Source organism: Megascapheus bottae, chromosome 6 (genome assembly GCF_031878675.1).
Source record: "Megascapheus bottae isolate mThoBot1 chromosome 6, mThoBot2.hap1, whole genome shotgun sequence".
In the NCBI taxonomy this organism is placed as follows: Eukaryota; Metazoa; Chordata; class Mammalia; order Rodentia; family Geomyidae; genus Megascapheus; species Megascapheus bottae.
Genome location: NC_143514.1, coordinates 63,323,764 through 64,477,196, shown reverse-complemented (window position 1 = coordinate 64,477,196; position 1,153,433 = coordinate 63,323,764). Strand labels below are relative to the sequence as shown.

Genomic DNA, 1,153,433 nt, shown 5'->3' with positions numbered 1-1,153,433 from the left:
TTGGCATCCTTCCTCAGAGACTCAAGTTTCAGCTTCTTGGAACTCCTCCTCTAAGCTTCTAAATTTAATAATGTGGCCCTCTTACCTTGTTTCACCAGCCTGGCAGGTACTGCTCCCATCCTTGTTTCCTGTGTGACAACTGAGCACTCTCTACCTTCCATAATGTGATATCTATTTAACTATAACTTACATTAGATTCTTCATTTAAATGTTGTGATTTCTTTCTTCCTTCCTTTCTTTCTTTCTTTCTTTCTTTCTTTCTTTCTTTCTTTCTTTCTTTCTTTCTTTCTTTCTTTCTTTCTTCCTTTCATGGGTCATGGAGCTTGAACTCAGCCAGGGCACTGTCCCTAAGCTCTTCAGCTCAAAGCTACCGGCCTACCCTTGAGCCAAGCCCTACTTCCTGTTTTCTAGAGGTTAATTGGAGATAAGAGTCTCAGGTCCTTTTGTGCCAGGACTGGCTTTGAACCTTGATCCTCAGATCTCAGCCTCCTGAATAGCTAGGATTGCAGGCGTGAGCCACTGTGCCTGGCTAAATGTTGTGATTTCTTTCTGTGTGTGTGTGTGTGTGTGTGTGTGTGTGTGTGTGTGTGTGTGTGTGTGTGTAGTGGGACCTGGATTCAGGACCTGGGTGCTACCCCTTAACTTTTTTTTTTGCCAGTCCTGAGCTTGAACTCAAGGCCTGAGCACTGTCCTTGGACTTTCCTCAAGGTTAGAGCTCTACCACTTGAGCCTCAGCACCACTCCCATTTTTTTTTTTAATGTATGTGGTACCAAGGAATCGAACCCAGGTCTTCGTGCATGCTAGGCAAGCACTCTACCACTAGGCCAAACTCCCGCCCCCCCCCCTTAACTTTTAGGATGATGCTCTACCACTTGAGCCACAGCTCCACTTCCAGTTTTTTTTATTTTTTTATTTTTTTGCCAGTCCTGGGCTTGAGCTCAGGGCCTGAGCCCTGTCCTTGGACTTTCTCAAGGCTAGAGCTCTACCACTTGAGCCTCAGCACCACTTCCGGCTTTTTTCTATGTATGTGGTACCAAGGAATCGAACCCGGGTCTTCATGCCTGCTAGGCAAGCACTTTAACCACTAGGCCAAACTCCCGGCCCCTCCACTTCCAGTTTTTTGGTGGTTAATTGGAAATAAGAGTCTCATGAAAGTTTCCTGCTCGGGCTGGGTCTAAAAATACGATCTTCAGATCTCAATCTCCTGAAAACCTAGGATTACAGGCATGAGCCAATTGTTACCCTGCTAGTGCTGCGGTTTCTATCTCTAATAGTTTCCCCAAACCATCCTGCTCCAGGTGTTCTTGCAAGGACCGTAAATGCAGAGGCTCAGGACAGTGCCTCCTTATCAAGAAACTCTTCTCTTCTGCCTCCTTATGCTCTAGTCCTATCCCACCTATCACCCTCATTATCCATTCCTGGATAGGTCCTTCAGCAAGGTTCTGCAGTTCTTTTTAACGGTGGCACCATCCTGAATCTTGACCTCAGAGACTGATTTACAGTCACAGAGGAGGTCCAAACAGGTCTTGAGGAAGGCAAGTATCATCTTGTAAAATATCTGCTCCAATGAAACCTCTGCGTTGCCTCTAGCAAAGGGGAGGGGAAACTGAGAGCTCTGTGGTAAAGGATTGGGATGTTTCTGTCACCATAATCATTAGGTCATGGACCTGATTTTCAGCCCTCTCTGCCCTCCAGCTGCAGGAGAAAAAAATGCCATCATGTGGGTTTTCTTTTAGGTCACTCCCCAGTTTAGTAGTTGGCTGGGTTGGCCCTGTAATTTTCCTTCCTTTAGCACAATGAACAAACTCTACCAGTTCTTAATTGCCATGGCTTTCGCATCCCACAGATGCTGGAGTGGCATGCCTTTATCCGTGTATCTGAGCCCCCGCCCCCAACCAGCCAGTTCAATACAGGTGAAAGTCCTTATAATGGGACTCCTACAACTTGCTATGGACTGCCAGCCATGGGATCTATCAGCCACTGTCTGGCAAGTTATGTAATTCTAGAATCCATCCTAACTATCTGCTTTTCAGGATCATTTCTAGTATAAGCTGTCTTATCTTCGGATATCAGAAGCGGATTCTGAGTTGAAGTAGCTTACTCAGAACGTGTCAGTTACACTGGAAAGGAAGCAGGACGTGAAGAAGGAAAGAATCACAGGCAGTAAAAGTGTGCCATTTGGGGTGAATTTGATCCAAGGACATTTCATGCACATACAAAAACACCACAAGAAAACCACTTGAAGCAATTAGTATATACTGATAGAGAAGAAGAAGAGTGTACCATCAGCCAATTGTCATATTGGTTATTAAAACAAGGAAAATCTGAGACAATGTGCAGAACAGGCTTCAGAAATAACCTGTCTGAGAAGTGAGGAAGCTGGCATATGTATCACACTGAGAGCCATTGGTTAAGGGAAGACACTACAGGTGGCAGGAAGACACAAGGGATATTGGTGGGAAACTGATAAAGTCCGAAATAACTTGCATGTATATCTGTACCACCCAGAAGAGCAAGTTCCTGATTAGAGAAAACCATGGTAACAGAGTAATGGAATTTCTCTGAAACTTCCCGTGAGTCCACAATCCTTTCAAAATGAAAAGTTAAAAAGCACATAAAACAAAAAAGGAAAAAAATTATATGCACATGCAGTTAAGTAGTGTGTGTGTGTGTGTGTATGTGTGTGTGTGCGCGCGTGCACATAGGTGAGTAGGTAGGTAGCTAGCTAGCTAGTGGCTCATTCCTGTAATTCTAACTATTCAGGAGCTGGAGATCCAGAGGATTGTGGTTTGAAGCCATCAGGGACAGAAAAGTTTATGAGACTCCATCTCCAATTAGTCAACTGGGCTGGACTGAAGGTGTGATTCAAGTACTAGCCTAGTGCCTGTGAGACTCTGCACTCAAGCCCTGGTACTGCCTCCTCTATATACTATTCACAAATAAAAATTTTAACTAGTCCACAAAATCATTAAAATGCTACATATTGATAAGATTCACGGGACGCTTTTATACAAGCATATATTAGGAAATGTTTAAATCAGATGTGTGCACATACATTATACATACTTAGAGCAGTGTCTTGGGTTTACTTTCAGAAGGTATGGGTATTATAAGGAGAAAAGAAGCACATTTCCTCTCTTACTATAAATGGTAAGCAGTGCTGAACAAAAGACAGTAATATGTTTCAATATACATCAGCTTGCTGGATTCCAGTGGCTCCCATCTGTAATCCTAGCTACTGAGGAGGCTGAGATCTGAGGATCCTGGTTCAAAGCCAATCTGGGCAGGAAAGTCTGTGAGATTCATCTCCAATTAGCCACCAGAAAACCAGAAGTGGAGCTGTGGTTCAGGTGGTAGAATGCTAACCTTGAGCAGAAAAGCTAAGGGACAGGGCCTAGGCCCTGAGTTCAAGTCCCAGTATCAGCACTGTGTGTGTGTGTGTGTGTGTGTGTGTGTGTGTGTGTGTGTGTGTGTGTGCTTAGCTGTAAAGCTGAAGGTAGGGAAGAGCAAGTTGGGAGCAGTTATGATCACAGCTTGCAGTTGAGCCAGGATGGATGTGTATCACTAAAGTATCACAGACGTGGTGGCTGTGGAACCTTAGCCAAGAAATAGACACAAAATTTGTCTTGGAACTGATTACATTTATGAAACTTCTTGTGAAACTATCCACAGTACTCCTCCACAGTGCAGGACATGTGAAATTTTTTTGCCCTAAAAACAGCTCCTAGTGCAGATAATCTTACGGTCCCAACTTTACAAAGTATGGGCAAGAAGAGCTGATGGAAAGAAAGGCAGAAGATGGGACAACTTGGACAAATTGCATGCTGTGTGTCTCGAATCCTTCAGAAAATAAATGCAGAGGTGGAGTTGGGGGTGCCAGGGGTTAGTTGAAGAGTAATAACCACAAAAGCAAGGAGAGGAGAAAGCCATGTAGGGCGAGGAGAGCTTTTGATGGGATGCAGATGTGCTGGAGTCTTGGAGAACTACAGGACGGAGGATACCCATTAGAAGACCCTCATTTGAAAAGCAACGACAATAGCAACTCCTGCACTCCAGTATGCCCTGATGTTGGTTAGAGGCTGCGGAGGAAGAATATGGGCTCTGCTCAAACATTTCCAGGTGGCCACCTGGCTGTACACCTCATGGCTGAATGACAAGTTCTTTCATAAAGAAAGCTATCTAAGAGGGGGTACATATGCCTAAAATTAGGACAATAGAACAATCTGGAAGACATGACTATAAGTATGTTTTAGAGGGAAAATTAGGAATGCAAACATAAGGCAAAAAGTTTATGGGGAAAAAGCACCACATAGAAATAGAAATGAAATATTAAAATTCAATAGAGCTAGGTGCTGGTGGCTCCCATCTGTAATCTTAGCTACTCAGGAGGCTGAGATCTGAGGACTGTGATTCAAAGCCAGCCTGGGAAGAAAAGTCCCCTGGACACTCTTGTCTCTAGTTAACTCCCCCCAAACCAGAAGTGGTGTTATGGCCCAAAGTGGTGGAGTGCTAGCTTTGAGCAAAAGAGTTCAGAAATAGAGCCCCAGCCCCAAGTTCAAGCCCCATTACCACCACTGACAAAAAACTCAGTAAAACATACAAGGCCTTGGGTTTAATTTCTAGCACTGCAAAACAAAACAAAGCAAAAGGATATGTCATTTATGTTTTGAAGAGTAGATTAGACCCAGCTGGAAAGAGAATGAGCAAACACAGTTGACTGGAAGTAAAACTTAGAATGTAGCATAAAAGGAAATATAAAGGGGACATTATGGAGAACGGTATAAAAGCAGAGCCTGGGCTCTGCAACCCCAAGGCTGAGACACAATCTCAACTCTGTAAGTCATGGTATGAAGGTCTTAGATGTGTTTTTTTTAATCTCTCTGCATCTCCGTGGGGATATACTACCTCAGGATGTTGCTCAGAGGATTAAGTGAGTTTATCATTCTTGGCACAAAGTAAGTGCTCAGTAAATACTAGTTAATATTATAAAGGAATGGAAATATGAAAGATAAACAAAACCTCACAGAGGGAAAAAATGAGGAATTCCGACATTTATATTGGATTAGAATTTAGACTGGTAGCTTTGGGAGGAAAAGATAAAAAAGGGCAACAGCAGAAAAAATAATGGTAAAGAATTTTCTGTAAGTGAAAGAAAATGAGTCCCAGTGGTAGCCTTGAGCTGAAGAGCTTAGGGACAGTGAGAGAGCGAGAGAGAGCGAGAGAGAGCGAGAGAGAGCGAGAGAGAGCGAGAGAGAGCGAGAGAGAGCGAGAGAGAGCGAGAGAGAGAGAGAGAGAGAGAGAGAGAGAGAGAGAGAGAGAGAGAGAGAGAGAGAGAGAGAGGAAGGCAGGCAGGCCCTAAAATAAAAAAAAAAAGACACTGAGTTCTCAGTAGGATAAGAATTCCATTCCTAGCTGGTCACTGGTGGCTCATGCTATAATCCTAGCTACTCAGGAGGCTGAGATCTGAGTATCACGGTTCAAAGCAAGCCTGGGCATGAAAGTCTGACACTCTTGTTACCAATTAATCAGCAGAAAACTGGAAGTGGCGCTGTGGCTCAAGTGGTAGAACTGTTGCCTGGAGCAGAAGAGTTCAGGGACAGTGTCCAAGCCCCATAACCGACAAAGAAAAAAAAAGAATTCCATTCCTAGACACGTGGCATAGGAGTTACTGAACAGTTAAGATAACAAATGAAATATGAAAACCTACCCAAAAGGAAGCATTACCCCCAAAATGATATTCTGTTTAAGTTGACTTTTTTTTATCAGCAACAAGAGATGCCTTTGTTCTAATAGTTTAAGGAGATTAAAAAAAAAAACTACAATCTTGCATTTAGCTATCAGCATCCAGTGTGAATTTAGACAAAAAAATTTCAGGTATAAGAGACTCAAAGTCTGCTAGTTTTTTTTTTTTCTAAAAACTTATGCTCAGTGTATACTTAAATGTTATTCTCTTTCACCTTTGCTTAGAGAATATATAAAGGATGAACTTTACCAAGAACAAAATTTAACTCACAGGTCAGGCATGGGAGAAAGTGACTGTAATAGTTAGCTATGTGGGAAACTGAAGTAAAAGAATTGTGATATAATCAGTAGAAACCTTGGGCTCTCCTAGCAGAGATTTGCAATAGAGCAAAACCTAGATACATAAGGCCATACAGTATGACGCTAAATGAAAGGACCTCCAGGATATAGAAACAAAAGCCATATAATGAATGATTGTTGTCCTTAGTTATCTCTCATCTCTTTTGCTGTCCCTTGGTTATCTCATATTGTTACAGTATCTCTCTTTGTTATCTGATATATTGGATATATTTTGTATTTGGTTATTTGAAATTGGATAGGGAAGGGGGGAAAACAAGATGAGGGGTGGGGTGGGGGGGAGGGAAACAGGGACCAAGACATGAGAAAGGGTATCAATGTATGTGAATTAATGCACCTTCTATCTGGCAAATATAATGTAACCCTCCTATTAATTACAATAAAAATATATGAAAAAAAAACAAAAAAAAAGAATTGTGATATAAGACTGGAACCTAACCCCCCCAAAAAAGTGAGACCCTATGTTATGAGCATAAAGATGTGAAGGTAGAACAGGGGGTAATGATGCAAAAATACATAATGTTATGATGTTATGATGTGAAATAATAAGATAATGAATATGATGTGAAAATACTAGAATAATAAATATGATATGAAAATACTAAATGAATATGATTGGAAAATACTAATATAATGAATATGATTAGAATAAAAACAATGGGATGAAATACAGCTAAAATACTTCAATATATTGTCAATACAAACTTGTATCTAAAGGCATGTGGACATGGGAGATAAAACCGATGCAAGGACATGTATGACATGGCTTACAAGATAGAGTAATGGTAAAATGCCTAAGAGCCCAGACACCTGGGCATGGGAGATAGAGCAATAGCTCGAGTAAAGTACCAGCACATCTCTGCACACCACTTCCTGTTAGAAGCCCCTTGAATTTTAATTACATCCTGTTAATTAAGCCACGTTCTTTTGCGTGTCCTGAGTTCAGCCAATGTGAACAGAGGGCGGGGCCTGCTGGGTTAGGAATGAAAAAGGAGGAGCCTGCCTCCTCTGCACACTCTGCATGCTTGCTCAACTGAGTTTTGGTTGATGGCACACCCTCCTGCAGAAGTAATCTTGCCTTGCTGAGATTCTTTTGGGATGGTGTCATTATTATGACCTACCTGACACCCCAACATACTGAGCTATTTCTGACATAAAGATGTTGGGAAATACTGCATTAAGTGTGTTAGTCAGATTGCAATCAAGGGGAGGAGAGGTTACATGAGAAAATTAGCTTAAGGGAGGCTCAGTTTAGCCTGGTGTTCATGGCTCATGCTACACAGAAGGCTGAGTCCTAAAGATCAGGGATCAAAGCTAGCGCAGGCAGAAAAACCTACAAGACTCTTATCTCCAGTTAACCAGCAAGAAGCAATGACCACAACAAAACAGAAGTAGGTCTATGACTCATGTGATAGAGCACTATCCTTGATGGAAAAAGCTTAGGGGCAGTATCCAGGCCCTTCGTTCAAGCCCCAGTACTGGCATTATTTATTTATTTATTATGTATTTATTCTGGCTCAAGATTTCAGAGCTTTCAGGCCATAGTCCATTGATGATTACTCAGGGGCCTGTGATCAGGTAGAGCATCACAGTAGGATGTGGCAGAGTAAATCCACTCACACCAGGACCCAGAACAAAGCAAGAGACAAAGAAGACGGGCCAGGGTCACCTGATCCTCTTCCAGCCTGTGCTCCAACATGGGAATGTAGAGATCTTTTATGAGTTGATGATTTCATTGCTTTTGAAATCTAATTACTATGCTATAATTCCCCCAGAAGGAGGTTTGCTGGGTCACATACTGGTAAATACACACATACATACATATATATATATATATATACACACACTTTTTTGTTTCTATAGGTAACAAAACACAGTTTTCTTCCACAGCTACACTAATTTACATGTATACACATGCCATTTAATAATGTACAAGGTTTCTCTTTTCTCCATACTTGGCTAACATTTGTTCTGGCTCGTGGTTTTGATAATAGCCATCCTCACAGGTGTGAGCTGATAGCTCACTGTGGGTTTGGATTTGCATTTTCTGGTAATTATTGACATAGAGCACCTTCTCATATACATGTTTGCCATTTTAAAAAAGTGCCCATGCAAACCCTTTTTCCATTTTAAAACTGAATTTTTTTTTTAGCTCTTGTGTGGGTTCTTGATATATTTTGGATATTGACAATCCATAGGTTGCCTTTTTTATATTGATTTGTTCCTCTGTGTGTGGAAACTTTTTAGTTTGACTTAGATCCATGTGTTTGCGTTTGCTTTGATAACCTGAGCTTTTGGTGTGAAATCTGAAAGACTCTTGTCAACTTTTCTTTTAGGAATTTCAGGTCTTACATTTAGCTCTTATCATTTTGAGGGTTTTTTTTTTTATCATGGGATAAAGTAAGGGTCCAAGTTTATTCTTTGTATTTGGAAATCCATTTGCCTCAGTACCACTGTTCATTGAGGCATTCTTTCCCTTATTGTGCTTGTTCCTCTTCCTCTTCCCCTTCCTCTTCCCCTTCCCCTTCTTCCACTTCTTCCCCTTGTTGTTGTTGTTGTTGTTGTTGTTCCTCTTCTTCTTCTTCTTCCTCTTCCTCTTCCTCTTCCTCTTCCTCCTCCTCCTCCTCCTCCTCCTCCTCCTCCTCCTCCTCTTCTTCTTCTTCTTCTTCTTCTTCTTCTTCTTCTTCTTCTTCTTCTTCTTCTTCTTCTTCTTCTTCTTCTTCTTCTTTCTTCTGTACTGGAACTTGAACTCAGTGCTTTGCATTCTTGCCAGGCTTTTTCACTCAAAGTTGGTACTCTGTCACTTGATCCATACTTTTATTTTCAGCTGTTTGCTCCTTAATTAGGGATAAGTCTCATGGACTTTCCTGCCGAGGATGGCTTCAAACTATCCTCAGATCTCAGCCTTCTGAATAGCTAGGATTACAAGCATGAACCACTAGCACTTGGCTCCATTGTGCTTCTTAATGTCCTTGTTGAAAATAGATAGTTGATTAGATATGCTTTCAGTTTTGTTTCCAATCTGCCTATCTTGTTGCATTTGTCTGTCTATTTTTATGACAATATCATGGTCTCTGATAATAAAGCCTAGGGATATAATTTAAAATGAGGAAGTATAATGCTTCCAACTTCGTTTTCTTTCTTAGGATTATTCTGAGTCTTATAATTCTATATAATTTTAAAAACTGCTTTTCATGTTTTTGTGAAGAATGTCATTGAAATTTTGATAGAAATTGTGTTGCATTCATGTATTTCTTTGCATAGTACAGACATTTTTAGCAGTGTTAATTATTCTAATCCATAAACACACATGATGTCTGTTGATCAGTGTCTTCTTCAGCTTCATTGAGTAACTACAGCTTACATTATTCTCCTTGGCAAGAGACTGAAGGCTTTCCCTTAAAACCAGAATCAAGGCAAGGATATCCACACTTGCTCCTTTCATTCGGCACTGTTCTGGGGATTCTGGCTGGTGCCACTAGAACTAATAGGTGAATTACTTTAGTAAGGCTTCAAGACAAAAGGTTACTTATACGAGAATCTCCCAAAGGTTTGTACGATATCAACAGTCAGAAATTGAAACATATCACAAGGGATATACTTAGAGATGAATCTAACAAAACACAAGAAAGACTTAGATACTGAACACCACATTGAACAAAACATCGCTGAAGATGAGCCAAACAAATGAGACAATATGATAAGCTCCAGACCAGGACATTCATACGCAGCTGGGTGGTGAAGCATACTTTGACAGGTGTGTTCCCACACTTGGGAGAATTGGGCTACACAGAGAGACCCTCATAAAACAAAAATAAAGTCCTTAAGGACTCTATGTTGCTAAGGTATCAGTGTTGCCAAAATTCATCTGTAGATCAACATAATCCAACGAAAACCTTAGCAGGATTTCTGAATTTGAGTGTGAAAATGAGCAAGAAAACTCTAAAAATGTATAGAGCATTCAGAACCACAAAAACATTTATTTTCTTCGAAAAAGGAGGAAAGTGGAAGAACCTATGCTACTGGACTTTAAATGTGAACAAAACTTAACGAAATCAAAGGCCCGTGGTACTGACATCAAGGCAGGGAACTATGTCGGAAGAGTATAGAGCCCACAGACTAATCCATACTGATTAGCTCAAGGGGTTGTTGACAAAGATGTGAAGGCAATTCAGTTGAAAAAGGCTCAGCTTTTCAACAAATAGTACTGGAACAAATAAATATCCACAGACAAAGCCAAAACCCAAACAAAGCTTGAGCTACAAACCAAAATGGATCATAAACTTATATGAAAATGTGAACAAATAAAACTCATAAGAATAAGACCATAAGCACCTTAGGTTAGGCAAAGATTTCTTGGATATATCAATAAAGTTGGGTACAAGGCACTGGATCTCATTAAAATTTCCATTGAAAGTATTCTTTGACAGATATTGCTATAAAATGAAAACAAAAGCCACAGAGTAGGAGAACATACAAATTTTTGTATTTTTCAAAACTTGGGCTGACTTGAAACTAAGATCCTCAACTTTTAGTCTCCAGAGTAGCTGGGATTATAGGTGTGAGCCACCAGTGCCTTCTGTAAACAGGCTTTGGTAAAGATTTTGTGTCCTTAAGATATTCAGTAAGTCCCCTTGTGCATGGGAGATGTTTTCTGAAACTCTGATATCCAAAACCATCAGTGGCCCTGAACACGATTCTTCCTGTTTTCTTTTATATACATACCTGCAATACCTATAAACAAGACATGATTAGATTGACAACCACAATGATAATGTGGGACAATCATAACATGGAACAGTTATAACAATATACTGTGAGGAAAACTTGAGCTTTGGAGCCATTATTAAGTAAAACGAGTTACTTGAGCACCAGCACTGGAGTTCCAAGATGGCTACAGGTAGCAGGTAGCAGAGGGAGCATAGACAATGTAGATACAATGCATAAAGGGATGATCCAAGGTGAAAGGACATAGTATGCCATGTTACTTGGGACAGTAACAATTTGAAATGAGTAGTTCAAGATGGATGACATAGTGAAGAACTCTGAAACTCAATGATAGGAAAACACACAACTCCCATCACATGGTCAAAATAGGTGTACATTTGCTTTGTAAAATGGCAACTCCTTAACACAACTACTTAAAGATAATGAAAATATAAATTTTTAAAATATGCACATTCATTTCACCAAGCTAGCTAGCTAGATAGATAGATAGACAGGCACTGGTGGCTCATGCTTGTAATCTTAGTTACTCAGGAGATTGAGATCTGAGGATCACAGTTTGAAGCCAGCCTGGGTAGGAAAGTCCCTGAGACTCTTTATCTACACCAAAAAGCTAGAAGGTGATAGAGCACTAGAGCAAAAAATGCTCAGGGATAGCTCCCAGGCTTGGAGTTCAAGTCCCGAGACTAGTACACATACAAATAATGTACATTAATGGCAAGTCCACATATAGAAAGAATTAGTTTGTTTGTTTGTTTTGCCAGTCCTGGGGCTTGAACTCAAGGCTTGGGCACTGTCCTTGAGCTTTCTCAGGGCTAGCACTCTGCCACAAGAGCCACAACACTACTTCCGATTTTTTCTGTTTATGTAATATTGAGGACTCAAACCCAGGGCTTCATAAATGCTAGGCAAACACTCTACCACTAGGCCACACTTGCAGCCCTAGAAAGATTTTTGAAAGTCTGGCTCAAGTGGTAGAGTTGCCTAGCATGCACAAAGACCCGGGTTCGATTACTCAGTATCACATACATAGAAAAAAGCCGGAAGTGGTACTGAGGCTCAAGTGGTACCGCTCTAGCCTTGAGAAAGTCCAAGGACAGTGCTCAGGCCCTGAGCCCAAGCCTAGGACTGGTAAAAATAAATAAATGAAATAAATAAAATAAAATAAAACCACAGTGGGGGCCGGAGTTTGGCCTAGTGGTAGAGTGCTTGCCGAGCCTGAACGAAAACCTGGGTTCAATTCCTCGGTACCACATACATAAAAAAAAGCCGGAAAAGGTACTGTGGCTGGAGTGGTAGAGCTCTAGTCTTAAGATAGCTCAAGGACCATGCTTAGCCCCTGAACTCAAGCCCAGGGTTGGAAAAATAAATAAATGAATAATAAATGAAATAAAACAACTGTGAAAGAATATGTCTACATCACTACCAAGTGCGGGTGAGGATGAGGAGAAACTTCCTCTTTCTTGCATTTCTGGTGGGGATGTCAAATGTACATTTTGGAAAAGGCTTCAAGTGATATCATAAAACATTAACCATATACCTACCATAGATATCCCACTCCTAAATATCCGTAAGAAATAAAAGCACAAGCTTTTACAAAAATTTGTATACCAAATCCTTTTATGATTTATTTATAACAGCCACATTTTGTTTCTTATTGTTTTTTTTTAAATCAGTTGTGGGACTTAAACTCTGGGCCTGGGTGCTGTCCCTGAGCTCTTCAGTTCAAGGCTACTGCCCAACCCCTTGAGCTGCAGCATCACTTCCAGTTTTCTGGTGGTTAATTGGGGATAAGAGTCTCACAGATGTTTTAGTGCTCAAGCTGGCTTTGAACCACGATCCTCAGATCTCCGCCTCCTGAATAGCTAGGAGCCATTGCACCCGGCTCTTATTGCTTTTTAAGAGCTCTTTGCATGTTAAGGATTTAACTTTAGACCATCTGGTTTCCCAGGGTCTCTGGAATTAAGCAATGCCATTCTTTATGAAGAGGCTGAAGCAGTTTCTACCTATGGTCAGTGGAGGGCGGCAGTGAGCAAGGTTCATTTTCACTATGGATGGGCACACCTACTCAGGTGCTGGACACACAGCCACCCCCCCCCCCCACACACACATACACAAATGCACACAAGAGATAAGAGCCTTACAGTGATTTTTCAGGAAATCTCTGGGTTCCATGACCCTCAAGAACCCCCTATATGGTTTACTGCTCACCAGTCTCTAGAGAGCGCTGCTCTGAATGGAGAAGAGGATCAGGCTCTAAACTCAGAGTTTCCTCATCTGTAAACTATGGTGAGGGGAGTGTCACCTGCTAGCCTAGGGAGGTGCTCAGTGAGGGTGTACCTGTGCCTGACCTGCCACCCCTCTCCCAGTCTCTGCCCCACTCCCTCATTGGCTGAGCAGAAAGGCCCTGTTTCTCTTATTGTGGTGGTGGTGGTGGTGGTGGTGGTGAGGGGGCCCCTTCCCTTGCCCACGTACACCAGGTTGCACTAGTTCTGAGGTCCAGGACGGGAGACTTGTAGAGGAGAAGGTCAGTGAGGACCCAACCAGGGTGGTAGGGAGAACTGCAGTGTTGGGAGAGTGTTGGCGGCTTAGATTCTGTCCCCAGGCTGGGAAGGCTGGCACCAGGGGCGGATCAGCTCGGATTTTCTACCTGAGGGACCCAGGAGATGGCAGGGAGTGTGGTTTTGTCTCTGAGGGGATGCATTGTGTCGGCACTCTACTGAATCTGGAGTGCTAGAGGGACTTCCATGGTTTTCTTCACAGTAGGAAGTCAAAGCCTTGCCTGTTCTTTCCCCACCCTCCAGATTTGTAAAGCCTGGATCCATTCTGCCCAGGGATCATAATGGCTCCAGACTATTCAGGCCAGGGAGGAGATGATCTCTTCCTTCTTTCCTACTCTCTTATTCCATTGTTCCCCCAACTCTGTAGAGAAGGACAAAGGGGAGCCCTTTCCTCTGCTTCAGTGAACCTCACCCTTCTCTCAAGCTGGTAGCAAGTCAGGGCCTAAGGAGAGCTCTTCATTGACTCAGGAGAGGAAACTGGAAAAATGGCTTTGTGAGGGTACAGCCATGGCCTGGAGCAAGATGAATCACACAGTCAGTAGTAGAAGCAGGAGAGGGCTGGGTCCAGGCTCCGAGATCTGGACTCTAGGGAGAGTAGGCCAGCAGGTTAAAGGGGTGAGGTCGTAGAGCACTTCAGTAGGGGAAAGGAGGGAGCTCTTTTTTTTTTTTTTTTTTTTTTTGCCAGTCCTGGGCTTGAGCTCAGGGCCTGAGCACTTTCCTTGGACTTTCTCAAGGCTAGAGCTCTACCACTTGAGCCTCAGCACCACTTCCGGCTTTTTTCTATGTATGTGGTACGGAGGAATCGAACCCGGGTCTTCGTGCATGCTAGGCAAGCACTTTAACCACTAGGCCAAACTCCAGGCCCAGGAGGGAGCTCTTATATGTCTCCTTTGATCTCCAGCTTGGTCCCAGGACCAAGGCAGGACCCTTGGCTTATGTTGATAGTAATGGCAAGAACAGCCAGGCTTGGCTTCCTGCTAATCTATGCATAAGCATTACTTCATTGAATCTTCATTCAGGATCAGTCTCCAGTGGACACATAAGGGACACAGAAACTAAGAGGTTTAGCAGCTTGTCACAGTGAGGAGCCAGAGCAAACAGCCCTGTATTTGATACCAGGGGGCGAAGAACTCCCTTTGTGAGACATGTCCTCTTCCCCAGTCATCACTGTGCTGCCCTCTTGAGAAAGTACTGTGTGGGCAGGGAGGTATTCTCTGGAACTGAGGGCAAGCCCATGACAGGTGAGAGGCCTGGCCTGGTCTGTAGCACCTGGGGTCTAAATGTGACCTGGACAAAGACTTTTCCTCTGGCCCTCCATTTCCCTTTCTGTCCTACAGTCCTGCTCATTTTTAGCCTAGGGTCCCAGGCATTCAGAGACCATGGTGCCATCATGAAAGTAAAGAAGCATAGAGGGTACTGGATACCTTAGCCAGCATTAATTCCCCGAAGCTACAGTTCTCCAGGCAGCATTCTTTTTTTTTTTTTTTTTTGCCAGTCCTGGGCTTGAGCTCAGGGCCTGAGCACTGTCCTTGGACTTTCTCAAGGCTAGAGCTCTACCACTTGAGCCTCAGCACCACTTCCGGCTTTTTACTATATATATGGTACCGAGGAATCGAACCTGGGTCTTTGTGCATGCTAGGCAAGCACTCTACCACTAGGCCAAACTCCCGGCCCTCCAGGCAGCATTCTTTTAATCTGTGTGTTTGTGGGGAGGTAAGGAATGAAGGTGGCTGACATTTGGTGGGGTACATGGTGAAGGGCCCCCAGGCTGATAGGGCACAGTCAACACAAGAGTGTCCGGGGTTCTTCGTCAGTGGTGTGATGGGGGTATTGGAAATTAATGTGGGGTATGGAAGGAAAAGATGAGTGCTCCTCACTTCTCGAACTCCAGATAGGTAGTCAGTGATGGGTGGGACTTCCAGAATCTTATCAATCCCACAGGAATGTATGTGGCTTTAGCAAACCCCAGCCCCAGGCAGAGGAGTGTGGCTACAGGCTGAGGCCTGTCCTGCCCTGTGGGTGGGGGCCCCCACCAGGCAGGCTTGGGCCAAAGCCAGGTTTAGGGTGGAGCTGGACAAGAAAACAGTACTGGAGTGCCAGGAACCCCTGTGAAAATTGTTAGGTTCCATCTAGCTTCTGTCTCTCCATCCACTGGTCTAGATCAACCTACAGGGTTGCTTCAGCCTTAGCCATGTTTCAGTGAGCAAAACACAGAGTGGCTAAACTACCAGGCATTTCTCATCAGGATCTGTTTTCATTTTCCTAACTCCTCCAATGTTTAACCACCAGCTTATAGATAGATATAGAGAAATAAGTCTTAGGTTAAATGACTTGTCCAAAGCCAAGTACCTACTGAATATCAGAGCCGGGTACTCATTGGCTGATTCCAAAGCTAATTCACCTTTCATTTCTTTAGGCTGGTCTTTCAGAGAGACTAAGCTAGATGCCCTTGGCCTTGACATGTGTTTAGCCTTTTCCTAGAGGGATGAACAAATAGATAGAAAATCTTACCATTACTATAACAAATACCTGAACTTACCAGCTTTGTAATGAGAAAAGGTTTGTTTTGACATTACACTATTAGAGGTTTTAGGCTCCTCATTTTGAGGCGGTGGTGAGGTAGCTTATTATAGTGGGAGATCAAGGCAAAATGAAACCACTTACCTGGGGCCAAGAGCTTGGTCTAATGGTAGAGTACTTGCCTAGCATCCACAAAGCCCTGGGTTCAATTCCTCATTGCCACAGAAAAACCCAAAAGTGGTGTTGGCTCAAGTGGTAGAGCACTAGTCTTAAGCAAAACATGTCTAAGGACAGTGCCCAGGCCCTGAGTTCAAGCCTCAGGACTGGGAAAATAAATTAACATGTAAATAAAATCACTTACCTCATGGCTGGAAAGCAAAAGAAGGAGGAGGGGAAGGGGAAGAAAGAAAGGAAGAAAGAAAGAAAGAAAGAAAGAAAGAAAGAAAGAGACTTTGTTCACAGTGCCCCTTCAAGAGCAGTCTCCCAATGACCTAAAAGCCTCCTACAGCCCTACCAAGTTTCTACAACCTCCCAGTAGTGTCGAGCTAGCGATGATGACTTCACCACATGGACCTTTGGTGGACACTTCAGATCCCAGTTATAGATGCTACATGAATGGAGCCAGGAGAACACGCTGGATAGGCTGTAGGTTGGCAGCCTCTCCTTCTACTGTAGATAGTTTCCTCTGTCTGTGTGTGGGCGCAAACTGAAATTGCTCTAAGATTAAACTGCCCCAGCAAATAAAGAGGAGAAAGATGAGAAAGGGGAGGAAAAGGAAAAGGAGAATATAGGAAGGAGGAGGCAGAAAGAGATAGCAAGATAGTAGGTGTGTTAATACTACTAGTGCCTGGATCCAGATGCTCTGGAGCCTTTAATTTCCAGAAGTGTCAGCCAACCATTTTTCATGTTTGCTTGGGTCAGTTTGATAGTTGCTACCAAGAGACATCAAATCAGTGTCATTCATGTGGCAGGTAATGGCTTCAAAATGAAACTTGTGCCTTTTAATCCCTAAAATGTATACCTTTTCTATCCTTCCAGAGCTTGTTAAATAGCTCCAATAACCACTTTATTGCTCAAGCCCCTTCCCTGCCCACCATCCTCACATCTAAACTAGCAACAAGTCTTACAGATCACAAGGCCTTCTCTTTCTGTATACTTACATGAAACACAGTAGAAATGTAAATTATGTGTTGTTGGGCTCTAAGAGTAGAAGGTTTGATTCCTTGGTACTACATACATAGCAAGAGACAAAAATGGTGCTGTAACTCAAGTGGTAGAGTCTTCTTGAGAAAGCCCAAGAACAATGCTCAGGCCCTGAGTTCAAGCTCCAGGACTGGCAAAAAACAAAGAAACAAACAAACAAAAAACAAAAAATGAATAAAAGAAGCAAGAAGGAAAAACATCATATCATCTTCAAATTATCTATAAGAGGGCTGGCAACAGATTTTCCCACAGAAACCATGGGAAAAAGAAGACAATGGATTAAGTGACAACCTCAGAAAACATGAGAATTTCAACCTAGAGTTCTATATCCATTCTTACTGTGACAATTTCTTCATTCAATTTTGGTCATACTTGCTTCTTTGCTTCCTGCACCTTCCAGACCTGTTCCCATTATAGGCTCTTTCCTCTTTGTCTCATTCTTTTCTCAGATAGCCATGTCTTATTTATCATGCCATCATCATTTTCAAGTCTTTTCGTCAAATGTCACCATTTCAGAGATGAGTACTGTGACATATCCTGTCTCACATCCCTCATGTCTCTTCTCCACATATCATTACCTTCTGAAATACTATAAACTTTACTTCTTTATATCATTTTGCTTGTTTCCTGTGGCTTAACTGAAAACTGGTAAGTGTCATTGATTCATTTTAAAATGTATTTAAAATTAGCCAGGCACTGGTGGCTCATTTCTTTAATCCTGGTTACTCAGGAAGCTGAGATCTGAGGATCATAGTTCAAAGCCAGCCAGAGCAGAAAATATTCATGATGATTATCTCCAATTAATCTGCAAACAGGCAGAAATAGAAGTTCAGTTCACATGGTTGAGTGTGTCAGACTTGAGTGGAAAAAGCCAAGCAAGCCAGTGAGTTCAAGTCCCTGAATATCTAGATATAGATAGATAGATAGATAGATAGATAGATAGATAGATATAGATAGATTTCCTAGATGGATGGATAGATAGGCAGATAGATTAAAATGGGTAAGTAGATACATATCAATCTGTGTTTTGAGTCTGTATGTTGTTAATTAGAAGTTTCAGGGAAACCAACTACAAATGACTTGAATAAAGACATTTAATATTTCACATAGAAGTCATCCAGGGGCTAAATTTCTCTAGTGTTGACTTAAGAATGACATAAATTTGTTGGCTATTTCCATGTTTTATCACATTTAGCAAGCTGATACTCTTGTTAAAGAGGAATTGTTTTTTTCCCCTGTACCCATTATCTGTGCTCCTTTGTTTCAGAACTCCTTCTGTCTTCTTGAAACCAACATCAACAGAAGACTGTTAAACTAAAATCATGATTCCATGGGTGGGCAATCGGAAGATCTCATATAAAACACTGAGTTTATCACTTAAAAAGTCATTTCATGTTCTTGAGCTCACTAATCACTATCCAGGGATATTTTTGTCATCTTAGTTTGCTGATGAAGCTCAAAGGTACTGGGTGGCTTGGGTGAAGGTGACAGCATTAAAATATGTCCAAATCCTTTCCAGGGGTAGCCCTCAAAGTCCCATCTCTAGTGATCTATTTCCTCCTTCTAGGCTCTACCGCCTGAAGTTTCTATCACCTTCCAAAAGCTCCATCAGTTCGGGACCAAGCATTCAACATGTGAAACTGTGGGAGGACATTACGTATCTAAATTATAACACCCATTTATGAATCAAGGAAAATTTAAAAACGTGGTCATAAAACTGGTACCTGAGAACTGAGTGCCAATGGTTCACCCCTTATAATCCTAGCTATTCAGGAGGCTTGAGAACGGAGGATGCAGTTTGAAGCCAGCCCACGCAGAAAAGTCCCTGTGAGACACCTCCAATTAACCACTCAGAAAACTAGAAGTGGAGATGTGATGCAAAGTGGTGGAACGCTAGCCTTGAGTAAAAGAGCTCAGGGAAAAAGCCTAGACCCTGAGTTTATACCCTATGACCAACAAAAAACAAAAACAAAAACAAAACCCGAGTACTTGAGTCAGACCCATCCAATCCCTTCTTAGGTCTTGAGATTCCTTGGGTGACTTGGAGAAGCAGATGTCATCCAACTGGGGAGAGCAGGATACCCCTTTTTTTCCTCGCTCAGTTCTTCTCTGAAGACATTTCCTTCATAATACAGATAGCCGAAGATTTCTCCTGTGGGTTCAAAATCCTGCAGTGGTGGCACGATGGCTCATGCCTATAATCCTAGCTACTCTGAAGGCTGAGATCTGAGGATCGCGGTTCAAAGTCAGCCTGGGCACTAAAGTCCATGAGACTCTTACCTCCAATTAATCACCAGAAAACTAGAAGTGAGGCTGTGGCTCAAGGGTAGGGTGGTAGCCTTGAGCTGAAGAGCTCAGGGACAGTGCCCAGGCCCAGTTCAAATCCCACAACCAAAAAAAAAAAAAAATTCCTGCAGTAGTTCCTGGAACACTTGAATTGACACGTTATTTTCCCTGACTGCTCTGGGACTTGAGAAAAGAGCTCCAGTGTGTATGAATTTGCATTTATTCTGTAGAAACACTTCAGTGGCCTCCTTCCATTCTGTTTGGGTCTTGTACAGGTGCCAGACCACTTCCTGTCCCTTTCTGATGTCTGAATCTATATGCTACTTGTCAATACACACACACACACGCACGCACGCACGCACGCACACACGCACGCACGCACATACACACCTCACCACCACCACCTTCCCCTCAGCACTGGCTCTTCCTGCTACATTTGCTGCCAGCTGTCCAAGCCTGAAGCCCAGAGCCTCTCTTTTCCCTTGGAAGCCACCTCAGCTCACTTCTAGACCTTCTTTGCTTTGTGGCCTTTCATTGTCACCTGTGCTTTGATGGTTCTAGCTCTCTCATCTTTTCTTTGAACCCACCTGCTACTTTACCTGTGTCCATGGACATCTGAAAGGGGCCTCAGGCTTAACACAGCCAATAGCAACATTTGGTTTGCCTTCTACAAACCTGGCTCTGGGGCATCCTCTCGCTGTTAGGAAAAACCACTCTGTTTTCCCATTTTCCCAATATTGGCCCTAACACTTGACTTTCCCCAGACTCCTTTTCTGAACCATACATCCATGAGTCAGGCTTTATTGCAAGTACTTGTGGGATCCAATCACTGCTTGGCCGGATTCTACCACTCATCTCCCACTCCAGCCCAGTTGTTTCTGCCTTTGTCTAGGTCTCATGCAGCAGTTTCAGTGAGCCTTTCAAGTTGAAGGCCAAGTGGAAGCCATCATTGGCTTTCTGTCTCTCTTAGATTCAGTCCAAATCCTCCCCTCAGCCTGCTATTCCACCTTCTTTCCAGCCACATGACCCTCCCTGCTCCTCCATGAAGATACTATCACCAACGTAGCCTTTCCCATTGCTGTTCCCTCCACAGGGAATGGTTTTTCTCAATGCTGTTGGGTGCTTCTCCTCACTTCCTCCGTGTGGATGAGGCTAGACCATCCCAAGCTGGCTTTCCCCGAACTCCAGCCTTTCCCTCAGTTTCCCTACTATATAACACTCATCCGAGTAAAACACCTTATGATGTTTTGTCTTCTTCAAGTTTTACAGAAGCTCTGTGAGCTCATGGATGGACCTGGCTTGCTTGTGCAGCTCTGGTTTCTAGAACCAAGTCCAGAAGGCACTGTAGTAGTTACCTGTGGAGTGAACAAATCCCAGGTAGCTTGCCCCTCCCCCATTGCAGTCATTTTTATTTCATCAACCCTGTGACCACTCATACCTTAGTCAATGTCCTTGATCAAACATTCCCTCTTCCTTGGACAATTACACATAACCATTATTTAAAGGTGTGGCTCCAAAGGAAGAGTATTTGACTAGGAAGCATAGGCCCTGAGTTCAAACCCCAGTAACCATCCAAAACCAAAAACAGCTTTAGTTTTATGTTTCTCAATACATAATTGGGAAACATAATGCTAGATACAAGTGAATGCAAGTCAGAAGTGAATGAAACAATAAAGGGGTGAGGATGCAGGCACCGGTGGTTAATGCCTACAGTCCTAACTACTCTGGAGGCTGAGATCTGAGGATTGTGGCTCAATGCCAGCCTGGTAAGCCAAGTCCATGAGACTGTTATCTTCAATAAATCCCAGAAAATTGGAATGGAACTGTGGCTCAAAGTGGTAAAGCATTAGCCTTAAGCTAAGGGACAATGCCCAGGCCCTGAGTTCAAGACCCAACACTGACAAAAAGAAAGAAAGGAAGGAAGGAAGGAAGGAAGAAAAGAAGGAAGGAGGACATCCAACCATATCCCTGCCAGTTAGAAATAAGTAATTATGATCCAGACTCTGGATGGAACCCAGGGCCTCAGGCATGCTAGGCAAACATTCTAACACTGAGCCACTCCCACTCACTCTCAGCTGTGATGTTTCTACATACAGCTGTGCCTTTACTCAATCATTAGATTCATGCCCTAGTTTGATACACAACAGGAACAACTCATGGTTCCGTTTACTGTTCAACTTTAAGCAGATTATTTAACTTTCTTTCTTCCTTTCTCCCTTTCTTCCTTCCTTCCTCCCTCCTTCCTTCCTCCCTCCCTCCCTCCTCTTTTTTTCTTTCTTTTGTGGTGCTGAGGATGAAACCCAGGGCTTCATGCAAGTTAAGAAAATTCCCTACTGCTGAGCCACGCAGCCATCTCTGTTTAATCTTTAGTGCCTCAGTTTCTTAACTTGTAAAATGAGAATGCTATTTTTACCCACCTCCTGGCAAGAAGGGAGGATTAAATCTGAACCTGAACTTGGAAGTTGCTAAGTAAGTGTTCGGGTTATTGTTGGTTTCTGAATACTTATGCTATACCAGGCACCATCCAACATCCTGGGAGTGAACTCAGATAACCCTCCCGGGCTATCCTCTGAAGTAGGTCTCTTAACAACACTGAAACTTAAAGAAGTTTACGTGGTTTTCCAAAAGGAAGGGACAGCAAAGCTAGCCTGGCTCTCTCCAGCTCACAGGAATTGATGAAGGAAATATAATTCTAATAATGATAGTTGGTCATCACTAAACACAGTCACTGTTTTGGGCCCAGTGCAAAGAGTTTCATGTGCAGACATTCCTGTCCCCAAGCCTGTTTTCATAACTGATCTCCATAGAGCTTGATGGGTCAATTAGAGAACCCATTTGCATACTGAGGCTTGTGATGGGAGCTGGAGGAATCTAGGAAATTGCCGCTGCCTGCCTGCCTGCCTGTCTGCCTGCCTGCCTGCCAGTGTAGCAGCTGGCTGGGCTTTGCTTTGTTTATCTCAACAAAGGCTGCTTCTCAAGGTGTGGTACTGATGATGCTGACAGTGATAGAAATAGGGAGACCAGCAATGTTTTGGGGGGGAAGGGGATGGGTAGAATCTAAATATAATCAAAACTCAGGGATATACAGGCTCAGGTTTTAGAGATGTGTATATACATACATTGCCATGACAAATTCCTTTATTATTAAGAGATCCACAAGAAAAAAATATGACCGCAATCACTACACTATTTCAACCTAACCACATTTTTTTACATCAAGTTTTATAATTAATTGCAAAAGAACAGTAGTAATAATAATGACTTTCACTAACATTTATTGAGCCCATTATGTATCAGGATCTACTGCTAAGAGCTTTAAATACATGATCCATTTAACCTTTTCAAGAATCTTCTTTGCTGTGGCTCTGTTACACAGCTGAGGGGATGAGGCCTCAGGAAGGTGGGGAAGTTGCTCAGTGGCCTTCAGAAAGAGGCAGAGCTCAACCTCGACACACGTTCTGGCTTGACTCAGGAGCTGTAACCACCGTGCTATCCTCCTGTGGACTGAGGAACACGTGAGGTTTCTTGCTACTATAGCCCTATTCCAAAATGGATAGTTGAATGTCCACAACACCAATTTAGTTTTCCCATCAATTTTGATGGATAAATTCTGGATGAAGACCAAGATAGGGAGATGTCCAACAAATCATCTTTGAAAAGTTACCCCACCAATAAGGGACAGGACACCAAATAACACTCCCTAAATCCAGGAAGTCCTCCAGTTTGTCTCAGCTAAATCCCCTGATGTCTCCTCCCACAGTGCCCTGCACTTGCCAGTTCACGGCTGACCATGATGGTGATTCTGGGTACCCTTGTGGGACTGGTTGTCTCCCATATGGAGGTCTGTGTGGGCAAGAGGCAGGGAGACTTTTGTTTATCAGCATGTATCTGCCACAAAGTATATATGGATCGAATAGGTGAACAATAGCTTTCTCTAGAGACTCTGAGCTGGACCTAAGGGCATCAGGCACATACTCCACCCACATCCCTCTATCCCGCTGAACACAGCTTCTAAGACTTGGGATTCTGGACTCTGCCTTTGTGAATTCAGAGGCCTTAGAGACAAGTCAATGCCTGAGGCCCCAAGCATTATCTGTTTGGTTGCTTGCTTAGATGCACAGATAATTTCTTCCCTGCAGGAAGGGCCCTTCTTTAATTTAAAAAAAAAAAAAAAAAGGCTTTGCTTTTGTTTTAATTTGACACAAAGTTATTGTCCGTAATTATGCAACACAGTGTGACATTTTAATTCATGTATACAATGTAACAATGGGGTCAGAATGGCATGTCTAGCTTATCAGACATTCTCATTTTTTTGTGTGCTGGCAACATTCAAAATCTTTTCCACTAACGATTTTGAAATCTTCAATGAATTGTTGTTGGTGCTGCAGAATGCCAGAGATTATTCCTCCCATCAAAAGTGCCAAAAGTGCATCCTAGTATACGTCAACCATCCTCTCTCTACCCATTCCTCCTCTAAACCCCTCCCCAGGTTCTGCTAAGGACTATTCTCCTTTGAGTTTCCATTGATAAATTAGAACATGTAACATTTGTCTTTCTGGGCCTGACTTAACACATTGCCCTCTACTTTGATCCACATTACAGCAAATGACAGTTTCGTTCTTTTCATAGCTGAATAATGCTTCATCAGGTATATATTTGTTTTTCAGTCCATGGATGGACTGGCTCATCCTTATCTTGGCTGATGTAAATAGTGCTGCAATAAGCATGTGAATACAGAAGTCTCTGCAACATATTGATTTCAAATTATTTTGGAGATATGCCCAGTAGGGGAATTGCTAAGTTTTGTGGTAGTTCTATTTCTAGTCATTTTTAAAAAAAGAAAACCCCATACTGTTTTCCATAATGGTTGTACTAATTTACAGATCAGAATGATTGGCATGTGTATGAACACTGCCAATATATATGAACACTGTATGAATTTCTATCCTAAGGAAAGGCTTGATGGTTTTTTGTTGTTGATTCCTTTTTTTCTTTCTTTCTTTCTTTTTTTGTCTAGGGCCCCATCTTCAATACTGGAGCATGAATCATGATTCATTTAAGCCAATTAAAGCAATATTATTCTTGCCAAATATTAGTTTTGTGAAAGACATTTCCTGTTCTGTTCAATGAGTGAAACCTCAGGAGAACCCTGATAAGGAGGCATCCAGTAAAGGCTAGTTCCCTGTGAGGATGCATGGGTTTGAGATGCCTTCTTCCCTGTATATGGGCAGGCAATGCCAGCATGTCATGTGTCATGTCAGCAAATAATGGAAAACACTCTTCTATCTTGTGAGCAGGAAGCAAGACAACTGCTAGCATGTGAAGGAGGCTGGCTTCTTTGAAGACATCATTGAGTCGCTGACCATTCGACCCTCCTCCCACAATTTTCCCACCCTTGTTATCATATGAGAAAACAAATTCCTCCTGACTGAAATCACCTTCAGTTAGGCTTTTTGATCCTTCGTGCTCAAAGCCTCCTGACTGTCACACCAGGAGCCTGTGACTCCTCTTGAACTTATTTAGTTGTTCAGCTGCATCTCTGTGTTTTGGTTTCCTTATTTTAGGGATGGAGGGAGGTGGCAGCTGGAAACCAACATTTGTGAAATTCCTGCCACAGATGCATTGCCTTATTTCTTCTATCTGTGCTATGATTACACGTGTGCAAAACAGGTCCTTTTAAATAACGTATGGAGAAGGAAGCTGAGGTGCAGGCAGGTTAAATGGTTTGTCTAGAGATACACCTGGAGACTCCCTTCCTGTAGATAAAACTCAAAACTATTCAATCTGGCACTCAGTGCCCTCTAGTATTCATAATCCTTTCTACTTTCTTCAGTTTCCATTATCCTCACCCTATGCCATGCCCTAGACAGGCTGACTTTCCTACAAAGCCCTGGTGTGCCCTTTGCACAGAGTGCCTGATATCTTCAGGGCAACCTTGTTTCCTTTCTGCTTGACCAAGGACCAGTCACCTTCATTTTCCAGTGTTGAGGATGGAACTCAGGGCCTATGCAAAGGGGAGCGGGGACAAGTACTTTGCCAGCGAGCTGCTCTTCTGGTTCCCAAATCACTTGTTAGGCATTAATGGTACCATCACCTCCTAGGCTAGTCAGCTTTTCATTCATCACTGTGACAACTTCAGGAGAGAAACAATTTCAAGGAGGAACAGCTTATTTTGGCTAATGGTTCCAATCCATGGACAGCAGGCTGTACTGTATGGCAAAACATAAACTCCATGACAGAAGGGTACAGTGGAGAGAAGCTGTTCACCTCATGGTGGCCAGGAAGCAGCGAGAGCAGAAGCAGCTGGGCACAAGATACACCCTTCAAAGGCATATCCTGAGCCACCTACTTCCTCCAACCAGGTTCCCCCAGCTGAGAGTTCATTGAGTTATTAATGTATCCATTGATCCATTGGATAAACACATGGATGATGTTAGAGTTTTCATCATCTAATTACCTGTCAGTAGTATCACCTGCTGGGGCCAAGACTTCAACACGTGGGCCTTTTTGGGAAGACAAGTAATATCCAGATCAAAGTGTCTCCTTTCAAAAGCCTTCCTGACCATTCACACTGACTCTGGCTATCCTTCACGCATATGCACTCAGTGTTCAGTATTCCCATGCCTATTACTTCCCACATTCTAGATAATTACCTGGAGGTAGGTCTGTTTTCACATCCTACTGTGAGCTTTCGGAGGTCTCAGAGTCTGGTATGGAGCCGTGGTCCAGAGTATGTTCTCTGGGGTCAGAGTTTGATCACAGCCCCATCACTTCCTGGCTATTTGACCACCATGTATTCTCTTACTGCTCTGTGCCTCACTCTCACCTCATATAACATGAGGATATTTAATAAATTGCCCCTTGCACAATTGTGAGGAGGGTTCGATAGGTTCGTGCGTATAAAAATACTTAGAATGATATCTGTATTATTTGTAAATTCAAAATGTTTGACCCCTACCAGATATTGGGCCACTGTTTGTTGATGGCATAGGGTGGTAAAATGCAAGGGCATCCGACGTACAATTCCATGGGCTTTAAAGGCACCCCGAATCCACTGTTGTTTGGGACCTTGAGTCAGGTAATCTTGGATTCAAATCCTAGCTGTGTGAGGAGGAGCAAGCTACTGCACCTCCCCGTACTTTCATTTCCTAATCTGTAAAATAAGGAAACCAATACCTCCCACGAATGATTGTTATGTCTATGAAAGATTCACCTGGCACAGAGCCCAGCATATAGAAGGAGTTCAAATACTTGAAGTTTCCTTCCCCCCACCCCCTCCCTGTCATAATTTTTGCCAAGGGCTACATCAGAAGAAAGAATGTTAGGAAATTGGCTTCTATCCACTTAAAATCTTGAAGGATAAAGTAGCTTTTGTGATTTAAAGACCCCCTCCTCAGCTTGTACTGTCCAGATCCCCCACCACCCAAGGGCCTTTGAACTCACTCAGCTTTGGCAGGAAGCTGACCCCCCACAGCAGCAGAGAGGTGGGAGGAGCTGGCCCTGCAGCTGGGTGAGTGAGGGAAAGCAGGAGAAATGCAGGGTCCACAGAAAGCAGTGCTTTGTCCCTGATTCTGGTTCTGACCTGTCCACTGGCTCCCTGTGTGACCTTGACCACGACCTGTGCCTCCGAGGGTTCCATTGGGCCCATCTGTCCTATGGTGTTGGGCTTCATGACCTTTGAGGTCCCTTCCGGAGCAGGCATTCTGGGATACAGGAAGCAGGACTCCTGGCTGCCAGGGAGATCAAAGCATGGTTTCCCAGAGGAGGCCTCACAGCTGCCTGCCCTGTAAGTAGCTCCTGGCTTCCTGCTCGGTACAGAGCCTGCTGTGCAGCCCTGGGAACACTGGAGGCCTCTGCTAAGGTCAGACATTGGGCTTCCTCCTTCTCCCACCCGTCTTGGGTCACACTTTGGAGATAACTTGACTCCATTTTCGTCGTGGTAATGCTTGTGTGTACCTTAGGACACAGGGGAATTTTACTGTTTGGGAGCCTACCATAAATTCTTATGGTTAATGGAAGCCATTCATACTCCAGGTCGGGTCTGTTAGGTGCCGTGATACCTATCCTGGCCTGGCTTCCTATCTTTAATCCCATTTAGCTGGTCTCTCCTTACTTTGTTCACTGTTTCTTCCACACCTATGCAAGGACATCTCTGCCCTGCCCCAGCCATCTTCCAGATATTCAGGCCCAGAGGCAGAATTGCTACTTTCCTAGGTCTTTTGCAAGAGAAACATTGTTGCTACCTTCATTTTCCAGGAAGAAGAAGCAGAGATCTGGAAAGGTGTGATTTCCTCCGGAAGATCTCCAGCATGCTCCATGGAGTCTAGCCTAGTCTAGAACCTACTGCCTCCATCCACACTCAGCACCCTATAGAAGAAATAAAATTTGCTGGGCATTCATGGCTCATACCTATAATCCTAGGTACTCAGAAGGACACCTGGAGGATCAAGGTTCAAAGCTATCCCCAGACAGAAACAACCACAGAGATTCCATCTCCAATTAACCAGCAAGATGCTGGACTGGAAGCGTGGCTCAAATGATAGAGCACCAGTCATGAGTAAGAATAAAGCCAAGTGATTGCACAATGTTGTGGGTTCAAGCCCTGGTACCAGCAGAGGCAAAAATAAATTAAAAATGGAAAGGAAGGAAGGAAGTAAAAGAGAGATTCAATAACAAGAGTATCATTGAATTAAAGGATGATAGGTATATAGCATTCAGGACCATCACTGGAGATATGGACCACTACAAAAGGAATTGCAATGAGGGAAAGAGGTTGGATTCAGTTCCAAATACAGCAAGGGCAAGTGGGAATTTAAAGTCTAGAAGCAGGGTGGAAAGAGTGGATATAAAATGGCAAAGAGAAAACATCAGGAAGAAGGGGATTCCTGGCTAAATGAATGTCACATGGACCAACATGGTCAGACATCACCCGAGAGAGGGTGGATGATGAAGAACAAATTTGTTACCAAAGATGCTCGGATACCAAGGATAGGGAGGTCTTACTAAATTGACAGCAAGGTTCTGTGAAACTGGATCTGTGAGAAAATGTGTAGCTAGAGACAAATCAGGAGATTCGGGATCTCTGTAAAGCAGAGAATCTTTGCCAGCCCTGTCCCCATGCTCCTTCCTCTTTGAGCTTTTTGAGGTGCTTGGGTTTGCATGACAAGAATATCCAACCTGAAGCAGTTTAAGGCCAGAGGAAGTTACCGATGTATTAGAAGAAGATCGAGGCTGATCTGAGGGTGAGACTGTGGGGGGGACAAACGCTGTACCACTTCCTAACTGTGCAGTCTAATCAGTCACATCATCTCCCTATGTGTAGGATGGAACTTAAACTAATACTTCAATACTTCCTTCCTTAGGTTGCGGGAGGGGGGGCACATGCGTGGTGTCATAAATTAGGACAAAAACTAAAGTCCACAATAAGAAAGGTATTTTTTGATATCATGATCCAGTGCAGACAGAAATGCAAACATATCCATAAAAATGATAGTTCTTTACAATTCTGATACTTGATAGTATCAATAATTTCTGTTCTAGAAGCCTATTTTGTTTGTTAAGAAAAAAAAATCATTGAACTGTGTGTAGTGCACACTCATCATCCTGGCATTGGGGAGGATGAGGCAGGAAGAACAAGAATGTGAAGCCTGTCGGATGTTAATAGTTGACTCCCAGCTACTGAGAAGGCTGAGATGCACAGGATCTTAGTTTGAAGCCAGCTTGAATAGAAGGGTATGCTAGAGTCTAATTCCAAAATAACCAGCAAAAAGCTAGGCTCAGATGGTAGAGAACCAGTTAGCTGAGCAAGCATGAAGCTCTGCGTTCAAGCCCCAGTAACTAAGAAACAAAGTTTGAAGTGACATAGTCTGCATCAAAGACTATCTCAAAATAAGTTACCTCCTCCAAATAATTTTGTGATGCCTTTCCCTGCCATGGATTGTAGATTGAGTTTGAAAATTATTAATGTCTATTAAGGACTTAACAAAACATCTGGCATGTAACAAGAATTGATTACTTCTATTGCAATTGTTTCTAGGAGTAGACCAGCCAACACTACATAGGGAGAGGCTGGGTACAGCAGGCACCTCAGTACAGTGAGGTGTCTCTCCCACCTCAGTCTCTCACCTTGGCTACTGGTTACATATACACAGAGAAAAGACCAGTGCTAGTACTGGGAAACTAGGGATTGAACTCTAGGCCTTGTGTTCTTGCTTAGCCTTTTTGTTCAAGGCTGATGCTCTACCAATTAAGCCACACCTCTCCTTCTGGTTTTTTGGTAGTTAACTGGAGTCTCTTAGATTTATCTGCCTAGACTAGCTTTCAACCATGATCCTTAGATCTCAGTCTTCTGAGTAGCTAGAATTATGAGGCACCTGACTAGAAAAGTTTAAAGTGATAAGTATTAAGTTTGAAGTGCTAGTTTATTTGGTGGATTACTATGTATGCAATTAGGCTGTGGCATTTGTGAACTGTGCAACTGTATTTTCTGAGTAACTTCATCTGTTTGGTTTTGTGTGTGTGTGTGTGTGTGTGTGTGTGTGTGTGTGTGTGTGTGTGTGTGTGTTGGTACTGGGACTTGAACTCAAGTCCTAGGCACTGCCCCTTACCTTCTTCATTCAAGGCTGGCTCTCTATGACTTGAGACACCGCTCTACTTCCTGCTTTTTTCTGGTAGTTAATTGGAGATAGGAGTCTCATCATGGACTTCCTTCCCAGGCTGCCTTTGAACCATGATCCTCAGATCTCTGCCTCCTGAATAGCTAGGAGTACAGGTGTGAGCCACCTGTGCATGGCTTCATCAGGGTTTTATCCGTCAAGATAACTTGGTGACTATCTGTGTCTCCAGCCCCTCTGTGTTACAGAGTCCGGTGTCAAATGAATGAGGAGACTTAAAATAACAAGCATAGCAGAACAACGGCCCAAAACATAACCCCTGTCAGTTTCTGACATTTTGTGTGACTACCTAGAGTCTTTCCTCCATGTTTGACACTTTGGGGAACTTGAGACAAATGTACTCATTCTTTTCAGTCTCACTTCACTGATGGGAAATGCTGCAGAATAAAGGTCTAAAGTGAAAAGACTTTTGCAGACAAAATGTCTCCACACGAAACTGTGCATGTAGTAGAAATGGCATTTGCAAAGTTAACCTCAGCGTTTGAAGTGTTGTGTGATCTGGAGGGCAATCTGTTCAGATTTTGCTCTCAACTGTACATGACAATTTTCCCCCCACTGAGTCATCTTTTTCTTTCTTTCTTTTTTAAATGTGAAACTTCATGACAGGTCAATCAGACACAAAAATATTCAGGATTAACCAGAACCAATCCTGCTTGCTGTACAGTAAAAATACCCAGCTTTCAAATTGCCCCTTGAAGGTTGTTATGTAGAAATTATGAGTTCATTAGCACTGCAACAACACTGGGTGAAGAAATGAGCATTTACATAGCAAAAGATAATTCAGATATCAAAGAAGAGAGCTGAGGGAACAACAGAAAATGTTAGTATGGTGTTTCCAGAAGAAACAAAGGGGAAATGTCTCATGCTCATCTTTATCAAAGACTGGACCGTCTTCAAAGACAACTGGAGCCAATGTTCAGCCATTTTATCTGATTCCATAAAAGACAAAAATAGGAGATATTTTAAATTTTGATTTTAATTTTTTATTTTTGCCAGTCCTGGGCTTGAGCTCAGGGCCTGAGCACTGTCCTTGGACATTCTCAAGGCTAGAGCTCTACCACTTGAGCCTCAGCACCACTTCTGGCTTTTTTCTATATATGTGGTACCAAGGAATTGAACTCGGGTCTTTGTGCATGCTAGGCAAGCACTCTACCACTAGGCCAAACTCCTGGCCAGGAGATTTTTTTTTCTTTTTTAAAGGAACATCTTTTTAACCACATACAGGAGAAATTGTGTATATATGTATTTTATAATTATTTATTTATTTACTCATTTATTTATGTATTTTTGAGGCTCAGACTGGTTTTGAACTTACAAATCCTCCTGCCACTGTCTCCAAAGTAAGGGGAAGTGACTAAACATTAGCAGAATTATTTCTTACTGTAAAAAATTGAATCCAAGGGCCGGGAGTTTGGCCTAGTGGTTAAAGTGCTTGCCTAGCATGCATGAAGACCCAGGTTCGATTCCTCGGTACCAGATACATAGAAAAAAGCCGGAAGTAGTGCTGAGGCTCAAGTGGTAGAGCTCTAGCCTTGAGAAAGTCCAAGGACGGTGCTCAGGCCCTGAGCTCAAGCCCAGGCCTGGCAAAAAAAAAAAAAAATTGAATCCATATCAGTTTAAAAGAAACAGAACAGAGCCTGGCATGGTGGCTCACGCCTGTAATCCTAGCTATTCAGGAGGCTGAGATCTGAGGATCAAGGTTCAAAGCCAGCCTGGGCACAAAAGAACCTGAGACTCTTATCTCCGGTTAAACTCTAGAAAATGGTAAGTGGGGCTTGGCTCAGGGTAGCGCAGTAGCCTTGAGCTGAGGAGCACAGGGACAATGCTCAGGCCCAGGGGTAGGGTGGTAGGTAGCCTTGAGCTGACTTTTTTTTTTTTTTTTGCCAGTCCTGGGACTTTTACCGAGGAATCGAACCTGGGTCTTCTTGTATGCTAGGCAAGCATTCTACCACTAGGCCAAACTCTTGGCCCTGAATGTAAGACTTTTATCTCCAATAAACGAGCAAAATAAGTGGAGCTTTGGCTCAAGTGTAAAGTGCTAGCTAGCCTTAAGCTAAAAGCTCCAGGACAAACCAGGTGCCAGTGGCTCACACCAAGAAACCACTAAACTCATGAGGCTGAGATCTGAGTATCACAGTTTGAGGTTAGACTGGGCAGGAAAATCTGAGATTCTTATCTCTCATTAGCCAAGGAGATAACTACTACTACTTCTTCTTCCTTTTTTTTTTTTTTTTTTTGACAATCCTGGGGCTTGAACTTAGGGTCTGGGCACTGTCCTTGAGCTTTCGGAAGGCTAGTACTCTACCACTTGAGCCACAACATCGCTTTTAGCTTTTTCTGTGTGTATGAGGTACCGAGAAATCCAACCCATGGCTTTGTGCATGCTAGGCAAGCACTCTACTACTAGTTCACACTCCTGGCCACCCAGTGAGACTCTTATTTCCAATTATCCAGCAGAGAACTGGAAGTGGAGCTGTGGGGTTAAGTGGTAGAGTGCTAGCCTTGAGTGAAGAAAGCACAGGGACAGTGCCCTGGCCCTGAGTTTAAGCCACATAGATGACAGACAGACAGACAGAAAGAGAGAAAGGAAGGAAATGAGCTGGACACTGGTTATGGCTCCCTCTTGTAGTCTTAATTACTGATAGACTGAGGAGGAAGACAGTTGTTGTTCAAGGCTAACCTAGGCAGAAAAGTTCTCATGACCTCTTTTAACAGATAACTGGGTGGAGTGTTGTGAGCCTATTATCCTAGCTATGGTGTGAAGTTTAAAATAGCTGGATCATGGTCCATGTATGAGCCTGGGCAGGTAGCGAAACCCTAATTAAAAAAGAACTAGTGGAAAAACAAAGGGCTGGAGGCATTGCTTGACGATAGAACACCTAGGACACTCAAGACCCTAAGAAAGAAAGGAAGAAAGAAAGAAAGAAAGAAAGAAAGAAAGAAAGAAAGAAAGAGAGAGAAAGAGAGAGGGAGGGGGAGAGGGAGAGAGGGAGGGAGGGAGAGAGAGAGACAGACAGATAGAGAGACAGACAGACAGACAGACAGAGAGAGAGATACACATAGAGAGAGAGAGAGACAGAGAGAGAGAGACAGAGAGAGAGAGAGAGAGAGAGAGAGAGAGAGAGAGAGAGAGAGAGAGAGAGAGAGAGAGAGAGAGAAGGAGCAAGGAGCAGGGCATGGTAGTTCACAATCTGAGGATCGCGGTTCAAAACCAGCCTGGGCACTAAAGATCGAGAGACTTTTATCTTCAATTAACCACTAGAAAATGGGAAGTGGAGCTGTGACTCAAGGGATAGGGCAGTAGCCTTGAACTGAAGAGCTCAGGGATAGTGCCTAGTCCCATCATTCAAGCTCCATGACCCCCCCCCACACACACAAAAAGCAAGGAAGAAAGGGAGAAATAAAAGAAAAGAGAAAAATCTGTTTGGGATGTCTAGGCAAACTACTGAGACAGATACTGCTTTCAGTGGTATCTCTCACCCCAAAATGTGTCATCTAATTCTGATCATAAGAAAACAGCAAATAGAAACTGAAAGACGTTTTACAAAACAACTAGCCTATAGAATCTTCAAAAATGGTGAAGTCAGGAAAGAAAGAGAAAGGCTTAAGAATTGAAGAATTGTTTCAGATTAAAGGAGATCATATAGATGACGATTCAATGTAACAAGACACTTTAGATTGGATCCTGGACTAGAAAATAGAGTTATAAATGACTGACAAAATTTCAACATGTTGATTAGACAATGGATTAGACAGCAGAATTGTAATGTTGTTCAGTTTCCTGGTTTTAGTAATTACATTTGTGTGTTTGTGTGTGTGTGTGTGTGTTATGGAGGGAGGGGAGGTCTTGATACTTGAACACAAGGCCTGGACTCCATCCCTGGTCTCTACTACTTGAGCCACAGCTCTACTTCTAGCTTTTTGCTGATTAATCAGAGATAAGAGTCTCACGGGCTTTCCTGTTTGGGCTGGGTTTGAACTGTGATCCTCAGATCTCAGGAATGAGTCACCAGCTCCCAGTTTATATTGTTGTTTCTTAAGAAATCACTATTGTTCTTGAAAAATACTCTCTGTAATCTTCAGTAGGACAGGAACGTGATGTTTCCACATGAATTTGTATGTGTGTGTAAAAAATACATATTTAGGTAGAGCCAGAATGAGTGAGGCCAAATATGAACTTGAATAAAAGATACTTGTGAGTTTCTTTCTTTCTTTCTTTCTTTCTTTCTTTCTTTCTTTCTTTTTCTCTTCCTCTCTTTTTTCTTTCTCTCTTTCTCTCTCTCTTTTTTTCTCTCTTTCTCTCTCTCTTTCTTTCTTTCTTTCTTTCTTTCTTTCTTTCTTTCTTTCTCTCTCTCTCTTTCTTTATTTTTTTGTGGGTCATGGGGCTTGAATAGGCCTGGGCTCTGTCTTTGTGCTCTTCAACTCAAGGCTACCACCCTGCTCCTAGACCTGGACATTGTCCCTGAGCTCTTTAGCTTGAGCCAAGCCCCACTTCCCATTTTCTAGAAGTTAATTGGAGATAAGAGTCTCAGGTCCTTTTGTGCCTGGGCTGGCTTTGAACCTTGATCCTTAGATCTCAGCCTCTTGAGTAAGTAAGATTATAGGCATGAGCTACACATCCTGGCTTGTGAGTTTCTTATACTGTTCTTTCCACTTTTCTATAAAATTTAAATTATTTCAAAATGAAAAAAAAATGTATTTCTCCCTCCCCCAATGACTCCCAAACATAAACTGGACCGAGTAGTGTGTGATGCTGAGAACATTTTGATAATGAGGCACACAGGCTTGCTCCAGTAGCCTAGGTACTATCCACCCTGTACAAGGTTCTTGCCTCACCTCTGAGAACTTTGTATACCTAAACTTATTTGTAAAAGGATCTTGGTATATGTAATGAAAATCTTGAAGAGATGAAATTATTCTTGATTTCTCAGGTGAGCCTTAAATCCAGTGACAGTCATTCCTAAAAGGAAGAAGAAGGTCACATGATGTTGAAGACAAAGGTCAGAGTTCTGCCTCCCCTTAGAACTGGAAGCAAGGAAAGAAAGAGTGTGGGAGGTGGCTCAGATCTGTTGATGGTTGATTGTGGACTTCTGGCCTTCAGAGCTGTGAGAAAATAAATCTCTTCTGTTCAAGGTTATCAAGTTTGTGGTCATTCATTAGGAAGTTAATATACATGTCCAAGGGGAAATTTGATTGGCCAAACCTAAGCACAGCCGAACTAATCTGTTGTTAGGGTCCACTCTGGCTGGGACCAGGCAGGGAACTGCGCTCCCACCTCAGTTCTCTCATATGGCTTCTTTGGGGGAACACGATTGCGGGTAGCTTCTAAGGAAAAACCATCAAAAGGACTGTGATTGGTCTGTCCTGGGTCATACAACTTGCTAGTACTGACAAATCATTTCCAAGGTAGGAAAGACGTTACTGCTGAAAGAGGAAAGGGCCCTGGCCCACTGCACCAATCCATGTCTATTCATGGGACATGGGGCTCAGGCTGTGGCAAAGCCCGGAGCAGCTTATCTCCATGGTGGAGTAGCATACAGAGCGGGTCCTTCCACAATATGGAGTATCAAGCCTGTGTTACTTTGCTGTTTATGTTGCTTTCCCTCATGGTTCTGAAGGCCAGGTACAGGCCTTTGTTTTAGAGAATGAGTATATTGCCTGCCTAGCAACCCCTATTTCCTCTGGGTCTGACCTTGTCTCAACCCCTGAAGTGACCAGAGGATATTGTAGACACTGCTCTATTGGTTACAGATGATTCATTCAAGAGAAATCATCTGACTCAGACTGGGCCAATGGGAGTAGCTGTGTTCAGGCAGTTGAGGGTCTGAAATGCTGGCGGGGGTAGCTGTTGGTATATGAAATAAATCATGGTTAGATTGGCCTTTGCAGCTCATCGTGACTGAAGCATGGACAGGATGTGGAGAAAAAGAGAGACAGTGTATGGGGCCAGGAGTTTGGCCTAGTGATGGAGTGCTTGCTTAGCATACATGAAGACCCGGGTTCGATTCCTCGGTACCACATACAGAGAAAAAAGCCAGAAGTGGTGCTGAGGCTCTAGTGGTAGAGAAAGTCCAAGGTCAGTGCTCAGGCCCTGAACTCATCCCAGGACGGGCAAAAAAATAAAAATAAAAAAAAGAGAAGGAGAGTGGGAGTTCAGGTGTCTTTTCCAGACCACATCCTCCAATAGCCAGAAACCCTCCCCCTACATTCTACTTCTTTAACTTTCTACTGGCTCCCAAGAATGCAGGCTGAATGGAGGCCAATTCTTTATGCACAGGGCTTTGGGGGACTTTCCAGGTCCCAACTAAAGTCCCTCTGATGTTTAAGCAGCTTCGTTCAGCCCTTTTCATGGAAGAAATCCCCTTTTTAAGATAGAATTTTGTTTCGTGTGTCCTAAAGTATACAACAAGCATTGACTGTGATTCTAGAATAAAGTCTAGAATGACAAGGCTTATGATGGCTCAGATGTTTTATGGATGGAGAAACTGAGACCTGGAAAGAAGAGTAAATAGTGAAGCTGGCATCTTGAACACAGGACCCTAGCAATTTGCCAGTCTGAAACAGTTCTTCTAAAGGCTTTTCTCTAACTGGCACCCTGCTTTGTATGTGATTTAGGGTGACTGGCCTTTTTCCTCTGGACCTCAATTTTCCCATCCTATCCCTGTGGGCATTCTATTCCTGGCAGGAGAGAAGGGGACCAGATGTGATGGAGTGGGCTGCTTTGAGCTCTCAGGGCTACAAAAGGCGATTATCAGTTAATTACAGCAAATGGTGATTATAAGGGAAAGTAATTGTCTGCCCTTTCATTATGGCACTTCTGCCCTTTTCTTCTGGCAGCCCCAGGCTCACCATAAAAGGTAGCTGGGTGCAGATCCGTTGTGCCTAAAGAAAAGTTGCCCCAGCTGAGGGAAGGGTGCAAGTGGGTTCTGTCCTTAGCCTTACCCTCCAAAGGTGATATGTTAGATGGCATGGCCCTTCTGCACCCTTTCAGCCCCTTGGGAAAGGGTCCTGTTCTGCCACCTCCCTTCTCTGGAAGGAGATTCTGGCCACACAAAGACCATCAGGTACCTATTTCACAGCAAAGATTTGGTTAATGGTGTTGTATAGTTCTAACCTCCAAGAAGAAATGATTAGCAATGCATGTTCAACAAGAACACTGAGTTCCCCAGAGGCCCTAAATTTAGGGAGAACCCAATATTGGGTTCCTGAATGTGCCTGACTGCAAAATGCCTCAACTCTTGCTTCAGAGCTTGTCCCAAATATGGTCAGCATTTTTGTTTATTTGTTTTTCTTCCCCACACTGGGGCTTGAATCCTGGGACTTGTGCATTCTGGGTCGATGGTCTGCCACTAAAATCCACCCCCAGTCCTTCTGCTTTTATTCTATTTTGTTTTGAGACAGGGTCTTGCAACCTTTTTTGTCTGGGCTGCCTTGAATGTGTAGAATCCTTTTTTTTTTTTTTTTTGGCAAGTCCTGGGCTTGAGCTCAGGGCCTGAGCACTGTCCTTGGACTTTCTCAAGGTTAGAGCTCTGCACCACTTCCAGCTTTTTTCTATGTATGTGGTACTAAGGAATTGAACCTGGGTCTTAGTGCTTGCTAGGCAAGCACTCTGCCACTAGGCCAAACTCCCGTCCCTGAATGTAGAATCCTTTTGTGTCTACCTCTAAAATGGCTGGGGTTACAGGTGTGTGTCACCACATCTGGCCTATTGGTCCATTTCTGAGATGAAGAAATTTGAGTGGGAGAGATGCAACATGGCCTGTCTTGCTTGCTTAGGAGTTTAACAAAGACAGGACCTGTAGCCACATGCCCTGCCTTGTCTGGCTGAGGTTCTTACTTGTTGCTGGCTTTTCACTACCCACTTGTTATTTCCCTTGCTGCCCTGCCTCACCACTATCCCCGAAGTTACTACATAAGAGATGACCAAAGCAGAGGCTGTACCCACTGGCCAAGAAAACATAAGCTGGATTGTAGACCTGGACGGGCTTCTGGATTGGTACAACCTATTACACATGTTGCTGAATTCTTCCTGTTTAAAACCTAGGCACTGAGCCCCTTCACACTGGGAAATAGTTGACTGGATGGACGTTGCCATATCAGGTACTGTGGATATCCAATGGTGTCCTCAAGATTAGCTATCATAACAAGATATCATAACAAGATGAAGGGCAGATTGTGGAATAATAATAATAATAATATTTCTGTTAAATTGGAGATAAGACTCTTTTGCTGGGCTGAATCAGGTCCTAAGTAGCTACTCAGCCTACTCAGCCTCCTGAGGAGTTAGATGACTGGTGTGAGCACAGGCATCCAGCTTGGTGTCCTTGTTCTTCAAGGTCCCATGACTCTTCAGAGTTTCCCCCTTTCCAGTCACTTTGTCCTACAAAACAATGCTCACATATTTCAGCTTATTTTCTGATCCTCTTTGCCTTTACATTTTTGCTCTAGTTTACCTATTAAATGAATAAATGCAAAGGTATCCAAGCTGTCATCTGAAGTCAAGTGAAACTCCTAGAGATCTGAATGCAGAGTGCAGCTGGGGTAAATGTGCAAAAGGTGGAGAGGCCCATGAAGTTTTAAGGGCATCCTAAAGGTGTTGGAAGCCCACCCTCAGGATGTGGCTGAGAATGGCAACAGTGTGGGTGGAGCCCCCCAGGTGATAGGGCAGAGACTGTAGGTGTGATCAGATGTGGGAGGTACATTTGGAGAAGAGGACAAGTGATTGCAGAGGCCCTCGGGTAGAAGCAAATCATTAACTTGCAGCGCACTCATATGGCTGGAGACAGGGACCAAGGAGGAATAATTTTAGATAAGGAAGGGCAAATGCCAAACCGTATAAGTGACTCATAGGCCACAATCCCTGCCTAACATTTTATCGTGTACAGCAACATGGACCTCCATCTTATGAACAAGGGCAGTCCATCTGACGTTTCCCCGGACATCTCTGTTTTCCAGGGGACTAAAGTAAGCAGTAGTTTTCTCCTTTCTGCTTCACTCCTTAGGAAAGTGAAAAGAAAAGGCCAGACAGACCGGGCTTCACATTCACATGAATTCAGTTGCTACTTCACAAGGTCTGGGTGAAAATGCCCCCCTGCCAATCTCCTTTGGACTATAGCTTGGAGGTGAGAAGAGCCCAGGACATTGAGCTACAGTGGTGAATACCCTGAGATCTGGAGTTACTATTGTGCTTTTAGACCAGTTTGTAGCAGACTGTATCCAAAAACTTACGCTGAGGTGAGTTACAGGCACAGTAGTTAGAATATAGTTAGCGGCTAGACTCTAAAAAAATTCCAGAACTGGGAAAGTAGTCAGACATGGAGTGGTTTGTAGAGGGGAGAAAGGAAGATCTGCAGAAATGGAGAGGACGAGCCTGGGCTTGCTGCCATTTTATCTCAGTGAATCTTTTTATCCGATCACCATGATAAGTAATTGCCAGTAAGGTGGCCAGAGGGGCACAGACATCCGGGGAACCAGAAGAAAGCATCTCTGTCCATGCAGAAGATTTAGAAATAGATCACCACAGAGGAGGTGATATCTGAGTTGAGCTGTGAGGAAGAGGTGTTTGCTGGACAGAAGAGATGGGAAAAAAAGGATGGAGACTCTCAGGAAAAGGAAGGAGCCTGAGCAGAAATTGGGAGGCAAGATGGTGCATGGACAGGGAGGCACCAGGCTTGGGTGAATTTGGGAGAGAGGAGTGTGGATACAGGTGACTGGTTCTTGAACCTTCTACCACACCCATTTCACAGTATCTTGGAAGGTCCTGGAAGGCTTTTTTTTTTTTTGTCATGGTGCTTGGACTCTAGGCCTGGGTGCTATCCCTGAATTCTTCAGCTCAAGGCCACTGCTCTATCCCTTGAGCCACAGCCCCACTACCCCTTTTCTAGAGATTAATTGGAGATAAGAGTCTCACTGTCTTTAGTGCCTGGGCTGGCTTTGAACCACGATCCTCAGATTTCAGCCCCCTGACTAGCTAGGATTACAGGTGTGAGCCACCACACCCTCCTCTTTTTTTTTTTAATTTTTATTTTCCTGGGAAGCTTTTGAAGAGAATGCCTTACAGGATATCCTACATCCAAAACCTACAGGATGAGTTGAAGGTGGTCAGAAAAAAGTGGGGCAAAAGAGAAGAGCCAGCTAGGAACTGAGGTTTCACAGCTATAACTGTAGCTCCTCAGGAGGCTTAGCTATGAGGATCATGGTTCAAAGTCAGCTGGGGCAGAGAATTCCATGAGATGCTTATCTACAGTTAACCTAGCGGTGGCTCAAGTGATAGAGGGTTAGCCTTCAGCAAAAAACCAAACCAACCAACCAAACAACAACAACAACAAAAACAAGCAAGAGTGATACCCTGAGTACAAATTCTAATATGTGCACAAGTGCGGCTACACACATGCACACACGGCAAGGGAGGCTGTTGTAGGCTTTCTTAAAGAAGGGAGATGGCAAGATCTGAGATGGTAGCTCAGCTCCTGCGTAGCTTTCCAGGTGTCCAGGGAGGCTGATGAAGCAGAGGTGGGCCTCTTCTCCAACGAGTCCTTTCCAAAAGCTCCAGCTCAGTTGTCAAGGCCTTACAGGATTCTGTCTCCTCTGTTACCTGTCCTAAACTCTTAAGTGCTGGAAGATAAGGATGGTGATATAACTTTTGAAGCCCCAAGAATATTCTGCTTTGTGCTAAGCATTGTCATTGTACCTCTCAGTAATTCCTGGGTTAGTACATTTTTGCAGGATTTTCTACTTTATAGGGTTTTTTTCCCTCAGGCTATTTTTAGACTGAAAGAAAAATTGAGGAAAAATAGTAGAGGGCTCCCCGGTATGTACTCTCACAGTTAACACTACTAGTGTTAGTGCACTGGGTGTTGTGTTATGATTACTGATGGATGCTTTTACTGACACACAATTATTAACTAACATCTCTTTCCTTAATACTACTTTTTTCTGTTGTAATATTTCAACTTGAACAGTACTTTATTTACTAAAAATATATATATATATATATATATATTTTTTTTTTTTTTTTTTAGGTGCCGGTCCTGGGGTTTGAACTTAGAGTCTGAGGATTGTCCCTAAGATTTTTTTGCTCAAGCCTAGTGTTGTACAACTTAAGCCACAGTTCCACTTGTGGATTTTGGGTGGCTAGTTGGAGATAAGGGTTTCATGAATTTTCCTGCTTGGGTTGGCTTTGAATTGCAATCCTCAGCTCTCAGCCTCTGGACTAGCTAGGATCACATATGTGAACCATGGACTCCCAGCTGGACAGCAGTTTACATTTTGTTGTCATGGCTTTTCAGGCTCCTTTGTCTATGAGTTTCTTGTTTTTACTGATCTTGACAGTTTTGAGAGGTCCTAGGCCCGTATTTTGTCAAACAGTCCATTAGTGGAATTCGACATTTTTTCTCATGGCAAGTCTAGGGTTTTTGGTAAGTAAAGTGTCACGTTTATCACACATTATGGAGGGTATGCTCTGTCAACATAACTCATGTCTGTTGACTTGGTTTTGGCCACTTGGCTGAGATGGTAGTTGGTTTTTCCACTACAGTTACTCTCTCCCCATTCTTTGAAGATCTACTACACTCTTTAGAAGTCACTACCTAGAACACACCTAAGTAGTTATCTACATAAATTATTTAGAAATACTCTGCAAGATTTGTCTCTTCATTTATTGGTGTAGTATCTCTTGGAACTTAACAGTGGTTTGGTACTTCTTCCACTCATTTCCAAGAGAAGGGGAGGCCTTCCTTTTTCCTTTCCTCAGCTCATCCCAGAGATTTTCAGAAAATCAGTCTTGCCCCTCCAGGAAAAATGGCCTCTTTTGCGTCCACACAATGCCTTATAACTTCAAAGAATTCATGCCCCATGAATTCTTATTGTGCCTCTACTCCGCGCCAGGCACTATGCTTGGGGCTGGCGGGCAAGCAGCTTCTATGGGTTCCATTTTCCATTTTCCCCCAGCATTTGCAGCTCCCTGAGGACAGAGACTTTGTGCATGCAACTTGCCATGGCTGTGCTGAAAGCCAAGCTAGCTAGCATACTTGGATGTTTAGTAGGTCCTCAGTAAATATTGGCAGAATAGAGACCTGCTGTGTGGATGAGAAATGATTATTTAATACACCTTTCTTTCCCCGGAGACTGAGTGCTCTCTAAGGGCAGAGCCAGCCTTGATTCCTCCTGGCCCAGAGGCTGGATGGGGCCACCCAGGGTTGCCTAGAAATCCCAGCCTTGCAAAGGGAGCCCGGCGCCGCCACAGAGTCCTCAGGTAGAAGTGAAGTTTGCAAACTGACACAGCCCAGGAGGCCGAATCAGAAGGACTTGGTGACTGATTGGCTGGGGAGGGTGAGGCGGAGGAGGAGTCACACAGATGGCTCTGAGGTCTAGAGCTGAGGGACAGCCGGTGCCACCTCTGATAGACTTCGAGAGGAGCCGCTGCCAGCCTCGAGCCGCCCCGTCCGGTGGGGTTCGGGCCTAGAGCCAGGAAGTGGTGGCCTGGCCTATGCAAACTTCTACTCCCACCCCTGCCCTTGTCTTTAAATAAAAAAGAAGGAAAACCTCGGCTTGGATGTTGAGCACGCTCGTTTGTGATCAGGTGTGGGGGTCCCCTCCAGCCTACGGTCTTCCAGAGAGGACCCCCCCATCCCTAGGGCAGTCAGCAGCGCGCGGGGTCAGGGTGGTGAAGCGCCAGGCCCTACCCGCCATCACCGGAGCGGAGGCGGGGGGGGGGGGGGGGGAGGGTTGGCGAGTGGAGGCGGCGGAGCCTGGGCGGGACAATGGCCGCGGCCGCCGGGGCCCCGGGAACCCCCGCGCTGGGGAAGGGGCTGTCCTAGGGCCGGGCGCCGGTGCCCTCCCCACGCGGCTCGGGCGAGCTGAGGAGGGGGGTGGCGAGGAGTTCCTTTGTGGCTCAGCCTCCGGCGCGGCGCGGGGCGGTGCGGGGCGGCGCGGGGAGGGGGGCGCCGCGCAACTTTGCCAGGCGGCGGCGACGAGCGCGAGACGAGGCCCCGGGGCCCGAGCTGGGGGCCCCCAGCGTGCGCCCGCCCCGCCCGCCGCCCCTTCCCCTCCCTCCCCTCCCCTCCCCGCGCGCCCACAGTCGCCAGCGCCGGGCGCTGCCCACTCGCCGGAGCCCCGGGGGCCGGGCGGGCTGCGCAGTGGAGAGGCGCGGGGGGGCCCCGACGCGGCCCCCCATCCCCCCACCCCACCCCCAGGACCCCGGCGCGGGGGCTTCGCTGAGCGCACGGGGGGCCGCGCGGCGCTGCAGACCCGGCCTCCCGCCGCCGCCGCCGCCGCCGCCTCCCGCCGCCGCCGCCGCCGCCGCCGCCGCCTCGGCGCTTGCAGAACCCAGAAGTGAACAGCAGGCGACCCGGAAGGTTTGCGCGCGGCTCCGCACCGAGCCGGAGCCCGGAGTCCGGAGCCCCAAGCCCGGGCCCTGCTCGGGCCGCCGGGCGCGGGGCTGCGGCCACGTCCCGGAGCGCCACCAGCACAGCCAGGTCCGTGCGGGCCCGGGGCGCGCGGGGAGGGAAGAGCGGCGCCCGCCCGCGGGAAAGTTGCGCCGAGTTGCGGGTGGGGGCCAGGCCGGACGCGGGCGCTGTCAGCGCGGGCCGGGGCGCTCCGAGGGCCCAGGGGGCCGCGGGTGTCTGGGAGCCGGGGCCGGGGCCCGGGCGGGGGCGGGGGCGCGCGGGAGGGCGGGCGGCGGGCCGGCTCGGAAGTGTGTCTCGGGCGGGTGTGCGAGTGTGTGTGTGTGTGTGTGTGTGCGCGCGCGCGTGTGTGTGCGTGTGTTTTCTTAAGCCGGGCTATTCAAACCTGCGGCAATTCTCCGGTAAACAATGATTCATGGGGCTTAATGCAAATAAACGGATTGCAAACGGCGCGGTTCGCGCACTTCGCAGCCGGCCCGGTGGAGCGGCCAGTGCCGGATTTCTCCGTTTTTTTGCAGATCTGCAGAATATGGCGTCCCTGTCCTGTTTTAAAAATAAGCCAGGCTGCCATTTTTGTTTTTCTTTTGTCTGAAAATTTTAATAAAACTGTCTGAGAATGTGGGAGAGGCGGCTGGAAGCAGAGGGGGCACCCGAAGGGTTGGCTTTTTTTTCCCCTTTTCTTTGGCGAGAGCTTCGAGCCATTTCGGGGAGGTGAGACACAATGCAATTGCACTTTAAAGAAAAAAAAAAAAGGAGGAGGGGGGAAGCTGCCGGCCGATTTCAGGGGGAGGGATGGGAATTTAAAGTTAACTCTGAAAGTTTTTTTTTTTTAAGCTTTTTTTTTTTTTTTTTTTTGGAAGGCGGTGAGATGCCCGCGAAAGGATCTTGGGGGCCCACTTCACCCGCCCCCCCAAACGCGCCGCCTTTGCAGGGGATTGGAGGGGGGGAAAGTTAACTGCCGGTTTCCTCAGTGCCGCGCGGGGGAGGGGGGACGGATTGTGGAAGGTTTGGGGATGGGAGTTTTGGGGGAGCAGAGAGTCTTTTAGATGGGGCTCTGTAAAAGTGGCATTGCAAGGAACTATATTTCTAGATTTGGGGGAGGAGGGCTGGCAGTGGGGACTCGGAACGGATTCAGGGTTTCCAGCCAAAGACCTCTGACTTGAAGAAAGAATCCTGCCCTCCCATCACCCTGCCCTGGAGCATCTGTGGAACCTTCAGGAACCAGGGGTGGGCCTCGATCCTTCATGGGTGGTCAGCACCCCTTGGTAGGCCAGAATTTTGCCCTTAGTGGGTTGGGGTTGTGTGTGTGTGTGTGTGTGTGGCCCCACACCCTTGGGGCAAGTGGAGTGTTTGGCTGATTGCAGCCAGGGAACCCCATTCTGACCTGGGGTCCTCTTGGCCCTCAAAGGTGGCATCTGGAAGAGGTGGTTGGTTTCTTAGACCCCTCAGGCAATGTGCCTCTCTCCTGCATTCCCTCCTACCCCTTTCTGCCACCCTTGCCCTGACAGCCCAGTGGCCTCTGTTAGAGACAGTTTGGACTTAGGTTGAGTTCCTGTCCTGAGGCTGGACAGGTCAGGACCTGCTGGCTCTATGGGCTATAGAGGATCTAAAAGCCAGGCTCACAAAATCTGGGATGGCTTGTGCTGTCTAAGGAGATGAGGTGTTGGCCCAGGCCTTTCCCTTGTTGGGAAAGTCTGTCTGTCCTATACTCTGCTCTGAGCCTATGTAGTCACCTCTTCCTCCATTTCCTGGAGGGGAACCCCCCAGTCTCAGTGGTGATGTGCCCTGACTCCTTTGGGCTCTGTGACCATCCTGAAGACATTTAAGGGCTGAAAGCGTGGGCTTAAGGGTTCAGAGCTGCAGAACAAGGCATGCCTGGGTCACAGGGTACCAAGACAGCTAGATTTCAGTGGGAGAAACTGAGGAACAAAGAGAAATGACTTGCCTAGCATTGTGTTACCAGATAGGAGGAGAACTGAGTGCAGGACCTGTAGTTGAGGTGCCCACGACTGGGCTCTCCCCTGTTCTGGGCTCTGACCTCTGGAAGGCTGGATTGAGATGGGACAGTATGTCCTCACTCCCCGGACCCTTACTCTTATTACCCTTCTTGAGGGATGCAGATTTCACAGTTTGCCCTGTGTGCTTCATGGTTGTTGTCATGTCAGGCTCCCCTCAAAACTGACTTGTAGTGCAATGTTAAAGTGGAGACAGTTGGGCCCACTTAAGAAACTGAGGCTTGAAAAGGACAGGCAGTGGCAGAGGAGGGCTTAATCTGAGACTGTTAGACTCCTTGTGTGGGCTTTTCCTAGGTGGGCCTTGGTGCTCCTGGGCAGGAAGGACTCTGCTCACTTCTGTTTTTTTGTCAAATGCCTCTGTTGACCTCAGTGACTGTGTAAAAATCCAGAGGCCCATCTCCCACCCCAAAGAATGTGAGAGATGGAAAGGCCCTGGGAGGTCATTCAGAGTGGGCAAGCCACTAGCTGGAAGTCACCCAGTGGTTCTCCTCCCAGCGAGGCCTAGAGCCCTGGTCCTCTTGGGCAGTCAGGAACAGTGAAGCACCCAGACTTCCCTGGGCTCTGGGGAGAAACACTAGCTGCTGGGGCTTGGAGATGGGACTGAAGAACAGGCCACCTATAGCCTTGAGGAATGGAGTTAAGCTAATCCCAGTTGTAGAGAAGAAGCTTCTGTATGGGTGAAATACAGACTAGGTCTTACGTTAATCTAGGCCTGACCCTTCCCTGGGCACACCCATCCTTGCCCTGCCTTCCTCTAAATTCATTGTTTTCGGTTCGTGTACCCATTTGTTTGTTGCTAAATCATTTATTCCTTTGTTATCCATTCATTAATTTATTGATAAGTTATTTCAGTGGTCTGTTTATCCATCCATCCATCCATCCATCCATCCATCCAGTCCCCAACTTACCCAATCCATGTTGGACAGAAGTAAGATGCAAGTGTAGTCCTCTTTAGGCTCTAGAGCTCACAAGAAAAGCTGAGGCCACAGGCTCACCAGTCAGGGCAGTTGGTACTCACTGGTTGCCTATCAGAGACCCCCAAGGAAGACCTCTTGGAGAACAGGAGTTCCATAGACCATAATAGTGATGGATTTGCATCCTAAGATCAACACTCACTTTTTTTTGCTTTGAACACTTTCTTCCCTCTTCTGAGCCTCCTATTCATGATTAGTGAATTTCTCCTGGGTTGTGCACAGTGTCTGATGTAGCCCAGGATTTTGGAGGCATGTGATCGGAGCTCAATATACACAATGAATTCTAAGGATTGTTGATTACCTTGCCAGGCCTGCCTTGACTTTGTGAACTAAGGTAGTACTTTCAGAAAGCTAGAAGAACTGGGAACCCTGATCCTGTCTTGTCATTCCTCTGCTGAAATTCTTCCTTTTTTTTTTTTTGACATTTAAAAGAGAAAAAAAAAATCCAGAATTCCTTCTTGATCTTTGTGGCCTTGACTTTCTGGCTTCTTTCTGCACCTTGAATTTACAAAAGCCTGTTGACAGGGCCTTTGCACATTCCCTCACTTGGACTGTTGTTCCTGAAATCTGCTCACACCAACTGAATGTTAACTTCTCAGACCGGGTGGGGCAGGGGGGCTTCTCTATTTGCTCTATAAAAGCTTCTGGCTTTCAAACTCTGTCATACAAGCCTTTCGAATTGCTTTTGGGGCTCTTAGCATCTGACACCTCATTTGTTTGGTTATGTGCACTTCTGGCTGGTAACACTGCTAGGACACTGAGCTTATGCCAGCCTTGAGCAAGGTGTGGCTGAGCCTTCCGCAGAAGTGAGGCCCGGCTGGTGGGGTAGGGGGTCCAGGTGTGGCAGCAGCTTTGGTGGCTTGGCAGTGCCTGGGAGATGAAGTTACACTGAGGTCTGTCAACTTCCCCTGGGAAGCTCAGAATTGTTGTTAGGAAATAATGAGGGGCCTGGAGTTTGACGTAGTGGTAGAGTGCTTGCCTAGCATGCACGAACACCCAGGTTCAATTCCTCGGTACCTACTTACATAGAAAAGCGGAAATGGTGCTGTGGCTCAAGTGGTAAAGCACAGCCTTGGGGAAAGCCCAAGGACAGTGCTCAGGCCCTGAGTTCAGTCCCCAGGACTGGCAAAAAAAAAAAAAAGAAAAGAAAAGAAAAGAAAAAAGAAAAAGAATTATGAGATAATTAAATCTTGGAATCCAGGAATCCCAGTCTTCTTCCCATCACAGAACCTTAGCAGCTTCCTAGCCCAGAACCTTTGACACCTAAAGCTTTAGCATCATCCAATCTTTGATTTAGGATCTTACAAAGTAGACTCTTCATGCCTCATTTATTTAGTGACACAGCATGCTCATATGTGTCAGACCATGTCCTTTAAGTATTGGTATTGAAGTATCCAATCTTCATTGTTCTGACCCCTGTTTTACCCCTTTGCACATCCTGAGAGAGGGGCCTCTTATCTCTTCTAGAACTTTTCCTCCCACAAGACCCCTTCTTCCTTACGTCTCCAGCTGCCTATGGTCAGATAGTTCATGTGGGGAGAAAGATTTTCTTCTTTACAAAAGTGTCAATGGTTGCAGCACGCCAATGAATAACCCCTGGGAGGTGATGTTAATGTTCTGATTCCCATGGCCTTGGCCATGGTTTTATGGTATCCATAGCTTTTTTCTTCTACCCGGAGCGGGAGCTACCTGTGTCAGTTATCCAAGGTGTAGTGTTGAACATGTGAATGGACCTCACACAGAGGCTGCCAAGACAGGTGGTATCTCCTGAGCTTCTGGTGTCTCTGTAGTGCCAGGCTGACACTACTCTGGGCTGTTTGGAAGGGCTTTTGATGTACCTGGGGAGAGGAGGCACGCTTAGCTGTCCCATAAGGTCTGTATTTGATGACATTTGTCTACAGAATCTTGGAAATCTAAATCCATTTGATGTCAGAGGTTGATTCAGATCATTTGGTTCAATCATTTTACCCCTCAGGGAAATGGGAGGGGCGGATGGGCCTTATCTAGGGTCACCTATGACTTTCCAAGGCTTTACCTGGTGGGCTTTCACTCCCTACGTGCCAACAGGCTGTTCCATCTCTACCATATGACAGTATTTCTGGGCACTGGGGCAGTCCCGACCCTTGAGTGACATACAGCAAACTGGCTGTGTTGGAGGTGAGTTGAGGCTGTGGTAGTTAGGATGGCTTTCTGGAACTTAGGACTGGAGCTGTGCTTTGTAGACCAGGTGGGTGTCTGTAGTGGATAAGGAAGGTGTCAGGGACAGGCCGAAGGCTGTGGCTGGAGGTCTTGCATTGTCTCTGCCCTAATCCCAAGGATTGCCTCAGGGTCGTCATCCCCATCTGAGTCCTTTTCTGAGCTTTGGATAAAGGTTTCAGGTTCCCGAGAGGACAGTCCAGCCAGCTGGGTTCTGGATTTCTATAGGGGGATACTTGGCTGGGGTGTGTCCACCCTAATATGCTCAAGCACACAGTCAGCCATTGCATCCCCATTCCTGACCTGACCTGGGCTTCTGGGAGGTTGGCAGATGGGAGGCCTGTCTACTGGAGTATGTGTCCAGAGACACACCACAAAGGAACGTGTACACACCCTGCCATTCACAGGATCACACGCTTGTGCACACATGCTTTTACGTGTAGGCACATGTGGTACAGGTATGCGTGTTTGTAATGGTGAGAAAGCAGACTCTTATCCTGGGCCTGGTGCAGAATCTTTCAGGCACCCCTTGCACTCACATGCGTGCTCACTCCCTGCTGGGACCTGCCTGAAGACATGGGTGGGGCAGGTAGTTCTTTTCCATTTCTCTTTGGCATTCGGTTGAGTGGTACTTGCGGTGTATTTCCAAGATCTCTGGTCCTGGGCCCCTGCAAGAGATAAGAGTGAAGAAAACTGAGGTAGTCCTCCCTCAGCTGGGGAGACATACTACAAAAAGGCTCTGCCATTGCAGGTTTCGGAGAGGAAATACTTTCTGGAAGGGCTTCCCTATCACTTTGTTTTTCGATAGACTTCAGTGACAGGGAGGAAGGGAGGACTGCTCGGAGGAGGTGACCTCTGAGCTCCCTCCAGAGACCAGCCATTTCCTGGGCAAAGGGTGTTTCTATCCTGAGGTGGAACATCCGGGAACATGGAGAAGGTGGGGAGGATGTAAATAATGGGACATGGAGAAGAGGGCAGAGCTTGTGGCCTGTTCCCCTCTTCCCCTGTGGCCACCCAGCCCTCCTGGCTCCTCTTTGCCCAGATAGCCCTCCCCTGGCTGCCTTGTCTGCTTATAGCCCACTCTATCTGTTGACCTGTATTTAGGCCTGAGTCCCCCTGACCTATCCATGTCACTGCTGCAGCATTCTAGGGGCCCTAAGACACTACATCCAACAGGGATTCCTGCCCAGGGCCCCTGGGTCTGTTCTGAACGCTCCTGGAGGGAAGGCCACAGCCCCAGCTCAGCAGGCAGCTTTCTGGTTTTAAGATGATATGGGAGCTGGAGCTCCATCCTCAGCACAATAACCCATGGGGGTCCGAGGAGCCCCTCAGAACCCCTCAGAGCCATGCAGCTCCAGGTAGTTGAAGACAGTGGGTTGAGTAGATTTCTACTCCATTTTTCAGATTGTTGGGGATGGCACCTGGATGTCTTAGTTGAGTACCCCACCAAGGTTCATACTCAAGGATTTCTTCTGCAGTGGGTACTGTCCTAAAGCCTCTCGTCACTCACTGTGATCTGCACTGCAGCCCTGTGTGGGTCCCAGGATCACCCCCATTTTACAGATGAGAACAGTGAGGCCCATGCCTGGGATATCTGGCTTCACAGTCCTTACTTTCCAGGGTGTCACATCACGACCGTGAGGGTCCAGGGACTCAGGCTAGGATTTTAATGGAGCCCCTTTATTTCTTAGATGAGGGAACTGAGGCTCAGAGAGGAAGTGGACTTAACAGAAGGTTCCGCTCTCCTGGCCCTCACCAATGCATGACCTTGGGAAGCTGAGAACCGCTCTGAGCTTCATTCCTGACCCCAAACAAGGAAGAGGCTACCATAGAAACAGGGAGGGGAGCCTTTGGAATTGGGTGGAGACTGCAATGGGGAAGGAACTCGGGGTGAGGGCTCCTTAGGTGTCGTGGCCGTTGTAAGATGGCCACTTAGCTGTCCACGTGTGTTCTAGGCAGCTTCTGTGTCTATGCTGTCTTTCAAAATGCTCATGTTTCTCCCTGGGCAGGGGTCTGAGAAGCGCCCACAAAGCATTTGAGATGCCTGGCAGAGAGGAAGTACTTGGTCACCTGCTAACCTTATCCTCGTCCCTTGCTGGCAGAAGGAGTTCTCTGCTGGCACGGGAGCTAGGGGTGGAGAGGGGCCTGAGTTCGTAGTCTGTAGGGTATTCTCCAGCCTAGAGAAAGTCCACTTCCTGCTGGCTGCTTCTAGGTAGGTGGGGGTGAGCACCGGGGGAGGGGGCTCCCAGAATGGGCTAGCCACAAGAGTGGGAGCGTCAAGGAGGGCCAGGGAGGGAAGAGGAGATGTTCTTATAAGCGAGGCCCACACAGCATCCCTCCCACCATCAGCTTCACCATTGCAATGAGAACAGCCTTTCCCAGCCCCGCAGGGGTGATTGGATCCAGGACCCTCGGGAGTCTTGAGCCTCACAGCCAGTTCCCAGGAGCCGGTTTCCAGGGCTGGCCTGGCTAGCTAGGGTCTTGGGGGGGGGGGCCGCCGCTGGAACTCTAGGTTGGATGGAGTGTGGTCATGGGGCGGGCAGAGGGGCTGTGGGAGGCTACTTTAAGCACAGGGTTTCAAGGAGTCTGCATGGTAAGAAACCTCACTTTCTCTTACCACCTCCTACTTGTCCTCGACAGGCTATCTTCTTGGTCCCATAAGGACCTGGCTGTGACAAACCTTGCCCACAGCTCCCACCCCTGCCCTACTTTCATCTAAGCATGACCTCTGGCCTGTCGGTATGAACTGCTCCAGTTACCAGCCCCTGCCTCCCGTATACATTCCTGCATTCTACCCACCCCAGACCAAGTCCACTGATGTACACTCTCCTGACTCTGGGCCTTTGCACACGCACTTCCTTCTCACTCTCCCAGGAAGTAGGCAATTTATACACACTGCCCCTCTGCTGGAATGCTCTTCCCACTTTTTCTCTCTCCTGGATGGAAAGTCTTCCTTTCATTGCTTCTTTTGGGGGCTTATTGCGAAGTAGAGCCCTCCCCCATGGTCAGTACTTGGTTTAGTCTAAAGTGGTAGCCCTGCCCTTGGGGCTGATGGGAGACAGAATACTTGGAGGCGTGCTGTTTAGGTAGGGAGGATGCAGGGGCATGGGAGGGTTTGACAGGGCACCTAGCTCCTGCCCGAGAAAGGTTAGAATGTGACCTCTAAGCTGAGGAGTGGAGGAAGAGCAGGCTGGACCATGGGCTGAGTAGGGCCTTGGGGAGCAGAGCTAAGAACTAAACCCAAGCCTTACCCATGCAGAGCTCATGGCTTCCTTGGGGGACTAGACTAACAGACGGGCCATTCAGCCAGTGGGGTGACTCTGGAGCTGAAATTCAGTGGCAGGATTCTCACTTGGGTGGTGTGACTCCCCCAGTCCTCCCTCCATGGGTGACTGCAGCTGGCACATTGTTTGGGAGGCCTGTAGGTAGTACAGTGTACAGTGTGGCTGGGGGACAGGTGCAGCGGATACCTGCGCATGTGGCCAGCAGGGTCTTCCTCACGGAGATCTCAGGTGTCCTGCCGAGCCCAGAGGTAGCTGGAAGATTTTGAATGGGATGGGAAAGGAATCGTTTCCTGACTGGGGTCCCAGCCCTGCCTGAGGTTGGGGCTCAGAGCTTGTGCTCCTGGGAGTTGGCAAGCCTTGTCTCTCCTTGAGACCTTTCCCTGCTGAGCACAGGATTTGAGGGGCTGGAGCCTGTTGCTTTGCCAAAGCTTGATGAAGCTTTATTTTGAAGTATTCCTTGAAACAGTCCTGTTAGACCCTGCAGAAAAGTCATGAAATAGCAAGATGGAAAGTGAAACATCCCACTATTAGATTTGAGTATTTTCTAACCCTCCTTTTTCCTGGCATCCAGCTTTTATATAGATGTCATTGGTTTATTTATACATCTAATTTTTGCAGGTACCAGATTTGAATTCAAGGCCATTCACTTACTTGGCTTGCTTATTCTACTAGCACTCTACCATTTCAGCCACATTGTGCCTGTCTGGTATTTTGCTGACTTTGAACTATAATCCCCTGGATCTCAGCACCCTGAGTAGTGAGTGGCTTATGAAGCTACTAGTTCCTGCACTCTGTCTGTCGGTCTGTCTGTCTGTCTCTGTCTCTCTCTCTCTCTGTCTGTCTGTCTGTCTCTCTCTCACACACACACACACACACATATTTCTACATGACTTCAGGGTATTTTTTGAGAAGTGTTTTGCTTTGTAGCCCAGTTTGGCCTTAAATTCCCAGACCTGCTGCCACAGCCTCCCAAGTGCTAAGGTTGATTACAAGCATACTCCACCACTCCCAGCAGCAAGGTGCTTTTATTTTGTGTATATGTGTTGTTACAAGGAACTTAAACTCAGAGTCTTACCCTTGTCTGCTTTTTTGCTTGTAGCTAGTGCTCTGTTGTTTAATTAGAGATGAAGTTTTTGCATTCTTTACTGCCTACGCTGGCTTTGAACTGTGCTCTCCCAGGTCTCAGCATCCTGAGTAGCTGGGAGTTTTACATGTGTGAGCTACTGGTGCCCAGCTCATGCAGAGTGTTCTTTTTTTTCTTTCTTATTAATGGGCCCATGACAGAGTGGGATGCCTGGACTTTGAAGCACACTGGTCTGGATTTGAATCCATACTCCCCGCTTGACTTGGGGCAAGTTCCCTAATCTCTCCATGCCGTGCCTCAGACAGGTTGAGTGAGCTTAAGTGAGTCTTAGCTGTGCCAGCGGCACTAGCGATTATCAGTGTCAGTAAATGGCATCACTGATGAACACGATTTACAGAACCATCTCCCTATTGCTTGCAATTTTGGTTATGCCAGGATTTTGCTATCATTAAAAAAATTAAGCAAACAGTTTTGTGCATATAATGTTGTCTATCTTTGGGTTATTTCTAGGGATGGATGACTGAGAGTGAGACCGGTAGCCAGGTAGTCTGTGAGCATTTGTAGAGCTCTTCACACATTGTGGCCAATTTTTTTTTTTCCCAGAAGTGATTGTTCCAATTTACACTCTTTAGCCGTAGTCTGTGGGTATGCTGATTTCACCGTACCCTCACCAGGACTGGGTGTTATCCTTTTCTTTTTGCTCTTTTGTCAGATGAGACTCCTTTAATTTTCACTGCTAGGGAAACAAAACCATTGACTGTGCTTGCTCACTATTCAGTCCTTTGGGAGGGGTGGGGTCTCCAAGGCTTGACAGAACACATACAGACCCTTGGATCAAGCAGAAAGACTGTGTAAGAAATAAGGAACTACTGAACGCAGGGGCAACTATAATACCGGAGAGGCTGGAGGTGACTTGCGGTATTGGGGGGTGGTTCTCCTATCCATGCCAACCCTTCCCATTCCTCCCACCTTAGCATGCATACGTGCCTGCATTCATTCATTGGCTCATTCATTCAAACACCTACCAGATAGTGTGTAGGGCTTAAAAGGTAAAGGACTCAGCCATAAGTCTTCCCTTCTTCCCCAACTGAAAGCACATGCCAACAGCAAAGATGGATGAGGCAGAAAAGAGAGCCAGCATTGCTCTAATGGTGGAAAGTGAGAGCCCTAAGGAAAAAATGAAGCTTCCTGGAAGAAGTGTCCTGTAAAGTTAGGGTGGAAGCAGGAGTTGAAATTAACCAGTGAACTGGAGAGGACACAGGGCCCCAGGGAGTGGAGACAGCTTGCTTGAAGGTGAGGAGGCAAGAAGGCAAGTGGAATACTAGAAGGCAGAGACCCTAGTCTGGCTAGGCAGATGTGAGATAGGACAAGCAGTGAGGCCAAAGAGGACAGCAGAGTCTGCTCAGGTCAGAGTCCAGACAGAGTCTAGGGTGCAGTGGGGAGCCATGAAAGGTTCTGGATAGATTTATTCTGTAGAACTGAATCATGACAGTAGAAGAATGGAGTGGGGGATGTGGCGATCCTTGGAGTAGCTGAGCCCTCTTTCCTCCAAGCCTGTGGAATTGTAATTAGCTTCAAAGTGCAGCTCGCCTTTCCTGACACCCACTCCCCTCCCTGGTCATCCATGCCTGGAGGATGGGGCTGTGCAGGGCCTGGCATGCAATGGCCAGTGGATATCCACTATCAGCTGACAACTGGCCCAGACCTGCCCATATTTCTGCTTCCAGACCGTGCAGCTGTGCCCCCTTGGGCTACCAACCATTTTCTTTCAAATTTCAAGAACAGAGTTATTGTTTTCCTTCTAAAAGCAACTGAATGACATTACTGAGAATTTTGGGACTCAGAGAAACAAAGAATAACCCAAACCAGCCCTCGCCACTCCCCCTTCCCATCCCTCCTTCCCCTGGGTGTGGTTCCCCACAGTTCTGCCTTTCTGACGCAGGTTTTTATTTTTGCCTCTCGTAATCACAGTGTCCCAGTGGCTTGGGTCTTGCTCTCACTCACTTGCTTTGTTGGGATTTGGGTCCCGTGTGGCTGCCGGGCCTGGGCAGATCCTGACTTTCTAATGTCTGTGGGATGGCCTGGGGTTCGGAGGGGGGGGTATGGTTGCCGAGCTGCTCCCCCTTTGTGGTGGCAGTGGGTTCAGCTCTTTGTAACCCACTGTGGCCCAGCTACCAACCCTCTTTGTGTCCCTCTGAACTTCCCCATGGTGGCAGAGCCTGGCACACCTAGCAGTGCCTCGTCCCTCTTTGCTTGTTCCTTTGGTGTTGGCTGGGCTCACTTCAGAGGCGACCTTTCAAACCCAGATTGAGCTCTGCAACCTCGGGCAAATTGTTTCACCTCTTTGGACTTCAGTTTCCTCCCCCATCTGTACATTGGATCTATTGTAGCATTAAAGTCATTGCTATAAGTATTCGTCACAGTTCCCAGCCGTTGTAGGTGACCACCTATGCCAGATGCTAGCCCGGGTGAAAGACCACCAAGCCCTGCCCGGGAAGAGCTCGCAGCCTGGTGGAGAACAATACCCAGGTGCCATGGAAACAGAGACCACACTGGAGTGCACTGGGCTCTGTTGGGCTGGATCTGAGGGGCATCGCGACTCCCTCAATAGCTGTGTGACTTTGGGCACGTTGGTTGAACCTTCCTCAGTTGTCTCTTCTGTTTAAGTGCACATCACAGGACCATTGAGAAGATTCAGTAACTTGGATCCTAACGTACTCAGCACATAGCCGACATTTTATTGTTATTGTTGTTATTATTCCCATATACAAGGTGCTGTTGGGAACACAGAGGAAGTGACTGACTGGGGGTTCAGGGAAGGCTCCGTAGAAGAGGGAACACTTGAGCTGGGTCTTGAAGGATGAGTAGAAGTTCACCAAGTGGGAAAGGACCCTCTAGGTAAGGAGCCTGGCATTCCAGGTTACGATCTGTCAATGAGGGGTTTGTTCTTTGGGGGATTAAAGCATCCGAGCGTCCCTCCCAGCCACCCTTGGTGTGCCCTGGGGAGATGTGTTCACCCTCCTGACACTTTCTGCTTGTGGCAGTGGGTTCCCTACCAGGCCATGATGTGGCCATAGATCTGTGTTTGTCCTGTGTGGGGTTTGATGCTGTCTGTCTGCATGTCTTCGTGACTGTGTTTGTCCAAGTCAATGTCTAGAAACTTCCCAGCACCCTGTGGGGGCAGCCTGCATGAGTCTTAGGCCGTCAGCTCTACCGAGACACCAGACCCTTGTCTCTGGCCTCCCTTCTCCAGGGCAGGCCTGCACAGGATCCCCTGCTACCTCCCACTTGGCCTCTCCAGAGCTTTCTGCACATGGCCCAGGGGCACACAGGAAGGGTCTTTCTAAACCACACATTCTGCCAATCACCCTGCTGCAGCTCCAGGCTCCCATGCAGGCCTCAGGGATCAATTCACCTCTGAGCCTGGTCTGACCTCCCAGGCCTTATCTCCTATCTTCCAGTGGGCTCTGGGAGCTTGACGACCCCCCCCCCCCACCTCACACCCATGTTTCTCACCTGTGGCCTTTGCTCAAGCCATTGCTTCTGCCAAAAGGTCTACATTTTGTCTGTGGCTGCCTAACTTCCACTCACTCTTTAAGACCCAAGGCAGGAGCGTGCCCTTCCCAGGAGGGCTCTGGCCCACATTCTGACTGCTAATCCCTAACATGGGGGCACAGCAAGTGACCTGCCCAAGATCACACAGCTGGGGAGTTGTAACCAGGAGTTGATCCCAGGCCATATTGAACTCCAAACAAATCAGGCTGCTTCCTGGTGAGGCGAGGTGCCATGTCTTGGATTGGCATCTAGAAGAGTATATGGATTCTACAGATGGCTCTTGTGGATGTCTTGGGGTAGAAAGGAGTGAGGGAGGGGGCACGTGCCATGGATCTCCGTGGGTCGTGAGTCTATGGCAAGAATAGCTAGGCAGATGGGATGTCCTGCACAGAGGTGGGGTGACTGGGAAGGTGCACCCCAAAGATGAAATCCATGGCTAGAACAGGCAGGCTGAAGCTGATCAGCTGTGAAACAGCCCGAGGGAGTGGGGGTGGTGGGGTTGAAGAGCTGAGCCTGAACCCAAGGGAGGGTCTCAGGTGGGAGGTGGAAGCTCAGGTTTGGCTGGCAAGTCAGCTGTCCAGGAGCTGAGTTTCCTGGCAAGAGGAGAGGCTCCCTGAGGAATCCTATGCAGACAAGGGTCCAGAGCAGGCAAGGAGGGTAGTGGGGCTCATGGGGGGAGCTCCTTGCAGAAGCCCAGTAATTGTGTGCTGCTGCTACTCAGCTTAGGAAGGAAGGGTGCTTGCCTCAGACTCACCAACACTGGTCCCTGGTTTGGCCCAGAGGATGTGTCTGGAATGGAAGGGTAGAAGGATGAATGGATGGGTGAATGAATGGGCAGACAGACTGGCTATCAGGGAACGATTTTTCAAGCAGCTCATCCATCCATCCAACTTTTTTCTCCTTTTAGAACAAGAAAGACAAAGTGATGGCTTGTTAGCCCCACTACAGGAGTCTGGCCCAGGCCCAGGGCTCATGGCACCACCTCATCTACCTGCCCTGCCCAATTGCCAGCCTGTCTTTTCTGCCCATCAGACAAGAATGCTCCAGCCCCACCCCTACCCATACGGAGACTTCCCTAACCCCAGGTGCCCGCTGCTTCAGGGCTTCCCTGGGCTGCACATTCCTGGAGCTTTTCTTACCTGGATTTCCCCCCACCACCTGTCCCTTGCCACCTACCACTCTCCAGCTCTTTCCCTGCTTGTGGGTAGCAGCTCATTGCCCCATACTGGCCATGTGTGTTCCTACCTCCTCTTGTCTGCCCTCAGCATGCATCTGACCAGGCCTCTCTGCAGCTTCAGTCCCTTCTCAGGGTCTGAGTAGCCCATCCCTGAACACCTTCCCGACACTTCTCCCCAGGGTTCATTTCCTAGTGCTGGGGTCAGTGGGCACAGGGAATACCCTCCCTGAGGCTGGCTCACCTGCTTCGCCCCAGCCTACCCCTTCCTGAATCTAGCACACAGTGGAAGGTGGACACCACAGCCAGGGCACTGACTGAGGCATTACCCTACCAGAAATCAGACAAGGGCTGTCAGGTGATTGAGTGACCAGAACAACTTAGCACCCTGGACTCTGGGCTTGGATTTCCAGCTAAGAGTTGACCTGTGCCTGTCCGGGTCCTTGATAAGTGGCGGAGGATGCTCGGAACTGACTGTCCAGCTCTGGGAACCTTGAATTTAGCATTGAATTGGAGAGGATGAGGAGAGGAAGATTTCCCCAGACCTGTCTTGAGGAACAGCCTGGTAGAGCAGGCAGAGAATCTGGCCAGGACAGGCATAGTGAAGGGAAGTCCCCCCCTCCTCCCCCCGTCTTATAGCACTTAGAGAGTTGATGTTGCTGCAGCACAGTGGGTCTTCCTGCCTCCCTTCCATGTAGCCTAGAGTAAGGTGACTCTGTCCTGCTGGCCTAGCTTGGCCCTCTGTAGAATGGGGCAAGATTTCTCCTCTTATTGCTACTTTGCTGGAATTCTAAGGAGCTTTGTACACTGAGCATCTAGATAGAGTATGGGCTTTGTGTAAGATTTTCTTTAAAGTAATTTGAATTCTTACTTCTTCATTTTGTCATTCAGTTTGCATTGAAACCCCTGGGCCTGCAAGCTGAGGATATACAGGTGGATCCAACTCCCAAACGCCTTTGGTTCATCTCCTCAGCCCTCTGCCCTCCAGCTCTACCTCGTGCCCATCCATGGGGTCACGATCATGCCATCCCGAAGCTGGGCATATCTAGACACCTGCAGTCAAGAGGTTTTGTCCTGCCTTGAGCAGCGAAGGGACTGATGCACTGGACGTCCGTTTGAGTCAGGCAGATCATAGTGACATCTCAGCTGTCCACCTACCTGTTGGGTGACCTTGAGCAAGTCACATTTCTTAGAACTGTAATTTCCTCAGCTGCAAAACCAGTACCTGTCCTTCAGTGTCAGTGTGCTTGTTGACACAAGGTGGACCCTTGGTAACTTGGAAGTTACCAGGGAGGTAACTCCCTGCTGTTATTCCTGGTTTGAGGTTTTTCTAGGAAAGGAGGAAAGGAGAAGTCCCAGGGGTTTAGAGCAGTCAGGGAAAAATCCAGGCAGGAAATGATCTTGAGATTCTTGAGGCTGGATGGGCAGCTGGAAGGGCATCCTGGCACCCTGTCGTCTAGATGGCCAGAATAGGAGGCTTACAGGGGTCAGGGTTGCCTGGCTGCCCCAAGGGAGGATCCTTGGACCTCCAGCTGAGTCAGGGTCAGACCAAAGTGGCTCCAGGCTGGCAGCGAGGGATTAAAGACTTTTTTCATATAGGCACTGAGCTATTTGCACGTGGGTAGGTGCTCTATCAAGGACTGGGGTTTGCAGAGCAAGCTCCCCAGAGGAATCAGGTTGGGTTTTCATCTTGACCCAGCACCCTGGTGCTGTGGTATTGGACAGGTCGCCTGACTGTAAAGGGATCTGCCATGGATCTTGCAGACCATCAGTTACTTGTTAACACTTTTACTAAAGAAATCCAAACTGCCCCAGCCTCGGGCCTCCCCAGCCTTCCTGCACACAGCTTTTGGATGAATGCTACGCTGGTCAGATCCTATTTCTCGAACATTCCAGCAGTACCACTCGAGTTGAAGGCAGGGATCGTTGTCCTCCTACCCTGTCCTGCAGAAAGGCTGTGTCTTTCTGATGAGGGTATCTTTACTCAAGGGAGTGGGGTTGGGGTCTGCTCTGTGGGCATTTACAAAGTTGCTCCAGGCCCCCGCCCCCATCCCATTTGTCTGGGGGATCCATGAGGTTCACTCTGCAGCCTAGGGCTTTTCTGGGAGATTACTCTGCCAGCACCATGGGGTGGGGGGTAGTGCTGGGGCACTCTGGTCTGGATCTTTGCCTTCCAGGGCCCACTGAGGGACAGACTGAATTCCAGACATTACAACATGAAGATGTGGTTCCTCGGGCCTACTGGGGCCTGTTGTGGCACAGGGCTGAGGGTCTCAGATACTGGCCCTGACTTGAGCATAGCAGATGGCAACTTCCTTGTGACAGTCACTCTCTCCCTGCAGGATGGCTGAGCCTCGCTTTAACAACCCCTACTTCTGGCCCCCTCCTCCCACCATGCCCAGCCAGGTAAGACTGACATTGCTCTTCTAGCAGCCCTTCCCTGCCCCACACCCATTAGAGCTGCTTTCCTTTGCTGCCTGGGGTCTTGGGGGTTACTTACAGGATGAGGGACAAGACATTTTGGACAGGCTGATGTGTGGTCTGAGCCCCCTCAGCCTGTGGCTCTCCTGTCTGCAGCTGGACAACCTGGTTCTGATTAACAAGATCAAGGAGCAGCTGATGGCAGAGAAGATCCGGCCGCCCCACCTGCCGCCCACGTCAACCGCATCCCAGCAGCCCCTGTTAGTGCCACCAGCGCCTGCGGAGAGCAGCCAGGCTGTTATGTCGCTGCCCAAGCTGCAGCAGGTGCCGGGACTGCACCCACAGTCTGTACCACAGCCTGATGTGGCACTGCATGCACGGCCGGCCACTAGTACTGTCACAGGTAAGTGGGTGGGGCAAGTGGGCAGAGCCTGACCGTTAGGTGAGGCTGAATGGGCAGGGTCTATAGGTTGGGTAGAGCAGGTGGTGGTACAGTGGTGGCACCAAGGGGGTGGGTGGAGCTGAGTAGACAGAGCCTAAAAAGTGTGTAGGGCTGCAGTGGCCAACTTTGTGAGAGAAAGGTCCGAAGCCAGAATAGGGGTGGCTTGGGAAAAAAGAATGGGGCTGGAGAGGACTGATCAGAGAAGGGACATTCTGGACAGGGACATGGTGAGGGTAGAGCTGGCAGGACTAGGGTTTTAGAGGAAGAAGAGTGGAGTGGAGGTGCTCATGTGACTATCCACAGACCTCCTCTGACCCTTGGTTAGGAGGACTCCCTAAGTCCAGTGGGCAGGAGGAGGGCAGGAATTGGGGTGGGGCTGTTTAATAGGAAAGCCAATACAACATTAAGAATCCGGAGACCCTGGGCTGGGAGTTTGGCCTAGTGGTAGAGTGTTTGCCTAGCATGCACTAAGACCCGGGTTCGATTCCTCGGCACCACATACATAGAAAAAAGCCAGAAATGGTGCTGAGGCTCAAGTGGTAGAGCTCTAGCCTTGAGAAAACCCAAGGACAGTGCTCAGGCCCTGAGCTCAAACCTAGGACTGGCAAAAAAAAAAAGAAGAAGAATCTGGAGACCCAATGAAGAAACTTGACCAGATTTCGGGGTCTGGAGAAGACTTACTTGGAGGTGATAAAATGAGAAGAAAGGTTGAGGAGAAGCTGGGGAAATGGAGCAAGCCAGGGAATAGCAGGTGTGAAGGGAGAATTGTCTAGGAAGCAAGTGACAGACAGGCTGTCTGTCTGGGGTGGGGAGGGTGGAACATGAGGGGTGATGGGGGCAGTTAACAGGACATATTACCGGTACACATCAGGTCATATCCCAGCGGGCCTGGGAAGTGAAGGGTGTGAGTGGAATACCAGACCATTTATTTTTTTGCCAGTCCTGAGACTTGAACTCAGGGCTTGGGCATTGTCCTTGGGCTTCTTTTGCACAAGGCATTCTATTCTACCTAAGTCACAGTGGCACTTTTCTGTTTATGTGTTACTGAGGATTTGAACCCAAGCTTTCATGTATGATAGGCAAGCATTCTGTACATTCCTAGTCCTGACCATGTTTGGTTTCTGCTTTAATGTCATTATCCTAAGACAAGGAAATGGAGGCTAAGGAAGGTAAAGCTATGTGTGTGGAACTGGCTAGTGAAAAGCAAGGGCAGCAGACTGAGTCTGTGCGTGTGTGTGTGTGCGTGTGTGTGCGTGTGTGTGTGTGTGTGTGTGTGTGTGTGTGTGCGTGCGTGAGTGCGCGCGCACCAATACTCAGCTTGAAGTCAAGACCTTGGGCTCATATTTGGCTTTTTTTTTTTCCACTCAAGGCTGGAGCCTTACACTTTTGCTAGCTTTTTGCTAGTTACTTGGAGGTAAGAGTATCATGGACTTTTCTGCCTAGGCTGGTTTTGAACTGCGACCCTCTGCTGAGTAGCTAGGATGACAGGCATGAGCCACCAGCATCCATTTCCAAATCTGAGTCTTAACGTCCTTCCTGTACCCAGTGCTGCCAAGTCTGAGAGGCAGCAGGCACCAGGTAACAAAGGGCTTTGTGACACACACCAATCAGTTTGAACTTGACCCTAGGTCAGGAGAGAGTCATGGAAGGATTCTAAGTAGGGGAGTGAATTGCTCAGATTTGGCTTTAGAAATCAGTCTGGCTGTAAGGTGCAAAATAGTTGTTGGGAATGAATGAACATAGAAATGCAGAAAACTTCAGGAAAGGGTGATGGGGTAGGCGGGGGACACAGAGATGTGGACATGGCTGAGAATGAGAAAAAAGGGTGTTCAGAGCCTGGTGCTGGACAGGATGGGGAGTGGAGATACTGGGGAGGTGATCACTGGAGTGGGGATTCATGGAAAGGGGAGCTTTGATCCTGGGTAGGTTGAAGCTAGAGCTCAGGAGATGCCTGGGGAAGCATCAGGGGCTGGGGTCTGTGACCCCCTCTTTAGAGCATGGGGCACAGATTCCTCTGGAGGCGGTGAGGTGAGGCTCATCCTCTACTCACCCCTACCTCCAGCCAAGCACCTCGCTCCCTCTCTGCTTCCTTCTCAGAGCCACCCGAGAACTGCGGCGTGGTGAGCCTGCCGCAGCCCCAGCTGCACTCCACGTATCTCCTGTTATATGATTTTATTAAAGTTATTTTTTTCATTACAAAAGTAATATTAAAAAAGCAATATAAGCATATTAAGGGAAATTTGAAGTTGGGGGAAGAGCTAAGGGGAAAAAGAAATCGCTTCTTTCCAACCCCTCACTTAGAATCTTAGCGAACCCTTTGATTTCTTTCTTTCCTTTTCCACATTTTCTTTCTGGTTTTTACACTCTCTCCCTCTCTCTCTCTCTCTCTCTCTCTCTCTCTCTCTCTCTCTCTCTCTCTCTCTCTCTGTCTCTGTCTCTCTGTCTCTGTCTCTGTCTCTCTGTCTCTGTCTTTCTCTCTCTCTCTCTCTCTCTCTCTCTCTCTCTCTCTCTCTCTCTCTCTCTCTCTCTCTCTCTCTCTCTCTCTGTGGTTTTGCTGAGCTTATGTGGTGGGAAGAGCTGTCTCTGTGAGCTAGCTTCCTCATTTCCTACTTCCCATTCTGTCAGAATCACAGTCTTCCAGTTTTATTGTAATGGTAGTAATGTGGTTATTAGAGAAAAATCTAGAAATTGCAGACAAGCTTAAAGGAGGAAAAAATAGCCCTGTATTGATAAGAGTTTTTAAAATGTTTTCTCTATAATTTCTTTTCTCTTGTCCTTTAATCACATCTATTAAAAAATGGGTAAATTCTCCACGTAGAAGATTCAAATAATATAGAAGCAGCTAGACAAAGCATGAAAGCCTGTCCTCCCTAGAGGAAGCTGCAGTTAGTACTTAGATATGTCCTTCTCCTGATTGGTCCCTGAATGTGTACACATGCACAGGCATGTGTGCGCGCACACAACACATGCACACACACTCTGGAATAAATGGGCTCTCGAAGCCTGTGGTTTACTTTTGGCCAGTAGTTCCTGTAGGAGCTTGCTCTCTGTCCCTGCTCCCAGCCACCTTGTTTGGTGGCTGCATTGCTGTCTAGCAGGGGGAGGGCCCCTGTCCTATAGAAGACTCCTGCACACAAGTCTTGTGCTCATCTGCCAGCGTTTCTTTATGATTAGTTTCTAGAAGTTGAGTTAATTGTATGCTTAAAATATTAGTTGCCCTCTCCAAATGCTAGTGACTCACGCCTATAAATCCTAGCTATTCCGGAGGCTGAGATCTGAGATTCAGGAGACACCCTCTGAGGATTGTGGTGTGAACCCAGCCTGGGCAGGAGATTCTGTAAGATTTTTATCTCCAGTGAACTACTCAGAAAAAGCTGGAAGTATCACCGAGCTCCAGTGGTAAAAGCAGCTTAGGGCTGGCTCCCAGGAACTGAGTTTAAGCTCCAGGACTAGCAATAGACAGACCGACTGACAGACAGATTAATGGCCCTCCCCAGAGGCTGCTCAAATGTACACTTTAGCTGGCTGGTGGCTCACTCCTGTAATCCTGGCTATTCAGGAGGCTGAGATCTGAGGATCAAGGTTCAAAGCCAGCCCAGGCACAAAAGGACCTGAGAATCTTATCTCCAATTAACCTCTAGAAAAGCAGAAGTGGCACTGTGGCTCAAGGGGTAGGTTGGTAGCCTTGAGCTGAAGAGCTCAGGGACAGTGCCGAGGCCAGATTTAAGCCCCATGATTTACACACACACAAATAATGTACACTTTAGCCAACGAGGTGTGACGCCTACGTGTGAACCAGAACACACTCACATCAGCTTTTTCAATGCATAGATGTTTGTTTCTTAATATTACTGTGGATTGAACATAAATCTTTGAAACCCTTGGCCACTTAAGCCCCTCCACCAAAATCTGTCAATGTACAGGTTTTTTGTTCCATTGTTTTTAAAAAGTGGCTTGGAAGCACATGGTAGATATATCGTGATTGGTTAGGACTTCACCTTTGGTCAGAAGGGAGCCAGGAAAAAATTTTAAGTAGGGGAGGAATATGTTCAAATTTGGCTTTAGAAATAAATGTAGTTAGCTACTAAATTTTCTATTACAATTATTTCCAGTCCCTTCTTTTTAAAGAGTAACTTTTATTTCAGAAAAGTTCATTAACGGATACCAGTGGCTTACACCTGTAATCTCAGCTGGTTAGGAGGTTGAGATCTAAGGATCATCGTTTGAAGCCAGCCCCGGCAGAAAAGTCTGTGGGACTCTTGATCTCGAATTAACCACCACAAAACCGGAAGTAGAGGTGTGCTTCAAGTAGTAGAGCTCCAGGCTGGAGCAAAAAAGCTAAGGGACAGCATCTGGATCCCAAGTTCATGCCTCAGTATCGGCACACGCAAAAGAACATTTTATTGTTAGGGAATCAGAAACTATAGTTTTTTGGTTTTCTTAATTACCATGCATATCACATTTTGGTACACCATCTATTATTTTCACGGCATATACGTATGTTTTGTTGTTGTTGTTGTTGATTTTTGCCAGTCCCGGGGCTTGAATTCAGGGCCTGGGCACTGTCCTAGAGCACTTCTGCTCAAGGCTGGTGCTCTACCACTTGAGCCACAACACCACTTCTGGCTTTTTCTGTGTGTATGGTACTGAGGAACCCAACCCAGTGCTAGGCCAGCACTGTACCACTAGGTCACACCCCATCCCCAAAGATAATGTGTCCTCAGTAGAAGAGATTGTTCAGTTTACCGAATGCTTCAGTAATGCTGAATATTTCCTTTTTTTCTGAATAGTTCCATTTTTGCTGTTACAAATAAAGCAGTAGTGAGCATCGTTGTACCTCAAGACATTTTCTGTGGTTGGAATTATTTCCAAAAGTGCCTCTTGTTTCTTTGAGGTGCTAGGGTAGAAACCAGAGCCTGTGTATACTGGGCGAGTCCTCTGCCACTGAGCTATACCGAGTCCATAAAGTGCTTCTTTTTCCTAACTCAGTTCAGCTGAAGTTATTTAGGACAGTTTACACGCACACAAGCTCCTCCAGTTACCCCTGAGGAATAATTTATGACTGGGAAACAGTTCAGAGGCAAAGTGGACCCGAGTCCCACGGCTGGACCTGAGTCAGCCCCTATAGCTTCCGTCTCCTCATCCCCAATCTGTGTCTTCCCAGGTCTGGGGCTGTCCTCCCGGACCCCGGCTGTGAGTACATCCGAGTCGAGCACCGGCAATGGCACCGGCACCGGCACCGGCACGGGTACCAGCACCCCGTCCACACCCACCACCACCAGCCAGAGCCGCCTCATCGCCTCATCCCCCACCCTCATCTCAGGGATCACCAGCCCCCCCCTCCTGGACTCCATCAAGACAATCCAGGGCCACGGCCTGCTTGGCCCCCCCAAGTCCGAACGCGGCCGCAAAAAGATCAAGGCGGAGAACCCAGGGGGTCCCCCTGTCCTTGTTGTCCCCTACCCCATCCTGGCCTCAGGAGAGACCGCCAAGGAGGGCAAGACGTACAGGTGGGGGTCTCCTCGGGATGGGGTCTTGGCAGACTTGGGGTAGAGGCTTGTGCAGGGCTGGAAAGGGAGTGTGGGGCCTGAGAGTGAGGGCTACAGTCCAGAGTCCTGGGGTAGAGTCCCACCCCTGCCTCAGGCTACGTGGAAGAGCATCCACTCTATTTCCTGCTACCTTTTAACAGTGCCCTGACCAGGTTAGAATTGTCTGGAGAGTTCTGAGCTAACTCGTTGGAGGTGCAGGCCCCAGAGGAGAGGGCTCAGGCATCAGTATTTGTTGAGACTGCCCAGGGACTGTCACAGACAGTGGGGTGGGGGGCAGATTACTGAGCATGAGAGCCTCCCCGCTTGGCACCATGCATGATGGTGAGCCAGCTTCCCTGGGATCTTGGAGTTTGCCTTTCGTAAGAGTGAGGAGCAGGGAGCTTCAGGTATCCCCCAGGCTGTCAGCACACAGGGTGCCTTGGCTGCCCTAGAGCCACCAGGGTCCCTTTACAAGCAAGACCTGACCTGTGTCCAGGGTATCCCTGGTAGAAGACCTCTCCCGGAGGTGCGGGCAGAGGCTGGGGTTCCTCTCAGGCACAACCCTGACTCTTGTCCCACAGGTGTAAGGTGTGCCCGCTGACCTTTTTCACCAAGTCTGAGATGCAAATCCACTCCAAGTCGCATACAGAGGCCAAGCCCCACAAGTGCCCGCACTGCTCCAAGTCTTTTGCCAACGCCTCCTACCTGGCCCAGCACCTGCGCATCCACCTGGGCGTCAAACCCTACCACTGCTCCTACTGTGATAAGTCCTTCCGACAGCTCTCCCACCTCCAGCAGCACACCAGGTAGGTGTCTGCCCTGGAGCCCAGCCGCTGTGGCCTGGTGCACAGAGCAAGGCAGGATAGAAACCTCCAGGTTCCTGTTGCCTGCCTGCACGTCGTTCCTCAAGGCAGGGAGTGATTTGGGCCTTGCCAGCTCACTGACCTCAGCTCTCACCACTCTGCCAGCCTTGTCTGCTCCGGGTGTTTGTACCTGCTGTGTCCTTTACCCAAGACACCCTGTTTCTCCACCAGCTTCTGATCCTTGCATCTGGGAGTGAGGCCTTGCCTCTGTGTGCCCACAGACCCCATGGCCCTTTAAAAAAAAATTACAGGAGGAGTTTCTCATCTTTGCCTCACATGGCAGTCTTTTGACCTATGCGTTTTCCATAGTTGGAATTATAGTTGCATACCACCACACCCAACTTATTTATTGAGATGGGGGGGTCTTAGTAGCTTTTTGCCTGGGCTAGCCTCACACGGGGATCCTCTCCAACTCTGCCTCCCACATAGCTGGGATTACATTTGTGAGCCTCTGTGCTCTCACCACCTTAGCCGCCTACTGGGAGTTCTTCATGGCTTGGGCTTCGTGTCCTGTGTTTCTGTGGTCCCAGTGTATATACAGATGACCATTTGGCATTTGTTAAAAATGCAAGGAATAAGTAGAGCTAGTTTCCTGTCCAGAGCAGAGGACCATCATTTAAGAAATGTTTACCGAGCCCCCATGCCACGCCAAACAATGTTCTAGGCACTCAGGAGACAGCCAAGAACAAAACAGACAAAACTCCCACCCATGCGGGGCCTAGATCTGGCTGGGTGTGTGAAAAGAAGACTCAGGGGCCTGAGAATGTGGCTTAATGGTAGAGTGCTTGCATAGCATGCACGAAATCCTAGGTTCAATTCCTCAGGGCCACATACACAGAAAAAGCCAGAAGTGGTGCTGTGGCTCAAATGGTAGAGTAGTTAGCTAGCTTTGAGCAAAAGACTCTCAGGGACATATCTAGGCCTGGAGTTCAAGCTCCAAGACTGACAAAAAAAAAAAAAAAAGACTCAAATAATTTATGGGAAGAAGTCTTGTACAAGAGGGGATAGACATCAGAAAGACTGCACAAAGAAAAATCCCATGCCATGGTTATTTAAAGAAGCACAGGGAAGGTTTCTAAGATTGCAGTCTCCCTGTTGGGGTGCTCTCACGGTTATCACTGACAGCAAGGTCAAGGATTTGCCCTTTTTGGCAAGTCAAGGAAGGAAAGCGTTGCTGTGGGGTGGGAACTCAATGACAGACATTGTGAGGGCCTCCATGTTGTTGGGGTTGTTAGTTTTCATTTTTTTTCTGTTGTCTTTGCAGCCATTGTCCTAGGGTTTCAATGGCTTACCTTGGCTGTTTCTTTGGGCCTAGTAATAGGTAGGTTTAGTAGAACATGAACAGCAGAATGGCCACAGCACAGGGCAGGTACCATCTGTCTCTTATTTCTGGCTTTCTAAGGCATGGATTGGATTCCATAACTTTGTTTTTTTTTTTTTGTCCGTCATGGGGCTTGAACTCTGGGCCTGGGCATTGTCCCTGAGCTCTTCAGCATAAGGCTAGCGCTCTACCACTTGAGCCATAGCACCACTTTGGGCTTCCTGGTGGTTAATTGGAGGTAGGATTCTCACAGACTTTCCCACCTGGGCTGGCTTTGAACCGTGATCTTCAGAACTCAGCTTCCTGAGTAGCTAAGATTATAGGTGTGAGCCACCTGTTGCCTGGCTTGGACCTCATAACTTTTTTTTTTTTCTTTTTTTGCCAGTCCTGGGCTTGAGCTCAGTGCCTGAGCACTGTCCTTGGACTTTCTCAAGGCTAGAGCTCTACCACTTGAGCCTCAGCACCACTTCCGGCTTTTTTCTATGTATGTGGTACTGAGGAATTGAATCCGCATCTTCGTGCATGCTAGGCAAGCACTCTACCACTAGGCCAAACTCTCAGCCCCTCATAACTTTTGTCAGCGGTTTTCCGATTTTGACATTGTTTCTAGTTTGGGTAATATGCATACGTATATACACAGAGTTGATGGAGAATTGCAGCACATGACTGTCAGGAGACACTTTGAAGCCTTGGGCCCAAACTATAACTGTGTGTGTGTGTACATGTGCATGTGTGCGTGTGTGTGTGTGTGTGTGTGTGCATGTGAACTTTTTTACTTCTGCCAGAGGCTGCTTCAGTACAGGTAGATCCCCTTTCTGAAGAATCCTCCAGTTTGTCAATGCCCCCAGAAAAGCAAAAATTGATTTTTTTTTCCCCCAATCACCTTTGAGACTGAGATTCCCCAGGCCTGGAGCAGGTCCTGGGGTTGGTGAGAGGTCCAGGAGGCCGTGTCCTCACACGAAGTACCATCTTTTCAGGCTTGTTGTGCATAATTGAATGTGATTTGTCTTTCAGTGTTGTCATATCTGGCACTCTCATGGTGGCAAATTTGATTTGCCTCATTATATCCTATTAGGAAGGAGAGATTCTTTTCTTTTCTTTTATTTATTTTCTTGTGTGTCATGGGGCTTGAAGTAGGCCTGGTTGCTGTCCCTGAGCTCTTCAGCTCAAAGCTACTACCCTACCCTCCAGCCAAGCCCACTTCCCATTTTCTAGAGGTTAATTGAGAGTCTCAGGTCCTTTTGTGCCTGGGCTGGCTTTGAACCTTGAGCCTCAGATCTCAGCCTCCTGAGTAGCTAGGATTACAGGTGTGAGCCATTGCGCCCGGCGGAAAGGGAGATTCTTATTGAGTCTGTTTATAAAAATAATGGATGTGCATAGGGCCTCATGGAAGGCACTGTGTATATTTTTATTCAGCAATAAATGTTATTTTTAGATAAGGCCATTGATATAGTTTATTATTTTTAAATTTCAGTAATTTCTTTATGTTTTTTATTTATTTTGCTAGTACTGTATTTGAACTTGGGACCTCTCATCCTCCCTTGGCTTTTTTGTTCAAGGTTAGTCCTTTACCACTTAAGCCATACCTCCACTTTAAGCTTTTTGGTGATCAATTGGAGAGAGGAGTCTCATGGACTTTTCTACCTGGGCTGCCTTTGAACCATTATCCTCAGATCTCACCCTCTGTAGTAGCTAGGATTATAGGCACAAGCCCCCAGCACCTAGCATATGTTAAATATTTTATAGCTCCTTTCCCCATCCTTCCATGAATTCTGAAGGGCTATTTGGAATAAAGATGTATTGAAAGAATATTCTTTTTTCATATTGCAAAATATAGCCTCCTATAAACTGAGGATTAGAGACAGACCAAAGGACAAAAGGGTTTTCTCATATGCCATTTCAAAAATGGAACAGCAACTGTAGTGAAGAAACTTCCATCCAATCCTGAGTGATGATTTGTGCTGTTCTGACCCTGGAGGCAGCCTTTGCTTAGTTGTCTGCTTCTGCAATCCTGCCGTGGTCTCTAGTGGCTTCTGGCTGGGTTGTGATGTGCTGTCAGTCTCCAAGCTCCAGCCTTTGCCCCTCCTGGAGCGGGACTGGGCCCGCTTGGAGGCTGTCACTGTCTGCCCTTCTTTCTGAAGGCTTACTGTTTCACCTACAGCTCAAAGGCCTGAAGGCAAATGTGAGGTCCAGAGAGACCTGTAGATGAAACTGAATGACTGTGGCAATTTATTATAATCAGCAGCAGCATCAGATTAGAGGGGTTAGTGTATGATCAGTTTTTCAGCTTACAGGTATATCATGTTATATGCAGCTAATGTATTGACTGGTCTTCAGTCTTTCAACTTATCCCATGAAGCTAATTGATAAGGATAACTTAAATCCAGAGATAAATTTTGTTGTTGTTTTGTTTTATTTTGTTTTGTTTTTTTGGTGTGTTGTGGGGCTTGAACTCTGGGCCTGGACACTGACCCTGAGCTCTTCAGCTCAACACTACTAGCACTCTACCACTTGAGCCACAGAACCACTTCTAGTTTTCTGGTGGTTAATTGGAGATAAGAGTCACACACTTTCATGACTTTGAACTGTGATCCTCAGATCTCAGCCTCCTGAGTAGCTAGGATTACAAGTATGAGCCACCAGCACCCAGCTTCTTGTTTTTTGGATTCTAGGGATTGAACCCAGGGCCTCACACAGCTGGGTGGTATCTCAACTGGAGAGAATATATATATATATATTCTCTGTCCTGATCCGGTTGAATTCAGGGCTTGAGTGTTCTCCCTGAGCCTTTGTGTTCCACTTACAGCTTTTTGGTGGTTGACTGGAGCTGAAGAGTCTCAAGGACTTTCCTGCCCCTCCTAACTTTGAACCATAGTGCTTAGATCCCAGCCTCCTGAGTAGCTAGGATTATAGGCATGAGCCACCAGTGCCTAACTGGAGACAATATTTTTAAGGAGGGGTTTTCCCAGACACTTATTTTTCATTCGCTGTACATTAAAATAGTATTTTTATGTTTTTCTTCAAAATGCACAAAAAGACTTCCATGAGATACATACATATATATATACATATTTACATATGTATATATGCACACTTATATGTGTATAGAATTAATCCTGGGAGACTCAACTGTCCTTTTTTTTGATTTGACTGTGTGTGTGTGTGTGTGTGTGTGTGTGTGCGCGCGCGTGTGCGCGTGCGTGCGTGCACGCGCACGCACACTAGACCTGGGACTTGGCCTGAATGCTGTCCCTGAGCTTCTTTTATTCAAGGCTAGCATTCTACCACTTGAGTAACAGTTCCACTTCTGGCTTTTTAGTTTAGTGGAGATTAAGAGTCTCATGGATATTTCTACCATGGTTTTGAACTATAATCCTCAAATCTCAGCCTCCTGGGTAGCTAGAATTACAAGCCTGAGCCACTGGTGCCTAGAAGTTTGTCGTATATTTGTGCGTGTGTGCGTGCGTGTGCGCGCATGCGTGTGTGCTAGTACTGGGGCTTGACTTAGCTTTTTTCCTCAAAGTTGTCATTCTACCATTTGAGCAGCCACAGTTCCACTTCTGGCCTTTTTTTTTTTTTTTTTTTTGGTCAGTCCTGGGGCTTGAACTCAGGGCCTGGGCACTGTCCCTGTATACTTTTTGCTCAAGGCTAGTGCCACAGCTAGCCACCTAAGCCACAGCACCACTTCCAGTATATGGTACCAAGGAATTGAACCCAGGGCTTTGTGCATGCTAGATGAGCACTCTACTACTAGGCCAAAATCCTGGCCCTCCACTTCTGGCTTTTTGATGGTTAATTGGAGATAAATGTCTTGGGGATTTTTCTGTCTAGATTGACTTCAAAGTGGTATGATCCTCAGATCTCAGCCTCCTGAATAGTTAAGATTACAGGTGTGAACTACATGTCTCAATTTGTCACTTTTTTAAAATTGCAAGCTTCACAGGTCACTTTAACATTGGGATCATTAAAGTTAGGCAGATAAGAAAATAACCCAGCTACCCTGAGCATCCCTTGTTTTCTCAAGCAAGGAGTCACATCTTGGGTGTGGCCCATTGTCTCTGAGTGGTTGCCTATAATAGGACACCTTGGTAACTGCCTTGTTCTAACTACAGTTGGATTTGAAAAAGGCATTGCATGCAGCTGGCAGGAAGGCAAGAAAGAAGCATTAATCTGGTTGGAAATAGACATAGTGCCAAGTAGTCATTAATGATTAAGAATTCTCCTGGTGTTTTTCAGTAGTAGACTTAAAAATATCATTTAAAAAATCAGTAATCTCCTGAAGGAAAGTATTCTGCCAGGGTGTTGCCAGGCCCAGAGATTGCTTCTCTCTTCCCCATTCTTCAGGGCACAGCTTTCTCTCTCTCTCTCCCTCTCTCTCTCTCTTTTTCTCTGTCTCTCTCTCTTTCCATTTCTTTTTCCTTCCTTCTCTCTCTCCTCCCCTCTTCCCTTCTCCTCTTCCCTTCTCCTCCCTCTCCCTTTCTTTCCCTCCTTCTCTTCCCCTCTCCCTACTCCCTCCCCCTTTTACGTAATGGTAGGAAACCAAACCAAAAAATATGAGGATTCTATCAACATCTGGAAAGAGAATTTGTGATTCCTGAGGCTCTGACACATATAATTAGGGCAATGTGTCCTAACTCAGTGGCAAAGGAATGGATGCCCCCTGGACCCAGAATCATTCGGACAAACAAGCAAACAAAAATCCAAGGAAAGCAGCAAGATTCTGGGTTTCTCTCCTCTTCTGTTTGGTTTTCTTATCCTTGGCAGAGAGCCAGACAAGAGTCAATTAGATCCTATAATTAATCAAATCCATCTTCCCAGTGGCACTACCACTAATGAAGGGGATGAAAAGACGCTATGTCCAAGGCAGAACCAGCTCTGGTCAAGATAGGAACAGAGCTGGAGAGAGAATGAGCCAGGCCCACAGCTGGAGACCATAGCTAAGGACCTGCAAACTCTGTTGAGTGTGGTCTTAGTGGTATGGGGGAAACCATGTGTCTTGGGAAAACCCAGTGCATCTTGGGAGAATTTTTGTCATGAAAGGCCTATGTAGAAGAAAAGACGGGGTCTGCCAAGTCTAGACAACACCACGTGGTTTAGGGAGAAGAGAAATAAGATATTTTCTGTTGTCGCCTACTCATGTGGGAAAGTGGCAGTGGTCTCATGCAGTTAGCATATGCATAAAGTAGTCCCCTGTCTACAGATAACGCCTTTCAGAATGCCAGGGATGGAGATGCTTCAGGAGAAACGTAGTAAATTTTAGGAGAGGGCCCAGAGTTGTTGTTTTTTTTTTAATCTATTTGTGGAACAGAGTGTTAGACAGGGTGATGCTGTATTTGTTGGTTTGTTTATTCGGGGTGCTTTGATTTTCTTTGCTGGCTGTTTATGTTGTGTGTATGTGTGTATAATGACAAACAACAGCATGGAACGCTGCAGACTTCTCAAGTCTGATTACAGTCATGGTGAGAAAAATGATGGCAGCTCTTCCTTCGGAAAGAGCTCTTCTGAGTCTGGTCATCCCAGAGGTGCTTGAATAGACAGAGTGTCTGTAAGTCCATACACAGTGAGGCTTTGTGTTTCTTCCTAAGAAATACTGAAAGTGAGAGATGCCACAGAGAAGAGTCACCCCAAGAACTGTCACTGAATCTACATTGTTTTTGTTACACAGCACAAGGTGGCTGAAGGTGTGAATACTCGAGAAATAAAAGGGTACTACTATGACAGGTATTGTCATACATGTAATAATATGAATAATAACAACAGCTGTTGGATCTAATGAGTCCTGAATCATTTCATTTAAGCACCAAATAAGCACTTCCTTTATTATTATATAAAAATAATCGATCTTAAATATAAGTTAAAGCATTACAAGCTGTCTGGGAAATACTTTATGAATGCCCTGAGGTTAAGTCATGTAATCCTTACATGAGCTGTAAGAGAAGTGGAAAGCAAGGTTATTTGGCCAAGGTCACCAGCTAAGAGGTGACAGACATGGGATCCAAGGACACTACACAGGAGCAGCAGGAAGGAAGGGGGTGGGAATGTAGGTGGCAAATGAAGCTCAGTGCGGGGTGGAAGTGCTAGACAAGAGAGCAGAATCAGAGAATTCCTGGGGCTTCCAGGATGGGGTGAGCCTGGGCTGTGGTGTGGAAGTGCAGTCCAGGGACACCAGTTTGTGCTCAGCTTCCCTGTGCTAGAAGAGCACAAGGACTGCCTAGGATCTGGGAAACATCCACAGATGTCGGGGCCAGGACTGGATGGAGTCAAGGCTGGATGCTCCCCGTGTGGGAAGCAGATTCCGAAGGGAGAACTGAGAGCATGGATCTGGTGTGAAGTTCAGAGATGAAGGAGGAGAGCGTTGTGGGCACCGGGAATAGGCAGCCTGCCCCCTCATTCATCTACTGGCTCCCTGAAAGCCCTTCCTGACCCAGAGGCTTCCCACAGTGAAGGGGAAGGATGGAAGTACAGCCCGTGGGAAGGGAGATGCCTGGGCCAGGAGTAGCCTTGAGGAACCAGGAGCAGAATGGAAAGGGCTTGGGACTCTCTTGGAAATGAGAGACAGTAGCGGCTGCTGTGCAGGGGCCCAGCCCTGTGGCTGCTGTTGTGGCAGAAGTGAGTCAGGGGGACCCAGAGGCACTCCCTGAAGGAGGCCAGGAGGTTTTGGTATGTACAGGTAGTTGGATTAGAGGAGGCTGGAGGGGTAGTTTGGTGGACAAGAAGGTCCCTAGGAAGGTGAGATTGTTGCAGGACTGTCAGCCAGTGAGCCACAAACGTTCATGCGATAGTTCTTAGCACCAGAAGTGGGTTGTGTGGAGCTTATTTCTGTGGTCAGTGACTGGGACACACTCACTTTCCTTTGTGCAGTCCGCAGTTATTTATTGAGGCCTGGTCTGGGCTGAGCCAGGGCCTGGGGAGGGAGCGGTGAATGAGATCAAAGGACATCTTGTTGTCATGAAGGCAGCTAAGTCAACAGTGACGAGAGACTGACTGGGACAAGTGCCAGTCGCCAGCCTGCTGGGCAGGATGTGGTGTGGGCGGTCTTCAGGGGTGGGCCCCAGGCTGGCAGGGTCAGGGAGGGCTGAGGCCAGGAGGGCCGGCCTGAGCAGGCTGGAAAAAGCACTGGGAGGGCGTCCTGGGGTTTCAGACCAAAGCAGTGTGTGGTGTGGGGACCCGTAGGCCTCCTGCTGCCTGCTTCTACCTGTATGAACCCTGCGTCCTGAAGAGGGTAAGGATGGGCTGCAGTGGAGGGGGAGCTTCACTCAGGACACAGCAGGGTCCTGAGACAATGTCCCCCACGCGAGAGCCCCACCTGTGTGCATGTGGATGGGGCTGTGAGGACAGGTTTGGCTTCAAGTGACAGCCATCAGTACAGCGTGGACCAGCCCTGGGCTCTACTCGTGCCCCTGCCCTGGCTGTGGATTCACCGTCTAGGAGAGAAGATTGAGAATGACGGGGACGGCATGAGTTCTGGAAGCAGCACTGTGAGGAGGCGCTAGATGCCTGGAACGGGAGAGGGGCCAGGCAGCGCAGGGCAGCTCTCCAGCCCTCACTCTCGATGACCAGGAAGCACGAGCTGATGTTGGTTGGGCAGCAGAGGAGTGGGGAGCAGTGAAGGCACAGTGTGAGGGAGAATCCTTGGTTGTGTTGATGATAGAAATGGCTGTCTGAGGGCCCATGAGTTTGGTCCAGTGGTAGAGTGCTTGCCTAGCATGCACAAAGGCCAGGGTTCCATTCCTTGGTACCACATACATGGAAAAAGACGGAAGTGGTGCTGTGGCTCAAGTGGTAGGTTTCTAGCCAGAAGAAGAAGAAGAAGAAGAAGAAAAAGAAGAAGAAGAAAGAAGAAAGAAGAAAGAAGAAAAAAAAAAAACAGCAACAACAACAAACCAAAACAAAAAACCCAAGGACAGTGCTCAGGCCCTGAACTCAAGACCAGGACTGACAACAAAACAAAAAAAAACAAGAAAGGCTGACCGGCCAGGTGTGGGGTGATCAAGAACAAGGAGGTGAGGCCACACACTGCCTGATGAAGGCCTTGGCCAACGCATGGAAGAATTTGACTTCGTACTCTTTGACAGCTGGAGCCTGGAGTCCCTGCAGAGACCTAGCTGAGGAGCCTTAGTTTCTTGACTGAATTGATGGGTGGGTGGAGCAAACCTGGTCTGGGTGAGATGGGTGTGTGCAGGTAGTAAAGAGGACATGGTTGGTCACTTCTGGATGCTTATCAGCATCCCAAGCAAATGGTTCAGGCCCAGCTGGCATTATGTTGCCCACTCCATGGCCCAGATTTGACAGGACTGGTGAGTGGTTGGGAGCCAGCCCCAAAGGTCTTAAGTACCGTAGGAAGGGCCATCCACTGATGAGTGCCAGGTTCCTGAGTGCCTGCTCCATCTTGAGCGGCTGGACAAGCGCAAGCTGGCATCCACCTTTCAGTTGTTGCTACAATATCACCTTTTCCCTGAGGCCTACATCATGCGCCTGGCACCCACTGTCTCCCTCACCTTATCCCTTTCCACGGCATTTCTGCCTTTCTTGCTTCATGATGATAGTTCGTTTTACCAGTTCACTGATGAATTCCAACTGCTTAGCACAGTGCCTGGCACAGAGGCACCTGATGGAATAAATGTTGACACGATGAACAACACTAGCAAGCATTTATCAGTGTTGATACTGAACTGTGCCAACACCAGGTTTAGCCCCCTAGGTGTATCATCCAGTGCAGTATTCACAACTCTGGTAAGATGCCCATTTTTCAGATGAGGAAATCGAGGCTCATTAATTTGCCCAAAGCCACTCACCATCCATGGTGAGAATCCAGGAATGGGGGCATGGAAGTTGCTCCCTGCAAGGGCACAGAGAGGATGAGCCTTAGAACCACACTGTCCTACCATCTCTCAGTCCCTGGAACAGTCACATTCTGATCATGCATGTGGCCTGACACGGAGAGACAGGAAATAGGAGTCCCCCCAGGTCACAGCAGCTGCCCACACTGCATTGGGTTCTTCAACGGGGCATGCCAGGTGGGGTTTTAGAAGAGGGGCAGAGTGCACTCATGCAAGCCCCGTGGTAAAGTCTGCACATGGGTCTCTGATCTCTGAGTGGACCCTAGTGGGAGTTGGGTGCAGCCATGGGGAACAGGGAGGCTCTGGTCAAATTGGCAAAGGAAGTCGGAGAAAGGAGGGAGTGGTCGTTGAGTTCCTGTGTGGGGTGGGGCTCTCTGAGCTGCTGGGGGCACTGGATAGAGTGGGGGTGGAAAGGATCGGGGGCCTGGGGCTTGGAGCACTCATGGTAGTGTGTCAGGAATCTCCTCACTCGGCTGCCATTGCAGAATCCACACAGGAGACAGACCCTACAAGTGCCCACATCCTGGCTGCGAAAAGGCTTTTACTCAGCTCTCCAACCTCCAGGTGAGTACCTGCCTGTCCCTGACCACCTCCCCTCCCACCACCCCTTCCATACCAGGGAGCACAAGAAGGGGGTATGGCATGGCAAGGGGAGCCCGTTGCCTCACAGCCCCCTGTTGTGTCCTCCCCGCAGTCTCACCAGCGCCAGCACAACAAGGACAAGCCCTATAAGTGTCCCAACTGCTACCGGGCCTACTCAGACTCAGCCTCCCTGCAGATCCACCTCTCAGCCCATGCCATCAAGCACGCCAAGGCCTACTGCTGCAGCATGTGTGGGCGGGCCTACACCTCGGTGAGTGCAGCCAGATCCCCCCGGCTCTCCCTGCTTTCTAAGAGAGAAACTCTTAGAAACCCCATGATCCCAGGGGTGGCAGAGCCAAAGACCAAATTCTCAAGTTCCTGCCCACCTTAGCCTGGAAGTCCTCAGAGCAGAGAGAGACTGGTCCAAAGCTCTCCCAAGCAACAGAAAGGAGAGTCTTCCTGCTGTGAGGAGGTTGTAGTTTCCTAGTTTCCACCATGGCCACAAGGGGGCACAGTGTTATGATCTAGAGGACCACCCCCTGCCCCCCACTTCAAGGCTTGAATTACACCAGGAACATTATAGATCATATCCAGCCCTTGTACTGAGGTAGGAAATGTTTTAAAATTAGGGCATTTGGATACAAAGGTGCACAAATGTGTGGATGCATCTGGTTTCTTGGAATATTCTAGTAATACGTCCTCATATAACAAACAGAGATTCCTGTACTTAGTTTTCTCACAGGCCACACAAATTAGCGGCAGGATTGATGGGTGGCAAAGGAGTGCCAGATGGGCCTTGGCATGTACAGTGACTCCTTTTTGTCATAGGGTACTGTCCGTATTTAGGATAAGTACCATCCAAGGCCTTCATTCACTAGGTGCCAAGCAGCGTCCCTCTTCCTAACCTGTGACTACCAGAATGTCTACACATTGCCAGCTATTCCCTAGGCAGCAAAACTCTTGACTGAACATCACTGCTGTAAGGGGAAAAGAATGTTTTTAGAGACAGCGGGAAAGAAAGTGGAATTGGGGAGGATCAGGAGAAGACCACCCAAGGAGGCAACATGTGCTAGTCAACTTTCTTTTACTATGGGAAAATACTTAGGATAATCAACTTAAAAAGAGGAAAGGTTTATTTTGGCTGACAGTTTTACAGATTTCAGGCCATGGTCGGTTGACGCTGTTGCTTTGGGGCCTGTGATGAGGAGCACAGGACGCCTGGGTGCAGGAGGTAGAGGGAGCCGCTGACCTCATGGAGGCCAGAGACAGAGACAAAGCAGAAAAAGTTGGGGGTCCCAGTATCTCCTTCAAAGGCTTACCCCTTAATGACCCAACTCATTCAACAGGGCCTCTGAGGGTCACACTACCTTCTAATAAGATCATGGCATAGGGACCTAGCCTTCAGCACACCCAGCCAGAGCAGGGCCATTTGATGAGTCCTTGAAGGAGGAGAAAGAGAGTTGGGGATCTTCCATGCAGGAGCAATGAATGCAAAACCCTGAAGCGGAACAAACAAGGTGTGTAGCGGGAACTGAGAGCAAATTAGATGTGTGGGCCTTGGGGCCCTGTTAGGGAGGCTGGATGTTTTTCCAGGTGGAACAGGAAGCCACAGGGATGTGATGTCAGGAGATTTGAAAGGGTTCTTGCTAGCAAGAGAGGAGCATAGGTCATAACAGGGTCATCCACCATGCTTGACACATGGCAGCCAGGGCTGTCGCTTCCATAGTGCTAAGTGTGTGATACCCTTGAGGCTAGAAGAGAGGAGACATAGAAGACAGACCTGCAGGACAAGCACCTCAAGGAGGTGGGAGACCCCCACTTGGTCCTACCTCCACCCTGTACCCATCTTCACTGTCAGCCAGCCTTTCCTGTCCACATGTCTGCTGTTTGAAGGAAAACCCAGATTTACCAATATTTCATTTGTACAGACTTTGTCTTTAAAGAACGCTTTTTTTTTTTTTTTTTTTTTTGGTTGGTCATGAGGCTCAAACTCAGGGTTTGAGCACTGTCCCTGAGCTCTTCTGTGCAAGGCTAGCACTCTACCACTTTGAGCCACAGCAGTTTCCTGGTGGCTAATTGGAGATAAGAGCTTCATGGACTTTCCTGCATGAGCTAGCTTCAAACTGAGATTTTGCGATCTTAGCCCCCTGAGTAGTTAGGATTACAGCTGTGAGTCCCTCACGCTGGCACAGCGTGTCTTTATCATGTGCTTGGGTACCGCTGCTGGGGACTGCAGGCATGGTACGTAGCACTATGCCACATGTGAGGGCTTCCTCTGCTCCACTGTGAGCATGTTAGGTATGAGGCCCAGGAATGGCCTTCAGGAACCCCAAGCACCCCTTTGTTCCTGGCCAAGGCCAGTGGAGGGGGCGGCTTAGTGGAGGTCACCTCCTTGTCCAGTAAGAGTGCTGCCTCAGGGAATGGGGGGACTCCACTAGGGCCAGAACCTTCTCCACCACCTGGGATCAAATGGAGGGACTTCAGGGCCTTATCCACATCACCATAGCAACCTTTCCCCATCCCTAGTAACAGGAAGAAACAGAATGGACTGATCAAGGTCCTGCTCCTAAGAAATTGCAGAGATAAATGAGCACTGGTGGCTCACACCTACAATTGTAACTACTCAGAATCAGTGTTTGAAGCCAAGCCCCGACAGGAAAGTTTGTGAAACTCTTATTTCCAATTAATGAGCAAAAAGCTGGGTGTAGAAGTGTGCCTTAAATCCGGGCACGGTGGCTCATACCTGTAATCCTAGCTACTCAGGAGGCTGAGATCTGAGGATCCCAGTTCAAAGCCAGCCCAGGCGTTAAAGAACTTGAGACTCTTGTCTCCAGTTAATCACTAGAAAATGGGAAGTGGGCCTGAGCCTCAGGGATGAGGCAGTAGCCTTGAACTGAAGAGCTCAGGGACAATGCCCAGGCCCAGGGTAGGGCGGTTGCCTTGAGTTGAAGAGCTCAGGGAATGCAGCCAGGCCCAGAGTTCAAGCTTTGTGAGCCACAAAAAAAAAGTGTGTCTTAAGTGATAGAATAGCCAGCCTTGCATGAAGAAGACAAGCAAGAGCATCAGACTTTGAGTTCAAGTCATAGTACTGACACAAAAAGAAAAGAAAAGAAGTAGGCTTGCCCTTGCCTCACCCTCACTGGGGACTTGATCCAGGTGCAGGGAGCTGTGCTGTCCTGGCAATGCACTTCACTACCCATAGCACTTGGCTTAAAGGGCTTCCCTTCCTGCTGAGGCTGTCACCATCAGCTGGCCTACCTACCAAGATGCCCTCTATGGGACTGCTCTGGGAACTGCAGTCCACAATGGCGACAGGCTCTACATCACCCCTCTTCCGCAGGAGACCTACCTGATGAAGCACATGTCCAAACACACAGTGGTGGAGCACTTGGTGAGCCATCATTCACCCCAGAGGACGGAGTCCCCCGGCATCCCGGTGCGAATCTCCCTCATCTGAGCCCACTGGCGGCACCGCCCGGCCCTCTGGCAGACACAGACCAGGCAGCACCAGGCCCTGACTTCCGCAGGGACCCACCAGGAACTGCCCAGCTCTCTCGCGACCTTCCCAACCCGCCGGAAGGCGTGGTCTGCAGAAGCCCTGCGTGGTCCAGCTCGGGGCAGCCAGGCCAACTGCAAGACTCTTGGACTGTTTTGGTGGCATCCAAAGAGGATCTCAGAGCACTTTGAACCTGTCTGTTGGGTTTCTTTTTGTTCCCCACCCTTCACTTGCTTCACTGTTTTGTTTTTAAGGTTTTTTTTTTTAATAACAAAAAAAGATATTTATTGGCCAGGACGTTGGTGCTGCTAAGACCTAGAAATTAAAAGAATCGGACAGGTGGATGCAGAGAACCAGAGGGCAGCGTGGAACCTTCTCTGGCCATGGCCTCAGGTCTAGAGAGAAGGCTCAGGCCTGAGGTTCTGGACTTATAAAGGGGTCCCCGGGTAGGAGAGGGCAGGAGGCAGCTGAAGTGAGCCCTTTAGCCCTGGGTGCCCAGTTTGAATCTTCCGAGCTGGGCCTGGGCTTCACCGAGCAGAAGATATGGCTGCTGCCAGGGCTGTCCAGGCTTCAGGAGACGGGGAGAGGAGAGGGGCTGGAGACCCACAGGACCAAAGGGTGCAGTGATGGGTAGGTGGCGGCGGGCCCAGGGATATGGGGAAGGGGGCCTGGCTAAGACCTGGCCCCTCCCCTGCTGCCCTGAAGATCACCCCAGTCTACCTCGGTGCTGGCCAGGAAACCAATCGGCTACCTCTCGCGCCACCCCAGACTGTGGGCAGGGGCATGGGGAGGAAGCGAACCTAGGACTTGACCCCCTTCTAGAATTTCCTCCAGATGGGGACAGTGCCCAGGAAAGGGGGCATGGGAGGGGATCCCCAGCCCAGTCCCCTCAACAAGGAAGGGATCCTTGGAGAGGAGGGTCCCAGCCCAGGAGCAGACCCTGCCCCGCGCCCCCCACAGACACACCCCAATCTGAAAGCCATGCGTGTCCGTGTATATAGGAACCATGTACAGAGCCCAGAGAAAGCCCCTCCATATCCCCCCGGGAAAAAAATAAAAAAAGAAAGCTAGACAGAAACTCATTATATATTCTGTATCTGGAGTTCCGTTTTGAATATTAACCGTGTTATTTTTATACACTTTTTAAGCCTTAACTCGCCATTGATTTACCAGTTTAACGTTTCCTGGGGTTTCTTTTCCCAAGGGGGTCTCTCCTCGCCTACCCCACCCCTTTGTTTGACTTGCGTCGTCTGATACTCAGTATTGTAGCTTTTTGTCCGCATGTTACTACCCTGTAAATATGCTGTTATAATACTGTTAACACCCCCTTTGCTTTTTTTCTATGGGACCTCCAGGCCACCGTATTTAGAACTAGATACCTTATTAAAAAAGAGAAAACCATTTGTTGGCTTCTCAGTTTGCATCTTGGTGGTAGGGAGTCGAGGCCAGGCGCTCCTCAGACACTTCAGGAGGGAGGTTTGCATTCTGTTTAAAAATGGGAGTGGGGAGCCAGACAAAACTGAAATGTGGGGAAGAAGACTTGAGGGGGCAAGAAACAAAGGATTACAACCCTCTGTTCTTTGTATTTCTGTTGTGAAGAATAAACTGTACCTGCACCCGGGTGGTGGTGGTGTAGTGTGCTGTGTGCAAGAGCAGGGCGGGGCACTTTCCCTGCCTCCTCCCTGGCTCCATCCCAGACCCGAGAAGGAACAAGAGATTGGCCACTCGCTGTGGCCCAAGTCCTTTGCCAAATACTTCAAGGCCCTGTGGAAGGGGGTAGCAGACTAACACTTTCTGCTCAGGACCATGCACTCACCAGGTTTTGTTTTGTTTTTGTCTCCTGAAGCTTTTATAGATAATGCCAAGTCCACCAGTGAGTCTCATTTCTGTTTGCTCAGGACCACCCCATCCTCTGGGGGGCTGTCAGGAGTACTTGCTTTGTGGAAGTTGTTCTGGGGTAGGAGTTAGGCCTATGAACTTGCATTGTGCATGTGCTGGGCGTGTCAGAGCGCCAGCTGTCCCAGGAGGTATTAGTCCCCCCTTCCTCCCCAGTTTAACCCAGGGCAATGGGCCTGTGGAAATAGGATGTGGAGGGCAGAACTAGTTCAGCCACAACTCACCATGCAGCTCATCCCTGGGGACTTAGGTCCCTCGCAGTGCTTGTGTGTTGAAGCTTGCCAGCAAGTGATAGTGAGGATGTATTGAGTTATGCAGTGGGGACAGTGGTGGAGCCACATCAAAAGATGTAATTCTGTCTCTCCATTTGGCTCGGTTCTGAGGTGTCCAGCGGCCATCTGATCCTTCAGCAAAAGACTCATGGGGTCTTCAGGGTTCTGCCTTCTAAACAGTAGAGCAAAGCTCCCATCTAAAGCATGCTTCCCTATTGGAATCAGAGTGTACGTTAGATTTTTTTTGATGCTGGAACAAATACCTGAAAGAAATTTAAAAGAAGGAATCATTTACGACATGATTTGGGTTTATGATTTCAGAACGTTTGCTTCCTGGTCTTCAGTCTTGTCACTTTGGGTCTGAGGTGAGCGGACATCAAGGTGGTGAGTGAATGGTGAAGGCTGTTCACCTCATGGTGGCCATGGCCAGGAAACAGAGATAGGAAGAGGACAGGGTATGTCCTTCAGAGGTCTGCCTCCAATTACCTACTTCTTCTGGATTGGCTCCACATAGTTAAATTTTTACCATCTCCCAAGTTAGCACCACCAGCTGAGGAATCAAGGTAGACACAAGGCAGTAGGGAACATTGGATGTTCAAACTACACTGGCTCATATTCCACTCTGGCTCCTATCTATCTCAAGATGCTTTCTAGAGCTGGGAGTTTGGCCTAGCATGCACGAAGACCCGGTTCCATTCCTTGGTACCACATACATAGAAAAAAAAAAGTCGAAAGTGATGCTGAGGCTCAAGTGGTAGAGCTCTAGCCTTGAGAAAGTCCAAGGACAGTGCTCAGGCCCTGAGCTCAAGCCCAGGACTGGCCAAAAAAAAAAATGCATTCTAGTCTAGCTCTCAAGAGTACCTAAAGTAGCCGGGTGGCTCAAGTGGTAGAGCAGAAGCCTTGAACTGAAAAGCTCAGGGACAGCACCCAGGCCCAGAGTTTGAGCACCGTGACTGAAAAAAAAGTGGCGCTGTGGTTCAAGTGGTAGAGCACTAACCGTGAACTGAAGAGCTTGGGGACACCAAAACCAGAATTCAAGCCCCATGACAAAAATGTCCCCAAAGTCTCAATGGTTCCAACATTATTCAAATATTCAGGTTCCAGGTCTCAGATTCAATGTGAACTTTAGCTACAACTGCCTGTAAGCCTAACTACTTGGGAGGCTGAGACCTGAGGATCATGGTTTGAAGTCCCCATAAGACTCTTATCTCCAGTTAACCATTCAAAAACTTCAAGTGTCATTGTGGTTTAAGTAGTAGATCGCTAGCTATAGAGAAAAAGTGACATCTTCAAAGATCCAATAGCCTAGAGTAAACATTTCTGTTCCAAAAGGGAGAACTGGAGGCTAAATACAAGAAAGGATCACATCAAAGCTAGACCAAACCCCAGGAGGGCACACATTAAACTCTGTACTCTGCTGGCTAGCATCTGCCACTCAAGGTGGCTGCTAGAGAGGCCTATAGGGCTCAAGCAGCACTGCCTCTATGACCTTAGTCCTGCAAGCTACATACCCTCTCTCATGGACTGGTTTTGCACCGTCCCTGTAGCTTTTCTTGGTAAAAGTGCCATGTTCCTGGCACCTCTAACTTCTTGGGGTCTGCACTGCATCTTCAGCTTCACTCTCTCCTACTGCCCTCCCAGGGGCTGCCTCCAGAGACCCCCACCCTCCTGTGAACTGTCTCCCAGGCTTTCCTTGGAAAATCTGGGTGGGAGCCTCTATAGTCCCAAAACTCATGCATTCTGCATGCCTACAAAATTAGCATCATGGTCTTAAACCTGGTTGGAAATTACAGTGCTGAAAGGCCTGATAGGATTAGAATGATGACACATGGCTAATCCAACTGTTTCTTTTAGCCCATTCAGCTCATGTGGTTTGATGTAAACACTGTAAGATATCACCTGCCTTTTTCTGCATGCCTATTAAAAATTGCAAATAAAAAAATTAGCAACATGGATGGCAATATGGGCTGCCACTGCTGAAGCAATAGTAGCCAAGCCTTCTTGAACAGGGAAACAATGGCCTCTGAGTATTGGGATGTGCTCAGGGCACACTTTCTATTCCCAGTGAAAAACATTTTCTTTATTATGTTTCTTCATTTCTGTTACTGCATATCAATAGTACAAAAGACATACATTCATGTACCCAATCAGAGTCCTCCATAATTTTCCAAAGTCTAGTCACAAACCGATTCTAAAGATTTTGGAAATACACGGCCAGTGGTCACAGCCATGACTGCTTAGTCTTAGGGCTTGAACTCAGGGCCTAAGCACTATCCTTGGGCTTTCCTCAAGGCTAGTGCACTTAAGCCAGAACCACTTATAGCCTCTTCTATGTATGTGGTACCAAGGAATCGAATCCATGGCTTCATGCATGCTAGGCAAGCACTCTACCACTAGGCCAAACTCCTGTCCTTACTATATGTATATCTTAGTCATAGGGTTTGAACTCAGGACCAGGCACTGTCCCTGAGCTTTTCTGCTCAAGGCTAACACTCTAATTCCCTCACTTTGAGTCACAGCTCCACTTCCGGTTTTCTGGAGGTAGAAGAATCTGTGATTCTCCTGTTTTGGCTGGCTTAGAACCGCAGTCCTCAAATCTTAGCTTCCTGAGTAGTCAAGATTACAGGCATGAGCCACCATCGACCGGTTTCCATGAAACTCTTAACTCCAATTAACCACCCAAAAGCTAGCATGAAGCTGTGGCTCAAGTGACAGACTCCTAGCCTTGAGCAAAAAGGAGCTCAGGGACTGTCCAGGCCCTGAGTTCAAGCCCCAGCTGTGTCCTCCCTCAGTGGCCAGTGCCAGCTCTCCAGCTGCTGGCTGTCTATCGCCAGGACTTCATTACATCCCTGAGTCAGGCCAGGAGTGGTTGCTCTCTCTTTGGTGCCCCAGTGTCCCTGGACTTAAAAAAGGAGTGAGTTCTGTAAGGCTGGAGGACTGCCTGGCGCACGTCCTGCTGCGGTGGCCCGTGGTCACAGCCCGGAGTGAGGCGGGTCACAGGGGAGCGTGCCAGCGCCCCCCCCCACACACACACTATGTCTAGCTTCCAGAAGGAAACCCAAGCGGCTTCAGGGTCTGTCGCTCCTGCCATCCCCCCACTCCACAGGCCCCGGCGGCCAGGAGGGTGAGGCCCGGCCCGCGCGCCCTAGTCCCGCACCGCCTCGTACTCCTTGGGCGCCCAGAGGAGGCGCGGGTGGCGGATCTCCGACCGCCGCCCGATATTGGGAGCCCAGCAGAACTCGGGCGACAGCACCTTGGCGGGTTTGTGCAGCCAGAAGAACTTGTTGAGGTGGCTCTCGTCGTGCCAGCGCGCCTCCAGGCCGCGCTCGCGGTCCCGCGCCTGGCCCCGCGCGCAGTGCGCCGTCAGCCGGCGCAGCGCCGCCACGCTGCCCCCGAACACCGCCGCGTGGTAGTAGAAGTCGCCCTGCTCCCGCGACAGCGCCGCCTCCGACCGCAGGTCGCGCTCGAACGGCAGGAACCAGCGGGGCCAGTGGTAGTGCCAGGCGTGCAGCTGCGCCACCAGGCCGGCCAGCGTCTCGGGCCCGAAGGCGCCGCTGAAGTGCTGGTCCACGTCCATGCAGAACACGAAGTGCGCCCCGCCGCCCAGGCGCCCGCCCAGCGCCTGGTGCAGCGTGCGCATGCGCGCCATGGACACGTCCTGCCAGCGGGGCTCCTGCCTCACGCGCTCCACGCGCAGCCCACGGCCCCGACCTAGTGCCACGTGGGGCACGGCTTCTGGTCGCTCGGTAAACACATAGTACACCACGTGCTGGCCCACCATGAAATGCTGCTCGGCTGACTCCAGGAAGCGCGCCAGGTACCTCTCCAAGTACCTGTGGAGTGGGGAGTGGGGGGGTCACCAACTCGATGGTTGTGGGGGGGGGGAGCGTGGGAGGCTTACCAGTCCTGCCCACAACTGGCAACTTCAGACTCAACCCTGGGATTTATTAACCTTAGGGGTGGCTTCCCGTAATGGGGAGGCCCAAGCTGTCTGCTTTACAGGAGTTGGGGGTGTTGCTCTGTTCCTTCTTTGACTATGGTTTTCCCCTGACTGGTACCAAGGAAGTGAGGATAGGTTGACTTCAGGGGACTGGCATTGTCTACCTCTTTTAATCTTTTTTTTTTTTTTTTTTTTTTTTTTTTTTTTTGCCAGTCCTGGGCTTGAGCTCAGGGCCTGAGCACTGTCCTTGGACTTTCTCAAGGCTAGAGCTCTACCACTTGAGACTCAGCATCACTTCTGGCTTTTTTCTATGTATGTGGTACCAAGGAATCGAACCCAGGTCTTTGTGCATGCTAGGCAAGCCCTCTACCACTAGGCCAAACTCTTTTAAGCAGTTGTATTCATAAACCAAGCATACAGCGCAGTGCTCTTGCTGTGTCACTCCTGTTCATGTTCTCACCCATCCCTCCCAACCCACCCCTTCTCTCACTTGGGTCTACCAAATACTCCCAGTTAGTTGTGCATGTGTACACTGTAGAACAGGAATGTGAGCCTAGCTTGACATTGGAACCCAAGTCTTCCCTTGCACTGGCTGTCTCCCTGGTAGAAAGGTTGGAAACTGGAATCAGACCTCTGGAAGTCTCAACATCCCAGGAACTAGGATTTCGGAATCCTAGAGTTTCGGTTCCTTCATACTCTGAATGCCAGGGCACTCTGCTCAGCCTCCTTAAGGGTGAGGTCCAAGGAGAGGCCAAGGTCCTACATGGCACAGCAGTTCTGCTCACTTGCTCCGTGAATCAGCCCTGGGTCCTGCTTACCACCTTGTCTCAGTGGCTGGCTACACAGGCTTTCTCCCCCTCTAGAGTATAGAGGACAGAGGTAGAGGATCCCTGAGCGGTTGTCTGGAGTACCTGGTAGCAGAACTCTGCCTAGTGTTATCTACAGTGTCAATTCCTGGAAGGGTAACTCACATCTTGCACCAGAAAGGCTCCCTTTCCCTGGATTTGACCTTTCTGTGTCTTAGGATGGTGGGCCTGGGGGCCCTCAGGCAGGGAGCATCCACGTTGTATCATTCCTGAAATGTGCACACTGCTCTTGGACCCCCTCCCATCTCTGGTGGGAGGTCAGTACCTTTTCCATTTCTTTGTCATCCAACCCGGGTCTTACTCCATACTTGCAGGTCTATCTACTACCTGGGCCTCTGTTTCTTTCCTGACCTTCTCCTGCAGTGATTCTGCTCCACGCCCTCCTCACTCCCCTGCTTCTGTGGCTACTCCTGACTTGTCCTCCGATTTGCAGCTCCAAACTACTATGGTATGAGTGCCTGGTTCTTCCACCTCTGATTGCTGCATTCTCCCAAAGTTCCCAAAGTCTGATTCTCCAAGCCCTCTTATCTGGTGACCTGTCACCTCTTCTCTCCTCCTCTCCTCTGTCAGGCTGTGATTCTCCAACTGAACCTCTGACCTCCACTAGGTGCCTTACTCCCTCCTTTGCTCTCCTTTCTGCTCTCCACTCACCTGAAAGACTCCATCATTTCCTCACCAAAAACCCAGTGTCTCCATGTAGACCAGCTCTAGCTCCTAGGAGTGTCCTTCTAGGACATGTTCCTGAGTACTAGCTGGGTGGGTTCTGGGTGGGAAGGAAAGGGAGAAGACGCTGGGTATCGCTCTAGCTGCACTTTGGGACCTCCATGGCAGAGCAGCAAGGCTCGAGACATCCTTACCCCGTGCATCCCACCCCACGCCCTGCCTGGACAGCACTGCTTCCCCTGCCAGGCCTTACCTGCCTACAGCAAAGACTGTCAGCCCGATGGTGAGGTTCTGCCTTCGAGCCTCTTGCTGGGCTGCATCTGGGTCAAAAGTGCCATCCCAAATAATGGGAGCCCCCCAGGAGGTACAGGTCAGGACTTCAGGCCGGGCCCTGGCCAGGCCAGAAACAGGAGCACAGTTGCATTCACCCACCTCCTTGATGCATGCACACAGTCACCCACCCGCCCCCAGTGCCGCGCCCTAGGGGTACATCCCACCTTCCCTGCCCTCAGAAACCTCGAGTTCAGAACCCACCCACACAAGGGGTTGTGATTGACGGGGCCTCTAGGGTTGTGGGGTAGAGCACCTAGGTGGGCCCGAGAGGAGGGCAGGGATGAGAGCAGGACAGGGACCTGAGCCCTTCTGGTTGGGGGGGATGGTAGCTCCTTACCAGGGATGCAGGGGACCTGTGAAGTTGTCTTTCAGCAGGGCCATTATGGCTGAAGGGCAGACACCCATGGGGATGAAGGTTTCTAGATGCCTGCGGGGCAGGGCAGCCATAAAGCACTTGTCACCTGCTCAGGAGCAGGAGCCCACAAGGATGCTTGCCCAGGACGAGCCAACCCCCACCCTCCATCCCTGGACCCTGGTGGCTCCCACCTCAGGTGCTGGGGGGCAAGGGGAGGGGAGGGTGATACCTGACTATAGGCAACCCATACAGGTATAGGGTTAAGAGGCCAGCAGGCAGAATCAGCCGCCAGAAGGTTTTCTTCCTGATCCTGGAGGAGAGGGCATCAGCAACTCATTTATATACTTGCACACATAGGGGCAATCACTATCTGATTTTAGCGCTTCCTTTCACTGACTGATGTTTGAGTATCACCCATTCTAACCATAATGTCCACAGGCAAAGGCATGAGTCAGAATCCTTCCTGGTCCTCTGCATCGAGGTGGCCCAGGGTTACCAGTTTCTTCCTTATTGTTCCAGAGCAGGTCTGGGTATAGGCAAGTACATAGAAATTCAGTAGCCAGCACTCGTCCCTCCTTTTTCCTTTCCCCACAAATAGCACAGTGGACATGTTGTTTGGAACCTTGTAACATACTGACCTTTGAGATAAACATATTGGAGTTCTTTACCACTGAGCTATAGAGATCCCGAGCCTCATACTTAGAGAATCTCCCACCTGAGTTAGGCAGAGTAGCTCATGCCTGTAACCCCAGCAGCTGCTTGAGAGGCGGAGGGATGAGGGTTGAGGCCCAAGGATGGTCTGGAGAAAGAATGAGGCCTTATCTGACAGTCAAACCACAAGCAAAAAGATTGGAGTATCACTCAAGCGGAAGAATGCTAGCCTTGAGAAAACGCAAAGACAGTGCCCAGGCCCTGAGTTCAAACTCTAGGACTGGCAAAAATCCACTAGCCCAACGATGTTCATTGCAGCACTATTTACCATAGCAAAGATATGGAACCAACCCAGATGCCCCTCAGTTGATGAGTGGATCAACAAGATGTGGTATTTGTACACAATGGAATTCTATGCTGCTGTCAGAAAAAAACCGATATTGCCCCATTTGTAAGGAAATGGAAAGACTTAGAAAAAATCATATTAAGTGAAGTAAGCCAGACTCAAAGGATTATAGGCTCAATGGTTTCCCTCATCTGACATAATCAGTAGAAACCTTGGGCTCTCCTAGCAGAGATTCACAATAGAACAAAATCTAGATAAATAAGGCCATATAGTATGACGCTAAATGAAAGGACCTCCAGGATATAGAAACAAAAGCCATATAATGAGTGATTGTTGTCCTTAATGTACTATGTTATCTCTCATCTCTTTTACTGTCCCTTGGTTATCTCATATTGTTACAATATTTCACCTTGTTATCTGATATATTTTATATATGCTTAATTGGTTATTTGAAATAGGAGAGGGTAGGAGGGAAATCAAGTTGTGCAAGGGGAGGGTGGGAGGGAAATGGGGACCATGACATGAGAAAGGATATCAATATTTGTGAAGTAATGTACCTTCTATCTGGTGAATATAATGTAACACTTCTAATTACAATAAAAAATATATGAAAAAAAGAAAGAGAAAGGTACTCATTGCCTGACTAATGTAACTGTAACCCCTCTGCATATCACCTTTACAATTGAAAAATCAGCCAAAAAAAATAATAAAAAGAACATACTCATTACCTAATTTATGAAATGGCAACTCCCTCTGTGCATCATCTTTATAATAACAATGCAGAAAATTTAAGAAGGGTGAGAATAAACACCTATCCTTGTATAATTTTAAGTCAGACCTTGTCTTTATCATATAAATACCCCTCATGTCAAGGAGCTCTGTGTCTCTCCCTTTGGGAGTACCCATACTCTGTTAGATTGTGCCTTTGCCTTTCTGCTTGTCTGGTTGCTTACTCAATAAAGCTTTGCCAGTATTTCTTAAAAAAAAAAAAAGTAATCCTAGCTACTCAGGAGACTGAGATCTGAGGATCATGGTTCAAAGCTAGCCTGGACAGAAAAGTCCCTGTGAGATTCTTACCTCCAGTAAACCACTGAAAAACCAGAAGTGGCACTGTGGCTCAAATGGTAGAGCACTAGCCTTGAGCATAAAGAGGCTCAGGGACAGTGCCCAGGCCCTCAGAGCTGGGGGAAAGCTCCACAACTGACAAAAAAAAAAAAAAAAAAAAAAAAAAGGAAGAAGAAAAAAGAGAGGGAGGAGAAGAAAGGAGAAAGAAGAAGTGAATGTACCACCTTATATGGAGTCACCTTATTGGAGAAAGAACCTACTCTATTTGACCAGGGTTGTGTGAGGAGCACTGATTCACCCTTTCATTGGGTCAGCAGTCTTGCAGGCATAGCTTGGGCAGGCCTGGAAAACAAGAATATATGGGGGTGCAGGCGGGGGGAGGGGGTAAGACTGACATTGGCCAGGAGTGTCTTCTTCCTGGAATTTATGGCTTAGTGGCGAGAAAAGCTGTCTAGGACTTAGAAATGAGTTCCTGGGCTGGCTATGGTCAAAGATCACATCTCTCCTATCTCAGTCCAATCTGGGCTGGGCTTCCTTCTCCACAGCTCAGTCCTGGTCCAAGGAGGCAAATCCTGGAATTTGTTTGTAATTAGTTTTTCTTCCTGAACTACTAACCCTGAAAATATGTACAGAGACCCAAGATAAGGAGCACAAACACTGGGACCTGGTCCCCAGATTTGAACACCAGTTCCACCCCTGATTAGTTCTCCGCCCTTAGACAAGGCTGGGTTTCTGCATGCCAGTCTCCCCACCTGTAAGATGGCCTTGTTATCCACCATCTGCAGAATGCCATCTGCAAAGGGCTTTCCTGGACTTGGCTGAACATAAGCTAAGCAAGATGGTGAACACTGCAGTCATTTTCTAAACTTCAGCTCCTACTTTCCCCATCCCCTGCAAATCTTCAGGCTTCATCTCCAGGTTTCAGAAGAAGGCATCAGACCCTCCTGCCTCAGCCGTTCCTTATTGCCACTCAATTGCTCTGCACCACGTGTGTCTAGGACAAGCTCTGAGGACAACCTTGCAATACGGTGTGTACATGGGCATCTCCTATTCCCCAGTCCCCCGTCCCCCCTGGCCCCTCCCAGAATAGAGGATCACTTACTCAGTTGATCAAGCCAGAACCTGCATGCAGCTAGGCCCCTCCCTCTCCTGCACTCACCACTGCAGGGTCAGTCTCTAGGTTGGCTCGGTTGACCTTGCCTCTGTCCTTCCTGTTCTTCCTGCAGCAGCCTCCATGGTGACCCAGTCTTACTCATCTCACTCCGAGACCCCAGGGACTCCCCCTACTCAGCCTGCAGAGCCAGCTCAAAAAAATGCCTGACCCCTTTAATAGTGTCTACATCGCACCAACAGGTAGCTCCTTCCTCAAGGAAGGAGCTCATTTAGTAGGCAAATGTATGGAAAAATGCTCACACACCATCACCCAGTAACCAAAGACATTCAAAATAAAACAAGATGGCAGGTTTTGCTTATAAAATGAGCTTTGTTTTTGGTCAGTTGTGGGGCTTGAATGTGGAGCCTGAGCACTGACTCTGAGCTTTTGTGCTCAAGGCTAGCATTTTATATAGCTTTGAGCCTCAGCTCCACTTCCAGTTTTCTGGTGGTTAATTAGAGATAAGAGTCTCATAGACTTTCCTGCCTATGCTAGATTTGAATTGCAACCCTCTGATCTCAGCTTCCTGAATAGCTAAGATTACAAACATGAGCCACTGACACCCTGCAGCGCTATTTTTTTTAATAAAAGGTATAATTCGTAAGCCCTCTATATATCACCTTTACAATAACAATAATTTGAAAAATAAAAGAAGGCCGAGAGTTTGGCCTAGTAGTAAAGTGCTTGCCTAGCATGCTCAAAGACCCGGGTTTGATTCTTTGGTACCACATGCGTAGCAAAAAGCTGGAAGTGGTGTGATGGCTCAAGTGGTAGAGCTCTAGCCTTGAGAAAAGTCCAGGGACAGTGGTCAGGCCCTGTGTTCAAGCCCCACGACTGGCAAAATAAATAAATAAATAATGAAAATAAAAGAGGTGGGCCAGGAGTTTGGCCTAGTGATAGAACGCTTGCCTAGTGTGTATGAAGACCTGGATTCAATTCCTTAGTATCACATCCATAGAAAAAGCTGGAAGTGGTGTTCTGGCTCACGTGGTAGAGCAGTAACCTTGAGGAAGGCCCAAGGTCAGTGCTCAGGCCCTGAGTTCAAGCCCCAGGACTGGAAAAAAAAATAAAAGAGGTATAATGGAGTGACATTGTTCAAAAATAATTATATACATTACCTAACTTATAAAACAGCAACTCCTCTGTGCAACACCTTAGTAACAACCATTAAAAAAAATAAAAAAGTGAAATAAATCAGGCCCAGAGAGACAAAAGATACATGTTTTCCCTTATATGTGGAAACTAGAGATAGCTAATAAACTTGTAAATACATTGGGGGATATGCAAGTGTATACAAACATATTAACTGACATGATATATTCAAGGGAAAATTCAGATAATGTAATTCCTTAGAAAGGCAAAAAAAGTTCAGTGGCATAAGATACCAGGAAGTGGGTATTTGAAAGGGGTGGGATGGGATTGAGAGGAAAGTGGTAGACCAATTCAGAGGAGAAGAGGAGGGACTGCAGTCAAGAATCCAATGCATAGCCTAGGAAGTTGGTACACAGGTGGAGCTGTGACCCTGAAGGAGCAGAAGTAGAATGCGGGTCGGAAATGCTGGAGCCCAGGCTGCAGGGACCATCAAGACCAGGTCATAGGGTGTGAACCCCAGGCCTTGGGCCCTCAGATATCATCTACTAGGTTAGAGAAGTCAGATTTTTATATTTTTTTTATTTAAAAAAAACAGTAGTATTCGAAAGCACTCAGGGAGGAAGATGGGACCAAGGTCAGAGCAACAGCCGCAGGCATTGCTGGGAACATGACAAGGATCCTGGATAAACACTTAAATGTAACTGAAGAATCTGTGACAAATTTACTGCCAGTGACTTCAAACACCTCTCTGTGGATGCTTTCTCCCTTATGTCAAAGCAACATGAGGTGCCATAGCCACACACACACACGCCACATATATGCATATGCACACCACACAAACCATACACATGCACACCACACACAACTCACATACACACTATATACACCAACACAACACTTTCATGGCCAATCCCCCACATTCCCATCTAGTCCCTCCCCATTCCCCCCCTACACTTGATAAATTCCTTAGTCTCCCCCACCCCCATCCTTCACCCCTCCACCCTCCATGAAAGTTTCCCAAGCTTCCTGCAACTTAGTGCCTCTCTCCATCTTTCTCCAAGCTTTTGCCATCATCTACCAATCATTCCTTAATTCTCAGTGTCTGAGCCCCCACCCCACCCAATATGCTCCTCTGTCCCCTCAACAAACTTTCCCTGTAACCCTTGCCAAACTACAAGGTGACTGACTGTTCCTTTCCAGGAGTTTACTAGTTTGTAACCTTGGCACCAAACCCCAGAGCCTACCCCATCATTGGGGGCATCAGTCACTCATTCAGACGTGAATGAAGCCATGGATGGATCCTTATCTTCGCTTTCTTTCCTGAACCAGTACACCTTTGCTAAGTTTGTACTTACTAACAGTGGACATTAAGCAAACAGTCTTGATAAATTCTGACCACATTCCAGATGGCAAAAGCTAGGGTTCTCACCTTGGGAACAAGGAACTGGCGGCTCAGAAAGGTGGAGCTGAGTGGTGGAGCTGAGTGTGGAGCGGGACCTCAAGGGTGGCACTGGGGCTCCATGGGACCAGGCCTAGTCCAAACCTGGGCTTCTCTCACAGGGGTCCTTGGCCCCTCCAGGTGCCCTCATGTTTCCAGTCCCAGTACACTCCAACCCCCTTGAGGCTGGCTGAAGCTGTGCCCTTCCGGCTCCCAACATCCTGGGTGGGTCTAGGTAGTGATACCAGAAGCTGGCAAGACTGTCGTGCTGCTATGGGGATGGGGAAAGGCCCTCAGCAGCCATCCTTATCACCGTCTCAGGTAGCCCCTCCCCCTGCAGGTGGGGCAAGCCCTGCTTATCTCATGCTTATCTCACAGCCACAGCCACAAAGAGCTGGTCTTGAGTGGCCACAGGTGAACTCAGCCAGCTAGGCTAGGAGGGGTGCTCGGGTGGGCTGGGGACCCACCAGCAACCCTTGTTCCTCACTCCCCCCTCCCCCCCACCTGTCTGGCCAGGTATCTGCCACAGGACCTGTTCACCTCAGCTCCACCAGAAGTGGATCCTCAAGCCCCTTCCAATCTCAGCTCTCCCTCTGCATTTTCAATGAAGGGTACAGATGGGACAGGAGGCACTTGCTACCCCACTGGGACAATCCCAATAGGGACAGGGAGGTGTTAGTGGTGAGCACCTCTGGTGGCTCTGTCTGCCTCCCTGCGGGAGGGAGGAGAGGAGCTCCCCAGCTCTTCACCTCCTCACAGCCTCCTGGGACACCACACTGCATCTTGTTGGAGCCTCCTTTTCCCAGGCAGGACTCATGGCTCAGCGGACTCCCTGGACCCCTTTCTACCTCCACTTCCCACCCTCTTACCTGAGTCCCTCCTTGATAGCCATAGGGAGAAGCCACCAAATCAACGTCTTGCACTCAGAGACAGGGAAGAAATGACCTGCACCTGGAACAGCTGCTGGGACAAATGGCTCCTCCCTGACCCTCAGCCCCCCCCCCAACCACACCCACAGGAGCAATCTGGGTTGGGTGAAGGTGAGAGGGAAGGGGTGGGGGGTGGTGCTGAACTGAAGAATTGGTTCCTGGAAGGGTTCTTTACTAAAAAGCCTCAGGGGGCTGAGCACCTAGAAGAAGGTGGATTTGATAAGGCCATTCCGAGTGCACTAAGATCTTGAGCTATTTGTACCCATTTATTTCCCCAAGGATCCAGGGACTCCAACACTGTCCAGTTCTGAGGAGTGGGCAGCGGGGAACAGGCTGTTTTGGTCCAAGAAGAGCAGAGTTTTGCTACAGCCCAGTTAAAGCCAAGGAAGGGCATTGGGCCCCACGACCTTGGGCAATTCACTTCTTGTGGAGCCCTTTACCTCCTCAGCAAAGTGGGATACATACTTCACCCATCACCCAGGGGAGTGTCAGGTAAGGTGAGCACTATGGAACAGTTGTGATTACACTGGTAGTTTTCAAAGTGCAAGTTGTGTCCCATTAGAAATCACAAAGTCAGAGCCTGGTGACCAAGATTGTAAAGTAGGTGCAGCGCTGGGTGTAATGGCTCACACCTGAAATCCTAGCTACTCAGGAGGCTGAGATCTGAGGATCACGGTTCAAAGCTAGCTCGGGTAATACAAAACCGAGAAACTCTTATCTCCAATTAATCACTGGAAAAAGGGGAGTGGGGCTGTGGCTCAAGAGTAGGGCAGTAGCCTTGTGCTGAAGAGCTCAGGGACAGTACCCAGGCCAGATTTCAAGCCCCAATGAACCTGCCCCCCCCCCAAAAAAAAGTAGGAGCAGAGTGAGAATTGAGAAGTCAGAATGATTCTTACATGCTTTTGATAAAATACATGAAAATAGGTCAGGTCTATTTTGCACACATACATGCCTATATTTTAAGTGTGTACATACGTATTTCCAGCACTGGGAAATGTATTTTAATACAGTAGGGTCAAGGTCAAAGGTTTATGTGTTAGGTTTTAGGTGAGAAAAAATCATGCAGGGAGAAATAAGGTAAGTAGAGGAAAGTTTAGTATGCTCCCAGGCACAAGCTTCTGGTTGGGATCAGAGAAGTTGCACTGGGTCTGGTTGCAGCAGGGCTTTTATGACTGGTGAAAGCAAAACTGTTCATCAGGAGAAATTCCCGATCAGCACGCCGAAGTTATGGAGTGGTTTTGGTTGCCTCCCCTTCCCCCAGCGGCCTGACACCATATGTGTAAAGTGTAACTGTGATGAACACCTTTCAGACCTGCAGCAAGCTGGGGCCTGGTCTGAACCATCAAACCTGTGTGACCACATCAGTACCCTCAGATTTGCCACATAAAAGCAAACTCAGATGGGGCCTGGTTTACATTTTTCCTAGGAGGGGAAAAATGAGAGGTGTGGACTGCTCAGGACAGTGAGTGCTGTGCACAAGGCCTGTGTTCCTGAGCCCAAAGGGAGGAGGGTGGTGGGCACCCCCTCCCTCCTTACAGTGCAGGGGAGGGATGAAGCTCCAGGGCTGTGCTCAGGCAAATCCCAAATCCTCTGGGGATCCTCCTTCTTTGCATTCCCTGCCATTTGCACCATCAGCCTTTCCAGGCTCTAGTCCTTCCTCATGCTTCCTCCTCCAGTTGGTGGGTACTTTTGTGTGTGGGGGGGCAATCCTGCGGCTTGACTCTGGACCTGGTGCTGTCCCTGAGCTGTTTTTGCTCAAGGCTAGTAGTCTATCACTTGAGTCACTTCTGCCTTTTTCTGAGTTTACTGGATACAGAAATCTCACTGACTTTTCCACCTGGGTTGGCTGTGAACCATGATCCTAGGATCTCAGGCTCCCGAGTAGCTAGGATTATAGAAGTGAGCCACCAGTCTTGGCTATTCTGTAATCCTCCTTTAGAGGTTGAATCAACTAGGTTGGTGGGGACAGGCCCCCAGGCTCCTTAAGGGTGAAATGCAGGGTGACAGTTCTCTTTTACCTTGTGGTATATAGGTACAGGGCATCCCCCACCCCCAGAACACAGCGCTTGGCAGGCTCAAAGGCACTGGGCCAGCCAGGCCCCCAGCCACTGCTGGCTGCTCCTACCTCCCCTGACCAGGCCAGTTAACCCAGTGGCTGGCACTGCTATGCTGTGGAGTTTTTTATTTTTGGCCAATCCTGGGGTTTGAACTCAAGGCCTGGCACTGTCCTTGGACACATTTTGTTCAAGGCTAGCACCCTGTCACTCAAGCCACAGCACCACTTGCAGCTTTCTTTGGGTACGTGGTACCAAGGAATCAAACCCAGGGACTCCTGCATGCTCGTGTTTTGACACTGCTCACTGCCTGGGTCTCGAGTAATCCTCTTCTACGCAAGCCTCAGCCATCACCTTCTCTATCCTAATTATAAAACAAAACCAGGGCCTGGAGTTTGGCCTAGTGGTTAAAGTGCTTACCTAGCATGCACGAAGACCCGGGTTCGATTCCACGGTACCACATACATAGAAAAAAGCCGGAAGTGGTGCTGAGGCTCAAGTGGTAGAGCTCTAGCCTTGAGAAAGTCCAAGGACAGTGCTCAAGCCCTGAGCTCAAGCCCAGGACTGGCAAAAAACAAAACAAAACAAAACAAAACAAAACCACTTGCAAAGTGCTAAGGGAACACAGCTGCCTCCAGGGCTCTTCTGGACAGCGGCAGATGTGTCCAAAGGCATGGTGGAGGGCGAGAACATCTCGGTCGGGGTCTGGACTACCAGCTCTGGGCAGAAGGGGCTTTTGGGCTAGGGTTAAGGCAGCCTCCCTCCCCTCCACCTGGGCCCATCCCTCTTCCTCACAAAGCCATTTGGATGGAGGCAGCCATCTGGATAGAAGAAAGGCACCAACGAGCAAGATTTTACAGGTTTTATTTTTAAAAAACAAACAAAAGCTTAAAAAAGTCCTTCATTTCCAACCCTGCCTGGGGGTGTGGGTGAGGAATAGAATGAGCTGAAAAGGGTGCCCACCACTCCTGTGGAGAGTTGGACTTTCCCTAGGAGTGGTAAGGACAGGGCAAGTCAGAGGCAGGCCCTCGCCCTTCCTGCCCTGCCTCATTTAGCTCTAGCTCTAGCAAAGAAGTGCGGGAAGAGGAGTCAAAGAGCACCTCCCCACCCAGTGCCTCCAAGCTGCGCCCTCCCTCCAGTGCTCTGGCCCTACTGTGGGACTGCATGGGTGGGCAGCTAGGTGACCCTGGTGTGGTCCTTGGGCTGTGTGGCACAGCTCACCACAGCTTGCTCAGTACTGCTGGAAACAGCAGGGCACCCAGGAGGTGTCGCCATGTGAGGAGGGCTTTCTGAGACCTCCTGGCCATCCAATCTCCACCATTCTGGTTTTGCCCTTTTCTATTCCCCATCCTCAGGCTGAGAGGAGTCCAGGACAAAGCACTAAGTGGCTGTTTGCTACAAAACACCTGGAGGTGCCAGAGGGCAGCTCATGTCTGTCAGTTCAGGCCCCACACAGTCACACAGTCATACATACACACAGCGTTAAGGCGTCTGTGCCGGCAGGCATGGCCAAACTGGGACCAGCTTCTCTCTCTCCTCCTGCAAAGGGGCAGCGGGTGGGGGAGCCCACTGCTGTAGACACAGGATGAAGTGGGAGAAGCTGGCAACGGAAGGCTAACCAGGCCTGAAGAAAGCAGGAGGAAGGAAGGCAAGGGCTGTGAGACCTCTACGCAGGCCTGCTGGCTGCCCTTGGAAGTAACCCAACACAGGTTGGGAAGCCCTGACCATAATCCCCTGGAAAACGGGGGACGGAGGGAGGGGAGGAGAGCTGGGCTAGAGTATTGGGACTTTGGAGGAAGCCAGTGCTATCAATATTTACAAGCATAAAGCCCCATCTTCTGTGCCAACCTACCTCTCTACCCCTCCCACAGAAATGAAAGGCCCCTGAGAGCCATTGAGGAGATACCCAGACCTCCTCACCAGCTATGCCCCTAGGGAGAGCCCCCTCCCTCTGGCTGGCCCCACCTCCAGGCCCCTCAGGAATGTCTGTCTGGCTCTGCTCGGCGGGGAGGAGGAGCTCTGGGCCAGAACCCCTTGGCCCTGGCCCTAGGAGTCCTTAAGCATGCTGATGCGGGCATAGATCTTCAGAGCAGGCCCCAGCTTGATGTTCATGGCGCTCATCAGGTGGTCCTCCTTGAGCAGCAGCAGGGCTTGCCCGTCAATCTCCTGGGCACGGAACTCCTCAGCAATCTCCTGACAGCCTGAAGGGGAGGGAACACCTCAGTCAGCACGAGTGAGAGCCAAGCATTCCCTCCCAGCAGCCTCTCGCTGGGGTCTAAAGCCCAGAATTGTACCCTGAGAACCCTACTGTTCTCTTATCTTGAAGCCTGAGAGGCTGTGACCTTGTGGAGGGAGCCTGAATCTCAGTCCCATGTATGCCTGTGTTCAGACCTCTGTGCCACCACCTGCACTGACAGGTGACCAGTTAGAAGCTCCCCAAGTGACAGCAGATGGTTTCTGCGCTGGATCAGGGATAACTGGCCTTACAGACTTTTATTTTTTTGGTGACTGCTTGGGGGCTTAATCTCAAGACCTGCGTGCTGTCCTTGGCTGCAACCTCAAACAACCTGAGGCACTGCTGCCCCTTCTGAGGTCCTTACCTACCTACAGCAACCATACTATGACCACACATAGTATGCAGGGATCGGAACCCAGTTCTATGTGACCTCAAGTCTGCTCCCGCCCTTGGTTATAGGGATTGAACTCTGGGTCTGGGCGCTGTCCCTAAGCTCTTCAACTCAAGGATACTGCTCTACCACTTTGAGCCACAGCACCACTTCTGGTTTTCTGGTGGTTAACTGGAGATGACTCTCATGGGACTTTGGTGTCCGGGTTGGCTTTGAACCTTGACCCTCAGATCTCGGCCTCCTCAGTAGCTATGTTTACAGGTGTGAGCCACCGTGCCCAGCTCATCCTCCACTCAAGTAGCAGAGTTGTGGTTGCCATCAGTACCTGACTCAGGGAATAGATAGGCAAGAGTAGCAGAAAGAAGAGAGGCTTAAGTCCCTTGGGAACATTAGAGTGCTGTAAGATTTGCCTTCCAGGTGTGACACACTTGTCTCTGTCCTAAGGGCCACGGCTGCACCATGTTCTGGACCTTCTGCCCCTGTGCTCCAGCTGCTGCCACGGGCAGTTGCCCTTTGGACAATGTTTAGTTTTTATGTCCTATGCTCCCATCTGATACTCTTCTTGCCCCAGGAGAGGGTCTGCATTTTGCACAAACCATTTTCCCTGTCAGTAGCTATTTTACATGATAGCCATGGCATATTACTCAGTTTTATTCTGGGCTAGAATATAGGCTCTCTCTAGACAGAAGCCTGTGTTCTTAATTTCTGCTGCCTACTTCTAGAACCTGAGTTATTATCTTGGACTACTTCCATCTTGGACGCCTTCCCTCTCAGTCTGTGCTGCTCCAGGCAGGCCTTACCTGGCAGGGAGCGGATGAATTCGTAGACGTCCTCCACGTTCCACTTGGTGGGCTCACTGGGGAGGAAGTGGTGCCCCATGCCCACCAGGTCCCGCATGTGCATGTCAGGGAGCTCCAGGTCCCGCTGGCCTTGTCGGCGACGTGAGGTGGATGAGCTGGCTGAGATGGGTGACAAGGGTTCCTCATAGCTTGAGTTATCTGAACAACGGCTGGAGTCTTCCTGGCTGTGTGTCAGCTGCAAGGCAGTAGTAACTGAAAGGGGTACAGTGCCTGTTGACTGGGAGCAGAAAGAAAGAGCTTTCCTCAGAAGGGGAGCAAACCATCACTGGCAGCTCTGGGGGGCAAAGGCAGGCCAAACAGTCCGTTTTTCTGCTTAGTCCACCATGGCATCCTGAATTAAGCAGCACCTGTCTGCTGTCCCATCTCTGAGCTGTGTACTGCCCCACGCGTTTTACTGTTCTGCAGTGATCTGAACCTTTTCTTTTAGAGGTGATCTTGTACATCTGGGCTCTATGGGTTTAGGAACTACCTGGAACAGCAGGAACCTCAGCTTTTTATCACCACCACAAGCAAAATCAAACAGAGGATGATTAAGAAGGGCCACACAGTACTGTGAGTTCCTTTAAGACTGCGTCCTTGGAGCCTTTATGCCTAAGAGGAGTTCCTGCTATGGAACGAGGACTAAAAATGATTGAATGGACAAATGCCCAGGTTCCTGGTGGGGAGTTCCAAAAATTCAGTGATCCAGCGTCCATGGGACAAAATGGTTGCAGGGCCTCCACGTGAGATGGGATAACCCAAGCAGCCTGCTTTCACAGGGCCGACATGGGAGGTCCCATCTTCCCGGCCCGGAAGTCAAGGAGCTCAACTGCATGCGGGGGGGGGGTGGCTCTGGGCAAGGCCCTTACTTTGTAAGGGATCTACTACGGGACACAGGAAGGCTTCATCTGAGACTCGTGTGGGACGGGTGCAGCAGTGAGCTGCTGGGAGGGACCAGGGTGACAGGGTCGGGAGGGAAGGAACTGGCTATCTCACCTGCTTCTTGGTATCCTTGGTAAGTGGTGGCAGACTGGCCTTGCTAGCCCGCCGGCGGTTGTGGGTTGTGGCTCCTGCCTTCTGCAGCTTGCTCCGGTCTGAGTGGAAAAGTCCCACTCGTTTGGTGCACCCCACATTGTACCTGTCAGAATAAGAGCAACCAAGCTGTTAGGCAAAGTTTGAGACTACCCATTGGTTTGAATCCTGATTCCGTCATGCACCGCTGGATGACTCTGGGCTACCATGTAAGCATGGTGTCATAGTGACATGAGGTTATTGTCACTGATGTAAGACACAACCACTTGGAGCACACTAGACCTGTGCCAGGAAACGTCTGTCCACTGCCCAGCAGTACAAGCCAGGTGAAGCTTGGCTAAGAGGCTCTGGCTACTTCTGGCATAGCCTGAGGGGATGAGAGCTGAGGACAGGAACTCTAGCAGGACAGGCAGGGTACCACTGCCTGACACCCACATGTTACCTCTGGGGGCTTTGGACTTCAAGCTCAGCTGCTTCCGACTTTGATATGAAGATTACACAGGGTTTTAGGTTCAGAAAAGTCTAAATTCCCTAATTTAAAACTCACTAGCTATATGACATCTGGAATGACTCTGTGTCTTAGTTTCCAACCTTTACAAAGCAGACAGCAGTAAATATCATTGAGACAGATGTAAAGCTACCCTACAGTTATTTTACAGTGCATACCAACTGACTAGCACAATACCACGTATGTATAGCAAGTTCTCAATAAATCACAGTAGTTTTTATTTTACCCATCAATCCCTAAAGCTAGGTCATCACAGGGACACTATAGCTAGTGTTGGGGCTCTAGACAAAGTCTCTGGTACAGAGCATACCCTAAAAAGGTACCAGGGGAAAGCAGGGATCTGGTTTCTCAGGCTCAGTGTGTTAGGGATGCAACGCTACACCAGGCAGGTCAAGGGAATAGGCATCTGGATAAGCTGTGCTTATGGCCAACCAGGTGGGCAGTTACTGGGAGGAGGACAGGTGTAAGACCAGGATTCCAAGGTGAAATCCTGAGAACAAATGAAGGGCTGCTCACGACAACGGGGATGCGGTCACTCACCTCTTTGCACAAGCCATGGAACAGAAGCGCTTAGAGCGCTTGAACTTGTAGGCAAAGTCCACCCGGCCACAGAGCTCACACTTGAGTTTGAGGGGAGTACCCTCCTCTTTGGATTCTGAAAAGTAATGAAAATGGCTAAGTGTGGAGGAAGAATTCCCACAGGCCCGTGACAGCTCCAATACAGGTTTCTGTATTCTGCCTGACTCTCCCCTTCATGTTTCTATGGGTGTGACACAGTGGATCTGTCAGAAACACATTAAAGTGCTTTTACCACTGGTTTTAGAAGGGCTGTACTTCTGGCATCTGGTAAATTAAACAGGTGCTTTTTTTCTGAGCGTTGTGAGCCTAAGGTACCACACGTGTGCGAGTGAACACCCTTCTTCATGAGTGTGAATGAAACAGGAGCTCACGTGTACCAAGTGTAGTCCTTGCTCGGCCACTGCCACACCACCTCGGGACCAGTCTATCAAGTACAGGCTTCTGAGGCAGCCAAAGGGAGGTGACCCTGCCTGCTGCTGTCCTCGCATCTGCTCCTGGGACCTGCCAATGCGTGTCACAGGAAGTACAACTCTTAAGGTGGTGGTTAGCTAGAGCAGGCCTGGAGATGCAAGGGACAACAAATGGTTCCCTGTTCTCTAGGGGCAAAGAGACTGTGGCAAGGCTCAGTGGACAGGAATCCTTGCTCAGAGACCTCCCCTGGACAATGAGAAAGGGGGAGTCTGGGCCTTCCCTTCCTATCAACTCAGAAGGCCTGAGATCCCCGGCTAAGGTGCATACCTTGCAGGTAGGGCTCCTCCATCTCAGAGTCAGTGGTGGTGGTATGGTCCTGCTGTGGAAGCTTCTCAGCCAAGAACCCCTGGGCATACTTCTTCTTGAGATTCCCCACCAGCAGGGACGAGCGTCCCACCTAGAGGACAGATGACATGAAGGACAGGACGGTTAAGCCAGAACACATCCTTGCTGTGCAGCCTCATTACAATTACAAGTTAAAAAGCAGCCAGGCAGATGTCAGATCCCTCCTAACACCTCCCCTGCCTTTATCATCAGCCACAGTGCCCAACTCAAGGCTTGATCCTATTATCTAGCTCATAGGCAAGGAGTAGTAGGCACCAAAGTACAGGAATGGCTTCGGTCCAGGACCAGTAGATGACTGGGATGGTCAGGAGAGTATCTATTCTTCTAGGGCAGAGATGAGGTTTCTTACAGCACCAGATCAAGTGACAGGCTTGGTGCTCACACAGCGCTGGTAGGGGCAAGGCTAAGTCTGTACATTTGAGTGTGTTTATGAAAGAGATTCAGCACCCCATTTCAGCACCCATGTAGCCATCCTCTGTGGTGGCCAGCATCTCAGGCCTCCTTGTTCACTCCTTTGGTCCTCACTTTTGTTTGGGTAGTCTCCTGGCCAGTTCTCAAAGTGTCCAACTCTAGTGTGATGCTAGTGTGATGTTTAGTCACATCTGCCTAGGAGACCAGTGAGTTCCCAGTGTTTCTCCAGAAGCCCCGGGAGGACCTAGCTTCTTACAGCTAAGGTGTTTCTGTGGATTTATCTCTGGCCTTGGTCAACCTCTACAGGAGAAGACAAGAACTCATTTGGGTTTTTTTGGCAGTTTTGAAAGCAGTTCACCCATTTTAAGTCAATGCAGTTCTCTTCTGTCTACTCAAACCATTCATGGATCCAAAGAGTGAGCAATGGCAGATGGCATCCAGAAGATGGTATCCAGCCAGATAGTTCTCGCACGAGGCTAGTGTGTACTGGCCACAGGCTCTGCATACCCACAGAACAAACTGCCTGCCTTGGCAGCATACCAGAACCAGGTCTGGTTGCTGTGCTCTAATCAAACATCTTGGACCTTTGGTTTTATGCTTGCTTTACAGACCTCTGATGACACTTTCTGAATGCCCCTCAGTCTTATTCACCTTTCAAGGCCGTGGCCAGGGAAACGGGCTGCACTGTCTCTGTTTCTGATGTATCTTGAGAACCCTGTGCTAGGCAGGTTGCTTTTGCTCTCTAACTGGCCAAAGTTTTGCCATTCAAGGTTTTGACACCAAAAATGATGATGTCTATTATTTCCAAGGTCTACAGTCTCTCACCAAACACCCTCTATCTAACAGGTCTTGCCAATTATTTTCCTGATTATTGAGGACTTTGGAGACATTGAATCCTAGAAAGAAATGGTTCCAACACTCTTTGGAGGATTAGCAAAGAAAGAGCAAACTGTTCACATTTTTTTCAGAAAATTTACATGGATATGTAAAAATATTCTAATATACATCCAAAATATACTTTAAAAAAAGAGAGGGGAAAAGAAGTAGTCCGTACCGGGAAAGGCTCCGCCCCCTCCTGGATCACAAACCCTTCGATAACATGCGTCAGGATTTGGGGTTTCACAATGGCCTGTGGTGGTTTATTCTCACCATTCTGGGGGGCAGTGCCGGTGATGCTGGAGGCAGAGTTTCCGTTCCCTGAGGTCATGCCGGGGCTGCTGAGGTCGGTCAGTGCATGAACAATGCCCTGCCCTGTCTCTGCACAGGGGAGAGTAGGAAACAAAGCAGTGGAGATCAGAACAGAGGCCAGGCCTGGGGAGAACAGCAAGGAAACAACACCACAAGTAGTCCCTCTCTCAATGACAAAGGTACAGCTCCAGTGCACATACACTGCAGGTGAGTGCAATGGGTTGTAGAAGAATAGCTCTAATTGGCTAGCAGTGTTTCCACATTTCCCCCACTGTGGCTATGAACAAACTAAGAGACAAGAACCTTGGTTTGGAGGAGGCAAGGCCTTGGGCAGTATTGATTTGGGCAAATAAGCAATATGCTCTCTGAGGATAGAAATAGCATGAAGGCGATGTCTAAAATGAGGATGAGAAGCCCAACTATATAGAGTCTTAAGGTATGATAGACTGGAGAGGACAGCAGTTAAGTGAATGGGCATTTTCCTTGGAAGGTTGGATTTTAAGAGCCTACTAAAATGTCAAAGCAATGAACCCTGTAAAATAAGACAGCAAGAGAAATTAGGAGTCATATCACCAGGGAACACCATCACATGGTCTGGATTATTCAGATGGTCATGTGGGGTCATGGCACTGAAATATATTTATTCTCCTTTACCATGAAAGTTGTGGGCAGAGTGGTGACATTCTGTGCTGTCTCTACTGGCCCTGTGTCCTCCCCCTCCATCAAACCTCTTGTTCAGACCCCTGCTTCACACCAAAAGCCAACCCTCCACCTCTCTGTTGACAAACTACCAAAGTATTTTTCCTTCGGCTGGCTTCCTTTCTATCCAAGACATAGCAATGCTCCAAAATGTGTCACAAGTGGCGCCATTTCTCCTTTCCACTCAACAGCACCTGGCAGTGCCTCAATGCTTTAGAGGACCAAGGCCTCCCCACCTCACTTTTGTCAACTCTCCCCACTTGCCTTCCAGGCCTGTTCTCCGCCACCACCAAGCACCCAGGTAGTAGAAGTGACTTTAAACTGGGACTTCATTCCAACAAACCTTCTATTAATATTAAACATAACCCAGTGGTGTATGACAGTTTGAAAATGATTTCAGTACATTTGTTACTTAAGTAATTTTGTTCTCTGTTAATGTGGTACTGAGGAATTGAATCCAGGGCTTCAAGCATGCTATGCAAGCACTCTACCGTTAAGCCACATTCCCACTCCTACTTAAGCAATTTTTAAACGAAAGTTTTTATGAAGATGTTCCTCACTTCATAATTACAAATCCCAAATACCACCAAAAGACTAGACACTGGTGATTCATGACTGTAATCCCAGCTACTTGGAAGTTTGATCTACTTGCAGTCTGAGGCCAGTCCAGGCAGAACAAGCTTAAGAGGCCACTTTTTTTTTCTCCTTTTTTATTGGTGGTGGGGCTTCAACTTGGGCCTCGGTGCTATCCCTGGGCTCTTTAGCTCAAAGCTAGCACATTAACACTTTGAGCTGCGAGGCCATTTCTGGTTTTTTGAAGGTTAACTGGAGATAGGGTCTGGTGGACTTTGGTGCCCAGGTGATTCTCAGATCTCAGCCTCCTGAGTAGTTAGGATTACAGGCATGAGCCACTGGCACTTGGCTTAAGAGGCCACTTCTTTACCCACAGAAGTGTGTCTGTGATCCTAAGTTACAAGAGACTGGGAGAATCATGGAGCCAGGATAGACTGGCCAGCAAAGTGCCCATGTGGATAGAACCCAAAACCCTATTTCAAAAATAGGATATGTAAAACAGGGTGGGAGGGGTGGCTCAGTGGAACAGACTCAGCCTCGCAAGCACAGGCCTTGACCCCACCAAACACACACCCACACCCACACCCACAGCCTGACAGAATACAAATCATTATCAAAAGGATTCAGTGCCTAATTATTAGCGTAAGGTTCATAACTGGGCCACATGGCACATCTTTTTCCTGTCCAGTTTATTTTCAAACTACTAATCGTGGGGATCAAAACCCAGACGAATCCTACCAGTCCAGGGGCTTGAACTCAAGGCCAGTGACCATTTCTGGTGTTTTGGTAACTGGAGGTAAAAGTCTCACAGATCATCCTGTCCAGGCTGGCTTTGAACTGTCATCCTCAGATGACAGGATTACAAGTGTGAGCCACTAGTGCCCGCTTTGTACCAATCTTTTTTTTTAATGAGAAAGCACAGGTAACACAGTGTCTATAGTACTCATTCCTCTAGAATTCAGCCACATCACCTTCAGAGTGGAGCAGACATTATTCTACAGATGTGAATAAAGATGATTTGTGAAAATATCTGACACAAAAGCACATCAGCAAGTTAGAAAATTTCCCTTAAAAGCCCATATTCATTTGAAAAAATGTTAAGTACTTTTGGATTTTCTGTCCAGATCTTTTTTTTTTTTTTAACCAGTTTATTTTGCCAGTCCTAAGGACTTGAATTCAGAACCTGAACACTGTCCCTGGGCTTTCTCAAGACTAGAGCTCTACCACTTGAGCCACAGCACCACTTCCAGCTTTTTTCTGCGTATGTAAAAATCCCCCTTTTGAACTAAATCTTTCTAAACAGTAAAAGTATTTAGGGGACTGAGAAATCTCTTTCTAATATATTAATAGCCAGAAGAGTTAAGTGTCAATAAGTAAATAAAAAATTTTCAATTTTTAAGTTGTAAACATGTAAGCCTGCATTTATGTGATGTTTCCTCTGCTTTTTTCTAGTATTTTAAATACGCAAAGAAGCAAATACATACTTCTGAAGTCCATTTTACTCTTACCACTGAACATCTCCTAGAGTGATTTCCTAGCACTTGTTTGAATGCCTCAAGTGATATGGGAACTCACTACCAATGAAGTACTTCATTGTTATCTTGCATAATACAATTATTCCTTAGAATGAGTCGCCCGTGTTCCTATTAATTTCATCCCATTCACCCTGGTTCTGTTTCTTACAGCCACAAAGACTGGGCGAAACCATAGACTTTGATTTGGGCTAGAGGCTGCTTTCTATCACAGAGATAATTATGGCATATCCTGATCTCTCCCTTCAGTCCTGCTTCACAGGCTGCAAAATAAGGATGTTAATACCTACCTTACTGTGTTGCTATGAGCAGCACTGCAAGCAGCACTAACCTCCTGGGAAATGCTCAAGAAATGCTCTTGGGGTCAGGTAAAGGCCAGGAATGGGGCCACTCATGACTCAGTGTATCTTCTTTCCTCCAGGCCTCTCCCACCCTTCCAAGTACTTGTGGGGAACAGTGCAAGTTAACTATCATCTTCTCTGACTATATTCTCTCAGGTGTCCAGTCACTACTGGACTAATCACCTAAGATATATGGTTGGTAAGACTCGTGTGTGTGTGTGTTCATACTAGTACTGGAGCTTGAACTTGGGGCCTGGGCATTGTCCCTTGGTTTTTTCCCTAAGAGATGCTGCTCTACCACATGAGCCATAGCTCCATTTCCAGCTTTTTGGTGGCTAATTGGAAACCAGAGTTTCAGGACTTGGTTGCCTTCTGAGTACTCAGGATTACAGATGAGTCAATGTTACCTGGATCATTTTGCTTTATTATTTATTAATTTCGAGGAAGGGTGTTGCTAAATTGCCTAGACTCAGTCTTAGTGACTAAGCCTCTGGTCTAGTTAGTAGTACCTGGGTAACAGGCATAAGTCAGCAGAGTCACACACACATAAAGGCAAGTGAGTAACTCCCCTGGTTTGGTGTATGACGCTTCCAGTATTAACAGAACTAAAATGGAATTAATCTATTTTCCTCTGAATTCTAGGATCACCCTTGCCTTTCATTGGTACTCATCACCAAGCAATTCCTGATATTCTTATCCCCTCTGGGGGTTCCATGCTTTTCCCCATCTCTCAGATCTGTGCCTATTAATGAACCCTGTAAGACAAGGGGCCTATATCTTGGGATTAGAGTCTTTCAATATGTAGGTACCAGCTCTAAAGCAAACTCAGCATTTACTGCTGAGAAGCAAAGGCTTTTTGGAATCTGAGTTTAAAAAAAAAGAATTTAAGGGACCAGGAGTTTGGCCTAGTGGTAGAGTGCTTGCCTAGCATGCACGAAGACCCAGGTTCGATTCCTTAGTCCCCCATACATAGAAAAAAGCGAGAAGTGGTGCTGTGGCTCAAGTGGTAGAGCTCTGACTTTGAGAAAGCCCAAGGACAGTGCTCAATGCTCATGCCCTGATCTGAAGCCCAGGACTGGCAAAAACAAAAAAACAAGAATTTAAGAGGACAAACTAATAATAAACCCCTTTCTTTATAACATTAGTAACTTCACTCCATTATAATCCTGGGGCAGATTACAGAAGGAATCCAAGGGGCAGAAGGTAGGCTGTTTTGTGAACAATAAAGGCTGGTGGCTGTTTTGCCTTCCAGTTATCTGGAAGGCCAAGAGCTCATCATCTGCTTTATTAACAAAGGAGTTTGAGTTATTTCTGGAATAACCAAACAGTCTCACCCCCTGCCAAGCTCAGCATTTTGAGATTAATTTTATCTGCTCTCCCTGTCTCCCAGACTGCTTTTCTGCCAGCTTGGGGGAAAGCCGCTTAAACAGTGAAACTTGCAGAAACCTGCCCTGCAGGCCCAGAGGCCAGAGGAAAGAGACAAAGAAATACTCTATGTTTGGAATTCCATTCCTTACTTAATTCTTTAGACCATTCTCCCCGGACTTAAGAGTGCTGGGGGGATTCCCACACGTCTCAAATGCCTCACACAGAGCTGGGTACCTCAACAGTGGGGGCTGAACTTGCTTAGTTGGAAGGGCTAAAGAGGAAGGTAGGCCATGTTCCATTCAGGAGCATTAACTTGCCTTTAACTGATGTTGACCACAAAGTGCCAAATATTTGGGTCAGAACAAAACGGTACCTGCTGGGGAGTGTTCAATCTTTAGGTTGCTCCCCAATTTTGGCCTTTATTCTGGCAGAAACAGCCTGCCCGATAAAATAAGAAGTACCACTCAGTGGTCTTCTCTATGCTTCTTCTATCAGTAAAACTACCTGCATTGGAGGTGATGACCTCTGCTAAGCACACCAAAGTGCTATAATGTACTCAGTTACCTCTATGCCTACAGGAGCTGACCCAAAGAATCCAGTCATAGGTCTTTATCATTAACAGAGTTCAGGTTTCTCAAGCACCAAAACAAGCAACTTGGCACAGAGATTTGTGAATTGCTTTCTGAAGCTTCTTCTGCAATAGAGGATTACAAAAGGCTTGGTTTGTGTCTAAGAGTGGTAATTCTGGGGACCTACCTAAAATATTCTTTGGCCCACTTCTTCCTGACACAGTAAAGGTTTCCTCAGCAGGGAGAAAGTACAGCATGAAGCCTGACTCTGAAGGCTGGAGGGCAACCCCAGTATCTGGAGTATTTATGCTACATTCAGGAACTTGGCATGACAGGATGAATTCTAGAGGCTAAAGCTGGGAGATGCCTAGAAAAATGGCCTGCTCTCAGGACTCCTATTAAGATCCCCAATCAATAGAAGACACAGGTCAAACATTTCCAGCCATGCAAAATCTAACCACTATGGAAATAGTTCTGATATTCTTCACAAGCTCAGATAGGACACACACCATCAGTTATTGGGGATTGTGGCTTAGTACTTACTGTATTTGCAAGGGGCATCTCAGATGTCTAGTGCTGTTTGCTCTGACTGTGGAGGAAACAACACAAACAAATGCCACACTTTTACTTCCACCACAGGTCACTGGACAACTTCCACATTCTCTAGATGTGAGAAGGAAGCGCTTTCACGCTTTCACTTAAAAGACATCTTACTACTCCTGCCCAGTTTCAAGACAGACCTAGTGAAATTAAAAATAAATAAATAAACAAATAAGGAAGGATCAAGAGGATAACAAGGATTATCTTTTTTTTCCCTTCTGCTCAACAAAGCCACTTATGAAAAGCGGACTCGCTCCAGGCTCCTGGCACTGGGCCTCCAGTTGCAGGCCCAGTGAGTGACAAGGGTGGCCACAGTTAGGGGTCCTAAAGAACCTGTTCCAGAGACCCTAGGTAGAGCTGCTAAGTGATGCAGCGAGGAGAGGATAGCCATTTTCAAGTGTCCCTGGCTAGCTGCCCTGCAGTACAGTAAGCTGAAGGCAAGTATCTAGGCACCACCCTTTACAAACTCTTTAGTCCTATCTGAAAGTGAGGCTCTTGATATTTCAAAAGCACCAATTTATTGATTCCTTCCCAATCTCCAGGAGAGGGCAGGAAGGTGCTTGGGATGACAGGGGGGCAGTATGGAGCACCCTAATAGACCTCAGTGCCCATCACTTACAGAGAGTCATATGGATAATGATTTTTTTTTTAAATGCAAGTGTAGCATGCAGTCTTTTACACCTAGCAGTGAACCATTCCTTCAGGTAAGTTCCACAAGGCAGTTTTGGATGACAGGGTACTATATGGCCTAGGATTAAAGTTAGAAGGGCCCAACTCTGCATTCTTTATTCTGGGGGATGAAGCAACTTGGGCTCAGGGCTGAGTGATTTACTTTAGGTCACAAAGGCAGTAAGGAGAAGAACCCAGGGCTTTAGATTTTCCTGGGTAGGCAGCCCAGGTGGATGAGTGAGGGAGGGCTGCCTTTGATTGGTCATGGAACTGCATGAGGGCACTTGGAAAAAGGCTGGGGGGAAAATAAAGTTGCATTCTGGGACACGGTGAAGCCAGGTGTAGTCTGGAGCATTCAGGTCAGGAAGGGCTAGGACTTAAGAGGGCTAATTTCCAAAGAGGATTCCTGGACTAGCAAGAAAAGCATTCATGAGAACAGAAGCATTCATCAGAACCTACAACCCAGATTCAGTATTTCAAGACATCTAAAAAGAAATAGCACATGTGCCTTAAACAGGCTAACCATACCATGTTTTCCAAATTTGTAATGCTATAGTTAAGGTAGCTCACTTTCCCCACCAGTTTTTAAACACTAAATTTATGCTTTACACGCATCTCTCATGCAAACTGTGCATGCTACAAGGATGCGCTTTAGAATGAAGGAGAGACTGAATGTCATTTGGAAGACAGTATCTTCTGGAATGTACACCAAAGCCATTCCTAGTGGTTGGAAGCTTGTGGGTCTCTTTCAACCCTGGGGTTCTGTGAGGGCCACAAGGAACCCAAGAACCAATGCCAAATGTTTATACCCTCTTCAATTCTGTTAAGAGCAGAGCTGTGAGACTTGCCAAGACCTCTTTCCCTTGTACAAAACTAGCACAGCTAGCCTTGGAGCACCTTCTTCAGCACTGCTAACAGCAGCAGCAGCAGCAGCAGCAACAGCAGCTCTGAAGAACCTCTCCAGAGAGAAGGGAAGAAACAGTCACAGGAGGATCCCTGAAGCCCTCTGCCTAGCACAGTGGTAAACTTTTCAGGTATGAGGTGAGGCCCTGGATCCACACCCTAGCTTTCTTATTGGCAGATCCTGAGAGCCATTGAGCTAGGTGCCCTTAGTGTCACTGCAGAATGACTATGTTGAGTCTATATTAGCAGGACTGGAGAAAAAGAATGCTTCTGGAGTCTTAAGCAACAGGGCTGAGTATTTCTGACTAAGGTGCCTATTAGGGAGGTTGGCTCCTCCCTTGCTGGCAGCCATTACCATACAGCTGACTTTCATGCTGTCTCACAGGACATAGGCAAAGAGGGCCCTAATGACTCACCCACAATCCCCAGCTCAAGTGCACATAAGCTGAATTATAAACAGCTGAATGACTTTCAAGCTGCTACCCGGAGTAGAGGGATGAAATCAATGGAGTGAATAGCTAGCTGCCTTCCCCGGTGCTGCTTCATGGAGGCTTTCCATGCTGTTCAACTGCTTCTAGCCCACAGGCTGAATACCCAAAATGGAATGGGGGTCAAAGGCAGTGGCAGCAGCCCCTGCAGGACCACAATGTGACTTTGAACAGGTCAATGTACCAGCTCTGGATGCAGGATCTCAAGGCAGAATCACCAGAATTCTGCTTAGCACTGGCCATGAATGCCAGTATCTAAGGCCAGAGACTCCCAGGTAGTTTTATGTCACAGTGCTCCTGCAGATGCTGATTTCAAACAGCAACAGGAAAGCAGCTCTTCAGATATACCATCAGGAGCTGAAAGGAAGAACAGCAATGTTGGAAAAACATGTGCTCTAGGTCAGATCTGGGGCATCTTCAAGCTCGCTCCATGACGACCTGTGGACATCAGTCACTCAGTACATGCTCAGTTCAGTTTCACTACCCATAAGCATGGGGTCATACTATGTGTCTGTCAAAGTTACAGAATTTATGAGAAATGCTGGTCCTGAATATTTGAAACAGTGCTACATGGCCATAAAGGCTCTAAGATCAGAGAAACCCTAGGCTTAAATCCTTGCTTGTCATGGTCTCAATCTCCTTATCCATATAGTATTTCACTACTGGCTGTAGTGAAATAATTATATTTAAGATCATGGAGCACAACACAGTGGAAGCACTCATTCTCACTGAAGCTGGCCTTTTCTAGCCAGAGTCCAAATGGAGGCACTGTCTATGTTTCCCAAGGTTTTGGTCTGCTTAAGGAGTCCTATCCTTGCATTATTGAGATCAGGATTCGGGACTTATACAAAGACTGCAATGTAAGAGAAATGCTTCTGTACTTCAGCCACAGCCATTTGACCAAACGGACAAGATAAACACCAGACTGCCTTTTTTTTGGGGGGGGGGGGCATTTCTGGGGCTTGAACTCAGGGCCTGAGCACTGTCCTTGGGTTTTCTCAAGGCTAGATAGAGCTCTACCACTTGAGCCACAGCACCACTTCTGGCTTTTTCTTATGTCTGTAGTACCAAGGAATCAAACCTGGGTGTTTGTGCATGCTAGGCAAGCACTCTACCTCTAGGCCATGCTTCCGGTCCCCCAGATTGCCTTTCTTTTTATTCATTTATTTTTTTTGTGGGTCATGGGGTTTGAACTTGGTCAGGGCACTGTCCCTGAGCTCTACAGCTCAAGGCTACCACCCTATCCTGGAGTCAAGCCCCACTTCCCGTTTTCTAGTGGTTAATTGGAGATAAGTTTCAGGTTGTTTAGTGCCTAGGCTGGCTTTGAACCTTGATCCTCAGATCTCAGCCTCTGAGTAGGATTACAGGTGTGACCACTGCGCCTTGGCTCCAGATTGCCTTTCTATGCAAAGCTTTCATAAAGGGTCTTGGTGTCACCAAGTAGACAGGGCAGAATAACTCCAGAAAAAAAAAAAAAAAGAGAAAAAGGGTAACTTTGAGACAAAAGGAGGAGGAACTACTTGGTATCAAGAAAAGTAAATTTAAGAAACTTGTACTAACAGCTGGCAATGTAGCTTGTAAAATGAAATCCTTTTACAAGGCTAAAGATAAATTCATGGAAGATGAGAATTTCTGCCAGTTTACAAAAAGATATCCAGAAATGTTTAGTCGATGTCCTAATTATTTTCAGGCTCATGATAACAAGGCTCATGATAACAATAAGATGACCTATTTATTTTTTATTACCAACTTAGGATCACTAATATTTACTAGGTAACGATATGGGGGGGCAGTCAGTAGAGATGAAAGGGCACCAAGTCTCAGCTTTCCTAACTACATATATGCCAGATAATACTCATCTTGCAAATCAATCCTTCTGATTGTTTTGTTACCACTTCTGTGATCATTGCCTAAGCTTGCAGTCATCCCATTTGCCACCAGTCAATTGACAGAACAGATTAACACAGATTACAGAAGGCCCAGAGAAGTAGACTGACTTCATAATTGTTTTTTCTTTTTTGAAGTAACTTTCAACATAGCTGTTGTACATGCTAGGCAAGTGGTCGGTCATTGAGCTATACCCCAACATTTTAGCATTTTTCTTTTCTTTTTGGTGGTACTGGGGTGTATGTTAGGCAGGCATTCAAACACACTTGAGCAATGATGCTTCCCAACCCTATTTTATTTTAATTGAAAGTGTCATTTGCTTTAGCTGTTTCCAATGCCTTAATATAGCTGTGTTGCTTTGGGTCACATATGGATGTCTTCAAATATACTGAAGATATCAGTAACTAGAAATAATTACACAGTATTTAAGATATAATAGCCATGCAGCAGGAGCTTTAAAAATAACTTAGTAGTCACGAATTTTCATTTTCTTGCCAACAGTTCCAAATACAAGGCATCAGCCTGGTTCCCTTAATTTATTGCAGAGGACTTGGTGATGACATGGCATCTAACAGTCAAATTTTCTTAATAGAAATGACATTTCACTGCTAATAAATCATCCTGGAAATAGACATTTGCTTGACTTAAAGTAAAAATACCAAACTTGGACTCTCCTCAACATCTGGCCTCATAGGAGTTGACTAAGGCAGCAGTCCTCACTTTGCTCTTCCCTGGGATAGGGGCCCAAAGGAGACACTGGAGGGACTGGCAGCTTATCATAGTACACACTGGCATCACAATCTGATTACCGCAGCCATTTTTTTAGCAGATGTAGAATGTTCTTTTCTTTTGGGCCAATCTGAACTAAATACTATTTGGAAACTAGAAAGATAGAGAAGCACATCTTTTTCTGCTGTCTATACATAAGTTGGAAGGGAAGCGTAAAATAACTACTATGTTAGTTATGGCACAGATGGCCTCACATGAATCCCACAGTTAGAATTTATTATTGAAATGTGCCATGTTTCCTGATAAACTCCTACCGTCATAACTCTGGGTTAACTATAAAACAGCTCTTTTCTTTTTTTGGGGGGGGTGGGTAGGGTTCTTGGGTCTTGAACTCTGGGCCTGGGAATGTTCCTGAGCTCTTCAGCTCAAGGCTACCATCCTATGCCTGGAGCCACAGCCCCACTTCCCATTTTCTAGAGATTAATTGGAGATAAGAGTCTCAGGGTCTTTAGTGACTAGGCTGGCTTTGAACTGTGATCCTAGGATCTCAGCCTCTTGAGTAGCTAGGATTACAGACGTGAGCTACTACACCTGGCAAAACAGCTCATTTCTTGAGGTCAGTTACATTCTACTCTCATTACTAAAGGGTAAAAATTTCCAGATTTCTAAGGCATAGGCATTGTCTGACATAGGCAAATGATTATTTATTATTTTCCTAATGACTTCCCAAATATCTATGATGTAAAGTAGACTGCCTCTGAATATCTTTACAAATATCAAAGCAGTGTTTTAATGTAGCTAGTAATTCAAAGTAAACAAAATGTAAATCAATGTAAGTCCAGCTTTTGAGTCTAAGTCCCTGAGAGAGCGCCACTGACACATGGCTTCATAGTTGACTAAGGCAGCAGTCCTCACCTTGCTCTTCCATGGGACAGGAGCCCAAAGGAGAGATGGGAGGGACAGGCAGCTAGCTTATGACACTACACACAAGAGCTTCCTGACCATGGAGAAAAACCACCATTTTCACCTTTCAACTGCAAAATGGCACAAAGCCAAGGAAATGAAAGCATGAATCATCACTCAGGAAAATCACTTCTTTTGACATTCCTGCTCTCACCTCTAGTAGATATACCTCTAGCATATCTTCAGAAGGTATTATTTTTTCATGAGTATGACCATGTCAGGAGATTAAATACTGGACACTGCGGAGAACTTTAACACAACTTGCACTCACTTGAGGAGGAAAAAAAACCCCTTGGTGATTAAAATGCTAAAGACCAGAATTGGAACTGCTACCCTATTCCCTAGTTTGTATTAACATTCATTTCATTTTAGCTTACTGATTCATGGTAGCTGAAAGGACTCTGACAGGAGTTAGGTGAACTTTACTGGACAAATGGGTACTGAATATCTTGTATGAGATCCTAACCTAAGGGAGGACAGAGACAGGAAGATTCTAAGATCGTTAAGTCTACCTCTTTATACATTCACAACAGAGAAATACAGACATAAAAGGAATTCTTGAACACACAGAAATTCCTAATTCTGAGACAGTATTTTTCCTTTGTGTGTATGTTTCCTTAAAAAGACAACCTTTGTAAGAGTGTGCAAGGGTAGAGAAAAGAACAGCTTTGTAAGGTCATCTACCCACTGAGACTCCTCTTCACTTATTCTCTTTCTTGAAAGATTAGGACTAAAGGATCTGAAGCATCTCAGACAGGAAATGAGTAAGACAGGAAAAAGGATGTGGTCTGAAAAAAAGAATGGATTCTGAGGCTAAGCCAGGGCAAATTAACAGGCACAGGGTCAGAGCTGGGGGAAGGGGTCTGGCTAGGAGCTCAGTCAGCATAAACTAGAAGGCCAAAGACAGGCTGAAGAATAGAGGAACTCCAAGGTAAAGTATAGAGAATGCAGAGGCAATGACCAAAGAACTCCTACTGCTGCAGATGGAGGAGGGCAGCAGGTTTCTTCCCAAGAAGTATAGAGACAAGCTTGGAAACAGATCTTGGCTAGGCAGGGGCAGAAGCAGATCTCATGTGACAGTGCCTAGAAAGGGCATGTGCCACAAGAACATGACTCCCCATGTATCAGACCCTTTGTGGAACAAGCTGCCCTTGTCCCACCTTGCAGGGGCTGAAATTTAGGGGCAGATATTAACAATGGAAAACCAGGGTTTATAAGACGATTCAAGTGTGAATATTCCCAAATAATCCAGGTGTTGGAAGATATGTGTTAAAATTGCTTTCATGGCCAGATGCCAGTGGCTAATACCTGTAATCCTACTCAGAAGGCTGAGATCTGAGGATCAGGTTGTGAAGTCAGGCAAGCAGGAAAGCCTGCGAGACTATCTCCAACTGACTACCAAGAAAGCCAGAAAAGGAGCCATAGTTCAAGGGGTACTTCACTATCCTTGCACAAAAAGCTCAAAGACAGCTCCCAGGCCCCAGAGTTCAAGCCCTAGTACTAGCATGCACACATGCTCACTCAGAACTTTTGTGAAATTCTCCACTGGGCCTAGGACAGTGCCTTCCCTAAAACAGAAGGCTTTAGGGTAATGAAGGTGTGCTAAGTCTATCTAAATGAAACAATCTTGCTTGGCTGGACCAGTGTATCAACATTCAAAACAAAAATTTTAAGCCAAGCACTGGTGGCTCACTGGCCAGTATCCTCACTACTAAGAAGGCTGAGATCTGAGGATCACAGTTCAAAGTTCATAGCCAGGCAGGAAAGTCCATGAGACTCTTTATTTCCAATCAACTACCAGAAAATGGGATGTGGCCCTGTGGCTCAAAATGGTAGATAGAGCACTAGGCTTGAGCAAAAGAGAGTTCTGGGACAGGCACCAAGACCCTGAGTTCAAGTCCCATTGACCCACAAAAAGATAAAATTCTAGAGTCAAAATAATATGATGCTCTACAACTCATGCAACCCAAACTTAAATCCTAAGAGACAGGTACACCCACACAGGTCTAGTGTCCTGTGCAGGGAGAGATGGAAGAGAGAGGAGCAGGGTGTTCAGAAACACACACAAAAAAGGAATTTCTTTGCTTCCTCTGCCTATCCTATAATGTTCATGCTGACCTAGAAATCCTGGCAGCTCCAACATTTGGGTTGACTCAGGAGGGGAAGGAAAATCCCAGGTGAATGATAATTGGATTACTCAGTATGCTCCAGGGTCAAAGGGCTGGAAAAGGCCAGGACAGCAGGGGTCTGGTCCAGTGAAAGTGACATTATTTTTTTAAACCCCAAGTTGAGACACTTGGGCTGTTAAAGACAGTGGGGCTGGAATCACTTAGTTGAAGTTGTCCTAGAAAACTTTGAGGCATATGGTGGATTTAGGTTGGCAGTTTATTTTACAAGGAATCCGCTGGGCCCAGTATGCTAATGGAAGGGATTAAGGATCAAGGATGGGAAAAAAAAACAGAGGGAGAAAGCTGTCATTGATCCCTAAAGGAGGAAAAGAAAAGGGTCTTCTGTAGATGGCACAGATGCAGTTTGCGGTGAGAAGGCGAGTCGATCAGAACTGAAAGTATGTTAGTAAAAATCTGTCCAGGCAGCAGGAGTGGGGGTAGGGTGGAGGGTCTCAAGTGGCACAAACTAGCATCTCACAAAGTGGGTGGGACGCAGGGGCTTCACCACCGGTTCGAATTAAGGCCTAGGACAATTATCTCTAGGTGTGGAGTCCGACTTAAATAAGAACCAACAAATGCAGCATACCCACATTTGGCCAGGAGGGATAGGGAAAAAACACTCTTCTAAAAACGGAGCAGGACGAGCCCAGAACGGCTTGTCTTTTTCCAGCCAATAAAAACCTCCAGAGGCAGAACTAGATCAAGAACTAAACTCTAGCGAGGGCACAGGGAACATCTGCCCCGCGTAAAATGCGGCAGATGCCGGCGGTGCCGTCTCGGGGCGCCGCCGGCCCGGAGGCCGCGCTGGCGGGCACCCGTGCAGCGACGCGCGGGGCGGGGGCGTGCGGGGACGAGGGCGCACGGAGGCGCAGCCGGCTCCCAGGAGATGGCGGCGGCTCCCGGGCACCTCCCCGGCGCCCAGAGGGCGAGCGCCGCGGCTGGCACCGCCTGGCAGCCGACTAGGCCGCCTTGCGCGGCCTCGAGGGCGGCGCCCAGTTTCTTGCGCGGCCCCGGCCCTCCGGCGAGAACCCCTCCCCCGCTCCGGCACTGACCTGTCCAGGGCCCGGCTGGGCCTGGCCGGGCGGGGCCTACGCAGCCCCTCGGCCCGGCGCCGCTTTGCGCGGGGTCCCGGGCCCGGGCGGGCCGCCTCCTCTCGGCCGGGAGCCTCCGAGCCGGGGCCCGGGGCTACCGCGGCGCATCCGACCGCAGTGGCCTGGCCGGCCTCGACAAAGGGCGACTGGGGCGCTGGCCCGGGCGGGCGCGAGGCCGGGCGGGGGCGCGGGCGGCGGCCGGGCTGCGCGCGCGGCAGGCGCTCGAGGGCTGCAGCGCCGCGGAGACAATGCGGCGCGTCCGGGACGGCTCCCGGGCCGCCTCCGCCGGGGCGGGGCGAGGGCGGGGCCGGGCCGGCGGCGGGGCGGAGCGGGCGGCGGACGCGGGCCGCGCGCTTCCTTTGTGAGCCGGAGCCCCGCCCCGCGGCCTCCGGAAGACGCGGCGGGGACGCGGGGCTCGTACTCCCGAGGCGAGCGCGGGTCGGCGCGCGACTGGCCTGGCCGGCACCTTCCCCGCCGGCGGGGTCGGGTGACTCTGGCCTCGGTGCCTCGTTCGCTGGGGCCTCCGAGGTTGGCCTCGTAATGACGACCCTCGGTAATTGAGGGTCAGGATGTGTCAGGCCACCCTCTCGGTGTCGCTCACAGTAGCCCTCCAAGTGGTCATTATCCTCCCCACTGGGAGCAGAGGATCAGAGAGGTGAAGTAATGACCGAAGGGACCCGTCCTACCTCCATAAAGGGCGTAATCCCTGCCCGTTAGCTTTAATGTGAGGGTCGACTGACCCACAAATTGCCTGCAGTGCCCGGCGCTCAGTGGGAGCCCAATAAACGCTCGTTTTCTTTCCCAAACACGCGAGTTTAACCCGAGTTGTTCTGGCAGAACACCTTCATGCAGTAAACACGCCGGAGGGAGGTAAGGGGTACGAGAGACGTCCGTGGGATGTGGCACAGGGCTCGCTCTCGTCCGGGCGCTGAGGATCCCTACTCCTCCCCACGGAGCACTCATTCTCTAGTGTCCTCTCACTTTGTTTCCCAGGACCAGCTTCAACCCTTTGTGTTTCAAGTCTTAATCTCTCCCTCTCCCTCTCTCCCTCCCTCCCCCCCTCTCCTTTTTGTGGGTCGTGGGACTTGAACTCTGGGCCTGGGCTCTGTCCCTGAGCTCTTCAGCTCAAGACAACTGCCCTACCCCTGGAGCCACAGCCCGTTTTCTAGTGGTTAATTGGAGGTAAGAGTCTCACATTCTCTAGTACCCGGGATGGCTTTGAACCTGGATTCTCCTATCTCAGCCTCCTAGGTAACTAGGGTTACAAGTGTGAGCCACCCCCGCCCAGCTCTAAGTCTTACCTTTATTTACTATTTGCTAACATTTACATTCTCTTTCCTGTCCCCTCCCTCTTTGGTATTTTCCAAGTTTTCAAATCCCCTTTTCGTTAATATTCACGTTTCCTTCCCTCTCTGCCTCTACATTTCTTACACTTATGATCTGCTTTACAAACTAGCAAGGACAGAATACTGGCGTTCTCTCCACTTCCCAACCTGCCCATGCTTGCAGCCTCTCACTTCACTACTACTGCCTTGCCTGCAATGCTGGGTCCCGAGGTTTGCATGGCCAGATCCTACCTAGCCTTTACTGCCAGACTCAAGAACAGTGAACTTTTTCTGTAAGGGATTGGAGAGAAATTATCTTAGATTTTACAAGTCACATGATATATGCCCCAACTGCTAGAGTATGAAAGCAGCCATATGGTGTACATGAATGAACTTTACTCTGAAGACCAAAATTTGAATCTCACAGAATTTTCACCTATCCTGAAATAGGATTCTGCTGATCGCTAAAATTGCTAAAAATCATTGTCTTGCGAGATGAGCAACAACTGACAAATTGATGTATGTAGCCCTGGGGCTTTGTGCCACTTCCTCCTAGAAATTTATTCTCTTAATCTCCACTTGACAGTGACATTTCCTTCTCCAAACATGGAAAGCACTTACCTAAGATCCACCTATAGCATCCATCACATTGTAGTTTTTTCTTACAGTTTCCTGCATGCTTTTCATCTTTCTCAGGAGACTGTAATCTCCTTGAAGGTAGGTACAGACTTTATTTCTCTCTCTATAAGTAGCTCCCATCCCAGGGTGCTTTGCATAGAGTTGGCACTCAGAACATACACAGAACACATGGCCAGTTAAAAGTCTCCAGTGGCTAACAATTATTTCCACTGCAAAACTACTTCTCTCAAGAGATAGGACCTCAAGAGCAGGGTATTTGCTATATGTTTACCACTCGGACTAGATTGCAGAAAGAGTTTTGATGGCTTTCTGGATAAGATGGGAAATGGAAGATGAATGACAGTTTACTTAGATGTGGTTGGAAAACAATACTTGAACAAAAAATGTTGAGGAAAACATACTATGTAAGTTATATAAGTTATGTGATTAAGTTATATCAAAGTTGAGCAGAGGGGTTAGACTAATGAGCAGCAGATATAAGATATAGATAACAGATATAAAAATATTCCTGTCTCACTTCTTATTGTCTCACTGCCTTAGTTCTCTCATCTTTAAAGTGGGTATTCAAAAATTCCTACCTCAGATGGTGATTGTCAGGATTAACTGGAGAAATACATGTAAAAACTGAGAGTTTGATGAATGTTAGCTAGTAACCATTTCTTCCTAGGCTAGAACTAGGGGCTAAGGATGATATTTAGCAGCTGTAAATAATTATATTTTAATCAAAATATAAATTGCACAAGTTTGAGAATGAGGAGTCTTAAAAAGTAGCAGTTCATGTAAAAAGAAATCCCCACAGTAAAACTAAATCCAGTCTTTTGAAATTCAGTTGACATAGTACTCTGGGGAACCTACAGCACCATTCCCATGGGCTAGAAGACCTATGTGGGGTTATATGTACAGAGGTGTGTTGAGGTATGGGAACAGAAGTGGCTACACTAGGGGCCAGAGTGAAGCTAGGACTCTGCTCTTTCATAGCTGGGTGACCTGCAGTCTCTCTCCAGGCTTTTGTACCTTCTATGAATAATGGGAATAATACTTATCTATCAAGGGCTTATATAGAGTAATACTCCCCACACAATAGGGCTCAACAAATTTTCAGTTCTTCCTATCATTCCCCACAGATCTAGGAATCAGTCCTGCCTAGTAAAAGGTTCATAAACATTAAAGAATTTTTTTTCTTTTTTCTTTTTTGTCAGTCGTGGGGATTGAATTCTGGGCCTGGGTGCTGTCTCTGAGCTCTTCAGCTCAAGGCTACTGCCTTATCCCTGGAGCCACAGTGCTACTTCAGGTTTTCTGGTAATTAATTGGAGATAAGAGTCTCATGGTCGTTAGTGCCTGAGCTAGCTTTGAACTAGGATCCTTAGATCTCAGCCTCCTGAGTAGCTAGGATTACAGGCGGGAGCCACCACACCCGGCAGCATTAATGGATTTTTATATTTTGAATTAATGTGATTAATTTGAAGGGTCATGCCTTAGGAGTATTAGGGAAAAGAAAGAATGTATATAGACAAGCCTAATCAAAATGAGTGGCTCTTGATGTGCCACACTAGGAAAAAAAAAGAAAAGTCTCAAGTCTTTAGCTTAGAAGGTGGCTGTCTAACTGTGTCTGTGTCTGCCTGTCTAGCTGTCTCTCTCCTATTATGGGAGATGCTAGAGACATGACAACTGCCAACAGAGTGTGTATGAGGCAGACTGTTCACATGACAGAATCCTGACCAATGGTGGCCAAATTCTAGAATATTAGAAGGTTTTGCTTAATTAGTAGAGCAACTTTCTGATGGCTGATTTCACAATGGAATGGTCTGCTTTTCTTTTTTCTTTCTCTTGCAGTGCTGAGATTGAACCCAGGGCCTCATACATGCCAGGCAACTACTTTCCCACACTCAACCACTGCTTTTCAAAATGGTGAGCCTTTTATTATTGTAAAAGAACTAAGGCACATGGATGACCTTCTTCCTACCTTTGAGTTTGTCTGGTCTTCTTTACCTCAATCCATTCCCTGTCCCTTATAGGACCATATAACATGTTTGCTCTACCTTGTCTCCCTTCTCTTTCTCTTTCAATTTCCCAAATCTGTTTCTCCTCCCTCGCCCACCCACAGTGGCAATACACACTTCTATCGTGACTGGGAATTGCCTTCCTGCACTGTTGGTGGCTGTGGCTGAGAATGTCACTGAGATTTGGGCCAAGATTGCTATGCACACTGGCATGGAGAGGATGGGAAGCAAATGGATCACTGCAGAGAGCGGAGGTACTGCTGTGACTCTCCCACTAGGATGGAGTGGTCCAGCAGACTCCAGAAACCCAAGCCATGGTGAGTTTCACTTATAACTCACAGACAGATGGGAACCCCAGAGCTAAGCACAGTTCCCTTAGAGATGCTTTCTGTGAGTTAATTCCGAGTCCCCTTCTGGCTCCTCTGAGGCATTCTCCTTATCTCTGAGAAATAGAACTTTTCTTTCCTCATTTCCAATTTCAAGAACTCCCTCTCGTGGTGAAGTGAAAAGCACCACAACTGGGTTACTGCCTCTGCTCTCAACTTGGCACAAACATTTGCATATATATCCTATTGCAATGACTTGAGGGCCTCAGAGAGTGAACTTTCAGCTCTGCTTTCTCTACCCTTTTATTCTTTTGTCTTCCATATCCCCTTTCATTTCCTTACTTCCATCCTGCTTTCTGCTACCCAGATTCCTTCATATCTTGGCACATTTACCCTCCCATTCTAGACACCAAAGTGAAATGTGTCAGGGGATGGTAAGGAAGCCAACTCCTCCCCTCCCCCAAGGAACCTTCTATGCTGCATAGCTTCATACCGTGAGATGGGGACTGCTGGATGTTGGGGCTCTTGGGTACAGGCATGCCACCAGACATGGCAGTAACAATGGCTTGCTGGTGTGGGGATGGAACTGGCCGAGCCTCAGGTATACTCTTCTCCCCTGTTCCCACTTCCTTCCAGTCATCAGGGCCAGACTGATGGGGCTGCAAGGGACAGAACAGAGAGATTGGGCACTACCATAGTGTCTGTGGAATGCAGAAAATAAACAAGAACTTGATGAGTCACTCATCACTCTGTTTGGCAGAGCCCTATTCTTTTCTCCTGTGGGATACCCAGTGATGACTTCAACACTCATCCCACCGAGCAAGAAACTGCTAAATTGTGGCTGCAGGACTGCCTGAGCTGTGCTTCCCACTGCTCCCTGCATATGGGTGTTGGCTTACTCACCACAGGTGAAGCAGGCTGTAGTTGTAAGATAACAGCTGAGGTGTGATGGAGCCTGCGTTGAGAGGTATGGGACATGCCTTCAGGATGTCCATTCTGAGATCCAGCATCTGGTGTGGAAAGGTGGCTTTGCTGACTGCTGCCAGGCTTGTGCAGATGGGATGTGGGACACTGGAGTGGCAGGGTTGGTGCAGCTTGGCCTAGTGGCATGGCATGGGCTTCTGAGCTGGGCTGTGGGGCCAGGCTTGGGGGAACTGAGGCAAGCTGGGGCTGGGCTTGGGGCACAAGCCGGGATGGCTGGGACTGCAGCAGCTGCTGCTGTGGCTGCTGTGCCTGTGGCTGGATCACGAAGTGGGGCTGCAGGTGCTTTGCTGATGGCTGTGGGAGGAGCTGGTGTGGCTGAAGTTGAGCATAAGCTGCAGGGGGAAAACCCATGTTAGACAGCATAGCAGGACCTCATTTGCCATGTCCCTCATACCCAAATATAAAGTTCCCAAACTCAGAGACTTTTGTCTCTTCCAGACTTCACCTAGAGTCTGGCAGGTTCAGTGCCAGAGCTCAGAACCCTCTCTCCAGCTTTCCTCCTATGCCAAATGCTGGGCATTTTGGGCTATTGTCTCAACCCAGTTCAAAGCTCACCTCTTCAAGGAAGGTTTGACCATTCCAGTTGTTGAGAGAAACATTGGATGCTAAGTGTACTATGTTCTCTCTCTCATTTCCTTTACTCTTCTCCATGCCTGCAAAATCTGCATGTCCCCCCAACTGCCCTATCCAGCTTTGCATGAACAGTCCCAATGCATACCTTTGGCTCTGCTCAGTTGAGGCCTCCTACAGGAAGTCAATGGACACAGTAGTCCTCGATGCCAGCATAAGGCAGATCATTGCTGGACTACCAGTTGCAAAAAAAAAAAAAAGGACCTGAGAGCAGCTACTTCACTTCTCTCCACTTTCTAAAACTAAAATGTAGAAATAATGATAACTTCTACTCAGAAAGTTGGTGTAAGGATAAAATGAAAAGAAAAAAAAAACACCCGAGAATACAATAACAGAAAAATGACATAATGTCCTAGCTGGGAACACAGTCATACTCTATCATTTCTAGCTAGATTCTCAAGGGATATCGGCTTGCCTCTGTCAAAATGTTTCTGTGGCAGGGTATGCCGATTCCTACATATCTTACCTTCCAGGTCAGGAATCTCCTGTGGTTAGATGTCATATGTCTTTACCCAGAGCCTAGCCTAATGCCTGGTCTGATCTGGAATTTCTTTGTTCCCATGTATTGCTACCTTTTCTTTCAGTCTAACCAGGTTGATTCTTTGAGGTAAAGCTTCTTATATTTTTTAGGAAACCATTAAGCAACTATTTCATGACTTGTATGTAGTTCTGACTACATACATGGCTAGTGATGTCTAAGTCAGCTCCAACTGAGGAAAGCTCAGTGAAATTTGTCCTGTTCAAATGCCATCATTTACAGAGTCTTACCACAGCTGGAGAGCCATGGAAGAAGGCAGTGCTATGCAAAAACATACAGGTCCTCAGCTGGAAGCTGAGGATTTTTTTCCCTGTTGCCTAAAGGATAAAAGAAATTCTGGGTATCAAGGTAACTATTTTTTTGGTAGTGACCTAAAAACTGTTTTTTTTTTAAATTGTATCATTAATGTTTCACTATTTGGAAATTTATTTGTATGCCACACTATTGCACTATCTCATTGCAATGATGATACATCAAAGGACTTGGAAAGCACCAGATGAATTTGGAATGCTTATAGTTTTGGGGTTGCTATATATACTACACCATTATCAATTTCATTCATTTTTAACACAATAGAGCTATAAATTAACCCATTTTCAGGTCAGTTAGTTTTCACTCAATTTAGCTTAATAGTGATAAATTATTAATATTTTATTTACTTTGTTATTATCAAGCTAATGTTTTTAAAAAATGCCTGTGGTGCTACAGGTACAATGACATCCAAGTGAGTTATGAGAGGTACATTCTTTCTTAAATTTTATCTACTTACAAAGCAAAATGGCCCTTCAAGCTGACTGCTATAATCAGAAGGAGCCGGCCTGGTGGCTCCCACCTGTAATCCTAGCTACCTAGGAGGCTGAAATCTGAGGATCAAAGTTCAAAACCAGTCTGGGCGCAAAAGTCTGTAAGAATCTAATCTCTAGAGCTCAGGGGTAGGGTGGTAGCCTTGAGCTGAAGAGCTCAAGGGACAGTGCCCTGGCCCAGAGCTCAAGCCCTATGGCAGACCAAAAAAAAATACAGAAGGCCCCTTTGTGTTTGTGTGAGGAGGGGTCATGGGGCTTGAACTTTGCCTGGGCGCTGTCCCTGAGCTCTTTAGCTCAAGGCTATCACCCTACCCCTGAGCCTGGGACCTGTCCCTGAGCTCTTCAACTCAAGGCTACAACCCTACCCCTGGAGCCAAGCCCCACTTCCCATTTTCTAGAGGTTAACTGGAGATAAGAGTTTCGGGTCCTTTGTGCCCGGGCTGGCTTTGAACCTTGATCCTAAGATCTCAGCCTCCTGAGTAGCTAGGATTACAGGCGTGAATCACCACACCTGGCTGGTCCATTGGTTTTTAGTCTGAATGACACTGAGTGGAATTGGGAAATTTAGTCATTGATATGGTCTTAAAAGGAATGGTTGGGTTTAAGGTAATGGTAAAGTCTTCCTGGAAGTGGGCAGCAGGCAATTGGTGACTATAAAAAGAAAAGCAGTGTACCCAGCAGTCAATGAGAGAGCTTCAACTTGGATTTGAATCCTAACTCTGCTGCTTACCAGTTGTGTGACACTAAGTATGTTACTTAATCTCTCTGTACCCACATTGTAATAGGGATGGTACCTATATCTTAGCTATTTCAGTAAATGATGCATCTCTTTTAGTAAGTACATTTTATGTGATTCATTTGCATATTTCAAAATGCCTTGGATTGAATGCTCAAAGCAGCACTGTTGAATGACAGCATGGTGGGACTCTATTTATAGGGTGCCGATGGGTGATAGGTGTAATCCCCAGATCACACTGGCCTCCCCAATAGGCTAGCACACTGATGCTCCTATGCTCCTATCCTTCCTGGACGAAGCTTCAGTCCAGCCTAGCTAATGAGTCTGCTCATTGCTCCATAAAACTGAATGTCCCTTTGTCTCTTTTGGGCCTTGGTTTTAGTGCTTCCACTTGCTGAATGTCTCCTTCTGCTTCAGTGACCCAAAGTTTAAGGGTCATTGAGCCAGACAAAGTTGCTCAGGGCCAAGCTTAATCCTTAGCTTTGAGTGTTTACCTGGAATTCCTGTTTGTCTCACCTGTTTCATTTGTGCTATAACATTGCACTATTAGAAACATATTTCATTTATTAACTGACTCTTAAACTGTGACTACTATATATCCCCCTATTTTAGCATATTTGGAGTTGAGTCGCATGTTATACTTGATGCCAGATTGATAAGCAGTGCCTTTCTTTGACTTAATAAAATAATGGTTTAGCTGGGCTGGGCACCAGCAGATACTCAGGAGGCTGACACCTGGAAGGTCATGGTTCAAAGCTAGCCCCAGCAGAAAAGTCCCCAAGATAACATCTCCAGTTAATTAGTGAAAAGCAAGATTGGGAAGTGTGACTCAAGTGGTAAAGCACCAACTGTGAGCAAGAAAGCTTAGCAAGAGAATGAGGCACAGAGTTTAAATCATGGTACTGGCAAGGAAAAAAAATGGCACACCTTACAATTAGAAATGTCTTCAATAAATTAAATAAAAATATTTCATTTTTGTTGTACTAAGCTTGAACTGAGGACCTCATGTTCTCTATTTATCAAGCTATGCTTTTTGTTCACAGCTGGTTGTTCTATCACTTGCATTAGTTCCAGTTCTATCTTTTTGCTGATTAATTTGCAATAAGAGTCTCAGATTTGTCTTCCAGACTGGCTAGAACAATTCTGATCCCAGCCTTCAGAGTAGCTAGAAGTACAGGTATCAATCTTGGCCTCAGGTGAAATAGAAATACTTTTATGTGTATATGTTTGTCTTTTCAAATGGACCATGTATTTTGAGTTATAGACATGCCTTACTAGTTTTTAATTGAAAAGATGTACTTCCATTAGTGGTATTTTTTTTTCCTTCAGAAGATGAAGGTTTAATTGCCAGATATAGACAAATGTACTCACCCATACACCCATACCCGCACAATACTTTAGGTATTTTTACATGTTATTTTAGGGCATAAACTGACTATAATATGCCCATACTCTATCAAAAAATGGACAAAAAATCCCAATATTACCCTTCTTCCCATAATCTAGAACACGGTCCCTCACCCATGATATAACTTCTTCACTGGAGACAATGAAGGAGGACATTTCCCACTGAAGCACAGTACTAGAAGAGGCCATATCTCTCCCTCCTGCAGCTAAGACAAAGTATATCCATTTGTGAACTATCAATGCACAGAAATCTATGTGGACCTTCCTTCTTGTTTCTATCCACAGACCAGCAGCTTCACTCTCCACACACACTGGAAAGTTTACAATTGCTAAGAAACACTAAGAGTTGTTTTCATGAGATGCAATTACTACTTTGGAAGGCCCAATGAGCCCTTTCTGCTTTGGAACAGGACGGGCAGGCCAGAGCCTCTGCAGACCAGGGACTTACTCAAAGGAGACTCTAGCCAATGTTCAGATTCCTGGCTGGTACTCAAACTTGAATGGTCTCCCTAGAATCGCAAGAGCCAAAACTCTGCTTTCAAATTCATTTGTTGATAGAAGCTAGAGATTTAAGCCTTCCCTGGAAGGAGGGTTGACTATGAGGAATCATTGGCATTGTCCCCCAAGCAATCCACTGCCAGGATTTATCTATAAAATGACTCTGTTGACCTCAAGGCTTCAGCTATGTAGGAAACAATTTACTCTGCACAAATGCTGGGATGCTGGAACCAGAGCCTGTAAGAGCCCCAAATATCCCATTCATAGGTTATTGACTTGTTTATGCCTTCTTTTCCTTTTTCTGTTTTTGTTGGTACCATGACTTGAATTCAAGGCCTCATATTCTTCCTTAGCTTGCTTGCTGGTGCTTCAGTATTTAAGCCACACATCTAGCTTGTTAACCAATAACTTTGGCTGGTTAACTGGAGATGGAGTCTCATAATTTTTTTCCCCTAAGCTGGTCCTGCAGTCCTCCAGGTTTCAGCCTCCTGAGAAGCCAGGGTTATAGAAATGAGAGACAAGTGCTTGGCTTACCCTCCTTTTTCTAGGAATCTGGTTTAACTGACTAGAGTTTGGAGTTACCTGAGTAAAAGGAGCTGTGGGAGATAAATGAAATATATTTTTACTAATACTACTTTTCAAGATTTAGAAAGCTAAATGAACATTTACTTCCAGCCATTCATTCACTTAACAAGCATGTAAGTCTCTACTACCAACTTGGTGCTGGATAAAATGCAGTGCCTAGACTACTGTATAGTCTAGTTAAAAGAGACAGATGGCAGACAGAGGCTCTCAGCACAATTTGGTAAATGTTGTGATAGGAGATAAGGACATTGAGAACCCAGGAAAGAGGATTTGGCTTCAGAAGGAGGGCAGAGAGGGCTTCCCAGAGGATATTTAATATGACTCAGGAACACGACAAAAGTAATGGCATATGAAAAAGCTTAGAGTCAAATTCTGTGGTATACTCTAGCATGTCTGTAGGCAGGCAGTCAGAAGAGGAAGCATTTTTTTTTTTTTTGGTGGGTCATGGGACTTAAACTAGGCCTAGGTGCTGCCCCTGAGCTTTACAGCTCAAGGCTACCTCCCTACCCTTGAGCTAAGCCCCACTTCCCATTTTCTAGAGGTTAATTGGAGATAAGAGTCTCAGGTCCTGTGCTCAGGCTGGCTTTGAACTTTGAGCCTCAGATCTCAGCCTCCTGAGTAGGATTACAGGTGTGAGCTACTGCTCTTGGCAAAGAGGAAGTGTTTTTGAGGTGGATTTAAATTGTGGCAACATGTTCCATGTGCTATTGATTTCACAAGCTGCCTTGCGGATTGGGCTTTAGGAACAACTGAGGTTGAAGTTAACTACAAAGGTCACCACTCATTCATGGACAGAGAAAAGGACACTCATGCAACCCCACTGAAAGGGAATGGACTCATTCATGGACAGAGAAAAGGACACTCATGCAACCCCACTGAAAGGGAATGGAGGGCTAAGGGGAGTTTCCCCTTAAGAAGCTAAGTTAGGAAAACAGGCATGCCAACACTCAGTGGTGAGTTACATAAACCTCAACATCTTTGGACCTGCTTGGCAACCAAATTCCGAGTGTAGGCTTGTTAAAATGTATTGAACACTAAAAATGAAGCTGGTAGACACATGAAGATGGCTCACATCTGTAATCCTAGCTACATGGAAAGTTGAGATAAGAAGAATCATGTTTTGAAGCCAACCAGGCAGAAAAGCTCATGAGATCCCTTCTTAACCAATAGCTGGATACAATGGCATGTACCTGTCATCTTGGCTACAATGGGAAGCCTGGAATAGGCTGGTCTCAGTTCAGGCATATGCCTGGACAGTAGCAAAGCATAACCAGAAAAAAGAAGAGCCAATGGTTGTGACTCAGTAGAGCACATGCCTAGCACATGCCTGAAGTTTTAATCCCAATACAGAGATAGAGAAACAGAGAGAAACAGACTAATATTTGCTCACACAATAGCTATTCTTTTTTTTTTTTTTTTTTGGTTGGTTGTAGAGCTTGAACTCTGGGTCTGGGCACTGTCTCTGAGCTCTTCAGCTCAAGGTTAGTGTTCTACCATTTTGAGCCACAGTGCCACTTGCCACTTCCAGTTTTTTAGTGGTTAATTGGAGAGAAGAGTCTCATCATGGACTATCTTGCCCAGGCTAGCTTTGAACTGTGATTCTCAAATCTCAGCCTCCTGAGTAGCTAGGATTACAGGTGTGAGCCACCAGTGCGTGGTAGCTATTCTTAAATACTGCCTACTATTTTTATGCTTTGAACTTCTCAAATAATTCTAATTTTTATTTTAACACTAAGTCTATGAGGCAGTTGAGCTGTGCCCCCTTTTTACAACCAAGAGCAGCGTCATTTCCAAATGACTTCTTCAATGCATAAAGCTAAGGGAAAATTGACTTCATTTGATGGACTAGGCATGGTACATATACCAGATGCCCCCAAATGTTGAGTGAATAACACATCAACAAGCACAAATGGATACAAGTCCTGGAGTGTTTGTTGAGGATTACTGAGAACCTTGGCAGTAGTCTTGGAGAGATCATGAAAAGGGTGTGGGGCAACAGAATGCAAGAGACAAAAGGCACAGAGCAAGTCCATATAGGGGTGATGAACAAAAGACTAGAGCTTATATGCTTCGCAGTTGTAAGCTTTCTCTACTGGCCTCTTCTGCAGGCCTCTCATATTTATGGCCTATGGCAAATGGGAAACTCTTATAGATAAGGAAACTGAGGTTCATAGAGATGAAGAAACTTGATTAAGGGTACAAAAGAGTAAGTAATGAAACTGGGGTCCAAAGCTAGGTCTTACACTGAACTTTCGCTTTTCCTGTTCTAACACTACCTCCTGGTAAAAGCCTCTGAGCCTGTGAGTCAGGCTCCAGGAGAATTTGCAGCTGCAGGCAGTGGTCAGAACCTGGGAAAGGTAGAGGAAAGGACTTTGAGGTTTTTTTGTTGTTGTTGTTCATAAATTTTGCATATGAGGAAGGTTTGTGTACAGCTTCCAGCTGGAAGTCTGTAGTGAGAAGGGTAGAGAGCAGGGGGGGATACCTACTGAGAAGCCATTGGCAGGCAGACAGGTGGTAGGTGCCTGAGTGGTGGGAACAGACAAGCTTTCTGCTAGGGTGGAACACAAGGGTACAGCATACAGGAGAACCATGGCTAGTAGCAGCTGGGCAAGGGAAAGGACAGTAGGCACAGGTCCTACTACACATACAGATGGTCACATGTGCCACTGGGCTCAGATGCTTCCCAGTACTGGTGGCATAGTCCTCCTATTACATTCTTGAAACAGGCTATGTTTTAAAGCATAACCTAAATTTTCATCCCTAGTAGAATTTTAGTTCTTGATCATATTTTTATAAATAAATTAATAATTGTGCCAGTAATGGGGCTTGAACACAGGGCCTTGTGCTCTTGCTTGGCTTTTTCACTTTCCACTAACTCGACCATTTGAGCCAAGTTTTAAGTTCCAGCTTTTTGCTGGTTAATTGGAAATAAGAGTCACTTGGATTTGTCTATCTAGGCTAGCTTCAATACTTGATCCTCAGATCTTATCTTCTCAAGTATCTAGGATTATAGACCTGAGCTACTGGTGCCCAGTTTTGTGTTTCATCTTTTAACCTCCAGGGTGAGTAGCATGAGTGGTACAGAATAGGTGCTCAGTAAATATTTGTTGAGCTGAACGGAGCAGTTAAAGAGACAGAATAAAATATGTTTTGGGGACAACAGCTCGTTATTCATTGTGCGCTGTATCTTCTTCATTCATGGACTGAAATAGTATTGTTAGGGTTGAATGAGTATGTAGGTGAAGTAGTTAGGTTGGACATGAACTGGTCATTAACACTACTGGCTGGCAGCACCCAGAAGTTGAATGAAAACTAGGGTAAAGAATTAGAAAGACGGAATGCTCAGTAAAGGACCTTTGTATGTCATAACCAGCTTTCCCTTTCTTATACACTAAGACATACAGATACACATGCACATGTATACACACACACAGTGAAGGATGCTAACTAAGCAAAATGTAGACCTTGTACACTGGTAACATATGATCTGAACAGATGAAAATATTCTTTGTAATCTAAATTTTGTTCAACAGTGGCTATTGCAGTGACTTTCTGGCTAGTTTCATGATTTTAGCATCAATAATGACAAGGTTTTGTTTTCCAGCTAGATAACAGACCCACCTGTATGCCTTGCTGTTTCCTGGATTCTCTAAGTAAAAATGTGTCTATCCCACAGTTTGGTGACTGCTTTGGGAGGGAAATAAGGGAGTTAAGAATCCCAGAACCAGCAAGCACCATATTGTACAGCCTAACACACACACACACACACACACACACACACACACACACACACACACACACACACACACAAAGCAGCTATGTGGCAGGCCTGCCCATCAGAGATTCTCCCTTTAGCTGAGACCTGAGGCAGGCTGAGGATATCAAACAAAGGCCTAGCATCTGCAGGCACAACTGATAGGGAGAAAGGGGCCAGTGTTTTCCATGACCCTGACAACTCTATTTTATCACAGTATTCCCCCTCCCAGTCAGCAACTTTCTCCTCACCTGTGGGTCTGAGTGTCACCCAAAGCCTGGAGTTTATCGTCTAGAAGGAAGACTTCAAGAACCAAGCCTCCCAGTTGGAGCTGTGGCACTGCTCCCTTAGGACTCAGCTTCTCTAGAGGCCAGGCCCTAGGACCCTTGCTGCCTGCCCTTCTTCTGCCCTCCGTGGTCCAGTCCTCCTGTCCTCAAGAAGGGCAAGGCCAGACCTTTTGCCTTCTCTACAGCACAACCCTCTTGGGCACTCTCCCTTAGCTCCCCTCCCCCACCCCACCCCCTTTCAGGGCATAAGGGACCTTTTCTATTTGCAGAGCCTAAAGAAGCCGGTTGCCAAGGTGACAGGAGCAGGAACAGCAGGGAGCTTGCCATGGGGGAGGGGCTTTGCCCCCAAACAGCTGTCAGTGGGAGCAGTCCCAGCTGGGACTAGAGGGTTTGTCTCTTTGGGGGGAATACCCCCAGGATGTCAAATTTCTCTCTGCCACACTTCCCCTAGCACCCCAGAAGTCTCCCCTGTCTACTTTCCCTGGAGGCTGTCAGCAAGCCAGCTTAAAAAAAAACAATCAAAAAAACAAATAAACCCATGACAAATGAAACCGGAGCTCTAGCCTCTTTGCTCCTGCTGGGTGATCTCTCTCTCTCTCTCTCTCTCTCTCTCTCTCTCTCTCTCTCTCTCTCTCTCTCTCTCTCTCTCTCTCTCTCTCTCTCCCCCCCCTCCCTCCTATCCCTCCCCCTCTCCCTTCCCTCTCTCTCTTCCTTCTATGAACAAGACTAAAGCTTTGGCTTTTCTGCTCTCTCAGGCTCCCCTCCCTCCCATGGTTCATTCACAGTGGGCTAACTGGGCAGAAGGCCAGAAGTCACCTCTGCCTGGGGAACTGGGCAGCCCAGGACAGGTGCCGCCCCGGGCTGCCCCCCACAACCCCCATCAGGCTGCAAGAATTATTCCAGTCTCTTTGTTCAGAGGCACTGAGAGGATCTGCTGCTCCTATGCTTTACCCAGTTGCCAATTGGAGGTGGGAGTCAGAGCTTTCAGGGAAGAAGGGGTGGGAGGCAGGAACAATGCAAGGCCCACTGATCTGTGTCTCTGGGGAGAGGGTCTTTGTCCTATGCAGCTTACAGCTGCTGCATAGGAAGTTCTGTGGGGCTAATGGTCTCTGCACTGCATTATGTCTACAACACTGCTAGGGTCAGGCCACACCTAGGCCCCTGAACCTTAAACCTGGGGCTCAAGAGCAGAGAATCCACCATCTGGCTTTAGAAACCCTAACAGCCTTAGAAGCACCAGGCTCTTTGAACTCTGGGTTGGCCACAAGGAAGGCAGCAGAGCCCCCTATCCCTGTAAGATCTGAGGGCTACGTGTGGCTTGGTGGTGAACCATGCAGGGCTCACTGTGCCAAGGGTGGAGCTGGATCTCTGCCACCTGGATGACCTTGAGGGCCCTGGGCAGTGAGTTCTTGTCCCATCTGTAAAATGGACAAACATCTACTTTATAGGGCTCTTGCAAAGGTTTAGAGACAAGGTGTATGTAAAATGCCTGCTATGTGATCTGGTACATGATAGACTAAGTGCTGGTCCCCTCTCTCTGTTCAATTTTCTTGAGACACCAAAGATGCCTAGCAACCTCAGGAAGGACCCAAGAATATCCTTCTTTTTGGCCATCTGTAGGATTTAGGGGGGCTGGCTTAGGTTTACAAAAAAGCTGTGGTTTGGCCTGAGCAATGGGGTTCTCAGGAAATCCTGAATTCTGTTGATGTTCTAGGGTTTGTGGTTTGGGAGAACATAGAATGTGCTTTAGGGGTTCTAGCTCTGTCCTGAGTTGCTCTAAACACATTGTGTGATTCCATAGTTTTACTCTTCTTAGCCTCAGGTTCTTTGTCCATAAAAGGCAGAGATTGGCCTGTTCCCTGGAGAAACCAATGCTAGACAGTAGGGAACATTTCCAATCCAGCTCAGCAGTGACCATTGGAAGGCAGAGACTGTCGCTTTGTCCCAGTGACTTTTGACATCTCAGAAAGGTGAATAAATGACTATAGTTCCATTTTCTTCCAATTCAGTGCCATATGCTCAATCTGTGCTTTCTTTTGCGTTTTCATACTTTGCCTCCTGTCTTTTCCTATTTGTCTGCTGGGTCATTGCTGATGCTCTAAGATTTAAGTGCCAAACTGTGAAGTGGTATACTCCTACAATCCCAGCCCCTGGGAGAGGAAGGCAGGAGAAGTTCAAGTTCAAGGTTAACCTGGACTTCACAGTTCAACTCCATTAATAAAAAGTCTTAGGTGCTGGGGCCGGGAGTTTGGCCTAGTGATACAGTGCTTGCCTAGCATGCACGAAGACCCAGGTTCAATTCCTTGGTACCACATATATAGAAAAATAGATGGAGGTGCTATGGCTCAAGTGGTTGAGTGCTTACTTTGAGAAAGCCCAAGAACAGTGCTCAGGCCCTGAGTTCATGCCCCAGGACTGACAAAAAAGAAAAGAGAAAAGAAAAGACTTAGGTGTCACTTTCTCTGAGAGACAGCAACTAAATTTTCCTGTGTGGGAGAGTTAGCCATTGTGCCCATTGTACCTACAAGAGTATTATAAAATTCAATGGATTTGCTTGTATATCTGGCTCCCTCCTTTTTGCCCATATACTCCTTTAAGTAAGAAATCATACTTTGACCATTTCCCCCTTTTCTTTTTTTCCTGGTACTAGGGATTGAACCCAGAGCCTCTTGTATGGTAGGCAAGTATTCTACCATTGAATTCTACATTTATCTTCTACCATTTTGGCTTAAGTCTGATGACAAGCATATAGTAGGTTCTCTAGGAAACACACACACACACAGTTATACTGAAATGTAAAATAATCTTAATGAGGACAGAGGGCCAGTGATTTCCTTAGGGATGTGAATAGAGTAATTCTCCTTTTAATACCAAACCACTATTTGTTTCTTTGGAATAATAGAACTTTGTCTTGTTCTGCGGACTGGTAAGTCTGGATTCTACACCTGTTGGCAGACTTTTCCATTAAAGATTGCCTATAATAGGTAGTGCTGGAAAAAGTTTAGCAGGGTGAAAGAAATCTAGCCAGGGAATACTGAATCATCCTGTGCAGAATTTACCACAAAAGTACTCAACTGAATTTGTTCTGAAAAAAATCCTCAAGTGTTGCCTTCACTGGCAGACTTCTGTGGCTCTTCTCTTCAAGGTCAGATGGCTCTGTGCTGGCAGTGCTCAAAGCTTAGGTAAAGTGCAGCTCTAAGAAGACCATGCTGTGTTGCTCCTGTCTCCCCACCCAGATTGTGCTTCTTGATCTCACTGCCTTCAGTACACTCAGAAGTGACAACACCACTGGCAAACATTCGTCTATAAGTGTCTGCTGAATGAGGAAAAATAAATGTGCTACTTCCTGACTCCCTGGGTGGTTGTCACATGTTCCTGGCTAACTCCTTTCTCTTTTGCTGCCTACTAGGAAGTTTCAAAATAGTCCACCTACCAATCTCTGTTTACTTGGAATTAAGAGTTACAATCGAGTACTCCAGATCCATCTCTGAGCCCATTATAAAGAAGGACTCACTGATTCTTATTCATGTGACTTGTAAGGTTACATTAGACGCAAGAAGCAGATTCAGGAGCTAGTAAGCACCTCAAGATTGGTAGAGGGAGCCAGGCTTTACTGGCTCAAGCCTTTAGTCCTACCTACTCAGGAGGCTGAGATTTGAGAATTGCAGTTTGGAGCCAGCCTAGGCAGACAAATTCTCCAGACTCTTACCTCTAATTAACTTGAAAAAAGTGGAGATATGGCTCAAGTGGTAGGAAGCAAGTTTTGAGCAAAAAAGACAAGCATGAACACAAGACTCTGAGTTGAGGCTCTCTTCCTCTCCCTCTCCTTCTCCCTTTTCCTCTCTCCAGCCCCCCCCCCCCACCAAGATCTGTAAAGGGCTGGTGCTTCTTGGAATCCCTACCTGGTGCAATGAGGGGGTGAGTAGCCATAGCAGGAATGGTCCTGCTGAGCCCAGCTCTGCCATCCATGCTCTCTGGCAGGCTGCTGTTGCCATCTCCTTTCTTGAGTGGTTCCATGACATTGTCAGTTATGCCAGGTTTAGCACTTGTAGGGGAAGCCTGAGCAGTGTTTCTGCCCTGTGAAGGGGCAGGCAGAGGCTGGCTACTGCCAGGGGTGGGTTTCAGGGCCAAGTTGGGTAGGACAGGCTGAGTAGGAGTAGGGCCCGAAGCTGCTGCAGCCGATGTTTGCTGTGTTCGAAGGGTCAGATTCTGTACCTGGAAAAGAGTGGTCTATGGGAATCCAGAGAATGAGGTAAGAGTAATGTCAACACACAACTAAAACAGGAAGACTTAGGGATAGATCCAGTAATGGCCAAACAGGATAGTGGGTTGTAAAATCACAAAGAGAGTGAGTTAGAGGCTGAATGAGGAACCAGGAGCAGATACGGTTTCTAAAGAGGATGAAAAAGGTCACTAGCAATCAGATCTACCAGCAGAAGGTACTGAAGTCTAAGAAGCTACTGCTACCCAGGCTGGGGCAAGGGAGAGTAGGCTCTTTCCTTTCCACGACTCCTCCCTCCACCTCCACCTCTAAACTATCAGGATTGGATGTACAACACTCAGGTAATTCCCAGGCACAGTGAAACATGGGGCTTCCCATGCTGGAAAAGGCCATGGAAAAGTGAGAGTTAACTGACCAGCAAAGGCCATCAGGTAAAGGATTAGCTTGTCCCCAAGCACAAAGCTTTCCAAGACAGACATGCTTACTCAGCATGGTCCCTGGCGCCCTCTGCTGGACTCACAGGGTCTGTGCAAAATTGGTCATCTTCCTCCCCAAACCTCCTAGTGGTGGGAGATGAGAAAGTCTCTTCTCAGCTGCCACAGGAGCCTCACAGCTGCAATAGTAGCCATGCGCTACCAACTGAAGGCAAGAGCTCAGTATTCATCTGCATTCTTCAGTGCCCATTCCCCCACTTTTATCTGTGTTGACACATATAACCTGAGGGACATTCCACTGGCAAGGCAGCAAAAACAAAGTAAGTTTACTTGGGGGTGAGGTAGAGTAGTGAAAAGTCTGAAGGCCTCAGTGCACTGCCCTCAGGCTCCTTCACTCTATTTGAGGGACCAACATGAAGTCAAGAGGGGCTGAGACTGCCTGGATGGGCATGAAAGAGTGTATAGATACACTGGGTTGGCAGCTCATCTGCTTCCCTACAAAAGCTCAGCCTGTGTTACACAGACCTGGAGCTTTTTCAGGACTGCCCATTCCCAGCACCCCACCCCTCTACAGTGCTGCCCACCCCCCTGCCCTCCCACCAGCATGGGGTCCTCACCTGGGCAGGGGTAGGGGGCCGGGCGGGGGAGCCAGTGCCGAGCTCAGGCTGCACGGTAGCGACGGTGGCCGTGGGCGTGAAGATGAGCTGAGGGGACAAAGGAACAGTGCCGCCTAGGCTCCTAGCTACCTGCACCAGGTTACCTGGCTGGGCCTGGAATCACAGGAAACGAGGCGCCTTTTACCTGCCCAATGTGGGCTCAGCCATAGGGCAGAACAGTTGAGCTAGGAAGTAGACATAAGGGTGGCTAGGCAAGTGGAACAGGAGGGAGGAAAAGGTGGGAGACCCAGGGGTTGGGGGAGTCTCCGGAAGCTTGTAGCTCACTGACCCAAGCTAAACAGTGACAGGATACAGGGGTGGTGGAAAAGAGTTGCTCTGGGGCTCTGGTCCTTATCTGAGGGGCTCATCCTAGAGGGGTCTGTGTTTCCAACACTCTCCTGAGCATCCTGAGGTCCTTGGGCCTGACTACTAGGCTGGGCTGGAACAAGACTTGCTCCTGAAGGATCAGATCAGAGGTGCCACTGGCCACGTTCTGGTCAAATTTTGATTCAAGGCACCAAGAGGCTGCAATAGCAAGGAGACAGATGGCCTGGAGTCTGCTGGCATCCTGGAGTCCAGATGGGTCTAGTTCTACATCCATGTGGAAAGCACCTGTGCTTTCCCTATAGCTCTGTGCTGGCCCACACAGGCTTTTTCCCCCGTGCATGTATATCCTGCTTTTGTGGGGCAGCAGACAGACACAAGGACCCCAGTGGGGGCACAGTGTGTCAATGAGATCCATACAGTGGAGGTAGGGTACAGAATTGGGGAACAGAATTCTGTTTTATATTGTGTCCAGGAAGCATTTCCTGACAATAGATGTGTCTTAAATGAGTTCAGAGCTAAGAATAAAAGTGTGGGAGCAAGATCAGAAAAGCTCCAAGCACCAAATTCTGACCACTGGAGCAAAGGCAGGGGGAGGACTGTATTCCTTTGAGATGGTATGTTGAGGAACAGAAAGAGAAGTAGCTTCAGTGCATTAAGTATAAGATTTGACTCTGGCTGGAACCCACCTAGCTGTGTGTTACTGCTAGCAGAGACTGCTGCTAGTGTCCCAAGACATCTCCTAAATATTAGATGCCTGTTAGTCTACTAAGGTCCTCTAGATCCTTTAGAACCAGATACACAGGAGAGACTCAAACATGCTGGTGACAGTCTGGGTCTGTTTTGTCAAAGAAGCCTACCAGGCCCTGGGAGGAAGGAGGCCCAGTGGGAAGGGCAATGGAGGTAGCAGCAGGCAACAGGCTTTGAAGTTACACCTCAAGAGGTGGCAGTACACCTTTGGCCCCTGAGCTGGAGGTGGCTAGTCCTTGAAAGGACATTTAAAGAGAGTCTCTGGGAGGAAAATACCATTTCTGTGCGGGACCTGGTGTTTGTCTGCTCATCCTCTCTTGGTTTAAGTATCTAAGAACTTTTGAGCATGGCTCAGGTACTGTCCATCTTAGTAAATTCTGAGGAATCATTTCTAATGGGAAACAATTCTGTTTCCCAGGGAAGAGAGTCATGGTGGGTGGCTTTCTCAGTATCAGGTTGAAACTCCATCCTTCCTGTAGTCCTAGAGACTGTGTCATGCTCCTGTTCAGTCTTCCAGGCCCACCTTGCTTTATTCCACCCACTTGCAATTTCTCCTGGCCCTCAGACCTTCCTTCCTGATATAAGTGGAATATCTGTCTTCTACCTTAACTGCTTGTGTCCCTCTATTCCAGGAGTCACAGCCCAGGCTGTGGGTACTCACCATCTGTGCCCTAAGATACATTTGTGCTTGGCTTGCAGTCAGAGCTGGAGAAGATGTGTTGCCCAAGAGCACAGCTTGTTGGGCCAGACCAGAGGCTGTGGCTGAGTTGGCACTCTGTGCCCGGCTGATGAGCTGAGCTGCTGCCGGGGAGGCTGCCAGATTGATCTGATGAGAGAGACATGAGCAACAGGAAATGGGAGGCTCTTGGCAAATGAGGTTCCTGTGCCCCCCCTTTTTTTTTAGACTATGTAGCCCAGGCTGGTCTAGAACTCACTATGTAGCCCAGGCTATTCTTGAAATCCTGATCTTCCTGCTTTAGACTGCTGGATTACAGGTATGCACCACCATGACTGCCTCTCATCCATTTCTTGCTTTCATTTCTCTTCGGGTCCTTGGTTTATGCAATATCCTAGTTCTTGGGCCTAGGAGTTTCCTTGAGCCCTGTCTTATCCATAGTCTAGGTGCCAAACTGCAGGGAGGACCTGATGTTAAAAGACCCCAGCTAGGAAGAGCCCTTAACCCTGGAAAGATGATAAGGGGCTAATATATGGCCTAGAAAGAGGCTCACATTTTTTTTTTTCCTGGCAAGAACAACATGTTCCAAGATTGGTCCTATATGGATAAGGATTCCCTACATCGGGGTCCAGGAAGTCAAAAGCATCTTGGGATAGGAGGCAAAGCTGTGACCTCTGCCTGCCACTCACACCCACTCACCGAAGATGACTGGGCTGGGGCCTGTGCAGACACACTGCTGCCAGAAGTGCTCCCTTGTCTGTTGGCCACCAGGCTTGCCTGGAAAAGAACAAACTCTTGTCACTACTGTTGCAGCCTCCTCTCTCCCCAGTCATTCATGAGTCCTGATCTCCCTGGAAGCACTGGACAGTGGCAGGAAATCAGCTCCTGAAGAACAGACTTGCCTGCCTCTTCCATATGGCCTTAAGCAAGGGCCCCACTCAATAGCAGTGTTGTCTTAGAGTAAGGATGTGCTGCCAGCCCGGCCTCCATGGCAGAAGCTCTAGTGGGAAGTTTGGGGCTGGGCCTGCTTCCTGCCTTTCATGCTTACTTGTCCAGATTCTTTGAAAGGAGCCTCAGTGCCAGTTGTCTTCCCATGGCTCACCTGCTGCACAGCTGCCAGGCTCTGGAGTTGTGCACTGCTGAGCTGCTGCTGCTGCAGGGCTGCTGTCTGGAGCATAAGGTGCTGCTGCTGAGCTGCATACATCTGCTGCAGGTACTGAGCTGCTGTGCTGGGCTGCCTGTGCAGGGCCTGCTGGATCACCTGAGAAGGGCAACAACGTAGCTGGGCATCACATGGCTGCATGGCATGCCCATCTGGTCATACCTTGTTAATACCAGCTCATCAACTGGTTGGAGAAAGACCCCACCATAACCCATCTCCCGCTCCAGGGACAGAGGAGAGAGCTGTGTACAAGCTGTGTATGTTGTCTGTCTTACATCTGCCTTTGGATCCTCCCTGACATGTTGGTTTCTGATCAGTCATCCACACTCCATCCTGATCTACTCCCAGGGAAGCAGAGGTTCCTAGGCCAGGCTTGAGTGGCACCCTGCCCGCACTGTGCAGCCTCAAATGAGGATGACGTTCTCAGGCAGAGAGAAGAAAGGGACTGAGAAGAAGATCCAATTCAGCCTGTTCCACATTCAGCAGAAGCCATTTAAATTCAGACTCATGTGAAGGTAGCTGCCTCTCCAAAAGGTAGGGCTTCAAGAGTGACCTGGTGCCACATCCCACGTTCTACCCAGAGTTCCCAAAGAGTTCTTAGGAGCTTCTCAGGTCTCCTTTGTCTTCAAGAGTATGCCTGTGACCCAGGATTAGCACATTTCCCTTCGACTCTTTTTCCCCCAGCCTTTTCTTTTCTTTGCTCCCTCTTTGCAGCCTGCCTCTGCCCTCTCTCTCTCTTTTTCTGGCCTTTCAGAGGTGAACAGCCTTCTTCCTGTGAAGTGCCATTTGAACATCTATAGCATCATTTGATGCTATGCATCTATAACATCTAAAATGATCAATGTAGGCAGATGGCTGAGGGCAGCTGACAAGAAGTCTGTTCTGTCATATACCAAATGATTTCTCAGGCCTTGATTGGCCCATGGGCCAGAAATTCCCACCTATGGCTGAGCAGCAGTCTCTAGGAAATAAAAGGCTGTTTGTTCTCAAATCCCCTGTCAAGCAGGAACAAAGGAAAGTGAATGCCTCCCATAGCCTTGAGATCCCTGTTTTCTCATAAGGCTTAGAGACAGATCTTTCTTCTCCTCTCATTTCTTCCTGTAGTGGCTCTGGCCCTGGCCAGGCTCCAGCCATCTTGTCTTTAACTATATAGAATCCCTGGTCCAAGACTGCTCCTGGTCATAGGCTCTGTCCCACAATTGAGCCTCTGGTCAAGATCTCCCCAACTCAGTGTGATTTTTTAGGTAGCTTCAGGTGAAAGCTCTGGGCTCAGACTTAGGGTTCTATGAAAGCAGGTTAAGGTCTTCTGTAGTCCTGGCATGTCCTAATGCTTGTGTAAGCATCTCTCATTCTTCACCCTTTTGGTGTACTCTGATTCTGTTCCTATGAACTCCATTATTTTTCACCATTGCTGCCTCACCTAAGTTCATTTTCTTCAGATTCCTGAAAGCAACAGCCCCAGCAGCAGCAAATACTCTGTGACACCTCCTCATCAGGAACATCAATGAGTGGAACCAGGAGAGGCCCCAGGGGTTCTACCAGGGTACAAAGTACAATCAAGGAAGAATCCCCTAGCCCCTTTTGCCTGGAGTTTTGGTGGGTAGTAGAAAATGCATGATTCCTGCCAGATGCTGGCACCACAGTTAAAGTATTCATGTGGGAAAGGGCCAAGGAAATAAGCTGTGGGCAGGGCAAGGTTGAGAGTGGGAAAAGTGGTTTGATTAAATGTGGATATAACTGAGAACAAAGACAGTGTCTCATGGGTGTCTTCTTTTTTTTTTTTTTTTCGGTCATGGGGCTTGAACTCTAGGCCTGGATGCTGTCCCTGAGCTCTTCACTTGAGCCACAGCACCACTTCTGGTTTTCTGGTGGTTAATAGGAGATGAGTCTCATGGACTTTCGTGCCCCGGGTGGCTTTGAACTGTGATCCTCAGATCTCAGCCTCCTGACTAGCTAGGATTACAGCTGTGAGCCACTAGTGCCCAGCTCTCATGGTTGTCTTCATTAACCAGATTTTTCTGGCTCTACATTGCTGTGGCTTCTTCCTCATCCTCATATTTGGGCCAAGGTCCAATGCAAGATGAGGTCACTATATCCAAACTGTAAGGGAAAGTTACAGTAAATTTTTCAGTATTTTTCAGTTGTGGCTTCTTATTTGTGGAAATTACCAAGAACCTCAGACAGATACTGTGAATCACAACTAACTATCTGTTTGAGGTGTCTAGAATGTTATGTTCAATTTTTTTCTTTACCTGAATGGCTTCAGACAATTCGAGGCCAATAAGAACTATCTTGTTAACTGGAGATGATCAATAGGCAAAATGCTACGTACTAGGAATTAAGCAAGTGGAAGTTCACAGTTCTGACTGCATTTTGGAGTCACTAAGAAGACCTCACAGATGACACTTAGCACATCTTAGGGGAGAAGGAAAATGCTTCAGAGACAAAGCACTTTGAGATCTATTTTTGGCTTCTATCTTTGAAAAATCTTAGAGTTATTCCTTATAGGCAGTAATTATTAAGATAATGAATTTGGGGTGCAGTAGAGCAGCAACCAGTCACTGGTTTCCTTACCTGGCCTTCTGCACATTCAAACACATGTCCTTTCAAAATAATATTCTTTGATTCACACCATCATGGAGAAAAGGTGTGTGTGTGTGTGTGTGTGTGTGTGTGTGTGTGTTTTAGCATTCTCCTGGTCTTCTATGTATTTATTCTCCTTTCCTCCAATTTCCTTGACTGGACCCATCCTGCATTATTTCCCCTCCTCTAACTTTACACACACATGCCACTGACCCATTCCCTCTGCCCATCTGGAGCCTTCAGGGTTATCCCAGTAGTCCATGGGTAACACTTCCTCTTGGCCCTCTCTGCAAGTGATGAGGCAAGATGGTCTGTCTCAATGGGGACCTTACCTGCACAGTCTGCCGGTCAGGAATCCCACTGTACACAGAAATCTGGGGCCCAGTGGGGCGGCCACTGCTACCACTGCTGCTACTGCTGCAGCCATTGCTACTGCCAGACCCACTGGCACCGCTGGTGACACTGGCACCACTGGATGTATGTGGGACTGGCAGCTCATTCTCCATGGCCTACAGGATGGCGCAGTCAGGGCACTCAGGTGGATGCTAGAAGAGAGAAGAGAGAAAAATGTTTAGAGCATTCTTATTGAAGAATGTACATCCATATCCTAGAGCCATACATCCATGAATTCAACGGTCTTGAATGGAAATACCAGGAAATTTTTTTTTATCTGTGCTGAATGTGCATGAATCTTTTTTGTTAGTATCTAAAGAATAGAGTAAGACAGGTGCTGGTGGCTCACATGTGTAAACATAGTTACTCAGGAGGCTGAGTTCTGAGGACCATGGTTCAAAAGCAATCTGGGGCAGGACAATCCATGAGACTCTTATCTCTAAAAACTGGGAGCGATGCTGTGGCTCAAAGTGGTAGAGGGCTAGCCTTGAGCAAATAGAGCTCAGGGACAGTGCTTAGGTCCAGAGTTTAAATCTATGACAGAAAAAAGAATAACAAAAAAAGAGCAACAATCATATAGAATTTACATTGCATTGGGTAGTATAACTAACTTGGAGATGATTTAAAATATATTGAGTGTGTGTAGATCATAAATATTGTTGTCTGGGTAGTCCTGGAATCAATGTCCTACAGACACCAAGGCATCACTACACACACACACACACACACACACACACACACACACACACACACACACACACACACACACACCCCCTTCCTAGAGTTACTTGCAGATTAAGGCCTGGAGACACACTTGCCACAAAGGCCACCTTGGGTTCACCTGGGTTCACCGGGAAAGATTTGAAATCAGGTCTATGTGATTCTAAAGCCTATGACCTGCTCCTTCTGCTAGAGAGGCAAAAAGTAGTGAAGGAAGCATAAGTAGGGGACACCATGAAATCAACCAAAGAAAAGAGAAGCTGTGGCTAAAGTGATAGAGTGCTTGCCTAACAGGAGCAAGGTCCTAAATTCAATCCTGAGTACTGCAATATGATAAAAGAGAAAAAGAAATAAATATTCTGTTTTTCTTGTGCAAAAACGGAGGCACAGCCAGGCAGTGTTGGCTCATATCTGTAATCTTAACCACTTAGGAAGCTGAAATCTGTGGATCATGGTTTGAAGCCAGCCTGGGAAGAAAAGACCAAGCGACTCTATCTCCAATTAATCATCAAAATGCAGGATTGGAGGAATGGCTCAAGTGGTAAAGTGCCAGCTGTGTGTGGAAAAAGCAGAGAAAGCTTGAGACCCTGAAGCTCAAGCCCAAGTACTAGCAAAAACAAAAAGCAGGCCCAGTTTTGGGGAGTGATTTATTCAAGGTGATTTATTCATGGCTTTTTTGACTCTGGTACCATGGGAGACACTCATAGAAAGCATCTCAGCTTCACTGAGCTGGCGCTTGTCTTGAGAAACCAGATGCCAGACCTCACTGGTCATCTAGTGGAAGGAAACTTGAGCCTGGAACTGACTTAAATAAGGAAGTGTGGCTCACTTATAGTAGCTGCTGAACATCTTCCACAGTTCACCTTTCAGGAAAGTTTTTGACTTGCCACACTTCCACCTCCTCCTGTCTCAAAGCACAGACTAGTGGGAAGTAAAGGAGGCTTCCTGGAGTTTTAGTGCCAGCTACTGAGGTGTCTGTGTACCCGCCTCATGTTCTGCTTGCTGGCATCCCATATCAGGAATTCTAACTTCTTAACCTTGCACAGTGCACTCTTCCTTCTAAGGAGTACCTCATTTCTTCCCCAAGGCCACCCATTCCCACTGCATATTCCCACTGCAAACCACAGCCAATCACTAATGGCCACCAGCCAGAACTAGAAGTCTGGTTTTCTCTGAACTGTGGTTTTGTGTGAGGTCAGGCTCTGCACGACTGTGATTCCTATTTCAGCCAGTTCTCCCCTCCCAACCACAAGGGACCATTTTGAATGATGTGCTGACTGTAACTGGCTTGGAGAGTGATTATATTAACGGTCTCTGCTGCCCACAGGCCTGAGACCAGCAGCTGGAGAAATGCTGATGGTCTGTCCTTGCAGGAGCCGCCAAGTCTAGAAAACACTAGGCCTTTGTCCCCTGGGTCAGGGAGATCCATTTGCTGTGGATTACAGCTGTGACAGAATTCCAGGAAAGCAAGGGTAATGATACTGAAACCTACCCTAAAGCCCTGGGGTAAGTCATAGTGAGGGTTTTCTAACGGAATCAGGGCCTGACAGGAAATGAGAGGTCTAGTCAGTCCAAAAGCTCCTGCTGGTGTTAGGCCATCCTGAGCATGTGTATAGAGTTTGAAAACACAGGATGAAGGGGTTACTCTTTGGCTGCCTCTCTTTCTGAGTTAGAAGGCAGTTAGAGAAGAGGGTTTAACTCCCTGAACTGAGTGGGGGATCAGTGAAGATCTCCTCTCATATCATGTTATTGTCTGAATGTGAGTACTTGTTCACACTAGTTTAACTGTACCTCTGGTAGCTGTCTGTTCAGACAGACACACAAATACAGGCTAAATGGACTTGGCTTCAAATGCCCTGTTCCTTAGCCCTCTACCACTTCAATGTCTCTACAAACTGGAGTAAAAAAACAAAGGTCTACAGAGACACAGGTGAAAGATGTGAAGTTAGAGCAGATCATATAATTCCTAGCAATCAGAAGAGGAGAAGTTCATTACAAAGCACAACAATATAAAATTTATATAATTGTTTTCAGAAACAATACTGCTTCCCTCACAGGTTATGTCAAGCTGGTGCATGTTTATTGATGAATAAGGAGAAGAAACAGAAATTTGAGTCATGAGCGTGTTTGTCTTGACTCATACATCAGTCTATTATTCTATGGCAGAATAATACACATATTGAATCTCCTTTGGACCCGCTTCTAATTCTAGTGATGGCTTTGGGAAAGGCCATGTGAGGAGACAGAGATATGTTGGGGAAAGACAGCTATATGAAGACTCAGATCTCTGTCACCACACCAAAGACCCTCAGTGCCACTAGAAGATAGGAAGAGTTAGGGAAGGATTTCGTTTCAGAGTTCAAGTCTCCAGAGCAGTGAGACAACACATTTCTGTTGTTTTAAACCACCCAATTTGTGGTACTTGGTTATGGAAGCTTTAGGATATACTAAATTATATTGCCTACTATAAATCTCACTAGCTGAAAAAGGTCAAATGGAACTAGAAAGAAAAAGTGTGAATATATAAAAGTAGTCTTGTTAATATAACAGCTTGTCATGCTTCAAGGCAGGGGACCTCAAAATGGGGTCCTTTGGCAACTCCTCAAAAATGCCAGTTTTCAGATCCCACTTCAGACCAAATGAAGCAGAAATTCTGGGAATTGGGTTCAGTGACCTGTGTCTTTATTAGATATATGGGGAATCCCAATGCACATGAAGTCTGGAAGCTTTTGCTGGAAGAGGGATGTTACCAACCCCATGTGAGATTAAGAATAGCAGTCACATGTAAGGTAGTTACTACTGTAAAAAGTTCCTGAAAAGAGGGTATTCAAAGTCAGGGAGGGACAAGCACCAGCATTTCTTCCTTGGTGACAACCCTAAAAACCTGCATATGGCAAGGAGAGGCACAGGCAGCTCTCAGACCTCCATCATGTACTACGGTGCCCACATGCATAGGAGTCCATACTAGGTGTCATGCCCTTTCCCTGCCCCTTCCCTTTGCCTGAGTGTCCCTTTCCATCTCATCCTGTGCCCTTCAGCCATATCCACTTTCCCAGAATCTTCCTTTCTGTACTCCAGCTGGGGTTTGGTGCTTTCCTGCCTTTTATACTGCAGCAAGACAACTGATTGTCCTCACCAAGCAGTAACAATTATGTTTATACTACTAAATAGATATTTATCCCTAACATAGTGCCTGGCTAGCAACAGTGCCTGTGAAGTGAGGAATGGATAGAGCTTCAGGCATTGCCCGTGGATCTTATTTCTGACAAGAACCTTTGCCCCAGGTAAGATTCTGAAGCCCTGTGAAACTGTCATGTTATATGAGAAAGTACCTTTGAAACATTTTTTTAACTAGTAAGAAGATGCCATTTAACAAAGTAGTTTATGAATACAGTGCACTTTGATCAATGTCACCTCTTTCAATATTTTCACCCTTCTTCCACCCATACTTTCCCTACTTCTCTTAATTTTGTAGTATAAACAATGAATTCTTGACTTCTTGACTTCTCCCCTCTCCCTTAGGCCCCCATCCTCCACCCCCTGCCAGTACTCATTTCCTGTTTCTAATTTTGTTAGCTTTTGATTGTCTAAGGAATTAAATTTTTGAGTTCCCCCTAGAGTCTACTTTATTTCAGTTAATACATTTGTAACCCCTTGCATACCACCCAAGTTGTTTACTTATAGATTTATAGGAAAATTCTAGCTACTACAGATGAGTGAAACCATGCATCTTTGTTTCTCTGGGTCTGACTTACTCCACTTAACATAATTCTTTCCAAGTCCTTCTATTTCTTTATGAATGATACAATATCATTCTTTCTAATGGATGAGTAAAATCCCATTGTGTATATATATACTACATTTTCTTGATCCATTCTTCCATTAAGGGGCCTCTGGGCTAATTATATATCTTTGCTGTTGTTATAATAAAGCCACTAGCACAACCATGTTCACTAAAACTCTTTATACACAGTGAGTGACATCTTTATTCAAATTTGTGGGTCCAGATTTCTATGCTCCATGTAGAGGACCAGCACATATAAATTTCGATTTGAGACAAGCAATGGAAGGAAATAAGTGGTGAAGTGATGGGTAATGGGTACTTGTTTACTATGAATGGTACATGCTGGAGTTCCTGGCTGGGAAGTCTGCATTCTAGACCCTATCATTCCTCTATATAGACAGAGATGATAATATCCTACCTTCTACCTCATAGAGCTTCTGCAAAAATGAACCAAAATACATGGAAATGAGAAAACATTTGGTAAAGGTAAGAACAATGAAAACAATTGAGCTTCATTACGGCATTACACGTATGATTGTTATATTGGTCAAGGTACTTAACCTCTGACTGCCTCATTTTCCTCCTCTATAAAATGGACAGAACAGTAATAGATTTCATTGATTTGTTTTAAAGAGTAGGTGAAGAAGAAAGGGGTGACGTTGTCCAAAAAGAAATATACTCATTATCTGACTTGTGAAACTATAACCCCTCTATACATCATCTTTATAATAACAAGAATATTTTAAAAATAAGTTTAAAGAAAAGTAGGCAAAGGCCGGGAGTTTGGCTAGTGGTAGAATGCTTGCCTAGCATGCATGAAGACCTGGGTTTGATTCCTCGGTACCACATATAGAAAAAAGCCAGAAATGGTGCTGAGGCTCAAGTGGTAGAGCTCTACCCTTGAGAAAGTCCAAGGACAGTGCTCAGGCCCTGAGCTCAAGCTCAGGACAGGCAAAAAAAAAAAAAAAAAAAAAGTAGGTAGGATTATATATTAAAACATCCAGCATAACTCAGGCACAGACTGGTAGGTTAGTACAGAAGATTATTTTCTTTTAAAGAGAAATTATAATTGCTTTTATTGGGGGGGGGTCATGGGGCTTGAACTCAGCCTGGGTGCTGTCCCTGAGCTCTTCAGCTCAAGGCTACCACCCTACCCTTGAGCCAAGCCCCACTACCCATTTTTCTAGAGGTTAATTGGAGATAAGAGTCTCAGGTCCTTTTATTCCCGGGCTGGCTTTGAACCTTGATCCTCAAATCTCAGCCTCCTGAGTAGATAGGATTACAAGCATGAGCCATCATGTCTGGCTATCATTTTTTTTCAACAACCTCAAATTAGAAAAATCTTTGTTTCTAATGACAGAATAAATTCTTTATGATCTAATTTCAATAAATTCTTTCTTCTTTTTTGGGGGGGGATTTATACATAGAAAATATCAGAATCCAAAGCTACTTTAAAAAAGGCCATTATAAAAATCTCTCCATACTAAATCAATATAAAGCATGCATCTATGTGCACCCATACACACAACATCTCCACACTTCTAATTCTAGAATGTGCCTTTTTGCTACTCACCTTGTCCTTAGAATAGCCTGATGGGCAACCCAGAGCTAGGCTTTCTACCAGTGCTACCTCTTGACAGGCATGGATATGAATATGAATTGTGAGAAACAAAGATTTCAAGGCTTTCAGAATAATAGAATCAGAATAATTATTGAGTAGCCCTTTTATCTCTTTCTATCCTTTTCTGGGCTGTGATTCAGGTCTTAAGTTCCCTGGAGGTATCACTTGACATTCTGTAGTACTTGGGGCTAAGAAGTTTGTTATCTTTTTTTGAAGAATATGGTTTGGAGTGTCCTGCAGAAGCAGAGATTATGTTGTAGGATGCCCTGTCCTCCTACAATTATACTTCTCCGCCATACAGCTTCTTTAAGAGAGTGTGCATAGTTTTCTTCCCATTCCGTATGAGGAGATTAAGGGAATAAGGCTTTAAAGAAACAAACGACTTCTTGTCACAAAGACTTGGTATGTGAATGATCTTTTACCTGTTGGGGACCAGAATCCTAAGGTTTGGTACTAGTAAATAACACGATCAATAGTACACCTACTGTGTACTTACTCAGGGACAAGCATGAGTCATTAATTTCCTGATACAGGGATCATTTTTCCATAAAAAAGTGAAGTTCATAAAGACCCCATTAACTTATCAGAAGCCACAAAGCTAGCAAGGGGCAGGCATAGGATTTGAAGCAAAGATAGCAAGTCTATGCACCAGAGGCAGAATTACTAGTATTTACTTCAGCCTAGGCTGCTCTGGGCTAGTGGCTCCTATAGCCTTTTGTCCAATGCAAATGACTCACAAGAGGCATCTTAAGCAACAAGGTTAGTCCAAGGAAAACTTGTGAACTACAACTATCCCAGGTGCTTCCTGGGCCCAGAAAATCACACTGGAACCACACTGGCACATGTTTACTATTCTAGGCCTTATCTGATCATGATCGTTTTCAAATATAGTATCTATACATAAGGCTAACTGCATTAGCACTGCTGACACAGTCATGTGACATCATTTACTTCAACAAAACAAAAAAGGGGTCCCACAGTGGTCTGGAGAGAAGAAACAGAGGAAGACTACTTTTTCTAAAGGCCTTTTACATGCTAGGCAGTGTTAGGAGGGTGATGTCAAGTAAAGAAGCACCCAAGTGAGAGAAAACTCTTTTGATTTCTGCCTCTGTCTTAGCTGGGAGACCTGGGAAAGATTTCTTGACTTCCACAGGCCACAGTTTCCTTCTCTGAAAAACAGTTGAGAACGTGCAGGCAAGCAAAACCTGAAGTACCACACACAACACAGTTAAAAGCAACCTCTCTGCTTGTTAGCATTGCTTCAGAGCAGTGAGTCTAGATGAAAAGACAGGTTCTGAGAGACAAAGTAACCTGACCAAGACCATCAAGCTACAAAGCAGTGTCCACCAGACCAGTCTGGATCTACTGCTAGTGTCCTAATTGTCACCACCTCAGGTGGTACCACATAAGAGAGGAACACTCAAACATTTGGGCTTCTGATCCTTGAAAATGACTAAACACACTCTCAGTCCTGGCATAGACATAAGCTTTCTATCAGATGCCCAAGAGTTCCAGTCTCAAATTATATATATATATATATATATATATATATATATATATATATATATATATATTTTTTTTTTTTTTTTTTTTTTTTTTTTTGCCAGTCCTGGGCTTGAGCTCAGGGCCTGAGCACTGTCCTTGGACTTTCTCAAGGCTAGAGCTCTACCACTTGAGCCTCAGCACCACTTCCGGCTTTTTTTTCTATATGTGGTACCGAGGAATCGAACCTGGGTCTTCATGCATGCTAGGCAAGCACTTTAACCACTAGGCCAAACTACCGGCTCCTCAAATTATATTTTCTTGTAAAAAAGAGGAAAGAAAGGAGAAAAAATCCCTTTGTCTCCAAGTGAAATTGGAAGAAATGAAAATGGAGTGGATATGTCATGGTGCACATGTGTATGTGAGGGTTCTCATACATGTGTGCTCATGCATGTACATGTGTTGTGAAAAGTGGAGGAGTAGTGGAGAGTGGGAGACTGGCAGCCAGTTAGTAAGTGCTATTGCTAGATTACATTTTGTACACAGTGTCAAGCTCAGTGTAGCACAAGTGCTTTAGAAATCCAGTTAAGTGAATTTCAGCAAAATTTCTTCTTGGACTACTTTTTCATACAGACTGATTTATTAGCTCTCAGTGTTTGGATGACTGTATATACCCTACAGACAGGTTTGTAACTTGAACTTTGAGCTTCCTTTCTCCATTACCTAAGGACCTCTGCTTTGGTCTGGCCTGCTAGTTAGAGGACTCAGCCGTGCCTATATGGCTTTCTCCTTTTCTGCTTCTGTCCTAGCAACCTGACAAAGCAGCCAGTTCATAACTGTGGGATCACAAAGCAATTCTAGAGTCCCCTCAGGCCTAGATTTGGGCCTCCTTCTCATTTGTCCCAAATGCCAGCCTTTAATTGCAATTAACATTCCTTTCTAGCAGAAACATACTGCTGGTCTGTGGTTAGCCTCTAATCTACTGTGACAACCAGTTCTTTGCTTCCTGTTATACCTGGAATGTCCTACTTCATTTCAAACTCATCATTTTGGCTCTCCTCTTTTAGCACCCCTATTGGATTTTAGTATCCAGTATTTCTAAACCATTCCTTCTGATTGGAAAGGGACATTTTCCCTAGTCCTCATCAAAGGGGGTAAGTCCCTTTCAACACTCCATTGTTTTCAAGCAAGAATAACTCAACTCTACCCTACTTGTTTCTCACAGTTATAAATGTAGGTAACCAAACAGACAGGATGAGAACTGAAAGATGGATATTATGAGGACATAGATATGAACTTCATTGAAAGAAGTACTCACTAACAAATGAGTGGTACTGTGAAGCTGCATGGGCAGCTTCCTAAAGAGGCCACTCTGTGTTGACAAGCTGTCCAAACATAGCAGGGCCACCTCATGGCAGGTGTGATTTGCACACCTGTTCCAGGAGATTCTTTCAACCCTGGTACAGTATGATTCCATGAAAATCTATTGGGCATCAGTAATCCACTTGAAAATTTAAGCTTGTGTTTTTAACTCTTCCCTTTATGAATGTTACAAATGCTATCCCTGTTTTTTTTAAGCTGCAAGACAGGTCTTAACTGTTTGAAAATCATTTTAGTGTTTGAAGAAAGAAGTTTCATTAGTATGAACCTCTTGATGTTCATCTCCTGTGTAAGGTGAAGGAAACCACTGTTCTTATCTCTGGGGTAGGGCAAAGAGGGAACGCTGACTTCCCAGTTCTGAGCACCTGTCATTCCTCCTGCCAGCTCACCCAACCACCACTAGCTCCTCCTTTACCTATTTACTCAATTATGGTTATGTGCTTGGCACTGAATGAAATTTTAAAAATGATTCAGATATGGACTGTGTGCTTAGGGAGGAATCAGAGGAGTAAATAATATAATGAGAGAGAGTATTTTTAGTTTCTGGACAGGGTCAGGCACTTTGTAGTTTAGGCTTCACTAAACACAGTCTCTAACACACATATGCTTATTTCCACCCCCTCCCATTTTATTGTAAATGCTGTTCTGAGCTTGTTCAAACATAATAGTTTGGGCCCTAGTTTTCCAGCCCAACAAATATAATGAATTGAAACTTGGAGCATGTCTTTAAAGATGGCTTGATCAGGACTTGGGGAACAGGGAGAGAACATTCTAGGTGGACAGAGGGCATTCCTATTATATGTTTGTTCCCCGAGTAGAGATTTGGGAAGTGGTCAACATCACCTGGGAGTTTAAAAAAATGTGATGTTGGTGGGTCATGCCCTGTAATCCTAGCTACTTAGGAGACTGAAATCTGAGGATGAAACCTAGGCAGGAGAGTCTGTGAGACTCTTATCTCCAACTAACTACTAAAAAGCTGGATATGGAGATGTGGCTCAACTGGTAGGGTGCTAGCCTTGAGCAAAATAGCTCAGAGACAGCACTGTGCCCAGGCCCTAAGTTCAAGCGCCAGAACTAGAACTAAAAAAAAAAAAAATATGTACAGGCTCACAGGGTTTCTTAAACTTTATCATATATCATGGAGAGTTTGTTGAAAGATTGCCGAGTCTCACCTGAAGATTTCTGAAGCTACTGGCCCAGTGACCAAAACAGAGATTGTTCTTTGTTTTACTGTATTAAAAAGCTGGGATGAAGAACTGAAAACCGGGTCACTGGTGGAGAGACAAGAAGGTTTGCAGAGTGCCAGGCGCATTCCACTGGTACCTGCACTTAGGAGGGGGCTTTGAGTCCCTGTAAACTAGAGGAGACTTCTCTCTCTAGGGCAATTGAGTCTCGTCAGCCTCACCCACTGGAGCAGCAAGTCTTCATAGGGTGTGTGCTTAGGAGGATCCTCTCTTCTGAGTCTGGGTTATTGGCATTCATCCGGTCTTGTTCCTCATATATTTGCATATTTTTACTCCTACAAAATGCTCCCCTCTGCACTATGCCTGGGATTAGCTATCTCTTCTCATCAGGCAAAAAAAAAGAGCAGTGCTTCTATTTTAGCATGTAAATTTAAAAATGTCTTGAAGTCTCAGATGTGGAGCTCAGAGAGGTTGAGCAGAGGAGAGTAAAAGGGAAAGAAAAGCTCAGAGGCAGCTGCGGGCAATAGCACATGAGGAGTCATTAATCTGACAGACAATGAATGGCAAAAGGCAATTAGCTTGCTTGGGGTTGTAGCAAGCCAATGAAGTATGCAGAATGGCAACAGAGGTCTAGTATAAGAAACAGGTCATTGCTAAGGACTTCAAATCTGAAAGGAGGACAATACATACAAGAACGATGAGAGGTAGGATAGTCATCTGGGGCTAGCATGCAGGGAAAGGAAAGGGCTCAGGGTCTTATGGCTATTTATCACCTAGTGGAAGCATCCAAGTGTGGCTATACACTTGTCAGGGCTCTACATGCTGTTATCCTTGGACATAATATTGAAAATGAATTAGGTGCTTCAGCTGAGTGTGTACACATAAGCACACATGCACACACACATCTTTAGCTATCTGCAAAGTCCAACTGGGCAGAGGGCAGGCTGAGGATTGCCTGGCTGAATAACTGGAAGACCACATGCCTATACACTAATGGAGTTAAAACTGAGTTCTGAACTTCAGCTAATGGGGCTTCCATCTACATTTACAGCACGATGCTTTCCTGCCACATACTTCATCCACATGCACTTTCTTTCTGTTCTCTGCAGGCACTCCACCAGCCATACTAATGGATTCTTAGTTGCCTATACACATTTTCCAGACATACTCCTCTTTTCACTCTCACATCCCACATATTAAACACTACCTTCTGCTTCTAAAAACCACTTCAAATGTTCAACTTGCTTCTGTAGCTTCTTTTTCCTGTTGTCTACAGGCCTCTGCAAGCTTTTGTTGTTCTTACAAAAAAAAAAAAAAAGGAAAATGTATCAATATTGGCTTGAATGAGTAAAGAGCGCCCAACCCAAAGCAGATTGTCCTACCGTGGGGTGCAGGTTTGTGGCTGTGATGTCCCCGCCTTCAAGACCATCCCATTTATCTCTCTTTGTTCCACTCCCTCTCTCTTCCTGCACAACGCTGCAATCACACACATACTCTGGGTTGGAAAAAAAAAAAAGACAGCCTAATTTCCTAATGATTATGTTGTTACCTAGCAACAGCCAATCAGCGACTGGGCTTTTTGTCTGCAGTATTTCATGCAAATAGTTTGGAGAAATTGCAGGGTAACACAGGCTGCTTAGTCTGTCTTCTCAGGGGACACATTACAGAATACAACCAACCCAAAGGGGGACTATTGAAGCCAGGCACACGCTTTCAAGAGCAGGCCATCTGATCTCATTCTCTGGTTTTTCTGCCCAGTACCCTCTTAAAAAGCTTGCAAGTTCCAGAGACACTGAGAAAGGTGAAAAACTTGGAGCAAGGTTTGTGAGCAACTATCCTTACCCTGGATCTCTGTGTTGATATGCTGGGCCCAGAGCAACCCCTGAAACTCTGAAAACACTGCTATCTTCCTAGTCAGCAGAGTGTTGCCAGTTGTGTCTTTGCCTAGGGCATGGAGAGAAATCTTTCTCAGCCTTCTTGTTGAGAAAAGAGCTAAAGCTTGGCACTTCCCTCTTGATTTTATAGCTGACTATGATCTGCTCACAGGAAAACTTATTATGTACAACTGCATTCTTCCTGTTGCTAACTGGCAAATCGTCATTTACATGGCTAAACAATGAGAGGCCATACCACTCACAAGATCCCTTAAAGAGACTTTTTTCCTTCCAACAAGCACTGTTTAATGTACAACACTGTCAGGTGGAAGCCACAAACACCAACTCTGTGAGGCTCAGGAATCAGAGGAAGGGGACACACAAAGCTGTCTCCAAGTCTGTGTCCTGGAGGTCAGGGGGAGTTGGAGGCTTCAGATGGTAGGGTGGGGAATCACATTGCTGTTGTTGGATGGGTGCTCAGGGCTATGGAGCCAAGGAAGGCAAGGATAAGGCAGTGCCTCAGCTGTTGTGGAGCACTCTCGAGGCCTCTGCCCAGCTGTCTTGAAAAGGTGATTGGTTATATGGGGTAGTGAGTAGTTAATGCAGCCCAAGTTACCGGCTGAAATGGAAAACCAATGCAAAAATCTCTAGTCTAATGATTTTTAGCTTTTCTAAGACTTAATTATACTCTAGTCATTATATGAAGGTGGTGACAGTTCTCCACCCTCTGACAGCAGAGCCTCACCCTCCAATGCCACATTTGGAACCAAAGAAAAGGGCTGTCAATCTGCTTTGTTCAGAAAACAGAACTGGAATGCACCATCTATCTGGCAAATATCATGTAACCCTTCTATTAATTACAATAAAAATATATGAAAAATAATCCCATGCATTCTATCAGACCACAGTGGAGTCAGACTAATTCTGAACAATGCAGTCAAAGTCAAAAAACATTCAATCACATGGAAACTGAACAACACATTTCTGAATAACTCCTGGGTAACAGATCAGATCAGAAATGAAATTAAAAACTTCCTTGAATGTAATGACAATCAAGAAACATCACAAAGGAACTTATGGGACACAGCAAAGGCAGTTCTAAGAGGCAAATTTAGCACATATTAAAAAGACAGAAGAAGAGCACATAAATAACCTTAAAAAAAACCTGAAACACCTAGAGGAGCAAGAAAAAGTTAATTCTAAAACAGCTAGAAGGACAGAAATAACAAAAATAAAATCAGAAATTTCAGAGATTGAAATAAGATCTACTATACACAAAATTGATAAATCAAAAAGTTGGTACTTTGAAAGAGTCAACAAAATAGACAGATACTTGGCAAGATTAATCAAAAAAAGGAAAGGGGAGACTCAAATAAACAAGATTAGAGACCCCACGGGAACAATCACAACTGATTCCCAAGAAATCCAGTCCATAATTAATAGGTACTACCAGGGCCTATATTCAAAGAAACAAGAAAATCTAGTAGAAATGGATGATTTCTTTTTTTTTTTTTTTTGCCAGTCCTGGGCTTGGGCTCAGGGTTTGAGCACTGTCCTTGGACTTTCTCAAGGCTAGCACTCTACCACTTGAGTCTTAGCACCACTTCTGGCTTTTTTCTATGTATGTGGTACCGAGGAACCAAACCCGGGTCTTCGTGCATGCTAGGCAAGCACTCTACCACTAGGCCAAACTCCCAGCCCGAAATGGATGATTTCTTAAATAAATATAGGCTACCCACACTGAACAACGATGAGGTAAACAAATTGAACAGACCAATTTCTTACAACGAAATTGTGGAAGCAATCAGGGAAATGCCAACCAAAAAAAGCCCAGGGCCAGATGGATTCACTGCGGAATTCAACAAGATGTTTAAAGATGAAATAACACCTATACTCTTGAAACTCTTCCGAGAAATAGAAACAGAAGGAGCAATACCAAACTCATTTTATGAAGCTAATATTACTCTCATCCCCAAACCAGGGAAAGACCCAACCAAAAAAAAGAGAACTACAGACCTATCTCTCTAATGAACATAGATGCAAAACTCCTCAATAGAATATTAGCCAACAGAATCCAGAAACAAATTAAAAAAATCATACACTATGATCAAGTGGGCTTCATTCCACAAATGCAAGGCTGGTTTAACATTCGCAAATCAATCAATGTAATACATCATATCAATAGAGGTAAGGATAAGAATCATATGATAATTTCTCTAGATGCAGAGAAGGCATTTGACAAAATACAACATCCATTCATGTTGAAAGCACTAGAAAAAATAGGAATAAGAGGTACATTCCTCAAAATAGTGAAAGCCATATATGAAAAACCTACAGCCAGTATTATACTAAATGGTGAAAGACTGGAACCATTCACCTTAAAATCAGGAACTAGACAGGGATGTCCACTCTCTCCACTTCTCTTCAATATAGTGCTGGAACCCTTAGCCAGAGCAATAAGGCAAGAAAAGGACATCAAAGGGATCCACATAGGGAAAGAAGAAATTAAACTATACTTATTCGCAGACAACATGATCCTCTACTTGAGTGACCCAACAAACTCCACTCCCAAACTTCTAGAATTAATAAACCACTTTAGCAAAGTGGCAGGATACAAAATCAATCTTCAGAAGTCAGTAGCCTTCTTGTACACCAACAAACAGAAGGCCAAATCAAGAAAATGATCCCATTCGCAATAGGCCCCAAAAGAATAAAATACTTAGGAATATACTTAACCAAAGATGTAAAGGAACTATTCAATGAAAACTATAAAAGTCTAATGAAAGAAATTAAAGAGGACACTGGGAAATGGAAAGACATCCCATGCTCATGGCTAGGGAGAACCAACATAGTAAAAATGGCTATACTGCCAAAAGTGATATACAAATTCAATGCAATCCCCATCAAAATCCCAAAGACATTCTTTACTGAAATAGAAGATAGAATCCAAAGATTCATATGGAACAAGAAAAGACCTGGAATAGACAAAACAATTCTAGGCAAAAAGAGGAATTCTGGTGCTATTACAATACCAGACTTCAAACTCTACTATAGAGCCATAATAACAAAAACTGCTTGGTATTGGCACAAAAACAGACCAGAAGATCAGTGGAACAGAACAGAAGACCCAGATATAGAATCACATACCTATAAGCAAATTGTATTTGACAAGGGAGCCAAAGACATACAGTGGAACAAACACAGACTATTCAATTATTGGTGCTGGCAAAACTGGGCAGCCACATGCAGAAAACTAAAAATTGAACCTAGCCTTTCGCCATGCACAAGCATTAACTCAAAGTGGATCAAAGACCTCAACGTCAGACCGGAAACTGTGAAACTGCTACATGATAAAGTAGGAGATACACTGGAACTCATAGGCACAGGCAACAGATTCCTGAACAGAATCCCAGGGTCACAACAGATTGGAAAGAGACTCGATAAATGGGACTACCTAAAAATAAAATTTTCTGTACAGATAAAAACATAGTCGCAAAAGTAGAAAGACAGCCAACCAACTGGAAAAAGATATTCACCAATAATACATCTGACAAATGCTTAATATCCAGTATCTACAGGGAACTCAAGAAACTAATCCCCCGAAAACCCAATAAACCATTCACTAAATGGGCAAGGGAACTAAAGAGAGACCTATCAGAAGAAGAGATTAAAATGGCAGAAAAACATATGAGAAAATGTTCATCATCTACGGTCATAAAAGAAATGCAAATAAAAACAACCCTAAGATACCACCTTATCCCAACAAGAATGGCCAAGATTTTGAACTCAGAAAATGCCAGTTGCTGGCGGGGTTGTGGAGAAAAAGGAACCCTATTACACTGCCGGTGGGAATGTAGACTAGTTCAGCCACTCTGGAAAGCAGTGTGGAGGTTCCTTAAAGAACTGAAAATAGACCTTCCCTATGATCCCGCCATACCACTTCTGGGCATCTACCCTGAACAGCATGACCCAGGATATTATAAAGACACCTGCTCAGCTATGTTCATCTCTGCACTATTCACAATAGCCAGGTGACGAAAACAATCCAGATGCCCTACTGCAGATGAATGGATACAGAAAATGTGGTATATATACACAATGGAATTCTACATAGCCAACAGACAAGATAAAATAATGGCATTTGTAGGGAAGTGGATGAATCTAGAGCGAATCATGTTGAGTGAGGCAAGTCAAGACCTAAGGAACAAAAGGCGCATGGTATCCTTAATATGCAGCTATTAAACCCAAAGAGTACAAGAGCGAGGACTCAATAACTGCATACCCAAAGCTATGGACATGGTAATGGAAATACAAACATAACTATATAGACATAAAAACCTATGACTCTATAGACATAATGTTTTATTTCATAAATTGATATGTTCCTATGACATACAAACCCTTAGCCTAATTTTGACTAAGTTCTAAATACTAAGTCCCAGAGATTGTAATTAGAGATTCCCTCCTTGAACACTTATTTGTTAAACTTGTCATTTAAAATATGATGTAAACATAAGCCATATAATGAATGATTGTTGTTCTTAAGGTAAAAAAAATATGAAAAAAAAAAACAGAACTGGAGAACCTCATTGGTCTGGGAGTGGGGACTAGATGAACCCTATTCCTACACTAGTCTTCTAGTGAATTTCTGGTAAAACTCTTGAGTCAATCACTTTTGCCTTATAACCTTGGTAAACACAGGAAAAACCCACTTTTATAGGGAGGAATCTGCTTGCTCAAACTAATACAAAGTGTCAAACTAAACTAGGATTAAAACATAGGCCTTGTACTGTTAGAATTTCTTGATACTATATCATCATCATCATCATCATCATCATCATCATCATCATCATCATCATCATCTTTTTGGTGCCAGTTCTGGGATTTGAAGTCAGGGCTTCAGCACTGTCCTTGAGCTTTTGTGTTCAAGGCTAGTGCTCTACCACTTGAGCCACAACTCTACTATCTGATTTTTGGTAGTTAGTTGGAGATAAGAGTCTTATTGGACATTTTCCAAAAAGAAATGTACTTATTACTTGACTTATATAACTGTAACTCCTCTGTAGATCACCCTTATAATAAAAAATAAAAATAAAAAATAAAGTCTCATGGGCTCTCCTGCCTGGGCTGGCTTTGAACTGCAATCCTCAGATCTCAGCCTTGTGAGTAGCTAAGATTATAGGCAGAAGCCTATAATGTCCCAAGATATTATAACAGCAAAACTAATAGGGAAAGGGGACTAGCAACAGAAAACTACTTTCCAAAGTTAAGAAAAAAAAAAGAACTTAGGCTGGGAGTTTGGTCTAGTAGTAGAGTGCTTGCCTAGCATGCACGAAGACCAAGCATGCACGAAGACCAGGGTTTGATGCCTTCTTTCCACATACATAGAGAAAGTCAGAAGTGGTACTGTGGCTCAAGAGGTAGAGCTCTAACCTTGAGAAAGCCCAAGGACAGTGCTTAGGCCCTGAGTTCAAGCTCAGGACTGGCAAAAAAAAAAAGAACTTCTTTGTATTTATTGTAGGAACCTGAATGTCTTTCAGTGGAGTTAAATGTTGGTCCTCAGTGTTACTCAGCTGAGTTCTACACTAGAGCTGGCATGTAAGCAAGTCAGAAGTACATTCCTGGGCCCCACTCTCCATCAATTGAAACCTCTTCTCTCTCTTTCTTCCTTTTTTAGAAATAGCAATATTTCCTAAAAGCTTCTCAAGAAGCACACAACTACTTTGGAAAAGGGACTGGAAATTTATTTTTTTAAGAAAATTTAATTGATAGAAAATAATTGCATATATTTATGGGAGTGTGTGTGTGTGTGTGTGTGTGTGTGTGTGTGTGCGCGCGCGCGCGCGCGTGCTTGAACTCAGGGCCTCATACTCTTATTTGCCTTTTTGCTCACTGCTGGTGCTCTACATTAGAGCCATTCTTGCAGTTCCAGCATTTTGCTGGTTAATTGGAGATAAGAGTCTTGAGAATTTGTCTGTGCAGGTGGCCGTGAACTGACATTCTCAGGTGTCTTGAGTAGCTAGGATTACAGTTATGAGCCATCCAGTATCCCATGACAGTGTGATATTTGATACACATATACACTACGTAATGATCAACTCATGGAAATTATCATATCTATCACCTCAAATAGTTACTGTTTGTGTTTTTGTAATATTCAAAAATTTCTCTTTTAACTATTTAGAAAACAACTCAATAAATGATTAACTATAGTCACCCTACTCAACTACAAAACTAGAACTTAATCTTCCTATCTATGTTTTCATACTTTCTTTTGTGGTATTGAGTGTTAACTCAAGAACCTCATGCTTGCTCATCAGGTGCGCTATCACTGGAACATAATTTTAATCATTTTTCAGTTAAGTCTTGTATTTTTGTCCTGGACTTGCCTCAGACTTGCCACTACCATTCTACCTACAGTGTTCTTTGTAGCCTAAATCTGGGTTGAGAAGAAAACCTCAGTAACTTTTTTGTCTGGGTTGGCCTCAAACTGTGATCTTTGAACAGACAGTTGTTAGAAAAAGAAATACAAATGGCTAATAGATACATGAAGAAATGTTCAACATACTTAGTCATAAAATAAATGCAAATCAAAACAAAGCAGATTCCATCTCATCCCAGTCAGAATGGCAATCATCAAGAAAACAAACACCACATGTTGGTGAAGGTGCAGGGGAAAAGGCACCCTCAGACAGTGCTGGTGGAAATGTAAACTAGTGTAATGGCTATGGAAATATGTATGGGTGCTTCTCAAAACAACAAAAATGGACCAATCTTGGGGCCAGGAGTGTAGCCTAGTGGTAGAGTGCTTGCCTAGCATGCACAAAGACCTGGGCTCGGTTCCTTGGTACCACATACATAAAGCCAGAAGTTGTGCTGTGGCTAAAGTGGTAGAGCTCTAGCTTTGAGAAAACCCAAGGACAGTGCCCAGGCCCTGAGCCCAAGCCCAGGACTGGCAAAAAATGGATCTATCTTATGATGCTGCTGTACCTACCACTCTTGGGCATATATCTGAAGGATAGAAAATCAGTATATTCCTGCTTATTGTACATCTGTTCACAATAACCAAATGGTAGAATCAGCCAAGGTACCCCATTAGTGAATGGATGAAAAGGAGATGGTACATATATATCATAAAGAAAATGAAATCATGCCATGTTCAGCAAAATGGAGATTATCATGTTGAGCAAGATAAGCCAAACTCAAAAAGCCAAATATTCTATGTTTTCACTCATGGGTGGAGTACAGACATAAAATGATGATGATGATGATGATAATGATGGTGGTGGAGGTGGTAATAGTAATGGAACATGAATGTAAAAAGAAGACTATCCTGGAGGTGATCATGGGGAGGTGACCAAGGAGAATCAAAGGGTGAAGAGGATCATTATATGTGTATATATATATATATATGCATACATACATATATAAACCTGCCCACATATAAAATATAGCATAATGAATATAGCTTAATGAACATAGAATAATTAAGAGAAGAAAGGAGGTATGAAAATGTGGTAGAAGGGATATAGTTTTGGGTTTTTTTTTTTTTTGGCCAGTTTTGGGCTTAAGCTCAGGGCCTGAGCACTGTCCTTGGATTTTTCTCAAGGCTAGAACTCTACCACTTGAGCCTCAGCACCACTTCTGGCTTTTTCTAAGTATGTGGTACCAAGGAATCAAATCCGGGTCTTCGTGCATGCTAGGCAAGCACTCTACCACTAGGCCAAACTCCCGGCCTGGGATATATGTTTTCAATATGTAACTATCACAATGAAACTTCATCATATAACAAAAGTAAAATAAAGTTAGGTGCCGGTGGCTCATGCCTGTAATCCTAGCTACCCAATAGGCTGAGATCTGAGGATCAAGGTTCAAAGCCAGTCCTGGCACAAAAGACCATGAGACTTCAAATAGCCACCAGAAAACCAGAAGTGGCACTGTGGCTCAAGGGGTAGCACTGAACTGAAGAGCTCAGGCATGGCGCCCAGGCCCAGAGTTCAAGCCCCACAAACAACAACAAAAAAAAGAGTAAAATAAAGCAAAAAACAGAAATGGAGGGACAAAGGGTAAACAAATGCAGTAATGGTTCTCATTGGACACCATGTTGAAAATGAACTACACAACTTGTGGGTGGAATGGGAGGGAAAATCGAGAGAGAGGGAGGGAAGGGGTGACACTGTCCAAAAGGAAATGTACTCTTTGCCTGACTTACATATCTGTAACCGGTTTGTTTAATAAAGATTCTAAAAATAAATAAATAAATCATCAACAGAATACGATCCTCCCAATCTCCACCTGCCAAGTAACTAGGATGACAGATGTGATTTACCTCTCCCAATCCTATTTTTATAATTACGCCACCTATATCTGTCTCATTGCCCCTCCTAACTACCATGCTCTAATACCACCATTTTACTTTCCAGCTATACTCTCAATTTCCTATAAACTCTAAACATTCAGATGAACACAAACACTACCCCAGAAGAAAAATTAGACAATGAACTCCAGTTAATAATACTCATGCTGCTGTGTTTAGTGGGGAGGCACGCTTATACCTACAACTTACTGGTGAGTGGTGGAAGGATGGGCAGTTGGATAGCTACCTGATCAGGTAAGTCTGGTAAAATGTTAGGTGTAAAGTGTGTCTTAACAGGCACATGTAATATCCATGGCATAACTCTTTCAATGTTTTGGTATGTTTAAATGTCTTCATAAAAATTATGAAGTCTCCTTGGATGTTCCTAATCAGCTCTCAATTTTCTTGGTTGGAAGTGTATTTCTAAAGCTCCAGAGATGACTGCGATTATCACCCCTCTGAAGTCCTGCAATTAGTGTGCAGGTTGAAACAAGACTTCCTACTTAGGCTGGCCCACTTCACACTGGACTTAAAAAGGACACAAGCATCTGACACAGGACCTTATAGTTGATACATAAAAACTTAGGACACTTCTGAAAAATCTGGGCAATAATTACTGTACTGTTCTCTGATTACAAACAACAATAACAAACCCTTAGACCTACCTCATCAAGTGTGAGTAAATACATACTCACTACTGTTTACCCCAGTTCTCCTTCAGGGCTACACCCTGGGTCTTCTCAGACTGCAATTTCCCACAAATCTGAAGGGACAAGGCAGGAGAGGCAGAGGCTGGTGTGTAGTGCCACAGAGCATTTGGATGGAAGTGGATTTTAATGGGGTAGGGAGTGAAGGAGGCAAGGGAAGAAGTGCAGTCACATGCCGTATGGAGCCCAGATCCCCTCCCCATGCTGCCCATTTATTCTGCATAACTGCTTCAGTTCCACCCGCAGCCCATCTCTAAATGGATTTCATTACTGGTGTCTTGGACAGCATATTGATTACCAGTGTCATTGATCCCTATCTTGCTAATTAGCATATAAATTAGCCATTTGGGGGGGAGGCATTAGGGAAAATTGAATTTTCTTCCTAATCTCCCTTCAGAAGGTAAATGAAAATAGATATGGTCTGTTAAGGCCCATGGCCTTCCCGTGACACCATCTAAGTGCTGTTCATGGCCAAGGAACCCTCTTGTGAAGAGAAAGGAGTCTCACAGAGGAAGCCCTCTACCACTAATGGATATTGCTGCCACCAGAATCTAGTGAATTATTCAGAAAATTTGAGGCAGGGGGGAGGGTTATGCCAGCTGAGATGTATTCCTTGGAGATACTTGGGCTGAAGAAGCCAGTCCTCCTTACTTATCCCAACACAAAAGCACCTGCCATAGCACTCTGTGAGAAGTTTGCTTCTAAGGCTGGAGAAGGAAGAGTATGCTCTAGTTTAGTGTTAGGGTGAGGAGGTCTGTGAGCCTGATGTTGAGGTCTAGAGCCTGGTGTCTTACTTTGTAACTTTAATTGCATTAATTCTCTAAGCTGTAGTTCCTTCATCTATAGGTTAGGGGATGAGGTGTGTGTATGCGGAGCACTTAGCACAGGGCCTGGCACACAGAGTTCACTGAATTCACACTTCCAGCAGCAGTATCATCAGGCACTTGAAAGGCCGAACAGGAATGTGAAGAGGCTGAGAACTGCCTCCAGAGGCAGCTGCATGGCTAAACTAGACATTGTTCCAAGTTCCCAGGTGCTTTGTTCCCAGGATCCATCCAAGGCTGTGCTATTGCAGTGGAGGATCTATGAGCAGCAGGATGGATTCCCTAGAAGCAGAACCTGTGTCCCACCTAGGCCCTCTGTACCAGGGACTCACACACATATGGAAGCTAGAGAGGCAGTTTAGAATGATTCTCTTAATTGGAAGAAGAAAGTGAAGGGAAGAAGGAATGTTCAGGAAGGCCAGGGAACTTGTCTATGGTCAGGCTTATCAATGCCAACATGAAGCCTTTAGTGTCCTGATTCCAGAACTGGCTCAGATTCAGGATGATTCTCCTGTGGCTATTTCTCTAGCACTTTGGATGCTCAGCTCTTTTTTTTTCAATGGTCTCATTGTTAGGCCTTTGATTAGACCTTTGGAGACTTAGTTTCCTTGGAGATATTGGTGGTGGATAGAAGACCTGCTTATTACTCAGAGGACTTCAGCAGAGGCTACTGATGTGATGGAAGAAACCCTTTGATCACCTCTATGACCTCCTGCCCTTTGCACTCAGGATGCCTCTCACAAGGTCACACAAGAAACTGCTGTCAGTATGCCGGGTGCAGTGGCTCATGCCTGTAATCCTAGCTACTCAGGAGGCTGAGATGGGAGAATCAAGGTTCAAAGCCAGTCTGGACACAAAAGCTCCTGAGACTCTTATCTCCAATTAACCTCTAGAAAACAGGAAGTGGAACTTGGCCCAAGGGTATGGCAGTAGCCTTGAGCTGAAGATCTCAGGGACAACATCCAGGCCCAGGGGTAGGGTGATAGCCTTGAGCTGCAGAACTCAGGGACAGCGTCCCGCCCCATGAAAAAAAAAGGAAAAAAAAAAAAAAGAAACTGCTGTCAGTGCTGTCAGTGATACGCACAGAGATGGTGCTTGGCAGTGAGGAATTTGCCAGTTAGGAAACAGGGTAGGAAAGAACAAGGGCTTTTTGCTGGGTGTCTTTTGTATCTTTTACATTTTTTCCTCTGTGCCTGTAAAATATATACAAGAGTTAATTGAAAATGATTTTGACAAGAGTGCCATAGATAGCAATTGAGAACAATAGTCCATTTGGCCCTGACAACCCATCATTTGCTCTACTTAATACTGCTTACTTCTCCCTGTTCTGGAAGTCTGAATACTGGATGCACTGTGGGAGGATTCTGAGGCTCAGTGAGATTCTGGTCAGGCCACAGCACGGTGGGCTGTTTCCTTATTAGTGTGTAAACTGCTGTGAAAAAAAATTCATTATACTGAGAAGCATAAGTACAATTTTGACCCTTGCAGCTGCCCTGGACAGCCTTCCTAGAACTGCAAAGCACCTGTACCAGTTGCTGAATTTGCAAAGAACCTGGTGCTAGTGAAGGAAAACAGGACAGGAGAGAGCAAAGGAGAAGTCACAGATTGATCTCAGGACATTTTAGGCAGAAATGAACAGGAGACATTGAGGGGGAAAAGAAATTTAAAATATTTATAAAATAATGTCAAGTGAATGCAATTAATTCAGTATATATTATTGTATTTCATAGTTACCATGTTTCTAAGAAACTGATACATCATGGCAAAGGGTAAGCACAAGTAGTCCATCATCACTTGTTAATATATATAAACCTATAAAAGATACTTATTCTAAGAGAAGCAGATCAAAACAACACCTCTAAAATTGCCAAATGTTTAGAAGGGCATTTTGTTACTAGATAATATTTTCATATATATACCTAGACTTATATTTGCTTTTAGTAATAGAGTCTCACTAACTTTGCCTAGGCTGACTTCAAACTGGTAAATCTCCTAGCTCTCTTTCATGAGTAGTTGATAGCATATGCCACTATATCTGGCTTTTATCTGTAAATTTAATTCTATGAAATTTATTGGGACTAGCACGATGGTCCAGTACATAGTCAGTTTTTATAAATGTTTCACATATGCTTCTGCAGTTATTAGGTATAGTTTTTTTTAACAATGCTCATTAGGGAAATGTGATATTTATGTTATTCAAATTTTAAATATTATTACTTTTGTTTTATTTCTGTTTTAAGACAGTGTCTTGCCATATAGCCAAAGCTGGTCTTGAACTCTACATCCTCCTGCTTCAGAGCCCAAGGTTCTGGAATTACAGATGTGTACCACAATGTGTGCCTGCCTGCCTGCTGGCCTACTTCCCTCCCTCCTTCCTCATCTTCCCCTTCTCTCCATCTCTCCCTTCCTTCCTTCCTTCCTTTTTTTCTTTCTTTTTTCCTTTTTTTGACAGTTGGTTATATCTAATGTTGAAGGACGTGTGCAAACATTAAACCTTGATAGTGAGTTTTTTTCTTTGGAGTGCTAATTATTTTTTGCTTTTTATAGTTGGAGTTTATTTGGCTTGCCCATTTCTTCCCCAAGTCTTCTTATTTTGGTCCGAGAGTGGGACTCAAATTTGGTGTCTGATACTTTCTCTTAATGGCTATGCCTCCAAACCTCCCTCCTCCTGAGTATCTAAAACACAAACTCGTTTCTTTACATCTAATATATGGCATTAGCTACTTCACACAGTCTTCTGGGGTCCAATGCAGGCATTTACCATTGATTAGCAAGGACCTTTATATTCACTCTCTGTCCCACTTGGTCCACACAGAGCTTTTGGCCACCCATTATAAACAGTAGCATTCACTTATGACTGTATATGTAGCTCTCAATATATATTTACTGAACTGGATGGATTCCTGAGAACCAGAAATTTACTCATGTAGTAGTAGAATGCCAGATGTGTAACACATGATTTTCTGTATTAAAAAAGAGTCTCCATTTTAAACTGCTCTTATGGCCTTATATTATTTCTCTCACCTAAAGAAAAAATATTTCAAAAGAATGCCCCAAGGGAAAACTATTACTATAAGGACTCTATTGTCATTATACATGAAGTATGGACTGGATAGACTGAAAAGTCTGTTGTATATTTAGTCACTTTGTATAGTGCTGGTCAAGGAGGCTTAATTGCCTCTGCTGTCTGAATGGCTTGTCGCCTAGAAAGAATCAAACCTGCCCCCACCACTCCATTAAGAGAAAAATAAATGCCTGGAATGAGCTGGAATACCAGCTCAATTTGTATACATCCCTGTGGGATTACTGCACTGAAATCATTTTGAATATGGTTTACTTTCCCCCTCTGCTTGGCACAATTCCTCATCTCCTTTCTCAACAGGATCTGCTCTTAGAGAAGCTTGTCTTTGTGAATGCTTCTCTCAGGGAGCATGTGCAGAAGGAGCCCAAGCCTCACTCCATGGGAACACAAGAGATGGGGCTAAAGAATGAGCTAAGAAAGCAGCTGAATGGAGAAGGTCATGCTGCTTCTGGAAGCTGAAAAGGCCAATCCTGTAAAAGAGCTGATGAGAGCATCTACTTTGATTTGACCCCACAGGCTGTGTGTGCAGAGAAGGGTGGGCAGTGCAGCTTCACACATGAGAAGCATAGTGAGACGTCAAGGCTGTTTTCCAGTCACACTTACTCACTCTCTACTTGATTCAATTCTGTTTGCACAAAAGGTTTGTTAAGGCAAAGGCAGACTACTAAGCCTTTAGGGATCAAGGGCTAAGCAAATAAGCCTAATGGAAGACTCAATCAGCTCATGTCCCCTTGAGTGCTATTTTCATTTGTAGGGCTGCAACTGGCAATGGGGAGATGAATTATTCTTAATATATTTAAACACTGATTTAAAATTTCTTCTCTACAAAAATACCAGCCACAACAATAAAACAGGCCTGGTAATACCTAGTAGCAAATAATAAAATACCACTCAAGAAAGAGAATGAACGTTAATTGTATTATAATCATAGCTGAATAGCAAGTATGATAAATCAAGACACCAACAATGAAAGCCCTTGCTTTATTTATTCTCTGATAAAGAACTAAACCTTTTTTATTACTCAGGAATTTCTGCCTGTTATGATTACTACTCCAAAATGTCTATAAATATGGAGTGATATTTATTTCAGCAATTATATAGTACCTATCTGGCTTCATTACTCACCACTCTCATTTCCTTAAAAAGGAAGGTCTCAAAAGAATTAAGATTACTTTTCTGTGAATTATGGGAGAGTAATCATAAACCTATTGTAAAAAGCTATATCCTTGGGGCCAGGAGTTTGGACCAGTGGTAGAGTGCTTGCCTAGCATGCATGAAGACCAGGGTTCGATTTCTCAGTACCACATACATAGAAAAGCCGGAAGTGGTGCTGTGGCTCAAGTGGTAGAGCACTAGCCTTGAGACAGCCCAAGGACAACTTAAACTCAGGCCCTGAGTTTAAGCTCCAGGACTGGCAGAAAAAGGGATCTATATCCTCCTGGTATTTCACTAAAAATAAATACATACATACATACATAATACATAATTAGTTAAGAAGTCTCAGTATGTCATTTGTTTCACTCCCAGAAAGTATGTCATTTTTGATGATGTCTTCAACATAGTGTTTTTATAACTGAGAAACAACTACAGAATAAGTTGAGATTTTGTGATCTTAAGGTCCTGCCAGTTCTCAGAAATGCACAGAAAAAATATTGAAATATATCTATTTCCCTTTAGTTATATGTAGAAAACAGCTTGAAAAATTAACCAGGTATGGTGGCATACATGCTGTAGTCTCAGCATTCAGGAACTGGTTGGAGGAGAAAGGAGGATTGCAAACTGTAGGCCAGCCTGTAACTCAGTTATAGAGCACTTGCCTAGCTTGTGTAAGGTCCTAGATTCAACAATGACCAAAAAGAAAGGATGGAAGGAAGATCAATATAAATCACTGTGGTAATAAAGAAGGCAGCTTATGGGTGGGGCACAATGATAGATAAGAAGTATCCTCTGTTTTGAATGAGAAGACTCAATCAACACAAAAGAGAAATGATATTATGAAGGCAGAAAGTAGAAAAGAACATTGGAATCATGAAATGGGTATCAGGGCAGCTAAAACCACAGAGAAAAAGAAAGGCAAAGAGAAAATTTAAACAGTCCCAAGTTCCATCACCAGCTCCTTGAGATTGGGTTGGCAGGAGGTAAAGACATAATCACAAGGTAAGCCAGATGGCTCCAGAGGACCGACTGGCAATTCTAGCTGCAGGGCAATCCCACACTCTTAACAAGCCTTATAAGTAAAAAAAAAAAAAAAAAATCACTTTTTTTTTACTTCTCTCTTAAACAGCAATAGCAAGGCTTCACCCTGAGAAGGAGCCTATTGAGACTAAGCTACTTTGGAAATTGGAAAAAAATAAATAAGCATGAGACTCAGGAAAACCCTGCCACAGTATCTGAATAGATAAGAGGAACTTGTGGAGAGGGAGAAGATCCAGTGTGGTCCTTCTGAAAAGATTAAACAGCAGGGAGGTCAGGCAGTGACCATGAGCACAGTGATCATGCCCTGAGCAGAGGCTCTGTGTTTCCCCTGGTGAGGAATGAGAATCAGTGTCTAAGGGTTACAGAAAAGGTAAACACCAATCCCATCGCTGGTGTACTTAGCTAAGTAGCATGAACTGCCTCTTCTGCCAGGATGGCCTGAAAACTCTTGAGCCTAGAATCCCCTGAGTCAGTTGCTTTTCCACAGCCTTCTTCCTCACTCAGGGAAGTGAAATGCTCGTCAAATCCTGCTTGTGGGAACTGCACCCCAATATGTATTTGCTGCTAGGTGGGACAGAAAACCCTGTACTCAGACCTTCCAAATCACATGATCTTCACAGCCTACTCCTCCCACTGGGAGGGAAACTGATAGACAGTATCTAAAAGCCTCCTGGTGCATCCTGCCAGGGTTTGCTGCCAGATGGAACTGAGAATTCTAAACTCAGACCCTTCAAACTATGTGATTTCTACAGCTTATTCTCCTGTAGAGAAGGGATCTGAAGGTACTGAGACCAGCAGGCAAAGTGCTTTACTCCCTTAGTTCTTATTATGATAGTGCAGAAATCAGTGCTCTGTCTCCCCCAAGTCCAGAAAGCGTTTGTGGGACACTACAGGTTTGGATGTTTGCTGTCCGTGGGATCATGAACTGGAGGTTGTGTGGAACAAGTGAGAACCTGCTCATTCCATAGGGTGTGAATATTCAAGTATGAATAGTGGTCTCTAGTACATAAATAAGGGAAGTTATTATAGTGAAAACAGCCTAGAAGTAGATAACTGATCCTTCTACAAGAGACTCCAGATAGTTTAACTTGAACTGAGCAAGGCTAGGGAATCAGGTCTATTTCCCTGGAAGAGTACTTGCATAGCAAACTAAACTATACTTCCCAGCATAGGGGAGAAATAGCATCACAATCCTATCACTACACCATCCTACCAAAACATTTCAAAGATTATAGTTAATTAAAACTTCCAGGTGGGCGTGGTAGCTCACGCCAGTAATCCTAGCTACTCAGGAGGCTGAGATCTGAGGATCAGCCCGGGCACCAAAGACTATGAGACTCTTATCTCTAATTAACCACTAGAAAACTAAAAGTGGCACTGTTGCTCAAGGGGAAGGGCGGTAGCCTTGAGTTGAAGAGCTTAGGAACAGTGCCCAGGTCCAGAGTTCAAGCCCCACAACACACACACACACACACACACACACACACACACACACACACACAATGATTATAAAAATTAATAATGAACTTGAAGATTAAAATAAATATCTGAATGAATATCAAGAGAACACAAGTAAAGAGCTGAATGAAATAAAGAAGACAATGTAGGACAAGAATTCAATAAATACTGAAATTATGGAAAAAATAAAGTTCTGAAAATGAAAAGCTTCAAGACAAATTAAAAAAATGGTGAAAGCCTCTTTATTGGACTGGATCAAATTAAGGACAGCACATCAGTGCTTTATAGACAGAAGTACTAGAACATTCAGATAACAAATGTAACATATTCATGACCTCTGGCATACCATGAAAAGACCAAACTTATAAGTCATGGAGGAGGAGGAGGAGGAGGAGAAGGAAGAGGAGAAGGAGGTAGAAATGTAGTGGAAAATAAAGTCATACATTACGAAGTCACTTCAGAATAAAAGCATATTTTTTAACAGATTCCTAAAAACAAGGAAGGAATGATGTGTTTCAAGCCCTGGAAGAAAAGAACAGCCAACCTAGATGACAGTAACCAGCAATGAGAAAAAGCCTCTGACAATATTCAAAATCCCAAACAAACAAGGAATATAAGGAAGATACTTCAACACAACTAAGACTATATAAACAAATCTATAGTCAACATCATACTAAATAGTTCACTTTTTACTAAATTAACATTTGAAAATATTTCCTTTAGGAAATTAGGAATGAGAAAAGAGTGTTTACTCTCACCACTCTTATTCAGTATGTATTTGAATTTTTTATGGAACAATAAGGGAAGAGTAAAAAATAAAAGGAAAGGAAAAAAATTATTTTTACTTGCTGATGATTTAATGCTATCCATATTGACTTCACAAAAAATTAACAGAACTGATAAATACTATTAGCAAAATAGGAGGATACAAAATCAATACATAAAAATTGGTAGCTTTTCTATACACCAATAGTAAATGAGCTGAAAAAGAAATCAGAAAAACAATCTCACAATATTCTTTAAAATTCAATATCCGGGATAAATCTAAGAAAATGAAATTATAAAACTGTACACAATAGAAGATAGAAATACCACCAATGCTTATGGACTACAGAGTTAATACTGTGAAAATGTCCACCCTCACCAAAACTCCAATAACATTCTTTACAGTAATAGAAAAAAAAAAAGCCTGGGGCCGGGAGTTTGGCCTAGTGGTTAAAGTGCTTGCCTAGCATGCACGAAGACCCGGGTTCGATTCCTCGGTACCACATACATAGAAAAAAGCCGGAAGTGGTGCTGAGGCTCAAGTGGTAGAGCTCTAGCCTTGAGAAAGTCCAAGGACAGTGCTCAGGCCCTGAGCTCAAGCCCAGGACTGGCAAAAAAAAAAAAAAAAAAAAAAAAGCCTAAGATTTATACAGAAGCACAAAATACCCAGAGTAGTCAGAGAAATCCTGGGCAAAAAAAGTGTAATACTGAAAGTGTCATAATATATGATTTCACATTATACTACAGAGCCATAGCAACAAAACCATAATGATACTGGTACAAAAACAGACATGCAGAACAATGGAATTATACTGGACGTTCCAGAAATAAACTCATAGAGCTCTAGCCTTCTGACTTTGAGAAAGGCACACACTGGACGAAAGACAGCATAGTCAATAATTGATGTTGGAAAAACTAGATATTCACATTAGAAGACCGAAAGGACATCCATATCTCTCATAGCACAGAAATCAATAAAAAAATGAATTATGCAATTTGTGGGCAGAGATGGGAGGGAGAAACTGCGGGAAGGTAAAGAAAAGGGAAACGCGGTCTAAAAGAAAAGTGTATATACTATCCGAATTATGAAATTGCAACTCCTCTTGTATACACCTTAATAATAACATTTTTGTCTTCTTTTTTGAATACAGAACATTATACTTGCTAGGCAAGTGCTTTGCTACTGAGCCACATTCCAGCCCCACAATAAAATTTAAAAAAAAATCAATCAAAATGACCAAAGATCTTACTAGAAGATCTGAATATTTGGAACTACGACGACTACTACTACTACAAAAAAAGGGAAAAACATTTGTTGGTATAGGCATGGGCAAAAGTTTTCTGAAGAGGGCTATAATTATTCAGATAATAATAATTGACTGCATCGAATTTAAAAGCTTCTGCATAGCAAAGGAAATAATCACAGGAATAAGGAGAAAATCCACAGAATGACAGAAAACTTTTTGCCAGTTATTCATTAGATTTAAATACTCTGGATAGATCCAGACTATTTGAAGAGCTACAAAAATTAGATGCTATAAGACCAAATAATTAACAAATTTGCAAATGAAATGAATAGGCACTTCTCAAAAGAGAAGTATGAACAGCCAATAAGTACAAGAAGTAACCTTAGCCATAAGGGAAATGCAAATGAAAAACCCCTGAGATTCCATTTCGACCCAGTCAGAATGGCAACTATGAAGAAACTAACAACAAATGTTGGTGAGGTTGCAGGGGGTGGGATGATGTGGTGTTGGGTATGCAACAGTTAAATTAATTTTTTTTTCCAGTTCTGGGCTTGAGCTCCGGGCCTGAGCACTGTCCTTGGACTTTCTCAAGGCTAGAGCTCTACCACTTGAACCTCAGCACCATTTCTGGCTTTTTTCTATGTATGTGGTACTGAGGAATCGAACCCGGGTCTTCGTGCATGCTAGGCAAACACTCTACCACTAGGCCAAACTCCCAGCCCCAGTTAAATTAATTTTTAATAGCTAATTTAACTTTTTCAGTTAAGTTGGCCTATAAAGCTATTTTCACAGTTTTATTATTGTTTTGATCCACTGCAGTAGATTATGAAGCTGCTTTTCTAGAGAAGGAAATGATTATTTATCTGATGCTATCTAGCAATGCCTCTTGTGGCCCAGAGAGCATGACTAGGACCCAAGGTTGTACTCATGGTTTACCAACAGCTGAATTATGGTGCCAATGAGGTTAATGCTGTGTGGCACTATAAGAGATAGTACAGCATAGCAGAAAAACTTGAATATATCACTTAGTATCTCTAGATCTCAGATTTTCCATTAAATACCTAATATATACACCTAAAGACTGAATTTACTGAGTTGATATAAAGATCGAAATATCTATGACATACAGACATAAATAATTACATACATATTTGTATAACTCTCTCACACACAAGCACACACATATACACCACAAATCACACATCATATACTACAGATACATAATAATTGAGTTTAACTTATTGTCCTATATATTTTGGCTCAAAAATGTTTTTTACAATTAGCCTCACTTATTTTCAGTGTAGTCAGCAAGAATATGGAGAGAAATGTTAATTCTGGTGTCAAATTGTCAATGGTTAATGAGATTGCAATTAATGTGTCTAATCTTGTTACTTTAGTTTCAGTCTTTCTCTCACTGTTTCTGAGTGCTTTACTTCCTATTTGAAAACTGGGGTGAGGCATCAAAAACAATCATTTAAACACTGGAGATCACTAATGAAAACTGTTAGGCAGTTAATGGATATACAGCTTGGACTCAGTAACAAGTTACAACTGTGAGCAGCCAGGCTCTTCAATAAACACAACTCCTCTGTCTTAGCCTTACTCTGAAATTCATCTTCAGTCTCTTACAATTCTATAACAGTGAATTAGTCTCTAATCATATGACACAGTCATATGGGAAAAATAAAAATTTCTTAAATCTGTTTTGATTTATCTAGATAGACTATGTTTCTTTAAATACAGATCTACTTTTTACCTATTCAAAAGCTATGTCTTTGAGGAAGGCAGTACTGGAGTTTGAACTCAGGGCATCATGTTCTTGTTTGACATTTTCATTCAAGGCTGGCATTCAACCATTTGAGTTAGACCTCTATCCCTGTACTTTCAGCTTTTTGGCAGTTAATTGGAGATCAGAGTCTCATGGTCTTTTCTGTCCGGGCTGGCTTTTAACTGTGATCCTCAGATGTCAGCCTCTCGAGTATCCAGGTGTTAGCTACCAGCAACTAGCTCAAAGTCATGTCTTACATGAGAATTTTTTGGTTTTCTCCATTCAGGAGTTTGAACTGGGGCCTTGTTCACACTAGATAGTCACTCCACAAGGCAAGACAGATTACAGACCAAAGGGAGGAGAACCAGTAGCTAGAAGCCAGAAATAAGCATTGTATTAACAGATAGTGTGAGCAGGAGCATGGGCATGCATTTTTCTTTTGTTCATCTACTCCCCTACTAAGCTGTAGCATACTGTAGAGAAACAACACTTTGACCTTGCCAAGATGATTAATATGCCCTAGTTACTAAGCAAGTATATCTTGAAGAAAACCACTTATCTTAAGAAAAAATGTTCAATAAAATACTCCTTTGATTGAAGACATGTTTGTGGAAGAAAAACAACCATCTATGTAACAACCACCCGAATTGAGTAAAATTAACCAAGATCTGATGTTTCTGGGAAGAACTGATAATGTCAAAACCTTGTAGCTAGAATGACTGAAATGTTCCCAGAACAAGGGAACTATTATCTACAGGAATGTTTAAGCAAAACCTCCTACCCTACTTTGCCTAGTATTAATATCTCTAATGTTAAAAAGCTACTTACTGTGTTCCTCTTATTACCCGCCCGGTCTTTGGAATATATCTTTCATTTTTCTCCTTGATTATTAAATAAAATTCTGCTAGTCTCTTACCTACGTCTCATCCTGAAATTATTTTCTGCATTAGGATCTACATGGGTAAGAGTTGAATTATAAGTTCCTTTCTTAACTGAATGATTCTGTTTCTAGTCTCACTCTTTTTGTTATTGTTGTTGTTGGTCATGGGGCTTGCACTCTAGGCCTGGGTGCTGTCCCTAATCTCTTCATCTCAAAGCTACCACCCTACCCCGGGCCTGGGCATTGTCCCTGAGCTCTTTAGCTCAAGGCTACCACCCTACCCCTTGAACCACAGCATCACTTCCACTTTTCTAGTGGTTAAATGGAAATAAGAATCTTATGGTCTTTAGTGGCCAGGCTGGCTTTGAACCGAGATCCTCAGATCTCAGCCTCTTGAGTAGGTAGGATTACAGGCCGGAGCCACCATGCCCAGCTTTAGTCTCACTCTTATCCATACCATCTTCCACATTGCTGATCTTCCTAAAAGCAAATCTGATCATGTTACTTTTGAGCTAGAACAGCTCTATAGCCTCCAATAGAAGTCCAAATTTCTTAGTATGGTAAACTAAGCCTTTTGGGAATTGACACCTTGTTAAATAACTAGCCTACTCAATACTGCATTGCCATGTTGTGTTGTTTGGGCTTGCCATATGTATTCTTTCCCTTAGATACCCCAACTGTACATATACTGCTTCCTGTCTTCCTGAGAAAGACCTCCTTATCCTTAGCCAACCATCTCAAACATCACTCCCTCTAGAAAAATATTCCTAACATTTCTTAGAGATCCCTCCTCTGAGCTTTCAAGATCCCTTGGTAATACTCATATCACTAGCTATAGTGCCATAATGAAGGTGTTCATGCCTGTCTTTCTTAAGGTGCTTCTAGAGTTCTATATTAGGTCCTAGCTATTTTTCTTTACTCTCCTACTTCAATAGGTAAGAAAGTTTTGAAAATGCTTGTTAGATAAACAAGACTGTGAAATTTAAAAAAAAAACATGAAGTTTAAAATGCTCAGGTGAAAAGACACAGGAGGATGCTAAAAGTCAGTGAGCGATGTGGTTAGCTCTTCCTTGTAATTAGGTCTGTCACAGTTGGCAGCTATGATGTTACCCTCCAACATGATCAGAGACAAGGTTTGGGGATGTATATACTATAAATCTGACCCAAATGACATTGCTATTTTATATTCTACCCCTCCCCAAGCATTTCTCACATCTAGCTTCGAGAAAAAATTCCATTTTCAGGTTTATTTTTAGTGTCTTCTGAGAAGTAATTTCTATTTCAAAATGTTCCAAAAGCCAAGCTTCCTCCTCTTATTCTTTCTTTTTCTTTTGTTAAGTAGAATGGAAAACATCAGTGCTAAATTAAAGATGAGAACAATCTGTGCCCAAACTTACTACTGTACAACTTTAGCTAAGTTATTACACCTCTATACATCTCTAGTTCCTTTAAAGCAGCTCCACTATCCAGGAGATCTCAGGAATAAAAGGTAAAACTTAGACATGGATTACTATATATCTTCCTGAGTTAATCCATCTTTTTTCTATAATTCTGTAATTGTTACAATAAAGGTGATGTATAGAGGGGTTTACAGTTACATAAGTCAAGTAATGAGTACATTTCTTTTTAGACAATGTCACCCCTTCCCTTGCTCTCTCCCAGTTTATTTCTGTGATTCTTTGAGGAAGGACCGGTGATTATCCTCCGCATATAGAAGAAGATGGGAGCACAGAAAGTTGAAGAAAATAGAGATTGCGTGTGTGCATGTGCGTGTGTGTGTGTGTGTGTGTGATGAATGCAAGCTTTATTTTATTTTATTTCATTTTAATTTTTATTTTGTGTTTGTAACTAAACACAAAGGAAAAGGGAGAAAAAGAAAGGAGACACTGGAGGGCAGTCTTCAGATATAGTGTCCCATATTTAGCATTCCATATTTCAATCACACCTTTTACCCAAGATTCTAGGACCTTGAACCATCATTTAGCTAATATTTCTTAGCAGGGTTAAGAGCTCATTCCTCTAAGCTTTCAGGATACCTTGGTAATACTCATATTAGATCACTAACTGTAACTAAAATAAGGATTGGTAATTTTAGCTACCAAGGTGATAAATTTACCCTTCATTAGTTCTATATCTACAAAAAAGATGACAGTCTTACTAGATGAACATCTACCTTGGATATGGCTGGATGAATCAATTAGCTAGATTTTTCACAAGAATGATAACAAAAAAATAGAAACATAAAATACATTTGTGCTATGTTTTTTTCTAAAGAAACAACATTTTAAAACATGAAATATTTAATTAAGTTCATATCATTCTATTCAAAAAAACAAACTGGGAAATTCATGGGGTTATCTGCTAGGCATAATACAATTATCTTCAAGCTGTTACCAAACGCTTTACACAATCAGCTTCCTTTTGAGGCAATGGACCATTTATAAAGTGCTAATAAATAATTATTAAATTAAAGTAATATATATCAGAGATGGAGTCATAAAAGCTCTGCATCTACAGATAGTTTCTCAAAAGGAGCTCTGCTTAGGATAGCCAGCGTTTGCTCCCAATAGTATACTCAAGTCTTTTGAGATGCTCAAGCCTCCTTTAACTGTGTCTGTATTTTCATGTCTTCTTCCCTCAGCAGAAAGAACAGAGGAAGATCAGGTTACATTGCTTCTTGGGGCCTGTATAAATTCCTGTGAGGTTCTCTCTTCTGTCAAGAGAAGTTGCCCTGGCAACCATATTTACACACTCAATTCCCTCCTTTCCTTTGATTTACAAGTTGGTATAAAAACTAATGTATATTGAATTGCTGAAGTTTTACAAGTCAATCAGTCTAATAGACTCACAAAAATTGTAGACTCTGGTTTTGACAGAAATTCACTTGATTTAGATTTTTAAATACAATTCTCTTTAGTTCAAATAGTTTAAAATAGATTTAATATAGGTGGTAGATATTTCTGGGTGTAGACAAAAAAATACTTTCCTAAGGGAATATGAACAATATTATTCATTAGAATGGTATCTTAGTTTTTGGTAAACAAGAGAGCTCTGAAAAAGCCCTGATTAGAGGAGTCAAGAACCAAGATGGAAAATCCAGGCCATGTGAAATGGAGAAATCAAACAAGGCTCTATGTGATCAGAGGTCAGGACCTAGATAACTATGTGGGTCATGAATTATCAATAGTGGGGTTTCATTAATTAATTCACCTATATTTATTAAGCAGCTATTAGTTTGTGGAATCGGGGCTATAGCATTAAGTAAGCTAGATACAGACCCTGATTTCCAAAGTGTAAAGTCAAATATATGAACAATGAACCAATGTTGACTTTAACACCATGACTTTTAGGGCCAGAATATATTTTGGACTAAGAATGGAACAGAGAATTACAGAGGTTAAGAAGTCCTCACTAGAGTAGGTGAGTTGTCAAGTAGTCTTCTTTTGCTTTTCATTTTTTCCTTCCTTCCTTCCTTCCTTCCTTCCTTCCTTCCTTCCTTCCTTCCTTCCTTCCTTCCCCCCCACCCCTCTCTCTCTCTCTCTCTCTCTCTCTCTCTCTCTCTCTCTCTCTCTCTCTCTCTCTCTCTCTCTCTTCTGGTTCAGGGGTACTTGCTAGGCAGGCACTCTACAACTAAAGGCAGGCTTTTAGTTAGGTTTTGAATATGGTCTTACACTTCATGCCTGGGTCAGCCTGGACTATGATGTTCCTGTGTGTGTGTGTGTGTGTGTGTGTGTGTGTGTGTGTGTACACGCTCGCGTGTGCATGCATGCTGGGCTTGAAATCAAGGCTTGGGTGCTGTCCCTGAGATTCTTTTTCTCAAGGCTAGTGCTCTACCACTTGAGTCATAATGTTGCTTCTGGCTTTTTCTAAATAGTTTACTGGAGATAAGAGTCTCACAGACTTTCCTGTCCAGGATGGCTTCAAACCCTGATCCTTAGCTCTTAGTCTCCTATGTACTTAGGATTACAGGAGTGAATCACCAGTATCTGGTTTAATATTTTTATTTATGCTTACCAGCTTTCATTGGTTGAGATGGAGTTATGGTGAATTTTTGCTGGGACTGGCCTTGGTCTGTGATCTTCTCAATCTCTGCTTCCTACATAGCTTGGCTTACAGGGAAATGTATCACCAAATTTAAGGCTTCAAATAGTTCAGCTTTATATAGTTTTTGACATAAGAAACACTTTACATTTTTTTTTTTTTTTGGCCAGAAGTGTGGCCTAGTGGTAGAGTGTGTGCCTAGCATACACGAAACCCTGGGTTTTATTCCTCTGTACCACATACACAGAAAAAGCCAGAAGTGGTACTGTGGCTCAAGTGGTAGAGCATTAGCCTTGAGAAAGCCCAAGGACAGGGCCCAGGCCCTGAATTCAAGCCCCAGGACTAGTAAAAAGAAAAAAAAAGAAATACTTTACATTTTTATCTCCAATAACTACAACACATAAGCCTATCAATGGGGAGATGAAGAGTTGTATTTAACCTGGAACAGTGTAGAATACCTAGAAACAATATAGTACACCTAACTTTTCTGAAGAACAGAGTGAAAATATATAAAAGTGGGAATTATTCTTCAGTGCATTCAAAACCATTTATTGAAGACCTCATATGTTCAAAGCATAGTTTTAGAAATTGAAGCTAATTAAAGACCTGAATAAAATTTCAATAATTTGGATGAGAAACTCAGTAAAGAGAGATTCTGAAAATAAAAACAAAATCAATTGGAAACCTTGGAAATAAAGTCCAAGTAAAATCTTGATGAAAAGTACGGATAGGTTAGACCAGTTGAAGAAAGCATATCAGGGACTGAAGACATGCTAATGAATTGACATTTAGGCAATAATAAAAAAGAAAATCCATTATGACCACAAACACAAGACCTCTGAAATATGTTTAAGAAACAAAACCTAGAAATCTGTTGTGTGGAAGAGGGCACTGTGATACAGACTAAAGGCACAGAAAATGCATTTAATGAAATTACAGAAGAAATTTCATCAAATTAAGGAAATGGGCATCCATGCACATGAGGTATTTAAAAGCCTAGCTATACTATAAAACAGTTAAAATGCCAAGTAAACATAACAAAGAAAGAATACTGAAAACTGCAAGAGAGAAGTGCCAAGTTTCATACTAAGGCAATTCTATTAGCAAGGCAGAGACCTCTTGCTGAAACCCTAAAAGGTCAGGAGAGCATGGACTGATGCATTTCAAGTTCTGAAACAAATAGTTGTCAATCAAAACACACAGACACACACACAGACACACAGAAACACACACACACTGTCTCTCTCTCTCAAATCAGATTATTCATTAAAATCAAATGATAAATAAAAGTCTTCTATGATAAGCATGAACTAAAACAATTCATGACCTCTAACCCAGGATTAAAGAAAATAGTTAAAGGAATACTACACACAGAAGAAGAAGAGGAGGAGGAAGAAGAGGAGAGAGGAGGGGGAGGGGAACGGGGGGGAAGGAGAGGAGGAGAAGACACAAGCAGGAGAGCTTGGGAAATCTCACTAAAAAATTGATGGACAATTCATGGTCATGAAGGAAATGTACATAAAAACAACCCTAAGATACCACCTTATCCCAATTAGAATAGCCAATATTCTGAATTCAGACAACAACAAATGCTGGCAAGGATGTAGAGAAAGAGGAACCTTGTTGCACTGCTGATGGGAATGTAAACTGGTATAACCACTCTGGAAAGTAGTTTGGAGGTTCCTCAAAAAACTAAAAACAGACCTTCCCTATGACCCAGCCATACCACTCCTAGGCATCTACCCTGAGAATCATAACCCAGGATATGATAAGGACACCTGCACAGCCTTGTTCATCGATGTACTATTCACAATAGCCAAGCAATGGAAACCCAGATGTTCCACTACAGATGAATGGATAAAAAAAATGTGGTATGTATATACAATGGAATTCTACATAGCCAACAGACAAGATAAAATAATGGCACTCACTGGGGAGTGGATGAAACTAGAGCAAATCATGTTAAGCGAGATAAGCCAAGATCAAAGGAACAAAAGGCACATTGTCTCCTTGATATGTGGATATTAGATCCAAACAGTACAGAGCAATGACTCAATATTAGGATACTCAAGGCCATTGACATGAACTTGGAGATATAAATATAACTATATAGACATATAAATCTGATGGGATATATATTCTATAGACATATTGATATATAGATTGATATGTATCTATGACACACACAGACTCAGCTTAATTTTAATTTTGTTCTTAAATTTATGTGCCAGTGATTACATATAGAGATTTCATTCTTGAATACTTGTCTGTTAAACTTGACATATGAAATATGATATAAACAATCAGTGTTAATAAAATCTTTTAATAAAAAAGAACTGATGGACAAATAAAAACTGAGAAAGAACAAATTTTATAAACTCAGGAAACCTTATAAATAAAGGAAAAATTAGTTCATTCCTTCCCATAATTGCCCTAAATGTAAATAGTCTTAACTCTTCAATTAAAAGGTACCCAATGGCTAAAGGGATTTAAAAAAAATGGTACTATCTACAAGAAATTCAACTCACTGACAAAGTCATGCAGATTTTTAAAGTAGAAGAAATGAACATGATATTCCAAGAAAATGGCATCTGAAAGCAAGAAGAAGTAGGTAAATCCTTATCTAACAAGCTACACTTTAAGTCAATATTAATCAGAGGAGACAAAGAAGGTCACTATATATTCATAAAGGGAATAATCCATCAAGAAGATAGGGTGATTGCAAATATGTGTACAGAATGTTAATATACTCAAATTCATGAAACAAACACTACTGGACAGATAAATCCAGATACAAAATAATGGGTGGCGTTTAGTGCCTATTCTTATTGATTGATCATTTATGTAAAATAAATCAACAAACTTTATAGTTAAACTACACTACAGATCAAATGGATTTAATAAATATCTATAGCATATCACATCTGACATCTGCAGATTATGCACTTTGCTCAGCAGCCTATGCAACTTTTCCCCAAAAAGATCACATAAAGTATTAACAAATAACAAAAATGGAAATTATTTCTTGTGCCTTATTGGAGCAGAATGGAATTAAAACTCAATAGCAACAGAAACCATACAAACTACACACACACACACACACACACACACACACACACACACACACACATACATATGGAGATTGAACAATAAACTGCTAAATTATTAGTCTGTAACTTAAGAAATTAGGGAGGAAATTTTAAAAAATTATAAAAGCAAATGAAAATAAAACCATAACTTATCAGAACCTTTGATATACAGCAAAGGCAGTTCTAAAAGTGAACTTTATGAGTGCCTATCCTAAAAAAAATTAGAATAAACTTAACCAAGGAAGCAAAAGATCTCTATAATGACAACTATAAAACAATGAGGAAAGAAACTGAAAAAGACATTGGTGAATTTACTTATCCATATAGCTTTCATTAGCTTCTCCATCTAAGACACCTTGACTTCCCTCTTTTGACCCTATGTCTCCCCCATATCTATGCACGCATTCCCAAACACTTAAAGGGCATATCCACTGAAAAGTTCCAGTACTGCCTCAAGATATTTAACATTTAGCTTCTCATAAAGCTGAAATGTCTGATTTAAACATTAAGTGTATTCTGGGTGAAGACCTACCTTTCCACTTGTGTGCCCATCCTTATGCTATTACCAGTGACCAGGAAGTTGAGTTGTACTGTGGCAAGCAAAGCTGCCTTCCAAATGACCAGAAAGTAAAAATAGGCTGGCTATTTGACAGCCTCTGAGGTAAAATGAACTATTTATAGTTTCGGAGATAGATGCTATGGCACAACAAAACAAGGTTTTCCCTGCTCTGGTACCTAAGACCTCAGTAAGAATAAACCTTATCAAAGCAAATCATGGGCAGTAATTATGATCAAGAGGATAGGATTTGAGGTGGGAGAGACAACCAAAAGAAGGAGGCATTGGAGTTTTCTATAGAGGAGATGGTGCTGTCCTATACATCTGGCACTATGTAAGAGGGGTTTTCATCCTTCTATCATGATTCATGCTCTCTCTCAAACTGCTTCCCCTGATCCACCACACAGTCCAATCCTCTTAATCAGATCCTTCCAGTTCTCATCTTGTTGCTCATTTCCCTTCAGCATAGTTCCTGGCTCTGACCTGCACTTTCTATTTTTCTATGCCTTCCTAAGATGCAGCCTCTGCTACTAAAATACTGTGCCCCGTTTTCAGGCCCCGACCTGAAAACTACCCCCTTTTCTACTGGTTATTGGGACTCTTCCATGAAAAAAAAAGTGGTAAGTGTAAAATACAGGAGAGAAAAAAAAAACAATAAGAAGGGAAATACTACCTAAAATTGTCATAGGAATAGAGATAACTTTTGGAAAGGTATGTTACAAAGGGAGGGGGGGGGGCAAAAAGGCTATTCCCTAGGGATACTATTCTTTTAAATTGTCTGAATTCACAAATCCTTCTGCTTTGGTGAGCCTGTCTTTCAAACCTTCCTTGCAAGGCACACTCCTACTTACCCTTCAAGACCTTGTGTTCTCTGGAAAGCCTACACTGTTCTAGACAATGAATTGCTTCCTCTTCTGTGTTTCCAAATTTCTTTATATACACATCTATTAGGCTGTTGTCACTTACACCAACAGTTTCATCTCTTCCACTACTCCTCGAGTACAAGGGCTAATTTTCTCTTCTTCATTTTATGCATTCTTAAGACATAGTTGTCTGGGTGTCTGGCATACCCCCAAGTGTTTGCTGTGGCCATGATAAAAGACGTGGAAGCATTCATCTGTGCTTCATTTGCAAACCTGCCCCCCCCACACCCGCAATTTGATCCTTTTCAAGTATATTCACACTTGCTGATTTTGAAGAAATAGGTTTAGACCGGAGAAGGAAAGCCTACAGCTATAACTGGAACTTGTTGGCTTTTCATTCCCACTGGTGGCAGAAACCTTTTCCCTCACACCTTCAGCCTCCCAGGGCACGCTTCCAGTTAATGGCTCATCTCTTATCCCAACCATTGTTAGCGAAAGGCTAAATTACGTCGGGAGTCCAAAGCCGCCGCTCGTGTTCGCGACGTGGGGGGAGGGGACTGATTAAAAGCCAACACTCCCGGTGGCAGACCTTAGAAGGGGACAAGGATTTACATCTCCTCTTGTAAGAAACTGGCTGGAGACTCACGTTAAACAGGCGCTTCCTCTGCACATGACCGACCCGATCCAGGTGTCCAGCAGTGACCTTTCCTCACGGGTGTAAGGTCATCATCACCCCGCACACACAACAAGGGGCCCGCGGCTCCCTGGGCCATCCCTCCTCCTCAGACCTCGGGCTCCCGCCAGGACCGTGTGCTCGGCTGGGTGTCCTCCGTCCCCACCCCACCCCCAGGCTGGGCTCCGGGTCACGCGCGGCTGCGGCCGGGCTGTCAGGCCCCGGCTGAGGAGGGGGTGGCCGTGTGGTTAGGCCCCAGGCTCCCCGCACTCTGCGGGACAGGACAGCGGAGGAGACGCAGGCCGCGTCGGGCCCCGGGCTGAGCGGCGGCGGCGGCGGCGGCGGGGCTCGGAGAGGCCGGGGGAGGGGGGCGGGGGAAGAGGGGAGGGCGCTACGCGTCTCCCCCCACCGAAAGCAGAGCTGGCGACCGCAGGGTCTCCAGCCTCACAGCTCGCCGTCACTCTTCACCGTGGCTAGGTCCTCTTCGCCAGCCTGTCCGTGCCCACCCCCTCGTCCCGGCCTCCGCGCGGCCCGGCCAGACGCCAACCGCCGCGCCGGGCCGCGCCGTGACAGCTAGGTGCCCAAAGGGTTAAGCCGGCAGAGCGGCGCCGGGTGTCCCCCCAACACACACACCGCGGGCGCGCGCCGCCGTCCGACCGCCGCCAGCCCGCCCCAGCGCGCACGCGCCCGCCCGTCCGCCCGCCCGTTACCTGCGGTCGCCTCCGCGCTGCTCCTCCTCCACCTGGCCCGGTCTCTCCCGGGGGCCGCCCCTCAGCCCGCCCCCTCGGCTCCGCGCCGCACACCCTGCCGGCTACTCGGACGCGGCCCGGGAAGGAGGGGCGTGGGGTTGATTACCATATATTAGCATAGCGGGGCGCGTCACGTGTCCGCTTCAGCCAATGGTCATTCTCGGAAGGCGGGGATTGGGCTGGACACGCCCCCCATACTGCTCCGGGCCTGAACCGGTAGCCATGGCAACGGCTAGCCGGGCGGGGCACGGAGTGGGGGTAGAGGAGCTGGGAGGCATTGAAGCCCATTGGCTCCCCTAGGAGCCTGTCCCCTACCTGAGCTTCGTGTGGTGACCCCAGAGGGGCTGAATTGGACTCAGCCTGAGAGGTTCAGATTCAGCACTCATCGAGTACAACAAAAACCTATGTTCCTAACACTTTCTGTAGACTATGATTCTTGAGGGAACCCTGTGATATCTTTAACTATGATCATCACTTGGTAGTGGGGAAAGGGGTGGCTCAGGGTAGGTCCTTCACTCAAAGTCACACAACAGCACCCAGGGGAAAAAGTGGAGAGCTAAGCCCATTTCTGGACTTCAGTTCTAGAGTCTCCTGAGTTATTTTCTCCAGCAGGGGTCCTCCAACACTTTCTCACCATCCCAGGTATACCAGCAGTCGAGACAATCCTCAGACATTATCTGCAGTGTTTTTCTTTTTCTGACAATGACTTTTGAAGTTTAGCTTGCAGAATACTGTGTATTCTCATTACCCATGAGGAGACATAAGGCTCAGAGAGGGATGTGACCTGCCTTAGGTCAAGCAGTTATGTAGCACTACGTGTAATTACTATAATTTCTGTATGAATAGTAGTAACTCCTTCAGAAAAAATGTTTAAATCCAACCTTCTCAACATACTGGTATTTGCTCTGACCATTTTACAAATAGAGACACTGAGACTTTGGCAAATTACGCACCAATAAGTAAACAGATTTAGGGTTCAAATCTAGGTCTTCCTGGTTTCAAGGCTAATATCATGGAGTTTCATGGTACCAGGCTCATTTAATTTAGATTTGGTCATTAGAATCTTTTGTCTAATAGACATTTCTTTCATAATTCTACAGCAAATATATCATAGAACATGTGATGTTTATTGGTTGTAGGGGATAATATTAATGAGAACACTAAGCTTAGCAGGACACTCTAGGATTTTATGTGTTCATTTTTACCCTTGCAGATTTGATGGTTTACCTATCATCAGAGTAGTTTAAAAAGCACAAATATCTGCATGTACATGTGGTATGTAGCTCAGTGGTTCTTCCACTTTTAATGACTATATATGAATTGCTAGGCTGAGCCTCCTGTCTCAAATAAAATATACTACACTATTTGTTAGGCACGTTAAGGGATTATCACAGGTCATTTTGAGAATAAGTACATGTTATCTTACTAAATGGACTTAAAACTGAATTTCCATCAAAATTTAACCATTTGGTGCTTAAAAGCACAAATGTAGAGGCCAACTTACTTATGTTAAAATCCTGACTTTGCCATTTATTAGATGTTGTGTGTGCTCCAGAGAAAGTTGTATAACCTCTCGGGGCCTCAGTTTCTTCATTTGTAAAACAGGATAGGAATGCTGTGGGCATTAAGTGAATTAATGTACACATACAAACACAAAAACATTTAGTACAGGACTGGAGGTATAGCCTAAGTGGTAGAACACCTGTCTAGCAAGATCAATGCCCTAAGCTCAAACTTCAGTACCCACCCCCAAAGCATTTAGTACAGGAGGCATGGCTGAAGGTAAGTCCCCATATTGGTTGGCTGTTGTCATTCTGTTCAGAGCATTCCTCAAACAGCCCACATGTATTAGATTTCTCAAGGTTTTCTAGCTGGTGTTGGAACTCTGAAGCTTTCTTCATACCTTGTGGCACATTAAACAGCCTGTTGTGCTGGTGAAGGCTTACTAACTTTCCAAATGACATTCTTTCTTCTTGGGACCATAAATAATTCCAGGACTCAAAGGAGCTTGTTTCTTTTGCACATCTCCTAGCACCAAATTACCAGAGTGGCTCCTTGTAGAGGGGGATCTTGACAAACAGTGAAGCCATAAGTCAGCCTCTGTGCAACATTTTTATGAGTGTCTTAATGAGGGAGATGAGCTGTCTTCAGGAACTTGTCCCGTCTTTCCTGACTGCAGGAAATGAGCTTTTTGTACTCAAAGACTTCCAAAGCTGAGATGCAAAGAATTTTCAGGAAGTGAGCCAGGGATAAGAGGCTGTTGACTCAGAGTTTCTGAGCTATATAGCCCCTATCCTGCCATTTACTCTAGAGGGTCAAATTACACATAGTCTTATGACAGCAATAGCACCAACTAGCTCCTTGTAAGTGGATGTGTTAGTTCACCCCTGTCTCTCAAGATGAGGCTGCTCTGATGTTTCCTCACCCCAAGGTATGGCAGGATGGAGTAGTAGTTAAGAATGTTCACCAGATGTGAATCCTGATTCCATGACTCAATAGTCTATGTGACACTAAGGGAATTTCTTAGCTTCTTGGTACCTTAATTTCCATATCTATAAAATGAGACAAAGAGTGCCCATCTGATAGGCTTTTGTTAGAATTAAATGAGTTACAAAGTACTTAGAACTCCCTATAGTAATCATTAGCGATGCATTTGATAATTAAATCAAAGCCCAGTAAATGTGTTTTCTACAGAGGTATCTGCATCTTTAAGTGGAATGCCTTAGGTCCTGTCACAAACATGCTCACCTCCAGCCCTCTCTGACTTGCAGGTGGACATTATCTATGGGCTCTTCCTGGGAACCTGCATATGTGAATTTGGCCTAGGCATTTTTCATCTTGGAGCTACAGTTCCATTATTTGTAAAGCGACACTAACTTGTTCCCCACCTTTGTGAGTATCCAAGCAGGTGGTGAGAGTCTGAGATGGGAGAACTCCTTCTGCTAAGTCAGCTTTCACTTCTACTGAGTTACTTCTAAGAAACAGCTTTGCTCTTCAAGAATGATCTTATTCAGCCCTCACACCAAATCTAAGAAAGGCCCAGGGAGATGAAGAAGCTTGTCTAAGATCTCAGTGGGAATCAGTGGGCAGAGCTAGGATTCCAGCCAGGACTAGCTATCTCCCAACTCCATGCTACTCACCATTGGTCCTCCAACTCCAGTATGGCTCTTAGAACTCAAGGAATATTTCTTTAGCATTCTTCCCCCATTCATTTTTTCACTCTTTCCCAGCAGTGTCCAGCATCATAAGTATTCCATATATATTTATTAAATGACTGAAAATAAGTGACTATGATGTCTTCTTATAATTATGAAATCTTATTTCTTGGTCTGTCCCTGGTGGGAAAAAAAGCAGCTGACAGCCCTCCTCCTTACCTCTTACCATTCTCCTGCTAAATTACACTATATAAGGCTTCCTTTCCTTCTGCCTGGGGGAGTCAGGCTTCTAGATTTCAGCAGCCTACAATAGACACAATGACTCATCTTCAGAATACAGAGATATCAGGGCCACTGTTAACAGTGTGGTGATTTCCAAATAATGGCCTTAGATAGGCAAATTCATTTCCTAGGGCTTCCACAAGATGCCACAAGCTAGGTACCTTCAAATGATGCAGAGGCATTTTGTTACAATTCAGGAGGCCAGAAGTCTGAAAATCATGGCTTCTGAAATCTTGGATGCTCAGGGAGAGAATTTGTCCTTCTAGCCTCGATGATGGCTAAGTTATTCTTGACAACCCTTGATTCGTAGGTACATCACTCCAATCTGCCTTAGTTGTCTCATGGTATTCTCTTGCGTATCTCTGTCCACACCTCCTTCTCATAAGGGCATTATCTTTATAAATTATTTTTGTCAGTCATGGGGCTTGGACTCTGGGCCTGAGCTCTTCAGCTCTAGGATACTGTTCAGCCTCTGGAGCCACGGTGCCACTAGTTTTCCAGTGGTTAATTGGAATAAAAGTCTCAGCATGGTTGAGTGTGGTGGCTCATGCCTGTAGTCCTAGCTACCTACTCAGGAGGCTGAGATCTGAGGATCAAGGTTGAAAGCCAGCCCAGGCACAAAAGGACCTGAGACTCTTATCGCCAATTAACATCTAGAAAACAGGAAGTGAAGCTTGGCTCAAGGGTAGGGTGATAACTTTGAGCTGAAGAGCTCAGGGATGGCGTCCAGGCCCAGAGTTCAAGACCCATGACCCCCCACACAAAAAAAAGTCTCTTGGACTTTAGTGCCCAGGCTGGCTTTGAACCACAGTCCTCAGATCTCAGAGTCCTGAGTAGCTAGGATTACAGGTGTGAGCCATGTGCCTGGCTAAGGGCATCAATTATTGGATTAAGGCTTAGACAAACACAATACAACCTCATCTTAGCATCTTGACGAAGGCCTTGTTTACAAATAAATTATTTCCAAATAAGATCACAGTTATGGGGCTGGGAGCATGACGCAGTGGTAAAGTGCTTGCCTAGCATGAATGAATACCAGATTCAATTCCTTGGTACCACATGCACAGAAAAAGGCCAGAAGTGACACTGTGGCTCAAGTGATAGAACTCTAGCCTTGAGAAAGCCCAAGGACAGTGCTCAGGTCCTGAGTTCAAGCCCCAGGACTGGCAAAAAATATCACAGTTGAAGGTAACTGGAAGATACAATTCAACTCACAGTAATATATTTGGGATAAAGCCGAGAGGCGAGTGGGATGGAAGGAAGAAGGGAAGGAAAGAAGGAGATAAAGAGAAGATGACAGATGATACTAGCAAGATGGGATGAGACCAAGGGTCCCTCAGGCATAGGACTAACCTCTTCTTCTTGGCTAGTTCAATATTCCCCTTAAAAGGTCTCAAGATGACAGACTTACAATATCAGAATTGAAAAGGACTTTGGAGAGCTCTTCATCCACTCCACAAACATTGATCAAACATGCTTTGAGCTATGGGGCATTTGGAGAGAAAAGCCATGCTCTGAGGATGCTCTGGTCCAGAGCGTTGGTGTGAGTTGTCTAGGAGCTCACATCAGTTTAGAGGATAGTCATAAACTGAACAGGCAGTCATGAATCCCAATCCTGAGCCCTTTGCTGTTTATTAAGAAGCTGACCATCATCTTGGGCCTGGAGCTCTGGTGCAAGCTTTTAAAAACGGTTCAGAGGCAGCATCAACATCTCCAACCTTCCCCATATTTCCATTTGAAAGACACTGGAGCCTTGGGGGAAAAAAAAGCTAGAAATATCCCTCCAATATGGTAGCTTTTTGGTACAATGAATTGCCTAATCTTAGAAACATTATTTCTGGATACAATAGCAGAATTAAGCATTAGAAAATTCTTTGAGGGCAGAGATAATGATGGTTTTTTTTTTCCTCCAATGTTGATACAAAAGCTATTATAGAATTTGTCCTCAAAAACAATGTACTCCCCAAAATGGAAGCATGGGGTCCAGTTAGTGCCAACGGCTATTTCGCTCATACTGTGTCTATGTCTATGATTGGGAAGAATGTTGAGTTGGTTTAAGATACTCGAATTCCATTCTCAGAGTCACACACAGTTCTGTTGCAATATTCCATTTGCCATTGCATCATTAGAAGAGATGGTGTTTGATCCTAATATGGTCGGCTGATACAAATATTGTCCTGTCTCAAGCCGTCATGATGTGATGTGAGATATCAGCCCAGAGCAGTGAGGCTGAAAACTGGGGCAGACTGAGGTCAGAGATGAGGTCAACCCAGCAGGAGGTGTCAGATGAGAGCAGGGGTGAGGAGGAGGTCAGATGGGAGATCAAAGTCCAGGAACTAGGGCAGGTACCATCAGTCCTGACTCTCCCCAGGGTGGGCGCCTGCAAGCTGGAGTCCATTGAGATGTCTCATCTGCAAGTCCTCTGGCTGGTCCTCTGCTTGAAGATCCCCAGAGGTGTTCTGTTTTTTTCTTAATTGACCTTGATTTGCATTTCTCTCTTGTGAAAAGGATAGAATCAGTTAACAGTATTCGGCAGGCCTTATGTTCATATAATCAGATAAACTTTAAAATCCTGAAAATAGCCTTGTTCTAACCACATGGCCCCAGGCTGACTGCTGAGTTTTAGATTGGCAGTTTTAGGTCTAATTTCTGGCTGTGCATCAGAATCACTTATGAAGTTGTGAAAGTGATGATTCCTTGGGCCCTTCCCCAGGGATTCTGATTCCATCAGTTTGGGATGACTTCTGACATCTTGAGAAGCAGTGTGATACAGACACTGGAGCGAGACTGATTAGACTTACAATGGTTGTACTGCCAGCTCAGTACAACTCCTTTACCTTCCCTTCCCTTCCCTTCCCTTTCCTTCCCTTCCCTTCCCTTCCCTTCCCTTCCCTTCTCTTCCCTTCCCTTCCCTTCCCTTTCCTTCCTTCTTTCCTCCCTTCCTTTCTTTTTAAATTTCTTTTTGAACTGGGTGCAGTGGCTCATGCCTGTAATCCTAGCTACTCAGAGGCTGAGATTTGAAGATCACAGTTCAAGCCAGACCAGACAGGAAAGTCTGAGACTCTTACCTCTAATAAGCTGTGGCTTAAGTGGTAGAGCTCTAACCTTGAGAAGTAGCTCAGGGACAGTGCCTAGGCCCTGAGTTCAAGCATCAGGACTGGCACACACACACACACACAGACACACACACACACACACACCATACATGTGAATAATGGTACCCAGATTACTGGTTTGATATAAAGGTTAATGGCGTAATGCATGCAAAGTTTTGTAATACTGGTGTGGTTTGAATGTGAAATGTCCCCCACAGGCTCACGTGTGTAGGGTTGTCTCCCAGCTGGTGGTAGAAACTTGAGGAGGTAGAGCCCTACTGGTCTACCTAGCTGGAATTTATTTAGGAGGTTTATGTCTTTGCGAATCACTGGCCTTTTTCTTCCTGCTTTCTGTCTACTTTGAGATGAGCAGCTGTCATAGTCCCAACTCATACTTAGAATCAATGTACCCAAGGGCTCAAGGACTAAAATTTCCAAAACTGTAGCAAAAAATAAATCTTTCCTTCTTTAAGTTGTTTCTTGCAGGTATTTGTCACTGCAATGAAAGTCTAACCAACAGGGGAACTTGGTACCAGAGAAATGGGATCATTGCTAAGACTAAACCTGATCAGGAGATTCTTCTACCTCTGCAACTGGTTCATGGGAGAAATTGGAATATAATTTTAACAATGGCCTTACCTCCTTCCTGCACTGCCAGAACCGAGAGAACAACCTAATATACCTGCAGTGCTGTCCTTCACTTCAGACGATTGATGATTGGCTAGGATGGGCACCTGATTCTAAGCCGAACCAATCATATCCTGTCTCCATGCCCCTGAAAGCTTTCTGCCTACTCTGGTTTCTTGAAAGGAGGTGATATAAATGCAAGAACTGTCAGCAGTGGATACTTTCCACCATGCAGACCAGGAAAAGGAAATCTGCAGTGAGAAAATAAAATCCAATGCTCAGATTCTCCAGACATTAAAGGTTCAAATTGCATTTCTGTTCTTAGGACCAGCACCATTATCAATCCTGGATGCTGTCACACATCTTTTATCCTGATAGAAATCTCTTCCTATGTGTAAGTTAGTTAACTCTAGTGCCTATAGTCCCTGGATTCCATGGGCTTCTAGTTTATTTCAGGAGACACACAGGGGTATGGGGAGTGGTAAGCTTGTAAAGGAAGGATACAAAGTTGCTCTATCCCACCAGAAGAAAGAAGCTTCCTCAGATCTGAGTGGACTTAAAGGGAGACACAGGGAAAGGAGCAGCCAAGACTGAAGATATGAGTTGGAACTGTGGAGAATGTGGAAAGTGTCCAGGAAGCCAGTGGACAGCTGGGACTGAGGCTGGAAGGAGGTGGATTGGGGATATTTTTAAATAGAGGGTCACTGAAACTACCAAAGCACATGAGATCACAATGTTCTTCCAGTTTATTGTCCCTGGCTGTTGAGACTCCTAGCAGAGTGACCACACAGGGTGGCCACACACACCATTTCCCAGGGAACATCCTGCAGGGCACTGACTTAAGATGGATGCATAGTGTAGATGTTGGCTCTGAAGGACCAAACCTACCATGCCAATTCTGTTTTATGGCCTTGTCCGATGCTAGAACACGTACATAGGCCTCCAGGTCAACCCTGGTGCAGTGGGGACATAAATCAGACAGCATCCTGTTTCCTGAGGCTTCAGCCCCAAAAGACAAGACCTGCCCAGCTCTAACTGGGATCAATCATAGGCTAGTCCTCTGCCTGCCCTGATACTCCTGCAGGCCTGGCCCCTGGAGGTCTGCTGAGAAGCAGCTCTCAGACTGTGTCTATGACAAGACACAGAGCTCTCTTGGACAGGGCAGGAGAGAGACAGCTGTGTGCAGAAGGTAGAAGTAATGACAGAAAACCAAGAACATCTACTTTCATCCCATGCAACAAGCTAGGCACATGTCAAACACTTTACCTGTGATATTTATTTATTTATTTATTTATTTATTTATTTATTTATTTATTTATTTTTTGCCAGTCCTGGGCTTGAGCTCAGGGCCTGAGCACTGTCCTTGGACTTTCTCAAGGCTAGAGCTCTACCACTTGAGCCTCAGCACCACTTCCGGCTTTTTGCTATGTATGTGGTACCAAGGAATCGAACCTGGGTCTTCATGCATGCTAGGCAAGCACTTTAACCACTAGGCCAAACTCCCGGCCCCTTATTTATTTATTTTTATTGCTAATAGTGCTTGAACTTAGGGACTGGATGCTGTCCCTGAGCTCTTTTGCTCAAGGGTAGTGCTCTATCACTTAGAGCCACAGCTCCACTTCCAGTTTTTGGGCATTTAATTGGAGATGAGTCTCAGGGAGATGTTTTTGCCCCTGCTTACTTTGAACCGTGATTCTCAGATCTCAGACTACTGAGTAACTAGGATTATGCATATGAATTTCCAGTGCCTGGTCCATGATTTCACTTTAATGTCTCAGCAATCTTCTCAGGTTGGCTCTAACTCATTTTGCAAACTGAGGCTAACGTGAAGTGGAGTGACTGGGCCAGGGTTGTCCTCTTAGGAAGTAGTGGAGTTCCACATTTAAATGTGGCAATCTCTAGAGGCTGAGTTCTAAAAATAGGCAAAAAGATAGCAGGGCTTAGGTAGACTGTTGTTGGGTTCCCTCCCTGGATTTTGTTGTTGCTGTTGTTTCCTTTTTTTTTTTTTTTTAGTGAAATATATTTGGATTCAAATCCTTACTTTGATACTTCCTTCCAGAATGATCTGAAGCAACTTACTTAATTCAGAAGCCTCAGCTTTTCTCAACTGTAAGATAGAGAGTTCAGACTTACCTTATATCACTATTAGAACAAGAATAATGTATAAAATCAATAATGTATTAAAACACATGCCAATATATGCAAATCATGTGAAAATGTAGGCAAAGTGCATGCAAAATGGTATTCTTACCATTCTTACCAAATGGTATTCTCCACCATCCTCACCCTTGGCCTCCTACTTTTTCTCGACCACAGTCATATAGATGAAGTGTGTTTGCAAAGCCTACAGTCATGAAGGGGTAGCATATTTCTTGACCTCAAAGCAATTTGCTATGGCTGAATGTGAAGGGAGAGATACAGAAACAGAACCAAGAACAAAGTAAACAACGCAGGGATCCTACAAGGTTGCATTGGATGTAAGGCTTTATTCTGAGGTCATTTCAGAGCCATTGTAGAAGCTTATCCAGGAAGAAGACTTAAACATTGATGTGCGTGTGTGTGTGTGTGTGTGTGTGTGTGTGTGTGTGTGTGTATGTGTGTACATGTATGCACGTGCATTCCAGGCTCTGCCATAGGCACTGAGGGTACAGAGACACAGAGATATGTTTTAGGCCGTAATTTTGTTCTCCCTAGGGCCCATGGAACAACAGGTGTTCATAGTAGGTACGAGGTTGAAATATCAACATCTACATTGAAACTATATTATGATTTCATTTATAGTCATAAGCCAATGAAGTTCAAAGGGATATCTGACTTACCTTTTAGGGATCTAGGGTACCATCAAACCTCAAAAGAAATATTCCTGCCCAAATCCTGATCTCAGACCCCAGAACAGAGCCAGGGACTGTCGCCACAGCCACTTCTTTAGGGTGGTGCTTTATTACAGTGCTCCTAGCAAACAAATGCAGAGTCCATCTCTCCCTTTCTGACTCTTCCCATTGCACATCAATTAGGGAGTTTGGGGAGATGCTGGGCTAGGGGTAGGCCATGCCATCTATGTATTGTCCCGTGCCTTGGCAGTGTGGTTTTGGGCATCTGCAGGCAACAGCTATACTTGGAGTGAGGAGCTACATGTAATTGGGCTTGGAAAGAGGGACCAAGCTCCTCAGAGGAGGATGCAGGGACCATGGGGTCAGCAAAATGGCAGAGAAATGGCAGGGCCACTGTGGGAACAGACTTTTTAAAAACAAACAAACAAACAAACATAAGTTATATATGCCTGTAAAGAACTGTAAAACTCAGTGGAGACACTTTATAGGGAGGTGGGGTTAGAGATGATGAGAACTCAAAATCATGTGTATAAACTCACCAAGGTTCTCCTCTCTCCCCTTCCATCAGTAGCTGAGGCTATCTGCTTGGGCTGGAGACGTTCCACCTTCCTGTCTCATCTTCTGGGATTTCACAGCTCAGAATCACTGTGTTCTGCATATTTGTGGGAAGTGATCCAGACCTCCAGGTTTAAGGAAGTGGGAAGATGTTCTTTACACGGGAAAATCTTGGATCTTGCCTTAGGTCAGAGAAGAAAGAAGCCAGTGAATGTTGGAAAAGAGGTAATTGGAAACCCAGACTTCTGAAATCCAAGGGAGAAAAGGTAACTCACACAGAAGGACAAATAGGAGAAAAAACAGAGCTAGCATTGGATATAGCATGCCTCACAAGGGATGAACACGAGGACCTGGTGGAAGACTGGACTTAAGGGAAGGCCAGGGCCAGATTATGATTACTGCACAGTATCCTGGTGGAGGACTCCCAGGAGAAGACACGTTTTCCTGGAAGATCTCTTTTATCTTTTGAGACAGGGTCTCACTATGTCATCCAGGTTGGCCTGGAACTCCTAATCCTCCCGCCTCAGCTTCCTCAAGCATTTGGATTGTATGTGTAGACTATCACGCTCAGCTTCAGGAAGACTTTTGGTTGGAGTCATTGGACAAATAGCTGGAGATGTCTACTGACAAAGGATCTGTTTTTTTTTTTTTTTTTTTTTTTTTTTTTGCCAGTCTTGGGCTTGAGCCCAGGGCCTGAGCACTGTCCTTGGACTTTCTCAAGGCTGGAGCTCTACCACTTGAGCCTCAGCACCACTTCCGGTTTTTTTCTATATATGTGGTGCCGAAGAATTGAACCTGGGTCTTCATGCATGCTAGGCAAGCACTTTAACCACTAGGCCAAACTCCCAGCCCCCAAAGGATCTGTTTTTATAAACGGATTTTCTAGATTCAAATGCATCATCCACCCTGCCCCACCCCCCATCAGAGTCCCAGCCATCACACTAATCCCAAACGACATTCATTTTTCTCACAGATTCACAATTTGTTAGGGCCTGGCAGGAACAGCTCATCTCTACTCCATTCAGCATCAGCTGGGATAGCTGGAATTATCTGATGGCTCTGAAACTTGCAAGTGTGGTAGTGGAGGTTGAGGCTTTAGCCAGGGTGTAGCTGGAACCTACAGATGCCCTCTCCTTGGGCCTAGGTCAGTTCACAGCACAGTGGCTGGGTTCCTAGAATGGGTATCCTCAGAATAAAAGCCAGATGGAGGTTTGGCTAACTGTGCTTTGAAAGTCTTATTCCACTTTCTTTTTTTTCATTCTTATTAGTAGCAGGTCTTTGAGGTCTGCTCACATGCTAAAGGAGAGGAGATAGAAAGCATGTTTTATTTTGTTGGTTGGTTGGTTTTGCCAGTCCTGGAGCTTGATGTCAAGGCCTGGACACTGTCTACGAGCTTCTTTTGCTCAAGGCTAGCACTCTACCACTTGAGCCACAGCACCATTTCTGGCTTTTTCTATGTATGTGGTACTGAGGAACGGAACCCAAGGCTTCATGCATGCTAGGCAAGCACTCTTCCACTGAGCCACATTCCCAGCGCAGCAGAAAGCATGTTTTGTTAGGCAGTCAGCCAAAGAAATTCTAGACATGATTTAAAACCCCCACCCCAGGAAACAGACCTTATTATTTGTGTTGGCAAGTCACCTAACTACTTTGGAATGTAGCCACTAAGAGATAGAAGTAGGACTAAACACAACAGGCCTATGTGTATACATACACACATACCACACAAAGCATGCACACACAAGTAAGTACCCTCTGTGGTCCAGTACTTTGCATGATTTAACTACCACTTGTCTATATACTATTCAGTTTAAGCTTTACATGTCAAAAGAAATCTCTTAAATTCTTCTAAACTTTGTCCCACAGTTTTGACATCATCTTTCTATCAATACTGTCAGCATACCTTAGCCAGTACTGCCACTTTTACCTTCAAAATACATCCAGAATCTAATCATGTTTTAACTCAAACCCAAGTCTGTCATCATGGCTCAAGCCAGCATTCTGACTCCTGAATTATTACAATAGTTTCTTGCTTATCACTGCACTCTCCTTGACGCCCACCTCCTCCAGAGCGCTTTCAAAGCAGTCTAAAAGATTATTTAGAGTATAAATAAGATTGTCATTTTCTGTTCAAAATCCTATAACTATCCCTCTTTTCATTCAAAGTCCTAAACTGGGCACCAATGACTCATGCCTATAGACCTAGCTCCTCAAGAGAATGAGACCTGAGAATCTTGCTTCAAAGTCAGTCTGAGCAGACAAAACTCTTGTCTTCAATTGGTCAACAAAAAGCCAAAAGTGAAGGTTTGACTCAAGTGGAAGAGCCCCAGCTATGAGTAGAATGAGAGGCTGCAAGTTCAAGTTCCAGTAGTGGCATACTAGCAGAAAAATACCCATCAAAGTCTTAAGAACCATTTACCAGTCTTATCTGGAGCTTTCTTTTGCTCTTACAACATCAACCCCATCTTCTACCCTTCCCTGACTACACTCCTTCAGCCACCTTGGCCTCCTGATGTTTTATCAAACAGATCAGGCCCAATTCTTGTTTAGAACTGAATCTCAGCTGGGCACTGGCGGCTCATCGTGTAATCTTAGCTGCTCAGGAGGCTGAGATCTGACAATTATAGTTAGAAGCCAGCTGGGGCAGAAAAGTCCATGAGATTCTTATCATCTCTAGCTATCCACCCGAAGAGTCACTATGGTTCAAAGGGTAGAGCACTAGCCTTGAGCTAAGGGACAATGTCTAGACTCTGAATTCAAGCCTCAAGACTGACAAAACAAAATGGAATCTCTCTCCTTACCTTTGTTCTTCTCCATTTCTACCATTCTTTAATTTCCTCCCTAAAATTCATGGTTATATTCTGTATCTACTACTTTACTTCTTCCCAATATAATTAAACTCTACAATCTGAAGGGTTTTCTATCTTTTGTTCAGTGATTATTGCAGGCTGCCTAGCGTGGTATACACAGTAAGCTATCAACCTGTGAGATGAACAAATGAAAACTAAAACTGTTCTGTCTTTAATCTCATTTAATGATTTGGCCTTAAATTCGATTATGTTTTTATAGTATTACCGAGGGATTGTTCATTGCCCGCAGTACTTCAAAGTGTTTTGCATAGTCATCTCATCTACTAAGCAAATAGGGTAAGAAAGCAAAATCTCCCAACGGCCTGGGAGGATTGTTTTGACTCAAGCAACAAGTTCCTGAAATGGAGACCCTATGTAAACCTATGAGCTTTTTTTTTTTTTTGCCAGTCCTGCGCTTGAGCTCAGGGCCTGAGCACTGTCCTTGGACTTTCTCAAGGCTAGAGCTCTACCACTTGAGCCTCAGCACCACTTCTGGCTTTTTTTTCTATGTGTGTGGTACCGAGGAATCGAACCCAGGTCTTCATGCATGCTAGGCAAGCATTTTAACCACTAGGCCAAACTCCCGGCCCCCCTATGAGCTTTTTTTGTTTGTTTGTTTGTTTTTATTGGTAGGGCGTGGGGCTTGAACTCTTGGTCTGGGTGATGTACCTGAGCTCTTCAGCTCAAGGCTTCTGCCCAGCCCCTTGAGCCACAGAGCCACTTCCCCCATTGTCTAGTGGTTAACTGGAGATAAGAGTCTCATGGTCTCTAGTGTGAAAATTAAGCAATGAAAATTAAGCCTTGACAACCATGGAGACAGAGAGAGAAGAGAAAGAGGTGACAGAGAGACAGAGACAAAGAGAGAGACAGACAGAGACAGAGACAGAGACAGAGAGAGACAGAGAAAGTTTCTTCCCACACTAAAGCAACAATCTCTTACAGATGGGAAGAGCTTTAGACAAAGAATTGTAAAACTTGCCTAGCATGAATGAAGCCCTGGGTTCAATTTCTTGCTACCACATACACAGAAAAAGCTAAAAATGGTGTTATGATTTAAGTAGTAGAGCGCTAGCCTTGAGAAAGCTCAAGGACAGTGCCTAGGCCCTGAGTTCAGTTCCAAGGAAAGGCAAAACAACAATAACAATAACTAAACACAAAACAAAACATGGGTGGAGAAGGTCTGAAAGTGTTATAATTTGGATGGGAAATGTCCCCTAAAGACTCATTGGTCACCAATGCTGCGATGAAGGTAGGGCTTTGGGGAAGTGATTGAATTAGAGGGCTCTGACTTCATCAGGATGGGTTCATAGTTTGATTGGCTATTGTGAGGTGATGGGAACATAGGAGGTGAGACCCAGCTAAACAGAGTGTGTCTTTGGGAGCTGTGCTTTGGGAAGGCTGCATCTTGTCCTTTACCTCTTTTTTTTCTCTCCTCTCTCCTCTCCTCTCCTCCCCTTCCCCTCCCCTTCCCTCCTCTCCTCCCCTTCCCTCCCCTCCTCCCCCTCTCTTCCCTCCCCTTTCCACACCCCTCTCCCTCCCCTCTCCCCTCCTCTCCTCTCCCCTACTCACTTCTCTTCTCCTCTCCTCTCCCCTCTCCCTTTCCCACTCTCCTCTCCTTTCCTTTCCTCCCATCCCCTCTCCCCAACCCCCCTCCTCCTTCTTCTCATCCCCCTCCCTCCATCTCTCTCTTTCATTACAAGATCAGGGGAAAACAAGGCTAAATAGCCATGGGACTGAAATCTCTGAAAGCATGAGCTAAAATAAGAATTCCCTCTTTTAAGGTGACCTTCTCGGGTATATCTGACGAACACAGAACAGTGTGGGCCTAGGTAACTCTATAACCTATGAAAGCTGACTGGGGAAAGGAAAGAGCTGAGGGCAGGAATTCCAAAGAGCTTGCCATCATGTATCTCTTCTCCCTCATGCCCTCCCCTCAGTAGGGAAATCAGTGTGAAGCAAGTTCATTTCCTGGCTACCATAACATAGGAAATGGAAGCAGTTGTAGTATTTTCTTCCTTTCTGATTGACTACATCTTCTTACTTCAAATAAGTAAAAGCCAAAAGGTAAATGTTGGCAGTTTGCATTCTTGTTGTTGTTGCTTGTATTTGTAGTTCACTCTGCTTTTCTAAAAACTTTTTTTTTTTTTACTGTTATTACAAAGGTACTGGACAGAGGAGTTACATTTATACTTTGCATTCTTGACTAAATGCTCTGCATTAAGTCAGGGAGGGGGTTAGCCAGACATGACTGAGCATCATGCTGTATTGTGATAATCCAGACTCTCCACCTCCCATTCAAGGAATTCCCCAAGGAATTGCATTTACGGGTGTAACACTAATCAATGTTGGGGCCGTCCCTGAGGAGGCTCCTTTTCCATCCTTGCCTAGGGATGGAAAAACATCAAAAGTTCACACTAGAAACTGTCTTAGAGCTGCCAACATGTCTAGGCTTCCCGACAGGAACTTCCAGAATTCATTTTCTCTATGCAGTTAAAGACAGTCCATGGGAGATGCAGATTTCTCCCAGGTGGGATTTGTCCTTAGGAAACCTGAAACATGGAGGAGCAGATTGAAATGTGTACTTGCAAAGGGACTCAGCACGGCATGTGCCCATCATCTCCCTCAAACGCATCATTAATTTAGGCACCACTTCCTTCCGGAGGAGGCGCGGGTCAGGCCATTGTGCTCGTGGGAGTTCCTTTATGTGGAAGAAAACATCGGAAGTGTCTAAGAAGCATTTTCCCCAACTATACAGTTCCAGGGGTGCATCATGAACTTGCAAGTTTCATACAGGTAATGGATATTTATCATCTTTTTGACCCTCTAGCATTCGTGTCCTCTTATGCTTCCTTTCGGTGGGAGAAGGTTCACCTACTCAGAGGAAAGCAGAGTGTGTTTCTCTCCAAAGAAGACAAAAATGACAAAGGCCTGTCCTCTCAATGTCTCTTAAGCTGTAGTGCAGACCCATGGACTAGTATCAACCCACCAGGTGCACTTTGAATCATAAAGTATGATGTCAAAATGTGGGAAGTCAGTCACGCCTGCAACCCTAGCTACTCAGGAGGCTGAGATCTGAGGGTCATGACTCAGAGTGCCGCGGGCAGGAAAGTTCATAAAACTCTTATCTCCAATTCACCACCTAAAGGCTGGAGCTGAGGATCAAGTGGTGGAGTTCTGGCTTTGAACACAAAGCGTGGGGACAGCCCTGAGTTCAAGTCCTAGTACTGGTACACACACACACACACACACACACACACACACACACACACACACACACACACGGGAGGAAGCAGAATCCTCTTTGGTAAAGGAGCAGAGAGAGCAGAAAACAGCCAGCTATACCCGGCAGCAGCTCCTGTGTTTAATTTCTAGGAACCTGGCCAGGTAAGATAATCTCAGCAGCAGCCGAGTGCTGTTCCCACTGGACCAGTTCTGCAGTGCAGCCACTAGGTCTGGTTCTTAATTTCCCTGAGGACTCTGTGTGCTAACCCAAATCGTTTCTTCATAGGATCCTTTTCGGCTTTAATCAGCTAGAGATAGATTCTCTTACATAGAATGAATCCCAACTGATGCAGAGATTTGTTCAAAGAATAGTCATTGACAACAGCTTCTCATGGAAGGAAGGGGCAAGTCTGAGAATTGGGACTTTGGGCCCATTGGCACCAAAGGCAGTAAAATAATCCAGCTGTAAGCAGTGGGACTTGACAGGTCAAGAAGATATTGGTGCTGGACAATGGTGGCTCACATCTATTATCCCAGCTAAGACCTGAGGATCATGGTTTGAAGCCAGTCCAGTTAGACAAATCTCAGAGACAATCTCCAATGAACAAACAAAAAGTCAGAAATGGAGGTGTTGCTCAAATGGCAGAGTGCCAGCCTTGAGCGAAAATGCCCGGCAAAAGCACCAAATCCTTAGTTCAAGCCCTAGTACCAACACACAGACATGTGCACACACATTGCGCATAAACCCATGACATTGGTGAAATAATCAAACTCCTAGTCACCTAGAATGAGGCATCCAAGGAGGGAATAATGTTAGATTGCACTGACTTTATTGATATGAATGTGTTTACTACCAGAGTCTTGTTTCAGTAGGCTGTTTTGAGTGACTAGAGAGTTCTAACTGTTTGCTTAGTTGGTTGACTGAATATTGGACTCAACACAATATATAAAATAAAGTTAAGATGCTATACATTCCTCGATATAAAATATGTTTCTGTGTGCAATGTGTCTCCTACTCCTTTAATGTAGTCCCAGAACGGACCTTGAAGAGAGTCCCTTTGAGGAGGCATCGTGAGAGGACTATTGTCACCATAAGAAGCAGTGTCACAGTGGTTGTGAAGCTGAGGATAATGGTAGGAGACTGCAATTCAAATGAGTTCCCTGGATTCAGTAGTGCTGGCAGGATTCTAGAGTAGTTGACTCTGGGAATAACACTTCACTGCAGGTGGCCAGTGGGCCTACTTAACCAAATAGGAATAAGAAAGAGGTTCAAAGGGAGCACATCCACTCTCCAGGGAAGTTTCTCTCGGGAGGCTGAGATCAGAGGATCAAAGTTTGAAGCTATGTAGGGCAGAAAAGTCTGTCAGATTCTTATCTCCACTTAACCATCCAAAAGTTGGGAGCAGAGTGATGGTTCAAGTGGTAGAGCATCAACCTTGAGCCAAAAAGCTAAGGGAGAGCACCCTGGCACTAAATTATAAAATAAAATAAAGTAAAAACAAAGTACTAAAAATATAGTAAAAATTTGAAGAGGCTTCTTTCTGGTTCTTCTACTAGCTGAACCCATCAGACTGGGGAAGGGAGTTGGTTCTCTTTGGAGTCTAATAGAGTTGCTCTCAAATCCCACTTTGCAGGTTGAAAACTGGTCTGGTTAAGTGAATATAGCCAACGTTAGGGCTATATTTGGTTTACAAATGTCCCTTCTTTGCATACTCGAAGCTGCTGCTGGCTCTGCAGCTTTGCTGCCTGATGATCTGGATGATTCTTGCTCATTCCAAAGCTGTTCCCCAAACCCCAGTTTGTGCACCCAGAGGTGTCAAATGTCCACACTGATCCATGTTCCCAAGTGAATCGGAAAGTGAGTGAGATAGGAAATACCATTGTGTTTTGTTTTTGCATTGAAGAAAGAGGATGGAGGAAATTGTTAGCTTCTTGTCTGTTGCTCTCACCACTTTCAGAAGTAAAGGACCATGGGGGAGGCTAGGGGAATCAAGTCATCAGCTGGCTCAGCCTCAGAGCTCTTCATCTCCAGCTCCAGCTCCAGCTCCACTGTAACCACAGGGGAAGGTGGTTTCTTTTGGCCTGTAGAGGGTGGGGCCGTCACCAGTACGCCCTCCATAGCCAGAGCTCCCTCCCTGCTGCTTAAACTTCTCAGGAAGTACATAACCCCCAAACCCCTTCTCCATGACTGTCTCCGTTATGACACTGAACAGAAATAATACTTTTCTCATTCCTGGCTTTCAATTGAATGCATTTGGAATTATATTTGTTGTAGATCTGGGGATAGATACTCCTTTTAAAGTCAAGCAATTTTTCTTTTCTCTGTTGGTTTATTATTTTTCAAAATCATGAACAGATGTTGACTTGTATTGAGTGGGTTATTGCATTGAGATAATCATAAAGCTCTTTTCTTTTTCTCCCTTGGGTCTCAGCTCTATTGTGGTAGTTCATGTCAAGGTCAAGGCTATGGAGATTTTTCTTTCTTGCTCTGGCCCAGGAAGGCAGGAATGGAGCCCTCTCCACTCCCAGCCCTCACGGGTAAAGCTGAAGCTGAGGCTTTCTGGAATTTGCTATCTGGAATAGTACAAGATGTAAACAATGGCATTGTTTGGATGCACTGCTTTTGCTTAGAAAATATCTGTGGGCTTTAAAAAAAAATGACTCAAGAACTCCTTTCTATTAGGTACCAGAGAAAGAAAGTGAAGAAAATTCCATTCTGTAGCAATCTTATGAAACAGGGGTCAGGATGTTCCTTCTATAGATGAGAATTCTGAAGCTCAGAGAAATGAAATATTCTGCCCACAGTAATGGCAGAGTGAAAATCCTTGTTGATTGGTCCCACATCTTGTGTCTTGAAACACTGCTTAGATTCTCCCAACAGAGAAGTGAAATCTGGGCCCTAGTTTACCACAAATGTACTTTGATCATTTATGTGGGTGCATACAGGCTGGAAGGGTGTGCGCCAAGATGTTTTACTCGTAGGAGTGTTTGACTGGAAAAATTTAGAGATCAGGCGCTGCAGACAGTGATCGTTTTTGATACATCTTGCATGCTTGGAGCCTACTGCTAGCCTAGCTGAAAGAGGGTTCTGAGAGCCAAAGGTACAAAATACTTGCAAATTCTGATGGGTATGGAACCAGAGAGAACACAGGTCTAGTTCAGGCTCTGCTGTTTATTGCTGTATGATACTGAACAGGGCACTTGGCCTCTTGGGGACTTCCTTAGTTTTCCTCTTTGGTAAAATGCTAGGCTAGAATTAAACAAAAGCTAAGAGAAACCACAGAAAAATGTGGCGCTGGATTTAGGGTAAGGGGCGCCCTCTTGTGTTCTAATGGTATATTTCTTGTTAGATAGTCACCTTCATAATCAATTTCAGTTCCTCCTCTTGAAACAAGAGGCTTTCCCTGACCTGCAAAGCTGCTATTCCAGCTTTAAATCCTGACATTCTCTTAGGTCTGTCTCACGCATACCCAGTATACCATATGGTGGCATCATCTACTCACAAAGTCCTTCTCACCTTCTGCCTATGATCTCTTTCACACAAAGTCTTAGAACTTTGCCCAAGGGTTCAAATTCCAGCCTTGGTATTTATTGCCTATAACATCTTAAACAGGTAAGTTTATTTTTATAAGCTCCTATTCCCTCTTTGTAAATTGGGGACAACAATACTAATCACCTAGGTCTGTTGTGAGGCTTTAATAATGAGTTCTAATAGATCACCGTTATAGATATACCTGTACTGAGTAAAATAACATGGCATATTACTACAAATAAGTCAGAGCACAGTTCACTGAGAAGGAATCTGAACTACCTTATTAAAACTAAGATATAGAATTATCCATTTTTTAAAAAAACACTAGCCATTACCATCTTCAAAGTCTAATAGCCCTTAATAAGAATCATAGTTGAACTCTGTGGTTCGGATGTTTGCCATGCTCTTCATTTACTTTCTCCCATTTATCCCTCCCAGCAACCGTCAGAAGATGTTTTTTTTCTTTTATTTTCAATTAATTAATTAATTAATTTTATTGTCAGGGTAATGTATAGAAGGGTTACAGTTACATTTGCCAGATAGTAGGTGCATTTCTTCTCATATATTGATACTCCTCATGTTTTTGTCCCCATCTCCCTCCCCACCCCCTCCCAATCATCTTGCTTTTCTAAAAAAAAAATTCATCCCCATTTTCTAGATGAGGAAATTAAAACCTGAAGAGGCTTAGGAACATGTCCAAGATTTCATGTCTTTGTGCCATTCACTAGCTGTTTTAGATAGTGAGCTTGGAAGGGAGAAGTTTTAGACAAAAGCAGCTCAGCGCCAGGGACCACGTTTTACCCACATCTTCACATTTAATCTTCATAACACATTGCCATGCAGGTTCTGTTATACCTCTTTTTTACAAGTGAAAAAATAAAGACCAAAGCAATGAGATCCTTATTCAAGGCCACACAAAAAAGCAGCTGGGTGGGGATTTGGAACCATATCTGACTACACAAGCTACATTTTTAACTCCATAGAAGATTGCTCACACCTCAAAATATTCACAATGGCACAAAGGCACTACATATTATAGCATTACAGATACATTCTGTAATAATGATTAACACTCTTCCAACACCCACGAAATGTCAAACACCGTACAAACTGATTTACATAATAATGGCTAATTTTCTCCGTGCATTATTAGCAGTATTTTCTAACATAAACCTGTGACACGGTGTTTTATTGTAGATCTCATTTTACAGGTTAACAGGCAAGGCTTAGAATTCATCCAAAGTTGGAAACTGAACCTCAGATTGTCCAATTCTCTCTTGATTGTCTAGTTACCCCTAGTCACCTGTATTTTCCTCATTTCTCATTATGTCTGCTTTGATCTCTTGGGGCGTGGCGGGGGGGAGGGCGTCTTCAATAAATTCCGCCCATTTTGCTCTAGTGACCGCCCACCTGGAGGATGCTATTAGCATGGAGCCAATAGAAATGATCAGAACCGCATCAGGCTCCGCCCCTAGGCATTGAGCCTGTTCTGATTTGTTCCAGTACTATAATCTATGAGGAGAACACATGCCTATTGGCTGAGGACATTGGAGAGGCGGCAGAGGAGGACTCCACCTACCGGCTCTCGCGCGGTGCCTGCTGGGAGTCGTGGTCTAGGACTCTAGATTCCCGGGGTGGCTTCGTCGGGACTCAGCGTCCCAGCATTCCCTGCGCGAGCCCCGGAGCACTTCCGCCCGGTTGTGAAGTGGGTGTCTCGGTGGGTGAGTCCGGGTGGCGGGGCGGGGGCATCCGAGACTCAGGCAGGGCTTGGAGGCTTAGGCGGTGGTAGAGTCTGTCACAGGGGAGGCTGGGAGATGTGAGAGGAGGAAAGCAGTTTCAGCGTCGGGGTGGAGGGTGAGGGGCGGCCAGGGATGGGCAGGGTCAAGGAGGGGTCGGGGTTGGGGAGGGTCCTTGGAAAAGCCTGTGGGTGAGGAGGCCAAGGCAGGCTTTGGGGATGGGGAGTCACTTCGGGCGTGTGTGTGTGTGTTGGGGGGGGATCTGGAGAGAGCACCGAGGGAAAGTAGGGCATTTGGGAGCCCCGACACGTGAAGAAAAAGAGGGCCTGAGATGAAAGCCCGATCGTAAATCTAGCATTTCATTCTCTGTCTTCACCCCTTCCCCAGACCATTGGAGTTGTTATCCTCTCTGCTGGTTGGTACCTCCACTGGAACCTGCCAAGCTGGGCTGCCGTGCTCTGCCCCCAACCCGCGCGTCTTTCCTGATTCCTGATGGAACTGAATGGCACAGCCATCCGTCTTGTCTACCTACATCGCCTAATTCCTTCTTCATTCTTCCACATTCGCGCCTTTACTTTCTCCAGCAGGTCTTGAATCTGCCCCCTTTGTCTGGAAAGTTTTGCAGAAATGTTCATCTTTCCTCAGTGGTCCACAGACATTGCTGCCAGTGTGATCTGTTTAATCCCTCCTCCCCCTCCCCCCCTACATCTCCTGCTCTCATCATGTGTTAGATTAAGTTTTTTTTTTTTGTTGTTGTTGTTGGTCGTGGAGCTAGGACTCTGGGCCTGGGTGTTGTCCCTGAGCTCTTCAGCTCAAGGCTACCACCCTACCTCTTGAGCCATAGTGCCACCTCTGGTTTTCTAGTGGTTAACTGGAAATTGGAGATAAAGAGTCTCTCAGTCTTTAGTGCCCCGGGCTGGTTTTGAACCGGGATCATCACATCTCAGCCTCCTGAGTAGCTAGGATTACAGGCATGACTGTGCCTGGCTAGATTAAGTTTACTCATCATAGCCTGATATTCCAGGCCCTTCACATAAGCTCCCTTCACAGCCTGATCTACATGTATCTCAGCAGGTCTGTCAAGGGTTCTCCCCATTTCTTGGAAAGGCCATTTGGTTTTCTACCATTATGTGTATTGTCCTCTCTGCTTTACAACACCCATCTTGGCATTCTGTGTCAAGAGATCCATTCTTCAAGAAACAACTCAGCTGTTACTCTGTCAGTAGATACTTGGCAAAAGTGTAAATAGAGATGATTAGGGTTAGCTTTGTTATAACCTGACTTTCGATTGCCGTGGAATTCCAAGAGCATGAACTTTAGTCCTCTACCTTTCTTGGCTGTCTGCTGAAAGAGAATCCCTTGACAGCCCTAAAGCATGGGAGTGGATGAGGATAGGATTGGGAAGGGTATCTGGAGTATCAGGCTATTTGAAATTAATTGAAACTGAGGCTGACTCAGTGCAGATGGGAATGGCAAGACCGGAGGTGGAGGTGGCAAATACCTGGAATCTGTGCTGCCAATTCTGCTTTATCCATGACAGACAATTTGGGAGTCATATTATTAAGCATGCTATTCTTCTCTAGCCAGCCACTTTCAGTTGATTGGAATTAGTGTTCTAAATGAAACCTATTTGATGTGCCTAAGATTTATGACCTTAAGTGAGGTCGTTTTGCTTTAAGCCATCAGCCAAGGGGAACTGACAGCCCTTGAGAGTTCCCTGATTCTGTTTCACAGAGCAGTCTTGGCTTTTCTCTTAGTCCTGGGGAGAATCTTCTCCTTCCCATTACACTGCAAAAGGAGACAACCTCCTCATCTCCCTATTTGTACTCAGTACCCCAGGCTCCAGAGTGCTTCTTAGCTTCCCTGTCTTTAAAGTGATCTTGATTTTCATGTCTGTCAGCACCTTTTCCTCCTCACTTGGAGGACAAGTTCCTGGATGTTAGAAGAGACTCAGATCATTTCCTTGAAATTTTGCAAAATCATGGTCCATGTTGAATAAAGTCTGCCACCGTGCTTTAATCTTTATAGTGCTGGAAATCATTTTGAGTTAGATTCCAACATTTAAAACCCAGAGGTCTAGCTTCTCTTGGAAAAATTGGTCAGTCTGGGAACAGTCTAGCCCAGGTTCCTCCAAGCACTTAAGAGTCAGTCATGGTCTCCCCATACCCCTTACTTTTTTCCTCATTTACTTTACATTGCCAGGCCCCTAGAGCCATTCAACTGGTAGTCACTGATTCTAGTTCTTGTGCCCCTTTTTCTACTCTCAATATACTAATCAAAACAAGTATTGAGTAGGATCTGGCCATAAGCTCAGCCTACCGAGGCAACTGCTTCTGATACCATATTTTCAGATCTTTGAATGACTATCATATACAGAGGAATGTATGTGATATGGTTTTAAAAAAAAGCAATGGGAGGAAATGTACCTAGGCCTAAATCCTAGTTAACTCTATCACTTGCTGGTTGTGTAACATTAGAAGAATCTTCTTTGTAGAACTGAGGTATCCAGTGTTATTAATTAGGCTACAATGGGGCCATACCTTATCAGATACATTCTAACATCAGCACAGAAGATGAAAATCACATTAGACAAAAAACAGAAAGCAAGGCTTGAGAGAGCTAAGACCAGGCCTGGATGTAGCACAGTCATCATCTCCACATGGTCATGCTGGGACAGTGTGGTGAGTTGCACTGGATGTATTCGTTCAATTATGCTACTTCTCTCTTCCTGGTCTTGGAAAATAGTGGAGGTTGGAGGTCAGTGGAATGCAACTCAGCCCTCATGGCACACCATTGGCTTGCCTGGTGAGAACTGCCATTTGGCTAGCATATGAATGCAGAGCATCGGCACTCAATGGCTATTCTTTCTCCTCCTAGTGAGGCCTGGGTATTTCTGATAGTTTCAGGACTAAAGATTGCCCGTGTGTAGGTCTTGGCTCACTATGTTAACCAGTAAATAGGCTATTATACATAGTTGTCTAAGAAAGGAGTGGGAATATTTTGGTATATGGCCCTTTCAGTTGTCTGATTTCTATTTGAGAGTAATTTTAGGGATTTTTCTGGTCTTCCCTGAAGAAAATGCCAATTATTGGAGACTCTTGGCTTTGGACCTGGTGGTATTGCTGCTTGCTTGGTGGTTGTGATGTCTTCTCTGAAGGAATCCAAAAGTCTCTGCTTATTATTGTCTCTTATCAGAATTTCGTGAAGGCTGGGCCTAGCTATTGGCCTAGCTATTGTTGGATATTTAGCGTCCAGAGTAATGGCTGGTGAATTAGTCCTTGTGTAAAACAGAGACAGAAATGTATTTGGACTAATGCCTCAGAAAGGTTGTGGTTTAAAAATCATGAACAGTTCTTTAATAAATGTAGATCTCTTCTAGTAGCCCATCGGGCTTTTACCATACCCGATTTATGACTTGAATAAAAAGTAATAAAACTTTTTAATGGGCTTGCTATTTATTGGATACTGCATTAGATACTAGGCATACAGAATTGAATAGTAGCCCTATTAATATAGCCTAATGGGGCTGTCAGGTATAGGAGCAGATAATTTCAATAGTGTGGGAAAACTCATATCTTAAGAGGTATGTTCCAGTCACTTTGGGAACAGAGGATCTGGGAGGCATTTTTTTTTTTTTTTGGCAAGCAGATATAGGGTGGGCATGGGATATGTCAATGAGGTGACACATGGTCTGGTAACTGAAACATAAACAGGAAGTTACATCCAAGTTCTGGCTCAGGGATCTAGGCAGAGGTTAGGCATAACTCAAGGATGTAATACCAGGGAGCTGGCTGCTGACTTTGCCTCCAGATCATGGTCTCGCTTCCTGCCTACAGGGAAGGGGCATCTCTCTGCACCCCATGCCCTGAGAAAGTGGTGGAAGGAAGTGAGAAAAGTGATACTCACCCTGTTCTTTGTATTTTTGCCTTCATAGTCCCTCTCCCAGAACTCCATTGAAGGACACAGCATCAATGAAGGAAGTTACCAGATGAGGACAGCTCAGCTGAAGTGAGGCATCACTGCCAAATGATGGCTGCGGCCCTAGAATCCGAGGTCCAGACCCCTCCCTATCCAGAGCCTGAAGACCTCTTGATTGTGAAACTGGAGGAGGACACCTGGGGATCAGAACCTAAATCCCAGGGCAGGGGACCAAACCCTGGCCTTGGTCCTGGTTCTGGTCCTGGTCCTGAAACCTCCCGCCAGCGCTTCAGGCAGTTTCAGTATAGAGATGCAGCCGGACCCCATGAAGCCTTCAGCCAGCTCTGGGCGCTCTGCTGCCATTGGCTGAGGCCAGAGATCCACCTCAAAGAGCAGATCCTGGAGCTGCTGGTGCTGGAGCAGTTCCTGGCCATCTTACCCAGGGATGTGCAGACCTGGGTGCAGGCACGCCACCCAGGGAGTGGGGAGGAAGCTGTGGCCCTGGTGGAGGACTGGCACAGAGAGGCTGAGGCTACTGGACAGTGGGTGAGGCAAATAGTTTGTTCTCCAAAATGCCAGCTGGGCAAGACAGCCAGGCTATGATTAGACTAATAATTGCCCAAAACCATATTATCACTAACAGTGTTTTCTGAACAAATGATGTTGACTTAGCACTTCTCTCTAGCACGGTACTGTTCCAACTTAATGTGTGTTCATTTATTTAATCCCATTAGCAATTTTACCAATGAGGAAACAGGCCAAAGAACAGATAGTTTGCCCAAGGTCACATACAACTCCCAGATGGAAGAGCCAGGATTTGAACTCCGGTAGTTTGACTGTAGAGTCTGCCACCTAACCACTAACATAAACTACCTTCTAGTACCTTACTCCATGTGGTTAATGTGTTATTCATCATATTTCACACAGTTGTTGTACCTACACGGTCTCTTGGATGTTTGTGGCAATAATGATAATAAAAAGAAATAATATTACCATTTTTATGTCATAGATGAAGGCTCCAATGTCATATGGCTCACAAAGGTAACTCATTTGAGTGGATCACAGTCTAAATCCTGATCCTTGGATTCCAAAGTTATTGTCTTTTTTATTGCAGATATAGATGCCTTTTTGTAAGCCATGGAAATGATACTGCTGAGTTCATGAAGCTCAGGTGCAGTATAAACTAACATTTCGTGAGTGCTCATTATGTGTTTCAGACACTGTCCTAAAGCTCTCTCTCTCTTTTTCTTTTCTGAAGATGCTAGAGTTTGAACTCAGAGCCTTACACTTGCTAGGAAGGTGCTGTATAAATTGAGGCAAGCCACTAGTCTTAGAATAAGTTTTTAAATATGTGTATTCCTCAACTGATCAAACCAGTAACCAAAAAGGTAAGTACTGTAGCCATTGATGTTTTTCCAGTGAGTCAATAAGCAGAGGTAAGTAACTTGTGCATTTTTACATTGCTAAGTGATAGAGTTGAGAGAAGGAAAGTATATTATGTAGTTAACATTCGCAGTTTTGGCCATGTGCAAGGGACTCTAGAGACATATAATGTAATCTTGCTGTGCCACAGAGAAGTTTAAATCCTGCCTCGATGCTACCCCATGCAGTCAATTCCTTTAGCTGGCTATGGTTTGACCCATATAACCTTCAATAAACATAACCCCGCCACTCTCTATTTGTTACAGTCACAAATTCTGACATCATACCTAACCCTGATTTGTTGAAGAATATAATAGGTTTGAAAATTTATGGCCTGCAAATGGCAGGGGCTTTCTGTACATTTACATCATAAGCCTTTACGCAGATGTGAGTTTGTGATAGGAAAAGGTTAAGATCTATGCTTTGCTTTACAGAGAATAATAATTAAAGTTGGAAAATTGAGTCTGAGGGAATGTACCTTTTCATTATATACTTCCCACCCCCCCATATTATTTTTCTTGAAGAAACTATCTATTTGTCTGTAGTAATGAAGAAATAGCTGGAAGTCTTAGGACTCCAGAGTTGTAAGAGGAAGAACTTGAGACCAATAGGATGAGCTTGGACTTAAGTTCTTTTTCGTTTTTCATCTGTGAAGGGAGAGGCTTAGAGTAGACCAAAGGTTCTTAAACTAGGCCCCTGTGAGTGCACTGAAAGCTGAACAGTTCCTAAAACTGAGAAAAAAAAAAAATAGGCTGGGGCCGGGAGTTAGGCCTAGTGGTAGAGTGCTTGCCTAGCATGCACGAAGACCTGGGTTTAATTCCTCTGTACCAGGTACATAGAAAAAAGCGAGAAGTGGTTCTGAGGCTCAAGTGGTGGAGCTCTAGCCTTGAGAAACTCCAAGGACAGTGCTCAGGCCCTGAGGTCAAGCCCAGGACTGGCAAAAAAAAAAAAAAAAAAAAATAGAATCAGTTTTTTTTTTTGTTGGTAGTGGGACTAAAACTCTGGGTCTGGGCATTGTCTTGAGCTCTTCAGCTCAAGGCTAGCTCTCTACCACTTGAGCTACAGCACCATTCTGGCTGTCTTTCTGTTTAATTGGAAATAAGAGCCTCATGGACTTTCATGGCTTTGAATCATGATCATCGGATCTCAGTCTCCTGATTAGTTAGGATTACAGGCGTGAGCCACCATCACCCAGCTCTCTGACTTCGTTTTAAATTAAGTTTTTGACTTACTTATCTTCTGCGTGTTCACAAATTTTGAAACAAATAGATTTGAAAGAATGGATCTACCTTTCTTCAGACATTTGTGTCATTGCTTGTGTCTTGAGTTGCAAGGCACATGACCAAATTATCTTCCAAATGTTAAGGGAGTGAACTATGTTGTTTCTCAAAGTGAACAAACATCACCTAGCAAAGGTGCCTACATTTAGAGTTTAATGGCCTCTGAGAAAATTTCCCTAAAGTAATCTTTTAGTTCTGCTATTTTATATTTTTTAGCTTTTTAAAAAATATCACCACTATTTTTTGTGTGGATGTGGCACAGTTTATTTATCCACTCACTTATTGGAAGACATCTTTGTTGTGTCTAAATTTTGGTCATTATGTATAAAGCTGTTGTGAGCTTTTTGTGTAGGAACACATTTGCAGTTCATTTGGGTAAAAACTAAGAAGTGTAACTGTGGGATCATACAGTAAAGGTATGCTTAGTTTTATAAGAAGCTGCCAGTCAACTTTCAAAATGGCCATACCATTTTGTTTTCACTAGCAATGAATCAGAGTTCCTGTCACTCTACATCCTTGCTAGTATTTGGTGTTGGATTTTGGACCATTCTGTATCTCATTTTATTCTGAAGTTTCTTTTGTCTGAGACCATTACTTGAACTCAGTATCTAACACTTTTACTCATTGGCTGGCGCTCTTCCACCTGAGCCCTGTTTCCAATCCCTAATTTGAAATTTCTTATAATAAATCATATGGAACATATCTTCACATGTTTACTTATCATCTGTATAGTTTCTTTGGTGGTGTGTCTAGGGTTTTGTCCATTTAAACATTTAAAAATTCAATTTAAAAAATTCTTTATGTGCTTTAGATAGCAGTTCTTTGTCAGCTGAACCTTTTGAAAGTATTTTCTTCACAGTTCTCTAGACAGTATCATTCATAAAGCAATTTTTAATCTTAAAAGACAGCTTAATACTTATTTTTTTTTTGGTAGGTTGTTTCTTTGGGCAAAAAGCCAGGTACCATACTTGAAGCCTTCTAAATGTTCCCTTCTATTATCTCTTAAGAGTTTTTATAGTTTTCCCCTTTGTTATTTAGGTCTTTAGTCCAGTTTGAATTAATTTTTGTGAAAGGCTTAAGTGTGCATCTGGACTCTTTTCTTTTGCAGTTGAAGCCCAATTCTAGCACCGTTTTTTTGTGGTAATGCAGTGAGACTTTTATTTGTAACTTTTCATGAAAACTTTTCTAAAGGATTACAATAACTTAATAAAAACAAAACAGACAACAAAATTCAAACATTCCCGGAAATAGAGTACCTAGTTCAAAGATACCCTTGTCTAGCACCATTTTTGATCACAATACTAGTGCTTCACTGTCTAGCTCTGTTCTTCTGTCATAGTCTAGTTCACTGTCTTTATTGTGTCTATTTCTGGGGCTCTGTGCGTTCCTGCTGAGTTCACTTTATTCTTTCACCACTTTTGCACTACCTTGGTCACTATAGCTTTATTGTAATTTTTGAAGTCATACACTGTCAATCCTTGGAATGTGTTCTTTTCCTTCAGTACTTTGTTAATTATTCTGGGTCTTTTGCCTCTGCATATAACTTTAGAATCAGTTATCCACAAAATAATGTGCTAGAATTTTGATGGAGACTACATGTACAGAAAGCCCCTGCCATTTGCAGACCATAAAATTTTCAAGACTATTATGGATTTAGGTATATGAATCTGTCATAAGAATTTGTGACTATAACAAATGGAGAGTGGCAGGGTTATGTTTAGTTGAAGGTTATGGGTCAAATCATTGCCAGGTAAAGGAACTGCTTACATAGGGAAGCTTTGAGGCAGGATGTAAACTTCTCCGTGTCATAGCAACACATTATATCAAATGTCTCTAGCGTTCCTTGCAAATGATCAAAACTGCTAGTGTTAACTACATAATACACTTCCCTTTTTATCAGCTTACCACTTAGTTATATAAATATGCGCAAGTTACCTCTGTTTGTTAATCCACTGGAAAAACATCAGTGATAACAATATCTGCCTTTTTGGTTGCTGGGTTGATTAGATGAGGGACAAGTGCTTTACCACTTGAGCCCCAGTCACTTCCAGCTTTTCTGGAGTAGTTTGTTGGAGATCAGCTAGGATTACAGGCGTGAGCCACTCGTGCCCATCAGTGTTTCATTTTTTGATAGGGAAAATGGTATTGTGTTTTTTTTTTCTTTTTTTCATATATTTTTTATTGTAATTAATAGAAGGGTACATTATATTCGCCAGATAGAAGGTGCCTTAATTCACATACATTGATACCCTTTCTCATGTCTTGGTCCCCATTTCCCTCCCCCTCACCCCCACCCCTCATCTTGTTTTCCCCCCTTCCCTATTCAATTTCAAATAACCAAATACAAATATATCCAATATATCAGGTAACAAAGTGAGATACTGTAACAATATGAGATAACCAAGGGACAGCAAAAGAGATGAGAGATAACATAGTATATTAAGGACAATAATCACTCATTATATGGCTTTTGTTTCTATATCCTAGAGATCCTTTCATTTAGCATCATACTATATGGCCTTATGTATCTAGGTTTTGCTCTATTGCAAATCTCTGCTATGAGAGCCCAAGGTTTCTACTGATTATGACAAATGAGGGAAACCATTGAGACTATGTTCCTTTGAGTCTGGCTTACTTCACTTAATATGATTTTTTTCCAAGTCTTTCCATTTCCTAACAAATGGGGCGATGTCATTCTTTCTGACAGCAGCATAGAATTCCATTGTGTACAAATACCACATTTCTTCTTCAGAGAAGTCTCTCTTTAAGTTGTTAACTCACTTATTAATAAGGTTGTTGTTTCTTTTAGGATTTGTTTTAGAAGAGTTTAATTTTTTTGAGCTCTAAGTCTACTTTAGATACCAGGCCCTTGTCTATTGTATAGCTAGTAAAGATCTTCTAATCTGTAGGCTTCTATTTATCTGCCATTTTTTACTTGTGGAATTTTCTTTTTTTAATTTATTTTTTATTTTTTTTATTGTAATTAGTAAAAGGGTTACATGATATTTGCCAGATAGAAGGTGCATTAATTCACATACATTGATACCCTTTCACATGTCTTGGTACCCATTTCCCTCCCCACCCGTCTTGGTTTTCCCCCCTTCCCTATCAAATTTCAAATATCCAAATACAAATAAATTCAATGGTATTGTGGTTTTAATTTCAAATTGCACCTGTTCATTGCTGATGTACAGGAAAATGATTAACTTCTTTATATCTTGCAACTCTAATCACATTTCAGGAGGATTTTTTTAGTCTATTCTTTTAGATTTATCCATAGGTAATCATTTCATCTGCAAAGAATTATTTTTTCTCTTCCAATCTGCATGCCTGTTATTTCTTTTTCCTCTTTTATTAAATTATCTAGATCTTCCAGTGTCCTATTGAAAAGAACAGTGAGAGGGGACATCCTTTCCTTGTTTCTAACCAAGCAAAAGCTTTGAGAGTCTTGTATTAAATAGGATTACAGGGCTAGGAGTTTGGCCTAGTTGTAGAGTACTTGCCCAGCATGCATGAAGACCCGGATTCAATTCCTTGGTACCACACACATATAAAAAGCTGGAAATGGTACTTTGGCTCAAATGGCAGAGCTCTAGCCTTGAGAAAGCCCAAGGCTAGTGCCTAGGCCCTGAGTTCAAGCCCCATGACTGGCAGAAAAAAATAGAGTTGAAGCTATAGACATTTTATGTTTTGTAGGTAGTCTTTGCCAAGTTAAGTTTTCCTTACTATTCCTAGTGTGTTGAGAGGTTGTTTTTTGTTTTTTTTTTATCATGAAGGACTGTGGAATTTTGTCAAATGATTTTCTCTTTCTATGGATATAAACACGTAACTTTACTTTTTTTGGCCTGTCAATGTTAAAATATATTAGTTGATTTTCAATGTGGAACTATCTATATCTACATGAAGTGATCCTATTTCATTATGATATATAGTTTTTTACAGTTTTTGAATTTCATTTGCTAACTAATATTTTGTTGAGTTTTTATACCTGGGTTAATCTATAATCAGTCTTTTCTTTCTTTCTTTCTTTCTTTCTTTCTTTCTTTCTTTCTTTCTCTCTCTCTCTCTCTCTCTCTCTCTCTCTCTCTCTCTCTCTCTCTCTCTCTCTCTCTTTCTCTCTCTCTCTCTCTCTCTGTTTCTTTCTTTCTCTCCTTCCTTTGTGGGTCATGGGGATTAAGTTCCGGGCCTGGGCGCTGTCCCTGAGCTCTTCAGCTCAAGGCTACACCCTACCCCTGGAGCCTCAGCCCCACTTCTCGTTTTCTAATAGTTAATTGGAGATAAGAGTCTCATGGTCTTTAGTGCCTGGGCTGCCTTTGAACCATGATCCTCAGATCTCAGCCTTCTGAGTAGCTAGCTAGGATTACAGGTGTGAGCCACTGTGCCCGGCTTAATTTGTAAGGTTTCTTGTAAGGTCTTTGATTTTGGTCTGAGGTTAATGCTGCTTCTCAGAATAATTATGGAAATATTCCCTCCACCTCTGTCTTCTGGAAGAAACTATAAAAAAGTGGTGTGATTTCTCACTTAAAAATTGGGTAGAATTCACCAGTGAACCTGTCTATGGCTGTTTCTGTTTTGAAAAGTTAGTACAGATTTAGTTTTTCAGATAGAAGATACAGGCTTATTGACATTGTTTCTTATGAGAGCTTTGGCAAATTGTGAATTTCAGGGAGTTGTATATTTTTCATCCTGGTTATGAAATGCAAAGACTTGCTCATATTCCTTTATTGTCCTTTAATGTCCATGGGATTTGTGGTGCCGGCCGTGCTTTCATTTCTGAAATGAGTACTTTGTCTTCTGTCTTTATTTTCATAGTCTGACTAGAGTATTATCTGTGTTATTGATTCTCTCAAAGAAACCAGCTTTTGTTTTTGTAGATTTTCTCTGTTGATTTCCTGTTTTCAATTTCCTTGATTTCTGCTCTAGGTTTTATTGTTTCTTTGTCTTTTTCTTATTTTGGATTTAATTTACTCTTATTTTTCTCATCTTTTAAGGTGGAAGCCTAGATCATTGATGTTAGATATTTCCTCTCTTCCCACATACATATTAAATGCTATAAGATTTCCTCTCAGCAGTATTTTCACATGTTTCTATAAGTTTTATTCTCCTTTGTACTTCAAAGCACTTTTAAATTTCTCTTGAGATTTCTTCTTTAGTTCATCTGTTATTTAGAAGTATGTTGTTTTAATCTCCAACTATGCTGGGGTTTTCCAGATAGCTTTCTGTTACTAATTTCTAGTTTAATTCCCTTCTGAGCCAAGAGTATGTATCATATGCTTTTCTTGTTTTATATCTTTTAAGGTATATTTTATGGTCTAAAATTAGTCTACCTTGACAAATGTGGGCTGAAAAGAATGTCTATTCTGCTATCATTAGAGAAAGTTTCAGTTGGATCTGGTTTCTCTCACAGTATTGATTAGTTCAATGATATCTTTGCTAGTTTTATGTCTGAGAGTTCTGTCCACTTCTAATAGAGAGAGTTTAGTCTCTGACTGTGACAATGGATTGGTCTGATATTCTTACATTCTTCTCAGTTCTTGTCCTGTTTATCCAGCTGCTCTATAGTTACGAGCATAAAGGATTAAGAATAACTGTAATACTTACATATATTAAGGATTATTTTGCCTTCTTGGTGTATTGACCCTTGTATCATCTTATGCCACTCTTTATATCTGGTGATTTTTCTTACTCTGAAGTCTGCTATGTCTGAAATTAACATAACTTCCCTCCCTCGCCCTCGGTCCCTCCCTCCCTTCCTCTTTCTCCTCTCCCTCCCTTTGGGGGTACTGAGGAACTCAGGGCTTTGTATGTAGGCAAATACTCTACCACTTGAGCTATATCCTTAGTCCGTTTGCTTTAGTTATTTTTCAGATAGAGTCTTCTACTTTACCTAGGCAAAGTATCATCTGTTGTCTCATTCTCACCTATCCCTCCCTCCCCTCTCCCCACACAGATTGTGCTTTACTTTCCTCAGTGACCTGTGCTGCCAGTGTGCTCCACTGCTGCACTCTTTCACTGTTTTTTGTTTTTTATTTTTCTTTGATTCTGTGCCCTCCCTCCACCCTCTCCCTGATGTGCATGTGAATACATCCTCTATAAGGTAGAGGATGCAGAGTCATCAGAAAAAGAAAAAAAAACAAATTAAGAAAAATGTCCTTTGTTTTCATATCTTTGGAGTTCATTTCAGTAGGTATATTATTTTATATACATCCGAAGAGGCACTTGGGTATTGTACCTTTGTGATTCTCTCTTAAGACCATCCTCTTTTGGTCTCACTGCATGTGAGTCTCTGGAGTTCTGTGTAATTTGTCATATCCCTGTGTATTTTAGATCTAACTCCTGCATATCAGGGAGAACATGCACCATTTATCTCTCTGGTCTTGGCTTACCTCATTTAACATGACTTTCAAATTCCATCCATCTCCCTGCAAATGACATTTTATTCTTTCTAATGGGTTTGTAAAATTCCATTATATATAGGTACCACATTTTTTTTGGATCCACTCATCTAAAGTGGGGCATCTGGGTTGGGAAACCAGAAAATATCGCCCTATTGACTTTTAGATCCCTCATTGTCACTTTAGTATACTTTTTCTTTATCATCAGTTACTGTCCATGGACTCAGGGTGTTTACATAGGAGTGGTGGTGGTTGAAGGAGCTGAGATTAAGAATGAAAACAGTCACCACAGCTGGTCAAATAATGCCTCTAAGTTATAACTACCTGAGAGACAAACAACTTATTTTTATGCTTATAAATTATTCTTAAGTGTCATAAAACTTTATCTTTGTATGAATCAGAAATGTTTTGAACAGTAGCAGTATGTTTTGATAGAGGGAGAGCTTGAACTTTAAGGTCTCATACTCTTTTTGTCTTGGCTTTTTCGCCTAAGACTGGCACTTTCCCACTTAAGCTATATATCACCTTCTGGCTTTTTGCTGGTTAATTGGAGATAAGAATCTCATGGACTTCACTGCCTGTGCTGGCTTCAATTTGTGATCTTTGTTTCTTAGCCTTCTGAATAGCTAGGATTATAGGCATGAGCTCCCAGCTCTCTGAACATGACAACCTTTTTGAAACCTTGTATAACTTCTAAGAGTTGAACAAAAAAGTAATCATTTGGGCTGGAAGTTTGACCTAGAGGTAGAGTGCTTGCCTAGCATGCACGAAGATCTGGGTTCGATTCCTTGGTACTATATGCATAGAAAAAAAAGCTGGAAGTGGTGCTGTGGCTCAAGTGGTAGAGCATAGTCTTGAGGAAAGCTCAAGGACAGTGCTCAGGCCCTGAGTTTAGTCCCCAGGACTGGCAAAAAAAAAATAATCATTTGGTAGAAAAATCCTGGTCTGTATTCTGATACCAGTCTGGTGACTTTGTCATGATACGTGAAGCTGTCTTTGAGTTTTGAAGAACATTTTAACTACTGGATCATAGTCAGACTCAACATAGCATTCTGTGTTACTAAAGGGATGGGCCTTTATGGAAATGACCTTTGGGAATTTTGATCCTCTGTGTGCAGGAACTGGACTTGTGTGCAGAGGAGACCAGGTCCTTCAAGGCAATGCAAGAATCTCAGAGTTTCCAGCTGCCGCCTGCAGATGAGTGGCCTGAGACACAGTCCCGGAAGTGGTGGGTGGGGGGTACATCCTCCTATCTTTCCAAAGATCCACATGCCAAGATGGTACCTGGGCACTTGAAGGAGAGTGGTGAGTACCAAAAACCTGGCCACATGGCGTTGAAGTCAGAGAGAGGGTTAGAGGTAAGGAAGAGCATGGAGAGGAAGGATGCACAGAATTCAATGTAAGGGATCATTTGATGGATACACTTACTGACGAGTAAAGTAAGAAAGTGTTGTGAAAGAGGAGGAAGCGAGCTCACTGCATCTGAAGGTTGGAATGGGGTCAGTGGGGATTGTAGAGCAGGACTCTCATCTCACACATACATAAAGGACAGCTTAGGAACGCCATGCTCTAGAAGGAATGTGAAAGAGGACTGTGTTAGTCATGGGATAGCCTCACATGATCTAAGCATTGTGTTTGAAAAGGTGGATTTCAAAAGGATGTGATTTTTAGAGTCAGATCTTTTTTTTTCCAGCTGTCCTCACTCCTCGAGTCCCTACTGTCTCAAAGATGGGAAGCATTGAAGACTGGGAGGTGATGGCTGAGTCACAGGTGAGCTTCTGTTTGTTCTTTCCCTCTTAGCATTCCTTCCCCCTCTCCCCCCTTCCCCGGTACCAGAGCTTGAATGCAGGGCCTTGCAGTTGTTCAAGGTGCTTGCTCATAGCTGGCACTCTACCACTTAAGCTATACTTGCAGCCTGGATTTTTGGGGGTTATTTTAGAGAAAGAGTCTCACGGACTGTCTGGCACTGCCATCCTTCAGATCTTAACCTCTTGAGTAGCTAGGCATGAGACACCAGCCTCTGGCTTGTCATTACTCTTACTGTACCCTTGCTCCCCAGTGTCTTCCCTTCCCCTAACTTCTTCCCAGCAAAAGGGTATAAAGCCTGGAGTGTTAGTTTTGGCCCTAGCCCACTCTACAGGGCCTTTCTGTGGCCTTGATACTGCGTGGTAATCTTACACTGATCTCTCTTGGGGCCTGACAGGACTCCCAAGCTGTTTGAAGGATCCATAATGTTTAAGGTCCTTCTCTTGTGCCTGTCACAGGAAGCCCTGGACCCCGTCGATTATGCTGACAAGTTGCTCTGCCAGGAGCCTCCAGCACATGACTGTGAGAACAGCGTGCATCTGGGTAAGGAAAGCATGCCCTTCCTTAGGGCCCCAGATGGCCTGTTTCTGGTATACTCAGTTTCCGAATTGTTGTGTGCCACTCCATTAAGATTTGTAGCTCTGTAGTCTGGAATTTCAAAGGGAAGAAAACAGCTTCCTCCTTCCTGTAGGGCCAGTGTTCCCAGATTAGGCCTGGCATCCTGGCTTCCCAGAGCTGGCCCTCTCAGGGCTCCTTACCTTCCTCACTTCAGTACATTTACTCTGAGCCAGAAGCTGGGCCTAGCCTGTGGCCTCAGAAATCCAGTCTTTCTGTATCAAAAGAGCTCTGCCTCTCTGAGGAAGACTCAAGCGAACTAAGCCCATGAGTCCAATGTATGAATCTGTAATGAGAAGTGTCATAGGTCTTGCCATACTTGAAGTCCATATGACCAAAGTAGACTCCTATTTCTGTAGCACACTTGCATGGGAAGCCAAGCACTAGTAAGCACTCTGACTAGGAAGCTGAGGTTTCTGTGAGGGGAGTTAGACACATGAATGGGTCAAGTAGAAGATATCTGTGACATGTATAACCCATGCATGGTAAGGTAAGATAATAGAAGTTTATTGACTTGTTGACTACTTCCTTGACAGTAGGATTTCTTTGGCTAGTACTCTAGTACTTGAACCACAGCTTTTCGGTAGTTAATTAGAGATAAGAGTCTCATAGACTTTCCTGCCTATTCTGGCTTTGAATTGCCACCTCAGATCTCAGCTTCCTGAGTAACTAGGATTATAGGCATGAGTCACTGATGCCTAACACAATATGTTTTTGCCTGTGGTGTGCTTGGATGCTACTAATGAGTACAATGCCACCATGTCTAGTACTTGGTCACATGTGAAGGCTTGCTGGTATTATGGTCATATCAATAGAGGTCATAAGTTTCCTGGCAAGAGAGAAATATGCACACACAGACACACCTATACACATGCACACACCTACTGGATTTCAGTCTGATAGGGCTGATTTATGTTATGCCTCTGTCTGTGACTCCATAACAGTCATTCTTTGGCATATTACAAACAATCACAAAGCAAATGACCAAAGTGAACCGTTACTTACTTATTCTGGTAGGGCGGTCCTGTCACTTCTCTCCAAGGAGCATCTTTCATAGCCTTTCTCAAGGAAAGGATGTAAGCAGTAGAACATTTTGTTCAACAGATCATACCTACTTAGTCATTTCTCTTCTTCCTTTTGTGTAGGAGCTCTAGTTTCAAAACCAAATGTCAACTCCCAGCCAGAGCAAGGACAAGAGTTCTGGAGTGTAAGCCTGATGAATTCTGGAACAAGAATTACTGCAGATTACAGCTCAGATAGTGATCAAATAAAATCAGCTCAGGCATTGCCCTGGAGGCAGTCGAGGGCCTGGGAAGAACAAGACCAAGGCGATGTGGAGGACATAAAGGTGTCTGGTGTTCACTGGGGCTATGAGGAGACCAAGACTTTCCTGGCAATTTTGAGTGAATCTCCTTTCTTTGAAAAGCTCCGGACTTGTCACCAGAACCGCCAGGTATACCGAGCCATTGCAGAGCGGCTGAGGGCACGGGGTTTCCTGCGGACACTAGAGCAGTGTCGTTACAGGGTCAAAAACCTCCTACGGAATTACCGGAAAGCCAAGAACAGCCACCCGCCAGGGACTTGTCCCTTTTATGAGGAGCTGGAGGCCCTGGTGAGGGCTCGGACAGCCATCAGAGCCACAGATAACTCAGGAGAGGTTGTGACACTTCCTAGGCTGGGGGACAGTGATGCTGAACCGGATGAGCTGGGGGAAGGGGTCTGGGAGACCGAGGAAGCAATAGAAGACTGTGCTGGTGCTGGCCTAACCACCGAGGAGTCTGCCCAGGGCTCCAGGATTGCAGGGGGCCCAGCTCTCCTCCACAGTCGTATTGGTAAGAATATGGGGATTAAGCAGATGCTGATTCTAACCCTCTTTACTTGCCATGCTGTTGTTCCTGAGGCTAAACACAGACTAGAAGTCTGAATTGATATCAATACAGTATGATGCTAAGTTCCTTAGGTCATCCTCAGACCCCCACTTTGTTCTTCCATGATGAAATTTCCTTGCCCAAGTCTTCTTAGTTTTAGAAGCAACGACTTCTAAAATTTAGACTTTGTGGCAAGACCCCGGGATTTCTCAGTGTGTCCCAGTCGTACGGGGATGATCACGGGGCATTACTTTTGGTTTCCATGGGAATGTTTCTCTTAGTATGTGGGAACCTATCACCCTGTGATTTCACAGATGGTAAATTTGATGTGGGAAGACAACAAGTGAAACTCTGAATTGACAGGAAAGAAACCAAGACAGTGTCAGCTTGACAGTCAATGTCCCAATAAAGAGGAGACACTGAAGTGTCTGATCAAAAGACCCCCAGGGTTCCTGCCAGTTTCACATGGCTTCCTACCCCAGTGCTGGCTCCCTGGGGTAAGAACTTACCTGCATAGGAACTGAGCTTAGACTCCTCTGTTTTTCTTTCTTCCTTCTCTTCCTTCCTTCTTTTCTTCCTTGCTTTCCCTTTTAAGATGTTCTTATTATCTTTAGTCATCCAAAGAACTACTACTTAACAAAGCAATTTATGAATATAGTACATATTGATCAATGTCTTCCACTGATCATCATTCTCACCCACCCCTCCCAACCCACCCCTTCCCTCACTTTTCTTAATTTTGTAGGATGTATTTTTTTTTTTTGCCATTTAACAAGGCATTTTAGGTATACAATGCAGCTTGCTCCATGTCATCCTCTTCAATATTTTTACCTCCCTCAACTCACCTTTTTTCTTATTTTCTTGTTTGTAGTATATGCAATGAATTCTTGACTGCTTTCTTCCCTCCTCTCAATTCATTTCTTCTTCCCTTTATTCCACTCCCCCACCCTTATTTTACTTATCCATTAGAAAGAATGATATTGTATCATTAGTAAGGAAATGGAAAAATTAGGAAAAAATTACATTAAGCAAAGCAAGTCAGACAAAGTAAGAGAAACAAAGGTTGCGTGGTTTATTTATAGTAGGTCGACTGTACCTATAAATCTATAAACACACTGGGTGATATTTAGGCGGTTATAAATGAATTAACTAGAGTATAATAGACTCTCTAGGGAGCACAAATAATATAATTTCTTAGGGAGACTAAGTCAAAACCCAACAAAGTAAGTACTAGGAAATTAGATCATCTTTTCATTCTTTCATAAGAGAGGAAAGGATGCTGGATGCTGGTGGTTCACATATATAATCTTAGCTACTTAAGAGGCTGAGATCTGATGATGTTAGTTCGAAGCCAGCCTGGGCAGAAAAGTCTGTGAGACTCTTATCTCCAATAAATCATTTGGAAAAATCCAGAAGTAGCACTATGGTTCAAGTGGCAGAGCACTAGCCTTCAGCAAAAAAATCTCAGGGATAGCACACAAAGCCTGAGTTCAAGCTCTGGGACTGGCTGGCACACACACAGACAGAGAAAGAGATGAGGGGTCAGGGAGAGAAGAGAGAGGGAGAGCATCCTCAATCAGACTCTGTTGCATGGGTATGGGCTTCTTGGTTTTATTTCAGGGAGAATCAACAAAAGAGATAGAAGATATGTATTAAAATAGATACAGGGGGCCAGGAGTGTGGTCTAGTGGTAGAGTGCTTGCCTAGCATACATGAAGCACTGGGTTCAATTCCTTGGTACTACATATATACAGAAAAGGCTGGAAGTGGTGCTGTGGCTCAAGTGGTAGAGAGCTAGCCACGATAAAGCTAAAGGACAGTGCCTAGGCCATGAGTTCAAGCCCTGGGACTGGCAAAAATAAAATAATGACTCCTGAGAATCAAGTTTGTGTTCCTAAGGTACTGAAGCAGTTTCTGAGATGCTTGTATTCCAGATACTTAAAAGGATAGGTGACCCCGCTCCTTGATAACCCAGACATATCTAAAATCTCACACCTCTGAATTCTTCCCTCCTGACAGCAGGTGTGCACTGGGGCTATGAGGAGACCAAGGCTTTTCTGGCAATTCTTAGTGAGTCTCCATTCTCTGAAAAGCTTCGCACCTGCCACCAGAACAGTCAGGTATACCGGGCCATTGCAGAACGACTGTGTGCGCTAGGCTTCTTGCGGACACTGGAGCAATGTCGCTACCGATTCAAAAACCTCCTTCGAAGCTACCGGAAAGCCAAAAGCAGCCAACCACCGGGGACCTGCCCCTTCTATGATGAGCTGGACTTATTAATGAGGGCTCGGACTTCCATCAGGGCCCTGGATGCTGTCAGGGTCTTTGGGTCTGGGCAGAATGATACTGAGGCTGATGACCAGGAAGCTTGGGGTGAGTTGGCAGATGGAGATGTCATCAAACCTTCAACCCCATGCCTTAAAACTCCAGATACAGGTAAGCCTAGAGCCATTGGGAGGCTACAGATCTGCAGGCATATAAATATAGGTGAACCAGATGCATTATCTTTTGTCTCTTAGCTAAAGGAGAATAGGATTGAATAGGAAAAGGGTGTGGGCTTTCTCACATAGCTTCTAGTTTCCTGATTATTTCTACTTAGTAAAGATTATATATGTGGACAGCTACAGAACTCACTCAGTCATATGTAACACAAGGTCTACTGCATTATTAGAAGAAGGAAGAAGGTGTTTATTCTTGAATATTGAGATAGGGTAATTGGCCAGGAAGACTAAGTAGGCGTGGTCTGGACTTGTGAATTTTTTGTTTGTTTTTGTTTTTGTTTAGGGTTGAGGTCATCATGTTCCAGACTGTGTCACTGAGCTTTGCAGGTTTAGAAACTCATCTTTTTACTACAACTTGATAAATTTCATGGTACTCACATTTATAAAATGTGAGGTATAAGGTAACAAGTTCACATTAGTCAAATTCACATGGCACGATACAGATAGATCTAAAAGGGTAATTAATGAATGAAAAAAAACTGTCTTCTGTCTATTCTTTCAGGTTTTGAGTTGAAGGATGAAGATCAGATTTCAGAGCAGGACATTTTTGAGGATTTGCCAGGAACCTTGGCAAAATGTAACACTGAAGCTGTAGGTCAGGCTCGTGCTTGGGAGGAAGACAGTGAAAATGAACACGGAGGGGCGGGGAAGTGGCGGAATCCTTTGCAGGAGCAGTGGGATGAATGCTCTTCTGAAGAGGACTTAGAAAAACTCATTGACCACCAAGGCCTGTACCTCGTGGAGAAACCTTACAAGTGTGACACGTGTGTGAAAAGCTTCAGCCGGAGCTCCCACTTCCTCGCCCACCAGCGGACTCACACTGGTGAGAAGCCCTACCCATGCCTGAAGTGTGGAAAAAGCTTCAGTGACCGCTCTAACCTCAACACCCACCAAAGAATCCACACTGGAGAGAAGCCTTACATATGCCTTGAATGTGGGAAAAGTTTCAGTGACCACTCCAATCTCATTACTCACCAGAGAATCCACACAGGAGAGAAGCCCTATAAATGTGGCAAGTGTTGGAAAAGCTTCAACCAGAGTTCTAATCTCCTGAAACATCAGAGGATACACTTGGGAGGAAGTCCTGACAGTGAGCCTGGGGAGAGCTTTGAACAAAGTCCATCTTTTAGTGTTCCATGGCAGAATTCCACAGGGGAGATGTCAGAGCAACTACAGAGAGTTGATGGGAACTTGAGCTTCCCTGGACCCCACGGTACCAACTCAGGGGATAAATTGTATCGGTGCTTCGAATGTGGGCGATGTTTCTCAAAGAGCTCTGCTCTCATAAGCCACCAAAGACTCCATACTGGAGAGAAACCATTTGAATGTGGTGAATGTGGGAAAAGCTTCAGTAAGAGCTCCACTCTGGCCAACCATCAGCGAACCCACACGGGGGAGAAGCCATATAAGTGTGTGGACTGCGGGAAGTGCTTTGGCGAGCGTTCCAAGCTCGTCACACACCGCCGAGTGCACACGGGGGAGAAGCCCTACAAATGTCTGGAGTGTGGGAAGTTCTTCAGGGACCGCTCTAACCTCATCACTCACCAGAGGATTCACACGGGAGAGAAGCCTTACAAGTGCAGAGAGTGTGGGAAATGCTTTAACCAGAGTTCTAGTCTTATAATTCACCAGAGGATCCACACAGGGGAGAAACCTTACAAGTGTACCGAGTGCGGCAAAGATTTCAACAATAGCTCCCACTTCAGTGCTCACCGGAGAATCCATATAGGAGAGAAGACATCATAGGAGATAACCTCTCCCAAACAAAAGAGCAATACCTGTGTATTTACACCTCCTAAGATTTTAAACCACATACCAGAACCAGTTTTTCCAATCTCATACCTGGGGCATTGTTTTGGTAATTGCTAGGTAATTTGGAATTGAATTACAAATTCTAAAGATCCAGACTTGGTGGCACTTTTCTCAAGTGTAATTTGTTTTTCTCTGATAAAGACCTCCATACCAGCCTCAGGCCATCCTTGTATTTGCTGTCATAATTGAGCTTTATCAGTATTCCAGCCAGACTGGTGACTTAGAGGATTAAATCAGTGACCTTGACCAATGATTCCAAACTGTTACTTGGTGTTTACCCTGTCCATGCCATTCTCTTAAGGGGTAGTTTGCTGTCAAGGTCTATCCTCAGAAAAATCTAAGCCTAGAACCAATAGCCTAGTGATTAGCTTATAAGTTTTCCCTTGAACAAATATGGAAGTTGAGACTCTAAAGACGAGAAGACTTGAGCTATTTAGAATTGAAGTGCTTTGAGCAAAGCTGAGCTAGTATCAATATGATGGATATTGTATTCCATCTTAATAGTAATATGAGTGAGAGATTGGTTGGCTAGGATTGGGGAAGACACAACCAAAATGATACATTTAAAAAAATTTTTTTTTTTTTTTTGCCAGTCCTGGGCTTGAGCTCAGGGCCTAAGCACTGTCCTTGGACTTTCTCAAGGCTAGAGCTCTACCACTTGAGCCTCAGCACTACTTTCAGCTTTTTTCTATGTATTTGGTACCGAGGAGTTGAGCTCGGGTCTTCATGCATGCTAGGCAAGCACTCTACCACTAGGACAAACTCCCGGCCCCCCAAAGTGATATTTTAAGAGTCTCTTCTCAGAGATGGATTCTTGCTATACTTGGCTGACTTAAGCTTTGTAGAACCAGTGCATCCCCTCCACTGCTTGCTTCTCCCAGGTCTTTCTGGCCTCCCTTCATTTCTAATCCTGACATAAAGACTGAGGTAAAGGGAATTAGTCTGTGGTTCTATATTGAGAAGTTCCACATTCCAGCATCATGACTGCATTTGGTCATGATCATGATCATGACTGCATTTGATCATGATGCCTGGTTTTACCCGGTACAGCCATTTGGACCAGCTTTTCACACAGGCCAAGTTGGGCAAGTTCACTTGGATGATTTTCTCATCTCTACCACTTTGGCCTCCAGAGCTGCTCCTTAGAAGGGTTTAAAAATATGGGCCAAAAGCTATGTGCTAGTGGCTCATGCCTTAGCCACTAAGAAGGCTGAGATCTGAGTATCACGATTCAAAGCCAGCCTGGGTAGGAAAGTCTGGGAGACTCTATTTTTCCAAAAAATGGGAAGTAGAGCTGTGGCTCAATTGGTAGAAAACTAGCCTTGATTAAAGAGCTCAAGGGCAGCACTGAGGCCCTAAGTTCAAGCCCCACAACTGGCACACACAAAAAATATTGGTCAAGGACTTTCATTGCCATGGAATTTTAAGGCAAATTTCCTTTCTCATAATCTATCTGGACATTGGAACATCATTCATGTTCTGATTATTTCTGACCATAGGGAAGTGCCTATCAGATAATGGATGTGACTGGAAGTTCGGATATACATGTGAGTGGAGGCTTTTGTCTCTCCCGTGGAATAAGGTCACTTCTTAACTCCTCTCCCTGGGCAACCTTTCTTCCCCAGAACCAGCCCACTTGGCATCACAGCTAGTTTCCCTTCTCTTACTTACCTTATTCTAAATGGCTAGGATTGAGGGATGAATCTTAGATTGCAATGAACAGGTATCAATAACTGCAATAAGAGGGTGATGAAAGACAACCATGGGAGCTGGAAAGACAGGTCCCAAGGAGAGAAGGGGGTTTCAGAGGAAGGTCCTATAGTATGATATAGCATGAATTTAGGGTACGGTGTGGGACTGTAAGGTTATTATTATTTTAGCACTATCTGGGTATTAGAATGGGGGGGTGGAGAGTAACGGGAGCTGAAACTGGAGAGGTACTTGGGTAAAATTATATATGAGTGAAGCTTGAGTACCAGGCTCAGGGGTTCAAGTGTGTCTTGTCAGAATCTAGCAGTGGACCGGAACCTGGATATCCTTCACTTACCAGTTATGCTGCTGTTAGGATGCTAATGACCCAGTTCCAGTTAGAAGGCAATGGCCTGAACTAGAACAGGGGTTACACTGAAGAGGAAGGGTGCATCTGTGTAGCTTCAAAAGTAGATTCAAAGACCACAGTGGGAAAGCCTTGGGAAGAACACATATCATTGAAAATTGGGGATATGAAGAGATGAAAATACCACAGAAGGAAAAGGGATTATTAAGTTTGGGATATTTTGGGTTCAAGAAGCCTAATGGTCGTCCTGACCACCGTGCACTTATATACTGGCCTTGAGGTCAGAGAAGAGGCCTAGGGTTAGCTGTGGGTGCAGAGCAGTTAAACTCATGACAAAGGGATATGTTCCAAGTCAAAAGAGGGATCAGGCCACAACAAGACTTGAGAAGTTCCAGAGTTGGGAGGCAGGTGCCCCACAAAGGAGCTGTGGACTGTCCCCACTGTCACTGCCTCTGTGGCTGCTGACCTCCTTGCTGACACGTGGAGAATTTTCAGGCATCTTTGCTGTGGAAGCCAAGCCAAACTGTGTGTGGAAGTGACACACTAGTCCTCTTCTGACTGGACTCACACTTTCCCTGCTTATGGGACTGTGCCAGTGCCTCCTGTTCACAATGAAGTTTCCATGCCTATTATCTGTCACTGCCTTACCATAACTCTTAACTGGAGGTTCAGCCATGAAAGCAAGGGCAGTGTCCCATCCAGTGGGACGTCAACTAGGGCCAAGAACCTAGAGGGAGGAATGAAAGGGACAGGAGACACAAAGAAGGCAGCAAGAGAAGCGTTCTGATCAAGCTGCGAATTTTATTTTTCACACAGGGGTTTATATGCCTCTTCAGGAGAGGCAGGAGGGGGTTGGGGTACTGCTGGGGGTAGGAGGTCTGCTGGTAGGATGTTTGCATATCAACACAAGCAGGCATGTGTTGCTTAGTGACCTAATTACAAAATGTTGCCCTTAGGGCAAGGAACTATGCAGGCACATTCTAAGAATTCAGGGAGGGGGAGAATGTTCCCAACATCACAGCATGGACCAGGAAGAAGCTTGGGCTTTGGTGGTCCCCTTTTTGTCTACCTGACTCTTTAGAAGAGGTGTTCTTTCAGGGGGTGTCACTGTTTGAGGCGGTGGATCACCCTCTCTCCTAGAGCAGTTCTGACCAGCCTAAGCACCTCAGCTGCCTAAGTTTGACTAGAGGCAATAGCTAAAGTAAAAATGAAACATGTGAACCACTTCAGTGTTGATCCTCTACTCCCACCAGCCACCCCCAAACCACAGGGCACAGGCAGCTTATTTTCTTTTGCTCTGTCCCCTCACACTCCCAGCATTGATGCTAGCATGGTTTCATCATTCTTTATTCCCTGAGTTTCAGCAAAGGTAGACTTACCTTCAAGTGTACAGGGTTTTGAAGGTAGAGCAAAGGCCCGCTCCTTTCTTAACCCATCCTTCCTTCCTCATTGCACCCTGGCGAGCAACCTCTTCCCATCCTTTTCCTTAATCATCTGATCTCTCATCTGAACTCTGTCAGTCTCCTATCCGCTAGGAAGAGGTGGCAGAGAACAAAAGAGGCTCAGATTCTCAGCACACAGCTCTTCCACTCTAAAAGGAGATAGTGTCTTTAAGAGCCACTTGGTTAAGCCAAAAGCTTCAGAAGAATGAAGGGCAGAAGCTAATGAAATAATTTTGCCCAAACACATTGAACAAGTGGACACTGGATTTCAACTCAGGGTTGTAATAGTGATTCTTGTATGCATAGTCTGTTCATGACTATCATAGGATACTTATTTTGAAAGTTTCACATTCTCATTTTAGGGAAATACCCCATAATTGTACCCCCCCCCCCCGAGTGGGTTAGAGCCACAGAACTGGAGACTGGGCAGGCAAGACTCTGTTGTCCTAGGTGGCCTTATGGGTTCATTTGAGCCCAAGCAGAAGAGAAGCTGAAGACCTGGGGCTCACTGCTGTTATCACTGAAGATTTGAGAGCTACAGGGGCTCAGGAACCACCCCCCCTACTTTGGTAGCAGGTGATAAAAGTGACAGAGGGAAAAAGGGGCCTTTTAAAATCTTTCTACATAGAATATGGCTTGGCCATACTCAGTGCTTTGAGAAATGAGGAACTTCTATATACTTAGAGGCAGCCAAGACAAGCAGAAAGTGCCTCAAGGGCACACCCTGGAGGCAGTGGTGAGAAGTGGCTTCATTGCAAAGTTCCAGGGACAGGGCAAGAAAGGACATTTCTGTTGCCAGCATCTGACAGGGCTGTGGTGTAATCATGGCCACATCTGGAGAGCCCTGCTTCTGAGGTTTCCCAGAAATGGTTCTGTACAGGGAAACCGAATACACTTGCTTATCTGCAGGGGCATTCGCCTTGGCCAGCTTTTTATTTTTTTTATTTTTATTTTTTTATTGTAATTAGTAAAAGGGTTACATGATATTTGCCAGATAGAAGGTGCATTAATTCACATACATTGATACCCTTTCACATGTCTTGGTACCCGTATCCCTCCCCCCCCACATCCCCCACCCATCTTGGTTTTCCCCCCTTCCCTATCAAATTTCAAATATCCAAATACAAATAAATTCAATAAATCAGATAACAAGGTGAGATACTATACCAATATGAGATAACCAAGGGACAGCAAAGGAGATGAGAGACAACATAGTACATTAAGGACAACAATCATATGGCTTTTGTTTCACTATCCTGGAAGTCCTTTCAATTATATGTCCTTATGTATCAAGATTTTGCTCTGTTGCAAATCTCTGCTAGTAGAGCCCAAGGTTTCTACTGATTATGACGAATGAGGGAAACCATTGAGCCTAAGTTCCTTTGAGTCTGGCTTACTTCACTTAATATGATTTTTTCTAAGTCTTTCCATTTCCTAACAAATGGGGCAATGTCATTCTTTCTGACAGCAGCATAGAATTCCATTGTGTACAAATACCACAACTTGTTGATCCACTCATCAACTGAGGGACATCTAGGTTGGTTCCATATCTTTGCTATGGTGAATAGTGCTGCAATGAACATGGTTGTGCTAGTGGGTTTAGTATGTCCTTGTTTCTGGGTGGTTGGATAAATGCCAAGTAGTGGAATTGCTGGGTCATAGGGGAGTTCTATGTTTAGCCTTTTGAGGCACTTTGGCCAGCTTTTTAAAAACTGTACTTCAACATTGAGGTGATTGAGTTGGTTTCCTCTTGATGTCTGAATTCAAAATGAATCCTAGCCTCCAGGAGGCTCAAGAACTTGCGGTCTTAATTCTAAAACAGAAGAGCCCTTTGGTTTGCAATGTGTGTTCCTCACTTAATCTATCAGACTTCACCTTTTACTTTCTATCCTTTGTTATTTTCTTTTACCTGTAGTTTTATGTGCACCTCCTAAAGCTAGTCAAATTCTGTTTGATGGAATAGCCTGATGAATGACTTACATCAAACTCTTTCCTCCCCCATTCCCCCAAAAGAATTTGTTTTGGATTCCTCTGTCTATCCCCTGGTTGCACCAGAAGGGTAGAGGAAAGGAGAAGGGGAATGATTGAAACAGTAGGGTTGTCAGGGGGACAGGGACCCAACATTTCAAGACCTCTGTGCTTGGAGCATCTTCCCCTTTCTTCTTCATGCTGCCTCAGACATGGATGGAGGCCCAACTTCAGCATCATTGCCTCTTTCCCACAACAAATGGCTCCTTGATTGCTGGCCTATTTCACACACATCTACTTGGGTGATGTCTTCAGGATTTCCTCAGGAAGTATGAGAAACCCAGGACCTCAGAAAATACAAGGAGAGAGCCATGGATGAGGTACCCAGGTGTTCCCAGTGGGCTGGATCTTACTGACTCTTCTGATTCCAGGATCAGAGCTGATTCCTGTTGCACTTGAGAAGGAGAGAATTGCTACAGAGTCTCCATGGGAAGTCTTTTTTTTCTTACCCATTTCTTTCTGGAAACATTTAGAAACTATAGCTTAAGGTTGATGTTTCCTACTAAACTGTGGTTCTTACCCTTGTTAAGGATGTTAGGCGACTGGTTGTCCTCAAATTCAGATTGTGAGTTGGAAAGAGAGGAAGAGAAAGCACGTATGGCTTTGTTCAGAATCCTCAGGAAACCTGTGTCTTCCTGAAAAAGTCAGAATCCATGGTGAGACCATAGTGGTGGCAATGTGCTACACATCATGGAATAGAGATGAGACTCTGGAAGGACTTGTTTATGTGTCTGATGTCACTTCTTTCTAACATTGCTGTACAACTGACCAGGTCCACAGGATGAAGACAGAATAGAGCCCACACATTCCTCCTTGTTCATCCTCTGGCTCTTAGTTTTGACCACAAGTGTATGAAGACCAATTCTAAATACCTAGGTTCACTAAGACTGGCCAGCCAATCCAGACAGAAACACAAAACCTGTTATGTGAAAAGGTTCATTCTAGACAGCTAGCACAGGCTAGGGCAGTATGAATGAGGATGTCACACCAGAGGGTAAAAACCTGCCTGAGGGAGAAGCCTTGTTGACAGGACTGGCTGTACTGGCTCTCAGGTCAAAGAGTTGGGTGTTTATGTAGCCAGAAGATCTGGGCTGGACCAGGAATCTGAGTATCAGGGGCACCCGAACTTCAATTAGGTGATGAGGATCATGGGTTCAGTGCAGGCATGTTTGGCTTTGAGGTCTGGAGAGGAAGATGGAGTGAGAGACCTGGTCATCACAAGGGTGAGGCAGCTTGAGGAAGGAACTGGGTTGGAGGCCTACAGAAAGGAGAGAAGAGAGGGGAGCCCCCTGGAGAAGGAGGGAAGAAAAGGGAAGAAGAGCAGCAGAGGGATAAGCAGGGGGGAGGCGGCGGCCATGACTGAAAGATAGGAAGGATGGGGGTAGAAATATGGGCCAGGTCTCCAGCAAGCCATGAGTGACATAGGCAGCCAGCCAAGAAAGGTGGGTCCTGGAGGGTAAGGGAAGAAGAGGTGAACAGGTGGCTTCTTCATGGTTCCCAGGTGTGAAATGGAGACTGGGCTGATTTGCAATACCCCATAACCCTTTTCAGTCACCGAAGTTCCATGGTAACTAAGATCAAAGATTCTTGGGCTGTGCTGTCCAACTTGGAAATCTCTAGCTGGGTATGCCCGAGGAACCTTCTAAATGTGAATGTGAATGGAAATTTCTTAAGTACAAAATAGGCACCAGACTGAAGACTGACATGAAAAACAAAAAGATCTCAATATTTTTTATATTGGCTAAATCTAGAAATATTTTGCTTAGACTCAATAAATATACTATTAAAACAAATGTCATGTGTTTCCTTCTGCTTTTATAAGGTGGCTACTGGAAGAATTTAGATTGTATCTGTGGCTTGTGTTGTTTCTATTCATTGTACTTGTCTAGGGTATTTGAGCTAGAAAATACTATCCATAGCTTCATGTATCGATGAGGTAGTTAAGTCCTAGGGGCCTACAGGACAGGGTAATAGCACCTGGCTTGGGATCTAGGTTGGTTGACTGCATTAAGTTCAAGGGCTTTTCACGGGCCCAGCTAACCTGATGCAACTTTGGCTGTGCTCAGGCAGCAGAGGTGGCTTCCCTTTTGTAATCACGTGTGTCTGTGGCCCCATGACAGTCTCTTTTCACAAGCTCGGGTTTTAAGCCACTCTTGTAGGAAAGGCCATGGGAATCAATGCAAGTAACAGCAATCTGACAGCCTCAGCAAGATGTCATGGATCATAGAGTTGTGTTTGAATGCTGGGAGCTGAGTTTCTGGACCCCAGTACAGGGAAGAAGTCAAAATCATAGACTTTGTCTGTATGACATATCTATGTTTCAAAATCTCAGTTTTTGGCATTGAAGTGTACTTATGTGAAGTGTTTACGGGAAGCTGCGCCATTTACAAAGAAACCGAGGCTCATATGATCTTGTCCATTTGTTCACAATCCAATGAATACAGGAGGTAGGGATAACAAGTTATTCAACTTGGCTTTCTGACAGCTGGGTTAAGAGCTTTCCAGGAAGCTCTAGAAAATTAACAAGACAGGCAGTGGACTACCAGCAGCCTTGTTACCCACGTTCAGAACTTTTCAATGCTCCTTTGCGCTGGGTCTCTGTGGAATCCCATGGTAGGGAAGACGGCTTTTGGTCCCTTCCCTGGACTGCTGAAGTCAAGGCCAAAACCCAATCACTTGCCCACCTGAGCGCTGAACGACTTGGCTCAATCAGTGGCCCTTGCTATTCATGCTTCTTCATTACTATTACTCTGCCACCCTTCCCAGAACCTTCTCTTGCTGTTCACACACAATGGACACCTGTAAATAAATTAGATTAAAGTGTCCTGTAGCAGGAGTCACACCCTCTTCCAAGTCTTCCCTCCAAGGCTGATTTTATTGATAATCTCCCATAATGCCCTTACTGCTTCTGCCTTGAGCCAACTTTTAAAAGCTCCTGCTGGGCCCCAGACATCTGTCCCTCCCCCTGGCTGCCGCTTGCCAACTTTCTGTGGTCTCTATCACTTGTTTCACCTTCTGGAAACTGGGCATTTGTGGAGGAATCTGCCTCCTTGGCAGCCCTCTGTCAAATGCACATGGTGGTGTTATTCACAACCCCATGCCTCTGGGCTGTATCACCATCTGTATCCTTTGTCTCTTCTTCCTGTCTTATCAGCTGCCACTCACTGAACATTCCCGCGTGTTCACCCAAGACTTCTCCCAGCTGCCAACTGTCTGCATCCCACGTTTTGCCATCATGCTGGATGAGTGAGGCGTGCACAGATCACGTGTGCACAGATCACAGTCTCCATCACTACCTCTTTCACTCCGCCCCCCCCCCCCCATCTATCACTCTTTCCAAAGAACTGAGATACCAGTCTCTTTCCTCAGCTTCAAGTTTGTTTAATGAACTACACGGTATTTCCTCTGGGACTCAGCACATCTGTTTGCGTTTCTGTCTAAGGCTGCTCTCCAGCCAGCCCAACGCTTACTTTCTTCTCCATCCAGTCACTCAGACAGGTAGGAATCATCCTCGAGTCTCCCCTTCCTTGCTTTTACACCCAATCAGTCACCATGACATGTGGAATAAGCCTCCCCATGATATCACCACTTCATCCATTTCTCGCCATTTCCACTTGCCCCTGCTGTTACCCCACCTGGCTGACTTTAGCTGCTGCTTACTCTGAGGGTTCAGGGTCTCTTCAACCTAAGCTCTAATAGTATTATGTTCATTTTTGTTCTGATCCTGGGCTTGGACTCAGGGTGTTCTTGAGCTTTTGCTGCCCAAGCTGGGACCCTACTCCTTGAGCCATAGCTCCAGTATCAGCAGTAAGTATAAATACATAAATGAATAGATGAATAAAATGATTGTATGACAGTGTTGACAGTAATGTTAGTCACAATACCCAAAGGTGCAAACAACCTAAATGCCCATTAGGAAATGAGTTAATAAAGTGTGGTACGTGCATACAATGTAATATTACTCAGCATTATAAAGGAAAATAATTCTAGTATGGGCTACAACACAAATTAACCCTGAGGACATTCTCTTCCATGGAGACACAAGAAGTCCCTAGAGTAGTCACATGCACAGAGAGAGTGGGATGGAGACTAGAGATTGCTAGGGGCTGGGAGAGAGAGGGATGGGAAGTCACTGTTCAATAATAACTTCAGAATCTCTGTTTTAGAAAACTTTCTATGTAGCTGGAGCGCAGTGGCTCATGCTTATAATCCTAGCTACTCAGGAGGCTGAGATCTGAGGATCAAGATTCAAAGCCAGCCCAGGCACAAAAGGACCTGAGACCCTTATCACCAATTAACCTCTAGAAAATGGGAAGTGGGGCTTGGCTCATGGGTAGGGCAGTAGCCTTGAGCTGAAGAGTTTAGGACAACGCCCAGGCCCAGGCCCAGGTGTAGGGTGGTAGCCTTGAGCTGAAGAGCTCAGGGACAGTGCCCAGGCCCAGTTCAAGCCCCGTGACCCACAAAAGGCAAACAAACTTTGCATGTGCCTGTTGCATAACTGTTGGGCCCAGGAAAAGACAGGCTGTGCCTGCAGATGCAAGGCCCCACCTCACCAGACAGGAGTGGCCTGCTAGCCCCGGACTGATGATGGGACAGTGACACGGGAGTCCAGTCCCACCTACGTTTCCTTTGGAAAAGCAACTGTTCAAGTCTTTTCTAGTATTGCTTTATATATCTTAAATATTTCATCTATTTTTAAATTCTGAATATTAATTCTCTATTAGGTGCGATTTGCAGATGTGTTCTCCCCTGTTTATAGCTTATGCCTCTCACCTTGTTGACTGAGTCCTTTGGTGCACAGAAGTTTTTATTTGATAGTGTCAGATCCAGAACACTGCCAAGTCTACTGTCATGAAGCTCCTCTCCCAGTGTAGTCTTCTAAGAGTTTTATAGTTTACGCCTAGTTTATCCATTTTGACTTAATCTTCTAGCAGGTGTATCTACTATCTTTGCTGAACATTCAACATGTAGCAGTGGTGATGTGGTACAGATAAGGACTTCTAGGCTGTGTGTATAGTGTACTCCTGTAGGTCTAGCACTCAGGAGGTAGAGGAGGGAGGATCATGAGTTCAAGGCCAATCTAGGATACAGAGCAAGACTTTTACTTGGGAGGGGGTTGGGGGAGATTGGACAAGAAAAAAGAAAAGAAGATATTTCTACATATTTGTCCATCCTAGAATAAGTCTCCCTTCCCTTTTCTCAACAAGATCCACCCCTAGCCATGGAAGGAAGTCATGAAAATATAAGAAAAAACAATGCAAAAATTTATATTTTATTTGAATTCAAAAAATTTAAAATTGCTTTCAAATTCAGGAAAGTACCATAATACAGAACCCCAGGGGGAGCCCTCATATACAGAGACAGATAAATTAAATGTATATACTGCAGACAAGCCAAGAAGATGTATACATTACATATTTACAGAGTCTCATGTTTTCTGAAAACTGTATTTATACATTTTATTACATTTACAAAAAAAGGCTTCCACTACCATTTACCTACAATAATGAAAAAAAATGTACACCTGTTTTTCTCTCTCCTTTTTTTTTGGTACTGTACAAACTTTGTATAATAAAAATATATCTCTGTACAAAAGATTTTTTTGTTTTTGTTTTACTTTTTTTTGTGGGGGGGATGGTGTGGTGGGTACGAATGGCAAGGTGGAGTCTCTTCTAGCCCTGCTCCCTTCCAAGAAGCCTCTGGAAGTGGAGAGAAAACAGCGAGGTGGGAGAGGGCTGTGCACAGCAGAGAGCTGGGTGTGAGGCTGGGCTTATGAGCTCCTTGGGCCTCTCACACTGGAGCAGGAAGGGGTGAGGCTGCAGGAGGAGCCACTGAGAGGTCTGTCAGCAGGGAGAGCCAGCAGGGCAAGTCCTGCCTTTGTTTCCGGGGATGGAGAGGGGTGAGTGTGAATATGTGTCTGGACCGGTCCTCACCCACCTGGCCCAGGGATGCTGCATTCTGGAAGAGGTTCACAGAGGGGGGAGTGGACTCCTGCCATTGCGGAACTCCATTACAATTTGCTAGAAATGGATGCCTGAATTTACTCTGGCCTGTCCTGACATCAATCAGTCAGAACTTGTAACTGTTCCAACCCAGAAGTGGCTTAAGAACCAGGTGGCCCTGCCCCTCTGCTCTCACACATTTTGGGGTCCTATCTGAATATGCCACATGATCATCAGAGGCTGGTGTGACACACTGGCACAGGGAGAGTGCATCCATGAGAACCTTCCCAAGGATAGATGAAGGGCTCCAGGTGTCCATTCTTAAACTCCTGAGGCTCCCAGCAATGTTCATATGGAATTCACTAATAACCCAAACACAGTGAAACCGTTAACACAAATCAAAGTAGAGGAGAGAGAGACAGAGAGAGAGAGAGAGAGAGAGAGAGGGAGAGAGAGAGAGAGAGAGAGAGAGAGAGAGAGAGAGAGAGAGAGAGAGAGAGAGAGAGAGAGAGAGAGAGAGAGAAAGAGGGAGAGAGAGATTCATTTGCTCAGTTCTTTTGCATTGGGAGCTGCCAGGCCCTTTGTCGGCTCCTGATCAGAAGCTTCTGGGAGCCCAGGGGCAGAAGGCTGGGCGTGTTGGGTCTCCATGGTGGTGCTGCTCAGGTGGAGCCAGGAGAACCTAGCCTGGCCCTGGGTGCCCGTGTGTCCCGCTAGACCTAGCCGCAGTGCTGCTGGAGGGACTCCCCTGCTCTCCCTGCCTCTGGTCTCCCTTCCAGACCTAGGATTCTGGCAGCAGGTGGACTTTGGGGTGAGAGGGATTTGGGTCTGCGTTCTGGCTCCATTCTTACTTTGTGGCTCATGTCTCTACCTTCCTGGGTCTCGGTTTCCTCATTTATAAAGCAGGAATAACAAATCCAGCTTTGGTGGTGTTTTACAGACTAGAATTATTAACACATGTGAAGTGTCAGGCACAGAGGAGAACCTCACAGAGGAGGCCATCATTTTTGGAGTGCCAGGCAGGCCTGTTTCCCTTTCCCATTCAGATGGCACTGACCCCACTGGGACAAGGGACAGGGGGAGATTGGTTTCAGAGCTGATGGCCCCACCCTGTGTCATCTCTTTTTTGTGTTTATGGGGAGCAGGGCACAGGTCATCTCTCTCTCTCACACACAAACATACACGCACACACACATACACACACATTACACATTTTCTTTTTGAATGTCTCTTCTCTTCCTTAGGACACAGAAGAAGAGGAAGTGTGTGCATGCTCAGGCCCACACACACACACACACACACACACACACACACAGGTATGCACAAATACACACACATGCTCACACATCCACCAATTGCTCTGTTATCTTAAAATCCATAGATTTCTTCCTCTGTCTGCACTCCTCCTCTTCCTTGACTGCCCCAAGCCACGACACAGAGGGAGTCCTCTCCACGACACAGAGGGAGTCTTCTCCAGGACACAGAGGGAGTCCTCTCCAGGGCAGCAGGCGCAGATGGTGGTGGGCAAAAGCCCAGTCCAGCAGTGGCAGACACAGGCAGAGAGACAGACGAAGATGGGCACTGGGCACGGTGCTCAGGGGAGCTCCTTCCTGCCCCCTGGGGAGCTGGAAACACATACACACACACACATACACACCACATTAGAATTTCGAGAAGAGAGGAGGGGGAAGGAAAGGATGCAGACTGGAGGAGGCTGGGGAAAGTGGCCCAACTAAGGCATGCAGGAGAAAGAAAGAATTAGGGTGGTTACTCAGCTCCATTTGTAGGAGAGACTTTTAGTCTTCTCAGAGTGAGAGTGGGGTAGGCAAGGATGACACACACATAGAATATCTATATTCCTATCGACAGTCTTTTCTCCCATGTAGAGTAAGGACACAAGGGGATATGGGAAGCGCCCAACTCAGTGCTCAGTGCACAGTGCTCCTCTTTGTGCCTGACTGTATGGGGGTCTGTGTGCCTGCCTGCCTCCCACCCAGCCCCCAGAGCCATCTCACCAGCTGCTGAAGGCGGGGCTCTCGGTGGCGGTGGGGTGGCAGCCAGGCTTGGGGGCTATACTGCAGTACACACTGTGCTGACGGTGAACTCCGCCTCGCTGGCCATGATGTCTGTGGGCTGGATGTTGCGATCGTACATGGGGTTCTCAAACGTGGCTCGCACATTGGTGTTCTCATGGCCTGCATAGCCATTGAATGGGACTTTGGGTCTTCTCCTGGGAAAAACCAACAGTGAACTTAACTGATACATGCTGAATGGCAGAAGTGCAAAGAGGGAGGAGGAGAAGAGAAGAGGGAAGAGGAGAAGAGGGGGGAGGATAAGAGGGGAAAGGAGAGAAGAGAAGAAAAGAGAAGAGGAGAAGAGGAGGTGGAGAGGATAGGAAAGAAGAGAGATGACTAGAGGAGGAGAGAGAAGAGAGGAGGGAAGTGAAGAAGGAATAGAAGCAAAGAGAGGACACTTCTTCTTTTCAGAAGGTTAGATCCTCCGGAGCTAAGAGGGTCGGGTGGGTTAGGATGGGGAGAGGGCCCGTACATGCTTGCTGCCCTCCCTTCCCTGCTGGGCCTTCTTGGTACCTGTGTTTGTACAGGTAGAGCACAAAGCCTGCGATGATGAGGGCAATGAAAGGCACCAGGATAGCGGCGGCCACGGAGCTGCTATTGGAGGCAAAGTGGCGGCTGATGGAATCGGGGTCTGACTCCAACAACCTGAGGTCTGCAAAGTCCCAGAGCGAAACAAGTCACAGAGGTGCAGTTTGATGCCACAGTCCCCACTGGCCCCTTTACTCGACCAAACATTCTTAGAAAATTTCAGCACAGGGCAGAGGCCCCATGCCTGGAGCTTGGTGCTCAGATCACAGCCAGCTGCCATCCCCACACACAACTCAGACATCCCCCTGCCCACCGCCGTTCCTCCTCCTGTGCTGCTCAGATTGTATCTGGAGGTGTCAAGTCCAAGAAAAGACAAGACCTGAAACCATGTCTCTGAGTAAGATCTTAAAAGAATGCAGCTTGAACCCCGATGCTGGTGGCTCACACTTGTAACCCTAGCTACTCAGGAGCTTGAGATCTGAGCATCAAGGTTCAAAGACCCTGAGAAGAAAAGTCCCTGAGAGTCTTATCTTCAATTAACTAGCAAAAGGCAGGAAGTGAAGATGTGGCTCAAGTGGTAGAACACTGGCCTTGAGAGAAAAAGCTGAGAGAGAGAGAGCATAAGGCCCTGCATTCAAGTCCGAGTCTTGGCACAAAACCAAAACCATGACAAAAATGTAGCTTTATACACTTCTGGTCAGAAGCCCTTTTTAAAAAAAAAAAAATCAGATGAGACTTTATATCAGATGACAAGGCAGAGTTGTTTGGTTGAGGTGGGGGAGGGGGCTGAGGTGACTCCTTGTCTCGTGACTATGATGCTCAGATGTCCCTGGCTCCATTCACTCATCCCTCTGGGTGCCCACCTCAGGAAGGGACAGGGCATCAGTTGTGGAACTTGAATGAGAACGTCATCTTCTCATCTGCTCCAGCTTGGAAGGGGCAGGGACAGGGGTGTGTCTGCCAGTGTTTGCAGGGTTGCTGCATGGAAGAGCCCTGTCTTGCTCCAGCAAGGCAATTGTGGGGAGGAGCTGGGGGGATGGGGTGCCACAGGAAGGTTGATTTTCTGTTTAATAGAGTTTCTAAGTGATCAGAGCTAGGAGGATAGGGGCCTGGGCTACGGAGCTCTTGACCACTGTTTCTCCCTCCACTGCTCCTCAGGGCCTGGCTCCTCCTCCACATCAGTCTGCACTTGGCATGGATAACCTGACACACAGGGTTACAGAGCCAGGAGGAGTGGAGGAGCCATGCCTCCTTGGTGCCCAGGTTTCTCATCTGTGACATGGAAGCCAACAGCAGCCTTCTGGGACTGTGCTAAGGAGGAGCTTATGCTGAGGGCCCGGGTGTGGTTTCCTCAGATCTCTGTTCCTGCAGGCAGGCAGGTGCCCAAGGCACCTAACGGTCAGGAAGTCAATTCAAGGGCTAGCAAAGGTGAGGTATGGCAGGTACAAGTGTGAGAGCATTTGTCAGAATCTCAGAGGTATCCTGGTATCATCTCTGGCAGGTATGAACTTTGCTACTTCTCTGCCACCCTGTCAGCTCACACTTCTGGGAAACAGGTTAGTTACCAAGTCTTTGAAAGCCAAACTGCCCGAAGCCTTGGCCCTTGACAGAGCCTTGGTAGATGAAGGTGCCTTCAGAGGATTCCGAGGAGACCTGTTTGGGGGCGGGGCAGACAGGTTAAGAAAGGTATTTAGAAAGATCTAGAACTCTGTCTAGCCAGGACATACCATATCAAACCACAGACATAGCCACAAGTGGGCTGGTATCACCCACTGACCCCTGCTCTGACACACAGACATATTTGTCTCTCCACCCACAGCCAGGTGAGGACACAATAGGATAGACAGAGCAGGGAACCTGGCAACCTAAGGAAAAACATGTTCTTTTCTGCGGTTAAATCATTCAAGTGCCTGTGCCTCAGTTTCTCACTTATTAAACAGGATGCATGATGATATCTATGTCCTGGGCTTGCGTTGAAGACTGGATGAGTTCCTCCAGGTAAAGCTCAGAACTCTGTATCCACAGACCTTAGCTATGTGAGCTTTTATTACCATGATGGAACATTACCATCTTGGAACATTATGGAACCACGATTCAAAGGTGGAGAGCAGATTCAGCATGCTTCAGAGAACTCATCTAGCTTTGCTGGGTGGTTGGAGACATCATTCTCCCTGGGCCTTCTGCTTCTGAACCTCTGTGACGCTCCAAGGTGTCCTGTGGCCTGAAGCATGTGGCTGGAAGATACCTGAACCTGTGCTCTATCCCTGCGGTCACCCTCAGTCCATATACTCACCTGTCCCCTCTTACTGGCCCTGGCTGGCTGTAGAAGCCCCCCACCCTCGCCCCATGGTTGCCCATTCTCCTAGGCAGTGAGCTAGGACAGCTGCTTCTGGCTCCGCAGTTCCCTTGTCATCTTGGCCCAGGCCTGCTTTCCTAGTTCTAGGTCCCAGCATTAACTGTGTCCTCTCACATCTGGTCACTCTTCTGGCATGCTGGAATTACTTGCTTCTGCTCAGTCACTCCCAAAGCTGGCTGATGTCTGGATAAATATGACGGTCCTTACAGCATGTAGCTAACTGGGTGCCAGTCCTCTGGAGAAGCCACTTGGTTCTTCTAATGGTTTTATACAGCAAATCTTGCTTTGCCCCAGGGTTCCTCCAGCAACTCTTGTCATCGTGAGCTCCATGACTCCTCAGCTCTCTGCTATCCTCTCCCACCAGGACCTCTTGCTCTCTTTTATCCTTCCTCACCTAACTGTGGCAATCCCATCAGGGATGCTGAGAATATGCTGGGGAAGACTCTGCTCATGGGAGGAAGAACATCACCAGAAATGGCTTCCACCCCAAGGACGCCTTAGAAGGTAATGTCTTTCCCAGAGGGAATGCTAGGAGGGCCATTCCCTCCCCCTTGTCCTTGTCTCCCAAGCTGTGCAAAATCCCCCACAGCCCTCCTCAAATATGAGTAGCTGGTCAAGGTAATCATTGGGATCCACTTTCTTCTCCCAGCCCACATCATGGACCCATCATGCTGGGATTTGCACTCACAGCCATGACCTTCAATCCCTGCTTCCCGTTCTAACAGCAGAGCATACTCATCTCTCTCAGACATGGTGGACCTCTTGACTCTGAGTTTTGGGGCTTTTTAAAAAAAATCTTTTCCTCTACCAGTTCATTAGCAGAGCAGGAATCTCCTAGTTCCAGTCCTGGTGCCCATGAGAACTCTTCCAAGCTCCTGTGAGGTCCTGGGAGTCTCCACATCCTTTACTTTCTCTTGCCTGACAGTGATCTGGGAACTGGATATAGAGCATGGCTGAAGTTGCTGAACTTACATGTCCGTCTAAAGCCCAGTGATCGTCTTTGAACTTATTCACAAAGATTTCCACAGGCCCTGTAATCTGGTAGACCTGGAGCAGGAGATGGAAATCTTCTTTCTTGTAATGTCCTGAGTAAGGAAAAAGGAAGTTAGAGGCTGATTCCTGAAAGAGCTTCCAAAAGGATCTCCAAACCCCAATTGTGCCAGAGGGGAATTTCAAATGTTGATAGGAACTTTCCTATACACCTGTAATGTTCCTGCATACCTGTAAATAGGTAAGTACAGAGTTATGTGTGAGTTGGTGTGGGCTGAATGAGAATCTATGCAAGTTTATGCCTAGACCTGTTAGTAACTGCAGTCCTGGGCAGAGACTTGCTCATGCTCACGCCTGGGACAATATGGTTTTGTGTCTTCTGATCTGTTTGTTAATGAGCAGGTCTGTGTACAGTTTGACTGGTAGAGGAACGTGTGAGGGCATACACACAGGTGTATGCTAATGTGTTTATGCCTCTCTGCAGAAGCACTGTGAGGGCTTTGTGCATGAATGAATGGATCTTATATGCAGGGCGGTGATTTCTCACATTCACTGTGCATTCTAACCATCTACTGAAATCAGACCAAAACACTTATTTTCTAAAGGAGTCAGTTTTCCCAATAATGCCTAAAATTTGAAAAGTACAGAGATGTAAAGAAAGAATCTCTCCTGGTTTGCTACTAAGCAATAACAACTCTATCTCTCAAGGAAGGCACAATTGTAAAATATACTAAAATAACTACTCTGAATGTTTGGTGTAAATATTTTATTTTCTTCCTTATGAGTACATTTTTTTCTTTGAGAAACTAGAGTTGTATTTTAAATGCCTTGTAATGGGTAAATTTTTCCCAAAATGGCATGGTATTTTTATCTAGCAAATATAACTATACATATGCATATATATACATAGTCACATGACTTTATTTGGAGAAAATTTTAAATAACTCTCTAAAGTGAGCATTGTTTATTCATATTTTATTCCCTCCATACCAGTTTATCATAATAAAATAGTTAGAAATGTAATTAATGGATCCAGCTATTCTCAAGGCTCTTGATATGTACTGCTGTTTTCTGGAACTGTATTACAATTTTATACTTTGACTGTTACTGTCAAGCTGGACCAGCACTGAGGATTATTGTTTTTAAAGCTGTGAATCGATGAGTGAAATGGAAATTGATATTTTGTATTTACTTTGATTTGATTGCTGCTGGAAAACTATTTTTTCATTTTTAAGAATTGCATTGGACTTCTGGGAGCCCTCTGTCCCTATTTGTGGCTCAGCATTAGAGACAGCAGTCTATTCTCTCTGTCTACAAGATTTCTTTGTATATGTGAGTCTGTGCTTTTCCCCATGCAAACAGCCATAATCAGATAGCTCTTCCTCCCTGTGGTTAATGGACTAGTCTGGGTCTCCCATGACATGAATTCACAACCTATGACATCATGGCATATGATAATCAGAACTTTCAACTCCAGGGTGACCTATGACATCATGAGTTGTGACATCATGATGGCCTATGACATCATGATGACAAGAGAGACTCATGAAGTGCACCCATCGCCTGTATCACCTGACCTGCTTCCACGGGCACAGCCTCCTCCTTACCAGCTAGGTGCAGCTCCACACCACTGTGATCGATCATGGTGGCATTGACCTTGCTGTTGGCCACCTGGAAGCTGGTCACTCTGAGCATGGCTGGGTGCTTCTTCCCTTGGTACTCATAGGCTCCTTTCCATAAGGAATTTTTGGCAAAAACATCCCCTGGAACTAAAGAAGTGGAGAAGCATCTGTGAGAAGGACTTTGTGTGTTGTGGGTGCATTAGGGCCACTTGACGTCAGGTCCCAACTCACTCGTGGAAGCTGTATCCCTTCCCAGTGTCTAACTTGTGGTGAAGAGTGCTGGAGTGCCCTAGACCTCTTGCAACCCTTTGTGTCTCAGAGCAGGTGGAACCAGCATGTTGATGTCTGTGGGTTCATGTTCACTGTCGTACTATTCACAACAGTCCAATTATAGGAATAACCATCGTTTTCATCAACCCATCAATGGATAGAGAAAACATGTAGCATGTGGTATGTATATATCATGGAGAATATCCTACATTTGTGACAAGAAGGATAAATTAGTATGATGTTATGGGATGATAAATGAAATAAGCCAGGGACTGAAAGATAACACAATCTTGCTTCTATGAGCAAGCTAAAAAGGTGAAGAGTGCAAAGTTGCTGCTGGATAGGTGATGGTGGGCAATAATAACCTAATATTTCCAAATTGCTAAAAGAGCATATTTGAAATGTTGTCTCAAGAAAATAATGCAGTGAGTTAATGGATGTCAGCTAGCTTCACTTAGCTCTATTGCAACCCAGAAACACAGATGCCTATCATATCATTGTAATCCATAGAGACTTTGGTTATTTGTTAATTATAAATACAAAAAAGAAAAGAGGAGAAAGGGAACTATAAGGAAGAGAGAGGAGGGATGAGAGGAGAGGAAAGGAGAGAACGAGTTTATAAGACAGAGAGAGAGAAGAGGGAAACTGATGGGAAATAGTGAGGTAGGAAGACAATAAAATGTGGGTCTGTGAGACAGACAGTCGGCTTCCATCCCAGCTCTGTCACTGACCTAACTCCCTCGCGTGCTGGCCATACCTATCAATCTATAAGTGGAGTCTCTCCTCTGGATGAGGTTTCTGCTTCCCTCCAGAGGCGTTATCCCTCCAGAAATCTTCCTGGCTTGGGAGCTAGGTAGGAATATCTATTGAATGTTGATCTACAGAAGGTTCCAGGCTTTCCCATTGGGTACTCAGCCACCCTATCTGCGTGGTTCTGGTTAACGAGGCAGTAGAGTCAATGCCAATTTCTTTAGCCCACAATCTGGACAATATCTACCTGAGGCTGGAGTGAGTGGTGGCTCCCGGGCAGTGTTGATGGGTCTCCCACTGGGCCGGACCTCTGCTGGGGAAAGAGAACAGAAAGCAGAAAACAGAGTCAGCCTTGGGTTCACACTGTTTGAAAAATAATTGCCAACGAATCCACATTAGGCCAATGGGACCTGAGTGAGATGACGGTCTGGTGATGTTAGAGACCCGTCTCGCAAGTAAGAAAGGACTAAGATGAGCAAAGAAAATCAGTTATAGCAGTTATACCTCTGGAAATGTTAATGTATTTGGAGATACTGGTAAATATAATCATCAATACTGAATTAAACAATTAACAGGAGCTACTGTAATCTTGAAATAGCCAGGAGAAAACCTAAAAATGAATAAACTATCATGGTCCATCCTACTTCTGGAAAAACATCCAAAGGAATAGCAATTGGTACACTAGAGAGCTGCGTGAATTCCTGTATATATTACAACATCATTCATAGTAGCCAAGATATGGAATCAATTTCTTTGACTGTCTGTGCAGTGGAACACTATTCAGTCCTTACAAAGACAGAAATTCTGTCTTGATAGCTTGAAGACATTCTATTAAGTGAAGTCAGACACAGAAAGACAAACACTGCATGAATGAAGTCTAAAACAATCAGACCCAGAGAAACAGTCACTGGTGTTGCCAGGACTGGCTGGGAGGAGGAGGAGTTGGGAAGATGTTGGTGAAAGGTACAGAAATTTCAGTGAGACAGGAGGAATAAGATCTGTATTCATTGGCCACGATGGTGAGTGTGATTGATTACAAGGTGAGGTGTAGTAGAAACTTGCTAAGAGGGTAGATGCTAAGTGTTTTCACTATAAAATGACAATGGATTATTAATTAGCTCAGTTTAGTCATGTTACAATGTTGACATAAATTAAAACATCATGCTGTATGCCATACAATATTTGTACGGTGTACCAAGATTTGTCAGTTAAAAAAATAATTAGGTAAAAAGGTACTATTGCACATCCACTTGGGAAAAAGATATTGAAAGATGGATAATAACAAGGGTAGGCGAGCTTATAGAGGAATTGGGATCCTGAAGCATTTCTGGGAAGATTGTAAAATGGTGTGGACATTGAGGCAGAGCTCCTCAAACTGTTATACATAGGGTTATAGCTTTACTCCTATATACACCCAAGAGAATTCAAAACCCTCTGTCCACGGATGGCCACAGCTGCATTAGTCACCACAGTCCTCAAGTGCAAACAACACAACTGTATACCAACAGTTGAAAGGATAAACACGCTGGACTATTATTCAGTCATAAAAATGGAACTCTGATACTTGCTAAAAAACACGATGCTGGTACAGGGGGCTTGGAACTGGAGCAAGATTCTGTATGAGTCAAGGCCTGATACAAGAAGCCGGATACAAAAGGACAAACATTGTATTGGTCTACTAATTCAAGGTACTTAGAACATGTAACTTCCTAGAGACAGAGACAGAGAGTAATAGAGGTTAGCACAGGCTGAGGCAAGGAAGAAATGAGGAGCTGTTTATTTATTTGTCAGTTGTAGGGCTTGAGCTCTGGGCCTGGGCACTGTCCCTGAGCTCTTCAGCTCAAGGCTACTGGCCTAGCCCAGAGCCTGGGGGTTGTCCCTGAGCTCTTCAGCTCAAGGCTACCACCTACCCCTTGAGCCACAGCACCATTTCTGGTTTTCTAGTGGTTAATAGGAGATAAGAGTCTCACAGACTTTAGTGCCTGGGCTGGCTTTGAACCGTGATCCTTGGATCTCAGCTTCCTGAGTACCTAGGATTACAGGCATAAGCCTGTAATTTAATAGGCACCTAAGTTTCTGTTCTGGATGATGAAAAAGTTATTATGTGCATTTTGCCACAGTAAAAAATGAGTAACTAAATGTACTTTTAAAAGGATCTTCAGGTCATTACCATATGTAGAAAACACATTGACATGGTAAGTGGCAAGCCAGGTATGGTGGCCCAAGCCTATAATCCAAGCAACTGGAGGCCAAGGCAGGAGGATGGAGGTCAGCTAGGGCGACATGGTGAGATCTTGCCTCCAAACAAAACAAAACGACCACAAAAAAACAACAACCTACAACAAAGCAAGAAAGAAATGTGAAATGCTCGATGAGCTAATTGCTAATTATGCTGATTTGATCATTACACTGTTGTGCTGCACCCATAAAATATGTATCAGTATGTCAATTAAAACTTAAAAATTATCATTAACAATTAAAACCAATACAATTCTATAAAGAAAATTTATGACAACTCATATGGAATGATGGAGCTCTGATGACAGCTCTGATCCTGGCCTTTCCTCTCTTTGAGGGGAAGCAGTTAAAAGCAAGAGCTCTAAAAAATTACACTGGTCATTTCTTCTCCCTGCTCAGCTGGTGGCCTGTGGCATGTTTCTCGACCTCTCTATGTCTGTTTCCTCATAGTCTGACCATGTACCTGTAAGAGAAGTCTCAGGACAGTTCTAGTACCAAGGTGAAGCCTCATCCTCCATTTAGACATCATCTTCTCCAGGAAGCCTTCCCTGATGCCTCCTCTCCTGCTCTTGAATGCCCTTCCTCCTCACCCCTAGCATTCAGAATATCTCTTGATTCCTCTGGTGGACTTCTCTAGCTGGCAACACCTTTATCTTAGCAGCCTTGTCTTAACTGCTTCAAAGCAGAGCCGGGACTTGTATCTTCAAATCCCCAGGGCCCAGAACAGGTATAGCGTAGTGGTGATCAATGCACCATGGACAGAGAAGCAGCAGACAATGAAGACTGGAGCGGTAATGCCCACTCTGAGGCCTCTGCCTTCATTTGAAGGTTACGCAGTGTGTGTGTGTCTTAGAAAGTCACACAGCATCCTGTATGCAGGCACAGGTGTTATGAATCCGATGGAAAGAATCTAAAGAATGGAAGGAAGTCTCGGACATTGTCATGTCTTATCAAGGTTCTAATGTGCCCCTGCCTGACTGCATGCCAGTCTGGGTTTCTCTCATGAAGTATTCTCCCCGCGAGAACATGCCTGATGCCAGGTAGACAGGACAAGAGAAAACAGATGGGTCTTTTTATACTGCTTGGGTTTGATCTCCTGGAGACACAGCAGCTCAGAGACTCGGAGGACATGTCCGCCTCCAAGAACCCTGTGTTCTTGCTTTCCTTTCCCTTTTCAGCTCAAGCCCAGCCTTCCTCCGGCCTCTGCTGTGGAGCAGCTCACCCATGTGCTCACTCACCCAAGCAGATGGGCGGTTTGCCTGTCCAGCTGCCATCTGCTTTGCAGGTGCGGTGCTCTGAGCCACCCTTCAGGGAGAAGCCCTCCTGGCAGGAGTAGATGAGTGTGTAGCCCATGGAGGGCAAGTCCAGGGCTCCGACATTGGCATGAGTTGGCGTTTCTGGCTGCTTGCAGTGGTGGGCTGGGGAAGAGGAAAGGCATTGCAGGACCCGAGGGGGCGGAACCTTTAGGGGATCATTTCCTCCCCTGTCCTGCTCTTACATGGCTATCTCCTGCCTTCCCCTTCTAGGTCCTTCCAGGCCCAGTGTCCTCTTTCCTCATGCCATCCCCCTAACCCCTGTGGCTTCTGGCTTGGTCAGTTCTGGTGAACGTAAGCGGTCAGCTCTGTTTGGGATGGGAAAGTGGGAGGCCTTGCCATGGCAGCCTGGAGCAAGGGGATGTGGGTGACATTTGGGGTGGGGCCCGCACTCACGGACACAGTCAGGCGGTGTGCCACTCCAGGTCAGGTTGGGGAGGCAGGTCCTGGTGGTGGAGCCCTGAAGCAGGTAACCTTTCTGACAGCGGAACAGCACTGTGCTCCCAACCTGTGGAAGGGCAGACGGGCGTCATGGCCGCCCATCCGGCAGGCCTGTCACATGGCTACTTACTTCACGGTCCAACCCTTACCCATGCTATTGCCTCTGCCAGAAGCACCACTCTTCTCTGCCTGAGACTTTGAGGCAAAAACACCACTAGGCCCTGAGGTATATCAGTGCCCTACTGGATGGACTACACTGTGAATGAAACCCTGAGCCATTGTCTCCCCATATGTGAAGGATGTGTGTGTGTGTGTGTGTGTGTGTGTGTGTACACATGTGCTTGTATGACAATGGCTCTGGCATGCTGTGCCAGTGGGCTAGAACATTTTTATAAAATGTAAAACGCTAAGTCAAATTAAATTGTGTGTTTTTCTGTGCCCCATCCTGCCCGTCTTCCCTTCTCCCTGTGCTTCTTCTCTAAGACTGAGGCGTCATGATATCATGTGACCAGTGCCAGCCTGCCACTTGCAGGTTAGTCCCTGATCTTTTCTGGGGCTCTAGCTAATCTTACTGCCATAGAACCTTCTAATGTCCCTGCTTCCTTGACTCTGTTCAGAGTGTCCCATCCAGACTGCCCAAGAAGGCTCATTCTGAGAGGTGTGTGTAGATGTGTTTCTGCATCCTGACAGAATGGCCATCTGGTGGGCCTGACCTCCCCACCCCCACCCCACCCTGTGACCACTGCTGTCCCCACTCTGGGCCTGCTGGGTAGTATTCAAGGCAGAACATGGTCTCCCTCGTCAGCCTTGCTGGTATTGGTGGATGGCAAAGCCTCCCTGGCTCTGAAGGGAGCGTCAGTGGAGCATGGTTTTGAGAGGTTGTTTCTAGGTTGACCTCCCTCCCCTGTGCTGCCCCCTTGGAAGGACCCCGAGTCCTGACACTGACAGTAACCAGAAGGGGTGGGGTCACTGAGGTCCGGTCTTGGCTGACCTCATTACCTGGTAGCCCTGGGAATTGTTCTGTATCCCAAACTGTGGCATGCCAGGGTCCGCACACATGGTCAGCGTGGGATCTGCAGGGACAAAACAGAGAAGTAGGTCATGTAGTCCTTGATCTCTCACTCCTTCCTCCCATACTGAGAATCAGGCCTGGAAAGAGACCCGCCCCCCAGCTCCCCTACCTTCTGAGATCCCCTCTTGTCTCAGGGAGCCTGACTGTGGACGTGTTAACTCAGGAGTTGGCATTCCCCAGTGCCAGTGAGACCACTGGAGGCAGGCAAGGAAAACAAGCACCTTGGGCCCACCACCAGGCTGCCCATGGCTGGGATGCTGGCCCAGGCACCCTCTCACCTATACAGCTGGGCTGCGTGCCGCTCCATGTCCCATCAGATTGGCAAAATCTTCGTGGAGAGCCCACCAGCACGAGGGGGGGATGGCAGGAGTAGGACACGGATGACCTGTAGGAGAAGCCTCGGTCCTCTCTCCTCCCACGGGGAGGAACACCAGGATCTCCGCAGAACACAGCTGGAAGCGGGGAGAATGGAGGGCCCAGCTCCATTGTCTGAACCCAGTCTTACCCCCTGGCCTACCTCTGCATTTGTTTTTTTTTTTTTTTTGTCTTTGTTCCTGGGATGATGGAGAAGGAATCTCATGAGCTTTTATGCCCAAGCTGGCCTCTAACTATGATCCTCCCATCTTTGTCTCACAAAGAACTAGGATCATCGGCTTAAGCCAACACACACACACACACACACACACACACACACACACACACACACTCTCTCTCTCTCTCTCTCTCTCTCTCTCTCTCTCACACACACATTGCTTAAGTTATTTTAAAAAATAAGACCTCATGCTGGGCGTGGTGGCTTATGTCTGTAATCTAGCTACTTAGGAGTCTGAGATCTGAGGATCACAGTTCAAAGCCAGCCTGGGCACTAAAGTCCTGAGTCTCTTATCTCCAATTAACCATCAGAAAACAGGAAGTGGTGCTGCGGCTCAAGGGGTAGGTGGTAGCCTTGAGCTGAAGAGCATAGGGAAAGTGCCCAGGGCCCAGAGTTCAAGTCCCACAACCAACAAAATAAACAAACAAACAAAAACAAGGATTCCATGATTGTGTCTGGGGCCAGTCTCAGGCTACTGTCTTTTTACCTATATCTCCTTCGTAGCTAGAATTACAAGATGCTATCACTATAACCAGTTTGTTGGATGAGCTAGGGGTCTTCACAGCTTCTTTTGCTTGGACTGGCCTGGAACCTTTAACCCCTCAATCTCTGGCCCCCCAAGTCACTGGGAGAACAGCACAGTCCACTAACATGCAGGAAGCACTACTCCTTCTGGAAAACTTGTATTGGTTTCTTAGGGGAATTTTCAAAGGTTTGAGTATGTTCTCCACTTGACATGTGCTGTTAAATTTCTTCCAAAAGAGTTCCATTTACACCCTGGTCAAGTTCATATCACAGAATGTCATTAAAAATTCAGTACCAGTCAGGCATTGGTGGCTCATGCCTGTAGCCCTAGCTACTCAAGAGGCTGAGATCTGAAGACTGAAATTCAAAGCCAGACCAGGCAGGAAAGTCCACGAGACTCTTATCGCCAATTAACCACCAAAAACCCAACAGTAGCACTGTGGCTCAAGTGTTAGAACACTAGCCTTGAGAAAAAAAAAAATCTCAGGGACAGCACATATGAAAAAAAAATAAAAGTTCACTATGATAACAATACAACCAAGAATCACAGGGTCCTAAAATTCAGTGGGTATGGGAGTCTAAGAGACTAATTAGAAGTCAATTTAAAACCTAGCTAATCAGAAATGACCATATCTAGGAAGGGGAACAAAGGCTGTTTAGGGAACAAAGGCTGGCAAGGCAAGGAGCAGCTCAGCCTTTCTAATTAGCAATGGGAGGCCAATTATTAAATAATGAGCTATCTCTTGAAACTTCTCAGACCTATAGATATTTCAAAAACAATTAGAAGGGTGTGAGTCAGGAAACATCCTCACAGATTCAAATGTAAGTTGAATCTCTCTCTCTCTCTCTCTCTCTCTCTCTCTCTCTCTCTCTCTCTCTCTCTTTCTCTCCTTCTTTTTGCTGGCACCAGGCATGAACTAGGGCCTTGCATTCTTGCCCAGCCTTCTTGTTCACAGCTGATATTCTATCATGCGGAGATGGGGTCTCCAGAAAAGTCTGAGTTTTTTTTTTTTTTATTGGGGAAGACTGGCTTTGAACTGGTATCCTCCACATCTCAGCATCCTAAGTAGCTAGAATTACAGGCATGAGCTATCCGGTAGGCTGAGGTTAGGATTTTTTTTTCAGGCAATTGGGCAGCCTATGTCAGGAAATGCAGATTTGCTGCTCACTGGCCCAGCACTGTCTCTCTGAGAACTTAACCACGGGAGAGAGTGCATGTCATTTCAGGGATATTTATGATAGAGATGTTTTTAAACACAAATTGGGGATAAGCCAAATTCATCCCCAGTAAGCGAAGGATAAACAAAGTGTGATGTGAGGTCTACAACGGGCATTTTTTAAAGGCATTATAAATGTTGATGCATGGGACAGTGTGTGCTGATGGGGGTTTGGTGGCCTGTCAATGAATTCATCATGCAATACCATGTACAGCACAATCTACTGTCATTAATAAAAGCCTGCACATATGTGGCTAGACATACAAACATGCATCATGACCCACAAAAGAGGCAGAGTGCCATGGTTATCTTTGGAAAGTCTTATTTTCTCTTTGTACTTTATAATATGGTACATTGTGTGTGTGTGTGTGTGTGTGTGTGTGTGCATGTGTGTGTGTGTGTGTGTGTGTGTGTGTGTGTGCTGTACTGGGGCTTGAACTCAAGGCCTGACACTATCCCTCAGCTTTGTCCCTCTACCACTTGAGCCACAGTTCCACTCCAGCTTTTTCCTTTTTAATTGAAGATAAGAGTCACACAGATTTCCTGACTAGGGTGGCTTCAAACTACAATGCTCACACTCAAACTCCTGTGTGGTTAGGATCACAGGCACGAGCCACATGTGCCAGGCGTGACATTTTCTTTTTATAATAACCACAATTCATTTCATGGGCGTGTGTTAAAGAACACATGTGCTGGGTAAGAACCTGTGCCTCACACACGCTAAGCACACTTTCTACTACTGAGCCACATCCCCAGCCCACACACTTCTTTGTTAACAAAGCAGGCCAGCTACTTCTCAAGGGGAGAAATGAGACTGGTGCATCCAGACAATCCTGACACTTAAGAGGTGTTAACGTGAACCACTCGCCTGTGTCTACTTTGGAGCAAATTTACAGAGGTACCTAGACAGTAGCAGGAGTGTGTGGATAGTTTTCTACAGAATATACAAATGCCAAGCAGGAAGGAAAAAAAAACCAAACAGGCCCTACTGTCTGCACAAACCAGAAGCATTAAGACAACCTTCTAGAATCCATTCTCCAGGACTGTCAGGAACCCTACAGCCTGCTTCTCTCTGAGGACCTCAGTTTGAAACCAGCCCTGGAGTAGACTTGGGCTCATCAGAACTAGGCCCAGTGGTACCCATAGTCTTTTCACCAGAAAACTACAGATCCTAGAACTCTTTTCCATGTGAAGAAAGATACTTTTCCAGCACTGGATATCTTCAGAACTAGTTAATCATCAGCTCAAGAAACCCCTTCCTCTCTCTGGCTTCATCTCCTTCCACTGGGACCCCAGACTGTCTAAAACCAGGGTTCAATTAAGGTATGCCCATCATCTTCTTTTCAACTTCTTTCTTTACCACTGTCCTGAGGAAGCTCTTCTCTGACTTGGGTTGTGGTCTGCTTCTTCTGGGCCTTTCAGCAGCAGAGTCCTGAGGAGGAAAGGAAGGAGCCACAGCGCAGGATGTACCCAAAGCCCTTGAAAGCCACTTACGAAAGCACTGAGGCAGCTCTCCAGTCCAGGATCCATTTCCCTCACAGGTGAGCACTGCGGGCAAGGACAGCTGGTATCCCTCCAGGCAGGCATAAGTCACGCTCGAGCCCCACATGAAGTCAGAACCCACCACTTTCCCATTGGGGACAAGCTGAGGGGGCTTGCACATGATAGCTGGGGTGGGGAGAGACAAAAGGAGACTTAGAGCTCTGGAGAAACCATCCTGGGTGATGCCTACTGCTGTCTACCTTGAACTGCCTGGTACTCAGCCAAGCAGGAAGAACCAAAGAGAACCTCTTACTATGGTGGTTCTGATCTTTTTTGTACTTTATCATGAGCCCCCTGAAGGGTGGCAACCCTATCCTCTCTTGGCATGGCCCCCTTCGATGCTTGAGGCCCAAGCCCTACCTTAGTACCTCCTCAGGACCAGTCCTCACACTGTACACTCTTGGTAAGACATTAGAGCTTGCCCTTGTCACCTCCTCCTATGCCCACCCATTTGTGTCTCTTCTTTAGCTTTCTGTCTATGTCTTCAACCCTGAGGCACACCTTTACAGACTGGCTTGGTTCCATTCCACGTCCGGTCCTTGGTGCAGCTCAGCACGGACACCCTGTGTGACTCCATCGTGTAGCCAGGGACACACTGGAACGTCACGGTTTTGTTGTATCTGAAGTCATTGCCCAGCCGGACACCATTGGCTGGAATCCCAGGGTCACCGCAGTTGATGACTGGGGTAAGAGAGACTCAGAATTGTTCACTCACAGCTGGACCCCATTTCTTTTCAGCATTCCAATGTTATAACTACTGTTCCCCACACCCATCCAAGACAGAACACCTTCAGATCAGGGAGGTGGGTCCTTACTGACCCCCACGGGCACTGCCCATTCAAAAGTTGGCAAAGTCAGTGCTTCGTGCCTCACCCTCCCCACAAACCTTAAACACCCCATAAACCTGAGCTAAACTATGAAGAACACCCCTATTCAGATGTGTCCCAGTGAGATAAGTACCTACAGGACTTGGCTGCTAAATGAGGTCCAGTAGAAGTGGGGGTTTCTGGATTGAAGTGCCTAAGATATGTTAATAGACCACAGAAGACAGTGTGATCACCTCCACAGTAGACTCGTCAGTCCAGAGCATAGTTTTATAAGCTGTGCAATGGTCCCATGTCTGTTATGATATCAAGCGAGGGTGGGTTGGATAAGCTATGGTCTCAAAACAAAAGCAAAAATGACAAGGGATTGCAGATGAATCTTGAAATCACAGACTGGACTTTGAAAAGGAGGATGATGTCATATTCTGTCAACCCAGCTACTCCCTCCATCCATGCCCCATAGGGCCTGGCTTTCCAAGGGAAAGGCTAGAGGTATTTTTGAGAAGAGCAAGAGCAGGGAGCTTCAGACTCTACTCACTGCTCAGAGGAACAAGGCCGGGGTGGGAAAGCCCAAGGAAGAGAGGAAATAATGGGTGGGCGGTGGCAGCAGCTTTAGAATGGGAAAGAACAAGAACAACAACTAAAAAAAACAAAACAAAATGAACAAAAAACAACAATCCTGCTAAGCCCTGGGATTTTTTCCCTAAAAGAAAAAGAAAAGCCCAAGGAAGCAGCTAGAGTTTGGGGCATGACTGACATAGTTACTCAACTGCTCTAAGATGCAGACCTGTTATACATAAAATAGATCACCAGTAGCTACTTGGTGGGTTATGGTGAGACTTCCACAACACATGCACATGAGATGGAGCACTTAACTCAGTGACTGTCACTCAGCACATGGATCATGTATGGTATGGATCGTATTCAGGCTCATGTCTTGGTGTCTCCCGTGGAGGGGTCAATGTCCTGAGTCAGGGCTTGCCTCAGTGCCAAGAAGACCTGGCTCTCACCTGTGCACTCTGGGTCGCTGCCTGTCCAGGTGCCATTGACCGAGCAGTGTCGGCTGAGCAGGCCTGTGGCATAGTAGCCTTCCCGACACTCATAGACGATGGAGCTGGAGAAAACCAGGCCGTCACTGAACACAACTTGGGCATTGCTTGGAGTCCCGGGGTTCCCACAAGAGATCACTACGAAGCCAGAGAGTGAATTATTTACCATAACAAGTCAACATACTTTTATTGTTAATTTTTTGGGGGGAAGATTGGCGGGGGGAATACTGGGGCCTTGTGCTTGCCAAGCAAGTACTTGATTCATGACTCCAGCCTTTATGACTTTTTAATTTATTTTCTAGTCAGGGCTTATTGCTTCTGCCTTGGACTAACAGTGATTCTACTACTTACCCTCCCTGTATAACTGTGATTATAGGAACGTATCAGCATGGCTGGCTTGATTTTATTTAAAAATTTTGTAAATAATAGTGTTTTCATTGGTTATTTGAGAAGAGACTATTTTTTTATTATCACACCTAAGATTTTACACAATTGCCATCAAATATTCCAAGAATGTTTAAGGTTTCTCAATTATTGCATTTTTTTGATAGTTGATTTGTTTGAATCAGGATTCCTAATAAGGCTGTGACACTCGGTTGGTGTATCTCTAAGACTCTGAATTCAGGGATTATGGTTTTGTCTCCTATATTTGTTACAGAAATCAGGGCATGCATCCTGCAGAACTCTCCATCTTCTGGATTTTGTGTCAGGGAGGTATTGTGGAATTTGTTTCTCAGTTTCCTGTCATTCTACTTTTTGGCATGACTGCTTTAGGTGGTTGGGTGTCTTTCCTATTGCATTGTATCAGGAGGCACAGGATGTCTCCTTGTTTACTGCTGATCAGTGCGGGCAGGCTCCCCGTCTTTGGTATTACAAGAGTCCCATTAAGTTCTCACTTAATGGTTTTAGCAATACTTGATGAACATTGGTCAGGTTCTCTATTAGAAAATGGTGATATTCTAATTCTATCATTCTTTTTGTATTAGCTATAATTAAGGAAATTTCTCATCATCGAGTATATTTGCTTTCCTTAAATGCAATGCATACAGGAAAGCTAGATAATGCTTGACTCTTTCCCTTTCTTAAAAAAAAAATACACCATGCCTGTAATTCTAGCTACTCAGGAGGCTGAGATCCGAGGATTGCAGTTCAAAGCCAGCCCAGGAACTGAAGTGTGTGAGACTCTTATCTCCAATCAACCACCAGAAAGCTGGAAGTGGCACGGAGGCTCAAGTGGTAGAGTACTAGCCTTGAGCTGAATTGCTCAGGGACAGTACCCAGGCCCAGAGTTCAAGCATCACAACTGACAAACAACAACAACAACAACAAAAACTAAAAGGGTAATGAGTTCCTAACAAGTTCTAAAGGTGACCAATGAGTTTACTTATTAAACTCATTGCTTTAAACTCACTTACCATGTTGCCATCCATTACCATTCTTAGCCCCTCTTTGGCCAGTGGGAGCTGCTTCAAGTCAGCTCCTGAGCTCCTTCACATGACTCCAGTTATCTTTGGTGGATTCCCTGCTACAGAGGTTCCCGAGCCCCTGCTTATCTTGTCTATTCCCTGCCTAAGCCCTGGAGTCAGTCAGCCATTTCTCCACAGAACCTGATTCCTTTTAATGGAGGATGGATTTGGAGACCTCAGTCTAAGCATTGAGAGTTCTTATTAGTCATCCATTCTGAGTAGTCATCCATTCTAGACTCCAGAAAGCTAGGAAAAATAGCTTTCAAAATCGCAAACACATTGTTTATGTTGGTTTCACCTCAAATTTAGGGTTAGATTTTCCCTTAATTTCTTCTTCTTTTTTTTTGCCAGTCCTGGGCTTGAGCTCAGGGCCTGAGCACTGTCCTTGGACTTTCTCAAGGCTAGAGCTCTACCACTTGAGCCTCAGCACCACTTCCGGCTTTTTTCTATGTATGTGGTACCAAGGAATCGAACCTGGGTCTTCATGCATGCTAGGCAAGCACTTTAACCACTAGGCCAAACTCTCGGCCCCTTAATTTCTTTTTTTAGATTAGAACTCCTTGATGCTGAAAATCTTGGTCTTTACTGTCAGTAAAGAATTTGTATTTATTTCTGTCCATGTGTACTATGATATTGCATAGTAATACTTTCAGCATAGTAATATCAATATTGTTACTAACTATATGATTGCTGAAAAGAGTTCAAGGATTCTTTGTAGGTTTTTTTGCCCTTAGATTCTATCCATAGTCAAATTCCACTTCTTCAATCAACTGAAATAGTTCTCTGGGCTATTAAATCACCAACTCAATGTGTTTTCTCTCATATGTGGATCTTAGATCCAAAATATAACCTCCCATATAAATACACATGAAGGCATACGTATATATATATATATATATATATATATATTGACTCAAGTTATGTTTATATAGCTGACTAAAGTATGTGATGTAACCTACCCCTCTGAACAATTAAGGTTTGACAAAATGAATATCAGGAAGCTGAAACATGTTTTGAGTTGGGGGGGATAGTTGAAGGGATGTGGACAAATAGAAACAGGAATGGTGGACAAATAACAATCCTAATCCTCAATATATGTACATGAAAAAGGAAGGCAATTGGAAGGAGATAAGAATGTACTGTGCATATAGAGGCACATGTTTAATTGTAAGTCATTTGTACAACCACCTGAAGATAAAAAATAATAAATTCTCCCTGACTAGGAGAGTGTTATATAGGCTGTACTTCTCGAAGAGAGACTTGGAGACCAGTTGCAAAAAGTTGGCTCTGGAGAGAGATATTTAAAAACAGACCCTTCCCTCAAGATATTTAGAAGTATATGGGTGAGTACAGTTTCTCTATTGGTGCAGTCTCACAAAATATCAATGAAGGCCTAGACTATTAAAGGTTTTTTTTTAAATACTGAATTTGCATTTCCTTTGGTACTTTGAACACTTGTTTCACAGTCCCTTCCCTTTGAGAGTAAGCTCTGGATTGGATAGGTTGTCTTCTCCAGTCTGTCCAGGCTGCTATAACGTAATATGAAAGACTGGGTGGCATGTACACAACAGAAGTTTACTCTCACAGTGCTGGGGGCTGGGAAGCCAAGGATGAAGGGACTCACAGTCCATGTCAGGTGAGACTCTGTTTTCTGGTTCATGGATGATGCCTCCTTGCTGGGTCCTCACATGACAGGGGCACTAATACCATTCTGCTCTGGTCACCTGATCACATCCCAAAGGTCCCACCTCCTAATACCATCTCTTGTCACCTTTGTGATTGGATTTTACCAAATGAATTGTGGCATTCAGATCACAGAAGGGTGTCTGTCTTCTTCACTAATGCATTTCCATCACCAACAATAGCATTTAGCACATAGTGGTTAAATGAAACTATATGAGAAATGTATGAAATGATGGGTTAAGTTTAGTCTTTTTGGTTTCTTTTCTTACTCTGTGAAGTAGGAATATGTCATCTTTGGATGACTGATGGAAATGAATAAAAGTTTTATGTTAGCACCCACTCCACACCAAATCAAGGGGTTGGGTGTGGGGCATAGATGATGATTTTCTCTGAGAACAAGTTCTTAGAGGCTGGAATGGGAGGAGGATGATAACACCAGGGTGGAGCAAAGGGGAGAAGCAGAATGATCACATACATTACCTCCACACTCAGGCTGCAAGCCACTCCAGGAGCCATTGGCTTGGCACATCCGTTCTGACGATCCCCGGAGCACATGGCCAGCTTCACAGCTGAAGCGCATCAGACTGCCTGTGGCAAAGCTGTCCCCCAGTCGGATGCCATGGGCTGGGATCCCAGGGTCACCACAAGCACCTGTACTTGTTCCTGTTGGGCAGAATCAAAGAAATCATGGTTCATGCATGGTAGAAAATGGAATGGATGACTGGGAGAGAGAAAGATGGGGCTGTGGCTAAGGAGAAGCAATATCGAGCATTGAACCCAGGGAATGAACTGAGTAGACAGGCACTCTACCATGTGTGCCACATCCCCAGCCTGCACATGGCAGTTCTTTATATCAACAGAGGTGGTGACACTGGAGATGGGGACAATAAACATCCTGAAGTGTGGTTCAACCTCCTGGAATGTTTGCATGTTCATCATAGTCCAGGAGCTGATGGCTCAAGGATTCCAGCAATTTTGTTATAATGTCTGGTTCTACCAATTACACAGAATAAGGCTCAAAAATTGGACTCAGAACTTAAGGAGTAACAGGAGATGATGTTGTAAAAGGCAACTTGGGTAAAGTTTCAGGAAAGAAGAAATTAAATCTTTGTCCACTGGTGCATACCTAGAGTTCCTTCTTGATAGCCTGTTTTTCTGTTCTAAGGCATTTAAGGTTCATTCATTCTTTAGCTTTCACATTAGAGGATTCATTCTGTCCCCAGAGATCTGTAGGAAAGCTCAATTTATTGTTCTGGTCGCATAAGTGCCTATCATCTCTGATGGATATATGAGAGATAAGACACTAAGTATTCTATAGACTATTACATATCACAGATTGAACAGTGAAACCCATGTCCTTTAGTGAATGGACATTGCCTCCTTCTGAAGGTTCCTTGCGTTCTCATGCTCTCAAGGTGACCTCTTGCTTTTAGTCTCTCTTAAGGATTTTGATGCTGTCAAGGAAGACTCTCCACACATTCTGGATGATTACTTAGGGGGTCACAAAATAACTATAGGTCACCTAGTTGGGTTTTGGAGGAATACTGGCTTAGTTCTTTATCCTGGTCAATAATCATCTTTGTCATATTTTCCTGTCTAACACAACTCAAGTGAAAGGAGATTATACTTTGGGAGGGAAGAGACCTTCAGTTCATGCTAGGGATGGGGAGTGTCAGAATGGCTATATAGTCAATCTTAAATACTAACGGACAGAAAGTACATGAAGCTTTCTTCTGGTTTCTTCTCAACCTACTCTTCATATTCCTTTCCATGGAGAATTAGATCTCCCAGGCAGATTACACAGACTTTAAGAACATTGGTAAGCTAATGTTTTGGAGAAGAATCGAGAAGGAAGAGTATACAAATATGTACTGGGTCCCTTTCCTCTTCAGAATGCTATTTCCCTTTCCTGCGGGCACTGGGTATACCCAGGCACTGCTGTGCACTTCCTGCTTCATTTCCTCCATAAGTCCAAGAGAAACAAGTGCACACTTTGCAGGCCTCCCTCTGGTCAAGCTAAAGGAATCTTCACAGCTCATATGCAAATCTGTTCACTTTGTTAGTTAGGTGATTAATGAGACTAGCAGGGACGAGAGGCCCAAGCCCTGGGGGATTTATAGAATGGTATGTCAGGGATTGTCTTGGGAAAGTCACAGCCCCTTTTTTGGTATTTTTTTTTTTTTTGCCAGTCCTGGGCTTGAACTCAGGGCCTGAGCACTGTCCTTGGACTGTCTCAAGGCTAGAGCTCTACCACTTGGGCCTCAGCACCACTTCTGGCCTTTTTTTCTATGCATATGGTACCAATGAATCGAACCTGGGACTTCGTGCATGCTAGGGAAGCACTCTACCACTATGTCAAACTCCCAGCCCAGTAAAAGCCCTTTTAAGCAGTGGCATTGGGACCCTCTCCTTTCTGGAAAGATCTAATGAATATCTGGCCCAATATTCTGGTGAGACTTATCTAGGAATGCCAAGCTGCAAGAACAGCTGGGCATCTTATGTGAAGAAGCTTGGCATGGGAAAGGCTAGGGGTATCATTTGCTTTCTTCTCCTTCTCTTCCTCCTCCTCCTCCTCCTCCTCCTCCTCCTCCTCCTCCTCCTCCTCCTCCTCCTCCTCCTCCTCGTCCTCCTCCTCCTTCTTCTCCTCCTCCTTCTCCTTCTTGCTGGTATTGGTGTTTGAACTCAGAGTCTCACACACTTTATTCTACCATGTGAGCCATGTCTCTAGTCTGGCTTTTTGTTGTTGTCATGAGGCTTGAACTCAGGGCCTGGGCACTGGCCCTGAGCTTTTGTGTTTAAGGCTAGTGTTCCACCTTGATCCACAGCTCAACTTCTGGTTTCCTGGTAGTTAAATTCCCTTTCAATAAAATAACATTGTGGATGGGTTCCTGGGTTGGACACTGGAACTTTCACAGTTCCTCACATTGGTTATTTTGTTAGCATGCCAGTGAGTGTCTTCACAGACATTAGCAGTGAAATGAATTTACTAATAGGAAAAGTCAGGGGACTGAGTGGTGTCTTTAGGAAATGGGGAATAAGACTACCCCTACCCAGCAGGCAGGACATGGGACAAGTTGGGGAGACACTGGGAAAAGAAGGGAAGCATTTGAGGTGCAGGAGTCTCAAACATGAAAGAAAAGATCAGAAGAAGGGGACTGTGAGCAGGCAGGCATGGAATCAAGTGTTTGGATAGATGTGTGTGCACAGGTTACTCCACAATGCTATATCTCTCCTAATTCTGCAACCTCTTGCTGCATGGACTAGCTGTGTGAGTCTAGCCAGGGGAAGAACAAGGACTCATGTCCAGTTGCCATCTCTCCACCTGTAAGGGATGGGATAAGACTCCCAAAGACATGAATCCTTCCTATTTTGTGGTCACTTTCACCCCCTCCAGTCAGAGTTCCACCAGAAGCCTTCCCTGATACCATGTTCCATACCTGAGCAGTGGGGGAGGGAGCCCGTCCAATGTCCATCTAGCCCACACATTCGAGTGGCATTTCCCACCAGAGTCCGCTTGCCGGTACAGCTGTAACGCACCACCGCCCCTACAGTATAACTGTCTCCAGATATCTGGGAATGAGGAGGGGATCCTGGATGACCGCAAGACACCACTGTGGGGAATAACAAACATCTCAGCAACTCCACAGGGACGGATCACCATCACTTTGCACTGCTAGGCTTCTTGTGATGGGGGCAGGGAAGAAGGGAAACTCTGGATTTCGACTGGAGCATAAATTTTCAGCATCAGATGGTGCCTGCTCACCTCATGGCATAAATTTCCAAGTCAGCCAAGTGAAGAGTAATACCTGCTCAGCACATAGTAGGTCTTTTCATGAGGATATGTGAGGGACTGTCTTCAGATGTCCTGGTCCTGAGCCCTTCCCCAAACTTTCTTTCTTTCCATGTGGTCCTCATAACTTTTCCTAACAATAACTGATGCAGCTAACTGCTTGTGAAATAGTTTCTATGTACCAAATAGCAAATGAACCATTTGTGCAGATTTTTTTAACTGCTTAATACTTTGTAGAATTAAATATTAGCATCATTTTCATAGCTGAAGGAATCATAATTCTGGAAGAGGAGCAAAGTTCTCCCAAATCACACAGCTTGTTAAACAACAAAATCTAGAGCTGGCATTCAGGCCAGTTTTTTTCAGAGCTGGGCATTTCTGCTTCAATTTCCCAAAGGAGAGAGGGTTTGGATATTTCTTTCTTCTTTTTATTGCATAGGTGATATACAGAGGGGTTACAGTTACATAAAGTAATCAGTACATTTCTTTTTTTTTTTTTGCCAGTCCTGGGCTTGAGCTCAGGGCCTGAACACTGGCCTTGGACTTTCTCAAGGCTAGAGCTCTACCACTTGAGCCTCAGCACCACTTCCAGCTTTTTTCTATGTATGTGGTACCGAGGAATCGAACCTGGGTCTTCATGCATGCTAGGCAAGCACTTTAACCACTAGGCCAAACTCCCGGCCAGTACATTTCTTTTTGAACAGTGTTACCCTCTCCCTTATTTTCCCTCATTTTCCCTACCCTCGATTCCACTCCCCCAAAGTTCTAAAGTTCATTTCCAATGTAGTGTCTTGTGTGTATCACTGTTGCATTGGTTTACCCTTGTCCTATGTCTCATCATTTCTGTGATTCCCCTTTCCATTCCCAAATAAGATAAACATATGCAATACAAAGGGAACCGAAATAAAAAACAGTGACAACTGGGAATAAAGGGGGGATGCAAAAGAAAAAAAATAACTGCAATAGTACATTAATGGAACAAAAGCCTGGAAGCAATTCAATGAGAAGGTACCTTCTAAAGGTAAGGAACTTTGAAGGTTGCAGAGATTGGTGGCAATAGTGGAAAGAGGGAAGGAATTAGCTTTTAGACAGGAAGTGAGCACATGAATTGGTGGGGCAGCTTACCAAAAGGTCTTGAAAAGGGTCTTGATGGCCAGGAATCAGCCAGGGCCAAAGCCACAGGGACTCCTCAGAATGCATACACTCACATGCACATATGTATACACACATGTACATGTATACATACACAGATATACAGGCATGCACAGTACGTGATGTGACATGTCACACCCTGCCAGTCACTCCACACAGGTGCATCTACTCACAGAGACACTGTGGGCGGGGTCGGTCCCAGGAGCCATCTCCCTGGCAGCTGAGCACTGGGGTGCCCAGGAGATAGAAGCCATGGTTGCACTGATAAGACACAGTGGTTCCAAAGCTGAACCTGTGTGGACCACTGGCATGGACTTGGCGGATGCTGTTTTCTTGGTGCCCAGGATCTGTACAGTTGATGACTGTAAGAGAATGAGATAATTAGAGGTAGAAAGTAGGATAGGAAGATTTTATTCAGCTTTCAAATGAAAACTCAGAAGGCTTGACAGAAATACATTCTCAGCCCAGCAAAATCTCCAAAGCTAGTTGACAAGGCAGGTCTATCTACAGGGATTAGGCAGTAGGGAAAGTGGTCTTGAGGATGCAGGCTCCTGATCTCCTAAGTCACCTGGTCAGACGATTCATTTATTCTTAGAAAGGCCAGCTGGTCTGGCCAGACATACCCTCTTTAGAACCCTTACTAACTGCCAGTTGGGACTCTGCTTTCTTCCTACACTTGCATTCCTGGAAGGTACAACCATCTCAGCATTGTGTACTTGATCCCTGGCCCAATGCGGCTCTCACAGCAAGTTTGTCCACTGTAAAAGTGACACCTTTGAACTGACTTGAATGGCAGCTGGTGTTTTTTGGAAATAGGTTCAATCACTTCTATGCATATATCAGGGAACCATAAATGTCCTGGGAAATATAATTGATTTTAAAATGTTCAAGTGTTTCCAAAGCACTTCAAAAAAGTCAGAGCAAAATTTTAGCATAATGACAATATTAACCACAACCTACAATAAATTCTTTGACTTTCAAAACACTTCCATGTTCATTTTTTTACCCGAGTTTCATATTCAGAATGGAGTGAGCCAGGAAGATAGCCTTTCCTCTTTGATAAGGCTCTATCCAGTGGTTTTGCCTTTGACAAGCCTCTGACTTCACTGCCAAGAAAAGCTTTTAAAAGCTTTAGAAGTTTCTTCCTAAGTAATCCAAATGAGGCCAGAATATCTTCTGTGCCATCTGGCTCTTGAGTCTTTGGTTTCCTTCATGTCTCTTTCATTTTAATTCTTAGACTCCTCTGCTGTTTTACTTTTTAATCCCAATTCTGCTGCTTTCACATTTTCCTCAGGCATAGGGCTCTATCTAATGCAGTTACAAAGAAGCTTCAGCAGCTATTTTGCAACCATGGGAAAACGCCAAGATGTTGCTCTAGACCTCCGTGGGCACTACAGAAACATTACTGTTTCTATATAAGAAAATACACTTCAGTCTACCTTTGTACTAAGAAAAATAAAATCAATGGGACTTTACAACAATGATAAATTATTTGTTCCACAAAATATAAGAAAGCCTTGAAAGATGAAACTAAGTTTTGACTTTCTTATGTAACTCATGTTGAAATTATATTTAGGGGTTGGAAAAAACCCTCATCTGTGAGTTCTTTGTCTGAATGAGAATACCATCAGGACTGAATTCACTGGCCTTTACTCCTGGGTTATAGAAACACAGATGTCAGAGATAATGATGAAAGCAGGGGGACAAGAAAGGCAACTCACTTCTGCAGGTGGGTAGTGTATCACTCCACTGCCCACTGGCTAGGCACTGGGACCTAGCAGGCCCCTCAGCTATGTACCCAGGGTTGCAAACAAACTTGACCACATCGTTGAGGTTGAACTGGTTGCCCTGAGTAAGGCCATTGAGAGGGTTGCCTGGGTGGCCACAGGTAATTGCTGTAACCAAAAGAGAAGATAGGTAAGCCTTGCAGGTGTTACATACCTTCTAGACTCATCCTCTTCTCTCTGACATGACATCAGAACTGGGTCTCCAGAGAAAGGAGGACTTGGCCATATCAATGTGGTTAGTGGGAGAGTGAGGATAAGCTTCACAGGGTTTGTGAACCCACTGTTATTACACACATAGGGTTGAGTACAGGCAGGCAGCTTAGATGAGGATTCATCACTTTCACTAGATTGGCAAAAGATCATGAGATGCACTATACCCCTGAAGATTAGAAAGCACTCATGGGCAGTTAGAGAAGAATTTCTGGAGATGACCACCTTTGGGGTGCCACCTTTTAAAATATGGATAGGCAAAAGTATGTAAAAGGACTTGAAGAGGGGTCATACAAATCTAGCAAAGCTTGGCAGTGTAGGCAGTGGTCACCAAAGCTAGGGGGGACAGTCCCACCTCATGTTAGATTCCCCAATAGGTAAAGTAAGAGGAATATAGAAGAGTATCCATCATTGGGATCATGGGTGAATGAGAAGCATCTCCTGCTGAGGTGCAGCTCTAGTTTATTACCTGCCTTACAAGAAGCCTCAGGAGCACCTGCTTCCTCTAGGCACCATCGCCCTTCCCCCACACTAGTTTCTTATGCCTTCTGGGTCCTGTGTTTGCTCTCTACTTATCTCCAGATCTTTTCCTGCTTCTCTCAGGCAGCAGAGTCCCTGGGACAGTGCATCATGGAGGAAGAAGACAGGCTTCTGTCAGAAGATAACCTTCAACTGTGAATAGCAGTTCTTTGCTGGGGCTCCAACCCACATCCCTCCCCAAATTTACCTGCAGATTCTGCACTTGGTAGACTCTACAACTGCATGGCCAATTTCTCAAAATAAGCATTCCTCCAGTCAGTTTACTTTTGCTGGGAATAATACCAGCTGCAAAGGGGAGGGAAAGGCATTTCTAGGAGAAAAGTAGTTGTCTTGCTTAGGCCTGAGAACTTAACTGGGGCTTGAGCACGTGGACTCCTTTGCCCTAAGTTTCCCAATGGTGAGATCATAGCACCTTCAATTAATGCTTATCTACAACATCCAGCACAATGCCTGGATCTGGAAGGTGCTAAGGAAGCATGTGTTGACTATGCCTTATAGGCCAAGGGAGGCTGCAGAAAGGTCAGGGAAGAATAGAGGAGAGGTAAAACTAGACTGAGTTATCTGAGGGGGAAGGAGGAATAGGGATTCACCCTGGCCAGTATGAAGCTTCTTTCTGCTGCTGAAGGGAGGGGAAGAGAGAACGAAAGAGAATTAAGACAGGAATGGAAGTGTGGGTGGGAAAGCAGGAAGTGGAAGGCCTTATTGTCTGATAGATACTATCACCTTTGCAACGTAAGAGACCAAGATCATTCCACTGTTCAGGTTTATAGGCATTAAAATATTTTGATTCTCTTCCCTCCCATGGTGGTGCCATCCTTTTCTCTATGGCAAACAGACTTTCAGAGATTTAATGAGACTTGTTCAGTGGGCTCTATTTCTAAGTGATTCTTCTGAGTTCTGAATCCTGCTTTTCTGATTGCAGGCCATCATCCTTATGGCATTTTAGCTGTGTGTTTATACTACAAATAAGGTGGTGGAGTGTGGATCTGTAGAAGACAGGTAAAAGTGTAAAGCAGCCAAGTGGAGAAAGGTCCTGAGAGCTGGTAGAGGAAGTATAGAGGAAAGCTGGGAGAGTGAGAGTTGGGTTGATACTGGGAACCTTGAATTTTTGTGTGATGGAAGTAAGTACTCAGCATAGAGAAAATATGAAATCTTATTCTCTTGTTTCTGCCTTCCTTTCCAGCGAGCACACAAAATCTGTGATCCAGGAAAGAATGGGGCTTGGCACAGGGATAATGGGTTCTGCGGTATGACAAGTGGCAGATAATCCCTGCCATTGTTGTGGTTTTGTATCGTTGTCATAGTTGTCATCATCGTCGTCATTGTCATCATCATCATCATCATCATCATCATAGCATCAGCAGTGTTGCCAGTGTAGCACTGGTAACATTCCAACCATTTACCTGTATTAATTTGTTTAAAATCACAGTAGCCTCTGAGCTTCCTGCTTTTCAGAGATGAGGAAATGAGGACCGAGAGAAAGCAGCAGACTTGTCTGCAGTCATAAGAGTCATGTGACTGATTGCAGGCCATGCTGGGATGTGAGCCCAGGTGGTAATCCAGATCCACACCTGAGGGTTTGACTCTGGGCTGTACTGATCATTATTATAACACAGGCCTCAAGTTGAGCATCATTAAGATAGGGCCAAGTATCCCACACCATTTTCACACAAATATCTTAATGTGACAATTTGCTGAAGGCATTTGAATCTGTGTCCTCAGATGGAAATAAATGTAATTTTTTTTAAAAAGACACATCTAAAAGAATTATTGGATACAGATGGGTCTTGCTTCTATAAACCTAATACTTAACAAGTCACTAAGATCATTTTTCACCCACTGGCACACAAAAGGCTCATTATTTTATTGCCCTTACTTGCATATGAAAGATCAAATGAAGATGAAGAATTAAAAAATAAAAATCCATGTTATAAAAATTAAGAACAAGTCCTTGCATTTTACATAAAGGCTCTCATCAGGGAACTTTAAAAAGTGAATAATTTTCCAAATTACTTCTAGGCAGCCAAGGATAATGATCACCTAAATCCCCAAAATGAAAATTAATAAGAAGAACAAACACAAGTACAAAGAAACCCAAGTCTGTAGGATAGCTACAAGACTGAGAATGCTACAAACTTTAAATTACTTGGAAACAGAAAAACAAGCACAGTGGACCAGGATTAGTATTTAGAATTACAATAGAAGAAAAATGTTTCAGAAGTAAAACAATGAAAAGGTCTGCATATTCAAATATCCATAGAATACTGAGAAAAGGTCTCAGAACAGTCAGTATATGATAGTAAAAATATTAGGCTTTAGGGAAAAAGGTAGAAAAATAACCAAGAACTATGGAAAAATCACCAAATAAATTATTAAGATAGAATTAAACTAATTTTATAATTCTAAAAGCTGAATTCACAGACAGAGGGTACGTGGCAGTTACCTGGGAGAAGTGAGAGACATGGGGAGACGTGATTAAAGGGTTCAAAGTTGCTAATATTACACAAAATAAAGTCTAGAGTTCCAACATGCAGCATGATGACTATAATTAATAATAATGATGAATTGTATCATGGAAATTTCCTAGAAGAATAAATTTCAGGTGCTCCTATCACATATACATAAAGATAAGTATGTGAAAGGATGGATATGTTCATTTGCTTGACTGTTGTAATAATTTCACTATGCATGCATGAGTACAAACATTTATAATGCACACCTTAAATAGGTATAATACTGAGACAAAAAAGAAGACAAATACATAAAGCAAAATAAAATGGAAGGAGCATCCTAGAAAGTCACAGCAATAATTGGTAATAGAGGATTTTATATCCAATTTTGCTGTCCTTCCAGGTTTTTATTTTGTGATACTGGCAACTAAAACCTAGGGTCTTGAGCTCTACTACTGAGTATACTTCCAACACTCTTTAAAATTATATGGTAAAGAAAAACAGTTTAAACTATGCAAGAAGTTGGGGTACATTAGGATCATAGTGAAGAAAGACTGAACTTTACTAAAAGATAACTGAGAAAACTTCAACATTTGTGAATGTTTGCTATATTTAAGTATAAATCTAGGAGGAGGGTAAAGGTGAAAAAAAAAGACAGAAGCATAATATGGAAATACTATGATAATAAATGTCTTATGTCCTGACAAAGCAGAAACAGTGCAACTAAAAATGAAAGGGGAAGATAAAGGAGAAAAGAGCGTTCAGTAAGATCCTAGATTGTGGTCTGGCCAATATGTGAAAGTCAAAGAATGCTATTAAATATTGATAAACTAGAGAATAAAAGGTTAAATACTGAAACAGGAGGCATATGGCATTACAGTGTTACAAGTATAAAAGTAAGCAAAAGGAAAAAGATCTAAATTTTGAGTGCCAAAAGAACTGTTTGAAAAGCAAAGAGCCAAGCCCCAGAGCTGGTGGTTCATGCCTGTAATCTTAACTACGCAGGACGCTGAGATCTGAGGTTCACAACTTAAAGCCAGCCGAAGCAGGAAAGTCCATGAAACTCTTACCTTCAATTAACTAGTAAAAAACTGGAAGTGGAGCTATGGCTTAATTGCTAGTGTACCTTTGAGTGATAAAGTTAAGGTCCTGAATTCAAGTCCCAGAACTGGGGCATGAATATGTGCGCGCACACACACACACACACACACACACACACACACACACACACACACACACACAAGACCTAAAGGTGGGCAATATAGATCCATGAAAGAGTAACAAAGGAAAAACTACATTCAAAAGACAGAGCATCAGACATACTCAAATAGGTACAGGACAACCTAAAAGCATAGAGAAAAAAGGGTGAAGTAGGAAACAGTCTAGTTCCAGCCTAGGCTCTCTGGTAGGAAAGGAAGGTAAGCTAGAAGATAGTACATGCCTCCTGTGAGCCTTAAACCCAGTGCTTAGATTTGGTGTAACTGTGACTTCCCATGTGTGGTACAGTAACATCAGAAAAGAAAGATTTTTCCTCTCCATATCTTAGAGGGTTATATTAAGGTGCTGCCTTGAGTGAGGGAGCCTATGATCTAAGACAAAGCTACTCTGGACACTTGAAAACATGAAGGAATTGCAGCTTAGGGGGTTGTGGTATACCCTGCCACAGTGTGTCACAAGAAACAGTGTGGACAGGGAGAATTTTTTATGTGGACCTGCTGAGAAAGCTTGAACAGTTATGGGCTTAGGGAATGAAGAGCGCAATGGTAAGTGGTCTTGCCCTCCCTGGTGATTCAGTATGCTGAATCCCTTGCTGGTAGAATGTATGGCATGGAGCTGCAGGTGTCTGCTACCAGTTGGTTTTGAGAGTTCTAAGCACAGGACCCAGGGATACTATGATCTCCTCCAACCTCCTCCTTCCCTCAGAATGGTGAACTACAAGGTCAAGTCTGAAAGCATCGAGACTAGCTGGTTGAGTGTCCAAGTCTCTCAGCTCTTTACTGTCACTGACGACTTCCGTGTTCTGATATTCCAATGCTTTAGAGGAACTCCATAGACTTGGAGTCTTGCTGCCCTTGGGGCACAGTTTGGTGACTTGTGCAGCAAGTGGAAACCTGCTTGACTCAAAGACCATAGAGCTCATGTGGCTAGTAGTGGCTTCCCGTATATAAATTAAGGGAATATTCTAAGCTAAAAGCAGAACAGACCACTGAATTGGTCCTAGCCTCAACACATATAACAACAATCTGTAAACTAGGAACTACAAGAGACTCCACCACACTTTGGGCAAAAGACTCTAACAAACATTGTTATGAGAACTAACAGAAGACTGAAACTGATTTCTGTTCTCAGTTGGGAAAAAAAAACCCACAAGTGGAACCTTTGAAGATACAGCCATATTTGAAGATAGCGTCTGAATAGTACTCAATTGGTCAGGAAATAATAACAAGAATTGAGAAGTAGTATTGCAATAAACTAAAAAGCTTCTGCATAGCAAAGGGAACAGTCACTAGAATGAAAAGACAACCTATAGAATGAGAAAAATATTTGCAAGCTACTCATGGACAAAGGACTAATATCTAGAATATATAAAGTATAAAAAAAAACACCAAAGAACTAAACAGACAGTTCTTGAAAGGAGTACAAATGACAAATAACCTCATGAATAAATGTTCAACATTTGTGGTCATAAAAGAAATGTACATCAAAACCACAAGAAAGCCTTCTATTTTTCGCTTTAGTTAATTCTCAGATAGAATCTTCTTACATTAAGACTGGACTGGCCGTGGACTGTAATCCTCCTATCTGCAGCATGTCTTGCAGCTGGGTTTGAAGACATGCACAATAACACCTGCCTTATTGATTGAGAAAGGCAAGGTTCTACCACTTTTTTGCCTAAGAATAATCTTCCCAGTCTCTACCTCCCAAATAGCTGGGATACAGAAATGAGCCATAACACCCAGGCTGATACTGACAGTCTATTACCACAGTCAGAGATGACCACCAAGAAAACAAACAAAAGCAAATCCTGGCAAGAATGTAAAAGAATGTAAATTAGGGCCAGGAGTTTGGCCTAGTGGTTAAAGTGTTTGCCTAGCATGCACGAAGAGGGTTCGACTCCTTGGCACCACATACATAGAAAAAAGCTGGAAGTGGTGCTGAGGCTCAAGTGGTAGAGCTCTAGCCTTGAGAAAGTCCAAGGACAGTGCTCAGGCCCTGAGCTCAAGCCCAGGACTGGAAAAAAAAAGAATGTAAATTAGTGAAGTCAATATGGAAATAAGTAGGAATGTTTAAAAAACCCTGAAAATAGAACTACCATATTATCTTGTATACCACAGTTGTACATATATCCAAGGGAACTTAAGTCAACATATAATAGATCTACATCCATGTTTATTGCAGCACTATCCACAAGAGCCAAACTATGGATCCTGCCGAGGTGCCTCAAAACAGATGAATGTATAAAGAAGGTGTGGTGTATATACAGAATGGAGTATTCAGCCATAATGAAGGATGTAATCTAATTTGTAAGAAAACAGATGGAACTATAGATCCTGCTGAGATAAGACAAACTTGGAGAGAGATAAATGTCACATGGATATGACACATTTTGTGTATATGCCATGTAGAATATTGAGACTAAAATATACTAATATGATTGTAAAATGGGGATTTTCATAAGTTATGTATCAGGAGAACATATTTGTGAATGCTTGATTACTTGAGAAGCTGAGTTTGAGTTGCAGTTTCAGGCCAGCTTGGGCAGCAGAGTCTGTGAGATCCATTCTTAACTCATAGCTGAGTACAGTTGTTCATGCCAATATCCCAAGCTATGTGAGAAGCTGAGACTGAAAGGGTCTCAGTTTCAGGACAGCTGGGGCAGAAAAGCCTTAAGACTTAACAGAGGCACATGCAGTGGCATGTGCCTGTCATCTCAGCAATGTCAGAATGTCAAAACATGATCCAGGCTTGCACCTGGGTAGGAAGTCAAAACGAGTCTCAAAGCTAGCAGCCAAAAGCAAGGCTGGAGGTGTGACTCAACAGTTGAGCCCCTGCCTAGTAAGGGTGAGTCCCTGAGTTCAAACTCTAATATTGCTCCCCCCCCCAAAAAAAAGGGAGACTGTGAGGAGGAAAGGACAGCATTATGGGGAATAGATAAGAACACATTACATTATATATTCATGTGTGAACGAAGCATAATGGAACTGGTAAAAAAAGTGAGGGGGATAAGAAAGAGTAAGGTGTGAATTAGATCAGATACATTATATGTATGTGTGGAAATATCAATGAAATTATTCAATTAATATGCAATAAAAAAAGTCAAAGAAAGGATGTTATGTGAAGATATACCATAAATATAATATTTTATACATAATTAGATAAAACATGACATAATTAAGATTGAGCATGTGAGACCTATCAATTATATAAATGAGTTTAACCTACCAATAGAAATATTTCCAAGTTGGATCATAAGGCAATGCCAAATTTATTGCTGCACAAGAGAGTCATACTTAATTTAAGAAATTCATCCATCATTAAACAGATGGTTGAAGGTGTAACAGGAAAAAGATGGGAGTAGGAGTTGTAAGCTTAAGATCAAGAAAATAATGTTCAAGCTAGAAAGTTAAAAATGATGAGGATGACATCTTTTAAGGCTAAAAGTGACACTTTGCAATAGAGATACAGTACTTTTAAATATCTATGCACCAACTATCATAGCAACTATCTTTATGCATTAGAATCTACAGACATTCAAAGAAAAACACAAAATAAGTGTCAGAAAGGCCATTCTGCCAAGAAATTTAAAAAATAAGATTCTCCTATTAAAAATATCATAGGTTTAAGGGGAAATAAATATCTAATCTGCAGAATTTCTAATAAGTATTCATAAGAAAGATGAGACAGTTAAAACTATTGACCATAAATGTCAACCCTTATATCTATAAAAATCAAAATAAATTAAAAAATGAAATAGGGATATTAAATACTCAATCCAGAAATCTAGAAAACTGACAGGAAATTAAAACAAAAGAAATCCCAAGTAATGAGATAATAAATGTTAGAGCAGTAATGAGTGATGTAGAGACCTGAAATAACAGATGTAACAATTTCATCTCCCAACATAAAAAAGAACACGATACAAAACCCCTAGCTAACATCATCAAGAGGGAAAGGGAGAAAGGCCATGTCAGATCTGAGCCCACAACTAGGGAGAGTGGATGACATACTTACGCACACAGAAAGGAGTCTTGCCCGACCAGTGATGGTCTTGCTGGCAGATGCGCACAGACATGCCAATGAGGCGGAAGCCCGCGTTGCACTGGTACACCACACTGCCCCGGTAGTTATAGTTCTCCCCGTTGATGTGTCCGTTGACAATGGGCTCAGGAGTCCCACAGTGTCCAGCTTTGGTGAAGAGAGATGGAGGAGAAAGTAAATTAGGAGAGGCTTCTAGAAAATGAGGTAGACAGCTTGGTCAGGATAGGGAGAGACAAACAGTGGGAAAAGGGCCGAATACCCAAAATATCCATCATTTTTCCATCTTTTCTCGGTGTAGTGATCCAGGAGTGACTTCAGGAATTCAATACAGAGGCTGGAAATGTGTCCTAGTGGTAGAGTGCTTGCCTAGCATGCACAATTCCTTGATTCCACATACATAGAAAAAAAAAAGCTGTAAGTGGTGTTGTGGTTCAAGTGGTAGAGCTCTAGCCTTGAGAAAGCCCAAGGACAGTGCTCAGGACTGGCAAAAAAATGGTGTTGAGGGCTTAGCAACCCTCAGTCCCCAAATTGCGTCTCAACTGGCCATCCCCTCTGACTTTTAATTTGTCTATATGCAAGTAGGGAGTTAGTTCTGTTCCTGGTCTCTGGGGTTTCTGGGGTTTGGATAAGTTCTCCTAAGGCCCATGAGTTAAAAGCTTGGTTTCCCAGTCTGTGGTACAAAGAGGAAGTTGTGGGACTCCCGTGGCTAGTGGGAGGAAGTTGTGTCATGGGAGTGTGATCTTAAAGGGAATACTGGAACCTTGGCTATTTCTTGTCTCTCTTCTCTTTGCTTCTTGGTTTCAATGCTTATGCCTCTCCATAGGCATAAAGATAATGGGGACAAGAGATTGTGGACTCAATACTCTAAAAGTGGGAGCCAAATACACCTTTCCTTTTTGTGAGTTGAGAGTCTGAAGTATTTTCTCACAGTGATGGAAAACAAGCACAGGAACTACGTCTTTCTTTTTCAAATAAAATAGTGTTTTCTGTACATATTTTCATAGGAGGTCTAATTAAAAATCATCATTCTAAATTCATCCTTTCTTTGTTGGTAGTACTAGGGTTTGAATTGAGGACCTTGTGAGCTTTGCTAAGCAGATATGGCTGTCCCATGCCACCACAGCTGGTTATTTCTGTTGAATATTTTTCAGACAGGGACTTGCTTTCTGCTCACCTGTGCAGCTGGGCAGGATCTATCTATGTGAGACTTCTTGGTTGAGAAGGGGTCTCTTAGATGTTTTCTCTGACTGGTATGGCTGGTATTCTCAATCCCAATAATTTCAGCCTTTGAAGTAGCTGGAATTACACATGTGAGCCACTGGTACCAGCTTATAATGGCTCCTCTAAGGTAAACGCTTCTGCTAAATGACTTGGGTAGGGGATATTCCTGCTGTTCCATTGCTCCTAATCTCCTTCTATGACTGTGTCCTTAATAGGAACCGGGGACCTAGAAGTGTAGCATTGTTATCCAGGGGCAGAACACTCAATCTGTTTTATACAGTTTGTATGGCGAAGGTTTGAGAGTCCCAGACAGAATTAAGGAGAGAGAGAGCCTAAGACTCAGACAAGGAGTGTATCAGTCACTGAAGAAAGTAAATCTTTGTCCCTTGTGAGCCAGATTTTTATGTAATTGACATATATCTACACTAAGCAAATTTGACCAGCATCTATAAAATTATACACATTGATGTATATCTAATATCTAAATAATTTAAAGTAATTCTGTGTGTGTGTGTGTGTGTGTGTGTGTGTGTGTGTGTGTGTGTGTGTGTGTTGTGTAGTTCCTGGGGCCTTACAGGTCCTGGGCTCTATCCCTTAGTTTGTTTGTTCAAAGTCAATACTCTATCACTTAAACCACAGCTCAACTTCTGACTTTTTGGTGGTTAATTGGAGAAGAGTGTCTCATGGTATTTTCTGCCCAGGATGGCTTTGAATTGTGATCCTCAGATCCTGTCTTCCTGAGAAGCTAATACCAGCTAAAAATAAATTTCTACTCTCATATAAAGGGCATTTGAGACATCTTATGGGATTGTATCTCTGCACAAATCATGCCAGGGTTGATTCTGGTCATTCTGAAGATAAGGAGAGCCTCTAGGAGGTTTGTCTTCTCAGACTTGAAAATCTTACTACTTTGGCTGCCCTAAGAGAAGCTGGTTGATGGGTTGTGGTTGTGGTGAATGTCTGGTCTTTGGTGCTTGGAGTTAGCCCTTTTTTTTTCCTTCTTCTTCTTCTTCTTTTTTTTTTTTTTTTTTTTTTTTTGCCAGTCCTGGGCTTGAGCTCAGGGCCTGAGCACTGTCCTTGGACTTTCTCAAGGCTAGAGCTCTACCACTTGAGCCTCAGCACCACTCCGGCTTTTTTCTATGTATGTGGTACCGAGGAATTGAACCCGGGCCTTTGTGAATGCTAGGCAAGCACTTTAACCACTAGGCCAAACTCCCGGCCCCAGAGTTAGCCCTTTTTAAAAGTAGATACAGGCTGGTATTCGAAGGCATGCAGGAGTGGCCTGGGTGGGTACTCACCAAGGCAGCGGACTTCTGAGCCACTCCAGAGCCCATTGGCCATGCACTCCCTCACCCTGGAGCCCACCAGTGTGTATCCGGAATTGCAGGAGAAGATGGCGGTTGCCCCGTAGACAGACAATGTCCCGATGCGATGTCCACTGGGGGGCACGGGGAGCTCTCCACAGGAGATGACTGCAAGGATCAGGATGCATTCAGTAAGTCAGCCCAGGAGGAGGCCAGGGGCTGCTTCTGATGAGCAGAAATAGTAATGAAGGAAGGCCTGCCTAACTTTGAGCTCCTTAACTTAGTGTTATGAGATGGACTGAGACTACTTCAACCCAGGGGTCCCCAGAAACACTGTTCAGGGTCCGGTGGGGGGGGCTGATAACATACCCAAGCTCTTCCTGAGATGCATGAGCCATAATCTCTGGGTGATAAAAATCCAGGTATGTATACTTTAAAAAAAAACTCAGGCGTTTTAGGTAGGTTCTGTGGCATGTTCCCCAGTGCCCAGGGCAGCCAGTGCCAATCACCCTACATAGCTGAGCCCAATGGCAGCCTCAGTCTTCAACAGAGCCTGAGATGGTCCCTGAGTGATGTGTTAGTTGAGACCTGATCACTGGGGCTATATTGCTATAGGCTGTTCCACATGGTAACTGTGACTCTGTGCCACACATGGTAAAATTCCGCCTATGGGGCCACTTTCTTTTGCAGGTTGTGACCCCAGGCACACTCTGTAGTGAAATTCTATCTCTGGTTGCTTTCTGGGCACCTTGAACTTGGAGACTATATCAAAGAACCAAAGGTAAACCAGTTAACTGCGGAAGAGAGGCAGGCAGACTCAGGGGCTTGTCCTCTGTGCTGTCCTCATTCTTCCTGCCCAGGCTACCTTCAAATGGCTCTTCACCCACCAAAAGGACATATCTTCTTTGTCTATTTCTCCAGTAGACTGTAGGTTCCCTGCAGGCATGAGCCATCATATTTTTCTCTCTGTACCTGAACAGTACCCAACTTGGGGCCAAATAAACAAATCAGTGTATGCTGACTTGGATAAGTTATTAAAAGGCAATTTCCAATGAGATTAAAATATGTTAAGAAGTGCTTTGTTCAAGGAATAGGCATTTTATAATCTCCCTATTCTCAGTGAATGTCCAAAAAGAGATCTCCTGCAATCCCCAAAGATAACCCTCTTCTTTTCCTCTGTGCTTCGTTCCATATGTGAGCTGGTTCAGAAAGGCAGCACTGAGCATGCAAATGCACCCACTCTCCCGTCCTGGGCTTACTCTGGCAGGTGGGCATAGAGTCTCCAAGGCTCCATTTGCCATTGGCCTGGCAACGGATGACCCTTTGGCCAGTGTAGTAGTAGCCTGGGTCACAGATGAGCATCAACTGGGCCTGGAACTGGTACTGGGTTTCAAAGATAAGCCTCCATCGGCCATGTTCCACACTGATACTGCTGACATCGGGGCAGGTGACAGCTGGGGAGCAAGGAGAAGGAGGAGGAAGACTGTGAAATTATGGATAGCATGCCAAGAGCCCAGGGCTGGGAAGTAGGAGGGTTTAATGCAGTAACCATGACAAGAAGCTTCAGTCCCTTGGCAGGTTTGGTCAAAAATGAAAAAGATGATTGGGAGAGTTGGGTTTGGCAAACTAGGGGGTACAGATCTGCCCCCCCCAATCAAAAAAATGGAGGCAGATGATACTTAGTCAATGCTGGTTTTTAGATGTGGGATCGAACAGTCCATTTGTCATCTTGAACCTATCTGGTTCATCATGTTATGAACCCAAAAAGGATAAAAAATGCTTTTATTTTCTGGTCTGCATGAAGGTTTGAACTTAAGGCCTTGCATTTGCTTGTCTGGCACCAACTGAGCCATGCCTCCAGCCTGGTTAATTTAGCCTGGAATCTCTCAGACAATTTTGACTGGACTGGATTTGAGGTATAATCTCCTGGATCTCAGTCACCTAAGTACTCAGAATTATAGGTGTGAACTACTGCTGCCTAGCCAAGAACTTTTAAAACACAGTGTAGCCCAAATAAAAACTAAAAGGTGTATCTTCGTTCCAAAGGTGATCCAAAGGTTCCAATTTGTAACTCTGGCTTGAAAGTTGTCAGTTCCAAGTGTTGGGATCCAGGGGCACATTTCATGCACATAATTTCTCCAGCATGGTTTACGGAAGCATCTCATGGTACAATGATCTCTCCACGCTCTGGGAGAAACTCTCAATGGAGACTTAAGCTGTCTGCCATAACTACCTGCCCGTTCACCCTCCCCAGTTCCCCCACCCTCATGACCATGCTTTTCCCTCTTTGCAGAACATGTTACAGCTGCTTACCCACCCCCTGCTTGTACCACCTCTACCACCCCAGGACTCACGGACACACTGTGGGGGAATGTTGCGATTGCTCCACAGGCCTGTATCCAAACACTCCGTGGTGGTCTCGGCACCTGTCTGGAGGTGGTAGCCATCATTGCAGCTGTACATAGCTTTGGTCCCCACCGTATACTCCTTACCAAACACGATTCCGTTCTTGGGGGCTTCAGGAAGGCCGCAGGAAAGGGCTAGCAGGGGACAAAGGATGTTTTGAGCATTTCTGGTTCAAGATCATATTGTGAGAACATACTGTGAGCTCTCTTTTTCTCCTAAGGCACTAATGAAATGATGGTAAATGCCAATAAAACAGCAAAGCAGAAAAAAAAGAAAACAAAGAAAGAAAGAAAAAGAAAAAGAAAAAGAAAATGGAAAGACCATCAGCAGAGATTTAGAAAACAGACAAATCTGAAGCTGGAATGTAGATTGAGCATGTTGGTGGATTAAATGAAGCAAAAAGAGGTTACTACTCAAAGTCCCTGGGAGAGAGTGGCATAGAGACAGCCTGGAGACGTTAAAGTATCCACTCTCCAAAGAAAATGAAAGATTTTTTTTTCTCTCTACTAAAAATGGAAGGATCTGAAATTCCTCTGAGAGAGCTGTGGATATGATGGGTGTTGACTCAGAGGAATGCTCTTTTAATCCTAGGATTTAAGGTCTCTCAGCCTAAAGGCTACCCCTTTCCCTGTTAGGGCCTTACATTTAAGCCCAGGCCTGTGTGTACTGCGAGTCTCCTAGCTTATGCTTCCTATGTAACTGGGATTATAGGCATATAATTCCAATTATGTCTAGCTATTAGTTGAGGTGGGGTATTGTAAACTTTCTGCATAGGCTGTGATCCTCCTGATCTCTGCCTCCCAAGTAGCTGAGATTACAAGCATGAACTACAGACAATGGCCTCCACTCAACTTTTTATTCATAGTAGAGACCTAGTGAGCAAAGATATTTACATAGAATAACAAGGTGTAACTCTCATCTGCTCCCTGAAAAAAAGATCCACCTGTTACTTTTAAATAGGAATAGTTAAAGGTTTAAGATAGAGAGGTTTCCCTTAGGAAACACCTAACACAGGAAACAGATCTTTCAAATAAGACTTTCTTTGTATCTTGATAAGGTCAAGATGACATAGGGAATGCACCAAATAAGAACACATTGCTTTGGAAAAATACAACAAAAAAGAGAACAGGGAACAGCTCTTTAAAATGAAAAAAAAATGTCTTCTCAAATACATATTGCCTAAAAGTAAGGGAACATTTCAAGAATATAGACAAACAACTCGAGAGAAGACTGAAAACATAGAGGGCCAGTCCAGGAGGTCCAACTGTTCAGAGTTTCAGAGATGGAGACCAGAGAAAGCAGATGGGATGGAATAACCATAAATGAAAATTCTCTAGTCAGAAAGGAAGCCAAAAAGAGTTTGGAATTTCCAAACTCCAAAGAGACACAGATATTCCCATAAGTTCCCAGAGAGAGAAAAGATGTGTCACCCCTGCGAAGGGCGAACCTCATCCTTTCTGTCAGTGACAGTGTTCGAAGAAAATGGAGCAAAGCCTTTAAACTGCTGAGGGAAATGATTTATCATCTAGCATTTTATCTAGTTAACTCACCAAGCATGAGTGGGGGCAAAATGAATGACATTTTTGTACATTTATAGACTCTGAAAATTTACTTCATGGATCTTTCCTGAGAAACTTACTTGAGGCTGTTCTCCATCAAAAAGAAGGTTGGATCCGAGAAATGACAAGATGTGGGATATAGATATAAAAAAAGATAGTACTAACTCATGAGTACAAAGCACAAAAGAAAAATATGCTCAGAAGTGTGTGTGTGTGTGTGTGTGTGTGTGTGTGTGTGTGTGTGTAGAGAGAGAGAGAGAGAATTTATTTTTTATTCTGGTCCTGGGGCTTGAACTTAGGGCCTGGGTGCTATCCCTAATGCTTTTTTTTTCTTCAGGCTTACATTCTACCACTTGAGTTACAGTTCCACATCCAATATTTTTGGTAGTTGATTGGAGATAAGAGCATCACAGACTTTCCTGCCTGAGCTGGCTTTGAACTTTGAGCCTCATAGCTTAGCCTCCTGTATACCTAGGATTATAGGCATGAGCCAACAGCACCCAGTTTGATTTTTGTATTTTTATAGGAGGAATAGATGTTATTTACGTAAGGGGGCACCATGTGCCCTTTGAAATCAGTGAACACTTACAGACTACATTTGCTTTTCCATAGTTGGGGAGCCTCAGTCCCTATGGAGAGAGACAATCCTGCTGGGTGGGGAGTGAGGGCATATGATTATTGGCCATGAAATCAGGCTTGTAGAGAATACAGAGGGACTAGATGAGGCCAGGAGCCTCTGAGGGAGGGATGGGGACAGTAAGGGCATGAGAGGCTTGCTTCCTAATGAAGCTCTGGAGAGACTTGTCCATGAGGTTAGACACACAGAGACAGAAGCCAAAATGCCATTTGTGACAGTTTTCTGTGACCCCGGCTTAGGATTTACAATAGAATATCGATAACACACTTTGTTGTTGTTGCTTTTTAGAAACCACAAGGTTATGAGGGTCACAGAGATGACTGATGTCATTAAAAAGAACTTCCACTGCACTGGACACCAAGAAAAATTAAATCAGGCAGTCTACAATTGGCAGGTTTTTTCCTTTTCTTTCTTTCTCTTTTTTCAATGTAGTACATAATGTTGAGACTGTGGGAGAAAAGGCAACATTCACTGTTAATGGTAAAAGAAGAAATGAAAATATTTCTAGCAAGTAATAAATATCAAAAACTGCAAATTTCATCAGGCCAGTAGCTCACTCCTGTAATTCCAGCTATTCAGAAGCTGAGACCTGGAGGATGGTGCTTTGAAGCAGCATAAAGATAAAAAACCTGCGAGACAAGACCTCCCATTAACCAGCAGAGTGTTGGGCTACAAGTATGGCTCAAGTAGTAGAGTACCACCTGTGTGGGAGCCAGCCAAGCATTAGAGCTCAAGACTCTGTTCTAACCTAGGAAACAAAACTGTACCAGTTTGCATATGTTTATAATTCAACAATTTTATTTCTAGGAATTTATTATTATGATTATTACTATTACTGTATAATTGTTATTGGAAAGGTGGTGTACTGAGGGGATTATCTAAGTCAGGTAATGAGTGAGTATATTTCTTTTTGAACAGGGTCACTCCTTACCTTGCTTTCTCCCAGTTTTCCCTCCCATCTCTGCCCACATAACTGCTTCATTTGTTCACTCTGTCCCACCCTTCCTGTGCCCTGTTTACCCTCTCCCAAACACATCAACTTGAAAACAAGACAAAAGGAAAAGAAAGCAAAAACAGTAGCAAAGAACAAAACCCTTCTTATTTCTGTTTCTTGGAGTTCATTCCAACAAATATTTTATAGCTAAGGAAATAAATATGGATGTTCCTAAAGCAAAGAATACAGAATTCCAGAAGGGTGATACCTGAGAAATGTCAGGTTTCCATTGTTTTAATAAGTGATAAAGATATTAAATATTATGAATGAGATTAAAGGGACATAATTAAATTTCCAGATTTTATGGGTCAAATGCATTATTATTTTTTTTGTTTATCAGTAAATGCAAATTAAGCAAATACAAAAAAAAGTCAGGTTTCCCACAGTCCTATGCAACCATGACACCAAATGACAGATACATGGAAGCTTTTCACAAAAGACACGTAATGAAATGTCAATGCGAGTGCTCTCACGTGACAGGATTACAATTCTTTTTCACTCTTTTCTTTTAAATTATCTATACTCCCCCAATGTGAATGAAAATTCAGCAGTACATTTCAAGTGTTTATTCCCAGGCCATATCTCCTTTCTGGGAGCCCTTTGTACCAGTCCATGAGGAAGGTGAGATGCTTCCCTTACACGGGGGCTCTCAAACACCGTTTCTACTCCTGTTACAGTCCTTCCTTGCCATTTGCGTTTCTGCAAGCACATATCCCCCATTGGCTCTGAAAATAAAACCTGCTGTTCATCTCCCAGGGCTAGAGAAGCTGCAGATCCTTAATACATGTCTGCTGAAAGAAATGAACTCATCTAATCCACAGACCTCTCCATTTGGAAGTGACTGGTCCTAACCAGGGCCCAGGATGTAAACTGGACCAGAACCACCTTGAGGCACACTTCCTCCCTGCCTCTTACCTTGACAGAGGGGGATGGCCTCACTCCACAGATGGTAGCCCTGGGGGTGCCGGGTACAGATGGCCATGCTGTGTCCCACCAAGCGGTAGCCTGCGTTACAACCAAAGTGGATGGAGCCGCCGGGCTGGGTACTGGTCTGACCCAGGATGAAGCCATGGAGTGGAGCCCTGGGCAGGCTGCAGTAAGAAGCTGAACAACAAATACAAGCATGAGGACAGACTTCGTCTGACTTACTGGCTGTCAGTCCTTTCTCCCACCCACATTTTCTTTTTCTTTTTTTTTTCTTGCCAGCCCTGGATTTAAGCTCATGGCTTGAGCACTGTCCTTGGACTTTCTCAAGGCTAGAGCTCTACCACTTGGGCCTCTGCACCACTTCCAGTTTTTTTTCTATGTATGTGGTACCAAGGAATCGAACCTGGGTCTTTGTGCATTCTAGGCAAAAACTTTACCAGTAGGCCAACTCCCAGCCCTCCCACCCACATTTTCTTGTCCCTGCCATTGCTGGGCCTTTTGCTATTTAGTAAGGTCTGAATAGTCCACATTGAAAGAGAGCCCAAGCAACAGCAACAATAGCACTAAGTTGAAAGTAGAGAAAACTGCTCAGTGGTTCTTTTTTTTTTTTTTTTTGCCAGTCCTGGGCTTGAGCTCAGGGCCTGAGCACTGTCCTTGGACTTTCTCAAGGCTAGAGCTCTACCACTTGAGTCACAGCACCACTTCTGACTTTTTGCTATGTATGTGGTACCGAGGAATCGAACCCGGGTCTTCGTGCATGCTAATGCAAGCACTCTACCACTAGGCCAAACTCCCGGCCCTCAGTGGTTCTTTTTATGGCCCAAAGACAGGCTAGGTGTGTGGCTTAGTGTAAGTGTTTAAATCCCTTTAGCATCTAGGTGTCCTTGGAAAGAAACCCAATGGCCTTGGTTCCCAAAAGATGTAACTGCAGAACTGTCCAGTTTCTGAACTCATTATAGATCACTGAAATTGGGCCTGTAACATTGCAACTACATCAGAGGTATTTGGGACAATTTACAAATGACCACGTTCATAAAGCCTCTAGCACAGCCCATGACATTTAGTGTCTAATAACAGTTGTTATTTTTCTCTGTGTTGTGTAGGGGACCCTGTGGGAATCCAGGACATTTATTTCTCTATATTTCCCAGGGCTCATTTCTCCTCAATGGATGGCGTCCATGTATTTCATTCATTTGTCCAATAAATAGATCTCAAGTGTACATTAAGTGCCAGCTGCTGTTCTAAATGCTGGGAAATTAACAAAGACGGAAACAGACAAAAAACCCTGGCCCAAGAGAACTCACATCACAAACACTGCCAGCAATGCTTAGAATATTAGTTGGGAAGGAAGTCAAATTATCAAGTGCTACCTTGTCTTCTAACTAGCATTCGTCCCCTCCCTCCCTCCCTCCTTCTTTCCCTCCCTCCTTCTCTCCCTCCCTCCTTCTCTCCCTTCCTCCTTCCCTCCCTCTCTCCCTCCCTTCCTTCCTTTCTTCCTTCCTTCCTTCCTTCCTTCCTTCCTTCCTTCCTTCCTTCCTTCCTTCCTTTCCTTCTCTCTTTCTCTTTCTAGGGACCTAATACTAGGGACTTAATTCAGGGCCTTTAGCTTGCTAGGGAAGTACTCTAAAACTTGAGCTACATCTTAGGCATTTTGCTTTCAGCTTGTTTTTCAGACAGGGCTCAGGCTTTTGCCTGGGCTAGCCCTGAGTAAAAATCTTCCTATGTCAGTCTCCATAGTAGTTGGGATTATAATTGTACACTACCACGTCTGCCTAGCTCTCAACCAATTTTCTTTCTTGTGTGGTATTACAATTTGAACTCAGGACTTCACAGTTAGTTGATTTGCTTGCTTGACTGGCATTCTACCATTTATACTATGTCTCCAGCTTGGCTTTTTGCTGAGGTTTTTTTTTTTTTTTTTAAGGGGATGGAACATTATGGACTTTTCTGACCTGGGCTGGATGGATATACGATCTTCTGGATCTCAGCCTCATGAGAGCTGGGATTACAGGTATGAGCCACCAAACCCAGCTCCAACTAATCTTGTTAAAAAATGTGTCCAATAGTTGTTTGGAATGCAGGCCAAACACAGGTAGGGAGACTGCCAAGGGAGCACTGGTGCATGGTGGAACTCTACACAGGCTCCAGATACTCAGTGCTGCAATGAAGCCTGCAGGGCCCAGCCAGAAGCTCATTGCACTCATTGCCTTTCAACATGGCCATTGAGCAGCAGCTTGTCTCGTTTTCCTCCAACCTGGGCAGTGATCTTCATGATGGGGGTTCAGATAAATTCAATTTTCCCCACCTCATCACATTCCCAGAGACACTTTGTGCTCCTTATAGATTGTTGCCTGGGTTGGCTATCTCTGAGGCCTGGCCTTTGATCTGACTCTGCCTATAAGATATGATTTGCCCCAGAAAAGAGTGAAATTCAGTCATTTATAGCAAGATGGGTAGAAATGGAAGACATTATGTTAAGAGCAATCAGTCAAGCACAGAAAGATAAATGCCACATGTTCTCAGTCTTATGTACAAGCTGACAAAAGTGATTTTATGGCAGTAGAGCATAGAATACGGAGTTTGAGAAAGTGTGGGAATGGCAAAGGGGTAGAAAGAGGTCAGGTACATGGCACAAAAATACAGTTAAGCAAGAGAATAAAGTTCTGGAGTTCTGTAGCACAAGAGAATGACTAGAGCTTATAGGAAATTTATCAACTATTAAAAAAAACTTGATTTTGATTGTTCTCCACCCAAAGAAATGACAAATGTTTGAGGTGATGGATTTAATTTCCCTGATTACATCATCACACATTGCACACACACACACACACACACACACACATATATAAATATACACACACACACACACACACACACACAAATATCACTTGATACCCTATGAATACATGCATTTATTTTATGTCAAATGAATAGCAACAACAAACCAGAAAAGATCTGGCTTGCAGAGCAGCAGAGAGGTCCCTGACTTGAAAACACAGCCCAACCTTTACTACTTGTTCAACACTGGCCAATTAAGAGATTTATTGTCATAGGTTCTCTAGTTATGAAATTTGTAATTCTCTTGTTTATTTTTTTTAAGAAGAAGGATCCTCTTAGGTATTGTTAGATTATAATCTTATCTTGGAGACTCAGGTCAGCAGGGGGGAATAAAGGGAAAAATAGGAGAAAAGGAGTAGAATGAGGGAGGGGGAAATGTCAAAGGTCACTTAGAGAGTCATAGGGACACAGATTTAGAAGAAGCCTGCAGCCCCCACACAAAAGTATATCACCTTGACAAGGTGATAGACCATGGCTTATATGGCATTTTAGGGTAATATCTTAGGGATTCAGGGGCCAAGGCCTTTTCTCATGAATCCTCTTGGATGACTTACCTGAATACCGAATCTTAAAGCCCTTCCGATTGTAGGCATGGTCAGAGGACCAGCGCAGGTACACAGAGTTGCTGGTGCTGGTGATGATCAAGGGGGCTGAATAATTCCCACTGAGCGCTTTTAGCAGAGGACTTTGTCCTGAGGGACCTGGAACAAGAAGGACATGGTGGTAACAGCCATCCTGGCTTGGTATGGACATGAGAGTCAGCTGGCTGGGTGACACTCAGTCTCTGCATCGCAGAAGAGCTCTCTCCTCTGGAGCCCTGTCTAGAGCTCTGCTCCAAGCAGTCCCTGCCCACCTACAGAAGTTGGCAGGCAAGATGACATCTACTTGCTGTTTTGGGACTTGGCTTGGGTCAAGCAGCTGGCTGATGGAAGAGCTGGTTTCCAAAAATGGGGAACTCTTCCACTTGACAACCCTGCTTCTCCTGTATGTGCTAAAAAAAACAGCTTGATGTCCTCCAAAGGGGCAAAAATATTCACTGAAGGACTAGATAGCAGTAAAGACATGAAAGAATCAGGTTTCACAAACATAAAGATCCCAGTGCTCCATATCCCTTCCCAAGGCCTGTTGATAAAACCTTCTCTCTCTACCTAAAGGACTGGGATTGCAGCCTAAGGGATTTGGGTCAATATCCAGACAACATAGATCTTGAACATCTACAACCCAGGGTTTGTGGCCCTGGAGGAGGGTTTGTGGTCCTAGTGAAGATTCTTGCATGCTGTTGAGATGGCTCTTAGAAGCTTGGGAGAGTGATGAGCTATGTGTAGTCAAGGGGCACCACCAGAAATGCTGTGGCATGCTCATGCTTCTACGGGCCTCTCTTGACAGCAGGAACCTTGCAGGCTGACTCTATTCTTCAATGGTCCTGAGGTCATCACTTTAAGAAAGACATGAAGAGCATTTTGGTGAGGAGTGAGCACTGGGTAATGCTGCCCTTTGTGGGCTAAAATGGATGGGAGGAGATACTGCCATGGAAATGAGCTCCCTAGCAGAGCACAGGAGTCTAGAATTTTCTAACTAGGAGGGACTGGTATGCAGGATCTATTGAAATAGCTTGTAAGGGTGGGGTGTGGGAACAATCCTGAGCTTGAACTTATGGCCTGGTTACTGTCTCTGAGCTTCTTTTGCTCAAGACTAGCACTCTACCATGTGAGCCATACCTCTACTTCCAGATGTTTTGACAATTTATTGGAGATAAGAGTCTCATAAATTTTCCTCCCTAGGCTGGCTTTAAACCTTGATCCTCAGATCACAGCTTACTGAGTAGCTAGGACTACAAGTGTGAGCCACTGTGACTAGCTGGACATGGAATTCCAAAGGGCTTACTAGATGGAAGGGAATCCAAAAAGGTGGGAGAAAAACAGACCATGGGATGGCTAACCAGAGAGGGAAGAGCTGGAGAGTCACTTCCAATGGAAAGTTGCAATCCTGCCAGCCTTCCCTTCCCATTCTAGAACACTTATGCTACGGGAAAGGCAAAATGGTGCACAAAAAGGGAGACCAGTTGTAGAGGGCAGTGATTCATCTAGTTCTTCTTCAAGACCCACCACTATTTACTGAGATGGCTGCATACTATTGAAATGAGAATGTGGAAGCTCATGTGAGATGCTGGATTCAGAGTGTGGATCGGTGCTGATACTCGGGAAGATTCAAAGCTACCATGGTAATTACTCGGTTAGATGAGGGGGGGGGAGATGCTGGTACAAAACTGCTCTGACCAGTTCCAGTCCACATGTAGGTTTAACCAAGTAGCAACCCATTGGTGGCATGTGTGCCAGGTGTGGTGCCTTCATCAGAGGAGATTCCCACTCTCATGGTTTTCTGGGAGGCAACCACGGATCTGACTATGTATTCTTTTCCAAATCCATCAGAAAAGAAGGTCAGAAGTCAGTGCAGTCACATGAAGGAGTTGGCGGTACCTATTCATGGTTCTGTCCCATAGCTATGCTAATGTTCCTTCTTTTTGTCATACTATGAAGAGACAAGGACCATCTGGACATCCTGCAGGATGGAGCCTGCTGGTTCACTGTATTGGAGATACCACATCAATCGGATCTGATGAGGCATTAGAGACAATTAGTGTAGACATCTCTGTAAGGCTCATGTGCTCCAGAGGGTAAGAGATAAATGCTGGGAAGTTTACAGTGAAATGTATAAAGTGCAGTGGCTCAGGGTATGCTGAGACCTTGTCTCCAAACTAAGGAGCAAATGGATGCATGTTTTGCTTCTGACCACCAAAGAGAAGCATGGTGCTTGGCAATCTCCTTGGGTTTGGAGGCAGCACTTTCTTCATTTGGGAATACTGCTCTGATGTAGTCATCAGTAGATGCTCAAGAGTGCTGGCTCTGAGTGAGGGTTGGAGTGACAAAGTGTGGGTCCAGGATGCCAAGCAAGCAGCTTCTGTGAAACCTACCGGATCCCCTGGTCTTGGGTTTCCATGTTAGAGCAAGGCACTGCTTAGAACCTCTGGCAGCGCAGAACTGCAGGGGTGTGGAGCAAGTCTGTGCTTTCTGCAGCAGCAGACCACATAGTCTTTGACTTACCATCAAAGATCTCAAACTCATCATACTGCTTCTCACTGAGGAAGTATTCCACCGTCAGGGAGATGTTGTAGTCTGGCTCCACCTTTACCAACCAAGAGCAGGTCTGGAACTGGGGGTAGCTTCCAGGGTAGCTCTGGCTCAGGATGACACCGGTGGAGTCTGTCAGAAGCTCATTTGTTGGGCAGTGTACTGGGAAAAAGAAAGATACCAGATTCATGGAGTGGGGACGGCTTCTCCCTGGTGCAGATGACTGCTGGAAACCAGGATTTGAGCATACTTATATATGACCCCCCACCTCTCATTCTCCTGCTCCACACACGGAGCCATGTCTGTTCCCGTGTCAATGTTGGGGACCCCAGATAGAACAGTTGGTGCATATCACTTCCTTGCTCAGATACGGGCACTGCCATCTGGCTTCGAGATACATGGGATTGATACATAATACATACAATAGACAGATCTCCCAAAAGAGTTATCTTTAAAATAAGCAGAAGAAAACACATGTGGGATTTGGGGATAAACATACTTGGGTTTAGAGAAGGCTGTTCCTCTTTCTGCTTCCCAAGGAGTGGAAAAGAGTGACCTGTCACTCCATTGATCTGTCACTCATGGATTTATTGGTGACCAAGTACTAGATGCAGTAATGGTAATAGTTACAGCAATCACAGCCAATGGGAGCAGTTACCATGTGCCAGACATCATCCCAAAGCGCTTCATGTTATCAACCCACCAATCCTCACAATAATCACATCGCACAAGTCTGCCATTATCCTTATTTTACTGGGGAGACAATCAGGTACCTCGCCTGGGGTCGGGTCACCTAGTGAGTGGAGAAGACTGGCTTTAGTTTCAGCTGAGACAGCCAGTTAAAAGTGATTTCATCTTCTGCCAAGGCAACACAATGGGAGAAGACAATCACCATTTCTGATTGCATGGGTTGTGCCCAGGACTCTGGATGCTCACCTTCACCCCTGCAGGCGAAGGGTGGGGTATGAGCCACCATCCCCTGACATCCTCAAACAACTTCTTTCCCATGCAATTCAGGGAACATCCAGGTAAGGAAAAAAGAAGACAGAACAAATGTGGCTGCTGTAGCTACTCTTCAGTCCCAGAGCTCAGAGAAGTGTTCTCATTCATCCATAATCCTTTGCCCATGTATCAAACGATCCTCTCTCGGGGGCAGGGACTGTGCTAACAGAAAGATGCACAGGCCCAAGACTTGGTTTGGGAGGAAGTCCAGGCCCTAGGAAGACATGGCCAGTATAATTACCTTCACAAATGGGAGGTGGGCCTTCGAACTGCAGATAGGTTCCAAGTTTGCAGGTCAGGATTTCATTCCCCACTAAGGTAAATCCAGGTAGGCATCTGTAGCGCACGATGTCACCTGTCAAGACAGATCAGCATGGGGGTTCTCTGGGGGCAGTGAGATGGGGCTACTTAAAAGTCATATTTTGAATCCTCTTAGCATATTTTGAACCCACTTCCAGGCAAGACTACCAATGGTAGGTCATGTTTTGTTCAGTAACAAGCTCAGCTCCAATTAATGGTTCAGGCAGATGCTCCTTCCTGCAGCTTGGCTCTTGCCTGAGACTGTGCACATTCAAAGTCATTTTATACTATCCTTCATGGACTTATTTTTTCAAAACCACACAGAGAACTCCTTCCCTGGCTCCCTTTCCAATAGGGCTGGCTGGAAAGCTGAGGGTCAGTATTTGGAGCCCATTGTCAAGTCCCTGCACGAGCCTTCGTCTCTCAGTGCAGACAGCCCCTGCCCCAGCTATGTCTCTGGGTCCTTGCTGGTTTGGAGATGGTACATACCTATGTTGAATTCTTCATTCTCAGTGACCACTTCAGCATTGGGGAAGATGGTGGGAGGAGGACATTTGGTGAGTGGATAAGCTGAAAAGATGGAAGGACAAAAGTCAGGGCAAAGGGCATCATTTCTGGTGATCTAGGCACTCACTGGATCATTTTGTTTTCATTCCTTCACACAGCGGATGTGTATTCATGGGTATTTATCAGTATCAGGTCTGCCTGAGGAATATGGTCCCTTCCCCATTGTTCATTCTGGGTGCACACATGGACCCTTCTCTAAAAGCGCTCAGTTCAGAATTTGTAACCTAGGTAACTGATGCACCTGGCGGCAGCGAGAGGATTTCCCGAGGCTCTGAGGTCTTCACTGCATCCATACCTACTTCCCACCATCTCCCTGGATATCATCTCCATCATTACTTCTGCCCCTTGTCTTGCCCCTCTCCCCCTTCCCTTTCCCTTCACTGGCATCCCTTGCATGCCTCCATCTTGTGCAGGCAGGCATTATGTCTAACCACCCCCTCCACCCATGAACTCTTTTCTGCCTGAACTATGTAGCAGCCAGTCTCCTTTTGGATGAACCTTACATAATGGTGCTGAGACCTGGGAAAGGTATAGTGTCAGAGTCGATGGACCCCCTCTTCTTTTTTTTTCTGAGGACCAGTTCATCTTCTGCCCCCTTCTCCCTGAAACCCAAACTACTGAACTTTATAAAATCTGCAGACAGGGAAAATTTGGTCAAGTCTTATTCTATCTTCTGCTGTTGTTGTTATTATTATTATTATTTGAACCACAACCCAGGAACTGCGGTTTAAAGCTAGTAATAAAAATGGCTAGTCTAAGAAGCAGTCAATGCCAGTCGCTAGCACTGGGGGACGTGAAGAACATTGCGGGGACTCCTCTGGGTCAGGGGCTTCTGGAACCCCTCCCCTCTGGAAGCCTTCCTCTCTGCTTGTGAGCAGGCAAGCTTCAGCAAGGTAAAGTTGCTTCCCCAAGATCACATAGCAATTGAGAAGCACAAGGAGGATTTGAATTCAGGTCTTTTGTCCCCCTACTCAGCATCTGTGTCCTATTGTGGCTTCTGTGAGCATCCACTGAAGTCAGTTTGTTTCCCTTCCTGCCTTTGGTCAGACATATGATTGCAAGTAGGGTCTCAGTAGATTCTCCTAACTGGAGTGCCTGTTTTCCTCAAGGCAGAGACCCAGTCCTTGGGTGCAGGATAGGGTCACTAAGGCAAAGGCTCCTGCGGACTTGTAACCTGGCTCTCATGATCTGGAGCAGTTGAAGTGCTAGAGGACTTGTAGCCATTGCTGCTGTGACTGCTTCCCAAACCACCTTACTTCCTACTGCTTTTTAAAAAACAGCATTGAAAAAAAATGGTGGTTCATGCTTATAATCCTCCCTAGGTACTCAGGAGGCGAGGCCAGGAGGATCATAGTTGGAAGCCAGGTTGGACAGAAGTCTATGAGACTCCATCTCCAATTTACTGGACTGGAGGCATGACTCAAATGGCAGAGCATCAGCTTAGCAAGGAACCTGAGCAAAAGCAAGGCCTTGTGTCCAAGCCTTGACACTTTCACAAAAATAACAACAGTAAGAACAACAACAACATAAAAACAACAACCCCCTCCCCAAACCACAGCATTTTTGAAGATATATGTAAATAAATTGGGATTAAAAAGCTAGAGGTTTTCTATGGAAACAATGGGAAGATAATTAAACTTATCCACTGTCTGCTCAGAGATGACTCCTGGTACCCTGTTCACTATAAGTTCTATTTGTCCTTTGCACATATAAGCATTTTTTCTTACTAAATTTGCTTCATATATTATATAGTTGGTGTAGTTCCTTACCATCTAGTACCATATTGGGAGAATTTTCCTACATCATAAAATTCAACATGATGAGATTGAAATGACTTCATAGGATTTAATCAGATGAAGTTATTTCACAGACCCCGTGTTAACCAGTTCATTTCCCAAAGCTTTACAATTTAAAACAAAACTGTGACCTATGTGTCTTTGTATACATGTAATTTTTAATGTTTTTTCTATTACTTTAGAAAAACTTGGAGCAATTCAAGTGAATGTATCTTTCTTTTTAAGTGCAGGCATCTCTCTCCTAATCAGTCACCTCTCTTAGGATTTCAAACGTGAAATAAGACGCCCTATCTTCAGTGGGCAAAGTTCATGCTGCACTGCATATAAAAAAATGAAAGTAAAGCACAATAAGTACCCATCAATACAGCAAGCTATTACATTAGATGACCACCATTTAAAATATCAATTCTCCGTTTTCCAACAAAAGGCAGTAGTTTGGTTCGTTGCACAATACTGCGTGTCTTATATAATACATCCGGTGCAAATTGTGCACAGGTTCCAAGCTTTAGGACTTCCAAGAGTTGTATGTTGTTAAAAATTTTACTCCAGGAAGAAATAAGGGCTAACTGGGAAAGCCACAGTGGAATAGGACCAGAACAGTTCCGTTGACAGGAACAGCATGGCGTGTCACTGCCTAGAACCAGCAGTGTGAGAGACAGGTCAGCTCACCAGGAAGGGAGCTCCTTACCAAAATGTTCCAGTGGGATTCTGATATTTTACCAACTGTGATGGAAATGTAATTGAAGACTTGCCCTGTGAATAGTTTTCTTTGAAGTGTTGTATTATGTTCTGAGGCTATAACTGGCAATTCTTTTATATAGATGTGTGTCGGCTGACAAGTGTGACACTGAGAGAGATGTAAGCTTTGTGAAGTATTAAGATTTGAGAAATCCTTTGAGGTAGTCAAGTACATTCCATCTTGATTTCACATAAACCTGGAAGATGGTGTCTGAACTTGAGGCATGCTTCCATTTTTCTGGCCTGGAAAACCATCCCAATGGATGCTGTCAACAGATGACAGTTCCAACACTCAGTGTCATCATTTTTGCCTCCAATTTACTGAATGACTAGCCGTTGAGAGCTTGCTCTAGGTCAGTGCTGTGGTTGGTGCTGAAGATGCAAGAATTAACAAAGCAATATCCTTCTGATATTTATCTTTAAAACTTCTAAGGCATGCTTAACTTTTCTAAAAAGGAAAATAAATCAATAAAAAAAATCTTCCCTGAAGTACAGCCTGAGTATTTTGTACTTTATGGTTATTTGGATTGGGGTAATTTCTCATTGCATAAGGCAATGAGAAAAGTTCAGAGCCAGCCCAAGCAGACAAATCCATGACACTCTTACCTCTGACTAACCAGCCAAAATCTGGAGGTTAGCCCACGAGGTAGAGTGCAGGCTGGGAACAAGCAAGCTCAATAAGCACAAAGCCCTGAATTCAAACTCTAAGTAGGCTGTAATGGTTTAGAATACACTCCTATTCTTCAATGCTTTGATCACAATAGCCAATGAGCGGAGCCAATCCAAGTCCATCAATGAGTGGACAAAAACTCCAAAAATGTGGTGTGCACAACACTGTGGAATATTTTCAGACTTAAAAATGAAGGAAATCCTGAGATGTGTGACAACATGGATGAACCGTGAAGACATTGTGCTAAGTGAGGTACAATGCCAGCAAAAGATAAATGCTGGATAAACTCCTCTCCTAGGTGATATCTCCATCTGTCAGAGTCACTGAGGCAGAAAGCAGAAGGGCTCGTGTAAGGGTTGAAGGAAGGAAGAACAAGAGCTTTAGCTTTACAAGATGAGAACTACTCTAGAGGTGATGGTTGCATGATTTGATTGTACATTCCACTGGACTGCACAATGGAACACATACTGTACCACATTAAAAAATTTACTGTTGGTTACCAAGTACCTGGAGGTGGCTCCTGACTAATCCTATTCAGGAGGCTTTGATCTGATGATCATAGTTCAAAGCCAGCCCAGGCAGGAAAGTCTGTGAATCTTATTTACAATTAGCCACCAAAAAAAGTTGGAAAGAGAGATGTATAGCTCAAGCGGTAGAGCACTAGCCTTGAGTGAAAAAGCTAAAGGACAATGCCCAGATCTTGAGTTCAAACCACATACTAGCACAAAGAAAATTACTGTGGGAATTCACATTTTTCATTGAATGCTCTTTTGCTTTGAATTCTCTGTTTTTCTTAGATTGTATTGTGATTTGTTTGTTGACTTTATCACTGACAACTCCTTCAATTCATTCATTTTTAAGAAAAGGTATCATTATGTAGCTGAAGCTAATCTTGAACTTGTGATCTTGCTTCAGCTTCTCGAGTTGCACCATCTTTCTATTTTTTAAAAATAGATCAATTTATCTTAGTTAAGGAGCTAGTGTAGAAAAAACAGAATTGAATTCTATTTAGTCATATCTAAGAGTGTTCACTTTCTAGATTAGGAAACTCTATCTCAGTATATTTACATTTTTCAAAACTAAATTTTATCTTAAGGCTTTACCTTACCTTGTGCTGTCTACATCTTTGACCCATGACCAGTTTCCAATGCCTTCTATGTCTTACAGTAGGTTTACATTTTCTGGCTTCTCTTCTTTTAGGGATTTAGAAGTACAGAGTTCTGTTTATGATCTATTAAGGTATACTTGATGTCCTTATTTCTCAGTATCAAGGTCAGTTCTTGAATAATAGTTACTGATTCGATTCTCATGGAAGAGAAGGACAGTTTTCTGCCCTTCTTCCACCTACATGGGCACTTGTTAGTATAAAATCACTGTTTTTTTAACACTATAAGTATTATAGTAATTATGATAATTGCAACACAATGGATGGATCTAGAAAATATGACACTGAGCGAAGTAAGCTATGTCTAGAAAAACAAAGGGCGCATGTTTTTTTTTTTCTCATGTGGATCTTAGGTTCAAAATAAAACTTTCCATGCAAACACACACATGCACAGTGACATGATTAAGTTGACAAAAGTACAGTATAGGCAGGAGTGCAATTCCATGGAATAACCCTTTAAAATTAATAGAAAGTTTAAGAAAATGACTATCAGGAAGCTGAAAAAATGTTGAATTGGGGAGGGGGCTAATGGGAGAGGGGTGAATGAATAAAAAAGGGAACAGGATAAATCAGTAAAAATGCTCAATGTGCATATGTGACAAAGGATGTGAGAAATATGAAATGAGTTTGGGGAGTGGGAACAGACAGGATGGGGAGAATGTTGGAAGGGTGACTGATCAGAAACATGGAGCACATACAGGATATGTTTACTTTTAATCTCATACAACCATTTCAAGTTTAAAAAGATAATCGTGAAAGATGATATTTGCATTCAACCTTAAATTTGCATTTTCAATTGGCAGATTTAATTTAGTGCTTCATTCATATCACTGTTTACTTCACTTCTGTATGACTTCCTTAGTTGGAGTTTTTGGTTCATCTCTCCTTGGTTAATACATCCTTGAATGACAGTTGAGATTGAGCTACGGGTAGTGTCTTTAAGCTCCTGAATCAACACAAAAGACATCCTCCTCCCTTCCCACATAAAGCCCCTGATGTTTTCCTACTCTTATACCTCTATACAAATACCTCCTTTATGTTCTGCCATAATACACTACATGATATTTGGTTTGATTCCTTGGCAGGTTCTCATCTTGGGCTCTCCTGGGTTTTAATTACCCTTTCATTTGCAAATATTGTCAGGCTTGCCCCACCACCCCCAAAACTTTTTCATATAATCAAAGAACTGATTCCATGTACAAAGTCTATAGATAAGGTTGGCTTTTGTCTTCAAAAAGTTGTATTTAGCCGGCACGGTGGCTCACGCCTGTAATCCTAGCTACTCAGGAGACTGAGATCTGAGAATCTCGGTTCAAGGTCAGTAGCCCAGCAATACAAAGCTGAGAGACTCTTATCTCCAATTAATCACTAGAAAATGGGAAGTTGGGCTGTGGCTCAAGGGTAGGGTGGTAGTCTTGAGCTGAAGAGCTCAGGGACAGTGCCCAGGCCAAAATTAAAAGCCCCATGACCCCACTCCCCCCCCAAAAAGGTGCATTTATCTTCCATCCATTTGGCTCTTGTTATATATTTTTCTCTGTGTATGTTGGTTCTTGGTTCACTGGATTGTCTTGTCACCATCTTTCTCCAGCCATGTTCAAATTTCCATCTTCCTCCTCTTCTCCTCCTCCCTCTCCCTCTCCCCGTGAGACTGCTGCTGCTGGCTTTTTAAAGGGGCTATTCTCCATTTCTCTAAATTATTTCTTCAATGTGGATTCTTCTCTGTGCTGACTTTTGTGTTAACTTAAGTTGTGCTAGTATATTTATTTCCCATCTTATTTCTTTCTTTCTTTCTTTCTTTTTTTTTTTTGCCAGTTGTGGGCTTGAGCTCAGGGCCTGAGCACTGTCCTTGGATTTTCTCAAGGTTAGAGCTCTACCACTTGAGCCTCAGCACCATTTCTGGCTTTTTTCTATGTATGTGGTACCAAGGAATCGAACCCGGGTCTTCGTGCAAGCACTCTACCACTAGGCCAAACTCCCACCCCCCATCTTATTTCTTATTATCTAGCTGTCCTTATAAATAAAAAGTAAGGTAAAGGAAAAACATAGAAGCATGATACAAATACTTCACCTCCTCCCCCCTATAAGCTATTTAGAAATAAGTTGTCAACATAATATCCTGCAACCTCACCAAACTATCTTTGCATGCATTTCCTAAATGAGCACATTCTACTTCTAGTCACAGTCAAGTGGCAACATCAGGAAATGAACAGGACTCTGTCCTCAAAACCCAGCAGCACATTCACTTCTCTGCTCATGTCAATAAAGCTCCCAGCAACAGAGGATCCTGCTCTGAAACTCGTGTGCTCACACTCATGACTCCTTTAGTCTGAGCAGTTCAAAGTCTTTTCTTGACCTTCATGCTTTTACACTTTCCACAATTACATGCAGTGAATTGAGGTTTGTCTCTCTTCTTGAGTAGATACAGGCCCTCTGCGGCTGACTACACTGTCAGGAAAAAGCTGCTGGGTTGTTCCCATTGCCACCTCTTTGCTTGGAGTCTGCGGACTGCTGTGACCTGTGATTAAATGGCATGTTTCAATGTTTCAGGGTTCTCCACCCTCAAGTTATTCTTTTCTAGTCTTACTATTGTAAAGGAGGGGGTTTGAACTGAGTTGAGTATTCCATTCTGTAAAACTTTTTTTTTGTGTGGTCATGGGGCTTGAACTTGGCCTGGGCACTGTCCCTGAGCTCTTCAACTCAAGGCTACTGCCCAACCCCTGGGCCTGGGTGCTGTCCCTGAGCTCTTCAGCTCAAGGCTACCACCCTATCCTTGAGCCAAGCCTCACTTCCTGTTTTATGGAGGTTAATTGGAGATAAGATTCTCAGGTCCTTTTGTGCCTGGGCTGCCTTTGAACCTTCATCCTCAGACCTCAGCCTCCTGGGTAGCTAGGATTAGTGTGAGCTACTGCATCCGCGCCCAGATCTATTGTGTAAAACTTTTAACTCATTCATTTACATGGAAACACATAGTTTCCCAACTGGAAAGAGTGTATTTTTCTTGGACCTTATTATAAAATGCAGAAGTTGTATCTGTCTACTTACTCACTGTCCCTGCCTTTGGAGGAAGGAAGCTCCATGAGAGCAGGCATCTTACAGAACAGGAAGCAAAAAGAGTCAATAAATTAGCACAAACAGGGGCATCAGTGCCCCAGACTGGTTAAAATTTAAAAGCCTGATAAAAACCAAGTGTTTTCAAGGATGGTGAGTAACAGGAGCTCGTTCTTAGTTTCCAGGTAGAGTGTAAATGGTTATCACTTTGGAAGGTAAGTTTCGCATTTCCTGGCAACCTTGAGTGTGTCAACACTTAAGACCTTACAATTCTTGATGAACTCAAGTTCTAGCAAAAGTCTCATATGTGTTCACTGTAAAGGAATACACATCAGTGTTCATATTGCTCAAAATAAAATAAAATGCTCACTAGCAATAGATTAAAGTACTGTGTTTTTCATCCAATAGAATGCTATATACTGTGGAAAAGGAAGTGTGAAAAAAATAATGAAGGGGCCGGGAGTTTGGCCTAGTGGTTAAAGTGCTTGCCTAGCATGCATGAAGACCCGGGTTTGATTCCTCGGTACCACATACATAGAAAAAAGCAGGAAGTGGTGCTGAGGCTCAAGTGGTAGAGCTCTAGCCTTGAGAAAGTCCAAGGACAGTGCTCAGGCCCTGAGCCCAAGCCCAGGACTGGCAAAAAAAAAAATGAAGTCACTGTAATTCTAGCCACTCAGGAGGCTGAGATCTGAGGATCACAATTGAAAACCAGCCTGGGCTGAAAAGTCCCCATAAGATTTTTATCTCTAACCACCAGAAAACCAGAAGTGGAGCAGTGGCTCAAAGTAGTAGATTACTACCTTTAAGCAAAATAGCTCAGGGATAGCTCCTAGGCCCTGAGTTTAAGCCCTACAACTGACAAAAAAAATGAAATCACGGAAAAATATATGATATGGCTGCAATGTGTGCAGCTGCTCATGTGTGCTTGGCCATTAGTGTGCGATGTTGGGAGGCAGTCTCACCTTTAAGAGGTGAGACATATTGGAAGGCGATAAAGTCACTGGGGAATTCTTCTAGGAATGGAATCATGTGATTCCAGTTAGTTAGATCTCTTGAGAATGAGTTGCTATATAAACAATGAGTCTGCCTTCCCCTCCCCTACTCCTTGCCAAATCCCTCTAGCTTCCTTGCCATATGTAGTTTCACACACACACACACACACACACACACACACACACACACACACACACACACACTCTTGCTATCGTGAGGCTCTCACCTGAGACCAACAGGTGGAGCTGTTTGTTAGGAACTTTCAGTCTCCAAACGATGAGCTAAATAAACCTCTTTCCTTTATGTGTCACCCAGACTTGGGCATTTTGTTATAGCAATGGAAAAATATGGAAAATTATTCCATTTGTATGATGGAAATATCAGTACAAAATTAAACAACACATTTTTCTGGATAAATACACAAGCAATACAATTATAAAGGAAATGATTTAGAAACAAAAAGGGAGAAGAATGAAGAATAAACCAGGAGCTTCAAAAACTTTTGTGTCCTTTACCTAAGGCTCAGAAATAGCATTCATTTCACTATCCTTTCAACTGAACATACCTTGAAAACCTTGGCTATATTCCACAGCTGGTGAAAGGGTTCCCCTTGCACTAGCCCCTTGCCTACTCCTCTGGTCCATGAGGCTTTGGACTCTGGTCTGAGCTGGCCTTTAGGGACTTTCTTAGTCTGCCAGAATTGCTATAACCAATTACTATATACGAGGCAGCTTATACACATTAGAAATTAATTTCTTTCAGTTCTGAAGGCTGGGAAGTCCAAGATGGAAGTGCTGGCAGATTAGCTGTCTGGGTGAAGGCCTCCTTACTGATTCATTGCCTTTTCCCTGTGTCCTGGCATAGCGGAACAGATGAACTCTTTCTGGCCACTCGTATAAGGGGGCTCAGCCCTCACATTCTCATTACCTCCCAACGGTTCCACTGCCTCATACTATAATTTTGCAATTTAGACTTAGCTTAGCTTAGCTTAGGAATATTGGGGGATGGGGTACTCAGCAAGAGCCTGGAGTGTTGTCTGAGAAAGGGAAGGGAAGAGCTCCATGGAACAAGTGTACTCTGGGGGACAGAAGTCAGGAACAGGATTGCCTGGCTGAGCTGGGCCTGTCTCATCTGGTGCTGGCACACACAGCTCAGGAACAGAAGCCACAGAGCCGGCGAAGCACCAAGGGTAATGCCACCCTGGGCTGTCAATATCTAATAACCATAGCAGTGAGAACTCATATAGCTGTCATTTATTAGTACTTTTTATACCTTGCCTAGAGCTAAGGATTTCCGTGCATTATTTTATTTAACCTTATGAGTCGAGGAACGGATGTTATTCTTACTTAGTGGATAATGAATTTGAGTCCACAGGGTGAAGAGGAAGATGTAAGATCACCCAGATCACGTGGGATAGAGCCAAGTACAGAACCCATCATGGCTGTCACTCTGATACCACACTCTATCCCTCCGGGGGAAAGTCATGGCAATTCAAAATGAATTCACTTCCAAGCCTGCAGCCAAAGTGTATCCTTCAGGACTGGTGTGGGCACTGAGACCCAGAAGGCAAAGTCTCACCTCCATGGCACACACATGCTGGTTTGTAGCTCCCGGGAGTGGTGATAAGAGACTGACCTGTTCATTCCTCTCTTCCTCAGTCTTTCCATCTTCAGCTTAGGCTGAAGGATGAATATGTTTATCCCCCCTCCTTCGTGCACTCACACTGCACAGTGACAACACAGATGCTGCTGCTGTCTCCCAGTGTATCTCACACTCAGCCAAGTCCTGCAGCCTTCCTCTACCTCATTTGTACGAGGATGGTGGTAGAATCATATCCACCCAATATCTCACACAAGTCATAAAAGCCAGCCTTTCATTGTAAAGGTGAAGTCAACCCAGGATGGGGAGGGGTGGCAAAAAACCTGGTCCAAGTTGAAGACAGGAATTAACTCAGCTCTCCAGTTCAAACAGGTGTCAATTATAAGTTCACATTGCATAGAGTGCAAAGGTTATAGATTTTTTTTTTGACAGACCTGGGGCTTGAACTCAGGGCCTGGGCATTGTCCCTGAACTTCTTTTGCTCAAGGACAGTGCTCTGCCACTTGAACCACAGCACCATGTCTGGATTTTTCTGTGTTTGTAGGATAGAGGAATTAAACCCAGGGCTTTGTGCATGCTAGGCAAGCACTCTACCACTAGGCCAAACTCCAGGTCTGCCTATAGACTTTGTCTGATTGAGGAAATAACTAATATAGTTCATAACTAACTCTGGACTCTGTAATTTTTCCATCAGTACTGGAGCTTTGAAATCAGAGCCTTGCACCCTCAGTTGGTGTTTGTGCTCAAGGCTGGTGCTCTATCACTTTAGCCATAGCTTCACTTCCAGCTTTTTTGATTAACTGGAGATAAGAAATTCATCACCTTTTCTGTCCTGGCTGGCTTTGAACCCTGATCCTCAGACCTCAGCCTCCTGAGTAAATGCAATTACAGTAGTTAGCTGCCAGCACCCAGCCTAACTCTGGGCTCTTAGAAGAAGAGAGGCTGCCAGTAAGGGTGAGTTCACCTAACTGTTCATACTTATGCTACCTGAAAGTGTTATGCTTCTCTTTATGCACAAAACATTCCTTGCGAGGTCAGAAGAGGGCTGGGGCCCTGCAGAGGAATACTTTTAGAAGTGCTGAGACCAGCCGGCTGCGGGTAAATATACAGGACTTGGCTTGTGAATTGGTCTGACTGAGTGGACTTTGGAAAGCTGGCTCTGGTACCCAGGACCACTCTCTTCTGCCTCTATGTACTAGCCATGTGTGTAGGAGAGGAATTTGCATGGATGCTGGTAGCTGTCACAGATTAGCCCACTTATTTCTCAGAGAGGCCATGCAGTTCACTCAGAATCATACAATTAGTGAGTGGCAGAGCCAGGAGTCAAGTTCAGCCTTGACCTGTGAGTCTGAGGTTCCCACCCCACCTCCCTTCAGTACTGACCGGAGAAAGCCAGGGCGAAGATCCCGCCTGTGGCCGCATCCTGGTGGAACTTGAGCAGGACCTGGTTGGTGGAGCTGTGCACGGTTTTTTTGGCCAAGCTCCGGGTGAAGACTCCAAGCTGTGGGGACGTCTGCTGTGGCCCATCCCTGTGTAGAGGAAAGAAGGTCCTGGCCGGTTAGGACTCATCCCAGCTGCTTATTCTCCCAGTGCCCACGGTGGCCTTGAGGGAGACCTGGAAAATGTGGGCGTGACAGTTCTTGCACCCACGCTTTCCCCCTATGCCCTCGTCAACACCCTCCCTGCCTCTGCTCAGTTTCCAGACAGAGTTGATGGCATCATGAAGTTCATTTGCATAATATCCTCATTTTCCTGGTTCTTCATCAGCCCAGCCTTTAGTTCCCAGTAGGATCTGGGGTGTAGCAGGCACTGTGGAGTAGAGCTGCAGATACTCCTGTAGGTCTTTTCAGTCTGAGGTATCCCTGGGGCTGGGCTCTGGAACTGTTCTGGGCATCCCTTGCTACTGCCTGGGCCAGCCCCATTTCCTTGTCCCCCAGGCAAAAGAGGCACACCAATGTTGCTTTTCTGGGGAAAGGATTTTTCTGGAATCTATTTAGCAATAGATTTATCTATAGGTATCTATAATGTTAGATTTATCCACACACTTAGAGATCTATTTAAAGATATCTATCTATCTATCTATCTATCTATCTATCTATCTATCTATCTATCTGTTTTGAGTTGTCTGGCTCAGTAGTTGCTAACCACATGTGGTATTTCATATTTATGTTCATTGAGGTAAAATTTTAAAAATCAGCTCCTTAGGGACACCAGTCACATGCACAAGCTCAGAAGCACATGTCTGGGCACTTCCACTCAGGATAGCATGAATATAGAACATTTGCATTAGTGCAGAAGGCTCTTATGAGCAGCATTGGCTCAGGAGGAGACAACTCGAGGGATTTCATACAACTCCCTCTCAAGTCTCTTCCCTTAGTGTAGGTAGCATGGTTAGGTCTGTGCAGACTGTTGCTTTGAACTCTTTAGAGAAGTCTGTGAGGCCTACCTATTCCTACTCGCACATCTGTTAGTACTTTTATTGGCCGTTAATATGGCACCTGGTCCTACCAGACAGTGATGAAGTCTCCAGAGGGCTCCGTCTGTAGCAGGCTGAGGTTGAGGAAGACCCCATGACCAATGGGCACAGTGATGAGCCAGACACAGTCCTGGGAGCTGGAGTATGGGCTGGGGTATCCAGGGGAGTACACGGTGCCATTTGGAGAGGTGATGTTCCCACCACAGGGGACTGAAAGGGAGGAATACAGACATATAAGTGCTGGAGAGCCCAGCTACCTGAGATCTCAAGATGACTTCCTAACAGAACTCTAGCTCCAGCAGAAATCCTCCTTCCAGGAGGCCAGGTGCCATGGGGAGAGGAGTTTGGAGTTGAGGGACACACCACACTCTGCCTGGCTCTGCATCATCAGTGTAGGCACCTCTGAAGACACCTCACTCCCAGCCCCGCCTTCTCCCTTCTGAAGGACACAGAGGAACTATTCTCTCTCCTCTTCTAGAAATGGGAGGAATGGTGTTAGGTTGGAGCTGTAGTATTTCTGCTTGGAAGAGCTCAGAAATCGCTATCTCCCTTTCCATTTTCTCTTCTGGTGGGGATTTCTGAAATGAAGCTAAGATTGGGTTAAGTCACAGCTAGAACACTTATTGACCAGATGAATTTAAACAAGTAGTTGAAACTCTCTTAGTCAATGGTTCCTCACTTGTAAAATAGGATTAAAAGTACTCTCTCATGGGACTGTGGTGGCAATTAGTTAAATGACATGTGTCAAATGTTCTGCCTGAGGCTGGGAATTTATCTCAGTGGGGGAATGCTTGCCTAATATGCATGAGGCCCTGATTTTGATCTGTAGGAATGCAATCAATCCAGCTGTCAATCAGTCATCAATCAATGATTCTCTCTGCTTGTTTTCCTGATCCCCCAAAGCACAGGGTTCCCATGAACACAAAGGCATCCTCAAAGAGGCTATCGTTTCGTATATGGTGACTATCCACTGGGTGCCTGAAGAGGCCTGCCACAGGGCACCACCATCCCACTGGGACACAGCCAAGAACATCTATAGCACAGGATGGGTATGTCAAAAGGACATTTGAAGAAGTCATTGAACTGGCTTGTGTTGGCTGAGAAGGGTTCCAGTTAGAATTCACATTAGATGGGAGAGATCCAAGTGACCTCTCTCCTTTAACCAGAACCAGGTTGAAGATGATGGAGCAGCTGTGCATTGTCTATCCCCACCTGCATATATTGGTTCCTTATGTGCAAGCCTAATGAAAGAGAGGAATGTCATATGAGAAAGGAACGGAGTATGTGAAGAACCAGAGGCAAGAAAAATATGGCATATAGGAAAATGGAGCATGACCTGTGAATGGAGATAAGTAGGAGCTGGGGTGTGCTATATTAGGGGCCTGGAATTTACCCCAGGGGAGAAGGGGATGCTTTGCTGGCTTCTGAAGAGGGGCCTGTGAGGAGATGCTGGTAGTCTGGAAGGCTCCCTGCCTCCCTGCTGGGTATAGAGGATGGTAAAGCTGTGTGTGATATAGCTTGGTGAAGAATCAAGTCAGACGAGTAGAATGCAAATTTAAGTGGTGGCCTGGGTTAAAGTTGAGGCCAAGGATAGAAAAAGATAGATGCATATAATACTACACGGCTTCATACTGTGCATGTGTATTGTATGTGCACACACTATAATTAGGACATAGAGAGAAGGCCTCGGTGAGTCTCGGAGATCAGGGAAAGGAAGGGTTCCCAAGAGGAGGGCTGAGTGCCCAGGCAGCTAGGTGTGCTCATTACTAGATGGGGTTTCAGTTCAATGACAGAAAGTAAGTTCAACTTTCAATCTGTTGGGATTTAGGTGCTCTGAAAAAAGTGAAGCTATTTAATAAACAACTGGATATGCAGGTGTCCTCAGAAAGTAGATGTGGTATGCAAATAAAGATGGGATGTGGCAGTCAAGAATAAAACTGCAAAGAACAATACTTAAGGGGGAAAGATGAGAGGACAGTAAAAGCTGGTACACATGGCTGGAAAAGCAAGCCAGTACAGTGCTACAGACACTAAGGGAAGAAGCTTTCCCAGGAGGGAGAGGAACTTCTGGCTCAGATAGCATACAGAAAGAACTCTTTTCTCTCTCCCACATACCATAAAAAGATCAACAATGAATCAGAAGGGAATCAAGGCAACAAGGTCCACAGTGAAGGTTGCCCCGTAGCCTGTGGTTAGAGAACAATCACAGGATGATTGAATGTGCTCAGGATAGCTCTGAGAATCTGAATAGCTAATTGAAGGATTGATACTTTTAGAAATAATGATCTTACATTCTAACTCCAGGACAGCTCAGGGCTGGGAACAAGGCCTTGTTCTCTATGGAGAGTGAATACTGAGGGTTCAGTTGGCGCCATCTTCTCACGAACTACCTCCTTTTACTAAGGGAGAAACTAAAGCTCAGAAATGACAAGTGGTGCAGGGATGGAGGGTTCAGCTAATCTCAGAGCCAAGGAGCTTTCTCTTGGGTGATGCTGGGCAGGTTCAGTGAAAAATGAAAGAATGCAGAAGCAAGATGGACATCTGAGGATAGAGGCAGCACAGATGCTGGGCCATCTTCCACCTGCTTCTGGTAAAGGAAGAAGTCCCATCAGAGTGTCACCTCCAGCTCTCTGTGTTAGCTCCTTAGCTCTCTGCAGACACATGTAGGAGGGAGAGAATAACAAGGATGGAAGAAGGGAGCCAGGAACTTCTCAGGAAGAGGCGACTTTCTCTTCTCCTTTGGGGAAAGCGCCATGGTTGACACTCTCAGTACACCACTGGGGGTATCTAGCCCATCAGTCTGGATTTTTCTAAGGGCTGGGTATGTCATTCCCTTATTGACAGCCCCACGTCTCATCCAGGGCCTTCCTAGGGCTTGTTCGGTGCTCTATTGCCTGGATTTTCTCCATGACCAGCTGGGTCACACCCAAGTGAAAAGAGAATGGATGAAGTTTGCTTAGATCTCCAGTACTGGTGATTCCATGACAGCTGGCAGGTAGCCTGTGGGGCAGCTCAGGATCCAGCTCTATTACCACCCTAGGAAGGACCACCAGGGACAAGGGAGGGACGTACCTTCACACCTGGGCAGGGGATGGTCCCAGTTCCGATTGGTGCCATGCTGACATGTGAGGACAGGGTGGCCAGTTAGTTGATATCCTGACAGGCACTCAAAGGTCACAGATTGTCCAACATTATAGCCAGCCCCTCTCACTATGCCATTGGCAAAGGGCTCTGGGTCTGGGCACTCCTGAAGTTCATAGGCTGGAAAAGATCAAGAGAAAAAGGCCACACTATTTCTACTGGATATTTCTGTTCTACCCTCTCCCTACCCCCAAACAGATTAGCAAAGGGTCAACACAGTTGATGATTTTGGACACAGACGAAACTTGATCATTTACTTGTTGTTGGTCTTGGGTAAGTTCTTCAGTTTCTCTTTGCCTCTGTTTTGTTATTATGAAAAGGCTATGGTAAGGAGGAGGTGGAAGGGCCTCACCATGGCTTTCCACACAGTACTGGCTCATGGGGAGAACACTAACCATTATCTCTATCAGCATCGCCACATGAAAAGGAGGCTCAAGGAATAATTTTAAACAGGTTTGTTAGTCACAGAGCACCTATTTGGGACCAGGTGTTGGTGTCTGCTTTCCTGGTCTCTGTTGTTTGTGTCCTTGAACAATGACAAATTCACAGACTCAGACTAGCATGAGTTGCGTCTTTCCAATTCTGCAAAATTAGAACCTATAAAGAAGAAATGTGGTGGGAGCAAGCCAAACCTGCAGCAGAGACATTTTCCAGAGGGACCCGCGAGGTCAGAAGGAATGTGTGACTGCCACACAAACCAGTCCCTCCAAAGAGCTTGAAAGCCCCCTCCCATGATAATATGTGGGCTGACTCAAGGTGTTTCCTGAGATTGGCTGAGGTCACTGAGGGACTGACTGAGCATGTGCCACAGAGCAAAGCCTTCCACTAATTGGGTCCACGGGACCAAGAATATTCGTCATGGCAGTAATTGGACCTACTTTACACAGAGAATCAGCGGTGGGAGGAGGTTAGACTGTTTCCACAGTGGAAAATCTCCACGGGAGCAGCTGAGACTGCATGAATATTCTAGTGAAGTGGCCGCATTTATCACACAGGATAATAGTACGAACAGCAATGGCTGCCAAGCTAATATTTCCTAGGTCCCTATTCTGTGATGGTGGCCGTCTATTTGATACTATAGAGGGGACTCTCAGGCCTGGTAGGTTTCTCTAGAAATCACTGAGGTATTAAGGGGTGCTAAGAACTAAGCAGTCATGAGGCAGGGGTTGTGGGTTGGAAAGATGTGGTTCTGTCCCTAGAGATGGTTTTGGCTATGAAGTCTTGGTGGAGGCAAGGAGCTTAATGCCCAGGGAGGCTTCTGATGGGATGGGTTAGGCTGTTAAGGAAAGCCTTGATAAGAATTATGTGTACACAATGTAGGTGAGGGGTCTGAAGAGGATGTGTGTTAAAAGCTGGAGTAGCTGTATCCTGTCTATGGAAAGAAGCATTGCTCAATCACTGGTCCTGACAGATAGTAATACAATAATAGTTCAGCTTTTTTCTTTTTCTTTTATCGTGTGTGTGTGTGTGTGTGTGTGTGTGTGTGTGTGTGTGTGTATGTGTGTGTACTGGGGCTTGAACTCAGGGCCTGGATACTTTCCCTTAGCTTTTCCAATCAAGGCTGGCACTCTACCACTTGAGCCACAGCTCCATTTCCATTTATTTATTTTTATTTTTTGCTGGTTAATTGGAAATAAGTTTCACAGTCTTTACTGTCTGGCCTGGCTTTGAATCCTGATCTTCAGATCTCAGCCTTCTGAGTAGCTAGGATTACAGATGTGAGCCACTGGTGCCTGCCTCAGTAATTTCAGCTTCTTAAGCTCATTGGGAAGTGGTGGGCTGGATCATCAGAGATGCCCGAGAAGATAAGGATGGGCAGCTTGCTCAGGGAAAACTGTTCCCTATTGGTTCTTGATATTTTAAGCCTTTTTGGGTGCTGTGGAGCACAGATGGGGGAAAAGAAGATCCAGGCTTCAGAGATGTGCATGCTACCAAAAGAATGCACACTTCCAGGCTTCTGGACAGGTTTTCCACCTACGGCTCAGTCCTTTAAGTGTGGAAGGCTTGGGAGATGGGTGGTTGTGGCTAAGGCACTGGAGCCAGTGGGGCACTCCTGTCCTTACCCTGGTACTCCAGCTTGAATCCTGGACGGTTCTGGGAGTGGTCACTGTGGAAATACACGGTGGTCTCGTGGGATGTGGATAGGAGGGAGCCCGGCAGCTCATTTCCGCTGAATCTGCCCATCATGCGGCTGGTCTCGTAGGGGCCATTCCGGATTTCTATGAAGTCATGGTTGGGCTCCGTGGAGAAGTTCAGGAACTGGATGTGAGCTCCTGGGAGTAGGACAGAGGCAGACAGTCCCCAAAGCCACACAAGTTTGTTTCAAGTGAAGTTAGCTGCCCCATAAAAGCCCCTCCTACCAAAGCCCAGAGTTCTCCCCCCCCCCCCACTGACTTCCCACACAGTTAGGGGTCCCACAAGTCTTGGAAGTTGGGTCTAGTCCTTTCTTTGGCCTTCAAGCAGAACCAGAGAGTCTATTATTCATTCAAAAGCACAGGAACCAATCATTTCTAAGCTCTATTCGGAGTCTACTTTATTTGATTGAAAGTGAAATTCAGGGTCAACATGTAGCTTCATTTGCGAGTCATATGTCTAGTCTAATATTGATATAAAGATAGCTCCACTGAAGTAAACTTGGTACTAAGAAACATGACTCTTAATACTGGTATTTTCTAGAATACTTAAAAGGATTTTGAAATGTAAAATCTAGAATTATACATTATCTTACTTGTTCCATTGGGAAGCCAAGTGAAATTTATACTTTGAGGTCTTGGTAGATGAATCAACGTCTAGCAACGCTTTTGGTGGTACTGGGAATTGAACGCAGGGCCTTACCCAAGCTAACCAAGTACTCTAGAACTTCAGCTAAACAATAGGCCCTTTCATATTTATTTTAGTTTTTGAGATAGGGTCTTGCTACCTTTTCAAAGCTAGCCTTGAGCTGGAGATCCTCTTGCCTCCCTCTTTCCTTTTAGTTGGGATTATAGTCATGTGCCTCCATGCCTGGCTTACATAAGCCCATAAAGATGTACACATTTATATAAGCTTTGTAAAAAGGAGGTGGAAACATTAATATTTGTTTATAAATTCGAATTTTAAAAATCAGACGACAATGGAAAATGTTACTGAAGGAATCTATTTATCAAGCACAGGAAAGTGCCCATAATATAATGTTAATTGTGCAAAAGCAGACCAAAAACTAGCATATAGAATATAGTTCTATATGTTAAAAAAAACATTCATTCATTTAGTGATGTGTCTACTAATCATGTGCCCTGCATTAGGATTATGGGAAGTGTGGCCCAGAAGAAACAAGTTCAGTAAGTAGGTCCCTGGCCTTAAGAGGCAGGGGACTGAAATATTTCTAATTATTCTTGCACGATGAGATTATAGATGAATTTTGTTTTTTATTTATTTATTTTTTTTGGCCAGTCCTGGGCTTGAGCTCAGGGCCTGGGCACTGCTCTTGGACTTTCTCAAGGCTAGATCTCTACCACTCGAGCCTCAGCACCATTCTGGCTTTCTTCTATGTATGTGGTACCGAGGAATCAAACCCTGGTCTTCGTGCATGCTAGGCAAGCACTCTACCACTAGGCCAAACTCCCGGCCCTGAATTTTGATTTTTAAAATCTGTGCACCTGTACTTTCTAATTTGCAAGAATGAACACACCTACATGCAATTGGTCTTATATCTAATTATGGAAGAAAAATAAAGAGCTGGCATGTAATGCTCAGGATCCCCTGTCTCCTGCCCCGTTCCATTCATTTTAACGACAGATTTAAGTGATTACATTGTAAGAATGACCCAGCCACACAAGCCATCCTCCTTCTAATAAACATGCAGATTGTTTCTGAATCACATTTGCTTGGCATAGATTGGCAGTCTATCGTGTGAGCCATGCACAGATACCTTTGTACCCAGCACCTGTGGGGCTGAGCATTGTGTTATTCCTTGTGCATGCATCCTCCCCTACTGGTGAAATGATGACTGCCACCTAGTGGCAGAGACAGGTTAGGAGCGGTATTTAACAGCTTCAATAGAACTGAACCTGTTGAGTCTAAATAAACACACAGGACTTAGAGAGTTCTGGTGGCTTTGACATAAGGACTCACAGGGAGCAACTTTCCCATTGAAACTCTGGTCCTTTGTCGTATAAGGTTTGTCCACCCCACCAACTCAACAACTTCCTCAACAACTCAAAATCTGGAGTCTCCCATGGCTACTGGTCACTTTGTGACAAGTTTCTTCCAGAAAACAGTCCTATGGGTGAGAGACTCTAGTTTTTGGAGGGTGACTGACCAGTTAGACAGTCCTCCAGTCCAGTTAGACAGCTTTCTCTAACCTGGAGACACACACTGTGCCAAAGAAAAACCAAAAAGATGGGGAAAAAAATCTATTTCTGAGGCTCCCAGACTGAGAGGTCCCAGATCTTTGCAAAACAACCTCCCTTGGGAAGAAGAATATTTGGGGAAAAGAGAGGGGGCTAAGAAAGGGTCATGGGGGAGATCATATGTATGAAATGTCCCAAGGAAAGTCATCATTTGTAGAATTACTATACACTGATAATATGTTTTAAAGCAGTAATCCCCAGGGGACATTTGTGTCCCAGGGGTGGACAATGATCAACAAAACAACTTCTGCATAAAAGCCCACTGGTTCCCTATCAGCTCAAACCCTTTATCCCTTCAACACTAGTTATCTGGAGATGAATTACATGCCCAGGGCACCAGGAATCACCAGCAATTATATTCTGTACCCAACTTAATGTCCTCCATACTAACCCTCCCCCACGCCGCGCATACTACATCTCAACCTTCTTCATCTCCAAAATCTTTCCCAATATCTAGACCAGTAGAATGTGCCTTTGAAGAATGCAAACTCAATTTCCTATTGACCTTGGCTCAATTTAATTAGGAAGATAAATCAGATAGGGAGTTAAAAGCCCAACTTGAGGTCCAGTCTCGGCGAAATAGATTTCTCTTTCCTTTTTTAAAAACATCCCTGGGTAATTTCCAGTCTCATATTCCTGGATTTTGGTTCACTACTCAAATGATAACAATGGCAACCCTTAAGAGTTTTTCCCTCCCCTTATACTTTCATCTCTGCCATTCTCAATTGATCTCAGGACTGTGGAGATGTCACCAAATGAGGAATGAAGAAACAGAGTGCTAAATGGACTTGATTGAGGTGATCCTGAGGTTAGGAATATGGCTGTTTCAATTTGGGAGCCTGGGCTTGTCTCTTGAGGAGGCTGGAAGTCTTACCAAAGCCCACGGGCAGTGCAATCTTCCACGAACAGTCCATATTACTGGGGTAGTTGCCTGGAAAGCCGGGGCTCAGGATCACCCCTTCCATCTCTTCCACAGCTCCTCCACACTGCGCTATGACAATGAGACATGATGGAGTCAGAACAACATTAAGGAGAATGTGGGGTCATGACAATGTTCAGAAGCTTCCCCCCCTACTAGCATTAAACTTTTCCTGAGTCACAAACTCCTCTGTGAAATCAAAGAATCTCTTTAAAGATGACACGCAATTAAGAATATGAATCAAGGGGGGACACATATCCTAAGATGCCCAGGCGTCCACAAGTTACGAACTCTCCATCTTGAGTAGCTCTTTGCAGGTCAATACCCTTAGCATGGACAGGTCTGTTCCAAGAGCAGGATTAATCATTACTAATCAATCCTATCTGCCTTGCCCAGTCAGTGCTTCTAGGACTGCTGCAAAGGACAAAGAAAGGAGAAGACTGGCACTCATGGGGTTTGTGGCAGGCATCACACTCTCTCCAAATGTAGTTTTAAAATCTGGTATCAGAAATGGTATTCAGATGTCTGTTCTACAGGACACTGTGGTAGCCAGCTTAGGTTCACCAAGAACCCTCCTTCAGAAATGAGTTCAGCCAACATGAGCCAACCATGAGACTTGTATGAGTGTCAGTCAACAACATCAGGAGCCTCTGAGGTCATTTGTCTCAGAATATAGGGTTGGCATCCATGGCAGCTAGTCTGCTGATGACATCAAGCCCATTTTATCAGTAAAGATTGTGAGAGCAGAAAAGGACTAGGCGGCCCTGGGTGGGGGCAGGGAATGGTAAGAGGGGAGAGAATGCCAGGCGGCGGGCAAGCACATTCTAGAGGGATGGTGACTTATAAGTACGCCAGAATGGAGCAGTGTGACCACGAGTCCCTTCTGGTGGGACTATGGACAAATCCTAAATGCCTCCTTAGCTTAATTTCTCCCAGCTGCAAAGTTATAGCCAATCACAGCACCGATATCAGGGTGCAGTTCTGTGGGGATAGAGAAAGCCCTGGAACAGGGCAGACGTATGCAGTAAATGCTCAACCCATGGCAGCAGCTGTTAAGATGGTTTCCTTGGGCAGGTGTTTATAACATGTACTAGGGATAAGAGCCTCATCCTGAGCTGTCTACTACATTTCTGACCTATTCTGCACCCTTATGTTCAAGTGCCTCTTCCTTGAGGTCAACCTTGAGGGGTCAACTTGGCATTTTAGCTATTTTTGACTCTTGCCAGAAGAATGATCAATCAATCCCTCAAGAGGGGAAACACCAGGCCTGGAACAGAGCAGATACTCATTAATTTTTGCTTTCTCCTTGTTTGACATGAACAAAAGTCTCCAATGTGGGTAAGCAACGAAACCACTCCAAACCTTCGTCCCACATAAAATCCTTGGCATTCTTGGTGGATCTGTCTGTCCCATAAGCAGGGTGTGTCCCAAGTGTTTAGAAATGCCCAGTGGGGTTTGGTTAGTTGTCACTAGTCATCCTAAAATCTTCAAGTGGGCATAGCTCCTATACTTTTCCACTTGTGGAGGAGAACTCTCCGAAGTCATGATGATTTTGAATATGAGAGATAAATGATCTGTCGGAAACTACTGCTGACTTGGAACAAATTCAGAACATCAAACTTTCTTCTGACTTGAACTCTCCACCATGCCTCTGAGCTCACATCCCTTCCAGAATGGATTAGGGTAGGCTGAGAAATCTAGGCTTTCTTACCAATACAGAGTGGAGGAGGGTAGTTCCAGCGACGTACTGTTCCAGGCATGCAGGAGATGTGGGCATGGCCCTGTAAGTATCAGAAACAAGGATGAGGTAGGGGCCTACTTGTACACAGTTAAGTGTCTAACTCAGAATAAGGGCTTGTTCTGGGGGCTTGTGCTAAGGAACAAGATCTACAAAGAAATACAGATCCACTGTAGAATGTGAGGTAAGGCAGCCAAAAAGAGATTTTGAGGAAAGATAATTATTAACAACCATTCCCAAAGAATTCTCATTACTAAAGGTTGGCTAGTGAGATTCCTTTAATTATTAAATTCCCTCGCGGCCTTCAAAGGAAAATTAAAATTTCCTAAAGTCCAATCAAACTCAGCTTTGCAGGAAAATATCTGAAGCTGGCTCATGTCAAACTGTTAAACCTAGTAAAGTTTGTCTTCTTCATGAACAGCTAGCTCCAGGAGGGGCTAATGGTCCCCAGGGGAACCGAGGTCTGCTCCTTCAGTGACTGCAGCGCTGCAGGTTGTACAAGGTTGGCCATCATCTCTTGGGGGTGGGGTGGGGTGGACACCTGACTCCCATCCTGGGGTTCTGCCAGAGGGGTACCTGGAGAGCATATCCTGGCTCACACTGGAAAGAGACCACATCGTTCACCAGGTAGCGTTCTCCAGTCTTCACTCCATTACTGGGCACAGCTGGTTCAGGACAACTGCTCAGGCCCACCGCTGGACAAGACAGAGACAGAAGATGAGGAAAATAGACAGGCCTGGAAGGTCAAGGTAGTAGGAGGCCCGAGGGACAGGGAAGGGACATCCAGGCCGGTACTACCCAACCTCTTTCTTTACCTCATAACACACGCACGAAATGTCTGTATGACACACAGGGGAGGTCAGACCCAAGCTCCTTGTTGCAGAGCTTCAGCCCCTTAGAGACTGAGAGCCTTGCTCATCTATTGGGCTGAAAGCCAGGGACCTTGGCCCTGGCTGTAGATCCATGAGTCTCAGAAAGTGTTCTTTGCATGTCACTTTGCCACTGGCTCCTAACTTCCTTTCCCCTTTCTTGCTCTAAGGAGACAGCTCCTGTCTTAGACCCTGGGAGAGGGACTATTGGAAGGCAAGAAGGGCAAGGAGTAGGTATAGGTTGGATACGTTTATGATGCTCAGGTCTCATGTCAAGTCTTCCTCTCTGGGACAGACCATCCCAAGACAACTTTGCCAATGGATCAGCCTCTTTGCTGTCTTATTTCTGGGTTTTTGTTGTTTGTTTGTTTGTTTTTTTCCTCAAGGTCAGGCCGAAGGGTATGCATGAATGTCATGGGTACTTCACTTCCCACGTTCAGTGCAGGCCCTTACTCACTGACAAACCTAGGCCAGACTCCTGTTATCCTTTGCCCTAATTCACTGCTCTCCCAGTCCATCTACCCTCATAGGCAACAGATGTCTCTTAAAATGTCTTTTAGTCGTGGCCTTCCTTGCCTGCCACTCAGAATCCAAGCATGTTTAAAATATTGTCCATATCGCTTTTCAAGATCATCTCTATGCATTCTCAAGATCTCCTGTACTCTTCCTTCTTGATTTTTCAAATTCATCCAGTCCTTGTTACATCCTTGGTATTGTGGACACTGCTTTGCTGTTTAATCTGTCTGAATTTCCTCCTCCTCCACCTCCTCCTCCTCCTGGTCCTCTTCTTCCCCTCTTGCTGCTACTCACATCATTTTTTTCTTTGGCCAGTCCTGGGGCTTGAACTCAGGGCCTGAGCACTGTCCTCGGGCTTTTCTCAAGGGTAGAGCTTTACTACTTGAGCCACAGCACCACCTCTGGCTTTTTCTATATATGTGGTACCGAGGACTTGAACCCGGGTCTTCATGCATGCTAGGCAAGCACTCTACCACTAGGCCAAACTCCCAGCCCCTACTCACATCATCTTTGAAGAAGCAGCGGCCACTGACTACGTCTCTTTAGCAAGGCAAGGTTTGTGGGTCACATGCCTCAACTTGGACCTTTAAAGCAGGTCTTTACTCTCATGTGAGGACATGGGTCAAGCGTGATCCAGCCACGTACTACTGAACACAGAGCAGGATTTCAGACTCAGCTCCATCTGATTCAGTCTGCCAACAAGGAGGCCAAATCCTAAGGCCACAGTAGCTTATGCTTCTCCCATCCCCTGCTCTCCCTGCTTCCCCTTCTGTAGTCACCTTCACCTTGAGGACTCACACAGCAAACAGGAGTATGGTGTCTCCTGGCTGGGGCCTTGTGATTCTCCTCAGCCTCATGGGATCCCAGCTACATGTGTGCACACTGAAGATACAAGAACGAAATCTCTGTGTTGGTGAACTATGTGTGGTATGCACCTCTGCAGGGGCAAAGGCCAGAAGGCATAGGAGGAAGCAAGTATGTGACCAAACCCCGATTGTTTACCAACTCCAAAGCGTACTTCTCTCCTAGGAGCAACAGGAGAGGAGGGTGGAGGAGCCAATAAACTGTGTGGCTGGCTCAGAGCTGGGAATCTGCAAGAGCCCAGGAGTTTGAAAGGGGGCATCCTCTGCCTTGCACTGGCTCCCTGGGAAACCCCCGTGTGCCTAGAGCCTGCAAGGGGATAGACACTCAGGGGAAAAACAAACAAGAAAGAACTGGCCAGTCACCACCAGCCTACCTACTACTTGTGCAATAACTGACAAGTTCAGGTGCCATATTCAGAGATGAGACTCAGATAACCTATTTTTATTTACACAGAATGAAGTCTCGAATTACACATGGCCATGTGGCAATGTCAGGTATAAGTACCACGTGTCCTCCATTTTAACCAGGCTTCCACTTGTATAATCCAAATCCTACCGACACACTGGGTGACGATTCCAGAATCGTCACTCAACCTCTGCATAAAATTTCTGCAAATATGTGAATATGATGTTTGGGAATGAACCCTGTTAGGGTCTATGTCCAAAACTTTAGTAGCTAAGACAAAAGACCCTGAGATCAGTATTAAAATCATCATCAAGTCAAATCTGAGTACTTAACACTAAATAGCTCTCACCTGGCCTCTTTCTTAGTAAACAAACCTCCATATTTAGCTGGGTAGGCATAACTATGGTATGTGATGACTGTCACTAGAAAGATAGTAAGCAGATGGAGCGGGAAGGGAAGAAGGGAGGAGACAGAGAGGACAAGAGTGTACTGGGAGAAAAGCAGAATAGGGAAGAAGATGAAGCCAAAGGGAGAAAAAAGGGGAAGACTAAAAAAAGAATCCTATTTCACTTTCTTTTATTCTGTGCAGCTTGGTTTTATTCATTTAAGCTTTGCTTGCAATGAAGGAAAATGATTTGATATCATATATAATCTATTACTTTTGAAAGTTATTGTTCCATTTCAATTTCAATTAAATAAAAATTACATATGAATCACAGTATTAGATGTGACTTCACTGTATCCTTCCAGGAGCTAATGGACCATTGCAACAATAGCCTTTTCTATCTTCTGAACCCTCTGAAGATTATCAATAAAACATAACTACAGAGTCTTGTAAATTCAGGCCCCAAATACCCCCAGGGCCCACTCTTTTCCCCAGTTCTTCCCATCACAAGGGGACAGGACACGAGATTCACCAGCTTCTGTGAACAAGGAAAACAGGGAAGGAGTAAGTTGTTCCTAGGAATGAAGCATTAGAAGAACAAGACTAAAGGAGGGAGAAGAAAGAACAAATGACAATTCTATAGAACACCTAAGGATTCAAGTTAAAGCAACTGAATAAGAAAACAGATCTGGAGAGAACTAAGAAGAGAGAGTAAAAAGGAAAATGGGATTATTCAAGAAATCTGGGGTTATTTTACTCTATTAGTTGTTAAACCCTAGACAGCAATGGGTGAGAGGGTCTCGGAGGATCCCGTGATACCTTCTACCCCTCAGGATTTTTGCTTTAAGATGTCCCAGCTCTGTCCCACAAAGTGCAGTGTTCAGCTTTTTAGGTGATGAATGTTCTGGGAACCATTTGGTCCTCCCTCAACTACCTGGATAAAGCTCCAGATGGACATCTATATGACAACCAGTGGTGACTTCCTCAGATCTCTGGCGCCATTTGAGCCTCCCATCTGCCACAGGCTCATGTTGTCACAGATGACTGGGCCAACCTTGGTTTCCGGGTCCTTCGTGCTAGTCATTCCAAACACAACTCAGGCATCCCCTTCTGCAAGGCTGTAACTGGATTCCCTCCTTTCAATTTCTTTAGTGTACCATGTTTTACTCACATGGTATATACCATGTTAGTATACTATCATAGACCATGTTTCACTAACATAGCTGTTTCTGTGTCCATCTCTCTTCCTAGGCATTGTGCTTGTGAGGATAGGTCTGATTCACCTTTGCTCTGTGAATATCGAACACAAGACACAGAGCATTGTAGGACCTCATTGCCCCATTATGACATTTGCTTCTCCACCCACCCCAGGTAAAAGTTACTACCCTCTACTTTGAATCATTGCTCTATAATCTAACACATCCACAAAAGCAGCTTTGATGCTGTGACATGGCTCCCTGTATGTCTACCTCTCTCTGGAGGGAGAAGATTAGGAGGGAATAGACCCATCCCTATCCTACCCAATCAGAGCAAACCCAGGACAGGATGTGACAGGATGTTGCTGCCCACCCACTTCTTTCTACCCCCAAGTGGAAGAAGGCAGTAGGTCAAACACTCATACAATGGAGGCAGTACCCTTGGATACTTGTTTATGCTGCAGAAGATGCACACCCATGCATCTTTATGTTTAGTCATGGGCTGTTTGGATGCAGGAAATCAGGAAGTACAGGTCTGAGACTGGAGGAAAGAATCGTGTAGAAGAGGAATACAGTTACCAATGAGAGAAGGAACTCTGAAGACAACTGCCTCACTGAAACAGGGATCTGAAAGGCCAGCTTGGAAGATCTGAGGGGGAGACCAACCCCATTTTCATATAACCCAAATTATATCCTGGGACTGAGGCCAATGACCCAGCCCAGTCCTATTTCTAAAGTGGCCACAAAAGGAGCACAGTGGCTTTATGTGTAAGTTTGTCACTGGGAGGACCTGGACCTTCCAGACTTGCTGTTTATACCAGCTTGAAGGGGGTTCAGACACACTCTAAACCTTACCATCTTCCTCTGGGTTGAGTGGGATGGAGAATACAGACTAGTTGAGCCCTGTTCAGAGTGTGCAGTAGTGGTCATCCTTCCCCCCGCCCCCAGAGCCCTGCCCACTGCATAATCTCACTTTTGTATTCCAAGTGGAAGCCCGCAGCAGACACACTGATGTCCGAGTAGAAGTGAAGGTAGAGCTGATTGGAGGTACTGTTCAGAAGGGCAGGCACAGTTGTTCCTGGGTAAGGAAACGAGAAGTTATTTAGGCATGACCTCTCTGGCTCAGCTCCCCCCCCATTCTTCTTGCTTTTGATGCTTACTAACATTCTCTTCCTAGGGTTCCCCAAGTGCGCCCAGTTATCAAACTCACAAAATACCAAATAAGCATCCTTTAGGGTGTGAGGAATCTAATGGACAAGGTAGAGGAGAATCCAAACTGTTCCCTGAAAGATAAACAGGGCCGTAGCCTTTTGCCAGCCAGAAGATGAGCCTGTCAGGGAATCTGTGAGTTTGGTTCACTTGCAGCCACCTTCCAAATGATGCTGACATGCATAATTGTCTGGGTAACCGAGTGGTGTAGACAGTTTGTTTGGGAGAACATGACTCCTATTTATATCTCAGCATTATGGAGTTTGGGACTAGCAGATTCAGATGATTGGTTTGGCCACTGAGCAAAACACACCACAGTCAGGCAAAAGCTCATCACTGAATGGGCAATGGTATAGTCACTTGGGAAAACAGTTTGGGGTTCTTAGAAAAAGTTAAATAGTGATCATATGGTACTTCCATTTCTAGGTATATATCCAAGAGAACTGACAACAGATGCTACACAAGTACTTGTACATGACTGCTTATACTAGCTTTCATCATAATAGCCACAATCTGGAACCAATCCAAATGCTCGATCCATGATTGGATAAACAAAATATGTACTATCCAAACCATTGCTTGGTGAACTTTGAAGATGAGATGTCAAATGAAAGAAGCTACACACACAAAACTGGGGCAGTAAAGAGAGGGATAATGATTGGAAGGGGAATTTGGTTTCTGTGTGTGTGTGTGTGTGTGTGTGTGTGTGTGTGTGTGTGTGTGTGTATTGGGGCTTAAACTCAGGGCCTGTGATCTAACTTGGCTTTTGTTGCTGTTGTTGATCCAGGCTGGTTCTCTGCCACTTGAGACATACCTCAAGTGGTTAAGAATATCCAAATTGAAGGTCTGACTCATGTGGCAGCCCAGAGTGACTTTCAATCATGATTCTCACATCTCAGCCTTCTGAATAGCTAGGAATTCAGCCATGAATCACAGGTACCTGGAAGTACTTGATTTCTTTTCAAAGTAATAAGTAAGAAAATAAGGTTCCGTAACTTGTCAATAGTAGTCTGTGAATAAACTGAAAATGCACGGAAGCACACACGTAAAAATGATGAACTTATGTCATATAAATGATCTCTCTACCACGTGCTGCTGCTGCTGCTGCTGCTGCTATGTTCCTCACATTGAAGCCCAGGATGCCCCAGCTTACCTGAGAAGCTCCCGAGCATCGACACAGTGTTGTCCGCACCGTCGAACACTTCCAGGGAGTCCCAGTTCTGCTCAGTGACAAAACTGATGACTTGGATCTGGGAAGGGAAATGCACTGAATGGTTGGCATCCCTCCCTCCCTTCTCATTGTTTATTTAACTTACTGAGTGCCACCTTAGAGCCACAGTATCCTTCTACATTCTTTTCCCTAAACTAGATTCAATCTCTACCCCCCACAAGTTCAGTCTTGGGGGAAAGACAGATGCGAACTAAATAATCATAAGGCATTATAAGGCATTTTGCAAGGTAGAGAACAGGGAACTGAAATTCCAGGAAGCGGAAATGTTTTGGTCCAGCTGACCTTCTCTTCACCTCTGGAGTATTCACAGGGTTTCTTCACTTCTCTGGCTCAACTGTGAGACGTGCTGCAGCAAGGAGCCAGCAACCCACTCCTCACAGGTCAGGTGTGTCTAGCTCAAGTCCTGCTTGCTCTCTGTTAACCTGTGTGCTGAACTAGGTGGGTGGTTGGTACTCCACACCTGGGATGCCTCATCTCAGCCACAGGAGGAGAGCCAGGGCTGGCATGTCTCCTTCTGGCTCAGGGTTCAGCCAACAGCTAGGCCCTGTGGGCATCCATTTGCCTGAGGTTCCTCTTTGCTCCTACCTGGATGCCAGCTCCTTCTGGAACCATGATCTTCCACACACAGTTGAGGCTGTTGAGGTAGGTCTCCGGGAAGCCGGGGGACAGGATGGTGCCCCTGCGTTCTGTGAGGTTGCCGCCACAGGGCACTGGGAGGAGAGACTGTGGTCAGAAGCTCCTCCTGCATGGCTTCGTGGTTTCTTCAGGAAAGCCTCCCCAGATTCTTCCCCCAGGATCCTGCTGAGACTCCTCCTTGAGCTGGCTTCTCCTTGCAGGGGCCCCCACTTCTGTTCTTAGACTCTCCTATGTCTTGTTCAACTCAATCATCCCTCAGGGACTTGGACCCCAGCTTCTCCTGCCACATGCATCCCTCCCTGTTTCTGCCACATTTGTCTGGATAGATGAACAGCTTGGCCTCACAGGAATATCACGGGCTGGGAGGAACTGCTATGTACCTAGGGGCCATTTGTGGTGCCTCTCCTGCTTGCGGCCCTCCCTCCCTCACTTCTTCCTCTCCCCCCCACTTCCCTCTACCTCAGTCCTGGTAGTCTAAGTTCTCACCCACACAAGTTGGTGCTGAGACATTCCACTGGGCCAAAGCCCCAGGCACAGGTAGGCACTCGATTTCTGGGGACCCCTGCAGGGCATAGCCGGAGTTGCATTCGAAACGAATGATGGCCCCCACGGAGAAGTCACTGCCCAGCCTTTTGCCATAGCGGGGTTCTGGCACCGAGCTGCACTGTGTGGCACTGGTTCTGGGCACCGCTGCAGAGGACAAGGGCACTGAAGGGCAGGCCTCACCCCTGGAAAAACTGGCCCAGGGATACATGGGATAGGACTGAAACAAAGGCAGTCCCAGCCCCCCTGGGAACACAGAACACTTCCCCTCAGGGTGGGAGTGATGCTCTGCTGGGTGAGGCCCATCCATTTTCTGATATTTAGTTAGATACACAATGCTTGGAACCTGGGCCCAAAGAATATGGCTGTTCTCTTGGATAAGGGGGAGGTTGGAGCCTTCTGGTAGATACCATGATGCTCTAAGACTTAGCCTTTTTGGGCCAATAAAGAATGGAAATAAAGATTGATTATCTACTTGGTACCAACTACTCCATAAAATATCTTCTTTTTTTCCCTAAACATGTTTTATTTATTAATGCATTTTAAACACTCTTAAAGGAATGCACCACAACAGTTTTTGTGTTATGCTTTGAAAAAAAGTAGGCCCAGAAGTACCTTACCCAAGAATACAAAATTAGGAGGGGTAACAATGTCCAACAAGAAATGTACTCACTACCTTACGTGTGTAACTGTAACCCCTCTGTATATCATGCTGAAAATAAAACTAAATAAAAAGAATACACAATTATAAGTGGTAAAATCAGGATTTGAACCTAGGCTTATTCAGATATCGTGTGTTGTGTGTGTGTGTGTGTGTGTGTGTGTGTGTGTGTGTGTGTGTGTGTGCCAGGACCGTGGCTTGAACTCAGGATCTAGAAACTGTCCTTTAGCTTTTTCCAGTCAAGGCTGGCACTCTATCACATGAGCCACTTTGGGAGTTTTGATTATTAACTGGAGATGAGAGTTTCCTGGATTTTCCTGCAAAATCTTCTTTTAATCCTATCAATAATGTATGAGTAATACTCATTTCATATATGAGCAAACTGGGACTCTAAAACCTGGAGTAGCTGATGTCTACCTGCCATAAAAGCCTGTGCTTTTTTAAAAAGTTATTTTTATTGTCAAGGTGATGTACAGAGTGGTTACAGTTGCATACATAAGGTAGTACATTTCTGGTCATACATTGTTACCCTCTCCCTTACCCCCAAGTTATAAAGTTCATTTCCAGCATATTATCTTGTGAGTATCACTGTTGCATTGGTTTGCCCTTTGTCCTTTGATCATTTTTTTGTTCCCCATCCCTTTCCTAAATCAGATAAATGTATATACAAAATCTAGGGTACCAAAACCAAATACATTGTGCTTTGTAGACAAAACTAAACTTGATGAGAAAAGTAGTCCATTTAAGAGTGGGCATCCCTAGTTGTCATTTGGATTGTACCAGAGGAAGAGTTTGCTTCAGATTCCTTCCTCATTCAACACAGAATTTGGTTCAAGAAATGTCTGTTGAGTAAGCAAATATGTAAAATGCAATTGACTATCAGGGTGTCTTCTCATGTACTAGCAATCACCCCCAAACTTCTTGAGAAAGAGACTTAGATGAGAGGTCAAAGGCCCCTGGTTTCCTAGGTCATGGAGTCATTGAAGAACTGAGCTGGCCTTTGAGCCTCTAGCATCTATGTCCTACATACCTTGGTAGACAAAGTGGAAACCTCGGGCTGGTGCTTGGCCTTTGGCATTGAACTTAATGAGAACTTGATTGGAGGTGGCCAGGGGCAGTGACTCTCCTGCCAAGGTAAGGGATAAAGAGGGGACAGTGACACCAGCAGTCAGGCTCAGAAGATAAAATCCTGGCTGGAAAAAATGGGTAGCTAATGTCTACATTGGTACCACATACACAGAAAAAGCCGGAAGTGGTGTTGTGGCTCAAGTGGTAGAGCTCTAGCCTTGAGAAAGCTCAAGGATAGTGCCCAGGCCCAAGTTCAAGCAAGCCCTAGGACTGGCAAAAGAAAAAAAAAATAAAATATTTTCTCTTCCTCCTGTCCTCACTCCTCCCCCACACCATTTTTCCTTCCTTCTGTCCTTGTTTTCTTTTCTTGAAACTGGGAGTTGAACTCAGGGCCTAAGCACTGTTCCTTAGCTTTTATGCTCAAGGCTGGCACTCTCTCACTTGAGTCACACCTCTACTTAAGGATGTGGTTAATTGTAGGTAAGAGTCTTGTGGCCTTTCCTTCCCAATCTGGCTTTGAAGGTCAATCCTCAGATCTCAGCCCCTGACTATCTAGGATTACAGGTATTAGCCACTGGCACCAGGCTTGAAGTTTTTCAACCATAATTGTCACCAGGTTGAATCTAGCATAAGGAAGGAAGGATTTGAAATTACAAAATGCTACATAGGGATGAAAAACGTAAATATATGAATTGCTACTTTTGGATTCGAAAGCAATTTAGTAGTAGAGAAATTTGGGAAATTCTTCCAGAATGCCCGGAAAATGGATAAAGATATCAAAACAGCAAGAGCCAGACATGCCACATGGAAGCAATGAGGAAAAACCCAAAAGGCACATGTCAGGAATTCCAGAGACCAAAGGAAAATCAAAGAATCTAAGTAGAAGGATTACTTTGATAAGATTTTTAGGTACAACATGGAATAGCTTGCCAAGAGATCTGCTGAGTGATATGAAACCCCACCTTTACTGCCAAGGTACAGCCTGCTTGGCTGTTAAATTTGAAAAATTAAAAAAAAAAGCTGAAATTCATTGGGACAGAAAAGCACAGGTGACTTGTAAGGACAAGGAATCAGGATGACCCCACAGTTTGTTTGCCATACTAAAGATTGGACGATTGGGTAAATGCCAAGTAGTGGAATTGCTGGGTCATAGGGGAGCTCTATGTTTAGTCTTTTGAAGAACTGCCCTACTGCTTTCCATAGTGGTTGAACGAGTTTGCACTCCCACCAACAGTGTAGTAGTGATCCCTCCTGGCCACATCCCCTCCAGCATCTGTTGTTATTAGATTTCTTGGCCATTCTAACTGGAGTGAGGGGGAGTCTTAGAGTTGTTTTGATTTGCATTTCTCCCCTATGACCTAGCAATTCCACTACTTGGCATTTACCCAATTGTCCAGAAACAAGGACATACTCAATCCACTATCACAACAATGTTCATTGCAGCACTATTTACCATAGCAAAGATATGGAACCAACCCAGATGCCCCTCAGTTGATGAGTGGATCAACAAGATGTGGTATTTGTACACAATGGAATTCAATGCTGCTGCCCGAATGAATGATATCGCCCCATTTGTAAGGAAATGGAAAGACTAGAAAAAATCATATTAAGTGAAGTAAGCCAGACTCAAAGGAACATAGAAACCTTGGGCTCTCCTAGCAGAGATTTACAATAGAACAAAACCTGGATACATAAGGCCATATAGAATGACGCTAAATGAAAGGACCTCCAGGATATAGAAACAAAAGCCATATGAGTGATTGTTGTCCTTAATGTACTATGTTATCTCTCATCTCTTTTGCTGTCCCTTGGTTATCTCATATTATTACAGTATTTCACCTTGTTATCTGATATATTGTATATATGCGTATTTGGTTATTTGAAGTCGGATAGGGAAGGGAGGAAAACAAGATGAGGGGCGGGGATGGGGGGAGAGAAATGGGGACCAGGACATGAGAAAGGGTATCAATGTATGTGAAGTAATGCACCTTCTATCTGGTGAATATAATGTAACCCTTCTATTAATTACAATAAAAATACATGAAAAAATATGATGTGAAAAAGACTGGAATAAAGGGAAATAGTTATTGTCATAATTATGGGTCACACCCATAATCTGACCTATAATTTGATTTGCAATTGAGATGTCATATATGTGATATGTCAAGACCAAGGTGGCAAAAGGTACTGCAGTTACGTGTTAGGAAATCATGAAGTGGCAGGAATAAATTCAGCCAGAAAAGATGATTACAACTCTAGTATTACTAATGAGTTCAACCGGAAAATGCTGATGGCAAAGCTACTCCTTGGGGAAGACGTTCATAACTTAGAGATAATTATGAAGGTGATTAGCACCAGAGACCTAAAAAGACAAACAAAGACTTGGAAACTAGAGAGATGAGCAGACAGGACTGGAAAGGTGAGGTGGTAGAAGCAACACAGCAAGATTCACCTCCAGAAAGAACAAGGCAAGCTGACACATACCAGCCCAAATAGTTCACTGGTAAAATAAGGAAGTAATCTTTCAGAAAAGAAAAAGACTCAGGGAAAGTGAGGAAAGATAGATTAGAGAAACACAGATATAGAAACTGTTAGCAATACCTAGAGACACCTAAATATCACAAGTTAGTGAGAAACATTTAACATAACATGATATTTAACATGACGAAGACATCACGATGCATCAGATAGGAAAAGTAAATGAAAAGGCTCAGTAGTGTCCCTTAAGTGCTTTCCTTAACCCCAATGCCTCTTAGAGACAGGCACATGGCTCATCTACAGCCACACTACCCTGAACGCACCTGATACCACATGATCTTGGAAGCTAAGCAGGGTCCAGCCTGGTTAGTACTTTGATCAGAGATGGGCAGATGGTTCACTATTGCTTCAGGTGTGGTCTCACATCTGTCTTCTTCAAGTGAGTGTTCAGACACTCTCAGAACATGTTGACACTGATGTCTTAGGAGGTTTTTCCTTCCTTCCTTCCTTCCTTCCTTCCTTCCTTCCTTCCTTCCTTCCTCCCTCCTTCCTCCCTCCTTCCTCCCTTCTCCCTCCCTCCCTCCTCTTTCCCTCCCCCTCTCTTTCTTCTCCTTTCTGTTTCTATCGGTCTTACAAAACCATATCTATATATGGGTATATCCTTATATACCTATTTTCAACCTATAGATCATGTACCTGTACTTGTACTTCTGTATATCTATATATCCCTGCATGTCTGTCTGTCTGTCTGTCTATCTATCTATCTATCTATCTATCTATCTATCTATCTATCTATCTATCTATCCGTCCATCAGTTTTGGAAACCATCTTAGCCTGATTTATACCCTTGCTGGAGTATATGTGGGGATAGTGGTATTGAAATATTATTTAGAAAGAATCCTTAATAGTTGGGATTTGAATAATCAAATTCAATAAGATTAATTTAGTAGCTAATTGAAAGTTGATTGACTCCTACCAATAACTCCAGAAGGGAGAACTTTTACTTTCTGAGTTTCCAGATGAGGAAATTGGAGCTCTAGGGAGGTTAAGAACTGTGTCCACAGTCACTCAGGCAAGTGAGTGAATAAAGATGAAGCTAGCCACTGCAACTGCAAGCTCAAGTATGTCCCTTCTCACTACCTGGCCTCTAATACCCTCTACTAAAGAGAGCATGCACCTTGCTCAAACACTCACAGATGTCCTTAGTACGTTTTGAGATATAAATGAGAAGATCAAAGCAGAAATGTTATAGGCAATAGTTTTTTAGCCATTGGTGAATGAACATAACATGAATATAAAATTAATGCAATGAGGACAAAATTGGAGTTCTTGTATGTGGGGAGTGACATTCTTAACCACCTCCGTTGAAAAGAATAGCAAATAGCATGGGCCACTTCAAAAACAGCATGTATCAAAGTCTATTACAGCACGAAGCTCAAACTTCATACATTGCTACAAACATGCTCTTATTTCATGGGGAAAATAGCTAACCGACCTGTCAGGTTATGAAGTTAGAGCAAAAAGATCAAAATCATTTGAAGACACAAAGGAGGGGAGCAATGAGGAAATATATGCAGAATTTAATTAGAAAATATCAACAGACAACCCCTCTCAAAACCTCTGGTATAGCTGAGAAAAAATGGAGAGATATGCATCCAATGTTAAACATTAGAAAAGCAGGAGGTGCAACCTTTAAGGCAATACACTACCATCATAGTACATGATAGAAATTGTATGGTCTCACTTAAATTCTGGAATGAATTCCTTACTAAAAGATCACAGATCAACATTCAAATTAAAATAATGTACCCAAATAGACCAGTAGCCATGTAAAGGTATAAAAGGGAAATCACTGAAGAGGAGATAAAATAATGAAGTAAGTCTATTTGCAAATGGCATTGCTTCTTGCCTGGAGGCTAAGTTACCACTATTGGTGAGGGTTCACTGCTTCTGCAAAATGAACACAACAAAGATGTCAGCTTGGGATTTACTAACAAAGAACAGCTAGAAAATAAAATGTGTGTGTGTGTGTGTGTGTGTGTGTGTATGCTTGTGCATGGCATACATGTGTGTGTGTGCATGCTTGTGTGGCATATATGTGTGTGTGTACATTTGTGTGTTGCAATGCTCGTTTATATTAAAGCAACGACCAAAACTACTACAAAAGTCTACATGAAATACGAAGAAATGAAGTTGATGAAAATGAATACTACTTAAATGAAATGATAGCTCTCTCTCAAGTGCTACAAAGCAGAGACATACCACATTCCTGGGTGGAGAGAAGTGTTAATCTATACCTGTGAGTTCTCTTTAGTCTATAAGTTTTAAGACATTTCAATGCATTGTTTTAACAGGACAAAATGGTTTTGGATTTTATATGCCTATAAAAGTAAAGCAGTAAATGGTCAAAAATCAGAACAAAGAATGATGGTGGGAACTGACAGGACCACAAACTTAAAAATTAGTATCACATTGAATATATCTATAATGTTACAATAACTAAAACTCATGTAAGAATAAATATACTCTTGGAGAAATGGATGAAAAAGTCTAGGAAAAAATTTGGACTATCATCAAAATTTAGCATATGTAAATCTGTCACTTTGCAAAGTCTACTAGGACAACTGATAAACTTCAAATTGGTTAGTTTCTCTATCAAATAATAAAAATAAATCCCAAAGATATTATGGTAAAACAACAAAACTGAAAATAAGCAAGAGAAACCAGAGGAATATTTATTTGCCAAAGGAGAGAATTATTTTTTAAAAAGATTTTGATACCATGGGAAATTCAATTTTTCTGACATTAAAGCAAACCCTGAAGATAATTAAATGGCCAATGACAAACTAGAGGCAAAGGCATTTTGTAGTATATAATCTAGACAGAAAGCTTTTTAAAATTACTATTGCTTATAGTAACATGGGTCTCTTCTTGAGAGAAATAGACATGAGTTTGCAAAAAAAATATGTCTGGGCCAAGAAACACATTATCAAAAGGTTACCACCTAAGTGGCCATAAAAAGGGCAGATTAGAAAATGAGATAACCATTTTCACTTTTCAAACAGATAATTTAAAAAGTTTATTTGACTTGAATTTAGGGCCTGGGTGCTGTCCCTTAGCTTTTTTCCTTAATACTGTGTTCTATAACTTGAGTCACATCCCCACTTCCAGCTTTTTGGTGGTAAGATAAGAGATAAGAGTCTCATGAATTTTCCTGCTTGAGTAGCTAGGATATAGCTGTGGGTCACCATTGCCTGCTTAAACACACACACACACACACACACACATACATGCATGTGATATATATATATACATAAACACACACACATACACACACATGTGTGATATATATACATAAACACACACATATACACACATGTGTGATATATATACATAAACACACACATACACACACATACACACATACACACACATACACACACATACATACACGCATGTGTGATATATATACATAAACACACACACATACACGCATGTGATATATATATACATAAACACACACACAGACACATATACACACATACACGCATGTGTGATATATATATACATAAACACACACACATACACATACACACATGTGTGATATATATATACATAAACACACACACATACACACACATACACGCATGTGTGATATATATATATACATAAACACACACAGACACATACACACATACACGCATGTGTGATATATATATACACAAACACACACACATACACATACACACATACATACACACACATACACGCATGTGATATATATATATACATAAACACACACACATACACACATACACACATACACGCATGTGTGATATATATATACATACACACATACACGCATGTGATATATATACACACATAAACACACACATACACACATGTGATATATATATATATACATAAACACATACACACACATACACGCACGTGTGATATATATATATACATAAACACACACACATACACGCATGTGTGATATATATATACATAAACACACACATACACGCATGTGTGATATACATATACATAAACACACACATACACGCATGTGTGATATATATATACATAAACACACATACACACATACACACACATACACGCATGTGTGATATATATACACATAAACACACACACATACACACATACACGCATGTGATATATATATACACATAAACACACACACATACACATACACACATGTGTGATATATATATACATAAACACACACACATACACACATACACATACATGCATGCGTGATATATATATACATACACACATGCATGCATGTGTGATATATATACATACATAAACACACACGCATACACGCATGTGTGATATATATATACATAAACACACACATACACACACATACACGCATGTGATATATATATACATAAACACACACATACACACATACACACACATACACACACATACACGCATGTGTGATACATATATATACATAAACACACACACATACACACATGTGTGATATATATACATAAACACACACATACACACACATACACACACATACACACACATACACACATACACGCATGTGTGATATATATATACATAAACACACACACATACATGCATGTGTGATATATATACATAAACACATACATACACACATACACACATGTGTGATATATATATACATAAACACACACACATACACACACATACACACATACACACATACACGCATGTGTTATATATATATATATATATATACATAAACACACACACACACACACACACTTAGGTCTTGTGAGAAGACAGTTTGCCTACCTCTTAGCTCTTAGCAAGCAAACAAAACAGCAAAATCTGTCTCAAGGGGTATTTAGCAATGTGTATAAAAAGCTTTAACAATCCCACAAATCCAACTAAGGTTGCCTTCAGAAATATGTATAGAAATGTCTGTATGATACAATGAATTACTATTCATAACTGTACAAAGTGTAGAAACCATCTAAATGTTGAACAATAGGGAATTTATTACATCAATCTTAAATAAATGTAAGAGTACAACTAAGTCGCACTTAAACATCCTATTATACAAGAAAAATATAATGGCAGAGAAAAGTTCATACTGAATATTTCCATAAAAATGTGTATCTTGTATTTAATAAAACACATAAAAGATTAAACCTAAGTAGATATAAAGATTGGAAGGAGATATATTACACTTTATTAGTAGTTCTTACTGGGTGGTTTTTAATTTAAATTCTCCATTACAATGATTGTTTCTTGCCCTTAAATTTTCTACAGAGAAAATGAAAATGTAACATGCTTTATAATCAGGAGGGAAAAAAAAGCAGGGCATTAGTGGCTCACACTTACAATCCTAGCTACTCAGGAGGCTGAGATCTGAGGATTGAAGTTTGAAGCCAGCTTGAGCAGCAAAGACTGTGAGATTCTTAACTCCAATTAACCTACAAAAAGCTAAAAGTAGAGCTGAGGCTCAAGTGCCAGAGCAATAGCCTTCACTGAAAAATCTCAGGGACAGGGGCTGGGAATGTGGTCTAATGGTAGAGTGCTTGCCTAGCATGCAGCAAGCCCTGGGTTTGATTCCTTGGTACCACATACACAGAAAAAGCCAGAAGTGGTGCTGTGGCTTAAGTGGTAGAGCACTACCTTTGGAAAAGTTCAAGGACAGTGCCAAGGCCCTGAGTTCAAGCCCCAGGACTGGTTAAAAAAAAATAAAGCTCAGGGCTAGCTCCCAAGCACTGAGTTCAAGCCCCAGGACCAACCAGCACACATACATACACAAACAAACACACACAAATAGGTTGGGACTAAATTTAAACCAGGGGAGCATGCTACAACCATGGGGGGGTGGGGAGAGGGCCCCTTTTCTTTTTTGCCAGACCTGGGGCTTGAACTCAGGGCTGCTGTCCTTGGATATCTTCTGCTCCCGGCTAGCACTCTGCCACTTGAGCCACAGCTCCATTTCCAGCTTTTTCTTTGTATATGGTACTAAGGAATCGAACCTAGGGCTTCATGCATGCTAGGTGAGCACTCTTACCATTAGGCCATGCTCCTGGCCCCGAGAGGGTCCCCTTTTATATATGGCATTGTATTGTATTGTGCAATATCACAAACACAACTGTGAGGGTACCCCCGTAGGGTCTGTTCCATCCCACTCCCATCCCCTCCACTGACCCAGCCCTGATACCTGTGTGGGAACCGGAGAGCGAGCTGAGGAGCCGGGCGTGCTGGCTGTGGCCATCATGCACCTCCACCACATCGTTGAGGGCCGTGTGGAAGAAGGCAAACTGACCAAACACCACTGAGGAGGAGATGGAATTTGGGGGTGTCAGGGTAGAAGATGGGGGGCGGGGGCAGGGAGGAGGTGGGAACATGGAGAAGGGATGTGGATCTGCAGGCCCTGGGCTGGGACAGGGGAAATGGTGTGGGTTTGTGGGCTGTGGGAGAGGATGATGCTCGGAGTTCAGAGAGGAGGGACTGTACCTCACATCTCAGTGGCCCCTGGACCCAGCAGAGCTCATGGGTCTGGTGGGTGGCAGCTAAACATTGGCTGCATGACTCAAGCATCAGGCCCTGCCCAGGGATTGCCCCATGCTATCTTTGGTCATAGGCAGCTGGCTCTGCCAGATGGTCAGGGCACACTGTGGCCCTTCACCATTATCAACACCAATCATGTTTTCAAACAATTGTTAGAAGCCCCTGGAAGAAAAGCAGCCAGCTTGTCACCCTGGCACCGACTTCTAGGGATGACAGGACGCTGCCAAGTAGGTGATAAAATTCTGTTTCCTTCTGCCTGGATCTCTTGGGATCTGGAGGTTTCTCTGCATTCTCAGGGCCGCAGCCTGTTCCCCTCATCCATTGTTGCTGGGTAAAGCTAGGTTCTCAGAGGTGGTACTGGAGTGAGATATTATCATCCTTCCCTTCTCCCACACTTTCAGGCTCAGCTCCATCTCATCCCCTCCCTCCTAACCACTTATTTCCAGGCCACCAGTTCCTGGGTTCCCAGCATGCCTAGAATTTACGCTTGCTTTCCACCAGCCCACGTGTGCCCCTCTTCCCTCTTGTGTCAGAATGCCTCCTGCGGTCTGTGTGGGAGTGCCAGCCCTTGGCCAGTGCTGGGAGGTTGCCCTCCCCATTTCTCACAATGTAGGTGGACAATTGGGAAAAGCCTGGGAAAATGGAATGAGGAGGAAAAGTCAGGAATAACAGAGACAAAAAACCCATACCGTAGTCCTTGGGCACGGTGACAAAGTACAAGCAGGACTGTCCACTGGTGTAGTTCTGGGGGTAGTTGGGAGACAAGACCACGCCATCAGAACCCACATACTGTCCTCCACAGGGGGCTGAAAGAAAAGCCAGAATGGGGTCAGGTGGCATCGTGGCCTTGAATCAGCTAACACCTGCTCACCACCCAAGCCTCTGGTCCTGGAGGGGTTGCCAGAGCTGGGCAGTTATGAGTGTGGAGAAGGGAGTCAAGTCACTGCTGGGCCCTGCCCAAGGCAATCCATCCATTCTGGGCCTGGACAGGGCTCTCCTGGGCACCTGCCAGCCTTCGCCTTGTAACAACACAGGTGCAGGTCTCTGAGGGCATGGCCTATTCTGCTTTCCTGTGGGCCTAGACTTCATCTGCTGCCCCCCAGCTGACAGACACCTGGGAAGGTGTTGCTGTTTTTCTCCAGAATGAGCAGTGCTGGGAGCCACAAGGCTCAGTCTCTTGTTCCCATATCTAATGCTTTCTTCAGGCTCCTGTTCACTTGCGGCGGGGCTCATGCTCCTGAGGTTCTGATACTCATTCCCTCCCCTCTTGTCCAGGCCCACTAGAGTCAGTTCACTCCATGCCCTTTACAGAGCTGACCCCTCCAGGATGCCCTCGCCACAGGAGCAAGCCCAGGACCACCCGTGATCCCCTGCTCCTGGTGTGCGCTCCTGGGGAGGCGTGTCTGCAGACATCCACTCATGAGCATCTGCCTGAGTGGGAGTAGGGATGTCATGCGATGGAAAGAGATGACAGGCACGGCACTCGGTGAGTGACTGTGGCTCCCATCACAGCTAAAAGGTGCTTTAGTCACATTTGAGAACAGCGTCTCACTTCCCCTCCCCCTGGCCAGCTCCACCTGCTGCCATCCCTCCACCATCAGGCCCCTCCCCACCTGTGCAGAGTGGCCGTGGGTTGTTCCACACGGGCTTCCCATCAGGCCCCAGGACACAGCTCAGGGTGGAGGTGCCCTCAACCTCGTAGCCTGCGTGGCAGTAGTAGGTGATAGAAGAGCCCAGCTTCAGGTCAGAGCCCACTCGTGTGCCGTTCTTGATGGAACCAGGGTCAAAACATGACTCCCGTGGGTTTTCTGGAAAGATGGATAGGCAAATATATAAACGTAGGGGAAGAGCTCATTAGTAGTGTATTTCTATGGGAAGCCCATGGAAACTTGGGGTTACTGGGCACTTCTGCAAGCTTGGCTGGAAATTTAAGGTGGGGGGGAGAAGAGAGAGAGACAGAGAGAGGCAGAGAGAGACAGAGAGAGAGAGAGACAGAGAGAGAGAGATAGAGAGAGAGACAGAGAGAGAGACAGAGACAGAGAGAGACAGAGACAGAGAGAGACAGAGACAGAGAGAGCTGTGCTTGGTTCCCCTCGGGGTCTGCGGGGAGCCAGTGTCCAAGCCCATATCACAGGCTGTGCCTGGCACGGCCCACTCCTCTGCTCATCACTGCCCCTCCCTCAGCATGGCAAGCTTCTGACTTTGCCTCCAGGCGGAAAGTGGGTGCTTTCTGTTTCTGGAGGCCACCAGCTGCATGTTTTTTTTTGTGTGTGTACATTGCTGGGTACTGAGCTCCGGTCCAGGGAGGAGGAAATAAAACCCAGTCCTACCACCAGGTTGGGTTCTCCCAGTTCTTGAGAAGCTGGAGGATCCAGTACAGTTTGCAGGGCTTTCACGATGGGCATGGAGTGCTTGGAGTGGGTCAGAGCCGCAGCATCTTTCCATGTGGCCATGGTCTTTATGGGTCTTTCCAGTCAATCAGACTGGAAACCATCTCTCACTCTTGTAGAAGACCTGCTGCCTGATGCTGTCCAAGAACTAGAAGTACCAGCCAAGTGTCCAGAGGACATTTTACAACCTCCTTCCCATCATCCTGGAAATCTGGGCAGCCCCTGGGAGCTTCTGTTCCAGGATCACTGATAGTTAAGAGGCCACCAGCGGGTCTAGTCTGGCAGGACACTGGCTGAAGTCACGTACACAAAGGACATGTCATCGGATCCGGCTTTGGTTGCTATCCTAGTGGCTATGTTGTGTGTGTGTGTGTGGGGGGGGTGAGTGGCCACAGAGAGGATTAGAGAATTCAGCGTCCCACAGCAGCTGGCAGCCCTTGCAGAAGGCTAAGCTAACAAGGAAAAGAGCAGGAATAGAAAGGACCAGAGTTCTGAGATGAATAGCTCAGGAGGAATTTTGCTGAGGGTAGTTGCTGTCACCTAGAAACCTTGTACACTACTACAGGTGGCAGCTGCTGCTTGAGGCTGTCACTTAGCTGTCAATCAGTCTGCTGGTGGGATGGGACACCCAGAGTCTACAAACCCATTGTAGCCAGCCACTCTTGCACTTGAGCTTTTCTGACCATTCTGCTCGCTAGGGGTCCCTGTGGCGAGACATGGAGCATATATAGTTTATCACTCGTAGACAGACCCACGGGACTGTCACTCACTGAGCCCTCACCACATGGCTTCCTTGAGTGCCCCGTGATGGCATAGCCCTTACCACTGCATCAGATCTGTTCTCTCCCCAAAGGTGTGTCTCTAGCCAGGAAACCAATGTTTACTCCTGGGTCAACAGTAGATACCACAAAATGTCATTATGGCTTCTTGGTTCCTCCCTCTTTTTTCATAAACTCCTCGTGGACCAAATCTTCAAGTGTTGAGCAATTAAGAAACTGAGAGCCAAACTCATGCAGCTCATGAGAATTACCCCTGGCACCTAATATCCTTTCCCTCGCTTTACCCTATGAAATAAGCACAGGCTGCATTTGAGCCAGAGCTTCAGGGTACCTGCTAAGTCTGCACTTTGCAGCCTCCTGGGCAAACCAGTCTATTCTAGGAGATATAAACACAGCCAGGTCAGGTCTGCTGAAAACAACCTTCCGTGTCCTTCAGAGGAGAAAAAGTCCTTCCAGGCCTACAAGGCCCCGCTGGTACTGGGCCCATGATCCTCTCTGACCACTTTCCGCCATGCCTTTAATGATGTGGCTCTAACACATTAGCCTCTATGTACAGAGCCCCCACCACATGGATGGACCCCTCTCTTACCTCCTTCACGACTCAGTTCAGCATCTCCATCTCTGTCACCCCCTTCCTGAGCAGCTGTTTAATATCACCTCATGTTCCTCCTGCACTCACCTCCCGCTTCTTGGCTATTTCTTTCACTGCAGTTAATATTCTCATCGCTATATATTTACCTTTTTTCTACCTCTAGCTACTACCAAGTAGGCTCTAGGAAAGTAGTATTATTTTGCTGTCTGCTGTATTCTGAAGTATGGCATGTGATAGACTATAAATATCTTCAATTGAGTTATATGAAATTTCTAGAAAGGCTATGTAAGATGACTCAGTTGAGAGAATGCTTATCGGTTCTTCTTTCTTTCTTCCTTTCTTTTTTCTTTCTCAAAATCTAGAACTCAAGTTGCCATCTTGGATCCTGAAGTAACCAGGAGGACGAGGATCTATGCTCTAGCATAAGGACACACACACACACACACACACACACACACACACACACACACACACACACACACACACACACACGGTCTAAGTAGAGCTATGCCACCAGGCCCTTATACCATCCTTCAGATTTCTTTTATTAGGAGAAACAACCTTGGCCTTGTTTAGGTGCCTGTGCTTTGAGGTAAGCTGCTATTCTGATGCTGGCCCCCAGTAGGGAATGATTTTATACGCCATCTTCCTTTTCTGTGTATGGCAAAGTCCTATCCTTTTCCAGCACCAACCTCTTAACTGTGTCTTCTCTCCAGCAGAATCTGTTTTCTCTCCCTGATTATAGCTGCCATCATGTTGTCTTGGTAGGCCTGGCAAGTACATTTTTCTGCAGTGGGCTCCAAACTCCTACAGGACATTCATCCAGTCCTCTTGTCACCCCAGCAGCTTGCATAAAACTTGCCACCAGGGCCAGCTGCATTTGGCATTCAACACGGGTGTAATAAGTGGCTGCTGAGTTGGTTGGCTGAACACTTTGGGGCTTGGAAAACCAACAGCAGCATCAGTGATTCCAGCTACCAACTCCATTGTATATTCTCTCACATTTCCCAGGGACAGGCTTATCATCCCAAGTATGATGCCCCAAATGGTGATGGCGATGCCGACAGCCATGGAAGTTCCTTACATGGGAACATCACCTTGAGGCACTTTCTAATCTGTCCTCTCACAATACCCTCTGTGGAGGCAGGGCCAGGTTTGCTCAAGCTTCAGGTTGTACCTGAGAGATGTTAAGAGAGTCTTCCAAATCACTTGGCTTTTAAGAGAGAGAATTAAGCTGAGTTTCTGGTGGCTTCCATTTGTAAACTGTAATCTGATAGAAAGCCAGAGGTAAGATGTTCAAAGCCACCCTGAGCAGAAAACTCCATGAGACTATTTTCCACACAAAAGCTCAAATGGCAGAATTCCAGTTGTGAGTAAGAAAGTTGAGGGAGATTATAAGGCCCTGAGTTCAAGCCCCTGCATTTGTACACACACACACACACACACACACACACACACACACACACACACACACACACACACACTCGTGCATATGCAATGATGGAATTAAGACCAAAGCCAAGTCTTCAGCCAGCCAAACTAGAGCTCAGCTGGGACTGATAAAGCCAAAGGACTGAATCATGATAATGAGAAATGAAATCTAAGCCTTCCACAGTGGAATATTAAGAGAACCATCTTTTCTCTGGTCCATTCCCACATCATGTAACTGAAAACAACAGTCTATTCAACCACTAAAGAATTGGTTAGAAAGGTTGGATAAGAGCCAACCACGGATATAGGCAGTCTTTAAAAAAAGATAGCAAGTAATTGAATATTGCTGTGGGAAAAGGCCCAAGCCCTGGTGTGTATGCACACACACTGATGGGTGTGCCTCCTAGACCCAACCCCCATGTATTTTCCCTTCTTCCCCATAACACATACTCACACTCATCTTCACACTCACAACTAGACTGTAGACTAGTACAGGTGGTGTGATCTCCTTCACAGAGAACAGAGTTTGTCAGAATTCAGTTCACCGATCACAGGCTGCTTTGTCCTGTAAATAGTTTTATTTGGAACCTAGCAATGCCTGCTTGTTTGCGCACTGTCTCTGGCTGCATTAGCATTTCTACAGCACAGCTAAGCAGTAGGGACAGAAGCTATGTGGAGGACAGCATCCACCTCCTGTGCCTCAACAGGAGGTCATGATACAATCGCATTCAGATTTCTCGAGAACTCAGACACCACAGCTACCTTCCAGAAGCAAGTGAACAGTCACCTAAGTACCCTCCCTCTGCCCCATAAACCTCCAACTTGGCTTCACAATTTCTTGGGTCTTCATTATGCTTCTGTGCAAGTGTCTAGCAGGATTGTCACCAGAAGGCAAACTCCATGGAAGCAGTGGCTTTGGTCTGGCACATTGTAGGTGCTCATTTACCACCCACTGATGAGGAGCAAAGAACAATGCCTGAGTGCCCCCGACCTCCCATACATAATGTTGCTCAGCAGACACTTGCTCCCTCTGAGAATCCCGTGGACAAGGTGAGATTGAGGCAGACATGGCTGTCCTAGGAGGGAGAAGCAACAAGACAGGCTGACCCGCAGGGTGGGGAGACAGCAAATACTCAGAAAGGCGCAGAGAGGAGATGAGTCTTGTGCTGGGGACAGTGATTTCCATGGCTGGCCCTCCATCCCAACCTGGGCCCTGGGAATTTAGACTTATTCTGTGAGCATGAAGCAGTAAAGTCACCTTTCCATCGAAGGCTATTTTTAAAGGGTTTCTACTTTATTGTTTTGTTTTTCAGTACTGAGGACTGAACTCAGGATCTCACATTCACCATGCAAACGAGTACTCTACCACTCGATCTATGTCCTCACTCCTCTTGCATTTAGTTATCTTTTGGAGAGGTACCTGTGCACCAGCCTCAGGTTACAATCCTCTCTCCACATCCAAGTAGCTGAGATAAAAGGCATGTGCCACTACTCCTGGCTTCTTGTAGTTTTAGAATAAATTATCCTTCTTCCTTTGTAACTTTCTTAAGTCTGAGTGAATTGATTTGGATTGAAACTAAAATATTCCTTAGATTGGAGCAAAATGTTCCTGCTTCCTGCTTGGGAAGTTGGCAGGATTTGGGAAGGACTCCTGACCTCACTGCCTTGAGTCAGAGCGGTTTCCATGGTGCTCAGCCCAGCTGACTTGTGCAATGTCTTCTTACTGTCCTTGGCCATTGGGGTGTGGGACTAGTGGAAGCTTGTCAAGATTTCTGCAATAGGAGGCTCAGGGGTCAGAGGAACTGAGGGCATGGATGAGATATAGAAATAAGAGACCAGAAAGGACTATGGATCATGAGGATGCACAGTGGAGTTGGTGGTGGGTGCAGCAATGGCCTTCCCAGGCTGGGTCTACGTGAAGTCTCCAGGCAGAATCTCAGGATGTCTGACACTGTGTATCCTGATGTACTGGTACATGGAAAACAGGTTAAGTATAAGAGCTGTGTGCTTGAAAGAAGATGCCTGGAGGAAGAGATGATAGCAAAATATCCATTCCTTAGGCCAACACCCTAAAGACTACAGGCAAGAAGAAAAACAACCTGTATGTATGCATGTATGCATGCATGCATGTATTTGTCAGTCATGGGCTTGAATTCAGGGTTTGGACATTGTCTCTGAACTCTTTTTGCTCAAGGCCAATGCTTTACCACTTTGAGCCACAGTTCCACTTCTGGTTTTGTGGTGGTTAATTGGAAATAAGAGTCTCATAACTTTCCTGTCCTGGCTGGCTTTGAACTGCGGTCCTCAGATCTCAGCCTCCTAAGTAGCTAGGATTACAGGTGTGAGCCACTAGTGCCCAGTTCAGCTTGCATTTTGTACAGCAAATATCTTCTAAAACTGTCCTTGTCAAAGAGAAGAAAGCTCTAAGGGGCTCAATGAATGGGTAGATAGGACAGTGCTGGCAGCTGGTAAACACCAACTAAGCTATTACCATGATTAGCATTATTTGTGAACTCATAGCAGATATTCCCAGGGGTTGCCAGAAATCTTTAATTAAGGGACATTTTAAAAAGTGGCTGAGGCCCTCCATTATGCAAGTGCGAGGCAAGAGCCAGAGAATTTTTAATTTTAATTGGTAATGTGAGCTCATTTATATACACAGGCTGAAGGGGCCTTTGAACTTAGATTATAGTCCCAATAACAAAAATCTATCATCTCCAGAGTATCTGTTTAGAACATGCTGTGTATTATACTAATCTCTCATATATGTGTGTATATATATATGCGCACGCATCTATACAATATGTATGCAAAAAATATCTCAATCTTAACCTTCTGTGTCATAATTTTTATTGCCCCCATTTTGTCGTTGATGGTCTGGGAGATAATGACTTGCCAAGCTCACAAATCAAGCAAGAAAGGGAGCTCAGATTTGGATAATGGGGTCTGTGATAATGAAGGAAGAAGGAAAGGTCAGACAGAGAATAATAGAGTAGAGGAAGGTGGAGTGCCAGGGAGCCTGGAGCTCTCTCACTATTATTAATAAAGTTTGACTATCACCGAAAGCTTGCTATATGCCAGGCAGCACACCAAGGACGCGAGTGCACAGGCTCATTGATCTCTGCCACATTTTTAGGAGGCATGACTTTTCCTAGCATCATTTCACAGATGAAGAACTGGAGGTTTGGGAGGTTGAATAACCTGCCCAAGGTCATACAACTGCCAAGGAGGAAACATGGCCTTTCAAGGCAGCAAACCTGACAATCTGCTCTTGACTAAGGCAGGGATCATAACATATTTTGTGAGTTTTTATTGGCACACGGCCATGCTCATTCGTTTATTTGTTATCTGGGGCTGTTTTAGCTCTTCAGTGGCAGATCTGAGTAGCTGTGATAAGAAAAATCTAAACTACTCAGCAACTTTAAGAAAAGGTTGAAGCTGGACACCTACAGCTGTAACCAATAGCTACTCAAGAGGCTGAGACCTGGAGGCCCAAGAGAAAAGACCTGCAAGACCTCCATCTCTAATTAACCAGCAAAATGTCAGGCTGGAGGTATGGCTCAAGTGGTAGAACACCAGCCAAGAGCAAGAAAGCTGAGTTCAAGCCTTAGGATCAGTATTTAAAAAAAGAAAAGAGGAGTAATGATGGCAGAGGTGAGTGCACAGAAAACTCTATCCTCCTTCCACCTTGGTCCTAGGCCATAGGAGCGTGAAAAAGATACTTGCAAAGCAATGGGAGGCCAGGGCCTGGATGGCCAGCAATGCCAGGGTTGGTGCAGGCTCCCTCTGGGCTATCCCAGGTCCTCCCCTCCGTAGGGCCTGGTAAGCCCTGCCCATGGGACCTTACCTGTGTAGTCGATGACAAAGCCAGCGTTGCTCACAGACGCGTCACTGCGGAATGCGAGGAAGAGGCTGTTGCTGCTGCTTTCAATGCGGGCTGGGAGCTGGGAGCCATAGAAGCTTCCAATGAGAGGGCTGAGAGAGTCCCTTCCATCGTAGATATGGAGGAAGTCATAGCCAGGCTCCAAGTTGAAGCTGGGGAACAAAAACATCCCACCCTCATCCAACTGAGGTCATATAAAGGCTTGCGCTGGGGTCTTAGGCTCCATCCAAGGATGGGGCCTCCCAGGAGCAATCTCACCATCCACTGCTGTCCAACCCCTAAAGAATGGGTGGCAGAGAGAGGGAGAAAGGATAAAGCCCAGTGGTTTCATCCTCCCTTTAGTCAGGCAAGAAGATACACGAGTGGATTTGGGGCAGAGAAAGCAGGTTCCAGAACTGGTGTCCCACCGTCTGGGGCTGAAAATCTCCCGCCTTCCTTACACAGGAGGTAAAATGAGCTGCTAACTCCAGTCACCAAGGGTCCAGCCAAGGCAGATCCAGAGCCCAATCCCCTTCCTGCCTCCATTGTTTTCACCTCAGGTTCATCCACATCTCCTTTTCTAAGAGGAGTTAACTTCCCGGAAATCTATCCCCAAGCAGAAGTGGCGGGGCACCACAAAGTACCTAACTTCAATCCTCCATTCCAAGCCAGCGGTCTAGTTCTTCTAGGATCTGCCATCACCTCACTCTTCACACCAATTCTCTCTGCCTCCTTCTCAGCTAGCCTGACCTTGGGGTGTGGGTGGGTGGGTGGGGGGACTCCATCCTAAAACCAATCTTAGTTTAGCAAATTGAGTGTTAGGGCTCGTGAATATAATTTATCCCACTAGCAAGAAGGTGGGGCCTCCAGGCCCTGCTTGTGGGCGTGCAAACTGGCTTGCCTGCTTTGGCACTGTTCTTACTGCATCTGCTCACTCTGGACATGAGCCTGCTCTCTGATGCGACAATTCTGCTCTTAAGCATATATCCAGCAAAGGCAACTGATACTAATCAAGTGTGCACTGATGAAAATAATAAAGTAAACGAGTTGGCAGCAAGCAGGTTTCTGATGCAAATTCATTCAGGTCCAGCCATGAGCTGGATGCTCAGATACTCTGCTTGGCTGAAATGAGAATAAAATGGTCCTTCTACTCTTTATCTAAAGCATATGGTGGAGAAAGGGGGTATTACATGTCTAGGGCAAAGGCGATAAGGACAGTGGGGAGAAAGTGTGGGGGTTTGGGAGGTAGGTGTGTAACCCTTCCCTATATAACACCCTCTCATCTAACGCATACTGGCTGCAATCACCCCGCACTGCTAGGTGACCTGGTCTTCTCGCCCCCTAAACTTCAGCCTCTTCCCATGTGCTCTTTCCAAAGTATCCAGGGAAGTGTTCTGGACTGAGTCTGTGTTGTTCAAATTGGCTTCACCATTTCTTAACTAACTGCCTCTATCTGGTTCCTATCTTCCTTAGTCATCTGATTCTGACTCCCTGTAAGACAGAAGACACCATGGTGCCCTGCACACGGGGACAAGTCACCTGCTTTCTAGAAGGTGATGGTGCCACAGGAAGTGATGGATGGGCAGACCACAGAGTGGGACAGAAGGTCTGTATGACACAGAGCAGGAAGACTGTGCCTTGGGAAGTGTGACTTTCAAGTTTCATGAAGGACTAGCTTGAGCTCACCTGGGAGACAAGAATACCCTGGCAGTGGGACAAGGAGGGAGAAGGAGGGCATTGGAAGGCAGAAGCAGCAGCAAGGTCACAGGACACAGCGGAGTCCATGGGACCCTGGAAAATGCCAGGGGTTCTGTGTAGCTGGAGCTCATGGCATTGGATGGGGAAGGGGCAGAGGCCAGATTGTTGGGAATCAACTCTAAAGTTCAGACTTATTTATAGATAAGACAGAGTATCCAAACAGTTTTAAAGGGAAAGTTTTGTTTATTTGCTTTTAAAGTGGAATATATACCAAGACCCATGATATCCCTACCACTCAGAAAGCTTCCCTTTTTGGTCCATCTTAACCATTGTTGGAAGCTACCATTATCAGCTGCCTTCACCATCCAGTAGTTATGCTAGTGTGAAAACTTCATGGAAGGTCTGTGTACTTTTTTTTTGGTATCTGGCTTCTTTCAGACTACTATATAATATTTGAAGCCTTATTTGTGTTGTTGCTTATATTAGCAGTTCATCTGCTGATTTTATGTATTTTTTTAAAAAATTGCTGGATGACATTGTTACAGAATGTTCAAATGGAACAGGGGGTGGTTATTTCAGCATTTTTGAGGACAGGGTTCCTCTGGGAGCTAGCTACATAAGAGGGGCTGGACATAAGAGGGACATTCAGAGGGACTGGTGTGGAGATTGGGGCAGTCATTGTGGAAAGAAAAGGAAACAGTAAAGACTGGAAAAAGGAAAGAAGAGGTAGCTGCTTGGGAAGCTGAGGGGAGCAGGTGGTAATGAGGAGGGACGATGCGAGCTGGCCAAGGGGAGCAGGCCGGGCTTGGCGCTCTGCACGCCCCATCTTCAGTGCCTGTGCCACTGGACCTGTGGCTCAGGTGTGACAGAATGGTACTTTCCACTTCCAGGCCACAGAGCAAGTGACATCCTGGAAGAAAGGGTGAAAGGGTGAGAAGAAGGGACCACAGCAAAGCCCGGCAGAGGAAGAGGGGTTAGGAAAGACGGTCAGGAAGTCACAGGAAAGGACAGAAATTTGGGAGAACTTCCCAAAAGCCACAGAGGGGAGCAAAAAAAACCCCAAACCACCCCACCCCAGCATAAAGGCAGTGGGCATGGTCAAGAGTTGAAGCCGGCTAAGACACGGAAAGCTCCATGCTATTCAATGCTACGAGTTCACTGGTGTCTTTTATCAGAGGAAGTTTCCAGTAGATCCAGGGAGCCAGAAGCCAGGACTCCAGTTGCTGAGAGAGAGAGAGGAGGAAGAAGAGATGCTGGGGCTGGGCTCCTGAAGGATTGTTGGGTATGATGGAGAGGATGTGTGGGACCCGAGCCGGGTCATGTTCAGGGAGGAAGATGGCGGGCAGGACATGAGGAATGCAGGAGGGGGGGACAAGGGGTTCCAGCAAGGGCCTCTTTTCTCAGCCTCAGAACCTTCCAAGGTAACAAAAGAATGATAATGGCTACTTTATGAATTATGACAAAGAATGACTTAAGATGATACGTTCAAAAACGCTGGTGCCTGGCAGGGAGGAAATGTGCTTTCCTTTTGTCTGTCTGTCATCTTCCTCTCCAGTTATTCATCTCCCAGGGAACTATGAATGCTACCCACAGACCTGTATGTACTCACCTTGGGACCCAGGTCCTCCACCCCCTGGCTGCTCTGACCCCTCCATCTCCCGCCAGGGGAAAGGTACATACATGTTAAATACCAGGGCGATGACGTAGTCTGCAGACACAGTCACTTTCCAGTCACATTCCTTGCCTGGTGGATAGGGCTCTGGGTAGTTTGGTGACAAGATGACTCCAGATGGTCCCGTCAGATCTCCCCCACAAGGAGCTGAGGAGAGAAGAAGGGGAGTGTAAGGTGGCGCCCTCACCTGCCCATGTTTCCTAGGAATTGGAAAGGGACTGAAGCTGACAGCCTAGGCTGAGGAGAGGAGGAAGGGTATAGCATTCCTTGAGGTTGATGGGAATGTTCTGGAAGTAGGGTGGTGATATATTTGATAATCTACCAAATGCCACTGAACTGTATTTACTTTAAAATTCTAGGTTGTATGACCTTAGGGCAATTACTTAACCTCTATGGGCTCCTGTGTCTTTTTCTCTATGGTGAAAAGAGACAATGTTTTCTCTGTGGGGTGGACATAGGATTATTGGAGAGACTCATGAAAGTATTTGGCCTGAAGTTCATGAGCAATGTGGCACTACTCGTCTTTCGGACATAGACATTTTACCTGCTTCCCTGCATCCAGGTTCCTGGTGAGACTTGTTGGCATTTACTGAAAGTCCCATGTATGAATATTACCAGCTGCAAAAGCAAGACTGCTTGCCTGACCAGTGTGTCTGGCCTTCTCCAGTGCCAGTGCTCAGGGCATCTGTCTGGATCTCAGATGCTCCCCAACTTTCCAAAGACTCAGTCAAGACTGAGTATATACCTGAGCTACAATTCCCTATGAGTCCTTGTAGGACAGGCTTCTCCAGCAGGTGGGTAGGGGCAAGGGGGACTGGTGACTTAGAAAGCTACTTGTCTAGGGTCTGCTGGAGTCTCCCCAAGCCTTAACTGGCTGGGGATGCTGCTGTAACGTGGTGGTGGGAGGTTGGACAGACAGTATATAGGGCTGTGAGCAGGAAAAAATGGCCAAGACTTCACATAGGGCTCCATCTGGAAACCACAGGACACTACTGATGTTGGCAGTGGAGTTAGCCAACTGCAGGCTCACTAGAAGCCAAAGAGCTGGACAGGGTGAAAGCAAGATGGGAGCCAAAGTGTGTATGTCCACACACCAAAGTAAAGGGCAATCACTTGCAGATTGCCAAGCTGAACTTGATGGCTGCATGCTGTGGCTTTTGCTCAAAACAGGCTTAAAGGGCTGAGCCAACCCCAACAGGGTCACTAAAAAGGGCAGGGCAGGTCACAGCATGCTGAAGTTCAGCCCACAGTGAGTCCAGACACACTCAAGCAGGTCCTGTCACATGTCAGATGCAACACATGACCTTTTAGGTTCACTGACAAATCAAAGGGCTGTGGATTGTTCTCCTGGATTATGAAGGGAGGCCCATTACAGTGAAATAACCTGGCCTTCTACTCTGAACATGAAGCCCACAGCATCTGGCTCTAAAGCCTGACCCTCCCTGCTCTGTAGAGTTCAGAGTCAAATCTAAGTGCTCCTGAAGGAGGACCCAGCAGGGCCCCAGAGTAGGGCTTCCTGGCCCTACCCGTGGGTCTCCATTGAGTTTTCATTAGAACCAGGGCAGACAGAGGCCTGGATGGTCAGGATCACAAAGCCAGATAGTGAGGTCCAGTCACAGAGAGTGGTTTGGCTCCCACCAGTCTAGAAACAAGTCTGCTATGTCCAGAGAGAGCTGGGAACCTGTGTCCCATCAGAGGTGCCTGTATCTTCCCCAGGGAACTTCATGAAACCTCCGTTCTGGGCATGGGTTTCAGTCTTCTCCTCCTGACTGAGGTCCTAAAAGGGGACTCTGGGCTTCATTGCTAACTAGATCTGCTGGTGTTTAGAGACTGATAAAGAACACAAGTGAGCTCCTTCAATCTCTGTGCACAGATGGGGTGAGCACCTGCTGCCAATTACCCCAGATGCCCAAGAAAAGGGCAGGGACTACAGAGGGGGCAAGAGGTGTGAAAAGAACATCGATTTGAAAACCACACAGTCCTGGGTTCAAATTCACACCCAAAGTGGTGTGACTTCCGGCAAGCTCTCTTCCATCGCTGAGCTTCTACTTTCTCATCACTCAAATAAAAAAAATCACAGTAGCTTTTTTACCATACAGTGTGTATCAGTCATGGTTCTGAGTGTTTAATGAAAAACTAATGCTCAAAAATAACTCTGTGAGCTTGATACCATATTTTACAGGTAAGGAAACGAAGGCCCAGGAGGGTTAAGTAATAAAATATGGTAATATAAGGTCACATAGCTGTCTGGTTATGAGGAAGCTGGAATGGAACCCAGAGCCTGAGCTCTGAGTTCACACAGGGATTTCATGGTGATCATTCCTAGCTTAGCATGCATCAAGGGATGACCTCAGGAAAGATTTGTTTTCTTTCTTTACTTCCCTCCTTTAATGAAGTCCATCAAGGCCAACTAGCTCCCTCTGTGGCAGACTGCCAGAGAGCCGGACATTAGGGGCTTGTCAGTGAGATTTCCAGTCTGTTTGTGAGAGGAGGCAAAGACATTTATTCTGTTGCCTGAGGAACACTTCCCCAAGCTGCATGTAGAACGAGCAGTGAAAGCTGAATTAACCTTGCCGCCCTGCTCGCTACACATTTACAGCTCTCATCAGCTCAGCGGATGTCGTCCCCCTCCCCCCCACTCCTGGATAGGGCTTGCTGCACCACCTGCTTTTCTGGAAGATAAGATGCAAGATCCAGAGCTGGATGCACTGGTGAACCTGGAAAAGACTATTGTCTCTCCCAGGCATCACTGGAATTCCCTCCATCATATGAAATTCTGGCTTGGGGAAGGGAAGTGAGCCCCCTTCCACCATCCCACCCCTCATTGAAATCAGAATCAAAGAAGGGAGAGAAGGAAGAAAGGGAGGGAAATCAGTATTTCTCATAATTAGCGCTAGGTATATTGTCACTCATAATGTCATAAGGAAATGTATTTACCCTCACAACTAAGGAAGTGCCCTGAACCCTTGGTTGTGCTTGGTCTCACAAACCCAGGGCAGCCCTGTTCCCACCATAGGACAAGGTTCTGAGTCTTGCTTTCAGTTGCCAGGCCTACAGTCCTGACAAACCAAGGCCCATCTTCCACATCTGGATGGCACCTCTCGTGGAGCCTGCATGGAAAGAGGCACAGGGCTATCTCCAGGGTAGGCACAGCTGGAGGAGGTTTTGAGCCCACTGGCAGCAGGGGATGCGGCACAGGAGGTGAGGAAGCCAGGCACTTTGTATTCAGGCTGGTGTGGGTGTGAATCTTGGCTCTGCTGGATCCTAGCTCTGCCATTTGGGGCAAGATATCCAAATTTATCTATTTCAGTTTCCGCCATGTAGATGGGGGAGTGATGCTAAGTTTAGCGCTACAGGGAAAAAGCTAAATGAGGTGATCTAAGTGAACATCACTTCCTGGTGGGGAAGAGTGGGGCTGGCAGGCACATGGTCAGGCCTCGTGGCTGCTCATTCTCTTCTATTCCAGCACCCATCATTAACTCGGGACACACCAGCATGCATCCCTTCACCTGAGCATAGAAGGAAAGCACCTGCGACCTTCGCTTCTATCTCTGTCTCCTCTTCCCTGTCCCCCTCTCCTTTCAAGCTCTTTCTTCCTCCTTCTGTCAGGTAGGTAGGGGATAGGAACAGGGGCTCTTCTCCTTATAAGCTACACCATCAGGAGCAAGCTTCAGAGCCTTTGTTTTTCTTTCCGTCTGTCTGACTGTGAAGTTTCAAGTCTGAGGACAGAGCTGATGAAACCCAAATTCCCTTGAGAAGAGGAGAATGAGTATCTCCTCCTTTGTGGGAGCCTGTGGGTTCCATTCTAGTGCTGCCTGATGACTCTTTAGGAACCTGTTGAGCTGATTACTCAGGGTGACCCATCAAACACTCCTTGCAACCCGCATGAAGAGGAAGGGGCAGTCTGCCTGGCTTGGAGACTATTTTAACAAGTGAAGCACTGTGTGTGTGTGTGTGTGTGTGTGTGTGTGTGTGTGTGTGTGTGTGTGTGTGTGTTGCATGCACAACAAGGTAAATTTGGGTTTTCTGCAACTCCCAGCTACTCCATTGCTCACCTATGCACGTGGGAGGGCTGGGCTGCCAGAAGAATCTGTTTTCGATCTTCACGCAGCTGATCTCAGCGCTGCCCTGCAGTGCGTAGCCAGGATCACACTGGAACACGGTGGAGTCACCGGCTTCCCAACTGTTGCCACTCCGGCTCCCATTCTGCGGAACCCCAGGGTCATTGCAGGATGTTGCTGTGGACACTGGCACAAGAAAACAGAAGGACCAGGGCTACCTCAGTGTCTCTTAGACAACAGAGTTCCCAGCTCATCCCCCTTGCTGATCAGTGCCATCAATGCCGCAGCTGTGACTGCCATCACCTCCCCACCACCATTATTACTCCTGCCTGCACCCCACTCATGCTCACACCTCTCCCACTCTACCACCTGGGGCACCTGGTGCCCACCTGCCAGGAGACACACTGTGAATGAAACATGATTGCCCCGCTATGGCTGAGTTCAGGTTAGCAAGATCAGATTGCTCCACAGTCAATTTTATACAATGTGGCATTGTATAGGTATGAGGGAGGAACAGGAAAAGGAAGTCTAAGCATCATGGATTCTAGCAGAAGGGTTTTCTTCCAAAGGAGCGGAAATTTGGGTTACAGAGGCTGCTGAGCAGCAGTTATGGCATTGCTGAAGTTGGCTGAGACAAGGTTCTGTCCTGCAGGCAGACAACCAAAAAAACAAAAAAACACCCATCGCACACAAACTATGTTCAAAGGAAAATCAGATATTTGTAGTAAGTGGCAGAGTAGAGTTCAAAACCAACATAAGTACTGAGATGAAAAAAAAATCATCTTGGGAATTTAAGTGATGTTGGTGGTCTAGAACCTAATTGAATCTGAAACAGAGCAAGTGTTTGAAAAGCAAGCACTGGCACTTAAGCAGGTAATTCCAGCTACTGAGAAGCAGTGATTGGCAAGATCACACTTTCCACCTCTGGCACAGGAAAACCCAGGTAGTGAGACTCCATTCTATCTGTAATCCCTTCTTTGGATCAAGAAAGGGTAGGTCATGGTCCAAGGTTGGCCTTGGACAAAAAGCACAGTAGAAATGGATCTAATAAATAAAAAACAAAGGCAAGACAACTGTGAGGGAGGGAGTAGAGGTCTTACCTGGGAAGTGTGAGATCCTATTTCAATCCTTAATACCACCCAAACAAACAAAACAATCAATAAAGCCTCAATTGAACAGTCAAAGGGAGGAATAGATGAATAAAACAACAGACAAAGGCAGTTTGAGACGAGATGGATAAGAAAGTCCAAAGTCAGAATTCTGAGGCAGGGGCCAGGGGCCAGGGCACTAACAGCGCTGCCTCAGCAGCTCAGAGCTCACAGCATGGCCTGTCCTGCACACCACTGCTCCCATATTGTGGGTTGGAAGACCCCAGGGACAGGAAGTCCTGGAGGCTGAGGAATAAATTATGCCCAGTTGCTTAGAGGGCTAGCTTTTTTTTCCTCTGAAAATTTGGGACTAATCACTTTTACGTTGAAACCATCTGTAGAATTTATTCTGGAAGAGAATGTGAAAGTCACATTAGCTCTTGAACAACAACACAAAGCCTCCAAGAGATTTTGTGCAGGCTATGCCTTTTGGAACTCCGGGGGGAGAGGCACCCCCTCTTGCTTGCTACAGGAGGACATCAAGGGAGAAGACCATACCAGTGGTAAGATCGAGGGGTATACGGGCCAGTTTGGAGTTAAACTAACTAATCCTATCCTCAGTTACACCCAAGGTAGCTCATGATAGACTAAGGCCCATGGCCAAATCTGACTACATGCTTGTTTCTAGAAATAAAGCTTTATTGGAACATGGGCCCACTTGTTTGTTTACATGTCGTCTGTGGGTATCTTAATGCTGGTGCCGTAGAAATCAGTTGTTACAATGGAGACCATATGGCTCACAAACCCTAGACTTTAGCTTGTTTTGTTTCAGTTCTAAAGCTTAAATTGAAGGCTTTGTGCTCTCACTGTTTTCTTTTTTTTTCCCCCTCTCCTGTTTGACACTCTACCACTTGTGCCATATCTCTTTTTCAGATTTATGTTTGCTGGTTAACTGGAGGTAAGAGTCTCCCAGACTTTTCCTGCCTGGACTGGCTTTGAATCACCACGATCAGATATTAGTCTCCTGAGTAGCTAGGATTATAGGCATGAAGCACTTATGCTTGGTCCTTCTATGATGGTGACTCATATATATATATATAATATGTATGAGACACATATATATGTCTGAGCTAATAGTGTATATATATATATATCACATCTTCTCTTGAGACGATGCTTTAATAATAACCTGGTTTTTTGCTTTTATCCAGCATCATTCATTAGTGCCATCAATATGCACTATTGTTACATTCCAATAACACTTGGAAAGTCATTTTCCATCACCACAGGCTCAGTTCTCCTTTTTTTCCTTCCCTCAGGACCTTTACACCGGCCTGACATTCAATTTTCAATCCAATATCTCTTGCTAAGACAGGTCCCTTCGATGACCTTTGTCTGGACTCATCCTTTAACCCCGTCTCATAAATCTGATCAGATTACCCTGCCAGTTTCTTTTCATAGCACAATATGTAGTAATCTTGCTAATTTGTTTGCTCCTTTCTTGTACATCACTGGGTTTATCTATGAGAACAGAAACCTTAGCTATTTTACTTTCAGCTCCATCCCCAGGCTTAGAGCAGTACTCAAGCACACAATAGAGCTCAGTAAATATTTGCTGAACAAATGAATGAATGAACGAATCACCAGCATTTGACACTCACTGAATTTATGTATAAAGCCAAAGAAGAATCAATTTTCCTTCCTTCCCAATTAGAAACACACTTAGCTTGTACCTCTAGCTTTACAGTGCACTGTACACATGAAAATGATTCCTTACAAGAGAAGGAGCTTGTGTTCTGAGCATATGTGGAGGGATTATGTATACAGGAACCAACCAGGTGCAATGATTAAGAGTGGAGTTTGAGAATCAGACACACAGGGTTTGATCCAGGCTTTACTGCTTATTAACTAGATGACCTTGTATGAGAAACCTCAGAGCCTACTTCTGCAGCAGGGATTAATAACAGTGTTCATACCTTCAGGTTTTTATAACAATTCTAAGAGATGATATAGCAGGGTAGATAGCTGGGGTCTACTCCATAGATAGGTATTGTTACAGTTTCTGCTCACCTCTTAAAAATTCTCATGTTTTCTCTGGGATATTCTGGAATTTGAACTGTTTGGCAATGCCCTTAGGGAAAGGGTAGATTCACATGCTACAGCCTGGATGTTAGATGTTACAGTCATGTTTACTTAATAAAGCCAAGCCTGAGCTAATCGTCTCTGGCATTTCAGCACAATCCCCTGTCAAATACACACTATAAAGTTAACATGGGGTAAGCCATTTGCCCTTCCCCTGAGTAGTCCTGGTATTTGCTAACCAATGACAGCAACAGGGAAGGTGACCTTTCCCACACCTCGGCGATGCCTAGAACACCAGGCCAGGCTGCTATAGCCTTCCTGGAGCCCAGGGTTGGTGGCTGTGACCACTGGACTCTCTGTAGACTGAGGCAATGCTCAGAACAGCTTGCTCAGGGGAGCCCAGAGCAGGAAGCAAGGAGTGCAGCGCTGAGGCAGGGGAGAGGATCTATCTGCTCAAGACATGGAAGACTGTGGCAATTTATCCCGAATGGGAAGATTAGAAGATGGTGGCATCTGAGATGACCCTCGAAAGATGAATCAGACTTTCTTGTAAGGAAACGGTCTGAACCTAGGAGCAGTCTGGGGAGAGTGCCAGGGACTGGCTGTTCGTTCCCACATGGCTGCACTGAGGACATGGGAAGGCCAGACAATACAACTGTGTGTGTATATGTATCTGGGGGAATTTGTCAGTACCATGGTGTTTTAAGCAACCTTCATGCGCTTGGGCATAGTCAGAGAAAAATCCATGTGTGTTTACTTATTTATAAGTCTCTTTTCCCCAGAGAGTGCCTTAGAATCTCTTCAGCATCCTGCCTTTCTTCTGCAAGGACCCTTGTTTTACTTATCGCAGCAATTTTCAATGTAAGTGCCAAGAAATGCTGGTCTCCAGAGACAACTTCAAAGGAGTCATCTATGGACAAATCTGTTTGGTAAAATTTGACCTACCAGACACGTTTGGTATACACAAACATAAACATACCCAGTGTTCTCCTAGGCCACATATTGTAGACAATAATTTCTTTAGATCCAGCTGACTAAGCACCTTTCCAATATTATTTGATCCCGCTGGCCTTGTTTTCTTGCAATACCAATTAATATTCCCCGGAGCTCAGAGACGAGACTAGAAATGCTAGACTGGAAGCTTGCACATGTGTTAAGTGGACAAGTTAATAAGTATGATTGTCCCGCAGTATTCTGGAGGGATTGGTTCCACGTGGCTTCCTCTGTCTTCAAAGAATACCAAAATCGATGCATTTGCAATCTCTTACAAAAAATGGCACAGTATTTACATATAACCTACGCACAATCTCCTGTGTGCTTTAAATCTTCTCTAGATCATGACACCTCATGCAATGTAAATGCTATGTAAATATTTGTTCCATTATATTGATTTGGCATAATCACGATAAGAGGTCTGTCTGTGTTTAGTGCAGATGAAATTTTTTTTTCCCAAATATTTCCAGACTGAGGGTTGGGTGGAGCCAGGGAGGCAGAACTCAGGATGAAGGAAAGCCAAGTATGTGAAGGATTATAATGGAGCCCCCACATAGGCTAAAGGCTCAGCTCCACTGAGAAGAGAAGGGGCGCATATGAGGACCAGAAGCAGGATTTGCAATCCCACTGCAGCTTCACTGCAACAACTGGGAGGGTGTGTGGGAGCAAAGCCATGTCATGGTGCCATACCGGCTTCGCTCAGAATCACCATGGAAACCTCTCCCCCCACCCCCCACTGGAGTAAGGCAAGGATGGTAATAGACACAGCTGCCTTATAATAAACGCTGGCAGAAATGCAGGCAGAGTCACTTGTTTAGGGAGAGGAGCTGTGGAAGAGCCACTTCAGGGGCGATGAGATGATGTGTGCCTGCAAGTGGCAGGGCCCGTCATAAAAATGACCCAATATTGGGACTTGGGTGGTTGAGTGTTGCTCATTTTCAGTAGCTCTTTGTCATGTTCCTTCATAATTGGTGACTGCAGTGCATAATTAATGGAATGTAAATTACTCAGGTTTGCCTTCGAGCTTTTACTGTGACTAAGTGAAGAGGCAGAGTGCACGGCTTGAAGGAATGGCTCTGAGCCTTACAGTGCCGTCCATTGTGCCTCCCTGGCCTCCCCGGGTTTTGGCCGCAGAAGAGATGACCTGATCCTACACACTTCTTTGCACCTACAATGCCCTTTTCTCTTCCTTCCATCCAATAAAAGCCCACAGATTCTCCAATGTCCGGCTCAGGGGTGTCATTCTACACCACTGCTTGCCTTACATCAATTCATCCCTCAGGTCTGAGTTTGGACACCATCTTTTCTGGAATATCTTCTCCCTTGATGCCCTCTGGTGACCACCAAAGCCTGGATTTCTCTGCCCACACATTGTTTGTGCACAAAGTGACTCAATTCACCCACTTTCTCCACCCAAGTAAACTCAGTTCAGGTATTTGAGCAACTGCTATCCACAAGCCAGGTACACAGCAGGTGCTCAATCACTACCCTTCACATGAATGGAGAGGAGGGAAAGGATGAGGGAGGCTAAGAGCCCACACACCTGAGAACTGAATGGCAAAGCCCTGCTTGCTGGTGAAGAAGTCCGTGCTGAACTGCAGAACGACAGAGTTGAAGGTGCTGTGCAGGTCCTTGGGCAGCATGGGGCCGCTCAGCTCCTTCAGCAGAACCCCGCTCTCCACAGGCCCATCCCAGATACGCAGCACGTCGTGCACCTCCTCCGTGTCAAACACCAGGAAGTGAAGCCTGGATGGAGAGAAGACACAGGCCGTCAGACCAGGCTCAGATCGTTCTTTCCAAGGACTCTGGTCAAGGGAAGCTCCCAAGCCTGGGAAGACTCAGGGACAGCGGGAAGGCAGTATCTGGGAAAGTTCTTAGACTCCTCCCACTGGGGCCTCCAGCAGTGGAGTAAGGATAAGGAGTGCAAATATTGTGCCTCTGTTTATTATCTACTCCATGTTGATACAGTCTGACTCCAGGGCTCACAGCAAGTTCTGGAGCCTAAATCGATCTACATTGCAAGCGGTCTAAGTTGAGAAGAAGAAAAAAACCATATATGCCGTGAGGCAGGGGGCAAGAGGCGTGTGGAATCTCTAAGAAGCTAGCCCAGCTCAGCAGGGCAGGGGTGAGCCTGGATCTGAGAATCCCACAGGGGACTTGGGATTGAGGCTAGAGTACAGAAATCACTACAGACCTGAGCAGGCCACACAGGAGATGTGCATGTGCATGTGATGGGGCAGAAGTTGAGTTGGTAGGGATCTGAATGCCAGACACAGAGTAACCCAAATTCTTCCTGGCTGAGGGTACTTTGGCTACAAGCCTATGTGATTCTATTAATCACCTGTTTGTTTTGAACTCAGGGCCTGAGCTCTGACCCTTAGCATTTTGATCAAGGATAGCACTCTATCACTTGAGTTGTATATACGCTGGCGTTTTGGTAGTTAATTGGATATCTGAATTTCACAAACTTTCCTGCCTGGGCTAACCTTGAACCATGATCCTCAGTTCTCATGATTACACAGTTATTAGTCACTCTATCTAGCTTTGTTAACCATTAAAAAACGCTATTAATGTTGACATACAGCGAATAGGTAAAGAGAGAGCGCGAACTCCTATAGATCGTTCAAGCCATTCTCCTATGGCTGACATGGCACTTTTGTTGCAACTAAGAACACAACCCTGGAACATGACTATGAACTTGACTTGCTGTGCATTTCACAGTTTTCCACTGATGGTCTTTCTCTATTCCAGGATTCATTGAGTATGCTGGGTTTTCAAACACTTTAAAAAAATTATAAAACATAAATGCATATAAGGCAAACAACTGTACATGTGCATACAAGGATCAATCCATTCATTCTCCAGAATTTTATTTTTTGCCAGTCGTGGGGCTTGAACTCAGGGCCTGAACACTGTCCTTGGACTTTTCTCAATTCTAGAGCTCTATCACTTGAACCACAGCACCACTTCCGGCTTTTTTTCCCCTATGTATGTGGTACGGAGGAATGGAACCCGGGTTCTTGTGCATGCTAGGCAAGCACTCTACCAGTAGGCCAACTCCTGGATCCCTCCAGAATTTTCCACTTAATCGTTGGCTTGATGTGTATCCTTCCAGACTTTTCTCAATGTGCACCTGTATATACTGTCCCTGTGATGGAGTTTTCGTTTGGGTAACTTCCTTTCCTTGCTTAATACTCTATCATAGAGTATTACATCTTCTTATTGTTTCCTACAGACATGGACTTCTATTTCTCATTATGTTGCAAGGAATGGCTAGGTGCCAGGGACTCATGCCTGTAATCTTAGCTACTCAGGAGGCTGTGATTTGAAGCCAGCCCAGTCAAGAAAGTCCATGAGACTTTTATCTCCAATTAACCACCACAAAAAGCGTCAAACATAGAACTGTGGCTCTAGTGGTAGAGCAATAGCCTTAGACAAAAAAAAAAAAAAAAAGCTAAGGAGGGCTGGAAATGTGGCGTAGTGATAGAGTGCTCGCCTCACATGCACGAAGCCCTGGGTTTGATTCCTCAGTACCACTTACACAGAAAAAGCCAGAAGTGGTGCTGTGGCTCAAGTGGTAGAGCATTAGCCTTGAGCAAAACATGGTCAAGGACAGTGCCCAGGCCCTGAGTTCATGCTCCATTATGTCAAAAAAAAATGCTAAGGAACAGTGCCAAGTTCCCGAGTTCAAACTTCAGTATCAGCATGTGTGCCCATGTGCACGTATACACACTCACATACACACACACTCAGAGAGAGAGAAAAAAAGAATTTTCTTTTAGAAAAGAAAAAGATTGTAAGGAAAAACAATTGCAAGGATGGTTCCATCTGTATGTAGCTTTTGCTTGGTGTTCTATCACTTGAGCCATGCCTCTGACCCTGTTTTTTTCTGGTTATTTTGAACATACAGCCTTGTAGACATTTCTGTTTAGATGGCTTCAAATCAGATCCTTAGATTTCAATCTCTTGAGTAACTAGGATTACAGGCATTAAGCTACCACTTTGTGGATGAAATAATTGTTTTAGGGGAGTAGAAGGAGTTCTATTTACTTTTTTTTTCTGATGAATACTTCCAACCTGTTCTCTTAAATGATGATTGTATTGATTTATATTCCCACCAAATGGTATTGATTTTGCTATTTTCTCTAAATCCCTCCTCCAGTGCCAAATATTATATGCTTGCAAATATATTCTATATTAAAATCCTCTCCCATCTGCTAAAGTGGAATCTCACCGGGAGTTTGGATTTAGATAACTTAGAATTTTACATAATGTTGGAAATCTTTGCACATATTCATTACACATTTTTATCTTTGCATATCCTTTATCCATCCTAATTGAGTTATTGGTCTTTTAAAATTATATCTACACATTGCAAATTTTATTTCTTATCTTTGCCTATATTGATTCCTCTTTGACATGATATATATATTTCAATGCTTGTATTTACTCCCAGTCCCAGTGTCTGGTTTGTTTTTCCTCTTAAGTTTGTTTATAGTATCTATTTTGGTTTAGAAGTTATTCATTTTAGCAATCAAATACATTGATCTTTTCCTTTAAGGCTATAAAAGGTCAGGTTATGCTTGAGCAAGTCTTTTCTTTCTACCTGCAAATGAGGACATGCCATGACAATACTTTCCCTATAATTTGAAGGTTTTTTTTTCCCCTCCTGAGTCATTGTTTTTCCAAATTGACATTCATGCATCCCAATGCCTAGCCAAAGTAGCCTCCTTAGCATCTGCTGTTCGCTCCCCAGCCAGATCATTTCTACTCCCATCTTTTTTTTTTTTTTATTGATGGTCCTGGGGCTTGAACTCTAGGCCTGGGCACTGTCCCTGAACTCGTTTTTGCTCAAAGCTAGTACTCTACCACTTGAGCCATTTCTGAGTTTTTCCGTGGTTAATTGGAGATAAGAGACTCATAGACTTTCTTGCATGGGCTGGCTTCAAACCAGGCTCCTCATATCTGTCTCCTGAGTAGCTAGGATTACAGGCATGAACCATTGGCACCCGGCTAGCATCATTTCTGAGTGTGGGACCAGGCGTTGATATTATGGTAGCTCCAGGCTTAGGATGGCTAAGCTGTTCAGATGGGACTTATGAACACCCCAGGCATGAAGATAAGCTCAAACCAAGCAGTCCAGATTTTCCTCACAGTTTAAAGCACCCCCATGGTCCCAGGTCTATTTCTAGACCCCCTGCCTTTCCAGCACACCCTCCTTTGTCTGTAATGGTGCTTCTTATAGTGAGTTTATAGGGCATGCTCATTTCCCATCGTGGACCTAGAATTTCCTAGTTAACTTCTCAAATTCACTCTATCTGACAAACTTAATGGCTCCTAAGTTTTCAAACAATCCCATTACGATTTTGACTAGAATTGTACACATTTATTAAATAATGAAAGGAAGAACTAACACTCTTTTTAACTCATTTCTCCCACCAGGAACACTGTAGATACCTTAATTTATATATTTTGGCAATATCTTATGATTTCTGATTACCTTTCCTACTTCTTTTTTATTATTAAGATTCTTACTAGTATATGTCACTTGTACAAGGAGTTTTAACAATGTGACACAAAAGCATACAATACACCCCCATCAATCTCACCCCCTCTGTCACTCTCCCTCCCTCCACTTTCTTAGTACTGTTTTTTAACATGTTTCATTGTTCTATTTTCATATACATATACAAAGTACATCAATCATATTCCCCCTCATTTATCCTTTCTATTCTCCTGTCTCTCTCCTGCTGGTACCAACACACAATAGAGGCTGATTTTAGACAAACTGTGGAATCAGTGGCGTACCCCAATTGATGAATGGGTAAAGAAGATATGGTGCATGTATACCATGGAATATCACACAGCCATAAAGAAACTGAAACTATGTTCTTTGCAAAATTTGACAGTATGTCAGTTTGTGAATTTTGGTTCTGTTATGAGTGGAATTTCATTTTTACTTATGTATGTTAGCCTGTTGAATTTCCTACGTAGACATTTTATAGATACAGGAGGTACCTCAATTCTGAGAGGATTGGTGAGGATGTGACCCCACCCTTGAGTGAAAAGAGGAGAAGTTTCCCAGGAGGCAGAGGGACATGTGATCTCTGCTATGCCCAGCTGCCCCATTCCTTCCATACTTTTTCTTTCCCCTCAATTCACTGTGAAATCAGCAGATGAGAGTGCTATGTAGCTGGACTTGAGTTGGGAAGGAGACTGATGTGGCTTCACTTGTCATGGAAAAGAAAAGGAAATGAGACTTGACGGTTGTATGGTATAAAAGGCAATGTGTTTTCTTAGAATTAATACAATGAGACAAGACTTGGAAATGAAGAGGAGGTTAAAACAGCCAGGAAAGAGATGGTTTCATGCTTGAGCATGGACGTCAGTGGGGAGAAGGCTGGATTGTGAGCAGGAAGAGAATGACAGCCTTGGAAAGAGCTAGCAAAGTCTGTAGTCTTCAAGTTAAGAATGGATCCTGAGAAGACCTGAATATCCTAAGGATAAATAACTGAGTGGGTGAGAGACTAATTTGATGGATGAATAATGAATGAATACTGAACTCTAAGCAGAACCAGTCAGGGAGGCAGTTGAGGAAAGCAAATGTGTGGAGACTGAGTCAAAATGAAGGAATGTTTCTATAATGACCACTGTGAAACCTGGCATGGTAGTACCTACCTGTAATCCAAGAAATCAAGCCAGAAAGAAGAATAAAAAAATTCCCCCTGAACAGCAACAACAACAAAAACTCAACAATAACCCATTTCCCATGAACACACAGAATCCTTGCAAGCATCCTTATTTTGATGCAGCATCAACTCTATCTTTCGGGGAGAGGAGAATTTTTATTTTAGTTCTAAAATTTATTTTTGCCCCAGTTGCCTAAAGGATAAGGCATTGGCCTTCTAAAATTTATTTTTATAATTTGTTATCACAAAGGAGATGTATCACAAAGGAGTTATGTAAGTTAGGCAAACAGTACATTTTTTTTTGACAATGTCACCCTTTCCCTCACTCTTCCCCAGTTTTTCCCTCCTGTCTCCACCCACAAGTTGTACAGTTTGTTTTCAACATAGTGTCTGGTGGTATCATCGCTGCATTTGTTCATCCTTAGTCCTTCTATTTCTGTGCTTCCCCTTACACTCCTCCCAAAGACATATCAGCAAACAAACAGGACATAAAGGAAAGAAAACAAAAATGGCAAAAAAGAAAAACCTCTTGTTTCCATTTCCTGGAGTTCATTTTAGTAAGTATTATTTTGTATGATCAGAAACACATGGGCATTGTACCTTTCTCTACCTCTCCTAAGAGTATCCTCCTTCAGACTCACTGGATGTGAATACTTAGATTCCAGTATAATTTATCATGTCCCAGTGTATTTTAGATCTAGCTTTGTATATGGGAGAAAACATGCACCATTTGTCTCTCTGAACTTGGCTTACCTCCCTTAACATGATTCATTCTAGGTCCATCCATTTCCTTGCAAAATGACATATTATTCTTTCTAATGGCTGTGTACAACTCTATTGTGTATAGGTACCACATTTTTTGATCCATTCATCTATTGTAGGGCATCTGGGCTGTTTCCACAAGTTGGCTATTGTGACTAGTGCAGCAATGAACATGGATATGCAAGTGTCTTTATGGTATCCTGGCTTTTTGATGTTTTGGGTAGCTGCCCAGGAGTGGTATGGCTGGGTTGCAAGGAAGATTTATGTTTTGTGGAACCTCCACTGCTGTTCAGAGTGGCTGTACTAGCTTACGTTCAAACCCCCATCTTTTAAACTGAGAATAATAAGGTTCAGACAGCTTGAGCAACTTGCCCAAGGTTGAAGGCTGGCTAGAGAGCCAGAATCATCACTCTATCATTATAGTGCAGGCCAGACTTCAGAGGAGGAAAAGTAAAAGAAGGAGAGGAAGAAGAGGAGGAGGAAAAGAGGAGGTGGTGGAGGAGGAGGAGAATGAGGAGGAGGAGGAGGAATGGGTGAAGAAGGAAGGAGAGGAGGAAGGGAAGGAAGAGTAGCAGGGGGAGAAGGAGGGGAGAGGGAGCTGGCTGTGGCTGACAGAGCCAACCATGATTGGAAAAGGAGGGCTCTCGCCCAGTCCACAGTTTACATATGTCTCCTACAAAGATGCAAGACCATGAATTAAAGATCCAGCTAATTGAATTCAGCTTAGTAAAGCTGATAATCGCAGACTTAAAGGGTTCTCATTGATGAGGCAGAGAGGAGGGAGGAGTAGGAGTGAAGAGGAAAAGCAGGAGGATCAGGAAGAGGGATGAGGAGGGGAGAAGAAGAATGGGCTATTTTGTGTGCACCAATAAGGCAGCAGCACAACTAAAAGGACAGACACTCTGGGTTCGAACCTCTTTAGCACTTATTTAAACACTTTCTACATGTTGTGTGTTGAGATAGAATGGAGAATACAGGCAGAGTGCCGTTTTCCAGGAATTTCTAGAGATGGGTGATGGGCCCTGCACATAGAGATCACTAAGAGGCCGGTCAGCTGTGGAAGGCAGGCTGGGGAGACAGAGTAATACCACATTTGGAATGGTGGCCGAGAGACACCACTCCATGAGGTGACCTTTAAATAAGATGACAGGGTCCTGAGGAGCCACCAGGGCAGAGCAGGCAGGGTAGAGGGTGGGAGGCAGGGTGGTCTATCTAAAGGGCAGCACGTGCAAAGGCCCCAAATGGGAAGTAGCCCAGGGCATCTGGGCTATGGAAAAGGCCATGGAGGTTGCACTGGGTCAGGAGCTGGACTGGAGAAGCCAGGCTTGCTGGGACTCCATAGGTCAGGAAAGAAGTTCAGATTTGATTCTGGAGATTACTGAAAGTTGCTGGAGGTCTGTTTGCTGAGACTAGACAGGGTCTGATTTTATTGTAGAGCTATTCTTGTTACACAGAGAGATAAACCAATGCCAGCAAGTGTGGAAGCAGAAGGATTAGCTGGAGAACTAGAGTGACTCCTTTCATTATACATCAGGACAACAGCCAGAGGAACTGGCTTTTGCCAAACCAGCTTTGCCAAGTGTCTCAGTACTGAATACTTTCCTCCTCTTATAGAAATCAAAGTCTATAAATGCTAATTAGAGGTTCCAATCAATAGAGATAATTTCTGGCCCAAACAAACATTGGGGTTTGCCTGAGCAGCTTACCTGCAGGTGGATACTGGGTCTTCCCTTGGGTTTTGGAAGATCGAGAACCGTGAGATTTGAGGACTCTTCCCACACTGTGCCTAGGTGAGGAGGTACTGAAGAGGGGGGGAGCCAGCCTCTCTTTCTAATGTCTGGTTCGTGACATGTGTGGGTGCTTGTGTCTGGGCTACAGACACAACACAGACCATCTTGCTGGAAGAGCGACAGGGCATGGCATGAGAGCTGCTAGAATGTGCACAGCTCTGTCTCTGCCCTGGAGGCTGTTGCTGCTTATTGAAGGAGATGCACAAAACATGGTAATCTGTGCAGTGGGTGCTCAAAGCGTGGATAAATACAATGCTGTGGAAATAACCGGGGGAGAGACAAAGCTAAACATTTGTAGACAGTCTCCTATGGGCAACAGGCTTATGTATGTTGCTTAATGTCCTCGTGAAAACCCTATAGTTTAGAGTCTATTTTTTGCCATCTTGCAAAGGCAGAAGTGAAATTCCAAAGGGTTGATGCAGGCAACAGAATGGGGAGCAGACAATAAGGAGCCGGTGATCAAACCAAGACCTAAGGACTTTCCTTTGTGTTTTCTCCTAATACCGAAAAGCACAGGGGGCTTCTGGGAGAAGGAATCTTCTAAGAGGATTTGAAGGAAGAAAAGAAATTGAGAAATAGGAAAAAGGTGGAAAGAGAAAAATCTTATGTGGATGTATAAAAAGGGAAACCAACAAGATGAGGGGAGGGGGTTGGGGCAGGAAAATGGGGACCAAGACATGAGAAAGGGTATCGATGTATGTGAAGTAATGCACCTTCTAACTGATGAATATAATGTAACCTTCTATTAATTACAATAACAATATATGGAAAAAAGGGAAACCAGCCTTGTTGAGACCAGGCTCACTGTCCCTTCCAGCTCCTCCAGGATTGAGGAGCCTTGCATGTGACTTAGTTCATCTTTCCTCCTTACAAATAAAGTGAGACTTCCTACACATCAGACCTCTCTGTTGCTTTCTTCTGTTCCCCTTACCCTTGGTGCATTTCCTCATTTTTTTTGCTTTGGGGTCTCCCATCTGCTTAGAATTTCCCTCCTCACAACATGCTCCCACATCACCTATAGTGGTGGTGCTGAGCTGTGACCCTCCAAAAGGACATATTCAAGTCCTAAGGCCTGCTATCAGTGGATGTGAGAACGTGACTTTATTTAGAAACAGGATCTGTGCCAGTGTAATCATGCTTATGATAATGAAGAATGGAGGACAAGGATCCAGTCGTCTAAACCCATATGTGTATGAAGAAGAGGGAGATATGGACACAGAGACTCAGAACCAAAGGCTATCAGGGCAAGACAGAGGCAGGGCTTGGAGTGGCAGGTCTACAAACCAAGGAATGCCAAGGATCATTAGTAAATACCCAGAAACCAGGTGGGGCAAGAAACAGATCTAATACCACCCCACTCATGTGTACACAGCTCTGGGGAGCACATTGCAGGCTTCTCCCCACTCCCCACATCCCTGGCCAGTGAGCTGCTTCCTCCTGAGCTCTGCAGCGCCCATCACTGACTGTGTCATCTGTCCTGCTGAGCTCCTTTGCAGTCCCACCACAGACTCACTGGTCTCTACATCTCCAGTAGTCAGTATTCGGCCTGGTCCACGTTCACCCCTTGGCGCACGCTTTCTGACTGAACTGCTGAATACATGAGTGGTGCACAGTTTTCAGGGATCCTACAGGGTTCAGCCCAATTCACTCACAGTCATTGCTAAGTACATACCAATTTGCAAGAGGCAATGGGAATAAATTCTCTATACATAGGAAGATTCCCTAGTTCTCAGCAGGTTCTGATTGATGTCTCTCTTTCCAACCCATGTCCAGCCCCTTGGATGTTCCAATGGTCTCCTTGGGGACTCTATCACTACCAGAGGGATAGACCCCACCTGCAGATGCTGGGCCATAGCTGGCTGTGGCCTAGAAACCCAGGAGAAATAGGGAATTTGGTAATTTGTGTCTCCTCCTGTGGATGAGTGGGCTTCTGGGCCCACTCAGCAGATCCTGATATTCACATTTCAGCCCCAAATCATTAGGTACGGAGCGCAGGCGGCTCATACATACAGGAGCACCGCCTGTTTCTGTCCCTCAATGTGGTGGGCCAGGACTGTGGTAATGGTGTGCATGAAGGACTCCCATTTGGGCTGAGGGATGAGCAAGGCTGAGTCAGAGAAGCACAGGAAGTGTCCAGATGGGAGTAGTAGGTGGGAGCAGGAGGAGAGAAGGAATGAGGCTAAGAAACAAGTGGTACAAGGGCATGGGAAGGCCAGAGATGGGCACGATGAGGACAGTACTAGCTCTTCAGAGGGCAATGTACCAGGTGCCGTGGTAGTGACCGGAAGCCACAAACTTGGAAAGGCTTACCAGCGGGTGACAGAGTGGCATGTACATAAAGAATGGAGCTCTGGAAACAGCAGCAGAGAGGACAAACAGGGAGAGGACACAGAGGGGTCCAGAAGGAGGAAGGAGGGAAGGAGAGGGTGCAGCACACACGGTGGGCAGGACATAGAGTACCATATGAAGAATTAAGGATGCTGGTGGTACCAGGCAAGGCTGAAGGCAGGGGAGGAGGGGAGGAGAAGAAAGGGAAGGAGGGAAGGAGGAGAACCTTCCCGTTTAAGGAATGCCTTGTCCTTAGTCTGGTGTCTGATTTGCTTGGCTGCAACCCAGGCAGACCATAGCTAGTAGTCTTGCCCTAAAGAATCTTCTAGCTCAGGAAACTGTCCCACTGGGTTCCAGGTCCTCTTGTTTTCCTTTCTGGGGGCCACTCTAGGCTTGCTTTAATCTGCTGGTACTGGGTCTTTATTCTCAGCTGTCTGAAGCCTATGTCTCAGGCAGGGAAGGGGTGTAGTGGGGCTGTCTCTGTTCACGCCTGAGATGGCCACACCCTTTTTCCTCATAGCATTTCAGGTCACAACTTCCATGCAATCCCCCTGACAGCAGGATCCCACTGAAGACGTGCTCAGCTGGTCCTTACTTCCTTTTCTCTTTCTTTTCCCCCAAACCTACCATGAACACTTCACCCTGGCCAGCTGGAGAGGCTCATAGTTAAGTCCCTCACCTGTAGATGCAATACAAGGAAGAGACACTGGTTGGAGCCGAAGTCTAAGCAGTGACGAAGGCCCTGGATCCCACTGTGGGTACCTCCCCTGCTCAGGTATGGTCCATAGGGGAAACTTGCCCCAAGAGCTTAACACTCTGGGAATGTTTTGGATACAAGCCACCTCCTCGATGGTCTGTATCCAATTCACACTGGAAAGATGTGCCAAAAGGAGAAAAGAGGAGAAAGAAAGAACTACGACATTGTGACATGTTGATTTCCCTCGTCTTTTAAGCCCCACCCCCCCGCCACTTCCAAGCGACTGTCACCATAGCATGAACCCAGCAGACCCTGCACGCACCCGCGTCCTGACAGTGGGTTGTTATAGTGAGGAGGATGGGATGTGAATGAACAGCTGCTGCTGGGGTGAGGGGGTCAGAAATCACCCTGTCCTCAACTGAGAATGCCGCTTAAATTATCCTCAGTGACAATGGAAATGACAATAAGAAAATAATACTTGTTCTATAAAATGCCCCCCCCTGAGCCGCCCGAGTGCAAACCAACAATTAAACCATGAACATAATGGTAGACAATAATAATTAAAGCATCATGCAATCTAAAGAGCAAGTGAGAAGTCAATCCAAGGCCCAAGGCTAGCACTGGTGTTTAGAGTTGCGTATGAGGCTCTTTCTTCTAGGGCCAGCTGGAATTCAAAAGACAGATAAAAAGACCCATTTTTTTCTCCTTTAGTTATTTTTGAAAGTAGAACAAAATTGTCCTTCAGAAGCTGGTTCATGTCTGTAAGTCCAGTACTTGGGAGGGAGGCAGATTTATGGAGGACTGAAATTCAAGGCCAGCTTGGGTAAAATATTACAGAGATCCCATCACAGGCAACCAGTTGGGGCCTATGTCTGTTAGCCTCACTATGAGGGAGGTAAAGCTAGAAGGATCTCAGGTTGGCCTCAGGCAAAAATTCAAGACCCTACCTGAAAAATGACTAAAGCAAAAAAGGAGTGAGAGCAAGGGCCAAGGGTAGAGTCTGAGTTAGGCTATGAGTTAAAATCCCAGCATCCAGTGGAAACAAAATAACACAATCATCAAAACTAGCCTTCAAATGGCTGAAAAGGTCTAATATTCTAGAGATTCTAGGTGTCTGATTTTGTGGACTTGGGCTGTTGCCATGTGCTTCTTTCTAATGTCCTGTGTATCCTTGGATTGGTTATCTTCTCTCAGTGTTACCCCTATGACAGGATAGATTCTGCCTGATGTGTGTCAAGAATCCGTAAGGAAAACACATATTTTTGACTATGAAAGCAATGTTTCCCAGAAAATAAATGAGCTAGCTAGATATATTTGCAGAGCCTCAGTTTACTCTTTTGTTAGAAAACAAACAGCTCAATATTGCTAAGAGGATTATTGTAAAGGAAACTACACGTAAACCACCTCCCACCGAGCTTGATAAACATAACATAGAATCTACAAATGGCAAAAATCACCCGAAACAAATGCCATTTTTAATCCTTCTTCCTTTTTTTTTTACTTCACTAAGAAAGATGTGTTGAAGTTTCTGTAATGATTGTCAATTTCTGTTCAGGTTTCTCAGTTTTGCTTTATTTTTTTTCTCATTAGGTTTTTCGATGCATGACTGTTGGCATTAATGTGGCATATGTATTTTATCACATGAAAGAATCTCCTTGCCAATTGATTTTTTGCTGAGAATTTTCTTTATTTTTAAATAAAAGCGATATTGTGATCCCTGATTCCTGTTTTTGTGTGTTCTCTTCTGTTCCTTGACCCCAACCTTGTATGGTTAATGTTCTGTTGATCTATGTAGTAGATTTTTCTTAGCCAACTTATACCTTGCAATGTGGGTGTCTTATGTGCAGCCTCACAGTTGCTTTCCTGCCCACAGACTGATCAATAGTGAACACACATGTAGTAGCAGAGGCTTCCCTACTCCAGAGTCTTAGGGGTATTTCTGGGTTGCCCACTTATCTGTCTGCTCCATTAGTTCACTCTGCTCAATATCTCAGCTTTGTATTCTGCCCACTAACTTGGCCTCATTCTTTGCTAATCCCTCAGCTATGCTTCCAACTGCAGCTCTTCTCAGTTCTGAATGCTCCTATTTCCTGCCCATCCTGGGTGCCCGCAACTCTGGCCTCCTCCAGAGGCTGCTCCTGCTTCCCCCATCTCCTTCTGCCTTGCACAGTACAGTGGCCAGACAGAAATAATTTATATGTATCAGACAGAAATAATTCATACATACCAGAACTGATATGTTTGTTCTTGGTTGAAGAGACATGCTGTGTGTTCAACACTGACCTATTCTTCTTGGCAGACATGCCCTTCCTCAAATTAGGGCCATCTGTGAAAAATGTTTTGGTCACTGAGATCTAGGAGGAAGACCCGTTATGGACTGAATGTTTGTGTCTCATTCAAAATTCATTTGTTGAAATCCCGAGATGGTGTTAGGAGGTGCAGAATAGAGGAAGTGGGGCCCTCACAAATGTGATTAGTGCCCTTATAAAAGAAGCCTGAGAGAGCTCACTTGCCCTCAGACTGAGAGGAGAGCAAGCAGGTCTTTTCCAGGAGGAACAGGCCTTTACCAGATGCCAAATATGTCAGCACATTGGTCTTGGACCTCTCAGTTTTCAGAACTATAAGAAATGTGTTTTCATTGCCTTTTTTTCCCCCTCTGTTGCCTGGGCTGTGGCTTGGCCTTTTCCATGTGGCTAGTTTTCTTTCATTACTTCTATACCTGTCTGCAGTCTTACACGCTCTAGTTGTCTCCTATTCCAATGTTTTTATTTCTTATAAGGCAAACACTGCTACTGTGGATTTTAATTGTGATTGGGGAATTACTTTCTTCATATTCCATGTCACTCTCCATCCCAACCTTTCTGTCTCTAGAGTTCTCTCTACCGCTCACCATCCATCTACTTATTTCTTATATTTAGTCATAGTATTATGTTCAAATTTTCCTCTATTATCAACCTTGCCAGAAAATGTACTTTTCTATTTCTTAAGAGAAATGCTTCTTATTGTTATGAATTCTGTGCTTTATGAAGTGCACTGTAATTTTTCATTATTATTATTATTGTTGTTGTTGTCTCATCTCAAGAGGAGATGTATACTGACCCAGTGTCAGTCAATAAAGTCTGTGTATTTCTTTGGCTGAGCTGCTTACTGTCTTCCTAAGAGCTCTTGGAATTCATTCCTAGGATGGAAAGCTGGCAGTCAAATGGATGAATTCTGGCCAATTCAACTATCCGGCGCAGCTTGGCTGGATTATCATACTTGGATAATTTGAAATAGTGTGTGTGTTTCTATTTTAGAGGTGATCCATAAAAAAGCTAAACTGCTAGAGAGCACAGCCACCTGTAAAGCTACATTTACACCTGCCAGGTCATCTACCTCTCTCCTTCAAAATGACTTTCCATCTCCTTTCAGTGATTTCCTGCTTTGCAGAGACCTTCCTATTGACAGAGACACGGCTGCTGCCCACGCTCAGCAGTGCAGGCCCTTCAGGAGATCAGCTCATGCAGTGCAAGTACATGGACCTCCTCTGTGTAAAGTTGAACTTAGGGCTGCTGCTTAGAAATCAACCTCCTGCAAGCCATTGAACCTGAGGCCAGGAGTTCTGGCAAGAGCTGTGAATACAAGTTTCACATCTGGTATCTTCTACCTCCTTGGGGCTAGCTGCTCACTTGCTAGATAGGGAGAGGCAGACTGACCACAGCAGGGAACTGCTGCCCTCTGACTAACAGGAAATTTCAGTGGAGGACTCCAGTCCGTGGCACAGCCAAGTGTTCTGTTTTGTCTGGTGTCCTTCGGGGCTGACAAGCTCCACTAGGCAGGGGAGCTGGTGAATCAAAACAAAGCCCCTCCTCTCTGCAGTCCTGTTGCTCTGGGACCAGCGTGGAGAATGGACCTTCCAACCTGCCCTCTGCCTTACTCATGAACAAGTCTCCCTTCAGTGAAAAAATCAACAAATAGGAACGGTTAGCCATACAGGAAACTTATTGCTTGCTACACAGGGATTAGGAAGAGAAATTAGAGAGTCCAAGAATCAAGCAGTTCTCTATCCTCCATGTACCCTGATCTCGGCAGAGAGGCCACACCTGTAGAGGAATGTGCTTTCTGTTCTCTCAGCTTGCTCCTTTACTACAGCTGTCGGTGGCTCCAAGTCCCCACTGAAGCTGTATGCAAGAAACTCAGCTCTTCTGAATGTAACTAGGATCCTTCAGTGGTTCTCTCAGCCTTGGTTCCATGCCTTGTTTCTCCTGACCTAGCTACCACTGTCATTTCAGACTATGTAGTCTTGCAGACATGATGTACATATTCCATTCTCTCTTTTGTTTTACGTGCTGATACTAAGGCTTGACATTAGGGTCTTGTACTCTTACTTGGCTTTTTCACACAAGCTGGTGGTCTATCACTTAAGCTTTCTGCAGGTTATTTAGAGATAAGAGTCTCGTGCATTTGTCTGCTGGCTTCATGTTGAGATCCTCAGATTTTTGCCTCCTGAGTAGCTAAGAATATAGGCATGCAAGAATGGCATCCAGTTCCATCTTCTCGTTTGCAAGCCCAAGACACCTTTTCCTCTGCCCTACACAATAATCACTTCCGGTTCTCTAAAGCACAGCTAGAGTAGCACTTCTCTCACACACACCTGTCACCTATAATCATCATGACCATCATCACCAAGCTTCTCCATGTGTTTTCTGCATTCTTCCCCTGCAGCATTTATCACACTACGTTAGAACCAATGTGGAATACCAAGTACTCCCTTTCCAAACCTCTCATCTGTCTTTCCTACAAAGACTATAAAAACAGAACCAAAATTGATTTTTCAACTTTTCCTTAGCCAGGCATGGCAAGTTCTGACTAATGCAATGTAGAAAGGTATCTCTACAGAGATACCTTGTAATCATTCCCAAATAATTATGAACCCTCACAGGAGAGTGCTCCTGTGCTCCTTCTCTTTCCCTCTTCTTTTAGACTAGAACACAGATATGATGTCTGGAGATATAGCAGCTACTGAAGGAACCACGAGTATGAGAGCCTCAGGATCGTAAAGCAGGGAGAGTTCTGCCAGGTCAGGATGGAACCTTTCAATTCATATTTCAGGAGAAAAATGAATCTCCATCTGTAAAGCCAGCTTTAGTCAGTTTTTCCATTTCCATTCCTAGATGATATAATTTCTTTCTGTAATTTTGAGACCTTCAAGGGAAATGACTGTTTCTTATTTATATTTATGCCCTCAGTGCCTGACAGAATGCCTGGGGGAGAAAATGCTCCAGCTTTTTCTCTTCTTCCTTTTTATTTATTTTGTTTATTTTTACTGGAATTGAATGCTATTACTGTCTTCAGAATGTCCCAATGGCTCGGGTTACACTAAGAAAGTCAATCAGAGTTCTCATTCCCACCTTGGCCTTCTGTGAGACACTCCACCCTCCCTCCACCCTTTGTCCATATTCATGCAGCCTTTTTCTCTCACATGTGACTCAGCACATCAGGTGATTTCTCTTTGGTGGACAGATCCAGGATCTCCAGTGTTCAGGTCTTCATTCCCTTCCCTGAGTTGCAAAAGTGCAGGCAGCTCCAGGCAGGACTTCCTCTCTCCCTCTTTGGTTGCTGATACCCAGAGTGGCTAGTATCCACAGTTTCTGCCTGGCTTGAAGCTACATGCTTCTTTGGCATGGTCCCCACTAGAATGTGGACCTCTGAAGACAAGAGGCTGTTTGCATTCTATTTTCTGCATTTCCCACAATGTATCACCACAGGGTCCCCGGTTGCAGAGGAGACATCAAAGCCTTACAGTGCTCAGTGGAACCAGGCTGAAAGAGCAATGAGTGGTTTCAGAGTCCAAGTTGCCAGGCAATTGTTTCAGGCTTCAGTGATCTCGTCTATAATATGGGACAGTAACATCGGTCCAGAACCTGAATGCTGTAGATATTGGATAAATGCTAGGTAGAGGGGCAGGATCAAGGGACGAAGGCTTGGTCTCTTTTTCCTCTGTTATTTTCATTTGAGCTAGACCATTGGTCATAAGCAGGAAAGCTCTGACTTCTGCAATGGAGACAGAGCAACCATATAGGTTTGGTAGCATGGATAGTGTCACTGCTGTGATTCTGCTGTTAGTCCTCCATGGAGCTCTTTCACCTGTCCATCTCATCCTTGGCCCTCAGGATAGAGCACCTACCAAAGGCTACAGTGGTTACATGGGTCCTAGCGAAAGGTTTTTCCAGTCACATCTGGAGGGACCCATTGTCGATCTGGTTCACACTTAAGACGGCACTGGCCAGGTTCTTTCAGCCACTCATTGTCTCTCTGGGTCTCCTGAGAGGGGCTGTCTGTCCAACTTATTAAGTTGGAAAGTCCCCTGGAATGCCTGCAGCCATTAGTTAGGGCAGGGCATGGTGATAATGAAGGTCCTGGAAGTCTCCTATCTAGGCCCCTGAGGACGGTCTCATGGGCTGGAGTGATTCTATATGTCTCCTTTCACATTGCATATCCGTTCTCACCCACAGCACAGAACCCCTACCTGTGACTCTTGCAAGGGAGGGGGTAGTTTATAACCTGCTGTGATCTGTGTCCTGCCTGGATAACACACACAACCATCTTGGTATTTGTGAATGTACTTGCCCACATAGGGACCTTAGGACAGTAACTACCTTTAGTTACAAGTGCACAGACATGGAAACTGAGGCAGCAGCACAAAGAGCTTCCCATACTACATAGGCAGGTAGCCTGGGCTCTGAGTCTAGCTCTTGGCTCTGATTTGACGCTAAAAGCGCAATAAAACTCACCACAAAACATAAAGAAATTGACAGAATCATCAAATGACCCAACTACAATAGGTAGTTGACAAATGTGGCACTGGAAAACAAAACATAGTATCCTCAGAGAGTTGTAGGGAGACACACCAGTAAAAGCAAATGGAGGCTATCATACCAGTCAGAAAACACAAAGGGCCTTTTTCCCTGAAATAAAAGCAAAAACAAGATTTCTGAGAGGAAGAGGCATATACCAGGATAATTACAGTTGAAAACAGAATTAAGGAAAATCCAAGACCAGCAGCAGAACATAATAGGAGAGAGAACTATCAGTCACGAGAAGAAAACAAAACACAAAAAATACAAAGCCAGATACATCACCTAACAGCAGGAGAGTAAAATAATAAAAGGAAGCACTAAGATGCATAATGTCTAGTTTGAAGGAAGGCAAGCTACACTGGACACAAGAGAAATATAGAACCCCTTTGAATATTCTTAAACACACATGGAAGAGCATCAAAAAGGAAATTGGAAATAAATGGCAGCAATATGGTAAAATGAAAATGCTCACAAAAATAGACAACTGCTTAGTAATCTTTTAAAAAGTTGTTTTGGTTGGGATATTATGACCAAGAAGATCACAGTTCAAGACCATCTTCGGCAGGAAAGTCCCTGAGACCCTTTCTCAACCCATTTCTGGATGTAGCGGTATACATCTGCCATTTTAACGTATGGGGAAAAAATGATTGGGGCTGTGCATGGTGGTTCATGCTTGTAATACCAGATACTTGGAAGGTGGAAATAGGAGAGTGGGATTTAAAGCCAGCCCTGAGGTCTATCTGAAAAACTAAAAGCAGTAACTCTAGAGCATGGCTCAAATGGTAGCGCACTTGCTTGGCAAGTCCAGAGTCCAAAGTCCAATCTTTGTTACTGAAACAAAGAAAATCTTACATATTCTTGAATTTAAAAGAAATATAAAACTGAGATGTTTAACTGTTTAGAAATAAGCTCAGGTGAACGCTGGGAGGGGAATAAGATGATTGGGAAGGGGTGGGAGGAGGGAAAGGGGGACAAAAACATGAGAAAGGGTATTAAGGTTTGAGAAGTAATGCACTCCTAACCCAATGAATGTAACTGTAACCCCTCTATAAATTATCCTGACAATAAAATATAATAAAAAATTAAAATGGACAACCAATGGAAAACAGTAATGACTTCCAAAATGTCCGATTGCCCATCAAGTTGGTAAAGAAAGGCTAGGCATCATATAACAGTGCTGTGGGAGCAGCCTGCCCTCCCATGGGCTGTTGGTGGATGTGAATCTTGCTGCAACATCTAGACAGAAATTTGAGGACCTGCACCAAAATTTGCCTTCTAAAAGTGCATCTTAAGGAAATCATTGGGTATCTGAAGATGCATGAACAAGGATGTTCAATAGGGTACAAAAAAGTGTGAAAACATTCACTTTACCCAGAGAGGAACAATCAAGTCGATTACAGCTCTGTGCTTAACAGAGTTCTGCAGGTATCAGACAGGATGAGGCAGATCTATATACACTGACACAATAAGATGATGAGGACAGGAGGGAGGGACCAAGAAGGGAAAGGAGAAAGAAGAGGAGAGAGAAGGGGAAAGAGAGGAAGGAATAGAGAGAAGACAGGAGAGGGAAAGGAGGCAATAGGGGTGAGGGATGGGAAGGAGGGATGAGGGAGGGATGTGAGCAGACACAGCACATGCACAGGCTTCCTGGGTGGGAGGCTGGATGGGGACTAATGGGGAAGGACAAGCATCTCGGGCCTCATCTCCATGTGCTGCTCTTGATGCAGCCAGAAGACCTCTGCCTGTGAAAAGCGAAGACTGATGCTGGCTTCACATTCTGTCTCCCGTCTCTCCTTACACATATCTACGGCAGGTCTAGGGTTCCCTGCATCCCTATGCTAGAGTGGATAGTGTTTGCTTTGATCTGAGCCTCCTGTGCCCCTGCCCCTTGCTGGCTGTTTTCACTAATGAAGACATCTTCAATCCTGTCCACTGATTTCTCAGGTTTTTTTTCATGTCAGTTGCCTCTAGGTCTGTCCTCTCCACCAACCCAGAAGCCTAATTCCTGGACAAATGCTGCTTGGGGAACTCATGGGACTCTGCCCATGTCTTTGGAGGATGCTGACCAAAAAATTAGTAATCAAGTATATTGATACCAGCAATGTACTCACCAGTGTTTTAGCCAAAAAGGAAAAATGAAGGAAGTAAAAAGAGAAAAGGCACATATGTCGACAATGTTAACAGCATTGTGTCTGGTGCCAGGTGTGCATAATTGGCTACTGATTTTTTAAAAAAATTTATTTCATTGTTAGGGTGATGTATAGAGGGGTTACATTTAAATTCGTAAGGTAGAGAGCACATTACTTCTTGAACATTGTTACTCCTTCCCATATTTTTCTCCCCACCCTCTCCCAAGTTCATTTCCAACGTAATTTTTTTTAGGTCATGGGGCTTGACCTCTGGGCCTGGATGTCCTCCCTGAGCCCTTCAGCTCAAGGCTACTGCCCTATGCTTGAGCCAAGTCCCACTTCTCATTTTCTAGAGGTTAATTGGAGATAAGAGTTTCAGGTCATTTTGTGCCCAGGCTGGCTTTGAACCTTGATCCTCAGACCTCAGCCTCCTGAATAGCTAGGATTACTGATTTTTTTAAAAAATACTTTCCTGTATATTTCACATAAGAGCACCTCCATTTCCATATTTGGCAAGGAGAGTGGGTTGAGTTGTGGTGATCACTTACATGTCCCCTGAATCAGTCCCTTCTTTTCCACCTCTACTAGCACTCCTGCATCACCACACCCTGAAACCCTAGACGTGGTAGATCCAGGCTGGTCCATTTAGTCCATTCTCCATGAAGCTTGCAGGAGTGACAAAGAGTAAGGAGCAGCTAGACGCAGTTCACTCTCTCCAGGCCCTATCAGCTCTGGCCATACTTGTTCCGCTAGCTCCATGCCCCAAGGGTGGTGACACCCATCACAGCACAGGCAATGGTCCAGCAACTTGAGACTGGACTTTACCTCTCATCAACCCTCCTCCTTGGATAGCTGGCCAGGAGGCCATCCTTCAGAACAGTGTGGTCACCTTTTCCAAGATGACTTCTCTGGTCTTCTGATCTGTCTTCTCATTCTCTTTCCTCCTTAAGTTCTGTACCTATATGCACTAATCTCTTTGTGGTCAGTGAGTGAACCTTCTTCACTTCTAGGCATCACATGGGTAAACTAACAGAGACCTAGTACATGAGGGAATGGATGAGGATCTTCTAATCCAGGAAAGTGGGGAAACTTTTATGTTTTGCATAGGCACAATCTAAAATGAAAGAGTCAACATGCTTGAATCTTGAATCATTATTGTTAATTTGGTTTTCACTGAGAGACTAACACAGAGTCTGTAGTCACAGAGCTACCTCATTCATTCATTTGTTACTTGATATTTGTTGAGCCCAGGGCACTTAGAGTGAGAAGGCTTTCAAAGAGGAGAATCAGACCTAGATCACTGGTGTAGGAGAGGAGTGGCGACAGGTGCACAAATAAAGAGAAAAGGGATTGGGTCTTAAAAGAAATCTAAACCACAGGAAATGAGAGTTGGAGGTGGGAGGGATGACTCCTAGGAGGAGATAGGAGAAGTCCTGGTGGGTGAGCTTACATTTGAACTTGACTTTGAGAAATTTTAAACATAAACCTTTGGAGGGAGGAGATCATTCCAGGCACAGGGTAGAGGGGAAGCCAAGGCACAGAGCTAGGCCAAGAGCGTGGACACAATGTCACCATGGTGTTACCAGAGTGACATCTAAGAGAGATAGTGGCAAACAAGGTTTGGGGTGGTAGGTGAGGTCATGGTGTCCCTGGGAGCTAGAAAAGATGTCCTACTTTCACTCTCTGAAGGCTGTGAGTGGAACCAGTGTGCTTGTAATGGGTGGTCATGCCAGCAGTAACGTGGAGGACAAGAGCAGATGCTTAACTAACTTGTCCTCCAGCACTGAAAAGCCCCTCTGAGAAAGGTTGACCTCACTGTGTACAGGTCTACCTCAAAAATGTGTAAAGAGCAGACACTCACGGGGATTGAAGCCTGAATGAACACAGGAATGTCCATGTTTTGCAAGCACTAGCCAGTGCTCGTTCAGCCAGTTCTTCGTTGAGAACTTTCAGGGTCAAGTGTCACTCCTCGTCACTGGGCCCACCTCAACTTCATTCCAAATTCTCTGCAGTTCGTTTCTGGATCAGCCCTGATGGCTTTCTTCCCATAAGCTCTCTGTACTGCTAATTCCTGGTGGACCAATGCTTCTTAAGAACTCTCCTTAGCTGTGTTATATTTGTCTATTCCCCACCCATGCGTATCTCACATTCCAGTCAGAATGCTTCGCCTTTACTTTCCATAGTTAATCTTCCTTTCTCATCCCCACTCATCCTGCTACCTCAACCTGCTCCTAAAACCCAGTGACATCAGACAAGTCACAGTTCAAGACTCAGTCTTTCAGCATCAAGTTTTCTCACATATCAAATGATATCAATAATGTCCATTTATATTATCATCACTCGGGTATTGTGAGATGGAACAAAATAGGCCCTTGCATTCTAGAAATAGATAGGCGTGTACTCCTTCCTTCCCAGGCACTCTGAAACTCCGGCACTTGCATGAAAGGGTAATTGTGATTTGAGGGAGAGCAGCAGATACCATTAGGCTTTTGTGTTTTACTTTCTTCATAGCTTAATAGACAAGTGTTAAGTCCTCATTTTACAAGTGTCTTTTCCTCATTTTAGAGATGAGGGAATTGAGTTGAAAAAGGGGAGCAACCAACTTGGGGGACAGAACTCTAACTGACTCTACTTATACTCGGGAACTACACGTCACAATTCCTGAACTGTCACTATATTCCAAGAGTTGTGCTGAGCTCATTATACACAGCATCTCACTCAGAGCTTTCGCTCAAGACCCACACTCTCCAGAAGGAGATGATGAGACTCTCGGAGGGAGGACTCTCCCAAAGTCCTGCCAACAGTAAATGGAATAGCTGGGATTCAGACCCACCTGAACAGCTTCAAGCTCATGCCCTCAGCTGCTTTGCTGGGGCTCAACTTACCTAGGTGGTGATGTCTTTGGCCCAGGAATGTAACCTTGCGAGGCAGAAATGGGTCTGTCTAGGTTTTCCATAGAACCCAGTCTAAATCTGGGGTCATGGAAGCCATCGTTGATCTCAGTGGCCTCCAAGGGTAGAAGTGGGGGTCAGCTATTAGCTAAGGGGGACGTGGTGATGGTGCTGATGATGGTTTTCCTTGACAGCTGGCAATGTTTACTTTGCTGGTGTGGCTACTTACCCAATGGTGCAGCCGGCGTCTGCTTCGATGGTCCAGATGCAGTTGAGATTGTGTTCGTAGGGAGCTGGATAGCCAGGGGACAGCACCTGCCCCGACAGCTCTCCTCTCAGTGTTCCTCCACATTCCGCTGCAAGAAATCCCAAAACAGTGAGCTTGGTTGGGTCTCAACCTAGTGGTTGCTTGATAGCTCCTCTGTGCTGGTGGCCACAAGTCATACTCCATTATTACAGATGGTTAAGCCAGCTTGTAAGAAAGTCATTGATGGTTTGAAAGTAGAACTGCATACAATTCCACTGTGTGTACGAGAGATGTGTGTGTGTGAGAGATACATGATGTGCATGTAATGATATATATGTAATATATATGGGTCACATGTTTTTAATCCAGTCATCTGTTGTGGGATATGTGGGCTGTTTTCATGACCTGACTACTGTGAACTGTGTGATCAGATCTGGAAAATATACTGATTGAAATAAGATAGGCCCAGAAAGAAATCAAGTGCATGCTATTATTCATATGTGGATCTTAGATCCCAAATACAAACCTCACCTGCAATCACAGATAGAGGCATATGCTAATATACACAATTTAGTTGACTAAAGTAACAGATATACAGAAATGAAACTCCAAAGTGTAAATCTTTTGAACAAGTAACAGACAAATAGGAGAAGCTGAAATGGTATTGTAAAAGTGGGCAGGTATGGGGAGGGGAGTAGAAGAATGAAAAAAGAAACAGGACAAATACAGAAAAAACTGTTCAATGTATTTATGTGATAGAGGAAGTGGGGAACGTGAAGTGAGTCGAGGGAGAGCATGATGAAATGGGTGATTCTGAACAGGAAACACTACACACTTAGATGGCACATTAAATTGCAACTCCCTTGTAGAACTTTCTGAAGTTCAGAAAGAGTTAAATTAAAAGACAGTCCCTAGATGAGACTTTTATTCAGAACCTAAATGAAACCCTCCCTACTCAACAACAAAAGGATAAAAAATAGGCAGTTAAAAAACGGGCAAAGGATGCGAATAGATATTTCTTCAAAGAAGACATATGAATAGCCAATATATGTGTGAAAAGATGCCTAATGGCATTTGTCATTAGAGAAATGCAAATCAAAATCACAATGAGATCTTACCCCAGACTCACTGGGATGGGTCTTAGGGAAAAGTATACATAATAAAATAGCCTGGGGGCCAGGAGTTTGGCCTAGTGGTAGAGTGCTTGCCTCGCATGCACGAAGACCGGGGTTCAATTCCTCGGTACCACATACATAGAAATAGAAAAAAGCCGGAAGTGGTGCTGTGGCTCAAGTGGTAGAGCTCTAGCCTTGAGAAAGCCTAAGGACAGTGCTCAGGCGCGGAGTTCAAGCCCAGGGTTGGCAAAAATAAATAGGGAAAGAAAGAAAAATAAAGAAAACATGGCCAGTACAGGAGAGGATGTGTTGAAACTAGAATCCTCATATGGTTGATAGAAAGGTAATGGAGCAGTGCACTGAGGGGTGGTAGTGGGGAAGGCCACCAAGGCCCAAAGCATAAATGCTCTTCCCATCCTGCTTCAGTGGGTTCTCAAGTGCACTCTAACTAGGCTGTACAAGAGGCAAAGGAATCAAACTTACTGCGAATCCAAAGCAAATAATTATAATATGGATCAGCACTGCCATTTACATTTTGCCTGTGCTTCTTCCTCGCTTGTTCATTTTGCTGTTATCTGTTTATGTGTATATCTCCCTGGCTGCTTTGCACACAGCTCTATCGACAATGCCCGTCGTGTATAACAGTGACCACCTGGTCACTATATAATTCATATATTGTCCCCAGAGTATGGGCTCCACAAGGGCAGGGACTGACTTCCTTTCCTTTTCTCTTTGTCTGCTTCCATATGCCTAGATAGACATTTATCATTTCTGGCATGTGGGATATACCTAAGTGTTTGTCCTATGGATGTTTTGTTCTGATAAGAGTAGCCAGTGCCTCACAGACATCTTGGGGTGGGTTGTGGGGGGTATGCATGTGTTGGAGGTGAGGGGCAGTCAAGACTTGTGCTGGGGAAACAGAACAGGGCAGTTCCATGGGAATTGGATTGACCGGGCAGAGGAACAACAGTATGAGTGATTTTGCCTGTTTTGTGCTTCTGGCTAGGACCACTGGACCCTGTCCTGTGATATGTGCATCAGGCCTCCAGAGACCCTCTGTTCACATTTTAGATGTAGGCTTAAGAAGGTTCATTACTATATTCATCTCCAAGAGTGGGCTTGAAGTTCGTTCCTTATCTCACTCTTCCAACATTTCCTCCCAAAGAGGAGACATGAGCCTATTCCACCTATAGGGAAACTGAGTGAGCTGGAGATGTCTTGTCTTTCTTTCTTTCTTTCTTTCTTTCTTTCTTTCTTTCTTTCTTTCTTTCTTTCTTTCTTTCTTTCTTTCTTCCCTCCTTCCTTCCTTCCTTCCTTCCTTTCTTTCTTTCTTTCTTTTTTTCTTTCTTTCTTTCTTTCTTTCTTTCTTTCTTTCTTTCTTTCTTTCTTTCTTTCTTCCTTTTTGTGGGTCATGGGGCTTGAACTCGGCCTGGGCGCTGTCCCTGAGCTCTTCAGCTCAAGGCTACCACCCTATCCTTGAGCCAAGCCCCACTTCCCATTTTCTAGAGGTTAATTAGAAATAAGAATCTCAAGTCCTGGCGCCGGGAGTTTGGCCTAGTGGTTAAAGTGCTTGCCTAGCATGCATGAAGACCTGGGTTTGATTTCTTGGTACCACATACATAGAAAAAAGCTGGAAGTGGTGCTGAGGCTCAAGTGGCAGAGTACTAGCCATTGAGAAATGGCCAAGGACAGTGCTCAGGCCCTGAGCTCAAGCCCAGGACTGGCAAAAAAAAAAAAAAAAAGAATCTCAAGTCCTTTTGTGCCCAGGCTGGCTTTGAACCTTGATCCTCAGACCTCAGCCTCCTGAGTAGCTAGGATTACAGGGGTGAGCCACTGTGCCCGGCTGGAGATTTCTTTGAGTATTGATGTTGTAGGAATTCCTGGAACCTAGATGAAAATCCATCCCACTTTCTACCACCTCTCTACTGCCTTTGCTTAAGGCCACTGGCTAAATGTGTGACAATGGCTAGCCACTGCTTGACTCCACTGTCACGGAGAGGTCAAGTGGAGACGGGTATGTGTTTGGAGGAACACTGATCCATGATGCCCATTCACAGAAAAATCCAATTCTGGTTGATGGCACCAGGCTTTGGATATCCTTAATGAGATCAGGACGGGAGCTAAAGTTAGGAGAGACCCAGGGGGGCCCTTGCAGAGCTAGAGGCATCCTACCTACACAGGTGGGCAGTGGCCGGTCCCAGGTCCTTCGTTCCCCACTCAGACACAGCAGCTCTTCACTGCCCCGGAGGTTGTAGCCAGGGTCACAGCTAAAGGACACAGAGCTTCCTGCAAAATGACCTTCATCATGAACCTTGTAGCCAAATTGTGGGGTTCCTGGATCTTCACATTTGATGAGCTCAAAACCTGGATGAGAGAGAAGAGAGGAAGAGTAAGCAGAAACCAAGCTGCCAGAAGCCAAACTTCCTCTTCCTCCCAATTCATAGCTGTAGGACCAGGTGTCCTGGGCCAGCATTCCTTCCCAAATGATTTGCAGAATGCAAAATTTCCGTTTATTTTGTTGATGTCACAGCAATTTGCTGGTGGTAGCTGTCCCTTCCATTCTGCTTGCTGAGACATTGGGATGGGACAAGCCACTCTCAATGTATATTCAAAAGCTCCTTTATGCCATACTGTGTAGAAAAACTGGAAGAAGAAAAATAGCTACCAAGAGCTCTCACTGTACGGGACTTCACATATATTCCTTCTCATTTGCTACTCACAGGGATCTTACAAGTAGGTTTAATTATTGACAGTCTACAACTGAGAGCAGTGACCTAGAGAGGTTAAATAAATTGTACCAAACTCACACTATTTTCAGATAATGGAAATGCAATTCAAATGCGACTCTACTTAATCCTCTTGCACTGAGCCGCCTTTGAAACAGGCCAAAATCCTCTGCCAGCCTGGTACTGAAGGACCCACTGGGATTTTCTACCCCCATCAGATTTACCATGCCATGATTTCAGATACCATAGTCCATCCATATAATGTGTACAACCCAGGGTGTCTTGTTCATTATGTATTTTTTTTTTGCCAGTCCTGGGCTTAAGCTCAGGGCCTGAGCACTGTCCTTGGATTTTTCTCAAGGCTAGAACTCTACCACTTGAGCCTCAGCACCACTTCTGGCTTTTTCTAAGTATGTGGTACCAAGGAATCGAACCCGGGTCTTCGTGCATGCTAGGCAAGCACTACCACTAGACCAAACTCCTGGCCCCACATCTTGTTTATTATGGAGCTGGGCAGCTAGTCAGTTCTAGAACATTATGTTACCTCAGAAAGACCTCATTTGCAATCCCCCCCCCCCGCCATTTTCTCAGCCAATTTGTCTTTTGTCTCTATTGCATTTGCCTGCTGTGGGAAGTTCCTAAAAACAGAATCATAAAGTGTGTGGCCTTTATGATCAACTCAGTGAAATGTTCAAGGCTTACATATATTGAAGCCTGCATCATTTCATGGTCAAATAATATTCTGCTGTATGGACACTGTGTTGATCCATTCCTTAGATTTTAAAAGGGTCCACAAGATCACACTCTTCATGTCCAGTGGACAAAGAAACTAAAGAAATTAAACAGGGCTCTAAACACTGACACAGTGGGACCAAAGGAGGAAATTCTTAGGAGAGGATCACAAGGGCTCAATAGCTATGTGCATATGTCATATAAAATGAAGCTTATTGAAATGAATTCCAAGAAATGGAAAAAGAGGGTTTTGTTTTTTTGCCAGTCCTGGGCTTAGACTCAGGGCCTAAGCACTGTCCTTTTTTTTTTTCCCTCAAAGCTAGAGCTCTACCACTTGACCCACGGCACCACTTCTGGGTTTTTTTCCTATGTATTTGGTACTGAGGAATGGAACCTGGGTCTTCATGCATGCTTCTTATCACTAGGCCCCCAAAAGAGGTTTTTAACTTTACTTCTAATGGTTCTTTCTTTCTGTTTTTCCCCTTTTGTCAGGTTTGGATTTCTGTACCTTTTGTTTTATATGTAAGTTTATCTGGTTTGTGAGGGAAGGGGAAGCACAGAAATGGTGAGACAAAGGGGGAGCTAATTCAGCAGTGATACTCACTAGATACTATGTTGGAAATGAACTTTATAATTTTGGAGGAAGGGATGTTAGGAGGGGAAAATCTGGTAGAAAACAAGGGAGGGGGGCAGCACAGTTCTAAAAGAAATTACTCAATACCCAACTTGTGTAACTGTAACTCCCCTTTACAATAAAAATTTGGAAAAAAAGCAAAACTGCTGCTGGCATAACAGAATGTACTGCTGTATAGTCAACTGTATTTGACTGCAAATGATAAATTTCAAGTGAAAAATAAAGCAGTGACAATTATTGTCATTATCAAATATCAAAAGGAATGAAAGAAACTAATAAACAAAGTAAGAAAAGAATAAAGTGGGAAAGCCAGTTTTCTCATTCTAGGAATTTCAAATGTGAACTTACTGGAAAACTGCAGTTCAAAGCCCATACTGGTATTTTCAGCATCTGTGACGAAGTCGAGCCACAGGCTGCTGGATGTGCTGTTCAAAGTCACCCCCAACATCTCAGTGTGGCTGAAGACTCCCAGCAGACGGGCGGAGTTGTTGCTGCCATCATAGACCTGGAAACAAGGGACCCCAATCCAGTGTCATCAGCAAGGCCATATTTCAAATAGTTCTTACCATCCCCCCACCCCCGGCCCACATCCCCAGTCTTTAGTACCAGTGACAGTTAAAGGGGCAGTTTGTCCTCCCATGCAAGAGAGATGGCCTAGAGAAGTCAAGCTGTGCATGTTATCTTGGTCCCTGTGGCTGTCAGCCCTGTGTCCAACGCGTCGAATGCAAATCTCATCTTTGGGAACTCGTTGCTGTTCTAACCTTTCCAGTAGAGGTCTGCTTCTGTTCCTTTCACTCCCACATGCCATCAGCTTACTCTTTGTCAGCCAGGGGAGGCTCAGTGGGGCTGCCTGACTTCCCAAGCCATCTGTTTCTGCAGACAGGCTGAAAGCATTCAACATCTCAGCATTGCTAAACCACACAGTTCTGTCCTTCCACATCTCAGCTTCGCTAAACCACACAGTTCAGTCCTTCCAGGGCATGAGATAGTCATTCTCCCATCTGACCTCACCCAACCATTGGCAGTGGCCTGTCTTGACCACTTGGCTGGATGTGATCCCTGGAGATCTAGACAGGATGGAGTTAAAGTGACTGTTATGCCATGGAAACTTTCTCGTTCTGCCCCCTGTAATGAAGGACTCTTCCCCTTTCTCCCCTGTAATGAGGGCTCCAGCTAGGGCCTGCTGGGCTTGCCAAGGGTGGAATCTCACAGGCATCTGGCCTCTCTGATTCCCATCTGTCCTCTGAACTTCTGAGCACCAGCAAAGGCAGCAGTCATCAGAATAATGAACTGAACTCCCCAGGTTTCGAGGTTTCTGTTCCTTTGGAGATAATTGTACAAATAACAACAGAAGTTGTGATTGAGTGAGAGACCCCCTGGTGGTTTGGTAAATATCAAAGACGGGATCTATGGGTGGGTGATGAATATTTGTGCATGGCACACAATGTGGTACCAGCTGCCAGCAAATTGGAACAATATTTCCATCCTTACTATTTATGAAGCAAAGCCTTGAAAAGGAGCCATCCTTCAAGCTAACAGTGCTGTAGATTACAGAGAGTTGTTTGGGTTTCTAAGAGCCTCCAATCTGTTTCCAGACCCTGTGCGCTATTGTTTTACATTAACTGAGTGACAGAATCCTGGGGGTCCATCCTGAGAAAGCACCAGTTCAAAGTTTACCAATTATCACATTCCATTTGCTACCCAAATATATACATATATGTTTCCCATGAAGATATACACTGAAATTAATGGCTCAAGGTGTTACTCATCAACAGTTACTATATCATAATAAGAAGGAAAAGCTAGAAGTCATAGCCTTCTTAATGGAAGAAAGAGCAAGTGATGGAATTACCTTGCTGGAAACAAACTAAACCTGATCAGCTCAAGCCTCTAGATACAATTTCTATCATATAACAACCACAGAGACCTGAAAGAGCATATGAAATAATACCCTGGGTGTCCAGAATGTAGAAAACTCCACTGAACAATTGAACAGACTTCCTCAACAAATAGATTACATGGGAGAGAAAAGATTAAAAAAAAAAGATGAAGGGAAAACCTAGTTAATAAGAACATGAGGCAAGAAAATGTGGACTTTATCAGGGCCTGATTCAAGTAAGCTGTAAGTTTTTAAAAAATATAGCATTTAGCCCTCGAAAGAATGACATCACCCATTTATAAGGCAATGGAAAGATTGGAAAAAAGCCATGTTAAGTGAAGTAAGCCAGACCCAAAGAAATATAGGTTCTATCATAGTTTCCCTCATTTGTAATAATTATTATATCCCTAGGATTCTACTAGCACAGGCTCACAATAGTGCAAAAGCTATATACGGGGCCGGGAGTTTGACCTAGTGGTTAAAGTGCTTGCCTAGCATGCACGAATACCCGGGTTCAATTCCTCGGTACCACATATGTAGAAAAAAAAGCCAGAAGTGGTGCTGAGGCTCAAGTGGTAGAGCTCTAGCCTTGAGAAAGTCCAAGGACAGTGCTCAGGCCCTGAGCCCAAGCCCAAGACTGGCAAAAAAAAAAAGCTATATACATGTGGCCATATAGGAGGAGGTTGAATGAAATGAAGTCCAGGATATGGAAACAATAGGTTTATCTTTGTGATTGTTGTTCTTAATGTACTATGTGAAGTTATTTCTTTTCTCTTTTTTTTCTCCTTATGGTTTATCTCACGTTGTTACTGTAACTTTGGTACCTAGTATATCATATATATATTTGTTTATTTGAAATAGGGAAGGGAGGGGGGAAACAAGATGATTGGGAGGGGGTGGGGAGAGGGAAAGTGGGAAAAAACATGGGAGGGGTATCAGTAACTAACCTTTCTATACATCACCTTGACAATAAAATACAATAAAAAGTATAAATAGTATTCATGAGATAATGGGAAATTTGAATACTCATTGGGTATATAATGGTATTTTTGTGTGTGTGTGTGTGTGTGTGTGTGTGTGTGTGTGTGTGTGTGTGTCCTGGAGCTTAAAGTCAGGGCCTGGGAACTGTTCTTGAGCTTTTTCAAGACACTAGCTCTACCACTTGAGCCACAGCATTACTTCTGGCTTTTTCTGTGTATGTGGTACCAAGTAAGGTAAGCATTCTACTGCTAGCCACATTCCAGGCCCTTAAGTTATTTTTAATTAATAAAATATAATGGGTATAGGATTTCCCTCTTCATCCTAATTTATTAAGAACAAGAATGTTATTTGTATCATTATGATAAAATATTAATCGCAGGAAATCTTATGAAGTAGAAAAGTACAAGGAAAAAGAAAAACAACTTTTAGTTCTTGGTTACATTTTGGTGTCAGGCTTTCCAGGTTTTGTTCTATCAATTTCTTTAACGCAGATCTATTTCACATATTTTTAACAGAAACACAATAAAACTATAGATATTATAGAGCAACTTGCTCTTTCTTTCAAATATGTACTCAATTTATTATTCAAAGCATTAAATTTATTTTTCCACAACAGCACTTAAATATCTGTAACACTGAGAGCTCATGTCTGTAAGCCAACGTACTTAGGAGGCTGAGATCTGAAGATTGTGATTTGAAGCCAGCCTGGACAGGAAAGTCTGTGAGACTCTTATCTCCAACAAACCAGCAAAAAATCTGAAAGTAAAGATGTGGCTCAAGTAGGAGAGTACTAGTCTTGAATAGAAAAGCCAAGTGAGAATGGGAAGCCCTGGGTTCAAGCCCTAGTAAGAACACTGAATGATTAAATGAATGAATGAATGAATAAATGAGTGAATATCTATAAAGAGGTCATCTTAGCTACTTGGGAGGCTATGAATGAGAGGATCTTGGATCAACACCAACCTGGGCTGCAAAATCTTTGAGACCTCCTAACTCATAGCTGGGTGCAGGGCATGCAACTATCATCCCAAGATACATGGTTGGCTGAGATTAGATGGACCAAGATACTAGGTCAACTCAGTACAAAACCCTGTGACAGTCTGTCTCCACAGAAGGAAGCTGGAAAAGGAGGTGTGAGCCTGTAATCCCAGAGACAATAGGAAGTCAAAAAAGTAAACAGATCCAATCTCAGGCATGTGTGGAGACCTTATCCTAAAAATATCCAGTGAAAGACAGAACTGGAGGCCTGGCTCAGCAGTACTAGGCCAGCCTAGCAGGCATGAGGTCCTGAGTTCAAACTGAGTACTTTCAAACACACACTCACACACACACACGTGTACACAAACCACAAACACACTCATCAAAACCCAAAAATAGTTGTAGGAATTTCCATCATAAAACAATGTCCAGAATATGTTCCCTGGCTCATAGGAGGCATTTGGTAAGGGTATGATAAATAAGAAAACCAGTGTTTTCTTGTAAATAAATTCCATCTAGAATTTATTTTTCTTTTGGTTGATTAGTCATCCAACCAAATTCTGTTTGTAAATATTTACCCACCACAAAGTTTAAACCCATCTTAATCCCAGACATAATTCATGCACAAACACGTAGACTTGGTTTTATTTGCAAACCTTCTATTGTACTGTATTTGTCTAATGTGCAAATTCTTATGCCTGATGTATACTACCTTGTAGACTACAGCTTTATAATATAAATATGGTATAGCGAAAGACCTCCTTTGTCTTTAGCTTAAGAATATATTCTCTCATATTTAATTTTCTAGATAAAATTCAATAATTTTTTAAATCAAATTTAAAATAAACAAAGCAAAACCTCCCCAAAGAAAATCTCCCTGCCATGCGGATTGAGTTATGTTAAATGTATAAATTGATTTGAGAAAAACCTGCACCTGTGTGACATTAACTCCTCCAATCCATATTTATGATGTCTGGCTCCGTTTAATCAAGCTGTCATTTGTGTCTCTCAGTCACATGCTCTACTTATTCCTAGCTATTTTCATATTGGGACTCGGGTCTTCACATACATTTATGTCCTCACAGGCTATGGCTTTCAGTGTATGTCTCTCTGAAGAAATTCAAGGAAGTCCAGGCCATCTGATATATCTAACAAGACAGATCAGCAAAATGACTAGTTTTCATGAGTATGCTACAGCGACAAACAACATGGGTGTAACATGGGCGCCACTGCCATAAATGTTCTTTGCATACAAGTGCTCTGAGTTTTACTGGGATGAGCAGCTCTAGCTGGAGCTGGCTGCAGCTTCCATTTCGTTAGATGTTGTCAGGTTGTTCACCGAAGAGGGATACTAATTGGCACTCCCAGAAGCAAGGGATGACAGTTTTCATCATTTTTTTTTTAATATCCTTGCCAACACTTGGTATTCTCTGGCACTCCCATTTTTTTCCCACTTTGATGGAGGCCTGATAGTATCTCATTCTAATTTGCATTCCCGTGATTACCTCTGAGGTTGAGCAGTAGTAATTGCATGTTTATCAACAATTCTCTCCTCTTCTGTGTATTGCTGGCTCCTATTATCTGTTCATCAATGAGCATGACATTCCCGACATTTATTTTATATTGTCTTCGAAATAAAGTCTTATAATTTTCTCAGTAAAGATTATCCACATGTTGGGGACATAGTTCTGGATGGTTTACAGTTTTCATTTCTATTATGAATGAGGGTTTTTTTCCTTCCTGATTACATGCTTTAATTGGTTATAGGAAACAGCAGCTGCTTTGCTGAATTGTCTTATTGGCTCTGATAGCTTATTAGTTGAATTGTTTGTATTTTTTAAATAAACGAGGCAATTTTCCATATTCCTTTCTAATGTTTATGGTTTGTTTTTATCTTTTTCATTTTTGGGAATAACTGTAATGGTTTGCATCATTAGTAAAATGCTGAGTATTATTGGGGCTGGCTATATTCTGGAATTGACTGGAAATCTGGTAATTTTGTTGCATTATCATGTTAACTGTAGGTGAAACTTTGACAGAAACTTTCTATCACATTAAGAAATATGATAGAAATGTGGCTCTATTCATAGGATTGGGGTTTTTTTTGAGATCTTTTTAAAAAGCAAGAAGGTATTTTGGGATGTATTAGCAAGATCATACATTTATTTTTTTCTAATCTGCTCAGAGAATGTAAGATTGTGTCACATGAAAATGACAATATTTGAAGAGTTTTGACCCATGCAGTGTCTAGAAAATAAGACTGTGATCTGTTCTGTTGACACAGCCTGATGTTCCTGGCATGGGGCCTACTTGGTTACTTTGTCTGTAAATCTTACCTAGATTTAATCTGATACCAGATCCTGGATTTTCACGTATGTTAGCATTTGACTGGTTTCATAGTTTCTGGCTTCTATCTTTTTTTAAATTTTAAATGATAAATTGACAAACCATCTTTGCATATATTTATAGGGTATGAACTGATGTTATGATTTACAAAAACAAGGTGGTGAAAATTAAATCAAGCACATTAACATATTCATCACCTGAATCATCACTCCTGTTTCGGAGTGACTTTGAGATATTCAGTCCATTACTGTACTGCTTACCACATTCTCCATGCTGTGCAGTAGATCTCAAGGACAAGAGGCCTTTCTTCCTGTTTGACTGGGGCTTTGAATCACCCCCATCACCTCCCCAGTCCTTCTATTCCCTGGCCTCTACAAACCACCAATCCACTTTTCAACATGCATGCTTCTACTCATGAAAAACATGAGTTGGGAGAGGGATCATGATTTATTTCTTTTGTGGAATGGTTTGATTACTGTCGAGATTAAGATTACTTGAAAATTTATTAAAGTTCTTCTGTAAAAATAACCTAAGCCTGGGACTTCTGAGAGATGATATAACAGAACTGTTATTTTTAACATAAGACCTGTTTTATTCAGACTTCCTTTTCATTTTCAATTATTACTTGCTTTTTTTGTGATACTGAGGTTTGAATTCAGAGTCTCCTCTGTTAAGGAGGCACTCTTACTGCTTAAGCCATACCACCAGACCTTTCAGTATTTTCTAATTTTTTTTTTTGGCATGTGTGAGGATTGAACTCAGGGCCTGAGCACTGTCCTTGGACTTTTCTCAAGGCTAGAGCTCTACCACTTGAGCCACAGCACCACTTACAGCTTTTTATTCTATGTATGTGGTACTGAGGAATTGAACTTGGGTCTTCGTGCATGCTAGGCAAGCACTCTACTACTAAGCCAAACTCCTGGCCCAGCATTTCCTATTTTTTGAGACAATGTTTTGTTTTAAGCTCATGCTGGGCCTGGGCTCTGATCTTAATATCTGTGCTTTACATATATATATATATATATATATATATATATCTGGGATAACAGGCATGTACCACCATTCCAATCCATTGGTCGAGATGGTGCCTTGTGACATTTTGTTTAGGCTGGGCTCAAACCAAGATTCTTTGATTTCTGCCTCCTGAGCAGCTAGGAGTGTGCCTGGCACATTTTTAATCTATAAAAATTTTCATTGATTTTGAGCTCTTATGTTTCTTAACTTTCTGTTAGTTGTACATATTTCTCATTTTAATACCTCTATATCCATGAGCATGTCTCATTTTTCATTCCCATTATGCTACATTTGTTGTTTATTCCTTGATCAGTTCTACCAGCTTTATCTATTACATAAGTAACTTTTAAAACACTGTTTTTTTTGTCAATAAAGTCTTTTCTCCCACAGACATTTCTGCCTTTATATTTACAAGTACCTTTCTTCTACTTTCTTTGCATTGTTATTTTATTTGAGCTACTCAAATCCTTATTTATTTTTAACCTAGGTGATATGTCAGAGACCAACAAATATATTAAAATAATCTATGATGACTGCAACTTTATTAAATTCTTTTACAATTTTAGCAGTTTGCATTTAATTTATTCATGTTGTGTTATTTGGCACATAAAGCTTTATTGTGGTGTGATTGTACATTTTAGTAATATAAAAGAATTCTCCTTTTCATTTCCTTAGGAGATGTGGGAGAAGTTTTGTAATAGATCCTATAATGACCTGATTTCATTTTTCTGTGGTTTACCACCTTCATTGCCTCCATTCCAGTTTTTAATTGGGTGATCATGTTTTTTGTCTCCATTCATCTTCCCTCAGCTCATATTGTTCTGTTTTTATTATCGCCTATTTTTTGTCCCATAAATATAATATTCTCTCAAATCCCGTTGAAAAAAAATACAAATTAGGAGCTTTTACAGAATATTTCTGTTCTTCAATGTAGGCAGGGGGACAGTTAGCTCTGATTACTCAGATAGGTCTTCTTTTGATTTCCTGGATATTCATTCACATCTGGTTAATTTCCTTGTAGCCACATCATGAAGGAGGGAGAAGAGGAATGGAGAATATAAACACCCCTTAATCTCTAAGGAGAACATGCAGGAACATTTCTGAAGGGGGGTGGAGGCTGCAGCACCCATCTATCCTATGAGATGTCCATTATCCAAGTTGAAAGTCAAAATGTATAAAGTGAAACCTGATCTACCAGCTGCACTAATTTTGTTAGGCACTGTTTTTGATTATGCAGTCAACCTACAGAGCAGACAGCCTATAAGCAAACTTCAACACTTTGAAGTTTGACCCCGATCCCCAAATCCAATTTGCTCTTTGTTTTCTTACATGTGACTGAGGACGACTCTTGAGACATCTTGAGACTCAGGAAGGAAGGAAGGAGGAAGGTTAGATCATTTACCCAGGGATAAAGTGAATGAGTAAGCACACTTTTGCACATATCAACATACATGGTCTATGCAATCTATCAACTTTACCTTGAGGACATCACCATCAGAGAGTTCGAAAGCCTTAGCTCTGAGCTGAATCCCCTTCCCTGGCTGGGTCTGGATGGAGTAGATGCATTCATGATTGTTATTGTAGTTCACAGGAAAGTTGGGGGACAGCAGAGTACCCTGGGTGCCCGTGACTGAATTCCCACACTCAGCTAGAAAGAGAATCAAGATAAACCACAGATTAACCCACATCAGCTGCATGAAAGAAACATCTCATAGCTCTGGAGAACTTCAAGTTTGTTTGCCTGCCTACTTGTCCATCTACCTGTCTGTCTCCAGGACTATCTATCAACTTTTTAAAACATTTACTGCTGCCTGGTTTTGCCATCTCCCTCTCTCCTATCCTTCTCTCTGCTGCAGAAACAGCAACTAACCACTAGACAACACTGCCTTTCCTTGTGTGAAAAAGAAGTTGCTCCTCAGATCTGTTTGTATGGTATTATAGCAATGGAAATGGCCAAGAAAGGGGCAGCCAAGCAAGAAGGGAGGAAGCCTTTCAGGATCCAATGACAGGAACTAGTAGGGGATGGGGGAAGACTGAATAATAATTGCTAAACCTTCTATACAAAGCACCAGGATAGATCCTATGCATAAACAAAAACAAAAACAAAAACACCATTTGAGCTGTGCTCACACAGTCTCATGAGGCAGATACAATTATCACCACTAGTATAAACAGAAGCACTCTATTTAAACCATTTACACCAAGTCTCTCAGTTTCCAGAGAGGAGAGGCTGAGAATACCACTTCCTTAGGCCCGAAGTTTATGGCCCTGAGGCACTAAGAAAGTTTTCACACCATCTCATCAACACTCTGTTGCACTGATCAACTAATGAAATCCCACCCTCTCCGGAAATCTGTTTCTCTCCTTCAGAATTAGTCATTTGTTTCCATGGTCTCCATGCGGTTATTTATAGCAGGTATGCCATGTTCCTTGATTTATTTATTATGTTTCCACCTCCTCAGGTCTACTGGGATCCTTTGGAGCTTGTCACGCCTCTGTCTCTCCAACACCCACACGCAGCGTTGGTGACTGTACATGCCCAGAGACCCTACAGTGGACTCCCTGACATCTTTAATTGTGAAGGTCCTCTGTGCCTCTCCTGATCAGGGTACCTGCCACATCGTTCCTTGATTGTTTGTTACCTTCCTGTCTTCCTCACCCAAACTGTGAGCTACTTGAGGACTCAGGCCATGCTTGACATATCTATGAATTCCCAAGGCTTAGCCAAGATAGTCTGTAAAGTAAACATTTGCCAAATGAATGAATGGATGAATATGGCACATCCTGGCCTCGGAAGATGCACAGTCCTAAAAATAATTAGGTTCCAGAAGGATGTAAACACAAGGCCAGATGGCAGACTCATTATTTGTCTGGACATATGGGGACTTTGGAACATGTCTGGAATCTCTGCAGTAGATGGAAGCAAGTCAGATTTCTCTAAATCACCCATAGTGTCCTTCTTCTAGGCACAGACCTTGGCTGCATGGGCCCTGAGGTCCAGACTTCAGTCTTCAACCTTAGTTTCGCTAAGCCAGGAGCATGCCAGTAGCAGAGAGGCACTCCTCATAGAAATCGTCATAACGTGTGTGTTCTCTTGTACCAGTGGTTGCTCTCCTTGAAGATAGTTGCCGTGCAATGTCCCACCCTCGAGTTCACATTGATGTTTTTCCCCCTTTAGTAGTACTGGGATTTGAACTCAGAGCCTCACACTTGCTAAGTAGGTGGCCTACCACTTGAGCCATTCTGCTGGTCCCCTCTTATTTTCAGGCCAGGTTCATGTTTTATGGTTTGGCTTTCTGGGATTGTGATCCTCCTGCTGGTACTTCCTGTTGTCTGAGGGATACAGGTATGAATCATTTCACCCAGCCATTGTGCTTGCCCCTTAAACAAGCACCTGTCACTATGTCCAGCCAATGATTGAGACTGCCCCTCACAAACTGCTATGCCAGCAGTGGCCTTGAACTAGCATCCCTGGATCGCCATTTCCTAAGAATCTAGGATACAGTGGGATGGCCTGAACTATCACACTGGACTGAGTCTCTACTTACCCTGCTGCATTTTCCCAAGACTGCACACAGCTCTTGATTAGTAAGCTTGATGGAAAGAGGGAGCCTTGAGTACTTGAAATAACACGAACTTGCAAAGCAAGCCATCCACTTGAATGAATACACTGAGCTGGGACAGGAAATGGAAGGGCCAGTGGTAGATGGCATCCTGGGGGCAGCGGCTGTTGATTTCCGCAGCTTTGTTTCTGAAGTATGTGCATTTGCTGGGAGCCCTCAGGGAAGCCCACTGGGCCTGCTGAGGGTGGTATAATACCATACCAGGAACTCTAAACCCTTGCCCTTCTGTCTCTGGGTCACAGACCTCTCCTCCATCTAGGCAGATGGGAGAGTTACATAAGCACAAACCATGGAGGCAGACAGATAAATTCCATCAACTCTGAACCTCAGTCCCCTTATCTGTTTCTATCCAATCAGAGTACTCTCACAAGACTGGGGAGGGTGAAGGTGTGAAATTTCACATGAGATGTAGGTGACAGTGGTGGACTGGTTAGCACGTAGTATGCCCCTGACCACCACTGTTATCGCTCCTCTCTCTTCCCGCCTATCACAGACAGCTTACTTGTTTCCACTGGGAACCCTTGCTGCCTGTGCTCCAGGATTGGCAGAAAGCCAGGCAGCATGAGAAGAGTATCTCAGCTGCCTGGGGCTCAGGGCCCTCTTCTCCTCATGCCTTTTACCCTCTGACTGCTTGAAAGTTACCTTCCTTTAAGCATGGGATTTGGCCTATTTTTTGAACAGGTTTTCTGGGCCTGGCTTCCTGCAAAATTGCTCTGTGGCCTGTCTCTGCCCTCCCACCTTTTTCACATGAGCAACACCTTTCTGAGGAAGGAACCAAGGCTGATAACTTTAGAGGTAGCCAATCCCTGGCCAAAGACCAAGGTCCTGCCTTCCTGCCAGGGTCCTGGACCTGGGTACCAGGGAAGATAGAACAGGTGGAGTGCCATGTCGCTTTGCTTCTGGGAGAGTTTCCAAAATAACAGGGGAGGTGAGCAGATGCACCGAGAAGCCAAACACAGGCATAAATGGAAACAAATAAATGTTCCTGAGAAACAAGCAGTCATATGCACCGGCAGGCAGTACTGCCGCTGATTCAACCATCTGGGACTTCTGTCACCCCTGTCAGAGGAGGTCACGTTGAGGGCAGGGTAAGTATCTTATCTGTCAGTCTGGGGCTCCTAAGGCAGAAGGTTAGATCTTTTCTGTTACCTCGGAGCTCCCAAGGACAGGACCATGGCCTTTGCTATAGACGGGGGTCCCTCAGGGTAAGAACTGTCTCGATCACATCAAAATCAGAGGGCCCTTGAGGTCAGAGCTGTCCCTCCCTCCCTCCCTATCCATGGTCATGCCATGCATTGGAGCTCAGGGCTGGGAGTGTTCCTGGGAGTACTGGGTAGCCAAATCATCCAATTGACACCTACTGGGTGGGCGGGCTCTAGTTGGGAGCACCCCAAGGGGGCATTTCTGCACTCGCTCCAGCGTGAGCCTCTGCAGCAGGGCTGGCAGTAATTAGAGGTGATTATAATTGCTGTGCGTTATTAATAACATGTGAAACAGAAGACAAATGTAATGATGAAAATATTGTGAGGTGTCATGAACAAACAGTAATTGGAATAATAGGCGAAAGGGTGGTTTATGTAATGAGATCAATGGAGCAGGAGTGGTGGCGTGTGTGTGTGTGTGTGTGTGTGTGTGTGTGTGTGTGTGTGTGTGTGTGTATGCATCTGTGAGCTGAAGAGAACCCATTCAAGAAAAACCTCTCCTGAACACCAACGGTGTTTTCTGAGAGACCAGAGGAGCTGCTGGCTCTTTACCTAGGGCTAGTTCCATGTGTCTGAGTGGGTCAGCTCAGATCTGGTGATAACTATCTGGGAGATAAGTATAAGAGAAAGAATAAACTTTGCAGTTATTTGATTGATTTAAATAAAATGGAATTCTGAGAAGAGCATGGGGGTGGGTGCATGCCAGTGCCAGTAATCTTCGCTAAGTGGAAGGCAGATATGGGAGGGTCACAGTTTCAGGCCAGCTTAGAAAATGTTAGTGAGACAAAAAAATATAAGCCGGGTACCAGGACACATGCCCATAAACCCAGCAATAAGAGAAATGGAGATAGCAGGATTATAGTCAGAGGCTAGCCTCCAGGGAAAAACATGAGTCCTCCTCTGAAAAACAAATGAGAGGAAAATGATCTGGGGATGTGGTTCAAGTGCTAAAACAGTTGCCTGCAAGTATAAGGTTTTAGAGTTCAAACTCCAGTACTGACCCTCAAAATAACAAAAATGGAATTCTGTGTTTTGGTCTTCATATTTCTTCTCTAATTATAAAATAAAATGTTGCCAATGAAATAATGATAGTTACCCACAAGTAAATGAGGTTATTAGACAAATGATGATAACTTTCTGGTACCCACTGGCATATGGTGGCATAGGTCTTTTCATCTAGAACAAGGCGTCCTATGAGTTAGACACCACTGTCTTCACTATGCATACAGGAAGCTGGGAGATTTGGGGATGTTCATGATCGGTAATGGGCAGTGGAGAAACTTGTCCTTTGATCCATATGGCTGCTCAGTGGGCTCAGCTGGTCTTAGCAGCCTACTTGGTAATCCTCTGTGGAGCTTAGAGTTCCATAGAGCTGTCCCAGGTAAGGCTAGTGCCAGGGATGGCTCCCAGGCAAACTTCCACTTGAGTGACCTCTCTGGCCCACATGTGCTTTGAGATGATAGTCCCTGTCGCAGTCATTGCAGGGCTGCTCTGATCTGTAGCTAATGGATTTTATGTCCTATCTCACATTCAGTGAACAACTAAGTACAGAGCTAATTCAGGCAGTCTTTCATCCAGCCCTGCAAGGAGACCCATAGCTTTACAAATTAGGGAGAGCTAGCAATTGTCTTTGCCCCCAACGATATCACCTTACTTCCCCCCACCCTTCAGGTCCCCAGTCTCTGATCAGCCTTCTGTAGAACACTGGCAAGGATGCTGGCAGGGTTGCCAAGCCCTAACCTACCACCTCTCTACCTGCCACAGTCCTTCCTGTTTTCTATCCACCTGCTCCATACTGGCCTCCAAGTCTTTCTTCAGAGACTAAACATTCTCACTGCTGAAGTCTTGCCCCTCTTCTTGTTCAGTCCCTCCATATATCACAGCTAAAATGCAACTCATCAGAGAGGCTTCTCTCGCCTGCCTCTTGAAGCGTGATCTTATTTCCACACATTTTTGAGGTGCTGGGGTTTGAACTCAGGGCCTCTAGCCTGCTAGGTAAGTTCTCTACCACTTGAGCCACCACCCTAGGCCTGTGTTGCTTTATTGTTTTTCAGATAGGGTCTTACATTTTTGCCTAGAGCCAGCCTTGGACTACAATCATCGTACCTGTGCCTATTAAGTAGCTAGCATGACAGGTCTGTGTCACCACTCCTGGATTCTTAGTTGAGACATCAGTCTCACTAACTTGCTGCCAAGGTTGGCTTCCATTGAGATCCTCCCTATGACTGCTTTCTGAGGACTGGTATAATCTCCAGCATTTTCTAAGCTGATGATTTTTTTCTTTGTGCAACACTCCTGTGTTGTACCTATCTGTGTTTGTGGCTTCTGTCTGCCCTCAACAGAATGAGACTGTGCACTCCAAGGGGAAAGCCTTTCTCTCTTTTGTTCACTTTTTTTTTTGCCAGTCCTGGGCTTGGGCTCAGGGCCTGAGCACTGTCCTTGGGTTTTCTCAAGGCTAGAGCTCTACCACTTGACCCTCAGCACCACTTCCAGCTTTTTTCTATGTATGTGGTACCAAGGAATCGAACCTGGGTCTTCGTGCACGCTAGGCAAGCACTCTACCACTAGGCCAAACTCCCGGCCCCTTGTTCACTTTTTTTGGTACTGGGTTCCGAACCCAAGATGTTGCACTTGTTAGGAAAGCACTTTTATCTCTGAGCTATGTCCTAGCCTTGCTTTGTTTACTTTTAATCTACAGGCCCAAGAAGCCTGTAATGTAGTAGCTTGTGTGATGGACTCATGTCCATCACAAGCCGGACTCCTGCCTCTCTTGCTTCTTAACTGGCTGGATAGTCTTCTTAGGGATTCTCCAAGCAAGCATTCCCATCAAAGTCATAAGTTACCCCTGCTGTGCCAGGGCCTCCTTAGGTTAAAGTATAACCTCCTTGCAGTGGGGCCAATTGATGGCTTTGACAAATTTCCATGCAAATTTCCCTCCATGGGGAAGGGAGATGCAAGTTTCCAGGTTAATTCCGTTTCAGAGCCCATGGGAGAGGGCTCTTTACAAAGGGCAGGCCAGGCTACAGGACAGCCCATCCCTTCCTACCTGGACAGGAAGTTAAGCTCCCGTCCAAAGTCCTACCACAAGTGAGCAAGGCCTATGCCTGTTCTCAAACCCCAACCCCTCTATCTCTTGGCTATGTGTAATCCACCACCTCGTACCACTGGACTAAATTTTGGCCCACCCCATTAAGTGAAGCAAAATGAAAGCACGTGACCACCTACCAACACACCTTGGCAGAGGCGAGCTCCACAGGCGCCGTCTGCCCCCCAGGCACGTGATGCGGGCGGTGCCCTCCAGACGGTACCCGGGGAAGCAGGAGAAGGTCAAGGTGTCACCCACACCAAACTGTAAGCCCTTTCGGATGCTGTAGGCTGGGACCTCAGGCTCCTCACAGGGCTCCAAGTCGTACTCTGCAAAGACAGTGGAAGTATAGGCTTCAGGGATATCTGGAGGGATGGGGCTCAGGGGCATCTTGAGGAGAGGTAGAGAGAAAGTCAGAGGGGAAACAGGCTCAGAGCCAAGGACAGATAGGGGTACAGATAGCATAGGGCACACTGGCACAGGAAGGGTCAGTGCCCTCGGTATTTTGAGCATTGCCATGGGCAGGATGTCTATAAGGAAGACCCTCTGAGAGGACTTCTGAGGTTTTATAGCAACTTCCCTACCTGTCTCCGGATCTCCATTTGAGCCCCAAGCTTTGGGACTGGCAGAATCTCGCACTCTTTCTCTCTGGGCATGGAATCAGCTCAATCCAATCAGCTGGTTCCAGAAAGCCAGAGACTGTGACTGGCTTTGGGCCTCAGGCAGCTCACACTGGGAAAAATGATTCCAAATGAATCCATTGAAGGGGCACTGGCTTTGAGGCAGATGCTGAACATGGTGAGGTGACATTTATGGGCCAGCGACCTGCCTGGTGCCTCCGGTGACAGTGGGGTAGTGGGCATCCCCCTTCTGGGTGCAGTGCCCAGGATTCTGTGTGATTTGAAAGGCCTTTTTTACATAGTCAAGATTCATTGTCTCCCTTTTGTCTCAGTGGCTAAGGCCTGTCCAAGATCCTTGGCAGGTGGCTTCTAGCATGGAGGGCCAGTAGGGACTTAGCTAGGCTATGTTCCAGTGCCTAGAGGACAGATTTCTCTTCTCCATCCTAAAAAGATTTACCAATATCTCTGTCTTGCCGGGGGCCAAGTGGCGGGAGACCTGGGAACAACTTGGGACAAGAGTGGCTGAGAGCTCAATATTAGAGGATCAAGAACCCTCTTCTTTCTTCCCTGACGCCAAGGAAAGCACTTTCTTTTCAGGATTCCTTAAACACCAACACAATGTCTATTATCATGAAATTAAAATTGATGATAAAGACCCAAAATGAAATTAAAGCACTCTCATCTGTTAATTTTCTTTTCTTTTGTGATTGCTGAGCTTGTGAATTAGGAGAATTGGGAGTAACTAGGGCAGGAAGCATATTTTTGTGAAGTCCTTCCTCTAGTGTAGCCAACTCTGTGGGTGGTGTTCAGAACAATTCTGAACCGGAGAAGGAGCTTCCTCCAGTGAACCTGCTAACGCTTTCCAAGATCATTGTAAGTTAGTTCATCCTGTGTTTAAGCCAAATACCTCTTTTGGCAGCATTGAGCACATGCTCAGGGCTGAGCTGGTTAGTAAACATCTGCTAGGAAGACCATCAGTTGGCAGCAAAGTGAGGGGAGACAGAATGGCTTCATAATCCCTTCTCCACTGGGGAGCCTTCACTCTCCTTACCTGAGAAGGTGATGTTGAATCCTTCGTAGGACATAGAGAAATCGGAAACAAAGCGGACCTGGGCAGTGAAGTTGCCGTAGAGCCCGGCACTGATGGGAGCAGGTAGCCTTGAGCCAGTCAGCTGCCTCAGTGGCTGGGTGAAGCTGCCATTCTCGGTGATGAGGAGGTAGTCGTGGCCACTCTCCAGGTGGAAGGTGTGGAAAGTAAAGAACACACCTGCCAAGTAATCAGAGGGTCTGGTTGGGGGTGGGGAGGTTGTTGAAGCAGCCCACCTGTGAGCTGGAGTCTGCACAAACATGTAAGGTTGGCCAACACTGGCTGGTGCTGGTAGATCATGGGCTAATCCTAGTTGAGGAAACTAGACTGGTTCTTACCCAAAGGTCCAGTCAGAGATGGGCACTTCTTGTGGTCATTAGCACCTAAAGGTAAGGTTTACAGCTAGGTCTGTGACACTGCTTCATCTCCATTCATTAATTCATCTACGTCAGGTGTGTGTGTATTCCTCTCTCTGAACACTGGGTGGATGGAGGGTGGTCAGACACAGTAGCAGGTGGGCAAAACAAGTTGATTAAATACCAGCTCTGTACTCTGTTCTTCTAGCATGCAAATACAGCCCTTTCCAAGGAGTAAACATTTGGCTGTGATTATAAGGAGAAGCAAACAAGTGAGATGAAACCCCTGGGTTTCCCAGCTGTGCTGATTGCTTTGGGCTTTTTTTGTCCATTGTGAGAAAATGAAGACATTGTCACGGAAACAGAGAGGCCCCATGATGGGGTATGAATCCAGATTTGGTGTGATGGATGCACACCCTGGAGTGAACCGTGCTGAATCATAGGGTGACATCAATACCTCATGGAACAGAAAAGATAGGAATCAAATATCTGCCTACCAGCCCAAGCCCAAGGGCCGCAGCTGAAGCTGTGTGCTCTTGTTTCTCTTGCTTGCCGTCTCTCTCTTGTGTCCCTGGGCTCTTGTTTCTCTCGCTGCTGTATGTGGATCACAGGGTCACCTCCTAGGTGGCATTTAGTGAGACATCTGGGACAACATATGCCAAGCATCCAGGCACTCCTGGCACACAGCAGGCCTCTACCAATGTATCCTCTGCCTAGCTCACCTGATGCTCCAGACAGCCTTGTGGACTAAGGGACATCAGATCTGGAGTCTCTGCCAGAACACATTCTCTAGATGCTTGAATTGCTCACTCCCTGCAGCTGTGACAAGCTGGGCAGTTCTGAATTTCATAAAGTTTTGTTCGTGGGCATCTGTCTGTTTGAGAGCAACCTACTCAGTAGCCTACAGGAGAAGGGTCTGGGTTCAGTACAATATAATTCATGTCATGAACACTCTTGTGGGGTTCTTTGTGAGCCAGGTAGAGGGGCAGGGAGCTGTGGAAACTACATGACACAAGAGGTCTATTGAAGAGTACAAATCTTCTGGGGAGGTGGAAGCAAGTTCTATCCAGTAGAGTGAAGTCTAAAGTTAGGAGACAGGATGCTGTGAACCCACAGGAGTGAACCCAGCCCAGGTGCTTGAAGAGGCTCAGGAAAGGAAGAACAAAGAGCTAGCCAAACAAGGGGAATTGGAGTTACCATCACTCTCCTGGCTTGGGGAGAAGAGTCTGACTGACAATTTACCTCATGCTAACCCTGAGAGGAAAGAAAGCTTGGCAAGTTTTCAGGACCTGGACGAAGGTATATACAGCTAGAACTCTAGTTAGAAAGCTTAGCATGAGGTGGAAAAAGGTAAACTAGGGCAGTAGGCTGCCCAGGCTAGTTTATACTTTGAGGCTCTAGGGTAAGAGTTCTGGGAAATATTTGCATGCCTCTAAGAAGGAAGTGACTTGTCATTTACCCATGACCTGTAGTCCATTCTATATCCAGGCACTTTCCATCCTACTCAATTCCCATGCATCCTTGAAGACAAGTTTATACTTTAACTCCAGGATGCCTATCTAACTCCCCAGGACTGGGCTCCATTTTGTAGAAGCCTCTATCTACTCTATCATACACCAACCCTGCTATGTGGAGATTAGGATTCAGGCTGTCTTTCTCCTGGAGGTTTCCAAGCGCAGGTATGACGTGAGATTTGTTAAAGTACTTGATGATCTGCATTGACTTCTAGACTAAGACGAATGCCTGCTATAATCACAGGTGAACAGAAAAAAAAATCATGACCAAAATCATGAAGGCTGCATAGCTACTGGAATGCTCTGAGACTTGCCTGGCCCCAAGAAGCTCCAGGCCATGGAGCCCTATATTATTTTAATACTAGTAATACGTTTTAGAGGTAATACAGATTGTGAAAAACATTTTTTAAGGCAGAAAGATGAGTCTGAGATGACCACTAATAACTATTTCAGGGTAGGTCTTTTCAGAGGCTGTTGGCTATTTCTTCGTAAATGTCCTTGTTTATGCTTTACACAGAGAACACATTTATTCCTCGGGCAAACTTTGTTCCTTAACAGCTCGACGCAACTACCTCTGTGGATGGAGAAATATTCTTTTCCTTTTAGTAACTGCCTAGCACTTCATTCTCTAACTGACCATATGCTTATCTGACATTTCCTTATGGATCGATAGTTGACTAGTTTCTAGTTTTCCAGTATGATAAACAAATAGCTTAGGGTTCATCTAGGCTGCTGTCTCTTGATGTACAGTTTTGCTTACCCTCTTCAAGAAAATTCTAGTAAGAGCAATTGTTGAGTCTTGAGGCACATGTCCTTGGAAGGCTTCTGATTCCTATCCTCAAACCACTCCCTAGAAAACTACTTTACACCAGTCAGCAGTGACCATCCTCTGCCTGCTGGTGTTATGATTTTCTTTAAGGATATACAAAAGGAAAATAGTATTTCATTACTGGCTGAAAGTGCCTTTCTTTAATTATTGGTGGGGTTGATGTCTTTTCAATTTGTATTGCAATTATGAAGCGTTAGTTTACAGCTCTGCTCATATGGCAGGCCAGTGGGCCAGGCGTATTTCTCTCAGAGATACTTTAAGAACTCTCTACACATAAGGTTGGTAATCTTTAGTCAATTACATGCATTGTAAATATTTTGGGGGTCTCTTTACTATTTGACTTTGCATATTTATGGATTTCTCATAGCATAAATTATATCCAAGGTGTATGTTAAATGGAATCTAGCAGCTTTTGCCTTGTGTCTCTTCTTTGGGAATTACTGTTAAAGGCACAGCCCCAGCAGATATCAGAGATCCATATGTTTCTAGGGCTTTATGTGGTGAAATGTATAGGGGTATTGATTGGATTTTAAGCTACTTTCACATGGCAAAACCATAATTTATGAAAGAATCCTTTATCTTGTCAATGGATCTGAAGTGATGCTTTAACCACATATTGAAGTCTGTCTCCCTCTCACCTGTGCAATTATGTGTGAGAACACACATACATACTCACAAAAGCATCACTTTCTGGACCTTTTGTTACTCCCCTCTCCTTACCCCTGTAGACATCTACTGTACTCCAACTATACTATTAATATTATTCAGTCCATTAACAACATTTAAATATCTGGGGGGTGTTATTCTTTCATCTCAGTATTTTCCTCGGGCTCTTCAGCATACTTTTTCTTCTAGATCAGTGGATCTTCATTAAAGGGAAGCGTCAGAATTATTGATGGAGTGCTCTCAAACACAGAAGCTTGGTTTTCTATCCCCAGCATGGAAGATCACAACCTTTGTTGTCAGATGGAAGCACTATAACTCTAGCAGAACTTTGGAATAAGCTTCTAAGAGCACAGTCAATGTCTTCTTGGTTCCTACATATCTCCAGTCCCCATGTCTGCCATGTGGAGATATTAAATACCAAATGTTGGTTGAAAGTGTTTATTAAACAATGCTCATGTGAGGGAAATTGAGGCAACAGGGAAGGCTAGTGAGGAAGATGGATGCATATTACTTTAGGAAGAGTGGAGTTACATAAAATCTGAAAGGTAGGCTAGTGTGGTGGCACATGCCTATAATCCTGGAATCCTGGAGGCTGAGGAATCATAAGTTCAAGCCAGCCCGGGCTACAGTGAGGCTTTGTTTCAAAAAAAAAAAGTGGATATGAGGAAGAGGGAGCGGAGCTGTCCTGTATTCCCTCAGGGAATGGCACAAGGACATCTACCTAATAAATGATGAGGAGGAAAGAGATCTCATTTATGGATGGGTTGATCATGTTCCCACCAGTGTTTAGACAAAGGGTGTGCTGCCATCTTGTGAGAGGTGACTTAGAGGGGATTCAATTGGTTGGTAGCCAATTAAGCTCTCAGCAGAGAAGTTTATATCCTGGATAATGTTTATCAAAGGAGTTGTATGATTCAAAACAATGAGATACTTCTGGAAAGTTTCATGTTGATGAGAAAAATTCAGACTCCACTTACATGCTACTATATGGGGAAATCTTACTTGTGGTCACTTGTGAACTTGGGATTTACTTCTCAATATTTGCTATTGATGTGAACACTCACCCTTGCCATGTGATGTTTCGATAATCCAGGTGCAGTTCAAGTTGTTGGGGTAGAAGTCAGGGAACCCTGGTGACAAGATGGTACCAGTGGAGCCTTGAATGAAGCCACCACACAGTGCTACAGGAGGAATGAAGAGAAGAATGAGAGAACTGAGTGGCCCAGGGAACTTCCCCCAGGGTCCTCTCAAAAGCCCACCCTCACTTAAGGGCCTCAGAGGGAACTGGTGTCCCTTCCAGCACCTGGTTTTCCATAGCAGGAAAGACATGTATTCCTTCTGTGCTCACCTTCGCAGCTGGGCAGGGCCCGGCTCCATTGAAAGTTGGGCTCACATTCCAGGGGCTCCGAGTCACTTAATGTGTAGCCTGAGTCACAGCTGAATGTTACCAGAGCACCCACATAGAAGTCATTTCCATGACGCTGGCCATTGACGGGGATCCCTGGATCCAGGCAGTGGTCTGACTGCAGTGTTATAGCTAGAAAAGAGGAGCCACAGCTAGAACCAACAACATGCACTGTTACAAAGACAAAAAGAGGGCCTGGATTTACAACAGCTGAGGTTGCCAGTTACTGACGCATGAAATGTGGCTGTTGGTATTTGCAGAGAGGTTATTTGAAGACCTATCTCTTAAACAAGCTGGCCGAACCATTTGTCCATTGGTTCATTCATTCGGTAAACATTTGATGACTGTCCACTGTAGCTAAGGCCCTATGCTAAGTCAAAGGAATACAAACCCAGGTAAGAAAACAACCTTATCTTCATGGTTCAGCCTGAACTTTCTGTTTCCACCTGCTAAGACCTCAAGTGAGACTGGATCTTTAAATGGAGGCAATGGATATGAGACGAGAGAGGGTTCACAAGCCAGCCAAATACTCTTGTCTCTAAGTGCCCAGCACTCCAGCCCCCAGCCCACTGCATCCAGCAGTGTGTATATGGGATACTGGCATAAAGATCACAAGTAACTGTTAGCTCCCATAACCCATGAGGGATGCTGAAGAAAGCCAGGAGTGCCTTCCAAAGGCCATAGTCTGAAAGGACTTGAGTAGGTGCCTGTGGAGGAACATAATCCCAGGTCCTCGTCCACTGGGCCAACCTTGTCATTCACCTTCTTTCATCTCCCCCACCCAGACTCACTCTCATAGCGTAGCTGGAAGCCAATGTCTGAGTGACTCTTGTCTGTAGAGAAGAGGAGGTAGAGGTAGTTGCTGGTGCTGATGAGGAACTGGGGGACCTGGGTCCCGTGGTAAACCCCAATCAAGGGCGCTGAATATGTCCGTCCATCTCGTACTTCCAAGGTGTCATAGTTGACCTCCGTTTTAAACCTGTCAAATTATGTAAAAGGAAGACTTCTTGAGAAAGCCAAGGCTTACTGACTTACTAATGCTAAAAGCCCGGCCCTGTGTGACCCAGGGCTTTAGACAACCAGATCTGGGCAGGCTGGAATTTGCATACATTTTCTCATGTTATGGAAGGACCTTCTCTACTAAGCTCTTCCTCCTCCTACTATCCAGTGAAAATTTCCCCACCATTCCCAGGCTGTGAAGATCTAGAGGCAATATGACTAATCTCCTTGTGATCAGAATGTTGCTAGGCCCAGGATCAACCTACTAAAGCTCCAGGGATAAATCTGGCCTATGGCTTTTACTCATTGGTGAAGGGCCAAAGGGAAGAAAAAGCAATGAAGAGAGACAAGAGAGATTCACAAAGAAGAACTGTTCCCACAAACTCTAGAATATTTACTGCTTGGCCCTTCGCAGGAAAGTTTCCCAACAGCTCTTCTAGGCCATGATTACTTCAGGTAGAGCTCATGTCTACATTTGAGTAGCTTCTTCCTCACCAAGGGCTATCAGCAGGGCTGTGGGGCCCATGAACAGGATTTGGGACAGGTCAGGGAGACTGTCTTCCTCATGTTGGAAATCTCTAGGTTATAGTCCTTTGATGCTATGCCTTGCTTCAGTATCTAAGACTATCTATATTTCTCTTTTGGGGGTTAGGAGGTAGGAAGGACTCTGGCCTCTTGAATGATACTCTGGCCTTCTATTCTTGGCCTTCCAGTAGCACCAACCAAGCCCATGGGCAAGGCTCTTTCCTGACCTTTGTCCCACTCAGGGAAGTCCCTCTGGTGTTTCCATCATGCTGGTACTTCAGCCTTACTGCGGAGCCCTCTCCCCATCACCCCCTCCCCCAAGCCTGTGCTTCCCAGCACCTGTCAAAGGTGATTTTGATGGGGTAGCCTGGTTGCGCTTCTATCACCCAGGCACAGCTCAGGGCATCCTTGTAGAACCCAGGCCATCCCGGAGAAAGGATGGTACCACTGGGTGAGGTCAGATGACCACCGCAGGGAGCTGGAGGACAAAGAAAGAGAGAGAGAAATAGCTTCCTTATGGGACAAATGAATGAACAAACAAATAAAAATTCTCTTTATAAAATGTGTCAGCCAACAAGGAGTGTTTTGTTTTTATGGAAAATTACATCAACTATATAAGCTGTGTGTTTTGTCTGTTGGGACCTTTATGAATGTGTCTAGTTATATCATTTGAAGGTTTATTAAAGGCTAGAGGGGAGAAATGAAAAGCAGCCTTTAAACAAAGTCCTTTTGTCACGCTGGCAGGGCCGAAATACAGCTAACATTTGGGTCACACTGGAATTTTCTTTATTCCTCACTCAATTGTCAGGCCTGAGGCAGAGACATCCGGCAGCCCAGCTCCCCTCATCCACACTGGGGAGTGAGTAGCTAGGACTCTGCTCAGCTCAGACTTCATGCTCTGCATCATCTTGTCATTCACAACTCAGAACCCCAACATTTAGTGCTTAGCACACAGGTGTTCTTCTGCTATTACTTGCTGGGTGAGTAAATGAAAGGGTGAATGAATGCAGCACATGGCATGTAACTCCACAAGACACTGATTCTTCTTGATGTCTCTACCAGCTTTTAGTCTATCTCTGGTTTGGAAACCTCCTCCCTTTGGGTGGATTCCCGGTAGTCAGCTTCTTTGGTCACATCTCTCCCATCATTCCGCTCAATTCTCCTATGTATCATTCAGTTTCTCTCTGGTCTCACCTGATCTGTTCCCCCACACCTGTCTGTCTATAATGACCTTGGGCCCTGTGATGGTCATCAGAGATGTCCCAGCACCTCTCCAACAGGGCACAGGGTGGATTTCACTGTCTACCCCTCTGGAAGCAATGCAAGGCCATGGGATTGCTTCGGTCAACAGCATGGGAGCAAATGCGATGCACGTTGTGTCGGAGTGGAAACACTAAGAGGGAAAGCTTCGTTGTTTTGTCTCAGTCACCTTGGAAACAGGTCACAAAATGGGACTGCCAGCCAGGCACTCAGGCTGGACTCTGAGGAGCGGATCCCCGATGGCTTGTGGTAAACATATAGCTGGAGAGGTCTACCATCCTGTATTTAAGCCATTCAAGTTTGAGGGATATTTGTGAATAGTCTAACCCAGCCCAAGCTTGATGATGATGATGAAGGCACCAACCCTCATCAAGTCTGTTTGCCACGGACATGACCATTGCCAGTGGCTAGACACTTACTCCATGTCAAGGCTTTATCCACATACATCATCATGTTTAGTCCTTACAGACCAGACAGCCCTGTGAGGTCCCCATTATTATCATCTTTTAAGAAAGCTGAAGCTTATGTAACTAGGTGGGGGTTTTCAAATCATACACTTGGATTCAGACTTAGGAAAGATAGAAGAGAACCAGGAATTTCAAGCTAAACTCTAAGGAAATCTCAGCTTCCTCTGGAGCCTCTAACTAGAGTGTTACCAGAGACTAAGACCAAACCAACCAACCAACCAACCAAACCAATCAAATAACCAACCAACCAACCAACCAACCAGCCCACCAACCAAACAACCCACCAACCCACCAACAACCCTCAACTAACCAAATAACCAACCCACCCACCAACCAACCAACCCACCAACTAATCAACCAGCCAACCAACCAACCAACCAACCCACCAACCAAACAAACAAACCAAAAGCCTAACATCTGCATAGGCTTAAGAAGGGTGTAAAGAAGCTACAGAACATATAGCACTTTTTTAGAGACTCTTAGATCTCTCCAGGTATATTTTCCCAGTTTCATTAAATATAGCCAGAGGTACCCCACCTCTCTTTTCTGAATTTTATAACATTCTGGAAATATCTGAAGCAGTTGGTAGGCATTCTTAATATCAAATCATAATAAATAGTACAGATAACAACAATCACAATCATCATAGCAGAAATAGTCAACTCAAACTTACTCTGCTACTTGCTTCATAGGCACTGCCTAAATTCACACGTTTGTGAAGTGATCATCTTCATTTTACAGAAGAGAAAATTAGTTAAGACAGGAGATCAGGGACATGGAGCTAAGGAAGTTAAATCTGAGACTTAACCTCAGGACTTCTGTGGCTAAATCCCCTTGCAGTGCCCAGCATATTGCAGTCACGGCAGGTAGTAATGAGCTCGGTGCATGAAGAGCTTAGTAGGTATCAGGATTTAAGGTGGATTGTTCTTGTGACAACTCTATCACTAAAAGGTACACGTATTATTACCCTCGGTTTGTGGAGGGGGATTATTACCCTATTTTCTGCAAATGGAGGCTTAGAGAAACTAAAATAATTACATAGTGCCTACATCAAACACCAAGAAATAAATTATATATGCATACTATCACTTCAAGGGTAACCCTAGTTTTCAAAACCTATGCATCATCTTATCGATTGGCCTAGTGTGTCTCTCTCCACCTTACCCTCCCTCACTTCTCAGACCTTGGTAGTGGCTAGAGATGAGCCTGTGGCTCTGTGTCCCCAAGCTCTCATGCTGATGGTGTGTCTCAGCAGCCAGCAAGGGCTCTGCTCTTTCTAGATTCCAGGTCAGCACCGGAATCTACAGATCAAACAGCTATACTCTACTTCGCGAGGGCCCATCCAAAATCACCAGAGAGGGAAATTTGATGCCCACCTCTGGGGCTCAGCACTTTGGGATCTTTCTCTCTCTGCCTTGTCATTTTAGCTAGGAAATCACATATTGTGTTCAGTGATTAGATGCTGGCCTTTCTATCCATCCATTCCTTCCTCTCTATTGTTTATCTTGCTATTCACTGTGGTAGCTGCCTGGAAGGAAATGGAGGAGGGGTGGTTACTAAATGTAATGCCTCTTTAATACTTGAAAAGATGTGTGACTTCATTTTTAATAAGAAAAACATAAATTTTTGAAACTACAGTGGGATCATGTCCACATATGCCTGATGACATATGTGGGCTATAGGAAATTAGGAATTGTGAACTTTGTTGGTGGAAATGCAAACTATCATAGCCCCTATGGAGAGAAATCTGGTAATATTCAGCATAAAAAATCATATTCACTTCCTGATGCAGCAATTCTATTTCTAGCACACTATTTCAAAGATATCCTAGCAAAAAATGTGAAAAAGCATATATATGTATATATAAATACATATTTGTAAAAGGCAATATAAGGCTGCACCATTTGTACTCACAAAGGGGCATAAATAGTACACGGGTTGGACATAAGAGTCCAACTGAATTAACTCAGGTGGCCAACCAAATGGGTAGTTTATGCAGCTATAAAACAAATGCAAGGAACAAGGAACATAAAGTTGTGGACCAGTCTCCTGAATATGTTACTGGGTGAATGAAAGACAAGTAGAGTATTATGGGCAAAATCTGATTCTGCATAAGAAAATAAGTACTAACTAAGGTTAAATTAATATTTAAGTGTTAATAATCACTTATATCAACAATCAATGCAAAGATACACTAAAGCCAGGAGGATTCCACAGAAAGCAGGAAAGGACAGGATTGAAACTGTGTAAATGTCTTACATAATTAAAAAGGAAGATTAAATTTGATTTGCTTTTTCTCTATCCCAAAATGAATATAATATTATATAGAATATATATATAGTATATATATGTTCATATATATATATATATGAACATAGTGAGACAGAAAGAAAATAGCTGAAGAGATTTTTCTTTTAACATACAGTAGTCAGATAGCCTGTTCTGAGGGGGCAAGATGGACAAAAAGAACTGACAGTTATGGTGATTATGAAGGTTGGGACTATGGGACTCTGAGATATGAGTTATGACACAGGAAGTGATGATGGTGTTTTGGAACTTGCAAGCAGATAAAGATATGATTATCAGCAAGACTAGGGTGAAGACTAGGGTAAAAAGAACATGAAATGAAATGAATGTGTTTTCTATTAAAGAAGCATTTTCTAGCTGTATTCATTGAAAAAGCTTAGAAACAAGAATTAGCACCTAGTGTCCAGATTCTAAACATTAATTCCACCAAAAGGAACCAGAGGTCCTCATAGAAACAATTGGCTCAAGGTAAGGAGTAGAAAATGATGGGAAATTCTCAAAAGGCTCTTCATAACTTGAGGGGAAGGGGGGCTGGGAGGACAAAAAGTGGGAGAAAATGTTAGAGGAGTAACACTATTCAAAAAGAAATGCACTCATTACCTGACCTATGTAACTAACCCCTCTGTACATCATCTTTACAATAAAATTTAAATTAAAAAAAAGAAAAAGGGAGAAAAAAGGTCTCTTGCTAGCCAGTGAGACAATAAAGCACCAGTTAGAAACAACTGCAATAGATTTAAAATATACAAAATAGGATTATATCTGTTTGGATTGTATTAATGTTTGAAAAGATTCAACTTTGAAAGGAGTCAACTTGCTCACACGAAAACTTGTAAATAAAGGAAAATAATGAAGTTATTTCTGCCATTGTTCCTTTATGCACTGTATCTCAGAATAACCAAGTATTTGATGAAAATACTTTCTTTTAAAGAGCCCCAGCTCCTAAAAGAAGGAACTTAAAATGTCTCTGTACTATGAACATCAATAGCTCCCAACATTCTCAAAAGAGAGGTGATGAGACTTTACATGGCTCTGAGGGAGACACCAGCTCTGCCTATTAAATGTTGTGGTTTAACTCAAGTTGTGTTAAGTTTCTAGAGCTCACTGCCAATTAGAGGAAATAGAAGAGAAAGGTGATCATGCCAAACAATTTCTAAGGGAAGTAATCAGCAAAGTTCAGAAAATAAGAGGTTCTTCAAGACGAATGATCTCTCTTCTTCAGTTAAAAAATATCACGGAAGGAAAGGTGGACACCCATGGATCCTAAAAAGACTTGAGACCTACCTGTCCACTGTCATTGTGAAAAGCATGGCTATCAGAGAGAATACTTGATTATAAGTAATCATTTTTTAAATTATTAAGACCATAGAATTGTGGTTTATTTCTTGTTTTTGGTAACATGGGTTTGAACTCAGGGCTTAGTGTTTACTAGGCAGACACACTGCTGAGACACATGGCCAATCATTTTCTGAACTACTGTTGAGATGGGTTCTCACTTCTGCCCTGATGCATGCCTGGACTGTGATCCTCCTATTGGAGGCTGGAATGACGTCCGGTTTCTTTCCCTTGATGCCATTTTGCTTTAAAGGGTTCCTTTTTATCTGTTTGAAATACGTATTAAAAGGTATCAGGCTTCTTTATTATCTTTTAGATGAATGTAATATGTTTGGAATTTATCTCAGCCTCAGCAGGGCAGGGGTGGATGGAGAAGTGTAAGCCATAGATTCGCAGATCAATCTGAGAGAGAGGGGTGTGGGGGCTCTACCTGTTTTGGGAACTTTGAAGCTTTCCATCAAGAAAAAAGTTAGGGTAGGACCAGTGGTAGTTCATGAGTGTAATCTCACCTACTTAGGAACAAGTGAAGATTAGTAGGATATTGGTTCAAGACCAGCCTGGGCAAAAAGTTAGTGAGACCCTCATTTTACCAAGCATACTGGATATGGTGGTGCAAACCCATAATCTTGGCTATGTGGGAGATGTAAACAAGAAGAATAAAGTCCAGGCTGACCAAGGCAAAAACATGGGCTCCAATTACCACTTAGATTTCTGTGGGGACTAAGATGCATTGGCTTTTTCCTTTACTGCCTGATTATAAACATACACATAGACAACTATGTGGATATATTTATTACCAAGTCCTTTTAGTCCTTGTTGAAACAAGGCCTTACTATGTAGTTTAGGCTGGCCTTGAACTCGCAATCCTGCTGTTTTCCAAGTACTGGGATTAATATACCAAAGTCTTAAACCATTTTCCTCTGGGGAATAGGACCAGGAAATGGATATTTTCATGTTGAACTTTATCACACTTGAGTGTACTGTCTGCAACTTTACAAGTCTGAGCATCCCTTTAAAAATTAAAGGGCTGGGAGTTTGGCCTAGTGGTAAAGTGTTTGCCTAGCATGTACGAAGACCTGCATTTGATTCCTTGGTACCACATACACAGAAAAGCCGGAAGTGGTGCTGCAGTTCAAGTGGTAGAGCGCTAGCCTTGAAGAAAGCCCCAGGATCAGGAAAAAAAAAATTTAACATAAAAATCCTTTTTAAATGCACTTCTTAGTCTTTTCCTTTTAGTAGGGATTTAAATTACCTTTATTATCATAACTAATACATTTTTGTTTTATGCTGTCAATTTTTGCCATGTGGCATCCTGCCCTTCCTTGTCTTTTGGATAGGCAAGATGACCTCTTTTGCTTTAATTTTCTACTGGGATGTAGAAAACAGAAACCTCACTTTTCACTCTTATTTGTGGATGTTTTTAAGTCTCTCATACACATATTTCACATGATAGTCTCTCTAGTGGCACAGTAACTAAGGGTCTCTGTGTGAAATCTGGATCCACTAGGCACAAATAGCAGGAAGTGGATGGGCCACTCGTAGGTGACTTGGCCTTCTGGACCTGGTGCAAGGTTAAATGAGGTGACACTTGTAAAACACTTTTGCTCTTGAGTACAGTGATTTGATTCTTCCTTAAAGGAAGTCGAGGGAGAGATGAATGCCATCAATAATTAAACACTCCTACCTAGGGACTGGCCATTGCTGCTGGAAAATCCTTCTTAGGAAACTTCAGATTTTAAACACACAGACCTCTCAGATCCCCTGTGCTCCAGTTCTGTGATCATCAAAGTACTGCCTGGCCAAACTCAACCTGCTTACTTCTATAGAGTCTCAGGCCACTGCTATGAGAACGCAGCCTGTGGCCACAAGGTTGGAAATATTTGCTCTGTGGCTCTTTAAGAATGTCTACTCCTGCTTTCCATCCATCCAATCATTCCCTTTCTTTTTCTAAATTTAGGAGAAGCCATTTTCTCTCATGTCCTATTACTGCCTCTTGAAATGCAAGTGGCTCTTAGCATATATTAAAAGATTTTCTAAAAGACCATTAGCTTCTGTATTTAATTGTCCACAAGGTGGGGATACTTAATCAAAAACAAAACCAGCCAAGATGGAAAGGACAAAGATGTTGACCACATAACAGGGACCTCCCAAGGCTTGAACCAAAGGAAGGAATGGGGGCCAAAGAGGGCAGGTTCCCAGAGGCTTTGTTGTAAGGTTTCAGGGCTGAAACTATGTCTCAAACCAAGCTATCAGGAATAGCTATCACTCTGGGAAAGCGGAGCAGGCTCCCTCGTGGGTCAGTCAGGGGCTACAGCAGTCCTTCTCTTAGTTTGATGCCTACCTTTTCTGAACATACAGTTTGATACCCAAAGTGGAGTAAATACTGATCTAATTGGTCCAGTGAGATAATGGTTGAACTGATGCTGCCTCTCTGGCAGGTACTACTCCAGTAGCCACATATGTTTATGTCAACCCAGCTAGGAGGGTCCACAAGTTACCTGCATTTGACAGTAGCCCAACTGTTTGCTCAGGGTGACATGGCTGGTGAGATGGAGAGCTTGGGAGGGGGTTATGAGAATGACAGTATTCACTAACATGTTTTTCATTAGGAAGGTTCTACCTTAGTTACAGTCATTCATTCATTCATTTGTCAACCAGTAATGACTGTTCATGTCATCTGCCAAGTGTCAAATACTGTGCTAGATGAGATGAAGCTGAACTTTTGGGGCTCATCCAGCAGTGGGACCACAGTTCACATTTGTGAGCACTTTTTTGCTGGGCTAGTTCTTTTCTATGCACACTAATTCTGCTTATTACTACCCCTGCTATTTTAGGTTTTTTATTTTTTTTTTGCCAGTCCTGGGCTTGAGTTCAGGGCCTGAGCACTGTCCTTGGACTTTCTCAAGGCTAGAGCTCTACCACTTGAGCCTCAGTACCACTTCCTGTGTTTTTCTATATATGTGGTACGGGGGAATCAAACCCGGGTCTTCGTGCATGCTAGGCAAACACTCTACCACTAGGTTAAACTCCCAGCCCCTATTTTATTTTTTTATTTTATTTTTTTGCCAGTCCTGGGCTTGAGCTCAGGGCCTGAGCACTGTCCTTGGACTTTCTCAAGGTTAGAGCTCTACCACTTAAGCCTCAGCGCCACTTCCGGCTTTTTTCTATGTATGTGGTGCCGAGGAGTTGAACCCGGGTCTTCGTGCATGCTAGGCAAGCACTCTACCACTAGGCCAAACTCCTGGCCCCATTATTTTTTTTTAAATACAAGAAAAAAAAATCCAAGAGGTCAAACAATACTCTGGATTCCAGCCATGCATAGTGTGTGGTCTGAGTTCTTTCTCTCTCTTTTCCCATGTATCCAACCACTAGTTCAGGGGCAATGCTCTCTTTAAGCTCTCTTTCTTGTGGTAGGCTCGTCAGACTTGGGGTTAGGTATGTAGAGAGGCATCTAGATACGAGACAAAGACTTTTGGCTTCCAAAAAGGTAAGAACCATAGCCCCTGTCTTCTTGGTCACTGTCTTGTCCAAGGACTTTTGGGATATGCATTATTCATCCACCATTGCCAAATAGTTATTGAATTCTGATTCTATGCCAGAGACTGTGTTTGGCACACTCACAGGACATGATCCCTGCCCTCAGGGGGCACCATCTGCCCCTGAAGTGCCTGCAGGTCTAGGAACAGACGGCTAGTCTCTGAAGTTGACTTAGAACTGCCCTGTGAGGCGAGGCAGGCTGAGCAGATGCCGTAATGAGCCCAGACCTTGCGGTGAGCCATGTTTCTTCCAGCTGCTTTGTCCTGTGTTGCCCAGAGAGCAACCACAAGGATATCAAGTTAGCATTTAACCAGGGCACAAGAGCTGGAAGGGAAGAGAGCGCAGGGAACTGGGGAAATAAGCATGTGGAGGAGGAAAGAGTGACAGGCAGCCTGGGAAACTGGGGAATTCATAGCACTGCCAGTGTGTGTGTGTGTGGGGGGGGGGGAAGCTGCAGGCTCCTCCCTCTCCTCTCACCAGAAGCTGGAAACAGGGATTCTGATGGCTGTAATATGGAAAGTTCCCATGAGAACAAAAGAAGTCCCAGGTTATGATTCAAATTGTTGTGCAGTGTTTCCAACTAAGCCCCCATTACTCCAATGTGAGGAAGAGGGTGAGAGGTGGTCTGGGGCCCTGGAAGAAGTGGCTATTGAGATGGACCACTGTGATTCCATCTTCTTGATTTGGTTCTCCAGAGCCTCTCTGGAGCGACCCCCATAGAGAGTCCCGCATCACGTACCTTCACAGCGCAACACGGCACTGTTCCAGACCACGCTACCTTCCTTCAGCACGCAGGTGATGGTCTCTGAGCCCTGTGTGCCGAGGAAGCCTTCATCACACAGGAAGGAGATGGAGCTGCCGAGCTGTAGGCTGTCACCAAACCGTTTGCCATTGACTGGAACGCCAGGATCTGGACACTCATTGTGGCGGAAGGCTGTGTGGATGGGCACAAGGATACAATTAGAAAGAGCTGGTGTGAAGATGGAACCCCAAGGAAGATAAGCTTCATTATGATGGACCTCACTACTTCCTCAGTTTCCCCAAGATCTTCTCTGCTGGAACACAGGAGGCCAGGGTTTCAACTGATAGGCTTCTTAGAGTATTAAATGGGCTTGTTATACGGAGTTCTGGCCTTTCCCCAGTATTTCATTCCCATGGATGTTTATGAATTAGGCAGTAAGCTACATGTTTTTCTTTTTAGCTCATGTACATTAGAGCAGGATTGTACTATGCAAGTATCATTACAAATGAGGATACTGAGGCTTAATGTGGCTAAGGAACAAATTTGGCTCTTCAATGTCAAATCTATTCTGTGCTTCCCTAACTTCTGACAATGATGGGATCATTTATGCTGCAGGGGAGCTGCCTCTCGGTCCTGTGACACTAATGGACACTAAGCATCGTAAAGGAGGTGCCCTGGAATTAACCCTGTCTGAAGCCATTCCCTTCATTTTCCTGCCTCTTGTCAGGCCTGCTTCTTCCTCTGCTCAGGCAGACTGATGGTGCAGTGAACACACACACACACACACACACACACACACACACACACACACATACACACACAGAGAGAGAGAGAGAGAAAGAGAGAGAGAGAGAGAGAGAGAGAGAGAGAGAGAGAGAGAGAGAGAGAGAGAGAGAGAGAGAGAGAGGTCATTGGTGATTTGTTTCATATTGTAATATGGTCCTGGACAGCCTATAACATCTTGCTGAGCCTCAGTTTCCTGCCTTCAATGAGATGGAAGAGAAATGGAAGTAGATAAGAATGTGAGGGGATCTAGGTTAGTTTCTGTACCCTAAAGATGGTTATATATGCTGTGAGGACAAATTCCTTTCTTTTTCCCTTTCCCTGCATGGTGATGCCCCTTCCTGTACTGTTGATGCCATGTGCATTTCCAGCCTTCCTCCACCTGACATGCTCTACCATTCTCTTGTGAAATGACTGTCCCCACTGTTCTAAGGATGGTGATTTGCCCTGGGAGGCCTGTTTCTGTGATTGCCTGGGCATATGCCATTTGAAAGAGATCCATTTATAGGGCTCTGACATTCTCTCATGACAGAGACACAGTCACACTCAGGCAGAGAGTGGCCCTGGAGGCTGCTGGATCTTGCTGAAGGCCAGAGGCCTGCAAAGCTGTGACCCTCCCATGGCAGGTGGCTCTGGGTGTTGGATGTGCAGACTTTTGGGATGACATATATAGGGCTGGTACTCACATCCATCTCACACTATGAAGACAAAATCAGTCCAGACTCAGCCTGCCACCCCTTTATCATTAGGAACTATGTCCATGAAAGTGACCTGGCACTTAGGTGTGGCATAAAAAGAAAAGTGCTGCTTGGAGTCCAGAAGTCTGGGGCTTGTCTATTCAAAGTCTACCAGTCACAGACACACATGCATACTGATACACAGCAGGAATATATGTCTATTTCTAACTTAGCAGAGCGAGGACTTACATCTTGTTCACTTTCTACCTGTGTACTTTCTGAAACCTTTCAGAAAGTTCTCAGAAAGCTTTCAGATTTCTTGGACAGGTCTTGGTGAATGAAGTTCTACTGTGAGGTTAAGCAATGAAAGAATGCCCTGCACAGGGACTGACACACAGTAGGTGCTCAGAAAATAGCCCTGTGTGCAACAGTGATTAGTTTTGCTCCCCGGAGTTCCAAAGGTGGGAAGGAATTACTGATCATTGTTACAGACACACAGATTTCAAATTACATGCAGGAAATACATACTGTGTTAGGGGAGGTGAGCTCTCCTATGATGGGCAAAACAGCTCAGCTGGGGTGGTCAGCAGTTGAGATAGGGGAGGAGATTTAACTTCCTTCCCACATTAGCTCCCAAACATCTATCCAAGGACATTTCGTTCACTGGCTGCATCTGAACCCATCATCTTTACTGAAAGAATGCAGCCTCTGTTTCCTCATTCCCCTAGTGGTTCTGATTGGCAGGGCTCAGATAGGACCCAGGTTTTTCAAAAATATTCCTCCTTTTCCAGTCAGCTGTCTATATGCACAAATGCACAGGGAAAACATCTGCTCTCTGTGATCATGTTGCCAAATGTTGGCAAGGATTGTTTCGGGGACGGGACCGGGGGTGGTAGTTAGCATTTCTGCCTTGGTATATCCTATTTCTTTTAGAGTATTTGATGTTTACAAAGCTAGGGAGAACTCATGACAGTCAAGTTGACCAGCCCTCTCTGGGCTAACCTGAACCACCTCTTTCTCCTAAGGACTCAGGATTTGGACTAAAGATTTGCTCTTTATTGGACAGAGGGTCCTTCCTAGGCTCTCATTTTCCTTGGACACTATAAGCATCTATTTTTGTTCCAAGTTCTCCCTCAGTTATTTTTCTGCCTCTACCATCCTGGATGAGTGGGGATTCCCCTGGTCTCCGTCTCCCCCACATTTTTGCCATTTCCCCTGGGTAAGGAAGAGCATGTAGCCAGCATTCATGATCCTTCCCCCTGATCCTTACCACACACACCAGGGCCCTAGACTGAACATGGGATGAGGAGAGGAGTGACCAAACCCTCACGTCTTCCCAGGGCTCAGATCTCATGGAAAACAATTATGAGACTAGAGAACTGCAAACCAAATCCCTCGAAGCTAGACTGAGATGATTGGGAAAGTTAGAGCCAGTCTCTGCTTCCTTCTGTCCTTGGATGATGGAGTCAGGAGCCCCCTGGAGGAAAAGAAACTAGGAAGGTTGATTGTTTCCAGCTAAGTCTGGTGTTCTAAAGAAGGATGATGACAGGACTGGAGCCTTAATGTGAGTGTTCATTTGGACCCTGCAGTCCCAAATGGCTCACTACATAGTGTTGAAGTCTTTAGTTCTGAACTACAAGGACAGTGGGGAGGGGAGGGGGCAAGCCCTCTACAAGGGTAGGGTCAGCAGCAGCAGCAGCAGCAGCAGCAGTTCTGTTAAAAGTATCTGAACAGGAGCTCTCTCCTCGTGTCCCTGGATGTGAGCCAGGGCCTAAATTGGTCTTTGGATTTTCCAAGCATCCTCCAGGAAAGCTCTTGGTAACTGCCCAGGAATCCTAGCTTTAGCCCCGCTGGACTATGACTAAGTTCACCAGGAGGCTTGTTGTGTCCAGTCTCCAAGCTTCTGCCTGTCCAGCTACTGAGTCGACTGCAATAGAGAAATGAAAGGGGTTGCTATTGTGTCTAGAGAAGGAGACCAAGATAGAGATGAGAGAGATGATGGCTTCCAGACTGGGGCCAAGGGGTGAACAAAGAGAAAATGTTCAGGGTGTCAGCTGTAGTCTTCTCTGGGAATATTGCTCTCAACCCCTGCTTCTGCCTGACTAGGGCAATGTGGCCTGAGCAAAGCAGAAGTTCGGACAGGAACACCAGAGGTAAGTAGGAAGTAGTGAGTATTCAGGAGTCTGGGGGAATACATCAGAGAGGGATGAGGAGCTAAGAAGAGAATGACAGAAACTTTCTTCCATTAAATCCACCATGCTTCTCGCAAGAGGAGAGAAGTGGGGTCCTCAACTCCTTATAGGGCACCTACAATCACCTATGATGGATTTCCAGGGAAACAGGAGGCTCGTGGAGTGACATCACAGACAGGAGCAGCCAGGCTAGTGACTTATGATTTACTCTGGTTCATCATGCGCTGGTTGCTTGGCCCTATCATCCAATATTGTCCTTGAAATCTGACCGGGGGACGGTCAGCTGAAGCAGAGGGAGCACTCACTGGTGAAGGTGATGTTAAATCCTCTCTTCCCTGTGGAGTGGTCAGTCTGGAATTCCAGGCGGGCCACATGGCCACTGCTCGTGATGGAAGAAGGGAGCTGGTTTCCAGAGAAGGTACCCAGGACTGGGGCCTCGGCGGTAGCTCCATCTTTGATGACCAGGAAATCAAACTGAGGCTCCACATCAATGTCATTGAAAGCCAGATGGATGCGACTCTCTGGTCGAGCCAGGATGAGCCAGACACAGTGGAGGTGGTTGCCATAGTCTTCTGGGTAGTTAGGAGACAGGACAATCCCAGAGGGGCTGGTGAAGTTGAAGAAGCAGGAAACTGCAAGAGAAACAGCAATGGGGGTCAGTTAGCAGCCCCAACATTTGACTAGGGCCACTGAGTGCGGGCCCAGGGAATGTTTTCTTTTTCTTTTTTAAAATTTTTCAGTGTAATTAATAGAGGGGTTACAGTTATATTCGCCAGATAGAAGGAGCATTACTTCACACACATTGACACCCCTTCTCATCTTTTTGTCCCCATTTCCCTCTCTCCACCCCCTCCCCAGGGAATGTTTTCTTAACTATAGAGCAATAGGAAGAAAGGGGATCACCAGGATTGGGCTGGGCTGGCTGGGCTCTGAACTCAAGTTGGGAGGGGGAAAATACTAAGATTCATGCAGAGTATCGTGCTGGAAAGGTCTCTTTGGCAAATAGACATGGTGGACTTGGGTTGCTTTTGGACTCTCTCTTTCAATGCATTTGTGCCAGGCAACTTCTGCCTTCTTCAGTGAAGAGGAGCAGCCCCCCGCCCCCCGCCTTTCCAAACTTGGTTTGCAGCAAGGCAGGGGCTTGGCTGGCAATCTCCTCATGGAGGCATTCCAAGTCCATGTCTTTAAAGGTCTTTGATGGGGGAATGATGAGGAGCCATGGGGATTCTGACGACTCCAAGCCACAACAGATACTATAAAGATGAAGTGTCAAGTGAACTCCATCTTTCAGACACCAAAGCTTCTGAATAATGTGGGTGAGGGAGGTGACAGGGCCCTATAATTTGTCCCCTATTTCACCCTAAAAATCCACTCTTCCAAAAGACTTCATTTTAAATCATTTTCATGCCAATCACTAACAGACTCTAGCAGGAGAGTGAAGCCAGGAAACTGCTGTAAACTAAACAAACAAACCAATAAATTTGAAACCAAAACTAAAAAAAGGAAAAGTAAGAGCATGTAAACCAAATAACTGCAACAACTATGAACATGAAGCTGTCAATATTGAGTTAAAGCTTTTATAATTCTACAGGATTATCACCAAGATGATAAAAAAAAGTGCCCAGAGGATTCATATGGAAGAAAATAGAATTAATTTGAAAATATAGTCCACGTCGCTAGAAAAAAAGATAAACCTCAATACGGTTGAAGCTTTATAGGAAGAACTTGTGTATTTAATTCTGGTTACAAAGTGAGGCAGATGTAACCCTTCTGGAAGGGAATGTCTTGAGTTCTTACAAGGATCCCTAGAGCGATTGAATTTGTAACTGCAAGGAATTAACTCAAAAAGAGCCACATGGACCAAAATGATGAGAATGACACAATTCGATTATGGAGGGGAAAATAATGCTAACAACTTCTATATCCGCTCTCTAAAGTGAGGTGAATTACAGCTAGTAATGTGGTATAGCACAGTTGTATCATTAAAATGATAAATATGACCCCGTGGAAAGGGTGTTCATGATCATTTTAAGTAAAACAGGAGATCATAAAATTATATGTGTACTTTTGATGAGAGCTATTAAATACTTGTGTGTATAGGGATAAAGATTGGACTTGAGCCCCCCGATAAAAATGGTATTAGGGTCGTAGGGTTCCAAATATTGTATTTTTCAAAATGCAATGGCATTTTCTTTTTGTAACAGCAAAAACGCTCTGGGCATATTGTCAATATTTTGCTTAAAAATACATAAAAGTCTGAAGGAGGTTACAATGAATATCTGTAATCATTTAAATCCTCTCAACATTTGTGTTTATATTGGGTGCTAATAATATTGGTACTTAAGTGAATATAACATTTGGCTTACTAATTACAATGAAAGTAAGATGAAAAATCATAATGAAATCATGTTTGCCAAAAGAAAAAAAAAGAGATGACACACAATAAAGACAGAGGAGACTCCTCGTAAAGAATTTCTTCTTGGTTCTGCTGTGATCCCTTGACCTGGGATCTCCTTTTTAAGGAGGTGTTTCTTTTTCCAGACTGCTCCTGAAAACCCATCCAGCAAAGTCAGCAAAATAAGTCCAGTCCCTAACACACACTGCAATCCTTGTCCTTCCAGTGTAGAAGGAAATTGACCCAGGAGGCCAGAGGGACATGGAAAGGTTTTTAGATAAGATGAAGTCAGTAAGAGTGAATGGGCCTGGAGCTGGTGGCTCACAACTCTAATCCCAGCTACTCAGGAGGCTGAGATAAGAGCATCATGGTTTGAAGCCAGCCTGGCAGATAAATCCATGAGACTCTTGTTTTCAATTACCAAGCAAAAAAAAAAAAAGATGGAAGCAGAGGTGTGGCTCAAGTGGTAGGGTGCTGACCTAGCACAGAAAAGACAAGCTAGAGCACAAAACCCTGAGTTCAAGCCATAGTGCACACAGTGATTGGTATATACTGTTGAGGGTTAGCTTAGCACAGACACCATTACACACTTCAGCTCTGGGAATCATTTACTTCACTGAAAACTAAAACCATTGAGGCACAGAGAAGGACAGTAACTTGCCAGGGTCACCTAGCTGATAAATGGTAATACCAAATACAAATCCAAGCAGTTTCACCCCAGGGATCAAGCTCACCAAGCCCCACCTCACAATAATGTCTACTGGATCTAAGTCCACCAATGGAGTCCTTGAAGTCTTGGCACTCTGCTTGTCTACCTCAGGGATTCCATGAGCACTGAATTAAGACTAGATGCAGATGTCTACACAAAGGCATGTACAATTTCTATCCAGCTTGGTATCCCAGTTGGGGGCATCGTGAAGGCAGTGACCTTCCAGACATAAAGAGGTGAATCATGTAACCCATGAAACTAGTCCAAGATGGACTACAGACAATGATAGACAGCTATGGTTTCAAGTAAAGATGGTTAGGACACTGTAAGTATGGGAACAAACTGATTTGCTACAGAGAAGACTTTCATAAGAGCTGAATCCTCATCCTCCACTTCTATTACTCTATTACTTTATTGTGTTTTTTTCATATATTTTTTATTGTAATTAATAGAAGGGTACATGATATTTGCCAGATAGATGGTGCATTAATTCCCATACACTGATACCCTTTCACATGTCTTGGTTTTATTGTGTTTTTTTTTTTATAGTCTTTTCTCTGGGGCACTATTTTGGATCGTGATGGTAGCTTCATTTATTTCTACAATTACCTTGTTCACTTGTTTCTTTGTTTATGGCCGGGCCCTCTTCTCCCCAACATACATGAAGATACCCAGGAAAACAGAAGTCTTGTCTGATGCCCTTGAACTTTGAATGACTCCCACAATACCAGGCATATTGAAGGTACTCAAGCAATACTTGTGAAGGAAGCAGTGAGTTTCCAGTGTAGAAACCATCTGAAAAGATGGTGACATGGGAATGCATGCCTAGCCACCACATCTTATTCCAAGCCTCAAGAACCATAATTGGTCAACATCTATAAAAATAGATGTGCCAGTCTGGAAACCAGGAGAAATAGTACGGTGTGATCCTCAAAACATTTCTCTTAAATGAAATGGATATGTGGTCCTGAATCACTTAAAGCAGAATAGAGTATGATCCACTCATGTCCTTCAAGAGCAAAGACAACATAAAGCTGCTCTCAAATATCAAAGACTTTAGAAAAATAGAGTATTTATGTAACAGTCAAAAAGTTTTCTTCCCAACCTAGAGATTAATCAAAAAGAGGACCTTAAGGATAGGAAACATCTGGTGAATGAGAAATAAAAGAAGCTAATGCAGGTGCTAGTGGCTTACACCTGTAATCCCAGATCCTCCAGAGGCTGAGATCTGAAGATTGAGGTTTGAAACCAGCCTGGGAAGAAAAGTCCATGAGATTCTTAACTCCAGTAAATCAGCAAAAGGCCAGAAGTAGAGCTGTGCCTCAAGTGGTACAGTGCACAAAAACAAAGGGATAGTCCCCCAACTCTGAATTTAAGCCTGGTATGGGTACACACACACACACACACACACACACACACACACACTCACACAGAGAAAGAAATAGAGAAGTTAGCATCAAGCAAATAGACCATGATAGCAGTGAATTCACATAACTGCAGAAAGGTGGTTCTGGAATACAAACGCACAAATATTCCTTGGAATATATGGTATAAGATATGAAGTCCACCCAAGCCCTAGAATGAAATATTCCAGAGCATATGAGAGAAGCAGTAAAGTTGGAGCAATGAGATATGCTAATGCCTTCATTTTGCAAGAGATTCCTTTTTATAGTTACTATGGTTAATTAGAGAAATATAGGTTAGAAGCATGTATTTAAAGATGTTATGTGTAATTAGTAATAGAATACAAAGTAGCTTATCTTCAAAATTACCAAAAGGGGAGACAGCAAAGCAGTCAATTTAGGGGAAAAAAAAAAGAATCCAAAGGGGGAAAAAAGACAAGAAAATTCAAAAAGGGAAACTGCAAAGTAAAAAGCATTAAAAAAATCCAAATGCAATTTAGGACAATAAATGTATATAGGTTAACCTCCTAATAAAATAAAACTCCCAGTTCGACAGGATATAAGCTGAAACAAAGTCATTGAATAAATTCCTCAGTGCCCACACCCCCAACTTTCCAACTTGATTGGTGGAGGTTCTAAAAGTTCCCCAGGTGATCCTAAGTTGTAGCCAGGGTCTAAGAACTACTGGGAGCAAATGGTATGACTACCACAAAAACTAGTTTTCAAGTTAACATTAGACACTTCCAGGGTATGCTTTATTTATTATTATTATTATTATTATTATTATTATTTATTTTGTGGGTAATGGGGCTTAAACTCTAGGCCTGAGTGTTGTCCCTGAGCTCTTCAGCTCAAGGCTACCACCCTACCCCAGAGCTACAGCCCCACTCCCCATTTTCTAGTGATTAATTGGAGATAAGAGTTTCACAGACTTTTTAGTGTCCAGGCTGGCTTTGAATTTGAGATACTCAGATCTCAACCTCCTGAGTAGCTAGGATTATAGGCAAGAGCCAGTTCGCCCAGCCTGCTATAATATTTTTTCAAAGTATTTGTATTATCTTTAGGTAGTTGTACAAAGGAGCTGCCATTCAACAAAGCGATTTCTGACTGTAATATATTTTGATCAATGCTTCTTTGATAACAGCTTGCTGGACAGTTGGCTCAAACATTTCTTCTTGGGGCACTAAGCAGCTGATATCATAAAAATAAGAATGTGGCCTTACAGAGTCCCAACTTCCATCTCAAGAGGTAGCCCAGCCCTGTCCCCCTTGAGGACAGCAGCAGAAAACAAGAAGATCCATAAAGGTCTAATCTTTTTACTCCAAAGAATATATACACTTATTACATGGCAATATAATGTAACATGCACATGTAGTCCAGAAGATAACAAACCTTGATCTCTACTAGAGCTCAGGAAGAGCTGCTTTCTCAGAGTCTCAAATAAGAAACAATACGAAAGAGTTCCAATTGGATCACTTCATTGTCCGTTATCCTGCTTAGACAAAGGAGAGATCAGGTACCTCCCCTTCCAAAAGTAGTTAATAGACGGTGCTGGTGAATTTTGACCTTGGATACAGCTCTAAGTCAGAAGGTTCTTGCCTGATACTGATGTTTGGGAAATAATAAAGGTAGAAAACTCATTAACAAGTGGGTGTACCATTATCCTGCATAATATGAATATAATATGATCTTAAGTGGAAAATAAAAGGGGATGTTGAAAAACCCTTGTAGCATGTTTTCTTTGCTTCACTGATTTCAAAATGCTAATTTAATGGCTTGGTGCCTGACAAAGGGAAGGGAGTCTTTACTAACACTGACAATCTTAAGTCAAGAGCCTAAGATGGGATTTCCAATGTGAATGACAGCCAGTTTTGATTCTGTGTAGACATGATGGGAGCCCAGTTCAGGGTCAGGCTGGCCCATGAATCTGCATCACTGAGTAAGATAACCACATAAAGAAATGAGCTGTTGTATGACACCATGCCTATGAACTTTGAGCTATGTCGTCAGTGAATCACTTTCTGCTGAGACTTGATTACCATTGGGTAGGAATGTGTTATTGCTTTATCACTCTCTGCTGAGACCTAGAGTGAGAGTAAACACGTGGACCTCCACTGCCCTGCCCACATTTGTGCTGATAGGCTCCTGCACCCTATGTTAGCTGAATGTACTTCCTCAAATAACAAGTTCCTGCCTTGATGGGTCTCCCTGACGCGTCTGATTGTCCTCCGGCGAGGGAGGGCTGGGTGCGGGTGGTCAGTTGGCCCTCTCCTTTCTCGGCTTGTTCTGGTTGGGGTGTGCTCTCTCCATCCCTCCTGCAGGTCAGGAGGGACCGGGGACTAAAAACCCCGACATAGACATAACAGAAATATAGTATCAAATTCAAAAGTAAATAAAGATGGAGAGGATTCTGATGATATTATTACTAATTCTGTGTTCTGTGAAACCCTGTGGCCTTTACATTTGAAATTCATCTTCTATACAGCACTCCTGGAATGCTGAAATAAAAAGGACAAAGCAAAACTTCTGGACTGAATTTTCTGCTAATACAATGAATGAGATAGAAATAATAATGAAAGAATGAAGAAGCTTGGCACCAGAGACTCATGCCTGAAAACTTAGTTGCATGGTTAGTTGCACAGGAGGCTGAGATCTGAGGATCATAGTTCAAAGCCAGCATTGGCAGGACAGTCCATGAGAATTCTGTCTTCAATTAGCCAGCCGAAAAATGGAGGTGCAGCTGTGGATTGAAGTAGTATAGCACTAGTCTCGAGCAAAAAAGCTGAGGGACAGTGACAAGTTCCTGAGTTTAAACCCCATGATGGACCAAAAAGAAAACAAAAAGAAGGAAGAAAAATTGCCAATCACATGGAAATTCATTCATCCCTAAGTACAATCATAAATATAAAGAGGAAAAACCAGACGACTTATGAGGGTAAAGATGCGAAGCCAAAGTTGCAGAAGAGGGAAAATGTATGGTCTCGCTCATTGTTATATAATTGAGAGAAAGTAATGAAGTGAGTGTTTAGAAAGTTATAAAGATAATAGCTAATCTAAAATCAGGAGAGAAGGAAGAAAAAATTCAAGAGCAAGAAAAGAAGAAAAAATAGCCAGCTGCTAAAAAGATGATCAAAAGAGAAATTTCAGATTGGTCTACTCAAAAAATGTCTTATTATTGCATATACATCTACATATATCTATATTTATATCTTGTACCACCTCCCTCCTGGGTGCCAGAGACTCAGGCTCATCCTAAACTACTCAAGAGGCTGAGATGTAGAGAATGGTGGTTCAAAGACATGCCAGACAGAAAAGTCTGGGAGACTTCATCTCTAATTAAAAGCTAGATTGGAGAGGCAGCTCAAGTTGTGGAGCACCAGCCATGATCAAGAAAGCTGAGAGGGGGTGGGGGGACAGAGGGCGCGTGCACACAGGAGAGGCTCTGAGATCAAAGCCAAGTAGCAGCGTACATGTGCATGTGAATGTGTACATAAGCATGCACACACACACACACACACACACTACTAGAGACACACAACCGGAGAAGGGGCAATAACGCAATTATAAAAGAATAATATGGTGAACATACTGATATATTTGAAAGCTTGAAAATGGATAATCTAGTTAACTATGAATCACCAACTTAGTGTGAAGGCAAGTAGAGACTACTAGGAAGTAGGATAGTTTCATGACTGGTGTTTTAAAATCCCAAACAAACTTACAATAATCATGCTATTTAAATTAATCTTGAGACAAATACTACCATAAGTAGAGACTCTATCATACACACATTCATATCTACTCTTCACACAGTATGAAAAACAATCCTGTATACACAAATGTTAGTCAATCAAATTCAGCCTTAAAACAGTACACACATAACCACACACACATGCATGCATGCACTCATTCACATATGACTTTAGCTCATTGGCTTCAGTGTAATCTCTGAGCTGACTATAATTAACAACCCCATTTTACAGATGCAGAAACTGAGTCCAAGAGTTCAATGAGCTTCCCACAGTCTCACAGTCATAAGTGGTAGGCTGCATATTGAACCCAGTTCAGGTTGATACATTCCAGAGTCCAAGCTACCAGCCATGACACCTATTTTCAACCAGTGAAGGGAGGGCTTGCGGTGCATGTATGAAATACAATATGCTAAAGCAGTATAACATTAAAATCTGCCTTAAACTGGTTTCAAATGAGAGATCCATGGATCTGAATAAAAACATGCATGGAGTCTACAAGTTTAATATGTGATGGAAAAGAATTTCAAATAATCAGAGTGAAGGTTACTTAATTCATTCAAGATGCTAAGACAAATAGCTAGCTACTTTATGCTTCATTCTATGTACCATACAGCTCTACAAGAAAATATAGGAATTATTTGTATAATTTCAGGTAGGGGAGGAATTTCTTAGCATATTCCTAAATTGGAAATCATAAGGGAAACAGTATTTTAAACTAAAGAAGTAGGAGAAAAAAAAACTTGGTGAAATCACCATAAACAAAGCTTAACAGTGAGGAACAAATGGAGAGGAAGTTATTACAATATTTGCTAGTTATTGCAGTTGAGTATTTACTAAACTTTGAATATAGAGAATCACAATTCAATAAACAGAAACATTCAAAATAAAAATATTGACTAAGGATATTGAAGAGGCTGCTAGCACAGAATGTGCAATGAAGATCTAGCCAGTGAAGGGCTGAAATAATTGCACAATATTATTATAGAAAACAAATGTAAAATGACAGAGTATCGAGTTGGCAAAGTAAAACAAGCAGCATGGAACTTTTGGAGTCAAGGGAAATTCTCCTACATGCCAGAGCTAGGCTGTGAGGAGGCCAAGGGCTCACACTCATCATCTTAACCATGTAGGAAGCTGAGATTTGAAGAGCATGGTTCAAATCCAGATGGGCAGAAAAGCCCATGAGACGCTTTTATTTCTTAACCACTAAGAAAAGCCAGAAATGGAGGTCTGGCTCACCGGTAAAACACCAGCCTTCAGCAAAGAAGTTAAGGGAGAGCACTCAGGCGCTGAGTTCAAGCCCCCAAACTGGTATAAAAACAAAAACCAAGCCCCCAATAAACAGACGAATAGAGGTTTGTGAAGTCCAGGTTGGAACGGGGTGGAATGGTGTGTGTCTTGGAGGGAAGGGATATACACGGCATGATGGAGATTGCAAATGTGTGGGAGAGAGTAGCTAAGATCTTGTCTAGTATATGACGGTCAAGGAGAGGTTATTTCTTTCCTTCACATGTGAGGGGACTGAGAAAGAGTAAATGTTGATGGGAAGAAATTGGCAGAGGAGAGGGGTGGCTGCTGAAGCAGGAGAATGGGTTCTTCTTTTTTGTTGTTGTTGTTGCGAGAACTGGGGCTTGAACTCTGATGCTCTCCCTTAGCTTTTTTTTCCCCCCCCTCCAAGGTGGTTCTCTACTACTTGAGCCACATCTCCAGTTATGGCTTTTTGCTGGTTGGTTGGAGATAAGAATCTCTTGGACTTTCCTGCCCAAGCTGGCCTCAAAATACGATCCTCAGATTCCAGCCTCCTAAATAGCTAGGATAATAGGCATATGCCACTGAAGATGCTTGAAGATTGATGGGTTCTTGAGCAAGTACCTCCAAAGGCCCAAGCTTAAGGGATTGATTTCTCAGGATGTCACTACAGAGAAGGGTAGAACCTTTGAGAAATGTGGTCTTGTGACAAGACCAAGCATGGTCCTTGCAGGGGATCTCAAGTCAATCTTTGACTTTCTGGCTGTGGGGTAGGCAGTTTCCCTCTTTCCCATGTACCTGTCCTGATGTGCTACCTTGGCACAAATCCAGAGCAAGGGGGCCTGCCATACCAGGATAGAATCCTCCCTTCTTTCTCTTTTCTTTCTACCTTTTTTCATTTGGATGCCCAGTACTTGGACTTGAACTTGGGGTCTCTTTCTTAGTTTTCTTGCTTATGGCCGACACTCTACCACTGGAGACACAGCTCCACTTTTAGCTTTTTGTTGAAGTGAGAGTCTCACAGACTTTTCCATCTGGGTTAGCTTCGAATGTGGATCCTCAGATTTCAGGTTCCTGAATAGCTAGGGTTAGAGATGTGAGCTGCTGGCATGAGGCTTTTCCCAGGTATTTGTTACAGTGGTAGAAAGCTGACTAACATAAAAAATGAGATGTGAGGGAAAATCTTTAACAAAAACAACAACAAAAAAAACAGTCCTTGGTGAGTGGTCATAAAATTGACATCGTGAGTCATGAGCTAAATGTTTAAAAAAACCCACACACAACAGAACAAAGCAAACAACTCCCAAAAATAAAGGAAGATCAAGATTATCTTGTCAGAACAATATCTGAGCTCATTACAGGCAGTAAAGGTAAGTACTGTTTATGAAATGAATATTTCAAATACATACTGAATGCAATATAAAAATAAGTTTCTTATGATCATTTTAGAAGTGTTTGAAGGTTCCTTGGCCTTATGCCTAACTGTGAGTTTATTAACACTTTTTGATGTATAATCTGCTGTGATGGGCTTTTGATAGGAGGAGAAAAGACTGATCCTAAGCCAGGCACTAGTGACTCACACCTGTAATTCTACCTACCAGGAGGCTAAGATCTAAGAATTGCAGTTTGAAGCCAACCCAGGCAGAAAACTCCATGAGACTCACATTTCTAAGTATCCAGCAAAAGGCTGGAAATTAGAGATGTGTTTCAAATGGTGGGAATTCCAGCCTTGAATGAAAAAAAAAAAAAGCTTGAGGGGCTGAGTTCAGGTCCTAGTTTTGGTGCATGCACGTGCGTGTGTGCGCGCGTGCACACACACACACACATACACACACACACACACAAATCGAGCCTATCTTTATTATGGAAGGAGGGAAGGATGGAGGGAGAGGGTGGGAAGCATGAGTCTGTACCCTCAGTGTCTCAAGTATCTGAGTGGAGCAGAGGAGGGGGCAGGGTCATTCTCAAGTGCAGAGAGAGGGATGGGATGGGCTTGGGGATGGTGGAGAAAGCTTGGAATGGTATCCATGGTGAAGTGGAGAACAGATCGTCTGGAAAAACCCAGATGGATTGCCAGGCACCATTACAGGCTTGGTGGAGACTGGAGACCATGAAGTTAGAGCAGAGCCAATTTTCCTGCTTGGGTGGTTTGTTCCAGTGATGTTCACCCAAGCAGAAGGGAGCGAATCCTCTGGTGCCTGCTTCCCTGTTCCTCTCTAAATCAGCAAATGGAAGCGGCTCTGCTGATTAATGACTGCAGCGCTAGAAGCAGACACCTGCCAAACAACCCACCCGCACATTTCTTTTGCCCTGCTCTGCTTAGCCCAGGGTATGTTCATTGCCTGGATGCCATGTCTGGCACTGGAGCATGGAGGAAGAGTATTGGGGAACTCTGCTGGTCCCAAGGAGGTTGTGTGAGGTTCTCACAGTGATAGATTTCATGAGTGAGACTATTCACCTACCAGGGGCCATCCTCATCATAAATGATATTGCCTTCAGCTTCAGTTCTGAGATCATGAGAGAGATTTTCTAGAAAGGGAACACCAAGCTATCCTGAAGGTCGGTGGACAGAGGGACATGACAGCTGCACTGAGTGCTCAGTGGGCCCCTGCTCGATTCACAATTGAGCTCATCGGATCCAGAAGGCAGAGTTACGCACAAGTTTCCACATTTATTTTTGCTGTCTATCCCACATCTTGGCCAGGCAAGGATTTGGTGAGACAGAGCCTGTCTGTCTGCTGGGAGCAGTGCTCCAGCTTGGGGTCCCTGGCCTGGGCTCCTGTAAAGCTCTGCTCATCGACCTGACTGGCATTTTAGACCCCGGAGGCCTCTCTTCCGGAACTGACCTCTTATGATGGCCTCACTAGGACATGGCCCCCTCCTCCCCTCACTGTCATGTGCAATGGTCTCATTTGGTCCCCATCTGGCTTGAGTTTTGATGGAGTGGTGGGGCACCAGCCACAGGCCACTCCCTGTTCTATACATGGGGTCAGCAGCTCTCAAGAAGGATAAGCAAGTTTCCGGCTTCTGTAAAGTCTACCTTCTAGGTGACCAAGAACATAAGATAGGACAGAGTGAGTATAGTGGCAGTGGGCTGTGTGAGTCACCTGCTGTGACCTGCTGGTGACTGTGTGCTCTGAACTCAGGCCTGATGATAAGAGCCAGCCGTCCAAAGGAAGACCACTGCAGGTGGAAAGAGAGAGAAGCACAGGGGTCCCAGGGTGGGAATGAGAGTAGTGTGCATGAGGGGTAGAGGAATCAAATATGGCAGATGTATGGTCATCCATGAAACCAAGAAGACCTGGTGAGTTGGCGAGGATGGCAGAGGTGATTTCAGACCAAGGACGAGTCTGGACTTCATCACAGCAAATTAAGTGAAGCGTGGTCCTCTTCTTGAAATTCTAGGACCTACAATGTTCCCCCGCATCAAAAAGTAGCTCAGCCTTGACATCACTGGGGAATGTAGGACCCCTGGGCCCGCTCCTCCCCTCCCACTCTCCCTTCCATTACGCCATTGTCTCTCTAACAAATGCTAAGAGCCCTGACCTCCTGCCATATTCCAGAATTGATCTGAAGCTGCCAGCTCTGCATTTCTGCTGCAGATCCCCTGGGCAGTTTGAGTGTATGTGGCCAAAATCGAACTCCTATTTTCCCAAAGCTTCCTCACTCCACATTTCCCTGAATGGTGAAAGGCCCAAGCAACACACTCCAGCTCCCACCACTCCCCCAGCCAATCAGCAGTGACTCCTGAGGACTCGTCCTCCGAGCATGGTAAACCCCGTCACACCGATTCGAAGCTGAGGTCCTCCCCTTCTAAGTTCCTGTCCTTCTGAACCCATCCTCCATTTGGCGCACGATGCCTTTGTGGGAAAGCTCATTGCAGACTTCCCGCAGCACCCAAAGTCCAGATGCTTGAAAGGAGCACGAGTCTCTCCCCCACCTAGAGGCCCTTACCAAGCTTTGTATGGCTCCCTTCCTCCCAGAAGGCCTCATATTCAGGCTGGATTAGCTATACTTACCTCTCTGCTAATGTGCAAAGCAGAACCATGTCATGCCTGTTCTTTACTCTGGACTACTTTCTTTTTTTCTTGCTGGTGAGTGGTGGGATGGATGCTGTCTTCCCTCCTAGCTGTAGTCCTAGCAGGCTTACCCATCAAGTCTCCACCACACCCTTGACTCCCACGCTACCGGCCCAAGGCCCCGAGAACCACTTGGCGCAACCTCACTGCCGAGAAGCCCTAAGTGGCCAAATTGGCTTTGTCTGCCTATCACTGCTAACTGCTGGACGCAGTGGTGCATGGCTGTGATCCTGTCCACTCGAGAGGGTGAGATGGGAGGGTTGTGGTCCAGTGAGTTTCCATCCCAACAAATAAAAGCCGGGTGTGCTGGTACATTCTTGGCGACCCCAAATTGAGAAGTGTTAATAGCTGCAATCACTGTCCAGGCTGGCTCTGGGCATAATATTGAGCTCTTATTTGAAAATAACTAAAGCAAAAAGGACTAGGACATGGCTCAAGTGGTAGAGTACCTGCCTAGCAAGTACCAGGCCCTGAGTTCAAATCCCCATACCACCAGGGGCCAAGACAAAACAGAATGAAATACCGACCCCCCCACTAATTCTCCTAATAGTAAAGTAACTATAACAAAAATAGGAAAGCATACCTGCTGGACTCTTAGGGTTGAGTTTTATCCCTCGTAAGGGTCAGACAACTAACAAACATAATAAATACTACTTATGGTGACAGAATGTACTGTGGGTTTAGTTACTGGCCCCCTCCCTCTTCCCTACCTCACTGACCTTGGTATTGGACTATGAGGGCAGCGAAGCTCTGTCCTTTGCATTTGCCTCAGGTCATGAGAACAGCACACTGAGGAGAAGGCTGCCCCCCAGCCTTCAAGAACGAGAGGCCACGTGCTGCCTGAGGGAGGACCACTGGTTGGTAGAGGCCATTGAGCAATGGGGTCTGTTGATGTTGTAGTAAACATTGACTAAAACACTTACAAAAGCGAGTACGAGGAAAGGGGCAGGGGAACAGCTGCTCTTCTGGATGAGAGAGCAGCTAAGGAATGGTGAGAAAGTCGTGTAGTGAGGGGCACTCTAACATGGTCAGCCAAAGGTGCTGTGATGAGAAACAGCTCTGAGGAAGGGTGGTGTGGCTGAGGGAGAGGAGGAGGAGGGGTTAGTCATATACAGCCTCACAGACATTTTGATGGAGGGAGGGGAAACATTTGTGCGTGGGGTGTGTGTGTGTGTGTGTGTGTGTGTGTGTGTGTGTGTGTGTGTGGTAATATTAGAGCTTGAAGCTAGGCCCTCATGCTGCTATTGGCTGGTGCTCAACTACCTGAGTCACACCTCTACTTCTGGCTTATTATTCACCACCAATTCTGGGTTGAAGAAGGGAAGACATCACTGGGCCTGGAGGATGAATTCTGCTTTTGTTGGGTGTAATAGAAGAGGCACTCTAGCTCTGCTGCTGAGGGCTGCATCTCCACACTCATGCCTCAAGGCAGCCCCTAGTCTCAATTGGCCAATAGGGACAGCAAGGGAGGCATCTCCCCATCATCTCATAGCGCAGCCTGCTGCACACATGCTCTCTGGCTCTCCATTCTGTTCTCTTCTCTTCAATGTTTGAACAGCCAATCCTAACCCCAGAAGATGCTGAAGAACCAATCAACTGCTAGGTTGCCAAATATGATGTAGGGATTCTCCTTCAGTGGCAAAGGATACCCCGTAAGGATGAGCTCTGAAGCAGAGAAGTGGATATTTCATTAGTCTTTGAGTTTCACTAAGGAATGCCGAGGATTGCACGTGATAAGGGATCATAACCCAATCCTGCTCTTCCCATGTCCCTAGCAAAGGCTACTTACAAGTGCTTCTCATCTTACTGGGTCTGACATGCTTGGGCCCAGCCCCCAAGACCCTTCAGGGACACTTGGAGGGTTCTATTCTTGTCACAGTGGCAGATCCCAGCCAGCCTCTCTGTTCTACTGCTAACACCCATGTTAGACGGGGTAGAAAATGATCTTCATATGATGACATCCAAGAGCCCAAATCTTCCCCTCAGCTCAGAGGAGTCCTAGAAAGGGTGTGGCCTATGTCTCTAATGGCCCATAGGATGCTCTGGGGGCCAGAGGTCCAGTCACTGGGACTTTGGACCTCGGGGTCCAGAGTTTTGGACCTCTGAGTTCTGAGTTCTACCACAGACCCTGCTATGTTTCCCAGCACAGTTTCATCAGAACTCATTCATTTACAATCTAGAATTAGCCTTGTCCAGTCATGCGTCAAACCACCACCCACTGATGACTTCTGAAAGACAGCAAGATCACAAGGAATCTGTGTGGACTTCCCTCCAGGAGCATCTGTCATACTTCAGAGGGGTGTACGGTTGGCCTGAAGAAGGATCTTCAAGACTTTGGGAGCAACTTGTCTGGTGAATAGCCCAGGGCTATCAGCCCCATGCCTGAAGCCATGCCCCTAAGTACTTCAGAAGACTGTTTGTGTCTGGAGGGAGGACCATCCACTCAAGAAGGATAACTGAAGACTCCTCTAGAAGGTGAAGATCATGTGCAGTGCCTTCCTGAGAACCACAGAGCTGGGACACCCACAAAATCCAGGTGATGACAGAAAATTCACTAAGGCATTGGGAGAATGGAGGAGGGGTCCTGGCAGAACTTAAAACTCCAGTTCCTAATCTAGTCACCAGAAGAACAGACCTATTGGATGAAGCTTGGTGTCCATCTTAAGAACTCTTTGCATCAGACATGGAAAGCCTAGAGAACAGGCACATCCAGAGGTTAGGGCATGGTAGAAAAAACAAACAACATGGCCAACAGCAAACAGCATCTGTCAGCTTGTTTCCAAAGCCAGAAGCAGAAGCAAGAAAGAGAGTGATGTCACTGAAGATTCCTGCAGCTGAACCAGTCCCCCAGCTCCAATTGCCTGTGGGTAGCTGTGGCCCTGAGACTCCTCTGGGCCAGAGCTCTTGGCTGTAGAGGGTGGCTTGTGGAGTGGACATAAGAGTCAGCCATGTTCTCAGTTTGATTCTGGATAGATTCCTGGATTGAACTGGACTGAAATTTCATCCTCCAAGAAGACTTTGGAAGAAGCTTTTTTTTTTTTTTCCCTCTTGGTGACCACATCTATTCCTGCAGTATTTCAGGGAGTACTCTGTCATGAACATGTGTTTATGTCAGTTAGTAGACTATGAACTCCTGGTGTGTGGGGACAGAACCATGGGAGAATCACCCCTGATACTCAACCAGTGCGGAGCAAAATGCCCAGTACATCTTAGCTCCTGCCAAGCACACTGTGTGACATTTAAACTAAATGAAAGCACGCAATCACAACATCAAGATGTAATGTTAAATGACTGGATCATGTGTCCTGTGTTTTGCAGGGATATCAACATGGAGGTTAATATCCTGGGAGCCCCAGGGGGCTACAATCATCAGAGTAACCAGGTTTTGGCAGCCTCAGCTTGGCCAGCCAGCCTCATAGCAGCAACATACAAACATAATATATCACTTCACATATTACAGCTCCAAGCCCCATGGGAAGCCATCTTGTCAAAGGGCCAAACCCTTCAGGAATGTCATAAAACTCCCCGCAAACAGCTAGCACACAGTAGGTATTCCATGCTAGTCATTTAGAAATCTGGTCTAACATCTAGGTCACACAGGAAGGTTTTAGAACTGCCATTCCTGGACCCTCTCTGAGGCTGACTAAATTGGAATTTCTGGGAACGAGGCCAGAAAGTTTGCATTTTAAAATGCTTGTGAATGAGGCTCATGGCAAGCTGGATTTGGGTCCATTTTAGACCAAGCAGAGCTACCCAAGACACCAGCTAACCCCATAATGCATTTGTCTGATTAGGCATAAAAGTTGCAGGCCATCCCCAGGGATGCATGCTGGCTGGATAGGAAGCGCTGTGTCTACTTCCTAGGGCCTTCTGATAGGGAAATGTGCTGGGACTGTTCTTGGTAGGCTATCCCCTTCTTTCTGCCCTGGAGTGATCGGACCCAGGCCAGCACACTGCATGCCTGTGTTCCACCAGCCCAGTTCTCACAGGAAGAACCTAAGTGAAGCCCAGCAATGCCTCACACTTGGGATGCTCCATCCCCACAAGCCAATGCAGCCAGATGTGAGTGTGGCTGCACTGAGTCAGCCTCTGCTGGCCTTGGCTGGAGCCCTCCCTTCCGGTTAATTGTTCCTCATTGTCTGAGCCCTGGCCAGGGACCAGGCTTCTGAACAGCTTCTTAAGTTGTTTTTTTTTTTTTTTTAATTTCCATCCCTGTTATAAACTTAAGTGATTTTTGTAACTGTGGCCTCTGGCTTGTATAGAGAGGTACCTTCCATCCTGAACTTACAGGAAGATCCTACATGTGAGAACTGCACCCGGAAGTCCCTTCCCACATCAACTACATCTAGCTCATTTAATCTGAATGGTGTCACATGGCATGTTTTAACTCACACTGGCCCGGTGGGACCAGTGTTGACTCTACATCCTTGGGCATTCTGATAGGCAATGCTGGCAGTGTATTTTGTGAGCCATCTCTATATCCAGGGTCAATTCTCTCAATCCTAGACTCTCTCACCTCTGGCTTGCCCTTCCCAGGCTGCCCCTTCCATGCCAGGATACCCTCAAGCCTTGACTATCATGCCTACACTCCAGCATGGGTGCAGATACTCCTCCTACTTCTGGCTACTCCCAGGATCTCTGGGAAGACAGCGGCCCTTCAGCGTCCTCTTACAAAGCAGGCCACCTCCAGCTCTGTACACTAACTATGTATCCAGGTTTTTTGAAGATGAAGGAACACGTAGGAGAGAACTCTGGGATCCTTCAAGTAACTGGGTCCCTCTGTGGTCAATGGAACGTTGAAGGAAGCCTAGAGACAGGAGAACTTTACCTTCTACAGAGGAAGTTCATACATCCCTGGCCCCATTCACTAACTGTCCCAGAAATAGCCCCAACAAACACAGAGGCTGACATTTTTAGACCCTTGCAGCTTCCAACCCTGGCTGGGAACATTCATAAAACAAAGATTTCTGAAAACTCTAGTTTCTAGAATAGATCAGATTTTCTGGGCTAAAGGATGTCTGAAATGGGAAAATCTGGGATTGTACATTTATAGGGAATTCCTGGTTTGGGCCACAGAGAGAGAGGGAAAAGCAGGGCATGTTTTGCCTGTGTAAGAGGCCATGAGGGCCGAGGCAGGCTCGAAAGAGATAAAAAGCTCCTGCCTATTTAAGAAGAAAAGGTAACAAGCCACGTAGGTGACCTCTTTGAGGAAAACACGGAGCTGTTCTAGTTAGAGAAAATGAAAGTTAAGGACCCCAAAGAGAGACCTGGCACGTGTCTCCATGGGAAAGCTGCCTATTTTCTTCAAGTTAATTTATAGTTTAATAGGCATGCACACACAAAATCCCAATAGGATTTTTTCCCTTTTTACTGTAACAAAATGATTCTAAAATTAATCTTGAACAACAAACAGATGAGACTAACAATGAATATTCTGAAAGAGAAAATAATTAAGGCAAGAAGGAGTTGTCTCTAGCTCTGCTAGTATTAGAGTATATTGTAAAACAACAATTAAAATTATTCAATCCCAGCACTGAGACAGACAGAAAGCAGAAGAACAAAGTAGTTACTCGAGACATAGCTTTAACTACATCTGAGGATTCAAAATGTGATGAAAAATGTCCATTTCCCCTCATATCACAAGGGCTGTGGATCACTTAATAAACTGTATTGGAAAAGTGCCTAAGAGTAGACACATTCATCTAGATCAACTCCAGATGGATTAACAAACTACAGTTTACAAAAGCAAACTGCCAACAGATAACTAAAAATAGAATGCACTGTTCCTCAGACTTGTGGCAAAATGACATCTTTGTCAGCTCAGAAAAGAAACCACAAATATTGAGGGATTTGTCTAAATAAAAATGTAAAAAAAAACCCTTCAACTTCACAATGCAAAATAGCAAGATTAAAAAAAAAAGGGAATGTAAGAGTAGAAAAAATGCAGACATGAAAAAAAAGACCACAAAGAATTTCAAGACACACAACAGAAAGAACACATATGTATTAGAACAGAAAACACCAAGAGCCTGTTAGCTACAGTTACTTCACAGGAAGTGCATGTCCCTGCTCAAAATGGATAGACCCAGGTCAGGACAGAAGCTCTGGTCCAGTAACCAACAAAGGTATTCTCTGATCCATGGATGCCCACTGCTTCTCCCCAGACTTACTTTACAGCCTCATCCAGTTCGTTAGAAAAGCACAGCAAACCCGGGTTCCGAGATCGGAAATAAATGTGTGTGCGCACATGTACGTGAATTCCTGTGCATCTCTGGATCCACAGGACCTCTTCCCTCAACGTGGGGCCACACTCCATGCGCTCAGAATCCACTGCTAATGTTTTCTTGGAGACAACAGAACTCCAACACAGTGCTCCCACTTTCAAGCCATCTGATCTAACAAGCATGATATCTGTGCTCAGTAAGCAAGAGGGCCCACTGTAGTCTGCTCAGAACCTACTGAGATGTCCGACACATACACACATGCTCTCAGAAAGTTCATGTCATATGAAAGAACCTAGGGGATCAGCAATACCAGGACTTCTGATGGAAAATACATACTTACCCCCCCACCCCCAGGGCTCACTTCCATTCATATCACTGTGTCTGCATCCCATGGAGAGAGCTCCATGTGGGTCAAGGCCTGTATCCACCCATCTCTGGATTCATCATCTTTATTACTTTGGGCAATTTCCCATAGACAAAAGGGGTGTGTTGTAAAAAGAAGCTCAACTTACCCTTATTAAATTAGCATGTTTTCAAAGGCCACCAAAACACTTGAGGTTTAGTGGAGCCGATAATGGTTTCATATATGAAGAGCTCCACAATGCTGTTACCGTTCAAAAAGGGAAAGCCAATGAAAACAGAGGAGACACATCATATTTCTAGAAAGGGAGGTCATGCATTTAAGGTGTGCCGTTCTTAATTTCAGAGCTTTGTTTTGCTATTGGTATTACGGTATAATATTTTGCTATGGGTATAGTATTTGGGGAAGGGGGTTTAGCAATATAAGAGTACATATCAAGAGTTATAAAAATGTCTCCACTCTGAACAAAGAGCTTTATACATGGAAATTTACCTTACAAAAATAATTTAAGAAAAGAAGAAAGCTAGTCACTGGTAGTTTATACCTGTAATATTAGCTGAGAAATGAGAATCATGCCAGCCTGGGCAGAAGTCTGTGACTTTTATCTCCAATTAACCTGCAAGTTAAAAGTGGAGATATGGCTCAACTGGTCAGAGTGCAAGCCTTGAGCAAAAAGCTCAAGGTCCTGAGTTCGAGCCCTAGTACTGCCACAAAGAATAAGTGCATATGTGTGTGTGTGTGTGTGTGTGTGTGTGTGTGTGTGTGTGAGAGAGAGAGAGAGAGAGAGAGAGAGAGAGAGAGAGAGAGAGAGAGTGTGAAAGGAAGAAGGAAAAGGAGAAGCAAGAGGAGGAGAAGCCATATTCATGAGAATGTTCATTACAGCCTGCATAAAATATTTGAACATAATTCACACTCCATTCACTAGAGAGAATAGTCAATCAATCTTAAGGTAAGTGTGAAAGACATGTAGCAACACAGTATGATACACACACAATATGAGCTCAGCATGCAAAATCGCATGCTCACTTTGATTAAACCCACACGAGAGATGTGTGTAGGTGGGTAAAAATCTTGAAAAAAAAAAAACCCCAGACAAATTCGAAATCAGTCTTCATTAAAGGGAGAGAGATTATGTGAATTTTAACTTCCAAAATTTATTTAGATTGTTAACCTCATTTAAACTTTGAAAATACTAAGCAGGGCATCAGGGGCTCACGCCTGTAATCCCAGCTACTCAGGAAGCTGAGATCTGAGGATCGTGTTCCAAAGCCAGCCAGTCACTGAGACTCATCTTTAATTAACTGTCTGATAACCAGAAGTGGTACTGTGCCACAAAGTGGTATAATGCTAGCCTTGATCTTGGGACAGAATTCAAGCCCCATGACCAGTGGGAGGCAGAGGGGGGAAGAAAATCCTGAAATGTACAGTATGTTAAAATGGAAGGATGTAACTTGAGGGTAGGGATGGGGGGGGAAATTGGGTGGGAATGATGAAAGAGGTGATACTGATCAAGATAAACTGTGGTCTTCACTTCATTTATGGAATTGTAACCTCTTTGTACAACTACTTGATAATAGAATTTAAAAGAAAATACAAGATCTTACCAAAAGCCTGTAGTGAATTTTGACCATTGAGCTCTAGATCCTTGAGGATCTGGTGTTAGGGCACAAAATGAGGACATGGCATTCCACACATCACCATCTACCCTGAACAGGGTCTTCTCTGGGATCTTCTAGTTTGAATAAGAAGAGTCACACCCCTCTTATGCCTCTGATACTATGCATAGTAGCCGCTTGTAATATCAAGATGGAGAGGTAAGTGGTAGGGCAGAATAAAGATAAAAAGTAAAGACTAGGAGAAAGTTTTTTCCCAGGAGGTTGCACATAGGTACACAATATCATTCCACTAAGGGTCTGGGACCTATATTTCATGAATCCATTTAATTCCTGTCAACTTTCATTACGTCCTAGGGTAATCCAGCCAACAGTGTGCTTCTGAGCTCCAGCCTGGGTATTTTGTCCTAAGGATTCCTTCCTTGTCCTTGCTTCTCCAGTTGAGTCTCTGGATTCTAGAAAGCAGGTGCAATGGAAAAAACACAGGCTTGGAGTGAAAACTTGGTTTCATGTTGTTGCTGTCAACAGACAGCTCAAATTCTAGCCCTTAATTCCTGGAATTCAATTTTAAAAAAATACCTTTTTCGTCTTGAATTTAATCTTTATCTATAAATAGTCTGCAAAGTGGCAAGAAAGATTCCTACCTTCCCAATAACATAAATGTGTGAAAACGATACCATCGTCTCGTCTTGGATGCCTACACCAATATAATGCTGAGGTCTTAATCATAGCCTCAAAATGCAAATCAATAGGGGTCTTTATGTTTGAGAAGGCAAGTTCTTTATCCAGCATGAGATTTCCACCAGACAAGATGTGGAAAAGTCAGAGGGTGCTCTGGGTAGTTACAACTGGTATGTAAGGGTAGATGCTACTGGCAATTACTCAGCAGAAGACAGGGTTGGTGCTAAATCATCCCGCAATGCCCTGGATGGCACCACACTAAGAATTATCTGAACCCCAAATACCCACAGTACTGATACGGATAAACTCTACACTCTAATAATGGTTCACAGGAGTGGACAGTTCCTGATGACCTTTGACTCAATCTATCTTTTTCCAGAACTCTGTGTATGCACAGGTGAGCATGTCGGTCTTCCTCCAGGGTGACAGGTAGAGGGAATGGAAAGGATGTGAAGGGAAAGGACAGGAGGATACGAGGAGAGCCATTTGTAAGAGCATTGCTACAAGGATCACCTCCTTCCCAACTCTTGAAAGCCAAGCTTGAACTTTCTGTGACATCTCTAAGCACCAAAGGACCACGTTTCTCCCTCCTGTGACCTCTAGAGATTCAGTTGCTCAACTGTAACTCAAACTGTGTAGGTCCTAGGAGGTTTTGCCTTCTCATTTCACACCTATGCCATATACATTAAGGCTGGAGCACTTAGGATTCACACCTTATTATGGGGCTTTATAAAATGGTGGAGGGAAGTGAGCCCATCTCTGGTCCTGGCACATCTCTAGGGGAGGCTATTTTGAAACTTCTTCTGAAAGTGGCTGCTAATGGACTGATAATTGGTTTCCTTATGAAGTGTGAAGCGCTCTGCTGGCCTGTCAGCAAAGCATCAAAGATTGAACAAACCACCCTCAGACTTATTTGTATCTCCCTTCTCATAGTAGTCCTGTAGTTCTTTGGGGGAGGAATGAGGCTGGGTGAGGATATGTGGGAGTTGCTCACCATTCGTTGATAAGGTAAAACAAGCAAAAATTCTGGTAGGTAAGAACACATGCAATCTTCCCTGAGTTCTCTCCTCAGGAATAGCCAGGCTGAGCAAATTTCTTAGCCAGAGATTAAACATCTCAGATTCCAAATCCCAGGACTTAGCACAAAGTAGACGCTCACAAATATCACTGAATGGATAGAGTAGAACTATTTCCAACTGATTTTGAGCACTTGTCCCTGAAGATGAAAATTAACCAAGAAGGACAAGAGGGCCAGGGGTGGGGGGTAGGGAAGAGAGGGAGAAGCTGGCTCTATCTTTTCTTTTAAAATGCTCTGAACTGTGAAATATCTCATCTTCCTGAAAACCTAGATGGAAAAAAGGCTGTCTACCACTGTGAGGGCAGCTCAAATGCTAGCGAAATGATTTTGAAGTCGCTGCCTGTTGCAGAAAATGTTTGGAAACAGGAAGGGAGAGTATACTTGTGTGGGTCTCCTCAGGGCAATACTCTAGTAAGATGCTGTTTTGAAGAAAATGTTTCAAGAAAAAGAATAATGCATGGCTTCATACTTCTTTGGGCAATTTTTCCAAAGACATCTGAGCTAACAAAATAATTTTCTCCACTCCCTTCTAACTCCTAAGGAGAGAACAGTAATTTTTGCTAATTAATATATTAAATACTAATATTTATTGTGACTGATATGGGGAAAAGTCAGGCCACTTTATGTCAACTTTTGCTAAAAGTCTTCGTGTGTACATTTATAAACACCCTACCATAGAGAGACAGCCTTTCTCTTTCATACTTTTACAGATCTTATACAGGTGCTTTTCCTTTTCTATTGATCAGGCAGCATGATTTTTTTTCTTTTCTTTTGATCCAGAGTTAGGAGCCAAAGTGTCTCTAAATCAAAGTATGACTGGCTCTGTAATGACCCACTTTATGAAGCTGTTTCCAAGCACCCTTTGTGCAGAACACGTAGGGGCTACTGCTGATGGTTAACTTTCACTGTCAATATGATCACACAGACTTAGCATTTTTGTAGTCAAAATGGGAATTTGACCCTGTTGGTTTCATTAGGAAGCCAGTATCCAGGAGATATATCCTGACTGCAGTCTGGAAGCCAAGGTAAGACCAAGAATTGAGGTCTCCACATGTTGTATTCCATGTTATCTCAGGGTATGTATGGTTTCTTGTTACTATCCCCTAACTACCATCAGATGACAAGCATCTGGAGGGTAAAGCCCAGGACCTCTGAGGATACTCAGCAGAGAGAAGACATACGAGGCATACATGTGACCTTGCTATGTGGTTCAGAGGCACAGGGACAGTTGGCTGTCCCTGCTTTCCTCCTGAAGCCAGCATCTCTTGGCCTCAGGTTGTGTTTTCTGTTACACACAAACATGTAGACACAGCTGAGTGATGGAGATGCCTGGAATACCACCCTCTATATCCCAGAATTATCTGGAACACTCACCATGCCAGCATCCCTAGAATATCTGCTTCACAGTTCTGATCAACATGCCTCAGGCCCCTAGTCCTGTCTGGAGCCAATTCATATTTGCATGGATGGCTTTGTTCTCTTTTCTCTCAGCTATGTGCGAGCAGTATCCAGTTCTTTGGAGTCTGCTCACCCTGCTTTTAGACCCAAAGGACGTGGTAAGCAGTACTTAAAGGTCTCTTGTACTTAGTGAAGAGATTTTAGAAAAATATTCTAAAACCACTTCTAAGAGGCAGAAAGTCAGTGACTTCTTGGAATGTTTGGGTGACTCCTATCCCTACCCCCAGGTGACATCCTGCTTACTGCCATATCTCTTGGTTTGTGGGGCGTGAGAGTCTTGTCCTGGTCCTGAGTACTTGGCTCCCTTTCCTTGCCTAGTCATTCTTCCCAGATCCCAACCCTAGAAATTGGCTTGGCCCCCTTCCAGGCTTTGTTTCATCTGAATAGATTTCAGAAGTTAAGAGGATGGTCCCTAAGGCACCAGTCACCTAGACTTTCGCTTCCTTGGGCACTGACTCCAGCCAGCAACTCCAGAGCTTTTTTGTTCTGTTCGCTGCTGCCTGGATTCAGTTCACCAGTACTCAGAACCTTTGTTCCTGCTGGCCCTGAGCTGCCCTGTTAACTCTGCTGATCCTTCCGTCCCTGCTGCTCCCAGCATGCTGTGGGGCAAACAACTGGCTGGGAAATCCCAGTTCTTCAACTATAAGAGGGCAGGGGAGGGAGGAGGGTGGGGAAGGGAGGTGAGCAGATTCCCTGCAATTGGGTATTTTTGTTTTAATAAGGGTGATTAGTTCCATGTATACCTTCGAATGATCTGATCTTTTAACAACTCTGAAGAATCTTTACATAAATAAACTAACAAGTCATGACAAATGGTCTGTAGACATAATCTTTCTTCTAGTTGTTGTTTGAAAAGCATAAGCACTATGGTGTGACCCAACTGGCCAACTCATCCACCCACTCTCATTCATCCTCACAGAGATGCTCATCATCTCTCAGGAGCCTCCTCCCTGTGGCATGCGGAACTCAGAAGGCCTGAGTTGCCCACTGAAGGAGGTGAAGAATCAGAGGGTTGGGCTATCTGCCCTTCCCTGAAAGGAACGCATGGAATGCACTGGAGAAGGTTGGCTGGCAAGGATCAGGAGAATAGACGAGAACCCAGAGAAGCTGCAACTTTGGATTTCCCAACACAGGACATGCCTGGCTGCCCTTCATCATCCACAAGTCCCTCATATTCCACCTCTCCCTCCATAACTTGACTTCCAGTATTATGTGTGCCCCAAGGTATGTCCAAGAGGAAGGATGACAAGCTCCATCACTGTCTCAATGCAAGAGACTCAATCAACTCTAACCTCCTTCTGAAAGAGCCAGAACTTTTTCTGAATCCCATACACGAGGCAGAACACGTGGGAAATGTTATGTTCTTCAAGGTGCTTCCTGGAACCACAGAGAGGCTACCACCTTGGAGACCTTCCAGTCCCTCCAAGCCCACATGGTCAGGAGTGGGTGAGCAGGGAGGGGAGGCTCACTTGGGTCTGAGGCTCATGAGTCATGCCCTGGTGTCTGTCTACCCTGCTCTTCAGAATCACCAGGGAGAGTAAGACGACATCGAAGATGGTCCCCAAAGGTCAAAAGTGACCATCACTGCCCCAGTCTATGGTTAATGCCAGAAATGGAGAACCAGACAGCCACATTTGGTGGAACAAGAGAAACAACAGGAGTGGGAACTATGAGCACTCTCCACTGGGGTCCCAAGGCAACCAGCTTGCCTCTCCTCTAGGGGAGCGCTGCGGCAGCCACCTCTGCTCACTTACACACACAGACTGGCTTCTTAGCTGACCACTGGTTATTCTTTTGGCATGTGATTGCCTTCTGCCCCACCAGCTCAAAGGCAGGCTGGCACTCAAACTTGAGAGTGTCACCGTGGTGAAAACGGGAGCCTTCCCGCCGGCCGTAGGCAGGTATGCCAGGGTCACCGCAGCTGCCCTGCTCGATCTCTGAAAGACAAGAAAACAGAGACAAAAATGACTTTGTTTCTCTCTCAAAGCTGCTGGCACCCCCTGCCCTCCCTCCACGCGTCACTGCTCGGAGTCACATGGGGAGACAATGTTGTCCAAGCACAAGGCTCTTTGGATGCCACCGTTTGTCACTCTGTCCAAATAAAGGGCTCTAGACTCTGGGTTATTTTCATTGTGGGAAGACGGTGGGTCTACATGTTTCATGGGATAATTTGTCCCAGGTGCTAACAAGTTCCCAGGTTTGGAGACTTCCTGCTCATTGAGTGGCTAAGGCAAGCAGAGACAAGAAGGCAGTGGCCTTTGTCACAAACCAGACATTACATGGTAATCAGTACTAGTTGCTTTCTGATGAAGATGCACTGTTTTGGGAAGATTTATTATTATTATTATAATAGATGTATTATTATTATTATTATTTCATCCCATTTAATAGTAGCCAGTGAAATGAAATAAAGGACTCACTAAGTACACTTCTAAAAAATTTTTTTGTGTGTGGTACTGATCCTGGGGCTTGAGTTCAGGGCCAGATTGTGGTCCCTGAGAGGTTTTTTTGTTTGTTCAAGGCTAGTGCTCTATCACTTGAGCCACTGTCCTACTTCTGGCTATTTGGTAATTAACTGGAAAGAAGAGACTTGGACATTCCTGTCCAGGCTGACTTTGAACCATGATCCTCAGATCTCAGCCTTTTAGGTAGTAAGGATTACAGGTGTGAGCCACAGCCCAGACCTCTATCCCACCCTGCTCCAGTGACAAAGTAAACCTTTAAAGTTTGTTCTAGGTAGAGTCAGCTCTGTGCATGGGGCCCATAGGAGAGCCCAGTGTGCTGGGTGTCTCAGGGGAGCGTCTGTTGGAATCCAGAAGGAGTGTGCCCTGGCCAAGTCCCTGGAGTTCCTCCAAAGTCACCCCCATAGCTACCATGCTGCATTTAATTAGTACTATGAAATAAAGAAGGTGGTCTGTCCTGGGAGGAGGGCATTCTGTGGGAGGGACAGAAAGTCATTAAGGAGGAAGATGTCAAAGTGACCTTTAGAATCCTTACATTTGTGAGACAGAGACCAGGAGGCATTCACTGGGTATGCCAGACTTGCACACGATTCTGAAGCCAAAGGGACCCAGACTTTTCTGTGGAGTGGTATAGACTGTCAGAAGAAATGGCTCTAGAAGTCACTGCGTGTGACCGAGACAGCTGATTCTGCAAAGCCTTCTTGCCACCAGTGTGGAGGTATCAGGGTAGTCCTAGGCTCTGCTATGTGTGCATAGCCTCCTAATCGTTATCCTCAGGCTATGCCTACAACCTCTAGTACTAGGAGGGGGGGAAGAGAAAGAGAAAGGCATTTTGTGGCTAGGAGTGTGTGTGTGTGTGTGTGTGTGTGTGTGTGTGTGTGTGAGAGAGAGAGAGAGAGAGAGAGAGAGAGAGAGAGAGAGACAGACAGACAGACAGACAGACAGACAGACAAAAAGGGGGAAAGAGACCTGGAATTTTAAAAGTCAGACATGAAGGGCCCTTGAGTGTGTATATCTATAGGGCCAGGTGCCAGATCCAAGGAATCTCAAGGACAGGTGAGTTCACGCACCTGTCATCTCACACATCCCTGGGCTTCACCCTCTACCTTCCCTCCCTCCAAATCATATCAGAATCGTCTTCTGAGCTGGCTTTGTGCATGCTCAGGTAGGTGGGTGGGGACACTCATAAGCATTCCAGGGAAGATGGCCCTTTTGCTCCAGTCCCAGCACTCCAGGCTTCTGAAGGAAGCAGGTGCTCCTGTGACAAGTGGATGTGGGAAGCAAGCAGAGGCTGCCCCTCCCAAATATTCCCCCCACAATTCAGGTTCCTGGGTTCTAGGACTGTCCCTGCAGGCATTGGAGACCTCATGATCATTACCTGGCATGAGACAAAGCTTGGTTCTGCCCCCAGATGGCAGGACCCAGACCTAAGGTTTCCTATTTTCTACTGTGAGTCCTTTATGTGTACTGACTGATTTTACCTTTTGGTCACTGAGACCTAGGTACTATTTTCCCATTTAAAGATAAGGCAAACTAAAGCTTAGAGACATTATACAATCATCTAAGGTCACAGAACATAGAAACAGAGGATTAAGGAACCAGACTTGGGTTGTGAAGTTTCTATGGCTCCTTTGTTTTTTCTTTATCTTCAAGTAGTTGTACAGAGGTATTTAATGTCAGCACATGGGTTTATGAGTATAATGCATCTTGATCAATATCACCCTTTCTGTAATTCTTCCCCAATTCCATGGCTCTGTACTCCTGTGCACGACACACTGTTCTCTGCAAGTTTGAGCATTTTCTACAAGGGGATAAGATGGGGCCGGAAAAGGTCCTGATGGGCCTGCTAAGAAAATTAGACTTTAGCTGGTAGGTAGTAGAGAGTTAGTGAGCTTCCACTCAGTGTTTAAAATGTGAGAAAGATCACAGTGACCACACAGTCTGGAGAATGGTCTGAAGATAGCCAGAGGGAGTTAAGGAGAGCATTCTTCTCCTCAGCCACACTCGAGTGTCTGCTCAGAGTAGACCTCTGTGCTTGGCACTTGGGTTGCAGAGAAGACTGGGACAGATGCAGGCCCTGCCTCTGTGAAGTCTCTGCATGATGGGAAATTCATAGTAGGATAAGGGGGATTCTCTGACGTTGTTCTTCCCTGGGCTTGGGCAGTGTGCATGGGGAGAGGTAGGAAGGGATGAGAGGCCTGCTTTAGAAGGAAGCCATAGGCTATACTGGGTGTGAGGAAGAAGGAAGGAAAAAGGTCTGCCATGCTTGAAGGCTGGGCCTACTTTCTGGGGTTTGCTCTCCTGAGACAAAACTACAAGTCTGAATGGAGGGTCATCACTAGGGCATGCTTTGTTGTTGTTTTTGTATTTTCAAGTTGAAGAGTCTATATGGGTTTTAATCCCAGGGCAGAATCCTGGTGAAAAAAATAGAAACTGGGAGAAAGAAAGCACGGATGTTAAAAAATCCCATGAGAGCAGACTATCCAAGAAGGAGGAGAAGAGTTGTGGGCCCAGAATGGGTCATTAGAGATGTAGTGGGGAGCGTCATGGGGGTACGAGGGGCTGGGCAAGAAGTTTGGAGGAGGATGAACATTGAGCAGAGGGTTAGTAGGCTCTGAAAAGCAGCTTAGTCAAAGGAAGGCATCTATGATGCAGACAGGATAGGCTTAAGTGTCCTGATGGGGCCAACACCCAATGAGAGATGGCCTGGGAAGAACAGATGATATTCAGTGAAAAGATGTCTTGACCTTGAAAGAAAAGAGAAAAATTAGGCAGCAACTCATGAAGGAATATGGCTTTGAGAAGGAAAGTAATGGTTAAAAGTGGTTTTATTTTTTTGGTGAGGCATGTGGCTTAAACTGGACACTGTCCCTGAGCTCTTCAGCTCAAGGCTACTACCCTACCCTTGAGCCAAGCCCCGCTTTCTGTTTTCTAGAGGTTAATGAGAGATAAGAGTCTCAGGTCCTTTTGTGCCTGGGCTGGCTTTGAACCATAGTCAATAGAAGTACTGGAAGAGAAATAAAAGTGAGCACAGATATCCAGAGAAGATAGCATCCTGGGCTTGCTGAAGAGCTGGTCTTAGCAACTAGGATGGATGCTCCTGCTCTTCTGATAGATGGAAACAGGGAAGGGGTAGCTGCCGTGAGTTTTCTGGCAGGATGGGTGGAGGTGAAACTGGATATCATGGTCCCTTGGGACAAAGCAGGGGGCTAGTCCTGGGGATAAGGATTTAACAATGACATGAATGTCTACAACAGTCACTCTGGAGAAGAGAAGTTGAACCAAACTGATGGCGTGCATATATGCAGGCCCACTGAGGGTGAGGTGACTCACTGCAAGAGCTCTACTTTGCCAGGCTGAGCGCCTTGCCCCAGTAGCACTTAGAGACTTCCTGCCCCACACTGATGTGCAAGAAGGGGTGAATGGGAAAGGGGATGAGTTTGGAGACACAAAAAGGCAATAGGCAAAGTTGTGATGCCCTTGCTACAAGTTTGGCTGAGGGATAGCTAAGGAAAGGAGATGATGGGACAATTGAGATTCCACAGAAGCAGGCAGTGGCAATAAGTGAAAGACTTGAGAAACCAAGGGCCCCAAGGCATCGTGTATGACTTTGAGACTTCAGAGGTGCTAGAAGACCTGAAGGAAGTGAGATGGTAAAGGATTGATTGACTTCTAAGCCATGGCAACACCTGGAGTAGAGGGGAAGGGACCAATGGCAGTGATGGGGAGGGGCAGAAAACAGGGAGCTGGGAGACAGAGCAAAGTCAAAGAAGGTCACACAGGTGGATGAGCAGTGGAGAGGGAAACTCCTGAGCCATCTGTGTAGCACGAAGTTCATCCAGTGTGGAGAAAAATGAGCATGGTGACAGTGACCTCAAAGGAGGTAGGGCTGCCTTGCAAAGAGGTCCTGGTTATAGAAGATGCGGGGAGAGGAAATACAGAGCAGGGTTGGTTGGAAAGAAGAGAGGATGGTGACTGGTTTCTGTCCTTTGATTTCCCTTGTCCTCACATGGGCCTTTCCTTTAAGCCTAGCATCAACTCTGGAGCTAACTCAGTGATTCAGACTCTGGCCTTCCTGAAGAGGGTTCCCTGTGATCCACTAGCCAGCTTGAAAGAGGCCTGTCATTTGGTCCTCATGGTCAGGATCAGACCAAGTCTGAATTGTCAGAATTCCAAAATGGCAGATGGGGTTTTGACACAGAAAATTTCCATTACTTCATTTAATGTCATTCTGCTTTGTGAGTGTCCCCCTTCTTCTGCCCACCTAAAGGTAAGCTGGGAAGCAGGAGGCCTCTGCTTGTGAGGTCCTCACAAAGAGGATCTACAAAGCATGGTAGATTCAGAATCTGCCATGATTGCTTTCCTTTCCGGACTCTTTTATCCTTAATCTTCTATGATTGAGCTCTGGGTCTTCCCAAGTTTTTCAATTTTTAAGAAAAAAAACATTTTAAATTGCTATTTAAAGGTGACATTCAGAGGGGTTGTAGGTATATAAGTCAGGGAAATGGTGTATTTCTTTGGGGACAATGTCACCCCTTCCCTTGTACTCTCTTAGTTTCCTCCTCCACCGCCCCTCAATCCACAAGTTGTATAGTTCGTTTTCAATTAAGTGGCTAGTAAGAACCATTGCTGCATTTGTTCATTCTCTGTCCTCCTAAAGACAGATAAATGAATAAACCCCCAAATAAATGAAAATGAAAATAAAACAACAACTAAGGGGAAAAAGCCTTGTTTCCATTTCCTGGAGTTCATTTTGGTAAATATTATTTTATGTGATCACAGTCATATAGGAATTGCATTTTTATGCTCCTCCCCTAAGAATATTGGTCCTTTGGTCTCACTGAGTGTGAATGCCTTGAATCCTATATAATTTATCATGTTTTTTCCTTCAATTTTTAACACTGAACTGGAATCTTCTTTTATGACAACTTCTGTCCAGAAGGAACTACATCATGTGTCTATTAAGTTCACTGGCTCCTTGATGTTCTCCAAGAGGAGGAGAAATAGTGGAGCCAAGCGCTGGTGGCTGATGTCTTTAATTCTCATATCTGAGATCTGAGATCGTGGTTCAAAGCCAGTCCAGGCATGAAAGTCCATGAGACTCTTATCTCCAATTAACTACCAGAAAACTGGAAATGGTGCTGTGGTTCAAGTGGTAGAGCACTAGCCTTGAGCTGAAGAGCTCAGGGACAGTGCCCAGGCCTAGAGTTCAAGCCCCATGACCAACAAAAGAAAAGAAAGGGGGAACAAAAAGAAACAGTGGAAAGGAGACAGTAGTCCAAGCCTGGGCTGCCTTTCCTGGCAGTAAGGCTTCCCTGCTCCTTTACTTCTTAGAGACCACCCCCACTTCTATCTTTGTTTTGTGTGTGGGGGTCATGGGGCTTGATCTTGGCCTAGGCGCTGTCCCTGAGCTCTTCAGCTCAAGACTACCGCCTTACACCTGGGCCTGGGTATTATCCCTGAGCTCTTCAGCTCAAGGATACCATCCTACCCTTGAGCCAAGTCCCTCTTCCCATTTTCTAGAGGTTAATTGGAGACAAGAGTCTCAGGTTCTTTTGTGCCCAGGATGGCTTTGAACCTCGATCCTCAGATCTCAGCCTCCTGAGTGGCTAGGATTACAGGTGTGAACCACCACACCTGGCTCTCTTCTGTCTTGGTGCTCCATTCTATCCCCCCAAAGGGCCGATTTCCCCTAGTGACAATTCACTTTTTCCTTCCACCAACCTTGGTTGGCTCTACTGGTCACTGTCCTACACATTGGGGTTATAGCAGTAGGGAAAGGGAAAAATTGTCCTATTCCCTGATCAGGAATCAGGCATAAGCTGATTCCAGGGTAAGGGGAAGCTTCCCCTGCCTCCCCTGCCCAGCTAGCTCCACAAGGCAAGCTGTATGGAATCAAGCACTATTTAAGTAGTGTATGTCACTGTATACCTAGTACCTTGCCCAAAACACAGAGTATTTGGTTTAATGCATGGAGTTCAGCTAATATTTACTGCATGGAAATTGTGTCAAATGCTACACTTAACATAAAAAGCCATGACTTACATAAGCCCTGGGCTAGGAGAATGGATAGACAGATGGCTATGAAGATGAATCCATTGCAAATGATGAGGACACAGGAGGAGGTGTAGAACTGACGACTGGGTCTGAGGGACAGCAGCAGAGGCAGCTCTAGCCTCTAGCTGGAAGCACTGGGTAGGCTTGATGGAGGTTGTCTGAAGCTGAAACCTGGGAATCAGCTCAGATCCTTCTCTTTCCCACTGCTCCTGAAGTCCCTCTGATATTGGCTCTTCACCTTAAACATCCCAGCATCCTCTGCTCTTGACCTCTTCCCTCTGAGGTCACCATTTCCCACCTGGGAGGAAGTTTTCACTTGGAGGTTCCTTTTACTTCCCTCTACTTTGTACTCTATGAAACAGCACAAGATGACTGAGAAGTTAAAATCTGGACACACTGTTGCCCCTTCATGGCTTCTGAAAATCCACAGCTGAAGCCCTAACTCCTCAGTCTCAACTTTGGCCAGATGAGATTTGCACATTACAAAACCAAGTGCTCTGCAGGGAGGCCCTGCAGGGCAATGGCTGTGAGGGCTCAACTCGAATGCTAGTTCTGACACCAAGCGCTAGACCCGAGGCACATGCTTAGTTTTTCTTAGTTTTGATTAAAATGGCCTTCCAGAATCATCGTGAGGATGAAAGGAGTTTATGTACATAAGGTGATTGCCAAAGTGTCTAGCACATGGCATATAACCAGTAGCAAGGTGATATTCCCTAGTTGCTATTATTGTCACCGTTGTTTGAAGAGTCTTGCAGGCTTTCCCTTGGTTCAGATTGGGCACCTACCATTGGATATTTGTGAAATGAATGCCTCCTGCTCATCTGCCAGGCAAGGAATTCTCCTTCGGTGTCTGTACAAGATGTCCCAATCTAAGTCCTGCCTAGAGTCACCAGGCAGACACCTGAGCTCCTTCCCTCTTGTTCCTGCCCTTCTCAGACACTTCTGCTTTAGTTGGGATGCTGTACTTTGGGGGTATGTATTTGTCCCTGGAAAATATCAAGTTTCTTGAGGACAAAGTGTGAAATGTATCCCAGCTTCTGGTGAGTGTAGATTACAGAGTGAGCGCCTCGGAGGTGCTAAAAAGGAGGAGGAAGGGGAGGATGGAAAGGAGGAATGAATGGAGGGAGGGGGGGAAGGGGAACAAAGGATGTGAGCACAGTGCCTAGAGGAGAATTATATAGTGGCTGTGGCAGGAAGTTCGAAGGATGGTGAGACTAGATGCACCGAGGAAGACCACGAAGGGCCAGTGGCTAAGCCTTAAACATGAAACTTAGGGCACATGCCACTCTAAGCCCAAGGCCTATCTCTTATCCTGTTTGCATCTTCAGAACTCAGTCCAGTGCTTTATGTATACCAAGCACTCAAGACCTGCTGCTCAGTAAGCACAAACTCCTAGCCAGTGACTAAGGACATCTTGGATGTACTAGGGTTGTACCCTGGGTAGATCTTCTGGACTTTCTTAGAATCACATTCTACCTCACTTTTCCTTGGGAAAGGTGCAGGGAGGTGAGAGGCCATGCATCTGCTTGCTCAGAGACTCATGGTGGTCACAGCTGGGAGGGGAGGTGTGGAAAGATGAAGTGAGTGGGGCTTTCCTCCCCATCTCCTTCCTCCTTCGTTCTCTTTGGTCTGTTACTGGCTGAAGAAAGCTGGGGAAAAGTAATGTGTATGGAAGAGGAGAGGCATCCTAATGGATGCCTCGATGCTGTCTGCCTCAGCCCTCAAACTAGTGCTTACTGCTTTGCAAAGAGCCATGAATTTAGAGTCTCCCCTATTGGCAAATTATATCCTGCCAAACTCCAGTGTATCATCCTCTGCTGGGAAGTCTCCCAGGACCCAGGGTCTGGGATAGACTGGACCCACTGGGTTTTCTAATATGATCTGCTTCTCTCTAGCTAAGCTTTAGCTCCCACTGCTTGCATATCATGTAAAGGTATCACGGAAACTCAGTATCTTAGGGACCTCTTTAGTGTTCTGCTTGGTGAGAGCTGGAATTATTGGGCTACTCAGCTTTTGGGGAGTAGACAAAAAAGTAGAGGCATCCTGAAAGCAGCAGATGAGAAGCTGAAAATGGCAGTCGGCTTAAGATCTGCTGTGAGGAGGGTAAGATGCAGAAGAGACTAGAGTCAGTGGTGCTGTCGTGCTGCCAGCAGGTACTGCCAGGTCTCTTTTCAAGCCTGGGTCCACTTCCCCTGCTTTCAGAAGGCTTCCCTGTGCTTGCTGCCAGAGTTATCATCTAGAGAAAGGGGACATGGACCATGCTGGTAGAGGACAAGTCTCACTTTTCCTATTATTCCTGTGGAGATTTTAGCTTCATCCCTATCCAAGTGTCAGCTTTCTGAACCAACCTGTCCCTCCTCTCAGAGGTGTCTGAGAGCCAACTTTTCATCCTTCAAGTAAGTCTCACTTGTCAATATCAGCTCTACTAAAGAGCCACCAGCCACCCCTGCTCTCCTCTAGGAAGGTTAGCTGCCGCTCCTTTCTATGTCTCCGTCTTTCAGCTCTTACTCAATGTGACGAGCACAGATGATGAATTAGGTGAAGACAGAGACAGTCTTTAGAGCTTCAGCGTCCTGAGCAGTGCCAGCAACACATCATAGAGCCTTACAAAATGTTGAGTCAACAGTGTGACTTCGTTTCTACCATGAGACCCTGGGCGTGGGGCGTCCTTCCTGCACCCTCTCCAGCCCTGATCCTCCATATCTCCAGGGACAGGTTCCCTGCTCCTTCCTCCCCTGGGCCAACCTCCAGGATTGAGCATCAGGCTGCCAGATTCCAGCCTCCAGTTGGGAAGCAAGGAGACATCCAGATTGATGTGAAAACTTGTTAGCAAGTTGTGTGTAATTTTATAATGTTTCTTGTAAGTGCTAATTGCCTGTTCCTTAAATATTTCTTGTTCTACTGGGAAGCAAAGCAATTGCAACTATGAATGCACTTCCCACAGCTGGCCGCCCCCAGGGAGGGAGAGACTGAGTTTCTAGGCTCAGAGGACTCAGACATTGACAGATCCCGAGTTTCCTTTCCTACCTGGTTTCTTCTAGTACAACAGGAAGGATTTCTAGGAAGTACATGTTACCATTTTTCTCCCAGGGGCTCAGGCTCTGAATGAGGGGGAAGAGTGGAGTTGCCCAGGCATCGTGCCTGCCCCAAGGTAGCATCTATCACTTTGCTGCAGTGGGGCCGATGGGATAGTAAGGACAAGGGGACCAGGTAGGCCTACAGGATGGGAAGTGATAAGAATGGAACTCCCTCTGTCTTTATGCGTCTCAGGTCATCCTATGGAACTATCGTTGGGGAGTCATGATACCTATCATTTATGGAATCCTAAAGACCCAGAATCAATGTGGGGCCAAGATGGAGGCGGAGGTAATATGAAAGCTGGTGCAGTGGTGCAGGCCAGAAGAGTTGCAGACCTGGGGGAGACAGAGGAAGGGAACAAAGCTTTGACACTGTCTCTTCTAATTCCCAGACCTCATGCTGGGTACTTAAGCACATTATGTCCTCAGGAGCCAGCAAGCTGACTGGTCACCTGACTCTTGGTGACGAGGAAGCTTAGGCTCATACGCGAGGAGGAGCTGGTTTGCTGAGGCCCGTGGAAAGGCCTCAAAGGCTATGGGAATGACGGAGAATAGAAACAGACTCTTGGATCTGAGTACCAGGAGGTGGTAAAGTGGGCCAAAAGGAGCTGAAGAAGATATCTGAATGTCCCTGTATAAAAATGTCACTGCACTTAAGATTTTATAGTTTACACAGGAGCCAATGAGAAGTTGTCATTGGAATCTAATTTTCTTTTGTCTTCTCTTTTTCAGTAGAGTTGGATTCTGGGAAGATCACTGTGTGCCATGTGGCAGATGGGTGGGGAGGGGAGGCTGGGAAGACAGGCTGTGCTGTCAGCATGGAGAAGGGAAGGATGAAGGAGGGCTAGATCACAGGGCTGAGAATGGGGATACTGCACAGGGGGAATTGGTGAGAACAGAACGGGGAGAGAGAAGTAAGGAGGTGAAGATGGGGCCTCATGTTGGAGTTGATAGCGGTTCTATTTGTTCATATGTGGAATAGAAATGAGGTTCAGGAGCCATGGAAGTCAGTATAGATTTGGTGATCTTAGTTTTGGATGGTTTTACAAACTGAATGCTTGTATCCCTCTGCTCAAATTGTATATTGGGGCCCTTAAGCCTGAGTACAGTTGTATTTGGAGATTGAGGTCTATAGATGTAATTAAGGTTAACTGAAGTCAGAAGAATGGGGCCCTAATTGGATAGGATTTATACATTTATAAGAGGAAACATTTGAGAGCTTATGAATTCTCCAGAGAAAGGTCCCACGAAGACATGGTGAGAAAGTGACTAGCTGGAAGCCAGGAAGAAAAAACCGTTGCCGGATACTATAATGACCAAGACTTTGATAGCACATATTGAGTCTCCAGAATTGTGAGAAAACATACATGGTCTGTAGTTGAAACACTGTAGTTATGGGGCCCTGGCTGCATAGCACAATTTGAAGCGTTTGAGGAGAAGCTATGAATGCGAGGAACGGTAGACAGAAACGCAGGAGGGGAACAGATGTGCAAGTTTCTAGGGTTCAGGTTCCAATGGGAGTAGATGTGACCAACTTCAGAAGGCACTAAAAAGAGAGGACTTAAAGCTGAGGACAGATCCTGACAAGAGGCAATGAAGAGTCATGTAAAAGGGATAAAGGGGTACATGGAGGGAGGGAAGGACCAGAAGGAGGTCAGAGGAGGGTCAAGGAGACTCAATCCAACACCTTCTGACAGAAGAAATGACTTGTTACCACTATGACATAGGACTAATGGGGTTCAGTCCTCCCATCAGAAGATAAGACTGATAAAACCAGAAGGAAAAGGTCCTGGTAGTAGGGCTTGAACTCAAATCTGAGGGCCTACTGCACTTGCCTGGCTTTTTTGTTCAAGGCTGGAACTCTACTACTGGAGCCATACCTCCACTTTGGGCTTTTTGCTAATTAACTGGAGATAAAAGACTCACAAACTTTTCTGTCAAGGCTGGCTTTGAACTGCAGCTCTCAGAAGACCTTCTAAGTAGCTGGGACTACAGGTATGAGCCACCAGTTCAGTGTCTGGTTTAGGACAAATCTCTTGATTTAAACCCCTTACCCTAGGATCCCCTCACTAAACAAAGTTCAAAGGCTTTATGCCACCTGTTAGCTTTCTGTGAACAGAATTCTGCCTCTTGGCAGAATATGGAAATGAAGTGTTTGATGGAAGGCTGACATGTGAAAGGAAGGCTTAGCTCCGCTCAGTGACATTATTCTGGGAGGTGCTGGAAGCTTTAGGGGAGGGGCTTAGTTGGAGGAAGTAGGTGTCTGGGGTGAGTATTGGAAACGTCTTGCCCCGGGTTCTTCCTTCCTGTCTCTCTTGCCTGTCCACCAGGAGTAGGGGGCCTCTGCCACATGCTCCTCCTCACAGAAGATATAGAATCAATGCAGATTTGAAAGGCAACCCCTGGAACTCTTAGCTGAAATAAATCTCTTTTCCCTTGTTTGTCAGGTATTTCATCACAGGAAAAAAAGGCTGACAAACACAGCCTACATACCTTACACACAGCACATGGAACCATCCTATTTCCTAGCTAGCCCGGGAAGGGAGGGCCCTGCTAGAACTGCTGCTGTGAGGGAGGGCCTGTCAGGGCCAGCCAGCGTGGGCTTAGCCAGAAGGACAGGAACCTGGAGGGTTCAAGGTAAAGAACAACAATGATGGCCTCCCAGGGGAAGGCATCGTTATACTACTGGGCAAGGTTAAGTCATTTCCTCCCATCCCATCTCCTTGGCATAATAACCCTGCCAGGCTGGCATTATTATCTCTGTATTGTGAGTGGGAAGACAGGCTCAGGGAGACCATGTGACTGGCCCAAGGCCATGCAGCTGGGTCCATGCTGGGATTCACAAAGTCTGGTTCAATCCCAGAGTCTGTTTCATCTTTGCAGAACCTGCTGCCCATGTGTACAGACCCTGACACAGCCATGAGGGTTAGTGAGGTCTCTGAGCACTCAGACTGTCCTTCCTAATCTGTCACCAGTCCATGAAGGCCCGCTGATACTAGTCTGTGACCAGTATCACCCAGTGGATGTGTTTAGACCACATCTAGGTTGCTCGTCATAACAATCTCTGCATTCTGCATAGAATCAGTCTCATAGCAAGTGTTAAGTCAATACTGGCCAAGTGAAACAGACAAATGAAGTAATGAACAGAAACTCTAATATCTAAAGACATAGGATCCAAGTTTGTGCATAATGGTACATTAGATTGGGGTAAACCTGTGGCTTTTAAGGAACTGAAATTCTATCATTTGAGGAGGATCTTGTGGGGAGACAATCAGGGGTTTTGAAGTCAGAGAGTCAAGTGACCAAATCCTAGCTCTGCCAATTCCCAGATTCTATGTGACCGCAGGCAGGTGACTTTACCCCTCTGTTGCTCAGATTCTCGGGTAGAAAATAACATATAGCTGTCAAATTGTGTGAGATCAAGTGATATTTTTCAAATCAGTGTTTACATATAAATCTTCTCCTTATAAATCCTCTCCTTAAAAGAAATCTTATGGCTGGATGCTGGTGGCTCACACCTGTAATCCTAGCTAACCAGGAATCTGAGATCTAAGGTTCATCGTTTGGATCCAGTCTTAGCAGGAAAATTCATAAGACCCTTATCTCTGATTAACCAGCAAAAAGCCAGACATAGGTATTGTAGTTCAAGTGGTGCAGCACTATTCTTGAGAGTAAAAACTAAGGGACAGTGCCCAGGCTCTGAGTTTGAGCCTAGGACTAGCACATAAACACACAGAACACACACACAGACACACACACAGACACAAACACACAGACACACAGACACAAACACAAACACACACACAATAAATGTTATGAGGAGCCAAAAAGAAGAAAGGAAATAAAATAGATGCCGAACCAGTGTCCCTCTTGCTTTCTTGCTGGGCATCTCCCACTGTTCCTTGGGAGCCCCTGGGGCTACCAAAAGTCTTTTCATAACATTTTTTGCAAAGCCTGAAACGACAAATAGAAAGCTTCGGGCACACAGTAGGCTTTCATGAAATGTCATTCCCTTTGCTTTCTGACAAGAATCACACCAAATAAATCTGATTCCTGTCTCCCATGTGACAACCCTTCAAATACGTGGATGTAACACTTTAGTCTCCTGAGTCTACCTCTCCCTCAAGTAAACATCTGGGGCTTGCAAATATTCCTCTCAGGCATTAGTTTAAATTCTCTCCTCTATCCCACAGCAAGACCTCTGTGTTGAAGTTCATGCCTGATCAGGGGGAATACAACACAAGGAATTCCTAGGGGTAAATACTAGCAGCTAATTCTCTCTCTCTCTTTTTTTTAATTTCTTCTCACTTCATTGTATACTATTAAGTAAGCTTCTCCCTCAACCCCCTTCCACCTTTCCAGGCTTGTCTGCATTGTCGGCTGACTGGTGTGTTCTGTTGTTCAGGTTCATGCTGTTTGTGTCCTATTAAAACCATTGGCCAAAATGGAACAATTAAGGGCAAATTGCACGACACTCATCATCCCTCTCCATGTCTGGGAACATTTGCTGTGGAACAATCATTCACAGTCTTTCAGAAATGGGAGGAAACTTACAATTTTTTTTTTTTACCCAAATCCATTCCCATTTCCAAAGTAGTGAATGACAGATCCAGGTCTGAAATAAGGATTGATGTCTTCCTGTCTGGGGCTCTTTCCATGGCCCCAGGTGGAACTTGTAATAGGACAGCCCATGTACAGAAGGACTTATGTGCCTGGTTATTCTCTGCCTTGAACGTGCAATAGTCACTGTTCTAATTCTAGCCTGTTTCTAGCTAACAATATTTACAGATTTCTCTTTACAGGTTGCATTGTCTCCCATTTGCAGATGAAGAAACAGAGTTCAGAAAGGTTGCATGGCCTGCCACACAGAGTTGGAAAAGTGGCAGGACCGGATTTGTCACCCATTAAGTCCTCTGCCTCATTTAGACACAGGCTCCCTTCTCTTGGAACAATAAAACTGCCATCTTTACCCTAGGAGACATCATGATATGATACTATTAATGTAGGACATATGAGCTGGCCTCCTGTCATGTACTGAATTGTGTATCTCTCCTCTCCAAAAGGTATGCTAAAATCCTACCTCCAGGTATCTATAAATATGACTTCATCTGGGATTAGTACTTGCAGATACAATCAAATTAAGATGAGGTAAGCTGGTGCGCTCAGAATAAGAGGGGAGAGAAAAATTCAGGTACGTTTGTGTTAACAAGGGAATGAAGAGACATAGGTATGAGCTAAGGGAGACGAGAAGGACCAGCCATCACCAGATGTGAAGACAACTCAGTGAACGATACTCAGAGCAGGCATGCCTTACTGACACCTGGATGTCAGACTTACAGCCTCTAAACCATGTGAGAACTCATATCTGTTGTTTTAAACCAGTCTGGGATGCTCTGCCAGAGCAGTTCCAGCATCTCCTGTGTGCTTACTTTGGAAACAGCATATATTTTAGTACAGGAGGAATCGTTAATCTACCACTAGGAGCCTCCCTGAAGGCATAATTCCCTTTCCCTGTCTCTTGTGTCTCTCCAGTGGTCAGTTGTCTTAAAGACTTATTACTGATTTCTTTGATAAAGAGTATCTGCTTCCTGCCCTGTGCTTTCAGTGGGCTGCCATCTTGCTTTAACACTCATTTGTTTTCTCTTTTTCACTTGAGAGCAGAAGCCACTTGGGGCAAGGCCTAGATGTAGCACATCTTATGCTAGGGCTCGCCTAGTGTTTGGTACTTAACGGTGGCTTAACAACCACTCATGGAATGGCTTCTTCCTGCTTTGCTAGCAGATATTGGTCAAGAGGTTTGAAAGTTCTTGCAGCACAATACTGGAAACACCTTTTGGGTCTTGAATGTTCAGTGTAAGGCTCCTTCCAAGAAGGGGAAGCCCCTCACCTGCATCCTCCCTAATCCACTGACAAGGGTATATGTCTGTCCTTAGTAGTGAGGCTGAGAAATGTATGGGTCCTCTCAAAAAAAAAAAAGACTATGTGTACCAGGTATGAATTGAGGAAGGAACTGATACATATGAACTGAGTAGCCGACACTTTAACTGGTTCATCCCAGATAATCCTCAATGCACTGACCCAAAGAGCAGAGCCCAGAGGAGTTGAATAATGTGTCTAAGAAAAGGAGGCCAGTAGATGCGAACCCCAAGCCTTTGAGCAGTTACCTTCATAGGAGGCCTTGAATCCCAGGGAGCTGCCACTGCCATCCGTCTGGAAGAGAAGCCACATTTGGTGGTTGGTGCTGACAATGAGGTCTGGGACCGAGGTACCTGTCAGGCTGTTGGGAGATAGAGATTTAGATCCTCCTCTCTATCAGGACACCTGAATAGAATGCTAGCCAATGTATATTACCTCAGGAAGAACCTACCCAGGTCTGCCTATCTTTGAATGTGTGTTCATCAGGGTTATCTTCTGGCTCTAGTTGAGACCACTGTGGTGGGCAAAGGAGAACTAAACTGGCCTGTAAGAGCAAAGGCTCAATGCAGAGAAATCCCACAGTAGAGAGACTACATCATAATAGTAGCCTTCCTTGGCTAAGAATATTACACCTATATGTCTATGAGGCTCTGAACCATCCAGATCCTGAATGATTCTGGGCATGTGGAAAGGCTATAACAGCCCAGGTCTCAGTGGAAGATCAGAGTGTCAGAATGTAGCCCTGAGTACCACATATGGCAAAAGCAGACAGCCAAGGGGAAAGCTGCTGGCATGCACAGAGCTGCCATGTACCCTGCCCTTAAGGGACTGCTCAGCCTGCTCATTTTCCATGTGAATTCTCAGAGGATCTGGCCCAGGACTCTGTTCCTCTTGGCTGGAATGGAGATTGCTGAAGGAGGTTTTGCTATAACCAAGAGGCTACAGAGTAGTGTCTTTGTGGCACATGGTCTAGGGTCCAAGCAGGACTTGGCATTCTACCCCCATCCTCCAGATCACACACAGGGCTTCACTTACACGTAGAGAACTGTTTTCTGGTCCCCATCCTGTCCACCATCGCCCACCGTCAGGGTGTCATAGCCCCTCTCCAAATCAAACTCCTCAAAGGCCAGCTTGATCACCTGGGGAAGAGAGCACAGCATTAGGGGCTAATAGAGATAGTAAGGGTGTCTCCAGAGATCTTCAGAAATGTAGAGATGTTCCTGGCTATGTCTTAAGGTTTGGTGTCAGTGATCTTACACACACTGGCTATTCCTGTGCCCTCTGTGTGAGGGTGCAAGCCACAGCATCTTGGGGCCCTGGATCTCTCTGAAGATGTTCACGGCATATCAGGCCCATTCCAGTACCCATCACTGCCCCACTAGGAACACATCTGTCCAGTTGCAAGATGACTGGAGCCTTCCTTCACGCTTTAATGCACAGAAATCCCTGTGGGCTTGGTTGGCAATATCAGGCTATATGTGGAATGTGGAATCGCAACTTATTTTCTTTGCCCACAGGAACTGGCAGGAGGTTCTGCTAGCCTCTCCTCTCATACTCTTGTTGTAATTCTACTCCTTTTGTTGGTATATTTACTGGAGAAATGAATGTATTAGGAAGGGGGTTGTGATAAGATTTCTCCCTCTTAATTTGCCTTATTATCAACTAGGCATCTGCCATATGCCAGGCAAAGGGGTAGGGTTTCCATAAGGATCTTGACACTGTCCCTGCCTTATATGAGAAGGGGGATCTGAGAAGCAAATGGGAGAATCACAAAACTAGGTAGCAGGTGTTACAGTGGCGGATATAGAGTACAGAGAAGCCTGTCATGAAGGAGGTGATGTCACTCATGATGGCGATACTTGAGGGAATTCTGAAGACTCTGTAAGACTTCCTCAGACAAAAATGGACAACTGGGAGAGACAGCTGATGTTCTGGAAGGACTTGGGTATACAGAGACTGAGCTGTGGCAGAGAGTGACCATTCCAGAACAAATTGTTTGGGGTCTATTGATGGCAGCTTGACAAACAGTCATGGCTGTCAATTGCTTTGCTCTGGAGGCTGTCATGGCTGGGCCTAAAGTGCAACGAGGTGACTTTGAAGGTCCACAGCTAAAACAGTTCCTGCAGAGCAGAACTCAGAAGGTCTCATAGCCATCCCCTGAAAGAACTGGGCTTCTTAACCTGAGGGAGGCAAAAGCATCAGGCTGTCTAATTATACACAACTGACTGGCAGCACGAGGTGAGTGGTGAGGTTTTCATAGAGCAAGCGGGTGATGAGGAGTGGCAGTGGGATGGAGGAGGTTAACTCCTTAAGGTATTCAGGGCTTTGTGGCTGGATGCATGAGGGTTGGGATGGAGTAAGTGTGGCTATTGAGGATACTTGCAGGTTTCTGGCTTGGGGAACTGGGAAGTGAAGGGTGAACACAAAGACACTCATTCCTAATGTGTCATCGGGTCTTTCTCTCTCTTTTATCTTTACTGCTGTAGTCTAATGAAACCTTCATTCCCTGATAGGGAAGCTGAAGGTATTCCTTGGCTTTCTATGTTGCACCTCAAAGAAATGAAGAATTCTCATGGATACTACATATTTGTGACTGACGATTTCTCTGTCCAAATCAAACAGCCCAGTACCCCAAAGGTACTTTTGGGTATGTCAGCAGACTGACCCCTATCTATATCTGTGAGCCTGGCACCCTGTCTGCAGAACCCTGCTGCATGAGCCTGCAATGCAGAGAGAAACAACTCCCGGCAGAACATCAGAACATCAGGAACCCTTCAGAAGGTGTACAGGTAAACACGAGGAGGGTGAGAGCTCACTGGCTGGGAGAAAGGTCAAGGATTATCCTGGAGGAAATTGAGCCCATGCTAAGTGTAGAAGATGAAACAAAGTTCTGTGCACGTTAGGGAGGAAGCAGTCCAGGGGGAGGAAACAACTGGGGCATGGAGCAGTGTGACTTGCCTACAGACTTCTAATGAAGCTAAGGTTACTTAAGTAAGTGAGAAGCTGAGGAGGAGGTGAGGGAAATATGAGAAAAGTAGGAGGAGTCAATTATGAAAAGCTGTCTGCCAGACTAGGGATTTTTGCGTTCTGTCCTTAAGATGACTGAGAATTATGGGAGAATTATAAACAAGGCCCAACATGATAGTTCTGCTTTAGAAGCATACACACTGTGGAATGGCTGAAAACCATGAGACCAATTACTGCGCTGTAGCAAGGTCTGACCAGGGAAGACATAGAACTTCAACAGGCAGAGTCTGGCCTGGGATAATAAGATTGAATAGGAGTTTAACTGTGTGTTAGTAGACAGCATCTGGGCTGGGTTTAGTAAGGACAGGATAGAACTGAATTGCCCATAGTGAATGGGGATTCCTTGGCCTTTCTATCCAGTATGTCCTCTGTTGGCTAATGGGATCACTTGCTCAATCACGGACTATCTACAGTCCAGATGCGTAAGCATCTCATGTTCTAATCTGACACAAAAAGCAGGAACCTCCACATCTGCTTCCTAGACCTCCCTGCTTCCCATTGAGCAACCTCATCACGGAGACCAAGTTCTACACCAGGATTTTTTCAGGGCCTCCCCTTTCGCTACTGTTCCTTAGTAAATTCCTCTCAGCCTCAAGCTCCTTTGTGTCCATGTTTGCTGGCCAGCTCTTGAGGAAGGGACTCTGAATCCAGCACCTTTCCCATCCTCTGCGGTGCTATGACCCATCTGTTCACTTGTTCTTCTACTATACAATGAGGTTCTAGAGGATGGGACTGGGTCCCAGAGGGTGGGACTATACCACTGATATCTATACACATACCAGACACATGCCAGACACTTAGTATAGAGCAGGAGGACATTCACAAACCTTTCTTGATTCACAGTATTGCCAAATTCTTGATTCTCTTCAACAATTACCATCTAGAATAAAGGTGGGCCTACTTTTTCTGTTAAGGGCCAGACTGAAAATAGTTTTTAGTTTGAGGATCAGTGGTACTCCATGGCAACTTCTCTACCCTCTTCCTTAGCATGACCACCACCACACATAGCTTGAGTGGGCATTGCTGTGTTTCAATAAAACTTTATTTACAAAAATAAAGCAATGGTCTAGATTTGGCCTGGAGGCCATAGTTTTCTATCTCCTGGGCTAGGGCATCATTTGAAGCCCTTCATCATACACATGGATGGCCTTCTGTAAGACTTCTTCATTATAAGAGGTGATACCTTCAATGAAGTTAATTTAACGCTGTTCTGAGATCCTTCCACACATCAACTCCTATAAAACTCCCTATAGTCAGGTACTATGATTAGTTACATTCTACATGCTGGATAGCCCAGGCTCAGAGATGTGAGGTAGCTTGCCTAGGCTCCCACAGGGAAGTGGTAGCATGTCATTTACCCAGCTAGCCAGAGACCAGCTCTGTTACTATAAGATCATCCCAGCAAGGCCTTAGGTGTACAGGCAGGAAGACTGTGACCTCGCTGGTCAGATTTCCTGCCACCTCTGTGGCTGGATCCCAGCAAGTGCCTGGTGACTATACGCTCAACATACCATACCCTCCTCTGTGGGAAGAGGGCTGAGGTCTGTGAGGAAAAGAGGACCTGATTGCATATGGTCACTGCATCAGCCACTTCTTAGCAGACCTAGGGCAGAGGACAGCACTCACCGAACCATCTCCAAAAGGGGAGTGTGTGATTATTAGGCCTATAATGGGTAAATGCTGCTTTGAAGGGCAGAGCTCAGAGCCATAAAATGGCTTGCATCACTGGCTAGAACTGCCATGTGAACCACGCTTCAAAGCACTGGCTGTAATGGAGGGCTTCATTATGCCCAGAAGACTGCTCAAGGCTCACAGTGCCGCTGCAGCTTCTGGATGGTCCTTAGCACAAGGGACTGCTGCCCATACTTGCTTCTTCCTCGTGCCTTGGCCATTGTTTAAGGACAGGATCCTGTAATGACTACATAATTAATGTGTGGATCAATCATGTTCACAAAGCACCCTTCTGCAGCAGGAGAAACAGCAGCTTGAGAAATAGGTATGGTCACAGAGGCACATTTGTATACAACTCAGACACCCAACTCAAATCCATTAGATAAACGAATAAACAAACCCATCAACCAGGGCATAATTACAGAGCACCTGCCATGTGTGCCAAGCACTGAGTGAGCTGCTTCCTAGAAGTTATGGCCTGGCAATTCAGTGCAGCATCGAGATGCCAAGGAGAGAGTGCAGATGGTGAGTGCTGGGGCTGCTCAGAAGAGAAACTATGAAGGAAGGAAGGTGTGTGAAGGGGCCGGGTGCACTGGGCCTGGCAGCGTGGCTAAACGTGTGGGCTCTGTTCAGGCAGCGCTGATCAATGCAAAAGGGAGCAGGGAGGGCAGTTGAGTTAGAGAAGGGTATGTGGTCTGCATAGGGGCCAAGCAGGGAGAGCTAGTGACCTGGATGGTCAAGTTCATAGGCAGCTATGGCTCAGCGTGAAGGGAAGACTTGGGGCAGAGAGACTTGGTAGAAGCTGGCGCAGGGTCCAAGGGAAGGAGTTTGAGTCTGTATTCTTGGCAAAAAGTGGTTAGGGGAGGGCTGGCTGGAAACCAGGCTCTTCGGGATGCAGCTATCTGTCCTGAGAGTCATCTAGGATGGAGGGGGACCAGGGTGGATGTACTCCAGCCCCTGGGGGACCATCTCCCTGATCTGCTGTCCAGCATCTGCAAAAGGCAGGCTTCTATGTCTCGCCAGCCTGTACCCAAGATTTGGATGAGCTGCCAGAGATCCAGCAGTTCAGGGAATTTTCAGCAGGGAGGGACAGAGAACATAATCTAAACTGAATCTGCTTTTATGTAATAAGTGCCTTTGTACAATAGCTTTCTAATCTGGCTGACCTCTGTGGTCCATGCTCCACTCTGCCAAAGGTCAGGAGGGTACACCCTCACCCCGCCATCCAAAGCAGGTCTGCACAGTGTGCTCTTGAGATATGAAGCTGAAGACTGAATTTTTAGGGGTCTGAGGAGAGGGGCCTCTGGCAACTTCTCCCAGGAACTAGGAACTTACTGGGACTTTACTCATGACATCATTACATCTGGTGATCTTAAGAGTAGTGAGCTCTTCCATTCAGCCACTGCCTCATGGCTGGCTTAGGCTGTGTGTGTGTGTGTGTGTGTGTGTGTGTGTGTGTGTGTGTGTGTGTGTGTGTATGTGTGTGTGTGTGTGTGTGTGGCGGGGAAGGGGCGCGGGGAGGGGGCGCGGGGAGGGGGCGCGGGGAGGGGGCGCGGGGAGGTGTCTATAGCATGGCTGCCATTCTCCGAGGCCTTAGTCTGGAGGAGTTGTTACAGGAGGTGGGGGAGGGGAGATGTGGATATACAGAACACAAGGTAGTGTGATGATTGCTGAGACAGGATGCTCAAGGATGGGATAAACATGAAGAGGAAAAGCACAATCCTGGTTAGGAAGTGGCAGGGGAGGGGGGCGCATGTCCTAGCAACAAGGAAATGTTTGCAGGGACACTAGGAACTAGTCCCACTTCTTGGGGGTGGAAGAATGGCATTCTGTGGTGTGACATGGAGATAACTGTATAAGAGAAAGGAATCTGTGGAGTGTGTGTGTGTGTGTGTGTGTGTGTGTGTGTGTGTGTGTATGTGTAAGGGGACAGAATGGAGAGGCCTGAGTGTGAATGTTGAATGAATAAGCAAGTGAACCACTGAACCAACAAATGTGTCCCTGACATTGGCACTAGCCAGTAATCTCCTAGTTGGAGAGATGTTTCTCTGTTCTGCAAGTCTATTGTGGGTAGAGTAGCCCTGGTGATCTACAAACAGTGAGTAATTACAACAATATCTTTCACTTTGAATTTCAAGGAAGGGCTTCCGGTTTTCCTCCTTTCCATGCCTCCCTCTATCCTCCTTCCTATCTTCATTCTCACTTCCCTTTTTTGGGGGGGGTACTGGGGATCGAACCCAGGACATTGCACTTGCTAGGCAAGCGCCTTGCCACTGAGCTACATCCCAGGCCTCACTTCCTTTTGCTCTATCTTTCTTATATCATTTTTTCCCTTCTTCTTTTCTACCCCAGGTGGATTGGCTTTCCTGTTTCAGATCCTAGGTGTAGTGCTGATACTGAGGTGCCACAAATTAACCATGGGCTGAATGACCCTAACCAGATGGGGCCCCCAATCCTGGTGGGGGCTCAAGCCCAGTGTGGGAGGAAGCATGTCTTGGAGCTCCTCCTCCATCCATTACTGACACAAGAAAGCCTCTGTGGAACTCCTTTGCTGAGCACTGAGATAACTCTGGCAGAAATAAACGTAAAGCCATGTGTCTTGGCTGCTCACAGAGAATAGATGCTAAACACTGTCCAATGGATGGGCACACAAAGAGAAGGTGCTGTCAGAATCCTGTAGAACAGATCAAGGATGAAGACCTGTTGGGGACCAAAGGCTGCTCAGAAGAATGGCTGTAAGACCATATCTCTCAGGGTGGATAGAAACTTGCTTGGAGAATGAAAGGTATAAGAGCAGGTCCCTCCCTCCCCCTGAGATCTAAAAGGGCCCAGTATGTCTACGAACCTGAGGTGGGCAGTCCCCCCATGCTTTGCTGGGGACCACAGCTTGGCTAATCAGAGCCAGTGAGGTGCTATCTAAAAATGAAGGAGCCAAGCAATGGTTCCAAAAAGGGGTTAACTCCACAAAGCCTTGGAAGCCACAGTCTTTAGCGCCCAGGTATTTCTGATGATCAGACAAGATTGGGGAATGTCATGTAAGCAGATATACACCCTCCACCCTAGTATGAGATAATGCTATAAAAACTAAGATAGCCCCAATGCCCAAGAAGGGGTTGGCATTTTCTAGTAATGTTGCAGTCAAGCTGGAGGTGGAGGCTTTGCTGAGAGAAAGCCCACACTACCTGGTCTATTTTCTCTTTCCCATACGTTTACAGAGCATGCAGGAGGATAGAGTGGATGTTTTTGTTTGTTCCTAGTTTACTGGGTAGAATTATACCCTTCTCCTACCTCCCCAGTATGACTGAGCTCTTGACCCCAAAGAGGACCCACAGAACCCATGGGTGCTCCATTCCTGCTTCGATTGGTGTGTTTGGGGGGGGGGTGGAAGAGGGCCATGAGGGCACCAGTCCTGGGGCTTGAACTCAGGGCCTGGGTACTGTCCCTGAGCTGTTTTGCACAAGGCAAGTGCTCTACCACTTGAGTTACAGCTCCACTTCTGGCTTTTGGGTGGTTGATTAGGGAGTCTCATTGGACTTTCTTACTGGGGCTGGCTTTGAACCATGATCCTCAGATCTCAGCCTCTTGACTAGCTAGGATTATAGGCGTGAGCCACCGGCACCTAACTCATATTTTCCTCTTGGTTCCGATTGGTTCAAGATAGAAAGTACTAATTCATCACCCACTGGCTTACTGAAAAAGGATGCATCATGAAGTCACTTGATAGAGTGTTGAATAAGTCCCTTACCTTCCTCCGTTCCACACACTCAGCTACCATGTCCCATCCCAACCACAAACTCTCATCCATCTCCTCCTCCACATCTCCACAGCCCTGGTTGACAGCCATAGCTTTCCTGCTGGACTGACTGCTTCAGTCTGCTACCTGGAGTTGCTCCCCAGGACCTTCCTCTTTTTTGCCAGTCCTGGGACTTGAACTCAGGGTCTAGACACTGTCCTGGAGCCCTTTCAAGGCTAGTGCTCTACCACTTGAGCCACAGCCCCACTGCTGGCTTTTTCCGTGTATGTGATACCAAGGAATCGAACCCAGGCTTGGTGTATGCTAGGCAAGCACCCTACCAGCAGGCCACATTCCAGGCCCCCTCAGGGCCTTCTTTTAACAACTTAAGACTTTTGGGCTTTGCCTTGGCTTCTGAAGACAGCATGACCTTTACCTTTCCCAACCCAATCTAGGGCTGCTGGTCCCAGTGCTTCCTGTCTCTGAGGCACAGGTCTATCCAACAGCACAGCATGACACAGACCTAAGTGTGTGGCAAACGAGCCACAGAGACTGGGTTTGAATCCCAGCCTGGCCACTTACTGTTTCTGTACAATGGTTGCTTCCAAACTTTCACCTATCCACTGACTGGATCTTCATCCATCAAATTGGGCTGTCAGAACCTAATCCACTGTGCTACTATGAGAAGGAAATCAAGCCATTTGTCTAGAGGGATTAGCGCAGTGGTTGGCACAATAGAAAGGCATACTATAAAAACCATCATTGTTATTTGTAACAGTCGAACCATCAGCCTTAAGATCTTCTGTGCCAAGCACACAGGCTCATCACGATCTGGATCCTGCTTACCCTTCTGGTCTAGTCATATTAAATTATTTACAGTTCTTAAGAGGCTGTCCCAAACCTCAGTGCCTTTGCGAGTGTGTCCACTTTGAGACACTGCTTTCCAAGCCTATTCATCCATCACATTCCATCTCAAACATTACCTCTTATGAAAAACTCCCTTGACCTTCCAGTTAGTGAGTTTTCCATCCATATTCATTAGGCCTTGTTGGTACTCTAGTTTTTATTTTGTAGGCCTATCTTTTCTCCCCTGAGCTCCTCCCCTGAGGAGGTTGTATACGCAATCAGTGAACCAATGGATGTTCATTCTACCCTCAAGGGTAGAGGCTGTATTTAGTGTCTGTGAACCAATGAACATTCATCCCATAGACATGGTGATCTTAGAGAGACTGATTTTTGAGGAAGGAGATACCCTAGGGGTTGGTGAGACAGGATCCATCTGTGTCACCCTTATGGACATGCCACCTGAAATGAGTCAAGATCTCAGAACCTTCTCCCCAACTGTATACAAGAGGAAGCTCCTATGCTTTGACCTAGACTTGGTTATAGCTTACCACCTCTCGCCTTCTCCTGTGAGTGTTTCTTGGCTTCTCTTCTGACTCTGTTAGGATGAGGCTCTAGGAGACCTGGGCTGCCTCAGTATTTCCTGAAACCCTACTCCCAGGATGTACCAAGATGTGCAGACAGGCACATCACGAGGTGTGCCCAACAAAGGGACAGGCTTCTAAAGCCTCAGCTGCTGTGGCACATAGCACTAGTGGTGGACACTAACCACACATTGGACAGATAGTTTACACCTATGGGAATCTATCAAATTGTTCCTCAGAGACTTCTCAGGATTGGTGTACACTCCTCTGTATACTATACCTTCAAGTTCAAAAGGAAGGGGAGACAAGCATCTGTGAAATTTTCAAGTTAGAACCCTCGAGTGTATAACTTAATAAGTTTATGCTAGTCAGTCCTTCTGGTCTACCTTCCATCCCTACCCTGTCCCAATGTGAATGATGACAAACAAAAAGATAGTTTTATAAGTTTTATACAATGCAAGTAAGTTCTTCTTGTAAAAAATGCTGTGCTGAGCAGTCATTGTAGCCTTAGGCACTTCAACCAAAGGATTTTGAGTTGTTGAGTAAAGTTTAAAAATTAAAAAGGATTTTGACAAAGTATTACTATGGATGGCATTATTCTTCCTCAAATTCCTATGCTGCAGCCTGAGTGGACTGCATGACTCAATTTGAAGGGAGGTCATTAAGGTTAAATGAGGTGATGAGTCTGGGGCCATAATGAGCATGGCCAGGAGAACTTATGAGTTGAGGAGGACCCCCGAGAGAACTCTCGCACACCTTGGGCACACAGAAAGGTCATGGGAGGACACCGAGAGCAGGTGGCCCTCTGCAGTCAGGAAGACAGCCCTCACCAGAAACCAAACCCGCCAGCATCTTGACCAAAATGGGGAAAGTAAATAAATGTCTATTGGTTATGCCAAACACCTGCTGTGGTATTTTGTTACAGAAGTCAGGAAAAACTAAAGTAATAAAAAATATTCAGAGTCCAAAACATAAAGCTCCGTAACTCAGCACATAAATCTGCTTTGGGTCTTCCTGGTGGAGAAGAGGACAGGACTTTAGTAAGACACCCTGGAATAAAGAAGGGTAGGTAGGAGCTGGAAGGCAACCTGTCTGCCTCTTACCCACATTGCTATTCTGTGGATGGACCTAGAGGCTGAGTCAAAGTGGGCCTTGAGACTGAGGGGGGAAGCTTCTCCTGAGTCTCTGTATACAGCTGTGGGTCTCCAACAAAGGTTCAGGCCTTCATGTCATTGGGTAGTTTAAAATCTTTATACTGAGAATATAGTCTGGGAGGGTTTGGCGGACACTGCCCCAGTACAAGGCAGAAGCAAATGAACATTTTCTTTGAAAGAAACTACTATCTCTACCACCTTCTGCCCAAGTGTCGAAGAATCCCCACAGTTCATGACCAAAGACAAACCAAAGTCAAAAATTACATACATTGAACTATGAAAGGGAAAAACATACCAGAGAATCATACTTGTGAAAACTTCAGATACTGGAATTTATTCAAAATGGAAGATCAGTAAGTTTTGTATAATCAAGAAATTAAGTAAAGATCTGAAGTAAAGATGTATGGGCAAAGAATAAGATACTATAAAATACGACTAAGGACATTTGACAAATAACATGACACTAAAGAGGACAAAAAATTACATTTGAAACAAAAATAAATCTTTAGAAAATAAGTTTAACAAAGGTTAGATATAGCTGAATGGTGAATAAGTGAATGGGAGTGGGGAGGAGAGAAAACATGAGAGAGACTAAGAAACATGGACGTCAAGATGAGAAAGATCAGACTTCTGTGAGAAGAGAAAAAATAAAGGAGAAGCAGCAGGATAAATGGCTAGAGATTTTTCACAAGCTAATGACATTTACCATTGATATATTTGAGAAGCTTAATGAATTTAGACAGGATAAGTTAGAAAGAAAAGAAAAAGGCCCTATAGCTAGATCTGTCAGTAAAACTGCAGAACATAGGGGACAAGGAATCAGACAGACAGCACACAAAAGACTGACAACAACCAGACAGGCAGTGGACATCAGAAGACATTGGAGCAGCATCTCCATGTGCAGAGAACATGACCATTAACCCAGTCAAATGTCCAGGGAATACTGGTATTCTCTCATGAATGGAGTGGATGGGAGGGGGAGCTTTAAGCAATGAGAATTGAGAAAGTTTGCCATCAACAGCAAAACAAAAACAAAAACAAAACAAAACAAAATCTTCAAAAGCATACACTTTGAGCAGTAAGGTTATTTCCAGGAGTAGGACAGATATGGAAGAAAGAATGGTAGATTTAAAACAATCTGGTAAATAGTTTTATTAAACAAAATAATTTGTGAAAAGTGTAGTAACATGAAAATATACACTTATAGATATACACATACGAATATACACATCTCATTGTACAGTGGAAAATTAAAGTCATAGTGTATAAAATTCCATGAATTTTTAGGAAAATACAAAATTTATATTGAATTATAAATATTAAAATTTCTTGGATATTTTATTGTATTCCTAAAAGAAGAGAAGTATATTGCTTAGATGTGCTGCGTTCTCTAGTGGAAAGATAAGACTATTAGACTGGACTTTAAAAAATCCAGCCATACTGGATGCTGTTGCCTTATAAATGTAATCTTAACTTCTAAAGAAGCTGAGATCTGAGGACTGAGGTTCAAAGCCTGCACAGGCAAAAAAAAGTACATAGTACTCTTTTCTCCATTTAGCTATCATAAAGCCAAAAGTGAAGATGTGGCTCAAAGAGTAAAGAATTAGCTTTCAGTGAAAAATCTCAAGCCGGCACAAGGTCCTGAGTTCAAGCCCCAGTACTAACACACACACACACACACACACACACACACACACACACCACAAACATACACACCACATACACACATGCATGCACGCACACGTGAGCCCAATAAAAATCTAAGTCATCCAGCCACACACACAGCACATATAAAGCATAAGGAAGCAAAAGGTTTGTAATAAGAGAATAGTAAAATTTATTAAGGATCACAAGTAACAGCTACTTGGAAAAATATTTAATGTGAAAAATATTACCATAGATGAAAGAGGGACAGCTGGCATACTAGGTAAATACATACTTTTCAACTTATATATTCTAATAAGAGTCTCAAAATATAAAAATCAACAGAACATCCATAGAATAACAGACAAATGTGATATCATATTAATACTCCTCCCTCTGAAGTGAATAGATTTAGAAAACAAAAATGAGTGAACATATAAAAGATATAAACATACTCAACAAGTTAATATATATGATGTACGCACATCTACATGTATAGTACATATATTTATACAAAGCTACAAAATACACCCTTTATTTTTTCAATTATATATAAAATATAGGTGAAAAGTGCCGGGAATTTAGCCTAGCAGCAGAGTACTTGCCTAGCATGAAGACCTGGGTTCGATTCTTTGGTTACCATAGCCAGAAGTGGTACTGTGGTTCAAGCGATAGAGCTCTAGCCTTGAGAAAGCTCAAGGACAGCGCCTAGGCCTTGAGCTCAAACCCCAGGACCAGAAAAAAAATATACATATATGTAAAAATGACCCTTTCTGTTCCAAAAAATCTCAATAAATATCCATTTATACAAATATAAACAGGGCTCTCTAGCTACTAGCTTTATAATCACTAACAGAAGGGTAGAGAAAATCATTGTCAAGAAACTTATATGTGCTCTAAACTATTCATGGTTGAAAGATGAAACAGTAAAATTGAAAGAATATTTTACCCCAGGCCTGGAGAGGATGAGTCTCAGATCTGGGAAGATATTATATTAAAAATATAAGCAAAATTCAGGGGGAAAACCCACAACAGAAATATTATACATAAAAATCTGTAGGGCCTGTTGTGCTGTTCTACCCAAGGGGCTCAGATTGGAAGGATCATGTTTTAAATTCATAAGACTCCATCTAAACAAATAAAACAAACATGTGCATGCTTACTATCTCAGCTGTCTGGAAAGTCTAGGAAGGAATATCATAGTACAGGCTGGCCAGGACACAAATGTGAAATCTTATTAAAATAATAACTGATACAAAAAGGGCTGGTGGCCTGGCTCCAGTAGTAAAGTACCTTCCTGAGTCCCTGTAAACATCAAAAAAGAAGGTCGAGAAGTGAAGCCAAGGTAGTTCTCAGAGGAAAATGTATAGCCTTAGCTGTTTAAGTGGGATAATAATGGATTGAGCACGACAATTAAGATGCTAGAACGAGCCCAAGTGACACATAATAAGAGCATAATAAGCAGAAATGAAGAAAACAATGATATGGAACAGTAACAAAGCTAAAACTAGTTAATTGAAAAGACTAACTAATGTGAAGGTTGTGACAACACTGGTATGAAAATGATACAAGTAAGAGACTCACAAGGAAAAAGAAACACACTAATAGTGGGTATCACAAATCTAGAATAGCATGCACAACTTATTCCCAATAATCGTATAAACATAGTAAAATGTACTCAAATCAATTTTCAGATGGCCTGAACTATCGTTAGTCACAACATTTATTAAGTATATAATCTTCCAACAAAGGAAACACCAAATTAAGATAGTTTTGCTGAAAAATTCCGCAAAACTATCAAGGCAAAAGTTGTGCAGCCACAAGCTTTATAATCACTAACTGAAGGATAGAGAGATTTGTTGTCTAGAAAGTGGAAAGCATTCATGGCTGAAAGATGATGAAGTGATGGAAACTGAAAAAAATATTCACCCTAGGGCAGGACAGGCAGCTCAGTGACAGCACCTAAAAAGATGTCCACATCAATGATTTGACTACAACGATTGTGCTACAGGCTCTATTCTGATGAAAGAAGACAGACACATAGATAGGAAGAAACAAAACCATCATTCCTTGAAGCTAATAACTGTCTATATAGAGGTACAGAATCCATATAAAATATTGAAATATACATATAAAAGTGCAAAATCAATTACATCTCTGAGTATCATCAAGAAACAAGCGACACAAGCTAAAAGATATGACTTACTATAGCAATAAGACATATAGAATATTTAGAAGTCAACATACATGAGATCTGTAATGGAAAACCAATTGTAGAAGCTTATCAAAGCCACAAATGCAGCTCTGCAAGAAGACAGAGAGGGATATGATAATCACAGACTAGGAGACCCAGCATCATAAAGATGTACACTCTTCAGTTGATTTGTAGTTTTGATATAATTAAAGATGAAGATCCAAACAGAATCAAGGTTGTGGACCTTGATATAAAATTGGAAAGTAAAATATCATGTAACCCTTTTACTAATTACAATAAAAATAAATAAAAGAAAAAAAAGAAAAAAAATTGGAAAGTAAGAACAAAAGACACAGAAACAACAACAAAAAACTAAATAAGAAATAAAGATGCTAAAAAGATACATGTAACAGTGTAAAACTACACACATCACAGATAAATTCTGAGTGACGTTGATTTAGAATACAGTACGTACAACATGATCACATTTATATGGAGCTCAACTATGTGTATTCCAACTATGTGCATTTAGGGATACAAGTACAATGGAAAGTGAAGGTAAGTACACCAGGGTTGATAAGTTACCTTGGATTGTGCATAGAATGGAACTGAGGTCTCTGTGTTTCCTTTTTCCTTTTCTCAGGTGATGGATATACATATATTTACTTTTTTGGGGGGTGGGGGTCATGGGGCTTGAACTTGGACCGGATGCTAAGCTCTTCAGCTCAAGGCTACTGCTGTACCACGTTGTGCCACAGCACCATTTCTGGTTTTCTAGTGTTAAATTGGGTATAAGAGTCTTGGACTTCCATGCCTGGGCTGGCTTTGAACAGTGATCCTCAGATCTCAGCCTCCTAGGGTTATAGACGTGAGCCACCAGCACCTGGCATAAATGTGGTTTTTTTCTTGCTTTACTGTCACAAATGCAATTTTAAAGGAATGGTCTGCACAGATGCTACTGGCACAGACTCTGGGTTTGAAATGCTTTGTAGACGACTTGTCCCCAAGCAGCCCACAGGACCCTCCCCATCCATCCAAGCTTACCTTGGCAGGGTTGAGCGCTGTGATGATCCACACACAGTGTGCGTTGTTGTCATACTGAATGGGGAAATTGGGGGAGGTGATGATGCCTGAGGGGCCTCGAAGGTGGGCATCACACATTCGAGCTACAGAGAGGAGATAGACATGCCTTTTAGTTTAGACCAACTCTGTTCCCATTCTCACCTCTTCTCAAAGCCCACAGGAGACAGAATGTGTACAGCCTTCACTGTAAGAAGTAACCCGCCTCCTTCTTCCTTTTCCTACAGCTCCCAGCATGCTTAGTGGGAAATCACAGTGCTTGGTGCATAAGGACAGAGTAGGCAGGTCTGTACACCCTGTCCTGATGTCCTGTGGTGAGTTTCCACAGAGGGTTGAGAAATTCCTTAAGCCAACACCCCACGTCTCATATCCAGAACTCTACCCTTATACTCCCAACTGCACTGCAGTCAAGCAGCTGTCTTCACCAATAGGGTATAGACACCACCATTCATCCCTGTCTTATAACTAGGTGCGTTTCAGGCACCTACAGACTTGCTGGCAGCCTGTTCCTTGTTCTGCTCATCTTCTCATGCTTCCCTGTTTGTACTCCTCTATCTACCAGCCCAGAAACCTGACCTCTTCCAAAGGCCCTGCCAACCTTCAGGCCCTTCTGCTATAGCCTCACAAGCCTCCTTAAGGAGAATCTTAGGATTTCCTTGTCAAAGCCACCCTGTGAGATTCCTAATGCCTGAGCCCAAAGAGACCATGGAGGCTTTCAACTCAGCCCAGTACCAGCAATAAGGATTCTGTGCTGTTCTACCATTTCCCATATCCTTCCCCACAAGCTGCTCATGCCTGAAACAGGCTTTTGACTGGAAGCATGAAAACTTAAGGTGAATTAGAAGAGGTGCTCTACTCAAGTAGATATAAAGTGTTATCAATCACAGCTTAATCTAATTAAGCTCTTTAAAATAGCTTCTAAACTAATTAGATTAAGTAGTGATTGATCATAGTTAAGGTACTACATTGTATCTAGGTGTTTGCTTCCTTTAAAGAATGCCTGTTCCTGTCTTAGCCACTTCATTCTTCAATGTTAGTGAGCAGCTCTTTTAATAAAGGGCTCCATGAGCCTCCTGTCGCTGCCCACATGGCAATTTATCCTAATACTAGGCCAAGTGCCTAACAGTAAAGAAAGAGTAAGCAAACTCAACAGGCCTAAGTATATAAAATGAAATGCATGTCAAACCCGGTTTCTGCTGATGAACCTAGATACCTCAGAAGCTCCTCTCCTCTTGGAGGCACGGCCATGATAAACCTTGCCCGAACAGCCCTGTCTAGGAGGGCCTGGGAATCAGGCTTCATAGATCTGAGACAGAACCTCTGCTTACTTCAGCACTTGCTCCTAAACTCGTTTATTTATTCCAGCACTTACGAAGTACCTCTAATCCTGGCCAGCCAGAACAAGAAGAGAGAATAGTGTCTGGGTTTCTGTTAAGTGCTTGGAACAAGGCAGGAGAAGCTATTCATGACCAAATGTGCCACAGGGTTCTTTACAAGGGACTTTGGGTCGGAATTGGTCTCTCCTCTCGGTTTTGCTCACTACCTTTTAAGAGATGCTCATTCTGGTGGCTCAAATCTGTCCTGAATTTTCAGAATCCTTTTCCTCTCTTCTCCTGAGCTGCAATACTGATGAAATGGAGTTTTGACATGGCCTCCAACTTACCTCATATTCACCTGTTTGCTCCTCTAATTCTGTGTTGAGGAACTTAGGACTACAGTGTCCTAGATCATACTTGATCTAGCTGGGCCCTCAGGAGCTGTGGGATGGTTGAGAACAGAAGAGACTGGGCTTGAGGCTTAGTAGTTTAGCCTTCTGGATTTTAAATTTACCTATTGTGTGTTGGAAAACATCTCGGATACTAGTCTTCATCTGGCAAGTGGTGACAGTGATAATACTTCACTGAAGTTTGGTGATGATGGAATTTTATGAAATGATGGATTGGCAGACTCAACCAAAGCCTAGGACAGTGTCAATATTCAATAAAAGGGGACCTGTCTTCATTGCATTCTTCACTCCTATTCTCTGGGCCCAAAATCTCTCTCAAGGCAAAGAGAATTTTTCCAGGATCTTCTTTGTATATGATTTCCCTCTGACTGCACTTAAGACTGACATTACACACACACAAAAAAGACATGATTTCAAATCCTAAAGCATGGTTTCATCCACCTTTGCAAAATAGTCCTGCAAACAAAGAATTCTAGTCCTGCAGAGAATCCTTTCAAATCTCCACCAGCTCCACTTTCGAGATTCTAGAAAGCTAAGATTTTGCTGCCAAAACCCTCAGCTTCAGATTCAACTTATCCTGAACTTGTTTCCAAGAATTAGATGGTATTTGCAGTCTGTTGAGACATGCTGGAGGTAATTAGAGAGAACAGGTCAAAAAGGCATTTACCATTTTAAGGGCTTGGAAGGGTTTAATTAAAATATTACAATCTGCAGATAGTTAGCCCTGAGTGCCTTAAAATAGGTTCTAAGTGGAGCATTAGCTACTTTTTTCCCCCCACTGCTGTCTGGCAAGAAAAGGGGTTCTGAAGACAGAGAGACTCCCTCATACTCCTACCTTCCCAGCAGTCAGCTCCTGGAAACCCAGATGGAGAGCTCTTTGCTGCAACCCACATATGATGACAACATGGGGGGTGCCCAGACGTTGTATGAATGAATGAGTACATGTATGCATCTCCGAGTTTCTCTATGTGTCCTTTCCCATTGGGGTCACCTAGAGAGCTTTCAGGAGAGGCTACTTTGAGCCCTTCTATACTTGGCTTGTGCAAGAATTCCCACTCTTTCTGAGTTCCCCTCTTGGCTGGGTCAAGTCACAGGAGACTATGTCCCAGAGCACCACAGAAGCACCCGTGAATCCACAGCCAGTTTTGTCAGTGAATCAGCCTGGTACCAAAGAAGGGGATGTTCCATGTGGTAGAGGCATGCAAGCAACTCCCGTCTCTACCTTCTCCCCAAACCCTTTCAACCACAGTGCAGCCTGCCTTCTCTTGCTTCTCTTACAACTGACTTCCCGAGTTCCCTGTCTGTTGTCCTCTGGAACCATCTTCCCACCATTCACTCAAAGGTGAACAAAACTACTTATAGCTGCAACATCTCCAGAGGCCCTTGCTCTAGCTCCTGCCTCTAAAGAAACCTGTCCCTCCCTCCCCAGGCCACCCTGCAGTGGACAATTTTGTCCACAACCCCCATCCAATACTTCCTTCCATAAAGGCTTGTTGCAGCCCAGAACTCTTATTGAATCTACTTACACTACACATAGTAGACTGTCTACTCATAGACACTCTACCCTAAGTTCTGTCTTTACATAACACTAAGGCTCACGAGTGTGAGCACTTTCTGATAAATTGTCCCCAGGTAACTTGTTTTTCCTCTAATAAGCTGCCTTCAAGACACTTGAAGTTTCAGCTCAATAGAAAACACAGTTATTGCCCCATGTCTCCCAGGCAAGTATGAAAATGGGTGCTTCAGATGAGAACAAATAGTTTAATCAATGAGAGATCTGTCATTAAAAATATGTAGGTAAGGGACTTAGGGACAATATTGGGGGTGAAGCTATGGGTCATGTATGTCAGTGCCATTAGTATACATCTCCACCAAGTGAACAGAAAATATGGGACAGAAGAGGAAAGAGATGAGGAGGAGAAAAAAGAGAGAGAGGAGAGGATGGAAAGGGAGAAGAGAATAGTTAGGAGGGAAGAGGAAGGGAGGAGAAAAAAGGAGAGAAGAGGAGATGAGAGGGAAAGGAGAAAAGAGGAGAAGAGATAACAGGATGAGGGAAAGAGGGAAGGAGAGAGGCGAGGAGAAGAGAAGACAGGAGAGGGCAGAAGAAGAGAGAGAAAAATAAAACATAGATAATAGCATGTAAGGAGGTAGGTATAGGATGTCATCCTAGTAAAGGCAACAAGAGGGAGACCGCCACCTCTTCTGGTCTTCGCACTTCACCAGCCAGGTTTGTGTTATGCTTTCATGTTCTACTCCCATTTCACAAACGGCAAAGATTCTGTTTTTCAATTATGGATTCTGTGTCCTATGGTTTGTTAATACCAAGGGTGGAACTTGAACTTAGGGCTCTGAGCCCCAAGTCTTCCACCAGAAAGGAGTTTCTTCTAGTTGACAATCACACACACACACACACACACACACACACACACACACACACACTCTTAACTACACCCTCCCCCAAACCAATATATGGCGTTTGTGTTAATTACTGTGAACAAGTATCTGTAAGTAACTTATCTGGGGCTGGTTTTGGTCATCTTCATTCAATCAGTGTCAATAGTGATCCAAGAGCCCAGGCTACCAAGGACTGCTGAGAATGATGAAGGAAGGAGGAGAGGGATGCAATATCTCCTGTCCCTCCTTCAATCAGAGAAGCTCCACTTGTATTACATTATTGTTTGGACTTCTGCAAAACCTTATTTGCAAGCACTGGGCACCATGGGAAAATGCTGCACTATACTATCCAGCCTCTGCCCAGGGCTGTAATAGAACGAGTTCTTTAGTGCACTTCATCACCACATGCAGTCATGTTGGAAGCTTATTTCTTCTGGTGGGAGATAAAGAAAAGGAAGGGCCAAGCGTACCTAATTCTATATTCTAAACCGAGGGTGCAGTTCCATATCCATTCATTTCAATTTCTGATTCATTCAGGTCGTCCTCAAACATTTAGTGGGAACCTTGTATTTTCCAAGCCTCATGTTTTAGGAGAATTAATTGTGTGAAAAAAATGCATATTTTAAATGCATTAGAGGAAAAATAATACCACTATGTACGGTGGTGAAATGCTTTTTAGAAGCTGATCTTCTGGTAACCTGACTCTCACGAAAGTGACTTATAACTGAAAGACGATTGTCCCTTTTTATTGCTTAAATGGGGGTCTGCCTAAGCTCTCCTATAAAAAAATCACAATTAGAAGAGCGACTCCAATTAATTAAAAACAAAATGTTTTTTAAAACAAAAACCTTAATGGCTGCCAAAATGAAGAGACCTTTATCTCAGCCGGCAGGAAGCTCAGGACAACCAGCCAAGTCCAACTCAGGAGCCTTAGCCTTTTGTCTGTCTGCCTCACAACAGCTTATGGGAGTGGAGCAATAGAAGGATGGAGGGCCAAGTTGTGCTGAGAACCCACAGTCCACCAGTGGGTGCTGGCGCCTGTGCCTGAGCCAGTACTGACCACCTGCAACATGACTATTTACATCTCATGTTGGCGCGCAGAGAAGGCTTTGTTTTCTCACTTCACAAACAAGGTGAAGGCCCTGGTGTCTAAAAATGATTAGAAGCCTTCTTGGGCCAGCCAGCTAATAAACGGCAGAGCTGTGTCCAGATCTGTCTGTGTGACTTCCAAGCCATGGGATTGCAACAGAACTGGACAAGAGCATCTTTTCTGGGAGAACCCACAGCCTCCAGGAGCTGCAGTTTGCTCTGTGGCTTCAGCTAGGTACCACATATGCAGCAGATGAAGTTGAACTGTATGGATGGCAGCCACAAAGGCACATGAACGCCACTTCTACAGGCTTGGGTCACCCTCAGGTTCATTGGCTCCTCTGGTTCTCAAAATGGTGTCATGTTACTTCAATTTAGCAGAGTAGAAAACAAAGAGAGGAGAGAGAGATCCAGAGAAGAAACAGACATAAAGATACTTGGCCAAAACATGATGGCTGGATTTGAACTGTGATTTCCACATCCACACCCTTTTCCATAGTAGCAGAGGATAGAGTATGACAATAGATTTTTTTAAAAAAAGAAGCTGAGCCCAATGCTTAGTGAAAGTGTAGCAGATAATTGAATCTAGTGAGTACAAATTACTTAGTTTGAGTGAGAATCACAACATATTTAGAGAAAAAGAGATTATATTATTCAATGATGAACTTCCTTCCAAATACCACAGTACTTCCTTCACCTTGGGCATGTTCATATTAACAGCTGCCATTATTAAAATTTCTGAGGAAATTTCCTCAGAAGGGAAGGTTTTCATGAGAGTGGGATCAGATCTCACCACTGCCTAAAGGCCCTGCTGTTTTTGCTTCTGTCCTCACACTTGATAATTCTTGCTTCTAGCCCTTAGATTGGAAAATTCTATGTTTCTCTATAAGGCTGGTGACTTGGCTCAGATTGGTACGCTCTTCAGTCAGCCATTCATTTAATCATTCATTCAATGCATTATTAAAGCACCTACTGTATGCCAGGCCCTGTTCTACGTATGACTGAAACAAAGTTCTCACGCTACACAACTCATATTCTAACTCCAAGACATCTTTCTTTTTCCTAATACTTGCCAATTCATAAAATACTTACATATCCACAACTGCATAAAATCTTCATATTGAAAATGAGAAGTGTAGGGTAAGTATAATTAACTACATTTGTAGGTAAGAAAATAGGAACAGGGAAAATAAATGCTTTTCCCAACTGCTCAGAATAATACTAAGAATCCTTTTGTTCGCTTGATTAAAAATGTCTGTGGAATCCTTAAATAATGTAGTTAACATGAACAGAAATGTAAGTTTCTTTATAAACCACAAATCGCAGCCACCTCAACATTTAGTTGAGGACAAATAAATCTAAAGCTTATCTGAATGACAGTTTCATGACCCTCTGGAATTCCAGATTCCCTCTCGGCACATTTTAAAAAGGGAACAAGTTCCAGCTGTAACGCTGTGCATTCGTCAGTAATGATCTGTTTTCTTTCCTAGACTGCTCTTACTCAGCATGGATTTCATATTAATATACTTAGAGGAAGGCAAGAAATCTTCTTAGGTTGGAAGGATCCAGAAAGCAACTTTAGAGTAGGTGACACACCTTTAGTTTTCTGAGGCTGTCTATCAGCCTAGTACTTAGGGGCATCTTTTTGCTGATGCCAAGGGGAATGGAAAAGGGGATTCTCCACTGAAGCAGCTGCAGTCTGGCCTCAATGAAGAGTCACATTTAGTCTCTGCTTTCTAATTATCTAGAGGGGGTGGAGGCCAGGCCAGTTTATCTTTCGTTTATGAACTATATGGGAATGTAAGTAACAAGGCCCTTGAGAATAAGATGCCCAAGTATGAGTTTGGGAGAAACCCATAGAAATCTTTTGATCTCTTCCATGGTCGAAGCCATTGTTAAGTGTTGGCAAAGAAATAAGGGCAGCCAGGTACCAGTGGCTCATAGCTGAAATCCTGGTTATTCAAAAGGCTGAGATTGGAGGAATATAGTTTAAAGCCAGCTCAAGCAGGAAAGTCTGTGAGACTCTTATCTCTAAATAATTCAGGAGATTGGTTATCTATCTATCTATCTATCTTCTATACATATATATACACACACATATATGTTATATATATACATGTGTATTTATATGCATACATATGTGTGTGTGTGCTCTAATAGATGGGTTCAAGGAAACAGTATTTAGGTGGCTGTAAAGTCTTTATACAATGCATAACCTGCTTCATGGATTCCTCTCCCATCAGACTGTGGAGTTCATGAAAGACAGAATCAAGGTCTTTCCACCTGTGGGTTTTCATCCAGTCAAGGCCTTCATATAGAGAACAATGTCAGTCAATAAACTCAGGACCTAAGGTCTGAGGAGCAATGAGGGAGCAAGGTGAGTCAGCTTGGGTGGGAGTCTGGCTTCGATCTGTGATCTGCATGCCCAGCGCTTCCCTGGGGGCACCCTTACCTCGGCAGACTGGCCTGTGGTCACTCCAGGCCGCAAACATGTCGCTCACTTTCATGCAGGTGATCCGCTTGGACCCCTGCAGGTCGTAGCCCTCATTGCAGGTGAACTGGACACTGGATCCTAACCTGGGAGACAAGCGATGCCGTAAGTCTCAGCTCTGGACTTGCCAAGCCACACGTGCCCCAAGTCCTTCCTGGTTCTCAAACTAGCCCCTTGGGAATTATTATTTCTCCTTCTGACCTTTAATCTCTGCTTACTGCTTAGCATTTGAAATCTCCACAGGAACTCAGGGCATCCACAGATGCTCTTCATAGAGCTTCTGCTCTTCATCTTCTCTTTTCTTTGGACCACTAATGGTTTTTTGATTGAGTTAAAAGGTGACATTGTGAGCAAATAGTAGTTCTCTAAGATAAGTGTCAATTAGGGCAGTGAAGAGTGGGTAAATGATATCCATAAATGATTCAAAATGGAGGATTATGGGGAAATGCCTTGAGAGTTTAAAACTTTGCAAAACACATCCTCTTTCAGGGTCCTAGGGCTCCTAGATGATTGCAAGAGTGAGCTGCCTGCTCACATGTCATTACTGAGCATGGAAGCCCTTTCGTCCCTGGCTATACAGGTTTCCTGGGTAACACTGAAGTTTTAGTACACCCCCACCCCCAGAAATGTCATAGGCATCTTTCCAAGCACTGGATCAGGAGAGATTATCAAAGGCCACAGCTCTTTCCTAGCCAGGGCCACTTCTTGTCTCCATACCATACTCTCCATACCCCATAAAGAACTCCAGTCCCTGTCCTCCCCTCCACCAGACCACCCCACCCTTGTTGCAATCAGAAAGTTCTCACATGGATCTTACCTGAAATCTGTGCCTAGTCTTTTGCCCCTTTCAGGTATGCCAGGGTCTGGACACATATTATGTCCTTGGGATACACCAACCTGAGTTACTACAAGGCAAAAAGACAGCACATACAATGATGGATAGTCACAGGAAGACGTCAGCCAGTAGTGTCTCAGGGTGGGAGGTGGAGGCAGAGACGGAATGAGGCCCTGCTCAGCTGGGACTCTGTGGGGTGACTGGAGTCTACTGGACTGGGTTTTTCTCCTAAGTATGCAAGGAAGGGAGCTGCTCTTGACAAATTTCTTTGAACTTGAACCAAAAATTAAAAATCCAAATGAAATTCAGCGAGACTTCCCCACCCCATCCACTCTCATTCCTCATCCCACACCAGTGGCCAGAGGTAAATCATCCATAGCCCCCGGTGACCTCCTTACCCTGTGCTTCAGATTTGGGGGTGGAGACTCTAGATGAGATGAACCCCTCCAACCTCAATCCCGAATGGAGAGATGATTCAAAGAAAGTTAAATAAAAGGTGGATGCATGATCAGAAACAGTAAAGAATGTAAAAGAAAGCTGCAGTTTGAAGTTCAAAGCAGGGGACGTTAGCTCAATTGCAGATAATTCTTTTGAAGACCCTCTTCCCATAAGACACTTGTCGAGTCAGAATAAGCAGTAACTGGAGCACACCCTTCACACTTCACCCAATGCCACTGGCCAAGGGCACTGAGCAGAGAAGGCGCCTGTGCTGGACAGGCAATCCTGGCAGGTGGTATGATGTTCTCACACCCGACAATAGCAGAATCATGTTTATAAATGCCACACACATAGCTGTCTAGGCCAGAGTGGAGGTTGGTCCCGAGCGGCGGATACACACATACAGCACAGAGGGCAGGCCCTCCAGTCCCTGCCTCGCCATTGTTCTTAGATGCTCCTGCTAATGGAATCAGTCCTTCACATCTCTAGACTCTTGGCTTGGAGAGTGGCCAGGAGATGGGGCTAGGGAGATTTCCTGACCAGAGTTCCACTGAAGGACTCACAAATCCCATGATTCCAAAAGCAAAATCTGGATGAGGGGTTACATGTCCTTGGCAGCAACAGTTCTCAGACTTACCACACCCCTCCCCTTCCACTCTATGCCCCACAATGTGAGTGCTCCATCACCCATTCACACACTTTCTCTCTCCCTCCCTCCCCCCTCTCTCTTTCTCTCAAACACATTCTTTCACAGGCACAAAACAAGTATCCATTGAGCACCTACTACATACAATGCCTTCTTTCAGAAACCATGGGAGATCTCAAGGGTAGTTAGACAGGACTACTGTCCTCAGGGAAGGTATGAAACACGGAAAGGATTGTGGAAGGGAAGTGGTGAAGGATATTGCTAGAGACGCTTAGAGGAAGACCTTCCCCGTGCTGGTAGAAGAAGTATGACAGGGCCTGGAGGAGATAGCACTTGATGTGGACCTTCTGAAGAGGTAAGATTTAGGCACATGGAGACAGAGTGACATAGGCAGACAGTCAGCCATGAAAAGTGGGATGGAGACATAGAAACAGAACTTGGGGTTGCTCAGTGTGGCCATGGCCAGAGCACGAAATTGGAAGATGAGGTTTCAGAGATCAGACACAATATGAATGAGGTTGAGTCTGATCCTGAACACCATAGACAGTCACTGGAGAGTTCTGAGTGGTAGAAGGGCTGGTGTGACTTAGAGGGTGAGGTTTCTCAGTGAGGACAGTTAGGAAGTTCTGTGACGGTTACGGTCAAGGACAAGCCTAGTAGTGGAAAGCTAGGAGACAGGCATGAACATGAGAAAGAATCACCAGGGCTCGTGGAAGACTAGACCACCAGGAGGAGCACAGGGGTGTCCTGAGCCTGAGGCCCAGACAGGATGCCATGGTTGATGGTATAGGGAAGGTGGACAGTCCCAGTTTAGATTTGCTGAGTCTGAAGCTCATGTCTATAAGTGTAGGCCTGTCTCAAGCTTCTGGTTGTCTAGGTTACGGCTGGCCAAGGGAACTTGAGATTTTAGATAGAATGCATGCTCAAACCAGACAACAGGTATCCTGCTGATTATATGGCAGTGTGTGCAAAGCCTCCTGGGTAGCCTCTCTTTTTCCAACCCTCCCTACTGCCAGATTAAAGCACGTCACTCAGTGGATCTTAGCTGTCCCCATTCCCTTCCTTCCCAAGTCTCTATCTCCAAAATTGTCACACCCTTAATGCAACAAAGCTACTATTCTCACCAAACCAGAAACTTTCAGGATAGACATCCCCAAAGCAGAGTGAGCTTCCGCTTCCCAGGAGCCTTGGTATTTTGCAAAGAAAGGAAGGAAGAAGGCAAATGGGGACTCCAGAATACCCGGAGGCATAGGAATCATGGACCATCTTTCCCATTAGGACGTTGTCCTAAGAAGGCAGGGAAGATGGCCCCACATTGTCCTTTCTGGTTTCTCTGGTGATGGACTGGCCCTCCATGCTGCCTTGATGGTCTATCCCTCTACGGACATCCCAGATGGCCCTCCCTCCAAACATCCTCCCTAGTTTCTACTCACTTAACTGTTCATGGCCCTCACGCAACCCAGGATTCCTGCAGACCATCATGTGGGAACTACCCAGACCCTTTCCAGAACAACGATGCAAATACACAGCAATTTCCACTGCTCTCTCTGGCCCTTCCCTTCAGTACCAACATCACCCAGGAAGCATGTAGAGCAGACAGCTGATTGATGATGTTGAGACTGGGCAGGAGGACAGGCACATGACAATGCCCACCTATTGAGCCAGCTCCTGGCACTGAGAACAGACCCACTGTTTCCCTTTAGTCAATGAGCATGCACCTGTCTGCAAGTCTCAGTCATCCCTCCAGAAAAGCACAAACCCAGTGGTGACGCAGCCCATGCCAGCCTAGCGCCCTTTCACTAGACAGGAAATGGCAGTCCCAACAAGACTTTCAAGTATCTCTATGAAATAAGCAAGCCTCAATCCCAGTGAGCACTTTAGTGTTACAGAGGTAAGACTTCCTCTTCTTTTTTCCCTTCCAGTATTTAAAACTAGCTACCCATGTAGCTGTTGGCTACTAGAAGATGAGAGCAGAGAGTCACCCCTACTCTTCCCCAGAAGGTGCCTTATGGCAAGGTGAGACATGCTCAGAATGACAATGCCTTCCACCCAAAGTGAAGGGAGGTACAGACAGGTGGGTAACCAGGAGCTATGATCAGGGATCTGTGGTTCAATAGACTGTCCAGTAGAGGCAAATGACAAGGTTCACTCCTCCCCTGGAGTCCAGGACAGCTATCCTCAGGGGATGTGGTCACACTACAAAGACTCAGATACTATAGGCATTTGACTCTCTGCTTCTGGTGAGCTGAAGTCATACCTACCCTTTCCTGAAGAAATCTTACAATGCATATCAATACCTTGTTGGGAGAAAATGAGTTTCCATTATTTCCTTATAATAAGAGTTTCTTCATCTTTTGTGGGAGTGTTTTGGGCATCTTTTAGTAGGTAACAAAAACCATAGATATTCTAATTCAGAAAAATGAATCCCAGACTTTACATGACATTACATGGTAGTCCTCTGGAAATCCTAGGTCAGGATGGCCATCCAGCAGCTTCTATAGGAGGAAGGCAGACTAGGACTTCCCCAATCTACAAAAGTTGAAACTGACACTCTGAGGGTCTAAATAACAAAGCTTACTGAGGTAGGATACAACTGTGATAAATCCCTGGTCTTCTCAAGCAGAGAAGTTAATCTGTGGCTTCTGGACAAGGTCTAAAATTAAGCCAGGCTTGTTCCCATTTATCTTTCTCTGTGGCTACAGAAAGAAAGATTATGAGGGTCAGGTCACAACAGGAACCCTCTCTGCACATTCTCAGGCTAGCCTAGGGTTCACCTATCGCTCTGCTCTCAGTGAAGCTGGGCCTTCTGGCTGTCTTCTGTCATCCAGTCCCCATGGGCCGAGGCCACCAGAGATGCTGAGTCCCCCAGCCACATCCAGAAGTCAGTGGCAATATTGGCACTTTGAGGACTTGAAACACCAGGGCATGTCCCCACACTTAGGCTCATTACAGTTAGGGACCTCTGCCCCTAGTCTGCTCTTCTGACAGGTGCCACACCCATGGACAAAGACCTGGGGGACCTAATGACCATTGTCTGTTCTCAGACAGTACTTCTAGCAACTGAAGACACATGAGCACAGGGAGGTGTGGTAGAGGGCAGGGAGCCAGGTAGGTACAGAAACAGAAACAGAGGGAAAGGATATAGGTGAAGGAAGGAACAGGATCATGGCAGAGAAGTGGAAGGAGGGAGTAGACAGGAGAAGCCGGACAGGAAAGAGAAGGGAAGGGAAAGAAAGGGAAGGGAAAGGGAAAGGGAAAGGGAAAGGGAAAGGGAAAGGGAAACCAAAAGAGCCGTTATCTGGGGGGACCAGGGCAGGTTCTCTGTACTCGCTTCTGGAAGGAAAATCAAGCAGACCTCCAGACTGCTCTGTTTTCAAGTCCAGCCTCCTGGGGGATCCAGAGCATTTCCTACCCATCACTGTGCTCTCATTCCTAAGCCTTTCAGCACAGCTCTCACTGGGTGTCAACATTTCAAACCATATTCCAGTCATGGACCCTCTTATTCTTCCAAACACAGGTAGCAGAAACATGTTCTTAAAGACAAAATTTTCCCCATGCCCAAACAAGATGCTCCCAGCATTGCCCCATGCCTCCCATCCTGCCCCATCCTGGAGAGGCAGGACCACCCACTACCCCTGAATCCTTTCTCAGCCCACCCAGGTCCAGAAACCTTGGAGGAGGTTACTAGGCTTTCTTCTTCCTTCTTTTCTAAATGTAATGTTGGGACTTGGAATTGGGGCCCTGTAGCCCCCCACCCCCACCCCCACCCCAGATCCCAACCCAAGGTTATTACTCCGAGAAGAGCAGCCAGAAAGAGGGCTGTCTTAGCAGGTGAAAGTGATTCAAAAGGAAAAAAAAAACAAAGAGAGAAATGTAGTAGTAATGACTCCCTGGACTGTAGTCAATGCGAGGTGAGGAAGGACAAGGAAGGAGGGAAATGGGAGGAGGAGAAGGAGGAGGAAGAGACAGCAAAGGACAAGCCCAGGGTTGCTCACTGGCTGCCAGGTCAGTGTGTCCCATGTATGGAGCCTAGGGCAGAGGGAAGCAGGAGTGAAGGAAGTCTCCCAGCATCAGCTAGCCTCCCTGTGGTCCTAGAGCTGGTGAGTCTGACCTGAGCAAGAGGCCCAGTGGGCAGACACTTACACACAGATGTCTTCTGGTTGTTGTCTTTGCTGGGCATCAGTTTCACGCCTCGAGACTTCAGCTCAATTTGCTTCTTGACTAGAGAGGAGGCAAGAGGAAAGAGTCTGAGTTGCTGTCCATGATTATGGCTGAGATCCCTGGAGAATGGCCCTCTTTCATGGTTTGGGATATTCCCTCGGAGAATGAAAGCTAGAAGCTCCTTTGGGCAGAGGTGTATTCAAGGGTAGCAGGGCTTCAGATGTGGAGGAAGAGAGATCATGGGGGATAACCCACTGGGGAAGGCAGAAAAGATGGTGTCCTCTCCTAGACGCCTGCGATTTTTTGCCATTGGAACTACTGGGTTGAGCCAGATGCTTTAAGAACTTCTCATGGTGCTCTACATATGAAACCTTGCATGTGAAACCAAGGGCTCTGTGTTAAGAGTTGGGTTCTCAGCCTCTATGGTGCTCCTTAGGAGGTACTAGGTTCTTTTTGAGGTGGGGCCTAGTGGAAGGATGTTGGATCACTGAGAGAAATAGTGGGATCATGGATCCATTCTCTCTCTCCTTTTGCTTCCTGGCTGCCATGAGGTGAGAGAACTCCTCTGCCATATCCTTCCACCATGATGTACAGTATTGCCATAGGCCTGAGCAACAGAGCTGGTGAATCATAGGTGGATACTCCTGAAATGGCAAAACAAAATAAGCCTTTTGTCTTTTTAAGTTGATTTATCTCTATCGTTATGGAGAGCTAAGTCACAGTGCAACCTCTGCACTTACATTTTTCTGTGGATTCCTTCCTGGCCCATTTCTGAGTCGACAAACCATCTTGTTATACTTCCCTGTCCATACCCTTCGTGACATGGATTTTTTAGTTCTTCTATTAGAGAGGTAGAGTATACTTTCCCTTCTCTTGACCTTCGGCTTGGCCATTAGAGATGTGGAGACCTTGACAGATCCAAAGGTTTGAAAACCACCTGCAGGTTAGGCCTAGCCTCTTTCATTTCTTCCATCACTGTGAGATGTTATTTTTGGTCCAAGGAGAATGAGCAACATGGGAGTGGAGATGGGGAAGGCCAAGACAACAGGCCTAACTAGGTGGAGTCTGTATCAGCTGCGCATGTGGGTTGGGGAAGCTGGATTCTAGAGGTCACTGTGGATGGGGGAAATGGTACTCAGGTGGATGCCTAATGAATTAACTATGGCTTTGACCTTGTTTTGTCCAAGCATACCAAAGCCAGACCTCCATGATTTCAAAAACGATTCATCCCTATCTATAGTTGTAGGCCTTAGTGCATCTGTCCATCCCATGTCCTCCGTGCTATCATCCAGCTGGCCTCTACCTACTGACTCAGCCCTACAAAGAGAGAAGCCCGGGTGTGGCGACAATAGTTACTTCCTATGTTCTAGGCCCTGGGTGCTATGTAAATTCTGGCTTAAATTTCTCCGACCCATGTAGGATCTCTCAGTAAATCCTATCAAATATATCCCAAATACAGCCAATTCTTATGACCTCTCAATTCAAATACTTGACATGCCTCACCTTGTTACAATAGGGAGCAGGGGGCAAAGAGAACCTGTTAAAACATAAATCAGACCATAACACTTCTCTGTTCAGAACTCTTGCTCCTAGGCTAAAAGCCTAGCCTGTGAGGAACAATCTGTTCTTTTTCTGTGACCCTTTCTGCCCTTCCCTTGATCTTGCTCACTCTTTTCCAGCCTTACAGGCCTCCCTGATACTCCTGAAATATGCTAGGGTCTATCTTGGCCTGCCCATTCCTTGGAATTCTTTCATCCCAAGTAGTGGAAAGGCTTGCTTTGATTTTCCTCATGAAGCTATTGTGCCAGCCCTACTTCCTCATGAGGGCCTTCTCTGAGGACTCCATTTATACAACACTCCTAGTTCTCAGTTCTGCTGAGTTCTCCTTATTTCATCTCCCCAATTTCCTTATACGTTATAGCATTTACTGGGTTGTTTTCAACATACCACATTGCAATGTAAACTCCATGAAGGCCAAGAGTTTAAGTCACAGCTACAACTTCAATGCCTAGAAGATAGCCTGTTCATATACAGTAAGCTTTAAACTTTAAACAACTCTGGTAGTAGTTATTATATCTACTTAACAGAAAACAAAATCAGGGTTCAGAATGGCTCAGGTAACTGGTTGTAAGGCACATAGCCCAATAGTAGCTGTGTTGTCACTGAATCTCAGCTTCTTTGATGTTCTCCTCCATAAGTAATTCTGGAGTACTCATAACTTGCCCCAGTATCTATTTCCAGTACAGGCTCTAAAAGCTTAGGATTGGTGATATATGAATCCTAAAACCAAAGCTCAAAGTGATCAGATACACAGGGGTCAACAGACCCCTCCCTCAGCTAAATCTAAAGGTTACGTCCTCCTGAAAAGTCTACAACAAATGTTTGATAAAATTTAGTTCCCACCACAGAGTCCTAGCCTCCCAATGTGCATTCAAACATCTTTTATAAATGTGCATAGCTCTCTGTGTGTTTCCAGCAGCAAAATTTCCAATGAACACTAACATGGATGCATTAGCAAACAGAGGGCATTAGTAGGAAAACATGCATTATTCAAACCTAGTTAATATAGTGTGACGGGGGAGAAAAATCCCTCACTCAACCATCCCTGAAAAAAGCACAACAGTGTCATCACAGTGAGAATCATTTGGACCTCTGTCTCTTGTTGCCCTAGGGGAGAAGATGGTGTGTGTGTGTGTGTGTGTGTGTGTGTGTGTGTGTGTGTGTGTGTATCTTTGTGGCCAGTTGCAGTCCATTGGGAATGGATCTTAGGCAAGAAGTAGAGGTAGAGTGAGCTGTCATCATCTCTTGTTTCCAATTTGGGTGTCCATTGGAGGAGAGAGTGCAGATAGGACCAGAGCCATGGATGCCATTCTCAGGGCACATGCTACTTCCTGGAGTCTGTGGACAATCACGAGATCTTTTCTTCTCTTTTCCAAATCACTCTGAGGTAAAAGTCTTGCTCCTTTCAAGACCCCAAAAGGAATTCTTCTGATTTCCAAGTCTTACTTCACTAAGGAGGATTGTCTAAATGTGGGTTTGATACCTAATATCCATTGGCTGCTTTTAGTTCTAAAGATAGCATCACCAGCCCAACCTGGAATTGACATCTACATTTCCTCTTTCAGAAGGAAGTTTGCCAAGGTGACAAGAACTTTCAGGGTGGAAAGCTTCTGGGCTCCCTGATCTTTGTGAGATTTTACTCTATTGAACTAGGTCTCAGAGATCACATTACTCCCAATGCTTTTGTTCAGTACATTCTCATCATTGTAGCACTTGGGTCTCCCCAAGAGTCCATATTATCAACACAATCTCTAAAACGATGTACATTTTTTTTTGCCAGTCTTGGGCTTGAGCTCAGGGCCTGAGCACTGTCCTTGGACTTTCCCAAGGCTAGAGCTCTACCACTTGAGCCTCAGCACCACTTCTGGCTTTTTTTATGTATGTGGTACTGAGGAATCAAACCTGGGTCTTTGTGCATGCTAGGCAAGCACTCCACCACTAGGCCAAACTCCTGCTCCTAAAAGGAGGTACATTTTAACCTGTCTCAAGCCTAGATTCTGGGGAGGTGGGGCCTCTGTCACACCACGAAGGAGCTGATAAATGAATGGGTCAGGGTTATGGTTTGAATATGAAATATATTCTGCAATCTCAAGCGCAGAAGCCTAAATTTCTGATAGTGGTGGTGGTGCTTTGGGAGGTGCTGCATGTCTTAGGGGGAAGTGGGAGGAAGCAGGTCACCAGGGATGTATCTCTGGGGCTCCTCCTTGCCTCAGCTCCTTTTCCTTAAATGTCTTTCACTGTGCTTCCTGTCTACCATGAGGTGAACAGCTCTGTTCTACTCCATGCTCCCCACCATCATGTTCAGCCTCATCTTAGTCCTACAGCAAAGGAATCAACTCACTATGGACTGAAACCTCTGAAACTATGAGCCAAAATAAAATGGTCCCTCATCAATTGATCTTGTCAAATGATAAGTCTGACAACCACAGAAAACTAGTGGCAGAAGGGGGTAGAATCACTGGTGGGCAGTACCATTTAGGGTCTTTGCAGCTGGTTCTAGAAGAGTTTGGGGCAACAAACAACAGAAAGCGCAGAATGGTGTTATGGGCAGTTGTGGTAAGACCCGAATGCTGATAGGAATATGAGATTTCAGATAAGAATAAGGATTATATTGGGAACTGGACTAAAATGTGGTCATCTTTGTTACACTGTAGCAAATAACTCATCCACAGTTGATACTCTAGGGAAGGAATTCTTTTTTCAGTTGTACTAATGACACTTATATCATGTTAGGTGGATTATAACTTTATTTTCTTTATTTGGAGAATAACTATGATTTGGGTTTGGATGTTAAGTTGCAAGGGCTGGACATATGATGCTTAATCATGATTGGCAAATTCGTTGGAGAGATGCCTTGGAGGTTAGTGAAAAATATCTTTGGTATGCTTCTAAGGAAGTTTTGAGAGACTATTAGATCATGAAGATTCTAACTTAATCAATGGTTTAATCCATTGATGGATGAAAAATGTGAATGAACTATGGACGAGTGGTAGGGAGACAGAAAATAAGATGGGGTCCTCTTAGAAGGACTGAGTTATTGGGGATATGCCCTTGAAGGGTATATCTGGCCTTGAGCATTTCTGGTTACTTCTCTCTTCTTTCTACTTCCTGAGGTGAGCTGTTTCCTCCTTCTAATTCCCAGCTACCACAGTCCTCTGCTTCACCTCTGACTCAACGTGACAGAGTCTAGGGACTTCAGATTAAAACCTCTAAAATCATGAGCAAAAGGATCTTTCCTTCCTTTAAGTTGGAAAATAATTAGAAAAGCAGATCTAGAAAAGATACATAAGAAAATGTGCTATATATACACTTGACCTATCCACATACACATATATACACACAAAAAATGTTTATCCATCCATTAGGAACTATTAGCATCTCATTTTCAGGGAAATGTATAGACCTAGAAAAATGTTTTTTGAAATAAGTCAAACTCAGAGAGAAAATATACATGTTTTCTCTTATATATGGAAGTTAGAGCTGAATTATTATCAACATACATAAAACACACAAAAGGGCCATATACATACATAAACAATCAAAATGACTACTATGATATATGCAGGAGAGTTATTTAAAGTTGTTCCTTTGAAAAATTTATTTACAGTTTAACAAAATGAATACCAGGAAGCTGAAACATGCTTTGTCTGAAGGGGTGAGAGTCATAGAGATACGGTGGGGCAGAAAAATGGAAAGAAGGATGGATGACTACATTCCTAATCTTTAATGTACATATGTGAAAATGGAACCAAGTAATATGAGGGAGTGGATGAGGTTGGTACAGATGTGCAAGAAAACAATGAAAGCACTGAAATTGGTCAAGAGGCATTAAACTCATAAATTGCCACACTGAATTGAAACCCCTTTATACATAGCTCCACTTCTGTTTTTTTGCTTCTTAATTAGAGATAAGACTCTCACATACTTTCCTGACTGAACTAATCTCAAATCAGAACCACTAGATCTCACCAGAGTAGCTAGTAATATAAATGAAGTTTAGAATTATAGTAGCTAGAATTATAGATGTGAGTCACAAGTGCCCAGCTAAAGACAGTTTTTTAAAAAGCTAAAAACAAAACAAGACATCAGTGATTACCTACTGAAGAACAGAGAATAAAAGAGCAATAAACCACCTCGAACATCTGGGGTCTCAGTCATGAGTAATCCTAGAGAAGCTGTCAGGCCTGAATTGTATATAAGTTTTTGAACAGGCAGCCTAGATGGGTGGTGAGCGAGCATGGAACATGGTCTAACAAGTAATGTCAGCCACAAATCAATAAAATGCTGCTCGGCAAATCCAGGCAGATGAGATCCAAGGGTCAGAATAGAGGCCAGGTGTCTCTCTGGATCTCCAGAACGAAGTATTGTAGTCCTAGTCAAAAAGGAGGGTCAACCTATCATATGGACAAAATAGCAAGAATGAAGAGAATTTCTGGGCTTCATTCATTTATTCACTCACTAATTTATAGAATGCCTGTATACCCTGAATGCTACATTGAAGAAGAGGATTCAGTACCTATCAATGTAATAGGCCTTATGGATCTAATGCACACGTGTGTGTAACTGTATAACGCACATATGCATATTCATGTCTGCAGCAAGCAACCTTTCCAGTCCATATAAACTTGTACACATGTGGAGACACAGTTATAAATATTCACATACAAAATGCAAATCAAATGCACATCCATGCTTTTTCCCTGGAGGTGAACAAAATCGGGGCTCCCGAGAGAAGCTTGCTGGTGCTAACTGGTTGATGGAAATCTTACTAGGTACATTCATCTCCTCTGAATGATAATGACTACAGGAGACTGCCAGGCTGCTCCATTCATCCTTTATATTCTGGTTAATTACAAGACATTTCCCCTGCTGTTGTAAAGGTTAGCGGGACACATGGTACACATTTAGCTAGAAGAATCTGGCAATACAAATGGCTTTCCAGTCTTCAGCATGAGTTATCAGGATGAGCTAAGTGGAGACAAGGATCTGTTAGGGGAGAGGAAAACCTAGCCTGTCCCTAAGCATATGGTAGTCAAGAGATGAGAAGCAGCCAAAGGCTCTCTCAGTCTATAGACTGAGTGGAAAAGTAGATTTAGACTTCTCTCAAGGAGGGCAGGCCCTTCCAGGACTCTGATTACTGACCCCTGTCCTTTCCTTCTTCCCATCCATCTTGCTGGCTGGCTGACCTTACTCTTCTTGCCACCCCACATCTCCACCTATCTCCTCCCCAAATCCAGTTCATTCCACCCTTAGAAAACTTCCCCAATATGTATTCTTTCAACATTCACTCTAAACTCAACTTTTCTTACTTTACTTTTATTCTATTTCCTTTCATGAATCCTCTCAACTCTTGTAGGTGATCTTACAAAATCTGAACTCCAATCTCCAATTGTATTCACACTTGAAAAGCCACTGTACATGTATCCAACATTCTGCCTCTTGCTCACTACTGTTGAGGCTCAACCTCCTAGTGTGGCCACACACTCTGCAGACCTGTTGTCACTATTCACAGCCCTATTGTCAGATGTCTGGTAGTGTCCAGAACACTGGCTCCCTAACTCATTCAGACGTATGCCAAAGGTTACTGTGTTATTGCCTGAGACCTAATGCCTTTAAGTATCAAACTAACAGATGCAGTAGCCCAGATGAAGAACAATGATTCCTAAACACAGGTGGAGAAACCTCAAAGTAACAAGAGGTGATGTGCCTGTAGCTAGGTTCAACTAGCTCATAGGACACATATAAAACTATCAGCACCAGACTTGAAGAAGAACCTGGGGATCACATCAGCTACATTTTCAGCTACCCTATGGAATGCTTTGGGAAGATCAGCAAAGGTGTTTATCCAGTGGAAACCATCAAAGGCATGGTGATGCATGCTGACAATGTGATCACTAAATCTGTGACAGCTCAGTGTCTGCAAATGGAGATGGAGGAATCAAGAATGTAATATTTGTTATCAGCCCTGAGGTTGGAAAGGCCATAATAAGATTCAAAAGCATTGAATGATGAAGTCAAAATTGAAGGTATAGAGACTGACTTACTCTTTGGAAAACATATCTAAAGTTTAGGAAACGATGCTCAAGGTTTCCAAGACTTTCATTTGAAATTGCCAATGACCACTGAAAGTTTTGGCTCGTGATTACTGGAGATGTCCTTACTCCCTTTATTTTCAATAGTACAAAATTTGGGTTTCAGGTTATACCAGATAAAAGCTCCAGGCTGATGGTGGTAGCACATGCCTATAATCCCAGAACTCTAGATGCTGAGGCAGGAGAACTGTGAGTTTGAGGCCAGCCTGGGGAACATAATGAGCATAGTAAGACTCTGTCCCAAAAAGAAAGGAAGGAGAGAGAGGTAGAGATGGAGGGAAGGAAGGAAGGAAAGCAGGAAGGAAGGAAGGAAAAAGGAAAAGTAAATGGGTAGACAAAGCTACTGATGCTGATGAGCTAGCATTTGGAAAAGAGCTGGGTCCAAAATCCTGAACGACAAAGTTGGAGAGGTTATAGGGCTCAAAAATGACATCATACTCTTATGAGAAGAAGATAACAAAACTCAAGCTGAGAAACATTTTGAATGAAATCATCAAGTAGCTAGATATCTGCCACTATGTTGTCTTTGACAAAGGGAACTAAATGAACATCTGGCCAAACTTCAGATGCAGTGACTGCATTGAAGACTGATGGGCCAAGTGACATGGAAGGGAATGGAAAGAAATAGCCACAGATAAATCAAATGCTACAGCACCTGCTGTTGGATAAAGATATCATCTGCCGTGGTATATTCTTCCATTCCTGGAATCACTGCTCCAGCTAATGCAGGGAAAATTCTTTGTATGGATATAATTAAAAGAACATGTCAACTCTGGCACTAACCTTTGCTAAGAATGTAGGTGCTGAAGGATCACTGATCATTGAGAAAATTATGCAAAGCTGAATATTTTTTGAATATGGTTGGAAAAAAAGTACCATTACCCCCAGTGAACCTTGCTAGGAGTGATTAGTTGGATGCTGCTTCTCTGTTCATCAGAGTAAATCTTGGCGCCACTGGAATTCTTAAAAAGAAGGCCTTTTGTGTCATAGAGGGAGTATGGTATGGGGACAGCAGGCCCCAATTCTTGAAATAGTGTTTTACCTTCATTAACCACTTTGGAAGTGAATCTTCAGGGCCATCCGTGAGTCCCTGGTTCTAGTTACCTATGCAATGATTACTGCTCCATCTGGAATATCTTTCTTTCATTCTTTGCCTAGTTATTTCAAACTGAGAAGAGAGCCCAGAATCAAAGCAAAATTCACCCCCATCTGTCTCTAGCCAGACCTATTAGGCTAATAGTGTCTTTTTTTATGCACTTACTCAAGCTGAAACGCTGAGATTCATCTCTCACCACTTCACCTCCTTCTCTCAGACCCTCGCAGAGCCCAGTGGAATATCCATGGAAATCTCTCCTGGTCTGACACCTCCTATTGAAGATTTTCATCCTTCCATCTGTACTCTGCCCTTGTCATTAACTTCTCAGACTCCTAACTCTTTTATCTCCATTCTTGAGCACAGATCTTTCTAAAATGGAAATATGACCATGGCCTGTCTTGCTCAAAACTTCTCTCCTCTCTTTGTGAGCTAAAGGAGCCAGGCTAACATTAGAACATGGGTTTCATTGGAACATGGATGTCTCCACCCAATTGCACCTCACTTTGCAGACTGAGCTCTTGTTGCTTGTTTATGCTCTATCTTTCAGGATCACCTACCATGAACACACTTTCTATGAAACTTCTGACAGTGAAACCATTTGTCTTGAAGCCTTCACCCTGCCATAGACCACTCTCATTTGCCTGATAATAGCCAAAAAATCTACAGACCAGGCCTGAGTGAATGATATAACTATGCTTCAATAAACCTTTTACTTTGACACTGCAATCTGAATTCCATATAATTTTTATGTATGCTATGAAATATTATGTTTCTTTGATTTGTTTCCTCCTTCAACTGTTTAAAAATGTGAAACTCATCCCTGACTTGAGGGCTTTTCAAAAACAGGTGATGGGTGGATAGGAGCTATGGTCCACACATACAGAAATACTCGCAATTCCTTAAATTGAGAAATTGCCTTCTTCTCTCAACCTGGCTTAATATGTCCTATTCTCTGTCTGACATCTTGTTGTAATTCCCCTGGAAGTCACCATCTTCCTCCCTTCCTCCCTCCCTCCTCTCCCATCCCTTCTGTTTCTCTCTTCCTTTCTTTATCTTTCTATCTGTGTACTAGGCTTTGAACCTAGGGCCTAATGCTTTATCCTGGCATTATTTCACTTAAGGCTGGTGTTCTAACACTTGAGCCACACTGCTACTTTCAGCATTTTGATGATTAATTGGGGATAAGAGCGTTACAGACTTTCCTTCCCTGGCTGGCTCAGAAATGGAATCCTCAGGATTATAGTTATGAGATACCTGTGCCCAGCTTTTTCTTTTTGTTTCTTCTTTTGTTTCTGTTTTTGCCTTTCCTTAAGTCTCTCTAGCAAAACTAACTGATCCTTTATCTCTAGTCCTAGGACTCTTAATCAGATCTCAGCTCCATCTCTTATCATGCTGTGGAAAGTCTAGTCGGTTTAGGCTGCCCCTCTTTAGCTGTGTCATAGAGGGAGCATGGCACATTTGAGAAAGACATGGCACTAGCCATGTTTATCTCGTGCTGTTGCCTAGAAGTCAATGATTGACTCCCTCTGACGAGATCTTCCGAGGAATTGTGTGCCCCAATAATCTAGACAGTCCTCATTGGACTAACATAAGAATGGAATGGAATGTTACATGTTGTATAACATTGTTACTTATCCTTAATAAACAAAAACAAACAAACAAAAAACTTTTGGTTTCATTTCCCAGAGGAAAAACAACTATCCATCAATACAATTAGGAATTGGTAACTATGAGCTGTGAAGGGCCATAAATCTCTGGTGTCCAATGGCCAAAGGCTGAGCACTAGCCAAGCCGATCCTAGACTGATAATTCTGCCTGGCTAGGTACATGCTTCAGACTTCTTGGTCCTGCTCTGTGTCTCATCTGGCTGACCTCTGTGGATGACTAGAGGATGAGGGGGCCTTTGGCAAGTTCAGCTGGGCTTCCAGGGGCCAGGACAGGTGGTCCTGGCTTCTGGTTGGGCTGGAGATGGGAGACACAGCAAACTGGTGGGAATGGGGCTCCAGATCACTGAACCCTGGAACCCCTCACTCCACACTAGCTACTGATTTTCTGTCCTCCCGGAACACCTCCCCCAACAGTGAGTTGCTAATAGTTTTGTAGACTTTCCAGAGACCCCTCTTCATGGATCCAGATACTACACAGCACCCTTAAGGCTGAGGGCTGGTAAGGGCCAGTCACCCAGCTGTTAGTCCCTGTGAGTTCCATTAACCCCTCAACTCTAGAAGCTCTATCTTTTCAACACTAAAGTGGTGAAATGTACAGCCACCACATTCATGGTGCTGGGCTGGAGGAACCCAGCTTCTTGGGGTCTTTCAGGTGTTTTTGCATCATGTATCCTGTCTGGAAAATGCTAGAAGTACATTCTAGGAGATAATCATGGACACACTGACATTAATGAGACCATACTAATAATACCAGGGTTCAAATCCAAGTTCAACACACTGCTAATGCAACCTGGGCCTGTGGCCCTTTCTCCTCCCCTTCCCCTGTAAAATGAGGTCAACAATAAATATACTTGCTTCACATAATTGCAGTTAAGATGGCATGAGGCCCAAAGCATCAAGTTCCCACAACCTATCTAGCTCCTGAAATATGGGTTACTATATATTATATATTTCCTACAAGATATGTAACATTAGATGATATATATTAGATTTTATAGTCTATTAAATATATATTATATAATGTGTTATATATTTTATAAGATATATGTTGTATCGTATACTCTATGATATATAACAATGTATAACATATTATCTAGTGTAATGCAAAATATAGAATAAGCAATTTAATATATATTCTAAAGTATGTAATGTGGGTATTATATACATATACATATCATATATTATATACTATGTAATACACTTAATGCTATGTATTATAATATATAAATATATTATTATAAACATATATTATGGCAGGGTGAGATTAACAAAACAGATTAATTGGTCAAATACAAAATGGAAAATGCCCTAAGCACCATGAGAAATGTAAGTCCCTCTAATTTTACACAATATCTGCATAGGCTTGTGAATGAATTCACATTTCATTACTTGTGAGCTATGTGATCGTGGGTTACTGCGTAACCTCTCTCAGCTCATTTGAAAAAATGAGACTGAAAGTCCACATGTCACTCTGCTGTGGGGAGAAAGGAGATAACAATGGCACAGGGAAAATGGACAGAGCCTGGCACACAGTAGGGGTTCAGTCCTTGTGTGATCCAGAGACTGCCTAGTCTGCGTTCTTGTTGCTGTTGCCTGGCATCAAATCATAACCTATTACAATGACAAATGGGTCCTCAGGAACTGAGAGTATTAGACACAGCCAGCATTTATTTAATCAGAAGAAATTATAATGTTCAGCTCTGATTTTCTATTCTATAAAACACAATGTCACGATTGAGACAGGTATTCTCTTCACACAAAGGCCCAGCAGAGGAGAAGCAAGATGTCACCATAACACTCTTGGGCCAGGCTTTGTGAACACACCAAGTGGATTACTTGCTTATTGTTTAGCTTTTTTTTTTTTTTTGTCTGTCATGGGGCTTGAACTCAGCCCAGGTGCTGTCCCTGAGCTCTTCAGCTCAAGGCTACCACCCTACCCCTTATGCCACAGCCCCACTTCTGTATTTCTAGCGGTTAATTGGAGATTACAGGATTACAGTCATGAGCCACTGAGCCTGGCTAATGTTTAGCTTTCTTTAAGGTATGCTCAGATAGGTGAATGAGAGTGATAAGAGGTCTGGGTTTTGAGATAATGTCTCTGCCCTCATTGTAGCTATTGTTTTGGATTCCAGCCATAGAGCCTGGCCCTAGAGACCTAGGGGAGGGGCTGAACTGCCTCTAGGAGGGGCTAGCTAATACTTGAATTCTCAGGGCATCATATAGGGCCTTAGACTTAATAGGTACACAATACAAGTGCATTGTTGAATCTATTAAAATGAACATCCATTTGTGATTGGTAATAGTTAAAGACTTAATGAGCACATTATGGGGCCGGCCTCTGTGTTTATAAATTTTGACTACTTAGAATAAACTCAAGGTTGAGAGGAAGGTCTTCTTCCCATGCAGCCGCTGGGAGGTGAATCCCTCAGTGATGGAGAGCTCCTGTCTTCCAGGTTAAGCCTCTCCTTCCATACAAGTGGTTCTTCCCTGGGAAGTCCACCTGCTGATCAACCTCTGGCCACAACAGCTCTTCCAGATCTGAGCATGACAGGTAGGATGCTTCTTAATTTGATTTTGTCTGTGTCTGTGTAGTACTCCTATTGCAGCAAGACTGAAAAGTAGAGAAATGGAAGATGCTGGGAGGGTGGCTCTGGCTCAGAAGCAGGCAGTTCAGGAAGCCATAGAAGTGGGCTTGACTTCTCTTAGCCTCAACTTCCTTATCTACAAAGGTGTGGGGGGAGGGTAATGGGAAACTTACCTATGGGAAACACTGTGGGTTACAAGCAACAATGTTTATTAAACTCTGGTACCTGGAAGGTGCTTCCAGAGTCCTATTATAATTAAGCTTGTCTGACAAGGGGTAGTCTAAACTGCCTGGAACAAAGGACCCCACAAGCTGGTACAGAGATTCAGATGTGAAGATCTGAGAGTATGCAAAGTAGAGCAGGCTAAAGGCAAGGAGGTGCCCTAGAACCACACAGGGTCCCCAGTCTGTGTCACCCAGTGCTGCCTCTGGCTCCTGCAGAGGAAGCTTTAGCCCCAGGACCCACCTACCTTGATACTGAGCACTGAATCCACGCTGTCGATGGTTGCCATCTGATGTGAAGTGCAGTCTCAGCCAGTTTTTACTGCTGATGACAGGGGCTGGGAGGCTGGCTCCCGTAAACCTGTGGATAAGACACAGAGATAGGTCAGAGAGCAGTGTCTGGCAGACAGGTACCTGGACATCTAGTCTCCCCACTCCATGGTATGCTCAGCCACTGCTCAGGCCTGGGGCAGAAGCCAGGGTTGTGCTGCCCTAGGGTCCCTCTAGTCACACAAGAGTCCACTCCAGTGGGCTCCATGCCACCCAGAGTGGCAGAAGAGAGAAATGGTGTGGGTCATCCTGACAGTCAAGAGGAGCTAAGTTCTGCATACTTTCTCCTTTTGCTTGGTTTCTACTTCATCTTTCTGGAACATTCTCCCCCATCACCTTTTTTCCTGTCTCATTTGGGTACCTCAGAGGACTCCAGGCAGCCCCAGGGGTGTCACTGCCCCAGGAGATCCTTGTTATTCAGCTTTGAAGACGACGCCGGTCTCCTTACTGTCACCTCAGACCTGTGATTCATTTTTTTTAAATTAAATATAATATCTTCTTATCGTCAAGTAGTTGGACAAAGGTGTTTGAGTTCAACAAATCATTTGATGAGTACACTGCCTCTTTGTCATTGTCATCCCTTCCATCATTCTCCCTCACCTTTTCCAACCCCAACCCTCTAGTTACCTAGTTCCATTCACAATGAACACTATGACTGTATTCACAAATCCTTCCTCTCTCCATTCATCTCTCCTCCTCCTTTTAGCCCCGCGCCAACCAAGTGCTTTGGCTTTCTTGTATTTAGTTTGTTAAACTCTAAGTTAGCTTTGTTGACCCATTCTAAGAATGAGAAGAACATCCATGCTGGGTACACAGGAAGAAATGGCGGGACAGGTTCAGAATTTGGTACATATTAACACACTGCACACAACTTTCTTCCCCATGCTGTGCAACCAAGGGATGTGCCTCATCTACAATGCAGCCATCCAGATGTGATCACCCCTGGGCAAGCAGCAAGGAAGTACAGGTTCGGGGGGGGGGGGGGATTGGCTGTGCATCCTCAGGAAAAGTTACCTCATCCCTCTGTGACTTAGCAACCTTACCGTAAATGTGCACAAGAACCACCTTTCCTTTGAAAGGCTGCAAGGATTCACTGAGATAAAAATCCACCACAGACCCTTCCATGGTGCTTGACAAAGCAAGCCCTTGGGGATGCTCCAGGCTCTGGAGTCACAACAAGAGAGGGGTGGCTACCACTTACCCTCCTGAAGAAGAGAAGAGGTAGGATCCTAGAATGGAGGTCTGCATGGCCAATGTCACAGCTTGTTTGTGAAAAACTAACCAAGAGGGAGCAAGGGATGAATATCCTAACTTTTTCCCCTCGTTTAATTTCTTATGGATGTTCTTGTTGATTTATCCAGTGGAAAGACAGAGGGAAAGAGATTCTGATGCTTCCTGAAAGGTTAAGTTTCCCAAGGTATGGAGCTGGAAGAAGAGGGAAAAAGGTAGTGGACAGGGAGGGCTGATATCAGAGGCCCAGTACAGGGGCTTTTAATAAAAATGTGTTAAACAAAAGAGTTAACCGAGGAGCTTTATACCCAGCAACACAGAATTTCTACTCTAATGAAAATGCTGACATAAAGAAAACTCTAGGCATATAACCCAGACTGCTCTTCTCTGAAAGAACTATTACAGAAACTAATTACTGTATTTCACCAGCTCCCAGTTAAGATAGTTTATTATGAGGTGAGTCACTTAAGTTTTCTAAGGAGTCTCAAATGGTATTGTGGGCCTTTTTTTTCTTCAGGCCAAATTCAATTCCATTTTAGTGACAAATCTTGCTGGCTATTTACATAAGGAAGCAGAAGGAGGAAGAGTTTACCTGAATAATTCAAAACCAAAACTCCTCATTGCAAAATGGAATAAGAGAAGAGGACAGGGTCTCAGGAACAAGGAGAGGTTAATGATCAAGATGGTAACTGGAAGTCAGAGGGAGGAATCAATAGCCTTAACTCGAGCCCTTCCAACAATCCTGCCATGTTCACTTTCTGGCTCCAGAATCCAGGGCTCTGTGCCACCTAGCTGCCATAGGTTCAGGGTTTGTGAGTAAGGAGGCACATAGAAATAGGGGCCTGGAGGAGACCACATCCCTTCCTCTTCCCGAGGGCTCTGGGAAACAGATAACAGCTTTGGCAGAAGCAAAGGCCCCCGATGACCTTGGGGCAGACCACTGCAGGAGACAGGTGCTCCTCCCCTTGGAGTGAGGAGGTGGACAGTGACCCAACCAAAGGCCATAGTAGCTGAAACTCACCCAAAGGGATGTAAAAGGGGAACAACCAAATACCTTACAAGGACTACTGATTTCCAGGTCCCAGCTCTCACTCCGTACCAAGAAGTCTTTCCCTGCCAGTGTCCTCCTCCTCCTGGCCCTGAAAGCAGGTGGACAGACCCTGATATGGCACAATGTGGTCCTCGTTGGGGACTTCTACTCACTCATTAGGAGCTAAGAGGCTTTCCTTGGTTTCTCTGGCTTCACTTTCAAACTCTATTCCCAGTGGTCCTGCCTTAAGTTCTTTATTTGGTGGTGGAAAAGAACTCAAGACCCCTGGGTGGTATTCAGAATTTCCTCGGCTCTACCTAAGAACTGGGGACCTGCATAGAGAGCTCCTCATCTAACCCCTTCAATAATGGAACAGAACACCCAGCTGTATAAGCCCTGTGATGAGCTCCAGGCTATGCAGGGCGAATGCAACTATGATGCATTCAGGAGACTGGCAAGGCAGAAGATTCCTGGTTACCATAGCTGGGATGACATTGAAAGTAGGAAATATCTGTCTAGGAAGAATAAGGGAGTGATGAAAATGTTCCTTACCTTAACAAATAAATAAACAAACAAACAACAACATAAAACCTTTCTGGTGGCACTTGGATTGAAAATCAGGGCCTCACATTTACTAGGCTCATGTCTACCACTTAAGCCACACCTTCACCCTATTTTGTCTTATTTTTCAGATAGTCTGAGACTTTTTGCCCATCTGGCCTCAGGTTGGGATCCTCTTAGCTCTGCTTCCTGCATAGCTGGGATTACAGACATACCTGACCATACTTAACAGAAATGTTCTACCTTAAATGAGAAATTAACTCTAATGGATATATGTGTCCCGCTTAAAGAACTGTGAATTTACAATGGGCAACTTTATGTAAATTAAACATTAAAAGAGCCAATTAAAAGCAAAATGAAACAAATCTTTAATGGCTCTGGTCCTTAGAACAAAAGATCATCTTGCCATAATGTACAGGTCTTCAAAAACCTCTATCACCCCTGATCCTTCTCTTCTTCCCTCTTTATCATCCTGTCAGTGGAGCCTTCCTGGTTTGACTCTTGGCTGTCTTTTCATCCTGATCATGCCCACACACATGTGGCATGTACATGCTCACACACACACACACACACACACACACACACACACACACACGTCAAACAGAAGAGCTCATGTGCACTGTAAGCACATTGCTCTCCTGTACAATTTGCTCTTTATTCCCTTTTTTCATTGAACCAACTGGCTGTACAGAGGAGTAAGGAAATCTACTCAACGTCACACAGCTCCTAAATGATGGAGGTGAGGTTCAAACCTTTGGATAAGGAAGGAGAGAAAACAAAATGAGGGGTGGGGGTGGAGGGAGGGAAAAAGGGACCAAAACATGAGAAAGGGTATCAATGTTTGTGAAGTAATGCACCTTTTATCTGGTGAATATAATGTAACCCTTCTATTAATTATAATATATATATATATATATATATCTTTGCCATACCATTCAGAGCTATTGTGTTACATCATCAATCCGCAAAAGCATGAGGAAGGTAGTGGTACGGGCTGGACTAAATTCTATCCTGTTTCTGTTCCTCCTCCCCTCCCCCCAGGATCCTCTTTAATTTTACACTCTCTCAGAATCATAATTAAAGGAGAGGAACAGAAAGACAGAGTCTTCCCTCCAAACCCTTATGTCCACATTAACTTCACGCTAGGGGGGCCTAGGGAATTCCAAGTTTGCCCAGTAAATTGCTCCTTGTACTGCAACATAAAATGTATTTAAGCAATTACACCCATTTTTTTCCTTTTTGGTAAATTGACTTCTGTTAAATGGGGCTTCATTAATGGAATCTGGCTTGAGGAGAACAAAAAAAAATCACTCCCTTTAATGCATGTAGTTGATTGTGGGAAAAGTGGCTTTGAGTTCTTTGCAGAAAGCTCCCTACCTTTCTCTTGGTAATAGAAAAGCTCAGAGCAGAGGTGTCTTCCTAGAAACTTCTCTGCAGTCAGGATGTTGAGGTTCCCAAAGACACCCCACCACCAAAATGACAATGATTTGGAAGGGTAGCTGCCGGATTGGCAGCTGAAAGAAGAGGTTGGTTTAGATTCGAGCATCCTCAGGGACATTCATTCAGCTGCTCACCAGGCACACTCCAGAGAAAGGTGCCTGTTCAGCATTGGGCTGGGTTTCTGGGAAGCCTGTTGTCTTCAAGGTTCAACTGCCATCTCCTCAGTGTAGCCTGCAATGCCTCTTGGTCCTACGATCCCAGCATGCCTCTTGAGGACAGGCAGGACTTCCACACCATGCTTTGTGCACATTCCAGCTGTGAGTATAGTTGACACCTTTTCTGTAGTCCAATCCTGAGCACCAACCATCCCTCCATTCTAGGGTTGGCTTGGGATAGTTTGGGATACTGAAAATGTGTGGCACCCTATCTCCACTTCCAAGCTGAGTGTCTGCCACCCACTCATGGGGGATAGAGAAGATATGTAGACATGATGCAACAAGGGAAAAACCTAGAAATGTCGGAGACAGTAATACCAAAAGGTACAAAGGAAGGGGCAAGCCTTGTCCCTCTCCTATCATCCCCAAAGTTGCTGCTTGCCTGGGTTTTCACACCCAACCTCATTTCAAGTGTTTCTCACATGTTCCTTTCCATTTGCCAACTTCCTAGGGCTCATTAGGTCAGGACAATCACAAGACAGCTGATGGCAGCTGATGGCTCACAGCCGTAATCTTCTGTAGTCTCAGATCTGCAGATGACAGTTCAAAGGCAGCCCCAGCAGGAAAACCTGAGAGATTCTTATCTCCAATTAACCATCAAAAGGCTGGGAGAAGGGGTACAGTTCAAGTGGTACAGTGCCAGCCTTGAGTTTTGAAAAAGCCAAGCAAGAGACAAATCCCTGAGTTCAAGCCACACAGACACTCAGATGCTCCCACATTTCATATTTTCCAAGAAAAAAAATGGTAAATGCCAGTAACAAGTACCAGTCTGTCTAGGAACTGGATTGCCCCAGCCTTACTTTTTGGAAAGAGACTACGTACCCATTCCACCATTCTCCCATTTTTCTCAATGCCTTCTGCATTAGGTAGGTAGCTCTGAAAGGCCTGGACCACTTTCAGCTGCTTATCACATAAGGGTCCAGTTACTGTGAACAAGGTGAAATACTTCTTCTCTGACCCCACCCCCCACTGGTTAACACCTCTTCTCTCCATCACTGTTACTTTTTCCCAAACACCCAGCCCTGGCATCTTTTGGCCCTCTCCTTTATTCCATGGCCAGGTATCACCAATTCATGACCTTTCTGGTTTTTGCTGGGCCTGCAGAGATGGCCTTGTGACCTGTCCACTGCTTCCCATCCATCTTCCACATTGAGGAGACTGGATCCTTTGCTGCCTTACTGGAAATCCAGCCCTGAGTGACAAATTGGTGGGCTCTAGAAAATAGTACAGACTTTAAATGTCTTCCTTCGGGTGACAGCTCTAGAGTGGCTTCTCTGTCCTGGGACCCAAAAGGCTGTCATGACTTTGTGACACCAGTTCCTTTGACCTGGAAACCTACACAGTTGTCCTCTGTCTTGCCCCCTCTTTCCTAATCTATCTCTTCCACACACTGAATACATACCTGCCACTGTCCCTGAACATATCAAATCATAATATTCTAGACAGGTACTGTACCCCATGAGCCACACTTCACAAATCCTTCTTTTCAGATGGGTTTTATGTTTTTGCCCAGAGCTAGCCTTGGATTGCAATCATCCTACCAATTATCCTTCCTGCACAGTTAGGACCAAAGGTCTGAACTACTAGGCCTGGCTTACTTAGATGGCATCTTTGTAACTGTTCTCTGGACTGGCCTTGAACTACGATCCTCCTGATCTCTGCCTCCTGAATAGCTCAAATTAATTGTGTATCATGATGCACACTCCTATGATCTTTCGAAGTGGCTATCTCCCCACAAGGAAGGCAAGCCCTGTGCGATCTGGGATGGGAGCATCTGAGTACTTCCAGCCACTAAGCACCATGCCTAAAGCACAGGACACATCAATGCCACAGCCAGGGGTTGACATATCATGCCTAGAAGCCTGTTTCTATAAACAAAGGCTGATCAGGCCATAAACACACCTTACCATCCATTCGCACACACAGTCTTCTCCTGCTCCCAGCATAGTAGCAGAATTGCTTTTATGCTAGAAACAATGCCCTGTAAAACCAGAACGTTATTTTCTGACACCTTCCAGAACAAAGTTTGCTGCCCCATCACACAAGTTGCAGATAGTTAATAAATGAAAACTTAATTTCCAAATAGGGAATTATAAAAAAGACACACACATAACTTAAACATTTCATTACATTGTAAAATATTTAAGCATCCATTTAATTGGCAATTTAAAGCAGGACTAAGGCCCTTCCTCTGACTGGTCTCCTCACTGTTTATCTTATGTAAATTACACCCACAGTGTCATTTGCCAGCTTCAGGTTTGCTACCAGCCATCCATACAGCACACATTTCTAGGCCATAGGCTAGGCATTTAGGGATATTCATCCTTCTGTCCCAGGGACCCCACCCAGTGGTGTTCAGTGTTTTTCACTCACACCTAATATGATTCTTTTTAGAAACTCTCTTTCATGTAACCATTCCAAAGTATTCGATTGAGCTTCCATAGCTGCAGCTCTGTTCCCTTTCACACTCATATTTCATCAGTTTATGTGATGTTTAATTTAAATCACATAATTACAATAACAAGTATGACTGGCACTGGGGAGAATTGGCAACAAACCCAACCGATTCTCTGAAAGTGCAAGACTCAGCTGGAGAGAGCTGAAGTGTACAGCCTCTGTGGTGGAGGGTGGAATCAGGCCTGCCGGTAGCGAGGTCATGAATACCAGACAGGATGATCCATTGAGTCCACAGGGAGCTGTTGTAGAGACGATGGCTTCAGGATACTTTTGTTAAACCTGCTTTGTGAGTGGATGAAGAAACAAACTGAGCCAGGCACTGGTGGCTCATACCTGTAATCTTCATTATCAGGAGGCTGAAATTTGAAGATTAAGGTTTGAAGCCAGCCCTGGCATATAAATCCCAGAGACTCTTCAGGTAATCAGCACAAAGCTAGAAGTAGGGGTGTGGCTCAAATGGTACAGAAAAGGCCAAGCAAGAGTGTGATACCCTGAGTCAAGCCTCAGTATCAATACTAAAATTAAGTAAATGAGTAAGTACAAAGTGAACAAACAGTAGTCATTTATTGTGGCTTTTCTATTTATATTCCCTCGACAATTGGGAGTTTGGGGACAAACTGGTTAATCTTCCAATCTTACCCTTTAAGAAGGACTTCGGTCTTTTTTTTTTTTGTCAGTCGTGAGACTTGAACTCTGGGCCTATCCTTGAGCTCTTCAGCTAACACTCTACCACTTGAGCCATTTCCAATTTTCTAGTAGTTAATTGGAGATAAGAGTCTCACTGACTTTCATTCCCAGACTGTCTTTAAACCATGATCCTCAGATCTCAGTCTCCTAAATAGCTAGGATTACAGGCATGAGCCTCCAGTGTAATCCTAGCTACTCAGGAGGCTGAAATTTGAGACTTCAGAGTCTTTTAGGTCAAATACCCCATTGTGTGTGAATCCCAGTAATCCCTCTCTGTTTGGTGAATAATCAAGAACTGGTCTCTATGATGAATTCTCCCTGTTTACCCCACCCTTTTTCCAGTTCCTTCCTCTCATCCTTCAGGTGACTCAGTCACAGGCTCCCCTTAGCTTGTTTGCCTCTTATGTGCAATTCCCAGGTCCTGCCTCACACACTGGCCAACTGCTGCTGTCTCTTTCTTCTTCTTCTTCTTCCTTTCTTGGTACCTTGCAGAGTGCCTGATGCAGGGGAAATCTTACTCACTGGGAGAAGCAATGACTGGCTGGGTGCAGGAATGAATGAGAGAGCAGTGGCTACCAGAAGCACACATGCTGGCTGCATCCTACTGTCACAGGGCACTGCTCATTATATCCTCCCTCCTTGTCCCTTGGCCTGGCTGACCCATCTGCCCCATTCACTTTAGAGCTACTGGTACTTTCCTTGCGGACTCCCCGAATACAGACCTACCTATGTCAGCAGCAGAAAGGTTTGTAACCAATGTTGAGTAAATGTTCTCGTTTTTCCAGAGGCAAGTCAATACACTCTTTCCTGCTTGGCTAATTGTTAGCTCCAGGAATCCCCGCAAACCATACCAGCTAAATGATTCTTCCTCCAGAAGTGGGGTTCTTTGGTGGATGGAGGTCACGCTAAAGCACCGAAGGATAGGACACTGGCTGTGCCTGCCACAGGGATGAAGGCTTCGTTGTTGCTGGCTCTTGTATGTGGCCAAGGTAGCAAACTAAGAAAGTCTCTAGGTCATGTGTTTGCTGCCATGTCAGGCTCACTGCTGAGCCATAGGGGCTGACAGGAGAAGTACTTCCGGCCTGAGGGAGGAAGCTGTAACCCGGAAGCGGAAGTGACGAGCTAGGATGGGTGTGAAGATGGGAACTGGTGCCGGGAGCCCACCTCTGGATCACTGACCTTGTGGCGGATCTCCAGGGACCGTTTGAGGCTTTCCCAGCTCCTATCTCTGTCCCTTTTTTTGCTCCATGGCTAAATCAGGCAGTTCCACTGTTTCTGGAGCATGTAAACGTCTTCTGAAGACTACTCTCTCTTCCTCCTCCCTCAAAAGGCAGCCGTGTGAACCACGTGAACCCCTGGCCACAGCTGATTGGCTCAGGATCGCCATGTGACCTATACTGAGCCAATCAATGAACAAGCCCCTAGGTGGAGGTTGTTAGATGCAGAAAAGGGCTGCGTGAGACTTCCCAGGCCTGGCAACTCCTTGTTTGCCTCACCACTCCTCCTTGTCACCTTTCCATCTTGTCTGGTGCCTTAGGCCACCTCTAGCCTGTTTGGGACAGGGTGTCAGAACAATCTCTGTTCTGGCCAGCTTCTAGTCCCTCCTTGGGTCTTGGTCCTGCTCCCAGCCCAAGTCTCTATTGCTGCGAATTAGACTTGAGATCCAGGATGGCACCCTCCAGGCTCAAGGATGACAAAACTCCTTATCCTCCCCCCCCACCTCCAAACCCCCTCCCCCCGCAATACACACGTACAGAATGTGGGTCAGGGTGCAGGCTTTCTGAACCTGGTGGCCACAGTGACTTCATATTCTAACATTCCTTGCCCTGAGTCAGGGCTCTGCCTAAGTGGAGCTGCTCCTGTATGCCTCATTATCTGTCTCGCTATTCTACAGAGGCAGTAGTTCTAAAAAGGTTAAAGGTTTAAGGGCAAACTGATTGTTTTGTATTGGCCCCCAGGCTCCCCCGCTTATTAGATTATGTGTTTGGACATTTGGTATAATGTCTAAGCCTTAGCTTCCTCAGCTGGGCAATGGGATTGCTCTGAACAGCGCTCTCTCTCCTCGGTATAATGTACATGGGATTATGTCTAGTGCACAGTGGGTGGCTCGAATATGTAAGGGATTTCCTCAGCTGTGTAGACCTGAGATGACAGCCACATTTTACCAGTACCTGGTGCCCTCTCTCCAGAAGGGAAAGGAATTAAGCATCTCCCAAATCAGCCTGGGTAGGCTTTCCAGGTAAATAACAAAGGTGTATCGGTTCTGGAGACAAGCCAGTTGTGGGTGGAAGGATAGGACACAGCTACAGTAGCTGTTATATTGTCCTCCTGGTCTCAGCCTTGCCCACCTTCCTCCTACACTGACCAATGTCATTCAGATAAGGGATTTCCCCTTCCAGGGAAGTGTTCCATGCCTTAGAGCTAATTCCAGTATTGGACAGCCCCTTTAATGAAGAAGAAATGTGTGCATGTGGCTTATGAGGAGCTGCTTGTGCCATGACTGCCTGACACCTAATTGGCATTGTGAGTCTGAGCTTCCCACTCTGTGGCCTATGTGGCTGGTTGAGTGACTGAGCCTCCCTGGAGGATGCAAGGTGGGAGAGGCTTAAATCCTGGAGTTACAGAGTTGGGTTTTGAGTCCATCTGTACCACCCATTGGCCTTTGTGTGACCTAGCTTAGGCAGCTTTACCCTGCACCACCATCACGTGGATACTTGTGAATTGTGGAGGTTAAAGGTGAAACTGTGATGAGGAAACAGCTTCTAGATGGCCTCAATGCTGAGCAGCATCCTCTCTTGGCTTTCTAGCTCACTTTGGAAGGTTATAGACCTGCTATGGTCCATCTGCTGAAAAAAAAAAAGACAACAGCAGTACCCACTTCATAAAGGTTTCAGTTAGATGTTGCCAGCGTAATGACTGGCAAATGATGGGTACCTGGGACATTCTCCAGTACCGTGATATACCATGCTGTACCAGTGCTGTGCATGCTGAACCAGAATCACAAGCCAAAGGGGAAGTCACCAGTAATTTGGAGCCACCGGAGAAAAAGGAGAAAGAGAACTAAAATGGGAGATGAGCTCCTATGTCCTCATGTCCCTTGCCCCCATCACATCTGGATTAATTTCTTACATTTTTGGTTTCAGGTAACAGAAACCCAAATCAAATTAGCCTGCAGTGAGAAGAAGTTAGTGGTGTTATAACCAAATCATAGGAAGGGGAGGGTTGCTGGTGGCCCAGAACCAGGACCCCAATTGTCACAGCATCTCTTTTTCTTCTAGGCAGGCATTCAGTAGAATTCAGCTGTTCCTGAGGGAACAGCTACCCCATCCAATGCTGCTGCTCCTGACAACTGGGGAAGGAGCCAGCCTTCTTCCCTGCCACAGTGGAGCCTCATCTCCACAGCCATTGTCTGAAATGTGAGAGAATGAATTAAAATGTGAGTGAATGAACTGCTAAGCACAAAAGGGAATTAGTGGCAATGCTTGAGCAAGTGAATAAGAATGTGGGAAATAGCCAGTGCTGCCGTCTGCCCCCTCATCAAATCCAATCAATGGTGGTATAGACTTTTGAAGTAAGGTGGCTGAGCCTAAGTAAAGAAACTGAGTCACAGTTACCCAGGTGCACTGGGGAAGATGGCTTCTCAGCCATCCTGGCACCTGTGGCTGGGGAGATAATTTTCTTCATGGAGTGCTGGAAAGCCTAAAGGTTAGGTTTTCTTCATTAAATGCAGATGTATAGCCCCAAGGTGAGCAGGAAGGGCTTTGGTTATGAGAAAACAAGCCTCAAAGTTTCACATAGGAAGATTGAAGATTTAAGGTCTGGCTCTTGTCCTCTTGGTGGGGAAGGTGAAGCCCCCCTCCCTGGGTGATGGGTAGTGCCTGCATCCCTGAAGACAGGGGTGGGCACTTGGCTGATAGGTTACTAGGCCTGTCAGTCCAGTACCTGGAACTAGGATTTTCCTGTAACCCTACTCCCTGCCTTGAGCCTATGAGGTCTGAACCAGTTTAAGCCCCAGGACACCATATGTCAGGTGTTTCCATGTTCAGGTCCTGTGTCCTGGCTGCCCCGGTCACCATGGTGCCCCAATTCAAGTCTCCATTGGAGCTGAATTGGCCTGTTGGTATTGTATTTGTTATTTCTGTCATCTATGGCCTGTTTCCTGACTGTATTGTGTTTTCTGCTTGCTAGACTTTGAGGTGAGAGTTCACCATGCAGTCACTGGTCTTTAATAAGGATTCCAAGATTCGAACTAACAAAACATGGCTTCTGTAAATTCTTCCCTTATTACACGTTATTCACACAGGCAGGGTTAAGAATAGAAAGTTGCCAACCCCTAGCTGAACAGGAAAGACCCACACTAGTTTTCTGCAGCTACTTTATCAAATTACTACAGTTTTAATGGCTTAATTGACACAAATCTATTGACATGCAGTTCTGGAGGTAAGAATTGCAAAGTGGACACTTCCCTGGGCCAAGTTCAAGATGGTGGCAGGGCAAAGCCTCCTCTGGGGGCTCAACAGGAGAACCAACCCTTTTGTGTGCCTTTCCCAGCTTCTCATAGCCAATTTCATTTGTTGGCTGTGTCTATCTTCAAAGCCAGCTGTGTAGCATCTCCCTCTCTCTCCCTCTCCCTCTCCCACTATCTTGGGAGTTTAAACTTAGGGCCTCACAGTTAGTAGGCAAGCATTTTGCCCTACTACTTGGAGCTACACACACCCAGCACTTTTTGCTTTAGCTGTTTTTCATGAAGGGTCTCATAGTTTTGCCTGGAGTAGACCTTTAGCTGAAATCCTGCCTATGCCTCTTTGTGTAGCTGGGATCACAATCATCTATCACCACATTTAGTTTACTGTTGAGATGGGGAGGTCTTGCTAACTTTTTGCCTAACTGGTTTCAAACTATGCATTTCCCTTTTCCTGCTTTCCCATTAGCTGGGATTGCAGCTGACACCTCTCTTGTCATCTCTGTGGCTCTCTGATAGCTTTGCCTTGTGTTCATCTAAGGACCAGGTGATGGAATGAGATCAGGTGATGGCATGAGGTTCATCTGGATAATCCATAGTCATCTCCCTTGTAAAGTCCCTTGTAAAATATCACAGATATTTTGCTTAGGATGGGGCAGAAGGGGTAGGAGGACTCGAGGGTCCTTGAAGCACGGATCAAATTTTTAAGAGACTTGCAAAGACAGTATGGAAATTACACATACCCCTCACTCAGCTGCCCCAGAATCAATCTGTCTTATATAACCAAAGAATGCACATCACAACTAAGAATAAACATTGACACAGTTCTATTAACTGTATGGAAGTTTATTCAGAATTTCCAGTCATGTGCCTTTTGGGAGGCCCAAAGTAGCATCTGGATCACATGTAGTTTTCAAGGGCTCGTTTACCTCCTGCAGTCTGGTCCACTCTTGAGTTCTCTCTACACCTCGAGACTTATAAAGCACTGATTACTGGCTTATCTAGGTGTTTTCTCAGGACTAGGTCTAGGCACTGGATTAAGAAGAAGGACATGGAGAGGTGAAATGCTCTTATTATGGCATCATAGAAAGGGTGTGTGATGCTACCGCAGCTGGTCACTTCGTTTGGTTGATCCCTCCAGTGTAAAGACAACTCTTCTTATCTCCAAGTGTTTCCTGTTCTGTAGTCAGAGGGGGATATGCCAACAGCTTTTACTCTGGTCATTTCTCATGCTGCCATTACAGGAAAAGGCTCTCTGGTTCTACAAGAGTTCCAAGGGAAATCACCTAGATTGATTCTGTGATTTCTCTGAGATACCTTACACTGGGGATAAAAGTAGCGCCCAAATAGGATTATCTCAAGGATTACATGAATCGGAATTGACAAACACACAATGTTCTTAGAAGCTGAAACATATTAATCATTAGGTAAATATTAATCCTGTCTATATATAAATATGGAAATGAGTCACAATATGAAATGTTTTATTCTACGATGAAACCATGTTCAAAAGTACTAACCATCTCTCTAGGCCAACTCACAGATTTAGCACCCACAACCTATAGTTTTGTTTTTACAAATAAAGTTTTATTGGCACACAAACATTGTTGTCTTTACCTGTTGTCCAGCTGGTTTGGAACTACGACAGAGCTGAGTAGTCGCAAAAGAATACCTGTGGACATGAAACAAAGGGGTAGTCTTCTAGTGCAGAGATAGGAGCTGCCTTTTCCTGCACCATGTGCCCTGCCATGTCCTGGTCTGAGAAGACACTGCTTGTGCAAACTACTCTAGGCTATGTGACTTCACACACTTGGGTCTCCAAAGGCTCAATCCCCTTCTACTTCAGACTGACACAGCAAACTACTCTAGTCAGGGTCTCAGCATGAAACAGCAGCTCAAATCAGAATAATCTGAGAACAGTTCAATAAAGAGGTCATCTGAAATGGTGGGGAAAGGGACCAGAAAGGTCACAGGATATAGGGAAATAGGAGGACTCAGAGCCAGGAAAAGAACTGTTCACCAGCCCAGGCAGAAGAGGATGGTGCCTTTTAGGGAGCCCAAATGGGTCAGCTTCTGAGGGCATACCTGGGTAAGATAAGGTCACAAAGGAAAACTAGAAGGGCAAAATGACACCAGCAGACATTGCTGATGGAAGCTGGGTATACAAAATATACCTGACAAAGGCTTCCTCCCAATCACCTCTTCGGGCCAGTAGTTTGGCACAAATACCAATAGGCTGCCATAGCTTTTATCTGTAAATTCCTTCTTTCTCTTCCTCTTCTTCTTCTGTCTGTCAATTTCATGATAATTATAGAACTCAGATGCTACCTAAAGATTTTCATCAAGTCCTGATCTCAGTCAGGAACTGTGCCCAGTAACCCAGCCCAAGTCAACACACTGAAGGTACTTTATCAGTCCCTTGGAAGAAAGAGCCTAGAGTGAAGAAAAGCTTCATTGGCTGGTAAATGTTCAAATTAAGCTGTTCCCATTAGCCAGAACCTCCTTCACAATCACACACAGAGACACATACATACCCACAGATATTCTCTATTGGCATCTGGTATCTTACAGACCACAAAACCGCAACAAGTCACCTGATGAACCTGGCCATCCCAGACAGTGAGAATTCACAGGCTCATGAGGAAGAGCGAAATCACAACCATCCTATGGCAGAACTGGCACTACAATTCAGGATTAGAACCTATAATCAGTTTAGACTGTTCATAGAGGCCAAAACTGGATGCCAATCTCAGAGCCCCAAGAAGGAGCTGAGACATGATGTGATTTCAGGTATTTCCTTGAGCCCATCCTTCTAACCTCCTCACTCCCCAAGTCTTCCTCTAAGGCAACCTGTGAACAGGTTCAAATTCAGCGTTCAAATTCTATACTTGGACACTGGACTTGTGATGTTTTCTTATTTTTCTGAGTTAGAGCTGTGCTTTATATCCCTGACTGGCCTTGGAACTCATGGATCTCTCGCCTCAGCCAACTGAATACTGGGATTATCGACTTGCACCCTCATACCAGGCTCAGATTTGTTCCTCTTTAATGAAATCCAGTTTTCTAGTTGTATAAATGTGTTGATGCCATCAGCCACTGTGTCGTATTAAATCCAATTGCACACAAGCAAGCTCATTGCAGGGTCCAAAGGCCATCAGATAACAGACTTTTCTTGGTTTTCCCTCCAGTTGGAAGACTGGTAGAATATTTGGAACGGCTTTCACAAAAACTTAGAAGCCATCTGATTGGAGTATCATGGTTAGAAATCTGTGCTCTATCCCTAAAATGTAGGAATCCTTTTTGAAAGATTGGGGAGGCCTCTTAATGTTTGAAAAACCCTTACGTTTTAATGGACTCAATGTAATTAAGAGAAACCAAGTTTTTCTTCCCTCTTTACCCTCAAATGTCTTCCTAAGAAATGAAGGGTTGAGACTTGTAGCCCAAGTGCTCTGGTTTTAAATTAGACAACTTTGTCCTGACAGGAACCGAGTCACAGCTGTCACTGCTGATTATTTTTAGAGTTACTACTAAACCCTTTGTACAGTATGAGTTGCCACTGTTCAAGGCAAACAGAAAGACTTCACATTTTATCATGACAGCTCTAGAGTTATCCACCTCCTCATAATCATTATTTCTAGCTTGTTTGGAGGAGTGAGGCAGCAGGCATCTTGACAATCTTAACTGCAAAGAAGGCAGGACCCTTGTTGTTACATTGGAGGGATTTGGAGCCCCATATAGCTGAGGGGGAAAAACCCCACTGCCTCCAGGAAACCCCCAGGGGAATTATTCCCATGGGAAGCAGCTACTCTTACAGCCTTCTTAGGATAAAACCACGAATCTTTCCTAAGAGACAAAAACTGCCTTAATAGTAACCAACCAATCAGAGCCCTTATATGCAAATACCCACAGAGGTTAACCAGGATTGGTCAGTTTGTGGGTAATGTCACAAGCTCCCTTCTCTGACCCAATAATGTTACTATCACATAAAAGGCACTGCCACACTGCAGATCTTTAGGGAGCAAACTTCACAGCAAGCACAGCACCTTCTAGATTGCTCCTGGGGTGTGGGGACAGAAGTCTTCGCTGTCCAAGTTACTGAAGCCAGAAAAAAAAATCATGATTTTATGAACATGGGAAAAGAAATCCAACTAAGGCCAAAGGTGAATGTCTCATCTTACATCCACTTTCTACTGAATTACAGAAACAAATTCAAGGAACAACAGCCTAATACCTATCTTGGCTTTAAAGAGTTTTCTAGAAAGTGTTCAGAAAAATGGAGAACCATCTCAAAGCATGAAAAGGCCAAGTACGAAGCCCTGGCCAAACTTGACAAAGCCCGATATCAGGAGGAGATGATGAATTACATTGGCAAGAAGAAAAAACGGAGAAAGAGAGATCCCCAGGCACCCAGACGGCCTCCATCATCATTCCTAATCTTCTCCCAAGACCACTATGCCCAGCTGAAGAAGGAGAATCCTGGCTGGTCAGTGGTGCAGGTGGCAAAGGCCACAGGGAAGATGTGGTCCACGACAACAGAGGTGGACAAGCAGCCTTATGAGCAGCGAGCGGCTGTCCTACGATCGAAGTACTTTGAGGATGTTAACATCTACCGCCAACAACACCATGGCAGGAAGAGGAGCTTCCGGCTGTCAGCCAGGACCCAGCGCAGCAGCGGAAGAACTGAACCCAACAAGCGAGTGGATCCGGTTTGAAAAGAATAAAATGCCATTGAACCGTATTAACCTGGCTCTTGCTTTGTGCATGACTTTAGAGCAGGCATCACCACTGCACTGGGGAAGTGAGAGGTTTGGTAGAGAGGTTGGGCCTAGAAGAGTGGTGGTCATGTGGAAGAAGGCTTTGAGAGAGGAGGGAGCAGAACAGAGGTGTGAAGATTGGGGAGGGGCGGTCATGGAAGTAGGAATATCTGTTAAGTGGTCATCTAGGTTGGAGGACCGTGTCAGGGACACACTAAGTCCAGCTATGGTGAGGGTGGAGGGCCTGGTGGATGGCTTGGTTCAAGCTCCCATTACAAGACCCAACAGAGAAGACACCAAGAGGAATTCAACTCGGGTGGCACTGAAACAATTCAGTTGGACATACGAGAACCCAGAGAATTTCTGTAGTTCCAACTATTGGACTTCCAGCAAGATTAGCTGCTACTCTGCTATAGACTGTAGAAACTCCTATAGTTTCCAGGTTTGGACCCTCCTATTTTCCTGTAACTGACATACCAGTCTGACTCTTTTGTGACCAAGGCTTCCTAGGACAACAGTGATTGGCTCAGATGAGGTCATGTGACTCACGCTGGTCTCATCAGAGGAGACTTTATGTAGTACTCATCCCCCCATAGGACTGTCATTTGCCTTCTCATAGCCTTGTCTCAAGGCCTTATTAGAATCCCTTGGCATCTGTCCTCTAGGAGAGTTTGCCAAAGTTGAGCCCACTTGTTTTCATATTTTGCAGAGGAAGGTTTGAGTCAGACTTTCTTCAACCTGTTACAGTTCTGTCCACAGACATTCTAATCAAGATTGAAAGAAAAGGAGTGGTATGGCCTCTGGCTGTCAAAGGGATGGGACCAAACTGTGTCCAAACTATAGTACTAAGGCTGCTAGACCTGTATGCCTCTTTAGGGATGAGAGATTGTATACTAGAGAAATTTGGAAATCTGGGTCTAGACGCAGGCTGTTTCTGGAGGACTCCCAAGTACCAAGCCCTCTGCTAGACATGGAGGCACAACCGGGCCTATGCTAGGTTTCTGCTCTGAGAATTTTCCTCTAAGGATAGAGGTGAATTTGGCATAAATCACAGCACAGCAGCCACAGGGATAAATGTGAACACACGAAGTATAGGGAAGGAGTGGGTCCATCCACCAAACCTATCACTCAGATCTCCACAGAGGAAGTGGGCTCATGATACGGGGCAACCTCTTCCGCGTGCTGGCAAGATCTCATTCCCCATTGCCTATAGCTGCTAATTCCAGCTTGGCTCTGATTCTGCTTCAGTCCATCCTCCATCCTCTCCAGAGAGGCTCTCATTTTCTGCTTCACTGAGAAAACAGAGATCATCAGACTTAAGTGCCCTCAGTTTTCTCTCTCAAAATCTTTTTCTGTAGTCTCACTGGCTCATAGGGAGCCACTCCTCCTCCACCTCTTCCTCCTCCTCCCTCTTTTTCCTTATTTCCCTGCTTCCCATAGGCTCCTGCTCTCCATCCCTACCCTCTAAGCTTATACACGTTCACTTGTAACAGTGGTTCTGAGTTTTTACTAGCAAGATCTGGGGTAAGTCCTTATTCCTCTGAGCCTCAATATGCCCCATACCTATTTCACAGGTTGTTTTAGGGACACATGCAAAAGTATTTGGCAGTTTCAAATACCTGGGGACACCCTCTAGGGTGGCTATTCTATGATCTATCCTCCTGAAATTCACTTGTCTAATCTGTTAAATATGGGTAGAATTGTTCACTTGAGTCTAATAATTGGTAAAGGAGGTAGGATGATTATGTAATACAATACTCCAATTTATTGGCCAACTCACCCCTAGAGCAAGTTCTTGCTGTGGGATGAGTTAATTCTGGAATATCCATGTGGTAAAGATCTATGGGAAATGTCCTGTGGCTGAGGGGGCCTCAGACCAATCACCAGCCAAAATGGAAAGCTCTCCATCCCACAACCACAAGGCAATGGAGGCTGCAGCAACTACACAAACAGGTCATAGATCTTTCCCTGATGAATCAACACAGGAGAATTCAGCCTCGGCTGCCACTAAGATCATAGTCTGTGAGACTTCAAGTAATGCATCCAGAGAAGCTGTTACTGGACCCCTAGCTCAGAGAAACAGTATACATGTAGGGCTAAATGTGGAAATGTTTAAACACTATGAAGGTATGGTATGCTGTTGTAAGTGGTTAAGGTGGTGGTAATTTGTTACCCAGCAATTGATGATAAATACGTTGATAAATACATACCAGCTTCTTTGTAACTCTAGAAGTGACTGTCTTCAGTCTTGTTTCTCTCAAGCCTCTGTACCACCCATTTAATTTCTTTTGCTTTGCTACCTACTCCTCTTAAAAAGGTGGAAAATGCCCCCCCTTCCCACTTGAGCGCTAATTAGACTCCAACAGTGCAACTCTGTAGTGGCTTCAGTAGGCCTTTGGAGCCTGAACTGTGGGTGCCTGGTGGGCAGCAGCTGTGTGGTGGAGAGGCCCCCCCACACAGCTGGGTCCCCGCCCTCTTGCCATCCCTTTCTGGTTTCCCCTGTGATTAATTACATGAATGTGGGTGGCTAAGTCAGGAGTTTTGACAACAGTGTGCTAGGCCCCTGGGGAAAAGCAACTCTATTAACAAGGTTTTATGAAAGACACAACAGGAGGGTGTAAGTATGCTGGCTACTAATGACCATAGCAGTGAGAGTAGAGGAGAGGGATGGAAGAAAGTGGTGGGGAAGGAGGCGTCCAGACCCAAGGTAGTTGGTAGGAGAAAAAAATAGGAAATCCAGTATCATGCCAGCCTCCCAGGCTCCACCAGCTGGGCCCAGATGCCCTGTCCTTGGAGAAGTATAGTGTAGAGACTCTGTGCCCATCATCCTCCACTCAGATCCTTCTTTGTTCACCTAGCCCTTAACTTACTATTCATTCATTGAACCAATGTTTATGTAAATCCTATTCTTGCAACATACCAGTAGCTGTTCTGGTGTGAAAGAGGAGATAGACAAATAAGTTGACAAACATGCTAGACCATTTTTTGATAGTGTCAAATGCTTGGAAGAAAACAAACCAGAGTGATGAGATAAACAATGACAGGCAGGGTGCAGGTCGCTTGAAGTATGCTGTCAGAGGCGCCCTGTGGGATGACATCTGTTGATTGAAAGATGAGTAGAAGCCAAGCTTGCCAAGGTGTGAGAGTCCTCTAAGCAGTTAAGTGCCAGAGTCCTGAGGCATTTGGAGGCCAGAGTGACTGGAAGTGTAGGATGGGGTTGAAACATGCAGGTCATGGAAAAGAGTTTATTTTAAATTCAAACGCTGCGGGGAGCCACAGGTATTTCAGAAGTATGAGGGTATATGTGCTTCATTTTTGAAAGCTTTTTGTTTTTTTAGTTTTTGACCTTGAATTGGAAACCCAGGCACTATCCTTGAGCTCTTTTGCTCAAGGCTAACTAGCACTCTAGTTCAGCACCACTTCTGGTTGGAGATGAGTCTCATGGACTTTCCTGCCTGAGCTGGCTTTGGGTCATGATCTTCAGATCTCAGCTTCCTGAGCAGCTAGGATTACAGGCATGAACCACCGGCACCCAGCCCATCTTTGAGATCTTATTAGTCATTCTAGTCCTCAGAGATTGTTAAAGGCCAGTGAGAAGATGTCACCCTCTTCACAGGCTGAAGAAGAAAGGCCTGGCAGGAAGACATCAAGCCCATGGATTGCCCTTTGTGAAGCAGATACACCCAGGAGCTTGTACTTGGCCTTGTTTGAGGAGGCTACAAGCTAAAATCTGAGTGTGAAAGCTGTGGCATTTCTCTTAGGGTGATTCATTTTTTTCCTCAGAGAATGGAGATCTGGTTGGGTATACCATGGACTTGTGTCCATGGGAGATTATGATACATTGGACGAGTACTTTTAGGAAGCCTGCAGCACTCAGCTGGATGTCCTCACACACATGCGCCTTGGGCTCAGTATTTCTGGCACCTGGACCTTTAATTCCAGTTCAAAACACACAGATGTTGATGCAGATGGGCCCAGGACCACAAAAGAATCTCTCTCCCTCTCTTTCCTTCAGCTCCTTATTCCCTCTGGGTAGAAAGCAGGAGGCTGCTTTCTCTACTTGGAGACTTTGGAGGAGCTGGCCATGTTCGGTTCATTCTGCATCCCCCTCTCTCACTACGGAGTGCACTCCAGCTTTCTGCCTTTTAATCAGTTCAATCAGTAGTAAAACTCATTGGGCTCTCTCCTACATCTGCCAGTTGATTCTGCATCTGAGAGGGAAATAAGATTTTATTTATTGGGTTTCCCCTCAAATCCCAACAGAGACATGAGCCCTAGTTCAAAACAATGTATTGGCATCTGGCCACACAAATACACTGGGGGTTTTTATCAGTGGGTTTTTAGACTCCACTAAAACATAAATTGTTCGGAGGACCATAAAGTCTAGTTCCTAGACTATATAGGTTAGGGCCATGAGTAGGCAGGGTCATAGGGATGAGGTCACAAAGGCACTGGCTCCTCTTTGTCCTGTCATGTGATACTTCCACCAGCCATACCTGCCCTTCAGGTGTGAGTGTAAAAGGTAAGGGTAATGTAAGTATAATGCCAGGAACGTTGTTGTAAATGAAGTGCCTATGCCTCTGGAGGATGGTTTAAAGAAAGTGAAACCTCCTCAAAACAGGCAGTTTTAAGCAGGACAGATAAAGTGTCTTCAAGGGTGGATTACCAGTGATACCATGAATGTACTGTTATGGTGGTCTCCCCTGTCCCAGTTTTTTAACCTCAGTTCTCCCAAGCATGGCTCTCTAATCTTCGCAGTGTTCCAGCTGGTTGAGTTTAAAATTCTCCCCTTCTACAGGGAGCTGTTCCAGTAGCTGCCCATCACCTATGGGTGTCTTGCATGACATAATTGGGCACTGAGGACTCACCAGTTGCACTGTCTCTGAGTGTCCAGTGGCCACTACCTCCCCATATTTATATCTTTGTGTAATTCCCCCCCTTGAATGTAGGCTAGACCTAGGGACTCAATACTAATGAACAGAACAGGGGAAAAGTGTTAGGGTATCACTTTTAATATACTATGAAATCCCATGACACTCCCTGGCTCTTTTCTCTCACTTGCTTGAAGCAAAGTGACATGTTGAAAGCTACCCTACAGAGTCTTGTGTGACAAGGGACAGAGGATGGCTTCCTGCCAATGCTTAGTAGGAACTTTGGCTCACTGTCTAACAGTCTGCAAGGAACTGAATGGTGCCAGTAACTGAAAGAGTATGCTTGGAACTGGGATGTTCCCCAGGTGAGCCTTCAGGTTCTCTAGCCTTGTAGTAGGCCCAGCTAAGATGTTTCTGGTTTCTGACACATACAAATTCATACACGTTGCTCACATCACTGAGTCTTGACAAAAAAATTGTTGGAAGTTGGAGTAGATAGTTGAATACAGACTTTGGTTTAAGAGAATAGCTCTGTGACTTACACTTAAAGGTGAGAGACTGCTTTGGAGTCAGGCATTGGGGAGAAGGTGGGAGTACTTTGAAGAGATGGCTGAAGAATCTCCATTCCCTCAATGGCACTGAGGATAGAAATCTAGGCTTGGAGTCTCCTGCTGGTGGAGGCCCAAAAGAAGTGGAGAATGCATTACTGGGAACTAGAAGGAGTGGATTGATCCTTGCTATGTAGAGGCAGAAAGCTTGGTGACACTGCTATCTGAGGTTATATCGTAAGGAAAACATTTGCGTAATGCACTTACTGATGGAGATACAGAAATGTCCAAGCAAAAATGCTGACCTATGTAAGAAGACAGGAAACACAGTCCACCAGAAAAGGGATGAGACTTCTCAGTCCTGCAAGTTGTATGTTCCAAGGCAGCAATAAATGGTAACATTAGAAAAGGCTGTACTCTGTCAAGGAAAAAAAATATGGAGGACCAGAGACAAAGCTGGGGGTGAGATTGTGTAGCCTTTGGCTAAGATTCAGAAGGATCTGAGCATGGAGACCCTCAGAGAGACCAATGTTCCTTACGGGTCTTCTCCATCCAATAACAGGGGCCATGGGAGCTTGAAATCATCTCTTGGCCATCTTAGCACAATATCCAGGTTGGTAAAATTCTGTTTGAATAAAATTGTGGACATACAGAATACCACGATGATTTATGAGAAAACTATGATTGTAAGGTGACAGCTGGGACTAGAAGGGACAACGATGTAATGAAAATTTAGAGAATCATTTGGAACCCCAAAACTACTTAGTAGCAGGACACAGTTCAAAGAATCAAGTCAGCTTCAAACATATGCTACCTTTTATGAGCAACGAAGGACAGGACAGAGGGAAGGAACCAACTCACTATACAGAGGGGAGCTAAGAGTCATGTAGAATTATTTCTAGCCTTTGAAACCTAGTCAAGAAATACCCAGCACTTTTCTGGATGAGTTTCAAGATGGTTATGAACCAGTGACTCCCTTTACCTCCTCCCATTATGAGTAAGCATGTCTACCACCATTAGCCCTGTACCCATCTTGCCACTAGATACTGGACATGAGAGACCATTTATCTCTTCAGTTTGGCAAGTCATGAAATCCAGAGTAATAGTCTCCTAGATCCTGTACTTAAGGAAGTAGCCTCGAATCTCAGGTACAGTTGGCCATGATTTAGATGGTGGGTTTCTGGACTTTCTGTTTGTATTATCCCATTATGGGATGATATATTGGGAGACCATGAAAAGTAGTGACTGTATTCTGTTTGTGGAAGAAACATGAATTATGAGGGTCAGTGCACAGACTGTGGTAACAGAGTAAGAAGTGACCCTACAAGATGTCCACTTCCCGGACCCATGCCTTGTGCAACCTCCTCTCCTTGCATTTGGGCTGGACCTACCAACTGACTTTTGATGAGATGAACAGAGCAAAAATATTATGTTCTTTCTATTTTCTCTTTGTGTGTATGTGTGTGTCAGCTAGAGCTGGAACTTGAACTCAGGGCCCAGTGCTCTGTCTTAGCATTTTCACTCAAAATTGGAACTGTATTATTTAAGGTATAGTTCCACTTCCAGCTGCTTGCTGCTTAACTGGAGATTGAGTCTCACCATTCTCAGATGTCACCCTGCGGAGTCACGAGAATTACAGCAAGAGCTGCATGTGACTTCTGACAGCAAGTTATGAAAAATTGTGACTTTTGTCTGATTTGATTTCCTCTAATAAAGCAAGCAGTTCTCACAAAAGGTGCCCTATAGAAAGGAACAGGATCTGTATCTGATCACCAGCACAGAGGAGCTGAAACCTGAAAACAACCATACCATGTGGATCTGTTTGGAAACCATCTTCTGCCCGGGTGAGCTCTGAAATGAATGCAATCCTGTTAGATACATGGATTTCAGTCTTATATGAAGTCCTGAGATGCTACTTTAAGTCAGGATCACATTACCTTTTAGGTCTGAGGAACTTATATTTATCCCACTGGATTCACATCAGGTATTAAATCCACCGGGAAGTCCTCTGTGGTCCTCCTACCTGTTCTGTCTCCCGTAACAACTATATAAGCCCATACATGGCCATTTTAACATATAGCACACTGTCTCAGAGCTCGTACAGTGAGGGTACTGCCTTACAGGTCTCCCTAGAATCCAATATAACTCATCACAGCATAAAATAATGACAGCAAACTTTCATTGAATGACTATTCCTGATCATCTTGGAGGCAATTTCATGTAATTACCTTAATTTAAAAAAAAATCCAATCTGGTAGCTATATTGTTTGGTTTGGTTTTGCTCTTTCAGTGCTGGAGCTGGGACCCAGGTCCTCATATGTGCTAGGCAATTAGTCTGGCACTAAGCTACATGCCCTGTGTGTAAATAGGTGCATGAACACATTTCACAGATGAATACTGTAGACACCAGCGTAGGCACTCAGCTCACACTTGCTGGGAAGTGAACACCTGGAGCACATAAGGTTGTTGGCTCTTCCTGTCCCAGAAGTACCACTTCTCCTTGCTCCTAGGAACTCTCCACAAACACCGGAGTGGATGGGACCAGAAGGTCTCCCAGGCACCTAGACACATACTCTCTGTTTGGCTGGTGATGGAATTAGTTATTTCCAGAGAAAAAACTTGGAACTACCCCTGGTGCTTCTGCAGAAGAGCCTGCTGGATGGTACCCAGAAAGTGTGTGGTGCAGCTGAAGCCACACCTCCAGCCCTGTGCTCACAGCAGCAGTGCTTTTGGCTCATAGGCAAAAAGCAGCATTTTCCTCTTCTCATACCCTGTCATTATAAACCACACAAATTCCCCCAAGACCCACGGTAAAACGAACAGATGCGACTCTGTATTTTTAATGCATTATCTTGCAATTAGCGACAGTGGGCATGGAAGAATGCTGGGGTCCCCAGGGCTGCCCTTCACTGCTGCAGCTGCGAATACATTTGTGCTGAAGAATCTGGCCAGGCTCTTCAGGCCCACACAGCCTTGGCAGGGGGAATGAAGGAAATCTCCATCTGCAGAGTGTCTACTCTGCCCAGGAGTTTGTGAGGGTTTGATTATATCTCTGTTGCTATTCTGGCCCCATCAAGAGGATGTACCCCCCTTTTACAGCCCCAAATTCAGCACCCCAAATATGTTGGATGAGATTTCCATCAGCTTGAGGCCTACAGGTGCGGAGTAGAATGCAGAAGGGGAATGCTGCAGAACCTGGAAGCACCATAAGGGGGCATCTGAGTAGACTTCAGACATGAAGGAGTAGTTAGTTGGTTTGTGGGAACTCCTCAACTCTGTCACAGGAAGGGGGACTTTTGGGAGTTTTGGGGGGGAGAGGGGGTAATAAATACAATGCTAATAACTGGGCACACTTAAGTCTGGAGGAGAAGTCAATGCCTACCCCTCCAGCCCAGCCAAGGACCATTAGGAATCTGCCTGTAGTTGAGTGTAATTGGGCTTATTGACTGTCAGGAGTGAAGAAGAGTGCAAGGAACTGCAGGACCTTAGGCAGAAGGCTCTGGAAAGAACTGGGATACAAGGAAGCAGAACTTCGTCTTGGATTGAATACTGCTAGGAGCCTTGGCACTTAGAATATTTAGAAGGTACGAAATTAAAACGTAAGTAGAGCTAGGGCTCTATTTCAGAAATGGTCTCAGTTTTGGTCTGAAAGACTAGATATGGCTGTGGGTCTTATAATTGTCTTACTCCATCATCATCTCAGAGTGGCCTTGTCTAGTATTTACACTGTGAAACCTAAGGCCTCAGTATAGGTGCTGGGCTAGTTTCTGGGACTGAGTCCTATGAGTGCTGGGCCAGAACTCTGGCCACTGAAGGCTGCTGTTCTTTTCCTTACTTGCTCGTGCTAGTTTGCAGATGTAAAGAAGTTGAGGCTTACAGAGATGAAACAATGGGCCCATGTTTCCAGGGCTAGAAAGTGCTGAGACTCCCAGGACACCAGAACTCCAATGGGTACCAAGAAACCAGCAGGGACCTAGTGAATGAGGATGCCAGGGTTGATGGGGAGCCAGGCTGATGACTGTAGGGTGTGGTTCTGGGGGGGTGAAATGAGAAAACACATGCCGTGTGGAGTCAGAGATCTCATTTGGGAGATCTATTTTCTTTTTTTTTTTTTTGGCCAGTCCTGGGCTTAAGCTCAGGGCCTGAGCACCGTCCTTGGATTTTTCTCAAAGCTAGAGCTCTACCACTTGAGCCTTCGCACCACTTCTGGTGCAGTATGTGGTACTGAGGAATCGAACCCAGGTCTTCGTGCATGCTAGGCAAGCACTCTACCACTAGGCCAAACTCCTGGCCCCTTGGGAGATCTATTTCCACTGCTTATCAGCTAGGTGGCTCCAGGCAATTGATGCAGTAGCAGTGATTCAATTTTTTCTTCACTATTGTGAGATAAAATGAGAAACTATAGTAGAAAGTAGCTGAGCAATACCTAAGAAAGAGATCCTACTTGGTACATACCAGGCACAGTTCTAAGTACCTTATAGCTACCAGGGCATCTAACACAGCAGTCCCATGAGGCAGATTCTGGCTTGCGGATGAGAAGGCAGAGGCTCATAGAAGCTGAGAAACTTGTCTGAGGTCACACAGCTATCAAACAGCAGAACTCAGGTATTCTGGCTCTAGCACCATGCTCTATCATCTCAAATGGAATCTCTGGGGCTCCTTTCCTTCTCGTGTTGCTCCAGTTCATGAGCTTTAAAAGTCATGTTTCGATGGAGATTTAATACCCTAGCACTCTCCAGGCCCCAAACTTCTGCTTATGGATCAGTCTAAGCTGCTTGCCTAGTGCTAGTTTGAAGTGCATTCATTTCCTTAGAAGGTCAAAACATTCTTGGCACGACAGATAATATAGATTCAGGTCACTACAGTCAATAGATCAAATAAAATGTTGCATTGCTTTACTGGTATTTCTACACTTTTCAGTAAGTACTAAAGTCAGAGAAAAACATTGGAAAATGAGGAAAAATTAGATGGGGTGAGGGACAGCCTGTGTTTGCAGCTTAACCCTCTTTTGGAAAGACTGTTGTGTAGGCAAAAGGCAAATGGTTGCCAAGTGGAAATAGGTTAGACTTGGCCAGCCTTCTCCAATCCTGCAATAGCACAAAGCTGTGTAGCATGGCCATGGCTCACTGCCCGGGGCTGACTCAGCATGGCTAACCTGTGGAGTGGGTTTATAGGCTCTGTCCCAGGTTCTAGGAGAATAGAAGGTCCAGGACTCCTAGGGCCAGTGGCTTCAGTTAACTGAGGTCCTTTAAGCCTCTGACCTCTTTAGGCCTCGCTCCCCAACTACATGAGCAAGAAGAAGGTCAGGAACTTGCATTGCAGAGCCTCTCTGAGGCTCATCTGGTCTTAATTACATCTCTAAATCCCAAGGTATTACAACTCTCGAGAATTTGGGGGAATTCGGCTACTTAGAGGACTAGTCATAATTACAGTAATCCTTGGTATTTACCAAGCTCCCCTTCACAGACTGCAAAAGCCATACAGACAGCATTGAAGTGGTGAGGACACCCTGAGATTACTCTCAAGTTCTCTTCACAGTGGCCCAGACCCTTAGACTACTCATTTTGTTTAACTCAAGGATGTAGATGGGAAAAAAAATTCCTTCATTCCTTCCTGAGGGAGACCAAGGGGGAAGAAAGAAGTTGGTTAATTCAATGTAGTAGGGAGGCCTCAAAGTATTTGCTAGGCCTTCTTCTGGGGGCTGCTTAGCCCCTCCTATCCCATCACCTAGGGGATGGGCTCAGGCTGCTATGCTTGCATCTGCTGAACTTGTTCCTTCCTAGCATCAGCTGATTGAACAAGGACTGGACAGGTGACTAATGTACAGAGCCAATCAAATACTCTCTCAGTAATCTGAATAAAGGATGTAGAAGTGGGGGTCAGTCATTGGGCTGCTAAAGCTACAAGGTCAGACAAAGTGAAGGATTATAGTGACCCCTCAGGAACATGTGCAGAGCGAAGACCAATAGCCCATGTGGCATCCAAGAACTGATCTCCAGAACTTTCTGTTCCATGTACTGATTCAAAACACACACACACACACACACACACACACACACACACACACACACACACACCAATTCCAAAGCTAGGAGCTATTCCATGAGAGTACCACTTCATGGAAGTGAGGCACTAAAAGTCATCTGGAACTCCTACTTTGTTTTCTCACCTACAACATACCTTCCCTTCAGCATCAGCACATGAGGAGGCCAGCTCCAGCCCCCAGACAGGCTTCTTGTGCACAAGATGGGACAGAGGAGACCAGCATATGGGCCATTCCACAGTTCCCTGCTGACTTCTATTAGAAGCCAACATGGACCTGGTATGTTGGGTATGACTGCTCCTGACCCCCTCAGCATGACAGAGAAGGAGTGAGCAAAGTTCCTACCAAGGTGCCATTGTTAGGAGACAGCACAGCCATCTGCTCCTGTATCGATCTGACAGCGGCAGCACAGTCTGAAGACATAGACAGAGGCCCGGAGAGCAGCACAGTTCGATGAATGGTGCTCATTGATCCACTTACCTGCTTGATGGCTGGCCAAACTCTCTGTTTGAAAAGCTCATGGAAGGTCAGAGCCTAAAGGGCGTCTTAGGGAAGCCCGGGACAACATAGGGTTGTCACAAATGGGAAAAGCAAGCCCCATAGACACCACTGAGATTTCCATTTCCATCAAGAGGAATCCAAATAGCTCTGTTGTTTATGGGGTAGCTTTGGGGAGAAATAAGGTTTGGTTTTGTATCTCGATGTTTCCCGCAGGGAGCAAAAGCAAAACGCGCGCTCGCGCACGTGTGTGTGTGTGTGTGTGTGTGTGTGTGTGTGTGTGTGTGTGTGTGTGTGTGTGTGTGTTTTCCCCTCTGAAGGAATGAGTCATAGCTCTTGGATTGAAAGAAAAAGCACATTCTTATGTTACCACCAATGGGGTCTTCACTATGGGTAATCACTAATTCTGAGCCCCCCTTCCCCTGCTCTGTGGAACCCAGCATAATCAATGCATTTGCTCAGCTGTCAGGGGAGGGAGCATGCCCAAAAGAATATGAGACCATGACTGTCTCTGACAGCTTTTCTTAAGCACATTTTTTTAGCCAACATGCCTATTCCTGTGCCAATATGTCTCCAGCCAGCAATTCAAGGGCCCCAAGTGAAATCTGCAAATAGTCTGCTGTCCGTCATCCTTATCTAAGGTAGCAGGGGACACGGCCTCTAGATTATCCAACACCTTTGTGACTGAGAACCTCATCTGAGTGCAGCCTGGCATGAACTGGCATGTCTCTGGTCTCTGGTCCCCAATGACTAGGACACTAGGGAAACTGTGGGTGGCTGGGCTTAGGCCCAAGCTCATTTATCCTCTCTGTCTGCTTAGATTTCAACCTCTCAAAGTACCAGCCTAGATAAGGGTAGCCTTTGGCTTCCTCGGATGGTGAATATTGAAAGTTGATCTGTCCTCAGCTCCTGTGCTAACCAGGCTTCCTGCCATCCAAAGAACTGGGTTTAGAGGAAGAAAGGACTAGCTAGAATTCTGTACACACTGACTAAACTTTGGCAAGTTATCTGACCTCACTCTTCTGGGCCATATTTTCTTCCCCTGGGGAAAGGGGATATCAAAACAATACTCAATACAACTGGGATAAAGTAGAATAAATGAGGTAATGGACACAAAGCACTGGGCCCAGTGCATCACACCTAAGGCCAATATGTAACATTCGCTGAGAACTTATGATAAAGTTAAGTTCTATGCAAAGTGCTTTATGGGCATTATCTTATTTAATCTCCACGATAATAGTGAGAGATTCTATTATTCTAAATTTTAAAATGAGAAATCAGAGGCTTGGAAGGTTAAGTAAATTGTCAAGGTCAACAGCTGGTCAGTGACTAAGCAAGCATTAGTTCTGACCTCATGGACATCAAAGATAATGATTTATCTAATTTAATGTCTTACTATGTCTATTATGTCGTAGAAACTAAGGAAAAAAGTGTGTCTATTGATTGATGGCTATTAAGTATCTTTTTGAATAACTTTTTCTCTCTTCTTCTCCCTTTCCCTCTCTCCCCCACTTCTTTTCCTCTGCCTGCCTGCCTGTTTGTCTGTCTGTCTGCCTGTCTGTCTCTTTATGGGAAGCATTAATAAGCTGCTGCTTTATTTCTGATTGTATTTGTTTTCTAATCACTAGTATGGCTTTTGCTGGATCTTTTAATCCATTCAGACCTGCAACCCAAATGAACACATTTCCATACCACCCACTTTAATCAGAGATTAAATGATCTAAACTCACAGATTCAGCACTTTGGACAGAGCCAGGGTTTTCTAGCCATAATGTGTAGTCCATATTGGATTTGCATTTTAAAACCCGTTTACATTAAATGTGTGACCCACATATAAGATTGCGTTCTTCTCTTCTAGTTCAGTTATTTGGGCTCTCCTTTCCTGCTGCTAGCCAGTGAGGAGAAAGGCTACCATAAAGACTTTATGAATCCAAGAGGAATGCTACTCAGAGAGGAGTTATTTCACAGGCATAATTCTGAAACTGTAGCATGTTTTTAAAGAGGAAGTAAAGCTCATAGTGGCAGATTCTTAGCTCAAGGAAAGTCCCAATGTTAATGACTATTAGATGAACAACATAATTTGAGTCAATTCTACAGGCTATATGTAAAAAGTTATCCATGTCACTGGGTCCATACTTGAAACCAGTGAGAATAACAATAGCATGTCCCTTTCTCTTGAGCAGGATACTGGTGGCTTACATTGTAATTCTAGCGACTCAGGAAGCTGATAAGGATTCAAAGCCAGTCCAGACAGTCCATGAAACTCCTATCTTCAATTAACCACCCAAAAGCCGGAAGGAGAGCTGTAGCCCAACAAGTACAACCACAGCCTTGAGGGGAAAACCAAGTGAGAGTACATGGCCCTGAGTTCAAGCCAAGACAAGGAGGAAGTCATTACAGTCCTGGAGTTTTCAGATTTCATCCTTAGGATAAAATGTATTTATGAGAGGCTCATTATCTCCTGGATATTAGAAAACCAGCAAAGCTCAACTTCTGCCTTCCATGCCTTATTGGGTGAGGTGAAGGGGAGATGTATTTATATGCAACACAAAATGGGGTGGTAAGACAGGGTTTTGAGAGAAATAGGTATCAGAGTTTACTAGCTGGCAAGTCATTCCAGAATTACAGCATGTCTATGTCTTTTTGTAGCTTACAAACTCTTATTGACCCTCCAAGATGTTAATCTGTGTATCCTTCCCTCACTCACCAAGACAGAGTTAGTCTTTCTGCCTGGGGTTCCCACAAGATCTTGGGAAAAGGAAAATGGAAGTGAGGACAGACAGTGATTGGCAGTCAAAAAAGAAATGGAGAGGCTTGAATTGGATCTAGAAAAATGCCAGGAAGATCACTCTGGATGGGGAAGGAAGGAAAGAAAAAGTATTGTGGATAGCTACTATGTGTTTCTACAGCAGAAAGTAGCTGGGGAGCTTAGGCAACTTGGCACAATGGACTGGTGTAGGAAAATGATGGTGCTGGGAAGATGGCAGAGGATTCAGGTACTGGATTAGGATGAGGTCAGATTCCGATAATCCTCTATTAGGAAGTTTGTGATCCATCCTGTGAGTTCTAGGAGCTATACAAATCCAATTTTAAGTGGCTGGGGTTTTGGTTCAGTGTTTAACCAAGTGCTCATTACACTTGAAGCCCTGGGTTTCCAGGGCACATGAGCATACACATACACACACACACACACACACACACACACACACACACACACACAAACGCACACGAAATACATTTTTAACTTGTACTAATTTTCCTGGACCCAGAAAATAAAATAGTCTTGCTGTTACAGAAAATACAAACAACCATAAAGTAAAAGTACAGTAATAATCTATTCATAGCTATGGGTGCTAACATTTTTTCCCTTAATTTTCTTCCTCTTTATAACTATTATATGTATGTGTATAAAACTTTTGAGTTTATGCTATAGATTCACTTTTATGTGTTGTTTTTCACTATACATATATTAACCATTTTCCAATTTATTTGAATATTATTTGAAATTATAATTTTAATGGCCACATATTTCATCAGCTGCATATTCCACACTTTATGGAACCATTAATGTTAGATGGAGACTGTTTCCTTTCTTCCTCTGTAATAAATAACACTACAGTGGACCTATTTGCACATGTCACTTTGCACTAGCCTGTCACTACTTCCTTCATATACATTCTGAGCAGTGGTGTGTGCCTTTTGTGACTTTTATGTTTTAATCAGCTCTGTGAAATTACCTACTGCAAAGGTTGTGCCAATTTATAATCCCACCAACAGGGCATGCAACTCTAACAGGTTAAATGACTCATCTAAGATTAAACATCTGTGAGTAGCAGGCTGGGGAGCCAGTGTGAACAGAGGGAGCTACAGGGTCGGGCAGAACCACAGAGGGGCAACGGGGAATGGAGGAGCCAGAGGCAATTGAATCTGGAGGTCTGAAATCATCCCAGGGAAAGATGGATGGGCCTAATGAAACAGCTTCAAAGGGGAAACCTGTCCCTCTTTCTTGACTGCATTGCCTTTGTAGACTTGAGCACTGGACTGGCATCAGCGGGAAGAGCACAGGTAAAAACTCATCTGCTCTTCTGTAATTTGGTTTGAGGATTCCCCATTAACACCCTGGCTTTGCCAAAGAGGTCAACTGTGGACATAAACTCTATTCATCCCTAAAGGACATCAGAACTTCCCATCTCTCTGCAGTCAAATGTTTTCTCAGTTGTCTCATAAGTAAAAAATGATTCAAGACTCATTATTTTCTCAGTGCTCATATTTTGTACTTACTAGCAAACTTCATGGTTTGTGCAGTCCTTACTGAACACTCTATACTGGTCCCCCTTTCCAGGAAGCTAATCAGCTTCTATTCTATTCTATTCTATTCTATTCTATTCTATTCTATTCTATTCTATTCTGTTCTGTTCTAGATTGTCATGTTGAATCAAGATTTGACTTCTTCAACTGAAGTTTTAGTCTTGCAATTTTCTAAACCTTCTTCCATAGGATGGAGACATAACTATCAGAAAGTAGGTACCATTTTCTAGTCAGCGGGTGATCTGTTGGTGTAAAAATGTCAGACAGATCTGAGGTTTCAATTTGAACTCAGCTAGAAACCAGCTGTGTGTCCTTGAGAAGGTGCTAAACATCTCAGAGCCTCATTTTTCTGAACCATACTTCCAGGTAGTGAGGAGCCCAGGAAACATCCATAATTTGTTAAATAATGGGTGGGGGCTAGATCTTGGGGCTCTTCACAATGGCCTTTCTCTGTCAGAATTTCTCAAATGTTGCATCAAGATAAACTCTGGTAAGTTAGTAAAATGCAGATGGATCATTTCACTAATTTACTGACTCACATACTGTGGAAGTAGAGTCTAGAGACTTGTGTTTGCTTAGTCATCCACTCAGTACCCTGGTGCCAAGAAGTCAGAAGACATTAACACAATTATTCCCTGATAACAGATCCCCTAAACTAAGGAATGAGGTCTAATTTTTAGGGTGTTGCAACCTTTAGCCTCCTAGTTTTTAATGGGATTACAAGTGAGTGACAAGAGGGCTCTTGGAAAGGCACATGTCCACCATGTCTTGACGTATTCTAGAAACAACTTCAATAGACCCTGAAGGACAGGATCAGGCTTTTGGGGTGGGAGAGGGAGAGGGAGAAGCAGAGCATGGCAAGGGTTTATGGTCCAGTCTTGCAGACTGGTAAGTGAGCCAGGCAGTGAGTGAAAGGAAGGTAAAAGACAAAGTAGAAACCCAGGCCTTTCTCTAACACATGGGCCATCAGCAGGACCTTCCACAGTAGTGGGTGTTCTAGGAAGTCTTTCATAGTGACCGCATGCATCCTTAGTCCTCCTATCTCTAGTGGCCCTGTCTCTTAGGCCACTTGCTTCATGCCCTGATTTTCTACTAACAGATTCCCCAAGTCTCTGTGTTTAAGTCCCACTGCCCCCCCCATCCTCCCCCCGACACAATGGAGGTCCTTACATCAATGCACTTTGCGTAGTGTGTGGACAACTGCAGCTCGACCTGCCAACATTCCGTTTGACACCTCTGCCATTTCATCCACTCAAGCTAAGCTAGCAGCCATCTTTCTTCTTCCTCTTTGCTGCTCTGGCTCACAGAGAGGCTGAGCAGTGCTGTCGAGTCTGCTGACCATGCCAATCTCAACTTCCTTGCTTTTCACTGGCCTTGTGCTACCACGAGCAGCTCCTTTCTGTGCCTGTACCCTTCCCTGCACCCTGTCCTATAGCCTCAGGCAAAGAGACTTAGCAACAATATAAAGCAGGTCACATTATTCTCTGCTAAAATCTTTTCAATGGCTCCCCATAGCTCCCAGAATAAATCACAAATAACCTATGGATTCTATCTACATTTCCAGGCTTATCCCATCTCAGTTGTCCCTATCTTCTGGCTATTTTCCTGGATGTAGAACCTAGAAACTCTTTCTTCCTCCAGGGTTCTGGTCTGACCAAGGAGGCTCTGGTCCCCTTGAAGACCATACTTTCTGTCTCTACCTTTTCCTTACTGTGGATGCTCCCAGTTCACTAACTAGACAGTTTATCATGGAGAAGCTAGAAAAAAAAGAACAACTATTACAATTATTTCCCAAATCTATGCACTCTTACCCTACATTATGCATAGTGCATAAACTTTATATATTGAAGAACTAAAGATCCAGGGAGGTGAATTAATTTGTCCAAAGATCTAAGTAGTAAAAATGAGTGCTAAACACAGATTGTTTTGACTTTCAGGACATATCAAAAGACTACATCAAAGGACACATATGATTTAGATTTGTTTTCTATGATCTATGCAGGAAAAGTTACCCAGGCTGGACAGAACCCCCTTAGAATGCACTATCCTCAAAACCCAAGTGCTCAGCCTGGCTCATGAGGAGAAGCAATGTTATCTACTACAAGATGATTAGGACAACAATGAACTTAAATTCCAGCCACTGCCTGAGAATATCTGCTTCGGAATTCAATTTGGTTCAGTCCAATCCAATTGAATTCAGTGTAGTTATGGAGTATGTACCACACACCCTGGGAGGGCTGGCCACAAAAGGTCCAGAGAGCAAGCCAGAGGCCCCTTCTGGGAAATCATAAATAATGCAGGGAGGAATGGAGATGCTGAAAGCCAGGGGAAGGCAGCGATCTTTTGACTGGCCCTGGAGCTCTCAGAAGTAGATTTTTTTTTAAATTTTATTTTGTTTTGTTTTGCCAGTTTCCATCATAGTCCCTAGTAAACTATTCTGGAATAGGAGGTTCTTGTGTGGAAAGCTTGATCCCAGTTGGTGGTTGGAGATAAAAGGAGGAAGGGGTTTAGAAACCAGTGGAGGAAACAAAAGGAGGCAGGCACTGGGTAGAGGAAGCAGGTCTTGGGTGTGGGGAACCCTTTAGAGCCCTTTACTTTATCACTCTGCTTCCTGGCTGCTATTTGGTAAGCAGCCTTGCTCTCTCATTGACCCCTGCCATGGTGGTGTGATTCATGGCAGATAAAGGACAAGGGGCCATGAACTGAAACCGATGAAACTATGAGGAACCTTTCTTCCTTGGTTTTCCTCAGATGTTTTGTCATAACAATGGAGAGCTGACTAATATACCACCAAGTCTCCTAGGTACGCTTGGACCATTTGGGATGATGACTGTCTGAGGACCTGGTCGCTCCCGACCAAAGCCATGGATTTATTCTGAGGAAACTCTGGGCAGGCTATGGTAATCACCAGAGAGTCCTTGTCTATAAAAGTTGAATAGACATAATCATTGCTCATGGGACTATTGGAAGGGTTAAGAGAGATAAATGGCACATATCAAATGCTCAGTTGGTATAGCCTGAGTTAATCCAAAAAGTACAGCAAATACCATGTTGTCCTGGGTTGGCTAACTTAAGACACATCATAACAATACTTCCTATATATTGCTTAGATACTGGTTCTTGATGCCTAACGGCAAAATTGTGTGTGTGTGTGTGTGTGTGTGTGTGTGTGTGTGTGTGTGTTTGGCAATGTGCCCATACTGGGGGCTTGAACTCAGGGCCTCCAGTCCTCACTCAGCTTTTTCCCAGAAAGGTGTTGCTCTACCACTGAGTCACACCTCCACTTCCAACAATTTACTGGCTAATTGGAGATAAAGAGTCTCATGGACTTTCCTATACAAGTTGGCTTTAAATCATGATCCTCACATCTCTGCCTCCGGAATAGCTATGATTACAGGTGTGAGCCACCAATATCCAGCCTATGAAATGCTTCTTGCACAAATGAATGCATGAGTAGGGTGCATGGAGTAGCAGGCAGTGGAGAACCTGAGATGCCAGGTGAATGGTTTCAATGACATCCCAATGGGGCCAGGAGCCATCATGTAGGGGTTTCAGTGGGGAAGTAATCAGGCTTAGCCATTTAGCAAGCAAGCTCTGAGCCAGGCTAGAGGATGTGTGAGGACTACGTAAGCAAGAATAGTAGCCTGGTGGTACAGAAAAGGAGAAAAAGGCAAAGCTATTTAGGAGATGGAACTGGCAGAATTTGGTAACCAGGATGTGAACACAGGTGATGCCTCCTGCTCTATTCAATGTCCTTAGGAGAGAGAGAAGCGAGATGACATACACGGCAGGAAGAAGCCTATGGCCTCTTTGGAGCCCCTAACCATGACTGTACCTGGGGAAGCTGGGCTGGCTGCTGGCTGCCCCAGGCACAGAGCAGAGGTCAGGTCACTGGGTCTGAGTGGCCTGTATGCAACATGGACTGTGGCCAGAATTCCATGGGACAATCCTTCCGTGCTACAGGCCTCTGGGTTCACAGGTGGGGGCCAGCAGCAAACCGCAGGAAAGGGCTTCTCCTTGGTTGACAGGCCTCGGCATGGGGACAGAAGTCATTCCTAGCTGTACGATGTTTTGCTCTTGAGCTGATAAGGAAATAGAAACCTTTGGAAATGACCCAGATAAAGGGAATGTGACACCAGCATGTGTCCATTAAGCCTTCAGCTTGCCAGAAGAAATTCAAACACTCTGCATGCTCTACAGATAAACTGAGGCTCCAAGAGCTATTTCTCTTTGTTATACTGGGGCTTGAATATAGGGCCTCCAACTCTCACTTGGGTTTTTTCTTTTTTGGCTCAAGAGTGACACTCTACCACTTGAGCTCCACCTCTGGCTTTTGGGTGGTTAATTAGAGATAAGAGTCTCATAGACTTTCCTGCCTGGACTAGCTTTGAAACCTCCATTCTCAGATCTCAGCTTCCTGAGTATCTAGGAAGTGAGTCACCCATTGTCCAGCAAGGTTGTTTTTTGTTTGTTTTTTTTGTTTTAATGACTGACATTTTACTGGTGGAATTAGAATTTAAGCCCAATCCCCGGACTCCCAGACCTTGTTCTCTTTCTCTTGTGGCATATTTCATGGTCTTTAATTTTAAAAGTCCCATTTCTGTGGACATTCATATACTGCTAATACTGGTGCCAAATGATCGAAAGCTTTTAGGAAGCAATTTGGGAAAAAAAAAGAAAAGAAATCAAGAGTCTAAAAAAAAATCCATTCTAGGAATTGCTCCTAAAGAAATAATCATAAATTCCAGAGTGGGGGGACAGCTTTACCCAGAAAAAGCAATCTTCAAGGGACCTACTATAACAGAAACAAGTGAAAATAGTCTTCATATCCGTCCACACAGAAAGGGTTAAGTAAACTGTGATACATCTAGTTAGTGGGTGTGTAAAGGTTAAAGTACAACACTTCACACAGCATCCACCAGACAGGACACCTTCCAGTTATTGGTACTTACATCTGTGTCTGTTTTCTTTTTCTGAAGCTTCCCTGTCAGGCTCCATTAACTTACTCCAAAGCACTCAAGATTATTTATTTTTTCATTATTTATTGTGCTGGTACCAGGGCTTAAATGCAGGGCCTCCATTCTCACGTGGCTTTTTCCCTCAAGGCTAGCATTCTACGACCTGAGCAATACTTCCACTTCTGGCATTTTGTTGGTGAGCTGGAAATAAGGGTTTGTCACTTGGGTTTGTCTGCCTGGGCTGGCTTTTAACTATGATCTTCAGATCTCAGCCTCCTAAATAGCTGGGATTACAGGCATGAGCTACCGGCATCCGAATAACTCTAGATCATTTTCTAAAAATAGTACTATTTAATATAGAAAATGTGTGGTTTCTCAGTTTGATTTAAAATGAGAGTAAAAATGGCTGTAGATGGTTTCCTATTTTTATCAAATTTAGTAAAATCTGTGCTTGCCTTTATGTGTCTCACAGGCAGAAATCCTGCAGCTGCCAAACCTGTTACCTGTCTCTAACACAATCTGGAAACTAGCCACGGGGAAGCCAAAGCCAAATGAACAAAAAACAAAACAAGGAAAAGAGCACAAACAACGGAAAGGAAGACGCAAAACATTGCTTGTAGATAATGACTGTTCAACTTACAACATCTAAAACAATTCATTTTAGAACTGTTAGTAGAACGTTCAGTAAGATGATGGTTCTGCAAGATAAGTAAATAAATAAACCAAACAAGAAATGTACTAGGTGTATGTGATAGAAACAGTACATTTCTTTTTACAAAAGATCACTTAAAAAAAAACCTGATAAATGAGAGACAGTCACAGCGTTGTAACCATGTCAGTTTTTTCCAATTGTTCTTCAGATTCAGTGAAATGCCAACCCAAATCACAATGGAGTTTCTCTGGAAGGAAATCTGAAAAACTCAGTTCTCAAATTCATTTGGAAAAGCAAATGCATAAGAATTGCCAATAAAATGTTTTAAAAATAGTAATAGGAAGGGAAGCTTTCCCACCAGAAAATAAAACTTACTATAAAACCATGATGAAGTGCAAATGATACTATTACAGTACAATAATAGAGGAATGAAGTGGGAGACAACAGCCCTCCCACCGCAGTCGAGTAGCGATGGGAACTTGGTATATAATACAAGGGCTATTGCAAATCAGAAAGGATAGTTCAGCATGGTTCCATATGTGCAGCTAAAATAAACCTAGATCTATTGTTTGCACCCAGTACAAAACGATAATTAAAACATTAAGGAATTCAGTATAAGCAGGTGCTGGTGGCTCAAACCTATAATTCTTGCTACTCAGGAGGCTGAAATCTGAGGATCCTCATTCAAGGCCAGCCCACAGACCGAAAAAGCTGAGAAACTTCTCTCCAGTGAAACAGCAGCAAGGTAGAAGTGGAACTATGGTTCAAAGTGGTAAAGTGCCAGTTTTGCACGAAAAAAAATAAAAACTGAGGGAAAACACCCAGGCTCTGAGTTCAATTCCAGTACCAGAACACACGCATAAGGCAAAAAAAAAAAAAAGTTCAGTTGGGCACTGGTGGCTCACACCTGTAATCCTAGCTACTCAGGAGGCAGAGATCTGAGGATCCAGGTTCAAAGCCAGTCCAGACATGAAAGTCCTTGAGGCTCTTATCTCTTAACACCAGAAAACCAGAAGTGGTGCTATGGCTTGAGTGGGTAGAGTTGTAGCCTTGAGCTGAAGAGCTCAGGAACAGCATCCAGGCCCAGAGTTCAAGTCCCATGATTGACAAAAAAAAAGTTTAATGTAAAATATGAAACTCTCAGAATTCTAGAAGAAATGAAAATTAGTACAATAATTTCCAAGTGGGTAGGTCTTCCTAACTGATAGAAAACTGTTTCATTTGATCAAATTAGGAGATGGGTGACTGGAACACACAAGCTCTTCCTGGGTCTTAAACTCAGAGCCTGGGTGCTGTTCCTGCACTTCTTTTTGCTTGAAGCCAGTGCTCTACCACTGAGCCATAGTGCCACTTCTAGCCTCTTCTGAATAGTTTATTGGAGATGAGCATCTCATGGACTTTTCTGCCCCAAGCCAGTTTTGAACAACAATCCTCAGATCTCAACTTTCTGAGTAGCTAATATTCCAGGTGTGAGCAACTGGCACCCAGATATGAAGCACATGAACTTTGAAAACTTCTGTAATGAGTGAGAGCGGAACAATGTAATTAAGACAAGTCACTGACAACTATTTCTTATAATATTTCAGATATATAAAGAGCTCCTACAAACCAATAGGAAATAGAGCCTAGTTGAGAGATGGACAAAAAAGATCAACGTATGTAGAAAATAAGAATATTTCATATACACTTGAAGAGATTACTAGCCATATTACAAGCTGGAGGAATGGAAACAAGAGGTGCTATTTTATTTTCCTTTGGAAGCTTGAGTCCCACTATATTGCTCAGGCTGGGCAACTCCCTGAACTAAAGTGGTCCTCCATCTCAGATTCCCAAGTAGCTGAGATGGCAGATGGATGCCACTGAACCAGGCTAAATGCGGGATTTCTGTCCACTGGCTGAGATGCATAAAAATAACAAAACACAGCTTTGGGAAGGAGGATGGGAAATAGCCAGTCTCAGAGCTGACAGAAAATTAAATTCATCTTGGTTTTTGGAGTACATTTTGGCAGAAACTAAATTTAAGCATAACATATACTTTGACCCAAAAATTCCACTTTAAGAAAGCTCTCCTATAAATGCCTCAGTGCACAACCAAGATAGATATAAATGCACAATGTTGTTAACTGTAGGAGCCTGAAATGGTGAAAAACTGCATTAAACGCCAGGTGATTGCTAACTACACTAATACAAAAGTACACACACACACACACACACACACACACACACACACACACACACACCCCTACTTAGAAAACTGTCCACATACAAGAGAACAAGAGCAAACTGTAGAATGAAGTATACATGTGCCACCCCTCCATCTTGTGCGTGTATGTACATGTATAAAAAAACAGGTCTATCTACCAACTTTGTAATGATGCTGGTCTCTGGAGATGATGGTGAATTTACAGCAGAAAGTTGACAAAATAGAATTTAATTCTGTATTCTTGGGTATATTTTGAATTTTTCACAATGAGCATGAATTGCTTTTGTAAATAGCAAGAATAAACACACATGCGCACACACATGCACGCACAGAGTAACAGTTTAAAGTGAAAACAAGGTAAAGGTATGCCTAGAAAAATGGAAAGGAGGTGTAGACAAGGTTCATGCAAGGAGACTTTAGTTATCTGGTACTTCCTTATTTCCTTGATTTTCTTTGATGACCAGGCCGTCCTAGTTATAATGGAATTAAAATAAGAATGAAAACCCTTTATGCTTCTAAAGTTCTGTTTCCATTCTTTGCCAAGAAACCTAATTTGATAAAGTAATTGTTCTTTCCCTCTTTCATGCAGAGACTTGGTCAGGTGGTTTGGAAGGAAAAAGTGGGGGTTTGGCACCCCATGGCATTAACTAGACAGCATTTGCAGAAGGAGCAAACTAAATGCAAATGAGAACAGAGCCCAATGGAAAGGTTCACCTTATTCCATTTAAAATGATGCATGGGATGTTCCCAGCATTGTAGTATGCGAGCAATCCATTTCCCATGCTTTATTGTGCTTGTGAGTGGATCCCTCATTCTCCATCCACCTGACCCCCAGCACCCATTGAAACATCTGGGTCACATCAGGACCTGGGACAAGAGAAAGGGAAAGGAGTTAAGACAGCAAACTTTCTCTTAGGATAAAGGAAGGTGGGAGTGTGGCTTTTATTGAGTACTTAGTATGTATCACTTGTCTCTTCAGCATCAACTTGGGGCCCTAGGGTGCCTATTTTGCAGACAGAGGCACCTGAGAGGTTAGTCACTTGCTGACGTTGGCCCGTGGAAGGGGGTTTTATCAGAGTTTGGGTGGTGGGCTTTGGACTGGCCTGCTAGGCAGAGGAGGAGCGGGGACGAGTGGGACAGTAGGTCATGGCAGGGTACTCATGGTGGGGGGGGGCCCTAGCAAAATGCATCTTCTCCTTTCTCTCCAAGCTGAGTTCTGAACCTTTTTTATGGTACTTCTAGAAAGTGACAGAGGAAATGCTGGGGTGTGTCTAAATAAAGCCCCCAAGCGGGTGCTGCCACTCAGCTGTGCATGAGCTCCTAGAGACATTCATTCTGTGACTTTACAAACCAGGTTTCATATCCTTCCATTTTTTCTCCCCCAAATCCAGTGACTGACCGCTAAACAAGGCCCCAGCCCAGCTTTCTTCCTGCAACATGGAGCAACCTTCATACTGGCTAGGATGGCAGGAGAGCCAAATATACCCTTACGTGGCATCTCCCCCTCATCCTGTCCAAGGGAGCTTCCAGGGCTGCTGTCTGACTGCAGTGATGGGGAAGGGGTTTAAGATCCCTCCCTGAGGGTAGATCCTCACTGCTGTTTGTCCCCACTCAGAGTGGATTGCTGTGGTTCTGCCCATGTTTGCAGGTCTCAAGACTAAGGGAGGACATTCTCAAGGTCCCAAGCAGAGAGCTGCGTACCACCGTGGCTGTATAGCTATATGGGTTAGGGCTGTCAGTTCACTTGCACACTGCTCTTTCACACACTCATACCTGCAGCAGGGATGGTGACACGGTCCTGCTTGGCATCCTTGACCTTGTGGGTGGCCGCTTACTACCAGCTGCCAGGCTACTGTGCCTACACGTACAGCACATTGGAAGGGCTGTCCACGGCACCTGTCATGGTCCCAGATCTGACTCTTAGGACCTGGGGTGTAAACAGCCCAGACTCTCATTCCCTGGATGAAGCCACAGCAAGGCCTAGATTTGCAGACCCAGAGGTGCCCTGCAGAACCTTGTGACTTGGTGGCTGGCACAATCCTACAGCCTTTCCTGGCTGCAAGTCCTTCTGCAGAGCAGGTTCTCCTCCACCCTCATCACCTGTAGTGGCCAATTAGCTATTTACCCTTGACCTTGACTTCAGATCTGCCTCTGGGAAATGCAAAGCAGGCTGAAGTGAGGGGAGTGGGAGAGGGGCTCACAGGATGTGCCAAGCACAGCCCTCCTCTGGCACCCCCCCCCCGGGGCTTGCTGGTCACTGATGGCCACTCTCCATCTTCCACACTGTCCTAAATCCCCGAGTCCCAAGATGCTGCAGATCTGTGGAGAAGGTAGGGCATCCCTGCTTGCCAATGCACTTCTTTGGGTCTCTCCTTCCACAGAGGAAGATCAGGGTGGACACTGGCCCCTGGGGTCAGGGCTGTACTCTAAGCTCGGTGATTGGGAGGCCCTGCATGGTGGGGTGCTCAGGCCCAGGTGAAGAGTCCCACAGGCACAGCAGTAAACTATTACTGCTGGAACACTGTGTAAAAGGTAAGTAAATAGCCAGGTGCTGGTGGCTCAAACCTGTAATCCTAACTACTCAGGAGGCTGAGAATTTAAGGATCGTCTATGAGACTATCATCTCCGATAACCACCAGAAAACCAGAAGAGGTGATGTGGTAGGGCACTAGTTTTGGGTAAAAAAGAATTCAGGGAGAGTACCCGAGCCCTGAGTTTAAGCAACACAGCTGACCCCCCCCCAAAAAAGTAAGGAAATATAGGCTCAGAGAGATTTAGTTCCTCACCCAAATCTTCAAAGCAAACAGCCTCTGGTGATATCACAGCCACGAAAAGAAAGCAAGAGCTCCTGCTCAATGTAGTTTATGTGTGTGGTGTGGCGTGTGGCATGTGGTATATGGATGTGAATGTGGCATGTGTTATGGTGTGTTGTATGCTGCAGATGTGTGTGTGGTGAGAATGTGGCATGGGTTGTATGTAAGTTGCATGTGCTATTGCATGGTCTGGTGTGTGACATGTATGTAGTTTACATGTGTGACGTAGCATGTGGCATGGGTTTTAAGTTGTGTGTGGTATTGCATGGTCTGGTGTGTGGCATGTATGTGGTATGGCAAGTGTGATATGATGCGTAGTGTGTAGTTATCTTTGTATATAGCATAATGTGTGTGTGTCTGTGTGTGGTGTTGTATGTAGTGGGTGGGTGTTGAGAGTGTAATATTGGTATGGGTGTTTTCTGTGTATGTTGCCTATGGTGTGATGTACTGACACATAGTGTGCAGGGTGTGTGTGTGTGTGTGTGTGTGTGTGTGTGTATGTGTGCGCGCGTGCATGCGTCAGGGACGAGGAGGCAGCTTGGATCTGAGTGGTAACAGTGTCAGTGCAAGGAGGGCAGGTATGTGGTGTTAGAACCTAGCCCAGGTGGTGTTGCCTGACAGGTGGTGAGCCAGGCTTCTGGATGTGGGCTGTGGGATCTTTCAAGCCCCCACAAATTTTGGGGGGTAGTTCTGCAGTTGCAGAATACTTTGCAGCCAGGTCCTCTGGCTCACAGGGTAGGGGAGTCTGAAGCTGTGGTTATAGAGGGGGGATCGTTGAGCCCCACTTCCTCCTTCAGCTGGGCCCCCAGGCACCTTGCTCCAGTCCCCGAGGAGCTCCCACACTCCCATCCAGTGGCATCTCTACCCTTCCAGAACCCCAGATGCTAGAAGCCACACAGGCCTGAAAACCAGGCTGGGTTTGCTCGTGTGAAGTCCCAGGATAAAGCACTGTACATATTAATCAGGTTAGGAATCTGAGCACCTATCAGGGGATTGAAATATGCAGATTTTGATGATGAATTCACGCTCATCAGAAACCCAATGAATCATCCTAACTTCATTATCAGGAATTATTTGATGGGGGAATTGGCAGGGGGAGGGGTGAGCAGGAGAAAGCAAGGGAGGGAAACAAGGGAGAGAAGCAGACCTTGGTTCTCTGAGCAGACTGCATTTTATTCCTGCAAACCATTTTGTTTCTATGTCTTGCACGTAGCCACATCCTGAGGCGGGGGGGGGGGCTCAGAGAAGCTGGGGTACCTCACCTCAGGGTGAGGTCACATCTTGAGTCCCAGAGCAAACTGTAGGGAGCCACAACTAACTCCCTGACCAGCCCCCCTTTGCAGCTGCTTAAAATAATCCAGCACCATGACTCTTGAGACACAAACTTCCTGGGTGACTTGTGAAGTCACATGCTACCTCCACACATTTTCTTCCCTGGAGAGTGAGGGTGATGGCTATCTAGCAACAGAGCTTCTGGGGCTGAGGAAGGGGGTGAGAACCCTCAGTTCCAGGCCCCTTTGTGCTTGATACCAACAGAATCCAGTGGTGGAATCCAATGGGGGAGAATCAGACACTAAAACTCAGAAGAAGCACTTGTCCGCATAAATAGATGCTTAAGAAAGGCTTGGAAGAGAAAGTGTCTTTACAAGTAGCATCTTAAAAAGGCCAGTGGATGAATTATGTAAACATTGAAGAAAAGTACCTTCTAGATTTGGGGGGCGGGTAGCACCTGCAAAGGCCTTAGGTGAGAAGAACAAATCTGTGCCCTAAAGAACAACAAGGTGGCCCATAACTGTAGGACAAAGAAAAGGAGGATGTTAGAGCAGAGAGACAGCAGGAGGAAGGGTAAAGACAGGAAGGTGTGTGTGGGGGAGACTACGAAAGAGGTTTTGAGGTCAATATGATATTGAGAAAAAGAATCAGAAGGTATCCTGCAGCCCTGCTATGTGGTAAACTGAGGCACAAGCAACAGGAAGCCAAAACAGGTAAACAGGAGAGGAGCCTGATGTGTAGTAGAGGGTACCATGGCGCAGAGCACAGCAAAGCTCCCTCCAGGTGACCTTCTTTGAAGAAAAGCTAGTACAAATTGTGGTAGGGTTGACAAAAATATCATGAGCATGATGCTGTGCTCAACATTCTGTATCATGAACCCTCCCAGAGGCTATGAAGGCAGGATTTCCCTCCCAGTTTACAGAGGAGAAGAAAGAAAAGGTTCAGAAAGCAACTAAATTGTCTGAAAACAGGTCTGGCAAATGTTGGTCTGTGGTTCATCACCAATAAAACACCTGCTCACTGTCTACCTACTTAACGTTTTGTCTTGATTTGTTTTTGGTTGGTTGTAGGGTTTGAACTCTGGGCTTGGGCACTGTCCCTGAACTCCTATTTTGCTCAAAGCTAGTGCGTTACCACTTTCAGCCACTGTGCCACTTCATTTTTTTTCCCCTAGTGGTTTACTGGAGATAAGAGCCTCATGGACTTTCTTTCCTGGGCTGGCTTTGAACCAAGATCCTCAGATCTCAGTATCCTGAGTAGGTAGAATTACAGGTGTGAGCCATCAATGCCTGGTTAACGCTTCTACTCTTAACCCTAACCCGGATCCTGGGAGGCAGCTGTAGATACGAAGAAATGGAGGTGAGGGAAGGCGAGGGTCACAGGGACAGTGGGTGGCACAACTGGCATTTCTTGCCAGCCCACTGAATCAGGTGGCTCTCCTCCTAACCAAGCATTCTACTCCCCCAACCCCCCACCTGGGCTGGGGCTCTCACTGAAAGGATCCGAATGGACTCATTACCAAGACTGAAAAGAGATAAAGCATTGCAAATTGAATGAGAAAAATCTATTTTCACTTCCTGATGAAGATGTAACTGACATCGGGAGAGGGAATGATTCTGCAGCAACTCACCGCCCTGCTTTTCTCCGAGAGAGAGAGAGAGAGAGAGAGAGAGAGAGAGAGAGAGAGAGAGAGAGAGAGAGAGAGAGAGAGAGAACCCAAACTTGGAGTTCTAGCTTTAGAAAAATAAGAGCAGCTGACTATCACAGATAAAAATGCCCTTTTGCCTAATTGGATCTTTAATGAGGAATCCTAATTAATTCCCCTGAATGGTGAAGTTTTACACTGGTGTTATCTCAGCCCCTTTGCTGATGGATTGGTTATTTCCAGATACAGAATAATGAATCTTTTCCAGCCTGGCTAGAAGTCACCAGAGACCTGTCAACTTCTTGGTGAAGGTAATTACTGGCTAAGGCAGCTGCAAGAGGTGGGGCCTGAGTGGGCAGGGTAGTGGTGAGGGCTTGGCCCTGGAGGCAGACACTGTGGGTGGGCCTGGGTGGGGCTTGGACAGGGGAAGGAGGAGCTCAAGGAAGGTGGAAAGGTCACTGCATTACCTATGGAGGTTGGAAGCAGCATTGGTAACTGCAGGCATTGCTCATGGAGAGGGAGGTGTCAATCAGCATCCTCAGCTCACAGGGAGGCTTGAGGACACTTGGTCTCATGTGACCAGTATCCCAGTGTCACTTGACACAGACTCCTATCATCATGAGAGCTGTAAACAAAAGTCAGGAAGCAGGCCACTCTCCCTGCTCAGGGTCAAGGCTGGGCTATCACTGCCTGGGAATGCTTCTAGCACCTCAAGGACCATGCTAAATGAAATGAGTTATCTGGACAACTGGGGCCACAGACCTGCGAGGTAAAGGATGTGGCTAAATGACATGGGCCATTTGTCTGCAGTGACAGGGCTCTCCTACAGGGGAGGGCTGATGATAGACTGTCCCATGTTGGCTGGGGTGGCGTCCAGGGAATGAGCAGCATGAAGCTGACGAAGCTTCAAGGAACTCAGTTGCCCACAACTCAAGGACAAAGCAGCACAGAAGCAGTGAAGCTGAGGCCTAGTCAGACATGGTGCCTTACCCTTGCAATCACAGCTATTCAGGAGGTGGAGTGCAGGAGGATTTGTAGTTCCAGGACAGACCAGGCAGAAAGTTAGCAAGACCCTTTTTCAATAAACAAGCTGAGCATGGAGGCATATGCCTATAATCCTACATATGTCAGAGGTCTAGGGAGGAGGGCTACAGACTGAGGTTAGTCCTGATTGAAATGTCCAAGACCCTTTAAACTGAAACAAATGAAACATAAAGCTGGGGTGTGGCTCAAGGGACAAAGCACCAGACTAGCAAATGCAGATGCTGAGAAGAGAAATTCAGGAATATCCTTACAAGACTCCAAAGTCTCCTCCAGGCTCTTAAGATCCAGGAGGGACCAAAAGAGACATAAATAGGCTGGGAGGCAAAGAGGGGTTGAGCCTACACCTTGGAAGCTGTGTGGCCTTGGGCACGTGACCTCCTTGAATCTCCTCCTTGCCGAGACAGCAATCAGCAGGAATGCCTGGTGAATAGTGGGTGGGCACTCCACTACTACTGGTGGGTTTTTTCTCTTTTAGACCCTTCTGGTTCCAGAAAATAATCACCTGCTCAGAGGAAGGGTGGCTTTGTGCTGATACCTGAACAACAGGCAAGTGTCAGGGTACCAAGTCTGCAGTCCCAGCCAGGAGGCTCTGTTGGCCCCCACTGCCTCCTGACACTGGGACACAGGCAGTCAGAAACCAGGATCCTGCTCAGCAGGAGACCCAGAGTCACTGCTGGCAGCCCTGACTTTCTCTCCACATCCTCCATAGCACTGCTAGATGACCATGGGATGGCAGAGCTGCCCAACCTAGGGGCTACACTGGCCTGAAGCAGACATCTTGAAGCATCAGTTGAAGAGGTTGAGACCCAGACCATCTTGAACCTGGAGCAGAGGCTGTGGGAAGCTGGGGGTGGGGAGAGGGCTGGGAGAAGAAGGCCTTCCAGATGCCATTGGGACATGGTCAGAGGAAGGACAAGAACGGGATTGGAAAACTTGGCCTGCTCAGATTCAGCTGGGCCAAATTATTTCTTGTCAGTCTATGTAAAGCCCTGAGAGGTCAAGTTCACAGAGGCCAAGCCAATAGTTGGCAGTACAGTTGGTATAGAGGCCAACACCAATTTGGAAGGCCACACTACAGGCTGCCTTTCTTGGGGTCAGGATAGGAAGGAGGACGAGTAGGAAGAAGATGAAGAGGAGGAGGAGGAGGAGGAGGAAGGAGGAGGAGGAGGAGGAGGAGGAGGAGGAGGAGGAGGAGGAGGAGGAGGAAAAGCAGCAGCAGCAGCAGCGGAAGCGGAAGCAGCAGCAGAGACTGGTAACATTGTGAACATCTATAATCCTATCTACTTGGGAGGTCAGATCAGGAGGATCATAGTTCAAAATCTACCTTGGACAAAAAAAGAAGACAGATCTGATCTCAATCAAGAAAAAACTTGGCATGGGATCATTGTCTAGGCTGGATTGGCTAATGATTTGGTAAAATATAACAAAAATGGTCTGGGGACTCAGTGCTCATGTACTTTCTCTCTCTCTCTCTCTCTCTCTCTTTCTCTCTCTCTCTCTCTCTCTCTCTCTCTCTCTCTCTCTCTCACACACACACACACACACACACACACACACACACACACACACACACACACACTGAGATCTTACCATGTCTGCATCTTTCTTGGAGTCCCATCTCAACACCACTAAAGGGAAAAAGCATGTGACTTGGGCTCAGAGCTCTTCCACAACAGAACCACCATCATGATAAATACAGATTATTAGCCATAGTGCTCACTCTGTATATCAGGTTTTCAGCTTCCTCATCCTCTACGTTTGCCACTTTGTGTTCTTTGTCCTGGAGCTCCTGGTTCCTACACTTCTAGCCAGAAAACCATTGGTTATTGTCTATTTTTGTGGCTTCTATAATAAGCCCTGTTTTAGAGACTCCACAGGTAGGTGACATTGCACTGATCCATTTCCTCCTGTGATGGTGGGGCTACAGAAATGGAGGATTGGGAGTTGCATAAGATGATGTACAACCCGATTGGTTTCACCACGGCAACGAACATGCACGCACACTCTCATGAAACCTAAAACCTCATACTCCATACCATTAACAGTTACAATCGCACGTATTACCTATAAGCAGGCCAGTCTCTACTGCTCTAGATTGAACTGAGGCCTACCCTATATGGGATGGCACCCCTGCCTTGTGGGCACCCAGCCAAGTGGTCACCACCACATTCGGTTATCCAAGTGAGCTATCAGGGCACACACCTTGTAGATGAAGAAAAGGAGCCTCCAGAGGCTCCCCTCTATGGCAGGGTTTGCCAAAGAATCCCAGACTGGTGGTTTCCTAGGGTCACCTCTTGCCATGGGACCAGGCTTAGGTGCCACTCCCAGCCTCTGCCTGCCTGCCTGCCTTCCTCCTGCCTTACTGCACAGCAAAAGTATATCTATCCTTCACTAGATTCTGGGCTATGCATTTTCTCATTTGCTTTAGGAAGCTCATAGGAAAGAATGAACCACTGTCCCTCTTTTACAAGTGTGTGTGTGTGTGTGTGTGTGTGTGTGTGTGTGTGTGTGTAAGTGTCACACAGCTAGTAAGCCTCTGAGCTGGGCATGGAGCTCCAGACTCTGGGCTCTGAATCCTGACACACTTCCATCTCTTTCTTCTCTTCCTTTGTGCTCTGGTCAGTCCCCTCCTTCCTTTTATCCAAAGTGGGGATTGAACTCAGGGCCTCAAGTATGCTAGAGAAGCCACACACCCCCATCTCTTCTCCACTGTTTTTTTTTTTTTTTTAATTAGAGGTAAGGTCTTGCATAGCTACACATAGCCTATGATCTTCCTGTTTTATCCTTCTCTTGTTAGCCGGGATAGCAAGTATACCAGCATCATCACACTCCGCTTCTTCCATTCTAATTGCAAACTTTTGCCTCAACTGGCCTATAACCTTGATCTAGGATCTAGTTCTAGGATCCTTAGGAATGACTGTTTCTGGACCCCTCTCCTCTGCTGTTGGTCACTTAACAGACTGATGTACCTTGATTTCTAGAATGACAGTTACCACCACCACCCAAATCCATTTCCTATATCGCTTTAATACCTTCATAATTTGTTTCCTCAAAGTCTTTGACATTCCCTGAGCTCATGGAGCCCTGCTTTGGTATAAACTGCTGCCTGATGCCACCCCTGGACATTCTAACATTGGTAGTAAGGGCGTTACCTTCTCACTCTGGTGGCTCTAGTGACAACCAGGGGTTATACTGAATTCTTTCTGCCCCAGAAATCAACATTAACCTGTCTGCTTTTTCTGAGACTCCCCTTGGAATACACCCAGTGACCAGAAAAGGATGTAGAAAAGATGGCTGAGGGTAGGAGGGTGTTCTGAAGATTCAGGCTGCAGGCTAAAAGGGGGTTCACCAAGTTCACAACTGACAATGAGCCATCCACCCACTTCATTTTCCTTTCCTCCTGTCTTCCTGGGCTCTGTAGGCTGCAGACCACATACTGGCAGAATTCCTGATGGGATGCATTGCTGACAAGTTGGTCTGCCCAACCCTGCTCAGGTGGTGTGACCTGTGCCCAACTGATCATTGAATCCTTACAGTCAGGCTCAGAGGAAGAAAGAGAGGAGCTAAAACTAGCCTGGTGGCAGAAGTTGACATCAGGCGCCAGACAGGCATTTGCTTAGCAAACTGGCTAATTTTAACCTCTGCCTCCTAGACCCAAACTCTTTTGAAAAGGAAGGAACAAAAGAGAAAGCGATATTTAACACATTTCTATTTCGGTGCTTCTGGATCTCTCTCTGAGTTGGCAAGTTGGAGTCTAATTGATTTCTTAGTCAAAAGAAGGAAGAGGGGGTGCAGACAAAAAGGAAAAACAAACAACCAGGAAGCCTTTCCTCCCTCACACCCTCACACTCACCTTGCAATCAGACCTCTCAGTCCCATCCACCACTGAGTCTCTCTCTCCCTCCTTCCCTCCCTCCCTCCCTCCCCCCCCCCCTCTCTCTCTCTTTCTCTCTCTCTGTCTTTAAGGCTGGCCAAGTGACTTGCATAATTGAAGATCTTTCCTAGCGCTGAGCAGCCTGCTCTGGCCAAGCAGTTGGCTGATTAATTATTAATCAGACTGAGTTTAGAAGGAGTAATCAACAAGAGTCAGTGCTAATTTGCAAATGTCCCCAGGAAGGTTATTACTTAAAATACTTGGTGGAGGGGTTCCATGTAACCTTTGCAATTAGCCACAGGACATTGTTACCAGTCAGGCAGGAGCAGATCTGTTCTCCAAACAAATCCACCCTGGCTATCTACTAAGGGCCGGGCCTGGGGCTGGGGGCATTTTTTTTTTTTTTTTTTTTTTTTGGTGGTGATGCAGAGCTTGGAAAAAAAAGACACAAACACAAAGAAGCAAGAAAATATGAAATATTGACAAATGCCTAAAACAAAAGAAGATGCTGTAGAAGGGAGGTGGGGGGGGGTTAGACTGCCTAGATAAAAAAGGTCTTTGGGGGAAGGAAAAATGGAAATGCACTCATTTCAAAACAGCCAGGTCCTTCTTTGTCTTTTCCCTCCCTTCTTGCCGTCCTTCCTCTCTCCCTTCCTTCAGCTTTGAAGTAAAAGTATTTGAAAATCTTGAAGGAACAACTTCAGCCACTACAGAGGCTCGGGGGGGGGGGGGGGTCTCTATTCAGCCAGTCTAGGGCAGAAGGAATGTGGTGAGGCTGTGGGGTAAGGAGAGGTAGGGTAGGATAACGCATAGGAGGGAGGCTGGAGATGAAACAGTGGCTGGCCATGGTAGGATTTTATTTTCAATGTGATGGAAAGCTGTCAGTAACCCTTAAATAAGGAATGCTATGATTTGATCTACAAACATTAAGTTCTCATTGTTACATGGAAAATGGATTAGAGGAGAGGGAGGAAGGGGTACCAGCTATTAAGCAGTCCAAAAAAATGCTGGTGGCATGGAATGAGCAGAAATAGCCTCTCCTGGGAACAGACAGTGGTAGAGAAAAGTGAGAGGGAAAAGGATTACACTGGGGGAAGGAAGAGAAGTCCAAGGTGAACAACGGACAAGCCCAATCAATGGACAATCACACACAGTTACATACACATACAGTGGTCTATCAGACTTAGAGGAAATGAAATTCAGATATGTGCTACATGCAATATGCATGAACCTAGAAAACACACTAAGAGAAATAAGCCAATACCATCGTGCTTGGCCCACTTGCATGGGGAGCCTAGGAGAGACAGAAAGTACTGCGGTGGTTACCAGGGGTGAGGGCTATTATCAGATGGATGTCAAGTTTCCTTTTGGGAAGGTGGAAAGGAGGCAGAGATGGACAGCAGCTCTGGCCACCATGAAGTGTCTAATGTGCTCAGTGCTTCTAAATTGTATACTTCGAATACTAAAAAAATTACTGAAACGGTCAAAGTTTACATTATATTTATTTTACCACATTGAAAGAAAACAAAAACCTGAATTTGCTTTTGACGTATTCATCTGAGATTCCTTTTGATATATGTGGAGGCCAGAAGATCTATAGAGGTTAAAATTTTCAATTGAGAGCTATTGGCATATAGGTGATATTGAAAACCAACCTGTGATAGGTTACCTAGAAAGAGGGAAGACAATAAAAGGAGAATCTTAGGACATGCCCACCCCAGTAGTCTAAATGAAAAGGCCTAACAGAGAGGTTGAGCAGTGCAGAAAGAGGGGCACCTATGTCTTGTGAGGTCAGGAAGCAACACACATGAGGATGGAGAAGTAACCTTGGATTTTATCCCCTGAAAATCACATAGGAAAATCAGGTTTTATGGACAGATAGGAAAAAAAGAGAATTACTAGTTGGACAAAGTGGTTCACGTCTACAATTCTAGCTACTTGGGAGCTGGGGATAAGGAGGATGCAAGTTTGGGACCAGTCCAGGTAAAGGTGAGACTACCATTTCATTCCCCAGTTGGGTGGGCATTCCATAGCTGGGTGCTTATGTATGGTGTCAGCTATGTGGGAATGTCAGTAGGAGGATCCTACTCAGGGATCTACCCTGAGCAAAAATGCTAAAGGCCCTCCCTGAAAAATAACTCAAGCAAATAAGGCCTAGGAGTGTGGTTCAGGTGGTACAGTTCCTGCCTAGCAAGGGAGAGGCCCTGATTTCAAGCCACAGCACTAACAACATGAAACAAGAAAAGGTAAGAATTGTCTCAGTACTTGATATGGCTCAGACAGTGGTGGCTGCTGAATGGGGTGGAGAAATGGAGGACTTTGTGGATGTTGTTGTGGTTTGGGGTTGAAGATTCTACAACATGCCTGTAAAAAGTTAAAAAAAAAAAAGGAGATATAGAAGGAGAAGATGGGCTTAGTGAGGAAGCTTAAGGGACAATGATATCTACAGCAGAGAGGCAACTTCTAATCTGTTGAAACAAGGTATTGTAGAGAAGTTCACTCTCCAAACCTTTCATCTTACACATCCACATTCCCAGGCTCCCTTGCAGCTAACCTAGACCACCTGTCAATATCTGGCAATTGGAATTTGAATTGGATGTGAAATTGATCAGGGGAGGCTTGGTTGTGGATAATCCATGTTAGATTCTCCTTGCCACAACACTGAAGAGAGAGGTCATAGTCAAAATGAAGCAGTTACTATGTGGTAGCAGCCCATGATCCCGGGCATCTACCTGCATAACTTTATGGAACCACTGCCCCTGGCCCATGAAGGGCATCTCACATAGCAGGAAATAAATATTCCTTTGTGGTGGGACACTACTGAGTTTTAGGGCTAATGAAATTCAAAGAAGGAAGTGGCCAGACATAAGATTGCATTGGTAGGGAAGGGTTAGCTGCAGAGGGGTCTTACATGTCTGATCAAGGGCTTAAATTTTATTCTGTTAGACAACAGAAGATGATTGAAAGCTTTCGCCTGGGGCTTAGCTTGTCAGAGCTGCATTTTAATTAAGCCTTTCTGGTTGACAGTGGGGAGAATGAATTGAAGAGTGCCAAGAGGCTGAGAGATCAGTCAGGAGGCTATTAAAACCCACAAAGAAGGAAAAATGATGGGCTGGAACCCAGGGAGTGGTCGTAACAATAGGAAGGCATCAGGAGAACTTAACAATTAGTTGCACATGACTGGTGGGACTGAGGAGAACCAAATGACTTCCAGGTTTGGGGATAAGTAAGGGGGAGGATGCTACCACAAACTTAAAAGCAGGTACAAATTTCTGGCCATTTTTCAGTGGTCAGTTATGAGCAGAGTTGGGAGGTATTGGGGGTGCATCAACGTGGGGATGTCCTCCAGATCATTGGTGGTAAAGTTTGGTGCTCAGTGCAAGGCTGAGCACAAGAAGCAGTACTGGGAGTGAACACAAACAGGAGGTGTCTGAAACCATAAGAAAGGTAGACATTGCCCACTAAGACAAGAACAGAGAGGGGGACAAAAAGGAAGAAAGAATGGCAACGAACTCCAAGAAGAGGAAGAGGTGTTTGAAGGTAGAGAAAGGAAGGCCTCCACAGGAAGAGCATGAACTAATAAGTATCTCTCAAGTGTCATTTCAATTTGAGCTCTCAAAATACCTTCTGGAGATAGAATTGGAGGTGTTGGTGTTTGGAGAGGGATGGGGGTGTTCTCTGCTAATGATCTGAAAGGGAATGGATTCAGGGAAAGGCTGGGGGAGGGGGTGGAAAAGTAAAAAGGGAAGTACGTGAATGGGGAGAAGATCTGGAGTAACTACATGACTATTCTTCTAGATGCAGGGCTGAACCATGCTCAGAGACACTGGAGGTTTCCATCTTCTAGGAGGCTTCTAGATTCCTTCAGACTCATCTAGCCTTCTCCCTACCCAATGACTCCAGATTCCTTTGGACTCATCTAGCCTTCCCCTTACCCAATGACCCAGACTTCTGCATTCAACGGTGACTTTTTTTTGCTCATTCCAACAGACTCTCCAATAATAGAATTTCTTGTGTGAATGCTGCCTCACAGGTAGTTCATGGGTGTCACGCATCACTGGACAAGGGCAAGCTGAGATTATTAAAAGAAGTACCTCAGCCAGGTGTGAGCCATGGCTCACACTTGAGTTACTCAGGAGGCTGAGATATGAGGATCACAGTTCAAAACTAGCTCAGGCAGGAAAATCTAAGAGATTCATCTCTAATTAACCAATAATATTAACAACAACAACAACAATAACAACAACAAAGTGGATTTTTATTGTGGCTCAAGTGGTACAGTTCCAGTCTTAAGCAAAAGAGTTAAGGGACAGCACCCAGGCTCTGAGTTCAAGTCCCAATACTGAAAAGAAAGAGAATGGGGGGCGAGGGGGAAGGCAGGCAGGCAGGCAGGCTCAGTAAGAGAATCTAGGCCATGGGTCAGCCCTAGGAATTGGGAAGAGCTAGCCAGAGACAGATGCAAGCAAAACCTGTGTGAAATACTGTGCAAGCAAAGCCAAGAGCCTGGACAACAAACATTTGTGGCCCAATAAGAAAACAGAGCCCTCGATTGTTGTGAATAAATCAACATTGTTCTAGAAGATAGAGATTGCCAGGATGCAGGACTTCTGTAAAAGCCCAGAACAATTCTTTCCATCTGTCTTAGCTGTGCAGGCAGGCACCTGGCAGGTCCTCAGGATAGGCGGAGGAGGAGAGCATCTTGTCTGTGCCCTTCATAGCTCTGGCACAGGCCTTCTCACAAGTGCAGTACTCAATACAAACCTGTTGCTGGAGGTCAGCCCCCGATCTTGGTTTTCCATGCACAGAACTACCTAACCTCCAGCTTCAGCAGAGCCTGTGGCAGAGGGCACCTTCTCCCATCCAACTCTCAGCTCAAGCTCTTGTTCTTTTTCTAGAAATAAGCTATCACCTACTGGAACCAGGAGGTCAGGTTGTCACTCCACAGTGAGTCCAGGAGCCCAGGCCTGGCCCCTGAAAGTGAGGCATGCCAGCAGCATGCCTGAGGCACTAGTCCGCTCCTGTGGGGCCTGGTTGTAGAGCTTGTAATGCTATTTCCAACTTGGAGAGATATGGGAGATGAGATTTTAAAGGGCTGGCTATTGATGGCTACAACAGATGCAATATCATGGATTCTGTCAGATGACATGGGTATCTTGTTGCAAGGTGGCACCAAGAAAGAGGGCCAGGACTGCACACAGCCCAGCAGGGAGCCGGTTCTGGCTGGTAGCTGAAAGAGGCCTGCTTTGGCTTTACTGTCTCTGGCAAGCTATGCTTGGCATTCTCTGTCCTTGCAGCCTTTCTGCCAGCTCAGAACCTTGCCCCTGCAAAGCAAGTGCAAGGCCACAGGACAGAGGCCAGAGATGGGCCCTTCCAGATATGAAGGCATGTAGGTATAGTAATGATGGATCTTCCTGCTTTGGGGTCTGGAATACTGTGTCCCAATTTCTTCTTAATAGACATGTATCATTGTATAAATGAGTTATATAATTTAAAAAGCACACACAATCACCCTGAAAAAAAAATAGACATGTATCAGCTGAAACCCTAGTCCCTCTGTGAGGTCTCCCTCAAACTCCTTATCTTGCAAGGGTATCTTCATCCTCATCCTATTCATTTCCTATGGTGCATCATAGATGTATGTTTTATACCTTAATTTTGGCAGTACTGTGGACCTCTTGGCCTGCTTACTCAGCGGGCTGAAACATGCCTCCAGCTCTGCTTTTGGCTGATTATTTAGAGAGTGGACTTTTCTGCCCAAGCTGGCCTCCAAATATGACCCTTTAGATCTGGGCCTCCTGAGCAGCTAGCATGGTGGGTATGAGCCACCAGCGCCATGTGTTTCTGATTGTTTTCCAAATGGGCCAGGAGTCCCACAAAGGCACAGGCCTTGTGTGTCCCATTCTCTATCATTGGGATGAGGGAAACAAGAGCCCAAGGAATTTTTCTGAGTAAACAAAACTAGGATGGAAAGATGTGGGTGCCAAAAGTGGAGATGGAGCTCAAGATGCAAAAGATGAGGAGGTCATCACTCCAGAGTCCTCCAACACTGGGTTTAGCAGAAGAAGCTACAGAATTCACCCACCACCCTCACCAGCCTTATCCCAAAGGCTGTATACCAGTAAACAAGGGCACGGCAGTCCATGATCCAGCCTCCTTTCCTTTTGTTTCTCTCCCTGAATTGCTTACTTTGTGCTCAAGAGGCCAGTGCCTGCCACCACCCCCATGGGTCCAGCCCACCTCCTTCCTGTGTTTCTTTGTTCAGTGTACGGTCTACCATGGTCATTCAGCCTACATGATAGGCATTGTCCCAGACCTTGCCCCTTTTCTCCAGCTTCCTTCCCAGGTTGCTCAGGTTGTTTCTGAAATGTGTTTTATTTTCTTTCATGCCAGCCTCTTCTCTCCATCCCACACAGATGCCACATCTTGAGGTTGGATCATCTCATCTCAAAAGTGGCCAACACATTTTATTTCTGCTTTCTGGGACTTTGAGTTTAACACCATTAAAATCTAGACTGTTTTTCTTCCTCATTGAAACTACCATTAGCTTTCCACAACCACTTTTGCCAGCTTGTGGGGATAGCCTGGCTGAGAATGAAGCAAAGCCTAGGGAGAAAGGGAGAGCATGTTAACTGGATGCCTTGATCCAGCAATACCTGAAGCTGATTCCTACACTTTTCAGTTACAGAAACCAGTATACTCCCTTATCAACTTAAGTAAGTGAGAGGTAGGTTTTCATTTTCTAATTCAAGGAATTCTGGCTATTATAGGTCTCTCTTGAGTCCCTAGGGAAACTCATTTATACTACTTAGAAAAGTACCTAGCATATGATATTGTTTTAAAAAAAAACATTTAATAATGTTCTCCTCCTGGTCCTGACTCTGAGCCACAGGGTCCGGTGAATGCATGGCTATTACATAAACTTTTGTGTAGTGAATAAATAACTCTTCAGGACTCCAGGCTGTGTCTTTGTCTCCTGGTACCTAGGAAAGCCTGGTTAGTAGAAGAGTTTAAATCAATGATCACGGAAATAAATAGGGGGAAAGTAACCATGAACACAAAGAATCTAAAGCAATGGTGTGATTGTGTGTGTGTGTGTGTGTGTGTGTGTGTGTGTGTGTGTGTATAACACATATGCAATCAAATAAGTGACTACAGGTAATTAACGGACACCCCTTGCCCCCGACCATGACATGCCATTCTCATTCTGACTCCATTTGTGTGTAATGGCCCCTGAAGGTAATACCTAGTTAAAAGCCCCTGAGATCAAATAGCTCTGGTCCATGTGTAAAATGCCTAATAATTAAAACAAGATCTTTCCATAGGAGAAAGAATGTGGTTAGCAGGAGGTTCAAAGGGACTGTCTGTGAAGTAGATGGAAGCTTTGTGTCTCCACTGAAAGAAAAGAAAGCAAACACAAAGGAGAACAAAGTTCAGGGGCTCCCTCAAAGCTCTCAGGTAAGATGAGGAAGGATGGAGGAGGTGGTGAGAGAACCCAGAGTTGGTCCAATTTGCTTTCTAGGGAAACTCCCCCTTTTCCAAAACCATCCCAGTCCACCAAGCTGTCAAAGGCCAGGGTGTGGGAAGTGCACAGAGGTAGATTCAGATTGCTTCTTCCTAGGCTTAGAGGTGGATGCTAACAGCTCTGTTGGGTACCTGTATAAGGAGTATCTTCCCCAGAGAATTCTCAGGACCATGCTCTGTCCTCTCAGAGAACTCTGGGTCAAATAACTATCAGTGTCCTTAAGATAATGCCTTTCTTCCTTGTCCCTCATTTCTCTGATCAAAATGGTCCCTGCTCTAAGGCTGAGCTGAGATAGGTTTTTCCATCTGGGGCAGGGGAAAGAGAGGGTCTCCAACATCTGCTTGATTTTCATCTGCTTCAAGTAGCTCCTCCTCTGAATCCTGGAATGAGTCCTTTGATCTACTCTTTCCATGTTTGGAGAAGGAAATTTGTGACATAGAGGTCTAAGGGTACTGAGCCTGGGGAGGTGGAAATACAGAAGGGGCAGGCCGAGTCCAACTGTACAGAAGGAAACTGGAAGTCTGACAGAGGGGCACAGCAGAGGCCAGTCACAGAGTGGAGGTCATGAAGGATGGACCGGGCTTATCTGGGAACTGGACACATAGGGAGGAGTGTGGGGCTCTCCTGTCAGGCACATCCCACATCCTCCAGCATCTGGCATTTCCTCTACCTTCAGGACAAACCTGCCTTCAGTTGTGACCTCAGACCAGGCTCTGGTTCTGCATTTCTTCCCTGCTCTAGAAGGAACCCACCAGTGGGGTGGGAGGAGAGTGAAAGAGGGGCAGCCTAGAGGGACCCTGAGGCCCACAGCCAGAGATGGTGAAGTCCCTAGACATGACTTCTCCTCTTCCCTCTGTCACATAAATGTATTGACTGCCTTCTCCATACTCTGTCCTCCCTCTTCCTCTGCTTGTAGATCCCCTGGGGCCGGGACCAGCCAGTCCCACTGTGTAGCTCTTGCTTCTAGTCCTATTCAGAGAAGCCAGCACCAGCTGAATCCATGGGACCCATTTCTGCTTTTTTAAAAGCAGCAGCTGTCTGCCTAGCTGCCCAGAGAAGCCATGCTGCCATGATGACAAAGTGTATTCTCTACTCCTACCCTCCATTTGGCCTCCTCTAAGCTTCCAGCAAAGTCTCTCTCCTGAGAGAGCTAGATCAGTCAGGCAGCCAGGCTGTGTCCTGCTGCCTGGTAAAATGCCCTGGGCTTGGAGGCCAGGGGTGACGTCAGTGGCCCCAGGTATAAGCTCTGGGATGTTAGCATTCTCCATCGCTCCCTTCCCCCAGAGAGATGCCTTGACTCTGATCCCCATCTCAGGAATTTTGTATCTATGAGGAACCACAAAGTAGTACCTGTGTCAGTGCTCTGAGCATTCTCCATAGCTTGTATAATCATCCCCATTTTCAGGTGTGCAAAATTGAGGCTCAGAGGGGTTAGTGAAAAAATCCCAAGACAACCTAATACTAAAGAGATGAGTCTGTAGTTTGAGGTTAGTCTATCTGACATGAACACTTGAACCTTAGCACTCAGAAGGCTAAGGCAGTAGGACCACCAGTCCAAGGCCAGTTTGACTTACATAGTGAGCTTTGGGCCAGCCAGAGCTATACAATGAGAGCCCTGTCTTAAAAATCCAGAAAGAAAAGAAAACCAAAAGGATGTCATGATGTGGCACTGGTGTCTAGTGGCTTCTCGCTTGCCTTTCCTTCAGTGACTTTGCCAGCAATGGGCTGGCTGTGCCTGCCACTCATTTCAACATGGCCTGACCTCCTCCAAGGATGCAGGCTCCAGGATTAAGAGGTCTTCACTGTCCCCCAGCCCCAGTCCTCTGAAAACTTCTAGGACCTTGTGAACATTAGCCATGGCAAGAGCATTTTCCTTTAATGAGAGGGGGGTAGGCCCAGAACTCCATGATGGTTATAGCAGAGAAAAACCCTGCCCCCAGGAAGGATCAAGGAGGAGAATCTCTAAACTGAGTTCAGTGAACTGTAGACAAAAGTGTATGTGCATATGTGCATATGTCTGTGTCTGATTGTGTGTAACGGGATGTATAATCAGGGGAAATTCCAAATCTTCTGCTGAGATCAACCCAGCACAGCTCCTGCTCGTGGTCAATGCCACACACACACACACACACACACACACACACACACACACACACACAGCAACCAAGACAGGGAGAGCGTGTCTTCTCTATACCTGGGAGACTTCCAAACACACGATCCTAACCAGCATTGGATTCTGCAAAGTGACAGCCTTTTCAGGTTGAAATCTGCACCAAGGAGTTCCTGAAGGCCAGTACAGACCACCCAAACAGAGAAAACCCAGTCCACAACAGCTGTGGTGGCACAGCTGGGCCCTGGAACTGGTGCTTCGCTGCTTCTATGCACTCCCCCACCAAAGGTCCCCCATCTTTTATGAAGTTGGTGCAAAGTTACCTAGCGTTAGTGCTTGCCACACTTGGGGTTGGGAGCTGTCCTGTTTTATGAAACCATGTGCTAGGTTTTCTTCAAATATCCTGACTTGGCAAAATAGAAGATTATCAACCCCACAATTCCTCCACCAGTCTGTGAAATGAACATCAGCCAGAGTCCCTAATTAAATCTGTGCCATGGACTTCTCACTGGGGGAGGGGATCTGTAGAGACTGAGTCAGGCTGTTGTATGTCTTCCTTCTCTCTGAATGTGTGGGAAGCTGAGCCTCACCAGGAAGGGGGCCCTGTCTTCTTGATAGGTGAGGGTGTCCAGTTGTTCATATCCATCTTTTCTGGTACAATCTTTTCTGCCGTCTTTCCACACCTTGGCCCAGAATTCAAGAGAACAGCCTGGAATCTTAATGCGTGCTAATGAAAGCAGTAGACTTGCAAACCTGCAGCATCGAATTTTCACAAAAACCCAAGGATCTATGACGGAGAAGGACTGGGAGAGAATGGATTCCTCCCACACAGACGTCCTGAGCCTCCACGTTTGTTTATCTATAATTGCTGTGCAAGTATAAATTAAAACAACAAATGCATCCTGCCTGGCAATGGTGACACGGAGCCCTGTAAATAATTATCATTTAATCTTATAGAAAAGAGTTCTGAATGATTCCCCTAACGATTTCCTCGGCTCGATTCCTGTCCTACTGAGTGACTTAATAGGAAAAGGGATATCTTTCAGCTTGGTTTCAGGCCAGAAGTTTGGACAATGCACAAAATCATAGCTGGGGATGGGAAAGAAGCTGCAAGAAACCATTTGGCTTTGGCCCCTGGATAAACAAATGAGTCAAGCAGATTTAAAGATTGGAATGAGAAGGAGCTCATATGGTTATTGATCTGTGTGTGTGTGTGTGTGTGTGTGTGTATGTGTGTGTGTGCGCACGCGTGCGCGCGTGCACGCGCACACACACACACACACGCCAGTACTGGAACCTGATCTTAGGATCTAGACACTAGCTTTTTTGCTCAAGGTTGGCTGACACTCTACCACTTGAACCACATCTTTACTTTGGCTCTTTTTGTTGGTTAATTGGAGATAAAAATCTTCTGGACTTTTCTGCCCAGACTGACTTTGAATGACTATCCTCAGATCTCAGTCTCCTGAGAAGCTAGAGTTATAGGCATGAACCCTCACTGCCCGGTATGGGTTAGTGATTGTTGCATCTGTTTATGGGAAGCCAAGACTTGGGAATAATCTAACAAGATCTCAGTGTTCTGAAGAAGTGCTATACAACTGTGCGGACTATCACAAACACACATAGCATGCTGTGGGGGGCTGCCCCAGCTAGAAGACAGGTTTTAGATTGGGACAAATCTGGGGTAGAACCCCAGCTCTGCTCCTTCCTAGCTGTGTGATTTCAGAGAATAGCATAACCTCTTAGTGCCTTATTTTTTCCATCTATGCAATTATGTTAGCTAGTTCATAGAATTTTTTATGAACATGAAATTATAGTGGTAAAAATTTTAGTACTGCTTTGTATCTTTTGGCAGTAAACACTCAATAAATGATTATTCTATCAGATACATCCTATTTTAGAGGCATCTGTAATAATACAGTAAAAAATTTTACAATAGATGTTCAATTAAAAATATACAATGAACAGTAGGGTGCTGGTAGCTCATGTCTGTATTCCTGGCTGATCAGGAAGCTGAGATCTAAGAATCATCGTTTGAAGCCAGCCAGGTCAGGAAAGTCTAGGAGACACATATTTCCACTCAACACCAAAAATGCTAGAAGTGGAGCTGTGGTTCAAAAGTGGAGTAGTTCTTTGAACAAAAGAAGCTAAAGAACAAGTGCCCAAGCCCTGAGTTCAAACACTAGGACTGGCATAAGAAAAATATGACTAAATGGGGTCCTGGGGCTCGGGCTATAATCCCAGCTACCCAGTGGGGTGAGATTGGGAGGATCAAGACTAGCCTAGGCAAAAAGTTCACACTACCTCTTCTTTACCAATAACTGAACCTGGTGATGCAAAACTGTCATTCCAGCTATGTGGGTGGCTGAAATTAGGAGGATTGTGGCTGTAGGCCAGCCAAGACAAAAATGTTCACAAGAATCCATCTCAATGAAGAAACTGGGAGTGGCAACATATTCCTGTCATTCCAGCTTTTGTAGGAGTCTTAAAATTGGAAGATCACAGTCCAGGTATTCCATCTTTAGCAAAAGTAATGAAATAACCAGCACACAAAAGGGTGAGGGATATGGGTCAAGTGATAGGACAGTGCATCTGCCTAACCAATGTGAGATCCTGAGTTTAAACCCCAGTACTCCAAAACCAAATCAAACAAAACCAAAGACAACCGATATATTGACTCTGACGTTGACTATTAAAATATATAAATATAAGATATATAAACAGCTAGCTAACTTGACATTTGGGGGGAGGCAGCAAAAGAGAGTACAACGAACTTAAAAGTTTCAGTGCTCATTCTACCTTTGCACATTTTCCATTCTTCCTCCCAGCAGCACGCACATTCCATTTGCACTCTGGGAAATTGATATTTGAACAAAATGGCCACAGCCTGAGTGTCTGTAGGCTTTGCAGCTCATGAGGATTACAGAGCAGTGAAGGTTTCCCCGCAGCCAACCCACCTTCTAGCTGGAATCACTGGTACTTACAAAATAGCAGGCTCCATGGAACAGAGCAAGACCTTAGCTTCCAGGGATCCATGAGAAGTAAATGACCTGGCTAAGGTCTGGACAGCAGGCATCTTGACCCTGGGTCCACTTGCCTCCCACTGCATTAAGAAACTTGAGTTCCCCTAGTAACAAGGTCCTAAATATGAGGGTAGTTTTGCAAGCACCCCTTCCCATCCCATTACTCTTACAGAAAAACGCTAGGCCCCAGCCATGCTAGGCCCTAGCCATGAATTTTTGTCATTTCCTCAACCAACCAGGACCTTCTTCCTCCAAATACCACAACTCATTCAACTGGAGATGTCATCGTTTCAAAAGCAGGTATCCAGAAGACAAGCAGTTAGCGTCCTCCTGCTTCTTTTATCTCCCTCCTCTTCCTCTTTTCCAGCTTCCTGTTCCATCCCCTAACTTCCATGTCTCTGACCCTCAGACAACAAACTTGCCTACCTCTTGCAGCCATGCACTTCCTGCTTTACCCACAATCCTTAGTGATGCCCCTTTCACCCTCTATCCCTGGTCACAGAGACCTATCTGTGCCAGCTTATAGCCATGGAGACAGAGAACACAGCCATTCCCTCCTGGTCCACAGTAGGTTGCATCTTTCGTTGGATCTTGATGGCCTTATCATTGTAACATAACCATAATGAGAGCACCAGCACATATCCTGAATGACCACCACCATGTGCAAGGTCTGTCCCACCTGAACATTCCAGAACCCATCTCAGCTTGGCCATGACCTGTGATCCAAGTATGGCAGACACCAAGAAAACAAGACTGAAAAAGTTTTCAACTGCCCATTTCTTCCTGGTCCACAATATCCAACAATGTCCATCACATAGGCCACAGGACAGCCATTTTTTATGGCAAAGCCAGGACACAAGGAAGTCGGTCTTTCCACACTATGACGTGAGCTTCACTACAACAAAGGTCAGCAAAGACCTACGATTCATCTCTCTGTTGGATTCTTTGAGCTAGCTCATTCAGAAATAGAGCTTTCTTGAGATGCTGTCCAAATCCTGAGACCATTATCAGTCCAAAGTCAAGTCTAAGACCCACCAAGACAGTCTTTAGGATAGACAAGCTTTATATCACATCTGAAAATACCTATCAACATGCACCCTGGCTTAAGGAAATGTTGCAGAGATTGCTCTTTGTGATTAAAGTACAGGTATAAGGAATAACAAAGAGGCTTTAGGTCCTGCCATTGAAGGGACACTATGCACCCCAAGCCGAAGAGACCAGGAGCAGATAGGAGGAGGCCAGGTGTGTACTCACCACAGGGAGGAGCCTTCGGTCCCTGTGACCTCCAGAAAGTCATAGCCGTCCTCCAGCTGGAAGTCAATGAAGACCAGGGCAATGGTGTCTCCGAGCTCGGCCAGAATGGTCCATGTGCAGTCAGCATTGTTGTGATACTCAGAAGGGAAGTGTGGGCTGGAGATGATGCCACTCTGACCCCTCAGGGTCCCACCACAGGCATCGTCCGCTGCAGGCACAGACACAAGAGGATCACGTGAGTGCTCGGGTTCCCAGCGACACTGCCACTTGTGGTGGGCTTCACTCATGAGAAGCAGAAAGGGTCCTGGAATGGGTCCCTGTGCAAATAACAATGGCTGCAGACCTCCAGAGCACATGCTGCATGCCAGATACAGTACTGAGAATTTCTTTTTTTTATTAGAATTTAATGCAAACTTTTATTTTGTATAGAGGGATTACAGTTATATTCGCCAGACAGTAGGTGCATTACTTCTCACATATTGATAACCCTTCTTATATTTTTGTCCCCCTCATTTTCCTCCCTCCACCCCCTTCCAATAATCTTGTTTCCCCCTTCCCTTTCCTATTTCAAATAAATAAACGTATATACAATATACCAGGTAACAAAGTCAGATACAGTAATAATATGTGATTAACCAAAGGGCAACAAAAGAGAAGAAAAATAGCATAGTACTGAGAATTTCACAGGGCACTGTTCTCATCTAATAGGAAAAGATGTCATGCCACAGGTAGAGTAAGTAATTTGCTCTAGTTCGCACAGCAGACAAGTAGCAGAGATTAACACTGAATCCTGACCTAGGGAGAAACAAGGTTCCTGCCAAAACACCACAGTATGCCTCGATTACCACAAGGGAGGAGAGGCTAACAGTCAGAACTGAGGGGAACAGCATGTGGCTTTCAACCAGGTTTTAGTAAACCTCAGACCTGTTAAACCAAACCCAAAAGGTAATACAGCTCCCTGGGAAAAACTCGAAGGGCATTCTTGATGAGAAGCCTTTCCATCTTCCCTGACCACAGAAATGTAGGTCTTAAGTTCTGCTTTTATACCTCCTTCCCCTGTCTTTCTACCTGTGCTGACTTTGTCCCAGTGCATATCTCTAGAAGCTTCCATATCCAAATCCTTCTCTGTATCCTATGCTCCCTTAGACATTGTGCCTTGCCTGTTCCCATGATTCCCTAAAGAGGAACCTGTCATAGTTTTGCTGGTCTGGCCTGAATCCCAGGCAAGACATGACATTCATTCAAAGAAGTGCTTTAGAGCACTAATTCTGAAATATAACAGGGTAGGAGACATACTACAAGTTGCCCGTACTCTAGGCATGCATGGGCTGGTTCAGAGATGAGATGCAGAGAGGAAGATCACAGGTATGCCAGTGTCTGACTGAGCCAAAGGCAATGGGGACCTTCAGGCGAGCTCTGTTCATTGAGCTCTTATCCCACGTGGGCTTCTGAAAGCACTCTTTTCTCTTTCTAGAACCATCTTTTCTATCTTGTGGGGCCTATCTGGCTCTCCCTGTCAGCCTTTAGGCAGCAGTCTAAGTGTCACTTCCTTGAGGACCTTTCCAGAAACATCTCTCCATCCCATCCACTCATGCTCCCATAATTACTTTCCATACTTCATTTATTTCATAACTAGACCACAAACTCCCTGGAAGCAGGGGCCTTGTCTGCTCTGTCTTTTGTATCTAGAACATTGCTATATATTTAACAGGAATTTGATAATTACCTAACACCTTTTCCCCTTATATAGCAGGCATTCAGTAAGTACCTAATGCTTTTTTCAACACACAGCAGCCATTTAAAACATAGCCCCTTTCTAGATATACAGCAGGCATACAATAAGTTCCGAGCCTCTTCTCAGCTTTAATAAATACCTAGAATATTTCTGAGTATACAACATGCACCTATGCAGCACACATTCAATAAATTGCACCTTTCCAGCTCAACAACAGCTATTCAGTAAATATCTACTATACAAATAAATGAGGGTCACACACAGACTGTCTGAGCCAGTTGCAGCTGAGTGTCTCCAGCTGTTAAGATGTAGTCTAGATGTAGTCTCCTGCCCTGCCCTGTTTCGTAGTGCCTGGTGAAGGCATTGTAAGAGTTCCAAACTTCACCCCATGAGCCAGTGACTCCCAGACAATGCTGATGCTTGTCAACCAGAAGGCAGAGCTGGTCTACTTCGAAGACTTCATCCTAGCCTCCTGGGCTCCCCAGAACCCATCGCTCCTCCAGTACCATCGCCTTTGATTGAAGATGCTGTAAAAGGGTTTGGAGATTTTCTTCACACTTTAAACAAGGCATCATATTTCATGGTTACAACTCTGGAGTCATAAAATATAACCTTCAGCTGACACCACAGACCTAAAATATTCACCGGCACTGTTCCTTCTCTGGCTACGGGCCTGCATGGGCTCTGTGTATTCTGGGGGGGAGGGCAGGGCGTTATGCTGATAGTTGCCTTTTCAACTTTTATGACTTTATTTATGACTACTAAAGTTTCTCCAATTAACCATAATTTTAGAAAACTGTGCCTCGGTCTCCTCTGCCATCTGTTAACTCTACAATGGCAGGCATTTCTGGGAGGAATGAAGGAATGTTTGTGAGAGATCTCTCCATTCAAGGCTACTTCCAGTGGGCCATCTTGGATAGTAAAGTCCTCCACATTGGACTTCTGTCCGTGTTTTCCCAGATCTGGGCTCTCAACCTCAGAGGAAATGGTAACAATCAGGAATCTGAAGAAGAGCCTGCCATCTTTCAACTCAAGTGTAACACCAAGAGAGCCAGGGTCCTGCTGTGTCAATGTCACAGCCCTGCTCTTTTCCTCTTCTTCATGGTTCCATGTGCATGTCCACATTGAGACCTCAGGAAACATCCCAACTGCCCCTCTCACTCTGCTAAGGCTTTGGGCTCCACTCCTTCATCCTTGGCTTTATCAAAGACGCTCCTTCATCAAATTAAGAAACACATGTTGGTATGGGGATGTATGCCTGTAATCCCAGCTACTCAGGAGTCAACAGGAAGCTGTTTAGCATGCTTAGAATGGTGGGATTCGATCTGGGCATCACCTGTAATCCTAGCTACTCAGGAGGCTGAGATCATTCAGGACTCAGTCACCTGTCACCTCTATGGATAGGCATTCTTGATGCTCCATCTAAAGCTATGTTCCTCACTGGCAGCCTCATGCTTTCCTTCCTAACACCTAACTCCACCTGAGATGTATGCATTTGATTTTTGCCACTTTTCTGTGTCCTGCCTGCTAGCTGACAAGGTCCAGGAGATGGCAGGATCTCGTCTGGTTGGATCTTCACTGCAGCTCTCTGTAGCAAGGCTGATATCTGGCACACGATGGGCACTGGTAAACAAGAATTGAATCCATGACTGGCTGGGCATAGGAGGCATTCAGAAAGCTGTTGGCTCACTGGGTGAATGAATGAGTAAGCAATCAGCCCTGGAAGGCTGCTTACTTTAAAACCTAGATTTAAAACTCAGAGAGATGTAGTGGCATGCTGGTGGCTACTCTGCTCTGCATTGGCACATGCGGTGCAGAAGCCAGGCTTGTATATTACTCCAGCCACCACCCGTGCCCAGCTTCCCTCCTGTCTCACATTCTGCAGATTCCTGTCCCCGGGGTGGCAAATCTGTGATGCCACTCAACACGCGCCATCTCAGTTTCTGCAGGCTGTACGCCTGTTCCCCCAGGTCTGGTGACAGCCGGCAGTGTTTGGCTTGAATCTCCAAGGCCTGTTTTCTCTCCCACCACCTGCCTCTCAGCCCCTGGTGTTTCTGAATTCCTTCTGTCCTTCCTCCTGAGGCCTCCTTTGATCCAAGGCCAATGTCACTCACAAGTCACAGGCCAGCTGCTAAAATGTACATAGTCTTCTGTCGGCATGCGGGTCAAAGAGGTTACACAAATCCTAACATTACCCAGGGACCTCTGCCTTCAAAAATGTACCCAGAACGAGAGAACAAAGGGAGGTCACAGGCCCTGACCCCTGTCCTGGCCAGCTCAACTAAGCTGCCACAGCAACATCTCTGGCCTGGGCCTCCATCAGCGTTAGCCCCAGAACTGTTCTGCTCCAAATCCCAGCTTCTCCCTCTTCCCCCTTTTGCTAACAACTGGCATCTCATACACATAGTACTCCAGTGTCTGCTGCAGAAGCCCTGGATTTAAAGAGATTGAGGTCACTTAGAGCTGCGGTGCAGGTGGTAATCCAGACCAGAAAGTTCCCTGTCAGGTTGTGTGCCTGTTGAATGCTGGTGACAAATTAGATCCATCCACACAGCTGTTCATCCAGCAAATATTTACGGATGGCTGCTCAGTGGATGAGGTCCGTCTGCTCACAGATACCAGCCCTGGGGAGAGCTATCTACCAGAGAAAGAAAGGCCAAAGAGGCTCAGCCTCTCCTGAATGTGAACTTCGCACTCTGGCAGGGCTGCAGCTCCTCGCCCAGACTGGGCATTTGGCCCCAGCGTGGCTGGGTCTTCCTGAGGACAAAGTTTGGAAAATCATTTTTGGACAAGCTGACAGTGTTTGTCAGGATACTCCTGGAGCTGTGGCCAATTAGAATAGAGAAATGAACCTGAAGGGCTGGAGTTGGGGAGGCCCCGGGAAGGTAGAAAGAAAGCAAATTGGTTTTCTTCCAGCCTTTGAGTGGAAGCACATCTGAGTCTCTCCCCCCCCTTCTTCCCCTCCCTAGGCAGCAGGGAGCCTCCAGGAAGCCCTCTGAGATGAGACTTGACCTGCTTGGCCCGCTGTGTGCTCAGGTGGGGAACTACTTCAGGGAAGATAGAATGACAGTAGAAAGGCTAGTCTGGGAGTCTTTCTGAAAGAGCCTGTGCTCCATGCTAAGGAGGCAGAACTTGACCCTGTTAGGGATGAAGAGCCTCCAATGAGATCCTAAGTGATGGATATTGTCAGATCTGTGGCTTGAAGTTCCTGCCTATGGGGGAGGATGGATTGGAGCTGTTGGGAGCTAGACGGTCCACACAGTCCCTGCAGCGAGGCAGCTGAGGACTAAGGGAACCCAGACATCTCCAGAGCCATCTAAGCAGTGCTCAAGGAGGGACATGACATAAAATATGAGACAGATCAGTACTGCCCACTGTGTCTAGCTTGACTGCCTTGGGTGGTGATAATCCTCAAGGAGCAGAGGGCTGGAGTGAACTGAAAAGAGTCAAGGTTTAGGGACAGGCCACGTTTGAAGCACAGGAGGGGGGTTTAGTAGGTTTAATTGAGAGGCCCGAAACTGAGAGCATGGGTCACACAGAGGAGAGTCCAGGAGACATACAAGTCATCTAGGTATGGGGAGCTCACGCCTGTCAACTTAGCTACTCAGAAGGATGGGATCTGAGGATCCCTGTTCAAAGCCACCCTGGGGAAGAAAAGTCCATGGGGGCCTTATGTCTAATTAACCAGCAAAAAGCTGGAAGTGGAACTCTGCCTCAAGTGATAGAGTGATAGGTCCTTCTTGAGCAAAACAATGTTAAGGATAATGCCTAGACCTAGAGTTCAAGCCCCAGTACCACTGAGGAAAAAGTTCCCTGAGTAGAGGCCAGGGCTGCTGTCCAGTATTTAAGGGGAGGAGGAGGGAGACATACCAACTAGGAGAAGGAAAAGAGACTTGGAGAGACTTGGGGATGAATTAGACCATGACAGCCACCCCCCTCCACCTATAGACCAATGTGAATACAGGCCTGAGTGGCATCACCCCACCTTGTTCTTGCCTTACTGTAGGACATCCAGACGCTGGACTGAGGATGTAATCAGACCTGGTAAAGAGGACCTCCAGATCTCTATACTGCTTGTCTCTCACAGGGAGGGTAACAAAAATTAAAAAAAAAAAAAAAGAAAAAGAGGAGGAGGAGGAAGTGGAGGAGCAGGAGGATATATTTTATTCTCAGGGGGAGCTGGAGCCTGCAAAATAGAGCCAGATAGAAGCTTCCAGGAGACAAAGGGCTGTCACTCATGATTGCCCCTGCCTTGGGTTCAAGTCTCTCAGATTGTCCTGAGGTCAAGTCCCTGCACTGCTAAGTTCTACAAGTCAGGTGCTGAAGGCAAAGTCCTCTAAGATTCTGTTTGGATTTTTGTTTTTGTTTTCCAAAGGGGATAGGTGGAGAAAACGAGTGAGCTCCCAAATGAGGTGGCAGAGTAGAGCCAGGGGGGTGAAGTGGGGCTGTGAGTTAAAGGTTCCTGGGAAGCAAAGCTGGAGAGGAGTCTGTTACTGTGGGAGGTGGAGCTGGTTCAACATATTAGCCGGGCCACTGAAGGGCAGGACCCCTCCTTCCCAGGACAGCCCACCCTGGGATTGCACCCACGCTTTCAGTTCTGCCTTGAACACAGGACGCCACCTTCCCAGTCCTTCTGGGAGCACTGCGGTCCACAGTACTGTCTTGCTGCCTAGTCTGTCACCTGCCTGGTCATTCCTGATGCCACTCTTCTCCACAGAGGCAGATGTGGTCCCTCAGGGGCTTCCTCAAATTTAGCTTTGGGTGGGTGAAGAGGAGGGATAAATACCACTACCCCCTTAACCCACATCCCTTGGGAAGCCTCATCACTCCTTCCAGATACTACCTCCCTCCCCTGACCCATGACATCATCTCTGGCTGCCTACCTCTGCAGGAGGGCAGGGGGAAGTCCCACGTGGCGCTGTTCTCAAAGCCAGCATGGCAGGTGAGCACGGCATGGCCCTCCAGGAAGAAGCCGGGGTTGCAGCTGTAGCGGACTTTGTCACCCAGATTGAAGGTGGAGCCTTGCTGGATGCCATTGGGCAGCCTTCCAGGGTTCCCACATGTGTGGCTGGGGAGAACTGCAAAGAAAGGGAGACAGCAAACAAGTGAGCTGGGCCACAGCCTCGGCACCCTCACATCCCACCAGTACCTTAGATCAGTTACTGACTTAGGGATTTATGTCTTCTGGACCTGGGCTGGTGGAGGTGGGCAGGCTCCCCTCAAGGCTGCTAATTCTCAGAGGAAAGGTTACATGAAGAGGTCAGAGGTTAAGGAGTTGCTGAGTAAGAGATCTGTGATCAGACATTTAGTTCCCCTGCTTTTTCTAATGTGTGGCCCTGGGTGTGAGTTAGGTCCCTCCTGGTCTAAGGCATCTCTAGGGAAGGCTCCAGCCCAGGCAGACTTGTCTCCACTTTTGACTCTGCAAATGGAAACTTGAAGGCACCATAGAGTCATTGCTCATTAAACTCAGTGTTCTTCCCCTTCCATGTATGTGCTGCCTGCTGGCAGAGGCTCCAGTGGCTCAGGGGAGTTGAAGGGATGGCTGCTGCTGGAATAGACACAAGAAGGATGGGGACCGCAGCCTAACCGGCTTAAAGGGGAGATTCGGAGCTGAAGAACACAGTGCAGAACAAGAATAATGGGTCAGCCACAGTGATGCCTGGGGATGTGATGGGGAGGGGGGCTCTGGGGGACACTCAGACATTCTGGGTTGATGAAGCACCTGCTGCCCCTGCTCCTGTGGTCCCTGCCTTTGTCCTCAGCACTGGCACTTTCTGTGTCCTGTGGGTCATGAAGTCACCACTCCAGGACTGTTTTCCAGATCAGGAGTGGGTGCCAGCCACACTCAGGTACTGTTCAAGGACCGCTCTATGAGGAGATCCAGCCATAGTTCATGGAGGCCTCTCAGAGATGAGAGGAGTGCAAGCCCTCTACCCCACCCACCCCTACCCACAGCAATGGCTCATTCTAGTCGGGAACCTTCAAGTTTCTTAACCTCTTTGTGCCTCAGCACCTTCCTCAAAAGTTTGTGAGGATGGATGAGTTACAATATACAAAGCCTGTTCACTACTGTCTTCAAAGCAGATGACCATAAGATCCTGATGAAAGAATTCTTTTCCATCACCCTATCCAATGGCCAACCTTAGCGTTTCCCATGACTCCCTGATGCAGGCTGGTTTGGCATTTCCCATCATCCTCTGCTGCTTACCTATAGCAGAGCAGGGTGTGTGTGTGTGTGTGTGTGTGTGTGTGTGTGTGTGTGTGTGTGTGTGTGTAAGTTAGGTAAACATTTGGCAAAGAATGCAAACCCAAGTGAGGGGAGGGAACCAACAAGGGAAATGGGCCAGGGACTAGTGTAGAACTAATATTTCATTTTCCGCAACAAGATGCAAAGACCTAGTTTAATTAAATTACTAATGTCAAATTTTTAATGAACCTGCTTCTGCTTTGGGGCTTTCTTCCTTTGAAATTAATGACTGGAACATCACTATAAATAAAAGTTGATTCTTCTTAAAAAGTCAACTCTCCAATGCTTACTGCTCTTTACTTAATGAGCTGTTCACAATCAGACCCCTCTGACCTGGGAACTCTCCCATGACCTGGATAGAAATGAATGGAGCTCCTTCCTACCTCTACCTATTTTTTGGGGGCGGGGAAGGGGGATGGGTAATCTCAAGCGCTGGTCCTGAATGGTCTCCCAGGGAATCAAGGGCAGCCAGACCTGGGGCTCAGAAAAACCTGGGTGCAGATCCTAGCTTGACCCTCTCAATTTTCCTTCTCTGTTCTTCAATGCTTTGTCTGTAAGAGGTATATTCATTTACTAGGGTAGCTGTAACAAAGTACCACCAGCTGCAAAATGCGGAAACTTTCTGACTCGCTTTTACAGATGACACTGAAAGCTAGAAAACTACGGCAGCCTGCAGGCCCATCCTTCCTTATTCCCTTCTACTTCTCATGGCTACTGGCAAGCACTGGTGCTCCAAGGATGCTGGGTACATCCCTCCCACTGCCCAACTTGAGCTGTTCTACTGCAGGTTGGTGCCCACGTTTTCTCTTTCTATAAGGTCACCTATTAGCTAGGTATATTCCAATCACCTCATTCTAATGTGATCATCTACAAAGGCCATCACTTCAACTCAGGTACTGGGGACTCAGTCTTCCACATATCTTTTGAAGAGACATAATTCAATCTATTAAATAGAGCTGCTGTGATTTAGATTGTTATTATTTCAGTGCCTGGTTGTAGGCTAAATGCTTAGTTTACTTGGTGTCCTTCACCTTCAAATAACCTGTAGAGAGTGTGTGTGTGTATGTGTGTGCACATATATGTGCATGTACATGTGAATACACACATGTGCCTGCCTCATTTTTGCAGATGACAGGGCTAGGGCACACAGAATTTAAGTAACTTGCTTCCTTCCAGGCCAGGCTAGGGAATGGCAAAAGCTAGGCTGGAGTCTTTCCAGCTCCACCAATCAGCTCTTTGCTTGAAGGTGACATTCTTTCTGACAAAGGCAATGCGCCCATGTACCCAGTAGGTGTTTTATAAGAGAAAATTCTCTCCTTCTCTGTATTCTTCTGGGACAGCGATGAGACAGAGGGCAGTTATCTGACTGTCCATACTTAATAGTCCATTTGGGCAGCCCTGTACGTTCTGAATAAACATCAAGGGTAACATTTCAAGTGTACCCTTTTGTTGTGTATCTAATGAACAACTGGACAGATAGACATGAGAGATTGGGGATAAGCCACAAAACAAAGCTTTTCTAAGGCACAGCCTTCTTCTTTTATTAATTTTTTTGTTTTGTCCATGTGTTTTTCAGTGGCAATATTATAACCGTTCATGCTCTCCTGTCTATAAAGCTTCCCTTTGATTGCTTACAAAATGAAGAGAGGATATTTACATCCAACGCAGCCCAGAATGATATTATTAAAGCTGTGCCTGACACTGAACAATTCCATTGTAGATTAGCTATGGGGAGTTTTGTCCCTTCTACAATGCCCAGCTTGTGCCAATCAACATAACAGTTTCTGTGATTGTATGACAATGACTCTCCTCTGTGGCTGGAGTGCAGCTACATCAGGCCTTGTGTTATTTTTAATTTGAGACTTTGGTTCCTGTATTATAATGAAGAGTCATTTACGCTCTCCGGACAAGCATCCTCCATATGTTTTGGTTTCTTATCTCCCATCAAGGAACTCCATTCATCTCCATGGCCATATGATGGATGCAACGTAGCAGGAGAGATGAAAAGGATTGAGGCAAAAGGACCTGGTTTTCCTACAGCCACTGCACGGAAGAGACCGAGCTGCAAGTGTGCATAGGTGAGGCATAAGCACACATATGTACAAGTATGTGACTGGGAGTAAGTGGGTGGGGCTGAGAGAAGCATTCAAAGCACCACACATGATCTTGCTCCTCAGTCATTTGACCTTTCCATTTTCACTTATTAGAGTCAGGCATTGGTGGCTCACATCTGGAATCATAGCTTCTCAGGAAGCTGAGATCTGAGAATCAAGATTTGAGCCAGCCTATATAAAAAAGTCCATGAGACTATCTCCAGTTAACCAGTAAAAAGCTCGAAGTGGAGGGCTGAGTCAAGTGATAAAGCTTTAGCCTTGAGCAGAAAATGCCAAGTGATAGCAAGAGTTACTGAAATCAAACCCCAGTACTAGCACAAAGCAATTATATATAACTTGTTGCAGCTTACTCTGCATCGTCCTCAGCATTAAGCATTTCACATGCATTTCCATTCCTAAACTGCAAACTGAACTTGCTGTCTCCGATTCTTCTCTGCCCCTCTCTGGAGGGATTTTTATTATATTATGCATTTGATATCGATTACCTGTAAATTGAATACAGCCTATTTTTTATAATACATAGGCTATATTCTAATATAAACCAGATAAATTCAGGCCCTCTGTCTGGTCTTTTGGGTGATTCATATGAAAAACAATAATTCTTATAATGACTGATTTAAAAAAAAGAAATAAAAGAAAGGAAAAGAACTTCCCCATTGCTGTCAGGGAAAATGAAGGCTTAGGCTCACATAACCTGGTAATGTTTGCTGACTTCTCTTCTGTCCCTGTCATGTCCCCACTTTTCTTACTGTCCAGACCACAGGTTATCTATGAACACCTTACTAGCTCTCAAAATCTCCCTCTGGCGAATGTGCTCCATCAAGGTTACAGTTAAATGCCACCTCCTCTGTGATGCCCTCCCTGACGTTCTAGGTGTCTTGGATCAACCAGAAAATAATGTGCATGCACAGCTTGCCAGGATGCAAGGAATGTTACTGATGCAGTTAGGAAGCGACTCCTACAGTCCTGGACCTCCTGGCATACTACCTAGGTGGCCCACTCTGCATGTCCTTAACATTGCAGTCTCACAGGCCCACAGTTTAAGTGCTTGGAGTCTGGGGGCTCCTCTTGGGAAGTTATATTGGGATTTTATTTGTACTTCAACTCCTCTACTTGTCATATACACTTAATCATTCATGCATTCATTCATTCATTCGTTCACAACACCCTGAGTTCCAAACAAACAGCAGCTGAGCCTTCTTGCAATTGCTTCTTTTGGTGTCTACTCGTATCTCAGAGGCCCCCCCGGGAACAGAGTGGTATTCCTGAAATAACTAGCCATTGGCTTTTTGTCTGGTGAGTCCAGAGGGTAGTTGGAGAACTGGAATGTAGTGAGCATACATATATATGGACATAAAAATACACACATCATAATATGTATATGTATGTACATAAAAATACACACAAGCCACAATGTATACACATGTACATTTATATATGCATGCATGTGTATATATGTGCATGTGTATATGTGTATGCCACGTGTATAGGCATATAGGTATATGCATGTTATATATATATGTATATATATACTTATGTGCTCATATGTGAACATATGTGCACCTGTATATGCCTATTTACATGGGCATACATGTGTGAATAAACACGTATGACTGTGCATATGTATGTATGCATGTATGTGTCTCTGTGTATATATAAATAAATAAATCAGTGCTGGGGGAATGGGTGGACTTCCTGCAAAGGGCCTGTTCCAAACACAGTCTCTGTCCCTGCAGCTTCTTTCCCAAGGGGAGCGTGGCAGAAGGCAACACATGTGTGCATTCCATGGGATTTTATTTATAAAAACAGAAGTGGACCTCCAACAGCGGCGCTACTCACTCACGTTTTTATCTCAGGTGAATGATTTATAGCCTCCTCACCATTCTTCAGGTGGCAATTACAAATGCCATTTTGCCAAATAGAGAGTGGAATCTGGAGAGCAGAAGGCTAACATGGTTAGAAGTAGGACAGTAATAACAGCAGCCACCTCCTGGGGTTTAATATACACAGGCCCTCTGTCCAGTGCATCGTATGGATGCGTCTATTTGGTTTCTTCTCCCAGATAGAGGAGTAGGTACAACAATTGCCTCATTGACAAGGAGAGGAGGGGGACAGAGCAGGGCTGGGGGTGACGCTCAAAGCTGAGGATGGGCCTCAGTGCCTTTGCTAGACTTGAATTTTTATATCCAGGGATTCTTTTCTTCAAGCTGTGTGATTGCATCCCTGCCTGTCACCAGAGCTCTGGCCACCTTCCAAGTCTCTCTCCCTTCTAGGCCCAACCTACATCCATGACTGAGGCTGCAAAAAATACTCCTACACCCACACTGCCACAGAGAAACTCAGCAAATTCTCCCTCTAACTAGGCCACAATGTCACAGCCTCCCCTCTACCTGTGACTCTTTAGAGTCCACACCATGAAGGAAACTCTACAGGCCCCAGAACCATTGCACATAAGATTCCCAGTTAAAGTTGGGTTTCAAACAGTCTTTTAGTATAAGTATAACCCTTAGAACATTTGGTGTATACTTAGGCCAGAAATTATTTGCTCCTTGACATGCAAAGTGAATCATTCTTCTTGTATTTAGCAATCCTGACCCAAAGACATTGCCTCTTTAAAAAAAAAAGATTAAGTCTTATTTTTTTCATTATTGTTGTTGTTCTGTTGCCAGTAATAGGGCATGAACTCAGGGCCTCACAGTCTCACTTAGCTTTTCCACTCAAGATTAGCATTCCACCACTTGAACACCCCCTACTTCTAGCTTTCTATTGGTTAATTGGAGATAAGTGTCTCTCTCATAGCTTTTTCTGCCCAGGCTGGCCTCAAACTGGGATCTTCAGATCTCAGCCTCATGAGTAACTCAGATTACAAATGTGAACCACTAGTGTCTGGCCATCCTTTCATTCTTAAAGAGCTAGGACAGGAGGAAGAGAAATAGGAAGAGTCAGAGCTGTGGTGGGGAGGTGAGAGTCAGCATGGGGACGGAAAGTAGACAGAGTGAGTAGCTTTGGCAATCCTGCCTAGGGCTTGAGGAGGTCTGGAGTACCACAGGATTCTGGGGAGCAGAAGGCTGGCTTCTTTTCTGAGGGAAGCTTGGTTTTAACTGATCAAACCATCTTTCCCCAACCACACCGGAGTCCAGGGATTGCCAAATCTGTCTAGGCAGAACTGCAGATGCACGCACGTACACACACTTGTACACACACACACACACACACACACACACACACACACACACACACACCAACACACACAATTAGCGGCCCCTTAGGAGGATCCCCTGCAAAGTCCCATCAAGGTGTTAAAAACTTGGGATAACTACATATGTAATTTGAGGTTAAATGTGATTAAATGAAATATTTCCCCCAGTGTTGCATGGGTTGGGGGTGTAGCCTGAGGGTACAGCAGGTGCCTGGTGAGAATAAGCAACCCCCCCCACACACATAATGTGCTTCACATAACAATAATGAGCTGTAAATTCCATGAGAACATTCAGCGGACCAATCCATTGTGAGAAAGACTGCAGAAATTCCCTGCTTTGCAAGAAACCAGAGCTCAAGAGTTTCAGTGAGGGCTTCGGCTAGACAGAAATTTGGTTAGCCTCCATTGATTCAGAACCCTGCAAGATCTGTCTGTAGAATCCCCCTTCTTCTTTTCCCCGTCATCAGCACCACTGATTGCCCTGTGGGCTGTTCTATGGCCTACCCAGGTTAGGAAGAGCTGGATTGTGGGAGGAGGGAGACCTGAGCCACCTGGCTTTCCTTGTTAATCAGCAGCTCTGTAAAATCAGCAATCACAAAGGGAGGTGACATTCACTTAGAACCTCCAGCTTAATGTAACATTTTTTTTAAAACAAATATGATGATTCCATCTGTGGACTATGTAATGCCACACTGATCTGGGGGCAGGGATGACTACAGGAGGGGCCTCAGGCCTCCAGACCCCAATTGGTCAGTCAGTTCTGGTGTTCACATTCATGCTTACCAAAGAGATCACCACGTCACTTGCAGTGAAGGACTACTTCGCACACAGAGGTACTAGCTTTTCGCCTGGCATCTTGTAGCAGGGTAAGTTTCTCTTTGGCTGGGATTGGAATGTCCTCCCCAGGTCTGGTGGGGTGAATCTTCTAGGGGCTGATGGTCAGGCTCTGTCATGCTTGGCTCCCCCCTCCCACACCCTGCTGTAGAGTGATGTCATCAGCCTCAGCCACAAAGGAGCTGAAGAGGCTGTGAATCTGACCAGAAAAGTCCTGCCTTTGGGCTGGGCCCTGGAATTCTGCCATTGCAAAGCTATCTGCTGAGTAGGTTGTCCTGACCCCTGCTAGGGCAGATCTCCAGGCTGCATAATTGGTCCAAGTTTCTCCTTAACCTCCTAATGGGAAGCCCTGAACTGACCCAGGCTGTGGAGCCAACTCCTAAGGTCCAGGTCCCAGTGCTCTTTCCCACTATGGTTTCTATGGCCCTGAGGCTCATATTTGACACCAGCTGGATGGGATTCCTAGAGCCCTTCCCATGGGCTCTAGCTTCTTGGACAGTAGAGACAAGAGCCCCTCCCCCCCATTTCTTTCACTTGGGTCACTGTCCAGAGCTCAGATATCCTGGCATAACCTCACAGCTACTGCTCTTTTGAGGCCAGAGATAGCCAGACTTGAACCCACTGGGAGAACACAGGTCAAATATGTTGGACATCCTGCTCCAGGGAGCATTAGACAGATGGGCCAAACTGAGAAGCATGACTTCTGACCCCCAACCTACCTGTTCTAGTACATTCTGCAAAGGATGGTGGAAGTAGTGTTTGCAAAAGACAGTGGTTTAACAAGTGGGGTGCACTGGAATCCCCCGAGGGTCACCCACAAACCTCCTTCCCTACCTTCCTCATGATCAGCAGCGGCATCACTTACTGACCACGTCTACCAACTAACTTTATACTTAACCCATCTCCTCTAACCCTTATAACGACAGCAAGGTGGAGACTTTGCCCATGGTACAGGTGAGGAATCTGAAGATAAGAGAGAATGGGGTGCCCAGAAACCAGGGTATAAACCCAGTCCCCCCCACACACACACACCAGATGGGGAGGCATAAGGCTGTCACCGTTGCTAAGAGGTTGACTTTGAAGTTGACTGTTCATAGGACCCTCAGCCAGACCGATCATGGGGCCAGTGGACCATTTTTCAGTCTGACAGTCAGAAGAGAGGGCAGAACAGTCTTGCCTTTTGCTCATCCCTTTCATTTTTACTCATCTCTGGAGTTTAAAGACTTCAGTAAGGGATTTGGGGAGGCCATAGAACTGGGGGAGCTCACCTGGCCCATCCTTCAGGGCCACAGGATGGGATTCAGAAGTGGGGGTCACCTTATGCCAGAACCCCAAGACTGCCTTACATGTCAGCAGAGGCTGAACCACTTCTGATATGCCATGTGCACACCAGTGCCTTTGTGTGCACGCACACACGTGCGCACGCACACACACACTCACAAATGCACACCAAAATGTGTAAATGCAAAACCAGAAAAGTGTGGGATGCATGTGGACAGAGCTATGTGTGTGTGTGTGTGTGTGTGTGTGTGTGTGTGTGCGCTGCCAAGCATATGTTCTACCACTAAGCCACACTCCAGTGATACACACAGCTTTCAAATCTCCATACCTGACAACAGATACACTTAGCCACCACATATGCAAATAGGCAACCTGTACTTATGCCTCCAGAGACTGCTCTGTTTCTACACAACCTCTATGGATCTATAAGTCCTTCTCACAAATGTCTCTGTATATAAACAGAAAACTATATGGGCCACTGCTACTGACTCCCCTGCACTCACAAACATGGTGACTACGGCTGTAATCCCAGCAGTCAGGGGGCTGAGGCATCAGTCTGTGGTCAGCCTGGGCTATCCAATGAGTTCTAGGTTACTGTGGTTATGCTGAGAGACTGTGCCTCAGAAAACAAAGCCAAAAATAAAAATAACTGTTACATAAACATCATGGCAAGGCACCATCCTGCAGCTCAGTCTTCTCCCTGATAAAATGAAGATGATCCCTGTGCCCAGCTCAAAATGGTGTTGAGAAAGTTAAGGAGAACAAACCAGGAAGAGTGCTGGTCTCAATGCCTGGCACACAACAAGTGCTCAATAAATTTGGGATGTGATGATATCTGAGTCCCTGGAGCTCCCGGGGAGAAGATGTCAGGCCAGTTGCAGGAAGACCTGGAGCAGGACAAACTGGGCAGTAGCTGAGGACCGTAGATGGCCCCAGGGCTGGAGCATGGGTAGCTGTGCCTGCTCTGGATTGTGTGGACCTACTGAGGCTTTTATTAAGTCAAGCAGGGGACTGTTCAGCTGACTCTGAACTGCCCTCCCTACATCAATTCATTAGTCGGCCTACCTAGCCCCTACGTGGCCAAGGAGAGACAGCATGCACAGAGGCTGGGAGGTGGTTTGCATGGACCCCTGTTCCCTCCTGCTCCTTCTTCGGCTGCCCCAAACTGCCTGCCTCTCCAGCCAGTGGCTCACAGCTGCAGGTATGATGCAAAGCCGTTTCCTGGAAGAGGTATTGAATACGGATTTGGCAGAGAGAGGATACATTCCAGGTAGCAGGGCTGCTTGAGCCCAAGCACTCACAGCATCTTATCCCAGGCTGCTGTTTTCTAGGTTGTGAGAGTGGTGGGCTCCTGTCTGCATATGAAGTCCCAGGCCACACCATCCTCCTGACCTCATCTCCAGGTCTCACTACTTTTGGCCTCTTCCACATGGGATCTTAACTTTATCACCCAATGCACATGGTCCAAGCTCAATCCTATCTCTGCCCCACATCTATCTCTGCTCCTGGAAGCTACAGACCTGGTGCAGTCTGTGAGACCACTGGGCTAGAATACAGGAAGCTCAGAATTTATGCCAACTGAGGGCTTTGCCTTTCAAGATGACTCCGCTCTCTGAGGGAGGTGGATTGATTTTTATCAAACTAGGAGCCAGTGAAAACCATGTCTAAAATATAGCAGACAACTCTCATTGGCTGGATGCCTTGCTGGGATGAGTGGAAGACCAGATTCAGAATCCTAGCAGCACGGATACTGGTGAGGCCCAGGAACAAGCCTCCTCATCTATAAAGAGGGACAATGCAGGGAAGTAGCAAAGGCTAATCCATCCCAGCAAAGCACCCTGCAGGATGCTTGGTGGGAAGCAGGGGTCCCATTCTGCTGTTTCGCCTATGCTCTGGAGCGGAGTGTTGGGATGGTCCCAGGCCTGCAGCAGAGGAAGCCAAACACATAAAGTAATCGCCCCAGGTCATGGCCTGCTAAATGACACCACCAAAATCTCAATCACTGCCCACCACCGCCTTTCAGTGCTGGTAAATACAAGGTTGTTAAGAAAATCTGTAGGGATCAGGATGAGATCAGAGGAGGCCAGGAGTGGGGTATGTGAGCATATGGGACAGGTGGCAATCCTGTGTGTGGAGAGGACACTGAAGAGTCTGAGCCACCCGCATAGCACACAGCATACATACACAGACACACACACCACACCACACACACACACACACACACACACACACACACACACACACACGCACGCACACATACACGGAGTCATGGTCAAGCCTGAGGGAAAGATTGATGTACTATGGAGCACTGCTATCCACAAGTCAAAAGGCAGAAGCAAGCAAGTGCCTATTGAAAGATGCACAAATGTCCTGCAGACACATAATGCAATCGGGTTCGGCCTTAAAAAGGAGTGGCATTGAGTCTAAACCTGCCATGAAGACAGAGAGATCATGGGTGATTTCTCTCACATGAGGTTGGTCCCTAGAGCTGCCAAGATCATTGATGCAGAAAATACCATGTGGCTGCAAAAGGCTGACACATGCAAAAGGGACAAATGCAACATGGTGGGTAGGGGGGCTTAGTGGGTACAGAGTTTCAGTTGGGAAAGATATAGAAAGTTCTGGAGATGGATTGCAGCCAGACCTCCACAGACTACATACTTCAGAATGGCAACGATGATAATTTTCATTGTATGTATTTTACCAGGATGAAAAGAAATGGTAAGTTTGGAAAGGGACATGAGGAGGAAGCAATGGAGATGATTCTCCCCACCCCTGGCTGGGCTCTGCTTCACTCACCCCACAGAGGACAAGGAAGATGCCAAGAGAATCAGGCTTTTCTGCCACCCTGCCCAGCTCCCCACCCTTCTCCCCCGCCTCATCTCCAATTCCAGAATTATTTATCATCAAGGAGTCTGCCGGAGATGGGATGTGAATTAAGGAGCTCAGCTTGATTTTGTTTTTATCTTATTTTGCCCAGTGAGGTGCCACAGGAGTGGGGTGGGGTGGAAGTGTGCCTTGCTTTGTTGTGACTTGTCGCCAAGCAAACGTGGTGTCAGCCAGCATGCAGGCAGCTGAGTGCAGAGCATCCAGGAGCCCAGGCTGAGGATGCGTACTCTAGGAAATAATTACCCAGTGTCCCTCTAACTTGGCCCCAAAATGTAGAACCCCAAGGAGCAAGCACTGTTCTGTCTTCTTAATTAGTCTCCTTATTTAACCTGGGCTGTTGCTAGAAAGGCATCAAGGCTCTGGAAACAAAACCCATCAGGACTTCTTCAACTCCACATGCATGTGGGCAGGCTGGCAGAAGCCTCTTACCATCCTGCAGCCTCAGTCTTCATATCGGTGTAAGGATGGGCATCAGAGATACCTACACTGTCGGCTACAATGAAGATGGAGAAAATGACAGATGCGTGCACAGCTGCTGGCACACATGTGACAGTGTGAGAGCTGGAAGTGTCCTTGTCTGTCCTTACTACGATCATCACTGTCCTGAGTGTCTTCCTAAGGGGTTGCTTTATAATATGTTGACACTATGACAAAACTAAGTTCTGTGGTTGGATCTCCATTACAGCATCCTTGGGAGTTTATAAGCTCCATACAACTGGAGACACTATGTAATGCGTAATGTGTTCCTGTGAGTATATCAGGACTGTCCAGAGTTACTCGCAACTGTTTGCGAAGTCACACATAGCCATTAGATATAATGTAGGTGGAGCCATTCCCACAGAGAAGCCTGGCCAATGCCTGCTAGATAGCAGTTACGTTGACCACCAGGTCATTCTAATCGTTAGCCTGGATTCCCCTCCACCCACCTGCAAGGCCTTCTCCAGTCTTAATGCTAGACAAGAGTCTAGGTGCCCCACACTGTACCCCAACAGGAGCTGGGAGTCGGTGTGGGGAGGGTGGGGTAGGATTGAGAACTCACAAGTCTGTGTGTCCAGGCTTAGCTTCACAAGGCTTTCAACTCCACTGTCTGACAAGAATAAGACCCCCAAGGTGGAGAGGCAGCTCTGGAAGCTCTCCAGGCCACCATCACTGAAGTCTACTGGCATAGCTACCGTCAGGACCTGCATTGTTCCTGTCTGGGTTTCCTGTAGCAGGGCCACCAGCCAAGCCTTGGGTCCTGCCATTGAGCATGTTCACTTATCAATGGATCTCCACATCTCCTGCCTCATGCCCCCACTGCTAGACCTCTTAACTCAGCCACCACATGTGAGGTGTGTGCTGCCACTGTGCGCCTGAGGACGCCACCCCGAAAAATAATCAAACAGCTCTTTAAGTGATGCTTCGTGCCGGGTTTCCATGGCAACACTTTAGGAAAGAGCAGTGAGAACTTTGATGGCCTCCCTCCCCCTCCCCCTTCCCTCACTGCCACGGGGATCCTGGCTCCAGAGGGCTGGTCTGTTATGAGCACTGGCCTTCCTTATTCTCCTTCTCTCTGCCTCAGTTTCCTTACTTGTAAAGGAGAATGACAATATTTCACCTATCTTGGGATTGTTCTGAGAATTAAATGAGCTCATGTCTATCCTTGTCAGGTAGTCCCCCAAGAATCTTGCCAGTACCCCAGTCCCTCTCTACAAGTGTGGGCCATGCATGATGGATGGAGGGTCCTCTCCTGATCAGGTGGTTAAATGGTAAAGTCAAAGGAAGTGTTGGCAGATGTAACTCAGACTTCTGGTTGGTTAGTAGAACAGGAAATGGTCCCTAAACTGGGTCCGACCTAGTCAGTTGAGCTCTGAGGGCTTAGAAGTCAGGAATAGGAGGCAGCAGGGTTCTACTGCTGACATGGAAGAAATGGGCCACCTGATTCTACAGCTCTGTGAGCGGGAGACAGAACCCCATGGCTATGGCAAGTCCCCAGCTCTAGTGGTAACCCAAGTACAGAACCCAGCCAAGCCAGTAGATTTCCAACCCACAGAGGCAGGGAGATGATACATGTGCCTTCAGGTAGTGATTGTTCCTTACACAGCAGTTGGAAGCTGATGCAGTTAGTGCTGAAAAGATGTTTGCTCTGGGTATGTCATGTCTGCCTGCCTGCCAGCTGCATAGTGCTGTGGCCCTCACCACACTGCATAATAACTGCCCACCTGCCTCAGGTTCCCTTACTGTCTTCTGTGACCATTGACACAGGCATCCACTGAAAATGAGCCAGAATGTTTCTCAGCCTCAGGTCCTCTAGTACACACTACCTCTCTTTGGTCAAAGGTTTGAGAAAGCCCATGTCTGCCTGGCCTTTGGCATCCATCTATTATTCAACACACAGAATCTTTATGAGCTGGTCTGACATACGTAGACATTATCAGACTACTCTTTCCAAGTATTCCAATTTGTTTGATAACTCTGAACAATCAAATAGGAGGAATTGTCATAAGAGGCCATGGATCAGACACTGGCTCCAGAAGATGGGGTTTCAGGTCTGTAAGTAATGTGACAGGAGGATGTTGAGGGTGCTGGAGTGGCAGCTGGGTGGGCAGAGGTGTCATGTACTTTCTGTGGACAGGATTCACACTGGCTAGCCTATGTGAGCTCAGCTGGGGACTCTGAGCCTCTTCTGAGCTAACGGGAGCTCTCTGGAGCAGGCTCAGCATACCTTCATGATTCCCAAGTCTTTGCACATGGTATCTTTGGGAAGAACCCATTGACTAGAGACATGTCAGGTTGGAAAGCACCTGTGGAGCCCATGAGGTAGCAGGAATCCAGAGAACATGCCTATGGCAAGTGAGGGTGGTATAACGTACAATAGGTGCTGACCCTTTTCTGGTCTCCAGGTTAGTCTAGAAAACCTCAGGGCAGGAATTCTAAATTCGTCTGCTGCTCTTCTCTACTATTCTTGGTGAGGACTCACCTTGAAACAAAGTCCCTGTCCACTAATGCAACAAAAGCATTGGTCCTGCCCTTTAGTTCCCAATCTGCAGCAGGAGTTCTACTTTCACAGGACAGAGTTCTCAACTTTGAATCTCTGCCCTTAGTCCCCAGGGTAGAGATGGCTGACACATGGCAGCCCCCACCCCCGCCAGGGGATGACTTCTGGGCAAAAAATGAAATGTCCAATGCATGTTGCATACTTGTAATCCAAGCTATGTTGGAGGTGGAGATAGAAAGACCTCAGCCCAGGTAAACTTTCTCTTGAAGAACAAGACAACTGTGGGGGGTTCACAATGGTAATAATGCCTATGTGGGAGGTCTAAGGAAAAAAAAGAGAAAAAAGAAACCCGCTGTCTGAGGCCAGCCCCTTCCTCCAGCAATTACGTGAGACTTGATCTGAAAAAATCACCAAAGCAAAAGAAGCTAGGTTGTGGCTTAGGTGGCAGAGCACTTGCCTGGCAAGGACAGGAGCCTGAGTTCAAACCCTCATAATACAAAGAAAGGAAGAGAAGAAAAATTTAAAAAAAAAATGGTTCCTGGTTCCTGACATCCTTTGACACCACTACAGGACTCACTATCCAGTCCTCGACCAACCTCCTACAACTAACTCTCCTCAGTAGAGGCCCCAAAGCTCAGCTTTAGCACCAAAAAAAAACAAACAAAAAATGAGAAAACAAAAAACCTGGATTATATCCTGGGTCTTCCTCTCTCTAACAAGTGACTGATGACCAATCATTGGAGCTCTTTGCTCTCCATTTCTTCCTTCTTTCAATGGAGACACTTGGTCACAGAACGGAGAAGGATCCACGGAGAGCTCGTAAGCAAATTGCTAAGCCTCGTGCCTGGTGGCACATGGAAAGCCCTTGGGAGCCATTTTTATGGCCAAAATTCAGAGGCAGAGGGCTATTTGATTCAGGCATCTACACCAACACTGCCCCATTCTTGCTCTGTGCCACAGGTGCCTTTCCCCTGGGAAAGTCAGTGCAGTCACCCAGGTGGAGGTGGAATTCTGTTTGCCCTCATCCACTTTCTGCTTCCCACAGAGGCCTCTTGGGTGAGGCTTGATGAAGAGCTTGGCCCTGTGGTGCTTGTCCCCTTTCATTTGTGCTGCCCCATCAGAGCCTGTCATTCCCTACGTCATCTCCGTCTGGCTCTGAGATTATGCCAGGGGATAAGCACATGCCATACTCAGCACCATAAACCCAACCTCTAGGTGCAGGTCTATGATCCTTGCTGATGGGCTCTTCTGGGGCAGGTAGGCTTCTCCTACGGTGATGGTGAAAGATGCCCTTGGGTGTAAGCCAGTGTAACTGTGCTTGCTTCCAGCACTGCTCGCCCAGTGTCACGCTGACATTACACAAGCAGGCACAGCGGCTTCCTACTCTGTCCTGAGATTTCTGAGCCACAGACAGGAATGGCTCCTATATTTGCATTGCCAGCTACGGAGTTACATGTAGACCCAAATGTGCTTAGGTATTTCAACATGGTGGCAGCAGGGCCTGAGACCATGCACAGGGCCTCTGGTGCCTGGGGGACTGCACAGATTGTCCACCCATAAAGTGAATGTGACAGGGGTGAGAGGCTGCTACATGAAGAGAACATCATTTCTATGAACCATGGAAAACAGAATGAGTGATGGGGCCAGGGTGCAGTCCCCACCTCAGGGAGCTCATGGTATAATAGGATAGACAGACAAGAAGCAACAGGAATAGGCAAAGGAAATGATCAAATTCAATAGCCATAGCATTATGGAAGGGGCATAGACTTGGAGGAAGTAGCTCTCCTGCTCTGGGGAGCCACAAGAAGGCCACAGATGGCTTTTAGGAAGGCATGACGAAGGTCTGAATTTTACAGGACAGGACACCTATGTGGGATCTATTTGTCCCCCAAGAAGTCTAACCTAGGGCATTGTTGTATAACCTTGCCTCCAGCTAGCATATTAGCATAGCCTTCTCCATTACAATTGTTCATAAGCCTTGGTCACTTCTGCACATGCCTAGCAGCAAATGTGGACAGTCTCCACATGTGGAGTGTCTCCTTGGACACTCTCCAAGGTCAAGTTGGCATGGAGAGATCCTGTGGTCACATCACAATTTCCAAGCATACTGAGGCTTCCTGTTTGAAGGCTAGCACATGGCAGAGGCATCTGGTCAGTGAGGAACCACATGTCTGGTTCATGGGGAGCGTGGTGATTATGTATATAGGTAGGAAAAGCTTTCCTTTTATTGTGAAAAAGAAGAAGAAAAACACAGCTGTCTTGTAAAACAGATCCAACAGCCTGGGGTGGTAATGGAAGAGAAAAGCAAGTGAAAATTCCTAAGAAAGGAATGAATGGGTTGAGCTCAAAAATAGAGCTGAGGGTGAGTTAAGGAGGGGATGTTGAATATGCTGGACACTATGATTTGTGAGTGTTTGCATACAAGAAAATGATGATTTATGGAATCATTGCAGCGAGTGTTTTATCCAAGGCAGAGATTGCTCAGTGAGAGGTGCGCACACCTGGGTAACAGCTGAAAAGGAAGGAGGTTGAGAGCACTGGGAACAGATCTAGCTGTTGCAGCTAGGAGCTACGCAGCTAGCATGCAGCTAGGAGCTACGCAGCTAGGATGCAGCTAGGAGCTACGCAGCTCTTTCCACAGGTAAAGTGCCAGGTGGCATGGCAGCCCTGGGGAAGCAAACTACAGGGACTTTAAACCTACAGGAGAAGGATTAAACCTTTTTATATATAATTTTTTATTGTGATTAATAGAAGGGTTACATTATATTCACCAGAGAGAAGGTGCATAACTTTACAAACATTGACACCCTTTCTCATGACATGGTCCCCATTTCCCTCCCTCCCTCTCCCCCCCTTCAGCATTAAACCTTTTTCACAGAACCCCCTGTCTTTCACTCCCACCCCCCACCAGTGAGAAGTTAATAGGGGTGTGACATTTTCAGTCATTCAGCCCCAATAAAAGTTCCCCCTTAAATTCTATATGAATATTGGTCACTGGGCAGGAGATGAGGTAGAAGGAAGTCCATTTTGGTGGGGAGTTGGTGGTAATATTTTATAAATTCCTTTGAACTTAGACTTGTGGAATCATTAAAGATCCAGAGAGGCCATGAAAACATTTTTTTGTTTTCCTCAAGTACGCACTTTATTGATTTTGTACTAGGGAACATATCTAAGAAAGACATTCGACTATCTAGGAATATCCAATTCTTAAGGCATACCCTGCTTCAATTTTAAAGATAGACATACACAGCCTAGTCAGAACATACACATATTTGCTCATTCAGCAACACCTGCAACCACAGGTGAACTCAGGTTCAAGTCCACAACTCCTTCTTACACCATCTATCCGTGTGTATGTATGTATCTGTGTGTGTGTGGTTGTGTGTGTATGTGTTGTGCTAGTTCTGGGACTTGAACTTGGGGCCACATGCTTTTGCTCTGCTTTTGTGCTCATAGCTGCCCCTGTATCATTTGAGCCACATCTCTAGTCTGTTTTTGGTTTGTTTTTCTGTGTTTAACTGGTTAATTGGAGATAGATTATCACTCAAAGACTTTCCTGCCTGAGCTGACTATGATTCTTCTATAGCTCAGCCTTCTGAGAAGCTAGGATTCAGGCAACAAAACAGCCCTGCCTGGCAACTTCTGCCTTCCCCAGAAGGGCGGTGGTTTCCTCAGGAGAGCTGCCGCAGCCTGCAGGAACTGCCTGAGGCCCAGGGGAACTGGAGAAGGGGATCACAAAGGCCACCTACCTTCTCCACTTCCCTCAGAGTCACAGCAAGGAAGTGATCTGATCAGCTAGGTGACTTAATGGTGGCAGGCAAATGTTGGATCCTAAGGCTGATCTGTTTAAAGACCAATTGCATGCTCTGTTTCTAATGCTGCCTCCCTCCTAAGCCAACCATCTGCATGGCTGCTTAATTCCTCCAGCCTCAGTTTCCTCATCAGTAAAAACCAGGATGATAAAAATCGGGCTGCTGGGAGGATTAATTGGGATACTGCGTGGGAAGAGCTCAGCACTGTGCCTGGCACAGCTTAACCACTCCATAAATGAGAGCCATGATCATTATCAGGGACATTATCATCATCATTATGCCAACCCTGTGGTGTCTGCAGGAGCCTTGCAGAAAGGAGGAACACAGCCAAGGACACCTTCCAGAGAGAACAAGACTTGAGATTTAACAAGCTGCAGATGAACACCAGCTTGTCTTCCCTGGAGGTTCCCCCTGGGCCAGACTGGTGATGACCTCAAGTCCCCAAGGTGGCAGAAGTGGCATTCTTTGGGATATTCACGGCCATCTTCCTTCAACTTCTTGGAGGCCAGAGCATCTGTAGTGTTCTGGGAAGCTTGGGCCCAGCATGGATCCTCCTCCTCCTCATCATCCACCATTGCTTTTGCCTTTGTGTGATGCCAGACACACAAACTGCCATGTCCTTTCTTGCATCGTACATGGCTGAAATCTCAGCCACCAGCTTCCGGGCAGCTCTGGGAAACATACACTTATGAAATGAAGCTGGAGTTACCATTTTCCCATGGAGCCTAGCAATCCGGATGCAGATTTCTCTCTGGACTTTCTAGAAGTCTTGGGAAGGCCAACTGGGGGGTATAATCCATGCCTTCAGCGAGATGGATGGGTGTGTGAGGTGGGGAAGGAAGCTCAATTTCACCTGATTTCCCCGACTTGTAAGCTTCTTCCGATTCCTGGGTGAACTGGGGAGGTGCCGGCAAACTGTAGTCCTCTAAGATGTGCAAGGAAAGAGAGCAAAGGAAAGAGCAGGGGATGGGACAGGGGTGGATTCTGGCTGGATGAGGCTTGGAATCTATCTGAATGAGGAAGGGATTCGAAGCAGATTTCTGACAATACTTTGGCCAAGAGACAAATATTAATAATGTTGATTCCTGTCACTGACCATGGGCATGCCTGCTTAGGAGAAGAGAACCCTGTTAGGTTCCATTCTTAGGTTTGATGACCCCATAAGGTTGCCCTGGCCAGGAACAGTGGCTGGGCCTCTCTGGGGACTCTGGACAGAAATCAGGACAGGAATAGGTGGGACTTGAGAAAGGGAGAGAAAGTGGACATGTGGGATCTTATCTGATCTCAGAAGCCAAACAGGACAGGGTCTGGATGTTACTTAGATGAAAGAAAAGGTGGGGGAAAGAATAGAGAAAGGACTGGGGGCATGGTTCAAATGGCAGAGCACCAGTATAGCCAGATGACCCTCTGTTCAAACCCCCAGTGACAGTAGAAAGAAAACGAAACCTTGATCCAGTGAGATTGGTTTTGGATTCTGGCAACCAGAGCTCAAAACGAATAAATCTATTTTGTATTTAGCCACCAAGTTTACAGAGATTCATTGCCTCGGCAGGAAGAAATAAACACACATGACATGAGCTGTCAAAGAGCTGAGCTGCTGATCTGTCTGCTAAGGCTGCTCAAAGCACTACACAGATCAAGGCATTGGGGCAGCAGGATGAGACTCATGGATATAGACTGAGTCATCATTCAAGCTTCTCCCTGGCAGGCTCAAAGAAAGCTGAGATTCGGGGAAGTTAAATATTCACTTAAGGTTGTGCAGCACAAACCAAACTCAGCATTGAACCCCATGTCCCAGCTACCCACTCTGACCGACGCACGGTCTGCCTCCAAGTCTCTCCTTATCCAGGTAGACATTAGGCCCCATCCAACCCTACTAGTCTCCATTCTGCCCTCACTACTTTCCTGAGGACACTCCAGGTTTATTGCCCAGCTCTCTGACCTGATGGACAGATGACCTCAAAGCAGGAAGACAAAGAGGATGATGGGAAGTCAAAGGGGCTTCCTGCTAGGGGGTAGAGGATCAATAAGGGAGCTGACTTGGCTGAGGGGGTAACTTATGCCTCAATACCCACCGCTCATTCAGGCAGTTATTCACGCCAAACTGCCTGGGCTCGGTAGGCCTTAGGGTTTTCCTGGCATGAATCAGACAAGATTCCTATACCAGAGGCTCCAGTGGGTGGAGGTGGACGTGGTACAATGAGGGCAATGGGGAAATAAGGTACATTCTCCTCTTCCACCTGCCTCTCCCATGCTGGGAACTCACTGGGGTGAGACAGGCCTTGGAGGAACACGTCTACACTCTGCCCTTCACACTCAGGACCTGGCTAAGGACACGGGGCTCTGAAATGGGAGAGATCTAGCTGCTCCAGCAAGGGTAGGAGTCCTGGGTTTCTGTATAGGACAATAGCCCTGTAGTTTGGGGAAGGGGATGTACCAGGAATGAATTCAGGGAAACGGTTACACTTTTTGTAAGAGGAAACACAGAAAAGCTGAGCAGAGGGAAAAGCATAGCTCTGGTTTTCACACAGGCTTGGGCAAAGAGGTGGTGTGGCGGCCTCTCTTCTCGAGCCCTGCAGTAGCGCGCAGAGCTGACAGCCCTGAGCGATGGCTCAGGTGTGTTGAACACACATCATTCATTTGCCTACCTTAAGGGCAGCTTGTAAGTCTTTCTTTGTGTGTGTTTTCATCAAGAAGTAATCTTTACAACCACACCAAAAAAATGTCCAATAACATTTTTCTCCCTTGGCAAACATTCCCTGTATATCAAAGGCTCAAGTACACAAATGCAGAGGCTCACAGGACCCAGTGTGGGCAATGGCTTTATACCAGCCAGTCGCGGGAGCGGTGTGAGTGTGTGGAAGGGTGTCACCTGGACCTATACAAATCACACGTGGCTTCTGAAATGGATAACTCTGCAAGCAGAGTTCTGCTCTTTGCTCAGCCTACCTTTCTTCTGGGGATGTTTCCCTGAGCCTTGGATGCGGAATAGCTATGAGCAACACAAAACTGCCAAAGTCCCAAGTGCTGTTCTAAGTGCTTTGTGTGTTGTAACCTGTTGAGTGCTGGCAGAAGCTCTGGAAGGTTCTCTGACTCTCTTTGCTTTTCTGATGAGGAAATTGAGATGGAGAGATACTGAAGTGACCTGTTTGATTTCATGGGACTCTTCCATGGAGAAGGGGGTGTAAGGACTCAGCCAGCCTGAAACAGGTGTTTTCCATTGCTCTGAGCTCTATTCAGCTTCCCCAGGGCCTCAAGCTTCTGGTCCTCCCTATACAAGTTGTCTTGGGCTGGATAAGGAGAAGGTACTGCATCTCTCTCCAGCATCCAATCCTACAACACAAAGGGCTCACCCTCTGTAGCCATGCGATTTCCACTGACCAGCTGTGCAAGCTACAGTGGGGCCCTTGGGTACCCTTCACAGGATTGTACCCAGGACTCCTAAGGGCTTCAGAGCCTCAACAGCATGACCGTCTAGTGCTCTCTGACTTGACCCTGGCAAGCGTAGATCTACAGAGCACACTGAACCACCACGTCTAGTACTGCTGTGCTTGATAAGTACTTACTTCTCCCTGGAATGAAGTCTACACAGACTTTCTTTTGTTCACTACTCAATTCCCCAGTGTCTAAAATAGCACCTGATACAAAGCAATGAGATTTTTTTTTTGAGATTTTTGAAATCATTCACTAGGTTTATCGACAATTCTTCACACACACACACACACACACACACACACACAAATATGCATGTAGATGCACATACGCATGTGTGCATGGCTACATAGATTTTTCCCTAGTCCTTACAGAATTCGACCCAACATCTAGCCATCTCAATTCCTTCCATGCCAGGCAGTCAAGATCTGGTTTGCTTTGAGCAGAGACAGAGCCACAGAGGGATTATGTGCCACCTATGGACCCCTTCCCAGGTGGGTGAGAAGTTTTGGAAGCTGACATGGCCTTTTTGGATTATTTCTGGAGCCTACTGCCCTCACCCTGGCCCCAGCTGCTGAGTTGCCAAACTGAACTTGAGTTCTGCTGTTCTCCCAATGGGAGAATGGCAGTTGTGGGAGAGAGGGGAGAGCAGGGGCCCCTCCGCCTCCTCCTTCTACAGGCTGCCTCCAAGCATAGCTAATGAGGACACTTGACCTCACATGCTCACCCCTGCAGCTCCACAAATGTCACTCAAGATCCCTCCTGACACCCGAAGGCAGAGGGCACAATATTTTAAATGAAAAGTTATATCTTCACATGGTTCATTTTGCTACTTCTTCAAAAGTGGCTGGCTGTTCATTCTTGGTCCTCTGATGCTGAGCCGGTGTGTGTGTTGGGGCGGGGGAGATAGATGGAAGGGCAGTGCTGGCATCTCAGCACATGGAACCTTCTGGTCCCTCCCGTGAAGCATGCTCAGGACGGGCACTGGTCAGGGCCTCCTGGGTCTCCAGTGAGTCCAGGGTTCATGTTCAGCTTCCTCAGCCTGGACAGGAGCCATGACTCCAGGCGACAAGTCAGGCCCAGGACAGGCACCAGGAGGTGGGTGAGGGATCCCCGCCGAGCTGCCAATGGAGGAGGATCTCAGTTCCATCCTGGGACCCCCAGGGCCTGGTCTTCTTCCCACCTGACTTCAATATGGCCTTTGCAGCCCTATGTCAGTCAGAGATTCTTCAGCCTGCCTGATACCATCTCCTCCAAGGGACTGGTGGTGTCCCCTCCGCATACAGAGCGGGTCTTCTGGCACACACTCCTGACCCAAATGAGAAGTGGAGGTGTCGCCTCAAAGGACCCCTTGCTCTTCAACATCACCCCTCTCACCATCAGAATACTGCGAGTCCCCTGATAGGCCATGCTTTCACGAGGCCTCTGGCTGTGCCACAAGGTGACACGGCATGGGTGGGCTGCTCCGACCCTCATTAGTAAACATGGTGACACCAACGCCAACCTACTCAGAAAAGTTTAACTCCTGAAAGTCTCCAGACTCAGTGACACAAGTAAGTATGCTTCTCAGCCCTATGAGGCCTCTTTTCTACCCCTAGCGCCATCTCTCTGCTTCTTTCTCCCTTGCTTACACCCGCACCATCACAGCTAACATGCACTGCATGCTCATGCTCTGCCAAGCACTACACTCAGTGTTCTCACAGGATTGCCTCACTGAATCCTCTCCCAAGCCTGAGGGGCAAGCCCTTGGAACACCAAGCACAGAGAGTCAAGCAGCTTGTCCAACACCACACAGTCAGTGAGTCCTGGAGCTGGGACCAAGAGGCATCCATCTGCACATTGGCCTGTACTCACAGGGCTGTACTCCTTAGGAAGTTTATGGCTCTTAGACTCCATCTCTGTGTCTCCCATTCTCTATGCATCCCTGGTGAGTTCTTCTCCTCTACTAGTCTTCTGGGTTGCTGTGCACCTCTTCTGGGATTTCCTGTGAACATCTTGTACTCTCAGCCCTCTCGTAAGATGCTGGGCTGGCTCTGTCTCTCCTTGAGTCTCTTCCTGGCTGTGTTTGGCATGAGGGGACACTATGGGAAGATGATGGTATGGAAGCTGCAGGTCTCATTTATCTTTTCCCACCAGATTTCCCATGGTTTATTACAATGAATGAGACAGAGATAAAGTAGCCATGTTGGCTGTTAAGCTCACAACAGCCAGAGCTGATGAGGAGAGCCCTGCCCCACCCCTGCCCATTCCCCACTCCCCACTGTGGGCTGCAGTAGTCAAGGGAACCTCAGGCTCTAGATTTCCCAGCCTCATTTCCAGCCTTGCTGGCAGAAAGAGTGAGAAGGCCAATCCACTAGAGAGAGGAGCCTGCTGGCTACAAGAGACCCTTTCTGGCTTTATACAGAGCTTTTAGCTAGCAGCAACTAAATGCATTTCAAGAGCAGAGAGGGGAAGAAGAGAAAAGATGGGAATCGTTTTGCTGGCATCACTATGTGGGCTTGTGTGGTTTGTGTGTGGCTGTGTACATTTGCAATCTTGGGTGGCTGAGTCTGTGCATCACTGACTATGATGCTGAACTTGAGTCTGCACGCCTGAGTCCAGAGCTCAGCTCTGTCACTGACACACTGTCAGTAAATTCCTTAACCTCTTTGTGCTTTGGCTCAGAGCAATGCTTGGCACTTAGCCAGAGCCTTATACAGGCTGACCATCATCAGCATCATCATCATCATCATCATCATCATCATCATCATCAGTATCTTAGTGGGGGAGGGAGAGTGTGTGTGAGTTTGGATGCTGTCTTTTTTTTTTTTTTTGCCAGTCCTGGGCTTGAGCTCAGGGCCTGAGCACTGTCCTTGGACTTTCTCAAGGCTAGAGCTCTACCACTTGAGCCTCAGCACCACTTCCAGCTTTTTTCTATGTATGTGGTACCAAGGAATCGAACCCGGGTCTTCATGCATGCGAGGCAAGCACTCTACCACTAGGCCAAACTCCCGGCCCCTGGGTGCTGTCTTTTTTCCCTCCTGAGTAAGCAGCTCAATAGCTAGAACATTCAATGTGCAGCCAGGAGACAGCCATCATTATGTCCCTTTCCTGATCCCCACTGTCAGAGGACAGGCCCTGTGACACCAGTGTAGAGGCCGGGACTCTTGCTAAGGATCTGGCTGGTCTTGAATTCCACTGCAGTCTCAGACTATCACACCAGTTGTCCCAGAGCCAAAGCCCTCTCTTAAGATGGGCAAACTGAGGTCTCGGGCCACTGGCTCCTCCCTTGTCTGTGGTACACACATGGCCTGATGTTTCTTGTGATGATATTCTTGACCCTCCTGTGCAAGAAGGAGTCGGGCGCTGTATGATATGCTTTCATTTCAAGGCAGAGAAAGAAAACGCCTTTGCATCAGTGCTGATGGAAGTCAGCATACCATGACCAGGGCCGTGTGTTATCCTCTGAGTGACCCATTTGGAAAAAGAGTTAAAGCCCTGGTTGAGAGAGCACAGTAGCTTGAGACTGAAGGCAAGACAGCAGACTTAGAAACACTGAAGGCTATTCACAAATAAAGTACAGTGAGAGGCAGAAGATGTGATAAGCTGGGTTATAAGGTAGGCCAAGTCATGGCCCAGCAGGGTGACAGGAAGGCAATTAGGCTAGCAGAAGGGATTAGGAGCAGGTGGACCTGTACTAGGAGCCAGGCTCTTCCCTCTTGCTCTATCTGAACTAAGGATGCCCTGAGGAAGAAGGATGCAGTGAAGGCTTCCTGAAGAGAAGGAAGGATCCAGATGCCATACGCTTGGATAGGATACTCTTGCAGGAGCTGAGAAAAGTATTGTCCCATCATACATGCAGTAGGTGTGCCAACGGGTCATCCAGAACCCCCCAGCCCCCAGCCCTAGGCAGCTGTGATATAGGTTCAGGCAAGCATGGGAATCCCTAGGACCACAGAAGAGTAGTTCAAAAGCCAATGAAAGCACAGGTCTTTGCCATAATGTGGGATAGTCTTGGGATAGACTCTGAGAATACACAGACCAATGACCAAATGCTAGTTCTTCCATCCCTCAATTCTCTGACCTTCAGTAATTCCCCTAAGTGTAAAACAGTAACGATAATCATTATTTTAACAGAATTTAAAAGGATATTGTAATTAACATTCATTGATCACACAGCATAATATTGCATTAAGTAGTGTGTGTATATATAAACATTATAGTAAGTGATACACATATACAGTCATTTAATAGTCATAAAGTCCCCACAGGTAATTTATTAACATTTTGTAGACAACAAAACAGAGACACAGACAAGTACGGTGATCTGCTCAGGGCCACCCTAGTGAGAAGTGGCCATGCTGAGAGCAGAACCCAATCAACTGTCTTAGTTGGTACATTGCATATTTTGACCATATGCCTGAAACAAAACAAGCATTTGGTTAGCTACCTCCCAGGAGGAGCTGATCCGCCTCTGGCATCTACTATCACAGCTGTAGATGATTCCCGATGCTGGCCCTCCAGCTTAGACTTCCTTGATGATCTTCAAGTGCAGTTTAGTCCTTAGTCCAAGACTTCCTTAACAGTAATGTGCCCACAAAAGATTTCCTCACCATCCTACCTAGACTCAGCTCTTTCTTCTGTGTCCCCTACAGAAGAAATGAATGGAACCCACCAGATCCTTGTTCAAATCATAGACCAGGAATCAGCTAAAAATCTTTCTCCTAATCCTTCCTCTGCTTTAATTCACATCTGTATCCTATCTCTTCTGACTTGGGTTGTTGTTGTTGTTTTAAGCAGAACTGACAAACTCAGGGCCTTGCTTTTGCTAGACAAGACATTTTACTACCTAATCCCCTCCCTAGATGGCTTCTTTGCTTTGGTTATTTTTCAGGAAAGGTCTCTTGGGTTTTGCCTGGGACAGGCCTAGGACTGAGATCCTCCAATCTATGCCTCTTGCTGAGAAAATGAGATCAGCTACATTGAATCACACTGGCTTCTTACGGTTTAACCTTATTTGCTCCATGCCACTCTCTCCTTCCTCTCCCCCCAAAAGACAAAATTCCAGCTGCCATACAACCGCCAGAGCAGTCATTGCTTGGTTCATTTGGTGATGCTGCCCAGCTTGCAGAGCAAACCGCTGAAGTTCTAAGTGTACTTAAGCCTCCTTTGGCCCTGGTCCCTGAAGAGACAGTAACTCAGGCCCACTTTCTCCTTCATCTCTGCCTCCCCAGGGTCCAGCGCAGTGCCAAGCACACTTAGTGGGTTTAATACATGGCCTTTGATGGAAAGAAATGAATGGAGGAGTTGAATGAGAAGTCATTCCCAGCCACTCACAGCAAAGTCCCTGCTGGAAGTAGGGACTGTGGGCAGTCTTGTGAGCAGTGGCCAGAGCAGATGGAGCAGAGAAGATGGAGGAGGCCTGACCTCCTGGTATCTGAGGGAACATGGGCTCTTCATGTGTGGCTGGGGTGGGGGGGGGTAGGAGGAGAGCTAGACTAACCAGGAATGAGCTTGAGATGAGGCCTTTGTCTTAAATGGCCATATACAGAGACCCTGGGACCATCCCACCTCTTGTCTTTCAGATCTCTGCTCAAACACTGCCTTCTCCAAAGTGCCATCCTCTTCACCCGACCCTGGCCTGTTCTGATGCTCTGTTTGTTGTTTTCATGATGCTGAGGCTAGAAACCCCCGCTGAGCTACAATCCCTGGTCTTACCTTTCTTTAGTATCTGGTCTATTACTGGTACTTTTGGTTAAACTGGTTATGTGTTTGTTTGTCTTTCTCATCTCCACAACATGCCCCCAGCTCTACCTCTAGAATTCCAGGCCTGGAAATCAGCATTCGGCAAATCCCTCCTTTTATTTATTTATTTTTTTTGTGCTGATGCTGGGGCTCAAACTCAGGGCCTGGACACTGTCCTTTTGCTTTTTCTCTCAATGCGGATGTTCTACTGTTTGAGCCACAAGTCTGCTTCTGGCTTTTTGGTAGAGTCTTACAGACTTTCCTGCCCAGACTGAATGCTGATCCTCAGATTTCAGCCTCCTAAGTAGCTAGGATTGAAAGTGTGGGTCACTGGTGCCCAGCATAAGCTACTAAATTCAACCTTTATGGTTCCTTTGGTCTTCATAAGGGAGATAGTGTTTCACCTGACTCCTGTATGCTGCTTCTTGGTTCCTACACATCATTTGTTAATTGTCCATTGTGTCCTGCAGCTAGCCTCAGTCAGAGCGGAGACTTTCTGCCTTCTTCACTGCAGATGCTCACCCCTTCAACAATACCCCACACAGCAGAAACCCAACAAATATCTGTAGACTGAAGAAACAACTAGCTGTAAAAATAGATGAAAGGGCCATCTGGGAATCAACCTCTAAATCAAAATGTGATCGAATAGACTGTTCAGTCAGTGCTCCTGGAAAACCTGCTGTTTCTATGGGGAAAATGGCTCACAATGCTCACTTTACCCTGTACATAAACATTAACTCAAGTGAGTCATATGGCTAAGTGTGTGTGCAAATGGAATAGAAAACCTTCTTCTTCTTCTTCTTCTTCTTCTTCTTCTTCTTCTTCTTCTTCTTCTTCTCTCTCTCTCTCTCTCTCTCTCTCTCTCTCTCTCTCTCTCTCTCCTCTCTCTCTCTCTCTCTCTCTCTCTCTCTGACACATACACACACATATCCACATTATGTATTCACAACTCACTGAAAAGAAGACAAATAATTGCTAAAAATATGGGCAGAAAACCTAAACAGACAGCATCCACGTGAGTATAAACAAAAACAAAAACACAAGAAAATCATGTTCAGTGACCAGTGGTCCTGAGAGAAAATGTCAAGTAAAACCACAAGGAGACACTACTATACACCCATTAGAATGCTAAAAATTCAAATCACTGAGAACATCCAGTTCTAGCAAAGGTGCAGCCAGTATACACTGTGGACAGGTACATCAAATGGAATAGCCTCTTGGGAAGCATTCAAGCAGTTTTGAGTTTGTTCTGTTGTAAATAAAGTTTAATCATACATTTATCACATGACCTAATACAATTTAATTCCTAGTTATTCATGCCAAAGAGATGGAAGCATGTGACTTTGCAAAGAGACTTCCTTCAGAGTCACTTTATCTCTAATGGCACACTGTGGGGCCTCCTAGCTGGTGACTTAGAAGCCTAGATTGCTCTCTGTGCTTTCACGACTCTGTGCGTCAGGCAAGGCACGTGCACCCCGGGGATCGCCCAGTGAGGTGAGCAGTCCAGTATTTGAGGGCATTTCCACTGCAACCAGGAGCTCCCAGAAACTCCCGGTAAGGGTGCGTGTCTCAGGACACCACTGGCTGACAGTTGCAACAGGAAGCCCCTATTTGCTGCTGGTGGTTTGAGGTGGCTGCCTTTGGATGATGTGCTGTATATAAGCAACCACATTTTTAAATAAAGTTAGATCTGCACCTTGAGTCTTGGTCTCCGGAGTCTGTGTTTCCGGGATCATTTGTTGGTTCTGTCACCACTTCACCCTCCCTCCCAAACATCCAAGAAGGACCCCGACGACGACAGCACAGAACTTACAACAATCCAAATTTCTACCAACGTGTGAATGGGTAAACACACTATCCGTTCCTGGGTCATTGAGGATGCTGCAATCAAAGCCAACTTGCTCACAAAGTGAACCTGGCTGCATCTCAAAAGCAGATTGAAAGAAACCAAACCCACACCAGCACGTTTGGCATGAATGCAAGACTGTGCAGGAATGGGGTAAACTCTATGAGACCAATCTAAGGTGAAGTGACAACAGACCACTTACCTGAGGCCAGAGCTGGAGACTCAAAAACGGTTGAGGAAAGGTATATTCATGTTTTTATAGTGGTGGTCATTAGGTGGATGCATAAATTTGTCAGAATGCATCCAATTGTGCACCTGAGTATATTTCATTGTTTTCTAATTTTATCTTAAAGGTGCCCCAAAATCATGTCATACACTATGTGGAAAATGCATTATATAACTCGTGGGGGGTGGGGAGGGACTAGGAGAGGGCAAGGGAAGGAATGACATTGTCCAAAAAGAAATATACTCTTTATTTGACTTTTGTAACTGTAACCCCTTTGTACATTGCCTTCATAACAACAATAAAAATTTTCAAAAATAAAAATAAAATTTTAAGTAGGTATCCAGAAAAAGTGCTAAGATATATAGTAATGTAAGATATATATATATATATATGCATGTATGTAGTCAGAGAGTCAAAAAATCCATATGTGAGCTGTAAATTCACTCCTGAAGATGGCTTAGAGCCAATTAAATAGTTGTTTAATTTGAATTAATGTGGATTCACTGTATAAGGTGATTATAAGGTGATGAGAGTCTGTCAGAAACAAACATCTCCCTCTTCTCTCTCTCTCTCTCTCTCTCTCTCTCTCTCTCTCTCTCTCTCTCTCTCTCTCTCTCTCTCTCTCTCTCTCTCTGCTAATCTGGTCCATCTCTTCCTGGCATGGCAAGGAATACAGGAACTGTCCTCTCACAATCACAGTACTTAGGACAAATTATAAGTGCATAGATCTATACATCCAAATCCTAGCACTACTAAGCCACTAGATCACTTTGCACCTGAAATCATCAAATCTAATATACTGAAAAGTGTCACCAGTTGGTAGAGGCAAGGCATAGCCCACCTGAGCCCATGCACTTTGCCCTCCGTTTTCCCCCATCTCTTTTGGTTAGGGTTGCCAAATAAAAGAAATGAATCCAGATACAATGAATAAATATTGCAATGGGTCATACTTATATCAAAATGTTATCATATACACACTTAAAACAAAAGAAAACCAACCATTTATTTGAAATTCAGTCTGAGCTAGGTATCCTATATTTCTAATTGCAAGCTAGGCAGCCCTATTCCAGATGACCCTGAAGTTAGGGATCCAGAGAACAGTTTGAAATCCACTGATTTAGAGCAACACATTGTTAGTGAACATGAACAGTGAGTGGTCCATCTTTGAAGTTCAGACACTGGAAGAGAGAAGAGAGATGGAAGTTGCGGAGTGGAACCAAGCAAGAATCACCACCATGAAGCCCTCTCTCCAGCTCTGCAGTTCTTCAGCCTGAAAAAACTCATCATACACTCAGGAATGGACTGGATCATACATAATGTGCCCACTAAATACTGTCCTCCAGTGGGAGCCAGGGAAGGGTGAGGTCCTGCCTGGTGGGCGTGGAATACTGAGTGGTGGTAAAACACTCAGCCAGAAATAACTCTATTGAGCAGGACCCTGGGTGAGTATTAAAAATACATCTTTCAGAAAAGGTATTGGTGGCTCACACCTGTAATCCTAGCTATACAGAAGCCCAAGATCTGAGCATCATAGTTCAAAGCAAGCCTGGGCTTTAAAGTCTATACAACTCTTATCTCCAACTAACCACCAAAAAAGCCAGAGCTATTGCTCAAGTGGTGGAGGGATAGCCTTGAAGGAAAAGGACAAGCAAGAACATGAGGCCCTGAGTTCAAGCCCTAGTTTTGGCATAAGAAATAGAAAGTAAAATAACTTGATCTTTTTTCATTTCAAAATGGGTCTCAAACAAAAATTACAAATGGAAGTTTCAGAGCAGAAGAAAAAGCAGACAAGACAGAGATACCAGAAATATATTAAGAGCTGTAAGTCAATAAGAATAAAGCAAATAAACAACCAGGGGGGGGGGAAAACGGGCAAGCGATAGGAGCAGGTAATTCACTTGGAAAAAAAAAAGCTATAAGCATATGAAAAGATTTCACCTTATTAATAATCAGGAAAATGCAAATCAAAACAACAATGAGAAAGCATTATTTGACAATCAGATTGTCAGAAATGAAAAGGCCTGATAAAATCAGGGTCTGGAGAGGGAAAGGGGAGTCAACCTAGATGGTGGGTGAGAATATAAACGAGGATAGTTTTCAGGTTAGGATGATTTGGGAATATCAAAATTAGGGTATGCACACACTCCATTTCCTAGATTCTCACCCAGGATCTTGAATGAGCACATGCCAGTATTTCTCTTAACCCAAAGTCACTTCATTCTCCCTCAAGAACACACACAGAAACTTATAAGGCCACCAAGAAGGAATACAAACACATAAATAGCTCTAAGGATATAAAAAGTGTGAATGAAATGAGCAGGTTTCAGAACAGCTTGTTTTGAATTATCCTATATGTGCATAAATGTTCAGGATTATCTTTTTACATGTATTGCACACATGCCCATTTCTATATCTTTGCATCTCTATCTTGGTATATGTATATTGGAATAAATATAGAAGAAAGATCTAGAAAGACTGAGAGCATGGCTCCAGTGGTGGAATCTTGGTCATAGGCCTATGGAGAATGAGGCCTTGATTTGAATCCTCCGTATGGGAAGAGAAGGGAAGGGAAGGGAAGGAGAGGGGAGGAAAGAGAAGGGAAGGGAAGGGAAGGGAAGGGAAGGGAAGGGAAGGGAAGGGAAAGGGAGGGAGGGAAGGAATCTAGAGGAAAAATATCTAAAAGGTTTCACACCGAACTATAAACCTGAAAACTTCTCTTCTCCCCTTTTTCTTCCTTTCTCCTGCCCCCTCCTAAACTTCTTTCCTGATCCACTTCTATGCCGTCCATCCATGTTCTCTCTTACACCATATTAAAGAAAAACTTCTCTGGAAGCACCTCAGCCCCACACTCCTGCATCGTTCAGCAAAACCCAACACAGCTCCTCTACCAATTTGCCAATGCCTCCTCTACCTACCTCCTCAAGCCAAATCCTACCGGTTCCTCCACACACAGCATAAAGGTAGCTCAAGCCTTGCTCCCTCCTAAATCTCCTGTCTTCCTCAGTGTCTAGCTCACAGCCATCTGCCATGTGTGTGGCTAAGCCCAATAAGAACTAGGCTGTATGATGAAGGCTTTTTGTCGATGGACAAAGACCATTCCTTGGCTCCGGGCTATGGGAAGCTGCAAAGAGGAGCATGAGAACATAATCTCTCAGCTTAGAGACCATTAATGGAATCTGGGGGAGGGAGGCAGGGAATGGGGAGAGAGATAAACAGACAATGGAGAGGAAGTAAGGGAAACCTGAAAAGGGGATTAGATTCCAGAGGCTCTGGGGAGGTAGTTTACACAGGACCTTGAGAAGCTCTGGGCCCCTTCTCTGGGAGAAGGGTCGCTAACCCCTCAGCAGGAAGAAGGGGGAAGAATGAGAGGTGTATGTAGTTCACTGAGCTGGGACAGCTGCCCTGTTCCCCTGGCAAGCTCCCTCACTCTAGGATAAGTTCCGTGACCACCGCATCCCCAGTCTTATGCCCACAGCACCATGGATCGATGCTAGGTGGCTCTTGTCACAGTTGAACTTTACATGTACTTATTGGTTCTTGATGAATGTCTGTCTGTGATTCATTCCCTCAAGATCTTAAAAGGGAAGGACTGAACCTGCTTAGACTTTACATCGTATTTCTATTATAGCCTAGCCTTGTACCTAACACATGGGAGATAATCTATAAATACTTGCCCAAAGGAAAAACTTCAGTTAGTTGTGAGTCAAAATGCCTCTCATTCTGGAACCAGTTCCCTAATGTCATTTTCCACAGTTCTAACCTTGATGGGCCTGGGAATATCATCTAATTGGCCTTATCCAGAGATCAGCTGGTTTACAGGGCTCCCACCGGGTGTCTGGTAAATGAGTTTCTCAGTGACGCAGGTCCAGGCAGAGTCCTACAGGGTTTATCCTGGACATCCGTGCTCTTTGTCTCTCATTCAATGGCTGCCCTATGCTGTCAGTGTGTGGGGGCTTTGGTTTTTCTAGGGTGAATCCTTTATTTCAACCTACTGCTGCAGGAAGGGCACATATTCATTGACCTCCAAAGCTGCCCCCCCCATTCAGACAGACAGGGCCTGGTGGCTTCAAGGCTTTGCTCTGGGGCAGCAGACCTACTCCTCAAGAATGTCATGGCCTCTCACCTCAACAACGTACACCTGAAACACTGCTTGGCCTCCTATCTATACGTGGGCTATGCAGAGTCCTGAAGAATGCTCAAGTCTAGCTTGGCTCCCCAAAAATAGAAAAGCCAGGTGCAGGTAGGTCATGTCTGTATTCTTAGCTACCCAAGAGGCTGAGATACGAGGATCAAGGTTTGAAGTTAGTCTGGGCAGAAAAGACCATGAGACTCTCAACTACCCAAAAGCCAGAAGTGAAGCTACAGGTCCTGTTGCTCAAACGGTAAAGCACTGGCCTTAAGTGCAAACACTAACCAGGAGTGTAAGTCTTGAGTTCAAGCCCCAGTACTGGAGAAAAAAGAAATAAAGAAAGAAAGAAAGAAAGAAAGAAAGAAAGAAAGAAAGAAAGAAAGAAAGAAAGAAAGAAAGAGGGAGAACTAGGGGAGGGAGGGAGGGAGGGAGGGAGGGAGGGAGGAAGGAAGGAAGGAAGGAAGGAAGGAAGGAAGGAAGGAAGGAAGGAAAAAGAAAAAAAATAGAAACCAGGCCCAGTGGCTCACACCTTTAATCCTAGCTACTCAGGAGGCTGAGATTTGAGGACTGCCATTCAAAGTCAGCCTAGGTGGGCACTAAAGTACGTGAGACTCTTATCTCCAATTAAACACTAGAAAATGGACTGGCCTTGTGGTTCAAGGAGAAGGGTGGTAGCCTTGAGCTTAAGAGCTCAGGGACAATGCCCAGGTCCAGAGGTAGGGCAGTAGCCTTGAGCTGAAGAGATCAGGGACAGCGCACACCAGGACAATTTGGGAACGGCTTTGCTCACATTTGCTTCCCAGCTACAGTAAAGTTATGGGTGTACATCCTGCCTCTGCTCTCTCCTTACTTGGGAAAGGAAACAATTTCTTACAAATAGGAAAAGCAATACTCCACCAACTGCAAAGTCCAGTCGTGTTCATGTTGAAGAGCCTTCAGTGAAGAAGTTTCCAGACGTTTATCTGTTCTTTACCCAACAAGGATTAGCCCAGGTGGGGCAGGTGATGACCTCACTGAGATCAACTGGAGACTTATGATGGAAAACAAAGTGCAATTGACAATGGAAAGACGAGCAGCTAACTGGAAGAAATGGTACCTGACAGGCAAGGCAAACAATGGACAGTGCCCTAACAGTAGACACAGCTCCTGCAATTACTGAAAAAGGGAAAAGAGGGAACAGGAGTGTGACCTAGTGGTACAGTGCTTGCCTAGCATGCATGAAGTCCTGGGTTCGATCCCTTGGTACCACATTCCACAGGAACAGAAATACAAATGGTTTATAAACAGGGTAAGATATAAAATTCCACTGGTCATCAGCATGGTATGCCATTTCCCTGCCCTTTGGTTCTACCTGGTATTCCTTTCGTTCTGTTGCAGTCTAGGACACATGGCATGGCACTTGCTGAAACCAAGTTCACCGAGGTTCCAAAGTATTGGAGGAGGAAGAGGAGGAGGAGGAGGAGGAGGAGGAGGAGGAGGAGGAGGAGGAGGAGGAGGAGGAGGAGGCGGCGGCGGCGGCGGCGGCGGCGGCAGTGATGCCTCCAGGACCTGGCACAAGTGTGCAGATTCTGTGTTTATCAGCTGTCAGGGTGCAGCATACAGGGTGCAAGAAGAATGTCTTGGCAGCAGGGAAGGCCTAATAAACCTGGGGCTACAGAGAGGTGGGCAGAAGAGAGGGCGAAGCCAAGCCCCAGAAGGGAGAGGGAGGAGCTTGCAGCAAAGGCTGGAAGGAAAGGCTGCTCCTTAGGAGGCTGGGAAAGGAAGTTGTGGAATCATTTCTAAGAATTGATTTAGAGAAAACTGCAACTGAGTCCACACATCAGAAGAAAAAAATATTCCTTGCATTCAACACTACATCAATTACTGCATTCACTCCACAAAATAACCATATTGTGCGGGGGGGTGGGGGGGTACCAGGACTGGGCACTATCCCTGAGCTCTTTTTGCTTAAAGCTAGCACTTTACCTTTTGAACCCATTAACTCCATTCTAACTTTTTGCTGAGTAACTGGAGATAAAAGTCTTATGGACTTTCCTACCTGTCCCGGCTTACAACCAGGATGGGTAGATCAGATCCCAGCCTCTCCAGGCAGGTGTGGGCCACCAGCCCCTGGCAAAATAATTTTTTGAGGAGTCATGATTAGCATTTGCAGAAACTGAAGGTCAAATCACTCCCCCCACAAGGTCATGCTAAGCAGAATAGCCTTAGCAAATCATCAGCCCCCAGAACTCCAAACCCTCAGCGCACACAGTATTCCCTTCTAAGCCTGGCCTGTGTGTCAGACTCAGACCTACGTGACAGAGGACAGAGAAGGGAGGAAGGCTGATTTCCTTTCTCCCTGGTGCTTTGGAAATTACCTGAGCTGGCTGAGCTCCACAGGAAGTAGTCAGAAGGCTAGGGAGGCAGAAATCACTTGGCAGGTTTGGACCTAATGGGAGAAGCCAGGTCATGACCCGTAGCCCCAAGATGATCCCCAATACAGGGAAGGTTGTTGCATGTCCCTGTGTATCCTTAGTAACAGCATTATTATTCTCCTCTTTCTGAGTCTCAGTTGATTAATCTAATTTGCACATGTGAATGAGAAGCTGCTCTGATCCATTTAATATGTTGGGACTGCATCCCAGCTCATTTGCATGGTAGGTCTGGCCCACAGAGGTAGCTCCTGTCCCCTGCCTTTCTCCCTCTCTGGTCCTGCCTCCTGCCAGGCAAATTCTTGCTGAGCAGGCAAATGGTGATCCGAGCTGCTGCTTTTAAGTCTTAAAACCCATTAGGAATGTATTAGCAGACGTGCTGAGAGCTCATTTGAGTAATAAAAATCTTTTTTTGTGTGTGTAGCTAACAAAACAGGAGAAAGGAAAGCTAGAGTGAGGTGTGGAGGGGGAAAGAGGTTGCCTTCCAGCCTAAGCTAGGAGGGAAATTTGGGGGTGGGGGGAGGAGGAGTCTTCTCTGCATAATCATGTGAACTACTTAGCCTCCACAATATGACTGGACAGGAGGAAAATGGAGTGAGAACCTAATGGATACTCTTTTCTAGAAGCATCTATTATCTGGCTACAGCCCAGAAGGTAACAGGGGCATGGTATTGGCCCTTGAGAGTTAGCTCTGGGACAATGCCCAGGTTAGCCCCTCCATTCCCCTCCTCCCCCCAGGTCATTGGCCTGCAGAATGGCTAGTTTGCACAAGTGTCTTCAGGTCCACAGGGCAGCCAGGCTGCCTATTTCAGACTGCAGGTTTGCTGACTTCCAGCCTATCAGGCAGCCTAGCTCTATTTCTCTGCTTCTCCCCATAGTGGTCTCTGCTGGCTCAAGGTGAAAAAGCTCAGGGCTGTATCATCAGCATCCAACACAAAATGCGAATTCAAACACAGTAAAGTGAAGTTGGTGGTGGATTCTGTTTTACTGCAGAGAGGACTCACTATAGCCTAGACTGTCTTAGAACTTGTTGTATAGCCCAGGCTGGCCTTGAACTCATGATCCATCTGCCTGAGTCTGCTGAGTGCTAAACTAAGCGGTATCCACCATCACATTTACCCATGAATTTCAAGAAACCACCCAGGGACTATTCAGGCAAGCTCAGACTCTCCTATGCACAAACCTGATAAAATTATATTGGTCACAGGCCCATGAATCTGGCTCTGTGCACATATTAGGTACTTAATTATTCATGTGTGGATGCCCCCCCCCAAAGAACTGATCCACCATTTAAGAAAGTCCAAACATCCGAGTGGCATAAACAGCCCAGACTCCTGGAGTCTGTCTTGATGAGGACATTGAAGAAGAGGCTTTGGAAGGCCCTCCTGAGCCCAACCAGCATACTCAATGCTGCCTCTGGCTACAGCTGGCCCCAGATGTTTCAGTTTCCCCTAATGGCCCATTAAGGCCCCATAAGTCAAGACTTATCTGAGTTCTTTTGTGTGAATCCAAGAGAAAAGCTGCTCGGAAATCCTCTTAAAACTAATCCCTCTGAGAATGGGGCTAAAGCTCCAAGAATGTGGAGCCAGATGGGGAGTCAGAAAATTGGAGATGGACCACAGGAGGGGTCTTCCAGAGATGAACAGAGATGCAGGCCTCTCACAGCTACACAGCTTCACCATGGTCATCTGAGGGCCAAGTCTGTTGACATGGGATGCTTTTTGTTTTCCTTTTGGGCCAGTTCTGGGGCTTGAACTCAGGGCCTGGGCCCTGTTGCTTAGTTTTTTTACTCAAGGCTGGTCTTCTACCATTTGAGCCATTCCTCCACTTTCAGATTTTTGATGAGTAAATGAAAATGAGTCTCAGGAATCTGTGTGCCCAGGCTAGTTTCAAACTGTGATCCTCAGCTGTCAGCCTCATGAGAAGCTAGAATTATAGGTGTGAGCCACCTGTGACTGGCTAGGACATAGAAGGAGGAAGAGGAGAAAGAGGAGGGGGGAGGAGGGAAGGGGAAGAGAAAAGGAGGAGGAAGAAGAGGAAACAAGACAAATGTTTTTCAAGAGAGAATTTTAATAAATTAAATGTCATTACATTTTCATCCTAGACTTCTATGTAGCCATTACCCAATAATGACAGAGAAAATATTTCTTTTTAACGATATCATGTAAAGACATTTGCATTCCTTACTTCTTCCAAAGACCAAAACAATAATAGAAATGCAAAGGAGTGCAAGCTGAAGCTTTAGTGGTCCCAACCACAAGCCTTCAGGATATATTTGTCAAACACAATGCAAAATGTGGCCAGATGCGGTGGTTCATGCCTGTAATCCTAGCTCCTTAGGAGGCTGTGATTTGAGGATCACAGTTCAAGGCCAACCCAGGCACTAAAGAACATGAGACTCTTATCTCCCATTAATCACTAAGAAATGGAAAGTGGGGCTATGGCTCCAGAGATAGAGTTATAGTCTTGAGCTGAAGAGCTCAGAGACAATGCCCAGACTCAGGGGTAGAATAGCCTTGACTTTGTTCAACTGGAGGATGAATATAGCTAAAAGCTGGCACTTAACTTCTAAGTACTATCTTCTTTTTTCTTATTCCTCCCTGGTTTAGATTCTGTTACCTGATATAATTAGAAAATAAATAATTCCTACATAGAAAAAAAAAAGAATAATAGCCTTGAGCTGAAGAGCTCAGGGACAGCGCCTAGGCCCAGAGTTCAAGCCCCATGCTCGACCAAAAAGAAAAAGTGGATCTAAATGAGTAGAGATGTTGATGGTGCCAAGATGCATTAATGCCTATGTAGCAAATGCAGATGCCTCTAAAGGAAGCACCTCTACCCCTGCCAGACCTTTCATGAACTTGTAGTATGAGTGACAAGAACTGTAAACATGGACCAGTTATGGAAACACTGGATTATTCATCCAGGAGAAACTCCTTTAGCACAACTAAAAAGTTGAGGCTGCAAGACAGACCATACTGCCTTTCCCTGACTACTCTGAGCCCTGCCTCAGAAAGCTATGGGAGAGAGGGCAGAGAGACATCCACCCTCAAACTACCACACAGAACAGCTCTAGCACTGTGTAAATAGCACTGCCTTCCGTGGCAGGCTATCTGGACCTCAGACCATGATCTGCAACAGTTTCCAATCCTCTCTGGCTCCAGAGTCTGGCACACTCCATTAGCAAATAGTTAATTCAATCCAGAGAGAGAGCTAGCAAAAAAGACAGAAATAAAAGGGAACTAGACACTAGAAAATGGCAAAACAAATGAGCAAAATAAGAAAGGAAGAACGGATAAGGTAAAAGCTATGGAAAACTTAGACCTCAGAAGAAAGTTTAAAAAAAAAAGGCGAATTTTTAAAATCATAGTTCTCTAGTCTCAGAATGATCATTTAAAATGAAAAAAAAAAGTAATTCAAAGCACAATACTGAGGACCTAAAAGAGAAAGACAAGCAAAACAAATGAAAGATGAGCTGATAGAATAGAGGAAAGAAAAAGAGAGATAGTCTTAGGGAAGGGAAGAAAGAGGGAGAAGAGGAAGAGAGGGAGTAGAGAAGGAAGAGCAAAAGGAAAAGAGGGGGAAGAAGAAAAGTAATAAAACAAATCTAAAATCTCAAATCAATAGGGCCGGGAGCATAACCCAGTGGTAGAGTGCTTGCCTAGCATGCACGAAGCCCTAGGCTTGAGTTCCTGGTATCACATACTCAGAAAAGGCCATTAGTGGTGCTATTGCTGAAGTGGGAGAGTACTAGCCTTGGGCAAAAGTGTCCAAGGACAGTGCCCAGGCCATGAGTTCAAGCCTCAGGACTTGCAAAAAATAAAAACAAAAACAAAAAAAATCTCAAATCAAGAACTTGCTAGGGAAGCTTGAAAAAATAAATATGTAGCAAAGAACAAATATAATACGATGATGGCAAAAGCAGAGATATGGAATATTGACAAAAGAGATCCAACACATCCACAGAGAAAAAGAAATATATAAAGACATAATCAAACAAAACATCCCTGAAGTAGAGAAAGCTGAAACTCAAGATCAAAAGAGCCCAGAAGGTCTCTGAAAAAAATCCAGTCTTATAAAGTTATTAAACTTCAAGGGAAAAGAATGAATCTTATAGAAATCCAACTAAGCAAAAAAAAAAAAAAAAGAGGGGGTGGGGGGAGAAGAGAAGCAAGAGTTGTATGATTCTGGTTGGCCTTACACAGATCAATCCATTCAAGCTCTGAAGAAAATCACAGCTTAAGAAATGCACACTCTGTGAAGTTGTCACACCAGTATTTAGACAACAGGCAGACATTTTTGAGCATGTAGGAATACAAGGAATACAACACCCATGAGCCTTTCTTGTAAAAATTACTTGACAGTAGACTTCAGTGAAAGAAGAGATCAATGAGAATACGAAACTCTGGAATGCAAAACATGTGGTGAGAAGATGGGTAGTGAGTGTTAAATCCTATTAAATATGAAACAGATTATGCAGCTGAGAAGGTGTCTGCACCAAGCAGAATGTATAAAGTTATAAATCTTGCCGAATTAAAAAAAATCTTAATTTAAACCAGAAAAGGCAGGTTAAGGAAATGTAAATAATATGAATGCATCTTTCAAAGGAGATTAATAAACTTCATAGTGCTGCTGATGATGATGGTAATTACAATTACTGTGACCTTTGAACTTTGTACTTTCCTTTAAAAGTACATTTTAAGAGCCAGGTATCAGGCGCTTCTAAGGGGATGGAGTGATGAGAATCAAAGTCAAAGCCATCCTAAGCAGATGAATCTGAGAGATTCATATCCAATTAGCCAGCAAAAATAAAAAAACCTAGAAGCAGAGATATGCTTTAAGTAGTAGAGCACCGGTCTTGAACAGTAAAAGCCAAGAGAGAACATGAAGCCTTTAATATAAGCACCAGGACTGGCATTAAAAAAAGATAAAGCATCATTAAGTTTTGCATAAACAGACAGTAGTTCTTAAATTATATGTGTGTGTGTGTGTGTGGTTATGGGGGCTTGAACTCAGAGCCTGGGTGCTGTCCCTAAGCTTTTTCAGTCAAGGCTACCATTCTACCACTTGAGCCACAGCTCTGCTTCCAGCTTTTTGATGGCTAATTGGAAATAAGACTGTCACACACTTCCCTGCCTGGTCAGGTTTCAAACTGTGATTCTGAGATCTGAGTCTCTTGAGTAGCTAGGATAACAGGTGTGAGCCACTGGTACCTGGATATGATACTTTTAATTTTTCCTTATTAAAATTAAATGTCTTTCAAAAGGAAATATAAGAGGAAAACCCAATGCTAAAATTCTATTTTTGTTGTTGTTGTTTTTGCTGGTCCTCAGCGTTGTCCCTAAGCTTCTTTGTACTCAGGGCCAGAGCGCTACCACTTGAGTCACAGCACCACTTCCAGCTTTTTTGAGTAGCTTACTGGAGATAAGAGTCTCATGGGGAATTTTCTGCTCTAGCTGGCTATAAACTGCAGTCTTCAGATTTCAGCCTCCTGAGTAGCTAGGAATACAGGTGTGAGCCACTGGAGCCTGGCTACAGTCTTTCTTTGCGGCCATCTCTTGGTGTGTTTTCTTCCTGAGATAAAGGCTGCATTCTCAAAATGTTAGCCAGGCATCACTCCTGAGTTGTTGGGGTGTTTTATGATGGTAAAATGTTTTGTATTTACATATTTTTACTGTATTGCTTTATAATGGGCATGACTTATTTTAAAAAGACTTAAAACCATCATTCCTTTTTAACATGCTGATGAGGTAGCTCCCTACCAGAAGGCTTCATTTTATGTATCCAATGCCAGCTCTGAAATTTTGAACTCCATACTTCCATCTATTAACCCTCCTATGCCTCAGTTTCCTCCAACGTGGATAACAATAGTTCATTGTAACTACTCTGAGGAATATAGCTGTGAGGAACAAATGAAATAATGATGGTAAAGTGCCAGAACAATGCTAGAGTTTAATCTCTGTTAATATTCAGAGTGGCCACCAAGTCTCATTGCATGCTAATTAACAAGTGATTTGCATGCTGCCTTCTACTCAGTGCATAAATTTAAAATTTTCCCCCCTGTTCTTTGGGAATGAGTTACTGATTGTTGGCTTTAGGTCTTCAACTGTTGGGAGGCCAAGCTGTTATTAAACAAATAATTAACCAAGGGCTTAATCTGCAGATGCACACAGGTAGAGTTTTTTGTTTTGTTGCTGTTGTTTTATTTTTTTTTAAAAAAATAGCCATTCCAAACTGCTAAATGAGCATCCCCACATAAAGGAGCTCTTGATTATCTCCTAACTCAGAGAGGGGAAGGGAAAAAATTATTTTAGGTATAGTAGCTCAGTGACCTGTGAGTAGAAGGCCAGAGGAAAATGGTTGGCCCTTTGTCTGGAGAGAGTAGCCAGATAGATCTGCTTCCCCAATGCAACAGAAAGTACTGTACAGGAATGCTGTCTCTTAGGGCTCCTTCTAGAACCAGGAAAGGTAGAGAAATCGGGGTCAAAGAAGACTCTCTGACTTTCCATATCAACATTCCATCTTCCTCCCCTCCCTCTCCCAAGTAGCCAAGTCTTACTTGTTTAAGAGATCAAAGAACAACCGCCCTAAAAGCATGTGTGGGCATTACACCCTCTTGAGGTCTTACCCCAGAAACTGAGGCATTTCCCAGAGCAAGCACCTCTCGCTTCCTAGTGGCAAAACAGCAGCTTGTGGGGCCGGGAGTTTGGCCTAGTGGTTAAAGTGCTTGCCTAGCATGCATGAAGATCCGGGTTCGATTCCTTGGTACCACATACATAGAGAAAAGCCGGAAATGGTGCTGAGGCTCAAGTGGTAGAGCTCTAGCCTGGAGAAAGTCCAAGGACAGTGCTCAGGCCCTGAGTTCAAGCCCAGGACTAGCAAAAAAAAAAAAAAAAGTACCAAGACATGTGAAAGGGTATCAATGTAAGTGAATTAATGCACCTTCTATCTGGCAAATATCATGTAACCCTTTTATTAATTACAATAAAAAAATATTACAAAAAAACCCCAGCAGCTTGTGATTTCTATGAGACAAGATGCGTCCTCCATTGTAACTTTTGTTTGGTCACTGGTTTTACAAGGTGAGGAATAAATAATCCCCACTACACAAACCCAGCCTGTGCTCATCTTGCCAGAACCTCTGATTCCTAATGGGTAATGACAGTTTTCATTTATTGATTGGGCAGTGTGGGTTCCTGGCCCCTCATATTAACTTCACAGGTGGATGTGGTCTGTCCTCTGTCCCCACCTCCCTGGCTGGCCTGGCTGAGGCTACTCCAAGCCTCTGTATTTGGCTCTTATTTGTAGACCCGTATGTACCCACTGTGGGAAAGTGCCCAAAAACAGACTCCAGAGTAGTGTGCTTTCTGTCGCTCATGTCACTCCAGTGTCCTATTCCAAACAGGGATTTCTAGATTTCTACTCTTTGGAGCAGAATGGTAAAGATCAAACCTCTGACTGAGCTTTCCATGGAAGAACCCTGGCTGTAAGCACTTCAGGCCCATCCAAGAGTGGAGAGCTTTTGCATGTGTCTTCTTGAATCTTCTCTACCCTGCAAGGTTTGGTTCTGCATAATCTGTCCATCAAATCACAAGACCACAAGACCTTCTCTGACTTTTTTTTTTTGTCATTCATGGGACTTGTACTCAGTGCCTGGGCACTGTCCCTGGGCAAATTCTTTTGCTCAAGGCTAGCACTGTACCTGAGCCATAGAACCCCTTCTTGCTTTTTCTGAACAGTTTATTGGAGGGAAGAGTCTCATGGACTTTCCTACCTGGACTAGTTTTTAGCCAGGATCTTCAGATCTCAGCTTTCTGAGTAGCTAGGATTATAGGTGTGAGCTACCTACTGGCACCCGGTCTTCCCTGACTTTTGATCCCATGACATCCTCCCCTCCCACCCAGACTACTGTGATGACTCACAGGGTGGGGCAAAAGGCCCAAACAAGACCAATACAGATTTTAGCATGATTTCCGACATGGTGTTAGGATAATATCAACTCATTCTTTCTCTAGGCTCGATCATGTAATTCTAGAGCTTTCCAGAACCATCTCATGGTCATATGGAAAAGGCATGGCAGAGTGATGGAACAAAGTCTCACCAACACTGGATCCAAGTGTTCCCGACTCATCTATCCTTTGTACTTCCCTGAAATGGAACCAACAGATCCCCCTTCCAGCTCAAGTTTCCTCCTGTACCACCAGAAGCAGGCTGAAGGCATTTCCACTGGCTCCCAGCCAGCTCTCTGGAGCACATGGAGTCCCCGTGTTATCTAGTAATCAACGGTTTCTTTGCCAGCCTCTTTCTTTGAATGTCTACCATATTTCTTTGATTCAAGGCTGCCATCCATAATGACACACACTGTCAATTTAATTAGAGCCTTTTTGGAAGGAGAAGAAACAGGAAAACACAGCTCAAGCTTGGTTTGCGGACTGTCGAATATGATTTGATTTCAGAAGGGTTAAAACAGTGGGTGAACTGCAGGAGGGCGGCAGGAAGGGATTAAGGAGAAATGGGGTTTCCATTGTGAGAAGAGGTCTTGTTCAAGCCTTATTGTTCCAAATCTTCCCAGTCCATCCCATGGATTATTTCCAACTCTCTCCCACACTTAGGAACTTGATGTTATTTTGAGCCAGGGTCCATAACAGACTCTGGACTCACCAGTCCCTCTGCGCTCTCTCCCCGCCTTCCCCCTCAGCAGCGACCTCTCCTCAATTCTTTCTGAGCTGAGTGGGGCAATCTAGGGCCTGCTGCCATTCTGTGGTCATTTTGCCAATTACCGCTGCAGACAGCAGACACAGCAAGGCTGCAGGGAGACACTGTCTCCCTCCACTTTCCATCAATGGCTCTCCACTCTGACATGAGAAACCAGAAGCCGAGTCCCCATTTAGGAAAAATGATCTCTCAATAGGGAGGCTAATTAGACTGGAGATAGAGAAATCTCAGAGTCTAGAGAAACAGAACATGCTCAGACCAAAGCCCATGCTCTCCACCTAGGGAGACCTTCTCCGCCTGGCTGAGGGGCTCAGGGAGGATGACGGATGTACTTCCTAGATACTGGCAGTCAGGTGCCCACTTCTGAAGGAGACGTTTTATGGGGTCACCTCTGACATGAAAATAGGCAGTATCAAGCTGTAAGATGGAGGCTTGGTAGGGGGAGAAAAGAGGAATTCAAAACAGTCCGAGGAAGCACTATCTATCAGGAATTCTTCCGCTCTCTCTACTTGGCCCATCTAAGACCCAAGGCCTATGGAAGCTGTCATGCCAGGCTCTCATGAGTTCCTGAATGGGGCAAGGTGGTCAACAGAAGGTAGAGTCCACATAAGTTGTGTGGCTACCAACTCACCACCCAGGGGATACAGCCTCGCTGACCTCACCGGAACAGTCAAGTATAAGACTGGCTTCCTGCCTCAGTTTCCATGATTGGTTCTGCCTCTCCTCTACTACTAGAGGAGTGTTCTAATGGTGTTCCAAGAGCTCAGGCCATATTCTTTAATGGTAGCTAATATCTGTAATCTAGTAGGTTCTATGCAGGTCTACGCAGCCCTCTTCCCCAGGGCAAAAATAATTCACTCACCCGATCCTGGTGCCATTTGCCTCTGCACCAACCAACACCTTTGGCAAGCCAAGATTGTGATAGACATTGCCAAAGAGGGTGAGATGCACCAACCCCTCAAGTTCTGCCTCCCTGACCCATCCGTCAGCCATTTACCCCTCAAATGCAGTGCCATGCTGAGTGTGAGAAAATAGCATACACTGCTGTTAAAAACATAAATCTTTCTGGAGAGCAATTTGGAACTACACACCAAGCGTCTTAGAAACATTTTTGCCCTTATGGGCTTATTCTAAGGAAATAATCGGATGCAAACCAGTGATTTATGGATTGGAGTTTTTCATTCCCACATTATTTATCATAAGGAAAAAGTAGAAACAAACTAACTTTTAATCACAAGGGATTATGTAAATAATTAGGGTAATATAAATAGTACATATACATATATATGAAAGTGTTTTATATATATATTTCTAATTTTACATATACACATATATGCCTGGAAGAGTAAATTAATTATGGTTATATATTAGAGGGTCAGTTAAGAGATGATTCTAATTTTCTCCTCCCTTGTTCTCTCCATGACTGTGAAGTATAATCAGCAAAGGCAAAACATGGTCTCAAAAAAAGACAAGCACCTAGCTACTCAGGAAATTAGGATCTGAGGATCACAGTTCCAAATCAATGTGTGTAGGAAAGTTCATGAGATTTTTATTTCCAATTCAACAACAAAAAGCCAGACATGGAGCTGTGGCTTAAGTAATAGAGAGCTAGCCTTAAGAAAAAAAAGCTAAAGGACAGCATCGAGCCCTGACACACAGGTGTTGTGCACACATGCATGCATACACAGACACAGACACAGACACAGACACACAGACACACACAGACACAGACACACACAGACACAGACACAGACACAGACACACAGACACACACAGACACACAGACACACAGACACACACACACACACACACACACACACACACACACACACACGGAGGAAATTAACTCTGGTAACTTCTAGACCTAATGGTGGGTCACCAGCTCTGGTATCAGCTATCAGCACAGTGGGAAGGGAAAAGAGTAGCACCAGATCCATGTGTCGTAGTGATTGCACACCACAGGCCTTGCCCCAGGGGAGGGAAGAGGCAGAGATCTTGAGCACAAGCTCTATACCCATCTTCCCCCCACAGACTCCAGGCCCCTCCAACCAGTTTGGTGTACTTTGCATAAATGCATTCTAAACAACTAAGTAAGATGAATGAAAAGAAATGACCTAGATGTCACAATACCAGAGTGTTGGTGACTACAGACAAAATACTTGCTCTATCTGGGGTCAGTTTCCGCATTTGAAGAAAGTGAGAATTAAGGCTTTATGGGCTGAAGTTTTCTTTCTTTAGCTCTAAAATGGTCTATCAGGGCCAGCTTACCTGACCTGTGGCCTCTGGAAATGACATCTGAGTAAGGCATGTTTACCCATCCCCTGTTGACTTCTTGCTCCCCAAACACATGAGGCGTAAATGCCTCCGAGCCTTTGTACATGCCATTCACCCATCTAAAATACTGCTCTTCAACACATCTTCACAGTTTACTAAGTACTTTCCCTCACAGAAATTTCTGATCATTTCAGGGTGATGCCAAGCTACATAACCTGAAGTTGCAATGTCCCCAACCCAAGTATACCTGATCGGCCTACTCTGTATCTGGTTTGCTTTCATGCATCAATATCTGTATTGGGCACACTGTACTCCCTCAGCTTACCTGGCATTGTTCCAAACAATAGCATGTAGGTTCCAGAAGAGCAGAGGCTCTGGGGGCGGGGGGCGGAGGAGGAGAATGTGTGCTACTGGGATTTTGAATTCAAGGCCTCTTACTGGCTAGACAGATGACTCTAAGACTTGAGCTGTACCTCCAGCCCTTTGGGTTTTATTTTTTTATTTTATTTTATTTTATTTTTTGCCAGTCCTGGGCTTGAGCTCAGGGCCTGAGCACTGTCCTTGGACTTTCTCAAGGCTAGAGCTCTACCACTTGAGCCTCAGCACCACTTCCAGATTTTTTCTATGCATGTGGTACCGAGGAATCGAACCCGGGTCTTTGTGCATGCCAGGCAAGCACTCTACCACTAGGCCAAACTCCCGGCCTTTATTTTTTTTTATCAGTAATTTCTCATGATTTTGTTGAGTCTGCCTCCAAATGGAGTACTTCTGCCTCAGTCCCCTGAATAATGTAGGTCTAGAGATTCACACCCCACACTCAGTTTATTTCTTGAGATGAGGTCTTGACACCTTTTTTTGCCCCAGCTGCTAGTCTTGAACCTCAGCACTCCAGGTCTCTGCCTCCTGAGAAGATAGGATTACAGGTAGGAGCTTCTAAGCCCAACCCAAAGGCTAGATTTTTTTTAAAATCACTACTTTGTAAACTAATCTTTACACCTAGCATTTCAAATGGTACTCAGTAAATATTTGTTGAATGAATACATGAATGATTCTCCTTTAAAGACACACAATTAGATCAAGTTGATGTTCTACCCCAACCAGGTCCTTTCCTTACATTTGCCAGGGAACTGGGATTCCTCTCCCCAAGTTTGTTTGCAATTACCCAGGATTGGCCCATGCTTTCCCATATGCCCTACTTGTGTTGTGTCTGCGAGACCTCAACCAACAACCCACCTTTAAAAAGAAGCCAAACACCAAACTGAAGCTACCCATTTGCCAATTCTGAGCCAGCAAGCTTGCTTTGGAATTGGAGCTCTGTGAAAAGGCAAAATGAGGGGACCCCAGGAAAATGGGCTTTCGGGGAAAACGCTGCTTTAAAAGCAAGATATATAACTTACTTAGAGTCCTTACACTCACTGTTATGCCTGTTAAATGATTTTTAACCATGGGCTCTCTGCCATGGAGAAATAGTTGTCCAGCAAGCAGAGACATTTCTCTGCTCCCTGGGCAAGAAACTATGAACTTCTGCGCTTGTCACCTGCTTCCCAGTTCCAATAGGTGGTGTGCAGAGAATATACCCCAATTCCCTGGGTCTTCCCTGTTTCTCCTAGAGCCAAGTACAGAAACCCAGGAGCCCATGAGACTTGGTATTCCCGATGGGCTCAGCTGTTACTTGCCCTGGGAAGATAAGGTACAGGTCCATCCTTGGGGCAGAGCCAGTGATCCTATAGCCAGGCCCTTACTGTCCTTGACCCCTAACTCTGTGGACAGTCTGCCTCTCTTGGACCTCTGGGATAACAGAGCTATGGCATTACAAGGCTGGCTGGCAAGAGAGGATGGTTTCTAGATATGCTCCTGGATACACAGGGCTCTGTCTGAATGTCACAGCTTGGGAAGTAGGGACAACTTTTCTATCTCTTGAGGTTAAGATACCAATGCCATGGCTGCAAAACTGCTATTTACTTGCCCGGATATTCTGACATAAAGAGCATCACTTTCCCCCTCCACTGCCTCTAGCCCAGACCCTCTCTTATCTCACCCTGAGAAGTGGGCTGTCTCCACTTCCCCATCCCCCACCCTGAATCCCTGCCCACACCCACAGAGCTCTCCTTGACTTCTCTCCATCACCCCAATCCATCTGTCAGCTACTTCCCAGAGCTCTATCTTCAAATCCACCTGGGACTTGCCACATCTCTCCCTCCTCAGCTGCTGCTTTGGTCTAAGCCCCCCCACATGCACACACATGCACACACTGAATCTCTCTGGGGGCTCTCCACCCCTGTTCTGAGATGGTGCTGGTGGATGGATGGTTGGATGGATGGATGGGCACATTGACAAGAAAAACTAACCTTGCATAACCTTCACAGTGTTGGGGGACCTTTTGTCTCACTTGTGCTTGATTGGACAGTATGAAAAGCTGAGAAAGGGTCTCTGTGTCCTAAGAAATCTCTGCTAAAAGACAACACTCTCCTATCATGTGTGCAACTGAGCAGGGGCCTGTGGTGGCCAGGCAGCAGGGTGTGCAGGTGTCACTTTTCCTGAATCACCTAGCAGGGAGGGAAGTCAGCTGTCCCATGCATCCTCTACCACATGTGTCCTCCTTTTGACATGGGGTGGGGTCCTGTGAGGAGTCTTTGTGCTGGCACAGCAAGGAAGGATGGGGCAGCTCAGGGAGCAGGGCTGCCCACAACCCTGGCATGGCTCATGTCACAGCTGAGACAGAGGCTCTATGCTGCCACAGGGCAGTCCCCAGAGAACACACAGAAGAACACAGTCATTGGAGATCTATGTGGTTCCAAATAGAGTTCATCTCATTGTCCAGGCTGCTCCTGCCCCTGCCTTCTGGAGGGTAAGGGGATACTGGCTATTGGCTAGGTGAGAGGCAGGCCAGGCTAGGGCTGTGATCCGGCCTGATGAGAGTAGATGCCCAAGAGAGGCCCCTGTAGCTTCCTGGTTCCCCAAGGGGGCTGTGGTTTCAGAGGATGCTAGGAACACAGAACTAGAGGATGGGAGGGAGCCAGGTCCAGCCTGTGTCCTAGAGGACTGCTGGCTTCTGGGTCCTGATACACAGGGCCTGGGCTGATGCTAGAGATGAGAAAGAACTTTGGGATCAAAGTCAGTGGAAAGAATAGAAGCTATGGATGTAAAGCAAGGTACCACAGATCCTTCCAACCTACCAGCCCCAAGACTTGGCATGGGTTGTAGGAGGCCTCAGGGCCGAGGACCTCTAGCTCAGCCCCGCTTCATCCACAGAATCCCTCCATAGGAAAGGAGCTGTGTGTGTACACTGGGATCCGGGTTTGCACTAATGGCACCCACACACTGTTCCCTGGAATTCTGGCTCTCTGTCTTTCAGATGATGCTCACTGTATTAGACTCCTTACCCTGCCCTCCTAACCATGAGTGCATGAGCACACACACACACACACACACACACACACACACACACACACTCATACACACACATACACACACACACTATATATATAATATTATATATAATATATTAAGTTATAATTATGTATATAGTATGGATTTATTTGCTCTCTGATTTATAGATCCACAGGAATAGATCACATCTGTGTTTGTTTTCTTCTACTGCTTGGTGGTAAGACTGGAATCTGTGCCATGTTTAACCCATAGACCAGGCCAACCCCCACCTACCTACCCCACCCCAGGGCGGTAGGGTTACAGTATTCACTGATGCTTTCACAGCACACAGCTCAGAAATTAGCATGAGTCTGATATCTGAGACTATGTCATCATGTAACTGGAAGAGTTTTCTCTTTCTGAGTAGTGCATAAAAGTTGTGGCACATCTTAAAACCATGGTATAACTTTGAAATATAATAATTTTGATGAAATCCAGCACACAAAACTGATTTGAGATAGAAGCCAACAGCATCCCTGCCCGACCTGACCAATCCACACCTGGCTTGGTTGCCTCTAGAGACAGAGGAATCACTACTTTACGTGGCAGCCTGCTCCCAGGGACCATCACTAAAGCTAGGCAACACTTGCAGAGTCTTGTTTGAAATTCCCTTACCTCTAACACATTCCCACTGGACAGTGCTCTGCATTCCAGAGCAATCCAGAATCTACCCTTCTTTGTTTCCATGTGGCAAACCCCAGTCCCTTCCAGGTCTTCTCTTCTACTGTATCTTATGTGGCCATTACTTCTCTTTTCTTTCTCATCCTTGCCCTTCCACCTCACCTCCCCTCTCCGCCCTCCTCCAGTACATCCTTGACTTTGGATATTGAGCTGGAAACCCTAAGCAATCAGTAACATGATGTTTTCTGATTTCTTAGGGTTTCCTTCCTCTGAATCCCTTTCCTTCCCCAAGATGTGGGGTCTATACTAACTAGTGTTTATGGAACTCTGTGACACTCAGTGCTCTGACTCCAGACATGTGAAAAGGTAATGTAATTTTTGCACAAGGCAGAATGTCATTGCTATTGGTTTTAGATTTAGATTTGCATTTTCTCCTCCTTAATATTCATCACCCTATTCCATTACAACCACCCCAGAGAAGGGCTCAAAAATTCACCTACTTTCCCAAGTCAACTGCTTCCCATTCTTATTTCCACCATTCTCCATACCATATAAGACTCAAGTTGCATGCCAAAAATAAGGGCAACTTTACATTCTCCTTTTTTTCCATGCACTGAAAATAATATCATAAACATCTTTTCTGTATTACTAAGTAATGCTATTATCATTTTAAATGGCTGCATAAATCCATTAGGTAGATGCACCATCATTTTCCCAGTCATTCTCCTATTGTTGGACATCTTTACAGTTCCCAATTTTTCATCATTATAAATAATGCTGAAATCAACACTCTCATGCATATAACTTCCTTCTTCTGTTGAATTATTTCTGTAGGATCCATTCCCAGGAGGGGAATTACTAGGTCAGATGACAGGAGCATTTTATGACTCTTGATATAGATTGTCAAGTTAGATTCCCCAGGGACTCATTTACAGTGTCACCAGCAGTGGCAAATGTACCACTGCTTTGTAACTGTCCACAATGTCTCAAGTTTGGGGTGAATTTAATGAGGATAAAGAGTCTTTTGGGTTAACCTGAGAGACCAAGTGGTTTTCCTATGTCTTGATTTGCTAACCCTACTTCCTCTAGTTCAAACCTCTGAGTATCCCACTTACTGCTTTGTGTGAATTCTTCCATTTCCTTCATTTACCATCTATTGACTGATCTTCAAATGTGGTCCAGATGCTGCAGAAAGAGCTGGGGAAACAGGAGAGAGCTCACAAAAGACTGAGCCATGACCACAGGAAGCTCAAGTTCAGACAGTGTAAGATGGGTGATCAGAGGTGGGCAGGGGAGATCAATGGACAAAGGAGGCCCACAATGTGGTTGGAAATAGCTCCCGATTGGGGACTGTTAGAGACTTGGATGAGAGGAGGGATGTTGCTGTGGGGACACTGGAAATCATGGCACTCAAGTGAAACCAAATCTAAGGAAGCCTCAAGGCTGGAATGTGACTAGCTTGCCTTTTCTCTTCTCCATTGCCATTTCCTTTCCTTCCCCCCCACCAATCGTCTCACAAGATGAACTCGCCCCACCAAGCCTAGCTGTTCTCCAAAAGAAGGATGAATAAAGGTCTGATGGGAAGGAGGGAGAAACAGGAAGCAGAAGGAAGGAAGGAAGGGAGGGAAGGGGGAAGGGAGGGAGGGAGGGGAAAGAAAGATCATAGAGCTGGTGAACCATTCAACCTGCATGGGTCCCTGGGTCAGCAACACTACCACAGCAAGCCCAAGACTGAGGGCCATAGGCCCTGGGAGGTGCTCCAGCCACCCACTGCTGGGACCCTTCTGTGGAGTGGTGAGATGGGTGAGTCAGTGGGTCAGACCAGAGATGGTGGAGTGATTGGGAACTGTGGCACCAGACCCATTTTCCAAATGTATATGATGACATAAAGCAAGGTAGCTCCTTCTTGGGCTCTCAGTGCCTTATCTTTCCAATGAGGAACCAAGGCCCAGCTCCTGGGAGGGCAATGTGTGGGTATAGAGTTGGGATCTGTCCACTGCTCAATCACAGGGAGTCTCTCCTATTGTTAAAAAATACAATGCCAGCAAGTTCAACCATCCAGTTTCTACATTAATGAAGGGGAATCCTGGGGGGAAAATATCCGGAACATCACCATTGAATAAGAGAGGAATCTGGAAAACCTGGCGGTGATCATCACATGCTCTGGGTTCATACACTGGGAGACATCACCCCAAAGAGCAGGTGGCAACAAAGACACAAGTCCTCTCAACCTCTAGGGCTGGGTCCATGAAGGATGCTCTGATGGGGTCACCTGGCCCAGGCCTATGGGAGGAAAGGGAGAGGGAGGAGTATCACCTATTACCATCCCCACTAGAACATCAGTGGAAGGCTGACTTCCCTAACAGAAGAAATACTATCTGGGGTCCCACTCAGTGGGGCCATTATGGGCAGGGCTGGTAGTGGTAACAGAGCAAGCCATGTTTGGGGTTCTGTGATCCCCTGCCTTGGGCAGAGGCATGGGAGAAAGGATTCCCCCTGCTAGATCCCATGTAAAGGGTGTTTGTCAGAAAAGACCTCTGCTAATAGGTGTTAAAGAGAGTTCAATGCAGGAAATTGAGAAGTAATGAGACTGGGAGCTGGGAGGATAAATTAGAGGCGATCACACAGTCCAGAGTTGCCACCTGAATGCTGAACAGGAGGTGACCTGACTAGCAGAGCTCTAGAGCTCTTCCCTAGGAAGAGATAGGGACATTGAGCCCCTCATACTGAGATTGGGGAGGGGGCCCAAAAGCAACTACGCATTAGCTCTAGGATGCAAACTTTTCCAATTTAATCTCTCTGAATTTGGGATGTGTCTCCTAACTAGCAGAATTCGCTTTGTCTTAGCGGTACATCAACTACAGATGGGAGATGGTGCCAAATACCTTGGACATAGCTCTCTCCTGTCTGGATCTTTAGGTTGGATGAGATAAGCAAGTGCCCATTTGTGTTCTGAAGTAGTCATTCTTTCCCCCCCCCCCCTTTCCTTCCTTTTCTAATTCAGGGCCCTCTCACTCTTGTTTGGCTTTTTTTGTTTTTTTGCTCAAGGTAAACACTCTTCTACCCAAGCCTCAATTATATTTTTGGCTTTTTGATGGTTTAGTGGACAGCAGAGTCTCACCCCGTCCTGTCTGAGGTGGCTTTGAGCCACGATCTTCAGATCTCGGCCTCCTGAGTATCTGGTGCTATAGGCATGAGCCATTGAAAGCCCAGCTAAGAAATACCAACTGTGCAGACCCTGGGCTGGCACATCCTGATCACACATAGGGTTGCTTTTACCGTGTTTGTCCATGTCAAGCAGGTCTACTAACACCTGTTGCCTGTCTCTTCCTGACAACTATTCCTGAGGCAGGGCTTATTACTGTGAATGTCCTTGGTGACAAGTGGGATTAGAAGAGGCTGGGTGACTTGCTCAAAGTCAGATTTGCTGCTAACTAGTAAAGCTGGGGAGGGAATTCTTCCCCAGATCCAGAGTGCTCTACAGAGAACCTCACTGTCTAGAATCCCCAGGGTAGAGAGAGGACATCCTGGAACAGATGGGATTACAGGCAGCTGTGTGCAGGGACAGCTTCTGGACCCATTTGCTAAGAGATTAGAAGAGTTGGGGGCAGGAGTGGGGTCTGGTTATAAAGTGGACCTGGTGTGTCTGAAGAATGCATGGCCAGACAAAATGAGATGTACTCTAGGACCAATCCAGTGTGGCTGGGAAAAAAGGGGTGGAGGAGAAGCTAGAGCCCATGGCTCTCTCTAAGGGCCAGGTAAGGAGTTTGGGCTCCATTCCAGAAGCAATAGAAAGGTTTTAAGTGAAAGGCCCTTCTATCCTGATTGCCTCCAAAAATCTGAAAGCCTATAGACTCCAGAGAAAGTTCTGGAACAAAGTCACCAGGCAGAACTGCTCAAGTTGAATGTTGCTAAAGTGTGCTCAGGCCGAGAAGAGACAAGGAATAACACCCAGCCTTATAGCATCCACTAAGCCAGGGACTCACGGGGCAGAGTCCTCTCGGGATGGGAAGATGTATTAATTTGCACAACGACCAACTATGGGTAGACTCACAAGGATCCGGGTCAGGAGAGGCAAACATTGGTTATTCTTGCAACAGAGCCCCAATTGCATGCCAAGCTCTGGATCAGTATATGACAGTGACAGAAGAAACAAAATATCGGTGATGGTCTTGCTGATGAAGAGCCACAGGCCTTGGCCAAAGGTATGGACAATGGAAAGGGATATTTTTTTAAAATCCCAACCATGGTATAATAGCTCCCTCAAATGGCTATCCTGTGTCTACCATCATGGCAAGTGTTTTCCATAGCTCAGCCAGAATGCTCACAATCACTGGAAAGGAAGAAGGAGTCGTCCCATTTCCCACAGGAGGATCTGAGGGGTACTGTGCTTTGCCTAAGGTCACACAGCAGGGACATAGCAGGCCTTGAGGCTCCTACCCGTTAGGTATGAGCCCAGTCTCCTCCACATGATACAGAACTGGAAGTAACTCTGTGCCAGGCCCTCGCCACATATCTACTCTGGCAACCCTATCGCAACTTGCCTATTTCTATTTTACAAAGCTCAGTTCTGGTAGGTAAGAGAGATTTGCCCAAAGACTCACAGCCTAGTGAGAAGGAAAGTCATGTCATCATGAAATGTTGGAGTCACATATCTGAGTTTATGCTGTCGTTCTCAATCCTGCCCAACATGCCCAGGGCTCCTGGAAGGAGGGGCCAAAGGCCCATCATGAGGCCAGCTGGGGCAGCCAGTCAGGAACCCTTTTAGAACAAATGAATGAATGTGTGTATATGGCAAAAGACTAGTTTCAAGAAAAGATCAGTTACCACCTGAAAATGTCTCCCCCTACTGGCACCACTTGTGACACATGGCATAGGGTGGGGACACTGGAGTCTGGAGATCTGCCCTCTCACAGCTGAGGTACCTTTCCTCCGCAGGGGACAAGCAGCATGTGAGATGAACTATGTGTGGGATTATTGAGGATGTGATATGAAAATCATCCTGATTCCCCACTTATTGAGAAGTGCTACCCAATTTGTCTCAAATGTCACATCTCGATGTATTAATTTGCTACTCCACGGTCCTGATTAAAACAAATGTTCGCCAACTCACGAGGCGGAGACATGGGAAACCCAGCGCGTTCACTCAGGAAGCACCCGCACTGGCCCCCGTGGGCAGAGGAAATGGACATTCATCGCCTCGTGCCCTAAAAAGGAAGCCTCGGCAGATGCACTGTTCAGGCTCTGAGAGGCCCGGATTGCATATGCAGAATGTATATACATGGATTACCAAAAAGAGCTTCCATTAGACCAATTTTGAGATGTTGGTATAATGTCCCAGAATTGGGGGACTTATTCCAAATCAGGAAATTACCTGAGAGGCTGAGGCCTGGAGAGGAGAACAAGCGTTCTAATTCCAGGAGGACTAGGAGTAGGTAGCTCTAATGTGCTGGGTACCACTCCCAACTCTGTATCCATTTCTCTGGGTAGGTCAGTGATCAGACATCTTTACCACCTCCTCTCCTTCTGAAAGGACAAAAGCACATTCTTTCCCCATGGTCGCTCCTCCCCTCCCCCACCTTGCCTCTCTCAGGAGTGACTGGGCTGTCATCAGTAGCAAAAGCACATGGCCACATTTTTCTGGAAGTGGAACTCAGCTTCATCCCTATTTCCTTCTGCACAAGGAAATGGAGAGGGTCCAAGGGCAGAAACTGGGAGTCTGAAATTGAGGCCTAAATGAAAACTCAAGAACTGTATGCATCAGGCACTCAATACTAGCTCTAGGCCTCTTTGGTCTCGGCTTTTCAAGTACACTGGGGCTCATGGAATGGAGCAGGGGTCTACTGGGAGTCTGTGAGATGTATGTGTGCATGCATGTGCATGTGCCTCAGCTCACGAGTTCCTAGCTTTTGTCTTTGTGGCTGTAGCATAATGGGTAGCAGGCTCTGATTCCATCCTTAAACAGCAGGCACACTCCCAGACAGGGCCAGAGGCCCCAGAGGCAGAAACCTGTTCCTTTTCCTGAAATGTGCCCATGCGCATACACACACACACACACACACACACACACACACACACACACACACACACACACACACATAATTTCTAAGACCAGATATGCCATGAACAGCTGGATGGAGGGTTTGTGCAAGCTCAGGTGGAGTTGGTACTGTGACCTATAGAGCTGACATATTTCTTTCATTGCCTTCAAGAATCCCAGTGAAGGAAGGTTAGGATGAGAGAAACTTAATTAATTAGCTGACATTTATCGAGCACTGACAATTTGCCAGGTCCTGAGCAGAGTGTGTCACATGACTTGTGTGTTCCCTCCCTCAATCTCTATCACATCTCAAAGAAGTGACTCCAGGCTGAGTGTTCTGTCTCTGAAATGATTGACACCAGAAGTGTTTCAGATTTCTGAGTTCACTGCCCCCCCCCCCCCCGCTCCGGGCCCAATTTGGGATATCTGCATAGACCTAGAAAGATCTTGGAGATGGGACACAAGTCTAAAGCCAAAATTCACTTCTACCTCCTATACAATCATACACAAAACTTGTCAGTAATTCGATGTGAACCCCTCATTCCATGAAGTTAAGTCATGACATTTTCCATGTGTGCATCAAGTTGGTGCAGTCTGCATTCTTAGATTAGGGACACTCCACCCAGATTTCACTTCTGAGGATTTTACAAGCACTTGGTGAGAACTTAGATACACAAAATGACTTGCCCAAAGCCTCCCAGCTATGAAAACAAGATGGGATTTCCTTTCAGGTGTCTGTACTCAGGGCCTGAGCTCATAAGGCTGGATTGCACCACCTCTCCCCTTAGGCTAGCAGAAGAGTTTGCAAAACCAAGCATTCATCAACCTTCTTGATTCTACTCAAATAGTAAGTGGTAGATCCAATTTGTTAAGCCTCCTAAGTTTAGATAATGAGCCACCAAGACCAAAGTGAGGCTTACATGAACAATGAAAAAAATTGTGGTGGGGGTGCTAGGGAATTTAGACTGTAAGATGGATCTACATGTCTAAGAATCAGCCCTCCAATATAGACTTGCCTTCATGGAACAAATGGGAGAAGTATGCTATGAAATGCAAAGTGGCTACCAAGATTAGGAATTAAATCTGCAAAGATTTTTTTTTTCCTAATTGACATTTCTGCTGTGCTAGCGTTCTTGTTTACATGGGGATCAGCTTGGAATAAGCAGAAACAATCCCATCCAACCTGGGGGAGCTGGGAGGGTGGAAGATAATGCCCAACTGGCATAGAGAGGAAAAAAATAGCAAAGACACTCAAAGTCAAGCCAGGGAAGACAGCGATAAAGCCCGTGGAAGAATGTGTCCCAGACTGAACGGGTCTCCCAAATGCCAAGAAAAACACAGCAATCTCACTCCAGAGAGATTGAACAAATGAAAAAGTAAAAAATGAAATGAAAAATAAGGAGTCGGACATTTCAATGAATATTTTGTCTGATCCTGGTATGGCCCTAAAAGTAGACATCATAAAAGAAAAAAAGGGGGGAGATTTTTTATTTAAATTTACAATTAGTGGCATAAAATGGAAACTACCAGCACATCAAACAAAAACCCATCACATTAATAATGTGAATATGCAAAACCCCATTTACAGGGAAGATAAGAAAAATAACAGCCCGATAGAAAAAAAAAAGTAGGCAGCAAATTGGGGCAGGCAATTTACAAAATGATCTACAAATGGCCAGTAAATGGTGACAGGCGCTCCACCTTTGCTGGAATCAAAGAGATGCAAATTGTAACCACAAATGAGATTTCATTTTCCACCTATTTCCATCAATGAAGCTGATTTAAAACTCTCCAAACCTGTAAGGTAGGCAAGTGGGAGGGGAGGAGGGCCTGAGTTGTTCTTGCATGGTTGCTAAAAGTGTGAATTCGTATAACCTTTCTGAAGACATTTCGGAATTCCACATCAGAATGTAAAAATTTGTAAACTCTTTGACCCGGCAATTGCACTTCCAAGAATTTATTTTAAGAAGGTAATTAGATGAGGGCTTAAAATGCAGAAACAAGGATGTCCTTTATCTAAATGCCCACAGAAGATGACTGTTTAAATAATTACAGTATGTTTTAACCACAATGAGTCCCTCACTGGTTTTCCCTAGAAAGGACAAAAACCAGGGCTACTTTTATTAACACAAGAAAATGTTGACCTCATTAAACAGATTATAAAATTTCATTTATTGAATAATCCCAAGCACTTGTAGACTTGTGTCTGTGTGTATGTGTGAGTGTGCAGAGATGTTACATATAGACACCACTGTCAGGAAGAAGGGAGCAGACAGCCCTGTGTAGGAAAAAAGGGGAGGGCAGGGCAGGAAAGGGTGAGGGGAAGGCAGAGCTGGGAATCAGGAGGAAGAAGAGGGAATATTCCTGGGACCTATTTTTTTAGACTCTGCTAAAAATGATATTGCTAGTTGGGCACTGGTGGCTCACATCTATAATCCTCGCTACTCAGGAGGCAGAGATCTAAGGATGGAGGTTCAAACTCAGCGTGGGCAGGAAAGTCCATGAAACTCTTTATTTCCAATGAATCAACAAAAGGATGGAAGTGGAGCTGTGGCTCAAGTAGTACTGTGCCAGTCTTGAACAATTAAAAAAAAAATTCAGGAATAGCACTCAGGCCCTGAGTTTGAGCCCTAGTACCAGCACAAAAGAGAATTGTGTGTGTGGGGGGGGAGAGGAGTTGCTAGGTATCACAAATAAAAATACAGTATGTTCAGTTAAATTTGAATTTCAGGTAAATAAAGATATACACATACATCTATACATACATGTATATGTATATAGATGTATAGATGCATGTGCATACATCTGCATATATATATATATATATATATATATATATATATATATATATATATATATATATATAGCTTTGCTCCAGTCTATAAAATGGAGTTTCTGGCCTTGCCTCGCTCAATGAGCTTTGTGGGATCAAAGTCCAGAGCCTTTTGTGCCAGAAAAGCCTTGCTCAAATTCCTGGCCATCAAGTCGCCTTAAACTGTGCCCAAGCCTCTGAAGAGGCTGGGCCAGTACATCTGTAAGATGAGATAGCAAGATCCGACCTCAGGGTTGTCATGAGGGATTAGAGGTGATAATGTATGGAAAGCATCTGGAATACACTCAGTGCTTAATATAAGTTGATCCCCTTCCCCCTGGTCCAGCAGCTGCAGCCCACACTCTCTCAGAGCCCTGAGGGATTACAAATCCAGCATCTTCTTGCATCTCAGGGTTTGACAACTGGCCTTTTGATCTTTCCTTAAGCAGCAGCCCTGAGCTGACATTCTTCGCCTGCTTTCACCTTTCTCCTAAGTCCCTACAGCCATTCAATTCAGTTCCTTATCTGCACTGTTCACCTTCTGGATGAAGGTGGAGAAGGATCAAGCTTACTTCGATGGCAGATATTCAGGGATGCCGGCCAATGAGAGCAACCAAGAGTCAGGCCCTGATGCCATTCTGAAATGTAGCTGGTGACATAGCAAATAGACTACAGCCAGGGAGAGCCATCTCCTCTAAATCCTGTCTGTCTGTCTGCCTGCTTGCCATCAGCACAAAAGACTGTGGTGGATTCCACAGTGGATGCTGTGGCTAGCCTTCTTCCCTGAAGCCAAGTCATCAGAGTATTTTTGATTATGGGATTTCTTCCCTTCTCAAGAGAAATTAGAAGTCTCCCTTCAGATACACAGTTAGTTACAGGTCTTAGAAACTCCTGTGTACCCATCAATGCAGCCTCAAAGTTGTAGTGACTCTAGTTCAAAGGTTCTGTGGTAGAGTGAGCTGGGGACATATCCTATGGATAATTCACAGCAGACCCCATTTCCTTCTCTTGCCGGTCTGCCTGCCTGCCTTCCTTCCTTCCTCTTTTCCTAGCCTCCATTCCTTCCTCTACTTCAAGGTGGTCCAAAAGTGGATAGGACTCACATTGTCCAGATGTGAATAGCCTCATGTCCAACAGGATTCAGTAGTAGCCATGCCTTGGCTTATGCATGACTGGTTCCTTTGTATATATGAACAACTGTGATTATGCTATCATGCCATACAAGGATGGCTAGCCACCATTCTGCCAGATGTGCAGAAATCCTTCCCACATGACTGCAGAGGAACTCACAGCCATGTGTCTATGCTAGTTCAGGGTTTGCAGGACTTCTTCTGCAAGGCTTATTGGGGCCATGACTTAGAGACTTGAGCCTGTTATGTGAGTGGGACCTGGGGTGGAATGCTGAGTGTTCTCAGGCTAAGTTACTCTACCCAGGCCAGGCAGGTGAGAGGAGAGACCCACTGGACTCTAATGCTTTGTGGCACTTTTACCCCAAAGGCCCCAATGTGACTCTGATGGAAGCTTCCAGCTCAGCTCCTTCCCACACATCTTTTGCAGGGATGGATATCTGCTTGCCAACACAGTCTCCTTAAGCCATAGGAGGCCATCAAACACCTGTTAGGACTCCAGTGTGACAAGAATAAAACCTAGCCTTAAATTTCATTTCATTTTAATTAATTTAAATGCAAGCAGTCATTTGGGGGCTAATGGCTTAATGGCTACTGCACTGGAAAGAAAGCTATAGATCAGGGCTCAGTAAGAGGTGAGAAGGTAGATGTTTAAGATTTGCAGGTCACACAGTCAACTCTGCATGCAATTCCCATGGACTCTATATAAGCAAACTGACAATGACTGTGTTGCAATAAACCTTTATTTACAATAACAAGCTACTGGTGAGCTCTGGCTAGGGGACCCAAGTTTGCTGGCCACCCTTTTCTCTGTATAAGAAGATATACAGACTTCAGGAATTTTGTCTCTAATCAGGAAGTATATGGACCTCCAGATACCCAGAGAGTCAATTACAGGTGGAACCTATTTCCAAAAAAAAAAGTGTGAATGTGCTATCACATCTGCTCTTGGTGGAAGGGTTTGGCATTGTTGAACTATTGGCTGGGGCAGAATAGCCTGGATGAATGGCACAAGTGGTTTCCTGATGTCTCATGACAGGCTGGGCCTTGGATGAAAATCTATCAGTGCTAAATATGGTACTACAAGAATCTAGGGCCCAGCTGAGATCCCTGTACCTGTCACTCCCAGGGTCTCTGCCAGTACCTCCTCACTACTCCCAAACCCTGTGTCCTCAGAGCTGTGTTTAGTAGAGATTTTCAGAAGCTTCTGAAGCGGCACGTAGCTCCGACCTGAATGACTAGCCTCATATACCTGGTCTTGGGGTTGGCAGATCATTTTGTGAAACAAAGTCAGGCTGGTCGAGCAATCTTCATTTGGAAGGCAAAGGCTTTTGTCAGGAGCCTTCAGGTAAGTGAATCTTAGCTTAAAAAACAAAAAACCAAAAAAAAACAGTGGAAAACAGCTAGATAACCAGTGGTTCATGCCTATAATCTTAGTTGTTCGGGAGCTCTAAGATCTAGAAGATAACAGTTTGAAGCAAATTCAGACAGAAAAATCCACAAGATTCCTTCTCCCAAAGAACCATCAAAATGCTAGACTGGAAGTGTGGCTCGAACGATAGAGGGTCAGTTGAGCAAGCACAAGGCCCTGAGTTCAAGCCTCAGGGCCAACAAAAAAAGGTAGAATTTACTGATCTGTACGAGATTCTCTGGCCAAGACACAGAGAGTGTCTATTTCTGTGTTGCTACAGCATCATTAAAGAAAACATCACTTACTCTTTTAAGTTCTCAAACAAAGGCATAGGAAAGAATGCTTTCATTTAATTGGCATGGCTTCACCAGGGTGTTATGTCATTACTGTTATTAATTATCATTAACAGTCTTAAAATATGCCTATTAACAATCTCAACACAAAATAGCAGTGTAGGTCTTAGCCAAGAGCAGCATAATTACCTATTAATGAGATGCAAATTTCTCCCAGGAAATGACAGAGATCTAGAAGTACCACCTTCTGAACTAACTTAATAAAGTTAATAATAATAGGAGTGTATAATCTGAAGAAATTAGTGTTCATTTGAATTCTAACACCATATTTAAACAGACTGAGGGAAGTGGAAATTAGCTGCCTAGCTCAAACCAAAAGAACCTTAATCCATGCTATTAAGGAAAAATTGCCTGGTCTTCCTCTAAATGATCTAAAACGAACTCTCTGAAGTCTCCATATTTATTGGAGTTCGGGATGCCAGTTTTCTTTCTTTGACTTTGGCCTAACATCTGTCTTCTTAGTTTCACAGAATAACCCGAGCTACCTCACACTCCAAAGTCCAATAGAAGAATTAAAGAATTTAAAAATAAACAAACAAGAAGCACAATAAAACCTGGTAAGAGGAGATAGAGGAGCAGATGTTCCCAGGCGATCCTGGGCTCCCCCTTGTAATTCTCCGTTTGTGGGAACACTGCCAGAGCACAATTGTACTGAGTTCTTGGTCCCTAAGCGTCCTTGTTAGGGACAGGGGCAAGCTTACCAATCTGCAGAACCTTCCCTGCAACCATTGGCCCATCACAGGCCGACATAACCCAGGTGAGAGGCACCTACCTTCATAGCTGGCGTGAAAGCCCTGGGCGCTGACTGCATAGTCGCTGATGAGGCGCAAGGACAGAGTGGTGGCGGCACTGACAATAGTGGCTGGCAGCTGAAAGCCAGTGAGCCTGAAACAGAAAGAGGAAACCGCACATCTGTTATCTGCTTATTGAGCAACTACTGGATGCACAGTGCTGATCGATGAACAAGGAGTGTTACTGTCTGGATATTTCTCCAAAAGCTCTTGTGTGGAGAGCTAGGTTCTCCGGGTGATGCCATTGGGAGGAAGTGTGTGGCTTGGTGGGAGGAAGTTGAGCTTATTGGCAGGGCACTTGGAATGGGCATGGGGAGGCTAGCTTCTCTCTTGCTCTTTATGACACATGGTATCAAAGTCAGAGCCTCACACAAGCCAGGCTGCACTGTGACTCCCCTATACCCACGCCACCCCCACTCTCTAATGATCTGCTTTCTGGCTGCTACACTGGGAGCAGCTTGCTACATCATGTACTCCCGATCAGGATGTGGCCTCTCCTCTAGCTCCACAGCAATGGAAACAAAGAATCGCCAGGCATCAGCAGCTCAGGCCTATAATTCTAGCTACTCAGGAGCCTCAGATTGAGGATCAAGCCAGCCCACCCAAGCAGACAAATCCCCCAATCCCAGAGATTCTAATGTCCAATTAACTACCAAAAAGCCAGAAGTGCATGTATGGATTGAATGTTAGAGAACTGGCCATGATGAAAAAAGCCAAGTGAGAACACAAGATCCCAAGTTCAAACCCAGTGTGTGTGGTGCACACGTGCATGTTTGCACGTGTGCACCACACACACACACATATGCACGTGTGCACCACACATACACACAATCACAACAATAGATTTCAGACTGAAATGTACAAAACTGTGAACCCCAAATAGGCCTTTTCTTCTCTTTAAGTTGATTAGCTCTGGTGTTTTGTGGTAATAATGGCAAGCTGACTAACACAGAGATGAATATAAGCAAAGCCAAAATGGCAGCACAGGCTGGGAGTTCAAAGGCAATGTAACACCTAGCAGAGGTGACAGACACAGGCAGCTTTCTGACACAGAATTATGAAAGGGTGACTCCCCAAGGCTATGGTCCTGTCCCTGAGCTGCAGGCCTGTCTGGTGTGTTAGGCTGTGTCTCTTTTCTTTTCTCTTCTGTTTTTTTTTCTTCTCTTTCTTTCTGGCTGAGATCCTTTGAGGCTCTGGGTAGAATTCACCATGCATTTACAATTGCTAACTACCACAAGGCAGTATTTGTTCACATACTGAGGAATATTTATCCAACTCTGAAAAGCAAAATGTGCATGCTTCTAATCACAGAATTTATTCTGTGCAAAGAATGTCTGCAGGGTTTTTTTTATTAAGTTATAAGCATTTATTAGCTTAAAGAGAAGAAAATGAAAAATACAACACAATCTAGAAATAATCACTCCTCGCAGTTGATATGGAAGGTGAGACAGAAGGAGTGATGTATGGAATCATACTCGATGAAATAATTTCATACACATGAGATCATTCCGTTCATGCTTTTAAAATTAAAATGTTTGTGCTTCCTTTCTGGAATTTATATGAGAATCACCAACTGGGATTGTGAAGTCTAAGATGCTAAGTTTTTAGACTCAGTCATTTCCCTAGGTTCTTTTAGGGCTAAAAATATAACTGGCCAGGTTTGTGCTACCCATCTATAATCCCTGCACTCAGGAGGGTTATAACTGAATAATACTCCACTATATGTGTATGTATATCACATTGTCTTTAATCCATTCATCCGCTGAAGGACACCAAGGTCAAGTCCATATTTTGGCTATTTTCAATAGTGCTCTATAAACATAGCTGTCTATAAACATGTGCATGTCTCTTGATTGAATATCTGCTTACATTTCTTTGGATACATGTCCAGGAGTAGTAGAGCCACTATAGGCTATAGGTGGCTATAGCTCTTCTAAGGGTGACTTATTCAGAGGACTTCTTTTGCTCTTGTTTACTTTCTTCTAGGGAGCTCTCCATGGTAGAATTCTGGTAGGCCCCCATCTAACCATCAGCCACAAAGGAGGTAAATGACGGATCAGAGAACATTATCCCTCATTTTCATGGAGTGTATCTAGGCATGAGAAGAGAAAAGAGGGCATACAACCCAAGCAGGGTCATTCTGTGTCTTTCCATGGCGTGTGGTTCTGAAAGTCTTTCATTTGGGGAATTGAATCTAAAGTGTAAGCTTGGACCAACAACAATCTCCTTATCGCCACCCAGAGCCCATCGGTCTTAGAACACAAGATATCAACATGGATATAAACAAAAGCTGAACAGTGGGACAGGGATGATAGATTTCTGAGACCTTTGATCCAGCCATGCACAGCAATGTATCTCTTCAAATCCCAATTACATGAGAGAATGTTCCTGAATTGGTTTTCTTTCTTTCTTTTTTTTTCTTTTGTTTGTTCTCAAGCTAGTTTGGGTTAAGTTTCTATGTTTTGAAATGTATCACGTAAGAATGGATATAGCAAGATATCCCAGGAGCCTTAAATACTGAATGGTTTAACTGCATGGAAATTAAAAGTGTGTATGGATGACAAAAGATATTGTAAAAAGATAAAGAGTAAAGTATAAACTGGAGGAGGAGAATAGAGGAGGTTATAGAAATTATACAATAGAGGAGGTAAAATGTCCAAAGTACACTAAATATATCAATCGGCTTAATGCAATAAAAATCCACATGTACTATTAGCATATGCTAATTAAAATAGATACTTTCAAAAAGAAAAAGAAGGCTGGGAGTTTAGCCTAGTTATAGAGTGCTTGCCTAGCATGCATGAAGACCCGGGTTCAATTCTTTGGTACAACATACATAGGAAAAAAAAAACAAAACAGAAATGGTGCTGTGGCTCAGGTGGCAGAGCTCTAGCCTTGAGAAAGCCCAAGGTTTTACTACAGAATTATAGCAAATATACAAAGAAATAATACCAATTCTCATTGACAAAAGCTCAAATGCCCAGATATCTAAGTCAAAGACAGTACAAAAAAAGAAAACAAGATCAAGATCTCACATGAACTAAATACAAAAATCCTGAACAAAGAGAATCCTGAAACAGATAAAAGTGACTATCCATCATGACCAAAAGGAGTTTAGTTTAAGAATGCAAGGCTGGTTCAATACTTGAAAATCAACTCATTTAACTGTTTAAACAAAGGCCAAAAATATCAACAAAAGTACTCATGCATGCTATGGGACAAAAAAACACATTTCAGAACTTTTCTTATTTATTTATTTATTTATTTATTTATTTATTTATTTATTTGGGTCGATCATAAGACTTGAACCTTTGGCCTGGGTGTTATCCCCAAGCTCTTCAGCTCCAGACCATCACCCTTGAACCACAGCACCATTTCCGGTTTTCTGGTGATTAATTGGAGATAAGAGTCTTGTGGACTTTTTAGTGCCTGGGCTGGCTTTGAACTGTGATCCTCAGATCTCAGCCTCCTGTGTAGCTAGGATTACAGGCGTGAGTCACCACACCCGGCAGAAATAAACTTTTCTCATGAAGAGATCTTAGTATTATCAGTCACAATGGAAATACAAGACCACTGTGAGGCACTGGTCATCTTCATCTGAGCAGCTACAATAAAATGCTGACAAGATTGATCATTGCTGATGGTGTAGAATAACTGGGCCTCTCAAAACCCATCAGAAAGAATGTAAAAATGATAGTCACTCTGAAAACAGCTTAGCCATTTCTTTTTGTTGTTGTTAGTCACACACATTTTATAGCTCAGCAATTACTGCACTCATGCATACTTGAAATTATCCTACATACACAGAAATTTACATTTATGCCAAAATTTTAGTCCAAATCCAGTAACCAAATCTCCTAAAACAGGTAGATGATAAAAAAAAAACAAAAACAAAACAAAACAACAGCCCAACACCATAGACTGTTACTCAGCCATGGGGTGAAATAAGTAATTACTAATATGCAACAAGTCGTTTCTGAAGATATAACACCCTTGAAATGTCGGAATAGTAAGGTAGAAAGTGGCTTTGTGGTTGCCAGGGGTTAAGGGTAGAATGAGGAGAAATGGGGGAAAGTTCAGAGAGGGAGGCCCACAGGGTTAGTGCCTTGTGAAGAACAGTTCTGTAATCCCAATTGCAGTAGGTCTACCTTTGATGAAATGACACGGAAGTGTACACACATGTACACACACACATACATACACACACACACACACACACACACACACACAGTCTCGGTGTCCACATCCTGGTTTTCATATTGTACTACAGTTAGGTTGAAATGAAACCAGCAGAGGAGACAGTGAACAGTAGACTATACTATCTTTGCAATTTCCTGTGAATCTATAATTATCTTAGGATTAAAAGTTAAACCAATTATACAGGTGGTTCATATTATATATCTACTGAACAGTACCCCACCCTTCATTACATCTGACCTGAAGTCCGTATCTGCAATTTACCCAACTACCCCCTTTCTTTACCCCCAAATCTGCATGTCTTCCACTGAGGTTGTGGAACCTCACTAGACCCTCCACCCTAAGATAGAAAAATTTGTCCTTAATAGAACCAGGCTCTCTTCCTGGCTCTGATCCTCCAGATGGCATGGGGTAGGCGGTGGGGGTGCCATACCGAGACTCAGACTGGGAAGAGCCTTCGTCAACAGCAACTCGGGGAATGGATTCCTCCTACTGAACTGTAGTCCCATCCATAGTTCCACGATATTTTGGCCTTCACATTCCAGATTCTTCAAGCCTAGTTTCTCATCCTATTTATTGACACTAGCTGTGAATAGCTAATGTACACTGTCAACAAACAATTACAGTTTTATCACTTGCAGTATGTAGAACTGCAGTTTGCGATGCATTTTCTCTAATCATATATATTTACCACTGTTCGGCTGTTTTCCTAGGTTAGGGAGATAATTCCTGCTAGGGAGAAAAATCCTCAGAGGTGCGACAGCGGGGTGTGGGGGAATTTGGAACTCACATCTGGATACTTAAAGCATCTTTCCCCACTCATCACATCTCAGATTGGTTTTAGGCACAGGCTGCTGACCATGCAGACAGGGGAGCTAGCGTGTGGAGCATTGGAATAAGCAAGTGCAACTTTCAGACTTCGAGCTACCCACCACACTAAAAGGACTAAGGGGTTCTGTAACAGCTGAGGAATGGGACGAAACAAGGCCAGTGAAGACAAGAGGCCCCTGTCACCACTGGGGTTGCCCCAATCACTTCAGTGTGTGCAGGACTCAGCATTCTGCACAACAGTAGCATGACATGGGCACCAGCACTCAAAAGCTTTTCCAGGCTTATTTTCTCTCCCAATTCCTCAAGCACCTTCTTTGCTTCTGTCCTCTGACCCTGAGTAATCCAGAGTCCTGAGATTGAAGGGTGTCTCAAACTCATCTCCAGCTTGACCTCTGTCCCAAGCCTCAAGGGCAGAATCCCTAACACAGCCTGCATGATGGATCTGTCATTCCCCATTCCCTGTCCCCCCCCCATCTTCTGTGATCAAGAGCCTCTCAAGAACAAGGGAAGTGACAACTCCTTAGCGTCGACAGTATGGGGCTACATTTCCTGTTGTGAATTTTAAACAAGAAAACTCACTGTAAAAGTCCTCTGTGTGTCATGGTGTATCCCCACATTAAGGAGTGTCAGCAAGAAAATATTCTTTCCTGCCTCCTTCTCTGTCCCTTCTTTAAAAACCACTACCTTTAGTTCCTTCAAATTGTCCTGCCCTGGCCTCAGGGTCTTTGCACATGCTGTTCTTTTTTCAGACTGTTTGTTTGTTTCATTCCCCTCTGCAAATCTTAGGCGTTGTCTAACGAACTCTCTCTCATCATGCCAATCCCATCAGCATGCCTCAACTTGATTTCTAGAGAGATGTGGCCCTAACCTTCCAGACTAGCTTGCCCTGCCCGCGGAAGACACTGTGTGTATCACTGGTATTCTTCATCATGAGTCCATCCATTTCCAAGATTTCCTTCCAAAGGGAGGTACAGTACCTTCCCTTTCTTGCAGAGCATGGGTAATGACCTGACTTTGGCTAAGAAGACTGGCAGTGTGGCTGCAAAGGGTGCTATTTCTGGAAGGGAATCGCAGCAGCCTGAGCACCTTTGTTTGAATCCTTTCCCTCTTACCACAGTGATCCTGGGCCAGCAACCCTGCCCCATTCCTCTAAGCGGAGAACATGCAAAGCCTTTCTGAACATGTGGTATACATGAAGCGTGAGTCAATGCACCAAAAATGGAGAGGTGTTTTCTGCGGTAGGTGTGATATTACTTGGGGATGGCGACAGAGACATTGAGAGAAATCACCGAGGCTCAGGACAACCTGAAACCCAGATTCACCCAAAGAAGCTTTTCTTGCTTCCTGGAGATCTGGAAATCTACCACAAAGCATGTGTGGGAGAGTTGCCCACACACAGCTCTACTCTGGGACCTTAATGGGCTCTGCTGACACAGAAGTATCCAGGAACAAACAGAACAGTAATACAGCAAATTGGGCCTTTATTGAATGGTTCTTATTTAAAGCTCTAAACATATATACATATATATCTATGTTTATATATACATAGATATATATAGTTTTTATTTTTTAAGGCATTTCAATTGACCTTGGGAATAAAAGAGCGAATGCAAGCAACATTTGTCACCCTGACAGGCTTGGGAACTACTGTTTTGATTTTGTAGGCAGCCCCATTCCAGACAGCAGCCACTAGTTAGATACATCAACCATTAAGCTAAAAACAGAACTATCATTACGGGCATCATGTAGTAATTTGCAGGTAATTGATGGACATTAGTCATAATCACACACAATGCACAGACGTACACATACACCCCTAGAGACGCACATCTTTTCTGACAATTTGCATGTCATCAGGAGCTTTTAAAACTGGGAGGTTTGGGGGAAATTTGCCTTTCTGCATCTTTCTGGGGCTAAAACCTCTTATTCTCATAGTATCCTAAGGACTGGGGTTCTGTGGAACCCACTTAGGGAAACAGATTGCCTTTCAGAAAACAGGTCCCAGAGCTCAGGCCTGTTTGCTACTTTGGCCATCAGACTATTGTTACTCTTGAATGTGGAATCCCTAAAACCTCAAGTAACCCCAAGTCTGAAGAGATGGTTCTTGTGAGCTGGGTGTAGTGAGGTATGTCTGTAGTCTCAGCTATTCAGGAGGTGGAGACAGGAAGGTGATGGGCCAAGGTTGACCTGGACAAAGTTAGTGTGAGACTCTGTCTGATAATGGAAAGAACTGGAGGTGTGGCTCAAGTTGCAGAAGGAAGGAGAGAAAGGAAGTGGGCGGGGAGGATTCTTGTGTCCCAAGATCTAAAGATCCTTGTAATAATCCCCATTTCTGAGGACAATTTGGCATTACCCTGAATACCTGCTGAAATAAAAACCCAATAACTTACATCTAGAGACTCTTCTCTCACACGCCCAGCTGATCCCCAAAAAGCTACTAGCTTCTAACAGCTCTGCAAAATCCTCTCTCCTATGTACAAATACACTCTTTTTATTTTTCCCTTCAGAAGCAGCTATGGTTGGACAGGAGCAATGCTAGCATCTGAATTTCCACATACACCTTCTAGGACGTGTGCAGGCTTCAGAAGCAAGAGCTAGGATGGAGCAGGCCCACCTGCCGATGTCTAAAAATAGGGCAGCAGTGAGCATGTGCAGAATGCAAATGTTCTAAATAGCGTACACACTTGCTGCCAGGACCCAGAGGTGTTTCCCCCCAGAACTGCAGCTTCTGTCTCTGCAATAGAAAAGTCCTCCCTCCTCCCCATTCCCCACACCCCCGAGTCCTCCTTGCCCCTACCATGCTCTACCAAGCCTCTCCCACACCACACCACACTATCCTGGATGGTGTGAGGAGATTTGCCTGGGAAAATACATGGGTTATTTGGGGGATAGTGCCACTTTTCCCAAACCATCCACCAAGGTGTTCTAGGGGATTGCCATGCATTGAACTGGTGTGTCCAATTGACCTTGATTTATCACCCTTTCTCTTGGAAACTTTAAACTACTTGAGGATTTTCATTTACAGTTCCAGAGCTGGAGCCTCGGCGGGGAGGGGCGGGCTGGTGTGAGTCAAGTTGAAGGAAGTCTGGATTCGGGCAGAAGGGAACTGCCTGGGATCTGATTCCAAAGCTGGAAGTTCATCCATGTCCAGTCACTGGCTGTGATTTAGAAAGAAATCATGAGGATTGTCTTTTTTGATTTATATTCATTTGTGTTTTATATTTCCAACAGCTACAAAGTTGTTAGGGTGTCAATGCTTTCTCAACTATTTGGAGTCAATAGATAGGTTCTTCCCTTACCCACTGAACACTCTGGAAATATTACAGCAGCTCCCTGAGCTAGGAAACTTCCAGCACCTTTGCTGAATGTATTATAAGCCCTGAGACATCCAACCATAAGAGCAACAACCACTGTTATCCAAAACCACATTACTACAAACACACTTCCTTATAATTTCTGCTTGGGAAGTTTAATGCTATCCATGATTGCCCCAGGACTGGAGAACTTCAAAAATGAAACGCGGGGCTGACTCATTCCCACTGGTAACATTTAGAAATCCCTGCTCATGATCATCTATGCAACAAAAATTAACTATGCAACCTATGAAAAGTCACGTAACAATGCTTGGTTTGGTGGACAGAAATTTATAAGACACGGACTTCCCTTCAAAAAGTTCAATCCTCATTAAGGAGGCATAATACATAAATGTACCCAGAAACCCAGACATTACGCAGCACCTCCATTCCTGCCATACTGCACCAGGCCACTTCCACTTCTTGTCTGTTATTGCAAAAGCCTTACTCTTTACATGCCTATTTCTCCCTTCCACTCATCCACCTCCATTCTCAACACAGCGCCTGCCAGCACTTCTCTATGCAAGAACCCTTCTGAAGGGAAACCATTTGCTTTGGGATGAAAGCCAAAGTCTTCATAAATGTCCTGAAGGTCCCAAGCAAAACTGCCATCCCCATGTAGTCCAGTCTGTCATCCCTCTCCTCCTCATTAACCAGGCTTTCCCTTGCTTGTTCAGTGTAGTTACAAAGGCCTCTAGCTATCACATAAACACATCTGGAAAATTTCTGCGGCAGGGCCTTTGTGCCTCAGTCCCTTGGAGATCCCTGAAGAAGTGATTCCCTCTCTGACCTAAGTGTGTGTGGCGTGTTTCTTCATCCTCTTCAGATTTTTGATGATCGCTGTATTGAATTCTGCCATGTCCTTTTCCTCTCATCCCACTTTCTGCTCCTGATCCTCCTGCCCTAAATTTTCTTCATGATACCCTCAACATCTGATAATTCTGTATCTGATTAATCCTGCATCTCTTAGAAAGTGAATTCCATAAGAGCGGGGATTTTTCTCCATTGGATTCACTGACCTAACCCTGCCATTGACAATGGGCCCAAGCACATCTAGAAGTTCACAATTCATGCTATTTATTGTTGAAGACACAACTATACTCCATACAGAAAGTACAGTGACAGAAAAGCACTCAGGGAAAATGACCTCGCCAGCCTGAGTGGATCCAAAAGGACAAGTGTTAGGGTATGATCACTCAAGGGCAGGGGCCATGGCAGGATAGGGAGGTCATTTCAATCCAAAGGGAAGACACAGGGGGGAGGCAGAAGCAAAACCCAGCTTCCCATGTAATTTATGAAATTGTTTCACCCAACCAATGACAGGAGAACAAATGGCTACCACCAGCTGCTCATCCTCCGCTTGTTTGCCATGACAGCTTAATTACCGGCCTCCCCAAGAGAGGGGATGAAGTTTTTCTTTTCTGGGAGGGGGGGTACTCAGCTTTTGAATAGATGCAGATGTGATTTTTCCTTCATGGGAGCCTAGAGAACCAAGGGAGGCTTGATTGCCCAGGTCAGAGTGTTCCGTGGAACAGAAGGGGCCACCACAACCCACACACAGCATGATGACTCCAGACCTAGAAATCACCAACTTGCTCGCTGTCAGAAAACACACCCCAACTCAGCAGGTCCCAGGGAACAGGTGAGAACTACAAAGAACTACTCGGCTACTGCGACGATGACCACTGGGGTGATCAGATGGATTCTATGAGACCAAGACCATCATGGCAAGGAAAACCTTTTGCTGCTATTGAAATAGACACACCGGATACTGATTTGTCTGCCTTGGATGAAACTCTTCTTCCAAAACCAGCCCCGCCCCCATGGACTCACAGAATGCCTTGTTCACTGTGAGGGCATTCCACCCAGCACCACTTCTGATCAAGGAACTTGCTATGTGTAAAGGGGTCCCCTGCTCATGGCGTTCATGGTCTTGCTGTGTTTCCTGACTGAATGAACATGCTGCCCATCAGTGCATCACAGTGTTGTGTGTCTTCTACAGCTTCAGAGAGTGGAAACAAAAATGACTTTATTCACCACAACCTCTAGAGACCCAGGAACAACATTTTTGCTTCCCATTCCCCAGGGCCTTAGACTCCGCTGACTGACAGTTCTCAGTTCCACAAGGAAGAATGCTTCCACCATGAGATATGCCCCTGACCTGAAAGAAAGACTACCACCCTGCCATTTTGTCCTCTAAGTGTCCTTGAATCAGCAGACAAAGAAAGAAGGGACTTGCTAGCCATGAAGACTGATCTTGAGCACCCAGAGGAAAGTGGACTGCTCTGCAGCAGAAGTAAGAAGAGGGGGTGTGGAAGAAAGGAGATTCCGCTGATATCTCTTGGTTTCACCATGCTCTGTGGTTGAGACCACTCAAAAATCCACAGCAATACAATCCAGGCAGGACCACTAATGGCCCAGAACCTACAGAAATGGTGATGGGTTGCCCTACCAGCAAAGAACTAGCAGAAGACAAGGGCATACAGAGTGGAGAGGAGTTAGGCATAAATACCAGCTAAGACCATATGATTAGTTCCACAAATGAAGATTATGATTTATGTTATAAATGTCCACATGCATGTATATACAAATGCACATATATGGTACATATGACATATACACATATATGGAACCAATATATCTTTATCTTGTCCCATTATTTGTCTTACCATGTACCACAAGAGGAAAGGGCTTTAGACTTAATGGGTAAGCCTGGTTAGTTTTACATAGAGGCATTTCAGTTGGGAGACAGCAAAGAGAAAAGTCAACACCATTCAAGACCCCATGTCCTTTTGTGTGGAAGGAGTAGGTCCATATTTGAATGTATACAGGACACTTTCATCATGTCCAGTATGACTGAAATCTTGTTACTGTCTTCTACTGGAGATTTAAGTATACATTAAGGATATATATATATATACATATATATATATATACATATCAGTGTTTGTGCTAAGTTGACAAAGGATGGACTTAACGGAAATCAATTTTATGTGCTATCTGACATGGCACGGGGTACCCAAATGCTTGGCATCTGGGAGAACATTATCAGAATCGGGAGACAGAGTAAAGTAAATAGTACTTCTTGTGTGGGTGGGCTTCATCTAATCATTAAAAAGCCTAACAAGATCAAAAGGCTGAGTAAGGGAGAAATCACTGTCCGCCTGTCTTCAGCTGAGACACTGGTCTTCCTTCTGGTCTTCCTGGGCAGGCTCAGACTGGAATGTGACACTCTCAGCCCTTCTGGGTCAGAAGTTTACCTGCTTTCCTGAAGATCTGGGACATTTTAGTGTTCATGACCATGAGAGCTAATAACCTTCTAACAAAGTTGCTTCTGGTTCTGTTTCTCTGGAGAACACTGGTTTAAACAATTTCTTAGGTCACATTTATTTTTATTTACCTTACCCTGCCTAAGTGTAAGCTACATTTAAATAAGGACTTTGGTCTTGTCTTTAGCACATGCATTGTCTCACCTGGTGCCTGGCATGAAGAAGTTGCTCAATAATTATAGATGAAAATGAATGAATGAATGAGGAGTTGGGTAGTGCCAAAGAAGCTATAAAAGAATGCTTCAAGAATTCAGTCAATGGCAGAAGACACATGGGAAGCGACAGAGAGAAGACCAAGAATATGTTGATTTTGGTAATTAGAAGAACAGGCCACTCATTCCATGGCAGTAGAGTAGAATGAAACTGCGTTCCATGGTTAAGCAACCAGTGGAGACACTGGAGTCATACAGATCTCTCAGAAGTGGCTTTGAAGGGCGAGGGTCAAATGCAGAGCTACTTTTAAACAAGTGCTTTTTGTATCCCCTAATTGGAACACGCTCCTATCTACCTTTCTCTCCTGCCCATCCCTTCTGCGGCTTCTCTCAGAACACATACCATTAATCATCCCTTGTTACTTTATTTTTTAATAGAATAAGCAAGTTCATGGGTGTTTGTTTCAGCCTGATATTCATTCTCTTAACGGGATAATAATTGATACCTTAAGTGATCTCATTAATCAGCAGGAAAAATTAGCAGGATAGCAGTGGAGGACAATGGTCTAAGTAGCTTGTCTGGGGAAAGAAATGGAAGAAAGGAAGAAAGGAGGAAAGAAGCAAGGAAGGAGGGAGGGAGGGAAGGAAGGAAGGAAAGGGAAGGGAAGGGAAGGGAAGGGAAGAAGGAAAGGGAAGGGAAGGGAAGAAGGAAAGAAGGAAGGAAGGGAAGAAGGAAAGACAGGAAGGTGGGTCACCACAACTCTGAATCAAATGGGCTACTTCCATGGAGGCAAGGAAGTTCCAAGGAAGGCTGGAATACAGAGACTTAACATGGAGCCATTCTTCTTACAGAGCTTGGCTACACAGGAAGCCCACTTTCTACTCTTGTTCCTGGAGCAACTATGTCTACCTTGCTCCAGAGATGTCTGAAAAAAACTTGAGACTTTTTGGTGATTAAATTGGAGATAGTCTCACAGACTTTCCTGCCCAGGCTGGCTTTGCTCTTCAGATCCCAGTCTCCTGAGTAGCCAGGATTACAGGTGTTAGTCACCAGCACCTGGCTATATATAAACGTTTAACATCGAGTCAGCCATAGTATTTCAAGCTAGCCTGTGGTGAGTCTTTTGATCAAGTGGATCTCTACAAAATCTGTTAGCATCTTATTCCTTTTTTTGGATTGTCTAACTGTGGTGTGGCATCTGATAGAACTCCATTTCATTTTACACACCATAACTCTACATATTAGTGGAGCAGAGTGTGACAGTTCGAAAGACAAGGACATCTAATGATGGCCTATTGGAAGCTGCTTTCCCAGTTTGGGTCGAAGACCTATAAATCAAAAGTTTGATCTCATCTGCCTTTAAAGTAAGTCCTGTAGATTAAGTCTACAGGTATGGTGATTAAATCATTCCCTATTGAAAAGAGTTACCCTGTGGGAAATGCAGCAACACGGGACCCATTTTATAATTTACAGACTTCCATAAGACATCTGTCAATGCACAAAAAGGACAGGTTGAGTGGACATTGTCACAGACATACTTCTGATTCAATGACCACACATAGGCATCACCTGGGAAAAAGTCCTAGTGACCTATAACAGAGCTAAGCACTGCCTCCTCATTTTGAAATAAACCCCTAATGCTGGAATAATTTTAGATTTATAGGAAAGCTACAAACGAATTCCCTATGCTCTCTTCACCCAATGTTATTTACACCTTGCATTAACTACAGTGTGTTTGTCAAAACTAACACATAAGTGCTGATATTTTACTGCTCACTAAAATCTGGACTTTATCTGGATGCCATCTTTCCTATTTCTTACTCAAACATCTTTTTTTTTTCTTTTTCTTGACCAGGGTCTGAGCCAGGATGCCATAGTGTACTGAGTGTTACAGTTTCTCATCACCTGTCTGGAAACAAGGGTGACACACCTGTCTTCAGCCAGGGGAGATCCCTTTAATGGCCTAGAGTCGAGTCCACCAGGTTCCTTCCATAATAATCAAGAGGACTTGCTTTAAAGACAGATGAGAGCAAGCTTCTGGTTCTTATGATCTAGATTCAATTGGGAAGAAGATGCTCCTGAACCTTCTCAGAGCTCTGAGTTGCCTCTGTATGGTGTTTGAATGTTAAGAAAGTCCTGAAACCACTTGGGACTGTGCTTCTAATGTCTCTACAGCAAGCCTCATGTTCCTACTCTCTCTTTATGAGGGGCCGGAACACCTCAATGTTTAGATCTTTTTTTAAAACTGTAAATGTTAGGCATCAGAGGCTCATGCCTATAATCCTAGCTACTCTGGAGGTTCTAATATGAGGAGGATCAAGGTCAAAAGCCAGCTGGGGCATAAGAGTCCAGTGAAACTCTTATCTCCAATAAAATGCAAAAAGCTGGAAGTAGAGTTATGCTCAAATGGTAGAGCATGAGCCTTGAAGATAAGATAAGCAAGAGCATGAAGCCTTGAGTTCAAGCCCCAGGACAAAAGAAAAACAGAAGACAGAAGAAAGAGGAAGAGCCAGGAACTAATGGCTTATACCTGTAATCTTAGCAATTCAGGAGGCTGAGATCTGAGGATCTGAGAATAGTGGTTTATAGCCAGCCTTAGCAGCCAAGTCCTTGAGACTCTTATCTCCAAGTAACACCAGAAAACACGGAAGTGGTGCTATGTCTCAAATTAGTAGAGCACTAACCTTGAGTAAAAGAGCTCAGGGATAGTGCTCAGGCCCTGAGTTCAAGCTGGAAACAAAAATAACAACAACCAAAAAAAAGGGGGTGGGGGAGGAAGAGCAAAAGAGGAAAGGAACAGAGAAGAGTTTAATCCTAACACATGGTAAATGTTCACATGGTAGTTATAATTATTTCTACCCAGTCACTGGAAATGCCACTGAGAGGAAAGGGGCTGGATCCTGTTGGGAATGCTGGCAGTCCTGCAGAACGTACACCTCAGAGTTCTGTGAGTGGAGAACTCTTGGCTGGGCTATTCATCCACAATCGCTCTTCCTTGGTGCTTCCTCTGTTAGTCCCCAGTGCTCTGGGGTTTATTAGGTCTAGTGGGTCTACCCCACACTCCCATCAATAGCTGAGAAGGTAAGAGAGTGGGCTGGGAGGGGAAGATAAATGGCTAGCAGGGCTTCTAACTATGCCCAAGTGGGCTTGCTGCTTTGCCCCCTTCAAGCCCCTCTTATGCCAGGGACCCACTACCCTGACCACTCCACTGGACTTCTAATGGCTGGCATTAACTGGGGATGGTAGTCAGTTCCAGGTCCAATGGCTGGCAGGAAGCTTCCCGTCTCCCTTCTAGATCCGGAAGCAAAGCTGAGCCTCCCATAGTCACATTCTGACACTGTTTTCTGTCTTTTGCTAGAAAGCAGCTTCAGACTGAGCAATGCCTGGCACACAGGCAGGATCCATGGCAACACTGCAGCCCATTCTATTGATTTGTGGTCAGAGACCCACCCCCTCCCAACAAGCAGCTTAGAGGTGGGGCCCAGAGTGGTCTTCTACCCCCTGCACCCTTCCTCCTGGTGGCTGCTTCTCATTACTCCCTACTACCACCTCCATGGCTCGCTTGTCCCCTGTGCCTGACAATTAGGCCATGTTTAATAAACCCTGGGATCCAGTGCCACTCACTCCCTGACTCTGCTTACAGTCGATCTTCCTGCCAGCAGTGCAGAGCTGGTAAAAACAGCAACCCACCTTGTCTCCCTGGCTTATTTACTAACTTGGCCATAAATAATCAGGGCGATTTGCATATTACTAGTTGGCTTTTTATAGCGCCACACATCTGAGTGCTGGCAGGCAAACTGGGGATGGCAGTCAGAGGGGCTAGGAATACGCCATGCTCTGGGCTGGCAATAACATTAGCCAAAGCAGCTTCTGACTTCTGCCTAGAACCCAGAGTGCCCAGGAGGCTTGCCCTCCCAGTTCTGAAAGCAGGAAAAGAACCAGGGAGGGCATGGGCAGAAGGGAAACCAGTTGTAGTCACCAGGTCAGAGATAGAGATGGTAGAGGGTGGGCGGAGGTCACTTCACATAGGACAGTTCCTGAGAGGGGAGTAGAAGGGTCCTTCCCCTGTCTCCTGGGTCACATAGGAGCTCACTGGAGCTGAGAGCTCATGCACTCCAATCAGGCAGATCCTAGACCATCCCTTCACACTGTGTGACCCTGGACAGACCATGTGTTCTCTCTGATCTTGGTCTTCTCATTGACACAATGGGCTTAAAGTCAGATCTGTGTGACACAGTATATAAGGAAGCAGAATGTGAGACCAAGAGTAAGAAATGGACACCACGATAATGATCAGAAAACAAAATTCTCTCCAAGGCCTGCAGTTAGGTGAGGGAAGCTGACAGGCTACCATGCTCAAGGCTGCAGCATCAGACTGAAAAGGGGTGAAGGGCCTCTGTCCAATAGGTGGCAGCCAGGCTCCCCCAGCTAGAACATTCTCTATGCTTGTCTTCTGAGACATCACAAGTACTGGGGTAGAGGTAAGCCTTGAGGGTCTAAGTACCTTCTGCATGCCTGCCTTGGCTCCTAGCCCTCAAGTAGGCTTCAGCGTTGCTCATCCTGCCTTCGTCTGGAGTTGCAGTCATCCCCTTGTCCCAGACTCCATGACCTGCTTCCTGTATTCTGCATTCTAGTCCCTCCTCCTACTGCCAGGAACTCAGCAGTTGAGCCAGCCAGAAGCCATGGATACATTGCTCACAGGCCTCAACATGCCTCCAGCACTGGGTCATTCTCCAGCCTAATCAACCTTTAGGGTCTTCCATCCCTTGGGTACTAGTTGGTGAACATGCCAGGCCATGGAACCCAGCCTGGGTCCCACTTACCGATGGCACTCCTTTCCATATTTGTAGTCCCTACCAATCTGGAAACTGAGTTAGCCACTACATCCCCAGGGACAGTAGCAAGGAGGAGGCATGGAAGGACACTAAGAAATGAGTGACCACAGCCATGTGCCTGATTCCACCTTGCTGGGTTCAGGTCTCCTCCAAGTCCTGGCTCAAGTGCTCTATCATGTGAAAAAGGACACAGCCACCAATGTCATCAGAAGAAAAGGACCTTCTGGGTCTATGCAGTGCCACTGCCCTGATGACTGAGATAGATGGAGCAGGAACCCATGGAACCCTCTTCAGCTTTTAAATTCTCCTGGACCATTTGTCCCGTTCATCTCATCTGAGTTCAGTGCAGTTCTCACATCTAAGAGGACCTCACCTAGTCAACATCCCCAGCCACCAAAACCAGAGAGAGCATAGAGGAACTGACCATGCTGATGGGATGCAAAAGAAAGGAAGAGGAAGGCAGGAAAGCCACAACAATGGAACTGGGAGCTGGGAGTGAGAGGGAGAGAGGAATGGCAGAATGGAGGGAGAGAGGGGGGGAGGGGGGTCAGAGAGATTGGGAAGATGATCTGCAAGAGAAGGGACTCTGCAGCCAGGATTCAAGGACTGAGGTACATATGTAGTAAGATCCAATTTGGGTAAAATCCATGTCTACATGTATGGGGACGGGGTAGGTTATCTGTGTTTCTCTCTAAGTGGCAACATTACAGCTGATTTCTTTAAAATTCTCTATTATAATAGTCTGCATTTTCCAAGTTTTCTATAATTAGAACATATTTATATAACAGAAATGTGTCAAAAGGAAGGGAAGGAAGAAGCCTCGGAAGCCAAGGATATGGATGAGGAGGAAGAAGAGGAGGAGGAGGAAGGGTGGAGGTGGGAGGGGGTAGAGGGGCGGTGGAGGGGTCAGCTCTGAAAGGGCCACTCCCTGCTCCTGCCGACCCCCCAGGCACTCATTCCAGAACTCCTCCTCATCCGAAGCCACACGGCTCAGCTCCCCAGCAACTGTGGGATTTGTGCAAGTCATGGGGTTCCCGGTTTCTATTTTTTCCCCTTCCCTCTTCCACTTTGGATTTTGTTAAAAATCTAATTTTAAACCTCCAAATGCCATATTTTTGATCTTTTCAATTGATTCTTGGTGAAAATGAGTAACAGAAGTGCCAGGAATCTTTTCTTTCTTTTTTTTTTTTTTTTTTTTTTTAGTAGAAAAAAGATTAAAAGGCCAGGAAGGCCCAGAGAGCAGTCACTGTCCATCCTCTCTCTGCGGGGTGTGGGGTCCTGTATTTATGATTCCCAGACTGGGCTGCTAGGTAGCATTGAGGTTTCCGTGTATATCCCCCCACCCCCCACCGCCATCACAAAGCTGGGATGCAGGAGGCTCCACCCACCCACATCCAGGCAGTTCATTACATAAGAGGCCACAATCCTGTAGGTGTGGAAGAGACCCCCCCAGATTCCTGTTTCCTAATTCCTACAGCCTTTGTGCCTCCCACCCAGTGTCTGAAATTATCTAGATTCCTGCTGTGGGTGGAGGGTATTACTGGGGAGGGTGTTACTTCCTACCTCCTGGAAGACATTCCCCCACCCTCCACACACTGCACAGGCCCCGCATTGTCATGGTAGAGAAATCCTACCATACAACTTGCCAAGCAGCTAAACAGAAGACAGAAGAAAGAGGAAGAGCCAGGCACTAGTGGCTTACACATATAAGCTTAATAAAGCTTAAGCTACTCAGGACGCCGAGATCTGAGGATCATGCTTCAAAGCCAGCCTTGGCAGCAAAGTCTGTTAAAATTTATCTCCAAGTACTCACCAGAGAGACACTGGAGCTCATGAACACACTCAGCAAGGCTGGGGTACCGCAGGCCACTGGTCCCTGTCTATGCCACCTCAGTGTTAAGAGGACGCGTAGGCTCCATGGCCTTTACCACCCTTTACAGGTTGTTTTCTCTCCTGTGCCTTAGCTTCCCCCATCTGTACTATGGAGACACTTCTTCCATGGGGTTCTTTAGACGTAAAGGATAAACATATGGGTAGTCTGGTCACTAATGGTAGCCATGGAGGGAAGGAGCAACCAGCACCCTAAGAGGCTGGAACCACAGAAGTCTCCACCACACACAGAGGCATGCACTCACCCATGGCTTCTCTGACACCGAATGGCTGGTAACTGTCACCGCCATCCATGTATATGGCCCCAGAGGCCGAAAGTATCATCCTCACCTTCCAAATGAGGAAACTTTGTCTTGGCTATGTGAGGGGTCTGGCTTTATGGCTCCCACATATGCACATGGGGTCTGTGGATGGGATTCCCCATCACAGGACACCAGGGTGAAAACAAGACCCCCAAGATAGGTAGCGTGCTGGTCTTCTCATGGGTTAAAAGTCAAGCAAAATGATTATGGCTTTTCATATCCTTCTTGGCCTTGTTGAGTCTAAATCCAGCCAGAGCATATCCTATGAAGGCCCTTGACCTAAAAGCTGACAGCAGCTCAGAGCAAGACCCAACGAGCACCCACCAAACCCTTGGCTCTACAGGGGCATTTTAGGAAGCAGCATGTGGACTAAACCTAAAAATAAACCCTCAACCCTTCAGCTATGATTATCACCATGTAATGTAGGTCCTTGACATCCAGGGGGTGTCGGTAGCATACATGCCTAAGAGCAAGAGTAGCCTGTGCAATCTGACAGTATGGATGTTCCAAGCCATTGTTCTGCAGCCATGTTTGAGGGTACACATTGGGAGCTAGAAATATCGAAGATTGGGGGACATATGGGACAAGGAAGGCGGAGAAGGCACAGGGAGCAGCAGTGGGACAGCAGAGCAGGATGAGTAAGCACGAGGCCCTGGTGTGAGTGCCATCCCAGGATGATAACCACGAGCAACCTGTAGGGACTCCATTTTGATGTGGCTCTAAGTTCCCAGCTCTAATCTTGCTTCCACTGGTCTTTAAGCTTCTGTCTGAAAACCCCCACCAACTCTATACATAAAACCTATGCAGCTGGCTAGAGAAAGGCACACTGAAGGCTTTATCCTAAGAGGATGCTCCTGCCATTCCCCTCGCCTCCTTGCTCTCCCCACCCCTCCCCCCTTCCTGTGGTCGACTCTTTTGCCCTGGATCTCTTCTAGAGGGCCCGGACTAAACCACCCTTTTCCTTCCTATGTACAGTTCTGGCAATCAGAGTCCATAACCCTCTCCTCTGTCTTTTACTTCTCTCAAGGCATGGTTTAATGCTGGATACACACAGAAACCACAATGCCAAATAGCAGGCTCATTTCAGGCTTGAGCTGGGTGCACATTTCTAAGGGTTTGGGAAAGAGTCCAGATCTATCCATTAAAAATCATTCCCCCACGTATCTCCCTTTCTCTCATTGGGCTTAGGTCTGCCTAGTTAGCCAAGCACTGCTGACATCTATGCAGAACCCGGATGCTGGGTTCGCGGTGCAATCCTGTGAACCACTGTGTGGTAAGGCTGGGGCCTCCGGACAGGATGGGCTTGTAGTCTAGAGGAGAGATGCAGCTGTCTGTTGCTGAGCAGCCATGGGATGGTAAAGAGCAATACTTAACAATCACAGGAGAAACATCACACATTCCTGGAAATGAGAGTAAAACAACTCTGCCCGGAGAGGGATGGCGATCCAGTGGCACGGGTGGGCCCTCACTGGTTGGCAGAGGAAGTCACACTCTGGGAGGATGAACTCATTTACCCACACCAGGAGCAGGGGGAAGGGAAAGGCTTGCACAGGGAGCTGGGCTCCAGGAACAGCCTTCCTCCCTCCCATGTGACTGCTTTCCGTGACTCACAGCCCCAAATACTGAACACAGGAGGAGATGTTGGGAAATACATGTTTACTTCAATCTCATGCTTGATCGGAATGAAACACACATCATTAGCCATCAAAGTAGGATTAAGACAACAGAGCATTATTTGCAAATGATAAACAGACATGGGTACAAATAGAAACTGGGCCATGAATGCTTAACACTAGCATTTCAGAGCATGCGTCTTCAGTCTTGCCTGAAGGTGGTGGCTCCTTTCCACACCACAGACTGCTAAAGGATGTGCTAAGGGCTTGAACAGAAGCTGCCAATATCCTGTCATTCTAGGAAGCCAGAGACCCCAGGGGTTGCTAGAAAGACTTCAGAGAGCAACCTGAATGGGCCACGAACCTGCAACCTAGGAATCACCAGTAACCACATTGGAAATGTAGGCCCTCTTGGATCCACTGAGTCCAAGTGGATGTTCACAGGTTCACACATGATTTGCCTCTGTGCCTGAGAGAAGAAGCACCTAGCCCAGTCTGCCAGCATTGGAAAACCCAAGGCTCCTTATCATCCACACGAATCACCTATCAGGCACCAGTGGGCTCATGCCTGTAATCCTACTCAGTGGGCTGAGATCTGATGATCATGGTTCAAAGCCAGACGAGGCAGAAAAATCCATGAGACACTTATCTCCAATTCATCAGCAAAAAGCTGAAAGTAGAGATGTGGTAAAGCACCAAGCTTGAATGGGAAAGCCAAGCAAGAACAGAGATTCTAACTTCAGTAAGGGCACATATTAAATTAAAAATATTACCATCTTTCTTCAATAAGATTTAAAGCTTAAGAATAAAGTGCATTTAAAAACCAAATCACCGGGGCCAGGAGTTTGGCCTAGTGGTAGAGTGCTTGCCTAGCATGCATGAAGACCCGGGTTCGATTCCTCGGTACCACATACATAGAAAAAAGCCAGAAATGGTGCTGAGGCTCAAGTGGTAGAGCTCTAGCCTTGAGAAAGTCCAAGGACAGTGCTCAGGCCCTGAGCTCAAGCCCAGGACTGGCAAAAAAAAACAAAAAACAAAAAAAACCAAATCACCACAGAAAGAGGGACAAAGGGTGAACAAATGCAGCAGTATTACTCACTAGACATTACTATAAAACTCTTGGGTGGGGTTGGGAGGGGAGAAAGTGAGGGAAGGGTGACATGGTCCCAAAGAAATATACTCTTTACCTGGCTTATGTAACTGTAATCCCTCTGTACATCACAATTAAAATTTTAAATAAAAAAAATAAAGACCAAATCACTAGTCATTCTGAAGGCTTTTTTTTTTTTTCAAAAGGATTGCTGATGCTCAGATTCAGCTCTACTATCAGATGGGTGGAGAGGAGATCCAGAGGGAAGCAGTTCCCCCACCCCAGAGGCAGGAGAGACAAAGGACTTGAAGTTAAATACCCTGGAATGCCCATTTCACAGCCTCTATCCAATGGCAGCTTCTGTGTCCTCTTTCCAGACTAGGAACAGCAACCCTTATTTCCCCCTAAGAGTTTCTTTCCTCCAGTCACATACTCTGAAGACCTTCAGCATCCACCTTGTAATCTAAATTAAGTCCAGCTTCATCCTGGCCATTTTCTGCTGCCCCTTTCTTTATATTTCACTTTGAATTAGTGGAAACATTCTCTTATTGTAAAAGCAGAAACGCCAAGTTGAAAAAAAAACAAACAACAAATCAAATACATAAGATTAAATAGAAGCTACCCTTAATAGAAGCCACCCTTAGTCCTATATTATTTAGCACACAGCGGTATTTCTTCCCTGTCTTGTTTACCTGTCATGGGCTTATATACTACCTACAGTCTAGAGCATGCAGGAGCCATTCTCAACTTGTTTTCTTTTCTTAACATCCCCCACCCAAGGCTGCAGCAGACATTGAGATGCTCTGACTAGTTCTGAAGAGCCAGGGACCACATTCTTCACCCATGCTTTTCTAATGGCCCATATGACAATGCTCAGACTGCGTCCCATGAGTCTTAGCGTGTGTGGCTACCCTTCCCAGCCACATCTTCCACCTGGTGCTTGTGACATTTGTGTTAAGGACTTGAATATACAGAACACATTCATTCATTCATTCATCCAATGAGCAAGTATTTGTTCAGAGCTACTGCTTACTAAGCAGGGGGCTAAGGTTTGGGATCATGACAGTAATCAAGATGATGCAAGCTTCATCCTCATGCTGATAGTGACTGCCAAGGCAGCAAAACACAGGAAGGAGAAGGGACAAGAGCTCAGCAAGAACACACCGAAAGCCAGGCAGAGTGCATACATCATTCACAGCATCTCCACCTCCTCTTCGGCAAACCAGGAAGAATAGTTCAGGGGCACTTGCCCAAGTTCTGAGAGCTGGCAAGTGGTAGAGGTAAGCTGCAAACCCAGGACTGTCTGCTTCCAAAGCTCCTCCTCAATCTCCGACATTCTCATTGAGATGAAGAAAAGCTGTCTTTCTCTCGTGAACCTTCCAGCAGGAAGGCTAGAAAAATCTCAGACACATGAGACATTCTCAACAATGTACTTCAATTATTTCATAAAAGAAAGACAAAAATAACTAGAAACGGGTTGGTCTCAGGGGCGTCTTGATTACATTTATAGAAAGGCGGGGAAAGGGAACTTTTTTTTCTAGAGAGGCACTTCAGGTAGAATCATGATTTAGACACTGTTAGTGTAATTTAGACACCTTACTTGTCATTTGACCAGCCAACAAACATTGGTGCAATTTAAACCTTTTCAGGACCACTCTGACAACTGAGTACCCAAGAGTCAACTCAATCTGCTCCTTATCTCACTCAGACTTTGACAACCCCATCTACCCCCTTCATAATTACTCCAGGCAATCAGCACAAATGATCAATCAAACAAAGAAAATTGCAGGTTTGAAGCTTTAATTAAATCTATCCGGCACTATCTAATTAAAGAAAATCTTTACTCTTCTACATACTCTAAAATAGAAGGAGCCCACTCCTTTGGGGCTTTACAAATAATTTAAGGCCTTCACCTAGCTTACGCTTGAGAAAAAGCACAGCAGAAACGATGGCTATTCTAGTCTTCTTTTTTTCCTTCCTAAGTTCAAGTTACAAGTTACTTCCAAATGGAGGGAAATGAAGCTGTAGGGGAAAAATCCTATCTCTGACAATCCCTCTCTCTCTCTCTCTCTCTCTCTCTCTCTCTCTCTCTCTCTCTCTCTCTCTCTCTCTCTCCCTCCCTCCCTCCCTCCCTCCCTCTCCCTCCCTCCTTCTCCCTCCCTCTCCCTCCGTCTCCCTCCCTCCCGCCCTCCCTCCCTCCCTCCGTCTCCCTCCCTCCCTCCCTCCGTCTCCCTCCCTCCCTCCCTCCGTCTCCCTCCCTCCCTCCCTCCCTCTCTCTCTCTCTCTCTCTCTCTCTCTCTCTCTCTCTCTCTCTCTCTCTCTCTCTCTCTCTCTCTCTCTCTCCCTCTCTTTCCCCTACACTGTGGCCCACTAAAGGGGATGGACCCTTGTTGTTCATATCAAGGGACTTTCTCTCATCTACAAAACAGGGCATTGACTCAACCAGGGTCAAAAGGTCTGTGGAGCTATTCAGAACCTGTTTTCCCCTCTACAAAATCTACTACACTACTTTGCATTGTTGCAAGAAAGAAAGAAATGATGGTGTCTGGGGAGAACTGAGAGGAGAGCACTCGGAAATGAACGTGTGTCGGCAGATCCTGGGAAGTCAGTGGTGGTTTTCCTTCCTCCTCTCTCCATCTCTACCTATCTTGATCTGTCTCTCTGTGCCAAGGGTCAAACTATGCCTGCACACATGAAAACTGGGCAGCAAGAACTCTGTTTCTTCATTTAGCCCACCTGTCAATTGTTTTGACAGCATTCAAACCTAATAAATTCTGTATCACAGGGCCAGCCCAGAAATAAAGCAATAAAATTATTAAGACCCCCATCTCAATCAATAATTCCGACATATAGATATGTCTGAATTATATATATATATATATATATATATATAGAGAGAGAGAGAGAGAGAGAGAGAGAGAGAGACAGAGACATGGTAGGAAGACTGTGGTCTGAGGCTAGCCCCAGGTACAAACACAAGACTCTCTGAAAAATAAAATAAGAAGAGTATTGGGGGAGTGGCTCATGGTAGACCACCTGTCTTACAAATTCAAGGTCCTTAGCTCCAACCTATCACCCAGTCATGGTGTAAGTAGGATTGCTGGGCAAACCAGACAAAAAGTGAGACTATCTCAAAAATAACCCAAGCAAAATGGGCTGGAGGTATAGCTTAGGCCATAGATAATCTTCTAGCAAGCGAGAGTCTCTGAGTTCAAGCCATAGTACCACAGCTCCCCACACACATACACACACATACACAGGTGGTGGCACCTTAAAGTACATAAAGTGAATCTTTATGCTTATAACGCTTTAGAAAAATCATTAAGGATGCCTTGGGATCCTGTGGTGGAATTCAGACTAGCAAAGAATCAAAGAATATATGTGTACTACAGATGTATTAAACAAACTCACTGAAAGAAGTGTGGAAAGTAGTGAAAACTCATGAACTCTATAAAGATCAGAAGATAAAGAAACCCTAGGTAAGTTTTGGTGTCAAGGGTATATAGTGCTTTATCAAAGGAGTATAGGCTTACGATTATCTGACATTCCATGTGCACATGGGTCATGGTTGGTATGCATTGAGAGTCATTCCCATAGTTGGAATACGTTATAGACAAAGAGAAATGAGAGAATGGCCTGTGTAGTGCTGCACGAGTGTTGAAGACTTCAATTTGTCTGAAGTCATATTTGCCTTCCTGGAGGCACAAGTTGATACACAAAGTAACACTTATAGATAGGTTTTATCTTTGGGCTACTATACTTTCATGTAATTCCCTGCAATGGCATCTCAACTGCAACAAGCACACCTGGCACTCAGACCTTAGTTTCTCACCTCCTTCTTCAACAAAAGAAACTACAGCTCCATCAACAATAGCTGATTCGAGGCCTGGCACAGGAAATACAGAAGACATATGTGGAGTGTTCTCGTAGTGCCAAGGAAAGAGGATGTGCTCATCACAGTAAGAGTGATGGCATGAGTAACACAAAGGACAATGAAAAGATAATGCAGAAGACACTGGACCCAGCTGAAACAGCTTCGGACAACGTGAGCCACAAAATAAATGTGGTCGTATTGCTACCCAATCCAAAGGATAAAATAAATATCATAAGTCTACACTGGTATCAATAAATGATTGAATAAATTAATAAATGGAGGAGCACACACAAATCTCTCAGGCAGAAGCATCCCAAATAATTCATGTACAGACTCTCTCCTCAGGGAAATGAAACCTAACTCCTCATTTCTTAAGTGTGAGCCATCCAGAATACAGTGTTTCCTTCCAAAGAGCACAGTATGAGCCCAGGGCAGGTAACTTTGCTGGAGAAAGCAGCCAGGTGACCGAGGTCAGCATCAACAACTCAGGCTGACACTAGGTGTCCTTGATGTGATTAAAAAATAAGTTTCTCTCTCTCTCTCTCTTCCTCCCTCCCTCCCTCCCTCTCCTCCTCCTCCACCTCTTCTTTCTTCTCCTCCTCCTCTTTGTCTCTCTCTCTCCTTAAAATATATTGCCCAAGATAAAACATGATGAAAATATCAGAAAATTATAAGTGAAAGAGTTCCTACAAGATTCCCAACAAGTATAACTTAGGACAGCCAAGGTCATCATCAGCAAGGAAAGCCTGAGAAACCGCCCCCCCGGAAGAGAAGACTTTAAACAACCATGACAAATGTCATGGCAACTAGATGTAACCTGGTTCCAGCCAAAAAAGAAAAATGAAAATAACACCTAAACCAGCTGTGATGATATTTGTCTGTAATCCCAAGCACTCAGGAGGGCAAGAAGGGAGGAGAAGGAGTTTGAAGGGAACCTAGGTTACAAAGAGAGATCCTATCTCAAAAGAAAATAAAAAATATAAAGGCCAGGTCAGAGAAGATGACTCAGGCCCGTAAGTCCCAACTGCTTGGGAGGCAGAACTCAGAAGGTCTCAGTCTACGGCCAGACAAGGCAAAAGTATGAGCTACTATCTGAAAAGTAGGCTAAAAGCAAAAGATTACTGGAGGCATAGCTCAAGTGGTGGAACACTTGCCTAGCAATATAAGGCCTTGAGTTCAGTCCACCATACCATCAAGAATAAATAAATAAAAAGACCACACCTGACAGTTTAATGATCTAAACCTTTAGGCAAAATGGCTAAACAAGCTGAACCTTACTTTCCCCTAACATGAACAAGGCCAAGTGTTAGTTCTATGAAGCTAAAAGTCTCACTTTCCTCTGAGCTCTAAAATAAATGTATAAATGCCAGGACTCAGAGCATCCATAGCTAAGGAGCCACTACCTACCGCGATTGGGTTCCTAAAGGTCTAACTTCGAAGACGAGTATATTTCTCCTCTATATCTCCACCAGTCCACAACAGCGAGGCCACCATCATCCCAGCATCCAGATTGCTTCTAGCTCCTGACAATCAGAAGAAGCCTGTCCTGTCCTGCTGGATCCGGAAAGAGCACATATCACCTCTGCCTGCTTCCTACTTGTCACTAACGGTACTCAGCCCCACCTATATGCAAGCATGGCTGGAAAATCTGGGTCCCAGGCTGGGCTACATTGAGGAGGAGGAAGCAGATGGATGGTGAGCAGTTCGACTTCTCTGCTACATTGTTTGTGCCAAGGGAAACCGAAGGCTTGTGCCAGAGACAAATGGTAATACTGTTCAGGGAGCCCAAGCACCTGGATAGGGTGGAAATAATCCCAGATCAAAGGTATTTTTTAATCCTCACATCACACACCTCTGGCAGTGTTTAGTTCCACAATTTCAGGACTGGAAGAAGCCATGGGGCATCAGTCTTCACTGTGTGTGAGCATTAAGCCCTGAGAACACTGGGTAAAGGCTGCAAGCATATAAGCTAGCTAGTGGGCGATAGGGATAGAACCCAGGTTTTTGGGTCCCCGCCCTGACCTCTGGTCCCATACTACATCTTATAGTAGCTTAGATTGACCTCTGAGTGCAATTGATTGGGTTCCCTTTATTCACTTAAACATTGAAATGGGATTTTCTCTTCCATTTATTTTGAGAGAATGAAGACCTTGAGTACTTGGGAAGATGTTTATTTGGATATCATTTCTGCTAACAAAGAAAACAGAGGGAAGGCTAGAATTAATTACCGGTCCAAACCTGTCCCTACTCTGAAAATAACCCTGGCTTTCCAAAGTCACACCATTTGTACACCAATTTCTGTTGAGAATAAAGGCCTACCATCCTATCTTGGTCACAGTGCAGAGGACATTCGTTTGTGAAAAGGGGGACAGATGAACACATAGGGGTGGCCAATTCTATCCTGGAGTAATGGAGAAATCTGGACCGATTCGATGACATGCACAGGGCCGACTGACAGACAGGGTCTGGGCAGCACAGTTTTTTGGTCTGCACTTTAGGCTCCACCAACCCTTAAATTTTGGCCACTATTAAGTAGCAGACTTGGCTAATGAGCAAGGTGCAACTCTGACATCAAAACTGACTTTGACCTTGAACTACAGGATCGTACTGTGGGTGGAGAGATTGCCCAGGCCCCTGACACTGCTGCCCATCTGGCTTTGTAAATCACCTGCTGCCAGCCCCTCCACCACCACGTCTACTCAGACACACCCCTTGGCAGTGGGTGATGGAGCAAATGAGGCTACCCCGGATTTTTGCAGTTGGTTTCCAGAGCCCTAACCCTGACAGACCCCATTTCCTCCTCTTTCAACCCTTGTCAATCACCCTGTCTGCACCTGAGTGTGGTGCTGATCTGGGAGTTTGAAGGAGGATACCACAAGGTATGCAGCCTCTTTTGAGTCTGGGCAGTAAAAATAGAGGTGGTAATTCTTACTCCCAGGAAAACTGTTCAGTATTAAGTGAGTTATAGCACATCAAACATATGGCATAGCACAGGTAAGCATTTATTCCAGTCCCAAGACCTTTCTTGAAGTGCATCTAAATAATCAAGAGTTAGCACTGCACTGGTGACTGATACCTGTAATCTGAGTTACAGCTACTTGGAAAACTGAGATTAGGAGAATAATTCTGGACAAGCTCTGGCAGAAAAGTTCTCGCTCTGTGGCAGAAGACTGAACAAAGTGGCTTACACCTATGATCTCACCAATGATGAGAAGTCTAAAGTAGGAAGATCACAGCTCAGACATTCACTCAGGCAGAAAGTGAGAGTTTATTCTAGAATAACCAATGAAAAGCATGGCTGCAGGAGTGCTCAAGTGGTAGAACATTCTTAACAAACATAAGTCCCTGAATTCAAATCTTAGTTCCAATAACAATAAGAACAACAACAAAGGCCAGAGTTCCCAGTTTAATTCAGGATAAACAGAGCATTCCTCCAGAAGTTCTACAATGTCTCCTTGGCTTCCCCAGATGCACTGGGTCCACAGCATGGGATGAACAAACAGGTAGAAAGCACCCTGTGACTGGTGGGTCACATTCTTGTCCCGGGGAAGCTCTGGCTAGCATCACCAACAGATCTTAGCCCCTTGGCCCCGTATCTGCCTCTTTATTAAACAATTGCCCTGGTTGCCTAGGTACATAGGTGAGATCTAAACATTAGGGTTCAAAGTTACACCTGAACAACAACATCCACAAGACTTATCTCTAATCAGCATAAAAGCCAGCAGTGGAGAGGTGGTTCTAAGTGCTAGAGCCTCAGCCTTGGGTAGAAAAAGACAACCAAGTAAGAGTGCAAAGTCCAGACGTCAAGACTAAATACCAGCACACACTCACACACATATTCTCTTTCCCTGCATCCTCCCCCCCACACAAACACACACACACACACACACACACACACACACACACACACACATATGCAGAGAACACTCTGGTCATAGACACAGCTCACCAACAGGTCTGCCTTTACATACAAATTTTCCAGCATTTAGAGTGAATCAAACATATTTACTTTACTGATGTTAGGGGCTTGATAAAATCCATAATGTCTTTGGCCTCAAGCCCTCTTCCTATTAATTATTAAACTCTTGTGTGTTCTGAGGGTAATTGAATCCATGTTTCTAATTAGTTTACACTTAATTCATCAGAACAATTTTTAAAGGGCTGATGGATGTCCCAATAAGCCTCATGGGCAGTTTAATAAATCTTTATTTAAGAAGAAATTGGACACCCACCAACCTTGTCAGCAGTAGTTACCTCCAGGGAGTGGCTGGGACAAGGGACAAGGCCTGGTGGAGGAGGCCTGGGACTGCTGGCTCTCAACATTGCTGCACTTCAAAAGACTCTAGGACTTTTACTATTTCAGGGAAACTGCTTAGGAGTAGCAGTGGGATAGACTGTGTGTGTGTGTGTGTGTGTGTGTGTGTGTGTGTGTGTGTGTGTGTGTGTGATTGAAATCAGGACCTGGGTGCTCTTTCATCTTTTGTTTTGCTCAAGGCTACTTCTCTACCACTTGAGCCACAACTCCACTATCAGCTTTTTGGCTGTTAATTGGACATAAGAGTCTCATGGACTTTCCTTCTAGGGCTGGCTTTGAACCTTGATCCTCAGATCTCAGCCTCCTGAGTAGCCAGGATCACAGGCATGAGCCACTGGCACCCAGTGGGATGAAATATTTTTGAAGGAATACATGCAATGCAAGCAAATTGTCCCAGGTGTCCTGGGAAGGAGGAGGGGGGGGGTCAGGTTCCTGGCTCTAGCAAACCAGAGTTCAGTTCTGTCTCGCCTCTCTCTAGCTTGTGCCTGGACCTGTGTATGTCCTATTTTCTTGGCTTGAAATAGTCTCCTCCCTCCTTCCTCCATGTCCTACTGGAGAATCTTTCCTCCAGAAAGCATTCATCCAGTTGGGTGCCTGTAGTTTACCTGTAATCTAGCTACTCAGGCTAGGATCTGAGGACTGTGGTTCAAAGCTAGCCCAAGCAGTAAAGATCTTGAGACTCTTATCTTCCATTAACCACCAAAAAAAAGTAGAGCTGTTGCTTAAGTGGTAGAGAGTCTGACTTAGGAATAAAAAGGTAAGGGATAGTGCCTAGGCCTTGAGTTCAAGCCCTAGTACTGGCATAAGGCAAGGGAAAGGGAAGAAAAAAAAGGGAAAGGAAAGCATTCATCCATTCATTCCACACATATTTACTGATCATCTAGCGCCAGGCACCATGTTAGGTCCCACAAGGGAGAAGGAAAGAGAAAGAATGCCTGTCGTCACAGAGCTCAGAGTCTTGTGAGCGAGATGGACATCCATTAAATATTCTTGCACACCTAAAACCTCCAATGAAAAATGCATGGTAATCTGAACTGGCAGGGAATGGGTAACTAGATAAAGTTGGGAGAGGATGTTCCTGCAAGATTCCCTGGGTTGAGGACATGACAACTGAGTTGAGATATGAAGGATGACTAAGAAATAACCAAGCAAAAGGGTAACTGAAAGGAGTCACACAAAAGCCCCAGATGAGCATCCATAAACATCTGCCACCAGGCCAGGCAGCTTCATCCATCCCAGAACTCACATTTTCCACCGTCTACCTGATTATTCATCTGCCTCCCCCAAGACACTGAAAGTTCCTTGAAGGCAGATGCTCCTTTGCTAAGTGGATATCTCCAACTCCTGGAACTCCTGGTACACACTCAATAAATGACAAATCACGACACTGAGTGACTCAACAAATGTGACTGGCCCACAACAGGTGCTCAGTTTCATGATGTCTTCTTGTCTCTCCAATGTCCTCTGTTTCCATCCTAAATAAAGATGTCTTCCTCATCCCTAGCATCCCTCAGTCAGCTCCTGACCACAAGAACTTCATTCCCAAAGGACTCTGGGAAAAGAACCTGCCAAGGACAACTGTACTGATGTGCACTTTTTTTTTTTTAAGAAATCCATCCATCAGCAGGTCCTTTGGGGGCCTCCGCTGTGATACATATTCATAAGGAGACAGTAAATCTGGCAAATTTGCAGATCTTTACAACTTCCAAACAGGTGCCTAATGCCAGTGGAGTAAAATCTATAACCAGCTCCAAATGACTGAAGTTCCATTCTACCTCAGGCTGATGACAGAATGCATTGCCAGTAACAGAGCAAATGAATCACAGTGCCTTCCATAACTGGAGCCTAAATGTTGAAATGAAGGGATGCTTAGCTGTGCTTAACTGGGGCAGTCATCACCAGCATCCTATAAACCCTCTGACTTGAGAGTGAGGCAGTTTATTAGCAGCATCTCCACAGATTGTGTTTGCTTGTGCTCTCTTTGAAAACTTCATTCCACATTAAACTGAGATGTAATAGGAGGTTTTGCCAGCTCGGGAAGGCCATCTAATGGCACCCCTCCCCCGCTTCCCCCCCAAAAAAGGCAGAGACATAAGGATTACTTCACTAATTCATCCAGGCAGGGCTGACACTGCATTATCTGGAAGACGCTTTGTTCTTTCCTTGCTAATTTCTAAACTCCTACAGGCTCTCCCCAGCCTTTAGGACCAGCTTCTACCCCCGTTTCCTGTCCTGATCCATTACGAGGAGAATCGGATCAGCTTCTATTGTAAATTTAATTTCAAGCAGCCAGACGTTGCCTTCTGGCACCCTGGGATGTGGCTGCCTGTGAATAGCTCTAGATGAAATGAGAGATGCTTTCAAGGAGATGGCTATGAACTTCTGGTAGAGAGAGGGAGGTGTCGGGAGATGAATGGTGTCTGCAGATCACACAAGCTGTGTGCAAGGGTGTCTACTGGCACCTCTTCATCAGGGATGCCAGGTGTGGCTGTTAATGCACAGCATCCCTGAGACACACCCATTCTGTAGAGGAGGAAACGGAAACTCGGGTGTGCTGGCTCACTTGCCCAGAGTTGCTTATACAGAAGGAGAACTAGAACCCTCGTATGTCTGGACCTCACAGCCTTGGCCCATGCAATGCCCCTCCTCAGGATTCCCCAGGCCCAGCACGAATGTTTGGAGACAGATCTTTGCTCCTGGCAGACACAGGTTGCTACCAAGTATCCTTGATCCCAACCTGCTACGTGTGATGCAGGGCTCATCCAAAAGTATCCCTAAGATTGCCAAATGTCCCTGGGTACAGGACAGGACACAAGACTGCCTTCCGCTGCGAACTGCTGTACTACTTCCTGACTTAGGAAATATCGAACACTTTTGTCTTTTTGCCTAAGTGTGTTTTCTACTTTTTCTAACATATACATATTCCTTTTGTTTCTACAAAATTCCAGTTAGTAGATGAACATTATTTAAATTAATCCTCACCTACCAACCATATGGGAGATATTGTCAGAGCCACTTTATTCTCAGGACACTGAGGACAAGGAAGACATATCTTCCCACTAGCCCCCAGCAGGAGAGGAGCTGGAGTTTGTACTCACAGGAGTATTGTGGTTTATTGCATTATTTTTTCGCAAGTATGTACTCACAGGATGGACTCTGTGCCTAGGCCTAAGAATATAGTGCTAGAATAGGGTGGAGCTCACTGTGTGCAACCCAGGAGTGAGCTGCTGGGAAAGCAAGAAGGGTGGTTAGAGGATTCACCAGCATCCCTAAATACGAAGATGATCGGCATTGGATGGAAGGGCCGAAAGAGAGGTACATTAGAAATACAGTGAGAGCACTGCCTGGTAAGGTTCAGACAATAAATAAAGCAAGCTCCCCCCCGCCCCTCCCCCCCCGCCCAGTGAGGCAGGCAGAGAGAAGCCTCTTTCTGGTTCTGCCCATTGCCTGGGGGGAAGGAGGAAAAAGGACCATTGTGGGATCACTAATGCACTGGTACATTAGATACATACATACATACATATATATATATATATTATGTACACATGTTATATATTGCACACATATACAGTACACACATATACATTGCACACTTTATTTTCAGAGTCACATACCTAAAGATTAGGAGTCTGACTCAGTGGCTAAGTGTTTGCCTCACATATTCAAGGCCTTGGATTTGATCCCCACCAGCACAAATAGTTAACGACAAGGATGATGATGGTGGTGGTGGTGGTGATGATGATGATGATGATGATGATAAATGCATGGATGGATGGATAGATGGATGGATGGATGGATGGATGGATGGATATAGACACTAACTTGCTAGGTGTAAATCTTGGTTTCTTTTCATTACATCCTACTGTCTCACAATGATATTGTATGAGGTAACCTACTAGGTGGAAAAAGTAAAACATCAGGGCCATCAATTCTTGTTCAGCCAGCAGGACACATTTTACTAGAGACTAGAATTCACTATAGGCCAATCTGGTCTATTTTCTGTTTCTAAGCTAGATACTATGGAGTCAGTAATTCCTTCACTCTTTCTTTCTCATATTCCCTTTTACAGTCCCCATAAATCCCAAATTTACTCTGGAGATAGCTCTTTCCCATAATGAAACTATACCTTCTCTGCTCTTCTTTGTTCTAGTCCAGGCTACCACCATCTTGTGACTGGCCTGCTATCTGGTCCCTTACTCCAATGCTTTGTCCTGATTGTAGCAGAACATGTCACACCCTCTGTTTACAAAAGCTTTGTTAGAAGAGTTGCTACAAAACATAGTCAATATCATAATTTTTTTGCCAATCCTGGTGCTTGAACTCAGGGCCTGAGCACTGTCCTTGGGCTTTCTCAAGGCTTGAGCTCTACCATTTGAGCCACAGCACCACTTCTGGCTTTTTCTATGTATGTAGTACTGAGGAACCAAACCTGGGTCTTCATACACTCAGACACTAGGCCATACTCCTGGCCCCAATATCATACTTTATAGTGGGAAAAAAGTAACTATTTTCCTCTTACAATCAGGAGTCACACAATAATTTCATGTTCACAAACAACCATTTCAATTTAATACAGTACTAGAGGTGCTGGACAGTGCAAATCAGGCAGAAGAGAAATACAAGGTATCCAAACTGACAAGGAAGAAAACAAAACAACTGCTTCTATTAGTAGATATAAACAAAACATTTGATCTAAGAATGAATCCATGAAGGCCACAGGATACAAGATCAATGCACATGAATCAGTTACACTTTTATATATTAGCAATGACAGCCAAGAACTAAATTTAAACAATAATTCTATTTCCAATGTCATAAAAATGAATAAGGAAAAAAAGCTTTATGAGAGAAATTTCCAGTTCATGACAGAAAGCCAAGACATAGTACTCTTCTTCCACCTCATTTGGAAATTTTCATGAAATGACCTAATGTGTCCAGAGATGGAATATTTACATCATCAACTTTGGAAAGTCCCCCCCAAAATGATCTAATACCCTACATGCTACAAACCATATAAGAATTAGCACAAAACACAGATCCTGTAAGACTCAAATAAGAAAAATGTTAGCTAAGCATCATGCTGACAGACAAATGAAGCTTAAAATGTGTCCTAAAGCAGTAACTTTAACTACTAGTAGAATAAAAATCATGGAGGGGGAAAAAGCAAAGAAAACTTGTACTTGAAGATAGGGAAAAGGAAATAACAGTGTGGAAGTTTAAAAATAGAAAGCATTAAATATCACAGAAGAGCAAACATATCGGTTATTACTGAAGAAAGGTGAGTAGGCTATTCTTTCCTGTTAAAGAACAAAGATTCTGGCTGCTGGCTGGGCGCTGTTGGCCTGTAATCCTAGCTCTTTGGTTAGCTGAGATAGGGAAGGCTCAGGTGCTAGAGGCCAGCCTGGTAAACAAACAAACAAAAAAGTCTTAGAGATTGCTTCCTAATCAAGAGCTGGAAGCAGTGCTCCAAGCTTGTCATTCTAGCTTTGTGGCAAGTACCAAATAGATCATGGTCTAAGTGCAAGAAGAAAGATTCTATCTCAAAAGTAACCTGTGGGCCAGGATGGTAGAGGGAAATTGGGGGAAAGCATAAAAAGGGTTGACATTGTCTAAAAGAGGAAACATACTCATTACCTGACTTATGAAATGGTAGTTCCTCTGTACACCTTTAATATCACAAGAAGATTATTAAAAAAATAATAACCAGTGCAAAATAGTGCTGAAAGGCAGGAACCAGTGGTTCACCCCTATATCTCATCTACTCAAGAGGCTGAGATCTGAAGACTGTTGTTCAAAGCCAGCCCAGAAAGACAAATCTGAGAGATGTATCTCCCATTAACCAGCAAAAACCTGGAAGCAGAAGTGGAAGCTCAAGTGGTAGAGGATAGCTTCAAGTAAAAATGAAGCATGAGGCCGAGTGCAAGCCCCAGTGCTGGTACAAACAAATGTTAGAAAAGTATAGCTCAAGTGGTAGAGCATCTGTTTTAAGTAAAGATGAAGCAGGAGACACTGAATTCAAAGTCCATGACCACCAAAAAAAAAAAAAAAAGCAAAGAAATAAAGAATAAAAATTTTACTATGATATATATACACTGTATAATAATACATTGTTTAACAGCTACTCCTAAACCAATAACATATATATTAAAAATAGAAAATTTGGCTGATAGGCCAAGTAAATGCAAACCTAAAGGAAATAAAAATATGTCAATATTAATATTGAAGTATAATTTAAAGCAATAATCATAGCAGCCTAGAGGGAGTTTCTACACTGGAAAAATATATGGCTCCCTGTGAAGATTTAAGTTTTTAAAAATATTCATGTGCTAAAGCTCCAGCATCCAAATGAATACAATTAAAACTTAAGAGGTGAAGGCCGAGAATGTGGCTTAGTAGTATAGTGCTTGCATAGCATGTATGAAACCATGGGTTCTATTTCTCAGTACCACATAAACAGAAAAAACCAAAAGTGACACTGAGGCTCAAATGGTAGAGTACTAGTCTTCAACAAAAGAAGCTTAGGGACAGTGGCCAGGCCCTGCGTTCAAGCCCCAGGACTGGCAAGAGAGAACGGGAGAAGGAAAGGGAAAAAGAGAGAGAGAGGCAGAGACAGAAACAGAGACAGAGATAATAGAAAAATTGGAGTTCCCCCATGCAACAAATATTTTCGAGAAGGAATTTGGAAAATTTGCATGCTCCTAGAGACACGAATTTCTCACCCTTCAGTCACGTGCTATGTTCTACCAGAAATCCTCACAGAACCTTTCCCCAAAACTGATCTTACACCAAGGGAAGGAAGCCAATACCTTCTCCTAAGCAGAATTCATATTCTGATCATTATATAATAAAACCAAATACATAATAATTTCTTAAATATAAACAACTGTTACTTGAAAATGAAGGAAAAGGAAACAAAATCCCAGAGTTAAAAAAAAAGAACAAAATTGCAAATTAGTAGCTCTTTCTAAAATAACAGCTACCCATCAAGATTTATGAAGTTTGTACTTAGGGGAAAACAAACAGCTCTTCGTGTTTTTAATATCAAACAAGAAATAATGGAATGAATTCAATTCACAAAATCCACAGAAGAGCAACCTCAGCCTAAGGTAAGTGGAAGGGGGAAAAGTGGAGACAGATAAAAAGCATCTTTAAAAAAAAAAAAAGCCAACTACAACCCAAAAAAGAACAATACATTAGATAATGGAGAAGAAATAAAATTGATAGCCAGAGCTCTGGAACTTTTAAAACACCAATAAAATAGGTGAAATGCTGCCAAGACAAATACCAAGAAAAGAAAAGAAACCCACTAGGCATAGGAGCCAGCCAGATCATGTAAAGAAGGTTACAGTGACCCTAGGTTCTTAATCTATGGCAGTGTTAACACCATGAGTGATTTTCCAGACAAGCACACAGACACACACTGACTCACAGCTAAGAAAGCTTGAGTTACCTCAGGACATGGAAAACATTTACAAACACCCTAGGGGTCCAGATCCCAAAGGAACAGGGCTCTGCACCTCCCAGGGCAGCATGTCTCATTGTCTCTTGGCCTTTCCTCCTCATCTGTGTGGGTATGAAGAGACAGATAGGGGACATTTTCCAGCCCAGCCTCTTGACTGATCCTGCCTTTTACTAGTTCATAAAGATCTCAATTAGGACAAACTAGCCAAAGCACAAGCCCAGAGTCTCCTCATCTGGGCTATGGCTGGACCACTCTCCCAAAGGCCATTACAACTCCTGTAGGCATGGCCTGGGAGTTTTCCTCAGATGCCAGCAGAGAATACCATATTATAGATTCAGCTATGTGCTCAAATACCATCCCTTTAGAACCATCCCCCTGCTCATCCTGCAAAAACCCAGCTGTGTGTACCACTCTGTGATGCTCTGACCTGTGCACTATTCCCATGAAAACGCCACGGGAGGAATGGTTTTGTTTTGTGTCCTAGCATTCAGGCCTAAGACACTAGTCCCCTTCACTAGGTTTTATGGAACATCTACTTGTCTCCTGCTCCACCAAATGTCAGTGGCTGCTGGGTAAGCCCTCTTGTATCAGGAAGAACTACTCACTCTGCTACTGGCCTCCCAGACTTCTCTCTGTACTGCACAAGAGTGCTGGGGCTGTCCTGTATCCACAGTGTAAGTCTGCTCCAGAAGCCTGGGGTTTGGAAGCATCTTAAATATCTCTTGGCAGGGAAGATTTATGAATGCGACCTGCCTTTAGGTATAGCTAATATCTTAAACTCCCAGACCCTGGCTGGTTAGCCATTTGCCATTCAGCTTCCTAAAGAGCTTTACTGGCAAGAGAGGGGGTAAGGCTCCTGGTGAGGGGGCATGGTAGGCCTCCAGGAGAGATATCCCAATGGGGCTTCTTTCCTGGAAAGGGTGAACTTCCCACCTCATTCCTCATCAACTGTGAACAACTATGAACTTCCAGTCTTGAGAGAAGGTAGAGGGGTACAGAATAGCCATCTTACCCTTCCAGAGCTTTCTCTGTCAGCAATTACGATCAAGTTTAAGAGGGGTTCTCCATATTCCCACTTCCATAGCATAGCCCAGGACACCCAAATGTAAAAACATTCCAATGCAGTGTCCATACTTCCAGATATATGATACAAGATGTTTTTCTGCTCCCATCCCTTTCAGACTGCCAACAATTCCCATCACTGTTGAATACCAGCGGGTGGGGGAAATAAGCAAAATCAGTTTCAACAGAAAGTCTCTAGCCCCTTTATATTTTTAATTTCCCAAATCCTGCCTATGGGATTCTTCTAAGAAAGAGAAGGAACTTAGAAACCTGAAAGAAAGTAGAGAAGCTAGACATGGTGGCACACACCTGTAATCCCAGTTCTTAGAAGACTGCCATCTCAGGCCAGTGTGAGCTACATAGCAAGATCCTGGACTACACATAGAGAGATTCGATATATCAAGAGGGGCAAAAAAGAGAATAAGAATGACAGCAGAGAGAGAGAGCAAAAGAAACCGAGAGACAGAGAGACCAAGAGCAAGCAAAAGAGTTGAAGGAGCGCCTCCTAAAACAGAAATCGGTGTTGAGTTCTGCCTCTCAGCCAGCTTGTCTCGGGGGCCCAGCTGTTACCAGGGAGAGGATGCACAGTACCTTGTTCGCAGGTTCTCTGGCTGAGGCGGGCCATCAAATACTGACAGGACATCAAAGTCCTCCTCTAGGGCGAAGGACTGGAACACCAGCTGGACTCTGTGTTGATCCTCGGCGGTGATGGTCCACGTACAATTGGCATAATTGGGGTAGCCATATGGGAATCCGGGGCTCTCCACTGTCCCATTGGGGCCCTGTAGTTGAAATGTGCAGTTCTGGCCTGGAAGACAGAAAAGAAGCAGTTCAGCATGGCTTGGAGGAGTTCTAGAAGCTTCTGGATAAGGGAACAATGTGTTAGAGAATCAGGGACACTTCCCCAAATGATCCCTAGGGGCTTCTCTGTGGTTGGCACCAAAGGAGGAAGAACAAGTGACTCAACATGGCCTTTGACAGGGTGCAGGTTGTGCCAAGACAACTCTAGAAGATGGAACACTGAAGCTCAGAGAGCTCAAACAAAGAAGCAACCACATTCAGGCTGCATCCAGACATGGCACTCAGTGCCAGAGGATCATTGTGCCAGGCATCATTGTGCATGCCTGTCATCTCATCTACGCAGGAAGCAGAAGACCAGTTCAGCCAAGACAGTAGTGAGACTCAAGCTCAGAAACAAGTAGAAATAAAAGGGCAAAAGACTAGGGTCAAGTGGCAGAAAGGGCTCTTGTCTATCCAAAACAAAACCAAAACCAAAACAGACTCTATCATCTCTCCCTGCCACCCAGGGACTTTCTCATTTTGTGCTCCAGATTTTATTATTCAGAAAACAAATCCCCCCTCTCTCTTTCCCTCCCCCCACTCTCTCTCTCCCCACCCCCACCCCCTCCATAACCAGATTTACCAGATTTATAGACAATACAATCTGTCTATACTTTCTGTCTCTGTGCCTTCACTTCCCATCTACTTGCTAACTATGCTGGTTGCCCTGCCTCTGGAGATCTGGTGAGTTCATCCATAGCTACTGTGCGTGTGTGTGTGTGTGTGTGTGTGTGTGTGTGTGTGTGTGTGTGCGTGCGCGCGCGCGCACATGCGCGCACCTGCACGCGTATGCATGTGTGTGTCTGGAGCCACAACTCTACTTCTGGCATTTTAGGTGGTTAATTGGAGATAAGTCTCAAGAACTTTCCTGCTCTGGCTGGGTTCGAATCACGATCCTCTTATCTTAGCATCCTAAGTAGCTAAGATTGCAGGCATGAGCCTCCAACACCCAGTTTTCTTCATGATACTGGCCTTCTGCCACTCTTGATATTACTGCTCCCCAGCCTACACTGTGCATGTCACCTGCAGATCTGGTACTGATGGAGACTTGAGTTGCAGGCAGTGGGAAGGACCAATGAGCCTGCACTTCCACCTGGTGATGCGATGACCCAAGGGCCAGGGTGTCACACTTGGAGCAGCCAGGCCATTTTCCTTCCTCCACATCCTCCCTTCCCACTGCTCTTTCCCCTCAGGCTCTGTGGCAGGACCTTTCTGCCTGTCTCTGTTTAGAGGACCTCACACTGTAGGCTGCCAACATCAGGTCAGGCCAAGGGACACCTCGAGACCCATGCTGACCTTTGGGTTGGACAGCATGGTGATGTCCCCGACCACTCTTATCCTCTTCTGCTGTTTCCTCTCTCAGAAATTGCACTGCCTTGTCTGAGGCAGAAGCTACCATACAGTAACTAATACAACCCATTGGATGTGAAACCTTCCTCTTCTTCATAGCCCCATGGCTAAGGTCAGCCTGTCTCCATCTCACCTCCCCCAACCCACAGCGGACTCTTTCCTGGACTCCTATCATCACTGCCAACTGGCCAGCCTGGCCACCCCCTTTATCACAGTGTGTTTGGAGATTCTCTTTCCAAACCAAAAATAAGATCAGGCCCAGCCATGGCACCATCTGCCTCAACCTTTCAAAGGGCACGTACTTCTCAATAAGGAAAATGAAAACCAAAGTCTTTGAAGATCTCTACATGTCTGGGTCCTTGGTGATCTCCTCCAGCATTCCAGCCTGATTTCCTTATTCCTCGGTATCTGCCATAGACTTACTATATTGCCTGAGGCCTTTGCATGTGTTGTTCCTGCTGTGAGAACACACTTCCCTACCTCCTTGGAAAACTCTATCATTCCAGTCTGCCTCTCTGTGGTAGCACACAGCACAGAACTAATCTTCCAGGCTCCTATGATGGCCTGAGAATTATCTTCTCTCCAGGCTGCAACCTGTGTTAGAACAGGACCCAGGCCAATTCACTTGTCTTTGAATCTGCTTCTGAGATCTGCAGCTGGCAAACGGTCAGTTCATGATCATTTAATGTAACCTCGTGTCTACTTAGATTTTGGCCTCTATTGGGTCTTTTAAAATTGTATTTTTTATCTTTAAAATAGTCATAAAAGAAGTTACACGCAACAAATCAGTTTATGAATGAGATGCATCTCCCGCATCCCTCCCAAGCCAAACCCTCCCCTCAATTTTCTTAATTTCATAGGCTATGCATTAGACAGTATGACTGCCTTTTCCATATCTTCTCTTCATTTGTCTGCCCCTTGCTTCCCCTTAACCTCCTCCCTACATCTTTCAAGTGCCAATTTCCTGATACTACAAAATGAGTATCAGGAAACTAGCCTGTGTTGATTTAGTGCTCACAACAGCTACATGTGGTAGACACAGAACAAAGGCAGAGTGAAATGAAGACACTGGACACAGAGGGGAGATTTAACATAAGCAGTCCACTGTCCTCACCATCACGCTGATAAATTAACTCAACACTAATTTTTTTAAAGCCACTTTAGAGATTAACTGACAAAGGGCACTTAATCTCCAAATGACTTTACTATGAAGAAATCTTTTAATACAAAGTGTCCCATTAAAGGAGAAAAAAAGTTAAGAACTTCTGAATAAATGTTAAAGAGACATTTTAATAAAATTAGCCATGTAACTCTGATTAAAATAAGCATCCAAGGACTAAGGAAAAGACTATTTCCTTTCCATAATAATCTATCTATTCTATTCTTTTATTTATTTTTTAATGTACTGGGCACTCATGGCTCACACTTTTAATCTTGACTACTAGGGAATCTGAAATCTGAGGATTGAGGTTCAAAGCCCACCCAGGCAGAAAAGTGTCAGAGTCTTATCTCCAGTTAGCAACTAAAAAGTCAAAAATAGAGCTGTTTAAGTGGTAGAGCATGAGCATTAAGTAGAAAAAGCTCAGGACAGCACCCAGATCCTAAGTTCAAGCCCCAGTGCGAACACACACACACACACACACACACACACACACACACACACACACACACACACCCTCTGTAGTACTGAAGGTTGAACCTAGAACCTTGAGAATGCTGGGCTACCACTAAGCTACATCTCCAGGAAAGCATCCACTTTGAAACAAACCATCACACATGGTTCTTTCCGTGAAACATCAGACTAAGATCAAGAATAAGACAAAGATGGGGCTGGGAGTTTGGCCTAGTGGTAGAGTGCTTGCCTAGCATGCACGAAGACCCGGGTTTGATTCCTTGGTACCACATACTTAGAAAAAGCCAGAAGTTGTGCTGAGGCTCAAGTGGTAGAGCTCTAGCCTTGAGAAAAATCCAAGGACAGTCCTCAGGCCCTGAGCTTAAGCCCAGGACTGGCAAAAAAAAAAAAGAATAAGACAAAGATGCCATCAAATGTGCCCACTCCACCTGGGATTCCATGAGTCTTGATTGTAAGAGATAATTTATGAGGTACAAGAAATGAGAAAAGAAGCAGAAAAAATATGGCTCACAGATTATACATTAATTCATCCATAGAGCTCACAGGAGGATCCATTATAAATCTATCAGAACAAGAGATTTCAGTTTAAAAAAAACAAACATATACAAAAATCAGTAACATTGGGGCTGGGAGTTTGGCCTAGTGGTTAAAGTGCTTGCCTAGCATGCACGAAGACCCGGGTTCGATTCCTTGGTACCTCATACATAGACAAAAGCCAGAAATGGTGCTGAGGCTCAAGTGGTAGAGCTCTAGCCTTGAGAAAGTCCAAGGACAGGGCTCAGGCCCTGAGCTCAAGCCCAGGACTGGCACACACACAAAAAAAAAACAGTAACATTGCTACATGCCCACAACTGATAAAAGGTGGGGAATAAGTTCTTGCTTATAGTTAATGCAAATGCATAGAATATATAGAAATAAACTTGATATGAAGTGTGTAGTCGGGCTCTGGAAGTAACTAAATAATAGAGCACTTGCCTAGCACACACAAGGTCCTGGGGCCCATCTCTAGCACCAAAAAGAAAGTAGACAGGGAGAGGGAGGGAAAGAAAGTCATTTTCAGACCCTGTAAGAAAATAACTTTTACCAAGAGATGCTTTTTAAAATCTGAATAATTGGAGAAATGCAATGTAATCTTGAGTAGAAAGGCCTAAATGACTGGAAGGTTAATTTATAATATTAACCTCTTGGAAAGTTGTTGAAAAGTTAATTTCTAAGCTTATGCAATTCTAAATCAGAAACTCAATGACCTGTTTTAAATTTGGTAAGATGATGTTGGAAAAATAGGTTATCATGGACAATACACTTTTTTAAGGTAATAAATTTAGTATTCACATCCTAACAGATGCCAAATTATTAATAGGAAATGAAAATGGTGAAGATATTAGCCACAGAGTGGACATGGAACCTGAAACCATACCACTAATATACAGAAAACATGTACATGGTATTTTTTTAATCAATGAGAAAAATAAAAGATTTTTACAGACCTATTGAATTAACTGTTTAGGGAAATGTATATTCCAAAATATATTTCAGATGAGATATGAAGGTAGATGGGTTTCTTTTTTTTTTTTTGCCACTGCTAAGGCTGGACCATTTAAGCTACAGTGCCAGCTTTTTTGAGTAGTCTAATGGATGTAAGAGTCTCACAGACTTTCCTGCCATGGCTGGCTTCAAATTGCAATCCTCATATCTCAGCCTCCTAAATAGCTAGGATTATAGGCTGAGCCACCAGCACCTATCTGCTAGATGTTTCTTAAAAGTTGTAAAAAATAATTAGAAGACAATACAGGTGAAGAATTATTAGACTGTGGTTTTCTGATATTCTTTGGTTGGTTGTGGGATTGAACTCAGGGCCTAGGTGCTGCCCTTGAGCTTTTTATGCTCGGAGCTAGCCACTCTACCACTTTGAGCCACTTGCAGTTTTCCGGTGGTTAATTGGAGATAAAAGTCTCATAGACTCTTTCCTGCCCAGACTAGCTTTGAAGCACAGTCTTCAAATCTCAGCTTCCTCAATGGTTAGAATTACAGTCATGAGCCACTGGCAACTGGCTCTGATTTTCATTTTTGTGTGGAAGACACTGTAAGATTGATGGTTTTATACAAAAGCTATGTGTGTCAAACACAAGATGCCAAATCAAAAGAAATATATAAACATTAGGCAGAAATGTGACATCTTGAATGTAGAAAGAACTGTTTCTAGCAATAAGAAGCGGTACAGAGCCTATAGCAGTAAACTTGAACAGGGAGAGCCTGAACAAATGAGTTTGTAAGTGACCAGAAACTAGAAAACCAATCCACCACAATAATGATAAATCAAAATTTCTATTTCTACAACTTTCCTGAGGTTCAGGTAGAGTTTCCTGAACTCCCAGCACAGACACTGGATCTACTGGGCTCCTTGCTTAAGAAGATGTCATTATATCCTGTCATTCATTCACTCACTCATTCATTCATCTGTTCATTTCTCTAGGCCAGACTCTAAGGAAAGCCAGAAGCCTGGACAATAGGCTAGATGACCTACCTGTGGGCAGCCCCATGCTAAGGGGATCCACAATGATTTTACACTATGAACCCCATAGAAACTGCCACTTCAGGGCCATATTCCTTCATGCTGTGGACAATGGTTGACAGGGCCTGTGGATAGCCACTGTATCTCAGACATGCCCTGGGCCTGGGGATTCAGATTTGGAATCTTGTCATGAACAGGCAAAGGAGCTCAACATACAACTCCTGGGAAGACTTTCCAGGTAATAGAACAGGAAAGGGACCAAATAGAAAAGACCCCCGGGGGAAGTTCATACAGAAGGTAGGTGAGGAGCTCAACATACAACTCCTGGGAAGACTTTCCAGGTAATAGAACAGGAAAGGGACCAAATAGAAAAGACCCCCGGGGGAAGTTCATACAGAAGGTAGGTGAACGATGAGAGACAAGATGAGGATCTTGGTCCCTTTGGAAGAAGTAGCCTGGAGGATAAGCACTCTATCCTGGCCCAATACATCCCCAGTAGCCACAATTCAGTAAGTGTTTTCTGAGCAGATGGATACATCAATTTTAGCAAAGACAGGCAGGAGGATAGTAAAGTGGACAGGGGACAGATTGTAATGGGAAGAGGTAGAATTGAGTTGTGAGAAGATGCAAGGCTATTTGTATCTTTAAAAGAAAACATCACATATGTTTTGTTCATTGTAGAAAATTTGGAAAATACAGGCAGGAGTTTCAAAGAAGAAACTGACTATAATCTTTTCCTTCCAGAGGTTGCTACTATTAATATCTTCTCTTTCTGTGTTTCTATACATATTTCACAATGTTCAGAAAACACTGATAGGGGGTGTTCTTTTGACGGTAAATTATCTAAAAGGCAGAATACACTGGCCTACACATAGATGCTCACGCATGCGATGCACGTACAAAGATAAGTGTATTTTTATCTTCTTTCTGACACTCAATACAAAGTTATTGAAGTGAAAGTCTAGGCTTATAATCCCCTCCTCTACCTTCTCGCCTCTCATGCAATCATATGGACACAATCTGGGAGACTTTTTCATTATTTTGTTTTAAAAATGAGATTGCAGTTTAGCTTATTTCTCTGCAGCTTGTTTTCCTATTCAACAATGCATTGGAGATGATACCTTCTGGGTCAGTGGATGGTGATCAAACTTCCTTTTTCTATAAATGCATAGTATTTCCTGGCATGAATGTATCTCAATTTATTCTACCACTCCTCTGTGGACGGCTATTCAGGTCATTTCTTGGTTTTCTTTTTGCAACAATTCAGTAAACATTATAACATGAGTTTTCCCTCAAGATAGTGAATCTGTTCATAGGCAGTCTTTTGGAAGAATGTGTGACATCCCAATGTATAGTTATATTGGAATTTATTCAACCATTCTCCTATTGTCAAACAGTTAAATTGTTTCTAGGTTCTTTCTTATTTTTTTTATTACTCTGCTATAAATAAGATCTGAATCCATAGCAAGGACTGGTGACAGGATGCTGGCTGGTACAGAGGTAAACACATTTCTGTGGCCAGACATTGGAACGGGTGTTCACTTATGCCGTAGCTGTGCTCCACTTTACTTCCTGAAGGCTAATGCTGTATTAGACTGGATTGACCTCTGTGATAGGCCTTTGTTGGTGATGGTTAGGGTAGGTTAAGAAATCTCCCTGTAGTCAATGATAATAGTATGTATGGTGGGAGTTACAACCCAGTACAGCTCCTCCAGACTGCAATACTAACAGAGAGGCACTAGGGCTGAAATGTCCAGGGATACTTCCATGTATATGAAAAAAAAGCACTTCTTTCACGAAAATGGTTGCCTGTCTCTCATTTCTAGTCATTGATGATCTGCCTCATACATGCAAATGCTTCTACTGACTTCTGTCAGAGGGACAGCTGGCATTTCTTTCCCATTACCTAGAAGAGTCTGCTTTGTCTTTGGCCTCTTGTCAATGGAGCTGCCAAGCAAGACCAAGGCCAAGACTCAAGAACAATCCCAGAAAATGGCACTCTTTGAGGTTGTTTTTTGTTTGTTTCTTGGATGATTTCCTTAGGGCAGATTTTCCAAAGTGCGGGCTACCAAACCAAATGGTATGACCACTTCTGAGACTGGTTCTAAATCACCAAAATACTTGCTTAAAAAAATGCACCAATTCCACTCTTAACAGTCATGTCTGGAACATCTACCTCAACCCAATTACCAGAATTTTGAATTATGTTAGTGAGAAACCCTTTTTCTGCCTAATAGCTGCAAAATAACTGCTATCAGATTTCAGCTGGCATTTCTTTAGGACTCAGATTCCACATCTTTCAACTTTTCTCAATAATTTTTAATTCTTCCTTTTGGGAACTAGCTATCTGATGAGATCTCTGCTCATTTTTCATGGTGGTATTTTTGTCCTGGTGATTTACATAGTCGTATATTATGCATGCAATATGCAAATTCTCCTGTACATCCTTGCGCTACATGTATGTTTGGTGGTTGCTTGAGACTTTTCATTTTATTAAGTTTGATGTGCAGAAGTCTTTAAATTTTGTGTATTCAAATCTCCTATCAGATCTTACTGGCTTATTGTCTGTCTGTATGTCTATAGAACCAGGTGATTTTTTTTAACTTATTATTGTTGTTTCTGATATTGTTTTCTGCTTGGTTGTGTGCTGTTTTAGTTTTGTTTAGATTCCACCTGTAGATCAAAATGTTTGGCTTTCACAGGCAGCCACATTTATCTCTCTTTTCCTGGGTACTATTTTCCCTTTATTTACATTCGGAAAATCTCTTCAACCAAGGATCGCTTGACATCTCGTCACAAATGAGAAGCCAGATTCTTTCCCATGACCCCAGACCCCTAAGTGCATGGAACACCACTATGTCTTGTCTATCTCCTCTCTTAACTCCAACCCTCATCCCTGAGATCCTGCTGCTCTGCATCCTGTTCTGTAAGCCCATCATTCACCCACCTTGGCAGCCCAGCCCTTGCTGGTCCTTCAACCCAGAAAATTCTCACTCCCTCACTTCTTTTAGGGGTTGAGGTAGTATCACATCTCTCTACATCACCTTAGGTGAAACCCGGCCTACGAACCTCTATAAAATCAGGAGTGCCATTCATTCTCTACCTTCCCTGCAGCCTTCTCCTAGCCCTGCACAGACACGCACAGTAGAAGGTGGAATAAATGCATGCATATTTCATGTCCACCAGCACACTGTGTAGCATTACTCCTTCACCAAGCTTTTCTTGCACTAAAGACTCATTGCCTCCTCCAGCAAATCCTCTCCAATTTTCAAGACAAGCTCAAGTATCCTCCCATCACTAGCTCATCATTGCCTGTGAATATCAACAATGGCAACATTATATAAGGAAGACCCCTGAAGATTTTATCTAGATTTTTCTTCTCTCTAGTACCTAGCACAATTCTTGCCCTAAGGAAACATCTGGTACTTTTTTATTTTTTAATGAACAGCACAGTAAAACAAACTAATCTCATTGTAACATTCAGAAAACACCCATCACCTTCACTTGTCTGTAGGTTTATGCCTTGTCTAAGAAATGACTTCAGAAGCAAAATGTCTTAGAAGTGAACACCTTGGGTTCAAATTTCAAGTTTGCCACTTATTATTTGCCAGCTATTTCAATTCTTTTGTGTTGTTGTTGGTGGTGGTGGTGATATGGGGGATTTAAACCCAAGACCTCATGTGTGTCCGATGATTTTTCTACCATTTGTGTCCCACTCTCTGCCCTGTGTATTTAAACATTTTAACCCTCAGTTTCAATGTCTTTCAATGAACATTCACTTCTAGGATGTCTGTATGGATTAGTGCGTTAGTGTCTGCTAACTGCTCTGTATACTATACTTGATATGTTATAAATGATCAATACATTCCAGCTCCTCTTTCAGGGAAGATTTATGCCATTCCTTATAGAGGTTTTCATCTCATCTTTGTTAAAGTTATTATTTCCAGACACTTTATGCGCTTTTTGTTGCTCTGGTGCATTTTTCCTGTTACTTTTTCAGAACTGGTTATTACTGATGTACACAATACCCCATTGATTTTTATATATTCATCTCACATCCAACCAGGTTTCTGAACTCTTATTAATTCTGAAGATTTCTCAAGTTGATTCCCTTGAGCCCTTTAGGTACACAGTCATGTTGTCTACAAATAATGATCATTTGCGAGAAGATAACTCTTTTTGAGAAATTTGGCAGGAAAATTCAATTCAATTCTGCAAATATTTATTGACTGATAAGGTCAATTTGGGACAAATTTAGTTGGAGATGCCAGTGGGATGTCCAGACAAAGATGGCCAGAAGGCAATTAGGCTGTTGACTGGTATTTGAGAGCACTGGTATTTGGAGAGATGGATTTGTCAAAACCATGCAATTAATGAGACTTCCTGAAGAAGAAATACAGAGGAGAGTAACACATGCTAGAGGTGTCTCACCTGCCACGGGCCATCACTGGCTAGTTACAGACTATACAAGCCTCCTGGAAGCACATCTGTCCACAGATGGGAAAGGCAGACTCATGAAGTACCATTGACGTCTGTAATGGCCCCTACAAGAGGACCAAGAACTTTGTTGTGAGGGATGCTGGCCCTGAGCTTCAGCTTAATGCCCCCCTCTATACCTCAGGGGCTTCAGCATCTCCCATATGATCACGCTTTATAGCTCGGCTCTTTACCTGAAATGTCCTTCCCTGTCCTTTCCCTGGAGAGTCTAACTTATGGGCTCCAAATTCTTAGTTTACACAGCACTTCACCTATGTGTCTCCCTGTGCCCAGACATTCACAGTATGCTATCCTTTCCTCCCCTTCACTTCTCTCCCCACTTCCATCTCCCCATGGCAGGTGCCGTGCACCAAATTTCAGGCATCTGTCTTCTCAACTGATGCCTTTCAAGGAAACAAAGGCAATGTGCTCCTCTTGCTTAGTCCTTCAGTAGCTCCTCTAGATAAAGCTGCATATTCTAAATATGGTGCATGAGTCTCCAGTAGCCAAACCCTCTTCTTCCCCTGGGCTGCTTTTCCTGCTGCCTTCCATTAAAGGAAGTTCCAGCCCACATGTAACTCTGTAGGGCCTGCTGATGCCGTGTTGTTGCTCACTCTGAGACCTCAAGCCTTTTTCCTCAGAATGGCGTAGCCTTTCCCTGATTCCCACCAACTCCACTCAAACTCTTAAGTCACTGCTTGCATTTCACTGCCCCAAGGAGGACATCCTGACCTCCCCTGACACCATTACCCTAAATCCCCCTTGGTACAAAGTGAAATTCCCTTCTCCAATGTGCATCCTATGATGTGTTCTCAGAGTCAGGGGTCTCTGCTATGCAACACAAGGCACATGTTGTGGCATTGTATGTTGTCTACCTTCTCTTGAATGTGGATCTCAAGGGGGCAGATATCACATTCTGCCCCATTCAGCCAACTCCTGGGGAGTACACTACTATTTAACATTGTCTCAACTTCCCCACCCTGATCACAACCTCCAGTTCTCCACCTTACCAACTCCTCAATGTGTTCAGTTTAAATATCTGCCCTAAGAAATGGAAAGACGTGGAAAATATTATAGTAAGCGAAGTAAACCAGACCCAAAGAAACATCGGTTGCATAGTAGTTTCCCTCATTTGTAGCAAGTAGAATGTGCCTATAAATCTGTAAGTGAACACAATGGATGGCTAAAAAAATTATATTTGGGGCCAGGAGTGTGGCCTAGTGGTGGTAGAGTGCTTGCCTAGCATGCACGAAACCCTAGGTTCAATTCCTTGGTACCACATACATAGAAAAAAGCCAGAAATGGTGCTGTGGCTCAAGTGGTAGAATGCTAGCCTTGAGAAAGCCCAAGGACAGTGTCCAGGCCCTGAGTTCAAGCTCCAATACTGACAAAAATAAATTATGGTTGAACATGATAAATTAAACAGGACTCTAAACATTCACACAGTAAGACCCAAGGAGGATAATCTTAGCAGAGGATCACTAAGGCTCAGCAGCGATGTGCACAGGATCCTATGCAGTGACGCTTATCGAAATGAACGCCAAGAAAGGGAAACAAGAGAGTTGTCTTATTTTACTTTTTGTGGGTTTTCCCACTTTTGTTGCTGTTTTTGATTTCTCTACTTCTTGTCTTGTATGTGAGTTTCTCTTTTGAGGAAGGGAATGGAGACACACAGAAATGGTGGGACAAAGGCCAAACTAATTCATCAGTATACTCACTAGACAGTGTGTAGGAAATGAACTATACAGCTTGTGAGGGAGGGGCATTGGGAAGAAAAAAACTGGGAGACAATGAGGGAAGAGGTGACATATACACTCATTACCTGACCTATGTAACTGTAACCCCTCTATATATCACCTTTACAAAAATAAATACATAACTAAATATCTGCCTTAAGCAACTACCCCTCGAATACTTCCCCTCAACTCCCACCACAGGACATGTGGATACAACTTGCCAACAATCCTACCCATGTGGACTGCGCAAATATGCCACAAGCATTGCTCTAAGGGACAGCATGATCTCCTGCAACATGCACTTGCCCCCCAGGTAGTCCACCTAGTGAGAAGCCTGCTAGGATAACTTATCTGGACCCAGTGTAGGTCTCCACCCTTAGATGCAGCTCCTGCACGTCGTTCTCTGCCCGCTGGTGGAATCTGTCAATTGCCCTCTCACTTTTTTTACTCATGTCAGGGAATTTACAGGCCAAAGTTTCTTCATCTCTGTTATACATAGCTCCTTTGGCAGCCTGGTGATTCCAGGCAAATAATGTCATTAACTGTATAGAACAAAATATATAGAATTGTAAAGGAAACCAATTATAATGAAATACTGTTTTCAAAATATTTTGAATATTCATCATACAGAGTAATATCAATTTTCCTCCATCCATGTACCATTACCAAGATCTACCAACAAGTCATCTGAATAGCAGAGTTGGAAACATAAATGTTATGTAGAGATGGTTACAACAACGATAATAGCCTATGTAAATCTGTGATCTTCTCAGCAACAAATGCACAGGTACTGCTAATATTCATGTGCGTTGTGGTCTAAATGCATGATTGACGGAAATGCTAAGTTTCAAATAAAGGTGTGGTTTTCCCCATCCATATTAAGCAGTCCCTTGAGTCCAATGAAAATCCTAATGACCCAAGCTAAATACAATCTATCATTCAGCAAGTCTGAGGGAAGAGATGTGGCGTTCAAGGCTTTATGTGCATATGAGGGATAGAAATGCTAGACAGTAAGAGATTGGGAACACAGGAAGAGGTGGATTAGGTAGAATATGGCTGTGTCCACAAGAGGTTCACAATGGAGGGGCTGTGTGTGGTAGCATGGGTGTGTTAACCCCAGATAATTAAGAGGCATAGGGAAGATTATGGTCCAAGGTTAGCCCTATGGCAGAAAAAAGTGAGACTCTATCTGAAAAATAACTGGAGGAAAACAGTTACAAGCATAGCCCAAGTAATAAAGCACTTGCCCAACAAAAGCCCTGAGTTCAAATCCAAGTATTACCAAAAATAAAAAGATGACAGTGAAGTATCTAAGATAGCCAGTCCTAGACCATCTTTCTATCTTCAGATAAATGTTTTAAGCAGACAACATTGAGAAATGATCTTAGAGGAACCGAACATAAACTAACCAACCTAGAAACATGGATGTGTTGATGGCGGTCTGAAAAAGAAAACACCAACATCTCTCCAGGTACTTTACTGGCATCATCCCTTTGAAATTTGTAAGCTTGGATAGGATATGTTTCCATACCCCATCCCTGTGCAGGTAAAGACACCAGAGTTTGAAGTCTAACAACACATTCAAGGTTAACCAAATAGCAGTAGAAAAGCCAGGATCCAAACCCACTTTTCTCTGAAAGCAAATCTCAGCTTTCCCAACCCCACTACCTCTCCCTTTGCCTTGAAGCAAGGACTTCATGCTCCATCTAAGGATGCACTCTAAAAGCCCTTAGTCCTGAGTCCATACTGCACCTATGTCACAGCTTTGGATTTGCTGAAAAGAGCTTAGCACAGTTACTGTGCCTCAGGGACACCGAAACTAAACAGACTCTCCTTCTTCACAAGCTGGGGATGCAGAAGACAAAGGCAGAAAACAATGCATGGCAAGATAGCAAGCCTGTCCCTGTACCATAGCCAATTGCTCTGTGGAAATAAGCCCATGCTGCTCTGCTTCCTAATTCTTCCTCCAGGCTCTCAGATTCTCTTGGACATGCTTAACACGGAAACCACCACTGTGGACCAAATATGATTTTCTCTGCCCGGCAATACTGATGCAGCTCATTTTTCATCATCTCAAGTCAACCAACAGCCAGGGGTGGGTCACTGTGTTCATAGGGAGTCCCAGATCAGCACAGGCATCCCTGCTTTGCTGATGGCATACTCTGTCAAGTTCTGCTATGTTGCTACACTGGAATCAAGAGAAGGGGTCCAGGTATAAAAGAAGACATTGTCTCTGCCAAGCTGGCTGGGCCTACTCAAAGCTAGATTTTTCAGAATGAAAACAGGGAAATATGACTGAAGTTGCCCTAGATGAGATGTCTGAGATGTGACTTTGTTTCCTGGAGCAGTGGCTGAGCAGGGGGGTCATGATATTTGAAAGTTCAAGGCTTAGAAAATGTTTGGCTCATTTAGTTATTCACTTAAAAAAATAGTATTGGTTAGCTGGGTGCTGGCAGCTCATGCCTATAATCCTGGATGCTCAGGATGTTAAGCTCTGAGGATTGCATTTTGCAGCCAGCCCAGACAGGATAGTCCATGAAACTCTTATCTCCAATTTACCACCAAAATGGATCTTTGAATACTGGTCACCCACCGAGTCCTAGGCATGAACTTCCCTCATAGACTTACAAACTAATGTCAGATAACTAATCTTTTCTCTGCACCAAATGCTGTTGTCTTATGTACTGTGCATAAAATGAATTCACTTCACTCTCATAATTGTATTAGACATGTACTGTTAGAAAAGTGAGATGAATGACAGGAGGGAAGGAGGGAGGAAAAGAGAGAGAGAAGGAAGGGAAGAAAGGAAGGAGAAATGAATGGATGGAGGTAGAGGGAAGGAAGGATCAACGGATAAGGGAAGGAGGGAGGGATGAATGGATGGAGAGATGGAAGGATTAAGGAATGGAAGAAGAATGAATAGAGAGAGATGGGTGGGAGGGAGTGTAAATCGAGGTAGGGAAGAAGGGAAGGAAAAATGGAGAGAGGGAGGACTAGATGGAAGGAACAAGGGAGGAAGGGAGGAAGGGATGAGAGGGGGAATGGATAACTAATTCTGTGCAGCATAGGAAGCCGAGGCTCTTTCTAGAGCACGCTCATAGAACAACTTGCTTAGGGATCTCTTTCCTCAAGTGTCAGCCATCTCAGCTTGAACTCCCACACTTTGTTCCTATGGCCTACTTAGGTCTGGGGCCCAAGCTCACCAATGACAGGATGCGGTGTAGCATGCAAAGGGAAAGCATATGGGGCAGCTGTGACCATTGGATTTCCTAGAGGCAAAAATGAAACAAGCCAAATAATGACTTGGCAAATAGACACAAATTCTCCGAAGCATGTGAAAACGCACTTGATTTACTACTAAATCCCAGCACAGGGGGTGGCATTTCAAGGATGCTCAGTTTATGTTTGTTGAATAAATAGGTTAATATGCTATGTGCAGATGTCACCTGAAACTTATTTATTTTGGCTTTCTCATTTATTTCTTTATATCCACTAAAACTGCATATATGCTGCTTTGTGTGGTACATACATTTACAGAGGAAGTGGCCTCATGCCGGAGGGAATAAACCTTTTCAAGGTCTTTGCCCTCATGTAATACACATCTGAAAGTTAACTTTAAAATGGTAAAAACCCTAACACAGTGGCAAGTTCTTTGCTAGGTTTTGTGCTCTTCAGCTACCGAAAGTCCTGACTTTCCATCTATAAAATGGAGCTCTCAAAGCCACCGTCTCAGAGCTGATTTGGTAGCTAGCTGGTTCTTGTGACTGGTGAAAGCCTGCCTAAACCTGAGGTCCTGTCCATGGTCCTGAAACACTAAAGGCCTGAAGGGAGTTACCTCTCTGAGCTGCTAGAGATGTCTCCCGGGATGTGTGCCCAAAGAGAGAAATGAGAATAGCCTCAATGACATGAAGAAGGGTAGAGGAAGAGGAGGAGGAGGGGAGAGAGGAGAGAAGTGAGAGGAGAATAGGAAGGGAGAGTAAAAGCAAAGAGAAGGGAGGGGAGAGGAGGAGGGAGAAAAAAGGGAGAGAAGAGAAAGACTGTTGAGTAAAGAGTAGGGAGCATTGAGGTTCCATGTATGATCCTGAGTCTCTATGATGCTGTCCTCCAACCTTGAGCCAGATGGAACCAACAGAGATAGTCTGCCCCAGGAAGCCTGTGGGATAGGAGTGAAAGAAGATGGTGGTCCCTCAGAGGTACATTCACAATATATCTGGCCTTAACCCTCAGAAGCCAATGACAGAAAGGAGAACAGAAGGCAGCTAGCTCTCTGGGGCTGAGGGATCTAACACGTGATGGCCAGAGTCAAGGAGGATATGACATGTGGTCACCAGCAGCTAGACACAGCCTCTTCCTCCTCCATGATGGTCCAGCACCATTCTTCTAGCAGCTTCAGACTGAACATCTGCTAGGAATCCCAAAGGCCTACTCAGACGGCATTCACAGCATCCAAGGGTGCCAGCTCAGCCTAGATATTCCTTTAAATGAAAGCATTCAAAGGTCATCTGAAATTTCACTCTGTTTTTCTCAGACTTCAGCAGATGTGTTGCCCTTTTTTTTTTCACAAGCCAAGGGAAGAGCTTTGTGTCTCAATGCCCCTAACTGCTCATTTGAATTTCATATGAGCTCTGTCCTGATCTGAAAATTGCCCCTATCAAAAGGGAGAGCTCAAGCTAATTAGCGACTGGGTCAGTCCTGCCCTGACTCAGCTCAGACCAGTATAGGCGCCAACAAAGATTCATCACCCAGTGTGGACATCTGCTGTGGTTCTGCCACATGCCAGCCACAGAAAGGACACAGACTCGGCCCCCGCCTTCCTCATTGCTCCCCACAGCCACTTGTGCCTCCTGCGTCTGCCACAACAGATTGGTAGTACTCTCTCTCTCTCTCTCTAAAGCCTTTGTGTGTGCTTTCTCTTCTTCCCACAAGTTATTTCTCCCACACATGGAATATTCTTCTTCCTTTCGATCCTTGCTCAGCATCGCTTTCTATAAGGTCAACCTGACTGCCCTCCATAAAATATCCAACCGACCCCAACCCATCCCTGGAACCTCTAATGCCCTCTTCCCACTCTAGTTTTTTCTTTATTCAATATCCTATATCACCCTATGGTTCCCTGGGTGATTTACTTACATATTGTGTTTGTTTCCTCCTGCTATCTATCCTCGCCATCGCCCATCCAAACATCACCCTTTACAAGATCAATGTCTTCATTACATCCACAGATGCATCCCTAACACCTAGCACAGTGCCTAGTACGTGGAGGCGTTCAGTAAGCAACTGTGGGATGGATAAACAAATCTGGTGCATAACCCACCATCCAGTGTACAGACAAAAAGCACAATGCATAGGAAGCCAACTTCCAAAAAACACAGGAAGCCAAACCACTTTGTGTGGCTTTCTCTGAAAGCAGTTTAGGATGGAAAAGCCCCAGCACATAGTGGAATTAGAACCAAGAAGGGAGGAAACCTGGATACCCCTGGCCATGGCTCCCACAGCCATCTGTCATCCACTGGCCCCTGATATACCACAGCACTGCCTGCCTCTCTACCACACCATCTCTGAGGCCCAGCAGAGGACACACATGCCAGTAAGCAGGAAGTAATGAAATCTCAGCCATCATTTCTCAAGCCTGACTGTGTGCCCCACATAAGGCTGAATCCTGTAACTTGCATCATTTCTTCTAAACATTGTGCTGTCACAAAGAAGAAAGTATTAAGGGTTAACTCTATTTAACCAATGAAGTTTAAGATAACACCCCAAATTTATACATATACTGACAGTTGACAAAGCTAAAGTTCAAATACAGGTCTGTCTAAATCTTCAGATTGAGTTTTCTGAGTTTTTTTTGGGGGGGGGGAATTCTGCTTGGTTTTGCCAATCTTGAGACTTGAACTCTGGGCCTGGGTGTTGTCCTTGAGCTCTTTTTGTTCAAGGCTAGCACTCTAACACTTGAGCCACAGTTCCACTTCTGGCTTTTCCTGTGATTATTTAGAAATAACAGTCTCATAGACCTTCCTGCATAGGCTGGCTTCAAATGGTAATCCTCAGAACTCAGCCTCTGGAGTAGCTAGGACTACAAATGTGAGCCACTGGTGCCTGGCTTTGATTGAGACCTTAACATACATGCTCTACCACTGCACTGAGGTGACAGAGAAGGAAAGGAAAAGGAAGAAAAGAAAAGAATAAAAGGGAAGAGGGAGAAAAAGAGAAGAGAAGTAGGAGGAAATGGGAGAGAGAAGGGAAGGGAGGAAAGGACAAAGGAAAGAAAGAAGGGAAGAAGGAAGGGAGAGAGAAAAGGGAGAAAGGAAGGAGGGAGCAAGCAAGGGAAGAAGAAAGGGAGGAAGGAATGACAAGGCTACCCAAATGTTACATGTATTAAAAAGAACTAAAAGTGTTTCCTTAGCTGGACACAACTGCATTACAACCCTGTCCTCCTCTTTCTATATCCAGAAGAACAGACGAAGATGTTATAACTCAGAATAGAAGAGATTTTCTTTTCAAGTTAGATTCTCTTTCTCTTTCTCATCCCCCCGTCTCTCTCTCTCCTTACACACACACACACACACACACACACACACACACACACACACACACACACACACCCCATGGCTCAATTAAAGGAACTTAATTCTCCAGAAACTAACCTTAAAGTAACTCTAAGAGATCTATGAATTATCAAAGAATGCAAAATAATCATCTGAAAGGGGCTCACATTCTACAAAAGCACATAGAGAAGGAATGACATACAATCAGGAAGACGATGCATGAACAAAATGAGAAGATCAATGAAAAGGCAGAAACCATAAAAAGCAACCCACAGAAATTCTGGAGCTGAAAAGTATGGAAACTACATTTAAAAATTCATTAGAGGGATTCAGCATCAGACTGGATCAAAGAGAAGAATCTATGAACTCAGAGACATCTGTGAAATTATCAAGTCAGAGAAAACACATAGAAAATGGACTAAAGAGTCAATAAAGCCTAAGGGACTTTAAGAAAACCATTGAACAGGCAAACATACATCATAGAAATCCATAAACAGGTAGACAGACAGATATAGATATAGATACAGATATATGAACAAAGATCTTAGCTGAAAAAATAATGGAGGAAAATTTCCCAAATCTAAAGAAGGAAATATATCCAAAGGATCTTTTAAGACAAAGTAAAAGTGATTTGTCATATAGTTGGAAGCATCCGTAATATTTGCAGTAGATTTCCCAGCAGAAACAGTATAGACCTGAGAGAGATAAATGATAAGGTTCAAAATACAGAAGGGGAAAATTTTTTTAAGGAAAAGTATTTTAGCTGGTAAAACTGTCCTTCAAAAATGAAGATAAACCAATACTAAAGCAGGGAGAGCTGCCCCAAGAACTGCCAAAGAGATTCCTTCAAGTTGAAAGAACACACTCACCAAAAACACGACTCATACAAAAAGTACAGAGCTCTCTGTGAAGATCAATAGGTAAACACAGGCTCTTGTAAAACTGCAATCATAGTTTTTCATTCTGTAAATATTATCTGTAATAATTATATTTTGCTTTTGGTATAGTATTTAATTGTGTGAAATGCTCACTGGTATGACATATGACAGTAATAACAAAGTGTAGTGTGATATAAAGAAGTAGAGTTCTTGTATATGGTGGACGTTTAATTGTTATCTGCTGAAATGATTGTTACAAGATGCTTTATTAATGGTAAAGAAAACACCTATAGAAGATATGCAATAGAAAATGTAAGAAAGGAACCAAAGCCTGTCACAACAAAACACAAAGAAGGCTGGGCACGGTGTCTCATGCTATAATCCTAGTTAACTCAGGAGGCTGAGATCTGAGGATTGCTGTTCAAAGCCAGCCCATCCACTAAAGTTCATGAGATTCATCTCCAATTAACCACGGTTAAGGCGGTAGCCTTGAGCTGAAGAACTCAGGGACAATGCCCAGGCCCAGAGTAGGGCAGTAGCCCTGAGCTGAAGAGCTCAGGGACAGTGCCCAGGTCCAGAGTTCAAGCCCCATGACTCACCACCCCCCCATCTCCCCTCCTCACACACAAAGAAGGCAGCAAGAGGGGACCAGAGAGAGAAATACCTGCAAGACATAACGAAAACATTTGGAAAAAGGATAGTATTAATGCATTTCATCAATAGTTATTTTCAATACCAATGGATCAACTCAAGAATCAACATAGAATAGCTAACTAGATTAAAATCTAAGATAAAATTATATGCTCTCTATAAGAGATTCACTTTATATACAAGAACACATATGAGCTGAAAGTGAGAGAACCATACAAAGATTGTCCATCTTAATGGAATGGAGGAGATCACGGTCACTCTATTTATAACTAGATATTAGGTCACAAACAGTGGTGAGAGACAAAGGACTTGATGTAAAACAATGAGGGTCAATTCAATTAGAATGCTGTGTGTGTGTGTGAGAGAGAGAGAGAGTGAGAGACAGAGAGAGAGAGAAAGAGAGAGAGAGAGAGAGAGAGAGAGAGAGAGAGAGAGAGAGAGAGAGAAGAGAGAGCCTACCAACAAAGCCTCCAAATACATGAAGCAACCACTGACAGAATTGCAGAATTGAGAGGAGAAACTGACACTGACACAATGAGAAGAGACTTCACTACGGTGCTTTCAATAATGGATAGATCAAGTGTACAGAAGATCAATAAGAAAAAAAGGATATGAACAACACTAAAGACCAAATAGACCTAATAGACATATATGGAACACTCCATTCAACAACCTCAGCATACCTATTTTTTCTCCTCAAACACGTGCATGTTTTCTGACTAGATCACATGTTAGACCACAAAATAAGTCTTAAAAAATTCAAGAAGACTAAAATCATCTCCAGTTACAAGAGATAACAAAATAAAAACTGGAAAATTCACAACTTTACAACAATTGAACACTGTATTTTTGAAACAAAGATAGTTCAAAGAAGAAATTCCAAGAGAAATTTAAAAATATCTCGAGACAACTGAAATGAAATACAACATGCAAAATTGTACAGAACATAGCAAAAGCATTATTAGGAGGGAAGCTTATGACAGTTTTATGCATATTTGAAAAAATTTCAACTAACAATCAATTAGCCTTTGATTTCAAAGACAGAAAAAGAAATACAAACTGACTCCAGAATTAAAAGCATCAAGTCAATATTAATACAGAAAGTGATGCTGTGGCTCAAGTAGTAGAGTGCTAGCTTTGAACACAAAGAAGCTCTGAGATAGCACCCAGGCCCTGAGTTCAAGCCCCACAACTGACAAAAAAAAAAAAGATTAAAGCAGAAACCAAGGAAACAGAAGACAGAAAAACAATAGAGTCAACAAACCTAAGAATTGTTTTTATGAAAGACCCATATAATCAACAAGCTGTTAACTAGACTCCCTAAGAAATAAGAAAGAAGCCTCAAAAATCATCAGTAAAAGATACCATGTGACATATTGCTTTATAAAGTAAAAGAATCAAGAAATGACTGTGAATAATTACAAGTGCCAAATTGGATAACCTAGAAGAAATGGATGATCCCTGAAACACACAACCAAGAACTCATCAAGAAATAAAAGTCTGAACAGACTTACAACTGGTTAGGAGATTGAATCGCTAATCAAAAACCTTACCACAAGGAAAAGCCCAAGACCAGATGGCTTCACTGGAGAATTCTACCAAACATTTAAAGAAGAATTAACAGTAATCCTTTTCAAACTCTTCCAAAAAATTGGAAGGAAAACTTCCAAATCATCTTATGAAGTTAGTATTAGTCTTATATCAAATTAGGCAAAGACACTATAAGGAAAGAAAACTAAAGACTAATGCTCTTGATAAACAGAACTCTAGTGAATCAATTTGAATTGACTTCTGCAATACATTAAAAGGATTAATTATCACCACCAAATAGGAGTTAGTGTTGGAATGCAAAGATGGTTTGCCATATGAAACTCAATCTCAATATAATATATTAATCAAAACTGCATATGGAATGATCACACCTAACATGGTATGAACTGACCTACTAAGACCAAGAATAAGCCAAGTATGTACAGTCCCACTGCCTCATTCAATATCATCTTGGAAATCCTGCCCAGAGGACAAGGAAACAAGGAAAGACATAAAAACCACCCAAATCAGTAAAGGGAAAATAACTAATTCTATTTGCAGACACGACCTATGTAAGAAACCAAGAAACCCTACATATTACACACACACACACACACACACACACACACACACACACACACACACACGCTATTAGGCCTAAACAAATCCAGCAAGATTTCTGGAAACAAAAGCAACAAACAAAATCAGTTGTTTTTATATTGGACTGAAAAGAGAATTAAAAAAACAACAACCATCTAATAGCATCAAAAGAATGAAATACTTATAAACTTACTAAAGAAAGCAAAAAAACTTGAACAAGAAACTATAAAGTATTGCTGAAGGAAATTAAAATACAAATAGGTGAAAAGGCATCCTATCCACATAAATGGGAAGACCTACTGTTAAGTTTTAATGTTAAAAATCATGCTATGAAACTGGGCTCATGAGCCTGTGGCTCATGCCTATAATCCTAAGTACTCAGAAAACTGAGGATGGGTGTTCAAAATTAGCCCAGGCATCAAAGCCCATGAGACTCATCTCCAAATAAGCAACAAAAAGCCAGAAGCAGAGCTGTGACTCAAATGGTAAAGCACTATCCTTGAGCAAAATAACTCAGACAGTGACCAGCACTTGACTTCAAGCCCCAAGATAATCAAGCAAAAAAAGACATAATGTTATAGATTACATAACCCAAAGCAATTGATGAGTCAAAGCGATCTATATCCAAATCTAATGGCATATTTTTCAGAAATAGGAAAAAGAAGAAAAACTAATCTTGTGTTTATATGGAAGGAAACTGAATACCAAAACAATTGGGGAGAGGGGCAAAGCAAAACAAACAAAACCAAAGCCTCACACTTCCTGATTTCAGAATGAATGGCAAAGTTACAATCATCAAAATGCCATGATACTGAAATTTAGAAAGACACAAAATAGAAACAACTGGACAGAACAACAGAGCCTGGGAATTAATTCTCATACACACACACACACACACACACACACACACACACACACACACACACGAGAGCCTAATAGACTTTGATAGGTGTGCCAACACAATAGAGAAGGCAACGTTTCTCTACAAATGATATTGGCAAACCTGGATAGTCACATACAAAATAACTTAATTGGACCCTTGCCCGACATATACAAAAGAAATTAATTCCAAATGGATTAAAAATGCAAAAGTAAAACACAGAATTTTAAAACTCCTGGAAGAAATCACTAGAAAAGCTTCCTGAAATTCTTATCTGGCAATAATTTCTTAGATATAAAAAAACATAACAACAAACAACAGAGGCATGATAGGCAAAAGGAACTATATCAAACTTTAAACCTGCACATCTAAAGGAAAGAGTGAAGAGGCAATCTGTAAACCGTATATGGGATAAAGAATCAGTGTCCGGGGACCCGGAGTTTGGCCTAGTGGTAGAGTATTTGCCCAGCATCCACAAAGGCCCAAGTTCGATTTATTGGTACCACATACATAGAAAAGCCAGAAGTGGTACTGTGGCTCAAGCGGCAGAGAGCTAGCCTTCAAAAAGCCCAAGGACAATGCTCAGGCCCTGAGATCAAGCCCCAGGCCTGGCCAAAAAAAAAAAAAATTAAAACAACAACAACAAAAAAGAAAACCAGTGTCCAGAATATATAAAGAACTACAATTCAGTAACAAAAATACTTTTACAATGGATTTTTTTTAAAAGCAAAAGATTGGGTCCAGGAGTTTGGACTAGTGGTAAAGTGCTTGCCTAGCATGTATGAAGACTCGGGTTCAATTCCTCGGTACTATATACATGGAAAAAGGCGAGAAGTGGTGCTGTGGCTCAAGTGGTAGAGCTCTAGCCCTGAAAAAGCCCAAGGATAGTGCTCAGGCCCTGAGTTCAAGGCCCAGGACTGGTAACAACAACAACAACAAAAGACTGGATTTGACATTTTAAGAATTATCTTTCAGTAGCTGTACAAACGGGTTTCAGTTCAATAAATCAATTTCAGTACAGTCCATCTTGTTTAATATCACCCCTTCCTTCATTTTCCCCCTTCTTTCCCAGACCCGTCCATAGACACAAGTTACATGGCCTCATTTTCTCATATGTACATTGAATATAATACTCATCTACCTTTCCTTTTACCATTCATCTGCCCCAAATCCCTTCGACCCCCTCAACCCTCCAACCAGCATGCAAATTAATTGCTGCTTCTCATTAATAATCATGAAGGAAACACAAATCAAAACCATTATTCATTATCCAAAACACACACAACATCACATGTTGGTGGAGAAGTGGAGAAACTGGGACCCTGGTGTGCCAGTAAGAATGTAAAAGGACACAGCTGCTCTGAAGGCAATGGAAGTTTCTTTAGATATTTTAGCTAGAATTGCAAACCTAATTCTGGTTATATGTTGAAAAGGAGATCTTTAAGAGATGGTCTGCATAGCAATGTTTGCTGCAGTATTATTTGCAACAGATAAGAAGTGAAGGGATCATTAACGTGCACAGTTGTGTGACTGGAAAGAAAATATGGTCTGTATACACAATGATATGCTTTTAAAAACAAAGTAATCCTTTCATAGCTACTGCATGGACAAGCCTTGAGGGCATTATGCTAAGTGCCATAGACCAGTCACAGAAGACAATACTGCATGGTTCCCACGACAGGAGCTATCTCAAATAGACTCAGAGAAATAGAAAAGTAAAATGGTGGTGGTTAAGGGGCTCTGGAAAGGCAGAGAAGGGAAGTGGTCCTTGTGAATCGTGCCTCAGACCTGAAGATAAAAATGTGCTAGAGATTTGTTGACAACAAAGTTAACACAACTGCCCTTCCCTTCATTCTTCAGTTAGAATAGTCCATCATAATATAGACACACACACACACACACATATGGTATATATATATATATATATTACCGTCATAAGCAAGAGAAGAGCTTGAGATTTTGAGTAAGATGAGTACTAAGACAAGTGTCAGCTGGTGATTTTAATTTCACTTCTGTCATCTTGTGGTGGAGGAGGGGCACATGTTCCCATCTTTGCATTCACCCAGAGAAGCCTTTCCAAGCACTCTCTCCCTCTCTTTCTGCATGTTGTTTACCCAAGCAATTATTACAACCCACCAATGCATTATATGTTTACTTGTTTATCCACTTATTGTCTGCAGACTCCCTGAGGACCAGAATCTGCTTAATTTCTGCCTAGTTGTTGAGAGTGGCGTATAGAGGAATATTGCCAGGTATTGATAGGTAAATATGATTATGGGAGGGGGTGTCTGGAGCCTGGGACTTCTTTTCTGCATTCTTTAGTCTTCCTGATACAGGTGACAAAGAGAAGAAAGAGGAAGCTAAGTAACTGACTAAGAGGAGCAATAGGATAAGAGTATAAGAGGAGAGTATTAGAATTTGAACTTGGGCACTTGCACTTACTAAGCAAATGATCTACCATCTGAGCCATGTTCTCAGCCCTTTTCAGAATGCCCAGTCCACAGAGAGTGATCTTCCTACTTCTGCCTCCCAAGTAACTGGAATTATATGCATGAGTCACCAGGCCCAGCCTATCTGATATCTTTTCATTGAGTTGGTAAAAGCAGCTACACCAACTTTGGAAGCTCAAGGACAAAAGAGGGCATAGCCCCTATGTTGTCACTGTCCCTGCTCCCTTTGGGCTCAGCAAAAAGATATGGAATATGTCAGGCTGATGTAACTGTTTTACATTAAGAATACTGAAGTTAATAAACTCTACCTGTCAGGCTGAAAGGGCTTCAGATCTTCCTACTTTTTAGAAATATCCTAGTCCAGAGCGTCTCAAATTTTACTGTACATAAAAATCACCAGAGGTGCATTGAATTTAGACACCTCCAGGTGATCCTGCCAACAAACCTTGCCCACGGTGGCTGCTTCTCAACCCTGTGGTACCTGGGAAGTTTGGCAAAAATCACAGTGCCCAGTTCCCCACTCCAAACCAATTATATTAGTCCCTCTGGCAATGGGATCTCAGCAAGCAGTGTGGCTAACACTGAGTGCCAACATGAAAAGGCTCTCCTGGTGCATGCTAACACACACACACAGCCATTGTCTGGGGGGCCCAGCAGTCCTCACCCAGTCACTGTGTCCTTCCTCAACAACCCCTGCACTGCCCACATGCCACTATTGCTACTGAGGGCTATTTGAGAGCCTGCCCTGGTCTCAGGATGTAAGAATGTTAAGACTCAGGCAGTGGGAAGGAACGTTGCTGTCTTTTCTGCTTCCTGCTTTCTACCTCTCATTTCCCTTTCCATCTGGTAGAGTCATTATCCCCTTCCTGTCTAGTACAACTACTCTTTGCAACTGGGGAAGTGAATTTGCTCCCAGGGAACATTTGGCAGTGTCTGCTGACATTTTTGATTGTCACAACCTGGGGGGAGGGGGTGGAAAATGATGCGTTACCAGTAACTGGTGGGTAGATTCTGCTAAACATTCCACACGCACAGCCAGAGCTCCCTAAGAGTCCAGCCCAAATGGCAGAAGGGCTGAGGGAAGGGTGCTAGAGTTGAAAGCTAGGAGCACAGTTTCTGTCACTACCAAGCTTCTCTTCCCTTCCCTTCCCCCTATCCTCTCTTCTCTTCCCATCCCTTCTCCCTCTCCCTCTCTTCTTCTCTCTCCTCTACCATCCATCTATCCATCTGTTCATGCTTTATCCATCCAACCTATTCATCCATCTTCCATCTGTCCATCCTACCATCCATTCTCTGTCAAACTATCTATCCATTCATTCATCACGCAATCAATACACACACACATGTACAGACACAGTCTTGTGAACTAGGCCTAGATGTTGAGGATCCTGAAAGAAATCAGTTATGTCCCCTCTACTTTGATAGTTATATCAATTGGAGGCAGCATATTGGGAGTTGTGCATGGACTAAGGAAGAAGTAGAGGGTAGAAAGCACAGGAAGACAGGATCCTATCTACTTTTCTCTGGGGAACTGAGCAGATATGGGGGGCCTGGGGAACCCTAATCAAGTACTGCTCATGCCGTCACTCATCACCTGTGTCAGATGGCCCTGGCACTCATTCACTCAAACGCCTTCGTGAGGAATGCTCTTCCCATCCCTCCCCTCCCTGGCTTGTTCAGAACTCCTGGTTCCTAAGTATAGCTTGGAGACTAACAAGCTGGGGCCACATGCTTCCCAGTGGATCGGTGCAAGGCTAGCATCCCAAGGTCCTAGAGAGAAACCAAATTGTGACTGTCAGGAACATGACAGAACTGTCAAAAGCAGACAAAACCAGCCACATAAATTGTGAAATCAAAGTCACAGTTCTATTTGTTCTGTGAGATGGAGCATCTCGCAGTGCGTGTGTGTGTGTGTGTGTGTGTGTGTGTGTGTGTGTGTGTGTGTGTCACAATGAAAAATAAAAACCAATACAAACGCAGGGCCTTGGAAGCATTTCATCTCCATGAAAAAGTCCACCATCACTCACCCCAAGCCTCAGGGCTAGGAATGCCCCCTGTCCACAAACCTATGTCTACTTCAAGTAGAAAACACCCAGGAAGCAGTACAATGGGAATGAGGAGGTATAGTCTCAACAAAGATTAGAACCCAGAGACAACCCAGAGTGGCTAACCCCAGGAAGGTGGAAGCAAGCATGGCTCTCACAGAATTAACATTGCATTGGGTGTTGGAAAGCGAATAAAATTTCACCATAGGAAAGGAAGAGAAAGAAACAAAAAGCAGATATCAGTGCAGAGAAATTGATGCAAGGAGAGACAGGGACCGAGGGATACTTAGAAATCAAACCTCAATGCTGTACAATAGCCAGCCCAGCCATATAACCTTGCCCAGCCATCCGGCTCCCAGGACTCCCATTTTGGAGACTTAAGTGCTGCCTTCATATATGTTTCATATATGTTCCGTGGTACACACAAATAGCACACATCCCATCAGCCTCAGCTAGGCATGTGTGTGCATGCATGTGAGCATTCCCTGGGGCAGGGGGGAGGGGGGGAAGAGTGGGGGAAGGTTGATCTGGAGGGCCTTTCAGTAGAAACCTGAGTCAATCTTTGCTACTTACTAAAATAGCGTCAAATAATTTAGGTCAAGAATAAAGGCTATGTTATTATTACTAGTTATTGGTGAGGTTATTTAATAAGAATGTCACATCCAGGGCCGGGAGTTTGGCCTAGTGGTTAAAGTGCTTGCCTCACATGCACTGGGTTCGATTCCTTGGTACCACATACATAGAAAAAAGCCGGAAGTGGTGCTGAGGCTCAAGTGGTAGAGCTCCAGCCTTGAGAAAGTCCAAGGACAGTGCTCAGGCCCTGAGCTCAAGCCCAGGACTGGCAAAAAAAAGAAAAAGAAAAAAAGAATGTCACATCCAATTGAGAGCATGGTGGGAACTATCAGCAGGGGGAACCTAATCACACTAACCGGAGGCGCTCCAGGCCCCTGCTGCCTGCACACCTCCATGGATCCAACCAGAGACAAGTTCTTTTCCCACTCCACTGCTGCCTGGAGGACATCTCCTAGAGCTGGGCTACCATACTTGACCCCAGAATATCCTCATTTTGGCACTTCTGTCCAGGTTCCAGGACAGGCTGTTTGGCTCACTGGGAGATCTCCTGACTAATCCCATGCATTGGCTCAATACCCTGCGACAATCACAGGATGGAGGGATTAGCACTCTTTTCTAGCTCCACATAAATCCCAAAACACATCACTACAGACACAGGAAGACCAAGAGTCCATCCTAGCCCAGGATCTAGCGCAGAGCCCAAGTTTCCCATAATCATTACCTGCTTAAAACACACTTTTCCTGAAGCTCTTGCTGCCCTTACTCCTCAACTGGTGTTTCCAGGCCCATCTCCAAATTTAACCCAAGTCCCTATCTCAGACCTTTTAACCATCTGCCCATCTACTGAGGGAGGCATAACCCAGGAATACTTAGCTGGTCTGAGACCCTTTAGGGCCAAGGTTATAGGAAGGCCACAGCGGTGGCATTCAGAGATATGGGGAACTTTGCAGTGTTTCCCTAAAAAGGCTCCTGTGCTGGAAAACTTGGTCCCAGTTATTAGATCCAGTTATTGTGAGTGACTGGCCATGTGGGCTTTGCCCTCATCAATGGAGTAACACATTGTTGGGTGATTCAGAACATGATGGTGTTTGGGAAGCAACAGAAAGCAGGGTGTGGGCCTAGTTGGAGGGAGCAGGTCGCTAGAAAGGTGTCTCAGCCCTGCCTGGTATTTCCCTCTGCTTCCTGGCCTCCATGAGGCGAGTAGCTCTGCCACACACTCCCCCCCCCCCCCCCCCGCCAGCCCCCATCATGGTGTTACACCAGCCCAGACCCAACGCAATGGAGCCAGCTGCCCAGGGACTGAAATCTCTGGAACCATGAACCAAAACAAAATTTCTCTTCCTTATGTTTAATTTGTCAGAGTGACAAAAAGTCTAAGGGTCTGGCATGAAGCTCCCTGACTCCAGTTCTGCCCATGTCCACAACATGGCATCCAGCCCCCACCTTCACCAGGGTGCTGCCAGCTTTGTTAGTTCCCAGCTGTGGCCAGGTCTGGTTGCCAAGCATAGACTCAGACATTAATTCTGGGTCTTCTGAAAGCCCTGGGATATGGAACAGGAAGAAATGGTAGGTCTAGCATTTATTCCCAGGAAAGCCTGGACCCATCTGGGACCCCACAGAGACCCTGGAGTGCCCTCAGATAGAGGTCTAGACCCCAGACTCTGTTAGGTCAGAGAACAGCTAATCTAACCCCTAGGGCCAGGGAAATGGAGTGAAAAGCTGAGATCTAGGCTAGTAAGATGCTCCTGAAAGCAAAGGGTTGGCATGCAGATTCACACACACACACACACACACACACACCAGTAAGCCACTGCACCGCACATCGGGCAGAAGAATCATACCTTAATTCACAGACTCACTCAGCCACTTGCTGGCTGCGTGACCTTGGGCACCCATCTCACCCTCTCTGAGCCTTTGCACCCCCATCTTTAAGGAAAGCATGACACAACCTCCTTTACAGGCATGCTGGGAAGATTAAATAAGATTATGGATGTGAAACTCCAGGCCCTAGGGAGCTCAATAAACACTAATTACCACTCCTTCTCTCTTTCCACCCACCCCTATGCCTTCCATTCACACAACTGATAAATATTTATGGGGTGTGAACTGAGTGTCAAGGCTGCCATAGGTGGTGCAAAGTCCCTGTCCTCATCTTCCTGCAGCTTGTTTTCTAATGAGGGGGACAGACACAAACAAGTAAATAACAGGCAAATAAAATAACCAGTGTGACCAGAGCTATAAAGGAGGTGTGGCCATGACCTCACTGGGCAGAGCTCGCAGGCTGAGTAAGAGTGAGCCATTGGGAAATTCTAGAGGAAGAGGCAACATCAGACAGCATGTCTCGAGAGGGGAATAATCTTGTGCTCAGGCTAATAACAAGGTCAAGCCCTTTGGAGAAGAGGTAAAAAAGTGGGAGATGAAGTAGAGGAGGGAGGTGTGAAGGTTAGATTAGATTCCAGTGTTTTTACCTATGTATACAGAGGTGGAAGGGGTGCATGAGTCAGATGACTGCATGGCAGTCAAGAATGGGGGAATCAGGAAGGTCCAGGCCAGAGAAAGGGGAAGGTTTAAAACACTCACCTGCCCTTCTCCCACTTCCCTCGGCTTCAAAGGATGCTACACTTTTGTTCAGTACTAAGCACCTGTCCTGTGCCAGGTCCTTTCAGGTCCCTGTTCTCATTTCACCTTTCCAGGAAAATGGAAGGGCAGAGTGCTAAAATAACCTGCCCAGGTGGACAGCTCACTAACAGAAGTACCAGGTGAGAACTCATTTATATCTGATCTGAACCTGGCATTGTGTGAGTAATGGGCAGGCAAGCTCCGCAAAAAAAAAAAAAAAAACCCAAAACAAACAACAACAACAACACAAAAACCCCACAATTCCCATAGCCAACTGTCTTGGTGTATGCAGAAAGCCATGTACCATCATTCCCCAGGCCTGGCCAGGCCTCCTGCTCAAGAGAAGCCTTGCAGCTCAAAAATCACAGGCTTGGAAACAAAGACTGTCGGAACAGCCTGACTTTGCATGAAGGGTCCAGGGAGCCTCTGTGGGTGAGGCTTCCCCAGGCCTGGGGCCTCCACCATTCCTCCCTGTGGCTCTAGTCTGCCAGAGCATCCGTTTGTCTTATCATCCTCCATACTTTGACACACTCTGCCCTCAAACTTCATGCTTTTCCTTTGAAAATCTCCATTCATCACAGCTACAGCCTGAAAAGGAGGAAATATCAAATGGAAATTTCTTTTTCTCTCTTACAGGCCCAAGGGATAAAGAGGCTGCAGAGATCCCTTTGGGTTAATTTAGAAACGTGAAAACTTCATATTTTCATTTTCAATTAAGTAATTACTCTACTGCCACAGTAACATTAGCTGCTCTTTTTCAGCACACACACACACACACGTGCAGACACATGCACGCACAGTATCAAAAAAGGTTGCCAGTGGCTCATGTTTATAATCAGGATACTAAGAGCTGAGGATCACAATTCAAAGCCAGCCTGAACAGAAAAATCTGTAAGAGCCAGGCATTGATGACTCATGCCTGTAATCCTAGCTACTCAGGAGGCTGAGATCTGAGGATCATGGTTCGAAGCCAGCCTGGGCACAGAAGTCTGTGAGACTCTTATCTCCAACTAACTACAGGAATACTAAAAGTAGTGCTGTGGCTCAAGTGGTAGAGTGCTAGCCTAGAGCTGAAGAGCTCAGGACAGCACTCAGGCCCAGAGTTCAAGTCCATGACTGATTAAAAAAAAAATATGTAAGAATCTTATCTCCAGTTAACTAGTAAAAGACTAGAAGTATAGGCTTGGCTCAAGTAGAGCATTGGCCTTGAGCAAAAATGTTAAGGGATAATGCTGACTTAAGCCCCAATACTAACACAAAATTTTTTTAAAAAGGTATCAAGACACTGTCATTGTTGATTTTTATGTAATTTTAAAGTAAAAAAAAAAAGAAATCTTTTTGTTTGGCACAACACTAGAAAGCCAAATATTGGCAAATGTGATTGTATAAATCAGCCTCTCTCTTTCCTTCTTAATATATATATATATATATATATATAGTAAAATAGATGCCACAGTATCTAAAGGCAACAGCTAAAGTGAGAAAAAGGATTTTACACACTAATACAGACAATATGTGTTCCAGATGCAAAGAGTTGTTATAAATCAACAAGAAAACAATCAAGTTACTCAAGCAATTTAAAACACACACATACATACACACACACACACACACACACAGACATGTTAGACACAGTGGTTCATGCCTACAATTCTAACTACTCAGAAGACTGAGATTATAGTTCAAAGCTAGCCCAGGAAAAGTTCCCAGCTCCTCAACTCAACCAGTAAAAACGGTGAATGTGGTGGTTTGTGCTTGTTATCCCAAATATACAGGAAGTGTGAAAAGAATTACAGTCCAAGCTGGCCTAGGCATAAATTCTAGACCAAGTTCAAAAGATAATGCAAGTGAAATGGCTCAAGTTGTAGAGCTCTTCCATGGTACACAGATGCTAAGAATCTGTTATAACAACAACAATAAAAACAAAAACAATGTGGGGGCCAGGAGTTTGGCCTTCGTGCCTGGCATGCATGAAGATTCCTCTATACCACATACAAGGCAAAAGCCAGAAGTGGTGTTGTGGCTCAAGTGGTAGAGTGCTAGCCCAAGGACAGTGCTCAGGACCTGAGTTGAATCCCCAGGACTGGCAGGGGGTGGGAGGGGAGAAACACAACAATGTGAACACCTTTCTGATGCTTATCCAATTGACAAGCTTCTAAAACACTACTAAAAAGAAATAAAATAGTGTTTCTAGAGCTCACTTATCAGACCCCCCCACCCCAGAACTTGTTAGAAATGCAAATTGAAAGGGAAGGAAGGGGAGAGTAGGGGAAGGGAAAAGAGAGATGTTCAGATCCAATCCCTAGTCTACTGAAGACCTACCCAGCCTCAGGTCTACTGAACCTGAAGCTCTTGGATGGAGATTTTACCAAGCCTCCTGGAGGTTGTGCTGTACATTCTCAATTATAACTGCCAGTGCTCAAATTAAAGCACTATGGTCTGTTCATTGGCATAAATGCTCATACCTTGTGAGGCAACAAATCCATTGTGAAGTCATATTCCTTCATGTTGCAACTGCACAGGTGCATACACAATTATTTTGCTGTGGCATTGTTTGGTGTAGCCAAAACTAGATAATGCCTAAATAATAAAGAACTGATGGCCTAGTTTATGGTAATTTATGAACATTATATAGCCATTACAAAGAATGAGATGAATCCAAGCTGGGTGTAGTTATACATGTCTGTAATCCCAACACTTGGGAAGCTGAAGAAGGAGAATTGTAAATTTGAGATGTGTCTGGACATATAGAGAAACTCTTCTTAAAACATAAAGTAAGCTAGAGCTGCAATGTAGCTCAGTGGTAAAGTGCTAGCACAAGTACAACATCAAATAAACAAACAAACAAAAAAAGCTGGATGCTGATGACTCATGCCTGTAATCTAAGATACTCAGGAGGCTAAGATCAGAGGATTGCAGTTCAAAGCCAGCCCAGGCAAGAAGGTCTGTGAGAGTCTTATCTCCAATCGACTCCAAAACCTGAAATGCCCAGAATACAACCTCCATGACTGGCACAAAAAGAAGGAAGGGAGGAAAGAAGAAAAGAGGGAAGGAGGGAGGGAGGAAAGGAGGGAAAGAGGAAGGAAGGAAGGAAAGAAGGAAGATGGGAGAGAAATCAAATTTCTCTATATAAACTCAGATATATGAGGCACTTAACTAAGAAAAAAAATCATGTTACAGAACAGTATGCATGATAAATCTAGAATGATCCTATTTGGTGAAATGAGAAGATTGTTATAATCCTACTTTCTTACATGTTCTAGAATCTTCTGGAGTAATTCAGAAGGAGCTATTAATAAGTAGGACTGGGGGTCAGCGGGGGTGGGGAGGAGACAGGATTTTTTTTCACCATCTGCTCTTCTTTGCTGTCTGAATTTTTGCCCTGAGCATGTATCACTTTTATAGTAATTAAAAAGTAGTTATAACTAGTTAAAGTTACAGGAAAGAGAAAGAGCAAGTAAGAGATAGACGCATGGCTGGGAGGGGAGGAAAATCAGGTCATCTGCGTAACTCAACTTGGAAGCTATTTGGCCAGAGCAGGTCCCTCTGTGTGTTCCATCTCCAGGCACACACATGGCTTTGGTAAAGGAAAACTAAATGCCATCCCACTGGATTGGTGGTTTCCAAAATAAATTCACTCTTTTTCACAGAAGGAACTCTCCCCCATATACACAAAACTCAGCACAGCAAGAGCCCCCGAGTCCCGCAATGTCATTCGTTGTTCACTTAGCTCACCACATCCAGGATGCTGTGCAGTTTGGATCTGAAACATGTTCTCCTCTCCTCCCCACCAAAAATAAATCTTGTGTATTGAAGCCTTTGTCCCCAATGCAGCAGTGTTCAGACACGAAGTCTTGAAAGGTGGTTGGACCATGAGACACTGATGGATTCATAACTGAATGGTCTCTCTTGCTCTCCCTCTCCCTGTTCTCTTTCTCTCCTCTCATTATCCTTCTTCCTCTCCCTCCGCCCCTCTATTCCCCTTCTCTCGCTCCCTTTTCTCTCCCACTCCCGCTCCTGCCCACTTCCCGGCCACCAAGAAATGTGCAGCTGTACTCCACAAATCCTCCCCAGTGTGATGCTTGGCTCACACAGGGCCACAGCGAGGGGACCAGCTACCATGGAATGAAACTTCTGAAATCCTGAGCCAAAATATTTTGTTACCGCAAACAGAAGGTAAATGGCACAGGACTTGCCACCATGGGGTCTCACTTGGTTCCAGAGTATGAACAGGTGGTCTCTATTACTTACATACACCCAGTTGTGGTCACATCCTACATTGTGTCTGCTGACCAGTAACGACTGAGCTTGTGCACTGTAATACACAGGTCCGTTTTCACTGAGAGATGTGGATAGGAGCCAGGGTAGCTGTTCCTGATCTGGTCTACCAGGTTTCTACTAAAGGCATCATGGGAATTGCTAAGAGAATGATGCACATGAATCCAAGCTCCTGTCCCCAGGAAGTCCCTTTAAGGAGTCAAATACTTTATTCTCTACTTCAGCCTCACCACTTTAGACTAGCCAGTCTTCAAATAAGTTTGCTTGAGAAAAACATTAAAAAAAAAAACCTGACCCATCTATTATCCAATCATCCTTTAATCCTCCCATTCATAAGTTCTGTTCCAACACCTGAGTGTCTTCCCCATAGGTCTATTCATTGTCCACTGCATTCATCTTTCCATTAATGACCATCACAGCTCATCTCCTCAAGCTTCTCTGCCATCCGATCATTCACTCTGTACTTCTCTTTCCATTTATAAATCCATTCCATGCATCCACCCTTCCTATTCCATCAACCTTCCATTTTACTAATTCCTCAGCCAGCCATATCCTCTTATTTCTGTCATCCAAGGATTCAACCATCTCCTATATCACAGCCATCCATCTACAGTACTCATCTGTTCCAAACTCTATCAATCCTGTTTATCTACCCATCCTCCCTTCCACTCTTCCTATCCACCCATCCATCTACCCACTTACCTGTCTAGCCATATATGTACCAATCACATCTCTTCATCCCACTCTATAGCACAAACTAGAGTCTGCCACTAGGGGTGAATAGACCAGAGACATCAAGATCTGGCAGCATTGGCTCACATCTGTAATACTAGCTATTCAGGAGGCTGAGATCTGAGGATTGTGGTTCAAAGCCAGCCTAGGCACCAAAGTCCATGAGACTCTTATCTTCAATTAACCACCAGAAAACTGGAAGTGCCATTGTGGTTCAATGTGGTAGAGCGGTAGCCTTGAGCTGAAGAGCTCAGGGTCAGTGCCCAGTCCCAGAGTTCAAGAAAAAAAAAATCTGGGTGCTGGTGGCACATAACTATAATTCTAACAACTCAAGAGACTGAGATCTGAGAATCACAGTTCAAAGCCAGCTTATGACAGCGAAGTCCATGAAACTCTTCCCTCTAACCACCAAAAAGCTGGCAGTGAAGCTCAAGTGTTGTCATAAATGCAATGAGGCAGGGGCCATATTGAGTGGTTTCCATTTGACATCCAAGTTCATCTTTACTCTTAAATTCTCTCCCTTAGGAAAAAAAGGGAAAACACTGGGAAGAAAACAGAGAGGTTAAGTAATCTGTGTAGCATCACATAACAACTGAGAGAGTTCCAACTCTAAACCCAGATCTGATTCCAACAAGTTGCGGTGAGGAAGACAATTTCCAGGAAGAAGAAAATAAAAATGGAAGGAAGGAAACACTTCATTTTCCTCATTCAAAAAAAAAAAGATCATGTGGATTATAAATTATTTTCTAAGTGCTACCTGGGCGTCAAGTGCTGGTTGAAGGCTCTCTCCATATTATTTCATTAATTTCCCTCCCAGGGCTGTCTCTCTACACACCAGAGGAGAAGAAAATTCCCAATCAAAGAGTTTGGGGCATAGACCTTGTATCTAGACCTTATCTAAACTGATAAGGTTTCCCCCAAGATGGAACTGGACCACAGATGAACCTTGACCACAAGGTTAACAGTAAGACAGGATCCTCAAGTCTTGGTGAATAATACTAAGGGTCAATTCCTGTTTCACTTATTCGCTGGTGTTCTGTGGCCAATTTAACCTCTCTGCCCCAGTAAGAAGCCCTACAGCAACAGGACAATCACAGACTCCATCATTCAGTCATTAAAAGTACCTGGAATTTAAACTCAGGACTTCAGGCTTGCCAGGCCAGTGCTATACCATTTGAGCCACATCTCTAGCCCTTTTGCTTTTAGTTTAATCAGATAAGGTCTCATGCTTTTCCTGGGGCCAGCCTTAGACAGCGACCTTCATATCTCCACCTCTGAAGTAGCTGAGACCACAAATATGAGCTATCATACCCAGCCTGTTTTTGAGACAGGGTCTGCTTAACTTTTGGTCCATGCTGATCTTTTTTTTTCTCTTTAAATTGTATTTTATTGTCAGGATAATGTATAGAGGGCATTACAGTTAAATTTGTCAGGTAGTGGGTTCAATACTTCTCGCATCTTGCTACCCCATGTTTTGGGGCCCCTTTCCTTCTCCCCATCACCTCCCAAGTATCTTGTTTTCCCCCTTCCTGTCCATGTTTCAAATAAACAAATAATTTCATATGCAGTGTACCAGATAACAAAGTCAGATACGGTATATACATAAGGTTAACTATAAGGGGAAAAAGACAAAAGAAATAACTTCACATAGTACATTAAGAACAATAATCACAAAAAGAAACCTCCTGTTTCCATATCCTAGAGTTCGTTTCATCCTCGTATCTCCACCTCCCAAGTTGGTGGAATCACAGATGTAAATGTCCATATCTGGACCTTATTATTTGATGGCACCGTTTATTTAGTCTTCTTCTTACAGTTGGCTATTTAGTTTTCTATTTTTCCCTCTCTTATAAAGGATGCTCAGTGCTATATATGGTTGACTGTACCTCTGGTTTATTTCTTTAGGGTAAATTCTTTTGAAATGGAATTCGGGGTCCAAATACACGAATGTTTGAAGGGCTGTTGATAACACATTGCCAAGTTATTTTCCAGAAAGTTTGTGACAATTTAGACTCCTACAGGCAATGTATGAGAGTGCTCATCTCAGCAGGAGTCCTTTTATTCTAGAACAATTTCTATATGTCTTTCTACATGCACACTCATATATACTCTTATATGAAAGCCTAAGTATGACTTCGTGTAAACAACGACTTTCATGCAAATTTGCCGTTGATTTTTTTCCCCTTTACATTTGGCTTTCTCTCCCTCCCTCCCTCACCCACGCTTCCCACTAACCAATACACACTCCTAGGTGCCCAAATTAAAGTCTATTTTGCAGCTTCCTGTATTTTTATTCTTGCTCATAAAACCATATGCAAACATAAATTTCCATACTCCACATTTACATATCTAGTAGGGGCTTTGTGTTGTTTATCTTTTTAAAATTAGATCATATCATATATACCTCTCAGCATCTTGCTTTTCTCCACTCAATAATAATAACAGTTCAGCTAACTGAAGTCATGTCTATGGAGTACTTAGCATGGTGACTGGAGTTCTGAGTACCTGTTATTTATCACTGCTGTTTCAAAGCAAGAGTGAGCTGGCATCCCTCCCACCACTGGAAGGTTCATAGCCAAGGTGACCCCTTTTGTCCTGTCTGTCTTGTCTGAAAGGGACAGGAAGTGGCAAGGTCACTCAGCCCGGTGGATCGCTTCCATCTTCCCTGACTCATTCTTTGTATTGTCTAAAAGCACATACCATTTGCCAAGGACTGTTGCCTAGAGATAGGATAGTTGAGCAAAGCCAGACATTGTCCCTGTCCTCCTGAAGCTTATTGTCTAGAGATGGACATCTACAATAGCAGACGAAGGACCTTGATCAAAGTGTGACCACCAACTGACATAAACTGTCCTATGGCAAGGGTCCCAAGCCAACAAGGATGATCTAGACCTAGGGTTACGGTGGTTTCCCCTACAGGGCTTGTCTAAGGAGAAGTTGAGCCATTGTTAATGAAGTAAAAGGGACAAGAATCTTCCAGACAGAGGAATCAGCATACGCAAAAGCTCAGAAGCAATCAGGAAGAAGCATGGCTGTCTCTGGGCCTGAAGGAAGGCAGGGGATTGAGTGCATGTCCTTGAGCAATGCCACAGCCCTTCACAGGCCAGGGCGGAGACCACCTGCTGCCGCACCAAGAGCTTAGGAAACAAGTTTCCGCCCAATGTCACTGATCCCACTGAATTCAGCAGGCCCCGTCACCTTGGCAACCATGAGCAAGGACCAGGCCACAGTTAGGTAAGTGCTTTGTGCACATCATCTGGCTGTATTAGTACAAAGACTTTGTGAATTACGGATTACAGTCAAGGAAGGGAGGCCTAAAGAGACATGAAGTCTCTTACACAGGCTAGTCGAGCAGGGCTGGAATGTGGGCCTAGTCTATCACCCATGCTTCTGTGGACACCTCACTTTACTCCCCAGGTCCTCATCAAGGCTGTATCAGCCACCTCCAGTGGTGACTCACAAGGTTTTGTTGTGGCTGGGTCTCAAATATTACTTCCCAATAAGTGCCCACATTCTTCCCTTCTTCTTCCTCCTCCTTTTCCTCTTCCTCCTCCTCTTCCTCCTCCTCCTCCTCCTCCTCATGGCTTCCCCTCACCAGAGTCATCCTGGGCTCTAGCACAACACAAACAGGTACAGTTTGAGCCCATGAGACTCTTCATTTATTCTTGTAAACAGCAGGCACTTGGAAAACCTTCTACTCCTTTCCTCCCTTACATCCTGAACTTCCATTTCTAAAGTCCTTCCTTCAACAATGACTGTCTGTCTGTCTGTCTGTCTGTCTGTCTGTCTGTCTGTCTGTCTGTCTCTCTCTCTCTCTCTCTCTCTCTCTCTCTCTCTCTCTCTCTCTCTCTCTCACACACACACACATACATACACATACACACGCTCACTGTTCTCTCATAGGTCCTTCCAGGAGTCTTGGTTCTCTCCCTTCATACAACATCCCATAAATATTCTACCATAGAGTGAAAGACACTTCAAGAGAAGTTGGACTGACCAGCAAATAAGACAGACAAATTCTTTGATCTTGTAGGGCTGACTTGAAGGAAAAGATAATAAATGAGAAAGAAATGTACATATGATTTGCTAAAAGTTAAAAGGAGAAGCAAACTTGGTAGCTCAGTCCTGCAATCCTGCTACTCAGAAGGTAGAGGCAGGAGAATGGTGAGTTCAAGGCTAACCTGGGCTATATAGCCCAGACCTGACTCCAAACAGAAAAATAGCAGACCAAAGGACTAAGAAAGGAAAGAGGGAGCTACTACAGATTAAGCATCTGGCAGTTCTGCCAGAGGAGGTAAAATCCATGGGAATAAAGTTGAGGAGCCCTGTGGTCATTCAGGGGACAATGAGAGCGTAATGGCAGGAAATCCCTTGGAGAATGCTGAGGAAGCTGGGACAAGTCTTAGGGAGGGAGGTCAGGAAGAAAGCCAGGGTTGAAAACATTGGGAACAACTTTAACTGACTCAAAGGTGACAAAAGCCACTTTGGAGTGAAGGAAGGGTTATCTGGCCTAAAGGTGTTGGAAGTTCTCCAACCCCAAGGACAGGTCAAAAATATCAAGAGGCCGGCCGGGAGTTTGGCCTAGTGGTTAAAGTGCTTGCCTAGCATGCACGAAGACCCAGGTTCGATTCCTTGGTACCACATACATAGAAAAAAAGCTGGAAGTGGTACTGTGGCTCAAGTGATAAAACTCTAGCCTTGAGGAAAATCCAAGAACAGTACTTAGGCCCTGAGTTTAAGCCCCACAACTCACACACACACACACACACACACACACACACACACACACACACACACACACAAAAGGCAAGAGGCAAAAGAGGACCACAGGGGAGGGCTCCTGTGGGGATTTAAGTAAGCGGTAGTGTCTTGAACTCCAGGCATACAACACATGGTACAGGGAGGGTCAGGGTTTGGGAGAGTCTAGATTTATTCTGAAAGTAGCAGAGCTAACAGGATTTGCTCATGTAGGAAGAGAGGAATGAGAGAAAGAAAGAGGTGGGATAGGACAGTGCCTGGGTCCTGGGCCCTGGGCCCTGTACTACACAATGACCATCTCAATGTGCATCTCCACACACCACCACCACCAGCACCACCTGATATGAGCTTCTCTAGGCACAGACCATTCTGTCTACCTCAGCAACTTGCACAGAGCCAGGCCAGTGTTGTTTGCTAAGTGCCTCAGTCATGCAGTGTTTCTGAGCCTTCCCTTGCCACTGTGGCCTTCAGGGAAGAGACAGGGGTGTCATCCTGTCCTTCCAGTCCCTCAGACTTGTCTTTCTCCATCTGGGGACTGTGACCAGTGACATGACACATCTGACAAACCAAGGATTCGCACAAGTGGATTGGTCAGCTTGTCTTTGGGGCTGAGGCCATGGAGTGGGTGATCTTGGGGACTCCCTCAGTCTCTCTTGAGACAACTTCCTACCCCTCAGGACATGGTAGCCTTCAAGTGGAGCCTCCAGCACAAGTACAAGTCCAGTGGAATCTGTCTTTGCAAGGCTCTGATGAACCTGCTACCACCTCTGCTCAAGGCAGCAAGAATGTCTGTTCCCTCCCTAGGATGGGGGGATGAAGGGCTTATTGCCTAGAGCAGTGAATGCCCAGCAGGCACAGGGTCCTTGGCACCAGAATGCGAATGAACCCAGCAATGAGAGATGAGGAATGTCAGGAACATGCACAGGGTGGTATGACGTTATCACTCCATTTGCCTAAGGTAAACCGCCATTAGGATAAAAGTAACACCATCCCATCCAGTGAGACCAGTCCCAGTGCTAGGTGCCCAGACTGTGTGTTGTGGTAGAAACAGCTATACAAATACCATTCAAAGGCTCTTCGTGGGTAGGATCAACAGTCCTAATTTCACCTCTTCCCTACCGCATATCTTCAAACCTTAGTTCCTGGGTCTGCAATGTGGGAGTGACTCCACAGCTGCCCCCAGCAGGGTCTGGAGATCCTTCCCTGGGATCCTGGATATCAGACATTCAGCATGTCAGGAGTTAAAATGGGACAGGTGCCCTACAGATCCCAGCATATGCTCATCCCAAAGCAGCAGCTTTCTGAGTCATTAGCAACAACAGCTGCCAGGGAAAGAAGCCTTGGGTCATGCTTTTCTTGCCCTAACTCCTGGGCTGGAATCTCAGGTCTCAGGCACACAGCAGCTCTCAGGAAGTCATTCCTGATCCTGGGCTGGTTTTCTGCCATTCTCTCTGCTCCTCCTATTCTTGTATTCAGCTCCATTGCAATGCTCATTGCACTGAATTTAATTACCTGTTTTATTGTCTGTCCACCCAGAGGTGATATATTGAAATGAACAAAAACTTAGGGGTGGAGAACAGATAACCATAAACCATCAACTGTCTATAGAGCCCAGGACTCAGCACAGTTCCTGGCACAAAAGTATGAGCTCCATAAAACCTGGTTAAGTGGAGGCATGGATGGCTGAATGCACAGAAAGGAGAAAAGGGGAAAGAAGGGAGGGAGGGAAGCCAAGAAGGAAGGAAAAGCCTTGGCATGGCTCCGTCTTATGCTAGTTAGTCACTTTCTTTGTCCTCCCCCCTGCTGGCTCTTCTTGCATTGGACCTGTGACTCCACTCAATTCCAGCCCTTCATCTGCAAAGCAAATGTATGGTGCCTGGCTCTAATCCTACATCAGTTTCTATCAAGGAGCTAACCAAGGAGAATCAGGTCTGACTCCGGCACTAGCGCCTGTGAAACAGTGGTCCTATTCTCTCACAATTCACCTGGATGAAGCACCCTCTCCAGCTACTCTTCCGGGGACAATGAAGAGAAGAAGAAAAATGATCAATTTATTTTCTTATTTCAACATGTCACAGAGATAAGTGAGATCAACGTCTTAGTCAACATCGCTTTTTAGTCTAGATACGAGCTTTGAGGAACCTCCATACTGAGACGTGGATGGGGGCCCTTCTCTTCCCTCCCAGCAGGCAGGGAGGAGTAGGGGACAAGTCCTGCCTGCCCCAGATACTCTGTGGCTACAGGTGGCCAGTCATGTGCTTGGACTCACTTCCACCCTGTAACATGGGACACTGCATGTCCCAGAGGGCAGGGTCCCAGTCGCACACACATCCTCTATTTTTTCCCCAGTCTGGAGGAGCACCAACTTGTCCAAACAGTGTTTGAGAGCCACAAATATGGGCAAAACTCAAACCCAGTTTGTCTCTTACTTCCCTGCACTGGACCTAGCAACCATTGTCCCAGAAGCAAAGCCTGGGGAAGTCACCTTTCCTGGAAAACAAGTGTAGAAAGCTTTGCCATTTAAGAGGTGCATGCTGGCCTGCCACTTTAACTACACCTCTGCTTCCAGTTCATTTGCTGGTTAAACTGGAGTTAAAAAAAATAATCTCAAGAACTTTTGCTATCCAGGCTGGCTTCAAACTACAACCCTCCCATCTCAGCCTCTTACAAATGTGAGAAACAAGCACCTGGCAAGAATAATGCATTAAGAAGATAATGTGACCACATGCATAAATCAACTTTATCAGTGAGAAAGCTGGTGCTTCAGTCTTTCCATTTGACTCTTGTGTTTTTCACTTACTCGGTTCCCAACTTAAGAGGGGAAGAAAGGCCTGCTTGAGAAGAAGATGAAGAGGAGGAATTAAACAAGATTGGTGTTCCCTGCCAGGGGTTTCCAGACCCCTGTGGGTCTTCAAAGGTAGTAATGAGAGTTCGGGAGCTATTTCCAATGTTTAAGAGAGCCTCACAAAACCTGCATTTAGCCACGATCAAATGCACAGGACAAATAAATGCCAAGAGTCTGCTTTGGGCTGGAACACATCCCAATCAGTGAGGTCACATGGCCCTTTGTCCATTCTGATTGGTGGGACTGAGCCATGGCCCTCTAGGGACCCCAGAAGGAAGACAATTACGGGATGTTGGTTTCCCCCAGCCCCTCTGCTTGACTGCATGAGAAACTTTAGCCCCTTGGCAGGGCTGCTTACTGCTTAAAAGAGGAATTGAAATGAAGTCTATTGGGAGGGATGAATGGGGTAGCCTCATCTTAGAGAAAAGGAATAGCATCCCCCCTACCCCATCACCCCACCCCTGCCTAGAAGGTACCTTTCCCAGGGTTGAAGAACAGAACCAGCCATGGGAGGAAAGGGAGAGATTCACTGCCTCAAATCAGAAGATGTACAGGGGACAGAGGAGGCAGAGACCATGATGGGGAAGCAGAAGGGGCAGGGCTCAGTGTCAGAACAGCAGGAAGGTGGAAAGAATGAAATAATAGCCTTTCAGCTGACTGTTTATGCGGCTCTTGCTCTCATGGACATACCTTAGCCCTCCAGCTGCCTCTAACAAACCTGCTGACCCTCTGGGAGTTCTAATAAACCTCTGCTCACCCTTTGGCAGAGGCTCCCCCTGTAATGTTGCAGGGTAGATGAGATTGGGAAAGAGAGCTACTCTGTGCTCATGTCAACCTCAGTACACAGACAGGGATCTCCTTTCCTTCTGTACATGCTCAGGAGGATAGATGCCCTCTCCCCCAAGACCAGTTTTATCTATACCTTCTAGGGGAGGGAGAGAGGGAGAAGTCTGTCATTCTTATGCTGAGGGCTCCCTGGGAAAGCACACGCTGGGTATATGCTAGAGAGTAATCCTATCCCATGTCTGCAGAAGTTCTAAGTACATAGTTCCTAAGATTTAGGAGATGGAGGTGGGGAGGCATCTGTTCCCCAGGGATCCCTGTTCTCCCAACACAATGCACCAACAGACCTGTTTAAGGAGCTTAGAGCATATGCCCAGCTTTTATTAAATAAATCCATCTGGTTATATCACTCTTCATCCTTACCCCAATCACTCAGAGCCCTCCACTGCAAGGAGTGTTCATAGCCTGTTAGTTGAAACATCTTCCAAGGCTACTCTTAACCTAAGACCTTCCAGTTCTTTGCCATTTCCTCAAGGGGCGCCAGCTTTTCATTGCTCTTGTCTTCCAACCCAAAGTGCCATGCTGCTCCCTCCTCTATATCTTCCTGTCACAGAAAGCAACTAGAAGAAGACAAACGTGGGATCCCATGGTGCTGTGACTTTCTAGGAGAGAGGGCAGAAGAGGAATTCCTGGCTGTACCAGCAAAGCCTGGGGGAATTATTAGGGAGGTAACATCCATAGGTGCAGTGAGTGGAGATAGAGGGGGAGGGGGGAAGTCAAGGATGAGCCTCAATTCCTGTTTAGAAAGTTGAGTGGCATGCTAGGTGTGAACCATCCATGTGGTACCTAAGTCTTGGGGTCCCCAGCCTCCCTGGACACCTAATAAAGAGATTATCAGCACTTGGACAGTGGTATGCAAGCCACAGGAATGAGTGGAGAATAAAAAGAGGGCTAAAATAAAATCAAAATGAGAGAGAGCGAGAACTGCAGCCAACAATGAAGCAGAACTACGAGGACAGGAAAGCTGAAGTGAGAAGGAGCGGTAAGCCACATCAGATGTCTCTCGGGGCACTCAAGAGGAAGGACGGGCAGAAGGTCAAGAGGCAGGCTGTGGCCAGACCTGAGAAGGTCCAGAAGCCAAGAGAGCGGCTGGGAGTTGGTAAATAGGAAGTCATGTGGTACCCTAGGCTGGAGCACTTCCCCTGGGGTGGGGAGGGTGGAAGGCAGATGACAGGCGCTGAGAAATGACTTGGCAGACACTCTCACAGGAAGCAGGGCTGGGATGGGAAGGAGAGAGACAGGGTGAGAGCCAGAACGGGGTGCAGAGTCAGGGAAGGGGTGTTGGTGGTCTATTTTTAAGAGCAAGTATGCTTGTTCATGGGTTAGAAGAAATGGGCTAAAGGACTCCCTGTTCTTGGTGCCAGGAACAGCTCTTAGACAAAAGGGCCACACCACCTCCTTCACTGACGCACAGATGTCTATCTCATAGGGACCAAGAAGAACTAAGACAGCTTTGCAAGTGTGGGACTTCCTCAACATGGCTGCAAGGACAGGGCTTGGCTTCATTTCACTAACATAGCAACTGAGACCCAGAATAAGCTAGAGCCAAGATTTGCCCCCACCTGACCTTTTTTCCACCTTTGTTCTCAAAGAGCATATGGACTCATGCTTGCCTACTCTCTCGGACATCTATATTATCATAGATGTTGTTAAAATACAGATCAGATTCCATAAGTAAGAGCCAAGGCCCTGGAGGCTGCATTTCTAAGAAGCTTCATGGAGACGCCCTGGGACAGACTGAAAAACCAGGGACTAGCCAGTATTTCAAAAACTCATCTGTCCATGAAACCCTTGTTCTGGGTACTATTTAATAATCCATACTTCACCCAATGGATGGGTGGATGGATGTTTGAATGGGTAGATGAATAGATGCCACCCTAGATCTCCTAATGTCTCTGTGCTTCCTGTCCTTGTGTCCTTATTTGCATAACTGGCCATTTGCCTCCATTTCCCCGCTGAGTTCCTGGCTCCTCATTAGGTCTGTAGACTCTAAATGATTCTCACTGGGCCCCTGCTCCTGTAATGACTCCCTTTTTGGGGTCTGGGTCCTGTCCCAGCCAAGAGCAAGAAAAGATCTAGAGCCTGGGTATTTAGTTACAGCCCCCACCCCAGAGCTTCCTCTTGGAGGCTCATGGCCCCAGGCTGGCTGACATACCTCTGCCTCTTTGCCTCTTGCATTCTAAACTACAAGCAGGCTGAAGGGAAATGGCAAAACGGCATGTGGGTGCTTTGTATCTGCTCTTCAGTGAGTATTAAATGTAGAATCATGGAATCAGGACACAAGAGGAAGAGGTGGAAAAGACCCACTCACAGGTGTCCTGAGTTCTCATATAACAATCCAGACTAGAAGAAAGACTTCAGTGATTCAGAAGCTCCAAGCTGTCTCTGTGGACAGACCCTCACCCTCAGGCCTTTTGTGAAGTGTGCTAAGCAGTTTAGGAATACGACTACTTGCCCAGACTTCTCTTGTCACCAACACAAAGTTGTCGCCCTAGTAACCACTTCTGAGGTACAGCCTGGGTGTGTGAGAAGGGGAACAGGACAAGTCCTGAAGGCTGATAATAATGGAAGGGCAGAGGGAAAAGTGAGGAAGAGTACGCCAAATATCACCCAGGTGTGGGCTGGCAGGTAAAGGAACAATCCTGGCTCCACCCAAGACTCATTCCCTTCCTTTGTGCACCCTGGTTAGGGTCATCAGAAACTAAACAGAGAAACCAGGCACGGTGGCTGAGATCTGATGATCAAGGTTCAAAACCAGTCCCGGCACTAAAGTAACCACTAGAAAAACTGGAAGTGGTGCTGTGGCTCAAGGGGTAGGGCAGGAGCCTAGAGCTGAAGAGCGGAGGGACAATGCCCAGGCCCAGGAGTAGGGTGATAGGTATGAGCTGAAGAGCTCAGGAACAGTGCCCAGGCCCAGAGTTCAAGCCCCACAACCGACAAAAAGAAAAAAAAAAGCCCCATAACCCACAAAAAAGAAAGAAAGGAAAAAATTAAACAGAGAACAAGGGATGATTGGAGACGATTTCCAGTGAGCTTCACCTTTGGTGCTGGTAACTGTGTACCTGAGGGGTTCCTACACTGGTGAAAAGTGGATAAGGGCAGGGAGGACTTAGAAGACATAGGTTTCCCCCACCCTGGTCAAAGACATTCCAGTTCAGAAGATCAAGGGAGGGCCCAGGAATGGTTGGTTACCTTAACCAGAGACCTGGATAACTAGTCAGTGAAGGTTTCAGTCCAGACCCTCCCCTCCCAAGCTGTGTGACTTAAGCTGTGGTTTTCATAATGGCAAAATGAGCTACAAATGAAGACTTCGTTGGAGGGCTGTAAGGTGTAGAAAGATGTGAAGCTCTTCACACACATATACAGGAGTGTTCCAGTAAGGGCCTTTTCTGGCTTATCTTTCCCCAGGATGCTCCAAGTTCTCACACCAAATCTCATCTTCCCTCAGTGTTCCTGTTCCTTCTAAGATAGAGCCAGCCTACCACTGTACTGCCCAAATGCTTCCAGATCCCATGTGGCAGTGCTCTGCCATCACTGACCTCCCAGCCCTTGAAACTGGAGCTCCCACTGTGGGGCTAAATCCTGCTGCCTGGCTTCACCTGTTGGGCTTGTGATTAATAATGCAAAGAACATGTGGAGGTTGTCAATCTTCTGTACACTCTTCACTGAAACTCATCTCTGTTCCTCATGCCTCTGAGAGTTCAGATACAACACACGTCTTTAATAAACACCCACTGAAGGCTGAGTGGTCCCTCACATCCTCTAAGAGTAACATCCATTGGTTCATTAATTTATAATTTAACTGGGGCCTTCAGGAAAACTGGAAGCTGAAGAGAGACCTCCTGTAAGAAGTAAGATTTGCCTGGGGGTTGGGCAGGAAGGGAATGGACTCTTCCAAGCCCGACACTGTAATAACCTGTCAAGCCACCAGATTCTGGTTTGTTTTTGTAAAATTGTTTAACCTGCTCGACCACCTGCGTGTGGTTACGACCACCTGCGTGTGGCTTCATCCTGTGGGTATTGACTGTGGGTATCATCATAAGGTGACATCATGTGGTGATGACCACCTGCGTGTAGTTATGATCACCTGCGTGTGGTGTTTTCCTTTAAAAAAGCTCAGCCCCACGGAAGCTCAGGCCTGCTTTCTATCGGCCTGAAGATGGAGAGCAGTCGCTGTGCTGCTATTAAAATGATTCTTCGTTAGGTTCACTGAGTGCTGGTGACTTTATTATGCAAGCCGGAATCCCGTCTGAGTGGCTGGAAAATAACAACACATAGACAGCACCCTGCAACAGAGTGGTCTCAGCTGGACTAAGAAACCTAGCCTGCAACCCACCTTATCAGCATTCTCATAGTTCTCAACTTCTACCTTCTAGAAAAGTACTGATGGTTTCTATCTGCCTGCATCAACACTATCAAAGAAAGATACCATAATCAAGGGACACATGAAAGACTAAGAGATGTTATTTGTATCCTCACAGACAAAGGGCACTATCTGAAAAATAAACTTGTATCAGGCTTAAACTCTGGGACTCTACCACTTGAGCCATGCTTCCAGTTCAATATTTTGCTCTGTAATTGGAGATGTAATCTCATAACTTCTCTACCCACGCTTGCCTTCAACCTCAGTCCTGCGGGTCTCAGCTTCTTGAGTGGCTATGATTATAGGTATGAGTCACTAGTGAGTGGTCAAGCAAAAGATTTTAAAATTAAGAACAAGAATAATGAACAAAGAACTTGGCATAAGCTATTCACATGATGAGAAACACATGAAATAGGTATATAACTTTACAAGTCATCAGAGCAATGTGCATTTAAACAATGAAAAAAATCACTTTAAACTTGTACGAATGGATAAATTAGAAAGACGGGTTATACTAGGTATGAGGCTGTAGAAAGACAAAGTGTAAGTACTCAATAGAACAAAGAACTGATCTAGTGTTCTAGAAAGCTAAATGACAAAATACAGAAAAATAACTCATTAACTCAGAGATCCCAATTCTTCATTTGTATAGGACAGAGTAAGTTATTTACCAGAGGGTCCTTAAAAAAAAGGTACAAGAATATACTTCAGAACTTGTAACAGGACTGGACCAATATGTCAGGAGTCTATTCTTAGGGGAACTTCAATGCATAAAAGGTGACAGGTATCTAACTCTTAACATAGCACAGAAGTGAGAAACCCCAGGCTGGATAAACTCAAGGAACATGACTGAACCTTTAAAATATGAAGATGACTAAATAAAATAGAAAACTAATGACATATACAGCTCAGTGTCATTGACAGCTGTTAAAAAGACATACACATAAAAAAGACCCACCATACTTTATAAGAATCAACAAATATATCAAGACAAAACCAGGTATTGATGGCTCACACATGGAATCATATCTACTCAAAGCTGAAATCTGAGGACTAAGGTTCAAAGCCAGCCCAGGCAGACACAGCTGAGAGACTCTGATCTCCAATTAACCAGCAAAATAAAAAAAAACAACAACAACAAAACTAAGTCAAGTGGGAGTGTGAGGCCTAATGTTCAAGCCCCCCTCCTGGCACAGAAAAAACAACAACAACAACAACAACAAAACTATGAAAACCAGACTGGAAGGGTGACATTGGCTTTGGGACTGGGAATAGGAAAACAGAATGCAGAAAAGTTTAAAGTAAGAGAGGATCCTAGCCAGGTGCCAGTGGTTCATATCTATAATCCTAGCTACTCAAGAGACTGAAATCTGAGGATCACAGTTTGAAGTTAGTCCAGGAAGTGAGAGACACTTATCTCCAATGAACCACCAGAAGACTGGAAATGGAGTGGGCACAAAGTGGTAGAGTGCTAGCCTTGAGCAAAAGAGCTCAAAGACAATACTCAGGCCTTAAGTTCAAGCCCAAGGACAAAAAAAGAAGATCTTGTACATATAGGTAATCATAAAGCATGATGGAATAAAGATAGGAGTCATTTAAAGTTATGCTCCTGAGATGGGGGTATGTTAGGGGAGGGGAAAGGGAGAAGAAAACACAAAGTATCAACTGTACATCCCACATGACTGGAGAAAATGACATATAATGATTTGCTCTGATCATGGAATATTTATCCTGTTAGAGTTAAAACCTCAGTTTAGGTCTTGTCCCCAGGACAGGTGACAGAGAGGGAGGGAGGGAGAGAAGGAGAGAGAAGAAAAGAAAGAAAGAAAAGAAGGGAGAGAGAGAGAGAGAGAGAGAGAGAGAGAGAGAGAGAGAGAGAGAGAGAGAGAGAGAGAGAGAGAGAGAATATGAATATGACTATGAAGCCCAAGGAGTGACCTCTTGCCAACTGAACTTACAATGTTAGGGACACAGCAAGATCTCTGGTAGGCTGTGGATGGAGTGGAGACTGCTTATTCTTCTCTTGCCTTTTATGAGAACCAGTCATAAAGGCCACTAGTGGCTAAGGATGGGTCAGGGCTGGAATGACCACAAGTCTTCCCTCCCTCATCTGCTCCCTTGAGCCCCAAGCTCTAGACAGGCCAGATATGAGCAGAGGTGTGGGCTCCCTGTCCTTTGAAAAGCCATGTCAACCTGGCCACAGGGCAGGATCTCCCACTGGATGGGGCTTATATTAGTAACTTTTGGGGCCCTAGTCTAATAACTCTTAGTTTCTGTTTTATTGACAAAAGGGTTTTCCAAGTCCCTTATGACATGGACAGGAGAGGTAATATTTTCCCCATTTTATATTTGGAACTGGAAAGCCAGAAAGAGAGAAGAGATGACTCACTCAGGGTCACATAGGTTGTTAGAGGCCAGACCAAGGCTGGAAGGCTTGACTTCCTGACTCTTGGGCCAAATGGGAGTTTGCCTTCATCCTGGTCACTCCAGAGGTTACCCTTCTGGTATGACACATAACAAGGACCAAGATGATAGGACAACAAAATCCTTGGGAAGGGAGGGGAGGTGCTATCCATGAAAGAGGTTATTTTCATGCTAGGTAAATGTTAACATGGCTTAAGAAGGAACCATTGAACTCCATTTTTGTCAAGCAGTGTGTCAGACACTACATTGCCACCAACCTGCACCCACTCAGGAAAGAGTGTGGCAGAAAGGAAGCGATGAGTAGGCAGTAAGTGGGTAGGGGAGGGTGGGAGGCAGGCAACAACCCAAGTACAAACCTCCTGAGACCTGAGTCAACTCTACCACACTCGCTTGTCTCAGAAAGGGCCATCAATCAAATGCCTTGGCATTCGCTGATGATACACTTCTATTTCCAATGGCTGAAGTTTCAGAGTCTCTCCTTTTTCCCTGGAAAGTTACAACCGTCACACTTGCTTACTTTCCAATCAATACATAGATGTAGCTACTTAATAAGGGAGCTCATTCTATTTTCTATTTGAAAACCTAGAAGCTGGACACAAATTTCTTTTGGGAAGTTTCTAGATTATAATTGCACTTAATTGAGTATAAATGAGACAGTAGCTGAGGGGGGAAGCTATTTGAGCAGCATTCTGAGCTATTATTTTCTGCTCTAGACCACACAGGAGAGTCTCGGATACATTGCTAAGAGTTATTTGGTATGCTCAGTAATTTAACTACACATACATTATTTTCAGCATCACAAAAGTTTACCGGGATGATATTTTTCAAGGACAGGGCCAACCTTCCCTTAGAGATCAATTTGGTTTGAAATTCTCCAACGATACCAAAGCAAATAGGAAGAGCAGGACAAGGTAGTAATCCAAAGGGGGAGACTCTCCAAAAGCAGGGGAGTCCCTCTTTATTAGGTTCTGGTTGGTACAGCCACCCCACTCGCTCTACAGTAGGACCAGTGCCTTGTGCTAATCTTGGACATGAACTGGAGTCACTGTCAGGATCCTGGCTTGAGCTGGATATGCTTCCTTGACAGTAGCCACACAGGATGCCCAGCCTCTCCCTGAGGAAATGACCCAATACCGATAGACAGGGGAGGCACCAGCATATTAAAGTCCATGACGTGTAGGACATAAGGCTGATGAACGTGGTAGGTGGAGGTGGGAGGCTGTCTGTCTGTCTCTCTCTGTGTACCAGTCCTAGGGCTTGAAGTCAGGACCTAGGCACTATCATGGAGCTTTTTTTTTTTCTGATCAAGGCTAGTGCTCTACCACTTGAGTCACAGCTCTACTTCCAGCTTTTTTCTAACTAATTGTAAGTAAGTCTCAAGGACTTTCCTGTTTGAGCTGGCTTTGAATGGGCATAGGGCTGCCCTACTTTGACTGGCTTCTCAGTCTCCTGAGTAGGTAAGATGACAAGTATGAGTCACAGCACTAGACAGGGACTTTCTATCTGCTAGAGATTTCATAGCTCAGGTGAGGAGGAAACTATCCAACACTTCAGGTGTCCTGGGACGGAAGACAAAGGTGCTACAATAATGTAACATGGGTAGTTAAAAGATTCCCCAGTGAGTTCCCCCTTGATGGATTTGGGGAGCTGGAAACCAAGGGTGTTTTTGAAGTCATTCCAAAGAGCTTGGGATAAAGACAAAAATGGACACTGTTTGAGGATTAGAAGTGTACAGTCCAGGCCTCAAAGAGCAAAGAGGCACAGGGCAGAAGAATTCTAAGGGAGTGACACAGGCTGAGTCCCCTGAGAAGTCTGATAGCAATATGGTCACAGTAAGGGATGTGAAGTTAGGTAGACCTAGATCCAGAGCTAGGTATACCTCCAGGCCTATTTCCTAGTCTATCATGTGGGAACAACACTGCCAGCCACCTGGGTGGCAGCAAGGACCACGGCAATCCATACAAGAGCTGGAGACCTCACCAGTGGCTCTTAGTGAGCCACTGACCTCGGTGCTCAGACAACCTTGTGAGCACAGGTAGATTCCTTTGTCCCCAGGGATGCTGTTCAGCCCCACTCCCTGTTGAATGGACCCATTCTACAAGGCTGGAATGGGCACAGGGCTGCCTTCCTTATGACTTAAGAATCCTTCCCTAGGATAGGAATTACTTTCCCTGTGCTGATGGGGAGCCTGTGACTTACAGAGGTCACTGTGTCAGCCAGGGCTCCAATAAGGAGCCTGGACTCTGCTGAATAGATTGTCTGACCCCTGCAAGTGTTACAGTGAAGATGGAGCCATAGGACAGACACCACCAATCACGATAGTACTGAGGAAGCCATTTGCTGGACTCTTCTGGACAAAGATAAGCTTGGAAGTGAACAAAACCCCATAACTTCATTCTCCAGTTCCACACAGTTAGCAATCTAGAGATGCAGGATCAGTCTGCTGCAATGTAGTCAGCTAAAGAAGAAACAAACAAACAAACCATAAGCCACACACAGCTCGATTGCAAATGGAAATTCACATCCAGAACCACATCGAGCCGTTAAATGCCTTTCCTTGGCATGTTAGTGTTGAGAAGCAAAAGTGCCCAGGACTTGCTGCATTTGGTTCTAGAACCCAGAGAGCTGTCTTACCAATCTGTGCCATTTCATGGTTGGAAAGGAGGTCACAAGGAACAGGTGTCCTTGTTATCATGTCACCCTTGCAAAACCAACTGGCTATCTTTGACCAATAACACTAGCGATTTAGTTTCATCAGTCCCTGGACAAATATCCAAGAACATGTAAAAATCACCTGCTGACTTAACAGCTGTCCATCAAACACCAGCTCTATGTGAGGTCCTGAAGAGGATACTAGGGATATCAGAGAAGTCAAGCACTGACTCTGCCTTCAGGTAGCTAACTGTTGAACAGATGAGGCAAATGAACAAAATACTTTCAATGCCATTCCATTTTGCTATACTGGATCGTGGCACAGTTGATCCTCCATGAGGCAGTCTACAAGCAAGCCCTCAGGTGACAAAGAGACATTTAAGCAAAATGAATGTGATTTTTTTTTTGGTACGGCATGAAGGAAGGTGATTGCATGGGGTGGGAAAGCAGAACTGTGTGGGAATTCTTTCTACTGACAGGTTAATGCTGCTTCTATTTGTAATTACTAATGGGATGTTATTCAATGCTCAGAGCCTCTTGATTCAAACAAAAGTAGCTGCGCTTGAGAATAGTTGAAGGCAGAACACTTCAGACCTTGGTGGCTACCTGATGAGAAAAGAGCTGGGTTTTTTTCCCTCAATGTTCTGGGCTGGAGAACTGGGGAACCTTGATGGGTGGAAGCTAATGTGTTTGCCTTGAGAGGAAGGTGAGATATCCAGAGCCAGCCAGATGTATGTACTGTCTGGATCCAGCATTTCTATGGACTAGAAAGCCAATAGACATTTATTAGGCAACATCTTGGCAGGACAGATCTGTCTGGAAGCTTCAGAGAGAGTAGTAGAAGGATGGACAGGGATGAGCTCACCCAGGGAGTGGAGAGAAGAGCAGGGAACAGAATGCTGAAGACACCCTACTTCAGGGAGGGAGTAAGTGCTGGATTTAGAAGATGAGGAAGATCACTCAAGAGGTGGGGTGAGGGGAACCAGTGAAATACAGTGTCCCCAAAGCCAAGGAAGAGAAGAAATCATAAGTGGAGAAAGGAAGAAGGAAACAGGGAGAGCATGGTGAATTTCATCATGAAGATGGTGGATTTTGTTGTGAAGATGGTTACCTGTAATCTCATCTAGAACATTCCAGCACAGTCCAAGACTGCAGGAGTGACTGGTAATAGAAAGGTGGGAGAAGAGCCCTTTGAGGATAGCTGACACTATCAGGGATGAGCTAATGGCCACAAGAGGTCAGGAAAGCCAAGAAGTCTCTTTGGCTTGTTTCATACTAAGATATTCCTACTTACAGGCCCAGGAAAAACCTCTTACAAGGAAATGTGTGAGGCATGGCAGGAAGGAGTTAAGGGGAGCAGGCAAAGGTATCTGAGGAGCCTCCCCTACCAAATCCTTATATTCACTCTAGCCAGTGGTCACCTAAGCAAGGAAGGGAGATAGCTCATAAAATGAACACAGAATGAATGCGCTCCCTTCCCCATATGTACACACACCCTCAAGTACTGTCCTGAGGCTTTCCTGTCACCAAGTCCCTTTCTATAATCCTGCTGCCTGTAAGGCCAGACAGCAAATCTTAATGTAGGAAAGCTTTTAAAAGAATGAAGGTACTAGAAGCTTGAGCAGGATCTGCCAGGGAGCCGCCACCCCATCTCAGATTCTCTCTGTCTCTCTGTCTCTGTCTGTCTGTCTGCCTGTCTCTCAATCTCTCTCTCTCTCTCTCTCTCTCTCTCTCTCTCTCTCTCTCTCTCTCTCTCTCTCTCTCTCTCTTACACACACACACACACACACACACACACACACACACACACACACACAAACTTCTGTACCCACCAAGGAGCTATTGGCATGTGGATCTCTAGAAGGCAGGATTCAGGCACCACTGAGCAGGTAGGCAGTGAGTTGGTCTTTTCTCTCCCCAGAGACATGCTATATACTTAGGGAGCAGAGACAAATCTTAGCCAGAAAAAATAATAATTTTCAGATCCAGAGCAGTTCTTGAGCTAGCTAAGCCAGGAAAGGAGCCCTTACCCAATTAACCCTCCAAAAGGCCTGGATATAGAGTTAACCATGAGGAGGTGCCGAGCTCCCCACCCACCATGTGGCAAGTCTGGGTTCCCAGCGGCATCCAGCAATGGCTGAGGCAGCCCTGGGTGAGTGTGGGTGTGCGTAAGGCCAGCACGTGCACCACGGGCGCCCCTCTCTGGGTGTCGGTGGCTATGACTCTTAGAACCTGAGAAAGTCCGATCAAGTAAGGGCTGAGAGAGACTGGAGCTGGCGTGGGGTACCCTTTCTGAGCTGCAACCCCCAACATTCCGCGCCTCCCGAGGGAGCTGCACACTCTGGGCTAACCAGCTCACAAGATGTCACAACCCACAGTGGGTCCCGAAAACTCGCCACGCACTGTCTCCCCAGAGAGGAGGTACACGTTCCAAGATGGGCCTCGGAGGCTCTCGGGGTGGCCGAGGCCAAGCCTTCAGAGATTCCATCCGTGGCTTAAATAAAAATAATAGTAACTAACAAAACAGCCAGGGAGCTGTGCAAGGCCGCAGGGTCCAGGCTCCGGCAGCAGGTGTTTGGAATTGTCTTCCCTTGCCAGCTTCTGGCTTAGATGGAAATGCGGCTCTGGGCACAGGTTTGGACCCGTCTCCACCTGGGCACACGGAACTTTCTAGGCTGTGGCTACGGCTAAGCCACGAAGGATGCTGCGAGTCAACTGGTAGGGAACCAGTTAAGGCCAGTAGCCTCCAGTGAGGGCTGAGTAGAGGTTTGCGAGCCTCCCTCGCCAGCCATCCGTACTCCGCGGCCATACATCGGGAAGTTCCGGGACGCTCCGAGCCCGCCAGGTCTGCTCTCCTCCCGGACTCGGTTGCCCGGAGCGGGTCCCGCCGCCCGCGCCACCGCTGCCGCAGCCCCGGGCGCCCGGCTGCAGCAGGGCGCGGGAAAGGGCACTTTGGCGCGGAGTGGGAGCCGAGAGGAAGGTGGCGGCGCGGAGCCTGGCGGCGACACTCCCTCCTCCGCCCCAGGGCATAACCCCCATCCCCAGTCCGCCCACCCTCTCCAGCCCCACCTGTGCCCTCCTGCAAAGACTGCGCGGGACCCCCGACCTGGGCGCGCGCGCCCACCTGCGCCTCCTCTCTCGCCCCCCCTCCCGCCCCCAGTTCGGAGCTCGGAGGGCGGGGGACACTTGGGGAGGAGGGTGACGGCCGCAGTCTCCCGGCGGCTGCGGAGGGGGGCAAGGGCTTCCGACAGAGAAGATGGGCGGGGGCTTAGGACGACAGACCCCCGCAGACGCGGGTACGCCGGAGGGGCGCGCCGCTCCGCGCCAGCCCCCAGGGCGGGCGTGCCAAGCAGAATGGGGAGCTGGGGGGGGAGGGCTCCCGGAAAGTTTATCGGGGAAAAGCCGGGCACCTTGGTGGCCTGGGAGGCTGGAGGAACTGAAGCCCAGATCCAGGCGCCCCGCAACCCCGGCTGAGGATGTCAGTCTCCCAGGCCCCTCACACCGGCCAGATCCGGCCAAGTTGCGGCCGGGGTTGGGGAGAGCCGAGGGGTGGGGGGCGAGGACCCGGTGGAGGCGGGGAGGGACGGTGGATCCGGGCAGACGTGAGCGAGGATGAGGAGGCTTGGCAACTGGGGGGGGGGGGGTGAAGGCGGGGGAAGGGACTGGGACCGCGTCGGAACTGGGTGGGCTCGGGGCTCGGGTGGGGCGCGCGGCGGCTGCGGGCTCCCCGGCTCCTCAGCTCCCCGGCACGGTCGGACTTACCCGCGGCGGCCGAGGCGCTCAGGAGCCCCCAGCCCAGTAGCAGCAGCAGCGGCGGCGGTGACGGTGTTGGGCGGCCCCAGCGGCTCCCCGCGCCCGGCACAAGTGCCGAAATCCCGGCTTCGCCGAGAGCCCTCCCCGCGGGGCAGCCGCAGCGCCCCAGCTCCCGTCCCCGCGAGCGCGGCATGGCGCGGCCGGCAGCCCGAGGGAGAGGCTCCGCTCACCGCCGAGGAGAAAGGAGGTCAGGAGAGCTCTGGTGCTTTTTTTTTTTTTTTTTTTTTTTTTTTCCCTTGCTCAGAAAAAAAAAAAAAAAAAAAATCCCGGTACGCGGGAGCCCTGAGCTTCTGCGGCTGGAATGAACCAAGTGTCCGCCCGGCCGGGGAGAGGCGCGCTGCGCTCTCGGAAATGACTCGCTCCAATCCCGCTTCGCGGGGTTCGCGCCGGGGGGCGGGGGGGGGGGTGAATTATCCCCGGATTAATCACTCCGGAGCCGCTTCTCCGCCGCTCCAAATGCTGGGGGTGGAGGTGTAAACCAAGGGGGAAAAAAAATATTGGGGTGGGGGTGGGGGGCTCCTCTTCAGCGCCACCTCCACCTCCAGATAAACCACAAATTACATCTAAAAGGTTGTTTATTCCTGCTTATTTTACAATTGACCGGTTTCTTCTCTTAAGTTCAGTCCTCGGGTTTTCTTATAAGATCATCACGAATACACCCCCCCCCATGCACACACAAACACAGTGGACACACACACACGCGCACGCACTCATACACTCACGCACATACGCACAGACACACATGCCTCTTCCACGTTTGGAAATTGAAATACTGTCTGGGAACGGTAATCCAAAAAAATAATAATTTTTTTAAAAGACGCGTTTCCTCTCCAAGTCGTGGCTTTTCAAAGCTGACGATAGGTGGTGGTGGTGGTGGTGGTGGCAGCGGCGGTGGTGGCTTTGAACTTGCAACCTTGGGCTGGAGGCGACGCCTAAGAGCCCCCTACACCATGGTCTATCTTACTCCTGTCCAGGAGAGGGGTGTGTGTTAGGAATTTGGAGGAGAGGTGGGGGCACCTGTTCCTTGGACCCAGGGGGCCCCTGCCTAGTTTAAGACAAATTATCTCTGGTGGGAGAAGAGAGGTTGACGGGGTGGGGTGGGGAATGAGGCTGGTGGGAGGGCTGTGCGTGAGTTACTTGTACAATTTATCCTCAAATTAAATAACCAGACCCTCTGATCCTCTCTCCATCCTCCCTCAGCCCAGGCTCCAAAATCAAGCGAGTTTCTCCCCAAAGAGCTGAGCCCTCCCTTCTCCCCCCCCCCTCCCCACACCTTCCAAGCTGTGACTGCCTCCAGGCCCCGGAGCTCGGCCCAGGTCCCCACCCCATCCCCCTCCCCGCCTCGGCCGCCGTCTCTGTCTGGTCTCTCCCCTCGCTCGGCTCCTCCGCCAGTCACGATGGCTCCTGCGCTGTCTACGCCAAACTCCCCGGCAGCGCGGAGAGACGCTGGGGGAGGTGGGGGGACGAGGGAGGGGACCACGAGCTGCAAGGCCCGCGGAGGAGGCCCCCGTTGGTGGCTGGAGCGCGCGCGCCGCGGAAAGGCATCTGCGCAGGGGCGCTCGCACCCCCCTTGGCCCAGGGGCACCCAGGAAAGGTGTTTTGGGGACCCAGAGAGCCGAGGCCTCGCGATTTGGCCAAAATCCGAGCTCTGGCATCTTCAAAGGCTCCGTGAACAGTAGCGGGCAGCGGGACCAGCATATTTTCCCCAGGAAGGGCGAAGAGAGAGACTTTGGGGGTGGCGAACCTGGGTTCGTGGGGGAGGGGAGACCCAGGTGGGCTGGAGATCCTTGAGAATTTATCTGGAGGGACGGACGTGCTGAGAGGTGGCACGCCTCGGTAGCCCTCGGGGACCAGGGTTGGCGACCCAGGTTGGAGCAGTGGGGGCAGGGCCAGAGGAGTGGACCTCGCCTCCATCCTCCCCTCAAAACTTGCTCTCCAGGCCTTCGCTCGCCACCGTGTGCTTGCTCCCTCCTCCCTACCCCAAGTTGTTCCGGTTTCCCAGCATGAGCTCATCTCACAGCTGGGGAGTCCACTCGCCCCGGTGTCCCCCCGAACAGGCTTTTGCAGGCCCCATCCCCACCCCCAGCACATTTGCTTTCATGCTCCTCCCAACACGGCCTAGCTGGATGCCAAGAACCAACCAACCCAAGCAGCCAGAAAGCCTCCGTGAAAGGCCTGCTTTATATTGCTGGGGCAGTGGGGAGAGGGCTTTTTCTTTCCATTGTCCAGCCCCAGCCCCTGAAAGACAGCTCAGCCAGCAGCCACTGGCTAGGCCTGCCCATCAGCCCTGAAGAGGAGAGAGTACAACCAAGAGTGGGAGTTAGCCTAAGGGGCTGTTGCTTGGACCTTGCTCGGTTTGGGGGTGGGCTCCTGGCTCTGAACCTTGGACCTTCCCCCTCTCTTGAGGGCCAGGTTCTCCTCCAGAGAAAGGAACTGACAGCGATGCTCACAGCTAGGCAGAAGAGAGTCTGTAAGTCTGGGGCAAGAAGCCAATGGATTTTCCCCTATCCAGAAATCAGCTCTGTGAGTACAACTGGCAGATCAGGTTTACCCTAATACTCTTTATGAAGGGCAGGGCCACCCTTTTCATACCTGCAAACGACCCAGTTCCTCACATCCTCCACTGCTGGTTCTCTTTCTGATCTATTTGGGTCCACACATGGTTATGGACCCCATCCTGTGCTCTGGGCCCTGAGCTGCGCTATGCTGCTCTGTGCTGCTCTGTGCTGTGCTGTGCTGTGCGCCACGCAGAGAAGCAGTGTGTAGGCCTGATTTTGGAAGGAAGGAGGCTGGGCACAGGTGGAAAAACCCACCTTCCCCAAATAGCCATAAACACCATGGCATACCACATAGAGCCACAAAGCTTTTTCTTGCACCTAATAGGTTCAGAAGGCCAATTTAAGGAGACAAGTAGGATTTGGGCTGGACTCTGACACCCCAGATTAAGACTTAAACCAGGTGAAGATTCATTTACTCAATAAATATTTATTGAGCATCATTATGTGTCCAGGTGCTTTGCTAGATAAGTAGTAACAGTGTAGTGAACAGTCCTTGACTTCATGAAGGCAGGCATTAAGTAAAAAAAATGCATAAATATCTAATTAAGGATGTTAATGAAGGAAAAGTTCATATGCAATGAAAGAGTATGAAACCATCTTAACAGGATGTTCTGGGAAGATCTTTGATGAGGTGACCTTGAAGGTGGGATCAAAAATGAAGCAAGACAGCCCTGAAAAACGATTTAAAAGGGCCTTGCTAGGTACTGAGCAGGGGTGAGGCCTTAAACAGGGAAGGGCTCCAGGTGGAAAAGAGTAGTGGTACCAAATGAAGGTGAGCAAGGGAGAAATGCCTCGGAGATAATGGAGGGGCTGAGGCTAGTGTTGTCGTAGAAGATGGGAAGGAATGTGAGTTTTTATTCTGAGACAATGGGAAATGGAAAATGTATTACTTAAGACTGCTGCGACCAAGTGCCACAGACCTTATAGCTTACACAGCAGACATTTATTCCTTCACTGTTTTGGAGGTTTCCAAATCAGGTGTCCACAAAGTTGGTTCCTGTCTGTCTAGTGTCCATGATTCACACCTATAATCCTAACTACTCAAGAGGTTGAGATCTGCGGATCATGGCTTGAAGCCAGCATGGGCAGATGAATCCTTGAACCTCTTCTCTCCACTTAACCAACAAAAAGCTGGAGGTAGAAGTATGGCTCAAATGGCAGAGGACAGCCAAAACAACAAGCAAGAACTTGAGACTCTGAGTTCAAGCCCTAGTATTTGTGCTCCTGCATGCACACACACTTTTGCTTGGGCTAGTAGTTAGCTAGCTTCATATACTCTTCTATGGACACATTCATGTCCTAATGCCCTCTCCTTACAGGCTACCAATCACTCTACAGTCTCATACTAAGGGTACTGAAGATTAGAACTTCAATATATGAAAATGAAGGAGAGGTACAACTTGGCTCTTAATAAGGAGAGAAAGAGGAGAGTGAGCAGATGCAAGACAGAACATACAATGCAGAAAATTATCTGTTGGAACTGAGGATGTCTTTGTGGTCATTTGTAGCTAATGCATGCAGAAGGCTCTGTCAGGGCTGTGGAAGCAAAACTGTCTTAGCAGATGGACATGGTACTGGTCTAAGAAGTACATGTTTGCCAGGCCCCAGTGGTTCACACCTACCATCCTAGGTTCTCAGAAGGCTGAGTGCTGAAGATACAGGTTTGAAGCTAGCCTGGATAAGAAAGTCCATAAGACTCTTACCTCCACTAACTCACCAAAGAGCCAGAGATGGAAATGTGGTGGTTCAAGTAGAAAAGTGTAAACCTTGTGTGGAAAAATCTAAGGGAGAGCTCCCAGGCCCTGAGTTCAAGCCTCTGTACCAAGCACAAAAACATTTTTTAAAAATGCATTTTCTTTTTTTTTTTTTTTTTGCTAGTCCTGGGCTTGAACTCAGGGCCTGAGCTCTGTCCTTGGACTTTCTCAAGGCTAGAGCTCTACCATTTGACCCTCAGCAGCATTTTTGGCTTTTTTTCTACGTATGTGGGACCGAGGAATGGAACCCGAGTCTTCGTGCAGGCTAGGCAAGCACTCTACCACTAGGCCAAACTCTGGGCCCAAAAATGTATTTTCTAAAATAAAATAAAAATAAAAAAAGTGTATTTTGTTTCCTAGGTAATGGAGCCAAGTGGTGCAGTGTGGCATGTTCTCTAGCTTCTTAATGGCAAATTGAAAGGAAGAGAAGGAATAGTAAAAGAAAAAAAGATAGCCACTTGGGAGGCTACTCTAGTAGTCTGAACTCCATCAGTCTGAGTGATATGGGCAAAGGAAATGGCCCTGGGAATGGCTACAAGCCAACAGAGAAGCAAGAGTAAGAGGTTTATGCCCCCACTAATGCTCCCCCAGTACAGCCTAGGACAGTCTGACTCAGCCCAGCCCCCAGAGCCAGCTCCCTGCCTTCCTCTTCCCTTCTCCAGATGAGCAATAATAGGCAACCATGGGTCGAGATTTCTTCACAATATCACATTGCAAAAAAAAAAAAGCCCAATGCAGTGTAGTGACTTGCCAAGATAAGCCTAATATCTAGATAAGATCAGAGTTTGTTTTAGAAAGAAAATAAAGCCTGATGCTCTGGAGAATTCAGCCTGATTCAAGTAAGGACTGTAGATTCAATGCCCTGAAATTTTCATTCTGACCTAAGAAGAAAATCAAAGAATCCTCTGAAGCAGAGAGAGAGAGAGAGAGAGAGAGAGAGAGAGAGAGAGAGAGAGAGAGAGAGAGAGAGAGAGAGAGAGCGCACAAATGGCTTCTTCAGCTCTGTGATGGGAAACATGGATGCCAAGGGCAAACTATATTGCAGGGCAAGGCTAGAGTTCCTAGATGGGACGCAGTGGTAGTGAAAGGACTTCTAGTTTGAGTATGATCAGCCCAAGCTCAGGGTTTCCAGTGGGGAGATTGTCACTGTAGTGATGCCAGTGATTTTCTTCCCAAGGACAGATGGCAGAGCAGTTCGTGGAGGAACAAACCAGGAGACACCAAGGTGACCCTGCGGACTTTCACAATCAGAAAGGAAAGCCGACAGGGCCACAGCTGGTGCTACTCTTCCAGCACAAAAATCTTGCAAAAGAAATGAGGAAAGGGACAGCACTTATACCAGTAACCAGACAGGACAATCTTTTCTGATGTGTGCCAAGACCATAAACTATAACAAAGAAGCTACCCAACTAATCATCTCTCCTGGAAGTTTCTCCAGTTGATAAGGTGTGTACCTTTCTACTGCTTCTTCTTCCTACAGTACTCTCCCCCCTTCTCTCTCACATTGTCATCTCCCTCAGGTAACCTTCCCTGACCCCACTTCTACTCCCTGCAGAAAGCCAATAGATATCCCAAACACCAATGCCCCCTTCATGGGATAGACCAGAGATTCTCAATGCCTCCCCAGGGACATCTGGAAACAGAGACGAGGGTTACTGTTATGCATTCTCCAATTGCATAGGGAAGATCCCTTCACCTCAAAGAAGCTGAGCTGTCACTGAGACATGAATGCCGAGCCAGGACTACCAGGTCTCCCAGCCACCTTTGCATTTGGGTATAATGGAAACAAGAGTGGACTGGATACCAAGAAATTAGGGATAGCAGAGCCACGTGATGGAAAAAGCCTGGCTTTCCAGTCCTTGCAGACATGAAAGTCACCCACCAATCAGAAACACCAGCACGGGACCAGTACATGAGAAATTCCCATTGGCAGTATAACCTTTGAGGTATTAGAAGGTTATTGTAACAGCTAGCAGTGCCCTTATACATGTTTCCTCATTTTTCCCCATGGTACTCTGTGTAGTCATTCACTAATTCTTCATTCATTCATTCATGCCACAAAAGTTGACATTGAGAAGATGAATATGAAAAAAAATAGACATTACCACTGGTCCTTGGCCTCTGAGAATGCCGGTGGTTTATTGAGAAAAGTTCAATGGCAAAGCACAATTAATTATGCTAGAAGAGAAGCAGGGTGTGGTGGAAACAAGCAGTACAGACTAGAGAGAGAGAGGCAGGTATGAGAAGTAGCCCTTTCCAGAAAGAAGACATGCAGCGAGCTGATGGGTGAGGGAGGGTACAGCATGAGGAATCCCCAGCAGCCCAGAAGCCTGGGGCAAAGAGGAAGGCCACAAGGAAGAAACCAACTTCTGTTCAATGGCTCTCCAGGCTCTGTAATTGTCAGCTTTCTCATTCCCTCCCACCTAGTAGACTGACAGCTCCTAATGCAGTCAAAACCTTGCAGTGCCTCCTTCGTCCCCACTGTCTGCATTGTGCCCAGCAGTCTATACTCCTGACTGACCTACAGGGTCCTCCCTCCCTTCCAGCCTGCTCAGAATGGAGCAATCCATCCTATCTACTCTCTGCTTCTTTCCTCGTCTCATTAGGAAATGGTTTCCACATCTATGTAGGTTATTGAGCCAGAGACCTTATGGATACACCCTATATTCCCCTCCCACTCAGCTCTCAGACCCTGACACTCTCAGATCCTAAGCAAGTTCCTTAAAACAGCAAAGCAACATGCGTACCACATCTGTCATTCCAATATATTTTCCTCTTTAACACCAGAGACTTTAAGAAAACACCAATCTGACTTCATAGTGCTCTTCTGCCATCCCAGGACTGTCTACATGGCCTACAGAGTGAAATCCAGTGCTCCTACTTGACCTTTCCTGCAAGAGCCTCCACTGTTGCCTTGCTTTCTGGTCAGACTCAAGTCTTCCTCATTCTGAAAATCTGAGGCTCTCACACTCCTGCCAGGAGCCACGCTTTCTCTCACCCTCTCCTCAAGGGTGCCATTTTCTCTGCCTGGAATGCTCTCCTCTTCCTGTGTCTGACCTTTTACTACTTTTCCCTCAAAATTCAACACAGTGTCAGTTCTTACAAGTAAGCTCTGCTGGATGGATGGACCTGATGGACAGATGAACAGATGAATTAGATAAGTGAGTGAATAAATAGTAGATAGATGGATTTTTGGATGAATGGGTAGATAGATGGGTAGATGGAGAAATGAATGGATAACTGAATGAATGGATGCTTCAGTAGTTTCTCAGTAATGTTTATGGAAGGGACCCAAAGGTATCTCTCTTCTCAACTTCATTATCTGAATTCCTTGAAGAAATGCCCTCACTGAGTTATGATTTAACATTATGCTCCCTGTCTTCAGAGAACCCTGTGTGAGAAACTGACCAACTTAATGGCATTTCTGTCTTTTATAAAAACAGAATTGAATATATTGCCTACTATGTCACTCAGTGTCCTTTATACAAGGACTCATGATAAATTCATGCTTGGGGTTATTTCCAGGAAACATTTTGTCTCTGCAGATGAAGATGTGTATTTTCTGCTGTCAGAAAATAAAAACTCTGCCACCCGACGTGTTTCCATTTTTGCTTTAGCTGACAAATAAGGATACCCAGTTTTATTACCTTATTACCTCCATGCAGTCTGACCAATTCAGGTACCTGAAAGTAGCAACTCTTTCTGCCTTTTTTTAGAGGCAGTCTATTCTAGCTTTATTCTTCGGTGCCATATTTTGTACTTTTTAATCTGAAAGGTACTTCAAATCAACTCAGTAGTAAGCTAGTAGAGGTCTTAAACACATGCATCTTCATGACCAGTGGCTCAGCATGGAAGTCAAGGAAGGAAGGACAAAATACCAAGCTTCTAATTGACATGAACCCCATAAATGCCTTTCCAGGAATACCTGGAATATCCATCATAACTGGGAGCTGACAGCAAGATCAAAGCAGGAAGGGATGGGCCAAATAAATTCTGGCTTTTTTACTGCCTTCCTGTTGCTACCTCTACAAGCCACCTTCTCTTCTTCCATTAACTATGGCCTCCCTTTACCCCAGCTCTAGGTAAAGAACTCTTAGGCAGCCATTTCTACATTACAAGTTGCTATAATAAGTGGATGTTTCTTTAATTGAGAGCATATTATGAGCCCCGCACTGGATTGAGAACTCCTTCCTATGTGAGCAAGCAAAGAGACAAAAACAAGAGCTAATCCCCGCCCCCGGAAATGACAAGACATTGTTGATGATTTTACCAGGAGAGAGATGTCACTGAGTCACATCTTTGCTTCTAAAACACTGGAAGTTCCTTTTCAAAGGCTTGGAGATGGCTGGCTTCTCTGCAGCCCTGTTGCTAAGACAACATCCAGGGAAGCCATTCCCATAAAACATGGTGTAACTTCTGTTTTCTCAGGTTCTCATAGTTTGTTCCTTAGGAAGTTTTTCTGAGCTGGGTGCTGAGTTCTAGCTACTGAAGAGGCTGAGATCATGGTTCAAAGCCGGCCCCAGCAGGAAAGTTTGTGAATCTTATCTCCAGCAATAAGTAGAAAGTAAAAATGTAGCTCAAATGGTAGGGTACCAGCCTTGAGTGAAAAATCCAAGTAAGAGCATAAGCATAAAGAGAGGAGGAAGGGGAGAAAGAAGGAGGAGAAAGAAGGAAGAGAAAGAAAGAGGAAAAAAGAAGAGTAGGAGGAGGAAGGAAGAGGAAAAGGAAGAAAAATAATTGAGGAGGAAGAGAAGGAGGAGGAGGAGGAAAGATAAGACAAATTTGCCTGAGATTTAATCAACTAATGAGACACTTCCTCTAACAGCCTGACCCACTAGGCAAACTCTTCATCCTAGAAATAAAAGCAAGAATCTCTCTATGGTTTTTCTGGGCCTACAAAAATATTGAGGTCTGAACATTTTCATTAGTAGCCCTTCCATACAAAGAAAGCAAGCTGCAATATTGAAATCAGTAAATATTTAATTAAATGCAAAGTGTAACATTATGTCAACTTCATTAACTGTAGAATTTAGTAGTCATAAAAATTTCATTACATTTGATCTCGATTTGTAGGTTGGAGTTTCTCATTGCATAAGATTTCCCTAGTAGGCATCAAGTTTGGTGAGCAATCATAACTGATCGTGAGTTAAATAAATTACAACCAAAATGGCCAAAGTCCTTGTAATTTTCTTTTCTAGCTGCAAAGTTATATTTATTGTGAGAGATGGGTGTGTTTAACAAAATGCATCCAGATGGGAAATAAAACTTATAAAATAAGCCAGTTTGAGGCCTATAAGGATTTTGCTTTTTTATTATTTTATATTTTTGCTAGTCCTGGGGCTTAAATGCTGGGACTGGGGGCTGTCCCTGGACTCCTTTTACTCAAGGCTAGCGCTCAAGGCTGAGCCACAGCACCACTTTTGGGTTTTTTTTTTTCTGTGATTAATTGGGGATAAAAATCTCAAGGACTTTCCTGCCCCTGCTGGCTTTGAGCTATGCCCCTCAGATCTAGATCTCCTGTGTGGTTAGGATTCCAGGCATGAGCCACCAGTACAGGGCATGTTTATTTGTTTTTGAGTCACGGTTTCATGTAACCCAGGCTGACCAGAAAGCTTATTCTCTGGACTCTGTCTTCAGGTATAGGAATCCAACCCAAGGCCTTGCTTATGCTAACAAAGAATTCTACCCTGAGTTATCCAGCAAACCCCAGCCTCTTATTAAGATTGGTTCTTGAATGAAGAGGGAAGTTGGCACGGGATCCCTCTGTGGACCCAGGCTGGTCTAAAACTCACCATGTAGCTCAAGCTGGCCTCAAACTCATGATCATCCTGCCTTCTCCTCTCCACTGTTAGGATTACAAGCCTGCACCAACATCATACTCAGCCTCATTAAGATTCTTAGGGTCCATGATGTGCCTACTTTCTTAGATTTTCCAACCAGTCTACATTTGCAGTAAGGATAGGAGTCAGATGATAAAGTCTTTGGCTATAAGATTGGTAGGGAGTATTATTTCCTCTGAAGCTTTCCTGGTTCCACACAGAAAAGGAGAAAAAAAATCCCAGAACCCTCCACAATGATAGAGATGACATAGTAAGTGCCAGAATACCTTCTAAGCTCTTTACATGCATTATCTCAATTGTCACAAAACAACTCTATGAGGTCAGTATTTTATTATCTCTGTTTTGTAGAGAAGCTAACTGAAGCATAAAGAGGTTGAACAACCCGCCCAGGGTTATATGGGTAGGTAGTAAGGGGGAATTTAAGAACCCTTTCAAGCTAAAAATAATTCTTAGATAAAATAGCATTTGTGGCTATTAACCACTTCACTTCAGGCAAAAAGGAAGAAAGAAAAAAGAAAGGCAAAGACCTAGCCAAGCCTCTTCTTTGTGACTTTGTCCAGTAGTTCTGAGTGCATAGATACATGTGCAACATTAATGTAACTTCATGCATGTGGAAAGGAGATGGAATAAACTCAGTCCTCTCTACATCTGTTTGGTTTTCATTAAAATTAAAACAACACCATGGGGTGACTCATGGCTACCATATTATATGTAACTTCATAGTTTTTAAGCAGTAAGGTTTCCGCAAAAATCTTCATGAGGCCGTGTCTCTGTCTAGGCTAGTGGACTTACTCATCTCTGGTTCCTGTGTTTTGCACAAGTAGAGCCCAAGAGAGATGCTCAAAACCAGCTTAGCTGCTGAACATTGGTGGCTGATGCCTGTAACCCTAGTTACTCAGGATGCTGAGATCTGAGGATCAAGCAGAAAAGTCCCTGTGAGACTCTTGTCTCTGATTAACCACTCAATAACCAAAAGTGGAGCTGTGTTAAGCAATTATTTAGTAATAGAACAACTAGGACAGTTCTACAAAGTCTGCATTCTTTAGCATTCTTTATCATCATTTTAATTTTTTATAGATGAGGAAACCAAGTGTTTTATGGGTTGGATTAAGCCCTCCCAGAATTCATATGCTGAAGTCCCAACTCTGGCCCTCAGAATGAGGCAGCATTTGGAAGTAAGGGTTTTTTTTTTTTTTTTTTTTTTGCCAGTCCTGGGCTTGAGCTCAGGGCCTGAGCACTGTCCTTGGACTTTCTCAAGGGTAGAGCTCTACCACTTGAGCCTCAGCACCACTTCCGGCTTTTTTCTATATGTGGTACTGAGGAATTGAACCTGGGTCTTCATGCATGCTAGGCAAGCACTTTAACCACTAGGCCAAACTCCCGGCCCCCAAAGTAAGGTTTTTAAAGAGGAGAAGGGCTCTAATTCAATATAACTAGTGTTCCTTGGAGACACAATTAGAACAAGACCATACATTAGAAGAGACATGGTGAAGACAAGGGAACAAGAAAGTCACCTGTATACTAGGTAGAGGGCTCTTGAAGTGAAACTCACCCTCCCAGCACCTTGATCTTGAACTTCTAACTTCCACACATGTAAGGAAATAACTATGTTTAACCCATGATCTGTGGTACTTCATTATGGCAGACCCAGGGGTAAAAATACCAGGTACATAATAACTACTGAACCCTGAATTTGAATCCATGCCTGATCCTAGAGTCCCTGTGTTTTGCAAAAATTGAAATGTCCTCTATGCTGTCCAAAATGATAACCATGAGGCACATTTGGCTCTAAAGCACCATGTGGCTGGTTCAGGTGAAGACTTAGATTTTTAATGTTAAAATAATATTCAAACGTCAGGTGCTGGTGGCTCACATCTGTAACCCCAGTTACTCAGGAGACTGAGATCTGAAGACTGATGGTCAAAGCCAACCTGGGTAGGAATGTCCATGAGATACTCTTATCTCCAATTAACAACCAAAAGTCTGGAAATGGAGCTATAGGGGAGCCCCAGCCTTGAGCAAAAGAGCTAAGGAATAGAGCCCAGGCCCTGAGTTCAAGCCCCAGTACTGGCACACACACACACACACACACACACACACACACACACACACACACAATTAAAATTTGAGTAACATCATGTGGCTAGTGTAGTGGTGAACCATATTGGATGTTGGAAGTCATATACAGTTTCTAAGCAGTAATGTTCATGCAGAATCTTTGGGAAGCTTCATTTCTCTATGTACTTTAAAAAAATGCCTCTATCCTTTCTTCTTATTCCTGCTATGTTTCCCTTTTATCCAGTCCTTTCAGATTTAGCCCCTGCTGCCTAGTTTCCTGATAAGGTGGGGGTGGGGGAGAGCACACAGCAAGTTGGCTGGTTTTCCTGAATCCTGTGGCCTGGGCAATGCAGGGTTGTTGGCGTTCTGCATTAAACATGGGTGTTAGCCAACCAAATGCCAAGCAGCACAAACACAGAGTGACATTTTCAGAACTATTAATATTTCATCAGAAATGATCACTTTTCCTTTAAATACACTATTTTAAAAGGTTTTTTTCTACATTCTTAACTAAAATTTTATTCAGTCTAGGTCCTCAGAATTTCCCCCAAAGGAACATATCTTCAATTCTATAATGAAAATGAAAGGAGAATGAAGCTCAGATTTCAAAACTCAGAGTCAACATTTCCAGGAACCCAGCTTGTCTGTAAAGAGCAAGACTGTGTATTAGGCACCTATAGTATGCCAAGCCCTGCATATACAGTCTACCATCCATTCATCTAGCAATATTTATTGACTGCCAACTGGGTGCCAGAAATGTTATCATTTTTCAGAAGAGAATTTTCTCTCATCCTTCCAGTCCATCTTGAGTCCTTGCTAGGCCACCATCTAATGATGCCCGCCCTCCCCTCTCCATTGCTTAGCATTGTTGTGTATTTTTTTTTTTTACCAGAACCTTTATTTCATCCATCATTGTAACTTCTTGCCTCACTGGTTAGCAAGTGATCCTCCTCCATTGGAATATGGCTACATAAGACCAGGAACTTTAACCATTTTGTTCACTCTCCTACAGCTCCAGTGCCCAGCAACTTGCCTGGCACAAAAGAAGGACCCCCTGGATCTTGGGGAATGGAAAAACAGATGTCAGATCCACACGGCTGGAATGCAAAGCAGGATCAACCCTGAAGACTCCTCCAGACTGCCATCTTCTGTGATCTTTCCCTTCTTTCTCGGCCTTTTGGAGGCCCTTCCCAGAGGGGAGGAATGACTGCAGGCTTAGGGGTCAGGCAGCTGGGGCAGAGGTGTTGTATTTAAAGGAGAAACTTCACCTAGAACAGGTACGTATCATCAGTGAAGAACTAATGGAGCAGCTGGTCAGGTGGGCATGGTAGCTCATGCGTGTAATCCTACCTACTCAGGAGGGGGAGGCCTAAGGATCAAGAGGGTTAAGCTAGCCCCAGCAGAAAAGTCCATGAGATTCTTATCTCCAGTTCACCAGCAAAAAGCAGGAAATTGAGCAGTGGTTTATGTGATAGTGCCAACCTTGAAGGCAAAGCAAGAGTGCAACATCCTGAGTACCAGCACATTTATATATATATATATATATATATATATATATATATATGAGAGAGAGAGAAACATGGGAAGGGGGCATCAATATTCAAGAAGTAATGTACCCACTACCTGACAAATGTTACTGTAACCCCCTCTACACATTATCCCAACAATAATATATATATATATATATATATATATATATATATATATATGTATCTAAAGGAGCTTTTCTCTCTCAAGCACCTTTACCTCCCTGTCTCTATCCCAGGACCTAGTGAGGCCTAGAACCAAGGTGGGGCCAAAGACAGGCCCCTGGAATAACCCAGTGTGACTTTGAAACTCAGTTTCCTCGCATCCTGTCAGAGGGTTTGAGAGGTTGGCTCTCATTTCACCAGTCCGAACATGTGTCCAGTTCTTGGCACCCAAGCCAGAGCTCCTTCCAGAATAGCAGTTGGGAATGAAAGCTGGCAGACCCCAAGGTCCCCCCCACCCTGGCAGGCCCCGTGGCCTGTGTGGAGGGAGGGACATGGCTCAGTCACTGTCATTTGTGGTCCTGCAGGGCCGCACCCCCCCTCGGGCCCCACCCACCCCGCCCCCACCGCCCCTGCGCAGGCCCGCGCCGCGCACGCACCCCGAGCCGTTGCGTTTGAACCTACAGAAAGAACTCCAGAGCTCGACGGACCGCAGGGGGCTGGGAGCCATTGGCACACAAACTGCCCGGCCTGGCCCACCAGCGCCCTTTATAAGGGTTGGGACCCCAGGGGTGCCCATCGCAGGGGCAGGGGCAGGGGTCTTCCGCGGGGGTCTCAGGCCCGTGGGGTGGCCCACCACAGTGGCAGCTTGGAGACTGTTTCTCCAGAAGGCCGAGCAGCCAAGTGGCCTTAGGAACACAGGGACAGAAGTGGGCAGCAGGGGAAAACAAAAGCCAGGACCTCGGGGTGGGCCTGCCGGGGCCCTTTAGCCCTCGGTGTGCTCCGGGGGGGGCGGGGGTGGGGGGGATCCCGGGAGCATCCAAGCTCAGGCTCCTCCATGACGGGCTCTCACGGAGCCTAGCATGGTGCCAGACACTCGACCCCGCCCTCTGTATGGCTTGCTGGGCAAGAACGGGCTGAGCCCCAGGCACCACAGAGTATCACGGGGTGTCGCCAGGGGAGCCCGCCAGCTTTTGTGGGGAGAGCCCATCCTCCCCGTCCAGCTGTTCCCAGATGTCATTCTGCCCGCCCAGGCACCTGGCGCCTGAGCTCCGAGGGGTTCCACGGTTACTACGCTACTGGTTTTTGTTGACTTTTAAATATTTTCTTCTAAGGGGGAGGGGGAGGAGGGCAAAAGTCAGGGCAGAGCAACTCAAAACCAACCAAAAGAAGCCCCAGAGAAGGCTACCCTCCGCCCCCCACCCCCACACTAACCAAAGGCCCTTGACTCTAACTGCTCGGCTGGACAGAACGCACCTGCTCTTCCCAGGCCCCGACCCTCAGCTCCCTTTCTGGTGAATGAGGGGTGGTGGATGGTCCCTCTGTCTTCCAGCCCTGGGTGGACAGAGGGGCTTCCAGAAAGAAAGGAGAAGGATGGCCAGTGGAAATGGACTCCCTTCTTCTTCGGCCCTGGTGGCCAAGCGCCCTTCCGCCCTGGGCCCATTCCCCAGATATGTCTGGATCCACCAGGACACGCCCCAAGACAGCCTAGACAAGACTTGCCATGAAATCTGGAAGAGGGTTCAGGGCTTGCCTGAGACCCTGCAGCCCAGCACCACCACGGAGCAGCTCTCTGCTCCCAGGGTTGGGACGCCAAGAGACCACGAGCTCAGCTTCCAAGAAGAGTGAGTACCTCCTCTACCTGGCAGAGAGGGAGGAGGGGAGGAATTGAACTCTGACCTTCTGGGGGAATGTTGTGTGGCCCACTGTTCAGCCTGCTTCAACTCTAAATGTTGAATACTTTCTCCCTCCACTCCTACAGTCCTGGGTGGCAAGCTGTATAGAGCTGACCAAGGTCCTGAAGGTCCCTCAGATGAAGGCACCCGCCAGGATGGCTGGCATAGCACACCAGCCTTTTACTGGCTCACTAAGGGAGTTAAACACACAGGCAGTCTCCAAGAAGTGGCGCTGAAGCTCTTGATAAGACATCCTAGCCAAAGCTGAGAGCTAGATGGTTCATGACTATCCCCAGAGCCAACTTAGAAGATCCTTCTTCCCTCCCACACAGCCGGCGGGCACATGAGCCTGCTGGTTTTAAACCACATCTGGAATTTCCTAATACAGGGAGCCAGCTGTCCCATTCAGCCTCCACAGAAGCTGAGCAAGAGCGCACATCAAAATATTTACTGGGGAAGGCATTGACATATTCAGAGGACATAATAGAAAATTAAAGTGCGGGAAGATGGTTGTAAATAGCCAGTTTCCTGGATGGGAAAATCCCCAGTCTGGGAAACGGAGAGTGAAGTATTTCTCCACTAGGGTAAAAGTTGCGGAGATATTCTTGGGGTTGAATCCTTGAAAAGTGAGGAAGGAGCAGGGAAGAAGAAAGGACCAACCTTGTTAGGAAAAGGAAAGAAATCAGCGTGGGTTACCAGTACCACTGCTGAGCATTTCTTTGATACCTTAACTCCTTCAGAGTGGCCTGCAAATGTTAATTACTCTTCCTGGAGTCCCCATGAATCGAGTATTACTGTCCCCATTTTACAGATGGATTAAGTGTTAATAATTAAGTGCTAATTAAAAGGCTAAGTGCTAATTAAGTCTTGCTTACTCCAACACATGTTCAGAGATGCTCTGGGCTGAGGTATTTATCAGCTGCCTCTGCTTCCAGGATACCTAAACAAAAAGCTAAGAAGAAAAGCGGTGTACCTGATCACTCATGTCTTGTACTCCCTGCTATCCTTGTTTAAGCTTTTTCACTTGCTACAAATGAAGGCAATAAACACTATGGTTGTCCCTTTCTCCTCTGGCCGTGAGCTCAGCATGACATGGCTCAGACAAGAATGATCTGCCTACAGCCAAAATCCTGCTGTCAGGCCTTTTGGTGGCACTGAGCTGTTCTCCCCTGCCCGGTGACATCTGCTCTGGAACAAGGGCCTTGGCAAAGGGACCTAGGGGCTGGACTCAGTTCTCATTGGCCCAAGGAGCTGATTGTCCACTTTGTGGACCAAAGGTCAGTTACAATTTCCAGTAGATGGCACCCTCTCTGCCAGGTCATACTGAATTAATGGAGACAGAGTCTGCTTCCAGTCTGTACTTGGCTGGAAGTTGAACTGGCGCACCTCTGGTTAGTTGATTCACTCCTTTTGGACTTGATTTCCTCATCTGCAAATTGAGGATGATGTGCTTGGCCTCATCCACCTCAGAGTTGATAATGAGGATCAAATGTGATGGGAGACAGGAAGTGAAAGATGCATTAGAGAAGAGGCCACCCTTGATATGCAAGGCATCCTCACTGCTGTTGGCTTTTATTTTTTATTTTTTTGGTCAGTCGTGGGGCTTGAACTCTGAGCCTAGGTGCTGTCCCTGAGCTCTGCAGCTCAAGGCTAGCCCTCTACTACTTGAGCCACAGTGCCACATCTAATTTTCTGGTGGTTAATTGGAGGTAAGAGTCTCATGGACTTCCGTGCCTGGGCTGGCTTTGAACGGAGATCCTCAGATCTCAGCCTCCTGAGTAGCTAGGATTACAGGCGGTGAGCCACTGTAATCTGCCACTGTGAACAGCCCAGCTGCTGTTGGCTTTAATCTGTGGCATCACGCTGTGTTCCCCAGACCCTAGGGTGCTTTGTAGCTCCCTTGAAGCCTTGTAGACTGGGTGCTAGCCCTGGATACCCACTTTAGCCAGAGTTGTTCAGCTTTTCCTCCATGTTTCCAACTGGAGCTTTAAGTGAGGTTATGTTTGCAAAGAATTATGCGACTGAGAAAAGAGTTGGAAACCACTAATTACACAGGAAAAAAAAAAGAAACATTGTCATGGTGCAAAGATCAACATGTAGAATTATTAGAAGTTTTTTAAATAAAAGGCTGGGGCTGGGAGTGTGGCCTAGTAGTAGAGTACTTGCCTAGTGTGCACAAAGCCTTGGGTTCAATTCCTCAGTACCACGTCTACAGAAAAAGTGGAAGTGGTGCAGTGGCTCTAGTGGTTGAGCACCAGCTGGATAATCTGCAGCTGTTTATCTGAGCCTTGCTTTCTTTGTCTGCCAAATGGAGATGGTAACCATACTTCACAGGATTGTTGGTCACCAAATGTGATAATCAGTCCTGGTGGCAATTAGGATTTGTAAAAAAAAAAAATCCTTATAATTATTTCTTAAGCTGTACAGTTTACACATGAGATAGGAACTATTTTAACCTCCCTTGTTTGGCTTTTTATTACATAAAACTTTCAGCCTATGAAATAGAACAGTAGAGTGACCATCTGTGTGCCTAGCACTGAGTTTTCATAATGGCTCAATTGTACTATTTTGGTTTCAGCAGCTCCCTTACCCCATTTGTTTTGTTTTATTTGTTTGTTTTTTTTGCCAGTCCTGGGCTTGAGCTCAGGGCCTGAGCATTGTCCCTAGGCTTTTCTCAAGGCTAGAGCTCTGCCACTTGAGCCACAGCACCACTTCCAGCTTTTTCTACGTATCTGGTATCCAGGAATGGAACCCGGATCTTCATGCATGCTAGGCAAGCACTCTACCACTAGGTGAAACTCCTTCCCCCAGTTTTTAATAAAACTTTTTTTTTTAACAGAAGCAACTGAGGGTTCCTCCCTCCCTGCCCCCTGGGGGTAGAGGGAGGGGTTCTTTTCTTTGTCTGCAGTCCTACCCTTTAGGGAGATGGGACCATCTTAGCGATGTTTTGAGAGAGTCACGCCATTCGGGAGCTCCATGTTCTGAGTGGTTACACGTAGATTTCAGTCCAGGGAGCTGTCCACTGGATGTGTGCGTGTGAGCACGTGCATGTGTTCGTGTTGCTTCCAGGCTCACAAATCTTTCTGCTGTTTAGTCGATAGACTTGGTTTTGGTGATGTCTTCTTCTAATGGGGTAGCTAGGTAAGTTCTAGAATTCTTGTTATCCAGAATTGTTTTCTTGATACTCTCTGTATATGTCATAACCTCCAGGCATCCCAAGTTTTGACAGCACTCTATGAAGCCATTGCTGCCACTTGGGTCCTTGCCAAGTGAGTGCCCACTTGCATAAATTTCTTTTTTATAGTTTTGTGGGCCAGTCCTGTGGCTTGAACTCAGGGCCTGGGCACCATCCCTGGACACTTTCTGTTTAAGGCTAGTGTTCTGCCACTTGAGGCACAGCTCCACTTCCAGACTTTTCTGTGTATGTGGCACTGAGAAATCAAACCCAGGGCTTCAGGCATGCTAGGTGAGCACGCTACTACTAGGTTATACTCCTGGCCCCTATATAGTTTTTTTTAAGTTGTTCTATCTATTTTTTTGTTTATGTGATACAGAGTAATTGAATGTAGGGGCTTCATGCATGCTAGGCAAGCACTGTACCACTAAGCCACATTCCCAGGTCCTACACATATTCTTAGATAAGGAGATAGCATTTCCCCAGGTAGTCCTCACCCTCATTCTGAACTCTCTCATAAGGTCATTTTCTGCCTGTAACTGAAGTCTGTCTCTATCAAACTAATACTCATTGATCTGGATTCTGACCTTTGGGGCTCCAAAACAAATCTATCCTCTCCTCTCAATAGCTCTTGTGGCAGTAAGAGATGGCAATCACATCCTAGAATTTCTTGTCTCTATAAAGTAAATGCCTCTGGTTTTCTGAGTTACCCTTCCCATGCCAATTTGGTTATTTTCCTGCTTGCATTCCTGGTTCTCATGACACTGGGGTCCCGGACCAAGTTCAGTAATCCAGCCATGGCTCCAGCATGCACTGACTAGATCCTGGCTGCCTACGTTCTGTGTTCCTGTCAGCAGCCATTAACACCACATCCACTTTTCCTTTCATGCTGACTTTGCTCTATGGACCTGACTTCATTGATTGAAATATTTACCTAGCTTCTATCATGTGTGTGACACTACCCTAAAAGTTAGAAAAGCCAGGAGCCAGTGGCTCACGGCTGTAATCCTAGCTACTCAGGAGGCTGAGATCTGAGGATTGCAGTTTGAAGGCAGCCTAGACAGCAAAGTCTATGAGATTCTTATCTCCAATGAGCCACCAGAAAACTGGAAGTGGTGTTGTGGCTCAAAGTGGTAGAGCGCTGGTCTTGAGCAAAAGTGCTCAGGGATAGATAGAATCCAGGCCCTGAGTTGAAGCACACAATCAATAGAAAAAAGGAAGGAGAAGAAAAAAAAAAGAAAAAAGTTAGGAGAAGAGAGCTATGAGCCAAATAAGGCAAGAGAAAATAATATATATAATATAATAATGTACATAGATATGATACAAAAATGATAAATTCAGTATTTTTGTTGGAAGAGATTAAGGATAAACACATTAAAAAAATCAAATGACAAGTTCAGATAGCAATGGTGAAAATAAAACACAAAGTAATTGTGTTCTGTGAGTCCCCTTGGCTGGCATTTCAGGTTCTTTCAGTGAGCCTTGGATGCTGAGAAAGAGATGGTGAGATGGTCAGGTGCAGAAACTAGGAAAAACATCCAAACAAGATGAAGAGCAAATGCAAAGACCTTGAGGGAGAAATGTGTTTTGAAAGAGCAGCCTGGAGGAACTAAGAGATGGATATGGGACATAAGGTGACATCAAAGAGTGGTGAAGTGTGAGGGATGTGGGCATCTCTGTACAAAGCTCAGCTTTACAGGTTGTAGTGTACACCTACAGAGGTTTTTCAGGAGGGAGCATAATACTGCCAAGTCTACTGTCTTGCAGAGATCTAGCAAGACTCTGTGCAGATATGGCTCAAAGGTGTGTGAGTAAGGAAGTTGGGATCTTCTGGGTAGGTTCAGTGCAATAATCTTAAGTGTAGCCTCGTGATGACTGAGTGATGACTGAGCCACCTGAGTACAGAAGAAATGGAGAGAATCAGAGGTTCAGTGTGCACTTGTGAGAAGGAGCCAGAGGACCCACAATGGCTTGGGACACACAAATGGAGATCTACTGGAATCAGTAGAACCCAGGTTTTCAGCTTTTGGGTGAACAGTGATGCCCATTTATAGAGGAGGGGAAAAAGTGGGAAAAATGCATTTTGGAAAGATACCAGTGGTTCTTTGGAGAGTCCATGAAACTCAGGATTTTGCTCAGTTCTCAATAAGTCTTAAATTTGGGCTTTAGAGAACTGTGGCAAAAACATTTTACAGACTTATTTTCAAGGATTCTCTATTCCTTCATCTCCAAATCTTCAGTATCAGAATGGGGAGTTGAGAGTTTTCTGTTAGCTTCAATGCTCAGATTAAGGAGGGACATTTATTAATTCTTCCATTTGTGGATTCCTCAAGCAAATATTTACCATTACCTTCTGGGGTCCAGAAGGTGGTGAGTTCTAGGACTACAGATGAATAAGACTGAAGCCCTTCCTTGGAAGGGCTCTCAACTAGTGAGTGGGACACAACAGAGATTCATCTAAAAACAGAATGGACAGTAAACATAACACTTATTTGTATCTCTTATTTGCCCAACAATACCTGGGAAAAAATAGAGTGATAGAGAGCTGGAGACAGCCTCTATCTTCCTTGGAGGAGCTTCAGTGTTTTGTACAAGGCAGCCAGTGGCACAAAATAATAATAATGCTGGGTAGGAAAAGCAGTGTAATTATCCTATGGGCCAAGCCTGGCTTAAGATGGGAGACTTAGGAATGTATCCCAAGCAGAGGAAGAAAGCTAAAGGGACTAAAACTAAGACCCCCCCCCCGAACTATGAGCGTGAAGGATAAAGCGGGCGCAGTCCCTTGGGAAGCAGGGACACCATGGTTCCTAAAAGTTCTGAAGTTCTCTAGTTCTCACAGGGACCAGCAGGTTTAGGGAAGGACGAGTATAGGCATAGAGGATAGCCTAGCTTGGTGTGGTCAGCTTGTGTAACCACTTCTAGGTCCTTGTTGAATAACTGACACCATCCAGTCTACTTGGGTCAGACACAGTTGTTTTTTGTTTGTTTGTTTATTTGGTTTGCAGTCAAAAGACTTGGGTGGCCATCTTTCCAAGGCAAGACTTTAGTAGCTGGATTACATTTTTCAGAAAGAAGAAAATGTTGGGGCTGGTAGTGTGGCCTAGTAGTAGAGTGCTTGCCTAGCTTGCATGAAGCCGTGGGTTCGATTCCTGGGCACTACATACACAGAAAAAGTTGGAAGTGGTACTGGATCTCCAGTGGTAGCCTTGAGAAAACTCCAGGACACTGCCCAGGCCCTGAGTTCAAGTCCCAGGATTGGCAGAGAGAGAGAGAGAGAGAGAGAGAGAGAGAGAGAGAGAGAGAGAGAGAGAGAGAGAGAGAGAGAGACAGAGAGAGAGAGAGAGAGAGAGACAGAGAGAGAGAGACAGAGAGAGAGACAGAGAGAGACAGAGAGAGACAGAGAGAGAGACAGAGAGACAGAGAGACAGAGACAGACAGAGAGAGAGAGAGAGAGAGAGAGAGAGAGAGAGAGAGAGAGAGAGAGAGAGAGAGAGAGAGAGAGAGAGAGAGGAACATTGTTGAAGCTGGCATTTCACTTACCTCAGCACATTCTGACCCCTGCTCAACCACACAGGCCGGCTATCCACCTCCAAGTGAAGCCAAGGAGACTCAGAAACCCAAGCTGCTGCCTTGTGTGAACTGCTCTCCCAACAAGCCAGGAAACAATCGAATGAAGCTTGCTTTTCCTGGAAGAGCTGCTTAAGATACACATGTCTTTTTATTATTATTTTCAAAAGCATGAGTGAAAGGAGTAAGATCTACACATGGAAACCTGAGCTGGTGTTCCAGAACAGAAATCAGTGCTGAGGAAGTTTTTTATTTTTTATTTTTTTAATCTTAAAACCTCCAGGCTAGCATCTTCTCCCCTTGCAAGAGTCAGATACCTCTTTGAAAACCCAAGGAAAGTGTCGGGGTATGTGTTAGGAAAAAGGAGCAGGAGAAAGGAAGGAAATAAGTCAGACTCCATCTTGCACAGGCAAGGTCTGTTTATTGAGAGACAGAAACCAGGGACATGGCCTTCCCACAGGCTTGGAAACTTTGTGTCCCAGCTGGGACAGGAGCTTGTGTTTTGTGAGGCCTGAGCAAGGAGGCAGAGGTTAATGCAAAAGCCACTAGGTCAGGAGAGGTGGGGGGCTTTTCTGCTGGGCTCACTGTAGAGTGTTTGCAGCCAGGCTTAGATTGATTGACCTACTGGAGTCAGGAAGTCTGCACTTATCTTTAGTGGCTTGTCTGGTATCTGTATGCACCTGGGAAATAGTGTGTGGGGGCAACCCTTCATTTTTCATCTTTGGATGCATACAAGAGGGGAGAGGTAAGTCCTTCATTTAGGATCTCTGAAGGCATAAAAAAAATGGGTTGAAAGGGGAGCAACAAGGAGTTGTGAGAACAAAGCAGATTCCACCCCTTGTACAGAAACTCATCCTACATTTCTCCATCTTTTGGAAATAATTACAGAGATTTGCCCTTGGCTGCAGGTTCAAATCCTTTGCTCTGAGACCTTGAGCCCCCTAGTGTGGGAATCAGTGACCCATCATGTTGATATCAGGCTTCCTCATCTTTGGTTCTCAAGTGAATTGAAAGTAAGTAAGGAGAGTACTGGCAGACAGCTGTCAGCCCTTCCCTCCTCTAGTTGTCCCCAAACATCCCCCTGTTTTGATCCCTTTTGTCTCCTTGCTTGTCCTCTGCCATCCCCTTCCCCCTCTCACACTGTGCATTGGGATATTTTTTTCTCTAGTAAGCTTCCTTCACCAGCTCCATCCTCCGAGGCACGTCAGGGTCTCTGTGCTGGCCCCAGCTTTACCTTTAGATGCACATCTTTCTGTGCTGCACACTGTCAGCAGGAGCTGACTCAAATGTCTTCCCACCATGGACCTTCCAAGTTCTAGGACTATAGGTGCATACTACTATTCTCTTTTTAAGTAAGCTGATATCTTACCTCTTTTCCTGAGAGTTGTAAGGTATCCAATATAACTTGGTTGTACGCAAGTCTCTTTTTCTTTTCTTTTTTCTCTCTCTTTTTCTTTTTTTTATATATGTGTGTGTCAGTTGTAGGGCTTGAACTCTGGGCTTGGTTGTTGTTCCTGGCTCTTCAGCTCAAGGCTATCACTCTACCCCTTGAGCCACAGCACCACTTCTGTTTTTTGGGTGGTTAATTGGATATAAGAGTCTCATAGACTTTAGTGCCTGGGCTGGCTTTGAACAGAGATCCTCAGATCCCAGCCTCCTGAGGAGCTAGGATTATAGGCATGAGCCCCTGGCAACTGGTTGTAGCCAAGTTAAACTATCTGAAAGGGTTTTTTAATTAATAAAATGTATAGGATGTTTTCACAGCAGCAAGGGTAGATAAGGACTCTGTGGTCATCATTATCACCATTGTCATCACCACCACCACCATAGTTAGCATCACTATCATCATCCAATCACCAGCACCATCCTCACCATCATCATCTTCATCACCACCATCATAACCACTGTTATTCTGAAGGATAAAAATGACAGGACAAGAATGCTGTGAGGAGAGGAGACTTTACATAGCAAGCGAAGAGAAACACAACTCAAGTGGGGGAAGTATTTTGTTTTGTACCAGGGCTGCCAAGAGATACCATAATCGTTAGTTTTCATTACTCATATTCTCTAATGAGAGAAAGCAGAAGCTCTCATGAAACAAACACTTGCCTGGCTCTGAGGGGCCCATAGTGGGTCTTTTTACAGCAGTCCAAGAGTCAGGTGGAAACTAGTGCTCATGCCGTCCATTGTCCACAGCCCCTCCCCAAACACACCTGTCCATGTTACCATGAGCGCCCAGAGCCAGGGCACAGTCTTACTCATTTTTCTCTCCCCTATGTCCAGACAAGTTCCCAGAACTCCATGACTCCATGATTGTGCTGTGTGTGTGTGTGTGTGTGTGTGTGTGTGTGTGTGTAATTCAATGGTGGATGAGCCATTGTAATGCCACTCCCAAGGATAGTGTGCCTTGGAACAAAGGACCACAGTAATCAGAGAAAGCAGTGAGGGATGTGGAGGCAGAATATCAATAAACCAAGATATAGCAGGGTTTGTGTCTCCTTCTACCTTAGGCTGCGTAGAAGGCAACTAGTATTCTCTCTCTTCCTCCCCCCTCCCTCTTTGTCTCTCTGTCTCTGTCTGTCTCTCTGTCTCTGTCTGTCTGTCTGTCTGTCTCTCTGTCTCTGTCTCTGTCTCTCTCTCTCTCTCTTGGTCAGTCATGGGGCTTGAGCTCTGGGCCTGGGCGTTGTCCCTGAGCTCTTCAGCTCAAGGCTAGAGCTCTGCCACTTGAACCATAGCACCACTTCCCCTTTTTCTGGTGGTTAATGGAAGAATCTCACAGACTTCCATGCCTGGGCTGGCTTTGAACCTCAATCCTGAGATCTCAGCCTCCTGAGTAACTAGGATTACAGACATGAGCCATTGTACCCGGCTACAACTAGCATATTCTTTGAGCAACTTGTGTGTACTACATTCCATATTTCAATTTTCTGCCTTGTTTCATTGTTTTTGCAAAAGTTGTAGTTGTGCAGGAATACCCCCATTCTGTAGATAGTAAGGTAAGGTTCAGAAAGGTTCAGCAATTTGCCCAGAGTTATTCAGAGGGGAGAAAGTAAAGAAAGATTGGGAGCTCTGTGGAGCTTCAAGGCCTGATTTCTACTGGTCACCAGGAGACTTTAGGTATAGTCTGCTTAGCATCAAGAGACATGGGCCAGGAAGATGAATCATGCTTAACATCCCACTTCCTGTGTCCCCCTTTATAATTTAATTTCATCATTTCAGGAGCTGTGTCGCAGGTTGTGGAAGCCTGCAGAGATGGGCCACCAGTGGTTTGGTTTAATCCCCATTTTAATATCTTTGTTGCCACGTTCTTTCCAACTCAGCTCCCAAGTCACATTAAAAAAAATACCTCTTCCTTAGGGTAAGCCTTCCCTTATTAAACAGATTCAAATGAAAAGTTTTAAAGATAATTTGAACAATAAGAATCACTCTGTAGCTCCCAGCCGAAGCTCCTTTATTGCTGTATTTATTCCCTAGTATTTCCTGTCTCATTCCCCAGCTCACTGAATCCTTCATTCCCTGCCTCCCCCCCCCCCCCCCCCCGGCCACAACTGGTCCATTTCCCACCTCACCTGTCTGCTCCCCTCCCTGGAGGGAGATTCTCAGGGAGATGCTGTGGAGACAGGCAACCTGTCTCCTTTGTACATGCCAATGTGCTTTCTAAGGCTGCTGACTGATTTCTAAGGCCCTGACTGACAGGCTGAGGACTGCTGCAAAGCAGCTGGAGGGAAATCCCCAGGTATCAGGGTGTCTCCTGAGTACACACCCAGGAGCTGGGAGCTGGAGGAGGGAAGGCAGCTGGAGGAAGGAGAATTCTTTGCAATGTCCCCATCACCCCATTCTACACACAAGAACTGCCTTTTCTCCAAGGAGGCCCAGGGGATCTGCACCCAGACCCACTCTTAATGCACATTGCTAGAAGTTTCCTACTTTAGAGGGGGTCAAAGAAGAGGAACCTTAGGCTTCCAAGGCAACAATAAAGGTCCAGCTTTGCCAAAGAAGTGTTTGTAAAGTAAAACATGGAAAGGAGAAAGGAAGGAAGGAAAGAAGGAAGGAAGGAAGGAAGGAAGGAAGGAAGGAAGGAAGGAAGGAAGGAAGAAAGAAAGAAAGGGGAAGGGAGGGAGGGAGGGCAGGTGACCTTTACTGAGTTCAAAGTATATGCCAGAGACACTTGACAAATGGGGTGTGCTCCGTGTGAAGGCCTCTGCTGGGAAATGGGATGAACAGGCCTGGCATTCTGGGAGCTGAAGGTTTTGCAGGGTTGTCTCCTTTGAGCCGGGGAGGGTGTCATCATTTCATCCTCACCGAGCAGAGGAAGAGGCCAAGATCTCACAGACCTTCCCTGACTTTACACCTTAGTTGATAGGGGCTCCTCTGGGCTGTGAACTGGGTCAGCAGAACTCCAAAGCCTGCAGCGAGATCTGGCTCTCAGGCTCTCCTAGTAAGAGCCTTTAACATTTGCATAGGGCACCTTACAATTTACCAAGCGCTTTCATTCATCTTCTTACTTAATCCTCCCTGAGACCTGGAAAGTGTGTTGGGGGGGGGGGAGGCTGTTGCTTTTCCACACCCCTCCCCCTGACCAGAGACATCCCCACCCATAGAGGTCAGTCTGAACATCTTTTGGACACTGGCTACTTGGGTGATTGCTGAATATACACCCTTTCTCAACTGACGCTCCCCCCATCCCCACCTCTGAACCCCCAGACTGAGAGAAGTAGTCCAGGCCCAGAGGCTATGGGAGAGATGGCATCATCTTGCCCTCCCTGTTTTCTTTCCTTTCTTTTTTTTTTTTCTAGCAAGAAAGCCATGGTAGTTTGCATACGTGCATGGGCATCTATGGCTCTTGGTATGTGCTTTGGCATGGGCATGCATGTAGATTGCTATGGTGTGTTATGTGTGCATGAGGGCATAGAGTTAAGGTATGTGGTATGTGTATTTATGCGGTGGGTGTATGCATGTGGTATATTTTGGTATATGTATGTATGTGTGTATGTGGTGTCTATTTGTATGTACATGTTTGTGATGTGTGTAATGCAGTGTGTGTATATGTAGTATGGGTATTGACATGTGCATGCATGTGTGTGCTGTGTATTTGTTTGTGGTTTGTGTATGTGGTGCATGCATTGGCATGTGTATGTGTGTATGTGTGTATGTATGTATGTATGTATGTATGTATGTATGTATGTATGTATGTATATATGTGATGCATGTATTGGTGTTTGTATATGGCATGTACATTGGCATGTGCTTGTGTGTATTGGTGTGTGTATGTATGTATTTTTCCTGGGGGATATACTGTATGGGGAAGAACTGTAACTCTTGGATCTGGAGCTCAGGGAAGGCAGAAGGAGACACAAGGCAGCCTTGACATAGTAGCAGGAAGGCTGCCTCTATTCTCATCACCCTGTCCACCTCTAAGAAGACCCAGAATCATATACCAGCCTCCACCAGAGGCCAGAGTAGAGCTCCCTTGAGGAAGATACAGGCTGGACACTAGAGTCTCTGCCTCGTCTAAAAGGAACTCTCCTTGTCTGCCCTTCCTTCACTCTCTGTCGGTCTTCAGCTTGTCCTTTGATTTTGGTTTGAGAGCCACATGGACCTGGGATCTAATCCTGTTCCAGTTCTGATCGTCCTGCGTGAACTTGAAAAGTGCTTCTAGCTTTCCTGTCTTTGTCTGGGAACAAAAGGCCTCTTGGTGTCTAGTGGTTCTAGGGAAGACACCTGGCATGTAATCCCCAGCACCTAGCAGAGTCATCACCAATACTGGGGCTCGAGTCTCTGCCTCCCGCTCCCCAATCACTACCTCCTGTCATTCCCCCCACCCCAGGCTTGGAAATCAGAGCTTGATAACCTCCCAACTTGAATCCCAACGAGGCCTTTGGAACCAAATTCTTTAGCATCACCTCCAAGGACTAGAAGATTCTGCCATTGCCTCTTATCTGAGCTCACCTTGTACTGCTCCACTTCCGTTTAGCATAGTACCCCCTTACAACCAAACTGTTCCCTGGGTCCAGAATCCTCCTTCACTTGCCTGAATGACTATGATGTGTTAGGCCTCGAGGAGGCCTCTCTTGTCCTCATTTGGGTCTACATCCCTAGTAGACCCTAGTCCATGCTACACAGAGTTTTGCACTTGGTTTCCAAGGCAGGACAGCTGTACAGTTACCAGGAGCATCCTTAAGCATCTCGTCACTTGTTTTTGTCCCTTTGTAATTTTGTGGCCCTGGGGAAATCGCCCTACTTCTCTGTGCTGTAGCTTCACTCGGATGATCATCTCTTCATTTGTGTCAGTTAACATTTGACCATTACAAAACATCATGCAACTTTGTGGCTGAAAATGACAGCTAAGTCCCTCGCCCTCATGCCTCCGGTGAAGTGATTCAGACCGGGTTCAGCTGCGTGCTTCTGGTGTGGACTGTGCTTGGCTGAACTGGACTGGTACTCTTACTCCTGGGTCTGCCTTCAGCTGGTAGATTTGGCCAACTGTGGCCAACTGTGGTTCCTTATTCCTCTCCCTGGTGGGTCATCATGTAGCTGGCTAGTTAGGCCTGTTCACCTAGAGGTCCCTGTTCCCAAGAGAAACAAGGGCTTAAGCCCTAATGCCTAAGTTCATCGGGACTCTCTGACTTCTTGCTGAACCAAGAATGGAGGCAACTATGAAAGGGTGCAGGTACTGGAAAGCACGATGAAGTGGAGGATCTTTAAGGAGTTTATCACAGGACCCCATTGGGGAAGACTGGGGATTAATGAGAGCTTCCTATGAAAAGTGCTTAGCATGGTGACTGGCTTCTTAGCCCACAATAAGTGCTTAATTTATTATTGTTTTTTTTTGTGTGTGTGTGTGTGTGAAATGGGACTTGAGACTTAGACTGCTTGCTAAAGGCGTGGCCTTCAATAAGCGTTAGGGGTCTGAATCTAGTCTGCCTCCCTCTGGGGACTGACCTCTCCACTGCGCTGCTATATTGTTCTGCAGAAAGGCAGGCCACCATTGGAGCCCAATCTGTACGTGACTCTAGTGCTCTCTACCTGCTTCATTCTTTAATCATCTAGGTGGCCTGGGCACCTTGTCTGGATACTGTGTTTGTGGTTAGTTGTAAAGATGCCATCGCTGGAAGAAAATGTTTGTGTCAGTGCTCTCCTCCAGCACTCACAATTTTCTGCCTATATTTTTTTCTGTTGTTTGGCTCAGATGAATAGCAGTTTTCATCTCTTCTCTGTGTTATCATGTACACAGAACTGCTGCTGGGGGAACTAACAACATGCTTGCTTAGTCATTATTCTGGGAAGGGGTGCCAGCCAGTCAATAGCCTTTATTTTCACACAACTCAGTACACTAAAAATGCAGAAATAATGCGATGTATCTGAATACAGAGCCACAATCTGACACCTATCATTTTTGGAGGTAGGCAGGGACAGGGGGGTGGGTGGGGGCATCGTGGAAAAGGAGCCACGGAGCCTGGGCACGCATTCTGACTTGCTTCCTTTGTGAGGAGTCAAGAATTTGGCTGCCCTGACTGAATGATTCACTGATAATCTCTGATAGATTTTTATGTGTTGCTGTTGGCTGTTTTTTGTTTGTTTGTTTGTTTGTTTTTATGAACCCACAGGAAAAAGCAAAAAGCACGAGAGAGGTGTCAGGCCCAGCAAAACTTCCCTAAGGAAAAAATAAAAAGGTGGGTTCCAGAAAAATGTAGACAGAACTTTGAACTCAGTAAAACTGGGGCATCCAAAATGTTCCTGTGAATCTCACAGGACCACTCAGAGTCAGTGTGGGTTCTGCATAGTCTGTCCTGGGACCACCTCATAGAGCTTGAGTGTTCACAGGATCAAACCAAATAGGATGGTTAAGGTCATCTGGATGCCAGGTCAGAGGTGGCACAATGACCACCTCTGTGGAAGGAGCTAGGTCATTCTTCCAAGGGGAATGAGGAGCTCTGAGAGATGGACAAAGGCAAGGGCAAATGAGATCGCTCATTCATTTATTCAACAAGTTCTTATTGAGCTGGAGTTATGAGCCAAGTACTGCTTTAGGCTTGGAGACCTCTGGAGTGAACCAGATAAGAGCCTACCTTTTGTGGAGTGGATGTTGTGGGGAATAAAGATGGACGGGGGAAGTGTACAATAGTGGTAAGCACTCAGAAGGAAATAAACAGGTTGGTGGGGCGGAGTGTGCCTCGTAAGTGTGGGAGAGGTATCTTAAAATGTGGGCTGCGAAGAACGCACTGGAAAATGGATGTCTGAACAGCTGCCAGAAGGAGAAGGAGACAGTCCAAGAAGAATCGGGAGTAGGGGATTGGAGGGACATTCCATAGAAAAATGCAAAGGCCCTGAAGCTGGAATGAACTTGGCTTTATCAAGGAGATAATGAAAGACAGGTTGTGGCTGGAAGAAGGGGGAGATGGGGCCATTGTGTGTAGTCTTTGGGGGATCATCAGGAGTTTGGATTTTTATCCCGTGTGTAATGAGATTCTATGAGAGGGTTTTAAGTAGGATCTGAGTTCTGAGCATGTCTTAGCTCTGTGGGCACGTAGTTTTCTAGAACAAATAAGGATGTGCAAGTCTGATTTTCTTGGGAGTGAAAGGAGGGGTGAGTGAGGCAGGTAGACATAAGATCAGAGTCTAAACCATGTGGCCAATCTTGATTGCAGCAAGGCACCTGATATGGAGCTCTCACATACATAGTAGAGAAGAGATCGTAGCTCTGGGATGATTTATTCCCCACCAAGTGTTGATCCAGGATTACTATCAGGCTGGTGAGGGAGGGAGGAGTCTCCAGCAGAGTCCCCATGGTCCTGCCTCAGACTCTTTCCTGTTCAACATTTCTATCTGCAAATTGGCAAAAGCCTCAGCAGACAAGCTCATCAGACATGCAGCTGACACAAAGCTGTCAGGGACAGCTAATGCCATGGATGACAGGCTCAGGATCCGCTGTGATGATCTTTACGGACGGGAGGCATAGGATGGGAGCAGACATAGCCTTGATTGCATTTAGGTGGAGGGACGAACCCTAGTGGAGACTCCAGGGGATGTCATTGGATAAATTTCCAGAGAGGTAGCTTGGGCTGGGGAAGGTGAGAAGAGCCAGAGAGGGATGCTGGACCAGCCCCATCCCCACCAGCCTCTTCCTTGTCACCATGTTGGCAAGGATCAGTTAGGGGTGTGGATGCCTGGCTCCACCCTCTGGCCTGGTGGGGGAATCAACACAGAGGTTGTCCAGGATGGGCTCTGAAGGATTGTGGAGGGCTCAGAGCTCTCCATAGAGCTGCTCGGTTGTTGGCACAGGTGCTGACCTGTCTAGAAATGCCAGCTTCCTAAGTGCCACATGAGCCTCTGTGGCACAAGCAGAAGATAATGATCAGGAGGATTCTAGGTCTGTCTAGAAGTGGTTCCCCCATGATTGGCTTGTGAATTTGGAAGATAGCAGCTTGGAGGAATGTGGGTGTAATGTGGGCGTTGACTCCAATGCCACAGGGCTGCAGAAAAGATGCCTTCTCCATCTATCTGGCAAATATCATGTAACCCTTCTATTAATTACAATAAAAAATATATGAAAAAAAGAAACGAAAAGGTGCCTTCTGCGTTGCCCCACGTGCCAATAGCAAAGGGGGAGGGACTCATGCAAAAGGCCCCTAGGGGTACAGCACAGTGTTACAGATCTAACCTCTGATAATAGCATGCTGGGAAGGGGCTACCCCATAAATGTTTGCTGGTTCGCTGCATGCCAGGCTTGCACTACTTTAAATGGTTCCATGATGAGCTTTTGTAAGTGTGTGTGTGTAACAGTTTTATTTAAACACACACACACAGCATTGACAGAAACCAAGCAGACACAAATAAAAGGGATCATATGTAGCCCCCACCTTTATTCTTTCTGCTAGGCCCCTCTTGTTCCTCCTCCTGCTGGATTAATTTAAAAGGAAACTCCAGATATAATTTGATCTGTAAATACTCCAGCATGAGGCTCTGAGAGATAAGGACTCCCTTTTTCTTTGTTGCTGTTGCTGTTTAAATGGAATCACAATATCATCAAGATTTTGAAAATTAACATCATTGTAGTGCGTCTTTAGGATTCAGAAAAGCTCCTAACGTAACAGTTTGCTTTGTAACACACTAGGGTAGGGAGGGAAGGCGGAAAACAAGTCCTTTAAATGTCCGAAGCCTGAGACTTGAGGCTCACCTGTTCCCTTTGGGCAAGAGGAGGAGGAAGAAGATCAGAAACTTGGGGCCATGGATTGACAACCTCTTTATTCTGATTGTTCCCAAGGGCACAACCATGAGAGTGGGCCAATTTATAGCCTTAAGTCTAGACATGGAAAGCAGGCAAAAGGAAGGGAATAAGTGAGAGAGAAGAGGCAGAGGAGAGGAAAGAGCAGGGGTAAGGGAAAGGTAAGAGGGGCAGGCAGGAGAGAAGGAGAGAACAGACTCACAGGAGCTTGGCAGGCTCAGCCCACTGGTATCTACCAGGCCGCTCACTGCATTCTCCTGGCCCTTCCATGAGGCAGACGCTGTTGGGTGTCATATTCATTTTACAGCAGAGGACTCTGAAGAACCTGGGTTGGAAGCCAGGTCTGTGTGACTAAAGTCTGCATTGCCTCTATCTTCACTCTGTGTTTCAGTCTTGGAAGGGCATTAGCAAGGCTGAAGTTCAAGGGTTACAGGGGGTCACGCACCCCATATGTCTTTGGGTGCATAGCTCTTCCCCTAGTTCCTGCCCCAGGGCCTCCGAATCTCAGCAGGACCCAGAAACTAAAGGATTCATGCAGGGAACAATAGGAAGATCCTAAGAGCCTGGGCCCAGTTCTGTGTGTGATGGCATAGGTCCTGTGGAGGCATTCCATGGGCATTGTTTTGGGGCCCCATTGGGCCCCCTGAGAGGTTGGTCCTGGCCTGGTTTTCCCCATTGCAGAGCCTACTCTGGTGTAGCCAAGCTCTATTCACACCCTCCCCCCCACCCCGATTCCACCTCCTCCCTCCAGCTCCGCCCCTGAATTCTTCTTCACTGCTTCACTTCCCAGAATGTTCAGTGGAGCAGGCCAGCAAGTTTTCTGAACACTGCAGGGGGAGACCACCTATACCTTACTTCCAGGAGCAACTGAGGAGGGCTAGCCCCAGTTCCCTGGCAATGCCAAGGAGGAAGGCAGCCCTTGCACAAATGTTGTAGGTAGAACTGCAGGTGTTGCATCTGCCACTGGCCAGCAAGATCCCGCTGGGCGTCCAGGGTTTGACGTGCAGTACAGGCTAGTGGTTAGGTCAAGAGAGAGCCTTAGGAACTGGTGCAAGGACCACTCAACTACTGCTGCCACCTGTGCCAACGTGACACTAATCCAGAAGCTATGATCTGGGCACAGGCTGAACCAGGATCCGCTGGGGCCCCCCTGTGCAATCCAGGGTCCAGGGATCAAGCCAGGCTGTAATAGTCAACACCTTATGTCACCCTAGCTCTTTGGCACACACCATCTGAAGGACTTTGTGCCTCCAGGATATTTCTATTAAACCAGGACACATAGGGAGCTGAGATATTGGACAACTCATCCCAAGGTCACAGTGCTAGAGAAAGTAAGAGACAGAGCCAACATGAGAACTTGGCTGTCCTCTCCTTCATTCTGCAAGAGAGTTCTGTGCTGCCACGGCTCCCAGGGCTCCCCCAGCCCCAGGCATGTACTCTGGATCCTACACTTGGAGCTGTTGGCTCAATTCTGATCCCTTGGTTGCTGGACATACTTCCCCAATGAGCCACCTCTGTGGTCTTTGCCTGCTTCAGATCCCAAGCCTGAGTACCAGGAAGGGATGAACATTTTCTGTGCCCTGGTCAGGTGGCATTGCGCCCTTTGGGGACACTTGGTGTCTGTTTCCTTTTTCCCTCCCACACCAGGAAATGTATTTTCATCAAGTGGTGCAAATCCACACCTTCTTCCAGGGGTCCCATGTCCCACAGCCAAGGCCGACCTCCTCCCCTCACCCCTCCCAGACTTGGTGAGTTGCCTGGTACTTAGACTGCCTTGTCTTTGACCTGTTTGCAGAGCGCTGGAGCTGGGCAGTGGCAAGGATGAAATCTCCCTGCTGGTGGAACAGGAGTTCTTGAGTCTCACCAAAGAACACCTCATCCTGCTCCAGGAGAGCTCCAGGGAGCGAGAAGCAGGCAGTGGCGTCCCCCAGGGGACCAGAGAGCCAGCCCCCTGCCTTTTCCCTCCTCCTCTAGTGGCCAGCAGTAGCAGTAACAGCAGCAGCAGCAGCAGTGGCGGCAGTAGCGAGCGTCCAGCAGCCTCTGTGACCACAGGAGGTGACAAGCATCAGGAACAGAAGGTGGCCGTGGCTGTCATTGGCAGCCGGCAGGATTCTGCTATGTCCACCGTCACTGGCATCTTGCGTGCCACCAAGGTCAAGAGTAGTACCAAGGGGAACAAAGACCAGAGCCACAGCCTGAGTGCCACCAACACAGAGATCAGTAAACTCCTGGCCCAGTTCCCACTGAAGTCCACCGCCATGTCCAAAACCCCAGACAACAAGATGGTACTGGAGGAGACAAAGGTCATCAAGGACTTCCTAAAGAACAATATGTTCAGTAGCACAGGGCCCCGGGAGTCTGCGGGACTGGGCCCATTTCTGCTGCTGCCACCCCCACCTCCTCCAGCATCCCCTGACAAGCTCGCTGAGCTTCCTGCTCAGAAGAGGCAGCTTCCTGTGTTTGCCAAGATCTGCTCCAAGACCGACCCTGCCGGGGAGGGCCACCATTTGATGGGTGAGTGGGGCTGGGAACAATCAGGAGAGGGGATGGGCTTTTAGGATGTCTACAAGAGGAATTAGGTTGTCAGCTGGGGTCGTTTGGCTTCTGTTGGAGGGCCTGCTCTAGCCACGAGGTCTTTTTTCTCCCTGGAGGCAAGATGTGCATGTGGAAGTTGTTACCCAGGTGCAGTTCAGTACTTGTTCTCTGGGAGTGGCACAACCTCCTTCCCTGAAATCCAGGCTTCTCCTTCAGCTTTGTCCCTCCCAGCCTGGAATGCTCTGATCTAGCCAGTCCAGGTGGCCGCCAAGAAGGCAGGCTGATGGCAGTAATGCCTTCCCTGCACTCACTAGAGCAGATCACCCTCAAAAGTCGCATCACTCCAGGGCTGTAGGCATCATGAGTACCTGGAGGAAACAAGAGCAGGTCACCCGTGAGACCATTCTGAACTCTGGAACATTGGAGGAAGCCCAGGGAATGGCAGCTAGTCAGCAGGCTGGACCCAGTGCTGGGCATTCCTGGAGAGGTCCAGAGGGCCTTGGGATGATGGGACTGGAGCTAGGAGAGGGCTGAGCCCCTCCCCTAGGAGGAGCCCTTCCTCCTCCTGGAGAACTGGTAGTTCATGGTGATTGGACGTATCCTGCCCACTCACATCACCTGTCCTTTTTTTGAGAGCCTTTGTGCACAGATGTACAAGCAGAGGTGTGCCAAGGGGAGCTTTGGTGCATCTGAGGTGTCTGTGTATGTTGGTGTGTGTGTCTGTCATGTGTATGGTTGTGAAGCCATGAGGCATAGGGAATAATGGGAAGAGTGTGCTTGTGTGTGTGTGGGGGGGTAGAAGTGGAGCTTTGTAGATGTTTAAAGGGCTGTAGGTGTGTGTGTGTGTGTGTGTGTGTGTGTGTGTGTGTGTGTGTCTGCATGTGTGTTGGTCTCTGGGGAAAGGCCTATTATTAGTGGATATGTTATTTTAGCACGCTAGCTGGGGACTAAGCTCAGCAACTAGAGAAACTCTTGGAAGAGACTCCAGGGACAGGTTTTGCTAAAAATGTCATTGTGGTCTAAATTGGCGCAGGCTGGAGCAGCTCTTCCCTTTGTTGGGCTGGCACTAGGAGGACAGGTCCAGTCTGGTACAGAAAAACCCCAAGATTACTGGGTTGGGAATCCAAGAGCTATCGTGATCATGTCCACTCCCCATGGTGTCACTGACTCATGGGTCCCCTGACCCAGCCTCACCATGCAGCCATCAGCTACACACTTGCAATTAGTCTAGGCAGAAGGTGGGTTTCCACCTTCCCAGTGAAGCTCTGTGGAAACCTTCAGAGACCGCAGGCTGGGGAAGGAATGAAGAAGGGTGGGAGGGCAACAACCCCTTCCTTGGCTTACGTGCGCGCACATGCGCGCACGCACACACACACACACACACACACACACACACACGCCCACACGTTCACATGTCCATATATAGTTGTCTCTTCATATTTTAGTTTCGGAATCACTTCTCCTTGACACTCAAACCCACAGAAGCTCAAATCTTTTATTTAAAACATAGCATATAACTCCCCCAACTCCAAATTATTTATGATTCCTAATGTAATGTAAATGCAATGTAAATAGTTGTTATTCAGTATTGCATAGAGAAAAATGACAAGAGTCTACTAGTACAAGTGTAATTATTAGACTGTTTTCCATCACACAGATGCACACACACATATGTGCATGCAGTATGCAGGTGCACATAGATAGGTAGAGTTTTTAGTTTTTTATTGTTATAAAGGTGATATAGGGAGGGGTTACAGTTATATGGCAGATAAAGAGTGCATTTCCATTTGGACAATGCCACCCTTCCTTTGCTCTCTCCCAGTTTTTCCCTCCCATCCTATTCACAAGTTTTATAGTTCATTTTCAACATAATGTAAAGAAAACCTTGATTTCCTTTTCTGGCGTTCATATGGATAAATACCCTTTCATATGATCAGATACACATAGGCATTATGCCTTTCTGTGACACATGTATGTAGAGCTTTAAGAAAGAGATCCCACGGTAAGTGCTTCTGTGGTGGAAGTTCTGGTAAGGGGGCCCACGGCAGTGCAATGGCCTTGCACAGGAAGGCTGAACACTCAAGTCTATTTGGAGTGAGGTCTGAGTCTGGCACCACTGTGTCCCTTGGGTACAGTCATTTTTAGGGACACGATTTATCTCTTTGATGCTTCCTAGTTTTTGTCTGTAGTTGCCCAGGCTTGTAGCGTCTTCCTCCCCAACACCCCTGTGTGTGAGGCCTTGCCAGAGCCCTACTTCCTCCAGGGGAGAAAGGGCCCTTGGTGACAGGGTTCAGTGGTGACACAAGATGTGATCTCAGCCAGTTTCTTCTCCCATTTTATCCCTTCTGTCACCTCCCGGTGCCCATCTGCCTTATCCTGGAGCTATTTCTGGGCATGTCTCTCTCTTCTTTCTTGTGAGTCCCTGCAGGGCAGTGTCTGGCTCTGACTCATCCTGTGTCTACAGCATTCAGGGCATGGCCTGGCACTGATGAGAGAGTTGAATTGCCTGTGAACAACACAACAGAGGTAGAATCTATGAGGAAGGACCAAATGGTGTGTTGTGTAGGGCTGCGTGTCTCTCCATTAAGCCATGTAGTCTGTGATGCCAAAAACTGGGTTCAAGTTACCTTGATGTACCCAACCGGGACTGTGGATGGGTGGAAGGAGAAAAGAAGATAAAGCTGGACGTATGGATGGATGAGACAGAAAGGCTAGGAATGGCCAGTGATGAGGAATGGCCTTGGAGAAAGGTGCTGCATCTAGCTGAGCTTGAGTTTTTCCTGGGCTAGCCTGAGCCTCAGCCAGCTGATAGGGAGGATCCATCACCATCCATGGACCACTCAAAGAAAGTGCTCCCTGCATTCCAGCACGTGGGCTTCCAGAGACACTGACTCCGTTTCTCTCCTGCTATAGAATGGAACCCTGGCACCAAGGAGCCAACCAAGGGTCAAGAGAGCCTCTTTCTCAGCCAGTGGCCTCACAGCCGGAAGGACACTGGCAGTGAGGAAAGTCGCAGTGACCCAGTGGGTACTGCACCCATGGTCCTGCCCACCAAGAAACCTGCATGGCCAGCTGAGAAGAACCTGCTCTATGAGTTCTTTGGGGCCACTAAGAACTCAAGCAAAGTAGAGGTGGATGGACTGGAGCTGAAATGTAAGTGGACTGTACCCAGGAAGGGGCTACAGGGGAAGGGATCCCCAAGTTCCTTGCTGACCCAGAGGCGGCGCTGTCTTCTTCACGGGGAAGCCACTGCCTTCCCTTGGTTGTCAGGAGTTTTAAATCCCTAGAATAGGGGACAATGATTTTCTCTCTGTGTCTTCTATTGGGAAGGGAACTGATGCTCCAGAGCCATTTGTTACCAGTGGTCTATACGGAATACACGCTGACTCCGAATATATTATCATTTCTCAGGTTGTCCAGACAAACCAAAGAAAAACCCATGCTTTAGAATGGTTTTACACTGGCGTTATTCATGTCCCTGTTTTCTCTTTCTGACACTTGTGCAACTGTCAAAACTCATTTCTATAAACAATCCCCCCACAAAGAAGATGAGATATACAAGTAAGGGGGAAAACTGAGGACCCATCTGTGATTCCGTAAACCTACACGACGTCTTGTGAAGGAAGTGAACTCAAGATTCACTTCCACAACTTGACCTACTGTTATTCCTTTACTCACTCCACACCACATGATTTCATGTTTTAAAAGATTTAAGATTGTCTCTTGCTCTGGATCATCTCCTTCAACATTTTTACCCCTCATTCAAGATCAAGATGTGTCGTGTTCGTAAACTACTTTGTTAAGTGGCCCCCCAAAAATCAATACATATAATATATGTTGGAAAAGGGTGATATCGATCAAGAACACATTGTATTCATAACTCCTTTGTGCAACTACTTACAGGTAATAAAAATACTTAAAAACCCAACAGCAACAAAAGAAAATGATTGCACTGAGCATGGTATAGTCCACACCTATCATGCCAGCACTCAGAGGGCAGAGACCAGAGGGTCACGAGTTTGAGGTCAGTCATTGCAGAGGTCAGCTATGTTACAGAGCAAGACCTTGTTTCAAAAATAGAAAAGAAAATGATTCCCATTCAGAAAGAATATGGTCCAAGTCCCCAATTTTGTAAAGTGCACTTGTGGGCACATTGGATAAGAATGAACTCCAGTGGCATAAAGACAGTGTATCCCTGGCATTGAGTTTATTGTATCCTTGGCAGAACAACCTCATTCACTAGTGAATGACTGCAAGAGAGTCTCTGAGCAGAGCAGGCCAGGATTCCCAGCTCTCTGAAAGGTGTGAATTAATAAAGTCAAGATGTAGGGGCCGGGAGTTTGGCCTAGTGGTTAAAGTGCTTGCCTAGCATGCACGAAGACCCGGGTTCGATTCCTTGGTACCACATACATAGAAAAAAGCCGGAAGTGGTGCTGAGGCTCAAGTGGTAGAGCTCTAGCCTTGAGAAAGTCCAAGGAGAGTGCTCAGACTCTGAGCTCAAGCCCAGGACTGGTTAAAAAATAATAAAAATAAAGTCAAGATGTGAACTAATGATGGATTTCTGCAGACTTGAGTTCACCTGGACTTTGAAATCTTCTTGGAGCTTAAAAGACCTGACCCTTTGAGAGTTTGACTCCCTGGTCTCTTGCTGCCCCTGTCACTGAGTCACTGTCCCTCTCCTGTGGCTTTCAGTGAACCCACCTGTACCAGTTGCTGATAAGAACAACCTTAAGTACACAGGGAATGTGTTCACCCCACGCTTTGCCACAGCCTTGACCTCAACAACATTGAACCAGCCACTCTGGCTCAACTTGAATTGCCCACCTGCACCGATGTTCACAAACCACTCTACCTTCCCACAGTACCAGGTGAGTCAGCTGAGCAGGCTCTGGCTCCCTTGAAGCCATCTTGGGGGTTCTGGTGAAGGAGGAGGAGGAGGAAGAAGAGGAGGAGGAGGTGTGGCTGGCAGGTGTGGCGCCTCTTTCACAAAGACCCTTCAGACTCTGCTTGAACTGAACTCTGGCCCTAAGTCCAGAGGCATCAGGGAAATGGTGGTAGGGCACTATCAACTTGTGAGCCTGTCCATTAGGCTTTCATTGTGATCCTATCAGACCAGCCCCTTGGTAGATCCACACTCAAGCATGCGTACATAGTTCTACTCTTCCGCTGCCCGAACTCTAGTTCACACCAAGCAAGTGATTCCACAGCTCTTTTGAGAGTCTTAGCTGGTCAAGTGCTCTGGCTTCAGGTTTCCAGATGAGAAAGATGGCCCAGTCCTTGCTTCCCACTGGTTTCTTGTAATTTCCTTTAAAACTGGTTGGGACAGTTCCAGCCCAGGTCTTTTGTCCCTATTAACAGGACCCTTTTTCACTCCCTAGTAACTTGGTTTGGATGACAAATGATGAGCTTGTTCGTCCTTGAAACTACACCGAGCCTGCCTTCTATTATCATAACTATTATTATTATTTTCTTTTTTTTTGTACCAGTACTGGGTCTTGACCTAAGGGCCCCATGCTCTTGCGTGGCTTCTTTGCTCAGGGGAGTGCTCTTCCACTGGAGCTGCACTTCTGGCTTTTTGCTGGTGAATTGGAGATTCAAAGACCCATAGACTTTGCTGCTCTGGCTGGCTTTGAGCCATGAACCTCACATCTCAGCCTCCTGAGAAGAGTAGCTAAGGTTGCATGTGTGAACCAGCTGTGCCAGGCCAGCCTTTCTTACCATCTATCTGCTAATGGACTTTTCACATTCTCTGGGGCTTGAGCTCTTGGCTGAAGGGGAATTAGTGGTCAGACATAAACAGAAGGCACAGGACTTGTAACCAGGTTTGATACTTTCCTGACAGAACTTACTTATGCAGGGAAAATGTAGTTTCTTTATTTTGTCCACTTGACTTAATATCCCTTAAGAGCTCTGGCCTACTCAGTAGTAGGAGGGGAGAATCAAATCAATGTCCACTCTAGTTGAAACCCTTGTCCAATCCAATAAGATAACCGGTCCCTTTAGGGTAGAGCTCAGCGTTCTAAGATTTCTCAGTGCTCGGCTCCCTTCCCTGCTCCTCTCCTGAAGATCAGGATGGTGCTTGAGAAAGCGTAGGAATTCTATGCATCCACGGCTTTGGCCCTCTGTTGGTCCAGCCTGGCCCCGCAAATCTGGGAAAGGGAAAACAGAAAGAAACATAGTCAATACTCCATTTGTCTTCCTTCTTGTCTCTTTCCTTTTCATTCCCCCCTCTGTGTCATCCATTTCATTACAACAGAGCAACAATTTTATGGCTTAGATATGGTACATAGAAGGGGATCCTGTGAACTTTGTATAAAGACTCTGAACTAGGCACTGACTGCTCATGCCTATAATCCCAGCTATGTGGAAACTGTTAAGGCCAACCAGGGTAGAAAAGTTTGAAAGACATCCCTGATCAACTTGTAACTAGCTACAACAAAAGCCTAAAATAAAGGTGGGTGCTAGTGGCTCACATCTGTAATCCTAGCTACACAGGAAGCTGAGATTTGAGGATAGTAGTTTGAAGCCAACCTGGGCAGTAATCCATGAGGCTTTTATTTCCAATAACCTATCCAGAAGTGGCACTGTGGTCCAAATAGTAAGACAGCCTTGAGAAAAAGAAGCCCAGTGGTTGGAGGCATAGCTCAGCAGTATGGCACCTGTCTAGTAAACATGAGGCCTGGAGTTCAAACCCTAGAATAACAATAATAGTAATAATAATAATAATAATGATAATAATGATAATAAAGCCATGAGCACCAGTGACTTAGGCCTATAATCCTAACTACTAAGTAGGCTAAGATCTGAGGATTGTGGTATGAAGCCAGCCTGGGAAGAAAAGTCCCTGTAAGACTCTAATCTTCAGTTAACCACTCAAAAACCAAAAGTGGAGCTGTGGCTCAAAGTTGGTAGAGTTGCTAGCCTTGAGCAAAAGAGCTCAGAGATAGCACACAGGCCCTGAGTTCAAGCTCCACCACTGGCATAAACAAGCACGCAAATAAGCTTGAACGTCAGGCTTTGCTATTGAATTTTGTAGAAGTTTAGAAATAGCTCTGGAGCTTATTTGCTAAAGAAAACAGGTACCTACTCTCCAAGTTATTAAAAAAAAAATCCTTACACTCCATATCCTAGGTGAGAGGCTGTTATAAAAGGTGACCTAAGGTGAAAGTGAAATGGAAAAGTTTCCTATTAGTAATGGTACTTGAGATTCATGGACTGTGGATTTTCAGCTAACCTGGCAATTTTGTACTTGCATACCCTCCATTTATTCACTTCCTCACTAGCTCAGTCGTTTCTTGCTACTCCTTCATGTAAGTAGTTTAACAATCTCAGCCCTAAACCTACCACAGTTTCGGTCCCCTGCCCTCGGGGCTGGTGGTGTTTGCTCCATGGGGCTGGCTATGGCACCGGGCCCCAGTTTCACTAGCAGAACTGGCAAAAGGGCCCCGGCTGGGAGTCCTCGCTGTTTTTCTGCTAGGGAGGGTAGGCACTGAATGGACTCAGATGAAGTCAACGGAAAAATGTTAACTCTTCTAGGCAATAAGATAGGCAGCATAATTTTCCTTCTCATAGTCTCCCATTCTTCATCGTGTGTTCCCTGGCTTCATGGGAGCTCAACAAGGGTCCTGAGATAATGTGTGATCCCCAATGTATTGGGGATCAATACAATGGGTCTCTGCTGCCTCCAAGCTGGGTGTCCTTGGGCAAGCGCATTAACTGCTCTGTTTGTAAGATGGGTCATAACTGCAGCAGCAGCAGCAGCAGCAATAGCGGCATAGATTGATTTGTTGTAGGGATTAACTGAGCTTTTGCTGGGGAAAGGTTGCTCTAAACTTTAAAATGTGACACAGATTTTTTAAATTTAATAATGCAGTCCTAGTCTTCTAAAGAAAACAAGACTGGGGAGCTCTGAAGACCTTGTGGGTTGGTAGGGGGACAAAAAGGAGAAGCAGGGATTTGTCTATGCTAGTATCTTCTCTACTTGGCTACAGGTATAAAGATGAGGTCCCCAGTTTAATTTTCTCAGAACTCTGGAGACACTGGAGGGTCTCAGAGAAGAAGGCCTAATTCCCATACACTGACATAAAGACAGCTCCCGATTAAGTAGGGAGGCTTGTAGGAAAAGGCTGTGGCCTTCAGCAAAGCATTGCTGGTGTTTTATTTATCCATGCTCATGATTTTCCACAATGAAGTTCAAACACCTCTTTAGTGGGCCAGGGCTGCTCGTACCTCTGAACCTAGAGCAGGTAGACCAGCTGCTTCTCCACTGACTCCAGAAAGGGCAGAAGTCTGCTTGCCCTTCCTTGGCCTGGAGAAAGGGAAAGACTGAATGCTAATGGGGCCCAAAGGGGCCACCCAAGGGAGTGGCCTTTGGCAACCTGCCCGATAGCCTTGGAGCTCCCTGAGGGCTGGTAAAAAGCAAAATTACCCCTTTCTGCAGGACATCCCTGCCCAAGTTCAGGGCCAGGTGGGATAACAGGGGCAGGAGGCTGGTTTCAGACAAGGGTTAGTGGAGGAGGGGGAGAGGGGCAGAAAGTAGGAATGGCTCTGAAGGATGTACTCTCTTGGAGATGTGGAAAGGAGACACTGGGAAAGGTGGGAGTGGGTTGGGGATCTGAATCTTTCATGAGGTTCCCCCCCACACATACATACAGTTGAGATAGTCATTAAGAGCATGGTGTCAACCCTCCGGGCCTTGACACTGGACCCTTCATGGAAGCAGCCCCTGAGGTATAGATGCTCTAGGAAGAGGTCCTGGGTTACGAGAGCCTTCAGAGCTCAAGCCTCACCTGTGGGACCCTAGATTGGGAGGTGGATATGTAACCTGAGGCTTGTTTGGTTCTGGGCTAGCCTACTCAACTGTGGCAGTTCCACTGTGTGTGTATCTATGTCTGTGTATGAACTCAAGGCTCCTCCTCCCCCCAGAGACAGAGTTAGGAATAAAATTTCCATTCTGCTTTGACCAGAGATGCCAGAGAGCCTTTTGAAGGGAGGGGGCAGTGGGAGATGGTGATGGACAGATGTAACATTTACAGAGCCCTTACTGTGTGCTATGCCATTCCCAGCTCTTCAGATGCATCCACTCACTTCTCCTCATTGCAGCACAGCAGCAGAGACCTGGGTAAACACACATGGGAGCACAGTTGCACATCTGTACACACACACACACACACACACATGCCAGCACATGTGTGCATGCATTCAGACATGGCATAAAGCACACACACTAGCTGGGAGGCAACCAGAAAAAGTCATTTAGAAAAGATGTGTAGACAGCAACAGAGAAAATATGGCAGGCTCTGCAAACTGTCCAGGCCCAAACACACGCGCACTTTGGTAGAAGAGGAAAAGGAGGCTCAGAGAGGCAACATGATTTGCCAAAGGCTTGCACAGTAGTCAATAAGGGGTAGATCTGGTTATCCCTGAGATAAGCTCTAAAAGTTTCCCCTAAATATCAAGAAGGTTGCTGAAGAGCTCTTCATGTGGGCTGAGTTGAGCCACCCAACCCCGCTGGCCTCAGGCAATGCATCTCTCCAGCCAGCCATCCAGGGCATGCAATAGACTCAAAGCCCATGTGCAGATCCAGAGGCTGAGCTTGCCCTGCAGCGGCTGTCTGATGGGAGCCCTGTCTCTGTAGTGCCGAGCCTCTCTCCCTTCCTCCTCAGGGCCTGTACCCACAGCTGCCGGCGAGGTTGCCTTACCAGCAAGCCATGCATCCCCAGCTGGGGTGCTATTCCAGACAGGTGAGTAGGTGACACATCTACCCTTCCTCTGTCCCACTTCTACGTAGACCTTTGGGTCAGAAGGTTGTCTGCCCCTTTGTCCCCGGGCCTCTGGTTATCGACTGTACTTTCTGACCCGTCTATCTGCAGCTATGAAGTGGGTCATAGATGAGGAAACTGAGACTCAGATCAAATTGCTTGAAGTCAGGAGGTTCACAGACAAGTTAAGGTTTCCTGTGGCAACAAGGAGCCTCAATATTGAAGGGACTTTGAGTGACAGAGCTTTAGTCTGGTCCATGGCTCATGGGTAGGCAGAGATGGGTTCAGGTCTATTCCTTGTGTGCCTCCCTTTGGGCCCGGGCTGAAGATGCAGAAGCTTTCGGAAATTATGCAGGGGTGTGTGTGTGTGTGTGTGTGTGTGTGTGTGTGTGTGTGTGTGTGTGCTCATGCATGCAACATGTGCAGGTAAATGTGTGCATAGTTGAGAAGTCATATAAGAACTTAGCAATAAAAAATAACTTAGAGGCCATTACTGTTGCTGGTTTTTATATATCCTTCTAGTGGTGTCTATTTGTGTAAACCTATCTATGTCAACTCAGATAAGCACAGTGTTGTGCTGCTTAATGAAAGGAGAGCTTGATCTGGAGAACAGTTGACAAAGCTCTGTTTGAGGGCTTTTTATCATCTCCATGGAGTCATGGCAACATTTCTAACACAGCTTGAATGAGCTCTAAGACTGGTTTCTTCTGATCCAGGTTCAGCTAGCTAGACATTTCCTCCCACCAAAGAGACTACGGGTGGTATTAGTACTGTGTGTGTGTGTGTGTGTGTGTGTGTGTGTGTGTGTGTGTGTGTGTGTGTGCTGGTCCTGGAACTTGAACTATGGGCCTGGGCACTGTCGCTAACCTTTTTTGCTCAAGGCTCGTGCTCTACCACTTGAGTCACAGATCCACTTCTGGCTTTTTTGTGTGTGTTTTGCGGAGATAAGATTCTCAGAGACTTTCCTGAATAGGCTGGTTTTGAACCTTGATCCTCAAATCTCAGCCTCCTGCATAGTTAGGTTTACAGGCATGAGCCACTCTGCCTAGTGAGACCAGGGATATTGTTTGCCATACAGAGTCTGTCTTGACAGGTGTCCACCCACTCATGTCCCTTCCATGGCCTCCAGGCAGGCCCATCCTCTGGGACTTTTGGTGCCTATATCCTGTATGGCCTTTCTGTGTAGATAAAAGCAAGCACCTTGAGAGAGCCTAGGTTCCAGAGAGAGCACTGGCTGGAATAATTTTCAGTATGAGTTGGCTCCAGGTGGTTTCAGAAACCCCACTCAACCCTGTCTTTCTCCTCTATTGTCCAGTATTCTAGCCACTAGCCTCATATGCCTATTTAAATAAATTACGATAAAGTAAAATTTATAATTCAGTAGCTCATCCACGCAGATTTCAAGTGTCCAATAGTCATGTACGCTGTATGAAGTAGCTCAGATACAGAGCACTTCTGCTATTGCAGGAATTCCCACTGGGCAGAGCTGTCTTGGACTTAGACTCTGTTAAGATCCTGAGATCAAACTGCAGCAACACTTTTGGGGAGGGGAGGGAAGATAATAAAATAATAAAAGCCTTAAAAAAGATCAAGAGGTTTTGAGGATAGTTATTGACTAAAAGATGGGGAGTCAAGGAAGGGGAAGGAAATAATGTTTATTATGTGTCCATACCTTTGTATCAACTGACACACTCTCTCTCTCTCTCTCTCTCTCTCTCTCTCTCTCTCTCTCTCTCTCTCTCTCTCTCTCTCTCTCTCTCTCTCTCTCTCTGTCTTCTAGTATCTTCCCATTTTCAGATGGGGAAATTAAGGCTCAGGTCAATTATCTTGTCAGGCTTACCCTACCCAAGTTGATTCCTGGATCCTTTCTATCCCAACATATTATCTTCCATGTTCTTGGGTGGCTAGGGACACAGAGGCACAGAAGTGGTGGCAGGGGCTGGGGTCAAGGCTGGGGAACAATAATCTTCCCCTACTTCTTCTCTTGACTTGCAGATGACACCATACAACCCACAACAGATGGGCCAGCAGATTTTCCGCTCTTCTTATACCCCCCTGCTGAGCTATATCCCCTTTGTGCAGCCCAACTATCCCTACCCTCAGAGGACACCGCAGAAGCTGTCTACCAATCCCCGAGACCCTTCCCCTTTGGCAGGAGATGGGCCTCAGTACCTCTTCCCGCAGGGATATGGGTAAGTCCTCAGCCCATCCTGGAAGGTCTGATTTATAGTCAGGGCAGGAAGGGGGTGGGAGTGGGAGAGGGGTGCCTTGCAGAACTTTCTTGGTATGTGTGCCCCATGGCTGTGGTGCTGTGGGGAGGCCTTGTGCCTGTGGAAGCTCTGTGGCTTCTGGCGTAGAGGTGGAGGGCTGGGAGATCCCATCTGAAAGTCTGTTGAGACTGCAGTCCTGTTGTCTGTTTGCAGACAGTATAGGACCCTATCAGAAGCAAGGGATACCTCCCTCCACAGGCACTGGCAAAGGATGGAGCGTGGCAGACACATTACCTACTTGCTTGTTCTACAAGGCCAGGCAATTTTCAGGCTGTCATGGCCACTGGCTACCTCCTGAGTTTTGGTTAGGCTTCATCTTCCAAACAGCCCATTGACTTCCCAACAGGCTGTGCCAAATGGCATTCCAATGTTTATCCACCAAAGCCCCTTGTCCCTCCCCCTCAATAGAAAAAGAGAGAGAACAAGAGAGAGAGAAAGAGAGAGAGAGGGAGAGAGACAGAAAGAGAGAGAGAAAGTGAGAGACTCACTTCCATGGATCTTCTGAGAGCTTAGCTGAAAAAAAAGCCAACACAAACTCAATATTTAAGCTGAAATTTCTGCTCAAATTTTGTCTGCTGTTGAGTACCAACTTTGTGTTTACTTTAACACAATAAGTAGCCACTCACTGGCACGCAGCAAATCCTCAGCTAATTTTGATAATGCCATGATCTGAGGCTGCTAAGCTCAATGTGTGCTCCAGGTTGAGAAATTCAGTTCCCTAGGATTAGAAAGCAACGCCTCCCCTCCCCCTACAACCTGAGATTGCTTCCTGGCCTGCCAGCCTGCCCATCTCTCCTCACTTGGTGTGGTGGGGAGCAGGATCTGGGCTAAAGGTGATACCTACCCCACAGTCCTAGACTCAACCAGATGGTTAACCTTAAAAGGGGCAAACACGAGGAAGCAGTTTTTCTGTGGTCAGAACCATTTGGGAGAAACTGTGAGAAAGAAAAGACTAACAGATTTTTTTTTAACTGTTTGAATTTTCAGATCATTTAATTTCCTAGGGTGCATGGGGAACGTTCAGGAAGGCGGTCAATAGTGTTATTTGAACATAATATCTGCAAATCCTTTTAGGGCTTCCCCCCACTTTCCTTCTTCCTTCCCTTCCCTCTCTCCTGATCTGTCTACATTTTTTAGATGACAGGGTGGTGTGATGCACCCAGCACCCTAGAAAGTGCTTTGTTAATTCATGGAGTTAATTTGAATTCAGCCCCCAGGGGACCTTGAGATGAAAAGGACGTCCTGCCTCCCTTCACTCTCTCCCTTCAGAGACCAGGAACAAATGAGACAGCACAACCATATTCATGCCCAGACAATGTGGAGGGCCACTGAGGCAGAGCCTTGCAGGTGGCATGTGTGCATATGTGTGTGCCTGTGCATCTACGTGCACATGCATGTATGTGTACACGTATGTACTCACACAGTGAGAAGGAATGGAGTAGTAGTGCCCAAATGGAAGGGTACAAGACAGCTGGAGGCCTGGGGATAAAAGCAGCAGGTTGAAGTATGAGATTTATCCCTGAAAAAGGTGGAACATAGGATTGGAAAGGGAAGGGTGGTGTTGGATTATGCAAAGCTTTTGGCTTCTCATCTTGGGGACCCAATGGTTGTGCACATCCGAGTGAAGTGCTGGGTGGAGGAGAGAGAAACAGGAGAGAGAAGGCACAGTCTACAGATGAGCCTGGGGGGAGGGGGTGTCTATATAACAGCTATCACCTTCCTAGAGGTGTCACTGAAGGAAGCTGCAGAGACCTAGAGGTCAGCAACACCCCTACCCTACACTGCTGTGCTGGACTTTCTGTCCAGGAGCGAGGGAGACCTGAGGTCTCAACAGTCAGGTGCTGAGAAGCACCGGTTGGGAGCTGTAAGAGTGAAGGCTGGAGGCCTGGTCTCTGAGGGGGAAGTAGGAATGGCCTGGGTGAAGCAGAGAGGAGGGAGTAGAGTCAGCTGAGGCCATCAGTTGGGGGGATGGGCCAGAAGATTCTTTCCCTCTTCCTGGCTCCCAGATGCCACAGCACAGTCATCAGCTGAGAATCAAGTTAATGCAGTGTTCTGGGTGTGTGTGTGTGTGTGTGTGTGCCTTTTTCCCCCTGCCTCGCCCCCCGCCCCCACCCTCTTTTTCAGCTATTTTTGCTCAAGGCTAGCACTCTGCCACGTGAGCCATAGCTCCATTTCTAGCTTTTTGGAGGTTAATTGGTATAAGAATCTCATGGACTGGCTGGCTGGCTTGGATTCACAATCTCAGATTTCATTCTGCTGGGAAGCCAGGATTATAGGCCTAAGCCAGTAGTGCCTGACCCCCTCCTCAAGTGTTTAATTTTGTTCATTTATAAGAGAATACCTTCAATGTGAATCTTTTCTGTAATATGCATCTTCCCAAATGAAAATAAGTCAAGAACCCCTGGATTAGACTAAATTTAACTGTTTGTCTGTCGGGATTTATTTTGAGCTCTGCTCCATTCAAAGTAGCCTAGCAAAGGGCAAAGGAATTCCAATCAGATCCCAGAAGTGTAAGTACATGGTCTGGGGAAGGCTTCAACAAGGAGATGGTTGGGAAGGGGTTTTGTTTTGAAGTATGAATAGGAGTGTGCCAAGAGAAAAAGCAGGGAGGTGGTATGTATTTCTACTCTTGGAAGCTGAGGCTCACATCTCCATGGCTCATCCTTTCCTGAGGGTGGAGCAAAACCCTGGGCATAAGGTTACTTCTCAAATGCTTTTGAAATGAAGGAGCTCATGGGGTCAGGTGCTAATCAGTGAGAATATCTGGACTTTAAAAAATCAAATGCTCAGACCTGCCTCTTTATTCTCTGATGTTGGAGACCTTTCTGAGAGCACACCTGGTTATGTCACACAGATAGGGCAGGCATATGCATACAGGTAAGGTGCTCAGATCCAGAGACGTCCTGTTTTCTGTGGTCCTGGCATAGAGTTTGCATGAGCTCTGTAGAAATTATCCTTGCAAGCACTGAGTGGAGTGTGGTGGGGGAGGGAGAATCTTACTGATCCCAGTTAATGACAGAAGCGGCGGCTCTTTATTGTTCTCTAATTGTACCATTTTTAATATTATTTTCCCAGAGCCAACTCTTTTCTTATTCGGCTAAAGCTTCCAGCCTCCAAGCTTGTCATGGTCTTCACAGTCTCTGACAGCCACAAAATTAATGTATTACTCTCTACCAAACTCTCCAATAACATCTGCAATTCCATCACAGCATCCATATTCTTTCTCTTCTAGGTTTGGCTCCACGTCCGGCGGGCCTCTGATGAACAGCCCCTATTTTTCCTCCAGCGGGAATGGCATCAATTTTTAGATTTCCTTCTCTTTTCCTTCCTCCCACCCCCCAAAGCCTTTGGAGCAGGGCAAAGGGCATTGGAATTCTGGGTTCTGCAACAGCTTGGTATAACGTTTGGAAAGCCAAGGTTCCAACCAAAGTCCAAGACAGAAAACAGCAAGACCAGAATCATCTATTGACCAACACTCAAGCACAACCCCCTCACACAGCACAAACCAAAAGCACACCTTCTCATTCATACTTTTGGACCACATGTGCACCTGTATTTAGCTAGCATGAGTGATTTTTATTTTTGTTGTTGTTGGTAAAATAGAAGTAAGACACTTAATTTTAGAAAGTTTGTATTTTATGATAAAACTATGAGCTGCTTGAAATGGTGTATGTGCCTATTTATTTTGAGAATGAGCTATATCATTTTTTTTCTGGTCAGTTGTGGGGCCTGGGTGCTGTCCCTGAGCTCTTTCACTCAAGGCTAGCACTCTACTACTTTGAACCACAGTACCACTTCTGTTTTTTTGGTGGTTAATTGGAGATCAGAATCTCACAGGGACTTTTCCTGCCCAGGTTGACTTTGAACCGAAATCCTCAGATCTCAGCCTCCTGAGTAGCTAGGATTACAGCCTTGAGCAACCAGCATTTGGCACTATCTGTATAATCGTCAGCAAACATTTCCCCCAGGAGACTCAATGTTGTCTCAGGCCATGAGAAGAGAGTGTATAGTCTGGATGGAGCCTTTCAGAGTGCCACTATAGTTCCTAGAAGGAGCACCAGCTTTCTGATGTGGGATCATCTCTTCCTTTCTCAAAATGCCACTCAGGAATGTGCATCCCACCATGTTCTTCCCCAGTGGAATTTCTTGGACCAAAAGCTGGGAAAATTCTGACCTAGAACACAATTTCAAACTGAATCTTGATGATGACAGGCTCTATTAAGTAGTATCTCAATGCCCATCCAGAGATTAGTCTCAGCACTGCACCTAGCAATACTCCCTTAGATCTGTCCTGTCTAATTCAGATCCAACTGAGAGTATCCTGGTCACATTAATGGAGACCATATCTGGAAAGATGAGAGTATAGGAGTCCCCTGATAGCATGTGTTCTCTTTAAAGAATTATTTAAAAACTTAAAAAATGAGTTTTATATATGCCATTTGATACTTTTCCCTTTAATCCCCTTCTGCTCATCCCTCCCCAATAGGACGTCTATTCGTGCCATTCTAAAACAAATATGGATTCTACCTATGAGACAAAATAGGAGAAACTTGTATGAGCCTGGGTTATTTTGCTTAACATGATTATCTCTAGTTCCATACATTTTCCTGACAATGACATAATTTCATTCTTCTCTATGGCGGAATAATATTTCATTTGACAGCACATGTTTTTTTTTTTTAACTCAGTCTATTCTTGTGACAGGCAAGCTGATCATCTGGCATTCTGTTTCTCTGAGCCTGGACAGAGCCATAGACTCTTCTTCCCTGGCTTGCTTAAGTAGCCATTACTGATCGGATCTATTCTTTCAAGTGATTGTCAAGTGCTACCTTTTAACATACTCTAATAAGACAACGTTAGATGTGCTCTTGGGCCTAAAATGATGAACTATGCCCTTTCAGAATGGACCAATATTGTCAGCTCTAACTTTCTAGCTTATCAATGCCATGGTCACCTTTAAGTTGACGCCCTGTAGAGAGAATGACTGGGAAACTTGAATAGTTCTTGTGGCCTAAGCCCAGTGCCCACAAGAGCATTTGCCTTCACCTCAAGAAGACCTTGCTGGTGGTCTGCTTGTACTCTTCCAAGTTCCCTGTGTTCTAATGCCAGCTCGCCGCTTCCATGGCCTCTTTGGAGTTCTCTGTGAATCATTCATTCAGCTTGTACTTGTTTCTCCTTGATAGTCTCTATTAGAAGTCTACCCCTAACAGTATCGTCAATTTTTACTTCTCAGAATTGACCCAAGCTTGCCCTCCTCTGATCTCTGCATGTGGGGAGGCAGAATAAAAGCAAGAATAAGTGTGCTTATTATAAGTGTTCTACTTTCTTACTTTCTAGTCTTGACCTTGACAGATAACCTAACCTCTTCACATCTGAGTTTTATTAAAGCTAGTGATGAGAGTTGTAAGGATTAAAAGATAAGGTAGCACTTAACATAATAGGCTTAGTGTCTCCTTAAGGTAGAGCTGAGGTTTTAAGATCATAAAATAGATGTTTCTGTCCTTTCTCTCATGAAACTTATCCCCAAATAAGAAGGAGAATGGGAAAATCTACACAAATTCCAGCCTCAAGGAACCTAGGATGTATCAGCCACTTGTACACTAGTCAGAATTGCATGAGAGTGGAACAGATCAGGTTAAAAGATGCAAGAAGCAAGTTAATTACACATCCACATACAGTGAGACCAAAGAAGGATATCCTTATGAACACGAAAGTTCAATGCTTGTGTGCATCTGATCATATATTTATAGATATGAACTCCAGGAAATGCGGGGAAAGAGCTATGGATGACTGATTCCTTTAAAAAAATAAAAAATAAGTCATGTTTCTCTGCAGGGCCCTGAATATCTCAAGTGGGAGGTTCTAGGTGCTGAATAAGAGGCAAGCATGGGCCAATGTAATAGGTAGCTCCTATCATAGGTTCATAAAATCAGAAACCATGGTCTGTTCTATAGGAAACAGGAAGTATTTCAAGGAGGTTCCAATCAGCATTTAGAAGCTGTTGATAATAGATTGGGCAGTCTCCAGCAAGAAAGAAAACAAAAGGTAGGAAAAGTAAAGACCAACTAGCATTCTAAGATAGGAGAAGATATGACATTTTAAAAAGTAAAGACCAGCTGGGCACTGGTGGCTCACATCTGTAATTCTAGCTACTCAGGAAGCTGAGATCTGAAGATCAAGGTTTGAAGCCAGTCCAGGAAGAAAAGCCCCTGTGAGACGCTTATCTGCAACTAACCACTCAAAAACTGGAGGTGGAGCTATGATTCAGGTGGTAGATCACTCGCCTGAACACAAAGAGGATCAGGGACAGTGCCCAGGCCCTGAGTTCAAGCCCCACAACCGACAAAAAGAGTAAAAATTGTTCTTTATGTTTATTAGAAAAGAACAGGAAAATTAAATCCAATCAGTCATAACTGATTTTTTAAATGGATGAGTTAGAGCATGAAAAGAAGGCAAAAGGACATAGAACATATCATAGGAGATAAAAGAATCAAAAATTGGTAAATTATATAGGACTCTAGTCATTCACAGACTGAGGCCAAAGGAGGATATGCATAAACGATGTACAGATGATCATATAAAATAATGTTCTATGAAATGAACTCTAAGTAAAGGAAACAAGGGATCTTTTTAAATGCCAATATTGCTGTTTTTGTTTTCCTTTTGTTTGCTTGTATTTGGGAGGGTAAGGGAAGACACCTAAAAGGTGGAATGAAGATGAACAAACATAACTATGACACTCATTAACTGGTCACTCTGTGGGACGTGAACTGCACATCTTGTGGGCGGGGATGGGAGGGAAAAAACAGGAGACAGCTATAGAAGGGGAGACATGGTTCAAAAAGAAGTGTACTCAGTTATCACCTGCTTCATGTAACCCTCTGTATAGCAACTCTACGAAAACATGAAGATGTATCCAGAAAACCCAATATCTGGATAATAGTAGCTTCTGGCTTCAAAGTGAAAATAGAGAGGGACACTGATGACAAAAACAAAGATGATTTCCATGCTTAAATGGGCCAAACTAAGGCTCAAAACAGTGCATGGTGATGATCTACCTCAAGGCACAGCCTTGTGAAATTTCAGACTATCAGGGAGAAAGACAAGTGTCAGAAAGTTTCAGAAAAGCGTTTGAAGCATGCCAGTGTTCAGGAGTCCAATCCACAATAACAATGGAACCTAGAAGGTTGGAAGGGGTTGGAATTTGATTTGGGAATGATTTTCTGTCTAGAATTCAAACCCCAAACACTAAACAATGAAGGTGGAATAAAGACATTTTCAGATACAGGAAGTCCTTAAGTTTACCTTAAACCTTTTGTTTTGTCAGGAAGCTAAGCAGGGGGCATGTTGATGCCCCATTAAGATGAAAGTCTACCCAGGAATCCAGTGCAGGAGGGAGGCTTAGAAGAGTCCCTGAGTTGAAGAAGAAGGAAGGTCTTATCTCAAAGTCACAGATCACATTCTCTACAGAGAGGCTCTGCCACCAGTTCAGCTTGGAGTACATCTTAGTGACTTCTAGGAAGATGTGTGTCTTGGGAGGGGTTGAATGGATGGATGGTTCTTGAAGAAGGGAAAAATGGTAAAAAAAAAAATCAGAGTTGACTCTGGAAAATTGCTTCACGGTGTTTGGTGATGAAGTAGGAAGAGTTAGCCATAAATTCAAATAAAAATTAAAACAATCATTACTAAGTTGGCAGTGAACAATATTAAGTGGTCATAATAGAGAAAAGTCCAAATATGGATTTAATCAGAAATGATATTAACAGTAGTGGGAAGAAGGTGGAGGTGGAAGGAGGATATGAATAGAGCTGAGGTAATATTTAAAATAGATGGTTCTAGAGACCATGCAGCTCACATCATTAGAAATCTGGGGATAATGCCAGTGTAGAGAGTGGAGGGGGCTTCAAGGGGTCACCAATGAAAGGCATGAGGGGCTGGTGAGGAAAAAGACACCAGGATCACTGTCTCACTGTTGAGACTCTTAGTACTACTTGGCACTATTTAATTTACAGATACTACAAACATGCATTACTTTAATAAAAGTAAGTGTTTAAAGAAAGAAATTACATGTAAGAATGCCATCTAGTAGGATATTTGGCTGATGGTCAAAAATATGTGCTGAACAGAACCCAAGCTTCAAGTTCCCAAAGCTCTTGTGCCAAGCTGAGGACAATGTGAGAATCAGATTCCCAAAAACGTGAAGGAATTTTGCAGTCTGATCTAGGTACATTCAATTCATAGATGCGCAATGAATTGACCTCTACAACTAATGGATGCTCATGAAAAAATTGAAGGGAATAAAATGAAAGTTCTCGAGTGGAAATTTCACCTAAGGAAGGGCCTGGTTTGGATTTCTCCACACCTTTCTAATACATGGTTCTCCCACCTCTGTTCAGGAAAAGCAGAGAAACACTCATGGAAAGAGGCAAGATGGGCTTTTCCTGATTCATGGTGATAAAGTCTGGGAGGGATTGCCCTGCATCTCCTGTTGGGGTTCAGCCCTAGCCCACCTCAATCATTGAATGAGGACTCACCGACAACTTTTTCTTTGAGCTGAGCAGTAAGCGAAGTGCCTGCCCCATGAATTTTAAAGCACAGCCAGAAAGTCATAGTTACTACGGAAGGGAAGGAGGTCCTTAAAGGAACACATTGAGAGCCATGAGGATAAATATTAGTGTCACCCAAAACTTCAGCAAAGCGGCACTGAACATTCCTCTTTTGTGTGTGTGTACTAGTACTGGGACTTGAACCTCGGGGTCTGGGTACTGTCCCTGAGCTTTTTTTTCCTCAGAGTTAGTGCTCCACCACGTTAGCCACAGCTCCACTTCTGGCTATTTGGTAGTTTCTTAGAATAAGAGACTCAAAGATTTTCCTGCCTGGACTGACTTTGAACTGCAATCCACAGATCGAAGCTTCCCGAGTAGCTAGAATCACAGGTATGAGCCACTGGCATTTGGTTAAACATTTTTTTTAACCATACTGGATTCTGTATCAAATCCTCCCTCTGTCTATTCTTAAGGTGTAAGCCCCCTTCATCCAGTGCCTGCAGACTCCTTTCTCAGGACAACCTTGTGTGCAAACATTTAAATATGATAGCCTGAATGTGGTTTAAATAACAAAGTTGAGGAACAGTATGTTTTTATGGGTAAGAACAACTCTTCACAACATGATAAGGGCTACTAAGAAGCATCAAACACCATGGGGCATCCATCAACATGATTATCTAACCCTGTAAGAAATGTCAATTTGGTTCAGAGGCACAAACCAGGATGCAGCATCTTCTTAACCTCACAGGGTGACTGCCTCAAGCTCAATATTCTCACTCTTGTTTTCCCTGTTTCTGGCATCCCAGCCTCTAATGAGAGACCTCTGCTGGAATATCACATGGGTAACAGTTCTTGAGATTTAGGTGAATAGGACTTCAAAGCCTTTCTTCCAGTATGAAGTTTCTGTTGTGAGAAGTAGAAGACAGAGAACTGGCAACTGGGAGACTTGGCAGTGGACCCTTCCACAGAGAAAGGATGGTTGACTTCCAGCCTTGGAGCTCTTCCCTCAGGACTTCTCAAAAGTTATGTATTATTTGTTCCTTGGTATGACGGGCTTTGCTGGCTGGTATGAAATATGCATTTTCCTTTTTCTCCTTGGTAACAGAATTCCACTTTGAGCTTGACACATGACCATCCAAAAAATGTGACTGACTTTTGACCAAGTGGGATGCAGGACAGTGCACTGTCTGTGATTTATTCAGGTGAAAGTTACACCATGAGGTTAGTGGAATAATAGGCTTGAAGATGAGCTTTTATAACCCCTTTGATTTTGGAGGTGCTGAGTAAACCCTGGAGTGCCTGGGTTTTGTTTATATAAAAAGAACATGGATTCCTACAAAAAAAAAATCCAGTTACTGTGGATTTCTTTTACACATAGCTGACCTAATACTAGTGACATTTTTTTTAAATGAAACTTTCTCACTAGTAGTTCTATCAAGAAAAGGTAATATCCATCCATCTATCTCTTCCTCCATCCACTCATCCATCCTTCCATCTATTCACCTATGCATCTCTCTTTGTAGTTAATTGTGTGGTATTCATTTATAGAACATCTCCCTTGCATCATACATGAAGTATTGAATTTCACAGACTGACAATCATGTTTTCTTCCTTTTTAGAGCTAACTAGCTGAAAGAAGAAAAACTTCTTAATAGGGAAGGTTTTCTTTGCAACAACGGTACTACCTAGATGCTGAACCACAAAGAGGCGGAAAATTAGCACCCAGACCACCCTCTGGTATGGACTGAACGCTGGTGGTCTTCCAGTATTCCTAAGTAGTCATCTAAACCCAGCATTGGGAGATGGGCCTTTGGGAGGTGATTATGGCTGGGTGAAGTCATGAGAGTGGGGTTGTCATGACAGGAATAAGAAGGGGACCCTGAACAGCTTGTTCTCTTCCCCATAGCAAAGGTCTTGTGGGCATAGAGCAAGGTGGAGGCCACACACAAGCCATGAGGTCCAGGACGTGGGATGAAGCCTATTCACCCCCACCTGAGCCTTGGTTTTCCCAGTCTTCAGAATTGTGTGAAGGGGCTGGGAGCATGGCCTCGTGGTAGGGTGCTTGCCTAGCATGCACAAAGCCCTGGGTTTGATTCCTCCCTATCACATACACAGAAAAAGCCAGAAGAGATACTGTGGGTCAAGTGGTAGAGTGTTATCCTCAAGAAAGCTCAAGCATGGTGCCCAGGCTCCAAGTTCAAGCCCAGAACTGGCAAAGATTAAAAAAAAAAAGAACTGTGTGAAATAGATTTCTCCATTTTTATGTATTTATATAATCTACTAAGTGTATTCTCTTTTGTCATGGTGGGCTGAGCAGAGTAAGGTGCCCTCCAGGAACTTGATGTGGAAACTATACTTTTATTTTTGTTTTTTACTTATTTTTGAAACTCTACTGGGGCTAGAATTCAGGGTCTCACAGTTGCACTCTACTGCTTGAGTCACACCTCCAGCCTGATATGGAAACATTTTAAGATTGGTAAAGTGCCCGGAAGATATAAAAAAAATCTAAGTGTCCATCCTCAGTCTCCTGAGATTCACCTCAGTTCGTTCACTAATACCTAGAGTCTTGAGAAGAGTGTATATGTGTTCCTGAAGTTAGAAGTTCCTTGAACATGATACCTTCGTGCAATATCTGCCCCAATCATCTTCATTCTTCAGAAATGGCCCATGTCCTTCAGAAATCACCCCAGGAAGGAGGGGGATTGGGTGAGGGACTATCAGAAGCTATTAATCAACAGACAAGTCTTCTTCTTGCTGCATCATAAAATCTTAAGGTTTAGCTTCAGCAGTTTATTAAATTACCAGAACGCCAAGAAAAATAGCTTTAATAACACATTTCTGCCTATCTATTATTTTTTTATAACCAAGAGAAGAGAATTAAAAGGCTCCCTACCATTTAAAATAGCATTTTTAAAATTAAAATGAACATGTTAGAGGGATTTTTAAAAAAGCACCTCAAAAAAATTAAAAAGAAGTCATTGATTCAGGATGTGATTACTCTAAGCCGAAATTTTATGGCTAAATCTTTGTATGGTGTAAATGAAGGAGGAGAATTGGTTTTCCTTGAAAGGTTTAAAAGCATATTAATTAGAACAGGTGGATGGACAGGTCGTGTTGTCCTCTCATGTCATTTCGTGTTACGATGCTAAGGATGCTAGGCCAAGAATATTGTCCAAGGCACAAGCTGACCACCCAGATGGGGATTCATGGGGGAGCAGCACCATGGTGGAGTACTCACAGTTTAGGTTTTGCTTCTCAGCTTTGCAAATTTAACAACTCTACCAGGTCCATCAGCACTGACCAAATTCATAGGCTATTGTATAGTCCTGATCATAATTGATTTTTTTGTGTATGTGTCCTGGTACTAGGGCTTGAACTCAGAGCCTGGGCACTGTTCCTTAGCTTTTCACTTAACACTCAAGGTTGGCATTCTACCACTTGAGCTACAGATCCACTTTTTTATTTTATTTTTATTTTTTTGGTGGGTCCCAGGGCTTGAACTCGGCCTGGGCGCTGTCCCTGAGCTCTTCAGCTCAAGGCTACTGAACCAAGCCCCACTTTCCATTTTCTAGTGATTAATTGGTGATAAGAGTCTCACATTCTTTAGTGCATGGGCTGGCTTTGAAACGAGATCCTCAGATCTCAGCCTCCTGAGTAGCTAGGCTTACAGGTGTGAGCCACCATGCCCAGCTCACTTCTGGCTTTTTGAGGATTAATTGGCGAGAAGAATTTCATGAACTTTCCTGCCTGGGCTGGCTTCAAACCATGATCATAAATCTCAGCCTCCTGAGTAGCTAGGATTGTAGGCCTGAGCCACTGGTGCCCAGGGTCACAATTGGTTTCTAATGAGAGAGTCCTCAAATATTTTTAACAAGCAATTACTGAGCTTCTGTGCTCAGCTGTGCCCAGTAAGTTTGTGATATGAGTTGCAGGGAGAGTAACATACATACACACAATCAAACACAGTATTTCTTTCTCCTGCTGGAGAAAACCCTAGGTGCTGTGCAGATGAAGAGAATTGTAGTATTAATTAACCATTATTGCATAACAAATTGTTCCCAGATGTAGTGAACTAAGACGAAGGCATTTATTATCCCAGTTTCTGTAGGTTGGGAATGTGGGTATGGCTTGGCTGGATCCTCAACAGGCTGCAATCCAGGTGTCTTCTGGGACTACAGTCTTGTCAGAAAGCTGACTAGGAAGATCTGTCTCCAAAGTGAATGAATGCTCATGCTTATTGGCAGGATTCAGTTCTTTTCGTACTGTTGACTACAGCCCCCCTTGATTCCTTGCCATCTGGGCCTCTCCATAGGACATCTCGCACGTGGTGATGTGTAAGAAAGAAGGCAAGAAAAAGTGCCAGCAAGAGTCTACTTGCAAAATACAAGTGACAGTCTTTTGTAACTAAACTGAGTGGTATTATATCATCTTTACCATATTCTATTTGTTACACATGAGGAGATAACAAGGTTTAGCACCCATTCAAGGGAAGGTGAGTACCCCAAAGCATAAATCCCAGGGGTGGAGGTTATCCAGAGTCAGATCAAGAGTGTCGAACACAGGTGTCTTTTTTTTTAATCTCTTGGTCGTGGGGCTTTGAGCTCTGGACCTGGGCTCTGTCCCTGAGCTTTTCAGCTCAAGATTACCACCCTACCCCTGGAGCTACAATGCCACTTATGGTTTCTAGTGGTTAATTGGAGATAAGAGTCTCACAGACTTTAGTGCCCAGGCTGGCTTTGAACCCCAATCCTCAGATCTCAGCCTCCTGAGGAGCTAGGATTACAGATTTGAGCCACCTCACCTGGCTACAGTCGTCTCTTTATTAATGTGGGGCAATCTGTGGAATTTATTGGGAAAACTGAGCCAGTAGAGCATAGAGATTGCTGATTTAAAACCTGGCTATTCCTTGGTCTCTTTCTAAAGTGGAGGTATTTTGCTCAGCACCTATTTCTTGAGTACCTTCTATTTGTCAGGTAGTATGGAAGACACTGATGAATCAGTGATGAACCAAGTTCCTGCCCTCATTAAGGAAAGGAATACTGTGATAATTAATGACATTTGAGTAGAGATCAGAAAGTGTGAAGGATTAACCTTCAAATACCTGGAGAGAGCGAGAGAGAGAGCGAGAGAGAGAGGGAGAGGGAGAGGGAGAGGGAGAGGGAGAGGGAGAGGGAGAGGGAGAGGGAGAGGGAGAGGGAGAGGGAGAGGGAGAGGGAGAGGGAGAGAGAGAGAGAGAGAGAGAGAGAGAGAGAGAGAGAGAGAGAGAGAGAGAGAGAGAGAGACAGAAAGACAGAGAGAGAGTTGTAGGTGGCAAAAGCTGAGAGAGAGAGAGAGAGAGAGAGAGAGAGAGAGAGAGAGAGAGAGAGACAGAAAGACAGAGAGAGAGAGTTGTAGGTGGCAAAAGCTGAGAGAGAGAGAGAGAGAGAGAGAGAGAGAGAGAGAGAGAGAGAGACAGAAAGACAGAGAGAGAGAGTTGTAGGTGGCAAAAGCTGAAAAACAAGGAATAAGAGAGCAGCACCTACTGTCCACAGAGGTCATAAACATTAAATAAAACATGTCATAACCATTGCTGATAAGGGTTATTCAGAGAGGCATAGCAGAAGGGATGAAGAAATGAGTGGTGACTTATTACTATATTTTGTTTGCTTTTGTTAAATTTGATTTTGAAACAATTGCATCTATATTAAAAGTAAGCTGCAAGAAAGAGCTTCCCTATAGCTTTGGCGCTGATACCCCAATTAATCTCTTTTTCTCTATTTGCTTTATCATTCATTCTTTTTTTTTTTTTTTGCCAGTCCTGGGCTTCAGCTCAGGGCCTGAGCACTGTCCTTGGACTTTCTCAAGGCTAGAGCTCTACCACTTGAGCCTCAGCACCACTTCCGGCTTTTTTTCTGTGTATGTATGTGGTACTGAGGAATCGAACCCAGGTCTTCATGCATGCTAGGCAAGCACTTTAACCACTAGGCCAAACTCCCGGCCCCTCATTCATTCTTTTACATTATTATTTTCTGAGCCAGTTATCAGCAAGCTGCTGATATACTTCCTCTTTACTTGTAAATACATTAACATGTATTTTCTAGGAGCAAACATATTTCCTTAGCAGTCAGTGTGATTACAACAATCAGAAGATTTTAGAGAGAAACCACACAATATTTGTCTTTGTGAGTTGGGCTTGTTTCACATAGCAAGACGATCTCCAATTCCATCTACATTCCTGCAGATGAAGTGATTTTGTTCTTCTTAGTGGCTAATTAATATCCCAGTGTGTAGATATGCCGTATTTCTTCATTCATTTCTTCCCTCATTTATTCACCAGTAAATACCTATACAGATTCCCTATACTGACTGTTGTGAATGACACTATAATAAAGGGAGATATGCAAGTAACTTCATTGTATCATGCTGCCTTTTATTTTTTTGTGTATATACCCAGGAGTGATATATATATACACATGATTATATGGGAGTTCTGTTTAGGCTTTTGAGGAGCCTCCATACTGATTTCCACAATGGCTATGAGGCAGAATAGACTAGTAAAAGAAAAAAAAAAGCTTAAATGGTAATACAGGAGATAGTCATCCATCTATGCCCCTTAAAATTAAGGGAGCAAAGTCATTTTAGGGGAAAATGAGGCAGGTTAGACCAGGGAAAATAAGGTATGATAAGCTTACAGCAACTACAGGAGATATTCATTCATTTACTTCTCTTAAGATTAAGGTACCAAAGTCATTTAGGGGAAAATGAGGCAGGATAAATTGAGGAAAATGGGGCATGGTGACAGCAACTCAGAAACATGGTATTTAGAAAAACAGAAGCACCATCTTTGCTTCAAAGAGAGACAACAGAATGCATTCCTTCCCAAGAGATGCACTTCTTACCACCAAGAATTGGGTCATGTATGCCTTCCTGAGAAAAATGTTTCCCCCAAACTTAAGCAACCTCCTATCTAAAATGCAGACAATAGGAAGCCTTTCTTATTTCAAGGGTAAGCCCCTGTTTTATGGCAGAATGAATTCTTACCTGGAAAGATATGTCCCAAATATCCAGGAACTCAGAATGTATTATACCAGGAGTAATTAAAGCAAAGATAAAACACCTGTCTTTGCATAACTTTGAAGTCAGACTCTCTGCCTTTACTATATAAAAATTGGGACTTGAGGTCAAAGAGCTGTGTCTCTTTGTGTCTCCTTTAGAGCACCCATACTCTGTGTTAGACTGTCTCTGTTTTCCTTCTTTTTGTCAGCTTGCCTGCTTACTTACTCAATAAAGCTCCACTTAGTTTGTGACTTGTCTAGACATTCTTATGCTGTGATCTAAGTCAATGACCCTATGTAAAGAGTCCCCACTTTTAGAAGGAAGTTTCACATAACTTCACCTGCATCAGGTGACAGCTGCACTTATTTACATTCTCACCAAGTGTACAATAATATTTTTTCCTTTTCAAATGCTCCTCAGCCTCAAGTGGTAGAGCTCTAACCTTGAGAAAGTCCAAGGACAGTACTCAGGCTCTGAGCTTAAGCCCACGACTGGCAAAAAAAAAAAAATGAATCTCTTCTCTTTTGGGGCTGGGAGTTTGGCCTAGTGGTAGAGTGCTTGCCTAGCATGCACGAAGACCCAGGTTCGATTCCTTGGTACCACATACATAGAAAAAGCCAGAAGTGGTGCTGAGGCTCAAGTGGTAGAGTGCTAGCTTTGAGAAAGTCCAAGGACAGTGCTCAGGCCCTTAGCCCAAGCCCAGGACTAGCAAAAAAAATAATAAAATAAAAATTAAAAAAATGCTCCTCAGCATTTGTTGTTGTTTATTTTCCTTTTGAAAGGGCAACCAACATCCCTTCTTTATTTTTATTAGCATATTGTACTTGTACAAGAGGCTTTCAGATAAAATATCTATAACGTTCATATGTCTGCATAATGTCCTTTGATCAAATTGCCCCTTCTTTTGCTTTGTTTTTGAGTTAACATACATTTATATTAAGAACAAATTCACACCCACCATTAATTGAGATGAATATATAATTTTTGTTCTATTCCTTCTGCTATGTCTCTTCTCCTTCCTTTATGTCCATGATTTTTCTGTTTGGTCTTTTAACAGTGTTCCAGAGCTAGTACTACATTGTATACTCATACTTCATTATTTTCTTATTTTTTCATTTGGCTGCTTTTATACATATGCCTTGCCCTCAAGCCCTGACATTCTAGCCTCAATTTGATTCTTTTTCATGATACTTATAGTTTTACTGGAGTCTTCTTTCATACTTTCCATTGTCTTTCTCTCTTTGTTCATCTATTTATTTATAGTCTCTTTGAATTTATTCAGCTTTTCATACATGCCTCCTTTTACTTCCTTGATCATTTTATACAGTCATACTTTAGAGTTCTGGATCTGAGATTTCTTTTTCTAACCCTTAGTAGCTATTACAGTGAGGCAGTTGAACTTTGGAAGTGTCATGCTGCTCACCTTTTTCTGTTTTTATGTCCCCGTGTTGAGATTTACACATTGGAAGCCAGTTTATTGGTTGGATGCATTGATCACCAGTAAATTTTGCAGCTGAAGCATTCACAATCTTTAGGCAGGATTATATAGTCTGAGATTTGCATTGTAGATATTCCTTACTGCATTAGGGGATAGCTTAGGACCTAAGATCCCCACTCCCAATTTCAGGTATTCTAGGTAAATTGAGGATGGGGCTGGTCAAGAGTCAGTCATCCTCTTCTGTGCTGTTTGTATCTCAGAAGCTCCCTTCCTTTGTGTTCTCAAAGCCATTACTAGTCACCCAACATATTCAATCCATGAGCTAATTCACCTTACTTATGTCCCTTGGGGGTCAAATACAGGCTATTGCAGAGTGTCCTCCTTACGTCCCTGACAGTGGGAGAAACAAATAACACACTGAGTTCTGCATGGGGGTGTATGTGAGGGACTTAGATACTCTATCATCAGGTCTTTTTTTTCAGATTCTTCCCAGCAGTTTTTCACACTGTGGGAAGGCTGAAGCTGGATGGTATGGTGTCAGGGGCTCTCATCCCTGGCTGGCAAAACTTCCAGGTAGCTAAACACTCTCAACATCGTTTCTGTTGTAATCCTCAGGCACTGGGTCTTATTCTTGCCAAGAAAGGCAGGGTTGCCAGCCTCCATGAGCTTTACTGCCAGAGCTATGATTGGTGCTTTGAATTCTGTTTTCCCATATCTAAGCCCCTGGAGGCTCTCGGTTCTCTTCCCCCTCTGAGTCACTGGGGCTGGAGCTGCAAAGGTTTCCTGATTCTCTCTGTCCCCTTCTGTTTCGCCACACTTTTCTTTTTTTTTTTTTTTTTTTGCCAGTCCTGGGCTTGAGCTCAGGGCCTGAGCACTGTCCTTGGACTTTCTCAAGGCTAGAGCTCTACCACTTGAGCCTCAGCACCACTTCCGGCTTTTTTCTATGTATGTGGTACCGAGGAATCGAACCCGGGTCTTCATGTATGCTAGGCAAACACTTTAACCACTAGGCCAAACTCCCGGCCCTCGCCACACTTTTCAACTATTCTTTTTCTCTAGCACATCTGGGTGTTCTTTCTCAATTTTGCTTTTATGAAGATAATTTCTCCTGTGTTATGGGCTCTTATTCACAGAGTTGGACAGAGAGCACTTCTACTCTGTGGTCTTGCCTAGTTCTGTTTTCTTGATCCAGCCATTCTCACTGGGATGTGATCTCAATGAGTTTCAAATCCCATTTCCTGGATAGGTAAAGATTTTGAACATTTTATTTTCATAAATGTATTTCTATTTAATTTTATCATTGAAAAGTATTTATTCAGTTCATTTGTCCATTTATTTATTAGATTACTTATTTTATTAAATCTTTTAAATTTTTGAATATATCCTGGATATGAATCCCACAACATAATTATTTTGTACAACTAATACACACTAATAAAGTTATCTGATATTCTAAACAAATCAGGAAATTAGCATTACTATTATTGGCCAGCATATAAACCTTACTGAAATGCTAACTATTCTACCAATAATGTCCTTTATTCAAAAATGAAAAGAAAGAATAAGAAAAGCTTTTTTCCCCCATGATCTATCTGGGATCACACATTCCATTCTGTTTTCATATCTCTTTAATCTGGAATAGTTGCTCAGCTTTTTGGCTTTCATAACCTTGAATATTTTTTTGAAAAGCAGACTAGTTATTTTGTAGAGTGACCTCTCAAGGTACCCTATCTGATGTGACAGGGAAATGGCTAGAGAGATATGTCCTTATCAGAACATGGTATTAACAGGCCCACCAGGGGGCTTTGAACCATTACTGGTGATATTAACTCTGACCATTTACTTAAGGTGATGTTTGCTGGCTTTCTCCAGCATAAAGCCACTTTTTAAGACATTTATAGTGAATAGGTACTACTGGGAGGGGCTGAGTGCTTTGAGCCCAAATAATTTTCTCATTACCCATCAAACTCACCAGACAATTTTAGCATGTATTGATTCTCATCTAAAAAATTACTAGTACAATGATTGCTAAGTGGTGATTTTAAGATTCCATCACCATCCCTTCTGAATTTATTAATTGGCATTCCACTGTGAGCTATGCTTAGACAGGGCCATCAGGGAAGGCTTCTCTGAAGAGATGACATTTGAGTGGAGGCCAGAAAACAGTTAGGGAATTATCTGGGGGGAGAGTTCTAGGCAAAGGAAACTCTTAAGTATAACAAACACTTCATAAGGCTGTTATGAAAAGGAAATACATGTCAGGCACTAGTGGCTCATCCCTATAATTCTATAATTCTAGCTACTAGAGAAGCTGGAATCTCAGGATACTGGTTCAAAGCTAACTCCAACAGGAAAGTTTGTGAGACTCTTATCTTCAATAAGCCAGCAAAGGACTGGAAGTGGAGCTGTAGCATTGAACAAAAAAGCTCAAGGACAGTGCCCAGGTGCTGAGTTCAAGCCCTAGTGCACACACACACACACACACACACACACACACACACACACACAGAGTAAATAAATACATGACTATATGTAATGCATGGTGTACTGCTTCCAGAAATAATAGAAGTAAACTATAATTTTTAAGTCGAAACATCTGTGAAAGACATCTGAAAGACAGGAAAGCTAGGAAAATGAAATTAAATATGGGTTGTAAGAGTAGAAGAACAGTAGGTAAAATTCTAAGATGACCCACAAAGACCTTCTTCTCCCTCTTAAGGTAGAAGAGGAAACAACAGATATAATCATATATCACCCCTGTAATTTGACTATATTATATGGAATATTATAAGGCCAAACCACAGGAATCCTGCAGAGGGACAAGACCTTGATGCAGAAAGAAACTCAACATAGGTTAAAAGCATGGGGCATCTTAGATGTGTGAAGTTCTTTACTGCTAGCTTTGAACATGGACTTAACATGATAAGGATAGGATGGTGGCCTTCCAAAGCCAAGCACCATTCAATTCAACAGTCAAAGAATTGGATTTTCCCAGCATCTTAAATGAGCTGAGAAGATGACCTTGAACTATAGAGAACAGAGTCGGTGTGTTGAAGTTCAATTTGTGAGTGTTGTGCCCAAAATTCAGGGTCCCCAAAGACCACCAAGGAGCTGAATCTGATGTAAGAGCACAAGAATCTTTATTGCAAGCTCAAGCCTGGACTCACAACTGACACGGGTGCAGTGGGTCTGAGTTGTGAGCCCCGGCCCTCTTGTTAGCAGGGTTTTTACACAAAGTCAGGTTTGGGCATTTCCCGCTGAGTTACTACATGATTGGTTAACATTTAAGCTAATCAAATCACGATCTTATTGACAATGGGCGCAAGTTGAAACAATAAAAGAGTACAGTGCTCTCTTATGTCCGGGGCTCTGGTGTTTGTCACCTGGTGACTAGTTGTTGGTGAGGTAGTTTCGGGAAAAACATTATTAAGACACTCTGGTTTTTCCAGGAACTTATATTTCTGGTAAACAAGTCTTTTAGTAAAATGGAGTCTGAATTCAAAATGGCTTCACCCCCAGCACAGAACTCTGCTACATGGTACCTGAAATCTCCAATCTGCAGATCGGAAATCATAGATCTACAGACTGTCAGATAATAGATTGATGCCACTGTAGGCTGCAGAATTTCTAGTGTCTTGTCATGCTTCGATAGAAAATGAATGCGCCCAAGCAACAGCATTAAGAAAGATCCTAAAGTGAAAGAGACATTTAGGCTGGCTGAATCTAGTGGATCTGGGGCACGGAAGTCAGGCAAGGCAGAGTACTCAACCTGTATGGTAATAGTGGTGGTGGTGGTGATGAGGTGTATTCAGTGTAACGCATTTACTGAGAACCTGTGGACCAGGCAGGGGACCTTGCCCAAATGGGCTGGCATCCCAGAGATAAACAAGAATCGATTTCCCTTCTCCGTGAGCTCACACTCTGGTGGAAGACATTTGCAAAGTGGGTCATCAAAGGCAGGAGAACAGCAGCTCTGAGAGGAGGCCTCTTCTTTGTTGACTTAGGGGTCAGACCGATTGGAACAGCACCTCAACACACAGAGCTGGAGCAGTGGCTCATCTGAACCAGTAATTTTTCAGTAAGCGTAATTTTGACCCCCTGAGGCAATGTCTTCGTGCACTTTGGGTTGCCACAGCTACAAGGTGCTACTGGCATCAACTGGGCAGAGATCAAGGATGCTGTTAAATATCCTGCCATAGACAGGACCATGTTTCACAACGAAGAGTCATCTGGTTCAAAATAGTTCCCAGCTTGAGAAACAGCTGTTTACAAGCTTATATGGCTTGCTTGCCTTTGGCTGGCTCTTGGCCACTGGCTTTTTGCTGGTTCTTTTGGAGATGGAATTTCACCCTACCTCTGGGCCTGGGCATTGTCCCTGAGCTCTTCAGCTCAGGGCTACCACCCTACCCTTGAGCCAAGCCCCACTTCCTGTTTTCTAGTGATTGATTAATTGATTAATTCTTTAGTGTATGGGCTGGCTTTGAACTGAGATCCTCAGATCTCATCCTCCTGAGTAGCTAGGATTATAGGCGTGAGCTACCACACCTGGCTGACACTTAAAAAAAAAACAAAAACCAAAATTATTGATATGTTGGCTGGGTTCTGGTAGCTCATGTCTGCAATCCTAGCTACTCAGGAAGGTGAGATCTGAGGATCACCGATAACACTAGCCCAGGCACAAAAGTCTATGACATACTTATATCCAACTAACCACCAGAAAACTGGAAGTGGTGCTGTGGCTTAAATGGTAAGAGCACAAGCTTTGAGCTGAAGAGTGCAAGAACAGCACCCAGGCCCAGAGTTCAAGCCCCACAACCAAAAAAAAAAATTATTTATGTGTTTGGTTAGAGCCCATTGATTACTTATGCTCAATCCCTGCTTTTGTTATGAGAAGAATCAAGTAGAGAGTGCGGTCAATGTTCATCAAAACTCTAAAAAAGATGCATATATTGTACATTTGTATCTACATTTGTTAAAATGTCACTGGAAGAAAGGATATTGTGCATATAGATGGCCAATTATGAAATACACATCATGGTGTATTGCCACATTATTTGTAGTCAAGTGGTTATCTTGGAAACCATCACTGATATTTTTGCTGCTATCTCCTATCTGTTGCCAGTGTATGGAAGCCAAAGGGGAAAAAGGGCAGTCCAGGCATGCTTGATGACTGATATTAGAAGAATATTTCCTCTACTTTCTTTTTTTTTTGCTAGTCCTGGGCTTGGGCTTAGGGCCTGAGCACTGTCTTTGGACTTTCTCAAGGCTAGCACTCTACCATTTGAGCCTCAGCACCACTTCCGGCTTTTTTTTTTCTATGTGTGTGGTTCCGAGGAATCGAACCCGGGTCTTCGTGCATGCTAGGCAAGCACTCTACCACTACGCCAAACTCCCAGCCCCTATTTCCTCTACTTTTGTGTCATCCACCAGATAACATTTACAGTCATGACAAGCTCCTAATTTTAACCTGGATTATTAACTTTTTCTTCATCACTTTCTTGCATCTAGGCAATCAACAAAACAATAAATCAAGCCTTGATTTCTAGAGTTTTCAGATTTCCATGCTGCAAATACGATATTGCACTGACTTCTCGCTATCGATATGACATCACTGGACACTGAGTGGAAAGAGCTGAGTGGCATCTTCCAGAACAGACATAGGTGGAAATCACCTCATGGCTATGGAACATAGTCAACTGCAGAACAATTGGGATGTGATGAATTGATTCTCAGCAATAATAAGCAGTTCACAAAATCCTGGAAGATATAATAACTTATTTTATTTGTGTGTGTGTGTGTGTGTGTGTGTGTGTGTGTGTGTGTGTGTGTGTGTATATGCCCATCTTGGGGCTTGAACTCAAGGCATGGGTATAAATGTTGAAGGCTAGTGTTCTACCATTTGTATCACAGCTCCACTTCTGACTTTTTGGTAGTTAATTGGAGATAAGAATCTCATGGACAGGCCGGGAGTTTGGCCTAGTGGTAGAGTGCTTGCCTAGCATGCACGAAGACCCAGGTTCGATTCCTCGGTACCCACATACACAGAAAAAAGCCAGAAGTGGTGTCTGTAGCTCAAGTGGTAGAGCTCTAGCCTTGAGAAAGTCCAAGGACAGTGCTCAGGCCGTGAGCGAAGGCCAGGACTGGCAAAAAATAACTAAATAAAAAAGAGTCTCATGGACTTTCCTGCCCAATCTGGCTTTGAATCACATCCTCAGATCTCAGCCTCCTGGGTAGCTAGGACTATAGGCTTAAACCACAAGTATCTGTCAATAACTTAACTTTTGTAAGCCATTATAAATTGGGTCCAGCATAACCCTGGCTTACCCAGTTGGGCACTGTTCTTATGCTAATGTTTAAACTTACTCTCTGGTTGACATTTTTGACCCATTGTCAAAGAGTTATGTAACTTGTAAGTTTTGGGACTGTGTACCAAACACACACACACACACACACACACACACACACACACACATATGCAATGCACTCTAGGATGCATCAACTGATTCCTTAAGGGCCTACCCATGTCTACATGTCGATCTTATTGACCATGTCAATGTAATGGGAAGAAAATCTGGTCGAGACTACTGATACTCCTCTTGCCTTCTCTCTGTGGGCTTTTCCTACAGGGGGCCATAGCAGTGAGTAAAACAGCGGAGGATATAGGATGCGACTGAACAAAATGAACTCAAGGATATGGAAACAAGAAGTTTATCTCTGCGATTGTTGTTCTTAATGTACTATGTTATTTCTTTTTTCTTTTTTCCCCTTATGGTTAATCTCATGTGGTTACTGTATCTGACTTTGTTACCTGGTATATTGTATATGTTTATTTGAAATGAGGAAGGGGGGAAAACAAGATGATTAGGAGGGGTTGGGGGAGGGAAAAGAGGACAAAAACACGAGAAGTGTATCCGTATGGAAGAAGTAATGCACTCACTACCTGACGAAGGTAACTGTAACCCTTCTGTAATTCCCCCCAAAATTAAATTAAATTACATTAAAAACAGGGGAGGAAATGTAGATCACAGATCCTTACTTGATTGGCACAGATTGCCATGTGCTTACTGAAGAAGCATGCAGTAAGATACTTGTTCAAGATATTCTCAAGCATGAGCTGCGGTCTGTTTTTTACCAGTTTCCCCAGAGTGTCATTTCCATGAGGCTGACATTGTAACCAACTCCAGGACCTCTCCTTGTTCCACTCAATTTCTGTCTGAGTTGGAGTACCTTAGTCTATTTTCCATAGGCCCTACTTACAGGTGGGCTTCTGTAGCTGACATAATTAGCAGGAGCAACAACACAAGGGGAATGTGGCCACATGATTCATCCTTAGTGGAGTGCTTTTTGTGTTTGTTTGTTTTTTAATTTGGGATCCAGCAAGATTTATTGCTCACCTCATCCCCGTGGTTCGTAGAAGATACATCGTTGAGGTATCTCACCTCTTTCTTCCCATGACTTAGCAAACTCTTCATGTTTTCTTGAATTTCCCAGCTTAAAAGTTCTTAATTCTACCATCTGAGCTTAAAATTCCAATCATCCTTAAACATATTTTAGCCACATAATTAAACCATATCCACTACTGAATCTCTTGCCAAATACACTTAATGCTTAACTTACTATTTCTCTTCTTCTAAGGCAACATGTTTTCCTCTTAGCCAAATTTAGACATTGAGGACATTATTTACTTCATGAAAAATATTCATTTAAGCTTTTAAACATTCATCAAGGAGTGTCAGTCCTGAATTATCCATTGAGACTATGTCACTAAATAAGAGAGGTCCCTTTACCGCCTCTCCAGGAGCTTTTAGTCTTATTGGAAAGAATGACATAAGCAAAGAGGCACAGACAGACAGACAGACAGACAGACAGACAGACACACACACACACACACACACACACACACACACACACACACACACACACACAAAACGTTCTATCTGGTGGTGCCATAATAAGGGAATGTACTTTGCCTTTGGGGCCAGGCAAGGTATTAATGAGTCAGAAAAGGTTGCTCTCTAGCCCAGAGGTGAAGGAAGTGTGGGGAACCAAAGTGGGCCCAGATGACCCAGGCGTGTGGACCTTGATGTGGTTTATTTATCTTCATGTTCATGAATCACTTACATTTTAATGGGGGCAGCTGATGATTCCCATTCACTTTCTAAACAGATGATGCTGGATGATAGGCAGAAAGCCGCCTGGGAAAGCAGACAAAAGGGAAAACAGGATGATGAGAAGAGGAGGTTGCAGTGGTCCAACAGGGAGATAACCGAGATGAAGGACGCTGGTTGCAGTGAACTGGAACAGAAGTGGACCAATTAGAGAACACAGTTAAGAAGTGGAAATGACTGCATGTAGGGAAAGCATCCCAGTGAAGGAGCTGAACAAAAATTGAACAGTCAGGATAGCAACCGGGTTGGGTAGAAGGTGGGGGTCATCCTGGATGACAAGGTGTCGGTAGCAAGGCAATGTCTGATGGCCGATGAGAAGCACTGGGGCTAACACAGAGGGGCACAGGCCTGTGGGAAGATAGGGAGTGAATCCAGATGATGTCAGCTTTCACTTGAAAGGTGTGTTAGACAGAAAAAAAAAAACCTTGACAAATTGTGCTTGCTGTTTGGCTTCATCCACTTTCATAACCAACTGGTCCTCGGTTTCCTTATCTTTGGCCATTTGTTCAACAACTTTGACCCTCTGAGAGAGCCTTCTTTAAGGTGTTGATCAGGTAGCTTGGGTGGTAGGCCAGCCAGCTGTGAGAGGCCTGTGCGAAGGCTTCTCTATGCATTATGAATATGATATCACATCACATTGAATCACACGGTGAGAAAGCAATTTCCTTTTCAATTCTTTCTGAGGCCTTCTGATTACATCAGGTAGAAAGGCTCCATTTGGTGTTAGGATGTCTTTACACCTCTCTAACTTTTGATAATCTTTCTTTTAACAGAGAGAGAACAAGGCCCAGAACCTCAAGGTGTCATTTTTGTTGTTGTTGTTGTTGTTTTTTAAAAAAAAAAACAAGCCATAGTCTCTAACGTGGTTTTAATGACATGGATTCTTTTTTCTCTGTTTAAAAATAAAAGAAGGTTCCTTCCTACTTACGACAAGTAACATTAGTTTTTCATTTATGGCTGTGTTAGAAATAAATGTAGTTGACAGTAAAACTCTACAGAAAAGAAGCATTGAAAAAATGCTAATTGATAATGCTACACATTAGTACATGAACAAGCACCTGAAGTCTGGAAGATATTACATAATGGTTACTGCTACATATGAGCTTCTGTTGTAGGGCAATGTTCTGGTAGAATGTCTCTTCCCCTATCTGCTCCCAAAGAAATCTGTTTCCTTCCCCAGCTCTAGGGGGCAGCAGGGAGTCTGGATAAGCCAATTAGTGCATCCCATCAGCTTAGCCAGTGATTAGCTTGTGAATGAGCATCTAATCCAAATGGAACCAATCAAGTATAGCTGAGATTTAAACTCAATTTTGCCTTAAGTTTACATGAGGAAATCACTGTGCTTTCCTTCCTCCTGCATGCTCCTGTTTTTGAGTTGAGATCTGAAGATAAATATCAGAAATTAAGTTGGAAGGAGGATAAGGAACGGGGACATGTGATGAGATTACAATATAGCCAGACACCAGAACACATAGCAACCTGTAGACCATGAGAAGATATCCCTCTAAAAAGCAATAGAGAACACTTAATTTCCTTCTGTTTCTCTGTTTCTTTCTCACTCCTTTCTTCCTCTTCCTCCTTCTTCCTTGTGCGTGCGTGTGTGTGCCACTTCTGGGCTTGAACCCAGGGCCTGGGCACTCTCCCTTAGCTGTTTATGCTCAAGGCTAGTGCTCCGCCAGTTGAGTCACAGCTCTACTTCAAGCTTTTTGGCAGTTAATTAAAGATAAGGGTCTCACAGTTTTCTACCTGAGCTGGTTTTAAACTTCAGTCCTCAAATGTCAGCCTCCTCAATAGCTGGAGTTACAGTAATGAGCCAACAGCACCTGGCTTCTGAAATATATTTATTTTTTTTAAGATCAGGATATATCTAGTTTAGTTTTGCTTATTGTAAGGTTCACCAGAAAGGAAAGGAAACTCACCACATGGTTTAGGCAGACAAGAGTTTACTGAGGGGAGAGAAAACTGCTGGCCCACGCAAGATGGAGGCACTCAGAGACAGAGGAGTAGGAAAAATAGAAAGAGCAGAGGGGACTGGTGTTGAGCTGGATTATATAGGGAAAGGCAGGAGGAAGAACCACAGCAGATGTGGAAGTAATTTCAGAACCTGGGGAACTTCTCACTGTCCAAGGGAGGCGTGACCAGGCCAGTCCAGGATGTGACCTCAGAGCAGACAAGGAAGTGACCTCAGAGTCTGGGGTCCTTTGCTCACTCACTGGTTTCTGGCAGGTGAAGAGGAAGGGGAGAGGAGCTCTTCTCCTGGGCAGATGTAACACTTACAGAAAACACTTCACTTGGACATTGGGCACCTAGGAAATGTGCGTACTAAATTGGAGGAAGCTGAACATTTCACAGACTACAGAATTGGGCTTCTGTAAATGTAAATGCCCTTCTCTTTCCTTCTGCTTGTTCCAGAGACTGCCTCCATCAGAAGGAAGTTCTCAAAGCTAGGAGGTTGGGGGAGGGGAGGAGCAGTCTTAAGTAGGACGGAGCCTTGCCCAAGGGCACTGAAGTTGAGATAGCACCTGGTAGCTGAGGGCAAAGACAGGAAGCAGAGCTAAGAGCTCTTGGAACACTTAAATTCCGACAGTTTGAAGAAAAAAAAAGTTGGGACTCTGGAGTAAAGAATTAATGAGGTGAGAGAAAATTAAGGAAAACAAAGCTGGGGTTGACTGGTTAAGGGAAAAGGTCTGACTTAACACAGGTTGCTGGAGCCAGAAGAGTTTTCGTTTTCTGGGTCTTGGCCAAGAGGCCGACAGCATGTTTAGCCTACAGGAAACGAGGCTTGTCTGCTTGCAGATCCTGTTTGCAAGAGGGAATGAATGCACAGCTATGGGAGGAAGATGAGAGTGTAATTTGAAAATAGAAGTAGTCAAAGGAATTCAACTGAGAAATAACATCCTGGCACAAACTTAAGACAGGAGGATAAAATCAATTTCACAAGGCCCAGAAAGCCTGACTCTTCTTGTAAAAGGGCCTCTATGGAATCCCAACAAACTACACACAAGTTTCTTAGCCCCTCCCACCTCCCTGCCTTCACCTCAGCCCCAAGGGGATTCCCCATCCCTTGAGTCCCTCACCTACCTCTGTCCAAAACAAGCTGGAGCCATCCTTTCTGCTGCTGCCCATCTATTTTAAGCCCAGGCTTCCTGGTTCCTGAGCCCTTTACAAGTCTATCTTGCTGAAAAAAGGAGTCCTGGCTTGGACTATCTTTGCCATCTCCCTTGACTCCCTCCTGTGTCAGGGAGGTGTGTGGCTCTGTATCCACAGTCTCTGGAAAGGTTGGACCTAGGTACTGGGTAATGGCTAAGGCAGCAGGCCGCTTTGGTGCTAGGTGGCTGGGATCTCATTCCCAGTTCCCCTCCTTAACCACGTGTTCTCTCTTGGCTAGGTTATTTAACTTTTGAGGACCCCAGTTTTCTCATCTGTGAATTGGGCATGCTAATACTTCCTGCCATGTGTGGCTCAGAGGTGTCAGAAGTGAATTTGTGTGTGTTGTGAACTGACAGGTAGTGAGTGCTCCTTAAGGGCTAGATGTGATTATTACTAGAATCCTTTCTCTACCATTTCCCAGCTGTGGGGCCTTGTACATGTGGTTTACTCTAAGCTCTGGTATCAAAACTACTCTCCTTGTCCCAGTGCTGCAGTAATGGCTACCAGAAGCACACAAGAAAATTGATAGCTAAGCCATCAAGAGCTATAACCTTTGACTTTCACCTCCTATTCCTCACTTGGGTGAATGTAAGAGTCCAGGCCATCTCCAGAAAGGGCAGCCTGGGTGGCTGTGAGAATGGCAGAACCTGATTACAGATAGCCTTCATGAAACATCTCAGCAGCCGTCAAAGCGAGAGGCGCAGTCACCCATTCAGATCCTTTTGTCTTCCTCATCTCCTACAAATGATTGTAGGAGATGAAGAAGTTGCCATCAGCTCTACCTTTTCTTCTTTTTAAGTTTTCTTATGTTGCTGGGAATGGAACCCAGGGCCACGTGCATACCCGACAAGTGAGCTACATGCCCAGCTTCCTGAATATGCTCCCTGTATCCTATCAAAACTGCCACCTGTCAGTACAGTCTGCCTCTCTCTCTCTCTCTTTTCCCTTCCATCATTGCAGGAGTCCCCAGACTGGTGCCTCTTCCTTCTGTCATTCATCCTGCCCCCTCATAGCCAATATGACCTTTCCAGAACAGAAACACGACTGTCCTGACCCTACTCATAATTACCTCATTTTCCTCACTGCCCACACGAGTATCCAGACTTCAGTTGTGAGGACCGTTACTCCCCCTGCCTTTAATATTACAACCATTTCCAGACGCATCCCTGAACCTGACCACGATACCAGCCAGGCATTCAGTTAACTGTCAGCTGGAAAAATGCATGATCACACACACACACACACACACACACACACACACACACACACACACACACACAAAGAAATTACTATGATTGTGAAATGCCTCTGAATTTTAAAAAAATCATTTAAAATATTTATTTATACTCAGTAGTAGGCTATCTTTGCAATATTTATTCATTCAGTGGGAAATGCTCAATACACATAAGTATTTGAGAACTTCTTTTTTTAAATGACTTCATGAACACAGGAAGGTCTTTGGGAATTTATAGAGTGAGAATAATTGACCTAGAACATCCACTCTGTACTTCTTGTGTGCCATACCCCCAGTACTACAGAAACTCTCAGGACATCACCTTCTCATACAGATCCAGGCTCCAGCCATGGCGGTCTCCTTTTGTTTCTTCAGAGAATCCCAGAGCCTGACACACCTTTCGGGAGCATCTATCTTTACCTTCTTTCTGTAGCCCCACTTCTTTCTGATGCTTCTCTCCTCTGCAACACTCAACTGGCAGCAAAACTAAGATTGCGGTTACACGTCAATGTCAATGACACTGTCGATGTCATCTATGTACATCTGTGACTGTGTATATATTTTTCTCCTTTTAAAAGCTTCTCATGCAAAGCCACCCTGATTGATGAATCACCCTTACACAGCATCCAGTCAGACAGTGTGACTGGTATACACTTAGTAAATGTGGAGGGTTATGAGTGAATGAAGGAAGTCTCTAAACAGATTTGATGTGTTAACTAGAAGAGGATCTGCAGATTGTTGAAAGTAAAGAGTGTGAATTTTCATATGTTCCTTGCAGAGGAGCTAAGGCTAGGCCCTCCCTGTCAACCAGGAAGGGGTTTGGTTCTAGGCAGTCTTTCCAGGGACTCTAATAAGCCCTCTCCTTTTTAAAGAAAAAAAAAAAACTAATCCTGGAGCTTGAACTCAAGGCCTGGGCACTGTACCTGAGTTTCTTTTTGTTCACAGCTAGCTAGCACTCTACCACTTCAGCCACAGCACCACTTCTGGCTTTTTTTCCTGAGTCGTTTATTGGAGATTAGAGTCTCATGGATTTTTCTGCCTGGGCTGGCTTGGAACCCTGATCCTCAGCTCTCAGCCTCCTGAGGAGTTAGGATTACAGGCGTGAGCCACTGGTGCCTGCACCCCTCCTCCTTTGGTATCAAGTGGCTTTCTACCTTGCTGTGGTTAGGAAGGGGAGCCCCATAGTCATTTCTCCTTGGCCCTGACGTCCCATTTGCCCAGGAAACATTGAACGACACTGGCAGCCAGCATCTGCTCCCTACCACTGTTATCAGGAAAGACACCTCCCATCCGGTGACCTGAGTCAGCCTGTACGTAGTTGGTGATTGAATCTGTAACCCAATGTCCTGATAGGAGAGGTACTATTTGGTGGAGAGAAGAGGAAGGCAGAGCCAACTATGCCTGTGGAAGGTGCGGGTAACAGGGTGCAGGCCGCATCCCCACCAGCAGCTACATGATTCATGTCCTTGAATATCCAGCTTCAGCCTGCAGCTGGGGGATGGGGGGGAACCTGATTCCCTACCCCGTTCATAGTCATAAAAGCCAAGTGTCTCAGAAATCAAGAGTTCTAGGTTTGAGTCCCAGTTCCATTTTGAAATACTCTGAGATTAAAAATGTCAGCTAGGAGTATGGCCTAGTGGTAGAGTGCTTGCCTAGCATGCACAAAGACCTGGGTTCGATTGCTCACTACCACATACATAGGAAAGCCAGAAGTGGTGCTGTGGCTAAAGTGGTAGAGTGCTAGCCTAGAGGATAGTGCTTAGGCCTTGAGTTCAAACCCCAGGACTGGCAAAAGAAAATGTCTAACTGTATTATATTTATATAAAAGAATCACATTGAGTACTTATAAAAAGAAGATAAATATGTATACCTATCATAATTTAGCCCAAGAAACAGGATATTGCTTTTGTTTTCTTGGCAATAGTAGGGTTTGAACTCAGGACCTCCTGCTTGTTAGGCAAGCATTCTACCACTTGAGCCACACCCCCAACTTCCATTTATACCTTTGATGCCTCCTCTATACAGTAGACCCACATTCCTTTTTTTTTCTTTAAAAAAAAAGGAACAGGGCTTTGAACTCAGGACTTGATGTTTTCTAGGCAAGTACTCTACCACTTGAAGCATATTCTTATTCCTTTTGGGTGTTCAGACTTGAGTTTGTGCCCAGGCTAGCCTGAACTGTGATGGTCCTTGTTACTTTTCTTGTGTAGCTGGGGGTGACAGGGACATGGCACCATCATCAATTTTTATTGGTTGAAATAGAATCTCAAGCACTTTTGTCCAGGCTAGTTTGAACCTTGATCCTTCTGATTGCTGGCTCTTGGGTAGCTAGGATCACTGTTGAGAACCACTCTCATTGAGAACCAATCTCATATTCCTTCTTAAACTCCCAGTAACTCCCTCCCTCCTGCCTGCCACCATAGTCTTGCATATATGTTTGCCCTTGTCTTTACTTTTCATTTTAGTTTCTCCACCTCCACAATTGAAAATGATTATGAATTTTACATATGGACTTTCATCTGTCTGTATCCTTGTTTTTGAAGTCAAAATTATACATTTATATAGCATTTTGATATACAAATTTATAAAATTCATTCATATGGATGTGATTCAAAATCATTCCTTTTCACCATTGTGTAATATTCTATTATATAGATATACTTCCTGAAGTCAAATTATGGTTTTGTGTTTAGTTAAGGATGCCAATGAGTATTTAAGTGCCAGCCTCGGTGTGGGCAAGTTTGTTTATGTCTCTTAAGTAGGTAGCTGGAAATAGAATTGCTGGCTTATAAGGCCAGTGAAGCTTAGCACTATAAGAAAAAAAAATTCCCATACTCTTTTCAAAGTGCTTTTACCATTTTTACATTCTCATCATTGTCAATGAGAATGCCAGTTGCTTCATATCCTTGCCAACACTTCCTATTATCAAGCGGTCATTTGAGCCATTCCAATTAGTTTATACAGTATCTTGTTACACTCATCTCCCTCTTCCTGAGGACATAGGGAACAAAGCCTTTTCTCATGTATTTATTTATATTTTGTTTGTGTAACACCTTTGGCAAAGTATCTGTTCAACTGTTTTGTTTGCTCACTTTTCACTTGGCTTTAAATATCTCTCTGTTATAGAATTATAAGAATTACCTTTCTATGTTCTGGAAATAAATCCTTTGTCAGGCACATGAACCTGGTCTGAGACTGGTCTTTCTAATTCAAAAATAGCATCTTTTTTCCAGGATATGGAAGCAAGAGGCTTATCTTTGTGATTGTTGTTCTTAATGTACTAAGTGAAGTTATTTCTTTTCTCTTTTTTCCCCCCTTAAAGTTTATCTCACATTGTTACTGTATCTGACTTTGGTACCTGGTATATTATATATACACTAATCTGTTTACTTGAGAGAGGGAAAGGAAGGGAGAAAACAAGATGATTGGGAGGGGTAAGAGGAGGGAACGTGAGAGAGAAACATGAGAAAGGATATCAGTGTTCAAGAAGTAATGTACCCACTACCTGATGAATGTAACTAACCTCTCTATGTATTACCCCAACAATAAAATACAATAAAATAATATCTTTCAAAGAGTAAAACAGTTTCATGTTGAAATATTATATGTGTATATATATATATATATATATATAGAGAGAGAGAGAGAGAGAGAGAGAGAACAAGAGAGCAAGAGCAATTTACCATATTCTTTCATGGTTTTGTGTGTGTGTGTGTGTGTTCTAAGACATCTTTGTCTTCCTTTAGGTCATAAGAATTTTCTACAAGTATGGTGGCTTGTTACATATTTACATAAATAATTCTCTGCAAGATAATTTTCATGGATAGGGAAAGCTTATGACCAAGGTTCATTTTTCCACATGCTACTCAGTTGTTCAAGTACAATTTATTGAAAAAAATGATCATCTTTCCCATGGGCTACTGGAGCAGACAGCATAGGAAAGGGGAAGCAGATGGAATTCGGAATGCTCATATCCTGATCTTCTGGTTTGTTTTGCTTTTCTGTTTGTTTTAGTGGCACTAGGGTTTGAACTCAGGGTTTCCTTCGTGCTTGCTTGGCAGACTCCCGATCACTAGATGTACGCTTCCAGATTTCTTTTGCTTTCGGTCTTGTACGTTTTCCTTGGGGCTACCATCTGACTAGGAGCCTCCTGGTAGCTAGGATTACATGTGTGTGCTGTTACTCCTGGCCTGTTTGTAAAGACAGGGACAGAGGGAGATTTGATAACTTTTTCCCCCAGGCTAGCCTCACAACCAGACCTGATTCTTCTTCGTCTTTGAATAGATTACCCTAAATTATCTCAGAAGGACCAATGTAGTCCTGGAGGTCCTGAAATATAGAAGAGCCGACTAGAAGTTAGTGTGACGCAATGTGAGAAGGACTTGGTGAACTTGGAGAGGAAAGGGGGATCCACAAAGCTAAGGATTGGAAACAAGTTTCTAGTTGTTGGAAAAGGCATGGAAACAAATCCTCATCCAGAGCCTCTAGAAGGAGGATAATGCTTAGGCTTCACCTCAGTAAAACCCGTGATAGACTGCTCACTTACCAAACTGGTAGAAGAATGCATTTGTGTTGTTTTTAAGGCACTAAATTGGTGGTTCGATTCCTTCTACTAGGGAAGGGTCTTGCCTCTATGTTCAAGGCTGGTGAACATTAGTACGGCTTTAGCTACAATGAAGTTTGCCACATGGATTGACCCTTCCTTTCAGGAAAGACTTCTCTGTAGTATGTGATACTGTTTCGTGGTATTTTGCCCATCGTAGAACTTCCTTCAAAATTGAAGGCAATTCTTTCAACCATTTATTTACCAACTTTGTATATTATCTCATTTAACACCTCACTGGCATATCCACAATGCATACAGCAGCCTCATCAAGAGTCGATTCCAACTTAGGAAATCACATTTGTGGCTCATTATCCATAAAGAGCAACTGTCTAAATTTTATTCTGAGACCACAGTGAATCAGCTACACATCTTCTGCCTCTACCTCTATCCACTTTCATGTTGTTTCCACCATACCTAAAGTTACTTCTTCCACTCAGTTCTGCAGCTCATGAGCCTTGGAAGTAACTTCTTCCAAATCTGTTGGGTTTTTGTGGGAGTTCTGTTTTGGGCAATACTGGGGATTGAAGTCAGAGCCTCACGCTAGCTAGGTAGGCACTCTACCATTTGACCCATATCTCCAGCCACTTTTTGCCCTGTTTTGTTTTTGTTTTTTTTTTTTGCCAGTCCTGGAGCTTGAACTCAGGGCCTACGCACTGTCCTTGAGCTTCAGCTTCATTTGCTCAAGGCTAGCGCTCTACCACTTGAGCCACATGCCACTTCTGGCTTTTTCTGTTTATGTGGTACTGAGGAATCAAACCCAGGACTTCGAATGCCAGGCAAGCACTCCACTTCTGAGCCACATTCCCAGCTTGCTCTGGTTATTTTTAAGGCAAGGTCTCACTTTGTGCACAGCTGGCCTGAGCTTTGGTCTTCCTACTTGTGTTTCTCCTTGTAACTGAGATGACAGGCATAAACAACTATGCTCAGCTGGAGTGATAGGCTTATGCCACCAGGCCCAGCCATCGAGTGAGATGGGGTCTCATTGAACTTTTATGTCCAGGGTGGCTTTGAACTGCAATTCCCCAATCTCTGCCTCCCAAATAGATTGGGATTATAGTCTTAAAACACTGTGCCTGACTCCAGATTAGTGTTGTTATTTTGATGTTCACCCCATGACATATGCTTATAATGGCATCAAGAACGATGAATTCTTTCCAGAAGGCTTTCCATTCATGTTGTGGAGAACTGCCGGAGAAGGGACTCTTTCTCCAGTCCCTGCAGCCTTACCAAATGGAATTCTTCAATAAGACTTGAAAGTCCAACATTATTCCTTGATTTGTGGGGGCTCTACGGTCAGTGTGTTCACCACGGGAAAACCACATGCAGTTTGCGCTCGTCTCCCCCAGAGCACATGGGTGATCCACACACACAGTCAGGGAGGGAGCTGTGATATTTTGCAACCAGTACTTTCTTCCTGAGAATTAGGCCTCCAGCAGCCAGGCTATCCAGAGTAGCAATCTGGATTGGTTCTTTACTTATGAAGCACAGGCTGTGCAAACTGTGTCTCAGTCTTAAGGGTCCGAGGAAGTTTAGGAGGTAGGTGAACCCTGACTCCAGTTCCAAGCTCCTAGTTACATTAGTTCCTAACGAGAGAGGGGGGGGGGATCTCAGAAGACTTAAAGACAGGCAGCGAGTTCTCTCCTGTTGCTCTGAAAGTGCTACCTGTCATACTCTCCTACTACAAGGCTGTTGCATCTAGTAACTTCTGTACTGGCTGTCTTGGGTAGATGGGTACAGTGTGTTGTGGCTGCTGCCCTAGCACATTGGAACAGCCATATTCTCATCTCCCAGCCTTTCTAGACTTAAGAGAGTGAGGACTTTTCCTGTTTAAGCTTGGCTTATGTGGCTGATCTGATCATCTCTTCAGCCCACCAAAGCTTTCTCCATTGCAGCAAGTCAATAGGTTGTGATCCTTTCTTCTCTCTCATGGATCATGGAGTGACACTGAGTTTCCTTCAAGAACTTTTCCTTTGCATGCAGAACTTACCTAACTGTTGGACACAAGATACCTCGTTTCTGGCCTGCGTTTAATTTTTGGCCTTTGATTTAAAGTGAGAGTTGCAATTCTCCTTTTCACATGAACACATTGGAGATATTGTAGATTTTTGAGGTGTGTGTGTGTGTGTGTGTGTGTGTGTGTGTGTGTGTTGGTCCTGAGGCTTGAACTCAGGTCTCTGAGTTGGTTTGCTCAAGGTTGGAGCCACAGCTCCACTTCCGGCATTCTTAAGTGTTTAATTGGACTTTCCTGCCCTGGCTGGCTTTAAACTGTTATCCTCAGGATCTCAGCTTCCTGAGAATCACAGATGTGAAACCCCAGCACCAGGCCTGTTCTCCTGTTTGGAAAATATTCTCTATAATTCCTATTTCTTTGCTCATCTATGTAAATTTTAGAATCACCTTTGAAAGTTCTACATAAAAGTTCTTCAACAGTATTGACTGTGAGGCTTTGACTCTCTAGATCAGTTAACCAATGTATGATATCCTGGTTGGTTGCTAAGCATGATGCCTATTTATGTTTATTAGTTCTTACATTTTTTGGTAGTTTTTGTTATACAGGACTATAACAAACCTCGTTAAATGTATCCAGTGTTTCAGGTTGATAGCTTGTAAATGGCGTGGTTTTCTTATCTCGGTTAAATACAGGCAGTTTGTAGGGTGCAATCTATTGTGTATATTGACCTTCCTCTACCCACATATGAGTCCCCGTTTCTGTTCCTTTGTACGTGGTTTCAGGTTTTCTACATAGAGATCATGTCAACTTATACCTTTTATATCTTTGTCTTGTCATTCTGTACTCAGGGACATGGAGTACAATGGAGAACAGTGGAGCAGAAGTGTTGTGTTATGGACATCTTTGTCCTGTTCTGAATTTCAGGGCAGAGCATTTATCCTTTTATCACTAAATATAATGCTAGCTTTAGTTGGGTTTTCTTTTTATTTTTTGGATGTCCATTATCATGTTGCAAAAGTTCTCTTTTATTCCTACTTTGCTGAGAAATTATACCATGAATAGATTTCAAGTACTTTTCCAGTCTCTCTTGAAGTGATCATAGACTCCTCTTTTGTTCTGCTTCTATACTGAATTACATTAATTGATTTCCGAAGGTTAAACTAATATTGCTTTCCCAATAAGGGGCTGAGTCTGTTCCATTTTCTCTGTGTCCTGTCTAGATGTATCACAATGGAGACCCACCTCCCCACATATTACAAGTGCATGTTAATTCATAAGAAAAATAAGATGGGAGTGTTAATATGAACAAAATCATCTCAATTTTGCAAAAGTACATGTCACTTGCCTTATAGACTGTAGTGAGGGAGCTTGGTGGAGAAATGGAGAAGCACAAATAACTGGCATCAAGGGGCCAAAGGCGTCACCACCTCTCTCTCTCTCTTCCTCTCTCTCTCTCTCTCTCTCTCTCTCTTTCTCTTTCTCTCTCTTTACTCTTTTATTATTATTATTATTATTATTATTATTATTATTATTATTTTTCCAGTCCTGGGCTTGAGCTTAGGGCCTGAGCACTGTCCTTGGACTTTCTCAAGGCTAGAGCTCTACCACTTGAGCCTTAGCACCACTTCCGGCTTTTTTCTATGTATGTGGTACCGAGGAATCAAACTCAGGCCTTCGTGCATGCTAGGCAAGCACGCTACCACTAGGCCAAACTCCTGGCCCCTCTTTCATTTTCTTTTATACTACTGTATCCCATTTGCTAATATTCGGTTAAGGATTTCATGTCTGTATCCACAAAGGATATTTAGCCTGTGGATGACTTTTCTTGTCATGGGTTTGTCTGGTTTTAATATCACAATAATTCTGGTCTCATAGAATTCTTTGAGAAGATGTTCTCTTCTATTTTCTGAAAGATGTTTTTATGAAACGGCTATTTTTCTTTTTCTTTAAATATTTTATAGACTTCTCTAGCATAGATTTCTGCACCATGGGTTTCTTCACGAAGGTTTTATTTAATCTGTTTATATTAGTATCAGATAATTGTGCCGAGGGGCTTCGTTGTGGCAGTCCCATATAATTCATATAATGGACTTTGATCAAATTCACTCGTCTGTTACTCTCCTTAGTCTTCTCTCCTCCTTTTAAAAACAGTGGTTTGCGGTTTCATTATGTCATTTTCCTATGTAGGTGTAATGCACTTCATTCATATTTACCCTGTCCCCCTATCCCTTCTCCCTCTCTCCCTTTAGCTCTCCCCAAACAGACTTGCACGTAGTCATGGTTCTACATGTGAGCAAACACATGAGAGCTGTCTTTCTGAGCTTGACTTTTCTCATTCAGTCTGGAGCTAGCCATTAAAAAATAAAGAATGCAATTTCCTTAATGGGTACAGGGCTATACATATTCCTTGTTTCTTTCTGAGTGAGCTCTTAGTAGCTTTTGTCTTACCAGGATTTTCCCCATTTTGCCAAAGATAAGCGTCCGCTGTAGGAAGTCATCCTGAGCCAGCCTGGACAGGAGGTGGCGGTGACGCCTTTGACCCCTTGATGTTGGTTATTTTTGCTTCTTCATTTTTCCACCAAGCTCCCTCACCCTAAAGTCTGTGAGGTAAATGGTGTGTGCTTTTGCAAAATTGAGATGATTTTGTTCATATTAACACTTCCATCTTATTTTTCTTTTCTTTTTTTTTTTTTTTTTTTGCCAGTCCTGGGCTTCAGCTCAGGGCCTGAGCACTGTCCTTGGACTTTCTCAAGGCTAGAGCTCTACCACTTGAGCCTCAGCACCACTTCCGGCTTTTTTGTATGTATGTGGTACCAAGGAATCGAACCCGGGTCTTCATGCATGCTAGGCAAGCACTTTAACCACTAGGCCAAACTCCCGGCCATCCATCTTATTTTTCTTATGAGTTAAGATACATTTATAGTGTGAGGAGAGGGTTTCCATTGTGATACATCCAGACAGGACACAGGGGACATGGAACAGACTCAGCCCCTATAAAATGTCCCTGTTCCTCCCCTCCACCTATTTCAAAAAGCATTTGGTGGTTTGCATTATGTTGAAACCCACATTTATATAGGTAATACTTATACATATGGATATATGTCGCTTTCTTACTTCTCTTAACCCCTTCACTCATCCTTTCTAGAAAATTCCCCTTTTACATTTATGGATTATTGCCATTACTAGTATTGTGAGTTTTTAATTTTTAATTAATTTTTAGTCTATTAATATTAATATTCAGTCTATTTCCTGTTATTTATTTGTTATTGATGATGGTGATGATGATGATAATGACGATGACAGTTGTGGTCTCTCTCCTCTCCTGTCACCTTTTGTAGTCTGAAATTCTTTTATCAGGTATGCACACACTTGTGTGCTCCATGTCTCTTTGACTAATGAAACTTTCAGTTTTATTCAACCATCTTACATTTCTTTTGTATGATGGCCGACTTTGTCTCATGTCTTGATCATTTCATCAAGCTTCCTATTGGATAGTGCTTATGTGTGTTTCTGTCTCCTGTCTTTTTCTTTCTTCTTTTTGAATGACTCCACTTTGAATTTGGAGTCTCTGTGCTGTAGAGGCAGGCCCTGTAACAGCCACTCCTCCAGCTGAGTTTTTGGACTGTTTATTTTTTACCATGGCCCATACCTGGGCTTCAGTCCACTTATTCCAGGCTTTCTATCATAGCTGGGTGACAAGCACATGTCACCATGTTCAGTTCCTTCTACTGGGCTGGAGTCTCATAGGCTTTTGTGCCTGTGCTAGCTTGAAACTAAAATCGTTCTGATCTCAGCCTCCCCTACAGCAGAGACAAGCACTTGTCACAGGGGCTTAGCGGTTGGTTGAGAAGGGATCTCCTCTGTGTACCTGAGATAGACTTGAACCATGATTCCCCCATTTTTAGCCTCCCAAGTATCTAGGATCATAAGCATGCACCACCAACACTTGGCTTCTCTCTCTGTGTTTTTTTAAATATACCTATGACATTGTATTTAAAATGCATTTTTCAATTGTTTGTTCTGTTTTGTTTGTGACTAGGCCTTTACTATGTAGTCCATGCTGGTCTCAAACTCATGATCTTTTGCCTCCTGGGTGCTAGGATTACAGAAATGTGCCTCCATGATCATATAGAATATGTTTTCTTCTAGACTGACTATATTGAGCTGGTTTGTGACTATCTAGGGACAATCTCTGTCTTAATTAGAGTGCCTAGAGTATTTGTGCATAGCACAGTTATCAGTAGGGTAGTGTTTAAATTTACCATCTTGTCATGTGCTTTCTACTTATCCCACTTGTTCTTCATCTTTCCCCACTTCCTTCTCCGCTTCCTCCTCCTTCTCTTCCTCCCTCCTCCTTGTTCTTTTCCTCTTCCTCTTCCTCCTCTACTTCTCCCTTTTCCCCCTCCTTTCTGTCCTGCATATCCCTTTCCATTCTTCTTTCTTTTCCCTCCTCCTTGTGTTCTTGTTTTGATAAAGCACTTTATTTCACACCATATTAACTGTACTTCCCTTTTTATTTACTTTTTAAGTGTTTGCCTTGGGATATACAACATGCTCCCGTGAGTTCTTAAGATTGTTTTAAATAATTCATAATATACGGCATTCTGGCAGTAGTACGGGCTGACCTTCTACATGGATGATGGGGATATGGATGTGAAGGAAGGTTTTAGACAAGGGCTCAGGAAGGATGGAGACCATTAGAGAGATGCCCTCGTCATCTTTGAGAACACATACGTCTTCACAAGCGGAATGTGGCTGAAGTGAGAATGTGAATGCCGCTGCCAGTGGAGTTTCAGACAGAAATGAAAGAAACCTCCACTAAGCTCCTTGTGGCAAGGTATCCTAGGACATGCGCGATGGCTTTCTTCTGGAGAGAAGGGAGACCTGGCAAGCTGTGAGTACAGATGTTGAGCTGAGAAGTTGGCTTCCTTTCTTAAAAAATAGGAAGAAGTCATTATTAAGGGATATTTAATAGCAAAAATGTACAACTATTATAATTATCTTTATGGAAATCATCATTTGGGTCATTTTACATTAAAGGTCTTTTTTCATAAAATACATATTTTAAAAATAAATTGGAATTAGCATCCATTACCCCTAGCAGAACAGGGAGATTCATTTAGATAATACTATACATGGGCATAGGGTATTCTGAACAATTTTATCTCCATTATTTTTCTCTCATCTTCCTCTCCCTCTTATTTTTCAATAGTTTTTGATGGACTTTGTGCTTTCTCTCTATATGTGTATCTATATCTATATATCTAATTTATATCTAATCTACAGATACCTACTCTCTAGATAGATAGAGACAGATAGTGATATATATCTTTATATATAAGTATAGATATGAATATAGATACAAGATATAGTTGCATGTATGTATATATCTATAATAGATACATATAGAACTTTAATCCTCTTTACCTTTCAGTTTTCTTTTCCTTTCCTCTCTTCTGTATCAAATTTACATTTGTCTTCATTATTATTGTTGTTGTTGCTATTATTCTTTTTTTCTTTTTATTTTATGCATCATGGGGCTTGAACTCTAGGCCTGGGTGTTGTCCCTGAGCTCTTCAGCTCAAGGCTACTGCCCTATGACTGGAGCCACAGCGCCACTTCCCACTTTCTAGGGATTAATTGGAAATAAGTCTCTTGGTCTTTGGTGCCTGGGCTGGCTTTGAACCTTGATCCTCAGGTCTCAGCCTCCTGAGTAGCTAGGATTATAGGCATGAACCACCATGCCCAGCATTGCTATTATTCTTAATAATATATTTTTCTAGTACATGAGCTTGACCTCAGGACCTTATGCTTGCTTGCCTTGCTTGCTTGGCTGGTGCTTTGTCATTTGGGCCATATTCCCAGTCCTGCTTTCTTTCTGGCTATTTTGATAAGAATCTCACAGGTTTCTCTTCCCAGGCTGCCTTGAAACCAGGACCCTCTGGATCCCAAGGTCCTGAGTAACTAGAATTGTAGGTGTGAGCAGCTGGCAGCTGACACCATGATCATGATCATGATTATCGTCATTATTTTACGTCTATGTTCCCCAAGTAAATGAGAGGATTCTAAATTCTATTAGATACTAAATTAAATGTATAATGTCTTCTATCTATCTGTCTGTCTGTCTGTCTGTCTATCTATACATGTTAGTCTGTCCCTTAGTCTATCTATCTATAAAACAAGAATGCAGTAAGATCTTAAGTTCTACTGTGATGGTGACTTTTAGAAACAGTCCACGCACACACTTCATTTGTGTCAGTCTCTTGGCTCACTAGTTGCAGTGGACGATGCACCAAAATACAGATTCCTTGCTGATGGGTACTTGTTCTCCTAGACTGGGGCCAGATATTGGGTACGAGTGCTGACATCTCACTGTCCTACAGGCAGGTCACACGATGCTATTGTGTTTCACCAAGGTGGCTTTTTTTTTATCATTCTGAAAAAAAAAGGACAGAATTTAAAGCCATTATTTGTAAACTTCAATGCAAAAAGTGACTCTTCAAGTGACCTATTTACTATTGAATACACATGGATTTCTGGTTTTCTTTTTTTTGTGGTTGTTGTTATACTGAGACCTAAAACTCTTTGCCTTAGAAAAATAATACTGTTCCCCACATAACTAATAAGTGAAAATGAACTGATAATATGGAGGACAAATGCAGACAGAACCAAAGGGACTGAACCTTCTTCCCAGGGGTTCTAGAAGGTAGAATGTTAATCAAGGACGCTGTGACTTCTAAAGTTACAAAATTTAATAGAACTTTCTCCTGTTAGGTGTTGGTTTTACCTGGAAACTGGAAATCTCCTTTTGCCTTTGAACTGCCCTCATGCGAGTGCCTTTTCCAACACTGACTTACTTTTTTATTTTTAAGTTTCGCAAGGGTTTATTTTAGTAAAGCAGAGTTAGAGAAAGGAGAAAGAAAAGAGAGAGAAACACTTTGGGCCTCTCCTGTAGCAAATGGAAGGTAAAGACTCCAAACAGTGGTTCTTTTTGTGTGTGTTGGGGGGGGTCATGGGGCTTGCACTTGGCCTGGGGGCTGTCCCTCAGCTCTTCAGCTCGAGGCTACTACCCTACCCCTGGGCTTGAGTATTGTCCCTGAGCTCTTCAGCTCGAGGCTACTGCCCTACCCTTGAGCCAAGCCCCACTTCCATTTTTTAGAGGGTAATTGGAGATAAGAGTCTCAGGTCCTTTTGTGCCTGGACTGGCTTTGAACCTTGATCCTCAGATCTCAGCCTCCTAAGTAGCTAGGATTACAGGCGTGAAAACAGTGGTTCTTATCTGTAGCTCTTATACTTTCTGAGGTGAGTGGATCCGATTGGCTATGTTAGCCTAGTCTAAGCCTTAGACTGTGGTTTGGGGTGGGTAAGTCCTTCAGGACTTCCTTTTGCCAAACAAGTCCTTTCATCCTTTTTGTCTCTATCCATCCAGGAAGAGTTCTACAAGGCAGGCTTACATTTGAAAGGAAGTATGTTCTTATCTGCTTTTTCTGTTTATTTCCTAGTTTTAACTTTTGGGTCTGGTGTTTTGATATTTGTTTTTCTTCTTTTAAAATTATTTTTATTATCTGTTGTTTACAAAGGAAGTGTCATTTAACCAAGTGGTTATGAATACGGTACATCTTGATCTCTGTCACCTCTTCAACATTTTGACCTCCTTCCCTTCCTTTTCTTAATTCTGTGGTTTGTAATGAGTTCTTGACTGCATTCTTCCCCCCCCCACTCCTTCATTTGTCTTCATCTCACCGTTGACCCCATCCTTCTTGCTTGTACCCATCTCCTGATGCTGACTTCCTTTTTTTTTTACTTAGACGGTCTCATTAGAGTCTATTATACCATTAATTTGTAACCACTTACATACCACCCAAAGTATTTACTTATAGATTCACAGGTACATTCTGTCTACCACAAATGAGGGAAGCCATGCAGCCTTTGCTTCTACTTTCCATTTCCTTGTGAATGATATTTATTTAAAATATCATAGTTTCTGATCATCATCTTTGTTTAAAATATCATAGTTTCTGATCATCATCTATCCTCCCTCTTTTCCCCCTAAATCACTTTGGTTCCATGCAGAGGGAATGGTTCATTTTCTACAGCTGCTTCATGCTGAGAGCGGACATTTAGACTTACCTGGAAAAATGGAGCCTATCTAATTTAGGAGATAACCTGGGAAAATCAGTTGGCAGGAAGTCTGGTAGATACAGTTCCAGCATCAGGACCAGAAGATGTTCAGAATTGAGACATCAAGTTATTCTTTTAATTGGTGAGATTCAACTCCTGATGCAGGTTCACCAGTGTCTGTCACTGGAAGATGAATGAAAATTTCTTCAGCTTCTATGTCTTTATGACTCTGACTTTTTTGGCTTAATGATTTCCAGTTCCACCCATTTTCCTGCAAAGAAAATGTCAAATAATGTTCCTGTGTGTATACAGACCACATTTTCTTTATACAATCTGTTGCTAGACATGTAGAGTCATTCCATGACTTGGTTATTGTCAATAGTGTTACAATAAACACAAGTGCAGGTGTCTTGATTGCATGGTGACTTTGATTCCTTCTGGTATTTACACAAAAGTGGGATAACTGAATTAATGTGTGTGTGTGTGTGTGTGTGTGTGTGTGTGTGTGTGTGTGTGTGTGTGTGTGTGTGTGTGTGTGTATGGATGCGTACAGGTCCTGAGGCTTGAACTCAGGACCGAGGAACTGTCCCTGAGCTTTTGTGCTCAAGACTAGTGCTTACCACTTGAGTCATAGCTCCACTTTTGGCTTTTTGGTGGTTAATTGGAGAGAAGAATCTCAATAACTTCCCTGCCCAGGTTGGCTTTGAACCTCCAGACTCAGATCTCAGTCCCCTGAATAGTTAAGATTACAGGTGTGAGCCACTTGTGCCCAGATGAATGAGATTTTCGAGGAGCCTCCACAATGACTTCTATTGTGGCTGGACTATTTTCCATTCCCTCTCACAATGAGTAAGTGTTCCTGTTTCTCCACATCTTTACCAGCATTGTTTTTTACTTGCTGACAGCTGTCCTTGCATTTCCCTGATGACTAAAGAGGCTGAATATTTTCCATGTATTTATTGATTCTTTGCATTTATTCTTTCAAGAATTATCTGTTCAGTTCACTTGTCCATTTATCGATTGGTTTGTTTGTTCTTTTGATATTCTTTATATATTCTGAATATTATTCTTGTTGTATGAATTGTTGGCAAACATTTACCTCCCATTGTATAGGCTGTGTCTTCACTCACTCTCTGGTAATTATTATTATTATTATTATTATTTGTGTGTGTGTGTGTGTGTATTTTGTACTAGTACTGGGGCTTAAACACAGGGTCTTGTACTTGCTGGGCTTTGTTGTTAGTGGCTAGTACTCTACCATTTGAGCCACATTCCTAGTCTAGTGTTTTGCTAGTAAACTGGAGATGGAGTCTCAGATTTTTCTACTGGCATTGGCTTTGAGCCACAGTTTTTCAGGTCTCAGCTTCCTGAGTAGTAAGATGTACAGGCATGAGCCATCCATACCTCCTGGAGTGGAACTTTTAAATTTGATGTAATTCCTGTCAATTATTATTCCCGGACTTTTAAAAGTCAGATTAAGAAAGCCTTGGTCTATCCCTTGGTCTTTAACTGTTTCTCCTATATTTTCATCAAATAGTCTCACAGATTCAGGACTGGCATTCATTGAAGTCATCTTGTACAAGTTTTGATTGCTACATGTAGATACCCAGTTTGCCTTTTGCTTGTTTGTTGAGAGGCCATCTTTTTTTTTTTTTTTTTTTTTTTGCCGGTCCTGGGGCTTGAACTCAGGGCCTGAGCACTGTCATTGGGCTTTTTTCCTTCAAGGCTAGCACTCTGCCATTTGAGTCAGAGCACCATTTCTGGCTTTTTTCTATATATGTGGTACTGAGGAATCGAACCCAGGTCTTCATGCATGCTAGGCAAGCACTCTACCACTAGTCCAAACTCTCAGACCCCATCTTTTTACTTAATCTATTCTTTGACATCTTTGTTGAAAATCAGATGACTCTAGCTGCCTGGGTTTATTTCGGTGTTTTCTCTATGTTGCTCTTTATGTACTAGCTTCTCTAGGCATAGCCAAACTGGCTCTGAAGGCAAGTTCATAGCTATGAGGGCCTTTAGTGAAAATCAGAAAGATCTCAAATAATAACCTCATGATATACTTCATTATGAGTCTAAATAGATTTTTATCTAATTCTTTTGATACTGAGCATCTGTTTTTTATACTAGTTTTTTAATTTAAGTTTTAAACATATTTTTATTATTTTTGAGTAGTAGTACAAGGGAGTTGTTATTAGACAACTGAGGTTTGATCACCCCTTTCGATATTCTCATGCACCCCTCCCAAGGCACCTCTCCCTTACTTTCCTTAAATACTGGAGGATATATATTGAATTTTGACTGCCTTCCCTCCTTTTTCTCATCATTTGTCACCCCTCCCTCTAACACCACCCCACCACTTTCAAGAACCAGTTTCCTGGTGTCTTTTTTGTTGAATCACTATTTTGCCTTTCTAAGGAATTACACTGTGTTTTCCCCCTAAGCCTACCATATTGCGAGTAATACATGCATATACACTTCCATATCACCCAAGACATTTACTTATATTTTTACTCATAAGCCAATCTAGCTCCCACATGTGAGGGAAACCATGTAACCTCTGTCTCTCTGGTCCTGACTTACTTTACCTAACATAATTTTTCCAGATCCTTTCATATCTTTGCAAATGCCGCAATATCATTCTTTCTAGTAGATGAATAAAATTCCATTGTGTGTATATAGTATATTTTTGTGATCCATTCATCTTTTTTCTTTCTACACCTGTATAGTATCTGACTTTTCACATCTTTGGTCTATTTTTTTCCTATTGAATCTCTGTTTTTTTTTTTAAACTGGTTCATGGGAATATTTAAATTGTAAGATCCAGCCCTGTCCATTCTCAGGTTAGATGGATTTCTACCTCTAACCCCTTTACCATTCTTCCAAGTCTCAGGTAAAGTACCACTTCTTCCAAACCCTCTTCTCAGCTTTATATTTTTCTTAGTTCTTTCCTTTATTGTCATTAGGTTTATTCCATTGTTCCCTACTTAAAATTTGTGATAAAGTTAGCTCATTAATTTGAAATTTTCTTTATAAATGTATATAGATAGTTCAATCTAGACATTTTCCCCACATCATCATTTTAGCTGAATATCAGCTTTTGTGTGTTGTTGTTGTTTATTTTCTTAGTGGTCATGGGACTTGAATTCCTGGCCTGGGCACTTTCCCTGAGCTCTTTTGCTCTACCACGTTGAGCCCTTTTTAGTGGTTAATTGGAGATAAAAATCTCACAGACTTTCCTGCTCTGGCTGGCTTTGAACCGTGATCCTCAAGTCTCAGCCTTCTGAGTAGCTAGGATTACAGGCGTGAACTACCGTACCACAGCAGTTTTTTTCTGTTTCTTTTTCTTTTTATTGTTGGGATAATGTACAGAGGGGTTACAGCTACATTTGCCAGGTAGTAAGTGCATTACTTCTCAAACATTCGTACCCCCTCTCATGTTTTTGTCCCCAATCATCTTGTTTTCCCTCCTTCCTTTTCCTATTTCAAATACACAAATAAATGTATATACAGTATACCAGGTAACAAAGTCAGATATAGTAACAATATGAGATTAACCAAAAGGCAACAAAAGAGAAGAGAAATAACATAGTACATTAAGAACAGCAATCACACAAGATAAAGCTCAGGTTTCCATATCCTGGAGTTCATTTCATTTAGTCTCATCCTATATGACCTTATGTACCTAGGTTTTGAACTATTGTAATCCTGAACTAGGAGAGACTTAGATGTGTACTAATTATTACAAATGAGGCAAAACATTGAGCCTATGTTCCTTTGGGTCTGGCTTACTTCACTTAAAATGGTTTTTTTTTTCCCCAAGTCTTCCATTTCCTAACAAATGGGGCAGTGTCATTCTTCCTGATGGCAGCATAGAATTCCATTGTGTATATGTACCACATCTTCTTGATCCAATCATTTCTTGAGGGGCATCTGGTTTGGTTCCATATCTTTGCTATGGTAAATAGTGCCACAGTAGTTTTTGTGTTTTCTTTCAAGCATTATCAGGCTGGGAGCATGGCCTAGTGATAGAATACTTGCTTAGCATGCACAAAGCCCTGGGTTCGACTCCCAGGTACCACATACACAGAAAAAGCTGGAAGTGATGCTGTGGCTCAAGTGGAAAAGCACTAGTCTTGAGAAAGCTCAAGGACAGTGCCCAGACTCTGAGTTCAAGCCCCAGGACTGGCAAAAAAAATTGTTCTATAAAGGTGATGTACAGAGGGGTTGCCATTTTATAAGTCAGGTAATGAGTTCATTTCTTTTTTGGACAGTGTCTCCCCCCCACACACCCTTCTTGCACTCAGTGTTTTGTTTTGATATTGTTTAATTTTAAGCATTTTCTATTTCCCATTACATTCTCATTTCCTAACATACAAACTACATATGTCTGATTTTAAATTTTCAAATAGTTTTTGTAGCTACTTATGTATTATTGATATCTACATTAAATGTAGTCTGCATAATAAATTATTGGAAATTTGCTCGGACTTTACTTCATATTCTACATTATCACCAGAATGATGCCTATACTCTAGTTACTGATGTTTTGGCATTCCATCAGATCATGTTTTGTTTTCTACTTGGTGATATTTCGGTTTGAACTCAGGGCCTCTTGCTTGCGAGGCAGGTCCTCTACCACTGAAAACATGCCCTATTTTGCTTTAGTTCTTTTCTCAAATGGGGTCTGGAGTTTTTGCCTGGAGTCCATCTTGACTAGTGTTCCTTCTGCATAAGGCCTACTCCATAGCAGGGATTGCAAGTGTGGGACAGCTCCACTCTCTGTTGAGATAAGGGATAGCATAACTATTTGCCCATGCTGGCCTCAAGCCACAATCTTCCCAGTCATTCAAGTAGCTGGGATTCTAGACATGAACAATGCAACTACCTCACTAGATCCATCTTTAAAAATTTTATATTCAATGGGCAAGGGCTTGGTTTCAATACTTACTACAATACACACACATATACACACATAAATATATTTGGACTCCTATTGATGATGGTGATGATGATGACAATGATTATAGTAGTTATACAGAGGAATTTCCATTCAACAAAGCAGTTTAGGAATACAATGTCTTGTGATCAATGTTTCCCCTTTTATCATTCTTCTCCATCCTCCCCACCCCACCTCTTCCTCCAATTTTCTTAATTTTGTAGCATATTTTTGTTTAATATGTTTATATATCAAATATATTATGTACTCTGAGAATGTTTAAAAAACCCTCCTACTGTGAACCCAGATTTATCAGTTTTTCCTTGTGGTTTTATCTGTTTATGTCCTGTATATTTTGAGGTAATATCATTACATGCATGCAAGTTTAGAATTGTTAAATCTTCCTAGGGAACAAAACTTATCAATTTGTAGTGACTATACTTATCTCTGATAAGACTTGGTGCCTTAAAATCTTCTTAATCAGATAATACTAATAAGGACATGTCAACCTTTGTTAGTATCTAATTGACATATCTTTTCCAACCTCCTACGTCAATCTGCTTACTTCTGTTACCTTCTGCCTTATGCATACTGCATAGAAATGACATGCTTTTATTCTGATAATCCTTTTATTTTGATTGGGAAATTTATTCTTCTTATATTTATTGGGATTGCTTGTAGAACTGGACTTCATTCTACCATTTTATTTTGTGCATCTTATTGCCATTGCACTTTACTCTGTTCAAAGACTGCATTTTTTCTTCTTTCAGATTGATTGTTTTTTCTCCTTAAACTTATTTATTATCCTTCACGTAATATGGAAATTACACATCTTACTCTTGTTATATTAATGTTACCTCAGGGATTTTTTTTACTATGCATGTTTAACAGAATAAATAAAAGTGTATTCTTTTCACCCAAGCAATTCACAGAAGATAACTACAAATATTCTCTTCCTAACTAAAGACTATTATTGCTCAGTGTTTTCTTCAATATCTCAAATTAGATATTTTTATTTGTACAGCTGATATTTATTTGGATTTACCCACATGTTAATATATTCCTGTTTCAAAGTTGGAAAATATTGCCTCTCTTCTATTCTATTATGAAGAATAGCCAGAAGGCAGGAAAAGTCTCACAGAAACAACCGCAGTGTCTGATCTTATATCTTCTACTTCTCATCATCTTCCCAGCAGCAAACAAGAGCCTCTGATTCCAGCACAAACCCCAACTTTGGGCTATGCAATACTGAGAGTTCATGGTCACCTCTAATTTAAAAAGGACATGGGGATAGTGTCAGGCTCTTGATCATGTTAGGCTAATCACAAACCAAATAATCAGGGAGAACAGATGAGAGAGAATGAAAGCTGTTGCAAGAAAAATGCAGTCTGAATTCCCAGCTTACCAGTTTCTATCCCTTCGAGGTTCAGCAAGCAAAAACGCTGCTAGAATGCCTGGGTCTTGTGTTCTGCCTCTGTGAGGTGAATGTGTTAACAAAGCATCGTGAAATGGTAAGAAACAGAAGTATGAACAAGAAACTAAGAAAATACCTTCCCAGCTCCAATTAAAACTAGCCTGTCCACAGAAAGCTATGTCACAGGGCATGGTGATCATGGTCACTAGCATATTTCCTTCTTAATACAGGAGAGGCATTCATCCTGCTTTTTCAGTATCCTCTAGAGAGACTGCTAACCTGCTCTTGCATGCTTGCCCCTCTGCTACTTTTCTTGCTGTGTAATTATACCCATATTGTGAGGCTATGCAGGGATTCTTAAAGAAAGCTGGCATTTGTCGAATAGTTTACAATGTGTAGCCCACATTTTACACATATGACCTTTATTACCTCTGTATAGCAACACAACAATGTTGAATTCATACACTAACTTTATCAAGAAGGGGGCTGAGGTTTGCGGAATCAGATGGATTTGGAGCTGCTAGCATAGAAGTCCAGGTCGAGGTTGTCCAAGAATCCCTTTCTTTTCATGGATCACCATCTTGGATATGAACAATGAGAGCCAACAAGGACACAAACCATTAGGGAATGTTCCAGAAGTGAATGATGTCAGAGTCCCAGGGCCTTTGGAGGTTCCAGTCAATCTGGTTTCAAAGCTTTTGGGTAGCTGAGTCTGGAAACAAAGGGACTGTCTTCTACATTTTTCTGGAGGAAAGTCTCTGCATAAAGACAAGGGGAAGCACCTAGAACACAATGGGCATTTAGTAAATAAGCAGAAGAAATGGGGCTAAGTGACACTGTTAAGGAGTGAAGCCCTCTCGCCAGGTACATTTGACAGTCAGGTACCATGTCCAGCATCAGTGCAGCTCTCACCTTGGCTCCACATTCAGTGCTGGCCATAGAGACCGTGCTGCAAACCATGCTAACCCTGTTTCATCTTCTTGCTTCGGTAGGGCCCAGAAAGCTGGGATTTTATTTTGTTTTGTTTTGGGATCGATAACTCTCTATAGACGTTTCCTGTCACTAGTTAAGATGTCCTTTGCAAATAGCTATCAGTTTCTTGATGACAATCTTTGTCCTTTCCAATTCCTTAGGGGCTTAGAATGGTACCCAGATACCACACAGGCCACAGGCAGGCAACATAGGAAGAGAGCCAGGAGGCAGCACCAGGCTCGCATTTCAGAGGCCACGTGGTGTCTCTCCGTGGGGAGTGGGTAATGGCAGCAATCTTGGTGTGAGTTTACGGGTTCTGGCTGAGGGCCATTCTTTCTTCTGGCACTTGATGTTTTGAGCGCACAAATGTCTGGGAAAAGGCTGGAGATGGTGTTTTTGTGTGTTTCCTATGATGTCTGTAAGTTGTGGCTCTACTTGAGCAGTGATGTGGACACAAAGTTTCTTGTCAAGATGGGAAGCAAACACAGCTTTTCTCACAGGATGGCCAATAATTGTCCTGCATCAGCCCCTCTGTCTCGGGCAGCTTCTCTGTCTTACCTCCAAAGGTTCAGGCCCTAGATAGGAATATTTTAAGCTAGAAGATGGGTGCAAAGAACAGATGGACAGATCTCCTACTGTGATACCTGACTTCAGAGAAAATCACCTCACTTTGCCAGGTCTCTTTCTTGGCCAGTGGAAGTTAAGTGACTTGACATCCAAGCAAAAGCTTTAAATGTGTGGTTTGTGCCTACCAGTGGCTCTTCCCTTCAACTCAGAGAAAAAGCACATCTAACAAACAGGTGAGATGGGTCCAAGTGTGAGAAGTTGTGTGGAACACCTAATTTCCACGTGAACACAAGTTTCACTAAATGCACATGGTACAAGGCCTTGAGAATTGGGAGTTGTTTGTAATACTTCAAAGTTGACAGATACACATGGATTGGCCACTTCTGGGTTGTGTGATCTGCATAATCTCATTACATCAGTTGGTGTTTAGGATGGAAAATGGTGACCAAGGAACGGCCAGCTAAGTTGTCGCAGAGGGAATTCTCAGTGCGGTACAGTGTGGCGATGAGTTCAAGACTATGTTAGGGGCCTGTCAGTGAGACCAGGAAGACTTCCTTAAAGTCTTTCTTCAATGTGGGTACTTCTAGGAAGTGAGCATGCTAAATCTCGAAAGACAAAGAAGCCAGGACCAAAAACAAAGCAAAACAAAACAAAAACAGTGGGGATCTGGGTGCTGGATGCCTGTGGCACATCCCTGTAATCCTAGCAGCATAGGAAGCTGAGATCTAAGGGTTGTGATTCAAAGCCAGCCCGAGCAGGGAAGTCTGTATGCCTCTGATCTCCAATGAACCACCAGAAAACAAGAAGTGGTGCTATGGCTAAGTGGTAGAGCACTAGACTTGAGCAAAAAAGAGCTCAGCAACAATGTCTAGGCCCTGAGTTCAAGCTCCACATATGACAAAAAAAAAAAAAAAAGAAAAAGGTGACATTCAAACTGAGGGTTGCTTATAGCAAGGCTGGGACCAGTTGCTTCTAAGATCCTCCTTACTCGTCTGTCTCTCTCTCTATTGAAACTTACACACACACACACACACACACACACACACACACACACACACACACACACACTGAATTACCACTAGCCCCCAGTGGCCATTTGCATGTGCTTTGGACTCTATCTAGACACTCATGTGATGACTGAATTGCTTTGTTGAGGACTGATCTAGCAAAAGAGTGGCAGCTGTTGGGACTGAACCAGTTTGGAAAGGCTTTGCTCCCATCAGGGCTGGACACCAGGGCTGGGGGTGGTGAGGCTCGAGACTGAGCCCCATCATGATCGGCAGAGAATGACGGACTCTGAGCAAGTAATTTACTTGTGTTTCCACATTCATCAGACCAAATGAAGAGTTCCCTCACTGGAACAGAATGGATTGCCCAAGTTAATCCCAGAGTCTGTCTAGGGTAAGTGAAGCATGGAGAAAAGCACTATGGAAGACTTGCCACTAGGAAATGTATTGACTCCAAATAGGAACGAGATGAGAAAGGGGCAAAATAACAGTTCAGAAGAACAAGGTTTCTGGGTGTTAAATCCTATAGTTGACTCCCGAATGGGTCCAAGATACTGCACGATCCCATACTCAAGTTACATGTAGATTTATCTGCTCTTCTGTTGGTTTATTTATTTAGTTGTAACTAAGCCAGAGGATTTCAGAGTGTTCACCCAGACTAATTTGCCTGATTCCTGTCTGTGTTATACTTGACTAATAAGGGATAAGAACCTGTGACTTTCCCTGGTTAATTTCCCTAGAGTCCTGGGAGCCTGCTGTGTCTCAGCAACTGTTCTAAGCTCTGGGGACCAAGTGATGAAGCAGTCTCTGATTCACAGTGTCTATTCTAGAGTCTTCAGAAGCCCTCTCCTTTTAAGTGGCATTGGTCAACATACCCTTGGATCCACAACCACCCCAAGTTTCTGGGTTTCCTTTGTACCAACTTGCCATCATGGGTGTTCTCACACTAGATACTGTGTGTGTGGGTGGGTGTGAGGGGGGGGGTTGGGGAGAGTGTGTGTTATGGGGCTTGAATTTAGGACCTAGGTGCTGTCCCTAAGCTCTTTTGCTAGGGCTCTACCACTTTGAACCACAGTACCACTTCTGGTTTTCTGGTGGCTAATTGAAGATAAGTGTCATAGACTTCCCTGCCTGGGCTGGCTTTGAACTGCCGTCCTCAGATCGCAGCTTCCTGAGTAGCTAGGATTATAGGAATGAGCTACTAGCTCAAACTAGATTTTGACAATAACCATAAAGGTGGGTGTTGCTGATTGCCTCTTGGGTCAGATTCTGGTCTGACGCAGAGTCAAAGGGTCACAGGCCAATGGGGACCACTGCTGTTCTGTGCCCTTGTGTGTTTCCCACATTTTCACTCATCTGTCTCCTGTGCTTGGCAGGAAGCCGCGGTCAATGTGAGTTTCTCACATACTTCAAAAGGACTCCCGTCTTAAATCCCACCTTTTGAGATGACACGAATGAGTTCCAAGGACATTATGTTTAGTGGGATGAGCCAGTCATGCACTGATTCCACTGACGTGAGCTACCTAACATAGTCAAATATATAGAGACAGAAAGGAGAGTGGTTGGGGCTGGGAGTATGGCCTAGTGGTAGCATGCTCACCTGGCATGCACGAGGCCCTGAGTTCGATTCCCTGGAACCACATACACAGAAAAAGCTGGAAGTAAAGCTATGGCATAAATGGCAGAGTGCTAGCTTTGAGCAAAAAAATATCCAAGGACAGTGCCCAGGCCCTGAGTTCAAGCCCCAGGAATGGCAATAACAACAAAAAAAGGAGAGTGGTAGTTGCCCAAGACTGAAGGAAGGGAGCTGCTGCTCAGCAGATGAAGTTTCAGCTCTGTGAGATGACATCGTGGACATGTGTAGTACAACACTATGCTCAGACAGAACAGCGCCAGGCTGCAGGGTTTCTACATGACGATTTGCTGAGCGATCAGATCTCATCATGTTCTGATAGCTCTACCCTGACTTGTTCCTTTTCTCCTGTGTCCTGAGTAGGGAGAGGCACAGAAGGCTCTGTGGGTTTCCCTCATGTATTGTGGGGTGAGGTTGCTCATTCCGTGAACAAGCACTACTCAACACATGTAGCTTTTCAGATAATGGAGAAACAACAGCAGAGCAGTTGAGCATGATGCCTTCATAAACATGGGATTGGAGAGAAGGGGAAGAGGCAACAACAAATAAAAAAAAATCTGAACAAATAGAAGAGAAAGACATTTCAGGCCAAAAACAGCACTTGGAGGGTTGTGCAGGGCTGGGCTTCAGACTCAGACTCAGCTTCTAGAGAATGATTCCACTTGAACTGAGACCTGGGGAGGGTTGAATACGGAAACTACACAAAGTATGGAGGAAGGAGACCCTTCACACAGAATGCAAGCAGAGAGACTAGGAGGTTGGGGGCAGACTTGTTATATGGCCATAAGTAAGGAGAGTGTTGCCAGATGGGGCTGAAGAAGAGGTCAGCCCATTCCAGATCTCATAGGCACTACACAGCACACCCGCTGTATTCTATGCACGATGGGGAGCAAAGGAAGGATCTTATGCAGGGGTAGATCCCACCCACCCATTCTGTTTTAAAACATGATCATTGCAGCCAGGTGCTGGTGGGTTCATGGCCTATAACTCTAGCTATAATCAGGAAACTGAAATCTGAGGATGGAGGTTCAGGTCAACCAGGGAAGGAAAATGCTCGAGACTCTTACCTCCAATGAGCCACCAAGATTCCAGAAGTAGAGCTGTGACTTAATTGGTAGAGCACCAGTCTTGAGCAGGAAAAGTTTGGAGACAGAGCCTAGGCCCTTTGTTCAAGCTCCAAATAGTAGGGCGCACGCGCATGCGCACACACATCACTCCAACTGGTGAATGCAAAGCCGATGGAGGGAGACAGGAGGAGCAGAGAGAGCACGAAGACGCTGCTGGGAGGGAGGGGCTGACCAGGAAGAGCCTTTGGAAGGAAACCTAAGTCCAACCTTGAAGATGGGAATGCTCAGACTGAGGAGTGTGCAGGTGGTGATTCCTTGGATTTGGGCTTGAAGGTGACACTGGGTGATTTGGAAAGGCTGAGGGAAGAACAAGCTTGGGGCCCATAGTGAATGGGGATCAGTTGTCTACCTATACCCAGAGGTTTGTGAGAAAGCTTTGAGACAACTGGGTACCATGCAGAAGTAGCTGGGCCACCTTTGTTTAAGGACAAGTAGAGTCATAAAATAAGTTCTTGTTTTCATAGATGGTGTGTTGTTTTCTTGAAATAGTCGCTGTCTTCCCGCACCTTTGGAAAGCTGTTTCTACCCAGAAGGCAGAGGAGTTAGGAGGAGAGTCAGGACTCTGGAGCTGGTTCTCCATCACCCTCTATCACCTCATCATGAGGCTGTCCCTGAAATTCAGGAGCTGCTAGATATCCAGGCCAGTAGTTAATTGATGAGGGCAATGACTAACACCATGGCTTCCCCAGAGAAACTTCCCCTGCCATGATCCACGCCAACTAGATGTGGTCACAACTTCCTTGAGGTACGTGTGGATCCAGTCATGGAAGCTTGAGCAATTTAGAGGCAGCAACAGATTATAGCTCAAGGGCCAAGCTCATCGGCTCCCTGATTCTGAAGATGGGACTGCATCGCACAGTTCCCTTGCCCCCAGCATTGGGGACTGCTCTCTAGTCACAGCAGTAGACCAGAGTCACCACAACAGGGACTATTTAGTCCTCAAAGCTGAAAGGGGTTATGTTTATAGAATATAGTTATCGACTACTGGCCCAACCGATTCATGCTGGAAAAGAGTCTGTGGAACCTGTGGTCACCTTTGTCTTCCTCGTTTGTGGCTTCGGCCTGCTACATCAGGCACTTGGGTGAAGAAATGACCCAAAATCAAGTACCCCAGAAGAGCCCCACCATGGGACTCAAGACTGGAGTGTGGCCCTTAGTCCACTTAGGACTACTCAGCCACTTCCAGAAACAAAGGATGTCCAGTACTCCGCCAAAGAGGTGGCAGGGACACAGTTTTATCTGAGTGCATCTTAATGATTCCATTGGATCCACTGCCCAATCTTCCCTGCCTTACTCTCCTATCCCCTCCCCACCTCTTTTTCTTGCTCCTTCTCCTTCTTTCTCTCTTCCCTCCCCTCGGGTTCACATTCCAATTAGCAAGTCTGACTGGTCCTTTAGTGTGTAGAGCTTTCTGACCAGGCCAAGCAAGCATCTCAATGGGGTGGGCACTTCATGCCAACCTCTGAGGATGGATTTCAGTGTAAGAAAGCAGTGGGAATGCTGGGAGTTCTGGGGCTGTACCCGTCCAGCCTTTTGAGGACCATATACACTATCCTTGTTTCTTCAGAGGGTGGAAACAGGTCTCAGGGTTCCCATATCTTCAGGAGTGAGGTCCGGTAGGCATGGCTAGAGGTACCAGTCCCATGATTTCAACATGTTGTCAGTGAACAATCCACTCCTCAGGATGTGAGGCAGAGATGGCCGCCTCATGGAAGTGTCTGAAATCTACTTTGTTTGAGAGACTAGCTGCTCCCTCTTCAAGTTTTTCTCCCAGGGCCCTGCTTTCCACAGCAATGCTACCCAACATGACTTTCTCACGAAGTTCACCAGCTATTCTGAGAGCTCTGTCCTCCCCACTCCCCAGCCTTCAGTGAAGCATGAAAAATTCAGTTGTGTGGCTCATTTAGATTTTCCAGATGTCGGTGCTGAGCGAGAAGACGTGCCACGCTGACGGATGGTGCATTTTTACCTTCACCCACGTGCTTGACATTGTGCAGATGTAGGCATTTGGGGAAGAAGATTGATTTGTTTTATTAATGAAAAAGTCACGAAGTAACACTGGAGAAACTCAACGACTGTCTCACACGATCCCAGTATTACAGCACAACAGTCATTTCTACTTTTGCATAGTTCTTTCCTGGTTTAATTTATCCTAGGCGCTTGTCAGTCAATGTGCTGGGGCTATAAAACCATGCCAGAGACTGGGTAGTTTATGAAGAAAGCAGGTTTGTTTGGGCTCACATTTCAAGAAGCTGAGAAGTACCAGAGCAGAGCATGGACAGCCATTCAACTTCTGATGAGGAGCTCATGCTACGTCCTAACGTGGCAGAAAAGCAACATGCAAGTGTGGGCATCAAGGGAAAACTTGATTTCTAACAACCTACTTTCTCAGCAGCTACTCTAGTCCCAAGGGAACCTGCACTGACCTGTGTGTGTGTGTGTGTGTGTGTGTGTGTGTGTGTGTGTGTGTGTGTGTGTGTGTGTGTGTGTGTTACTGTGGCTTGAAGTCAGGGCCTCACATGTAACAGGCAGGCATTCTTCATTGGAGCCATTCCTCCAGCCTTTTGCTTTATGTTGAAGATGCTGTCTCACAGCCTGGGTTCTGATGTTCTTACGTCTGTTCCTCCTGTAGCTGGGATGACAAGGCATGTATCACTGGGCCCAGACATTGGTTGAGATGAAGTCTGTAGGCTAATCTCAAATTAGGAGTCCCCTAATCTCTGTCTCCCAAACAGCTTCATTAACCTCCCTCCTTACTTTTCTTTTTCTTTTCTACTCTGGTACCAGGTAGTGGCTACTGGGGAATGTGAGGCCTTTTGAGCTCTCACTTAGCTCTCTTGCTTGGGGCTGGCATTCTAATATTTTCCATGCCTCAAGTCAGGCATTTTTGTTGGTTAATTGAAGATGGAGTCTCCCAGATTTCTCTGTCCAGAATTTCTTTGAACCTCAGTTGTTCATATGCCAGCCTCCTAAGTATCTAGGATGACAGGTGTGTGTCACCAGCATTGAGTATTCATCCTTATCGATGACCTAACAACCTCTGAAGGTCCCCATCACCTCCTGACATTGTTACATTGTGGCATATTTCAGCATGAGTTTTTGAAGGGACAAATATCACCCAAGCCTTAGCAGATACAGTGAAATCGAACGAAGAGCATGGTATTCCCACTATGCGACAATCTGCTTCTTTTACTTATTATTTCATCAGATATGTTCTCTGTCTGCTTCCTTTATTGAACTTAATAATGTGAATACCCCATGGCATGGGCATACCATTTCCCAGACATATGAAGACCATGGCTATCAATGTGAGCTGGACTTACTGAAAATAGTTTTAGGGTCAGACAGAGAAGAGTTGAGAATCTTGTGGGGTTAAAAAGAAACACTGGATGAGGAACCAAAGTCAGATGTTACACTTATAGTCATTTAAAAAAGAAACAAACTTTTGATGTTCTAGGTAGTAACTAGAGGTGATGGATTATGATGTTCCTTAGAGCATACTGTACCACGCCCTCTTTGGTTGCAGTGTCCTTTCTTCTCTCTCTCTCTCTCTCTCTCTCTCTCTCTCTCTCTCTCTCTCTCTCTCTCTCTCCTTTCTCTCTCTCTTCTCTCTCTTCTCTCTCCTCTCTCCTCTCTCTCTTCTCTCTCTTCTCTCTCTCCTCTCTCCTCTCTCTTCTCTCTCTCTTCTCTCTCTCTTCTCTCTCTCTTCTCTCTCTTCTCTCTCTCTCTCTCTCTCTCCTTTCTCTCTCTCTTTTCTCTCTTCTCTCTCCTCTCTCTCTTTTCTCTCTTCTCTCTCCTCTCTCTCTTCTCTCTCTTCTCTCTCTCCTCTCTCCTCTCTCTTCTCTCTCTCTTCTCTCTCTCTTCTCTCTCTCTTCTCTCTCCTCTCTCTCCTCTCTCTCTCTCTCCTCTCTCTCTCCTCTCTCTCTCCTCTCTCCTCTGTCTCTCCCCCCCCCTCTCTCCCCCCCCTTGTTCTCTCTCTCTGGAGTGTGAACTTAGCCTTCCTGTTTCTCATCTTAATTTCTTTACTTGAGGTTTGTCACCAGATGCTATCACCTAAGAGTTGAAATTGACTTAAATCAACTGCTCTTGTGGAGACAGAGATGTTGTACATGTTGTGTGTGAAATGTGGTATCATAGCTTAGCTCCAGACTCAAGATCTAGCCTGAGACCCTAGGTTAGAACTTGTATAGCTAGACTTCTAGCAGCTTTGCTTTGGACTTTGATCAAGCTCCTTAACAACTCCAGGCCTTTATTGATTCCTTAGTAGAATAGACCCAGTGAGCCTCACCATCTCTGTGGCACAAGCCTCACATCCTTTCTTCTTGCACTGAGGTGAAACATCTTTATGGCTTTTGCGAAGTGCAGCCCTATTGGAGAGTGGGTATTTGTGGATTTGCCTATTAAATATTTAGGTTAATGATCTGCAGCCCTCAATGTGTGTCAAGAATTACCCAGGGAAACGTTGAGATTCTGAGTCCCATCCTAAGGGACTCTGATTTAATTGGGCTGGATTTTGGGCTGGCCACTGGGATTGTGGGAAATCTCCCAGGGCTTTCTCGTAGTGAGGAAACTGAGTATTGATGAGTGTGGTGGGCCTCAGGCCTGGGCTTGCTGCTGAATTTCCTGCCGACTATAACCAGGTTGCAGGACCCTCTTGGAGAGCTCACAGTAGATGTGGGGCGCTGAGAGCTAGCAATCTTATTCATTTCCCCTGCTGATGCAGCTATCCTTAGGGTCCCCACACTGAGAGCCACCCAAGGGGTAACATCCGGTTTTCTGTGCCCTGGTATCCAGGTGAAGCCCTTGGAAAAGAGGAAGGTGGAGCAGGTTGTTTGTTGTTGTTGTTTGTTTGTTCTTTTTGAGGCCAGAGAATGGACAGAACATCCTCTTAGTTCTGGGAATGGAGACACTTTTCCTGAAACTGACATTACAGGCAGACTCTTACAAGGACAGCCATCCAGTTGCATCCAGTTGCTGTGCCTCCAGCTTGCTCTTGAGCTGGGGATATCAGTCTCCCTCCTTCCAGTCCCTCCATTAGTGCAGTTATTTGTGGCAATTTCTCTTCCTGGCTGCTTGAGATACAAAGTGCTGACTGTGGAGCTGTGGACGATGGTTAAACATCCCAGACAGAGGGGAGGGATGGGACAGAGCTGGCTAGGTTGACCAGATCAGCAAGAGGCAAGGGGTGGACAATAAGATGTAGTAACAGTGGGGGGAGCAGCGTGAGTAGAAGAGAAACAGCCAGTCACCCAGAGCCCAAATGTCCCAAGTGAAGCCAGCTGGCTTTAAGATGCTTGAGCAGTTTGAGGACAAAGCAGAAGCTCTTTTCTCTATTATTATTACTCAGATAAATGCAGATATGGAGAGGTGAGGGGGTGGGGGTAGGATCTGGTTTAGCCTGTTGTCTGAATCAAGGCCATCTTGGTCTGTAGCCTGCTGGACATAATTGAACTCCTGTGGGTTGACAGGGGAAAGGCCCCAGAGACCTGCACTAGTAGACCAAGGGCCTCTCAGAAGCATTAACAGAAGCCATCACCATAACTGAAGTAGAGCCATGATGGGACCAGGCACCAATACCACACACCTTACACATACTGACTCTTCATTCTTACACCAGGGTGCTGCGGGAGGGTCATTGTGAAGATGATGATGATGATGATATTTTTGGCCTGGGCACCATCCCTGAGCTCTTTGGCTCAAGGCTAGTGCTTTACCACTTGAGCTGCAGCACCATTTCCAGCTTTTTCTGAGTACATAGTTTATTGGAGATAAGAATCACATGAATATTCCTTCCCTGGGCATCTTTTGAACTGTGACCTCGGTCTTAGTCTCCTGAGTAGCTAGGATTATAGGCATGAACCACCAGTTCCCAGATCATGTCTATTTATTTATTTATTTATTTATTTATTTATTTATTTATTTATCTATTTATGTAATCAGCAGCAATGTACATATGTTATGTGTACAATGTACCTGGATCAGATTCAGCTCTCCTATCTTTTTCCTCTTCCTCCTCCCCTCTTCCAATACTAATTTCAACCACTTCATTGTTTCAATTTTACATATATAAAGTATTTTGATTACACTCACCTTCCTTCATCCTCTCCCTTCCCTGTCCTATTAGTGCCTCCACTTACCAGGATGGACTTACTTTATATTCCTTCCTCCCCTTCCCTCCTTCCTTCCTTCCTTCCTTCCTTCCCTCCTGCGTGTGCCAGTACTGGGGCTTAAACATACTCTACCACCTTATCTATACCTCCACTTGTGGCTTTTTGCTAGTTAGTTGGAAATGAGTGTCTATTTGGGCTGGCTCTGAATGGAAATCCTCAGACAGCAGCCTCCTGAGTAGCTAGGATCACAGGCCAGAGCCAAGAGCAGCCAGCCTTGTTATTCCTTGTTAAGCCTAGTTGTTTAAAGGGATTTCACCGTGGTGTTTCTCATTTTCTCATACAGTACTTGAATCCCTTGGCCTCCTCCCCTCCCCTGCTTGCTCCCACTTTCCCATCCCCAGGTCCCCTGCTTGGGACTTCATTGTTCCCATATTAGATGGAGGAGTCAACTGGGGTTCAAAAAGGTTAAGTGACTTGCCTAAGGTTTCACAGCCCATAGGCCTGTAGTTGGAGGACTCACATTCTTAGTCCTGGCAGGAATGGGGAGTCCTGAAGATGGGATAAAGCCCATGGCATCATTTAGGACATGATGGATGTCTCCTGTGGACTGCCTTTGGCCGTCTGCTATATTGATGATTTTGTAAGACTCATGAATGGCGTTATAAATATCCCAAAGGCCCTTCTCAGAGAGAAGGTTCCTCACCCCTGTGAGGGGCTGCATGGACGGAGCCTGGCATCAACTCAGAGGTAGTGGCTGAGCACTGTCCAGCTCTGTGGTTAGGTTCTGTGGGCAGAGGGCAGGCCCTAGCAGCTTCCTGGACTAGCTATTGAGAGGGGATGTGTTGACTGAATATTACTTCCTTCTTCTTGGGTTGTGGGGGTGGGGATGTCCTTGTGCAGAGGTGTTCGGTCTACTTTAGTCAAAAGAGTACATCTTTTTTTTTTTTTTTTTTTTTTGCAAGAGTAGGCAGAATTAACTCCATCCTTTCTACACCCAGGGGTCTCTACCCTCACAATGGCTACCGTTATGCTACTTATGCGTTTGGCATTTTCCCCAGCCACCTCAAGCACAAACTCCCTCCCCTCTTCTCCCACCATTCTCCTTTCCTTTCCTTTCTTTTTTCTTTTCTCAACAGACATCACTTTTGTCCACCATGGAGGGTAGGGAGATACAAGAGAAAGGACATACACCAAGAATTGTCAAGCCAAGGTCCAGTCTAGCTCCAATGTATATTAAATGGTGACACTGTAGATAAACTCATAGTGTTAATAATGGCTCTGGGCAGCCGCCATGGTGTGGGATAGACTGGGGTTGCCTCCTGGCTCCATCACGTCTAGAGTAAGTGACTGAATCTCTGCATTTGCAGTGTCTGACCTGTAACATGGGGACAGTCATTTTGCTCTTGTGCTGGTACTGGCAGGACCCAATCACCATAAGCCAGGGCAAGTGCTGACTGACACCGAGATTGAAAAGTCAGTTAATGATCACTGTGAGAGCTGGTATTCTGAAGGCATCCTCCCTGGCCTCAGTTTCCCTAGAGAGAGGGCTTCTTGATTTCTGAGACCCTTCCAGTTCTGACATCCTCTGAATCATTGGCACTCGAATTACCTCCAGATTTTATTAGATCCCCTCCGTTGACTCATCTTTCTCCATTTCTCTCTTCTATCATCACTCATGAAAAATGAGCCCTCCTTTCCTGTGTTCTCAGACTATTATCTCTTCCCGGGGTGGGGGGGTCAGATAATCCAAGCCAGCCAGGCCTGCTGTGAGCTACCATGACTTAGAGCCACATCCCTTTGGATTTAGAAGGCACCCGAGGAGTAGGTAGTCGATATGAATAAGCATTACGCTGGGGAGGGTTTTTTCTTCTCTCTCTGACTGATGACAGCTAAATTACTGCTAAATATAGGTCCTGAATTTGCATGAATCTGCAGCTTGCTACAGCCAGGCTGGGGGTTTTATTGACAGCTGAGGAGCTGGAGGCAGGCAGGCACCTGCTCTGCACACCTCTTCCTGAGGAAGCGTGGAGCCAGGCTCAGTGAACCCCTCATTCACCTCCTCTTCAAGCCACATGTTCTTGTCTCCAAAGGCTCCAGCTCTGTTGGTTCCATGGGAAGAATCTGGGCTGTTGGTCTGAAGCCGAGGTCTACCTTCTATAGGGTTGAATCCTAGGTCTACCATCTAGCCTTCTCCTCCCTCTGTCTGTTTCCTCATTGGTACAGTGGGGCAAATTGTGGCATAAAGTGGCTGGCATTACTGCTTATAAGGAAAACTTCTGAGACAGGCTTGCTCCAAGCTTTACCTTTGTCACACAAGCATGTTTATGTTGTTCTTAGGCTATAGTCTCAAAACCCCAACATGGCAGCTGCAGACATCAAATCACATTATAGTCAACTTCAAGGCAGAAAAAACGAGGCAGCTTTCCTTGTCACCAGCTCTTCCCTCACTTGTCTGTCAAAGAACATACTTTTTCCTCTCAAGAAGCAGCAAAGAGAGTCCCCTTTTATAGCTCATAGCAACAACAACAATAATAATAACGCTTATTGGTCACTTCTTTTTCCATCTACTTTACATCGATTAGCATAATATGGTAATTCCCAGTAACAGGTGCTATTTCTAGGTTATAGACAGGTTAAAGCAACTTTTCCAAAGCTACTCAAGAAGTAACAGTACTGAGTTTTGAACCCAGGTAGATCAACTACAGAGTTTAGGTCTATAATTAGAGGAGACTCACCCAAACTGAAGGGACACGTCAAACTGAAAACCCATAAACTAAGTTCAAAGATAGAATGCCCTGTCTTAGTCTGGGTGGCAAAATGCCAGAGACTGGCTGATGTTGGTTGCATTTGCATCTCAACAGTTCTGCAGGATGAAAAGTCTGAGATCAAGCTAAATTTTTTTTTTGCCAGTCCTGGGCTTGAGCTCAGGGCTTGAGCCACTGTCCTTGGACTTTCTCAAGGCTAGAGCTCTACCACTTGAGCCTCAGCACCACTTCCAGCTTTTTTCTATGTATGTGGTACCGAGGAATCGAACCCGGGTCTTCATGCATGCTAGGCAAGCACTTTAACCACTAGGCCAAACTCCCGGCCTGCTAAATTTGTTTTAAGGTGCTGTTTGTTCTGCTCGCCTATGGATGGCCCCCATCTCATACAACCTCCTTGTGCATGCATGCGTGTGTATGTGTGTGCATGTGTGTGTATGTGTGTGTACATGTATGTGTCCATGTGGGTATGTGTGTGCACGTGTGAGAGAGCCTGAGCACAAGCACATGAGTGCTCTCTAGCGTTTTCTCTAGTAAAGACACTGATCTCACCCTAGGCCCCCCCATGACCTCACATAACCCTAATTAACTTCAAAGGCTTCGCTCCCCACCATCATATTAGGGCTTGGGGCTCTGACATATGAATTGGGGTGAAGTGGAGTCCTCAATTCAGCCACAGTAGGCTTCTAGTGCCCTTTTCAAAGTAGATGTTTGATAAATGAGAGTTCCCTTCTCCTTCTCCTCCAATTACGGGTCCAATTAACTATTCTGGATGCATTAAATGAACTTAACTTTAAGACACTATAGTCTAGTTGTGGAGAAAAGACAAGAAACAGCTAATCCATAGCTTGCAGTGACATTTGCTAAAGGCCCAAATGCCTAGGCTCCTTCAGGGACATGCCCGATGGAGGGGGGGGGCTGGCTTTCCTTGTGTCTGCTAACCATCCAGATCTGTGCCAGGCTGGGTGCACCATAGCTGGTTCCAGTTAACTCAAAGACAGGTTTTCAGACGTTCCCAGCTAGACCATTTGAGGACAGAAAATCTCAGCTGGCAGACCCTATTTTGATTTTTTTCTGTGGCGGGGAAAGCTGTACTAAATGTGGACAAGGCCTGAGCTCAAAGCCTGTGACATCATCTCAAGATTCTTAGGGAGAGATTGTGGCAAGGGCAGGCAGTCCACATGGTAGGAGATCCAGCCAGCCTGCTTCTGGGGTAGGTAGTTGGTAGAGCTGTGGGTGGGCTGAAATGTGAGTGAGGACTGGGTAGGAGGATATCACCTTTGCAAAGTTTGGAAAAACGTATTACCAGAGGAGGAGACTGGCAATAAGAATCAATGCCTTGGGGGGTTCTAGTTGCCACATGGAGGAAGCCAGAGCAAAGGTGGAAATGTGTTTCAGCTGCCTGGAGCTCATGGTGGAGGTAGGGAGAAAGAGAGGGGGGGAGAGCTGATCCCTGTCCTCAAGTAGTATGAGTGTTGTGATTATGGAAATGCCTCATAAAAGGCCATAAAACAAGACACCTCTGTGGAGTCACAGCCCATGCCAAGCCAGCACATGCATCCAAGGACTGACATCATTCAGCGATGCAACCTCTGGATGTACCTGGGTCTAAATTCCAGTCCACTGGCTAATGTTTAATGTTGGAAGTCCATGCAAACTCTCCAAAATGCTATTTCTTTTCCTCCTGGCTAATAGAAGACGACGATCACTGGAAGTGTACGGGAGATACATCTGCAAAGTGTTCCAAGGGCCTAGCCTGTAGGGAGAGGGAGGCCCTGTACTCTGTCCTTCAGTAATTGGAAGAGTGGATGGAGATGAGGTACCTCTGCTCCGGAGGACTTTACAACAAGAGCAGGGACTTGAATCATGGATACTGAGAGCCCAGCAAGGGGAAGTGCTAACCTGAGCTCAACCCTAACTCCTAGCAAGAGGTTTGTTCCTGGAAACAACCGAGGATTTGTGCATACACTTCGAAAGCCTCTGCAGATCACAAGCAGAGGTCTTGGTTGGACATGAGGTTTCTGCCTGGCTTTTCTTGTGTTTCCCCACTTGCTCCTTCCTCCATCAAGTTCCCAAGGCACAGAGGGGGTTCTGCTTTCTGCTTGTGTCTCCAGCCCAACTCCCACTGGCCCACCTCGGCCATGGGCTCTGTCTTCATGTTCTCTTAGAATTCCCCCGGAAGTCCTGACTTGGGATATTGTTTTCTCCCAGCTCCCTCTCTGCATTTCAGAAATGGTTTTCCACAGTCATTCTGCCAGTGGAGCTCGAAGCAATGGGGCAGGTCTGTGAATGCTCTCTTAGATATGGGCTTCCATGGTCATGACTGACTTTGCTTGACACTAGCTCTGTCTGCTGTTGCTCCACATCCTTACTAGCTCTGACTCCTCTCCTAGTCCCTGGATGTACTTACCATCTCCCCATGTCCACCCAGCAACTCCTGCTCAGCTATGTGAATATGGGGCTCATAGGATGAACAGATGGATGTCAGGACAAAAGTTTTTATTTATCTGAGGCCTTCAGAACTTAAATAGCTTTAAATAATCCATGATCTGCCAAAATGTCACAACAAAATGGGTGAATTACCTTTCTTTTCCCCTTCCTCCCTCTCACCCTCTTCCTTCCTTCTTTCCTTCCTTCTTTCCTTCCTTCCTTCCTTCCTTCCTTCCTTCCTTCCTTCCTTCCTTTTTGTGTGCTGGTCCTGGGGTTTGAAATCAAGGCCTGGGCACTATCCTTGAGCTTTCACACTCAACATGAATGAGCTACCATTTGAGTCACATCACCACTTCTGGCCTTTTATTGCTGTTGTTAGTTCATTGGAGATAAGATTCTCATAGGCTCTCCTGCCAACTTTGAACCATGATCCTTAGATCTTAGCCTCCTGAGTAACTAAGATTATAGGCATGAGCCATCATCTTTGGCATGAATTATTTATTGTACTGGGAATTGATCATAGGGCTTCACATATGCCAGGAAAATGCTCTACCACTCAGCTACACAACCAAAGTGGTGTCTTGTTCATCGATGAGTTTAAGTGTTCCTAGCCCCGTGTCAGACTCATTGTAGGTGCTTATTAAATATTTGTTGGCTTCTCAATGGATGGGTCAACAAAGAAGTGCACACTCTGAGCCCAGGAAGAAGGTTAGCAGGGCTCTCTTTCATGTGACAACTTCCCCTACTCAGTCTCTCAGGCAGAGCTGAGCTCTGGCCTTCTTCCACTCACTGGCTCAAGCAAGCTCTGGCCTGGAAGGCTGTATAGGGTTCATTCTACCTCTTGGGTTCCTCAGTATCTGCCAATATGAGTAATGTTTTCTGTATCCTGAGATAAGATACGGGGTAAGCCCTGACTCTCTGTAATGTGTCCGTCTCAGATCAGTTCATTACAAGGTTTTCTAGCCTTAGAATGAATCTTAATACTCTTGATAGAACAGAGAAGATAGGGACAAAAGAACTTTAGCACTAAGTTCATCAAAACTGATCACCTTAACTGCCAGATAAACAGACTGGTGCCTGGGGGAGGGGACTGTTGCTCTGCAGACCCTAAATCTGAATCCACAGCTCAGTTTCCCTGGCTTCTCATGGCATGCTCCTCTTATCTATCTGGGTAGCCTCCTCCCTGCATCCTCCAGTCTGATGTGCAGGGTGACAGCATCCTGTACCCCCAGAGAAGCTCCATATGTACCTGCTCTTTGGATGCTGAGATTCTTTGCTGAAGGACAGGCAATCCTGGAAGCCAGCCTCAGCCCTCTGTGCATATGTGTTCTGCACTGGCAATGTGCCAAGCAGGCCAGCTTCTGTGATTTAGGCCAGAACATGATCCCTGGAGTTAGGCCATCTGTGGTTCAAATCCTGCTTTGGCCACTTCCTCATTGTGTGATCCTAGGCAAATTACATGTGCATGCCTCAGCTTCACATAATCTACAAAATGAGATCATAGAGCAGTTTAAAGCTTAAATGAGGGTAAAGCGTTTTAACTCAGAGTTAGGTTAGGGTTAACTATTATTCCTTCCATCCCAACTTCCCTATACACACAAGATCCAGCTCACGAGAGCCATGGGCCACTCCTATAGGCACCGGGGTCCAGGTAACCTCCTAGGCATAATCACTAGCATTTCTGAAAGGGATGCTCAGGAGTCTTTCTGAGGTCATGTGGGTCCAAAGAAGCTTCTAGCAAAACCTTCCTCAGAGGCTGCTTTGGAGAAGCAGTTTGAGCCAATGGTTAGAGTCACAGTGAGCTCTGGGCCTGAATTCCTGGCTCCATATCTCAGCTCTAGCATTCCTACATTTGGTGTCTTTGTCTCTGTGTGACTCAATTTCCTTATTAGCCAAATGATAGCTCCTTCCTGGAGCCACGGGAGAAAATTAGACAGCAGAGGGGATGGCTGGAGCTCAGTCTGCAGTCTATCACTGTTAGCTGTAGTGATGTTAGCTAATAGATGATGAACACTTAGACCATGCCAGGCACTGTGTCAAACCACTTTGAGATATATTAATTCGGTTAATCTTCACAACAACCCTATAAAATAGATACTGAATTCCACCCCTCCCCCTCTGCTTCTTGGACCCGTGAAAACTAAGCCATGGAGAGCTGATACGTGACTGGCTTGGGTCTAAGATTTGTAGCCAGAGGCTCATGCGTTTATTCACAGCATGGAGTGTCACACAGGATAGGAGCTGTTGAACTGTATTAGAATTTGCCATGTATCTCGTGCAGACCCATCTTTCCCCACAAAGCTTGAACCAGCCCTGGCAATATAGATTAGCATGGGAGAGAAAGGGGGAAAAGTGACCCCTGGCAAGAGATTTACTGCCCAGCAGTCAATGACTGTATGCCCAGGCTCTCATCCTAGGGGCACAGCAACTGCTGGCACTATTGCCAAGTAGCACTTGACCAAAGGAATCTGCCCTGGGACTCTGAGGGATTTTTATTACAATTGTGGTCTAACCGGGGTGGAGGGGGAAGGAGTGAATGGCAGAGTTCAAGATAGGGGGGAACAGGTTCTTAGGTGCCATGGCAATGCCTGGGCTTCTCAGTCTAGCCCCTGATCCAGTATACATGTGGAGCACCCAGATTCCCACTTAGGACTAACTGGGTGTATTTTGGCATCCAATATATCAGTATTCACATGCAATCTCAGATCTCTTGGCCTCTTCTGAAATGAAGTCAATCCATCTTTCTTGCCCTCAGCATTCTGGGAGCTTCGCCAACCAAGATCTATATGCTAACTGCTAAACTCACTTTGAGAAGCTCAGAAAACTACCAGACCACCCTGCATGCAGTAGTGCTACCAACAGACTGGAATACCTCTGTACCCAGCACAAAAACATGGCAAGGCACCTGCCAGCACACAGGAGGGATCAAGGCTATCACCATACCAACACAGTAGGTATCAAAGTTACCAACGTGCACAACACACAGTAGGTGTCAAAGCTGCCACTGTGCCCAACACACAAGTGCATATCAAAGTAACTACTGCCCCCAGTACAATTAGTTATCAAAATATTATCTTTCCAACATATAGTAAGATGTTATGAAATATTATCTGTCCAACATATAGCAGTGGTCAAGGAAACTACAATGTCTAGCACACAGTAGGAGTCAAGGCTATTGCTGTACACAGCACACAGTAGGTATTATTACTTCTTGTTGTAAGGGTGAACTCTCAAGTGAAGATGTCGAACAGGAGGTCAGGTGAGAAGGAAGGAAAAGCACCCAGTCTTAGATGCTGTCAACAATTGGTAGTCTACAAATGAGTAGGGCTGTTGGTGGGGGAGGCCTCCAGTGACACAAGGCACGTGCACACTCTAACAGTGCACACTCAACCCTTGTGTGTGGAACGGTGCAGTGGTCCAGCAGGTTGAGAGTGCTTGGGATTGAGCCTGTGTGAAGTCCAGTGCTCTGTACAGCCTGGCCCTGTCTTCTCTGGGCAGCACACAGGACTCTGGAGGGCAGCCCTGGGGCCACCAGAGCCAGATTTTATGGTGTGCAGGAGAGTGTGTGTGTGTGTGTGTGTGTGTGTGTGTGTGTGTGTGTGTGAGAGCCCATCCTCCAGGCACAGTTCTGAAGACTTGGTAATCTACTGCTCCTCGAGGAGGCATACCTCAGGCTCCAGATAATGACACTGGGTTTCCTACACTTCCAGAACAACTGGTGATGGGGCATCCATCCTAGGAATGGGCTCTGGCCTCTTGTCTGCAAAGCTGTGCACAGCTGTTAGTGGCCCAGCCAGAAAGGAGCAGCCTCGCTCTCCTCTTTGCTGAGGGCCTGGGTGGTCAAGACTACTTCAGAAGATAAACCTAAACAAGGGCCCAGCTCCATGCTCTGGACTACTGGGTCGGGAAGATGTCTACGTGGGAACACCAGCACACCAGGGAATTCATATTCCTTCCTTTAGACTTAGGCTGGAACTCGTTCACAGCAGGATGGAGAGAGAGATCCTTATGACTCTCTACCTCTTGTGTTGTCAGTTCCCCCCCCCCTTTTCTTTCTGGAAATAGTTCATGCATACATTATCTGTTTTCGGCATCAATGTTGGAACACTTGGTACCGTGCTTTTTAAAAAAATTAATATCTCTTTGATGAGACTGTATCAGCTGTCTTATTTCTTTTCATGGCTGCCTAATTTTCCGTTGCAGGCTGTTCTGTAATTTATCTAACTAGTTTTCTATTGATTGGCATTTCAATTATTTCCCATCTTTCATGATTACTACCGATCCTGTAATCTTACAGGGCTTTGGCATGTACATGAGCACATCTGAAAGCTAAGTTCCTAGAAGACAGATTGCTGAGTTAAAATGTATATGCTGTTTGAACATGTCTTTGAGGAGGAAAACAAACTTCCTTCCTGGAAGGAATGGTAGACATATACAAAGAAAATGTAGTGGATATTTATGCAGAGCTAATGGGGAGGATAGAGGTTATCTAAAGGTATGCATACTGCCCTCAAAACCTACTCCTGTGGTCACAAGGAAACCAGTCCAGGGCTTAGCCGTCACTGTCATTCTCCCAAGATATTCTTGTCAAACGACCTCCTACCAGCTAGGCCCTGGTGGGCACTGGTGGCTCACACCTATAATCCTAGCTACTCAGGAGGCTGAGACCTGAGGATTGCTGTTCAGAGCCAGCCCAAGCAGTGAAAATCCGTGAGACTCTCACCTCCAGCAAAAAGCCAAAAGTAGAGCTGTGGCTCAAGTGGTAGAGCACTAGCCTTAAAGCAAAAAAGCTTCAAGATAGCACTCAGACCCTGAGTTCAAGCCACAGAACTAGCACAAAAGCAAAATAGACCCTCCGTCAGACCATCATCCTGGTTCCTCAGTTGGTTTCCAGGGTGGAGAAACACCACTAGGCCTCCATCCTCTGGTAGGTTCCATCTGTTCCTCACAGTAGATGGAGCTCAGAGAATCCTCAACGAGGATTCCCCTCAACATGGGGGCCAGTTACACCAGTCACTAGTTGGTGCAATGTCTACCGTGAGCAATTTACACTCACGTAATACCTACTTTGCTCCCTTCAGACCTTTCCTGGACCATGTTGGTGTTCTCAATGTTCAGAGGGAAGATTGGCCACTCATACCCTGTTTCTTCCCACCCTCAGCTTGCTTCTTCTCTTAAAGAAGACACCCGGAAAAGTTGTTCACAATCACATTATTTGTAACCCACAGGGTAAGTCTTAGGCAAAGAGCGAGGAGGTAGAGTGATCTGGCATGGAGGGAAATAAGGAATAGAGTCTAAGAGGTACTTGGGATCCTGGCAGGTGGCTGAGAATGGATGAACTTGGTACCTGAGGGATTGAAGGAGAGGGCTAGTTCTACTCAAGCACTGCAGGAGCACGGACTTCATTCACTGAGCATCTGGTCTTCTCTTCCCATCTGACAGATGTTGCCAAGTATTCCAGCAAAAGGCCTGTAACAAGTAGTGTCCAGGAAATTGCACAAGGGTGCCCATCTCCTGCCCTCGGCTTCTGCTGTGTTTTGTTAAAGCCCCAGTTGAAAATAATCTCATTTATAATGTCTACCTCTTCCATCACAAACAAAGGTGACTTAAATATTAAAAATATAGTCATCTGCAAGTCTTTCTTTGAGTCCTCTGCATGTTGATTTGTGTTTGGTTTGTTTACTTCACCTCCCACTCCCTGTGTTATGTTATTTGTCATTTTTGTATCAATCAAGAGAAGCTTTTCATATATTAAGTAAACTAGGCCTTTGTCATATGAGTTACAGATACTTATTCCCAGTGCCTTTGTTGACTTTTGAGTTTATTTATAGAAACCTTTGAAGTTGAGAAAAGTTCATTTTTTCTACTTCAATGAATCAATTCTTTCCTTTCCCAGTCTGGTTTCTGTCTTCCTTAGAAAGGCTATGTCTACTTCTACTTCATAATCATTAAAAAAATACTTTGTGTTTCTTTTCAGCACTTTTGTGACTTTATTTTGTGTGTGTGTGTGTGTGTGTGTGTGTGTGTAACTGTGTGCGTGCGTGTGCATGTCTGTGTCTGTGTCTGTGTATTAAAATCCTCGCTCCATCTGAAATTAGTTTTAGTGTGAGATGGAAGATGAAATCCAGGCTTGTTTTTTCCAGAGGGAAAGTATCTTGTCTCAACATACCTTACTGAATAATCCTTTTTTGTCTAACTGATTTGAAATGTCACGTTCATTCTATGCTAAATTCCAGTGGTTCTTGGATTTCTATCAGGAGTCTATTTTTCTTTATTCAGCTGACTTCTCTCAGACCGTTTTAAGTATTATAGATTTTATTGTGTCTGGCAAGTCTCGTAATTTTTCTTCATCCTGTATTTTAAATTTTATTTAAGTATATTTTATTTTTGTTTCCCCTCCCCCCCCAGCTAATACCCCATGTTTGTTTTCCTGATAGACTTGAAACTACTTCTTCTGTTTCCCCACCTTCACAAATCCTGCAGATATGTTCATGGTGATTAAATGGCCCCACAATTTCCCTGAATTTCTCTGGGAGAGAAGAGAGCATCTAGATAGAGGTTTTCATTTAAGTTTGATACTTTTTTTTTTCTTTGCCAGTCCTGGGGCTTGAATTCAGAGCCTGAACACTGTCCTTGGGCTTTCTTAAGGGTAGAGCTCTACCACTTGAGCCATAGCACCACTTCCAGCTTTTTTCTATGTATGTGGTACCAAGGACTTGAACCTGAGTCTTCATACATCATGCTAAGCAAGGACTCTAGCACTAAGCCAAACTCCCAGCCTCTTCATTCAAGTTTGAAAAGCAGAATGGCCACAACCACCTTGTTGGCAGAGAATGCCCAGCTTGGACATCTCTGGTGTCTCAGTGGAAAGGATTCAGTGATTAACTACATTTGGAAAACCCTACAGAAATGAATAGATACCTGCTATATACCAAGACTGGTATGCCATACCAGGAATACTTGTGGAAGAAATCAGATGGTGTTCTGGGTCTCAGGGGCGCATGGTCTAGTCAGGAAGATGTTAACCCAAACAAATGTCAAACATACATGTATTTACATGGGCTTTAGATACCTTTTGCTAACTTTAGTGACTTTAGCTGCCAAGGTGAGGAGTCCAGCAAAGATATAAAGATAAGGAGTCACTGGCCGAGTCCCTTCCTTTCCCTTCCCTTCCCTTCATGAGAAAGGATTTGTTTGAGGATGACGTGCACATTACCCCTGGAGACTGTCAAGGCACAGCACTTCCCCAACTGTCTGGCTTGAGAACTTTGCTTTGCTGTTGGCCTTTTGGGCCCATTCCTACAGAACAATCTTTGGGAAATGCTCACATTTTACATTTACACTGAAGTCTACAACCCTGCTCTGTCTCACAGGAGCAAGAGGACTGAGCTCTCTGAGCCTTGTTTTTCTTTTTCTTTCTTTCTTTCTTTCTTTCTTTCTTTCTTTCTTTCTTTCTTTCTTTCTTCCTTCCTTCCTTCCTTCCTTCCTTTCTTTCATTTTCCAGTAGTGGGGCTTGAACTCTGGCCCTGGGAGCTGTTCCTGAGCTCTTCAGCTCAAGGCTACCACCTTACCCCTGGACCTGGGCATTGTCTCTGAGCTCTTTAGCTGAAGACTACCATTCTACCCCTTGAGCTACAGCCTTACTTCCCATTTTCTAGTGGTTAATTAGAGATTAGAGTCTCGTGGCTTTGAACCACGACCCTCAGATCTCAGCCTTCTGTGTAGCTAGGATTACAGGCGTGAGTCACTGCACCCAGCTTGAGCATCATTTTTTCTAGTCTATGAAATGGTAGCTTTGATTTCTACTGGTTCTGTGACAAATATGACCATGGTTTTTGGTGGCTTAAAGAACAGAACTTCTTATTTTCTCACAGTTGTAGAGGCCAAAATCCGAAATCAAAGTGTGGGCAGGACCCTACCTCTTGCTGCACGCCAGAGATGAAGTCCTTCCTTGCTTCTTGTGGCTTCTGTTGGTTGGAGTCATTCCTTGCTTGTGGTGCACCCTCCATCTTTGTGTGGCCTCCTCTTCTCTCCCCCATGTCTGTCTTCTGTGCCTTATAAGGACACTTACCATTCAATTTAGTGTCCATCTGGATAATCTAGGATGGGTTCCATCTTAAAATCCTTCTCTCGATTATATCTGTAAATGCGATCACCCTGGCAGGTTCCAAGTCATGCCTTTGAGAGTGACAACAATTCGGCCTACATGAATGAGAACCATGGAATTTGTTTCTAGGAGTTGCTGCATAGGTTTGGGAAGATGCCAACATCAGAGTGGGGTGGATGTAAAATATTTCTCTACTTCCCCACATCTCCAGCCCCAGGTGTCTTTATTTTTTAGAGGAGTTAACACCCCTAACTCACAATGAAATGGGAGGAGGCATGGGAAGGGTTTCTTCTCCCTCTCTGCCTCCCCTGAAGTATCTCAGCCTAGACCCTCCAAGTTATCAATGCAGATGTTTCTGGAAGCTGAGGGCTACGGAGTCAGTAAACCTTCCACTCTCCTGACAGCTCCTGAGGGACTCCTGTCTTCAAAGAACTTCTTGATGCCTTTCCTCATCATCTCCTGGGTTTTCACTACAAAACAAAGACAGCCTCTCTGACCTCTTCTCTTTCCTGACTCTCCTTGTTGAGATGTGCTTGTCAAAACTCATGTTGAGGGGCACGAATGAGATGCTGCTGGAGGAGGGAATAGGTAAATCAGGCATCCGCTTAAAGGCCCTCCTGTGTCTCTGGGTTGTATTCATGGGCATGACCTGCAACGCGAGTTCTCCAAACTCCCTATGTCTCAGACATCCCCCCTCCCCCACCCCTGTGACTCTTGGCTCCTGGGTCCCTCTGTCTCTAGGGTCTTCTGCCTCTCTGTCTCTTATCTCTATGTCTTTCCTCCCTCCACTTCCCATATCCTCCTCGTAATGACAAATCGATGGTAATTGCTTAAGTGCAGCTGTTCAATTCTCAGACTGTTGAGAGAGAACTTAATGTCCAAAGAAATCCCCAAAGGACCACATGCTGCTTGAATTATGTAAAGGTGAGCGGAGAAGGGTGAATTTCATATGCAGAAATCCTTTCTGGCATTAAAGTTTCATGGGAAAAAAACTGAACCCTTGGACTCATATTTCTGGTCAAAGCTTATCTTCTTTCATTCAGCATACATTTGTTGAACTTTTATTATGTACAAGACCACAGCCTGGGTGCCATCGAGAGAAAAGAGAGACTAATTAATCAGTCTCAGACCTTTCCTGCTGGCTTCCCGCACCCACACGCATGGACCAAAGAATCAATGAGCTGGTCCAAGAAAAAAAACATACCCAGGTGGACTTCATCCTATCATTCCTCCATCTGTCCCCTCACTCAACACGTGACCCAGGTTCTGTGATGGTCACAGGAACCCTAAGCTGGATGCAGGGCAAGCTGGCAAGAGAAAGGCAGGAAGACTTGGTTATTACATTTTTACAGGGTGATCATGTAAAGCAGGTGCTCTTTCTAAGCTGGGTCTTGAAGGGCAAGTACAATTTGGGAAGAATGGTTTTATTTATATGTGTGAAATATAAGCAGGGTCAACTCTCCCAGCCCATTTCCTTTTCCTCCCCAGAATTTATGTGTATTTCAAGGCAAGGTCAATTCTGACTCCCTCAGGAGCTCAGTCTCACCAATTTTTCTGTCCCAGGGCTGTCTCTTCTCTCCGCTTTACATTGACCCATGACCAACCAACCTCATGCTTTTGATTTTTTTTATGAGTCTTAGTCCATTTTTGGATGGCCCTAATACAACACCGAATACTGTGGACTTCATCAAGACAAACCATCCCAGATCAGGTGGTTCCATTGTTCAGCCTCTGGTGCAGGCCCACCGACACCCCTGCTACATCATACCCCATTGGGTAGCAGGACAGTCAGCGCACAGGCCGGACAGATCAGTACCTATTGATCCCTTTGATGGGTGATGCCCCATAACCCAGAACCCAACCACCTTTCCCTAGACTTCAGCTCTTAAAGATTCCTTCTTGCTCCAATCTGGCACCCTGGAGACCCAGCTTCTAGTGTCTTCAGGAGACTGACCACTTGCAGTCACCAAGTTTAAGAATCATCTGTGTCACAGTGGGTCACAGTGGGTCTCTCTTCTCTGTCAGAATGATTCCCTCCTTCCTTGCCAGCTTGCATATCTAAAGAGAAAGAAGCCCAACCAAGCAGTGTCCCCATCATACTTCTATCTCCATGTGGGTCTCAGAGCAACGCGAAACTCCATCTTTCATCGGTGGGAATGTAAGTCCCGCAAGGCTAGAGAATGTGACAGCCCCAGGGATCAAGCAGTGTCTTGTACATGGTAGAGACTATGAGAACTATTTGCTATGACACTCCAACCCTTCAACCACTTTAACCAGAGGCAAGGCATGGGGTTTAGGTACAGCGGCAGCCAGAGCGACCACACAGGGCTCCAGTCTTATTTCCTATGCTTGGAGCAGAACCCAGAGCTGCCTCCAGCTTCTCTCTGTGTCAGTTGTCGCTCGGGTGGCAGTGGCTCTCCTGAGCCAGGAACCATTTGCCCCACTGTGGTTGTCTACCTCCTGCTCCACTCGTTCACCTGTGTCAGGTCTTTGCCCTTGTGTCCATGTGCAGTGCCATCAGCTGGATTTCTCTGGGTTTGAGTTTCCAAAAGAGCTGTTTCATATTGCACTGAACAGAATGGGTTTGGGAAAGCTAACTGGGAATATTAGCTTCTAACTCATGAACAGTTAAATGTTAACCAAAAGAACTCTCGGTTTCCTTCCTTCCTTCCTTCCTTCCTTCCTTCCTTCCTTCCTTCCTTCCTTCCTCCTTTCCTTCCTTCCTCCCACCCCCTCCCCCCTCCTCCTTCCCTCCTCCTTCCCTCCTTCTCTTCTCTCTCTCTCTCTGTGTCTGTCTCTCTCTGTCTCTCTGTGTCTCTCTTTGTCTCTCTCTGTCTCTGTCTCTGTCCCTCTCTCTCTCTCTCTTCCTTTCTTTTTTACTTTCTTTCTTCTCTGGAATGCTACTTCAACAAATTAGAGGAGGGAGAGAACACATGATCTGGGGTCTACAGGCTCAGAAGCCTGGGAAAGATGCAGGAGGCCACAGACATTTAGCTTGCACTGTATCTACTTGACATCTGTGGGTTTCAAAACGGTTTTGATGGTGGGGTTTGATGTAATCTAGGTGAATTATGAAGGGTAAGGGTTTGATGGGACATTTTCTAGGAGGATCTGTGGGCCCTGTGTGGACAGGAAGTGAGAGCACAGGAAGGCTTCTGCAGAGAGACACCTATTCTTCAGTGTGACAAGCTATTTCTACCTTCTCACCTCTGCCCAGATAGCCACCACCTGGCTATTGCATGTTCCCTCTTGTAACCAGATGTTTTGTGTGACATAGAAATTCCTAGTAGCTTTGGAGCCACATGGCTGGCCATGAACTTGAGGAATGCCTTGTGTTACAAGGAGAAGCAGAGTCTGGGAACTCAGCAGAGATGGCAGCTGATTATGTTGGCCTCTTTTCCTACCTCCATCCAAAGATTGAACCCAGGTGGTGTTCACGAAAATCTCAAAGACTGGAGAAGTGGATGAATGACAACCTTGACCTCCAGGAAGTTTTCTTTGTCTTGCCTGATGTGAAACTGTTTAAATTTGAATCCTAATCATTTCAAATTTAATCTCACCCAGCTCTGTCACTCCCAATTTCCCTTGTCTTATATGTTCTCTCCTTGCCTTCTCTTCTCTCTCTCTCTTGTCTCTCTTGCTCTTTCAATCAGTCTCTCTTGCTCTCTCTGGTCTTGATGTCTCTGTCTCCCTCCTTCCACCTCATTTTCTTTCTTCCTGTGTGGAAACCCACTGAGCCAGTAAATGAGTTTGAGATTCGGTTTATTCTTGTTCTGTCACCCCATCAGCATGCTCAGGATGTACACCCTTCCCCTTTCCGTGCCTTAGTCTCTCCATTGGCTTGGTGAGGAGGCAGAGTCTACCTCTAGAGGAACTTCCAGCTTCTGTTCTGTGGCAGGGCGGCCGTCATCTTTCAGGGTGGCTTTGGGAGATTCCCCCCAGGAGGTGCTGAAGCGAGCCTATAAAGGAAGTGAACAGACCTAAGTGGGAGTTCTCGTTCTGACACCTTTTAAGTACTGAGACTTTTGATGAGGCATTTGACATCTATCCCGAATATGATGCTTCTAGCACAGTGCCTGGCGTGTCTTAGGAACTGACTAAATGTTAGCTTCTCCCTCTTCGCACCATCTGGGCTTGCATGCTTGGTGCCAAATCAGCCCCAGCTCACGCACTCCATGTAGCCATGGCCTGAAAAGACTTTGCAAACTGTCAAGTGCTCCCTATATGGAAAGGGATCTTGGAATTGCACACATATCCAGTCCCCTGGCTCCCCACACAGGTGAAATTGAGACCATAACTTGCTGTTTATACCAACACCACCTTGTGATTCACTGGTCTCACTGCTCATCAGAAATGATGCACTGAGGAGACCAAACTCACATTGGGTTTATCAAAGTCTAATTAAAACTTGATCGTCGTGTCTAACATGTTGCCCTATTATTTTGGCTTAATTAGGGTGATGAGAAGGGGCTGAAAGCAGTAATTCCAGCAGTGCTTCGATGCAACATCTGGAGAGGAATGGGGATTTGCCAGATGAGCAATTAAGTTGAGTTACACACATAGCGATCACTGCATCTGACAGCTGTCAGACCAGCCCCTTTCCAGTTGAGGCTTCATATTCTTCTGTCATCTTCAAAAGTACCAGGAAGTGGTAGTAATGCCACTACTGGGAGGGTGCCCCATCTTGCTGTTGTGGCTTTTGGTCCCTAGGGAAAGAGGTAAAAACATTTGTCGGTAAAAGGAAATGAGTTCCCTATTTGGTCTTGGAATTGGTCAGTTGTCATTATGATGCTGATGTGGGATATGACAGAATACTTAGCTCTCTTTGGAACATCATCTCTACTTTTTCAGTTACAAATAATCTGAAACTGGGGATTCCTGCCCCTCTTGCCAGCAACAGATAGGACTCATAGGGCAATGTTAAAAAATACTGCCAGGTGCTGGTGGATCGTGCTAATAATCCTAGCTACTCAGGAGGCTGAGATCTGAGGATCATGGTTCAAAACCAGCCTGGGCAGGAAAGTTCATGAGACTATTTTGTCCAATTAACCACCAGCAAACCAGAACTAGAACTGTGACTCAGAATGGTAGGGTGCTAGCTTTCAGCAAAAGAGCGCAGGGACAGCACCTAGGCCTGTAGTTCAAGCCCTACAATCGACCAAACCAACCAAAAAGCACCAGAACTTTGCCAGCACCAAAGCTGAAAGCCACTTCATTTAACTTATCAAAATGGTTAAGGAGGATAGCTGCTGTAACAAATAGACCTTGGAGCTTCCAAGGATCTGTCTCCTAGCTGTCCTACTCTTGTATAATGTTCCCTCTCCCTCCTTCTCTCTCTCTCTCTCTCTCTCTCTCTCTCTCTCTCTCTCTCTCTCTCTCTCTCTCTCTCTCTCTCTCTCTCTCTCTCTCTCATTAGACTTTAAGGGCAGGTGAGACCCAATGAATGCCTTTTCCTGATTAATTAAATGTGACACAAAAGAAGGAATGTCACTTCTGAGATCCAGTTACCAAGACCATGAATTCCACCTTGCTCCTGCAGGCACCCTGACGTCTTGCTTTCTGTGATGAAGCAGGCTGCCATGTGTGAGCTCCTCCGTGGAGAGGCCTGTGTAGCTGGGAACTAAGGACTGCTGTGGCAGACAGCCCATGAGAAACTAAATCTTGCCAACAATCTCTTGAGTGTTGGAAGCAGTTACTTCCTTCCTCAGTCAAGCCTTGGATAATTGTGGTCCCGACTAACACCTAGCACCTTAATTGCTGCTTGACAAAGACCTTCAAGTAAAGGACCAAGTGAAGCCACACCTGGGTTCTTGACCCATACAAATGGTGAGATGATAAGTGCTGGTTGAAGACAGAAGACTTGAAGCAATATATTATGCAGTAATAGCTAATTAATTTAGCAAGTAATGGATGCTGAACGTAAACTGTAGTAGGTATAATGGCTTAGATACAATGGAGATGGACTCCCTGTCATTGGAACTATGTTCATAGAGATTGTCACAGTCAACCTTTTCCAGAGCTTCCAAGATGGATTTGGAATTAGCTTCATTTCAGCCCTCTGGAATGAAAGAGAAACATATATGGGATTTAGCTAAATGATGGTTGGACTTTAAACTTGTGATGAAATATTCTTAACATTCAAGTGCCACAATACGGGGCCATCAAGCACATTCCCACTCACATCAGAACTTTTTTCATTCAGCAAGTCTGTCTAACAGAGTGTTAAAGGATGGAGCCCAGAAGCAGCTCCCAGCGCTTCGTTTTGTGTTGCTATGGCTATAATGTAGTCCAAGGGGGCATACTGAACTGCAAGGGAGACTAGGAGACATAGCGTGGCTAGGCCCCCAAAAAGAGGAAATTAGGGGAATTTTGTCGAGAATCTATTAATTCTTATCATACATAAATCCTACAGTATTTACATGTCAAGTTAATATTAAGTCATTTATACAATGCAAATACCTCAGCTCACAAGCTCAGTCAAACTAACTCATAGCCTCTTAGTTGATGCTCTTCAATTTAGATTCAAGATCTTAGAGACATTTCTTAAAAATGTGTGTGTGTGTGTGTGTGTGTGTGTGTGTGTGTGTGTGTGTAGATGGATAAAGGTTCCCTGATGTTTCTCTGAAAAGCTTTTCAAAATATATTCTGGACAAGTTAACAAGTTAAATATTGGATCAGTGTTTGCTCCTGGAATACTTTACAGTTGAAAAACATTATTGGGGCATCTTCTGGAATCTGACATTCTGTTCTCCGGAGACATTCCTTTCCTTAAAGGTGGCCTTCTTCTTCAATATCTCATCACAGCAAAGGTGTCTGAAGTGAAGCCAGTGGCCCAGGACTATATGTGCCAAACTTCTCTCTCCAGTGGAATGGCAGCAGCTTCTGAGACGAGGGCCCAGGAAAGCCCTGCATATCCCACATATCTAAGGCAGGCAACCTTTTGAAACCATTTAAATCTTACATGGCCTGAGGTATGGCCAAGGCAACCAGTTCTGTCCTTCCATTTCTCATTTCTAACATGTTTTTGAGTCTGTTTTCACGAGAAAAATGTGTACGATGCAATGACGAAGGGCAGTAACCCTCTGACCTCTTCCAGTCTCTCTCCAGTCCTACATACTGGAGTGTAAGCAGCCTATGCATTGGAGTATAGGGTAAATGGCTTTGCAAACTGTCTGTGAAAATTTCATTTGAAGACTCACTGCCTTGGAAATTGCCAAATATGCTGAAGTTCACATTCCTATATGTATAGCTGGTGATCTGAGCCATTTGCGTACTTGGGTTCTATTTATCTGACCTTGGGCTATGCTCCAGTGATACTTCAGCAAATACTCTTTAGATTATGTTGGATTATAGTGCTTGTCAGGGGGAAATGAACATAGTGCCAGAACCACTGGTTCTAGGAAGGGCGACCTCATTATAGTGTGTGGCCGTAGGTGATAGAAGTCTGTAGGAGATGTTAGGGTATCCGAGAGGATGGGCCTGCTTCCTATCCATGGAGGAAGGATGGGACATCAGAGAAACCTCTCAAGGAGGTAATAACCAAGCCAAGCTGCAAAGGGTGAGTAGGAGTTAGGTGGGGAGAGCAGAAGGACAGCATATATCATGAAGAAAAGTCACATGAGTAAAATTAGAGATGTGAAAACATAGTACGTACTTGGAACTGTGAGTCATGGGGGGAACGTCAATATCAGAATGACTAACCAAGATGTGAAGTCTGAAAAAGCTGGGTTCAAACCTAGATCCTCCCATTTCTCCTGAGCAGTTGTTGTTCTGGCATTAACTTTTCTTTGCTGCAGTTCTTTTCCTCTGTAAGAAAGGGAAATGAGCTGGGTACTACCAATGACTCATGCCTATAATCTTGGTTACTCAGGAGGCTGAGATCTGAGAATTATAGTTTGAAACCAGCCAAGGCAAGTACATCTGTGAGGCTCTTCTCCCCAGTTAACCAGCAAAAAGCCAGAATTAGAGCTATGGGTGGTTCATATGGCAGAGTGTCACCCTTGACCAAAAAAGTCCAGGGACAGAACCCAGGCCCTGAATTCAAACCTCAGTACTGGCACAAAAAAGAAGAAGACAAGAAAAGAGGTGAAGAGATACACATGACTGAACCAAGAGACACACTATGTCTGAACCAAGTTATTTCCAAGTAGATAAATATCAAAGTGGTATTAAACTTTAAGAAGGCAAATCTATGCTAGACATGTAGTTTAGGAAATCAGTAAAGACAACGACTAAAGATCGGTACCAACAACCACTAAGAGCCTAAGATGGCATAAAAGTGTAATAGCATTTGCAGCAAAGCAAATCATTCCAAAATAGTGGCTTAGAGCAACCCTACGTTACTGTTCATGAGTTTATAGGTTCTTTGAACTGGGTCAAGTGGTTCTGATCACCGGTGGTTTTATTCACATGTTCTAGTGGTCCGCTGGTGGTCTCTGATGGTCTCACTTACCAACTGTTTGGTTGCCTGTGGGACAGGGTGGGGGAGTGGATTCTCAATATTCAGGAGGCTAGCATAAGTTTTCTCCCATTGTGGAGAGGCTCCGACTAGGAGCAGGTACCATGTTGCTTTGTTCTATTCTACAGGCCAAAGCAAGTCCAGGGTAGTCCACAGGCAAGATGTGGGTAAATGTACCTCACCTCCCAAGAGGAAGAGTTGCAAAGTTACATTCTAGAAGCATGGATAGAAGGAAGAGTATATAATCTTGAGGCCATTCTTTTAAACTAGTTGTCTAACCCTAAAACCTGTCCAATATCAGGATAGGGAAGGGAGAGAGCAAAGAGCCCAGCACATTTATTGACTCTGCCATTCAAGGTCAAGGAAAGAAAGACTAAGAAATGTGGGAGAATCACAGGACTAGGAGGATATCAAAGCATCCAATGCAAAAGCTTCTCACAGGTGTGGTTAACAGCACCCACGTTTCTGAGCACTAAGGGATGTGGTGACTAAAGGATGATGACTGAGTGCCACACGAAGGGTGGTGGCAGTGTTAGTGAAGACAGGCTGGTGAGGAGAGCAAGACAGTGGTGACTGGTGAGGAGGGGCCCCTGAGAACTGAAGCCAAAACACCCTGATTTTCAGACTATGTGCAGGAGAAAAAAGGAGGGACATCTTTTAGGAGGAGTGGTGAGAATGATGTTCCCTCTTGGTGTCTTTTGGTTTCATTTACAACAGGAAAACCCAAGCAAGTTTCAATGCAGGTGTAGAGCCTCGGATAGAGGGGTGGCTGCGCAATTTAAAGAAGAAAGAATAAATAGAATATTCCACACATGTGGGAAGGAATGGAATCTAGGCTGAAGTTTGACTTGTGAACAGAAGAGACATGGAATTGGAGAGCAGCACAAGAGATTTGAGTTGGTGGGGGTGATGAGAGAAGGCTGAGGATGTTTCCCTTTCTGGTAGCTTCTGTTGTGTCTGTGGATAGAGTGAATTCACCAGCTCAGAAAGAAGAAAAAGTAGGAATTAAGAGAGGGTAAAAATCTTACAGGATTTGCAGTAAAGAATGGGAGATAGCTGACAAGGAAAATGGAGATGGATTATCAGGCAGTATTGGGGTACATTTGAAGTCAGAGACCAAAACTTAAGAGCGGCACCAATGATTGATAGGGACACCAACCTGTGTGGACTTCCAGCAGTGCTTAGCAACCAGAGATGAGTGATAATGAGATTTATCCAAATTTGACATTTTGCCAGAAGTTATACTGGGGGAATATTGAGCCAGGGGTAAGACAGAGGTTGAAGTGGAATGAAATGGTATTAGGACTGAGTAGGGAAAAGGATAAAGCAAGAAGAGGTGATATACAGAGAGAAATCTATGTTGGTGTCAACGGATTACCAAGGTAATTTTTCAAGCTCATCTGTAAGGAGACAACTTTTCCAATGCCTCTTATAGGCCCAGCTCCTTGATCTTTTCCATACTTGGGTACTTTTCTCAGTTTACTTCCTCTCAAGCCCTCCACACTCTCATTCTTCTAACAAATCATTGCCTATAAAGAGCCAGAAATGCAAGGTAGTCAGTAGATACAAGCAGTGAGTTCCCCAATGCTCAGTGAGCGAAATCAACACCTCCCCAGTCACTCGGGCCAAATTTTGAAGAATATTCCGGATTCTCCCGTTGCTATCATTCTCCTCCAGGAAATTCAGCACCAAATTATTCTATTGGTTCCGGTTTCCACTATATCTCAAATCTATCTTTATCTCCTCCTTAACCACTGTCTACACCTTCATCATATATCATGGGGACTCATCTTTGGCTTTCTCCTTTGCCTTTCCAAAGACTCTCTTCATATAATAGCCAAGGTGTTCTCCAGAGAGAGAGGCTGAAGGTATCCGAAAAGGAAACACAAGACACCAGTACAACCTTGTTAATCACAGCTCTGTTCACAGTAGCCAACTGGTGGAACAGCCGAAGTGCTCAACACTGATAGATGATAGATAGATAGATAGATAGATAGATAGATAGATAGATAGATAGATAGATATGTACACATGCATATATGTTCATATATGAACTTATACATCTATATGTTGAGGAATATGAAATGTCATTATGTCATTTTCAGGAAAGGGAATGGACCTGGAGATGATCATATTGAATGAGACGAACCAAGTTCAAAATACCATTTTTGGAATCTAAAGAAATGCTTATACATATAAACAGAAAACTTGATTGTAACTATAGGACTGTTTACATATGTGAGGGGAGAGAGAGAAAGAGAGAGAGAGAAAGAGAGAGAGAAAGAGAGAGAGAGAGACAGAGAGAGAGAGAGAGAGAGAGACAGAGAGAGAGAGAGAGAGAGAGAGAGAGAGAGAGAGAGAGAGAGAGAGAGAGAGAGAGAGAGAAAGAGAATAATATTGAAATCCATGAAGAAAGCACTGGGAATCTCACAGAAGGTTAATGACTAGAGGCTAAGGGATGGGGAAAAGAAATAGAGATTTATTATTCTAAAAATATGACATATGCACATGCAATAAATCACAGTGAAATCCTCTGATCCAATTAATATGCACTAAAAATAAATGATAGGAGAGTAAGTCTGTTGTGGGAAGCATATCAGCAGAAGGAAGGGTGAATGAAGAGGAAGGGTGAATGAAGAGGTTGTATGATGGTGAGTATGCATAGATGAAAACAAAACAATGAAACCCATTGAAGTTGGTTTTTTTGGCAGTCCTGGGGCTTGAACTTAGGGGCTTGAACTGGGCACTGCCATTGAACTTCTTTTGCTCAAGGCTAGCACTCTAGCACCTGAGCCACAGCACCACTTCCAGCTTTTTCTGGGTATGTGGCACTGAAGAATTGAACTCAGGACTTCATGCATGCTAGGTGAGCACTCTTACCACTAAGCCACATTTCCCTCCCCTGTTGAAATTGTTTGAAGAGGGGAAAATAAGAAAGACTGATGTGCATGGCATACATTGTACACAGGTGTGGACACGTCACAGTGAAATTCCCCTAATACAACCAATATGTGCTCACAAAAATCTTCATTGAAAAGAAAGGAGTCATTGGAAGACTGACATCCCCAGGGAGGGATGACAGGGTGGTGGGCAGGCCTCAAGGGGAAGAAATCTTTGGTCATGCATGATCAGGGGTTAGAGATTACCCCTGGGAACAGTGACCAACACCCCGTGGTTAGTACAATGGGCTGCAGCAGTCCTGGACCCTCAGGAGTATAGTTGTAATATCTATCAACCAGGGAAATGCACCATGGCAGATCTCTCGGAATCATAAATGCTTTTAACTGAATTTCCTTTGTGTTAATCAGAACTTGATCCTCTCTTCTTTAAAAGTAGTGTATCTATGTGTGAAATAATCTTTCTCCAACTCCCCCCAACTCCCTCCCGCCACCGCCCCAAAGTGCTTGTACAGTAAAATTTTGCAACACGAAGTGCTGCCTGCCTTCTGCTTCTGAGTCGATAGATCAGGAATCAGGATCTAATCTGGACCATTTTCTACAGACTTGATGAAGTCTATGGCTGGCTGTCCTCTCCTAGACTGGGAGACGGTTAGGAAATAGAACCCTGTTGTTTCTACACCTCCATACCCAGCATAGTACAGGAGATAAGATAGGGTTATACAATCTCTGCTTGAATGAATGAACTAGGATGATGTATATGATCATTTTTTCACCATTATTGAACTTGAGATGTCCAGATAGTCTCATGTTTCTAAAACAGTCTCAATTTCTAAAAAAAGAAAATCCCAATTTTTCTTTCTCCCTAGAAATGAATTTCCTCTTGGAGTCGAAATGATTAAGATCATTCCAATTCAACCCATTTGCTTTAAGGTGTTTGTCCGTTGCAGCTGAAGGAGCCTGCCCCTGGCTCAGGTTCAGATTTTTGTTTCTAGACAGTTTTTTTAGCAATGCATCATCTTAGTAAAGTGCCTGGCTCATTCCACAGAGTCAAATGTACTAAATGTGCAGGCACATCCTGTCCTTCAGATGTTCCAGCTCCAAACGCCGATTCCTGCATTTGCACATGCTTATTTTGGCTAAATGTATCTTGTAGGATTAGTTTAAGCCACTGCACACAGCTGACTTTCTATTTTGAACAATGAACATGCAACTCTGAAGGAAGGAATCACCTGGTCTTTATGTGAATGGAATAAAGGGCCCTTTCAAGCCTTGGCACTGTAGAGGTACCAAGCACCACAATGTGATTCTTTCACTTCAAACTGTCCTTGGAAGAATGGGCAGGAAGCTGGCTGGGTGCTCTTGGGGCACCATTCACCAGGAACAAATTGACAAATGGATTGGAAAGTTCAGTTGCAGAGTCAGCTGTCATTTTGCAGGAGGCCTCATGGTACCACTGGGTAAACGTGGTTCATCTAGCCCATCATTTAACGTGGTGAAAGTGTCCCACAGGAACAATGAGAGTTATCACTTTGGAGATGGGACAGACTGAACAACAGTATTGAAATAGATGGAACACACACACACACACACACACACACACACACACACACACACACACACATTCTGTAAGGCTGGGGCCCAGACAACCAGTGTAGATTTCTGCTCTTGGCCAACTTCCTTCTATCCTTAGCTTCATCCCACACTATCTCACTTAACTGTTTATTCAACATGGATTGGAATATGGTTAGTTGGAAAGCCTTCTCAGTTGGAATCTATATTTAGTTTATTTTTAAATTAAGTTTGTTTGTTTTGTTTGTTCTAGGGCTTGAATTTAGGGCGTGGGTGCTATCCTTGAACTTCTTTGCTCAGGGCTGGCATCTCTGTCATTCAAGCCATAATTCTACTATCAGTTTATTGATGGTAAATTGGAGATGAGTCTCATAGACTTTCCTCCTCAGGCTGACTTCAGACCAGGCTTCTCGATCCCAACTTCCTGAGTAGTTAGAATTACAGATGTGAACTACTGGCACTCAGCTTTATTTTTACTTTTGGATAATTTTTGTTTTTAAATTATAAATACAAAAATTAAGGCTTGGTGCATAACTCCAGGGGTAGAGCTTGCCTAGCAAGCAGAAAACCCTGAGTTTAGTCCTCAGAACAATAAAGATATTGTAAACTCATATATACTTCTGAGGTAGAAAAGAAAATGATGCTATAATGAATATAATGTAGGATAAATAAATAAAGTAAATTATATACCCATTACCACAAATACTTCTCATTTTTTATAGCGAGAACATTTGGAATTTGTGGTTATTTCAAATACACAATATATTATCATTTATTATATTTATGCTGTATAATAGATCTCAAAGTAAAGAGATCTTATGCCTCTTGTCATATTGAGTCATTGAAACCTGTGCTCAGTAATGCATCACTCCCTCTAGCCATGCCTCTGTAATTACCATCTATCCTCTGGTTCTTTGAGTTTGATTGTTTTGGATTCTACATAAAAATGGGAACATATATTCATTGATCTTTCTCTGTCTGCCAATTTCAATTTTCAAATTTCAACCATGTTGTCATAAATGACAGACTTTCTGGCTTTTTTTTTTGCCAGTCCTGGGCTTGAGCTCAGGGCCTGAGCACTATCCTTGGACTTTCTCAAGGCTAGAGCTCTACCACTTGAGCCTCAGCACCACTTCCAGCTTTTTTCTATGTATGTGGTACCAAGGAGTTGAACCCGGGTCTTTGTGCATGCTAGGCAAGCACTCTACCACTAGGCCAAACTCCCCGCCCCACTTTCTGGCTTTTTAAAGACCAAATCATATCCTATGATGCATATGTCGCAGTTTTTCTTTATCTGTTGATAGATTCAGTCCACGTCTTACGAAAAGTACTACAAGGGTATGAGAGAGTAGGTATCACTTTAACATAATCATCCCAACAGGTCTAGAAGTGGGATTGCTGGATCATATGGTAATGCTATTTTTGATTACCTGTCCCCCCACATGGATTTCTGTAACAGTGATTCACCAGTAAATGATCACAGTTGTACATAATGTGAATGATTGATTTCTACCAATGGTGTTTGAGGGTTGCCTTGTTCCACATCTTTACCAACACTTGATATATTCCACTATTTTTTTTTATCATAGTCATTCTACCAGGAGAGAGATGCTGCCTCATGGTAGCTTGAATTTGCATTTCCCTAATGAGAAGAGTCGTTGTACACAGGCTGTCACATGAATTTTAACCATTTGTATATCTTCTTTCAGGAAACAAAATCTGTTTAAGTTCTTGCTCATTTTAACATGAAAACATTTGCTTTCTTTCTAGAGAGTTGAACTCCTTACCTATCTTCTTTACTAGGTCTGTGGTTTGCAAAGATGTTTTCCAGGTCCATAGGCTGTCTCTTCACCCTGGTATTTCCTTTATTATAAAGATGCTATTTGTGTCTAATCTCATTTATCTGATTTTGCTTTTGTTCTTTGTGATTGAATCTAAAAAAAAAATCATTGCCTACACCAGTGTAGTGTATATGTCTCTGTATGTTTTCGTCTAATACTTTTACAATTTTACGTCATTGAATCTTTGATCCATTCTAAATTACTTTTATAGAGAGTATGAGATATTCATTCATTTCCACTTCTCTGCAGCACACAATTTCTTGTTTCCCCAGCAGCCTTTCTTGAAGTGATACCTTATTTTAAGTGTGTGAATTTTTGTTGTTGAAGCTCAATCAGCCATGTGTACATGTATGAGCTCACAAATCTGTTCCACCAGTTGTTAAATTTACTCTCATATTATCATAATAATGTTTTAATTACTACTGCTTTGCTGTATAGTTTAAAATTAGCCAGTGTATGGCAACTGGCTTCATTCTTTTTGGCTCATGGTTGGCAATTAGTTTTTCTTCTTTGGGTTACTATTAGTTTTAGGGTTGCCTTATCTGCTTCTCTAAAAAAATATATTGGAAGGGCTGGGAGTTTGGCCTAGTGGTAGAGTGCTTGCCTAGCATGCACGAAGACCTGGGTTCGATTCCTTGGTACCACATATGTAGAAAAAAGCCAAAAGTGGTGCTGTGGTTCAAGTGGAAGAGCTCTAGCCTTGAGAAAGCCCAAAGACAGTGCTCAGGCCCTGAGTTCAAGCCCCAGGACTGGCAAAAAAAAAATGACATTGGAGCCTGGTGCCTGTAGCTCATGCCTGTAATACTAGCTATTCAGGAGGCTGAGATCTCAGGGTCACAGTTCAAAGCCAGTATGGGTACTAAAGTCCGTGAAACTCTTATCTCCAATTAACCACTAGAAAACTGGAAGTGGCACTGTGGCTCAAGAGGTAGGGTGGTAGCCTTGAGCTGAAGAGGTCAGGGACAATGCCCAGGCCCAGAGTTCAAGCCCCAAGACTGGCAAAAATAATAACAATAAATGCCTAAATTGAAGTTTTCAAAATAAACAACTTAATGTTGTGCTTCAAGGAAAGAAAGGAGATAAAAAGAACAAGCTAAGCTCAATGTCAACAGAAGTAATGAAATAATAAAGATCTGAGCAAAGTCTAATGAAAGAGAGACTGAAAACAAAACAAATGAATCAACAAAACGGAGATGATTTCTTAAAAAGATAAATAGACAGATCCCTTGCTTGACTAAGATAAAAAGAGAAAACTCAAACACATATAATCAGAAATGAAAGAAAAGACATGACAGCCCAAACCACAAAAGGATCATAAGGGAATATTATAAACAACTAAATGGCCAAAATTGGATAACCTAAAAGAGATGGATAAATGCCTAGACTGAATTAAGGAATTTAGGTAGAATCATGAAGTCTGATTATGAGCAAGGAGACTGAATCAGTAATAAAAAGTCTTCCATCAAAGAAACAGCCAAGAAACAATGGCCTTATAATTTTATTATTATTGTTGTTGTTGTTATTTCGCAATACTGTGGTTTGAACTCAGGGCTTGCTAGATAGGCACTCTACCACTTGAGCCATCCAGCTCTACCACTTCTGAGTTCTACCACATATTTAAACAATTCTTTTACAAGCTTCTCTAAACAGTTGAAGAGGAAGAAATACTTTTAAGGTGTTTGTTTGAAGCCCGTAACACTGGATACAAAGCCACATGAGGACATTATAAGAAATAAAACTTAAAGATCAATATCCTTGATGAATGCGTATATCCTTGACGAATGTGGATAGAGTGATGAGTCTCCATCACACCAGACGTTCACACACAGCAAGACCAAAGAAGCTTACTCTTAGGGGAGGAACACAAAAACATAATGCCTGTGTGTCTCTGATCATCTAAAATAATACGTACTGAAATGAATGAAAGGAAATGAAAGCGAAATAAAATTTTCATCAAAAGCAAGGTATGTTGGCCTAAGTTTATAGTCCTAATTTCTTGAGAGGCAGAGATTGGAGGATCATAGTTCAAAGCCAGCCAGGACCAAAAGAAGTTCTCGAGAGTCCCTTTTAACCAACAGTGGGATACAGTGGTGTGTGCCTGTCATTACAATGTGGAGAAGAACAAGTAGGATGAAAACAGCCTAGGCAGAAAGACAGACCCTAAAATGAAAACAATCAAGGCAAAAAGTGAGGCCAAAAGTGTGGTTCAACTGGTAGAGAGCCCTGGGTCCAGTTACTAATAATGCAAGATAAAATAATAAAATCTTCAAGAAGATAATAGACAAATCAGACACATGGAAAATCCAAAATGCAAATTCAACCACAAATGGAAAGGATTACTTACTGCCATCAAGTGGGATTTATCTGTGGGATACAAGAATGCCTTAAAGTATGCAAATCAAAACATGTAATACTTTACATAAATACAAGGAAGGACAAAACCCACCTGATTGTCTGATGAGATACAGCAAAACCATTTGACAAAATTCAAATAACCGATCATTTTGAAAATAGATTCAACAAGTTAGGGATAGAAAGCATGAAATGCAATGCAATAAGGAGCATATAGATAAGCCTATATTATACTCAGTGGTGGAAATTGAAACTCTTTCCTCTAAGATGCATTCAAGACAAGCACACCCTGCTTTTCTGCTTCTATTCACTGTAGCATTGTTCCCAGCGCAATCAGAGCAGAAAAAGAAATAAAAGGCAACCAAATAGAACTGAAAGAAGTTCAACTGTTGCTATTTGCTGATGACAAGATCTTACATACAGAAAACACTAAATTTTCCAGGAAAAAAAATGTTAGAAGTAACACGAAAAATGCAATGACTGCAGTTACAGAAAGCCAAATCAATTTCAAAAGGAAAAAATAGCCACACCAAGCCAAAGTCTGTATTTTCATGAGTGTAGTTCCTAATTCTTCAAGACAGGCAGTTTCTAAGCCACCTTGATCCTTTTTAAAAAGGCCACCAGTCTGATGTCTATCAATGGGTAAATGGAGAAAGAAAATGTAGAGACACATATTACAACATTTTTATTTGTACTAACACTGAGGCTTGAACTCAGGTCCCTGGAACTGTCTCAGCTTTTTCACATAAGGCAGGTACTCTATCACTCGAGCCATAGCTTTTTACAGATTTTTGCTACTTCATTGGAGATTAGTCTCAGACTTTCCTACCTTGTCTTACTTCGAAGTTTAGTCCTCAAATCTCAACCTCCCGAACAGCTAGGATTATAAGTGTGAGCCAATGTGAGATTTTTATCCAGTCACAGAAGAAAATCACATCATTTGCTGGGAAATGGATGGAATGAGAACATTATCTTAAATAAGATAAACCAGTCCCACAAAGACAAGTATCCTATGCTTCTCTGATGGATGAAATTTGGATTTGGAAGGAGGCAGAGAACTGGGAATATTATTATGATTATTATGAATTCTCTCCTCCCAGGCTCATGTGTTGAAAGCTTTAGTCCCCAGCTAGTGGTGCTACTTTGGGAACTTCTGAAGATGAGGATGTGGAGCTTAGCTGGAGGAAATATGTCCCCTGGGATGTATCCTGGAGGGCTCTCTCTTGTCTCAGGCACCTCTTGTGATCAACTCCAGCTATGAATGAACTCAACCATTCACCTTCATGCCTGTACCCCAAGGCAATGGACCACATCACACATCCAACACATTCTTGTTCTGCCTTGAAGCTGATGCTTTCTCCACAGAGGCTTACCCTAAGAGGTATCATTCTAATTCCCCACAAAAACCCACCACTTTTAGGCCACAGTTGTTCAGGTGTGTCACTCCCCACTCTGGAAGAGGCCTACTTCAAGCGCTCTCGCTCTCTCTCTCTCTCTCTCTCTCTCTCTCTCTCTCTCTCTCTCTCTCTCTCTCTCTCTCTCTCTCTCTCCCCCCCCCCTTCTGTGCATCAATTTTCTTGGCTCTTTTCATAGCAAAGTGTCTAAAAAGAGACTCCATGTTGGCGCTCGGAGCAATCTGTACCTCAGCTGCCATTTGTCAAGTCTCCAGCAACTGTCTTGTTACTAAATCCTGCGAACACGTTTCTGCCTCATTTTATCCTTCCTCAACTTTCAGCTTTATTTCACACAACCCATAATTCCATCCTCCAACAGACTGCATGACAACACTGTCAAATTGCTTTGGGCTTTGACCACCTCTATCCCCTACCAGGATCCCTGTTCTACCTTCCTTCCTTCTCTGTCATCTCCTGTGCCATTCCCAGAACTCAGCTGGGTACATATAATCTCTTGGCATTTCCCTCACATCCTTTTCCACAGCTCTAAATGCCATCAGACGCTGCTGACCTCTAATTTATAGACCCCCTCCCCCAAACTGTCCTTGCACTTGCACCCATGAAAATCTCCCCCCCTCGGTGGCCCCTCCATTGATTCTCAATTGATAGTGTCTCTAGTATCCCAGGCTCCTCTCTCCTCCAATATCCTGACTTCCCCCAACTTCTCACCTTTTCCCCAGTGGTACCAACCCTTCCTCCATTTCTCAAGTCAGAAATCTGGCAACCATCTCAATCTCTGTCTCTGTCGCTCTCCGCCCCCACCCCCCACTTCCAATTCCTTTCCCACACTAATCAGGTAACAAGTTCAACTCTCCCTCTCTTCAATGTCTACAAATGATGGCTTTCTTCCTTCGGTTCCAGTTGGTTCCAGCCATCTTTTCACAAGATAACTACCCTGGCCTTTTTCTAGCTTGTCTGATTTGGCTTGTGGCTTCTCTAATTTATTTCTTATACAGCTACTGTAGTCATCTTCTAAAAACAGGCCACGGTGTTTTCTAGCTTAACATCCTTCATGCTCATTGTGGCATCCTGTTTTTGGTTTGTTTGTTTGTTTTTGGTAAATGACCACTCCTTATCCTGCCTTAAGTTAGCCTGTGTGGCTGGGCTCTAATCTCTCCCAGGTGAGAGCCTCCCCCTCCTACTCATCTCCACTGTATAGTCCACCTCACTGTCCTAGAACCACCTCAGTCAGAAGAAGAATTCTGCTGAAAGGTTGTGTTGATCCTCGTCTCTGTCTCAGTTCTCCTCATTATACAGGACTGGCTTCTGCTTATTTAAAAAAGTAAATTTTAAAATTAAACACACACATAGAAGGTATACAGTCCAGACAAAAGTTTAGAGATAACCCATGCCGTACCCGACCAGATGTGTTCCCTTGCGTTCCCTTTCAGAGTCCCACCCACAACTGACAGTACACCAACCACTGTTGGATGAGTGTCGCCATTTATATGTAGAACTATCTTACATATGGCTTTCCTACAGTATCACCTCTTTTCTCTCTGGCTTCAGAATAGTATCTGTGATGTGTATTCATGCTTTTGCATGTATCACTAACGATTTTTTCCCCCTTTTTTCCCCTTTTAAAGCCTGAAGTGGTGCTGTGGTTCAGGTGGCAGAGCTCTAGCCTTGAGAAAGCCTAAAGACAGTGCTCAGGCCCTGAGCTAAAAGCCCAGGACTGGAAAAATCTACAACAACAATGACAATAAAATGGCCACATACTCCCTAAAGTACTATGTCATTTTACAGCCCGTAACATTAAATGAGAATTCTGGTTGTTCACACTTTCAATAATACTGTTTTCAATCTCTTGATTTTTTTTTCTTCTATTCTGATGGGTCATAATGCTACTCCTTATGGTTTTAATTTGCATTTCCTGCCTACTAATGAGTTTGGAAACCTTTTCATATGCTTTCTGACCATTCATGTCTATTCCTTTGACTCTCTCTGATATGGCTGGGACTCTTCCCAAGTCCTTAATCTAGGTATTTATTGGGCTGTTTGTCTGGTTTATTTCAGAGCAGTAGTTCTTTCTATGTCCTGGGTACAAGTCCTTTGTAAGATATATGTTTGGAGAATGTTTTCTCCCATACTTTGGATTGCCCATTCATTTTCTTGATGATTGTCTTTTCATGTGCAGGAGATTTAAATTTTGATGAAGTCTAATTTATCAATTTTGGATTTTATAGCTATTGCTTTCTATGCCAGCCCTGAAAGGACTTTGATGACCCAAGATTACAGCTACATTTTATGTGATTTTTTTTTCCCTGATGAAGCTTTACTGTTTCAGGTTACTTTTATGTTTGTCTGTACATCCTGAATTGATTTTTATATACAGTATGAGTTAGGATTTGAACTTCATTTCTTCCTTGTGGTCATCTAATTGTACCTGCATAAATTGTTGGAAGAAGTTCCTTTTTAATTATGGTAAATCTATCTATCTATCTGTCTCTCTGTCTATCTGCCTACCTGCCTGCTTATCATCTATCTGTAACATTAAATTTGCCACATTAGTAATTTTTAAAATGCATATATTTCACTGTTATTGTAGAGGTTCTGCTGTTACATGAGTCAGGTAATGAGTACATTTCTCTTCGGATCATGTCACACCCCACATAGATGACTTTTAAGTATACAGCTCAGTAGCATTAATTACATTGCCTATGCGGATCAATGATTATTAATATCTAGTCCTAAAACATTTTATCATTTTTATAGCAGAAAGTCTGCCATCGTTAGGACACAAATCCCCATCCTTATACCTCTCAACTCAGGCCTGGTAACCTTTGATATAACTTAATCCTCTGTGATGTCCCACAATGGACATTTCATATGAGTTTCCCACTTATTTTATTTTTATAGCTTCCATCATTCCTGTACCATTGACCAGAATGCTGTTCCTTTTTATGGCTGGCTAATATTCCATTGCATATGTATGCATTTATATATGTACATATGTTCCCTGTTTGTTTACTCTGGGGTAAACATTGATATAAAACATCTGTTTTATTCTTACCCTTTTCCTTCTCTCTATAAGGTTTGTATCAATAGTTCTTTTTTTCATGTTTTTATTGCAATTAATAGAAGGGTTACATTATATTCACCAGATAGAAGATGCATTACTTCACATACATTGATACCCTTTCTCATGTCATGGTCCCCATTTCCTCCCCCACCCCCACCCCGCCGCTCATATTGTTTTCCTTCCTTCCCTATCCAATTTCAAATAACCAATCAAGCATATATATAATGTATCAGATAGCAAGGTGAAATACTGTAACAATATGAGATAACCAAGCACAGAAAAAGAGATGAGAGATAACATAGTAAATTAAGGACAACAATGTCTCATTATATGGCTTTTGTTTCTATATCCTAGAGGTCCTTTTATTTAGTGTTATACCATATGGCCTTATGTATCTGGGTTTTGTTCTATTGTAAATCTCTGCTAGAAGAGCCCAAGTTTTCTACTGATTATGACAGATGAGGGAAACCATTGAGCCTATGTTCCTTTGAGTCTGGCTTACTTCACTTAATATGATTTTTTCTAGTCTTTCCATTTCCTTATAAATGGGGTGATGTCATTCTTTCTGACAGCAGCATAGAATTCCATTGTGTATAAATACCACATCTTGTTGATCCACTCATCAACTGAGGGACATCTGGGTTGGTTCCATATCTTTGCTGTGGTAAATAGTGCTGCAGTGAACATGGTTGTGCTAGTGGATTTAGTATGTCCTTGTTTCTGGACAATGGGTAAATGCCAAGTAGTGGAATTGCTGGGTGATAAGGGAGCTCTATGTTTAGTCTTTTGAGGAACTGCCATACTGCTTTCCATAGTGGTTGAACAATTTTGCACTCCCACCAACAGTGTAGTAGTGTGGTATCAATAGTTCTACTCTCATTTCTTCTTTTAGTTTGTTAATGTCTCTTTATTTTTCTTTGTTGATCCAGCTAAAGGTTTGTCTGTTTTGCTGATCTTTTTTAAACATATCACATGTTTTCAGTGATATTTTCTCCTGTACTCCTGTTTTTACTTATTGTTACCCTTTTTTAGGGGGAGGAGGAGCTACTGGTCCTAGGCTTTGAACTCAGGACCTGGGTACTATTTCTGACCTTCTTTGTCATTCTTTGTCTACTACTTAAGCCACAGCTCCACTTCTGGCCAGTTTGTAGTTCATTGGAAATTAAAAGATTTTTACAGACTTTTCTTCCCAGACTGACTTTGAACCTCAATTCTCCTCAGATCCTCAGTCTCCTGAGTTGCTGGGATTACAGACATGAATCATTGGTGTCTGGCTTATGTCTACTTTTTACATTTTTCTTCCTTTTAGTTTTGGTTTTAGTTCTTATCCTTGTAGACTCTCACGCTGTACATTTAGGTTATGGCTACAGCACTTTCTTTTGCAGTGTGGGCAGTTATAACTTCAGAGCACTGCCTTGGTTTTCCATCAGTGATGGAGCATGTCATATTTGTATTCACATTTTTTTGTCTAAGTAATTTCCAGTTTCTCTCATGATTTGTCTATGGCCATGGCCATTTAAGAATGTGTTGTCTTATTCCCACATAAATGTGAATGCACTAGTTTTCTTGTTGTTATTAATTAAATTCTCTTTCTGTCATAGTCAGAGATTGCACTTTGTGATTTCAATATTTTCAAGTTTAACAGATTCTGCAAATCTGCTTATCAAACCTTGTTTTATAGCCTAACATGTGATCTGTCTTGGAGAGTTTTTCTTATGCACTTGAGACTAATGTGCTTTCTGCTGTTGAGTAATATCTTATATATACAATGGTGTGTGTATATATATATATATGATAGAGCATGTGTGTATATGTGTGCACATGTATGAACATATGCTTTTATGTGCGTACATGCTCGTGTGTGTGTGTGTGTTTGTATGCTCATGTTTAGGTGTGTGCTCATGTCTGCATTTCCATATGCATGCTCCAGTGTGTGTGAGTGTGTGTGTGTGTGTGTGTGTGTGTGTGTGTGTGTGTGTTGGGACCATTGAGTTTACATTGTTGTTTAACTATTTCTCTATTTTTATCTTTTTCTTAGATGATTATCTGTCACTGAAACAAAATTTCTCCTTCATTTTTGAAGGACAGTTGGTCAGATATGGAATTCTTCCTTCATCTGGGGCTCATGCTTGCAAACCCTAGCTACTCAGAGCCTGAGATCTAGAGGATCATTGTTCTTTGATCCAACTTAAAAACAAACAAACAAACAAGAAAACCTAGCAAGTAGACTGGTACATTGGTAGCAAGTAGATCACCAGCTGAGCAAGTGAGCTGAGCACAAGGCCCTGAGTGTTTTTTTTTTCCAATTGTATTTTATTGTTGGGGTGATATAAAGAGGGGTCACAGTTACATTCATCAGATAGTGGGTACATTATTTCTTGAACATTGATACCCCTTCCAATGTTTTTCTCCCAAGTTTCCCTCCTCCCACTCCCTCCCAATCATCTTGTTTTTCCTTCCCTTCCCTATTTTAAATAAACAAATAAATGTATATACAATATACCAGGCACCAAACAATAGCTTGATTTTTATGTTTGCTGTTCTCAACCTACTGTGTGAGGTTATTGCTCCCCCCGCTTTCTGTCTCTGTCTCTCTTTGTTTTGTTTCTCTCCTTATGTTTTATCTCATGTTGTCATTGTATCTGACTTTGGTACAAGGCCCTGAGTTTTAAGTCTTGATACCCACCAGACAAAACAAAACTCAAAAGCCCCAGAAGCAAAAATCCCCTTCTTCTTTGATTTTTTTTCCTTTCAATCCTTTCAATATGTGGCCCCTTGCCACTTGGCCTTGGCACTTCCTGGTGAGAAACGAATCATATCCCAGAACTCCTCCAGGCTGGTCCAAGGCCTCTGTGCTGGTGATGTGGCCTGTTTCCTGGTGGACCTTCCTTACATTTTTCTACGTGGCCTCCTGGATTTGTAGCCGTGTATCATCTTTCATCCCAGGTGGGAAGTTTGGAGCCAGCTCTTTCTTCAAATATCCTTTCTCCTCTCTCTCTTCCTCTCCTTCTGGAGCTCTTACAGTAAGTATATTGGTCGTGTGATGTCATCCTACACACCCTATACATCTGTCCAGTGTTGTGCAATCATTTCTCCGTCTGCGCCCAGACTAAAATCCCAATATACTCCCTGCCTGCCTTTATGTTCATCATTTTTGTGTCCCCCCTGCTTCCTTACATCCACTGATGAGCCCTTTCAATGCAATTCCCCATGCTATTTTCCAGAGTACTTAAAAATCTGTTCTGATGTTTGGGGTGGGGCGGTGTGGGGGGAGGTGCAGGGAGATGGAAGCTTGTTAACACTTTCCTTTTTGTCATTTTGTTTATGTCACTGCACTGAAACAAAATGTTCTTTGGCATCTTTTACTGAAAAGTTAATAGCCATAAAGTAGAAGTTATTTTTTGGACTTTATATCCAAGTGATTATTTTTGTCTGTTCTTCTGCTAACACCATACTTAGCTTGATTACTATCACTTCACAGAAAATCTTTAGGCCCTATAGTGTAAGTCATTCAATTTTGTTATTTTTAGAGACTACTTTTGCTTTTGGACAGGGGATCTTTGAATTCTCCTCCTTTTATTCTATAATTCTCTTTCTTTCTTTCTCCTCCTCCTCCTGCTCTTCCTCCTCCTCCTCCTCCTCCTCCTCCCCCTCCTCCCCTCCTCCCCCTCCTCCTCCTCCTCCTCCTCCTCCTCCTCCTCCTCCTCCTCCTCCTCCTCTTCTTCTTCTTCTTCTTCTTCTTCTTCTTCTTCTTCTTCTTCTTCTTCTTCTTCTTCTTCTTCTTCGTCTTCTTCTTCTTCCTCTTCTTCCTCTTCCTCTTCCTCTTCTTTTTGGTGGCTTGTGGGGCTTGAACTTGGAGCCTGGGCACTGTCCCTGGACTGTTTTGCTCTGGTTTTCTGGTGACTGGTTGGAGATGAGTCTCACCAGCTTTCTTGTTAGTTGACATCAAACAACAAATCTCAGTTCTTAGCCTCCTGAGTGGCTAGGACTATAGGCATGAGCTACTGGTATCTGGCTTATAATGATCTTATTATGTGTTGTATTTTACATACACAATTCCATTGTGCAGTGTTGTAATTTTTGACCTTCAGCTGTCAGATGTAAAGAACATAAGAAGAGGACAGATTTGTCATTTTTGTCCCTCCTCCTTTATTTTGGATGTACCATGTTTCTTTCCAGCATTACTTCCATGTGTCTGAAAAACTCTTTCAGAATGTTTTTTCAGAGAAGGTCTGCTGGCAGCAAATTTTCTTACCATTTCTATATCTAAAAATGTCTCCATGGTTTTTGTTAAGAAGTATCCATAGTCATCCAAATCCTTGTTTCTTTATAATAATGTAACACTGGCCTCTGGATGCTGCCAAGATTTCTGTCTTTGATTCTCCTCTCCCCTCCCCTCCCCTCCCCTCCCCTCTCCCCTCCCCTCCTCTCCCTTCCCTTCCCCCCACCTTGCTCCCTCCCTGCCTTCCTACCTTTCTGGTACTGGGGTTTGAACTTAAGCCTTAATGCTTGCTAGGCTTGAGCTGCGACTCTAGCCCCTTTTTCTCTGGCTATTTTTGAGATTGAGTCTCACTTTTTGCTCATTCCGGCCCGCAATAGTTATTATTTACACTCTAACATGGACGGTCGGTGTTCACTCCCATGCTCAGCATTTAGTGTTGAAATGGAACCTTACAAGCGTTCTACCTGTGCTGGCCTAGCAGAGCAATCCTCCAATCACAGCTTCCCAAGTAACGAGGATTGTTGACATGAGCCGACTTCAGTTTTTCAATTGTTTGGCTAGAAAGCATAGAGTTGTGGATGTGGTAATTTTATTGTCATTGTGATTAACTGAACTTATTGCGCCTAGATGTCAATTTGGAAGTTTTCAGCCGTGATTGTCTGTGGCTTTAAATTTTTCCCACTTGTTTCAAGCATGCTTACATGGTCTAATGGAACACCTTTATGCTGTTCCAGTCTTTGTCAGATAATTCACGTATGATGCCATCTCATGCTGGCATCTGTCAGTCGTCTTGACTAAGGGAGTTGAGTCTTGTCATGAGGGAGTTTGGGGTTGCTCTCTATCCCTGTTGAACACTATGTTTTGGAATGTGGCAGTGTCTTCACTCACATTGCAGAGGCCATATTGTTTTAGCAGGCAACCAACCTTCAGTCTCATTCTGAAGCTGAGACTTTCTGTGGGCTATTCAAAAGTTAGGTCAGCTTCCAAAGCTTTTGCCATGTTATTGACTCTCTCCTCTACCTATGTCCCCCCAACCGCCCCGGGCCCCCAGAGGCTAGTGTTGGTCTAGTTCTTCATTTCTCAGTTTTGATCAGTGGAGTAGGATTATATTTACTGGGTAAAGCTCTGTGGTAAACCCAAGAGTTAAAAACAATTTTATGAGGTTTCTTTATTTAGCTGTTCTCTCTCTCTCTCTCTCTCTCTCTCTCTCTCTCTCTCTCTCTCTCTCTCTCTCTCTCTCTCTCTCTCTCTCTCTCTCTCCCCTTCTATCCCTCTCTCCCTCCTCTCTCTCTCTCTCCTTCTACCCTTCCCCCTCCATTTTTTCCTCCCCTCCCCACCCTCCCCCCTCTCCCCAATCTTTTCTGAGTCTCTAGAACAAACCCCTTTTCATCCTCTGACCAGCAAGTTGGAGCTTTAATTAGACCATTCTGCTACATGTGACTGTAATTGCCCCAGCATCCAGACAGACCTGCATCCAGGAAAGATGAGAGGGGAAAAAATAAGGAACCAGTGGAATTTTCCTCTACCTTCTTCAGATTAAATCAGAGCCCTCAGTATACACTGACCACTAGAAGTTGCTCTCCTCCACTCCACTAAAAGACTTTTCTGGGTACTCTTTCCCTTTGAATTTTTTTCTTTTCAGCCCAGGGCTCACTTGTAGGTTTAGGGATTGTGTGTAGATTAGATCTGGGATGCTGGGAGAGAAAAGGATCTGGTGGGTTCACTGCTCATCCAGTGGTCTTGTGTGTCCTTGCCCTTTCCTAGTCTACTTGCTGCTGTTTCCAGAGTCCTCGGCCAGCTGCGTTCAAGGGGAACAGACAAGTGTGGGGTGTGCTCCCTCCAGCATTCCCCAGTGTGCCACTGCATGTATACCTTCTCCAGGTGGGGAAGTTTCTTCTTACCTTTTGAAATACAAGTACTTAAAACATAAATGCCCCTTGAAGCACTGTTTAAGTGGCAATGCACACCATTGTGTTTTTATTGTCATCCGCTGTGAGCTAGTTTCTCAGATTCCTTCGTGATCTCATCACGGACATCTGCGTAACTTTAAACTGTATTTGGCATATCGATGGTTTTCCTGAATATCTTATTATTGCTATATCTTTATTCTACTTAAAAAATCTCTAAGTTGCATTGCATTCTTTAAATAATAGCTTTAGCGGCACCATACCATTTAACAAAGCAGTTTATGAATGCAATGCATCTTGATATATATAATCCTCTTCAACCTTCACACCTCCCCTCCACTCACTCCTCCCACACTTTTCTTCATGTTGTAGTACATACGATGGGATCTTGACTGCATCCTCTACCTTCCTTCCCCCTTAATTCGTCTACCCTTCTCCCTTTTGTTTCATTCCTCTTCTCGCATGTACCCATTTTCTGCTGGTGATTTTTGTTGAGCTTTGACCTGGTCTTTCTAAATATTTATTTGAGCTTCCCATAACTTACTGCTCAAAGTATTTATATTCTATCTACCACAAATGAAGGGAAGCATACAACCTTTTTTCTCTGCGTCTGGCTTACTTCACTAGGAATAATTTTTTTTCCCAAGAATGATACAACATCATGATTTCTAATAGATGAGCAAGATTCCATTGTGCACTTGTACTGTATTTTCTTGCTCCGTTTGACCATTGAGGGGCATCTGAGCTGATGCCGTATCTTGGTTATGGCAAGTAGTGCTGCGATGAACATGGTTGTGAGGATGGCTTTAGTGTGACCTGTTTGTGTTCTATTTAATAAATGCCCAGGATCTACCCTGAACATCATAACCCAAGATATGATAAGGACACCTGCTCAGCTAGGTTCATCTCTGCACTATTCACAATAGCCAGGCGATGGAAACAATCCAGATGCCCTACTGCAGATGAATGGATACAGAAAATGTGGTATATATACACAATGGAATTCTACATAGCCAACAGACAAGATAAAATAATGGCATTTGCAGGGAAGTGGATGAATCTAGAGTGAATCATGTTGAGTGAGACAAGTCAAGACCTAAGGAACAAAAGGCACATGGTATCCTTAATATGTGGCTATTAAATCCAAAGAGTACAAGAGCGAGGACTCAGTATCTGCATACCCAAAGCTATGGACATGGTAATGGAAATATAAACATAACTATAAAAAAGTATTAAAAAGTATATAGGAGAATGAGGGGACTGAAGGAATGTACTGGAAGTGGTGAGTTTTTTTAAAGTACACTTTATGCACCTATGGAGTTACCACAAAAAAATCCCCTTATACTATTAAAAAAAATAAAAAAATAAATGCCCAGGAGTGGAATTTCTGGGTCATAGGGCAGTTTTATGTTTAGTTTTTGAAGACCTTCCATATTGCTTTCCAGAGTGGTTTACATCCCCACTAACAGTGTGATAGAGTTCCCTTTGGAACTCACTGGCATCTATTGTTTGTTTTCTTGAGTAGCCAATATAACTGGGGTGATATGGGATCTCAGTGTTGTTTTTATTTGTACTTTCTTTGTGGCCAGAGATGTTGAGCATTTCTTCATGTGTCTATTGGCCATTTTTACTTCTTCTGAGAAATCTTCCCTGTAAGCCATTAACCTATTTATTAATTGGATTGTCATTTCTTTGAGGGTATTTTTTTAGCTCTAAATATATTCTGGATATTAGGCCTTTATCTGATTTATAGCTTATAAAAGTCTCCCATTCTGTGGGGTTTCTATTTAGTTTATTAGCTATGTCCACTGCTGTGCAGAAACTTTTAATTTTGGTGCAACCCCATTTATCAAGGTTTTCTTTGATTTGTTGTGTTTCTGAGTTTTCACTTAGAAAGTTTCAATCTGTGCCTAGGAGCCCTCATGCTCTTTTTATCCCTTTCTGTAATAGTTTCATGGTTTCTGCTCTTACATGGAGGTCTGTGATGCATTTTTTTAATTGATCCTGGTGGCAAGATGATATATGAGGATCTAGTTTTGGTTTTCTGCATGTGGATATCCAGATTTGCCAGCACCATTTTCTGAAGAGGCTATCTTTCTTCTAAGCCTATGGTTTTGGTTCCCCTATTGCACACAGATGGGTATCAGCCTGTGGATTCATTTCCTGGTGTTCCATTCTGTTCCACTGGAATAGTGTAACTTGGTAGCATTTGCATATGTAAAAACTTTACAGAGACATTTGTGAAGGAATGCACCTTCTAGCTGGTGAATAATGTAATCCTTCTATTAATTAAAATAAAAATATAGGAAAAAATCTTTACAGAGCCTTACTATTTGGTCCAGTGCTTCTCTGCACGAACATTCCATGCAGCCCCCTGCATAAAAGCATGTACTTTTTCTGTCAAATGAAGTAAATGCATTTGGCAGTATAATTCAGATCCTTTAAAACTGTACTGATTTTTTTTAAGTGACTATCAAATACTGTGCAACAATTGTAATTATATATATATACATATTTCTTCCTTTATTAGTATCAGTTTCACCTTCTTGTACTTTGAAACTCTGTTATTAGGTGCCTATATATTTGTGTCTTAGTCCATTTTCTGCTGCAATGACAGAATACCATAGCCTTGGTAATTTATAAACAATACTAGTTTTGTTTTGTTGTTGTTGCTCATGATTCTAGAGGGTAAATAGTCTAAGAGCATGGTCCTGGCATTTGGCAAGGACTTCAAGTAGCAACAGAGAATGGCATAGAGAAGGTGACACCCCCAGGGGAGACAGAGAGAGCAGGCAAGTTCACCTTTATAATAAACCCACTCTCAGGATCACTGACCCATTCACTTGATGATGACATTTACCCATTCATGTATCCAAGGACCTTAAGACCTGTTTTAGCTCTTCTGCAGCCTGCTTGTCAATCCCTGATAACATTAAAGATTATATTATCAACACATACACTTTTGGGGGACCTGCTCAAACCATAGCAATTTGTGTTCATTATGTTTGAGAAAGTAGTGACACTTTAATCCTTTGATATTTTTTTAAAAAAGTCTTCAGTAATAACTCCTTTTCAAGTCTGTTTTGTCTGATATTTATATTGTCATTTCACCTTTCAAAAATGTTTTTAATTCAGGGGAAATTGTTCACCTTTAAAAAACTACTTTAAAACCATTTGTGTCTTTGTATAAATTTATAACTTACAGACAGAAGCTAGCTACAGCATTATTTTTTATTCCTTTCTAAAAATAGAGGGGGAGGGAAGAAGTAGCTTTTCCAAAATTCCTATGTATTTAATACTTTTCATGAATATGGGCTCATGTGATTTTATAGACTCATTTTAATAAAAAATTTTAATTGAAACATTCAAATGCAACTGCAATAAGGTTAAGAAATGCAAGTTTACAGTTGTAAAATAAATTCTGGAGATCTAATATGCAGCATAATGCCACCAGCTAACAGCCTTGATTGTATACTGTTAGTTTTCAAAGAGAGGTCTTCTGTAAGATCTTCTGACCACCAAAATAATAAGAACCGTAACAAAGGAGCAGGAGGAAACTTGAGGAGATTGTAGATCTGTTTATGAACTCAATAGTGGTGGTATTTATAAGTGTTCAGTTTCCTCCAAACTTGCCATGTTATAAACATTAAATATGTAATAGAGTTTTCTATGTCAAGTATACGTAGGTAAAGTGGGTTTATGAAAATTAAAGGAAAGAAGACAGAAGGAAGACAGAGAACAAACTCCCTCCTACTTTTTGACCAATGTTCCCCAATGGTAACATTTTGCAGAATTATAACATAAACATCACCGCCACGATGGTGACTGCGATACCATCCACTAACCTTATTTAGCTTTTCTGTTTCATTTATACTCAAGTGTGTGTGTGTGTGTGTGTGTGTGTGTGTGTGTGTGTGTGTGTGTGCGCGCGCACGCAAGCATGGTATGCATGCAAGTACATTCTATACACTTCCCCCCCACACCTTGGATTGTATCTTTCATCAGAGCCAAGCTACCACACCACTTCCCTTATTCTCTCTTTTGCTCCAGCCCAGGGTCCTTGCCACCACTGACAGATTTGTTTTCCATTTCTAATACTTTGCCTTGACCAAAATGTCACATTATGGAGTCATACGGTCTGTAGTTTCCATTGTTTGCTTTCTTCTCATATCAGGAGTCCCTACAGACCCATCCAAATTGTTGCCTGCATTATTTTTTTTTCTGGCATTCTGGGCATGTGCATTCCATGGGTGTGGGTATAACAATTCTTTAACCAGTCATCTACTGAAGGACATCTAAGCTGACTCCAATTTTTACTATTACAAATAAAAGTGCTAGGAACACTCATGTAGAGGCTTTTGTGTGATCATAAATTTTCATTTCTCTGGGATAAATGCCCAAGAGTGCTATTACTGGATTTATGGTAATTGAGTGTCTCATTTTTGGAGAAGCTGTCTCTATTTTTCCAGAGTGCCAGCGCCGTTTTACCTTCTCCATGGCAATGTATGGGCGACCCAGTTTCTTTCCATATATGCCAGCATTTTGTTCTCACTGTTTAAAAAATATTAAAATGAACTTTGCAACTTGGGGGGGAGGGAAACAGGAGGGAGGGGTAGCAGGGGAAAATGAGAGAGGGGTAACAATGTTTGGCAAGAATTGTACTCATTTCCTTATTTATGTAATGTCAACCCCTCTATGCATCATCTTTACAATAAAAGAGAAATGGATGACAAAGGAAAAGGAAAAAAATATTAGCCATTCTGATAGGTATTCAGTGATAATTTCATGTGGTTTTGATTTGCATCTGCCATGTTTAAGATCTCTTCACCTGTCATTTCCCACCAGGATATCCTCAGTGATGAACTACCTTCTCATGTCCATACCTGCTTTCTTACAGGGTCTTTTATTGGCATGTATGTATCAAATTTTTGTATAGAGGAAAGGATTTCATCATGACATGTCCACACCTGTATATAATGTGCTTTGATCACATTTGCCTCTCTGTTCCTTTTCTCTAATCTTTATGTTCATCCCTTTCCTTCCTCCTTCCACCTGAATTTCATTTTAATTTTTTGTAACTGTTGTATTTTTAAAATTCTTTCTATATTTCAGACAATAATAGTCTCCATGCAGGTAGGTGGTGATTGGCAAATATTCTCTTTTCTTACATTTTCATCTTTTCCACACAGGCTCCCACAGAGTGAAAGTTTAAAATTTTTATTTCAAAGATAAAAGAGATTCAAAGCCTTGATTTTTTTCTTTTATGGATCATGTTTTGGGTATTAAATATGAGAACTATTTCCCTAGCCCCAGACCCCAAAGGTTTTTGCTACAGTTTTCCATTCTACCTTGAGTAACTTTTTAAGATGTAAGTCACAGATTTTAATTAATTTTCTTGTCTAGTAAGGGCTAGAAAATCCAGCACTATTTCCTGCAAAGTCTGTCCTCTTCTGTCAAAGATATTTGCACTTTTGTTAAAAAAATAACAAAACCATTGACATATTTTCAAGGATCTACTACTGAATTCTCTTATCATTTCTGTATATCGATTTCTCTATTCTTTCACCAATATCACACTTTTTTGTTTAAATTACTTAGTCATTTAATGCTTAGTAATTTTTCCCACCCAGATTGTTTTTGCTGCTTTACCGCCCTATCATTTTAGAATAAAACTGTATTTATTTTAAAAAAGAAAGAAAACAAAGAACCACCTGTCAGGAATTTTTATAGGCATTCCAATGATCCTATGGAACAATCTGGGGAGCTATCTATTTCATGAACATAGTACATCTGTCCTTAACTTTTAAAGCAGTGTTGCATATTTTTTGTCATACAGATTCTGTATATGGCTTTCTATCTAATCATTTACTTAGGAGTTTTTATGAAAGATATTTACTTTTTAATTTTAATGTCTACATATATGCTCCCATGTGTCTACATTAGTATATAGAAATACAATTATATTGAATACAATCTTGTATTGTTGAATTTGGTTAGACTCATCTATTAATTCTAGAGGAGCTTGGGGTAGATTTTGACATAAAGTGTTCCTTCATGCCATCTGTAACCAGATTTGCTATATTTCTTCCTTTCCAGTTTGTATGCTTGCAATTTCTTTTTTCTTGCCTTGTTATCACTAGAATTTTTGGTTTTGTTCACTGAGTAGTGAGAGTTGGGATCTTAATATTTCACTATCAAATGGGATGCCAACTGTGGACTGATGGTTCTTTTCATCAAGCTGAAGTCATTTCCCCATTCCTATATTTCTGGAGATTTTCTTCATAAATGATGGTTGAACTATTTTTCAAGTGCTTTGTCTGAATTAATTGATATGATCCTCTGATTTTCTTTTGTTTTAGCTTATGAGTGACACCGAGTTACACTGATTGGGTTTTAAATCTCAAACCAATCTGATGTACCTGAAATTAGTCTGATTTGGTTATAGAGCACAGTGTTAATATAATTAGAATGTAATTATATTTATACATTGTGGTATTCAGTGTGCTAATGTCTCTTGTGTATTTTCATGTTTCAATCCATTTATTTATTCTCAATTTAGTCAAATTAACCTCATTTTAGTGCTCTCTCCTTCCCCATCCCTACTCCTTATTGTTCAATAGCTTTCTGGTGAGGTTTTCTGATGCCATCTTCATATATAGACACAGTGTGCTTTGATTTAATCCATCTTCCATCAGTTAATTTTGGTCAGTCATGGGGCTTGAACTCAGGGCCTGGATGCTGTCCCTGAGCTCTTCAGCTCAAGGCAGTGCTCTCACTTGAGCCACAGCACCACCACTTACTATTTTCTGGTGGTTAATTGGAGATAAGAGTCTCATGGACTTTAGTGCCCAGGCTCACTTTGAACTGTCATCCTCTGATCTTAGCCTCCTGAGTAGCTAGAATTACAGGCATGAGCCACTGGAGCCTTGCTCCTCAATCATTTTCTTTACCTCCTTTTCCTCACCCCATTCTCCAAACCCACAGTAATATATATATATATTATATTAAATATATATTTACCATGAGTAAAAATGTAGTATTTGGCATTTTGAGTTTGGTTTATCTTACTCATCTCAATGTCCCCAGCTCTATTTTCCTACAAATAAAATCATTTCGCTTTTATTAATGATGGAATAATATTTCATAGCAATATTCCAGTATATATGTGTGCCATAATTTGTGTATCAATTCATTAGTTATAAACCACCTTATAACTGCTTTTACAATATGTACAGATGTCTCTTGTAGTACACAGCTTCCGATATATGTCCAAGAGAGGTATGGGACGATTATAAGGTTAAGTCTCGTTTTGGGGGGAACCTCTGAACTGGTGTTCTGAGTGGGTACATTTGGTCACATTCTTGCCATCCGTGTCTGAGGGTTCCTTCCCCCTATGTCCTCACCAGCTTTTATTGTTGTTCCTTTGTGACAGCCATTCTGGCTTGGGTGGTATAAAGTCAGAGTTTTCTTCAGGTTTCCTTGTGGTAGTTTCAGATGCCATCTTACAATCTTGACCCATTTTGGAGTTGACTTTTGTACAGAGAGATAGGGGTCTAGTTTCAGTTTCCTGCACAGAGATAACCAGTTTTCTGAGCACCAGTTATTGAAGTGGTTGTTTTGTTTTCAGTGTTGCTTGACTTCTTTGTCAAAATCAGATGATTTCTTGTGTGATTTTTTTTAAAAAATAATCTTTAAGTAGAGCTCTGTGATTTTTATTTTGGTCTGACCTGGGGCTTGAATATGGGCCTGGACACTGTCCATGAGCTCTTCAACTCAAGGCTAGCACTCTACCACATTGAACCACAGTGCCACTTCCAGTTTTCTGGTGGTTAACTGGAAATAAGCATCTCACAGACTCATTCTTTGGGCTGGCTGATCCCCTGATCTTAGCCTTCTAAGTAGCTAAGATTACATGTGAGCCACCAGTGTCAGGCTGAGGTGTTTGATTTTATCTTTGAGTCTTCTATCCCACTGGCCTTCATGTTTGGGTTTTTAGTGCTAGGGCTATGCTTTCTGGTGACACCAGAACCTCTTAAATCTGATAAATGCTTTCAGCAGTTTAAAATAAACACTCAAGAAAAAAAATTAGTAGCTTTTCTATATCCCAACAAATTTTCTGAGAAAGAAATCAGGAAAACAATTCCACTCATAATAGCCTTGAAAAGCAAAATAGACTACCTAGGTATAAATTTAACAAAGAGCACTGAAGACACCCACAGTGAAAACTGGAAAATCTTCAAGAAAGCAATTAAAGAAGACACCACAAAATGGAAATGCCTACCTTGCTCATAGGTAAGCAAATCTAAGATCATGAAAATGCTCAAACTACTGAAAGTTTTCTACAGATGAAGTTCAATGCAATGCTCATCAAAACCTCAAAAATAGAAAAAAAATCCAAAAATGAATAAGGAAGCACCAAAGACCCCCATATAGCAAATGTAACCCTGTATAACAAAAGAACAACATGGGAGATATTACAAGACTGGACTTTAAATTTTGTTTAAATTTATGAGAGGCATTAGTCCAAGATGGCTTATACCATGTCCTCTAGTTTTTTTACATCAGAATAATATGGATCCTCTGAAATTAAGAGTTCTGTCCTTTTGTCATCTAATTCTATATTGCTTTCCATTACGAGTGTCACAGATGGCCAAAAATTTAGTAGTTAAAAAAAGAAGAAAGCAACAAATATTTACATTTCTGGGTGGAGGGAAGTCAGAGGACCACATCGGGATTTACTGAACTCAAATCAGGCTTTCACCAGAGCTATGTTCCTCGTGGACATCATTCTAGGAGCTTTCAGCAGCCCACCTGCATTTTTTGGCTCCATCCTCCACTTTTAAAGCCATCAGCTTGACATCTGAATATGATGCCAATTTATCCAGTCCAAACAACAAAAGGAGAATAGGTTGGAAGAAAAAGAACCAGAGCCCCAGACACCTGTGGAGAAATAGGAAACTGTCTAACATCTATGTCATTAATGTCCAGGAAAAAGAGGAGAAAGTCTTATTAGAAGAATACTGGTGACATGGTGGCTTAAAACCTTAAATGCGGCTAAGGACATAAACCTGTGGAATCCATACATTTCCTGAACCCCAATCTTGTAATCATGCTGAAACCACTTGTACAATCCAATAGATTGTCCCCGTCTCCACCATCTTAAAATGAATTTTTACTATGTGAAACAACATCTTCACAGGTCCTAGGGCCACTATTCTGACTATTCCCCTATTTTTTTCTGGATGGAAGAGATCGCAGAAAACTAGATTTTTTTTAAATTTTTTCTTTAAATGTTGCTCCAATTCTCTAGCGAAACCGTAAGGGCTTGGCTATTACCTCTTCAGGTTTTTATGGTTATGGATTCCATTTCCTTGATGGTTTCCAGACTATTCAGATGGTCAGTTTCATCTTGGTTGAGTTTGGGTGGAGTGTTGTTTTGGAAAGCCTTGATTCATTTCTTTTGAAGTTGTCAAATTTATGAGCATAAAGTCACCTCTGCGCATACAGTACGTAGTGCTCTATTATCTCCAAAAAAAATACAGTTGGTTCTGAGAGCAGTTATAGACTCACAGAAAACTTGAGAAAATGCACACTTTCCACCACTCCTGTTCTCTTGTTTCCATGGCTTCTCCACTACCTCCTGTGAGAGAGTGGGGCACCCGCTATCCTTGGGGGACCCACACTGACACATAATTGTCACTTAAATTCCATGATGTACATTAGGCTCCACTCCCCGCGTGGTACAGATTAATGGATAACGTGTTCCCACCACGAATTCCTTGCCTCAGAATCCTCAAGGCTCTTTCTGTTTTCCTCTTTTCTTCGCTTCCTTCTTCCCCTCCTCCTTCCTTTTTCTTTCTTCCTTCCACTGAGACTAGATATCTCTATCTAACCCAGGCTGGCCTCAAGTTTTCAATCCTCCTGTTTTAGCCTCTTGAGTATTAGGATTCTTGGAATGTGTTGGCCTGCCTCGTATTGTTCATGTGATTTTGATTTTCCCAGAACCTCCTAGCATTGGAACCATACAGTATGGAGATTTTTAAGCTGGACTTCTTTTGCTTAGTCATGTGCATTTATGTTTCATCCATGTCTTTTCATAGTTTGGCAGCTTATTTCTTTGTAGCCCTGAATAATAATCAATAGTAATATTGTCATGGGCTACAGATGCCTTATCCAGTCCACTGCAGAAGGACATTCTGTTGCTTCTTCATTTTGGCATGTATGAATAATGACAGTATAAACATTCTTGTATAGGCTTCTATGTTGATAGACTTTTTTAAAAATTGTCTGGCTTATCCTAGGGCTTGAATTCAGGGAGGGCTGAGGTGCTGTCCCTTAGCATTCTTGCTCAAGGCTGGTACTTTACTATGTGAGCCACACCTCCACTTTTGGTATTTTTGCTGGCTAATTGGAGATCAAAATTTCACAGACTTTCTTGCCCAAGCTAGCTTTGAACTGCAGTCCTCAGGTCTCAAGCCTTGTGAGAAGTTAGGATTATATGTGTGAGCCACCAGAACCCAATTCATGGGTGCGTGTTTTTACTTTTATTGGGTAGTAAATACTAAAGGAAGATGATGGTACATATGGTTAATTTTTGTAGGAAAATGCTGGATCATCTAAAAATGGTAGTGTCATGTTGGGTTCCTTTGAGCAGTGAAAGAGAGTTCCTGTTGCTCCATAACTACACTAGCATTTAGTGGTGTCAGGGTTTGAATGTTGGCCATCCTAATACATGCATTCTAGTGTCTCTTCTTGTGGGTGGTGCTACGTGGTTTTCCAAGACAAGGTCTCACTAAGAGGCCCAAGCTGGACTAAGAAAACCTAACCCAAGCTGGCCTGCAACTTCTGTTTAAGTTACCCTGGCAAGCCCCCTTGTTTGCTTTATTTTGCATTTTGTCTGATGCTATGAGATGTAGAGCATCATTTTTGTTTTTGTTGTTTTTGGTTAGTTGTGGAGCTTAAACTTAAGGCCTGGGTGCTGTCCCTGAGCTCTTTTGCTCAAGGCTAGTGCTAAAAGCACCACTTCTGGTTTTCTGCTGGTTATTGAGAGGTAAGAGTCCCATGGAAACTTTTCTTCCCTAAGCTGGTTTTGAAGTGTGATCTCCTGAGTAGATAGAATTACAGGCATGAGCCACCAGTCCACCAGTGCCCAGCTGAGAACATCCGTTTTTTTGTTGTTTTGTTTTTGTTTTTGTTTTGTCAGTCATGGATCTTGAACTCTGGGCCTGTGCCCTGTTCCTGAACTCCTCAGCTCAAGGCTAGTGCTCTACCACTTGAGCCACAACACCACTTCCAGTTTTCTGGTGGTTAATTGGAGATAAAGAGTCTCATGAACTTTTGTGCCTGGGCTGGTCTTGAACCATGATCCTCAGATCTCAGTCTCCTGAGAAGCTAGGATTACATGTGTGAGCCATTAGTGCCCGGCTTTAGAACATCTTTTCATATGCTTATTTTTTATCTGCATTACTTCTTTTGTGAGATGTCTATTCAAACCTTTGGCCTGTCTTTTAATTGGGTTGTTTATTTGTTCATTGTTGAGTTTTACAAGTGGTTTGTGTATTTTGAGTCATAGCCCTTTATCAGATATGTCTTTTGCAAATACTTTCTCAGCTGGTGGCTTCTCTTTTTATTCTCTTGACAGTATTGTTCACAGAATAGAAAAACATAAATTTAATACAGTCTGACTTATCAATTATTTCTTTCATGGCTGCTGTTTTCACACCGTATCTAAACAAAACAAAACAAAACAAAAAAACATTGCCAAGTGCTAGGTTGTCTAGATTGACATTTTACAATGAGGTTTATGATCCACCTTCAGTTAATGTTTGTGAAAGCTGTAAAGTCTGTCTCTACAGTCCTCTCTCTCTCTCTCTTTCTCTCTCTCTCTCTCTCTCTCTCTCTCTCTCTCTCTCTCTCTCTCTCTCTCATTCTCTCTCTCTCTCTTTTTCTCGGCATGTGGATGTCCAGATTTCCCAGCATTATTTGTTAGCAAAAACAGAATACAATCTTTTCCGCTGAATATGTTTTTAAAGGATGCCTTGTTGTATATTTATAATGAATTTGGATATATCTCTTTTTTTAGAGATTTCTCAGTCATTTTTTGGGTTACTATATATCATAGCTACATAATTTAGTGTATTTTTATCAACATTTGACCAATTGGAGTGAAGTGTGGAAACATACCTTCCAATTAGATCCCTTGAGCCTCCATTTTTATTTTCTTCTGTTTTGTTTTTTGATTCTGCAACTTGAACTTGGGACCTGGGCACTGTCCCTGAATTCATTCTTTCTTTTTCTTTTTTTTCTCACAGCTAGTGCTCTACCACTTTCAGCCGAAGCACCGCTTTCAATTTTCTGGTGGTTAATTGGAGCTAAGAGTCTCACAGTCTCTCCTGCCTGGGCTGGCTTTCCACTGTGATCCTCAAATCTCAGCCTCTTGTGTAGACAGGATTGCCATTGTGAACCACCAGTGACTGGGAATCCTCCATATTTGGGGGGAAGTTCTGGGGTTTAAACTCAAGTCCTTGTACTTGTTAGCCAGGCACTCTACTCACTTGTGTGTGTGGGGGGGTAGTACTGGGTTTGAGCTCAGGACTGTGCATTTTAGGCAAGTGTGCTAGTGCTTGAGCCATGCCCCATCCCTTTGCTTTTATTTTCGGGATAGGGTCTTGCTGGGTTTGTGTGTGTGTGTGTGTGTGTGTGTGTGTGTGTTCTGGTTCTCTTTTGCCTAGTCTGGCCTAGTGCTCCTGCTTATGTTTCCTGTGTAGCTGGGATGACAGATGCATGACCGTGCAATAAGCTTTTAATCCAAATCAGTCTGGATTATAGTCATAAACCACCACGCCTAACTCAAGATTCCTTTTTTAAAATGTCTTCGCTAAAGAACTTCTTCTTTGCAGTTTATATGCATAGATATGTTAGTGGCTACTTAGTTTTATTTAATATAAAAATGTGTTTATTTTCCCCTTAATTTCTGAGGCATAATCTTACCAGAGAGTGTAAGCTCATTGACAATTCTTTCTTTCACCTCAACTATTACTGTAATGTGTTACTTCCTCCTGGACTTCATAGTTTCAGATCAAGGATCTGCTGTCATTTGAACTGGTGTTCTCTCTTAGGGAATGTGTACTCTTCTCTTTGGCTGTATGCAAGACTCCCTAAAATGTACAAAAGTTTAATTCGGTGTGCCTCAGCATGGATTTCTTCTTGTTTATCCTGGCTGGGTTATAGGTTTTTGTCTTTAGCTAAACTTGGGGATTTTTCAACCAATATTTCTTTCAAACTTCTAGAACATTTTATCATATAAGCTCCCTATCATTCTAGAATTTGTTATTATACAAAAATACTGAAGTTCTGCTTCTGATCATTTCGTTTCTTTTCTTTTATTCTGGCACCAGGATTGAAACTCAAGACCTAGCATATGCTTGACTTACTTGCTCAACTGGTACTCTACAATCTGAGCTATACTTCCAGCCCAGCTTTTCACTAGATATTTTGGAGATGAACTCTTGAAAACTTTTCTATCCAAGTTGACTTCAAAATACAGTCCTCCAGATCTCAGCCTCCTGAGTCACTAGGATTATTGGTGTGAGCTACCAGCACGCAGTTACTGCGGTACCTTGAGCTTTCATTTTAGCTTGAAGGCACCACATTTAAATTTGGTGCACGAGCTTTGGCCTATCCTTGAGGATTATGGTCCTAATGGAAATTCAATTTCAGGGTCTTGCAGTGACACTTGGTCTATTTAACCCCATCGGGACTTCCACTGGTTCCTGCTGATGTTGTTTGAGAGGAAGCAAAGGATTTCCCAGATGTGAGGGAAGAACATGGGAGAAACCCTCTACTAGTGTCCTCCAAACATCTGGGTTTTCTTGGAGGAAGTGAGTAGATAGTGAGGCTTACTGGACCATGCCATGTTCTGTGAATGGGTCTCTTTCCCTAGTGCTGCTTGCCTACTGCAGGCATGTGGGCTTCCCACATATTCTCTCTGTGTGTCCTCTAGGAACTAACCACTAAGCTTGTCTCCACAAGTAGAACGGAGAGTCTCAAGCTCAGTAGGAAAAGGAGAGTACTTCCTCTGGTACAGTGATCTTCCTGTTAGAGATGTTCTCTCATTTGGTTTTATTTTACTTTTTTAAATTGTGCTATTCAGAGGAAAAATAAGCTGTCTGTTGTTGTAGACTGGAATTCAGGAAAAGCTACACTAAGGTGGGCTTCTTCTATCTTCTAACAGGTAACAGGCCAAGGGCAGGCCAACCACAACAAGATGTAATGGGTTATCTGTATCCAAAGACATCTTTGCTTCCCAATACTTTCCTGTTGGTGCTATTAAGTCTTGAACACAGGGCCTTGTGTTTGTAAGACACGAGACATGTCTCCAACACAACACTTCAATTCTTTATGTTGAATTTGGGTTGCATGCCCCACCATGGAACCTATAACCTGAGCTCAGAGTTAACCATAGGACATTGCAGCATCTTCCAGGTCCTTCCATGGCCCTGAAGATTTTTTTTTTACTAATATTTTAGAACATGCCTTGTAACCACCATGGCACTATCTTCCATCACCAACTGGCTAGGGCTGCATAGCACAGCTGCTCGGAAGAGCCCTGCCCTATGTGCAGCCTTGAAAAGCGGTCAGAATCCATGCTTATGGCTTCACAGTTGCTCGAGAGGTTTGAAGTTTGTTCAGAACTTTCCCTCATTTTCTTGCTTTTATCTGAGGATTCTGGTTCAACCAAGAACAGAAATACAGATGTTTTCAGGGGGGAAATGGGGATATGATTCTACACACACTTAAAAAAAAACAACTTTGTAAGGTGACCAAGGCTTTTAAAAATGAGATGAAATTCTTATCTGGCCCTCTCCACACTTTATATCTAATGCTCAAAGACCAAAGACAGTGTTTTCTCTGGGGTACAGGCTCATCATGAAGACATAAACATGAAAGCTGGTAAAGCAGTTCTGCTTGGTAGTTCAGACAGAGTGGTTCCCAGACCTCTTCTACTATGGCACATGATTCATTGACCCTTTACCCACGTGGCAAGGTCGGCGAGCGAGCAAGCAGACAGAGCTATTTAATTCTCACTATTCTGTTAGCAACTCTGTACTAGCCTGATATTCCCTATGGAGACTGAGATTCAGAAAGGTCAAATCACTTGCTCCAGATCACCTGATTGCTTCCTAAGTACATACAGTATTTTACTCCATGAATGGCATACTTCAAAGCGTGTGCTTGGTGCCTAGATGCAGCCCTAAGACCCTAATGTAGATATTTGGTTATATGTGGGAAAAGCAAGGAAGAAGATACACAGAGGGAGACAGGATGGTGAGCACAAACCGCAACAGGAACAATGGTCACAAGAGCAGATAGGCTTGTAGGCAGGGAATGAATGACATCATTTTACTTCGCATTGGGAAGTTTATAAACTTGGTAAAAACTGAGATACCTAGGAATTTAGTGACAAATAAAAAATTGTTTTGAAAATGATGTTGGGGGAAGGAAACCAGCAAAGTGATCAGCCATCTGGTGGTTTCTTTAAAAAAAAATTCAAGAGACTACTTCATGATACTTTCCTTCAGCCATAGAGTGGCACACCTGTTCTTCTCAGGAAGGAGCTGGGGTACATGGGGTCCAGCTATCTTCTGTGGATAGAAGTTCTGCTCAATTTTTATTTATTTATTTATTTTCCTCTCTTTTTTTGCATTTTTTATTGTAATTAGTAAAAGGGTTACATGATATTTGCCAGATAGAAGGTGCATTAATTCACATACATTGATACCCTTTCACATGTCTTGGTACCCATTTCCCTCCCCCCCCACACCCCCACCCGTCTTGGTTTTCCCCCCTTCCCTATCAAATTTCAAATAACCAAATACAAATAAATTCAATATATCAGATAACAAAGTGAGATACTATAACAATATGAGATAACCAAGGGACAGCAAAGGAGATGAGAGACAACATAGTACATTAAGGACAACAATCATTCATTATATGGCTTTTGTTTCAATATCCTGGAGGTCCTTTCAATTAGCTTCACATTATATGGCCTTATATATCAAGATTTTGCTCTATTGCAGATCTCTGCTGATTATGACAAATGAGGGAAACCATTGAGCCTAAGTTCCTTTGAGTCTGGCTTACTTCACTTAATTTTTCTAAGTCTTTCCATTTCCTAACAAATGGGGCGATGTCATTCTTTCTGACAGCAGCATAGAATTCCATTGTGTACAAATACCACAACTTGTTGATCCACTCATCAACTGAGGGACATCTAGGTTGGTTCCATATCTTTGCTATGGTAAATAGTGCTGCAGTGAACATTGTTGTGCTAGTGGATTTAGTATGTCCTTGTTTCTGGATGGTTGGGTAAATGCCAAGTAGTGGAATTGCTTGGTCATAGGGGAGTTCTATGTTTAGCCTTTTGAGGCACTGCCACACTGCTTTCCATAGTGGTTTAACGAGTTTGCACTCCCACCAACAGTGTAGTAGTGATCCCTCCTGGCCACATCCCCTCCAGCATCTGTTGTTATTCGTTTTCCTGATCCTGGCCATTCTAACTGGAGTGAGGTGGAATCTTAGAGTTGTTTTGATTTGCATTTCTTTTATGACCAGAGATGTGGAGCATTTCTTCATGTGTCTATAGGCCATTTTTGTTTCTTCTTCAGAGAAGACTCTCTTTAAGTCTTTGGCCCATTTTTTAATGGGATGGTTGTTACTTTGGAGGTTAGTTTTGGAGTGATCCAATTTCTTGAGTTGTTGATATATTTTAGATATGAAGCCTTTGTCCGTTGTTTGGTTGGTGAAGATCTTCTCCCACTCTGTAGGCTTCCTAATTAATTTACTAGCTATGTCCTTTGCCATACAAAAGCTCTGCAGTTTAATGCAGTCCCACTTATCCAGCCTTTCTCTGAGTTGTTGTGATTCTTGGTCCTTATTAAGAAAGTTTCGACCTGTGCCAAGGAGGCCTAGTGTATCTCCTATTCCTTCCTGTAGAGTTTTCAGTGTGTCAGCTTTTACCTCCAGGTCTTTGATCCATTTGGAGTTAATTCTAGTGCAAGGTGACAAAGAAGGATCCAACTTTAGTTTTCTGCAGGTGCTTAACCAGTTCTGCCAGCACAACTTGTTGAAGAGGCTGTCTTTCTTCCATTCTATTTTTTTGGCTCCCTTGTCAAAGATTAGGTGGCCATAGGTCTGTGGTTTAATATCTGGGTCCTCAGTTCTATTCCATTGGTCTTCAGGCCTGTTCCTGTGCCAGTACCAAGCTGTTTTGAGAATTATAGCTCTGTAATAGAGTCTAAAGTTTGGAATTGAAATTCCTCCAGCGCTGTTCTTTCTGCTAAGAAGTGTTTTTGCTACACGGGGTCTTTTATTATTCCATATGAAATTTTGGATTGCCTCTTCTATTTCTTTAAAGAATGACATTGGGATATGGATGGGTATTGCATTGAATTTGTAGATAGCTCTTGGCAAGATTGTCATTTTCACAATGTTGATTCTTCCAATCCAGGAGCATGGGAGGTTTTTCCATTTCCTTAGTTCTGCTTTAATTTCCTCTTTTAGGGTTTTAAAGTTTTCGTCAAAAAGGTCCTTTACATTCTTAGTTAAGCTAATTCCTAGGTACTTTATTTTCTTTGAGGCTATTGTGAAAGGAGTTTCTTTCCTGATTGTTGCCTCGTTCCTCTCACTGTTGGCGTAAAGGAAGGCAGTTGATTTTTGAGGGGTGATTTTATAGCCTGCTACTCTTCCAAGGTTTTGAATCAGCTCAAGGAGCTTGGGAGTAGAGTCTATAGGATTCTTTAAATACAGAATCATGTCATCTGCAAAGAGGGATAGTTTTATTTCCTCTTTCCCTACTTGGATCCCCTTATGCTTGCTTCTTGCCTTATTGCACTGGCTAGGAATTCTAGTACTATGTTAAAGAGTAGTGGAGAGAGTGGGCATCCTTGTCTCGTTCCTGATTTTAGAGGGAATGGCTTTAGCTTTTCACCATTAAGTGTAATACTAGCAGTGGGTTTCTCATACACAGCCTTTATTACATTGAGGAATGTTCCATGGATTCCTAGTTTCTCCAGAGCTTTTAACATAAAGGGGTGTTGGATCTTGTCAAATGCCTTTTCCGCGTCTATTGAGACAATCATGTGATTTTTGTCCTTGCTCCTGTTGATGTGTTGAATTATACTAATTGATTTGCGTATGTTGAACCAGCTTTGCCTCCCCATGATGAATCCAGTTTGATCATAGTGTATAATTTTTTTGATGAGTTGTTGTAGACGGTTGGCCAGTATTTTGTTGAGAAGTTTTGCATCGATGTTCATCAAAGATATAGGACTATAGTTCTCTTTCTTTGATGAATCTCTGTCTGGTTTGGGGATGAGGGTTATACTGGCTTCATAGAATGAGTTTGGTAAGGAACCTTCATTTTCAATTTCGTTGAAGAACTTGAGGAGTATTGGTGTGAGCTCTGCTTTGAAGACCTTATAGAATTCAGCTGTGAATCCATCTGGTCCTGGGCTTTTCTTAGGTGGAAGTTCTCTAATTGCCATTTCTATTTCAGAGCTTGAAATAGGCCTGTTGAGTTGGCTTAGTTCTTCTTGGTTCAGTGTGGGTATGTTAATATTGGCTAGGAATTCATCCATTTCATCTAGATTCTCAAATTTGTTGGCGTAAAGGTTTGAGAAGTATTCCCTCATGATATTCTGGATCTTGGTAATTTCTGTCGTTATATTACCATTTTCATCTGTGATTTTGTTTATTTCGATATGCTCTCTTCTTTTTTTGGTAAGATTTGCTAAGGGCTTGTCAATTTTGTTAATTCTTTCAAAGAACCAACTCCTTGTTTTGTTGATTCTTTCTATAGTTTTTTTGGATTCCAAATCATTTAATTCTGCTTTGATTTTAATAATTTGCTTTCTTCTACTGGGATTAGGGTTGGTTTGTTGCTCTTTTTCCAGGAGCTTAAGGTGAGACATTAACTTGTTGGTTTGCAATTTTTCCAACTTGTTTTTGTAGGCACTCAGCGCTATAAATTTTCCTCTGAGTACTGCCTTTGCTGTGTCCCAAAGGAGTTGGTATTTTGTGTGCTCCTTACTGTTAAATTTCATAAAATGTTGGATTTCTATTCTGATCTCTTCAATAACCCATTGGTGATTCAACAATGTGTTGTTCAGTCTCCATGAGTTACAGGGTTTTCGTTGGTGGAGATGTGTGTTCAGTTCCAATTTGATGCCTTTGTGGTCTGAGAGTGTGCATGGAATAATTTCAGTGTTTCTGAATCTGTCCAGGTTTGTTTTATGGCCTAAGATGTGATCTATTTTGGAAAATGTTCCATGTGCTGCTGAGAAAAACGTATATTGTGTTGTTGCTGGGTGGAATATTCTGCAGATGTCTGTTAGATCTAGTTGGTCTATATAGTTGTTCAGTTCTAAGGTTTCTCTGTTGAGTTTTTGCCTTGTTGATCTGTCCATAGGTGAGAGTGGTGTGTTAAAGTCACCGACTATCACTGTATTTCGATCTATGTATGGTTTCAGTGTAAGTAAAGTTTTCTGCTCAATTTTTAAAATTTAAATTTTATTGTAAATGTGATGTACAGGGAGATGGTGGTTACATAAGTAAGGTAATGAGTACATTTCTTTTGCAACAGTGTTACCCTTCCTTCATTTTCTTCCACTTCCCCCTAAATGTTCCACAAGTTGTAAAGTTTATTTCCAACATAGTGTCCAGTGAGTATCACTGTTGAATTGGTTCACACTTGGTCCCACCATTTCTGTGATTTCCTTCCTTTCCCCAAATCAGATAAATTTATTACAAGACAAATGGTACAGAAATTTAAAAAAAAAGTGACAACAGAAAATAAACCAAAGAAAGAAAGAAAAAAGAAATAACTGCAAACAGCACAATAAAACTCCTGTTTCCATTTCGTGTTCATTTCGATAAGCATCATCGTATGTGATGATACGCCCATAGCTACTGAGGTATTGTTATCCTCTCCTAAGAATATTCTCCTTTGTTCTCACTGTGCGATGCTTAGAGTGCTGTTTAATTAATCATGTCCAAGTGTAACTATTTGTCTTTCACTTCCCATTGGATTAACATAGATTTGTTGACAAATTCCAGTTATTACAAATGAGGGAAACCATGAAGCCACTTTCTTTGTTTCTGGCTTACTTCACTTCATATAATTCTAAGTCTTTCCATTTCCTTACAAATGATGCCATATCATTGTTTGTGATGAGGGGCATCTATGTTGTCTTTCCTACTTTTATTTTTTTATTTTTTGGCAGTTGTCAACTTGAACTCCGGGCTTGAGTGCAGTCCCTGAACTCTTTTGTTTGAGACTAGTACTCTGCCACTTTGAGTCACAGCTCCACTTTCAGTTTTTGGGTGCTATTGGACACAAGAGTCTCATGGGAACTTTTCTACCTGGCATGTATTTGAATCATGTCCTCAGATCTCAGCCTCCAGAGTAGCAAAGATTGTAGGTGTGAACCATTAGCACCCGGAGTTTTTTGTTTTGTTGTTGTTGTTGTTCCTCAAGTAGGTTCTTTTTTTTTTTTTTTTTGGTCTGTCTTAATTAACTGAATGCTTTTAGCATTCTATTTTTATTACTTCTTTTTTTTTTTTTGCCAGTCCTGAGCTTGAGCTCAGGGCTTGAGCACTGTCCTTGGACTTTCTCAAGGCTAGAGCTCTACCACTTGAGCCTCAGCACCACTTCCAGCTTTTCGCTACCTATGTGGGGTACCGAGGAATCGAACGTGGGTCTTAATGAATGCTAGGCAAGCACTCTATCACTAGGCCAAACTCCTGGCCCCCTATTTTTATTACTTCTTTGGCTTTTTAGCCTATTTTTTTATACTGGTCACCTTGGATATACACATACATATACATATTTTACTTGTGTCAAACTCCTATATTAAAATTCCAGAATTTCCTAGTTTCAAACTTAATACTGCAGTCTACGATTTATTTAGAGTTAATTACTTTTTGTGGAAGATGTAAATCCTGCATCTAGATTAATGTTTTTGCATGTGAATGTCCAATTCTTCCTGCACTGTTTGTCTTTTCCTCCACTGAATTGTCTTTTCTCCATTGTTCAAGATCAGCTGACTTTGTATGGGTCAACTTCGAGGCTCTCTATTCTGTTTCAGTGATTTATTTGTCTGTTATTTCACAAATACTACATTGTCTTGATTATTTTAGCTTATAATCAGTGTTGAAGCTGACCAGTATAAGTCCTCCAGCTTTATTCTTCTCTCTCAATATTGTTTTGGCTGGTCTAGGCCTTTTTCCTTTCTGTGTAAACATAGATTTCACTTCATTTTGAGACCTGTAGTTTCCCTAATATAGATCTTATACATATTTTGAACATTCATACCCTAGTTTTTCCTTCTAGACATGCTAATGCAAATGGTAATTTCTCATTTCAAATTACAATTTTAAATTTTTGATTTATAAAAAATCAACTGCCTTTTATATGTAAACCTTGTACCCTACCCTTGCTATTCATTTTAAGGTCTTTTTGTGATTATATTTTTGTTATTGTTAATTCTTTCATATTTTCCACATTGCTATCATGTCATCTGCAAATAAAATTTTATATCTTCTTTTGCAATTTGTATAAATTTTATTTCTATCTCATTTTGCCATGTTTTGAGTGGGTTTCTTCTAAAATCCACTTGCTGAGACTTAATAGCCACTGAAATGAAATGAAATAGTGTTTATAGATGGATTAGGCCCTTTGAAAATAACTTTGAAGGGGGCTGGGAGCCTGGCCAGGGGGAGGAGTGCTTGCCTAGCATCACAAAATCCTAGGTTCAGTTCTTCAGTATCACATACTCAGAAAAAGCTGGAAGTGGTGCTGTGGCTCAAGTGGTAGAGTGCTAGCCTTGAGAAAGCTCAAGGGCAGTGCCCAGGCCCTAAGCTCAAGCTTCAGGATTGGCAAAAAAACAAAAAAGCTTTGGAGAGAGAGAAGAGAGAGGTAGCAGAGAGACAGAGAAAGAAGAGAGCTTCCCTTTTATCTCTTTCATCTTTTCTACTGTGCGATGGCACAGCACCTTTTCTTCTGGAAGACATAGAAATAAGGAATCATTTTAGAAATGTAGCTCAGTCAAAAAAATGAACCCTTCCCCCAAATAAATCCTCCAAGAAACAACAGCCCAATTAATAAATGGGCTAAAGTCTTAAAGAGAAATGTCTCAGAAGTAAGAATGGCCAATAGAAATATGAAGGAATGTTCACTATCTCACCCCACTTAGAATGGTCATTATGAAGAAAACTGGAAGTGGCGCTGTATCTAAAGTGGTTTAGTTTGGGTTGACGAGCTCAGGGACAGCACCCAGGCCCAGAATTCAAGACTCATGATCAACAGAAAAACAAAACAAAACAAGAACCCAACACAGCAACCTTTGGGGCTGGGAGTTTGGCCTACTGGTAGAGTGCTTGCCTAACATGCACGAAGATCTAGGTTCGATTCCTTGGTACCACATACATAGAAAAAGAAAAAATGGTGCTGTGGCTCAAGTGGTAGAGCTCTAGCCTTGAGAAAGTCCAAAGACAGTGCTCAGGCCCTGAGTTCAAGCCCCAGGACTGGCACAAAAGGAAAACTAAAAATATCAGATGCTAGTGATGATGTGTCCAAAAGGGAACTCTACTACACTGTTGGTGGGAATGTAAGCTACTCTGTAAAGCAGTATGACGGTTTCTCAAGACTAAATATTAGAGTTTCCCTTTAACCCAGTAGTTTCAATGCTGGGCATTTATCCAATAGAACACAAACAACGCTACGCTAAAGCTACCAGCACAACAATGTTCACTGAAGCAGTTCGCCGTAGCCAAGATATGGAATCAACCCAGATGCCACCCCTCCCTAGAAGATAAAAGGATCAAGAAAATGTGGCATATATACACAATGGAATTCCATGCTTCCATCAGAAAGAATGATATTGTACCATTCATAAGGAAAAGGAAATAATTGGAAAATATACTAAGCAAAGTACGCCAGACCCAGAACAACACAGGTTGCATGGTTTGTTGTACGTAGAAAGTGCCTATAAATTTACAAGTAAACACATTGGATGGTAAAAGACAAAAAGATACACTTGGACATGATAAATATACAGGGCTCTAGACAGTCACACAGAAAGACGCAAGGAGGATATTCTTAGGAGAGGATCACAAAGGCTCAATAGCTATGGGCATCTGATCATATTGAAATGACTTCCAAGAAATGGAAACGAGATTTTTATGTTATTTTGCTTATGTTTTTCTTCTTGGTCATTATTTTTGTTTTCGGGTGGGGAAGGAAATGGTGGGGCAAAGGGTGATACTCACTAGAGATACTCACTAGACACTATGTTGAGAGAGCCAGGAGCTTAAAACTGGGAGAAAATGAAAGAGGTAACACTGTTCAAAAAGAAATGTACTCATTACCTGACTTACATAACTGTAACCCCTCTGTAAATCACCTTTACAATAATGAAAAAAACTTCTCAAATTAGGAAGAAGAGTTAAAAAAGTAATACAAACAGATTGAATTTAATTTTATTAAAGTATATTAGATACATGCAAGTAACTATCATATTGGAAAAAAGAAAAAGTATTGTATCTCAAGATCTCACCAGATCCTGAACCTGCTACTGCCTTGATCTTCAACTCCCGATTTCTAGAACTGTGAGAAATAAAGATTTATGTCTATTTTCACCTTACAGGACATTCAGAAGCATTTAGGGGATGCATCCTTGAATTATTCTTGATATTGGCAGAAGAACTCCACATTTCTCACCAAGAAGAATGTAGTTGTAAGTTTTTCAATTGATATTTCCATCAAGTTGAGGAAATTAATCACTTTTTATAGTTTATTGAGAATTTTTATTTTGAATGTACATTGGAGTTTGTCAAATGCTATTTTGTATCTATTGACATGATCCCTATGCCTTTTCTTCTTTAGCTGCTGATGTGATTACTCATAGTGATTAATTTTTATCTAGATAGTTTAAAATAGTATGTGCATTTATACGCATGTACTCATACATTATTTTGAATTTTTCTCTCATCGTTGTAAGATGTAAATTCTAACACATGTATATCACACATTCATAAATGTTAATCAAATGCATATATTATCCCTCGCTTATATCATATCTGTTTATATCTACTGAGGAGCTAGGAAAGGAGGTGGTTATTCATTGGAGTCTAGCTACAAAGTAGAAATGGAAGAGACTGTTGTGAGAGATGCCCCAATAATCTCCTCTCTCCTTTCAGATGACACGTTTGAGCCTCACTGGTGAGAGATTTAAAAGTCAGCTGACTGAGTTGTTGTTTCATGGAGAGATATCTTGAACTTAAGGGACAGCCCACTGCTTTAGGCTCAGGTGATGGAGCGTAGCAGAGTTGCTGAGGAAACTGTGATCCTGTTTTTTAAACATTGCAGGTGGGAGCTTGGAGCTGTGGTAATTTGAGGGCTAAATATGCCTTCCTTTGCTACATTTGAGATATATGTAATATGTAAAAGAGCTTGATGTGTCTAAAAATGTTTTGAATCCCTAAAAATCCAAGCAGTTTCTTTTCCAGAAATGTTATCTCTACTCTGAGTCTTAGCTCCCGGTAACACTGGTTTTTCACTTGGCTGGTTTGACAGTTTTAGTTGTACTAACTGTACACACATCCTGGGCCGGTGGATCCTTCCAGATGCCTAGAACCATAGGATTCTAAGTAGAAGAGCTTTTCAAGAAGTCTAACTTCTAGATCACTGCGCGTGGTTTGCCTGCTTTTAATTCACATTCCTTGCCTCGGTATTTGTGTGCTCTCTCAGACCTCCATATAGAAGCCTCTGCCTTCTCATCCCATATGTCCATCCATCGCTCTTGTGGGCAAAACCACCACCCCAACACACATTGACCCACTGTCTGGTATTTAAAAATAAGGGCCATGCATTCCCTATGGAGAGCTCTCCTTTCCCCACCCTAAACTCCAATGAGGTTGACCACCCCCACCCCTCCCCCCGCCCCCAACAGCTCTTGTATGGTCTTAATTAGCCAAAGCAAACCAGTTTCTAGCAGACCTTTAGGAGCTGGGATTGGGTTAAGTATGATCACATGCACATGTTGGACCTCCCAAGAGCCAGATCCAGACCTTTGGGAAAACCATTGTGAGAGTTCCTCATTCTGCTAGATGAGCCAGGATGGAAAGAAGTCTAGCTATAGCCTTGTGGCTTGTTCTTTGGCTCCAAAGGAGGAATCTGCTAAAGCCAGCACACTGGGGATATCAGGGATGAACCAAGACACATAAAGTAGTCCTGCTGATGTTGATTCCTCTCCTGCTTTAAGCCATGCCTGAAACAGTCTGATTCATGGCATTTCTCAGTTTTATAATCCAGTGACTCCCTTTATCTAATTGTTCACTGGATTTTTTTCCTGTGATTTTTTTCAGCCAAAGTAAGTCCTGAGAGTATATTTTCTTTTTCCTTTTTTGTTTAATTTTTTTATTTATTGTTATTGCAAAGGTGACATATACAGAGGGGTTAAAGTTACATAAGTAATGAGCACATTTCTTTTTTTTTGCCAGTCCTGGGGCTTGAACTCAGGGCCTGAGCACTGTCCCTGGGCTTTTCTCAAGACTAGAGCTCTACCGCTTGAGCCACAGCACCACATCCGGCTTTTATCTGTGTATGTAGTATCAAGGAATCAAACCCATGGCTTCATACATGCTAAGCAAGCACTCCACCATTAGGCCATGCTCTCAGCCGCATATTATTTATTTTCTAAAACCTTTCCACCTAGAAAGTTTCCTTCCTTTCTCCATCCTCTGTTGTATACTAGCATGGCACTCTCTGGTACATAGCCTTTGACAGTGACTTTCCCTGGCTTTGGATTGACTTTGTGATATGCTAGACATGATGTGAGGGGCTCCTCTGGGAGCACTTTTTCCTGGACCCCCAATCCACCCATCTATCTGCAATGTTATCTGTTCAGTCTCTGACAATCGCCTTCAGCCAGATGCCTGGCAGGCACTCCTGAGATTTCATCTTAAAGTTTTAACTAGTTATGAGAACTCAATTTGAGTCATATACAGGAAGAACTCCTTCCTATTCAATGACTATACTTAACGTTATGTGTTCAGAACAAGGAAAGACATCTAAGCAACTGTGTCACTGGTTCCATCCCAGGTTCTAATATTAGCTGAAGACCTGTGCATTCACATGTGTGGCTGAAAACCAGCCAATTCTCCCAGGGCTTCTGTTCTAGGTACACAGACACTTGTGTTCTTAAAAGAGCCCAAGACAGCAAAGGTGTCATCAAGGAAATAGCACTTTACCCTTCTCAATAATCCTGCCTGACAGAGCAAGTCATGGATTAATCCTTTCTTTATAAATGGAAGTAGCAAAAAACAAGAATTACAGGACCTCAGAATGTGTAGCAGGAGCTGAAGAGCCCAAAAGTAGCTTAAGTTGTTCTCTAAATAGCTACAAAACAGATCCGAGGCCCAGGATGTCACTTGACCTGCCCAAGGTCATATAGAGTCAGAATAAGGAGCTAGTCTTCTTCTTTTTTTTTTTTTTTTTTTGCTTCCACAGCAGTGCTCTTGAAACAAACACATCCTTCTGTAGCTTTATAGCATTTAACAGAATTACCTCGGGGTTTGAACTTAAGTCTTGTATTTGCTAGATAAGTACTCTACTACTTGAGGCACATCTCTCGTTCTTTTTCAGTTTGTTTTTCAGAGAGGATTCACATTAACCTCACTTGAGTTTGGTCCTGGATGATGATCTTTCTGTCTCTTCCTCCTGACTAGCTGGGATTACAGGCATGTATCACTTGCCCAGATCACAATTGATTTTTGAGGACATACTACTTTTCAGTAACACATCAGCTTTAACTCTTCACTTAAGGAAGAGTATCCAGTAGCACTTTTAAAGTATAGGGATCCTTAAACATAGTGACATTGAATAGCAACTGGTGACGATTGTGCCTGAATGCATGGATGGGCTAGGCAGCTCTTCAGGTCCAGGTGGGGCCAGAGTGCATCCATTCATGGTTCTTCTGTTTAGTGAGAACTGCTGGTCTAGGAGGGGCACAGCTAGTCTGATTTATCTTTCACCTGTGTGATTGTTTTTTTCATCCTTCAAGCAGATAGCATAGTCCTATTCAGTTGACCACTGAGCACATTTTCTGGAGATGGAAGAAGGCTCAAGGTCTGGTGTCAGTTAGTCTTTGGATTGATATACTGACATTTCTGTCATTTTCTATTGGCCAGAACAAGGAACAAGACACAGCTTGGATTCAAGGGGTGAGAAAATAAAGCCCACTGCTAGATAAGAGGAGCGGTAGTATCATGTTGCAGGAGGCATGGAGAAGGACACCAATGATAGTCAATGCTTTTTTAAACCACTTACATCAAGAGGTAAGTTTTTGAAGAGGGACTAAGCCAATCCTTGACATAAATACAGCAGGAGCTTAATGCCTACATGTCAGATTGTTGTACTGTGAGAAATAGAGAAACCACATTTTGAGAGGTCGAATTGGGAGTCTTTATTGGACAGCCAGTGTCTGCAGATAGACTCCTGTCTCAAAGACCTGCAGCCACTTGAATGCACTTAGCACTGTTAGGAAATTGAGCCGTGACAATAATGAAACAAAGAAATAGCAGACAGTACCAACAAACCAAATCAACTCCAATGGAAGAGCTGGAGTGAGACGCCATGGTGACTGGAGGAAAGCTAGGAGACACGAGACATGAGGCATAGTATAATGACACTGAGCTCCTCTGGGCCTACACAGAGTCAGGGGAAGGGGGCAAGATCACAGGAAACTCAAGAGTCTCTTGGGTTGGACTGGGAGGTCTAGTACCCTATCATACAAGTACCCACCCCTGCCTCTAGAAATTCAGGCATGCCCATCACCTGGGGATGGAACTTCTTGACTACCATGAAGACAAGATGTGCCAATGCCACTTTTCCTATCAAGATGGCACCAGTTAGATCCCCAGTCTCCTTATTTCCACATGTGTTTTAGCACGTCACTACTCGTGAGAACATGTGTGGATTCACCTACACCCTGAGGATATGGACAGAGGGGTGTGTGTATGTACACCACACATGTGGATTTGTGGTCTCTTAAGTCTTTTGAGGCAACGGCTTTTATAAGAGCATGATGGGAAGACAAGACACCTCCATGGGGACAGCCTGATGTAGAAGTCTGGTGATGCCCAGCCCTCCCACCTCAAGGGGAAGACCATAAATTACATTCTTTCTCGGTAGCACCAGGACATTAGATAATGGAGTTCTTATGTTCTGACATTAGACAACACGAACATGTATCTTCGCAGGAGAAATATTCCCCAGAAAATCATCCCAAAGGAATCACTCTAGGGGAAGCAGCGTCGGTCAGCCACATTTGCAGGGTCCTGACTCTCAGGAGCAAAATCCCTCCCGTCTCTGACTACAAAGCCTCTCTTTTAGAGTGGGGAAGTGGTTTCTCAGCCATCCCTCACGTCCTCATGAGCATCCCTGAATGAAGAAATGTTTTAGGGAATGGAAAGGGAAACATCTATAATTTATTCTCTTTCTCTAGAAATGGTGGTGTTTGCTTGGCTAATCTGTTTGCTCTGAAGGACCAGTACAGCAGGAGCACTGAGGTCATCCAACCTTTGAGGGCTGTGCTCTACACTGGAGCTGCACCCCAGTTCTGTGTCCTTTTCAGCTTCTCTTCTCATACCATGGAACTACAGGATCTCCACTCAGCGGGCCCCTTAGGTGGCAGCATTCTCAGATGACAATCACAGTAACCTCCCATACCAATCTGCCCAGCTTAGCTTTTCTGCATGTCTCATCCACCATGTCATCTATAGTTGTATTGAGCTGCTGAGTTTAGGCATATTTGTTAACAAGCAATTGTAATCAGAATAATAGTTATTATTGTTGATTGTGTTAGATTAGGACTCTGAATTCAAATTGAGTAAATTTTTAAAAAATACATTAAAGGCTAAGAGCTCTCATGTGATACAATAAGAATTTCAGGTCTTTCCTAGCACAAGGCCTAGACTATCACTACCCATCTGGCTCTGGGTTTGTGGCAAGGTTCTGAAATCATGGGCTTTTCTGATGTCCAATCAGGAGGGTTCTAGGCTTAGACTGGAAATCAGCCTCAAGGAACTACCCTTTAGTCTCTATCACGGATTCAGGTGTTATGGATATTCCATACTTGTATGGTAACTAGTAACAAGTTTTCTTCAATAATGACATCAGCAGAAACAGCAGGTTAAGAGCTCCTGGAGTAAAGTTTGCCTTGGTGAGCTGTATGAGTTTGGAGAAGGAAGGCACTCCCCTTGCCTGAGCCTCAAGTTTCTCAGATGCAGAACGGGACAGTGATAACTGAACCTACCCCAGAGAGCTGTCTTGGCTGTGAAATGAAATCATACACAAGGTACTGATCACATTTCCTGGTAGTCAGAACGTTCCGCTTAAAATACCTTCTTAGTTACTATTCCTATTACAGGCCAGAGACAGATACACATTAAATGGAGGAAAAAGCAAGATCTTTTCCTCTCCTACTGCTCCATGGAGCCCCTTTAAGAGTACTTAATTTACCTAGTCATCCTCTCAAAAGCACTAATTAAATGTAGACACTTACTCAGGTGAGTAAGAAAACACACGCTGAGTAAGCAGTAACCCTTCATCCTTGCTCCTTCTTTCCTCTCAAGCAGACAAGATCGCCTCCACAGAGCAATTAAGAATTCCAGTACTTGAGTTCTCTGGCTGTCTGTGTTCTCATTTAAAAAATGAGATTGAGCCAGGCTGGGGGGCTCATCACTGTAATCTTAGCTACTCAGGAGGCTGAGATCTGAGGATTATGTTGTGAAACCAGCCATGCACAGAAGTTATCTCGAATTAACCAGTAGAAAGCCAGAAGCGGAGCTGTGGCTCACAGTGGTAGAGTACCAACCTTGGACCATCAGGCTAAGAGACACCACTAGGGAAAAAGCAAAGCAAAGAACAAAAAAATAGTATTTATTACCTAGATGAGAGAATTAACATAGCATTTGAAATACAATGGCCCTTGCAAAATAGTAGCTCTTCTTCCTCTTCCTCTTTTTGTCTGCTTTGGGTAGGCACTCTCCAAATAGTGGTTGCCTATTTAGGTCTCTCTCCCTTTCTCCCCTATCTGTGGGCAGAGAGACCTTTGCTGCAGCAAAGGGCTTTCAAGGCATTGACTCCTTCAAACTCAAGCAAAGCTAGTATACCAGCCTTCCATCCATCCTTCTCCACTCCTTCCTACTCCTGGAGGACTGGAAGGTCAGAGATGGTAGCTTCTTTGAGACTCTAGGACTCTGAGCCATCACCTAGATTTGGGAAGCCCATGGAGATACCAAAAGATGGTAGTAACTTGCAGTCAAGGGAAGAGGATCCGAATTGAGGGCCAAATTTTCTTCCTTTTGTCTTCATCTCTCCTTAGCAATGTCCTGAGCCACAGGCATCTTCAGAAAGTGGACTGTTATTCACTTAACAAACTTATGGTGAGTTTCAAAGAAAATACATGGGTCTGACTGAGTCTCTGCAGGGCCCCTTCATTTTTGTTAATCTTGGTCAAGAATCCAGTGTGCTAACGAAACAAAGACAGCATTAGCTCAAGTCCTTGGAGAAGACAGCAGTGGAGCTCAGTCCTGTGTGCCTATCTTGTGTGTCCATCCTGGATGAGCAGTAACTCTTTTTTTTTTGTAATACCCTCATTTTCTTGTTCCCAGCCAGCCCTGTAGAAACCACCTCTTGACTCAGTCTCTAATTGACTGTCCACATCCAGTCACCACCAGGTCTGATGGATTTAATCAGAATAATTAGTAATTACAGAGTACTTTCCATGTACCAGGTTCTAAGTGCTTTACACGGATCATTGCATTTCATTCACAGAACTACTATGAGGTAGTTGCTGTCATGGCCCAAGTTTACTGATGAAGAAAACCAGGTGCAAGGAGATTGAGTAGCTTGTGTGAGATCACAGTGAGCCAGGCACGCTCAGCATTCTAGAGGTTCACTCTCAAGCTTTTGCACAAAACCACTTCACTAAGGCTCTTCCCTGTGCCCAGAAAACACTGTGTATTCATCTTCTTGCTGGATTACCTGCAGTAAGGGACCCTGATATCATCCCTCTCCAAACCATTGTCCACACAGCTACCAGCTAGCTGGTGCTAAAAGACAGACTTGATTGAGTCATGCTTCGTTATAGGTTTTCAGGGATTCTCCATTTTTCCCCAGATTGAAGACCAGGCTTCTTTAACTGATCCATAAATCCTTGAACAATGCAACTCCTGCCTTCCTCCAACCTGCCTTCTTCTCTCTGAACCCTGTTTATTTTATACTCCACTTTATCACCTAGCTTGAGCTTAGATCAGGTATAGAATTCAAGTACTAGGGCTTGAGCACTATCCCTTACCTTTTTCTTGCCTAAGTTGGGTGCTTGACCACTAGAAACACAACTCCACTTCTGGCTTTTTGCTGATTAATTGGAGATAAAAGTCTCATGGGTTGATTTTCCTGCCTCAGCTGGCTTTGAACCACAATCCTCAGATTGTGTAGATTGTGAGTCGCTGGTGCCCAGCCAGAGATCTATTTTTGAGCAACTAGAAGAAAGAAGACCTAACAAGGCAAGATTTTGTGGATTTCGGGCTGCTCGAGTGCAAGTGAGCCTGGGCTGGATATGCTGTGGAATGAGTGAATGGATGAATGAATGAATGAGTAAATGAGTGAAGGAATGAGTAAAAGATGCACTGGCCCAGATTGTTCTGAATTTTTTAAAATCAAGTCTAAGGACACCTGTACTAGGAACCTGCAAAAGAATTACTGGAAAATACTGTACACCTTGCAAAATGAGCTGGGTGGAGGGGGCAGAAAGAGTTGTTCCTTTAGGATACTACACATCAGAATTGAGCCCTGGTCAGGGGAAACAGAGGAGGGAGAAGGAGCCACAGCTTCCTGTGGCCCAGGACTTGAATTCCAATTCTCCACTTGAAAGGGAAACCATTGCTGGCTTATCTCTGCAGCAGCCCTCAGGGCAGACCTAGGAGAGGCTGACAAGGAATCGGCCAGGTGTTTTATTTTTATTTTTTCATTGGTGTGTAAATGACATCTAGCTGTCTCTCTGGCCAGAGGGAGGCTTCTGCTTAATTCAGACTTGGGAGAGACACTGTGCTGGCTGTGAGGTTCATCTAATTGTGCATGCACATCCACATTCCTGTTCTGCTTCAGGAAACTTGGCTATTTATTTATTGCTCACCCTGTAGCCACACAAACAGCCGTCTCTTTTGTGATGCCTTCCCAGATTGTGGCTCCCAGTCTCCTCTTCCAGACCTTCTTATCCTCAGACTGCTTCACCCACATACAACCCACCCAGACACAGGGTTCCCAAGACACACACCACAGCATGACTTGCAGGCTTAAGACAACAAACACTGAATTCAGTGGTGGTCATGACTGGTCTCTACTGGATCTCCTCTAGAAATCCACTTCATCACTGACAAACTTCTACTCATCCAACTCTAATACACAGCCTTTCCTGCCACAACCAAGCCTCTTGCCCTCTCTTCAGACACCTGTCAGTCAGCCAATCTCTGCAGGACCAACCACATATCATTCACCCTCCAGAAAACTGCCCTGGCCGTGTCCTCACTGTAGTGCAGGGTCCTACACAGAGGGCAGAAGCTGAGGGGTCCATAGAGGCCTAGGCTCACAACAGACACAACATCCCATCTGCCCTATTATAAGGGTAAAGCAAGTCCTAGAGGCCAGCCAGCATCAGTCATGGAGTTAGGAAGCTGGGCTTTCATCTTGCAAAGGTTTGTACTTATAGGAAGAAAAAGAACCTGGCAATTTCCACCACCCAGCCATTGTTTATCTTGCTGTCTCAGGATATAAGTTATATCTGAGGCTGAAATCCAGGAATTCTGAGTTCAACAGAATATAGGAAATGTAGCGTCAGGCTTTACAGAGTGAACTTTGGAGACCTCAGGTCTGGGTGACTTGAGACTCTGTCACCTATTCGTCGTGTGATCTTGGGCAAATCATTTCCTTCTTCTAGGCTTCCTCTTTTGCAAGATTGAAGTATGAATCATACTGACCTTGCAAACATTGTTGGAAAGGATCAAATGATACATAAACACCACACCCCAAGCACAATACCTGGCCTGAAGTATAATGTTTAATAAAAGTGGATGTTATTGTTATTAGAAAAAAAGAACAACTATTATTTTTACCTGCTATATACTAAAGCTACAGAATTTTCCCCTCACACATATTTATGCTGTAAGTTTCTCCAGGGTGCAGACTGTAGGTATAGAAATATGCACTGCAGCCTTGTATCTAATAAGAAAAACTGAAAGCTGCATAAATATACAACAGTAGGGGGTTGTTTAAATGAATTTTAGAATATCAACCCAAAGGATTGTGATGTAGCCATTAAGAACGATAGAGGGCTCCGTGCATAGACACCGAAGGCTGGTCATGATACATTGTCAGGTGGAAAGGGAGGTCACCACAAACATCTGTGGAAATTGTATTTCTGCACCAAGAGAGGCACAAAAGGGTTGGTGTAAAGTGGGGCAGGCCTTGTTTTCAGGAATGAGATTGCAAGACATTTTCTCCTATCTTCCTAGCTTTTCTAATTTCTCTACACTGAAATCTGTTACTTAGCTGTAGTCCTAGCTACTCAGAAAGCTGAGATCTGAGGATCCCACTTAGAAGCTAGCCCCAAAAGAAAAGTCCAAGAAACTCTTTATCTCCAATTAACCACTAAAAAGCCAGAAGTGGAGGTATGACTCAAGTGGAAGAGTACCAGCATTGAGGAAAAAAAAAAAAAAGCTAAGGGGCAACCCCAGACCTTGAGTTCAAGCTCCAGTGTGTGCACACATACAACTGGATGTTTTTAAAAGGCACCCACTCTAGGTGATGGAAAAATGACTGAAACTAGTCCTGGCTGCAAGCCCTGCAGAATCATCTCCTAGCCCCTTTCCCTACCTAAGCATATACCCTACAGCTGTAAAAGCGATAACCTGGAAATTGAAGGTCAAACTGATGGACATGTCTGCTGAAAACAGTTGCTGGAAAAAACAAACAAAAGACCCCTTTCTATAAAACGAAACCCCTCTTTCCTATAACTCAAGAAGGTAAGATTCAATCTGCACAGGAGTCCCTTCCCTGTTCCCATTCTGCTCCAAACCCACGACAAATGACCCCAGACCCCTATCCTGACTAACTTCACTCTGCCTAATTAAGGGAGACCTCAGTTGTAAAAGAATACACCCTCCTCTCTTCAGTTTGGCTGCAAGATTTTGTTTTCCCTCTCAGGCTTTTACCCTGAAAACAAAAGTCTGTTGATCTGTTGAGTTCGCTTTGAGCCCTTTCTTCATCCTGATCCACTCATGACACAGCCTACCTGCACCGAGTCCACATAAAGAAGTATTCAGTACACTGATATGTGCCAGACCTTGCGCTTAGCACTGAGAGCTTCTGAGCCTGTTCATGGCAGGTGCTGGGCTGGTATCGGTCTCTCTGCTTCCCAGGGCACCTCAAAAAATGGTAACAATTGCTCTTGATGCCCTCCACATGATACCCCACTACAAAGTGAGGACCGCTGTGCCCCACCCTACTACCAAATGAGGACTTTTTTCCCTGAGTGCCCCGACAATTCCTTCTTCATGTCCCTGCTTCATATAGTGCTCTAGGAGGTCCCACCAAGCCAGAATTGGGGGAGAATAGGAATCCATCTCACCTCCCCTCCCTTCCCAGTAGCTGGGAGATGGAAGGAGAAGGACAGGACCCTAAAATGCCCAGGTATCTTGGGCGACAGCAGTGGATGGGCAGAAGTCCTAGAACACTCAGGGACAGGACTGCATGTCCTGTCTGTCCTCATTGACCAGGGTCCAAAAGATAGATGTCCCTGCTGGGGACAGAGACCCACTGGGGATGGTGCAGTATGGATTGCTATTTGGAAATCAAGAATGTCCAGTGTAATCTTCCTCCAGGAGAACCCTCAAGCCCTTAGAGAAATGAGCAGTCTATTTGGGACAGCAACATTTCTCCCTGACTCAACCAACTCTGTGGTTGCCTTAGTTTTCTGTGGCTTAATGTGAAAGTTGCCCACTCAGGGCATCGCCAGGAAGATCTCCCCTCACTGCCCTTAAAGGGCTTGGAGGGTCAATGTCTTCTCAATAATAAGCCAGAAGCAAAGTGTGTAATCTGACCACTGAGGCAAGAAGACATCTGGTGTTTTGTCACAGTGGATAGAAGCAACCCCTTCAAGGTCAGTGCTGTGATGGCATAGCTTCAGGTAGATTCCAGGCTGCTGGTAGAACAGTGGTTACTGGTGTTGCTCAATGAATGAGGGTTTGCCCAGCATGGTAACAAAGACTGAGACACCAACAGGGTATGGAGGAAATGGAGGGAGGGCACAGACGCTGATTATTTAGCTGTTTAGCTGGAGCTCTTCTCCCCTGTCTTTTCTTAGATCAACAAAACTATTTCCCTGGGCCCTCACAGAGAAAACTAGCAGATGGGACACCTGCTTTTTTCATACCAAAATGCAGTTTTCATAATGCCAGTACTAGGACAAAAACTCAGGGCCTGGGCTCCGTACCTTAGCTTTTTACACTCAAGGCTTGCACTGTTCCACTTAAGCCGCAGCTTCACTGCTGGCTTTCAAAAACTTTCCTTCCAAGGCTCCATCCTCAGAGTCTCCTGAGTAGCTAGGCTTACAGGCTTGATCCACCAGCACCAGGTCAGAATGCACATATTTGAGGGTGTACATGGATCCTGTGTTGAGTTACAACACTGTTAATAATGAGGACGTTTAGGAATGGAGGTGTTTAATCTCCCACTCCCATTTGCCCACAATGAAGGCAGGCTAGCTAAGAATGCCTCATCTAATTTTTGGTTAGAAACCCTGTTACACAACCATACCTCTGGAATTTAAGGAAATGCTTTATACGATATGCCATTCATTGGGACCCAACTTGAGGAACCAGGCCATTTGCATGAGGTACTGTGGTGAACAGCCATACCTGGAGTCCTAGCTGAGAGCTCAGGACCCTAGACTGAAGCCTGTTTGGGTAGAAGAGACAGTGGTGGTGGACCCTCTGCAATTCATATTGGAAAAGTAAAACTTCATAGTGGAATTTGGGGGCTATTTTCACACCATTTTGGCTTTGTCACTGGTTACCAATGGTCTTGGACACATAACCTCAAACTCTCTTGTCTCGGTATTTCCATCAGAAAAACAGGGAGATTAAAGGTATGTGCCTTACAAGGTCAACATGAAGTTTAATAAGATCTTTGGTTAGAAAGGAACTTGGTAAACACTAAGGGCCACCGCTACTGATTAAAGTTCACAAGATTGCAAAGGCACCGAGGCTATTCTTTGGGAACAACCGGAGGTAAATATGGCATGGGTGAGCTCTGTTTTCAGACAGGGTGGCCTCTGAGGTCACGATTATGTGTTTTAACCCAGCTGCCTGCACAATGGCAATGACATGCAGCTAGAAGGAAACCTTTCCATCAGGTTCCCCCAACCTTTAGTGAAACCTGATTATTAACCTGCATACTTCTGCCCCGTATTCTCTGTCCATGTTACCGATCACAATTTCATAGCTCCTCCTTCCTTTTCTTCACTGAGCAGTAACCTTCTCTTCTAGTTCCATGAGAAAAATGGTAACACTCACAGGGTAGCTTTCAGAGGTGACCGTGTCCATGGAGCTGGCTATGTGTTTTCTACGTGTCTTGTTTGCCCCTAAATTATACCCTATATTATCTCTCACCCCAGAAGAACGTCCTTCATCCTGAAAACATCTCCTCTATTTCCTTTATGACAGTTCTTTTCTCCACAGGGCCATTTCATAAGTATCCAAATATCATCATGGACACAATCCAGCCTGTTACCCTCCTTCCCCTTCCTGTCCCATCCCTCCACTCCCTGATACTTAAAAACTCTCAGAAGTATTGTCAACATGTACTCTGTCTCCATTCTTACCTCCATTCCCTTAAGCCCTCTCAACTGGCTTCCATTCCCCCTGCTTCACAAAATAGCTCTCGTCAGGGTCAGCCGTGGCCAGTTCTCATGCCATACCCTCAGCCTCTCCACAGCAGCTGACATATTCCATGTCCCTCCTTCCTCCTTTCTCCTACTCTCTTCTCCTAACTTCTGGTCCTCTACATGCTATGTTGGGCACTTCTCTACCTCCTCTCTTCGGTTCCTTCTTGTATTTCTTGGTTTCCAATGTTGAAGTGCAACTCTATTTATTTCCAACCTTTTTTTTTCTTTCTCTGTCTGAACTAGGCTGCCTTAGGTGGTGTTGTGGTTTTAAATGCCATGTCTAGGCTAATGGCTCCCAAGGGTATGTCTTCAACCTAGAAATCTCCTCTGAGTAGCCACATATGGGATGTCTTATTGAGCATCTCTTTTAGGCTATCTAGAAGGCATCTCTAACCTAGAGTATCCAAAGTTGGACTGCCAAGAGTTAGCCCTATCCCAGCTCCTAACTACCTCAGAAAATGATGGATTTATCCTTCCAGCTGCTCAAGCTCAATCTTGGAATTATGTCAACCCTTCTTTTTGCTCTCCATATTCAATCTGCCAGCAAATCCTGTTGGCTGTTCTCCAGAACTGGGCTAGAATGAGACTACTTCTTACAATCATAGACACTAGTACCCTAGCCAAGGATGCCTTCTCATGCCTGGTTTATTTTTGTAGCTGTCTAATTGGTCTTCTGTTTCTACCAGGACACTCCTACATTGAAGCTTAACATAGCAGCTAGGTAGGACTTTGATCCTTTAAAAATACACGCTAGTGGGCTGGAAGCATGACCTCATGGTAGAGTGCTTGCTTAGCATGCATTAAGCCCTGTGTTCGATTCCTCGGTACCATATACACAGAAAAAGCCAGAAGTGGTGCTGTGGTTCAAGTGGTAGAAAGCCCAAGGACAGTGCTCAGCCCTGAGTCCAAGGCCCAGGACTGGCACAAAAAAAAATGTGCTGGTGTGCCAGGAGTTTGGCCTAGTGGTAGAGTGCTTGCCAAGCATTCACAAAGACCCAAGTTTGATTCCTTGGTGCCACATACATAGAAAAAACCAGAAGTGGTGCTATGGCTTAAGTGGCAGACCACTAGCCTTGAGAAAGCCCAAGGACAGTGCTCAAGCCCCAGAGTTCAAGCCCCAGGATTGCAAAAAAAAAAAAAAAATACATACTGGATCGTGTCATTCCTTTGCTACAAACTACCCTCCCATCACTTCCCATTTTATTTCTGAAAGGAGCCAAAGGTCCCTACTACCCCTGGACCTTAGCACTAGTACTGACTCTGTTCTAGCCATAGCATTTTCTTGTTAGCCCTTGAGTATATAAGCAAGCAGTTGCTATTCTCTCTCCCTAGAAATCTCTCACTTGATACCCACATGATTGATTCCATTCACATATTTGTTCAGGTATCATCTTGTAGAAAAATTTCTGACCTCTATGCATATGTTTTCTTCACTACTCTAGTTCCAGACTGATGAAACTACCTTTCCCCAGTCCTTTGTCATGGTTTGACAGTGTTGGGTTGAACTTGGAAGGTAGATTCAGTTTATAATACCAATTGTTTCTAGGACCCTCCCTTGCTAAGATTTGATCTGGTAAGCCATGAGAACAGTCAAGTCTTTTAATGTTGTACAATTCTGAGGCTATCCCTTTATCTGTATAACTCCAGAGCCACTGCTGCTAGGAATGAGGGGCTCTTGGTTGTCACAGGAGTTCAGCACATGAAAAAGGCTGGTTGCTAGACTGGTTACTCCAGAATGTAGGAGGGGACCTGAAAGTGGGATTTACCATCTGGTGTTTCCCCCCCAACCCTAGCAAAGCTGTTAGATATTTGGGGCTGTAACTTCCACATTTCAGTGATTTAACAAAATAAAAATGTTATTTCCCATCCACGCAAAGTCCAAGACAGGTGTCCAGAGAGTGGCTTTTCCATAAAGGAATGTTGGAACTCCAGTCTATTTCTTTTCATGCTTCCAACCCAAGCCATGGAGTTCTTTGTTAAAAGACATAAAAGAAGAACAATTGTACTATACACAAGAAGACCATCTGAGCCAGGTGAGGAGTGGCCAGCTTGCCTATCCTTATGCCATTGGCCAGAATTCTGTCACATGATCACACCTAGCTGCAAGGGAAGCTGAGAGATGTCATCCAACCATGTGAGAGGAGGAAAAGGAAATTGTTTTGATGACTACGAGTTGAGTCCTGTCCACATAGAAACTATAGATCAACTTCCCTGGACCACAAAATAACCATTTCTATTTCTTAAAATACTATGTCTTCTTTTTCTCTGTTTCTCTCTTCTCAAATCCTCTTCCTTAATTCCACTGAGTAGCTCCATGAGGCTGAAACTAAGATTGATTTACCCGAGCTTTGGCTACTTTTTCGTTCTTGAGAGTTGTACTGATAGGCCTACCTCGTAGTTCATACTGAGATCTGAGATCTGTTGCATCAGAAGCTTGGCAAAGACTTCCGTATGACTTGCACTGTTACTATTCATTAGTGAGAGTATCTCAGGCAGAGGCAACAACATAGGCAAAGGCTTGGAGTCAGGAAAGGACCCAGGGTGTCAGAAGAGCATCTGTGGCCTGGAGGCTTGGCACAAAGGCCTTGGCATTCGGCATCTGGAATCCCCACAGCTTATTGGGTGAACACAGAGAAGTTAAGTGACATCCAAGGCTGTTTTTATCTCTGGAATCTGGGGATAATAGATGCATTGATCTCATAAGTTCATTATGGGGATTGAATGTGCTAACACATCTGGGGTACCTGGAACTGAGTCCTACATTTAGCTGTGATTATTGTTGAGTCTGTCACCATAATTGTGCCATAAATTATCAGCCATCCTTTGCCTAAGTCCTTGGTTCAGAGAAATTTTCCTTCTAGGCAGTGTCTGACTTCCTAATCCATTGCCCAAATGACATAACCACTTGGGCAGATTGCACTGTTTGTTTTTTTGGCTTTTTGGAGACAGAAATAAAAAAGTTATGTGGCCCAGACTGACCTCAAACTAATGATTCTCCTATCTTTGCCTCCTGAATGCTAGGATTACAGGCATGTGCCACCACACGCAGCTCTCAGGTTGCACTTTTGTTGGTGCTGCAAACTCCTCTAAAATCTACATGCTGGCTTTGTAGCTCAGCTCCTCAGATAGTGTGTTTTCTAGTTTATGATCTTTTCTCAGCTTCACATCAGCCATTTGTGTCTGAGTTACAGTTATTGTATAGTCATTTTGGAAATCCTTATTCTGCCAGGAGGGTCTTTTTTTGTCTACATGGCGGGGTGTGTGTGTGTGTGTGTGTGTGTGTGTGTGTGTGTGTGTGTGTGTGTACATGCACTCACATACACACACAGGCTCTCTGGTGCTCCCTGTGGGTTTTCTCTAGGCAGAAGCTGCCTTCCCGTGCTCCAGACAAGAAGATGCCCTGGTGTCTATCACATGAAGTCTCTGGAAACAGGAACTCTCTGTACAATCAAGAGATTCTAGTCCACATCTAGGGCCTTTCATTCCAAGCCACGGGCAGTGAACCCATGTTTTCTAGGACAAAGGGTTTCTGAGGAGCTTGTGGAGTTCATTGTGTTGAAGGTGTGAGCCCAGCTGAGTTGGCATGCTACTGAGAATCTCCTGCAGTATTCACACACACACACACACACACACACACACACACGCACACACACACAGAGCTCACAATAAGTTTAACCCTTTACAAGTCTATCTACAATTTAGCTCTAATTGTTCATTCATTCATTTGTTTAATCAGTCAATCAAGAAGGGTTTAATAAACAGTTATTATGTTGTAGGCAGAAAGATTACTGTTGGGAACACCAGAGTACACAAGGCTGTTTCTTTCCTTGAGAAAATCTAAACACACAAGATGCCTGATGGGGATAGTGAGTCAGAGATGGGTTCCAGAAAATGGAGCACAGCTCTTCTGAAGAAGCAGCAGAGAAGTGGGAATATGTAGGATAAGATTATGGGCCGTCAGTAACAGAAACTGGCTGCTTAGTTTAAATAAAAGCATCTTGGAAGCATCCTGGTTGTTTTAAAGAAATCTAAGGAAGAGTTGAATTCAAGAGTAGCAAGTAGCCAGAATCTAATCTCTCTCTGGTCCAGAATTCCAGATTCTTAGAAGATCCTGATTGGTCCAATTAGGGTCAGAGACTTATTCCTGGTTTATTGAACTGGATTAGAAAATCCAACTGAAGTGACTTAGATTCCTCTACTGAATCCTGAGTGGTTCTCAGAAATACTCATAAGAATTTCTATCTACCCCCAAGATGGCTACTACAAAGAGGGCATTGTAGAAAGAATGGGCATGACTGTGTGGCAGCAGGAGAACAATTTTGATGGACTTCCTTCATGCAGTCTCGGTAACATTACCTGCAAAATGAATGCTCATTAATCATGTCGTGTTTTGTGTGCATGAAGGGAACCTATTGTTTACAGTCATTTTAGTTAAGGTTTGTTGACTAACTTAAGCAAAAAGGATATTTATCAGGAGCTTATGGAAGGGGATCACAAAACTGAAAAAGGGGGGGTGGGAAATCCCTCTTGACCAGGGGCAGTGGCTCACGCCTGTCATCCTAGCTACTCAGGAGGCTGAGATCTGAGGATCAAGGTTCAAAGCCAGCCCATGCATTAAAGTCCATGAGACTCTTATTTCCAATTAATCAGAAGTGGGGCTGTGGTTCAAGGGATAGGATGGTAGCCTTGAGCTGAAGAGCTCAGGGACAGTGCCCAGGCCCAGAGTTCAAGTCCCACAACCGACAAAAAAATATCTCTTGTCATTGGAAGGATGGAAAGACCACTGGGAAATTTTGGTGGCAGACATCTTTCTGTCTTCCTCTGGTTCCTCCTGTCACCCCGGCTGGAGCGAAATGGAGTTGAGCAGTGCATGGAAGGCTCTCTTGGGTAAGGCAGACATAGAGCGGGAACAAAACTACCAGTTCCCATGAAGAACAATAAGAATGCCAGTGTGGGGTCAGTTCAGGCTCCTTCATGTGACCATCTTGCCAAGACCTAGTGTGGGCACCCACGAGGAACTGTTGCTTTGTGAAGAAATGACTACTGTGAGAACTAAGACCAAACACTGGTGCTGACGTTGAGAATGGAGACTCAGCCATGCCTTCAGGAACCCTGAAAGGAGGACCAAAGTCTTGACTCTGGAGAATGTGCAGGTGAAATGTACAACGGCAGGGCTACCCCCGTCCTTTCCTCATCTGTAATTGAATTTTATCTCCCAGAATGGCCCCTGTACCCTATTGATTCCCTGCTTGATAGACATTAGAATCATGACCACCTGGGTCAGACAGGCTGGGTGTGTCTCCAAGCCCATTCCTTCATAAATGGGCTATCTTAGGGATTCCATGGAGCCACAGTACTTTCATGTGAAATATGATGACAGTTCTACTCAAGCTACCAAGTAGGAATGTACAAACGAAATAATGACCAAGAATCACAGAATGTCTAGTGAGTGCTCAATAAATGGAAGTTGTAGGTATGGTCATTACCATTGTCATTCTTACCAATCGTTACCACTGTCATTATCACAGGTTTACAAACATCACTGTTGGCTTTTGCTTATGGATCTAAACAAAAACTCCATAAAAGAATTTCTCTTGCTTGCTCCCTCCGAGAATTTTTCCAAACATTTGCTTCCTCAGTCTGTGGATCCACTTTACCTGCTCCTTGTTTATGACAGTGACAAGAGATTTTAATTTCACATTTCCCCCAGGGCTAGAAAGTGGACAGGACCATGAGAGCAGGACAGAGCTGGTGGACAGGCCTATCACAGGTTATCATCCTATCCTCAGGCTGTGTTCACAGAGGCCTGGAGCACTCAGACCCAACTCCCACTGGATCCTGTGTTACTTAGGAATACATTCAGAGGCAAGTAACAGAATCCTTGCTTTAAAAAATGCTTCAAACAGGGTGGGAGTCTGGCTTAGTGGTAGAATGCTTGCCTAGCATGCATGAAGACCTGGGTTCAATTCCTCGTACCACATACATAGGAAAAACTCCAGAAGTGGTGCTGTGGCTCAAGTGGTAGAGCTCTAGCCTTGAGGAAAACCAAAGGCCTGAACCAGTGTTCAGGCCCTGAGCCCAAGCCTAGAACTGGCAAAAAAATGGTTCAAACAAGGCACCTCTGGGTGCCTTCAAATACAAGGCACCCAGAGGTCAAGACTTCAGCCTCAGCAATGGATGAAGTCAGAGATGGCCTCCCCTCCTTGAATATCCTCTTGCATCTTACCCTTCTTGCTGTTTCATAACCACAGGAAGATTGCTATAGCTCTGGACATAGTACTCAAGTCCCAGATATGACAGGAAAGGAAAGGAGGGAGAGTCAGTCCTTCCCTGCCTTTCCCTTCTATCAAAGAAGCAGGAACTTTCCCCCAAACAGTAAGTGCATTTTGGGTTACAACATTCAAAGACCAGCATTATCTGAACTAATCTTTTTCTTTTTCTTTTTCTTTTTTTGCCAATCCTGGGGCTTGAATTCAGAGCCTAGATACTGTCCTTGGACACTTTTTACTCATGGCTAGTGCTCTGCCACTTGAGCCACAGTGCCACTTCCAGCTTTATCTCTGTATGTGGTACTGAGGAATTGAACCCAGATCTTCATGCATGCTAGGAAAGCACTCTACCACTAGGCCATACTCCTGGCTGACATTTTCCCAGGATTCTTTGCCTGGCTATGCACCTGCTCCTGAGCTGCTACTACAGCAGATACTATAGCCCATAACCTATGTTGGTAATCTTCAGGAATTTGCCCTTGGCTGATGAGAACCCTTGACCTAGGAGATTGTTCTCAATAACCAACAGGAATCTGTTGTATTGTGTATTAACATCTGGCTCTTCGGTCTTACTGAACCCCCACTCTGCTGTGTAATTTACTATGAAGAGTACTTCTTTGGGTCAGGCCAGGCTTGTTTGGTTCTTTCTTCTTCCCTTTCTGACTCCCTTCTATGCCTTGCAGGTTTTCCTGAAAGCCTTTCTTAGCAAAGCACACACCTGCAAATCCCACCAGCTTTGTTCTCAGAGATGGAAACCTAAGACAAACCTCAAGTGATAGCCATAGTTTGCAAGTCCTTCAAGGACCCATCACCTAATAGAGAAGTCTCCTGCCATTCATCTGGAAAACCCTCCCACTTTACCAGACTCTGCTTTCTCCTGCCCTTGTTCTTCCCACATTGCAACTTGAGCCTTGATCCAACCTCAGAGCTCCTCTCACTCCCTGTCCATTCCCATTCTGTGGCAGAGTGACTTGCCCACCTGCTCAACCTTTTCCCAGAATCCTTCTGCCACCTCCCACCTTAACTGATAATGAGATCTCCCCAGAGGCACTGCCACCCCCGCAGTCTTCTCAGGCTGAGACTGCTCCTGCTGCCAAGGTACAGATTCTCAGGTCAACATTGTTCTCACCCCTCAGGACCACTTCCCAGCCATGATGCCCCACCCTCATCTTAAAATGAATCTCCTTTGCTTCACACACCATCTGGCTAGATCGTTAATACTGAATGATTACATGTCTGTTGACATAGCAATTCCCCTTTGTACAAAAATATTAGTGCAAAGTGAGAGGCTATATATGAGAACATTTGTGATGGTATTGCTTGCAACAGTAAAGGGAGAAAAACAAGAAATGGGAGATAATATAAATATTTATCAATAGGAAGCTGACCAAAAAATTATAGGGCAGTAAGAGAGCAGATCACAACACCCCTATTAGAAAAAATGCTAGGTCTTTTGTACTGACATGAGGACACACGTGCGCTATGTAACCATGGAAGAAGCAGAAAAAAAGTAGACAAACAGGGGATGCGCTCCTTTTGATAAGGGGAACAAAGGAACTGTATTCATATGGTTATAAGATTAGAGAAATTGCCCTAGGATGATGGAGCCTGGTTTAGCATTGTCTTAGGGCACGATCTTCAGCGTGCATAGACTTGAGAAGGAGCTACTCATAGCTCACATCTGTAATCCTAGCTACTCAGGAGGCTGAGATCTGGGGATCATGATTCAAAGCCTGCCACGATTGGAAGGTCTGTGAGACCCTTATCTCCAATCAGGCCATCCAAAAGCCAGAATTGGAGCTGTGGCTCCAGTGGGTAAAGCCTTGAACAAAATGGCTCAAGGAAGGCAGGAATTTGGGCCTAGTGGTCGGGTGTTTGCCTAGCAACACAAAGACCTGGGTTCAATTCCTAGGTACCACATACATAGAAAAGGCTGTAAGTGGTGCTGTGGTAGAGCAAGTGGTAGAGCTCTAGCCTTGAGAAAGCCCAAGGGCAGTGCTCAGGGCCTGACTTCAAGGCATAAGACTGGCCAAAAAAACAAAAAAGGCTCAAGGACAGTGCCCAGGCCTCCGAGCTCAAGCTCTAGGACTAGCATACACACACACACACACACACACACACACACACACACACACACACACACACACACACGGGGAAAGAAATAGGAAGAGAAGCCTTATAGCTTTGGATGAGATATCCTGATGCGTGTCCTCTAGCAAGAGTCTAATAGGTTGTAGTAAGATTCAAGACCTCTGAAATCCTTTCTTGGAAAGTTCTATTACATATACTCCTTAGGCTGTGTGTATGCCACGGTCCCCATAAATAGGTCTCCTTTAAATAGGAGAGACACAGGCTGATGTCTGCCTTGCGTGTCACAAGTTTGCTGTACAATCCAGCTCTCCGGGCTGTCTTCCTATAGCAGTCCCCTTCCTCAAACTGTGATCGACTCAATCTAGCACCATCACCACTCTGCCTGCTTTTGTCATAAATGTGTGGAACATAGGTACATAGTGGACAATATGAATTTGCAGGGGACTCAGACTCATGTCAAATGTTTTTGTATGTCTCAAGTTTGCTTGTAAAAATAGTGCATTTCTTTTTCTTTTTTTGCTGGTCCTGGGCCTTAACTTTGGGCCTGGGTATTGTCCCTAAGCTCCTTTTGCTCAAGGTTAGCAATCTAACACTTGGCATACAGCAACATTTCTGGTGCTTTTTTCTGTGATTAATTGGAAATAAGAGTCTCATGGACTTTCCTGCTTGGACTGGCTTCGAATTGCAATCCTCAGATCTCAGTTTCCTGAATAGCTAGGATCGCTACAGGCATGAGCCACTGGCACCTGTCTTGAGCAGTGTACTTTTTTAATAACAAAGATTAGATATGAATGGACGAAATACCACTTGGCTCATGCTATCCTTTGAGTCTTTGGTGTCCCTAGCTTAGGAGATGGTGGAATCTCTCAGATGAAGGCTTTTTGGAAGACTCTGAGCATTAGGGAAGAGAGGGAGCCAGTCTCTTCTTTTACTTCTCATGACTCAGCCATAAGGTAAATAAATGGCTTGACTTCACTATCTGGCATAGTTTACTGTCTCACCACAGGGCCAGAAGCAATGGGGTCAACAAATCATGAACTAGAATCTCCAAAATTGTGATCTTACACAGACCTATATGTGTGTGTGTATGTATATGTATGTGTATATAGGATAGATGTGCTAATTATCTCCAATATTTTTTTGCCAGTCCTGGGCTTGAGCTCAGGGCCTGAGCACTGTCCTTAGACTTTCTCAAGGCTAGAGCTCTACCACTTGATCTTCAGCACCAGCTCCAGCTTTTTTTCTATGTATGTGGTACCGAGGAATCGAACCTGGGTCTTCGTGCATGCTAGGCAAGCACTCTACCACTAGGCCAAACTCCCGGCCTTCCAATATTTTTATAGTAAAGGGAAAGCTGACTAGCACAGTCTAGCATGCCCATGGCACACTTACCTACATACATAACGCTGCTGAAGAGAGTACGATGGAGTGCCACGGCAAGAGACAGGGATTGAGACCTACAATATCTTGGTTCTAAGTCCATTTCCTATTAGTATTGAGGCCTGGGGTAAGGTACTTCATCTTTCTGCAGAATAGCTGCATAGTTTGTGTCCTCCACAGTGCTAGAGGGCGCCCTTCATGCAGACATCAGTGAAAGCGACAGGCATCCTGGGAGCTGTGTGGTGCAGTAGCCCAGGGAAATCCCGCCTCCCTGCGGCACTTTGGTTCTTCATAGTGAACATAATGATGGGATCTATCTCCAAAGTTTATTCTATGCCTGTGAAGTGCAGAAAACCACAGGTGGTGCACCATAACTGTATGGTACATGTTGGCTCTCAGCTCTCATCGTCAGCACTATCACCCCCACACCACCACCCTCATAATCACCACCAGGCTCTACCTCACCAAGGTAAATCCAGGTTCCAGGCATACGTCCCCAGTTAGCAGTTGAAATCTGCTTATTGAACACAAACAACAAATCAAAACCCAATCTGGTCCAGAAGAAAGACCTGCACTTTGACTCAGGCACAAAAATGTCATTGTCTAATGAGGGACAATGAGAGAACTGAAGGGCTAAGGCAAGGGGCCGTGGGAGATGGACCGGGCCTAGTAATTGCTCTGAAATTACTACATGCCAGAAAGGAAGAGCTCTCCATAGTCCTGATCTTGTGACGGGCCCCCCCACACACATTTCCTCCTCCCTCCCCCGCAAAAAATTTACCAGCTTTGTGCTGTCCAACCTCAAACCTCAAGCTCTGATCACTGGCTTTGCTACTTGGTTTGTTTGGCAAAGAAAGGTTCTCTCACCTTTTGCAGACTCTGCCTGAATTCTAATATGGTCAGCTTTCTACAAAAGGCTTGTGTTTTAAGGAAATGTAATCCAAATTAAAATGAAATACATTTGATGGTGGAATTTACTGACCTTTCAGAGACAAGACAAAGTATTTTTCTTCTAAGAAGTCTACCAGCAAACCTTGAGCTGTGTGTGTGTGTGTGCACGCGCACGTGCGAGCGCACACGCGCGTGTGCACGCATGCGTGTGTGCATTGCATTTACTGATATTCTTGCAAAGGTCTTCCTTATAGTCCCTTAAATATGCCACTAGAAGTCAAATACTCAGAAGCTGAGAGGAAGAAGATGGATCCCATACTGCAGAGCCTATACCAGGGCCCCATCCTATTGAATTGATTTGCTTGTGCAAGAGTGGAGGGCAGTTCTTGTGGCTGATAGGCAGGATCTCAGCCCTGTGCCCTGAAAGGACACACGAGGATGGATTGGTGGGTTGTGAGGAAAGGCAGCCATCCCACTAAGGCCTATCAACCTTGACTTCGAGAATGGGTTGGTTGCCAAGGCATGGTAAAGGGAACACAGCAAGTCATAGATCTAGGCAGTCTTTAGATCTTAGGCCAAAAGCTGAGAATAGACCTAATTGGTACTGGTGGCATTGGAGGTACAACAGTCTCAATTGGCATCCCAGAAGGATCTGAGACTCCTCTCCTTGGAAAAGAGGTGGTGTGTTTCATGCCACCTCTCTTCTACCTGTTCCCTCCTGTACCTGTGAGTGTGCTGCACACAACGCCTCTCTCTGTCCTCAGATGACAGACCACTGTGTTGCACTTACCCTTGCATACCTTCCTGTGAGACCGATGCACCCTGACTGTTTTCTGGAGCCTTCGCCTTCATTGTCACATTGTTGTGCTTATAATTACTCTGTGCTCTTTATAGGTGCTTCTAATCTTTACAGTAAGTCCATCAAGTTTCCTTTTCAAAGTTAAGAATACTGAGGGTTTTTTCCATATATTTTTTATTGTAATTAATAGAAGGGTTACATTACATTCGCCAGATGGAAGGTGCATTACTTCACATACATTGATACCCTTTCTCATGTCTTGGTCCCCATTTTGAGGTTTTAATTCTTCTCCTCTGTCATGTGGGGAGAATAAGACAACTCTCCTTTGTTCCACAGCTTTGAGGTCTGGAGATTCTTAATGATAAGCCTGGGACAGGACAGAACACTCAAAACACATGTTCATTGTCACTATTATCCTACCCAACCCCCTTTCTATGCAATATGTTTCTCAAGGTCTGGGGCTGTGTATTTCTTCGTTTGAAACTCATATTGTTGCAGGGAGATTTTGCTTGTAAATAGGGTGTCCTAGCATTCTCAGGATAAATAGACAATTCATAGAATAAGAACCTTCAGAGATAACCGCCTTGTTATGTTTTTCTACATCAATGCACCAACTTGCTGAAGTAGAATGATCATCATAATTATGATATGATCATAATGCTGATTATTATTAGCTATTGAACATAAGCTTTCAGCCTGGGTCTTTACTGTGTATGTTCCATGCATGGTGATATTTAATTCAGACAATGTTGGGGAATGAACCTAATTTTAAGGCTGTAGAGTAAGGAAAAGAGGTTCTACCTACATATCCATATCCTCTTCCTTATAATCAGAGACCCTCCAATCCAGCTACTCTTGAGATGCATGCCTTCAATAACTGTTCCATTTTCACTTTTCTTGGCAACTTAATCACGGCATCTCATTTGGAGCCTTCAGAAAACTCACATCCCTCAGTGTTCTCCCTTTCCCTCTCTCAACTTACAACATCTTTAGCACTGAGTCTGAAACACACTACCAAGCCCTTGATTAGATATATTGACTTCTAGAAATCAATAATAATACTAATAGCAGCATCTGCTTATTGAGCCTTTACTAACTGCATTAGCTCATTTGGAAGTAAGTACTTCAGTTGTACTGTATTGTATTATTCTGATTCTCATTTTTACAGATGTGCAAAGTGGAAGTCAAAGTCATTTTCCCAAAGATTAATAATCATCAAGAGTTGAGAGTAAGACCCCTACATGCCTCACTCCCAAACAAAAATCTACTTTTAACCACTGTACCTGAATCATTCTGCCTTTATTGTATGTCTTAATATTTCTGAACAAGAACAGAGATGATTTTGAGGACAATGGATTTTGTGACTAATGTGGTTCCATGAAGGAGACGAGGTGGAAGTTTTCCATTTGAAGATGGTCATAACCTTGAATCCCAGCTTACCAGATGCTGGCTGAGAAGTGTACCTAGCAGAGATGGAGTCATCAGCAGTGAACTAAGTTTGCATCATGGAATAAGAATTAAAAATAAGCAGGTAGCTATCATGAGTTGAAAGTTTGGGACTCCAGAAAAGAATACCTATTAACAGACCTATTTAAAGGCTACATGAGCTGAGTAGAGAGGAGGAAGACTTATAAATACCTTGTTCTTCTCTTCTTCCTGAGGCACTTCAGAGTTTGGTAGAACTGTGTTATTAATTCTAATCAAGGCTAAGAGCAGACACAAAGTATGTCATATTAGCAAGGGTCCAGGCCAATGTTCTAGAGTCACTGTTCAAATATCTCCCTACAGCCTGGCAAACCATGTAGTAGGATATCAGATTTCCCAAGGAATACTACCAGAACCCTAAGATACTGATAAAAAGAAATTATGCTTGAGTGTTATTGAAGTTCTTGCAGACTTTGCAAAGTAAGAAATAAGCCTCCATATGTGTATATTTTCTGTGCATCATGTACGCTTGTGTGTGTTTATGTGTGTGCTTCTACTTCTGGCTTTTTGCTAATTGGACATGAGTCTCAGGTATTTTTCTGTCAGAACTGGCTTCAGACTGGGATCCCTAATAGCTAGGATTACAAATATGAGCCACTGGCACCCAGCTACCTCAACATAGAGTTTGGAGATTGTTTGTTATAGCAATATAGCTTTGTTTATCTTGAATAATGCCTAGGTCTACCTCACACTTACATGGATGGATAAATACAGGCTGGTCACTGGCAGTGGACCAAGTTGGAAAGAAAAACAGATTTCAAGAGTGAACATTCGGGAGTGAATACTAAGAACAAGGGCCAGCCTTAACAAAGGGCCAAAGCTAGAAGCAGATCACAAAGGAAGAGGTTAATTTTACACCCAGTAGGCCCTACTCCCAAGATATGTGCAAGTAGGTACAATGACCATTGCCTTTAGTTTCCAGATATGGCCCAACATGTTGCCCCTGGGAGAATCAGAACTCATTGGCCAATGACCAGTGTCTCCTGCTTTATCATGCTCAGGGTTGTTGAAAAGTTGAGCCCTAAGAAGATACAGTAGAGCTGCCAGTAGAGCTGTCTTCTTATCCCTCTCTCCTCCTTGCTAGATTTTGCCTTTGCCTTTCCCATCTCTCGAAGCATGCAGGCTACCCTTCTTTATTTTTATTTTTTAAATAACACCTCCTGTCTAACTTAACTCAAGAGTTCTACATGCTTGGTTCTGTCTCCTCCATCTAGTAAGTGCCTAGAAGAAAGGCACTAAGTGTTATACAGATTGGAAATTTCCTCCCCCCTTACTTTGTTCTCTTCATTGAACATCTTCAATTGCATGGAATTGAAAGAGAAACTTCACTGGACCAACAAAAATAAAAGTGAGCTTTATATGATTACGATTTTCAGCCTGAAGTTCCCGCCTGTAGTTCTTGAAGTTGACCTCGACATTTGCATTGAATAGATGATATCTTTAATCTACGAGATCATTTGATTAATACATGTCCACTTAACTCTGCAAGAACAGGAGTATGCATGGACCATCCTGAAAAATCTAGACCCTGCTATGTAATCTGTTCTATGGATAATGCTTGATAAAGGTGTTGAGTAAATGAATCTATTGCTGATTTGGGGATTCAAAGTGGTATATTTCTGCTTGTCAGCTGAACCTATCTTGCCAGTGGAACCTATCTCCCAGAACATTCTTAACCAGCTGCCTTCTTTGCCAAATGTTAAAAGGAGAGCATCAAATTCTAATCCTCTTTGTCCCCTGTCTATTGACCTCACTGACTTGTGACGAGAGCTCTTCATTGGAAGCTTCTTTGGCTTTTCAGGACAGAAAAAGAGGAAAAATGGGCCCTTCATTTAACTGATTGAACCAACAAAAGAGAAGTTTGAGACAGAAAATGAATATAGATCCAGTTGCAGCAATTAGAGGGGAAATCAATAGAACATCATCAACAGCATCAGACCCGTGTAAGTCAGCGTCTCCAGGGATGGGCCAGCAAAGCAGTGTTCATTTCATTTTTATTTTCGTCATTTAATCCCTAGCAAGTAAGGACCAGTAGGTGTGGAGGGGAAAGGGCAGGATGGGGTGGAGAAGAGGGGTCCCTTCTCTTCTGAACCATCTTGGTTCACTGTAGGTTAGTCCATGGTGAGGCAAGTCTAATCTTTCATCCAGCAGCAGCAGCAGCAGAGCTAGATTTGCATGAGCCTAACGATAATGGCTAAGGCCTCTGTGTACTGCTATGGGTCTCAGCTGACTGGGTCTCTCTGAGCCGCACTGTCACTCGCCTGTGAAATGGGCATCCAGTTGGTGCTCACGAGAAAATGAAAGCCCTCATTCAAAGTCCAGATAGCAGACAGATGTTGCAAAAGGTATAACACTTCCTTTCTCTGTGTCCTCACTTAATCAAGATCTGGTCCACTTGGCTTAGCCTTTGTTGGGTCACCCCTGCTGTGAGAAATGTATGTAGCTTGTTGAAAGCGTGAATACTTACTGACCTGAGATCTGGTTGAAATACCAGTCCCACTTCTTGTTGGCTGTATGGGCGTGGCCATACTACTCCATCGCCTTGTGACATTGTTTATTCAGAAGAAAACTGAAGATCAAGATAGAACTTCTCTTATAAGGTGTGATATGGACTAACTGTGTAATTAGGTAAATGTGTGCCTGGAATAAAGATACATGTTTATCCTTACTCGAGTAATGGAAATACCTCTGTTAGAAAGCACATTCTTACACACACATGTACTCTTGTGAAACTAATCCATGACTCTTGTGTAGTGATCTTGCAGGCCAAACTGTAGCCTGGTATTCATTTCTATGCATTGTCAGATCACTGGTCTCCAGAACTGAGTCTGTAGGTCTGTGGAGGTCCTGTGTGTGCTTTGTATCCAATACTCTCAATCCCTGCTTAACACCAATTCTGTCGCCTTCTGCTTTGAGGGTGCTGCCAGGGTGTGATTTAGGACAGAGATTCCACCCAAGCCCATGGTCCAACTTGGCTCAAGAGACACCATGAACTTTGATCAAGGCCAGAGCTGACATCTGAAAAGCTGATCCTGGGAGGCAGGAGCTAAAGGACAGCCATAGAGGCCCTTGGTGACCTCAGTCAGAACACCAAAGCACAGGCAACCAAAGCCAACCTGGAGAGAGGCATGGGGGTGGGGAGGAGTTGACAGGATGGGAAGAAAGGCTCTGGCCAACTAGGCTATAAGGAATTCAGAACTAAGGGGCCTGAAGGAAGGCTGGGGGCTAGGCTGAAAGCCCACCAGAGAGGCAGAGCGTACCTAGCATGGAATGACAGATCACACTGCTCTCCAAGAAACCATTCCATTGCTTAGTCCAACATTAAGCCAATCTGGGAGCCATATCTTTATTTGTCCACAGTAATTGGATGAGCATGAGGTCAAGTCAAAACCTGTAGATGCAGCAGTGCAACTTTTCTTGGGGTGGTGGTGGGGATCGGGTCATTTCTTTGGCTGGGCTTGAAGCAGAAAGATTGTGATTTTTGGAACTACTGCAGCCCTCCTGCTACCTAAGGAAAATGGCTGTCTGAAAATGGAGAACACCTAGAGGAATAAAAATCAGAGATAGAAAAATAATTTCACTCATGGTGAAATTGCTTGAGCATTCGCATAAACTGGAACCTGTGTGATGTCCTAGATCTTAGCTGTTTCTAGTCATAAATCATCTTTTACTAAAACCGGTTTATTTGGGGTTTTCTTTAACCTACAACTAAAAGGCGTTAAATAATATCTTGCCTTCATATAGTATGAAGCTAATTGAAAGGACCTCCAGGATATTGAAACAAAAGCCATATAACGAATGATTGTTGCCCTTAATGTACTATGTTATCTCTCATCTCCTTTGCTGTCCCTTGGGTATCTCATATTGTTACAGTACCTCACTTTGTTATCTGATATATTGAATTTATTTGTATTAGATTATTTGAAATTTGATAGGGAAGGGGGGAAAACCAAGACGGAGGGGGGGCATGGGGAGGGTAAAGGGTACCAAGACATGTGAAAGGGTATCAATGTATGTGAATTAATGCACCTTCTATATGGCAAATATCATGTAACCCTTTTATTAATTACAATAAAAAAATAAAAATATCTTGCCTTCAGGGTCTTACCATTTACACGGGGGTGGGGAACAAGTAAATTCACATGTGTGGCAGATTCTGTGGTTTCTCCATGGAGAGGGACAGAGCCTGGGATTGCCCAGAGCCATGTATTTTGGGATAAGGAAGGAATCCCTCAGTCCTGAAGGAAAGGATATTGGGAAGGTGAATACAGACAGAGAACATTTCTGCCTTTACTGTCAATGTTATTTTGCAATTTATAAACTATCTAGCATCTGTCTCACTGTTTTCAGAAAAGATTAACATTCATCCATCTTTCCTTCTAGCCACTCATCCATTCATTCATCCATCTTCCCTTTCATCTATCCATTCATCTTTCCATCCATCTATCCTTCCTTTCATCCATCTTTCCTTCCTTCCACCTACCCATCCACTTATCCACCCATCACCCATTCACCTACCATCCACCCTTCCATTCATCATGCCTTCCTTCTCCTCACTCATCCATCATCCCTCTATCCAGGATCCATCCTTCCATCTATCTTCCTTCCTGCCTTCTGCCCACAACCCATTCATTCATCCAATTGTCTTTCCTGCTTCTACCTCCTCACCCACCCACCATCCCTCCATCTGGCCATATATCCCACTTATTCACTCAACCTTAATTGTAGTGTCACTCGCAATAAGGCTAAATCCATTCCATCTATGCTTGGGAACCTTAGGAATTTCATGAAACTGTGCCTGGGAACTAAGGTTAGTATAAAACATCTTCCTACAGGACCTCCAAATCTCATTCTACCTCAAGCTGGACATAAATTCCCTGGAGTGAAAATTATGCCGTGCCAGAGGGAAGGATGGGCAGTGGGAAGAAATCCAAGGTAGAAGTTGGCCTCCACGGTGCTACAACCCCTGCTCAGAACCAGGTTGCCTTGGTGACAAGAGCATCCTGCTGGCCCCAGTCCATGTGCAGTGACTGTTGTCTAGGAGGGGAGAGAGGAGAAAGCAGGATTACTAATTATGCTGTTCATTCGTACCTTTGGTCAGCTCATTGTCCTAAGCCAGTCATGGAAGTTCTGGAACACATCCTGCCCCAGACGACAGCTGACCTCATATGAGTCATCATGTGACCCTGCCTGTTTTCCATGATGCTCAGGTGAGCTTCTCTCTGACTCTCAGTCCTCTGCTTCCAAATGACACAGATCCAACTGTGTGACTCACCTTGGAGCTGGGAGCCAAGTCCTACGGCTTTAATACTAACAATGATTTTATTCTACCAATTCTACCTATTCTACAAAATTATTTTGTTCATGACATTTTATTTTCTAAATATAAAAATAATTCTTGATTAATTCAGAGAATTTGGATAGTACACAGGAAAAAAACTCACAAAGGACTTAGAAATCAGTAATCTACTCCCAAATGAGAAATAAAATGAAGGTTTAAAAAACATGTTGGTAGTCTGCGTGTACATACACACAACACATACGGTGTTATCTATATCATTTCCTGGCCTGCTTTTTTTCTACAACAATTTTGCACATATTTCTATATGTTAGTAAATATTCCCCAATAACTTCAATTTAGTAGTTGCATTGCCTCTCATATTATAGATGTTCCATAATCTGTTTTACCAACTACCTATGGTTGGATATGCACATTATTTCCAGTTTCCATTCATATGAATAAATGCTGAATTGAATCCACTTGTGCATAAGTACTTTGCACATGGATTGTCTTTAATCACTGAGATAATTCCCTAGTAGGGAAATTGCTGAGTCAAGAGCAGACATTTTTAAGGCCTTTGAGAGATATGACCAGATTGCCCTCTTAATAAGCTGTCACCAATCTGCTTTCCCTCCAGCAGGGCTCAAGAAGCCCAAGTCCCCGTGCTCAGGGCTGAGTTCATTTGCATATCTTTTGTTTCTAGTGAGACTGAATATCTCTTCATATGGTTATTGTCTATTTGTAATTTTTCTTTAGCGAATTGCCTATTTGTGTCAATTGCCCTTTTTATGTGGGTACTTATCGCTCTCTTTTTGACTTCTGAGAGTTCACCATATGTATCCAGCTTTTGTCTATAATATATGTTCATTATTTTTCCCCAGTGTATCATTTGCCTCTTAATTTTGCTTATGGGGTGGGTTTTTTTTTGACCTAGTGAAGATTTTATTTTTAAATAATCAGATTCATCAATCTTTTCCTTTCTTGTTTCTGCTGAGAAATGCTTGGATGTTTAGGAACCTTTGGAAAAGCTTCACCAAGCCGGGTGCCAGTGGCTCGTGCCTGTGACCCTAGCTACCCAGTGGCTCGTGCCTGTAACCCTAGCTACCCAGGAGGCTGAGGATCTTGACTCTAAACCAGGCCAGGCATGGGAGTCTATGAGACTGTCATCTTCAATTAACCACCAAAAGTAGAGTGCTAACCTTGAGCAGAAAACTCAAAGACGGTGCACAGGCCCCGAGTCCAAGCTCTAGGATGGGTACAAAATTAAAAAAAGAAGAAAAAGGAAGAAAGAAAAGAAGGAAGGAAGGAGGAAAGGAAGGAAGGAAGGAAGGAGGGAGGGAGGGAGGGAGGGAGGGAGGGAGGGAAGGAAGGAAGGAAGGAGGGAAGGAAGTAAGGAGGGAGGGAGGGAGGGAAGGAAGGAAGGATTAACCATCCTTAGTTTATATAAATGTCCTGTAAACAGTTTGAATTCTTTATGACTGCATTTTTAATAATTTTAACTAGCCACAATCAACCAATCAATACATACAATTTTATTTACTTTCGCTAGAAGCCATACTGTAATGGCTCACATAAGTGAGGTAATAAATACATTTCTTTTAGGTAACTAGCCCTCCCAGCTCCATCTCCTCTTATCTGGAGTAGATCTACACAATTTAAACCACATCTGGTTGGCTTTGGAGGTGACAGGATTTGTCTAGATGGGATGGTAGGCTGGAGACAGGCAGGAAGCCAGCACACTCATCTACATGGGTTGTTCTCTACCATCAATTGCTATTTATCCATCGTCTTTTATAAAGTACCTACAATGTGCGCTCTGTTGCTAGTAGGTGTTGGGCATAGAGGCAGCATAAGGAAGCATGTCTGCTTGACCCTTTCTGAAAGTTATGGCACATGCAGAATGGATGCTGGAATGTGTAACTCGAGCCCCCTTCACACTAGGCTCTGTGCCCCACATGTTTAGCTGTTGACTGCTAATGACTCTCTGTGTCCTCTCTGGCAATTGTGTTACTTGGGACAGTGTTGAAGAGTCTTTCCAGCTCCAGAGCTGCCTGTAGGATCTGCTGTGGTCTCAGTCAAAACTAGTAATCCTAATTCAATCTCCTGCCCCTACTCAATCCCCTCATCCTCATTTATTCCCTGTCAATCATTCTGGGACCACACCCTCCCCTGTGCCTCTACCTCTGCCCAACAAACTCTCTGTAAGCAAATTTCCATTCTAGAGTCCCTCTCCCATGCCTCTACTTCTGCCTAATAAACCCTGTGAATGCAAATTTACATCTTGAGGCCTGTTTCCATGGTAGCTCCACCTGGGACAAGATTTAAGGTCTTGGCTTCTGATTGATTGGAGGTGAGGGATGGGTACCAAGGTGACCTCTGAGGACACAGTAGGCTGGCATGTACAAGGTTCAGCTCAACAGGCTTGACACAATCTTCTTTCTCTTCTTCACATGAGCTTTATATATCAGGCATGGCCTAGCTCTCATAGTATATAATGAGCTCTGAACAGAAGGACCATTTAGCACCAGAATGATGAGTTTTTGCTGTAACAACAGAATTATGGCTTCAGAAGTCCTCTCGTAGACAAATATGCACCAATTAGGCTCTATGCTCAGGGACCACATACTAATAAATGCCACAGCTTAATTGGTTTGCTCTCACCCAATCCCACCTGGTATTGCTTCATTTCCCAGATCTGAACAAAACTGGGTCCTTACCATTTAAGCCTTATTGGCTATGTATGTGTGTGTGTGTGTGTGTGTGTGTGAGAGAGAGAGAGAGAGAGAGAGAGAGAGAGAGAGAGAGAGAGAGAGAGAGATAAAGCTTGACTGAGAGCATTGGATTCCTCTTCAGAACACTCACACAGAGATGGGCATAGCATCTCTCCTCCCCAGATGTCTATATCTAATCACACGTTTTGTTCTTTTGCTTTCGGCTGCGGCAAACTCGACTCGACAGCCCCAGACAATAAGAAGATTTATTATCTCATATTATAACCAGTCAAGAGGCAGGACAGCTCCAAGGTTGATTAATTCAGAGGCCATAGATGTCATAGAGGACCTAGGATCTTTTTATATTTCCTCTCTGCCATCCAAAATGTCTTGGCTTTGTCTTCAGTTCAGTTTTCCCTAGAGCCATAGCCATCCAGGCATCATACCCAGACCTGGTGACATTGACAAAAGATAATACCTTCTTTTCTCTGGGTCTCCTTTTAAGAGCAAGTAAATCTCTCCCAGAAACAACCTTGCAGCTCCCTGGCTGGCAAGGACCCCAGTCACTAAAATGGGGAACTGGGACGACCACAATTATTAGAAACTCAGGATGCACCCATAACAGGGCTGTGTTTTCCCAAGGCACCTGGCCAGGCTGGAGAGGCCCATTGGGAAGAGGAAAGCAGTGGGAGCAGACACCAAGAGCAGTCAACTGCCAGGTCTGCCTTACTTACCGTGTATATAGGCAAAGTTCGAAGTGTAAAGCTTTAGATTGGGGCAGTGTGGAGAGGCCTGCAGGGTAGAATGTAAAAAGTAAGGGGGAGAGGGTTCACCTCCCATGTCTCAGGCATGGGGGAACTGAGTTCTCTCATGTTCATAACAATGCTCCCTTGCTAGTCTACAGCTCACTCACTGGGACCAAAGCTCAGGTCTGTTTGCCATGAAATTATGGACACCTTTTGCTCTCTGCCATTCTTAAGGGATCCTCTGTAGCTGTATAATCACAAAGGAGGGACAAACATGGAAGGAAACATAGACAGCTCTGATCAGCAGTCTCTCCGAGCTTCCCACAGCTTAAAAAGGCTTGGCACTGTCATAAATTGCCTGAACTCTTTCAGCATCATTTTTTGACTGGAAAGGTTAGCATGAACACTGGTGAGGAAACAGGTATGACTACAAGTGAAGAAAGAACATAAGCAAGCAAACTGTATGTTTGACATCCCTTACCTCAGATGAATGACACATAAGGATATTTTTAAAATGAACAAACACACAAAAAACCCTAGCAAAGGCGATTGCACATCCATGATTAGTCTGGGAACAGGCAACTGTCACTCATAGTTTCAAAGCTTCAGGAGAGTGAGTTCTCCACGCCATTGTCTGCAGCCAGGAATGGATGCCCAGTGCCTGCAGGGGATGGAACGTTAAGTGCTCAGATGAGGAGTGAGGTTCATGGTCAACTACACAGGCCCATTTAGAATGAGTCGGGGTCACACTGGCCTGATCTCCTTGAGAATGAGAATGGGAGATGACACAGGTCAGACCCCGCACAAAACTAGAAGTTCAGAACTCTCAAACCAGTCTTGTTCAATCTTGACAGCAGATTAGGTGCCAGCTAGGTCTTTATCCCATCTGCCCATTTTGTATCCCCCCTGGGAAATTCCAGTGTTATTTACTGGGGATCCCAAGCCAGACAGTAAACTTCTGAGTCCTTCTTGCGCCTTACTTTCTTCTGTCAACTGCCAGGCTCGTACATGTGCTTGTGATGTGACAGGAAAGAGGCTAAATTCTGAGGACCCAGGAGAGATACAGCACACAGCTCTGATCTACAGAACACGGAGAGTCCAGTGAGCCAGTAAAATGGGACCGCTGAATCCACCATCCTATTCTTGGATAAAAAGATGGCTTTGCGGCCTTCACTCTGCACTGACATCTCCTGGGGAGTTTCTCAACGCAGATTCTCGTTAAGTGGGCTTGGAGCAGCCCTCAGATTCTAACACACTGAAGAAACTACCAGGGAAAGCTCCTGTTGTTTATCTTGGGACCATATTTTGAGGAGCAAGAGAGTAGAACTTCTGGGGTGATAAGGATGCTAATTCTTTCTCCTAAGGAGGCAAAGCCCCAACCATCTTGGCAACAGCCTTCTATCAGACGTCTGCTATCAGACGTCTGCTAGTGGGCTGAAAGATGGCTCCTTTCTAAGAAGTGATTTAGTGTTGGCTTTCTTTTACAGGGGGCAGGGGGCATCACAAGCACAGAATCTCTGAGATATGAAGATAACAAGGGAAAGATGATACAGAAACAACAGCCAGCCCAGCCAATTTGCACACATCCTCCTCTTCTTCATCCTCCTCATCATTCATCATTGCAAACACTTCTCTCCCACATTTCATGAGCCAGGCATTCTCGTAGCATTCCATGAATGTAAGTCCCACAAATATGCCTATGAGGAGGGATTAATATTAAGACTCTCATTTTGTTGGCTTGGCAGCCTGCGCACAGAAATGAAGAAATGAAATAATTTATCCAACTTCATACAACAAATATCAAGGCTTTCATGGTTCCATGGGATATCAATGCTCTCAGTGATACCCTGAATTTTCTCAGAAATGCTGGATGGAGAATTTACATTTATTTATTTTTTAATTATTGTATTTTATTATTGGGTTATAGTTACATTCATCAGGTAATAGGTGCATTACTTTTCTAACCTTGATACCCCTTCTCATGTTTTTGTCCCCCTTTCCCTCCCTCACCCCTTCCCAATCGTCTTGTTTTCCCCCTTCCCTATTTCAAATAAACAAATAAACGTATATACAATATACCAGGTAACAAAGTCAGATACAGTAACCGCATGAAATTAACCATAATGGGAAAAAAGAGAAAAGAAATAACTTAGTACATAGTACATTAAGAACAACAATGTGAATTCTAGTAGAAAGAGCCAGGAAAGTTGAACCAGAGAGAATCTCTGAGTCCTCTAAAAAGTCTTTGCTGTGGCATGGAAGGAAAAGAGGAGATAGAGAAGAAGCACAAAGAAGAGAAGGAGCAGGGGGAGAGAAGAGAAGGAAACCAGAAATACATTCAGTCTAGGCGTGCCGAAACATGGGCCCCAGTAGTACAGATCCAAGTTAAGAGGTCCTTCCTTTATTTAGTATGGGGGTGGGTGCGGTGCTCAATCAGCCCCTGAAGGCTGGCCCAATGGAAGAAAAATCTGGAGAAATCTGGAGATGCCATCTCCACATCACTGTCCTTTCTCTCATTGTGGGAATGATGTCCAAGAGGAGAGGAGGGAGGGAAGGAAGGAGGCAGGACATGAAAACCCCATGAAAAATGCAATGGCTTCATTTTCAATGGATTAAAGAGCCAGCTTGTTTACATTATAATTGTCCCCAAACAATTTTTATAAGCTTTAAGCGACTTAACATTTAGCCTCGGGTTTTCCGAAAACAACTTTGATCCATTGGAATAATTGACAATTACATGGAAACAACCCTCACTCTAAATGCACTATGCAGAGCTGAAGCCTTGGGAAAAATCATGCTGATGAAAGGCTCATTAGACCCCTCTGAACTCAGAGCTGGTGGGGGACAACTGGGACAGGGGACACAGGGGTTTGGGCCCTCCAAGCCCAAGCTGCTTTGCACTATGTGGTAGTGTGGTGGGTCCAGTCCCCTGTCCTGTGGTCTCTGGTGTTAGTGTCCAGCTCTCTCTTTATTGTTGATGTTTTATGGAGTTTTTCTCCTAAATATTATCTTCAAATAGTTGTACAAGGGGGTATCAGTTGGACATGTCCCCTGATAAATGAATTTTGATCAAATCTATATGCTTCTCCTCTCCACACCCCCCACAAGTTGGCAGATAGAACCCAGGGCCTTACACATGCTAAGCAAAAACGCTACTATTGGGCTGCACCTCCAATCCCCTCACTCCATAGCAAGAATCCATGTTCAGGAGGAAGGTAATCTCGGTAACCAAAGAGTGATAAATGCTCTTCTTTTCATGTGTTTGTTCTAGCCCAATGTTTATTCATATCTCTGAATCTCTCTTTCCTACTTCTGTTAAATGGGAGAATGCTCTGACCTTGGATTAGAATGAAAAGACTTGATATATCAAGAGACTGGAGCCTCTTAGGCTTGGCGCTGGTGGCACACACCTATAATCTCGCTACTTAAGAGGTGGAGAGCTGAGACTCATAACATGAAGCTAGCTATGCAGACAAGCTCATAAGAATCTTTTCTCTGATTAACAGCCCAGAAACCAAACACCAAACACCAGAGAAGTAGCCAACAAGAGTGAAAGGCCCCAAGTGTAAGCCCCAGTGCTAGCACAACTAATACTACTAATACTAATACTAATAATCCGGAAACTCAGGCTTACCTACTTAAGCCAGTCTGAGCTCTGTGAACGTGAGCCACTTTCTCGGGGCCCCAGTGTCCTTGTCTGTGAAATGTGGAGTTGGGTTAGATGGTTTTTAGAAACACTTATTTTTCTTGAATTAGGGAGTGCTCAAGATTGGGGGGTGGCAGGGGATGGGGCTCCAGGAATCAAATGGTGCTGAGTTTTAGGCTGGTAGGATGAAGGGCTGTGACACTGCGAAGCCACCTAACAACGCATCACAAGAACCTTCAAAGAAATGGGTCCACCATTCCATGGCCATGCATCCCAATAGACAGGCCACCACCGGGCTTGTGCAACATGATTGAGGTGACCCACCAGGCAGAGGAAGCCCTGAAACTAGGTGTCCACACACCACCGTCAGTAAAAGGACAAGGAACATGTCGAGGTGTCTTCACATGGTCTTCCTTAAGTAGATTAGAACAATCTTTATTTTTTCCAAAGACACAGACCTGCTCAAGTTCATAGAGATATCTTTACTAGGGAATGGAAAAGGGACACACACACATACACACACACACACACACACACACACACACACACACACACACACACACGAGAGAGAGAGAGAGAGAGAGAGAGAGAGAGAGAGAGAGAGAGAGAGAGAGAGAGAGAGAGAGAGAGAGAGAGAGAGCGCCTCATGTGAATCACAATTTAGCCATTCTGGAGACTATGGCCGTCACCCAGTCACCCCCAATTAAGAGCTCGGTTATGAGTTTCCTGAAGTTGGTGTCAGGAGATTACCCCCTCTCCCCGCTCCCCACCCAAGTCGGGACCCTGGGATAAGAAACATGGATAGGTACAAAATGGAAGAAAGAGTCAGCGGTATGCTTGACAGGGAAGAGAAATTTCAACTCTATTTTGCCTTTGCCTGATATTTATTCCTTGTCAGTCCCGGTCTCTTTGTTAAGTCCCACATGATGGAGCTTTCTAAGCATCGCCCTGTGTTAGAGTTACAGTGCCCAGCCCTTTAAGTTAGATTTTCCCCCATAAGTAATCCAAACCCAGCAGACACGGAGAGCTGTCCCACCTGCTCAGTTCTTTCCCACATGGTTTCTGGTCCCACCTCTCTTTCCTTGCTTCTTCTTGAGCTCTGTGCTGAGACATTGTCTCTCCTGTTCTGACATGAAATGTCCTCCAAACAAATCTTATCTGGTCATCTGGCTTATTTCAAACCCATCCACCTGGTCTTCGATACTCTGTCCAGGTTTGGGCCTTGACAATTGTCAGGCAGATGTGTGAATTGACTTAACTAAAGCACAGCTGAATTGGAATTGGGTGTGACCCCTCCAGCACTCTGGACTCCCTCTGGATGACAGGGGGACAGGGCAATGGGTGATCCTAAGGTCACATTGCTGCTTTCCAAGGACACAGATATCTGCTACCTGTTCAGAGCTCTGGAAATGGCTCAGAGGAGATGACTGTCCGTGGAAGACAAGACTCAAAGTTTGATTTCCCGGGAGGAACCGAACAAGGCCCTTGAAAGGCTGACATCAAGGTGGGGAAATCAATCGTTTTTTATGTTCTCACCTTGATGATTAATCCCCTGCTTCCAGCCCCTTCCCCCCACCCCCCCTCTCTCTTTCTCTCTCATCTCTAGATGTGGCCTTACTTCCCCTCTCATCTTTTAAAGTGTGGGCCTTCTGCTTCTGCTCTGAAACTGAAATACATTGCTTTATGCACACTGACCAGGTTTCCTGGTGATATGCTGCCAAACTTTTCTTATTGCCTCTGAATGAGCTAGATACCCCACTGGGGGGAGGAGTGAAGGAAAAGTCACACCTGCTGAGCTCCAGCCATGCACAGTACCCTCTGGCAATCACAGGAAGTACCATGTAAGAAGGTAATTCTCTCCCAGTCCTGCCCAGTTGCACCTTACTGTCACCACAGATCTGAGATTCAGGGATGTCACTTGCCTGGCACCAGACACCATTGTGCCAAACAAGCCGTCAGTTACAGTGGACTCTAGGGGGCACTCAGATGACAACGTGGGGCAGTAAGGTCCAGCAGGAACAATGCCAGCTCACCTCACCTTCAATGTCTCTCTGAGAACCATGGCTGTGCTTAGCCCTGTGCCTGGATCAGCTCATTCAATCCTCACAGAAGGCCCACAATGAAGTCTGCAGGAAGGAGGAAGAGGAGGAGGAGGAGGAGGACAGAGGTGGAGGCTTGGCGACAGAGAGACTGTGGAGGAACACAGGGCAGAGGTCAAGGTCTTGGGAAAGAGGTAAAACTCATGTCTTTGTATAAAGAAAAATAATGGACCTCCTGATAAAAGGGAATGTGTGTTCATTTGTCTTTCAGAGTCTGGCTATTTCATTTACAGAGAGGATCTCCAGTTCTATCCATTTTCCTGCACATGACATGATTTCATTGTTCTATGTCTGAATAACACAATTAATATAAGACAATTTAAAAGATTGTGATTGTTTGGTACACAAAAGATATATTTTTAAAAAATCCAGTGCCCGCTTTAGCAGCACATATACTAAAAAGGAACAATATAGAGATTAGCATGGCCCCTGAACAAGGATGACACACAAATTTGTGAAGTATTCCATATTTTTTGACAAGAATGCATTGTATATACCACAAAATTAAGAAAAATAAGAGAAGGGATGAGTTGAATGGAGATGAAAATGTGGAACAGGGAGGTGCAGATCAAGGTGTATTGTATACATAAACTATGTTCTTACATGGCAAAAAATTCAATCCATATTCTACAAAATTAAGAAAAGTGAAGGGAATTAAGGAAAAGTGGGCTGGGAGGGGTGGATGAGGATGCTGAAATGAGTGAGTCTGATCAAGAGGCCCTGTATTCATAAATCGCTTTGTTGAATGGCAACTCCTTTGTACAACTACTTAAAGATAATTAAAAATCTAAATACAAATAGGAAGTACATGAAAAAACCCTCCAAAGACCTAGCTTGAATTTTAATTAAATCATGCTTAGTTTTTCTATGAGTTATGTTCCATGGAATGCATGGGGATATATTTCTGTTAAAAGAATTATTTGGTCATTATCAGTAGTTGCAAATTTAATTGAGTGTCCTCTGCTTTCATTTGCTAAATATGGCAGCCATCCTTGCAAAGCATACAGGAGGACCCAGCCTTCACCTTAAGAGCAACAGGGCTCTTGGGAGATTCTAGGCCAGCTCTGCTGCAGATGGCTGCTTTTACTGCATTATGGCAAGGAGCCCAGAGACAGGAAGATGCTTAAAGGGTGAAATTCTAAGCCCATGGCAAGCACTAGCCATTCAGCTGGCATACCTCAACCAGGTGTGTCTGTACTGCCACCATTTCTGTGTCTAGCTCAAGCAACCCAATGCTCATCAAGAAGGTGCTGAACACCAGCAAGAGGCCAGGTGTTGTGTGCTAAGAATGTTTAAATACACATGAAGGTAGACTCCCTACCCTCCCGGGATGGCTCTTGAACCTGGACAAGATGGTATGCTGCGTGGACCCTTCAGGAGACTCAGTGACAATCTTCCAAGTCAGACCAGGGTCATGGAAGAACAAGGAAGGCTTGAGCTGGTTTCTGGAGGGTGAATGAGGAATTTGGGTATCTATTACAGTAGCTAAACTCTATCCTAATTAACACCCTCCTTAGATCACCCTGTTGCTATACTTTTGTCTTGAGAGGCTGTCTGCCTGTAGCTGGGTCCTTTTGCTTTTTATTAAAAGAGCTCATTTCCTTCTCTTTGTGGCTCTTGGTATCTTTTCATCAATCATGTCACTGTCACCTTGAGCCAGTCACACACCAGGAAAGAACAGAAGGACATCCAAGACATGAAGAAATAGAAAGAGCTAGTTAACAGTCATAGAGAGGACCAGGGCACATGGGTGACTCAACTGGGAGTAGAAGGGGAGGGGCAAGGAAAGCATTGCCTGTTTTGTTCATTGATGTGGAGACAGGGAATGGTAGAGCGTGGAACCTTCTGGGTACTGAGGAGTGGTAGGACCTGCAGGCCTAGCAGGGATTAACTTGTTGAAAGGTTTGGACATAAGAGAGAGGCATAAGGAATGCTAACCTGAGTCTAAAATGTCCAGATAACACGCAGTGAATAGCTGAGAAGACAGCCCTGCCATATACTAGGGGAGGGGCAGGGTGCGTTGTAAAGAATCTACCACTAGGGGTTGGAGATTTAGCTCACTGTAAGAGCACTTGTCTGGCAAGTGCAAGACTTTGAGTTCGGTCCTCAGCTCTGGAAACAAAACAAAAATAATCTACCACTAGTGAGAATATGACTCTATGTCTTCAATGGATTCAGTAACAAAACAGATGGAAGATGCTCTCCTCTGGACAGGTCTTGGGGCCTGCCCTTGTTTTCTTTAAAGAAAGAAAGATCCAGAGTCAGAGGATACTGACGGAGGGGCTGGAGCCCCATCTGCACACATCCCTTCATTCATTACCTAGTGGATTTCTGAGTTTTTCCACCCCAGGTCTCAGAGATGCTATAAGGAAATGGTTTTCACTGAACTAATGCTACCCCAATTCACCTCAACACGATAGTAACTTGAAACAGTGAGCAGTCATGTCCACAACTGCCGGTCCACTCCACTGGAGATCTAGGTCCTTCTGATGCAGACAGCACATTTCCAAGTCCATTGGAGAAACAACTCGACATGTTGCATTCTGCTGTCATTGTGGGCCTCATGCTCCCAGAAGGGGGAGCAGAAATGTACTGTGCCTCTTGAGGTATCTGATCTGACTTGGGTGAGAGCTGATGCATTTGCTGTGGTTAGCAGCAGAAGCCATCCACAGTGCCCTCTGGAGAAGGTGGAGGAGGACAGGCATTGTGGTGGTGAGGGTGGGGTTGTCAAGAACAATAAAACAAAAACAATAAAATAGCCCCTTCTGTCAGAACTAAACTTGGGAAATACTGTGTGGGCCTCAAATGGGGAGGTCTAGCCTATCCCAGGTGGGATGCCCAAGAGTCAAAGCTGAGGCCTCTTTTTCTAGCCTCATTGTCGCATTTTCTTGTCCATAGACTATCCCCAGTTCTCCCCAATCTCCAATCCCTCACTCCACCGAGGGCTCTGCCCTAGGCTTTTTGACTGTGTCACTGAGCTATGGATACAATTGTGTTCTGATCCATGGGGACTTCTTAAAGCTAAGAGATGCTTGTGGGACTTGAAATTGTCTTCACAGTGATTTCATTCAAAGTAATAACAGCATCCGATGCTATAGAAATCTCATCCTCATGATCATAAGCATTTATAATAGCCCATCACTGAGCAAGTGCTTACATTAGAAAGAAATTTCCATGGAGAAAGTCAATCTTTTCAAAAATGTTATTTGGGGGGGGGGTGGTAAGGAAATTAAATGAGATGCTAAATTGTCTCTGTCATTGCATCGCCTTTCCCTCCTGAGCACTTGCGACTCTGATCAGCCCGACATTTCACATGTAGCAATGCAGATGGGGAAAATTTACCTCCTGGTCAGTTCTGCACCAGCCTCTCCTGCTTGCTCTGATTTTACAGTCAGCTGAGCAAGAGAGGGGGTGGGGGCAGAGTTCTCAAGAGCTCCAAACCTTGCAGACATGGCTGCCCTTGGAGAGATACCCTCTGCATAACACCAAACAAAACTACACCCCTGAGAGATGGTCTTGGAAGGTACAGATGAAGCATTTGGGGGCTCCCCAGTCCTGGGCTTCATGAACGATCCTCCTTGAAAATGCTGCTTAGCTGTGACTCGGGGTCCTCTTCATGGTCTCACCCTGGTCTGCTCCTCAGATTGCCTCGAGAACTACCCATTCTGGTCTCCTGGCGAGCTTCCAAGGCCAGTGCCCGCACACTCCTCCCTCCCACTCGCCCACCTCAAGAGAGAGTTCGGGTGTCCAGCAAGGGACAATGGACAGAAACTTCTTACCCCTTGGGTACTCTAGTCATTGTCTCTAGGGACCACAAAGCCCTCAGAAAAATGTAAGAGCTGAAAAGGAAAAGGATTGGCTCCAATATACCAAAAAAGAGAGAAAAGAGAAAGAAACATGGTCCAAATTTAGTTACGTGTTTATTTAAATGTCTGTAAAGTGTAGCATTCTGTCACACTCATTAGTTGTTAAATTTAGTGTCCACAATTTAGTATACTTCACAATGATTTGCTGGTTAAAGTGTCTCTCTTTGAAGGAATTCCCAAGTTTGCAAGATGATTACTGAGAAATTGTAGTCAATCATGAATTAAATAAGTTACCTAGAGCCAAATTATTTCAAAAGCAAAAGCATAAAAAAAATCCTTTCAATTTTTACAACAGAACTTATCTTTGATGTGAAATGTGGGTGTATTTAAATGTTTTATGTGATATGGGGTAGAAAGTCTAAAGATCAGTACTGAGGATCCTTAGAAGTTATAAAATACCTGTTAAACTAAGTACCAAAGAGCCTACTAGATTGTACACTGAGCCCGCTTAACACCACTGTGGCAGTGATTATATGAACCACAGGTGACAGTGGACTATTACACAACAATTTAAAAGAACAAAGTATATGTGCCAATAGGAGAAGACAGCCAGGGTTCACTGCTAAATGATCCTTGTAGAACTATACCTGCAGAATGGTTCTTTGCGTGTCAAAATACTTTGTGTGTGTGTGTATGTGTGTGTGTGTGTGTGTGTGTGTGTGTGTACAAGTTAATACAGAAATGTGGGCTGTTAGATGTGTAGGAAGCACTGTGAAAGAACCCATAGAAATAATCATCATTTTACCTCTGAAGATTAGAAGCACGGGGCAAGGTAAGAGGAGATGTCCATTTTTATTTTAGATTACTCAAGTATTGCAAGTGGAAAAAAATGAGCAGATGCATGTATTACTTTCGTGTATACATGTGTGCATAGGGGGGAGTACTGGAGCTGGAGTTCAGAGTCTGGGCATTGTCCCTTAGATTTTTCACTGAAGGCTGACATTCTACCACTTTAGCCATAGTTCTACTTCCTGCTTTTTGCTGGTTAATTGGAGAAAAGAGTCTCATGGACTGAGCTACTTGAGCTGCCTTTAAACTGTAACCCTCAAATCTCAACCTCTTGAGTAGATAAAACTATAAGCACGAGCCACCAGCACCAGGTTTGTATTACCTGTAGACTTTGGGAAAGTTGCAAAGCTTCAGAAGGAGTGGTCTTCAGAAAATTGGGAAGAGAAGAGTATGTAAGGCAAGCTAACCGAGTGCTGTCCAGGGGAGACACCTGAGAGAATGACTAGCTTAAATACCCTGTTGTTACAGAATGGGCAAAGAGAACACCCAGCATTTCACAGTCCTCCACGTTGTGACCCTTCCTTTGCTTGGATTCCATAGTCAAGATAACCTCGTTATCTAAGCCACTTCCTATCTTCAAAGCTACATTACTATGTTGACGAAAGTTCTGACTTTGATCTTCTGCCTCCTTCTTCCAGTTCCTTGTGATCATAAACCCAGGATAATACCACCACCCTACCTTTCAAGGCCAGAAGATCAGCTGGAATCTAACTTTTTCATAGGTCCTGGCAATTAGGTCACGAACATTTCATGGACCATTATTCTGCCTGTCAGAGTTGTACATGCACATCTCAGAATCCTACTTCAGTGACACTAGTTCCTTGTGATGCTCAACTTGCCCCAACTGGATCCCAAATCTATCCTTCCTTTCAGGGTCCAGATTGGCTTCATTGACCAGCTGTCAATCTGAAGCAGGTCTTCCTGCCATCAAATCTCTTCATTTGTACTCCAAGCTGTCTGTCTGACTTGCCCTACAGCTTGTTCTGTTTGAAGCAATCCATATGCTGTCTCTCTCAGTCCCTGGCCACCAAGGCAGAGAACAGACTGGGCCTGATAAATGGCCAGGCCATGGATTGAAGCTGGGGCCCAGGGTCAGAAGCTTCCATGGATCCTGAACATGGCCATATGGAACCCCACCTCAATTATGCCTCCAGTCTTCTGTTTGTGAAGATTGCCCATGGAAGAGGAGGGGTTGGATATCACTTGGTCTCTGGCTCTGGATCCTTCTGCCCTTTCACTCCCTATAGCTTCACCTGGTCTATAGACAGACAACAGCTGGATACAGACAATGGTGATAGTAACAGGACAATCACCAATGCTTCCAGAGGGCTTATGATGGCCAGATACTATCCTGAGCACTTGTTGTACCTGGTGTAAAAATCTCTAATCCTATAGAGGTCACACAATTACTGTTTCACTTACAGATAAAGAAATGGACATATAAAGAGTAAGTAACTTGGGCCGGGAGTTGGCCTAGTGGTAAAGTGCTTGCCTAGCACGCACAAAGACCCAGATTCGATTCCTCAGTACCACATACATGGAAAAAAGCCGGAAGTGGTGCTGTGGCTAAAGTGGTAGAGCTCTAGCCTTGAGAAAGTCCAAGGATAGTGTTCAGGCCCTGAGCTCAAGCCCAGGACTGGCAACAAAAAGAGTAAGTAACTAGCCTAGGGTCATACAGATAGCAAGTGGCAGAGGTTCCAAGCTTGGTACTCTGGCTCCTGATTTCTTGCTTCTAAAATATTCTTTCCCTTTCCATTCTTGCGTCAAAGTCCTTCTTACCCTTTAAGGTCCAGATCAGATGTTTCCTTCTGTGTTCTGCTCTCTTAATCAGCTCATGACTCTCTCCTGCCTGACACACCCCTCAACCAAGGCCTTCACCTGTCTGTGTTGTCTTTGCACCTATGACCCATCTGTGTCACGTGCTCACCTGGCACTGCCATCGTTCACGGCTCAGCTCTGTTGACTCATATGGATTTCACTCCTGGAAGCTGAGACCATTTCCTTCTGAGTCTGGGACACTTTTGCTGATCTGGTTAGGAACTGAATGGAGTCCTCTCACTGTCTCCTGCCTGACCTTGCTCCCCTCAAGGTCACTGAAAATAATCAGTTGTTGGGTTGGATTCGGACCTCTGGCATGGCTGGGTGACCTTGAGAATTGCTCAGTGTCTGGACTGAGAGCTGAGGCCAGGGTTCAAGACAACATGGCACAGGAGGCTGATGCGCTCGGTTGCATCTGTCTCCTCTCTAGGAAGCTGTGTGCCTCCATAAGCTTTGTCTTCATAACCTCGGCCTCAGTCTGGCAGCCCCAGTGGGCTCAGGAGTTTGTTGAGCACTGACCCATCTGGGCTGGCTGCTAATGTCACCTGGGCTCCTGTCACCACTGCCTCCATGAATCAGGATCCCCAGGACTGTGGCCCAGTAAGATGCAAGTCCTCAGCCCAGCCCGCCAGGAAGCGGAAGGAGACAGAGGCTGGGAGCCACTGCTGAGTGTGCAACAGGGATATCGGTGTGTGTTCCACTCCAGGGCCCTCTGCAGGCACAGGGCCACTCTCTCAGGCTCCTCCTTGCTCCTCCAGGGACAGAGTTGTTTCCTGTGTCTTTCATTTATTTTACAGAGCTCGGAACTGGAAGTGGCCATCCAGCAAGATGGCGTCCACCTAGCAACAACTCACACCACTGCTGCCTAGAGAGAAAGATCATTGTCCTGCTGACATCCCACCATCACTGCTTCTGGCTCTCGGGACACATTTGTAAAGGCCAGTGTGAGCTGGGGCCTGCTTCTTCCTCCAGCCAGGTCTCTGGTCACCTTGTCCAGGGCTCTAGTAACACTGACTGCTTCATCCTTTCATTTCCAAGGACTCAAGATCAACATTTTCACACAAGGTACATCCCCACTGCTGCCCTCACCTAACAAGTCTCAGCTGTCACATCTGTCTTTTTTAATGATCTTTACAAAGAACTGCTTCACCAAATGAAGACTGACTGATTCATTCCTTGAGATACTCCACACTGGGTTGCGTTGTGTGCCTGGAATTGTGATAGAGCCACAACTAAGGAGAGAGGAGGCAACTCTTAGATCAGGAATTCTTTGGATCTAGCCAGGTCCAAGGCATAAAAGAACTCCTCCCAAAGATGACAGCTTTTAGAGGCCCATGGGGCAGGGTAGCCTGGTGGTCAGGAGTTGGGCTCTAAAGTCAGGCTGCCTGTGTTTGGGCTCCTCCTCTCTCATTACTGGAGTGAATTTAGGCCAACCGCTTTGCTTAGCTCCATTCTTTTTCCTTAATTATAAGATGTAAGGATTTTAACATCTCTCTTAAGATTATGAACACAGAAAAAGGCTACATAAAAAAGTACTGGGCACGCAGAACTTATTTGTATAAGGGATAATGTAGATATGTAGTAATGTACCACAATTATTATTATTTTTACTTAAAGACCATACTTGCAAATAGTTTTAAATTATAAAATTGTACATGGCTGGGGCTGGGAGTTTGGCCTAGTGGTAGAGTGCTTGCCAAGCTTGCATGAAGTCCCTGGTTCAATTCCTTAGTACCATACATAGAAAAGCCAGAAGTGGTGCTGTGGCTCAAGTGGTAGAGCTCTAGCCTTGAGGAAAGCCCAAGGACAGTGCTCAGGCCCTGAGTTCAAGCCCCAGGGCTGGCAAAAAAAAAATTTACAGGGCATGTGGGGGAACATTCTCCCCTCTACCCTAACCAAAAAGTTCTTTTCTCTAGGGACAATCTCTGTGACCTGTGACTATTCCAAAGATAATTTTATACAGTTGCAAACATATGTGTGTTACACCATCTGTCAGTCTATCTGTCTAGGCAGTCAGCTAGCCCACCTATCATCTACTTATTATGTATCTATGATCTAGTCCTTATCTGTCATCTGGTCATTTCCCTTGCTGTTCTGTTGTCTGTACTTTGATTTTATTTACATTGTGCTGTAGCTTCAAAGTGTCTTCAGATCGCTGTTTGTTACTCTTGATTCTTTGCAAGGACTCAAGACTGCAGGCATGTACTGGGCGATGCAACAATTCACTGTCCCCTCAACCTCTGGGAATCCAGTTCTAGGCACAGTCTTATAGTGCCCTTTCTCCTGGGGCTAAGACACACATGAGAACCACTTGTGAGCTTCCCCACTGCTCCTGCTCAAGGCAGAGGCCCACTCCATCCCTAGAGCTCCAGACCCAGTATGTCCAAGGTGGGCCCAGAGAAACTGACCTGAGGGGCAGAGCCATAGGGAAAACTTCATCCCCAGACACAGGCAAGTGTTTGGAGTCTCTGTGGCCCAGGTATTTATTTCTCAGTGCCGGGTACTGTGGCCTGGCACATAGCCTCAGACATTATGCACTCAAGCTGCATGTGAGATGGCAGAACGCATTTATGCAAGACAGCCATGCTGGGTAGCATAGGTAAGGGAGGTGAGATATGCTGGGGTTTCAAAAGAGAGGTGACTGTGGGTTTGGGGGTCCCTATGGCTCTTTCTGGAAGAAGGCGGTTGGGGAACATACTGACTGAGTTGGAACCTTAGATGTGCTTGGAAAGACTGTACTCTCCCTGCAAATCTGGGCCAACTGCTAGTGATCCAGGGCTGGGCATGTAACTAAAGTACAGGCATTGGAGGAAGCCACCTCTGGGCAGGTGACCTCACTCCTGACAGTGTGGCTTCAGCTTCTACTCCTCCTCTTGAGCTCTGCTGAGCAAGAATGGTTCATGGTGACCTTGCCAGGAACAAGTGCTGAGATGTCATAGGAACAAAGGACAGAGGAAGAGGAGCAGGCTTGAGAAGGGAAAAGCAATCAGTTTGGTTTGGGGTTCCGTGGAGCACAGGCATATGCGGGAGAGCCAGGTAAGTCTATAGGTAAGCTGCTGGATATGGGGCTCTTTGTCAAGATGGAGGGAAAATTCAGATCCCTCAGTGGTAGGTGGACCACAGGACGCACCTCTAGCTTTCCTCTGGGACATGGGACATGCACCTACAGTGAGTGGCACGCACACACATGTACACACACGTGATTGGAAGCATCAGTTGGGAACATCAGTAGAGCTGCTGTAGAAGCGGCAGTAGCAGGAGTCGAGAACACCAGGGAAGACTTCTTGGAGGAGGTGGGCTTTGTGCCCTGGCTAAGGAAAACAAGGGAGTCATGTGCCATTCACCTTGGCAGCACACATTTCTAGTCCATTATGTCCTGGGTGGATTTCCCTGACCACCCTAGAGAGCTCATCCCCGAGCCATTTCTCATCTCAGTACCATTTTATTCTCTCCCAGTACTTGTCCCTGTCTGAAAATGGTCTCATTTTATTTGCTTATTGATATGTATAATACACATCTTATTCCCTCAGACTGTAAACCTGCATTCAAGCAGGGACCTAAGCTGATTTTGTTTGCTCTTGTATTCTCAGCTCCCGGCATATTTCAAGGGGTCAGTGGGTATTTTAGAATGTGTGAATAAAAAGTGCAAAGGTCAAATGGAAACGTGTGCAGGTGTGCCACCGCTGGCAGGATACTTGGCTGCGTTCCATTGCTTTATGTATGGGAAAGATGGCCTCCTAGCTCTGTAACCTCCCTGCTCTGGAATGCCCTAAGTTCTTTCCTTCTGAAGTATCCCCTTTCCTACTGTGGCTGTGGCCTGGGGAACAGCTGTGACAGTTCCACTTGTGGTCAGCCCTATGACTGCATTCCCCAAGCCAGCCAGAGCAGACAGACGTGGTGACACCAGACGTACACATGGGCCTGTCTCTGCGGCCCAGATCATCTGACTGCAACGAATAGATTAGGAGCAGGAACAGAGATTTTTTTCAAATGAGTCATTAATGGGAATTCAGGAAAGTGTGGTGTTAGGATTGTTCACTTTTATCAGGGCCAGTATGGAGTGAGGAGGCTCCCTGACAAATCTGTACACAAGCAGGGGCTCCGGGGTGTGTATATTTAGCGTTTAGTGAGGAGGGCCAGGAGGCTTGACCTCCAAACAAAACCCTTCATCAGAGGGGGGACTTAGTGCACAAAGAAAGTGCTTGAGGTTGGAGTCTTGCTGGAACCAAAGGTAGAATTATTCCCAGGTAAATAAATTATTCCTAGGGTCTTTTTGTTGTTGTTTTTTTAATTTTTCTGAGAATTGTGTGGCTTTGAGGACCTTAATAAGCCTAGCAATGACTCCTGGATAAGCCATTAAGGCTCAACTTGAAGTGAACAATCCTTCTCTATTAAATTTTTTTAAAAAAGATTTTTGCATGTGACAGCAGTTTTTTTCTCCTCTTTCATTTTCTCTTTTATTTGTTATCTGTTTCATTCTAAAAGTGCAATATTCACTGAAGAAAACTTGAAGACAAAGGATGATGAATAGAAGAAAAGTAAGATTACCATCATTCTATTACCTGGAAAAAGAAAACCACTATTAACAATATTAACCATGTTCTCTCTCTTCTTGCAGTCTACTTCTCTTTCTCTATTTTTATTTCTCTACTTCTCTTTTTGATGGTCTATGTATTTATTTTTCTCTGTTTTGATCTCTCTATTCACATTGTTTTGGCTACCTAGGAGATAGCACCACCCTCCTCTGCTGGGCCTTTGGGTTGTTTGAATCCTCTCTCTCTGCATCCATAGAATAAAGATGATGACGAGATGTGTCTCACATGGCTGTTTGAGGATAAAATGAGCTAATGCATGTGCAAGGCTGGGCAGGGAGCCTGCCCAATAAATAAACATTAGATTTACTTATTACCATCGATTTTTGACCTGCTATTAAAATGGTAGTAAGATCATTTTGGCAGCTAAATCTTAGTAGAAATCTCTCCACATTGCCTGTAATAAATCTCTAACGATGGAATCCCCACACTCAAGACTGAACATTTTTAAGAGACAGAAGTAGAAGTGCTTGGATCATGGAGCCTCTGGGCAAATGGTATATACATTGTGGTATGTTTTAATTTGAAAGACATATTGTTTGAGTGGGAAGGTATTTGTCTACTAATAAGCTTTTCTATGTTGACTGGCTATTTGTGTTTGTTTATAATTCATCAGTTTGTGTATTTTTGTCCAGATTTTCCTATTGAATGTTTACTTTTCTCTTGGTTTGCTATTAGTTTCAACATAGATGCTTACTAACCTTGTGTGTGAATGAGATGTGTATATATGGGATACACCCCCCACCCTACCCACATAATGAATGTACGCTAATAATAATCACGTTCTGCTTGAAACTTTACTTATAGAAAGAAATGTTCACTTTTCTAGTATATATCCTGGTCAAATCCTACATTTTCTTCTGGTTTAATTTTGTTCATGCAAGGGAATCTTTTCTCTAGACCCAAAGATAAAACAAGACTTTATTCTTCCTTGACCTGTATTTGAATTTAGCTGTTTTTTAAATATAATTTTGTGTTTTGCATTTAGCATTTGAACCCAGCCTATGTTCATTTAGATATGGCTATGACATAGAGATTCAATTTCACTGAGACCTGACATTGGCAAGTTGTTGTCATATAACAGTATCAACAGATACTACCCTCTGTTCTGGAGGTTTCTAGAAAAGTGTAATCCTACCTTCAGTTTTTATTCATACTATTTTCCTTTAGTGAATGCACCTTTAAAATATTTTAGTATTAAAATATGCTTCCTTTATATTATGCTTTAAATCTAATTTTGACTTCTCCCATACTTTATTCTTCCATAAAAACTTAAAAAGTGATTCTGCCCAGTTTCTAAAAATTCTATTTGAATTCTTATTAGAATTATGTTTTATTTATGAATTCATTAGAACTACATTGACTCTTTAGAATGTTGAGACTTTCCTGTAGGGAGCATGGTGTATTTTAACATTAATTCACTTTATTTTCTAATGCAAGAGTTTTGACTTTTCTGTGAAATGGATCTGGATGAATTAGAATTCATTATTTAATTGAGAGTCATTAGATTGTAGCAAGAAAGCTTAGCTCATTCCAACCCAGGGTCACAGTAGAAAACTATTGGTCTTGTTCTATTAGGTTTTTGGTTTTTGCTTACCTATTATATTTACATTTTTCTAATTGGTTTTGCTCTATAGATATACATTTTCTCTGTTCTTTTTGAAGGATTAAGTTGAAGCCTATATTCTGTGTTTATCTAGAGAATTGCTTTCAAATAAAAAATTCAAATTCTATTCAACTATGTATAAAAACAACCAGAAAAATCTCAGTGAAAGCTGTTGGTCAACAGGGGAGTAGGGACAGGAAAAGAGAAAGCAATAGAGAAAGTTATTCTGGTGAATATACTATATATATATATATAACTATCTATGCATATATATACATATATGAATGTATGAATGTATATATGCCAGAAACTTGGGGCTCACATCTGGAATTCTAGTTACTTAGGGTGCTAAGTTCTCAAGATCCCAGGCTAGAAGCCAGCCCACGCAATAAAACCTATAAGATTAACCACCAAAAAGCCAGAAGTAGTGCTGTAACTTCAGTGGTAGAGCACCAGCCTTGAACACAAAAAACTAAGAGATAGCATTCAGACCCTGAGTTCAACCCTAGTACACACACACACACACACACACACACACACACACACACACACACACAGATAATATATGCATGTCTGATATACCAAGTTGGAGTCAGTTGGTATAATTAATGCACACTAAAAACATAATGAATGATAGGAAAGTAAGACAGGCTGTATTGGGGATAGGTATTAGCAGGAGGGGGAGAGCTAATGAAGACAGAGGATGAATGTGGTCAAAGTAGTTTATCTGCATATATGAAAACAAAACAGTTGAACCTGATGAAATTGTTTGAGGAAGTGGGGAAGGTAAGGTAGAGTCATAGAGGAGAAGAGTTTGATCTTGATAGAGCACACTTGCATACTCATGTGAAATTATTCACAGCAAGACAATGAAACCTTTCCCCCCACAACTAAGGTATGAAAATCATTTTGAAAAGGAGTCACATCTTCTCTGTTCCCTTTCAGCAAAGAAACCTTAACCGATATTACCTTGCAAAACAGGAGATACCTTGTAAAATTTGCTTATCTCATTATCCCTATTTTTCTCAGTTTTTAAAAAAAGAAATATAGGTTATTAGATTTGGGTTTCTATTAACTTATTTTAAGCTTTTTTATAACCAGAAAAACGTATCTGCACTTTATGAAACTGCATTAATGATAATCCTTTATCTTTAGCTTCATCCCAGAGTTTATTTTATGATTCTTTATGTTGTGGCTTCTGCAGCCTTGAACTCTACCTATCATCCATCCTTTAAACACTAGATTCTACCTTCAAGTGAACTGTTTCATTGCAGATCATGGGAATGTCAACACCCCTCCCCACCCTCCCCACCCCCGCCTCTGGCCCTGTCTTTCCATGTGTAGCAAACCTCTCTCCTGCAAGCTCCAGAATGAAGATTGGGAATGACAATCAGAATTCTTCATCCTACCTTCTCACTCTTCCTTAGCTCTTTTTTCCTCTACTATTTAGTTTTGTGGAGAGATCTGATTTTCTTCCTTTGTAAGTAAGTTCTTTTGTTTTCTCTTTCAGTTTGGCAAACCTTCTGCATTAGTGCTAAACTTAAAAAAAATATGCTGATGCTTCCATTTGTTGGTCTGTTTTCGGTTGGCTGCTTGTTTTGAGACAGGGTCTCACTGTGTATCCAAAATGGCCTCAGATTTGCTATCTTCCTACCTCTGGCTCCTGCTGGCAGAGATGAGAGCCACTCAGCACCAGGCCCAGCTCTGTTGGCCTGCTTTCCTGCTTCTTCTAGTTCCTCTCAACATGCAGGGAAAGGAGACTATGTTTTCCAATTAAAACCCATGCATTCAACAATTTCATTTATTCTACTCTCAACTCTTTGACTTTCAGTATCTGCCTTGAATTTACTGCCCTAGTGATTTATGCCTCTTCTCTCTCTTATTCCTTATTATTTTCATATTCTCTTTTTCCTTTGAAAATGAAGGAGATTTTCCCATATGTACTTTCGATTTTTCTCTTGGTTTTTGAAGACTGGCTAGCTCTTCATCTATCCTAATCTCTCCATTAGGCAGCTGTGTGCCATGTGTCTTCCTTACTGTCTCAGGAGTGCCACGTGTGAGCCACGCTGTTCTTGTTGTGCTAAGTGCCATTCTGGTGTTATGTCTTTTTTTTATGTCTTGCAACACTCTGAAAAAGATACTATTTTACATCCCCTGTGTATAGGCTATTGATGGGCTCTAGGACTTTTATCCGGACCACAGTGGCCTCAAGTGTGGAGGCAATCTGTCTCTCCGGCTCCCACAGACACCTGCAGGGTCTCTTAGTCCCATCTGTCCTAAGTTACCTTCATGGATAGTGAGCTACTTCAGGTCCATGGATGCAAGGACTCCAATCTGTGAGGACATTTACACGTTATCGAAAATAATCTCCTGCTTCTTTCAGTCATTTTGGGACTTAGGAAGGTGTTAACTGATGCCTGCAATAGACCCTGTTTGAAAGGTTCCTAGGAGAAAAGCCTTCCTAAGGAGAAAAGCTTCATTTCTACTCCACACTGAGAGCTGAAATTAGCCTGGCTAAGCTAGACGGTCAGAGGAGTCTCTCCCTATGCCCCCCAGTTGAAATATATTGTGTGCCTGAAGGAGAAGAGGAAATATTAGGTTTTCCGTAAGTGCACTGGACTGTCCAGTGACATAGAAGTTTAGAGGAAGAAAACTGGTGGCAGGGGGCGGGGATTTCAGCACCTTTTGCTTAAGATAGATGACCTGCTGGGAGGGTGGTTCTTGCTTCCCTTTGCCCAACCAGGAACTCATATCACTAGGGCTCTGAGTCCCAGCCAGCTTCCTCATCCATGTGTGACACTGGCATGCCTGCAGCCTACACACCCACCTTAGGCCTTCCCTCAAAGGCATTGGGGGCAATGCTGAGGATTATGGGGATGGACCAGGGTCTTTCAGAGGGCCCCCAAACTCCACTCCACACTCTGGGTACAGGTCAGGCTGCTCCCATGTAGAACCTCTCTGGAAAGTCTTCCCCTTGGTCCTCTTCATAAGAGTGGCTCCTTGCTGGTACCCAGGCAATAATTGAAAGCTCACCTCCCCTCTCAAAAACTTTGCACCCAGGGAGGCAATCTGGCTGTCCAATCAATCTTCTCGTTGCATCTCATAGCATTTCTTACTGGGGTATGACCTGTGTGTATTTTGCTGGTTTTCTGTCTTTGTCTGGAATATAATCTTCATGAAAACAGAGATTGAGTCCTTCCCCTTTTCCCCTTTGTGTCTCCAATATAGATAGCAGAGCATGCTATTGGTCAGTAAGAAGGTTGTTGAAGGAAAGAATAGATACCCTCGTTCTTTAGCCTATGGTCAGTCTTCCTCTCTGGACCAATCTGTCTCCATCTTTCAAGATTCCACTTACATTTCTACCAGCTTTGATCCTGGTGTTGCAGCAGAGTCTGCCCTACTCTGTAGCATTAGGAATTTTGCTCTGACCAGAGGTGGAAGGGAGATGGTTAGAATTTTTCATGTGAGCTCTGGCTTTCCAGGAAGTTCAAACTGAACTTAAATCAAGCACCATCCTCTTGCTTCCTGACCTTAGAGGTCATGTTCAAGGACTCAAGGAGTTCTTCATGGGCCCAGATGAGGCCTCCTTCTGTCCGGAGTGACACCTGGTGTGGCCAGGTGATTTCTTCCACATGAAACATTGCTGTTAATGCTCTTCAACTCACTGCTCCAAGCAAATCTACACTTTGCTGCGAGGAAGCCAACTCTCAACTGTATGACATTCTGCCAGATGTCCCATGAAGGGACCACTGGGATGTCACACTTCCCTCTATTCTGCATACTCCCCAATCTGAAATCCTATTATTCATCCCCTGAGTCACCTGAGTCACCCAGCTTAGATGTGGGGTCTCTGCTCTACTTGGTACATTCAGAATAGAGCTGGGCCCACATCTGTGCAAGTCACAGATTCACACAGTAATGGACGCTGGACCGGAGGGACCCTGCTGGTCTTGTCCAGGCTCCTCCTGGCTTTGTGACAGCTATAGGGAACAAAGGGGAAGAGAATTCCCCAAAGTGGTGCAGTGAGCAAATGGAGATGCTCCAGCTGTGTGTGTGTGGGAGGGGGGAAGTCCTTTCCTGCATTCATGTCAAAACCTTTTGTTTTGTAATGGTATTACAAGTCGAGATCCTATGAGCTTCCTATATTCTCTCTTGCATGGATCAAGATTGTGATGTGGGAGGTTGGTCAGTTATGAATAGAAGGAGTGAGTTCTAAGCCCCCGCAACTCTGGAAGGTTAGGATTCATCAACATCTGTTGGGAGCCAGAGTGGAATCAAACTGTACCTTGATTTGCATCAGACAATGGCTTTATTGTCTTATTGTTTTCTGGCCTTATTCTGTTTAAATGACCTGAGATTTACCATATGAATGTAACACCTGGAAGTTCCCTGGGTCTGGAGAAGGGAAGAGGTGGAGTGGAAAAGAAATGGGGCAGTCTTTACCTGGACTGCAGACATCCCGGACCCGGTGTGTCTGTCTCTCTTCTATTTCTTCCTAGTCCTTGCCCCCTATTTCAGGAACCCCAATCTGCGAACCCTGGTTTGCTGCCGGCTGGCCCCGGCAAACATCCTCCCTAGTCAGATGCAGTCCTTTGACCTGGGGCTACAAAGCCTCTAGAAGAATGTGAAATAAGCCCCCCCACACACACTAGTACTATGTTATAGCAGGACAAAATAGGCTAAGATATGCTACTCATCTTTAGCCTCCTGATTCTAGTCTAGGGGGGTCTCCCTGGACCACGCCTAAGCTTTCCCCACAAGGCGGTAAACACACGTCTCCTCCACCTTGCTCTCCCCACCCCCCAGACCATTCATTCCACAGGACACAAGGTGGCCCCACATTAAGCCCTGTGCTCCTCTGCTTGAGGAGCTTCTTGGGGGAGAAGAAGAGAAGCCTGCACCCCCACTTTGAGACACTACAGGTGAGTACCTAAAACCCACTGCTCCTAAATGGCCTCCGTGGGGCCTGCTGAGAAGCTGACTCACCCTGGCAGAGAGCTGTGGCCCTGACTCTGGGCCCAACAGATTAGCTCAGTGTTGTGACTCATACACTGATGTCAGGACAATTTCAGGCACTCTGGAGAGGGAAATGGCCCTTATTACCAATGGGAGAGGACTATTTTAAACACCTACCAGCCATGAGGCTCCAACAGGGGTCTATTTCTCCTTCCTCAAGGCAGAAACCCTCCATGGAAGCCCTAGGGCTCTAAGTCTTCCCAGGAGCAAGTGAACTAGGAACTCAGGAACACAGACCCATAAAGGAAGCTGACTCCTCCTCATTCACCAGTTTCCAGGGTCCATCCTAGGACAACAAGCTAGCCATTAGTCTCCATTTTTATTTGAGGGTGCACCAAAGAAAACCACCTGATTGGCACAGGGTAAGCTCACTTAATAGCCACTCTCCCTGCCAGACAGAGATTAAAAGTGATTTTTTTTTGCCTAAATTACATTTTATTTTCTCACCAGCTGCTAACTCTCTGAGACAGATTGGGAGATAAATTATCACAGCAGTGAATGAATCTAATTTTTCAATATAATTCACGGTAATTCTATATTTTCCACACAAGATGGAAATAGCACTGGCCCTTTGCCAAGAGCCAAACTTTCCAAAAAAAAAAATCTCACAATATCTTGGACTCCCGGAAGTCTCTGAATTTGGAAGTTACGAATGAGGCAGCATCAGAGAGAAGTCTGGAGAACTGGCCTAGGTTGGGGTCAGGGCCAAGCAGAGGGGCTTAAAGCAGGGGAGGGAGGTGAAGAAAACACACAGGTGCCTCATCTTTTAGAGCCTTCTGTCCTAACATTTCATATAGCTGTTTCCACCGTGCGTGGAGCAGCACTTAGCCCCTCCTGAAACTAAAGAGACAACAGTGCTATGCTCCAAAACCATCAGGCAAAATAAACTCTTTTTTATAAAGTACCCAACCGAGGAACTTCTGGTATAGCAATAGGAAAAAAGGACTAAGGTAAGCATTCAACAGGTTAAGAGGCCCTCCTAATCCTCTCTTCTCCTCTTACCCCATTTCACTTCCTTCCTAAAATCTCCCAGCCTCCAAAATGATGAGTCTCTTTGGCTCTTCTGTCCTTACCCTCCATGGAATCCCCTGTGACATGAGAAGAGACTTTCCTGGTCTCTTCGCTCAGTGCCTGGCACAAGGTGGAACCTATAAATATTAGCAGATGCTGAAATAGGAAGAGAAAGACGTGGCATTGAATTTATTGCAAAACCTCATCAGGTGCTTATTCCCAACCACACGGTGAGGGTGTCATGTAGCAATTTGTTATTGTTAGTGGGTTATTGATGGGGTTTGGGGAGCTGGAATAGCTGAATAGAGCAGGCCTTGCTCAGGCAATCCGGCTTGGCTCTGAAAATGAGTGTACCTTGTGTCAGCGAATAATCTCTCCAGGCTCATTTTTCTTGTGCAGGGACTTCCCCTGCCAATATTGCTGGAGAAATTAAAAATGGTAACTATTAGGAAGGCTGTTTACTAACGAGTCTCTCCCAATTGGAATCAGACCAAACACAGCTGGGGCCAGCCTGACATGCCTTTCTGTCAGTCCTGGTGAACTGAGGCATGGGCCTGCAGGGCCTGTAGGCCCTGGCATCCCAACCAAATGAGTTTAAATAATTGTAAGAAGTGGCATCTGCCATCGGGAGAGGAATGTGGCCGGGGCTGGTTGCTTTTAAGAGGCTGAGACCAGAGCTGGCTTAGATCTGCAGGGAATATAAATGATGCAATTAATTGCCTATAATTTACAAGTCATCATTTGCACAGAGCTGTGTGAGAAAGGGTTTGGAGGCTGTGTGCTGAGGGCTATGGCCTGGGGGATTTATTTCATCACCATTCTCCATACGGATGGAAAACAAGATCAGAGTGCAGAGCTCAGGCCCAGAGCTGCTCCTATAGAACTTCCCTCCACATCTCCTCAGGTCATTCGCCCTCACTTGGTCAAATGATAATGGTTTGTTTCTGCCTCTTGTAGAGACTGGGAACTCACTGATGAGTAAGCCTATGCCTCAAAACATCTGGGCAGCATCCTTCCCCCCACCCACCCATTCCTCCAGCACCATGGCTGTTTCTTGCTCATGCTGAATCATTGTGTAGAATTCAGTCAGTACGTATAACTGATGATTAGGCCAATCTGCTACTCTCTGCCCACACCAGCCAAGGGCTATCCATATTAGAAAAAGTCTTTGATGAATCCAGCAGTCCTCAGATAGATGGAGAGAAAGAAGGGAGACGTCTTCAGTGGACATTTTTGCATTTTTGCCCCTCAATGACAATAACATCTCTGTGTTCAGCCGAGTTCACCTGTTGTTTTAGGTAATCTATTTCTGATGAGGCTGATTCTACTGCTAAGACCCAGGACTGTATTGCCCAGGACCAAGGCAAGATGAACCTGGGATCTCTAGGGACTGTGCTTGGCTTGGGCTGGCTGCTCAGCCTCAGGACTAAGAGGGTCCCTTGACTCTCTTTGCTATGAATCCTGGGACAGGGCAGGTCCTCGGCCATCTGGCCTTGACAAAATTACTTCTGGACTGTCTGTCACCATAGTGACCAAAATAATAATAATAATAATAATAATAATAATGCCAAGAATTGAAAGTAAAACTGAACTGGGGACAACAGTGAGAACCAAGGTCCTGGTGAGATCCTTTGAATCCAATTAGGACCAAGCATGACTTTTCTATTCCTAGGCTTTTCAGTTACATGTGTTGGGGTTTTTTTTCTGTCACTTGCACCAGCCCCCACCCCTATCCCGTCAGTGGCATAGCCTCCACATCACTACAGGTGAACTGTGACTTGAATAATGACTTGGGAAGAGCGGATCAATACTGTCAAGGAAATGGGCAACCTCCACTTACAGTCAAAGAAGAGAAAATTAAAACAATGAGATAACATTGTTTGCCTATCAACCTGGAAAAGATTCAACACCAAGATTATACTCTGTGGTGAGTCGATAAAATTTAACTAGGGGGGACTGTGGGCAGGGTATATATTAAGTGCTGCTAGGAGAATAATTTAGAGAGTGATTTATAAATGCATTTGAAAATACTTCAGGCCATGTGAAGCCTTTATGTGCATCTGAGAAAGTGTCTCAAAGAACATGGTAAAGATGAGTGTATTCAGTTAAAATGATTAAGCATTGTAGTAAAGTTTATAAAACAATGAAAAACCCACAAGCTGGGGGCTCACACCTATAATCCTAGCTACTCAAGGTGAATAAGATCTGAGGATCATGGTTCAAAGCCAGACTGAACAGAATAGTTCATGAGATTCTTATCTCCAATTAACAAGCAAAAATCCTGAAGTGAAGCTGTGGCTCAAGTGATAGAATACTCACTTGGAGTGAAAAAGCTTAGACACTGAGCCTAGACCCTGAGTTCAAGTCCCAGTACTAGCATAAAATCTATTAGTTAAAGTAAAGTACTAACAGTGAAAGATGAAAAATAAATATCTAGCGGTACCAGATGGGTTATGTAGATTTTGGCATATCCTTGATCAAACATTCTGTATTAAATTCATTTTTAAGAATAAAATTGATTCAGGCTGGCTGCTAGTGGCTTATACCTGTACTCCTAGCCACTCAGGAGGCTGAGCTCTGAAGATCACATTTTGAAGCTAGGCTGGGCAGGAAAGTCCATGAGACTCTTATCTCTAATCAACTACTCAGAAAAAGCTGGAAGTGGCACTATGGCTCCAGTGGGTAGAGCATTAGCCTTGAGCACCAAAGAAGCTCAAGGACAGGCCTTGAGTTCAAACCTCAGGATTGGCCAAAAAAAAAATTGATGCAAATGGAAATGTGGAAATGTTTGTACGGTGGAAAAGCAGAGTCATGAAATACACAACGACATTTTGCTTAACAGGAACAGAGAACATAGACTGCATGGCCCACAAGGGTCCCATGAGAAATGTTGCCTGGACACAGGGCTGCCATCTTGTTTTGTGTAAGCACACTATGCTGTTTGGACCATGTCAAAGTCACCTGATGATAGATTTCACAGCACAAAACCGCCATTGCTCAGTAGCACTGGGCCGTATGGGTGAAAAAGAAAACTGGGAAATATGCAGATCAGTAATTGAGTTCTCATTTTGAGTTGGAGTGTTTGTAAATGTTCCTTCCTTGGTACTTTTCTTCCTTGGACTTTTCAAGTCATCAGGTCTTGATCCACCACCATTGTCTTGGTGGCTGTCAGCTTGATCTCAATTGCTACCACCGCTGGCTTGGAAAGTACATAGTACCTGGTCCCCTGCTGCTGCTTCTCTGCTCTTCAAATGCATTTAGAAGTTAGAAATTTTGTGTGTCCCAAACCCTCCAGAAGTATCCAGCAGACTTGTATGTATCCCCAAGACCTGAAGTTATACAGCAAAATCCCCAGTACCTCTGGACACAGTTGAACAGAATCAATGAGCCTGCAGAGAGGCCAATAAAAACTCTTCAAATCAAAATGAAAAAATAAGGAAAAGGAAAATAGGACTTAGACACATTGAATGTGATACTCAAAAGCTGAAAAAATTACAGGGATGTAAAATGCAGGCAATGGAAATATCAGAGAGGAAATAGAAGGAGAATGAGTTGAATATTGAAGTATGGACTGAGACTTAAAAGAAAAAATTAGTGGCAGCCATTGAAAGATCTAAACAATGACAACTCAGAGATCCAGGGAGCTGTGAGAAGAGCAAGCAGAGCAAATATCAGAAAATCTATCAAGGCATGTCATAGTCAAACTGTACAATACCAAAGACTGAAAGAAAGTCTGCAAAGAAGCCAGATAACAAAAAGAAAAAGAATTGGGTGGGGGAGGAGGGAATGCCATGCTAACATAAATCACATAAACACTAAAATAACCTCAATTGTTTAATAAAAAAGACTTCAGGAGAAAAAAATATCAGAGATATTAATTCAAGATAAAGAAGCCCATTCTTCAAATACACATAACAATCTTTCATGTGTATGAGCCTCACAGCAGACAAATTCTAGAAAAATAATGATCAATAGATACAGAAGTATTTGACAAAAATCAACACTCAGTCATCCAGAAAGCTCAGCAGAGTAGGAATATAGAGAAACATCCTCAACTTAATAAGGAACATCTATGAAAAGTCTGTACTTACAATTATTCATACTAATGAGAAACTAAATGGTTTTTAACAAGAGAAACATTTCTCCTTTATCACCTTTACCCATAATAACTAAGTCTTAACTTGTGGGTTAAGACAATGAAAGGAAATTTTAAAAAGGCAACTATCATAAGCTTGCAGGTTAAAAGAATAACGTAAGTTGAGTACCTACTAGCACTGAAAATTAGAATATTGTACTTAAATCACAATAAGCTTATATTAGCAGTCCCCCCCCAAAATGAAGTGCTTAATAATAAATCTAACAAAAAATAACACATAAGGGGCTGAGAATATGGCTTAGTGGCAGAGTATTTGCCTTGCATGCACAAAGTCCTGGATTTGATTCCTCAGTACCCATAAACAGTAAAAGCTGAAAATGACACTGTGACTCAAGTGGTAGAGCGCTAGCCTTGATTGATTGATTGATTGATTGATTGTGTGTGTGTGTGCGTGTGTGTGTGTTTTCAGTTCTATGGCAAACTCAGTATGTTGTCACAAAGCAGTTCAAAGTATTTGGCTCCTTTGATAGCTGTAGGATTGGTAGTGCTAACCCTTGTTTCATTCCCAATATTAATATTCTGTGTCATAGCACTTTTGTCAATCTTGGTCAGCAACCAGTGGCTCTGTCGATTTTATTGCTATTTTGGAAGAGTTCTTGTTATTGACTTTCTATATTCTTTTTCTCCTCTCAATTTCATTGATTTCTGATCTTCACTATTTTCTTCTTTCTGGCTTTGACTTCATTCTGCTATTTCTTGGCTTCAAGCTGTTCTCTTTTGGAGACCCTTCTGTCTTTGTTTGTGGTTTACAGTTTGAGTTTACTGTTGTCAGAGAACAGGCCCTGTGTGGTTTCAGTTTGTTGAGCTTTGATGGTTGTTTCAGGACCCAGGATGTTGCGCTTAATGTGTGATCTGCCTTTGTTAGTTGGAGTGTTCTGGGTCAACTTGATCCCATTCTTCACTAGTCCTGTTGAGTTTTCTATGTCCTTATTGATTTCTCATCTGATTGTTCCAGCTCTTATTGGGCAGAATGTTGAATTACAGATTTTTCTTTTTTTTTTTAGCTCTGTAGTTTTGTGCATGCATATTTTATATGTGCTATTTTTGGTCAGGGGACACAATTATTATAGGATGTCCACAATTTTGATAACTTCCTTTACTCTGATGCCACTCTAGTTCCTCTATTTGATATTAACATCACTAACACCCTGCTTTGCATTGCTAAATGGTTGAATGATAGACCCTTTCTTAACGTCTGTCTTCTATTCAACTTGCCATGTTGTTATGAAGACTTCTTTTTTTAATAGAAATAACAAGTGGTTGACCCATAATTTTTGATCCAATCTGCTAAGTAAGTCCTTCTCTTTTAATTGGAATATTTAAACCATTTACATTTAATGTAATTTGGTGCTCTTTGAAGACTTAGATATGACCATTTTGTATTTGCTTACAATATTTCATCTTCATTTTTGTTGTCTTCTGCCTCTCTATTAATTATCTGAAGCTTGTTTAGAATTATTACTTTTTTTTTTGGTCGTGGGGCTTGAATTTTTGGTCGTAGGGCTTGAACTGTAGGCCTGAGCACTGTCCCTGAGTTCTTGAGCTCAAAGCTAGTACTCTACCACTAGAATTATTTTTGACACATTTATGTTGTTGAATGTATCTCTTTGTCAACTTTTGTGACTTTTGTATATCTACATTATGATTGAATATATGATGTGCTGTATTGATATCTTCATTTCATCAGTGTAAGTCAGATGTCATGTAAAAGACTAACCACTCTTTGTGGCCCTTTACCATCACTCTTATCCTTTAAATTATCTTTAAGCATTTCTTCTGTATACCTTTAGAACCACATCCAAAAATATTACAAGTTTTTGCTTCATGTCAGTTTTGGAAAGTCAGGAGGAGACAGTCCTTTGTATTGACTCTTGTTTTGTACCACACTATTTTTTTTGTCTTTTGGATGTTTCCATTTCCCTTCTTTTCATGATTTTTTTCTGTTTCAAGAACCCCCTAACACAGTTCTTTTAGGGTGCAACAGTTGGAGACAAGTTCGCCAGTGTTTTCTTCTATCTCTTTTTTTTTTTGCCAGTCCTGGGCTTGAGATCAGGGCCTGAGCACTGTCCTTGGACTTTCTCAAGGCTAGACCTCTACCACTTGAGCCTCAGCACCACTTCTGGCTTTTTCTATGTATGTGGTACCAAGGAATCGAACCCGGGTCTTCGTGCATGCTAGGCAAGCACTTTAACCACTAGGCCAAACACCCGGCCCTTCTTCTATCTCTTGATTTTCTATTCATTTCTGAAGGCAGTTCACTAAAAATCTGGGCTGACAGTTCTGTACTTTGAACATCTGAAAAACACAATACTTCTTCCTTCTGGTCTCTGGTTTCTGCTGGAAAAAAAATCCAGATATGTGAATTGTTCTTCCCATCCATCAAATGTGTCATTTTTCACTCACTGCGTTCCATGTTTTTCTGTCTTCAGAACTTTGAGTATTAATATCTTGGTATGAATTTCTCTAGGTTTATCTGGTTTGGGGTTTTGTTTTCAGTCTCTGGAAGCTGAACACTTATATCCTTTCCAAATTTGGACATTTTTAGTCATTATTTCTTTTGAACTTTCCATTGCTGTCCTTTCTCTACTTCTCCAGTGACATAAACATTGTCAACTCATAAGTCTCCAAGGCTCTGCCTGTTTATTTTTAATCTACCTTCTGCCATTCAGGGTGGGAATTTCTATTGTTCTGCTTGTCAGGCCACTGATTTCTCCCACTTCCGTTTACAGTGTGTTTTATTTCTGAATTTTCCATCTGGTTCTACTTCATACCTTCTGTTTCTTTGCTGAGGATTTCTATCTTTTGTTTGTTTCAAGTATGTTTGTAATCATTTCCTGGGCATTTTTTTAAGATAGCATCTTTTAAATTTCTGTCTGATTATGCTACTCTTTCTGTCTTTTCAGTGTTAGCAGTTACTCATTGTGTTTCCTGGATTCTGTTGGAATGTTTCCTGGTTTGTGAGATGGCAAGAAATTTTGCATGAAAACCCAGACATTTGGGATATGATGCTAGGGAATTTATTTAAATCTCTTAGTTGGCTTCTCCTATAAAACAGAGAAAGTGGGTTGGGGGCACTTTGTTGTTTCCAGGTGGAAGTAAAATGTTAGATCCCCCCATTGGCTGTTGCTCACTATTGGAAACAGTGAGAATTCTAGCTTCTCCCAAGCCTGGTTAAAAAGGGGTAGCTTCTCTGTATGCTTCATTGACATGACCAGAAAGGTGCCATGCTCTGATGTCTGGGAAGCGGTAAGTTCCTGGGTCTCAGCAGGCCTCAGTGGGAACAGGAAAGGAGTCTGAATACTACCAGAGGGAAGTGGATGTCCTGGTTCCACGAGTCCTTGATTCACTGGTACCACAGGGAATCAAGAACTAGTTCCTACCTAACTCCCAACTTTGCCTTTCCTGACCCCAGATAGGGGGAATTAAGATGCCTATTCCAGCCAGGTGGCAGACTTGCTATTATTGGTGAGTGTAGAGCCATGGATTGACATTGTGCTGGAGTTGGTGGTAATTTTGTAAATGTTTTCTTTCTTCCTTTATTTTTTTCTGAAGTCCTGAAGTTTTAGATCCTCATGCTCGTTGGGCAGGCGCTCCATCACTTGAGCCATGCCTCTACCACTCTTTTTGCTTCAGTTATTTTCCAAGTAGAGTCTTGCTTCATTGCCAGGGCCCAATCAAGGTCTGGGGCATTCCTCACAATGAAAGAGAGGAAGGGAGCAAGGGTGTGAGGAGGGTAGAATGCAGTCATAATATTTAATGCATAGCCCATGAAACTAGGAAAATTGAAGAATGGGATTGGTTAGAGGGGGAGGGTGGGGGTAAATGATGAAAGGGGTGATATGAATCAAGGTGCATTGTACTTATATATGGACATGTTGAATTGTAACCCCTTAGTACAACTACTTAAGATATGTATGTATGCATGTATGTATGTATATGTATAATATATACATATTATATATATGGGTACCACACACACATACACACACACACACACATACATTTTATCCTCCTCTCCATAGGGGAGATAACAGATGTATAGCTGGATATAGTTGGAATAACCTCTTAGCTAGGATAAATGGTATATGCCATCACACTTAGCTTATTGACTGAAATGAGGTCTTGCTAACAGCCGCTGTCCACCAACGGCCATTCTCATGATCTCTCCCTCTAAAGTAGATGGGATTGCGGCTTGAGTTACTGTGTCTGGCTATTGTCTGTAAGCTTTTTCCCCCATCATGGGACTTGAACTCTGAGCCTGGGTGCTGTCCCTGAGCTCTTCAGTTGAAGGCTAGTGCTCTGCCACTTGAGCCACAGGGCCACTTCTGGTTTTCTGGTGGTTAATTTCAGATAAGAGCCTCACAGACTTTCATGGGCATGAAAGTGGTTTTGAATTGAAATCCTCAGATCTCAGCCTCCTGAGTAACAAGGATTTTAGGTGTGAGCCACCAGTGCCCAGCTTGTCTATAAGCTTTCTGTTTTGTTATCTTGATGCCTCTCTGGTCCTTTGGCTAGAGAGAATACATTTTAATTAGTTCTTATTTTGTGTTTTTGTTGTTGTTAGGGGAGAGTCGTTACTTATTTCTGGCATTCGGCCTGCTTCATATCCAAGTTTGGAATATATGAGGTTAGAAATTAAAAGTGTACAAAACAATAGAGGACTCATGGGTGCATTGTGCCTCAGGTGCCAAGGCTTGTTCCTTCTCTCTACATTTCAAAATAGAAAGGCATGTTTTATACATAGTACCTCGGGGTTGTTGTATTGAGCAGAAGGAATCAGAAAAAGAAGTACAATTACTCTGTCCAGAGCAGAAATCTTTGGGTCTTTTTCTTTTCAGTACTAGAGCTTGAACCTAAGGCCTCATGCTTGCTTGGCTTTCTTGCTCAGTTGTGCTGTACCACTTGAGACATACCTCAAGTCTGGCTTTTTGCTGGTTCGTTGGAGATAAAGTCTCCTGTACTTTTCTGACCAAGCTAATGAACCTCAATCCAATGGTTCTCAGCCTCCTAAGTTGCTAGGATTACAGGTGTGAACCACTGGCACCTCATATGCTCTATCGTTTTAATACACAAAAACAAGTTATATCACCTCCCTGCTAAAAATGCTCTCATGGTTCTCCCTAAATCATTAAAAATTCCACACATCTTCGTCCTGTTTTCACCTTATTAGTAGCACACCCCCACCTCTCTATACTCATCCCTCACTGTGCCTCTGTTTATCTCAACTCCAGCCCCCCTGACCGATTGTGTCTTTCTCATACTTAGGCTTGTTTCTGCATTATGCTCTTCATATCCACATCCCACTGTTGGGTGAATCTCTACATTTTCAGGCCTCATTGTAAACATGGCCACTGCAAAAAATACTCTTCCAAAAGCCTCATCTTTGCCAATACCACTTACCATTGTTTCTGGATAGGTGTTATTGTTACACATTACCCAAGTCCTATTTCCCATGTCTCCACATCCAAATATCAACTCTAGGCCAGCCAGGGCTTACCTGCAGCATTCTCTTCTGTGTTTTCTCATTGACTCCTATGACTTCTCCAGGCACACTTCCCAAATCATCCTGGAAAGCAATAAATGAACAAATGTAGGCATGTCAACTCAACCACCTATGTGTTACCTGTGCCTGGGTTACACAGGCCAGAATCAGCTAAGGCAGCAGCTGTAAAGTGGACAATGGCAAGTTTGATGCTCCAATTTCCCCCAAGTCTGGAGGGAAGATAAGTAATGTCCTATTCATAATGTAAATTTAGAAGACACAGCCTCCCACAGCTTATAAATGAGTAATTGTTTTCTGCAAATGTGGAAATCAATGAAAATAAAACTACTACATGTTAAAAATAACTGTTCTATAGGAATGTCAGACCTAGAGATTAATTGTTATCTTTTAGTATCATCTAACTGCATTTATCTGATGTTAAAATAATGTACTCTCACAGTTTATAGGAAATAGGGAAGCACAAAAAAGAAATGGAGAACTGTGAACAGAATTCAAAAGATTTTGGCCTGTTTTCCTCCAATTTTTCTTTTCCTCTGTAGATGTGTATTCATAGAGAGATTTTATTTTTACTGAATCTGGATTTATAATTCAGGGAGTAAATGAAGTGAGAATCAGGTACTTTACCTATTTAGGAGACATTTAAGACAAACATTGACCATAAACTGTGCCCTATCCTAGTATCCATGGGTCATTCCTAGAAAGTTACTAACTACTTAGGAGGCTGAAATCTAGAGGATCATGGTTTGAGGTCAGCCTTTGAATTCAGAGCAAAAAGTTAACAAGTTTTATTTCAACAAAAAAAGATGGCAGAAAACTGTATACCTTCCATTCTAGCTATAAGGAGGCCATAGGCAGGAGGATTTCAAATTTGGAGGCCATCCCTGGATAAAAAGCAAGATCGTAATCAAAAAGAATGAAAGTTAAAGGGATGGGATATGAATCAAGCAGTAGAATGCCTGCCCAGTAACTGACTCCTACCTAGAACCTTAGTGCTTGAGTTCAAACCTGAGTACCACCAGGAAAACTAAACAAAACATCAACTGTGTCCCTGTGTGAGTTGTCATGAAAAGCAGAAAAACCAGCAAAGCAAAGATTATCAGGAACTCTGAGTCCTTCAAGTAATTAATGGGAGAACAAAGAAATCTGCATCAATTCAGCCTCTTAGTTTTTTAATTACTTATAGTAAAATAAGTTAAGTTGGGGTAGGAGCTTGCCTATCATTCATGAAGCCCTGGGTTTGATTCCTTGGTACCACATACATAGGAAAAGCCAGAAGTAGCGCTGTGGCTCAAGTGGTAGAGTGCTAGCCTTGAGAAAGCCCAAGGACAGTGCTCAGGCCCTCAGTTCAAACTCCAGGACTAGCAAATAAAATTAAATAAAAGTTAAGTCGAATACGTATTATGCTTTAAAATATCTTTGGCCACCTGGAACAGAAGCTCTAAGTTAAGGATAAAATAGCAGTGACATAAAAATAGATGGAATCCTCCTTGAAAATACACAAGTAGGCAGGTGGTCAGACCTGCTGGGAACTGGAAGAACAAAAGGTAGCCATATTCCCATCTTCACCTCAGGGATCCATGGCCCCCATCTCTGCACATTCTTGGGTTTTCTCTGCCATTCTCCAGGGCAGTTCTTCCTTAACTTCTACTGACCTGAGGATTTGCTGACCATCACAAACTTTGTTTCATGCATTCTACCCTTACAGCCTGAAACCCCACAGTGAACAATGACACACACTGGTTAATCCTACCTTATGGAAGCTCTGTGCTTGTGTCAGCCAAAAACTGTGGCTAAGGAAAAATAGGCCATAAGACATGGGCAAAGGGAAATCCTTCACAAGGGTGAAAGCAGTCGAAAAGAAGCACAAGGAAGTAAGAATGAAAGAAAAAATAGTAACTACATGACAAAATGCAAAAAGAGTGTTACCAACAAATGCTTGAGATAATCCACTTCCGCATAGGAAAGTTTTATATTGTCGCTCAGTCTTAGAGGTTCTAAACCATAACCAGTGGACTCCATTATACTGGAGGCAAAATAACCAAGGCAACATGCCACAGGCAAGAGCGCATGGCTTGGCATCGTGGCCAGAAAGTGAAGGAAACAGAGGAAGGGCTAGATTTCCATAGTCTCCTTTCAGAGACATCTTCAAATGACCTAAAAACCTCTTTTATTGTCCCATCTCCCAAGGACTCTATCACCTTTCAGGGGCTCTTCTAACCTCCCTAAGGACACCCATAGAACTATGCCTATAATGCATAGGTCTTGGAAGAGAAAAGGTCAAGATCGAAACTCAAAATCCTAAACTAGTAAGGGTAATAACAATAATAATAATAATAATAGAAAAAAAATCATAGGTGTGGATATAGCTAAGTGATAGAGTATTTGCCTAGCATGCATAAAGTTCTGGGTTCAATCTCTGACATTGCAAAGAAAAACTTAATCAACTTAAAAGTCAGGTATTTCACAGACACCAGTGGCTCACACCTATAATCCTAGCTACACAGGAGGCTGAGATCTAAGGATCGAGATTCAAAGCCAGCCTGAGGAAAGAAAGACCATGAGATTCTTATCTCCAATTAACCACCAGAAAACTGGAAGTAGTGCTGTGGCTCAAAGTGGCAGAGCACTAATCTTGAACTAAAGAGCTCAGGAATAGCACCCAGGCCCAGAGTTCAAGCCCCATGACTGACCAAAAAAAAAAATGTTACCTATGACAACTATTATCACATAATTTTAGCTTATCAGATTGATTGAAACCTCAATAAGCAGGAAAAGAATCTTTTGAAAATATGGCATCCTAGAACCCAACACAGTGATATACACTAGCAACTTCAACTACTGGGGAAGTTGGAGATGTGAGAATTACAGCTTCAATGCAGTCAGAAGTTCACTGTACTCTATTTCAAAGAATAAGCAGGACTTGGTAGTACATGAGTAAATCCCGGCTACTTGAAAAGTAGGAAAACTGTGGTGGAAGGTTAGGCCCTGGGCAAAACACATGAGACGTTACCTGAAATATAACAAAAGCAAAAAGAGCAAGGTGTATGACTCAAGTGGTAGAGCACTGGTCTAGTGAGCCGGAAGCCTTCAAAACCCCAGTTCCACACAATACAAAACTTTTAAAAAAATGGTATCTGAAACTTGGCACATGAAAAAAATAATAAAGTGTTAAATCCAAGATTTATAATTTCTAACCAAAGATGCCATTAATTGTTCCAGAGACAAAACAGGTTCCCATGTGCTAGAAATTGTTTCAAAACAAGGAATCTCAGGATGTCTATATTGGTCTTCAAGCAGAGCCTAACATCTGATTAAAAAATCAAAACCTGCAGAGCAAATTCTATGCCAATCTCAAACTTGAATGCAGGTAGAAAGTATTAAAATACATTATCAGTACATACAATCAGTCTTATGTTTAAAAAAAGAATACATAGGAGCATTATGATTTATTTTAGCAAAATAAAGGAGGTTTGCTATGAGAAACATTTGTTTCAGGCACAGTTGATGTAACACATGGCATTCAGAGAGATCTTAACAGTTGTTAATGCTACCTATCTTATTTATGTATGCACAAGTAGCAATCAAACTCCAAACTGAGCTAACACTTAATAAGTTTGAGGGCGGGGTGGAATTCTTAACAGAGTGCTACACTATGGCCTGGGACTCAGTAGAGATTTGTTAGCATGTGAGCAAATCCCTCTAAAGGCTGTCCTTGTCACAGAACCACAGTTAAGAGCTCCTTGCAATAAAGATTCTGATTAAAATATAGATAATATAGATACTGTGGTGGAACTCCTTGGTACAAAATTAATATATAGCAAAAAAAAGGGGGGGAAGGTAAGGGAAAAGAAGGAAAGGGAAGCTAAAGAGAGGGCAGAAGGAGAGAGAAAGAAGGAAAAGAAGGAAGGGAAGAAAGAGAGAGACAGGAAGGAAGGAAGGAAGGAAAGAAAGAAGGGAGGAAGGAAGGAAGGAAGGAAGGAAGGAATAAAGGAAGGAAGGAAGGAAGGAAGAGAGGGAGGGCAACAAGCTCTACTGTTGGGGAGATGAAGACCAGTGGCCAGGAAAAGAGCAAATTAAGAGAGTAAATAAAGATGACTATGATCTATGTGCTTTGTATCCATGTACAATGAAGTCTGTTAAAACTGTTCCAAGAAGGGAGAATGAGGGTGAGAGAAGTGTAATGGAGGGGGTAAGGTTGATGCATTGTATGCTTTTGTGGAAGTGTCACAATGAAAGTCCCTTCGTGTAATTAATGTCTGCTAACAAAAATCTTAAAAAAATAAAAAAGCTCTTTTAAGTTCAAGATTTGCAAAGTGATGAGCATTACTCCTGGTAGAAATGGTAAGATTTATTTTCAAAAAGTAAGCAAATAAGCAGTACAATGTTCTAGATGCATTCAATTTTTGAGAGGTTGAATCAGAACCAGCAACCATGCATGGACACCTATCCCCCCAACACTTGCAGCCTTGAGTGCTTTTCATTGTGAGGAAACTGAGCCATGATGGTAGCAAAGAAAGAACAGAAAAAACAATCTCAACGAACTACATCAACTCTAGTGGAGAGGTGAAGTGCAATGCACGGTCATTGCAGGAGAATCAGGACACGTGGCAGCTGAGGTGATGGGGCCCCTAGATAGGGTTATGGACAGGAACAGGGTCCCAGGGAGCTTAAGAGTTCATGGCACAGGTCTGGCATGTGGAGGAACCTGTGGCCCGAAGTCCCTGCCCCCGCCTCTAGAGTACTCAATTCTTTAAACTATAACTTGTTGCTAGACTTGCCTGGGAGTTAATAGACATGGCTTTCACTTTATCACCTGGTGCTTGTCCATTTGCTGACTGGAGTATTCATATAACCACCATGCACAGAAAATCGTATCTATATATTTCCTACCACACCTGTTAATGTTATGTGTCAACTTGACTGGGGTGAGGGCTATTCCGAGAGCTGGTAAAGCATGATTCCTAGGCCTGTCTGGAAGGGTGCTTAGCATATGAATTGGTGGTCTGTGTAAGGCAGAGGCACCCTCACTACTGTGATAGGCATTCCCCAATCCACCCAAAGCCCCCATTGAGCAAAGCAGGTAGAGAAAGTGCCTGTACATCTGTAATCCCAGCTGCATGACAAAGGTATGGAAGGAGCTTTGCAAGTTTGAGGCCAGCCTGCATAATATAATGAGACCCTGACTTACAGAATGCCATGAGAAAAGGGAAAATTTACTCTGAGCTGGGCTGGGACTTCCATTGCCTCCAGCTCTGGTACATAAACACTGCTGGTTCTGCAGCCTTTGTGTTCAGAAGAACTTTTATCACTTGCTTCCCAGGCTCTTAAGCCCAGGACAGCCCTTTGGCTGTTGTGGTTTTCCAGCTGTATACTGGCAGGCTGGGGACTTGTTTAATCTCCATAATCATGCAAGTAAACTTTATACTAAGCCTCCTATGCTATATCTATCTGCTTATCTATCTACATCTATTTGTTTGTCTGCATGTCCATCAATCTGTCCATCTGTCTATCCATCCATCCATCCATCCATCCATCCATCCATCCATCTATCTATATTGGTTCTTTCTCTTTAGAAAGTCCTGATGGACATACTTACCCTTTAACATATGTGCAGAATTCAGGTAGACTCAGAGCCAAAGAAAGAGAAGAAGGAATGATACGAAGCAGAGACCGACTTTTGTGCCTCAGAGTCCATAAACATAAATCATTAAATAATGGTATAGCACCCAAATCAAATCAAGGATATGACCATCTCATTAGTACAGAGAAAGTGTTTGACAATACTGGCCATCCTTTCATGATAAAAACTCAGAAGAAATGAGGAATAGAAAGAATGTGCCAAACCTCATTGTATTAAGTAGGGGATGGGGGAGGGGTAAAAGGAGGGACTGAAACTACTTCCTTTGAGACCAGGAATAAGACAAATGTGTGCATTCTCTCAGCTCTTATTCATCATAGTACTGGAATTCCTAGCCAAAGCAATAAGACAAGATAATGAAACAAAATGAATTCAAATAGAAAAGAAGTGAAGCTATCCCTGTTTGCAGAAGACATGGTCCTAAGCTTAAACCACTAAAGATTCCATCAAAAAAATAGCCTCCTAGATCTGCTAAACACTTCAAGCAATACAGCTGGATACAAAATCAACATAGAAAAAAAATCAACAGTTTTTCTATATAGCACAATTAATTCATTGAGAAGAAATTAGGGAAGCATCTACATTCACAATTGCAAAAAAAAGTAATTAGGTATAAACTTTAAAGTTTTATAGTTTTCATGGTAAGGGTTTTCACTTACTTTTTAAAGAAAGAAACTGCAGAAGACATCAGAAGATGGAAAGCTCTTCCATGTTCATGGACTGGCAAAATTAATATCATGAAAATGGCTTTACTACTAAAGGCAACTTAGAGATTCAGTGCAATGACCACCAGAACCCCCATGTAATTCCTGACCGGAACAGAAAACTCAATCCCAAAAGTGATATGGAAGCTCAGAAGATCCTGACTATCAGAAACAATCTTGGGGCCAGTAGTATGGCCTAGTGGTGGAGTGCTTGCCTAGCATGCATGAAGCCCTGGGTTTGAGTCCTTGGTTCCCATATACATAGACAAAAACAGGAATGGTGCTGTGGCTCAACTAGTAGAGCACTAGCCTTGAGAAAGCTCAAGGACAGTGCTCAGCCCTAAGTTCAAGCCCCAGGACTGGCAAAAAAAAAATCCTGATCAAAAACAGCAACAAGGGAAGCATCATAATACTGGACTTCAAATTGTACTACAGAGCCATAGTAACAAAACAAGCAACAAGTGGAAGAAAAAAACTAGCTCTAAAGACTGGTAGCACAGAAGATCTAGAACAAACGTATATGCTGGGCTACTGCCAACTCATATTATTCATTGAGGCTAGTTTAAAAATAAGTTTAGCCGGGAGTTTGGCCTAGTGGTAGAGTGCTTGCCTAGCATGCACGAAGACCCCAGTTCAATTCCTCGGTACCACATACACAGAAAAAAGCTGAAAATGGTGCTGAGGCTCAAGTGGTAGAGTTTTAGCCTTGAGAAAGTCCAAGGACAGTGCTCAGGCCCTGAGCTCAAGCCCAGGACTGGCAAAAAAAAAAAAAATAAGTTTAACACACACAGAAATCTAAGTTGGTAAACCTAATTCAGAAGAAATACATCTTGCTTAAGTGAAAAATAATGCAAGCGTGTCAACAGGGAAATACAAACAGGATACAACCTAGAATCAACTCCTTGTGTTAATAATGTTTAAGACAGGAACAGAAATACACATTTTTTACAAAAATATTATCCATTGTGCAGAAAACCCAAACTGTAGACTTAATGATCATTCTAAACAAGACATCACTTTTCAAATGAGCAAATAAACAATCACAGTTGCTGATCTTTTTGACCATTAGTTGTTATTTGGTAGTGTTAGACACAAAAGTTGAAAAGACTGGTTCCCAGACTTGGACAAACACCAGATGGTTAGGAGAGGAATTAAAAAAATATTTACAGAAGTCAGCAACTAGCATAGGAGGTATTTACGTGACTCTTACAGCACATCCGAGTCAGGTAGAAATTGCTCTTATCCTCACTTTATCGCTGAGGACATTGTCCTTAAGAAGCTCAGTTACTCTCCCCCAGGTACATATAACTAGGTAGAAAGGAAGCTGGAATTTCAAGGCAGGAATTCCACCCTGCCAGCTAATCCTCCAGGCGAAGCCAGACATCTCTACGCAAGCAGCTCAGAGACTCTGAGATGTAGATTTCATTCTTCCCATGTTGGGGCGGAGAAGCTATGGAGTAAAATACAATGCATAAATTCAGGAGACTTTTGCACATGATTTATAACTATCATACAAATACATAGCTCTCTGGAAAGATTTCAGCAATAAAATTTTAAATATAAAAGGCTAGATATCAACTTAGTATGTTTAACAGATTTACAAAGAAGGAAAAATATATCCATTTGAACAAAGGCTGAAAGGAATTATTCTGGAATAAAGGTAGTTGTTGAGGCAAGATGGTGGAATATGAATGACTTCTGTGTCAAATGTGCACAATGAACATTTCATAAATGAGTTTGCGAAGATAATATATAAATAATGAATAATGAGAACTCTTCACTGCAAGGATTTGCGATAAAATATCTATTAAGGCATTAAGTCAAAGTAAGAAGAGTTTTTAGGAATAAAATAATGTATACTTTGAGAAATGTTGGGAGAGAGTAAGAGGCAATGAAATAATTACATGCAAGGAACTACTTCTTCTGTCTCTCTGGGGATGCCTATCTCTTTGCTCAAAGCAATCTCATTAAATCTCTGTGTCCAGCTAGCTCCCTGCCCTAAGGCAGGACCTGCAGAGAACCAGATCGGCTGGGATCTCCATGGCCTATGGCATTCAGAGTGTTCTTCCTTCCTGGCAGCTGAGCTACTGGCTACCAGCTACCACTGTTGATGCTGAATTGTTTCACATAGACAGTAAACTCAGGTAAATCTAATTCTATCTAAGAGGCAGGCAGAACATGTTGTGTAAGATTTGCTTTTTTTCCTGTAATAAAATCCCTGAATGCCAGTCTTCATTGAAAACAGAATCATGAAGGAAACTCTGGTCACACTGGATTTACTGACAGCACTAAGGTATACTTCAAATGTTAGTCATTCTCATCTCATGACCCAATGTTAGAAACACACACACACACACACACACACACACACACACACACACACATACAAACATGCTGGTAGCAACTCACAACGATTCCCTTATACATCCTCTGACAGTTGCTTATAAGCCAAAGGTTGTCATTGGCAGATGGGCAGGGGGATGTTTGTGGAGGAATGGGGGCTGGGGAAAGATCCTCCATTGTCAGTGCTGTGTTGGTCTGGAGTGTCCAATCATCATGTGGTAGTAAGTATAGGTGAATATTGTTCTCTCAGCAAGTGTAACAGGTACCTCTGAGGTCATGTATACTCTGCATTGCCAGGAAAAAGGAGGACTAGGGCTGTAGGCTACAAAGGGAAGAGAAAGAACCAGAACTCCACATGTTGTCATGTTCTTAGGAAATTGTGTTGACCACGTGCTTAGTTTTATTTTTTTTTATGTTTGTGCTGGTATTGGGGCTTGGACTCTGGGCCTAGACATTGTCCCTGAACCTCTTTTGCTCAAGGTTAGCCCTCAATCACTTGAACCACAGCTCTGTTTTTAGCTTTTTGGGGGTTTATAGATCAGAATCTTGTGAAAGGCTAGGAATGTGGCTGAGTGGCAGAGTGCTTGCCTAGCATGCATGAAGCCCTGGGTTCAATTCCTTAGTACCACATAAGCAGAAAAATCTGAAACTGGCACTGTGACTCAAATGGTAGAGTGCTCACCTTGAGCAAAAAGAGGCTCAGGGATAGAGCCCAGGCCCTGAGTTCAAGACCATGAACTTTTCTGTTCTGGCTAACTTCAAACCATGATTCCCAGATCTCAGCCTTCTGAGTAATTAGGATTATAGGTATGAGCCACCAGTGCCCAGCTGGGATTACAAACTTTGCATTGACATGTGGCTTTATAGATTTGGATCAGTCACCCTTCTTTGATGTCCTTATCAATACAAAGAACACAACCATATACCTAATTGTGTAGTTAAACTATCCTTCTTAATGAAGTCTGAAATCAACACCACATATAATTATTATCACATTGATAATAGTATTGATATCAATTATATCAATTGATATTATTGATATCAAAATAATCAATAATTAATGTGATATTAATTATGGTGGGTATATTACTGTAATTGGTGCTGATATAATTTATACTAATTTTAGCAATTGCACAATTATATCATTAATCGATTATAATTAATATAGTTAATATTGTTTGCTTGATGTAATTGACATGAAGATTATGGTTGATATTATGATTATCATAATCTCCTTGGATTGTTGGGAGTCTTAAATGAGATGCATATAAAGACTCCTCAAGCAGTCCTGAAACATGCTAACAGTGATTATTTTTTTTACGGCAGCACTGAGAAAACCTTCTAGATGTCCTAAATCAAAACCTCTATCAGGAGGTTTCCTCTCTGATGAACTCAGTGGGGGTAGCCTGAGAAGGAAGCACTAGGGATAGATTAAAAGTGAAGCTTTTGAAAGGATTAAATATTTGCCAAATGTCTATTCTAGGGAATGAATATCTATCCCCCCCCCCCCAAGCTAGATGTGGCATTTCTGACCCTTACACTGAGTAGAGGAGGTGATTCTGGGAGGGGATCAAGTCAGAAAGGAGGAGCAGTGTGCCTCTCTGGCTATACGGGATTGGTGCCTTTATACACAGAGTCCTACAATCTGCCTTGGCCTGTCTACCATGAGACACCATCACACCATCGGAGAGAGTGGGCCCCCAGTGCCACTATGTCTGCTGGACCCTGACCTTCGATTCCCCAATCTCCAGAACTGTGGAAAAGCAACTTTTGCTGTGGATAGATGGCCAGTTTTGCCGGGCGCCAGTAGCTCATGCCTGTAATTCTAGCTACTCAGGAAGCTGAGATCAAAGCCAGCCTGGGCACAAAAGTCCATGAGACTTTTATCTACAATTAACCACCAGAAAATGGGAAGTGGTGCTGTGGCTCAATGGTAGAGCACTAGCCCTGAGCTGAAGAGCTCAGGGACAGCACCCAAGCCCAGAGTTCAATCCCCACACCAACAACAAAAGCAACAAAAAGCCAGTTTGGGCCAGGCACTGATAGCTCACACCTGTCATCCTAGCTACTCAGGAGGCTGAGATCTGAGAATTGTGGTTTGAAGCCAGCCAAGGCAGGAGAGTCCCTGAGACTCTCACCTAGTGAAAACCCAGAAGTGGTAGAGTTCTAGCCTTGAATGAAAAGAAGCTGAGGGATAGCTCCCAGGTCTTGAGTCCAAGCCCCAGGATGGGCACATTTACATACGAAAAAGACAGCCAGTTCTGTCACCAGTCTGAGTGGACTAAAACAGTCTGTGACATCAGGCACCATAGCAAGTATGTAGAATCACCAGAGGCAAGCCTCACCATCTCCATTTTCTTCCAAGGTGGCCTCACTTGCTATATTATTCTTCATTTCCTACTTTCATCATTACAGATGAGCACAAACACAGTGACTTGAAACACTCTGGAGATCAAAAGTCTAATAAGGGTCAGAAGGGCACTGATACTGCTGGAAGCTCTGGGGGAGAATCGATTCCTCTGCCTTTTCTTACTTGTAGAGCCCTCTTCCATTCCTCAGATGGCCACCCAACCTTTTCTGCCTCCTCTCTCTTATAAAGACCCACATAGTGACATTGAGCCCATCTAGATAATCCAGGATAATTCTCATCTCAAGGTCCTTAATCAGATCTACAAAGCCCTTTTTTTACCAATGTAAGGTGAAGTGTATAATAGGTCCCTGAGAAGTGAAGTGGACACTTGGAGAGGTAATTGGTGTTTTATTCCATACTTACCCACATAGTCTTTGTGTCGACTATAAATATCAGGAGCAGTTAAGACAGATGAAGGCCAAGAGCAGTATTTGTGTCCTATAGCGCATCTAGTTGACATTCAGGATATAAGCAAAAACTCCACTGGCTTTTGAGAGCCATTTGCCAACTGCTCATGTTGCTGATGGCACCCACACCCTGCAGCTCACCAATTCCACATCTGGGAGAATGTACTAGAGCTTCTTGTATGTGTGCTTCAGAATATTATTTCATGAATCTTCAGACCAGTAGCCTTTGTGCTTCCCAAAATAAAAAGCCTGTGCTATACCATCAAGGAAGACAGAAATGTATATGTTACAGCAGCACATAAACCTGAAGATCCCAAAGCTACCTAAGGTTAGTCTGGAAGGTTCTGAGAAGTAGCAACAGAAACAAGTTACAAAAGAATAAAATATGATGCTATTTATATGAGACTCAAAGCAATGTCACATGTTGTTTAGGGAAAAAAAAGAGGTGACAAGAAAGAAAATGATTCCCAGAAGTAGCCAACAAATTAAGAGGACTCATTTCTCTTAGGGAGAGAGAAGAAAAATTCCACTAGAGAAGAAATGTGGTCATTATACTAGAAAGGGGGGAAGCGAGGAAGGGATCCTTGTGTCTCATTTTTAAGTCTAAAATAACTCCCAGTGAAAATTTCAAATGATGACCTTGAAATATTTTTGGTTGTTTTTGCAACAAAGACTTACTGTGAATCTCAGGTTGGTCTGAAACTCGCAGTCCTGTATCTATCTCCAAAGTGCTGGGATGACAGATATGTGACACCCTGTTCAGGGTGATCATGAAAATTTTAAACAAAATTATATCAAAGTACCTGAAGACCTCAGCAGATGAGATTGTTGATGGGGACTTAGCAGGGTGGGGCACTACTCCAGAAACACTGTCAAGAATGATCGCCCAAGGGGGATTCAATTCTCGTGCCCAGGGAGAGCCTTGGGAATGGAAGGGGCCATTGTTTGGGGGAAATATTAAGAGTCACAAAGCAAAGAACTAAAGTCAAACAGATTTAACACACACACACGCACACACACACACACACACACACACACACGGTGTGTGGACAAAACTGTGTGGATATGCTCAAAGGAGCTACTGAGATGGAAGCCATTGCCCCAACAAGACAGATTCGACCTGGGCACAAGGATTCCAGTGAGCTGTTTGAGTCTAGGGGTTCTGCACGAGGCCCAGTAAAGGTCAGCTTGGAAGTCTCAGCCCACCAACCCACATTAGCTTCCCACAGACATCGCCCACCCTAGTCCACCCCCTTCCCCTGGGCCACAAACTCTGATAAGAGTTGGAAACCTCCGAAATTTCCAGTACAGTGGGGAAAGGAGAGATATCGGGGTCAGAAGTGAGACAAAGGATCCCTGGTCATCACCAGTACAGGATCTCTTTTAGCTGGTAGTAAAACAAGTTCAGCATTCTTAGTTACCACCATAAGAACATTTTAATTACTGAATTGAGATCTCATGTGTAGTTTAAAGTGACCAGAGTTCTTTTTTATTACCTAAAAGCCTGGAGAAAATGACGGGTCCTGCCTGACCCAGAGATCTCACCTACCCGCAGGCATCGGAAAAAGGATCCTCACTGTGTATATTTTAAACGACAAAAGGAGCCAAGGGAAAATTGTGTTTTGGTTCTGTCCTCAGGTAGCGCAGTTTCGAGAAGCAGTTTCATGTCTTTCAGCGAGCTCGGGGAAGGTGGCTGCAGCAGGCTCCCTGGCACACCTCCTCTATACTGGGAATCAAGGCTGCCGCTAAGGGCTGCCACACTTCTTTCAGGAGCAATCAGAGGAGTGGGGCCCCAGGGAGAACCCCGAGTGCAGACCCCCAAGATCAAGGAAAGGCAGGGGGAGAGGCACAGCATGCAACTGCAACTGCAGACAAATGTCACAGAGCTGATGCTGCGGAAAAACAATTTAAAGGCCATTGCGAACCTGCCTAGGAAGCAATCATTTTCCCTCTTCCCTGAGGGCCTCATCCAGATACCAAGTTAACTCCATTATTATTTACCATCAGTACTGATTGATTGCTTGCCTCTGTACCCCCCCCCCCAAACTCTGTGACCTAGAAAGCTAAGGTTAGGAAAAATGCTGTTTGGTCAGTAGGCCAGAAGACCCCAGGCTAGGGCTCTCATTCCTCCCTTTTTCAAAGTTTAAGGTCACATCCGGGCACTCAGCTTCTCCTTCTCCTCCATGAAGACACTCATAGACCCGGCCATGCAGCCCACAGACCCACCTCACTGGCTTCCTATGTATCACTGAGACCTGGCCATGAAGGGGAGAAGCAGAAAGCAAATAGAACTGCAGAAATGGAGTCCCCAGCTTCATAAAAGAGAGGCAACGCCAGGCCCTTGGAGCCAATTCCCTTTCTGTTAAGTGTATGCTAATTGCATTCTGGCTCCTTGGCAAATTGCTGCAGTTCCTAAGGTTTTAAAAAAGTTGACATTTCATTTCATTTTGATTGTGGTGCTTCGTGTTTCCTCCGGCACTGGGAAGGGGGGGTGGCTGAGGTGACATTGACCTCGCAGGGGGTGAGTGGATGGTGGCCCCAGAATCACAGGCCTTTGTAGAGAGTTCTGTTTCGCACCTCAGAACCATTAGTTTGAATCTAGGTGATACACAAGGTCTTTCTGCTTCAGGCAGATTTAGACAAATGGGATCTGGATTTGCAAATGTCACAGCTCACATAGATACCTTTTTGTGATTTCCAGAAATCCTCAGATGCACATCTTCCCAAGTCTTCTCTGATTTGCCTCCAGTGGCTGGCTGGACTGTTATTACCTGGTGCCTATCCAGCAATGCACAGGTGTAAAGAAATCCACCTGCTTCTGTGATTGCATGAGGTCCTTGTCTCAGCTAAGGTCCCGAGGAATTACAGCAGGAGTTTCATCAGGGCAGCATCCTCCCCCCAAGCCACAGGTTCTCACTGTGTGCTCCAGAGAGCACCCGGATATCCAAGAGATTGAAACTCGTCTAATCACAATATGAGGGGGACTTCCTTTTTCACTCCTCCTTCCCCTCCAGGCACAGTGATAATCTCCAATATCTGCACGCTGTCTGATGGTGTCATATCCCAGGATGCTCAGGAATGTGTGTGCAATGGGCTCTGGTGTCTTCAGATGCTCTGTTAGATTTTCCACTAGGATTCAAAACAATGGATTTTGAAAAGTGAAACTAGTTCTTTGGGATTCACAATGATTTCTCGGACCCACAACTATTCTTGCTGCTATTCAATTTGTGCTTTCTCTCAAAGCCCGGCTTCTGTTGAGAGATGGCACTCATCCTTGCATGCAGGCCCCAAGGAGTGGAGTTTAGTTCACCCTCTTTCAATGACTTCCCAACCCAAAAGCTGTAGGTAGCCCCCTGACCTTCTGCTGGCCCCTGGAGGTCTATGAATAACTCCTCAACTCTCTCTCTCAACTTTGGCAAAACAACAAGATTCATAACATTCCTGGGAATGGAATCATTATAGTCTTGAGCTCATCCCTTGGGCCTTTTCCAAGGCAGAGCAAACAGTGTAGCCCAGTGTCCAGGAGGCAAGGTGGAGAATCTGGAGACAGACAATGGAGATATGATTAGAACATGCTAACCTGTAGCTCTTGGTCTCAATATCCCAGCCAGGGGAATCTCTTTTAAGGTCTCTCTAGAAGTATTCTTACCCCTCCATGTTTTTTTCCCTCTCTTCTTTGCTTCTTTTTCCTCTCTTCTTACCCTCTGGCTTTTCCAGTCATTTCCTTCCCCCAGCCATTGAAGGTGCTACTGTTTGTGTCTCTGGCCTTCATAAGAGTGAGTTTTACTAAGTGTCAATGTCAGATAAACCTGGTCTGTGGTCTTGGACAGAGGCAGGGGTCACCTGGCTCTGTGGACTCCAGGCAGAACCACACCCGTGACATCAGTTCCTCAGCTCAGTAAGTCCTGGCTTTCAGTGAAAACAAACTACTCTCTGATCTATTCTCAATCAGCTCTGGCAAATCCCGCTAACTTTTCCCACCAGCCCCATTTCCTCCCCATTCCTTGGAAGGGCTTCCACTAATGCCACTGATTCGCAAACACTTTCATTCCTTCCTATGAGTCAGGATCTGAGGAGAAGAAGATAAATAAGATGCCATTACACAGACCAGGAGTCCACAGACCAGTGAGGATGCAGAGACACAAGCCAAAGCAGGACAGAGAGATAAAAGACAAGAGCAGGCTGGACCAAATGTCACAGGTCACTGTGAATTTGGCTTCCACACTTATCCAATTTGGTTAGACTGATGGATGGAAAGACAGGAAACAGGAGATAAGGACCAATTGCAGAATTGTCTGGGCTGGTTTGATGGTTTGAGATCACTCTGGAGCCCAGATCACAAAGCTCAGGTTACACAAATCCAAACCAATAATAATAATAATAATAATAATAATAATATAGCTCTCTGTCTCTTGCTCTTTTTCTCTTACCTTCTCCCTCTCTTTCCATCTGTAGTGTGTGTATGTGTGTGTGTGTGTGTGTTACAGGTGTTGGAGAGATAAAGCGCAGAGTGAAATAGCCTATTTTATCAAGGCAAGGCAATAGAGAATAATGCTTAAAGACAATGGCTCTGAATTAGGTGAACCTAAATATATAAACTACTCTGTCATTTACCACACCATATGACTTTGAGTGAGTCCTTCAGGCTAAATTTTACCATCTGTACAATGGGAGTAACAACAATGTCTATGTAAGTTAATATATGCCAAGTTCTTAGGAAGAACAAGAATGCAACATAGAAGGCAGTGAATCTATAAATGTTAGTTACTGTTAATATTATAATAAAAAAATACTTGAGCAGTCCAGGGGCTCTGTCCTGAGGGACAGTACACAGAAGGCATGAAAGGTGCATGTTTCCAGATTCCCCTCATTCCACTCACCCAAAGGAAACAAGGTTCCAAATTCATGGGCTGGCAGGAGCATGGCTGCTGGGTGAATATTGGGGAGACAGATGCGAGTGAGGGTTGCATGATGGGTGGTAGAGCCAGGCAGCAAGTGGCTGAGTCTGTGCTTGGACATCTGTCACCAGTGGTCATTCTAGGATAAGGATACACTAGGCCCGGGGACATTAGGGCAGCCTTCACCAAGGAAAGAACATTTCAGTTCGATGTGAGAAGACAAGTGGGCGTTTTCTCAGATTATGTAGGAAACAAGTCGCATAAATGTCATTTCTACCACACTCTCGAAATAGCTGCACGTAACTTTCTAGAAGACTGGCTCGTGCATTTAAAAGTTGTCTTTGGCTCTGATGTTGCTAGAGCCTACCCTATTAACAGATCAAATGGTAGCCAATGAGGAATGCCAGTTTCATCAGTGCAGTTATTTAGACGTCCAATCTATCAGAAGTAGGTGTACTTCAGGATACCTGTTACGGCTGTATTGTGTTGCACCTGTGCTCATGAAGATGGGTAACTGTGAGTCCTAATACACACCCTCTAAAGGAGGCATGAGCATCCCCTGTTATATCAGAGACATAGAAGAAGCTAAGGTTTTTGTGCGTCTTCCTGGAAGCCGTGAAAGTTCTCCCGTGGTCTTTCCGGTAGATCTGTACTGAGCAGATCACACTCTGCCATCCAGGCTCCACACTCCCCAGAGCTGGAGACCCAGTCAGATGGCACTTGTGATTGTCATGTGGCCACCACAAGGCAGTGCGAAGAGCCTTTCCAGGGAGTCCCACCATAAGGTATCAGGTTCTCTAGAATATGAAGAAGGAATCTTAGGAGTCAACTCAGGCTTAGTCAGATGCTACTCTGGGGTTACTGTGAAATATTCTGTGGCTGTGAACTGAGTCCATAATCAGTTGACTCTGAATAAAGGAAATCACCTAACATGATCTGTGTGGGTCCACTTCGACCAGTTCAAAGGTGTTAGGGGCAGAACTGAGGCTTGCTTCCTGGAAGGCAAACATGGACCTGTGGACAACAGACAACATTCAAGTAGGTCCTTCCTGTAGTCTGCCCTATGGGCAGATCACAACCCTGGAAGCCAATTCCTGCCAATAAATCACATAAATCCTTCTCCTGCTGGTTCTGTTTTCTTCTTTGAACCCTGATGCGCCCCAGCCCACAGTCTTTTTCACTGGGCCCCCATTGCGAACTCTCCTCCTCCAATTCATCCATCATGCTTTGCCAGAAGCAATTTACTCTAAAATGAAAAGCCAAAGTTTCTTATCCCTAATCTTGGGATTCTCTTACAGTAATTATGGGCAGGGATCATGAGGCCAAAAGAGAGAAGGAAGAAAGTCTATACCCTGCAGGCCCCAGGAGGTGTTAGTGCTATGTGCTGGTGGTTGAAACACTCACCCTTCCTACTGCTGAATCCTAGGAGAGGGACATAGACAGGAAGCCAGTGGATCCACTTTATTATGGCTTCTCTCATAGTAGTAACACTGGAGAAGGTAACGTGGACCTGAGGCCAAAGTGGAATGTCATATTCTGGGTCTCATGAATTAAAGATAGCCAGGCCTAGCACCAGGTAAACTTAACTTCCTCATTGGATTCCAGAATGAAAATGGCATTACTTGAGGGGAAATACTGCAGTCATAACTGTAGCCTGGAGAAGTAAGAAGGGGCGTGGCTCTTGACGTGAGCTGTGTCTGTGTGAGAGACTGTGGAACAAAAGAGAGGATGCAGATATGCGAGCCTGCTCCCCAGGCATGTGGTGGGTGGAGGTCAAGGTCATCAACAGGAAGGATGCAGTTCCCAGAGAGATGAGCACATGGATGTAGGGAAGAAGGAAACTAGGAGTGCTTGCTCCGGCACTCACCTTCCTTGGAAGGGGAGCTGAGGTCCTCTTCTGAGGGATCAGAAGAGCTCAGGGGGCTCCCTTGCAGAGGGCGTAGTCTGTGAAGCACTTCACTCACCATCCCTTCCAACATGGCAACCTGGATGAAGGTATTTTAGGCCGAGCCCTTTCCATTTGGAAACTCCACAGTTCCTTTCTGCTTAGCCTCCATCCTTTACTTTGACAAAAATGAATTATCTAGAGAGCTGGGAACCTGAGAGTTCAGCTGTTCATTTCTTCAGAGACATCTATCCTCAGAAATCTCATCACTACATCCTATTGCCCTCTTTTGGTTAGACAGCTGCCCTGGAGGCACAGCTCTACCCAGGGCCCAGGAAATGCCTCTGCAACACCCATGAGCTCCTAAGTTCTCGATGCAGGTGACATCTGTCATGTGTGATATAGCCAAGGTACTGCAAAACTCATGACTTCATTCACCCTAAGCATCCCAAACTTTACCCTCATCATAATAGCAGATTTCTTAAGTCTTTAAAATAAAAGTGAGCACTGGGTATTGCAGAGTTATAAAAAGCATTATCCAGAGAAGCAGAAGACAATGAAGGCTGAGGCCAGCTGACTGCAGGCCTCTGCCTAGGAAAGCCAAGTACCCAATATAGCTCTCCCCAAATCCTCTGGGCATTTCTCTTTTAAGCATTCCCAACACTGCACTGCTCAGAGCTGCCTTCAAGCTGCAGATTGCTGGAGGATAGACACCAAGTTTCCAAGCCAGACCCACAGAAAGGTTCCCACTGTGGCCACCATATCTGGGCTCTGAGTTTGTTCTCAGGGCTCTGGAATGCACCATGAATCCTCTGCATCTGGGAGGCCCTTTCCTCTTCTCTGAAGTTTCTGAAAATCCCACTCCAAGTTTCTTCTCCTTGGGAAGTATCTCCCTTCTGTTGTGAGTGCTGGTCACCTGGATTTTTATTTTTTCCACACGGTAGGATTGCATTTCCAGGGCTGCTGTGTTTGAGTCATGTGGAAAGATCTGGCTGATGGATTGTAGAAAGGAATGATGCATAGCAGTTCTGGGCCTGAGCGTCTGGCTTGCCCATGCAGGACTCTCTAGAATTATCTTTGCCTCTGGCATGGAGGCCAGTAACAATCCAGATGGCAGTGGAAATTCCCACAGTAGGAACCATAATACAAAGCATTTCCTTCCTGCCATCCCACAATGGCGAAGGCAATCTTTCAACTCTGAAGATCTGGGGATCATTTGTTACTGCAGCATAACCTGGCTTATCCCGGTGGATATGAAATCCAGCTGGCTTGTCTTGCCTTATTTGGGCTCAGACAGTATTTTTCTCTCATCATGTGTTGCAGGTATACATCTGCATGTGTCCCCCAGCTTCAACAATCTTATGGAGCGCTGCATCCAATTATTCGGCCCAGAGACTGCCTGGTAGCAGGCATCGATACGCAATCATTGTGTTGTTATTGGCTTGTTTTTCTTCCTCTTCCCCATTGTGCAGGTGAGAAAGTGACCTTGACAGTTTCCCGTTACTCTGGCCTGCCTTCTCCTGCTGCTCAGGCTTCTGGAATTGATTTCACTTCTCCTGTTGCCAGTTCAATGGAGGGTCAAAGAGTCAAACTTGTTCTGGTTCATATGTCCTTATCACCCATAAAATTTCCCAGGAGCTGGCTCCTGAGCAGTTGATATTGGTGAAGGATAGGGCTACTGGGACCATGGATATACTGCAGTGGCCTTAGCAGGCCTCAGGGCTGCCCAAATTGTTCCAACTACACTGCCTTCTTCTGCAGTGCTTATCTGTCCCACCCCACTGAAGAATGAGGATAAAAATTCTCTCCTTGGCCAGTGGAAGCTAAGTCTGGATAAATGCCCAGTCACCCCAAATCTAGAAGACATTACTGTTCTATTCCTTACATCTGGGGAGGCGAAGTTGTAGCTATACCTGACAACATGGACCTCAGGCTTTCTCACTGTCCTCTGTCATGGACCTGCAGCCACTTTTGCTCTATCGGACTTAGGGCTAAAGCTGGCTTCCGACTTGATCAACTGGATTCTGACAACACTTTCCTCTTCCTCCCCCACCTCAGTCTCTTGCTTGGAGACCTTGCCTGCTTGGCACCTTTCTCATTGGCCTCTGCAGACCTCTGTGGTCATGCTCCTGAGGACCTGAAACTCCCCACCCTCCCAGACAATCCCCCTGACAGAAGCAGAGCCAGAAGAAGAGCCCACATGGCTGTCTTGGAGGTGTGATTTGGGCAAAGCTCTACCACTTGAGCCTCAGCACCACTTCTGGTTTTTGTCTATGTATGTGGTACCAAGGAATCGAACCTGGGTCTTCATGCATGCTAGGCAAGTACTCTACCACTAGGCCAAACTCCCAGCCTGTGAGTATCCTTCTTGTGGGACAGAAGGTCTTCTTGGGATGGAGGTGTGCCTTTTTCAACAATGGCTCCAACAGAGGGAATGTCCACCATAACGGGTCCCGGTGGACGCCTGAGCCTCCAGGAATCAGCTCACAAGATGTGGTTCCATTGCGCCTGAGCTGATGATCTTTAGAGAAGCTGCAGACCACTGCCTGTGGCTCTCTAAGCATCTTTCAAACACAGACGTGATGTGTGTTTCAAAGGTCAGTCGTTGTAGGTCAGTAAGGCACACATGAGATCTGATAAGATGTGCTGTACCCTTCCAAAGGGGAAGGATAGCTCACTTTCATACTCTCCAGGGAGCGAGAGAAGGCACTATGTTCTTATCACTCATCATTCACATGGCCAACTATGTAAGGTTTGGGAATTCATTCCAAGCTATGTAACTCCAAAGCTCTGGAAAGCATGCACATGATTGGGCTTGTTGTCTGGTACCTTGCCACTGCCACAATGACAACATGCCCGAGCTGCTCCATTAGCACCAGGAGGAAAATGGGAGATGGGGGAAACTGAACCACCACCATAGAGCCTCACCAATATTAGCCAAAGCCCAGTGAGCCACAGATGTATGTGTGAGCCTGAGAGCTGGCTAGCTAAACGCATCCTACATCAACCAATCCCAGCTGACCAAACGCAGAAGAGGCTAAATAGTACTTGTCTTACAATGCTGAGAGTGTGTGGTGTGGTTTCTCACCCTCAGATGGAGACCTATCCATGGGAACCAGATTACTTCTCAAGGATCTACTGTTGGCCCCAGATGGGATCCTTTGTCATGTTCTGAAACACAAGGCATTTATTCCATCTCTCTATTACACATTGGAGCTTACTCATCAACCTGGGGGGAGAAGTCAACATTGGGAACCCAAGGAACCTTTAGACATACTGTTGTGGGAAGGCAGATGGTAAGGGAGATACCTTGAGTAGCAGAAACCAAGTTCTCAGCTCATCACTCCTCTATTCCTGCAAATAAGCATGCATCTCAGCATCTCAGGGAAGAGAGCATGTTGGAAATTCCACCTACCTTGGGTGGTGTATAAGGAGTAGGTAGCTGAGATTGAGAAGGCTAGGACAGTTGATGACCCAAAGATCTGACACTAGAAGCAAGAAAGAAGCCCAGATGCACTTGCTGCCAACTTATCAAGTCCTGAGAGGAACACTGGATGGGCCTACTCTATGCACAAGAACAGCAAAAACAGCTCAACTAGTTCTAAATGCCACTACCCAGTACTGAGGGACTCTGACAAAACAGAGCAGGTTAAGTCAAGACAGAGGGAGAAAGAAATAGATTGATAGATGTCATAGGGCAGTATAAGTGTGTGCGCAATTCGGATGCCAGTAGCCAAGAAGTTATTGTCTGGAGTCCGGTGACTGATCCAGCCCTGTAGCCTTTCAACTCCATCTTTCATTTGCCAATAGAGCTCCAAGAGTTGCATAATCTTCAGATATTGAAGGGAAAGCTAGAGACAGACAGAGAGAGAAGAAGAGAGAGAACATTTTGCTAATGACAAAGTAAATTGGCATTCTGTGAAATGTAAGGGAAATCTGTATTAAAATTACATTTGTGTAAATTCTGTCACCTGGGAAATCCAAGTTTCCCCTGGATACAGTACCCAGAGCCGATCCTAAGCAGATTCATAAGGGACACAGACCAGAATGACCAGCTGAACGTGGTTGCTCATTAACTGAAGCCTGGAGGAAAGGATAGGGAGATGGGGAGGGTGCATTTACAGCTAGGAACTGGCTTGTAAAAAAACAACAGGAATAGAGCTTATAACTGGTGCAGAGAAAGAAAAAAAAACAAGCAGAACAAGATATATAGCACAATAGCATTAGCGTAAATTAAAAACACATACACACCACAAAACAACATTAGATTTTAAAAAGGATCCATGAGGATGGAGAACCATAGATCACCCACCCTGGAGTGTATACCTAGCAGAGGAGGAATGAGAGCTCTGTATAAAGTAGCACAAAGCTCATAAAACAAAGGAGGGCCCTGTGCAGACGTTTTATGATAATGAGCTATGACTCGAGGACTATGGTTAACATAATTTCTGTAACTGTGATCTTTCCTCCCTTTGATAAATCTCAAGGAAGCTGAGTTGTGAAGTTAGTAGGGGATGGGGTGATCCTGCCTGTGGCTGATGGGGCAGAGGGGAAAGTGGATAACAGAAGTTCCTGTGGAGCATCTGTGCTCAGCGCTGGCAGTCAGGAATGGACAGGTCATCAACTCAGGCTTCCCGCATCAAAAGGTCCCAGGAGTGTCCTTGACATTGACATTTTCTTGTTGATAATCTTGGACAAGTTTTATGACTATGGATGGGTCACTCAACTCTCCTAACCCCCATTTCTTGTCTGTGAAATGAAGAGAGTAACACTAGGGGGAAATGGTAGAAAACCAATCCAGTGACTTGTGGTTGGCTTCATAAATGGTAACTCCTATTATTGTGGCTATATTTTTGCACTCTTTGTTCTAAAACCTCTGTGTTCTTATATGTTCTTATAGACTCTTATATGTAGCTTCAGTCAGGTGCTAGTGGCTCAAGTCTGTAATCCTAGCTATTTAGGAGGCCAAGATCTGAGGAGTATGAATTGAAGCCAATCCAGGCAGAAAAGTCCCTGTAACGCTCCTATCTCTAATTAACCACTCCAAAACTGGAAGTGGCACTGTAGCTAAAAGTGATAGAGCACTAGCTTTGAGCAAAAGAGCTCAGGGACAGCACCCAGGTCCTGAGTTCAAACCCCATAACTAACAATAATAACAACAATATAGTAACTTCATTTTCACTTTCTAGGCCAGCTGCTTTCAGTTGGGAAAGCATCACACACTCCCTCCTGCTTATAACTCGACAGACTGCTTTGGTTGGATTTTTCTTTTCTCCAGTCCTCCTCTTGCTTGCTAATTCTGGAGGTGTCCATTTTCTAGAACCAAAATACAAATCCCTTTACCAGCACGATCAAATTTAACTCAATATGACAATCACTAGCTCAATGCAAGCGTTTCATCTCCAACCCTTGAGATCTCCTAAGAAATGGAATGGAAAGCAGGTTGTGTCTTTGGAGCTGGATGCTCAGCTTGCACAGAGGTGTGTCACTCCCATGCGATCGTGTGACCCTCCCCTCCTGCCCAGCACAGCCAGCAGAATACACAAACATGACAGGGCCATGCCAATTGAGACGTGGGTAGACATGTGCCAAGAGGTCAGAGACCCGGGGCCAGTCTCTTTCCCCTGTGCTTGCAGCCTTCTGATTTCCATCTCAGGTTCTGGTCTCCCATCTGCACTGGCTCTGCAGTGGTTTCTCTCAATCTTATTTTCTCTCTGTGTTATAGAATTCAGCTTTTCTCTGTTCTTGGCTTTGTACACTCTTGGTTTGGGGTATTCTCTGAGGTCATGGGTAAGAAGCTTCTACATTCATCCTGCATTCACTATCGGGACAGAACTTCTCAGATGCTTCCCAACAGAACTGCTGACAATCCTTACCTCTGTAGTGGCTCTTCTGAGCCATGGGGGCAGCATGTAGGTTTGAATGTAAGTCTGACTGGCAACACAGCTTCTTGTTGCCTTGGTTGAGCACTTAGCACATTCTCCTTCCTTCTGATGGCCCTTGAGAAATTTTGTGCCTAAAAGATAGCCTATTCTTCCACTGTTAGCTCTGGAAAGCCTTTGGTTTATTATGGATAGCTTAGTGGTTTTGTCTAGACAGCATTCCTTTCACCCCTTCTCATGGTTGAGAGAACCACATCTGTTTTCAGTGCTCAACGCATAAATGAAATGAACTTAGATGTACTTAGAACAATCATTGAAAAATAATCTTTGAATGATGCTGTGGCTCAAGTGGTAGAGTGCTAGCTCCCAGGCCCAGAGTTCAAACCCACGACCAACCAAAAATAAGAAAGAAAGAAAAATAATTGTTTATTCTACAGGTTTGTTGGGCTTAGCAGGCTGGCTCTTCCACTCTGCCAAGTACCAGGGAGGCTATAATCACCAGAGGCTTAAGTGGGAGGAAATATCCAAGGGTTCCCTCATACAGATAGGAGTTGGTTCTAGCTGTTAGCTGGGAGTTCGGCTGTGGCTCTAGCCATCACTCTTGCCCATGTGACTTCTCTGTGTGTCTCAGGCTTCTCAGAGCCTAGTGTCTGGGTTCCAGAAGGGCACATTCTAAGTACTTGAAGCAGAAATTGCAGATTTCTCAAACACAGCTTTGGTAGTAGGAAGGCACACACTGTTGTATTCTAATAATGAAAATGCCTCACAAACCAGCTAGTTTCAAGGGGAGAAACATTCCAATGGAGGGCTTCTCATATCTTCCACCTTTTTTAGTGGAAGGCTTACTGAAGAATTTCAGGGCCCTTTGGCAGACTGCTGCTGTCTTAGTCTGCAGACTTCCTGAGGCTGGATAATTGATAAAGAACAAAGGTTTGTTTCTTCCATTTCTGGAATCTCGGCAGGCCAAGGTCAAGGGACCTGCGACTGTCCATGATCTTCTTGCTGTGTCATCCCACAGTGGGATATGGATTGACATGAGAGGACATATGAGATAGAGAGAAGGAAAAGGCAGTGAGCTCACCCACTGTGCAGGACTCCACTCCCACAGTCACCAACCCACTCCTGAAGTAGCAGCATTAATCCATCCATGAGAGCACAGCTCTGCTGACCTAATCACCTCTCAACACTGTGACATTGGGGATTAAGTGCCCAGCACGTGGAATTTGAGGGACACACTCAAACCACTACCATTGAATACCCCAACTACCTAGGGAACTGCCGGTCAGAACTTGAGCCCCTTGATCTCAGATATGGATGACTGGACAATCAAATTTTCTGTCCCAAGTCTTGGCTCCACAAGTTCCAGCCCCCCACCCCCACCCTAACCCTGCCACTCCCACCATCCCCAAGAGTAAGCACCATGGTCCAAGTTCACTTATTACTCATCCCCTCAACAAATAAACATTTGGATTCCAACTAGGAGTGAAGGTTACAACCGGAACAAGCCAAATAAGTTCCAGGCCTAACTGTAGCATATCGACCAGTCCTGTTCATTTATAGACACGCCACTGCTTGGAGAATCGACAGAGGAAGCTTTGTAGGGATGAGCAAACAGGTGAAGTGGCGTCTGTTGTGTTTTGAAGGAAAGATGCTGGCTTGGACTGTGGTCGGAGCATGGGAAGTAGGGAGAAGTGGGTTGGAATTGATGACTGTATGCTGGAAGGGCTGAGGTAAGATGAGAGAGATGGATGGATTCAGGGTAGCCTCTGGTCCACAAAATCCACAGAAAGATCACACCTCCCGTGGAAGCATATGCAAGAAGGAGGGGGCTCCCTGCCTGAGGAGCACATGTGCATGTGTGATTCCAGCTTTGAGGTGAACGATGTGGCAGCAAACGGAGGTAGACTGTAGCCAGAGAAATAGGCTTCTCCAAACAAAACCATAGTCAGGTCTCCACTAACATGGAGAAGCCACAATCGTGACATTATTTAGAGGAAGAAGCTTAAAAGATAAATGATCCAGTCAAGTATACTGCATGGAGAAATGGCTGAAATTCTGAATAGGGTCCTCGGTCTCATGCTTTTATAATCATAGGCAAAGCATGTTATCAGATTTCTCCTACCACCTCCATTGTTAGTCTGTTTTGGTTTTGTTTTTATTTATTTTTTCCTATGCTGGTACTAAGGCTTCAACTCCTACCATATTTTGCTAACAGCTGGTGCTCTACCACTTGAGCTACAATTCCACTTCTGGCTTCCCTCCCACCCCCTGGTTAGTTGGAAATAAAAATCTCATGGATTTTCCTGCTCAGGTTGGCTTCAAACTGTGATCCTCAGATCTCAACCTCCTGAGAAGCTAGGATTAGAGGCACATGGATTTCTGGCATCTCTTGACTCAGAGAACTGCCTAGGATAGACTCTTTCCCACACAGGCCTGAGCCCAATCTGCCCCAGCCCTCCATGGGTGAAACTCCCACATGTAGGTAGATGTAGGGTTAGTCTCATTGTCATCAGCACTGTATTCCATGCTTGGACTCTGCGATTTCAAAGCCCAGAGCCCTGCTTCCTGCTCAGATGTAATGATCACAACTGTAAGGAAGGTTTGACAGGGGCAGAGAGGAGTCACCTGTCTCTGCCCCTTTCACCATCCAAAAGAGATAAGAGCTTTGATCTAACACAATTCTAGATGCATTGGGGCATGCAAAGAAAGGACACAGGCACCCAGGCCGCTTGTGGGCTGGGGTAAGACACAGACCAAGTTCAGGTCTCACAGCTGTGCGTTCTCAGAACTCACAGGATCCTGACTGGTCCGCATGGACTGACAATGTGTGTTTCATGGTCAGGTCACAGAGGTGACCAACAGTCAGCAAAGAGAAGGACAGAGATGGCAAGATGCTCCTAGAGAGATGGATCAGAGGTATCCAGCCCCCGCCCTGTGGTTCCAGCTGTTCCTCTCTCCCCAGTGTTGGGGCTTTGTGAGGGAGAGTGGATTGCATGAGGTTTTCATCCAGTAATCCTTTCTTACATTCTCTCCGATGCTGTTTATTGTATAGCACAAAGGTGGCAATCTGCTTACTAATCTGTTCCATTTTAACTCAGTGCTACAATCACTGTGGGAGGATCTGGGAAGGCTGGGGTTACATAGCAAAGTGGTAGTTGAGCTGGATGGAAGTCATTCACACACAATAGACTCTGCAATGGAGAAGTTTCTTTCAAAAGAAGGCTCACATTGTCCACATCTCAGTGGCTCCTTTGTGGGGCTTTTGCCTGAATAATCTTGGTAATTGCCACCGGGCTCTAGCAAGAGGAGGCAAGGGGACTCCTGTTGGGCCCCCCAAGGACCAAATGCTTATCTTGTCATAGCCACCAGCAGTAGATAAAGAGAAGTCTAGCAGCTGGAGGAACCCGCTGAACCCTCCAGCAGTGTGGGTGTCAGAGACTGTCCTTGTACATCACCTGTCCCCAGCCAGCATGTGAGACACAGTAGGCTTCATGCATCAGCATCCAGAGAAATCTCCACCCAAGGCTGCAGGGAGCCTGTGCTCAGAGGCTCAGAAGCCTGTGTGGCCACTGTGCCCACTCTGATCTGTGCCTAGGTACTGTCCAGACCTTCGTCCTGCCTTCTGATCTGGAATTCAGCAGTCTGATACCCCATGATCTAGCCTACTATTTTCTTCTTCCAAAAGTTAGTGTTATTCTAAAGGTAATGCCCAGAGGGATTACAGTTATATTAATTGGGTAATGAGTACATTTCTTTTTGTACAGTTACCCCTTTAGCCTATTCTTAATCTCAGCTTCTGACCACTACTTTTGACAACACACCTCCACCTTGCTGGTTCCATGGTTCATCTGGGTCACTCACGCTTTGCCTTGGCCCCTTCTCTGAGGCCCCAAAGCTATCATCAAGCATCACAAGTGCTCCCAGTTTGCATGTGTCCTAGTTCAGAAGGGCTCTTTTTCCTCTTCTTCCCCACTGGGGAAATAAGGCAGGCTTCCCTTCCATGCTACTCTTCCTTTAAGGGCCCCCCACCTGCTTGTGGCATGAAGCCATAACGGGCACTGGCTAGGCTGGGGAGCCCACTGGCACCACCACTGCCATCATTAATGTGCATAAGAATTCAGGGATCTGAGAAGTTGCTGCACCCCATGCTGCTCCCCCTTGGGTCATTCCAGGTTCTGAGCTCCCAGTCCACAGAGGGAATCCTAGCTTTCCTAAGCAAACTCCTGCTGACGTCAAAGAAGAGGCAGGAGGTGCTGCCTGGCATCGAAGTCCCAATGTGGTTGGCACTGAGTTGCGACCTACAGGTGTGTGTGTGTGTGTGTGTGTGTGTGTGTGTGTGTGTGTGTGTGTGTGTGTGTGTGTGTGTGTGTGGCTGCACACATAGAAAGCTCTTCTGACACCCCAGGAAGAAACACTCCTGATTTCAATCACAGATCACATCCACATCCCATAAAACAGGCTTGCTAAATTGGGTTCCCAGCTCCATCTTGATGTGTGCCCTGGCATATAAAATCAATTGCTTAAAGGCAAATCGATGAGCCAAATGAAGTCTGCAGTCTCAGGAATTAGGCTCACTGCCTGTGCCTCCATTTTTCAGATTCCAATTCAACTAACATTTATTGAGCAACTATATTGGCCAGGCCAATGAGCTCAGGCGCTTCCCTGTTGCTGGTTTCTGAACATTTGCAAAAGCTCTACCAGGTTGTTGGTACCGTACTGAGGACAAGGAGGGGGAGAGATGGTCTCAAGATCACTCCACTGTCAGGGGCTACACAGTAGTAGGGCCCCAGATGTTCCTGGTTTAACTGCTAGAAAATGAGCCACCTGTCAGGGCCCAAGGCTTCTGCTATTCCAACAGCTTGGGAGGGTAAATCACACACTGCAGGTCAGCTCCGAAGCCAACCTGTCCTCACTCCCTGGAGGGCAGTGAGTCCTGATGGCAGGCTGTCTGGGGAGAATCTGACTCACTGGGAAGAGCAAAACTTTGGAAGCAGATCTACTGTACACCCGCACTACTACTGGTGACCACCTCCCTGTGCCAGGGCTCTAACACCAAGGAAAAAAATGGAGGCTTCATACCTACTTCACCAGAGCTGTTGGAGGTGCAGACTCTAAACTGAGGGTCTGGCTGCCTTCCTTTCTCCCTCGCGTTGTGAATAGCACATTCTACAACTGTTCACCATACCCCCGATGTCCAAAGCAGCAGTCTCTGGCCAAGGCTGCGTGAGGCTGTTGTATTCCAGTGAGACCAGCCATCGCACGTACCATTCGAGGGCCTTGTGTCCTGTCCCTTCCCATCATGCTTCCTGTGAAACTTCCCAGACCTTCGAATCCGAGTTCAGAAACAGGGCAGCCAACATGTTGGTCAAGTAAGGATTTTTGTAAAGTATGATTTCATGAAGGAAGTATCGTTTTAACAGCAGAAGGCAGACATGCTATTTGAATAAGGGATGGCCCTTTCTAAGAACAATGCACAGGCAAGCTGGCAAACAGATGAATACATTCTCCATCATCACTAAAAAAGACTGTGCTTTACATTTTTTAATGTAAAATCTTAAGCGCTTACCTGGTAGCTATTTTAGTTATTTATTTTTGTTGGTTGTTTTTTTTTTAATAACAACGTGTCACTAATCCTCACTATTCAGAAGGCAAAGATCTAAGAACCCCAGGTTAAAAATAGCTGTGGTAGAAAAGTCTGTAAGACTCTTCTCTCTAGTTAACTAGCACAGTAAAGCTAAGGCTCAAGTGGTAGAGCATCAGCCTTAGAGTGAAAAAAACAACCCCGAAGAAACAGTGCCCACACCCTAAAGTTCAAGCTGTAGTAGCAGCACACTCAGAAACAAACAGAACAAGTGTCCTCTTAAGGATCTGTGTGGGAAACGAGTGCCAATGATACTGGTGGGATGCACTCATTGAATCTACCCTGTGTGCCATGTGGCCAACAACTCCCCAGCCTTAACCTTTCAAGTGCACAGCTCAAGGGATGGAACCAAGATGCACCCCATCTTCCCCCGGATCTAGATGGGGAAATCAAGACCTAGTGGAGACTATCCAATGAGGAGTTCAGAAAGCGGCCACATCCTTGAAGAGTAACCCCATGGAATCAGGATCAGCCAGACCCAGAAACACTCAGAAATAAGGCAGGGAAGGACAGCAGTTGCCATGTAAGACTGTGGCCTAGCCAGACAGTAGGATTCTTGGAATCCACTTGTTAGTAAGTCCTTAAGTGTTCCTGCACTTTTTTTTTTTTTTACCAGTCCTGGGCTTGAGCTCAGGGCCTGAGCACTGTCCTTGGACTTTCTCAAGGCTAGAGCTCTACCACTTGAGCCTCAGCGCCACTTCTGGCTTTTTGCTATGTATATGGTACCGAGGAATTGAACCCGGGTCTTCGTGCATGCTAGGCAAGCACTCTACCACTAGGCCAAACTCCCGGCCATTCCTGCACTTTTATAAGAGAAGAAACAGTGAGACAAGGGACAAGAGGTGACCACAGAGTAACAGGCGTACACCACTGTGCTCCATTGTGACAGTAAACATGCCACCAAGTCTTGGCCACACTCTCTCACATTCTGGGGCACTGGGGACATTGCAACCAGTGGTGGGATGTGTCTATGTGAAAACGGAGAGAATGAAAGAGAGCCACCATCACATCACAGATTCACCCTGAGTCTCCTGGCACATGCTTTCAGTCCATGTCTGCCAGTGCTTTGCAGAAACCCAAGAACAGAAGCCATTAAGGCTCTCATTCTCCCAACATCAAAATATCCTTCGGAGGTATTCTGATGCAAACGCTAATATTTATTAAAGAAAAACTGATCTATAATCTCCAGCAAAGATATCACAAAGGGCTTATTGATTTTTTTAAAAAAAGAAAAGTTACATTTTAAAAAGAAAGATAGCAATTTCACAAGCATGCAGGATTTCAGGCCCTTGGGATAGCTTTCAGCAATTCTGGTTAAAAAAGAGAGAGGAGGAAAGGAAAAAAAAAACACACCTTGAAAAGGGGGTTTTTCGTGTGGTCATACAAGAAAGTAAATAAAATCAATTAAAAATTCTCACAGAGAACCATTCATTTTGTTAAGTATCATAAAAATGTCAAGGAGAATATTCTTGTTTCCAGGTTCTAGGGCTCCCGTAGTGCCTCTTTCTGAAAACTGACATCTACATGGAAGAAAATATGAATACAGAGGGGGAAAAAATTCAATGCCCTTTTATGAGGGCTTTGAATAGTTAAGGAATGGCAAAGATGTAATCTGATTAACTACATAGTTAAGCTCTAATTTCCATACCATCTCACATGCTGGGGACCAGGAATTATGTTCTCTTTGAAAAGAATATTCTAGAAGAAAAAAATATCCTCACTGGGGCTCAAAGTTAAGTCCAACAAAGATTCTTGATCAGTCAAAATACAGGGGCTATGTGTACCAGTCAGGGTCCCAGTGGAAAACAGGTAGCACATTCAACTTGGGTAAAGAGAAGATTGGTAAAGTATGATTCAAAAAGAGACAAGAGGGCTATAGGTAGACAACAAAGGATGCTGACAGACCCTTAGCCTATAGGGAAAAGGTGAAGGATACACATTCAGAAATTGAGAGGCAGAAAGAACTATAGTTTTCCATCAAGGACTTCAGCCAACTGCAATAATCCCCAGGAAAGATGTAGGAAATAGTACTTATTTTCATATCCAATGTCCTGCAATCTCCTACTGGTTTTCCTTACTGGCCAGGCCCAAGTAGACCTAAGAATATGAAAGCTCTTATTGTTTATACTAGTTAGCTTTCCAGGCTCAGAGTTGGGAGCGTTTGATGCACATAAACCCAGGCAATCCCACACCAGCTGCCTGGAGAAGCCATGTCAGGGCCTCACTTAACAACAGGAAAAACAGTGCAGAGATGTCAAACAACATAATTTCAAAGTTACTACCGATCAATACTCAGCCTATTGCAGGCCTCAGATAACCTCCCCATCTTCTCAATCTTTCTCTCTCTGTCCATGTGCCTGCCTATCTGTCTGACTATCTGTCTCTGTCTTCCTGCCTTCCTACCTTCCTGCCTTTCTGTATGTCTTGGGTTCTCTTGGAACACAGTATGCCTCTATTTGCTGGGGCTTTGGTTTATGCAAGCATTCAAGGATCCAGGCTATTGAGTAGAACTAGAAATGTGCACAGATGATCCTGGCTAGATGATGAAGCTGTCTCAGCAAGTTCATCCTGCACAAAAAACATAGTAAGTTGAAAATGCACTGAATACCCCAAACTTGCTGAGCATCCTAGCTTAGCCACACAGCACTCTGTAGAGTATTGCTTGCTTAATCTCATCACTGCATGGCTGGTCAGGAGCTGCGTCTCACAGCTGCTGCCCAGCATACCATGAAAGACCATCACACATTCCTAGCTAAGAAAAGAAAATTCAAGGCACAATTTTCTCAGAATGAACATCATATTTGCACCATCATAATGCCTCAAAGTCCCAAGTTGGCCATTTTAAGTGGGAGGCCACCTGTATACCCAAATAGATACATAGTCTTTTTGACATAAACCATCAAAATGGGCAGCTATCTCTGGCTAAATTTGGAGATGGGAGTCAAAGGGAACTTTTGTATCTGGTGTAGTGTCACACAGTCTGTCTTACAAGTTAATGATAGGTGGTTATCTCCAAGATGGTGAAGACAAGAACCAATCTGGTCCTACAAGGTCAAGTTCAACAGGAATGCTGGACCAGAAAGGGGTCCCAGGAAGCTGAGGGTTTACAACCCTCCACCACTGGAAGCAGGACTAGCTTTCCTCCATCAGTTTGAGGAGATGAGTAGAGAAGAGCCAGAGGCTCACACGGATTCATCTGGTTTCTGTTGTTGTAACATCTAATACCTGAGAGCTTCAACTTACTGAGAGAAACATTCCATGCAATTTTAGAGGCTTTGGTTCATAGTTGGGTAGCCCAACCATCTTTGAGCTTGTGGTAAGGCAACATATTCATAGATCAAAGCTATTCCATTCACGGCTAGGAAGCAATAAAGAAAGAGAGAAGAAAAGATGGAGTCCGATCACAACTTTTGAAGGCACATCCATAATGACCCAAAGCTCCTACTAGTTGGCCAGTAGTCGGGGAACCAACTGTTGTGGTCATTTAACATTCATCTAAGCTCTAGCACCATGTCTTGGTTGTGATGATGCCAGTATCAGTTAAACCCAAAAGCTGAAATGAAGAAAACTCCATGGCCCTTGAACAGAATGCATGGACTACCAGGCGCCGGGGGTGGAGTGGGTGAGGGATTAGGGTTCAGGGCAAGATTACATAGACACATGAACACATGCATGCATGCGTGCACAAGCTCACGCAATCAACACTACCCTCTTGGTTTGGTCTTGCTAACGAAGATCACACAGAAACACCATCTGGGGTGACGTCAAAATGCAGAGAAATCCTAAAGCTTCTAAAGCACAGTTGTCAACACAGCCTTCCTCTCGTTCTCCTCAAACCCACCCCATCCCAGCTGACCCAGAAGATATATAGGTGTCTTAGAGGATACATTGACCTCGTTTAACCATCTCCAAAACCACCAAGTGCTGTGTGTTCAGGATAGTCCCACACAATGCTCTCGAGTGGGCTGTTCTCCCCACGCTTAAGAGGAGAAAACTGAGACTCGGAGTAATTAAGCAAATCCAATTTCCAGTCTAATCCCTTCTTTACTATTCCATAGTGCTAGTTAAAATCAGAAGAGGAAGATGGACTCCATTCCCTCTGGGCTTTGTCAACCTGAGCTCTCCGTCAAATTAGAGAGACAGCCCATAGTTCCCCAATGACCGAATGGCAGAGCAAACCATTTGCACCTTCACCTTGGCACATCTCTCATGGACACCCATCAGATGGGAACTGGATCTCCCTAGAGACAGCCAAGAAGAGACTGCTGAGTTGCCTTTGAGGAGTAAAAGCAGCCGCTCTCTCTGACAGCATAATGTTCCCTTGTTCCTTTCAGCTCAGAATCGAAGCTGACAGGTCCCCCCAGAAAACTGTCTTCTCTACCTTTCCACAACACCAGAAAGTGATCCTGAAAAGAAAAAATCCAAATGTGGTGGGTGTGGCTCAAAAAGTCCTGATGTGAAGGTGAAAAAGAAAAGATGGTGGGGTTGGGTTTCCCCCTCCCCCAAACCAGATCCTGACAGAGGGATTTCTGTAGAAGTGATTTACCTGGGAGGCAATTCCAGGCAAAAAGGTGGGGAGAAAATAAGGCAGAGGAAGTAAGGCAGCTTTCTGATATGGGCAATTGACCGCAGGAAGCCTGTAGGAGACTTACAGAACAGGAGTTGTCACACCCAAAGGCAAGAATTGGGGCTTCACCTGCTAATTCCTTCCAGTGACTGGGTGTGAGCTGTTCCCAAGGGTGAGGAGTACTAACTCCCAGGCAGCTCTCCCTCAGGCCTGGCAGACTTCAGGTAGAAAATTCTGGCAGGTAGGGGTCAGCATTTAACAGAAGCAAATGGAAAAATACATGCAGACAGAAAAGTTTGAACACCAATGGTGTTTACTACCACAAAGTGGCTCCATTTCAGCTTCCTTAGTCCTGGGCTAGAGAAAGGGAGAGAAAATGAAGGCGAGAGGGAGAGGAAAAGGTGGGAGGAGGTTCTTTGAGAATCATGATAGGCTGACTATTCATTGGGAGCGACTTTGAAATCATTTCATTTGTCATGCCTGAACCATTTCCTCACCTGTTAAGTAAGAACCTGGCACTTCCTCCCCCCTGAGTTAATGTGCACACGGAACACAAACTGTGCCTGGCATGTGATAAGGTACTCAATCTGTAGCTCCATTCTGCCTAGTCTATAGAAATGGAATTCGGCCCCTTTCCCATTTGTTCAACTTGAGACCGTCTGGTTCTGTAGCCCAGGCTGGTCTGGAGCTCCTGGTGTAGCTTAGGTTGACCTCTACTTGCCATTTTTTTGCCTCCACCTCCCAAGTGCTGGGATTACAAGCATGTGCCACAATCCCCAGCTTGGAATCACTCTATTTTTTTTTTTTTTGCCAGTCGTGGGCTTGAGCTCAGGGCCTGAGCACTGTCCTTGGACTTTCTCAAGGCTAGAGCTCTACCACTTGAGCCTCAGCACCACTTCCGGCTTTTTTCTATGTATGTGGTACCGAGGAATTGAACCCGGGTCTTCGTGCATGCTAGGCAAGCACTCTACCCCTAGGCCAAACTCCCGGCCTGGAGTCACTCTTAATGCCTTAATCTTGAGACATGAGAATCCAGGGAGACGCCTACCTCACTACATCAGACAGCTCCAAGCCCTCAGATACACAATTCATTCTAGATCCTTCCTGCTCTATAAGCTGTCTATAGGACCAACACTGCCTAGGAATGCTACTGAGCTGGGCCTTGTGGCCCACATGGCAGAGCCTTAACCTTGAAGTCTATAACCCTCTCTGAGGTGCCGGATATTGAGTCAACATCCCCAGATTATAATGGGGTTCTGCCACCAGTAAACAATCCCCAGGATCACTGTTATGGTTTGAAGGTGTCCTCCCTAATTTATATGTCAGAAACTTCCTTCTCCAGTGGATATAGTAATGGCATTTTGAGAGGGTGCCCTCTGGAAGGAAATGGAATTAGATGAGGTCCAGGATAACACCAGTGGCTTTATAAGAAGTTGATCGAAGCTGGCACACTTTTTCTGGTCTTACGTGTGATGTCTCTAGTACGCTGTGAGGCAGCAAGAAGGCCCTCACAGGTGTCAGAAGCATGCTGATGGACTCCCCCACTCCCAGCCTCCAGAACCTTTAGCCCATAAGCTCCCCCAAGCCTTCTATTTTTGCACATGCCCAGAATGTTTCCTATAAAAAATGGAATAAGATAATTCCCTACAGCTGCTGCAACATCCTTCATAGTCCCCAGCCTTGACCCCATCTAGGGTTTGGCTTCTCTTAGTGGATCTTCTCCTTAGGCCTCAGAAGAGGTGCAGGTAGGAAAGGAGACAAACCTAGAGTGCTGCCAGAAAATGGCCTTCTCTTCAAGTCTTTGCACTCCTGGAGAGGAGAATAAATGTTTGTTGATGCAGGACCACTTTGAGATGGCATTCACATTTTCTGGGATGGAATAAGGGATGGAAATCCACAAGGAAGAGGGTTTCTGGGAGATGGAGGGAAGACAGATTGCCTTGGGACATGAGGTCGGCAAGAGGCAGCCTCCATAGTCACTGAGCTGAGCATCTGTGTTAGAGATCTGATTGAGGGAAACACGAGCAATGTACTTATCATCCTTTCTTTCATTGTTTTTTTTATAAACAACACATGTTTCTTATAGGACAAGCAGATAAGTCAAAAGAAAATCAAGGGAGAAAAAAAATCATTCTTTGTCCTATTACTTTGAAGTAACTACTCTTTTTTTTAATGTGGTATAAGCTATTTCATATATAAATGTATGCATATATATGTAGATGTGTGTATAAATGTCTAGCTAAACTTTCATACCTTCAGTAGGTTTTATTCTTTAACCTTGATGGGTAAAGCTTTGCTATAAAACATTTTTTGTCCTGATAGGAATAGAGACAGACATGGCCTCAGGAGCAGCTATTTATTTGGGGGAAAACTATTTAAATGGACTCTTGGTCACAAAACGTTAAGCAAATGACTCTCCCTCCCTTCCTCCCTCCCTTTCTCTCTCTCTCTCCCCTTCTCCCAGTTCCTCTCCCTTTCTTTCTCCTCCCTCCCCACCCCCTCCAGCCTGGGAGGCATGGAGAGCTCCTACACCCTTGTCCTATGTCTGCTTGGAGGCCATTAGGCAGAATCTCTGCCTAGTTCACTGAAGGAGAAATCAGTGTTTGTACTATCAGCAGAAAAAAAGACCCCAAGAAAGCAAGCCATGTTGGGGTAAGCAAGCTCTGGAAGGGGGTTCAGGAACACAGCTGCCTTCCTCCCCCTGACCTCGCCACAGCTGAGAGACCCAGAATCCCCTCCCCCCTTCACTGTGGTAAGGAGACCAGCCCAGTTGGACCTCCTTCTGCTGAGTAGGTCAGCCGTGCCCTGAGGGACTCTCAGAAATGACCAAATGGCCCTTTGAAGGAGTCTCTGCTTCTGGCTTGGCAGTCTCAATGACTAATCATCTAAGGTGTTCCTGGGAATGTGTTCTCCTGGGCTGAGTGGTGCTTACACCCAGTTATCTGACAAAAGGAGGAATTAACTCCCTCTGCTGTTTTGAAATCTTCTCCTCCTCCCATTGCCTCTAATACACTGCGTGCATCTTTCTGCATCAGTAGCTGTGGACATTGTCACTTCAATGCATTAATTATATTCCTCCTGACTCAGGTATATCCACAGTTGATAATGGTAAGTCCCATGTCCCAACTCCATGCACAGAGGCTTCCGCTCTACAGTTAGTGCCTATGTGGTGAAAGAACAACTAAAGATCGCTAGACACTCAAAAACAGGAGGGAAAAAATAAGAAGAATAGAATAAGAACAAAATATATTATCATTATCTATTACCAATGTCAAAACAAGAAACACAAAAAGGAAAAAGAGATAATATAGAATTCAGAAGGAAACGTAAAAGTACTGACAAAATATCACTTCTAGAGCTCAGGAGAAGATATCGATCCATTAGAGGAAAATAAGACTTACAAAAAAGAAACAAGAGAATAAGAAAGAACTATCAGAACTTAGGAATGGGGTGGGGGCAGGAGCAGGGTAGGGAGTGAAATATAACTTAATGTAAGGTCTGGAGGATAGAGATGAAATCTATTGAGAAATGGCTCATGCCTGTAATCCTAGCTACTCAGGAGGCTGAGATCTAAGGATCACTGTTCAGAGCCAGCCCAGGCAGCAAAAACCATTAGGCTCTTCTCTCTAATTAACCAATAACAACAAAAAAAGAAGGGGAGGTATGGCTCAAGTAATAGAGAGCATCAGCCCTGGGCATAAAAGCCAAGAGACAGTGCCCAGGACTTGAGTGCAAGTCCTAGTACTGACACACACACACACACACACACACACACACACACACACACACACACACACACAAAGTAGAACATATTAAGAAGCAAATCGAAAACGTAAAGAAAGAATGTAAGACAGAAGAGGTGCAAGCTTCCAATGATCCACCCAGAACCTAAAGCTGTACCTAGGAAAAAAGTCCAAAGAAAGGTCAGAGGCAAAAAGAAAAAGAAGAAATAATAATAATAATACTGATCCAAATGTAATACTGATCTAGACTTCATCTTCTTCTGTCCCTATATAAATGTTCAGAATTTAAAGAGAAAAGAATGGATCTTTAAAAACTTTCAACCAGAAGAAAAAACAATATGCAAAAACAAAAAGTCACAATGACATCCAGCTTCTCAAGAACAGAACAAAGAGAATGAAGCAATAATGTCACATTTTAGTAAAATATGATTTTCAACCTTGAATTTTACATTAAAATTAGAAACATGTTAAGATTCAATACAAATATCTGCACATATAAAGAATATAGAAAGGGAGAATGGAAATTGGGAGAAAAACATGGAGGCATAACAATTTTCGACAAGAAATGTACTCATTACCTTCTGTAGGTAACTGTAAGCCCTCTGTACATCACCTTGACAATAAAATTAAATTTAAAAAAAAGGATACAGAAAAAATTACTCTCCATATATCCTTTCTTTAAAATTTAAAAAAAAGTCCAGAAGATGGATGTGGTCCAGTAAAATTGTGGTTGTAATCCAAGAAAAGAAAAGACGAAAGGTTAAGAAATGGCGAATACATCCTGAAACAGGAACAAAGTCTTTGGAGAATAGCTGTCCAAAATGGCTACAGAATAATCAGTTCAAATGGAAGAGGAAAGACTTTTCTGTGACAAAATTCTCTAGGAATTAAAAAAAACAAAGAGGAAATAATAAAATAGGGAGTAATGAAATTTTGTCAAAAAAGTGACAAAAAAGCAGATAACACACCTAATTGATTTTGAAAGCTTCAAAGAGATAAATGCAAGAAAAATAATATGCATATGATATATCTAGGAAATTATTAGCTCTAAGGCAAATCAAAAACCATAACAACAGAGGAAACTCTGATCCCTTACTGAAATAAAAGCCATGTTAGGATTGCACTGGGGCCATAGGGTTGGGGAGAGATGGGGAGATTTGCTGCCATAAGAGAACTAATTTCTCCTCACACAAGTCAAGAAGCAGAAGTACATTCTGCTCATAAATGCAGAGATAAAAGAATGAAAGGAAATGTCAGGGGGGAAAATACCTAAAAGAGTTTAAAACCCTCAGGTCAAGGACAGCTGTTATTCATTGTAGTGAGACTTTTTGGTATATGATTTTTTTTGACTATGCATTGTTTTAAAATAACCCTTTTTAGCAAGTGGGGTTTTTTAAGTAGTTTTTTTTTAAAGTCTTGGAATAAATGAATGAGATCACCAGGCCATGAGTCAGAAATCTGAGTTTTCTAAGGAACTCAGTGGCCAGCTGTTCCCTCTCTTTTGGGCTCCAATCAAGGCCAAAGCTCTCAAGTCCTCCAGTAACTTCTGTATCTCCATGAGCAAAAGGCCACAGGAGCCATACAGACCTGATTCCAGATGTGGTCCTGACTCGGGGTCCCTTGAACAAATTTCCTAGCTTCCCCTCCCCAGCCTCTGCTTTTACAAAATGGCAGACGGGGGCCATCTTCCATGGGGGAGGAGGGGAAGCACATCCAGAGATCATGTATAGGGCTGTGGCCACCAAGGAGTCTTCTAGAAACTTAGTTGAACCACCTGAGCTGCAGAGAACCCAGCTCAAAAAGGCAAGACCAGGCCACATCTTAGAAACCTGGGATGCTACCCAGACCAGAGGCAGAAGAGAGGCCTAGTGTAGAGGATTCTCTCAGGCTGAGCACTTCCAAATCCATCTTACAGGCTGTGCATGCCCAGGACCCATAGGCACAGGGAGAAAAATTCCTCCCCACCCTACCTCCTCTCTATTTACCTCAGCTACGTGCTTGCTCTTAGCACAAGGAGACAGATTTTGCTTCCTGAAAGTTCCGTCTGTGATTTCTGTGCCCCCAGTGGCCTTTGGAATCCTGTTCTGTTCAAGCGAGGCCGTGCTTTTCAAGCTGTCAGTAAGGGAAAGATGACAAGGCCTTAATGAAGTCAAGTCATCATTTTTTCATGGCACAGGAATCTGCAGGCCTGCAGCTATGCTGGGGAGGCAAGATGGAGATAGGTTCTTTTGCCTCTGTCTCCTCCCTGGTGCCCAGAGTTCTGTCCTCAACCCCCAGGAGCTGCTACACATAAACAAGCTCCATGCTATGGGGGTCCTGGGGGCCAATGGCAGGACACTAAAGAAGCCACAGAGGTCTGATGCCATTAATCAGCTAGACACAGTACTTGCAGCTTCTTGGCTCAGCTGGGAGCTCCCTCCCCTCCCTGCCCCCAAGAGAATGAATCTGTCAAGATTTTCTCCTTGTGATTCAACCAGCAGCTAATATTAACATGGCTTAAATCATCCAGGCTCTCAGAAGTCAGAGTTTAGCTAGTTTTCTACAAATGAGCCACCAAATGTAGCCCGAAATGCTTTCTCTTTAAATAAAGACTAGGCATTCTTTGGGGAATGGAAGAGGGGTGAGAATTGCATATTTTAAGGTCTAGTTAGTATCCGATTCTCTGAACTCCTCCCATGATCCTGTGTAATTCAGAAGCCCCAGTGGAGGAATATGCTTGTCTGTGGATAGGAATTCTTACCCCTGACAAGAAGCCTCCATCCAGGGCAAGGACTGCTGTGTGTAGAACTGTGGATTTCTTTGGAAAATCTGCCATTGTGTGGCCTGGAAGAAAGCAGTGCTAAGGATTGGACTGTGGCCTCTGTCCTTCGAGGGTAGGTCAGGGACACTACCTGGAAGTCTGAGTCTGTGGGTCTTAGACTTCAGCAAGTAGCACAGCTTCCTGCAGAGCCCATAAAACACTGGTTCCAGGATCCTAACCCTGGAGTGTCTGAGATCTGAATTTGGGTCAGATCTCCCAGGGATGAGAATGTGGTGGTTTTGAGAACCCCACCTTCCTCCTAACATGCTCAGCTGGGACCGGCAAGCAACCTCAGCTCTAGGTCCTCATATGCAGATCCTCATATTGCGGAGGTTAGCCCATCCCTGAGGGCATCTAGTGGCATGAATGCAGAGCATCTGCAAACCCCAGGATCCTGTAGGTTGGTTTCAGCCTGAACTGAGTTCTTTTTCTGTGTATGTAGTACTGAGGAATCGAACTCAGGGCTTCGTGCATGCTAAGCAAGCACTCTACCACTGTCCTACCTCAGTTTCTGGACCTAGCACCTTGGTGCCACAAATACCTCTTTCCATCCCCATACCCTAACACTCCACCTGGCCCTTGTTAGCTCTTGCTGTACCATAGTCTTAGACCTGTATCCTGCCTTCATGCTTCAGGCAGCAACTGGGTAATGCCCCTCTGGATGACAAGTACTCTACCCATCTGATATCAAGGACACAGTCCCATATAGCCTACACTCAGGGACAAACACACCCTTCAACACAGTCTCAGTCAACACAGAGGTACACACTGAGAACCTGATGCTTGCTCCCTTTCTGAGAGATGACAAGGTCTGGGGCAGGGTCTCTACCTCCAGTCTCATCTTCTATAGCACTTCCTTTCTTCCTCCCCCCCCACCACCTCTACCCCACAATATGACCCCTACTTCAAAACCCCTCACCTGAGAGATTTAGGCTATGACAACTGTGCCTATGCCTCCACTTTCCCTTCTGGGGGTCCCATAATACCAGTATTCATGCCTGAGGCCCCTCCATGAAACAGTTTGATTCTGTGACTTATTATCTACTTTTCCAAAGGCTGCCTGATTTCCTTACCACCTCAGCCACGGCCTCTGTTGAGCTATACTTACTAGACACATGCCTCATGGTGAAAACTATGAGCTCCAGATACAGCCAGACCCCATCTCATACCTGCTAGCTCTGTAATGTGCAGCAAGTCACTCAGCTTCTCTCAGCAGTGTCCTCATCTGCAAATAGTACCTGGCTCCTCTGATGGTGGAGGATGCCCAGGTGATACATTCATTCCCTCTAGAAGACTAGTTTCCTGAAGGTTCCAGGGGAGACGTGGCTGGCTAGATTCCTGTTCTGGCTTTTAGTGGTGACAGCATTCCTTGGTCTGTGGCCACATCCCTCGTTCTTCTCTTCTCCCCTGCTAACTTTCTTCTGCCTTCCTTCTGTAAGGACACTTGTGGTTATACTTACAGCCCACCCAGAGAATCCAGGACCATCTCCTCATTTCAGGGTTCTTAACTTGATCTCACCTACAAAGTCCCATTTGCCATGTGAGGTAACATTCCTAAGTGCCAGCAATCAGGACCAGAAGGGCTCATGACTTAGCTTTCTGCAGGTGCTTCTAGAAGCTGTGTAAGGTCCTATTGTTCTGTTAGTCTTATTGGTGTTATAATATTTACTCTCTGCTGCTGCCCAAACATTATTCCTGTGGTTGTCAGGCAGGCAACAAAGAGTTGGACTTCTATAGGTCCACAGAGCACAGTTACGTGAGGCAGGAATAACTAACACTCAAAATGGGTTGACCATTTACACCAACTATAAAATTCTTCCTTCAGAGCACACACTCCTGGCAGGAAGTAGGAATTCTCCATGGGTGTGATAAAAGTCCCTTCAGGTGAACTTTCAATGAATAGCTTATCAGTGTGAGAGGATGCTGTAATGAGTCTTCAGACTCTCAGACACCCTAGGAGCGGTTCCCCTGCACACCATCTCATAAACGCCTTTCAAGGTGGTGTGGCTAGCTCTGAAGTCCTCTGACAAGATTTGAGAAACCTCCCCACCCACCCACCCACCCACCCAGGCTCTAACCCTGGAAACCACTGAGAGGAAAACAAAGCCTGCATTTCCACAGGCTCAAACTTCATCCAAGCCTCTCTGAGAGTCCCACAACTTACTGATTCTTTTTGGACATTGGACACTGATGTGAATGAGGTCTGGGTTTAGTGACTAGTGTAAGGCATGTGCTCAGACTCCAGCACAGGTGGGTTGGGCCTGGCAGAGAGAGGTCAGTTCCAAATTAGGGTTCATTTGTGATTCCAGAACAGGAATCATAGACACCAATGCCAGTGAAAGAAGCGACCAGAGACAGAGACTAAGGGGTATGCATCCAAGGCAAGAGTCACCCATAGAGAAAGAGCCAAGACACAAGAGTGAGACTCGGGAAGGAGGTTCTTTGTTCATCTGACTAATTCTGCACCTTTCTTACTGTAGTTTCTCCTGAAGGGTTAGTTCTGCCTTCAGTTCACCCCTCAATAATCCCAAGGCTGAGATCTGGATGATCATCATTCAATGCCAATCCATGCAGAAAAGTCTACGAGACATGATCTCCAAAATAGACACCAAAAAGTTGGACTAAAAGCTTAGCTCAAGTGGTAGACTACCCAGCAAGCAATTCAAGAGAGCACAAGGCCTTGAGTTCAAACCCTAGAACTGCCAGAAAAGAGGGAAAGAAGAAAGAAATCTTAAAGACCGTGAATATTCTGCTCCCCTATGCTTCAGTCTCACAATGCTTGGGTCTTGCCTCTTTGGGGAGCCAATGTCCAGTGGCTCCCTGAAACAAGAAGTGGCCAGTCCACAAGACAAATGCCCTCTCAGTGACACTACCTATACCACCTTGCCTCTAAAGATATATTCTGAGAAATCTCTCTCCTGAATTATCAGTCTCTTAAACTGTCACATCAGATGATAGCTGGGTCTCAGGCTAAGGTGGGGGAGGGGGGAGGATCCTCAGGATGTCACCAGCTCTGTATTTGAGATTCAGGACCATAGGGCTCGATGTCAGGCAACCTACTCAGGCCCCAGGATGCCATTTCCACTCAGAGCTCTGCTGGGGGCTTTGAAGGAAACATCCAGCAGAGACAGTTCAATCAATTCCAGTTACGTCTGCCTTACTCTCCATCCTCTGCTTTGTCCCTTTGCCCTGTCACACTTCAGAGGGTGGGTTCTCCTTAATTCTTTGTATCCCCCAAATCTTGCCAGTCCACTGTCCCTTCCATACCTCCCCCACAACTTTCCCATCTCCAACAGATCTTCTCACCTCTACCTTCATGGACAAGAGATCTCCCCATCCTTGGCTCCATTTTTAACAGCATGCCCTCTTGGTGCAGGGAAAGGGCAGAGCAGCCTAGGTTAAGTGTTGGACTTTAGAGGCTGTCCATTGAATCCAAGGCAAGTTCTGTCTCTCGATAGAGGTGCCAGTTCTAACTTTACCCTCAGAGCCACCGAGGAATAAGCTAAGTGAGCACATGTAAACCACAGCATCTAGCATGACATGGACATGAACTGAATAATGTGAGCAATGATGATGACTCTTGTGAAACGAGAACAGCATGTACACCTTGAAGTCCTGACTGCACATTTCAGCTCTGAGACTTTGAGGAAGTCACTTACTCTCCCTGATGTGCAAAGTAGTCATCTGGAAAATAGAGGTATGACAGTGCTGGTCTGAGGCATGAAAAGACACAATCTAGGAGAACTGTAGGCAGGGTAGCCCACTGTATGAAGGGCTTCTTAGAATGGAAGCCTTCCTTCCCTTCCCAGCTCCATAGCTGATTGCTACGCATCTACACATGCTGAGAAAGCAGAAGATAGATGGGATAGATAGATAGATAATCTCTGTTTATATAGATAGATAGGTAGAAACAGGATAGATCAATAGATAGTCTTTGTCCATCTGTCTCTCTGTCTCTCTCTGTCTCTGTCTCTCTCTCTGTGTCTCTGTCTCTGTCTCTGTCTCTGTGTCTCTCTCTCTCTCTCTCTCTCTCTCTCTCTCTCTCTCTCTCTCTCTCTCTCTCACACACACACACACACACACACACACACACACACACTTGAGTATCTCCAGTGTCTCAATCAAGGATTGACATCTCATCTCCATGCTCTCACAAAATGAACCCTCTTTCAATCTTTCCAAACCACCTCCCTCTTCTCTTCCTCTTTCCACTAGGGAACTTCTGGAAAGGGTGGTCTACCCTATACTGCAGGCTTCATTTGCTGACAAGGGAGCCATTGCAGGCTTTTACTCATCCCCGCCAGATGTTTGGAATCTCTTTGGGACTTTTCAAGATAATGAAGTCCTCAAGTGTTTGTGAGTAGTTGTGGAGATGTTTGCTTTGTGTGCACTGAGCTTATTTCTGTGGTGGAACATTCTATGCCTTCTGTGTAAGTAGATATATCAATCCTAGTATAGCTGTGATTGCCTTGCTGGGTGGCTAGAACCACCTCCAAGATGGTGCAGTCTCCATGTCTCTTTGAAAAGTAGCCCACCATTGAAGGACTCAAGGGATCTGATAGCAGTAGAGTTGACAGAATTGGCCTGAAGAAGGTAGGGTCTGGAAGTGGATCTGTGGCAAAAGTGATAAGAGCACCAACCTTGAACAACAAAACCAAGGGACAGCCCTAGATCCTGAGTTCAAGCCATAGTACTCACACACACACACACACACACACACACACACACACACACACACACACACTCACGGGGCCAAAAGAAATAGACAGGGACAGGTAAATCCTGAGAAAGGTAAACCATGAGCAAAATGGAGAGGCAAGCAGTGGCTATTATTTTCCCACTGAATTTGGAGGAGAAAATCTTCTAATCCTTGAAGCTTCAAGAAAGGAGTGACTAAAGAAAGCCCTTTTTGATGTTTTTGTCTAATGGGAGAAGAGAGGTCGGGAGTCCCAGAACAAGGAAAAGGATGTATCTTTTTCCCTTGAAGGGAAGCCTGTGGAGAGAAGCAACCCTGGCCTAGTGTGGCAAAGACTCACATGCCAGATGTCCTCTGACCCAGAGGCTCCAGTGTCCTCAGTCCTACATGGGTCACCACAATCCTGACCTTCCAATCACAATGCCCTGCAAATCACGATGCCCTGCAGCTTGAGGTGCTGTGGCAGGTTGGGGCCATGAGTCCATGAGCCCTGGGTGGATGGTACCTCTCCAGCTGAGATCCACCTTCCTTTCTTGTCTGGTCTCCAAGACTGTCTACTTGAGACAGGCCTTGAAGACAGGGAATACCCGACAGCTCCCAGCACATACACGCTGTGTCCCTATGTAGGTGTGTTTACACCAAGCTGGTCCCTCGTGTCCCCTGTGTACTTCATTTACACATATGCTCTTCTCCCACCCCCGCCAGTACTCTCTTGGAAAGGTGCACAGTTGTGCCTGCTTCCTTTATGCCAAGAGTTCATGACCCTGTCCCTTTCATCTACCCTCGATCTGCAGGACCTGGCACATAGTAGGCTCATGGGAACCATACCTTGGGTCACCATTAGCAAGCACACGGTCATACTGAACATTTATAAGGCACTCATTATGCATTAAATCTTCTGTGTAGCCTTTTCTGTGAATTGGCTTTTGCTCTTACAAAAGCCCTAAGAACAAGTACTGCTATTATCCCTCTTTTACTCAAGGGAAAGTCAATTCTCAGAGAGGTTCAATGTCTTGCCTTAGGATATACAACTAGCAAATGGCAGAGCCAGGATTTGAACCCTGGCACTCTGACACCAATAGTTGGGCACTTAGCTAACCATATTAACTACTTCTTAAAATATTTAAAGCAAGCTTTCTCAGTGGGGTTGCCAAAGGTACCTGTGAGCAGATTAGTTAGAATATATTCACTACTGACAAGATTGTATTTTTGTTGCAAATGGCTTATTGCCCCAGTGAGTCCACTGGTGTTTGGTGGGAATGTGGAGGAAGGAGCTCCAGAGAGAGGGGGGGGAGGTTGCTGTCAGTGTCTGATGGGCAGGAGATCAGGGAGGCAAGCCAACAAGGGCTTGGTGTGGAATGAGCAAAGGAGAAACTGAGACACTCACCAGACCCTGCCATGCTTCATGAAAGAGACTAAAAATAAGAACAACAGCAGCTTGGTCTGTATACATTCTACCCAGGAAAGCTGCCGTTCAATGGGCCACTGAGGAAAAGAGAAACGTTGGGCCCATTGGAGCAATATCTTGAGTGTCTAACTTGGTAGGTAGAGTGGCCACCAATTCTAACACCAATGTCTGAAGGGATATGACATCCTAGGGCTAGAGGTGTGAAAATATAAATGTAAAAGATGCACCAAGGAAAATGGTAAGCACCTTGGGCATTGTGATTCCAGGTGACCTTGGCATCCAGCAGCTGGAACTGTACGAGGAGGGACAGCCCCTGTGACAGGAAGCTGGAAAGTTCTGGGCAGACTGCTGGGGTCCTGGAAAAATAGGCAGGGATTCAAGGCAGGCTCCAGTCCATTCAAGAGACTGATGGGCCACTGGGAAAAGGAAGTGGCATGGATAATGAGGGGAACATTGCTCAGGACTGGAAGGGACTTAGGGCAGTCACTTCAGATACCATAATGATGGCTGCAGGCAACCAGGCTGGGTCATGAAGCTGCGCCTGTGTGTGAGAGCCCATTTGTGTCTGCAGCTGAGGTGGCATGAGAGGAGCAGGGCCAGCGAAGGGTCAGGTACTATCTCATCCATTCATCTAGCCATCCATCAATCCACTCTCTCACCCACCCAGCCATCCATCCATCCACCCATCCATCTGTCCATCTACCCATTTATCTATTGATCCATCATTTGCAGAAACCCAGATGTCAGACACGCTGTTGGGTAGTGCAGAAATTATGATTTTTATGATTCATTCAGTCCATTTATGAAGCCTGCAAGCACCAAACTCCTGACACTGAGTTAACTTGACAGTGCCCAGTGAGCTCGAGGATTTGTATTGATACATGATCGAGAGAGTTGGGAGGTGGTGATGATGATGGCCCTGGTAACCAATAGAAGACAGCTTAGCATGCCCTGTGCATGCTACCATACAAGTAGTATATGATTAGGCTATGGCGGCTCTCTAAAATAAGCTACCTTGCCTGATCACTCTGAGGAAGCAGCTCAATAAGCCGTTTCTCTTTATGTAGTGAGTAGCAGAAGATCTTTAATCATCCGGAGCCACACTACCATGACTAGACTATAACATACCCAAGGAAAACATATCCCTTCTTATGGAGGGGATTGAGCAGCTCTTTGAGGGGTGGAATGTTATTGGGGTGGAAACTGAAAGGAATCCACTCCAGTGCTAAACTTTCCCCAAGGCCCTGCTCTGCCTCCACAGGGCTCTAGCCCATGTGTCACACTCATGAGTTTGGCAGAGCATGGAGGACCACACACACTGTATCACCACCACCACCAAAGGCTCTTTCCATAACTCTCCCTGTATTATGAGTCAAGACTTCCCTCCTCATGTGCCACAAGGAAAGAGTTGGCTAAAAATCACATGCTTGGATAATACCCTGGGCATAGTCTCTTTCCTCCTCTAGGATGTAAACTCTGTAAGAACAGCTGTCCACTTTGCCTCCTGCACTGCTACACCCAGGGAACCTGAAAAAACATCATTAACACAGACCACGCTTGTTACTTCGTTAAATGCATTTGTATAAGTGAGTGAATGGCTAGGGTTGCAGGCCCAAACAGACTATGTATGAATTATGTTCTACATAGAACTCTGTTGTCTTAGGTCACTTATTTGTTTCAGTTTCCTCATCTGGATAATGGTGAAAGTAATAGCAAATTTCTTCTAGAGCAGTTGAGGGGATTCCTTATAAGATCATGAAAACCACCAGATGCTGGTAGCTCAAGCCCGTAATCCTAGCTACTCAGAAAAAAAGAGACCTGAGGATAGTAGTCTGAAGCCCATCCAGACAGAAAAGTCCCCACGAGACTCTTTTCTTGAAAAAAACCACCAGAAAACTGGAAGTGAGCTGTGCCTTAAAGTGGTAGAGAGATAGCCTTCAGCTGAAAAGCTCAGTGACAATGCCCAAGCCCTGAGTTTAAGCCTCACAACTGACCCCCAAAAATTGTTTAAATCATGAAAGCCAAGCATTCTGCATAGTGCCTGGGGTAAGTCAAAAGAAACTTGATCATGGTCATAGCTCTTGAACTTGCCTGAATTCCTCCTCTTGGACCCTGGATCTTCAGATGCCAGCAGGAAACACACAAATGTTCCAACCAGGCTCAGAGCGGGGGAAGCAGCAGCCAAATGAAGCAGTTCTCAAGATGTGGTCCCTGAACCAGCAGCATTGGCATCACCTGCAAACTTGTCAGAAATGCAGGTTCTCAGACCCACCCCGGTCTTTACTCAGTCAGAAACTGGTAGAAGTAGAGTCTAGCATTGTGCAGTTTGATGAGCCTTGGTGTTCCTATGGCATACAAACAGAGAATTCTAGGCAGAGACAGGAATAATGAAGAAAGCAAGAGTTCCAGTCAGAATGCCAGTGTCCTTCTCAAAAGCAGAGCAAAAGGCAAAGAAAGATCTGGACAGCTCCATGTCCCATGCCAGAGAACCTCCCCATTTTGCAGCCATCAGCCTGGCCTTGCCAGCTCTGCTGCTAGCAGAGCCATTTGGCCTCCATCCATTGCAAAGAAAGTGCCTTTAGTGATGAGAAGAGCAGAGTCTGATGGGCTGTTTCTCTGCTCAGCATCCGTGCACCTGCATTGCCAGAGGCTGACTGGACAGAGATACAGTGGGAGGCTGGACTGAAAGCAAGAGGCAGAACACATGGGACTAAGCTACGATGGGCATCAGTGTGTGTTGGGGAGCTGTGGCAGGGCAAGACCAGTGTTTGAAGAGAGATAATACAGCTCCCTGATCCATCGGGAGAGTTGGATGGATTGAAATACCAGCAGCCACAGGCAATTTCAATTGCCTGGTTAGCCAGCAGCTAGCAGCCACTAGCAAAATGGAGAGATGTGTGAAGCTGAACCTGGAAGCAAGGGATGACAGCAAGTGGCCCCTGGTAGACAGGTTAGGCCAGGGAAACCACAGGCTCCCCCTGGAGGCAAAAGCAGGCATGAACCTTTGAGAGTTGGAGAAAGAGAAGCTGCCTGTTACAGTCACCACTGCTCCTGCCTTAACCGGGTAGATCCTGATTCTATTTGTCTAGGATCCAGGCATCCGGTCCTGTTTATAAACTTCCCATGTGATTCTAATGCCCAGCGAGGACTGCAAGTGATTCCTTGACTATTCCTCTCTCACTCAGGAAAGCAAATGCACCATCTTGTTTGTGTCTAGCTACTGTGTCTGTGGACATCTGTCCATGTTTCTCTTTCTTTCTGCCCATGGGAATGTCTGCTATTGGGACTGAAAATACTTGAGTTTGAAAGCAACAGAGAAATAAATCCCAAGAGACAAAGATGGAGATCCTAAAGTCAGATCTAAGCAACCAAACTCAAACACACGATATGGTTTCAGGACTGTAGCCAAATGGGTTTGCAGATCCTTCACTAATGAGTTAGAAAGCTGTAGCCACATGGCACTGGTTATACCTGGCATGAGCCAGAGCCAACTCTGAGAGGTTACCCAGAACCAGAGAACTGACAAGAATGTTGATTTTTCCCCACTGCAGGCAACTATTGAGAAGAAAGAAGCCAAAGCAGCACAGAGCTTTGGGGCTCGCCCAAACTCACCAGCCACATGAGTCACTTGTCTGAGGAGACATGGTTGAGAAGACACAAATCAAGAACTCCATCCACCCTTTTCCCTCCTGAGTGATGCAACAGAAAATCTTTCTCTCCCTGGAAACTTGAGTTGTGAGATACAAAAGTTCCTCCCTTATGTTTGAGCATTTTTGTCTTTATGAAGATTTAGCCTTCTCCCCCCGCAAACCCCCCAGTGCTGGGATCAAATTCAGGATCCTTTGCATACCACACAAGTGTCCTGCCCCAGGGCTACAATCCCAGCCACTCCACTGAACATGGGAGAGGGGGTGTTTCTACCATTGTGATTGAGTGCGGGAGCCTATTCATATTTCTATAGACATCTACATGACTCTGTGTGCATGTCTGGTCCTCTGGGTGCTGGTGTGGTGACGCTTGCATCTAGACCTGCCTTGCTGCCCGGCCCCTCCTAGCTCAGGAGCCATGCCACGTGCCTCTCCACGGGCTTCCTGTGTGTTTTGCTCAGAGCTCCTGGGGGGATTTTGCTGATGTTTTGAGCAGTTACTGCCCTCGTGGGACATGATGTTCTGAGTAGACATGACCACCACCCTCCACGCTGGTGGATGATGATTCATCATCACTGTTCACACCACAATAAGACAACAATGCAAATGACCTTGCCCAGCAGGACCTTCTCTGGGTGGCTCTTTTCCCAGGGTGCTAGTTAATGAGCAATTAGAGTTAATGAGAGAGGGTGAGAAGAAACCAGAGTTCCCATCCTTTGGTCTACAGCATCTTACAGATACCTGGGAGTGGCAGTCACATGCTGGTTCTCCTATGTGCCCTATCTATGTCTGGTACAAGAGCTGGGACCCCTCCCCCATGTAGAGTCCCATGATTGGGTGGCTCTCTCCAGTCCAGGGCCTAGCACCCTACACATTGGGGAGGAAGGGAAGGTCACTCTTCTCCAAGGCTTCGCTTGGAACCTTTCCTTCCCCTCTTCAGCAGCGACTGCTCCCTCGCTGAGTCTTCCAACACTGAGGATGAAAGCATTGACTATGGAGTCACTAGAGCAAAGGAAGAGACCCTCCACTGCTATGCAGTGAGGAACTGCCCCCTGGGCCTCATTCTTCTCATCTGGGAAATAGAGTAACATCATGTAAGAACATTGCTCAACAGTTCACCATAGAGCAAGGGTCCTATCAGATGATAATGAGTGGAAAGATTCCTGTCACCTAGTAACCGCACGTGGGCGTCAGATCTGTCAAAATATCGTGGCATAACATATTATCTCATGTTTGGGAGGATGCTCATGTAAACAAACCTGCTAGGACATGTATAGATACACAAATGGCTACCATTGTATCATCTTAGCACAGTTGCCTACAGTAGTATTCCGTTGGATCCTGTGCTGCTTGGGTTTGTAGCCTAGCAATAATAGGCTGTACCATTTAGCAGGGTTGGATAGTAGGCCCTACCATCTAGGTTTGTGAAAATGCACGGTGACAAAAAAAAATAGCTAACACTGCACTTTCTGGAAAATATCCTGAGCATTAAACAATGCATGATCTTATTACTACAGTGAGCCAACACAGATGAAGATCTACCATGCACTAGATGCCGCTCTCAGACTCGTACAGGTATTGTATTACCTGTCTACTGCTGTCTTTAAAAAATTACTCTAAAATGTAGGGTTCACCAAACCATAAGCACTTTTCATCTCACAGTTTCCATGGGTCAGGAATGTGAGCAATACTAGTAAGGTCTCCTGCTTTAGACTCTCAAGCATGGTGAGCTTCAGGGCCTGGGGGGCTGTAGTCATTTCAAGGCTGTGCTGGAGGAAAATGTGCTTCCAAGCTCACTCACTGGGTCTTCGGCAGGTTCTTGGGGCCCCACGAGCTGTTGCCTCACGGCCTTGGTTCCCACAGGTTGTTGACCAGAGGCCATGCTTTATTACTGCCTGGGCGGGCTGTTGCACAGCTCCAGTGTGCTTTTGGCTTCCATCAGAACCAGTGGAAGAGCAAGAAAAGATCAACAAGATGGAAATCACAGTCTCCTGCAAGCTAATCTCGGGAGCAATGCCCTACCATTCTGCCACACTGTCTTCATTAGAAATGGGCACTCCCACACTCAAGGGGACCCCACATAGTCCCAATATGTCCAGGAAGGGAAAGCATCACAAAGGCTGCCCATGTTCTGGTCTCTTCAACCTCAGAACAATACTGGGTGCTGGGTGCTTCAACCATCACCAGCCTACAGATGTGGAAACAGAGGCTGAGAAACCCTCCTAAGAAACTCAGGTCACATGCCTGGAACCGAAAGCAGCCTGGAAGCTGGGCCCATAGACTGTGCTCCTGACCACTGAACTCTAGTGTCTAGGGGTGGAGTTGCTGGAGGATCTGATGTCGCATTTTAAAGATCATGACACAGTGGCTCAACAAATACAAGTTTCATTCCCCAGTGACCCTCAGAACCTTGACCTTGAGGAATGGTATCATCCCCAGCTGATGTTACTACGTCTGCTAAGCTCTGAAAAACAACTTCAGTCTAACCTCAGCTGTCATCTCTGACTGGTCACCATGCTTTGCTTGTAACTTCCATCAGATGCAGACCATACTGGATCTGGAGAGGAGAGGAGAGGAGAGAGCAGTATGGGGATATCTGATTCCTCTTAACAGTGAATGGAAGGCCATAGACCCAGCAGGTTCCAATTTAATGAGGCAGTGAGAACCCCACATCTCAATGGCTTTGCTCAGTTGGAAAGGAGTGGAGACTGGGGTTAGGATTTGGAATGAAGGAGAGTAGACTTAAGATTTTCCTTACCTGGATGGCAGCAATAGGAAGAAAGACAGGAAGACAAGAAGGAAAGAAAAGAGGGAAGGAGGGAAGGAGGCAGGGAGGAAAGGAGAAAGGTAGGGAAGGAGGGGAAAGAAGAGAGGGAAGGGATGGGACAAGGAAGTGAACAGAGCAGGGGAAGGGAAGGGAGGGAAGGGGAGGAAAGAGGGAACCAAGTTATAAACTCATTGTTCTCCTCCCCACCAAGCTCCAGTGCAGAATCTAAAACTAGCTCAGAGGGGTATGATTGGTTATCTCAAATGCCAACAAAGAGCAATAAAGAGTTTTCTAGAGGCACCCACAGCAGAGCTAGGACATGTGATCATGTGGCACTGACTGCCCAAGACCTTACGTTCTATTAGTCTTTCCTTTCCAACTGTCCTGGTAAATACAAGGCATCCAGAAGCATGAGGAAACATGCTGCAAGGCCCAGCTCCAAAGTCATCACCTCTGACAGATGCAGGGACATAACCCCTAAGGATGACATCTGAGAAATGTAGACCTCAGAGAGGTGAGATATGGACTCCTTCCCCTCACACCCATGTGAGAAATGCCTTCTCCACACCAAGAATCATGAGACTTGGGTTGGCCAATGGAACTTGAGTAAGAGGAAGAGTGTGTAAGTCAAAGCTTAGACCTTAAGAGGCATGCTTATCCTAGCGAACACGCCCTGGTAGGTTCAGGAGAAAAAGAGTCATGACCTGGAGACATGACCAAGCTCGTGACCTCCAACAAACCCCAACCCTAGATAAGGCACCCTCATCTGATCTATAGATGTAAGAGCCCAAAACAAATGTGTATTGTTGTTTGCTACTTAGGTTTTGTTGGCAAGTTTTGTTATGCAGCACCACTACAAAAGTGGTTAGCTGATGCACTAACACCATCACAAAAGAAAGCAATTTGTGATACGTGGGCAGTCAATGAAGACCTCCTAAGAAAAGTCCACTCCGGGTCCCAAAGGGTGGGTGGGGTTAGAGGTTAGGTGGCTCTATGGGTCACATTGCGGCTATCTCCTTCGGAGACTCACTGTGACACATACGCAAACATTTATAAGTCAAAGAGCACTCTGTGCGAGTTCTCACGTTCATGCTGAAGGTAGAGCAGGCAATGGTAATAATCCCCTTTTACGCATCTTGAGTGTGGATGTGTCTTTAAGCCAAGGCCATTTTTTCCCCTCTATCTTTTCCCCCATGAATTAATCTTTTATGATGTTAGATTTATCTCGAGTGAAACGTGGATGTGAATTCTATCTATGGCTTAAAATATAATTGTGAGATGGAAATAAAATTCAGACACCCAAGGAAAACAGCAGTATCAGCACGGGCTTACTGGAGGGGCGGGGGGAGAAGCAGGCAAAGCAGTGCCCACATGAAGCCAAGCGCAGGGCACAGCATCTTCCTCCTGTGTGCTTATCACCGCAGCCCTTTGGATGAGGTTATTTGCCTGGTTTAGAAAAATCATTATAGACAAGCTAAGTGGGACTTTCCTGTCACTGCTCTCTCCAGCGCACTCGCAGGGCAAGAGTGTGGAAAATGTCCTCTAGGCTACACCTTCCCCCACGCTGAGGAATCACACACAGGCGCTGGGACGCTGAAGAAAATTGTCACTTGAAAAGACTGTTAGTCAATCACACACATGTGGTAAACCCTGGGGTCAAAAAGTCACACAAGTGTCCTTTCTGCACTTCTCTGACTATATAACAAAGACTGGACATCATAGTGGGTCTTTAGGAAGCCATGTGGAAGCAACTGCCCACAATTTAACATCAGAATCCTCTCTCTCTCTCTCTCTCTCTCTCTCTCTCTCTCTCTCTCTCTCTCTCTCTCTCTCTCTCTCTCTCTCACACACACACACACACACACACACACACACTCCTTTCTAATAATATTAAAGATCTAGAATTGCCTTGGGGAAAAACATTTTAATCAAGTTACTCAGCTAGACAATGGCGGCTCCTAGCTGTAACCCTAGACACCCAAAAGGATGAGATCTGAGGATCAAGATTTGAAGACAGTCTTGGCAGAAAAGTACATGAGATTCTTGTCTTCAATCCACCACCCCAATACCAGAAGTGGAGCTATGTCTCAAGTGATAGAGAGTACCTCTCTATCCAGAGGACCTCTCTCAGAGGTCCTCGCCTGTATGAAGCGGGAAAGTGTAAGTGCACAGGACGCTGTGGTTGGGTTCCAGGCCTGCAGCGAGGCTCTCCACAAATGCTGCAGTCACTACAATGGACCCCTGGCTCCCACTGCCTGCAGCTTCAGCCTAACCCGAGCCAAGAAGTCTCTCCATTTCTCCAAGTGGCAGCTCCTTGCTCAGTTCAACTCAGATCAACAGTGACTACCATCAATTAGATGCTAGGCTTCCTCCAGGGCTCTGAGAAGCCAGACATAAATAAGGTTGGATAACTACCCTCTGAGTCCCTCTCAGTTCATGAGAAAACCAATGTCCTGGTTATGAAGGATAGAGGGGCCAAGTTTGCATTTGTGAAAAAAGAGCACCGCCACTTGTGCCCACTTTTCTAACAGGTAAGATGCTTTGTTATCCTTCAACCACCATGCTTCTATCTCAGCATGCGTCCCCGGAACCTCCTGCCAATTCTAGCTCACTATGTACCTGCTTAGGCTGAAAAGAAAGCCTACTCTCCAGAAATCTGCATCCCAATCATTTTAGGAAGGGGAAAGCAGGCAGAGAAGCCAATGATCCTATAAAGAGACCCTACCTCTCTCCTTCAGCCATTGATTCTGAGTGGCAAAGAACAAAATTTAGAAACAACACTATCTTGTTCAAGAGCACATTTCCAGCTGGGTCAGAACTTTGCCCTATGCCTTTTCCTTAAATGATGAACAACATTTATTTTTTACCTGGTCACATTTACCTGACTCTAAAAGATCTGCCTCTCCAAACCATAATTACTATATATATTTTTGAATTTTTTTGTTCATTTTAGAATTCTGTGCTTCCCTTGACCTTGACCTCTACCTTCAGCAGGTTATTTTTCTTTTTTATATATTTTTATTGTAATTAATAGAAGGGTTACATTATATTCACCAGATAGAAGGTGCATTATTTCACATCCATTGATACCCTTTCTCATGTCTTGGTCCCCATTTCTCTCCCCCAGCCCCCGACCCCCGACCCCCACCCCTCATCTTGTTTTCCTCCCTTTCCTATCTGGCTTCAAATAACCAAATACGCATATATACAATATATCAGATAACAAGGTGAAATACTGTAACAATATGAGATAACCAAGGGACAGCAAAAGAGATGAGAGATAACATAGTATATTAAGGACAACAATCACTCATTATATGGCTTTTGTTTCTATATCCTGGAGGTCCTTTCATTTAGCCTCATCCTATATGGCCTTATGTATCTAGGTTTTGTTCTATTGCAAGTCTCTGCTAGGAGAGCCCAAGGTTTCTACTGATTATGACAAATGAGGGAAACCATTGAGCCTATGTTCCTTTGAGTCTGGCTTACTCCACTTAATATGATTTTTTCTAAGCCTTTGCATTTCCTAACAAATGGGGCAATGTCATTCTCTCTGACAGCAACATAGAATTCCATTGTGTACAAATACCACATCTTGTTGATCCACTCATCAACTGAGGGGCATCTGGGTTGGTTCCATATCTTTGCTATAGTAAATAGTGCTGCAATGAACATCGTTGTGCCAGTGGATTTAGTATGTCCTTGTTTCTGGACTATTGGGTAAATGCCAAGTAGTGGAATTCAGCAGGTTATTTTTCAAAGGACAGTGAAAGAATCTGTCCCCAGTCCTTCAGCTTCCCTGGAGAATTCAAGTTGCACAACAGAAACAGAGCTCAACAGCTGATATCTGAGAGGGCTTTGCCGATGTCAAGGATGTGCAAAACATTAACGTACCTCCAGCTGCGGTCATCCGTTCATTCCATCGATGTTTACCTAGGGTCTCCCGGGTGCTTGTCATGGAACTGGATCCTACGATACAATGACATCAACCATCACAACAACAACAGGAGGAGGAATTAACTGTTATTGAATGCTTCCCACATGCCCAGCAGTCATTCAATCCTTAATCTTCACAGCAACCCTGGGAGACCAGTAATAGTTTTCAGGTTTTATGCATGAGGAAATGAGACATAGCAAGACTAACACACCCTAAGAGGGAGAGCCAGGAAGAGGGGACTGGCAAATCAGGCTCCAAAGCCAGGAGACTTGATCACACTTTCCCTTCCCTCCAAGGTGATTAGGACAGAGCCCTGCCCTCAAGTTGTCCTCAGAAGAGGTGGACAGGTTAGATGGGTGAAGATCTTAGAGAGAAATAATTGTTGGAGGCTGAGGGAGAGGAGGCTGCTGGGAGCTCTCAGGAGTGCACCATCTTGAGGACAGTGCTGGTAACTACTGAGTCCTAGCCGCCTCTCGGGGTGCTCCAGTGCTTGCTGAGATTTAAGTGTTCTCACAATCACCTGGGAACCTTCCTAAAAATGTAGATTCTCATACCGAGGTCTGGAGGACGGCCTAGGAGCATGAATTTCTAACATGGTAGTTTTATTTTTCTTGGTTGTTGTTGTGTTGTTTTGTTTTGTTTTGCCACTAGAATATCACCACTGTAGCTATTGGTGTCATGGCTGCTACCCACCTGTATTCCAGCCATGCAGAATGCTAGCTCATGACTCACTTGAGGATGATGAGCTTAGTAGCCGTGCCGGGTTGTTCTCCAGTGCTGTGCCTTCACTGAACCCTAAGAGGGAGATGCTGCTACCGTGCTCACAGGGAAAATGCAGCCTACAGATGAAGCGATTTCAAGACTTGAGCAAAGACACACCACCCTGAGCGCATTCTCATGTACTATATGTACATTTATTTGTTTATTTAAATCAGGGAAGGGAAAGGAGAAAACAAGATGTTGATACAAAGGACAAAGGATAAACTGGTGTAACCCCGATATTCACAAGACAATATGTTGGAAATGAACTTTACAGTTTGTGAGGAGATGGGCGGAGGGAAAGGGGAAGAAAACCATGGGAAGGGATAACAATGTTCAAGAAGCAATGTACTCACTACCTTCAGAATGTAACTGTAACCCCTCTATACATCACCCTGGTAATAAAATTAAATAATTAATTTTTTTAAGTAGGAGCTTGAATTTCTGTTCAAGTCTCCAAGAGTTGGTCCTCAGGCTGTCATGGAGTTAGGATCTTTTAATGGCCACACACACGCACCTGATAGGCCCATCTAGTATTTGAGCTACCACCCAGGGACAACCCAAACTCCTAGGGGCATTACGTCCTCTTCATCTCTGACTGTCTCCATTCCATATATATTAACAGGATTGTATTGTCCCTCATCAAAACGTGTCCATTTTCCTTCATCTTTTATAGTGAAAAGGAAGAGGGGATCTCTCTAGAGACATTGCCTGGCTATTGACTAATAGAAGTATCAGGGATGTGGGGGAAGCAAGAGTAAATGAAGGCATTAATCTGACTAAAACACTAGGCACACAGGTGTGAGATAGCATGATGTAACCCCCTTTGAACCATTAGCTTATGCCAAAATAAATTAATGAGAGAAACAAGACTTCAAGGGAAATCAAGTCCCTGTTGACACCATGGTGTGTTGAGACTCAGAGGGCTGGGAAGGGGTATGGAGGCAATCAGCTACAGATGCTGAGGAAGTTTTCCTCCAACCTCACCCCATCTCACCCAGGACCCAGTCATACCCCAATCTGAGCCCCATGGGTCTTGCACTCCTCAGTGTCATAGAATAACATTTCTCATAGTCTTATCTCCTCTTTCTTCTTTCTTCCTGTCTCTCTCCTCACCTCCGCCTCCATCTCTTCCTCTTTATACCCTGGCCAACTTGCTGCTGAGCCGACCACCAGGCCTCTTGTTGTCAGCAATTCTGTCAAAGTGTTGATTGTTAATAAAAGCAGTTCAATTGTTGATTGGGAATAAGAAATAAAAATAAAGCACTCAAGCTGACCAGCCACTGTGCTGGGCTATGTTTCAAGATTGTCATCTTGAAGCCAGGGAAACAAGAAAAATTGCCACTAGCGCAAAATGACTCCCACACTATCCACACCAGAATCTATCACCTCCTTTCAAAATGGTTCTCCTTCCTGTACCAGCCTGATGTTTTCACCCACATACCCAAACCCATCCCCAGGTAGTACATTCTGGACAGCTCTCCTCTTCTCCATCCCCAGCCACCAAGAGGAAGTGTATTTGTTTATTCACAGTAAGATACCAGAAGGCTGGGGCTGGGGTAGGGAGCCTCCAACTGTATGTGTTGGAGGTGTAGAATCGCTGGGTGGCAGAGGCTCCGCGGTGGGAAAGGACAGATGAAATACAATTCAGATCTCGATGACATCTAATGGAGTCACAGGGACATTCCAGGAACAGTGGCAGGGTTTGCTCATACCTGGGTAGGCGCCCACCATCAACAGGGAAGTGGGCTCTTATGCAGCAAGCACACTCCACAGTTCAGAGTGAGGGCCTAAGGCAAGGACACATTTGGTCCTCTCAGGATCTGAAGCACCACAATTGTCCTCCAAAACTAATTTTAAGAGGGCTCAAAACTGAAGCAAGATTTGTGCATTGTGGTCATGGTGGGCAGAGATGTAAGCAACATTTCAGAGGCTTTGAGTCATCTCTGGGTCATGCAGGAAGTTAGCATAAAAGTCAAGAGAGCCATCATTTCTCTCCACTGTGACCCCACCCCTCTGTTCTCAGTTCAGACTGGTCTGAGGCCTTCTAGAGAGGTTAGGATTGGATATTCGGGTCAAGGACTAGTGGCATCCTATATTTATGCCCTGAGAGTACATAGGTAGAGTCATAAAGGGATGAGGAGGAAGGCTTTCCTTCTCCAAGTCACTCCTTCTAATCAGTTTGTAAGGCATATGTATTTCTTCACAAATTTGTTGCTTCTTTGGGGCAGAAATGGTGCCCTCCGTATCTTCTCAAACCTTCCTTTAGAGATTTTATTGTATCCCTGACATAATACTTCTACTGCCAATATGGTATTTGTCTAAATGGAACAATTTGGGTGCCATGACCATTCCTGAGTCAATAACTGTGGCTGGAAGAACGTGATATGCAAATGTGACTGAGATTCTGTTACTTTCCATCAGAAATGACAGGACTGGGAGTGGGTCAATATAGCCCAATAGGAGACTTGGAATCTTTTCATGAAGAAGAAAGGGGGTAAAGAGATGCTGGGTCAAGACAGCCAACAATGTCCACCAATGCTGCTAGAGATTGAGGCCCTACTATGTGCCAGGGACTTGTATAAGCTTTGCCACTAAATTATTAGACTGAAAATAGATCTTCAAGATATGTGGACCCTGTGATTCTCACCACATCACTCCTCCATTTCAGGGGTCCAGATACTCTAGGCCACTATAAGACTTCTGTACTAACAAAAAGCCATATCATGAGTAACCTTTCAAAATTCTGACACAGCAGTCCAGCATAGTGCCAAAGGCTTTGGGCTTTCAAGGATAGACAGACTTGAGTTTGGATCCTACTTGCGCTATGTGCCAGCTTTCTGAACTATTTAATTCAGTCCAGTTTCCAGCTGCTCATCTGTAAAATGAAGATGGTGACAGACTGTCCAGCAGGAAGCTACCTCGATAACTGAATGAAATGAGGAACAAAGTATCGATGCTCAACAACCGGCAGTTCTCTTGACTTCTTTGATGCAAATTGTGAGAACTCGACTCAAATGTGCCACTAGGACAAAGCGTGGGAAACACCCGAATCCCTGCAGTGCCTTCATTCTAGAGGTAAGAAAACTGTCACTCAACATGGGGATGCTGCTGCTCCGGCCCCCGCATGAACAGGTGCATGATACAGGCCAAGGCTGGCTTGCTGACTGTTGGTCTGGGAACTTACAGCTCCCATTCAGCTTCTGGATCACACCCACCCACTTCCCCCACCAAATAATCCAGAATTTCCATTTGCCATGAAAACAGGGATCCAGTGAACATCAGTGTGGTTGGAAGGAAAGAGCTAGAGTTGGAGATGTCCCAGAGACCTCCCAAGGACAGGCATTTCAAAGAGTTACAAATCAACATCTGACCACCTTCTGTCTATATGCCTCAGCCAGCTGCTGTTGCCAGCTCTCATTATTGATTGAAGTGAGTGGAAGGGGGTGACACTTCTCAAAACATTGCTCAGCTTCTTAAAGCCACTGCCACTGCTGCAATAACAGCACCTAGGAACTGATTATGCCTGCGACTTCAGCTGGGTGACACTGTTACTAGGATATGGGTAGCTGCCGTGAGCACCCTTCTGTATCTTCCCATTGGGTATTCAGACCCAAGGCAAGTATACATGCGAAGACAGTGGTGTGGGAATCTGCTCAGATTCAGAAGCCCACACATGGAAAACCTGACCTGATGGCAACACCGCAGATGAAGGCTCCTCTTCTTTCACCACAGTATACCAAAAAAGATACATCGCAAATGGTATCGTGAGATGGAGAGACCAGTTACGCACAGCCATGGTCAAGGAAAGGCATCTTGTGACTGGTTTGCCTTCCTTTCACTGTTGCTTCCATGTCCTTTGCTTCTACTCATATTTCCAACCAAGACCATGAGCACAACAAGCCTACCTCGGTCTCTGCCCTCAGGGCTCACAGGCTCAAACGATTGCTCTCCATCCTAGTCTGTGTCACAACCTTTTGGGATAGGATTTCAATGCTAGGTCATTCATCAGTTAAGTGGTAGTAATGGACCTTGGTGCTAATGCTAAGCAGATGAGCCTGACAGCTTGCTAATGGCTAAACTAAGATGAAGAGGAAAAGCCCATTGGAAAGGGTGGTGTTGGTTAGGTCTTTGAATATATAGAGACAATGAAGATCCTAAAAGTTACATAATGGAGAGACTATTATTTTTTTTTCTGATCAAGCTGCAAATTTTATGTTTTACACAGGGGTTTATATGCCTCTTCAGGAGAGGCAGGAGGGGGTTGGGGGATAGGAACCGCTCGGGGTAGGGGGTCCGGTAGTAGGATGTTTGCTCCTGCTCCAGGTAGAGGCCAGGTGGTAGGATGTTTGCATATCAACGCAAGCAGGCATGTGTTGCTTAGTGACCTAATTACAAGATGCAGGCACGTTCTTACACTAAGAATTCAGGAAGGGGCAGAATGTCTCCGACATCTCCTCCTTTCATCTTAAAATAAGTGAGGGGAAAGGATTTAGGCAATATCAACTGCAGGTGTGTATCCCTTGGGTGGGGATTACAGTTCCTCTGGGGGCCCCATAGTACTCATACCCATTTAGCATCTCCCCCGTCTAGGCTGTTCAGCACTGGATGGAAAATTCACCCATCCAGAGTCACCATAATGGCTGCAACCACCTAGGGGACTTTGAGTTTAGCACAGAATGTCCCATCACCAAGAGCTTTTAGTTCCAGTCCTCTCAGGAAACAGCTGTGCGGTGGTTGTGGAATCAGGCAGGGCAGAATATGTGGCAGCAGCTTCATCTCTCAGGAACTCTAATGGAATGTCACACCTCCTGCTGGATTGCCTGCAAATTTCTGCGCAAACTGGTTAAAGAAGCTTAACCTAAGGCCTGGCTTCAGTGAATTCTCCCAATGATTCCCTGGTCCCTTTATCTAAAGGGGATTGATGGGCAGAGGTTCAGCTTCTGTAACTTCTTCAAGCTGACTCAGGGGCATTGTCTCTGTACTTGACCAGGGACCTTAAAAAGTTTAGCCTATTTTACGAAGGGATTGCCAGGATTAGCTATCAGGAACAATGATTTGCTCCGAACTAGAGATCATATTCAACATTTAACAACTGCACAAACCTTTGGCTACAATAGTTTAGCTTACTTAGCACCCATTTGCAAAGGCATTTTCCTGATTGTCCAGGGAACTTAATCCCTGCGACTCTAACTATGCTTCAGTTGCCAGATCTAAACAAATCAATAGGGACACAAGCCTCAGATCCACAAACTTTCCTGAATTTGTGGCTGGTGTCAAATCAAACTTCTCTCAGTTAGGACTTTAAACTACCCACTATCACAGATGATTGACAAGTTCCTGCCCAGTTATGAAAGGCACGGACATTAGTAAGGCATGCTTACAAACTGTTCTATGACCTCCCGGATCTGATTAATTTTGAATGGCCAAGCACTAGTGACTCTAGGATCTGACACCATCTCTGCCATCCAAGCAGAGGCTTTCTGCATCTGGATGCTTTATTTCTTTTATCCCAGTAGTGTCTCTCCACACAGGGATGAACATCCCATTGGCATTTCACTGTGTTGGTTGCTGGACTTGAACTCGGGGTCTGGGTGCTGTCTCTCAGCTCTCCAGCTCAAGGCTAGCACCCTGCCACTTTGAGCTCCAAAGCAACTCTGCCCCAGCATTCTGCTGGCAGATTAGACACCACAGTCTCATAGGGACTTTGCTTTGCCTGGGCTGGCTTGAAACTGCAGCTTTCAGATCAATGAGTCCTACCAAAGGCCACATTACTCCAATTAGAGCAACAAGGTGGTCAACACAGAAATAGTCTCTAAGCATGATCTTACCTAGAACTTGCTGAGGACCAAAATTACATCTGAATGAGGATCTGCTATCCTTTTCCATGCCCAGCTGGAAATTGCTATAAGGAGACTTACAAGAGCATGCTAAATAGCAATTAAGCAATCATTTTGGTAGTCCTAATTTTTCTTTTTTCTCTTTCTTCAAACATTTAAGACAACTTTACTTTCAAATATTGTTTAGAAACCCATTTCCAATGTTCTTAAAAACCTTTACTGATACTTGCTTAAACAATTAACACCTTACCCTTTATTTGCAATTGAAAAACCTTTAAGGGCACAAAGAACTCCTTTTGTCCCCAGGCCCTCTAGGGCTCAAGGCACTCCCCTTGCCTTTTGGAAGAAGCTTTTTTTTTTTTTTTTTGCAGTTTAGATTACTGTCTAGAACTCCAACAACAGTTTAAACTCAAATAACAGTTTTTCCCTAATGCAAGCACTACAGACATCAGTGCACCAAAAGACTAAGTCTGGACTTAGTTTCCTTTCTTTTTTAAAATACACCCAATTGCATGGAGATAAACCTTTAAACATTCCTTTAAAATACTAACCACATTATCCACATTTTACCATCAGATTTCTAGTGTCAGTCTGCAAGAAAAGACAGACAGGCAAAGTTTCTGACATTAATAAACAAATTTACATTTAAATCTCTAATACATGTCTCCAAACTTTAACTTAAAGTAATAAATTCCAAATTCCCTAATACCTCTGTGCTAAATAGGATACAATGTTTGCAGTGTAAACAGCTTTATGCATTGCAATACCAGATTTTTAAAATGCAGATTTCAGGATCTTTAGAAAAATACATTTTACCAGTTTCTCTTTAAAACAATGCAATAATCCTTTGAGACATAGGAAACATTTAAAGCTAATAAGGATCCATATTTAGAACTGGTACCAATTTTAAAGACAAAACTGGAGGAGGAAAAATATGTAACACGAACAAGACAGAGAAGCAGAGACTTTTAAGAGACTCCTAAACTTTTGATGGCATGCCGGGCCTTAAACTACCAGCTGGCAGACGGAGGCCATCCTAACATACCTACAAAAGGCTCTAAAACAAAATCAGACATTGACATATAACAAGAAAATTGGACTCAATCAGATACACTTAACACAAAAACATGAGCTCAGATGAATGTTTTCACCAAACAGCTATTTTTAGATTTAGGCATGTCTTGCCGGTGGGACTCTCAGGCATGCTCTGTTATCCACAAGAAACTCAGAAGGGGGGTCAAGGCGTCCCTTGACCACTTAGGCCTTAAGAGAGCATGCTGCGTCCTGCCTTCTTTTCTCTCTGTTTTAGGCCCACAGTGCACTTTCTTAAAAACAAAACAAAACACAGACAGGGGGTCGGCCGATACTTACCTCCGGAGGCCTTTGCTTTTCACCTGGGCATCTTTTACAAAAAAAGGTTGTTAAAGGAAAACCGCTGTTTCTAGAAAAAAGCAATCTTTTATCTCAATAGCATAAATATACAAATTATTAGGAATTGGTGAAAGACTTGGGAGCCCTGGTTGGGTGGCTCCCATGAAGAAACCTGTATTTGAAACTTGTATTTGCCTGATCCTTATTAATTTTAGTAGCTCCAATTGTTTTTCCCGCCAATAGGCCGTTGCTCCCCATGCGATTAGACTGTGGCCCCTAGAATTGGGGGAGCGGTTCTATGCCAATTTTTTCATAACTAATGCAGTCATCATAGAATGTCACAACATCCGTATCTTGTCTCTAGAGATTACAGGGCAGGTCCTCTTTAAGAGCAGCGGCTGGATGGCTCTGGCCAGGACAAGGGGCATGCCAATTGCTAAGATGCTGCTAGGCCAGCTACACCCAGGAGCTGGGGCCTGTGGCAGTTTCTAGGAGCTGGGAACTTAAGGCCTGAGAGGCAGGCGGTTGCAGCTCCTCAGGGACAGGGTGTGGAGGCAGTCCTGCTGTAAGCTTGTGGGGGGGGGGGGGCGGTCAGAGTCTCCTCGCAGAATATCATTGAGGGGCAAAAAGATATTATTAGGCAATTTTAAATAATGCCTGAGCCATTGAATATCTAAGGGTATGGAGGCAGTCAACACGACATTGACTTTATCAGGAGCTATTTGCAAGCCAAGGCTAAGAAAGGCTTTAGAAAGTAGATCTGGCCTGTCCTGAGCCGCCAACAAAATATCATCAGGGTGTAGGGGAATTGTAAAAAAGAAATCTTTAAGATCAATGATCATTTTATCTACATAAAAACAATTCCTTGTCAAACACATTTGGTAAAGGCTATTTACAGTGTACATGGCCAAGCATGCACTATTTATAGTTTCAAGCAGAAAATGTTCCTTATTTGATCACAATTGCAATAACTACATGAAAATTCTTATAAAAACATGAATCTTCTTAATAAACAATCTCCAACGCTTTGCCATTTAACCTTATTAATCGTTCCCTCCTTGGGGAACCAAGGACATAATTCTCCTAGGTAATCTAAAAATGCCTTTGAATCTTTCTTTTTAATCCAAGTTCCTTGTGTCTTGAGAGCCTATGAACAATTCCTGTGACGATGATGCCTGTCCCATAGCCAGTCACTTACCTTTTGCTGTCTCCACTCTCAGCGTTTACCAAGATGTCTCGGGCGGGCCACTCCAAGCTGGTCACACAATCACTTGGATCCAAGTTTTCCTGGAAGACAGCGTTCCTCAGCCTCGCAGGCACTCGAGCCGCATGTTGGGCACCATTTGTCCTGTCCAGGAGGATGTCAACTAGGGCCAAGAACCTAGAGGGAGGAATGAAAGGGACAGGAGACACGAAGAAGGCAGCAAGACAAGCATCCTGATCAAGCTGCCGAGAGACTATTATTTAATATCCTGGGAAGCTTTGATGGGCAAATGCTCTCTAACTACAAACTGTAAACACTGGCGGTCTCTAGGGCACCTCACTTCTTCCAGCCATAGGAAAGACTACACCCCCACCCTCATCCAGCCAGGATCTAATTAAAATGGGGAAGACTGTTGCAAAGGAGACAAAATGTACAGACTCCTCAGGTCTCCTAGGCCAAAGTCAAAAAGCTCTAATAGATGAGGAATGGAATGTTGAGATGGGGGATGGGGACATCTGAATGGGCCAGCTTGGGAACCTCAAACCCTCCTGTGGCTGCTCTGACCTCTAGGCTGGCAGGTATATCTCGTTCTCCTTGATGTAGGGAGGACAGCTTCTGAAGTCTGGGAGAGATCACAAACATCTTTCAACAGAGGAGGCTGCAAAATAAAGCTTTGCTTCTCAAAATCTATGACTCCGAGTCCTCACTGACTTGAGACTAATGAGTCAGGTCAGATCTGAGCCCAGCCTGAATAAGTACAATCATTGGCCCTGTGGGAAACAACAGACAGCAGGCTATGTGTAGAAGCAGTAACTGGAAGGACATGGAATTAGACCTCAAAGGTTTTCAACTAGAGGAAAAATTGAAGTATAAGATAGGATGTGGAGAAGTTGGTTGTTTTATTTGGGGGTTTTGTTTGTTCTGTGGTGTTGATATTTAAACTCAGAGCTGCTAGGAAGATGCTTTACCATTTGAGCCATGTTCCTTGTCCTTTTGTTGAGATGGGGGTCTCACTAAATTGTTGCCAGACTGACCTCAAAGCACAGTCCTTCCTGGAAACTCTGTGTCTCAAGTAGCTGGGATTACAGGCATGAATATTTCATCTAGCTGGAAATTTGTTGTCATAGAGGAAGTCAGAATATTCTGGGAGGACATTGGAGCCTTCACTGGAATGATTACTGGATCATAGCCTGAAATAAATGAAATAGAGTCTTGGAATAGGTTAGGTGATAGTATCAAGGAAGAAAGGGCAGAATACTTGAGGAGAGATTGTTAGAACGATATGCATACAACTCCAGTGAAGCAATGAAAGCCACGAGGGCCAGGACAATACTGGTGTCTTAGGGGCTCTGCAGTAGCTTTCTTCTGTAGAGCCGGTTAATGGTGTGAAGAAAGGCTGAGACTCTGATCCCCAGCATCAATGGTTAGATGCCAGCACTTAACCTTCAGGAATGTCACCTCATCATAGGACAGCAGCTAGAAGTGCAAGCAATGTCCTCAACCTATAGGAAGCAGTGCTGGTGTCTAATGTATAGAGGGGTTAAGAATACAGTAGATAAAGAGGCATGTATATGGCTTCATTTGTATGATTTTTTTTTTGGAAATCAAGGGTTTGGGAGCAGAAGGTGGATATCAGAGATTGCCCTGGGAAATTCCAGCTTTCTGATTCAGTTATCATTCCTCAGTGACTTTGTGGATCCAGGCCTCTCAATGGAAGAAAATGTCCCCTTGAGGACGGATGTGAAATGCTTTTGCCTATGAATACACATATACACCATGATCCTTTCCCACTGAGAAAAAATAAAAGGGATAGCCAGACCTTTAGATAATTATTTGGATATGAAGATTGGGTGACACTAACATATTATCACATCCTCCAGTTCAAGGGGAGGATAGATGATCAATGGAGTGCTGACCTTACTCTTCTCGTAGAGTCCTGGGTCCTATACTTTTCTTACATATATTTTCCTTAGTCTCCAAGTGCATAACTGGAATATATAATTAGCAGCTGAATAGTCTTAACATAAGTCCTCTAACCTAAACTGGCTACCATGGTAAGAAGAAGCACAGATCCCATCCCCAAATAATAACAGGTCAGATGCCACCTTGCTTCTTGAAGGAAATGCAATGTTCACTTACAACTTCAACATAAAAACATTCTCTGCAGGGCCAGGAGCGTAGCCTAGTAGTGGAGTGCTCACCTAGCTTGCACAAAGCCCTGGGTTCAATTCCTCCGTACCACATACACAGAAAAAGCCAGAAGTGGTGCTGTGGCTCAAGTGGCAGAGTACTAGCTTTGAGCAAAAAGTATTCAAGGACAGTGCCCAGGCCCTGAGTTCAAGCCCCAGGACTGACGAAAAAGAATTTCTCTGCAATCCTGCTTTCTCCATCAAATGGATCATGGTAGGTTACTGGAAACCAACATACACTAAATTGGGTGGAAGCCCTGGTCACAACTTCTATGTGCTATCTTTACTGTGCAGATAAATATTTATTTAGCAGTTGTATGGAACTCTGTTCATTTGTCCAATTAATTATTCTAGATATCGATCAATAAGCATGTTCAAAAGCATTTTACCTAGACCTGAACAGGACAACAGCATATCTTCCCTTGGACAAAGGCTCCAGTGACTCTCCCGTTTTCTGACCACAGAGGTGATCTCGTTTGTCTGAATACCCAACACAGTTCTAACCAGCATTATACAGGGTAATTCAGAGGGCCCTGCCTCAGCCTATACCACATTTTGTGCACTCCTATCCCAGGGATCCCTCTTGATGTTATCGTGTTGGCTGCAGTGGGAATGTGCATGTAACTTGGAATGCAAGTGCAACTCAGAAATAGGTAAAGCCCACATCCTACAGGGCCAACTTTTGACCATGGATGACAGAGGATTGTATATCTATATGGCTTTCTTTCTGTCTCTGGGCAGCTGGTCCCAACATATATTTCATGAAACTTATTGATGGGCATGAGGAACTGGCCAGCTAGTCAACCATGGCAACTGTTGTCTTCATAACCCATCATTGCAGTGATTCCTTCTCTGTTTCCCTTCCCTTTAGTCTCACCTGAGGCTTGTTCTTCCACCAAGTCCTCATATTCACAAGGCTGTATCTCAAGCTCTCCTCTCTAACAAACCATGACTGTGACTCTCATTTCCTTAGAAAAGGGAAGAGGCAATCTTCTCTTCCAAGTCCTAGTTAATCTGTTTTAAGATGGAAACAAGGGAGCCTTAGAATCAGGAGATATGTGCCATCAGAGGACTCAAAAACTAATTATTTTACTTTGGCAGACAGAAAGAATTTAGGTACGGGTACCTGGATTAAGAAGGAGGAAGCAGGTTTTAGTTTTGTTATTGATGTTTTGTTTTTTGTTTGTCTACCTTGGTGACTCCATAAGAGGCAGGACTGATTTCAAATGAAAAGTAGTATATTTATTTGAGGGGTTGACTAACAGATTTATATGTTCTGTGAGTGGTCAGTTATCTCTATAGAAGTTTAAATACTGATAAAAAAAATTTTTCCTCTGCTAGTACCTGAAGTACTCCTTAGATTTTCCCTTTTTATTAATTAATTAATTTATTTATTTATTTTACAGTTTTCCTTTTTAAATGCTCTCTCCTATAAAGCAGATATAATTAACAAAAGTGTCTGAGAGTGCCAAGCAAGAAATTCAAATGATTGAAGTGGGGCTAGGTTGCATGAGAACACAATCCTGGTGCTGCCTGCTCTTCTGAGTTTTCACAAGAAGATTGGGTCTTCTAAATATTAATATGGGAGCCTGGTATGGTGGGACATGCCTGTAATTCAAGCTGCTTGTGAGGTAGAATCAGGAAGATTAAGATACAGAGCTATACTAGGCATAAGCTAGCAAGCCCCTATCTGAGAATGGTTGAGCTCACTACTAGTTCCTGCTACTCAGGAGGCAGAGATAGGAGGATCACTGTGGTCTGATGCTTCATTAAAAAAAAAATCTATCTGAAAACAAATTCAGAGTAAAAAGATTGAGGTGCAGCTCAAGAAATACAGTGTGAGTCCCTGAACTGCAAATAAAAACAATGTTTTCAAAGGCTGAAAGCTAATTGGAATTTTTGAGAACATCGTAAAGGCAAAAAAAAGTGCCATGGGCACATTTCTAACATCTCTGTTTTGAAATTTTTTATCTCAAAAATCCCCAGCCTCTGTTACTCACTTGACATCGCATCCGTCTTGTCAAGTTCTACATTGTCCATTCAGAAGTGCTAGGACAGCCCAGTAAGGTAACTATGGCAACAACGAATTGAATATTGCGAAATAATTAGGTGAGAGGATTTTCAATCTTTCTGATACAAAGAACTAATACATGCCTGAGGTAGATAAATCTGTTTATTACCTTGATTTGATCATTACACACATATATGCTCAAACTGTGGTCCTTTTATCTTCCTTTTCCTCCTTTGTCAATGGGCTATGGCCGTCTACCACTACTTTACCTAGCTTGTTTGTTGGATGGGGGTGTCTTGCTAACTTAGTCCAGGTTGGCCTTGAACAAAGATATTCCCAATTTCTACCTCCTGAGTAGCTAAGATTATAAGCATGAACTACCATACCCATCTACAAGTAGAAAATTTTGAAGGAGAAAAGACAAAGTTGAAAATTATAAAATGCATATATATACATACATTTCAGTCATTCATTAGAAGAATGACAGCAACATAATTGTTCATTGTAAATGCTTCATTACTTTCAAAACTCCTAAGTTAGCACTTTTTGAAATAACCATTTGAAGGTCATGGTTAAAGGAATGTTTATTTTGTCCATGGTTTTGGGGACTTCCCAGCCTGCCAGGCATCCCAAAGGCATGGAAATCAAATTCGGGGGATACACATTATCAGCTACATGTGTCATACCTCAATCTCATTTCTCAGTTTCATCTATCAGCCATACAAAGAACATCATGGACATTTGTCTAGAGAGTTTCTGTCATCCACCTATCCATCCATTGTTCTTTTTCATTTTTGTTTTGTTTGTGTGTTGGTCCTGGGGCTTGAACTCAGGGTCTGTGCACTGTCCCTGAGTGCTTTTGCTCAAGACTAACCTTTTACTAGTTGAATTACAGCTCCACTTCCAGTGGTTAATTTTTTGGTGGTTAATTAGAGGTAAGAGTCTTAAGGACTTTCTTTTCTGGCTGGCTTCAAATGACTATCCTCAGATCTCAGTTTCCTAAGTAGCTAGAATTACAGGCATACCTAGAATTATAGGCATGATCCACTGGCACCTAGCTTCTATCCATTGTTTTGTAAAAGGAAATCAGAATGTACGGCATTTTTATATTTGGATGAGATAGGTACCAGGATTTGAACTCAGGGCCACATACGTGCCAGACAGGTGCTCTACCATTTGACACACAACCATGTCCTTTTTCAACTTTAGTTATTTTTTTTTATTGAGTCTCCCACACTCTGCCTGGGCTGACATCAGGCTGGCATACTTTCATGCCTCCTTATAGTTGGAATCATAGGCATGCTGTACTAAACCCAGGTTGTTTGTTGAGATTTCATTCTCGATAACTTTTTGCCCAGGCTGGCCTCAATCTCCAGCTCCAGAGAAGCGATGATTACAGGTATGTGACACCAGCACTCTCAGACATATTTTTATATTTTAAAACCAATGTGTTCAGAAGATTTTTTAACACATTAGAAAATTCCTTTTTTATGTCTTTACAGCACACAGATATGACCGTTTTTCTAAGTGACACACTGATAGTTTGGGGCAATTATATCACATAGTGAAAACACTTCAAAAGTCCACTTTAAAGCAGTTCCTTTCTCATCCATTGTTAAAAATGTCACCACTACCTTGAAAGACAGATTACAAATGTTTACTTTTCTGAAAATACTTAATAGCAACAGAGCCAGAAGGTCAGAAGATTCGAAAAACTTGTCTTTCTCTAAAAGAAAATTATGTCTTTCATTGTTAAGTTCAACAATCCTGGGGTAGCACAAAATCCCTCCTGTCACATAGGTCCCCCAAGAGACTCAACAACCAACCTAATTGAAATGAGTCATGAAGACCAAAATTAAACCTAGGAAGTTCAGCTTCTGAGTCTACACTTTCTTTGATGATCAAAAACTTTTTTTAATCTACAAGGAAGCTATAATTTAACATGTCTAATTAGGTGTACAGTGCATCAGTATTAGAGTCCTGCCGTCCATCATTCTCATTGCCACATCTATCCCTTTCCATACCAATCACATCTTTTCCTGCTGCCCTTTATACTGATATACATCAATGATTATGAGTATTCATTCACTATTTCCACACCCACTCATTCACACCCCTACCACGGTTCCCACCCCCCACTCAAAACATGTTTCAACTTTCTGATATTATTTTGTTAAACTGTCTGCTAAGAACCTTTTAACATGGACCAGGGGTTTGGCCTAGTGGTACAGTGCTTGCCTAATATGCATGAAGACCACGTTCCATTCCTTGGTACCACATACATAGAAAAAGCCAGAAATGGTGCTGTGGCTCAAGTGGCACAGTGTTCTTATTAGAGATGATCAGGATATTCTCTAATTAAAAAAACAAAAGAGTACCAGTACCTTTCATTGGATCTACCCAGAATCCATTGTTATTACTTAAATGAGTAAGGAAATTTATTGTTATTACTTAAATTAGTAAGGAAATGTAGCAAATCTGTGGAGTTTCCAGAGTGGTTTGTCCATATTGCACCAGTGCACAGAACTGAGGAAGTCTTGTTTCTCTATAGGTTAAAGAGGCTTAGAGGGTCAATGCTGCATCTATCTGTGGACTTCTTGTGTCTAGCACTCCCTATGCTGCAGAGCAGTGGCAGAAACCCTCGCTGAGCAACTGGCCAAATGAACCTGTTTCTGCCGAATGGAAGGCAGCCACCCTGGAGTGCCTCCCTTGCTTGTGGCCCATTCTCTATATGCTGATGTTCACAGCCAGAGCCTTAAAAATATTAGATCTGGGAAGAAAATCCAGGTTGGCATCATTAATAGCATTAAAGATGACCTTTACCTGCAGAAAGCATAATCCATTCATAATGTACCTTGTATCAGAGAGATAATGGGAGTCTCCCACAGGGGGATTAGAGAACTATGAGAATTTAGAGTTGCTAGTCTTCTCCAAAATTGCTTTATCCCCTAGAGGTACAGACAGGGGCAAGCAAGGAGAACACTCCAGAGGGAAGAACTTCAGTCAGGGAAGAGATACCATTTATCCATCTTCCTGATAATATCCCCACACACACACCAAGAGGCTCCAGTCATCCCTCTCTGCTCCGACCCCCAGTCAAGGATGTTCTGGCTCTCACCATGGACAGTACTGTCAGTTACTGGCCAACATAGAGTGTTGAAGTAGTAGATGGAGATGAAGCCAGTATTAGAGTGTTATGTTGCAGCTCTGTGGGACAGAGCTGTCCACAAGCCTCTGACACAGCTAAGTCTTCAACTCTCCCCAACAACTGTGTCATTCCTGATTCATAGAGCCACTGAACCTCCACACTGGGAAGCCCTCCCAGTCGTCTTGGCTTGAACACCTTCTGTGGCAGATTTACTGCCTCTGAGCTAGCTACTCCATCTCAAAGAGCTTTGACAGTAGGAATGCTTTTGCCCATGCTCAGCCCAGACTCAGCTCTTCTTCTAGTGGAGATTCAAGGGTGATGGGGAGCTGCCAGCCCCCGGTGAGGGCAACAAGAAAGGACATTGTTCATAGATGCAGACACAACAATGAAACCGACTACAAGTCAGCTGGCTTTCCGTTATCATTATTCCCAGCAATTCTTAATAATGCCAGTGGTAACAATGAGAACAGTGAGGCAGAATCAGGAAAGCAACTTCTTTTGCAATAGCCTCAAAGAAAATAAAGTACTTAGGAATTAACTTAACTAAGAATGTAAAGGACCTTTATGACAAAGTGAAAACTTTAAAAACCTGAAAGAAAAAAAAGGAAATTAAAGCAGAATTGAGGAAGTGGAAAAACCTCCCATGCCCCTGGATTGGAAGAATTAACATGGTGAAAATGGCAATCCTGACAAGGGCTATCTACAAATTCAACACAATGCCCATCAATATCCCAATGTCATTCTTCAAGGAAATAGAAGAAACAATCCAAAAATTCATATGGAACAATAAAAGACCCCGTATAGCAAAAACAATCTTTAGCATGAAGAACAGCAGAATATCAATATCAAACTTTAGACTCTATTAAAGAGCTATAGTAACCAAAACAGCTTGGTACTGGCACAAGAAGAGGCCTGAGGACCAGTGGAATAGAACTAAAGACCCAGAAATCAACCTGCAGACCTATGGCCATCTAATCTTTGATAAGGGAGCAAAAAAAAATAGATTGGAAGAAAGACAGCCTCTTCAACAACGGGTGCTGGCAGAATTGGTTAAGCACCTGTAGAAAACTAAGTTGGTTCCTTCTATGTCACTCTGTATCAGAATTAATTCCAAATGGATCAAAGACCTTGAGGTAAAAGCAGATATCCTGAAAACTTACAAGAAGGAATAGGAGATACACTAGGTGTCCTTAGCACAGGTCAAAACTTTCTTAATAAAGACTCAGAAACACAACAAATTAAAGAAAATTTGGACAAATGGGACTGCATTAAACTGCAGAGCTTCTGTATGGCAAAGAACATAGCTAGCAAACTGAATAGAGATCCCACAGAATGGGAGACCTTCACTAGCTATTCAACAGACAAGGGCGTCATATCTAAAATATACCTACAGCTCAAAAAACTGACTTTCCAAAACAAATCTTCAAAGAAATAACCATCTCATTAAAAGGTGAGCTAAAGATTTAAAGAGAGACTTCTCTGAAGAGGAAATAAAAATGTCCTAAAGACACATGAAGAAATGCTCAACATCTCTGGTCATGCAAGAAATGCAAATCAAAACAACTATGAGATTCATGCAAGAAATGCAAATCAAAACAACTATGAGATTCCATCTCACTCCAGTTAGAATGGCCATTATCAAGAAATCTAATAACAGATACTGGTGGAGATGTGGCCAGGAGGGATCTCTACTACACTGTTGGTGGGAGTGTAAACTCTTTCAACCACTATGGAAAACAGCATGGTGACTAAACATAGAACTCCCATATGATTCAGCAATTCTACTACTTGACATTTACCCAAATGTCCAGAAACAAGGACATACTAAAGCCACTAGCACAATGATGTTCACTGCAGCACTATTTACCATAGCAAAGATATGGAACCAACCTAGATGCCACTTAGTAGATGACTGGATCAAGAAGATGTGGTACTTAGACACAATGAATTCTATGCTGCCATCAGAAAGAATGGCATTGCCCCATTCGTAAGGAAATAGAAAGACTTGGAAAAAGCCATTTTAAATGAAGTAAGTCAGTCCCAAAGGCACATAGGTTCAATGGTTTCCCTCATTTGTAATAATTAGTACACATCTAGGACTCTCCTAGCAGAGGATTACAATAGCGCAAAACCTAGATACATAAGGTCATATAGGATGAGACTAAATGAAAGGAACTCTAGGTTATGAAAACAAGAGCTTTATCTTGTGTGATTGTTGTTCTTAACATACTATGTTATTTCCCTTCTCTTTTTTTGCCATTTTGGTTAATCTCATATTGTTACTGTATCTGACTTTGTTACCTGATATATTGTATGTAGGTTTATTTGTTTATTTGAAATAGGAAAGGGAAGGGGAAAAACAAGATGACTGGTAGGGGGTAGGGGAAGAGGGAAACAGGGACAAAAACATGAGAAGTGGTATCAATGTGTGAGAAGTAACACACCTACTACCTGACGAATGTAACTGTAACCCCTCTACACATTATCCCAACAATAATTTAAATAATAATGCCAGTAGTAAAACACCCCCTCTTTAGGGAAAAAAAAACCTTTTTCTGGTCAAATTCTAAATACTTATTACCATGACTGTTGAATTGTAATAATAATGAGTGTGAAATATGTTACTTATGGAATATTGTTAATGGAATAGTAACAAATATGGAGTATGCCTTGTTACTCATCCTTTGGTGACATGGTACTCTACAGAGGCACTATTTAGAAGATGTCCAGACACATGATTGTCTCCCTGTATATGCAAACTCTGCTATACATCCTCATCTAGAAAGTTCTTCACATTTGGCTCTACTCCAGCTTGTGTTGGGCACAGTTCATAATGCAGTCCCTGAGATAATTTATGTCCCCTATTTTAAAGGATATATTCAAATTAAGTACTGTAACAGTAAAATCCAACCCGCCCCCCAAACTCAGAAAATGAGTCACTTCGACGCTGACATTATGTATGAGCCTTTGACGTTTTTTGTTTCAAAAACTGAAAACAGTAAAACAGTGAGAAGTGCCAAGTACAGTCATTTTTTTTTTGGTTTGGTAAGTGCAATTTTTAGTTCATTTGTAAGAATATCTGGAAAAATAGAAACTCATCCTTTTATTTTTAAATTCCTAGTTGACTGTGAATTGAAGAATGAATCAGAAATTAAAATTATGTTGTTGTTATATTTATAACCAACATATAATAGGTACATTCTCCCTTTTAACAAAAGCTACCCTGCCACATAATAAAAATATTAATCCATTACTTTTCCCCCTTTCTATTCTGTAATATTTGTTATATTCTTTTCTGGTATGATTACATACATTAAGTTTAATAGAAGAAAATGTTCCCTGCTTTTCCTTTGAGGTCATCATTACTATTTACTTCATCTTAGGCAGCTTAATGAAGATAATCTTCCAGAAGGTACAGAGGGAGGAATTGTTGAAAGACATTTTTTTTTTTGCCAGTCCTGGGCTTGAGCTCAGGGCCTGAGCACTGTCCTTGGACTTTCTCAAGGCTAGAGCTCTACCACTTGAGCCTCAGCTCCACTTCCGGCTTTTTTTGTTTTTGGGGGGTTTTTTGCTATGTATGTGGAGTACCGAGGAATCAAACCTGGGTCTTCATGCATGCTAGGCAAGCACTCTACCACTAGACCAAACTCCCGGCCCTGAAAGACATTTTTTGTCTTCCTTCCTTCCTTTTTTCCTCCCTTCCCCCTGTCTGTCTCTCAGTGTCTTTCTGTGTCTCTGTCTCTGCGTCTATCTGTATAGAGATACAGAGTGTCTGTCTGCCTCTCCCTCCCCTCCTCTCTCTCTCTCTCTCTCTCTCTCTCTCTCTCTCTCTCTCTCTCTCTCCCCCTCTCCCCCCACCGTGTGTGTGTGTGTGTGTGTGTGTGTGTGTGTGTGTGTGTGTGTGTGTGTGTGTGTGTTTCAAGGGCAGTAGTAGGGCTTGAACTCAGAGCCTGAAAGCTGACCTTTAGCTCGTTTACTGGAGGCTAACCATAACTCCATTTCTGGCTTTTTGGTAGTGATTGGGGATAAGAGTCTCATGACCTTTCCTTCTCAGGATGGCTTTGAAATGCAGTCCTTAGATCTCAGCCTTCTGAGCAGCTCGGACTACAGGTTTGAGCCACTGAAGCCCAGCTCAAAGGTAATTCTTTCTAGGTATCGGATACCTGACTCTGCTACATTTTTCTGGGTCCAACCTCTGTTTGAAAACCCCCTCCCACCCTGGGCTCTTGTAAACTGATTTTGTTTTATAGCTATGAATACTGAGGCTTAAAGGGATGAATCATAGCAAGCAGTGAGATAAGATAGAAAGCTAGGTACACATGGCAACAAACCCATGTTCTTGGTACTATGCCATCCTATCCCTTGTCCTCCCCTCCTTCTCCTCGAGTGGTCCGGCCTATCCACACTGCTCGTCCTTTAGTGGCCTCTTAAGTGGAACAATATGTCCTTCTATGCGGGGCAGAGATTCTGCTTGGAGCGCATCACCTCCTACTTCTAGAAGCTTCTTTGTACTCATGCTATCTCTGAGCTTACTGGTTCTATGGGCAGCTGCAGCAGACAGGATGGCTCCCAGGAGGAGATGTACTTGAAGGCCCAGCAAGTGGAATCTGGGCATCCATGAGACATGAAAGTAGGGAGAGGCACAGGTGCTGGGAATCCATGAGACATTTCAGGAAAGAGCAAAAGGTCCCAAGTCCAAAGGAGAGGGTCATGCATGAGCCTCCTCCCGCTGTGGGAAGTTCAGTGTCAGAGGAACCCTGACCGAGGGAATAGGACCTGGAGTAGAGCCAGGGTGACCGCAACGCAAGCGCAGAGACACCTTGCTAAGCAAATAGTGTGGATCCAAGGGGGTCTGGGAGAAAACCGGAAACCCTGGGGAATAGGTATGACCTGCTGGACTGGGACTTCCAAAGTTCCACCAAGGAGATTAGACTACATCAGATAACTGGACTGCAGAGTTGCAGGGCCCGTGCCAGCAATCCACCACCAAGTCCCTTTGAAGAGGCTCACATGGTGGTACCTAGCGATTCCATGGGCCTATAACAACTTATAGCTCTCCTAAACCCTTGCTTCTATATGCTAACAGCTGAAACCACGCTACCAGGGCCACTTGCCTGAGGACAGAGACCTTGAACAACTTGTTATGTGTTTTCTGCTCCCGGTATTCTTAGTGCAAAGTGGAAAGATCAGGACTGGGTTTGACCTCTAATCCTACCTTTGCTCTTTGACCCCCAAGTCACTTGTAATTAGGAGCATTTGATCTCAGCCCCAGACCTGACACGAATCCTTGATGAAGATCACATCACTCAGCCCAGACAAAGGTCTAGATTGCTAAGGTAGTCTGGGTCCCAAATTAAGTGGGGTTCCTGTCATTAGTGGGAAAGCACATGGATTCTCCAGCTTTAGGCAACGCCAAAATGCAAATGGACGCTATCTCTCCAGGGAAGAACCAGAGTGGAAAATTGGGTTTATCCTCCAGAGAAAGAAACCAGCAGAACCTAGGATGGAGTAGGGTTCCTGACAACCAGTCTGAGGGCCAGAGGTTACTATATAAGAGCTGCAACCATACACAAGGGTTTAGAGAGCTGCCTAGTCTTCCCACACAAGTCAGCTCTGTTGATAATTTGCTCCAGTAGGGTGAGGATAAGGGGTTATTTTATTCTGCTTTATACTTCTGTAATAGAACATCTACATTTAGGTCCCTTAAGACAGGCATTCATTCCTTATAGTTCTGGAAGTTGGGAACACCAAGGTGAACCCAAGTGAAGGACCTCTTGCGTCATCATCCCATGAAGCAGGCAGAAGAGCAATGGAGCATGCACAGGAGAGAGAAGGAAGGCCTGAATTCATCCTGTCCTCTGCACTCCCTCCCTGGGTGACCAGGGGACTCCCAAGATCACAGCATTAATCTATTCATGGGGACAGAGCCCCCATGACCTTTCCATCCTGGAGCATTAGAATTAAGTTTCCAACTCCCATAGCCCAGGGGAGTTCATGAGCAGACAGTGATTTGGTGATTTACAGTCAACTGGGCCTCTGCCTCCAGCCCCATTGGCCCCAGACCTAATTAACTCCACGAGAGTGGCATAATGGACAGGCTGACTTCAGACCCCTGCAAGACTTGCCAGAGTGACATCCTCCTCCTTTCCTTTAAATGTGGGGACATGACAGCACCACAATCTATTAATTGTAACGGCAATAGGGACAGGAGTTTCTCTTCTTTCTTTCCTTTCTCTTCCTTTCTCTCTGTGAAGAAATTTTGCTCTTTGTCCTAACCTATGGAAGGGTAGGTTAATTGGCTTATAGAGCTGCTGAATATGGAACAGAGCCCTAATGGAGATTTAATCAAAGGAGACAGTGATGTCGAGCGAGGTGTAAAAGCCATTGAAGATGAATGGAGATGGATACAATTTTCCCCCCAGAGGTATTCAGAGCAATTTTAATAAAGTGCAAGTTTAACTATGGGATGGATTGTGTGACCAAGTGTCACTTGGCCGATTTGGCTGTAAGGCACCACAGGGCAAACAAAAGAAGGCGAACTTGGAAAATTCCTGAGAGCCTGTCTGTGACTCACCCGATGGACCCAGGACCTAAGTTCAATGTTCCTGGCCAAGTCTACCTCCTGCCCAATGAATCACTTACGTGACTCATCTCAGTAATGTTTTCTTTGCCCTCTGTGTCTGGGGACTAGTGATTTGAGTGGGTAGAGCTCATGAGGCCCTTGTGGGCCTACCCAATTCATGGCTATGATCGGAGCTCCTAATCACTTTTCAGACCTCTCGACTTGGGTCCCTGTGTCTTTCAATGTGAAAACCTGTACTGATGCATAGAGGTGCCTGATGTAGTTTTCATTCTGCTTGGGAAGACTTTCTGGAAGTGTTCATCTCTGCATTTCTCTAGTGACCTAAATCCCTCCCAGTCAATGTTGTAGCTGTCTTTTTGGTGCATGTCTGCCCCTACTGGTAGACTATGAACTCTCTGAAGCATGCTGATACAAGTGTGTGTACATACACATATACACCAAAACCTACTTACAAGATTACCTTAGACAATCTGCTGTGTAAATTGTCTCTTTACTCAACAATAAGAAGTGGACATCTTTCCATATACCTCCTGTTGGCTGTCCTATCCCTGGTTCATTAAGAGCTGCGCTGTATTCTTTTACACAGATGTAACAAACAAGTTAACCATCTCTTACATCCTTCTTCTGTCAGAGACATCATTCCCTTGCATATATGTTTCTGAAAGTTGGCCCAATTAACTCCCCCATAAATTCCTAGAAGGAAAATTGTCAAGGTCAGAGTTTTGATGCACATTGCCAAACTTTGCTCACACACACAAAAAAAGTAGAAATGCATGCTAATGTTTGTTCCCACAGATGTTTGTCTGGGAGAATCTATTTCCCTACAGCTTTTCTAGGCACTGTCAATCATGTCCGTTTTCGCCAATGTGACAGCTAAAAAGGTGTCTTGTTCTTGTTAAATTTGACAATTGAATAGTGCAAGAAAATCCCCATCTAAAGAGATGATATAACTATGCGAACTCACAGGTCAGTGAGTACGCTAAGAACCTAAGTTGGAGAGTGAATTTGCCTACAGATGCTTTTCTACACTTTCTGGGATCCAATGAGCATGCCCTGGATGAGAGAATATTATCTGGGCAAGCATACAGAGCAGCAGACACAGCCCACAGGCCAGCGGATAGTAGGTACTATACACAAGACACTGTACATACAGTGGACCTGAATGCAGGTCTGGCTTAGAAGCCAGATGAGAAGCCACAGGGAGAACCAGAAACCCAGGCAGTTGGGTCAGACTGTAGTTACTCTCGAGGCCCAGGCTGTGAAGTTGCAGCCTGATGCATCTTCGGCACCAGAGGCTCCATAGCCTTATGCACTGAGCATACCAATGTGAGAGAAACTGATGAGTTGAGGGTTCTGTTGGCTCAGGGTAAGGACACCTAATGGCCTTCCAGGCTAGGAAATCCTTGAATTAAGGCCACGCAGGTAGTGGAGCAGAAGGTATGTATGTACTCTTGACAGTTGGGTTCACCGAACAAGAGGTATTTTCTACAAGAAAACATTTAGATGATTCTTCCCAGCCACGTTTTTTTCCTCCCAGTGTGGAGGATGGGCAGAAAACTCCAAGAAACGAATCGGAGCTAGTGCTAGTTTGAGTTAGTGCTAGTCCCTTACTGATTCCTATCATGTCCTGTACTCCAGGTCATCGAGGCCGACTGAGCTCTGGGGAGTTCCAGTGGCCTTACCAGGTAAGAGTAGAGCACCATGCGGATGTGGCCAGGAGAGATCACTACTACACTGTTGGGAGTGTAAACTTGTTCAGCCACTATGGAAAGCAGTATGGCAGTTCCTCAAAAGATTAAACATAGAGCTCCCCTATGACCCAGCAATTCCACTACTTGACATTTACCCAAATGTCCAGAAACAAGGCCATACTAAAACCACTAGCACAATTATGTTCACTGAAGCACTATTTATCATAGCAAAGATATGGAACCAACCCAGATGCCCCTCAGTTGATGACTGGATCAAGAAGATGTGGTACTTAGGCACAATGGAATTCTATGCTGCCATCAGAAAGAATGGCATTGCCCTATTCTTAAGGAAATAGAAAGACTTGGAAAAGGCCATTTTAAGTGAAGTAAGTCAGTCCCAAAGGCGCATAGGCTCAATGGTTCCCCTCATTTGTCATAATTAGTACAAACCTTGGACTCTCCTAGCAGAGGTTTACAATAGGGCAAAACCTAGATACATAAGGCCATATAGAATGAGGCTAAATGAAAGGACCTCCAGGATAGGGAAACAAGAGCTATAAAAGGTGTGATTGTTGTTCTTAATGTACTATGTTATTTCTCATCTGTTCTGTTGTCCCTTAATTATTCTCATATTGTTACAGTACCTTACCTTGTTATCTGGTATATTGTATATATGTTTATTAGTTTATTTGAAATAGGATAGGGAAGGGGAAAAACAAGATGAGGGGAGAAGGTGGGGGAGGGAAACAGGGACAAAAACATGACAAGGGCTATCAATGTTTGTGAAGTAATGCACCCTCTATCTGGGGAATATAATGTAATCCTTCTATGAATTACAATTTAAAAACCTACAGGATAAAAAGAAAAGAAAGAGGTGAGATGAAGGCAGGGGTAGGGGAAGAGTAGAGCGCCATTCAGTCCCCAAAGGGCCAGGGTGACACCAAGAGGCTTGAGTAGCCCGATGCCTGGAGCTAGATGCAGACAGTAAATCCAGAACCACACCCACAGATCAAATCAAATGCAATTCAAGCAGCCCTTACCTTTAAGGATTGAGGAGTTTGTCCAGGGGTGGGCAAGTAGAGGCAACGAATAAAAATAGTGCATGGATGACAGTGGGTTAAGAACTTTTGCTATCAACAAGGCTAGAGGTCACTATAGGGTGTGAGTGGCTTAGTCTGCTTTTCATTACTATAAGGAAATACCTGAAGCTGGGTATCTTTATAAACAGAAGCTGATTTACTTTACTCAGAATTGTGTGCATCTGTCGATGGCTTTCTTACTTATTGCAGAGTCCCAAGACCAAGCACAGGGCATCATGTGGCAAGAGACAGGGAGCATGTGTGTGTGTGTGTGTGTGTGTGTGTGTGTGTGTGTGTGTGTGTGTGTGTGTGTGTGTTTCCTTCCTGGTCTCCTCTCTCCATCTTCTTTATGAAGTCTCACCAGCGTTCAATTAGAGTCTCTACCCCCATGACCTTATCTAATTCTAATCACTACTCAAAGACCCCACGTCTAAACACCATGACAGCCCCATTTTCCACTCTTTAGTGCTTCACAATGAGGGCTAGATTTCATCACCATGGGAGCCCTGGGGGGACATCCATAGCCACATCCACACCACAGCAGTGTGTTGCATGGTGTGAAGGCCCAGACTCAACAGACACCTGCTGCTGGCTCACTAAATTGCTGGCCTGGGAGCTGGTGCTAACAGCAGGAGGTGATGGCTCAGTCCACCAGTTGCTGCACCATCTGTCACATCACCAGCCTCCTCTCTCTGTAGGTGTCTGAAGCACCAGGTGTCTCCTGGGATGGCTTCACCTCCTTGAGAAAGGGCAGGGAGGATGATTCCCAGAAAGGTTTGCTATCCTCCTGACTCTGTGCAGAAATGGAGGAATCTCAATTCAATTGCAAACATTGCAATCCAGAGATCTGCCTTCCAGAGGGCAGCTGACCTCACTGCAGAGCAAGGCCAAGGGCTTTTTGTCTTGTTTGGGGTTTTATTTAAGTCCTGGGGCTTGAACTCAGGATCTGAGTTTCTCTGTCCCTGAGCTTTTTCACGCAAGGTTAGTCCTCTACCACTTGAGCCACAGCTCCACGTCCAACTCTGGGGAGTTTAATTGGAGGCAAGAGTCTCTTGGACTTGCTTGCCCAGACTGGACTACGATCCTCAGATCTCAACCTGAGAGCTCCTGAGTAGCTAAGATTACAGATGAGAGCCACAGGTGCCAGGCTAGGGCGTCTGTAGAGGAGTCACCCTCCACTACAGGAAAGCCATCTCCCTGGGTGGATATCCTGCTCCATGTTAATTACCCATAGTTGTCCCATAGATTCCAGGTCTTGCTCCTAATTCTAGTGGCTCTTTATTTAATGTCCAGATAGAATTGAAGTCAGGTCGCTCCCTAGATTTTCTTCCTGTCTAATAATCTAGGCTTAAGTATCCTAACACAGTTTTGTGGCTATTCACTATCTCTGTCTAAACTAAGAGACAACAAAGCACCAAGATTAAGAAAATAGGCTTTCACTGCACTGCCTGGTTGCAAATCCTGACTCTTTTACCAGAAAATTCTGTCCATGAATGAGCCATAATAGTATCTTTGTTAATCGTAGTAACAGAGTCATGTTTGTAGAGGCAGATGCTAAACTCCTGAGTCCTTATATCCAATGGAGCAGCATTCCCACATAATCTGTATACATCCTTTTGCATAGACTAACACTTTCTGTAGATGACTTATAACACGTAATCACCATAAGTGCTGCTTAAATAGCTGTTATGCTGTGTTGTTTAGGGAATGACAAAGGAAAATAGTCTGTACATGTTCAGTACAGATGCAAATTTTTACAAAAATATTTTTGATCTGGTGTTGGTTGAATCTATGCATGTAAAACCTGCAGACATGAGGGACTGACTGAAGAGTGAGATGAATTTGAAAACATAATGTCCTACTAAATCCACTAGCACAACGATGTTCATTGCAGCACTATTTACCATAGCAAAGATATGGAACCAACCCAGATGTCCCTCAGTTGATGAGTGGATCAACAAGCTGTGGTATTTGTACACAATGGAATTCTATGCTGCTGTCAGAGAGAATGACATCGCCCCATTTGTTAGGAAATGGAAAGACTTAGAAAAAATCATATTAAGTGAAATAAGCCAGACTCAGAGGAACATAGGCTCAATGATTTCCCTCATTTGTCATAATCAGTAGAAACCTTGGGCTCTCCTAGCAGAGATTTGCAATAGAGCAAAACCTAGATACATAAGGCCATACAGTATGATGCTAAATGAAAGGACCTCTAGGATATAGAAACAAAAGCCATATAATGATTGATTGTTGTCCTTAATGTACTATATTATCTCTCATCTCTTTTGCTGTCCCTTGGTTATCTCATATTGCTACAGTATCTCACTTTGTTATCTGATATATTGGATATATTTGTATTTGGTTATTTGAAATTGGATAGGGAAGGGGCGAAAACAAAATGAACAGTGGGGGTGGGGGGGAGGGAAATGGGGACCAAGACATGAGAAAGGGTATCAATGTATGTGAATTAATGCACCTTCCATCTGGCAAATATAATGTAACCCTTCTATTAATTACAATAAAAATATATGGAAAAAAAGAAAACATAATGTCCTTAAACTGTAAGTTCCTCATTGCATAGTCAGAGCCCCTTAACGTGACCTGTACTGTGGCATTCTTCCTCACATCACCTGGCCAGTATTAGCACCCAGTTAAGTAAGTAGGAAATACCCTTGGACAGCTGGGATATGTCTCTGCCACTTATTTTGAGACATGATAATTTGCTCAGTTGTAAGTACACATAATATTTGTTGTTGATGTTTATTTATTCAGACAAAGTAATGTATTCACTTTGTGTACTAATGATATAACGTATCTGTGCTTGCTGATTGCTTACTAGGTACCAGGCTCCGTGAATCCTGTCTGATTTCTATGACAATCATTTTTTGTGTGTATGTTGGTACAGTACTGGTACTTAAACTCAGGTCCTGGTGCTCTTGTTAAGCTATTTTTTCCCCTTAAGGTTGGTGCTCTACCTCTTGAGCCATACTTCTACTTCTGGCTTGTTTTTTTCTAGTTCATTGCAGAAAAGAATCACAGGGATTTTTTTTGTGTTGGCTTTGAACAGCTAGCCTCAAATCTCAGCCTCCTGAATAGTGAGACTGACATGTGTGAGCTACCAGTACCCATTTATACAGATGCAGAAATTGAAGCCAGGGGAGATAACTGCCTGACCCAAAATCCCATAGTTAGAGGCAGTGGAAAAAACCCTCATTGCAAAGCTATTTCGGACTGGCATCAAGCTCGCAGGTAAGAGTGCAGACAGGAAGAGAAGAATCCTAGAAACCGCTCCTTTCAGCCCAGGATTGTGTGGACCTTTAGTCTGATCTTGTTCATAATTGTCTCCTCTCATCACTTCCTTCTAATTGGATTACTTCCTGCGTCCATGACCACGCTGAGACACATGCCTTGCTTTGCTCAGAGAGCTGTGGGGGCTGGGGGAGTACCAGGAAGACACCTCCAAGTAGATATCTGCCACGTGCTCGATGATTTAGTTTTTCTTCCCCCATGCTTTGGAGCCAGGCTCCAGAATAATAGGAGCTCAGCATTGCTAAGCCCAGCCCAGCAAAGCTCAGAAGAATCGAGGATTGCTGCAGCTGACCAGCAGCTCCTGCTGGCCATCTTATGGTGGTCATAGGGTGATGGGGAAATAAAGTCTTTCCACTGTACAGCACTGAGATTTGGCAAGGGGGGAAGCTGGAAGCTATTTGCATGGGAAATATAAGCTAATGCCAACATGGACCCAAAGGCAGACATAGACCAGTTAACACTGTCTGAGATAGCTCAGATATGGGGCAGGGCCATGCAAGCTCACTGCTTTGCAAAAGAACAATGCAGTTGGTTGTAAAGGTGGGTTTCATGCCAGCCTGGTGCTCTTTTGTATGGAATTAGTGGTCTAAATATATTTTCTAAATTGAACTCAAAATAATGAAGCCATAGAGGAGTGAGGGGACTGAAAGAATGGCCAAGGTATTTGGAGTTTCCTGTTCCTGGTGGGTGGCTTTCCAGAACAAGCCCTAGGAAAAAGTATTGTTCCCTGGAGAAGGGCAAGTCCAGGTTTCCTACAGGAAGAGAAGCCTCTGATTATCATGGTACTGGGGACCTATTCATTTGATGGGTTCAGGGTGGAACTCTCAGTTACCCAAAAAGTATGGGGAGCAAAAGCAGATCTGAACCCCATCTAGGTCTGCTTATACCAAGACAAGTGAAACACATGGCAACCCCTTGTTACCCAGCTGTGAGAGGTCTGACACAAACCAGCTTCGTGGAGACTACTATATAGCTAGGTGCTAGGGTCAGTGTTCTTTTCAGGATATATTGTACACAAAACTGCAAATGGTATGAATTCTGCCAATAAACTGACTGAACCCCCCCCCCCATCACCATGTCCAGGCCTTATCCTTCAGTTCTGGCTGACAAAGAATCCTCATGTCTCTGCTTTAAGCACTTTGGGCAACAAGTGTCTTGGGTTCTTGCAGAATGCAAGGGTTCCTTAGGTCTGTGAGGCAGAGGAGAGGAAGGAAGGGCGGCTGCATCATCAGCCTTCTCCTATTGGTCTTTGGCCAGCTGAGATCCAGGAAAAGGCTGCAATGTGGCTGAGGCGTTTCCATGGCAACAGCAGGCAGAGCAGTTCGGGTGGCAACTGGTTGAGGGTGGAGGGGAGGTGATGGGGGAAGGGCTTGGGGAGCTGGGAGAGGCCCGGAAGGAAGGAGGGAGGGGGGGAAATCAGGTGGGAGAAAGTGGAGATGGGAGGAAAAGAGAAAAAGACAAGAGAAACAAGGAAAGTCAAAGGAAGGGAGCAGCAAAGGGAAGATGGGAAGGATGGTTAAGAAGGAGGGGAGGGAGGGGAAGTCGTGAAGGTGGAATGTGAATGAGAAGAGGCAAATGGAGAGGACCAAGAGGAAGGAAAGAGGTAGGAGGAAGATGGGAGCCAGGAAGAGAGCATCTTTTCTCCCTGACTGCATCTACTAGGGGTGAGATAGCCCTGAACAGGCTTGCCACTTGACCCAAACGACAAGGAAAAAGATGCAGAATATCCAGCTCCAGAAGACCCGCACTCCAGCCAAGCTTTGTCTGTTAGTAGCTGAGGCAGGACAGCAGGAAGTTTCTAGAACAAGTTTTGGTATCTGACAGATTCTGCCTCTGGCCACATGGGTTGGGAAAATTACTTCTCCCAATTTTAGCTTTCTCATCTTAAAAAGAAAAACGTAATAGCTGTCTCATACAACTGAGAAATTAAATAAGAGGATGCGTGTAAGGGCTCTGGATCTCACAAGCACTTACTACATAAATGTTATTGTTTTTATGTGTGGTTTTGTCATCTTTTAACCTAACAATCCATTTCCTCCTCTGTAAAACAGAGAAAACCTTGCCTCTTACGGCTTTTTAAAATGTATTATTGTAAGTGCTCAATAACTGATAGCTGTTTAATTTTTTTTTCTTACCCAGAAGTCTGTGGCTTCTAGTTATTTGGGAGGCTGAGAACTAAAGATTACAGTTTAAAGCTAGCCCAGGCCAAGAAAAAAAGTGTGTGAAACTCTTATCTCCAATTAACTACCAAAAAAAGGCTAGAAATAAAGTGGTGGTTCAAGTGGTACGGTGCTAACCTTGAACAAAAAAAAGCTCAGGAACAGTACCCAGGCCCTGAGTTCAATCCCTAGGACTGGCACAAAGAGAAAACATATCTTAGTAATAAGAATAAATTTTATAGAATGCCTATAACATTAAAAAAAAAAACCATATTCTGGGACCGGAGTTTAGCCTAGTGGTAGAGTGCTTGCCTAGCATGCACAAAGACCCGGGTTCGATTCGCAGGTACCAGATACACAGACAAAAAGCCAGAAGTGGTGCTGTGGCCCAAGTGATAGCGCTCTAGCCTCGAGAAAGCCCAAGGACAGTGCTCAGGTCCTGAGTGCAAGCCCCAGGACTGGCAAAAAAAATATTCTACCATGTGATTTAACACTCAGAATAGCTGTGTGTGGTAGACAGCATTTCTTTCTCTGCTCTGCCTACAGTTTGAACTCTAAAAGCAATCACCCCATTTCCCAGTAGGGAGATGCTAGATATCAAGAAGTAAAGGAAGTTGACTAGTGCTTGCTGCTGGTGGTCATTAGAACTTGGACTTAAGTAGGAGAATGACAAGCTGGGCACAGGATAGCCCTGTAATCCTAGCACTCCCAAGGTTAAAACAGTGTCTCAAGTTTGGGGCCAACCTAGACTACATGGTAAGACACTGTCTAAAACAATGCAGCAAAATGACAGGTAGCAGTAATAGCCAATTTGAAACAACACAATGAGTTTGGCATTCTTTTGCTTGCAATCACGTCAGTTTTTAAATTTAAATTGATTCTTTAATTGATGCATAAAAACACAAATGCTGTGTCTATTAATGGAGTATCACAGCCACTTGGGCTCTGGATCCTGGGGGACCCTTGGGCTAATACTGGAGATGACTTCACTATAGCTGCTCGGGAATGTGCAGAGTCTGGCATGGAATGAAAACACTAAAATTGTCATAAACTTCCAGGCACTGGTAGCTCATGCCTATATTGATCTCAGAGGCTGAGATCGAAGGATTGTGGTTTGAAGTCAGCCGGAACAGGAAAGTCCACGAGTCTCTTACCTACAATAAGCCACCAAAAAGCCAAAGTGGAACTGTGGCTCAAGTAGAGCTAGCCTGAGGGAAAAAAGCTCAAAGACAGTGCCCAGGACTTGAGTTCAAGTCTAATGTACGCACACATAATCATAAACTAAGTCACCAGAGTCATCAAACAAGGAATCCCAGTACAACTCTTTGCCTACAGGCCATGGTAAGAATCAGGTCATTAGGTGACTTTCCTTGCTTGTTTTGTTTTTAGAGGAATGTAGACTTAAGACATTTCACCCACCTTTTCATAAAACCTTAAAATGTCTTTGTGATTGTTTCAAGAAATAATGTGTGCATGAGGGAATACGTGTGTGCAAGTCTGGTTTGAAAAGAGAACAAACAACAGAAGGAAGGGAAAGAGGCTGAAGAACCAAAGTGTAGAGTATTAGAGCGTAAAGCATAGGAAGAAGGTGCTAAAAGGCAGGAGAAGAGAGAAAAGCAATTCAGAGGACAGGAGATAGAAGGGGAAGTGGAAAAGGAGTGACAGGCAGATAAACAGCAGTGACAGCAAAGCTTGCAAAAGAGATGGGCCAAGCAGCAGACTCACAGGAAAAAAAGAAATGAAAATAAAAAAGTCAGATACCAAACATAAGAAAGAGCTAGAAACTGCTACGCTTTATTGATTATGAAAACAGAGCCATGGTGTTTGCAAGCCCATAAAAGCTCTATTTGTGTGTGTCTGTCTGTCTGTGTGCCTCTGTCTGTCTGTATGTCTGTTGATCTCACCCTGGCTCTCTCTCTTTTCCTTCCTCAGAAAGGAAGGCTAAATCAGACGTCTATACTCGAAAAGTCTATGCTTAGCCAACATGATTGGCAATATAGATGTGTTTTTCCAAAGAAGATGATAGCGATTTATAGCAGTTGGTCATGCAATTTATTGCAGTTCATCATACAATTGGAATTATATGCTATTATTTTATTTTATCTTATTTTACAATTCAGTGGCTCTTAGTAGAGTCACAGAATTTTAGACAACTCAATCCATTTTAGACAGCTCATTACTTCACCCCCTTAGCTGTACCCAACAATCTTCCCATCTTCCATGTGTAGACAACCAATTCTACCCTCTGTCCTATAGACTTGCCGTCTCTGGATATTTCTAATATAGGTGTTTTAAATGAGAGCAAACACACTCCTTCTAGATCCATCTTATTGTGAAAATAACGAAGCCTTAACTTTATGTTCTGGGAATTAGAATCATCCTATCATCTCTCAAAGAAAATAGCATTTTTATTGTCACAAATCACTCATTGCTGGCTAGCTTTCTAAAATAGCGCTCTATTTTAAATATGCTGTGTGTGTGTGTGTGTGTGTGTGTGTGTGTGTGTGTGTGTGTTTGCCAGTGCTTGGATTTGAACTCAGGGCCTGGACACTGTCCTTGGACACTTTTTTGTGTATTTTTTATTGTAATTAATAGAAGGGTTACATTATATTTGCCAGATAAAAGGTACATTACTTCATACACACTGATACCCCTTCTCATGTTTTTGTCCCCATTTCCCTCCCTCCACCCTCTCCCCTCATCCTGTTTTCCCCCTTCCCTATCCTATTTCAAATAAACATATATACTATATACTAGATAACAAGGTAAGATACTGTAACAATATGAGATAACCAAGGGACAAAAAAAAGAGATGAGAAATAACACATTAAGAACAACAGTCACACATTATATGGCTCTTGTTTCCATATTCTTTGGACACTTTTTGCTCAAATCTAGCACTCTGCCACTTGAGCCACACCACCATTTCTAGCTTTTTTCATAGTATGTGGTACTAAGGAATAGAACCTAGGGCTTCATGCATGCTGGCCAAGCACTCTTACCTCTAGGCTATGCTCCCGGCCCAAATAGGCTCTGTTTTAAATAACGCTCTCCATGATGGACCTGCTTCTGGGATGGCCTTATCGGGACACATTCAATGTTTGCTCAATGCACATTTCTGGTGTAGCTGCTAGGTTGAGTCCTGGTCTGAGCTGGGCCAGCAGTTCTGGATAAACGGCAGGTGTTATCTTGGCTCTGCACTGTTTAAGTGTATCCCACACAAGGGTTGGATCAGTTCCTCACCAAGGCCACCTCGATTGTGTTCCCCCAAAAGACAGGGATGTGGTGGACTTCCCCGGCACAGAACATAGCAAGCCTGTCGACCTCTCCTCATTCCTTCAGACACGGATTTAAAGGTAAATAAACAAGCACTCTCTCTCTGAGTCCCTGCCATAAGCTCCACAACCGTTCACAGTGGTGCTAGACCGAATGTAGCTGTGGGGATTGTGGGTGGGGATTTACGGACATAGCCCTATCAAGCATTGGCTCCGCATGGATGGCTTCTCCTTTGTGAAGGTCCCCTGCCTTCAATCCACCTCCCTTAACATACATTATGGATGGCTGCCTGTGCCTTTCTGCCTAAGAGAACCCTCTGCAGTCTGGAAGGTGAGTGCCTGCCTGAGAGGTGAGGTTGGGAAGACACAAGAATGGGATAATACATAGCTCCACATCACCTCTTACTTGGAAAATGTTAACGTAGGTTCCACAAAGTCTCCAAGACCCCCAGCAAACCTGAGCCCTGCTTCTACCCTGTGACAATGCATCCTAACTCAGCTGTCCTTGTTGTGACTCTTTCTGCTGAGTCAGACTCTATTTCCCATTCCTTCGCCATTTTCCTTGTGGCCCATGACCAAATATACTTCTCAGACCTAGGTCCTTATTTCAGGGAAAACTCAAACAAGCACATTCTCATGTTAGCTCTTTCGGTTCACATCTCAGTCCTCCGATGGTATGCTTTGTTCCTCATCCATCAAACACCCAACCTATGCCAGGGAAGGAAGGGAACCTGTGGCCCCTATCTGGTAATGACATATTTATGTTCTAGACTAAGAGAAGATGGCATTGCACATAGGCAGTGATCTGTGGGTGCCACAGTGGTGCCCTGCCTATGTTCTTGGGTACAGTGTCTAAAAACTCAACACTGGAAAGGAAAATAAAACCAGCAAAGGAAAACACAGTAGAGAAAGAGATTTTTATTGAGAAAAGAGACTTATTTTTTCATATATTTTTATTGTAATTAATAGAAGAGTTACATTATATTTCACCAGATAGAAGGTGCATTGCTTCACACACATTGATACCCTTTCTCAAAAGAGACTTATTAAAGAGAAAAACCCACAACTCTAAAATTGAGTATTTGAGGAAGAAAACCCTAACTGCTTCAAGCTGCTTGAGTCACTTATTGAAGGATGGAGCTAAGTATTTAGGGCCTGGAACTTTTGACCTGGAACTCTTGGGTGTACCCTTAACTCAGGCCAGAGAATACACACATTAGCCAGCCATAGGAGGGCATTGGCAAAGAGGAAGTCAGCTGTATATGTGGTGGATCTTTTCCTTTCCTTCTGAGTCTGGTGCATCTCGTGGGAAACCCAGTAGTAGTCATTTGTGTCTCTTCTGTCACACATGCACATATTCATGCTTTTTTTGAAAGGAAGATATGAATACCCTTAGTAGGATGTTATTAGTCATAAGCCAAGGTGTTGCATTTGCACTGTCCCAGATATGGGTCTGGCTATCTGCCTACTTTAATAATGCTAAACTGATAATCACATAAATAAATGTAAAGTTATTAGCACAGCGAGTGTTACAAGGGAATGATGCCTAGGACTAAGAATAACTCTGCCCTCATCAAGGAAGCCAAGATCCTTCTCTGTGGAAGTGAGATTTCTTTCTGTTGGGAGCAGAACTAGGAAATAGGGAAAGGAAAAATACGCAGAGCAATAAAAACGATTTGACTGGCAGACTGAGGTTAACCAAGGTCAACTCACACACGCACACACCAAGAGGATGGAAGATATTTGACTTCCGTGTCCAAACTCTTCATGTCTTTTGCAACATCTAAAACGGAGATGCAAGTGCAGGAGTGGGAGGTGACTTGCTACTCTCATTATTTACATGATAAAAGGATTAACTTACAAGCTGCCTTTAAACAGAAAAGTCCCATGGGACATTTCACAGCTAACTCAATCATAGAAGAGGGAATTAAAATTTTATGTAAATATATCTGTAGGGTGCTAAGGGCAAGTAGCTGAAATATACAACGTGCATTTTCCCAATCATTTTCATAGCATCTAGCACTAAGACAACAGTAATCTTTGCAAAAAAGAACTGCAGGGGGGGGGGAGTGAAGATTTCCTGGGTAATTGAGTGCTCTCTGGATATCCATGGACATAGATAGGCCTTCCTTTGATCTCAGAGAGCCAAAGAGTTCATTACCAGGGAAACAGCACTCTGGGATTGGGCACAGAAAGGACTATTTTTCCTTCTGCTTCATGGGTAACCCAAACTCTCATGGCAACAAGGGGAAGGAAAAAAAAGCAAATAAAAAAAAAATAAGCTACAATACTTTTAACATACACAAAGGAAATCTGTATAGTATATATATGGAAGACCATGTGTACTCACAAAGTTACTTTTTTTTCGTTTCATTTTATTAAAACTATAGATAATTTATGCACCTTCAGGACTGTAGTAAATACTCGTTGTTGTATATTCCACTGGGATCATGTCCATGCATATACTATCTTCTATAGTACATTCAAAAATACTACCTGAGAAATTTATGTTCTAAAATTGCCACCATGTGAGAATTTTATCATAAAAGCATTACTGTTGGTATTTGTTCTTTGTCTCCATTTCCATCCTCCATCTCTTGTTTCCTGATTTCATTATAATCTGCAACATTATACATTTCAGAATAAAAGTATGACAAGTATACAAAAGTAATATATGTAAGGGAGCCTAATAAAGTCTTTCCAGAGAAAAATTGGCATGGAGATGGTAATGGTAGCTACCATATGTGAAACAAGGGCCTTGTCTTGAGGAAGTGGGTAAAGAATCCAGTCTGCCATAGATAGAGACCATTTTCAAGAATAGGAGAAAGCAGACAGCTTCAAATAATTGTCTGATAAGACAGGAGATATTGGAATCTGGATGTTCCCTCTAGACAGGCTGGCTTTTCATGAGAAACAATGAGAGCTGGGATAAAATGGAAGGACATCAACAGCAAAGTCAATCCGACTGGGGACATCATTCAAGCAGTATGTATCTGCCCAGCACACTGAAGTGCCATGAAAAACATAGAAAAGAAATACATGTAAACGAAAATGTTGCCAAGTACATCCTGCCCAGACTTAAATAAGAAATTTGTAAATTATAGAATGGGGCACAGTGGAATCTAGTGATATCAATTACATCCAGTGGGCAAGGCATCAGCTGCTGAAAGTCTAATGGGAGACTCTAAGGTAACAGTAGCACCCACCATGGTCTCCCATGACTGATTAGACAAGTGTGACCAAACCACTCAACTAGCTCTGTACTATGACTTCCGGATGCAGCATCTGTAGGGTCTCCTAGATAACTGCCAAGCTTTCTAATATTCCCTCTTAACTACAAAGGACAATATAGTTTCTTGCAAATATCTAACTGATATAATCCCTTCTCTAAAAATATTCCCATATCTCTTTTCTGCCATTTCCCACCAATCACCCACTTAAAGACAGGAGAAAATACATTTCCAGATCTTAGATCCCACTGTGCCCTGCCCAGCTTTCTCTCTCCTGGGGACATTGCATTTTTCTGTAGTTGTTTATTTTTGTGTGTTCCAGGTTAGGTAATTAATTATTGACTGCCAGATCATATTCTTTTATTTCCAATCCATCTCTGTGTGCTTTGCAGAGTGTGGGGGTTGGTACAGAAGCAATGCTTGGGAGAAGCGGCTGATCAATTATATGTTCAGAGAAGACAATGCACCTAAAATTCACATTAAGCACATACCCAGTGCCAGCACATGTCCACTGGTTCTTTCCCATCATCCTAGCAACTTGTGCTGGGGAGACTGGGGGAATTGTGCTTTGAGGCCAGCCCAGGTAAAAAATTCTCCAGACCACATATCAATCAAAAGCATAGACGCTTGCCATTTCACTTTCATGAAAACCATGAATAGGAGGACTGCAGTTCAGGCCAGTTCTGGCATAAGTGCAAGATCCTGTTTGAAGAATAATAAAGCAAAGGGGCAAGGTGTGTGACTCAAGAGCTCCAGGCTAGCCAGGAGCCCGTGGTTCATGCCTATAATCCTAATTACTCAGAAGGCTGAGATCTGAGAATTGAGGGTTGAAGCCAGCCCAGACAGGATAGTCCATGAGACTCTTCACTCCAGTCAGCTGCCAAATCGGCAGAAGTGGAGCTATGATTCAAGTGGGAGAGTATCAGCTTTGTGTGAAAAATCTCAGGGACAGTGCCCAAGCCCTAAGTTCAAGCCCGAATACCAACACAGAGAGAGAGAGAGAGGGGGAGGGAGGGGGGGGGGAGAGAAAGCTTCTGCCTTAGAAAGAAGGGAAAGAGAGAGGAAGGAGAAGGGAAAGAGGAGGAAAGAGGGAGAAAAAGAAGGAAGAAAGGAAGGGAGGGAGGGAGGGAGAAAGCCCAGCTAACAGGATCAATTCCTTCCATATTTCTAACAATACCCTGAGGCTGGCACAAGCAAGTGTGTAGACAGTTGTAACTCAGCAAGGCATATGACAAGGTCACCTGTGCTGTCAAGTGCAGGTTTATACAAGGATAGCATGTCAGTAAGCAACTGGGTAAATGTCACGATCTTTCCACTGTGCTCAGTGGAAGGTTCTGTCTTGACTGGCACTTTTGAATGGGCCCAGAAGGCATCATGAATTCACATATGTGAGACAGAGCTTAAAACTATTTTATGAATAATTACAGTAATATACCAGCAACTGTTTAACAACTAGCTCATCTGAAAGAGAAAAAAAAACATATTTACAGTATTTGCCAAGTTCCACAGTAAATACTACTACCACAATTCATTTCAAGGTGTCAGCATAACATCCTGTGTATGAGGTTGTGAAAAGACACACACAGAATTTCTACCACACAGATACAATGTTCACAAATAAATAGTGAGAGAAATACTGGAGACATAGCTCGGTGGTAGCACACTTGTCTAGCTTTGGGGATTGGATGCCATGTGCACACACAGTCATGCACACATTCAAAAACTGTAAGAGCATAAATCTAAAATAATCAGCAATTGATAAGCTTTAAGTATTTTTTTTGCCAGTCCTGGGCTTGAGCTCAGGGCCTGAGCACTGTCCTTGGACTTTCTCAAGGCTAGAGCTCTACCACTTGAGCCTCAGCACCACTTCTGGCTTTTTTCTATGTATGTGGTACTGAGGAATTGAGCCTGGGTCTTCGTGCATGCTAGGCAAGCACTCTACCACTAGGCCAAACTCCCAGCCCAGCTTTAAGTATTTTTAATCTGTGGTTATGAATACAATTAATTGTTTGATATAATTTAATCAGTTTAAGTTACTTTTTTCACAGAAATTTCTTTACAGAATTCTTGAATTTTTCAATGACAGACTGGTAAGAGACTCTGGGGGCTAGCTTAGCATATTACTAATTCTACCAGCTCTATGACCTTATTCAGTCTTCACCACCTGGCTTTGACTCATAGGAAAAATACTAGCAATAAGAAACCTTGGAGCCAAGCACCTGTGGCTCACGCCTGTAATCCTAGCTACTCAGGAGGCTGAGATCTGAGGTTCACAGTTCAAAGCTAGCCCAGGCAAAAAAAAAATGCCCATGAGACTCTTAAACTGAAAGTGGCACTAAAGCTCAAGTGGTAGAGCACTAGACTTGAGCACAAAGAAGTTCAGGGACAGTGCCCAGGTCCTGAATTCAAGCCCCACAATTGATAAAAATAAAAAAAAAAATTAAAAAAAAAAACCTTGGGTTCTTAAGTAGATGAAAACTGTCTAAGATTCTACAGCTAATTTCTGATAATATTGAAACAAAAATTACAGCTAGAATTTAGGGATGATTATCACATAGTAGATAGAGAGATAATAGTGTGTGTGTGTGTGTGTGTGTGTGTGTGTATGTGTGTGTGTGTGTGTGTGTGTGTGTGTGTGTGTGTGTGTATTTCCATACCAATCCTGGGTCTTGAATTCAGGACCTGAGTGCTGTCCCTGAGCTTTTATGCTCAAGGTTATTATTCTACCACTTGAGCTTCCAGTTTTTTCTGGTGTTTAACTGGAAACAAGAGCTTCACGGAATTCCCTGCTCAGGATCCTCAGATCTCGGCCTCCCGAAGAGCTAAGCTTACAGGTATAAGACATTGGCACCTGGCAGTTACGAAACTTACTTGATTCTCACCACAATCCCATAACAGATTGTATAGTTAGTGCTTCTTTAAGATTGGGACAATAAATACATTACTACATACATATTGAAAGAGGCTAAATAAGCTACCGATGGCACACATCCAGGATCAAAACCTGGGCTATCTGTCTCCAAAGCAAACACTCTCAGCAGAGTGTCCACATCTCAGATTTCCTGTTTGGGCACCATGGTCTCACCTTTCACTTTTGAACTAGAACAAAAATATCTGTTTTCCCTCTTCTTCCTACCCTTGCCCTAATCCCTTACCCCATCCAACTGAATTTCATGCTGTGCCTATTGAATAACTTTATATCTTCATTAAAATCCCATCAGGACCAGGTCTCTTGTTTTTGCTTTTGTTTTTTGGTTCATTTTCCTACAGAGAGATCATCTTTACTCAAATCACCATAATCCTTTAAAGACCAAAAGGCCTTTGTTGTCCAAAACTGTGATCCAAAATGGTATCCAGGATTTTAAGTTCCTTACATCATGAGACTAGACTTCATAATGCATGATATCGATTCATTATCACATGTGCTTAATTAATGTATTCCTTCATCAAATACTTGAATGAGGGTATGTTGTATGCCAGGCAGTGTGTGAAGCTTCCAGGGCCATGTCATCTATGAGACAATCAAAGCAATTCCAGAGATTCCTGAGCTTTTCAAGTGTTCATCAAAATATTGAGACCTAAAATAATTAATATCATCTCCCAAAACAACAAAGACAGCAAAATTAAACCAACAAACGTCTACTTGAAAGTCTATAAAGCATAACCTTATGCCCACCTGTCAACTGCCTTTCGGCATAGCTCTTCTGTGATTATATATAAATTATAATAATGAGGCAGTAGCGTGATAACAGGTCTAATTTTAAATAAGGAAGGGCCTTAGAACTAGGAGTGCCTAAAACCCATGAAGGTTACGAAGAACCAAAGGATAGGTAAGATGCCATCTGCCTTCAAGGGAGCTAATTTTATGTATTGTCTGTTTACCTGTCTATTTTAATGTTCTAATCACAAGCTGCCAGAAGGCAAAAGTATTTTCTTGCTAATCTTCATATTTCTTTGCTCCTGGGGGCAGGGATGTGTTGAGAATAGTATCTGACATGTTGGCTAGACAAACACAACCAGGTCAGTGTTGTGACAAGACTCCAAATTTTGAGTAATTCACAAAGATGTCATTTTCGCTTATCGTTTTGCAGACATGCATGCATGTGCAACCCAATCCCGGTCCCCACACGCCTTCCACTCCCTACACACTAAACCCCAAAATGAATGGAAGAAAACAATAAAGCCAACGTTAATGAGTAGCTTCAAGGCACTGACCACTGTGTTAAGGGTCTTCCACTATTGATACCACATGAATATTTTCGAGCCCTGTCACACAGCAGCAGTGGCCTTCACAGATAACCAAGAATTTCCAGGGGGCGGTTTCCCCCCAGTGGACTATCTATGTTCTGCCCAGCATCTGTTTGTGTATGATCCCAACTGGATGTTCTCTTGTATGCCAAGAGCATAGGTCATGATCATAAAGGAGAGTGACAATTTTAGCCAGATTACAAAACAAGCAGGAAGCAGGCACCAGAAGAGGGGCTCCATTGCTTGAAATGTATCCTGCTGCTCACTTCAATGCAATGTTTATCTCTCCCACACTTATCAGCTCATTCTGATTCCCCGACCAAGCTTGTCGCTTCAGGCAGCTTTAATGGCTTTCATTTATGCAAGCTCAACATGGCCACTTCTGAACTGGCTATCCACCACCCTGGCACCCTTCGCCTCTCTCATCCTCCAGAATCCAAAACACTTCCATGGCCCAGAGAAATCACAGCACAGGAAGCTGAATTACTCTCATGTCTGCCTCCTCTGGAATGAAAGTGATTATTTCCGAGAGACAGGCTTAAGGCTGCTCAAAAGCTCAGAAGAAGATAAAGTGTCGGACACATAGAAAATGGTCTCTGCCCAGAGAGAGAGAGCCGCTGCATCCTTCCAGAAGTGACCCACCAAAATTCCTGGGTTATTTTGAGTCATGTGGTTTAGGAACAGTTGCTTGGCACTAATAAATTTGGATTTGGTTAAACTATTAAAGGCTTTCCCTTCCTTGACTTGAACGTTGGGGTTTTATTCTTTTTTTTCTGGTTTGGTTTCGTAATTTTATTTTATTGTCAAGGTGATGTACAGAGGGGTTACAGTTACATACATAGGTAGTGAGTACATTTCTTGTCAAACATTGTTTCACGCTCCCACATTTTCCCCCCACCATCCCCACCAAGTTGTAAAGTTCATTTCCAACATGCTGCCCTGTGAATATCTGTTATATCAGTTCACTCTTTGTCCTTAGTCTCACCATTGTTCCCTTTCCCTTTTCTAATTCAGAGAAACGTCTATAAATACATTGGATACCAAAATCAAATACGGCGACAGCAGGGGATAAACCACAGGGCAAAAAATGAAAGGAAAAAGAGATCATTTCACAAAGCATATTAAAAACAACAACCACAAACAAACACCTCTTGTGTCCATATCTTGGAGTTCATTTCACTTAGAATCATCTTATATGATCACATGTACATAGCTATTGAGCTATTTTGTTTTGTTTTGTTTTGTTTATTTTGTTTTATCTTGTGCCAGCCTGGGGGCTTGAACTTAGGGCCAGGGCCCCATCATGGGGCTATTTTGCTCAAGGCTACCACTCTATCACTTGAGCTACAGCCCACCTTTCAGTTCTCTCTCTCTCTCTCTCTCTTTCTCTCTCTCCCTCTCTCTCTTTCGTTCTCTGTCTCTCTCCCACCCCTACTCTATCTGTCCTCTGTCTCTATCTCTGTCTCTATCTCTATCTCTCTCTCTTTTCTGTCTCTCTCTCTTAATTGGAGGTAAGAGTCTCAGACTTTCCTATCCTGGCTTGCCTCAAATCTCAATTCTCAGATCTCATCCTCCAGAATAGTTAAAATTATACATGCAAGCCATGAATGCCCAGCAAGGCTAGAATTTTTTAGCATTTTGTTTTCTGGGGGTTTTTTCAGATTAGCATCCACTGAGCACTGATGGTATCACCAGACACTGTGCTAAGAGATTTCTGTTCAGTATCTCAGTTGAACCCATCTACAAAACTATGAAGTATCACGAATTCCCATTTATAAATTAGGAAACAAAGGCCCAGGAAAGTGAAGTGATTTACCCAGGGTCACACATCCAGTCACTATCCAAGCTGGATGAAACTTGAGTTAGTATTCTTCCAACTTGCTTTTTTTTTTAATTTAGCTGTATTTTGGGGGGGGGTGCTGCTGGGGATCGAACCCACAACGTTGCACTTGCTAGCCAAGCATTTTGCCACTGAGCTACATCCCAGCCCTCCAACTTGCTTTTAACCCTTAAATACTACTGAGCCTACATTACAGGGCTAAAGAGAAAGATGGGGTCATAAGTATAAGGGCCATACCATGCAATAAAGTGCTATGACTGAGATATAAACCTGATTCATAGGAGAATAAGGGGGGGAGCAGGTGAGTTCGGCTGTCATACATGAATTTAAGTCTGTCCAATGGGGGAGAAAAGGAAAGAAGTCAACAGAAGATGGAGGATCACATACCACAGGGTTTGTAGAAAGTCATCCAGAATGTTTGGGACCTGGCTTGAGAAACATATGGTCTGAGAAGCTGTTGGCAGTCTGGGGGTTACACCACGGGCAAGCCTGAGCAACTGAGGCACAGGAGAGAGCATCTGGAAGAGACAGTGAGTGCATCCTGCCCCAATGCAAGTACCAGGAGAAATGCAAAGTGCAGAACGGCTTTGGAAAGTAGTCCTGAAATATCAGTGCACGTTTTTCAAACTTTCCTGCAGAATGATCTCAAACTGCAGGTTCAGAGACCCCACTGCAAGAAAATGGTATTGAGTACCGGTGGAGGAAGACCTAATTCCCATTTTTCCCAAGCACCCCAGGCGACTGTCATGCAGGTGCTCTGAGCACAGCCCTCATGAGCCTGGCAAGAGAAAGGCTGGGCTAGGACTGGGAATGAGAGAGGGGAAGAGTTGACGCTGCGTCTCCCTCCCAGGCCTTGTTAGCCACTTCCTCTGACAACTGTCCAATTTTCTCCAGGAAAATGCCTTTCTCCCCACTCTTGGGCCCTGTGGTTTGGATGGGACCCGTGTGACCCGCCAATCTCTTCCCTCTCATTCAAGGATGAGCGGATGACTCAATCAGAGCCAATTCTCGAGCTATTGGGAAGAAAAGCACGTTTATCTTCCTTGTTGACCTTGAACCTGGCGACATGAGATGCCACAATGTGGTGCCCCAAATTAAAGCCAATACACAAGGCAGATCTGAAAGGTGGGGGGGGGGGAATAAAATCCCATTGTTTGATCCCTGAGCCAGTCTTGTCTAAAGCTAGTATACCCCTGAAACTTCTCACAGTCTGAGCATTTAATCTGATGTTTTGTTGGCTGTTGTTGTTTGGCCTTTATTCTTCTTCCCCTGACAAAAAAAAAGACTTCACTGCTTACTTTAAGAAAATCTGATCTATGAAAATCTTACCTTATAAATCAGATAAATGAAGAGCTGATTACTCCTATTAAAAAGGGATTCGCTCACAGTTTCCTTTGAAGAGAGAGCCTCCCCAAGGTATGAAGTGGAGAATTTGATTTATTAAATTTGATTTACACATGACCTTTTCAAGAGGACAATCTTAAATGCAAAGTAAGAGCTCTTCTACCAAGATAATTGCCCTCAAACCACAGCAGTGTGACTCTCAGGTAGTCAGCTCGGGTGGCTCCCCCAAACCCAAGTCACCTTATTGTACTTTGGAGGGTCTACATTAGCACTTCACAGCCTCTTCGTCCCCATCACTATAAAAAAATCTGACCTATTTACCTACCTGCTGCTGGACTTGTTACACAAGTCTGATCTGACATACAAGTTGTCATCATCTATAAGTTGATGACATTTGTATTGCTCTTTCTCAGACTCCTAATGGGAAACAAGCTTGAAATATGATTGCTTAATATATTAATTAATGTATTCATTAGTCTTTATCTGCGGCACAGATGAAAAGGCCTCCTGCTAAGGCTTGTGTTGCTCTAGGCTGATAAGGGATGCATCACTGCCTCTCTCTCCACTAGTAAATGACTCCCTGCTGTCAGGGAGAGAAGACCCACATGACCCCCACTCAGTGCTCATACCCCAACACCTACATGTGCCCTGTCCAAAGCTAGGACAAGCTTGATTCTTCCCTCTACACCTATGGCCCAACACATGGTCAATACTGGTTATATAGATCTTGGTTGGCTGATTCAAAATCAGCTTAATTAAGGAGACCTTAATTGTGGTTCATGTGTCTATCATGGATGTGCTACCATTCTCATTCTAGAAACTTCTTTGTTCAAAAACTCAGAGATAGCCAGAGTAAAAGCAACACAGAGTAAATCTCTAACACAAAACTCCTTTGCATGCTGGGAATGTAACTTAGTGGCAAAGTGTTTGCCTGGCACTCATGAAGTCCTGGGCTCAATTCTTCAGTACCACATAAACAGAAAATGCCAGAGTGGTGCTGTGGCTTAAGTGGTAGAGCACTAGTCTTGAGCCCAGAGAGGCTCAGAGACAGAGCCCAGGCCCCGAGTTCAAGCCCCAGGACTGGCAAAACAAACAAACAAAAACCTCTTTTGCAATCTAGAAGCACAATTCCTCAGCTCTAGCCTCTGAATTTTTCCCCTTGCTCTCTCACATACATCCGTATCTATTTCTGTGGGCTTCTGCGAATGTCTTTATTTCCAATCTGATGTGCCTTTCCTCCCAATTGATTATAGGAAGCAATAAAGCTAGATTTTTTTTTTCTTTCCAGCCCAAGGCAAGTTTGTGTTTCTCCTTTCTGGTTCCCAAAGCCTCATTTTTTTCCTCTAGCTCCTACAGTTAAACCAACCAGGTCAACATCCGCCTGTTGAAGGCTCCACACTGGCTAGATTTTGTCTCATTACTTTTCCCTTCATCCCACTCCCCAGGCCCATGATTCACAGGCACTTTCCAGGCCCTGTTGGTAAATGCATTTGGATATGAGTGTTTACAGGGACAATCTAGCATATTGTTGTGGGAATACATTCATTTAAGTGTATGTCAGTGATAGCGTGCTCCTGATTCGTGATTTATTTTTTGTCTCCCATTGCCCTGTTTTACTTCTAGCCAAATGTATTGTAATTATTTTACCATTTACTTCTAGCCAAATGTATTGTAATTATTTTACTATTGAATTTCTGATCACATTCCTAAGTATAAAGCCATTCCGTAGTTTTAACTTCTACCCTGTTCTATGACAGCACTGGCTACATCTTGTTTATCTAGTTTCTACTGAAAAACATCTCAATTACCTCAACCTCTCTGCCCTCTCCAACAGTGCTGCTCTGAATGCCTTCATGCTCCAATATGTCTGTACCTGAAGTTTTCTTGGGTGGACAGGCACCTGTCAGATGCCAGCTCATGAGGCCCGAGTGCTTCAATACCACAGATGACTAATGGTGAATGGCAAAATGGCTACAACCAGAATCTATACCCTTTCTCTTGTTTCCATTGTTTCTTCCAATCAGATTTAATGATAATTCTTTCAATCTGCAATTTTCACATTTTTTCTCTAGTTCTTGGGACACACTTTAAAAAAATAAATACAACTTTATTTTTTATAATAGTGGGGGTTTGAACCTAGGGCTTCATGCTGGGTAGGTAGCTACTCCCACTATTTGACTCACACCTCCAGGCCCTCCTTTTTCTCATTCTGATTATTTATCTGCTAATTTCTTGCTCCATACCCAGGCTAACCTGGACTGTGATCCTCCTACTTATGCTTGTAACCATCGCTAGAATGACAAGCAGCAGACTGTCCCACTGAACCCAGCTATGGGTTGATAAGAGGGAGTCTCGTGATATTTTTGCCTAGGCTGGCCTCAAACTGTGATCTTCACAATCTCAGCCTCCTGAGTAGCTAGGATTATACATATGAGCCAGAAGGACTTGACAATAGGGCTTTTTTTTTTTAAAGATAAACATACCCCTATTCTAAAGTTGGGAAAGATGAGATTGCAATGCTGGAAATCCATCATCTAGAAACTGGGTTCAGTCTGTATTTGAGCAGAATCATGTGACAGAAATGGTGATGAACTCCAAGAGGACATTAGGAAACAAGAAGGTGCATCTTGAGGCCACTGGTTCTCAACCCTGGTTGCACATTAGAACTAACTGGGGAACACTAAAGAAATACAAGTTCTCATGCCCCCACCAGTATCACTTAGTCATACTTCCCAGAGCAGAGCCTTGCAGGACACTGGGATCTCTGGAGTTGCTAGTAATATGTAGCTGGGGGAGAAAAATCTTTTTTGGAGTGAGGGATTAGGCTTTTCTGAAGACAAACTCCTGAAACTTGTCACCCAGCACTTTACCGTGGCAATTTACACACCTAATAGATAGAGGAAGTCCTAGAGGTTAAAAAAAATCCAAAGGGAAAGGACGAGAAAGCTGACGATAGCTGCTGTTCCTTGTAAAGTTAAACCACAGAAGCTAGGTACTGTTAGTTCAGACCCTGGAGGGAAGTGAGTTAGAGAGTCCATTTTAATTTGTGCCTAATAATTAGAGACTCAAAACTTCCAAATGATGGAATAATTATAGAAATATATGAAACCCTAAGGCCATTAACAAGACTGCCATGGATGATTAGCCTGCACTAGTGAGAACCCAGCTAATAAAACCTGGTTCCCTGTCCAGGGTGCTGACGGCCCATTATGTTTTTGCTGAACAGGAAGAGGATTCCCAGGGTGAGCCAGTGCTGAGCAAGCAGCGCCCTGCACAGTCCAGGTAAATCCTTTACCATGCTGATGTTCCCAGGCCATGAAAGTTCAAGCTCCAAATTCGCAGCAACGGTGCTAATGCTTTCCTTCCAGGTCTGTTTTTTCTTCATGTGCCTTCCTGGTATATTTCAGAAAGAGTCCCATTACCACATAGGATGGGAAAAATGACTTTTATGACAGGGAGGGAAAGACATGAGAGGGAGATTATCAACATTAGTTGAATATGTACTATGAGCCAAAATACAAAGGATTCCACATGCTTTCTCTCACTTAAATTTTATACAAAAGCCCAGATAATCCCCATTTTATGTATATAAGAGACATAGCTCAGAGAGGTTAAGCGATTAATGCAAAGCAGCTTTACCCTTTCAAAGAGGCAGAAATATTCAATATTTCGACATCTCTAATTTCATAAACATAACCTTTGCCTACTTTGAGAAAAATGCCACTTTTTTCTAATCAATGGCTGGGCAAGAGACATAGTAACTGCTTAGGTCCCTCTTGTACACTTCGCAGTTTATATGGTCAGTAAATACTTCTTATTACCTAATCTAAATCCTTCCCAGGATAATTCAACAGCTTAAGAAGATGGAAACCATCTAAGGAGCATTACCTCCTGGAACAAGCTCACTTCACCGTGAAGAAGGGGAATTTCAGTTTGGGTGCTAAATGGGCCAAAATGTCAAATTGTGCAGTCTGGGGATACTGACACAGCTTAAATGTTTCTGTGTTTGGTAACTCAACCCCCCCAAATTCATATGTTCATGGTATTTGGAGGTAGGGCTTAGATGGGGTCGTGAGGATGAGGCCCCATGACAGGATTAGCACCATTGTAGAAGAGGAAAAAGAGACTTGATTTACACACATGCTCTTCTTGCCCTTTAACATCATGTAATGGCACAGCAAGAAAGCCTTCATTAGATGCCCGGAAGATGTTGGCACCCCTTCTCAACCAGAGAACTGTGAACTATGCTTTATAAATTACCTACTCTCTGTCATTTTGTCATAGAAACACAAAATAGACCAGAACATCTGTAAGAATCCATTTTTGGAAGGCATCCCTTCCCAGGAAATATGTCCTGGTATGTGCCATGGAAGAGTTCTAGGTGCCACCACAACTGTGGCCTTCACAAGTTCATACTGCTGCCAGCATCTCATTAAGAAGACAGATTGGGGCCAGATACCAGTAGCTCACACCTGTAATCCTAGCTACTCAGGAGGCTGAGACCTGAGGATCGTAGTTCCACAGGGGCAAGAAAGTCCCCGAGAAACTTATCTCCAATTAACCACCTGAAAAATCAGAAGTAGAACTGTGCCTCAAAGTGATAGAGTGCTAGCCTTGAGCAAAAAAAATCACAGACACTACCCAGGCCCTGAGTTCAAACCCTATGGCCAATAAAACAGAAAAGAGGAGGAGGAGGAGGAGCCGGAGGAGGAGGAGCTGGAGGAGGAGGAGGAGGAGGAGGAGGAGGAGGAGGAGGAGGAGGAGCCACATAGGAGTCTTAAGAGGGAGGTTTTCCTAAATGTGGACTGTGGACCAGCAACGTCAGTACCATCTTAGAGCTTGTTAACTACATAAACTCCTCCACCACACCCAACCCTGGATCTGCTGAACCAAAAATCTCCAAGGGTGGGTACCATGAATCTATGTTTTAACAGCTTATCTGCATGCACACACATGCATGCGCGCGCGCGCACGCACACACACACACACACACACACACACACACAGCTTTGAATACAAATCTGCATTTGAAGCTTCTAGTAAACAACAAAGAAATAGCAAATATCAAAGTGTGTACATGACTTGTAGGCAATCCCAGAAATCCAGGGAGGCAGAGCCCAGGAGTGATGAGAGCTGTCCGCAGACAAACAGAAAAAATGGCTCATTGCATCCCATCTCTTGAAAACTCTTAAGTGGCTACCTATGGCCACCATGTTTGACTGGGTGTCCTAGCCTCATTTTCCAGGTTCCTTCTGACTGGTTGTACCCCATCCATCCAGTTTAGCCCTTTCTTTTTCCTGTCAGGTTCAGGCCGCTCCAGATGGGCATGTGGAGATCTGGATGGGAGGGTCTGACAAAGAGAAGTGAGACCAAAACAATATTTTCCTAAAGATATTTTGTTTTTCAGGAGAGAACACATTTCCTCCAAAAATCCTTTACTCCTTTACAAGCTCTTCCATACCTAAATACACAAAACATGATCATTTTCTGAGCAATTCAAGTCATACATAATGCATTTTTATTGGCACCTTGAATAAAGATATGGCAGACGCGAATCTCAAATGAGCAGAGGAGAAAGCTTCACAGAGGACTCATAATGGCTGAACAGGGAGCAAAAAAAGCACCTGGCTGCTCTTGAAAAGCCAGAAAAGATGCTGCTGGAGAAACTGCAACCCACAAGCCCAGGAAGACTTGTGGATATGACACAAAGTCACTGTATATTCTCTACGGGTAGGGGAGGGCCCTCAGGGAGATTGAATGACTGAAAGCTGAGAGCTGACATTGGAGAAAGATAATTCAGGAAAGGGAATTCTTCAAGTTATTAGGCAGAGAAAAGTTTTGTGAATACTCTGGATCTATAACAAGAAGCCTGGGATCCATGTGAATTTAAGACATAAACAAACAAAACAAAAAACAGAGAGTCCAGTGTAATGTCCCAGCACTGGGAAAGCTGAGACAGGAGGGCTGAGAGCTCCAAGCCAGCCTGAGCCATATAGTATAGTAAGATCCGTTTCCAAAAGGAAAACATACACATACCCAACACCAATAAACAACAAAAAGAATTGGCTTGAGGAGGCACTATCTATAACTACCTTCATTTGGAGCAAATAAAACATCAAAAAAAGGATAATAGTGAGGTGACCTCTGGTGTCTGGTGGCTCATATCTATAATCCTAGCTACTCAAGGGACTAAGATCTAGGGACTGCAGTTCACAGCCAGTCCACGCAGGAAAAGTCCATGAGAAACGAAGAATGAAGGTGTGGCTCAAATGGCACAGCAAAAAAGCCTTGAACAACAGCAACAAAAGCTAAGCAAGAGTGCAAGGTTCTAAGTTCAAGCCCCAATACTGGGGAACTAAAAAAGAGACAGAGAAAAAGACAATTGTGGCCAGATAGGGTAGCATCCACCTATCACACTAGCACTCAGAACTTGAGAGACAAGGGCCCAGCCTGTCCTATATAATGAGGCCATGTTTAGAATTAAATATAAAAAATAAAGTCAGAGATGTCTGACTCACAAAGGAGGAATTTGTATCCGTGTAATTCTTTACGTGTATATGCAGCTTTATTAGATGACAAAGCGCTATATGCTGTGTGGCTGTTCACAGCAGAAAACACTGGACATAAGTCGTCTTGGAGATCAGCAAGTCTTTTCCTTTGCTTTTGGGTGAACATCAAAGCTGAGGCAAGTAATGTGGCTTCAAAGCTAAGATTAATGTTCCTGATTCTCAGGGCCTTTTCATCAGACCGAACAACTTACAAAGAAAAGGTCATGAAAGATGAAATTCATTTCCTATTTTTCCAGGATCTCTAAACTAGGAGAAAGCTCTATAACCTATAAAACTCTATTCAGATATAAGTTGTTATTATTTTATCACTCATAATACCAGGCTCCACTCTTGACCTCTTCTCATTCGACATCTTCATGAGATGTTTGAAGAAAGTGCATTGATTTTCCAGTAATCAACATTTGGGGGCAGGCAATGAGTACGTTTGGATGGTCTGAAAGATGAGGCAAATCTAACACAATGAAATCTCACCAGATCCAAGTTAAGTCAGTCACTTAACGTACAATGTCTATGGGCTACCAGCAGAGCGTGTGAAGAGAGTGTCAAGTTGTTTATGAAGTTGCTAGAGTTTGAGTCTAGAATGGACACTAAGCCCCAAGTGTTAAAGGCATGGACCTCGGTGTGATGCCCTTGGAGGAGTGTGGCCTAGCAAGAGGTCTTTAGGTCATTGGAAGTGGGCCCTCAAGGTGGATTGTGAGATGGCTTTGCTCTCTTGCTTCCTCCTACACTTTGCTTCCGGACACCATGAAGTGGGTAGCTTGTTCCACCACACACCCTCACCATGATGTACCTCACCACAGGAGGAAAATAACTGGATCAACTCACTGTGAACCAGGACCTCCCAAACTACAAGCCCAAATCAACCTTTCCTCTCTTCAACGGGTTCGATTCCCTGGTACCACATACATAGAAAAAAGAGCCGGAAGAGTTTCTGAGGCTCAAGTGGTAGAGCTCTAGCCTTGACAAAGTCCAAGGACAGTGCTCAGGCCCTGAGCTCAAGCCCAGGACTGGCAAAAAAAATGTCCAGCCAGGCAACTCATGCCTATAATCCTAACTACTCAAGAGGCTTATATCTAAAGATCGAAGTTCAAAGCCAGCCAGGCAGAAAAAAAATCCGTAAGACTCATATTTCCAAACAATCAGCAAAAATCTAAAAGTTAAGATGTGGCTCAGGGTGGTAGAGTGCCAGCCTTGAGTGAAAAAGCTAAGCAAAGGAGCCAAATAGAAACTTGAGACCCTGAGTTCAAGCCCCATGACTGACCAGTATACAGATAAATAGATAGCTAGATAGCGAGATAGACAGACAGACAGACAGACAGACAGACAGACAGACAGACAGACAGGCAGGCAGGCAGGCAGGCAGACAGGCAGGCAGACAGACAGGGATATAGAGGTATAGAGATAGAGTATCCATAGAAAAGTAAGACTGAGCTGGGTACCAGTGACCCACGCCTATAATCCTAGCTACTCAGAAGGCTGAGATCTGAGGATCTGAAGATCACAGTTCAAAGTCTATGAAACTCTCATTTTCCAATAAATTACTCAGAAAAGGCCCGAAGTATCATTATGGCTCAAGTGGTAGATTGCTAGCCCTGAGCATAAAGAAGCTCAGGGACAGTATCCTAGTCCCAAGTTCAAGCCATTGGACTGGCAAAAAAAAAAAAGAAGAAGAAAGAGAGGGAGAGAAGGAGGAAGGAGGGAAGGAAGGAAGGAAGGAAGGAAGGAAGGAAGGAAGGAAGGAAGGAAGGAAGGACTGCTATGACCAGCATTCACACTGCTTTCCTGCAGGCTTCTTTCGTCTAAGGGACATCCCTGATCTAATAAGAACCATTTGAAGAATGTATATAGCCATTCATTTGAAAAGCAGATGTTTATAAAAAAGTTTTCACTGCTAGCTGAGTCAGTACTTACCAAGAGTTAAGTAGAAGTCAGGCTAGGCAGCTGATCGGACAGCTCCAACAGCAGAACTTCTTATTCTCACAAGTCTGAAGGCTGGAAGTTCTTGATCAATGCTGGAAGGTGCCCCATCTCCAAAAGCCTCTCTCCTTAGCTTACAGATGGCACCTTCTTTCTGTATCCTCATGTGGCCTTTTCTTGCATACCTGCTTCTTCCGCTTCATTTTTTTCCTCTGAGGATGGCCTCCATCCTGTCAGATTAAGGCTCCACCCTTAGGTCTTCAGATACCTTCATGGTCCTTTCTCTAAACACAGCCACATAGGAGGTTTAGAGCTTCCTTATTGGAATCTAGAGGGCGCTGAACTCTGTCTGAATCAAACCATCAGGTGGGAAGGTTTTAGACTCACTCTGTGATGCTCTGGAGAGAAAAGCACGAGTACTTTAAAAGATAATTCAGAGTGATTTGTGTCCACTATAAGGAAGTCTGTGTGTATACACACAATGCTGGGGACTAAACTCGGGACCTTGCACATAGTAGGCAGGCACTCCACCACTGAGCTACCCCCACAACCCATAAGGCAGGTAATCTGATGATTCAACTACTGAAATGCAAGTGTGGACTTCCTGAATATTGCCAATGGTTCTTTTTTAGCATTTTAGTAGCCAGCTGCTCCCTTTTGATTTCATGGTGGAGAACATCCCTGCCCAGGGTAAAAGGACAAATAGAATCGAATCCTTAGCCCTCTGCTTCTATCAAATTCTATGATAGCCTAAGTATTTTATAAATTGTGTATGCTGAGTTTTCAAGGGGGAAGGGGTTCAAAGAAGTAAGTGTTGTATATACTTCAGTAAGACTCTACTTCCCTCAATTTCACCACCAGAAACTTTTTAAAATATTGATTTGGTGTTCCCAGAAGTTCCATGAACCCTCTGGCTCTGCTACAGAAACATTCTACATGGGTCAGTATCTTTTCCTCTCACGTCTGTGTGGCCTGACTCTACAAGGCCAAATACAGCCCCTGAACATGGCAAGCCAGGCTAATAGTTCATTCTCTGATCATCCAATCACGCTGCCAGCACCACTCGCATAGCTCATCCTAGCAGAATTTATTGTAGCCAAAGGGAGACAGAGGTTGGAATGGACAGCTGAGAGCCAGGACTTCCACACCCTGCTTGAGATGACGTTTTTTATTTTTTCCCGAGCCCTAGATATCTAGTACTACCCTGAGTTGGTAGGAAAAGAAAACAAAGGTCAGAGGTCCCTGTAGTTTATATTTTCAACGGCCTATATTTTCAGAGGCCTATGTATTAGAGCTTCAACACCCAGTGTGGTTCTGCTGGGAAGTAGTAGAACCTTGTGAGGTGCGGCCTAGAAAGGGAGGTTCTAAGGTGATTGGAGGTATGCCCTCCCAAAGGACTAAGGGACTCTAGTCTCTTCTTCTTCCTCTCTTTTGCTTCCTGGTCATGAAGCAAGAGGCTTCACTCTTCCATGTGCTCCTGCCACGATGCACTGCCCAGACACAAGCCCAAAGAGATAGGGCCACCCAGCAATCAGCCACCACCTCCAAAACTATGGAACTCCAAAGCAATCAGCCATTATCTCCGAACTACGAACCTCCTAAATGATGGACCAAAATAAGCCCTTTTTAGTAAGCTAATTGTCTCAGGTATTTGTTACAGTCACAGAAAGTAGAGGAATACGGTTCATTCAGTGGCCCTCTCACACTAACGTGAAAATCCATTTTCATCATTAAGTGAACAAGGGCCGCCTTCCCCCTCCTTTTCTATTTGATTTCTCTTGTTCAATATTGTATTTGTGGATTTCATTCCTATTAGTGCATGGATCTTTAATCCATTCATTTTTTATAAGCTTTTAATTTTAGAGCCGTTTGCTATTTGCATAAAAGTTGCAAGTGATTGTACAGTGAGGAATGACATCTCTAACACACTCAGTGAAAATATCTTTTTTAAATGAAGGCAAAGTACATACTTTTTCAGGTATGTACTTGCATAAAAGATTCACCATCAGCATATGAGCACTTCAGAAAATATTACAGAAAGCCTTTAAGCAGAAGAAAATAATGGAAGTATGTCTGGATCCATACAAAGGAATGAAGAGCCCCCAGATAGTAAATCTAGAGATAAATATACTGTTTATTCATCCACATTTTCATTAGCATCAGTTAGTTGTACAAGGAGATTTCATATTGCCTCAACTCAACTAGATAGACAGATAGATAGATAGATAGATAGATAGATAGATAGATATTCCTTTAATCAAAACAGTGTTCACAAATATACACCATATTCTAGACTGTGAAATAATAATAAGTTAACAGGGTTGAAAACTCTTACTACAATGCAGAAGTTAAACAAAAATATCAATAACAGCAATATCTGTACAACAACCTTTTTAGAAATTAAGCAGCCCATTTAAATGACACACAGGCCAAAGTAGAAATCACAGGGGATAATAAATATTAACTCTAATTTTATGAACATACAGACACCACAGAAAAAAATTAAGCAGATTGAATTACAGGAGAAGAAAATCTAAACCTAACAATCTAATTCTCTATTTTAAAATACAAGAAAAAGAACAAAAAAGATAATGGCTAAAACTAATATAAAAAGAGAAGCAGAAAAATAAATGGAACAAGAATGTTTGATAAATCAATGCACTTGATAAACTCTGACTACAATTATCAAGGAACATGTAGCAAATGCATAAACTATCACAAATGGCCAGTGAAGGACAGGGGGCTACCACACTAGAGACTTTAATCATGCAAAAAGAGAATATTATGAGACTTTATGTCAATGGATCAATAACTTAGATAAAATGGAGAAATCCTTTGAAAGGCACAAATTATAGAAATCCACTCAAAAGAAACTGTGTCTTGAAGATACTCTCTTTATTAAAATTTTTAACTTGTATTCAAAATCCTCACTTCAAAGAAGACTCTAGCCTCACATAGTTTTACCCATGCATCCTACTACATATTTAATGAAGAAATGACACCAGTCTTACACAAATTCCTTCAGAAAAAAAAAAAACAGAAGGGAGATACTCTAGCTCCTTGTAGGAAAAACAAAATATCACCCTAAGACCAAAATCTGACAACAATACAAAAAGAAGAGAAAACTGAAAGATATTTTAAAAAATCCTCATAGCTGGGCATTAATGGTTTATACTTATATTCCTACTATTCTGTGGTGAGTAGAGTCTATGGTGAGACTCATATCCAATTAATCACCAAAAAGCCAGAAATGGAGCTGTGGCTCAAGTGACAGAGTGCTAACATTGAGCATAAAAGCTCAGGGACAGTGCCCAGGCTCTGAGTTCAGCCACAGATAGATAGATAGATAGATAGATAGATAGATAGATAGATAGATAGATAGATAGATAGATCCCTTATAATCAGACGAGGCCAGTGGCCCACACCTATCACCCTCCCTTCTCAAGAAGGAAACATCGGGAAGATCGTAGTTCAAGGCCAGCCCCAGCAAACAGCCAGACCTCGTCTCAATCAATAAGGTGGGTATCATGCTGTCATTTCAGCTATGAAGAAAACATAAACAGGAGGGTCGTGGGCCAGACCAGTTCAGGCTACAATGTGAGACCTCATCTGAAAAATAACTAAGCAAACAAGGACTAGGGGTGTGGCTCAAAGTGGAAAAGTACCTTCTTAGAAAGTGCTCTGAACTCAAACCCCAGTCAAAAAAAGCAAATGAATGCAAAAGGCCTTAATAATGCACTAATAAATCTAACGAGTAATGCACATTAAGTTATACCTATCATAAACAGATAGAGTCTATTCCAGAAATGCAATACTGAACAATCAATAAGTACAATCAAAACAGAACAAAACAGTAATAGTACATAATCAATAGATACCAAGAAGTACTTGACAAAATTCCACAGTTATTTCTGATTTAAAGAGAATCAGCATGCTAGGAGTTAAGAACCACCTCAGCCTGCTAAAGAATGTCTATTAAAAACCAAAGGCTAGCATCACACTTCAGATTGAAGGATTGAACACTTGGGATAACTGGAGATTATAGACAGGACAAGAAGAGCCATTCTCAAAATTTCTATCCATTGGCATACTATAGATTCTAAGCAATGTGAGTGGTACCTGCAACCTCGTAGCTGAACCCTAAAACATTACGCTAGGTCAAAGAAGCAGAACAATAAAAATAAAGAATACATAATACATAATATTTATATGACACCATGGAAAAGGTACAAGTACAGCAACAGGAAACAGTGTCCTTGAGACTGGTACTGTCATGGAGGCAGCCTGTAAAAGACTGATGAGCTCTCTATCTTAATTCTAGAGATGGTTGCACAAAAGTATGCATTTGTCAGAAAGGATTGGCAACTTCTGGGTCAGATGCTGGTGGCTCACTTCTATAATCCTAGCTACTCGGGAAACTGAGAGCTGAGGATCAAGGTTCAAAGTCAATTTGAGGCAGAAAAGTCCATGAGATTTTTATTTCCAATTAAAGCAAAAAGCCAAAAGGAGGTGTGACTCAAATGGTAGAACACCAGCCTTGCACAGAAAAACTAAAGAACAGCCCAAGTACAAGCAGTGTGTGTGTGTGTGTCTGTGTGTGTCTGTGTGTGTCTGTGTGTGTCTGTGTAAGGATAGACCAGAGCTTGATTATGGCTGTATCTATAAAGGGACTGTGTATAGTTTACACATACACACACACACACACACACACACACACACACACACACACATACTGATCCAACTCCAGGACAGCTATTTGATGTTGTACAAGCCACTTAACCTCTCTGAGTCTTAGATAAATGTGAACCACACTATTTCCCAGAATTATATGGACAACGTGCTTTGTAAACTACAGCCACTGCCTAAGGAACAATCTCTACCCTGCTGTTCCCACTGACACAGATAGTTTGTCCCTTTCCAGCACTCTCTACTCCATATCTTACCTGGAATCTTTCAAATATGCCCTATCTTCACTTCCAGTGCTTCATCAGATACACACACACACACACACACACACACACACACACACTTCTCACTTAAAAATGTGTGACATGGTGGCCGGGAGTTTGGCCTAGTGGTTAAAGTGCTTGCCTAGCGTGCACGAAGACCCGGGTTCGATTCCTTGGTACCACATACATAGAAAAAAGCTGGAAGTGGTGCTGAGGCTCAAGTGGTAGAGCTCTAGCCTTGAGAAAGTCCAAGGACAGTGCTCAAGCCCTGAGCTCAAGCCCAGGACTGGCCAAAAAAAAAAAAAAAAGTGTGACATGTATGCTGTCCCAAACCTAGCACAACATGGTGTACTTGCCGCAGTGCTTGGCAGAGAAAACAGAAGTGATGGAGGAACCTGACCCCAGGTCCCCTCTTGTTTTCTGATTTGCTAGCAGCACTGCCTGAGCTGCAGTCACTGTTGCCTTCATGAGCTCTGTGTGCACATAGACATTACAAGCCATGAGGCCCTGGGGAGGTTGCTAGACGCACTCTGGTCAAGTGAAGGGTCTAAATCAGCTGGCCTGCCACAGGGCTGGGGATAAGAAGCTTGAGGGCCATCTGTCAGGGTCTTTGGCTGAACGTCCTGGTTGTTTGGGCATCATCTAAATTGTACCTGGGAGGCCTGATCATAAAACACCAGCAGGCTCTGCAAGCTGGAGCTGCAGAGGTGATCCTGAGTCTGCTTAGCCACCAGTGCTGGCTGAGAGGCAAAGCCTATGCATCTGGCACACATGCCCACAGGTCTGCATGCTTGAAGCTCACCTAGGTACACATGACATACAAACCCACCCATTCCCCACAGTGCTCTGAGTCCTCTCCACACATCACACTTCCTCCTTGTGCTCAGGAGTACCGGGAGGCACACTCACCCGGAAGCCACCCCTCCCCTCACAGGTTCACAGCCACCCCTAGAGTAGGCACACCTCACAGAATACAAGGATCATTCAATACACACACAGCTACATTCTCAGATACAGTCCAACATGTGCGCACACAGGCATGCACACATATGCATGCTCATGGATATATGTGCCCATGTACATACGAACGCAGGAATTCCATGCCGGAAGCCAAGCGCTCTTCTTGAGTAGCCCAGTATTCAGTCTTTGGGTGACTTAAGTTTTTACTAGAAAGTCTGGTTCAAATGGGTCCCCACTGAGTATGCTATCTGATGGTTCCCAGCCATATGCCTGCTACAAAAAATCTGCCTATGTGTCAGAGTCTGGCATGAATGAAATTCAGCCTACACATGTGTGTAAATTGCAAACAAGAGCAGGAATGGAGTTCTCACTGTGGGGTGGGTGGAAACATTAGAGAGTGTGCTGGCCCTGGGCCAGGGAGGATGTTCTAGCTGGGCATGGCTTCCGGGTGGGTTTTCTGAGGTTGGTCTGTGAAATCTAAAGAGATCAAGGCTCCCAGTACTTCTCACAGTCCCTTCCCTCCAAGAGGGTTTCAGAGGTGGTGCTCAGTGGAAAGGGCACCTTTGATCTTAGGGGCAGACAGGTTCAGCTCAGTCCACTAACTGAACACTTGTTAGAGCTCAGGACTTTTCGTGTCTCTTAGAGCAACCAGTGCCATAAAAATAAAAAGAAGGGCCAGGCACAGTGGCTCACATCTGCAATCCTAACAACTCAGGAGGCTGAGATTTGCAGATCATGGGCCAAAGTCAGCCTGGGCACTAAAATCCATGAAATTCTTATCTCCAGTTAACCACTAGAAAACCGGAAGTGATGCAGTGGCTCAAGGGGTAGGTGGTAGCCTTGAGCTGAAGAGCTCAGGGAGAGCACCCACATGCAGTGTTCAAGCCTCATGATTGACAACAAAATAAATTAATTAACTAATTAATTTAAAAAGGGACAAATGGACCAGTAAAATGTATGTTTATATAAATATAAATATATATACATATAAAATAGAATTTTATTCATCCAGCATGAAGAATGGTATTATGTCATTTGCAGAGAAATGGGTGGGCCCAGAAAAAATAAATGAATTAAGTCAGGCTCAGAGAGACAAAGGATGCTTGTTTTTCTCCTATGTGGAAGTTAGATCTGAAATATAAGTACATATGTACACAAACATGTTGACTACGTTATGATATATGCAGGGAGGAATCCCCTGGTGTAATTCCTCTAAACAGCTAACTTACAGTTTAATGAAAATATCAGAAAGCTGGAACATGTGTTCTGGGGTGAGGGGAGCCTGATTTGGGGGGCAGGGGATGGGGAGCAGATAAATGGAGAAGACAGGTAGACAAATGAAATCATAATGTTCAATGTGCTTATGTGAAAATGGAACTAGGTAATCTGCAGGGGTGGGTGGGGTTGGGAAAGATGGAGAATGCTGAAAGGGGCTGCACTGAGCAAGAGGCATTGCACTCACAAACTGACATATTGAATTGAAACCCCTTTGACAACTACTTAAACAACAACAAAGGGCTGTAATCCTACCTACTCAGGAGTCTGAGGGCTGAGAATTGTAGTTCAAAGCCAGCTCAGGTTGGGAAGGTCCATGGACTTTTATCTCCAATTAAGCAGCCTTGAGCAGAATAGGTAAGGGACAATGTCCAGGTCCTGAATCCAAGCCCCACAATCAGCATTAAAAAAACAAAACAAACAAGCTAGGGTGTGTGTGTGGGGGGGGGGGGTGTCTCCTGCTCCCAGTGCCAGTGCTTGTAGGGCCTGTGGACATGACAGACCTCTGACAGGGTAGGAGTCCAGGGCTGGGAGTAAATTACCAATTCCACTTCTTCAAGAAGCTAGCGTAACTCTTTGTGTGCATGTATAGCCAAGGCAATGTGGTGTATAGTCTCTTAAATAGAAAAAAAGAAAATCCCTTGAAATTGAGTTTGTGGGGCTTTGGGGTAACGAGTTGGAGTCTTGCCAGGCTCTGGTGGCTCATGCCTATAATCCTAGCTACTCAGGAGACTGAGATCTAAGGATCGCAGTTCCAAGCCAACCCTGGGCACTAAAATCCATAAGACTCTTATCTCCAGTTAACCACCAGAAAACTAGAAGTGGTGCTGTGACTCAAGGGTAGGGCAGTAGTCTTGAGCTGAAGAGCTCAGGGATAGCGCCCAGGCCCAGAGTTCAAGGGTTCAAGTCCCATGACCAACTAAAAAAAAAAGAGAGCGAGAGAGAGTTGGAGCCTCTGCCTAGCAAGCCTGAGGTGGAATGCCAAGCTAAAATTTAGTAACATGAGGAGAGAAGAGAAAAGAGAGAGAAATTTATTATTCTTCCCAACATGAGCCCTGAGTTTTCTAGGTGATAAAGATGATAGAGTATAGTGTTTATTAGTGGCCCCATAAACAAGAAGAAAGCTCTATATCTAGGTTATTAAACCTATACATATGAGTAAACCACGAAAATAAAAATGAAAAAATGGTAACATAAGAAAGGAAGAAAGAAAGAAAGAAAGAAAGAAAGAAAGAAAGAAAGAAAGAAAGAAAGAATTGTTACTAATTGGCAGCCTGAATGGGACTCAACAAGCATGAGATGATACCCCCAAGTTAAAGCCCTGTATAATACATACCTACATTAAAAAATGAACAAACAAACAAAACACATTTCAGGGGGAGGGGGCTAGTGAGACCTCATGTAAAATTTAAAAATTAAACAAAACAAATCCAAAAGGGCCTGCATGCTGGAGTCTTAGTGGCCTAGGTTCCAGCCCTTTACTCTCTCGCACACAGTCAGGCCTGCATTCATCTCTCAACAAGACTAGCTCCTGAGCAGAATCAGGGTTCCTCCTGAAGCACCTTCTGGGAGCCACCTCAGTGGCTGGAAAAGGCCCCAAACCTGACTCCTTTGGGATGGGAGAAGAAAACTTAGGGAGCACCATAAGACGGCTCAGAGGTCAAAGCTTGGCCTGGAATTTTTCTGCCCCTGCCTCAGGCAGAACTTGTAGACAGAATAAAAGTGGTGACAAGGAAGCAGTAGAATGCTCTGAGAACAGAGGCAGGGACAGGGCAGGTAAGGTGCCGTGGGAGGCAGACAACAGCGGAGTACAGTGACTCCAACCTTGGGAAACAAGCTTGGAGCCAGGTATCAAGTCCAGGCTCTGCCACCTGCGAGTCTGTGACCTCAAGCAAATAAGGCCCTCATTCCTTCAACGACTGCAATAATGGTACTCACATAGCTTGTCATGAGGGTTCATAATCAAGTATTCATAACAATCAATAAGTCATGTTATCCATTGTACAGGCCTTGACAGCGCCTGGCACATCCCGCCAGTTTGCATGCTCTCCTATTGCTGAAATAATAAATGGCAAGAATGGAGGAGCTTAAAGCCAGAGAAGCGGAGCTGGGCACTAGTAGCTCACACCTATAGTCCTAGCTACTCTGGAGGCTGAGATTGGGCAAGCAAGTTGTGACACTGCAATTGGCGAGCAAAAAATTCCAAAGTAGGAGCTGGGAGTTTGGCCTAGTGGTAGAGTGCTTGCCTAGCATGCACAAAGACCCAGGTTCGATTCCCCAGTACCACATACACAGGAAAAAATAAAAGCCAGAAGTGGTGCTGTGTGGTTCAAGTGGTAGAGCTCTAGCCTTGAGAAAAACCCAAGGACAGTGCTCAGGCCCTAGACTCAAGCCCAGGACTGGCAAAAAAAAAAAAAATCAGAAGGACTGTGGTTCAAGCAGTAGAGCATCATCTTTAAGTGGAAGTGCCAAGGAAGAGTGCAAGGTCCTAAGTTCAAGCCCCAATACTGGCATGCACACAGACACACACACACAGAGACACACACACACACACACACATTTATATGTGTGAGTCCGTATGCCAGAAGCTGTACATGTGTCATGTAAACTGTGTAGTCACTCCATTCTTTTGGTGCAGATGAGGAAAGGGAGGCTCAGAGAGGCTCAGCTCCCTCCCTTCCTTCCCGGTTCCACAATGAATATCACCTGTCACCCCAACTGCCTTCCCAGCCTCCTTCCTCAGTCCAGTCTCCCTGCAGGACTCTCAGCCGGCCCCTGCTGAGCTGCAGGAAAAGCTGGATGCGGATGTCTAGGAATGGGGTGGTGGGGGCTGCAGGGGGGTGATGGAGTCTATGGCCATTCTTCAACCACCTTCACAAAGCTGCCTGGCTTTATCATTGTTATTATTATTAGGCTCCCGGCTGCATGGCCCACAATGGTTATTGCATTCAACTCCAGAGGGCCACATCAGCTGCCACTGACTTTTATGCTTGCGATAAAATCCTAAGCTCCACAGCAAGGAAACCCTGGGCTAAAGACACAAAGCCCATAAACGGGCATTTTAAATGTGGAGAGATGGCGCCCGCGCTCCTTGGGGTGCTGTGTCACACTTTCATCTGTACCCAGCAACCCTGTGCCACTCTCCTTCCACAATACCTTCTGGGCTCTGGGGTGGGGGGAGACCCCAAGCAGGCCAGAGGGAAAGATGACAATTGGAAAGAATGAAGATAGCCTCAAAGTGGTTCAAGCTACTCCCCCTCCCCCTTACACAGAGACTTAGGTTAACTTCCTTCGGGTCCCACCAAACAATAAAAAATAAATCAAAGCTCCTCATGCCCCTCTGGATGTTGTGTCTTTGAGTGGTTTGGGGGTATATAAACATTTCCAACAAATTTCCTATGTATCGGCTAGTCCTCCTCCCTCCCTCCCCCTCTCCCTCCCTCCTCCTCCTCCTCCCCACCGTGTGGCAGTGAGGAGTGTGGAAAGGGCACCAGTCATCTGTGGCCTGGATCCTGAAGATGCCACATGAGTCCATCAGAGATCCTGTCCTAGAGGTGCCAGAGACCACAGGAGAGACATATGGGGATACAGATAAAGTGTAACTCAGACACTTGAATGGAAGTTCATACACAGAGGAGGGAGAGAGGAGAGGAAGGGAGCAGAGTCACCTGGAGAAGGCAGGGTGACTCCTAGGGAAAAGATCACCAGGAAGAGGAGAGTTCCTGCCCAGACACCCCTGTCCCAGGCCTCTGCCTTGCTGCCCTCCCCCATCAGGCCACAGCACTGAGGTCCTTCTGCCCAGGACTTGCCACGCTGCTATGTAATTATCTCTCCCACCACAGACACTGAACTCTGTATATCAAAGACAACTGTATTTTTCCCTGTGCCTTCTCTGCCCACCTCACTGTCCCATACACAGGTGATACTCAAATATGGTGGACAGTGCACAGAATGTGGGAAAGATACTTGGTCTGCTCCATTGCTGTAGAGGGGAAAGGGTAAGGAGAGAGGAAGAGATTGGAACCCGGAGCTCTGAACAATATGGAAAGCCCTTAGACTCCATCCTGGACAGCTTTGGAATTGGAATTATGGGTCAAAGACAGAGCTCTAGGGTCTCTGCACCCCATGCATTTGCCCTGGTTACTAATGGCCAGTGTTGTGCAAGTATCACAGAGAACCAGGGCCCCTTCCCACTGTCCACTCCCCCTGCCTTCTACTCCCCTCCACCCCAGGGTCCTCAAGTTTGGGAATGCTGTCATTATCTACCCCATCCCTGTTGGGGGCCGAGTGTGGGGTCAGACTGACCTTGGACCTGCACTATTGATAAGAGCTAAGTATACAAAGAAATGAGCTGTCATATTAGCTACATCACCAGTATTCTAAACATTTATGGCTTTGTCACTTTCTGCTTAACCGATCTGAGGCTTGATTACCACTTCATACGAATGTAACCCCTGATAGTTCCCTGGTTTTAAGAATAGTATATAAGATTGGGGCTAAAAAAATAAGCAGGGCTATAATCTTAAGCTTACAGCCTTAGGCTTCAGTCTTGCGCTGCTGACTTAAGCTGTAGACCTCCCGACCCCATCTGTTTCTTGAGTTTGTCTTTTCTAGTCCTCACCCCCTAAATCAGGAATCCCGATTTGCTGCTGGCTGGCTCCAGCAAGTGGCGCCTGTATAGGGACCTGATAACTTGGGACAATGGTAGAGGACCCCACTATGGTGAGTGACATAGGTCAGATACAGAAGGGAGAGCGTGGGAGAGTGTATAGTCGGGAGTAAGAAATAATGGGACAAGGTAATAGTCATACGCCCTATGTGTAGACCCCTAAAGGAACACTCCATGACAGCGGAGTACAGGTGGGGCAAGAGCAGCTTGCACGCTTAAGTAAAAGTTGGTCGACCCCCCTGTATGTCTGTATTTTTTTTCTAGAAAGTGCCCTGTGGGCCTAATACAGAGAGGAAAAGCTGGAGGCAGTAAGCTCTCTAAGGCCTGGGTGGTCAAGGGACACCTTGACCCCCTTCTGGGTTTCTTGTTGATAACAGGGCATGTCTGAGAGGACGTGTGGGTTCGAGTCCCACCAGCAAGACATGTCTAAATCTAAATAAGCTGTTTGGTGAGAACATTCATCTGAGTTCATGTTTTTATGTTAAGTGTATCTGATTGAGTCCAGTTTTCTTGTTATGAGTTCTGAATTACTATCAATGTCTGGTTTTGCTTTCCTTTTTGCTTAAGAACCTTTTGCAGGTTAGGATGGCCTCCGCCAGCCAGCTACCAGGGAATGGAAATCTCCATAGGGGAGGCACCCCCTGAGTTCAGGGCCCCATGGTCTTTCTGTCACTCTGATAGTTTAAGGCCAGGCATGCCATCAGAAGTTTGGGAGTTACTTAAAAGTCTCTGCTTCTCTGTCTTGTACTTGTTACATGTTTTTGCTTGGGTATTTTTTCTTGTCCAGTTTTGTCTTTGAAACTGGTACCAGTCCCAAATATGGATCCTTGTGGTGTGTGTGTGTGTGTGTGTGTGTGTGTGTGTGTGTGTGTGTGTGTGTGTGTGTGTATGTGTGCATCTTTGTTATCTATTTGAATATTTCTGGGGAGTAAAAGTTTTGGCCCATCTGGGGTAGGTCTCAGGCCTGGTATGGCCCCTCCCACTGAGCTGCATTTGAGGCAAGCCGAGGTCAGACAAGGCAGCTGCAGGTCTAGTCTAGTTTTCTTTTTCCTAACAACCTGGTGAAGTGACAGTCTGGAGATGGTGGCAGGACACAGACTTCAGTCTTAGTTCCCCTAGGTTTAAGACTCCCACCCAGCTTTCATCCGCAAAAAGTATTATGGTAATATGTCCGACATCAGGAACAACCTCTGGAAAAAATAATTTCTACTAAGTTGCCTTGAAAAACATTTTGTTTTGAACCTGGTCCTCACCTGCAAGAGTAAAATTGGCAAAACTCTCTTGACACTAAAATTTCTGGAAAATGTGCAGCTGATATTAAATTTGCGTGCTTTAAGATCTTTGTGTGTGTGACTGGGTGTAAGTGAACATGTTCAAGGTTAACTTGTCAGTGTGCTGTGTAAAACAATGGATGAATTTATACTTGAAACACAAAGGAAATTGGGTAAATCTAAGTCTAAACTTCAAGAAAATGATTAGGTTTGAATGTTTCCACTGCCTCAAAAGATTATTGCATTGTTTTAAAAGAGAAACTGGATAAAATTTTTTCTAAATATTTTGAATTTTTTAATCTGGTATTGTAATGCATAGAGCTGTTTACATTGTAAACATTTTATAATATTTAGCAGAAAGGCATTAGGGAATTTGGAATTTATTTCCTGAGTTAAAATTTGGAGATGAGTACCAGAAATTTAAATGTGAATTTGTTTATCAATGTGAGATACTTTGCCTGTCTGTCTTTTACAACTGTTTAGTTAATCAAATGCCAAGAGAAAGGACAGGGAAAACTTAAGATAGTCCTGTGTGACCATCTTTGGGGGTTAGGTTAATTGGCAAAAAGTGCAACTCTGGGTTCCTATGGTGGGACAGGCCCTCAGGAGGGTCCACCATGGTGAAAGAAGATAAGCTGGCACAAAGGCTGTTCATCTAAACCTGGTCAGATGGACTGAGTGGACTATCTTCATCCTGTCTCTTTTCCTTGTGGACTGACACTGGAAATCTGAAGGTAAAATGTGGTTGATGTGATTTAGTATTTTTTAACTTCCCCCTAAAATGTATTAAATTGGGGAAAGGGTTTTAAAAGGAATGTTTAAAGGTTTATCTCCTTATGATTTGGTTTCGTGCTACTTCGCAATTGGATATATTTTAGGGGGAAAAAAGGAAAATTAAATTAGAACTACCAGATTGCTTAATTATTAATTCAGCTCGCTCTTGTAAGTTTCTTTAAAGTTTGTGGACCTGAGGTTGTGTCCCTACTGATCTGTTTAGGCCTACACTGTCAACGTAAGTATTGTTAGCATCACAGAGATTAAGTTCCTCATACAATCAAGAAAATGCCATTGCAAATGGGTGCTAAGTAAGCTACACTGTTGTAGCCAAAGAAAAAGTTTGTGCAGTTGTTAAATGTTTCATATAATCTCCAATTTGGAGTAAAATATTGCTCCCAAAATGTAATCCTGGCAACCCCTTGATAAAATAGGCTAAGCTTTTAGGGTCCCTAGCTAAGTATAAAGACAACATCCCTGAGTCAACTTGAAGAAGTTACAGAAGATGGATCTTCACCCATCAACCCCCTTAAGATGAAGGGACCAGAGTCATTTTTGGAAAGTAAGACAGGATAAATTAGAGGTATGGGAAAGAGTAGTAATAGATGTGCAAGAGTAGAGATTGCACTTGTGGGGAATGGCTACAGGTTCAAGTCTTCTATACCTGCCTAAAAAATCCTAGCCTCATTTAAAGGAAATCTGGTTACTAAAAGTTGTCACGCTGGTATTAATTTGGAAAAACCAATGGGGTGCCAGCCTGCAAAAATGAATGTGCTCAGATAAAGCAACCAGGAAATCATTGGGAGAATTCACCAAAGTCAGGCCTTAGTTTAAGCTTCTTTATCCGGACTGTATAGGAATTTGTAGGCAACTCAGCAGGAGGTGTGACATTCCATTGGAGCTGCTGAGAGACAAGGCTGCTGCTACTCATACTGTCCTGCCTGACTCTACTGCCCTACAGCTACTTCATAGATTGCTTTGAAAACCTTGGTGGTAGGGCATTCTATCTATGCTAAGTTCAAAGTGCCCTAGATTTTTGCAGCCATCATGGTGCCTCTGGCTGGGTTAAGGGAATTATCTATCCAGTGCTGAACAGCCGAGAGGTGAGAAGTGCTAAATGTAAATGAGGGCTCTAGTCAAACAAAGAAAAAGAAGGCGAAGAGTTAGTAAAGAAAGTCTTGGGAAGGGAATTGAGAAAACAGAAGACTAGTTTATGGATAAGAAAGGATCTGGAAAGAATTGTCTTAAATGTTCTAAAAAGGGAGAAAGACAAACCCTAGAGAGTTCCTGTATGTAGTAGATGGCATGAGCATGTCTTAAGAATAGAGCTTACAAGCAAAATCAGTATGCAGTTGAGTTAGCTACAATACAAGCTGGGTCAGGATTGGTACACTGATTGTGCCCATCTGAGGGATTGTTAAGCTTTGACTCATGCTTCCCAGTTGTGAGGGCTTTCTTGAGAACTGGAAGGGCATGCTGTATGCCCCTCCAAACCAAAGACTGCTGTCTGCCCACGTCTGATAGCAATTGTTGACATCCCCGCAGGCCATGTATTATCTCTGATATCCAGAGGCAGCTCCAGGAGTCATTTGAAGGAAAACTTGGAAGCTGAACTAGCTGATAGTGCTAACCATGCTTTAATCCAGTCCTTCCAGGCCTTACAAGTTGATTTGGGGACGTGTTCATCAATTGGATTCTAGTAAAGAGCTACTGGATTCATCATTCCTAGTTGGAGACAGTGTGTGAGGACTTTGGACTTTCAGATCCTCAGAGAAATGGATTTTGATGACTTGAACAGGCACCATCACTTGACTCTGAAATAACACAGACCACCAAGGAGTTGTTTGAACAGTTCCAGCACTATGTTCCCCCCTTGAACAATTTAAAAGGCTTTGTTGGTCCAGGAATGTTGCTTATGACTATTGTTATTTGCCTACCTTATATGGTAAAGATCTTGCAAAATTTGTTACTAAACCTTGCAGGTCAACTCCATAAAATCAAGCTCCAAATGAATGGGTTTCCCCTGAGAAGAATCACAACCATGAGGGGATGCTGCTCTGACCTACCTAAGACAGGGCCTTCAGCTTGATCTGAAGAAGTTCTCCATGACGGGTAAGGCAGAGTCAGCCATCTACCCAACCTAAGACAGGCGGATTCGCTTCTTTTAAAATAAAGACGGGAGAGATGTTGGGGGCAGAGTGTGGTGTCTGTTGATTAAAGATAAGTACACAAAGAAATGAGCTGTCATATTAGCTACATCACCAGTATTCTAAACATTTATGGCTTTGTCACTTTCTGCTTAACCGATCTGAGGCTTGATTACCACTTCATACAAATGTAACCCCTGATAGTTCCCTGGTTTTAAGAATAGTATATAAGATTGGGGCTAAAAAAAATAAGCAGGGCTATAATCTTAAGCTTACAGCCTTAGGCTTAAGTCTTGGGCTGCTGACTTAAGCTGTAGACCTCCCGACCCCATCTGTTTCTTGAGTTTGTCTTTTCTAGTCCTCACCCCCTAAATCAGGAATCCCGACTTGCTGCCGGCTGGCCCTGGCACATCCCATCTTTTATTCTTTCATTTCTCTTCTCTCCATCCTTTCCATGAACAAGATCTGAGACTTTACCTCTAAAACACCTCACTCTGCCTACCTCTGCACCTGCCCCCTCAGTCCAGTTGCCCTCTTCCTGCTTGCATGGTTGCCTGCTCTTCCAGCTTCACCCCTGTCCCTCCTGCCAGCACTCTCTGTGCTCCCTCAAGTCCTCTGTATGCTCCTAAAAATGCATGACTGAGCATCTCAGCTTCCTCCAACCCCCGTTCCCAGCCATGGCCTTCCCACTTCTGCACCTCATCACCCTTCTACTTCCACACTCATCTGCTCTCAGCTCTGCATACACACCCACACCCACTCCTGAAGGCTCTGCTCTTGCTGTTTCCCCTCTCTTTTCCTCATTGTATAGCTCTCCATCTATCTCCTTTCTCTTCAAGGACTTCCTGGAGTTCCCTTTTCCTATTTTATTTTACTTTTTGGTGTTACCAAGATTGGAACTTCAAGACCTCATATTCAGTAGGCAGATGCTCTAGCATAGAGCCACACCTCCAGTCCTTTGGGGATTTTTTTCTGTGCTAGTTATGGACCTAGGCCCATGCATAGACTATAATTTACCTCTCTACTTTGTGCGGTAGCTGGGATGACAGGAGTGTGTCCCTTCAATCATCTGTTAGCTGAAATATGTATCACAAACTTTAAACCCTGGCTGGCCTTGAACTTCAGTCATCCCAATCTCAAACTCTCACATAGCAACAATTACAGGCATGAGCTACCATGCCTGGCTAAACACTCTTTTTAAATGAGCCTCTCTCTGCCTCCTTTAACTCCTATCTCACCCCCATTTATTTTTATTTTAGTTATTTATGCTCATTTGTTTATTTCGTTATGGCATCTATCAGAATGAAAGCAAATTCACTACTTGACTAAAACACACATTCCAAAAAGGTGGAGCCCTCATTTATCCCGACACTCCTCACCCACAGCAGACACTACATCAACTGCAATGAGCAAATATCATTTGGACGCGAGCTTCATCCTTGGTAGACAATCAGTCTACCCCTTTAGCCATGCACCACCCCTTTTTCCTTTTTTGTTTGTTTTTCAAGGACTGATGGTTTTCTCTTCAGCTGGCTTTGGAATATAATCCTCTTATTCTACCTCCCAAATAGTTAGGATTTTAGGTGTGTGCCAACATGCCCAGCCATACCCAGATATTTGAATAGCTTCCAACAAAAGTATCTATCACATTGATTCTTTATCCCTTCTGATAAATATATATACATATATATGGAAGGACCTGTACGTATTAGAACATCAATATCTCTTATCTCTTTTGCTATCCCTTGATTATATCATATTGTTACAATATTTTACCTTGTTATCTGATATATTTTATATGTGCTTAATTGGTTATTTGAAATTGGATAGGGAAGGGGGAAATCAAAATGAGTGGTGGGAGGGGAGAGGGAAATGGGGACCATGTCATAAGAAAGGGTATCAATGTTAGTGAAGTAATGCACCTTCTATCTGGTGAATATAATGTAATCCTTCTATTAATTATAATTTAAAAAAAGAAAAAAGTATTAGAACATCAAATCTCTCACACAGGACAGACTCCACTCAGGTCACCAACTGGTGGCCTCAGGACCCAGTCATGACCTTGTGAACGGAGACCATGAGGGCATACCTTGGCAAACACACTGCCTCTGCCCAGTGGAGAAGGAAGCTTTTGGGCCACCGCTCCCCTCCTCTAGCCACTATGCTTCTATTAATACCATTCTGAGAGTAATTAAGGTTACCAGAGAGGGAGTGCTGAGAGGAAGGAAATGAAATGGCAGTTCTTTGAGGAAACCTTATGATTATGGGATGGGCTAAGAGAAAAAAAAAGGGATCTGAGAAAGAGAAAGGGTGGGTAACAAGCCAGAGAGCATGTTTCTCTTATCCAAGAGGAACAGGAGGCTGGGCCAAAGCTGCAGCCAGTCAAGAGCCTTCTAGACCCGGACAAGAGACCAAGATAGGAGAGGAAACCATGGACTTTGTATAATGATCAGTTCATCTGATGCTTTGGGAATTTTCAACAGTCCGGCTGCAAGGAGGCCTCAGAGACTGAAAGGTAGCAGATGAGAATAATGCTCTTAAAATGCACATTCAGGATTGACGAGAAACCACAGTGAGCAGGGCCTAAAACACAATGAAGACACCAGTGACAGGCATGGCTGCTTGGGTGTCCAGCCCCTTCCTTCTCCTGGAAACCACAAGTCCACTTCCTAAGGGCTCATTTTCTACTTCCAAACACTGATATTGACTTTCAGTGGAACTTAGATCCAGAAAAGGGCACGTGTTCAAATTCTCCCTATCAGAGCCCTTCCTGGGATTTCTCAATATTTCTCAGTTTCCCTATTTCTCCAGAGGGAAGTCATTTCCTCACGGTTGGTGAAATCTGGGATTTGTGAGCCCTGAAGAAGTGGATAGAGGAGGTCAGCTGGGGAGAATTCACCTGCATTCAGAGAGACAGAGGTCATGTCTTGACAGCATTTGAGTGTCAGATGCCTTGCCTGACCTGAGATTTGGTAATGTCAGTCAACAGAGCCCCTGGTAACCTAAGCTAAAATAGAAATGGGTTTCTGTTAACTGGAAACTAAAGTCTTCTAATATCAGAATGGTAGCCCAAAGCATGAGGTATGGGGTAGTGATGATTTGCTGCTAAAGCTGGCCAGATGTAGCACCATGGCAATTCCTCTGCGTGGCATCAGCCCTCCTGAGCCTGCTATCCCCAGCCGATGACCAAAGCTGGTGGTACCTGGCATCTGTCCCTGCTATGATGACAGAGCTGACCTGGCTGCCTCACAGAGAAGGTTATTTATTTGCTTCATAAGTAGGAAGGCCCAAGGCACATTGTGGCAGGGTGCATGCTTGCCTTCTTTCCTATTTCACATTGTATTTCACTCCAGCAAAAGGGATTCTTCTTGGCTGGGAAATTGATTTTAAATCACCTTTCTTGCTGCTGACAGCCCTGCACCAGCCTCCATTCCCAGGGCCTTTGCCCTCTCTTTCTTCTGCAATGCCTGCCTCCTACTTCCACCCTAGAAGCCCCTACACTCACACACACACACACACACACACACACACACACACACACCAGCAGCTCTTTTCCATGCTAAGAAACTTAACCTTCCCCAATGCCACTTATCAATGCAGTGTGTGTGTGTGTGTGTGTGTGTGTGTGTGTGCGTGCCCCCGTACACACGCATGTGCACACACAAGCATGCGTGCCTGTTCTGGGGCTTGAACTTGGGCCTGAGCACTATTCATTAGGTTTTTCTACTCAAGGCTGGTCCTCCACCATTTGAACCATAGTTCCACTTCTGGCTCTTTTGGTGATTAATTGGAGATGAGTGTCTCATAGTTTCCTAGGTTGGCTTCAAATCCTCAGATCTCAGCCTCCTGAGTAGCTAGTATTACAGCTGTGAGCCACTAGTTCCCAGCTTCTGTGCAATTGTATCAATGCACTTTTGTAGTACAGGAAGCAGCCTGCAGGGATGGGAACTGGAACAAGGAAGTGGCTTGGATCTTCATCCTGGGTACCTGCCTACAGGGAGGGAGCTGGCACGGGGCACCGGAAGCTGACCAGCTGTTCCATCCAGAACAGAGTTGTTTTCAAAGGGAATAAAGATGCAGAAGCAAGGCTTGCGAGTGCTACCAAACAACAGCCACCACTGAGACCCAGAGTGGAGTAAGGAAGGGACAACACAGGGGTAGAAGGAGAAGGCTTCAAAGGGCATCTCAGCCACAACTACTCAGCTCTCCCATTTGGGGGCCCAGCAGCCATCAATGGCATATACATGACTAGGTGTGACTTTGTCCCATTAAAACTTCATTTCCACCAGCAGCCACCAAGTAATTGGCCAACGCTTAGGTCCTCTCAAATCAGACAGACAGCCCCAAGTACTCAGCCCTACTGCCCAACACTGGGAGAAAGCAACATTTCTACTATTCACTTAACACACCATGGTTCAGCATCCATGTGATAGCCAAGGAAAGCCTTTGGAGCCAGCCTTAGGAGAATTTCCTAGAGGAGGTAGTGTTGCAACAAAGCTCTTACCATAAGTAGGGGCCCATTTAACCACTTCCTGAAGGCAAGAAAGAGCAAGTCTCATTTAAAACCTTGGAGGGACTTCTACCCAGAATTAGAATTTGCTGCAGCACAGTCAGAGGGAAACCAGGGCCATGCAGAACATCCATGGGTGCAGTCTGACATGGATTTGCCATGCATGACCATGGAGGCCACGGAAAGGTTCCAGTGGGAAGATGTACACCCAGAAGAGCACATAGGGAGGGGAAAGGCTTGAGGGCAGGGCAGCTCGGACATCCTTGCAGAAATTAGGATAGGGAGGAGGGGTTGCCATGAAAAAGAGCCCTAGAGACACCAGACAGACAGAGCAGGAGATGTTAAAGAGATAGAACTGCCAAGAGAGGCAATCCCATTGGATATGGGGAATGGAACAGAGGAAAGCATCGAGTGATACTCCTAAGTCCATCTCAAACAGTGCAGCATGATCACAGGCTGATTCTGGGCCAGAACTGAAGCCCCAGCAGGCAATCCCAAATGGGGACAAGAAGGACTTTAGAGGTCATCCCCCATCCCTCTGCCTCTGCACCTGTCTGCAGTCAACAGACTTAGGAAGGGACAGACACCCCAGGAGCACAGAGGGGGCTCTGTTGTCACTGAACCAGCCACACCATTGCCGAGGTGAAGATCTCAAGGCTCTGGAGAGACAGGTTTTGAGTGCCAAAGAGGAAGGCGATTACTGCTTCCTCAGTCTTTGCCAAATTAGCCTGCAGGGTTGGTCTTCTTGCTGTCTGGACGGAGCCACCCCATCAATTTAACTATAGCCCAAGAAAAGAAGGAAAGGAATGCCTTCTCCCTCCCCTTTCTTGCTGTTTGGGGCCATTTATCACCTTTGTTATTTTTATAGCAGTGGGGGAATGCTCTGCTCTGCCCACCCCCACCCCCCCCCACTTGAGGAAACATGAAGAAGTGTGGAATTCAGGAGCAAGGCATGGAGACAAGGAGGCACAGAGGAGTGATTAAGAATGGGATGTCACAATTGTCCAGAAACAAGGTCAGACTAAATCCACTAGCACAACGATGTTCATTGCAGCACTATTTACCATTGCAAAGATATGGAACCAACCCAGATGTCCCTCAGTTGATGAGTGGATCAACAAGCTGTGGTATTTGTACACAATGGAATTCTATACTGCTGTCAGAAAGAATGACATCGCCCCATTTGTTAGGAAATGGAAAGACTTAGAAAAAAATCATATTAAGTGAAGTAAGCCAGACTCAGAGGAACTTAGGCTCAATGGTTTCCCTCATTTGTCATAATCAGTAGAAACCTTGGGCTCTCATAGCAGAGATTTGCAATAGAGCAAAACCTTGATACATAAGGCCATATAGTATGATGCTAAATGAAAGGACCTCCAGGATATAGAAACAAAAGCCATATAATGAGTGATTGTTGTCCTTAATGTACTGTATTATCTCTCATCTCTTTTGCTGTCCCTTGGTTATCTCATATTGTTACAGTATCTCTCTTTGTTATCTGATATATTGGATATATTTGCATTTGGTTATTTGAAATTGGATAGGGAACGGGGTAAAACAAGATGAGGGGTGGTGGGGGGGGGGGGAATGGGGACCAAGACATGAGAAAGGGTATCAATGTATGTGAATTAATGTACCTTCTATCTGGAAAATATAATGTAACCCTTCTATTAATTACAATAAAAATATATGAAAAAAAAAAGAATGGGATGTCAGAGCCAGATGCTCCTGCCTCATGCCAGTAATCCTAGCTACTCAGGAGGCTGAGGCTCTGAGGATCACAGTTTGAAGCCAGTCCAGGAAGGAAAAGTCTGTGATACTCTTAATTCCAATATACTACTCAGAAAAAATAAAAGCCAGAAATAGCACTGTGGCTTAAGTAACAGAGTGTTAGCCTTGAGCAAAAGAAGCTTAGCAACAGCAGTCAGGCCCTGAGTTCAAGCCCCAGGACTGGCACCAAAACAAAGAAAAAGGCATGGGATGCTGGGTTCTCACCTTGCTGCCTTCCTACCACTTAGTCCTCTCCCTTCTCCCAGAATTGCCTCAGACTTCATGTGAGTGACAGGGGGTTCAGTGGGATGCTCCTGGTGTGGTCCTCTGATTAGTGCCAGCCTAGTAAATGCAGCAATGACTCAAGAGGCCAACAGGCTCATTGGGAAGATGGAAACGAGGAGGAAGGAAGACTCAAGATCCAAAGAGTTTCCCCTGCATGGCAGAGCCTTCATTGCTCTCCAATGACAGGGTGAGTTGGATAAGGGCACTTTGGTACTATTTGACCCTGATTTCAATCTTCACTCCACTATCACATCAAGAATTTATAAGCTAGGTTGGTGCTGGGAGTGTGGCCTTGTGGTAAAATGAGTGCCTACCATGCACACAGCCCTGGATTCCATTTTTCAATACCACATACATGAAAAAAGCCAGAAGTGATACTGTGGCTCAAGTGGTAGAACATTAGCCTTAAGAAAGCTCAAAGACAGTGTCCAGGCCCAGAGTTCAAGCCCCAGGACTGGCAAAACAAAAAACAAAACAGACTTTATAAGCTAGGGAGGATCATATACATCAGAGGGTAGTTGTAAAACACCAGCTGTAAGTTCCTGTTCTGGTTCCATTATAATGGGAAAGGGCCATCATCCAATGCATTGGTGTATTATATTACCAAAGCACAAGCATCTTTCATAGTATGCCAGTAGGTAGCCTATGACTGTGTTATCCTTTCTGTCTCTATTACATTGCAATTTGGTAAAAATAAAATACAAGGGATACTTTATCTTGCTTTTGTGCCTTTTACGGTAGCTCAAGATGAAATGTTTTTTTAGGTATATGAAGCATCTCAAATATAGGTGTGTAACCATTATGAATACCCTTCACTCCTCTACTTCCTGAACTTGACTTGAACTTGAACTTGTTTACTGGAAAGATTTCTAAGTAGGATCACAAAATCCACCCTATAGGATTGTTGTCAACCTCACTGCATCCTGCAGCAGCAGGTTCCCAGCAGGAACCACCCTGGGCCGCCTCACTGGGTCAGAGCAATTAGTTAAATTGCACACACAGTTGGAGTCTTACAATGCCGAGAGGGAAATAGCTCAGATTGACCCAAGAAGCAGACCCTGAGACAGGATTCAAGTGCTAATAATTTTGGGGATAAGGTGCCAGACACCTAGGTAGGAGAGTAGAGAAGTGATATGGTAAAGGAGGTCAATCAAAACCATGTGGAATTCAACCATCTCCCCCAGGGAGACACCACTGCATGCTCCAGGAGATGCCAGGATCACCTGCCCAGCCTTCTCCATGGTGCATGCACCTAGGAAAGTGGCTAGATGGCTTTATGTAGGAGCCAAGGATCAAGGCTGTATCCATGGATACTCTCTCCTCCAACACATGGCAGGTGGCTCCCAGTAGGTCTAGGCAAAGTCCTGGGAACAGAGTTGTGTGTCCTGAAGACTAGAAGACATCAGGACCACACCATCTGCCAAGATAGTATAGGGAGAAGGGTGCAAATGGGTCTTAACCCTCTGCCCAGCCACCTATGGCTATGCCAAGCCTAGGTATGATAGACTTGAGCTACTCTAGAGCTTCTCAGGGGCTCTTGAGCAGCCTATGGGAGACTTTGAAATGGGTGGAGAATTATGACATCTCCTGAGCTTTTTTTACCTCGAAGGAGCAAATTTGACAAGGAAGAATTGGTTTCAGCTAGCCAAATATTCATTAATCTACAAGGAAGTAGCCAGGTCTACAAGTTTTGCCCAAGTGATATTAAAATGTATTTACATAGAGAGCTAGATGAATTTATATATATAGATATATATTCATATATATGAATATGTAAATATCTGAGTTTGTAAGTATCTGTGGTGGAGAATGGAAATGAGACAGTGGGTACAGAGCCATGAATTCATAAAATGTTGAAAAGGAGCTCTTGCCAGCTTTTTGGTGTGTTATGTTATTAAGGTACAGGAGACTTGCAAAGTACACTGTAAATTTAAAAGTTAATGCATCATTTGCAGAAGTTTTCCATGGCATTTGCTCTAAGTAAGGACAGTGAGGAGGGAGGGACATCCACTCCATCCCCCTGTCACTGCAAGAGGTGCAACAGGAACAACTTTCCCAGCCCAGTCCAGCATCTTGCCTGCTTTCTAGACACCTGGAACTTTCTGTGTGGGTGGAGTCACTTTGTAAAGATGTGCAGGTTGCACACAGCACAGGCGCACTAGAGCCTTACCCATGCTATCCTTGCCACCCAAACAAGAATGCATTTAACTGAGACTATATGTGTGTGTGTGTGTGTGTGTGTGTGTGTGTGTGTGTGTGTGTGTGTAGTCTAATTTGCACGAAAGGACTATGTGAGCAAAAGGCATCCTGGCATCCATTACATGCAAAACCAGACGCATCTTGTAAGAGGCAAGGGGCAGAATGTGGCAAGAGCAGAACATAGAGAGAGGGGGCAGGTTTGCCCAGGAGTACTCAATTACAGGGTTCCTGTCGCCAAGTTACTTCTAGAGACACTGAGAAGTCTTAGATTCAGGGGCTGACAAGCTTGGCCTTGTCCGAGAACCCTTTCCTGGGCTTGTCAATGGCTTTCTTCTCCTAGCCTTCCCAGGGTCACCCATTGTGTACATCTTTATCCTGAGCTCCTTTTATAATAGCAACTAATAGCTGGGAATAGAGCCCTCTCTATTCAGTTCACTGTCACCATCCCACCTCTTTGAAGACCCAGTCTCCAAACAGGGTCCCGTTCTGGGTTACTGGGAGTCATTTCTCTATGTGAATGGTGACTGTGGGAAAGTTCCTTTCCTGGCAAGCTTCTGCAATGAAGAAGCAGTGCTGGGACTCCGACAGATAGTCTCTGTAATGGCAACCTTCTGAAACAGTGCAGCATAACCATCTGGGGCATACGTTCTTTCCATTCATTCCTTCTCTTTCCAGTCCTCAAAACTCCCTGGCCTTTTTACTGCTCATTTCAATATTAGAACAGCTGCTTTCTCCTCACAACCAGTCAACCTGGGAGCCATGTTGTAGCCAGTGTATAAGATGGCTGCCCTGGGAAGACCAACAATTTCTTGGTATTTCCATCACTGAATACTCATGTCTCCCACTGCACCAGAATAACTAAGAAACACGGCCAGGAATGGGTGTGGCATGTCCAAGACTGGGCTACAAAAGAATCCATGTCTTCTATCTGTCCACTGCCTTTCTCACCCCGAGTTGCTCCATCTGAAAGAAGTGATGCAGGCCATTTGAATCCTCTGGTAGAATCCAAGCAGAAGTCAAAGCTTCCTGCAACAGATACCTGAAGCAACTTGAACACAAATCCCCCCAGGCCAGGGCAACCTCCAGATGGCTGTAGCCTGGCTGGTGCAGGGCCATTCTGATCCCCAGAAACTAGGAGATAATAAATGTTTGTGTTTTGAAGCCGATAAGTCAGGAGTCATTTGTTATGCAGCAATAGATTAGGTGATATAGGCCAACAACATGTTGGGTCATTATCAGGGTCAGCCTCATACAGAATGACCGCCAGCAAGCTGTGTCTGGATATTATCAGCAGCTGTTACCGGAAGTAGCGGGTTCTGGGTATCAATGATTGTACAGTGTCCAGCTGTGCACTGTGGATGGCTTCAGCAACACTGTGATCCTCCTTGTGAGAAGCACTCTGAACCTCCACACACATGAGGTTATTAGGGGAAGAAAGTCTCCACTGGTGACATTAACCCTCCTTCTTATTCCTCCCACATTTGCACCGGGGTCTCTCCTTTCCAGTCCTATCAATGTCACTGTCGTTACACTTCTCGTGGCTGGCAGATGATCGATACCCAGCAACTACAATGCAAACTGATTGCAAAGTATAATTGCAAATTTTGCAAGAAAAGACAGGCGGGATTTCATAAAGTCTACAAAGGTGAAGTGGAAGAGCTGACAGCAAGGCTTTTATAAATCTAAGACAGGAGGAGGAAGCAAGAAGCATTCTGAGAGACAAAAGCACCAAAGGAGAGCCTCCCAATGTGGGAATATCAGAGGGTGAGGGGAAGGGCTCAAGAAATGTGGTCAAGTGTTTGGAGATTTTTGCAAAAGAAGAACTCTGTGTGATCACACTGCAAAATCAGTAAGCATTCAAGGATGTTATCTCATTCTATCGTATGCTTTGCTTGAGAAAATTCCATCAAAAGTGGTTCTTGTGTTCAAAGAACGGGCAGAAAGTATCCTTCACAATTTCAATATTAAGTATGTATTAAAAATCAACTTATTAAGCTAGGTGTGATGGCTCATGCCTGTAATCCTAGCTACTCAGGAGGCTGAGATCTGAGGATCACAGTTCAAAGCCACCCCAGGCACTAAAGTCCATGAGATTCTTATTTCCAATTAACCACTAGAAAACCGGAAGTGGCGCTATGGCTCAAGGTGTAGGGCAGTCGCCTTGAGCTGAAGAGCCCAGGGACAATGCCCAGGCTCAGAGTTCAAGCCCCATGACCCCTCAAAAAATAAAATAAAATAAAATAAAAATCAACTTATTTTAGTAAGTTTTGTTTTCCCATTTATAATGCAGCCCAGAAAAGCTTTATGACAAATTCTCACTATGAAATGTTGGTCTCTTTTATATTTGATCCCTTTTGTCAATTTAATTTTTTTCTTTCAATTTGTGTGTGTATGTATGTTTGAGAGAGAGAGGCAGGGGAGATAAAGAGCCCTCTGGGGCTTAAACCCATGGCCTGGGCACTGTCCCTTAGTTTTCTCACTCAAGACAGATGCCCGACCCCCTGAGTTACAGCTCTAATCCTGGTTTCTTGGTGGTTAATGGGAGCTAAGAGTCTCACAATCTTTCCTGTCCAAGCTGGCTTTGAACAGCAATCTTCAGATCTTAGTCTCTTGAGTAGCTAGGGTTACGGGTGTAAGCTGCCAGTCTGGTTTTTGTTTTTGTTTTTTTTTTAACTTTCACAGCTCCAGAGACTGAACCTAGGACCTTCTACATATTAGGCAATCCTCTGCCACAGAGCTATAGCCCCAGCCTAAAACCTAGTGACCTAACAACCTGTTCTATTTGCTGGTATCCCTCAGTATCAAAAACCAACTCAAGCAGCAAGGAAAACACTCCTTGAAAGAACCCTGGCCTTCTTCCTACTGACCTAAGCTTTGAAACATTCACATTTCACATTTTGCATGGCATTCCAGGAAGCTTATTCAAACTTTACTGTTAATATATTTTAGTTTCCTTTTGTTTTTATGCCTGATGCCAACTTTTCCTTGCTAGTGACCTTTACTTCCTCTTTGGAAAGACACAGAGTAATTGACAGATCTTGAAGCTGCTCTCTAGGGAACAGGGGCTTTCTCCTAACTTCACCAAGGGGTCTAGCTCTGCTTCTTACCATCCTGGACCTCCGAAAGTCTCTGGCCAGTGAGGCCACATACCCTGCCTCCACCCTCATCTTTTGCCCTTGCCTGGCACCTGGTACTCTGGCTAGTTGTCTCCTAATTCCTGCCTTCCCCATCGTGGCCTCCTTTCCCCAAGGTAGAATTTCCCTTGCCTGAAACATTAGCTTTCTTTATAGATGTTTCCAGATGAAGTCGAGAGAGCAAAAATGATCCGACATCTGGGCATGGTGGCTCATACCTGTAACCCTAGTTACTCAGGAGGCTGAGATCTGAGGATCGAGGTTCAAAGCCAGCCTGGGAAATACAAAGCCATGAAACTCTTATCTCCAATTAATCACTAGGAAACAGGAAGTGGGGTTGTGGCTCAAGGGTAAGGCGGTAGCCTTGAGCTGAAGAGCTCAGGGATAGCAGCCAGGCCAAAGTTCAAGCCCCATGACCCCCCCCCCCAAAAAAGATCTGACAGCCATATGATCAACAAGGCTTTCCCTATCCTTAAGCCTCTCTGATGTGTTCTGATGTCCATTCTCCTCCCTCCACTTATAATCATTTTGACTCTTTAGCATATTATAAAAGACTATAGGTATATGGAAAGACATAAAGAATCATGCAATGGATATCTGTGTGCCTTGTGCAGCTTAAGCAATAAAACATAACTGTCAGAGGTAAAGTCTTCCATCTGCAGCTCATTTTCAATTATTAAAGAAGCAGACAGAAGGGGTTGTATTTGAGGGCAGCCTGAGGGTTGGTGTGATCATGAATAAGGAACGGAGGGACCATAATTTCTGGCTTACATGCACTCCCTCCAACACCGGCTCTCCCCTAATGTAATGAGCTGCCTCTCAGTCTTCTCATTTCAGAATGAGGAAATGAGTTCAAGGATCATCTGATATGATAGCACGCCATTGTTAAGACATGGGCCATGGAGCCCGACTACCTAGGTGTGAGGCCTGCTTCCAGAGTGTGCTAGTTGTATAAATGGAGACCCACTTACATAAATGTTCTCACCTCCATCTGTCTGGTCTCCGAAATGGGAGGGTTGTGAATATTTGCTTTGTGGAATTTTTGTAAAGATCGAATGCATGCTATATGATTGTTTGCTGCTGCTGCTGCTTCTTCCACTACGATACTACTGTGATTACTTTGCCAGGATTATTCCAGGAAAGAGAGCTCTGTGTTCTTCCTAACTCTCTGTACCCCCATAGTCTCAAATGTCTGCAGCCACAGCCAGTCACCTCCAACCACTCCAGACCCAGGACTCAATCATCTTAGGAGAATTCTACAACTCATAGTCTACTACTGTTCATGATTCATCCTTGCCAGACTTTTGTGCTTGGCCCTCTTCTGATTCTGTGTCCTAGGACATTTGGGGTCTCTTATACCTCACATCCTCTCTTTTAGGGCTGGGAGGAGCAGACTTCCCTGGATGTGACCACTAGCCAACAATACTCACCACCATCTCCCCTGGCATATCCTTGCCCACTGGGGTTTTAGGATAATTCCATCTGTTTGCAAATACCCTTGGTTGGTAAACAAGTCCAATTATTAGATCCAAGACCTCGCTAGCCTACATCTGCCCATCATCAATGAGGTTCTCTTCTGACAAGTGTTACCCATCTCAGGAATGACACTCCATTTCTGCTAGGTTCCACTTTTGTCACTTAACAAAATAATTAGATTTTCTTTAAAAAAAAATCTATACAGACTCACTAATCAGTCTTCTGCCTTGGCATCTACCCACTGAAGTTACAAGCGATCAGAAGCCTGAGCTGGGTTAGGCCTCACACAAATACAATTGCATTTTTATTGCTGCCATAATTTTGAGTTGCTGAGTAATGAAACTGATGTCTCTGAGAAGTGAAAAAGCAAATATGTGACCACTCAGCAGCCAACTCCTATTTCTTGTAATTCGGTACTGTTCAAGCCTATGTCTTATTTTTCCTTGTTATCTGGTCATGGCAACCTCAATAATCATGAACTTCCTAAACTTGCTCTACTTTGCCCTATTTATGTCTTTAAAACTTTGTCCCAGAGTGGCAGGATTCCCTGAAAAGTGAAATAGCTTGGCTTACTCCCATCAGAAAAGAAATGGAATAAGACTTATTTTTTTAATGACTTGAAGTTTCTGAACATTACTCTAAAAGCATACAGCAAAAGGAGAAACATGCCTTGAATCAAATGGACTGAACCTTATTTAGAACCACAAGCATCTATGGTGTTTGGTCCACAATTCCAATTCTATATTATCAAAACTACTCCAAGCCAATCTGGCCAAGAAGAGGACTAGGGCCCCCTTTCCCCCAGCTCCCGGTTCAGGGCTGTCCTTTCTCCCAGAAGGCAGATGATTAGGCATTTCTCATCTCCTTCTCGGCTCTGTGCTACAGAAGCTCTTTTCTACTTGAGGCCACAGGAAGAGCCAACATTCCCTAGCCAGCTCTCAATTTCATGGGCAGGGCAAGAATGCTGGGCCCCAATCACCATCTCCAAAACTAATGCATAGGGAAGAGGTTCCATGTTATTAAAGATAGAAAAGAAAAGAACATTTTACAATGGTAAAAGAGTCCGCCCATCAGGAAGATATAGCAATTATAAACATACATGCATCTAGTAACAAAACTCCAAAATGGCTCATCAACACCCAGGAGAATGGAAAGGAAAATGGAAAACTATTTAATATTTGCAATCTTTAAGAATGATAGCACTGGCTTTCAATTGTGGGTAGAGAAATAAGAATGAAGTCCAAAAAGAAAACAGAAGACTTGAACAACAAAACTAACCTGCTAAGCCCCAAAGCCTCTATAGACTGTTTCATAAGAGGATAGAAAAATGTACATGTTGTTGCAGGCACACATGGAACGAAAACATAGACCTCATGCCAAGCCAGGAGACAAGCTTCAAAAACTTCAAGTTAAACTGGAATTTTTTAAAAGGAAGTGAAGAATATTCTCTGACCATGATGGGATTTAGAAAAGGAAATTTGGTAACTTTCGTAGATATGTGCAAATTCAACAACACGGGACTATAAATAATGGGGGGAGTCAAAAAGAAGTTTGGACAATACTTGGAGACAATGGAAACAGATCACAACATACCCAAGCTAATGAAAGGAAGCTGAAGTAGCTCTAGAGAAGAACTTATTTAAGGTAGATAACTACCTTAAAAGAAAAAATAGGAAAAATCCAGGTAAGATGACAACATAGAAGCTTCGTCTGTGTGACTATGTAAGTCACAGAAGAGTCACAGGAACAAAGGACAGACTATATTCCCAAGAGAAAAAGAGATAATAAGACAGCTGGAAATCCTGGTGGAACAGAAAAAGACTACACGGAAAAGTAGGAAACAACTTTCCATCTCCTACAGAGAAGATTTCTAGATAAAATCCGAAAGATCTGAGACCAGCAGGGGCAGTGTTAGATTTCCTTGACTTTATCCCTCCTGAAGGCTAATGTCAGTGCTTTTCCATTGCACACACACACACACACACACACACACACACACACACACACACAAAGAGGACACCCCAAGTCTTGACATTTGCCACTCCCAGGTGCATAAATGAATAATGGGACCTTTGGCTCACAGAGCACAGAGCTCACTGGAACCAAAAGCTGCTCTTGGTATGCAAAGATGGGAAGAATTGCAGGTGAATGCAATCCTGACGCTGATAGCTGACCATTATCCCTCAGCCTACACACAGAACCAACCAACAGTTTTGCTGCTGTTACAAAAGTCTATTATGCCCTCTCTGAGTGGCACTAGGGACTGAGCCCCAAAGAGAAGGCTACTGAGGAAAAAAACCCTCAGAAAAAAAAAAAACTAGAAGTGATATCCACCTCTACAGAAACACAAGAAATCTGCATAGACTCCTCCAAGAGTTCAAAGCACTTTAATAATTGAACCCAAACATGTTGAAAAGTTTGAAATGCCAAACCAAGAATTCAAAAGTCTAGTTTTTAAACTGACCAACAACCTCAAAAGGGATTTAAATTATCAGATGAGTGAGACCTAGATTGGAAAAAAAGAAAACAAAGTCAGCAACTTTGACAGAAAATTGGTATAGGTAATGTCAGCTACTTGGGAGGTAAAGATGGAGAATATAGTCCAAGGCTTGTCGGAGGGGAAAAAAAGTTAGGGAAAAATTCTTCTCAAAGACTAATCATGATATGGTGGTTCGTGACTCTAATCCCAGCTCCATGGGAAGTACAGGCAGTTGGATGCTGGCCCAGGCTGGCCCAGGCAAAAAGTGAGATCCTGTCTGAAAATTAGCGAAAGGCAAAAATAACTGTAGACACAGCACAAGTGGTACCTTTGTTTATCAAATAAAAGACCCTGAGTTCAGAACCCTAGTACTAAAAACAGAGGTATGATTCAAGCAGTAGAGCACCAGTCATGAAAGAAAAGGGTTTACCAGAATGTGAGATTCTCAGTTCAGACCCAGACATAAAAAAGGATGCTTTTTTCCAAAACCCAAGTACTGCCAAAGAAAGAAAGAAGGGGGGAAGGGGGGGGGGAGAGAGAGAGAGAGAGAGAGAGAGAGAGAGAGAGAGAGAGAGAGAGAGAGAGAGAGAGAGAGAGAGACAGAGAGAGAGAGAGAGAGAGAGAGAGAGAGAGAGAGAGAGAGAGAGAGCGCACGAGGGAGAGAGATTGATTTGATTTAACAACTTAGATGAAAAAGCAGCAAACAAACAGAGATTCAGGTTAGGTGGATTGAAATTTCAGAAATGAAAAGCTTAATAAATCAGATTGAAAAGTCAATGAAAAGCCAAGTACCAGTGGCTTATGCCTGTAAATGCCTGTAACCCAAGCTACTCAGGAGTCTGAGATCTAAGGATCGTGGTTGGAAACCGGCTCCGGCAGGAAAGTCTATAAGACTCTTACCTTTAATTAACCAACAAAGAGCCAGAAGTAGAGCTGTGGCTCAAATGATAGGTTCCAGACCTACATTCAAGCCCCAAGACTGGCACCAAAAACAAAAGACCAAACCTTTGAAGTTATAGTATATTAAAAGGGACCAAGATATAGGCTGAAGTCATAGAAAACTCAATAAAATGGATTATCAGAAAATTCTCTGCATTTCCTACATCTAGGGAAAGAAATGGATATGAGGCATTTAGAAACTTAAAACAGACATGACCAGAAAAGGACCTCTCCATGTCATGTTATAGTTAAAATGCCAAGACTTCCGAGCAAAGAAAGAGTACTCAAAACTTCAAAAGAAAACTGCTGAGGGACTTACAAAGGGAAACCTGTCAGAACAACTGCAGCTCTTGTAGTAGAAGCCCTGAAGGCCAGAAGTGACCATTGTAAACCAGCATTGTTGGGATTCCCCTGATCAGGCTGGCCCTGCCCAGTCATCCTAGAGGAACTCAGTACAGAAAGTTGCACTTAGTGTCTCTCTCTTAAACAGAAAGGCTAGTCAAGGTTAATCTTCACACCAGGCTTGTGTGAGGAGCCACTCTGTCAAGAGAAGTGGATGCCCTAAATCCAGGAAACTAGGTGTTTTATCTCGGGAACAAATGGAGAGAATTCCCAAGTTGATGAAGAAGATCCAGGAAGACAGAGAAGTGGGTGACCAGATCGGTACAGAAGGACCAAGAAAATAATTAAACCAGTACATAATTCAATACATGTCAATACACTTAAATGTTTTTGGTGTTGGTCTGCTTGAGTCATCACTCTACTTCAAGTTTTTGTTGTTTTTTTTTATGGTTAATAGGAGATCAGAGTCTCATGGACTTTCCTTCCCAGGCTGGCTTCAAACCACAATCCTTAGATCTCAGCCTCCTCAGGCATGAGCCACCAGTGCCCAACAGAAAAGAAAATTTTTATTTTGGGAGATAGCTCAGGGATACAATAGCAATAGCTATACAGAAAACCAAGTAAGTGACAAATCATGGTGACCAGAACCCAACACAGTTGGACAATAAAGAAAATATAATCACAGTATGTAATGTAACTCAATCTAAAAATATCATTACAAAGAAGATAGAAATATTAAATGCAGATCTTACCAAAAGCGTCCATCTCATCCTACTGAGAGGATGGAGAAACATTCGTGGGAGACAAGAGAGCTAAATCTTACCCTTACATAGAAAGAAGTTACTAAATTTTGAGCAATTTCTAGAACCAAAACTAAACATGTTACTGAGAAACGTGAAGCTAACAACTAGAAGAAATAGCTGAGGGTTGAAAACAGGTGCCTTCACAGAGAAGGAATCAAGAGAAGGAAAGAATGCTGCCTTTAATTCAAAGGCTTATATAAATATTTATTCTTTTAGATTAGGTACATGAAACTTAGATTCAGACACATTTGATGATAGTGTTGAATTCAAGTTAAATTTCTTAGTTATGATAATGGTGTTACCATAGTTACAGAGAGGAATGCTTTTAATTGTTAAGGAATGCATGAAGCATTCAGGGGCAATATATTTTTAAATCGTTCTTCAGAACATGAAATAGGAGGAAAGACATAAAAAAGAGATAGAGAAAAGGAGTAATAAAGACACAGGAAGGAAGGAAGGAAGGAAGGAAGGAAGGAAGGAAGGAAGGAAGGAAGGAAGGAAGGAAGGGAAAGGGAAGGAAAGGGAAAGGAAAGGAGAGAAGGAAGGGAGGGAAGGAAGGGAGGGAAAAGACAGAAGAAAGGAAGAAAGAAAGAAAGAAAGAAAGAAAGAAAGAAAAGAAAGAAAGAAGAAAGAGGAAAGGAAAGAGAGGAAGGGAGGGAGAGAGGGAGGAAGGAAGGAAGGAAGGAAGGAAGGAAGGAAGGAAGGAAGGAAGGAAGGAAGGAAGGAAGGAAGGGAAGGAGTAAAGTGCCTGTAATGTACATTTTTTGGTTTGAATTCAGAATAGTGTGATTACAAGGCAGGTGCCTTGCCTCCTGAACCATGCCTCCAGCCCCTCCTTGTGCTAATAAGTGTGTGTGTGTGTGTATGTGCGTGTGTGTGCGTGTGTATGTGTGTGTGTGTGTGTGTATCAGACAGACAAACAGACAGACAGACAGGCAGACAGACAGAGAAAAAGAAAGATTGAAAGAGAGACGGCTACGAGAGCCTTGCTTCCTTCCAGAGCACACACCTCAGCCATGGTCTACCAACTTTAGGCTTCCATTCTGTCTAGGCTGACCAAAATGTCCAGGATGGGCTCAGAAAGAGTATCACAAATTCTGTACAGGCTGGACTCACATCACAAACCTCCTATGCTTGCATTCCATGTGTGAGTCACCAACGTCTGGCTATCATATGCTTTTAAATCATGGAGGCCAGTGGTTCACACCTGTACTCTTAGCTACTCAGGAGGCTGAGATATGAGGATCGAGGTTTCAAGGCAGCCTGAGCAGGAAAGTCAGTAAGACTCTTATCACCAACTAGACACCAAAAAGCCAGAAGTGGAGCTGTGGCTCAAATAGTTGAGCACTATCAAAAGTGTTCAGGGACAGGACAGCACACTGGCCCTAAGTTCAAGCCCAGGACTGGCACCAAATTTTTTTTTAAAAGATGATGATACAGCTGGTCTCTGGTGGCTCACTCTAGAATCCTAGATCCTCAGAAGGCTGAAATCCAGAGTATTACAGCTTCAAAGTCAACTCATGCAGAAAAGTCCAAGAAATTCCATTTCCAAACAAACCAGCAAAATGTCAGGCTAGAGTTGTGGCTCAAGTAGTAAAGTGCCAGCAAGCAAGCAAGCCAAGCAAGCTTAAATCCTGAGTTCATACCCCAATTGTAAAAAAAAGATAAGATAGGTAGATTGAAAGAGAGAATGTCAAAATGTTCATTGGTGAAGTAAAAAAGGATAAAATAGGCAGATAGAAAGAGAGACAGACAGACAGAGAGACAGAGACAGAGACAGAGAATGTTCATTGGTGAAGAAAAAAAAAAGAAGAAGAAGAAGAATGTATGTGCCAGGTTCCAATTTCTCATGCCTATAATCCTAGCTACTCAGGAGGCTGAGATCTGAGGATTTCAGTTCAAAGCCAGCCCAGGCACTAAAGTCTGTGAGACTCTTATCTCCAATTAACCACCAGAAAACCAGAAGTAACACTGTGCTCAAGTGGTTAGAGCGATAGCCTTGTGTTGAAAAGCTCAGAGACAGCACCCAGGCTCAGAGTTCAAACCCCATGACCAACAACAACAACAGAAAAAGATGTATGGATAGTCATTGTAAATAAAATGAATATCCATTTTTAATTTTTTCGAACAAAATGGGAGAAAACTAGATATATACATTACTCTGATCAAGTTTAAACTTAAAAGTAAAACATGTTGTCCCATACCTAGCATGTAGAGGCACTTAAAATGTGACCTAGCATGATTAGTCTTAGCAATTGCATTATTTTTTTTAAGAAGTAAAAACAGGCAAGATCTGATAGGCTACTGATGGCTATGGCAAAGTGAGAGGAGACACCAGCCAAGAGTCTTTACACACGCACGCACACACGCACCACGCACGCACGCACGCACCGCTCTACAGAGTCAGGGCCTTGTTCTTAACACATAGCCCTGAAAACAAGAAAATAATGTTCTCTCCATACATACCACGCTGGGGCAACAGGTAGGTGTCAGTTATGGTCATCTTAGGTTTGGAGATGGTCTGCAGAACGGCCTGTGGCCTGGTTAAAGAGGGAATAAAGAAGTAGAATTGCAAATGGGGCTTCCTGGTGTCAGAATGAATGGACCTTGGTGGGGGCCATGGCATTGCCTAGACCAAGAGCTCCTCACCCCCCGCCATGCCCTTCATCCCTCCATGCATCCCTCCAGTTGGAGTACCTGCACTGGCTTTCTAGCCCCAGGGCTGTCCCCAAACTACTCATTTCTAAACATATTATAGTCACTGCAGGCCCAAGAGTTGATAAGTTCTTCCAGAGTCTATCCCAAGCCACAGAACAGCTCGTCTCCTAACAAGGTGGACAGCACTGCAGATCCCAGTGCCTTCGGTCACTCTGCCATGGGCAGAGCCTGGGCCCATGTTGCCAGCTGGGTTCAGGCAGATGGCTCCTGACTTGTTGCTTCGACCCTCAGAATCTCAACCATAGTCTCTTCAGTCTACCTACTGGCACCTCTTTTTTAGTGATTATTACTATTATTGCACTATCTCTAGTACTTTGAGTTGGTAATTAAGTTAGAATGCCCCTAAGCATGTACTAAAACAATGTCTGCCATTTCCAAGTGCAGCAAGGCTGCAATGGAGGAAATGCACACTGGAGTCTCATACAGACGCAGATTACAGTGCTCTTTGCAAAGAGACTGATGCTTTTGATAACATATATTAAATGTCTTTTAAGAGAAACATATAGTATTAGGTTACATACTGAGCAGTTGACAGAAATGTGGTGACAACAGGCTCATAGTGACACAACCTGGAGTTTGCCCATGAGCAGTGGCTCACTATTCACTGACTGTTTGGGATGAACCTGTAGAACAGGTTTCATAGATACCAACCTTCAAAGGTGCAGTGGGGCTGTCTTACCTGTACTATAGTGTGCCCCATAGCCGATCTCTGTCCCAAAACTACAGTACAGTGCATAAAGACACTGGGAGAGGCTGGCCCTGGTGGCTCACACCTGTAATCCTAGCTACTCAGGAAGCTGAGATCTGAGGATCCAGGTTCAAAGTCAGCCCAGGCACAAAAGTCCATGAGACTCTTCAATTAACCACCAGAAAAACCAAAGTGGAACTGTGGCTCAAAGTAGTAGAGCACTAGCCTTGAGCACCAGAGCTTAGGAACAGTGCCCAGGCCCTGAGTTCAAGCTCCATCCCCAACCAAAACAAGAAAAGAAAAAGATAGTAGATGCAGACCACATTCAATGAGCCTTCATTACAAAATGTTATCCATTATAACTGTCACTATTTATCATCATGATGGTCATTACGTTACAGTATTAGGTATTGTAGGTTATTATTGTTGATCTCTTTCTGTGCTTGACTTATACATTAAATTTCATAAATGTATAGAAAACTAACACTGTGGAATTAGCCTAGATAACCCTCGATGGACAAATGGATCAAGAAAATGTGGTATATATACACCATGGAATGTTACTCATCTATTAGAATGAATGATAGTCTACCATTCATATGGAAATAGAAAAAAATTATACTAAGTGAAGTAAGCCAGATCCAGAGAAGCAAAGGTTGCATGGTTTTCCTCATTTCTGGTAGCTACAATATGCCCATAAATCTGTAAGGAAACACACTGAGGGGTATGCAGGCAGTTACAAGTGAATTAGCTGAAAGATAATAGACTCTACAGAGACCTCAAATAGGATAATTCTTTACAACAATTAAGTCAAAGCCTAACAAAATCAGTACCAGGAAATGGGTACTTGTGGGGGCGGGGGGTCTGTGGGGAGAGGGGTAAACAAATGAAGGAGGGGAAGAGGAGAGTGCAGTCAAGAATTCATTGTATATACCACAAAATTAAGAAAAATAAAGGAAGGGGAGGAGCAAAAGGAAGTGAAAATGGGAAATGGGAAAAAAACCAATACATATCATACCACATTAAGAATGAGGGAAGGGAGGGTTGGGAGGCATGGGGGAGCGTGTGGAAAGAATGACATTGGTCACAACGCACTGTATTCATAAACTGCTTTGTTGAATGGCAGTTCCTTTCTACAACTATTTAAAGATAATAAAACTATTTTTAAATAAATACTTTTAAAAAAAAAGAAAGATAAATGACATTCGCAGGGTTCAGTGATATCAACAAATGCAGACCTCTGTGGAACAAGGAGGGCTATGTGTGTGAGAGTATGTGTACACACATACACACTCACGCATGTGTGTATCTTCTCAAAGCCATTTTAACAGATCATATGAACTGATCCAACCACCAAGTGTTCTTCCCCAAAGACAACCTGGCAGAAGTCGAGGATATAGCTGGAAGATGTGGTAAAAAATGTGTGGAACTCGCAGTGCTGGGGGCTGGGAAAGTCAAGGAATGCCTTTCTTCTATATCACCAGGTAGGCCCCTCCCCAGCTGTGCACCTACCTGCAGTGAGGGAGGGGGCAGCATTCTGAGTCCCCTCCAGCTCAGGTCTGAGGCCGCTTATCTATTTATCTTTTGGGGTGGCTATTCTTGAATGGACCCAGCTCTGACAGTAGGGCCCCTACAAAGGTGCAGACCAATCCTTGTGAGAAAAGAAGAGGAAAGGAAGACTTCTCCATAGAGGCCTCCCCTGTGGAAAGTAAGAAACACTGAAAAAAATGCAGGCACCTCACCATAAGCCCTGGTCACCTCTTTTGAGTAAGATTATTCATACAGTACCCACCTCCCAAAGCATCCAACAAATATTTGTGGAACAAATAAACACCTTGACATGAATAGTCTTTCTTCCCTTGGAAATCTGATTCCAAAAGATCTGGCCCATTTCTAATTATGGTTTATTATTCTTGAGGGTATTTTCTTTTCTTCCTATGAGGGAGTGATGTCTTCAATTCTGCAGCAAATGCCACTGGGTAAAGTAATTGGACTCTGTGACTGTGATTTACTGATTCTCTAAACAGGAGCACGTGTGACCATGGACAACTGACGCAGTCTCCAGTCTCAACATGGTTTGTGCTGGCACCGTGTTCTCAAAGCTGGCACCCCAGTCCACCTCAGATCAGGCCTTGGAGCCATACAGTAAGCTGGCATTGCGATCCACACAGCTAGATCACCTTTACACTGCTGTTGGCCATCTAGTCCCTGCCCTTGTCCTCCCATCCCCATACCTGGCTGATACCCCAAGGCAACCCAGCTAGTATGTAGGTCCACCCAACTGGCTGGCACTTTAATCCACCAAGGCTGGCATCTGCCAACACAGCTAGAACCTCGTTTGCACAGCTGGTTGGAAATCCAGCCCACACTGCTGGAACCCAGAGCCCACACCTGGCTGACACTCCAGGGTACACAGGTGGCATGTAGATGCGTACAATTGACAGGCACCTCAGCCCACACAGATGGCGCCTCAGTCCTCCCAGATGGCTGGAATCCAGACCCTCACAGATGGTGCCCAGATGGCAGTTGGAGCTGCTGGGAAGCTCTGCACTGTTCCCTGCTCTATCTAAAGATGGCCTCTGTGCACTGGCCGAGTGATGGTTCTGTTCTCACTGCACCATACCAGCCTAAGTCACACAGGGAGAAAGTCAAGTGAGACACAGAAGAGAACAGAGAGACACAGATGAGTTTCTGACTCCCCCAGGAACCTTGGTCCATGTCAAAACAGCAGTGGCCGTGTCTCTGAAGGCTTGAGAGTGGTCCACACCAATGCTTCTTGAGGCAATCTTGAATCTGAACCAGGAAGGAGGTGGGTCCCTTCACAGGTCAGTGTGACTCCCAAGCACAGTAAATTCTGAAGCACTGCTCAGATCTTCACCAAAAGCAAGATGCCCAGAAAGGCCTGCTGTGACCCTCCTAATGGTACAGGGTCTCCACACCACTAACCTCATGCAGGTAAGGCCATGGCACTCAGAGGAGTGTCCTGAAAGTCACGGATGCTAAACCACAGTCCACGGGGTCCAACAGAGCATCAGGAACCATGCGCTGCTAGGCTGGAATGTACTTGGAAAAAAGCACACATGTATTCTATGTTCTTTGGACTCCTCTGATGATTTATAAAACACCTGGTGAAGGGCCAGGAGTTTGGCCTAGTGGTAGAGTGCTTGTCTAGCATGCACAAAGACCCAGGTTCAATTCCTCAGTACCACATACATAGGAAAAAGCCAGGAATGGTGCTGTGACTCAAGCAGTGGAGTTCTGGCCTTGAGAAAGTCCAAGGACAGTGCTCAGGCCCTGAGCCCAAGCCCAAGACTGCCCCCAAAAAATAAAAATAAAGCACCTGGTGAGAGCCCCCACCTACAGGAGCACTCACACCCAGACAGGAATGTCCCCAAGAGTCCTGGGAGGGCAGCTCACTCAAGTCCCAGGCTCTTGGTCATTTACACGACCATGGTACAGCCATCATGACGTGGGTTCCCTTGGAAACACACCACACAGTTTACTCATCTTGAAAATGAGGATGAGACTGAAGTCTCAGGATCTCGTGTTTCTGCTTCAGTCTGAGTTGATCCAACCCCAGTGTCTCTCTGCCCTGGGCACCTAACAGGGCCTCTAGATGCCCTCATTCCCATAAGGAACACCATGCCCAGATACCCAGAGATGAGATGTGTTGTATCTACGATTTCCACTATCCTCTTCCTAGAGTCTGGGTCTTAGTCCCTCTGGGTAAAAAGAAGCCCCAAGTAAAAGATTAGGGGTCCATGCCTGGGAATCCAGGGGCAGAGAGGGCCAGGGAATAGTGGCAGGTGGAGAGCAAGAGGGAGAGAGAGGGCACACATGGGGACAGGGAGATGGCCTGAGCAGCTTCCTCAGTCCCCTGCCAGGCCAGGGCCATGGCTAGGAAGGGAAAGTCCAGTGGTGCCACGCAGGAAAGAGAGCAAGCTGGAGTGAGCGGAAGAGGCCTGGCAGAGCATCTGAGGCTCAAACTAAACCTGACCCTGCACATGTATCTTGGCTTTCCACTGCCCACTGCTGAGACAGGCTCTGCCCCGCCTGCTGCCAGCGCTGCCCCCACCAGGATCCTGGTTAGTGGCTAAGGCCACCCTCTCCATCCAGAGGCTGGGAAAGGAGCTGCCAGACTCTGGGGCTTGATCCTCAGAGCGGAGCAAACCTCTGGCTCTTACAGATGCCCCACCTGAGAGACAAAGAAAGAACAAAGAGTTCTCCACAGGGCAGGGGTGCACAGCCTGCCCCCCCCCCCCGCTCCCCTGAGCTCTCCAACAGTGAAATGAAAAGAACACCTTGTACCCAGAGAGGCTGAGAGGCTGAGAGAGACAGGAACAATGGTCTCCACAATGGAGCCCCAGCGGAGGGGGCAGCCCAGGAGGGATAGAGCCAGGCAGGAGAGGAACAGGCTTGACACAGAGAGAGCAAGGAAAGATGAGAGAGAGAGAGAGAGAGAGAGAGAGAGAGAGAGAGAGAGAGAGAGAGAGAGAGAGAGAGAGAGAGAGAGAGAGAGAGAGAGAGAGAGAGAGAGAGAGAACCAGTGGGGAATACAGGGAGGAAGAACAGACCAGACCATAGAGAGAAGCAGCAGGAGGCACAGGGATTGAAGCATCAGCAGGCAGGAGACCCCCCCCCCACCACCACTACCAAAGGCTGTCTCTGCCATCTCACACCTGAATCTGCCTGCCAAGGCCACAGAAGACACAGCACTAGGGTAACCCCACCCTTAAAAGAAGACCTATCAGTCTATGTACCCCCGCATCCAGGACAGACACCATCACCTGCCTTCTCTCCCAAGCCTTGTCTCCCTCCCCCATGCTCTGGTCACCCTCCCATGCAAGTGGGTGCCTCAGACAATGGTGGTGGGAGGGGACCCCGAGACTGCAATACAGAGATGAGTTGACTGTCGAAATTCTTAACATAGAACATGGAACAAACTCAGCCCCTTTACCATCACCCCTTTACCCACAATTCCACAGGGGGCCAGGGATGAAATACTCTTCCCCCACAATCCTTTGCTTAGTAAAATGCTAATAAATGGCCTGTTGGGTCACTGAGATTCACTGTATGTGTTAGTGTGAGCATTACACTACACATTCAAATGAGTACTTCTGAGTGCTTACCCCTCCATGAACATAGTGTTCTTCTCATCAGTAGACCCAGGCTTTAAGAAGGGGTGGGGAAACACACTTAGTCCAGCACCCAGGGACACCCCCGGGTTCTATCCCAGTTTATTCGATGGTCATGATTGGTCAAGCTTGCTGCAGGAGCCATTTCTTTCTCTAATTCCCTTGGTAGCTCATACTCCTGTGTTCAAAGGATGCTTTGGAATAAACAATAGCCCAGTGACAGCTGAACAAAGACGCCGAACTTGAGTGACTCCGATTCTGTCATTCTGTGGGGCCACACGGAACTGTATCTGTGTATACATTTTCAAAACACTGAGACAAGATGCAAATGACAAAGCAGGGTCTTTTGTTTGGAAGTGCAAATCGAGGCTTGCACTGGCACTATTTCATTGGGTCTGAATAATACCTTTTACATTAAAAGTAATTCTCCTCTTTGAAACATTGGCTTATTTCAAAGTGAAAGAGGGAAGGAAACAGACACCACTATGTTGTCTTTTGTGCTTGAAACAGATCAGCGAATAGATATATTCTCCCTTTTTTGCTCAAATATTAATATAATTAAACTATCTCTTATTTTTTTCAACCTTACTTTTTCAACCCTTATTTTTTTTATTTATTTTTGCCAGTCCTGTGGCTTGAACTCTGGTTGCTATCGCTGAGCTTCTTTTGTTCAAGGCTAGCTCTCTTACCACTTCAGCCACCACTTCCAGCTTTTTCTGAGTAGTTTATTGGAGATAAGAGTCTCACAGACTTTTCTGCCTGGTCTGGCTTTGAACCAAAATCCTCAGCTCTCAGATTCCTAAGTAACTAAGATTATGGGTGTGAGCCACTAGCACCTGGTTCAATCCTTTGTTTTTAAAGTTTTTGTTCTATAATATTTATTTCTTGTTATTTATTTTACTGAGACGGGTTTTATATATTTTTTGAGGTACCAGGTTTGAACTCAGGAATTCATACTTGAACCATACCTGTAGCCCTGATTTTTTTTTTCTGGTTATTTTGGCAAGGGAATCTGAAGGACTTTTCTACCTAGCTGTCTTTAAATCATGTTCCTCCAGATCTCAGCTTCCTGAATAATCAGGGTTATAGGCATCAGCCATTGTACCCAGCCTGGTATTGCTTCATTTCATGAATACTACTGGGAATAAAGCTACTAGATAGGAAAGACATGGTAAAAGCAGGTCCTCTCTAGATATTCGAAGAAGACCTCCCTGGCCCTCCCTTCCCCTCCAGGCTCCAGTAACTGTGTGAGTTTGTTCACTTGAGGCAGCTCTGGTCTCAAATGCACCTCAGAGCCCCTGCAATGCTACATTCACACTCCCATTACCTCAGCTTGTATGTCTGCTTTCTCCAGGAGCAGGACTCCTCGCTGCTTTTCCTTCTACTCCATTCTCCACATGGCAGCCAGTGGAACCTTTACAAACCTCTTTTGGATAAGGTCCCTCCACAAACAGGGGTGTGGCTTGCCAGTACTCTTGGAAATGTTTCCAAGTTCCAAACATTAGCAGGAAGGGTCCCCTGGTCTCTGCTGCCTTTCTTCCACATTTCCTCTTCATTTTGGTCCTGCCAGCCTTCTTGCTATTTCTTAGGCATCCCAGGCTTTTGCACACAGGCCACGTACACACTGTTTTATCTACCAAGAGTTCCCTGCCTGTAGATCTGTGTGTGTCTGTGCTACCTCCTGGAACTTCATTCAACTGTCGCCTTCATAAAGCCCTCCCCTGCCCATCTGTCTACAAACACTGCCTCCCACTCTACTTTGTGTCCTTTTAGCTTTGTTTTACTTCATGCTATCTGAATTTATAGATTTTTTTTAATGTGTGGTAATTTAATCTGACTCCCTTAGATGAGGTTAAAACCCAACTAAGCCTACAGCTCAATTTATTCCCACAAAAGAGGTTCAATATCAACTTTTTGAGTGAATTAATCCAAGTTACACGGTTATCCATAGGCTTGGCCCAGCCCAGAACTACTCCACCTCGAAAGTATTAAATTCTAGCATTCCAGGTTCATGTTATCTTTGTTTTTCTAACTCTTCGCTCTCTACTGACCTTCCTTACATACTAACTCCTTCTCTAAACTCCTATTTTTGTCCAATGGACCACTCACTGTCTGTTCATTTCAAAAGACATAGTGTATGGGCAGGGAGTTTGGCCTAGTGGTAAAAGTGCTTGCCTAGCATGCACGAAGACCTGGGTTCGATTCCTCAGTACCACATACATAGAAAAAGCCGGAAGTGGTGCTGTGGCTCAACTGGTAGAGCACTAGCCTTGAGAAAGCCCCAGGACAGTGTGCAGGCCCTGAGCTCAAGCCCCAAAACTGGCAAAAAAAAAAATAGTCATAGATAAAAACCCATCAGAAAGTAGTGGAACCCAGCCAATGAAAAGTCCTTCATTTTCAAAAAAATATTCTAATTTTCGTACAGGATAAGCCACACCCAAAGCTATGACATCACAAGTCTCATATCTAAAATATACTTAGAGCTCAAAAAACTAAACCCCCCAAAAATAAATTCTCAAAGAAACCACAACTCAATTAATTAATGGGCCAAAGACTTAAAGAGAGCCTCCTCCTCAGAAGAAATAAGAATGGTCAATAGACAATGACATTTCTCACCGTAAAAGAAATACACATCAAAACAACATTAAGATTCCACCTCACCCCAGTTAGAATGGCCATTATCAAGAAAACTAATAACAGAGGGGGAGTGAAAGTGGGAGAAAAATATGGGAAGGAGTAACAATGTTCAAGAAGTAATATACCCATTACCTGATGAATATAACTGTAACCCCTCTGTACATCACCCTGACAATAATAATAATAATAATAATGATACTGTGGCCAAAAGAGAATGCTACTACACTGCTGGTAGGGATGTAAACTTGTTCAACCACTCCGGAAAAAAGTATAGAGGTTCCTCAAAAGACTTCTCTGTGACTCACCAGATCCACTACTGGGCATTTATCCAAATGACCTAAAACCAGGCCTCACAAAAGCCACCAGCACAATCATGCTCATGGCAGTATTGTTTACCAAAGACAAGATATAGAATCAACCCAGATGCCCCTCAAGAGATGAATAGATCAAGAAAATGTGGTACATGCACAATGGAAATCTATGCTCCATCAGAAAGAATGGCATTACTTATCCTATTCATAAAGAAATGGAAAGACTTGGAAAAATATTATTTTTTTAAAGTATTAATTAATAATTAAGCAAAATAAGCCAGTCCCAAAGAAACAAGGGCTGCATGGGTCTCCTCATTTGTAATAATTAGAATATGACTATAAATCTACAACTAACCCCCCTTGGAAATGATTAATTAAACAGGACTCCAAACTTTTACACAGTGTAACCCAAAGAAGATATTCTTAGGAGAGGATCACAAGAGCTCAATAGCTATGTACATATGATAATATACAATGATGCTTATCAAAATGAACTCCAAGAAATAGAAACAAGAGATATTTTATTATACTGTTTGTGGTTCTTTTTTCCCCTTTTGTTGCTGCTTTTCATTTTTGTATGATTTGTCTTATATGTAAGGTTATCTGATTTATGGATGGGATGGGGAAGCACAGAAATGGTGGGACAATTCAGCCATGATACTCACTGGACACTATGTAGGAAATGAACTATACAACTTGAAAGGAAGGGGGTTGAGAGAAGAAAAACTGGTTGAAAATGAGGGAGTGAGCCTGTTCAAAGAAAACTGTATTCATTATCTGACTTGTGTAACTAACCCCTCCATACATCAACTCTACAATTTAAAAACTCCTAATTATCATAAGGGATAAGTCACGCCCAAAGCTACGCCATCACAAGTCTTCTCTGTAGGTCAGTTTTCCTATGCCTCATTTGCATAGATGTGACCAACCAGAGTGAAGTCCGGGGCATTAAACCTGTTGATTCAAGTCACGTGGGAGCAAAACAACAGCAGCCTGTGATGATGATACTTCTAAATAAAGTTCTTTGCATTCCCTTTCATTGTCTGTCTGCTTCGTTCTTTTATTCTACGGATTCTATCTTGTAACTATTACCTGAAAACTTACCTCTCTACAATCACTCCACGCTATCTCAAGACTGGAAAATTACAACAGCCTCCTCATTTGCCTTCATCCTTTCACATTCCAGTCCCCTACCCAACTATCCTTTTCACAGGGGCCATAGAGAACTTGTTTTTCCCCACCTCTCTGCTATAGTAGGGTTTGAACTCAGGGCCTTGGACTTGCTAGACAAACATCCTATCATTTGAACCACATCCTGGCCTTTTTTGTTTTATATTTCCATTTTCATGTTTCTACCTGGGGCCCACCTGGCCCTGGGTTTGACCAGCACACTCCACCACTTGCTTCCAACTTATCGGTTGAACTAGGATCTTGATAACTCTTTTCCAGATTGGCCTCAAACCTCCATCTTCCTGATCTCTCATGTCTGAGATCTACAGGCATGAGCCACTGTTCTTAGCTAAAAGCTACCTGAAAAATGGAAATTTTATTCCAATGCTTACATTCACTAAAACATTTGGTAGCTTCCCACTGTCCGTAGAAGGAGGATTCAATACAGGCACAGAGTCTATGTTGTCCTGCAGAATTTGACCCCTACCTGCCTGTCTCACCTCTGCTGCCATCTTCCTTTCCCACTAAAGTCCTGCCATGCTGGCCTCCTATCACTCCTAGATGTGCCTTGCAGCTTTTAGTTTAATCATTATATATATACATAGATAAGTATATATACAGAGAGAGAGATTGAAGCACAATATAGAGTGAATTCTAGAGTGATATACTAAGTAGTAAAGAAATCATTTCTCCTGCTCCTACACTGCTAGGGAAGATGGATCATAAACAAAAGACATGACAACGAGCTGGAAAGGAACTTGAGCTATGGAGAAAGGATGCAGATTGCTGAGGGTGCAGCATACAGTACCTTCCATACTGGGGCACCATCAGAACATCTGGAGGAAGAGATTCCAGGAGAAGGCAAAGCCCCCATAGCTGTGTGTAAGGATTAGCAAGGCATTTGGGAGTGCCTAGAACACTTTTCCCATCCCCAAATTTTGCCTATTAAATTTCCACACTGCCTTTCAATGGCCAGTCAGAGATCTTTTTCTTCAAGCAGCCTTCTCCGACCAGCTGAGATCAAATTCCCTGTTCTCCTGAGTCCTTCCTGTGCATGGAGCACCTTTCAGCATACTTGTGTATGTAGTGGTGTGAGCAATGTCTGGCTTCCCTCCTAGGCCAGCCAGGCCACACGTAACACCTGCTGGTATTGGCCTCTCCCTCCTGGGAAAGAGCAAAGGAAGCAGCTCCAGTTCTTGCTCTCCAGCTGACCACTTGCTAGCTTCTCCCTGATAATTAAAACATTACATGTTCAAACACGGTTCAATGCAATTGATCAGTATTGAGTCTTCTTGGGCATAATGGAACCTTTCTGAGGCTCGGATTCAATCCCTGGACTCGGTAAGGGCCCCCCCATCACCACTCCAGGTGGGTCTCTACCTTCTCACTGGACTCACTGAGTACATTAGATATTGACTCTTTGTAGTTTTATTCTCAGCAGCTATCATGAATCCAATTATGTCCTTCTGTGCCCTGCCCACGCCCTCCTCTATCCTCATCCTCTCACCAGCTTCCATGTTTCATCAGCCTGCCTGATCATCCTTTTGGCTTCTTAGGTGAGAATCTCATCAGGGAATAGAACCACCTCCCCTCCAGAATGTAAAAATGTCCTATTCTTATGCTGACTTGAGAATTCCTATCTCACCAGGTGTACTCATAAAATTCATGAGCTGGCCGAGACCATTTGATCTGACATTAAAAATTATAAATCAAGACCAGGTGCCAGTGGATCATTTCTGGAATCCTAGCTACTCAGAAGGGCTGTGAGATCTGAGGATAGAATTTTGAAGACAGCTTGGGCAAGAAAGTCTATGAGAGTCTTATCTCCAATTAACCAGCACCCCACCAAAAAAAAAAATAGAAGCAAAGCTGTAGCTCAAGTGATAGAGCACTAGCCTTGAGAAAAAGGAAAAAACAAGCTCTGAGACAATGCCCAGGCCCTGAGTTCAAGCCCCAGAACCTGCATAGAACAAAGAACAAAACAAAAATCCTGAGCCAATTTGATCCCCTGTCTAAAGAATGTGACCTAAGATGAGGGGAGGATTTTGTCACTTAATAACAGAAGAATTGAGAAGGAAACTTGAGTTGGGACAATAACAAATCAAGGTCAAGTCCCACAAAAACTAACAGAGAGAAAGATAAAGCAGATGTCAGGCAGTGGTTATAGACACATATTCAGAGCACAGCATTAGATTTTTCCAGAAGAATCTAAAACCATTTTAGATCCACAAGTAGTAGATTTTGCTTTCCCATCCTTGCAGAGCCCAGCCCAGCTACTCTGGCTGTTCTTGGATCAGCTTGAGAGATCCAATATCTGTGGGCATTCTTAAAGTAACCATCTTTGCTTAGATCACCTTCAAATAAATTTTGCTCCTTCATTCAGCTATATTCACTAATAGTTACTACATTTAAGACATTGTAGACCTCAAGATAGAACAATGAACAGATCAATCAAAATCTCTGATCTCCTGGGGCTTGCATTTTATTATGGTAACAGAATGTGAATAAGGGAAAATGTGTCTGATGTTACATTACGATTCAGAGCTATAGAAAACTAAAATTTGGTATGTAAGGGATATATGAGAGTAAGAAGATATCTCCAACTGTGTAACTATAGCTGAGGTGTTCTGAGGGGCTCTCCTACTCAGAAACAGTTACCCTGCACAAAAACTCTGGACTTCCAGGAGAAAGAATAAATCTCCAAGGGGCTGGAAGGAAAAGGCAATGGACCCCAAGGAATGCTGAGGTGTGAGGTAGCAGTCTAGGCACTTCACACTGGAGTCTGCCAGATCTAATCTGGAACCCCAAAGTGGGGGAAAAGGATTTCCAGTTACTAAAGCCCCCTGGTGCCCAGCAGATATAAATATAAATCTCCTCTAGAGGAAAGCATTCTCAATTGATCATTTCCTATAGTCTACAGATTGAGATTGGCCATGCATACACTCACAATCAAAGATGGACAAACATACAGGAAACAAAGCACCATGAGTAAACACCGGAACATTTTCCCCAAGGACTTCAGAGGCTGGAACTGAAAGACAAGAAATAGAGTATAAATGTATATGAAATGTATAAACAAATACAAGAGGGAATCATAAAAATGCACAACAAGAAAACTGTAGGGCCAGGCATAGTGGCACACACCTGCCATCCCAGCTACTCAATAGGCAATGATAGGAGAATCACAGTTTGGACAGTTAGCTCAAACCTTAGCTGAATGAAAACAAAAAGACTACGGTGTACGATTCAAGTGGAAAAGCACTCATCTAGCAAGTACAAGGCTCTGATTTCAATCTGATGGAAGGAAGGAAGGAAGGAAGGAAGGAAGGAAGGAAGGAAGGAAGGAAGGAAGGAAGGAAGGGAGGGAGGGAGGGAAAGAAATAGGAATGGAAAAGGGACAGGTAAAGGAGGAGGGAGGAAGAGAGGCAGGGAGGGAGAGGAAGAAGGAAGAAAACAAAGGCGAAAGAAAACTAAACAAGACAGCTTCTTTAAAATTATGAGCTGAGCTAAGCACCACGGCTCACACATATAATCCTAGCGACTCAAGTGGCTGAGATCAGAGGATCACAATTTGAAGCTAGTGAAAAAAACATACATGAGATTCCTTCTCTGATTAACCACCAAAAAGTAGAGGTGTGGTTTGAATGGTAGAGTGCCAACCTTGAGTGGAAAAAAAAGCCAACTGAGGACGTAAGTCTCTGAGTTTAAGCTCCAGTCTTTCTCTCCCTCTTTCCCTCCCTCTCTCTCTCTTTCTCTCACACATGCATGTGTGTGTGTGCTCTATACACACACATACACACACACACACACACACACACACACACACACACACACACACACACACACACACACTATTAGGGAGGAGAAAGGGTAGAGGGTAATTTTCTATAGGGAGATCAAGGACTCTGTCCAGTCAGTCAGCATTTGAACTCATACCTGAATAGTGTGAGGAAATGTACAGTCCAAGCACCTGAAAATGAAGTGTTCCAGAGTCCAGGGTTATTTGCTGACCACTGGAATGAAAGCAGAGACACATGAAAGGGTGAGAGAGATCAAGGGGCCAGATTCTATTCAACTTGTACATGATGATAAAGACTTTGCCCTAGCTGAGGCAAGGAGCCACTGGAGAAGCTCAATGGAAGGAAGACAGTATCTAATTTCTGTTTGAGGAATAATATGCTGGCTACCGTTGGATAAGTAGAAAGTAAGAGAGGAGCCAGAATAAAGGCAGAAGACCAGTTTAGGCCTTGTATTGTCATCTGCCAAGCACTAATAGTAACATAAATCAAGATAGATGTATAACTGGTGAGAAATAAAAAAAAAAATTAGGGCACGCACACATATACATACAACCAAAGGCAAACATTTAGTCTATAAGCAAACAAAAAATTAAAAATTTGAAATGGGCTATGTGAGCGTTGAGGTGCTCCTTAGCAATCCATCCACATGGAGCCATCAAGGAAGGACTGGAGTTCACGGACGAATGTTGGTCTTACAATTTAAATTCTAGATTCATCAGCATCCAGCATGGCTTTAAAGCCATACTCTGGAGTGAGATCACTTAAGGAGAGACCGATCATCAGTAGAAATGAGATTCTGGAAATCACGAGGATGAGAGGAATCTAGAAGAAATAGAACCGGGGAAGCCAGAGAAGGAGACAGAAGACAAGAGACTGATGATCCAGAAGCGAAGAAGTGTTTCAGGACAGTGGGGTGACAGAAAGTAGCAAATGCTAATGAAAGAAGCCCTGTCAAGTGGTCCCTGGGCATTCGTTTTTGAGATCAGCCTTTGACGAATGCTCATCATTGGCCTCAATCAAAGCCTTTCCATAGATAGACATGGAGAGCCTGGCTGGAGCGAAGCCCAGGAGACAAGGAGGAGAGAAGAAATGGGAGCAGAGAAAACCAGTGACGCAGGAAGGGTTCCATTAGGGGATGGAAAAAGACAAAGGAAGATATGAAATCAATCTTTTACCATCTAAATTGGCTTTACTTGAACAGGTCACTGATCTCCATACAGGAATCTCCTTGAATCAATAGCCCCTGCCCTGACATCAGAACTCAACGTCTTGCCAGCTTTAGGAAGTAGGTCCAGTATGATGAACCTGGCAATAGAACCCCATCTTCTCCAAGTTCACCATTGCTAGCACGGCTCTGAGAGCCTCCAGTGGCTGAAGCAACTTGAGAATCTCCTTGGACTCAAGCTCTAGAGATGTGATGACAGCAGCCCCCACTTCCCATCCCTCATTACCCTTTGTGATCAGGGCAGGGAAAATCCAGCTCAAAAGACATTTGTAATTGATAAAGTGAAATAAAGTGGGAGAATTGCTGTCTGGGGAGAGGAATAATTTTATTATTTCATGGCTCTCCTGGCAGCCCAGCGGGCAGGAAAACAAGGAAGTGTGGAGCAGAAAACACAATCTAAGCTATTCCCTCAAGGACTGACAAAAGCACAGGACCAGCCTTGTGGATTCACACCCAGGAATGGCAGTGGGGAAAAACATCTGGCAGCTTCTTTTACATCAATTTAGAAGGGACACTGGTCAGACCCAAGTGTCAGTCACCCCTTATCTACTAGGTAGTTATCAGATGCTGTGCCGGATGTTTTGTGCACATCGTATCACTTAATTCTGCCTCCCATGTCCCCCAAATTCTATGCTTGCAGTATATCACCCTCACCTTACAGATGGGGCTCAGAAGTAAAGGGTGGCCATTTATGGAGAATTTAGAATATGAAGGTCCTGGGCTAATGCATTGTGTAATTTCATTAATCCACACAACAATTTGCCAGGTAAGCTCTACTATTATCTCCATTTTACAAATTAGCAAATGGTGGCACAAGCAGGTTGGCCAAAGACACCCAGGCAGGAGAGATAACCCCAAGGGGATTTGGTTCATAGCACCTAAATAGCCGAGCTTGCAGTTAAACCCAGAGAGTTCTGACTCCAAAACATGTCCCCTCACTACATCATATCATCTCTTGCCATCTGTCCCTGGATGACAGCACTCCACCTCAAACCAGCTGACCTTGAGAGGGCTATGGTATATAACTGAAGGGGGGGTGGGGGGCCTTATGCAATAAACTTCATTATCACTACCTCCTCCTCCTGAACCTCAGAGTCCCATCTCCACCTCTCCTGAAGCTACAGAAGGGTGAGGATAGCTGAGCCTTTGCCGTGGAACAGGACAGAGCTGGAACTCCCGGACTACCACATGAACATAACTGTTGGGAGCATGAAATGACATCTTCCAGCCTTAAAATTAAACTCAAATTCCTTTTAAAAAAATGTCAAATTGGGGGGCCAGGAGTTTGGTCTAGTGGTTAAAAGTGCTTGCCTAGCATGCACGAAGACCGGTTCGATTCCTTGGTACCACATACTTAGAAAAAAGCCAGAAGTGATGCTGAGGCTCAAGTGATAGAGCTCTAGCCTTGAGAAAGTCCAAGGTTAGTGCTCAGGCCCTGAGCTCAAGCCCAGGACTGGCAAACAATAAAAATAAAATGTCAAATTTTACCAACTTCATCCTAGCCACAGTGAGCTAGAGCATCTGGAAGATACTTTGGTTCCTCGCTCAGGCCTGTGGTCTTGAGTCCTGGCTGAACTCCGCTACAAGACACTTGCAAGGCCCAGGCTCTGAGGGGGCCCTCAGCGTGCCCAATGAAGCCCACGTGATACTGTCAGAAAGCAAAGCTAAGCATGCTACTTCCCCCGTGGAAAATGCTGGCGAGGCTCCCTCAGGCCCTTGTGGTCAAGTTCAACGCTCTGAAGATATTTTAGGAGCCCTTTGTGAAATGGACACATCCAGTCTCATCTTCCATCACTGTCCTTCTCCTTGTCTATACTCCAAACACTCAGATTTCTTTACATCTTCAGAGGCTGGATCCAGCTTCTAATCCTAACCTCCCCAAAGTTTGCCAAATCACCGCATCTCACATATCCCTCCCTACCACATAAACACACACTGCCAGAGTACAAAGGGTCAAGTCCACCCCAGGTTTTCTCTTTTATTTCCTCAGTACTCAGCAGAGCCATCACTCCATAATGATTGAACACAATGCATTAACAGACAGAAAAAAAAATATGTTACTGTTTAGAAGACCAAATACAAGTGAAGGAGGAATATCACTTATATCTACTCAACTATCCTGCTCATTCTTGTAAGCCATTGTGGGGCTTGGGGACTGCCAGGGTTAACTCAGAGAAATGTCCATAAGGCCTCAGCCTGGCACTGTCTAAACAGTGCCAGAGAGCATGTATTT

The 1,153,433-nt window shown here is 44.5% G+C and overlaps 7 protein-coding genes, 1 long non-coding RNA gene and 1 other non-coding gene across 25 annotated transcripts; 6 read left to right on the top strand and 3 right to left on the bottom strand.

Moving 5' to 3' along the window:
- The first annotated feature begins 43,375 nt into the window (after positions 1-43,375).
- Positions 43,376-82,644, top strand: Znf362 (zinc finger protein 362). 2 transcript variants are annotated; one of them, XM_090335298.1, is made up of 9 exons: positions 43,376-43,543; positions 55,797-55,922; positions 60,096-60,159; positions 60,331-60,577; positions 65,781-66,126; positions 66,726-66,950; positions 77,654-77,732; positions 77,863-78,021; positions 81,091-82,644. In XM_090335298.1, exons 2-9 carry the CDS (start codon positions 55,885-55,887, stop codon positions 81,205-81,207), a joined length of 1,275 nt encoding a protein of 424 aa, XP_090191424.1. In that variant the 5' UTR covers positions 43,376-43,543; positions 55,797-55,884; the 3' UTR covers positions 81,208-82,644. The 2 variants fall into 2 exon arrangements, with proteins under 2 accessions (XP_090191424.1, XP_090191425.1); XM_090335299.1 differs by lacking the exon at positions 55,797-55,922.
- Positions 82,645-86,559: 3,915 nt separating this feature from the next.
- On the bottom strand, positions 86,560-96,208 carry A3galt2 (alpha 1,3-galactosyltransferase 2). 2 transcript variants are annotated; one of them, XM_090333817.1, is made up of 5 exons: positions 96,186-96,208; positions 89,801-89,881; positions 89,554-89,643; positions 89,137-89,274; positions 86,560-87,247 (listed from the first exon to the last, which is right to left on the bottom strand). In XM_090333817.1, the coding sequence occupies exons 1-5, from the start codon at positions 96,206-96,208 to the stop codon at positions 86,560-86,562; spliced, it is 1,020 nt and encodes a 339-aa protein (XP_090189943.1). The 2 variants fall into 2 exon arrangements, with proteins under 2 accessions (XP_090189943.1, XP_090189944.1); XM_090333818.1 differs by having other exon boundaries at positions 89,801-89,875.
- Positions 96,209-99,147: 2,939 nt separating this feature from the next.
- On the bottom strand, positions 99,148-189,941 carry Phc2 (polyhomeotic homolog 2). 11 transcript variants are annotated; one of them, XM_090335288.1, is made up of 18 exons: positions 189,852-189,941; positions 158,605-158,706; positions 158,145-158,257; positions 157,970-158,060; positions 146,531-146,743; positions 143,556-143,714; positions 143,153-143,230; positions 142,439-142,603; positions 140,665-140,817; positions 139,294-139,606; positions 126,073-126,485; positions 125,663-125,828; positions 106,166-106,368; positions 104,623-104,752; positions 103,846-103,960; positions 102,762-102,903; positions 101,727-102,003; positions 99,148-100,500 (listed from the first exon to the last, which is right to left on the bottom strand). In XM_090335288.1, exons 5-18 carry the CDS (start codon positions 146,702-146,704, stop codon positions 100,346-100,348), a joined length of 2,643 nt encoding a protein of 880 aa, XP_090191414.1. In that variant the 5' UTR covers positions 146,705-146,743; positions 157,970-158,060; positions 158,145-158,257; positions 158,605-158,706; positions 189,852-189,941; the 3' UTR covers positions 99,148-100,345. The 11 variants fall into 11 exon arrangements, with proteins under 11 accessions (XP_090191414.1, XP_090191413.1, XP_090191415.1 ...); XM_090335287.1 differs by lacking the exon at positions 189,852-189,941 and adding an exon at positions 189,115-189,711; XM_090335289.1 differs by lacking the exon at positions 189,852-189,941 and adding an exon at positions 189,115-189,711 and having other exon boundaries at positions 158,145-158,238.
- A 21,739-nt stretch (positions 189,942-211,680) lies between these two features.
- Positions 211,681-233,632, top strand: Zscan20 (zinc finger and SCAN domain containing 20). The gene is made up of 8 exons (XM_090335286.1): positions 211,681-211,759; positions 215,709-216,238; positions 225,908-226,094; positions 226,483-226,559; positions 227,054-227,138; positions 228,356-229,042; positions 231,098-231,514; positions 232,082-233,632. The coding sequence occupies exons 2-8, from the start codon at positions 215,801-215,803 to the stop codon at positions 233,323-233,325; spliced, it is 3,135 nt and encodes a 1,044-aa protein (XP_090191412.1). The 5' UTR covers positions 211,681-211,759; positions 215,709-215,800; the 3' UTR covers positions 233,326-233,632.
- A 10,528-nt stretch (positions 233,633-244,160) lies between these two features.
- On the bottom strand, positions 244,161-745,625 carry Csmd2 (CUB and Sushi multiple domains 2). Of its 3 annotated transcripts, XM_090335284.1 has the most exons (71): positions 745,368-745,625; positions 687,984-688,200; positions 649,068-649,180; positions 585,279-585,473; positions 578,661-578,868; positions 513,105-513,217; positions 499,618-499,695; positions 494,373-494,460; positions 493,517-493,641; positions 485,820-485,941; positions 470,961-471,064; positions 470,174-470,286; positions 454,168-454,350; positions 427,718-428,044; positions 423,758-423,952; positions 414,452-414,590; positions 413,380-413,567; positions 412,532-412,720; positions 412,248-412,364; positions 407,783-407,998; positions 406,252-406,440; positions 399,680-399,849; positions 391,352-391,508; positions 389,084-389,275; positions 385,779-385,905; positions 362,968-363,170; positions 357,256-357,447; positions 353,209-353,347; positions 349,816-350,003; positions 342,390-342,584; positions 341,466-341,582; positions 340,427-340,540; positions 331,700-331,795; positions 329,952-330,155; positions 329,415-329,539; positions 328,752-328,848; positions 327,363-327,467; positions 322,731-322,849; positions 322,128-322,197; positions 320,372-320,488; positions 317,170-317,379; positions 315,038-315,226; positions 311,998-312,175; positions 310,873-311,018; positions 299,403-299,483; positions 298,855-298,968; positions 297,585-297,773; positions 295,038-295,184; positions 291,634-291,822; positions 287,477-287,662; positions 286,382-286,576; positions 285,117-285,290; positions 282,571-282,744; positions 274,073-274,246; positions 272,525-272,713; positions 270,847-271,020; positions 267,890-268,072; positions 264,222-264,398; positions 262,889-263,068; positions 262,340-262,513; positions 258,790-258,963; positions 258,439-258,512; positions 257,395-257,506; positions 256,924-257,103; positions 253,695-253,760; positions 252,413-252,574; positions 250,788-250,900; positions 249,025-249,112; positions 247,445-247,583; positions 246,872-247,086; positions 244,161-246,481 (listed from the first exon to the last, which is right to left on the bottom strand). In XM_090335284.1, exons 1-70 carry the CDS (start codon positions 745,549-745,551, stop codon positions 246,927-246,929), a joined length of 10,821 nt encoding a protein of 3,606 aa, XP_090191410.1. In that variant the 5' UTR covers positions 745,552-745,625; the 3' UTR covers positions 244,161-246,481; positions 246,872-246,926. The 3 variants fall into 3 exon arrangements, with proteins under 3 accessions (XP_090191410.1, XP_090191408.1, XP_090191409.1); XM_090335282.1 differs by lacking the exons at positions 578,661-578,868; positions 585,279-585,473; positions 649,068-649,180; positions 687,984-688,200; positions 745,368-745,625 and adding an exon at positions 521,533-521,877; XM_090335283.1 differs by lacking the exons at positions 578,661-578,868; positions 585,279-585,473; positions 649,068-649,180; positions 687,984-688,200; positions 745,368-745,625 and adding an exon at positions 521,533-521,877 and having other exon boundaries at positions 253,695-253,757.
- On the top strand, positions 529,260-530,006 carry Hmgb4 (high mobility group box 4). Its single transcript, XM_090335281.1, has one exon. It carries the CDS (start codon positions 529,393-529,395, stop codon positions 529,978-529,980), a length of 588 nt encoding a protein of 195 aa, XP_090191407.1. The 5' UTR covers positions 529,260-529,392; the 3' UTR covers positions 529,981-530,006.
- Positions 534,477-552,295, top strand: LOC150062138 (uncharacterized). Its single transcript, XR_016535865.1, has 3 exons — positions 534,477-534,544; positions 537,158-537,285; positions 551,721-552,295. It is a non-coding gene; the product is annotated as an uncharacterized LOC150062138 (long non-coding RNA).
- A 14,147-nt stretch (positions 745,626-759,772) lies between the features above and the next one.
- Positions 759,773-796,189, top strand: C6H1orf94 (chromosome 6 C1orf94 homolog). 3 transcript variants are annotated; one of them, XM_090335278.1, is made up of 8 exons: positions 759,774-760,941; positions 775,342-775,407; positions 779,755-780,473; positions 783,408-783,647; positions 785,187-785,362; positions 790,160-790,237; positions 792,251-792,447; positions 795,758-796,189. In XM_090335278.1, the coding sequence occupies exons 1-8, from the start codon at positions 760,616-760,618 to the stop codon at positions 795,831-795,833; spliced, it is 1,878 nt and encodes a 625-aa protein (XP_090191404.1). In that variant the 5' UTR covers positions 759,774-760,615; the 3' UTR covers positions 795,834-796,189. The 3 variants fall into 3 exon arrangements, with proteins under 3 accessions (XP_090191406.1, XP_090191404.1, XP_090191405.1); XM_090335280.1 differs by lacking the exon at positions 790,160-790,237 and having other exon boundaries at positions 759,773-760,941; XM_090335279.1 differs by lacking the exon at positions 775,342-775,407.
- Positions 796,190-960,406: 164,217 nt separating this feature from the next.
- LOC150062135 (U6 spliceosomal RNA) lies at positions 960,407-960,509 on the top strand. Its single transcript, XR_016536097.1, has one exon. It is a non-coding gene; the product is annotated as a U6 spliceosomal RNA (small nuclear RNA).
- The last annotated feature ends 192,924 nt before the right edge of the window (positions 960,510-1,153,433 follow it).

Excerpts from the sequence above, each read along its gene's own strand:
- Znf362 (XM_090335298.1), top strand. The coding sequence starts at position 55,885 with ATGAGTAGAAGTTCACCAAGTGGGAAAGGACCCTCTAG. Across the intron at positions 55,923-60,095 it reads AGTGGGAAAGGACCCTCTAG|GATGGCTGAGCCTCGCTTTA; the intron begins GTAAGGAGCCTG and ends CTCTCCCTGCAG. Across the intron at positions 77,733-77,862 it reads CTCAGCTCTCCAACCTCCAG|TCTCACCAGCGCCAGCACAA; the intron begins GTGAGTACCTGC and ends TCCTCCCCGCAG.
- A3galt2 (XM_090333817.1), bottom strand. The coding sequence starts at position 96,208 with ATGGCTATCAAGGAGGGACTCAG. Across the intron at positions 89,644-89,800 it reads TATGGGTTGCCTATAGTCAG|GCATCTAGAAACCTTCATCC; the intron begins GTATCACCCTCC and ends CCTGCCCCGCAG. Across the intron at positions 89,275-89,553 it reads ACAGGTCCCCTGCATCCCTG|GGCCCGGCCTGAAGTCCTGA; the intron begins GTAAGGAGCTAC and ends TGGCCTGGCCAG.
- Phc2 (XM_090335288.1), bottom strand. The coding sequence starts at position 146,704 with ATGGAGAATGAGCTGCCAGTCCCACATACATCCAGTGGTGCCAGTGTC. Across the intron at positions 106,369-125,662 it reads CCAGCAGTCCCCATCTCACG|AGACAGGGCAGGGCATTGTT; the intron begins GTATGAAGCTAT and ends TCCCCTGTGCAG. Across the intron at positions 103,961-104,622 it reads GGAGGAGCCCTACCTGCAAG|AATCCAAAGAGGAGGGTACT; the intron begins GTATGCACCTTA and ends ATTACTTTTCAG.
- Zscan20 (XM_090335286.1), top strand. The coding sequence starts at position 215,801 with ATGATGGCTGCGGCCCTAGAATCCGAGGTCCAGACCCCTCCCTATCCA. Across the intron at positions 229,043-231,097 it reads TCTCCTCCACAGTCGTATTG|CAGGTGTGCACTGGGGCTAT; the intron begins GTAAGAATATGG and ends CCCTCCTGACAG. Across the intron at positions 231,515-232,081 it reads CCTTAAAACTCCAGATACAG|GTTTTGAGTTGAAGGATGAA; the intron begins GTAAGCCTAGAG and ends CTATTCTTTCAG.
- Hmgb4 (XM_090335281.1), top strand. The coding sequence starts at position 529,393 with ATGAACATGGGAAAAGAAATCCAACTAAGGCCAAAGGTGAATGTCTCA.
- Csmd2 (XM_090335284.1), bottom strand. The coding sequence starts at position 745,551 with ATGCCGCGCTCGCGGGGACGGGAGCTGGGGCGCTGCGGCTGCCCCGCG. Across the intron at positions 470,287-470,960 it reads CAGAAAACAGTTCTCTACGT|CCTGACAGGTACCTCGGTCC; the intron begins GTAAGTGAAGCC and ends ATCTCCCAACAG. Across the intron at positions 272,714-274,072 it reads TACACTACCCACCTGCAGAA|TCATCAACTGTACAGATCCT; the intron begins GTGAGTTGCCTT and ends ATTCTCTTACAG.
- C6H1orf94 (XM_090335278.1), top strand. The coding sequence starts at position 760,616 with ATGAGGGGTGGTGGATGGTCCCTCTGTCTTCCAGCCCTGGGTGGACAG. Across the intron at positions 785,363-790,159 it reads CTACCTTCCCACAGTACCAG|GGCCTGTACCCACAGCTGCC; the intron begins GTGAGTCAGCTG and ends CTTCCTCCTCAG. Across the intron at positions 792,448-795,757 it reads CTCTTCCCGCAGGGATATGG|GTTTGGCTCCACGTCCGGCG; the intron begins GTAAGTCCTCAG and ends TTTCTCTTCTAG.